At 45.4% G+C, this 1,153,433-nt stretch overlaps 3 protein-coding genes across 3 annotated transcripts; 2 read left to right on the top strand and 1 right to left on the bottom strand.

The window, feature by feature from the left end:
* The first annotated feature begins 378,382 nt into the window (after nucleotides 1–378,382).
* On the top strand, nucleotides 378,383–777,501 carry RHOQ (ras homolog family member Q). The gene is made up of 5 exons (XM_069608441.1): nucleotides 378,383–378,888; nucleotides 379,901–379,959; nucleotides 632,108–632,272; nucleotides 703,229–703,324; nucleotides 777,043–777,501. Exons 1-5 carry the CDS (start codon nucleotides 378,720–378,722, stop codon nucleotides 777,196–777,198), a joined length of 645 nt encoding a protein of 214 aa, XP_069464542.1. The 5' UTR covers nucleotides 378,383–378,719; the 3' UTR covers nucleotides 777,199–777,501.
* PIGF (phosphatidylinositol glycan anchor biosynthesis class F) lies at nucleotides 777,349–981,165 on the bottom strand. Its single transcript, XM_069608440.1, has 6 exons — nucleotides 981,027–981,165; nucleotides 938,965–939,215; nucleotides 935,317–935,408; nucleotides 928,234–928,350; nucleotides 900,448–900,556; nucleotides 777,349–777,680 (listed from the first exon to the last, which is right to left on the bottom strand). Exons 2-6 carry the CDS (start codon nucleotides 939,190–939,192, stop codon nucleotides 777,567–777,569), a joined length of 660 nt encoding a protein of 219 aa, XP_069464541.1. The 5' UTR covers nucleotides 939,193–939,215; nucleotides 981,027–981,165; the 3' UTR covers nucleotides 777,349–777,566.
* Nucleotides 981,166–981,361: 196 nt separating this feature from the next.
* On the top strand, nucleotides 981,362–1,146,415 carry CRIPT (CXXC repeat containing interactor of PDZ3 domain). Its single transcript, XM_069608442.1, has 5 exons — nucleotides 981,362–981,545; nucleotides 1,025,003–1,025,068; nucleotides 1,061,479–1,061,533; nucleotides 1,117,765–1,117,868; nucleotides 1,145,806–1,146,415. Exons 1-5 carry the CDS (start codon nucleotides 981,530–981,532, stop codon nucleotides 1,145,868–1,145,870), a joined length of 306 nt encoding a protein of 101 aa, XP_069464543.1. The 5' UTR covers nucleotides 981,362–981,529; the 3' UTR covers nucleotides 1,145,871–1,146,415.
* Nucleotides 1,146,416–1,153,433: the final 7,018 nt, after the last annotated feature.

Below are 1,153,433 nucleotides of genomic sequence, written 5' to 3'. Positions count from 1 at the left end.
GTTTGAGCGTGCGCTTTTTTGCCCTATTCTATTCCATGAATACGTGTTGTAGGTGAGCGTGTGGGCGTTCCGCGCACTTGTGCCCTGTACTTCCCCCGTGACGCCCACGTTTTGGCAAGTTGTTCCCCATTCCGAGTGTTACGCCCGTGTTCCGCCTACTTTTGTTGCGTGCGCCGCGCTATGTGCGATTTTCGCTGTGGCCTGTGCGATTTTCGCTGTGACCTGGCGCACGCAGTTACATGGCCTGTGCGCCAACGTGCGCCGCGCACTTTTTTATCGCACATCCGCTGGTTTTCTCGCGCACTGCCTTCCATGAATCGATGTGCGCTGCTTTTCGTGCGATTTTCGCACTTGCACTGCGATTTTCGCTATTCCACTGCGATTCGCACGTTTTTGCCCACTTGCGCTGCGCTAATTATTCCATGAATCGGCCTCTTAAATGGATCAGCATTATTTGTAAAATAAGAAAGTAAGCGGTGGATGAGAGAGGATGATAATTTAGTAGTGTATGTGTCTTAGGTGTTATCTCATGTAATTTGGATTCAAATATGTGTGCATCTATACATTGAGTAATTACAGTTTTAGGTGCACCAAAATTAAAGGGACAAGGTGTTAATCAGAGTTTCGAAGGATACAGGGAGGGGTGGATGTGTTCTCTTTTATGTTTGTTCATTTCTACAAAGACGTTTTAAAAAAAGAACAGAAAGCCTGGTTGGTATATTCGAAAAGTGGGTGCGAACATTATGGGGAAGTCTGGCAGTCTAACACAGTCATGTTGTGTCTGAGAAAAGGTCAAACCTGTGGGGGGTTTTCCACTGCAGCCACTGCGTGTTGTCATCTGGCAAAGAGAAACAGATGGCAATCAGCGTCAGAGACGGGAGAGCAAAGCTTGATTCTTTCAGAGAATACATTTGTTGCAATGAACAGGAAGACAGCTTCAGGCTGTGGTTGGCGAAGGAGGTGGCTGGATTTGGAAGTGGCTAGTTGGGAATTGTCTCTAGTAACTAAGGCACACAGTGCGTTGGGAGAGGCCGATTTATACTATCAGCACAAGTGGGAGGTGTCTAAGGGAGCCCAGAGATAGAGGGGCCCAGTAAGCTCCGGCTCGTCCCCATTTTTTGCTTGGTATTTTACATTGTATAGCAGCTCTGTCTGTCCCTGGAGCATGCACAGTGCTTTAAGTGAGATTGGAAATCGAGGGGGGGGCTAGTTAGGGGTGCATAGCTCTCAACTCACACGCTTTTGGCGGGTGTCACCCGCCTTGTAAAGGGCTGACTCACCCGCCAAGCCTCCTGCACACCCATTGATTCCAATGGGCGTCTCACCCGCCAAAAACAAAATCGGGTGATTTCACCCGCCTTTGCAACACAAATGGTTGAGAGCTATGGGGGTGTGGCCTAAGGACACACCCCATAACGAGAGCCCCCCTCGATTAACGGCGTGGCAGGTGGGGGGGGGGCAGCTGGTAAACGTTGGAGCTGGGGCACACTGGCATTATTACCGTTGATGCGTCCAGCCCTCCTTTTAAACAAAAGAAGGGGCTGGGTGCAGCAAAGGGTGTAACACCAGTGTGCCCCAGCTCGCATGCAGCAGGCAGCTCTTTCATTCAAGGAGCCTGCTTTAACCACAGGCTCCTTGAATGAAAGGTATGTACTTGAAACAGGAGGAGGGCTGGAGGGCCCAGTCTCTCCTTTTGTTTTCGAGTAACTAGTCACCCAGCAAAATGCTGGGTGATGACGAGTTCGTTTCTCGAAACAAAGAGAGAGCTGGGCAGTCCAGCTCTCCTCCTGTTTCGAGTACACAGACATCAGGCAGCCCGCACTGCACGGTTACGCCTGCTGCTTGCAGCTGTCAGTGCTTCGGTTTAGAAAAAATGTATTTTCTTTTTTCTAAACCGAAGTGCTGACACCTGCAGGCAGCTCGTGTAACTGTGCAGCCTCTACACAGGCTGCCTGAGGTTTTAGCTGGCTGGGGCTAGTCGGTGGTGGCCCACTTAAAGCCCTTGCCACGCATCAATATGAAGCTGCAATATAAAGGAGTGCCTGTAGTGTTGCTGCAGCAATGTCAAACAATAACAAAATGCAACAAGAGGCTGCAACTATTACAGAAAAGGGTGCACAATGTCAGTGGCTAAAATGCAAGAGTTTAATTTGACTAGTAGAATACAGAACGGAGCACCATGAGTGTAAAAATTAAAATTAATTGATTTATCTTTTATAACACGCTTAATACTGGAGGCCAGTCTCAAAGTGCAGAACCAGGATTCGAGCCATCCTTGTGTAGCTGTTGCCCCTCAACAATCGTCCATGGCCTAAAGCAGGCCGTACACCACTTGAGAGCACTGACAGAGTTGGGAGTAGGAGAGGGCATAAGAGAAAAGGTGGGATGGGGTAATAGGGATGGATTGTGCAGAGAAAATTGAAAAGTGACACCATGATGTTTTGTCATACTAGTTGCTGGCATAGCAATTTGGTTGCCACTAACCCACCTCAAAGCGATGAGGAGTGGATATGAGAGAGAAATAGAGAGCTGCGGCTGGGGAAGGAGAGCACGATGCCAAAGGAAGTAGTGAACAGGTTGTTCTGTCACATTACGCACATATATAGGGCTTGTGCCAGAGGATGAGTTTCAAATGGAGACTTCATCCTAGCCAGGGTATGATGCTGAGCCAAAGACATGTTCACAGTAGTGTCTTACGCCTTGTTGGTTCCGTGTGAATGTTTGGATGAATGTTGTGTGCGTGAGTGTTGGAATGTGGAGTGTGCAGTGCGTTAGAATGTTGGGAGGTTCGGAAGATGCTTTTGAGAGGTGGATGTCGGAGGAAGTAGATGGTAGATGGTCAAATAATAAAGAGACCTTTCATATCCACTTACTGCTGCTTTCTGTGTCATTTGAGAAGTTGATGTTAGATATGGCGACGAGGATACCAAAGGCCAGTAGAGGACCTGTGCAGCAGGTAGGCTCTATCCTTGAGTCAGAGCGTCCTCCAGGTTGGCTCAAGTGCTGGTTATGGGTGCCGGTATGAAAAAAAAGAAACAGTAAGTCACAGCGTAAGCTTGCAAGCAATGGCGTTGTTGGTAGGGTTAGAGGAAAACACCCTTAAATGTCAAATAATGTGCTGCCATTTTGGTTAGGATTAAGTGAACCAAGGCCTGGACGGCGATCTGCATCCTTCCTGAAGAGCCTCCTCTTTCCAGTTAAAAACTTAAAAAAAAAATACATATAAGTAAATATTTGAATAATTCCATTAAGAGTGTGGAACAGACAGGTTTGTCACCACAAAAGAAGAAATTGCTTTTATTACATGCCTTGGGTCTCGAGGGTCAGCGCAAATACAGAGAGTTACGGGAATTGATTGGTGATGAAGCCGGTGACATCGGTGAATATAAGCGGGTGTTAAGGCAATTGGACATATATTATGCACCAAAGATTAATGTTGCCATCAATAGGTACAATTTCTATACCAGATCTCAGAAAGATGAGACAGTGGAAGAGTATGTTTCTGCACTCAAGAAGCTAGCTCACATGCGTCGATTTAGTGCAGGCATCACGCTTGATGAGTTGATTAGAGAGCAGATCACCATTCACAACAAAGACCCCCCAGTTCAAGATCGATTGTGGATAGTGGGTAATCCCTCACTCTCTGAGGCGATGGCGATTGCAAAAAGAGTTGAGCACACCCACTTGTGTGCTAGAGAGATCAAAAATAAGAAGATGGAAGTCCTACAATCATAAACTGGGGTTCAAGGCCAAGTGGGGAAGGAGGATCGAGAACAATCTATTGTAAGTATAGTAAGGAGCAAGAGAGACAAGACTGAGGGTGATGAAACAAGTGAAAAGCAATTGTAGTCAAGAGATCAAGATCGTAAAGAAAATAAGAAAGGTGTGAGGAGAACAGGATTAAAAAATGAGGGGAGAGATAAAGACAGATGCTTTTCGGTGTGGCAAAGTGGGACATTATGCCATTTCAAAAAACTGTCTGGCTATTAGCCAAACATGTGCAATTTGCAAGATGAGGTGACATGTTGCCGTAGTCTGTAGAAACAAAAAAAAGGTGTCATTGATACTAGAGGATTCAGATTCAGAAGAAGAGTTTGTAGTTGTACTGCATGAACCAGGAAATGGGGAGTTAAAATGTCCCAGATGTGTCATACTGATTGAAAATTGGAGGTTATTGTTATGATAATGATAATGATAATGATAATGATGTGTTATTTATATAGCGCCTTAATCCAAAGCGCTTTACAGAGCACATGTGCTCTCCATACACCATAATTACTGCAGGGACTTGGGAAAGACTGAGGTTTCAAGTATTGAGGGCAAGTGTTCATCCACCCGATGTCAAAAATGCAGGAGGATTTGAAGGGCCAAAAATTCACATTACAGGTTGGATCAAGAGTATAATACAGTTCAAAGGTCGTCAGGTGGAAATCAAAGTCTACATAGCAAAGAAAGAATGGGTGTCCATGGGAATGGGGATTTACCGGCGTCACCACCCATAATATCCCAGTAATACCGGGATATCGGGTGGTGGAGATGGTACAGTTGTCCCCCAGTAACCCGCCCTAATTACCGGTGGGATACCTGGGGACTTGCAATGAGCCCCTTTGTGTAGTTGAGGCGGTAGTTACTAAGGCACTGCCACTCATGGACCGCTTCAAGATAGCTCTGGATCATATCCCGATGGGTGGTGTTACTCTTACATCTGCAGTCTATTATTGCATACTGTACACAACTAACATGATCTAGGACTGCAAGTCCCATAATGAATGGCAGAAAAATGAGTGGCCAGATTTCCGTAGTGCTTGTGTGGTGAGATTAGCAGCAGCTAGCCCCAGCTGAGCCCTTTCAAAATATTTGTGTATACAGACCCTATGGATGATGGGAGAATACCATGTTCATCTTATAGCTCACCACAATAAACACCGGGCAAGAAGGAAGTATCATGGGGAAGAAATAGGCTAAAAATAAAAGCACGGGCAATTCCAGAACTGTCAGAGCGGCTTTCTCACAACTTTGAAGAGAATCATGAAACAGTAGAATATGGCTGGTTACTGAAGGAGGAACAAACAAAAACTATGCCCTTGTAAGGAAACATGCATATAGCAAAGCCCTGGTGGAAAAGCAAAGGGAACATCGTTTAGCACTGAGACGCCTTCATAAAAGCACCCACCCTAATAAAGAGGCATCCATAAGGCAGTGTAAGCAGACCTACAAAAACTGGTTAAAATCCTCTAGAGTGCGGAGAATACAAGCAGATGCTGAAAAAATGATCGCAGCAATAAGTACTATCTAATTCAAGGTCCCTATGGGAGATAATTAACAAAGTTGACGACTTCCAGACAGCCCTAACATCCAGTCATGTGTCAAAGACGCAATGGGTAAAATTCTACACGGATCTCTTCCAGGAGAAGGAGGCAATTAAGACCAAGCAAAGACCTGGGAATGAGTGGCGTATTAGCATTGATAAGGAAGACATATTATCAAGGATACAAAAGCTGAGCTCATCAAGAGCTGCCGGCCCAGACGGTATCTCAAACTGTATGCTAAAGGAAAATAAGGAAGAATGGGCAGACTTTATTTTAGTATTATTCCATCAGATACTAAAACCCAGAACAATTCCAAAGTCCTGGAAAGAGGCTCTAATCGTGCCGATATACAAAAAAGTGGACCGCAATAACCCGAGGAATTACAGGCCTATTGCCCTCCTAGATTCCATAGGAAAATTGTTCTGCTGTTGAGAGATTTAAAGAGCTGGGCACTAAAGACTGGAATCCTAGATAAACGGAAAACAGCATTTATGAGTGGGGTCGGAACATCTTTGAATTTATTCATCCTGAATATGCTGAAACTAAGGGCATTAAAGCAGAAAAAGAACATATACCTGGGCTTCATCGATCTCGAACGGGCCTTTGACGGGATCTGTATGGACCTACTCTGGGCTAAATTAAGAAAATTGAACTGTCCGGAGGATTTGCTTGAGGCTATTCAAGAACTTTATACAAACACCTCAGTTCAAATACTGGTCTCCAAAGGCAGTGACCTGACAGAAAAGATCCTGACGTCCAAATGCATAAAGCAAGGGTGTGCCTAGGCACTGTTTCTGTTCATTCTGTATATAGCAGACATGAAGGAATCCCAGGAACAAATTCGAGCATTTCCCCCAGTATTTCAGGATGAGGAGCTCTCATGGATCTTATATGCGGATGACGTTGTATTTATAGACCAAACCCCAATAGACCTACCAAGGCGAATGATGGAATTTAAGACCTATTTAAGTAAAAATCACTTGAAAGTCAAATCTATGGTCCTAATAATGCAGTCAGCTCAAGGATCCAAAACTACTACAAAAAAAAGGGTTCACCTGGTCACTGGACAAGCAACCTCTTGAAATAGTTGACTCAACGGTTTACCTCGGAGTCCAAATTAACAAAAATATCAATGAGCAGGCTCAATTGAATTGTATCAAAGGAAAACTCACTAAACTATCTAATCAAGCACGCGTTCTCTATCGACGCTACGGAACCTTTTCAATGATGCCGCTAATTCTATTCTATAAACAAAAGGTTGTGGTGATATTGACTTACGGAGCGGAATCCTTGCTAAATCTACATTGGAAGACGTGGGGGGGTCCTCGAGGCATCTTTCTGGAGGAAGGTTCTTAGGCTTCCAAATTGTCTCTCCGTATCCATAATAAGGCATGAACTGAGACTGCAATCGATGGAGTCAGTAGTGCTGTGGAAGACACTCTCGTTGTTTCGAAAGTGTATTCTAGACAAACCCCCAATTTCGTTTGAAGAGCTGGTAAATAAAGAGGTAAGAAATGCAGATCCCAATCTCAACACTTGGAAACAGAATTGCCTTGAAATTCTAGAACATTACAATATCAAAATTGACATGCTTAAAGATAACCCGGATAAAGCAAAGAAAACTCTACGGGAAAAAGACTGGGAAATAACAGACAATCTAAAGAGGCTAAATACCAACTGTCACAACATTATCTGGGAACGAAAGGCCCTGAATGACCCTCCGCCGTACTTGCAAAGGTTTCCCTCACCAAAATATAGGGACCTTCTGATGAGATGTAGGCTAAACATCTTGCCAACCAGTGAGGTTCAATACTCAAGGAAACAAATCCCAGTGGAAGAGGCTACCTGTCGATTTTGTAAGGACCCAGAGACGATGGAATCAATTAAACATTGGATGTTTTCTTGTCCTGTATAAAACACCCAAAGGAACCTATATTTAGGAGAGTGGGTGGTAAATATAAATACGTCAACGGACGAGGAATACTGGGAAAGAATTTTGACGGCTCAAAAAATTGGACCCACCCTGGAAGCTCTAAGATTCATAGAATCGATTCTAAAAGGACTAAATGAGGACAACAATGAATCCTGAGAGCAGGGCGAGGTCACAAATGAAGGGTGGGGAATGGGAATGGGAAAGGTCATTGACTGATTTGTTAAAGGTTGAAAATTTGTATTTAACCAATAAAACAAAAAAACAAAAAAGAATAAACACCGGGCAATGCAAATGGACCTTCAGGGCTTTTACCGGGGCGTTTGAGACCACTGATCAACACTTATCCCCACGTCAAAATCAAATGAAGGCACACAGTTTGGGGGAAAGGACAGACACGTAACAGCCAGAAACACATTAAAGGGTAGCTGAGAACATTTCAGAAGCAGAGTGAACAATTAAATAAAGTCATCCTCTTCAGAAGAACTATGTAGTGAAAAAACATACTTTGCGTATGCAGACTCCCACTTGAATTGCAAATACGCGTGACACAGACTGGGGTATGCTGATCGCTTCCCCAAACATAAGCATCATATAAAAGAGCACGAGTGGACTTGCCATTGGCCTCCGGCAGCAGGGCACCCACATGCTGCTCTTTTGCCTTTCCTCAACATCAACCACCAAATGAACACTGCAATGGTTTGGCAGAGTTACTGTAGATGGATGCCGGAGCATTGTAACCAAGGATGTATTTAGGTGGACTGTTATAACGTAACAGGGCCAACAAGCGGCCTGCACATAAAACAAAACAAGTATGAGCTGGTCTACAAAATATAATTGTATACCCTAACCAAGGTGTCAGGGGTGACGACAGAAATCCAATCACGAGATGGACTAAACTACGTACAGGAACCAGTAGAAAAACTGCATTCCTTATTATTAGTAATGAGTGGTGGCGCAGCATGGCACAAACACAAAGGGGCAAACCTTTGTCGATGGTGACCGATGTTATACCAATTACGATCACTGTGCCAATTGCATTGCCGACTTTTCCAGTTCTTCAGCCGCCTTCACAGCGTGGTGCTGACACTCAGAGGGGTGGGGGAGTGGAGGTGGGGCGAAGATAGGGGTGAAGGTAAAGATAGCACAGCGAGCAGAGTGCTCGCTTTGACACCCGTGCAAAGTCTGACGACGCAGGTTCGAATCCCGGCAGGGTCAAACTCAGCCTTTCGTTCTTCCGAGATCGATAAATGAGCGCAGCACACAGCTACCTCAGGGTTGGTAGCACTATATATAAACAAAAGAGTAGGAGCATTCACAGCAATGCATCACTTACTGTATATCTGGTCAAATGTCTGCAGTACATTACAATGCATATTTCTACCAGGCAATTTATTAATATTTTCCTGTGACATGAAAAGCAATAAAATGTGAGGCGAATGTTTCGATCTGGGAAAATTGCAGGAGTGGGTTATACCATACAAAATAAATCTGTATAAAAAAACATTTTAGACAAATCCCTTTGTAAGTGCCTTTGTTAAATACAAAAAAATGAAATGCGAGTATCAGCAATGAGCCTCAAACCCAGCATTCTTGGCTGCTCACTCTCCTCTTAGCGAGAATTCTAACCTTTAAATCATCAATTCTGTCGGTATGATGAACGCCAGAGCACTTCTGTGTATGAGAATGGTGACCCTGTGTGCACTGTGAGCAGGGCGTGTCCTGCAGGCGCGTCAACCACACTTGAATGACAAGGAGACCCATAGTGGTGAAACTATAAGAGAAATCACCTCAAGCTGATATAATAGCCCTATATCAAAGATATTTTGTCAGGATTGAAGGGGTGAGATGGGTCAATTAAATGGCTGTTCCAGGCCATGAAAAAAAGAATTTTGAATGTTGCTCTAAACAGCAGTATCCCTAATGTTAGTGAAGAATGGAAGTGGACTGTGCCTGCACTAGTTTAAAATAATGTGTTGCTCTGTTGCTGGTGAGCTGAGCTGAGAGGTGTGGCTTGAGTTCTGCGTACGTTCACATTCAATGTGTACGTTTTTGGTCCCTTTCTCGAAACTGCCAAGTCCCGTGTCCCGTGCATTCTAAGTTCGTCGTCCCGCTTCGTGCACTTGGTGGGCTCTGTGGCCCGTGGCCTGGGAGCCTGCACCACGACCACGAACACGACTGCGGCTGTGACCCCCACCCCGCCCCACCCGGTAGCTGAGCTCGGAACTCTGGAGGAGAACCGCACCTGACCCTTGGAGGAGAGCCGCATCGAGAGGGCGGGCAGGAGGCTGTGGTCAAAACAAACAAGGTCTACAACTGGACCGCGGTAAGGGGGTGCAGCCCTAGTCGCTGCATTAGCGCTGATTCTAGCTGATTTTAGCACAGTACTACAAAGTTCATTACACTAATACCAATACTGCATTATTGTTAAGGGCGGCAGATCACAGACACACGTGTTGTTGTCTGAGGAGGAGTGACTGCAGACTTCATGTCCTTGAGCTCCCCTGCCACATAGTGTGCTTCCTCCACCTACTTGTTCACTCATACAGCGGCTATTCCATTATGCCCTAAAATAAAGTTGTTCTTGTTTCTGCCTTTGACTGTCTATTTTCTAAAAAAGGACAGGTTAAAGAAGCTAGGAAAGATCACAGCGCTTTCTACATAGCCTATAGCTGCCTATAGTAGCAGTTGGCAACTAACACACTATAGTCAAGCCCCAGCCTAGGCCAAGTGGCTGTGACTTTTGTTTGACTGATCAAATTACTGGTGCAATGCCAGCTGTAGGCCCACTCAGTCTGGTCAAAACCACGGGCGGAGGTATAGACATTACCCTCGACCTAGAGCCTACTACAAATTACCCGGTAGAGACTCTAGTTGAAGTGGGGTGGAAAACAGAGTCTGACAAAAATACCTTGGATCTTGAGAGGAACTTTGAACTTGACATCGAACAAGAGATAGAAAAAAACACCCTCCGCGAAGGGGCAAGTTCCGATACACTACAAAAGCAGTTAAATGATTCTTGTGTTTATGTGGAACCTGACTTAGGGGCGACTACAACAGAGTCACAGGAGACCAAGGACAATCGCCCAACGACTGATAAGGACATTTTCACAGGTTCAACTCAACCTTATAAGGGGACCGCTGACAGCATAGATGAAGATGACAATCCTCCTATGGCCGCTTTATCCTGCGACACGGCTCCATCCACTGGTCCACCGAAACCCTGGGAACCCAAACTCTATAAGACCTTTAATAGAGGGGCTCCAAGGCGACAGGCATGGAAACCTAGTGGCCTAAGCTTCGGCGCCAATTTTGGGAACCTATGCTACTCGGCAGAGTGAATCATCCTCAAGACCCCCATCTACCTTGCAGCCTATTGCCGAGACTCACTGCCTAAGTAAAAAGGTGGGGATGCCACCCCCATGGAAAAACCAAGAGGGCGGTCCCAAAAAAACTAGGCAAACCTCAATTATTCATCACATAACCACAAACGGCCCAGAGAAAAATCATGCAAGTATAGGTTTGGAGATTGCTTATGAGAAGGAAGTAGCTCCTTCGAGGGAAAACTCAAGGGCTCTTAATTCCCCTCCTCGAACAGGAAAGAGAGCAAATAACAGTGAAGAAGATGAAATTGAGCACCGGGGGAGAATGAAGAACACAACCATAGTTAAGTTCTCTAGGCCCTTATATCCTTTGCCCTTACTGGGGTCAAGTTGCCCCAGAAAAAGGCACAGGCATTCTACATCAGTGGAGGTCGACCCAAGGAACAATGACTCAATATCTGATGAAGATCAATTATTGGACATGATTGCGGCTCAGGTGGAGGAAAAGTCTTCATCAAGTGCACTCTTAGATGCCAATATGATTGCAGCATTCTCTGTCACCATGAGTCCTTTTATGAAATTGTATGAGAGCATTGCGGACCAACTAAAATATCAATCCACCCTGATCGCAATGCTCCATACCAAAATGATTTTCGTGGAAGGATTCATATCGGCTTTATCTGAAAATAAACACAAGCAAGAGGAGCACCTTACTAGCTTTTTGAAGACTATCCTGAAACCTCTAATTAAAGACAAGGAAAAAAGAAGGCAATCCTTGTCAAGCACTAATCAGAATGGTCCCATTTTTTATGTTAATTTAAACACTACACTGACAAACTCTGGGGAAAATGCTATGAATTTGGGCGTTACACCAACTTTACCGACTACTGGTATGGACAACACAGGTGGCACCATCACATCCCCTCTGGATGGAACAAAGAAGGCTTTAAAACAACCCATCAATGGATCACGCAAGGAATCATACCCAGACGACCCAATGCCTCATCCAGGGGAATGGAAGTTAGTGGGAGTTGAAGACTATCAGATCCCGGGGACCTCGAAGCAGCCTCCCCCTAAGACACACAATGAATGTAGTAACACCGAGGGGAGAAATCCCAAAAAACCAAAGGAGAAGGTCCGCTACGTCCAATCCCTTGCCACTTGGATCTATATGGCACATGGGCTTCCCGTAGCTGCGTCTTCACTTTTTCCTAAAACATATGACATCTTCACAAACTATGATATGGGACACCATTTTTTTGGTAAGATTGGTTCCAATTCCAGAAAGAAACCTACTCTGTCCAAGAAACAAACCAAACATGTGAACTTTGCAAATAAAACCCGCAAAAAGCAAACAATCACGTCCATCTGCTGTAATAAAAAACTTCAAGGACTTGGCACTTAAACAGGCCATCAACCAAGATCCAAAACAAATACACCAACAATTCATAGAAAATGAAGACTCTTTTACGAGCATGGAATCGGATGAAGATATACACGAAATCAGAAAGTCCTCTTTTGCCCCAAATTCCACAACTAAGTCTAAAAATATCCTAAACTCAGAGGACTTAGAGGATCTGATGAACCTCTCAGTGTATTCCGTAGATTGGGATGAGGTCCTCGAGATTGATACCTCCTGGGAAGATCGCCTTAAGGCATTGAAAACAAATGATGCTTGGGCATCCTCACCCAGCATCTTACTGGAGGCGATCAACTTCGACGGCATTGATGGTCAGTCTTCTAGCAATTCTGACTGCGAGGATCTCCAAAAATTGCTCCAGCCTTTGATTACAAAACCTCAACTTAGAACTAGATTTGCATCCAGAGTCCACATGAATAGATCTTTCAGCGAGGATTCACCGCTTCTGGTGGGCAGGAGATTTATGATGCATGACCAAAACAGTAGGGTCAGAGTTAAGCAATCAAAGGGGCTGATTAAGAAATATAACGTGGACAACTGGCAATGTGAGAACAGCCCCGGAAAGGAGATTACTTCAGATTCCTATTGCATAGAAATTCACAGAATCCTTTGTATTAAAGACAATGTTGTCCTAAATAGAGCTAACATCTTGAGGCTCTTCCGTATCATTGATGCACTCTATGGGCTCAACACAAAGGACTTATCACTAGTGGAGTTTGAGGATGAATCGAATTATGATAAAGCCATAATACACCTTGCCTCTATGGATGTGAAAACTCTACTACTGCAAAACTCTGAACTACTTAAGAATATGGGGTTTTCCCTAAAAGCCAGATTAACCTCGAACCTAGAAAGAAGAGATGAGGACAAACTTTATGATCAGATGCCCCCTAAATCTCATCATCCTAACAGCTACAATTCTGATTCGGGGAGTGGGAAGACAGGCAATATGATTAGCGACCGTTCCTTGAACACAAACCAAACTAGATGTGATGAAGGACCGAGTAAAAAAAATAAAGGCAAATTCAGAATCACGATCAACAACCATATTGCTTCAAAGAACACTTCCGGTGCACCACGAGGGACCTTGGGTGATAGGGCTGGGGACAACTGGGACTGTCTGGCCAGTTCACTGGCTAGAAGATCATAATGCCAGAGCCCAGGTAACAACTACCCCCACTCTACATCCACTTGGGCTGCTGGAGTAGGTGTGGCTTTAAACATCTACTGGGAGAAGGTAGTATTCGATTGGGAGACCTTGAGGTCATTTGTCTCCAGGAGACGTGGCTGTGTGTTCAACCTATCATCAAGGACTTTGTTGTCCTCATCAACCCAGCAATAAAAGGCCCGAAGGGCAGACCAATGGCAGGCCTATTGACCGCCAATAACGAAAGCTGCGACCTGCGAGTAGTCTGGTCAAAGAACATCTCACCATTTATTCAAATCAACCGACTGGCATATCAAAGCAGTGAAGAGGCCGCTATGAGGCAGATCCTTCTGTGTAACCCGTATTGGAACTGCAACAATCCTGCAGCCAAGAACTTCATGGACCAGTTACTGGAGGAGGTTAACGCTGCTATGATTGACTACTCCAACTTGAATGTGATTTTATGTGGGGACTTAAATATTCACTGTTTCAATAATTGTGGCGCTCTCATAAATCACTAAGCGAGCAACTTACAAGAAGTTGAAAAGCTGTCCTTGGACATCTTTAGTGAAAAATCTGGCCCAGGAAGATCTAAGGGCTTCCGCCATAAATATACTTTCAACCATGAGGTTGCTACAAGAAAAAGGAATCTAAAAAAGGTGCAAAGAGCGCTGAAGAAAAATCCTTCTCCGGCATTGTTTGTAGCTGTTAAGAAAACAAGGACCGCATACAACAACTGGCTGAAGCAGCATTGGCAATCTTTATTGCAATCGAATGCTGAACATATGCTGGAATTGGTTGCATCTAAAAACTCGATTGAAATGTAGCAAATCTTTAACATGCTAGATGGACCTCAACAGAGTCTCATCTCCAACCCTATTCCGGCGAAGGACTAAATGGACCATTTCTCCAAGCTCTTCTCAAAGCCCCCTTGCAAGCCACGAAGGCTGCAGAAAACTCATGCTCAAATTGGGAATTTGAAACTGAAAGGGAAGATATCCTCGCCCTAATTAAATCGTCCAGCAATTCCAGAGCTGCAGGTCCTGATGGCCTCACGAATTTGACACTAAAACAATATCCAGAGGAATGGGCAACTTTTTTACACCAACTCTTTCTACTGGTAAAAACAAAACGCAGTATCCCGGCCACCTGGACGAAATCTATTATTGTACCAATCTTCAAGAAGGGGGACAGGTCTGTGGCCGCAAATTACAGACCGGTCGCCCTCTTGGATGTTATTGGTAAACTTTTCACGGCCTTGATTCTGAATCACCTTACGTCCTGGAGCTGGGATTCCAAACATCGGGATGGCTGGCCGGCAGGGTTTGAAAAAGGAATTGGAACATCGCTAAATCTTTTTCTGATAAATTACCTGACACTGAGAACGGCAAACAAGAACAGTAAAAAACGTATATCTTGCAACAGTGGACTTGTCAAAAGCCTTTGATTCAGTAAATCGAGAGAAATTTTGGCAGAAGCTAAAAGACTGGGAGTGCCCTACTGACATACGTGAGGCTATGGAGGCCCTCGATAACAATACAAGTATACAAATCAAGCTGAACCAAAAGGGTGACGAATCAAACCCCATAAAAACATGAGTGGGCCTCAAGCAAGGATGTCGACTGGCCCCAGATATCTTTAAATTATACATCTCAGACATGGGTGACGCCTTTATGTAAATTAGATGCTTCCCCCCATGTATTGCGGGCTCCCCAATTAATAGACTGTTGTACGCAGATGATGTCATTCTCTTGGATGGAACTCCAGCGCCAATTGAAAGCCCTAGCACTTTTTTTTATATTTCAGTGACCTAAGAGTAAATGTCACCAAATCAATGGTGCTTACCTTGGGGAAGACAAGATGCAACTCCATGAAGTTCAAGGGTTGGCACATAAATGGTGACCAGATCCGAGAGATATCAGAATTGCTCTATTTGGGTATTCTGATCAACGTAAGTTACACTAAAGCCCCAAGAGAAATAGCGCTGAGGTGCAAATTGAAGATGCTGACATGCCGGGCAAGATTGATCAAACGCAGCTATTGCAAATTTACACTGACACCCTTGCTCCGTTTCTACACTATGAAGGTAGTCCCTATTGTGACCTATGGGACTGAGTGCTCTCTTGAGATGAGCAGGAAGATATGGCAAATCCTAGAGGGCCTATTTTGGATAGCCGTACTTGACCTCCCTAACTGTAAACCTGTGGCTGTGATAAGAAAAGAGTTTGGGCTGACTTCTCTCATTACTTATGTCAGCTGGAAAACTCTATCTTTCTATCGTAAATGCTTATTGCCTCCCCCAGGTAGTGGTTTTGGGCTGTTGGGTCAAGCACTGAAATCAGAAAAAGAGCCTTTACTTGCTGAATGGAGCACCAAATGCTTGGGTTTGTTGGACTCAATAGACTCTACTGTGAAACTACTTATTGAAAACCCAGATCTTGTGAAAAAACAGCTGTATGAGTATGAATGGATCGAGTCCTCAGAGCTAGCACAGTCATCCAAAATCTATGGCAAATACTGCATTGCTCTGAACAAGCGTGGCTTAACTCTGCTGTATTTGAGTAAGTTTCCCTCGGCGGAGTTGCGTCAGCAGTTTCTCAGACTTCGCTTCAATATCTTTCCCACCAAAGAAATTCTTGAAGTGAGAAAACAGAAAAGCATGAGAGACTATAAATGTCAGCTCTGTGAACACCCAATGGAAACACTTCACCATCTCATTACGAGTTGTCAGGGCATCAAGGACATTCGACGTAATCTACTGGGGAGATTTTTTGTAAATAATCGAACTTCAACAAAGAAAGACCTTTGGTTACAATTGCTACAGGGCTCAAGGTTATCTATAACTTTTGCCCTGCTAGAGATGGTATCAATCATCTTTAAAAAACTTGATGGAGAGAAGTGAGAAAGAAAATTTATTTCCGCATAATAAGACTGAAAGAGCTGTTAATCCTGGCTGAACTTGGTCCTTCCCTCCCCTTTTTACCTGTATCTCCTCCTTCCTCTTCACCTCTCTCCTCTTCTTTTTACCTTTTTATAGAAATTGATTGAAATGATTGTATCATATGTTTCTTTTTTAGAGTCATGCAATTTTCGTTTATTTATTTATTTTTTCTTTTCTTTCACGCTGAATTTGATCTTTAACTGGTCAAAAGCTTCTTTTGAAGCTAACACTAATAAAAAAAATAAAAAATAATGTGTTTTTCAAGAATGTCTCCTCATGGAAAAACCCAGGCTTCACAACCAACAAACAAATTCCCTATTTTGACTTTGAAGGTTTGATGTTTGAATGTTAATGTAGTTTAAGTTAACATAATTGTGAAGGATGGAGCTATGTCTTACATTCACACACGTGTGCAATACTGCATAATATACTATGGCTCCACATCTGGGAATCCCTAATGTTATAAAGGTTAACACAGTCCAGTGCACTCATTTCAGCAGTTGTCCATTTTGAAAACCAGCTTGGGAGTGCCTGTTCGCAAAATGTGCCACCTACGTCCATTCTAAAAACTGTGTTTTGTACTTTTTCTGTTGTGCATTGCAGTTGCTGATTTTGGACAAGTTTGCCCCATGCTGTCACCAGGGGCCAGACCCCATCGGAAGCACCCCAGACTCCCCTTCCCTCTTGATACTTCACCAAGCACCAGCCACCTCTTCTCCACTTCTCCTGCTATTTACCGTGCGCAAATGAACGCACATTTCCAACCCCAGTTCTCTGCACCTTGCTCGCTGCTCTTTCTTCTTTCCCTTTCGTTCATACCCATATTTGCCCTCTTGCCGTGTTCTGAAAGAAACTGCTGAGCCTACATTTGTCCCCGTGGGCTCAATGATCTTCTTTCACTGTTGGTCCTCCAATTTGTCATAACAGTCCTTTCCAGGAAGGGCTCCTTCCCCACGTGTTGCTCACACAGTGGCTACCCTGCGATGTGTGCTGCATCACCAATTAGACTATGCTGTGCTTGTGTTGTTGTTCTACTGCCCCTATGTTTTCACAGTAGTCTTGTAGGCGTATTTCCAGGAGGCCCGGTCCAGAGCTTTGATCCAAGAGAAACTACGATGCAAAACTCAATCTCGTTACCATTTAAAAATGAGGCAGAAACGCAAAGGAAAAAACAACTCCATGTATGTAAGGGCCAATGCTCCCTTCTTTGAGTACCCTAACAGAACCCTCTAGAATCCCTGAAGATATAAGCAAGCAGAGTTTGTTCCATGCCACATTCTGACATACATGCAAAGCATACACCCAGCAGCACACATACGCTCACATGCACACACCCAATAGTAGTCCCCACCCACACCCAAACACCCGCTCGGCATCTCCCCTACTGGCAGATAGAAAGATCTGCCAAATATCAGGGCAAAGCTGAACATAAATGGAGGGAGCCAAAAATAAGCCAGCTATACAGAGAGGGCCAAACCTCTGAACCACACTCCAACTGATGAAACCAAAGAGCATCTCTTGTGTTCCCTCCAACAACCTAATAGGATAATAGGAAAAACACATTTTTGTCTGGAAGCTCAATTATTTAAATTGGCCTGATTGATTCTCTTTCATCAATAAAACATTCCTTTGTAATGTACATCATCAAAACTCACAATTTCCATCTTCTCGTTCTTACAAATACATTGTTTTCAGATGATTGCTCATCAGTCTTTGATGGAATTCTGCCTCTAGACTATCATCTAATTTTTTTAAACTAGATTGATAGGTGACGGTGGTGCGGTTGGCACGATCTACACCAAACAGCTTCTTTATCCCAATCTTAATATTGCTTCCAGTACCTCTTTTAAGTTTAACACGTTTTATTAGAATTATAACAATAATACAATTTAATAACAGTGCAGAATTCAATAAGGATACAAAAATACAAAGGAAACACCTCATCCGTTATAATTAAGCTAACACTAAGGGAATAATGATTAAGCATAGAAACAGATGCGTAAGAGTAAAATCTGCAAAGAGAATACCAAGGATGATGATATTTCAGGACGAACAGGGGAACACAGACAAAGTACAAACAAGAGAACAGGAGGACTGAGAGGGGGGAGCAGGAATATGGAGAACAATATAGCTTTAAATATATTTTTGACAAAATAAAAATAGCATCAGATAAATCATCCAGATGTAAGATAGGAATACATGTTCATGTACTGTGTGAGGAGGCATTGAAGCAGCCCAAACAGTGAATATAAAAAGACCATTTTGCATTGTATTTGGGACTAGAGTCTTGAAAGTTGGCCATACATAATTCCAATCTTTGTATGTGGCAGATGTTGTTCCACCATTCCCTGACGGGAAGGGAGCGAAAGTTCTTCCAATTGACAGTAATGAGTTTTAAAGCAATGATAATAAGCGGCTGGGGCAAGAGGCAGGGGGAGCAGGGGCCTGTTGCTAATCCGGCGGCCTTGCTTGCGGAGGCTCCAAGGGGTAGCAGCAGTGCACCCAGCGCGCCTGTGACCAGCTCAGCGGCAGTCGCAGCAGAGGGACCTGCATCCTTGGAGCAGGTTAAAGGTATGTTTATGCAGTGCTTGCAAGCATGGGGAAATGGGGGGATTGGTGAAATGTGAAGAAATGTAAATGCATTTAATCAAGTGGGAAGGAATGCAGAGGCCGTGCATCGGCATGGGAAGGTTCAGAGGCCAGGCTGCTTGGTGGGGCTGTGAGCTCCATGGTCATGAGTCAAGCTTCTTCACTGCCCAAGCATACCCCTCTGGGGGTGGGCAGTCAGTTGCCCCAGCCGACAGCAACGCCGGCAGGCAGCCAAGGGCAGGCTATGGGGTGGGGTAATACCACACAGTACGGGAGGGCGATGCCTGGCTTTGCTCCAGTAAGGGCAGCTGGGAACTCTTTAGTATGGCACATTCCTTTGGCCAACAAGGAGAGGATTTGGCAGAAGGAGTTTTTTTTAGATCTTTTCCCTGTTAGATATGGAGCCTGTGGGGATGGGCATACGCAAATTGTCAGAGAAAGAGAGGGAGAAGAAGGACAGGGAGAGGGCCAAGGTAGAAGAGAGCATCCACAATTGGTTGGCGGCGTTCCGGATGCTAGCATCCATCATGATTGAAAAGTTCCCGCAGGATGCGAGGGCATTATTTGCATATAAGCAGTACCTCCATACCTTAAACCTGACTTATGGCGGCAATGCTTGGTTGAAATATGACAGGGGTTTTAGGCTAAAAATGCAGATTCGGCCTGTTATGTCTTGGGATGAGGTGGATGTCAGGGGTTATATTTAAGAAATGGCACTAGCAAGGGAGATGGGGACAAGGCGCAGGACAAGAAGCTGCATTATGAGAGGGAGAGAAGGTCTGATGGGGACAGGAGGAGGAGGTCTTTTCACGGGCGCTACTCCTGGAATAGTCGACCCAGTTATCAGCAGGGGGAGCAAGCGATTTTCTGGAAGTTTGGGGAGGGGCATTGCCCTTTTGGCAAAAACTGTAGATTTAAACACACAGGTGGCAATGGTGCAGGGAGCCACAGCACGTCTTCAAGGGAATGAAAGCAGAGGGGTAGCTCAAAACCCAAAGAGAAGGATAAGCGTCATTGAAAATCACTTGCCGACGCCCGTACTCACGAGTAGCTGAGAACGGGGTGGTGAGGAGCAGGGAATCTGACAATTTAAAATCAGGAGGCGATTGACAGAGGTTAACGCAGAGGTCAAGGATTAACAAATATATACAGGTATACCTCAGGGCAAGGAGGTAGCCAAAGCCTCTTTAAATGTTCGTGAGTTTTGCTCACTGATCAGTTATATTCCGGTTGTGTGGCACTTGGGAAAGCGCTATGGGGGAAAGATATTATAGCAAGTTAAGATCTATGCAGGGTTTTGTTATATAGATTGAGGCAAGAGGGAAGGAAACACATTTGGATTTTAAATTCCTAACTAAAGGGATAACACTCAGCTTCCCCCGTCAGGAACGGCGCTCCCCCAGTCTGGTAACTCCTGCAAGGGCAGGGAGAGCAACGAGAATTGTGGTGGGGGAGCTTTTTGCCTATTAAAAAGAGGAGCTGAACATATTATGGAGGAAGTATGACAAGGCTGTTAAGGCAGCTCGTTGCCTCTTAAGGAGAGAGGTTGGATCATATTGTTGCTGATGACAATAATGTCCCTGGGTGTTCAGTGTTAACTATTATGGGTGGAATCGGCCAACGATCATGTCCTTGTATCCAGGGCGAGTTTCCATTGTATCCACCTAAAGGCTGTGGTGGCAGCATGGGCCGGGGTGGGTGCAGATCGATGTTGCCTAATATGCAGAGCTCCATACGAGAACTTGGCACACTTGATTCTCTTTTGCCCTGCGTATGCACAGCTGAGAAAACGACTCATACGACCACTATTAAGGGAAATGAGCATCGTTCAATATAGGCATGCTGTAATCTACCTGTTATGGGTATCCTCACAAGTGGGCTGGATGCTACTTTCACATCTAAAAATAGCACTCTGTCATCGAAAACGAATACTTGATATACTGCCTTGATAATGAGCTTTTATACACTACCTAACAAATTGAATCTTTAATTCTCCCTCTTTGTTGTCTTTGTCGGGGTTTCCTGATGATATGTGTTTTTTGGTATGCAATTGTTATATATTTCTTGTATTTTGCAATAGTTTTATGGATTATTTTTTCTGCAAATCTGAATAAACTTGATGACGACTGCCAAAAAATACAAATATTGTACACTGTGATGTTTCATTTTGCCTTCGTTGTGAACACTTACCAACATTTTAATGTCTTCCGCATTACATTTTCCTGGTCTGCAACTGGTGCCAATTTTCCTTAGCTTTTAGACAGGACACAACATTAAATGACTGCAGACAGTTTTACTTTATACATCTGTTCAGCTTTTCTGGCTGTGGGTTTAGTATTCAGTTCTAAATGTTCATGTTGTGTAGCAAACTCTGTGCCATTTGTCATGTGCTGTCACTCATGGAAGTAAGTAATTACCAGGCTCTCAAAGATACACACTTTTCATGATAAACTCCACAGCACAGCACACTTTCTCTGTTTCTATTTGATTTTCCCCTACAATATCGAGAACTCTTGTGGTTTCAGGAGCAAGTCAAAGAGAGGTCTGTGCTGGTTCGGCAGACCTCACAACTCTGTTGTATATAAGTAAACAGGAGCCCAGGTCCCATCAACTGGCCTTGTTGACAATCCAACTTGGACGCTGGGCGAAGGAAAAGCTACTTTCATCGAGGTCAATCCACATAAAGCAGTGCACAGTGCGGCCACTGATTATCCAAGTTGGATATTACTGGTATCCAGTGAGATGGCAATCCAACCATGGCTGTTCAAAAACATTTGTGTACAGTTTGGAGTTTCATGTCTGGATCTGTTCATATCATAGGAAAATGAAGCCCTACCAAGGTTCTGCATGCGGTTGAAATTCAAGACCCCTTAGGGTCTGAATGCCATATCGCTGTGGTGGCCAGACTCCCTACCATATGCTTTCCCTGCATTCCCAATATCCATTGATCTGTTCTAAATAAGGAATTGTTGGGCGAATGTCACCTTGATAGCTACATTTTGTCAAAGGAGACTGCGGTTTCCGCTCCCAATGGCAACGGTGATAAACAGAGTTTGGGTTTTCCCATTTTATCCTCCTCCAATCTTATCCTCCTCCAATCTGAGCCCAGGGGAGTGACCTTCATGTATTACGAGCAGTAGAGGAATGGTAAATTCCCATTGCGGGAATGGGAACACTGAAGTACCGGCACCGTTAGTAATGGTCCCGGTGCTTCAATGATTTTTTGGCCGGTAGGTCACGCCTGCCGATAGTTCAATGCCCCTACCGGCAGACTCAGAGTATGCCGGTCCGGAAAAGGTGCTGGTAACTGTTGTTACCGGCACCTATTATGGACAGGCATGACCGTAATGAGGCCCATGGTTTGGGGAGTCAGAATGAACATTCAGCCTCTTTCCTGTGGGGTTCCTTCCAGCTACAACAAACTTTTGCTCTGGGTAGGGGAGGATAGAAACAAAAGGGGGGGTTTGGTAGCTAGGCTCCTTAAGCGTTTCTTTTTATCTCACCTTGGGATCCGCCTTTGGTGCTAATGGCTCTACAGTCCATCCCTTTGAACTCTTGGATTCAGTGGATTCGAAGCTTTTGCCCTCAAGACAGTGTTTTTGATTGAAATCACATCAGTTCATGGGCTGGGGGACAATGGGGCTTTGATGACACAATCCCCATTCTTGACAGTATTGCTGGAGGCACTGGTGCTGACGTGCGATCCCACCTTCCTGTCCAAAGTTCTGCTGTCATCAGGCACAACAAATAGTGTTGCCAGCTTTCTTTCAGGGGCCTTCATCTCCAGAGGAACACATCTGGCACAGCATTGATGTTCGGAGGGTGATGTTTACTTATCTGGAATGGGCTGCTTTGGTGAGACAAAAAGTCTCTTTGTGACAGCAGGGTAGGAGAATAAAGTTAAAGTAAATTTCATATGTAGGTGGATGCGATCCGACAAATAATTTGGGAGAAGTCTTCAAGATACATGGTCCCCTTCATGGTCCAATGCACTGGCAGCTCTGTTAATAAACATCTATAGGGTGGAGACATGGTTCGTCCCCAAATCTTAATTAGGCGTACCAGACTCAATGTGGACTATTAGGCACTTGAGCCTTTGGCATGAGCATTCTAAAGACAGGTACTCCTTTAAGAAAGTGGTGGGAAGATGAGTCTGGGAGAAATTAAGTTGATGGATGACGCTGCAGCACTTAAGGTGGTCTGTGTGGATTATTCATAGGCTCCTCCCATCAAATGACTGCTGTGCACCTCGCAGGTAAGTACTGGTATGAGGAAGAGGGAGGTGGAGGTAATGACTCAATTACTTTGTGGTACTCTTCATTACTCCTACTCGTCCTGTCACAATCCTGACTTCATGCCACTCCCACCCATGTGTGGATGGAAGGGTCTGTGCTAGAGTGGGAAATACTTAATGTTGCGTTGTGGATAATTTGGGTTACATATATAAGGAGTGGGCAGGTTCAATAAAGTGTTATACTCGTCCTGTGCTAGAGGTAGGTAACATACAAGTAACTACTGTGACGAGGAAGAGATGGACTAGAAGTGATGAAGGGTATGCTGCCTTCCCCACTCCGGCACGCTGTTGTGAGGGCCTCCATAAAGCGCTGGAATTCCCTTTGAGAGGGTGCGTGCATTTTAATAACACTCCACAAATGACCGTCCATATAGAGCCCATCAGACTCGCAGCCTTGTGCGGTTGCTATGGTCCATGCAGGGCTTCATTGTTTTAATTTCACTTTTTGCAAGTGGTCTTGGGCAGAGGCGTAGCCAGGATTGTCTAACAAGTGGAGACTGAAGCTAATGCAGTTGAGCCCCACCGCAGTAGCATTAACATCTGTAAATGCCCACACAGCGCCACTGAGTGGGCGTTTACAGAATTTGGGTGGGCCTTTCCCGCTCAGGTCCTACCCTGTCTACGCCTCTGGTCTCAGGAGGCAGCAAATGCTGGCCGGCTGCTCTCAAGAACTTTAAAAAGCCTAACCCGGACCAAGAGCTCTGAGTGAGCGACACACAGACAGCCGTCTTTCCAACCTGAAACTCAACCAAAAGCATCACATATCTGCGGTGCAGTGTACGCAGTAACGCAACCGTACACAGCCGCGCCGTAAAGCTCTGTTCGAATACTCTGTTTAGAAACCACCCTTCCAGTCGAAGTGATATTTCCTAATATAAAGATTCCCCTTTTGAGCTGCCCTGGCGGTGACCAGAGGACCAGGATGATGATGGTGCGGAAATGCAGCCTTGGATAGACATACCACATGTTCTCTGACTTATGTAAGAGGTTCTATTTCTGGGTGTGCCGCATTTCTCTGATATCCACACGGGGGTAAGCTGCATATCCAGCTGTTTCCTGGGAGTTTCTGCTCAGGCGGAAGTATGCGCCTTTTGAGTGGAAAGAAATACGGATTGACAAATCAGGAGAGGCGGCAATTCCCTCTGTTCTTTGCAGTGTTTGCTCAGTCGTGGAATCCTTGTATGGTTACTGAGCTCATGGGCTAATGCACTAGATCACTAGAGAAAAGTCCCTTCGGCCCCAATGGCCTTGGTCTCGTGTGACAGTTAGCGGAGGGTCTCTGGCATGTTTCTAGAGGCTGCTGTTGCTGCTGTAGTTTTACAGATTCCAAAGAAACCTACCATGTGTCACGTACACTCTCATAAAGCAGGAGGTACGCGGCCACCCCTGTTCCCAAGTCTTCTGGCTTTATGCGCAGTGAAGAAGCGTTGTTGCCTTCCACTCCGCAATGGGAATGCTTGAATGTGGGCCAAGCGCAGAGTGGAGAAGGGATTACACTGCAGGACTCCACTTCCGAGAAAAAGGTCAGGCAGCCACCACAGACAGGCGAGGCTCAAATGTGTCAGGAAATGACAGTGGACTCTCGAGACAAAGAACGGATAACTCCCAGCTGTGAGTAAAGGCAGCCTCGAGCATAAACAAGCACTGGCCAAGCCAACAGGCTTTTCTTAGTCTTAGGCTTTTGCCAGACACTGCCTGACAGTGTGCGGGAGCATCTGCAGGAGTTTCGGCAGTTCCAAACCTCTTCTTAGTCTCTGCTCTTAAAAGTTCTGTCTCCACGGCCATGGCTTCTATTATATGCCTGCTGCCCCTTCCCCTTATCCCCAGGTTTCTGCCATGGCTACTGAAACAGATGCTGTCGGTAATACTGGTAGCACCCTCTTGGCCCCTAATAGTGTGGTTTCCTCTTCTTCAATAACTGGCAGTGGAACCAGTATTCTTCCCTTGGTCCGGAGTCCGTGCCTCGCGACATTCACTCTCACAGGACTTTCAAGAGAGGTCAGAGAAATAACCTTTAGGCTTTTTACTTTCTGTAACTAGTGCAGTCCAGGCCACTCATAGGATCTATACGAGTAAAGGTTATGATAATCACTCCAATTCCTTTCAATTCTGGACTCACTAAAGACAGATTCGACAATGCGTTTGTCATGCTCTGGTCGCTTTCCAATTCCTTCAGAGCGGTTTGGGCTAGACACAATGGATTCTACACCTCGTCTTCAAGGTACTGCTATCCAGGCGTTCTTGGAAATATGACAATGTTTGGAGACTGTTAAGGGTTGTGTCAGAGAGCCCTTAAGGGGGTTCAGTGGCTAGGTGAGTTATTAAATATTTCAATCCTACAAAGGATTTTCACTTATTTCTTAAAGCCCATCAGAACGCTTCCTTTAACCCAATGGACGAGATGACTTTAAAGTTTATAATCCTAAAATTTGTTTATGTTGTTGCCATCATAATCAAAAGGAATTGGGGGGCTGTTACATACACTCCCCACTATTTGCAGGTTTTCCAGACAGAAGGTTTCCCAACTGGTCTGGATTTTATGACAAAGGCTATGTCGGTTTTCCATTATGATCAGGAAATGGCACTGCCATCTTTCTTTCCTAATCCCTCCTTGGAGGAGAAGTCCAGGATTCACCTATTGGATGTGGCTGGGATAGGCTCTGTCCATCTTAGTCATGCTTCCTCTTTCAGGGAGTGTGATTCATTTTTACATTTGGACCAGTCTGCGGTTGTCTCACTTTAGCATCTCGATGCGATTTGTAACATCTTTGCTAGCTTCCTTCCCAAAGTGCTAATTTGCGCTGGAGTATTTACGTAAATCTGAGATTGTGGATATGCTTGCAGTATCCTCTTGGTGTGTTGTCTTCTTTGATTACTGAACACGGATTGGCGAGGCAGCATTCCACTCACATTTTCATGAAAAGTAAAGACTGGGATGTGGTGGTAATGTTATGATTACTTAGTGTTTTGCCCAGATACTCTACACCCTTGCTACCCTCTAAACTACTCAACTGTGTTCGCTTCCAGCACCACATCTCCGTTCATCGCTGCCTTCCCTGATATGGAAATGGGAAGGCACCCAGGGACTTCCTTTTGCCATTTCTGCAATGGCCCTGTTTGTTGTATTTTGTTTCTTTGTCATGAGAATCTGCTTGCATTCCCTGCATTTGCTGTTTCCTTTAGCAAAAAAGCAAAGCCCTGAACTTGACAGGTGTTTTGTGAGGCTGTTAATTACTATAATCAATGCTGTTGTGGGCTATATAAAGTGGTTGTGGCCAGATGCTCTTCATTAAGGCCCTTGCCATGTGGCCCTTGGCAGCTGCCATGGTCCCTTCAGTTACCTCCATTACTTTGTTTCATCCTCCCTTGCTGCCTTGTTCCAGTCCTTATGCAACATTGACTCACATCCTCCAAGGTGCCTTTCACTTCTAGCCCTGATCTTGGAATGGGTGCACGCAGAGCAGGCAATAAAGAGATCACACCTGTGTTCTTAGGGACTAACGGCCTACTGGCCATCCCTCAATCCGTCCTGTTCAAAGCAGGGGCCTCAGTGAAGCCTCAGGGACGTTTCCACCCCTGCCCAACCCTTAAAATGAGGGCGATCCCTGTTAACACTCAAGTCTTCTGTCCAGGAGTGCCCCCCACTTTTTTTGCTTTTAAGAGATGCAGGCTTCACGCACATGTCTGTTTCACTTAAAAACAAACTACAAACAATGATGGCCAAAGTTGTCCCATCACTATATACATAGTCGTATTTACAACAGGCCCCACTAAGCCCAGGCGTAGGACAGCAGATTGCCAGAGGAGCGGCATATTATTGTAGTTTATTTTCAAATTACTGCTTGTCGTTTATTAAGTATAAAGCCAGTTTTGTTTCTCTGAGTCTGGCTGACCTGCAACACTGCAAGTTATTTTGAGCTCTTAGCAGTCATTCTACTTTGACAGCTAAAGTCTTCGAGGGCCAAACCTTTATATATGTTGGATATTTGCAAAAGCTTTATTGATAGGGTGACTTTTGTATATATATATACCCCCCCCCAAAAAAAGAAATGCATATCAATCCCAGCATGCTTTAGGTATTTACTGATTCAATCATACAACTCTCACAAACATATATGACAGATATAAAACTCTTTGTTCATTCTTATCTTCCCAAAATGCTTTTTAAAGTGCAAAAAGCCAAAACCTCATTTGCCTTATTGGTGTACTTCACATTATCTTTGGAGTTCTTCCTAATCAATACACAGGTACACTGCGTTAGGCAATCACTTTTATATTCAAATACACAACATGCATTTTTTAAATCGTTCCACCAATGAAGCATTATTTTACAATATTAAACACATGCCTATGCTTAAGTCAAGCACAGTGTTCTCACAGCTGGCACTGTTAGGGAGAATTCTCCAGAATCGCTAATTTCCCTTACCTACTGAGTCACTCAGCAGCTTTGCTGGATTTCTAGTATTTTTTTTTTCACCTGGTAAGAGTGTGAGCCTTTTTTCCCACTCATACATGTGTTTTGCTGTGTGTGTTTAACATTTTTGTGTTCATAGCCTGTGGAGCCTCAGCTACTCCACAGGCATCATCTTTTTACTGTGTGTTGCACAGCACCTTCAATGCAGTGACACAGGGTTGTCTTTTAGACTTCCCAACTCAGACTCCATTTTCTGGGACTGACTACTGTCTCCCAGAACATATAAAGTTGCCATTAACTTTATTAACCACTGTAAAACCACAGACCCAGTACACCCTATCTTACACAGAGTACTGGAAAGGGTTAATTCTTATCCCTTTTGTCTGTTTCTCTTGGAGCGTTGTTTCGCTCCCTTTTCATCAAGCCACCAGCCAAGTGAACCCTGCCATCACTTGGCTGGTGGCAGTGGTAACTACCCTATTTTTATTACCGCGGTTATCTTAAATAACCTGGGTATTGTTTTAGACTATCTTGGTAGCCTCAAACTTAAACCCGATAGACCATATATGTTTTATTTCAGTTCCGGCTGGGTTTATTCGCCATTTCTTTTTGACTTTTTGAAAATGTCTTTCTCGTATTTTACTCTATGCACCAAACCAGGTTTAGTTCCTTTGTTCACTGTCTTTTCGCGGGCTTCTATGCAGAAGCCCTCCTGAGGCGCCTGTATGTCTGGGAGGCACAAGATGTGAGGGAGGGGTTTAGGATTCCCTGCACAGGGTCTCCTTGGAGACCCATGTCGCACTCTGAACTGATTGACTGTGGTGACTGTCCTGGCGGGACAGCCACCATGCTGTGTGATTGATAGCCAGGCTGTGTAAATGGTGGAAAACTGCATAAAAAGCAGGTCTCTGGGTTTGGAAAGGCAGAGTCGTCACTGGAACAAAAGAACCGACGAGGAGCTGATAGAAGAAGACTCCTACCATGACTGGACCGCCCGGTGAATTCCTGCTGCAGGTCCGAATCCTCGAACTCCAACGACAGAGAAGATCCTCCAGGAATCTTCTTCCCCTGAGCTGGTAGGACCAACCAGTTTGCCCAAACTGCAAGCCAGGGTTGCCTCCTCTGGTCGAATTCGCTTTACAGAGCTATAGTGGGCAGGATAGCCCAGGCTGCTTGGGTTTTAAGGAGCGCACCTTTTATTCATTGCTTTGCTCTGCTGCTGGTTTCTTCCCTGGGCAGTGCAGGATCCTTCCTACTTCATGTCAGTCCAACAGTCGCTTCAGGAACCATGAGCCTGCAGGAACTGCCAGGAACGTTCGCCTCAGCTACAGCTTCTTCTCCATTTAAAGGTACTGTGCAAATCCGATTGTTCGTTTCGTTCAGCCGCTCTGAAAGTGTGTGAAATATTTCTCCAATCCGAGGGCTTGTCCTTCTCTACTCTTTAAACTAACTTTTCTGCTGACCAACTTCGTCCGGACCTCTTGGCAAAGACTTAACCGCGAGCTACCCTGAGCTGTGTGATCTTGAGCAAAAAGACTTTTGTCATATTGACGTTGGCCCTAAGCCTTTTTGATTTGATTCCATCACTGTAGTTCCTCTTTCTAGATTGCCCTGCTTATTTACCTGTTGGTGCTGTTCAATTTCTGCCTAACTTTGTCTTTCCCTCCCTTTTAAATTTCTGGAGTGCCATTTTGCTCCCACTTCATTTGTGGGCTTAACTTGTCTGGAACCTATTGGGAGTGGTGTGGTGTATTAAGAGTGTGATTTTTAAACTGCTTTACTTTAGTGAAATGTTATACAACTGATGTGTAAATACATGTATATTCATTTACTTAGAAACCTTGAGTCAGTGTTTGTTTGAATCATAGGGCCTCATTACGAGTTTGGAGGTAGCCATGAAGCTGTTAGCTCCATGGGTGCCTCCAAACCGGGCACCTTTACCGGGTTCCTGCAATGGGGACTTACCGGGTCATTCTGACATACGAGGACCCGGTAAGTCCCCCTTGCAGGAACCATTCCCCATTTCCATTTGAGCCCCTATAGGGCTCAAATGGGAATGGGGATGGAGGTAACAACGGGCACATTATATGTGTCCCGTTGTTACCTCCCTCTTGTCCTCGCGGGACCCGGAAAAGACGTCTGGTTTTACCAGACGTCTGGTTCGGGTCCCTCAAAGGGAACCTCATAATACGTGCTCCCGGAATGAAGGGGGCCGGTCCTATACCGGCCCCTTTCATTCCGGGAGCGCAAGGGTCGTAATGAGGCCCATAATAAATACTGTTGTTTGTATAACTATTGATACTGCTCACGTGTTCTTGAGATAAGTCTGGCTGCTCAGCCATCGCACAGGCTTGTACCAAAGGTGAATTTTTACTGTCACTTGTAGTCTTAATTGTGTGTGGTGTTCCCAAAGGGTACTGCATATACTTCTGCCTACCACTGGTGTACAGCGGTGAGGATCAAGTATAGTAATTGCACTTAGAGTGCTGCTATTACCTTGGATCAACTAACCAAAAGGGTAACATCACTAAAAAGCGACATTAATCATGTCTGATATGGAAAGCTACAGTCAGGAGACCCTCCTTAGCTACACTGTGGATTATTTAAAAAATCTGTGTAGAGAAAGGAATCTTTCTGCCAAAGGCAAAAAGTCTGAGTTGATTGAAAACTTGTTGAAGAACCAAAGTCTGGGGAGTGGGTCTGAAATGCCTGACTTTCCAGCAAATGTGGAAAATAATGGGGATGATAATGTCTCTATTATTGATGAGTTAGAGGAAGTAAATGTGTCTTCTTATGTAGGCCTCACTGCTCCCTGTTCTGCTGAGCAACCTCAACCTTTGTCCACTGGGACCCCATCAGGTCCTACACTCAGTCCTGAATTCATTGCTCTAGAAAAGACGTGGCTTGAATTGGAATTCAAACGGTTAAATGCTCAAACTGAACAGAAACACCAAGAACTTAAACTCAGAGAAATGGAGTTGAATCATGAACTAGAAAGGAAAAGGTTATCTCTTGAAAATGCTTCTCTCCCAGAGTCTTCTAGGTCTTCCAGTCCTAAGAGACCCTGTATGCCTAAAGAAATTGTGGGTATGTATGAGGCTAAGCTTGATATTTTGGATTGGTTGGCAATGTTTGACTATACCCATGGGATTCAAGGTCTTGCGGGGAATCAATTGCTTCCCTGCCTCTTCTCTAGGCTACCCACTGTTGCATCTGATGTTGTGATGAAGTTGGGGGAGGTGGATAGGATGGACTAAGAGTGTGTGATGCTAGCTTTAATTGCTAGATTTGGGAAGACCCCTTCCCAGTACCTTAAGAGGTTTAGGACCCTCAAAAAGCATGATGGTACCCCTTGGACTACCTGGGTATGTTAATGTTTGAAAAACCTAGATGGTTGGGTTAAAAGCTACAGAGTAAACACTTATGAAGGTATGAGAAATCTTGTTATGCTGGAGTCAATTTATGATGCTTGCTCTCCTGAGCTCAGACAGCAGTTGGCTGATTCTAAGGAGTTAGATCCCAAGAAATTAGCTAAGGCTGCGGACTTGTGGGTTGCCAACAGGGGTACTCACAAGGGTTCTGGGGCAATTCAGAAGAAGGATGAGGGAAAGCAACCAAAGAAGGATAACAAGGAGAATTTGAATACCTCCAATCCAAAAGAGGGCCACAAACAGAAACATAAGGGTAAACCACAAGGGAAACCAAATCAGGCTAGTGTACCATCTGGACCCAAACCAGATGGAGGTCAGAACAAACCCCCATTCATTAAGACATTTGGGAAACGTTATGTTTTTGGGTCAACTGACCATGTGAAAGGGGATCCCAGATGTAAGGGTAAACCTTCATGGATCCACACTGTCTCCTTAGCCTTCACCCCAGAGGAAGAAGTACCTAAGGCAAGTGGAAACTTTTACCTACTGGCTGATGAACCCATGAGAGTCTCAGCTAGTGTTTCTTTAGTGTCCCTGGGCTTGTGAGAACAACAGAATTTAGATGTCTATAATTCCATCCCAGATAATACTAAAGAGTATTATAAAGATAGTGTTCTTGTGAATGGTCAGGAGACTCCTGCCATCAGAGACACTGGAGCCAGCATGACTGGGGTGGATGAATAATTTTTCAAGGTGGATTATGTTACTAAGGCACCCAAATGCCTCACCGAGTTAGCTGGAGGCCCTGTGCAAATGCTTCCCCAGTTACCAGCTCTCATCCAGTGTAATGATATGACTGTCAAAATACCCGTTAGTGTGCAGAGAGAAGTGCTTGGGAGAGTGCTGTTGTGTAATGACATGAAAACCCATAGAGTTGTGTCAAGCACCCCCAGGCCTCCCAGTAAAAGGAGACAGGAGCTCACTAGGCCTGCAAGAGAGAGGACCTTGAGGGGCTTGCCAGAGGAGTTGATAGAATAAACTATCACTCCCACAGGAGTTGCTCACCGCTATTTCTGGAAAGAATGAGGCAAAGGGGAAACCCAAGACCTCAAGGAAAAAGTCAGACAGCACCCCTGTGCTACCAACCAGGACATCCCCAAGATTGTCTAAGGTCACACCTGTGACTCCTCCACCTGCTGAGGCAGAGTGTGAGGTGCAACCTTGTGTGGTTGAGCCAGTTTCTGAAGAATCAGATCTGGAAGAAGACACTGTCTTAGTTGGAGATCTTGACCATGTTGACCATCCTGAGCTGCAGTCTTTACTGGCAGAATGTGGACCCAGCAGGGCAGACTTCAGCAGAGGACAAAGAGAGTGTCCCACTCTGGAGGGTCTTCGACAACAGGCTGCTATCCACCTTGATGGACAAGAAGTTGGAAAGCATAGGATAAGCTGGGAAGATGGCCTCTTCTACAGTGAACCGACTGAGTCTATCCCTGGGGACTGCAAAAGAATTGTAGTGCCCCTTGCCAACAGACTCCAGTTCCTACAGTTGGCCCATGAGATACCTTTGGCTGGTCACTTGAGTTTCAAAAAGACCCAGCAAAGGCTCTCCTTATACTTCTACTGGCCTAAAATGGGTTGAGAAGTTGACAAATTCTGTAGGAGCTGTCACACTTGCCAACCCCTGGCAAGAGTGGAGCCAACAATGTGGCACCCCTGGTGCCTCTCCCAGTGGTGGGAGTTCCTATTGAGCGAGTGGGCATCGACAATGTTGGTCCCCTTGACCCTACCGCATCTTCAAGATACCCAGAAGCCATACCTTTGTGAACTGTTATGGCTCAGGCTGTGTGGCTAAGGCTCTACTTGGTATTTTTACCAGAGTAGGGTATCCTAAGGAAGTGATATCTGACAGGGGATCCCATTTTATGTCCCACTACCTGCAAGCCATTTGAAAAACTGTGGTGTCACTTACAAGTTCTCTACAGCCTACCATCCATAGACAAATGGACTGGTAGAGAGGTTTAATCTCGCTATGAAGAGCATGATAGGTGCTTTAGAGGAACCCCTTAAAAGAAAGAGGGACCTTCTACTGCCATGCCTTCTATTTGCTTATAGGGAAGTCCCTTAGGAGGGAGTTGGTTACAGTCCCTTTGAGCCTCTCTATGGCCATCCCGTCAGAGGTCCATTGGCCCTGATTAAGGAGGGGTTGGAGAGTGCTCCTTCCCCCAAGGCAGTCAGAGTGACTGACTATGTGATAGCTCTCCGGAGGAGAATGTCACACATGATGGCAGAAGCTAGTGATAATTTAAAAGCAGGTCAGGCTCTGGTCAAACATTGGCATGACCAGAAGGCCAACAGGGTTGAGTTTACTCAAGACCACCTTGTGTTAGTTATGGTGCCAACAAGACACAGGGCCTTGCAGGACAAATGGATAGGACCCTTCAACGTTGTGGGTAAACTTGGAGAGGTGAACTATTTGGTTGTCTTAGGCAGACCTAAGGAGGCTCCCAGAGTCTTTCACATCAGCCGTTTGAAGGCATATGTCTCGAGACCAGAAGTGGAAGCTTTGCTTGTAGCTTCAGCTCAAGAGGAAGAGGAGAGTGAACCTCTACCTGACCTCCTCAGAGGCCAACCTTTGGATGAGAAATTAGAAGGAGTCAATCTCTCTTCTCAACTGACTTCTGAACAACAAGAGGAGTGCAAAGTTCTGTTAAATCAGTTTGCCTCCCTGTTTTCACCATCACCAGGCGTGACCCCTTGCGGCCAGCATGATATTCTTACCAGTGACTGTTTACCTGTGAAAAGCAGAGGTTACAGAATGTCAGAACATGTGAGATCCCACATCAAAGGAGAAGTCAACAAAATGCTTGATCTTGGGGTTATTGAGCCCTCTACAAGTCCACGGTGTAGTCCAGTTGTTCTAGTACCAACGGCAGGATCCAAGGAGCTGAGATTCTGTGTGGACTATAGAGCTCTAAATGCAGTCACTAAGACTGATGCCCATCCTTTGCCAAGGACAGATGAACTGGTGGACAGACTTGGTTCAGCCTAGTACCTCAGTACATTTGATCTAACGTCAGGCTATTGGCAAATAGCCCTGACAGACCATGCCAAGGAGAAAACTGCATTCTCAACCCCAGCAGGCTCTCTACCAGTTTAAGGTTATGCCTTTTGGACTAAATAATGCACCTGCTACATTCCACAAGATGGTCAATCAAGTTCTGAATGGGATGGAGGACTTCTGCATGGCATACTTGGATGACATTGCAGTGTTCAGCCCTACATGGAAAGAACATATTGATAATTTAGGACATGTTTTGCAGGCTCTTGAGCAGGCCCATCAGACCATAAAGGCAAGTAAATGTCAAATTGGTCAGAGCAATGTGGTCTACCTTGGTCATGAGGTAGGAGGAGGTGAGATAAGGCCATTGCCTAGCAAAGTACACGCTGTACAAAACTGGGCCATCCCTACTACTCAAAGCCAAGTGAGAGCTTTCCAAGCTCTCACTGGGTACTACAGGAATTTCATAGAGAACTATGGGACCATAGCTTCTCCCTTATATGTGATCTCCTCTCCAAAACTCCCTAAAAAGGTTAGATGGAATGCGGAGTGCACTCAAGCCTTTGAAAACCTGAAGAAAGCCCTTTGTCAAGCTCCAGTCCTAAGAGCTCCTGATTATCACCAACCCTTCATTGTGCAGACAGATGCCTCCAGTACAGGTATAGGTGCAGTCCTTAGTCAACTGGATGAGAAAGGTAGGGAGCACCCCATTTGCTTCATCAGTAGGAAACTGAAGGAAGCAGAGACAATGTGGGCAACCATAGAGCGTGAATGTGTTGCCATTGTGTGGTCTCTGAAGAAGTTTAGGCCATACTTGTATGGATCTACTTTTGTGATTCAGACAGACCACCAACCCTTGAGATGGTTTATGCAAATGAAAGAGAAAAACCCAAAACCTCTGAGATGGTCAATCTGCCTGCAAGGGTTTGATTTCACCATTGAGCACAGAGCAGGATGTCACCACCAAAATGCTGATGGTCTCTCTAGGATGTTTTTAACCAACTAGAGGTAGAGATTCATCCAGGAGTCCATTAAATCCTCCTGTCCCTTAGTCTGAGGGTGTGGGGGCAAATGTTTGGGAGAATTCTCCAGAATGGCTAATTTCCCTAACCCACTGAGTCGCTGAGCAGCTTTGATATGATATGATATGATAGTTCATTTATATAGCGCCTATACACAATGAGTTTCAAAGTGCTTCAAGGCAAAGGTAGGGAAGAAGGGAAAAAGCAATGACATTTTTACAGGCTATAAAAATTAAGGATGTGAAATTAACTATCGTACTCGGCCTGACAACATTTCAGATAGTGCAAGAGCTAAGACATAGATAAGGAAGGGAGGGGGAGAGTGGGAAGGAAATGAAAACAGACAGGCAACTACCGCACTAGGCCTGACAACATTTCTGGTAGAGTCAGAGAAAAACAAAAGGTGAGGGAGAGGGGTGCAGAAAGGGAGGGAGGAACAACACAAGCAACTATCATACTAGGCCTGAAAACATTTCAGATGGTGCTGGATGGGGGCGTGGGGGTGACAGTAAGGGGAGATGGGAGGAGACAGACAAGGTTGCTATCATACTAGGTCCAGGGACAATTCTGATAAGTATGTGCATAGAAGAAAGTAAGGGGAGGAGGAGAGGAGATAGGAGAAGGGAGAGGAGGGGAGAACAGAGAGTAAGCAGTCAAAAAGAGTGGCGAAGCAAGAGGGGAGAGCAAATACAATTGCAGAAGTCAGTAGTAACACATCATGTTGCAAGCCAGGATACAAGATGAAGACAGGAACTCCAGAAGTAGGCTGGAGGGGGCAGGGGTGAAGCCGTGTAGAAGAATCAAGCAAAACGGGCAACATCTGTGTGTGAGAAGGAAGGGCACAAGGGAACATCACGGGGGAACCAGAGGGGGTGGGGATGGCCTGTGGAGACAGAGGAAGTAAACACATGTTGGTGCATGCTAACCTGCTGTCTGAGCAGGGGGTCGGTCCCTGGGTCCTCCTGGTCCAAACAGGTCCAAACAGGAATTGCCCTTTTCTTTGTTTGGCCTTTGCTTCGGACTCCCGAGTGAGAGAGGCCCTTGATCTAAGAGTTAAGAGCAGGAAGAAAGAAGCAGGGCTAAGAAGGTGGATGTTGCTTAGGCCAGGTGACCTAGATCCACTTGCACCTGCTCCCCAGCTGCAAAGGAAAAGATGCTGGAGGGCTCTGTAAGTAGGGAAAAGAGCGACAATCAGGAAGGCACCATGTTGGCGGGCTTGCTAAGTGGTGAAAAAGAGCGGCAAGCAGGAAGGCACCAAGTGGGTGGGGCTTAGTCCAGGTGACCTAGATCCACTTGCACCTGCTCCCCAGGTGCAAAGGAAAAGAGGCTGGAGGACTCCTTAAGTAGTGAAAAGAGCGACAATTAGGAAGGCACCAGGTGGGCGGGGCTTGCTAAGTTGTGAAAAAGAGTGGCAAACAGGAAGGCACCTGGTGGGCGGGGCTTGTTAAGTAGTGAAAAAGAGCGGCAACCATGTGGACGGGGCTTAGGCCAGGTGACCTAGATCCACTTGCACCTGCTCCCCAGCTGCAAAGGAAAAGAGGCTGGAGGGCTCCTTAAGTATGGAAAAGAGCAGCAAGCAGGAAGGCACAAGGTGGGTGGGGCTTGCTAAGTGGTGAAAAAGAGCAGCAACCAGGAAGGCACCAGGTGGGCGGGGCTTAGCCCAGGTGACCTAGATCCACTTGCACCTGCTCCCTTTGCTGGATTCTAGGATTTATTTCTTTCACCTGGTAAGAGTGTGAGCCTTTTTTCCCACTCTTACATGTGTTTTGCTGTGTGGGTTTAAAATGTTTGTGTTCATAGCCTGTGGAGCCTCACCTACGCCACAGGCATTATCTTTTCACTGTGTGTTACACAGCACCTTCAGTGCAGTGACACAGGGTTGTCTTTTAGACTTCCCAACTCAGACTCAGTTTTCTGGGACTGACTACTGTCTCCCAGAACATATAAAGTTGCCATTAACTTTATTAGCCTTTGTAAAACCACATACCCAGTATACCCTATCTTACATAGAGTACTGGAAAGGGTTAATACTTATCCCTTTTTGTCTGTTTGTCTTGGAGCGTTGTTTCACTCCCTTTTCATCAAGACTTGGCTGGTGGCAGTGGTAACTACCCTATTTTTCCTACCGCGGTTATCTTAAATAACCTGGGTATTGTTTTAGGCTAGCTTGGTAGCCTCGAACTTAAACCCGCTAGACCATATATGTTTTATTTCAGTTCCGGGTGGGTTTATTTGCCATTTCTTTTTGAAAATGTCTTTCTCGTGTTTTACTCAGTGCGCCAAACAAGGTTTGGTTCCTTTGTTCACCGTCTTTTTGCGGGTTTCTACACAGAAACCCTCCTTAGGCGCCTATATGTCTGTGGGGGACAGTATGTGAGGGAGGGATTTAGGACTCCCTGCACAGGGTCTCCTTGGAGACCAATGTCGCACTCTGAACTGATTGGCTGTGGTGACTGTCCCAGCGGGACATCCACCCTGCTGTGTGATTGACAGCCAGGCTTTGTGAATGGGGGAAAACTGCATAAAAAGCAGGTCTCTGGGTTTGGAAAGGTAGAGTCACCACTGGAACGAAAGAACCGACGAGGAGCTGACGGAAGAGGACTCCTACCACGACTGAACCGCCCGGTGAAGTCCTGCTGCAGGTCCGAATCCTCGAACTCCTACGACAGAGAAGATCCTCCAGGAATCTTCTTCCCCTGAGCTGGTGGGACCAACCAGTTCACCCAAACTGCAAGTCAGGACTCCCTCCTCTGGTCAAATTCGCTGTACAGAGCTACAGTGCCTGGATTGCCCAGGCTGCTTGGGTTTTAAGGAGCGCACCTTTTATTTGGTGCTTTGCTGTGCTGCTGGTTTCTTCCCTGGGCAGTGCAGGATCCTCCAGTCTTCCTACTTCATGTCAGTCCGACCATCACTTCAGGAACCGTGAGACTGCAGGAACTGCCAAGAACGTCCGCCTCAGCTACAGATTCTTATCCATTTAAAGGTACTGTGCAAATCTGGTTATTCGTTTCGTTCAGCCGTGGTGAAAGTGTGTGAAATCTTTTGCCAATCAGAGGGCGTGTCCTTCTCTACTCTTTAAACTAACTTTTCTGCTGAACAACTTCATCTGGAACTCTTGGCAAAGACTTCACCACAAACTACCCTGAGCTGTGTGATCTTGAGCAAAAGACTTTTGTCCTATTGACTTTGACCCCAAGCCTTTTTGATTTGATTCCATCACTGTAGTTTCTCTTTCTAGATTGCCCTGCTTACTTACCTGTTGGTGCTGTTCAATTTCTGCCTAACTTCGTCTTTCCCTCCCTTTTAAATTTCTGGAGTGCCATTTTACTCCCACTTCATTTGTGAGCTTGAGCTTAACTTGCCTGGAACCTGTTGGGAGTGGTGTGGTGTATTAAGAGTGTGATTTTCAAGCTGCTTTACTTTAGTGAAATTTTATACAACTGATGTGTAAATAAATGTATATTCTTGTACTAAGAAACCTTGAGTCAGTGTTTGTTTGAATCATAGTAATTGCTGTCCTTTGTGTAACTATTGATACTGCTCACTTGCTCTTGAGATAAGTCTGGCTGCTCAGCCATCGCTACCACATTTACTGTTGTAGTGATACACGAAATTGCAACCTTGCCAATCAGGGCTTTAGATGACAGCATTAGCCGCTGAAAGCCAATAGTGTATTCAAAGTATGTGCTAAAAATGCTGACAGTAGTCTGTTGTAGCACTTCCATTATGCAGTAGTGAGCTACAAGGAATATGCAGGCCTAGTATGAGTGATAGGTCACATTATGCATTGTTGATAGACAGGCAGGGAGAGGGCCCTAGCTCTGTAGTTAATGGACATTTTTGGAGTGTTTGGAACATTATGGACCCATATAGCGCTTAGATAGCCAGTCTTAAGCGCTATAAACACTAAGCTATGAGTGCATGCCTTTTAGAGCTTGCAGATGGGGTTAATACATCCCTGCTTCCCTTAGAATATTCAGCCTCACTAACGGTAGCCCTGGCCCCAAGCTAATCTTCCTTTTCTCTGGGAAGGCACTGATAAGACATTCCTGAGCTTTCGCAGATGGGAGCCAGGGCGGGGCTCAGACGGAGCAGTGGAAATTGACAGAGTTGGTTTTTTTCCATGAGCCAGCCTATATTTTGCACAGGGAAAGTTCTGGAACTGTGCGTCATGGACGGGCAGCACGAGATTATAAAATATCCATGCTCCCATGACTCGGGGGGAGATCGTCCCGTGGACTTGATTCGTGCAGAAACAAGTGCCCGGAATTGGCTCTGACGGCGTCCTGCAGCATTGTTTCTCTGAGCGGGGCTTGTTTAGAGCTAGCTTATGAGAGCCCAGGGTCTCCCAGTGCTGATTAAAGGGACGTAAGACTGTGTTTCTCTATGCTTCTCTATATTTCTCTATGTTTATCTAAGTTCCATGTTTCACTATATTTTGCATTTCTCTAAGTTTCATGCTTTGTAATATTCTCTAACTTGAATCCCAAATGTATATGAAATTCACTGCTTAGAATAAATATGCTAAAACTTTGAAAGTGTCATTTGTCACTAGCATGAGATCACTGCTCAGCACAATAGAACCTGTATTTTGGGCTGAATTGGGTATTTTTTGCTCTCAAAGGGCTGGCCCCGAGGAAGATTTTGCCCAGATCACGACATTTGGTGGCAGCTTTGTGGGATTTGTGAAGAGCAGTGCCGTGCTGTGAAATGACAAATTGTGTGAGAGAACACAGTGTAGAGTGAAGAGCAGGCTGTCGCATTTCCTTGGGGTCTCACTGCAGCTCTGAGACTTCAAAAGACAGCAATGTTGTGTCGGCTTGCCGTGGCCGATAGCTTGTGTGGTTAAGACTCCCTTCAGTAAATCAGTCGTGACTGACTTATTGCTTGGGATGGAGCCAGGGAGTACAAGGCGATAAACAAGCGGGAAATGGCTTTGTTTAAAGCACTCCGATGAATGGTCAAGAAAGATGTATGCTCAATTAGAAAAGAATTTTATAATGCGGTTTCCCCAGTTTAAAGTTGTAATTTGAAATGCATAGTGAGACGGAGTTCTCATCTCTATTCTGTCATGAGGGCAGGGAAAAATAATTGCAAGGATTTGACATGCAAATTGTGAATAGTAATCTAATCATTGACTCAGCCCCAGTGTGCTAGCGAGTGGGGGTTGTAATGTTCGGAGGCGAAGGTTCGCTTTTTTGATGTATGCTTTTGAAGTGTTGGCATTCCTGAAAAATAACGTGGGGAATGAGCCATGCTTAGAAGAAAGAGTAACATCTGTGCTGAGAGCCTAAAGGGTTTGTTTTTTCTTTTGGCAACTGTAAATTCCATGTGCTAGTGGTGGCGAATTCTGTTTTAAAGGAAACACACTAAAATGGTTATATTGCATTTTAAGCTGTGCCATGCTTATAATGGGTGAGAGACTCACTTAAAAAGAAAGTGAGTGAATGTTACTTGGATTTTCGATTTTTGTTTATTGATTTGAAATTGCAGAATCAGTTTGCAATGGTTTGGGGGGAAGTAACAATTTATATGCCTCTAAATTGCCCCTGGAGTATTTTTGACTGTTCCCACGCTATGCCATGGATTTGTGCTGTTGCCTTATAAGTGATGTATGATTTGGAAATAGTGTCCTGTTGACTGTGGTACATGGTGAAAAATGTTGTTGACACATTTAACAGCCCACAAGCAATATAGAGTGTGGGTTGCTCTTGCAGGAAAACAGTGCAGAGAGCTGCACTAAACATGGCATTTTTATTTTTAAATGCACTGAAATAAGTGGTTATATTTTGGCAATGGTACAACAGAATGAAAAATCTGTGTGTGATAAGATAGCACAAAGATTTAGTGGGTTGTGGGTCCATTTGAAAAATCGCACTGTGAATTGGAGTGAATTTGTGAAGCTAAACTACAAGGTTACGAGGAAGAAAAAGAAAAAAAAAACGTATGCTTTTAAATGGGACATTACAGTTTAAAACAGGCAAAAAAAGACGCTTTGACATTTTGCAAAATTACATGGAGTAGAATCTGATGACAAGAGAAAGTGCATCTTTTGAAAATAAGAGTCTTGCTGTGTGTGCAGAGCTTGTGCCTTGAAGCTGTTTTGGGCGAGGTGCGCGAAAGGAAGGCAGACAAAAGCAGAATACTGCACTCCTGTGAAATGGTGCTTCAGATATGAGGGCTTTTCTGAGTTGCTGGACAAAAACAGTGCAAGAGAGTTAATCTGGATGAACTGTCTGAAACGAGTGCCTTTCCATTGAAGCCGCCACAGTGTAAGAGTTATAGGCAAAGAGATAAGCTTGCTGCGTGCTCATGGCGCTGCCAGGTGCACACGAAAGATAAACAATGACATTCCTGCATTCCTGAGGAAGGAGGTGCAAAGACAGAGAGCTGTTCAGAAGTAAAGAATTTGCCCAGTAACACTGTGGTAGGGAACAAAGGCATGCAGGATGGCAGACGGGCACATCACATCTGAACATTTGGGGAACCTATGCATCTGTGAATGGGCCAAGAAAAGACAGCTGCCCATTCCAACAGACATTGCTGTGCAAGCTGCATTCCAATGCACCATGTGATGTGATGTGAAGTGAAACGCTATTGCTGTGCAAGCTGCATTCCCATGCACCATGTGATGTGAACTGAAGTAAAGCGCTGTGCACTGGAGAAGAAACCTCTAGGCGCTTTGAGAAGAGAAAATACACATCTGGCAAACTGCAAGCTACATTGCCAGGGATGGAGTAACTGACAAAGACATTATGGCATTCCAGATGGAAGCAAAAACTGACAAAAGTGCTTAGCCGTTTTGCAAGAGACAACATGCAGAGCGGGGCTTTGAAGGACAACATGAACACTGCACATTAGCCATGATCCAGAAGCCTCACGGCTTAGTGCAAGAATGAATGATTTGTTGAAGTAACAAAAGAAACTGACTTAGACTATTGCACTCAAAGGGGTAGTCCAAGAAACAGCAAACCCCCTTTGAAAAAAATGACAAGTGAAAAACCAGAGGCTTGGAAGACACTAGCTGTATGGAGAAAAATAAACAAAGCTGCTTGTGCAGCTGCAAGCGGTATTGGACTGAAAGACTTTACCTTTGAAAAAAATGGAGTGATGCCAGCAGGGCAAACTAAATCAAGATCATGAGACACTGGAAGCAAGTTGGCGCCTGGCATTCGTGATCGCTTTGGTGAAAAAGAAAAGCATTGTGCGACCTGGGTACTTATTATATGGCTTTTGTAAAAGCACAGATCAGTCTGAGGTACCATTGACCAACTATGATCGCATTGCACAAATGAGTTTGTGATTAGGCAGTTACACCCCGTATGGTTGAGTGTAAATAAGCCCCCAGAAACATACAGAAGGGTGATAAATAATTGCAGTAGCAATGATAAAGTGTGTAGTTACCTGATGAGACTTTTTGAAGATGGGGGTGGTGTTATGGGAAGGGGTGGATAACGCTGATATTGTACTTTTGATGAAATCCTAACATTTCTGTTTGTATTTTGCCTAGGCAAAAAAGCCAAGGCATTTCACAATAACAGAAATAGATGTGTGCAGTTTGTGGGTGACACTGATCTCAGAGAATATGCGAGTCAACTTTTAACGTGTCCTGCACCGCACTCAATACTGCTATTTGTTCTTCTACAACCTGCGAAGGGTGTCCAACAGAGTATTAACTTTTGCTGAACTGGCACAGTGCAGACTTGGCTAATTATCAAATACTTGATGCTACACATTCAAATGATTCAGTTGCTGGAAATAACTTAATTGACATGGCTTGCCCTTTCTTGTTTAAAGGACTATGGACAATGAGTTGTGGACTGTAAGATCATGCACCACAATGCTAACACATTGAAAAATGGATTTTAAATGCACTGTTGAGATGAATCTGAAAAAACGAAATGGTTTTGCTCTTCCAACTGAATTGCTTTAACCAGAGATGTTTTGCTTTTTGAAAAAAAAAAAAAACTTCTTCTACGTTGCACGTAGGCAGGAAAATGATTTATGAATTGTTGGGGCAGCAGAATTATGCAAGCAGGAGTGTAATTTATTTTGAGATAAGATGAGTGCGCACATCAAAGTCACCTGTGCGTAGGTTAAGATTCTTAATTGAAGTAATGCTGCCAAGTGTGTGAGCTCTAATTTGAGATGGTAACTTTTGAAACACTGGATACTTTTACAGCCAGCTTAAGGCAGGTAAATGAAACCATGACTGACTTGATGTTTGATTTTATGACACACAGTGTGTGACACGGTTTTTGTTAAACCAACCAGTTTCATGTTTTTGTGGGGACAGCTGTCTCCAGCACACTAATGCAAAGAGTCACCTTTTGATTGTAGACATTTGGAATAATTCTTTGGAAAAGCGCTACAAATGAGTATCCACATGGAATTGCTAGAGTACTGGCCTGGCACATTGTCGGGCATCTTTTGTCACTGAATGGATACGATTTGTTTAATGTGATGTTTTTCTGACCAAGAACTGCAGCGAGTTTCTCGCCAAGATTTTATGGACTATAACTTGACTAAATGCATTTTACACAATGGTGTGATGAAACAGCCACTGCCGGATAGTAGTATGGTGTTTGTGGCTAAAACTAATATTGTATATGGTAGATATCCCACTTGAAGAAGGGTATTCTCCAAGTCACAGAAGGTAGAAACTGCGAACATGTTAGATTTTCCAGTAGTAGGCAACATGTACATTGTAGACTGGTAATGCACACCTCCATTATTACAGTGATACACTTAGACATAGATTTATACCAAGCTGCTACAAATGGAGTCCATTTCTATGGCCCATCACTAGAGTGCGCGTAGCTAGGGAGCTAGATTCATTAATTGCAGGAGCTTTATATGCTTGTGACATAGAAACTGTGCACAATAAGCTAGCCACTATGGGTTCTGATGCCAGCTCTGCTATAGAACATCTGGCCTAGTGGGGCCCATTGATACGCCCAACACTGCTACAAGTATTGACAACCACTGAAGATGGCAGAATTTTAGGTATGAAGACATTTTTTCTGCCATAGGGCAGGTCAACAAGACTGCTAAATACACACGATGCATTGTATGGCAAACATTGTTTAATCAGCAGGTGTTGGCTTTTTTCTGAGTGGGGGCGACCATCCTCCACACACTGGCACGCAGAGCTACAGTTACCAGCATACATATGGATTGAATTGCTTGCTTTTGATTGCATGAATAACACATGCCATGCTTGATGTAAATTAGTAGAATTGTTTTTATTTAGATAACCTGGTGCCCATGGGTTCACCTTGTTCACGAAATTAGATGGTTTCTGGTTGGGTTCCACATACATGGGGGAAGTGTCTAGTCACACAGCCCATAGTCACGCTTGAATGCCCTGGGATCAGGGGGAGGTAGGCCCTTAGAGTGAAAGGCTGCCAGGTTTTAGAATTGGTAACCATACATAAATGCAATAGTGCATTGTAGATTAGACTACACCGGATTGCCTTGACATTTTAACTGCATGCTGCTTTTTAACTGACAATCAGTTATACAAAATTGATTTAGGTATTTTTTGTGTAGGCCAGGTTTTGGCTAGAGTAAATGTCCATGTTCACTTTGTGTAGGTATTTTTGTGTAGGCCAGGTTTTGGCAAGGGTATATGTCACTGTTCACTTTGTGTACATTTTTGTTTAGGTAGTGTTTTACCTTGCATGCCACGCTAACTAACCGCTAGAAGGTAGTTTGCTTAAACCTCTTGCAAAGCCCCAAGGTCTTTATCACTGCACTAAATACTATATTGATAGGTATTAGTCAGCATTTGTCGCACACACGTTGAATAGGGGTGGAATGTAGTGATACACGAAATTGCAACCTTGCCAATCAGGGCTTTAGATGACAGCATTAGCCGCTGAAAGCCAATAGTGTATTCAAAGTATGTGCTAAAAATGCTGACAGTAGCCTGTTGTAGCACTTCCATTATGCAGTAGTGAGCTACAAGGAATATGCAGGCCTAGTATGAGTGATAGGTCACATTATGCATTGTTGATAGACAGGCAGGGAGAGGGCCCTAGCTCTGTAGTTAATGGACATTTTTGGAGTGTTTGGAACATTATGGCACCTATATAGCGCTTAGATAGCCAGTCTTAAGCGCTATAAACACTAAGCTATGAGTGCATGCCTTTTAGAGCTTGCAGATGGGGTTAATACATCCCTGCTTCCCTTAGAATATTCAGCCTCACTAACGGTAGCCCTGGCCCCAAGCTAATCTTCCTTTTCTCTGGGAAGGCACTGATAAGACATTCCTGAGCTTTCGCAGATGGGAGCCAGGGTGGGGCTCAGACGGAGCAGTGGAAATTAACAGAGTTGGGTTTTTTCCATGAGCCAGCCTATATTTTGCACAGGGAAAGTTCTGGAACTGTGCGTCATGGACGGGCAGCACGAGATTATAAAGTATCCATGCTCCCATGACTGGTGGGGAGATCGTCCTGTGGACTTGATTCGTGCAGAAACAAGTGCCCGGAATTGGCTCTGACGGCGTCCTGCAGCATTGTTTCTCTGAGCGGGGCTTGTTTAGAGCTAGCTTATGAGAGCCCAGGGTCTCCCAGTGCTGATTAAAGGGACGTAAGACTGTGTTTCTCTATGCTTCTCTATATTTCTCTATGTTTATCTAAGTTCCATGTTTCACTATATTTTGCATTTCTCTAAGTTTCATGCTTTGTAATATTCTCTAACTTGAATCCCAAATGTATATGAAATTCACTGCTTAGAATAAATATGCTAAAACTTTGAAAGTGTCATTTGTCACTAGCATGAGATCACTGCTCAGCACAATAGAACCTGTATTTTGGGCTGAATTGGGTATTTTTTGCTCTCAAAGGGCTGGCCCCGAGGAAGATTTTGCCCAGATCACGACAACTGTGTAGTACAGACTTGTACCAACGGTGAATTTGTACTGTCACTTGTAGTCTTAATTGTGTGTGGTGTTCCCAAAGGGTACTGCATATACTTCTGCCTAACAGGCACTATAATGATGTTCAGAAACAATCACTAATTTACCTCCCAGGCCCCACATTTCAGCGGTCTGTGGCCACTCAAAAGGTGCAAACATGAAATAGATCATAGAGAAGGTAAAGTGGCAAAGAGTAAATCTGAATGCACAAGTGTATCAAGACACCTGTGAAAGCATTCCCAAAGCCATAGAAGGCTAAGAAGAAAAACTGTGTGCCAAAGAAACACACTGTTTCACAGCTGTGAAGGTGTCCCATAAAGGTATCCATTCAGCCATCTTTACAGAAGCGGCTCAGTGCTAAGCAGGCACATGGCATCCCTGCTGGGTTTTTCACGTGTCTTTGATGACATTCTGCTGCAGGCTCACTTCTACCTGGAGAACCAACTGCAATTTATGTCATACAATGCATAACTGTGGTGCGTATAAGTAATCTTCACATTATTTATTTTTTAAAGTCAAGGTAGGAGTTTTACTGTGAAACAGTACTTCAAACGGCAGCATAACATATACCCACATATCTCAAAACATTCCTATGTATTGTACACTCTGAGAAACTCTACAGAGTTAACAAACATTTTAAATGACCTTAAACGCAAGCTCACAAGATCCATAGCCTAAACCACACCCACAAAGGTAATATTATTCATTTATTTAAATTGTTATAAGTGCTGCATGCCCATGGGCCTCAGAGCGCACATAAAGACGGACGACGCACAAATGACAGATAGGGTCAGGAGCAGAGGGTGTTTAGGAGGAAAGAGGAGAGAAATCAAACTACGTTCAACCTGGATTGAGGTTGAACAAGTGGGTCCTTATTTTCGCTTTTGAAAAGCGCCAGTTTTTCAGACAGGCGTATATGCCCGAGGAGTGAGTTCCATTGAAGAGGTGCCTGAATATCAAAGGAGGTCCCTCCAAAGCACGCCAGCTTGTATCTGGGCTGACCACATGTGGGATAAGCCGAGGAGCGGAGCTGTCTCCCTCCTACATGGAGTTTAACTCGGTCACTTAAGTAAGTAGGGCAGGCATTGGCATTTAAATGACAGCGTGAGTGATCCTGTGCTGGATAGGCAACCAATGAAATGCCCTTCTAGCATCTGAGACATGCGCACATTTGGACATACAATGGATGGCCTGGACTGCACCATTCTGTGCGACCTACAGAGCTTGTATATTTGAGTGTGTAGTACCTGCCAGAAGACTATTGCAATAGTCGAGTCTGGAGTTCACTAATGCAGAAGCAAGCAGCGCACAGTTCTTTAGTTAGAAAAGGGCGAATGTAGTTTATTCGCTTAGTGATGAGACTGCAAGAGGATCTAATAAAGAAGACATGCGGTCTCATAGATAGTTCGTCATCCAGGACAACCCCAAATGTCTTTACGTTCTTGGAAACAAAGAAGGTATTACCCACAATGCAGAAGTTGGTGTAGGCCGGGCTAGTTTACCAAGGTGGGCTCTCAATGCAACGATCAGAAGCTCAGTTTTATTACAATCCTAGGCAAGAGAATTGCTTGCCTTCCACGCTTGGATGGTGTTATAGATTTTATTTATGGCAGCGGAGTCCTGTTCATACTCCCCACTGAACTCAAGCACAATCCTAGTGCTGTTGGCATAGTTCGTATACCAGACACCCAAGGTGTTTAGTAAATCCAGCAGGGGCCCGATGTTGAACAGGGCAGGTGACAAGCAGGAACCTTGAGGGATGCTGCATGTCTGCTGGATGGAGTTGGAGCTTTCTTCACCGATGGAAACCCGAGCGGGATATCGACTGGGATGCTTGCTCGGAGCACTATTCGATCTTCCCCAGCCTCGACACTAGTAAGGAATGATCCACCAGATTGAAAGCTGCAGAGAGATCTAAGAGCATCAACAGTGCGGGATGACCTCTATCTACTATACAGCCAGGATGGATTTGAGGTCCAGCATTGCGGTCTCCGTCCCATGCTGAGCTCTGAAGCCTGATTGACATTGGCCAAGAATTTGGTGGTCTTCAATATGCTTCTGTAGTTGTAAATATGCCAATGTATATATAATCTTTAAGACAAATGGCACATTTGTAATGAGTCGATATTTGCTAGTGACAAGTGGGTCAAGAACGTCTTTTTTTTAGTAATGATGTAATCCAAGCCTCCTTGAGAGATGATGGAACCACACCCTCATCAAAGGAAAGGTTAATGAGTTTTGTCATCCAAGGGGCCAGTAACATAGGTGGAAGCAGAAATAAATTGTGAAGGCAAAGCACAAGTAAGGTGAGTACAAGCATACTGGGCCGTCGCGAATAAAGAAAAGTTGCTAGTACAGGCGACTTGTCCCCACTTACTAACTGCAGGAATTGTGCTGGAACGCACGATCCATTGCTCAATTTTACTCTTGGAGTGTTGGGTATTTTGAACAATTGCACAAACAGCAGTGGTGTAAACAGTATGTACCACTTCATTTGTTATAAAAGGTACCTGCATTGCACAGCTACGAGGAATGCTCCTGCTTCAATATCCGTTACTCAACCGTGAGAATGCACAAATATTCCAAGAACCTTCTCCAACTGTGTTTACTCTACTAAGGTGTTTATGTCCAGGTAGAGTTTACACATTTCACTTGTGATTTTGCCCTATTTTAATGGCGTTCCAGCCCAAGGGATTGGCGGTTCATCACCGGAAGCAGGTAACTTGCCTTATTTCCATTTTGCCCCCTCTAAAGCCAGAGCTGTAACCATGGGAAGGGGGTTGGGATCTTTTTATTCAACATTTTTATAAGATGTGCCTGTACCACTTGCATATATTTCATATGTAAACTTTACCATTCGTCAAGACGGGATGTAGAAATGTAGTCATGTTGCATTACTATTGCAGACCAGTGTAGGTGCTTCTCATAGAGTGACAGCAGGCAATTTGTGAGAGAAGCCAGATATTAGCATTGAAACCAAAACTCCTTATTCCAAACTTCTCTCACTTGTGTTCAGTTGGCAGAAAGCTTATGTTCTTATCACTTCCTCTAAAAGATTGTTTTAAGACTTAAGCAAAAGTAGACAATTAGCTGTAACAATTACCTCTAGTGCACTCAACTGCAGAACACACTGGCCCTCATTACGACCCTTGCGGAAAGGGGTTTACGCCGGCGTAATGCATGGCGTACCTTTCCGCCTTACTACGAGTTCCCGTAGCGCCATGGTGCTTTTTTCGCCTGCTTTTTCCAGGCGGAAAAATCCATGGCGCTACGGGACTTGTTGTTAATTACGCCACCGTAATTTACGGTGGCGTAATTAACGCCTTCCCCACTCCCATTATACCCTATGGGGCAAAAATGGGAATGGGGAAGGGTAAATGGGGATTGGGGACTTACCGCCCCGCCAAGGTCGGAATGGGGCGGTAAGTCCGCCAACCCCCATGGCGGAGTTGGCAGCTTTGCGCCATGGACCATGGTGCAAATTGCACCATGGTTCTCCGCCCGGATCGTAATGAGGGCCACTGTCTTCTCCAAATCTTAGGCAGCATAGGTTAAAAAACACTATTTCGAATAACATAACATAGAAGATGACAGGCTTGAAGTAACAGAGAGGAAGCAATAACGCTAATCTCTGCAATTTAAGAAGGTCCTTATAATGTTATGCAGCCAAACTGGGGGACAAAATGGGGTGAAGCAGCATCGTTTGGGCAAAAAGGACAGAGTTTGTTGAAGTGGCGGAAACTGGTGAAGGTGCAGAGTCTGGCAGAGGTGGATTAAAGCTGGGGGGGGGTGAATGCACTTATTTGGGCCTAGGGCAGCAGAAAGCCTAAATACGCCACTGACTATATCCATGGCCAGCAGGCAAGAACAAGGCACCAATGACCCGTGACGGAGAGGAGCAGGTAGATGAGGGACATCGGGTTGGTTGCAGGACTCGCCGTCGGGCTTCTCCTTCATAAAAAATATGCTCCTGGATGAGGAAGGAGCAATCTGAACAAGCATTGGCAATGCCAACAGTTTTGGCTTTTTTGTAGAGATGGGAAAGGCATTTGCCATGCGTTGCCATATTGATACTAACTGGCCATTAATTGTATCAGCTGAAAAATGGTGCAAGTACATGGGCATTTAGTAGCAGTTCCTGGTAAATGCCTATCTAATATCTATACACAAGCTGAAACTGTTGCTTTGCCAATGATTGTTTTTAACAGGACTTCAGTCAAGGACAGACATACTGCTTTTTAAATCAAGTGGCAGAAGGCAGACCTGGTTAAGACATTTTTACTACACCAGTTCAGGGATCGCAATTAAGATAGGATAAGCAGGTGCTAAAATCTGCTTCTGGGCATCCAGATTTAACCAATGACCAGGAGCTATCACTGGGAAATGAGGAACTAATACATAGTGTTTCTCAAATCTAACTTCCACATAAGAGGCAAACTTATCATTTTGTCCATAATTTATGACCACTTATGCTTCTTTAAATGTCATATAGTTATGGCTTAATGTTTAATTACAGATTGACCTAAATGAACAGAGTTCAAGTCTCATAGGTGTGTTTGTTCTGCATGACTTGGCATGAGGGGCCAAAAGTAGCTCCTGGTAGGAGTTGGTGTCAAGCTAACCAGGCTCTTCTACGCTATAAGCAGGATGTAAATAGCTCTTAGCTCCCTCAATATCTAACCCTGCAGCAGCACATTTATAGCTACAATTAAACCAATAACTCTCAGAAGACTGCTTTGAAGAAGCACTTGTAGGCACTTTCAGCACAAAGTTTGATATGAAGAATTGCTAACACGAGCTCAAAGAGATCCCAGGAGGTTGTGTTTTGGGCAGGGAGAGGCAGGAAGTAAGTCAATGGGTGGGTAAATAACCAAGCAACACCTTCAAGCATTGTACCCATCCTCATATGCCATCGCTCCTTAGCTGTACTCCAATGGACTGGATTTAGCTTATAGATGTCGCTAAGGTGCCACTGTATAGCCAAAAACCAAAAAGGAAGACTACTGGTAAATAATCAAGAAATTACCAGCGCTGGTCAATGGGCCGGCTGTTGCCGAGTCTGAGATCCGGCACCAGATGTCTCTCCGGATCGCGGACCCGGCCAGCCTCAACCCTGACAAGACTTTACCGATCCTCCAGTTTCGGCAAGGGAAGCTGGGGGCCCAGTATCCTATCTACACTGTGCTCCTTTCCGCAGCAGTCACTCACGCATTTATGGATGTATTTGCTCAGCCTGTGTTCTTTCTTCTGGCCTAAAAGTGACACTACAGGAATTAATGGGCCATGACTATCAATGGGGTGGGGGCCATCACTGTTAAAAGCATTGTTTCTACATGCTGGACACACTATTGTTCTCCATATGTGCATTTTACACATTTATATGTAAAAAAGGTAATTTCCAAACTCAAAAATACTGCTAAAACCTGCATGCACTGTTTGCATTCAACAATTTTCTTTGCAATGTGTATCTTTTTTTGTCGGACTACCAGACAAATACCCTGTAATATCTGTGCCCCATCCTTTGGGCCTCATCACGAGTTGGGCGGTAGAACTTAAATGTGGCGGTAACGCTTTTACCACCGCATTTAAGGATCAGCCCAGCTCAGAGCTGGCGGTAAACACGCCAACTGTAATTACGTCAAAAATTCCCCATTGGGTCCAGTGGACACAATGCGGAAAGTGGGAATTACGTTTACCGCTCAATCCATGATCCGGCAGTAATACCGCTGGACGGGTGGGCCATAACGCAAATACAGCTGGGCTACCACCCAATACAGACTCTCTCTCCAATCCACGAAGAGAGCCCACATCCAAGCCCGCATCTCTGTGGCCTCTAACAACATGGCCAAACTCTTTAAAATCTGCAAGGAGCTGGCCAATCTTTCTGCAGTCTCCACCTCTCTGGTTCTTTCCTAGGCCCTCTTTATGGTTGTGGCTTCTCACTTCACCACTATATCTCAGGGCGTCCTGTCCCCTCTCTCCTCTTCCTCTCCATCTACCTTGGCCCCCCTCTTGCCACCTCTCCTCCTTTCTCCTCTTTCTCTCCGACCACATCTGACGATGTTTCTAGACAAGTCAGATCCATGAAAGTGTTGTCCAAGCAGGTGCTCCCCTGCTCCTCCAGAACCATTAAAGACCACATTGACACACTCGCTCCAGCTTTGGACTATTTCTGAAATCACTCTTTTGACACTGGAACTTTCCCCTCTCCTCTCAAGCACTCTCTTGTGCACCACTTCCTGAAAAAGCCTTCTGTCGATCCTTCCAGTCCGGAAAACTACTGCCTGATCTCTATCATTCCTTGACAAACTCCTGGAAAAGCTGGCCATCTCAGTTTATTCTGCACACTGAATCTGCTGGTTGCCTCCATGACCATCAGTCAGACTTCAGAGAAGCCAGAGGCAGGGACACTGCTCTCTTGAACACCTGTGAAGATCTTCTCACAAATCTTGATTGTAGCCTTCCTTCTGTCTTCATTCCCCTTGATCTCTCCTCTGCTTTTGACACGATCAATCATGCTATCCTGATCAACCGACTCCATGAGAACATGCGGATCAGGCCCTGGCTTGGTTGGTCTCCTTCCTCCTGGACCAACCCTCCCAGGTCCAAGTTGGGTCCTTTCTTTCCACCACCTCTCTCTCCACATGTGGTGTTCCTCAGGGCTCCCACCTCTCACCCTGGCTCTTCAATGTCTACTTGGCCTATTTGGCCCACCTTATCTCAACCATCTCCTGTAACGTTCGGTGTTATGAGGGTGACACTCAGCTCTTTTTCAGTCTTCCCTCAGCTTCCTCTCCTCTCTCGCTCATTCCTGACTGTCTATTCGCAATTCAGGTGTGGTGTGCCTCCAATGATCTCTGCCACTAAGACTGAGATCCTTCTCACTGGGACCATTGCTCCCGCTTTCCCTCTCTCACTCTGCCCGCCCTCCTTGGACCTCTTCCTTCACCTTCCTGTGAGGCATAAAACCTCTGTGTTATCTCGAGTCCACTCTCTCCATTTCTCCTCAAATCACAGACCTTGCCAAGAAGGCCCACTACCAGCTGCACCTCCTCAGAGGTATTCTTCTTTTTCACACTTTCCCCCAGAGGCTCACTGTCTCCGAAGCCCTTGTTCTCTCTAGGCTGGACTACTGCCACAGCCTCTTTCTCAATCTGCCTTCCTCTACTCTGCGCCCTCTGCAACTAATCCAGAACAGGACTGCAAGACTAGTCCTTGGCCTAAAGCCCATGGACCATATCTCTTCAGCCTGAAATCTCTCCACTGGCTTCCGGTGGCTGCATGGATCAAGTTCTAGACCCTGTGCATCGTCCACAAGGCTTTCTGGAGCCGGGCCTGCACTACATCCAACTCCCTCTTCCTAAACACCTTCACTCAGCCACCTCCAACTCTCTAAGGGTCAGACTCTTATCCAGGCAGAGAGTAGGGGCTAGATCTCTCTCCTCTGCAGCTGCCTCCCTCTGGAATAGGGTCCCTGCCCCTCTCAAACTTGAGCCGGACCACCTGAAGTTCCGTAAGCAGCTTAACACCTTCCTTTTCACTTCTGCTTTCTCTCTCTCTCTCTCTCTCTCTCTCTCTCTCTCTCCGCTGCTGACCTACCTGTCTGCTGTGCTGACTAGTTAGCTAGCTACACTCAGAATCTCATTGGGCACCAGGCTCCTCCACGACCAGTAGCCCCTGCACGGCCTGCTGGACTACAGTGCACTTAGGGGCTGTATCTGGAACCCTACAGTCCCCTGCCTCCTTGCACTTACCAAGAGCTACGCTGCCCTGGCTGCACTTACTCAGAGCAATACTGCACTGTTTGCACTTCCACCTTCCCTCCCCCTTGCACTTCCCCTTCCACCGCCCCTGCACTTTGCGTATCGCACTTGCACAATCTGATTGACACAAAGCCTAGTAAGATTGTTTGTTTTGTCCTCCCTGTCTTCCCTCCCTTGTCGTGCTTAGAAACACTTGTGTACGTGTGCATTATAAATGACTTATCATATCATATAATAAGGAATTCAAAAAGTAATACGATTAACAACCAATTTGTAATATATAACATCTCAGCAACGGTCTCTCAACCTGCTGAGCTACCCTAGTAGCCTTCTACGGTAGAGCGTGGCTAGGGATCCCTTAATGTACTAAAAAACACTGCATTACCAACAGTATTTTGGTTGCACCACTGCCATGGAAGTGATTTAAAGTGGAATTGATGTACAGTGTGGAGTTTGGAAAGAAGCAGCATGAAAGAAATTGCACCATTTTTAAACTATTATTTTGGACATTTCCTTTGAGCAGAGTTCAGCTTCCAGCTCTGCCCCCATCTGAACTCCACCTCATCGGAACTCCGACTCCTCCTCCAAACTCTGCCCCACCCCCGCCCTTTAAATTGTTTCAATTTCCATCACTGCACATTGCATGTCTTTCTGAAAACATGAACACAACATATGCACAAAAAAGTAATCGCTAAGCCTGCTGCAGTTTTGGTCGTAAAAGCAAATATGCACCAGCATTGTTTTCCACTGTTGTTTTCCACTGTAGTTTAAATGCTCTCAGTTCAGCTCCTCCAGCAGCATTCATATATTAATTAAGTGGACTACAAAAATGCGAAACAAACATTCTCAAGTACGAGCCAGCCCTCGCTAATAGAGCCAGAAAATGCCTCCATGTGTGCATTGTGTTAGTACTGTAAGGGAACACGGCCTGCAGCTATGTGTTTTGGACATGAATGCTTCTTTTTGTTTCTCTCTGTAACTCCCAAAAAAAACTTTGGCCGAGCGCGCCTCTTGAAGTGAATGTCCCTGCAGGGAAAGCGCGGGAGGAGCATGAGGTAATGTTCAACCCACGTGACCGCTTCCACATCTGTCCGCTCTGATTCAATTACTGAGACATAACTGTGCATTTGATGACATTCAAGCCTGCTTAACAAAGCCTCGCCTCCTTTGGTGTGACAGCCGGTTTATACTTAGGGAGCATCTCAAAAGTGCCTGTTCAGAGAAAGCCCTCTGCTACAGAACACGTGTTTGCTGTGGCCAGCCGCTGCCTACGTTTGAGATCAACATCTCTGTGATGTAGCGTGAACGGCGCAGCTTAGTTCAGGCATCAAAGTGCTGCAAGTTGTTGTCCTCTTATTTGCTGCTCCAGAAAGTAGTAAATAAAAGGCATCCCCGCCTCTCTCTAAGTACTCCGAAATTTAAAAACGACCACAGTCATTAAACACTCGGCGTTACAAGTGTCATATAATTATCCACAGTTTTGAAACTGACATCTAAAAAATCTTTCAATAAAGCCTAGGCACAGGTCTGATATATACTTGCCACGTAATGATGAAATGTTTCTCACTGCTGGGCACTGTTGATCGTGCTTCTGCGGCTGGATTGAGAGGGAGCAGCGCCAATCAGACGCACACCCGTTTGCCGTGTTTTACTGGCACCTTCTGAAAGGCTTACCACTTCAAACATTACCTAACCTTTTGAACACACTAAATATTACCCTAAACATTCACCAAACGCCTACAACACTATTTCCCTCTAGGAACATTACCTCCTTGGCCGAGTTCTGCAATCATTCCTTTGCAACTGGATCTTTCCCCTTCTCTTCTCAAGCACTCCCTTGTGCACCCTCTCCTGAAAAAGTCTTCTGCTGATCCTTCCTGGCCGGCTAACTATCGCCCGATCTCTATCACTCCATTGCTGGGCAAACTCTTGGAGAAACCTGGCCTTCAGAACTAAACCTTCACAATGAATATTCTGGTTATCTCCATGACCATCAGTCTGGCTTCAGATCGGCCAGAGGCACGGAAACAGCTCTCCTGAACTCCTGTGCAGATCTGCTCTCCAACCTTGACGCCAGCTCCCACTCTGTCCTCATCCTCCTTGATCTCTCCTCTGCCTTTGTCAATCACACCACCCTGATCAACTTTATCAGTGTGAACCTTGGCATCACTGGTCAGGCTCTGACGTGGCTGACCTCCTTCCTCTTGGACCAACCCTCCCATGTGCAACTTGGGTCCTTTCTCTCCACCACCTCTCTTTTGTGGTGTTCCCCAGGGCTTTATCCTCTCATCCTGGCTCTTCAACATCTATCTGGTCCCCCGGCCCACCTGATCTTTACTTTTCCCTCTAACTTTCAGTGTTATGAGGATGGCACACAGCTCTCTTTCATGCTTCCCTCAGCCTACTCTCCCTCCTCGCTCATTCCTGACTGTCAATCCGCTATTCAGGGATGGTGCGCCTCTAACAACCTCTGCTTTAATGCCAGTAAGACAGAGATCCTTCTCATTGGGACCCCTGCTCCCACCTTTGCTCTCTCCCTCTGGCCACCTTCCTTGGGCCCCCTCTCCTCACATTCCTGTGAGTCCAAAAAACTTGGCGTCATCTTCAACTCCACTCTTTCTTTCTGTCCACACATCACAGACCTTGCCAAGAAGGCCCATTTCCAGCTGCAAATTAACAAGGGGGTCCTGGGAGTCCCTCTGCCAGACATCAGTCCTGGTTACGAGAGACTTACTCAGAGTATTTAGCTCACTATCTTTCACAGAGGAGAAATATCCAAAACATATCAGTCTTTGTCCTGCCCTCGGGCAGTCCAGCACCGAAATGCTAGGCAATTCTCCTATGAACAAGAGTACCAAAAGCAACCCCAGGCAAAACAACTTGGCGTCATCTTCAACTCCACTCTTTCTTTCTCTCCATACATCACAGACCTTGCCAAGAAGGCCCTCTTCCAGCTGCACCTCTTTAGAGGAATCCGACTAGTGTCACCTTCGCCAAGAAGCTCACTGTCCCCAATGCTCTGGTTCTCTCCAGGTTGGACTACTGCAACAGCCTCTTTCTCAATTTTCCTAACTCTACTCTTCGCCCTCTGCATCATCCACAAGGCTTTCTGGGGCCATGGTCCTCTCTATATCCAACACTCTCTGCCTAAATACCTTCCTTCTAGAGCCCTCCGCTAAGCTACCTCAAACTCTCTGCGGGCCAGACGCTTCTCCAAACAGAGAGTGGCAGGTAGATCTCTCTCTTCTGCAGGTGCCTACATGTGGAATGGCCTCCATGCACCCCTCACAGACTTGAGCCAGATCAACTAAAGTTCCGGAAGCTGCTCAAGACCTTCCTATTCTTTCTTTTTCTCTCTCTCTCCCTCTCTCTCTCTCTCTCTCTCTCTCTCTCTCTCTCTCTCTCGCTCTCTCTCTCTCTCTCTCTTGCTAATCTACCTGTCTGCTGACCGGTGGCATGGTTGCCCTTAGATTCACACAGGTGCCATGCCCCCCCTTGACCAGTCAACCTGCATTGCCTTCTGGCCTACCCTGCACTTCCAGTCTGGGACTGCACCCATGTAGTCCTCTGCCTTCCTTGCACTTGCTCAGAGCCCTGCTGCCCTGACTGCACTTTCACCTTACCCCTTCTCTGCACTTCTCCCATCTCCCTCTCGCCTGCACTTTCTTGTTGCATTTGCATGATCTGAATGTCACAAGGCCTAAGTAAGATCATTTGTTTTGTCATGCCTCTGTCTCCCCTCCTTTTTCTTGTGGTGGCTAGAAACACTTGTGTAGAGGTGTGTTATAAATACCAAATAATATTGTATCTACATCCTCTCCTCCTTGTAACAGCACTTATTCTATAAAGGTAATTCGCCTTCCGACAGAACATTCCCAAAGATGTGTCTTTTTTCTTTAGCTCCTCCCGCTGATAGCCTGAGGTATAAAGCACCTGATCCATCCCATAATACTCAGTGTTGCTTTCTGTCCTTCCAGACAGTGAACCCGTGAGAGGCCTGCTGCGCTGGTCTCTTGTGTTTCTTGATGTTTTGACCACAATGCTGAGCTTTGTGAGTTTCAGAATGATGTGCTGTGATTTCCCCTCTGTCCCTGCTGGGCTTGGACCTCAGGAGGGGATGGCAACCCCAGGAAAGGTCTGGGGTACCTCGCAAGCATCTTCTGCGCTAAGTAGCAGGGATACCCAGGCTTGAGGGTGGCTGCGGGTGACTCTTGCTTGGCCTGCAAACTGCAAGGTACTGAGATTGAGAAGCGGGACTCAAAGGAGGAAGGAGTGTTGCATCAGGGTGTGTGGTTCAAAGACACCCCTCCAAGGAGCCTTGAAGTCACAGTGTGTAGGGGAGGATAGGCCTGCTATTCCTATGTTATTATCTATGCATCACAAACATTGCCTCTATTCTATGTATGTTTTTTTTATTAGTTCGACATTCACAGGTTGTTGGACATGGCCCCTGGCAGATTCTGCTGGGCTTCCCAGTTTCTCCATGTGGGTAAATAACTTTTTGCTGCCCCTGTCACATCAGTGGCAGGCACTTGTTTGAGGGTGAGTGAGATTTCAGCTGTGAATCCTCCCACAGCATAATGGATGGGCTGCCGTCAGGTTCTGCCAGGAAAACCCTATACCCTGCTCCCCCCTCAAATAATCAAGTGGTCCTTTCAGTGGGCCCACCAGGCAGACTAACCTGAAGACTCCCCTCTCTCCCACCTTCACTCCCTTGCTATTGTACCTGTATTTGTTTTTCAGCCTGTCGCAGTTTATAACCTGGTGGAGGTCCTCCTTAGAGCACCATGCATGAGGAATTAGGTTCTTAGCAATATAGAGCGGCTTTTCGTTCTCTATGCTGTCAGGACTGTCTGTCCTTGTAAATCATCTTTTGTTCACTAGTTACTATGGTAATCCTGCAAACACCAGCGGCTGAAAGTTATTGGGGAAGTGGCCATCCTACCAGGTAGCTCTGCAGTTTCAATTACATCCTGGTGTGAGGCTCCAATGCTTTTTCTGTTCCTTTTCTGTCTTGCAGAAATCTATTTGACCTCAAACAGATTGTATCGGTTGCAGCCTTGGAATATTCATGAAGGAACTGTGAATGTTATACAAGCTGTAATGTGAGGGGAAAGGTCTTGCTTTCAGTGAAAAACCTTTGTACAATAACGTTAAACCTGGAGATAAATGTGCATGCATGTCCATATTTGGCTGATGTTTTGGTAGAACTTTGAAAGCACAATGGTTAAATAATTGAATTGTGATCCCCATGGATGGGGAGTTCATTACCAATCCAGTTCTTTATCATGAAAGTAATTATTGTACTTCTTACAAAATAATAAACATACAGAAAACACTTTACATGCATCATGTTAGGATCCAGATAATGAATAGCAGTATCTCCTTGGGAAAACAGATGATCTTGAGCAATTTGACTGGGTTACCTGTACAGACTGATGTAGGTGCGGGATATCCGCTTCCATGTTTTTTTTCAGTGGTCGCCATGTTTTGGTGCTTGCTCGGTGGTGTCATGTAATTGCTGTGCCTCGCTTCTCGCTGGACTATGGTGGCCCTCGTGGGTTGGGTCTCTTGGCATTATTGTAAGATGTCGCAGGGTAGTTCAGGTAAGCATGAGTGCTTTTAAATTCTGCCTCCGAACCTTCTCCAGTTGCTCACTGTAGGCCGTAGACTTAGGTGAGGTGTATGCTCCCCACTCTCTGGTTGGGTGGTGACGTTTTTCAATGATACAAGTTGTCTTGATCAGATAGGGTGTCCCGTGGTTGTGCATGAAGTACCCTTATGGGGTGTGAATTTTTGAGGCCTTGTGTACTCAGCCCTACCAGCAGGTTGATTGATTCTGTAAGGTCGTTGTTCTCAGGACAAATCCTTGACCCTGGTCTTCAATTGCTCAGGGGAGTCATTGGGTTGGCATACGCTGCTCCCAGAGGTTCAGAAAATCATGTGCTTTAGGTCATTCTGCCTGTACCACTGCAGCATCGAACCTCTGTGGGTCATGACGGGATATGCCCTTGAGCCATATAGGGGCCTTTCCTAGGGGTGCATACCGGCTGGCTGTTTGTAGGTGGTGTATGAGGTGGGCAGCTTTTTGTGCACTCACTAAATTAAAACGTAAGGTCATCTTCTAGCACTGAAAGAGGTATGGTTGATGCTCTGAGTTTTTCAGAGTCCCCATCCATAGTGAGGGGAAGGGGTTTTGCCGACCCTCTTTGGGCTCCTGCCTTCTGCTTGCTGAAGAAAGATGGCCTGCTATTGCAGGTTGGTAGTGAAGAGAAGGACCTAAACATCGTACTCATTGCACTATCCTGTTCTCAGCCCGTCGACAGAGAAACTAGAGATGCTCATAGCTTGTGACTCCCTTCTCCCCTTCACTGATGATGTATCGCAGGTGTGAGAGATGCTATTCACTCAGATAGCCATTCAGACTATATCTTGACGACGTCACAGAAGAGACGAGCCTGCATTCTATAGAGAAAGTCGACTGACTGCAGTCACATGGAACCAATGACATCATGACTGACATCATGACATAGATGCGTTAGACATGAAGCACATATGCATTCATTCACAAAGCTACACAGACATTTTAGTTTATTAGACATCAAGCAAACGCTTATGACTCACATAGTTCGAGGAATGACACACATACTTTTCGCTAAGCAGAAAACAGCAAGACGCATAAGAATACATATGGACAGATTGCTGAAGCTCAATGCAACTAATAGGGACAGCCATGCAAATAAAGAGGGACGACAGAGAGACATTGGAGTGAATGGGAGAGGCTTTGAGAATTTGAGAGACGCAGAGAAAGCTAATAGACTTATCCAGCCGCAGCCGACAGAGCAGGCTTCCATCACAGTTACTGCGCATCGGCAGCAAAGGGACATGGGGGAAGAACATTCTGAGATAAGCAGAAAGAATAGGACACCTGCAAAAAAGCCAAAGCAGAAAATCCTCATAATTATAGACAGAAGAGAGCCGTTTTGTGGTCCTCACACATGTGATCCGAACATGGTGGACAAGGCCTACTCATTCGAGCAAGGTGGAGATTGCTGTTCCCACTGGACTAAATACAGGGAGATACACATGTAGCACAGGATCAAAGACAAATGTTCTGTCTCACGGCACAGGAGATTGTGGAAGGTAACTTATTGTGAACACGCAGTATCTTCGGAGTCGTTCCCACTACCTTGAGTGTTGCATTTGGCCTGACACCTGTCCAAGGCTCCAAGGCTGAGAAGACCCTGTCTGTCCAATCCCTATTCACCTACTCTGATGAGTTTATACAACGTTGCACTTGCCAACCACCTTTCACTAACCTGTAACTTTGTATTTGATACTTTTGGAGATGGTCTCAGGAGTAGCCACCAGATACGGTTACCCAATGGGTGCACTAACACCTATAGAAAAGTTTATGTAGCTCACCTTACTAACCTATCCTGGTCCATGTTAGGTTTCTGGGATGTAACTGCATTTTGTGACGTCATTAGTGAACTAAACCAGCTAACAACCACCTAGACACTGAGAGCATGTGGAGACAGTTACGTTGTTCATGCTGCAATCCCTGTAATTTGAATGCATAATAAAGACAATTCAACTTTGTTCTATAGCTGAAGGGAATTTCCAGGGCCCATTTCCTCTTACCTGTACATCGGGAGGCTGCCAATAGTCCACTGGCCACTTTTAAAGTAGTGTGTCATGTTGGGAATATTGGAACATGGTTGAGAGGGTTCTCTGTGCCAATTCCTCAACACCTTAGTGTTAGTTGTGAGGGGTAGGGCGTGTCTAAATCCGGACACTGTTTTGGCACCTAATTTTTCACCGTTAGGTACCTTCTTCTTAGGCCGACCTGAAATTCTCCTCTAGTGGTGGCAGTCTGGAGAACAAGATACCTTGTTGATGACTTTTGGGGCATAAGCCTTTGGGTAGGCGGTTTTAGCACAGTCTGTGTTCGTGTATTTTTCTCTCCTCACTGACAATTTTCTCCTGGGTGGTTAGGGTTTAAGGAGCCCAGTCTCCTTCCTGCCTCTTTGAGAGGTGCCTGTTCTGGTGATCAGTTGTCACCCCGGAACCTGGCAACGCTTGGAGTCCCTATGATTCCCCGTTTTTCCGACAATTGGATAGTCACACACTTGAACCTCTGCTGTCAGTGGGATATTCTTGGGTTGGAGTATTTTCTGGAAGACTCTTCCTGATCATCTAGCTTTAGGAATAGATTTGCTATAGTTACCATTCTTTGCTGCAAGGAATGCTGGGCCCCTGTCTTGCTCAGTTATTTCTTGGGGCTCATCGAGTTAGAGGTTGACCTAAGGTTTCTTTCTTCCTTGTCTTTCTCTGAGACTACTCAGAATCTCTGGAGGTCCCTGGGTAGGCCCGTTGAAGGGTCTGGTTATGGGTCTTTCCATAGTGCCTGGCTGTTTTATCCCTCCCATGTTTGTCTCAGTGAGGGATCACACTCCCACCTTTACGTCCTTGGAGGGGGTAGCTTCTGACCCTCAATGGAATGGCCACTGCACCGTATGTGCAAGTGGGCAGTCTTTCTTTTTCAGTCCATTTATGTGCCTGGACCGATCTTTGGATCTTTGGTACTTCATAGAGTAAGTACTGTGATGAGGGAGAGCGGACATTGTTAAGGATTTCAATCAGGCGATACACTCTGCTCCCGGCCTAGTGTACAGCACAATGGAAACACGTATTTAAGATATAGATTCAATTATTTGAAAGATGTACCACTCATATCACACCCCTTATTTAAGAACACCCCAGGTCACGCTGGACCAGAAAGCAGGCTGGTTTGTAAAAGGGATTATTTATTTACTTAGTTAAGATCAAAATCACAATATATATTTTAATAGGTAAACATCAATAACCAATGGGGTGACATAACACTGAATAATATGTTTAGTACACTCGGAATAGGTAATAAGCAAAACAAATGCAGCACAGAAAGTAATACTTTTGTGTTGGTTCAGATCAGATAGCGCTTTGGTCAGCAGTTCCCCCTGCAACACCTCTCAATCCCCCAATAGGCAATCAAAAGAGATAGGAGGAGAGAGCAGGTATTCAGGAATGTACAGGTCAAACAGTGTCTCACTTCCACCTTTACACAGAAAGAGAAAAACGAATTGGGCTTTTCAACTGTCAGCATGACTTTTAAAGTGGCTGAGCAAGAACTCTAAATGTGTGGAAAAATGCCTAAATTGTTGTAAATTCCTATGGGAGCCTCTTTGAATAGTTGCACACAAACACAAGCAATGATTTAATGCAAAGATAACATTTGAAAACTTAAAATCCAAGTTCGAAGCAGTTTAGAGCTATTTTACACGTGTAAATATTTCTCAAAATGAAAATTCGCGACAAACATTTCTGTGTGTGATATTCACGATAACGGGAGAACCGCACTGTTTTGAAAGGCAGTTTTGGGTTCTATGGATAGGTACAGATGTTAGCTACAAGTAGGAGTTGGAATTTGAGGAAGTTACAGAGGTTTTAGTGAAGGTCCTTTTTGTAAATAGGCGCGAGAATTGAAAACAGAAATGCACTTTTAAAAATGACAAATGGGTTTGCTTACACTATATTAAAGACTACCAAAAAGCAGAATGCCACACAGGAAGGTCATTTACGGCTGATCATAACAGTTCAGGTGTGATATTCTGCTTTCCGTTGGTTTGGGAATTATTTTCTTAATCAATCAATAGGAAGTTAGAGTTTAGGAACACATGTGAGAGAAGAGTCCGTGCAAAGATAGTTCTAACAATACTGGTTCTAAATGAAAGAGAGGATGGGTGTAAGCTAGGGACAAGACTATGCAAAGTACATACGCTATATGACACAGTTCTTCCTATTTATACTCACTGGATACGTTTTTAAATGGGACCGTCAGGTTTCTGGATTGTCAGGATTCTGGACCTACCAGGGACTGACAGCTGGGCACATCGGACTGGGCAGGGTCAGCAAGGCGCTCTGGTCACAGCACGGCACAGGACTGGACAGGGTCAGTAAGGCACTCTGGTCACAGCATGGCACCGGACTGGAGGGAATCTGCCCTTCTTGGTTCTGAGGATCTTTCAATTCCGCAGGCAAGCAGTAACAGCACAGCCCAGCTGTATTATGATGCTTCCCTTAGGCTTTTGGGTTTCTGTTCTAGAATTTGAGGCTTAGCTGAGAATGGTTCAGCTATGCAGTTGGCCTTTGCTTTGCCAAGTTTCTGGAGTCTGGAGCAAGGAAGATGTAGATTTCAGCGGCAAGGCGCTCCGCCAGCATCAGGAGAGTGAGTGGATCTGTGTCTCTCTATCTCTGGTGAGATGTCTCTATTTATGCTATGAAATGACATCATAAAGGGTGTGTGTGGGCCGGCTTATCTAAGTTTGCCCCTTTGTGCTGGGATAGGGTCAATACTTCATCTCCGCCTTGCAATTTGAGGGATTGGCTCAAGGCTGGGTGATGTCAGGTTTTATGAATTGTTTTACAATCCTTAGAGACCTGCCCTTTAGCCACTGGTCTCAAAATCGGATTTTACCTTAAACACACATTTCTACATTAGTCACTTTTATACAAATTACACACAAAGATGCCCTATTTTACATAGCAGCTATTCCTCAAAACCCCGTAGCTGTGGGATCTTGTCTCCGCTTTCCACAGAATTTTGCCCTTTTCACTGTGAACACACTTTTCAATTTTTATGCAAGTTTCCACAAATATGCATGTTTAACATGAAGACATGCGTGTAAAATTTCACAATTCTAACAGTCATGCAATTTTGCGTAAAATCAAATTTCTTGCCATTCCTTTCCAGAACATGTCACACGGTTTTGCCGCCTCTTAAAACATGCAACCAGAAATTAAATGAAGAACTCTGTCATTTTTATATTTTTCACCATTATGACTAGCAAGTTATACGTCTTTTAAAAAGTGTTCTTTGTTAATGTTCAGCCACAGATGGTTGCTTGGGTCCGCCTCTTTTTGTCTCCCTGCAGTCCAGGAGCAGGCTCCTCCTTGTTTGTTCCTTGCAAAGGCCATTTACGACCCTCTTCACACCTTGAGTTTCCTGAGCTGTAGCTTGCAATTGTTCCTTTTCCCTTTGTAGACCAGATTCTTTCCTACCCTGCAATCAACGCCTCCCCATGAGTTCCTGCTGAGGGAAGGCCTTCCTTCTGTGAGAAATCCTCCTATTCCAGTTTTGCAGTTTCAGCCAGGTTTAATTTAATTGTTAAATTCTTTTGGCTTTTCCTTAGCACAAAACAAACTTGTTGTATCAAATAACAAATAGAATTCTCATTCAAGATTTTAAACCTGTGGGATCGAAAACAACTATAATATGGTTTACTATCAGTTACAGGCCTCATATATTGCAAACATTTGACTTTCAGTTTATAACATGTTTAAGTTTAATCAGGAACCCTGACAGCTGTCATCACAGATAGCATTCTGCTGCACAGAGATTTTTTTTACATATCCACTGACCGGCCACTTTTGCTGTGCAAATCTCTTGATGCTCTTAGCCTTTCAGGACCTTTAAGTTCACAGTGATTCTTTAAACTGAGTGAATTGTAGCACCCAGCGAGAATTTTGAATATTTTAAGGTGTTCTGTACCGGCATTCTGAAGTTTCAGCAGCAAAATAAAGGTGATTTAAAGCAATATTTGGAGTTTCATTTAGCAAAGCACTGGTTTTTCCTTCTGCACTCCACTTTCAATTGTTGTGGAGTCCATTGACACATTTCAGTAGTGAGAGCTCTGTTACACCACTGACAACAAGCGTGGTAGATTGGGCAGACATCTTTTTGTGCGTGGAAAAGCGCAATTTTCAAGGGTTTCGGCAGTGATGCAGCATAGCAGAGCAAATGTCGGTTAATACATCCCACAGAGCCCTCCATCCCAACTTGAGTTTGACCGCCTGTCAAGGGGAAGTCAGGAGATTGGAATGTTCTTTTTTTTTTGTCCGTGTGGAGAAAGTCAGCTGCTTCTCCCGTCAGTCCTGGAGGCGACCCGCTCTCCTCGCCGGTTCTGGTCAGGAGTATTGCTGGTTCTGGTTGGGAGTCTGGAGCGGCACTCTGGCTCCTTGGGTCTTTCCTCCTGGTCCCCAAGTGGTCCTCCTTGGCGATTAGATAGTTCTTAGTTCCAATGCTAGAAAACAGACCATAGTATGGTTATGGAAATATCCCCACTACTACTCCCCGAGGGTGTAGTGGGGCAGATGCATGCATTGAATAGAATTTACAATATTCCCTGCCTATATTTACTAATGGTTTTAACAGGTGGATTCTTCTAGATTTCTAGATTTTCCCCCTCTGGGTTTCCGGTTGGCTCTTCTATTTGCCGCAACGTATGCCTGGGATGGCAACTCTTCAGCTGGTTTATGTGGATCCACTTGTCTTCCCCTTCTGCCAAACTGCCCATGGGTATGCGGATTCTGTAGTCGACTGGCGAGATTCTGTCCACAATTTCAAAAGGACCCCGCCAAGTTGGGAGGAATTTGCGCTGTTTGGCTTGGTTCCTTTGGAAATTGTAGAAGTAGACCCGCTCTCCTACTTGTTATTCCTTTTTAGTTGTCTCCAGATAATAGTGGGTCTTCATACTGTCTGCAGAACTCTCTAGATTCCACTGAGCATAGGCAAAAGCATATTGAAGGTGTTTTTTTCAGATTCTCAACATACTCTTGAGTTGTGGAGGCATTTATCAAGGTCTGCTCTTGGGTTCTGTAGAGCAGATGGTGGGGTAACACCATCCTTCGTCCAATCATAAGCTCAAATGGAGACATTTTTGATGCAGAAGAAGGGGTAGATCTGATGGCCATCAGGACAAGGGGTAATCGAATGTCCCAACTTGGTGCAGAATCTGCCACAAACATTTTTAATATGGTCACAATAGTTTTGTTGTATCTCTCAACTCCACCACTAGAGGACTTCCGGTAGGCAATGTGTAGTTTCCTTTTGACCCCAAGTATCTCCCATATCTTTGTCATCAATTCGCTAGTGAAGAGACAACCTCGGTCTGACTCAGTCATTTGGGGTAGTTCAAAACACGAGAATATGTGATTGATCATCAGAGCAGCTGCTGTTTCTGCCTTGCAATTTGGGGCTGGGAAAACAAAAGGGCAGAGGATTCAGTCTAGGAACCCTCCCGTACCCTGCACACTTTCAAATATATGGACTAAGTCCACTACTCAATTTAGATATTGATATCAGAAAATAATGTAAACCAGACAATTCAATTCTGTCCAACAGAATGAGGATTTATAAAATATATAGTCAATGTTCATTCACAAAAACACAAGAAAACAATATCAAGTAGAGAGAAAAACAAAATTTGCATCAACAGGTCACAGTAAATTTGAAAAGGTGGTAGAATCCAATTCAAGTGGTGATGCGTTTCGAGGATATTTTCCTCTTCTTCAAAAGGCCAAAATCGAATTCCTAAAGCAAAAAGAAAGGAAGGCTAAGAGCATGTATATAATTGTAAAAGATATCTTAACATATGATGTAGTACATGAGCTGTATATTTCAGTCTGATCAATTAAACAATCTGTGTCATTTTTTAGTGTGTCACATAGTATAAAGAGAAAGAGAAAAGAACATCCATTTAGTGTGCCCTATACCGAGTGGATATATTCAATCATTATTCATGATAAAGTGGTTCCAGTTGAATTTTGTACCATTACATTATTTATATCTACAAAGGAGATTCATTCTACACCGCGATTTGACAGTCAAATGACATGGCCACCCCGTGACTGGAGAAGATTAAGGTATTAGTGTTAGTTCTAAAGACCCGTATAGCTCACAGTAGGGAAAGTAATGGATAAGAATAAACAGGTTCTGTTTACCAATAGAAACAGTGTCTTCTGAAATTCAAAGTGCAAAATAATGGAGATAGCGATTTCAGGAATATAATGCGCTTCCCCGGGTAAAATACTTCAACTTGGAGAGCAATAGATTACTGTAACAACAGGAAACATAAAGACAAAAATGGTGTAAAAGTAGTAAAAGACTAAAGAGTAGTAGACAGGCAACTAGAGCATGTCCAAAGAAATTACCTGAAAAGTAAATGAAGGTCGAGGATAGATCCCTAGTAACGGGAGAAGTTAGAGATGGACAATCTCCAATACAGGCATACGTGAGGCAGCGGTGCTTCCAATGAATAATTTGATCTACGTAAACCGGACTGCAGGTACAAAAGGATAACAAAAGCGTACCTTAAGAACCTTATATATACAATAAGGCAATCAACTTGCTTAATAACTTCTAGCAGACGGTATATGGATTACCTTGTATTTGTGTCCTTAAGAAGAACTTTTTATTGTTGAAGCACGGGTTATAACGCTCCGTGCGCTGAGTGAAAGGATGCTCAGGCAGGCGAATCTGGCGGCTGTAGATACGCCGATCCGATTATATACACATTCGAATGTTAAGCAAGTAAGTAAGAGAACTCACGATCTGTCCGTATGTACGTGTGGATCCCGGCAAGGATAAAACAAATGGTTAACCCGACTAACGGGTTAGATCTGTAATCCATGTGTAATCCCGGGGTGGGAATAATAAAGTGCTGCTAATGCTTACCTGCATCTAGGCAGACTGTTCAGAACAGCAACTGCTGTGGAGTATAAGAATATGTGATTGATCATCAGGGCAGCTGCTGTTTCTGCCTTGCAATTCGGGGCTGGGAGACATTCCACTCATTTAGTGAACAAGCATGTTACGGTCAACATGTACTTGTTCCCCCTAGAGGAGCAAATCACGGGCCCGATAAAGTTGACTTACAAATCTGACCAAGGCAGTGTCATCCCCCTCTTTTGGAGGGGAGCACGGTGTGTGAGTGATGTTGGCTGAAATTGTGCACACACAAGACACCCCTTCAAGTATTGGTTGAGTTCCTGCCCCTTGTTTGGCCAGTATGCAACCTCTCGCCAGATTTCTAATGTCGTATGAAACCCCCGATGACCGGCTGTGGGCACATCATGGGCGTGACTTAGCATCAGGCTTCGGAATGAGGTAGGGACCACCCACTGGTCTTGGCCATATATGGATTTCCTCACCAACAAACCATCTTGGATTCTGAAAATTTTTGGACATTTCATCAACACTCTGAGGTCCTCTTTCCGAATGTAATCGGTATCTGTCAGGGGAAAGTTCTCAGGGACCTCAATGTGTTGATAAAACTTACCAATTATTGGATCCCCTTTTTGAGCCGTAATCAAATCAACATCTGGGGTCTCCTTACTCCATTGTGCAATTGAGAGTTCATTGTGAGCATTTGTCTGGGACCTAGTGATAGCAGTGACCTGGATTACTCCCAACAGGGACTCAATCTCAAGTAGATCCCCTTGGATGGCTCCGGTTTTGGCCATCTGATCAGCTAGGTAATTTCCAGTTTTGTCTGGATCCTCTACTTTAGAATGACCCTTGATCTTTTTCCAGTAGATGGTCATCCCATTCGAGGTGACCAGATCATCAATATTTTTATTAATTTTGCATATTTTAAAGGTTTATTATTAGCACATAGCATGCCTCTGGTTTTCCAGTTAACCAGGTGCTCCACGAACCCGTTCCGTACATAATCTGAATCAGTTATTATGAACAGTTTGTGGAGTTGGTGTTGGACAGCAGTGAGGATGGCTTGATGCACAGCCATCAACTCTGCCACTTCACTACTTCGGGGACCGATTTTGTACCCAGTGAGGGTTCTGGGGCATCATTCACCCATGCATTCCCCACACCGGCCACAAGTCCTTTTCCCTGTTGTTATCAACATGGTAGGAGCACCCATCCACATAGACAGTGGGCATTCCCTCACATTTTCTTCTTCATAGACTTTGTGTGGGGAATTAAGGTATGCCTCCATGTTGTCCTTGATTTTAAGACTTTTGTCCTCAAGACAGTTTTCTCTGGCACAATCATGCAAGTCAGCCAGACCTTGCGAGAAGGGACTCCTCTTGTTTTGGCCATATCTGACCTCCACAGGAAAGCCTTGCATTGACAGAATCCAGGAAGTAATTTGGCAATTAAATTTCCGGCCCGGATTCTGTCACTTTGAAGATATTGCAAAGGTTGGTGTGGAGTCTCCACTATGATGTGTTCCCCCTGGATAAACGGCGGTAATTCTTCAATGCCCACACCGTTGCCAGGAGTGCCTTCTCACAATCGTTGAATTTTTCCTCTACAGAGGATAAAGTCTTACTCGCATAGGAGATTACTTTATTGACCTTGTCATGCTTCTGATATAATACTGCAGCAAGCATGTATTTGAGAACCCTGTCTCCAAGAAGAACTCCTTGTTTTTGACAGGGTAAGCTACGCAAGGCACTTGTGAGAGGCTTCTTTTGAGTTGTATTACTGCCTCAGCTTGTTCTGGACCCCACTCCCAACTGACCCCCCCTTCAACAGATGGATCAGGGGTCTCGTGATCTCTGCGTAGTCCTCAATGAACTTTCTGCTGTAATTAGTTAGTCCAAGGAGGCTCCTTAGTTCCCGCAGAGTTGTGGGGTCTTTTATTTTCTGGAGTGCTTCTACTTTCTTTTCCTGGGGACAGAGACCTTCAGGAGTTATCTCATGCCCCAAAAAATTGATATGGGTCCTACACCACTGTGCCTTTTGGAAAGAGAGCTTTGCTCCGGCAGCCCTCAACTGTGTCAGAACATAACCAATCTCCGCTATGTGTTCCTCCACAGTTGAGCTTTTGACCAGAACATCATCTACATAGGCCAGATTACCCCTCTCGCCCAAGTCGGGCATGGCCTCATGCAGAAAGATGCTAAATTAATTGCTGGAGTTGATGTATCCGAAGGGAGTCCGGGTCCAAGTGTACTGCTGCTGCCAGAAGGTAAAGGCCAGCTTCTATTGGTCCTCCCTACTGACAGGTACAGCCCAGTACCCATTGGTCAGATCAATGGCAGTGAATACCTGTGACCCTTGGATCTGGGCCAGCCCTTGGTCAATGTAGGGAAGAGGCCATCGGGAAGTATGGACCTGTTTGCTGAGCTCCCCTAGGTCAGCACAGAATCTCCACTGGCTGTTTGGTTTCAGAATCCCCAGCACCGGATTATTGAAGGTGCTGTGGACTGGACGAATTATCCCATGGGACTCAAGGTTCTTAATTATTTCAGTAAGGGGCTCCATTGATGCGCGAGGCAAGCGATATTGCTTCACAAACACTGGAGCCATGCCAGGGTCCGTGGGAATATTTGTTGTGTGGATGTCGGTGCGACCACAGTCATATGAGTCCATCAAAAAGAGATCTTGAAAATCTAAGAAAACTTGTTTCAATTTTTGCTTTTGCTCCAGAGTCTCACAGGCTCTCTCTTCAATCATCTTCCTGAAGCCTGGAAAGACTTCTGGTTTGGCTATCTCAGAAGCCTCCTCCAGCTGGGTGGAGAAGTCCCTGGTCAAAGTTCTGACTTGGACTGATGGCTTCAGGTGGGGAAGGCAGTCCTTGTGGACTTGAAAGATCACCTCATCCCTCCTGAAGTCACAGGTCACATCATCCTTACCATAAGGGCAGGAAGAGTACAGCAGGAAACTCCCCCCATGGCAGGTGAAGATCCTGTCTGGTGTTGTGTCATCGTTGCTGTCACTGTCAAAACAGTCCTTGGGGATTGGTCCTAGTTTGTTCCCTAAATCTATGAAAAATGTCGGTCATCAACTGCCATTCCAATAATGGTGCCTGCGCCCAGAGTGATACTCTTTAGGTCGCTGTTATCCACCTCTATTGGAATGGTGTCATGTTCTATGTTGACTAGTGGTGTTGGGTTTACCCCAACCCTTGCTGTTGGAAATGAGCATTAAGATGAACATAGGAGTCAGGATTTTTCAGTTTCTGTCCTCTTTTAATGTTTACTTCCAGGGAGAATTGCCAGGTCCGTTCTGGGATGGTGACTTCCTCTCCAATCTGAATTTCAACTGTATAAGGCAGCAGTTGAGCTGACCGAAATGCTTTCTCTGGGTCATCAAAGTCCATGGGATGACCCGCTAATCGGGACCAGGTTTTGAATTTGAAGTTTATTAGGTCCAAACTAATTGCAAAGCGATTGAGAATGTCACTGTCTAAGTAAAATGCAGCAGGGACATCTCGCACAACCCAACAATTATGGACGATGCTCTTGTTACCGATGGACATTTTGAGCATACACCTGCTCGGCAGGAGATGTTTGGAATTGGGTGTTTCCAGGTCCATTTCCAATTTGTCTACCAATTTAAATGTGGGAATGGCTGGATCTTTTGGGAGTTTGGGGAACATGGCCTTGCTGATGAAGCTCATATACTTGTTCACGCACACTCGGGCGAGAACAGAGTCCTTCCCTTCATTTAACTGAGTAAGGAGGAACAACTGCTCTCCAATTTTCTGAATATCAGCCAAGCTTTGAGCTGATTTCTCATCATTTTGGACTATAGGATTAGGATTTTCTGATTGTGAATTTGTATAGAATTTCAGAGAGTTTCCTTCCAGTGTGGAATGCCACCTTAGACTGGAAGGAAGGTTGATTTTCAGAAATAGAGAGGACTCCCCATCACCAGTGTGTTGTCCTACTGCAATTACTGTCACGTCTGGGATTTGGTTATTCTGGAAGGGGAATTCAATTTGGTCAGGTTTTTGTTCAACCATGTGGCATGTGCAATTTAAACTAACATGTTTGACACAATGTTTGAATTTTATTGGTCGGTTAGTCTGGGTCCAGAGGACCTTGTTTACACAATCTATGAGGAGAGACAATCTACGCATGATGTCATTCCCTAGTAAACATGGTGTGCCCTCTGGAGTCACAACTATGACCGGGTGCTTCACCTTGTGCCACCCCAATTTTAATGTCCAAATCCGCAGTCCCCTCGACAGGAATTTCCTTCCTGTCGAAGTTCTGAAGTTGTCCAGGAAAAGGGGTAAGAGGGATTTGGTATTTCTCTCCCCTTCCTGAATTCAGCTGATCAAAGGCCCTTTTTAACAGAAGGGTGGCTTGTGATCCAGTGTCCACCAGTGCCAAAATTGTACATTGCCCCTGTATTTGGACCGGGGCATAAAATCTTCCCTCCTTTTCCTCAATGGGGCAAAGATAATGTACATTTTTGGCCATTTGGTGAGTTAATTTCTTTGCTTTGGGTTCTGACAGATGGGTGATTTGGGCAGAATTTTGTTTGGGATCTTGGAAACCTGTAAGAAAAAGGTGGCAACTGGATATGGGGGAAGTTTTGGGCTCCTCTGGTTCTGTGTCTGGGCTGGCCCCCCTTTTTGGAGGTAGTCACCAGAATTGATTTGACCAAGGGGATTTTCTTGCTGGTCCTTCTGGGGTTTAATAATGGGCGGTTCTAACTTGGTCCCCACATCTACCCAGTCTTGATCAGGATCTCTTGGGACCCATTTCTCTTTGGGAGGAGTTCCCCCATCCCTGAAGGAGAAGATCCTTTTTCCAGAATCCTCTGAGGATCCCTCTCCTTCAAATTGGAAGAGTTGCACCTCCTCCACAAAATGGGCCTGTTTATGCTCTTTATTTCTCCTACTCACCCTCTGTTCCTTAGGTTGCAGTTTATCGGGGGCAGGAGATTCTGGTTCTGGTTCCTGGGTTTTCAGGGGCTTTCCACAAGTGGGGAGGGAAGCTTCCTCTAAGGCTTTACACCCTCCTTTCCCCTGTGCCTCCTCTCTGGGAACCGGTGGGTTATCGGGGTTCTTCCCCCGTCATTGTTCTGGAGCACCAGACCCTTGATTTGAGGGGTTCTGAGTCACCATGCTCATTGGAGGGTTTTGCTGCACCATCAACACGTGACCCAGATCCTGTGCCATGTTCTGGACCTGGCACTCCAGTTGGGACTCCCGTTCTGGCTGGTACGGGATCCTCTTATCTACCCTTGTTTGATCACAGGAAGGGTAACTATCCCTTCTCGCATAATACCCCTGGTTAGGATAGTTTGGGTACCCCTCCACCCTTGGCCTCCCCTCTCCCGGATTGGGCTGTCTGGGCTCAGGAAAGTGGGGAAAGAAAGAAGGGTTGATTTGGAGGTTGACAAATGGGTTTGCTTACACTATATTAAAGACTACCAAAAAGTAGAATGCCACACAGGAAGGTCATTTATGGCTGATCATAACAGTTCAGGTGTGATACTCTGCTTTCTGGTTGGTTTGGGACTTACTTTCTTAATCAATCAATAGGAAGTTAGAGTTTAGGAACACATGTGAGAGAAGAGTCAGTGCAAAGATAGTTCTAACAATACTGGTACTAAATGAAAGAGAGGATGGGTATGAGCTAGGGACAAGACTATGCAAAGTACATACGCTACATGACACAGTTCTTCCTATTTATACTCACTGGATATATTTTTAAATGGGACCGTCAGGATTCTGGACCGTCAGGATTCTGGACCTACCAGGGACTGACAGCTGGGCACATCAGACTGGGCAGGGTCAGCAAGGTGCTCTGGTCACAGCACGGCACAGGACTGGGCAGGGTCAGCAAGGTGCTCTGCTCACAGCACGGCACAGGACTGGACAGGATCTGCCCTTCTTGATTAAAAGGATCTTTCAATTTCGCAGGCAAGCACTAACAGCACAGCCCGGCTGAATTATCATACTTCCCCTAGGCTTTTGAGGTTCTGTTCTAGAACTTGAGGCCTAGCTGAGAATGGTTCAGCTATGCAATTGGCCTTTGCTTTGCCAAGTTTCTGGAGTCTGGAGCAAGGAAGATGTAGATTTCAGCAGCAGGGTGTTCTGCCAGCATCAGAAGAGTGAGTGGATATGCGACTCTCTATCTCTGGTGAGCTGGCTCTATTTATGCTATGAAATTACATCATAAAGGGGGTCTGTGGGCCGGCTCATCTAAGCTTGCCCCTTTGTGCTGGGATAGGGTCAATAACTCATCTCCGCCTTGCAATTTGAGGGATTGGCTCAAGGCTGGGTGATGTCAGGTTTTATGATTTGTTTTACAATCCTCAGAGTCCTCCCTTTAGCCACTGGACTCAAAATTGGATTTTACCTTAAACACACATTTCTGCGTTAGTCACTTTTATACAAATTACACACAAAGATGCCCTATTTTACATAGCAGCTATTCCTCAAAACACCGTAGCTGTGGGATCGTGTCTCCGCTTTCCACAGAATTTTGCCCTTTTCACTGTGAACACACTTTTCAATTTTTATGCAAGTTTCCACAAATATGCGTGTTTAACATGGGGACATGCGTGTACATTTTCACAATTCTAACAGTCATGCATTTTGCTTAAAATCACATTTCTTGCCATTCCTTTCCAGAACATGTCACACATTTTGCCACCTCTTAAAACGTGCAGCCAGAAATTAAATGAACAACTCTGTCATTTTTATATTTTTTCACAATTTTGACTAGCAAGTTATAAGTCTTTTAAAAAGTGTTCTTTGTTAATGTTCAGCCACAGATGGTTGCTTGGGTCCGCCTCTTTTTTTCTCCCGGCAGTCCAGGAGCAAGCTTCGCCTTGTTTGTCCCTTGCAGAGGCCATTTACGACCCTCTTCACACCTTGAGTTTCCTGAGCTGCAGCTTTCCATTGTTCCTTTTCCCTCTGCAGACCAGATTATTTCCTACCCTGCAATTAACGCCTCCCCAGGATTTCCTCCTGAGGGAAGGCCTTCCTTCTGTGAGAAAAACCTGCTATTTCAGTTTTGCAGCTTCAGCCAGGTTTAATTTAATTGTTAAATTCCTTTGTCTTTTCCTTAGCACAAAACAAACATGTTGTATCAAAAATCAAATAGAATTCTCATTCAAGATTTTAAACCTGTGGGATCAAAAACAACTACAATATGGTTTACTATCAGTAACAGGCCTCATATATTGCAAACAGTTTATAACATGTTTAAGTTTAATCAGGAAGGCCTCTGACAGCTGTCATCACAGATAGCCCTCCCCTGCACAGAGATTATTTTTACAGATCCACTGACAGGCCACTTTTGCTGTGGAAATCTCTTGATGCTCTTAGCCTTTCAGTGACTTGTAAGTTCACAGTGATTCTTTAAACTAAGTGAATTGTAGCACCCAGAGAGAATTTTGAATATTTGAAGGTGTTCAGTAACGGCATTCTGAAGTTCATCAGCAAAGAAAAGGTGATTTAAAGCAATATTTGGAGTTTCATTTAGCAAAGCACTGCTTTTTCCTTCTGCACTCCACTTTCAATTGTTGTGGAGTCCAGTGACACATTGCAGTAGTGTGAGCTCTGTTCTTCCACTGACAACAGGCGTGGCAGATTGGGCACCCATCTTTGTGTGCATTGAAAAGCGTGATTTTCAGGGGTTTTGGCGCGCACCAGGGTTTTACAGCCATTTTGCTGTTTCTGGCCCCACCATAACAGAGTGATGCAGCATAGCAGAGCAAAAGTGGGTCAATACATCCCACAACATAGAGGTAATACCGATTTATTTAGCTTTAATGTTCATTACGTCTAGTCCTACTCTTCCTCATCACAGTACTGACACCTGCCTTTTTCTCCCCAGTGGACAAGAATATCCTAGTTTATTTTGTTTAGTCGGGAGGATTATGGGACAGATCAGGTGTTTTACATACAAGGCTATGTGGGGGAAGAGCCAAAGAAAAATAAGTAAGTATTTTAGGGAAAGGGTTATTTTTCAGAAAGGCAGGTGGCCTTCATAGAGTAAGTACTGCAGCGAGGAACATTAGGAGTAGGCGTAAATTAATGTATGCATAGAGCGCAAGCTATGGACCGGAAGCATCTAAGCACTAAGAAAGTAACAGATAAAAAGGAACATGGTCAACAGTAAAGAATACAGTGTTAAAAAGATAGGTTTTTTAAAGCTTTCCAATAACTCAAATGCTTCCTCATCTCTCGTAGCTGATCCGGAAGAGATTTCCACATAGCATGTGCAAGGGTTGAGAACGCTCGGCCCCCTGTTCGTTCTCTGTGAAATCTAGGGACTGTCAAATGTCTCTGCGAGGATGACCTCAAAGCCTTAGATGGCATGTAGGGGGTCAGTTTAGCTTGAAGATACTCTGCACCGGTCTGGTGAAGTGCACGATGCACAGTGCACAAAATCTTAAACTTAGTACAACTGTTCACTGGAAGCCAGTGAGGCTGTCGAAGAAGGTCTTGAGTATCAACAAAGCGGTTAGCTCCCTGGGCAAAGCTAGCTGCAGCATTTTGTAGCAGCTGCAATCTCTGTAAAAAGGCTGGTTGGCCTAAAGAGAATCCATTACAGTAATCTATTGACCCTAATATGGAAGCTGCCACAACTTTACCCAGAGATTCTATTGGGAGAAAAGGTAATGTTTTTTTCAAGATTTTTATCTTCAGACACCCTGAATTACATACCGCTGAAACAACTTTTAACCGATTTACTAGGATTGGGGCATGGTCAAGGAGATTCAGGACAGAAATCTTTGGACCAAGCTGCCTGTGCTGTGGTTGAACCTGTAACCATGAAGGATATTAACAACACACTCCCAGTGCCATGTTTGGCCCTTCCTCCAACCTGTTGTTTCTCTGAAACTATATCCCAACTTTGTCTTGTGGGCCAACTCGGCATTAATCTGGTCTCTTGGCCCCTACTTCCCCAGTTTTCAATCTTCTGGTTGCATTCCAACTTTCTGGTTTTAAATCTGCCTCTTTCAGACCAGTCCTCCCTGCCGCCTCACTCACTCATGCTATGTTATATTTTGATATGTTATGTTACATTACGTTCCTGCCCCATTTGGTGATCTTTCAGACATCCACAATATGCTCCGGAGTTGGAGCTGGGTCTGATCCTCCCTTTTCAGCAGGCGTTAAAGTACCTACCCGCAAAGGGACCTCGTAGTAAGGCGGTAAGGGTTAACAGTCACCGGTACCATTACCGGTGACCGTTAACCCTTACCACCTTCCGTGTAATGAGGCCCATTGTGTGGACAAAGTATATGGGATATGATGTATTACTGGGTAGATGGCCATAGTAGGGTTTAGCCCCGCTATGAAGTGTGTGGTGGTGCTTGGACTGCAGTCCAGCTGTCTGAGGTCAATGAGAGTTTCTGTTCACATTTGTGAGTAATTCAATCTTTCTCTAATGGAGCGAGTAAACAGAGTGAGCAGTCTACAGCAGTCCACAGTCAGCCACAGAGATGTAGGATTCCTGTGTCGGTTTAGCTTCGAATTTTGATGTGTGGCCGATTTCCTCCTCTGTCGGGAGTGCACCGAGAGTGCAGTCAGCAGTGGAAGCCAAGGAGCATGGTCGCATTGGATGGTGTCTCTTTATTTTTCGTCTGGATTGAGTGATTTTTGAAAAACCCACCATATTCCCTTTTAAAAACCACTCTGCGCGTGAAGCACACAAGCAAGTGCACATAAAGTGCAGTCGGCAGTCGGAGTTGGTGTGAGGAGTGAGTGGGAGTAACCAGCAAGCTACAATTACTACATGGTAAGACTGTGCTTGTATTGAGCTTCACTTTGCCTTTTGGATTACTGACATACACAACTCATTTGGGGGAGTGACTATGCCTAAACGTGTTCACGCTTACAATCTCTGCAGTAAAGAGCCGCCCCCCAGTACTGCTAAAATTATGGAGGCGGGCAAATATCTTACATCTGGTGGCAATAACAGAAGGGTAGGGGCCGGAGGAGGTAATAACATGCGTCCTATTGAAAGTAAAACGCCTGAGGCCGGTAGTAAGATCACGGCTTACTTCTCGATTGCTAATAACATTAGCAACCATCTGGAAGTTGCTTGTGAAGCGGGTGAAGTCGCCAAGGAAGACGATTTGCTTCATAAACGTATTGGGAAGATACTTCACCCAAATGACAATAACTCCCTTCTCAATCGTTGTTATTATCTTCAAAGGGAGGTGCATGGCAATGGTCCTGAATGTATGCAAATAACAGAAAGTGCTCTGGTTTCAAATATCATCGGAAGCAATCTGTCAGCCACACGTGATCTGCGAATACTTGTGGACAGTTCACTTGACCATGATTGCGATACCAATGATGAAGAAGATGTTGGAAATTGTGCTACTTGTTAATTAAGGCTGTTTTGGCACTTTGCACTCAAGTGTTTAAGGAAATAAAAAACAACCAGTCTCTGCTGAAAGCAATTGACTTTGCACTTAGTGAAGCAAAGGTCCATTCCTTAACATTTATGGGTTCATTTAACGAGGAAGAGGACCTAGAGGCAAGCAATGAAAGGGTTGGAGATGAATTGCAGGTCCCGCTGGCTCGGTAGTGTGTATCCCCTCCAAAGTAGGGTGCCAATGAACAAGTGCATTTATAAATTGAAGTTAATCAACATATACAACAATCAATCAAAAGTGGCAGAGGAATACTATCCCTTGTTGAAGAAACGCTACCGTAAGAAACATGCAAATAAACAGAAACATAACGTATCCCCAACATCCCAGAAGAAACAACTTGATTATTCTGTTCCCCATAGGAGCGCATGCTCACTCGCTAGCTTATCTGAAAGCAATATATTGTGCATCTCGACAGGAAGCATATAGGAGGTCGTGGACCGCATGACCACTTGGAGAGGGAAACATTGGAAAAAACAAAGAAAGCAAAAGAAAAAGGGCATGAAAGGTACTTTGGAGAAATGGATAATACTTAACATAGAAAATACTGAGAGAGACTTGACAGATCAGTCTACCAGCACCAACAAAGAGCAGTTACCTACTTCACCAGTAATATCTTCATTTCAGGTGGGAAGTATTGCAACTTGTCCTGATCTATGTGCTTCTGTAGGTGGGGATAGGCTCCCAAACAAAATGGTTAACGGGACTGGTGCAACCACAAGCACTGAAAATGTACATGAAGGGACCTTGCCATGTACCAAGATGAAGATCTAGCTTGACGTGAAGCTCTCCACTGATAGAAAGTCCATAGTTGAACTATTTGCTACTTACGATAGCTCATTTTTAAATCGACAAATGTGTCTGAAATTATTACACTCTATGGGCCTCATTACACGGTAGGCGGTAAGGGTTAGCGGTCACCGGTAAGGGTACCGGTGACGGTTAACCCTTACCGCCTTATTACGAGGTCCCTTTGCGGGTTGGTACTTTAACGCCTGCTTTTAGCAGGCGTTAAAAAACGAACCCGCAAAGGGACCTTGGTGCTAATTACGGTACCGCAATTTGCAGTACCGTAATTAGCGCCTTCCCCATTCCCATTATGCCCTATGGGGGCAAAAATGGGAATGGGGAAGGGCCTTGGTGAATGGGGAATTACCACCCCCGCTCACCTTGGAGTAGGGCGGTAATTCCGCCATCCACCAAGGCGGACACGATAAAATACTGGCGGCAACCATGGTGCTAATAGCGCCATGGTTACCCCGTACCGTGTAATGAGGCCCTATACCTCAATTACGAGTAATCACTTGGAAGGATGTTGAATTAGTAACTATGTCAGACTATGCTAAAGACACAAATTGGACTGTATTACATTTGCAGAATGTTTTATTGTGGACTTTGTTATGACATTTGCTGCACAACTTCTTAAAATTGGCTATTTAATGGAAGCTGGTAATATACACATATAGAGGAGAGCGTCTTACTAGACTTCCGGGTTACATCCACTCTAGGCTGGATGAGAATGTTAGATAATGGGGGTCTAGTTCATTTACCTCCAAATAGGGGGAACATTGATGATTGGGCGTGGTTACCTGCAGCATTGAAACCACAAAAATTATGAACAGTACCTAAGAACCTCAACGCTAGATTCAATTTACTGTTCAAATTATATATTTCTCTTTTAAGAAACTTGGCTAACATGAAAAATAGCACTTGATGGTTAGAACATTATATTTTGTGCGGCTATTAGCGGGAATGTTGGGAGACATCGCAGTGGCTTGGTAATACGGGCCAAGGTTAACATCAATTCGAATCCGTCCCGTTCTACTTGTTCGTCCCTTTGTGTCTGTGTCGCGCCCTGATGCCTGCGGGCTTCCGGCGCGTTAGAAATACATAAATAAAATATATAAATGTCAATTAGTTTATGGAGGATTCTAATATGCCTCATGTTTTGTGCACAGTTCTGGAGTTTGGGATTGATTATGAAATACCATTTGTATTGCTTATAAATATTACCCAGGTGGCAGCAAAAATAATGAAATCATGACATACATTACTATGGTTTTGACTGAATGGTACCTAATATCCTGATGGTGAGATCATTATATGCCGGGCCTTTAATTCTTACTGTTGCTTATTTGGCTTAATTTATTTATTTATTTATTTGTATCGCGCCATAGCCCGCAGGCATCATTTGGACCATTATAGTAAAACTCAAGAGCTTTTACTTGAGAGTGGGGCAAAACATACCCAGCAGATAAAATATGGTAGGGAATGGTGGAATTATATGTACTCCAATGGTTTCTTTTATATGAATGGCTGCTATGAGACAGTGGAATCAAATACAGGTGGTCTAATGGTACATCCCGCAGTAGACTTGATTATACCTTTATTCCTTGACTTTCCAAATTTAGGGATTGTGTTCTTGTTTATAATCCTACCCTGCTTAGCGACCACTTGACATTGAATTTTTCTTTTGGGTTTGAAGGTGGCCAAAAAGATAATGGCAATTATCTGGATCGCTCTTTTCATGTTAATGCTTCCGGCAATAGGATTTGCTGGACTTCAAAAAATGCTCACCGATGAAATTACCAATTACATCGGGATATTACATCCTTTGCCGTTTTAGATTGTTTTAAATACAGCAGATACCATTAGTTTACTTACCAAATATGCAGCCAAATTTGGAGTTGTGCTGTTGTTCTAATATTATGAGAATCTATGATGATTGTATAACTACTTGGAAAAAAGAACTTCATAGACAAATGCGTTATACAAGATGGAGTCCAACGATCTTCTTGATAGAACAAGGAGGATAAAAGCCATTGAATCACAGTACAAGAACTGGGTTACGAAGTACAGGCTCACTAGTAAAACAGCAAATTTACAACTCCTTTATAATGTCCTTACGACCCAGGGGGGACTTTTCAGAAGGTTCAGCCATATGCCTCATAAAAATTAAATCAATCCAATTAATGAGCAAACATGGATTAAATACATTAAGACCTTTTATGGCAGTGGTGAAGAAACTAGCAACAAAATAGCTGCTCCGAAGGAACAGCCTCCTCTTAATTGTAATTGTTTTTTTAGAGAGCTTATACAGAAGTGAAGTGCTTCAAGGTGTGAAGGGATCAAGGGAATACAGAGTCATTCTTACGCCTTGAAGTTTCTGAATGATCTAACAAAAAATTACTTGCAAACTAGGCCTGATGGCATTACTAGTAGTGCAAGTCCATGACAAGAAGGAAGGTGAGAAAGGGGGAGGAGAGGGAGAAGAACATTCAATCCATTAACTACCATACTAGGCCAACAACATTTCAGATAGCGCATGACAAAGAGTGAGGTGATAAGGGGGGTCTTCAGCTATATTACTGAGGAGGATGTTTATGCCGTTATTATGAAGCTTAAACCCTCCAGAGCACCAGGGCCAGGCGGCCTTTCAAATATTTTATATAAGAGTGATCCACTCTTATGGGCAGAGATTTCTGAGTAGGTTATTTAAAAAAGATGTTAATGATGGAATCATTCCTCGATATTGGAACTAATCTATATTAATCTGCATTCACAAGAAAGGCCCGAGAGAGATACCGTCCAACTACAGACTTCTTGCTATGACCGATGCTACTAGTAAGAGTTCCTGTAACTTTTTGCTTAAAGAAATCTGTGACTGGGTTTCCTCTCAAAATATAATCTCTAAATTTCAGACTGGCTTTCGACGGAACATGGGGACTACACATAATATATGGGCAGTTCATTACCTTATGCACAAGACAACTAATGCTGGTGACACCTCCCTTTTCATGGAGTTCATCGACTTTAGCGCCTTTGATTGTATTGGTCGTTCTTTACTTTGGCAGAAGTTAAGTAGCTGGGGTATGGCACTTTGGCTGCTTAATACTGTATCAGAACTTTATTGCAATACCTCTGTGCTAATCAGAATTAATCAGGAGGGATTGTTATATAGCTTACTTAAGTTCAGAGAGCTATCCCATGTCAAGGTATTCTTATTCAATTCTTTACTCAAAATAGGGTAAGTGCTCCGAGTGTCATATTAATGTTTTCTAAAAAGCTCATCACATTTCTTTTCCAGATCCTGGAACATTAAGTTCTGTGCATATTGGTTATTGTCTTTGGTGAAAACCTGCAAGAGAGAGGGTCCCTGTGTTTCAGCTTTATGTAGTCTAACATAAAATTCTACTCTGCGTATTAACCAACTGGCCTGGAGGGAAACAGTACCCAACTCACACCGGAGAGCCTTCACCGGCAGGGCCTGTGGGACTCCAAGGATAGTCTGTAACAGTTTTCCCTCAAGTTTATCTAGCCAATTAACCTGGAGGGTCTCCAAACCCTATAGTATACTCGGAACAATTCCAGTCCTATATAATTCCATAAAATTATCTATATTCTGACCCCCCTTTCTAAAGATGACATTTTAACCACAGCCCATTTTTTCTTCACCTTTTGGCAGACATAATTTACTATCCCATAAAAGTTAAAGGAGGATGAAATCGGTATTCCAAGGTAGATATAGGTTTTAACCACTTCCAACGGCTCTGTTTCGAGCCTCCATCCATATTTGGTATTTTGATTTTGCTTACTAAATACCATGACCTTTCTTTTTAAACTGTTGATTTTCATGTTGTTACTAGCTGGATAGGTGGCTAGGTGGCAAGTGCCACGATAGAATGTTGTAAACCTATCAGTGTTAAATCCAGCAGGATAGTATCATCAGCATATGCCATCCAAAATACTTGCATTATTGCCCCTACGGAGAGGAACATTTTTAGCTGCTCTTATAGCCCATCCCAATCTGCAGTGTAGAGATTGAAGAGCAAGGGCAAAGGTGTGCAGCCTTGCTTCAATCCCATGTTCACTTTGATAGGGCTGGAGTTTTCTGTGCATAGTGTCTTGATAAGATGGAGAAGATCAAGGTCAATTCACCAAGATGTCAGTTTTTCTCAAAGAATAGGTTGAGGGACTCTGTTGCGTGCACACGAATAGACAATGTAGCATAGATAGAGCCTCCTACCAGGAGGTCTCACGGTATCTGTCTTGATGTAATTTAGAGCCCAGATGTGGTAGGGTGCATTGCAAGCTTGTCTAAAGCTGGTCTGGTGAAGTAAATTCAATATTTTAACCCAAATGTTTAACTTTTTCAGGATAAGACCTGCGAAACCTTTACAGCAAGAGTCAGTCATCGCCAATGGCCTATATGTCACTGGGTCGTTCCTGTTGCCCTTCTTGAATACTGGACTCATGATTGACTCTTTCCAACTTTCGGGTATTTAACCTGTCTCCAAAATCCTTGCAAAGACAATTGCTAAAACCTGTGCCCAATTATCAGGATTGCTTTTAATCAATCACAGCATTAGCCAATCTGTCAGGGCCAGGTGCCCTATAGCCGTTCAGTTTAGTAATTCTCACACGGATATGATATCCCCTTCATCAAAACCTTCTGTGCTCAATCTTCTCCAATAATGAGGACCTATTACATTGTCCTGTACTGGGTCTTGGCTTTTAATACAGTTTACCCAGTCCTCCTCAGGGATCGAGTTGAGCACAAGAGGCCTTTCACCAGAAAGGGAAATCCTGTATTTATACCAACATTTCTGGCTATCATTAGTTTTTAACAGTTTAAACAATTAGAGTTTTTCAGGCTGCTTTTGTGATGATATAACCAGTCCTTATAATGTGTTCTTAGACTGATATTATGTCTGGTTTTCTCACTCAGGGTTAGCGATAAACTCTTTTGAGTCATTTTAACTTCCCTGCAAAATTCCCCTTTTCTTTTGGCGATTTGAACGTCATATAGATCAAGGCTAGTTTCCTTCCGATTACTCCTACTTTTATTTTTTTGAGCTCAGGCGATAATCTCTTCTGTCAAATTTCCAACATTACACTCATATTTTTCCATTTGTTTCTCAATGGAAATGGCGTCTCTCATTAGTTCAGTGTTACATTTATTTATATTCATAGTGTTCCAAATCAATTGGTTCCCTGTTGCATTAACCTCCATGTTACCAACCTGCTTACGTATTCATATCATTGAATCATAGGCCAAGGTCCAAGCAAGCACAGCGTGATTGCTCAGACCATTATGTGATACCCCTATCATGGAGGCAATGTTTATAAAGGGTTGGCAAATATATGTAGTGTAAATGGGAGTTAGCCTTCCCGCTGGACCATGTATTGAGCTCATCCCCTCCTTTCGTTATTGTCATCTCTATGTATCCCATATCCACCTCTGTTAAATACTGCAGCCATTCTTTTACCCTACCCCTGCTTCGTTGTTTCCTTTAAATTGTTTGATCAGAATTACAGGCAGAATAAAGAGCTCTTTCTCAGTTTTCTTTTTCTGTTATGTGTTTAATTATTTTTTTTTATCATTAAGTCACCCAGGATTATCACATTATTCCCATTTGGCGTGCCCCTCCATTTGTTTACTATATGCTTAATCTGTCATAAATCACCCAAGTATTTTATGAAAAAGGATACAGGTAACGATAAAGGATACAATTGGTAGGGCTCTTCCGATCCTTGAATAACACGGCTTGATAGTAGGTTAGTCAAAAATAGACCTTCCAAATGATACAACTCTCTGACTAATAAAACAGGCAGATAGAGGGATCACTGGAAAGGGCGTGGGAACATCATTGGAAGTCAGCCTAGGATACAATAAGGTATAATGAGAAAATGTCCCAACTAATAGCACAGCAATAGCACCTAGTTCAACACTAACCTGTAGACTTAGAACTGGAGGCTCTGCCAACAAGTTTCTGAAGAAATCCAGGAATTGAGACAACGACAAAAGAAGGGAAGGTTAGTAAGGGAAACTTATCCCGAACGGCACGAGGCTCATGCTAGATACCGGTTTGGTGCACCACACCGATAGCGTCCAAAGTACTGTGCACAATCACCTTCAAATAAACAGTTGTTGGCAATACTTCCTTTCCCATGTAGAACAAAAATAATGAAATGCAGTCCACCTGTTATCTTATCACAGGTGCCAGGGATAAATCCAAAATGAAACACAACTTGCGTGTGGAATTGCACGTTTAAAGAGTTCAAGAACCAGCGTGTGTCTTTACATGCACCAAGGTACACGCAGCCAGAACAGCCGGACTTGAAGAGTTCAGGAAACCGCGTGAGAATTACACGCAACAAACTTACACGCAGCCAAGAAAGCAGCATGTGGTGATTTCAAACAGCTGTGTGTGTTTTTACACGTGACAAAGTCCACGCAGCCAGGACAGCCGCACTTAATAAGTTCAGAAAACCACATGGGGTTTTACACGCGACAAAAGTACACGCAGCCGAAACCGCCGCACTTGAAGAGTTCAGGAAACAGCGTGGAGTTTTACACGCGACAGCCAGGACAGCCGCGCTTGAAGAATTCAGGAACCGCGTGTGGTTTTACACTCGCCAAACTTATATCCAGCCAGGAAAGCAGCACGCGAAGATATCAGTCACCCGCGTGTTTTTATACACGTGACTGAAATACACGCAGACAGGACTGCCAGAACTCGCGTGTGAAGAAAACGCTGTCCTTTGGTCTTCTAATGGACGACAGCCGAAGATAGCATGTAGTAAAATACACGCGAACAGGAAAAGCTGCCGTAACTTCTTGAATGCAGCTCCAGGAGTTTGTGTGTGAAAGAAACACGCAGGAGAAAGTCAAAGATATAACTGAAGAGATGCGAGGGTGCAGATCAAAGTTTCAGCTACCAAAACGCCATGTTGGTTCAATCATAAGCAGCAATCGACGTCTCCACGCTGCTTATGAACGTAATGCAGTAATACAAGTGATTATCCTAAATCACGTCAATTCAACAACGTGAATAATGCAAACGTCATTTTCCAGGCAAGATATCAAACCACCTCCATTTAGAATAGAAAGGTTTAGCAGTCCTATGAGCATGACCCGTTCTGCGTGAAGACGGTGTTCCAGGTCCAGAGGTAATATGTCTACCATGCATGACAGTGCCACCCCCCAAAGGAGCAGCCACTCCCCTTTTCAAGTGAAATTTTCGTAACAAAGCAGGAGCATGGATATTGGAAAGAGGTTCTCAGGATCTATCTTCAGGACCATACCCCTTCAAATCCACCAGATAATATGGTCGACCGGAACAAAGTCTCATATCCAATATTTCCTGTACCTCGAACTCATGTGAACCTTTCACTGAAACAGCAACCGGCCGTATAGGCAATCTAATAGCATCGGGCATGGTTTGATGAGGGACACGTGAAATACTGGATGCACTCGCCATCGTTGTGGCAATGCCAGACAGACAGCAGCCGGGTTAATCACGTGGAGTACCTCATATGGCCCAATGTACTTAGGCAACAGTTTCTTTTTACCAGGTATACAGGTATGCGCAAATTCTTAGTAGACATCCATACTTTCATTCCTGTTTTGTAAACAGGTGCAGGTACTCTACGAGCATCAGCAGAGATTTATCTCGTCTTTTCACCTTTTCCAATTGCTGCTTCACCATTGCCTGTAAGTTTTTGAGATTTCTGATATTACGGCCTGCTGCAGGCGTCTCCATGGACAAACCAGAATCCAAAGGAATGGATCTGGTGTGTTGCCCATACAGAGCATAGAAAGGAGAGGTACCAATGGCACTATGGTAGGAATTATTGTAAGCAAATTCCACGGCCGGGAGGACAGTTACCCAGTCTGATTGGAACTAAAGACGCAAACACCGTAGATATTGTTCCATAGTGCTATTGACCCTCTCAGTCTGTCCGTCTGTTTGTGGGTGATAAGCACTAGACATCCTGTCATCAATAAGCAATGCAGAGGTCAATGCTCTCCAAAAACGAGACGCGAATTGTGAACTCCTGTCGGTAATTACCACTGAAGGCAGACCAAAAAAACGAAACACATGCCGGATGAATAAATCAGCCAAGACAGCAGCTGTTGGTAACCCAATACAGGGAACAAAGAAAGCCAATTTCGTAAAGTAGTCCACCACAACCCATATGGTATTGTAACCATTATTTCTTGGCAGTTCTACCACAAAATCCATTGATATCATATACCATGGTTTGTGAGGAACAGGTAAAGATTGTAATAAACCCACTGGTTTGCCAGGAGTGTTCTTGCATTGGCTGCATTCTGAACATGTAGAAACATAATCTATTACATCTCGTGTAATGGAAGGCCACCAAAACCATCTCTTTAGCAGCTCTAGGGTTTTCTTTTGTCCAGGATGGGCTGCCACAATGGAGTCGTGTCCTCAACTGAGAGCCTTGTTCCGAGTGGTTGTTAGATAAAGCACCCCTTGTGTGAAAGACAAACCGTTGTGTATGTCTAAGTTAAATTCCTGAACCAATCGAGGATTTTGTTCAACCCATTCCTGTAATTCGTGTTTTAGGGAAGACTGTGCAGAACAACTACATATCACGTGGTCTGCCAACAACATATTCTGAAACGGAGGTTATTCCTTCACCTCCTCACCGATGCGGGATAAAGCATCCAATTTGACATGTTGGTTGGCAGGGCGATATGCAACTTGGAAAACGTACTGAGCAAAAAACACATGCGATCTGGCCTGTCAAGCCGTAAGACATTTCATAGTCTTAAATGCTTGAAGATTCCGTTGATCAGAGTACACAAACACCTGATGTTTTGCCCCAAGAAGATGATGTCGCCATTCTCTGAAAGCATCCTTGATTGCAAGCAATTCCCGCTCAGTAACAGTATAGTTCTGTTCGTATGGGGTTAGCTTACGAGAAAAGAAAGCGACTGGATGCTCCTCCTTGGTTTCTGCACAAACTTGCAAAAGTACAGCTCCTGTAGCGACACTGGAAGCATCTGCTTCTACGATAAACTGACAATCAGGATCAGGATGTTGTAGTACAGGTGCAGTGGTAAACGCTTCCTTTAACATCTCAAATGATACTTGAGCTTTCTGGTTCCAACAGAATGGTACATTTGAACTAGTTAAAGCTGTTAGTGGGGCCACTGTTTTGGAGAATGAACGGATAAATCTGCGATAAAAATTCGCAAAACCTAGGAATGACTATAGAGACTTGACATTATGGGAAATGGGCCAATTCAATATGGCCTTCACTTTGGAACGGCTCGTTCGGACACCATGGTTTGTAATGTCATAACCCAGGAATTCAACTTCTTGTGTATGAAAGACACATTTCTCAGCTTTAACAAAAAGTTTGTTCTCTCTGAGCCTTTGAAGGACAGCGGACACATGCTTAACATGTTCTGGGAATGACGATGAATATATCAATATGTCATCCAAATAGATCACCACTAATTGGTCCATCATGTCTCTGAAGATGTCGTTCATGAAGAACTGAAAAGTGGCAGGAGCATTACAAAGGCCAAAAGGCATCACAAGCTATTTATAAAGGCTGTACCGCATCTTAAAAGCGGTCTTCCACTCATCGCACTCATGAATGCAAACCAGATTATATGCTTCTCGTAAGTCCAATTTAGAAAAGTACATGGAAGTACCTAGCTGATCTAACAACACATTTATTAATGGTAATGGATACTGGTTCTTTATAGTGATGTCATTAAGAGCCCTGTAATCTATGCAGGGCCTTAGATCACCCTCTTTTTTCAGAACAAAAAACAAGGGTGAGGCAGCAGTAGATTCGGATGGCCGTATGAACCCCATATCAAGATCTTTATCAATGTATTCTTTCAAGACAATATCTTCTTTGGGAGTTAATGAGTAGACTCGACCAGTAGGGATTTTGGCCGCAGGAATAAGTTCAATCGGAAAGTCATACTTTCTATGTGGAGGCAACTGTTCTGCCTGGCCTTTGTCAAAAACATCTGCACATTTCGTATACTCACATGTTATATGTATACCGCTCTGATGTACAACACTGATAGATGAACCTCCCTCCCTAGAGGCCAAAATATGCAATTTGGTTGACACCCCCTGACTTGTAAAGCAATGTTCGTTACAATAAACAGAAGGATATTGGATCAAACCCGTAAGCCATTCAATGGATGGATTATGGAGAGTCAGCCAGGCCAGACCAAGCAATCGTTTGTAATGAGGAGCCACAATGACATCAAAAATCATATCCTCTGAATGACCATTTGATAAGTTACCATACCTGAAGTCAGAACTGACCCATCCACAGTGCTCACTGTTTCAGGTTTCTTCTTGGTTATCAGAGGTATAGAACATTTCTTAGCATATGTGATGTCAATGTAATTATTTGTGGCTCCGGAATCAACCATAGCCCTGGAAACTAATTCTTGGTCAGCAAAATATAACGTCACCTCCACAGCTATAGGTGCGTACGCCGGAATGGTATGGGAGTCCGATGTAACACTCTACACAGGGTTTCCTGCTAATGTTGAGTTTTGGCGTTTCCCAAACGCTTAACTGGTTTCTTGGGACATGCCGCCAGTAAATGCTCAGATGAACCACAATACATGCATAAATTGTTTTTTCTTCGGTTCTCCCTTTCTGCATTAGATAACTGACCTCTCACTGCACCAATCTGCATGGGTTCAGGGTCATTCGAGGGAGCTGCCGGTACATCTGGACGAACCGGTTCTTGCAAGAAAGGTTTATTCTCTCCTTTGCGAGCATTTCGTCGAGCATCGATTTGCAGAATTAGATCAAGCAGTTCTGTGAACCCTGTAGGGACCACAGAAACCGTAGACAAGGCGTCTTTTAGATCTTCTGAAAGACCCTTGTAAAAAAAGCTGTTTTCTTGTCTTCAGGCTATTGAGTCTCGGCTGCTAATTGATTGAATCTGGCTATGTAAGCCAATAAGGTTTGACTACCTTGTTGTAGACTTAGCAACTCCAAATCTGTAGCTTGAGTGGCATAGCGCATATCAAAGACCTTACTCATGGCGGCCAGAAGATCATCGCAATTGTAAAGCAAGGGACTGTTTGTCTCCAACAAAGGATTAGCCCAAGCAGCAGCAGTACCCCCCAAATGGGAACGCACGAATGCTGCCTTTATGGTTAAATTGGGAAACGAGTTAGGGCGGCACCGGAAATGGAGTCGGCACTGATTAACAAAGGTTCTGTAGGTTTTAGGATCACCTGTGAACCTTTCCGGGGAAGCCAGAGGAAACTGTGTTGGCAGAACCACTTTAAAGGTTTCCCTGAGGAGAGGCATGAACGGCGTCTTGCATAATATCCATGCGATGGCGCAATGTGTCCTGTGCCGTAATCATTTAGTTTCTCAAATCATTGATTAACTGAGTCAAGACCGTTAAAGGATCCGAATGGCTTCTGATTCTGTCATAAATCACCCAAGTATTTGATGAAAAAGGATACAGGTATCGATAAAAGATACAATTGGTAGGGCTCTTCTGGATCCTTGAATAACACGGCTTGATAGTAGTGAAGTCAAAAATAGACCTTCCAAATGATACAACTTTCTGACTAATAAAACAGGCAGAGAGAGGGATCACTGGAAAGGGCGTGGGAACATCATTGGAAGTCAGACTAGGATACAACAAGGTATAATGAGAAAATGTCCCAACTAAAACTCTCACTAATAGCACAGCAATAGCACCTAGTTCAACACTAACCTGTAGACTTAGAACTGGAGGCTCCGCCAACAAGTCTCTGAAGAAATCCAGGAATTGAGTCAACGACAAAAGAAGGGAAGGTTAGTAAGGGAAACTTATCCCGAATGGCACGAGGCTCACGCTAGATACCGGGTTGGTGCACCACAGGATAGCGTCCAAAGTACTGTGCACAATCACCTTCAAATAAACAGTTGTCGGCAATACTTCCTTTCCCACGTAGAACAGAAATGATGAATGCAGTCCACCTGTTATCCCATCACAGGTGCCAGGGATAAATCCAAAACGAAACACAACTTGCGTGTGAAATTGCACGTTCAAAGAGTTCAAGAACCAGCGTGTGTCTTTACACGCACCAAAGTACACGCAGCCAGAACAGCCGCACTTGAAGAGTTCAGGAAACCGCATGAGAATTACACGCGACAAACTTACACGCAGCCAATTTCAAACATCTGCGTGTGTTTTTACACACGACAAAGTCCACGCAGCCAGAACAGCCGCACTTGAATAGTTCAGAAAACCGTGTGGGGTTTTACATGCGACATAATTACACGCAGCCGAAACCGCCGCACTTGAAGAGTTCAGGAAACAGCGTGGAGTTTTACACGCGACAAAAGTACATGCAGCCAGGACAGCCGCGCTTGAAGAATTCAGGAAACCACGTGTGATTTTACACGCGCCAAACTTACATGCAGCCAGGAAAGCAGCACGCGAGAAGATATCAGGAACCCGCATGTCTTTATACACGTGACTGAAGTACACGCAGACAGGACTGCCAGAACTCACGTGTGAAGAAAACGCCATCCGTTGGTCTTCTAATGGACGACTACCGAAGATAGCGTGCAGTAAAATACATGCAAACAGAAAAGCTGCCGTAACTTCTTGAATGCAGCTCCAGGAGTTCGCATGTGGAAGAAACACGCAGGAGAAAGTCAAAGATGTAACTGAAGAGATGCGAGGGTGCAGATCAAAGTTTCAGCTACCAAAACCCCATTTTGGTTCAATCAGAAGCAATGATCGAATTCTCCACGCTGCTTATGAACGTAATGCAGTAATACAAGATATCAAACAACCTCCATTTAGAATAGAAAGGTTTAGCCGTTTTATGAGCATAACCCGTTCTGCGTGAAGACGGTGTTCCAGGTCCAGAGGTAATATATCTACCATGCATGACAGTACTCATCACAAAAGCATTTGGCGATCCCACCTCAAAACCTATAATAGTAAGGTGAGCCCTAGCACCAATACAGAGCCCCCTTGTAGGTCTGCCAATTGTATGATATGATATGATATGATATTTTATTTATATTGCGCACGTACACAAGTGTTTCAGAGCGCAACCAAGCAAAGGGAGGGGAACAAGGGAGATCAAAAACAACAATCTTACTAGGCCCAGTGACATTAAAAACGTGCAAGTGCATGGAAAAGGAAAAATGGGGAAAGTGTGTGCAAGGCGGAGAAGTGGAAAGTGCGGAACAGAGGAGAGAAAATAATAAATAATAAGTGAATTAAATAAATAAATACAGGCAATGAAAAAGTAGTAGTGCAGCCAGCAAGTGTCAAGTGCATGAATTAGTCAGATAGGGTATATCTGATAAGTGCAAAAGAAACGTGGGGACTGTCAGGGTACATATACAGATCCCAGTGCGAGGGGTGCAAGGGGTGGCACAGAGGCAGTGCATGAGGGAGGCAGGGTGTGCAGGTACCTGGGACAGAGGGTGGTCAGGTGCATAGTGCCAAGAGAGAAAACAAATCAGCAGTGGAGAAGAGGTGCAAAGGCAGAAGAGAAAAGGATGGTCTTGAGGTGCTTCCGGAACCAGAGATGATTCTCCTCAGGTTTTAAGGTGGCTGGGAGGCTGTTCCAAAGGGAGGCATCAGCCAAAGACCGAGATCTGCCCCCAGCTTGGGTGTGGTGTGTTTAAGTAGTGTTTGTGACTTACAACCAGGCTGAACGCCAAGCTTTGCATTCATTCATAACTAGCACATAGTATCTCCACCACCAATGGAGATACAAACTCCATCAGAGCCCCTTTTTTCAGGACAGCCCACTTCGGGGAGCTCCACTCGGTATATATCAGTTGAAACAATTGACTTTAATGAGGGAATCTGCTTCAGAAGATTCAATAAATAGCTTCTATTTAGAAAAGGACTGTTTTTCAGCAGCTTATTTTCGCTGATGTTTACCCATTTTCCTTTCTGTTGATGCTCTAAAATTGCTCTGCTCTTTTTACCTCTGAAGGTTTCTGGGCAATTAGAATTACTGGTCTAGATAAATGTCTGTGATCTTGAGGTAAAAGGGATGTTTCTTCTTCAGATGAGTTGATTGTTTTGCTGATAGTCATCTGCTTGGTTTATCCCCTTAAAATGTACACACCTTTCTAATGGTCCCCTTGCTTGAGGTTGGGATAAATTAGATGGAACTGCTTCAGATCTTACTTGTTGTTTTTCCTTATGTTTGTTTGTTTGTTTGTTTGTTTATTTATTTATATAGCGCTCTTGACCCGGGGGTATATATGCGCTTTGAACATCAGGTTACAGGTAAAAGACAATAGTACAGTATTGATAGGGCATAGATAATAGTATTCAAACAATATACATAAAATTGGACATTCGGAGTGCATACATATGTGGTAGGACAGTTATTTGTTGGTTAACCAGGAAATGACCTTGGTTCTGAAAGGTTGGAAAGTAGGTGTGGATTTAATATCCAGTGGGATGGAATTCCAGAGTTGTGATGCCAAGGTTGGGAAGCTGGATCCTCCGGCTCTTTTGAGGGAGTATTTGGGAACTGTTAGTTGTAATGAGTTGGACGATCTGGTGGTTCTAGTGTTCTGTCTTAGTGTAAATTTGTTCGAGAGGTAGGGTGGGGCAAGATGATTGAGGGCTTTGTAAGTAAGGCATATGGTTTTCAAATCAATTTTCTGTTGGATGGACAACCATTTGCAGGCAGTTCTGGTGGCGGAGATGTGTTCCCTTCTAGGAATATTGAGGGCGGCACGGAGTGCGTTATTTTGTAAAACTTGCAATTTATTGATTACTGTTTTGTTGGCACCTACATAGAGGCTATTACAGTAATCCAGTTTAGATTGAATGAGTGCTCTGGCTAGGATGAGACAGTTGCTAGGGGAGATCAGTGGTCTGCAGGCCCTGATAAGTTTACCGGTGTAGGCAGTGGCTGAGGCGGTCATGTTGATTTGTTTAGCTAGGTTGATGTTCGTGTCTAGGTAGAAACCGAGGGTTTTTACGCTCTTGGCAATGGGTATGGTGTTACCGTCAATAGTGAAGCTAGTGTAGCCGGGACAGAGTTTACTGATAGTGTTCGGTGAGCCGACAAGAAGCAATTCAGTCTTGTCATCATTCAGGCATAGGCCATGTGTGGCCATCCATGCCTGAATGATGGAAAAGACTTCATTGATCCATTTGGCGTCCTTGTTGTAGTTGCCTGATAAGGTGAGGAGTATCTGGGTGTCATCTGCGTAGTTAGTGTAGGTGACACCCAGATTGTCCAGCTTGTCGAATAAGGGCTTGGTGAAAATATTGTAAAGGGTAGGTGAGACGCAGGATCCTTGTGGGACACCGCAGGTGATGGGGATGGGGTCAGCCGCTGCTAGGGGGGAGAAGACCCGCATGGTTCTGTTGTCCAGGAAAGATTGGATCCATGTGACTGCAGAGTGGGAGAAGTGTGCTGCCAGAGATAAATGGTTGCACAGGATTTTATGGTCGACCAGGTCAAAGGCAGCGGAGAGGTCAAGGAGTAGAAGGATGGCAGCCTTGTTTTTGTCTTTGAGTTCGTCTATCTGGCATTTGAGATCAACAAGGGCCGTTTCTGTCCCGTGTTGTGGTCTGAAGCCAGATTGGCGAGTTCCTAGTAGGTGATTGGCCTCAAGGTAGTCCTGGATTTGTAAATAAGCCACTCTATCCAAGATTTTTAGTAGGAATGGGACGGTGGTAATGGGTCTGTAATTCGTGGGGATGTCAGGGTTGAGAGTAGTTTTTTTTAGTAGCGGTAGGACCCAGGACTGTTTCAGATTGCTGGGGACCATGTTGTTGGCGAAGGACAGGTTTATTAATTTGGTGATAAATGGGGAGAGATCCCTAGCTGCATCTTTTATGATCTGTGCGGGGCAGCTGTCCCCCTTGCAATTCGATGGTTTGAGGGATGCTATAATTTTCTGAACCTCCAATATGGATACCTTTTTGAAGGTGAAGCCTGAATTAGTGGCAGTAGGTGGAGGGGGCGTGGGGAAGGAGGTGGGATCGAGAGTGAGTTGTTGTCGTTTGTTGTTGATTTTAGTTTGGAGCCCTGAGATTTTGTTAGCTAGGGCATTCTGGATCCCTGTGCACCAGGGTTTATCCTTAGTGCAAGAGTCAGTGGGGGTAATGGGGTTTTCTAATTCCTTTAGTATGTTAAAGAGCTCCTTAGTACTGGAGCTTGCCTGGGAGATCCTAGTATTGAGAGATTCTTTCTTGGCCCGTATAATCTCATTTTTGTAGAGGGTGGAGATGTTGGTGAGATTGGTTCTGTTATTTATAGAAGGCACTGATTTCCAGAGTGCTTCAAGTTTGTTTTTTTGTTGACGCAGGGTTTTGAGCTCCGGGGTGAACCATGTGTTCAGGTGCGCTTTGGGTATTCCTTTGCGCAGTTTCAGTGGGGCAATGATGTCAATGGCTTTGGCCATGGACTCATTGTAGGCGTTGACCAGTTGGTTCAAGTCCATTGTGGCGGGTAGTGCGTTTAAAGTAGGGATCACCAGAGGTATTAGGGCTTCCGCTGTGATATTGCTCTTTTTCCTAGTAGGGCAGGCAGGTGCCATGATAGGCCTTTTATGTGCTGAGTTGCTGGTAAGAATGTCAAACGGGAGGAGGTGGTGGTCAGTCCAGATAAGTTGTGTGGGATCTTTCGTAGTAATGTTGCAGTTAAGGGTAGTTATCCAGTCAAGGATTCTGCCTTTCGAGTGGGTAGGTTTGGAGCAAAGTTGTTGGAGGCCATGCTCCTCTAATGCCATGGCCAGGGCAGTGGCTGGGGTGTCTAGGGGGTCGTTAAACCCAATGTTGAAGTCTCCGAGTATAATCAATTGTGCTGATGGTTTGGAACTTTCAGCAACTAGTGAAGTGATGTCTTCCTCAAATGAGCCAGGAGGGCCCGGGGGTCGGTAAATTAAGTGCAGCGTAATAGTACTTTTAGGGGAGGTTTGAAATTTGACTGTAATGTGTTCACAGGATTTGAGTGGGGGAGCAGAGGATAGTCTGATGTCGAGCGTGGTCTTAAAGATGATAGCTACGCCGCCACCTCGAGCGTTCGGTCTATCTGCTCTAAGGATGGTGTAGTTATCAGGTATGGCTAGGGTAAGAGATGGACCTGCAGCATCGTGCAGCCATGTTTCGGTTACCGCAAGGAAGTCCAGGTTGTTTGTTAGAATGATGTCAGCGACTTCTGAGGCATGGGCGACTAATGATCTGACATTTAGGAGAGCTCCTTTAAGACTGGGATGGATAGTGTTGATGGGTGTTACAGTGTGAGGGTTGATCTTATTGAGTGATTTGGTAGGGCCTTTGCTAGGTCTGTAGTGGGTTCTAGCGCCAAGTCTCGAATTCCGATCGGAGGGGATGAGGGTAGTGTTACGGGAGTTGGTTGGGTTAGCTAATGTAGAGGTGTTGTAGTCAATGGTAGGGCAAGATGCTCTCGTGTTGATGGGGTTCTGCTTATAGACAGCTAGGTGTGTGTTAGCTGCGACATGCGGAACGTGTGCATGTCTATGGGTGGGAAGGGCGGACTTGGTATCCGGGGGGAAGGCTGGTGTGGTGGGCAGGAATGGTGTAGGGCAGGTGATCGGGTGGTGTCTTGGGCAGGCGGGTCTGACTAAACCATTATTATAGGCTAGGTAACTGTTGCCAGTGCAGGGTATGTTACTTTGCATGACACAGAAAGGGAACATGATCGCAGTCAGGCAGAGTAGCATGCTGGGGCTAAGGTAATGTACAGGGGAGTGGCGTGAAGGGGGCATAGGCGTTATAGGTAGGGCACAACACAATGCGAATGAGGTCTAGGCGACCATAGGGCACAACACAATGCAGGTGGGGTCTAGGCGACCATAGGGCACAACACAATGCAAGTGGGGTCTAGGCGACCATAGGGCACAACACAATGCGAATGAGGTCTAGGCGACCATAGGGCACAACACAATGCAAGTATGGTCTAGGCGACCATAGGGCACAACACAATGCAAGTGGGGTCTGGGCGACCATAGGGCACAACACAATGCAAGTATGGTCTAAACGACCATAGGGCACAACACAATGCAGGTGGGGTCTGGGCGACCATAGGGCACAACACAATGCAAGTGGGGTCTGGGCGACCATAGGGCACAACACAATGCAGGTGGGGTCTGGGCGACCATAGGGCACAACACAATGCAAGTAGGGTCTGGGCGACCATAGGGCACAACACAATGCAGGTGGGGTCTGGGCGACCATAGGGCACAACACAATGCAAGTGGGGTCTAGGCGACCATAGGGCACAACACAGTTGCGGTTGTACGTTAGCGACCATAGGGCACGGCCAAATAGCAGTCATGAGGCATGGAGCACTAAGGGCTAAGGATGCCTGTACTAATAAAGAGGTGGCAGCAGTAATGCATAGAGGCGGTGGCGTTGGAAGCATGAGCATATGTAGCAAACAGTTAAAGAAACCGAGTTCAAATGTTTTTGGGTGCGGAGTAGCAGAGGGCATACCAGAAAGCACAATAGTATAGACTGAGGGTATTCCCACTACTCACAAAAGATTAATGGTCCGTGGCCCCTGGCTCCTGATGCTCCAAACAGGCTCTCAACAGGCCTTAGAGTGGCCTTGGAGCTGGCCGCCGGCGTGATCCGCCTGCCGGCGGTTACCGCTGATGTAAATGAGGCTCAGCCTCGGTTTCAGCCCGCGCTGCGCCCGGCATGGGCGAGTCAGGCGCCGTGTGGGGACAGGGTCAGGCAGGCCCTGTCCTGTTCCCCGCTTGTCGCGTGGTTCCTCTGCTGGGCTGGGGGTACTGGGGGGGCTCCTGCCCTCGCCCCACGATGAGGAAGAGTGGAGTGAGGGGGTAGGCAGGCTCTCAACAGGCCTTAGAGTGGCCTTGGAGCTGGCCGCCGGCGTGATCCGCCTGCCGGCGGTTACCGCTGATGTAAATGAGGCTCAGCCTCGGTTTCAGCCCGCGCTGCGCCCGGCATGGGCGAGTCAGGCGCCGTGTGGGGACAGGGTCAGGCAGGCCCTGTCCTGTTCCCCGCTTGTCGCGTGGTTCCTCTGCTGGGCTGGGGGTACTGGGGGGGCTCCTGCCCTCGCCCCACGATGAGGAAGAGTGGAGTGAGGGGGTAGGCAGGCTCTCAACAGGCCTTAGAGTGGCCTTGGAGCTGGCCGCCGGCGTGATCCGCCTGCCGGCGGTTACCGCTGATGTAAATGAGGCTCAGCCTCGGTTTCAGCCCGCGCTGCACCCGGCATGGGCGAGTCAGGCGCCGTGTGGGGACAGGGTCAGGCAGGCATGTGGGATGCATTGACCCACTAGGCTCTGCCCTACGACATCACTGTGTGCTGGTGGCACCAGAACCAGCGAAATGGCCGCAAAAAGCCCTATGCACGCTAAAATTGTGCAGTGAAACCAGAAAGTTGGCTGCCAATCTACTTTACCTGTGTCAGTGGCAGAACAGGAGACCACACTGCTGAAATCTGTCAATGGGCTGCCCACAGAATACAAATGGAAACTTCATGAAAGACAGTGCTTTATGGCCAAGGAAACTCAGAAGTTCTCTGAAATCCGTTTTTCTTGGGTTGCTGAAATTACAAAATAATGGTTCCCAAACATCAGAAAAGCTACAGCATCCTTGCTGGGTGTTACCCGTCACTGTATTTAAAGAATCCACATAAACACACAATGTAAGGAGAAGCAGATTTCATCACAAGAATATCCACATTAAAAAATGTGCTTGCCTGGGAAAATCTGTCAGATATGGGTGCAGTACCACTGCCCGCCTGTATGAAAGACGTCATTTAATTACACTGGAAGCTTAAACTTGTACAGTAAAATCAAATGGTTGAAATGAAGTGACTTGCTATCAAAAGCAATACAGGTTGCCACTATTTAATTTCTATGTTTAAAAAGACTGGAATTAGAGATTTGTTTGCCTGTTTTAAAAATTGAAACTTTAATTTCAACAAAGAACAATGTAACAATTTACTTTAAAGTAACCGGATTTAGCAAAACTTCAAAGAAGCTTCCCCCACTGGGAAACCCACCACCCTTCTGCTTCCCACCAAAAGGACAGGAGCTCACATTCATGTGTTGATTGAAAGGGGAGGGGCACTGGCTGCTGCTCCTGGGAGTAAGACAAAGGGCTTCCTGGATTTAAAGGGTATGCAAATTCAAGTGTCAACAGAAACTCCTGCCACAGGAAAGAGTTAGAGATTGCTCTTGACCCACCAAAACTTTGGAGGCAGGACAGACAGTTATGTGTGTTCTTAAAGCACAAGATGTATATTTTTGAAAAGGACTGACAGACGACTGTGCAAAATTGTAAAAATGTGTAAAATGACAGTATTGTTAATATAAAAATTCTGGTCACGTTTTAAAACTACTCAGAACTCTGTACGATGTTCAGGGACATGACTACAGAATTTGTGGGTTTGTAGCAATTGTGGTGATGCCGGAAACATGAAACTTCACATGATTATGCCCAGATGTCATGCGCACATATGTAAAAATGTGGACAAATCTGACATTGGGTACCGGACCAAAAGTGCAAAAAATTGCCAAATCTGAACCCAAGCTCGCACCGAGACGGGATTGGGATGAATACTTGCTCCACCAAATCTGTGATATCAATATGCAGTTGCTAGCAAGTTTGTAAAATTGTAAATATGTCTTGTATGAAAAATAGATTTCATGTGCAGAAACAAAGGGGAGGTTTTTCCCTGGACCATAAAGACAGCGTCATCATGACACTCTGTTTTCTTTTCAAATCAGGGGAGAGGAAATACCATAACCAATAGAATCCCTAGGGGTGTGCCTAGTATAAATCAGCATACCCACCCTTTTAGAAAATACATAAATAGAGATAGCTTAGGACCTAAGAGACACACATTCACCTACCATTTGATTGCAGGTGAAGCACTTTGCAAGAGAAATCCATATTCCAGACTCCAGAACTTTGAAAGCAGAAAGGCCCATTTCCAAAGCTGAACCATTCTCCGCTTGGCCTTTTAAAATCCTGAAACCCGATTTGACCCCAAAATTTTTGGGGAACAAAACTAAATAAGAACAGCCTGGCTGAGCTGTGCTGCTTTCTTGCTAAGAATTCTTGCCAGAATCCAGAGATCCGACCCAGTAGAGCAGAGCTGTGACCAGATAGCAGCGAACCAGAACGAACCCGTCAGATCCAGTCCAATTTCACTGTGCAGTGTCCAGAGTGCCATGCTGAGTGCAGAACCAGAGCACCTTGAGTCCAGTCCGGTGTGCTAGCAGAATTACAGTCCAGAAAGTATCCCTGACCCGATCTCTGATGGGTCCATTCCAAACAGTGGTAGTGAGTATCCATAGCATAGGATTGTCTTTAGCATATGTATTATCCATAAGTCATCCCTATCCAAACTCACTCTCTTATATCCAGAACTGCATTGTAGAAAATCTTTGATCTTACCTGAATCTTTCTCTCATCCCTATAGTCCTTTGGTAATAGTAGTGTTAAAACCATCTTTGCGCTAATATATTTGCTGAAGAAAGACAAGCGTCTCTGCGGGCAAACACCAGCCAGAGGCATCGCTGGACTGGTGGCTGTGCTGTTGCGTAGTTTGTGGCTTCATAGTCTCCTTAGTATAAGAAACCTTGTTTGTAATTTAAAAAAGCGCAACCTTGTTTTACAAATTTTGACTCTTTCTGAAAAAAACCGACCTCTACAAAAACCTTGTTAACTTCTTCACCGTGTATGCTAGAAACAAGATTTGAGTGTCTACTTGTAGTTTTTCTGAAATCGCGCTTACCGCACACAGAAAAGTTTGACACAAATCTTTTGTTTGGCTCAAATCCATCACGTGTGAAATAGCTGTACATTGCATCCGACCTCGGCATTACGTTTTCAATCTGCTAGTTACTCAATAATTATTGCTAGTGTTTATCTGAAACTATACAAAGCGGCTCCCACTAGTATTAAATTTATTTTAGTGAATTAAATCAAATTTCAGTGTTTTCACCATCCATCAAAAAACAACATTCAAAACCATTTTGACAAGTTGCAATCATTCCTGTTTTTCTCTGTGATTGCTGGGGGGAAATTAAGATTGATACTGTATTTCTTTAGTGGGTATTCCTAAAACCTGTTTTCTCTCCTTCCATCTCTTTATACTGCAAATTGGGGGGATTGAGTAGTGTGCAGGGGGAAATAGTGTCAAATTGCATTTTTGATTGAACCCACACAAAAGTATTATTCTATGCTGCATTATTTTTCGTATCATTACTCCGTGTGATTAAAGAGATTTAGTGTGACATCACCCCATTGGTGATCATTGTATAACCATTAAAATAGAGTGATATATATGTATATATATTGTGCAAATCCATAAATAAATATTTTTAACTTTGCAAAACAGCCTGCGTCCTGGTTCAGGGTGACCGGGAGGGATTCGAAGAGAGGGGCATGATATAAGGGTACATCATTCAGAAATAAAAGAACTTATAGAAAGAAATAAATAATTAAGGGTTCCAGCTGTGCATCACAGCTAGGCATTGACTTAGGTGGAGTGCCGGGTTGAAATCACTTACAGGATTGGGGGCCCGTCCGGGATTTGTGAATTAGACATACCACTTGTGACAGTCTAATACTGTGTGCTAACTAATGGGGTACATAATCCCTGTTGGGCTACCACGCTGTGTTACACTGTGAAACGCACCCCTCAATAGGAACGCTCTAAGGAATTGGTCTGTTTTGCAAAAATAAAATAAACTACTGTAAATCAGAAAGGAAATCAATATTTCCTGGAGACCTTGGTAGAGATAAATATGGCTAAAGAACATCTAATGCATACATTATTTGTAAGGGGTGAATGGACAGAGCAGGATCAGGATGTGTGTTTGGAGGCAATCACAGAACAGACCACTGCAACATGATTAGACATATAGGAAGATCAGGGTCCATTACATATGGCACTGAGTGAACTATATTTGGCCTCTAAGGTAAAGGAAAAGCAAAGCAAGATTACCAAAATAGCAGCATATCTGTACCACCATATTGGAGCAATACAGGACAAATATGCCGAGGGCCAAGATCTGGCAAACAAGCAACTGCAAGCATTAGAAAAAGCCCAAACTGATCTTGACTCTGTAAAGCAGAGGCTACAGAGGAGCCAGGAATCAGAAAATGAAATAAAGAAGACATGGGTATGCTGCAGCAGGAGACGGTAGAACAGGATACCAAAATTCTGGCCTTGCAGAAGGAGCACCAAGAAAGTTTGGACTCTCTACTGCAGAGCCACACAAAGCTGGAACAGCAAATACATTTCAACAGGGCATGCATGGAGCAGGTAGTCACCCTGACAAACCGCCTAGGCCAAGAAAAAGAAGAGAATAATAAACAAATTCTCAAAGACCTGGACACCCAGGCAGAATTTGATGAAGAGCGCCAGAAAGCTGGTGCGCTCCAAAGACAGAGGGATGACCTGGCTGCACAGAGGCAGTCTCTTGATCAGGAAAGGTACACCTTAGGCCAGGAGGTCAGTTACTTAAAAGAGAAGACTGGGTGACCTCCAAAAAGACCATGGAAAATTGTTAGAGCACACCAGGAGGGTGGAAGATGCTCTAGCAAGGAAGGACCAGCCCATTATGGACAGGACTCAGGAGGTAACCCTCCTGCAGAAAAAACTGGCCTAGTACTCTAAAACGACACAGGAAGCCCAGAGATAAAATGAGGCTCTCTGTGAGAAAAATGACAGGCTCCACAGACATGTAGCTATGCAAGAGCAATTGATAGAAACTAGCAAGGCCTTGATAGAGGAACAGAAAGCTCAGGTTCTTGCATGGCAACAGGGAGCAGGGGCTGAGAGAGATGAGGTTCGCTGGGAAAGGGAAACACCTGAGCATAACCTCAGTAACCCTAGTACCAGAGGCCTTCATCTCTTCCAATCCCTGGACTCTGCCCACCCCATGTCCACTGGCGCACATGAGCCAAGGGCCACGGGGATGGCAGACTTCAATCCAATGAGGTACATGGGGCTCATGGATCAGCGCCTCCCAGGAATGGATGGGCAGGCATCTGGATATGGGTTCCCAAGTACTGTAAAATTTAGTGGGGAACTCCATGAGAGTAGGCCCACTAAGGGCATCCTGAAAACCTCTGCCCAGCTAGGACAGTGGGGGGGGTACTCATCAAATCCTGGGAGTAAGGAGGAATCAGAAGACTCCTCTGAGTGACCCCAGGACACAGGAAACTAGGCCCCCACATTCTGCCAGCCATTCCCAGGCTCGCAGAATCCGGGAGAGCCTAGAAGACCAGACAGGCACCTCTGGTAGCAGTGCCTCTGAGTCAGAGGAGGAGTGAATCAGGGTTACCCGAACCAAAAAGGCCAACAAGGTAAGAAGGGCCTTGCTCAAGGATCCCCTAAAGCAAATCAAAGCGATAAGGAGCATCATCACGCCCTATCATAAGAACGCAAAGTATTAAGTTTGGGAGCACCTAGAGCTCTCTGAACAGATGATGGAAACTTTCCATTTGAAGGACAGCCAAAGCTGTATTCAATATGTGAAATGGACCTTCTCTCCAGAATACTCTAGCTTCTTTGCGGGGCTGGAGGACCAAAATCATTCTAGATGGTCCACCTATAGGGCACACAACTTGCAATGTGGGGAAGATCAGGCCCCACAAGAATTTGTTCAGGAATTAAAGCATGCCTTTGCGCAGACCACCAGAAGGGCGCACACTGACAGGAAAGAGTTTGTGAATACTTTCTTCCATGCTCTCCCCAAGTACATCATGACCCAGCTAGTGAGACCACCACACAGGCCAATCTGATTAAGAATGTATAGCCTACAGCCCAAAAACCCACCAAATAAAATGCAAGTGCCAAAACCTCAGGTTCAGACAACAAATGCACATTAGAATCACAATCAGGTGATAGGCCAATATGATGAACAGAACACATAGAACAACGAATAGCAGGCTGCAAGGGACACATCATGAAACTAAATTGTATTACAGCACAAGGGCAACCAGAAATGTTAGCAGGAATGTAGGTGTAGGTAAAGTTACCACAGGAAAAAAAAAACATTGGAAGCTTAACACATCGAAGATGGCTGGCAGCTATGACAGTAAAATTACAGATCATAGCATTAGACACATCAGTGCAAACATCCATAGACTGTATACATAATGGTTTCTCATAATCAGTTACAGCCTGATCATTAGTCAAGTCCAATTGCTGACATTTGCATTCACTGAGGATCACAAATCATGAAAAAGCAAACATCAGCAGGAGCAATGTCATGGGTGACAATACATGTCATATTCCTCCATTTGTGATCCCTGTTCACACACAATTTGCAGTACTCGAAGACAGAGAAAGAACTTCTCACATCGGACTCTTCCACTAGAGAATCATTATGCAGCAGTCCGAAAAATCTGTCGCAACACAGGGCCCGGCGTTGGCACAGCCACCAGACACGTCCAAATCAAGATTGCAGCATCATGAACACAAAAGATACAGATGTCGCAGAGGGGGGCAAAACATCATGCCCATGCCCACAATGTTTTCTAAAAAAAACATGATATAATGCAGTGATTCAGCATCAGGCAATGCAGTAAAACCAAAACCACTAGTCGTCATCCAGACCATCGAATTTAATAGCAGGATGGAGATAGTTGCCACATCTGTCTGCAAGTCTCCGCATCCCTCCAAATGGACTCCACACAAATCCACGAGCACAAAAATCACACACAGGGTCTGAAAAAAATGAAAAAAAACAAACAAGATATCGGTGAAGTACATCACTCATCTAAATAACATTTGTCAGTGGGAACATGACTCAATTTTTTGTTCCTTGGTTCCATTACTAGAACAACTTGATCTTCCCCTGAAGCAATCACATCTCATGGAACTGGTGGACCACTAGGTTTCTGACCCAACACTTTCGCTCCGGGAACCATTCTATCTGAATAGCCAACACCTTTATCCCCATGTGTAGTCACCACAGTGGGTGGCTCTCCTTTCTTCACCACAGATAATTTCACATGGACGATAATTAGCTGCGCCACTCTATCACCTTTATGGATGGGCAGCATTTTCTCTCCACTGTTTATTAGGATCAACTTTATTTCACCTTGATAATCTGCATCAACAATTCCTCCTAGTACCTGGACTCCTTTCAAGGCCAATCCAGACCTAGGGGCAATCAATCCGATATGTTCTGATGGAATTTGTACTCCAATCCCTGTATCAATAACACTGATTCCTCTGGTTCAAGTCTATTCTCCTCCCTAGCAATTAAATCCACCCCTGCAGACTCAGGTGTTGCTCAATAAGGAGCTAGAGCTCCAGGTAATATTTCCCAATACATCAATGTTTCAAATGCCCTATTTGGTTTCATTTGTAAAGCTAGAGGTAACATGCGCATCAATGGGGTTTCATTCAACACTTGCAATGCATCCAAGATGCGTTCACACCACCCTTTCAGTTTACCATCACCACTCTTTCGCAACTGTTCTTTCAATAAACTATTAACTTTCTCAATCAATCCCAAAGCCTCATGGTGATGGGGTACGTGAAAACCCGTTCGACGCCCTTCTCCTGACAATAGTCTTGAATCAGTTTTCCTTTAAAATGAGACCCATTGTCACTTTGAATTTGTAGAGGTACCCCATAATATATGGCCACTTGATCCAATAATTTAATTGTTTTCAATTGCGTGGCTCTACTGCATGGTAACAACATCAAATATCCTGAATACGTGGCCACAATACTACACACATATTGACATCCTCTGCTGACTGGCATTGGACCGATGTAATCGATTTGTCAAATTTGTCCAGGTAATTTACCTAGTTTTGAGGTGCCTTGAATTACATGTGGAATAGATCTCTGTTTTTGATGTTGGCACACTGGACATTGTAAAATCACAGTTTTCACGATCTCTAAAGGAATGCTATTTCCTCAATCTTGTGGCCACCTGATAGTAGCCTTTTCTCCAAGATGTCCATTTTTCTGGTGTGCCCACTTAGCAATCCCTTCCAAATCATCTTCCTCAGACCTCGTGTCCATGGCTGAAACTTTGGCATGTTCATCTGCAACAGAATTGAACCAACCTTCTAATGAGTCTGTAGCACAATGTGCATCCACATGATACACTGTCACCTCACTATGCATCAACATTACGGCAATATCTTGCCACAATTCTTTTCACCATAACTCTTTTGCATGAATTTTCCATCCATTTTTCTGTCATGTCGACATCCAAACAGCAAATCCATTCACCACAGACCAAGAGTCGGCGTATATATAACAACCAGGCGCTTCATGCTTCAATGCCTGATAAACTGCATATAACCAGCAAACTGACTACTCTTCCCTTCTCCCGACGTGGTCAGTATTGTCTTCATTTTTGAGTTTTATGACACGGCCTTCCAGTGTCGCTCATTACCCACACATTTAGCTGAATCATCGGTGAACCAGGCATGTTCAATTTGTTCACTAGTTAGCTCCCCATAAGGAACTCCCCATTTTACAGTAGACTCACACATTTCAGTTCCCTCCGACGGTTCTAAATCAACCAGCGGAACTCCAGCCACTTGCTCATGTAATTTCGCAACTCCACCCTTTCCTGTTTTGGCACGATCTTGTGTGTACCATTTCCATTTAATGATGCTAGCCTCCTGAGCATGTCCTATTCGATGGGTTTTAGGAGATCCTAGTACCCATTGCATGATCGGAATTTCTGGTCAGATCAATACATTATGACTCACTGTCATTTGCTCTATAGCCACAAGAGCCCAATAGCATGCCAACAACTGCTTCTCAAAGGGAGTGTATCTATCACCAGCTTCAGGTAATTTACGACTCCAAAATCCCAAAGGAACACGTGTTCTGTCCTGTTTCTGTCACAAACTCCAATTGGCATAATTTTCATGTACAGACACATTTCATTTCCCTTCACCCTCTCTGAACGGCCATAAATCAAGAGCTCTATGAATGGTATCTTTCGCTAGCTGACATGCTTTATCTTGCTCCTCGCCCCATTTCTTTCATGTCACTCTGTAAAGGGGTGCTAAAATCTGCCTCACATGTAGTATATGCTGTCTCCAGAGCCCAAACACCCCTATGAACTGTTGAGCTTGTTTCTTATTCATGGGTGTAGTGAATTCAAAAATCTTTTGTTTGGCCTTTGGCACCATTTCACGATGCCCATTATGCCACTGAATTCCCAGAAAAAGCCTAGTCTCATTTGGAGCCTGGATTTTTGTTTTGTTTAATTAATTTCCCATCCTTCTTTAATCAAATCCTCAATAATGGTGTCTAGGTGCATTTGCACACTCTGCTCATCCTTTCCCTGTATTAGAATATCATCAATGTAGTGAGAAATCTGTACATCAGGTGCACATATCCCATGGGCAAACGTTGAAACGTATACCGCCTTCTATTCCAGGAAAAAGCAAACTGCTCCTGACACTCTTCTGCAATCGGCACAGTAAAGAATGCATTTGCCAAATCTATCACTGCATACCAAGTTCCCTCGAACATTTGCACATTCTCAATCAGGGTAACGGCAACTTGGACTGCGGGTATTAATGGAGGAGTGTACTTGTTTAACTCGCGATAATCCACAGTCATCCTATACCTTCCATCTGGTTTCTTAACCAGACAGACCGGATTGTTCCAAGCCGTGGCTATAGGACATAGCACACCTGCTTCAACATATTTATTGATGGTATCTGAGATCTTCTTCTGCCCCCCAAGAATACGATATTGTTTCATAAATGCTCATTTTGTGGCCAAAGGAAGCTGCACTGGGGGAGTCTTCAATTTTCCCACAATAACAGGGGTACAAGTCAATGCACTGACCCGGAACTGATAATTTGGACCTCTTAGTCCTAAAGTCAACTCTTCCAGAATATCAAAGCCAAATATATATTCAGGGATGGGAATAATCAACACTTGGTATTTATTCTGTTTTAATGACCAATTTTCATGTCAACTCTGGTTTGGACTGCGGTCCCTCCTCGTCCCGTAAATGTAAAATGTCTGCCATTAAATCTCAAAGGATTCCCATGAATTAATGAGGCCACCGCCCGGTATCAATCTACCTTAAACTGGGCAGACGCTACCAGAGTTTGACCACAATCCTATTCATATTTCAAATGTGTTTATTTGGACTGTGTCTCTAACATTGGACTCACAACTTTTTGTAAATCAGCATAGGTTGGCTGATATGGTGAAGGCGTCCCCATGAAGCCGTCATCCATCTCCTCTTTGGGCGACGCCAAAGGGTAACTTAACCCCGCTTTGCTTGTTCACATCTTTACTTTTCACTTGTTTGTACCGCTCTTTCCCTTCAAGCCCTCGCTTTTTATACAGGTGATACATTTTGCAAGTTTCAATTCCATCAATGTCTTCACGCGGCACTCCATCTTTTAGCAGGGCCAGAAACCTGTCTTTTCTGGATACACGTGAATCTCTACTGTTAAACCTCTTTCCAGGGGTCCGTTTATCACTTCTCCACTCTCTCTCTCTCATGGGGTCTCTCCTCAGCTTTGTACCATTCCCCATAGTCTGCAAACTGTCGAAATAGCATCCACTACCTCATCCGTTAATTTATCTATCATCCCCACCAGGAAAGTCATAATAAAATTTGGATAGGCGGTGGAGCAGTTTGAATGATTGTATTTCATGCTGAGGCTGACAATGCCACCACCCCATGTCATCTGGATCATCAATATAGATGGCTTATTTCATAGCTTGGTCCCTTAACCTTTGGATTGTCTCTCTCACTGTGTACCACCTTTTCTCCTCGCTAGGCCAGTCCAATGTAATTGGATACTTGCGATTACATCCTTGAGCAGCTAACTGTAACGGATCTCTCCCTTGACCACACTTCTTGAATATGGTTTTCATGGGACAATGGCAGGAACCTCAGAGAATTGGTTGAATCTACCAGAAGAACCCGCCACACCTCCTTCAAATAATCTAACCATCCATGTTAACAGAGACTCACCAGCCCTATTTTTTAATCGATTATTTGCCCTACCTCTTCTTGAGAATAATCCTCCAACGTTGTTAAATCCACTAAACCACCCTCGGGATTATTCTGATGTGGCCCAGCTTGTCTATGCGTAACTGGTTTAGTGGTCACCTCTTTCCTGTTAGGTCCTGGTTTGGACAGTATTTCCCTGTCTGAACCATTCTCTGAACTAGTGCTATCAAATTCATCCCCGTCCCATTGGTCGGGGGCCCAATTAACCCGTGCAGAGGCAATCACTGTTGCCACCATGCAGGTATTTACTCTCCCTTTTCTCTTTCGATATTTGTATCGGGCAACTCTCACAGCAGCTTGCTCGGCTACTACTTGATATTTATCAGCCTTATCATGATACAATTTCATCTTAAGCTTCTGCATTAACACAATTTGTTTTTGAGCAGCTAGCTCCTTTTCCAATCTCAGGACACTTGCCTGCAATTCTACATTCTGCTGATGCACCTTTCTGAATACATGCAACAAAATCCAACCTTGTCTGCCCAAAGCTGAGCACTCCCCCTTTTCTACAAGCACCTGTTGCAAGCAAGGAGCCACCTCTGCTGGACACGCCTCTCCTATTCTCATGTCTCAGGTCTCACTCAAACTTGCACCACATGCCCAAGTCTGTGCAAGTTTGTCATACAGACTCTTTGTCCACCCTGGGATTGTCACTTCATGTCAAAATTTCAGATTCGTTTGGGTCTCTGGCATCAATTTCAGCACAAAGACCCTGCTCACAGAGCCACTATGTTTTGCTTTTCAGACACGTGTAATGACCTCAGCACTTACCCTATTACATGGACTAAACGTTCTTGGACTCAAGAAGGCAATAATGCACACTTAAACCATCAGTTGGAAATATAATTGGCGCGTTACAGGCCCTTTATTTCACAATTTATATGCACACAGATAACTATAGGATAAATGAGATTGGTTATACATAAACACACAAACAAGGACAATTACAAAGGATATACATCACCATTAGTGCAGTTACAGGACACAACTTAATCTAAGCAACAACAACACTACCCAGTCCCGAGGTAGGTAGCCAAAGAGATCACACATGCTAACGGGGTCTGGAGCAGAGCGTCGTCCCTCTCATCGAGACTTCATCACCCGGGGTTCCAATCCTATGTCTCTTCATTGGGATACCTCTCTTCTTACGGGGGACGAATCCCTGCCCCTCATAAATTGCAAACTGCCCCCGGCCGAAGGACAGACAGCAAGCATGGGAAGCTAACAGCGGAACAATTCAGACAGTAGCGGAAAAACCGTTGCTCGCGTGCTCATTCCCAGCACCCCTTATCAATGCACCTACACATCCCCGACACCCCTCTCGGCTCATCTGTAGAGGAGGTCCCAAGCACGAGCCGCACTCAAATCATTCATTTTGAAGTACCAGGAACTTTCACGCCAAAATATGTGACTTATGATGAGCAAATAAACCAGGAGAGAGCCGCAGTGGGGCTCTGTCCACTACCCATCAGACTGACAGCACCTATTGAAGTACCTGCACATAAGAAACCTTGGACAGTAAGGTATTTGTATGTATTTATTTATTTATATAGCGCTTTACACCAAAGCGCTGCACAATTGAACAACTTAATACATGAAACATAACAATATAACAGTAGAAGCAAATTACAATATGAATCAGTCAACAAAACAGTAAGAAGAGCAATTAACTGAATGGAATAGGGAGAGTAGTGGAGTAGGACTGTGTGGGAAGGAGAGGGGTGAGGAGGTGAAGGAGGAGGGGAGGGGAAAAGGTGAGAGTGGGGAGGTAGGGGAGGGGAGGAAGATATTCAAGGGGAAAGATAAAGAAGGGATGGGAAGCAGGAGGGGGAAGGGGTTTCATGGAGGAGAATGGAGAAGGAAAGATTTAAGGGAGGCGTGGAATGAGGAGAAGGTAGGGGTAGAGCAGATTACGAGAGGTAGGGAATTCCAGTGCAGGGGGGCTGGGAGTTGGAAGGAGCGGAAACGGGATGGGGCACAAGGGGACGGAGGTACAGTGAGAAGGAAATGGTCAGCTGAACGAAGGGAACGGGAGGGAGAGTAAAAAGAGAGGAGGGAGGAGAGATAAGGGGGAGCAAGACCATGGAGAGATTTGAAGACAAGGCAGAGAAAGTGAAATTTAAGTTGGGAGTGAAATGGAAGCCAGCCAAGGGAAGAGAAGGAAGTAGAGATGGAGTCACAGGGGTTAAGGAGACAGAGGGTATGGACTGCAGAATGGTAGATAGATTTGAGGGGGGGCGAGATGAGAAGTAGGTAGTCCAAAGAATAAGGAAGAGTAGAAGAAGAGGCGGGAGAAGATAAGGGAGGAGATTAAAAGTTTGGTAGCGTGGAAGGTGACAGAGGGGCGGACTTTGTGAATATTAAAGAGGTGGTAGCGACAGAGATATGGTGGGAGAAAGAGAGAGAGGAGTCAAAATGAATGCCTAAGTTACGAGCATGGGGAGAGATAGGGAGATTATTGGGAGGGAAGAGAATGAAAGGAGGAGGAGAGGGAGGGGGAAGAGAGTTGGAGGGAATGAATGAGACTTCTGTCTTTTCAGTGTTAAGCGAGAGAAAGCGGGAAGACATTCAGTTCTTTATGGCTGTAAGGCAGGAAGAAAGTTTTAGGTGGAGGTCAGTTGAGAAGGAAGAGAAAGAGAGGAAGAGTTGAGTGTCGTCAGCATAGAAATGGTGGGAGATGCCAAACGAGGAGATAACAGGGACAAGGAGGGAGGTGTAAGGAGAGAAGAGGAAAGGTCCAAGCATTGAAACTTGGGGAACGCCATATTCTAGAGGTTGGGTTGGAGAGGACTGGCCACCACATGAAACAGTAAAAGAGCGGGGAGAGAGGTAAGAGGATAGCCAGTTAAGAACAGAGCCTTTGAACCCAAAGGAAGAAAGAGTGTGGAGAAGAAGGGGATGATCGACGGTGTTGAAGACAGCAGAGAGATCAAGGAGAATAAGGATAGAGGATTGCTTAGGGTGTCGAGCAGAGAGGAGGGAATTAAGGATGTAGGTGAGAGCAGTTTCAGGAGAGTGTTTAGGACGGAAGCCAGATTGGGAGGGGGTAGGAGAGAGAGATTGGAGACAAAGGATGAAAGCTGAGAGTAGGCGAGGCGCTCAAGAAGCTTAGAGAGAAATGTAAGAAGAGAGATAGGGCGGAAGTTAGAGGTGAGAAGGGGATCAGCAGAAGGTTTCTTCAAAATGGGGATGATCGTGGCGTGCTTAAAAGCAGAGGGAAAGGTGGCTGAGGAAAGACAATCTTGAAGAAGGAAGTAAGGTAGGGAGTAAGAAGAGGGTAGATTTTAGGGATAAGAAGGGATGGGAGAGGGTCGGTTGGGGTGGACGTGGGGTGGCCTTTGGAGAGTAGGGTGGAGACTTCAGAGGAGGAGATAGGTGAGAAGTAGGACATGCAGGTCGAGGGAGCGGGGTGAGGAGAAAAGGGGAAACCGAGCAGCAAGTGATTTTTTCCCGAAGGGTCAGGATCTTGGAGGAGAAGAAGCTAGCAAAGTCAGATGGAGAAAGTGTAGAAGAGGAGGAGGGATTAGGGGTGGTGGGGGAGAAGTCGAGAGAGAGTTCGGAATATACGGCGAGGGTGGGAGGCTTGGGAGTGGAGAAGGTTAGAGTAGTAGGAGCGTTTAGCCGAGGCAAGACAAGAGTCAAAGAGAGCGTGATAAGAGAAATATGAGGTTTGTTTGGAAAGCGAAGGAGATTTGAGCCAGAGTCTCTCCAGACGTCCGATTGAGGAAACCATATCAAGGTACCCATTGAGGAAACCATATCAACAAGTGAGACAAACTGACGATTGCCAAAGCACAATGCCTGAAGAAGCTAAAAAGATACTGAAGGAAGACGAATGGTGACATCACAAGAACCCAGACTGACTCACATATAGAAGATATGACAACCTGCGAATGACGAAAAGAGACAAAACACCATGGATAAGGGACATCATGAACCTAAAGTGAAATAACAATGTCAAAGGTATGAAGCTTATGCCATGAGCACAATGAAGATATTCAGCCAGTTTACACGTGTACATATGCTTGGAACCGCAAGAAAGTTGAGCAAATCGTGCAGCTTGCTTATGCTTAGTAGTAAGACAGATTGCGGCAAGCGCCACCTATACATATCTACCTCAAAAAGGAGCATTTTATATAAGTATACTTCCACTATGCACAAGAGCAGAATCAACCAAAGGTTACTAAAGGTCTCAGGAGAGGTGCCCCTCAGCACGTAAATCAAAAACTAAAGACAGAGAGAAACTCAGACGCATGCAGATCGTGGCAAGAAGCTAAGATCGTATTGGCTGAAAAAGACCAACAGTAGATACAATGAATGAAGCAAAGAATAGAATATCCTGTTCAAAGAGGTCAAGATAAGCCGCAGAAGGCAGGTGGTAGGCAAAACTAAATGAAACACATGAATTGCATGGAGAATGAGACAATCTCACGGTGTCTGAATCACGTGAACAGCCAAGCGAGAAGAGATGAAACTTTCACACTTACGCGTGGCCTTGCGCCATGCACTGATATCTGAACCTTTCCAGACAGAGATGCAGTCTGGAGGCCAACTACAAAGAAATAATTGACACATGACCACTGAGGTGATGATTGAATGTAACAATAATAAGGAGGAAGGCTGGGAGAGCAGACGAGCACCCTGCACCTGGCTGGCTATTCTGCACGCTGCTAAACTAGTGGAAAAGTATGAGTGGGGTTGGTGCCAACCCAATCATAGTGGACCAAGTAATCTAGAGTCCTATAGTTAGTAGAACCAATGAGACGTTGTACTTTTAGTGACGTCCACAGTAGCCATTTTGAAGGAAGGGCTTAGATGCTCCACCTGACACTGTTTATCCAATCCCCTCACTCTGTTACCATATACAGATATAGCACCTATAATAAAGCTACCTTCCTATAACCAATAGAATTGCATGCAACATTTTAAGCATTACACGTCAGTGATGACGGGTTTTTAGTATAAATGATGTGTTTTTTTATGAGGCTCGTTGGAATTGCTGAAGCAAGAAGGAAGATCAAGCAATAGCTGATGTTCATGAACTCCCTGTTTTTTGTACTTGTCATTAAACGGACTCCCTTTGCCAATCCATTGAGTTGTCATTATTGATTTGATGCTAGAGTATTAATCTGCATCCCCATCAATCTCATGGGTGCTGCAACTCATCTTAAAGTGCTATTGGGCAACCCCCAGCTTTATGGGCCGGTTGGGGTCCTAGTGCACACATCCTTGAGCAAACAATACAACAACTATCCTCCATAGTGAGCTCAGCTGCAACATAATGCAATATTGCAACCATTGTAGAACTCAGGTCTGCCTTCTAACTGAGCTCACAGAAACGTAGACTTTCATTGCAGTTTGGAAGTGAATGTCCAAAATAGCTGTGCACCGAAGCCATGTTGTGTAGCTCATTTTCACTCATACACTACAGTAAGCTAACTTGCTCCAGTACCACAAAACGCCATTGGGCTACTGTCTGACCCCATTGCATGAAATGAGAAGCTACAGGAGATTTCACATTTTTCATTCTGATTTGTGATTTATGCTCTGTCCAGGGATGTTTAACATTGCGACTGGTGAGGTCAACATTGTAATAACATTATGAAGGGTTCCAGAATTAAACATCCATATACTCAGAGAGAAAAACCTTTACAGGACTATGCAACCTGTGATTCCATGAATGTGATTTATGGTTCAAAGTGCCCTTGCAGCCTTTTGTATGTTGGTCTCAACAGTCACAAAGTTAAACTTTGTTGGGCAGAGCATAGATCACAGATCAGAATGCAAAATGTGAAGTCTCCTGCAGCTTCTCATGTCATGGAACGGACATGCCTGCTCAATCAAAATCACCTGGATGCACTAGCAGAAGGGGAAACTCCAATTGCTTTCCCACTCGTCGATCTCTTTTTAAAATGTTTTACTGAACTTTTACTTGTAGCAAAGGTAGGATCATACAACATTGCCTGGGCATAACCAGTGGCGGCTAGTATGTTAGGAGGGCAGCAGGGTGCTGCCTCCTTTTTAGTGCACAAGGTGAAATACATACGTTTGAGTTAAAAAGTGTTACATTTTTCAACTAGTGGATAATGCAGTGTGTGCCCCTGCTGTGCATCATAAACATCATGTGTGTTTTTCAATTGGCTTGAGAGAGACAGATACACTGAGTCAGTGCAGTGCCGGGGTGCGTCCGGAACCACTTGGTTATCCTTTTATTTTTTGTTTATGGAGCCCTGGGCTGTGCACAAATTGCATACCTCTGCTTAGGGGAGTCTACTTATGAATTTCCTGGCGGGGGTGGCCAAATATAGGGAAGTGACATCACTGGCAGTTATATGACGCATTTGCACATAGTCGCCTACTTGGTGCAAGGGGGGCGCAGAACAGTGTAAACATCGACTAGCATGTACTAAAGTCAAGTAAGAAGGAGATGCAAGAATTACAGTTGCATTCCAGTAAGCCATCATTGCCACTACTCCTCCCCTCTATAATCATCCAGGTTATAGCAACCCTTAAAAGGCAGAACAAAATGACTAGGATGGGAGTACGACATGCTCGCTAAACAGAATGTACAGTTGCAAGGTGGAGTACCAACACCAAAGAAAAGTTCCTGATTCACGGGAAAATAAGCAAAGAAGTTTCTTGTTTAAAAGGGCAACAGTGCTTTGTCATGATCTACATCATACCCCACATACCGGTGCATAACCATCACCCCAAAGGTGGTCTAATTGCCCCCTTAAAGCTATGGCAAGAACACATCATAACAACGAGCTGTACGTTTGTGACAAAGAATCTGCATATCTATCTTTGTTTATTAGACAACTTCTTCTATTACATTTATTAAATCACTGAAAGTACAGTGGAGTTAACTTGATTTTTTAGGTTGCCATTATCTTGCATTCTGGGATTAGGAGTTATTTTGCACCGTGCAAAATATTCCATGAATCAGGCCCTAAGTTTTCAACCATCATGTCAATTCATTCAAAATAAATTATTTAAAGGACTTGTACTTTTCATGTGTCAACCAGTTACTGATAAAGTTGGATAAAAGCAGGGCAGCTCCAACACAGCCCAATTATGAGTTTTACTAACTGCCAAGAAACTCTCAAAAATGTATGTACCAGGTCAGCGTCTAAGTGCTGCTACTTCCAATGTAGCCCAATTATTTTTATTGGGGCACACAGAACCCCAGATTTGGATGGACTGTAAATCTATGAAAACACGCCCCTAACTCCACCAGGAAACTGACTGTGTCTGCATTCCTACATCCATCTGAATCAAAAGTCTGTGTTCAGCTATTGAACAGACCGTATGGGCCATGTCTGGACATTAGGCTGAGCTATTTTCACAATTCCTAAGGTCAAGGCAAACTAAACACACAAGACGCCTGTCCAGCACTCCATGCAGAAACACTCTCTACTCTGCGGATGTCAAAGCAATAGTCTCTGTAATTGACTGAATTCAAAAGGAACCCACCCCTCAGACTTTGCCCAAGTTCTTGTCAGCAGCCTAAGCCAGTCTACCCAGTTGTGAACTTGCACTCTTTACACGCGCCATACATTAATCACATAAAGCTCTCAAGTTCTGAATTCCATGCATGAAATAGCCATCCGATATTATATGTTCGTGTGCAATTCTGGGATGTGTAGTCCTACATTTAATTTAGGAGAGGCAAAAGCACAAGTCACAACATTTTAAGAAAAAATGTAAGTATATGGAGTTCTAGTGCATGGAATCGTGAAACGTAGCAAGATTTCTATCCCGTGCTCGAAAAAAGACACCCAGTCCTCATATAGCTGTGTCTTTACCGTTTTAAATTTAGTACTACAAAAGTAACCCCCAGCCCATTTCCCTCCATTTTGGATGCAGCCACGTGAGTTCCTTCTTTCACCACTGATTATGGCCAATGGGGGAGTGGTGGTGTTTTAGCATCAGCCACGGGGTTGGTGGGGAGCAGGGAATGGTGTGAGTGTGGGGGGTGATGTTCCGGGGCAGATGGGTGCTGGGAGGGCAATTCAAATAAATGACCAGGAAAAAACAGGGCGCGGGGTGGGGGGCAGGGGGTGAGGGTGTTGGTCAAATAAAAGAAAGTGGGCCATGAGGGGAAGACAAAAAGCAGCGGGCGAAGGAAGAAAATGCCCAAAATAACAAAGAGAAAAAAATTGAAAAACGTACCTGCTTCTCAAATTCTCTGGACGTGCTGCTGTCTGCTTCGGCTGGCATTATGTCCCGTGGGCCTGCTCCTCCTGCCTTAAATTGCGGGCAAACCGGTGGCTAGTCCCTAAGCCCTCCCCTCTAGCCACAACCACCCACAAGGGGCCTAGAGGGGAGGGCTTCGTTTTAAATTTTAACGGCATTCAGAGTCACGAACCCGGATCAGAGACCCACAGGATGGAGCCCAAAACAAGGGGCCATCCATACTGTACCTTCTCTCTGGCCCAGGGGGAGAGGGCTCAGCCCCAAATTGATTCTACTGGCGGTTACCTGGGCCATGGAGTACCCGTGTACTCGGTGCCCCTGCCTCTGCTAGTTATTCCAGTGGTGTATGTTTTCATCACAAGTAGCCCTGTGTATGCCTTGGGCCACTCAGGTTCCAGCGTCTGCTGTCAGTCTCAAACACATTCACCATCCATTGGCTTGTTTTTGAGCCAATGGAGGTGTAATGTATAGTGAGCAGGGTTGGGGCTTGGCACACAATGCTTTTGGCACAGTCTAGCTTGATAGCACACGCAGCAGGTTTGTCGTCCACAGAAGCCACTGGAAGGATTATAAATTCCCTGTGTTTGACATCTTTGCTTCAATTCAAATAGACTGTTCCAGCAAACTGACCCTCATTGCCAGAGTCAGCATGCTGCTTCCCGGTCTCTCAGAACCTCCTGGGAACTTAAGGAGACGAGTGCGTGGTGAAGGTGGGTAGTTTGCCAGTGGGGGAGGACCATTGCATTCCACCTTTTACACAGTAACACACTCATGTTATGTGCATTGCTTTGTGGCAAAACCTGCTTTATTCACTGGGGGAAATAAAGAGGACATCTACATTCCCCATTCACGCACATAAAAGCATAGGTTCACATCTGCGTGCAAAGACAATGGGCCTCATTTCATAGTGGCCGGTCCGTAAACAAGGGTGCCAGTGAGTTTACCAGCACCCTTGTTTCCGGACCGGCAAACTACATGTTTGCCTGCCAGAGCTACTGTGCCTGACAGTTCTGACCCTGCTGGGCGCAACAGTCAAGGTAAGCAAAGCCGTCTGTTGTGATTAACTTTGCATGCATCTGGAGCAAGTGACTAGAATCTTGAGACGGAATGCAGGGCTTAGAATGTTTATCTATGAGTGTGTTCCAGGTTTCTCAGTTGCAAGGATGTAAGCCCTGAGAGAGGATGCCGGTGGGTGTCCTATGTCCCCTTTTACTTACCTGACTCCAAGAACTGTATTTGACGTACCTAAACTTAAGTAAATAAGTTAACAGTTCACTGGAGTGTCAGAGTCATTTGTGGCCAGACCCTGAATTCAACACTGGCGACGAGGATGAAGCTGGCTGTGCTGGGGGGGACAGCACCAAAGAGAGACACCCACCGCCCCCCTAAGAGAAGTGATTCTCTCTCAGGTAAGAGCGCTGGATGGCTGTGAGGCGCTGCAGGCACAGTGAGGGCAAGCGTGGCCCAGACAGAGGTGCTATAGAGGCAGTGGCGCAAGAAAGGCCCAGGCAGAGGCGCTGCAAAGGCACTGGAATCAGAGAGCAGCCATGGCTGTCAACAGGTGCTGCAAAGGCAGTGAGGTGCTGCAGAGGCAGTGGAGCGCTGTTATGCGCAAAGAGGTGCTGCAGAGGCAGTGAGGTGCTGCATGAGGCAGTGAAGGATCGCTGCTTGAGGCAGTGAAGAGGTGCTGCGAGAGCAGTGAGGCACTGCAACAGGATGTTAAGAGGCGCTGCAGAGGCAGCGAGGTGCTGCATGAGGCAGTGAACAGGGGCAGTGAAGTGATGCTGCAAGGACAGTGAGGCGCTGCAAGATGCAGTGAAGAGTCGCTGCATAAGGGGTGCTGCAGAGGCAGAAAGGCTCTATATGGCACAGTGAGGTGCTGCAAATGTGAAGAGGCGCTGCAGATGTGAAGAGGCGCTTTGCTGAAGTATAGCGCTTTGCTGAAGTGAAGATGCGCTTTAGTAAGGGCAAGTGAGCCTCTATGTGATATGCTGCAGTGTGCACTGAGGTGCTGCAAGAGGCTGTCAAGCGGCATTGCAGAGTAAAAGTAATTGGACAGGAGGTCAAGGGAGCTGCTTAAAAGTTCCAGTGGAAAGTCAAGAGGTCCATTGGTTAGGAATGGCAGAGGCTGGAGTCTCAAGGAAGCGCTACAGGGAGCTGTGAGGAGCTGCAGTGGATTGGAGCTCAGTGTAGCGCTACAGGCGCTATGAGGAGCTGAAAATTGAAGTGACTTTGGTTAAAGTTTAAATGAGAAAATGCTGTGTCAGGGAGTCACGTAGATGAACATTGCAGCGGTTGATGGGAGAAAGGTGCAATGGAAGCACCTTTGTTATGTGGCTGCATTACAGAAGGGGCTGGCTCCTAGTTTTGAAGTTTGGTCTTATTGGCCTGCCACGTGGAGGTTGCTGGGTTCAGTGTATTCAGTACAATGATTGCTGGTAGGAATATTGTGTCTAACAAGTTTTCTCCACAGGTGGACTTTAAAGCTTAAAATTTGATGCACTATTTAGTTTTTGCTTTGACACAAGTGTGGTGTTGGATGAGTGTCAAAACACATGTTTTTGGGAACTGGCTCTTTAACCCTACATTTTCCCACAGGCACATTATCAGTAAAGGTCCTGCAGGCTTGAATTTTGGACATTGATGGGGCGTTTCCTTTACTTGCTTACCATGTTCAATGCTCAATTGGCCTATATGGTATGTGTGTGGGGAATGGTGGTTGTTGACTCAGGTGCAATGTCAATGTTATAGTGTTTAGCTCTTGCAAGAAGAGTGTGGTTTTAAATTCAGCTAAAACAATGTGATATGTATGGCAATGCAAATGTAAACTACTCACTGGTGATGTAGCAGGAGTAGGGAGTGGTGTTGTGCATGGATTTTTAGATCTAAGTGTATGATGTGTAGCTTCAGTGGATGTGGTGTGAAGGGAGTCAGATGAGATATTAGTGTTATGAGTGTTGATTATTTCTTCATTAGAGTTATTAAGTTGATAACAGTGCTCATCATTAGCTGTTCCATGTAGGTAGATTAATATGTTCTCTCCACAGGTGGACTATTCATTTTATTCCACAGATGGACATTAATGTTAATAGATTTTGAAGTGGTGACAAGGTCTACACTTTTGGAGTTGTTTTTGGTTATTGTGAAATGCTTTCTTTAATCTTTTGTTTTTCAGTTGGGACTTTACTGGACACATTTTTTTGATGAAATATTGATCTTGTCACTCATATTTTACTGCTGTTCTTGTTGTCCCTATGGAGGGAAGATGTGTTGTGATTAACTTTGCATGCATCTGGAGCAAGTGACTAGAATCTTGAGACGGAATGCAGGGCTTAGAATGTTTATCTATGAGTGTGTTCCAGGTTTCTCAGTTGCAAGGATGTAAGCCCTGAGAGAGGATGCCGGTGGGTGTCCTATGTCCCCTTTTACTTACCTGACTCCAAGAACTGTATTTGACGTACCTAAACTTAAGTAAATAAGTTAACAGTTCACTGGAGTGTCAGAGTCATTTGTGGCCAGACCCTGAATTCAACACCGTCACGGAAGCACCGGCACCTTTAACAACAGTGTCAGTGTTTCCGTGTGTGTCTCCATTCCGATAGAGTCCTATGGGACTCTGTGGGAATGGGGATTTACAAATCTACTGGCGCCTGGCTTCCCGGCCACCAGACTCGTAATGGGCCGCTAGCACCAGGAGGACAGGTGGCAGTAAATTTTTACGGGTCCGGCGGCAACTTACTTAATGAGGCCCAATGTGAGACTCGGAGAAGCTCAAACTTAGAGGACCATTCCTAAGTGTAGATACGTTTCTCTACACGGGATGTGAACCAGAGAACGATCTCATGGCTGCAAAATTATAGTTAAAGTGGAAATAAAAGGCAAGGTACATCCAGTGGCTGGTGGGGAGCAATAGACCGAGAAACAACGATATGAAATAGGTCCCAAAGCCGGTGAAGTGCAAAGGCTGCTGTATACCTCCGTTATCGGCAGCATTCTATTGCAGTTCAAGATGTTCCCTTCTTTCAGGGACATGATGGGGCAGTTATTATCGGACGAGCTCCTAGAAGTGTCCAGCATATTGTAAAATACACTTGTACCTTGACAGTTCTCCGCTATACTAGATTTCGTTTTCCACTATATTTCCAATCTGAAACACTGCAAAAAAGAACAGATTGAGCTTCACGTTTGAGGGCCAAATGAAGTTATCAGGTCCTTTGCTTGTCTTGGGTACGTCTTGTGTCTTTCAAAAACCAAGACTCACAGAGCCCTGGTGAGTGATCCTGCTGACAGGTTTTACCACAGTGCACCGTTCATTGCTCCAGAATGGGCTCACAAAAGTGTGGGCACCCACGGATCTCATAGGTGGACTCCTCTACAAGCTGCCTGTAAGTGAACCTTCACTTCATGACAGCGTGCGGCGTTGGGTGCCTTGGAAATAGTGAGTTGTTGTGTCATCCTGTGCTTTCCCTCTTCTAATGCCATGCAGCGCATGCACGTGTTGCTCAGAGCAGTGAGATGCACGCAGTACGGCCTGCTCACTCGGGCCCCTTGTACTGCACGTGCCAGTGTCTCACGTTTTCTGTATACATATGTCATTTGAACCATCTGTAACTTAACATATAACGTGATGTTATCTATAAATTATGACAATAATTTGATGAAAAACGACATTTTTCCATTTCATGGGAGGTCACGTGATAATTTCCTAATTCTCTGTAGGGGCAGCTTGCAAAATGTCATCAACAAAGTTTGCCATTTAATTTCATTTAGAAAGTAGTAGCGTATCTGTGTTTTCCCATTTTGTCCGATTTTTGAGATCTGGGTTATTTCAGTATTTTAAAAAGCATAATCTGAAATGCCCTGCTTGTGTGTTTCACTGGCAGTCCTTTCTTTGTGAACACTGGGTGGGTAAGCACGTGTATGTTTACATCGGACTAAGAGAGTGGACCCCTGCCTGACCCCTGAAGTAACATTAAATAACTACTGAATTTGTCTTAAGGTGGACACGATCCTCCAGGTGAAACAACACTAAATCCTTGCAAGGGGGACAGGACGAGGGCGCATGCACAGTCAGTACAAACTACTCACCCCAAGGACAGTTTTGACATATGAATTTCCTTTGCCTGCTTATATTTCTTGGTTAAAATAGGATCAGAGTTCTTCTATATTCTCACTACTACATGCCATCTGCTTATTTTCGTTCGATTTATTGACTCTCTGATTATATTTCCGCTGGCCACGCCAATTAAAGTACTTGATCGTTATTTGCTTGCTGTGGTGAAAATGAAGTAGAGACTGTCCAGTGTTACGTTATACTAGTGGGGGTTCCAGAACACATGTGGTTCTGGAACCCAGAGGAGGGGTGTTAGGAGAGAGCTTAGTACAACTGGAAGTGGTGCCCGCTGCTCTCTGTGTTCTCGTTACAGTAAACTTACTTTATATCTCACTTGTCTCAGGCGTCAACCCTCATCCCAACACTGGCAATGAGGAGGGATCCGTACAGGGGCGGAGAAAGGAGGGAGCGCAGAGGCCCCACCGTACAGCAGCAGGACAGGAACCAGGTGAGAGGGTGAGGGTGGTGGTGTGTTCCCCCAACCTCTGTGCCTGCCCCACCTACGTGCCGGCGCTCGCTCTGGAATGGGGAAAGAGGAAGGAAAACCAGCCTGGGAGAAGCCAGGGCGGTGACCGAAAAGACTAGAGAAAAGGACTCTCAACACAAGACAGACGATCACAAGCACCCTTTCATCTCTAAGGGCATTGTTTGAAGTGCTGTCAAAGCAACACCAACACGCTGCTGCAGCAGAAAGAAAAAAAAGGAAAAAGCAGTTTGCAGCACGACTATGAGAGCAAAGAACATTTTAAAGTGACAGTGCCATTACAAAAAGGAAGAACAAGTGCAGCCCACTATTCTGAGGCCCAAGACATTTTTTTAAAGGGACAGTGTTTTTATGGAAAGCAAGAAATAATTAAGTGTGATCCCTTTACCAAAGCACACAGAACAAGAATTAAGATTAGATGTAACTTCTTTACTAAGTTCCAGTGATGAGGTATATACATCAGATAGGTCCAAGTGTGAGTAAGTAGGAGGGTACAAAGGAGACATCCACTGGCCTCAACTCTCACTGCTTCACTCCAACTGACATACATGGAACTTGCAGGGACACTCACATCACAGAATTCCACAGGCATAACATTCCACCAGACATTCTCTAAAGCATGTATTCATGCAGGGCCAAGGCAGGGAACACAAGACACAACACATCTCCCTCCTCAACAGAAACCAAGATACGGGTACGGAATGAAGCACAGGGGAGATACACGGGTAATGCAACCAAAGTATAAACCAACAATACTCTGGTTAGCTCCACTCCAAACTCCAATCCAAATCCCACTCACTCCATTCCAAAGTACAAGTAGACACACTCCCACCTACCTCGTCCCTTCAACGACCTGCAATGAAGCCAAACAACCATACGAAATTCTCAAAGTCTGTCACAGGCATAACAACAGACACTCAAACAAACGAACCAGCACTAACTCTCAACACACCACCATGCTACACAGTCCCAAAACAGCACCCTCATTCATCCTGCTGTGAACAGCTTAGGTGCACCGAGACACCAACCACCTTCATCTTCTGGTATTGTAAACCAAAACAAATAATCAATGTTCAAAATGCACAGAGCACAGGCACGCACTGCCGTGCACAGCAGGTGGAGTGGACCACCCCCTAAGCTACCGGTGTCCAACTCCCCAAAGCACGGGCAGGAAACCCCCTCAAATGCGGTGTCCAACACCTCATGATTAGTCGCACGGGTGGCAGACCACCCCTAATACTTGTGCTTGGTTCCAAACCCCAATACCCCAATATGTGTGGCACAGGTGGCAGAACACCCCTATGAAATTAGTGCTGGATTCCAAATTCCAATACAGACGCATGGGTGGCAGAACACCCCTATAAAACTAGTATTGGGTTCTAAACCCCAAAAAATTGTAACAAGGCAAAACTTCAAACATTTTCCCACTGTACATCACGTGTACGTTACATTCATCACCCTCAATCACACACAAGGTGATAAATTTCAATCCAATTATTGAAACTGTGAACATTTTGTGAAAATATCGGCCAACTTTAAAGTCCATAGCATACACATTGGTTCCAAACCCCAAAAAATTGTAACAAGGCAAAACTTCAAACATTTTCCCACTGTACATCACGTGTACGTTACATTCATCACCATCAATCACACACAAGGTGATAAATTTCAATCCAAATATTGAAACTGTGAACATTTTGTGAAAATATCGGCCAACTTTAAAGTCCATAGCATACACATTGGTTCTGTGGAAGAAAGCATTAGTGCAAGATACATCACTTTAATTAATGCACTATTGCCAAACCCATCAATCAGAAAACATTAAACCGAGGCTATGTTAACCTCACCAAGAAACAATTCAACCACAACCAAGCAAAAGAGAACTGAGCCAAACATAACCAGGCAGCATTCAAGACATATCACAGGCCTCACATCACAACAATAACCAAATCTGTATTCTCTGTTGTATACTGAAAGTTCTTACAAAAACACCAATAAATCTGGATCAAGCTCTTCCAAAACCATGAGATAAGTGCTCTCAGGATCCTTAAGGGTAGAACCACAAAATCTGCAATATCCCCAAGTTTCTGTTCAATGAGCAGATGCCTCCTCTGTCACCAAACTTCAAGCAGGGCACAGAACAATATGCCCACAACAGTATCTCTGTACACAATGACTGCACATGCTCACTGTCTCACCAATGTCCGTCCCCATCTCCTGAACTGCAATCTTGATCGGGCTATGCTGCTCCATAACTTTGAAACTCTCTCCTTGCAGGACCCACTTCTCAGTGACCTCACAACCACCACAGTCAACCTCCACTTCTTGGGCATGGAGGAACATGGCAAATCCTGCTGAAGTGTCCCTGGATTGACCACAGGTCCCCAGAGCACCGACCCCTCATCCGGATCGAAAAACGCTCTTCTCTTTCCATTCTGTTCACTTTGCTGCTCATTAGAGGAAAGGGCCTCTGTACAGCACTGAGCACGTGGGGACATCGCAGTCATTGTAATCGAGGCCAACATCATCAATCGAGGCCAACATCATAATTCCTGACAGCACTTCACAAGGAGTGGAGCTCCTGCTCTGTAACAATTACGAACCAGTGGCCCAACCGGCAAAGGCACCCCCAAGGGCTGTGGCACACCCTGGAGTCCCCTATCGAAAGTGCCACCACCGCAGACCAATACAACAGTCTCTCGGGCCAGCACTGCAGGTGAGCTCCTTGCAGTGTGCACACGTACCGCTTCTTGACCCTCACGTGCTTGCTAAAATCCTCTCATACTCCCTCCTGGTCCTGCAAGCTCAGACATTATCCTCCTCATTCTAAGTCTGCTGAAAATTGTTCCTCTCCCAGGCTACAGAAAACAAAACAGCATCCTGAACAGGACTACTGTCCATCCCCTCCAGTGGCCAATATACTCAAAGGTCGCCCCGCTGGGAAGTGCTGCACCAGTGGCCCAATTTTTCAAAGTGGCCCCGTTGTGAACTGCTACAACTCTTTGTAAGTTCTTGTAGCCAAAATACTTAAAGTTGGCCCCACTGATGCTGACTACTGCTCTGGTAGTCGACTCCCGCCCCCAGCTGCCCCCTTACTGCCATTGCAACTGCTGTTGGGCTAAGGGACAGGGGTCAGTGTATTTGATGGCCTACCTGAAGCGCAGGGTGAAGTAGCAAGCGACCTGGATGAGTTTACCTTGGCAGAGAGGAAAATTGTTGAACACTTTGAACCAAAGAAAAATGTGACTTTTGAGAGGCACACATTTTTTCAGACAATGCAAGATCCAATGGAGCCAGTGGAAGGGTATGTGGCTGTGCTAAGGACACTGAGTCATACTTGTGAGTTTGATGTGTTGACAAATTCTCTCATTAGAGATCATTTGGTAAGGTGCACCAATAATGCCATGGTGCAGGAAAAGTTATTGGCAAAAGACTTGACCCTAGAGCAGACTAGAGCAGGCTGTGGAACTCACCAGGAGTATTGAGCAGACAACTCACACGAAGGTGATTAAAATAGAAAAGCACAGCCAGGAAGTGTGTGCAGTGAGTCAGAGAAGAAACAATGTTGTGGGAAGGGAACCCAAATGCTTCAGGTCTGGGAATCCAAGACATGGAGCGGCCAGTGTGTTTTGTCCAGCACGGAATGCAGAGTGCATCAGATGCAAATGCACGGGTCACTTTGCACACATGTGCAAGCAGAACACCATCCATTATGTGGAGTGCAGACAGCTGCAGTGTGAGCAAGAAAGTATGCTGACTCCTCAGAGCGCTGAGAGTAGAGCTCACCATATATTTAAAATATAAGTGTCAGTAGGCATGGGAGACTCTATGGACACTTTCTGCATTGATGGCTCAGAGCTCCAATAAAGATAGACAATGCTTCCACTTAGGCTATTATTCTAAGGATACGTTCACAAGAATGCTGTCCACGGCAGTGCAAGAGTTGGTACCTCCCCATATCCAGCCGTGTGGCTACGGAGAGACAGAGATTGAGCTGGTGGGGACATTTCCCGGAGTCGTTGCCTACAAGGGCAGGAAATGCACTGCGGATATACAGGTGGCAAGGAAAGCATGATCCTTACTGGGATGGGAGGAACAGAGGAAGCTAGGGGTTTGCATTCAAGCAAGTGCACCTATCCCAGTGACAATTGCAGTGTGTACGATAGATGGGCCTTGGTATTCCTAATGGTGTTCATGGACAGTCTGGGGAAGCTGAAGGACTTTGAACATTGTATCAGAAGCACACAGCCAATGGTGCATAAGGTGCAGTGTGTTCCTCACTACGTGAAGGAGCAGCTGCATGAGGAACCTGATGGACTCTTGAAAAGAGGAGTGATAGAATGGGTGCATGTGACAGATTGGTTGTCTTTGGTGGTCCTAGTGGTAAAGAGCAATGGGAAGATCCATTTCTGTGTTGATTTCAGAGACCTGAACAAGAACATTTTGGTGGAGAGACATCCCTTGCCGATCATATCAGAAGTTCTGGCTGTGTTGGGCGAATCGAGTTGGTTCGCGGTTTTGGTTTGTCGGCTGCTTACCACCAGGTGCCTTCACGAGAGGGTAAAGATGTTACAGCGTTCATCACCATGGAAGGGACATTTAAGTGCCTTAGGATGCCTTTTGGATTGGCTTCAGTTGCGGCTATCTTTCAATGCCTTATGGAGAAGGTGTTGCAGGGTGTCAATAACGTGATGGTTTTTCATGATAACATTCTCATTTTTGCTGATTGTATCGAGCAACATGACAAGGTGTTGAGGAATGTGCTGAAGCGGTTGTGTGAGGCTGGTTTAACTGTGCAGTGCAGTAAATGTAAGCATGGGATATGTGAAGTAGAGTATTTTGGGCACAGAATTTCGTGTCAAGGAATATCTCCCAAGCACAGCTTGCTAGAAGCAATAAGTAACGACCCGGCGCTGCCGAAAAAAGATCAGTTGAGGTCATTCATAGGCAGGGCAGAGTTTTATCACAAGTTTGTTAATAACTTTGCCCTCATATCGACTCTGTTGAGAGCGTTGCTGAAAAAGTGGGTTATCTTTGTGTGGTCAGACGAATGTATCGAAGCATTCCAGGAGATTAAGAAAGGGATATCTGATGCACCTTCTTTAGGTGGATTTGTGAGTAGACGGAAGTGATTGATGACTGTGGAAGACAGCTTATTGGGTCTGAGAGCATCTTTGTTGCAAAGGGACAGTTGAAAAGAGGAGCATTTGATTATAGGCCATTGAAAGGGTGCCGAAAGAAATGATTCAGTTGTAGAGAGAAAAGCTTTGGTACCGTTTTGGGCCATTGTGCATTTCAAGTTTTTCCTGTGGGGCTAACGGTTTATAGTAAAAACGGATCACAGACCTCTGGTACAAGTGTTGGCTTGTAGGAGCTGGTCCAGTGGTTCACCGAGAATTTCTAAATAGGTATTAGCATTGCAGAATTATGATTTCCAGACGTGCCATGTTCCCAGTAAGGAGAAAAATATGTTGGCAGATTGTCTCTCGTCTTCCAGTGGATTGTGGCAACAAGGATGAAAAGATGGTAGGTAAGGAGGATAAAATTATTGTTGCCAGCATTGAGCAGGGTGCTTTGATCAAAGAGGAATGTGGTGGAAAGAGATGATGTGGTGCTTAGCAAGGTGGCAGAGTGGACGGTGGAAGGGTGGCCGTGCAGGAATAAATGTGGACAAGAAATGTGATCGTTTTTATGAAGTGAAGGATGAATTGGCTTTGGTTAGAGTGAAACTCAGGAGGGATCATAATGTGATTCACTGTGAAGGTATTAGGGATAAACTGATAGAGATTGCCCTCCATGGGCATTGTGGTGTCAATAGCACCAAGAGGGTGTTGAGACAAGGTTACTGGTGGCTAGCAATGGATGGTGCGATATATGAAGAGATAAGTAATTGGAGCTTTTTGGCAAGTGACAAGAGTAGAGTGGTGCGCGAGACACCACTCCAGCCTGTGCAGGTGCCCAAGAATCCTTGGCAAAAAGGTTGCAGTGTACATAATGGGACCAATTCAAGGGCTGGTTGAAGGTTTTTTTTTCTTCATTTTAGTGTATTATCACTCGAAGTGGATAGAGTGGAAGGGGGAAAGGGTAGCAACCACGATGGAACTAGTGGCATTTTTTGAGAGGATTTTCTTAAGTGAGGGGTTTCCCATGGAAATAGTAACGGATAATGGCATGCAGTTCTGTTCAGAAATAATGAGGACATTCTTGTTGCAGTTTGGGATTAAACACATGCGCACGGCCTTGTACCACCCTAGGGCAAATGGGCTGGTGGAACATGACAATAGGTTTCTAAAGGGTGGCATTCAACTGGTTATGCGGTCGGGGTTGTTGTGGAGTGCAGTTTTGAAACATATGGGCCTCATTACAAGTTTGCCGGTCAGGTAGTAACGGCGCCGGTAAGCTACCAGTGCCGTTACTACCGGACCGGCAAACTACGAGTTCTGCTCACAGTGCCTTTCTGCCCACCAGGTCTGACCTGGCGGGTGTACTGGCACCCACAAGCAGAGCATGTCAGATGCACCGGCACCATTCACGAATGGTGCCGGTGCATCCAACCTCCCCATTCCCATTGAGCCCTATCGGCCTCAATGGGAATGGGAAGTAATTATTACCAGCACCCAGCAATGGATGTACCGGCTGCGCCGGGGCTGTTATGCCCCAGTACATCCCCATTGCCGGGTGCCGGTAAAAATATGGCACTGGCGGCAGCCGTGCTGGTAATTACCAGAACGGCTACAGCCAACATCGTAATGAGGCCCATGGTGTGGAGTTATTGCATCACACCCCTCATTTACAAAAGTCATGGTATGGAGTTATTGCATCACACCCCTCATTTACAAAAGTCATGGTATGGAGTTATTGCATCACACCCCTCATTTACACAAAGTATCCCCTTTTGTTTCTTAAGGGACGCCAGCCGAGGACAAAATTGTGTCCGGATGGACGGGGTTGGCGTGCAGTGTGAGTGTAGACCATCAAGAGGTGGTGAGAATGGTGGAAGAGGCACAGTGTCAGCATAAGTGTGTGTTCAATGAGAATTTCAAGGTTAAGGAGCGTGACTGGCTGGATGGGGATTTTGGGTGTTGATAAAAAATCTGAGGTATGGTCTCAAATGCTTAAAGAGCAAATTCTTGAGGCCAAAAAGGATTGCGGCGGTGAGGGACAGTGTGGTTGTGGTTGATGAAGAAGAAGTGTGATCGAAGGGTAGGTTGGCTTTAAGTGAGGAGGGGTCTGTTTCCCCTAAATCTGTTTCTCCTAAGGCCTGTGGTGATGGAGTGGTAGTCAGTGAGAGTGAAGGTGAAGTGAGAAGTGCGGATGAGGGGAGGTTGGTGCTGGATGGGGGTTGTGTAAGTGGGAGAAAGATTCCCACCAAGCGTAAAGATTTTGTTTGCGTTTAATCATTGTATAATTTATTTTTCCTGTTAACTATAGTTTCTTTGTTCGCAGGGTGTTTAATACCATGTGCATTGTGTTTTGTTTTCTAATGTTGTTGTTCCCTCAATTCGTTGTTGTTCCTTTGTAAGGGGGGAGGATGTGTTACGTTCTACCAGTGTTGGTTCCAGAACACACGTGGTCCTGGAACCCGGAGGGGGGGGCGCTAGGAGAGAGCTTTATGCAGCTGGCAGAGGTGCCCGCTGCTCTCTGCGGTCTCGTTACAATAAACCTACTTTGTTTCTCACTTGCCTCAGGCGTCATCCCTCATCTCAACATGGCGCACTTAGGCCTTTTTTTCTGGTTCCAGCAGTTTTGGGGCCTCAAGTAGTCAGCATTTCTGTGTGCTAAGGCACTATATGTAAATATATTCACATAAGCAACTGTTTACACTTTTGCTGATGAAGTAACTTTAAACAGTAAGGATTGTAAAATGGTGGAAACGTTCACAGCCATTAATTAGTTAATGCATATAACTTGCATTGGTGGCACGGAAATTAACCTGTTGGCATTGCATGAACAAGGGCAGTGAAAGTATATAGCTACCCAGTTGCAATCTACCTTTGGCTCCACTTAACCTCATTGGAACTCAGAGCAAGGTGCTTTTTATTTGAACTGTGACAAAGTATTATCCTTGTAAGTAACAGAGTGTGCAGTTTGTTTAGGAATGTCATCTCTCACTGTAGTTATCTCCTGCCAAAAACAGAACGGCCATGAAGTGAAAACATGTAATTTGAGTGCATTTTCAGGTTGTAACTCTGTCGGTGCTCCTGTGGTTTGCAGGAGGCTGCTATTTGAAATCGTTTAACCATGTTGTTCTGCGCACCTCGTTATGTTGTGGTCGTCAGATGGCTATGTGGTGTGTTTGTGTGTGTGCCCATGTGGTTTTAGAGATTCCAGCACTATCTGTAAGCATCTGTTCTGTGGGTGGCTACACTGCTTCTGTGTGTCACATATGCAGATGTATTTGTTGTGTGTTGGCTTGTCAGTGTGTTTTAAATTCGATCATAAAGTTACGGCAGGTCGACTCATGGAACCTTGGGATTTTCGCAAAAAAACACTATTTGTAACAGGATTCTTATTTATGTGTACATTAAAGCCTTCAATCTCCTGGAAGTTCCCTTGAAGGCAGGCAGGTGTTTCTTCTCCTAATTCAATGTTTGTTATTTATAGCTTAAATGTCCTTCCTGGGTTCAGTAAGTCTGTGCTTGGTGCAGGCACGAATGCTGTTGCCTCTGACAACCAACATCAAAGAGTCTGGCTAGCTTGACAACATCAACTACCAATAGCTACCTATACAACATATAGGTATGTTTGTGACACAAACATAACTTTATGACATATGACGATGACCACATCAGAATAATTTACCATCATTACTACCTGAAACGTAATGCTTTTTAGGCACTGTTTGTGTGAAACTGAATTGTAAATGGCATATTTAGGAATTTCCCCTAATTTTTCCCAAATGTTCTTAGGGCAACCAATAACTCCCCTTTAGAAGTTTGGGCTTGCTTGCAAACTTGGGATTTACCATTAAAGCACCACCACTTCCCAAAATCACCAGCCGCCACTGGGCATAACATCATAACCATCAACATGTCACAACCAATTTCACAAAGGTCCGCCTAGTCCAGGGGCTTCGCGATCCAAAATGGGGTATCTCTAGCTCACGAGATCACACTGTAGTCATGAAAAAAGGTACAATTCATCCATTCAGTAAATTAAGCCCCCCCCAGGCCACAACACAATATTCGCACCTGAGGAAGGGCCTGTGATGCTGGAAATGCATCGGAGGGACAGGGCCTCCGTAACCTTGTCCTTTACTGCTTTTTATCGTGTGTTCTGTTGTGTGTTCCGCACAGGAGTTCATGTGGGACTCCTGGCGGTGCAGCTCTCTCTTTTGGTTTGGTGTGCAGTCCCATGGGATACCCTTATGGCACCCTTGAGTAGGGGTACAACCCTGTGCCCCTAGTGTATGTTTTTGGGCACCTGTGTGCAGCCCACAGAGCAGGGTATGGGCTGGTGGCAGCTCTGTGCTGAATTGACTGGTGCCCTGAGCATCCTTCATTTTGGTATGCCCAGGCCCTGTCAATGGAATCAGTAGATTCCTGATGGGGACAAGATGGACCCTGTGGCCTCTTGCCTTCCATCGCCTGTTACCTTGATCTTCCCGAAATCCCGGGAATCCCTGACTCTGTCCCTTCCCCCTGACTGGCTGTTGGGTGGAAGTTCCATATATGGTAGTGCGGTTAAGTGCCGACCAGACTGGCTGGAGCCTACCCAATGACTGTATGTTGTGGGTACACCTGTGGGTGGGACCTGGGTGTATGGAGTATGTGACGAATCTACACTTCTTGTTGTGGATGTCTGGTATCTGGTGTTTGGCACAATGACTGAGACAGCCCTGCTCAGGAATGAATGCAGTGTGTAGTGTTGAATGGCGTGGTACTTGTCCGAATCCATGGAGACAAGACAACAAAGCTTCCGGTCCTGGTTCAGGACAACGTGCCTGCAAACATTTTATTTATTTATTTATTTGTTTTAATTTTTGTAACGCACCAACATGCCGTGGGCCTCAGGGCGCACAAAGAACAAGAACAAGACAAAGACAAACAAGCATAAGAGGCAGATGGAGAAGCGAGTCAGGAGATTATTCCAGGTTAAATAAGTGAGTCTTTACGGCGCGTTTGAACGCTGTATAGCTCTGGATCTGCCGTATACCAGCTGGAAATGTGTTCCATAAAAGGGGACCCTGAGCATCCAATGTAGTACCTCCAAAGTTGGCTGTCCTAAATGTAGGATAATTGAGAGTGACCGCAGAAGAAGAGCGAAGGTTCCTCACGTTAGGTTTGATGCCTATACGGGATGACAGATAGGTTGGGCCGCTGAGACTGAGGCATTTATGGGTCGTAGTAAGCATCTTAAGCGTTATGCAGTGTTTGACGGGTAGCCAGTGGAGTTTTTTCCTAAAAGTAGAGATGTGTGTGCGGCGTGACTGATTGAAAATATTACGCACGGCACTGTGCCACTTGAAAGGATTGGATGTTAGAGGCTGTGGTGCTCGCCAGGAGGCTGTACCAATAGTTCAATCTTGAATTTATCAATGCAGTGGACAATAGAGCACAGTTCTCTTCTGATATGAATGGTCGAATATATCTAATTCTCTTGTTTATAGCACCAAAACTAGATTTAATGCTAGAAATATGGGATTTCATGGAGAGTTCTTCATCAAGTACTACTCCTAAGGTTTTGACTTTCTTTTGAACTATGATGGTGTTATTGGCAATATGGAAAGGGGCGTTGTTAGGATCAAGTTTTGCCTGGATGTTTTTAGATGCCACAATAAGGAGTTCAGTCTTTTTATCATTAAGAGCAAGAGAATTACAAGCCATTTGGATGCATACAAGATTGGTGGCCTTATATGTTCGGTTAATGGTTTCCGAATCGCTGCTGTATGAGCCACTCAACTGAATAACAACCTGAGTGTCATTAGAGTAATTCGTATATTGCACTCCTAGTTTGTTCAAAAGATCGAGAAGGGGCCGGATGTAAAGGTTGAAGAGCAGCGGCGACAGACAGGAGCCCTGGAGGACTCCACATGTCTGAGAGATAGGAGAAGATTGTTTATCACCCACGCAAACCCTTACAATTCTGGGACCCAGAAAGGAAGCGATCCATTTGGATGCAATGACAGAGCAATTGGCGACCTCTCCGAGCCTTGACACTAGGAAGCTATGATCAACTAGGTCAAAGGCTGTGGAGAGGTCCAATAGCATGAGCAGAGCAGCTTGGTTTTTGTCAGCTATGCTAGCAAGTGTAGATTTGAGATCCAGCATAGCTGTTAGGCAACGATTTATTCGAGTTGGGGATGATCACGGATGGTCTACCCATGGCTGCTGTGGCAGTCACCCGATCGCAGGTGACACAGGGCCCGGCTGCGAGCCTGGTACCCTCGCCAATGGGGAAACCCAAGGCACGAAGGAAATGGAAGAGTAAGAAGGCCACCTCTGTGGAGGGGACTCCTGCTCTTAATGCTGTTCCGACAGCACCCATTGGGATCCATGCTCCGGATGGGCTGGGTCCAGTGGTGAACCCCATCTCAACTCCTGTGGGAGAAGAGCCAGAAGACTTTCCTGTGGGAGAGGTACTCAACCTGGAGGACCACCCCGACCTTCAATGCTTGTTAGCTGAAGGGGGACCCTCCCGGGAAGACTTCTGTAAGGGTCAGAGAGAGTACCACTCTCTCAAGGGTCTGAGAACCTGGTGCCCTCCAGAGGTTGGTGGTACCGCAGGTTTACAGGCCCTTCCTGCTGCAGTTGGTGCATGAGGTGCCTTGAGCTGGTCATCTTGGTACCAAGAAGACTAAGCAGAGGCTCTATGCCCATTTCTACTGGCCACGGATGGGAGTAGAAGTGAAGTCCCACTGCAGGACCTGTCCAACTTGTCAGTTGTCTGGCAAGACTGGAGGCATTGTCAATGCCCCCACTGCAACCATTGCCAGTGGTTGGCACACCATTCAAGAGGGTGGGCATTGACATTGTCGGTCCCCTTGACCCTCCCACTTCAGGTGGACATCCATTCATCCTGGTCTTGGTCGATCATGCCACCAGGTACCCTGAGGCTATACCCCTTCGGACTGTAACTGCCAAGGTGGTTGCCAGGGCTCTCCTGGCCATTTTCACCTGCGTTGGATTCCCTAAGGAGGTTGTCTCTGACAGAGGATCCAACTTAATGTCTAGTTACATAAAAGCCATGTGGAAAGAGTGTGGGGTAACCTACAAGTTCTCCACCTCTTACCATCCCCAGACCAATGGTCTGGTTGAGCGATTTAATAAAACTCTCAAGGGCATGCTAGGCGCTTTAGAAGAGCCCCTAAGGAGGAAATGGGATCCCCTCCTACCATGCCTGCTGTTTGCTTACAGAGAGGTACCTCAAAAGGGTGTTGGTTTCAGCCACTTTGAGTTACTCTTTGGACATCCTGTGAAGGGGCCCTTTGCCTTGATCAGAGAAGGTTTGGAGGCCACCCCTCCACGTCCCGCCAAGCAAGTGGGGGACTATGTGTTAGGCCTCAGATGGAGGATGACACAGATGATGGGTCAGGCGGCAGCAAATCTCTAGGCCAGCCAGGAATTGAATAAGTACTGGCACAATCTTAAAGCATCGCAAGTGGATTGGACTCCGGGACAGGAGGTCCTCGAGATGGAGCCTACCAAGCCTAGAGCTTTGGCAGATAAATGGACTGGACCCTTCAGGATAATCTCCAAGATGGGCGAAGTCAATTATCTGGTTGACATGGGCGTCTCTGGGGTAGCCCCTCAGGTATTCCATGTTAACAGGCTCAATCCTTTCAACCGGCGAGCCGAAGTCTCATGTCTCTTGCTAGCTTCAGAGCAAGAAGAGGATGAGAATGAGCCCCTTCCTGATTTGCTGCACCGCAACCCTCAGGATGGCTCAGTGGAGGGAGTGCATCTCTCTCCAGATCTGACGACAGAGCAGCAGAGGGCCTGCATGGCTTTGCTCCGGCAGTATGCCTCTCTGTTTTCACTGACACCTGGCCTTACACCGTGGTGTAGGCACGAAATAGACACTGGTGACAGTGTGCCTGTCAAAAGCAGGTTCTACCGTATGTCAGATACCGTTGACAACCACATCCAGGCTGAGGTCGCCAAGATGTTGGATCTGGGTGTTATTAAACTCTCAACCAGTCTCTGGTCCAGTCCTGTGGTATTTGTCCCCAAGGCAAGTTCCCGGGCTGGCCCCAAGGATTGGAGGTTCTGTGTGGACTACCGAGGAGTCAATGCCGTCACCAAAACTGACGCGCACCCATTGCCCAGGGCTGAGGAGCTCGTGGACACCATAGGTGCTGCCAAAATTGTGAGCACCTTTGACTTTACCTCAGGCTATTGGCAAATAGCTCTGACGGACCATGCCATGGAAAAGACAGCATTCTCCAAACCAGAGGGACTCTACCAGTTTAGGGTCATGCCTTTTGGGTTGATGAATGCCCCTGCCACCTTCCAGAGATTGGTCAATCATGCGCTCATTGGGCTGGAAGCCTTTTGTGTGGCCTAATTAGACAACATTGCCATCTACAGTTCCACTTGGGAAGAGCATTTGAGACATCTGGATAAGGTGTTGCAGGCCCTGAAAAGGGCTAACCTCACTATGAAGACCACCAAGTGCCAGATAGCTCAGGGGAAACTGGTCATGAGGTAGGAGGGGGTCAAATCCAACCTCTCTCCGGTAAAGTACAGGATGTACATGACTGGGGGACTCCCACTGCTCAATCCCAGGTGAGAGCCCTTTTAGGCCTCACTGGGTATTATCATAACTTCATGGCAGACTATGGAACCATAGCTGCACCGCTGACAGCTCTGACTTCACCCAAACAGCCTAGGAAGGTTAATTGGACTCAAGACTGTCAGAGGGCCTTTAATGGCTTGAAAGAAAGTCTGTATAGGGCACCTGTGTTGTGTGCACCTGATTACAGCAAGCCCTTTATTGTTCTAATTGATGCCTGCGACAGCGGAATTGGAGCTGTCTTGTCCCAGTTAGATGACAAAGGAAGAGAACATCCAATCATATTCATCAGTAGACAACTCAAGGGTAGAGAACTTAGGTGGGCTATGGTTGAAAAGGAATGTTTTAGTATAGTTTGGAGCCTTAGGCGTTTTAGGCCCTACCTTACCGGGTCTACCTTCAAGGTCCAAACCGATCATAAGCCCCTGAAGTGGCTTATGCAGATGAAGGGTGAAAACCCGAAGCTGCTCAGGTGGCCCATTAGCCTGCAAGGGCTAGACTTCACCTTAGAGCATAGACCAGGGAAGAGTCACGATACTGCAGATGGCCTTTCCAGAAGGTATGTTGACCGTCTGGATGAGGGTGTCTATCCTGTGGGAGATTAGGCACCCTAACCTCAGTCTGGGGGGGGGCAACTATGATGCTGGAAATGCCTCGGAGGGACAGGGCCTCTGTATCCTTGTACTTTACTTCTTTTTATCGTGTGTTCTGTTGTGTTTTCCGTGCAGGAGTTAATGTGGGACTCCTGGCGATGCAGCTCTCTCTTTTGGTTTGGTGTACAGACCCATGGGATACCATTATGGCACCCATGGGTGGGGATACAACCCTGTGCCCTAGTGCATGTTTTTGGGCACCTGTGTGTGGCCCACAGAGCAGGGTATGGGCTGAAGGTAGCTCTGTGCTGAATTGACTGGTGCCCTGAGCATTCTCCATTTTGGCATGCCCAGGCCCTGTCATTGGAATTGGTAAATTCCTGATGGAGACAAGATGGCCCCCATGGCCTCTTGCCTTCCATCGCCTGTTACCTTGATCTTCCCGAAGTCCCGGCAATCCCTGACTCTGTCCCTTCCCCTGACTGGCTGTTGGGTGCAAGATCCATATATGGTAGTGTGGGGAAGTGCCGACCAGACTGGCTGGAGCCTTCCCAACGACCGTATGTTGTGGGTGCACCTGTGGGTGGGACCTGGGTGAATGGAGTGTGTGACGAATCTACACTTCTTGTTGTGGATGTCTGGTATCTGGTGTTTGACACAATGACTGAGACAGCCCTGCCCGAAACTGGAATGAATGCAGTGTGTAGTGTTGAATGGTGTAGTACTCCGAATCCACATTCTGTGTTGTGAGTGTCTGGATGGAGAAGAATGGCCTGAATGCACTGTGTGCCTGATTGGCCAACTAACTGCTGAATGCCCTTTGAAGTGATTGGATGCCTGAGTGTGACCCAGCAGAATGAATGGGAGATCAACAGTATATCCTGGGACCTCTCACTGATAGGAATTGTGTTCAGAAGCTGAAGTCCAAACTACGAAGAGTAACCAGATTGAAACTGAAGGTTGACCTTGAAGCCCTGCTGGAAGAGAAGAATTGCTGTTGCTCTCCTTCATCAATTTGAAAGCTGCTGTGTCTCCAAGGACTGACCCAGAGAGGACCTGGTATGGCGCTCTCTTCCCGAGCTATGAGGGACCATCGTACACCAGCTGATCTTTGCCAAAGCTCCCTGGTAGAGAGACCTACGAAAGGCTGCCGACCGGAGACAGGGACTGCCGTGGAATCCCAAAGAGAAGCGCTTGGACTGTTGTCCGCCACCGTCGACGACCGCCGTCGCCGTCTGGAGCCGCCGTGCTCCCGTTGCCTAAGAACTTTCGATTAACGGACGCACTCATCCGCACCGCTGCCCGCCTTATCCCACAGGAGAAGGCCTGGCTATCGATGCGTCAAGGAGCATCCGCCAGTGGGTTTCCCGCCACCCCAAGACCACAGAGACGCCGACGACTCGACGCCCTTGCTGGGCCACAGTTCTTCAAACTCTTTGCGGTCCAGAACTATAGACATCGAGGTGCCCCGCACGCCTCTTCCTGGCAGGACGTTTACGCTTCCCCATCTACGAGCACCGCTAGGAAAGAAGCTGCCACTTCACTGCCGTAGTTCACCCTGTTCTTTGCTGGACATTCGACGAACCGTGACTCCTGCCTTAAAGGGATGGCACTCAAGAGGAGCCGTCGATTCCCCGATGAGGAACGTTACAACGCCAGGTACTTTGGAGTTGCTGAACTATTGGGAAGACTCTTGTGAACAATATATGGACTGGGCTTGTGATATATCTTTATTCTACAGGTTGCCCAGGTGGGTGGATCTCCACACAGAACTGTGCCTAGCGGTAGGGGCCAGTATTCTGCCAATTGTTCTAACCAACTGCTTTCCTCTTATATCTATTGTTGGTTTCCTTTATGAACTGATTTGTGGGACATTTAACCATACAGTTGATGCACTTTAAAGAGATTGAATACCCATCTTATTGAAAATTCTGGATTGTGCGGCATATCTCCAAATACAAGCTTATTTGGAATCCAACAATCTCCTAGGCCTCCGCCAATCCGGCTTCAGTCCTAGACATGGAACAGAGACGACCTTAACAGACTTAAAAACACAAATCGAGGACTTAAAAGATAAAGGCAAACTGGCGCTCTTACTCCTGATCGATCTATCTGCAGCTTTTGATTTGGTGGACCATCAAATCCTTTGCCATCACCTTAAAACTGCTGCCAACTTCAGCGATGAAGCTACTTCCTGGATTAAATCCTTCTTGGCTAACAGAACCATGAGGGTTTTCTCTCCTACTGCCTCAGCAGAACCACTTCCAGTACTGTGCGGGGTACCACAAGGGTTGTATGTCTCCCCTACACTGTATAATATATTTACTAAGCCACTCTTTGATATCCTTGACTATCTGGGTGTCACATACACCAATTATGCGGATGACACCCAGATACTCATCCCTATCTCAGGTGACTACGTAACTGATTCTCTGGCTCTCAACAAAGTCTACACGATCATCCAGGCTTAGATGGCTTACCATGGGCTTTGTTTAAATGACGACAAAACAGAGCTACTCATCCTTGGTTCACATGTCAAACTGAACAAACAAGACCCAGCCTTTAAAGCATTCTGTATTGATGGGAACATGATCAATGTTCCGAATGATACAAAAACCCTTGGTATCTATCTCGATTCCACATTATCTCTCACTAGACAAACCAACGCTGTAGCTTCAGCCGCAGCATACACATGCAAACTGATTACAGCATGTAGACCCTTTCTCACTGCCACCAACTGCATTACCCTCTTGAGAACCCTCATACTGTCTAAAATAGACTATTGTAATGCTCTATACCTTAGCACCAGCCGTAGGAACATCAATAAACTCCAGGTAATCCAAAACAATGCCATAAGGGCTGCCCTCAACATCCCTAGGAAATCACACATATCCGACACTAGACGGAACCTTCATTGGCTCCCGGTTGACCAAAGAATAGCTCTGAAAAAACTCACCTTGACTCACAAATGCCAAGCGAACAGTGCCCCCGAATATTTATCTAACCGCTTCTTGGTGCACACTTCAACACGTCCGCTGAGATCATCCCAAGTTCACTCCTTGCGCATTCCCAGATACAAGCTACAAAAGGCAAGTGGGTCAAACTTCCCAGTCCTTGCAGCCAAGCTATGGAACACCCTCCCTACTGTTCTGAGAACAGAGCCTTCTGTCCAATCCTTCAAACTAAAGGTCAAGAATTGGCTCCTTGAGCAGGCTTAGCTGTTTTAGTTATAATTACTCATATTTGCACACTTCATTTGTATACATTGTAACTGCACTACTGGGTAAATAACTGCTTCCCACTTCTATGGGTACCATATGTAACTATTTTAAATGCTTCCTAATTTATTTTCATGAAACGCTATGTAATTTTACCCTGACGATACCTGCCCGTCTTACTTTGTAACACTTGTATTTGCCATATGTTGTAATACTTGCATTTGATTCACCTCATGTAACCTTGATGCACCCTGATGCCCACGGGCCAGGCCGCGCTATACAAATAAAACAAATACAAATACAAATAATTGTGGTACCACGTAGAACTGTATAGATTTGCCATTATAGATAACCAAGTACAAAGTGAGTTATCGTGATATTGAACATAACCTTGAATATTAATTATATAAAGACTGTGTTTTAACTAATACAGTGTGCGGACATTCCTTTGTGGCTGCGTGGGGACTACACTGTACTTAGGAACCAGCCCGCATCGCCTCCTGAGAAGCTATGTCTTGATTGCTCATCCATTGCTACCACAAAAGAGAAACTTGGCTGGGGTCCTCTGTTCCGCTCCTCTACCATATAGAGAGCAGGAGTACAGACACCCCCCTCCGGTCTTTACAGGGCCATTGGCCAATCAGGGGCTGGAAGAGTGCGTGAGAATATACATTCTCTGTCCGCTGTTCGAGCCACCCGAGGCCATTACCCAGCTGGTGCCATTTTTTGTTGTTAATGTGGGGAGGCAACAGGTAGCCTTTCCTGTTGCTTAGACACCCCCAAACCAAACAAATCTTCTCCACCTCCACTCTTACCTGCGTGACCAGAGCTTTAAACTCTGGTCCGCATATCGTCCGCTCCGGCCTCCATAGAAATGGAAAAGGGACTTAGGCGGACATCTTTTTTTTATGGCTCGTTACCGCCCATGTCCACCCCCCCTGCCGTGGTGTGAAAACCATATTCCTGGTGAACAGTGCATGTGTGCTCTTGCGTGTGTAGAGGGGTATGAAGTCAGAGGAAGAAGGAATGCAAAGGGGGTAAGGAGTATGAGGAGGGCCACTGTTAACCGAACACAAAGAAATCATACGTCCAAAACACAAGTCAAACTGAAGGTCATTCAGGTAAGTGTGGTTGATTAAACAAATAGAACCAGTATAATGGTGAAAGCAGTGGATGATGCTTGTTGAACCAGCTTAAACTCCATAACTGAGAACAATATTTGGCCTAGGTGTGACCATAAACACCCTATCCAGGCTGTATGGGATATTACTGGAGAGTAAGCGGTGAATGTGGTATAAACAAAGAAGCACATATATGGTTTAAATATAGCACACAATGTTAAGGTGCCATAAAGTTGTAATTACTGCCATAGAGTATAGTTGAGACCCTCAGTATTGTCCCAAAGTTCTGCCCCAGGTGAACTAGTGATAAAGCAGATTCCAATATTGGGCCCGGGTATGGCCAGTCAGGTTGTATCCAGGTTTATGGGATACTAGTGAAGAGAAAGAGATGGACACTGGATAAACAAAGGGCCAAGTGAGCTAGGCATACTGATGAAATGTGGCACACAAGGCACAGGTGCGGTAAAAAGGTAACTGGGGATGCTAGAGCCAAGCTAACCGATTCAATTACTGACAGAGAGTATACCTGAGACCCCCAGTACTAGACCAAAATAAACTCACTGTCCCCAAGTGCTGCCCCATGTGAACAAGCGATAGAGCAGGTTCCATACACACACCATGGAAGCGTGTGATGATAGTACAAGGATTGTGGTAGCAGCTGACAGGGAAAAGTCGTCATTTGGTTCGGACAGAGATATCAAATTCAGTACAGGTGTGGATACTAGGATGTGTGCCAGGATGAAAGGAAAAAAAAGCCAACTTTGTAGTCTTAGGATTAGTTCATGCCAAAAAAGACAATATGCCTGGAATCAGTGGTAGATGTGTACCATAAAAAGTAGTGGAACTGTGACCCGGGTGGGGAGCAATGTGCAACAGATTTTTCAAGGGTTGCAGCCATGCTGCTTGAAAGCCAATTGAGTTGAAAGGGATTTCAGTTTAGCTGTAACTGCTATTCGGTGGTAAAGTGGAGAAATGTGCTTTAACTTCACAAAGAACAGATCCAAAATGGTGAAAATGTTTGCTAAAATGAGTAGGACTGTTGACAGTAAAAATAAAAGTAGTGGAACTCCACTCCCGACCGTTGCCGCTCACTTCGACCACTGCCTGGCCTGGAAATTGCAGACAGGTCCGAGCCTGAGTGGGTATCATGCAGACTTAAGGAAAAAGGTAATGGCAGGAAGTCAAGCAGTAGAGTGAATGAAGCACTGCGTGGGCACTGTTGAGGGCTCAGCCAACAACTGGGTATTCTAATAGAAGGGCTCCTAGACCACACAGATGAACCCCCTGCACAGGCGTCCTGCTCCCTCTAAATGCTTGATATTACCAGGGTAGAGTTGAGGGACTTGTCTGGTGAAGGCATTCTAGATCTTGGCTAGGCTACTGGCAGAAACTGATCTTTAGGCTAGGAGATGCCAGCTGTCAACATTGGATGTCCGGTTCCTCTACAATGATCGCGGTACCGACCTGGCTTTAGCTGCCATCTTTGCCTAGGGATCTCCAAGCGACATGACCTACTGTTGATTGCTTTGAATAAGATCACTTTGTCCAGTGGAATAACACTACTTGTTTCCAGACGGTAGAGCGAGATTTCAAATGCAACCATTCTGGAAAGTTTGTGAATGAAAATTAGTTCAGAGATGCAGCAACTTGGCAGGTGTCTAAATCATTGGTGCCGGAGCAGGCCATGAAACACGCTGCGGACGGAAACCAGCCACAAAGGGAGAAAGACTTCCCAGATGCAAATCAGTAGACACAACAAACAGCTATTTTTAAACCAGAAAACAATCAGACAAATGACACACCTACGTAGGCTACAAATGTACATGGGAGACCTGCAACGCAATACCACCAGATCAATGGAAGGTCAGGCAGCTAAGAGATTTAGGATTGCTAGTTACACAAAAAATAGAAGTCATTATTCAGGATAAAGCAAACATGGGTCTCATCAAATAGGCTCCACATATATATTCAGAAGAATGATATTAATGCATTTTCTATGATGACCTTTGTGCAGTTCTGTGAGGCAGAAATAAAAGCGTTTGACTCCGTCAGAGAATGGGCTGTGTGGGGAACCTACCTATGCATACAAGAATGTCTTATCCAACACATACAGCCCGTTTACTAACAAGCACTGGAAAGCCAATAGTGTTCACTATTTTAAACACGTGGTATGTGCATTATTCAGACATTTGTCAAAGAGACCTCAGAAGCACAGCCACATTACACAAGGAGTTACTATATGCAAGCAAACACATGAAGGTGCCAGCCTAGGGCATGATATGATAGGTTATTTATAACTCACTTAATACCCACTGGTTTCTAAGCGTGTCCCCAGGCATCAACCTGTGGTGCTCTGTGTCGTCTTGCTTCCAAGGCGCGCACGTTGCCCCTGAGCTATCCTCCCCTCGCAGCTCCAAGCAACAGACCATGCGTATAATTGGCATCCACACATAACAACTACAACAAGCTGGAGTTACACCTGAACACACACACTATAGGTGCCAGCAGAGGACATGTCCCTCATCATCTCTAATTTCTCAATGACAGACCACACCCCCAAACAAATAGGGCCGCATTTCACCATGTTACTCCTGAACACAATTCACCGGGCTCACACTTGCCTCAAGTGAGAATCCCAGGACCCTAAAACACAAAAATGACCCTGACACATGCATAGTCACACAAACGCACCTTAACACACATGCAAACCCCATAGCTGAAGCTCAAAAACACAATATTTTACACTCTAGAAAAATGAGGCTCAAGACCCTCAAATCGTATCTATTAAGTCACATGCTAAAAATCACCTTACTATTACTCAATCTTTTATAAGGCCTTTAATGCTGGAGACCAGTCTCTAAGCACGAGACCAAGTTTCCAACCTGTGTTGCTCTGCGTTGTCTTGCTTCCAAGACAAACCCGTTGGCCCTAAGCTACCCTCCCGGATATGTATAACTACATGCGATACAACATTTATTTTTATGTATACACGAAATCGAAAATATTTAGCCTGGCTGAAGTAGCTATCCATTATATTTTCAACTGGAGAAACAGTCCATTCCCCACTTTCCGCCACCTCTAAAAAGAAACAAATCAACATTGTATGCATTAAATAGAGTTGCAAATCGCCTTTGAGGACCACTGCATGCAATATGCCCACAGAACACCCCAAAGAGAAACATAACAGGAGAATATTGTGCACAAACTTTAGAACAACCCTGTGTGCTTCCCCAAACGAGGCAATCTACACTTAACTACCACCACTCCTTTTGCTAAAGCTACACCTAGGCAGAGCATGCCCTGATCCATACCTCTCAGGCATGCAGGCCCGGCCACTGGTCTCACCGATCAATTCAACGTAGAATGTAATCACCATGGAGCACTACAAAGTACGCAGTCCAACATATATGTCCACACACACGCCTCTCCACATTGGACACTCTGGAGCTCGCATTATATGCAGTTGCCCCGTTACTGCAATCCCTGGGAGCAACAAGTGCAATGCAAGCGTCACTTCAAAAACCCACAATTGTATGGTGTGCATTGAGAACATACAACGCACACACTTGCGTTACTACCCTAATTTAGAGGACTGGGTTATTGCTTTAGTGTGGCTCCTGCAGCAATGAAGTCCACAGCATAGTTTTGAAGTCAATTCAAGGAGTGCCAGGATGGAGCTCTAGCCCCTGGTGTCCCACGCTCCTGGGTAAGTCAGGAATCCTGTGGAATGCAGGATTTAAACCATTGTTGGGTCCCTCACTAAGGGGACTATTAGTGCAGCGGTAAAAGTCGCACAGCCAAACTGCTATCTCCGGGCTCTGTGGAGAACACCAATGAGAGGAACATTATCTTTGCAACAGCGACGTTCTATGGCAGTAGCTGCCATTTCGCTTTGGCCCATTGTGGTATCCAGATCTCGCGGGAGGTGCCAAATCCCATGGGATTTTGAGCGAGAACAGGAAGTAAAAGAAGGCGCGTGAAGTAGGCATGCACATTCATGAGTAGGAGTATGAAGCGAGCAAACTGCCTCTCGCCTGAGCCCTGCTCTGCTGCCCACTTGTACCTAGCGAGAGAGACATTGGGCTTCATCACGAATCCGGCGCTAACCCTGCCGATGCTACCGGCGGGTTGTCACGAGACTCTGAATATTTCACTGGCGCCTGACTTCCTGGTGCCAGCGGGCTATCGCAAGGGACTCTATGGGAGTGGGGACTCGGAAGCACCGGCACTGTTATTAACAGTGCCGGTGCTTCTGTGAGCAATCTGCCTACCGTGAACACAGCGCCCGGCAGTGTCCCACCTGTTGGGCACACCAGCCACGACAGGCAGACACAAAGATTGCCGGTCAGGAAATAAGGGTGCCGGTGAGCTTACCGTACCCTTGTTTCCGGACCGGAAAACTTCTAATGAGGCCCATTGTTATATTTATAATTCTAAGCTTTCATTCAACATCTAGAACTACTGAAAATACATATATGCAAGTGAGAATCAAATGGTGCAGCATTCTTTAATATATACACACACCACAACTGGCGACGTGGTACAGGAGAGCCCATCCTCCACTGTGCAGAACAAAATGCAGGGAGCCACCCCACCACCAGCACCACTGTTTCTGCCAACACCAGGCAAGCCCTTGAATCTATGGATGCAGGGGGGCCTGATCTTTAAAACCTATGTAGAGGCCATATCAGACCCTGTGTATGCAGCAACAAGGAAAAGGGCAATGATGTTTAATGCACTTTATTGCACTAGGAGTAGAAGGGGAAAGAGAGTTTGCCTTAATGAAGCCTTCCCCTTCCCCAGACCAGTCAAACAACGACAGCGTTTACATGGAAGCTATGTGGAGACTAGCAATGAGATTTGAGAACAAAGACAACACTGTTTTACATTGTATTAATTTCTACACCCATGTGCGAGGCCATGCTGAGCCAGCAGAAGACTGAGAGAACAGCAGCCCTGTTACGCTTCATGGACTAGGCTGACAACATGGTGAGAGACATGCTAACGGACCACAAGTACGATAAGAGGATGTAAGATAAGTACATACAAAAAAGGAAATATCCCCAGATCAGGCGATACAAATAGCCAAAGTAGCAGAAGAGACTGCGCAAGACAGGAAGGAACTAAGGAATGTGCCACGCGTCAGTGAGGTAAATGCAGCGCACAGAAGAGGGAGATCTGACAGGCCATGTAGTAGAAAAGAAGTAGAAAAAGAAGCACAAAGGACTCCCGAGGTAACAACATCTCTCAGGAATAGCAAGCACTTCCACATCGCCAATGCTATCTCCAGTCCGTCCATGCTTCAAGGATGTCCATGGTGTGGCAAGTGAGATCTCTATTTTATTTATTACATTTATTACATTTATTATACACCCAGGCCCGGAGGTATCACGGTGTAGTTACAGACAGTGGATAGATGCAGTCTTTATAAAAATAACAGTAGATAAAATAAAAAGCAAATGATTTACATATGATTTAACCTGCAATGTATATACAAGTGAAGGGTGAAGGGCTGGTTAGGCCGGGTTCATGTTCTGGACTAAGTTAATATTGGTTGAATAACCAAGTTTTCAGAGATTTTTTGAATTGTTGGTGTGAAGTTTCATTCATGATGTTAGTGGGTAATGAATTCCAGTATTTGGGAGCCAGGGCTTTGAAGCTGCTACCCCCCGCTTTCTCTCTTTTGTATCTTGGGATTTCGAGGCATGAGTTAATGTTGGATCTGAGAGGTCTGATCTGGGATTTCTTCATGACTGTGTTGATGAGGTATTTGGGAGCTTTATTGGCCATACATTTATGCGTGATGCTGAGGGTTTTGAAAAGTATCATAGCTTGGATAGGGAGCCAGTGGCTGTCTCTCCTGATGTTGGAGATGTGTTTAGATTTTTTAATGCCTAAAGGCAGCTCTAAGGGCTTTGTTCTGCATAAGTTGAAGTTTAGCTATATTGGTTTTAGAAGTGCCAAGGAAGAGGATGTTACAATAGTCGAGCTTGGAAATTATAAGGGCTCTGGCTAGTGTAATGCAGTTTTGAGGAGAGAGGAAATTGCGACTAAGGGCGATGAGTTTGGAGGTGCAGGCGGTGGAGGAGGCTAGGGCGTTTACTTGTTTTGACATGGTTAAAGTGGCATCTAGATAGACACCAAGTGTCTTTACTTGTGTGAGTACAGGGATCGTGGTGCCATCAATGATAAATGATTAGTAAATGGGCAGAAGAGTGTCTATTTTGGTGGATGAGCCTAGAATGAGTAGCTCTGTTTTGTCATCATTGAGGCAAAGGCTATTGTTATCCATCCAATTTTGTATGAGTGAGTAAATTTGGTTGAGAAGCAGTGAGTCTTGCTCGTAGTTACCTGTTAGTGGGATGAGGATCTGAGTGTAATCTGTGAAGTTAGTGTAGATGACACCCATAGCATCCAGGGCTGCAAAAAGGAGCTTGGTGTAGGCATTATACAGTGTGGGTGATAGGCAGGAACCTTGTGGGACACCTGCGGGAACTGGTAGACGGTCGGCTGATTCTCTGTCGATGGATACTCTAGATGTCCTGTTTGCTAGAAAGGATTTGATCCAGTCGGTAGCATTCTTCGATAGGTTGAAATTATTGGCTAGTGTGACGCAAAGTTTGTCATGGTCGACCAAGTCGAATGCCGCTGAGAGATCCAGTAGCATTAGTAAAAATAGTTTGCCTGCTTCTCTGAAGGCATCCATTTGGATCTTCAGATCGAGAAGGGCTGTCTCGGTGCTGTGGTTGGGACGGAAACTTGACTGTCGGTCCCCTAGTAGTTGGTGATGTTCTAATTGATCTTGTATTTGGGAGTAGGCTATTTTATCAATTATTTTCAGGAGGAATGGGATCGTTGTAATCAGTAGGTAGTTGGTGGGGATAGCTGGATCCAGAGTAATTTTTTTTAGGAGGGGGGTCACCCAGGCTTTTTTGATGCTGGTGGGGACTGTGTTGGTGAGGAAAGAGACATTTACAAATTCGGTAATGATAGGCGTAAGGGTGGGGGCGCAGAGTTTGACAAGGTGTGAGGGGAATTGGTCTTCTTTGCAATAAGAGGCTTTGAGTTTGGCTATGGTGTCTAGCACTTCTTTGTGGGCGTCTGGTGTGACTTGAAATGGAGTGTCAGTAATGGTGTTAGTTGGGTTCACTGCTATGATAGGCAGGGTTTTCTCTGCTAAAAGTGTTTTTTTGCTATTAATTTTATTTTGCAGAAGTAGGATCTTGGATGCTAGGGCATCTTGTAGGGTGGTACACCAGTCTTTGCTGGCATTAGTGGGTGCTATAACTTGACATAGATTTTCAAGCTCTCTAAGGATGGAGAATAGTTCTTTGCTATCCGAGGAGGCATTAGAGATGCGAAGGTTAAAGGCATTAGCTTTATGTGTGATTATAGCTGATTTGTATTTTTTGTTGGCTTCATCAAAGGCTTTAGCTGTTTCATGGGTGTCGATTTTACTATGGAGGTGCTCGAGCGATCTTTTAGTGCGTCTCAGGCACACTAGTTCCTCATTAAACCAGAAGGAGGATCTTTTTTTCTGGCCTTTGAGTTTGGTGGTGATGGGAGCAAGTAGGTGAATGGTATGGGTAAGGCTTTGCTGGTAACGTTCTGCTAGGTAAGCAGAACGTTACTCTGCACCAGAAATGTGCCGTCAGAGGAACAGAAAAAAGTAGAGTGTGGAAGTACCAAGATCCTGAAATGGAGAATCCTTGTCGGAAGACGATGGACTAATGGTCCTGATGGTGGAGTGCACCGATCAAAGCAGAGTCAAGCCACAACGCGAAATAAAAATAGATTGCAAGACAAGCAAACTCATGGCTGACTCTGGCTCAGACTTAACCATAATTCCCAGCAGTATGCATAAGCGCCTGATGAATCAGAATAGGGTTACAGTTCAGAAGACAAAGCTGACACAGCGTACAGTGGAGCAGAAATTGGGCTCCTATGGTTCTGAGGGTGCAAGATAAATGTTAACGTAAGAAAAACCAGTACCAGGGTATACTCTGCTGAGAGAGGCCCTCCACTCTTGCATTTGCAGGACCAGGTAAAACCAGACATCAAGCTGCACACATCAGAAGAAGTGCAAGTGCTTGGCAATGAGAACAAAAAAGGTCCACAAGACACATTATTCCAAGACTATGATCGTATGGATTCAGATGACATAGGATGCGTAATGGGGTATGAATACATACTCCATAAAACTCTACACGAAAGTCCATCCTTGTAAAGCACTGAGTCTGTCCAGTTCTTGTGGTGGTCAGACAAGCCCTGCAAAACCAGCTCAATGAACTGCAGAGCAAGGGGGTAATGGAGCCAATCGAGGCACTAGAATGGTTGCGTCTGGCAGTGTAAATAAAGAAACAGCCATCAAACAAGCGGAGGGTGTGCATCAACCTCCGCAGCTAGACAACTATCCACTCCCAAGCATCACCAACTTAATACTTATGCTGAAGAACGGGAATACTTTTCCCAGTCTAAACGTTTGTGATGTAAATCACCAAGTAAATCTACACCAAGCATCAAACCATCTAACAGCCTTCATAACACCCTATGGGAAGAGCCTATTAAACGCTTCTAACCCCATGGTTTCCAGATATACAATAAGACACATCCATAGATGTGAGATAATTTTATGGAGAATCCTTAAGGCGCAGGGCAAACAGAAGGCCTGATATGATCATCCCAGATCATTGTGAGAGGGGCAGGTCGTGAGATCTTATCAAAGTAAAATTCTATAACAAGAACACAGACACAGGATCTAGGTTCAGTGAGCCATTACAAGCAGTGAAGACAGGGACTAGCTATGTAGCCACTCATGATGGTAGGATGTGGAACGCCAAGTGGGTAGCCTAGTAAATCCCCTGTGATTTACAAAGAGATTCCCAGGAGAATGGACAGAAAGACATTTTTGAATCAAATGAACACCTTCTAAGGACAGGAGAACGAATTGGAGTGGGCCTTGAAGGAGCCCTTGGCAGTGGCAAAGCAGAAAACATGACCAAAAAGTGACAACATCAAAGAAACAAGTAGGAGAGATAAGATTGTTGGAATATCTACCAGAACACCTGAGCGGGGCTGCAGGCATGAGAGTGGCCAACCCTGCCGAGAGATGAGACTTCCTTCCAGGTAAAACAGGTACAAGGACTATGGAACGAACTATAGAGAGAGAGTCTTTAACAACTGTTTAAAGTGGGGAGGAATGTGGTTTCCGGATCTCGCGTGAACTGCCGGATCTCACAAGAGCTTGAGCAAGATCAGAAAGTAAAGAAATGTGCAGAAAGCAGGAGTGCAGATTCATGAGCAGGGGAACGGAGCAGACAGACTCTCATTCGCGCTCTGCTCCCTGCTACACCCCGTGCCTGGAGGGACTGACGCCCGCACTTGCATTCAGCATCTGCAGATCTACTAAAAAAGATGGGGTGGCCACACCCAGGCCCTGTGAACTCCAGCAGCACGCAATGTTGTCTTGCATTGGTGCGATCCAGCATAATGTATGCCTGTGATCTGACCAAAATGCAAATAGGTCACTGCAGATTACGGGCCTACACCCACTTCTCAGTTAAGTCCCAGGAATTGATTTCCTAGCACACTCTGGACAACCTATTCGCAAAAGTCTGTGAGGAGCCACACAAGACCGCAGTTCCCCCAAATGTAATCAGGGGATGCTAGTCAGCACTTTGAAATTATCATGTAATCCAACTCTTTTCGCACTGGCAAACAGTACAATGCTTGGCTACCAGCAATATAGAAGGTCAGCACCCCACTGACGGACTCACAATCTCTCGGGCTCAAGTCGAGGGTACACGCAGGTGGACGGAGAACCCCACTTTTTTCAGAAGTACCCATTCTTTTTTCAGAGGGCACCTTGATATGCTAATTTCTGGTGACACCCCATTAAATTGGTATGTTAATGAGTCCCCCTAGTTTAGTTTAGGGCCCCTGGTACACCCACTTTCTCTCACTGCTAGCTTCACTTACTCCCTGAAAAAAAGGCAAACAAAGGGCACACACACCTTGCATTTCTTCAGAAATTTTGAAACAGGCTGCTGTGCATTTCAAAGTTTTCCTTGAAATATCACTCACTTGTTACCAGAAATCTGGAAAACTCCATGAAAGCCTCACAGAAGGCACAAGTGGCACTCCACAGGCATCGCTTTGCAGTTACCTTCAGGGTTGTCCTCTGTGGGGGCGGTGACTGTCTCCTCTTCTTCACCTCTCTCCCACCACATCACGCTTCTTCCACTGGTTGCCCCTGTTATAACGTAGATTGGGTACCAGGATGTTACAGACAGGGACGTCATTTCACCAAAATATCAGGGGTAGTGGAAGTGACATCACACGACCCTTGACCTCTGATGACATCAAAGGAAGTGATGTCATTTGAACCCACCCCGAAGTGATATCGTGGGAAGTGATGGAAGACGACCTTTCAACCCTTGACAAAACTGGAAGTGACATCACATAGCATTGTTCCTAAGTACACTGTGAAAAATATGGTTACAATATCACTATAATGTGATATACATTTCATACAAGAATGGATCGCAATATGCTTCGTTAAGATCAGTGTATAGGCCCATATTACCAAATTACTGTGACTGCAAACAGACGTCCATGGCCAAATGATAATGTGTTATTATATAGCACTTACGCTTAAACGCTTTATATAGAAAAAATATACATACAATATCACCCAACCTGTGTTGGTACTCATCTATCGACCTCAGGATGAAAGGCTGAGTTGAGGTGTTTAAGAACAGACTAAATCAGTGACTCACCTCCTGAAGTGTGCCTGAAATAAACCTTTAGTGAGACTAGTAATTATTGTATAGAATTCCAGAAAAACACATTATTTGGTATTCCTATACTTTCTAGGGTCACTGCTGAAAGTGTTATACTTGTGGAACCCCTGTCTTTTTTAAAGAAATGTTCTTTTTTTACGAGGCCTGAACAAGAAAGGCAGCCAGTCCAGAAGCGAAGAGCCACATGGCGCTGGCCACAGCCCAGGAGCTTGCATTAAAAAAAGAAAAAGACTGTTTATTTTTTTATTGTTTTTAGGGGTAGCAAGGGAAACCTCAGGAGTCGCATTTGCGACCCTTGGCAAACCCTACATGACGTCCTTGGTTACAGCCCACATAGAAGCCAATGGTAGGTTGCAATTACTCTAATAAGAGCTTCAGATGGAGATACACTTCAAGTCTTTCAAATCCAGCCCCTTGGTATGCTGCATTGTCAGAAGCAGTGTGCTCTGCATTGTCTGTGTGTCCGTCAAAACACTTGTGTAAAGGCGCGTTATAAATGACTCATCATATCATATATTCCATCTGCCAGCTTGGGCACCCTGGGATCGACCACTGTATGTGAGGTGGTGGCACTGCCTGTACATTGCCTTAGCCATTCATCGGGATCAGCCCTGTAAGGCATCCCTAATGGCCTACAGGTTTTGCAGCTGCTGCACCGTTCTATTTTCAGTGCACCCCTGATGCTGCTTGATGTTGTTCATCTGGCTCCAGATTCCTCCCAGCGTGTTCTGGGATACACTTTCAGGACTGTCGACAGGGCTGGGAGTGTTGCACAGGCACATGCCACCCCACCCACCAGCATCCACAGATGCAATTACATCATTGCCATCAGTCCCTGCGTCATTGTCGTGATGCTGATACCACTGCATAGGTGAAGCAGGTGAGGAGGGGCAGAAGGGGCCGCAGACTGGTCATATCTTCAGGTGGTATAAGCAAAGGAGATTTGTTTCAGTCGGAATTACAATTCAATACATGAATTAAGCTTATTCACATTCACAAATATATGTGTCAACCAAGGCAATCAATATATCATATCATTGCATGTCTCATTTACCAATAATTGTATTTTTATTCAAGAGCAAGTAATGTAGTTAAAATGAAAAAGCTAAAATTGAAACTGACAGACAAGCATGAATGCTAGAACAAACACATAGATGTATATAAAGGTTGGAAAACATCTCATCATAAAGGTAATAACATGATGTAAACAGCCTCATTGGGAGTTGGGCGGTGCAGGTAAAATACAGCGGTAATACTATTACCATTGCATTAACGCACTGGCCGACTATACGTTTGGCGGAAAGTTGAAGGATTCACCACCAGTTCAGAGCTGGAGGTAAATCGGCCACTTTCTATCAAATTTCCCTGGAATTACCACTGGTGGAATTACCACTGCAGTAATTCTGCCAAAATCCCCCATGGAGTCCTATGGACCCCAATTAAATTGGTACTAACACCACCTCCATCACTTGTAATCCAGCTGTAATTCCGCCGGACCAAGTGCCAGTAACAGTATTTCAGTTTGGTAGTATCTCGGAGGATTTACTGCTGAGATACCACCGGACTCATAATAAGCCACAATTGGCCCTAATTTCAGCAACTAAGATGGGAACGAAATGGCTGCTCCTGTAAAACATGCATCCAAGCCTCAATCTGGCCGACGTTTCCTGATGCATGAATGACAAAATAACAGTGTGGTTTGGCACGTACTTCAAGAGCATGTTCTGTCTTCCTGGACTTCTATTTTATGAAGAAACCATTCCAGAGTGCTTCTTTTTAAAATGAAAGAATAGAAACGGGGCAGTTTAAAAATGGAAAGTACAGCAGCGGGGCCCCAACTGCTCCCCATCACTTCGACAACTGGTATATAAACATTTTCATGTGAGCAAGTGGTTTGCCCAGCAATGGACTGGTCTCCAAAGTGGCCTGCAGGGTGGTAGTGTTGGTGGTGGCAGGTTCGGCTGCTTCATCAGGAGCAGTGTCAGTAGGGTTGGTGGTGTCAGTAGCCGCAACTGCTTGGGTGGTGGGAGCCTGGCTGCTGGGCGCAGCTGCCTTGCAGGTACTGGCTCCAGGCGTTTTCTAGTCAGGGGTCACCAGGTGGGTACCATGATTGCGGGGAGCAGGGGTGGTAGCTAAAGTGCTGGTGCTTGATGTTGCCATCTCAGTGGTGGCAGCAGTAGGTTGTGTTGACTCACTCATGCTAGGCTCTGCTTCCTCACCGTGGATAGCCTATGAACCCACTCGGGGATGAGCGGTCTGTGAATCAGTCATCACAGGGACTGTTGTGTTGCGGAGCATGATTGTCATGCATCCAGAAAGGGTGAATTGATGTGCAGCGGCTGCACTATACACACATTGGTGTGTGTGCCCTCTGACGGTCACACTTATTGTTAGGTGTCACACAGGAGTTTGGTTTCTCTGGGTTTGTGTTCATGTGTGCACCTAGTGGGTAGCTCAGGTGAGCCTGCACGCTAATGTACCCTTCTGTATGGGGAATAGTTTCATGGGCCACACACAGCAGTGGCATATTTGGAATAGAACATAGAGGCATGATTACAGGCCTGCCATTTGCGCTGCAACCCAATGTCTAACTCATGGGCCATGTGTCGTTTACATGATCGGGTTATTATTGGATAGAATGCTTTCACTGTGGGGTTTGTGGGGCTGGACGCTTATGGGTTGCCTGTGGCCGCAGGCAATGTTGATTGTCCAGGTGTCCCTGGGCTGCCCTAATAAATGCCTCTCCAGATTGGATGAGGCAAATACTTTATTGATGCTAGGGTACATTTCTATCATTGCAGACCTCTTGAAGTGAGATGACCCCCGGTGTGTCCATGCACTCATTTGCCCTTGGATTACTAACATGGTCATTTGGTGTAGGCTCTCCTTGGGAATTGTGGCCATCTGACTCCTCAGCCAGGCAAATGAATTTGGGCAGGGAGGCAGGTTATCGAATCACATCACAGAGATACCATTACCCCCATGCTGTACACAGGTGGCTGTGACCTTTGCTCCTCTGATACCCTCCATGCCAGGTATGTGGAGGATATTGTTCGCCTTGTCCTCCCAGGGCATGAGGGTGAGTGTCTTATCTGCATAGTTACCAACATGATCCATTCCAATCTGTAGGTGCCTTTACAAGGCTGTTTTCTTTTTGCCTTCTGGGTCCTGTAGTTCTGCTTTTCCCATCATAAATCTCAGGCTGCAAGTCCCAGAAGGCAAAGAAAAAACAGGACTGGATATGCACCTACAGATTGGAATGCAGCATATTGGCAACTTTGAACTGTGCCACTTTCTGTGGCTGCTGTCTCCTACAGGTGGATGGATATTAAACTCTTCACCCTCGCATTCAGGGCATTCCACCTCTTGCGGAAGTCGTCAATGGTTCAAGGCATAATGCCCACACCTGACACCTTGTCTTTTTTCTGTTTCAATGTTGTTCTTCATCTGGTCAAACAGTTCCCCTTCATGGCTGAACATCTCAACATCAAGGACTCAGAGCTCTACCTCGCTGAATTTTGGATTGTGCAACCACATTTCAGGCACCTTCCAATTGCCTTTTTTCCTGTGCATATTTGACACAACTTGTGGGCTTGGAAGGCAACAGGAAATGGGAGCTTTTGAATGGATTGTGTTTTCAGAGATGGCTGCAGTTCAGCTTCCTTCTTGTGGAATGATGCTATTTCAGTTCGTCCCTGATTGCCACAGAATTAGCACCCAAACCCATTACCTACTGGTAATTCCTCCAATTTTCCAGCAGCATCTTTATTTCCAAAGTGGGGGATGTATCGATCCTGTTAGGTATTGGTTTTGGGTGCTATTTCTTTGAGACGGATTTGCTATTACCGCCAAAGGTTGGGACACACACCCATTGCCTCGTTATTTGTCGCTGATTCTGCTGAACACTAAGGCGGTGGAAGTAGTTCCATCCTGTGGATAAAGCGCTCTGTTCACCGCCATATACATAAGCAGGTTCATAGTCTTGAGAATAACTACATCCCTGTACCATGTAAATGAGAATGGTTGGGGAATTGGTGACTGTGTCGGGAATTACCTGAACTAAAAAGCGAGTGTGTTGCCTTAGTCTACATTTGGATGGCTACGTTCTCATTAGGGGAGTGCACAATTTCAGTTCAGTAAATGGGTGAAATTCGAAATGCCCACTTTTAAAAATTGCTTAATTATACATCCTTTACAAATATGTGAAGCAGCAGGGAAAAAGAGAGGCCAAAAGAATTCCTGGATTTCTTTTATCAGCAAATTGAAATTTAAATAAAAACGTTTTACTCTTAGTTTGCTAAAAAGGTAATTCCTCTAAAAATTATCTCCCCAACTTTTTATTAGTAAAAGAGGTGGAGAAATCTTCAATTACTTTGCTTAAAATATCTTAAGAAAACAGTAAAAAGTAGAAAATAAGTAAATAGTTCAATATGCGTTTTAATCTTAATTTACTGGAAAAAAACTAGAGCTAAACATTTGCTACAGTTTTCTTGCTGAGAAAGTCCCCAGTAGCAATCCCTTTGCTGACGGTTTGGAGCAATTGTGCAGGTGTTGAAAACCAACCAACCTTGTTATGAGTATAATGTTTACTACAAATTTACTGATTCTATTTAATTTTTAAATGCACAAGATTTTGGCAGTCTGGTGAAATTGGACAAATTCGGTGTACAATGTCATGAAATTGTCAAAAGCTAATTTGTCCAATTTCCTAGAACACTAGCTCATGCCGTAGAGTGCAGCCATCGTACTGAAATTAGAATGACACGGGGAAAGTGGAGGAAGAAGGCTCTATGGTGACTTGGGAGCAGCACGACCACTCAGTGGATGACTTATCGAAAGAACGAGCTTCTCTGTTTTGGATGGTTTGTAGTTACTAAATGGGAGACTTGTTGATGTCAATCTATGGGCTACTTTAATATTTAAAGTTAGAAAAGACGAGGACTTTGATCAAATCTATTTGTTGTGTCTTCTCTAGGAATGGTGTGAGTTGTCTCAACAGGAGAAGTTTGACACAGGATTTCTGGGTGACCTAATTGATTTGGGGGATAAAAGAGGAGACCGGGATCAAAGAAGATCACTGATTTTCGGCTGACTGGGCACTAGTAGGTGGGAGGCCAATTGATTTCAGCCATTGGCAAGGAAAGTCAAAGGGAGTAGGCATTCCAAAAAAATAGGATTTCTGTTCTTCATGTCTAACGTCCCTTCCTCTCTGCCCCATTTAGACAGGTGCTGGGGGCTGCAGAGAGGCAGGTCTTTATTTTGTAAAGAGAAAGGGCTTGGTATAGCCTATCATCCCCCCAGGCTGTACCTGGAAGGAAGGGTCCCTCAGCATGTGTGCTGCATGAGGGACGCTTTAAAAAAGAAAGCACCTTTAGAAACATTTACCCCGATCCTCACTAAGGAGGGTTGAGCAGGGACCCCGTTTCATGGCACCACACATAAAAATACCTGGTTGCTCCTGCTTTTGATCCTCAATGTGACACCTCGTTGTTAGGAGTACAGCACAATCATGCCACTGCCCGCGACTAATTTTATCATTTCTGTGCCCTGTGGCTGCACTACAAGAATTGACACCCTTCAGATACTCATGAAAGGTGTGGCACTTCCCACCAAGAAGTGGAAGTACCAGAGGGACATCCGTCTGTTGAGGCAGTCTCTCTCTCTTCAGCCGCCCTGCCCCCAAATCTCCCAGGATACCCCCAGCAACGTGGATCAGGTCAGGGGACTCCAACAGCTCCCTGCTTGCTGTAGAAGCTTGGCCCGTCCCTGACACAGGTTCGGACTTCACCTTGGCCCCCCTGATGCTGCCTAAAGAGCTGGGATGTTACGGACCTAGGTGGCATGGTCCCAAAAGTTTCCGTGAGGCCCCGCTACTACTACTTCTGCTCTGTGCCATCTAGCCCGAGCTCAAGAGACTGCCAGGAGCCAAGTTTCAACATGGCGTTCCGTTGAGGCAGCCCTGCAATAATTAAGACCTTTATTTCTACAAGAGACTTTTTGGGAAATATATCAAGAGCACTTTCTAAACTATAACTATTTGTTTGAGGACTGTTTTAATGTTTTAGGGACAGAGTTATAAGTGTAGTGATCGAAACAATTCCTGGCGTACTGGAGCGGCTATGTCCCCATTTACAAAGTCAGAGACTGGAAAAGCATACTCAGAATACTAAAGACATCGTACCCCAGCATTACAGTAGACCATGTTGGCTCTTGTATTTAAAGTTGAATTGTGCCATAGCCTAGTGTTCAGCTTTATTTAGGGATTGGGCCTTCCCTTATTACCTGATTTACCTCCACATGACCTGCGTACACCCAATCACGGCCCAGCCTTGGACGATTTCAGAACCACAGAGAGCACAGGGGAGCTCAAGACATGTAAGAGGCAGGACTAGGCTGTGTTGAAGAAAATTGATTCATGTAGATGAGTGCTTCAGTTTGCCACCTTAGCCTGCCTCTCTCCTCAACCCACCATTTTCTTTTACACCTGCATTGAGGGAGAGACTATTTTCATCCACCCACTCTGGATGCTTTTAATGCACTTAGTAATGAAAGCATTGTGCGAAATGTTACTCTTGAGATTGAAGGAGCTTTTCGCATGGCCAGGGTGCAGTTGGAATCTGGGTGGAAATGCTCCAATGATGATGGCTAGAGGTTTTCTTTAGGCAAGGATGACTGGGGTGAGCTTTTGAGGACTTCCTTTTTTAGTTGGAAAGGAGGGGATTCGATGTCCCTGTAATTTGGACTGACCTGTCAAAAAAAGGAGTATAGCTAGCTCAGTGATACTCAGGAGATGCCTGTGTTGGTTTGTAGTTTTGTGAGTATGGCAAGGTAACTGTGTCAGAACTGCGTCGCCTGAGGCAGACATATCTAAAAGAATGAATGCGGTAGGGGAGTTATTGTCCATTGATTTCAGAATCTGCTGTCTCGCGAAGAGGAGATTGCTGGCAATACGTTTGTGAATCTAAAGCCAGTTTGGTGCTCGTCGAGTAATGCATTATTCTCATTGAGATCAGATCGGTGGAGGGTTATGAACTTTCAATAATATTGACCATAAAATGAAGGTAGATATTGGTTGGTAGTTTCTAGGGTCATCAGGATCGACATTACATTTTAAACAGAGCTGTGATGATGGAGTATTTCAGACATTCTGGGATGCTACTAGAAGTGGGGGAGCGTTTGCAGACTTTGGAGATGAAGGAGGCTAACGCAAGAGCACTTTCCTTTCAGAAGAGCTGCTGAGGTAGGTAGCTCTCTTCTGCTCCCTTCTCTTCTGCAGATGTCATTGTTTTCACCAGCCAAAACAAAAGAGGTGATAGCTGGAAGGTTTACAATTGATCCAACCCTCCAGACCATCGGTCTTCTCCTGCCAAGCCATTACAAAAGGGTAAAGACCATATGCAAATCAGGGTTGGACCCACACCAAAAGGGGCAGTCCATCCCGGACTATTAGGTCACATTCTTTCTGCACAAGACCACAGGCATCCCCAAGCATGTTTCAGCCTCATTCAACCTCATCAGTGAGGAGTAACCTCGGTCCCTAGGCCAGCAGTTTCATTGTTTTCACCAGTTCCATGATTTCATTGGGTGTGGTTTTATTGAAGGTTGTGAATTGTGGGTTGGTGTCCCTCATAGTGGTTATTTATTTTCTTTTTGACTGCATCAATGTTTTTCTGTTCAGATGTGATTTTATCTTGAAAGGTCGTGGCTAGCGTATTTGCTGATACTTGAGAAGGGTGGACTCTGAGCTGACTTGTGAAGGTGAGCTAAGCTCTTTAAATCTTTTAAACAGCTCTTTTGACTTCTGGTGAGCTGACATCATGCAAGTTTGTAAGAAAGCTCTTATTTTACAATCACGGGTATAATGGTGTCCCCTGGCCATGATTTTGAAAACTGTTGGTTCAGTGAAGGGCTGACACTTTCTTCATTTGTGCTCGAAAATTCTCACTTAGCATTTTATGCTACTAACCATTTGTTGGCTAATTTTAGTGGACTTTTGATTTTTTCTTAACCGAGGGAGCCAAGGTATAATGGTCTCTGGTGATTTCAAACTTTTAAAAATTGGCAGACATTTATTTGGTCAAGATGACAGTGTCCAGGGAATTTTTGTTGAAAGTAGGCTTTAAATGTATCCTTGTTGATCCTCCTTCTGACTCTGAAATAGGTAGGGAGGTTGTGAAAGCTGTAGCCATTGGTGTTGTGTGCTTTTTTTGGCAAAGACCAAGTACTAAGAACAAACTTATGGTCAGACAAAGGTACTGTGATGTGACTGGGGGTGGAAATCGGAATGTTGGAAGAGCAGATGATGTCTAGTGCATGTTCATCTTTATAAGTGGGGGTTGGTAATCCAGAACTCTAACCCTCTTCTGGTCATTCGGTCAGGAAGATACGTGCTGTTTAATTCTACTTGAAATCGAGCCATAGGTTGATGTCACCTAGGTCCAAAACCTTGTTGGAGATGGTTATTTAGGAGTATTACGCAATATGTGCACTACAGCACAAACATTAGACGTTTTAGGGTCAAGAAGGCATATGCACAGTAATTTTTCTAGCAATATAGTTTCCCTCACCGGAAGGGAGGATATTTGGTGCATGCTTGAATAATTGAGGGTGACTCCAGTCGCTGTGTTATCTTTCCTTTGGATGGGTATGATGTTGATCCTGCAGGTGGAGGGAATCCACAATGGCAGTATTGCTGTCATTGAACCAAGTTTCAGTAGCACTGAGTAGCTGGATACTGTGATCTTCTAGGTGTACTCTATGTCTGACCTAGCATGCCATGTGCCTAAAGTGATTTCTGAAGTCTGTGGGCCGTCTGCATCTGTTGTCTCTTTTAGGACTGTTTAATGGGTTGGTGAGGATGCTTGGCTACTAGTTGACACCCCATTGTCTACATTAAAGTTGCTGTTCTGTGATGCTCGAGGATTGAGGTGGACCTATGTCTGAGTGTGGTTATGGTCAATTAGGCCAGTCGGAATTAGAGGACCAGGGTTAACCTGTGTAGGGCTCATGGAATTGGGGTCTGTCTTGGTTGAGTAGGGCAATTAGAAGAGGGCTGTTGATTTTGTATCCAAGTTGGCTTGGAATAATATTCCTCCCAGGGAGATTTGGTGATGGAGCTATGAATGACATTTGATAGTGGTCAGATTTGGAAGACTGATTCCTAAGTACCGACACCTGCAAGCAGCAGGTGTGACCGTGCCTTGCAGGCTGCCTGATGTTTATTTACTAAAAAAAGGCGGAGGGTTGGACTGCGCAGCTTTCCTTTTGTTTCTGAGTAAACAGTTATTTACTCAGAAACAAAAGGAGAGATTGGGCCCTCCAGCCTTCCTCTTGTTTGAGCACGTAGACATCATCATCAGGGAGACCTTTCACTCAAGGAGCCTGTGGTTAAAGCGGGCTTCTTGAATGAAAGGGCTGCCTGCTGAGTCCTAGTTGGGTCACACTGGTGTTTCACCTTAGGGCTGCCCCGCCCCTTCTTTTGTTTAAAAAAGGGAGCTGGGCGCATCAAAGGTAATAATGCCCATGCAGCCCAACTTCACTTCTTTTACCAGGCCCCCCCTTTAATAGAGGGAGGGGGTCTTGTTGGGGGCATGGCCTAAGGAGAGGTGTACTTAGGCCACGCCCCCAATGAGAGCCCCACCCCCCCTCGATTTCTAATCCCACTTAAAGCACTGGGCAAAGCGAAGGGTGCAAGGCCTGTGCGGGAGCACTCAAGGTGGTACCCCTGAGAGTGTAGTCCTAACGGGAGGTATTGGGTCCATGGAAAGAGAAGGACCTGACCGGGAGAGGGGAGTCGGGCCAGGAACACTGACAAAGTTGTCTTTGGCAGAGATCACGGGAGGAATGCCAGAAGCTCTGCCACAGCCCAGGACAAGGCTGTGGGGGGATTGTCGCCTCTGTTCCCTAAGGTGGCCTGAAAGAGTGACCAGACACCATGAGGCTAGTTGTCAAGAATATTATGCCAGAGTCTTCCAGTGCGCTATCGGCATGGGTAGACCTCATCGTGGCCCCATTTGTCAGAAGCACAATAGCCAACACCAAGACAACATGAAAAGGAGAGTCCTGGGCTGGCAATGCCCCACCATCAACAGTGGAAGAGACCAGGCACGCATGCACCCCCAAAGATGCCTCAGTGATTACTTGTGTATCATGTAATGAACAAAATGTATATTTCTTGAACATTCAACATTCAATAGTAGAAAACCTGTATTCTTTATTGTAACTATCTTTCTACAGCAAGAGGATTTTGTTCCACTTCTGCTGAGTGTTGTTGAAAAGGGTTCTGTTGGTCTTTGGAAGTGTCATTAGCAGCATGCACTGGATTGTTTGCCACAAAATGCCATTTCATGTAGTGCACACTGACTGAAAGAGTGCACCTTGATATGCGGTTTGATATTTATCTTGGCGGTGTATGTGCATTTCAAGGTACATAAGGTGTGTGTGTATTTTTGCGAGGGTGTACACATGCCTTGAACACAACATTGACATGTCGATAAGTGCCACATACCCATTTAGCTCTGTAAGTATTCTTCAATGATCCACCCCTCATGTTAGGTAAGTGGGCACAATAGCTGGATGGACCCTACTGGACCTCCTTCAGTCTTGGATTAAAGGATAGTGGGTGAGTAAATCATCCACTTACTTAGTGCTCAGTACTTTTTCATTTTTTTCCACTTCCCTAATTTTAACTCTCATGTCTTTAATAGTTCAGTCTGAGTCTATTTACAATTGTGCATGACACAGTACCTTTGTCCTCCGGTGTTGACCCCAACTGTGAATGGCTACAAACCCAGCTCTAGCGCGGGTGGCTACTACAATTGGTTCCACAATCTGTCACTCTTGTGAAAGGACTTGCCGGTCTATGAAACCAATTCTTCCTTTATGGCGGTGCCTTTAAATGTCACTCATTGCTGAGCTGCACCCGCCCATTTTTTCACAGTGACAATGAGTCATCACGTTACCCAATTCCTCCATGATGGTGCAACCATTCTTTTTCCCTATGGCCCATTGCAAGTTCTTCATCACGTGAGGTTCGCCCCTCGCATGAAAGCCAGTCGCTGCCCAGGCCTGCCTACCAGGGTGTGGACTCGGAAGAAGTGCTGCACTCCGCCAGAGCTCCCGAGCGAAGAAGCTGGGGCTCCAGGTAAGTTCGGTAGCGCTCCCCAGGGGCGAGATGTTGAGGACACAGATCTCATAGGCCCCTCGTCTGTGTGGATGGCCCTGCACAGGCCAGCGAGGTACTTGCATATTCAGATGCAAACAGGTTTCCCATTCAGGCACCTCTATCTTCCCCTGGGCTGCCCCATGCACGTGGCTTGCGGCTTTGTTCTACTCCAGGTCATCCGGCCTGGCCTCTGGGTGGGTGTGCTGCTCACAAGCCATGCCGCTTTGCGGGTGCCACCACATTCACACATCTGAGGGTCGGGGAGCGTCTTCACCCAGGCACCACCATGCATGCGGCTTGGTGTTCTCTGGCTACCAGGCCGTGCCCCTGGTCAGTGGCCGCCACATTCACACGGCCCTGGATCAGTGCTAATTTTTCACCTGGGCCGCCATCCTGCACGACCTAGGGCCCTTTAGGATCCCAGGATGCTCCTGTCACGCACCCATGTTCTGAACACTGCTGGGCCGCATCTGGTCATGTGTTTCAGCAATCAGGGTCTCTGAAACCTTGGGGGCCGCTCAAGGCCAGGGCTGCTCAGGAAGCAGACAAGCTGCCTCTCCTTCCATTTCCTTTCCCCAACAATCCCTTTTAACCATGGATTTTCAAGTGTCTCAGCTTATTTCACAGACTCTCCACCGTAGATAGGTTTATGTTCTTTGGCAGGGGAATCCTGCCCATTTTTCTTAATCTCTGGATGTTCAGTGTCCCCCCACAGTGGAGACGCCTTGGTAGAGTCAGGTAACACCAGGGAACAACTGTAATTAACATACACATTAATCAACATTTTTTATAAAAACCCTTTGCTGTGTCTATATGTTCTTTTATCTATACTACCCTCCCCACACCGCTTAACAATATAATACATAGGTCTCTAAGTAACCCCAAACCTGTATTGCACCTTCAGGTTGCCTATAACTCCTACCTGCTGTCCTGTCACCTTGAATCATCGTCCTCTGTTCTCCCCATGCTTAATTCATCCGAAGGTTCCCCATTCTGTCTGCTGCAGGTCGTCCACGGGTTTCTGATGCTCCTTGAACCAAATGCAATTTCTCATAATGCAGGACCACCCATCTGCGCCCATTATCATTGACCCTTGCTTCTTGGTTATGACTCACAGGGTTACTTCATAATGTCTGAGCCCCTCATTGCCTTCAGAAACTTTCACTAGTGCTACTCAAAGAGGGGCAGTAATGTAAGGAATTGAATGACTTCCACTAGAGCTGCTCATAGAAGGGCAGTAATATAAGGAATTGAAGGACTTCCATTAGCGCTACTCGAAGTAGGGCAGTCATTTAAGGAATTGAAGGACTTCCACTAGCGCTACTCATAGAAGGGTTGTCATAAAAGGAATTGAAGGGCTTCTACTAGAACTACTCATAGACGGGCAGTAATATAAGGAATTGAAGGACTTCCACTAGAGCTACTCATCAAAGGGCAGTAATATAAGAAATTGAAGGACTTCCATTAGCGCTACTCGAAGTAGGGCAGTCATTTAAGGAATTGAAGGACTTCCACTAGCGCTACTCATAGAACCAAAGTCATATAAGGAATTGAAGGACTGCTACTAGTGCTATCATAGAAGGGCAGTAATATAAGGAATTGAAGGACTTCCACTAGTGCTACTCATAGAAGGGCAGTAATATAAGGAATTGAAGGACTTCCATTAGCGCTACTCGAATTAGGGCAGTCATTTAAGGAATTGAAGGACTTCCACTAGCACTACTCATAGAAGCGTAGTCATATAAGGAATTGAAGGACTTCTACTAGTGCTATCATAGAAAGGCAGTAATATAAGGAATTGAAGGACTTCCACTAGAGCTACTCATAGAAGGGCAGTAATATAAGGAATTGAAGGACTTCTACTAGAGCTACTCATAGAAGGGCTATAATATAAGGAATTGAAGGACTTCCATTAGCGCTACTCGAAGTAGGGCAGTAATATAAGGAATTGAAGGACTTCCACTAGCGCTACTCATAGAAGCGGAGTCATATAAGGAATTGAAGGACTTCTACTAGTGCTATCATAGAAGGGCAGTAATATAAGGAATTGAAGGACTTCCACTAGTGCTACTCATAGAAGGGCAGTAATATAAGGAATTGAAGGACTTCCATTAGCGCTACTCGAATTAGGGCAGTCATTTAAGGAATTGAAGGACTTCCACTAGCGCTACTCATAGAAGCGTAGTCATATAAGGAATTGAAGGACTTCTACTAGTGCTATCATAGAAAGGCAGTAATATAAGGAATTGAAGGACTTCCACTAGTGCTACTCATAGAAGGGCGGTAATGTACGGAATTGAAGGACTTCCACTAGTGCTACTCATAGAAGGTCAGTAATATAAGGAACTAGCGGTACCACCCAGCGTTGCACGGATCTGTAGCTGACATGAACGTGGGCGACTGCTATAGCCTGGTCTGTTTTATTTTATTGCGCCATAACTTCCTATTTTTGGAACAGTCACAATCTCCTGAAAATCGCCTATATTGATAGCACAGGGCCGGACCCCGTCCTGTGCAAGGCAAATGGGTGGGGGTTGGTCAAATTCCACTATCACCAGTACACCCTAGACTGGTATGCCGACCTTGGTCCAAACTTTCAGCCCACCAACTTTTATGAGGCAGGAGCCAACTCCAAACATACAAACAGGCTTTCACAAATATATCTACAGATTGAAGGACTTGCACTAGTGCTAATCATAGTAGGTCAGTGATATAAGGAACTGAAAGAAAAGTGACTAAAGTGGAATCGTGTTGCTGTTTTATCTCTGTGTTATTTATCAAACATAAATTTGTTGTTGTTATAGTTATGTAATGTGATATGTCGTAAAATAATACTTGCAATATTTATTGGTGCACACCAACATATTTAAGGTTATTTACCTGGCAATAGTAAGTGGTGAAGTTTTCATTAATATTTACATGCTCTAGGGTTTACTAAAATATACATATGTGGTACTATATTCCTGTTTTTTAAAGGTTGTTTTTTTCTAGCTGTCCAATTGGGATAACGTTCCCTTTTCCATTACCTTTAGTTCAAAAGATAGGTGTTTGCATTTTTTGTGAGGCCTTGTTTGGTAACCAATAACCAGAAATACATACAATATCCTCTATGGATGTTTCTAAATAACCTATGATTACTTCCTACCGGAAGTTAATTTGTGTTTATGGTTTTATTACATTTTACTTGTTGCCTGTGATCGTGTATAACTCAAAGGCGAGGGAATCCTGGAGTTGGCTTCACCTTGCACCCCAGGCGTAAGCACAGTTATTTTACCCACAATAAAAGCTTGTCCCTCCAGGTCCAGCACACGCAGGGCACCCCTGAATATCCCAAGAACTCAAGACTATCTTTGAGAGGTGTGGCCCATCTCCTGCCCCTTTTTTCATGCAGGTTTCTTTTACACAATTCGGCATTGGCAGGTGGGGAGGTGTTGACGTCTCCTCTCGCAGGTTCTTCATCACACCTCTTACATACTAGAAACCCTTGTGCAGAGCAAACTAAGAGACAGCATTTGTGTATCGTGCAAATTCTGCACATGTGCAAATTGACATAGGTGCACAGAAATTGTCCCTTGACACACCGAATATTCACGTGCGAATCAGCCTGTACCATCCTATCATGGGTTATTGTGTGGCTGGCCATGTCCATTGGAGATTGCTATAGACTCCAGTCTCAGATCCATCCAGTCACAATGACCTAAAATCCTTTTTAGACAACTATTCAAGAGTCAGCCTTATGACAGGGGTTTCAATAAGTCATGTGACAATATTACTAGAATACCACTTTTTAAGGTGCCCCAATCACCTTCCAGGTATATAGTGCCTGCCTCACTGTAATTGGCCAAGTGACACAGTGCCCAGCACACTAAACTACACCACATGATATAGTGCCTGCTCAAGGTATATATTGCTCTGCATACTAAACCACACCTCAGGATATAGTGCCCGCCCAAGGTATATATTGCCCTGCACACTAAACCACACCTATGGATACAGTGCCCTGCTCACTAAACTCTTTCTCCCCCTCTTACTCCTTACCACCTCTTCTCCCCTAACACTCCCATTCTTACCTCTCTCACACACACACTCATCCCCATACATACACACAGCCAAACTTGGTGTAACTGTCTCAATCGCAACACCTTGACTTCACTCTCTCCAAAATAAACCAAGACAGTATTTTCCAAGTCCTCCTCCACCTGCTGCTCATTCCTCTCTGGGCTTTCGGTCCTCATTCACCTCCTATACAACTTCATCCAAATACCTCTTATTGCTGACTGATTCGGTTGGCTTTTTACAGACCGCCCCTTCCTGGGATTGTACAAGGAAGTCATCATAAAGGCCTTTAGCTCCATCCCCTTTCTAGTGTCCATTTTCCCCAAGCACCATGCAGTCTCTGTGGTAGTTTATTCTCTGGTTCAGTACTGTACCAAGTAAGTCAATGTCCACCAATACTTTGGGGAGGGTTCTCTGGACTCCCCTAGGGCAGTGTTGCTCACTGATTTCTCCAGCTCCCACACTGATTCTAACTGGCTCCCCTGTAGCCTGCCTGGGCCGTCTGTAATACAAGGTTGCTCTCCCATTTGGCTCCTGAATAGGGAAGCCTATAACATACCCATTAGGGCAACCAGTTTGTTATTCCTGTTCCAAGCTGGGTCTTATCCATGTGGCCCAGGTGCATTGTAGTACTAGTACTTTTAGAATGGTGTTGCCTCCTAAAAACCATTATTCATCACAGGGATCTGAGGAGTCTGGAGCATTCTGGTTTTTGTATTTCCTCTCACCAACTCTGAAGTAGGTCTGGCTCTAGAGTTTCCCTGGTGGGCCCTCTGTTTGAGAGGGTTCTTTGACCTGACTTGACAGGGTCAAACCCATGACCCAGTTACAGCAGGCTGTGATTGGACTCCATATCCCTGTACTAAAACGATCTCCCCTTTTGCCTAACGCATTACCTTCATATCGCCAGATGCTAGTAAGCTATACCACCATAAGGTGCGCCTTAAATGGAATGAGAAACACAACTGCATAACTATTGTGAGTTGGTTGGGCTGGAAACAATGTTTGCAGTGCTACAAGTGTGAAGGGAGGGCCTGCCAGCAACTTTCTGCTCTGGCTGAAGTTTGCTCACTGAGTGTTTAGATCCATTTGTGATGTTGCTCCTGGAGCCCCCTATGCAAATAGAGTTAGATAGTGATTATAATGTAAATTAAGAGCCCTGAATGCAACATTTAATGTTACCAATTCATTGTTTTCCTGGGAATTACTTTGTATGGCTATGAGGAACTCTGAGAATATGAAAAGAAATCCAGGCTTCAGGGAGTTGCAGAAGAAAATCCCATATTCGGGATTTTGCCAGAACAGATGATGCTTTTGAATTGTCTATATGAGCCTTGTCAATCAATGGAGGATAATGACCTTATCCTGAGTTATTGCCCGGGTTGAAGCAAAGGCTAAAAGCTGAGGAAGGGTCAATATATCATATAATGACTACCCCTACATAAGGTCTATAATGATCTCAATAATGATCTTAGCACATGCAGTTTGCCACTCAAAGGGAAAAGAGTTCATATAATTTAATGAGCATGGAACTAGTAACAATAAAATGTGCACATTTTGTGTTTGATTGTTGTTTGTTAGTTTGAGGAATTGAACTTTGCATGCTTCTCTTTGCCTACAAATCTGAATACCATTGTTTCCGTGCTGCCTTTCAGGCTGCTACTCAAGTAGGAATGTTTGGAATGAGGCCTACACCTGAGATTACCAGCTGCATTCTGATTGACTGAGAGATGGTCCCTAATGGAATCCATGTCGTAATTACAGGATGACATCTCTACCAGTACTATTGTTGTGGGTGTCCATGCCGCACCAGTGCAATACTGGCACTTTAGAAGCCACCCTGTTTTTGCTGCTACTTGTTGACTGTCTGGGATGGATTGCAGCAGGAATTTCTCTTCACTCAAGAAAAAGTCCAGACCTCTGAAACAGAAATGACTTTGAGGACACCAGCTATATTTGTTTTATATTCCCTGAAAACAGAGGGAGAAGTTTGTAATGGGGGAGTCCAGGTTGTGAGCTTTGACGAAAATCACAGGCGTTATATTTATTTAGTCCTTTAATTTAATACACATTTTGCCTCATTGAAGTAATCAGAGGTCGTCCCTTTCTTTGCTTAGAATGGTCGTTAATATAGCAATAGAATCCAATCCAGCATGGAAGGGCCTTAACGATGGGCCCCGGTGCCATTACCACCTCATTTGGCAGGCCAGCACAGGTTTTATTGCTATTAGCACCCCAGGTTTTCAATCCAAAAACCTGGGGCGCTGACAGCAATGTATTTTGTTTGAATGAACAGGATGCAGCATGGCCGTGTCCCGGACATTCAAACAAAATACTTACCTAACATGGCCGCCATGGAGATGGAATGTGGGGCTCTTCCATTTCCATGGCAGCTCCAGAGAAATGAGGAAAGTGTGGTGGGGAGGAGCGGGGGTCATGGGGTTGAAACAAGTATGTGATGGTGGATGGGGTAGGCTGGGGTGAGGACAGATGGGAGTGGAAGGGGATAGGCAGGGGCAAGGAAGGTTGGTCAGGTAGTGGCAGGTAGTTGGTGCCAGGGGGCTTGGGTGAGAAAGTCTTTGGGTGCAAGTAGAGAGGGTGGAAGAAGGGGGTGGATAGGGCTGGGTCTAGAAAGGGGTGTGGTATGTAGGGGATAGAGAGGGGTGAGGTGGGTCTGGTCTAGAGAAGTGAACATTGAAGTAGAGGGGAGCAAAGAGGGGTGAGGCCATTTCGGTCATTGAGGGTATAGGGGGGGTGAGACAGGGTGTATCAGTGTGGGCAGAGATGGATAGCAGGGGTGAGGAAAGGCAGGCAGGCAGGTGCATGAAAGTGGGCGGGTGAGGGTCAAGGATGAGGTAGGGGATGGGTGTATGTGGAGAGGGGTAAGAAAGGGGTGAGTGATGGTTATGGAAAAGGTAGTGAGGGGTAATATGGGGACAACAAGCGTTGTGTGGGGGGATTAAGGATAGAAGAAGGGTGAAGTAGGGTGAGGCAAAGAGGGGTGAGGCAGATTGAATTGGTGAAGGTAGAGAGGAATGAGGCAAGGAAGGGGGGGCTGGGGTGAGCTTGGGCAGATGAGTGTTGGCGATAGTGAGCTCAAGCAGGTATTTGCAGGTGGTGGGCTAGGATGAATGGATGGATGGCTGCAGGTGTTGGACCAGGTTGGGTGGCTGGGTGAAGATGTAAGACATTCAGGGGTGAGGTATGGAGGATCGGTGCAATGGTGAGCTTCGGTGGGTGGTATTTGGGTGCATGTGTGAGCGAGGTTGGGCCAGATTTGGTTGCAGGTGTTAGCTAGGTCAGATAACCTTTGGATTCAGGAGTGAGCTAGGGTTGATGTGAGAAGGGGTGAACCACACAGGAATGGGTTATGCAGAGGTGAACTCTGTAGGGTGGGTTTTCCAGGGGTTGGGTCGATGGGTAGTGGTAAGCTTGGGTTGATATGTGGGTGCATAGGTTAGTTAGATGTGAGTGCAGGGGTGTGCTAGTTTGGGTGGATAGATGAATGAGTGCAGAGATGGGTTAGGGTGGGTGGATGCCGAAGTGATAGAGGGTGAATGAGTGGGCTTAGGGTGGAGCTTGGGTGGGTGCAGTGATGAGCTAGGGTGGGTGGGTGGATGCAGGCGAGCACTATGGCGGGTTGAGCTTGGGAGGTTGGATGATTGGGTTGGTTTTGCAGGTGTGAGCTTTCAAGGGTGGGTTGAAACGGGTGGATGGGGCTAGGGGCATGCTAGTCTGGATTGGTGGGTGCGTGCGGGGGTGATCTAGGTTGAGTGGCCGGTTGCAAGGGTTATCTAGGGTGGGTGGATGTATGCCAAAGTGGGATAGGAAGAGTGAGTGAAGGCAGGGTTGAGCTAGAGCGGGTGGGTGGCTGCAGGGGTGAGCTTTTAGATGGTACAGGAGTGAGCTCTGTAGAGGGTGAGCCATGCATGGGTAAGCCAGGGTGGGCAGGTACAGCAGTGAGCTTTTACAGGGTTCTGCTTGCAGGGATGAGCCAAGAGCTTTTGGGAGGCTGCATGGGTGAGCTGTGAAGGGTGGGTGCAGCAGTGTAGATAGGGGAGCTTGTGGGAGGTGGAAGTGTGACCTCTGGGTTCTGCAGTGAACTAGGGAGGGTGGGTGGAAGATCAGGGCAGGAGAGTTTCCAGGTAGGGGTGAGCTAGGAAGGATGGGTGGAGGAGATCGGGTAGGGGTGATCTGGGAGTGGCGGGATAGGGGAACATATGTCTGGAGTTCAGTGTAAAGATCTGGTATTGAAGAGTAGAGAACAACGTTACAAAAGAAATGAAACTATAATGCAAGGTAATGGACAGAGGGAAGAACAGTGCGTTCCCTCTTGAATACATTTTACTTTTTTTGATTGCTTTTGTCACCAACGTGATATGGGGATGTTTGTCGGAATACAGTATTTGTGTAAAACCAGTGTGCATGTAACAGGATTTTTTTCTTATAAGCTTGGACTGTGCTTAACTTTTCCACAATTCTGTAAAAGAGGATTTTATTAGGTGCTTGTCAGAAGAAGAAATAGCCAAGCAGCCAGACGTTGGGTCGAATTGTTAAATGAACCGTATGAACATTTTTTGAAACAGCTCTAATGCACGATTAGGACCCTCTATTATCAGTACGCCGAGCTATACGTTTTAGCTACTGCTTTACTTTGAGTATTCGAACATTATGAGGCATTATACAGGAAGTTAAAGCCCTTAAACAACCAACCTTTTTTATTTCCTTTTTCCTTTCTGCTGCCCCATATTTCTCATTCTGCTTTGCCCATATATTGTGGTCCTGTGCGGAGAGATGGGTCAGTCACTCTAAGGCATTGCAGGCTTCTGAGTGTACTGTCCAAGAGTACCAGGGCACCTAGGTTGTAGGGAGCAGCTGTGTTTGGGGGGTGGGCGGCCCGATAAGGATGAGGCTCCCACCTACCTCCACAGCTAACAGTGCATGGGAACAGTACTTCAATGAAGGCATCGCGCCGTCGTCCAGAATCATTGTGGAATGTGACAAATTGACTTGCCTTGAACGAGTATAAGGATGGCTAGAGGCTAAAACACCCACTCAGCCCTCACACTTCTACCAACCAAGAGCCAACACAATCATAAAGGTAAAAGAGGCCCAGTTATGATATGATAGGTTATTTATAACGCGCTTAATACCCAGAGGTTTCTAAGCGCAGACCCAGGGATCAAACCTGTGTTGCTCCGTGTCGTCTTGTTTCCAAGTTAAGCACGCTGCCGCTGAGCTATCCTCCTGGGGCCTTAAGGGCTATGCCTCCTTCCTCTTTTGTAGTAACATGGGCCATGGATGAGGCTATACTCTCAGAAGGGGTGTGAATGTGGTTCAGTAACAAGCCAAAAAGCAAAGTATAACATTCCAAAGCAATGTCCAAATAAGGTTCTATGAAAATATATACTTCAATCACACACACCATGTACAGTAATAACTAACTAGAATACACTGTAAAAACCCACCGCTGTAGAGCGAACACAGCATATGTAAAGATAGAATAGATGCAGCACTCTGGGTAATTAGGCGGGCGGAGGACAGGCAATAAAAAACACATTATTCAAAGGATATTTTCTTGAGATTGCAAAAGGGATTACAATGACTTAGCCAGTCTCTATGGCCCATAAATGGACCAAGGGGAGGACCAAAGTCTTGGTGGTTCGGCGGAGTAGAACCAGGATTCTCAACATTGATCATGGGCTCTCTTCAGTTCGAGGATGCAGCAGTCACGGTGGTCCAGCAGCAAGCTGGTGCTGTGTCGGGATCGGGCGGAAGGTGGTTGCGGTCTCCAATCGTCTACTTGAGGTGTACGGATCATGCTTTTATCAGGTTCGGTCGGCAGTCGAGGTTAGACGGAGGTGAGCTGCTACCAGAAGGCACAGGTCTGACGATTTGATGCGGGGTCTCAGAGGTCGCTATTCGGGAGACACCAGGGTTGGGTTTATCGACTTACAGGAGCAGTGAGGAGGATACAATAGAAATTAAAGGCAGCAGTACTTCGATGGTTCAAGGCAAAACAATGACACAATTCAGCATACGCTGGGTGGCAGCAAACAGAGTTGAACAGGCAAGCAGCAATTTGATGAATAATGAACACCAAAGGCAGCATCAAAGGGTCCTGGTAGTTCAGTCAGTGTCGAACACACTCGAATCATGGCTCGCAGCTGGTTGACGTCAAAGACAGTGATCTCAGCTGTTCAGGCTTCCAGGTGCTGTGAATCCCATTCTTCCAGGGTCCCAAGGGCCAAGGTTAGTCATTTCCCGGGTTCACAAACATGGGGAGAGGCTGTCACCCACCTTCAGGGGTCCTGCAACACAGTGTGGTCCCAGGCAATAGGGTGGCTGGCAGAGATGCGGTTTTGGTCCAGCATCAGATCACCCCCAATTTTCCCTGGGGATGGTTAGGAGATAGCGATCACCTCTGCCTTGAAACACCTGCCTTCAACTCGTAACTGGAGGACTCTGGAAGGGACTGCTCTCAAAGCAGGATCCAACAAAATCTTCTTTCAGCATTATTGTCCAAAGGATGATTCCAAGAAGTGGTGTGAGACCCCTTCTTTCAAAGACAAAATCCCACAGGCGATTGGACTAAGGCTAGCCTGCTTTAGGGAATCAATCCCTGCTCTTTAAAGGAGGGGCCTTTGTCCTTCTGACATCACACCCACATTGCTTTGTTCCAGGGGAAGTGGAGGGAACAGGAAGGAAAGAGAGAGGCAGAGAGAAACCACATGGCAGAATCTTGCCTAACTGTACAGATGTCTCCCTGGCTATACTAACTCTGCCCCTTCCGTGCTCAATAGAATCAAAGGCCTTTAGAAATGCAGCACCCTGGTGTGAGGCCTGGCAATTTGTGAATGGGTGTGCCCTTTGATTCCTGTTCCCAGGCCTGCTTCCTGTGGTGTGTCTGTTACTGGGGAAAGGGTGTTATGTGCCCTAACAAAGGAACAAAGAGCATAGATCCACCCAAGGCTACAGTCCTGCCAGTGGGCAGGGGGATCCTTATTTGGAATGTATACACATAAAATGTCCACAGCTGAACCGGGCCCACAGGGCTGATACATGTGTGATATCTGTGGCTGGGATAACTCTGAGCGATGCTGGCCACCATACCGTAACTCAAGAGTGGCTTTTATTAACAGTTTACCTTGCCAACAGGCGTGGATCCTCAGAGTTATGCAGTATTATTTAACAGGGGTGCATATTTTAAATGCAACCTTTGCACTGAAGAGTCTTGGCTATCACTGCAGCTGTCAAGAGGGCTCCTATGTCATCTGAACCTGCTCTGTGACACTGGTAGAACAGGCACTGTGAATCAGGATACTGATGCAGCAAGGCACAAGCACACACTATGCTTTTGGCATGGAGCTTACGAAAAGGTAATCTGATCAGCAGATTTTCCTTTCAGAAATGGAATTACCTGCATAATTTTATGAATGAATACAAATCAAAAAAGTCAGGGCTCCTACATCCTTACCAGATGGCAATTCCTCACAGGGATGCCAGAGTCCCCCACAAGGAGCTCACCCAGGTTTTAGCCATCTTTCCACTCCCACACCAACCCAGCGAGAAGCTATTAACCAATCCTAGTAGATCTCTGCTCAGCTGTAATTTAAAGCTCAGTTGTCACAACCAGGTAGAGTAGTGGTGGTACGTGATGGGTCATCTGCTTATACCAGCTCGTCCGGCTGAAGGATGCAGTCTGTTCATCACATTGAAGAGGGAGACATGAATGTGGCCCTTGTTGCACGGTCCCGCCCTCGCCCCGAGGTCATAGAAATTAAGTGTACATCATTCCTGGCCCCCTCCTCCTCTTCCCTGATGTACCGCAGATGTGATGAATGCTATACACTCAGCCATTTAGACCCTATCCTTATGACGTTGTTGAAGTGATACGTATTCAGCTGATGGATGAAGTAAACTGACTGTGACCATGCAAGAGCTGATGACTTCATGCCTGAGACTATGACATAGATGAGTTACACATGAAGCACATATGTATCCCTGCATGAAGCTACGCAGACATTTAGATTGAATTACTCCTAGACACGAAGAACATGCTTATGACCCACTTAGATTGAGGACGGATACACCTTTGCTATGAAGTAACTGCAAGTCGCACAACAATGCATATGAACTGCTTGCTGACGCTAAATGCAACTAACATGATGTAAGCTGCAGCCACATTGAAATAAATAGAAGGTACTGGTAAGGCTCCAGGACACAGAGAGAGGCCTGACACACTGATATTGAAGAGAAGTGCAGACTAGACTGTCAGAGCAGCCACTGTGCATATTCTTGCCAAGGACACTAGGGAGAGAAAGTTTCACATTAGCAGAAGAGATAGGACACCTGCAAAAGCTGAAAGTCCTCATATTCGTGAGCAGGAAAATTAACATTGTGGTACCTGAACACGTGATCCGAACCTGGAAGACAAACCCTATTCATTCGAGCCAGACAGAGACTGTTGTTCCCACCCAACTGAAGACAGATGATACAAAAATAATAACAAGTTGAAAGCTTAATGTTCTGTCTCAAGGCGTAGAATATCAGAGAGAGTAGCCCTATTGGGTGCAGACAGAAACTTTGAGGCTATTCCCTCCACCTTGAAATGTTTCTCATGTGCTGTTAAGTTTCCAAAGTGCCAAGGCTGAGAAGACCCTCTCTGACCAATCCCTACCCACCTTCTACGCTAGCTCACACTCTGTTGCAAGACCCATGGAAGTGTGCCAACATGACATGCCTGTACTTGCAACAATTAGGAGGTGGTCGCAGGAGGAGCCACCAGACACTGTTTAGCCAATGAAAGTGCTAACCTGTTTAGCCAATGAAAATGCTAACCCTATATCTTTCTATATGTAGCCTACAGTACTAACCAACCACATCTCACCTTAGGATTTTGCAATGTATCATTTATTTTGTGACGTCACATCACATAAAACTCCATGACAAGCCTGTAACCAAAGAGAGAGAGCATTGGAAATCATGTGATATCAATTTCTTGATCCCTGTTTTGAAAGCTTTTAATAAACAGTCAGTTTTGTCACATTTTTGTACTCTTCTGTTTTTTACTGTGGGGAATTTCCCCTGAACCAGTTCCTCTTGTATGTATTTGGGGAAATTAACAGACTCCGTGCCATACGTCAACATGGTGGAGTCAGGGGCGTAACACAAAATGTGGGGGCCCCACTGCGAGACCTCCCAATGGGGGCCCCCCTAAGCTCCACCCAAAATTGGTATGCCCCACGCATCGATTTAGACCACGCCCATCACCATATGCCCCACCCATACAAATTTGCTCCACTTGTATATATATGCTCCACTCATAGCCATTCGTCCCACTTATACCTTGACGAGCATCTGCACTCAAGTACAACATTCTTACTTTTATTTCGTAAATATTGCTCCCATTAATGTACAATGTATTGTATCTAATACATAGCACAGTCAGAATATAATGCAATACTTATGTTATCCTAAAACATATACAAACTAAGCAAATATACATAAAGAAGTGATAAAGAAAACAAGCCCCAAATCAGAGTATAGTGATCGAAGTCAAATATTATAAAATATATGTTTCCGCTTGTCAGTAACACAATATAGTCATTATCCCAAATACTGGACACTTTGAATTGCAATCGGGCCGTCATGGAAGCATTGGGAATTCACTTCAGTTCCCCATATATATAGCAAGCATTGGTAAAGTCAATAAGCCTTGTTTTGCAAATGTAAATGATAACCTTTTTTGTTCTGTGGGACTTTTTAAAAAAAATTCCCTTTTCCTTTACACAACCTGACCAATTCGCTTTGCAAATATCGAATGTGTATGGCAGTAATAAGATATGTAAATGTGAGTACCCATTTTTATTTTTCACTATTCGGTTGTGCCAAAGGGACACCTACAAGCCAAAACTATTGAATTTGAATACATAGGTGGGAGGTGAGATATGAGGGACACAAAGCTGGTAGGTGTTTTTTTACCCACCCATTCACTGCACTTGGCCATGATAATGACTATGGCCATTCCCACCCACTTCCTGCCTCCCCCTTCCAAACACATCCTCCTAGTGTCTTTGTGAGCTAGCTTTATCAAGTAGTAACATCAAACTGTGTGCTCAAAGTAGCTGACAGGGTTATTTCAAACAAGGCATCTGAGAGTTAAAGGTTTAATTGGAACTTTGCCTGTGCTGCTGGTGTAATAAAAACATCTTTAACACTTCCTTCTCTCTGCTTCCACTTTCCTTTCATATCACCCCTCCCTAGCCGGATCCCTCGTTGTGCTTTGAGACATAAGGGATTTGCATGCAAATGATAACTTTTCAGTCTGCGCCATCCCTTAGTGGCTATCATGCTACAGTCAGGCTGTTGCTTTGTAGACAAAGCAGCAAAGCTGAAAGGCTGTTCCCTGTTTTCTCCCAAGCAAACCATGCTCCCCCGTTTGGCTCTGTGAGTCTAGCCCGAAGCTCCACCGAGGCTGCCAGCCGTAACCTGCCTATTCCCTGCAGCAGGTTATAAGAAGAGAATGCTGAATACCACTGAAAAGGTGAAGGGCTCCTATACGAGGGATGTGTGCGCATAAACCTCTCCACCTTATCCAGGGCAGTTTCTAGCCAACTTGGTGCCCATGGCAAAACATCAGAATGCGCCCCCGACTGGCTCCCATCACTCCCAAACTACACACACCTGTCGTGCGACAAAACCCCTCCTCAATATGAATTAATAATTGCAATATAAATGAAGCTGGTTTCATTACACTGAAATTCCAGTACTTTACAGAAGAATTGGAATGTGAAGACACAGATGTTGCTGCCCAAGTAAATGTTTTTTGTCACCTGTTTTTAGGGAAGGCCTTGCCTGAATGCAGTTTCAAACTGTCAGTACTGGCACACTGTGGGGTGAGCAGTCTACGGGGTCTGAGGTCCCACTGACCACTGGCCCTGTGTTGCGGGTGTCCTATTCGTACCACCTCACTTGTATTTTGCAAGGGGCAATATTAGACTAACCATATGAATTATTTTCTGATAGCAGGTTATTCCAGGATGGACAGTCTGGCACACTATTATTGTACTCTTTCAAAATACCTCTCGGAGAGTGGGAAATGGAACAAATAGCACCCATGAGGCTTCATGTATGGTTTGCATTAAATCACAGAACATTTCAGAACTATAACAGTGATCAGAGATCTCTATATTGGATAAACAATGGTGTGAGCAGTCTACGGTGTCTGAGGTCCCACTGACCACTGGCCCTGTGTTGCGGGTGTCCTATTCATACCACCTCACTTGTATTTTGCAAGGGGCAATATTAGACTAACCATATGAATTATTTTCTGATAGTAGGTTATTCCAGGATGGACAGTCTGGCACACTATTATTGTACTCTTTCAAAATACCTCTCGTAGAATGGGAAATGGAATAAATAGCACCCATGAGGATTCATGTATGCTTTGCATTAAATCACAGAACATTTCAGGACTATAGCAGTGATCAGAGATCTCTATATTAGATAAACAAGTCTGTGATGAAAGGATTGTATGTGTGAATCTCTAAATTCATAGCTTGGTGCTCACATCATGGTTCACAATACTCAGCCTGACATTAAAATGTTTGTAACCATGAACCATACATGCTCATTTGAACAGCTTAAGTTTTTGGATGCAAGTATTAAATGGCTGCAACATCAGCCTCTCAAATGGGGTACAAGGGCTCTTTTGCTTCTTCTTTCTGAAGAATTATAGAGGAGGAAGCGCTGGGTCTCAGTGTGAGCATGTCCAACCCCAACAAGGAAAAATCTTTAGGGAATTATATCTAGAGACAGGACAGGATAGCACACAAGAGACCCAATAAACAACGCACAGAAAGGTTACACAGAAAGGAATGTACCTCTTACAAACTTTAGCCTTACCAGTAATAAGCTGATGAAGCGTTTTAAACAAAACCGGCTTCTAATGCATGGTAAAGGGTCCACAGTCCCTCAGCCACTAACTACTCACTTTTACGCAGGCCTCATGCTCTAACAGAGCTGGCATTAGCATCTCTTATTAAGTGCTGGCCTGCAGCTAGTGAAAATCATGGTGTGGCAGAGTAGAAAGGACGTTTGGCCTAGTGGATGTTCAATTTGAGGCAACTTCTTGAATTGCTTTATGTGTGGGTACAGTATGGCATGCTCGTCAGAGCCAACTACACAAAATATTCCAGTGTGCTATTGTATGGACATTGGGCACATCAGAAAACAACAGGTATATGTACTGTTACATAAGGGAGCAGCACCACATAGACGCCATTAAGCAACATGGTGGTGGCTTGGGCAGCGCACAAATCATTGCTGCCTCATATGCTATGCCTGCATTGATTTGCCATGGACTACTGTCTGCATGGTGAACTCTGCTTTCCTAATCAAGGTGCCAAGCAGTATTGAGGTGACATCTAATGTGCGTGCTAGGCAGTCGTTGGCTTGTTTAGAAAATTAAAAGACCTTTGTTGCTAAGATGATGCATTTAGGCCATGTCTCAAAGCAGCTACTAGAATACAAAAGCAAGAAAATGACAGCCTTCACATGGATGGTGATAGACAAAAAAGGTTTTGGTGTGTAAAACAAAGAGACATGAAAATAAAGAAAATAGTTTTCAACTTTTCTGTGTGGCACGTTAATTCTCTTTTACATAGGTTTGATCAGCTAACTGACACTAGTGCAGGCCTGGTGAATATAAATTCCCCATGGAACGTTCATTTCTTAACAATGAAATGTTAGGCATATACTGTATAAAACAATGGCTTGTTAAATGAGCCATTGCTTATGAATCGCCCCACTTGAAAGGCTGTCAACACAAAGCATGAGGGGCAATAGGTGGGTGTGTGACTCCAGAGCGTCTTGTTGCATGCAGAACGAATATGCATTCCTTTCTTTGCATATTCCGAATGCATACCAGTCGGCAGAGATCACACAGGATTCAGGAGGCTGCCACTACATACGATGCACAGTGCTCATCACACCAAGTAAGGCCTGTGCATGCGCCCACACATGCTGCTGGTATGATGCCTCCAGAAACCTCGATCTATGGCATTCCATTGCGATGGAACTTTCATCAGTTTTACTACATTTTCATGTGGGGTCAGCCCATTAAGCACCACGTTCTACCGACCCCACAATCCCATACCCCAAGTTTTACAGCTCCATGGCCCACCAGAAAGTACTGGCTAAAAGGCACTTAAAAGTCCTGTGGGGAAAGTGCTATGGTGGTTTGGAGGGATACCGGATGGCTAGCAGCATCAGGCAACCTGGCCACTTGGGGACACACATCTCTCTGGAGGCGTGCCTGGTCTGCGGCCGTGGATGGCCTCAGGCGTGTTTATGGCCTATGATGTGCCATGCCCCCAGGGCCCAAGCTGCACAGAAGGCGTGTGCGCACACAAGTTACTTACACAACACCAGCACAATTTAAAATAAAAATAACTTACCTTGCAAAGTACCGAGTCACTCACACCCTTCCGAACTAAATCCTTAGATGAGCCGCGGCAAATTCGAATGTCTGACAAGAAACCCCCTGTCTGTGGTCAGCCGGCACGTGGTGTCAGGGTGCAGCTCGCTCTCTTCTCTAAGAGCTCGTGCCGAGGCATGGCTTCTCATAGCTGTGCGTGTGGAGTGGAAGAGAAGGCATTAGGCAACTGTGTAGGTACACTGTGCCGGCCTGCCTAACTTCACCTGTGACTACTGCCAGCCCAGGCGGCGCCGCGGTCCACTGCTGTACAGCAGTGCCACTAGTGCAGAGGACTAGTGCAGCACGCTGACGGCACTGTGAGACCCAGCTGAGACAGAGGGCCAGCCACTGTCTCTCTGGGTTATACAGTGTCGTCGGCTCCCTCCCTCTGACTGAAGTCTGAATGCACACTGTGCAGTGATGTTGCTGCTGGGGCGCTCACTATGCAATACATGGTTTGTTCATTCACTGTGGAACAAGTGGTACAGCATTCTCAACTTTCCATGGGAATTATGTTGATCATGTAAAACAGGTCAAGTTGAAATGCATATTAATACATTTGCGTGAAGCAATGGTTCAGAAGATTGCTTACTGTGTTAAGCACTCATTGCGAGGTCTGTGTTAATATGCAAGATTACACATTCCAGCTGCATGTAAATGTACTTTGTTTTGTACTTGTTTTGTAGCACAACAGGTGCTATTATCAGCAATATTCCTGCACCAGATAGCGTTTGCTATATAAAGTAACATAACATCAGCACCTAGAAGGTCTAGATATTGGTCTGTTCAAATGTGGAGTTGTAAAACCTAGGAAGCCACCTCCAATGATCAGGCATAAAGTTTTAGTCCGAGAGGTGATTAGGTATCCAAATTCAAGACTGTGGAACCAAAGCGTTCATGCTTGTATCATGGCTTGGCCAGAAGACAATTCAGTGATCCTGGACTAAATATTCATCTTATAGCACTAACATTATTGTGCTGTCTTCTGTGAAAAGGGTTGCCATTTCACATGCCGATGGCGTTGTTTACCCATTACCTGGTATTTCTGTTTAGGTAGGCCATCTGAGTGGAAGAGGTTCTAGACAGAAGAGAGCAGTCCAGGTATTGCTGGCCTCTGGCAAGCATAATTAAGGTCTGCTCATTTGAAGAAGAAAAAAGGGTTTGCCTTGTTGTACAATTGAAAGATTTGTATGCACATTTATGAATGACAATTTCACAAGCCTGTATGTTATGTTTTTTAAAAGCTTTAAAATACAAAAGAGAAACCAAGATGGAATATTTTAAGTTGGGATCAATTAGTATGGTGCTTTGATGATGGAGACAATGAACTAGAACCATTCCCAGTCTGCATAATAAGGTTTTATGACATTTTATTTTTAAAAATGGACAGGTTGGGTTATGTGATTTGTGTACTTTCCAAGTCAGTTCTATACAATGGGATTATTTTAGTTCATGCTTAGAACAGGGAAAAAAGTGGCGAAGTGCACAAATTGCAGAGTGGGCATATCCCAACTTCACCTATCAATGTGTGATCTTGGGCATGAGAGTGATTTCGTTCTTAAAGTATGATCATCGAAAAAGCCTCACTCATGGCTTCAATGGCTATAGTCTTGCTTCCTCTATAATAATAGTGAGCATTGATATATTGTGCACCACAACCACTTGTTCCTTTGTTCTCTAATGGCAACACTACTTGAAAACCATGTCCCTCTTCTAATCTCAGTCCTTCTGGATACGGACTCCTTCCTGGTAGCTTCTAATTTTCATCCACTATCTATGCTATGGTATGTTTAGCTTTCTCCTTCATTCCTATTGCGTCTCCAGTTTACATGCACTTTTGTATTCCGTGAGGCTGGTAATCTGAATACTCTGTCTATTCTGGATTATGTGAACCTTTTTAAATGATCTAAATCCTGCATTTATAATTTGGGCAGTATACCTTCCGCGTTGCTGCTATTGTTGAACATTGTCCTGCAGCTCTACTAGAACATAAGAACCCTTGTCGTGGACTGCAAATGTTGACCTTGAAATGTAACATGTTTATCATTGTTATTACAATGAGAATGGTAAGGGGACTGAAAAGGATTACACATGCTTATTTTGATCACTGTGAGGCAGCATATCAAGCTATGGGCTGTGATTGCGATGAGGGGGGCTAACATAAATATTCTGGATCGCATCATTCGTTTGGTTCGGTGGAGGGGGCCCCAAAGGTGTCTGTGCCCCAGGCCCCAAATTTGCTTAAAATGGCTCTGCCCGCACCACGGGGGCTGTGGGGGCCCCTGTTACGTGGAGTCAGGCAAGGCAGGTTTGACTGCATGGGTACTAATAGGTAGTTCTTGTCAGCTCCCATTAGCGGGACTGACAGCCGGGAGGACTCAGGGCTGGTATAGCCAGGGCAAGAGGAAGTCAGAGGAAGTCAGCTTCTCTCCCAGACCACAGTCTCCTAGCCATCCCTAGAAGTGGTCACCAGTTCGGTGATAGGTTCAAACAGGTAAGGGATTAAAGGGGCTTTTTACCAATCAGTTGGCCCTCTGAGAAATAAAGTAGGATGCCTGCTTGTTTAACCTAAACCTACGTGTATTGTCTGTGTATTGCCTCTGCGTATTATATCTACTGCCTAGAGTTTCTGAGTGTGCATTTCCTATATACACATGCATGGGCAATTCAAGAAGAAGGTATGGCTGACCACCATGGGAGTTGCCTTTCCCTGGGGTGGACTGGGAACCCAAAATAGGCCCTGGAAATAATGTTCACAGTGGCCCCATATTACACAATTTCAGCAAGCCTGACCCTTCTCCTATGAGAAAATTTGGAAATAAAATAAATGAACACACAAACAAGGCCCAAAGTGCAGAGGCCCACCTGGAAATCTCCACAGTTGTCAATATTGGCCAGTCCACCCTTGGCCTTTCCTCACTCCCAGCTCAATGTGCCTTTGTAGTGCAAAGGCTACCAATGAACAATTTAATCGGCAGAGCAATTCCACAGAGCAAAGCCTGATTTAGCTGGGCAGGAGTTTCACTGCCTGATTCCCAGAAGCGTTTTATAATTGCGCAATCCCGTAGGAAAAGGCTTTGTGAATCAGGACTTAATTGGTAAACCCCTGCACAGGTACACATGGACTGCAAAGTAAAATGAACAGTGCATTACTGTACAAAAGACAAGTTAAATGTCATTGTTGAAAATTGCCCTAAGGAGTTTAGGCTTGTTACTTTATAATTAGAATAAGAGTGTCATTGGACGTTTAAAGTCTTTAGTTTAACTACTGGCGTTGCTATTGTTAATGCAAAGAAATGGCCTGGTTAACTGCACATTATTTCACTGCCTCTGACATGCTAACTTCACATATGGATGTGCTTTATGTGTTAGGTCAGGACATAATTAGTGCCTCAAATCGGTTTACTGCGCAGCAAGTGCCACCGAGCCTCTCAGATAAGTAACGAGTTTAGAGATACCCAGCACTGACAACGCGCATGCGCTTTTCTCATTTAGTTGGTCGATGCATCACTGACCTGATTCCTAAGAGGAGTGGGCCGTTGTAGATATAGGATCTTTTGTGGTATGGAAAACTTGGCCGTGCATGGATATGGGTCTTGCATGGTGTCCAGATGAGAGCAGTCAACGCAAATGGCTACATTTGATGAGGAGGAGAAATGAATGTGGTTGTGGATGTAGGCATTTGAACAGCAGGAAGAAAGAACGTGTGGAGCAGGCAGAGAGAATGGAGGTGCCCATAACTACGCAATCATGGTTAGGTTTTAGATCAGCGATTTAGATACTGCACCAAATGTCCTCCTCCATAAATATAATTATTCATTCCACTTAAGTTTTTACTACAAAATGCATAAGAGGGAGATTGTACCATGGCACTTATTCGCACATGCGCACTCAGACAAATACAACCCCTTGAATTCATGCTTGCACACACATACACACTGCACTCAATCACATATGCATTCAAAGACACACACACACTCTTGCGCACACACATACACAGATGCACATACATACACGTGTTTCTAAACTTTCCGGGACTCCCGCTGCCAAGCGTTTCTCCAGCGCCTCATCCGGGTGGGGGAGAACAGTACGATGACGTTATCAGGGAGCCAGGAAGTTGCCCATAAAAGGTTGCGGCGATGATAGGTAATGTGCCATGCCCTCACCATAGAATTCACTGGTTGAATGTGTTTGCTTCTTCTGAGATAAGTTACTCCGTTTATTTTTGTTGTTGTAATTTTATATAGTGCCAGATTGTAGGAAATTGCTTCGGAGCACTGCAGCAGGTACAGAGGAAATAGTCATAGGTGAAGAGAGGGTCCCTGGAATGGCCCTCATGTCCCCTATGTGCATGTCAGGCCAAAGGAGGAGAAACAAGAGATGCACCTCGATGTTTGGTCAACCACTGGGCGCACCAGTGTATTCCACGTATGTCTAGAGATATTCCCTCACACGACCTTTCAAACCTGACGGCTTCAAAGGGACAGGTGTATCGTCATTGAATCAGGTTGACCAATAATAATCTCCAGCTGTGCTGACGTCATGAGTGACAAGACATAGCAGCGTTGGTCATGAAGTACATTTGCACTCCTGCACGAAGTTACACAGACATGCACACATGAAGAACATGCTTACACTGTTCTGTAGCTAGAGGACAGATACATACTATCACAAGCTTTTCCTTTTCAGTAGCCAAATGCAGAAATACAAGAAAGCTAAGCATACATGGACCGTTGTTGCAATCGATTTGCGCAACTAACCATAAGGAGCTACGGGTACGTATAAGAAACATATAAGGGCCCGATCACTACTAATCTCTAAAGAAAATATTAGAGTGTATAGGGAAACCGTAGAATGAGAAGCCATAGGCCTCAAAATATGGAAGAAGAGATGCAGACTCTGCAGCGTAAAGCACAGAAACAGTGTTCATGGCCAAGGACAATGGCGGGTGGAAAATTCCGGATCCCCGAGGCGGTGAGCCACCTGCAAAATACAGAATAACATCCTCAATAATTGCAGACCGAAAGGCTCAGTTTTGTGGTCTTCCCACACGAGACCCAGATGAGCCGAACAATGGCCATTTACTTGTGGTGGGAAGAGGAGGTGTTCCCAGCGAAGCAGACAAGATTGATACATGCATCGTCCAGCAAACATTGCAACCTGCAGGCACTCTCTCAGGCTAAGTGGCCATATCAGTGGCAACAATGGGGACACACAGTCTTTCTCATTATCTTGAAAAGGTACATGAGCTCTGTGAACAGGACAGGGTCCCAGACCTGGGAAGACCCGCTCCAGCCAATCCAGATGCTCAAGCCCTGGGGTGGTGTATAATGTTGCAAGGGCCAATGGTCATCGTGCAACCTTGCAACAAAGTAAAAAATAGTTTTTGGGTAAGTCTCAGGCAGACCCAACCTACATGGGAAGACCAATGGCATAACTCACATTGGGAATCTCTATAGATAATATCACCCGAGCTACCCAATAGGGATGGCCCTTAAGTTTTTGGGATGGGTTGGTAGCTGTGATGTCACTAAAGGATAAAAGCAAGTGACACAGGTTCAGGCAATGGTTTTTCCAGGAGGAAGGGTTTGATTGAGCCCCAGAAACTATGCTGACCTCTGATAACATTGATGCGGGCACCCCCCATCCTATGGTATACCATTACATTGGGAATAGTTTACATAAAGGGAACCCAGTTTATTGAACCAAACATGGTGTGTTTGACCTGTTCATTTCTGTCTTGAAAAAACCTTCCAAATGTTATAGGGAGGCAAATGTTAGAACAAGACACGTTTATTCTGCACATCCCTCTTGTACCAAAATGATGAAAATGTATATAATTGAGCCAGAAATCCAACCCTGTACTTCAACATTCACTAACTTGTATATGTGCTTTGCATTACATTTCTGTAACATAATATCCCTTACTCGCAGAAATTGTTTAACTGCACTTTCTCCTTTTGAAATCTGAACACTTCGTACTGCGAAGGACACCTAGAAATTTACTGTATCCATAGAGAATGAATGTACATATTAGATCAACATACATTACATAATTCCAAACACAAAGAAAAAACACCCTTGCATGGACCTGTATCATGCATGTCACAAATAGAGTTCAGAATACAAGGCTGTCAGGCTTGGTTGCCTAGGCAATAAATTCCTGAGCCAGCCACCTCCGAATACCAGACCTCTCCTAAATCTTTAGATAAATCCATTAGGCTAGGTTATACCCACAGTGTTGCAGGCTCATCTTGGGAAAATGGATAAATACAGATAGAATACATTCTGCAGAGATTAATTTCACAGTCTTCTTTAGTTTATGGGAAATCTGTGTTTTCCATAAAACAATGGGTCAAACACCAGGTTTCCTGCCAGGCCCTCAATCTTTTCACATGGCAGCCCCAATTGTTTTCTTGGATTGGAAACTAACCTAGCTTCAAAGTTAAGATGGGCCCCCAATGTACAGAAAATGACCAGTTTAAGCTGCTCCAAAATGATGTTTATAAAAATCACCATAACTGCAACTATTATTATAATGTACTTTGTGATGCCTATTACTCTGTGAATGAGAAGTTGTAATTGAATGTGATGTATATCATGTAGGTTTTTTCTGATGCCAATGCTTGCCAATTGGCGTGAGAGAAAACCCAGATAAATGCCTATTCGAAATCATTCTCTAACGACAAAACTTGACGCTGATGGAGATAATAAAATGCATTAACTTGTTGGCAATATGTTAAAGGTTTACTGTATATTATTATCTAGAATATATACATACATTTTATTTACAAAAATGTGCTGTAGTGTGCATTGAGAAGTAGCAAGAATAATCAGCAAGGTACATGGTCTCTTGTGTAGACAAGATGCCTGTGTTTGTATAATATTATGGATGACTTCTCCAGCATAAATCTTCTTGCACCAGAATTTTGGTTTGGGATTTTCGTGATGTGGGGTGTTAGATCTGGGGTGCAGCTTGGTGAGATCAATTGCAAAGCTAAGTTAACATTTGCAAATCAATTGAAACACCTTGGCGGTTCTTGTCAGGACAGAGAGATAATGGCATCACTGATGTCAACACATATATGCATTGTGTAAAATAGACTGTGCCTAAGAACACAGATATGAGTAAAGTTGCATTATTGTGTTGTGTTGAATAAGATGGTCCCTGCTGTATAATCTCACGTGAGCATAAAGTTTTTGTAATACGATAGAGTTGATTGAAGGGAGACTAGAGCTATATTTTCGTGGGTCCATGGTTTGATAGACTATTGGATTTTCAAATGAGAAATATAATTCAGGATGATAGTCAATAATTGGTATATGTGGATGGCACAGGATCCAGAGTCACGGAAAGATATAATGAGGGAAACAGTGGAGAAAGTAGGAGTAAACATTTGTGAAGAAGAGAATCCGCTGGATCAGTCTTTGCAAAATATAGATATGACCGACACTAGCTAGGAGGATGGAAATATGATCATGAATCTTTCAGACCATCCCTTCTTCCACCTCAAATTGGTGGAGGACAGATTCACTGACAGGGAAATCTACATACACCAAATCACAGAAACAAAGACTTGAGCATAATTAACACTCATTCAAAGAACAAGAAATGAAACATTCAAATGAGTCTCTGGATGACAATATTACAGAAGCAACATAGTCTCCTAGACGCAGGCAAAGACAAATTGAAAGTGTCTAGTGAAGCCAAACAATTCTTAAATAGAACATTTGAATGTAAATGAAATTCATAGTCTGTGTTTACAGACACATGAAAATTTAAAGAGTAAATTAAATGATAAAAACTGCTTATACCAATGGTTTGTTAGATAACATTATGAACATAAAAATGAAACTAGCACATGCACAAAGTAGTAAGGTGTCTCTGCAAGAGTTAGTGAAAAGAATAGAAGAGAATGCAATATTGAAAGAAGTCCGAATAATTGATGAAGTACCTTGATAGTACAGTGTTGCAGATTGAACACTCAAAGACAGAATTTGCTGTCTATCAGTGAATAAACCAAGAGTCAGTGGAAGAATTACATTATTGTCAGAAAGGAAAAGATTCCTTGAAGTAACAATTACAAAATAGGCCAGGAATACTGTCCTCCAACAGTAGCAGTACTAGCAGTAGTAATTTGTATACCATCTTTATCTCATTAACATGACCTCAACGCGCTTGTGGTGGGAACACCCTCAGGGGAACAAAGTACAAGTGTGGGAAGATGTGTGAAAGCCAGAATGTGTGTGTGCATGTGGCCAAGATTAGGAGTTTCGAGGGCTGGCTGGGCTCCATAAAAGCTAACCACGAAGTCAAGCACCTGGATGGGTTCTGAGTGGAGAGAAATATGTGTGATATTGAGAAAGAATCGTTAATTGTCGAGCTAGACCAAATTCTTTCATAGGTCATCGCTGTATTCTGATGTACAAGGTGTTGTGTGTTGTGTTTAAGCCTGGAGGAGCATTATGTGTCCAGCTAGACCTGAATTAATGTCATAGGTCATCACTGCATTCTAATGCATGCGGGTGGGTGTCTGTGCCTGCGGCCAAAGTTCACTGAAGAGGTGCGTGCATACGTACCTTCAGGCTCCGACAGAGTCTTGTCTTTGAAGTAGTTGATTGCTAAAGTCATCTGTAAAATGCCATGCTCTAAGCGCAATAACAGGATGTCACCCTAAAACTTAAGATTCCAATTTCAAGTATCTTCTGAGTCCATTTATCAGTGATCCCTCATAAATGTTCCGACAGCAGACAGGCTAACAGCATAGTTCTTCTAGTTGCGCATTCAAGACAGAGTGCAATAGACAAGAAAAACCTAGTAAATTTTTTCATGACATGGGCAGACTATCCTAATATATTTCATGTGTAGTGTACCAGCTACCCTCAAACTATCAGGAGCAATATACAGGATGCGGATGCGTACAAGGCTGAGAGAGGGAGCCAGAAGCTCACCCACCAAATCAAGCAATCCTGTGTGGTCGGGTATACACAGTTAGGGGCCAAAGAGTTTCATCACGTGGCCCCCATACCTCACTGGTGACATGCTTCAAGCTGTATTAGGTGCTGGGGGGTTTGTTGTGTGTCTCGCTGGTCTGAAATTAATTATTTCTCATATCTACAGTCCGGTGACATTTGTGTGTTGTGTATTAGTGTATCCTGAGTAGTGTGCAGTTTGAGTGTGCATTGAAGATTAGCGTGGCCAGTCTAATTGAATCTAGGGAACAACTAGTACAAAGTAAGAAACCAATGATAATTGAAATAGATAGCTATGGTTCAGAATCACCAGCGATGTTAAAAGACACATGCATTTCATAGAAGTAGAGCAAATCTCTATTTCTGTGAATACGTCTCCAGTGTCCATATCTTCTTTATCTAGTACATATCTTCCCTGAGACATACAAGTGGATCTGGTACACCTAGCCATATTAAAGACATAGGAGGTGCCAGATTCACTGATTCCCCTTCCCAAACACACCCAGACTGACAAGAATTGTTCTGATACAGAGGAATATCTAGACCTTCAGATGGGAGAAGGGAGGAGTGGTTCACTTAATATGCCCAGAGTGGTCAGGAGAGGAAATGTGAGTACTATCAAAAAGAATACGTGCAAATATGTACCAACATGAGAAGAGCGAACAAGACTTACAATGTATAATCCAAAAGAGAGACCATTTAGAAAATCAGGCTAATGTGAGAGACAGAGAATGCAACCCAGAAAGGGCCTTCTAAAAGGCCCTTTCCTTTACCAGGGATTATGGTTAAATCATAGAACCTCTAAGTAAATGGGGAACACTAAGTCTGTACAACATTGTGAAGAAACACCATATTATGCAGACCATCAGAAAAGATTTGAGGCCCATACTGAAGAAGACAAATGAGGAAGAGAGAAAGGAGAGGTCTTAATGTAACATGCTTATAAAAGACCCCCTTCAGTCATTATGACAGGGAGAACAAATATGTAAATAGGGAGGACGAAGGAAGTTGGACCCCAGTAAAGAAATATAGAAAATGAAAAACAAAATCATATTTTGTGAAAGAACCAATCAAACATATTAAGGCCATGAAACACTTTATGACCCCTTAGCATAACAATGCCAAATATTCTGTTTGAGAACATATAGAATTGCAGGAACAGATGATGGCATCATTTGGACCGAGAAATGACCGAAACAACAATGAATACATAACACTGAATTTTCTACCAAATTGTCTAGTTTCTTTGCTGGATGGAAAAACCAAAATTATTGCATATGATCCTCTCGGAAGGTGGCCATTTTGAAATAACTTATAGAAAACCACAAGAAGCCCACGAGTCTACCTATACCTTAATGCATGCTAAGGAGCTATCTCCTACGGAATTTGCTCAAAAACTCAAGTGTGCATTTGCCCAAATTTCTTGAATTGTTGAATTTGAGAGTCTGGATTTTAAAACGACTTTCTTCCAAGCCCATTCCAAAATATGCAGTGAGTCAGTTAGTGTGATTTCTTTGGTGGACTATCACCCAGTTATAGGAATTAATGGCAAATAGTACCCAACAACTTCCAAAAAAAAGAAAAGAACCTTAAACTAACTCCTGCCAGTAAGGTAGCACAGGTGAACAGTTTTCCTCCGTTGGACTTAGAAATGGGGGTGAAGACTTAGTCCTCTATTGGTAAAGATATTAACAGGCAGAGAAAACTATCCATTCAAGCCAGCCGACTAGTCCCTCATCAGGCATGCAAAATACTGAAAGAACAAAAAATCAGATTTAGAAGTGTGACAAAGAATGTAAGAGAAAAGAAAGAGATTAACCAAGAAAACCCTAAGCACAAGACCCAGAAAGAATGAAATAACATAAATCCTATAGAGATAACAAAACAAACAGGCATTCCTTCATCTCCAGACCATTCTAGGGATTGCAGTCCTTACAGAGGCAGTGACCTCGAACCAGAGTCCTTGGCCAACCCACATGAACTTTAGCTTGAGGATGATACGATACAGTGACGGCCCAAGGTGAAGCTCATGAAACCCCAAGCATTGCAAAAATACAGTCAGAATTATCCACTAATTTATGCTTTCTCTGTAAATCGGAAATGAAAGGTGAAAGGTTTTTCATGCCTATCAAAATTCAGGGACAGTATGATCTATAGGCTTTCATAGATACTGGTTCCCAGATGCCTTGATATCTCCAGAAGTACTTGATACTCTGAACCAAGGAAGAGGGAAGATTACTGTATTACCCTGAAAACCCTCTGTTCCAGGGACGCACATACAAGCTAAAGAAGTAAAACAGTAAGGCCAAAAATTAACTTGGAGGGTGAGGTCACAGCGCAAGCACAATACACCTAGTGTGCCACATGTCAGGGAGCAGGGCCCTGTGCAGGGAAATACACGGATGAAAACACAAATATAGATGTGTTCCCAATTTGTAGATAAGTAGGGACAAATGAGCATGGCTGCCCCAATGACAAAACACACATCTAGCAACAGTAACATCTGTAATCTTTTTTGATCATTTTTATTTTCATAGCACACTCGTGCACTTTTGATATGGGAGCACATAGGTCTTCGCTGTCTGTCTTCATTTTATTAGCATGGGTGGAGCAGAACTGTTGCTCCTAGGTTGTTTTCACAACATATTCCTATTATTATTTTGACATTTGGAGGTAACCACATTTGTGTTATATTAATAAACCACAGTTCAGCCACATTTTGGCACGCCCCGGGCAGACTTGATAGAAGCCATTATTATTAAGTGTTTGACAGGCCACATCACACAGTAAAATGTAATGTCTGCTGACATGAAGAAATAGTGGATCAACTCACCAAGGTTGAGAAACGAAGAAGCCCACAGTAGTTAATTATTTGTTGCCAAGGGACGGGTTTCTCATGGGAAGAGAGCGCCAGCCAGACCTAAGGCACAGTCTCACACAATAGGTTTCAAGGGCCTTGGCAACAAATAGAATAGTAAAAGAAGATTATTTCATCTGCCCGTGGGTTACATACATCAGCCCATGAGCCTGTGAGGGTCTCCATTGACAACATTATGGCTGGGCCTTTCCATCATGGCTGCTGTGCGACAAAGAACACTGAGGACTACCGCATCTGAGTCCAGGAGCCCACCTCTGCTCACTGCAGATTGGCCCCCTCGAGAAGCCACCTATAAGGCCCTCGTTGTACCCTGTCTGGGCCTGTAAGGGCACAGACTGCGCTGCAGAGCCTACACCACATCTCTGTTGCTTGCTCCCGTGCTGTTGCTCTATGCTTATGGCTCCTGTCTTCAACCGAGGTACTGCACTGGTTCCTCCTCTCATTGTAAGGTCAAGAGGCTTTCCCCCTGCTATAACCTGTGCACACTTCCTATCCTACCCTCTCCTTCATTCTCTTCCCACCACTTCACTCAACACTGCTCTTGGCTAGCTGCCTTCCTGTCAGCTGTAACTCGCTCTCTTTGGTTCATTTTCTCCACTGCATTTGCCTCGCTACTTCTATTCCCTGCCTCTTTGCTTCTAATCTCCACTTCCGAGTGCAGCCATGGCTTCCACTGGTTATTGGGGATGCTGCATCCCCTTATTTGATACTCACTGGCCCGCTCGACTGTCCTAGCCTCTCCCTTCTATTTTTGCTTAACCAGTGGCTCTGTCTGGTCAGGCATTCCCATCTTGGCACTCCTTGTGCTACTCGTTCTCCCTGCTGTGAGGCACTGCCCCTCCGTGCTTCTGCCAACCAGTATTTTCTGGAGCCCTCTGATGTCACCCCATATCATGTGGTGAGCTGTAACCAGTGGCTCGACTTAGCTCATCTTGCATTGTCCCTCTTGCAACGTCTTGGCTGTCATTTTCAGCCTTGTCCTGTTGTCTTCATTCTTCCCTTCCTGTAGCCTTTGGTAGTCACTCCTCAGCCCTGTGCAGTGTTTCTTTCCTACCTGCAACCTCTGAGTGACTTTCACCTCCTTGCTGTGTTTTGCATTTCATCTACCACGATCACTGATTGACTCTGCAACCGTGCTGTGTTTTGCATTTCACCTACCTGCAGCCACTGTTTGACTTTGAAACCTTGCATTTGACCAACCTGCAACCACCGATTGACTTTGCCACCATGCTGCATTTTGCATTTGACCTACCTGCAACCACTGATTGACTATGAAACCTTGCTGTGTTTTGCATTTGACCTACCTGCAACCACTGATTGACTCTGCAACCTTGCTGTGTTTTACATTTCACCTTCCTGCAACCACTGATTGACCTTTCGCAGCCTGTGCTGTGTTTTACATTTTTTATTTTGAGGTGATGCTTGATATAGCCCCTGCACCATGTGGTGAGGTGTTCCCAAGATGTGCACCCACTTTTCATTCCAGCCTTGTGCTGTGTTCGACTCTGCACACTGCACTTAATGTACCTTTCTCCTCATTATGTTTTCTCTGTCTCCCTGTCTGGCACTTCCCCTCCCTTTCTCTCCCCTTCATTTATGTTATTGCACTTGCACAATCTGAATTTTCTCCGGGCCTAGTAGGAATGGTTTGTTTGTTTTCTTCACCCTTGTTTCCCCCCTTACAGCAAACCCCCTCCTCCCCTTTCCCTCTTTCATTCATGTTATAGCACTTGCATGATCCGAATGTCTCACAGACTTGTAGGGACGTTTTTGTTTTTGTTTTTCTGCATCCCTGTCCCCCGCTTACTTTGTCTTGAATCATCTTGAAACACCATGTGATGTATAGGTGCATTATAAATGACCAATAAATACATAAATAAATAGGAGAAATAGAAATTAATTGACGGCATCCTGCGAAGCTTTTCCTAACTAAAGCTGGCACGATACAAGGGAAGAGACGGGGAGGGCTGGCAGTTGCACAAGGCGATGAAGGAGGAGAACCCATCCGAAGGCTGGAATATGGTGTTCCATGGGCTGTAACAGTCTGACCTTGTTGCTGTTCCCTCATGATTTAATTGGTCAGACTTGGTGGGATGCTGTAGCTTATGCTATTTCCAAACACAGGGTCCAATTAGCTTGCAGCTTTTATCTATTTGTGTGTAGAACTGTGCCAGCCTATTACAGCTAAGAGTTTATCTGCTGGTCAGCTTAAGTGATGTCATTAATGGGTGGGATATTTTGGTATCATGACATCATGAAGGGGTGCTAGAGGGTTTTGTTACAGGAACTGTTTTCACCAATTAGCATTAACTAATGTATACGGTCCCTTAGGAGCTCAGTGATGCCGACCATTCATTTATTTTGACTTGCCCCAAAATGTCATTAATGTTTTGCTGTATAAATAGTGTATCAGTAGTGGGCATGACAGAGACGGTACAGTTTCATGGGACTGTCTGAATTTCTTCTCCCAGTTGTTTCTGCAATAAAGTAGTGTTCCTTCTTACACAGTGAAAACTCATATTTTAATTACTTTTTTGTACTTTATTTGGATTACATATCAAAGATGCCCCACCCTACACCTCCTTGGGAAGTTGCATAAATTTGATGCAAATGAAATTCCTGTAGCTGGGTTTACTGAAGTAGAAATCAAAATAGGGCGATAGTCACCTGTTTACTGTGGAACGACTTACTTCAAAGGCTTTTGCCTTTGATAGAATGCATGAACCAAGTCCCCTGGATGCAATCTCACCTCCCGATCAAATTAAAAAGAAGTGCTGATTATGTCAGCTTGAACCCTGCTTGTCACTTGATCGTAAAGTGCTCACACTGAATGGAAATTAATTTTCAAAATACTGAAACCCCTGACGCTATTATATCTTTGAAGAAACAGGATGATAGTGTAGGGACTGCAACTGAATATTTAAAAATAAATGTACTGCCAGATAATGAGTAGTTCTACACTCTGAAGAGAAATACACTGAGATTCTATCCCTGGCAGACCTCCAAAGCAAAGGAGAACTCATTTTCATCCCTATTCAACTTCATGGCGGTACACATCCAGTTCTCCCAAAATTCTGTTTCACACAAGAAAGAAGCTTCATCAGTGGGAGATTGCTTAGGTAAAAGGACCATAAAATCACTCATTTCTTCTAATAGATAAATTAGGACCTGTCCTTGATGTGCTGCATTCAAAACATCTAGTTACTAGATGGTGTATGATGAAGATCACAATTGGAATCAAATCAATAAATCATAATTGCTGGGTCATAAGAAAGGTTATAACATACTCCATCAATTAACAATTAATGTAGATCTTATTAAAAGCAATGTCTGGCCCAAAATTGGGGGAGACTGGATGGATTTCAATGAACTCAAAAAAGCATTTAGGTCAACTCAATTGCTACCTTATGCTGCTGAACATCAAATCAAAGAAAATGCTACCATTCCTGTAACTAGTCGACACTATTTTTCATCAACAAAGATCAGAAAACAACAAACCTTGTTTAATGTTTAATAAATAAGCTTTTGTTAATGTATATAATATTCTTAATCTACAAGGACTTTCATTACCTCCCACTCCATGAGTGGATTTTAAAGATGATGCAGTTTAAATACTGGCTGACGATAATGACCCTCAAAGCATCATTTTGCATCAAGACACCTCCATTGGAATGACTATCATTTGTCCTGAATAACTGAAGACTGGTACAACAGTACTGATGGTAGCAAGCCAGAAATACTCTACCCTTGACAAGAGTGGAATTTTATGGTGTACTCCCTGTGCTCTTTGTGGGATGTAGGATTTCTCCTGTGATATGTTAGAAAATTAATTAGTATTCTGAGTTACTAGTAACTACCTCGATGTTAAGGAATCTTCCATTCTGGTTTATGCCATAAATAGAGATCTCTCCACTTAAGTAAAAGATACTTCAGAAATTGTCACCTCAGATATATTTCCCGACTTTTATCAGATGGTTGAAGAACAGATCAGTATGGCTGATGCCTGTGAGACAGTAAACAAAGAAAACAATTGGGCCAAGTGTTTCTGGATTTTCCGAGAAACGTCTCTGCCGATTCCTTTGGTTGTCGATATATGTTTCTTCATTACCCCATAATACCAAGGATCCCCAATATGGTGCCAGTATTTGTAATACAGTACAGGTGGCCTCTCATGTCCATGGAACCATTAACTGTGGTTATCAAAAATGTGGCCTGCTGTGGGATCATTTATCCCATCCACAGTACATTTAATAACCAAGCTGTATGACTATAAAAAAACAATGGACAATAGAGGCTCTGTGTAGACCTAGGGGAACTCAACAAGGGGGTGCACATGACAAGGTGGGCTCTCCCTTATATAGGTCAAGGACCTGCACAGATCCAGGGTTGAAAAGCATACTCTGCTCTCGTTTTGTCTAATGGATATTGGACTTTCTCGGTACTCTGTGAACACAAATCTAAATTTCCCTTTACATTTGGGTGGCAGCAATTTTCATGGACTTGTTCACTGTTTTTCATGGACTTGTTCACTGTTTGGTTATGTTAACAGTGAAAATTAGTTGAACATATTTCTACCTAAAGCCATGCCTGTCCTTGTAGAAAGGCAACTTGACTTATTAATCAAGAGTAAAACTGTGGAAGAACACTTGGTGGCGATGCGCCACATGTTGATTCAACTTAGAAATGCAGGTGCACAACTATCTCTTCAGTAGGCACAGTGGTGCAGAACCAAAGTAAACTTGATAGGCCATGCAATCCCAGCTGAGGGCTTTAAACCCCGGAAAAAGAGCATGAATTACAAAGACTCTTAGAACTACATCCGTAAATTCATAGAGAATTATGCAGCAATCACTCTAACCTTGGCACATCTAGTGAAGGCATGGGTAAAGTGGGAGTTGGGGGGACTCACAAACAGAGGATGTGAAACAACTGAAACAAAGTATTTCCCAAGCAAGTTTTTCCTGGAAACAGAATTGTCCAGCACCTGATTAACAGCAGTCTAGTATCAGAAGCATGCCCAGGTTAATAGGGTTATTTCATAGGCAAAAAAAAACATTATCACCTGTGGAGATTAAGCTCAATGAATGTGAGAAATCTCTCCTGGCAATGGTATGGGCATTGAAAAAATAGCATCCTTTGATCCATGGGGAGCATATTATGGTTGAGATATCCTACTAGCCTCTACAATATTTGCAGAGAGACTGAATATGGACTCAGAATGTCTCGCATTCAAAGATTACTTCCTGGATTCTTTTGCTAAAGGTTTATCCTCTTGATATCAGATGTGGTCAAAATAAAAAGAGTAATTCATGATTTTTTTATATTAGCATTCATAGTACACATTACAGAGTAGCGATTTTATTGGGCTCATTTAATTATGATGGTTTTTAGATTTATGGAAGAGTATCATGATTAAGATAATTCATAAATACTGTGTTTTTAAAGGTATATCATATGGAAATCATGTATCACTGCTCGAATGATTGTGTATTTTATTAATGTGAAATTATTGTGAAAATATCTATGTATTTATCATTTGTGCACAGTACAGTGCAAAAGGTTGATTTCCTCAACCATATGCAGTTATATATTTTTTTTAAAGAGTCATTTTGCACAATTATTAGCAGATCCACATGACTGTATACAGGATATCTGTTTAGAAGATGAAGAAATAAAAAATAACGGTCATATAGAGGCATACATAGTGCCTCCACATAAATAGTAAGAAGAAAATACCTATTAGGGTATGCCCGTAGTTTACCTGGGTGGATGTTTTTACCATATCAAGGAAATTATGAGAAGGAATTAGTAGGTGGTGCTGGAAAGCCTTGGATGAATGACACCCCTGAATGCTAAACTGGCTACAAAACTGGTCACTTGAGTAGTCAAGTGGCAGAATTGATGGTTATATATAAAGCTGTCTTTGCTGTCTGTAAAGCATCAATTTCAGGAACTAGAAAAAATGTATTAATCAGATTACGTCCAAAATGGATTTGGTCAATTGGAAAGCCAGAGGTGTGCTGTGTGCAAACAACAAACTGTGAAACATGGGAAGGTAATCCAAGAAATAGATGATTTATGGATGTCAAACAACATCACCAACTATTGAAAGTAAATAAGAAGGAATTTAAAGGTTGAGGGTCCTGACAAAACCATAATTTACTTATCAGAACAACTAAACAGAATTGGAGCACTCTGGGGGAATAAATTGATATGGAACAACTCTTCAAACAAATACCAATAACAGCAGTAACTTCCCATCAAACTCCAGCTGAAAGTAAGCTTTCCACCATTCTATGGAGCAGAGATGTTTACTTTTACTTTATTTTATATTATTTATAAGGCACATGCAAAGTGGCCCCGATGCATACAGGCGCCAAAGACTATAAAGGACGGATGATCAGATTATCTAGAGATGGACAGCTACTTTATTTAAATATGTGTGTTTTAAGTTTGTTCTTGAATACATCCAGTGTCAGTCAGTTTCTTAAGGCCATAGGTAGGGCATTCCATTTAGCCGGGGGCGCAGCCCAAAAAGCACCCTTTTTAATTAGCTACAAAGAAGTTTTTGGTATTTGCAGAGTTTTGGCACTATTTGACCGAAATGTATGTACAACATGTTTAGTTTTTAGTCTCTTGGCAATATATGCTGGAAAGCATCCTATGAGCGATTTATAAGTAATGCTAAGCAGCCTGACATCAATTCTCTCTGCAATTGGTAACCGACGTAGGTTTCTTCTTATGTCTGACACATGTGCAAACTTTTGTAAGCCCATAATAACTCTGATAGCACTGTTCTGCACTACTTGGAGTTTCACTAGCTCAGTTTTTCCAACTCTGATAAGGAGAGAGACACAATAGTCATTTGTTGCAGAGCTAATAGCTCTAGCAATAGTTTTGCATCCCTTTTGGGATAAGAATGGGCGAATGTGCGCGGGCAACCTGGTATCATAGGATGATGCTGACACCAGGCCGTTGACATGAGCAGACATACTCAGTGTCTGATCAAATGTTACTCCTGGAATTTCATTTTATCCTTTGTCGGAATATCATAATCCGCAATGAGAAAGGATTCATACTCTCTCACAAGTTTAGCAAGTTTACGTCTGGATCCAATTATCATGAGCTCTGTCTTGTCATGGTTCAGTGCCATACCATTCCTAACCATCCAATCGTGAATAAGATCATATATCTCAGCCACTACTATGGCTTCCTTTCCGTAATTGCCCTTAAGGGGAATGAGGCACTGTGAATCGTCTGCATAATTTGAGTAGCAGATCTTTTTTTCTTCGAGTATATGAAAGAAAGGGGTTGTAAAAAGATCTAACAGGACTGGGGAGAGTGCAGCCCCTTGAGGAACACCATAGCTGACTAAAACGGGATCCGCTTCTGCTTGCTTGCTAAAGACCTGCATAGTCCTCATCCCTAAGAAGGACTGCATCCAGTCATTTGCAAGTACACTAAAATTAGCAAAATTCTGTAATCTGTCCATGAGGAGGGGGCGGTCCACTAAATCGAACGCAGATGATAGGTCCAAGGACATCAACAACATTGTTGTGCCCTGATTGATGTTAGTCATCATGTTTGATTTTAGTTCGGGCAGCGCTGATTCAGTGCTGAAGCCTGGCGAAAGCCTGATTGTGCCTCATTGAAAATCGGCTGATCTTTTATTTAGCGTAAATGTTGATCATACGCAACTCTATCCATGATCTCAAGAATGAAGAGTGAATTGGAAATGAGTCAATAATTAGTTGCATTTTTGGGATCAAGATCAGGTTTCTTCAACAAGGGGGTGACCCAGGAACCCTTGAATCTCATCGGAACCCTACCCACCTTAAATGAGGCATTAACAATCCTAGTTATAGAACTAATTAGGAGCTCCGAACAGGCCTTAATGGCCGTAGCTGGAAACTGGTCTCCTTTGCAAATGGAATGCTTAAGTGTGGCCAAAGTAATACGAAGTTCATCTTCTGATATACTCCTGAAGTCAAATTTAGCTATGAAGGGCAGAGTGGTAGATGATTGTTCTTGAACCACCTTATGAAGGTCTGCAGACCGTGAATTCATGGCTTGATAAATACCATTTTTTATTTTGTTGTTTTAGCAATCATGGTTTCTTGTATCTGAGTACACCACTCCTGATCTTTAACAATGTATTCCTGATAATTGGTATCAGACTTTTCAAGTTCACTAAGAATTCAGAATATTTCCTTAGAGTCATGGTGGGCAGTTTGGATCCGTGCTTCATACGAATCCTTTTTAGCCTTTATAACTGGCATTTTGAATCTATTAGCCGCTGCCAGATAGATGATTCTGTCCTCTTCCTTCTTCGGTTTTTCCACAGGTAGAATGTTTTCCTCTTTTCTATTCTTATTTCTATAAAAATCCTCAGAGAACCAGATAGTTTTAACATGATTCCTGACTTTCCTATTTTTTTATAGGGGCTATTACATCAATGGCTTTGGCTAGGCTGTTCAAGAGGGAATCAGTCAATACCCCCACATTCCCAGAAGGCAATGGGACTCATTACGACCCAGGCGCTAAGTGGTTAACGGTGCCGTAAAAGGCTGCAGCGCCGTTAACCACTTAGCGCCTTACTACGAGGTCCCTTTGCGGGACCCGACCTGAACGGCTGGTCTGGACCAGCCGTTAAAGTAGGGACCCGCAAAGGGACCTCGCAGGCAATTACGGTACCACAATTTGCGGTACCGTAATTGCTGCCTTCCCCATTCCCATTGAGCCCTATGGGGCAAAAATGGGAATGGAGAAGGGCCATGGGGAAATGGGGAAATACCGCCCCGCCAACCTTGGAATGGGGCGGTATTTCCCCATTTCACCATGGCGGACTTGTTACAACACCGGCACCAACCATGGTGCTAATAGCGCCATGCTTTAGCGCCGGTGTTCTAATGAGGGCCAATATATCTTCTTAATCTGAAGGTACAATCCAGTCCCCCAAATTTCTTGACTTAACCCACTTTTGTTCGGAAGAAGTCAGTTTCTTCAGGGATGTGATAGCTGAAAATACCCAGTCCAATATGTGACCCTTGGCATGTGTGGGCATGTGTATGTGTTGTAAGAAGCCCATGGCCTTCATGAATCTATATAACTCCTTGGCTGCTGGGTCTTTAGGGTCATTGATCCAAAGATTAAAATCACCCATTATCCCCCACCAAAAAGCAGCAAGTGGAGCGCAATCGAGCATTAATAGCAAAATACATGAATTCTGACATGAACAACTCATTGTTCCCTGGGGGATGATATATCACATAAATATGGAGTACATGCAGAAACAACTGAATCCTAATGCACTCAAATGTTGCCAAGGAATCAATGGACACTTTAGAACAATTAAAGTAACTCTGGAAAATTACAGCAACCCCTCCCTCAGTTTTCTCAAATCTGTCTTGAAGGAGGATAGTATATCCTTGTGGTACTAAAATGTCTATAATATGTCTAGAATGATCATGCAACTACATTTCTGTAATAAACATAAAATCAGCCTGATCCGTTACAATAGCGTCAGCAATGTCCTCTGCATGCACAATTGTAGAACGTGCATTAATTAACAGGCATTTAAACTGATTACTATGCAAAACAAATCTGCACCCTCTCATGGGTTCAAAGCCACTTTACTCAAATTTTGAAGGTTCACTGACCATTTCTCATTCGTCTTCTTGGGGTGAGATAACAATTACAGAAATGCACCGGAATAGTAGATGAAGTTAATGAATGGTCCTGTAATCTACACATTATCATGGATAGTTAGGGGAAAGTGGAAGCTGACCAATTACAATGTGTGTATAATGCACTAAAATCCTGGTTAATCTACCCCACCCAGAGTTCCCTAACTGGACTATCATAAGATATAACTCTTCACACGCTAACTATATATTACTTTAGATGAATTGGAAAATTCTGCTCCGTATATACCCTTACTCCCTAATCCACTGGAAATTACCAAACCAGGTGTAAAGATCTCCTTCAATCCAGAAAAGAGATTGTAGATCAACTGAACAGAAGATACATTAGTGTAAATCTCTGTGATCAAGGAATTATCTCCTGCCTGCAAAACCTGCTTTAAATACCCACAAATACATTTTGCATGGCGCTTCATGCCTGTGTAAGTGTTTTTAAGCTTGTACATGAAGATGAGGGCAGTATGCTAGTTGCCTAAACCGACGTCTCAAGAGCCCTTTGAATTGTAGTGCAGCTGAACAGAATGTGTGTTCAAATTTCACTTTAGTAATACAGTGCTTAGTGCTGCCCAACTAACCTACAACAGCCTAAAATCAACCTAACAGTGTACAGCTAAAATATAACATTGCCAGTTTACAGCAAGCTTTGAAACAAAAATGTTCAAAGGTTCACCATGTATTTACAACAGAAATCAATGAATTAACTATTCCTTTGCACCTGGGCAAGTGTTTTTAAGCTCATACATGAGGATGACAGCTGGATGATACTCACCTGAACCAATGTCTCAAGGCCCCTGGGAAATGTAGTGCAGCTAAAAATAATGTATGTTCACTAGTCACTGTAATAATAAATTGCTTATTGCTGCCCAACTAATCTAACACAACATAACAACAACTGAAATGTGTACAATTAAAATATAAATATAAAATAAGAACATATCAAATATGTTCTTCCCCTCTGGAGCACCAAAGAAGGCGGCAACCGTTAGGGGATTTCTAATGAAAATGTAATCCAGATTATTGAACTAAACACTATGTGCTTGGATTATTCATTTCTGTCATGCAAAAACCTCCCAAAAGTTACAGGGAGGCAGATGTTAGAATGGGACAGGTTTCTCCAGCATAGCCCAGTTACGCAGAAACAATGAAACATGTATATAATTGCATCAGCAATTCAACCATGTCTTTCAATATTTGAAAACTTGACATGTGCACTGCTATTCATTTCTGCAATGTATTATCCCATTGAAACAGTTTCTAATGCAGAAGGTTGCCATATTCACTGCGTTTTCTCCATAATGTTAACTTATAGAAATTGTATTAATGTACTTTATTTGATGTATAAATGTACTTTAATGTCCTTTTGAAATCTGCGTGCTTCCTACTCCCTAGGAAGAATTTAGCTCTACTGTTTTCACAGCGAATTAATGTACATTTTAGATTAACTTACATTGCAGAATGCCAAAAACCATGAAAATACATTCTGACCTGTACTATGCATGTCACTTTAAGAAGACAAATACAGTTCAGAATACGTGGATTTGAATCTGGGTTGCCTAGGTAAAGAGTTCATGGGTCAACCTTTTGACAAAGCCATACCTCTCATTACTCTTTAAAGAAATCCATCAGGCTCATTCTGAAAAAATAGAGATGATTAGCACTAAAATACTTTCTGCCAAAATGCATTAGACAGTCTTCATCAATTTTATGGGTGATCTGTGCTTTACACAGGGCAATGGATCAAACACCAAGTTTTCTGCAAGGTCTGTAACCTTTTGGCATGTCAACCCCCGCAAATAAATGCAACAAAATAAATGTTTATGTTGATGGCTTGGCACAAACCTAGCTTCAAATGTATTAATTAAATTTAAATGGATGTCCAATGTACAGAAAATGACCAGGTTAACCTACACCAATATAGAATTTATAAAAATGACCATAACTTTGCAACAATTTGGTCATTTGAGAAAGAGAAGACAGTTTTGGCTTTGGTAGAACATGCCCCATAGTTTCAGTCTAAACATTATATATTAACATACCAATTATTGATAAAGTTCCATAATCAAAGAACGTTGACATAATTTCATGGTATGGGGCGTGTGACATATCTCTGGGTGCGGGTTTGTTGTGCAATTCTCTAAATATATGCCTCACCATGGGGATATTTTTCTAACAACAGTTATGAATGAAAACATGATTTGGATCCAAATCTGAGAAGAGCCTCCCTTTGTCATATCACATCTACTCTAATAAAGGGTTTTCTCACTGGGTGTGTCACCATCTGAAGGGAACAAATTAGCAAACATGTCCAGTGAAAAATTGTATGTCAAATGACACTGCATGGTACAATGCATCGACTATTTAGCCCCGACACAAATAAAGGGCGTTCTGAGATTCTGGCAAGCCTATAGATGGGGGAACTCTGCCCGACAGGAGAAGTGCTGAAGTGGTTCAATACCTTGAAGATAATGGGAGGATCCCATAAGCAGGCCGTATTCAGGAAAAAAAATGGATGCAGAACGTTGCCTTAATAGGACCGACTGCTTGGAGCTGAAAGATACCGGTCAGAGGCAAACCAGGAAGTGAGCATAAAAATCCCTGTACAATTTTATATATATTTATATATTTCCAATCCTTTCACTCCGACTACGCGGAGTGATGTTGAGCCGCACTCACGGAGTAAACTTCCGACTGCAGGCTCCCAGCTCAAATCCACAAACTGCACCAGAATCCAAATAGAATAAAAAGTTTTGCTTTATTTATCAAAAATTTGGGTTTTAAAAACAATTTCATAAGAGAAACCTCCAACCCTCGCCCAGCCGAGCAAAGGCGCTCCACAGATGACGCGTTTCGCTACACCTTGTAGCTTGGTCACATGATCTTGTGCACTTTCTAGACACTCTTTTATTCCGTTCCCCTTCCCTCCACATAGTGGGCATGGAAACAAACAAGGGACCAATTCGAAAATCTTGTGTTTGTGTTCCAGGCTTTTTCTTCAGGCGTGTTCCACTGCCGTATGATTACGTGAGCAACCCTTTGTTCCTCCTGATATATGTTTAATCTATATATTTTTGCAATATCAAATATCCAATACAATCACATCCATAATTGCATAAAATTCCCAAAAATGCAGATTATCAATTTAAATATAAACCTCACGTTTGCATTCAAAAATAGCACCATGTAACATAATTTACATCATGGTGTTTGTAGAGGAAGGTAATGTTGCCCGTTGTCTGTGGAAAATATAGTTCTATCTATTTGTCAAATAGAATGTCCTAATGAGTCCCACAATATTTTGGGTGTCCAAGATCAGGAGAGAATGCAATATGCCATGAGTATGGCTGGCTGAACTCTTTGGTCCCCCATTACCTGTGTAACTACAACCGTGTATAGTGAATCCCTGAACACTAATGTGCAGTAACCATTTAATAACGTGGTATATCCCATGTGCATGTCCAGCTATACTGCCATCCATCCTGTGCGTTCACAATTGTAGGCTCCGGACATCACATCTAAATGCATGTTCAATAACATACTTGCCAACCCTACCGATTTAGGCGGTAGGATACCGCTTTTTAAGCAGTCCTACCGCCTACCGATTTTTTTACACCAAATACCGATTTTTTGTGGTAAAAAAAAAATGTTTTTTTTTTTTTTTTTTTTTTACATTTTTTTTTTTTTTTGCCCACGCCAGCTCGGGGGAGTCTTTCAAGGGCTCCCCCGAGCTGGCGTACCGGGAGAATGCCCGGCATGCAGGCTTTTAATGTCAAAGGCACCCACGGCGGTGGGCTAAAGGGCCCCTCCGCCGCGGGTGCCTTTGGCAAAAGGCGCCATTAGTCCCCCACCACGCCAGCTTGGGGGAGTCTTTCAAGGACTTCCCCAAGCTGGCGTAGCGGGAGAAGGCGTGGCATGCAGGCTGTTAATGTCAAAGGCACCCACGGCGGTGGGCTAAAAGCGCCCCTCCGCCGCAGGTGCCTTTGGCAAAAGGCGCCATTAGCCCCCCACCACGCCAATTCGGGGGAGTCTTTCAAGGACTTCCCCGAGCTGGCGTAGTGGGAGAAGGCGCGGCATGCAGGCTGTTAATGTCAAAGGCACTCACAGCGGTGGGCTAAAAGCGCCCCTCCGCCGCGGGTGCCTTTGGCAAAAGGCGCCATTAGCCCCCCACCACGCCAACTCGGGGGAGTTTTTCAAGGACTTCCCCGAGCTGGCGTAGCGGGAGAAGGCGCGGCATGCAGGCTGTTAATGTCAAAGGCACCCACGGCGGTGGGCTAAAAGCGCCCCTCCGCCGCGGGTGCCTTTGGCAAAAGACGCCATTAGCCCCCCACCACGCCAACTCGGGGGAGTCTTTCAAGGACTTCCCTGAGCTTGCGTAGCGGGAGAAGGCGCAGCATGCAGGCTTTTAATGTCAAAGGCACCCACGGCGGTGGGCTAAAAGCGCCCCTCCACCGCGGGTGCCTTTTGGCCAAAGGCGCCATTAGCCCCCCACCACGCCAGCTCGGGGGAGTCTTTCAAGGACTTCCCCGAGCTGGCGTAGCGGGAGAAGGCGCAGCATGCAGGCCTTTGATGTAAAAGGCGCCCACGGTTGTGAGCTAAGGGCGCCCCTCCGCCGCGAGTGCCTTTCACAAAAGGCGCCATTAGCCCCCCACCACGTCAACTCCGGTGAGTCTTTCAAGGGCTCCCCCGAGCTGGCGTGATGGCAGAAGGCGTGGCAGGCGCCTCATTGTCATTGAATGCACCCGCGGCGGCGGGCTCATTCAATGACAATGGGCTGCTGACGCGCCCTATTCCTATCATTACCTCCTCGCCTGACTATTTTTGAAACTTTAAGATTCCTACAGATTTTTGGTCACAGAATGTTGGCATGTATGCAATATACACGAAAATTACACAGGAAAAATGTGCATTAAGAATATACGCAATAGCCATATCACTTCACTCATTGATCTCTAAATTAAATATAAAGTGCATAGTGCATTACATCTCTCCGATTCTTACTCTGGACTAGAATCACCAGGATTATCAACAACTTAGATTCAAACTAATACCCATTTTTTGGCTCAATGCCCATCTATAGAACCCTAAATGGTAAGTACTAAATTTCACTCTAAAGAGAAAAGAGGGGGAATATCCGGAATCCTACAGAGTGTCCAAAGTTACTCCTAAAAAGCTCTCTGCCTCCTCACAATTGATTTCATAAAGGCAGGAGTATTAAAAATGTTACAAGAACAATCAATATTAACAACAATGTGAGGGAATAGGCTATCCAACATTACCCAACTTCAATAATGGATTTAATCATAGTTGGTAATAGCACATAATTGTGCCCTGTTTCTCATGGCTTGTGCAAAAAAGTAAACATCACCAGTATTGTACAAGATTCCCTTGATTATTCACCAAGAAAAGTATACAGCTCCTCATCTATATTATGTCCTAGAGGGGTCTTGCTCTCAAAGTCAATAATATAGCGTGTTTCTCGCTGTCTTAGTAGTTTTTCTCTGTCTCCTCCCCTCAATCCAATGTTAATTTGCTGTAGCCCCATAAATGAAAAATCACAAAGCTTCCCATCATGTTTCTCCCAAAAATGTTTGGCTATAGGATATGCAAAGTCACGATTTCCGATCGCTCTGATATGCTGTTGGATACGAATTTTCAATTTGCACTTAGTGCTGCCAATGTACCATTTCTTACAAGTGCATTTAAGTGCATACACTATGTACTCTGATTCACAAGTAATTCTTTCAGTGATAGGAATGATTTTCTTAAGTACAGGGTGTAGATAACTCGAGCACTCATCTGCAAATGTGCATATCTTGCATTTCGTACATTTGTAGAAACCCTTGTTCCTACAGTTAAGCCAGGTCAGTTGACTGGGAGTTGTCATATATATATATAGATATAGACTGGTTTGGCCAAAAAGTGGCGCTCTCCCTCATGTAGTGACTGGTGCTGGGGAAACGAATTTAGCCAAATTCGTTAAACACTGAAAAGACACATGCCCCTGCGCGGTTGTAACACTACAAAGAAAACACCTAGTGGGCAAGTACAAAAGCACGCCAGCACACAAGACCTAGCTACTTAAAATAGCATCTTTATTATTGCAAAGTATAGCACATCATAAAAACAGAGGTAAAGTCATTCCCCTGTGACAGACATAAGGTGTACAAAAAGCACTCACCCCATGGGTGGAAAAAGTCACGCGTTCCGCCTGAATGCTCAGGCTTCCTCAGACTATTATTATCCAAATGCGCGATTTACATCTTAGCATTTAAAAGGGAAGTGCAATTCCAGAGCGTCCCCACTCGTACCACATCACGTGAAAAAGCGATCATGTGACCGCATCTATCATAATGATGGAAAACCTCTCGTACGTAATGACCTCCATATTGGAATGGTCATATGCCTATAGAAACAGTATATTCTAAAGGTAAATAGTCCCGTATAACGTATACAGTTCCACTATACAATACAGGTGGTTACCGCGATGCTCGAACGATGTTGGAGACGCTCGAAAATAACACTTTTAAAATTGTTCCTTAAAATCAATCATTGTATATCACAGATGCACCAATGTGCCTGTATGTCATAAACTGACTAAGAGCAGCTGAAATGGCCACTGTTAGCCATACGCCCCCTATAAGGGCAAGCACCTCTAAGCTTAGTGCGACGAGCAGAAAACAGCAGCCATGTTCTAAATGGGCAAATGCCCAATCACTACCAAACCTCTAAAATGTACGTAATATATCATATGGCCAGTGCCATGTTAGTTCAACAATGTTAATGTAATTCATATTAATAGACAAATCCTGTTGGCATGCAAATGGCAATTCCTATGTCAAAAATGCAATATCAGAAAGTGCAATATCAAAAAGTAGCAGCATAATTCATCAAGAAATACTTCACTTAATACGACACAGTATATAAAAAATGTATAAATTGATCCAAAAAGAGGTGCAGTGCACAAAGTGCAAATAGCAATTCCTGTGTCAAACATACAATAGAAAAAAGTAGCAGCATAATACAACCATTAACTCATTTTTGTAAAAATACATACATTTCAGCATCAATGTTTAAACCATTAGGTTTCAGGGTATCAAATTTGCATATGAGTGTGGCTTCCAGTTGCCTCACCTCAATTCTCGGTTACCTAATCTTTTGATAGATGGTATATGGGCCAACCCTGTAAAAGATAGAAATCTAACATCGCCATTATATACCTCTTGGAAATGGCTAGTCAGAGGATAGGTTAAATCTCCATTTTTAATGGCTCTATAATGCTGGAGAATCCGCATTTTAAGGGGTCCTATAATCGAGCCTATATAATGAAGGCCACAAGCACATGTAATAGCATATACTACATGTTTTGTGATGCAGGAAATTCTATGTTTGTATTTCCAACACTGGCCATTCACACTCCGAAAGGGGACCTTAGACACATGATTACAGAGTTTGCAGTGGGCACATTTATAGAAGCCAACTCTATTCATATTAGTCATCCTCATATTCTCAGCTGGTTTAGTGACCACCATACTGGGGGACAGCATAGTTTTGAGGGTCGGGGCCTTACAATAGGTGATATTAGCAACATCATCCAAAACTACCTTAAGATGAGGATCAGTGAGCAGAACCTTCCAAAGTGTATTCATAATCCTTTTGATTTGTTTGGCTTGATGGTTAAGCCTTGTGATTAACCTGATTTTCTTGTCATTCACTTTCAATTTTCTGGACAAAAGGGATTCTCTAGTAGGCATTTCTGCTTTCATGTAGCTTTTAGAGATAACATGTTTCCCATACCCACGTCTGATAAATTTCTGGCTAATATTTTTAGCCTCTCTCTCGTAATCACTGTTGTTGCTGCATGCTCTTTTAGCTCTCAAAAATTCTCCATATGGAATGGAGTCTATTAGAGCTCTGGGATGATGACTCTTGGCGTGGAGAGTTGAATTGGAACTTGTTGGTTTCCTATATAGTTTAGATGTAAGGGTTTCATTAACTACCTCAAATTGGACATCTAAAAATACCAAATATTGCTTACTAATGACTGCTGTTAGTTCTAAATTGTGCACATTATCATTGAGTATATCAACATATTCCATAAACTCTGATTCAGTTCCATCCCATATAATAAACAGATCATCTATGAACCGATACCAGATTTTCACATGTTGGGTCAATTTTTCCAATTCTTCTGTCCACGCCTGATGTATCTCCCACCATCCCATATACAGGTTGGCATATGTAGGGGCCATACACGACCCCATAGCTGTCCCTTGTATCTGCCTGTATAGTTGGTCCTCATGGAGAAAATAGTTATGCTCCAAGCAAAATTGTAACATACTCAACAGCATCACATTATGCTGTCATTAGCTGATAGATCTACTTTCCAAAAAGGAATGACATGCTTTAATACCTGCTGTGTGTTGAATGGAAGTATACAAAGATACTACATATACTGAGACAAGAAAATATCCAGGTTCCCAATTAATATTCTCTACCTTGGCAAGTAGATCTGCAGTGTCTCGTATATACGAGCTCAAGCTCAAGACAAGCAGTGGGGGAAAATAGTCCAGATATTTGGATGTATTTTCAAGTAAGCTACCCATAGAAGACACAATAGGACGACCTGGTGTGTCTGTTAAACTTTTATGGACCTTGGGGTTAAAATAGATTAAGGGAGTCACTGGATGAGCATTTTTAAGAAAGAAATATTCATTTCCGCTTTTTCACGTGATGTGGTACGAGTGGGGACGCTCTGGAATTGCACTTCCCTTTTAAATGCTAAGTTGTAAATCACGCATTTGGATAATAATAGTCTGAGGAAGCCTGAGCATTCAGACGGAACGCGTGACTTTTTCCACCCATGGGGTGAGTGCTTTTTGTACACCTTATGTCTGTCACAGGGGAATGACTTTACCTCTGTTTCTATGATGTGCTGTACTTTGCAATAATAAAGATGATATTTTAAATAGTTAGGTCTTGTGTGCTGGGGTGCTTTTGTACTACTTGCCCACTGGGTGGTTTTCTGTAGTGTTACAACCGCGGAGGGGCATGCGTTTTTATATATATATATATATATATATATATATATATATATAGAGTTGCTTTGTACCACGCTATAAAGCTATTGGAGTGCACTCCAGAAAACAGACCTGCGTAGAAGTTCCACACTGGACCCAGAGTTCAAAGAGTAACCCACGAAGCTCCAAGCATCCAAAAATATTCTTTAATCAATAAATGTCATGGACAAGAGAAAAAGTGGACGAAAACTATGTGTTTCGCGGCAAAACTGGCCGCTTGTTCATGTTTTATATATATATGTCCTTGGGAATCCTTTAGCAGCTAGGCTATTCAACATGGTTGGGTTGTAAGTGCAAAATGCACATTGAACATTTTTACAGTTAAACAGTGGATTATTAAACAATTGCCTTGTAGAAGCCTTAGTTATATAAAAAGAGAACTTCTGAGTACAGCAATACCATTGTAGTGGAATGAGAGGGAGATTAGTTTGTCCATTTCCATTCCCAGAAAATGATGGCAATTTAAATTACCTTTGCAATCTTTGCAATCACATTGCACAGCGAGGACAGGACCCTGCATTAAGCAAACTCTGTATCCTAAGTAGGTTTTGTGGGATTAGTTTATATCCCTTCGGAGACTTAGATGTTCATGTTTATGTGATTTTTGTTTGAACCAATATTTTCTGCTGTCCAACAATTAAAACACAGGTCCCTAATCCCAAGGATATCTATTCCTAGTACAGCTCACCACTTTGAATTTTACATACATGCTTAGATAAGAACACAACAGAATCAAAAAGATATGGTCAAATATCCTTTGAACGAGAATTTTCTATTGAATGTGATATATATGATGTAGATTTTCACAATGACATTAGAGAAAATGCAGATAAATGCCTACTTGAAATATTACTCTGATACCAACATTTGTGGTTGATGTTGGCAAAAATAAAAATGCATCACATTGTCAGAAATAAGTTAAAGGTATATTGTATATTGTTGTCTAGAATATACACAAATATGTATTTATACAAATGGATGTTTATGTGCGTTGACATACAGCAAGATGTAGGCTGGTGAATTTTCTCTTCTGTAGACAAGCTACCTGTGATTGTATAATATTGTGGGTGACTTATAAGATATGGGGCCACCTCTGGTTTTGATTTACTATTTTAATAAATCTGAATGTTCCGATCATATGCAGCCTGTTTCTTGTTTCTGCATTTTGGGGATAGGATTGCGATCAGAGATGGTGTTAGATATGGGCTGCTGGCACTGTGAGATCAATTTCAAATCTAAGATGTGTTTTCAAAATCAATTAAAACACCTTGCAAAGGTGTAGAAACATTAGAGCATAGTTAAGCAGTGTTTACAACATGTGGGGCCCACTACTGAGAACAAGAATGGCAAAATAACCTGTTCTTTCGGATGGTCCCCTCTCAGAAGGGTCTACAATCACATTTTAGTAATGGTAATCCAGATGAGAAACTCTTGCTCTCTTGACCTGAAGAGATACAGCACCAGAGCCACACCTCCCTGATGATGCCCAACAAGGCAGATACATGTCCTGGAGTTGCTGGTGGTACTCTTTTTCAGAGGAGAATATCCTAGCATTTTGGTGCTGGACTGTCATTGTGGGCACAACATGACGTATGCAAATGTATATTTCTCTTTTATGAAAGCACAGTGAGCTAAAACATGATTCTAGACACTACGAAACTGGGCATCATCCCAAAGAACAGTTCATGTGGCTGTGTTTGTTCTCTGTACTGAGGCTCTTCCCATTTTTGCCAATTTGGAATGCTTGGAGTTTCACCTTAGATTACTGTAGTTAATCCAGATGCAGACCCCTTGCTCTCTTTGCCTAGAACAGAGGTCTCCAACCCTTTACATTAGCAAGAGCTACTTGTAGCTAATGGCCAATAGCTGGGAGCTACTGGCGGGAGCTTGTAGGGTGGTAATGTTCATGATTATGAGAATTTGCACTAAGATCTTTTGTGGAAGTTTATTTGCTCTTTGTTAGGGTTGGCTCTTCTACTTGCATGTGTGCTGAGCCAGGATTGATGTCATCATCAGAATGTAGGCTGTGAGTGTGGAGTGTGAGGTCAGAATGTTTAGAGTTGAATGGGTTCTAACCCAGGCAGTTAGAGCCTGGGTGGTGGGAGCCAGTGGGCTCCTGTCCCTTGCCTTTTTATCTCCTAATAACTATGATGACATCTGATCCTTGTAACAGAAGAACCCTAATAAAGTAACCACTATGCGTACCTGGCCTGTGTATCCTGATTGTCCCTTGGAGTGAACCCTATGACCAAGAGCCGGTCATAATAATTGGCAACGAGGATGGTCCAAGGTATGGTGAAGGAGGACCTTCATGTGGACAGCAAGTGAAGCAAAAGGAAGCAGGTACCTGTGTGATGTCATGTGAGAGGAGGAAAGACTCTGCTGCGGGGGGTTGTTATGTATGGTAATTAACACACTTGAGCGTAGTATATTATAACTACGTTAGTTTATTAGGAGGAGCCCCCTTGAAGGCCAACCATCAAACCTGGAGCGTCTTCGTGTATGGCCTCACAACATTCTGGAACCATACACGAACACGCTCCAGTTATTACAGAATGTTATAAAACACATGCAGCATGACGTAGTAGGTCATGCTGTAAACAATAGGGAAACTATCATAACATCTTCCCCTCTATAATAATTTAACCAACATTAATAGCCGAAGGCTGTTTAACAGTTATCTACATATTATGCATAAGTGCAATGTATGACTACAAATATATCGGAAACAAAAAGAAAGGATACATTTTGTCATGAGATTTCTTTGTTGCTTGTTGAGATGTAGTCTAAAATCTTTTAAGAGATCTCTAATAATACACATAGTCTTGATTTCGATTCCATATACTTTTCTTGATTCTCGCAGATGATAGATTATCTCCTACCCTTTCTTCCTCTTTATTCTCTTGAACATGCGACTTGTTCATGTATCTTAGTTCATCAGTCTTATCTTTGAATATTTCTCCTTTTGTCATCAATTCTCTCCTGTTCCTTTCAACTTCCTCCTCTTTAGCCAGGATAATGTCATCACATGACCACTTTTTCCCATCTTCTAAAATTACTGATTTTCCAGAACATTCCTTTATTTCTTGTGGAAAACGAAATTTTGATTCTCCCTTCATCACTCTCCTGGGTTCTCTCACTTTCACCCAATCTCCTTTCTTATAACTGCATTCTTTGACATGTCTCTGTGTGTCATAATAGTTTTTGTATACTTCTTGTTTCCTTCTTACTCTGTTGACTATCTCTTCCAAGTTAATTTCTTTATTTCTTCTTCTTGTTATCCACGCAGGTCTAAGTCTGTTTGTGGCTATTCTCCCTCTCATCAATGTGAAAGGTTCTTCTTCTGTTACTGAATGGGGTGTAACTTTGTACGTATTTAGTGCTTCCTTCAATGTCTCTTTCCAAGGTATGTTGTTGACAATGGCTAACTGAATAATACCTTTTATAAAACGATTCATCCTTTCTACCAATCCGTTTGCCATTGGATGATATAAGGCTGTGGTGGAATGTTTGATTGCTCTTTCCTTGAAAAACTTTTGAATTTCACTTGACATGAATTGGGCACCATTGTCTGATATTATTTCTTGAGGCTCTCCTTCTCTGTTAAAGATCTCCTCTAAAAACTTCATCACTTTCATTGCTGATATGGACTCTTCTACTATGCCACACTCCACCCATTTGGACGTATAGTCAACCAACACAATTAAATAGATTTTCTGTGGCCCTAAAGTTTCATATGGTCCTGCTATATCAATGGCCAGTTTTGTCCATACAGTATTCGGAATTTCCACTGGTTGTAATGGTGTGGCGTGTGTTGTCTTGCTTTTATCGCTCACTGCACAAGCTGTGCAATCTCTAACAAGGGCTTCCAGTTCACCCCACATGTTGGGCCACCAGTAAGCTTCTCTCACCCTTCTTTTGGTCAAATTTCTTCCTATATGTCCTTCATGCGCTATTCTCATAATTCTCTCTCTCATCTTCACAGGGGGAATTATACGATCTCCTCTATATACGCATGTAGTATCGCACGTCAATTCATCTCTCAATTTTTCCCAGGATTTGATGTTTTCTTCAACAACTGTCCACCCATCTTCAATGGCTTTCCTTACTTGTTTCTGTTCATAATCTTGTTCTCTCGCCTCAATCCATTCTTCTTTTGAAAAACTTGGATGTATATGTGCAATAATGCACTCCATGTTCTGATCATCTGTTAATTCGCTATTTCCTTCATCTTCCATCACATCTGAACTGCAAGGCAATCGAGAAAAGCAATCTGCCACAACATTCGACTTTCCAGGGGTATATTTTATACTGACGTTATACTGCATAATAATCAAGATCCACCTTCTTATGCGCGGTGAGGTCATGTGTGGATTTTTTGAATTTAAAACATGTATCAATGGTTTGTGGTCAGTTCTGACTTCAATCGGTATGCCCCACACTAGACTTTTAAAATGTTCAAGGACCCATTTAACTCCCAAAGCCTCCTTCTCAATAGTGGAGTAATTTCTTTCAGCTCCTCTCAATGTCCTGGATGCAAAAGCAATGGGAACCACTTCACCATCATGAACTTGCTCCAATACACCACCTAGTCCCATGTTGCTGGCATCCACTGATATTCTGGTTTTTGCTTTTGAATCAAACATTTTAAGTGCCAGTGCCTTATTGATCAGTGATTTTACTATTTCAAATTCATTTTTGCATTCTTCAGACCAAACAAATCTTGTACCTTTGCACATTAGTTTTCTCATTTGTTCTGTTCTGTCAGCATAATGGTCTACAAATTTCGAATAATACTCTGTTAATCCCAAAAAACTGCGTAGTTGATCTTTGTTGAGTGGGTCTGGAATCTTAAGAATGGTGAACTATCATAACAGGGGTGCAGGCAAGGGGATGAAAAGTGACTGTTGGAAGTGAGGGAGAGCCCACTGCCCCCGATGGACTGTTCAGTGCCCACCACCCAGGGCTGGAAGGGACAGCCTGTCAGAGGAGACCCCTGGGAAGAAAGGAGAGTGCCCTGTTTGAGGCCAGGAGTCATTCGAGGCTGTCCAAGAGTCTGGAAAAATGGAAAGCACCCAGGGCTGGAAGGGATATCCTGTCAGAGGAGACCCCTGGGAAGAAGGGAGAGTGCCCTGTTTGAGGTCAGGAGTCATTAGAGGCTGTCCAAAAGTCTGGGGAAATGGAAAGCACCCAGGGCTGTTTGAGTCAGCCACCCAGTACTGCTTTAGTCAGCCCCCAGGGCTGTTGGAGGAGCCCACCCAGGGGTGACAGCAGCACCTTGCCCCATGGAGCCTGGGGCAAGAATGGCCTCTTGGAGTCTGCCAGGAGCAGGCCCCCTGGTACATGAGGAGACATTGGCAGGGTTGCATGAGGCTGCCCAAGTGTGCTACCATTTCCTGAGTGACTACGCCAGCATTATTTAAAAAGGGGAAGTGTAATTTCCATGCCAAGTAAGCGTAATTGTGCCTTTTTATGCACCTGGAAGGCTAAAGGTTTTAATGAGTATAGACGCTATGCTGATTTGGTCTGAAGTAGGGACCACGCAATGAGAAAACGGTTACTGTTTGGGTTTGGGTATGATAGTAGTTTTTGTGGATGATTAGTTTACACTTGCAGAAGAAATTTTGGAGTTTCATTTAAAAAGTAAAATGTCATAATGGATTGAGCAACGATGTGACAAGTTGTGACTGAAGAGTACTGTTGTGCATTAGTAGTGAATTAACAGAAGTATTAGTGAGAATGATGTTGCACTGAGAATAGGAGATGCATTTTGGAGTTTCATTTAAAAGTAAAAAGTGATAATGGATTGAACAACGATGTGACAAGTTGTGACTGAAGAGTGCTGTTGTGCATTAGTAGTGAATTAACATGAGAAGTATTAGTGAGAATGATGTTGCACTGAGAATAGGAGATGCATTTTATTTTAGATGTAACCATTTTAAGGCATTGCAGGATGGTTTTAGAGTTGGCCTCAGTTGGCAACATGGACGTTTAGGTCTCATTTAAAGTCGGTTTCCACATTTGTGTTTTGACAGGGGTTGTGTGTGAGTGGCACATATGAGGTTGACTGAGGTGGACAATCAAAGGATGTTGATCCTATTATGCTTAGTATAACATCTTTGAGCAATTTCAGCATTTAGAGTTGCCTGATTTAAGGCAATGTGGACTGTTAGATAATTTGACCGGCAATGTACATTGTATTAATGTATCACCTATTGAGATGCTTAGAGTAACCATTTTTGAGGCATTGTAGGTGTGATGTTTTGTTTGTGCGTGTATGAAGGTGCAACCCATGATGACTGCTAGAGTGTCTGCAGCGCTCCTTAGCAGTTAACATTCTATGTGGGGTTGTCTGCATTTTTGAGCATCATGTGTCTGATGTGTGTTCTGGAGTAGTATGTGAATGTTTTAGTGTTGGTGCTTGACCAGTTCTTGGTTTTGGAATCTTTTGGGGTTTTTGGAATGTGCTTTAATTGATGTACATGACCAGGGTTGGTCAAGGGACTCTGCAGAGTTGGAGGTGTTTGGTGTTTTGAGGGCCTGCGGGGTCAGTGATGTTACTAGTGGTAGGCTAGTATAGAAGCTTTTTGGAGCTTTGATGAAATTGGATAGTGACTCTGAGGGGTCCAGAGGTATCTAGTAGGAGACTAGTACCTCAAGCTTTGTGAAGCTGTGTATGTTGTGATGATTTGTGACTCTGAGGGTTTCGCGTGATGCTTTGTGAAGCTTTAATGTTGTTTTGGGTTGTGGCTCTGTGGAGCTGAGAGGCATCTAGCAGGGGACTAGTGCCTAAAGCTGTGTGAAGATATGATGTTGTTTTGGTGATCCTACAGAGTTGTTAAGGTCCAGGGATTTCGTTGGATTTGTTTCTTTTTTTAGATGCATATGATCTTGCATCTTGTTTCTTCTTTTCTTGAACTTTAAGGTGGCTTCTGGGATTGTTCTTGAGTTCTTCTTGATCAATTTCAGAAGCCTGGCAACGTGTCATCTGCAGCTGTGTTCACTTTGGGGTGTTTTGAAATGTTTTGAAGGGCTCATTTGTCTGGCCAACATTTGTAGCGATAGGCTGGTGGTGGTTGTTTATTGACAGCTGGTAGCCTTTCTTTATTGGTGTGATGAGGTGAGTGATTGGTGATTTAGTGTGTCTGTGTTGTTTGAATTTTGGATTGGGTTTGACACAGGTATGAGTTGTGACTGTGGTTTCTTGGTGACCCGGGTAGATTGTTGGGTTGTTAGTAAGTATCTCCCACAGTTACAACAGTACCTGGTTTTTCCCGGTTTTGGGAGTTAGTGCTCGGAAGTGGCAGTTCGAGGTTCCTTTGTGGCAGAGAGGAACGGAAGGAGATTTGTGTTTGGTTGGTTTTGGTAGTGTTTTGGTTTGTTTGCCGAGGTGGGCGGTTAGTGCTCGAAAGTGGCAGTTTGAGGTTCCTTTGTGGCAGGGAGGAACGGAAGGAGCTTTTTGTTTGGTTGGTCTTGGTAGTGTTTTGGTTTGTTTGCCGAGGTGGGCGTTTAGTGCTCGAAAGTGGCAGTTCGAGGTTCCTTTGTGCCAGGGGGGAACGGAAGGTGATTTGGGATGTTTTGATTGGATAGGACTGTTAGTTGTGGTGGCTGGGACTGTCGTAGGATGTTAGTTAAGCCTGTCTGTTCAGTCTCTGGGGTTAGCAGAACTCTGCTGAGAGTGAGGTGTGTCTTGCTGTTTTGAAAGAGTGTGTTGTTCTTTATGCAAGAGGAGGAGGTGTTAGGGTTGCTTCCTCCAGGTGTGTTTGAGGTGTTTTGTTTGTTGTAGGGAAGGAGGTGTTAGGGTTGGCTCATAACACTCTTTATATAAGAAATGTATTTATTTATTACATTTGTAAAGCACCTAAGCCTACGAGCATAATGACGCTGTTGCAATCCAATTACATGACATCAAAACTTAAATGCAAACTGGTGGTGTGATCGCATACAAGCATAACAGAGAAATATGCATGTTGCTTAGCAGCCACATTTATAGCACCTTTTTAGCGCCTTTCGGAAGGGCCAGTAAGATGCTTCTGCCCTTAGGCTGTGCGGGAGGACATTCCAATGGCTCACTGCCACTGTGGAGAAACTGGACCGCCCTCTTCTTTTCACCGTAGGTAGAATCAGGCGATGTGCCTGCATGAATCTTACTGGTCTGGTAGACTTGACTCTCATGATCTTCTGGGACAAATATTGAGGGGCCATATTGGAGAGGCATTTGGGGGTAATAGACAGAGTTTTGAAGATAATCGTTTCCCGAATTGGTAACCAGTGAGCTTTCCTCCTCGCAGCTGAGATGTGGTCTCTATTTGAAATGTTCAGGGATGCTCGGAGAGCATTGTTTTGGATTATCTATAATTTGTTATGGTTTGGTTTAAGTTCCTGAAAAGAGGACATTACAGTTATCCAGTCTCGCTCCTATGATTGCCCGGGCGATGGTCAGGCAGCTGTCCGGTGAGAAGAAATGTCTGGCTGCATTGATAAGCTTAGCTGTGTAGGCTGAAGTGGAGACAATCACATTCACTTGTTTGGTAAGTGAGAGGGTGGCCTCCAAATGGACACCGAGTGTTTTTACTGCAGACGATATGGGTATCTGAATTCCATCTATGTTGAAGAAGGTGAATTGAGCATTGAGTTTCTTGAGCATGTTGGGGGACCCAACTAGTAGGATCTCTATCTTGTCATCATTTAAGCACAGGTAGTTGGCGTCCATCCAGGTTTGGATTGTGGAGTAGATTTACTGTGGGTGAAGGAGTCTTCGTAGTGGGAGCCTGATAAGGGGAGGAGAATTTATGTGTCACCGGCATAGTTGGTGTAGCATATGGCGATGGTGTCCAGGAATTTGAATAAGGGTTTGGTGAATATGTTATAGAGTGATGGGGAGATGCAGGATCCTTGGGGACCCCACAGGGAAAGGGGATCAGTGCAGCACTTGCAATGTATAAGAAGGCTCTCATCAAGCTGTCTTCTAGGAAGGATGCAACCCAAGATGCAGCTTTGGGTGAGAAGTTGTTTGATGATGAGAGATGGTGGTACAATATGTTGTGATCTACCAGGTCAGAAACAGCTGATAGATCCAGAAGGAGGAGGAGAGCTGGTTTTCCCTCATCTCTGAAAGCGTTCAGTTGGCATTTCAAGTCTAGTAGTGCCAAATCCGTACCATGGCCCGGCCGGAGATCTGATTGATGCATCCCTAGGATGTGATGTGTTTCAAGGTATGACTGCATTTGCATGTAAGCTGTCCTGTCTAGGATCTTTAGTATGAAGGGTACTGTTGTGATGGGCCAGTAATTGTTAGGTGATAGTGGGTCCAGGAAGGGTTTCTTTAGTAAAGGGAGTACCCAAGACTTGTTTAAACTGACCGGGACCCGGCTGGATGAGAACGAGGCATTGATGAATCTTGCAATAAATGGGACTTAGGCTTCAGAGCAATATTTAATGATGCAGCTGGGAAAATGTCACCTTTACATCAGGAGGGTTTGAGATTTCTCAGAATGTTGGTTATTTCTACTTCTGACACTTCTGTAAAGTGGAAAGGTGGGGTGTGGTGTAATTTCGTACCACAGCTTATTTATTTTTAATTTTCTGCTGTAGTGAGCTTATTTTAAGTTGCATAGCATTCTGAATGTTAGTACAGCAGCTCTCCTTCTTGGTGAAGGTGGTAGGTGGCAGGGCAGGAGTCTGTAACTCTCTTAGAATTTTAAAAAATAACTCTTGAGAGTTGGAGTCGGCCCTGGTTATCCTAGTGTTGTAGGCTTCTGCTTTTGCTGCCGTGATAGCCTGCTTTTATTCTTTAGATATAGTGGAGATGGCGATTTTAGGGAGGATCATCAGGTCTTTCTTCCAGATGGCTTCAGCCTGCCTTTTTTGCGTGCGTAAGGCTAAGAGGTCGGGGGTGAACCACGAGTTAATATGGCTTTTTGGATTGGCTTTTCTTGGGAGAAGGAGTGCTACCAGGTTTACTGCTTTGGTTAGGGTAGTTGAGTATAGGTCTGCTAAGATCTCTCGATCTGTAGTTTCCAGGTGTTCCAGGTATAGAGGTGATAGTAGCAGGGAGATTGATTCTTTAGAGATGTTCCGGGAGCTGCTGGCCAAGGTAGGGGGCAGGCTTGGGTTGGTTGGAAGTAGTTGTTTCTGCAGAGGGAAAGTGAAGAGTAGGATATGGTGATCTGACCAAGGGCAGGGGGAGTTGGTGATCTGCCTATTCAAGTCAGCTACCTAGTCCAAGGTTCTCCCTTTGATGTGGGTTGGGTCGGTGATATGGTGAATAAAGCCTAATTCAGTCATGGCATTCTCCATTGCAGTTGCTGTTGTGTCCAGAGGGTCGAGGAGGCCCAGATTGAGGTCGCCCAAGAGTCTGACTCTTGAAGAAGGCTTGATGTGATCCCCAATCACATGCATGATCTCTTCCTCAAAAACAGCAGATGGACCAGGCTGCCTGTAAACGATGTGCACAGTGATGGGGTGGTGGGAAGTTTAACGGACAGGAGACCAGAGTTTTCCTCCATTGAATTAGTAATGTGTCTAATTTGTAGGGAATCTCTATAGATGAGTGTGACACCTCCTCCTCTGGCACCGGCTTTGTCACATCTAAGTACGGTGAATCCCTCAGGGAGAGCTAGGAATAGGGCTGGACCTGAGGTTTGGTGGAGCCATGTTTCTGAGATTGCCAGTAGGTCTAGTTTTTTGGAAGTGATTAGGTTATTAATGTCTAATGCATGTGCCGGAAGGGACCTCGCATTAATGAGGACTCCGTGGAGGAGAAGAGGGTTAAGGTCATAAGTGGGACAAACTGGGGTGGTGGGGGAAGTAGGGTGCTTCCTCCTCCTCATCTTAGTGCTAGTAGGCATGCCTGAACTGGCACTGTCAGAAGAGGGGTCGATCCTGGCTGTAGTTACATTGGTCGTGGGTCGCGTTTTCATGGAATGTGTGCTGCATCACAGACCTTTCATGCTAGCATGTGGGTAGTGGTACTTGGTGCTGGTTCTGGCTCTGTGGTGGATGATCCTCATTGCAAAAGACGCTGGGTGGTGAGAATGGTTAACTCTGAGAGACCTGATACCAAGTCTGTGTTCCTTACTGCAGTAATAACTGGGTGGTGGGCAGGGCTTTTGAATGTTTGTGGGTGGCTGGCCATGGGAGCAAGGTGGGGTGGATGGGAGCTAGGCGGATATATATGTAGTCACCTGGTTGTTGGAGTGCTCAGATATTCTTGGGCCGGATGTAAGTCAACCTTGGGAGGTATGGGGCTGACCGTTTTCCTGTAGGGTTTGTAGATGCTGGCTAGTATTGACTCTTTTCGGTTTTGAGGACCACTTTAGTGTGGGTTTCATAGGGCGGGAAGGTTCCATGACATTTTATGTGGTATGGGGTGGAGCTGGTTTCGTGACCTGCTAGGTGTGGGACTCCGATGGCTGGGTCTCTAAATGGGAAGGAAGGTGTTTTTTTTTTCTTGGTATTGGCGTATCATAGGGAGGTAAGCCTGTGGTTTGGATCCACAGATAGTTCCACGCATCGCAATGTTAGGCGAGGGACGGCACACAATGGGCCAGTAAACCTTACAACACTACATGATTGTGTAAGTGAATTGACCGTAGGGAAGGACATGTCCACTGTCTTGATGTATGTACAGGGGCAGCGTTAGCTATATCCAGGAGAATGGGACATAAGGGGGGGGGTCGAAAGAAACTCTGGGTGGGGGAGGAGTGGGGCAGGTGGAGGGAAGTGGCGCGCCACAGACAGGTAGCATGGGTTCAACGATTATTCACTACATTGAAATGAACAACCACATCAGAATGTAGGAAATCAATTGGGACATTCAATGTGAAGGCTGACACTGTCCACCAGTGCTCAGTAATCTGGTGTGAAGCAAGAGCACACAGATGCTGTCAGGCGGGATAAAAGTGTTGATTTCAGGAAGTTCAGGTCTGAAAAAGGCAGCTTCACAGAGATTGGCAATGACATTGGCTGATAGTACAGAATCCCTCCTTGCCATAGTGTTTGCACCTAAATGCACACTAGACATCACAGATATAAATGTATGGCAGTTTTTAAAGTCTATTACAGCAGACTCACCCATGGGAGTCACTGCACCCTTCACAATTGAACTATCTTTAAAAGTACATTTATTTTTCATCAAATAATTAGCACCTTTTAAGGATGCCTCTTTAACAGCATTTGCATTTCAGCGTTTAGTTTATCTCCTTTTTGGGAAAAGAATTGTCATTGGTGTGTGTGCATTATTGAAAAAATGCCTCTCAAAGGTACTCTTTTTTTGTCTCACTGTAACTTGGGCACCGTAGATTAAAAGTGCTGGAAGGAAGAAAATCGGTTTCACACTATAGATGGACATGGTACATCTTTTACCTTTAGTTGGATGGTGCGCCTGCATCTGTATCCAGAATTTCAACAAGGGTAGTTTGTTCCCTTTTGGGATGCATGTACAAAATAAATGTGAGGATTATTTAAATCAATGTGTTATAAGGTCTTTAAAAAATGCAGCATATACCGCCTTCTGCTTTGTCAAACAATAATCCACTGCCAGTTTAGCGCATCCCTAATTCATGCAAATTGCCCACATGCCAAGTCAAAGAATTCAGCCAGGGAAAGGTAAGCCAAAGCCTACTTTGTTCACAACCTTAAAAGTATTTATGTCAGAATAATTGGCAAGATTGAAAAAATGAACATGTGGAAACCATATTATCAAGTTATATGGAAAGAAAAGTGGCTATACTCACAAGGCTAAACTAGCATTCTGTTTTATAGCGAAACCCAGCCAGACTATATATGATCATTATATTAACGTTTTGAGCTAAGAGAGTATGGTTGTATTGAGGGGTGACTTATACATAATAGGTTGCAGCCTGCCCCTACCACCCCCATACTCTGCCCTTTATGAAGGAGGCAGTATCACAGGATCGATGCCTCTCCCTGCAGGAATCCTGCAGCTGATTCTGGTGCATGACCAATGGGCCATGCCTGGCTTCAACGTACAGCTCTCTCACACATATTAAGGGCTTCAGCATCACAAACATGGTTTAAAATGACAATTATGAGATTGTTTTCAATAACATCAACATGTGTTTTACAGTAGCATTGCTGGCATGCCCAGCATACTGTTGGTGACCAGGTACTTTTGGAATCTTTCATGTGTTAGAGAATGACTTGTAAATGTTATGGTGTTTTGCCTAGTTTTAGCAGAAACAGTGCTCACAAAATGCACCATTTCAACTCAGTATTGAAAGGCAGATAATTCCCTGCCAGAATTTGAACATATGCATCCAGGTGCGCCGCAGAGCTCTGTAGATCTCCCGGTTTGTGTGCATAGCCACAGGGGATCAATTATATTAATTCTTCTCCCATCCCATGGGTCTCCTCCATGTTCTCTGCCTGTATTCAGCACCCTGTTTTGTACACTGCTCTGCTACTTAGTAATTAGGGTTAAGCTATATTAATCCTATACATAGCTAAAAATATACATACAAACCATTGCTTACTTTTCTCACCCGATTACTTCATTTGTACTCTTGTTTCATAGAACATAGGCTGAAACAGAACACTCAGATCATGTTTTTCAAGTCCTGGCATTAATTGTATTTGTCATTTTGCAATCCTGTAAATGTTTTATAAATTAAAGTGGACAAGCACGAGAATGCAGGGCAGCTAGACGTTTTCCATATTGACTTAAATGGGAAATTGCCATTAGCACTTGAAATCCTGTATAGGTGGCTCTTGCATATCACAGAAAATTCAATCTTAACCTTTAATACAATTGGGGTACTACTGCTGTAAAAAAAGAACTCAGTATCTTCAAATCAAAACACATTATTCACAGTTTTACCATAAACAGCAACACATACCATTGGATGTACCTTTTTGCTTGAAAGCTGGGACTCACAGGGGTTGTCTTTTTTTCTAGAGAAACACACACACATTTTCCCCATTCTGTTTGAAAGGCTGTAATCATTAACATGAAAAGTAATACTAATGGGGATTAATATAAAGAAACACAGTGAGACTGAAACAATCACAGCACCAACCTTGGCCAGCAAATTCATGCACCCTTCCCCTTTCTAATCAGCCATCATTTGCACCTCCTGGTAACAATGGCCGCCAAAAACATTTCCAATCTGCATTATTGATAGTTACCATATTCTTGCCCCGAGCCCTTAAGCCCAGATACACCACCTCTTCTTCTCACCATGCACACAATGTTTTACTATTTGCTTTGCAGGAAGAGGATAGGGTGGGGGCAAGGGTAGACGCTAGGGGACTTTAGACACCAAAATAAACACAACGTGCTCATTTTGGTGTCTGATGCTAGGAGCTATTGAGAAGCTTCAGGCGAGCTACCAGTCACTCGCGATCTACTTGTTGGAGAACCTAGGCCTAGAGAGTCACAGTTCCACAACAATGCCTCACTGATGATGCTCGTAAACAACAAACTGTAAGTGAATGGCAAATTATCATAAAAACATATATAACAACTGTATATTTTTTCTAACAAAAAATAGGATGCTACAAAAGCTATTCATGAGAACATACATCACATGTTCCATATTAAATCAATCAACATCGTAAAATGACTATCATCACTTGGTGCAATAAAGTTCATGGTACATAATCACTGGGCACAAATTAGGACAATCTAAAAAAAAAGGTGCAATGACATACTGAAAAGTGCTTAAAATGTTGCTTATTTCCAAAAGCTAAATACAATACAATTAATAATACAGTCCATTGTCTGTTTAAATAGACAATGGGCCTCATTATAAGGTTGCCGGTCCGGGAACTACGGTACCGGTAAGCATGCCGGTACCGTAGTTCCTGGTCCGGCAAAGTATGAGTTCGGCTTGCGGGTGCCTTTGCGGCTGCCAGGTCTGACCTGGCGGCCGTTCCGGCACCCTCGAGCAGAGCATGTTGGATGCACCGGCACCGTTGATAGCGGTGCCGTGCATCCGGCTTCCCAATTCCCATTGAGCTCTAGGGGCTCAAATGGGAATGGGCAAGAATATTTTCCGGCGCCCAGGAATGGGTAATTACCTGGTCTATCAAGGCCATAATGACCCAGTAATTGCACATTCCTGGCCATCGGAAAAAATAAAATACTGGCGGCAGCCGTGCCTGTATTACAGGCACAACTACTGCCAGCCTTGTAATGAGGCCCAATATATACTTAAACGCTCAATCATTTAGAAATAGTAATTTCAAAATAATCAATTAATCATTTGAAAATGTTCAGTCTACCAGTTGAGACAACTTTCATACACTTATGTTGTCACCAAGTTCGAGCTCCAGAAGTGACGCCAACGTGTCACTCCACGACTAGTTTCAACATATGCACTCTTTCTGCATCGCAGAGCAGCTCCTTGACACTAGGGCCCCTCTACATAATGCTGCAAGAGCTCTGGCAGAGAGCTGAAGCTCTCGCGAGCTAGGCCCAAAAACCTCTAAACACTTCTTCGTGGCCTGGTAGTAGGTGATTTGCACTGGAAATGACAGTGCTTCTCCTGTGTTTCCACCCAAGACCTGGACTGCAGTTGAACAGGAACTAAACACATATGTGTACATTTGTATCAAGGTCTATATTTCAATCTCATCGCACCTCTGGCACGACTCAGCCTTCCACGCTTGATATAGCGCAATTGAATAAGTTACATAATGGTACTAGGTCTTGTGTAGTGCTATGTCTGCCATTTTGTCTGCCTCTAAAAAATGGCAAAACATCTTTCAGCACCAATTGGTTGATTATCCCCTGCCACGTTTCTCGGCTTATCCACCTGCACGTGTGCTGACAGGACTGCCACAAGAAGCTGTGGGACGCCAGGTTGGCAGAGACATTTGCCTGGCTTCCTTAGTCAGTAGTATTTCTTAGTATTGAACGTAATATTCTCTTGCATTCTGTAAAAAAGGCCTTTGCGCTGGTGATCTTGCGAGGGATTCACTAATTCCGAAGTTCACATGATCCTTATTATTCCAAGAGTCTGTCGTGTGACCCCTTTGATGATTGAGCTGCGCTGACTCCCTGTGGTAAGGAGACAATTTTCGATCTGTGATGTATTGTACACACAGCTGTCTACCACAGGAAGCAGGCTTATTCTGCAGCCAAGCTAACATTCCTGCCTGAGAGTCAAACGGCGAGCGCTCGGAGTGCTAGGCTCCTGCCTCTCGCAAAATGAAATAAACTCGCCTTTCACAATCAAGGGCTTGTCACCGATGTCTGCAAATAGAATAAGCTCCTTCTCAACTTCGGATCCGAGTGAGTGCTTTAGCTAAATGTGCACCGCCTGTTGTTTTTGCCTTTGCTTGCTATATCAGCTTTCAGCACATGTTATTTTTTATCATATATATATATATATATATATATATATATATATATATATATATATATATATATATATATATATATATATATATGATAAAAATAACATATAGCTTTTCGACTGCTCAGCATGCATCCTAACTGTTTGAACACCACCCCATCCGTGCCCCCTTGTGACTGTCTTTTTTTAATATAATGGTTTTGTAGCTAACTGTTTGAACACCACCCCATCCGTGCCCCCTTGTGACTGTCTTTTTTTAATATAATGGTTTTGTAGCTAACTGTTTGAACACCACCCCATCCGTGCCCCCTTGTGAATGTCTTTTTTTAATATAATGGTTTTGTAGCTAACTGTTTGAACACCACCCCATCCGTGCCCCCTTGTGACTGTCTTTTTTTAATATAATGGTTTTGTAGCTAACTGTTTGAACACCACCCCATCCGTGCCCCCTTGTGAATGTCTTTTTTTAATATAATGGTTTTGTAGCTAACTGTTTGAACACCACCCCATCCGTGCCCCCTTGTGACTGTCTTTTTTTAATATAATGGTTTTGTAGCTAACTGTTTGAACACCACCCCATCCGTGCCCCCTTGTGACTGTCTTTTTTTAATATAATGGTTTTGTAGCTAACTGTTTGAACACCACCCCATCCGTGCCCCCTTGTGACTGTCTTTTTTTAATATAATGGTTTTGTAGCTAACTGTTTGAACACCACCCCATCCGTGCCCCCTTGTGACTGTCTTTTTTTAATATAATGATTTTGTAGCTAACTGTTTGAACACCACCCCATCCGTGCCCCCTTGTGACTGTCTTTTTTTAATATAATGGTTTTGTAGCTAACTGTTTGAACACCACCCCATCCGTGCCCCCTTGTGACTGTCTTTTTTTAATATAATGGTTTTGTAGCTAACTGTTTGAACACCACCCCATCCGTGCCCCCTTGTGACTGTCTTTTTTTAATATAATGGTTTTGTAGCTAACTGTTTGAACACCACCCCATCCGTGCCCCCTTGTGACTGTCTTTTTTTAATATAATGGTTTTGTAGCACATATGTTTGTGATACGCACTGGCCCATTTGGCAACAGGAAATAATTAAAAGTGGCATTGTAATATCTGTTGACATTCATTTAGTCACAGATACTGTTTAGTATAAACAACCCAATACTTTTTTTTTTTTACTTTCATGCAATTTCACTTTCTCAAAATTATGTTTTATACCGTTGGATGTATACTCTCAATAGAGAATACTTTTATTTACATACAATTTCACTTAGTTCAAATGTTATTTCTTATAATTATATCAATGGCAATGGGGCATCTGGGGTGCGTAATTCATCACGAGGGCTGCACAACTCTTTTCTTCCTTCTCCCCAGTCTTCCAGGAAGCACCAGGTCACTCGGTGAATACCGATACATGTCCTTCCATTATCATTGGTTGCGACATTTTACATCTGCTGCCATTATTCCTCTAGTACTTAAATCCTCAGCCTCAAAATAGTTCAAATCAAAATAGTTACCCTAAAAATAACCCATGTTTAATAGTGCAAGGCCAAGCGGCTAACACAAAAAAAGAGAATCCGCAATAATTGCCCGCGTTACTCAATGGCGGCTGCTTACTTTTCTAATTGGAGAGGCGTAACTATTTCCCACAAATATGGCAGAGCCACCGAGCATGTTGAGGGTGCCCAAATCAACCAACAATTGTTCGGGTGTGTTTCTCCCCACAAGAAATTGTTTAGAGTAATTTGTTAAAACGGTGCATTATACAACACACTCTTCTGTGAAAAACTGGGGCAGTAAGCCATACAGTTTGCAATTGGTTTTGTAGGGTAATTCCAATCCAAAAACCCAATAGATGCAAGTCACCAACAGAGCCCAGGAGCATTTCCCAACACATTTTCATGATGCCTTTGCCCTCAATACAAGCCAGTATAAAACAATTTTCACGCTCGCTCTGCCCATACATTTGCATGCTGGCTGCACCAATATGTGCCAGTATTCTCAAATATGAACATACTCATTTTCATTGCACATATTAAGACACTGACTCTGCTAATATATGGCATTATTCCCTTGCAAGACATATTCCTATTGGATTTGCCATTATAAATGCCATGCCACAATAAGAAAACATGTCCAAACTGGCTGCACAATGTCTAGGCACATAATAACACTTAACATGTTTGCTTTGCCCTTGATGATGAATAAAAAAATGCAATGTCACAGTAAGAAATAACTAGACTGAATGCACCAAAATGTGTCCAGCAACATACTAACAGTTACCTGCTTGCTTTAGCATAGATGCCTAGAAAAGTAAAAACAGTAAGAAATAACTAGACTTGCTGCATCGAAATGTCAGTCTGAGCACGTAAAAACACTTATAATGCTTAGTTTATCATAATTGCCCAGACTAAAATGCCATGTTACTGTAATAAATAGCTAGGCTGGCTGCATTAAAATACCACTCTAGTCAGGTAATAACACTTATCATGCTCGATCTATCATTGATGCCCAGTGGCTGCACCAAAATGGCAGTTTAACCATGTAATAAAACATATGCTTGTTTTATCCCCCCACTCTATATATATAGACGATGGGCGCTGGATTTACACCGGCTGAGGATCAGATGCGAGCAAAGTCTTGAGTCACATAAAGGACTTTCTATGCTTACACTCCAGACGTGGATGATTAGAGTGTAAACGCATGGTGCCCAGGTGCTGTTTGGAGACACGCATCCGTCTGCAGAGGAGCCCTCTATCATCGGAGGATGGACAGGGAGTCCAACACACTGGTGAGTGTCTTCGAACTTTAATCTGGTTAAACTGTGCGGCTCTATCCCCGCTCGTATCAGCAGTCTATACATGACAATCTCATGTCAATCAGACCACACATTTTTAACGCCAGAATTCTCTGTTCTCCTTGTCAGATGATATTTCAACTTGGAAACAAACCTCCTGACTATCCTTTCCAGTAAATTGAAGAGTTATACTCTTAAATATGACATCCCAAATTGACAGAGAAAATACACGGTGAGAGCAAGCACAGTCTCTGTTTTGTGAGACACAACATGAAAATGCAGCTGCTAAGAGTATTCCACAATCAGGAAATACGCCAAAAGAGAAAAATGAAATGAATTTGCTGAAGGAGCTAGAAAAGTACCAAAAAAAGGAAATCAGCAAGTGGTGGGAGGAACATTCACTGCAAAATTATGCAGACGTAGGCCGAATCTCACGAGGCCTACGTATTCTAATCTCGCCATCCTTTGAAGATCGGGACCCGGGGATGCTTAAAGAATGGGGAGACTTGACTAATGGGTGCTCTGAAAGAGTTCTAAACATTGTGATCAAATATGCCAGAATTGATAGGCAAAAGGTATTGGCTAAAATGGAAGAAATAAGCAAACAACTCTCAAAAATAACTCCCAGCGAAGAAAGTAATAAATTAAGAGCAAGTATTGATGAAAGTCTCAAAACCTACAAAGAGGAAATAAAACTACGCAAACGTGGGACTGTTCCTCTGTGATAAAGAAGACTACGAAAGGGGGAGAGTATATACATTTGCTCGCCGTTTCGACCTTTTAAGAAAAAACATCATGAGCCAGAACATCTAGTGTAAGCCACCAACCCCGGTCTCAAGCGAGATAGCATCAACTTCAGAAGCAGATTCTGCTAGCAGTGAAATTGACAACCAGCCTAGAAAGGTGCATTTTTTAGACGAAATGAGGATGTTGGGCATAGATGGATGCAGCAATCCAAAAAAGAACCATGGAAGAGGTTGGGCAAAATCACAAGTATATGGCGGAACAAGAAAACAAGGAGGGGCAAAGGAACCAGCATTTCAGACTCGAACAGAAGCACAAGAACGCGGTCTGGAAAGAAAACAACAGAATGAATTTTAGTGGTCCGGACAACACGATTATTAATTTGTCCAAACACACTTTAACTGAGGAATAAACCAGAGTGCTCCAATATGGTTTTAATTTCTGTCCGACGGCAACGTATAATTATGCTGAAACTAGAATTGATTTCCACAAATACATGCGGAAAATAAGACAAAAAGAATTCTTCATTCTTAATCCACCGTAAATAAAGCCTAAAGTGTTGCCACAAGGTAAAACAGCATTGGCCATTGAAGACCTAGATGGGCTATTAGACCTTGCACAGTTAGAATCAGGGGAATCCTCCAATGATACCTCAGAAACTCCATTGGACATGCTCAATATAGACACTGATTGGCCTATTGTGTGTGATCTGAAAACAAAGTCTAGGTTCAATCCCATATTTCAACCAGGTGGACTCATTGAAGCTTTCCAAGATTGAGTGATTCAAGACCTAAAGAAAGCAAGGTCAAAGAAAAAACCAATCAAGTCCAATCTCTCCTTTAGGGAGAAAGAAATCCTGTGGGAATTACAAAATCTAAATGACGTAGTCATTAAAGCCTCAGATAAGGGGACTAATATTGTCATTCAGAAGAGAACTGAATATATTAGAGAAGCCCAAAGGCAGCTTCTGGACATCACCTGTTATAAAGAATTATCCATCAATCCTATGCAGCAAATTACTACCAAAATCGAGTGCCTTTTGAAAGAATTGACAGATTTGAACATTCTAGATGACGACGACTGCACATTCCTTCTGAACAAATTCCCCACCACAACAACCATATATTTCTTGCCTAAAGTGCATAAGAACCTCACTTGTCTGCCTGACAGACCCATTGTCACACTTAATGAAGCAGCATTAGAAAACATGTCCAAATACAAAGATCAGACTCTTTTGCCCGTGGTATTTACTTTGTCATCTTATTTGCGTGATACAAAAGATTTTCTAAGCAAAATTGATGGCATAGCATGGGAAAATAACTATATGTTTGCCACGAGGGGGCGTGGCTAAGCAGCCAATGTAGTAGGACACGCTGCTGAGGAGCTCTGGAGTGATCCTGACAAGATCCGACAAAACTAGCATAAATTGGTTCCAGAAGAACACCAAAGTTTCCCTATAGACACCAGAACACCTGCTGCCCACTCGGTGAAGCCCCCGGGGAGAATCGGGCAGTGAAACAGAAGACAGACCACCGGAGGGGAATCGCCCTGCAGAATCAAAATGGTGGGCGCGAGAGCTGTGGGAGGACCCTGGCCGCACAACACAAAGTAAGCAGGGCGCACCAGAGAGAGCCGGCAAATCTACACGACCGGCGAGAAGGACACCTGCGGCGTACAACGCAGAGACCAGTGCAACTGGGGAAGAAGGACAGTGAGGCAGGGAAGAGCCAAGGACGCAGACGGGGACTGCAGCGAACAGATTTCAGAGAGCCTGTACCAACCCTGCCCACGAAGCCCAACGCAGAGTCAGAGCGCACACAGGGCCGTACCACGGCGGGTGCGGACCTCGGGAAAACCGGAGTTGAGGCCAGATGAGGGAGACACCATAAAATACAAACATTGATGTTGAACCCATCGCACACGCAGCTGGCAATAAAGGCTCTGGTGCGAGGCGAACACCGGTATATGGCCGAATCTACTCGCTGATACGCTTCGGCTGAAAGATCCTTGTTGACAGCTACCTCCCCGGAGGAACAAATGCAGCAGGCACAGAAAAGGCTCTAATCCGGGCCCGAGGTGCGACACCTGGAAACAAAAGGCGCCAGGGCATGGTGCACGCCGGGGGGAAGAGAAGAGAGGAATAAGGAGGGGGAAACGAGGTAAACAAAGGGCAGATCCCCACCGGCCTAAGGAGGCGATGCAGAGGGGACCGGGACAAAATATTATGCAGGTTCACACCGACAAAGCATGGAAAGAGCGAGGGAAGCCCGAGTGGGCAGTAGGACTGAGGCGAAAGGGGTACGCACACTGGGATAAGAACCCCCTGGAAGCCCTGGGTAACGGTGGCACTAAGGATAGGAGGGTCCAGTACAGGGATACTTCATAGATACCGTACCCTACCAGAACTGTGTAACATCCATACCACAAGGAGAGAGGTTACCCAAGAGGCATACACCCAAAAGACCTGCAAACACGGGGGAGAGGGGAAAACAACGTAAAGGAAGAAACAGAGGCCACAGCAAGTGGCACACAGCCAAGATCGATACCAGCAGTCCACGCCAAGGACAACACCCCCACGATAACTAAGACAACAAATCAACTAGAAAAGAGCCGAAAGAGGGGGACACCTCAGGCAGGTACAAGCACAATGCCAAATAAGAAAACGGAAGGGAAAACCAAGCAAGTAAGCATGGAAACCTTTACTAAGGCAGCTGGGCATAAACAGTCAACGCCAACGGAAATGGCAGCAGCCGCAAATAACTCTCCAGATAAAGCGGAAAGCGCCAACAAAGGTCCAATACTAGAAGCAATTGCCTCCTTGAAAGCATCCCGTGAAAATAAGATGGACCCAGCAATAGGGGCCCTGAAAGCATCTCTAGAAAAGAAATTGGACACAGTTATGGTGGATGTCGGTCTCCTTTGCCAGGACGCAAGGAACTGAACAGAGAGGGCAACAGCGACGGAACAGCAGGTACAACAAAACACGGCAGATGTCAGAGGTACTACAGAGAGTCAAGGTTCTGGAGAGGAGAGCGGAGGACGCAGAGGGAAGAGCACAGAGGAACAACATTAGCATAATTGGAATTCCGGGAGGCGAGGAAGGCAACGACCCCACAGAGTATGTCGAAAACTTGCTGCTCCAGGAGATCCGAGTTGGCACACTATCCCAGGGCTTTGTGGTAGAAAGGGCAAACAGAGCCTTGACCAGGAGACCCCAGCCGGGTGCCCCCCCGAGGGCGATGATTGCTAGGATCATGAATTATAGGGGCAGGGAGAAAATACTAACATTCTCAAGGAAGGGGGGGTAATCACCAGAAACTCCTCCAAGATCTCAGTGTATTCAGACTATACGGTTATGGTCCAGAGGCAGAGAGCACAGTTCAGCCCAACAAAGAATGCCTCAGGGTTGCAGGGGTGAGGTACACCCTCCTGTTCCCTGCAAAACTCAAGGTGATACACCAAGGCAAAACATGCTTTTTTGACTCCACCGACGAGGCCCACAGTTGGATGGACTCACAAGGCATCCCCCAATTGAGGCAGCGAAATGCCAGCAACGACGAAAACAGACCCCAATGAGGAGTAATAAAGGCAATTTGGAACAACGAAAATAAGCACTACATAAGTAAACAAGCTAGAAGCAAGTACAGAGTAGGGATCAGCCCCCACCTTAACTGTGTTGTCTGAGAGAAGCAGCACCCCCGGAAAGAATGAACTATTAGTTTGAATGTCAGTTTTAAGACATCACGCTGTAGCGAGTCTGCCCCTCCCAAAGGAGCACGACGAGAGAAGCAGCGGAGCCCGAGCAGGGGGAGGGTGGCTGGGCATTAGTTCTTCAGTTTTTGTTAAGGTTAAGGACGTTGAATGGAGTGAATGGGTGGCACATGGCACAAATAGCGGAATGAACACCGCAAAATACAATGAAGTAATACAGGCACAAAGCGACCGGAGCAACTTAGGGCAGAAACTCTGCGGCGGCAACCACGGTTGCATTAAGAAGAAAGGATCCATGACTAGAGCTCTGAGAGATATTGATACGGGGAGATCAAAGGGCAGAGTGCAAGGACACGGCAGTGGGACAATGAAGCTAGGCCAAAAGAGGAGACCATGGGACCAGACGAACTAACAATAGCAACCTGGAATGTGAGAGGACTCAATGCGTATGTTAAGAGACTCAGGGTCTACGTCTGGCTAAACTGGATGAAAATCAAGATAGCGATGCTACAAGAGACACACGGAACGACAGACAGACAAGCCAAGGTGGAAAAAAAATGGGGAGGACAGACATGCAGTGCCACATACTCGAACTTTGCATGAGGAGTACTAATATGGATTGCCCCAGGGGTCGCATTCCAGCTACTCAAGCAGGAGACTGACACAGAAGGGAGGCTTGTACTAGTGCATGGCATGCTCGAAAACAAAGAAGTGCGCCTGGTCAACACCTACGCCCCAAACCATGATGCAACAGACTTCTTCAAGAAGCTAGCACCCAAGCTAGCACAGTACAGGGAGGCAACGTTCATTTGGGCCCCGACTTCAACTGCACTTTGAACCCCCTCCTCGGCAGGTCTGATGATAAACATAAGAAGCCAGCACCCCCAGCTAAAGAACTACATAGGACCCTGGAGTAGCTACAGCTGGTGGACGTATGGAGGCAGGTACATGGAGAGAGGAGGGGTTATACACACCACAGCGCACCACATGGAACATTCACACGTATAGATTATATATTCACAGGCAGGGAATCATTGCAAGACATCACAGGAATCACCATTAAAGCGTGCACACTTTCTGATCATGCCCCAATAGTGGCGACATGGGCATACACCCACAGGAAAGCCCCGATACCAACATGGCGACTCCGAGCAGAGGCCCTGAGAGAGGGCGAGTTTGAAGAACACCTCCAAGAGGTGATAGAAGACTATTTCGTGCCGAATGAAGGCAGTGTGGGAAGTATTAAAGGTAGTAATAAGGGGAGCGGCAATAGGTAAAACTGGAGGACTGATGAGAGCGGCCATGAGGGAGCTGAGCAAACTCGAGGGGGAGATTGAACTAAGGGAACAACGAGCAGGGATAGAGGGGGAGGAACCGGGGGAACTGGTAGAGCTGCGGACAGAATGTATGTCACTGTGGGAAAAATTAGGGAGACTGAACTATGGGAGGTACCTGCAGCGCCTACATGCGGAAGGGTACAAACCCAGCAGGTTCCTGGCATGGCTTACCAGACAGGAAAGTAAAAAAAAACCTATAACAATGCTAGAAGACCACACTGGGAGGGAGATTAGAGACCAAGAACACATTAACATTCTAATTGCCCGCTTCTATGAGCAACTGTATGCCCCGAATCCGGAGATAGACCCAGAGGACATAACGGATGCACTGGTAGAAATAGGGCTACCAAGGCTAGCAGAAGAACAGGCCCAGTTACTAGACGCACCCCTTACAGTGGAAGAAATAGAGAGTGTGATCACAGAAATTCCCACCAGCAAATCCCCAGGCCCGGATGGGCTCCTGGGAGAGTTCTATAAGATGTACAAGAGCGTCATTGCCCCAAAACTACTTGAGACATTTCAAGACGCATACGAGAGCATACGGTTGCCAACTAGCCTGTCGGAATCAATAATCGTTCTGATCCTTAAACCAGAGCAATCCCCCAGGAAATGCGCCTCCTACAGGCCAATATCCCTCATCAATCAAGATGCCAAAATATTAATGGCAGTCCTAGCCAACCGTTTAAAATACGTAATACCCACGCTGATTCACCCAAACCAAACAGGCTATGTCCCGGGACGGAATACGTTGTGGAACCTCCGCAGATTACACCACGTGATAGATAAGACAAATCAAAAACAAGACTAGAGCGCAATAGTTTCCCTTGACGCTGTCAAAGCCTTCGATTCTGTGTGCTGGGAGTGGCTGGTGAGTGTACTTGCTCACTTTGGTATCGGGGAGGGGTTCCTCGATGAATCAGACTATTATATAAGGAACCCAGAAAAAGGGTGAAAACTGGGTGATTCATCTCCAAAGAGTGGAGGATACATAGGGGAACAAAGCAGGGGTGCCCACTGTCACCAATGTTGTATATCCTGGCCTTAGAGTCACTGGAGGTATTTCTTAGAGCAGAATATGGAGACATTGGGATAGACACAGATGGGGTACTCCACCAAATCTCGTTATACGCAGACGACATGCTGCTATTCGTAAACAACCCAGCCACAAACCTACCCTGCCTCTTAGAGGCGTACACCAGACTTTCGGTCATAGCAATTAACAGTTCCTTATCTTCCCCCTGGCAGGCTTAAAATGTGTCCCCCCCAGATTGCCTACCGGACCTGGGCCTGATGTGGGCGCCCGCTCCTTCAAATATCTGGGCATAGATATACATCATGACACCGCCGATACCCATACATCCAACACACTCGTTGCCCTGGAAAAAACACAGAAGTCAATGGCCTTTTGGGGAACACTTCCACTAGGGATGATTGGAAGAGCAGCTCTCCTGAAAATGGTGGTACTACCCCACCTATTATATTACTTTACGAACATCCCATACAGCATTCCCAGGGCCTTTTTCATCAAACTAAACCCGATAACACGTTCGTTCCTATGGGGGGAAGAAACAGGATTGTGATAAGGACCTTGCAGAAGGACTATGAAGAAGGGGGCATCAGACTACCAGATTTCAAAAAAGTACTATTTAGCAGGGCCTCCTGCAATTCACAGTAAAATGGCTGGGGGAGGACAAAACAATAGACGCACACATCTTTTAGCCGGCACTGAAACAATATTATTTAAGAGAAATACCATGGCTTGACAGACCCCTGCTTAGGACCCTACCGAACATGTTCAACATTGCCGTGGAGCTATGGAACAGAGTGTGGAAACTCCTAGGGACAAAAGATCCACACTCGGCACAAATCCCTCTAGCAGGCCTCTTAGGAGGGGACACAAACACACTAGCAGCATATCGATTGCACTGGGAAGCTAAGGGTGTAGCACAAATCAGGGACCTGAAGAGAGAGGGAAGGTGGGCAGACTTCCACGAAATGGTGGACGAACATGAAATATATGCGGGCCAATTCATCCTAAACAATAGCATGATAAGAAACATTAATAAAAGTTGGCGAAAATGGGTAGACCAGGAGAAAGAGACAACATTAGATGTATGGTACTACATTGCAAAGGGAACGCACACAACCTCCAGGCTATACGAACATATGTTAAGAGCAAATAACCCACAGGAGCAACACACGAGGCAGCGTTGGGAGGAGGAGCTAGGGAGGCCTCTTAGTGACCAAGAATGGACCAGGGCACTACGATACCCAAAAGAAGCATCAAGAAATGCAAGATTCAGACAGGGGCAGCTATAAATAACGCATAGAGCATATCCACACCTAAGAAGATGAATAAGGTCCAGATGGGGAATCAGAATAGGTGCCCCCGCTGCTCAGCGGAGGAAGCGGATATGGTACACATGTTTTGGTCTTGCCCAGTGATACAGGATTTTTGGGATAAGATCAGAACCAAGATACCACAAAGTGGACTCCAAATCCAGGCGGAGCACCCGGAAAAGTACCTACTGGGTCCCTTTTCGAGAGGGAGCAAACAGGAATCGCACCTAGTGAAGATGAAAGACCTAATATGTATATTGGCCAAGAGAAGAATAGCAATGACATGGAAGTCAAGGGAGGGCCCGAAGATAGAAGCATCATGGTCGGATCTCCAGAAGTGGATGCAGGCAGAGACTGTGGTGTGGATAAGAGCAGTGACAAGAGGAGAAGGAGAAACAGCGTATAAATTAACTGCATGGGACTCCCTAATGCAGGATTTGTTTGGCTACGGAGAGGAGGGAGACTGCGAAGATCCCACGAGAACAGAGGATCAATAAACAAACTAGGAGGACTGAGCATGAAGCCCAAGGATATGCACACCAGACCCTGTGACTGACCCAATGGGAGGTTCGGATTGAAATAACAAGGTCGCCGGTGAGAGTTATGGAACGATAGCAGAAGGACAAAATCAGTGCAAGGTGCCAATAATCCAGTTGTGTTAGGGTTGTTTGCATGTTATGTGTTTTGTTGTTGTTTAAAAAAAAAGAAGGAAAACAATGAAGACATTTTTTAAAAAACTATATGTTTGCCACAATAGATGTAGTTTCTCTTTATATTTCAATTGAACACATTGATGGGGAAAAAGCGTGCAAACACTATTTGGACATTAGATCATTGAACTTTCTTGCCCATGGCCAGATGATTATAGAAATGGTGGATTTATGTCTAAAAAACAATGGGCCTCATTACGAGTCCGGCAGTAACCGTGCCGGAAATTCTGGCAGGTTACTGCTGGACTCACATTACCATTCCCCATTCGTGATTGCCAGACTCACCGGGGCATTACAACCCCAGTGACCCGGTAATTCCAGAGGCGGAATTCTGTTAATCCCCATTCCCATGAAGTCCCATAGGACTCCATGGGAATGGGGAAGTGGAAACACCGGCACCATGCTGTAATGGTGCCAATGTTTCCACTGCCTGCAGGCGGGTGGTGTTAAACCCGCCAGGTCAGACCTGGTGGGAGTGACGCCTCCCGCCTGCAGAACTCGAGATCAGCCGGTCCGGAAACAACAGTGGTGGCGGGTTTACCTCCATCATTATTTCCGGACCGGCTGACTCGTAATGAGGCCCCATGTCTTTTTGTTCAATAACAAATACTATAATCAGTTACATGGTACTTCCATGGGGACTTGCCTTGCTCCACCATACGCAAATTTGACAATGGAGTGGTGGGAAAAGTCCGTAGTTCGGACAGAGATCAACAGCCGATATATAAAAACCAGGTGGTTCTATGGCTAAGATTCATAGATGACTTGTTTATCCTATGGAACAGAGATGAAAAAGATTGGCTCAATTTTGTAAACATTTTGAACATCAACGATCTAAAACTAAAATTTACAGAAACACACAGTAGGGAGTCAATAATTTTCCTGGATGTTTTGGAAATGGAAACCTGGTTTATATTAGATCTTGAAACTAAAAAACCAAAGGGACACAACCTTGATGAGGAACTGTACACTTTTTTAGGCACTTAACAATACAAAATGTATATTCAGTGTGTCGATAAATAAGAAAGCGTTTGTCTGTCCCATGCCCTCTATGAAATCAGGCATTCTCTATTCTTACTAAATATGAATTTGAACATTTTTCTACAGCTGTCCGACATAATCAATAGTGGTGAGGCCCTCCATGATTACAAGCAATAGATGACATATAGGTCTGTTTATAGACAAGATAAGCACTATGAACTTTATCAAAATATTCAGGCCTTTAAATATGTATGAGAGATTCTTAGTGCCAAAACAAGTTTGTTAGGCCCAACTATGTGTGCATCTCCTTCTCAATATGAAAATTGTACTATTGGCTTGTGGATATTGTTGGGGTTCGAAATATGGAATAAGACCTATTGTGGGAAATTAAATGTTGGTGAATCTCATTACGCCAGGCAAGGTTTATATTGAAATATGCATCTAAGATATAATTGAGCATGATGTCCAGTAATCCATTTTATTCTAGAATATTACTATACTTTTAATTCATATTGTGTGACAATCACTGTGATTTGTAGAGTTATTATACAAAACATTCAAAAATGTGAGATAACATAATGGCAGATATGACATCTATCCACTAAGCACATTAAAGTTGGCATCATTGCTATATTTGGCCCAAATTATATGCAATATCATGGCAGCTATAAAAAAAAATATATGCACTAAGCACTTTGGAATTGATTTTATCATTAGATTTGGTCCAAAGTATCTGCAATGGCAGCCATTAAATATATGCACTTAGCACTTTGTGAACTCACAGTTTAGTGAGATTTGGTTTTAACCATACGGCTGTCATCTGCATTTTCTTATTTATTCCTTTATAAATTTGGAACTTCATAATATTTTGTAGAATGTTCTCTTGAATGCACGGTTTAAGCACTTTGGTCTTTATACCGTATATTTTGCATGTTTGGTATGCTTCAAGATGTATGTACAAGTATAGCGGAATTGTATATTTTATCTTTGTAAAATGGCCGCAGTAACTTACAAATGTCCTGCCTAACAATGTTAACCACAAAGCATGGAAAGAGAAAGTGCACAGCAGTGAGGGACAAAACTAGAGACTAATTATGTGGATTTGTAGTGCCACTGGGTGTTTTTTGAACTCCCATGTGAACAAGTGGTGAGGACGCTGTGAAACGTGTCATACCGTTTCTTTTCTCTTTTTTTACTTTTGTCATTTAATAAAACTGAATAATATCAGGACTTGATACTCGGGTTGGTTACCTGAATCTTTTAATCTTGTGAAGTTACGTGCTGGCGTTTTTTTCTTTTGGAGTGCAATCCCCCTTCAGGATTTCATTAATGGTTTCCTGTTTTTTTTTCAAATGTAAATATATATATATATATATATATATATATATATATATATATATATATATATATATTTTTTTTTTTTTATTTTTTTTCCCCAGCCTGCAAAGCCACCAGTGATTGAGGAGCACTCTCCTTCCACTGTTCTATTCACTCAATGTCAGGACGCAAATTTGTTTACCATTCCTTTATTTAATTTCCCATAATTCATGCAGCATATCACGATGCACCAATGTGCAGCCGCCATTCATCACGGCTCTCCCAAGTTAGTTTACGCGGTTTGCGGCACTCCTGCCGCCTGCTCACACTATATATATTATATTGGTGCAGCAAGCATGGAAATGTATGGGCACTCACAAAATGAAAATGTTGTATACTGGCATCTATCGTGGGCAAAGGCATCATGAAAATGTATTGGGAAATGTTCCTGTGCTCTGCTAGTAACTTGCCTCTATTGGACTTTTGTATTGGAGTAACGCTACAAAACCAGTTGTAAACTGTCTGGCTTTTTACACAATTCTTCCCAGAAAGTGCTGTATGATGCACCATTTTAACCCATTATACCAAACCATTTCTCAATTGAGAACCTCCGCAAACCCCCCTTGATGGGTTGGGACAGACTCGCTACGCTCGGTCACTCTGGCATATTTGTGGGAAATCTTCATGCCCCTGCACTTAAAATAATTACCAGCCAACACTGCATTCACACAACATTCACTTGTTCATTAACGCACAACATTCACTCGCTCATTGACACACGCACACATACACCATACACTTGCTCATTCATACGCGCATCCATTCATCACACACTCACTCAGTCACCCATACACAGTACATACTAAAATACCTCTTACCTCCAGCCCCGGTCCGAACACCAGCTCCCAAACAGCACGAACAGGAACCAGGAAGCGAAGTGCACTTCCTGGTTCCTGCACATGTGCTCAGGAGTTGACTTACTCCATTGTCAGTTCTCCCATCAATCTGAATGTGTGGGGAGGCACAGGAGCATTCTCTATGCACATTGAGACGTTCAAGGCTGAGGAAGCAAAATGCCCCGGGCCTTACATGGTCCATTGGTCATTTGTGCTGCGGAACAAAACTGCCAAAGGGAAATGATGTTTCTCTGACAATTTAGGCCAGCCCAGGAGTTCTCCCTTAGCTGCAGAAAGCAGCTAATGGAGTGCTCAATGTATACAGTGGTCTGGCGCCGCTCCTCCATAATGGGCAAGGGTATTGGTGGGTTGATGCCCCCACGCCCATTATGGCCACGCCGCACCTTGTGACCATGCAAGCTGCTGCAGAAGATATTTCAAAGGCAGCAATTGCTTTGTGAGCAATCAGCAATATGCCAGCAAATGGTCTAATCATACACTCAAGGCTTGCAAGCCCACTGTCCTAGGCTGCCAAGCAGAACATCTCATTAGTTTAGGCTATTTAGTGGCACTTGCACCACCTATCAGCTGAAACTACTGGATTAGAGTACAGATAGGGATAGATGGCATATGAGGAGGGACACCCAGCTTGTAGGTTTCGTTTGTTTATATGCCCACTCATTGACTGGCCATGGCCATGCTAATCCCTATCTCCCTCCCCACCCAAAACACCTCCCTGTGGGGTATGATATGATATGATATTTTATTTATATCATGCACATACACAGGTGTTTCAGAGCGCGACCAGTCGAAGGGAGGAAGACATGGGGAGAAACAAACACAATGATCTTACTAGGCCCAGTGACATTGAGAACGTGCAAGTGCATGGGGAAGGAAAAAGGGGGAAAGTACATGGAAGGGGGGAGGAATTTGAAAGTGCAGAGCATAGAAGAGAACAACATAAATAAAAGTCAAATTAATAAATAAAGGTGATAAACAGTGGTAGTGCAGCCGGTAGGTGGCAAAGTGCTAGGTTAGTCAGATAGGGTGTATCTGATAAGTGCATAAGAAGAGTGGGTGGGGGACTGTATGGGTACAGATACAGGCCCCAGTGCAAGGGGTGGCCCGGAGGCAATGCAGGACGGTGGCAGTGTGAGCAGGTACCTGGACTGGAAAGGGCAGAGGGTGGCCAGGTACACAGTGCAGGGAGATTAAAACAAATCAGCAGGGGAGAAGCGGGGCAAAGGTAGAAGTGAAGAGGGAGGTCTTGAAGGGCTTCCGGATCCGTAGATGGCTCTCCTCAAGTTTCAAGGTGGCAGTGAGGCAGTTCCAAAGGGAGGTCCCAGCTGAAGTCAGAGATCTACCCCCAGCTCACTTCTTTGAAAAACGACTGACCCTGAGGGAGTTAGAGGTAGAGGAGCAAAGGGCTCGAGAGGGGATGTATTTACTGAGGGATAGTTGAAGGTATTTTGGACCCAGGCCCCAGAAATCCTTGTGGACAATGCAGATGGTTTTAAATGTAATCCTTGCATTCACTGGGAGCCAATGAAGGGATTTCAGAGCTGGAGAGATACGATCCCAGGGCTTGAGGCCAAGGACAAGTCTTGCAATCCTTTTTATGGATTTGTTGTAAAGGGCAGAGAGTGGAGGAAGGGTGCATTTAAAGCCCTAGACAGACGCCCCTCTCATCTGAACAGCAGCATTTAAACACTGCCACCAAAAACGGACTTGTTTTGCTCTTATTTCACATGAGTGGCAAGAATTTCTACACTGAAACCAAAAACGGCCTTGCACTTGTGTGAAAGGAAAAACTGCTTTAAAAAGCCACAGTGGAAACAAATAGCACTGCTCACACAGAGAAGTGTCAGAAAAATATAATGTGGGGTGGGGGGTTGACCAAAGCAAATGCATATTATGTTCCAACCCACAAAACTCCAGTCACCTTTGAATAGGCCCTTACTACAGGTAAAACCAGTTCTGGCATGAAGGCAGGAAATTCATGATGACAAAGCCCCACTTCCCATTGGATATCACACATATCCTATAACCATCCTGCAATAAAATGTGAGGCTGCTGAGGGCATCATAATTCCCTGTTCTGCAGACATGAAGGCAGCAGCCCAGAGATTTCTAAGAAGGCAAAGTGTGGCTGAAGCATGGCCAGGAGGTGTGAGCCCTTCCTGCATCCACTTCAATGAGCAAACTGCCAATTTCAAAGGGACTCTGTTTACCGGCAGAGCCCAGAGGAAGGCAGATGGCTCTGGGGGATGAGGCAGGCCTCCAACATGTGGAACAAGACACTCCCAATTGACATTAAAAGACTGATTTTATTTTTAGGCATTTTGCGCCGCAATCAGAATGAGGATCAATTTAATTTCATGCCATTTTTCATGTAATTTCCAGGCAGTTTTAAAGAGATACATTGCATTTACCTAGGACGTTGGGGACTGAAATGGCCAGTTAGACTAGTTTTCTGGCTGATCTCAACATGTGACAAATGTGACAGTTGGTGAAAAGATGGAAGATGAAATTAAGAACATGCTTGATCATTTGCAGATTCATAATTTTGTACATTTTATGAAAAGGACAAAAATGTGCCATCGGGTAATGCTACATCGTATGGAGTTGGCGATCAGCTTACCTAATTCCATATGACCAGAGAAAACCGAATATCTGTTTCATATGGCAGTGGTTAGTATAATTATGAAATTATGAGACATAACTCGTTTTTGCCAAAAAGTGGTAATGAGGACAAAGGAAGGTAATAAAAGCAAACAGACAAATGGTGCTCTCCTCCCCTGAACTAGTCCTGACAGTGGGCAAAGAGAGGAATGATAACTGTCCAATATGAGCAGCAGTGATAACTACAGGGTACTCCGCCTAGATTGTAAAGTTAGTGATGTAATTTCTTCTATATAAGGGGGACTGTACTAGGACTCGGGAGAGACACACACCAAAACCGGGGAGACAGGAAAAAGAGGATGGAAAGAAGGCTGCTGAACCTTACCATCTTTGAGAGTGCAGTGACCAGATCCTTTGCCCAATTTGGTCATAGTGTCCTGAGATCCAGCTGGCTTTCCTGAATCCTAAACCAAGGCTTGTTTTGTAAGTAGCATATAACCCCAGCCCTAAATTGAATAAACCCTTCATTTTTGAAGTAGTGCATTTAATCCAATACCCCATTGAAAACCCCAAATTGCCAGTGTAATACAGTCATCTCCCCATAGAAGAATCTCATTTGCCTGTGTCTGTTAGCATAACTACTTTGAAAAACCTCTCATTTGTCTGTGTAAATCCATAGTATTTTTTTCAGTAAATCAATGAATTCCTCCATTGAAATTCATGGTTCAAAATTATTGAAATTCGAAATCCACCATATCGTCCCTGGTGTTTTTATTTAATTGCTATAGTCGTTAAGTGCTTCCGAAAAATAATTATTCTCCTTGTAACTTAAAACCGAATGTGTCTGTGTATTATGTGCATTACCAAACAAATATCAATTTTCACCTGTCCTATTAAACCCAAACCGTGGTTCCCATTGGGAGCAATCCCTTTGCCTAGAAGTCTACCTGTTATGTGCCTCTGTCCTTGTCACTGAAAACCGATTTTCTTATTGTAAGGTAAACCCCTTTCCAGAGCTGTCTGTCATTGGAAGTCCCATTGTAAATGAATTTCCATTTGCCACTGTATTTTCCCTTTGCTTTTGCTTTCTCCCAATTCATTTCTATATTTGCCCTGGTGTGCTGATTAGTATTCTCTAAACTTTCCCTACCTCCTATGTGTAAGCAATATGAATTTCCTTCTATTCTGTCCCCTAGCAGTTGTGAGAAATTACCAAAACCCCATTCTTCCCTTTTGCTCCAAAAACAGGTTTTCCTTCTTTGCTGTCTTCCCATCTTGTGGTGGTGGGTTTTACCCCAAATCCGATTCTCTCTCTCCATTCCTACTCCTTGCCACTGCCTTCCATTCAAAGGAATCAAGTCGAATTGATGTTTGGGGGTGAGTGTTCCAGGGGGAGTGCTAAACCGTTGGTCCTATCACTTTGTGGGAAATTGTTCTTTTTCTGTTCTGCCATTAAAAAAAAGCAAGTAACTGTGATATTATATGTTAACATGGTTGTTTTGTAGATATTATTTCATTTTGTGTTGCCACAACATTAGTGGCTGTGCTGTATTTTGATTATAATTCTTTATAATGAATAATAAATTAATAAATATCTTATTGATACACACCGGCCTGGTTCCTGGTCCATTGTGACACGGGGTGTTTGTGGAGGTTGAGTGCGAGACGGTTTGGAGACCTACTCAAAAGAATCTGTAGCATATTAAAACTAAAAAGCGCTTTGTTGTGCTCCACATCCATTGTAGGGGACGGAGTTCCCTACTTGGCGTGTCCTGTGTAATAAACAGTGACATCCCACATGGGAACTCTTTGCCTTCCCATCAAACTTTGATTTCGAAGTGCCTGCTAGTTTTTTTCTCAAAGCAGTCTTCGGAGAGCTAATTACTTCATTGAAGTTCTAAACCCGCTATTAGTGTAATAAAAATGTTTTAACCAGATCTGCATTCAACCTCTTGGTTGATAAGCACTATGCATGTCTTCACTGAAGTCCCGTTAAGAACAAGCATTGGCAAAGCCAATAGTTTTGGGTTGTGTATGAGCATTAGGTATGTGCCAGGCACTGCTATTTTGTGCCCATGTACTTGCATGATTTTGCACCTGCTACCATCAATGCCCAGATAATACCACTATGGCAGTGGCCTGGTAAGTGCCTTTTCCCATGCCTACACTAAAGCTCAAACTGTTGGCATTGCCAATATTTGTTTTTAAGGTTGTTTCTCATTCAACATCTACTTATTTTCACACTTGAAAGCTTGGTTTCTTGTTCCTCACCTTCTGAAGACCCCCGATAAAACAATACTACTTCTGATATGACATGTAAATGAGGATCGACTGCACACTGCCTGTGTGTGTGCTTCCCCCATCACAGATTGTCAGTTTTAGCTCTTCCTGGGGAACACCTCCTTAATCAGGTTGTTAAAGATTCTGAATCCGAATAATGGGGAGGACTAGGTCTAATCATATCAACAGTAAAAATAAAGCCAGTGAAAGGCTGTCTTGCATTTCAAGATGCTAGCCAAAAATGCCTAAGGGTAGTTATCACATATGTCAATTTCCGGGGCAAGTACAGGGCTCCTGTGGCCCAGACCACTTCTCCAACACGGCGACACAAAGCACACGATATTGATTGCGGCATCTGGTTGAAGGTTCTTCTACCCTTTTTAAAACCAACTCTATGCTAACTTTATTTTGGGAAGGAACGTTCTGCATTGTTCGATAGACTTTTGTTTGAGGATTGCTTGTAAAAACGTAATTACGGCAAGCAGTTACCCACTAAATGGATTTAACGATTAGGTGATATTTTCTGAAATGGGAGTTCACTTATCTGTGGTGGTGTTTACCAATTTTTGAAACTGCCCTTTTGTAATGAGGCCGCTGATGTTCATCTACAAATCGAAAAGTGATCCAGATGGATTATGCTTAATTGTTGCAGGGAAAGTAGAGAATTGTGATGCAATGTTGGCAAATATGTGATTCTATGATATCCAGTGGTCGACGCGAGTAGAAACTATTGGGAACTGAGTCTGTACCATTGCTAGTTCTACCTTTTACAACCATTTCACCTTTGGAGCTATACCTGTTGCAGTTAAAGCATATCTCTTAATTCACTTGATAGGCTCTTTGAAGATGTTCACTTCACTTTAGCTCCTGCAGGACTGGCATCTCTCAGACGTTCTTAAGTGCTGCTTTCTAGCTCCTGTGTGGGTGTTGAATGGCTCACAGGTAACGTTCTTTACAAATGGAGAGGTCCATATTCAACACACTGTGCATCTATTTTATTCTTCTAAAAATGCCCAGCCAGAATGCTCATAGCCAAAACAAACAGTGCATTTCTTGGAACTATGAATCCTTTTGTTATTAATGTTTACATTGCTTCAATTTTTGCTTCTGTTTTGTTGCTGGCCCCATGCTTGTGTATTTTGATGTTCACATAAAACACAGCTGAACTACCTTGGGAAATTGTTAGCATGTCCAACAGATTCTCTGAGAGCCTGTCCAGAGGAAAATATATCGGGCCACTTTAAAAAGGCAAACATTGCCTTCTTTCTTGAATTTAGACTTGGGGGTGGGGGATACGTCACTCACTAAACCACTAGTTTTCATTACACTTCAACTAAATGCATTCTAATAGCAGGGCTATCTTGTCTGGACTATCAAGTGAGCAGGACTTTTTTAAGTTTTCAGAGCACTTATCCTACTTTTTAAAGGCACAGAACCTAGATTTGGGGGCAACACGTGCTTTTGATAGAAAAGAACAGATTTTGTAGGTCAAACCAACCATTTATAGAAACTGTGTGAAAAAAGTCAGAACCATCTTTAGAAGTCTAGGGTACTGCATCTGGCAAATTCGAGTCAGATCACTGATTAAGCAATGGATGGTAGGGTACTGCATCCCGCAGAAGAGCTCTAGGCAGAACACTGCATAAGCAGTGGATGATAGGGCACTGCACCCGGCAGAAGAGTCCTAAACTGATCACTGGCTAAGCACTGGATGATAGGGTACTTCTTCCTGCAGAAGGGTTTTAGGCAGATCGCTGGATAAGCAGTGGATTATAAGGTGATGTATCCTGCACAGGAGCTCTAGACCGATCACTGGATAAGCATTGGATGATAGGTTACTTCATCCTGTAGAAGAATTTTAGGCAGATCACTGTATAATTAATAGATGATAGGGCACTTTATCCCACAGAAGAGTTCTAGGCAGATCAGTGCATAAGCAATCGATGATAGGGTACTGCATCCTGCAGAAGAGCTCTAGGCAGAAAACTGCATAAGCAGTGGATGATAGGGTACTGCATCCTGCAGAAGAGCTCTAGAATGATCACTGGATAAGCAATGGTTAATAGAGTAATGCATCCCACAGACAATGACAAGCAGATCACTCGATAAGCAGTGGATCACAGGGTACGGGATCCCGCAGAAGACTTCTAGGCAGATCAATGGACGAGTAATGGATGATAGGGTCCTGCTTCCCGCAGAAGTGTTTTAGGCAGACCCCTGGATAAGCAATGGATGATAGGGTCCTGCATCACATAGAAGAGTTCTAGGCAGATCACTGCATAAGCAAAGGATGATGGGGTACTGAATCACGCAGAATAGTTCTAGGCAGATCACTGGATAAGCAAAGGATGATGGGGTACTGCATCTTGCAAAAGAATTTTAGGGAGATCACATGATAACCAATGGATGATAGGGTAATGCATCTTGCAGACGAATTCTAGGAAGATCACATGATAATCAATGGATGATAGGGTAATGCATCTTGCAGAAGATTTCTAGGGAGATCACTTGATAAGCAATGGATGATAGGGTAATATATCTTGCAGAAGAATTCTAGGAAGATCACTTGTTAAGCAATGGATGACAGGGTACTGCATCCTGCAGATGAGCTCTAGAAAATCACTGGATAAGCAATGGATGATCAGAGACTGCATCCCACAGAGGAGTTCTAGGCAGATCACTGCATAATCAATGGATGGTGGCGTGCTGCATCCTGCAGAGGAATTCTAGGGAGATCACTGGATAAGCAGTAGATGATAGGGTACTGCATCCCACAGACGGGTTCTAGGCCGATCTCTGGATAAGCAATGGATCACATGTACTGCATCCTGCAGAATAATTCTAGGGAGATCGTTTGATAAGCAGTGGATGATAGGGTACTACATCCTACAGAAGAGGTCTAGGCAAACCCCTGTAAAAAACGTAATGTTGCAAACTAGACATTTTATTATTTAGTATTATTTTTTCATATGTGTGTTTAGTTTCTTTTTATCATAGCATTCAAATGAAACACTCGTTTCTGTGCCTATAATTAGGATAACAGTGTATGATTATCACCTGAACAACAGTTTAAAAAACTATTATGAGGCAATGCTGACAAATATGCTGTTAAATTAACGGCAACTTAATGAATGCTCTTTAGAAGAGAAATATAAAAATAGTGTTTATTTGAGTTTCCCAGCAGCAACTAAAAAGGCTGCCGCACGTACCAGAATTGAGCCAAAGCTGAACAAGTATGCTGTCAAATCAATGGCAACCTATGATCATTGCCCTTCAGAAAAGAAATTCATAAAAAAGCATTTATTAGAGTCTCCTGGTGGCAACTAAAATGGCAGCCAAAAGAACCAACATGCATGCAATGATGTCACACGCGAAAATAAATACAGGTGGCCATGATAGAATGCCAAATCCACACAGATTTGGGATTCTAGGATCCTTCTCAGGCTGCATTATTATATTCAGTCCACCACTCTCACTATATCTGGTTCAGACCCATTTTCTTATTAACCGGCTTCAACTTCTTCAGAATGCCACAGCCAGATCCATCCTTCATACTCCGTTTGGAGACCATATGTCTCCTTTGTTGATACAGCTTCATTGGCTACCGGTTGAGAAATTAATTCTTTTTGAGTCCAAGTGCATCGTCCATCGCGCATTTTATATAATAGGGGCAGAATACTTACAGGCTAAGTTTCTGCGCTATGTTCCTGCCCGCTGTCTTCATTCTCAGTCTTCTCTGCTAGTGCTGCCTCCTCATGTGCGACTGTACTGCATGGGCAGCCAGGCTTTCCCGGTGGCTGCGGCTAAGGCTTGCAATGCTTTGCCTCTCTTTCTCCATGCAACGGCTGATCATCTTACCTTTCGCCAGTGATTGAAAACTTTTTTATTCTAATCTTCTTTTAGGAAAATACTGTACCTCGGCTTCCAGCATTTTTGATCAAAAAGGGCACCTAGTTGATGCCTTACTCTGCCCAGGCGGGTAACATGGTGAAAAGAACAAAAGTGAGTAAGGACATAAGAGTCTTACTGCTGAGTACTTAGATAAAAACACGCCCTTGGAAAAGCCACCTGTGAGTAGTGGGGTTTCTTACTATAATGAATATTTGTAACAAATATTTTGATGAGACGATTCAGTGAGCTGCAATAGGGTTTTAATTAGATTGCAGCGGGTGTTTACAATACACGTAATCATGAGCACAAGATACATCAGCCAGTGTACATTTTTGAGGTAAGTTAACCAGTTAGTCGGGTACAAATGCTGGATATTTGTAGTCTCAATCAGTTGCTTCTTCGTCCACTAAGATGTCCTTGGGAAGCAGACAAGCAGACTTAGTGATGTGATAGCACATAAATAATCAGAACATTGTAGGGTTGAACAACAACAACACACAAAAATACAGAAAGTGAACACAACAGTGTTTTTGCCAGGGAATGAGCTAGTTGACCTCTGGTAGGACGGCCTTCATCAGGACAAGACGATTCCAAGGGCGGAGGTATCTTGAGAGGTCTGTTTAGGTAAAGAGACAGGGATGTTTTAGGAGTGAGTCAAATAAGGAGGATCTAGCAGTGAGATAGTGACAGTAATCACAAGAGAAAAGAGCCGGTGCTTACCGGATCTTGAGAGCACAGTGGCTCGGAGGGAAAACAGTGTCTAAATACACTGTGAGTGTTACGAGGTCTAATTGATCCTGTGGAAAAGACAAGCAGCATTTAGTTGCCAGTCTCTGTTGAATTGAGGAGATATAGCCAGGTGGGTAGGGACTTACCTATAGGTAACCTGAGGCTGGGTGTTCCATCAGGCGGGCGTAGGGTGACGCTGTCAATCCACCAAGGTGGATGACTGTGGATAAAATAAACACATGGTTCAGATAAGAACGTGGGCCAGGGTCTCATGGATGTCTAGGTGCCCGTGTGACACAGTGTGGTGAGACAGGCGTGGTAAGCGCTAGTGTGGAGAAGCCTGCGTACATCCATGGTGTCTAATATTTGATGACACAGATATGCAAAGCTGGTACATGCAACTGTGCACTTAGGAGTGCTGCTATGTAGGATGTGCAGACTAGTACTCAGATGCTACGTGCACTAGGCCATGTGGTATAGTGAAACTTAAAGGTAAAGTCCAAAATAACGTTTGTGCGGTAAACATGCTTAGTCATAGCAACTGTGCTGTTAGGTCAGGTGTACAGACTAGCACTAAAATGCTGGGTGCATTGGGCCGTGGAGCATGGTGAAGATCGTGCCCAAAATGAACGTTTTTGCAGACTTTACCTTTAAGTTTCACTATACCACACGGCCTAGTGCACATAGCATCTGCGTACTAGTCTGCACATCCTACATAGCAGCACTCCTAAGTGCACAGTTGCATGTACCAGCTTTGCATATCTGTGTCATCACTAATAGGACACCATGGATATACGCAGGCTTCTCCACACTAGCGCTTACCACGCCTGTCTCACCACACTGTTTCACACAGGCACCCAGACATCCATGAGACCATGGCTCACGTCCTTATCTGAACCATGTGTTCATTTTATCCACAGTCATCCACCTTGGCGGATTGACACAGCGTCACCCTACGCCCGCCTGATGGAACACCCAGCCTCAGGTTACCTATAGGTAAGTCCCTACCCACCTGGCTATATCTCCTCAATTCAACAGAGACTGGCAACTAAATGCCGCTTGTCTTTTCCACTGGATCAATTAGACCTCGTAACCCTCGCAGTGTATTTGGACACTGTTTTCCTTCCGAGCCACTGCGCTCTCAAGATCCGGTAAACACCGGCTCTTTTCCCTTGTGATTACTGTCACTATCTCACTGCTATTTCCTCCTTATTTGACTCACTCCTAAAACATCCCTGTGTGTTTACCTCAACAGACCTCTCAAGATACCTCCGCCCTTGGAATCGTCTTGTCCTGATTAAGGCCGTCCTACCAGAGCTCAACTAGCTCATTCCCTGGCAAAAACAATGTTGTGTTGACTTTCTGTATTTTTGTGTGTTGTTGTTGTTCAACCCTACAATGTTCTGATTATTTATGTGCTATCACATCACTAAGTCTGCTGGTCTGCTTCCCAAGGACACCTTAGTGGACGAAGAAGCAACTGATTGAGACTACAAATATCCAGCATTTGTACCCGACTAACTGGTTAACTTACCTCAAAAATGTACACTGGCTTATGTATCTTGTGCTCATGATTACGTGTATTGTAAACACCCGCTGCAATCTAATTAAAACCCTATTGCAGCTCACTGAATCGTCTCATCAAAATATTTGTTACAAATATTGATTATAGTAAGAAACCCCACTACTCACAGGTGGCTTTCCCTTAGCAGTGTTTTTATCTAAGTACTCAGCAGTAAGACTCTTATGTCCTTACTCAATTTTGTTTTTTTCACCTCTGCTTCCAGCGCCAAGGTGCCTTTGGGCGTACGTGCGCTCAAGGTAAATAGGCTATTAACTTGGTTCTGCATCCCCAGCCCATTTTTCTTAATTCTTTAATCTTTAGAAATGTATACCAAATTATTTGACACACAGAATTTATCCATACAGGCTTATCAAACCTCACAAGAAGAATATCTCATTAAAGCATGTAACAACAAAGGAATATTTAGGGTAAGTAGCCACAAGTAAGTAGAATTTGAATTGGAGGATGTATTCCAGCAGGAATTACTTTAAACAGCAGATTTTATATTTTTCCTGACAACTTTTCTTTATATTGTAGCTAAAAAAGTAATTGTCAATGGCATCAATTCAATGAGATGCTTTATATGAAATAAAGATATAAGACTACCTCTTTCCCCTCCTAATGATCCACACAAATAATGTGGTGAAAAACGTGTAGAGGAACTGACTACTGTGCTTGATCATTGAGCAACTGAATATTATGAATATCAAATAGCAAATGTGCAATGAGTAACTGAATATTATTCTTGAACATTAAGGAACTGAATATTATGCTTGCACATTAAGCATCAATTCTGAAAACCTGAATATAATCTTTGACCTTTAATTGTAATTTTGAGTAATATGCCACACACCTGATTTTCAAACCAACCCAGTGTTGTACGCAGAAACATTGCTCCACTTCTGGTTTATTCTATATTGTTTTTGGGCAGTCACAATACCAGGGGCTGCATCTAATCAATGCCAACAACAAAATTTAGGACGATTTCTTTTCACCATATGGTTTGATATATGGCTGCAAATCTTGTATTTTTTAGACCCCTGTATAAGCAATGGCTGTTAGGGTGCTGGATCCTTCAGAAAAGTCCCAGGCAGATCACTGGATGAGCAATGGGTGATGCAATGAGTAACTGAATATTGTTCTTGAACATTAAGGAACTGAATATTATGCTTGAGCATTAAACAGCAATTCTGAAATCTGAATAGAATCTTTGACCTTTAATTGTGATTTTGAGTAATATGCCACACACCTGATTTTCAAACCAACCCTGTGTTGTATGCAGAAACATTGCTCCACTTCTGGTTTATTCTGTATTTTTTTGGGCAGTCACAATACCAGGGGCTGCATCTAATCAATGCCAACAACAAAATTTAGGACGATTTCTTTTCACCATAGGGTTTGATATATGGCTGCAAATCTTGTATTTTTTAGACCCCTGTATAAGCAATGGCTGTTAGGGTGCTGCATCCTTCAGAAAAGTCCCAGGAAGATCACTGTATGAGCAATGGATGATAGCAGTCTGCATCTTGCAGAAGAGTTCTAAGTAGATCACTGGATTAGCAACGAATGATAGCATTCTGCAACTTGCAGAAGAGTCCTAGGCTAATCAATGGATGATAGCATTCTGCATCTTGCAGAAGAGGCCTATGCAAGATCACTGTATGAGCAATGGATGATAGCAGTCTGCATCTTGCAGAAGAGTTCTAAGTAGATCACTGTATGAGCAATGGATGATAGCAGTCTGCATCTTGCAGAAGAGTCCTAGGCTAATCAATGGATGATAGCATTCTGCATCTTGCAGAAGAGGCCTATGCAAGATCACTGTATGAGCAATGGATGATAGCAGTCTGCATCTTGCAGAAGAGTTCTAAGTAGATCACTGTATGAGCAATGGATGATAGCAGTCTGCATCTTGCAGAAGAGTCCTAGGCTAATCAATGGATGATAGCATTCTGCATCTTGCAGAAGAGGCCTATGCAAGATCACTGTATGAGCAATGGATGATAGCAGTCTGCATCTTGCAGAAGAGTTCTAAGTAGATCACTGTATGAGCAATGGATGATAGCAGTCTGCATCTTGCAGAAGAGTTCTAAGTAGATCACTGTATGAGCAATGGATGATAGCAGTCTGCATCTTGCAGAAGAGTCCTAGGCTAATCAATGGATGATAGCATTCTGCATCTTGCAGAAGAGGCCTATGCAAGATCACTGTATGAGCAATGGATGATAGCAGTCTGCATCTTGCAGAAGAGTTCTAAGTAGATCACTGTATGAGCAATGGATGATAGCATTCTGCAACTTGCAGAAGAGTCCTAGGCTAATCAATGGATGATAGCATTCTGCATCTTGCAGAAGAGGCCTATGCAAGATCACTGTATGAGCAATGGATGATAGCAGTCTGCATCTTGCAGAAGAGTTCTAAGTAGATCACTGTATGAGCAATGGATGATAGCAGTCTGCATCTTGCAGAAGAGTTCTAGGAAGATCACTGGATAAGCAAGGAATGATAGCAGTGCTTTATCTGACAATTTCTGGGCCTAATTATTCTCAATCAGCTTTTCAAATCAGATCCAACTACTTTCAAGCTGATTTGGTTCCTGACTGTGGATTTCACGATCTTCTTTGGCAATTCCAAATGGATTGATGAATTTACCCACTAAAAGCAGACCTTTCCAATGCGTCTTCACTGAATGTCACCGTAAACTGACCTTTTCTTGAAAAGTTTGATTTGCATGGATTACATAGATCATTCACTAAGCCAAACATAAGTATATTCCATACCCACATGCCCAACCTCTGCCACTGAAAATGTGATACAATGGAATGCCCGACTTCATCAAACCTCAATAGGAAGCTTGTTATAAGGACTATGCATTCAGTGCACCAGTTCTTCTATTTACTCAACATTAAATCCTTTGTAAAAGACTGTAGTCTGCTATGGTTTGGTTGATCATACTTCTACCACTAACCAACCAAAATAGGTGCTTTAGTTCTGAAACTTTGCAGTTAGATTGACATAACTGTCAATAGCTTGGCCAGATAACAAAATACAACACAAATGAGGTAAAAGTAGGCCCTGAACGAATCTGTACTATAAGAGGGAGTTGTGTTTGCACAAAAAGGAACTCACCAATAAAACCTAATGTCCCTATAAATAAGAAAGGCTGGATACCACCTAGGACTAGGCTTTGAGACAGAATTTGGTCTCTGTCGTAAAACAAGCTGATATTCCATGAGAAATGTCTGATACTTTTGAGAATTCCCATGAAAATGTTCAGGTTCTGCTAATCGTCCTTTATGCTTTGTGAATTGGAACAGTAACCAATGAGCAAGGCGATTGTATTGGCAAGAAATGGGCTACAGAATCAATGATCATTGTACTAGTTTGTGAGATTGTGACAAATTGACTTCGACCTTGACGGCGTAGAAGGATGACTAGAGGCTAAAGCGCCCACTCACCCCTCACACATCTACAAACCAAGAGCCAGCACAATCATAAAGGTAAAATAGACACAGTCAAGAGATATCCCTCCTGTGCCTTTTATGGTAATGTGGGAAGAGGGAAGGCTATACTCTTAAGTGGGGTGTGATTGTGGATCAGTAGTAACTGAAACAGAGAAGTATAACAGTCCAAAATAAAGGAGTGTCCAATCAAGGTTCGATAAAAATATATACACTTTAATTAAACACATCATGCACAATAATAACTAACAAGAAAAGCACTACACAAAACCCATTCCTGAGGAAAGAACACAGAATAAGCAAACATAGAGCCAGCAAAGCACAGTTGTGAGTAGCGGTTACCCTAGTGTGTCTCTCTACAAACTTGCTTGTTTGGATTTTTATTTCTGGTGGAGATTGGACTTGATTTCCCAAAGCACTATGGAGGAGCAGTTACATGCTTCTGCAGGAAGTCCCGCCCCAATACCTCCTATATGCCATGCTTGACACCATACCACAGCGTATATCTGAAAGAAGATACCCTCTGAGAAAACCCTATCAAATGTATTCCCCAAGAGATGACAATCTGAGGGAGGCACTCCCCAACAGAATATGAAAAAGAGCAAAAGAGGAGCTAGTGACGTCACGAAAGATGAGCGTTACGTCCTAAGAAGACTTGTTGAAGAAGAATTCTGAACTGATAATCGTGGAAGAATGTGGAGATTCTGGAGAAGAGAGAGAAGTAGTAGAAAGCCAGGAAACCGAGGAGAAATTTTGCTTCCAAGAAGGAGAAGGAAGATATAGAAGCTTTAATACTCAAGTTAAAACCCACTAAGGACTTGGCTTTTCCCATACCAGCATGTACCGCTATTCGCTTAGCAGCCAACCTCACCCCTTTCCTAACAACTTTTGTAAATAAATCCTTATCAGAAGACTATGTCCCTAGCTCACTTAAGCGAGCAGTGGTAAAACCTTTATTAAAAAAGCCCAAGTTGGACCCCATGATACTAAATAACTATCGTCCTGTGGCTAATCTATGCTGGCCAATCAATTCCAGCAGTTTGTCGATAATAGAGACATCTTGGACGAACACCGATCAGGATTTCGTCCCAATCATGGGACAGAGACCGCCCTACTGGCAGTCCAGGACGACCTCCTAGAAGCTGCGGACAGAGGAAGCAACACGATACTGCTGATGCTCGATCTGTCGGCAGCATTCGACACAATCAACCACAAAATTATACTCCAACGGATTGGAAGTATAGGCAGAGCAGCTAAAGTTGTGGTGGATTGGTTCGATTCCTTCCTACAAGACAGAACTCAACAGGTGGCCCTGGGAGCCTTCCTCTCAGAGTTAATACATCTGAGATGTGGAGTCCCCCAGGGTTCAGCACTTTCACCTCTGATCTTCAACCTTTACATCCGACCACTGTTTGACATCCTGAGGAAACACGGTCTACGCTTCCATTCTTATGCCGACGATACGCAGATTTTATGTGTAGACAGATAATCTGCCGGAGGCATTTGAAAGGATAGACCAGTGTATGCAGGATGTCAAAAAATGGATGGCGTGCAACCAGTTACAGCTCAACGCAGCCAAAACGGAGGTAATACTATTCAGATCTGAGAACAAAAACAGAGAGGAAGGAACCCACTTAACTCCACAGATATTAGGTGAAAACATCCCTTTTTCTAGGAAAGTAAAAAATCTTGGTTGCATCTGGCAAGAAAACTTGACTAGTGATGCACAAGTTGGGGCAAAAATAAAAGCAGTATATCACTCCCTGTGCTTGCTTAGGAACGTACTACCTGTTTTAACACCCCAAGAGCAGCCAGTTGTGGTGGGAGCCTTGGTAAATGCCCATCTTGACTATTGTAATAGTCTCATGACAGGGATTCCTATGAAACAAATGTCAAGACTACAAAAAGCCCAGAATGTGGCAGTGAGGTTAACTGCCCACCTGGGCAAAAGAGATCACATTTCTTCATCTCGAAAAGCCTTCCACTGGCTGATGGTGGAGGACCGTATTACATTCAAGGTGGCGTGTCTTGTTTATAAATGTTACCACAAACTCGCACCCAGATACCTTAACACGAGAATCCACCAGTATCACCCTACCAGAGACCTCCATTCAGGAGACAAACTCCTGCTATGTGTCCCTCGGACAAAATACACCTCTAAAGGCGACAGGAGGTTCTCCGTGTTCGGCCCCAAGCTGTGGAACCAGCTGCCTTTTGCCATCCGTTCATGCACTACACTGGCAACGTTCAGAAAAGAATTAAAAACATTCCTATTCAAATGAACCTAAGTAACCATGGTGACCCTAAGCCTCCACAGCTAAATATATAACATATAGTTAACATCTGCGCCCGAATGCAATTGCTTGCTTGGTGCACATAAGAAATGGCTCAAAATCAAAATCAAAATCAAAATGCATGGATCTTATAGAACCTGATGACGAAGTTAAGAATCAAGTAAACTTTCATGTACAAAAAGAAGATTGCATGTGTGCGACGCACTGCAGAAAATGCAAGCCATTAAATAACTGCACAGATGCTGTAACACAAGTAGACTAACTGATCTTAGAAGCTGGCTATACGTAGTCAATAGACTGCAGGCGAAGCTGCCATTGTGTACAAACTGGGCATCAGTGTCATGAATTTAGTAAGCCCGGACCCACGGAGAGTAAAGACCGAGAACTGTGTCATAGCAAAGAATTAGCTGAGATCGTGGATACAAATGGCGAGGCTGTCTGGCTTGGTACCAAAGCTGAAGCAGCCAAGGCCTGTTATCTATTCTTGAAGGTGGCAAACGTGAGAAGCTGAATCATCCCTTGTTAAGGTGCAAAGAAAGCACACCCAGTGTGCTAAGTTTTATTCATTTAAGACATTTAAATCCTGCAGAATGGACCAAATCGTGGTCTCCTGTCACGTGGGACAAGGATGGAAATAGAGTTGAGCATGGAGTACCCAGAACTACGATAGTGCATGCCCGCACACCCTTATATTCTCAGAGACAAGAATACTCTGCAAAACCAAGTTCAAAGACAATCTTCATGGCAGAAGGCATGGGTGATGAGAGAAGTTGGGCTAATTAGGTGGGGAGGTAAAGTCAAGTCCACCTGGGTCTGAGCTCACATGCTGCTAAGTGAACCGAATGTTCCAGATATGCCAACCAATTATAGAGAGCCGTATAGCAAAGGGCCTTATAGTTTGAGAGCCAATGATATACTGTGTACTTAATAGTGTTGAAGATGACATGTTTTAGAGGTAGCCATTAGTTGTCCACCTGACAGTGGCTATCCAATCCCAATCCCACCCCTTATAGAAAGTATACTTAGATGTTCCCATTGAGCCTATCACACACCCTTGTAGGTTTTTCTCATTTGCCACGTAGTATGACTTCACATATGATGAATAGTTAGTATATGAATATGTTTTTATGATAAATTCACAGAGAGCTCGAGTGAACGTCCATTGTTGTCTGTTGTAACTCCCTGTTTTAGATTGTTGTTAATAAAACAGTAAAATTTTGCCATCTTCCTGAGTTGGTTAGATTATTTGGAGTCAGAGTTATTCTGCATCCTCAGCCATTGCATGCATGTTATCCAACAGGGCCTTATGCTCACGTGGCAGCAGAGGATGGTTTAAAGATACAAACTAGTTTGTCTCCAGAGTCTCTGACGATCGAGTATCCTCCGCCATTAGCCAGAAGATCACTGGGTTTCCTGTGGAGAGTGGCTGAATAGAAGTAAACTTGCAAGAAGAACCAAGACAGTGGACAGGTCCCCCTTTGACAAAATCCCTGCCTGGTTTCCACAGGTGCTCTGCGTACAGAAGGCAAAGTGGTTGGATTGGAGAGGGGAGTCAATACCGAAGGCCTTGAGTCGATTAACGAATGAATGGTGAGTAGAGTAAGGGGAATGGCAAAGGGATGGGGCTGTATGATTTTTGAGTAACAGGAAATATTGTGTGAAGAAGATATAGATCCTTGAGTCCTAGCTCAAGGGAACTCAGAAGGAGACGTCTAAAACTCCAATTGGAGTAGAGTGATATGTATAATGCATGAACAGGTTCATGTAAGGAGACGTCTCAAACCCTGTACAGTTTATAAGTAAAGGCAAAATAGAAAAGGGTGATCACAGTGTTTATTAATGTGTAAAGTTGACTAGTCTGTATGTTGTTCATTGAGCAAACATTTTGAAGAGTGATAAAAGTTGTGAAGTAATTGAAGAGAAGTTAAGGAGCCACAGTGCCTACCATAGCAAAGTGATTGGTACCAATCCAAAGGTAGAGATAGCTAATTAAGAAATTAGAGGGTTGAGCGGCAATGGCTTGTGCGCGCTCATATTTGTTGTTTTAAAGGCAATGAAAAGTGTCGTTTTAAGCAAAAGTGTAAAGGTTATTTTATAAGTCTGGTAGGTATTGACAGTCAATTGAGACTTGTCATCATGGGAGACTCTGCTCTTATGCACTTATGCAAGACACTGCCAAAGCACATGCCCAAGCTCAAACAGTATAGTGGGCAATGGGTGAAAAGCACGGCAAATAAAATGATCATGCCATGGCCACAAGGGGGATCACTGTCAAAAGTGGTATTGCAACACATGACCACATACTTGCATGCTGCGTACACAGGGAAGAAATTAGACAAATGATTAGCAGTTCTAGAGCTCTGATAAATGTATCAGGAAGAGAGGGAAGATCTGATACCTGAGGAGTGTATGTTTAGTCAGCGAAAGGTGGAAGGTGTTGAGCCCTGAGCTCCCCTTACCTCGGCCAAAGTAAAAGACGCTAGTACAGAAGAAATAGGGTTTTACCCTTTGGAGGAGGTTAAAGCGGCGACGGGGTATAGTAATCCAATATACAAACCTCCCGCTTATTGCAGCGATGATAGTCCAGATGAGAATAAGAGAAAAGAAGAGATCTATAACGTCATACAAGACAAAGAAGACAAGAGTGAGCTGTCATATGTGTCGACAGAAATAGAAAGGGAGATTAAGAGATGGAAAGGCGAGAAGGATAAAGCTGATGAGATAGCGCTAGTGCAGAATGAATGGAAGGGAGGACAGATATTACTTAAAATAGATGGGAAAACATTGGGGAAGTTAGGCAAAGGGACGATAAGGATGAACAAGAAAGAAGAGATAAGGAACAAGAGTAGAGATTGAAAGAAGACGAGCAGAAAAGGAAGAAGAGGGAGCGACGAGAACAGATGTATCAGGAGGAGCAAGAGAAAAAAGAAGAACGGTCAGAAGAACAAAGAAAGTAGGACAATAGACAGAGAGCAATAGATGACAGGGATAGACGAGAAAGGCAGCAAGAAGAGGAGGAAGTGCAGGAATTAAGGGACAAAAGAATACAGAGATGAAGGGAAGAAGAGGAAAGAAGGGAAGGATTAAGGAGGGAAGAAAGAAGGCGAGTGGAAGAAATAAATTAGAAGAGATGCGAGAAAGCAATGAGAATTAGATGGAAGACTTAGAACAAAGAAGAACATAGTGCAGTCTTGATACTAGTTTCATTCATAAGGAACCAGTAGGAACAAGCCCAGAAATACGATGGGGCAGAACAGAAGAGTTCCTTCCAATAAATGAAGTAATGCCACAGGCATCTAGAGTAGTATTTCAAGAGGAAAGATTTGATGCAGAAAGCATCGGAGAAAGGATCGATAAGGCCTATGAACAGTTGAAACGAAATAGCGAGCATGGAATTCGAGGGAACTATGATCGATCCCTAAAGCTTCGATCACAAAGATAGGAGGAAAGCCTGTTAAGTGATGAAGGGCCAGCATTGTCTTTAAGTAGATTTAATCTGGATAAGGGTGAAGGGGATGATAATCATACTAGTTGGGGTGTGCGCCCCTGAGGGACGCTTGCAAATGGACAAAGAAGTAAGATGGTCGGATCTGGAACAACCTAAGGATAGGACGCCATATCCATCACCATATCTAGAGCATCCCCGAGGACGATCGTTTAGTGAGAACTGAGAATTGCCACCATATATGAGGAGATTAAGGTCGCTACCATCAAAAAAACGGTCATCGTCCCTGCCATGGATAGACTAAAGATGGGAGCCGACTGCGGGTTGGGATTCACACATGGCCACAGATGGACAAGAATAATTTAACGTGTAAGCTCCCGAGTTTTACTTCGGGCACTGGGAAATTGATACACGAATTAGAAAAAATGACAGGAGGAAATACATTGGCTATAGGGGTCATAAAAGGTCTCCTGACAGCTATTCTTGGGGAAAGAGCTGATGACATATGAAGGAGAGAAGGATATTCAAGTTGACACCTCAAAACACAGCACATGACGGAGTGCTGTTTGCAGGAGGTCAGACATTTGGAGGGCTCTCAGGGTACAGTACCCTGATACATCAGATATAGGTGCAATTATGACACGTAGGAAGGAAGACCCTATTGCTTACATACAGGACAATTAAGAGAAATGGCAACTTGAAACTCGCGAGCTGTGGGAAAAAATGGTGTCATTATTTTACCACATTTTATGCCAGGAGTTACATGAGCCAGTGCAGAGGCAGATGGAGAAACAAGGGGGAATGGAAGCAGAACCATGGGCTGAGATGCAGCTGAGAATAGTGCATCACTGTTGGCTATTGTAAGAGAAAAATAAGAAGAAAGATGAGACTAGGAAAATCAGGGAAGCCAAGCTAGTGTTACGCTCACCTGGTATCCACAGGAACGCCACCCAGCTGGGTTACTCGCTGGTATGCTTCTCAGCTTTGCCCTGATGTGGTCTGCGGGAAAGGTTCTGCCTGAAAATACAGGAGGACTGTGTTCAAGACTGACCGACGGGGGTAAGTATCCTCCCTCCACCCCCGTATGATTTCAGTCCCTCTGGCGTCCTCTCCTCACCTTGTGGTAAAATTAGGCGTGCTCTCCGTCCTGCCTTCTTTGCAGGGGCGCCTTGTCTTTCATGGGCGAGTGCGGTCCAGTTACTTCACTGACGCCGGCCCGTTTGATATTGTTCAGGTAGGTCTTATTGCTGTTCTTTAGTTTTGTTGCTATCCTGCATGCCTTTCTTTGTTTAAAATGTCTCTTTTTTTCTCCCTTAGGTATATGGAGCTTCAGCGCGGCGAACTGGCTCGGTTGAGCCCCGCTGGTAAATGATGGCGCATTAAGAGTGCTATGATACGGTAAGTAAGTGCTATGCACAGCGCTGCAAAGTCTTGCCTTTGCTAACCTGTGTTTTCCTTCCTTGTAGGTCACGGTGTTCTTCAGCGCGAGTGGAATGTCCGGAGTGGTGCCAGCTGAGAGGCGACCAGCCAGGTAAGCCTTTTGAGCAGTTCGTAATTTGTAAATGTCTCTAGTGCTTTCTTTAATGTTGCCTCTATCTTCCTCTTTCAGGTCTTTCTGTCCGGAAGGCGTGCAGATTCGAGGAAGCTGTTCTCAGTAGCTGCGAGTGTTTAAAGATGAAGACTGCAGGTAAAATGCTGCTGCTAATGATGTTCCTTTTGTCTCCTTGCAGGTTCTGCTTCTCTGAGGTTCGAGGGAATAGCTGGACACGGTGAGCATCACGTTGCAAGCTGCAAAGTAACACGAAGCGTGTTGTCTTGCTTGGGTGTGGTTTAAATAGCCCCAACAAAATAGTCCAGGTAATGTAGTTCCTAGGCTACCACACCCAAAACACTAGACTGCATAGCTTGGCTCTAAGGAACCAAGCTATGTGGATGCCTCCATGTTGGCTGACAATACAATAAAGTAGTTCCCAAGCACATTGTTTTTCATGGTGTATGAGCCTGGCGCCATAGCCGCCAGGACTGGCCCCATGAGGGCTTTTGAAGAGGATGCCAGGCTCTAGAGGCCCGAGTCCTGACTCCACCTGGCCAATGGGTTTGCCAGAGGGGGTTTCGGGTGAGGGTCGTGACAGCTAGTTCAGAGAAAACTGCCAACATTTGCTATAGAAGGGGCGGTATTGACAAGTGGAGAAGGATTGGGAATAGAGGAATCAATGGGCACATCGCAGGCGAGTAATCAGCACCCGAAGGACTAAGGTGGATATGGGTTTGTGCCATGAGGCAGAGCTATGGGTTATAGAGGAAGAAGAGGAGGATTCCAAAATGATCAAGGTGGGTTTCAGAATAGACAGAATGAGAATCAGAGTACCCAGGAAGGATTTAACCAAGGGGTTCTTGTTAGACGAGCACCCCCATTATGTTGGACTTGTGGGATGACAGGGCACATTGCACGCGTATGTGGGAGCCAAGGGAATGTACAGAATGACCAATTTTCAAGAGGGGGGACAGATAATCCTCCACCATATAGCACACAAACGAGGGAAGGGTTTGCTCCAGATCACACAGTGTATCAGACACAAGCACCGTGAGTACAGCAGATGCAGCAGCAAGAGCGAGTACAAATGAATCCACCACAAGGGCAGTTGTAACAAGCCCCTATGCAGATGCATCAGTATGCAAACACAGGACAAGTACTGACACCCAGAATATGAGGAGTTACTGTGGTAAGAGGAAATCCTTTCACAGGGACGGGGATGATCCTGTACCCACAATAGGACAGCTCACAGGGTGACTTGATGTGTTCAGTACTATCGGTGAATCCCGACCCCCAAGAGAAAACAAGGGTCGATGTCACGGTAGGAGGCCAATCCTTTTCTTTTCTATTAGAAGGGCTACTCGTTCATGTATAAGAGAGGGAAAATATCCAATGTCGGGAATTGCCATGTATGCTCAAGGGTTCTCTCGAGCTATGAGTCGAGTTCCTTTTACTAATGAATTACCAGCATCTATCGGAGAGTGTGACATGCTTGTTCCTTTGTTGTATTCACGACAGACGCTGGTTTACATTTTGGGAAGAGATTTAATGACAAAACTTAACATGCCAATTTCACTGGTTCATTACGTCTATTAAAATCATATACATTGGGTTACGTTAATGTATCAGCTTTCACTGCACTCTTCACTTTTGTCATTATCAACTTTTTTATTGCAAATGTCTATTAAGTTTGATACTTGGAATATCCAAGGGTTAAATCACCCCATTAAATGCAACAAGATAATTACCCAACTTACAAACATTAAAGCAGATATTGCTTGTCTCCAAGAGACTCATCTGAGCTCTGATAGTGAAACCCTCAAAATCAGAGCCTCTTGGGTCAGCCATACACTCTTTTCCAATGCTCTAGACAAAACCGGAAGGCCGTGTCTCTATTTTGATCAATAAACACTTAAACTTCACATTTAGAAATTAATAAAAAGATCCCGAAGGCCGATGGATCATTGTTAACAACTTGCCAGTAACCATAATTAATGTCTATGGTCCCAACTCCCCAACCCCCCTTTTCTGGTCCAATTTTAATTTAAAACTTGCTCAGATAAATCCAGATAGATGTATCATATGTTGAGATGAAAACCAGGTTTTTGACTTTACCCTTGATTGCAAATCTACCTCCAATTTTGTCAATTCCAAATCTCAGAGTAGTTTCCTCAATTTACTACAAAATCTCAATATGATTGACTCCTGGCGCTTTGTCACCCACATACAAAAGATTAAACTTTCTACTCTCCCCTGCGCAAATCCTTTTCTAGGTTGGATTATATTTTTGTTAACCCCTCACTAACCTCCACTATTATAAATTCTGAGATCGGCCCCATAATAATTTCTGTTCATGCACCTGTCTCTACTACTCTAGAATGGATACCAATACATAACTCTCTCCAAGATGGATATTGAACTAATTTCTCTTTAAAGACGGATCCTTCATTGACAAAACCAACTCTTTCATTGAAGAGTTCTTTCTCTACAATCGTCCAGAACATACCTCCATGCATAATAACTGTGACGCTTTCTAAGCATCCCTCTGTGGGTTTATAATTCAATTCTCTGCTATGAAAAAACGACAATCTGAATCTACTCATAACACATTATTGTCCTCAATTAAAGATCTTGAAAAGCCGTACTATGCTAACCCTGATCCTAATGTTGCAAAAGCTCTCATGAATGAACGCATCAAATTTAACAAACTATGCACTGATATAGCTGCTAACGCTATACTTTGATCTAGATCCAAATTGTACAGTGGATCCAACAAAGCAGGGAAAATGTTAGCATCCTATCTAAAAAAGAAAAAAGAAAAATTACTCATAACCCATATTATCTCTTCCAATGGTAATAGGTTAACCAATCAAAAGGATATAAACAGAGCCTTTCTGGACTCTTAATACAAACTATATTCCTCTGATACCTCTATTAAGACTTCTGAAATCCATTCTTTCTTTGAAAGAAATAAGAACAACTCTTTAGATCCCATCCACCTTTGCCCACTTAACACAAATATAACCTTAACAGAAATTAAGCAAGGCATATTAGATCTCAAACCCAATAAAGCCCAAGGTCCGATGATTTTACCGTGGACTTCTATAAAACATGTATTGATTCCATTGCACGCAACCTTTTACAATTATATTCTTACTTTGCTTAAATTGGTCAAAGCCCTGGTTCCTTTGGTGAAGCCCTTCTTGTTCTATTTCCCAAACCAAATAGGGATCCCTCTTTAGTTAAAAACTACAGGCCTATCTCTCTTACCAACTCAACTATAAAATATTTGCCAAAATTCTGGCAAAACGTTTAGAAAAATATCTTCCTAATCTTATTCACACTGACCAATCTGGTTTTATCAAAGATCGCTATGCGTCATCTAAATCTAGGCTTTTGTTTAATATGCTTTCTCACTCCCAGAATTCTGACAACCCCTTACCCCTATTGGCACTTGACGCAGAAAAAGCCCTCAACCATGTATCATGAATCTTTATGTTCTATTGCTTAAAATGGCATGGCTTCTCTCCTTATTTTATTAATCTGATTAGAGTCTTATACTCTGATCCTACCACTCGAATTTTCATAAACAACTCTCTCTCCTCTTCTTTCCAAATAAAAAGATGTACTCGTCAAGGCTGCTCCCTCTCACCCTTATTATTTAACCTTGCACTAGAACCTCTTTCACAAAATATCAGAGCGAACACCAACATCAAAGGTATATCTATTAAAAAAATAGAAATAAAATGATCTGCTTATGCAGATGACATCCTGCTCTATCTTTCAAATCCTGCCTCTTCCATCCAACATTTAATATCTACCATATATAATGTTTTTATTGTTTCAGGCTACAAATTCAAATTTGACAATTCTGAGGTTATGCCTCTCACTAACGCTTGCAATCCAACCAATACCCCATTATTTGGCATGCATTGGCAACCCTTGCATATTATGTATGTAGGGCTTCATATTGCTAAAGTTATTCACACCACTATTACCCTCAACACCAATCTCTTAACTGAGAAAGTAACACAAATGATCTCGGGATGGACAGCTCTCTTCTAAAATGATGATCATCCCCATTATCTTCTACTCTTTATCTATGATACCAGTAGCAATTCATACCAAAAAAGGTGAATCCCTACTAATTAATTTCTTATAGAACCATAAAACACAGAGAATTGCAACCAACAAACTAAAACTCCCTAAGCTTTTAGGTGGAGTTACATTTCCCATCTTTCAATTGCATCATAAAGCTTTCGTCCTAGAACAATTAACTATTTTTAAACACTATGAAACCTATTTGTCACACCGCGGAGACCGTGGAAGCTATGGGCAAGATGGAGGCGCTATTAGGTCCCAATGATCTGTCGGTGAACGGTCTAGTCTTTTTTCGCCGCTGCATTTAAAGAAGCCACGCCCCCCCTGCGAGTTGCGTTGCAACTCGCTCTGCTGACTTTCGAACCTGTGCCTACGATAGCTCCTGACCTTTCGAGCTCATCTTTGCCTTCTCGGATACACTCCGCGGCCCATCGCCTTCTCGCCAGGCGACGGCCGTTCTCTTGTGCCTTCTTGGATACACTCTGCGGCCCATCGCCTTCTCGCCAGGCGACGGCCGTTCCTTTTTTGCCTTCCCTTATTCCTTCGGTCTTACCTTCCCTCGCCTTTCCCCTCTTTCCTCCGTATACTCTTGCATCCACTCTACTTCGCATTCGCGCACTCTCACAATCACTCGCTCTCTCATTCATGCTCTCTTATATTCACTTCTCCTTCATTCGCGCACCCCTAGCATTCCCTCGCTCTATCTCATTCAGGCTCACTAGCATTCACTCGATCTCTCTCATTCAGACTCCCTAGCCTTTCACTCGCTCTCTTTTCTGTCTCTCTCGCATTCATTCTCTCTCACTCTCACTGACTCTGTATTGCTCTCCTTCACTCACGCGTTTCTCTCTCTCTCTCCAAACCAACTTACCTCCGTCAGCAGTCTTCGGAGCCTTTGCTTGATCCCTCGGAAGTCTACAAGTCATCCTTCGTGGCCCCACACTCCATTGCCTCCTCCGAGACGCTCTCATCCCTGCCAAGAAATCACTGTCCTCCATCTGTTATACTTTGGAGCTCTCAACTGGACATTAGTCTCAAGACTCTTAAAGCATCTGGATCCGCTATTCTTCCTATCCATCCTCGCCAGCAGCCTCACAGGGTTTTTTCTGCCTTACGGGCTTTTTCCCTGATTTGGGAGGGGCGGACTCCCCAGGGTTCACCTGACGGTTTATTCTGTTAACGGTCAAGGTGGCCTCCGGAGGAGACCGTCCCTATCTCTTCGAACGCAAGAAGGGTAAAGGACTCCTTAAGAAGGATATTGAAGAGGAGAAAACCCCGAAAGACCGGAGGAGAAGACAGAAGGCCACCTGTCAGAGTGAAGACCAAGGTGAGGAGACTCCAGGGGAAGGAACTTTGGGAAGTGGCTTTGACAGTTTGCAACGCCCAACAAGTACGATGGCCTCCTTGGAACAATACCAGGAGATGGTAACAGCGATTCAGGGTCTCCAGGCGGAGGTTCAGAGCCTTCGAACAGAGAACATCAACTTACGTCAGCAGGTGGCAGCTCGAGACGATTTCCGAGGCGACCTGCCTCCCCTGACGTTTTCCTTCGGGAAGTATGATGGCAGTCCACAACTCCTGAAAGAATTTTTGGATGCCTGTATGATTTACTATACCTTTCGACCTAAGGCCTACCAACTCGATAGGGCCAAGGTTGGGTTTTTGGTCTCCAACCTAGTGGGTAATGCTTTGGCGTGGGCTACTCCATTGATAGCGCAAACAAATCCTGCGGTTAATGACTACGCATAGTTCATTCAATTGATGCGGAACAGATTTGAACGACCAGAGGTCCAATATTCTTCGTATGAAGCCCTTCTGGATCTCCGTCAGGGGAATCAGGGGGTACAGACATACGCCTCCGCATTTATGAAGTTGGCGACGGAGGCAGGATGGCCAGATTCAGCCCAGCAGACCCTCTTCCGACGAGGATTACATGATGAACTTAAGGACGAACTTGCCCGGATGACACGTCCTGCTTCCTTCCCAGAGTTGGTTACGCTGTCCCTGCAATTGGAGTATAGATTGCAAGAGCGAAAATTAGAAAGGAGGAGGTTCAGACCTCACCAGACCATCGGAGTACCCGCCTCAACTCCCTCTACTCGATCGCCATCTGAGGAACCTATGCAAATAGGATCAACTAGGTGCCCGTTGACTCCCGAGGAACGAAAGAGACGCAGAGAACAAGGTCTTTGCATGTACTGTGGATCCTCTAAGCATCTGCTTAGGAGTTGTCCCGAAGTTCCCCCGAGACGGTTGGGAAACGCGTCTCCCCGGTCTTAAGCAGGGAAAGGAACCGGACGGAATCGATTAATCCCTGCAATTCCAGGCAGCAGGATAAGCCGAAGGAGGACCATAGACTCATGGTATTTACAGTCCATCTAACTTTCGGATCTCTTGCTTCACTAGAAACCTTGGCTATGCTGGATTGCGGGGCGGCTGGAAATTTTATTGATATTCAGTGGGTTCAAGAACAAGCCATTCCCCTAATTCAGAAAGACTGTCCTTTACCGGTAGAGGGTGTAGACGGGGCTCCTCTCTCTTCTGGACCTATCATTCAAGAGACTTCTCCAGCTACTATGGCTTTGTTCCAACACCAGGAACAAATTACCTTTGATGTCATCAGAGCTGCCCATTTTCCCGTCATCCTGGGCATACCCTGGTTGCGCAAGCATAACCCCAGGATAGACTGGGCTACGAATACTGTAAGTTTTCAGTCCTCATATTGTTCCACTTCGTGTCTTCCCCAGGTATCTCCTTTCAGGGGGAAGGGAGCCGCTATTTCAACCTCCTCGGCAGTGGTTCAAACGATCCCTCCTTGTTACCAGCAGTATGCCGAGTTATTTGAGGACAAACTACCCCGTACTTTACCTCCTCATCGAGCTGAGGATTGTGCTATCAATTTGAAACCTGAAGCATCGGTACCGTTTGGACGCATGTATCCGATGTCCCTACCAGAAAGAAGGGCATTGAAGGAGTATCTGGATGCAAATCTACAGAATGGCCTGATCCAGGAATCTCACTCCCCAGCAGGGGCTTCAATGTTCTTCATCCCAAAGAAGGGCTCTACTGAACTCAGGCCGTGCATAGATTACCGGGGATTGAACAGCTTGACTATTCGGGACAGATACCCTATGCCTCTCATAAAAGAGGTACTCGAAGCAGTAGAAGGAACTTCTATATTCACCAAATTAGACCTTCGGGGAGCCTACCATCTGCTAAGAATAAGGAAAGGGGATGAGTGGAAGACGGCCTTTAGAACCCCTCTGGGACACTTCGAATACAGAGTCATGCCCTTTGGTCTGGTGAACGCCCCGGCAGTGTTCCAGCGCTTTGTTGACAAGATTTTTTCTGACTTGCTGTATGCCTCAGTGGTGGTCTATTTAGACGATATTTTGGTCTTTTCCTCCTCCCTCTCGGAACACCGAAGACATGTCTCCCTGGTCCTCCAAAGATTAAGGGAAAATCAGCTTCTGGTCAAGCCAGAAAAGTGCATATTTGAGGCTGTCTCAGTGTCATACTTAGGTTTTATCGTCTCAAAGGAAGGGGTACAGATGGATCCGGAGAAGGTAAGGGCAGTCCTTAGGTGGTCTGTTCCGAAGAGTCCTAAGGACATACAGAGATTTTTGGGTCTTTCCAACTTCTACAGAAGATTCATCCCAAACTTCTCTGACATAGTCTTACCCATCACTCGTCTTCTAAAAAAGGGCCAGAGGTTTGAATGGGATAAGGATGCCGACCAAGCCTTCTTGGTACTCAAGAAAGCCTTTACTACTGCCCCCATTCTGGTGCAACCCAACCAATCTCTCCCCTTTGTGGTAGAAACAGATGCCTCTGGAGGGGCTATTGGAGCTGCTCTTCTACAAGCCGGCAAAGATGGAGTGGAACATCCGGTGGCTTATTACTCTAGAACACTTACACCTAGTGAAAGGAATTACTCGGTTTTGGAACGAGAGTTACTGGCGATCCGACAGGCCTGTATCGAATGGAGACATTTGTTACAGGGAGCGGCCCATCCCTTTCTGGTTCGCACTGACCACCGGAATCTGAAGATATTGCAGCAAATGGAGTGTCGCAATTCCAGACACGCTCGATGGGCCTATTTCTTCTCCCAATATGACTTTGAAATCACACATCTTCCTGGAAAGGAGAACGCCTTAGCGGACGCTCTCTCTCGGAGCCTGGAGTACCAAGAGGAAGAGAAACAGGGCCAGGATGGGATACTTGCTGGCAAGAGAATCCTGGGGTTGGTCAGCTCTTTCCTACAAGAAGTAGAGCTTGCCACTAACCATATCGAGGTGTCTTCAGAGTACCAACCGCTTCTGGTGAAGAAGGGTGGATTGTACTTTCATCAAGGCGCCCTATTTCTACCGTCTAAGGAGTCGCAAACGCAAGCCCTATATTGGTGTCACGACCTTCCGTCTGCGGGTCACAAGGGGCAGAGGGCAACCCTATGCCTGGCGTCTAGATATTTCTGGTGGCCGACAATGATAAAGGACACTAAGACATACGTGATGAGTTGTCCAGTATGTGCTGCCAACAAGAATACCACTCACAGACCTTTGGGTCTGCTCCAACAAGAGCCTCTACCATCCCAGCCGTGGATACATGTATCTACCGATTTTATTGTAGATCTTCCCCCTTTGGGGGGTTATACAGCAATTATGGTGACGATTGACTCCCTGAGCAAGATGGCACACTTCTCTCCCTTACATGGCTTGCCTTCCGCTCCTGTGACTGCCGAGGTGTTCCTGAGAGACGTAGTGAGACTACATGGCTTGCCTCGGACCATAGTGTCGGATAGGGGTACCCAATTTACCTCCCGTTTTTGGTCAGCGTTATGCAACTCTCTGGGGATTCAGAGGGCACTGTCGTCTGGTTACCATCCCCAGAGTAACGGCCAGACCGAACGCCTCAATGCCACCATCGAACAATATCTACGTTGTTTCTGCAATCAGGAGCAGGATAAGTGGCAGTCCTATCTAGCACTGGCAGAGTTTACATATAACAATACCCAACATTCTGCTACAGGCATCAGTCCCTTCTTTTTTACCTATGGGTATCATCCGAGACATATACCTCTTTTCGGGATTCCTACTACTACTGTGCCCTCAGTGGATCAACATCTTTATGATCTCCGTATCATCCAAAAGGAAGCGGTACATAAGTTGGAGGCAAGCCGGATACGTTACAAGAAGTATGCGGATAAGAAGCGATCCCCTAACCCTAACTGGGTTGTAGGAACCAAGGTGTGGTTATCAACCAAATATCTCCCACGTTGGGTTCACCCAGGTAAATTCTCGGCCCGCTTCATAGGTCCATTCACCATTCTGTCCCAAGTAAATCCTGTGGCCTTTCGGTTACAATTACCACCCAAGATGAAGAAGATTCATCCTGTTTTCCATACGTCTCTCCTAAAAGCTTATATTCCCGATCCTGCGAGTCATCGGAGACCCTCTTCTTTAAGGATCGAGGACCCGGACCCTGACGAGTATGAGGTGGAGAGGCTGGTGGATTCCCGTTACAGACATGGCACCGTACAATACCTGGTCCATTGGAAAGGATACTCCGCTGCAGAACGATCTTGGGAGCCCAGACACAACATCCATGCCCCACGCCTTCTCAGATCGTTCCATCGCCTTCACCCAGGGAAGCCTGGGGGAGAAGGGATAAGGAGAGGGCATACTGTCACACCGCGGAGACCGTGGAAGCTATGGGCAAGATGGAGGCGCTATTAGGTCCCAATGATCTGTCGGTGAACGGTCTAGTCTTTTTTCGCCGCTGCATTTAAAGAAGCCACGCCCCCCCCTGCGAGTTGCGTTGCAACTCGCTCTGCTGACTTTCGAACCTGTGCCTACGATAGCTCCTGACCTTTCGAGCTCATCTTTGCCTTCTCGGATACACTCCGCGGCCCATCGCCTTCTCGCCAGGCGACGGCCGTTCTCTTTTGCCTTCTTGGATACACTCCGCGGCCCATCGCCTTCTCGCCAGGCGACGGCCGTTCCTTTTTTGCCTTCCCTTATTCCTTCGGTCTTACCTTCCCTCGCCTTTCCCCTCTTTCATCCGTATACTCTTGCATCCACTCTATTTCGCATTCGCGCACTCTCACAATCACTCGCTCTCTCATTCATGCTCTCTTATATTCACTTCTCCTTCATTCGCGCACCCCTAGCATTCACTCGCTCTATCTCATTCAGGCTCACTAGCATTCACTCGATCTCTCTCATTCAGACTCCCTAGCCTTTCACTCGCTCTCTTTTCTGTCTCTCTCGCATTCATTCTCTCTCACTCTCACTGACTCTGTATTGCTCTCCTTCACTCACGCGTTTCTCTCTCTCTCTCCAAACCAACTTACCTCCGTCAGCAGTCTTCGGAGCCTTTGCTTGATCCCTCGGAAGTCTACAAGTCATCCTTCGTGGCCCCACACTCCATTGCCTCCTCCGAGACGCTCTCATCCCTGCCAAGAAATCACTGTCCTCCATCTGTTATACTTTGGAGCTCTCAACTGGACATTAGTCTCAAGACTCTTAAAGCATCTGGATCCGCTATTCTTCCTATCCATCCTCGCCAGCAGCCTCACAGGGTTTTTTCTGCCTTATGGGCGTTTTTTCCCTGATTTGGGAGGGGCGGACTCCCCAGGGTTCACCTGACGGTTTATTCTGTTAACGGTCAAGGTGGCCTCCGGAGGAGACCGTCCCTATCTCTTCGAACGCAAGAAGGGTAAAGGACTCCTTAAGAAGGATATTGAAGAGGAGAAAACCCCGAAAGACCGGAGGAGAAGACAGAAGGCCACCTGTCAGAGTGAAGACCAAGGTGAGGAGACTCCAGGGGAAGGAACTTTGGGAAGTGGCTTTGACACTATTCTGAAAATGCTCCTTTATCGACCAATATAGAAGCCAGTATTATTTCCCCATTTTCCCTTTCCCACTTCTTATCTACATCCTCATGGCCTAATATTACTCCATTTCCTTCACAGCATTTTTGAAATCCATCTGGAATAAACTCCCTACCAACTCTTTCTATGAAACCAATCTGGGTGACATCATCCTCTGGTTCAATAAAGACAGCTATACCAAATCTAACCCCACCATTATTTATAGATGGAATTCATCAGGCATCAAATATATCAAACACTTACTCCACAATTCCACAGAAATCCCCTTTGCACAGATTTGTGCACAATACATTATCCTGAATCTGATCTCCCCTTTCGCGCATCCCTTCTCAAATCATTAACTAAATCCTTGCCCTCATTGACTCAAAAATCCCCAACCCCACTTTTTTAACCAGCAGCCCATCCATTAGAGCAGCCAAATTATATGTGTTCCTAAATGATCCCCCTTCTCCCAATTTATTAAATGCCAGTATTATCAGGCAATGGGAGATCCACTGGAACTTTCAACCTACTTCAGGCTTGTGGACACAAATTTGGAAACTGTGTCATTCTACGTCTATTGCTGCCAATCTTACCCAAACCCACTTCTTTTTTCTACACTATGCTTTCCTATCACCCCTGAGAATTGCCAAAGTAGTGGATAACTCCCCCAGCAATTGCTGGTCTTGACATGAACCCAATGGAGATTTTCTTCATTTAATTTTTTATTGTAAATATGTTTATCTTTTTGGACAAAGATCTGATCATTTTTACAAATGATCTTTCATTTTACAGAACCTTCATCTTATGATTGGCTACATCTCCTGCATTATATAACTTATTCATCAATATTGCTTTTCATAAGATCACTTATAACTGGAAGGATACATCTAACTTATCTTATAATATCTGGTGGAATTCTATATGTTCAACTCATCGGACTGAAAAATGTCATGCATTCTCTGTTGACTGGTTATACAAATTTAACAGAAAAGGGAATGTGTTTATTAATTACCTTAACAATCCTGAATAAGTATAATCAATTCTTGGTCACTGATGCCCTCCCCCTCCTTTCCTATTGTCTTCTGTCTTGTTTTTGTCTCCCCCTGTTTGTCTTAATATCTATTAAGTAAAATAATCGTATCATATTTGTTTAATTAACTCATGTTATCAAACTTAATGGTTATAATGCTTCAAGAGAGCATAAATGTTAAAATGTTTCCACCATAAATTCATATGACCGGTTTATGAATTTACCTAATAAAAATGATTAAACAAAAAAAGAGGCATTATAGATAGGGCAGCTGATTCCACATGAAGGAAACAAGGTGACACCTGAAAGAGCTGAGGCGATTATGAAAACCTCAAAGCCAAAAACATTGAAACAGATGAAACAGTTTTTGGGATTATGCAATTATGTTAGAACCTGTGTGTTTGAACAAGACCCCTTTTGCAAGTTTTAAAGAAAGCACTAGTGGATAAAGTAAAAATATAATGGACTGAGGAAATAGAGGAAGGGTTTGAGGAGCTGAAAAAAGCAATTTGTTCAGCCCCTGTTTTGGGAATCCCAAATTATGCTGAGGAATTTTATTTATTTTCACACACAAATGTGATGGTCATGACAGCAGTGCTAACACAGAGAACTACATTGGGGTACAAGCCTTTGGCATATTACAGTGAGGTCTTAGACCCAGTTACGAGACAACACTTTCCTTGAACAGTCATTGGCAGCTGCTATATTCGCAATTGAGAAGTCTACGAGTATTGTCATGGGCTGCTCTATGACCCTTTTCGTGGAGCATGCTCTGTTTGCTATTTTAGAGAACCCCAAAGGCACATTGATATCCCTAAGAGCTTTAGCTTATGAGGTAATGATTTCAAATCCAACAATTAAGATTCTAAGATGTAAAATAGTGAATCCTGCCACGTTTATAGCTGAACCAGTAGAAAAAGGTGATCATGTGCATGACTGTGCTAATTATGTTGAATTTTTTGATGATATACCCTTTGTGAAGGAAAATGCTTTAGCAGCAGGGGAAGTTCTCTTTATTGATGGTTCTTTGGAAATTGATCAGACTAGTGGGGAGAGGCATTCAATTACCGCAGTAATAAGAAACAGATTAAATGGAGAATTTGAAGTTGTAGCAAGGTTAAGGCTACCATCTCACTTTTCAGTGCAAGCAGTAGAATTGGTGGCGCTATTTGTCGTGCTTAAGAAACACGAAGGGCAGGAAGTGATGGTGTACTGTGACTCCACCTATGTGACGTCAACCGTACATGCTTAGCACATTGGAAAAGGAGGGGCTACCACCATGCGGACGGCACATCAGTGCAGAACGAATCCTTATTGAACAGGCTTATTAAGGCACTATAACTCCCAGTAGCCATAGCAGTCGTTAAGTGCTCAGCGCAGACTAAGCAATCATCTCTTTTGGAAACAAACCCACAGACGGAAAAGCCAAAAGGATTGCATATTCCACTGATATTTCGAGTTTTGATACGGAGAATATTAAAGAGAAAGTAGTTACAACTATCTTAATGTAAGAAGGGTTTAATACATTGGGCCTCATTAGTACCCCTACGGCCGCGGAATGAACGGTGCCAGTAAGGGACTGGCACTGTTCATTCCGGGCCTCCTCATTACGAGGTCTGCTGCAGGTCCCGCTCAGGACGCCTGGCCAGACCAGGGATCCTTAGCGGGACCCGCTAGCAGACCAGGATGCTAACAACGGGCCCGTCATTAACGGGCCCGTTGTTAGCATACTCCCCATTCCCATTGAGCCCTATGGGGTCCTATGGGGCTCAATGGGAATGGGGATACATTTTTACCAGAGCCCAGAAAAAGGCAATTACCGGGTCAGCCAAGGTCGGCATGACCCGGTTATTGCCCTTTTCTGGGCTCTGGTAAAAAATCATTACCGGCGTCAGCCGTGCTTTTAATAAGGGCACGGCTACCGCCAGGCTCGTAATGAAGCCTATTGTCAATAACTAGACTAATGGTTAATGCACCGCAGGATGATCAGGAATTATGGAAATGAAGGGGGTGCTCTTTATCCCGCACAGAAGCATTATGGTGACAAGATAGCACTGGAAAACTGGTGATGCCAGTAGCATTATTAAAGGTTGTGCTTGAACAGCTGCATTACACCGTGTATGTATCTAGGTAGAGTCTTGCTGCAACAATTGCAGAAGACTGCTTCATTATGAATTTATTGGAGCACGTTGCACTATGTATGCTAAACGGCATCGGGTGTCTAAAGTTTACTGCTGTTTATACACTGAGAACAATTAGAGGGGTAATACCTCGACCGAATGGTCCATTTCAGCATTCACATATTGACTATGTCGATATGCTGCAGGTATGTAATGGATCTAGGTATCTATTAGTGGTGGTGTGTCCCTTCTGCAGGTCGATCGAGGCAGGTCAGTGTTCGCACCCATATGCCACTTGCACAGCAAAGTCTTTAGTGCACAAAGTCTTTCTGAGATGGGGTGTGTGTTAAGTTATGAGACCCAACAATGGGCCACATTTTGTTAATTAGCTATTTTAACAAATAGGGCTTCTCCTGAATATAAAACACACATTTTCTTCTACTTATCACCCGCAAGAGAACGGGATATGTGGGAGACTCAACGGCCTCCTTAAAGAAAGGATTGTCAAGATTAAATTGACTTTAAAGAAGGGGTGACTATATTGCTGCCCTTAGCTTAATATGCCTTTCAGAATCAGCCACGTTCACACCATTACCTCACCCCTCGTGAGCTAGTGATAGGGTGGCTAATAAGAATGCCTTTTACGCCTCCATCTAGGAGTAGAAGTGATGCCCAGAGTGTAGCTAAAATGTTAGGTGATGAATTGTATGACTATTTGACATGTCTGACCTCTAGCATCTCTCTCATTTCAGATCAACTCAAGAGCCAGTGGAGTCGGTCTCAGAACACAGATGAAGACAATTCAACAACCAAACCTACTGAACTTTTATCTGCACCTAAGTTATATGTTGGCAACCTAATCCTCATCAAGAACTTTACCTGGAAGTGGCATGAGCCACGTTTTAATGGCCCTTTTTGCATTGAAAATATAACCCCTTCAGCTGTGAAAGTCCAAGGAAGATGAGCTTGGCTTCACTTAGGTGATGTAAAAGTCTACAAAGGTGAGACCTTCCCTCTCACCGTTGCTGATCCAGAAGCAAGGCAAGAAGAAGAATTTCAGCATGTGCAGAGTCGATCGATGACAAAGAAGGGCGATAAAGCGACCAACGGCTAATGAGATGTTGCATTTCAACTGTGATTCAAACGTACACTCCTTATAGATATTTTAGCAGGAGTGCAAAGACTTGCCAAGAATCTCAGGAATTTTGGAAAAATGAACTTTAGAAACACATTGAAGCATCAGAGTTATGCCTAAACGTCGGTTCTTGACTAGAAAATGGAAGCAAGATCAGGATCCAGTTAATTTCGTGGTACATACCTGTTCTATGCAGTTAAAAATATGGTACTTACTGACAGTGATGTGCATCGGCTTGTGCTTGCTGTTTTTATACTTATACTTCAAGATTATCCTGCTCTTGTCAGAAGAGACATTGTTAGTTGAATTTTTCTCAGGATCCTAAGAATGGCCCTGTGATAGGAAGGCTCCTTATAGCAATAATCAAGCAAATTTTACAGTTGCAGGTGTAAAAAATTTGATGATTGAATTAAAGCTGAGAAATATAGAATCTGGCACAGTTCTAGACAAGAAGAGAGAGCCATAAGCTACCCCTATTACACCGTTTAGGCTGCGGTAGGTTTTCAAAAGGCAGGAAGCTAGTTTGTAAATGCTAGCTATCAAAAGTCACAAAAATGGGAGAGGATAGACATTTTTGTTTATTCTGACATACATATAGAATATAGAATTCATAGTAAAGAATACATAGTTTGAAATGAAAGATCACATGCAAGTCTTGTTTGGCTTGTAACAAAAGAACACAAAAAATGAAAATGAGTACAAAACTGTTGTTACATCACAGTTTGGTAGGTGAGGGTTAGTAACATGTATTGTGGATTTCAAATACTACAATCAGATTGGTAGTATGTCATAGTGGCCGACACATTGTTATGGGTAAATTGGTCTGGTATCAATGGAGGTAATCTACAATAGGAAAAGATGGCAAAGAATGGGCCTGGATGGTATGAAGGATCATACTTGATGGAACAAATAACGAGAGTATAGCATACCTTAGGTGATGGTATGCGGTCCAAAAAGGAATTGTTGTTTCAAAATGTTTTATCACACGGGTACAAATGCTGTGTACTTGGAGGCTTATTCAGGTTAGAAACGTTACCTATGCCTCTTTTTGGACCGCATACCATCACCTAAGGTATGCCATGGATACCAGACCAATTTATTTGTCTTCCTGAATTCAATTCAACCGTTGATAGAACATAGGTAGGTTTCCTATAGTGCAGTACTTTTTTCATACTGATTCCCCCGTGTGGTCACACTTCCTCTTGACATACTCTCCTCTCCCTCCCAATAGGCGTTCCCAAACACATCCTGATGAAAGTTCGGACCCTTCATCTGTGAACATTTCTACTCAGTGAAGGTTGACTACCCGCCGAACCAGAAACACCCATAACAATGTGTCGACCACTATGACATACTACCAATCTGATTGTAGTATTTGAAATCCACAATACATGTTACTTACCCTCACCTACCAAACTGTGATGTAACAACAGTTTTGTACTCATTTTCATTTTTTGTATTCTTTTGTTACAAGCCAAACGAGGCTTGCATGCGATCTTTCGTTTCAAACTATGTATCCTTTACTATGAATTCTATATTCTATATGTAAGTCTGAATAAACAAAAATGTCTCTCCTCTCCCATTTTCTGTGACTTTAGATAGCTAGCATTTACAAACTAGCTTCCTGCCTTTTGAAAACCTACCGCAGCCTAAACGGTGTAACAGGGGTAGCTTATGACTCTCTATTCTCCCTGTAATTCACGCCTTTTTGAGTCAAGCCCCTCTTTAACAAAAAAGAAGGCAACTAGCCCCTTTTTTCCTACAGTTCTAGACAATGAAAAAGTGTGACAAGTGCCAGGATGGTGCAAAAGGTGAATGCCAATGTTTTGGTGCATATTATATGCCTACACGATTACACTCCGTTTTTCTATTCCTTCTTTCTCACAGTCTCTATTATACTAGTACTTCCATTGAGGCAGAGGCCTCTAGGTTTCTCCTCACTACGGGAACTGCTTTTGATTTGCTTACTGCGGCAGAGGCTTCTATGGTTCCCCACACTGTGAGAACTGTTTTTGATTTGCTTCATGAGTATTACACAAACTCTAACTTTGTGAGACATAAGAGAAATGCAGATAAAGATCATTAGGGGATAAACACTTATTTTGATAATGAAGCACACTTGGCTAATAACATTTGGTATCAGCACATGAGAAAGTTGGGAGAGAGAACATCTAAGGAGAGTTGCTACACCTGCACTCTCATACCCTATGTCATGAATAAAGTGCAAACTTTAATTTCCAGAGATGTTCCGAAACACAATGCCAGATGGCTGGTTCATCTTGCAGCATGTATGACCAGAATACAATTCCAGGGAAGTTGGGCCACTTTGCGATGGAGATCGAAATGGTCGATTCCATACCAGGATGATTATATCAAGACCACACAGATGGAAAAGGAACCTGAATGGAAGAGCAAGATGCTTGTGTATCCAGCAGCATGACAGTAAGAGGTGATCATTGAAGAGATGAAGAGAATGAACTGCCCTGAAAGAACAAAAGTAGCTGGATGGCCTGGATGTTGTGAACAAACTCAAGTCTTAGTCTATGGCTGAGTGAAATCCAAGAAAGGATTGGAAGAAGGCTGATGTCCTTTGTGTCTCATCTACTGAAGCCAGAGTATGTACAAGCGGTGCAGAGAGTGAACGATGGGTGTTTGAAGTCATGGGCTAGGCGTGCCAAACTGCTGCCATGGGTAGAAGAAGAATCAGGTCCAATGGTTGCGATCTCATTGGTGAATGCAACATTGTGTTTTTGAAGAGAAGGAAGGAAGCATGTGGGAGATAACATAGGGTGCAAAACTACAGTTGACGTTTTCAGGGTGGGAGCAGGGACAACTGTTCTGATTGATCGATATTGGGCTTATCAGACTAGGGCCTACATGGAGCTGCCCAAGAATTGGGGAGGAACGTGTTCCTTGGTGCTCATTCATGTTCCAGCATTAGTGATTCCTCTGAGTGACCTGAACATTGGAGAATTTCCAAAAGTGGATGCCCATTATAGAAAAAGAAATCACTTTAATTTCTCAATTGAACCAGAAGAGGGAATTTCTTCTCAGCCAAGTCAAAATAAGCAGTAGAATCAATTCCTTATGAACATAGATTGTTCAGTAAGACTGCTTCAACATTTACGACTATATTCATGCTTGTGATCCAGACAATGGATAATGCCAAATGGTTACAAATTACCAGATGGGAGCTCCTGCAGACAATCAACACCACCATAAAGGTATTCAATGCTATCAAGGAAGAGCTGAGAGCCACACGACTTATTACCCTCCAGAACAGATATGTCCTTGACATGATCACAGCGATGGAAGGAGGAGTTTGCGCCAAAATCGGGTGATCATATTTCTTATTCAGACCTTCTCACAATGACGAGAATGGGTCCTTGACAGAGGCCATGACGCTGTTGACAAACCTGCATAATCAGCTGGAAGACGAGACAGAGGACATTGTAGATGACAGTTGGTTTGCATTCATATTCTCATGGATTCCGCAGTGGATGGCAAACATCTTCAAGTTTCTTGGCGCAATACTGCTGATGGTGATGTTTGGATTTTGTGTGATCAAAAAAATAATTGTCCAATGCAAGAAGATAGCAAAGAAGGCAGTAGAAATTAAGATCATGATCGATGTCGAATCAGGGTTTGGACCCAAAGAGTTGACAGATGAAGATGTCAGAAAATGCATAGAGACCAGCATCTTAGCACCTGAAAGAATGAAATTCCTGTATCAAAAGAATCATAACAAGAACGTGGGACGATGGGTCTATTGTAATCTGAATGGACAGTGCAACTACATGACCTGGAGTGTCGATGAACATGTTAAATAAGCTGGCACCCTGAAGGGGGTGACGAAGAACTGGACTCTGAAGAAGCACTTCTTCAAGAGAAAATATCAAGATGTGGAGACCATAGAAGAGGTGGTCGATGAATTTAGCAGAGGGGGGAATGTAGAGGAGCAGTTACATGCCTCTGCTGGAAATCCCACCCCCATACCTCCTATATGTTGTAAGCCTGAGATTGTGCCATGCTTGACACCAGCAGTTGTGACCATACTGCAGCGTATATTCAAAAGAAGATGCCCTCTGAGAAAACCCTATCAAATGTATTCCCTAAGAGATGACAATATGAGGGAGGAACTCCCCGAAGGAATATGAAAAAGAGCAAAAGAGGAGCTGGTGACATCACAAAAGACGAGCGTGATGCCCCAAGAAGACTGGTTGAAGAAGAATGCATGGATCTTATAGAACCTTATGACAAAGTTAAGAATCGAGTAAACTTTCATGTGCGAAAAGAAGATTGCATGTGTGTGACGCACTGCTGAAAATGCAAACCGTTCAATAACTGTACAGATGCTGTAACCCAAGTAGACTAAGTGATCTTAAAAGCTGGCTATACTTAGTGAATAGACTGCAGGCAAAGGCACCATTGTATATTAACTGGACATCGGTGTCATCAATTTAGTAAGCCCAGACCCATAAAGAGGAAAGACCGAGAAATGTGTCACAGAAAAGAATTAGCTTAGCTGAGATCGTGGATACAAATGGTGAGGCTGTCTGGCCTGGTACCAAAGCTGAAGCAGCCAAGGCCGGTTATCTGATCTTGAAGGTGGCAAACATGAAAAGCTGAATCAACCCTTGTTAAGGTGCAAGGATACAACACCAATCGTGCCATGTTTTATTAATTTAAGACATTTAAATGCTGCAGAATGGACCAAACGTGGTCTCCTGTCACATGGGACAAGGATGGAAATAGAGTTGAGCATGGAGTCCCAGGACTACGAAGGGTGCATGCCCACACTCCTTTATATTCCCAGAGACAAGAATACTCTGCAAGGCCCAGTTCAAAGACAATTTTTACGGCAGAAGGCATGAGTGATGAGAGACGTTGGGCTAATTAGGTCGGGAGGTAAAGTTAAGTCCACCTCCTGGCACCTTGGTCTGAGCGCACGTGCTGCTAAGCGAACCGAATGTTCCAGGCATGGCATGAGCATGCCAACCAATTGTAGAGGGCTGTATAACGAAGGGCGTTATAGTTTGAGAGCCAATTATATACTATGTACTTAATAGTTTTGAAGATTACATATTTTAGAGGTAGGCATAAATTGTCCAACTGACAGTAGATATCCAATCACAATCCCACCCCTTATAGAAAGTATAATTAGATGTTCCCCTTGAGCCTATCACATCCCCTCATAGGTTTTTCTCACTTGCCATGACATCACGCATGATGAATTTTGAGTACATAAATGTGCTTTTATGATAAATTCACAGAGCTCGAGCAAACGTCCGCTGATGTCTGTTGTAACTCCCTTTTTTAGATAATTGTTAATAAAACAGTACAATTTTGCCATATTCCTGAGTTGGTTCGATTATTTGGAGTTGGAATTGTTCTGCACCCCATCCATTGCATGCATGTTATCCGAAGGGCCTTATGAGGAGAAGCTAATTGTTCAAAACTCCCGTGAAATCTTGTGCCATCAAAGCGCAGTTAAGCGTAGCAGTTGCACGGAGCTGAAGCTCCATTGATACCCTGGAAGTCTCCTCTCTTTTCCAAAACAGCAGTGCAGCATGAAATCCTGGTGAGTGTCTGGCATTTTATTCTCCACCATAGAAATGAACTTACGTAGTGATCAAAAAGGGGATATAATTGACATGGTGAATTCCCTACCGCCAACAGAAAAGGAAAATACTTGTAATGAGTTTGACTCAGTGCTTATTGGTGAGGTTCAGCCAGGTCAAATATGTGAGCTGGAATCATCTCTGGGGGTAGTTGGGTCCTTCCTCAGTCTGAAATGATTTCTTTGGATTACACCCTAAACGCCACTGCCATCAAAAAGAAAATCACACAATGTTTCCATGTAATAAAGCACTACTATCAGATTTCAAAAGGCCTGTCGGAAGTGAAAACACGTGAAAAACAACAAACACGACTTCATCTTTAAAAAATGACACACTGCAAATCTTGAGGGCTTGTAACGGGGCTGCTAACCAAATTGAGATTCTCCCACAAGAGACACGCTGTCAAATATGCCTGATTTGTTTAATAGTTCCCAATCAAAACGACTCATCCATTCTATACAGCACCAGAGACTACTCACTCCCTGCTGAAGCGGATTCGGGCCCACAAACTCTAACAGCATTACATTTTGTTTTATCATCATTAGTAGAAGTATTTGGTATTTTAAAAGAGGAGGTTCAGCTAAATTCTGAAAAGATCATTGAAATTCAGGAGACTGTGATACAGATACCAAAAAAAAGAAGTAACATTTTTTTCAAGAATGCGGTATCAGGCATCGTGGAAAAATTAACTGAGATCCACAAAGAGTTCTGCAGAATGCCCTTGCATGAGAAAGTTATGATATTGCAGTTCATACGGTGGAAATTGAAAACTCTGAATCTCTTGCCCTTGAAAAATTCAAGGAAAATTATCCCTTTCAAGCAGTGAACACCCCAAGACAACAGAAAAATGAATAGCCGTCTAAGATCAGGTAAAGCCTGTAGCCTCTGCTGACACATTTGTTATTAGAATTGAATATCAAGAGGACATAGTGTATTTGAACCAGTATACAGATGACTTGGGCTATCCTGACACCCCGCCTTCAGTAGAAGTAATAGAGAAATTCTTACACCTTCAGGCAATAGCAAACTCAGGAGAGCAGTCTGTGCTAATTATGGACCCCTTAGTAATACTGGAAATTGAAAACACAGTCCCTCAAAAGAAGAACAGGAAACGGAAACAATGTAACGAAGGAGGTGGTTCAACATTGTAAAAATACAAGGAAGCAAAAAGCAAAGAAGGTGAACAAGATGAGCAGAACATACGCAGAGATAGTAGATGCAGCACTCTGGGTAATGAATCATGGGTGAAAGGCAAGCAAAAGCAACAATGTTCTTTAAAGAGGTTATGTGCTTGTGAGCAAAAAAGGGTTCAAAGTGACTTACCCAGTCCCTATGGCCCAAATATAGACCAAGGGAGGAGGTAGCAGTGAGTAGTACCTTCTTAGCAGTTCTTGGTGGTTCCGCAGCACCAAACCAGACTTCTGGTACTATGTGAGGGTCGGGAGTGAGCGAAAGGCAGCAACAGAGGGTCTTGCTGGTTCAAATGTGCTGAAAAGTTCTGGAAACATTCTCCAAGCAGTTCGACAGTGAACAGCACTATGATCCCGGCTGTATTGGCTCTCAGGGTGCTGAGTCCCAATCCAGGGACTCGGGGACAACATGAGTCATGTTCTCTTGCTCCCAAACACGGGGGAGGCTGGCACACAACTGCAGGGGTCCTCCAAAATGGTGAGGTCCTGGGTACCGCTGTGGCTGGCAGATAGGCGGTGTTGCTCCAGCAGCAGGTCACTTGTTCCGCTGCTGTGAGTCCATCTCCAGGTACTCAGGGACAACATGAGCACTTGTTCTCAGGCTCCCAAACAGAGGGGAGGCTGGCACACAACTGCAGGGGACTCCAACATGGATAGGTCCTGGGTATTGCTCTGGGTGGCAGAGAGGCAAGTCCTGTTCCTGCAGAAGATTTTACCCTCAATGGTCCCTGGGGATAGTTGGGGGACAGAGATGGTCTCTGCCTTGCAACACCTGCTTTTACCTCACAACTGGAGGACTTTAGGAAGGACTTCCAGATGGGTCTAGATTCAGAATAGCATAACAATTATACTCAATAATGGAGTACTCAAAATGCATGACAAACCCCAGCATTATTCAAAACACAGATTCTCATCCGGGACAGCACACAAGCATCTCTCAACATTATAATGAATTTGAGCGAGTTTTGTACTAAAAATACATAAGCAATGACATCATAATACGATATCAATTACAAAATGTATAAGTGGTTAGGATTGGTTGATATCTTAAAGTACATAGAGAATCCATAAGTGTTAGTTTCGTCATTGGTTTATACATCTCTGATGGCTCTTCTTGAGCCCAACCCACCTAAGATAATAGTTTCACTACATCGTTATATTGGCCACTAATTGGCTGTTGTTGTTCATCATGAGTGGTGTGGCAAGAGGGATTTCTATTGGTTAGAACTTTACCCACCAACCTTGGACTCTTTGATGATATGCCAAAATATAAGAGACATAGTGTAGTGGGAGAGAGAAGTCCATAGGCTGCACCAATTCCAATTAACAGTATTCCCTGTCATTCCCAGGCCATGAGTCCTATCTGTTCCTGTTCCTTTCTAGTTGGCCTTGTATTATCTCATTTCTGTGTGTGTGCTAGGGAGTTTCTGCAGGTGTCTTATCTGTACTTGGCTCATAATGAATAACAAGTGTTCTTCATGTCTTGATCATGTGTTAGGGGACTGCATTGGATAATTAATTTCTTCCTATTTATTGGACTTTTAGCTAATAATAACATGCCTGTTGAACTCTTTGTGACCAATGGAGACACCCTTCATCAATCCGCTATAGGGCCTTTTGGCATACTGATCACATGCATCTGGACATCAATTGCTATTCGTGCCTTATGGTAACTTTAATTAACTTGGGAGTCTACGCTTCTTGTTCTGGGAACTGCTATCTTGTCCCTGCATTCTGCTCATCTATTACTCCCTTCCATGCATCTGGCCTTGGTGCTTTCTACAAACTACTGTCTAGGCAGCTTCAAGGCTTCTAAAATAAATATGCTTTATGAATTCAACATCTTGTCTGAGGCCTTGCTAACTTCTAAGTCTGCTGCAGCTGCTGTACTAGGCAAATGGCTGCACTTCTGCACTTCTCGCCTCCAAGTTTGCAACCTATATTCGTGTCTGTTCATGTGCCTGTAATTCCTCTTTCCCTATCAGTGTAGTGAGTGCCTGTCTTGGTATTCCAAAATCCTCCTCCATTCTATGCTATATACAGCACACTACTTGTGCTTTCTGTTATCTAACTGTAATCCCTACTAGTGTCGCACAATCTAACTAATTCTTCAAAGCAGAAGTATGTACATCGACTGTTTAAAGTATTGTTTCTTGGAATCTGCCTTGGTTTGTCTCGTCTCTCACCCCTAGATTCATGGGGTGGTAGGGCTGCTTCAGCTGGTATTGTTTCTCACCTGTATGGTAATCATGAGGAATAGGAGCAGGAATTGGTCCTTGCATATTCATCTGCCTCATTACCCTCCCCGTCTGGTAGACTCATCAACCACCACCTTACGTCTGCCTATCCCATTATAGCCATCCTTTGGTAGCCATATTTTCATGACCACCCCTGCGTTAACCTCCTTTGCTATGTATTCTTCTGGACCACATGTCATAAAACAGCAGTCTCCATCCCCTGCACAATCAACCCAATGTTCAGTGTAATTGTGGGGGTCAATAGACCATTCAAACATTTTCCCAGGAAGTGCGATAGGACGTTCCAGTGGGTACATATAGGGTAGTTCATCTGTTTGGGTATAGCGGTGCATTTGGTCACCCACAGTTAGTATTATTGTCATTTCCAGTGCTTTCTTTCTAGCCTTTTTACATTGGTTTAAGGCTATTTTCAGGACAAAAAAGCTGTCAGGACCAGTACCAGTATGGCCAATAATATTTTGAATGTGTTTACCAACCAGGTGAGTATGCATGAAAACAGGTAATTAAACCAATCATCCTTTTCAATGTCCTCTGCCTCTAACACCTTCTTAGAGTGTAGCTCCCGTAAGGTGGTTATGGCCTCTGTAAGGGGCCCATTCTGCTCATCATTTGCTACTATGTACTTGCAGCAAGATGAGCCTATCTTGGTGCAAACACCCCCCTATATGGCCGTGATGAGATCAAGAACATACCTATTTTGGAGAGTCATTAATCTGACTGCTCTCAACTCCTCTTTAATTGCATTAAACCCCTTCACTGTGGCACTTATTGTTTGCAACAGCTCCCATCTAGTTACTTGTAACCATTTGACATTTGTTGCTGCTTGCAAGCCAGGGGCAAGGTAGGAGGTACAGAAAATTGCAGTTCTGAAGAATAGCCTATATTTGTTTGGTCTGCCATTATAGGCCTTGATTGATTGTGCTGAAAAATAATTCTCCCTTCAGGTACGTTTTAGGGCAAGAGACCATCTGCATCTCGCTTTGTTGCACCACCAGAGCCGATGCACTGTTCATCACTATGGAGCATATGCCTCCCCAATTTGGAGGGAGCTGCATTTAGGCCTTTGAGCCACATACCCAATAATGGTCCATTAATACAGCTGTGCCCGCCCTCTTTCCTGATCAGTCCGCTTTTTTTCGGTCCTTCTCTTCTTTCTATTCTGATATTCACCTCAGACTGTCCTCCTGTTTATTAGCTATCAAATCTTGGATGTCTACTCACTATCTTACTCTTAATGCTGCTAAAACTGAGGTTCTTTTCTTTCCTGCAAACACTCTTCCTCCCAAAATATCTCCCTTCTTTCTTTTCATTCCCCCATCCTATCTCTCGATATCTTTCACTGCTGGCAATTTTGGGTCTCCACCTTGATTCGGCTTTGTCCTTCACTCACCATATTTTGCTGTCCTTGCGCGCATGTCACTTCCATCTACATAACCTATGCAAAGGCCACCCCTTTCTTACTTTACAAGCCACAAAACTGCTGATATCCACTTTGATCTTTTCCTGACTGTTCTACTGTTCCAACGCTCTATTTGGTCTTCCTGCTACTCATCTTGCCACTCTAAAATCTGTTTTAATGCATCTCTCCGTCTACTTTGTCTTCTTTGTTTCCATGATGCCATTTCCTCTTCTCTTTCTGCTCTTGGTTGGCTATCTTTCCAAGCTCAACTCAAATTTAATTTCTTTTGTCTCTCCATGGTCTTGCACCTGACTATCTCTCCTCTCTGGTTTAATTCTATACTCCTCTACGATCGCTTCGTTCTACATCCCAATTTCTTCTAGCAGTTCCCCGTCCTCCCTGTGCTCAGTCTCGCTTTCGGTCTTTTTCTCTTCTGGCACCCCTACACTGGAATGCCCTGCCTTATTCTCTTCATTCCATCTTCTCGTACTTCCTTTTTTGTGAGTCGTTGTCATGATGCCTACCCCCAGGGAACCAGACCAGGTCCAGCAACCCCGGAAGCAGACATCAAGTTATTTTGAGCAAGCCCAGAAACCCCTGCTAGGGGCTGTTTGGGTGCGGTCCTGGTGCCTATGGCGCCAGGCTCATATGGAGAGTCAGTCCTGGCGCCTATGGCGCCAGGCTCATAGAGTAGAACTTACCTGATGCAGACCATGCTGCAAGCTTACCTTATGCAGACCATGCTGCAGAGCTCCAAGCCAAATGAGGCTTGGAAGGGACTATTTTACCTAGGGACTATTTTTTACTTGGGTGGGTCTGGGGAGGAATACTTATCTGGGACTACTTTGGAGGCTATTTAAACCACGCCCGAAGAGCAGCACACACTTTGCGTTATTCTGCATCCAGCAGCATAACGCTCACCGTGTCTGCAAGCCTGCATCCAGCCTTCTGCCACGCCCGCCTCGAGTCTGCAGCTCCTAGAAAAAGGGAGGAACAGAAGGAAAAAAGGTTAGAATAAGAGCAAAACCTTCAATCCTTACCTGAATTCCAGATCCACTGCGCCTTCGTGCTGGAAGAAAGAAGCATTTACGCGCGCCGCCTCGCCTGCTGCAGGGCCGCACTGAATTCACCGGCCTTCGCAGCATCCTCACGATCCACCGCATACTTCTGCACGTTCCCGCCTCACTCTGGCACGTAAGGGGAACACAAGAACAGCAAAGGCGAGCCAAGGGAATAAACAGAGGCAATAGTAACTACCCCCATAGACTTACCTGATTACCGCCGGGGGTACTATTCCTCTTCACGGATCGGCGCAGTCTCCATTGCATCCTCGCCGTACCCCGGCCCCTAAGGGGAACAAAAGGACAACAAGGTGAGACAAAGGGACAAACAAGGGGAACTCTTCTCACCGCAATAGACTTACCTAATTTTACCGCCAGAGGGATGATTCCCCGAACTTCATATTTTCTCTCCACAACTGAATAAGGGAGCAAGCAACAGGTTACATTCTGGCCTTATTTTATTGAACTGTGTAGGTTAAGCCAAATCCTCACCTGAACTTCGCCAGCTACCACGAGGAACTCTTCGCTGGGGTCAAGCTGCAAACTGCAAGGAATCGGACAAGAGTGAAAATCAGACACGTGAACTCTTACGAACTACATACTTTTTTGGAGTCAATATTGTTCTGGAACTCACCAATTCCTTCGAGCCAGTGAAGCATATTGTTCTGGAACTCACCAATTCCTTCGAGCCAGTGAAGCAACTGGTTATCAACGCGCCCCTGCGCTCAATGCAGGATGGAGAGCTCATCTTTTCAAACCATCAGGTGAGTCTATAAGAGGGGACATCAAAGGTGATCTGTGGGGAGAACAGCAGGGGTGGGGGGATTTACGCTCAACTCCACGGGTGGTTAATTCCCTTTCTCCATTTGCAGAAGAATATTCCTACGGGCAAAGCAAACGAAGCTAGGTGGGCCAGTCCAGTCGTCATCTCGGCCCTACGCGTCACATTGGTGGAGACCGCAGATATCCAGTTCAGATCGACGCCTCTGTGGGAGCCAGGTGAGCGTAACAGTCGTTGAAGTCTCACCTTCTTCATCCTGGTTAATTAGACAGATTGTTTTTATTTTATTGTTGTTACCATTCATTTTTTGTACTGTCCTGATTCTATGTACAGCGTCTTGGGTTAAGGCACTATATAAAATATAAATAAATATAAATACAAATGATACCTTGGCAACACAAATTCATTCCTACTTTCACTGTATCATTGTTTCTGAACAACAGGGTTGAATTTTGAGAATTTTGAATTTGTATTATCGATACTGGTCCTCTGTCATCTTTTACCCATGTAAGCAATTTGGAATCTCCAGTACACTCTTTGGGCACACCCTGTTTGCATTCTTCACAACCTCCTTTGGTACCATTCTGAGTGTTTGTGCTTTACAGCCTATAAGTCCATCAACCCATTTGTCTGAGCTCAATATGATCCCTCCTATGTGTAACTGAGTTCTGTTCCAGCAGCCAGGTATTTCTTTCCCTTGTGTGTCTGTACACTGAAACATGACAATATCTACTTCATTACCTTGTGTTGCATTTTTGCGTTAATCATCAGGGTATTTCTTTAATTAAACTATCTTCACAAAGGGAGTCTGCTTTTGTATCCCATTCTATGGTACCCTGTTTTCCCTAAAATTGCCTTCTTGTGATGCATAGTGCAAGATGTGTTAAGCAGTGTACTTTGTGTGTGTTTACTTATGTTGCTATGAACATTCAGTAGCTCTCATGGCATATGGAATGAGAGAAAAAACTAAAAGCTTTAATCAGACTTCTCTCTTCCCACCCTCCTCATGTGCTGATACCACACATGATTTGTAACATTGAGGGAATTATCAAAATGAATCATGTGGTTCAGGGAATTTTGCACACTTCTTTTTACTCTTTTAATTTGTTTACTTCCTTCAGGAGGAATTTCAGTTTTCATGTCAACTGCTGTTATTTCAGGAATCATCCTTGTGTTACCTTCAATAACTATTGGCCTTTCCATAGCATCAGTGTTGAACTGCTGCACTGCAATACAATAAGCAAAACACAGACAACAAAATGAGAAAAAGCAAACAAAATCATGATAACCAAGGAATCCACCATCTGCAGGTATCTTACCTTTGTAAGCTCCTTTGGTCAAAGAAAATAAATATGTGATATTGTTTAAAAAATTCAAATTGCTTTAGAACAAATGTCTGTTTTGCGTCACATAAAAATAAGTGTTTATAATAAAAAAAGTCTATTATAAAATCAAAGACATTTTTTTCTAAAACCAATATATGATGTATGTATATTTTTTAAGCAACTGTCATAAAAGAAATTCAGAAAATTCCTGAATGGGGGGCACTTCACAAACGTCTTTGATGAATGTTAAATACTCTTCTGGAGACAGGAAAACAACACACTGTTTACTTCTATGGTTGTTCTTGCTGCTGGTTCACTCTGGTCATCAGCCTTGTCTGGGGTTTTCATACTTCTTCCTGCTCTGTATCTTCTGAAAGGGGGTCCTCACCACAATACCTTTCAACCTCTTAAATGCTGAGCTCCATGAAATTCTATACAAATAGGATGAGCATGCTCGTCCTTACCACTTAAGGGGTTAATATTGCTAAAATCTACCCAAACTTGCCTACATCTATTTTTTCTGCTGAAAGTGTTGCTATCTCGACTGTGTATGGCCCTTCAAACCTCAGCTTGCACCACTTTCTAGAACAATTATGACAAAGGACCTGGTCCCCCAGATATAAGGGGAGAGGTTTTAATAAACTAGCAGGGTCAAAATATTAATTTAAATCTTCTGTGATTCTCGGTGAGTCCCCCTGCCTTGCATGAATCTGTTTGGAGCTACATTTCAGAGATTTAGTCATAGCCATCAAATAATCATGCATCTCTTTACCAAGCATTGCTTCTGAATTCTCAGCATCTGTTTCAGCTCGTGTGGGAAGAGCAATTGGGACATTCATTCACTGTCCTGCTACAAGCTCATATGGTGTCAGGTGGTAGTCAGAGCCTGGTTGACTGCGTAAAGCAAAAAGAGTCAAAGGAAGGCAGTGCAACCAATTTTTGTGCAAAGTGTCTTTTTTCCCAATGCATTCCTTCAAAAGACTGTTTAGGTGCTCGTAAATTCCATTCACTTGAGGGTGACATGCAGATGAGAATGTGTGTCTTGTTACCAATAGAGATGCAATGTGTTCATACACCTTATTTTAAAAAATGGGGTCCGTTGTCAGAACGGAGCACTTCCGCAATCCCCATCTATGTAATTCCTCTTGTACAAGGAATTTTGCATCTGATATGGCATCTGGATGTTTGCAGGGGCCTGCTTCTATCAAGCGAGAAAAGAGAAAAACAACCACAATCATGTATTGGTAGCCATTACAGGTTTGAAGCATAGCCACATAATCGATATGCTAATGCCGAAATGGTCCAGTAGGACAAGGTTTTGTTCCTCTCCCCGGTCTCAACCTGTGACCAGCAGCGCACTTTTAGCACATTATGTAGTTAAAAATGAAATTGGCCACATGCTCATTAAAAATTTGGGATGAACCAGTTGTCCAAAATAGATGCTGCAAGACACTCCCTTGTGGTGTGCCCTCGGTAGTGTAGTTGTTCAAGCGTTACTGTGAGTAACTAAATAGGCATGCCAGGTTTCCCAGTGCTATCCTGTTGCCAAATTAGTTCTGGAGGGGAACCTTCCCCTCGTCTCTTCCTTCACCACTGCCATCCCACTATGCCTTTCTCTGCTGCTTTGATCTATCATCGATGAACCATCAATGAAGAGAGTTACCCCCCCTCATAGTGTATTTTCCTTGCTATGGGGCACGTTGTCATAACAATCAGTGTTGGTAGTACAGTCAAGTACATTATTTCCTTCCTTCACTGGTTCGGCTATGAACCTTGCAGGATTTACAATGCTGCACCTCAGAATTTTGATTGAAGATGGATTTGATACTATGGATGAATACTTGCTCACATGGGTAATGTCCTCTCATTACTGGTTCAACGGGCCCACTATAAAATGCCAGTGGTTTATTTCCCATTGTAGATTATTTGTGTGTGCGAGAATAGCCATCATCACAACTCCATTTGAATGGGAAAATAAGGAAATAATTGTCATTATAATCTGGAATCCCTAACACATGAGCTGTGCTTATTGCTTCTTTTAATTCATTAAAGGCTACTATCATCTCACCTGTCCATGCAATGTCACTCTGGTCTGTCTGCGTTTCTTTCAGTCCTTCTAAAAGGGGCCGAACATATGTGCTGAAGTCAAAGACCCATACATAACAACTTTTCAACCAAAACTGTCACTATTTTCACTAAGTATTTCCTGCACTCTTCCTCTGTTGTGCTGTACACTAACAAATCATCCACATAGGGTTTGACTGTGCTGTCCATCTGTACATATCCCATGTCCATCTGTAGAACCCTATTGAAAACACTGGAGGATTCACAGTACCCCTGTAGGGGGAAACTGTGCTGAAATCTGATTCTGTGATAAGTAAATGTGGTCAAATATTGTGAATCCTCATGCAGGGGATAGAGAAAAAACATTGTTCATGTCAATCACTGTAAAATACTGTGCTTTAGGTGGCATTTACATAATATCATTGCTGGATTCGGCACCAATGGGAATTCAGCCTCAACAATATTATTGAGGGGCGTAAATCTTTTATAAATGTCCAAGACCTTCCTTTTGCCTTTTTTATAGGGTACACTGCAGTATTACATGGCGATTCTGAAGGCACCAATATGCCTTGTCGCACCAGGCTAGTGATTGTTTCATAAATGCCCTTGTCCACTTCTTTTGAACTGGCATACTGTTTTACTCATGGTAAATTGCCACCTTTCTTCACTTTTATTTTGATTGCTCCTAGCCCTTTTAGTAAACTGATGTCATATGGACTGCTGATCCACAATGACCTCAGCACTTTCACCAAATCTTCTGTAAAGAAAATGCTACTTTACGCACCAGTGATTTTAGTTGTCTAGTCAGTAAGCCTGTGTGTTGAGTCATACCCTACTACCGTGCTTCACGTTACTTCTTCATCAGCTGCATGCAATATCACTCGGCCCTCTCTCACTATTGCTGCTTCTAGTTCAATTTTAATGTGGATACCTAGGGTCTGAAAAGAAACTCTGTGGGTAATCTCAACAATGAGTCTTGTATTCATGGAAGCCATGACAATAGCACTTGTACTGCATAAAGAAATACCTCTAGGCTTAGCGGCACCCTTCTTTGTGCATGCTGACCATAGAAGGCTCTGACAAACTCACATGTGTTCACATAGTGAATACCTGGTGTTGAACATATTATTCCCTTCTTCAGTCATGTTTAGCTTACTCATCAAATCTCTCTCCAATATGTTAATCAGTGTTTTCAGAGAAAATAGTAATGGCATAGTCATCTCACGTTCTCCTATTGTTATGGGCAATGTATCTTTAAAAGGAACCATTGTCATAGCCCTAGAGAATATTGGTGCGTCCAACGATATTTCTGACATTGGGTGGATTTGGTTTCCCAGACTTGGCAACATACTATAAAGTGACACTACTGAGTGTTCTGGTGGAATATTTAGATCCACATACCATAAAAGAATGGGTCCCATTGGAGAACCTAGTTCTCCACTTGGTTTTATCTTGAGATTGGCTCTAGGTGCTTCAAAATACAATACTGTTAAGGGTTCTTAGGCACCTGGTTCTACAGATACGGTGGGAGCTTTGGAGTGAAAAAGTAGATAATAGGTGGCTATCAATGCAGCCCTCCCGCTGAGTTGCATTTGCCCTCCCTCATCAGGAATGGTTTCAGGGACCCTAACTACTTTCAATTATGGTATGAAGGGGGGTTGGAAAAAGCTGGACAAATGTGGATAGACAGGAGGTTTGCAGGGCTGCCGGAATTTCAGGATTTAGAAAGATTAGAAAGCAGAGCTGGGGTCTTTATTAATGTGGTTAGCTCCTTCCTTTCTGATACTGACCGGCCCATCTGCCTTTCCTCGTATATGTATAGATTTAGTACTCTCTATTTACATTTCTGTTCTCATTGGCACTCATTTTGCAGTATGCAGAAAAACTATGTTAGTAGATTTCCACAAGATATCCCCATATGACTTCAGAATGGAATAGGGGGGCATTAGAGTTGATTTGTTCACACCACCAGGTTAGAAATAGGTGTGTGTAAGCTTCCAAATGCCCACCTGCAGCAGCTCCTGCCTCCCGCCCATACACATAGGGCCTCATTACACGGTAGGCAGTAGCCATGGCGCTATTAGCGCCATGGCTACCCCCTTATCGCATTCCGGGTCCGTGCTCCCGGAATAGGGACTTACCAGGTCATTCCGACCTTGGAGACCCGGGAAGTCCCCATTCCGGGAACCATTCCCCAATCTCATTCGAGCCCCCATAGGGCTCAATTGGAAAGGGGATGGAGCTAATAATGGTGTTTCCGAAAGTTTCTTTCCTTAATAACTTTCAAATTTAGTACTCTCTATTTACATTTCTGTTCTCATTGGCACTCATTTCAAATGCTTGTATTAAAAAAATCTGAAAATATTGCAATAATATATCGAGGCAGTCGCTTGTGCATGCAAGATTTCAGATTTCTACATTAACGGTTTCATAGATTAAAAAATGTTTAGTATGATTGTGTTTTGGATAGCTTTAAACAGGGGTTTTCCATTAGGGGAAAAAAAAAGATTCTGACCAAATATCTCAGAATTCGGCACTTCAATTTTATAAATTTTTTGTAGGCCACTGGATTCAATCTAGAACGTGTGCACTGAAGAAATAGTTTGAAAATTGTGTTAGAGAATTTTGTGATATTAACGTTTGAAATGTATCTATATATTCTGCATGTGCAGAATGAATGCACCTTTTTCCTACGAACTGTACGCATAGCGTATATGTTTTAGAGTATGTATATTACACAGTTAACATCTAAGAACTCACATCAAAGGCAAGTCACAGCTGACTGTGTTGCCAGTCTTAGGGTGATGGAATAAAAGCATGTTTTCAATATGAACTGCCCACAGAGCACATGAGTTTTTCAATACATACATTACACAATTAACATTGCCTAAAAACTCACATTAAAGGCAAGTCTCAAATGACTTTAATGTGAGTTTTAAGGTCATGCAATAAGTGTACACTTTCAATACGAACTGTCCACAGAGCATATGAGTTTAACACTACGTAAAATACACATTAACATCTAGAAACTCACATTAAAGGCAAGTCTCAGCTGACTTTAATGTGGGTTTTAAGATGATGTAATAAATGTACACTTTCAATACTAACTCTCCATTGTGCGTATAAATTGACTTTGATATCAGTTTTAAGGTGATGGAATTTATACATACACTTTTCATTCTAACCTTAAACAGAGCATGCATCTACAACACATGCTCCTATGACACATGCTCCTACCACAAACACCCTTACAACACACACTTTCTGCACATTCTTACAACACACACTCTAATGACACACACTCCTATAACACGTGCTCCTATGATGTGCTCTTATGACACATGCTACTATAAGCAGCTCTCCTACTAGACACACTCCTATCATGCATGCCCTTAAGACACGTGCACCAACTACATATGCACCTACTGCACAGAACATATTAACGTATAACACATGCTCTCCCATGCAACGACACAGGCTCCTATGACACATGCTCCTACCACACATGCTCTTCCGATGCACACTGCTAAAATAATTGTTCTTGATGCAATCCTACGACATATGCTCCAACAAGACATTGTCCTACGACACACACTCTACAAACATGCACTCCTACCACAGAGGCACCTACAACATGTGCTGCAATCATGTACGCAGAGCGTATGAGTTTTACAGTTGGTACATTACAAAATTGACATCTCCTAAAAACTCACAGCAAAGCAAAGTCACAGCTGACAGTGATATCAGTTCTAGGGTGATTGAATAAATGCACAGGTTCAATACGAACTGTCCACAGAGCATATGTGTTTTACAATATGTACATTACCCAATTAGCATGTCCTTAAAACTCACATTAAAGTCAAGTCTCAGCTGATTTTATTGTGGGATTTAAGGTAATGGAATGTACACTTTCAATATGAACTATCCACAGAGTGTATGTGTTTTACAGTGCCTACATTGCACAATTAACATTTTCTAAAAATTCCACATTAAAAGCTAGTCACAGATCACTGACATGAGTTTTAAAGTGATGGAAAAATACAAACTATACACAGAGTGTGAACCTACAACACATGCACCTACGACACATGCTCCTATGACACTATTTTGTACAACACATGCTTCTATGACACGTGCTTCTGCAGCATACCCTGTCAACACACACTTACAGCACATTCTTACAACACACACTCCTATGACACATGCTCCTACGATACGTGCTCTTATGTCATGTGCTGCTATAACAAGCATTCCTACATCACATTCTCCTAGCATACATGTTCCTATGAGATGCTCATCTAGTACAAATGCACCTACAGCATCTAACGTGTGGACATACAGCACATGCTCTCACATTCACCTATGACACATGCGCCTAAGACACATGCACGCAAGACACATGCACCACACACGCTCCTACCACAAATACTTCTACCACACTTGCTCCTGCCACACACACTTTTAAAACAGACACCCTTATACACATTCTTACGACACACACTCTAATGACACACAGTCCTAAGACATGTGCTCCTACAACATACACTGCAATAACACATGCTCCTACAACACATACTCATACAATACATGTTCCAATAATGTGCTACTACGCACACATTTACTGGAAATAACATGTGGATGAATTACATGTGCTCTTATGACACATACGCCAACCACACACACTTTTACGACACACACTCTTACGATGAACATTCTTACAACCCACACTTACCACTCACTCTTATGATGCATTCTTATGACTCAGACTCTACAACACATGCTCCTACAACACCTGCTCCTTTCACACATGGTTCTCCTATTACACACAAACTCCTACGACACATGTGCCTACTACACATCACATGTGTACATATGACATGTTCTCCCAAATGCACATAAGGCACATATATGTATGACACGTTCTCCTATGACACATACTCCTATGCACATGCTTCTACTGCACATCTTCCTACCACACACACTCATATAGCACACACTGTAATGACACACATTCCTATGACACATGCTCATACGACACACAGTGCTATAACAAGCCCTCCTACAACACAAATTCCTGTGATATATGTTCCTATTCTTGCACACCTATTATATATGCACCCACTACACATAGCATGTGGGCATACAACACATGCCCTCAAATTCCCCTAGAACACGTGAACCTAGAAAACATGCTCCTACTACACATGGCCCAACCACACACACTCTTATGGCACACACTGTAATGACACACTCCTACAACACATGCTCCTACGACACCCAATGCTATAGCACACGCTCCTAAAACACATGCTCCTACAACACATGATGCTACAAAACACATGACACACAATCTTATGACACAAGGGGTTACAACACCAACAATTACAACTTACATTGTTATGCAACATGCTCTTATGTCGCACACACAATTATACTACATGCTCATACAGCACAGGCTAGTATCACAAAAAATGCTCAGACTCAATAATCATATAACCGTAAAAGAAAGTTTAAATTATTTGAAAGAAAATGTACAACAGAGTTAAGGTTAAACCAACAAAAACGTAAAGGCTGCAAACAACAGAAATAATACAGTTATGGTAACAATATAATAACTGTATTTATAAATTAAAAAAAAACAATTAAAAAAAATATCAAGGTAACGTAATAACTCACCCACACACTTAACAGCATACAATATTTACATATAAATATAACAATTTCACACATAAAACAAGCAATTGTATAAAATGTCACATCATTTAAAAGAACAGTAAATGTACAGCTATAATAAATGTTAAAAGAAAGTATAAAAATAACTACATAAACTTAAATTATAATATGCAGAAGCATAATTCCTCCATAAATTGCAATTAAAAAAATACACAGAATATTTTCCAAAAGAAATCTACAATAACAAAATATACATAAGTATTCAAGTTTATACTTTACATATACGAACATTTTAATTAACACATAACTTTATAAAATAATAAAACTACAAATGTTAATGAACAAGGTACATGTCATCATTGTAAATACATATAATTTAGTAAACAATAAACATAACATTATAAAAATAAAACATACACAAAAATAATAAACAATTATTAACATATCACATACAGTAAAAGCTTACTAACATTGACTTCAACAAATAGCGTTGACATATATAGAACATGTATAGTCATTAGACAGTGCAAAAAAAATGCAAACATTTAATATGCATGTTTAATTAAATTTAGTATATAATGCAAACTCTAAATATGAACAAAAGCAACACAAATATAATTTGCATTAAAAACATAAAAAATAAAAACAGTTTAACATTATTATTAAAATCAAACTAATTTTCACACAACACATTACATTACTGTGACTATAAAGTATTTTACAGCAAAAACAAAATATTGCAAAACAAAAACAGGATGAATTAAGGTTACCATGATATTTGATTTAAATATAATATTTGTTTGATGTATTGATAAAGTTTATTATAATATTTGTAATATTTATTTAATGTGATATAATCTATAAAATATATTTTGCACATAGCAAATAAAATATATTATAAAACATTATAGAACAATGATATAAAAATCAACATATTATATTGACAATAATAACAGAAATATTATAGATCCAATATTAATCATCAGACATTAAATATAAATATAAATCATTACTTCCATATGTAAAAAATGAAAATCTGCAATGCTTCACTACACTTTAGACGAGCTACACAGTTCAAATAGATATTTCCAGTAAACTCTTGATAACAAGCCATACATTACATATATCCAAAAAAAAAGCTAATTTTTTTTGTATTAATACTACTACACTAGAAGGCAAGTGTTGCTATATGCTCATTGTTATGTACATATTTACCATAAAAGGCAATTTATGTTTTTAACAATTTGGGACAATTCATTAAGACATGTTTGCTAGTTTCTTTTCTGGAATGATTCTTACATAGCCGGCAATAGCATTCTAAACAAGGAATCTGGTTAGCAGGGCCAATATTATCCAGCACATGAAGATAATTCACCCTGAGTAAGAGAATAAAGCACCTGACTCTCACTGATGGACTTAAGTTGAAATGGAATTGCGGTCTTTTATGCGTATATAACATATTAGTGATAAATTGATATTTCTTCAATTTTTCCAAATGAGTATAATTCTCAAGCCAGTCACCCAATTCTGCTTTTTTTTGGAGCACCCTTCTTGACTTATGAGTGAACTCTCCATATCGAGTAGACCAACCAATATCTTTCAGGTATAACTCAACTTTATTTCTCAGAGAAAAATGGGCAGGCTGTCCAATGATCTCTTTCCTCATAATGTTCAATTATTGATTGCTAGTATTATTCATCATTATGAGATATAATTCTGCTTTTTTCTTTAGAACCAACAATTTTAAAGAGATTAAACCCAGTTCAAGCCTAATAATGGGCATCAGAATACAGGTTGGTAAACATAGTATCTTTTTCCAATATTTCCCTTCAGCAACTTGCAACCAATTGAGGTTCATTGTTCGTAGAGCTTCGACTCCATATGTGTCATGACCCGGCGAAATTGCCCCTTCTGGACCTCATGGTCATTGTCACGAAGGGCTTGTACTCCATGTTCCTCCCAACATGGCCATACCAAGCTCCGTGCAATGCACTAGCTTTCACGTCGTAGAACGTACTATAAATTGGTCACGCCCCTGCGGGTCCGCGCGTCTCAACGCTATCTTCGATAGTGACCCGACGTGTGTTTGCTCTCTACATTTGCTTCCTTGATCCTCATACTTACTTCCTTGCCTTTTTTCCTGTTCCTGGACTTCCCCCTTACATTGCTTGTTATCGCTAATCCTGGACACCCTGGAACCACGAACTTCCCGGAACTCTGAACGTGCTCTATAACCTGACGAGGCTCGGGCGAGCCTATTCAAGACCTGAACCACCCACAGGAAGAGTCCTGCGGCCGAACAAGGGAGATCCCGATCACAGGTGAGACAGGGGGAGATTTATGACAGTTTGAGACGCCGAACGATGAATACGGATTCTACCATGGAGAATGCTATTCAGGACCTGATGCGCGGAATGCAAGAACTTTCCACAGAGATGCAGAATATAAAAGCTGAGAATGCGGCGCTAAGACAGCTCGTCTTGTCATGCGACTCCGCGAACAAGGACAGCGTATTATTGGGAGGAGTGGTTGATAAATACGACGGTTCAACAAAGACCTTATGTGGATTCCTGGATTCTTGTTTGGTACATTTTACCTTTAAGCCCTACTATTTCACAACTCCTAGGGCTAAGGTGGGCTTCATAATATTGCATCTTTCCGGTAATGCCCTTACATGGGCCACTCCATTACTCAATTTAGGGGATGCTCTCCTGGATGATTATGAAGGGTTCATTGCGGAACTCAAGACCATGTTCGAACGACCAGAGCTGGTTCACAGTGCTCAAGAAAAGCTACTTGACTTCCAACAAGGATCCCAAGACATGTTGACCTATGTTACCAGATTCAAACAGCTAGCCAAAGAGGCGGACTGGCCCCTGGAAGCCAGTATTACTTTGTTTCGCAGAGGTCTAAATGAAGAGATTAAGGACGAGCTAGCCAGGGTGGCACGTCCCAGTTCATTCCAGGCCCTCCTGAACTTGTCTATGCAAATAGACTTTAGAATCCAAGAAAGAAAGGCCGAAAAGAAAAAGAATAAAGTATCAATTCAAAGATACTCCCTAGAGAATACTACAAGGACAGAATCTGCCAAGAGTCCGAGCACTGATTCTGAACCCATGCAACTTGGAGCCTTTCGTGGACCAATTTCCCCGCAGGAAAGGTTAAGAAGAATACACACAGGCTTATGCATGTATTGTGCCTCGGATAAACATCTAGTTAAAGAATGTCCTCTGGCTCCTCCCCGACGCTCGGGAAATGCCAGCTCCCGATCCTAAATGGAGCAAGGTTTCGGGAGAGCGATGTTTGCTCCTCATCAATTCCATCCTTGAACTCTCCTGGACAAAACAAATTGGTGATATTACAGGCCTTTTATCGCCATCCAAGGACAAGGTCTACCCCATACTGGCCTTGGTGGATTGCAGAGCAATGGGAATCTTCATTGATCAAGATTGGGTCAGAAGTCATAACATTCCGTATGAAGCAAGAAGTTTTTCACAGCCAGTGGAAGCGATCGACGGAAGACCTCTTTCCTCAGGAGCCATAAGTCTGCAAGCAAGGGAAATCCATCTTTCCATAAATCATCATCAAGAAAGAATTGTGTTTGACATTATAAAATCAGCCCATTAACCCTTGGTTTGGGCATGCCCTGGTTACAAAGGCACAATCCATATATCAACTGGACGGCCGGATCCTTATTCCTGGGTTCGGAGTTCTGTATGAACCATTGTTTTAACCTGGATACCTCAGTCACAGCCCCTAAAGGTCCACCAAGGTGTCCGGAGACACCACTCATGGTTTCCAATATTGTACAAGTTCCAGAGATCTATCAAGGGTATGCTGATGTATTCTCTACTGCCATCGTCCAAGCCTTACCTCCACATAGACCCAAAGACTGTGCCATAGATACTGAACCCTCAGCAGTGATTCCCTTTGGCAGGATGTTTATCCTTTCAGAACCAGAAAAGAGAGCCCTCTGGGAATACCTAGACACTAATCTTGAGAATGGCACCATAAGACCTGCAAAATCACCAGCTGGTGCTTAATTGTTCTTCGTTCCTAAAAAGGATACCAAAGAGCTCAGACCTTGCCTGGACTATCGGGGCCTAAATCAACACACCCTGAAAGACAGATACCCACTACCCCTGATCTCGGATATCCTTGAAGCTGTGAGAGGTGCAGTGATATTCACAAAACTGGATCTCCGAGGTGCTTAGCATTTGATCCCTATCCGGGAAGGAGACGAATGGAAAACAGCCTTTAGAACACCCTTTGGTCACTTTGAATACCTAGTCATGCCCTTTGGTCTGACTAATGCTCCCGCAGTCTTCCAGCATTTTATGGATAGGGTGTTCTCTGACATGTTATTTCTCAATGTTATCGTCTACCTGGGTGACATATTGATCTTCTCAACGGATATCTTGAAACATGAAGAACATGTAAAGGCAGTACTTCAACGTCTCCGTGAAAATCAACTCTTAGCCAAACCAGAAAAATGTTTGTTTCATGCTACATCAGTTCACTATCTGGGGTTTGTCCTTAGTTCAGAAGGAATTAGTATGGATCCTTCAAAGGTGAAGGCCATACTGGCTTGGCCCGCCCCAACATCTGTAAAGCAAATACAGTCCTTCCTGGGGCTTGCCAACTTCTACCGGAAATTCATTCCCACCTTTTCCGAGATTGTTCAACCCATTGTTAATCTCCTGAAGAAAGATGTTCCATTCAACTGGTCTATACCACAAGACAAGGCATTCCAACGCTTGAAAAAAGAATTCACTCAGGCCCCCATCCTGGCCCAACCTGACATAAATCGTCCTTTTCTAGTGGAAACAGATGCCTCCAATTATGCCATAGGAGCAGTTTTAAAACAAGAATCCGATGATAAGTTGGAACACCCCATTGCTTACCTTTCACGGACCCTGACTACCAGTGAGACTCACTACTCAGTTCTGGAGAAGGAGTTATTGGCCATTCGTCATGCCTTCACTGAATGGAGACATCTACTCCTGGGTGCTAAATATCCAGTTCAAGTCCGTACTGATCATCGAAATCTTCAGGTCCTACAATCCATGGAGTGCAGGAACAGTAGACAAGCTCGATGGGCCTACTTCTTTGCTCAATATCAATTTCAAATCTCACATGTTCCTGGACCGCAAAACATGATTGCTGATGCTCTTTCTCGGTGTCCCGACTACGTTCCCTTGGAGGATAAGATCTACCCTAAAATGTTTCCACCTACAATCTTTGTAGCTCAAGCGATCAATCTCCTGGAAGAAATCAGAGTACAGACTCAATCATCTGAACTCTGGAAGGACATATCCAAGAAAAATCCCTGGCGTTTGACAATCAAGGAAGGATATTTATTCAAGAACAATTCAGTGGTCATTCCGACAAAAGAACTTCAACAGAAGGTAATGAATCTATGTCATGAAACTCTTCACTCCGGCCATCGAGGGGTAACCAACACCTTCCGTCTTATACAAAGACAGTTCTGGTGGCCAGGGATGAAGTCCAGTGTAGTTCAATACATCAAGACCTGTGCAATTTGTAGTCAGAACAAATACGATAATCAGAGGCCGGCGGGTCTGCTTCTACAACCTACGTTGCCAACCAGACCCTGGGAAGTTATTGCCACTGACTACCTGGTTGAATTACCACCTTCCCGAGGATATACAACCATCATGGTAACCATTGACTTGTTCACTCATCTAGCTCATTTTACACCATTGTATAAACTACCATCTTCCTCAGAACTTGCTGGAATTTTCCTGGAACATATTTTTCGTCCCTTCCAAGATTATTTCGGATCGGGGACCTCAATATATTTCACAATTCTGGAAACATCTCTGTCGTGTTCTATGTATCCAACGTGCCCTTTCTTCAGGCTATCATCCACAAACCAATGGGGCAATGGAACGAGTAAATCAAACCGTGGAACAATATCTTCGTTGTTTTTCCACCAAGGTTCAAGACGATTGGTCTCTCCTTATACCTTTAGCCGAATTCTCCTACAATAACTCAGATCATTCAGCTCTCAAGATCAGCCCCTTCTATTGCAGTCAAGGTTATCATCCGTCTGTTTTACCATCAGTTCTTCCAGAATCTACTCCGGTACCTACCCTTGACTCTTGGATTCAGACGCTGATCGACTTACAAAGAGAGGCCAAGGATCAGTTAGAACAGGCCCAGACTCGAGCCAAAAGATATGCAGACTCTAAGAGAAGACCATCACCTTCCTATTCAGTTGGCGATCAAGTCTGGCTAGCCTCGAAACTGTTACCTTGGCATCTACGTCCAAACAAATTGGCTCCTCGCTATTATGTTCCATTTTCTATAAAGGAGATCATCAATCCTGTCTCCTTCCGACTTAAGCTCCCGGATTCCTGGAAGAAAATACATCCAGTCTTCCATACTTCCCTGTTGAAACCCTACGTTAGATCTACTCGAAAACCCTTCAAACCCACACCTGTTGTTGTGGACGACCAGTTGGAATATGAGGTGTTCAAGATATGTGATTCCAGGTATAGAAGGGGTCGATTACAATATCTGGTTGAGTGGAAAGGCTACCCCCTAGCGAGAGAACATGGGAACCAGTTTCTAATTTAAAGACCCCTCGTTTGCTCAAAAATTCCATCTTATTCACCCAGGCAAGCCTGGAGGAACCAGTCTTCGGAGGGGGCATGATGTCATGACCCGGCAAAATTGCCCCTTCTGGACCTCATGGTCATTGTCACGAAGGGCTTGTACTCCTTGTTCCTCCCAACATGGCCGTAGCAAGCTCCGTGCTATGCACTAGCTTTCACGTCGTAGCACGTACTATAAATTGGCCACGCCCCTGCGGGTCCGCGCGTCTCAACGCTATCTTCGATAGTGACCCGACGTGTGTTTGCTCTCTACATTTGCTTCCTTGATCCTCATACTTCCTTCCTTGCCTTTTTTCCTGTTCTTGGACTTCCCCCCTACATTGCTTGTTATCGCTAATCCTGGACACCCTGGAACCACGAACTTCCCGGAACTCTGAACGCGCTCTGCAACCTGACGAGGCTCGGGCGAGCCTATTCAAGACCCGAACCACCCACAAGAAGAGTCCTGCGGCTGAACAAGGGAGATCCCGATCACAGGTGAGACAGGGGGAGATTTATGACACTATGTCATCATTGGTCCGAAAACCTGTTGGTATAGCAGACGCGCGGCCCAAACAGTAAAACTGCAGTGGGAAATGGTGAAACGGTATACCATTGCAGAGATTTGGGCAGCCCTACTCATCCTCATTTGTTTACACTGAAGATAATCCCCTTTAGTTTCGAATTCCAGACCCAGATATCTGTAAAATGGGGTACACAAAATCTCCAATTCCTGGATATTAAGGCAGGTACATGCAACTTTTTTTGCCAAAAACAGCATCACTTGGGTTTTCTGCAGATTTATGATTAAACCGTGGTTTTGGCATGTAGCCATAAAGCTTCTGCTGATCTCCGCAGGCCGCTCAGAGTATGATCAAGTATCACAAGATCGTCTGCATAAGCAAGAACTGCACAGTGTTTATTGCATGTATAGTCATTAGACTGTGCAAAAACAATGCAAACATTTAATATGCGTGTTTAATTAAATTTAGTACATAATGCAAACTGTAAATATGAACAAAAGTAGCACAAATATAATTTGCATTGAAAACATAAAAAATAAAAACAGTTTTACATTTTTATTAAAAACAAACTAATCTCCACACAACACATTACATTACTGTGACTATAAAGGATTTTACAGCAAAAACAAAATATTGCAAAACGAAAACAGGGTGAGTTAATGTCACCATGATATTTGAATTAAATATAATATGTTTTTGATGTATTGATAAAGTTTATTATGTTGTTACCTTAACTTTATAATTTCTGATGTTTGTAGACTTTACGCTTTTGTTGGTTTAATGTTAAATCTTTTGTAAAAAAGAAATGTTGAAATAATTATATATTAACACACATTCTCACTGAAGAAAACACAAATAATGCTTTGAGTGTTCTAGAAGCAAACTCTGCTTTGGATGGCGCTGACTTACTCAGGGTGGTTTGACTATTTTATCAGCTCAGACACAGGCAATTGTCTGGAGGTGCTGCTGAGATTTGCAAGTTGACAGTGCAACTGTCCTAAAGAGTGTCAAAAGCTTACTATTAAGCAGGGTCTGTATCCTACGAAGGATATCGTCATTAACTGTTACCATTCTATTTACTATTATCATAGCTCAGGAGCAATGTGCTTATCTTGAAACAAGACAATGCAGAGCAACACAGGTTTGGTTCCTGGTTGTACACTAAGAGAACAATTGCCGGTATTAAGCACATTATAAAAGATGACTTAATAAATAAAAAAGGATCATTTTCCTGACTAATTGTTATTACCATGGATTAACACTGAGAGCTTCTCTGGCCTCTGGCAGAAGGCCTTAACCCTGAGAAGTGCTTCTTAATTGGGGAGATCTTGCTTAATGCACTCATGGATGAGATAACCCCATTAGAGACAATAGCAGGGAAGGTAAGGAGTGTAGGCCAGATTCAGCTGAAAAAACATGAAGCAAATTGGACACATTGGGCCTCATTACGAGCATGCCGGTCCGGTAACAATATTGCCGGTAAGCCTACCTGCATCGTTGTTACTAGACCGGCACACTCTGAGTCTGCGGGCATCTGCGGTCCCACCTACAGACTTTCCGGGAAGCACCAGTACCGTTATTAATAGCACTGTTGCTTCCGTCATCCCATTCCATTGAGTCCTATGAGACTCAAATGGGAATGGGGATTTACATTTTTCTGGCACCTGACTTCCAGGAACACCAGGGTCGTAATCCCCTGGTGTTTCCATGGAGCAAGACGCTGGAAAAAATCACAACTCCAGCGGCAGCTTGCCGGTTTTACTGGCACGGCTACCTCCAGAGTTGTAATGAGGCCCATTGTCTTTGCTGAAGGAATAGCTCCTGAACTTGACATAGCCTATAAATTTAAATGAAATGATGAATTTCTTAGGATTTTGCTGTTACTTGTGATACTTTGCACCCAGCTACTCAAAGATGGCCAAGCTAATGAAAGTTTTGACTTTTGACTAGGGAGTATCATTCAAAAGGAAATAATCTGGAACGATCTTCAATATCCAGAGCCATGCCTCATATCTGCACAGCAAATTATTCAAGGATAGATGAACCTCTGACTGTACCAAAGCTTTCCAGATATTAATACTGTGAAAAGGTTACTGCCTTAATCAACAAAGATCAGAAGCTGCCATATCTCCTTCACCTGTTGCTGACATGGATGGTATATGGGAGGTACTGTATTATAAGGAACAGCATTCAATCATTAAACAAGTTGCCTAGTTGCCTAGTCCAACAGGTCTCAAAAAATGCAATTGTTAAACAAGTAACGGATGGGGAATTATAAAACCATAGACCCACCTACTGAGGTGTCACAAGAAAGAAGAAATAATTCCACTTATTAAATTACCATTTTTGTATTCTCTGACTTGACCACTTTATTGTTTTTACTTTATTTATATGTATATAAATGTTTGGGAATGTCTGAATGGTTGGAATGAATAAGATTTGAATGTTGAGTTAATGATATGTTTGTTTCTCAGCCAGCAGGGGAATGCTTAATTCGAATTTTCTAGCCAGTTTTGAATAAATACTGCAGTTAGTAAGGTATGCTTTATAATGTTTATTATATGATTTATATTGTGTCATCTCTGACAAAACTGCTCTTCCTCTAAACGTGCATCAACTTCATGACTGTGGAAATAGACAGTGAAGGAATATAAAATATCCTTGTGATCAAAGATCATTTCACACTTTATGTCCAAACCTACCCCATGAAAGATCAGAAGAGCCCAACTACTGCTACTGTCCCCAAAGTGTTGGGGAATAGCTCTTTCTACATTAGGTTTGGCTTGCATGTTTGCATTTGGATAAAGGCTTTGACTTGAATGTTGCCTTTGTACATTAAATAATGACACTTCTTTCATTGATGACACCCCACACCTCCCCTGTCTACAATCTTAATATATCCATTGCAGGTGAAAATCTTTCAATTCCTTCCCCTCTCCCTGCATCTTGCTTTCTTGCTCTGTTTAAAAAAGACACCCTTGATTCAGACTCTGCTTCTCTTGATCTCAATGGTTGTGGTCCTTCTCAGCCCATTGTGTGTTCCTCTTCATGTGCACTCTACCCTTCTTCCTCTGTTAGTATATTTAAATATCACATCAAATCAAACATTTTAAGGATTAATCAGATTCTTTTGTTCAATACATTGCTCCTCAAATAAAGTATAGACTTCCTGGCCGTACTTGTAATCATTGCTATCCTTTGGAACTTCCAGTATTTGGTTATTTAGATCTTCAAAACATTTCTCTCCTTTTGGTGTTTCATTCTCCAAATATGTTATAGTTATCCTTGATGCAATTTTCAAAGTTCCTACTTTTTTTGCAATTCCTATGTAGTCGATATGACCAAGTCAAATTAACGTATGTCAAATAGCCTCCATTTTAGTACAAATTACACGTTAAATTAATGCTAGAAGGTCTCTCTGTATTTCTTTAACTTTTTAATATTCTTTTTTTTAATTAAAATGATATTGTTTCTTACAAACTTTTCATGTATCGATCATTGTTAAGTTCATACTTAAGTTTTTTGATTAGAGCTACTTAAATTATAAATTCAGTTCATTGAGTTAGTTCTAAAACGTTTCGTAAAAATTGCACTATTGTAAAGATTAGTTTCTTTTTATGTCCATTCATGATTTTGGCCCATCTCCTTTCTGTATCCATTTCAGTTGACGAGATCTTAAAGAAGGCTCCAAACATCTGTCTCTTTTCGTTTAGTTTTGGACATATCATTGTCAAGTGATAGATTGTTTCACATTATTTTGTTTTACAGAAACAACAATTTGCCCCCGCAGGTTCCAGTTGTTTTGTCGCAGCCAGATAGTCTCTGGTCGAGAGAATATTGAATCTGATACTCATGTATGTTGTTCTTATTGATGTGTCTGGAAAAGTTGTAAGGTACATCAGTGTTTTGTTAGTTGCTCAGATATCCAAAAGGCTAGTGATGTTTTTTGAATATCTTGTGATTCTACTGCAAGTACTTATCCAGTCATTTGTCAGTATTTGTTTCTTTGCGTGTTGTGGTCTTTTGATGAGCATTTCTGTTGTGATATCTTCAACTTCCATCATCTGGAATAGACCTTTTTTCCACGTCTTTAAAACTGAGTTGTTCATGACCAGTTTATGTTCTCTTAGAATGTCAATTGCAGGTATTCTGTCATTTGATAGCAGTTTACTCAGAATATCTAATTGTTTCCATTTTACTGCTGAGGCCATGGATTGGGTAGCAATTTCGTGGTGTATTCTGACCATCGGGTACAAGGTTGGTAAGTTCAAGATCTTTCACCAGAAAGCGCCTTCTAGTCTTAGCCACGTGATGTCCTGTATTTGCAACATTGACTCGCTTCCATATGTGATCGTTGGTAGAACCTTTTGTATGTAGTATGCAAGGATTGGTTTCATTGAAAATGTTCCATATTTTCGATGTATTACACACCTTGTCTTGCTAGCGATTGTGTCTTTGCCTCTAATTGTACAATCCATTGTTTCTCGGTTGACGACAGGTTTATGGTTATACCAAAGTATTTGTATGTTGCAACTTCTTCCAGTCTGCTTCCGTTGATTATCAATTTTAGAGGTTTGATGCTTTGGAATGGCTGTTTTGCCAAGGACATCACTTTAGTTTTATCGCTATTTATCTTCAGTTTGTTCTTTTCCATGTACACACTCAATAGTTGTAAGCGTTCCTTTAGTCCAGCTGGTGTCTTGTCCATCAATATAATATTGTGCGCGTACATCATTATTGGAACTGGATTTGAATTTATTTTTGGTGGATTCAATGTTTCCTTCTTGATGTCTGCTTCTATGTCTGCAGTGTATAAATTGTAAAGTGTAGCTGCCAGTGGGCAACCTAGTTTTAATCCGTTGGTCGTTTCGATATTAGGAGTAGTGATGCCATCTTTTGTCATTCTTACTGTTATCGAAGTATTTGTGTACAATTGTTTGATTGGTTCTAGTAACTCAACTGGGCAGTTCCATGTTCTTAATTTTCTCCATAATGTTTGTCTGGGTATTGAATCGAACGCCATATGCATGTCAATAAAGGCTGCATGTACATTGGTCTTGTTTTTTTATTGTTTCCTGTTTAATTAAATTCAGCAGTAATAGGTTCACATTTGTGCCTACATTCGCAGTGAAACCTGTTTGTCGGACCGCAAAGTGGTTATTCACTGTCGCCCATTGTTTTAGTTTTTTTTGCAGTAATGATGCAAGTAATTTGCCCAGGGGATCCAATAGCGCTATGGGTCTAAAGTTCCAAGGGTCTTCCCTTGGTCCCTGTTTGTATAGTGGTATTATCTTTTTTCTAGGACTGCGGGATCCGATTTGTTGTGTTAATTGCTGTAAGGATAGAATCCATTACCCTTGCCCATAGCTCATGCAATGATTGTTTCATTTGATAAACCATCAGGTCCCGGGGCACGTGAGGAGTTCAATTTTGTTATCATCTCTATTAGATCTTGTTTTTCGTATTCAATAAACCATCGGTTTGTGACTTGCTGTGGTTTGTCCTCCATGTCAGTATTTCGATTAGCATATATTGTGGAAAAATGCTTGATCCATTGTTGTTCGTTGATGTTGGCTGTCATGTCTTGTTGTTTCTTGGCATTATTATTTAGTAAATTACAAAGATCTCTTAAATTGTGCATTTTGTAGGTTTCCTAGAGGATTTCACAAGACTCAGAAAGATAGGACTAGGTCCGATATCAACAGTTATACATTCATCTGGATTCCATCAAATGATTCAAAAATACACATTTTAATATAGTTTCATTACAATTGAGATTTACAAATTGTCTTAAATACATGATTAAACCCTCTAAAAAGATACATGTGTATCGTTATAACAATGACAAAAATCACAAACATTCAATTCTAAAAATAACATAGAGATATTTCCGTTTTTAATCTCTATTTCAATCTCTGTTGTGTAGTTATTTTCAAATCAGAATTACGATTATCATGAATCGTTATATTTTTCTATTCTGCTATTCTAATTCTATTCAAATATTAGAATTAGAACATACCTTCAGTGGAGTTTTCAATAGAATTCCAGGGGATCTATAAATATTGACTTGGTCTCAGAGCAAGTTTCCTGGGCACAGAAAATAAAATGATCTGATCAGAGACTTCTTGCCAATTGTGTTCCAAACATGCACGTTCTATTATCGCATGCCTGAAGTTACTAAATTTTTGCTTGCAGCAAAAACATGTATTTTCTACTGTATTACCCCATCTGAAGATTTTCTTTGTGGTATAATACAGCAGACCTTGTCTGCAATATTGTTTGATCTGTGTACTGGCTAACCTTACAAAATGACACATATATTTTAAAATACTTTCCCAATTATATATGGTATAATGTACCCCTACTGTACATTATAAGGATATTGTAAGTCACTGAGGAGGTTCAGGACCAATTAGAGGAATGAGGCCGAAGATCAAGTTCCTTTATAAGGTCACAGACCTCCAAGGTGACTTGCAATATCCTTTTTAAGTATGTTAGGGGGTGTTTTATTCCTTATAATACATGGCCCCACACTGTCATTCCATTTAGTGCCTTGCATCTTGCTTAATATAATACCAGTGATCGTGCATTTGCCGATCCTTATAATCAATATAGAATGTGTTTGGATTTAAAAAAGAAAAAATGCAGCTCCTAATGTGTTGCAGAAAAACAGATCAATCAGTTTAATAAAATGTATTGAAACAACCCTCAACGTGTGCGGAGACATTGTGATGTCACAACTGAAGTGTAACAACTGATTACATGTAATTTTCTTATTACAGGTCTGTTGTGAGATCACAGCTAGTCTTTAATAAGAACATTATTTGCAGGCTTTTATATGGATATTGCAGGCTACCATTTATTATAATAAGTCAGTTTATAGTCTTGCCCAATTGCCCCTAAATTGAACTGTTGATTCTGGATTTTGCCCTTACAACTGCTAGGCCACATTGTCCATATGATACTTATTTGCCTACTATCAGTACTTCTGAAACAACCTCCACAAAGTATTTCTTAATACAACATGTAAAAACAATACGTGCAATGCTTTTGTGATTTTCAAGTTCATAACAGAGGTTTTTGCAATGTATTTGTATGCACACTTTAAAAACATAGATCATGTTTGTCCTTGTTTTGAGGGTTATTGTGTACCTGTCAAGGAAATGTTTTATTGCATTAATGTTTAACCACAAGCCACAGTGAAGTTCAACGCATGAATGTCAACTGAGCCAATAGGACTCTGCAGGCCTAAGGTGGCAGGCAGGACCTGCAAAATAATGGCAAACTTTAATTCAGCTGCGATTGGATTCATGCGCTGTGACTGCCATTTTAGTCCTCAAGCCGCTAGACCTGGTGAAAGGCTTGCCAGAAAATACCTTTCACGACTTAGATGACAGGGGGAAACAGTTTATTTGCATATAGGTTACTGCAGAAGCAGGTTAAGGCGCTGCTTGGATCTGGCTGTCCCCCTGGGGGGTGTGAGAGATGGCTAAATGGGGAATCGGTCACGGATACTGCATAACTCATAAAAGACACCAAAGGACCATCTCAGGAACGCATTGTCGCTGCAGCATTTACCCTGGAGTGTGGGACCTGTGAATATTTTTTCATTTATTTTTTTTACATTTTTAAAGCGCTCACGGAGCCCTCGGGCATCGAGGTGCTGTTACATGGATTGTTTGTTATTTAGTTGCATAATTGTTTTTGTCTTAGTTGCGTATTTATAATGCCCTTAAACACCCAGAGGTTTGTAAGCGCGGACCCGGAATCAGCAGCTCTCCCAAAAAAGATGTAGGTCCGACGTCAAGATTACAGAATTGGTGGGGGCGCTGTTGCACACATCAAGTATGGCTGCCTGAAAGGTGAGCTCCGGTTCGAATGAAATCCTGATTCGAATTAATCCTTCCAGCGCCGTTCCAGAAGCATAAAAAGGCAAGATTTCGGTGACGGAGGGCTGCCTGGACAGACTTTGAAAAAATTGTGCATGCACGTTGAGGGAGCGCCGAGATATCTCGCCCGGAACTTGTGACAGCCGCGAGGCTTTGGTGCGGCCGCCCGGCAGCTCCACAGGACTTGCTGTGGGCTGTAGGAGCAGACGCGAACAGCAGGCCGCATTGGGGGAGGGGCGCTACTGTGACAGAGGCACCCGGGCCGGATGAGAACACCGAGTGGCCGCCCCACCCTTGTGCACCACACTAACACCGGCCAGCACTTCACGTGACCAGAGGGGCCGCGGCAGCCGGAGCTGTGGAAAAAAAGGAAGAAGAAGGAACGAAGAGCCGGCGGCGACATCAGAGGGGCCGTGCGCTGCTCCCGCTGTGTACGTGGCTGGTGGCGCTGCGGCCGCCACAGGGGCCTGGCTTCTGCGTCCGCTGCCCGGTGCAACGTGGGCTGGAGGCAGAGGCACACGAGGGGGGCAGACATTATCCCCCGCATCAGGTAAGTGGAGCAGGCGGGAAGGGAGCCCCTACTAACATTTAAACATTAGTGTGCAAATAACACCCGACAAGCGATCCGCGGTGGGGGTTGCTGTTGGGGCGCCCATGTTGACACTACAAACCTAGACCGGATTTTTTTGGGGAGGGATGGCGAACTGAACCCCCACAAGCGCAGGCGAAAGCAGTAGTTGGGTCAACAGAAAATCCTCAAGTGAGGGACAGCTGCCTGCAACCTCAGTATATCCGAAATACAGCCCCCCACCCGGGCAATATCCCAATTGCACCAGAAGTGCACAGAGGTACACCCTACAAAGAAACTCAGCAAGGTAATATCCCGAACGAACTTGGGGGGTGCACTTGGGGGAGATTTAGGCACCAAAACAGAAGCAAAGGCGCTCGCAATAAACGTGCAAAACATCCTGAGCAAGGAGGGGGTACGGAGAAATCACTCCCCTATTTTCTTTCCTCTTTTTTGCTAGACAATATCATGTTGGACATCAATGCGTGGGAGAACACAGTCCACTCTCAAACCATAGGCCACAACACATGGGCCGCAATGAGAGGAAGGGCACAGGAGGGAAAAAGACCAGCCCAATGGACTCCTTTGCTAGTTCCCAGCCAAATGGAGCGGCCGGGGTGGCGCCACAAGCACCCGACAGACAGGAGGAAGATCCTTTAGACCGCCTAGGAACACTGGTACAAAACGGGTTTTTGGCAGTCAATGTCAAGTTAGACGACATAGTGGCGACAATTGGATCCCTGAAAGCTAGAGTGGAGAAGAAGAGCACGCGCATCATGGAAGAGGAGAATAGAATAAGCACGAACGAGGACACAATTTCACAACACGGCCGTGACATAGCCCAGCTCAAAACAGAACTACATAAAACTCAGAGCAAGTGCGACGACCTCGAATCGAGATCAAGGAGGAATAACATCCAGATTGTCGGGGTTTCGGAAACCTTTGGCAAGGGCCCTATGGAGAGACAAGTGGAAAACCTCTTCAAAGATATCCTGGGAGCGCAATCCTTTTCAGAGCACTTCCTCGTCGAGAGGGCCCACCGAACTCTAGCACCACCTCCGAAGCCAGGGGCTCCACCCCGCACAATAACAGCACGTCTCCTAAACTACAGGGACAGAGATACAATACTCCGACTGTCCAGAGAGAAAGGAACTTTACATTTTGAACAAAATAGAATTCACATATAGCCGGACTTCTCTGCTACCATACAAATACAGAGAAGGTCCTATGAATTGGTCAAGAAACAGCTACGGATGCGCAACGTGCCATATGCCCTCATCTTCCTGGCAAAAATGAGAATCCAACATGGTGGAAGAGCCCACTTCTTTGAGAATCCTGCTGAAGCCATGGCATATGTGGTGGCCTCCATTCCACTACCTCCCAGAGATCGGGTGATCGATCAAAATGCTAGACCATGGCCGGGAGAGGAGAGGCGAGACTCAGCAGACTGACAGGGACATGCTGCTTGCCCTCCGTCACAAGGATAAAGGAACACTAACAAGAGCGGCCTGGACAAAGGTTCATTGTTAATTGCGCCGTGAGCCCCTGTCAGGGTAAGCCAGATGGCCACAACAGACGACCCTCAGGAAAGTTCCACCAGTTCAAGGGAATGCCCAAAGGGAAGGTTTCAAGAGTTAACAGGCAGCATCATCAAGTTGGGGGAGATGATGCGGGTGGTGGGATAAAATGGCATACGAGGATTAGCTATGTTGAGCTATGTGGGAATCCGGGAGGGGAGGCGAGGTTCCGGGACCCAGTTGGAAGGGTACTACAAGTTAAAATGTGTGGTTGCGCCGCTGCACATGACATACTACTAAGAAATATTAAGATAAGGGACATTATAAAGGCATACAGACATGGCACACACTAGTGCAATGGCTGAGGGGCTGAAGCTAAAACTCCTTACATGGAATGTTCGTCTTCTGAACAACCGCACTAAGTCAAGCAAGGTGGGAGCCTATGTCACCAGACACCACCCTCAGGTGATCATGTTACAAAACACGCATGCACTCCGGAAGGTGAACACTGAGTTCTTGAAGAGCTGGGGGAAACATAGGTATTACACCGAGTATACCTCACAGGCAAGAGGTGTCCTCACCTTAATACACCCCACCGCAGGCCTTCGATTTGGAAAAAGAAAAATAGACACTCACGGTCGTTATGTCATAATATGGGGCAGTATTGCAGGGAAAGAGATGGTGTTAGTGAATACTTATGGACCGAATGTGGATGACCCCGATTTCTACACAGATGTGGTACATGAAATAGGCTCCACTGGGAATGAGCAGAGAGTGTGGGGGGGCGACTTCAATACCATTTTGGATATCACGTTACAACGCTCTACCACCAAACACCGAAATCCCACAAAAACATCCGATATGTTACAGCATATCCTATCGCAACTGTCAAAGGTGGACGCCTGGAGAACGCTACACCCACAAAAAAGACAATACTCGTTTTACTCCTCAGTGCATGACACTGAGTCATGTATAGATTATTGGTTGGGATCTGCATCCCTCATGAACCAGATTAATAACTGTGAAATACTCCCCACGCACCCTGTCAGATCACTCCCCTGTCACGGTGGACATGACACTAGAGAATGTAAAACCCCCGGTTAGGAGATGGAGAATGCCACCCGACATCCTTAAAGACCCAGCAGTAGCAGACGCACTACATATAGAGGTGGAACACTTCCTTGAAACCAACAGGGGATCAGTTGACAGGAACGCAACCCTTTGGGAAACCTTTAAGGTGTGGGTGAGAGGGACCCTAATTTCTAAATCCACGGGTCTGTTGAGGTCAGTCAGGGTAGAATTGGCGGAGGTGGAGAAACATTTGGGAGAGCTAGAAGCACGATATACAGTAACACATGAAGATAAAACCCTGGCGGACATCAAAAGCAGCCTACAAGAGTTCAATAAACTAGCGACTAGGGAACTACTATATATGGCAACTCCACTTAGAGCACACCGCTACGGCGAAGGAAATAGAGCAGGTTGCACCTTAGCAAACCTGAAGGTCGAGAGACATCATGCGCTGATTTCCAGCATATTAGCAGGAGACGGCACAGTGACCACTAGTGAAGAGGGAATAAATAGAGAATTCACCCGTTTCTATTTAGAACTGTATGATAATCATGATCTGAAGTCGGCCAGTGCTATAAGAGACTACCTAGACAATATTACACTCCCAAAATTGCCCATAGAGTATAAACTAGCGCTCAACCAACCCCTAACGATCGATGAGATTACTGAAGCAATATAATTGTTAGCTAATGGAAAAGCACCAGGCTCAAACGGACTGGGAGCCTAGTTGTATAAGGGGTATTACCCAAATTGTTCGTTTACAATTGTTCGAATGAACAATTGACGAATTTAAAGGGTCACAATTGACCTTTTCACAATTGACCGAACATATATATATATATATATATATATATATATATATATATATATATATATATATATATATATAGGTGTTGGGGGGTTTGGCGTTGGGTGGGGGGTTGTGGGGGTTTCCCACCACATATATGGTACAATTGATCTTCACAATTCGGTCAATTGTGAAAAGGTCAATTGTCATTCGAACAGTTGTAAAACGAACAATTCATATACAACCGTATAAGGAACTCAGTGAGGAGCTGGCCCCTGTGTTACTGTTGGTGTAGGAGGAAGCCATAGAATTAGGAACGCTGCCAACATCCATGAGAGAGGCCATAATAACAGTAATTTTGAAACCTAGATGACCGCCCAATGAGATGTCCTCTTATAGGCCCCGGTCTCTAACAAATTGCGATGCAAAAATATTCGCTAAAATCTTGGCCACAAGACTTCTACCCAATATGTCCATGCTGGTGCAACCGGATCAGTTTGGCTTAATTCCCACCAGGTCAATGGCACTGAATCTCTGTAGATTGTTTGGAGTCATGGCCCAGATAAAACCTGAAGCCCAGGCAGTGGCCGTATCCCTTGACGCTGAAAAGGCGTTTGATTCAGTATCATGGATGTATCTATTTACAGTACTCGAGAAATTTGGAATAGGCCCATACTTTCTAAAATGTGTCAAGCTACTATACTCTAATCTGGGAGCTAGAGTACTAACCAACCGTACCTTGTCTGGCTGGTTTGGGTTGGGCAGGGGCACGAGACAGGGATGCCCATTCTCCCACATACTGTTCGCCCTCACAATGGAACCAGTTGCAGCCGCCATTAGGGAAAATCAAGGACAGAGGGGTATAAAGATGGCTGGCCTAACCCAGTCAATATCACTATACGCGGGCGATACATTGTTGTATATCAGAGAACCTGACATACATCTGGGGCCAGCAATGGAAACCATACAGGAGTTTGCAGACTACTCAGGCTATAGAACCAACACATCTAAATCCGAAATCTTTCCCCTAACCTCTGCCACTAGGTGCCCGAACAACACACAAGGATTGCAATGGTCTCCCACCAAAATAAGATACCTGGGAATTATCGTGTCTGGGGACAGAACCTCCCTATACTCAGACAATTATGAACTATTATTGGGCACAATTTCTACCAAACTCTGTCTATGGGCTAAACTCCCTATCTCGCTTATTGGCTGGGTGGCCATATTAAAAATGGTCATGTTCCCGAAGCTATTATATATTTTTACTAACATCCTGATATGGCCTGGCAGACAGTTTTTCGATGCCCTTAGATCTATGGTTGCGGAGTTTGTTTGGTGCAGGGGGGCAGTCAGAATGAAATGGGAAGCAGCTCCGGACTTCGAACTATATTAACTGGTAGTGCAGGCTCAGTTTGTCAGATTCTGGTACGATGATCTGGACACCTCACCACACATCGGCATAGAGAAACACACAGCACATCCAACCGACTTAAGGTCCATCATCTTTAAAGTTAAACATAAAGATAAATGTCCATTCGATCCAGTCAGTACAACAGTACATGCATGGTCAAGATCTACCATAGGCTCAAACTGGAGACTCCATATAACTCGGAAGCCCCTTTCTGGAATTTTCCCGGAATTGCACCCTCATATGATCCTGATGTTCAGAAAATGTGGGACCCAGAGAGGGAATTCAAAATTAGGGACATTTTTCCCAAAGGTACATTTATAAGAATTCAAGATTGGGATGGGGAGGGACCAGTTGAAAATACTACAGTATCATAGAATGTCAATGGCCTTCAAAGCTAGATGGCCACTGTTCCCAGACGAGCACCCACCACACCCATGCCTCGTGGCTCTGTCCACACGGTCTGGATCCAGTGTTTCTGGGCTCTACATGGCTGTACAGACAAACACACCGACAGTAAACACGATTAAAGCCTCCTGGGAGACTGACCTGGGAACAACCATAACAGATAAGTCCTGGGCGAGATACTGTGAACTGACCAAAAGGGTATACATCAACGGGGGCCTCCAGCTGATCCAATTTAAGATACTGAATAAGCTATACTACACAACAGAAAAAAATGCTAAATTTACACAAAACTGGCCAGGTAGATGCCAGAAATGCGGGAGTGAACACGCTGAATCATTTCACACGTACTGGAGCTGCCCACTCAAATATGGGTTCTGGGGAGAAGTGGCAAAAATTCTGCAAGAAATCACACAAGTGCCAACAGACCTCACACCCCAAAAATACCTGTTCGGGGATATAGAAAAGATATCTGAAGTGTCTCGAAGGCTATTTAACTTGCGTGCGCAGTGGCCAAGAAGTGTATACTGCAGAACTGAAAGAAGGTACACGCACCACGCATAAATCACTTCCTCAAAGAACTGACATATGTCAATGAGTGTGAGTAACAGTATGTAATGACACTCCCGAAGACAAGTAAACCAAAGGACATCTGGGCCCCGTTCAGAGTGTATCTATGAGAATTGGGATCGGCTAGCAGCAGCCCGACGGGCCCTGAAATGCGCCAGCTTTGTAAATATCATATGTCATATGTCATGCTATAAATCAGAACTAGACATCTCAGTTATAGACATGTATGGAATGTTGTGTTGTTGTGGCGAAGTGTACCACAATCAATAAATAAAGTTTTTTTAAAAAAAAAGATTACAGAATTGTTTTTTGTGGAAATCTTTCACTGATTTGTATGGTAGTGTAACACAGGATGGGGAAAGTGAGGTATGAGGGTTTTTGTCCTTTTGTTTATATGTTATGGGACTTAGTCAATTTTACTGTGAAGATATTTTTGTTTTGTATTTATATATTTATTTGTTAGTTCTTACTACATATTTGACTCTCATTTGATCATTGTTACTTGTTTTTTTAATTGCTCATTTCCATGTATCTCATTATGAGAAATATTTACTGATATCGGTTTATTGGAAGGTTTAAAGCTGATTTTGTTGTTCTTCTTATGTTGTTATCCTTCCTTCTTTGAATTTGTTTGAAAATTATAAATAAAGTTGATTAAAAAAAAAGATTACAGAACAACATTAAACTCAAAGTGAAGAAAGCGCAAGAAAGATGATGGATTTGCAAACAAGTGGCAGCCTTTTTGACAACCAAAACTCTGATAGTACCTTTATTCTATACGGTTCCAAAAATACATAAAAATCTCAAATCCCCACTCGGTCGTCAAATAGTCTTGGGTCTAAACTCAGTATTAGAACCACTGTCTAAATATGCAGATAACTATTTGAGACCTTTATTGAAATAAATGAAGTCACACATACAAGATTCCACCGCAGTGATAAAAGAGATACAAGGGACGAAATTTGATTCTAATGAAGAAACACTGATCAGGCTGGACATTGTGTCATTGTATATGATGATAGCTCAAGATAAGGCCTTACAAATGCTAGATGAGGTTTTATATGCCAAGCGCACACTTAATAAAACACCTAATTCATGTATACTGTGGTGTGTCGAAATGACATTGACAGAGAACTATTTCAGGTTCCTAGATACTTTCTACAAGCACATCCATGGTACGGCAATGGGGGCGATGGTAGCTCCGAGTGTAGCCAAACTGTACGTAGAGATCGTGGAAGAAATGAAAATCTATGTAGCATCCAATCCATATAAAAATAATCTAACATAGTGGAAAATAAACTTCGACAATGTTTTCATCATATGGAAAGGGAAAAACAAGGAGGAAATACAGAATTTTGTAAAGTGGCTCAACAATCAGGACAAGAGTCCACAATTCACCATAGAATACAATGACTGCACAATCAATTTCCTAGATTTGACAATTTATGAAGACAAAAAAAAGTTCTGGCGGTAAAACCGTGTCATAAAAAGACGGACAAAAATGTGTTTATGAACTATACAAGCTTCCATCCCAAACATCTAAGGGACAAAGGCAGTTCCTTATATTATGGAGGAATAGCACCAATAAATCAGACTATATTAACGAGGCAAAGACAATAAAAAATAAACTACGTACAAGAGGTTAACCAGAAACATTGTTAAAAAAAATCATCCAAAAGAGCTACTAACAACAACAGAGGCACTCTTAGACTATAAGAAAAATAAAACTACAAACAACAACATGCTTGTGTTTGTGAGCTTGTTTACTGACTAGTCGAACATAATCACTAAAATGATAAAGAAGAATTGGAGTATTATGACAAAGGGTAAAAAACCTTAGGCAGCACCGCTTATGGCATTTAAAAGATATTCAAACTTAAGAGACCAAGTAATGAGAAATGATAGTTTGAAAATAAGGAAACAACCGAGTTTACCACTGCTGTGGGGAATGCCAAATGCCAAAGGATGTATGGCATGTGGAAAATGTAAGTGCTGTGACTCAACAACTAGATCAAGAGAAGTAGACATTGGACTGAAGATGAAATGGCAGCAACAGGTTTTATCCAATTGCAACTCAAAGATGGTCATGTACGCTATTTGGTGTACATGTGCGCTGATGTACATTTGTAAAACCATAAGAAAAAGAAAAACAAGAATCAGCGAACATAAGAGCTGTATTCGGAATAAGAAACAAGAAGCTCCTGTGGTTAAACACTATATGTCCAAGGGCCATACCTGTGAAGAGATCAAATGGACGGTACTCTATGAATTACAAAAAAGCAAAGACAGCAACGCTGATAACAATCGGTTGTTCAAAAAAGAGCAAGAACTTATATTTCAAACCAAATGTGACCAAAAGGGTCTAAATGATAATATTGAATGGCATAAAATACGGTGAAAGTACCAATAATGAACAGTATACTATCAATATACACATAATGCTACAAACAATTCGTGCATAGGAGATGTACGGGTGAACATACTATGGACAAGTTGATAATGAGTATACATGGGTGCATGTGAACGGCAATATGAAAAGATGGTGGCCATTTTCGTACATGTAAGTGAAAAAGCAAAGAAGGCAGCGTCTGAGTTGCTAGGCAACCCGTATCATGGCATCAGAGAACGGCTCCCTCGAGGTCGATCGGAAGGTGCCAGCAGCTTAAGAAAAGGTACACATAAATATACACAAACGGGTAGAGAATGTTAGTACGAGTGTTCCGAAGTCTTGAGAAAGAAGAGTAAATAGAGTTACACGTGCGCACGAACAAACCACATCCTGGCTTCATACAAAGTAAGTAAGGAGTCAAATGCATGTAAACAGCAGATGCAACAGAGGTAATGATTGAAATAGGAATATTGAACGCAGTGCATGTTTTCCCACAGACACATATACCAGGAAAAGCATCCAATTAAAAATGAGTACGGAGTGACGATTGCATAACGGAAAAATACAGCACCCTTTACTCTACGCCTGAAGGTGAGACTAATATACTCATGCACAAAAAAATGTAGTGCTAATTATGAATGAATTAGACAACAAATTCAAATAGCTAATAGTATGTTATATGTACATTGCCTCCACAGTAAGAAACAGAACACGTGGCTGAATACGAGCAACAATTTCAAAGGTTGTAGGGCTAAGCAATTAAGCCCCCAAGAAGGAAGATACGTGTGCCCAATTATAGGACAGCAATCTCCTGGTATAATCTGGCCATTCACTGGACCAAGTACAGACAAGGCATAAGGTCAAACACATAGGCGACCTATAGAAGATTTTAAGGCTCCTGGCAGCATAAGTACAAAAAAGGTAGCAGGCGCCCCTCTCTCGAAAGAACATGGCATGATAACATGTTCCGTGGTTTTTAACCACTTTGAAAGTTAGCAGCCATCTGCTTTTTGCTCACTGTACCTTTCACATATGGGAAATAGCCATTTGCATATCAGTCTTTGTCCCGCCCACACAGGCAGTCCAGCACCGAAATGCTATGGCAATTCCTTTCTGAACAAGAGTACCAACAGCAACCCCATACACGTGTTTCAGCCTTGTTGGGCCTCATCAGTGAGGTGGAGCTGTGCCTCTCTGAGCACAGTGAGCAGGGAGTCCAAATCTGGTCGCCCCCAGGTAACTTAGGGTGATCAACCCCAAGTACCTTGCAAAATTACAAAAAAGTTAGCAGGCGCCCCTCTCTCCTAGCAGCATAGCCTAGGTCTTAGTATTTGTATAAAAAAAAAACACAACACTGGGTGTTTGTTAGGATACATAAGCGACACAAGCCATTGAAGGAGTTCTGAGGATATAAGCCTAAAATATATGAACGAAACATGTTGGGTTAAAAGTTGAGTTTCTATAAATCATATACTCAATATAATATTTGTTTAAATATAACAAAATTAAGATTGTTTTTAATAACAAATGTTGTATATAACTGGTTGCACACAGTGGGCATTGCAGTTGAAGTATGTAAAGAGACATTCATTGACTATGAATGTAGAATTGTATTGATTGAGACAGTATTGAGTTTAATGAATTGTTGCATTGTTTATTCCTTTTGTGTTATCCTGATATAGACCTTTGTGTTTAATGATGAGTAAATGCACTTAAATAAATAATGAACTCTTAGAAAAGAGTAAAGAGAACGCTAATAGCCTGTGATTGCTCAGCTTTATTTTAACAACACAGTGGCGTGTTAGGTCAAATTACCTTTTTCTTTTTTCCAAAAGGAAAAAAGACCGGTTTAGAAAGACCGCTCCGTGAGCATACAGAACGGTCTTTCTAAATCGAACTGTCAGCCCCTGCATCGCACACGAGTGCATGCAGGAGCTGACATGCAAGCCGAGATGGAGAGGACGAGCTGTGGAGTCAGAGGTATATCTGTGTGTGTGTGCCTCTTCGTGTGCGCGAGAGTTTCCATGAACCAGTGTGCACAAACCAGTTTCCAGTAGACAGAGGTGTGCAGCAAGGCTGTGTCCTTGCCCCGCTTCTGTTCTGTCTTTATATTAAAGAGATTATTTTGGATCTGGTGGCAGAATGCTCTGGGGGGGTGCTTGAGCCACCGAAACTTGATGCTGGTGTGTATGTGGCACTATTTTTCACAAATGACTGAGTTTTGTTGGCTCCGTCTCCTAAGGGGATCAGGCATTGTTTGGGGTGCTTCATTTTTAAGTCTTCTCAGCCAGACCTGTCCTTCAATAGGAGCCAGACTAAGGTGCAGGTGTTCAGACCAAGGATAGCAAAGCCAGTGGCACTCTGTATGGAGGTTGCTGGAACTGCCCTGGAACAAGTTAGTCATTATGACTGCCTGGGAGTAGGATTCAGTGACACAGGATCATGGCCAGCTCAGTCCAGCAGATCGCAGGCCATTTTGGAAAGAAACAGTGGTGGAAATTATTTGTCTCTCATGGAGAGCAGGCCATCTCCCCTGCTATCAATATCTATTCTATCCAGAGTATATGTCCAGTAATTCATGGAGCCGAGTTGTGGGGTCACTCTAACTGCCCGAACGTAGGAGTAGCTGAGAATAAATTCCTGAAAAAGCTACTTTCCGTGCAGTTTCCCAAGCGCCCCACTGCTAATGGAATGTAGCCTAGAACCTACTACTTACCAGTTGGTTTGGAAACCAGTCTTTTATTGGATTAGACTTTGGGGGTCACCAGAGCTTGTAAAGTTTCAGAAAGCATATTCAGACCTGTTAAACCATCTGGGAGGCCACTTTCTGTATAGGTCGATTCACATAAAGCACCATCTTAAACTGCCTCGTAGTCTAAGAAGAGATGTTAAGTTGATTGCCAAAAGTGACATCCAGGAACTCCTTAAAAGTTCATGCTTAAACCTGAAAGTGGCTCTGTCCTATCTATTCTTGAAACCCGTTCAAGGTTGAGGGAGATACTTGGATTTAATAACCCCAGCGTATGTGCATTCTGTTCCTAGAATTCAGGATTGGTACCCTTCAGGTTGTATCATTCACTCGTGGCTGGAGGGGTGCCAATTGTGAAAAATGCCCGATGTGTGGTTTGGATCCTGAGTCTGTTACCAATTTTTCTGCTTTTCTGTGAGTGTTACAATGATTATGCCGATCCACTGTAGTGGTGAATGATGTATAGTTTGTTCCTCTATCATGCCTGGTTTCATAGGCAGCTTCCATTAGTCACTTGACTAAAATCCCATGGTCTTTTATACTTTTTAGTAGATTTCATCGGCATCAATGTATGAATTGTATATTTTATTATTTATATGAATTATCCATTTTTGTACGAAATATACGTATTTCATAATGATGTATTTGAATGTGTGTGCTAAAGGTACATTTGCTGAATAAAGCAATTACTACTACTACTACTTGGCGCAGGAGGTGAGCTCGGGTGTGAAGCCCTCAAGGTTCATGGTTGATAGCCAGGTCTGTATTTCTGAGTGTTCAGTGTTTTTGGTGAGGAGTAAGAATTCGGTCTTGGAGGGGTTGAGCTTTAAGCATGCACTGGACATCCAAGACTGGATCACAGAGAGGCTGGTTTTGAGCCTGTGGATGGCCTTGATAGAGTCTGTCTGGAGGTATAGCAGCATATTGTCGGCATATTAATGGATGTGGATGTCATGTGTGGCTAGGGGGGCTCCTAGCGGCTCCATGAATAGATTTAAGATCACTGGTGAGAGGATGGAACCCGGCAATACTCTGTGACTGGTAGCATTGGCAATCTAGTGGAGTCCAGCTGAACAAACTGCTGCTGGTTGGTGAGGTAGGATTTGAACCAGCATAGGGTAAGGTCACTAATCCCCATGCGCCAATGTAGGGTGTCAATGAGCGTCTGGTGGTCTATTGTGTCAAAAGCGGCCAAGAGGTTGAGTAAAACCAGGAGGCAGGCGTGGCACCAGCAAGGATGTTGAGGGTGTCGTCGACACCCTGTATGGTTGCTGTCTCTGTGCTGCATCTGTGTCTGAACCCGGATAGGTAGGTTTGGAGGAGATGGTTGCTGAAGTTGTGCAGCTACCGCTTTCTCCATGATCTGACCTAGGAAGGGAAGATGGGTGATGGGGCAATAGTTACCTAGATTTTCAGAATCCAGAGTGGGTTTCTTTAGTAGAGGGGGGATTGGTCCTGTCTTTAAAGTCAATCGGAAGGTGCCTTGAGTTAGGGATCTGTTGATAATCTCCAGGTAGGGAAGGAGAGCTTCTGTGGGGAGGATCTTGAGAACGGGTGCTGGGAGGATGTCGTCTGTATACGATGTGGCATTGAGAGCGACCAGGGTTTCTACCAGGTCCTCTGTAGAGAGTGTCTTGAATGTTGTCCAGGGTGTGGAGATTTTGCGAGGAGGGACGTGAAGTGAGTATGTGGATGCAGAGCTGGTGTCTATGTGTTGGCAAATCTTGCTTATTTTGTCAATGAAGAAGGTGTTGATGGCGGTGGATTTTTTGATGCAGTGTGGTATGGCAGCAGGTTGACACAGTACTTGACTGCTTTGAATCTGCTTCCTTATCAACAATCTGGCTTCCATCTGGGATTCTCAACTGGAACTGCTATCCTATCTGTCTCAAATTCATTACTTTATGCCTGCCATCTTAAGTTTATTCTAGGTTGTTTCTACTTGATCTCAGTGCTCGCTTGACACAGTTGATCATCCTAACTTGCCTTCTACTCTTCATTGCATGGGTTTCTCTAATACTCCTCTTCAGTGGTTTTCTTTTTATCTTTCTAATCATTAATTTGCTATTTCATGGAAGGGTTCTTCTTCATGGGTGTTTTCTCTTCCTTACAGTGTCCCTCCTGGAGAAACTGGTAGTAAGAAAAAAATTATGAGAATTGGAAATGATGGTTAGTCTGAAGTGATAATACCTGGATGTGTGGGTATTGAGAAGGAGCAGAAAGAAAGGTTATGCAAGTGAAGAAGGCTTCAAGGCGAGGGGGGGCCTGGCTAAGAAGCCATGTAGTAAGAAGGTTTCAAGGCAAGGACAAAAGTGTAGATCCAACAGCAAAAGACCAAGAAGAGGAAATAGCCAGAGAAAACAGGGAGGTTCCAGCTGCATAGGTCTGGCCCAGTCAGGCACATATGGTGGATCTTGGTACAAGAGCAGGATTGGGAGGATGCAGCAAGAGTAAAGAGGGATGGGAGAGAGAAGCAGAGACCATCACAGAGAGGGCAGAAAGCTAGGCATCAATCTCTCACTCTCTCTCACTCTCACTATTGGATTGGGATAATCTTGGTATTTGGTATCCTTGGAAACATACAACTAGTCCATGATGGAGAAAAAGGTTTGCGATCCCTTAAATCTGCAATGGCAAAGTACACCAATTATAGGAGATGGACAGATCAAAGTCTTAAAAGCCAGTATGCCAGCGAGGAACCCTATTAACTGAACGAGCTATGGAGGCTTTACCAAGGTTGGGGACTTGGGTAGATTCTTTTTTTTGTTTTGTTTTGTTTTATTTTGTTTGTATTTTGAAATTGAAGTGTCACTTAGGGAGAGGCCTCATTGTTCCAAATACCCATCCTAACATTGAAAGCACAAATAGTATATAAAGTGAAGTAAATGTGTATAGTTTGAACTTAATGAATCTGTTAAATGCTAAGATTGGTCTTGATCTCAGGTGCCTAGCATCTTGTGGACCAGCAGCCCATATGATGTGGGTCTATTGAGTGGAGAAGGAGCAGTCAACATCACGTATAAACCAGGAGCAATTCTGCCAGTAGCAAATTAGTGACTCATGTTCAGAGAAGTTGATTAAGGCATATTTGAGATAATGTCTGCTTTAACAAAGCAGGGTACATTAGTGCTATTAGAGTCCCCATGTGACACGGCTGTGTACCCGGTGAAGAAATCAACTGGAGGGTCATGGAGATTTATTCAGGATCTCTGCCCCATAAACAATATTGTTGAGGTAGAGTTTCCTTTGCTTCCGAACACTGCTACACTATCATGTAACATCCCAGCTAAAGCCAAATATTTTACCATAATAGATCTAAAGAATGCCTTCTTTTCAATTCCCCTTCATGAAGACTCACAGGATTGTACTTCATTTGCATATAAAATTCAGCTACTAAAACATACAAAAATGACTCAGGGGTACTGTGAGTCTGCATCAATCTTTAATAGAGTCCTTGAGATGCACCTCGTTAATGTACAGCCCTACAGCACACTAATTCTGTACGTAGATGATATATAAGTGTGCAGTGAAACAGAGGAAAGATGCAGGGAAGACTCAGTTCAACTAATGACAATACTAGCAGAAAAAGGATACAATGTAGACAAAGAAAAGCTCCAATAATGTCTGGAAGAGGTCCTGTACATAGGACAGCTCATCTCTCAAAAGGGGATAAAAGTAACACCTGAAAGAGCAGAAGCAACCTAGAAAATTCCCAAACCCAAGAGAGTAAGGGAAAGGCAACAATTCTTAAGTCTATGTAATTATTGTAGGGTCTGGGTTTTTCATTACAGTACATATATTCAACCACTTTTAAAACGACTCAAGGGAGTACAGATAGGCAAAAGTAGGATAACATGGACAGATGACATGACTGATGGATTTGAAGAATTAAAAATGGTGATTTTCACAGCTCTGTGTTAGGAATGCCAGACTATAATGAAGAGTTTTACTTTTTCTCTCATTCAAATAGAGAAGTGATGACAGCTTTACTTACACAGAAGACGAAATTAGGAAATGGACACAAACCATTAGCCTTTTATAGTGGGATTCTAGACCCAGTAATAAAGGGACATTAGCCTTTCAAATAAGCATTAGCAGCTGCTGTTTTGGCAATTGAGAAAGCCACCAGTATTACAATGGGGTGCTTAATAACATTATTTGTCGGGCATTCTCTATTTGCCATTTTGGAGAAACCTAAAAGTACATTGACTACACAAAGAGCACCTGGATATGAAGTGATTAGTTAAATTCCTGCAGTCAAAATTGTTAGGTGTAAAATAGTGAATCAAGCAACATTCATAGCAGAACCAATAGGGAAACACGAATATGTACATGACTGCACAAAATATGCTGAATTCTATGATGATATTCCCCACGTTAGAGAAAATGCTCTAGGAGGGGGGAGTTCTCTTTATTGATGGTTCTTTGAAAATGTATCAAATGACTTGCGAAAAGCATACTTAGAACAGCAGTAGTGAAATTAAAAAAGAATGGTGATTCAAAGTAGTGACAAGTGTGAGATTTCCTTCACATTGTTCAGCATAGACTGCAGAATTAGTGGTGCTCATTGCCACGCTTCAGATATTTGAAGATGAGAAAGTGACGGTGTATTTTGACTCCGCCTATGTGACAACAACCGTACATGCAATGTTGTCACGTTGGAAAGGGAGGGGTTTCCTCCATGCAGACAGCACTCCTGTGCAGCATGGATCTCTATTGGGCAGGCTCATTAAAGTACTAAAGCTCCCATTGACTATCGCCATGGTGAAGTGCGCAGCCTATACTTAAGGGGCAAACCTGATTTCTCGTGGTAACAAAGCCGCAGATGTTTTCCAAATATTCTGAATTTGAATTAGAAGATGTTAAGCAAGGGTCAGAACGATTCATGATAATGAAGGAAGGATGAAATATGTTATCCATTGTGCAATTAATTGAGTTGCAAGGTCGAGCTCCACAGGAAGAGCAGGATTTATGGAAGAGACAGGGGTATTCTCTATCCCCCACTGAGGCTATATGGAGACAAGACAGCACTGGAAAGCCAGGTATGCCTCTAGCATTATTGAAGGATGCACTGGAGTAGCTTCACTAGAAGCTACAGATCAGACTTGTTTCAGTCTTTGTATCAGTAGTCATGAAAAACACTCAAAGAAGGAGATGATTTATGGGGTGCCTTCTGGACATCGGAATGATGTACCCAATACCACAGTTTTATCACCTTGACTGCAAGTGGAGTGGCATAAAATACTGTATAGGGTCTGTTATAGCATGGTTCACTCCACCTACGGACAATGTTTCAAATATATATTTTGTCCCTGTCCCCCGGAAGGTGCTTGACTGGCAGTGCGCTTGCAGAATCTGGTGCAGTGCTGTTGTCCTCTTCTGCTCGTCATCGTGCAATCTGTTGAGAAAGACATTTTATAGATTTTTTGTTCACTCTGTCAGATAAGATTAGAACTCATTCCCTAAAATTGACGCAGCCCTGTGAGCATCAGATGTGCTATGCACAGGGGATAGTGGCATGTGCATACATCTCACCGTCACTATCTCGTGAGGGAGAGGTGATGGTCCTTAGTAACACAGCTTAGACAGCTTAGCCTTCAAGATGCCATTCATCGTTTCAACTACGCTGTTGGCCTGGAGATGGTCAATGGAGCACATCTTATGTTTAATCCTTAAAAGAGCTGACATTTCTTTAAACAGCTCATTAAAGAAGTGGATGCCATTATTGCTTTTAAGATTTTCCCACACTCGCCATTGGGGAAACACTTCTCTGACTAAATATGTGGCTGCTGACTTGGCATCAGGATGTGCACAAGGACCAGCCTCAATCCAACAGGAGAAAGGACATACCAGAACTTAAAGATAGTGAAAGCTATTGCACTGCTCTCCCATATCTGCAATGTCAATGTGGAGATCCTGAAAGGGGACAATTGAACAGGGCTGTATGCCCCTCTATGTCTGTAGGGTGCACCCAGAGTTGTATGTCTGACAGACCACACAGTTAGAAGTAAACATATTTCAAAGCACCTGAATATTTTGCACATACCAGTCCTCTAGTATATTGGCAGCAATATGCTGCTTAGACACATGTAAGGGGTAGTGCAACAGATGAAATGCCACTAAAACCAATTCTCGGGGCATAACCACTTTCCCTGTACTAACCTGTCTTCATACTAGGTCTGTAGGAGACTGTGCATCCCCCTCCTCTGCCACAGTAACTGTTCACTCTGGGGGGTGCTTGAGCCTGTAATTCAATAACTTCAGTAATGGCTAATGCAGTATATTTAACCTGTATTTGCAAATTGCATATCAACAAGTGCTGGGTGTTCAGGAATATCTGGCACTTGTAAATATGGAGCCAATTATGCAACTGTGTCCACTGCTTCATTGCCAATAGAAACAAAGTCCCCACCATAAGTATGGGTGGCACACTTGATGATTGCAGCATTTGTTCCCTGCAAGAGAGCGTGAATCAATCTGTCTAAGAGGGCTCCATGCAGTACTCTGACTCCTTCAGCTCTCCGAAACCCTCTTCTCATCCATCTCGGCAATCCTGAATATACGGCTGTCGTTACATATGCGGAATCCAAATAAATCATTACTCTACACCCCTGCACTACCTCTAGCACTTCAATGAGAGCAATCAGTTCTGCCGCCTGGGCAGAGTAATGCCCTGGTAGCTTTCATTAGACAAAGACCTTGTACTCTCCATCAACCAATCGGGTTACTGCTGCCCCAATTTGTCACTGGCCAGTCTCCTGATCGATAAATGATGACCCGTCAACAAAGAACACTTCTCCATCATCTAGGGCATAGTCTCATGCTTTAGGAATATCATCATCCAGTCCTTCATACGTGACACAGTCATGTACATCATCATCTTCAGTAATGGGTTCTGTCAAAAAGGTGGTAGGGTTCACTGTCTTACAGCAAACAATGTGAATAGATGGGCTGGACATGATAACGTCATGTACCAAGGCCCTCTGTGTGGTTAATATAGATTTGAACCTCTGAAGAATGGCAAATACTGCATGTTCTAGGTATGGAGTCACTGAGCACCCCATGACAATTGTGACTGACTTCTCAATAGCAAAAGCAGCTGCAACTAATGCTTGTCCACAAGGGAACTGTCTTTGCATGACAGAATCTAACATACCACTATAGTATGCCAAAGGTATTTGTCCCATAGAGCTATGTTGTGTCAGTACTGCCATTATCATTTGGCCATTAGAGTGTGAGAAAAGGTACAATTCTTTAGTATAATCGGGGGTTGCTAACGCATGGGCAGTAGAAATAACATTTTTCAATTCCCAAAAGCTGGTGAGCATCTCATCAGTCCAAATAATGGTATTTTATGTTCGTTTTGGCTTCTTTAAGGGCCTGCAGCAGTGGTCAAGTGTATGATGAATAGTCAAAAATCCATGCCCTGAAATAGGTACACAACCCCAGGAATTTTTGCATATCCTTACACCTCCTGCTGGCAATACTGGAACTTTTCTCTAGCCACCTTGTATTCCTTGTCGGACAACAACTGCAATAATATGATGGAATATTCCCTGCACTGTTGCTCACTGTCACTACACACCAACAAGTCATCCACATATTGAATGATGGTACTGGGCATTTGAATGTTATCAAAATCTTTGTGCAGATCCCTGTTAAAAATTCTGGGAGACTCACAGTACCCATGTGGGAGCCTAGTAGTTGGAACTGCCTCCTGGCAAACGTAAACTGATTGAGAATCAGGATATAATTGAACCGAGAAGAAATCATTCTTCAGGTCCACAACAGTGAACTGTGTGGCCGCCATAGGTATGTTACACAGTATCGTGGCAGGATTAGGAACCACGGGAAATTCTGCCTGTACTACATCATTGAGGGGTGTAAATCCTGAATCATTCTCCAACTTGCCGCCTTCGATTTCTTCACAGAATAAATAGCCATGTTGCATGGAGAATTGGACGGAAATATGATGACTTGGTGTAAAAGGGCCATAATAGTGCCAGAAATTCCCTCTTCAGCTGCCTTGGATACGGGGTACTGTTTCACTCTGGGTAACACTGCGCCTGGCTTCAATGTAATACTAAGTGATGCAACACTCTGCAGGAGTCCTACATCATGAGGGTTACACATTATGTCAGGTACCTGGGATAAATCTTCTTGGGCAAATGAAGGGGTGCTACCTACCAATATCATTGGACATGGAACATGTCGATACTGTATCATTATTTCACACGGGACACACACTTCAAATATTATCTCCTCATCATTATCTTTGTTCTCAGAAAGGTCCTCATCAGCTATATCTCTCTGGGGATGGGTTGGATCAATACACAAAATCGTACGCCACTCTCCCCTGTCACGGTCTGTGGCAATCAACATAATCCTTTCCTTCAACACCAACACTCCATCTATGTCAAACTTGAAGATAGTCCATGTGACAAGTTCTTGGTTTTGAGCAGGTCTAAACAAAAATTCAGAGGGAACCCACCAATACTGATTGGCCACCTGCATTACTGCAATAGGTGGTACTGTAATCCCATAAATAAACAAATCTGGGGCCACTGGTATTCATTCCTCTCTCCATTGCTTCATTTCCGAAAGCATGTATGATCACCATGAACCTCACATAGCAGATGCGGGGGGGTCGAACACACCAGACCCCTCTCAGTGAATGAAATGCTTATGTTGAGCTTACTTAAGTTGATTCTGCCTAACAGATTGATAGGGGTCTTAGTGAAGTCTCTGCCTAACAGATTGATAGGGGTCTTAGTGAAGAACAACAATGGGGCCTGTGCCTCTCTGTCACCTATTTTAATGGGTAATTCTTTTGTAAAAGGAACTGATTGTACTGCCCCAGAGAAGTCCTGCATGTCTATTACCTCACCGACAAAGTGAATCCTCCCTCACTAATGCATGATTTAGTTGGACCTGTATCCACCAGGAATGTGAATGGTTTATTCCACGGCCACCCAAGGGTTCCTCTTCTGGGTTGGCAGCAACCGATAGAAGTGGGCACGCTAAGCCTCTCTGTGGGCTGTCCTAATCTGGGAATGTGTTTGTTCTTGGAAATACAAATGGTTTCCCTCCAACAACAGTGGCCCCTTGGTAATGTGTCAAAATGACATTGGGCACTGCATTGGTATTCTGGACCTGGGAGCCCCGCTGCTGCCCCGTATGTACCACATATGTTGGTGCAACACCAGAGCCTGGGGCTGCCAACTGCGGAAATGACAGTGGGGGAGCAGGCCAGGCTGTAAACGGTGGCGCACCATATGTCACTACTGGGGGTGCTTGCATATAAGGCTGCCAATAAAGTATACATGTGACTCAAAATATCCTTATTATTTGTTCCCTGTTCTGGCCATGATCTGTACATCCCCCCTTTCGTCTCTGCTAGCCATTCTTTATGATACTTAAGGATTTTCTCCCAGTACAAAGGAAGCGCTTTACACATGTACTCCAACAGGGTTACCGGCACCATTATAGCAGCCCCTCTATCACTGTTATACGATACTTCTGTTGGCCTTGTCTTGAACCAGCGGGGCTGTTCTCACCCATTGTCCCCCTCCCCCTTCTTACAATTCCCTGATACTGATGCCCCACCCTTCCAATCATTCACCCCCTCCTGCACTACTCTCACACACATCCTCACACTACCCACAAATCTTTTCTCATACAACAAAACCAGGCCCTCCCTCAGCCTCACCTCATCACAATAAAACTAACAACAATACACTCACAATAACAACAATGAAGAGCTACTTTTTCGTTCCAACACCCCCTATATATTGGGTGAGGAGATCCCATGTCCATAAGGGGCCTCTACCACAACTACTTCTCATCCTCACACCCCCCACCCCCGTTACACTGGGCAGAGGGATCCCAGGCACACCAAATATTTAGAGCCTCTATCCGGCTCCTTTTTTACATTTTTTTTAATTATATAGCGCTATCTTCTTCCCTGGTAAAATAATAAAGGGTCATGTCACGCCACAATTCTCTTTATTATAATCAAGCCAACCTATATACAATTCCATATAGTCTACCACACCTTCCACTGACTCCTCACTCACTGCACTCACACCCTTCCGCACACCCTAAAACACTTGCACCCCCTCCCTTACCCCACTTGTCTTTCTCCACAAAAGGTGCACTTACATCTAAGTGCTCTCCCGAAATCTTCCGTCACGGGATCCCATCACCGGCCTGCACAATCTGGGTACAGTGCCCCAGTCCAAAGAACAGACATGAATTCTGATAACATGGTTCCTGTAAAACCTCTCCAAGGTGCACGCAAGGGGACTGGTTGCTACAGGAGGGCGCGGCCCCTCCAAATGTGCGGCCAACAATCCTCTGTCCTCTCAGGGGAGTCTGGTATCATGTCGGGGGTCACCAATTTGTAGAGTATCCTCTCAACAACCAGACCAAAAAGAACCACCCTCTAAGACAAAAGGTCTGGTGCACACTTTTGTGAGAAGAACAGCTTCTATTTTGTATACAAAAAGGATAAGGGGCGACATGGTATTATAAGTCCACTGCTGTAGAGCTCTCTGTCTTCTTCAAAGCAAACAACACGTTATAACTACAATAATCGTCATCCATGATGTATTCAATATACAATGTTCATCCCCCACCCTCATTGGCTACTGCCTATTTACGGTATCACTACATAATATCCCCAACAAAAATATTGCCGTAGATATGGCCGTTTGGTTCACCATAGGCAATATGTTTGTTGGGGATATTATGTGGGAGCTGGGGTTGCGGGGGTGTCCCCGCACATTAAAAAATGATGCAGGGTTTGCGGAGGGTGTCCTCTGCAGGGTCCATGTGTGAATTTCGCCACAAAAATATGGCAATATTTTGAATCGCAATATTTTTGCGGCGGAATTAACACATGGAACCCTATTTACATGCTAATAATCACATATAGAACCCTGTTTTCATTGGTTGCCTCTTCTCTGAATCCAATATCTGGAACATGTGGGTGATGATCTCTTCACCTTGGGTCAGTCTAAAATATTGGTTAAGTTTCAGAAGATACTGCCTTGCCCTGTGGCCTAATCACGTGATGTTCATATGGTGACTACATGAGCTGAGTGGATAACTTCGAAGTCAGTCTGGTCTTTGCAAATAAATCATTCCTTTTCCCATCCCAGACACACAGGTGCCCCTGGCATGCCTCCCTGTTGCACTCTGTTTGTTTTTGCTAGAAGAAGTATTTGTCTATTTTGAAGAATTCTGGCTAATTCTGACCTATTTTTGTGACCACTCGAACTTGGCCACAATCCCTCACAATACTCCCTAAGCACTGACAAGTACATTTTTAGCAACAAAAAAATGGATTCACGTATTTGCAGTGTCTGTATTCGTGCCCCAGCCCATCTTTCATAATAGTATTTGTCAGTGCTCAGGGGATACATTAAGGAATTGTGGCCAATTGTTAGCCTTTTTTGACACCACATATTTGTGTATTTGGTGCCAAAAGTAATGGCTCAAATGTTGCCACAATTACTCAAAAGAGACCCTGAGTCCTGAAAAATACAAAATAAAAAATGATGCAGAAAGGTTTTTGGACGGTCTGTATTTGTGTCCCGGGATATTTTTCTTATAGTTCCGTGCATGTAGTGTTTCAAATTGTGTTTGACGGGAACAGTGTAAGCATCCCCGACCCAAAAAACTGGCACAGCCCTGGGAGCAGCAGCATAATCTTCCTCTCAGAAAAAGAGTGAAACAGTGCCTCACATACAGGGACAAAACGACGCTGCCTGCACGCCCTCCGTGTAACCTCCTCGGTGCGGCAATGCTTCATTGCTTCACAGTTGGGTTTATGCTTTATATTGCACATACATACAGACATGCACACATACCCCTCTTCCCCAGTCCCCATACCCGTCAGACTGCTTTATCTCATGCCACTTTAAGCCTGCGTATCTGCTTTCCCTAGCTAAACCCTTCCCAAACATGGCCTCCCTTCTGATCACTTTCTCAGAGCACTGCCACGTGCAGGGGAGTAACCCCTGGACTTTTGTCTGAAGCTGCAGCGCATTATTACCATACAGCTTCCGCTTTCTGTTAGTGAGATCTGTCGGCATCATAAATAGTTGATATACCCTCCTTGACGTTTTGTTATCATAATATGTGCAAGCTTTTGCCCAAAATGTCTAATATGGAACTAAAGGTTCGTAGTTTCGCTTTCTTTCCACAGAATCCATTGCCGGTCGTTCCATGGCCACTTCCACAAATAATCCAATGATTGCATGTGAGCATTTCACTAATGAAGCAAATATTAATGTACATGTACCAATAAGCAACTGTTTTCGTATACAATGAAAATAAATGTTGCCATCAATTATTTGCCTCAAAAAAATGTACAAACACTGATATACACCCTTTTTTAACTCTTGAAAAACACTGCAAATTACAAAACATAAACACTAAAAACCAGAAACCCTACACATACCCCAGCATAAATGCAGAATAAACATCACAGGGATGTCACAAATACAAGAGCATATGTTTTTGATTTGCAAGGTATGAATTTCGAAGCCACAATGAAGGTACATGTCCTCAGCTGTAGACTCCATTAGAAAGTATAGATGCCTTTGCACAAGTACAGGGCAGAAATTAGAGGCAATGATAGCGGTACACATAGACAAATCATTGTTGCAGAAAACAGATTAGCAATATCACAGATGCTACAAGTGAGTGTTCAAGTGTGGATACTGGACACTTATTTTAAGCCACAAGAATTGTACATATACCATAGCAAAGTTAGAGGATGTATAACAGAAGTGACCAGAAAGGTACACATATCTGGAGTGAAGTTAGACGAGGGACATGGTTTTCAAGTGGAATGGACAATGCTGAGCCAAGGAATAAATTACATTTTGTAGTGCGCAGGATAGTATATAAGAAGCAAGACTCAAGCCAATAAAACTATGCGTTAGCCTTTTTTTTAAGCTCATACAGTGAGATCATAGGCACAGATATTTTTGAAATAAATGGCGACTTTGATTTGTGACATTTTAGGCACTGTGAGAGTAAATGAGTTGCCCAAAACCACACACTTTTGTTTAGCAATTGGGAATTGAGGCCAGTTTGCAGTTCTACCACCTGATCACTTCATTTCCCAGCTCCTATCGTAGAGCAAGGTTAACAGATGTGTGAATGTCTGACTTTTAAGAACTAAACTAATATCCTGTTTTTGAAGGCCAGCCTTGAAAAGTACAGAAATCATATGATAAACCAATATTTACTTTACTTTATTTATTTGCATATGATTAACAAGTAATCTTTGCAAAAAGAGCAAAAACAATACATACACAATTACAACATTTCATAAAATTCAAATTCAAACGTTACAATCAAGCAAACAACAATAAACATCATCAGTTACTATAACATGCTTAGCCTAAAAGCAATCACATCAATTCATCGATGCAGCATATATTTAAGAACTTTACAACTGCAATATTTTAGAACAATTCACCACTATTTGCAATCCTTACCCAAAACCATTCGGTTTTGAGGAGGTACGCCTGTGGGACACATTTTCCAAAAGGATGGGTGCGTAGATAATCTCATTGTGTGCACTCATTCAGAAGATAATCGATTGTTTCTATTTGCCCAAGACAATGTCTACAATTTCGCAAATTGCATTGGATTCCTTGTCGTACTCCTATAACCTCCCTAGTGGGAAACAAATTCAGTTTGAATCGGAGCATTTCACATCAATGTTTCATTGACGAGTGTTGCATAAAGTAACAAGGTAATATATTAAATGCCCTTATTTCGTGTGCTACGTGGTAAAACAGATGGTAATTCATGGCTAATTATCTGTTTCTAATCCAATCAAGCTCAAACAGGGACCTTTCCTTATCAATCCAAGGAGCAAAACATTTTCAAGATTCAAATCATACTCATTCAAAAGGTTTAAACTTGATTGGAACCACTCAATGACAGCCCTAGATGTATTATGAAACAGTACAAAACATAATTCGGACAGCAACAGTTATCTGGGGGAAGTAACAGATTTCTCAAAAGTTGCAATCCACCCTTGCCTAGAGTGAGACCAAGCTTAATTCATGTCTGATCACCGGCATAGGCGCCCCCCTAGGAATTGGAAGGAGCCTTTTCCACAACACAGATTCCACTCTTTCCCACATAGATGGTAATAAACCAGTTTCTGCTCCATGTTGCAACCATGGAACCACTTTTTGGTGATAATACCTAATCATAGGAATCGATGAAAACCTGCCAAACCTTCTGTCAAATGCCAATAACTCAGACGTGTTCAATTTAGTTTTTTTTTTAGAAATCGTTTGTTTTCTATGCATTTGTTTTTTTAAACTAATCTCCAATCCCAGATACCTAAAGTTCAACTTCCAAGTGTTTTTTCTATACACACCAATTGAAATTTAGTTTAGTCTCTTTCGTGTAATTTAACATTAACATTTGTGATTTCCCAGCATTGATTTGCAGGTCCAATGCTGCAAAGTACGCACTGGTCACTGTTAGAGCCCTTTGGAGACCAATTGGTGTCAAATCAAATATCACTATGTCATCAGCGTAGGCCAGATAGCTCATATGCAGGTTTCCTAGTTTAGGGGGAAAGATTTGCAGATGTTTAAAAAAAATCCATAATCGCTTTTGTACATACTAAATAAAAATGGCAACAGCACACAGCCTTGATGTAACCCACAGCAACTGTCAATCCACCTGGTATAGTTTCCCTTCTGATCTAGAAGGACCCTTACCTTAGTGTCCACATGCATTGCAATTAGAACATCTACCAGTCCGGGTGGGCATTCCATCGTGGTACGTTTTTCCCATAGATGTTTGCGGTTTACCCGATCAAACGCCTGGGAAATGTCCAAGAATGCACAGTAAAGAACCTCATTTTCTTGGATAACTCAGATGTGTAGGAGGTTAATCACAAAACAGTTGTGCGTAGTATTTAAACCTCCTCAGAAACCTGATTCAAATTTGTCAATAGTCCCTGACGTGGCTGCCCACTCCTGCAAATTCTCCAAGATTATACCCCCAAAGATCTTACTTGTGGCATCTAAGAGGGAAATAGGATGATAGTTTTTTACCTGTCACCCTTTTTATGAAATACCACAATGTTAGCTCATTTCGATGAGACAGGAAGTTTTCTTTCTCTAACAATTTCTTGGACTAGCACATAAAGAATTGCCACCCAGTGGTTAAAATTCGACTTCAATGTGACGTTTGCCAATCCATCCAGGCCTGGGGCGTTTGAGGGTTTAGACTTCTTAATCAATCCCTTTATTGTCCCTAACTCAATCTTTACCTTGGTGGCCCAACTGTTGTTACCTAAGCAACAATCATTGATCCCTTCCTTTTCCCGATAAAGTGAGGAGAAGTGCTCCTCCAACAGCCCCATATCGATAGGTAGGATTTGCAGATGGCATTGCTCCAGCGGCTCCTTAATGAGTCTCCAGAAGGAAGCAGTGTTATTCCGAACAATCGAACTAAGCATTGCTGTTACGCTCTCCTGGTCTCTGCGGGGACATTGGGGCATGGTTGCAGCCCTCCCAGGAATAGAACCCCCCCTGACTGCTTTCTCCCGCTGCAAATAGGATGTGGGCTGCTGCGATGAATTGGAACACTGCTCTTGCGTAGATATGAGAGGATGTAAGTTTTCTGGCCTGTGAGTGAATTTCCTCTCAAACCCTTCTTCCCATAGCGTGGTTTCCGTTAGCATGCATCAAATGGTATCCAGTTATAATATCGAAAAAAAAAGTCAAATGCAAAAATGTAGAAAAAAATAATGTCGGAAATTGCATTTTTGCAGTTGACATTTTCACTATAAACCGCATCAACCCAATAATGCTCACCTGTAGATTATTAATGGTGAGCTCTCCATCCTGGTACTTCTGGCAGGGGCACATTTAGGATGAGGACCAAGTTCCTTCATTGGTCCTTCGTACTTGGTGTCCAGTCCAGCTGCGACTATTTCACGCCTTTCTGGTAAGTGTCTTTCTTCTCTATTGTGTTGAAATATTTGTATTGTCTTTCTCACAACCTGTTTTCAGCTCTGTAATAATGACTATCTTTCTCCCAAATATGTGTGATTGTGGCCCAGCAGAGCTACAGAGCACGAGGTGACTCCAGATGAGGAGCGGAGGATCCCACAGCGGTCTGGCAGCAGGTAAGTGAGCTTTTAAGGATACCGCAAAGGATTTTGCAAGCGCGACCTCAAACTGAAAATTCGTAATGTCTAACCTTGCCTTGTGTCTTTTTACAGGGTCCGCCTTCGTGGATGAAGAAGATGTGCTGCATGCCCAGAGCTGAAGAAGTCCTGCGTGCCGGAGGATGAAGAATATGTCGTGCTGCGGTGCCCAGAGCCGAAGTCCTGCGTGCCAGAGGATAAAGAAGATGCTGTGTTGCGGTGCCCAGAGCTGAAGTCCTGCGTTCCAGAGGATGAAGAATGGACACCAGGCTCAGGGTTGAAGAATGCAGCTGAATGCAGACTCCAGGAGGTAAGCGTATGGGCAGGAGACTAGATTCCAAAGGTAAGTGCTGCTTTATCCCAGGCGGCGGTCAGCGTTACGCTGCATGCAAATGCAGAATAACGCGAAGCATGAGCCTTGGGGTTGGGTTGGCTTTTATAGCTGAGCTCTTAAGGCCACGCCCGCTAGTACTGTTCTACTTGCCACACCCTGCCACTCCTTGAAGTTGCAGGTGCATCTTATAAATGGAAAGTTGTATATGCAGGTTAAGATGGAAAGCCACACCGGACTGACTGCACACACGTGGAAAGTTCCTGAAAAGCACTCCTGCCCATAAAGAGTCTTGCTTATGTTTCTCCATGAGTCCGGCGCCAAAGGCGCCAGGACTGAGTCCAACAGGGCCCCCTGTGTATAAACGTCCCAAAGGGACGTGCGTGAACCATGCTACCCCCCCTTGCTCCCACAACCTCATGGTGCAGCTCCTGTGATCCTAGGCAAGTGACCATGACAATTGCTTTTGCATCATTTATGTACAATAAAAAGCAATGACATCTAGCCCATTTTTATAGGCCACTTTCAATACTTTTATTTTTGCACTGTGATCAGATGGAACCTTTCTCAGTTGTCTTACACTTTTTGTTTAGTTCCCTCTTTTTGTCTGAGATTCCAGTATCAAACTTGTGCCTATATCAGCTGTTCATCTTTCTCATACCAGTGCTTCCTGAGGTCGAGTAATATAAGGTGCACCAAGCCCTTATTGCCTTGTTGTAAATACTGGGGTTCGAGATCTGATTTTCCTCACTGCAGTACATCAAGAAGATACAATTATTGAATGTTGGTGAAATAGCCAGTTTCCAACCAATGCCTGGCTCCTAGGATTAAGGTCCACTAACAGCGTATATATTTGATTTATCATATGATAAACCAATATGACGATATAAAAACATAAAAATGTTATGCAAAAAGAGCATGAATGCACCTTTATTTTCACTATACACGTGCAAGTCTACCAGTACCAGAATTCTAATTAAAGAAGTAAAAAAATATTGGATCTAGGTATTTCAAACACATTTAAAGACCCAAATACACCTAATGAAAGAAACTGTGTGATATAGCCTCCTGCTTATAAACATTGTTTGACAAATACTTGCAGATTGCTATTCGTGATGTGAAGAACAATTTTTTTATTTTTTTTTTTTTTTTTTTTTTATTTTGGATGGCTGATTAAATCAACCTTTCAAAACGAGGTTTAAAACAAGATACATACATTGTTAAAGGAAAGAAAAAAAAACATCACATGTTAAAATTACATGTTAAAATCAGATACAACTATGCCACAATCAAGATATAATAAAGAGCCAAATACTATCGCATTTCTTCCATTTCTTCCAATGGGCAGATTAGTTACTTACTTGAGTATGGGACATAATATTTTGTTTAGGAAATGGATAGTGGCTATTCTTATTGTTATCTTTGAGGTTGCGAACAGCTCATACCATAGCTCATCATTAGATCGTCTTATGTAATGATGCCTTGTTAGTTTGTCAACCAAATCCTTTCTCTGTGAATGTAATGCAGCACATTCTATCAATAGATGTTTCAATGTTTCTTCGACTTTTGCATCATTGCAGAATCGACAAAAAAGACAGTTTCTCTTGATGATACCCCTTCTTAGCAAGACTTGATTCGTTGGCCATAGATTCAAACGAAATCGCAATATTTGATTTCTCAATTTATGGGAAGGACATTTTAATAGGTAATCGGCAGTTCCCTGGAGTTTTTTATGCCCAAACATAGCTCTATCAAAATCTTTTAGCTTCATACAGTTCTGTTGCGTTATGTGCCAATCTAAATGATACAATTTGGTTTTAGCTTTGGTAGGATTGGATAGTAGTAGATCCAATGTGATATTAGCTTCTGTTAGATCCGACAAAACAGCAGCTCTCCAATTTACTGGGAATAAATGTTCTGACCGCAATAAATAGTCTGCCAGGATTCTTAGCACACTATCGCTGGATAAGCCCATCACACATTTCCGGAATAGGCAACATCTCTTCCAGGACACTTGTATGTTCACGGAGAGAATTCCCAACTCAAAACGAAGGAGTGCGTTTGGGCAAGAGTTTGGAAGATTCAGAACTTTCTTCCAAAACCTAGCCTCAATTGTGTTCCAATAACCAGCCTGTGGAGGTGACCAGGCTTCTGAACCATAGGTAACAATGGGGATTACTTTTTGTTGATAAAAGGTAAGAATATGTTTGCAAGAGAACTTACCATACTTATATTGTAAGACTCTCGCTTGCGAGATTAGAGTGGACAATTTACTCTCTAAGCCAACTCTTTGGGGTATATTAGTGGAGGAGTTGCTAAATATGACTCCCAAGTATTTGTATTCATTGACTATTTTTAACCTCTGTTTGTTCAAAAGCCAACAATACTGTTTCTTTGGTCTAAGTCCAAGTCTCCCCAGTTCCATCACCTGTGTTTTCTCCAAATTTAAGATCAAGTTGTTTTTGGCAACGTACTGGTCAAGTTTATCAAGCATATTTTGCAGGCCTCTCGGTGTTTTAGAGATAAGAACTAGATCATCTGCATACAGGAGCCAAGCAATTACCTGGTTGCCAAGTTTCGGGGCGTCATTCACAACATTGTTGAATTCATTGCCAAGATCAAATATAAACAAATTAAACAATGTAGAGGCTAAGATACAGCCTTGTTTTAGGCCGCGTTTAGTTGGTATTTCATCTGATAGCAGCCCTTCTAAATTCAATTTAACTTTCATTGAAGTGTTCGAGTGAAGCAAATGTATCAAATGCACAAGTGAGGGAGGACAGCCAAATTTCAGCAACTTCTCCAACAATAGGTTCCGATCTACCGAGTCAAAGGCCACTCGAAAGTCAACATACGCGAGATATATTGGTTGATTCCTTGTGGCGTATAACTCTTTAATTGCATTGAGGGTCGTTATATTGATGCTTGTGCCAAGACCTCGCACAAAACCAGTTTGAAATGGATCTCGTCGATTCTCTTTTGAAGCCCAATTGTCAAGATCTCTTAAAACAATTCTGCTGAAGATCTTGCCAGGAGCGTCAAGAAGAGAAATCGGACGGTAACTGGCCGGGTTTGTTCGGTCGCCTTTCTTATAAATTGGCACTGTGATGGCCTTGCACCACGACAGAGGGACTGCCTGTTTTATTTGCAGGACCTGGAAGATAGTATAGAGAATAGATGCCCATAGCTCCGGATTCTGTTTTAGGACATTATTTGATAAACCGTCAGGACCAGGAGCTCGAGAAGAGCTAGCTTTGTTGATATAAAACAGAACATCTTCACGGTCAAAATTAATCTGAAAGGCTGAATTTAATATTTCTAGATTCAACTTTGAGGTACTATTCGCCGGAAGAGCGTAAATGCTAGTGAAGTAGGCGACCCAACTTTTTTCCGACACGCCATTAAGTTGTGCCGTTAGCTGCGGAGCTCCTGCTCCGTTATTTATCATTTTCCAAATTTGTGATGTATTTTTGGTTCGGACCATCTGTAACCATTTTTCCCCATCATGTTGGAACATATTAGCTTTGTGACCTCGAATCCAATTTCTATATTTGGTCTTTAATTTGCGTAAAGACAATTCACGATACTGTACCGGTAAGTTAGAGATCTGTCTTTTCTGTTTACGATATTGCCTCTTTCGATCTCTAATGGCCAAATCGAACATATGGATATGCTGCTGCCTGCTCTTATTAGTTTCTGTGGTTGAAATAGGGGCAAAGAGATGCATTTTATCATGATAATCAGCAACATCCATACCTCTTACCAATTGCTGTTGGTCACTCGTTAGACTGCGTGCAAATGTTTGTAGTGCATCGCTTGACCAGTAAAGTCTGTTTCGTTGGGCGTTAATAATGAGACCACTCAATTGATTTGGACTGGAGCGAAGTTCATCCTTGGTTTGGATCACAAACTCGGCTCTCAAGATCCAATGGTCACTCGCTATGGTGGGAACTACCTTAAACTCGGAGATTTTCTCAAATAGCCTTCTATCAACATACATATAGTCAATTGTAGCATTTTGTGCGCCACACGACCACGTGTATGATGGAGGATTATCAGTTTCCACTGCCCCATTCAACATAATTAGATCCCACGTGTTAATAAAGGTTCTCCACGGCGAAACCCGATCCAAACTCCTTTTCTTAGATGATGTCAACAAATGCATATTCAAATCCCCGGCTAATATTACATGCGCGATGTCCGGGATAGTTATATGGTCTTCCATTAATGTATTCAAATCATTAAGGAGAGTAGAGGATGAAATTGCAATTGGGTTCCAATATATATTTATAACTAAAAATTTCAGCTTTTGGAACATAATTACTGAACATTGCAAATAGGTGTTTGGGTTGGGCCCCTCAGAGATATTGGTTATCGTGGACATATTGGAGATAGTCACCAACCCAGACATTGGTCTACCTTTCTGTCCCTTAATTGCTGGAACTAAATGGACATAATGATTGTTCCACGATAGGGGGGCAGTCAACCAGGTTTCTTGCAAAAGGGCTAGATCACAATCTTTGAGATCACACTTAGCATTATTTAACAGATGTTTATATCCCCTCGTATTCCAGCTCGTGACTACCAATTTCTGACCCCGAACATCAGGGTCATCAATTCCTAGTTATGCTTTCCCACAGCTGCATCCCCTACCTGAGGTATGCTCACCACTAATTGCCTGACTAGTTGGTTTAGTGATAGCTTCCACCGGCTGGGATTCCTTAGTAGTAGGAATTAGATCAAAACCCAAATCAAAGAATTCAGATCTAGCGGACCAAATGATATTGTAAATGATGCGAGAACTTAACCACATACAGGACACCGTTGGATCATTATCATCGGGGAACTCCACTTGTACTAGATCACCAGAGGAAATATCTTCCAAATTTGGGATATCTGCAAATATTTGCATGATGCTTCCTCTGTTCATTATGTATGTTGGAAAGGAACCCCCCCGACAACTAAGGAACAGGGAAAATAATTGGGTAGGCTTTTTACTCTTGTGTGGTACCTTAACATCAAAATAATTCTGTTTACTAAGTGAGTCTCTAGTCTTGTAGCATTGGGTCTCCTCCAGTGGGGATTTAAACGTTACATTCTTAGAGATGCATTCTTCATGAGATGGATTTCCCACACCAGAGTGGCCACTCCCCATTGCCTTCAAGGAAGATTTAAGGCTTTTTTGTTCCGTGGTCAAGGCAACTAGACAGTCTTTGATTGTACATAGAATATTATTTTGTAGGGTGTCTTGTGCATCTAAAATTGTTTTATTTATTGGTAGATCATTCTTAGAGGACTTTACTTCCTGAGTTGGGAGGGTCCTTTCGCCATTAGTGTTTTCATCATTCCCTAATTCAGGTTTCTCCAGTGATGGATTAAAAGTCTGAGACAGAGGGTGAGTCACATGTGGCTTAGGATGGAATTGATTCATATACTCATCCACAGCTTTCCTAAGGTCCTGCGTATTGACTGTGACATTGGGCATTGAATTAGCTTTCACTCGATTATTTTTCGGTACAGGTGGCGCTTGGGTTGGGGCCGTTACATTAGTAGATCCGCTCCCCAACTCTTGCGCAACATGCACCAACTCATCTAAGGGAGCATAAGGGAGAGTCCTGAGGTTGGGATCCTTACCCTTGTTCCACACTCTTTGTCTTTCCTGGGATAGATTTTGGTATTTTTTTGTGATAGCACTAGAAGCTAACATTGAGCTTTTATCTGGTTTAGACAGGGATTTAAAAAATTGTTTCGTGGACCCACTCCCAGCCGTTGTTTTGGACTTTTGATTTTTTGACTTCTTTGGGTTTAACATTGATTGATTGGAGGGGCCTTTAGATTTTTTTGCAAATATCGTGTACGCCCCTTTTAACTGCTGTGTTTCTCTGACTTTTGACTCATCAACCATGGGAACCCCTGCCTCCTTTTCCCTCAGTATCAACTGATCGGGTATGGGATTCACCAATGTCATCTCTACGGACTTCACAGACTTTCCTTCCTTCCCACCGTGAACAGATTTAATTATTTCAATTCTTGGGTCAGATGGTGGCCTCGTTGGTATATTCATTGTCTCCCTATCTGTCACCTCTCTTATAATGCCCTCAACAAAGGGCACAACAGTGTTAACACTTTGTATATTTCCCCCAACTGTGACTGGATTCAGTTTGCCATTCAGCTGGTCATCAATGTTTTGGCAGGATAATAACATCATATCCAACTGTTTAGAAAAAAGGGCTGCCTGATCAGCATCAGCCTCTTGCTTTCGGGCCAAGGACAAACTGAATGCCTTTTGAGAACTCTGGAAATTGTCAACATTATCTTGTATTACATTGATTTTGGAGTCTAAAGTTTCAAACAGTCTAGCTAGAGCCATCAAAGCCATGTTCATTTTTTCAAGTGTTAAAGGGTCAGCTTTTTTTAACACGAGAGCCGGACTTATAATCGAACTATTTCTATTCGGTCTCCTGGGAGTTGGCGGGATAAATGAGATCGAACTTTCGGAATCTGTAATGTCTCCAGTATTAAACAATGCTGGCGATTTGGAAAGATCGAAGGTGTCGTCCTTAGCCACAAAGCAAGAGTCCGCTGATTCCAACTCAATAATTACAACATCTTTAGCAGCACCAACATCCTGGCTTCCTATCGGAAGGGGAGCTGAGCTAACAACCCCTGAACGAGCATTTTGGAGTATCATTGAATCAGACAATGAAATATTACATGGCTGTTTTTCCACTTCCTTGTCATCATCTGTGACCTGTGTCAGTTGTGAATTCACCACAGATTGCTGAGCAGAGCACGCCCCTACGTCATTACAAAGGGGCTGTGCTTCTATATTCGATACACTTAAATTGTTAAGTTCAGGCATTCTGGCTACAGAGCGTAATGTCCGACAACTGTTGAACCCAAAGTTCCTTAAGTCGCCCATGGCGAAATCCAATCGTGAGCTTCTCTTCTTTATTCGCTTGTCCCACGGTGCACTTTTGGCAGAAGGTCGTACCGTGTTTGTAGACAATGCTGGGCTGTCTCTTGAAGTAGACTCCATCAAGGCATGAACTCGTTCAGTGCAAGGCATGCCAGTACGGAGTGTAAACATCTTGACACTAGGATGCCTTTTTCCGGACTCCACAGAGTTTTTATAGCACCTAACTACAGTGTGCTTCCCTAGCGTCCAACTGTAAACAAAACACCCGCTAAAATAACCAGCACTAGCCGCGTTGCCGCGGCGAAGCGGCAAAGCGGGACTTAACGGGGCTTTACACGGGTGCGCGCGCGCGGTGCGCGCGATCCTGAGCTTATATAGCTCCACCCAGCCCTTGATGCAGCAAAGCCTAAATGAGAGAAAGTATGTTATATAGTCTGTTTTAAGGCTATATTATCTCCAAGTAGTGCACAGTTCACTCTTCCATTCACCTGCTGGATCTTGTAGTGAGTATAACAGCAAATCCTTTGTCAGTCGCAGTAGTACTGGAGAAGCGTCCGCGGCAAAGCGGGACTTAACGGGGCTTTACACGGGTGCGCGCGCGCGGTGCGCGCGATCCTGAGCTTATATAGCTCCACCCAGCCCTTGATGCAGCAAAGCCTGCTGGATCTTGTAGTGAGTATAACAGCAAATCCTTTGTCAGTCGCAGTAGTACTGGAGAAGCGTCCGCGGCAAAGCGGGACTTAACGGGGCTTTACACGAAGAACAATTTTAGTTCTAGAAAAAGCAACCTGTTCTGTGTCAAATAAGCAGGCCTGGCAAGCTTGTCAGGTACTTGTGACAGTTGGCTGTACTCCCCTGTCTAAAACTAAAGCCCATTCACTGTTGTGGTCCACATTAAAGTAAAGAGCTCATCTTAATGGCAATCATACACAATGTAGCAAAATTAATTAGGCACGCATGACATCAAGGGTGAGCTGTCACTGTTGGAGGAAGGCATTGTACACAAGGAACTCTGGCATCATCTTACCCCATTACCTAACCTCCAGAGCAGGAAGCTGGGATACCAGGTGTGATGGGTTGCCGTCTGGGCAGAGTATAGAAGCCTTGGCTTTTTTATTTTGATTAACTATCAATTTTATGGTCAGGTATGGAGGAGTTGTACTGAAAGGATGTGGCCAGTAATCACCAATGCATAACATAGAGAAGGGCGCAAGCTGGTGCAGGAGCGGAAAGCATCATGAGAACAATCAAGAAAACATTACAAACTGTGGTGGACTAAGCTAAAAACATACAATTGAAGGTGAAGAAAATCCTAAGGGAACACTGCTCCATCCCTCAGTGATCTGGGGCCCATCAACAACACATGGAGGACTCATGAATGTATTCCAGTAACTTGCACTGGGAAAGAATCCTGACAGTGGGCCGGGTATTGCACTCATATGGGCTTGGAGGGTGGGGAATGCATTGCACTTAAAATGCATCTTGGGAAAATCAGTCTAATCATCCGGGAGGAGGACAAGCATGCAATCGGATCTCTTGCTCGTGGTTGGCACTACATGTAACTCTAAAGCACAGGATGGTGGGCTATATCGCCACATCTAATCATGAAATGGGGACCTTTTTTCGCACTAGAAGAAACTAGGAATGGCAATTTTTCACTCTAAGATCCTCTCAGAGGGTAAGTATTATGCATTGATCTAGCACTTAGATCGCCTGTGAAACAAAGCACTGCTGCTTGTACATAGATGGAACCCAGGATGCAGACATTGTTGTTTGTACAATTAACCCCTTTTCTCCTCTCGCACACTGCACCTTCGCAACTTCACGAAAGGCACAGGCTCACTCCACACACCCTGCACTCACATATAACACAAACACTATTGCACAACACCTCTGTCATAAGAATGAAGCTACTTTTAACGGCAAAAATTCAAACTGTAGCTTCCCACATAACTCTCTATCTATCTCCTTAAACACAATCCTCCCCCTTTAGTTCATATTATACCTCTGCTGCGCCCATACACACTCCAAACAGACATTGGTGTCTAGCAGGGTCTTGGCCACCCTCACATAACTTTAATGGCACACATGTATAATAGCACCTCCCAACTCTCCCAAATTTTGGACTCCGGTTCCTCCGAGGGCATTCAACCAACAGCGCATTGGGTCCATAATTATGGTGAAAGGTGTTATACAAATGATAAAATTAATGAATTAATCTAGAGAGTGTGGACCCATGACTTGGCTGCTCAGCCAAGCAGTAGTTGGAACCATTCTAGCCCATCCCACATGGGCTCCTACAGCCACTCAGATGCGGCAAGGGAAGGCCTAGGGAGAACGTTGCAGTATGCGGATGAGCAGGTGCTATTGCACATGCCACACTTGAATATAGGCTGGAGGCACCGTGTGGATGAAGAATCGACACCCAAGAGTAACATTTCCAACAGCAATTGAGTCAAGTCCCCTGACAGACAATAAGCTTCAGGGCCAACGAGAGAGAAAACACAACACCAGCACCATCGGAGGACTCATAGCTTGCTGGACATGATGTTGATAGAGCTTGCCTAAAACCAGAAGAATCTCCAGTCTACCATGTGTGAGAACTGGCAATTAGGCTTCCCTAAGATCAAAAGCCTTTAAAACATCGACCATGGGGTGGTGCAGTGTGGCAGGAGCCCAATGGAGTCATGGCTCACTAGAGCTCTGCAGCACTGCAGGAAAAGAAGCAGAAACTCTGCACTTTAGAGGCAAATGCCAGGGGAGCAAATGACCGGAGAGCTAATTAGAAAGTGGTGGGCACAACTTGAATCCACTTACCGGCAAGGGGACCCAGGACACCGGCGTGTCTGTCACCTTTTTTTCACACCTGAGCTTGAAGAGGGAGTCTGGATCCTGGGACCACCCCCACCTCCCTCAAGTTCATGACAAGACAGAAGGCCAGGAAAGCCCACAACCACCCATTTTATTTCAGATGAATCCCAAATGCACCAATGATCGACAAATACACTGAGAGTTACCCCCTCAGCCAACCATACAGACCAGGTACAAATCTGTCCATGCGTGGATGAAGAGCCGAAAACTATGGTCAGAGATACCTACATGGACAGCCTGGACTAAGCACCACACCAAGAAGCCATGTTTCTGACGTCATTAGAGAAACCACAACATAGTAGTGTTAGACATGAAGCACATGTGCAGTCCGCACTGTGTGACACGAACACACACTCAAATACATGAAGAACATGAGCTTACAGGTCTATAGATAGAGGACAGATACATATCCATACTGTCATTGCCTTTATTATTTTCTCATTAGCCAAATGCAGTAACTCAGAAACTGCACGGCACCAGAGATCCTGAGCAAGCTTGCTGATGCTTAAAGCCAAAAGTCACGTGGAAAAAACAGGAATATATATGGGTCCTGATCAACCAACGAATAGCGGACTCATAGGGAATATAATGTAACATGGACAACCGCATTATAAGGTTTAGGAAAATTACAGCAGGCCTCAAATCATTTAGCAGGAGATGAGGTGAGACGATTCAGGCTGCACAGGGAGCAAGACATGTGAGACGAGGCCCACAGCCAAGGACAAGAGATAGGAAGACATGCCAATCCTCAGATGACAAAGGGACCAGCTGCAGAGAAATGGGATAAATCCTCATAATTCGGAGCTGAAGAGCTCAATTTCGTGGTCCCTTGACACGTGATGAAGCTGAGGCAGACAATGGCTAGTGGTCGGTGGTGGGAAAGAAGAACCGATCCCAGGCAGCCAGACACAGGCTGCAACAGAAAAATGTGGCTTTTTTCAGTACAGCTGGTCCTGTGGGCGACTCCTTCATCCTTCCTATTAGTTTGAGTAATTGTGAGATCTCGTGCCGATTAAAGTTATTGTCATCAATTGTCGCAGTTCAACAGAGTCAACGGTATAAAGCCTAAGCCGTTGAAGATTAAATAGAAAAATAGAGAAGACTCTGTGATTCTGCGCCAGATTTGTCACACTAGGTTAAATTGTATTATGAAATACGCCCTCGATAACACGTGTTTCAGGTCAGCAGAGCCTTTTTCAACTCTGGGCTAAAGAACACACTGTCTTGTTCAATTCGAACTGTATCTCAAAAAATCTGTAATTCCCCAAAGTAGTCCCCATATTATTATTCCCCAAATATGCCACCAAATCAGGAAGCCAAATTATATACATATTCATTAATCATATTCCATTGCGTAAATTGACAGAGATTGAGGATGGGTAATGGGGAGGATTGCATGGGTGGTAAACCATGATAACAGTACAATTCAAACAGTCATTTGCAATCAAGAAGGGGAAATTGGGAAAGGGAGAGAAGACACAAAAAAGGATAAATAAAATGAAATAATATACAATAAAATAAATAACAAAAATTGGAGAGAAAAAACAAAAATTAATTTGGTTAGCGATGCTTGCAAACTGCTTCCCCTTTGTTTTCAAAATGAGGTTATATTTCATTAAATAATGGGTCACTTACCCAAATTGTGCTAGATATATTCTCACTCTTTTTCATAAAGGTAAGTTTGGTCTCAGGGTTAATCCCAGAATATCATCCTGCCAAATATATATAAAGTATAGGTTATTACTTGTTTTAGATTACCTATATTGGTATGATTGCATTAAAATCCTGCCGTAGTCTCCATGGTTAAAGGTTTAGAGTCTTATATTACTGGTATGTTTAAAGGTTTTGAGTCTTATATTACTGGTATGGTTACATCCGTAATGTTTAAAACAATGGCGCCTTTTTTTATGAAATTATGGCTGATCGTATACATGTTTTAAAGTTAAATGCACGTATTACTTGAAAAATACCCCTGTACGTTTATAGTGTACAGTAATATATTATATTTACTGCTCACCTTATGTTCATAAATCCCTTGCGTCGGCTCACTGCTAGTTGTTTAGGCTAGTTGTTTAGACTGCGGTTACCATTTTGTGAGCCTTTGTTAAATAGGTTTCCATGGCGACACGGCGTGCCTGTTGCCCGAAATAGACACACTGCGGCTGTACAGTTTATTTGTAAGTTAAATGAATCATCTATCTTGTCATTATGAATTGTTAAATTATTTGTACCCACGGTGCCAGATTGAGTGCTATCTATTCATCACAAAACGATTCTTATGAAATTCAACATTTAAGTTACTCCGATGCTAGGATGTTACCATAGCAACCCAAGGTTCCGCAACCGGATATTGTGCTATATTCTCTTGTACGCGTTAGAATTATTAATTAGGCTGGCGCATTACATTTGCCAAGTCAACCCTGATCCCTATTTTATAGATTAGATTGATTTAATCTCATCCATGTTTGCTAAAAGCATGCAATTAACTTTGTTCACTTTTAGTCACTATATTGAAGAATTGTACTTGGACACAATCACAATACCAAGATGAGCTCTTTGAATAGACAAGTGCGGTTCTACCGTTCAACTCGTTGGATGTTAAACCGGAAGGACGTTGCCCTATTGGAAGCCTATGTTTACCAGGTTTCCATGACGATGCAGCGTGCCGACTTGAAAGATCTCTCTCTGTATATCCATCTGCCTAATTTCACTTATTACACGGATTGTCCTTACTGAACCGTAATAGGAAATAAATGATTTATTAATTTGGAATGCCGTATCATGCCAAATCTACATGTCGGCTTTGGACATTGATACTTTGTGTAGCGTGTAATGTTTACTGCATGTGTCATCCTAATATGCACATAGATTAATGGATTATGCATTACAAATTACGGAGGGACAATCCCCCACCATTAATGAATTTAAATTTCTTATTTAACTGAGTCAGGTGTAACCATAGGTTTGACCCTTAATTACATTTCAAGTTCTTATCCTGTGCTCTCCCTCTTCACCTCTAATGACAACACAGTTATACAGACAGGCTTTGCAATCAATCACATACTACGTAACAAATCCTAGTGTACATAATCTGAGCTATTTCAAAAACCACAATCTGTTATTAATTTCTCTCTTATGTACTTGGATAATATTTGCAAATATATCTCATTCAAAATTACAACATTTGGGATTACAGTCGTTATTCTGTCAAAATATTGGTATGTTGCTGTCCCTTCTAATATCACACTCAGAGGAATGATGCCATCTCATTGTCTGTGTTTAGCCACAGTAGCATTTGAATGGCAAATTAATCTTGCTTCCGCTTGTTGCAAGGCTCTCACTCTATCCCCACCTCTTTTGGACATGGTTACATGTTGACGACCAATAAATTTGATCTCGGACTTATCATCCATTTGATGTATTTTCTGCCAATGTACTGCCAATGGCAAGGATGGATCTTGACTGCCAATTTTGCTGAAGTGCTCCTGAATCCGTGTCCTGAGTTCTCTTTTCGTGCTACCTATGTAGATTTTCAAACACACAGCGAATGCTGTATACTACGTACTTAGTTCTATAATTTATTCCTTGTTTAATTTTTACTGTTATCTCATTCTGATCCATGAATTCCTTCGTTCCATCAATAGCAAACTTACACATCGAGCAAAACCCACATTTCCTGAAAGCTATATCTTCTTTTGAGAGCCAGGTATTTAATCTAGGCTCTTTAATTTCTGGTAACAAGGACGGACTAATTAGTGATATTAGAGTATCCGCTCTTCTGTAGATCAAAGACGGTTTATCACCTACAAATTTACTAACATGCTCATCCAATTTAAGTAAATACCAATGCTGCCGTAGTGCCTTTTGTATTTTGTTGTGATCCTTATTGAATTGTGTGATGAATCTAACTTCTGTTACTCCTGAATCTGGTAGTCTAGTTTCCTTTTGTAAAGTATCACCCTGTTTTAGGTTTCTTGTTTTTTCAAAAGCCTTCCTGACGTTGGACATTGGGTATCCTCTATTTACAAAGCAGGTTTTTAATAGTTTGCATTCCTGTTCAAACCTATTCTGTTCTTGGCAGTTACGTCTTGCTCGTATATACTCCCCCAATGGTATATTGTCAATCGTGGTCCTCTGATGACAACTTGTGGCGTGTAGCACCGAATTTACCTCTGTTGCCTTTCTAAATGTCCAGGTTTCTAAATGATGATTTGTAACACTGATTGTGAGATCCAGAAAGTGGATTTGTCTCGTATTGCATTCTCCTATGAATTCAGTGTCAAAATGATTCTGATTAAATCTGTTGGTAAATTCGGCAAAAAGTTCTGTTGTTCCTTCCCAAATGCGTAAAATCGTTGATGTATCTCTTCCACAATTTTATTCTCGTGCCATAGTCTGGGTCTTGATAAACAACTTTCTCTTCCAACATGCCCATAAAAAGATTGGCAATGCAGGGGCAAAATTGGTCGCCATGGCGACCCCCTTTTTTTGTTAATATAGCTTTTTGTCAAAAGTGAACATGTTGGAATCGAGTGTCAATTGTAGCATTTTTTTAGCATCTGTATATGTTGAAAAAATTAGGCAGAGTCGTTCCTGAAAGTGTGATCTATAGTCACTATTGCCCATTTATGTTGGATTGAAGTGTACAATGATTTTACATCCAAAGTGGCCAGAGTGAAAGAGTCTTGCCAGTCAAATGTTTGTAATAACCGTATAACTGAAGTGGAATCCTGTAAAAAAGCTGCTAGAAGGTTCTCCCTTGGTTTAAGTATTTCATCTAAGTATTCTGATAAGTTCTCTGTCACCCATCCGATCCCGCTTCAGGAGAGGGCGACCCTCAGGTATATTATCAAAGCATTTCTGAATTTTGGGTAAAAAATACATTGTTGGTGTCACCGGATCATTTATGAATAGAAATGCTTTTTCCTCATCTGTAATCAGTCCTCTTTTGTGCCATGTCATGACAGATTCTTTAATCTGTGTGAGAATATCTTGTTTCGCAGTAGTGCTCATACTTTCATAGCAACCGGGGGTACTAAGCTGGTTAGAAGCCATACTTAAATAATCCTCCCTAGTCATTATAACTATGTTCCCACCTTTGTCAGCCCCTTTCACAACAATCGATGTATCCATTGATAATTCTTTTAGAGCTCTTTTTTCTCCCAGTGTTATATTATCTTTTCTGTAACCATAACTCCTGTTGTCTTTTTTCACATGTTTAGACATTTTGTAAAATTCTTTTGAAACTGCTTGATAAAATGTAACAATTACATTGTCCATTTGCAATTGTGGAACAAATTTGGACTTCATTTTGAGTTCTTTTGTTGTCAAATTATCTGGTTGTATTCGTAATTCATATAGAAGGTTCCTCATCTCAAAGTCTTCACCTTCTGCCAATTATCTCAAAGTATAAGTATCCTCTATATCTCAAATTGCAAGCTCACTTCTTAGCAGTGGCTGTTCCTTTGTTATTTAATGCCCCGGTGCCGTGGTTGCAAAAACCTTTTTGAGTTTAATCTTTCGTATATATTTGTAAAGGTCGATGTGTATGTCATTTGGTTTCAGTTCTCTTGTTGGTGCAAATGAGAGTCCTTTATTAAGTAATTTACGTTCATCTTCTGTGATATTTCTCCTGGAAAGATTTAATACTAGATCTTCTCCCATTTGTTCTTGTTGGCTTCTTTCGAACTGGCCCATGTTTGTCTTTTGAGGTCTGTTGCGACTTCTAGGTTCTCGTTGTTTCCTTCCCCCCCCCTCCTTCCTCTCCTCCTTGCATTGGACTGGGACTGGGCTGCAACAAGTTTGCAACAAATGTGTAACAAGTGTTGCGACAAGCGGGACATGATCTCATAAGGCAAAGGTGGTGTACACAAGTTACAATGCAGACACATAATCATTTGCATCACCTTAAAAAGGTGCACAGTGAGCTGAGAACCATCTTAGGTCCCAGGCCTGGGGAGATCAGCTCTAGCCAATCACAGTTTAGCACTCTATTGGTGGGTAGCAATGGGCGAGAACCAATGGTAGGCCCATTACTCTGCAACAATGTAGTAAGTTAGATTTTGGGGAAGAGACAGGCTGGCCACCTGACATGTGAGAGCCAGTAGAATATAACATGTATATGTTCCCATATAGGTTGTTAGACTCCTGACGGCCAATCCTACACAGCAATAGGATTTTGGAGAATGGTCTTGCTGAAAGAGTAGTGACCTGTTTTTAGGACAAAAATGGCCTGCACGCCATTTACTGTGTGACATGCTGGACTTGTTCTGAGTTCTTGTATCGATCCCTGTTGGTTTTGTCTGTAATAAACCTCAGTTTGAACTTGCCATAGACGGAATCCTCTGTGTATACTGGGGAAGGAGTTGGGCTCTCCAAGTCCGCAGACTTCCAGCATCGCTCTGGCATACCTGGGAGTTTGTACCAAAAATGGCAGATCTGAGCTATCCTAAAAAAGGCCTGTGGTAGGCCAGTGTCATCGGGCTCCCAGTCGAGCAGGGCCAGAAGAAAAAGAAAGAGGGGAACAGCGAGGGCAACAGGAGTGACCCAAACTGTCTTGCAGAGCAGAGTCCCTCCCCTCTGGTAACGAAGACAAGAGGGTGCGCTGAGGTGGCAGATGCAAACAGCATATCGGGATCCCGCTGAGCTGGTCAGTGGCCTGATCAGGCGCACAGCCCCTTGGTAAGGAGCAAGGAGAGGAAAGAGTGAGGCAGGTAAAAGCTGAGCCGAGGCAAAGGAGCACCTTCCTTGCCATTCGTCAGCGGTCCCCCCGAGGCACAATCGGGCAGAGGTGCCACCAGCCCGGGGACAATGGAGCCAGCAAGGGGAAAGTCGAAGGCACCAGGCCTAGAGGGGTACAGGTGAAAGGATCACGTTGGCAAAGAGATTGCAGAGCCTATCAGGGGCTGGTGGAGGAAACAGCAGGTGGGTGAGACTACTGGTGAGACTGTCAGGCACTAGAGCCGAAGAAGACAGTAATGTGCATTAAAGTGGAGGATGGAAGGGGCAACCAGCCGGTGTGAGAGGGTCTAGGATCCCTCAAATCAGACGGCAAGGAGGATAAGGGCTGCATTCCTAAGGCTGAGCATGGAAGCCTGAAGGCCTTCATCGGTGGCAGCGGTGGAGGTAAAAATGCCCTCTGGAGTAGGTGAAGATAGCAACAGAAGCTGCAGACCCCTAGAGGAATCAAGGGTCAGCAGGGAGTACAGGGGGAAACTCCTCTTCTGCAATGCTCAAGGAGGGGTGATGCTTCCCCTGACTGGGAGAGGGAGTGACAAGAGATGGGTATTTGTAGGAGTAGGACTACGAGAGAAGGAACATATACGGTTTTCACACTAATCACCCAGGAATGAAAGGAGCCTATTGAGCCAGAGCTACGCCCTGAGGCACAAGGAAAAGGAGGCAAAGAGCTGGAGAGCTTGCATTATATTAAACTCGCATCAGCAGGTTGCTGGCAAAGCTGCAAACCTCATAGACAGTGACAATAAATCTCTCTAAATAAAGACCAGCGGCAGAGATAGTCATCATGAGCCCTACCAAATCAAAAGAGAAGTCCACCTCCTCCATTAAGGACATGTTGCAATCGGTCAAAACAGCCCCTGTTGGTACCTCGACATTGGCAATATCAATGTCCTCTGAACAGGAGGCAGACTCCCATCCGGCAACTCCCCTCTACCAACCAAATCACCCTCATGACATGCATGTACTAACACTGCATCACTGTTTCTATTGCCTAAAATGTATGCATATGAATTCAGGTGCTTGTTATGGCCTGGCGGGAAGAGGGACGCATGACGCAGCAATGATAGGCGGACATGGAGCTTTTCATTCACATGCTTCTTTATTAACGTACAACTCCCAACTGCCTCTGTCCCTGCCCCCCCCCGCGTCACCTCCCCTTCCTCTCGCTCTCCATGTCCCTCCCGCCCCCCATTGTCATGGAAACGTGACATCTCCCCCCTTTTTGAACAGTTACCAGACTCTTCGCAACAGGCGGCGGTCTGGTCCATAGTCCATTTCCTCAATCCATCGACAAGGTCTGTTCCGGGCTTGCTGGGGCCGTGCCGGACTGAGTCTTGGCGTTGTTACACTTTCAGTGTTTCCTTGTTCTTCATCCGGTTCTGGTTCATCCGAGCCCCACTGTCCTCTAGGTAGGGGTCATCGGATTCATGGTCCAAGTGAGCCTGCACTCTCCCAATCTGACGTCTGGTTCCCGCCTGTGGATGTTCCTTGAAATGGGACGAGTTTCTAGTGACAGATCCTCCTGACCCTTGGGCAGTGATCATGGACCCTTTCTTGTGCGTGACCAGAAGGAGTTCCTCACGAAACGCAGCCGTGTGCTTGTGGGTTGGCGGTTGACGCACAGCCACCACACCTCCTACCTCGGACTGAGAGGTCTTCGCCCCCCTGCGGGTGTCAGCGTACTCTTTCATTCGGGCCTTGGCTGCTTCGTCTCGCTGTATGATTTCCGGGGTCTAGTGCGGGACGTGGGCTGATTGCTTCAGCCTGGGGGATGCGCGTTTATGTGTTTCACCCAAACATTAATTCATCAGGGGTCTTTCCCGTTGTGCTGTGAGGTGTCCCTCTATAGTCCCTCATGAGCTGGTTCAATACCTGTTCATATGGCTGTCCTGTCAGGTGTGCAACCTTTAAGGCTCACTTGAGGTTTGCCATACATCGCTCGATCATCCCGTTGGCTTGGGGCCACAAGGGAGTGATCTTCCTGTGATGGAATCCTAGATATTCTGCGAATTGGGTGAATTGATGTCCGCAAAAGGGGGGCCCGTTGTCTGTCTTGAGAACCTTTGGTACTCCATATGCCGAGAACATGTGGTCGAGAGCTGGGATGACATGATGGGCAGCCGTGGATGATAGTATCGGGAGTATTCGTCCATCATGGCCAAGACGTACTTTCCTCCTTCGATGGGTCCAAAGAACTCGGCTGCGTCTGCCTCCCATATTTTCTGCGGGAGCTCCGACATGAGCAGTTGTTCTGGGTGCCAATTGGGTGTAGTGAGGCAGCAAGTAGGACACGCCTTTAAGGCAGTCTCTACTAGGGTGTCCATCTGGGGGAACCATACCTTTTGGCGGAGCATGCGTTTGGTGGAGACCATGCCCCTGTGGGTCTCGTGGGCTAGATCAATGACCTTTGTTCTCATGGCATCAGGGATCACTAGCTTGCAGTCTTTTAAGAGCAGGTGGTCTTCCGACACTGCCAGTTCGCCTTTCACTAGTAACAGCTGTTCCACGTCCTCTCTTATTTGGCCTCCCGTGGCTTTCCCCCTTTCTTTGGCTCTTCGCCACTGTCCAGATTCTAGTCCTTCGCAGATGATACGACAAGCTGAGTCACTCTCCATCTCTCTGGCGAGTTCTTCCATGTTGACTCCCTCGAGTGTGGTCTGGTGGACGAGGTATCTCAGGTACCTGTCAGCCACTGACGGTTCTGGCGCGCTTTCTCCTCGTGGTCTTCTCGACAGGAAGTCGGCTGGATTCCCACCTTTTCCAGGCCTGTGGATGATGTCGAACGCATAGTCCTGTAAACTTAGCCCCTACCGGGCGATTCGCGGAGGCATTTTGGCTTGGGGATTGCCATACAGGTATAGCAGGGCTTGATGGTACGTGACAACTTGGAATGGCTTTCCGTATAGAAACAGATGGAAATGCTCACACGCCCATACAACGGCGAGCCCTTCTTTCTCTGCTTGAGAGTACGCTTGCTCAGTGGTGGATAGGCTGCAACTGGCATAGGCTACTATGTGTTCCTGTGAGGGGTCCAACGGATCGAGTTGTGCCAGGATGGCTCCCAAGCCCACAGGGCTGGCGTCGACTGTCAACTCAGTCTTCCTGTTGGGGGTCGTAATATGACATGTTTTCCGCTTTCGTGACTCTTTCCCTTATTAGTTCGAAGGCCTTTTGACAGTCGCTGGTCCATTCAAACTTTTCGTCTTGATGTGTTAATCTCCTTAGTGGTTCATTGACCGATGCAAAGTCCCGAATATACCGATTGCAGTAGCTGGCCAGACCCGGAAAGGATCGAAGTTTGGACATGTTGGTCGGGGCTGAGGTGTCGTTTAGGGCCGCGACTTTGTCCGGGTCTGGAGTCATTCCCGATTCCGAGAAGACATGACCGAAGAATTTTTGTGTGTCTTTGCGGTACTTACACTTATCCTTGTTTAAAGTGAGATTGGCATCATGTAGGGCCTTGCATACCTTCATAAGTGTCTCATCATGCTTGTTCACGTCAGTTCCGAACACTAAGATGTCGTCCGAGTAGTTATGACAGTTCGGAATATGCTTAATAATGTTGTGTACCTCTGCCTGGAATATTTCCGCCGCTGAGGACACCCCGAAGCTTAGTCTTTTGTACCTGAAGAGGCCGGCGTGAGTAACAAAAGTTGTTATATTGCGACTCTCGGGGTGTAGTACCAGCTGGTGATACCCCTTTTGCAGGTCAAGTTTCGAGAAGACTTTCGCCCCGTTCAATAGGTGGATCATGTCTGTGATCCGGGGTGCAGGGTATCTTTCTCTTTTGATGGCTTGATTAGGGTGTTGCATGTCGACACAGAGTTTTATGGCCTCGTATCCCTTCTTGGGGAGCGGGACGATCGGAGATACCCATGTATGTCTTGCTCCAGCAGTTTCTGGAGTTCTTCCTCGACTTTCATTTGAATGTTCACCGGAATACCCCGATATGGTTGGGCTACGGGGCGTATGGAACTGTCCACGTGGAGTTTGATTTGCCTGTTCTTGAGTTTTCCGATTCCTTTGAATATTTTTGGGTATAGATTGTTTATCATTTCCACCGGGTCTATGTATTTGTGGACCATGATGTTGTAGAGTATGTGTATCAAACCCATATCAGAGGCCGCCTTAAAGCTCAGGACGCAGCCGCTGTCTGTCTCGGTGGCCAGAATGTGGATCAGAACTCTAATTTCCTGCCCTTTGTAGCGGCAAAGCCCACTGAATTGTCCTAGGCATCTCAAGGGTGTCTTCGCTCCGTAGGCGTAAATGTCAACTGTGGCTGGATGGAGTTTTGGTTTCTGGGGAAGTTCAGAGTAGATCTTTTCACTCACCACATTGACGGTGGCCCCGGTGTCTATTAGAAATTCAGTTGGTCTTTCTTGTAGTTTGATGATGAGTGTCGGACTGTGGGCTGTCGCCGTGGGGTTGCCTAGGGCCCAGGGCATAGACATATGCCTTCTTCCTCTGGTCACTTCCCGACGAGCTGGGGTCAGACTCAGTAGGGGATTGTTTCACCAAGTATCATACGTGTCGCCTCGACCTGCGCTCGAGCGTGCGTGCATTACGAACCTCCTTCTTTCTCTCCTTTTCTGCCAGTCATCTCCTGAGTCTCTCTGTTCGCTCGTGGGTCGATTCTGGGTGTTGGGAGTGCTTGGGGCTGGGTTGGTATTGGATGACCCCCCATACCAACTTCTCGTGCGAGAGTTATTGTCTTTGGGTCGGTCTCTCCCTCGTCTTGGAACAGCCTACATACTGCCTTGAAATGTCCTTCTTCGCCACAGGAGGTGCAGCGTTGTCCGACTGCGGGGCTCGTGTGGGTACTCAAACCCGCATTTGTAACTTAAGAGTTCTTCTGACTCCTTCTCCAGCTTCAGTCTGTTTAAATTCTCTCCTGCAGTGGTGTTCCCAAAGCTTTCTACTTGGGAGTCAGTGGCCCTTTCGACCCTTGCTAGTGCTAGGATTTCCTCCAACGTGCGGGATTTCTGGAGTAACTTCCTGCGAAAGGCTTGTGATTCACACCCTGATATGATTTTTGACCTCAGGGCTTCGGTATTCGAGTAGTTTGCAAAGTCGCAGTGTTTTAACTTGGTGCGCAATCTCATCACATATGCGTCCAGGGTCTCCCCTTTTGCCTGTTTGGTGCTGTGAAACAAGTGTCTTTCATAGTCAACATTGGTGTGTGGCGCGAAATAGGCTGCCAGTGCATCTTTGAGGTCTTGAATTGAGTCTATAGAGTCTTGGGTCATTTCATCAATGATGTTGCGCGTCGCAGAGTTTACAGATAGCTTTAGGAGGCACACTTGCCTTGCATCTGCGACTGGTCCAGTGGCTCCCATGTATAGATCAAAATCCCTGATCCATTTGGTCCATCTGAGACCCATGTTGCTTGCGTCTGTGACGTCAAATGCTCCTGGCATCTGAGTTGCTAGTGTGTCCGGTAGCTTATATGGCACGTGATCTGGGGGTTGATGCTGCTGGCGCTGGGGGCCCATTCCCCTGAGCCTGTGCCCCTTGTCTGTCATCTTGACCCGACATCCTGTTTGAAAGAGTGTTCACTTACTAGATCTAGGTCGTCAGAAGTTTTTTCTTCTTGATGGCCGCCGCTGGGGCACGAGCGCCATCTGTTGTTGGTGTGGGGTCTGGGTGAGGCTCTCCTGCGCAGGATTTGACTCCCCCTCTCACTGACGTTGGATGGCTGCCTAGTGAGGCACAATCACCATCTTATTGTCCTCCCCCTTTGGGATATACACTGCACAAGTGCTGTAGCCCTTGAACCTGGGCACCTGCGTGTGTTCCTTCCTTGGGTGTGCACACGTGCTGTGCAGTTTCTCCTAACTTGTACAGACTTGGAGTATTACGAGGGTGTTTCCTCTCCATGAGCCCCACGTGTTCCGTGTGCGCGCCTCTCCCCCTCCCTGCGGGCCTGGAGCTGCGAGTGAGCTTCGTTCCTTGATCATACCTGCGCCGGGTGTGAGGCTTGCCTCGTGTCGTGGGGTGTTCCTTTGCTGGGCGCATATCACTGCACTTGCCTTCACACGTGCGCCGGGTGTAATGCCTGCCTCGTGTCGTGAAGCGTTCTTTTGCTGGGCGCGTACCACTGCGCTTGCCTTCTCAGGTATGGGCGGGATCCCGGCTCCTCTGCCTGCGTTCACCGCCGCGGCCTGGGCTGCATGTTGGGGCCAGCTGGGTCGGCCCGTGCCTCCGAGCGCTCTGCCACTTGTCGCATGGTTGGTGTGAGCGGACCGCGGCACACTCACCGTGAGAGCCGCTCTGCTTATGCAACCACACTCGTCGCCATTCTTATGGCCTGGCGCGAAGAGGGGCACATGATGCAGCAATGATAGGTGGACGCGGAGCTTTTCATTCACATGCTTCTTTATTAATGTACAACTCCCAACTGCCTTTGTCCCTGCCCCCTCCTGCCTCACTTCCCCATCCTCTCGCTCTCCATGTCCCTGTTATGCTCACCTGACTCCCACGGAGGCTCTGACCTGGTTCGCGCTGCTGTGACCTCTTCTAAGGTGATGCGCAGGGTTCGGAAGACGGACTGGACCGGGCCCCCAAATCTGGCTTGTCTGGCTCGCAGAAGTATCCTTCTGTAGGCGAAAATAGGGGATTAACTGTCTGCGGGGTAATGCAATCGGCCTCCCACTTTCCCCTCTCACCCTCCTTGAAACCCTTCTGTGATTTATCGTAGCATCTCACCTTAAGGTCTGGAAGGACGAGCTCTCCATCCTGCCTCTGATGCAGGGGCGCTTTGGTATCCAGTTACTTCACTGGATTTTCGGATTGGTGAGAACCAAACTTGCTTGGCTTCCAGGTAAGTTTTTTGATAAGAGGTTCCCCTTGTGTCCATGCATTAATGTACTAATTCTAGTGTCTTTTTCCCCATAGGGGCCGGGGTATGGAATGCCGGGGAACAGGCACCGACCCGAGATGAGGGGTGAAATCCTTGTAGAAATCAGGTAAGTCTTTAATGAGCGTTTTTTGGTAATGTCTTTTCATTCGCTCATTAACGCTGATGCCTTTTTTCCCCTTCGGGGTCGGGGTCCGGAAATGCCAGGATGTGGCGCGGACCCGAAATGAAGAGGGAATGAATCAACAGGTAAGTCTTAACATGGAGATTTAGCTTTCCTTATTCCCTTCTCTCTCTCACCTTTTGTTCTGGTGTTTTTCTCCCTAGGCGCTGGGGCGTGACTGCGAATCCGGATGATCGCTGCTGAACATGGAGGCGCCCTTTAAAGGTGAGTGGAATGCGGCGCTGCAGCGATCGACGCGATGAGCTTTTAAATTAAAGTCTTCCTTTTCAGCATTGTCGGCGAGATGTCTCCGGGATGCGGTTTTAGCAGGTAAGGGCTTTTCCTTCTTCTGTTCTCTTCTTCTCTTCCTTTGCAGGTGATCCAGGATGCTGGCAGGCGTGGCAGAAGTCAGGATGCAGGAGCAGACACTGTGAGCGTCCAGCTGCTAGATGCAGAACAACGCGAAGCACGTGTGGCTGTTCGGGTGGGGTTTAAATAGCCTTGGAAAAAGTTCCAGGTATGTATCCTTCCTCCAATCAGGTATGTATCCTTCCCCGACCACGCCCGGATGGTAAATTAGTCCCACAGGTAAAGTAGTTCCTTTCAGTCCTCAAGGAGGCCGGGATCCTGCAGCATGGTCTGCATCAGGTAAGTGCACCCAAGCATTCCCATAATGAGCCTGGCGCCTATGGCGCCAGGACACTGTCCAAAGGGCCCCTATATGGGGTTGCTGGGTCCTTCCTTGGGGACTGGATGTCCGCTTTCGGGGACGCTGGGCTTGAACCGGCTCCCCAGGAGCGGGCATCATGACAGCACTCCCCCCCAAGGCCCCTCCCAAGGTTGTTCCCTCCGGGGGTTTTGGTTTGTCTGGGAAGAGTCGGTGGAATTTCCTGACTAATCGAGGTGCATGCACATGGTCGCTGGGTTCCCACGACCTCTCCTGAGGTCCGTACCCCTTCCAATCAATTAGGTAGAACAGTTTTGACCTAAACATTTTTGAGTCTAAAATGTTCTTCACTTCGAATTCGGGCTCCCATCTATTAAAATAGGTTCTGGAGGTTTGAGTAGTCGGGTTCCGGGTACCACTGGTTTCAGAAGTGACACATGAAAAACAGGGTGAATTCGCATACTAGCTGGTAAATCAAGTTTAACAGCCACTGGGTTAATTATTGCCGTAATAGAATAAGGTCCCAGATATTTTGGGTTAAAGGTTCGAGGCCCTTTGAGTGGTAAATGTCTGGTAGCTAACCACACTTGATCCCCAATCTTATACGGAGGTGCTTCACTCCGATGTAGATCAGCATTCTCCTTGTATTTTCGCTTGGCTTGTTGTAAATGCGTAGTTGCTTCTTTGAAGGCTTGGGTAATTGTAGAATGCAGATGTTCTACTGCAGGCATTCCGAGGTTCTGAGGTGAGTCAAGGTTTGAGGTTCGAGGGTGATGCCCAAACAAAGTATAAAAAGGACTGTGGCCAGTTCCAGAGTGTACCGAATTATTATATGCGTATTCGGCTATCCAAAGAATGTCTTTCCAGTTGCTTTCAGATTGCTGTAACATACACCGTAAGTACTGTTCAAGGGTCTGATTTGTCCTCTCGGTCTGACCATCGTTCTGAGGGTGGTGACTGGTCGATAATCTTACGTCGATCTGCGCCATTTGACAACATTTGCGCCAGAAGTGGGAAATGAATTGGCTTCCCCGGTCAGAGATTAGTATAGATGGGAATCCATGTAGCCGAACAATATTTTCGAGGAATTCTTTGGCTAGGACAGAAGCTGAAGGTAAACTTTTCAAAGGAATAAAGTGGGCCATTTTGGAAAACAAATCCACAATTACCAGAATGGTATTGTACCCCGAACAAGGAGGCAGGTCCGTAATAAAATCCATTGATAGGGTGTGCCAGGGTGTTGGTGGTATGTCTAGAGGTTGAAGGAGACCGGCTGGTCTTTTCTTTTGACTTTTATTTTGGGTGCAAACACCACAGGACATCACAAAAGATTTAACATCTTTTCGCCAAGAGGGCCACCAGAATTGTTGTTTCACCTTTTCCTCTGTCTTGGCAATACCGGGGTGTCCCTCTATTAATGTATCATGATAATCGGAAATAACTAGTTTGTGTAATTCCTTATGTGGCAGGAATAAGCGTCCTTGGAAATAAGGTAAACCATTATCTATGGTAAAGTCTGATCCCTTTTGTATCCATTCCTGTAAGGTTGTAGGGTCCAGGAGTTGTTTCACTCTGGCTTGAATGTCTTCAAGCGTCTGTAACGAAGTCATGCCTAGAATCCTCTGTTCGGGAATTATTGGTACTGGTTCTGAGTTTGTATCAGATTCTCCCATTCCAATTCGGGATAAGGCATCTGCTTTGCCATTCTTGCAGCCAGGTCGATAGGTAATCACGAAATCAAATTCAGCGAAAAACAAAGCCCATCGGAGCTGCCGTGATGACTGAGCCTTGGCGGTTTTCAAATACTGTAAATTCCGGTGATCAGTGATCACTGTGATGGTATGTCGAGCGCCAAGCAGATAATGCCGCCAGGCCTTAAAAGCGGACTTAATGGCTAACAGTTCTTTGTCCGTGATTGCATAATTAACCTCGGGTGCCGAGAATTTTCTGGACCAAATGCTACGGGATGCAGTTGGTTGGTTTCGGGATCTCTTTGGGACAGGACAGCTCCCATGGCTAGGCTGGATGCGCCAGTCTCGACCACATAAGGGAGATCTGGACGCGGGTGTTTCAATATAGGTGCAGAGGTAAATTTTTAAATCCTGAAAGGCCTGCTCGGCTTCTTCAGACCATTCAAAATGTTTATTTTTCCTCAACAGTGCAGTAATGGGTTGTACCACGCGTGAAAATTCCAGGATAAACCTACGATAGAAATTGGCAAAGCCGAGCATGCTTTGAACCCCTTTTACAGAGCTAGGTGATGGCCATTTGAGGATGGCATCCACTTTTCTTGAGTCCATTCGGACTCCTTTGGGTGTCAGGATGAAACCTAGAAACTCGACTTCTGTGGTATGGAAAACACATTTCTCCAATTTAGCAAATAGTTTGTGTTGGCGCAGTTTTTCAAGTACTGCCCTGACGTGTTTTCTGTGATCAGATTCCGAAGAGGAGTACACCAGAATGTCATCGATATATACGACAACACAAACATCGATGAGTTCCCGAAGGACATCATTCATGAAGTATTGGAAGGCAGCCGGATCGTTACACAATCCGAAAGGCATCACCTGATACTCAAATAATCCGTATTTAGTACGGAAGGCAGTTTTCCATTCGTCGCCTTCTTTAACTCGTACCAGATGATAAGCCCCCCGGAGATCTAACTTGGTGTATATGCAAGCGTCCTTCACCTGGTCAAGGAGTTCAGGGATCAGAGGCAGAGGATAACGGTTTTTAACCGTTATCTGGTTCAATGCGCGGTAATCGATACAAGTTCTAAGGTCGCCTTCTTTTTTGGGCACGAAGAACAAAGCCGAGCATGCCGGGGACTTTGACGGGCGAATAAAACCATTAGCTAGGTATTGATCCAAATATTGTCTCAAATGCAGATTCTCAGGTTCGGTAAGGGCATAAATCCTGCTACAAGGGGGTTGTGCACCGGGCACCAGATCGATTTGGCAATCGTACGATCTGTGAGGAGGTAACGTGTTGGCCTGTTCCTTTTGGAAGACGTCCTGAAAGTCTTGGTATTCCGGAGGTAGTTGCATGGAGGCAGAGGTTACAGATGCTAGATTAATCTTCAGGTTTTCTGGGTAGCAGGTTTGTGTACAATCCGGGAAGGTTATTCTCTTAGCTCGCCAATCAATTTGAGGATTATGTGTCTCTAACCAAGGGATTCCAAGAATAACCTGAAACTGTGGAGCCTTGATTACATCAAACACAACACCCTCCCGATGGCCGTCGGGACCAATAAGAGTCACCTCAATAGTGGAATGTGTTACCGGACCAGAGGCAATTTCAGTTCCATCGACTGTGGTGATGACATCTTTGCTGGTTTTAGGACGGAGAGGGAGGTTAATCCTAGAGACCAATTCACGATCCACATAGTTTCCAATAGCCCCACTATCGATGTATGCCTTTATTGCATGCAACCGCTTAGGCTGTTCTGTATCTACGAGAACCATTCGCACAATGAAATGCGAGGTCTGAGAATTAGTTTTCAAGCTCGGCAAGCGGACCCCTACACTTGTCGGGCGGAGTCGTTTCCCGAAACAGAGTCTTCATGGTTTTTATCAGCAGCTCCTACCGCCTTTCGGGGCGGTTTTTCCGGGCAATCTCGTAGAAAGTGTCCAGAATTCCCACAATAAAGACATAATTTTAACTGCTGCCTCCTTTCACGTTCCTTTTGAGTTAAAGGTCCTTTAACCCTTCCAATTTGCATAGGCTCAGAGACATCAACTCCCTTGGGATTAGCATGGGTCTTGACCAACACCCGGGTCTCAAACCTGGACCGATCTGCTTTTCTGTTTTGAAGTCTGTGATCCAATTGGACCACTAAGTCTATATACTCTGTGCATTCTTGGGGCAGATTTACAACTTGGGCCAAGGCATCTTTAAGTTCTCCGCGAAGGCCTCGATAAAACAACGTGACTCTTTTATCCTCTGGCCATCCCGTTTGCACAATTAGTCTATTAAAGGTTGCAATATAGGATAGGAGGTCCTGATTGCCCTGTCGCAGGGATAGAAGTTCGTCATCCAGAGCCTGCCCCTGAGAGTGTCGAGCAAATAACCTTTCCATGCTTGCTTGAAACCTTTGAAAATCATGGAGAATCGGGTCATCTTGAGTAACCAGTGGAACTGACCAATCGGCAGCGCAGCCGCTGAGATATGACAATACAAAGGCTACCTTGGTCTGATCATTAGGGAAGGCCCCAGGTCTGCATAGGAAGTGCAAACGACACTGATTCATGAATACGGCGAATCGTTTGGGGTCCCCAGCAAAGCGTTCGGGTGGGGCCAGCGGCATGTTTCCAGGTAGATTAATCTGCACAGGGTTACTGGAAACCACAGGAGCGGGGTTCCCTCCGGAACCGGGTAGAGGAGTTTGCCCAGCTTGACCTTGCAAAAGCTGTCTGGCCAGGTCATCAGTTCTTTCCTTTGATATTATTAATTCCCTCCTGAGGGCATTAGTCTCTTGACGAGCGGCATGTACTTCGGCCCGTAATTCCCCCAGTAATTGGGCCAACTGATCAGTCTCAGAACTTTCCATAGCGCCTGGGTGGGAATTTGTAGGAAGGCTTTGCGTTCTGTTATGCTCACCTGACTCCCACGGAGGCGCTGACCTGGTTCGCGCTGCTGTGACCTCTTCTAAGGTGATGCGCAGGGTTCGGAAGACGGACTGGACCGGGCCCCCAAATCTGGCTTGTCTGGCTCGCAGAAGTATCTTTCTGTAGGCGAAAATAGGGGATTAACTGTCTGCGGGGTAATGCAATCGGCCTCCCACTTTCCCCTCTCACCCTCCTTGAAACCCTTCTGCGATTTCTCGTAGCGTCTCACCTTAGGGTCTGGAAGAACGAGCTCTCCATCCTGCTTCTGATGCAGGGACGCGTTGGTATCCAGTTACTTCACTGGATTTTCGGATTGGTGAGAACCAAACTTGCTTGGCTTCCAGGTAAGTTTTTTGATAAGAGGTTCCCCTTGTGTCCATGCATTAATGTACTAATGCTAGTGTCTTTTTCCCTAGTGTCTTTTTCCCCATAGGGGCCGGGGTACGGAATGCCGGGGAACAGGCACCGACCCGAGATGAGAGGTGAAATCCTTGTAGAAATCAGGTAAGTCTTTAATGTGCGTTTTTTGGTAATGTCTTTTCATTCGCTCATTAACGCTGATGCCTTTTTTTCCCCTTAGGGACCTTGGTCCGCAAATGCCAGGATGCGGCGTGGACCCGAAATGAAGAGGGAATGAATCAACAGGTAAGTCTTAACATGGAGATTTAGCTTTTCTTATTCCCTTCTCTCTCTCACCTTTTGTTCTGGTGTTTTTCTCCCTAGGCGCTGGGGCGTGACTGCGAATTCGGATGATCGCTGCTGAACATGGAGGCGCCCTGTAAAGGTGAGTGGAATGCGGCGCTGCAGCGATCGACGCGATGAGCTTTTAAATTAAAGTCTTCCTTTTCAGGATTGTCGGCGAGATGTCTCCGGGATGCGGTTTTAGCACGTAAGGGCTTTTCCTTCTTCTGTTCTCTTCTTCTCTTCCTTTGCAGGTGATCCAGGCAGCTGGCAGGCGTGGCAGAAGTCAGGATGCAGGAGCAGACACGGTGAGCGTCCAGCTGCTAGATGCAGAACAACGCGAAGCACGTGTGGCTGTTCGGGTGGGGTTTAAATAGCCTTGGAAGAAGTTCCAGGTATGTATCCTTCCTCCAATCAGGTATGTATACTTCCCCGACCACGCCCGGATGGTAAATTAGTCCCACAGGTAAAGTAGTTCCTTTCAGGCCTCAAGGAGGCCGGGATCCTGCAGCATGGTCTGCATCAGGTAAGTGCACCCAAGCATTCCCATAATGAGCCTGGCGCCTATGGCGCCAGGACACTGTCCAAAGGACTCCTATATGGGGTTGCTGGGTCCTTCCTTGGGGACTGGATGTCAGCTTTCGGGGACGCCGGGCTTGAACCGGTTCCCCGGGAGCAGGCATCATGACAGCCCCTCCCACCCCCCATTTTCATGGAAACATCAACGTGACAGTGCTTCCAATGAAATGCTTTACATTAGGAATTGTCAGGCCTTCGTTAACTGTGCAGCCTCGGGCACTGTTTAGTCTTCAGTCCTACCCTACCATGGCTCTGTAGGTCAGCAAGATCAAGTCAACTAAACCCAACATTTCAGGGAGGCTGAAGCCCTAATGGCCGTTGCCCCACGGACGCCATCATTACTTCCGGGGCATGTTGAAGTTAGGCACAAAGAAAAATGAACACAGTATGCACACCAAGTTATAGAGGAAAATTCTTATGATGTTAATAGAGATTTAGTGAGGTGCAGAGGAGAAAGACACTGCCTTGACACTAGGTAGTGGTACATAACAAGAAAATGAAAGTGTCCACGGGCTGTGGAACACTCGCGTCCCCGTGCACACTCAAGTGTTATTGCCAATGGCAATGAGTAATTCACGAAATCTAGATCATGTTCTTAGGGATCTGCTTCAATGTTCTATTTATAACATAAATTGCTTACAGAGCAATGAAAAAATAAAGAGGAAACTCTGCATATAAAATGTGTTTGAAATAGCTGGCTGGTTCGTCACCAAAAGGGGTTTACTCTAAAGGTCATAATAACTTATACTCTTTCTTAGTCAACTGAGGTAGTAATCATGAAGTCACTTAGTTGTTGATTTCAAAAAACAAAAGATTTATTGATGCATGCCAGTCTATATTCAGCAATATTACCAATTGTTGATCATCATATAGTGCCATGTCCTCAATCAAGCGGTATATGCATTTTAGATACAGTAGAGGCCTAACTACTGTACAGCTAGCTCAACGCGTTTCGGGAAATAATTTCCCTTCTTCAGGGGCAGAATATTCTATGTTATCAAATGTCAAATTTCAGTTTTTCATAATTTCATAGTTTCTTAGTTTCAGTTCTTCTGGACAGACTGTTTCCCTTAAAACAGAAAAGAAAGGGATGTTTTTTAGTGCACTATGCATCCATTTCCATAAACATAGTAACATATTTAAACCAAGAAGTGTCTCTACCTCTCATCGGTGCCCCTTTTGTGTATTTCAGAAAGGAGTGATCAATTTGCAGGGTGGGAGACCCCTGGAATACAGTAATTTGGTTTCCAATGTAAACTTGAGCTGGGGAGTACTAAAGAAAATAATGATATGTAAAAAATAGCATGATGCCATTTAATACACTTTAAACTAAAGAGTAAGCATTAGAGAGTGATGTCTAGAAACACAAGAGGCAAGAAATTCTCAATTTTATATAAGAATTGGGCTCACAAATTCTAGAGTTTGAACAAAATGTGAAAATGCTGTTTCACTAACCCCTTCTAAACTGGGTAGGCTGTGTGTCCAGTAGTTAGTAAGTAGCGCCTGTGTTGGGAGAAGTCAGTACTTGACAGATTTGCGCAGACCAGCCAAGGATTAGGTCATCACCTACAAGAACAATGGGTGGTTGTATCAACCCTTTTCAAGTCCATATAGATGGATTAGATTAAGTCCAACTGGAAGATAAAGCACCATGGACCCGAGCGGTCTTTAGAGCTTATTACCTCTCGGTGGCACGAAAATGTTGATGGCTGGTATCCGCGGATGATGCGGAACGCGAGTGGCCCATTTTTAATATTCAAAAGTGGCGCCGACGTGCGTCAGCGTGATGACGTCAGATGCAAACATCTGACGTCATCACGCGGTGCGCTTCCCACACCGCGTCACCATTCTCACTTCATACCAGCAGGTAGGAATTCAGACGTACGTTGTCTGCATTATTCGAACTGGATTCATAGCCCCCAAGATGTGCTCAAACTTTCTTCATAATGTGAGTCATATCTCCATAGAGGATAGGGAGTATTAATTATTTTAACTGTAAATGGATGCAGTTTAGACGTTACCAACGGGAATGGAAAGTAGTAATTATCTAAACTGTAAATAATGCAGAATGAATGTTTACCAAAGGGGCACCTCTGCTCACAATCTTAACCCATTCATATGTTGTTATAAAGGGGTAGTATCCTGTGCGCATCATATAACAATGCGTTATATTTACAATTGTTTCATAAGTAAAGACAAAAGCAATTGCTGAAATGTAAGCATAATGTTGCTAATTAAATTTGCTTTCCACACATATTATCAAAGCACTTATACAGATGATGAGTCCACAGGCCAAATTTCACAATAAGAGTAAGTGTATAGTCTAATGTGGTAATTGGAAAATCTAGCATAATCAGATCATTCAGAAGAGTGTATGCATCCACTATGATTAAAGTTAGTTCTGGTGGAGTACTCAGACACAGATGGCCCATCGAACAAGTCCTCACAATATTGGCGAAAAGCCGTCGTACGTTTGGGATCACATTCACAGGTAATCACTTACAGTGTACAAATAAAAGAGTAAATATGTATTCTGATGGTGTGATGGTGCAGATATTCCATAATCAGATCGTTCAAAAGAGAATAAGAACCCAATCAAACTCTAGTTTGTTCATGTGGAGTTGCCAATCACAGAGAGCCCATAAAAGTGGATGTTCCCAATATAGGAAAAGGCATTCAGCACATTCATAGATAGTGTAACTCAGTTGTGCCAGTGAGGATATGTGTGCATCCTAGACAGTATTTTTACTCATAGGAACACTCCTAAGTGAAAATCTTCGTTCATTCCATATGGGCACATGCTGTCCAATTTGTCTATCCAGTATAGCTCGCGTTGGTCCATATTTTTTGCGTGATTACCTCCTCTTGGGGCTCTTTGTACCACTTCTAAGATTTGGTATCTCAGTTGTGCCCCTGTGTGTTTTTTCTCATTGAAATGTCTCGCTACTGGAGACCGTTCGTTCTTTGTACAGATGTTACTGTTATGTTCATTACACCGTTCCTTCATCTTACACTTGGTTTGTCCAACGTATTGAAGTTAGGTACATAACATGTGGGAGGCGGGGGTCTACCTTATCCTGCCATATTTTGGGCAATTGCAAACTTTGGCAACAAACTTTGCAATCGTTACACACATGTTTTTGAACTATGTTTGCCTTCATCCAAAAAGTGTGCCCCCTAATCTGGAGAGTGTGGTTTCTGGAAATCAGCCCACATAGGAAAGTAAATCCCCGTAAGTGTGCCCCCTAATCTGGAGAATGTGGTTTCTGGAAATCAGCCCACATAGGAAAGTAAATCCCCGTAAAGCAATCCAGCGGCCCGAGCATTCGGAAATAACTGCAGCGTCCTCCAAAATCACACGAGCCGGTGCCACCTAGAAAGATACTCCGTGTTCCAGCAGAAGCGGCTGATGACTGCTCTCCCTCGGGCCAGTGCCAGGCTGACGTCAGGGTAGCTTCTGTCCCATCAATCTGCCAGGCTAGCAGTACTTTCCTGGCTCTCTGCGGTGCAGGCGGAGGGCCTGTGGAAAGAGCAGCGGTGCCGGCACCGTAGATGGCCGCTAAAGCAGCACCGCCGGTGGTGAAGTGAGCATGCTATGTGTGTGCGAAGGAAGCGTGCCCACCCAACGTGTGACAGAGATGCAGCGCCCGGCTGCTACCACGCAAAGGCCGCCTCCCCTGGCACGACTCCCAGCCCGTCTGCCAGGCTCTGCGCGCACAGACAGCTGCACAGAGCAGCTCTGTGTTCAGAGGGGCACTTTGCAGACGGCCCCTGCCGGCTCGCTCCACCCTCCGCAGCCCAGCTAGATTGTCAGAGCCTGGGCCGTGCTGGGGGCCGCCCGCGCTGCTGGGAGGAGGGGAAAAGTAAACTCTAATAACATTTTCCTGCACAGAAACCGGCACAGGAGGGATTGTGTTCCTTCGCCAGGCAGCCCCAGCTGTGGTCGGGCAGCAGTCCGGAGACAAAGGCATTGCTGCTGGAAGTTGCGGTGTGCCGCGGTCCCGAGGATACATGCGCTCATCTGCCCACCCCGGACTACAGACACTGGCAAGCGGCCCCAGGCATGGACTGTGGCTGGCGACCTGAGTGGATTGGGGGTGGGTCGGCTGCCGGGGTCCCCGCACAATGAAGAACCGCTGCGCGGCCATGGCCAGCGGGAGCGGCGGCGCCGCTAGCATGCTCAAATGCGTGGTGGTGGGCGACGGGGCGGTGGGCAAGACCTGCCTGCTTATGAGCTACGCCAACGATGCTTTCCCGGAGGAGTACGTGCCCACTGTCTTCGACCACTATGCAGGTAAGTATCGAGCGGCTGCGCACGAGTTGTGTGGCCCCTTTTGGGGGGTGTCTTGGTCACAGGTGACGCCACATGCATAGCATGCAGTGCACACGCTGCAATTATGCCAGCTGGACCCCCTGAAGTTATGTACCAAAAACCCGAGTACTGTTTGTCGTTTGTAATTGGTACGTTGCCAAATAACTTTCTGTTCTGGAAGCAAGTATGAGGTATTTGGAGCCAGTACTACAAGTACATCACTTTCAAGTTCTGGGGGGGAGGGGGTCTCAGTCATTGCGATTATTGTTATCCTGTGTTTAAATTGCAATAGTTTCATTGAAGTTGGTCAAGACTGCATCTCCCAGAATGCACTAGTTTGACACCTGAAATCCAGTGCAGTAAAAGTGGAACCTGGATGACAGGGAATAATGTACATAACCCTCCTGTAGCCACTATCACCTTCACAGGAATTACAGCCTGCACTTAATTCGGTGAACGCGCTGCTTTAGTTTGTGAGGGTGGTTGAGGCAGTCCAGTGATTGGCGGATCAGCACATGCGCACCTCCGGTGCCTGGGTTCTTTTTGCGAAAAGGTATGTCCTTAGGCATTGAAAATAGCCTGGTCTTAGCGTTGTTTCTTGCTTAGGCTCGGCTTTTTAACACCCAGGCGGCCCCTAATCGGGGGAGTGCGCAGGAGGCAACAGCCCCCCCCCCGTCGCCCCTGACACTGTGGCCGGGTGGTTCCCCATTTCAGTGCACTGATCTGTGCAGGTTTCCCAGCCCCCGTTTAAAAGTGGAATTAACATTTGCAAGTGGGATCAGAGGGCCCCACGGCTTACTCGGTTGGGCCGCGTGCTTTCCCGCGGGCAGCTGAAGGCCTTGCAGTGAACACATGCTCACGAAGGCCGGAGTGGTATCGGGGAGATGCGGTAGACTTGACCCCTGCCCCCCCGCAGAGGATAGACACATACACAGAGGAATTTCCTTTGAGACGACGGACATGTCCCTGACACGTGTGTTCTTCTCTCTTGCAGTCAGCGTCACAGTCGGCGGCAGGCAGTACCTCCTGGGGCTCTACGACACTGCAGGGCAGGTGAGTGCAGCGCTGGCAATGATTTTGGCAGCGGTCTCGGCGTTTATTTGCAAGCTGTTTCTATCACATGCACGGCGGGCCTCTGATACTCAGAAATGCCTGTCACATGATGTAGCACGTGGCTCTGGCACAGCTTCCAGGATTTGAAATCAAAACTCCCTTCAGCTACTCCATTGCCCTCCAGTGTCTATGTGCTCCCACCATTGCCAGGTTCAGTACTGCCCAATTAGCATAGCAATGTCGGCTTCCATTATGCCACTTTAGCATGGCATGGTACCTTCCATTATGCCCAGCCATCACAGCAAGGCCAGAATATGCCAGTTGGAACAGCAGTGCCAAATTCCGTTATTCACAGTTCACATGTTCATTTATTATAGAGCCCGATACCTATCTGGAACTCAGCAGAGCGTTGTACGTAAGGGGACAGACCCAGGGGTTACAAGTAAGGGACCAAGGGAGGAGCTCCTATGGGGAGAAGTAAAGTAGAGTGCAGCGATTGGCAAGATTTTCTTTAAAGAGTAATGTCTTCAGGTCCTTCCTGAAGTGTAGGATGGAGTGGGCCAGTCTTATTTGCATTGGCGATTGTTTCCCGAGATGGGGTTCTTGGTGAATAAAGGTCGGTTTCCTAGTTGCTTCTCCTTTGGTGGTCAAGCCGGATTCCTAGTTGTTTCTCCTTTGGCGATCAAGCCGGTTTCCTAGTTTTCTATTTGACGTTCATTGTTTCCAACCTAACGAAGCCGTGGCTTCTGGTGGTGCATTGACCTCCGGAGAGGAGTTACACGGCCAGGTCCAGTGGTGTTTAATTTAGGTGATGCTGGCTGTCTTGAACACCAGGCACTCTTGAAGGAGCAGCCAGTGCAGCTCCTGGAGGTTAGGGGTGATGTGGTTGAATGTTCCTAGTCCTGTGATGAACTGTGCTGCAGCATGCAGGTTGGCTTTCAATGGGGACAAGCTGGCATCCGGGCAGGGGTGTTGCTAGTTCTGGAAAAGATCCGGGGGTACAATAATTTTGGGACTGTCGGGACTGGGGGCTCTCTGAGCTTTTATCCGGGGCTACAACCAAAAGAGTTGGGGATATAGCCCCCTCCCCAGCAACGCCTCTGCATCCAGGACTCATGCGAGGAGGATGTTGCCAACATATAGGTGGGAAATCAACCAGGCTTGGACAACCGTTCTGAAACTTGGAGCAGGGATGTAATGCTTGGTTTGTGGGGGAGCGTGAGCTGGCACTATGCTGGTTGGGGTATTACCAAAATTGACCTTTATCCTAATTGATCTAATAATAGTGGTCCTAATTGACTTTCTGCACAATTGACCTTTACCTTTATTTAACTTGTGTATATATATATGTGGGGTGGGTTTGGGGTAATAAATAATATAATGGGATTGTTTAGGGGGTTGTGTGGGGTTTTGGATTGAGTAATGGGTTTTGGGCGGTTTCCCCCAACATATATGTCCTAATTGAGCTTCATTTCACGATCAATTGTGAAAAGGTCAATTCTCCCACGATCAATTGTGAAAAGGTCAATTTGTATACATCCCTGGTTGGGTTTCCTTGGCAATGTTTGTTTTGAATGGGATGTCGCAGCCACTGGTAAATCCTGCACAGTGTGGCTAGTACAGCAAGGGCAGATTCCCACAAAGGCCAGCGGACAAATGCATCTAGTGAAATGCACCTCCAACGGAAGCTAAAGGCTGGATCAGCATTTCCAACAAAATCAAACCATTATGTTTTCACCAGTGGGTAAGATACCAGTGACCGTGCACTGTTTTCCAAGCTTTTCCAAGCTAGAGTAAAGTTTCTATCACCAGCAGTGAAAATCGCAGTGACTGGGAACCACCCACTAGGGTTCCGAAAAATGCAAATATTATTTGCAATTTCAATTCACATGAATGTTTTTTTCGATATTTGTTTTCGTTATGGGCTCATTTGTCCGAATTATATTTAATATTTCTTTTCTTTGTACTGATTAATTGGGAATATTTCTGTTTGCACAGCCTTGATAACGACCAAGCAGGTCGAAACACGTGTCGGCTGTTCCTGAATAAACAAGATTTTGATTTCTACAATACATGTCATTGTTTCTATCTAAATCAAATTTTGATTCTTTTTCGACCACTTATGGACTTAACCTTGATTTCCTGAATTATATATATATATATATATATATTTATTTTGAACTAAGCGCGAATATAGTCTTGTGACATTTACTGTGATATTTGCATTATGTTGTCACGCCTTGACAGTTGAGTTTATGCCAATAGGCCACTAATAGGTGGAGTGTCGAGCACTGGAAGGAGGACTCTCATTGGTAGCCTAAACTGCAGCGTGGATCATATTGTATTGAGGTTTATGTATGCAAACTTGTGTTTCTTTTGGTGGTTGACTTTTTGAAATGTGGAAACAGGCCTAATGTAACCATAGCAGTAAGTTATCTGCTCGTTGATGTTATTTTAATTTTAGGTTTATTTTTTTCCTCGCAAGACCAGGTTCCAATAGACACAATACAAATATAGTTGGTGCCTTGTTTACATCATCGTGATCCATGTTGCAGAATTCTGAGGTTACTTGCCGTCCCGTTTCCATAACAACCATTAAGTACATATTTATTTATTTGTATTTCTTGTATCGCGCCACATGCCCATGGTCCTCAGGCTGCATATGTTCTTCTTATATCATTGTGCTTCTGCATAGAGCCTTGTTTCATAAGGGGGGCATAGAGAGCCTCCTACCAGATATGCCATTTAGCTGCATTGTATCGTAGAGCACATTATTGTAGTACAGTTGACTTGCTATTTTATTATTACAGGGCTATTGCGGCAACTTTGTTTTATTGCAACATCCTTAGAATGCCGCGTTCACGTTGCTTACCATTGCCCAGAAGACATCCTTTTATTTTGAAAGGTGTAGCGTTGCATAGTTTCTGTGTTTCTTTTTAATCTATATCTGTTAGACCTGCCACAAGCACCCAGAGTTGGCCATGGACACTTAGGACGGTGGGCCTATGCGGACGATGTCCTTCTAATAGACGACACAAAAGTTGTTCTTCAACCATCTCTCCAAGTTATTGAGGTTTATTCCCCACAGATGCATCTAGAGGTCAGTCATCGGAGAGGAAAGCGAAAGGGCTTTTCTAGGGATTTGCGTGAAATGACCGAATGCAAAAGACCGACTACCAAAGTCCGACCTTTTAATTTTAATTTTTTATTTTTATTTAATTTTTTCATTTTCAGCAAATATATATGTGGGGGAGACCCCCCCCCCCACCTTACCACTATACATTTTTATTAACTTTACCCCGCCACATATATATTTGGAGAAAATTGGGGGTCAGACTTTTTGCCCTCGGTCATTTTGTCCTATTCCCTTTTCTAGTAGCAGAGCGAGGGGTAACTGTACTTGGAAGCTAGGCACAAACTCTATTGAACGTGTATTGAACTTTGGCAGCTTGACAAAGAGCTAACTAGTAAATTAAGTGTGAAAGAAGTGGACATGAAACGTATCTGACCGATCATGGACTTCTTGAGGGGCTTTCATTGAAATCACAGAGGATTCTCTTAAATACTGCCGATTACAGCTTATAAGCAAAAGCTATACCCAATGGTATTGAAGGCGAGACTAAAGATCACCAAAATGCAAAGAAAGTTCGGATAGAATGGGAGCCCCTTCCACCGGCGTTATGTATACAAAACTTTAAACAAAAATGTACTTTACACACACACATATATAAAATTAAAAAAGTCAGCCTCATTTTATTTTGTTTTTTTCTGATCAAAATAAAAGCAGAATGTGTGTGATGCTAGGAATACATCGTCTGGAAACACTGGGAGTGGTGTGTTCTGGAATGAACACGGGCAATGGGCATAGCTAGCGCTGATTGCATCATCTGCGAGAGGAATTGAACACTTTGGAAACTCTTCTAGTTCACTGCGATAAAATAGACCCACGTTATATTTCGACGCAAGTGTCGGAAATGTGGACACATTAAAGATGCAAAGTTTCCGGTACAGGCGCGTAAATGGATACCAAACAGATTTCACTTTAACCATTATTGGTTTTGGGAGCAAATGCAGAGTTTACTGGTACGTAATCCATTATATAATTGAAATAATTCACTTTTATCACGTTTTCTATTGATTTGGGCTGTATATTTTAGCTTTTTTCTCATTATTTATTTTTTATGGGACTACTTCACATTTATTTTGTAATATGGATGTGTTTATGTAGTACAGGGTTGCACTTGAAATACATTAACAAGTTCTGTGTTCAAAAGTTGACAGTTGCATCTTTTGTTTGATACACACATTACACTATACTCTGAAATTGTTAATGTATTACGTTTATAATCCTCTTTTTCTTGCAATGCAATTGGTTTCTTTTACAAGACGAACAACACAGATAGAGTAGTCAATTGGCACCTTTTAAATATGCCATTAGCAACATAGTATCCTTTCATCTACCTCAAAAGGGTGTAAGGTAGGGTCTCTGCACAGGTGATTTGACCAGGTCATCTGGAAGCTACACAGATCTCTTCAGAAGGAACCCAACCCACTGAGCTGTATTACAGCATCACCTGTAATGCTATGTTTTATGTTTTGGCTAATCGGGGTTGCCAAGCGACGCCTACTGTAGTCAGAAACGCATGCTATGAGCGAAAGGGAGAGTACCATTCTCAGAAAGGATAACCAAAAAATGTCATGGGTGCAAGTTGTATGAAATCATTTTAACCACTGCCATTGCTTTAGGCAACCTTCCACACCTTTTTTTGCCCATGAATGCCATTGCAGAAGGCGAAAAACGATATGCAAATCAGTCTTGGTCCTGCCACCAATAGGAGCAGTCCACCCCGAACTGCTAGGCCAGGTTCCCTCTGCATGGAAACACAAGCAACCTCAGACATGTCCCGGCCTTGTTGGGCCTCCTCGGTGAGGGGCAGCTTGGTTGACGGTGGTGCAGTGAGCAAAAGTCCTAGCCCAAGTCTAGGCATACCCTCTTTCACTTAGACAAACTTTAACCAGAAAAAGTGATTAGTGGGAGGCCATGAATGAAAGCTGTCTCTATGCCAGTACTCGGGGCACGTCCTCAATCTAACCAGTCTTCTGCCATGCAGGGATGGGTGGCCGATGAAATAACAGGACAATTCCTGCACAACTCGCTCATGGTACACACCTACCCCCAAAACTGCCTCGTAATTGCACTTTCCTCTTGTTTTCCATTTTTATTAAAAAAGACTGCAATGTGAAACTTGGATGATTGGCACATGAGGTATGTTTTGAAAAAAGAATCATACAAACCATTAGCCATCTCTCACTGAAAACATAGACATTACACGTGTTTGTTTCTTACACCCACTACGCTGTTTCAGGCTGCATTTATGATAGGAGCGTGCACACCGTTGAGGTGACCATACCATTGGAGCATTTAAAGTCTGCACATGTGAGCGTATAGCTAACGCATGATGAGGTACCAGGCATGATTGCATCCATTATACTATAGTCATGCCTTTTTTTGAAATGCAGTGTAAAAACACTGCAAGGCCAATGTTACATTGACGCAGAAAGATGATAATGCAGGGGAGCACCTTTGACCTCCTCAACACACCCAGTGCCCTAGTGGTGTCCATTCTACACACCCGTGGCCATTTTTCCGGAACCACCTACAGCGACCGCACAGTGGCACAGAGTGCTGCATTTCAGGGTTCGAAATTGCTGGGAGCTATTTAGCTCCTGCGTGCTGCCTAGAAAAGCCTTGTTGGCAGTGGCGGCTGGTGACTTGTGGTGGGGCGTAACTTTGTGGGTTTGAATTGGGGAGCGAGCGACTGTGCCCAACCCACAGCAAGGGGATGCAGGGGGGCTCTCCCTCTGTGAGAAATTATTTGGAAAATGGTTTCCAAAATGTGCAATTTACTGCGCAAACCCAAAGAAATATGATATAAGAAGCATTAGGTTTTACATACTAATGTTGGTACTTTATTCATATTTGTGCAAGTGTGATGGTGTATTTTACATCAGCTTGTATCTGAGAATAGCTGGTACTATGTTGTATGATACAACATAGTACCATCTATTTTCAAATGCAAGCTTGTATGAATAAAGAAATTCATTATATAGATATCCAGTAATGATGGAAAAATATAATTTTGTCATCCTGTTACTGACACTCCTATGTTTTCATCCTCTTACTAAGGTGGGCTTTTTGGCATTATATGAAAGGGAAGAAACTAAGCTAAAAAATAACTTTTTACCACTTAATTTGCAATATTTGTCCTACCCCTACTGGCTGTCTGACTCTCCGAGTAGCCATTGCTCCAGTTGCTCAAAGTTGAAACACGTGTAATGCAAAGGTCACAGAATAGCACATACATACTGCATGGACAAAAATGCAACATAGTTTCCTAAGTTTATTATTTCCTGTGTGGTATTATCATAACCAACAACCATAACATCATAATCTGATCAACAATTAAACAGACTTCACATATCTCATTGACGCAGGCTTCTGAGAGTTAATGGCTTAATTGGGGCTGGAAACCTGCAACTGGTGTAATAAAAATGTCTTAACCAGGTCTGCTGTCAGCCGCCCGATTTGTAAGCGATGTGCGTGTCCTTTACGGAAGTCCTGTTAATAGCAGGCATTGGCAAAGCCAAAAGTTTTGACTTGTGTATAAGCGTTAGGCATTTGCCAAGCACTGCTCTTAGATGCCGAGGTACTTGCATCCTTTTGCACCGGCTACCATCAATGGCCAGTTAATACCACTATGGCTGCGCCTGGCAAGTGGTTGGCAAGTGTCTTTCCCATACCTACACAAACGTTGTATACTTGTTTTACTAAGCCATTAGACACGTGCAAAATGACAACACAGGGCCGTTGCAATAAGCATTGTGTGATTCTGTGGCTTCGTCCTTTCCTAAAGGTATTTTGGAATGAGGGTGGAGGGTACAGAGGCTCCATCACTGCTGACATTTTTCTAACATCAGCAGATAATTTGAATATCTTTTGGTATTTAACAAATGTGACGTACAATATGTTCTGCTAAATAGCGAAAATGGTACCGATAGTGATACTCTCGTTATATACAAACGTGTTCAAATGACACCTGCAAACATTTACAAACTATTTGTTGCACAAATTCATGCTTTGGCGATGTTGATGAAGTAAGTATAACCTTTACACAACGACTTAATTTCTGTGCACCATGCACAGAAATTAAGTCCTCTACACTACGCGTGTTCTTCTTTCATGGGGATTCATGTGGTAGTTGCCAGGCACGCATGACCCTGTCATACTGCGAAATCCAGAAGGAACCAGTACTTTAACTTAATAGGTATTATCCTGATGCCCGCACTTTGCATGTTCTCGACCAGAACATGCGAAGTGCGGGATTCCCTCACTTCGCGTGGTCTGGGAGTGGTCAGCCGAGGTCACAGGACCAGCTCTGCTGGCAGTTTGACTGGGTTGAGGTCTCTCTGGGTCCTTTGTCATGCCCAGCAGGAGGGTGGTTAATGCAGCACCTGCCCCTGGGTGGCTATGAGGGGCCTGCAATGGGGTCCCGGGAGCGCAGGGTCTTGGGAAGGTGGGCTGACCAGCTTGGGCTCGCAAGTGGGACAGACCCACATTAACAGGGACAGCCGACTGAGGCACAGCCCACATTACGAGGGAGAAGTGTGAGATCAGGAGGTCCCTCCAATGGTGCCTTTTTGTATGCACAGCATTTCAACATTCTGCTGACTGCTGTGGACATGAGGACCCCGCTTGTGGCAACGCTGGATCCTGCTTTCTTACAAGCAGCCGCGAAAAGAGAGCACAACAGATACCATCTTGCCGCCTGCTGGGATACTGCAGAGCATTGCGTAGTCTCCAGCCCTGTCCTGGCTCTCATAAGATCTGATCCCCTCATTTAGTAGGCTGGTGGTTTACACAAACCACAAAACGCCTCAAAACATCGCAAACTCACAAGGATCAGAGCGCCCTAACGCAAAGATTTTCAATTTATTTCTAATACCAACCACAAAAGATGGAATTGTCCAGCAATACACACGTGTCTATAGAATTCACAATACCTATAAAAACCCACATTTATAGAACACAATCGGGCACCCTAAAAAGCCAGAGAAAGTTAGCACAGCTCCTATATCAGCACTTGGGTGGTGGGGTCAGAAAATGGCTTTCGCGGCGCCCCCTCCTCGGTGGATACCTAAGCTACTACTGCACCAGTGCATTGGCCAGAGGGGCAGGTGTCGCTGTGGTGCAGCAGAGAGCACCGCCACGACCCCTTCACCCTCATTAGGTGCATGTAGCACACCTCTGCTCGGTGGCATTACCAACTTGTGCCAGTGACGATAAAAGGCTGAACAGCATGAAGTGCGGGAGTCAGGATAACTATATAAGTTAAAGTACCGCTTCCTTAAAGTAACCGATACTTTTAATTTAATAGGTATCCCGATTACTGCGCTTCACGGGCCAGAACAGACTCTCGGGTCCTCTGGGCAATCTTCTCTCCCAACCCCCAGGCCATAAATATATGACCACACGTCCAGCCTCATGCATGCCGCATGCGAGGCTGGACGTTCATCATGCAAAATCTGCCACCTTACATTCCTCCAGGGCGGGCCTCCCTGTAGCATGGTCCATCCATGCTACGAGGAGGCACGGCCCGTCCTGGCTGCATGTCCTCCTCTCATGGCAACGCCGTCTAGGCCCTGCTGCATCATGAATCGCCTCCTCTTCCGCTTAGAGGACATGATGCAGGCGTGCAGCCAGGGTCTACACGGATTCGACATCGACAGACATACTAGGCCCTTACTGGCCCAAGCTGTGCTGCATTCCCCAGGTCAGGGCTCCAGTGGAGAGCACTGACTGTCCTGACCTGGGCAATGATTGAAGGCCGGCTCGGACACAACCAACGTCTTCCCACCTCAACTCCTCAACCCTACTTACCACGAAATAGGCCGGCACGTGAAGTGGTCCCTCTGCTGTCCTGTCCGCTGGCCTGGGCAGCTCAACAAAGCTGAAGTCATTAGCACGAAGTCGAAGTTCTGTCGAGGAGAAAAAGTTCTAAAAGGTGGCACCGACGACTCCCACACATGCGTGCTCCCTGCATCACCCAACCCCACCCACACTCATGAATGTCATTGGGTGGCAAAGCTGGTGCGCTGTTTGCACACAGATTAACACTGGCGGTCCACCCCTCTAGCGCCCCACCAGTTTCCTACATTGTGACGCTAACGTAGAGTGTGTTGAACTACCACCTCCACGCATTTACAATACAAAAAAGTTGCGTAAAAAAGGATGCTCTGCGTGTGTGTGTGTGTGTGTGTGTCTGTGTCAGTCAGGCCTAGTCAGCAACATTTGTAGACAGTCTCACTCTGAGCAGTTGTCAAATGATTTATATTTATATAATTGTACACATTGATTTCATTTTCCGCCACGCCAAGAAAAAAATCAAAGTCACCAAAAAGAAAATCACAGAACTTCTTCAGTCTGCAGCACACTGTGGGGGCCTTGGGTGATGGGGCGACGCCCCCACCCCCATCCCATGTAAGCGGCCGCCACTGCTTGTTGGCTTGATATCGGCCAGGAGCTACTTTTAGCTCCTCAAGACAACTGATGCCAAAAAAAAAAAACACCTATATCAGTTCAACTCTGTGCGTTTTGGACAATCTATAAACATTAGGATACATCTATATAACATTTAAAGCATAAGGGATCATAAATAAATGGACACAATTATATTTATTTATTTCCTTATTTATATGGGGCTAAGGACAGGCCTGCAGGCATGGAAGCGCTTCAACAGAAACGGGAACATACACATCCAGTCAGGGAGCCAGAAAGAGCAAAAGATGCGAGTGAGACGCAGCAAAACCCAAGCTGTTTTTAGGCCATGCTTCAAGCAATCAAAAGAGCGCCATGCTCTCAGAGCAGGTGGAAGGACAATCCAGCATTCTGGTGCAGCATAAGGAAAGGACCTCTGAGAAACCAGAGTCAATCTGGCTCTCGGCACAGACAAAAGAAAAGAGTTATTAGATCCCAGTACCCTCAAAGCGGGTTGCCAGCAAAGTCTATTGGATAAATACACTGGACTTGTGCCATGTAAGCACCTGTGCTTAATAGAAAGTAACCGCAAGTTAATTCTAGAGGCAACCAGAAGCCATTGCGGGACTTTCCTGGCCTCAGGCATGTGACCCCTCCTATGAGATTCTTTAACTGTCTGCACCACATTATTCTGGTTACTTTGTCTTCTGTAGAATAAATAACCAAGGAACATACATCGGTGCCAGGGAAAGGCGCCTTTCACAGCACGGTGTGGAGATTTAGTCATTTTTCTTTATTTCCTCTTTGAACTTGACTTTAAGGTGGTGTGTGAGGAGTTGCTGGCAATGTACTTATTCGTCATGTAGGCAGAAAGACCTGGAACAATCCTTGTGTTCTGACAAACCACTTGAAACAGTCTGCATGCATTTCCTGAAGCATTTGCCGGTAACTAAAGAGAGCTTTCAACGGCAGAGATCTGGGGCCAGATTACAGAAACATTTCACCGGTGCAAGTGCAAAGTTTGCCCTATTTAAAAAAAATTCTGGGACACATTAAAAAAACCATTGTGCCTCGACAAGTGCAGTTTGACATATTAAAAGCACCAGGGCTAAAATTGCCCTAGTGCTAAAAAAATACATTTGGGATGCATTTTTGCATCAGGGTAAAGTTTTCCCTAGTGCTAATACCAGTGCTAATACCATTCCGTATTAGCACTAGGGCAAACTTTGCCCTCATGCAAAAATGTAGTGAACGTGTGCCAGTGTTTTTAAAAATAGGGCAAACTTTGCACTTGCACCGGTGAAATGTTTCTGTAATCTGGCCCCTGATGAATTTAGCAGTGTTCCTTTAATGCAATGTTTGCTTTGCTGTTGGTAGATCGCAGCCCTTTGGTGCCTTTGCAAGACGAATTAGCAGTGGAAACAGGCAGTGATGATTTCAATGAGAGAAGGGAATGGTGTGTGTGGCCCCAGGCCCTCTCAGCCCCCCCCCCCGTTCCCCCACAGCGCCCCACTGTGCTTTGATCCATTCACTATTGGTTGGTGTAGACCTTGAAAGAATGCAGGTGGGTCATAACTACAGCATCCAGTTCTGACTGAATTAATAACTTGCAGGAGGAAAACAAAATATCGAATCATTGTATCCTGCAGAGAATGTGCAGACTCCCCCCCAGCCCCCTCCCCTTCAGTCATACGTTGTTACGCATGTGGCTTTCATACGCCCTTTCAGTCAAAACTAAAAAGAGCAGCTTCTCCAGGACTCAAAGTATGTGAGTCACTTTGGAAATGGGCCTCCTTGTTGCATGCAAACTATTTCATGTAGGTATTTTGACAGCGCTGCATGCCCCATGGAACCATTCAGGAGCTATAGCTACATACGTGGAGCGCAGCAAAGCTATTCAGGCGTGTTCTCTTGCCCCAATGAAGCAATAAGCCGACAAGTATTGGTACTGTCCCAGTGTTTAGAAGGTCCAGTACTGTTATGTATGACGGCACTACCCCTGTAAAAGCATAACTGTTCTACTGAGACGTGCCAATATTACGTGTAGTGGCACGGATTGTCGCGTTATAAGGATAGCAGACCAGCTGAGACGTGCCCGTACTATCGGGTGTAAGGTATATCAATTTTGGAGCTAATTGTTAATACCGTCCCGTTTAAGGGTCGGGTCTAACATTTCAAGTATCAGCGCTGTGCAAAGTACAGTAGGGCTGCGTGTAAGCGGATCCCTGGTAATTTAACACATATAAGTTCCTGGCCGGGAACAATGCTGCTGTCCACCTATCAAACGCACAGTGAACCTAATATAATTTGAAGCGGTCTGGTACAGTGCATCACTGCCATTGGCTGCCACGTTGCTGGTGAATGAGAAGTGATCCATTACCGCAGGGGTATGTACCCTTTAGCTCCCCAGATGTTTTGGACTGCAATTCTCATTATATCTGGCTATTGACTATGCTGGTTAGGCATCATGGGAATTGTAGTCCAAAACAGCTGGACAGAGCCCCGATTTAATGTATAACGAGAGTACAGTCGAGAAGAGCTGTCACCACCTCATATGTATATCAAAGTTCCGAGAAGTACCTCTATTATCCTAGCAAGCCACGCCCACCTGGTGCCTTCCTGCTTGCCTCTCTGTTTCCCTACTTAAGGAGCCCTCCAGCTTCTTTTCATTTGCAGATGGGGAGCAGGTGCAATTGGATCTAGGTCACATGGCCTAAGCCCCGCCCACCTGGTACCTTCCTACATGCTTCTCTTTTTCACCACTTAGCAAGCCCCGTCCACCTGGTGCCTTCCTTCACCATCACTGTCTTGTGGCCAATGCTGGATTTGACTTTTATGGACTTCATTCATTCACGGTGCGTCACTCTTTCTCAACTCTCTTGCTGGACTTCCTTTGCATCTAGTACTCATGGTGGCCCTGAATCATGCTGTTCCCATCTTCATCTTGTATCCTGGCTTGCAACATTATGTGCTACTACTGACTTCTGCAATTGTATTCGCTCTCCACTCTTGCTTCTCCACCTTTTTGACTGCTTACTCTCTTTTCTCTCCTTTCCCTTCTCCCTTTTCCCATCTCCTCCCCTTACTTTCTTCTATGCACTTACTCTATCAGAATTGTCCCTGGACCTAATATGATAGCAACCTCGTCTGATTCCTCCACCCTCCCATTACTGTTTTTTGCCTCTCCTCCACCCCTCCAGCACTATCTGAAATGTTGTCAGGCCTAGTATGATAGTCGCTTGTTTTGTTCCTCCCCGCCCTTTCTGCACCCCTCTTCCTCACCTTTTTGTTTTTCTCCGGCTCTACCAGAAATGTCGTCAGGCCTAGTACGGTAGTCACCTGTCTGTTTCCATTTCCTTCCCACTCTCCCCCTCCCATCCTTATCTATGTCTTAGTTCTTGCACTAACTGAAATGTCGTCAGGCCGAGTACGATAGTTCATTTCACAACCTTACTGTTCATGGCCTGTAAGAATGTGGTTGTATTTTCCCTTGTTCCCTCCCTTGCCTTGAAGCGCTTTGAAACACATTGTGTATAGGCGCTATATAAATAAACAATCATATAATTAAATGTATATCCGCCCTGCAGAAAATCTTACACACGTATTGTGCCGATGCTTAGAAATAATAGTACCGTCTCTGTGCTGACATCCCATCGGGACACCTGAAAAGTGCTGGCACTCGGTGGCCATTCTCCAGCTGCAGCACCTTCTTTATTCTTGGTGCTGGAACTACATTTTGGGGTGCGGTGATGTGTTCTGGCCGAGCATCAAGAACACTTTTGTTTTGTTCGTTTCCCTCGGCTAGTCTTCCTTCTTAGTGTTTGGGACATGATGTGTGGGTAGCACTTTAACGAAGGCATGGCAATTACTTTTTTTTTTTAACACATCTCCCTGTTAACAGTAGCACATTTTCTTATGCATGACTTATGAGCCGGTTACTGTGTTGGGACACTTCCTACTGAAAGCCCACACGAGTGCTCTAGTTGGCTGCCAAATCGTGCCATCTTCCAAGACAGAGTGAGTCACACTATAATCCTAACTGCAAGTTTAACCGTGTGGAAAAAGGGTATGTTTTCTTGTAGATGTTCAGTTTTTCTTACCATTATGCATAACGATAGGGACGTTTGTGCCAAACCATTGTTCCTGGCCTCTGCCCCCATCACACAGTTCTTGTGTGTTTTTAAGTGCTTCAAGTAGAGTAGTATAAAACAGAAACCGTTTTTCAGGCTTGCGTTACTTAGTATTCTAGGATGTTCAGATTTACATTCAGGATATGAAAAATAAAGCTATAATCACACTCCTTTTGGTTCTACCTGTTTTCTAGAAGGGTGTATTTGTTGTCAGGTTGCTTTACTCTGTGATTTGTATAATTTGCAAGTGATGTCTAACAATATAATGTAGTTCTAGAAAACCACATTGTGAATGTGTATCATTTAGAGCTTGGAAGGTAGTTGGTCAAGTGCCTAAGTAGAAGGTTCTATGTGATATTTTCTAATATTGAAGGCTGCATGCCAAAAATAGCTTTTTTCAAAAATAGATTTTTTCGGCCATTTTAGTGCAGTCTTTGATATTCACAATATATCAGTATTTTTGGGGGGGGAGGAGGGGTGAAATTCCCCATCCTCGCACCTTTTAAAACAAGGGTTACACCCCTGAAACATCCTTTTCTCCCCCTCCCATCACAGACACACTAACAGAAACACACACATACTCACTAACCCACTCCCTCCCTACCATGACACACACTCTTTGTCCCCCCACTCAGACACCCTTACACATAACTTAATCCCGCCCCTCCCCAACACGCTGGAAACATTCTCCCTTAACATACACACAAACACCACACTTACAGACTTACCTGACTCACCCGTGTCTTCCGGCCTGACCGCTCCTGTCAGCCGCTGAGGTACTAGTGTGCAGTGCGGGGCATGACAGTTCGAAATTAGAAAGACAGTGCTGGGCAGTCTCGGAGCGGTCTGTCTAACTGGACTTTTTTTTTCGATATGGTGAAAAAGATATTCCCACCTATGACCAACTTGCAGAGTGTATTAAAATCCAGTTTTAATTGCTTAACTTTAGTGTGTGAACCTAGACAAATTATTATATCTCAATGTGTGTTATCTGCAGAAATTGGAAGTCCCTAGATATGATACAGTTCACACTATTCCAAAAAAGCCTCCCTTACAAAGGGGCAGATTTAGGGGTCAAAATGGTGATCTCTCATGGTGCTGTGCTGGTGGCGCACAAAGTTGTTGCCTGCAACTCCGCCATTGTCGCTCCCCTCCTTTTGCCAGTCAATGGAGAGGCTTGGGCCGGCAGGGCTCTGCTCCAGCGGAGACTTTGTACAACTCTTTGCTATGCCCTGATGAGATATGTCATTGGGTCTTGTATAGCCAAACCTTGTCCCTTTGCAGGTTGGTGCCTCTGGATCTGCAGAAGGTTGGGCAGTGGTCTAAAGCAGGAGTAGAGGGAGCAGGGCGAGCCTCCTTTGTTGCAGTGTTGGTGTGGGCAGATCTCAGAAGGCAGGGCTCTGCGTGGTGTGTATGTTGTAGGTTTTTTTATGAGTTCTCTGGAGCAGTGGATAATGCGTGCACCAGGTTGGTAAAGTAGATTGATTGATTGGCTGTGGTGTCTGGCAGAATGGTGTTTAAGAAGTCTGTGGAGAGTTGTGCTGGTGTATCTGTAGAGAGTTAGTGAGGTGTTAGGGAAACGTAGTGTAAGCACATGTCTTCTTGGGGTGGTGTACATACCATTGTATTTACTTGTTGTTTCGGTAGTGAAGTTGTGTGTTGAAGTGTTGTCTGTTTAAGTGGGAGGCAGAATGGTTTAGAGGGGGTCAAATTCGCCATACCTTGCCCCACAGACCACCCAATAACCGCAGACAGCTACATTGACTGTTGAGACGTCAAAGGGTTCTCATTTACTTGTTTATATGCAGTTTTCGAAGTGTACAACAAAAGAAAATAGTGCAACTACGTTCGCTGCTTGGCTGCTCCCACTCCCCACAAACCCATCGCTGCCCCCCACCCACGCACAATGCAAATCCCCAAACACATGCACCTGCTGTTCAAGAAACGTTTAGTGCAGTGCACTAAGGTGCAAGGTTCAACCTTCTTCTTACACTGTAATTTTAAAACTAAACCATTCCGGATTAGGTTATTTTAAAAATAAAAGTACAGGAACGGTAAAACATATCTTTAAGATAGAGGAGCACTGCTCCCGCCTACTTCGACCTCTGTTTATATGCATACAGAGCATAATTGTTATGCCTCAATAATGCTAAGGTATGCTAAAAGGTTCACAATTAGTCAAGTGCCCGGGGCCTGCCTTCTGGCTTTTCACTGGCATGCAAAGACCTTCCAATCGATGCGCCACTCAGGCTTACATGGGAATATAGTTCAATGCTTCTGGACCTGCTTCATGAACTAGAAACTGACAGTCAACCATAAACCACAGCATCATGGCGCTGGCAGGCAACCATACAAACAATATCGCTGGTCCAAAGCACGGTCTGCTATGTTGACACTATTTCTTTCATTAATTGGGGGAGAACTGGAAGGGGCCCAATGCGAGTATGTGTTTGCCAGCACCACAAACCCCTGAAGGTGGCCCCTGTCCCACCACCATTTGAAGTCTTAACCCCTTGACCCCCAAAGTTTGGGTCTAGTTGCATTGGCTGGGGAGCGAGACAGGAAGCCTTAAAGAGACTGGTGGCAATGCCCCTTTCCCATCAGTCTAAGGCTGAGGTAATAACCCATATCTGGCTGAGCAGCGGCAGTGATGCGATCCACTGGACCAGCCTCCCTCCCGTGCACCAGCCACTGGCCCTAGGTGCTGGCCATCACTATTGACTCTGGCCTGCTCTCTCCAACCCGTCCTGTCCTAGGGCTCCTCCTTCAGCCCGCCTTAAAGCTCTGGCAGGCCCCTGCCCTAAATCAACGTGCCCAGCCCTCTTTGGGCACACCTCAAGTTGAACATGAATAAGAATTCTGTGTCAACACACACTAAGTTTCTTTTCCTGCCATCTTTGTTGGCAGGGCAGCATATTTTAATTGATTTCCATTTGGGTAAATAAATATTCCTGTTTTTTAAATTATTAACAACAACTGCACTTATTTGTTTTGGTTAATTAGTAGAACATCCTCGCTTCAGTACAAGCACCTGACTTAAGTAGTTGGCACTCGAAATTCCGCAGATAATGCAGAGTGCGAAAAACCTTACTTCCCAGGATCACGCGCATTAGTTAAGTGGTGATGCTGGGGTTTGAGCCCAGTCTGCAGCACGCCATGACCACATAGATTCTCAGCTGTAGCCGGTAGAAATGTTACTCTTCGGCTTCCAAGAATGCTGGTTCCTAGAGATGACTCGAAGTACACAAATCAAATAAAACAACTTGACAAATCCTTAAAGATGCACGCTATGGTTGCGCTTTATTTTCCCCATCTTGAACGGAAGACTACAAGTACCAGAATGCAAATCAATGTGAACCTGAAAGGAGTCCTTCATTGTTTGCAAATATACTTTCAAGAGGTGTCCCACAGCTTATTTTGTTGTGTCCATGATCACCTGCATGTAGTCCTTGTTTGACACGCACACCCACGCGCTACTTGTCATTCTATTATGCGCCAAAAAAATTCCACAAAAAGCAAACCACCAGTTGTGTGTTCTTGTCAAGTAAGCACACATCATGAAAATAAGACTTATTTTGTGTGTGTGTGTTTCCGTTTGTTATCCAAGAAGGGACAGATTTGAGTAGCTAACTGGAGCTTGATGTGGGTTTTCAGAAGCAAAGAAACCTATCGGTACTTAGCATCCAAGCATTAATGCTTCTAAGCACATGTAAGCACATTCCAAATCGGGTATGTGACACACTTTAGCTCTGCCACCAAAAGACTTTAGGACATGCCCCCAATGTCATGTCTCTGCGTTGGTGCTGCACCTGTTCACGTTTTTGTCAATCACCAGTGGTGGAACTGCTCCTTTAAAGGAATAGTGGCCCTGTGGAAAGGGCCCTTACTGTCCCCTCATAATGGACAGTGGTGTACCGACTGGCAGGTCGGAGGTAGCAGCGTGCCCCTGCACAGGCTGTACAGATTTGAACCAGCCTATTGTGGCTGACTATTGTCCGTATTGAGCACATCTACTTACTGCCCTGGCTACCCTTCTACTATGCAATTTGTATAGATATACTAGCCTAATGCTATCCCTAATACTGGAGTGATCCCTATGACACACCTTAAACTCACACATGGTATAGATAGGGGACATATCATGATTAGTTTACTTTGCACCTTGCCATTCATACTCACCTCCATATGCCCTGTTACTAGACCGTCCTACCTATCTAAGATGGAACATTGGAGCTCCTTGACCACTACTCACATTCATAGTTATTTTCCACCCACGCCATTCCTACTAGTACTTAATCCTACCATCCGGGACTCCAGAATTAAGCATACCTTGTTTCTACCTACCTTATACCCACTCACCACATCCTATGATAAACAGGGCACACCTCTCCTCTACAGAATACTTTCCCCTCCCAAGGTCGTCAAGACGCCCCCCCAGCGAATAGCATCACCTACCACCAACCATGACACAACTAAGCGCAACGATAGACTAGGTAGTAGACTACACATAAACCGGCACTCGCTAGTTAAACAGAACTCTAAGATTACTCGTACATCCCATACTGAATTAACTAACGACAAGCCCAGGTGCAAAAACAACACCAACTCATCCACAACCAATAACCCAGCGGACACTACTCTTGGCCTTTACCAGATAGACAGATGCAGTCTATTAAAGGGGCAGTACTAAACGCTAGGTCCCTTATCGCTTACGCAACAGAGATGGCAGATGTCATACTGAACAACAATCTTGACTTCCTTGCGGTGACAGAAACCTGGTTGCACGACACAGCAGGCCCATCTAGCACCCTAGCTGTCCCCGACAACTACTCCATCCTTAGAGCCGATAGACTCAATGTCCGAGGCGGAGGAACAGTCATCATCTTCAAATCTACCCTCAACATAAGGTTAGCTGCCTCAGCCCCTCTGGCATCATGTGAACATCTCTGTTAAGTTCCAAACTTCGCCTAACACCATTACCATCCACATTATCTATAGGCCCCCAGGTCCTCCCAGATCCATCGAAGAAGATATTACATCACTAGCAGTGGATACTACTAAGCCCTCGGCGCAAAACGTCATTTTAGGTGACTTCAACCTTGGCTATAATGACGCCAGTGATCTACACACCACCTCCCTAGCCATTGCTCTAGCTGAACAAGGCGACTCCCAAATAAGTACTAAACCTACACATGAGAAAGGCAGGATACTTGACTGGGTAGCAGATCTCAATTGCAACATTACCCTAATGAACACCACACCACTCGTATGGTCCGACCACTACCTCATCTCCCTAGATATCAATGTCAATAACCAGATGAGGATAAAGCCTCCTATAGTGCCACCCTGTCTTACCAGGAACAAACAAAGTATTACAGCGGAAACGTTATTACCTTTGGTAGTCCCCATACTCAATACTCTACCGGACACCAATGATCCCAACCTGTTGGTTGATATTTACAACAACGCTATGACTAACGCTATAGACATTATTGCACCGCTAAAATTACGCTAAAGTAAACCAAAAGCCCACTTGAACTCTTGGTTTACCCCTGACTTATAGTACTATGTACAGAAAAGCGGAAACTGGAATCAATCTGGCAATCTACCCCTACACCTGAAAAAAAATTAGCTTAAGCACCATCACTGCCGCCTACAAATACGAGATAATCCGTACCAAAAATGATACCTTCAATGACAGAATAAGCCAAGCAGGCTCTAACACGAAAGAATTATTTAACATCCTAAGAGAGCTAGAAAACCCTAACCCACCAGCAGATACTTGCATTAAGGATAAAAACTGGTGCACCAGTACACAAAATGCCCTCTAATAAAATTAAAGGACTCCAGACCAAAATAGCAGACAAAAGGTTACAACTCACCACCAGCAACCCTACTACCCCTACACTACCCTCTACCACATACCTCAATTCAGGATTCAAATTCAATAAGGTGTCTATACCTGAAGTTCAAAAAGTTATTGCATCTCCAAAACCTTCAAATTGTAAAGGTGACAGCTGCCCCGCTCAGATTATAAAAGATGCAGTTACAGAATTAGCCCCCTTCATTACAAAACGTATAAACTCTTCCTTTGTCAGTAATTTCATCCCAAGTAACCTGAAACAGTCCTGGGTTCTCCCATTACTCAAGAAACGGACACTAGACCTGGCTATACCCACCAATTATAGACCGATTACGAGAGTCCCTTTTCTTATTGAAAATTTTGGATAGAATTGCATATCTGGAAATTCAAGACTACCTTGAATCCAACGAACTACTCAGAACCCGCCATTCTGGTTTTAGACCCCAGCATGGAACGGAAACTGCCCTTGTTGACCTCCAAAAGCCAGATTGACGATCTGAAAGTCAAAGGTAAAGTTGCTATCCTACTCCTCCTAGACCTATCTGCTGCTTTTGATTTGGTAGACCATTATTCTATGTGACCAACTCTCATCAGCAGCACACTTCTCTAGCTCGGCAGTCACATGGATACAATCTTTCCTCCAGAATAGAACAATGCGTGTCTCCTCACCTACGGCTGCGGCTGATCCCATCCCCATCACTTGCGGAGTCCCACAAGGCTCCTGCGTTTCGCCCACTTTGTACAATATTTTTACAAAGCCACTAATCGACAAGCTGGACCGTCTGAGTGTCACCTACACCAATTACGCAGACGACACCCAGATACTCCTACCACTATCAGGAACTTACGACATCGATGTCGCCTGGATTAACGAAGTCTGCACTATCATTCAAGCATGGATGGCCACACATGGCCTCTGCCTGAATGATGATAAGCTGAGTTACTCCTAGTCGGTTCAACCAATAACCTTCATAAACTGAGCCCCAATTACACAAGTATCCTTATTGACGGGAACAATATACCCATAGCCACAAATGTAAAAACCTTAGGTTTTTACCTTGAGGCCCACTCAAATCTATCCAAACAGGTAAACATGACTGCCTTTGCCACAGCCTACACTGGAAAGCTGATCAGGGCTTGTAGACCGTTATTATCATCTAACAGTTGTCTCACCTTGGCCAGAGCACTTATACAATCTAAACTGGACTATAGGCTTTACATAGGCGCTAATAAATCAATCGCAAACAAACTACAGATTCTGCAAAACAATACGCTTAGAGCAGCATTGAATATCCCTAGAAGAGAGCATATTTCAGCAACCAGAAGGCAATACAAATGGCTTTCCATAAAAGAAAAAATGGACCTGAAAACGATCTGCCTTACTTATATGGCACTTAACCACCAAGCCCCTCCCTATCTCACAGACAAATTCACATGGAAACCAACCCTTAGAATCACAAGATCATCCGATTCATCTTGCCTGGTGGTCCCCAGGTCAACTTAAAAAGAGCTAGCGGTGCCAGTTTTCCGGTTCTAGCTGCTCAGTTATGGAACACACTCCCACAGGATATTAAAAATATTCAATCTTTTGACATATTCCGACGACACGCTATTACTTGGATTCTCAATAAATCCTAACCTAGCCATGCTAACGCTACATTCTACTGTCCTTCGGTTTGACCTTCCTATTATCCTTGTACATTGACTTCTCTAATGTATTGTTGACTGCTCTTTTTCTGTATAACTGTATTCTCATGTATATTATGTATACTATTTACCATGTAACCGTTGCCTTCACAAGCACCCAAATACCTCTGGGTTAGGTGCGCTATATAAATAAACAAACAAACAAACAGTGAAGAGAATGTGAACGTTTTGGAGAGGTTTGGGATTTCTTTTGACAGCTTCTGCCAATTCAAGAGCGCCAGGGAGGTCCTGGGGGCAGTGGAAAGAGCCCTGGCTGCTCCTCCTGCAGGCCTTCTGTGCGACACATGCTGTTTCTTTCTTTTCACGCATGTTTCCAGCAGTGCACCACGGGCATCAGTTTAATGAATGGATGAAGTAGACCTGGAACCCAACGCAAGGGTGTCCTTTTCCTCTCGAGTCTCAACCACATTTAAGTATTAAAGCGGACTGATGTGCAAATGTTGGGTACATTATGCATACAAAAAGGGCATACATTTGTGAAGCTTTAAGTCCAAGCAGATAAGTTATCATAAATGCTTTTCACAAGGTCTTAATGGGTTGAACTTCCTTAGACCTATAGGACAGCTTAAAAAGAAATCCAGTTTTCCATTGTCCGGTATGAAATAATGAACCATTCCGTGCTTTTATACCCTTAAAAAAAGAAAAAAGGTATGTTTAAACAATATAGTTTGCAAACATGTTTGTGCCAATGTGTATGAATGTGTGTTTATATTTGTCTGGGCAGTGTGTAACAGTTTATTGAGAGGCTACCTTCAGCTCAGGGAGTTCCTACCGTCCTCAATCAAGGTGCCACACCACAAACTGTTTAATGCCAGTTCTTTGTTGTGCCCTAATTATGATTCATCTCATGCCCATGGATCCGTCACTCTGAGCTACCAATGAGCCGAGAACCACGCCGGTGCACAGGAAATATATTTGTATTGATTTGAATGATAGATAATAGAGATTGCATTAAAATACACACACCACCATCTTTGTGGCTCACAATGAAACTTCTTGTTACATCAATCAATCACACAAGCTGGTTGGGAAAAATACAAATAACAATACCTTACTTTCTACAGTTTGTACATCAAGAAATAATCAACACTGGTCAATGAACAAAATCAATTTACATATGCAATGCTGTGCAATTTCGATTTTCCTGCACGCTTAAACGGCTAGCAGTTGGGTTTACAGATTTGTACAAATGCATATGGCAATTATTATTTCACCAATACTTGTTGCTTTAAAAGACACACAGGGTAATTTAGCAGTTTGATTTTCAGATCTCCCCGGCCCCCTTACTTTGGTCTGTAATGGGGAAGCCGGCCAGAAAAATTTGAATGATTTGGGAATTTTGGATTTCCAAACCCCCTCAACTGAAAGGCCTGTGTTGGGGAAGTTGTCAGTTTAGGGATTTATTTTCAGTTTTAGTTTAGGGCCAAAGACAACCCTCTTCCTAAAAAAAAAAAAAAAAAAAAAATAAAAAAAAAAAAAAAAGGGTGCACAAGAAAAAATAGGATTACCCAATTACATTAAAGTCTATAGTATTCAGCACACCCTGGGAATGAGCTTTTGTCAATTTTGAATTTTAACAAAAAACACCCTGTTGTGTTCTGCCTAGGAAAACTAAATTCATATTTTTAGTTAAATAGGCTAATGATCTACACAGTTCCCCCTCTTCCCCCAACCATAACGGGAAAGGATTTAAGGGAACCAGATTCCCCCACCTTTTTGTTTTCAAATGGCTCAGTTCTACTTACATTGAAAACCTCTTTTTAAAGTTCAGGAAAGCCAGCTGCGTTTCAGGATCCTCTTTGAAAACGGGGCAGGGTTCCGGTCACACCACTCCCAAAGATGGTCCCCAGCTCTTCACCATAGGGCCCTGACAGCCTTTAGGCCTCCCCAGCAATAGACACCTCCACCAAGATGCAATTGCAGCAATCTCCTTTGGTGTTTCCTTGCGGCTGTCAGGTGGTAATTCTTTGCAGCTCTCCCCCTCTCTCATAGTGTATCCACTTTATATACTAGTGATGACACCATCAAGATTTTATTATTGTGCTGTGCCCTGCATGAAGTCTTGCAACCATGATTGGGCAGTTACCCTTATCTTTTCCCCCCTAAGTTTGTCCACTCTCTAACGAAAGGTTTAGGAGCCTAGAGCAGATATAGGGCAACTTCCACTTGAAATCCCCCTTTTCTTGGTCAACTTTTTGGCAAAAAGTAGTTATGTGGCAAAGCCTTTAATTTACTAGTAACTGCCATTACATGGCCCACTCTGAATTTCTTTTGCAAAGTTTGGTGAGGATTCGTCCAGGGGGGGAAAAGTTATAGGGGGGATCCCAACACTTTTTTTTCCCATAGACTGAATGGGAAAAAACTTTGCGCACGGCTACAGCCCGAACCGCTGGACGGATTTACACCAAATTAGCAGCAGGAGCGGCGGCCTGGTCCTGAAAGCGTGCTTTTGCAAATTTGGTGTAAATCCGTCCAGTAGTTTCTTTTAAAAATGACCAAAATGTAAGGCAAAATAATTAGTGATATCTGTGTTCGCTTCGCGGACAGACTTCCCTGTTCGCTCCGCGGACAGCACCCCGATTGGCCCATGGCCTTGCGTCATGTCCGCGGACATGCGACATGTTCGCTGATTGGACGGCGAGGGGCCTGGTGCGCGTCAGATTTTCTATGGCGCCCGCCATCTTGTATTCGCCGTCGACCGCGTGCAGCGCGGTGAAACGTGGATAAAAAATTGTATTTAGTGCCGTGTGTTGGTGTGTAAGAGTGTTTGGGGAGGGTGGGGGAGTATGAGATAGGTTCAGTGTTTTGTTTTTTTATGTGCTAGATGTTTTTGTTGCGTTCGATTTGTCCGCTGTTCTGACATTTTGTAAATAAACTAAATGGTGTTTAGAGGACTGAGTATGTGTCATTTTTGTTCGCAAGGAAGGTAAAAATGAGCTATGAACACTCGCAGTGTACTTAATTGTTACACAAACTGGGGGTGTCCTCAGGACGCTGTCCGTATTGTAATCTGTCTAGTTGAATGTGTTCTAAGAACACTCGCGGTGTCCCAAAATGGTTGTAATTACACAAAATGGGGGTGTTCTGAGAACGTTGTTTGTATTGTTCGTTGTCAGGGTGAAAGTGTTTTAAGACCACTCCTTTTGTCCGCTAATAGTACAATTTCCTATGGGCGTCAACCGACTTTTTGTCCACTAAAGAAACGATAAATCCGGCTGGTGTGCGCCGACATTATGTGATAATCCTATGACTGGCGCTATTGACCTGGCTGACTTGCTTTTGCGACACTAAATCATATTTCCCGCCCCTAAGCCTGATATTATCAAAGCATTCATATTCCCCGCCTCCCTCCGTGACGTTACAGGGTGCATCATCAAACGCGCCCAGTTCTCTGCAGTCCTAAGTGACTTACACAGAACCCGGAAGACAACACATGTGATGTCACAACACAGCGCACCACAATTCGGAATATGAAACAGTGATTTAAAAGCAAACAGCAAGATTGTAAATTTTGTAAAGTACATTTATTTGACATCAAATGTTTAGAAAATATTCAGCAATTTGCATTTGTCTTTGTTGTCGATCCGTAAAAGTTCATGTTGAGGCAGGCAATGTTCCTTTGCGGTACAGAGGGTGTTAGATCAGCTTACAACTCAGTGCGCCACAATTCGGAATATGAAACTGTGGTTTAAAAGTAAACAGCAGGATTGCACATTTGGTAAAGTACATTTATTTCACATGAAATGTTTAGTGAATATTCAGCGATTTGCTATTGTCTCTGCTGTCGATCAGCAAAAGTTTATTTGGAGCCACGCGTTGTTCCTTTGCGGTAGATAGGCTGTTGTTTTATGATAAAAGCAGTAAATGGTCGCTCTGATAATCGGAAGGTTGCTCCAACAACGAGCCATTAGACCACCCTATTGGTTGGTATTTTTGTAGCCGCTAGTACTGCGTAAGGTCCTTGGCGATTGTCCCATAAAATGGTGAGGGTCATGAAGTTGCATATTTGGACCTGCACCTGGCAGTTGAAGACCCCATCCGCTGGAGTCTGTAAATCGTGACATAGGCAAAATGGGGCCACATACCTGTTTTAAAAAACATAAATTAGTCTCACCAGCCGATCTTCATTAAAAATCGTCATTTTATTTATTAGGGCGTGAAACTATTTGCTATCGAAGATAGTGCAACGGAGTATGTTAATAATAAAATAATATTTTCCCATTCATATAGCGCTAAGAACCGTGAGGTATCTAAGCGGTGCTTATTATTAACCACGGTGTGTGGTGCTCATTTATCGACCACGGAAGGATGAAAGGCTGAGTTTGGCCTTGCCGGGATTCAAACTTGCGTTAGCAAGCTGTGCACGGATGTCAAAGCGAGCGTTGTACTCGCTGTGCCACTTGACAGGCTACAGTGAAGTGGCACAGCGAGTAGAGCGCTTGACCGCCTATAGACCGGTTAAATGATTTCTATTAACCCACCCTGTGTCGCCTGCCTTTTTCAGAGCCCTCTAAACGACAGGGGATCAATTCGGCGGTGATAGTGCGCGGTAGAAAACATTATGCCACTTTCAACGAACAAGTTCAACTTGAGCGGTCTTTAATGCTACGCTATTGCAATTATAGTTGGTATAAAATAATCTAAAGGGTTACTCACAGTACAATTGCAATTTCCATTGTCTACGAGTGGTGCAGTCCCACAATACGACTTTGCGTGTACCAACGATCTTTCGCATAGTGATATAATATATAAAAGTGGTTTCGTTTCAGAAATTTCATCTTTATCTTCTCTTACGTTTTAGCAACACTCCTTCAAGAGAAGTCTTTCATCACAATCTGTCTGTCAAGGTCAAAACACAATCCAACCTTGTAGTCCGCTTCGTGAGCCTCTCCGGGGCCCGAGAAAAAAAATGGAAGCAGCTGACCTTCACTGTGAACGAGCATAAATTCTTACTTTGCAACATTCTGTGTAAAGCCATCTGTAGAAGTTGATTTTTGCACGCCATGTTTGTATATTGTTTGCGTGATATTAAAAAAAGTTTGTTTAAAGGACGTTATGGTTCTAAGTACAGCCGAAAGATCCCTGAAAATCGCAAGTTATGGTAAGCTATGAAAAATAACTCGCGCCACCACCGTGCACTGCTAAGACAACACCCAGAACATCAAAGATGACATCGCAAATGTCATTGATGAAATCACTGATGACATCACATGTGTATGTACTTTTCATGGAATTTGTGTACTAGGGATTTTTATTATAATGTTGCGAAAAAAGTGTCAAGGATATTGCAATAAATATCATACCGTTATTAGTGCTTTGAACGATGCATTGATATAAATAGCATTGTATTATGGGATTCTATCTAGTATACTGAGCTACTAATGGAGAAACATAGCATTGTGTGCAGAGTACAAGATGAAAGTATAATATTTGTAATGTTAATATGTTGAATAATGAAATGATAATTGTCCTAAAATGTTCGAAAATTCACAAGATGGGGGTGTTCTGAGGACGTTATTCGTATTGTGTGATTGCTTAGCTGTATGCAATGAGGGAATGGCACAGAGAGTAAAGTGGACGCCGTCCGCGAACACTGTGGCTGTTCGTGGACAGGGCGTGCTACATTCAGGTTTTTTCAGGAAATCCAACATGGAAAGAAGACTGTACGGATCAGCCAATCAGATGTTGTGGATTTGTGTTGAAAGAGTCTGTGTGTGGTGAAGATGGCAGAAGTGGAGAAAGTCAGGGTGTTGGTGCTCGGAGATATGTTTGTGCATGGTTTACAGCAGTACGCTGAATGCAGGCATGTTGCAAAGAACCTTGATGTGAAAGGAGTGGAGGTGGTGTGGAGCACTGTGCCTGATTGCAATGTACAGGGAATTGTACAAGTTTGTGAGGATATGGCCACGATGAACAGTGCGCATGTGGTAGTTTTGCACTATGGTGCTTTCCATTTGGGCAACGTCAGTGCCCCTACTTTGTTGGCTGATTTGGAACGCTTGGTTCAAGCCGTAATGAAGATCCTTCCAAATGCGAACGTAATTTTTTCTGGATTACTACCTAGGGCAATATGAGACAATAGTTCAGTTTTTTGTCCTCAGCAAAACATTGCTAGGTGTGTCATCAACCGAGGCATGTGTGCCTTCATGCTTAGAGCTGGTATGTTCTTCTGTAACAATGAGAATATTGATGCCAGTAATGCTGTTAATTTTAAAGAAGATGGCATTTCTTTATCTTTTACGGGAAATGCCTTTCTATTTTGGAATGTAAGGGTTGCTTTGGAGAAGGTTATGTGAAGATTTTAGGAGTAAAGTAAGAAGAAAAAACAAGAACAATAATACAAAATAACAGGTGTCTGTCAAGCATCTGTAAAAAAAAAAACGGCTCTTTTCAGAGCCAACTTCAAAGGGGAAATGGGGCACACTATTTAAATTTACATTCACCACGCTCAGATTTTCGATGTGTCCGCGGACATGGCGGTAGTCCGCGGACATGAAAATCACTACGAGGGGGTTAGTATGTTCTATGTTACATGTATATGAAGTCAGGGATATTATGGTTAAGTTGTGCTACTAAAGACCTATGAAATTCATTGAAAAAACTTTGTTAAAGGGACGTTATGGTTAAGTTGCGCTACTAAAAACCTATGAAATTCAGTAAAAAAAAACTTTGTTAAAGGGACGTTATGGTTAAGTTGCGCTACTAAAAACCTATGAAATTCAGTGAAATAACTTTGTTAAAGGGACGTTATGGTTCAAAGTAAAACCGAAAAACCCCTGAAATTCTGCAGTTATGGTAACATAAGCAACCATAACTCGCGCCACCGTGCACTGCTAACACTAACACCCAGGACATCAAAGATGACATCACAAATGTCATTGATGACATCACTGATGACATCACATGTGCATTTAATTTTCATGAAAACTCTGTAGGAGGGATTCTTATAATGTTGACCAAAAACTGTCAAGGATCATTGGGATAAATATCATGAGCTAATTAGTGCATTAAGCAATGCATTGATATAAATAGCATTCTATTATGCAGTTCTATCCAGTATACTAAGCTACACATGCAGAAACATAGGCAGTGTGTGCAGCATACATGATGAAGGTGCCATATTCATAATCTTGCCATGTTGAATACTGAAATGATAACTGCTTTCTTATTAGAGTTTTGCGTACTGTGAAACATGTAATAAGTAGATAATAAAACCCACTTAATACATAATTATTACAGACAAAACACAGAGACAACAACACATACAAATATGAGTATATACAGTGACAGTGAAGTAAACAAAAAAGCAGAAATAGTAGCAGAAAGAGTTCATAACCTAACTGATTGTCTTTATGCAGAGAAACTATTGCTCTGTTTCAAAGCTGCTACTTACCATATGTATGTGTATCACATGATGTGACTGCACCCATAGGAAAGGAGAGAGTATAATGTATACAAATATGAGCATATACAGGGAAGGTAGAGTAATAAAAATAAAACTATGAGAAAGTGCTGATAACCCTAATGATTATCTTCATGCACAGAAAGGATTGCTCTCTTTCAAGCCTGTGTCTTCCGCTATGTATATGTTTCATATGATGTGACTTGACCCTAAGTCTACAAATATAGTACCTTTTCAATTTTTACTTCCTGACTGTTACTGAAGAAAACTATGTGGCTTTGATATGTCAGTAAAGGATAAAAAGGGAGAGCCAGCCATGTGATGTCATCAGTGATGTCATCAATGACATTTGTGATGTCATCTTTTTTGTCCTGGGTGTCCTGGGTGTTAGTGTTAGCAGTGCACGGTGGCGCGAGTTATGGTTGCTTATGTTACCATAACTCCCGAATTTCAGGGGTTTTTCGGTTTTACTTTGAACCATAACGTCCCTTTTTTCACTGAATTTCATAGGTTTTTAGTAGCACAACTTAACCATAACGTCCCTTTAACAAAGTTTTTTTTACTGAAGATATATATATATTCCTCTTCAGCTAATGATGGGGAAATTAATAACAATGACAGCCAGGTCTGCACAATGTTGCATGGCCATGTGGCAAATTTCCACTGTTTATACAAAAAGCACAATAGTTAGCAACATGCAATTTACTCTCTGCATACCTCATTTTAGCATCCACCAGTTTGCCAACTCTTAAATTCGGGGACTTGTTCAGAGCAGCCACGTTTTAGCTTGCCATTACAATTCCCAAAGGTGCAGGTGGATGAATTGCATTTCACCAAAATCGCCTGGAATTCATCTTAACAATGTTGCATACATTAATACAGTTCAACTTGTGGTTGCTGAGGAAAAAGGCATTGATTGTCTTTTTAAACTAACGGGAAATGTTCATGTTATGCAGATATGAGTCCCCCCCTTCCTCCAGGCCATTTGCCATTTCTGGCCAGCATGTGACCAGAGCTTCCCGGACTGTGTTTTTATCAGCCTCTTTTTTTGTTTGAAGTTAGTAGGCTGCTGGTCATAAACCTTGGAGGCATCAACTACACAGAGATCGCCCACTGCAGATAATGAGCTAGGCCGGCCCTGTGATGTCACAAGGCCCTGCTGTCATCTGGCATCCTGTCCTGTTATCTGGAGGGGACGACCATTTCGATCAGAAAAACCTCCTGTTTTTTTAAAATATTTTTTTAAGAGTTCAACTTCTCTTGATTGCAGCTCCTCCACATTCCAGTCATGCACAGGCTAGGCCCTTTTCAATTTAAAGAAATTATCCTTCAGGCACAACCAGTACGGGGAAAGTTTGTTTTCAACACCTTTTAGCAGGCCATACTTTATTGCTGTTGTAAATGGCTGGGGGGAGCAAGACCAGGCTTGCAGTAAGGAGTCTTCAGAATGTGCCCAACAACAAGCAAAGGGGTCTGTCTCGGGCCTAAATGACATTTTCGTGTGATCGATAGAAACAAAGGAGTCTTTTCTTTTTAATTGCCAGTATTTTGCATGTGAAGCATAATATACATTAAATCTTGTCAACACACACTAAGTTTTTTTCCTGACATCTTTGTTTGTAAGGGAACATTTTCATGTCTTGCTTTCAAATGGCAAACACACAAGCAAAGCTAATTTGGTGTCAATGTTTGAAAATTCTACTTTTTATGTGAAAGGGGCCTTTGAATTATTTCCGCCACCTCGAATGAAAAGGCTGCTTTTCTTTTTGTAATGACAGATGGGCCTTTTCACATAACGCTTTCATGTGTTACTTGCAGAAATACAGTCTGCCTTAATACGCCCATTTTTAGTGTGAAGGTTTTTTTAATATAAAAGCTGGCAGGTCATTTTTCCGTAATCGTGCAAAATATGTCTCTGTGGAACCTGAAAAACCATTTACAACCTTAAAGAGTTTTAATGTTTTGCATTTGCTGTTGTTGCCAAAGTCGCTATTGGATCACACAAGTTGAGAGATTTAACCTATACAGTGCTTAAATGTCTGGTCATGATATATGTGAATATGCTTGTTAGAATTGAATTTTGCAGAAAATATTTACGCGCTTATTGTAGGTTTAAAAGGTGTGCACCTTTTAATACTTTGCTTGAAACATCGTAGGGTGCACGCCTCCTCTCTTGGGTTATTTTCCAGATCTTCATAATGATTCTACTGAAATGGAAATGTTTATTTATGGGGGAGGGCTTAGAAAGACCATAGAAATTGCAAAATGGATCGGGCTGATTGCACTCAGATAAATTATTCAAGAATAATGAGCAATATAAGAAGTGACAAAGTTCAATTGTGTAGTACAGTGGTTTTATCCACATATCACTTAAATGGCAGAGCCTGGTACAGCCGGTATAGCCGACACGTGTTTCGACCTTTACATGGTCGTTTTCAAGGCTGTGTATAGTATAAATATAACAACGAATGCTATAGAATACATACATGTTTTTGTAATGATAGAAATTGTCAGTAGTTTCATATAATGACATTGGAGCCAATGAATAATAAACATAAACAACAAACAAATGAAAGTGAGTATTGAAAGAAATATCACACATACCACATTTCGGGATGGGAGAGGATTGGTGATTCAATGATATGGTCCAAAAGAAACAGAATACAAATGGTCAATGTAAACTATACATTATAAACATCTCACTATTGTGTCAGAACGAATAAAGACACACTTGGTGAATAGCAAGTCATGCCATTGAGATGTGGAACCCATAAAACCATCAGTGGCTGATGAATCCTGTGGTGCAGATGAAAGATAATGTTGCAGATGAAATGAGAGAAAAGAGAACAGAGAATGACAATTTGTGTTAGGTGTGATGTTCACTGGTGTGATTAAGCGCAAAAATATATAAGGAATGTGCCAAAATAATAGGGATATAGTATTAAAAGTTTGAGTATACACTTGTTGTATGGGCTCGCCCTCCGAGAATTCCAGTCATAGAATCTGCAAAATAAATAAGTCACTGCATGGAATTACAGTCCTAAATTCAAGTATGGTGTATCATAACTGCACAGTGATAGGGATACCAGTATATGCTAAAAGTCATACCTTGATAACTGTTGTAGAAAGGATGTATACTGGAAAAATATGTTGTTCACACTGGTAATTCTTGCTAGGGTAATCCTTTGCCTGCAGGATTTGCAAATATGCCATAAAACATGGAAAGAAAGAATATATACTTGGTCTATCACTCCAGATTAATGTATTCTAGGGAAAATTGGTCCTACCTTATTATCGAAAACTGCAGTATATTTGTCACCAGCAGAGTCCAATTCGGGTAAACTGCTGTTGTTGTACCCTCTTCAAATTTCAAATGCAAGTATGCATTGATCAATTGAATTGTGTCTGTAATCCAAGCATATATATAAAACAAACCTTAGTAATATGGTGCATGAATGCGACATCGCACCAAGCATAATGATCCTCCACAAATGATCACGCCCAAAATGATTGCAAAAGAGCCAGTTATAGAGCAAGGTCACCGATGCACTGGATCTTATTATTTATAGTGCCTATATAATCAAGATCTATTCGTAACACCACTCATAATCATATGAGGTCAGCTTGATTCTAAAAATATCCGTACTAACAAAATTAAAAGCAAAAGTCATTTTGAAGTGCCCAATAAGCGATGAAAAATACAGCACATCACATTCGTGATGGGCTAAATAAAAAGGAAACTAGCTCCAAGCCCTATGTTTACATATAGCATAAGACAAAATGAGCCTTTTTACAATGGATTCTGAATTGCAACTCATTGCTTCCCTTTTAACTGAAAATAGAAAGACCATGGTCCGTAAAATATGTTGTAAAGAATGCTTGAATATAATGGTGATCAGGTCTCTTACCTATGTGGTCATTCAGACATGCAAAGTCCTGGTTTAAATCCCCTCCGTGCTCTAGTGGAATACGACCGCTGCTAGTACGCCAAAGAAATAGAAGAGCAGGAAACCGCTCCATCACGTTCAATGACGTGCAACGTGATGACGTCACGCGTACCTCAACACATGACATCGTATGTAAACAATGGTATGCGGACGAACGTCACTAGTCAAAACCTCAAACAGTATATCATGCATAAGATATGCAAAGTGTGGATACAAATGAATGTGCTCACCATGACTAAAAGTATTCTAAAAGTCAAAAACGCCCTAATATAAAAAAAAATCTCATTTGGATAAACAAGTGGCTTGATAACTGCGTAACGGAAACAAGATAAAGATAAAATATGATAGTATAGATGAAAGTAGGTACATTCACATTAAGTGAAACATTCCATACATTAAATGTCGATTGTAGATAGAAAAAAGAAAAGAGGAAATTCCTCAATTCATGTTGATGCCTTTACGAAATTATTGATCATATCTAGCTACGATCTTAAAGGAAGCAAACAATAAACCATGTAGATTGTGAGATGCTACCTCAACAAATAATAATATTGATATAGATAGCCACAATTGCATTCTATGTAGAGCAATCTGCATTACACACATATCTATGGCATGACAAACTTAATTCAATAGCATCATGATAGCAGCATATATCAGCATACACAGTATTAACAAGCATTTAGTTCACAAACACATGCATTTCATGGTCACTGTTGGGACCCTTAATAGTACTTCTCAGAAAACAAATAAGTTTGCATTCTGACAGTCCCAATTTGAGGCCGATGCCCCCCCAGCCCCTCTTGCCTCCCTTTATTCTCATAAGTCCAATGAATCTTAAATCATCATCTTTTTTGGCCAACTGGTTTTGTTTTTGCCAATGTATGGCAAGAGGTGGTTTGGGATCGGGATGCTTGAGGCTCGCAAAATGCACCCAAATTCTTACTCTCAATTCTCTATTTGTGCTGCCCACATACAGCATACCACATACACAAATTATGGCATAGACAACCATACGGGTCCTGCAATTAATGAAATCCAATATTTTAACAGTTACACCATGTATGTCTGTAAATGCTTGACAATTGTAATGTGCGAACCTGCAAAAGTTACATATTGCCACATTTGAAAAAAACCTCTGGGACTATTGAGCCAACAGGTGGTTCCATTAGATTCAGGACATTTAAGAAATGATGGACTAATCTGCTGTTTAATGGTTAATGCTTTAGTATATGTGCATTTCGGCTTGTCTGCAACGTTCGGTGACAAGTCTTTGTCAAGTTTAAGGAGATGCCAGTGTCTCAGGGCTAATTGATACAGAAACAATGTGTCCTGTGAATACTGAGTCACAATAGCAATGTGTTGTGGGTGATATGGCACATTGTAATTGTCTTGAAGCAAATCATGTTGCTCAATGTTGGCATATTTATTCAATGCTTTGTCGCATGTGGATACTGGATAACCTCTGTTTCTGAATCTGGATTTCAATATGTTACATTCCTTTACAAAATCCTCATCTGAACTACAGTTTCTTCTGGCTCTATAGAACTCTCCATTCGGAATGTTATTAATTGTACTCCTGCGATGACTACTTTGTGGATACAGAACAGAGTTCACCTCAGTGGGTTTGCGAAATGTTTTGGTTTGGAGTAAACCATCTGAGATAAAAATACTCGAGTCCAAAAAATCTACATGTGTTGGGCTTGAGTTTCCAGATAGTTGAATGCCAAAAGTATTGTTATTTGCATGTGCCACAAAATGATTGAAAGAATCCTGTGTCCCCTTCCATACTATCAGGATGTCGTCGATGAATCTCTTCCATATGATAAGACTATTTCTATACATCTACTGATTGTAGGTATATATGTCTTCATATTGTACCATGAATAAGTTTGCCAAAGCATGTGCGAATTTAGCACCCATGGCAACTCCTTTAACTTGCCCATAGTACTGATTGTTGAAAAGACAAACATTGTTCATTAAAGTGAATTCCAAAAAGGTTTTAAGCATCTCTACATGTTTCAAATAAGATGCTGATAAATTGCGAAAGGTGTAGTCAATAGTGCTGATTGCCAAATCATGGTCTATACTATGAGGGTGGTCAACAGCGCATAGGACATCAGATCATTCCCACCACTTTGGATTCATGGTTTAGAAAGATCGCCCACATTCACCAACCCTGCCAGGCTCCTCTTCTCCCCGCTATCACTGGTGGTATCCTAGAGCTAATGATTTCCATGTCCAGCACTGTGTTAGGCCAAAGGCACTGACGGCGATATGATACAGAACTAGGGGCCATGGGGGCTTATCTGGAGGCAGAATGCAGGATTTGATGTGGGCACTGGCAGCATGAAAGGTGGGCAGCACGGCATATATTGGTTAGATGGGTGGCATGTTTTCTTTGGGCCCTTGCACAATATAAAATGTGGTGGAGGGTCTTGTATGAGGGGAGTCCAGGGTTGGGGAGGGAGGCTGAGTTTCACTTTTGTGGAAATCAAGGGTAAGGTGACCATTGTCTTTTATGCTTTGGATCTAATGGTAGACACAGTGCCTTCTTACTTTCTTGGTACACAACCAGCATGAAAATGGCACAGACCTTATCTGATTTGGGCAGAATCTGCTTGAAAATGGGGCAATACTGTCATGTATTGTTGAGACGGGCATCAAGGTTTTTCTTGGGGGCGTGGGGAACGGGGGGCAGCCATCATCAACACATGTTGCTAAATATTCTGGTGTGCTGATGATAGCATGGCATCTACTGGAGGGTTGTATGTTTTGCCGCGCAGAACCGAGTGTACTTTCGATTGTTACCCAGTGTTTCTGAAATGTGAACTGCAAAATCCTTTTTTTCCACACATCATTTAAAAACATCTGAAGGGAAGAACTTTCCAAATCTTACTGCATTAGTTCAGGTGCGTTCGCGTGGCCGAGTTCAGCGGAAACCTTTACGCCCCTACACTTTGCAAAGTCACCGCCAGCCGCGGCTGCAAGAATGCACACACAAGATGGAAGATGGCTGGTTAGATTTCGCACCCTCCTCTGACCACACATGGGGAGAACCTGATTCCATATTTAAACAACCCACACCTTTCTCCATAGTTCAGTGTCCCGCAGTCGCCTCTTGGCACCCTGGATACCCCCCTTATAGATATTACAGCTACAGTATATCTCTGCTTTATTTGCCCATTTTTCTAGTACTGGGCCCAGTACTGCACGGCAGCCGGGCACATACGGGGTATTTCAGATTGGCACTACCTCAAGGGCCTTCTCGCCATACTTTGTTGCACAATACATTAGGTTAATGTCAATTCCCTCCCTTCACGTGCACCAATGCTATGGACGTTTTACGATGGCTGTATTTCCCTAGACAACCTATCCATGAGTTAAGCACATTTTTTATTATTTTATAGCACTAAACTTTGATTTTTATAACTAAACTGTCCGGTCCCCTGGGCCTCTGCCTCGTGCTTCTGTTGGGCGAATAGACCGCACAGTGCAGGCTTTGTGATTGGTGCGAAGTGCCAACACTATCTAATATTCTGGCTGAGAACGTGCCATGGCTTATGTTTATAAACCGCTTCATCTGCAAACTGTAATTCCGTTTTACCAGACCCAGTTTGAAATTAAGCGATGGGCAGTTAAGTTATATTGCTTTTCTTTGATGAAAAAACATATAACTTGACAGGCGATGCAACTTGGGTGCATCCTAACGACGGCTTGGCTGTAATGTTGGTTTGAAAAATGACGCAACAGTTAATTTTATGTTGCTTGGAGGAAAATGCATCTAATTTGTGAAAGCAGTTAATGTCTTCAGTTTTAGCATCCCATCCGAATGGATTTTACTCGAACCAGTTGAAGATGCAGGGGAAAAAACTCCCTTTTATTGCTAATTTCGAAGCGGTGTGTCTAGTCAGCAGGCCACTCACTGCACTTGTTCTTTAATATCAAAGTGTATTTATTTGTGTACCGTTCACCAAGCAAACGCAGTCGCTTTTTGGCTCTGCACAGCAGCATTGCAACAGAGTTACATTGTGCTGAGGGGAGTATTGTTGTACAGGTCCATGTTCAAACGGCTGTGTGGTGTGATTCAAGTTTTTTGGTTATATGATGGTGGCAGCATGGTGTTCCTGACATGTTACTGGTATAATGGTGGCACTGGCACATTGCCACCTCAAGAGATCAGATCAGATTAGTTAATGTATTGGATGGAAATGGTGTGCTCTTTGGCTTGATTTGTATCAGGCAGGCAGAGGTGGTGTCTTTTTGACTTCGGCTGACCAGCCAGTGTGCTTCCTGAGTGCTTTGACTGTCTGGGGAGGAAGCAGTGTGATACTTGTGGGGCAATGCCCTCAATGTGGTTACCTTCCAATTGCAAGAATGTCAAGGGAACTATTGTGCGCACTGGCGGCCCATGCATCCCAAGTGATGGAATGATGCAGATTGTCGTGCAAGGCCAAAAATCAGCCATCCTGTCACATTTTGTACTTTGAGTTACTGTGTTTGATGCTCTGTAGTCCCTCTGCCCACCACCTCCGCAACCATTCATAGATGGCATTGGAGTAACGTGGACACCAGTTGGCACAGGCACGAATGTCCAAGAGGTCAGTTTTTGATGGGCCGGGCAGAGGATTTTTATTTTAGTATAAAAATCTTGAAAAAAGGCAGATTTAGTACTGTGTCACTTTGTGAGGCACCAGCGTCCATGATCCTGTACCACTGACTATGTAGTTGGGGCTGAGATTTGTAGGTCAAAACATATGGAGGCCTGCAGGTTGCCCAGCACTTACTGTTTATATTACAAAAACATTTCTCAATCATAAGTTCATGCACAGGATTGTTTTGATTAAATAAAACTCTGTCAAGAATTTCGACGGTTCTCCCACCTCACGACAGAAATAATCTGTTAAAATGGTGCACTTTACAGCACATGTTTGGAAAAGAAATGGGGTAAAAATTCACACAAATTACAATTGGTTCTTTAAGGTTAACACGTGGAAAAAACTAAAATAAATGACATGTCTCCAAGAGTACACAGGAGCATTTTACAGCATTTTAATTGTGCTTCAGCAGCACTCTGTATATGCCAGTACTGGTAATTGTAAATCACTTGCATGAAGCTGTGCCCACAACCTGTCCATGCTGATCATGAAAGTGATTTACAGTGACCATTACTGGCATAGATTGTGGCTGCAGATTCATGAGCGATTTACACTCTTTGGCCGCACCTACATGAAAATTATTTACAATCTACCAGTTCCAGTAATGAGTACTGAAAATATCTTCCATGAGGATGCGACCAATCTATGCCAGTCAAAAATAACATAACACCATTGTTCACATTATGCTCGGATTCAATAGGCTGTAAGTAGAACATGTTGACCATCTATCCACAGAAAACAAACTAAACATGCTTTGCTACTATGATAAATTAATTGAAAAATGCAGGAGAAACAAGTCCTGAACTGATGAACTTGCCTATCAAACACTGCAGCAAAATCGTTGTTTAGAGTTTGGTGCTCATGGCAGACACGCCACTTAGGCTGTGGACTTTTCCCTGACTTTGCTCCTGTGTTGGTGCTGTTGGCTGGTGACTATCCTCTTATTGTCAACCCACACTGCAGTAGCAGGGATGCACCATTATAATGTGATATGACTGGAGCACTCAACATTGTCACCTTAACTCAGTGTTATCCATGAAAACTAGCACTGTCCTGCCCATCTGGATCATTACGTTCAGGAATAATAATGAACCCGCCCAGAATTAAGAGACTGAGCCCAGTGCACACTGTTGTTCCTTGTTGAATGACAACTACTGAATGAGAGTTAAAATAATAAAGTTTTCGAAAAACGTCATCATAATCAGACTGAGTCTGAGAAAATAAGTGCCAAGACTCTGAAATGATTGCTGGGCCTGAGCCCTGGCCAACAACCCCACAAATTAAGCACTGATGGAAGTAATGGTTACTGTAAATGAGTTGCATGAGGCTACAGCCAATTAGGCAAGTAGTGATTATTGTTAATCCCTTTCATGAAGCTGAATCCATAATAAATATAGGTATTGCCAATGCAACCCCATTCACTCCCACACTCATTCCCAGGCTGGCAGATACATGCGTGAACACATACGTACGTCCACCACATACTCAAAGCTCTTGTGAAATCTTTCTCTCTTTCCCTTTCTCTTTCCCTTTCGCTTTCTCTTTCTCTCTCCTCATCTTCCTATGTGGAGTCCCCAGCGAGCGGTTGTCAGGTGGAAATACATTCTATCAGTGCTGGCATACCATGGAAGGCTATAATCAAGCAGTGCCCACCTGGCAGTTGGTTCCTCAGGAAGCTGGTGACAAAAGTGCGCTGAACACCCTAGTGGTTGTGTGGCACATGGTTTATTTGTTTAAAAAGTGTTTATTCTGGTAGTGCTAGCCCTATGGGCACACTGGGCACTGGGGAAGTGCCTGGGATCAGGGGGGTTGCGACCACCCATCCTCCTGCAGGTTCCAGCACTGAACCTAGCTAAATAGTAGGTGAACATTGTACATGAAGGAGTGTGAGGTGTGCAGATTCCCAGGTGAGAAGAGGAGTAAAGATCTGGGAAGGGGCTGGCCATGAGTCATCAATCCGCATCCAAGGTTTTCTTTGAAGAGCTTGCTTGGTTGGCCTGCCACCAGGCTCATTGTTCCTTTTCGATTTTCTTGAAAACTGGGACCCCTTCCTCCTATAGGGGCCCTGCACTAGCCTCTACAAGTTATCTCTCTGTAAACTTCTCACCCCATTTGGCTTCTCCTATTATCTTTTACCTGATGATACTAAGCTGTTCTGCTCCTCCTTCCCTCCCGCCCTCCTCTTACACCAGTATCGGCCTGTGGTGCCTGATGTGCAACTCCTCTAAAATGAAAAAAAAATTCTCCAGGCCTCCTGTGATCCAATGCCAGATTTCCTAATCCTTACCCTTTGGTCTCCTTAACCCATCCATCAGAGCTCCTAATCTAGGGGTTTTCTTGGACAGTGGCCTGAAACTTCAGTACTTCATCACTGCCACGGCTGCCAGGCTTCACTTCCTGGAGATCTGTCCTAAACTCACCTTTCTCCCTCCTCCAAAATGTTCATCACCACCCTGATCCCCCCAGCAGCTGGGTTACTGTTCCAGCGTCCTTTTACACCACCCACTTTACATCTTTGCTTTCTTTTCTCAACAAGGTATTGCACTCTCCTACTTGTACCCTCTACAATCTCCACAAACCTTTCTCACCTCTGTGCATTACCTTGATGTGGGGAGTGCCTATCCGTGTAAAAGTGCACTCTATTCAACTTACTGTTTCTTGTGTTTAAGGGTGTCCATGGGCCAGCCTCCCCCTCCACCTCCAAGCCCCGGCTGAATCTTTTCCCCTGATACTCACGGCCTTTTATGCTATGCTTCAAAGCTCTCCTTAACTTAACTGCCCCAATCCACTTTGTGTTGCCTCATTCTTTGGCTCCTTCGTCCTCCTGCCCCCACCCCTCCCCCCCAGCAGGGAACTCTCTTCACCCACAGAAATGAAGGACATTGCAAACATTGGATCCGTGACTGGCTTCACGATTTCCCTTAACTCCTTGTTCTCTGAGGGGAGAGCCCCAAAGTCTTAAAGTGCTAGCAGCCCCGCCCCTTCCGAAATGACCTCCCCATAACTATCATAATGACTGGCTTGCATGTGCATGTGTGTGTGTAACTGTATATGTGTAAATATTGACAGTATTTTTAACGTCTGGCTTGTGTTGTTCCCATTTAATTTGTCCAGCTCCTTCCCCACCACCCACCGTTTTAATGCATTAACCTCTATATAATGACTTTATAAAGCATCCAGAAGCGACTGCCACAGCAAACATGCCTTTTGTACATATGCATCTTGGTGAAACGCTTTCATGTTCAATAAAATACTAATGTAATACCCCAGGGTCTTCAGTTCCTCCCCGAAATACAGGAGAGAGCGGACCTGCCCAATCCCTTTTTTCCCTTTTTCTTCTGTATAGCAAGTTTTGGTATGCAGTGGAAGGCCTGTTTTCTTTCCTTGCGTTTCTGGTTCTCCACTTGGCTATGTTGCTGCTTCTGGTGGTATGTAGGACTCAAAGAATGAGTTTCCTTGGCAGAGTGTGTGGTGCCTTTGTGGTCGTAGCCCGTCGTATGATGCGGACGTGAAGGGGTAGCTGATGCGCTTCCTTGATGGTGGTGATGATGTGCTGGAAATTGTAACCTCTGATGAGGTGGACTGCGTCGCGTTGGACTGCTTTCCTGCTTTCCGAAGTGCTAAGGGGTAGACTAGGACACCCGCCAGGAGCTGCTGCCACCATCCAGGCCCAATGCTTGATTTGGAAATTCGCAATTGGGATAAATTACTCTGATTTGAGGAGCTCTAGCTGGTGCCAGGCTGTACGCAATTTCCTGGAGACATGAGCCTTGCAGGAGAGGTCCCAGTCGCAGGTGAAGCCCAGAGATTTCCAGAGGGGAGCCGGGTTAAGTGCTGAGAATTTCAGTCCTACAGTTCTGAAATCTGGTTGGGGGTGTCCTTTCCCATCAGGGTGAGTTCAGCATGAAGTGGATGCTATTCTACCAGAGCTGGATGAGGGGGGCGAGGGGGTCGCCTGCCCCAGGCACTTTGCAGTTGTCTGAGGGCAGTATGTGTGTAGCGTGGACGACATGATCTTCAAGTCTCTTAAAAACCCAATTTGATGAGATCGGTCTCCTTTGTAGCTGCTTATCGAAAATTGTGCATATTCCTATTTTGCATTATACTTAAGACATCAACCTGTTTATTTGGTGAAGGAAACATAACGTTCTTTAGGTTCCCGTATAATTCCCTTTAACCCGCATCAATCGTCTTCGTTGTGCCCACTGGGATATCCTGTGATGGGAGAGTGGCAAACTTTGAAAAACCTGTCACTTGTGTATATTGCGTTGGTCGCTTTTTTCAGCCATCTGTCTGAATGCCATGTGTCTGGGCAAAATGGCTTTGTCTGATATATGATATGGCATTTATAACGCGCCTATACACAAGTGTTTCAAGGCGCGACGAGGCAAGGGAGGGGGAACAGCGGGAGAACAGACAACGATCTTACTAGGCCCGGTGAAATTGAGATCACGCAAGTGCAGGGTAAGGAGAAAAGTGCGATGGGAGGGGCAGTGCAGTACATGGGATCGACAGTAAAGAATAAATAAAAAGCAATAATTAAGTGTGGCTAGCTAGTGGCAAGTGCAAGGGTAAGTGCAGATATCCTGCGTCAAGTGCTGGAATGGCACTGTAGGGATACAGAAAACATGGTTATTTAGTATGATTGCAGTACTCGGCATCATGGACTATATAGGCACAGCATGCATGAACTGAGGTATAGTTGCTTGTGTGCTGTACTAGTGCATTCAGAAAAGGATCCATATTCTACTATGCCAGGATGAGTGGCATTTTTCAAGATTGTGCCCATGTATATCAGAGTGAAAGCCAGGTGCAATCTGACAAAATACAGTGGGGAGGTAACAGAACTTTCTATTGCAACAATGGTGCTGCTATTGCAGCTGCCTGCCATGCGCATGTGCACACCGCGGTGAACTTGCTGGATTCCCCACCTCTGTATGGCCTGGAAAAATGGGTTTCTCCACATGCGTGCAGTCATTCCCAGAATCATCTACTCCGAGTGGGAGGTGGAGCAGAATGCATGCAGGAGGTTCTATGATCCAACGGTACATATTCTTTGCCGACTTACACTTGTTTGCACTTTTTTGTGGGGAGGGACCCCTCACACCACCCTATACCATCCCTAGGCCCCCACCCCATATATACCTTAACCCTGCTTGCAGTGGTAGAAGTGTACCAAACATGTAGTGAAACTGGGTCCCGATGGGAGGCAACGTATGCAGGAATGGAGCATGCGCAAACCAATTTTCAAGGGTTGTAGCTATGCTAGTTGACAGCCAATTAAGTTGAAACAGATTTCAGTTTAGCTGTAACTGCTATCTGATGGTAAAGTTGAGAAGTGTGCTTTAACTGCACAAAGAACAGTACCGGAATGGTGAATATGGTTGCAAAAAGTAGTAGAATGCTACCCCTGACCGTCCCCGCTCACTTGGACCACTGCCTACTTATCATATGCATTTTTGCATCAATAAAAGTTTTTAGAAATCGGCACAAATGCATTGCAGTGTAGCGGTTTATTGAGAAGCCACCCTCAACACAGGGTGTTCCTTACCTCCCCACTTAAGTGGTTATGCAACTAAGTGTTTAACAGATTCTTTTTTAGCCCTATCTCAGACAAATATCATGCTCATTGGATCCCTCCCTGCTGAGCTGACAATGAGCCAAGAACCAGGCCTCTGTACGGGAAATATATTGGTATTTATTTAAATTAAAGAGTAATAGAAATTAGCACAAACATATCAAAAACCACTTTATCCGTGGCATAACACAATCAACTTCTCTCAGCATAAATACATCACAAAAGTGAGTCCAAAAAGAACACAATCACTATTCTTAACTTTCTGCAAATTTCGCTTCATGAAATAATTACACTGATCAATAGCAAGGGCTCTTATGTAATGTTGGATTTTGATTTTCCTGCAGGCTTAAAAGGCTAGCAGTAGGATTTCAAGATTGGTAAAAATGCATATGGCAATTATAATTTCTCCCACACTTTTGGTTTAAAATAAACACAGGGTGATTAATCACTTTGTTTTTCAGACCGCACCTTGCTTTGGTCTATGTTGGGAAGACAGACCTAAAAATTGGAATACTTTGGGCAATTCTGGATTTTAGACCCCCCCCACCTTACTGAAAGGCCTGTGTTGGGGAAGCTAGATAAAAAGGCTGGACTGATTTAAAAACAAAGACACCCCTCGTCCTTAAATAAGTCGGGGTCAGCTGGACAACAAGGATTACCCAGTTCATGTATAGGCTATAGTTTTTAGCGCACACTGGGGAGTGAGCTTTATTAATTTCGAATTTTAACAAAATTCACCCCGTAGTGTTCTGCCAAATGGGGAATTAATTACATTAATATTTTTGGTTACATAGGCTAAGGATCTACACAGTTTTGCCCCCACCCCACCCACTGTAAAGAGAAGGGATTCAAGGCAAGCAGACTCCCCCACATTTTGGTTTCCCAGGGCTCAGTTTCTTACATAACAAGCCTCTGTTTAAGGTTCAGGAAAGCCAGCTGCATCTCGGGACACTATAGAAATATAGTGCAGGGGTCTGGTCACTCCACTCTCCAAGATGACCTCGCAATCTCCACCATAGGACCCAGTCAGCATTGAGGCCTTCCTAGAAATAGACCGCGCCACCCAGATGCACTCTCAGCAATCTCCTCTGGTGTCTCCTTACAGCTGTCTGATAAGTTTCAGCAGCCTTCCCGATGGTCTGTCTCTTGCCTGTCTGTTCCTGTCTTTCTTCTTTGTCTGTCTCTCTCTGTGCTAGTGCCATCCCCCTTATATAGCAGCAATGACACCACCAATTTTACAATCTTGGGGAAGTACCCTGCAATAATTGCTGCCACTAGGATTGGACAGTTACCTTTCTCACGCCTCCCAAACCCAGCCTCCAGTTCAGGATTGGTTTAGGGGTCTGGAGCAACATATCGCAATTCCCATTTGTCATCATCCTTTGTTCTCCTTTCCACTTTTTGGCAAAAGCTAGTTATGTATCACAACTTCTTACTTTTACTAGCAGCTGCCAGACTAAACATATTTTCTGTTTCCGCTAATCATGGTGAATTAGATGAGCCAGAGAGATGTGGTACCTCGAACATCATGGTGTACAAACAAGGGCACACGTAAACAACAAAACAGTTGTGAAATCATTAACTGAATATTCAAAAAAAGACTCATTTGAACTCTTGGGAGAGGTTTACGAGAACAAAATTATATTTGTCTTTTTTCAATTACATCAAAATGCAAATTAAATACAACATACAGTAATTGTTCTTTCTAATCGATTCAATAAACAACAAAAAAAAATCAATTTCCTAATTTCCAAGAAAAAGAAGGAAATGCACAATCCATTACTGGTTTACACAATCTTCAAAGATAACAGAGTTCTCAAAATGTAAATTTCCAGATATCTCGATAGGAGATGTCTGTTTACATAGGGACTAAAAGTGTCCACCCATCTTCTACTACGCATTTCGGGCTTAAAGCCCTTCTTCAGGGATAAGTATCTAGAACAATAATTCTGAAATTATAATAAAAGTGAATGCTATTAAGTTTAAATAATTGATTCTAATGTTAATTTACATAATTTAAACCAGAAAATGTAGAGTTTGGTGTCGCTGCACTAACCTGTGGAAGGACTCGTACTACAGTAATATCCTTCATACATTCTGCTTCAAAAAGAATACGACTTCTGTGGATAAAAAGACAGATGCCTTAGAACACTAAATGTGTCAAAATGAGATATTAAAATGTTCGTCTCCAGCGGGACAAGTCACTGAAAAAGCGTGGTGTCCCACTGAGAGACCAATCTACAGTGGTAGAGAGTCTTAGCTACCTCATTAAATTGAAATAACCTCACCCGCTATACGGATGGTGTATCATGTCCTGGAAGAAGATTGGATATTTTTCTAGCGTCTTCAAACCTTTCACGTCTGGTAAAGTGCATATAGTAGTGCTGTAATGGCATATTAGCTAGATTTAATGTCAATTAAACAACTAGTTAATTTCATGTTCATGAAAAACCGGTAAATTAAGTGGCGTACCTCTATTGTAAATATGGTTTAGGCGTTGTTCCTTGAAGTATGAATTTCAAATGTAGAATTCACTTCAAATATATCATAGGTTCCTGTTACGTTTCGGTGCCGTAGCGTCTTTTGGGGGTACGATGTCCTTTCATCGCCTGCTTTTACATCGCCAGGCTTTTAAATGTGCACATTCCATCAAATGTGCTCATTGTTTTTTTTAGGGGGGTGGGAAAGGGCAACTAAGGGTTTGGGCGGGTGGGCAATAGTAAAAAATAAGTGTGGATGGGGGTTTGGGGGGTACCCCCCCAACAAAAAAAACGATGAGCACATTTGATGGAATGTGCACGTTTAAAAGCCTGGCGATGTAAAAGCAGGCGATGAAATGACATGGAACCCTTTTGGGTTGTTCAATTGCCACGATCACACACTGGAAAATCTACAATGGAAGTTAGAAATGTGTTAAAGCAAAGCAAACTAATTTTGTTGTATGTAAATAACTCAAATGAAGTCCGCCTCAAGGCTAAATTAAAAGTATCTTACCCGGAGCTTACTGCATTTGTCAAAAGTTGCTCCATTAACAGATATTAGCAGATTGGTTGCCCTTTAGTGCCACACGTTCCTATTTCAGACGTTTTCATGATTGCCGTAATTGTTCGGAAAAAATTTAGCTTGCTAAAAATGCCAAAAAGCATGGATCTCAATATTAAAGATTCTACCTCAGTTTGAGGTTTCATTCCAGTTGTAGTGTAATCACACTAAGTGTAGGTGACAAAAAACGTACATGAAGGTCTCCTCAGACACTTCTCCTGACCGAGGGGCTGGTCTGTACAGACGCAAGTTTCCTTTGTTACTGCTCGTCGCTAAGCGACGGTTCTTGACTGCTTCTGAATAAAAGCTAGCGATTTACATGGCGTTTGCAGCCTGCCATCTTGGAGGTGAATTGTAAGTAATGCTATTGATGCAATATCAAGTATTGGATGGGCTTGGATATTTTGATTCCCTTAGGCAAATAAGTGGGGTGTGGGCTTGATGACATTGCACAATGAAATTTCAAACATTTATAGGGATTTTCTTGTAATATACGATTTTAAGTCTAATTAGGTGTGTAGATATATCGTATTTTTGCTTAAAAACACATTGGCATCCATCAATGGCAATGCTGTTATTATTAACATTTCATGTCGGATTATGGCATGCCTAAATATTAACAGAAGCAGAAAGATTGTTATACAGAAGAAGTTCAAATTCCATATTTCTCAACTACATAACGTAACAGCAATAACTCAGTTATACCTATTGCATATATGTAAAGAACTAATCCAGTCTTATACACTTAATGCAGGTGTTATATGAAACCAACCCAAACTGAAAGAACATCATATATTGTAAATAAAGATAGTAGATTCATTTGATGCACAATTAACCAGTCAGACAGATCAAAGAGCTGATTTGTGTGTATAGCTAGGGTGAAATATTAAATTCCTTCATAAATAGCAGTATAGATCTCAATCAAGATTCATCCCTCTGGGATGCATGGAGTCTAGTTTATCTATCCAATACATTTCTCTTTGTTGTAACAGTTTCTGTAGGTTACCACCACGCCATGGCAGCTGAACCTGCTCTACAATTATAAACTGTAACTGAGATACTGAATGTTTAAGCTCTTTGAAATGCTGGGCAACAGGTGACTTTATAGATGCTTGGCGAACATTAGATTTATGTTCTCCCCATCTTAATTTAGCTTTTCTTCCAGTGAGGCCAACACAGTAAAGACCACAAGGGCACCTTATACCATAAATAACATTCTTGGTATCGCATGTAGAGGTATTTCTTAAAGGAATCTTGTTACACTTGTATGGATGATTTACGTAGTTCCCCTTGATTATGTTGTGGCCACAGTTGCAATTGTTGCACGGAAGAGTACCCTTAAATGCCTTAATTTGAGTTGTCTTATGACTGAAGTCCGATTTGATCAGATAGTCACGAACAGACCTGCTTTTGTTATAGGCAAACAGGGGCGATGTTGGAAATAAATTTGCCAGTTCAGGGTCCAAGGACACAGTTTCCCAATTCTTCTTCACAAATTTCTTTATTTGACCACTCTGCTGTCAGTAAGTGGTGACATAAACCAAATCATTATCTTTCTTTTTCACGCTTGGTTGAAAAGCTTCCAGCCTCGTGGTACTTTTGACCTTGTTGGTATCTGATTGTATCATAGCTGGGTCGCAGCCTCTTGACAGAAATTTCTTTGCAAGCTCATTCGCTTTTTTAGCAAATCCACTCTCCTCTGAAACAATTCTCCTGTACCTCATTAATTGGCTCAAAGGAATACTTTCGATAGTTTTTTTCGGATGGCAGCTAGATGAGAGCAGTAGACTATTCCTGTCCGTACTGTTTGTGAAAACAGTTTCTTATGTTTTGAATAGACTAACACGTCTATAAATTCCAGGGATGTCCTACTCCACTAGTAAGTGAGTTTAATTCTTGAAGCAAGGGTATTCATGAATTCAAAAAAGTCCTGTAAGTCATCCTCTGTTCTTACCCAAAATCCAAACAAGTCGTCAATGTATCTGACCAGACATTTGAGTTTATTCCTCCATCGGGGATCATTCATCACTTTTGTCTCCTCAAGGTAAGCCATGTATATATTACGTAACTGGGGGCCATTGCGGCCCTCATTGAAGTTCCAGAGATTTGTATGATGTACCAGTATTCAAACATGAAGAAATTGTTGTTCAACACGATAGTAAGTCACTTCATAACAAATAATCGCTCACTCTTCACGTTATCTTCTGTGTTCAGTAATGCCCATTCAATTGCTTCTAGGCCAGCCTGTTGTGTTATGTTCGTATAAAGGCTAGTCACATCCATTGTGAACGAAATGTCTGTTTTTTTCATCAAAGTGTATTGTATCCAGTTTTTTTTTTTTTCAAACTTTGTTTATTGGCAGAAAGTTAAGACAGGTACAGTACAGGTTACACGGCAGCAATCAATCAATTTTGCATCACCAACATCATCACCAAACGACTAGGCACAGCTTCATCGGAAAAGAACAGTTTGTGACTTGGAATGGGTCAGATAGGGCGGATAGGGGGGATTATTACAGTTTCATGGCGTAGAGGGCCGTGTCTGGGGAGGGGTAGACAACCATTCCACAGCATCTCTATTGTTCAAGAAACTGCAGAATTCTGTCCATATATTTTTGGGTCGTGATGTGGTTGGCAGGGATCCAATGTATTCATCATCAATCAAGTTTATTCGGATTTATAAAAACAACCATTAAACAACAGATAAAACGCATTAATGCACAGATCCAATTTACAAATTCATAAAATTGCCTTACCATAAAAATACAACCAATAAACAATTCCTAAGAACAGTGTACAAAAACCTTTGTTTGTTAAAAAATTACCTCAACAGGGGCTGTATTCGGAAAACATGGGAGAAGGATCATACCAAAAGCTATACACATACCTAATATCCCAAAGAAAAAGATATTATACTTTATTTACAGGCCTTCGTCACCTTGAAGTTTCATAATACGATTTCTGAAGTACATCGCTCTTTTCAGAAACATCAAGAGAGCCCAAGCAGTGAAAACTGTTTCAGCACTCAAAAGGAACACTAAAGCAGCCCTATGAGTACGAATCGCCGTCTTCTTAAGGGCAGGAATCAGTCAATTTACGTATTCCAACATATCCTGTGCAAAAGAACAGCAAATGGGCGAGATCCTCTCTATGATGACCACAAACCGGGCAGCTTGCTGTGTCGGGGAATCCCCTCCACTTATAAGTGTTACCGTTCAACCGAAGACAATTGAACCGTGCTCTGGAGATCAACCACCTGTCCTTTTTCAACACACTCCATAGCAAATACGGTTGGATTCCAGTTAAACAACTGATGCTGGAGTGCAGTTCGCCATTACTATGGCCAGACTCCAGCAGAATTCTTTTTCTTACTATAACTTCACCCAACATGGCTTTATAAACAGCCCCCTCACTCTTAGATATAAGTGAAACAGGCAGAAAAAGCGCACCCAAATTAGCTTCCCCCAAACATGAAAAAACATATGCTAACCAAGGAATTTTTTTCCAGCCACTTTTGTCCATCACAGTACGTAGGATGGTTTGACACAGGGTGGCGTGCTCATTAGCCCAAAGCCTGACCCAGAATAACAAAGGGGCCAGTGCCCACTGATCTTCCCAATGCTCCACCCCCAATTCCCTATGGACCGCTATACCAGAAACACTGGGCGGAAGCCCGAGCACATTTTTAAAAAATGTGCTCTCCTTTCTCTGTATTTCCACCACATTCTGGTAACCCCAGATAGCTGCACCATACAGAGTCGAGGCCATGGTTTGGGTGCCATAAATCTTGAGAATCACGTCCAATGGCTGACCCCTACACTTTGACATAAACCGTGAGATACCACCTAGCTGTTGGCTCATCTTAACAGATTGTTTTGCCACATGGTCTTTGCCATTTAGTGCCTCAGAGAACCGTATCCCAAGGTAGTCAAAGGACTTAACTCTGGGGATAATTTCTCCAACACAGAGCATGGGTTTCATCGGCGCAAGACATTTTCTACCCACACACGCCATTACCGCAGATTTCTTGGAGTTAATTTTTAGACCCAAGTTGCCCATAAACGTGGAATAGGCATTAATCGGGGCCTGTAGCGCTCGAGGAGTTCTTGCCAAAAGGACGGTATCGTCAGCATAGGCCAATACTGGGAACCCCCTACCACCCAATGTTAAATAATCAGCCAGTACACCAACCAGTTCCTGTGAGAGGCCATTGATGTAAAGGCAGAAGCAAATGGGAGCCAATACGCAGCCCTGCCTCACACCACATCCCACCTGGAAGCAGGCCGTACAGTGCCCCCCAGAGCCGCTACGAACACAGGCCTCATTATCCGTATGGAGGTCTACCAGGGCCTGTAAAATTGCACCTGGGCACCCTAAGGACCCAAGCACTGCCCAGAGCTTAGCCCTGTCTACTTTGTCAAAAGCAGTGCTTAGGTCCATAAATTCCAAATAGACTACCTCGTCCCTACAGAACACAGAATTAGCCACCAGCAAGTATAGGTTGAGGCAGGGATCCAATGTATTCCTCTTCGCACACTTGTATCCATGTAAGGGCTTTGAGCCACATCGCAAAGGTGGGGGGGTTGCGGCGCTTCCAGCATTGCAATATGCACTTTTTAGCACCAATGGCGCTCACATTAAAAAATGTAGACATTTTCTTTGCACTCTTCCCCCCCCCCCCCCCCCCCCAGATACCAAACAATAGGGCAAGTGGGTCCATATCGACCGGGGACTCTATTATTTCAGAGAGGGCCTCAGCCACGGCTACCCAGAATGCGTTGATCATAGGGCAGGCCCAGAACATGTGGATATGGTCTGCTTCGGACATTTGCATTTCGGGGATGTATGAAATGGGGAACCTGTGAATTTCGCCACTCTATAAGGTGTATAGTAGAGTCTGTTGAGGAACTTGAATTGTATGCAGCGGAATCTGGCGCTGAGGGAGACCATGCGCGTATGTACACACATTTTACCCCATAGACCATCGGTTATTTCCATTTCGAGTTCCCTAGCCCATGCCTCTCGTGGTTTGAGGGACCCAGTCACTGTTCCTCCCAGCTGCATCTTATACAAATTGGATAGCACCCCCTTGGAGCCCGCAGCGTTTGCTATGTACCGGAGTGCGGGTGATTCTGGGGGCTCGTCTGGATATGAGGGCCACATAGCCCGAACTGCAGCTCGTAGCCTGTAGTACTGTAGCATCTCAAGCCGGGAGTTAGTGTGCTCTGGGCGCCATGTCTGAGGGGTGATGAACTTACCACCTGGGAAGAGATCAGTCAGGCCCCGATTGCCGAGATGTTCCCAGTGTCGCGCGAGATGCTGGTCGTGTGTGGGGGAGAGTCCAGGAAACTGCCACAGGGGAAGCCACTTATAGTACGGGTTGCATTCTTGTTCGGAGTACAGAATAGCATTCCATGCCCTTATCGTGGTGGTCACTGGGTCTACATGGGCGTCCGTTTGGAGCGTGCGGTGCAACAATAGGGTCATGATGTTGGTCCCTCCCCCAGCCATTTTCTTGAGTTTTACATGCGGAGGTGGATTCTGGAATGCGTACCAGTGAGAGGCTTGTTGGGCCTGCGCCGCGTTCCAGTACAGTCGTAGGTCTGGAGCAACGAACCCCTCGTTGTCATATGGTGCAGTCATGTGTTGCCACTTCTTGCGGACCGCCCCCGAATGCCAGAGAAAGTGGGTGCATTCTGAGTGGAGCCTCTTAAAGTATTGCTTCCCGGGCCAGATTGGAACATTAGTGAAGACATAAAGGAGCTTGGGAACCACGATCATCTTTATTAGGGAAAGTCTGGCTGCCAAGAATAGCGACAAGTGTCACCACTTGGAGAACTTGGATATAATGAGCTGAGACGCAGCCTCATAATTGTCCTTTAGTAGGGACGGTTTGGTTAGTGACACCTGAACCCCGAGATATCTGATTCCATCCGGGGACCAACGCAGGGGGTACTCACATGTTGGTTGTCGCGTTGCTGCGGTCAGAGGGAACATTTCTGATTTAGAGTAGTTTATTGTAAACCCGGAGTACGTGCCTATTTTAGTGATGTCGCGGATGATCGGGTCCAGAAATGTGGAGGGGTTTCTGATATAGAGGAGGACATCATCCGCATAGAGTGAGATGACTTCGGGGATGTCAATCAACCGGATGCCTTTATTGATGTGGCGCCCTCTAACATGGTCCGCCATGGGCTTGATGGCGAGCGCAAAGAGGAGAGGGGACAATGGGCAGCCCTGGCAGGTCCCGCGGTGTAGTCTGAAGAGGGAGGAGGGAACAGAGTTTACTAGGACCCTAGCTAATGGATCTGTATATAAGAGCTTTATGTAAGAGAGCATGTTTGGGCCTACACCCATCTTCTCTAGCACTGCCCACAGAGACCATATCAAAGGCCTTTTGGGCATCTATGGTTACCGCTACAGCATCGGCGTTCGGGTCAATCCTGGCCATCACATTAAATAGGCGACGGATGTTGAGTGCCGTGGACCTACCAGGGATGAACCCACTCTGGTCCAGATGAACCATGTGGGTCATGAAGGGGAGAAACATATTTGCAATTATCTTGGCATAGATTTTCATGTCAGTATTAATGAGGGATAGGGGTCTATAGGACCCGCACTCCTCCGGGGGTTTTCCAGGTTTGGGGAGAACTGTTATCAAGGCTTCCCTTAAGGAGGGGGGGAGGATGTGCGCTCGAAGCGCCTCAGTCCAGACCCCGTGCAGCACTGGCGCCAGAGCAGCCACATGCTCCTGGTAAAACTCAGAAGTGAGTCAGTCCGGGCCAGGAGCCTTGTTTTTGGGGAGATCTGATATCACCTGGACTATCTCCTCTAGAGTGAACGGGGCTTCCAGACGCTCTCTGGTGTCCTGGGAAATAATAGTCATAGGGATATTCTCAAGGAGGTCATCCAAGTCCTGATCCGAGTGTCCAGGCTGGGGACCATATAGATTAGCATAAAAGTTAGCAAATATGTCAAGGATGGACCGGTCAGACCAGTGCCTCAGTCCTTGCTCATCCATGATGCAATCAATCGGAGTCCTGCCACCTTCCGCTCGGACCAGCCTAGGCAGGGTTCTACCCAGTCTGTCCCCCTCATCATACCTGCAGGCGGCTACAGGACGAGCAAGGTATTGCACCTCCCTCATAGCATGTGACTCGAACTGTTCCAGCTCGGCTCTAATCCCTGCTAGGGTCGCCGGGGACGGAGTGGCAAGATATTCCTGTTCAAGGGCTTTGAGCTTAGTGTCTGAGACATTTAGGGCCTGCCTAATAGCTTTCAGGACACCTGCTTCTTTGGAGATGCACATCTTCCTGATGTAAACCTTGAATGCCTCCCACCTGACCCCTTCCGTTGTGTCAGCCGTACTGTTTTCTTCGAAGAATGTGGTAATTTCCGCTAATATTTTGGCTTTGAATACTATGTCCGCCAGGGCGGCAGACTTAAAGCGCCAGGCGGGTCGTGTTGGCCCTGTGTTACCAACCTGGATCTGCAGCAGTACAGGGGAATGATCAGACAGCGTGCGAGCAAGGATCCTGACGTCAGAGACTCTACCCACCAAACCACCAGAGAGCAACAACAGATCAATTCGTGAGAAGCTATCATGTACTGTGGAATAGAAAGTATAGTCCCTATTGTGGGGGTGGAGAGTCCTCCATATGTCGTGTAAATTTAGAGAGTCCATGTGTATGCGGAGCCGTCCAGCAGCGCGCGTAGTGGCTCTGCGAGAGGTTGTCGTTCTGTCTAGTACATTGTCGATTATCAGATTCATGCCCCCCCCCCATATGATGGGGATATCTATGCATCTCATTTGAATGGAGGCCACATTGTCGAAAAAATCGGGGAAGTCAGTATTGGGCGCATATATGTTGACCAATAGGTAGTCTTCATGAGCTAAGGTACAGTGTAGAATGACATATCTGCCTTCTGTGTCAATGTGGGACGTGTGGAGCGTGAAGTTTAAGGACTTATGGATAAGAGTCAGGACTCCCCTAGCTTGAGTGGAGTATTGAGTATAGTATCTATTGAGACCCCAGGAATGTGCTATATTGGACGATAAGTGTTTCAGAGCATGCGTCTCCTGTAATAGGAGGACCTTGACCCCATGCCTTTGCGCATAGTCCGCAATCCTGCGAGACTTTGTAAAATTTGTCAGCCCCCTAACATTCCATGACATTATTTTGACCGCCATATTACTAACTTACGGAACATCCCAAGTAAAGCATCTGTCGTTGATTCCCGCCGTGTTTGCTGCACCGGCATAAGGGTGCCACCCTTTAGACCCAGTCTCAACTACTCCGCCATTTTGTATATAACCTACCCCAACTTCCAAACCCCCCACCCTCACCGCCCTGTCCCAACCAGCAGTGTTTGAAAACACACCGATACATTGATCAACCGCGCACCTTCCCCAACTCGGTCGCGCAGGGTAACTCGCCCAAGCGGGGCCAAAACACAAACATTTAGGCTCAGAAGAGATTGCAGCTGCAGTGGGGGCTGCCGCTGCCGTTCTGCCCACATATGCTAGTATCAATTTCAATAATTTCGTATAAACTGGAAATCAGCTGATGAACAAACGGTTGCAAAGAGAGGATAGTAGAACACATAGATCGCAAGGGGAAGACCTTCATGGTTTAGAGCAGCAAAGTCATAGGGTGCACCTCCAAGGCTAGTGTTCGACAGTGCTGTTCAGTTTTGCGGAGTTTAGGCCCAGTGGGTGGTGCTATAGTTAAGTAAGCCAGCATGCGTCTCCGTCAGTAAATTATGCCCTCACTGCAGTTTTTGCTGGGCCCCAAAGTGCCCGTCACGGGACAGAGGGGGGGGAGCCCAGAGCCTGACAGGGAGGCCAACAGTCGTTACACCACCAACTCTGGGGTCTGCCGCAGAAGTCCGAGGGTTCAGATATTAGTCGTCCTCCATACGTTCCTCAGGAGGATCAGCCAGTGGTATCTGCGCCTCGATAAACATGACGGCCTCATCCGGAACCGTGAAAAAGTAGTGTTTGTTGCGGTGGGTGAATTTGAGGCAAGCAGGGAAGAGCATCGCATACTCGATTTTACGCTCTTTCAACAGTTTCTTCACCCCATTGAATTGTCGTCTCTCCGCCTGCACTGCCACTGAAAAATCTGGGAAAAACCTGATGATTTGTGAATCCATTCTAAGTTCTCCTTTCGCCCTGGCCAATCGGAGGATGTGGTCCCTGTCCTTATAGCTCAGTAGGCGATTATTGGTCTAGGGAAATCTCCAGGTTTAGGCCGGGGAGCCAGGGAGCGGTGAGCCCTTTCCACGGCGAAGAATGGTGAGAGTGCCGGGTTGTCCAGGAGGTCTCTGAGTTGTTCGACCGCAACTTCCATTCGACCCTTCAGGGCCGATTCGGGCACCCCCACAATGCGGAGATTATTTCTACAAGACCTCGATTCAAGGTCATCGCACTTAGCTTTGACCTGCTTCATGTCACGGACGAGGTCCGAGACTGTGTTTTGCAGGGTATGAACGTTATCTTCATTGGTCCCTATCCTTTGCTCCGCCTCAGTGATTCTGGCCCCATGTTGATCAATCTTCGTTCTCAGGGGGGCCACATTTGCGTTGATGTCGTCCAGCTTTTCGTGGAAGGCCGCAAAGTTTTTGGCCATGGATTCCATCATCGTGGTGAGGTGTGGTTGAGGGGGGTCTGTACTGCATTCTTCCTCCTCCTGTGGCGCGGAGGATGATGCCTGGTCTTCCCTGGGCGCTATCTTGGCGAACCTCTCCATGGCGCCCACTTTACCGTTGGGCCGCGTCTTGCTGGGCATTGCAGAAGAGGGAGTTAATGCCTGCGTGGCTAGGATCGGTGGTGGCCACGGGACAGTTCCTCGGTGGTGGGGCGGCAGTAAAGCCCTGACCAAAGCCTGTGCGTTGCCCAAGCGCAGCAGGTGCGAGGCCAGTTGGTAACGAGGCAATGGTGCGGAGCTGCAGTTGGGGATGAGGCATAAGGGGCCCGCTAGGTTTGCGTTCTGCTTAGCTCTCTGAGTGTGGTTGGGTGCACTGAGCAAAGCGCCGCTAGTAAGGCAAGAAGGGGCTTCTTTCTAGTTCTCTCAATGCAGGTTGATTGAGTTGCCCAGGAGTTGCAGCCGACCCTTGGGACCAGTGAGGCGGCAGGCAAACGAAGGTGACCCCTCTCCAGGGGGATGACGAAGAGAGTCTATGACCAGGGGATGGCCCGTGGATGGCTAAGGAACCCCAGCCTGCGGTGCAGGGAATTGCAGGGGGCCCCTGCTCGCATAGAGGGGAGGTGGCACAGATCAGGCGCAGACACCCACCTCACAGCCTTCAGGATGGCCGGACCCGTGTCCTCCACGATACATGGCTCTTCTGCCGGGGGTCGGGGCTCGCCCTCCCGAGGTCAGGCCCAGATCCGGGGCCGATGCGGCGCAGGCACGCGGGCAGCCAGCTCGGAGCACCACCGCCGCCTCAGAGTCGGCTCCCGTATACCGCCTTCGGGCCAATCGCTTCTACGGGGAAGCGCTGGGAGGCCCCCGGATGGATCCGGCTGTCCAGAGCCACATCGGGCCACCGAGGGGGCAGCGCCCACACCTCGGGGATGGTAGTGGATGCCTGCGCCGTTCGGTGGGAGATCAAGGCCGGGACAGGAGCAGGATGGGGGCTGCGACAGGCGAGGGCCCGCTCCTCAGGGCTCCCGCTTGGAATGTCTTCCGCAGGCGATGAGGCGGCGAAGGGCAGGGCCAGCGAGAGCAGCGCGTCTGGCGGGAGTAAGCAGTCTCCACCAGGGCTCGCAGGAAGGCCGCGCGGTGCCGCAGGGCCCAAGTTCCGCCAAACCGTCCCCAAGCTCCGTTTTCAGTCCGGATTGTGACCACGCAATCAGGAGGATGTAGGGAAAATAATCGTGGCAGTTTCGTTGGGCTGGTGAGCAGATTAACGCTGATGTCCAACGGATTCCAGCGGGCAGAGACGGAGTTCTCTGGCTAGGCAGCCATTTTCTTCGGCTGCTCAACAGCGCCCCCTTGTATCCAGTTTTGTCAGGAAGTGGTTGGTATCTTTTATGTAGGTTGTAGCTCTCTGTGCCAACGGTTGGATGATTTTATGAATATACTGGGCTAGATGCTCCAATAAGCTGTTTGTTGCAGCTATGATAGGATGACCTGGAGGATCCTGTAGATTTGTATGGATCTTAGGTAAACCATAAATCACTGGCATGATGGGGTGTAAATTAGTGAGGAAAGCTTTGGTCTTATATGCAATTATCTCATCTGATTCTGCCTCATCCAGTGTCTTCATGATGATCACCTTAACCTGTTCAGTTGGATCAATAAATACCTCCTGGTAGGTTACTCCGTCTGTTAGTTGTCTCTCTACTTCCATTTTATACTTAACTGTGTCTAAGATCACTAAAGCACCACCCTTATCTGCTGGCTTGATAAGTTCTGGGTTCTGCCACAATTTGTCAAGCACTTCTTTTTCTCTTTTAGATAAGCTGACCACCAAATCTGTATCATGAAGCACAGCCATGTGGCACCTTTCTGCTGTTTCCTTAAAAAGCACAACAGTTATGAATATGTAAGTTATTAAGCATATCCCTAATTTCACTTTCCACCGCTCACCAACTCTCACATTCGTAACATGTTCAGATCAGTCAGAAACCTAGTTTACCCGGCCATTACAGTTCCCGGCCCAAAAAAGTGCCTGGAAATTACATAAAAAATGGTACATAGATGAAATCCATATGCCTCATGATGGCTGAGAAAAAGGCCTAAATGATAATGGTCCTTTTTAAATTAATTGTCAATCTTCCTGTGGGACAAGTGGTCCTTCTCCTGCTTCCAGCCATTTGTTTTCTGTGGGTCAGCCTGTACCTTTATCAGTCTCCTTTGTGTTGGAAGCTTGCTCTTTGAAGTGGGTGCCCCCACTCCAGGCAAGGGTGACTTTTCTTGAAGTCCATTATTATGATATGGCATTTATAATGCGCCTATACACAAGTGTTTCAGGGTGCGACAAGGCAAGGGAGGGGGAACAGAGGGAAGATGGAGACAACAATCTTACTGGGCCAGGTGACATTGAGATCACACAAGTGCAGGGGAGGGGGTAAAGGAAAAGTGTGGGGGAAAGGTGAAGGGCGCAGTGCAATACATAGGATCAACAGTAATAAATAGAATAAATAAAACGAGGTAAAAGTGCAACCAGCTTGTGGCAAGTGCAGGAGTAAGTGCAGACATCAAGTGTCAAGAGCTGGTGGGGGCTGTAGGGATACAGAAACAGCCCACAAGTGCAGGGGATGCCCAGGAGGCAGTGCAGGTGTGCAGCTGGCAACGAGGGGACCTGGGTCCGATAACAGAGGGTAGCCAGGTGACCAGTGCAGTTTCAGTAAGGAGTTCAGCAGGGGAGAGGAGGAGAGAAAGAAGAAGCAAAGAGGAAAGTCTTGAGGTACTTCCGGAACCGGAGATGGTTCTCCTTGAGTTTCAGGGAGGCTATTCCAGAGGAAGGCCCCAGCCGAAAAGAGCGATCTACCACCAACTCGTTGCTTGGAGAAGCGAATGACCCTGAGGGAGTTGGAGGCGGAAGAGTGAAGAGCTTGAGAGGGAAGATATTTAGGAAGAGAGAGTTGAAGGTATTCAGGCCCCAGGAGGCCTTGTGGACAATGCAGAGGGTTTTGAAATTTAATCCTCGCAGCCACTGGGAGCCAGTGCAGAGATTTCAGTCCTGGAGAGATTCAATCCCTGGGCTTGAGGCCAAGGACACGTCTCACAGTCCTGTTCTGGATGAGTTGCAGAGGCCAGAGAGTAGAAGTAGGCAGATTCAGAAAGACGCTGTTTGAGTGTTCCAGCATAGAGAGAACCAGCGCTCTGGAGACAGTGAGCTTCTGTCTGGGCGAAGGAGAGATACCTCTGAGGAGGTGCAGCTGGTAGTGCGACTTCTTAGAGATATCAGAAATGTGAAGAGAGGAGGAGAGTGTGGAGTCGAAGATGACGCCGAGGTTTTTAGCCTCACAGGTGGGAGAAGGAAGAGGTCCAAGGGGGGCGGGCCAGAGAGCGATAGGAAAGGAAAGCGTAGATTTGCCAATGAGAATCTCAGTTTTACTGGCATTAAGGCAGAGATCATTGGTGGCACACCACTTCTGGATAGCGGACAGTCAGAGATGAGAGAAGGAGAAGATGGGGTGGAAGGGAGCCTGAAAATGAGCGGAGTATCGTCCGCATAGCACTGAAAGTTGGGGCACAGAGCAGCAATGTGGTGGGCAGTTAGACCCCTGGGGAACACCACAGGTAGAGATAAAGATGGAGGAGAGGAAGGACCCAAGTTGGACCTGGGAGGGTTGATCAGAGAGGAAAGCGGTCAGCCAAGCCAGAGCCTGATCGGTGATACCCAGGTTATCACAGAGATGGTTGAGCAGGATGGCATGGTTGACCATGTCAAAGGCAGAAGAGAGTTCAAGTAAGATGAGGACACAGGGGGTATTGGAGCCGAGGTTTGAGAGCAGGTTTTCACGGATGTTCAGGAGAGCAGTTTCCGTGCTTCTGGTACCTTTGAAGCCAGACTGATGGTCATGGAGACAACTAACCAATTCAGTGTGAAGATTAAGCTGGAAGATGGCCAGATTTTCCAGGTGTTATCCCAGGAAAGGAGTGATTGCGATTGGGCGGTAGTTAGCAGGGCAGGAGGGATCGGCTGAGGGTTTCTCAAGAAGAGGGTGCACAAGGGAGTGCTTCAGGGGGGGAAGGAAAGACTCCAGTGGAGAAGAAGTGGTTGTAGAAGTCGGCCAAAGCAGGAGCAGGGTGTCGATGTGGTCCTTGATGGTTTTAGAGGAACAGGGGAGAACCTGTTTTGACAAGACTTTGTCATGGTCATGAAGTCAGAGGCACAGGCATGCAGGAGTCGCATGCACAGGAGACCTGGGTGGACACTGTCATGGCGCCTTTGGCACCAGGCTCATGAACAAAAGTAAACAAGATCCATTTAACACCAAAAGCTTTTATAATCGACATAGCACTTCAGATGCATTAACCTTGAACATTCCATCCATTAAGCAGCCCCAAGTGTATTCTTGGGTGTGGCTGCTAATGGATTGCCTTTGCACGTGCTCACTCTCTAGAAGTGGCAGGGTGTGGCTGGTAAACCAGCCCTAATGGGCATGCCCACGATCTCATCTATATAAGATGCCCCGATCCTCAAGACAGACGCTTTGCGTTATTCTGCACTTGCAAGCAGCATAACGCTCACCGCCACCTGAGGTCAGACTTACCTTTGAAGATCCTGCTTCCTGGACATCCTGCTTCCTGCCAGCAGACTTACCAACTGGGGGAAGCTGTTATTATCTGTACATCTCTTTGGCGAACCAAGTATTCATCTTTACACTTTCCAGAACGCCGAATTCTTCCTCTTGGCACTGCAGCACAACACGCTCTATCGTCAACGACAGCGCCTGCAAGGAAAAACAGAAGACTAGGTTATACATTGAAAAAACAGTCAGTTTAAGGTTGCGCTTCGCCATATTTCGCGCTTTCCTTAAACCATTACTTACCTGCTGTCGAACATTATGGTAGCATCCATCTTCCATCCGGCCGTGTCTCGCATCTCACAGCTGCATTGAGGCCGCATTTCCATCTAAGGGAAGAACACAGAAGAGAGACATTATTGCGGGCATAAATAGGAGCAACATATAAAGACGTCAAACAGAATGAACAGCATCACAAGAGCTCAAGAAAGACTTACCAATCATAAGGAGAAGCATAGTCGCAGCTGGACTGGACTAATCATCATCAGGGATCAGTGAAGGAACTAGATCCCATTTGACGCGCCCTTGCCAGAAGTAGCGGGAGGGAGAGCTGATCTTCCATAATTTACAGGAACAATATCACCACGTACCTCTGCTCACAACTTTTCTACTTAGGGAGAGGCCTGAAGGGGGTGATTCAAGTTCACAGAGGGTTACAACCGTGCCCAAAAACCTCTACAGAGACCAGGTGAGCGTAACAGAACGTGAATCCTCTAATACTCTCTGCCCGGGCGTTATGGAAACTTCAGAAACAGATCAGTTAGCCCTCTTACTAGGGGAATTACGGGCTGAAGTACATACTTCAAGACAGGAAACCAATGCATTATGGGGGGATCTTATTGTAACTCAAGAAAGAACTGACAAATTGGCAAGACAAATGCTACAAGCACAAGCAGGACAGGTTCCACTGCCTGGAGTGACCCATTCTTCTCATTCTTCAACACTGGTTCAGGTGGTTCTTCCAGGAGCAGTGCCTCTAGCCCCTCCTGAACGCTTCATCAGCGACCCAAACAAGTTTGCTGTATTTATGAAACAATGTCGCCTTCATTTCTTGTGCAGACCAGGAGCCTTTCCTAATGACCAAGCCAAAGTGGCATTTGTACTCTCGTATTTAGGAGGTAGTGCGGCGGACTGGTCTATACCTTTGGTAAATAAAGATGACCCTTTACTCCGGAACTTTGGGAATTTCCAACATGAGATGGAGAAATTGTTTGCCCGTCATACTCAAGGACAAGCTCTGGACAACGAGTTGTTGTCACTCAGACAAGGGAGTCAAGATCAATTAACCTATATTGCAACCTTCATTCATCTCATAGCCCAGACCAACTGGCCAGAAGAGAAGAGGACTACACTCTTTTACCGAGGGTTACGTGGAGAATTTAAGGATGTGTTGGCACAAGTGGTGAATCCCCCTAAGAGGTGTGCGGACTACATAGACCTGACGGTGCAACTCGATCATAGGTTGCAGAATCGGAAAATGGATCGAGCTAGATCAGAGGCACGGTCAGTTTACGTACAACCTTGTGAGAATCGGACTAAACCACACTAACAGTCTGAGCCAATGCAAATTGGTGGATCACGAAGTCCCCTTACCAAAGCAGAAAGGGGAAAAAAGAAGACAACAGCTTTGCTTATATTGTGCACAAGCAGGCCACTTCCCCTGTGACTGCCCGGTAAAACCACCCAAGAAAACAGTTGGGGCAACAAACAAAACTGATGAAGAAGAACAGAAATCGGGAAACGCCAATTCCCGGCAAGTGTAGGGGTCAGCTTGTCGAGCATGAAAAAGGAATCGGTACAGATATCACATCTAGTTCTTCCAGTGCTTTTGGTGAATCGCAAGCAACCATCAAAAATACATGCCTTGGAGGCATATATTGATTTTGGAGCTGTGGGTAACTACATTGACCAAGATTTGGCTCTCTGAATAGGCCTTCCCTTCATCTCTGACAGAAGCAGAAATCGGAAAATGTCACTGCTGTGGATGGTTCTCAGATATCATCCGGCCCGGTGACTCAATACACTGAGAAAGTCAAGCTTCTGTGTCAGGACGGGCATCAAGAGGACATTACTTTCAATCTCATCGGTGCTCCTCAGTTCCGGATGATCTTGGGAATGCCCAGGCTGAAGACCCACAATCCTAGGATCGACTGGTGAAAACGAGTTCTGACATTTCCTCATGATTGTGCCGACACATGTTACAAAAAAGATGTCACTAATCTGAAACCGAAGAAAGGAATCGTGTTGGGCCTCATCAGCTCCTTACCGTTTGAATACCAAGATTACCAGGATGTCTTCAAAAAAGAGCAAGCCAATGTTCTGCCCCTGCACAGACCCTACGATTGTCAAATACATCTTGTACCCGGAGCCCAGATCCCTTGCAGCCGAATTTACGCTCTGACAGAACAGGAAAATCAGCATCTTAGAACTTACCTGGATCAGTACCCTGCAAACGGTTTTATTCGCCCATCAAAGTCACCTGCCTCCTCGCCCTTATTCTTCATGCCTAAAAAGGAGGGGGACTTAAGAACTTGCATCCACTATAGAGCCATCAATCAGATCACAGTAAAAAATCAATATCCTTTACCACTTATACCAGAGCTCCTGGACCAAGTGAAACATGCTCAAATCTACACAAAACTGGATTTAAGAGGAGCATACCATCTTGTAAGAGTAAAAGAGGGGGATGAGTGGAAAACGGCCTTCCGCACAAAGTACGGCCTCTTTGAATACCAGGTCATGCCCTTCGGGCTATGCAATGCCCCTGCGACATTCCAATTCTTTATGAATGATGTACTCTGTGAAATACTGGACGTTTGCGCTCTTGTTTACATTGACAACATTCTTATCTACTCAAATTCTATGGAAGAACATATAGGCCATGTCTGGGCAGTCTTAGAGAAGCTTCGACAACACCAATTGTATGCCAAGTTGGAAAAATGTTTTTTCCATGTAATCGAGGTTGAGTTTCGCGGTTTCATGCTCACACCACAAGGCGTACATATGGGTACACGAAAGGTGGATGCAATCCTCCAATGGCCCTCCACCAACATCCACGAAAGGAGTGCAAAGCATGCTTGGATTCGCCAACTTTTACTGTTGGTTTATACCTGGGTTTTCACAAATTGTACATCCAATTACCTCCTTGTTGAAGAAAAATCAAAAGTTCCATTGGTCGACAGAAGCTGAAGAAGCCTTCCAAAAGTTGAAACTAGCATTCACTACAGCACCAGACCTACCTTACATAGTTGAGATAGATGCTTCAAAAATAGCCATGGGGGCAGTATTGTCACAACGAGACCCTGAAACAGGACAACTACACCCCGTTGCATTCTGGTCCCGCAAATTTTCAGCCCCCGAGTTGAACTACGCAATCACAGATAAGGAATTACTGGCGATTAAAGCAGCATTCAAGGCCTGGAGACATTACCTTCTTGGGGCGAGAAATACGTTCACTGTCATCACGGACCACCGTAACTTGCAATACTTGAAAACTGCCAAAGCACAATCCTCGCGTCAACTTAGTTGGGCTGTCTTTTTCACGGAATACGATTTTATTATCACTTATAGACCTGGAGTATGCATTGGGAAAGCAGACGCTCTATCACGCATGAGTGAAGAAAAAGAGGCTTTTACAGCATCCGACCCCGTGGCCATAATTCCAGAGGAAAGGATTCAAGCCAGAATAGCTGCCACCACTTGTGTGGATAACCAAAGAACCAGTTTGCAAGCCAGATGGATCAATCAACACAACAGAAATGGCTGTTAAAAGGTGACAGTACACCATCGAAGACAATCTACCATATTTCCAAGGACAATTATATGTCCAAGAACTGCAAAAGCAAATCATCACAAATGACCACGATTCATTAGTGGAAGGACACGCAGGAACAGCCAAAACTCAGGCTAAGGTAAAACAAAACTACTGGTGGCCAACCTGGCGAAAAGACATCGCCCAATTTATTGACACCTACGGTGTCTGTGCACAACACAAGTCTCAAATAGAACCCCGCTGGCTTACTACATCCCCTAACAGTACCGCCAGCACCTTGGCATACCCTGTCGATGGACTATATCACGAATCTTCCACCCTGCAATGGATACAACACCATATTAGTCATGGTGGATTTATTCTCCAAAATGGGCCATTTCATCCCTCTGAAGGGACTCCCAACTGCTTCAAATCTCGCTTCTGTGTTCCTAGAGCAAATTGTTCGATTGCATGGATTTCCATCAATATTAGTATCTGATCGCGGAACGCAATTTGTTTCTGCCTTTTGGAGAAAGTATTGTATGATTGCCGAAATTGATCTCCGGTTGTCCACAAGCCATCACCCTCAAACTGATGGGCAAACTGAACAAACCAACCAAACTTTAGAGCAATATCTCAGGTGTATGTTGCAACAGTCAGAGGATTATTGGAAAAATATACTCTGGATAGCTGAGTATGCATACAACAACTCGGTTCACACAAGCACAGGGCAAACTCCATTCTACACTGTGCACGGAAGACATCCGAGGACATCAGTATTTGATCCACCCGATACTCTGGAAATGTCAGCCATAAAAAATACTTGCATAAAACCATCACCCAGGTGCTTAAGGAGGCGACAGAGCATCTGACCAATGCTAAGGAAAGACAAAAACTGTTTGCTGATCGACATCGGAAGGAAGCTTCTGCCTACCAGATTGAAGAAAAGGTGTGGTTTGCATCCAAATATATTCCCCTGAAGGGGCCAAGAGCTTTCTGCCCAAGATACCTGGGCCCCTATACTATAAAGTCCATAGTCAATCCTGTCGCCATGAAATTGGATTTACCATCTCACATGAAAATTCACCCTGTATTTCATGTTTCTCTCCTCAAACCAATTAAGTCCAATACACAGGTTAGTTCTCCGCCAGAGCCCGAAGTAATAGATGGAGAACCAGAAAATGAAGTCAAATCCATCCTGGACTCCAAGGTGGTTCGATCAAAATTGTATTACCTAATTGACTGGAAAGGTTACGGACCTCAAGACCGAACTTGGGAACCCATTGAACACGTCCATGCTCTGTGTCAAGTTTACTAAGGAGATAAGGTTTCAACCCCCTCTCCCGAACCACAGAAGCCGAATAGATCGACCCTCCCTCCGTGGTTGGCACGGGCCTCTGAATGTAAATACACAGATAACCACGTGGCAGCCAATGGGGGGAAGACGGAGTTAGGGAAAGGGGGTGGAATGACAAGGAAAGGTAGGGAACAGACAACATGCATTTGCAATACAATACTTAATCCTGAACCACAAAATATAGTCTAGTACTTCCTACTTGATACTACTTGTCTTACTAACCTCCTAAACGCTTAGGGTTCTTAGTTACCCTATACCATGACCATACTTATGACCGTGTAATTATAACATGTAGTTAACACATAGTGGACAAGAGCGATACGAACTGCATGGCACATACAAGGGAAACTCCCTTACATGAAGTCAACATACACAGAAGCAGTAACATAACCCAAATCGAAATGAACAGTTTTGCCCTTAATCTCTCAGGATAAATATTCCTGCGGTAAGTATTGCCTCATACTTATCCAGGAGAGAATGTTCCAAACAACCTGTGGACTTGTCAAACTTAATTGAGTCTTTTAACGTATCAAGTAAACAAAATTCTTGCCAATATAAACAAACACTTATCAGGATAATTATCTTCGAGTCCGGGTGACTCACAAGTGCACCCGGACGATCTGATATGACGCCGTGAAAAACGCCGCCGCCCTGTGGAGCGGCTGCCGCGTATAGAAGTGAAGGCAGCAGTCTGACAGGAAGGAATTGTTCACCGCTGCGTCCCGAGGGGTATGGGGAGCGATGTGCGAAAGCTCACGTTGCCTCCCTAGTGAACCAGCAAAGTTAACCATGCTCGGACCAGACACTCTCCTTACTGCCGAAAGCCTTCGTCCGCCTTCCTGGACTTAAATCATTCGCTCTTCCTCCTGCGTTCCTCACACACGCCGTTGTGGCCGCCCGTGCTGCAAAACATTAATTATCAGCACCTGTGCCAGGGCGGTTAACGGCTAAATACACCAGTAATGAACTCCAGCTGTCCCTTAGCGCGAATCCAGGACTACATTGCGCCTCTAAGCATGCTGGGAATCAGTCTTTTTCCTATTTCCTACAATATTGTCGTCTAGGCTTGCCCCAGACCCTATTCCTGACAGTACCTCCTCTCCCAGGGCTCTTCCCTGGGCCTGCCTTTTCCGGGTGACGTAAATGGAACTGTCTTACCAATCTGGGTGCATGCACAGAACTGGCTGGTTCCCAAGAACAATCCTCCACTCCGTAACCAGCCCATTTAATTAAATACCTCAGATTCCCCTGTCTGTGCCTTGAATCCAATATCTTCTTGACCTCATACTCCGTTTGTCCTTCCTTGGTGATGGCTGGCGGTCTCTGTACTCGTGTTCCCGGAACTGCGGGTTTAAGGAGAGACACATGAAATACAGGGTGTATTTTTAAAGTTTCAGGCAATTTTAATTTAACAGCCATTGGCGATATACATGTTATCACTTCATACGGACCAATGAATTTGGGAGCAAATTTACGATATCCTGCCAATGGTAAATTACGTGTGGATAACCATACTTTGTCGCCTACTTGATATTTAGGGGCTTCCTGTCTCCTTTTGTCTGTCTGTGTCTTATAATCCTTCTTGGCTTTCTCCAAATTCACTCTAGCCTTTTGTTTTATGGCCAAAAGATATTCTTTCCTCTCCTGTAATGCTGGCAAGATTGCCACTGATGGTAACTGTTCTGGTAACATGTTCAGTTCTTGTCCATACAAACATTCATTAGGTGACATCCCTAGTGAAACATGTTCAGTGTTATTGTACGTAAATTCTGCTTGCCATAATGCCTGAACCCAGGATTCCATACCATCATGCAAATAACATTGTAAATACTGCCCCAAAGACTGATTGACATGCTCTGTTTGTCCATCAGTCTGTGGATGATAACTGGTGGATAATGTGCATTCAATACCCAGCATTGTACAGAAAGCATTCCAAAACTTCGAAGTAAACTGTGGGCCCCTATCCGACACAATACTTTGTGGCAAACCATGCAACCGAACAATGTTTTGTAGGAATAATTCTGCCAGTTTCCCTGCACTAGGAATACCTTGACAAGGCACGAAATGAGCTTGTTTGGACAGATAATCCACTACCACCCAAATAGTGTCATAATGCTTATCCTGAGGCAAGTCAGTTATGAAATCCATTGAAATATGAGTCCACACCTTCTCCGGGGTGGGCAAGGGCTGCAACAGTCCCGCTTTCCTTACATGATCTGCCTTACACCGTGTGCATGTTTCACATTTTTTAACATAATCAATTGTATCCTGTCTTAAAGTTGGCCACCAAAAGTACCTAGTCAACATTGCTTGTGTCTTTTTCCTTCCTGCGTGCCCTGCCAAAGGAGAGTTATGACACCAATGCAGTGCTTTATTTTGTAAACCCGGAGTAGGTAAATATAACTTCCCTGCATAGTACGGCAGACCTTCTTTAACCGTCTCCAAAGGGTCCTTCGTGCCCCATGCCACATTCATGTTTTTCTTTATTTCTTTTTTCACCTGTCTTAATAGACTATTCGTTATCGCTCCCACCACCTTTTCCACTGGAAGTATAGTCTTCACCTTTGGCACCACATTTTCCAAGTTTTGTTGCCTAGATAGTGCATCAGCCTTACCATTTTTCTTTCCTGGTCTGAAAGTTACCAAGAAGTCAAATTCATTGAAATATTGTGACCACCGCAACTGTCTGGGGCTTAAAGTGTGTGCGGTCTTGAAGTATTGAAGATTCTTATGGTCAGTTACTACCACCACTTGATGTCTCGCTCCCATAAGATAATGTATCCACTCCAGAAATGCTGCCCGTATAGCCAATAATTCTTTGTCCGTAATGGAGTAATTCTGCTCACAACTCGTAAGTTTCCGGGAATAGAAAGCCACCGGATGCCACTTCCCTTCTCCATCTTTTTGGGACAACACTGCCCCCACCGCTGTATTTGAGGCATCAGTTTCTACTTTAAAAGGTTTTTCAAGATTTGGGTGTCTCAGCACAGGAGCAGAGGTAAAGGCCAATTTTAGTGTGACAAATGCATTCTCTGCTTCTTGGTCCCAACTAAACCCAGAAGACTTTCTTAACAACTTAGTTATGGGCGTAACAATTTGTGAAAAATTCTAAATGAATCTTCTGTAAAAGTTAGCAAATCCCAAAAAGGACTGAATGTCTTTGATACATTGAGGCACTGGCCAGTCAATGACTGCCTGTACCTTCTTCTGATCCATTACAATACCTGTGGGAGTGAGTATGAACCCGAGAAATTCCACCTTCGTAGTGTGGAATTCACATTTTTCCAGCTTCACACATAAGTCATGCTCCTGTAACCTCTTAACACCAGACGTACATGCTCAATGTGTTGTTCTTCTGAGGCAGAATAAATCAAGATATCATCAATATATACAATGACGAATATGTCCAGAAACTCTCTCAATACCTCTTGCATAAAATATTGAAATATGGCAGGTGCATTACACAAGCCAAATGGCATAACTAAATATTCAAACAGTCCAAATTTAGTTCTGAAGGCCGTTTTCCACTCATCTCCACTCTTTACTCGAATCAAATGGTATGCCCCTCTCAAGTCCAACTTAGTATAAATCACTGCTGATTTTACCTGATCCAACAGAACTGAAATTAAAGGCAAAGGGTACCTGTTTTTTATCGTTACCTTGTTCAATGCTCTATAGTCAATACAGGTTCTAAGTGTTCCTTCTTTTTTAGGCACAAAAAACAAAGGAGATGACACTGGTGAGGTAGAATGTCTAATGAACCCTTTTTCTAACATCTCATCTAGATACTCCTTCAAATGTTGATTTTCTTTTTCTGTTAGTGCATAAATACGACTGCATGGTAACTTCGCCCCAGCCTCCAATTCAATCACACAGTCATAAGAACGATGTGGAGGTAACCTCTCAGCTCCCTTTTTGTCAAACACTTGTGCGAACTCCACATACTGCCTAGGAATGCCAATCCCCACAGCCCCCACCACTTGTGAGTCACCTGTTTGATCCGCCATAAATAGAGCCGGCCCTACCCCTTCCTTCAAATGTTCTTCACACTCTGACCCAGTGAAAGATACCTCTCTGGTGACCCAATCAATACGAGGATTGTGTAAGATCAGCCATGGCATACCCAAAATAAGACCAAAATGCGGAGCTGCAATCAAATCAAACACAATCTCCTCCACATGTCCAGATTCACATCTCATCTGAATTGGTTGTGTTTGTTGGCAAATAGGACCAGAGATCAAGGGAGAACCATCCACCGACTGTACCCCTTCCACCTGTACTTTATCCCTCAATGGTAATCTCAACTTCCTTGCCAAACCGATATCAATAAAGTTGCCTGTCGCACCTGAATCCACCATAGCTGACACCATTTGTTTTGTGCATGCAAAAAATAATGTTACCAACAGATACACATGAGAGTTCTTGTGATCCATCGTATTAGCTGCCCAACTTGGGAACCTCTTCAAATTGGGGCCTGACCCTTGAGCTCCCACTAAGGTCGGCCCAATCCTTTTCCCGCCTCTACCTTACTCCCATCGATCCTCCCGACTTTCTTTGGCGTATTAGGGCATGTTCTTATGTAATGGCCGGATTGTCCACAATACAAACATAAGTTATTAACCTTGCGTTGTTCTTTCTCGGTAGCTGACAAGGGTCCCCTTATGCCCCCAATTTGCATGGGCTCTCCATCGCTACTCTTTCTTCCCCTACCCTTATCCAATCTTACAAAAGGTACCATTTCCGGTTTCTTCTTGTCACCCTTCCTTTCATTCATACAATGGTCTAACCTCAAAGCTAGATCAATCATCGCTGTACAGGAACTCGGTTGTGGTTCCACCTGGGTCATCGCATCTTTCAATTCCTCCCTGAGTCCCTGATAAAACAGAACTGTCTGTTTATTTTCCGGCCAATCTGTCTCTATTACCAACCTATTGAATTGCGTAACATAGGATACTAAATCACGTGACCCTTGTTTTAAGGCTAACAATTCCTTATCCTGAGCTAATGAAACTTCTCTTCGATCAAATAAACTTCCAAATTCTGTCAAAAACTGATCCCAATTGTATAGCAAGGGATCATCCTTTTGCACCAATGGCATAGCCCATGCTCCTGCGTCCCCTGTTAGATAAGATATCACAAACGCTGTCCTAGCTTGTATCGTTTCGAACGCAGCGGGTTTACACAAAAAGTGTAATCTACATTGCGTCAAAAAGGTCATATACTTCCTCGGATCCCCAGTAAATCTTTCTGGTGATGCTAATGGCACACTGCTGGGTGCTTGTACAACAACAGTAGAGGTCCTTCCTGTGACACTCCCTGTGGACGTTCCCCCTCCCTCCAAGGGGGTACCCTGGGCCACTAAGCCTTGAACTTGAGCCTTAAGAGCATTTGATTCCTGTCTGGCATGTGCTAATTCTGCTTGGATTGCTTGTAATGTCGTTAACACGTCTGCTAACGAAGGAGGATTCGAATCCATTTGGCTTGGGTGGGTTAAATACCCCTAAAATCGGGGGCTGATAATTCTGTCAAGTTTACTAAGGAGATAGGGTTTCAACCCCCTCTCCCGAACCACAGAAGCCAAATAGATCGACCCTCCCGCCGTGGTTGGCACGGGCCTCTTAATGTAAATACACAGATAACCACGTGGCAGCCAATGGGGGGAAGACGGAGTTAGGGAAAGGGGGTGGAATGACAAGGAAAGGTAGGGAACAGACAACATGCATTTGCAATACAATACTTAATCCTGAACCACAAAATATAGTCTAGTACTTCCTACTTGATACTACTTGTCTTACTAACCTAAACGCTTAGGGTTCTTAGTTGCCCTATACCATGACCATACTTATGACCGTGTAATTATAACATGTAGTTAACACATAGCGGACAAGAGCGATACGAACTGCATGGCACATACAAGGGAAACTCCCTTACATGAAGTCAACATACACATGGCCCCAGGGACTGACATTGAACATGAGCAAACAGAAGCAGTAACATAACCCAAGTTTTCCCTTCGAATCGAAATGAACAGTTTTGCCCTTAATCTCTCAGGACAAATATTCCTGCGGTAAGTATTGCCTCATACTTATCCAGGAGAGAATGTTCCAAACAACCTGTGGACTTGTCAAACTTAATTGAGTCTTTTAACATATCAAGTAAACAAAATTCTTGCCAATATAAACAAACACTTATCAGGATACTTATCTTCGAGTCCGGGTGACTCACAAGTGCACCCGGACGTTCTGATATGATGCCGTGAAAAACGCTGCCGCCCCGTGGAGCGGCTGCCGCGTATAGAAGTGAAGGCAGCAGTCTGACAGGAAGGAATTGTTCACCGCTGCGTCCCGAGAGGTATGGGGAGCGATGTGCGAAAGCTCACGTTGCCTCCCTAGTTAGCCAGCAAAGTTAACCATGCTCAGACCAGAAGCTCTCCTTACTGCCGAAAGCCTTCGTCCGCCTTCCTGGACTTAAATTATTCGCTCTTCCTATTGCGTTCCTCACACACGCCGTCGTGGCCGCCCGTGCTGCACAACATTAATTATCAGCACCTGTGCCAGGGCGGTTAACGGCTAAATACACCAGTAATGAACTCCAGCTGTCCCTTAGCGCGAATCCAGGACTACATTGCGCCTCTAAGCATGCTGGGAATCGTAGTCTTTTTCCTATTTCCTACAATATTGTCATCTAGGCTTGCCCCAGACCCTATTCCTGACACTCCGCGTTTAATCAGACAGTTATATTGCAATAATCCCACCAAACCAGGACCGGGAGGAGAACCACCCTTGAAAGGGGACTTGAGGGGGGTGCTGTCATGGTCAAGAAGTCCGGGGCACAGGCATGCAGGAGTCGCATGCACAGGAGACCTGGGTGGACACTGTCATGGCGCCTTTGGCACCAGGCTCATGAACAAAAGTAAACAAGAACATCCATTTAACACCAAAAGCTTTTATTATGGACATAGCACTTCAGATGCATTAACCTTGAACATTCCATCCATTAAGCAGCCCCAAGTGTATTCTTGGGTGTGGCTGCTAGTGGATTGCCTTTGCACATGCTCACTCTCTAGCAGTGGCAAGGTGTGGCTACTAAGCCGGCCCTAATGGGTGCGCCCACGATCTCAGCTATAGTAGCTGCCCCGATCCCCAAGACAGACGCTTCACGTTATTCTGCACTTGCAAGCAGCGTAACGTTCATCGTCGCCTGAGGTTAGACTTACCGTTGAAGATCCTGCTTCCTGGACATCCTGCTTCCTGCCAGCATGCTTACCAACTGGGGGAAGCTGTTCTTATATGTACATCTCTTCGGCGAACCAAGTATTCATCTTTACACATTCCGGAACGGTAAAATCTTCATCTTGGCACCGCAGCACGACACGCTCCATCGTCGACAGCAGCGCCTGCAAGGAGAAACGGAAGACCAGGTTAGACATCAAAAAAAGTCAGTTTAAGGTTGCGCTTTGCCGTACTTCGCGCTTTCCTTAAACCATCACTTACCTGCTGTCGAACATTGCGGTAGCATCCATCTTCCATCCGGCCGCGTCTCGCGTCTCACAGCTGCATTGAGGCCACATTTCCATATAAGGGAAGAAAACAGAAGAGAGACATTATTGCGGGCATAAATAGGAGCAACATATAAAGACATTAAACAGAACGAACAGCATCACAAGAGCTTAAGAAAGACTTAACAATCATTACGAGAAGCATAGTCGCAGCTGGACTGGACTAATCCTTATCAGGGATCAGTGAAGGACTATATCTCATTCGACGTGCACCTGCCAGAAGTAGCAGGACGGAGAGCTTATCTTCCATAATTCACGGGTGAGATTTATGGGCTGGCGTATGCTCACAGAAACCGTACTTTGAGGTGAAGGGTTCGAGAGGTACAACAATCACGTATTGGCACACTCACACACTCTTATCTCCAAGCAGGAGCAGTATCCTCATATACCACCGCTCACAGCTTTTCTACTGAGGGAGAAGCCTGAAGGGGGTGATTCAAGTTCAGGGAGGGCTGCAACCGTGCCCCAACGCCTCCCCAGAGACCAGGTGAGCGTAACACTTTCATAGATCGGACTTGTCTAGAAACCTCATCTGGGGAGAACAGGGGAAAGGCAGAGAAGGAGGGAGGAGGGTTGGCCACAGAATTGCCAGTGGAAGAGCAGGGAGCAGAGGGAGGAGGAGGAGAGGAAGAGAAAGGACAGGATGTCCTGAGTTTTAGAGATGAAATGAGAAGGCCTCGGAGGGGACAGGAGAGGTTGAGACTACAACAAGATTGGCCAGCTTATTGCAGATTTTAAAGAGTTTGGCTGAGTTGTGGGATGACGCAGAGACACCGGCTTGGATGAGGGCTCTCTTTTTGGTGTGAACACAGAGCCGGTATTGCCTTTGGAGCAGGCAGTAGGCCGGTTTGTCAGAGGATGTACAGAAAGCACGCCATTTAATCTCAGCCACCCTGCACTTTCATTTAAGGCTGGCGAGGTCTGAGTCGTACCAGGAGTTGCACTTGGCATTGGGCTTCAAGCAGATCCTCATGACAGGGGCAAGAACATTAAGAGTATCAGATATAGCAGAGTGGGGCATAAAAAGGGCTGTGTCAGGGTGGGAGTCAGCCGAAGGGGGAGGGTGGTTGAGAAAGTGGCAGCGAAAGCCTCGAATGACAAACGCTTCATGGGTCAGATTATTGAGAAGGTAGGTGGCAGTGCTGGAGATGGCTTGGCCTGAGGGGTCGAGAGAGTGAGCTGGGAGGAAAGGAGAAAGTGATCACTCCAGGAGCGAGGAGTGGTGAGAGGGATAGAAAGGGGAAGATCTGTAGAGATCAGAACATCCAGAGTGTGCCCTGCAGAGTGAGTCGGGCCAGACGGGAGGAGAGCGAGTGAGACAGAGATGCAGAGGTTGTGAAAGAGTCCAGAGGAAGGACTGGAAGCATCCAGGTGGATGTTAAAGTCTCCATGAAGGAGGAGTTGAGTGGTTAAGACCAGGAGGAAAGAGTAGAGGTCCGCCCACTCAGAGAGGATGGAGGATATCTGACCAGGTGGCAGAAAGTTAGTAGCCACAGTAAGGGAATGGCTAGGAGAGAGAGAGAGCCTGCAGATGAGGCATTCGAAAGAGGAGTAGGCCTGCGTAGAAATGACAGAGGCAGAATCCACTCGGGGAAGAAAGAGCTACACTCCCTCCGGAACGATCGGACCTGGGCACGGAGAGGATCTTGTAGCTGTCAGGGAGGAGAGTGTTAAAGCTTGTGACAGAGCTGGCCGTGAACCATGTCTCGGTGAGACCGAGGGCATCGAGGTCAAGTTTTTCAAGGAGGCGGCAGATGTCAGAGGAGTGTTTGACAAAGTTTAAAGTGGCAATATGGAGAAGGTTGCCATCCTTGAAAGACTTTGGGGAGGGCTACAAATCAGAGGTACATCCTGCAGAGGTGTAGAAGAAGCCCGAGGGGGGAGAGGGGTCATGAGGAAGGAGGAGAGGGCAAGGTAGCCAAGGAGGAGACAGCAGGGAGAGGCCAGGAGGCCATTGAGGGAAGAGAGTGAGAGCAGGATAAGAAAGGAAATTGATGAGGCGCGGGAAGCATCCATCAAAGAGGAGGAGGTTGGCCTGAGGGCCTTGGACCAAGACGGTACCATTAAGGTAAATATTAATGATGACCTTAGAGAAGTGGAAGGTTGCCTCTCACTGAGTGCCACCATTAATGGGAGAAGAAGAGAAAGGAGAAAGCACAGAGACCATATGAAGAGTCCATAGGTCTGGCGAGGGAACAATAAGGGTTTGCCTGGAGGAAGCACTGGTATAGGTGTCGGTGATAGGCAGGCCTGGGTTGTAGTCTAGGATGTCCTTTTTTAAACTTCTTCCTACCAGATTTAGTGAGGAGAGCAGGATAGTTGATAGAGAAGCAGTTACAAAAGATAGGAGAAACAGAGAGCACCACAGAGTAGGTAGGTAGGTAGGTAGGGAGAGGAGAGAAGAGGAAGGTGGGAGGGAGGAGGGGTTGGGGCAGGGAGAACACTAGGGAAGGACACAGGGAGGGGCACAAGCAGATGAGACCAGGAGAGCCGAGACAATGGTGGAAATTGAACAAAACGACAAGAGCTCAGATAATAGTAGAACAGTTTGCTAGAGCAACGCTTTGCTAAGAGGCAAAACCAAAAGCAGCACTACTTTCACAATATAGTTTAACAACAGAGACAACACACCTAGGTCTGAGAGTCCTGTATGGTGGGAGGAAGGCCTTAGTTTCACAATGCAATTTAAATACTTGGTTTCACAATGCAATTTAAATACTTTCACGATGCAATTTAAATATCTGAGAAAAACACACATAGGTCTGAGAGCCCTGTATGGTGAGAAAAACACCTAGGCTTCACAATGTAATTTAAATACTTTTACAATTAAAATTAAATACCTGAGAAAACACACCTAGGACTGAGAGTCCTGTATAGTCGGAGAAAGGGCTAGGTTTCACAATGCAATTTAAATACCTGAGAAAACATACCTAGTTCTGAGAGTCCTGTATAGTGGGAAAAAGGCCCAGGTTTGACAATGCAATTTAAATAATTTTACAATGCAAATTAAATACCTGAGAAAACACACCTAGGTCTGAGAGTACTGTATAGTGGGAAAAAGGCCTAGTTTTCACAATGCAATTTAAATGCCTGAGAAAAACACACATAGGTCTGAGAGCCCTGTATGGTGAGAAAAACACCTAGGCTTCACAATGTAATTTAAATACTTTTACAATTAAAATTAAATACCTGAGAAAACACACCTAGGACTGAGAGTCCTGTATAGTCGGAGAAAGGGCTAGGTTTCACAAAGCAATTTAAATACCTGAGAAAACATACCTAGTTCTGAGAGTCCTGTATAGTGGGAAAAAGGCCTATGTTTGATAATGCAATTTAAATACTTTTACAATGCAAATTAAATACCTGAGAAAACACACCTAGGTCTGAGAGTACTGTATAGTGGGAGAAAGGCCTAGGTTTCACAATGCAGTTTAAGTAGTGCCAATAACCGTAGTTTTATCTCAGAGTGGCACAGGCTAATAATCACAATATTATTCTAGTGTAGGAAGGTTGCTATGTGGCAGGGTATTCAGGGTAGAGTGATGGCTCTATTCTTAACCCGGGCCACTCCTACCTTACTAGTCGCTGCTGGTTGACAGCTGGCCACTGACTTCCCCTGCTGACACCTGCAGAGTAGCCGCCTCTATAGGAGCTGCCCTTTGCCTACGGGCCACCCTTTTCCTAGGGGCCCTTAGCCGCAGGGGCTGCACAGACAGATGGCTGATCGGGAAAGGTCAGTGATGACCAACAGACACACCAATCCGGGGAGGTGTGCGGGCTGGGAGGCCGGAGGGATCAGGAAATGGATGGATGCAGAGGATGGTTGGGAGGGAGGGAGTACAACAGATCTGAAAGTGCTAAGATTAACAGCCACAAAAATTACAAAATAAGCCCAGGTGGGTCTCTTGCCACGCTCCCATGCTTTCACAGCCAGCAGGTCTGGAGAACACTGAATTACGACACCTTTAGCAAGACATTTTTATTGAGGTTGGTCATTAGATGGGAGATGTGACATCCAGGCTGGAAGTGGGAGATGTCCTTGTGAAGTTTTGCCCACAGCCAACAAAAGGGTTTGCCTTGGGCTGATATTTTCCATGAAGACAAAGTGACTCTTCAAATGTCACTGGCGTTTTGTGGGTGAAACATAATATACATTGCTCTTTGTCACACGTTTTGTTTTCCTGACATTTTTCTGTGAGCAGTGATTTTTTTTTTTCACTTTTTACTTTTTCAAACCATTTTTATTTGCACACTCATGTGCAGGCCGTTTTTGTTTTCAATGTTTAAAAATCATGTTTTTTATGTGAAGGGGATCTTGGATTCCTCCTTCTTTTGTAAATTAAAATGCTGCTTATGACATGTAGGTACCTTTCCACATGGCTCCTTAATTTTGCTTGAAAAGCAAAAACAAAGGACATGCCGTTTTTGTTTGTGTTTAAAATCTTGCCGTTCTTGTGAAAGGGACTTCTATTTGGGGCCTTTAAATGCCCCAACAGCAGCAACGGTGAGTGGTTAAATGGGATGCTCTGGATACAAATGAGATTATCCTGATTGTATATGAAGGTATACCATTACTGGAAACTTTCTCATGCGAAAAAGCCCCTGACGGCTTGAAAATCGTTAAACTCCATGAAGAAATGACATCGCTAATGGCACCTTTTTTCCCACAAATCAAGAAGAACTATTAATAGAAGAACTATAAAAAAGACCCCATGGTACAATAAAGATTCTCGGGCGTTAAAACAGCAATTATTGGTTTTGCTTATAAAGAATGAGGAAAGGGACATTGGTGATATTAGTGGGGTAAGGAAACTGTACAGAGACATTGGGGAAAAAGGAGGAGTATATTGAGACACAGTGGGAAGACTATTGGTAGCAACAAAAGAGAAAGATAGCGTGCAGTTTTGAAAAATAGTACACGAGAGGATGATCCAACAGTTATTCACTGTAGCATACCAGGGCCGGTGTGGTACCTGTACTTTAAGTGTTTATATGCAGAAACACGATCAATGGAAAAGGAGGCGTGTTAAGGGGAGTTAATAGAAGATTCATCCCCTGCGCACCTGGAGTTTACATCAAGGGAGGTTGAGTTGGCCATAGGGGCTCAAAAGAACATCAAGGCCTCAGGCCCTGACAGTGTTCTGGGCGATCTTCATAAAGCAGAACCTTCAATCTGGGCACCATATCTGAGCAGACTATTTAATGCTATAAATGCATGTGGAATGCCTGCTGAGACATGGTGAAATGGAGAAATTGTGGGAAGGAAGGATTCCTCAAATTCTCACCCAGTGTCCTCACTTGATGTAGGAGGAAAGATATATGCAAGAGCGCTATTGAGCAACCTAGAAGAGTGGGTTCAGGAAACAGACCAAATTACTCATTTTCATGCAGGTTTTCAAATGGTGATTAGCACAGTGGATCCGTGCTTTCATCTCCAGCTGGTTGTCGACAAATATTTGTCTCAGGAAATTACACCTGTACATATTTTTTGTTGACTTGTAGACTGCTTTCGATAGCCTTGCTACTTTATGGAATACATATTCTTAAAAATCTGGGGATACCTGCAGCACAACTTTCAGCCCTGCTCATATTGTATCCTATTAATGAAGCTACCGTAAGGTGGAATACAAATGGGGAGTTATCTATACCATTTCCAATACAAAATGGAGTCCAGCAGGTTTGTATCTTGGCCCCAAAACTATTCTGTATAATTATCAATGGAGTAATAAATACAATCTTGGCTACCCATATGGAGGTCCCAACAATGGGGCAAGAGGGAATATTCAATCTTTATGTTTACAGTTGACGCAGCATTGATTTTCTAACACTGATGGGCTTAAAAAAGCATTTTCTTTGATTAATTTTTAGGGGAAAATGGGCTAAAGATAAATACCAAAAAGACAAAAGCCATAGTATTTGGAGGCAATAGAAGGAAGATCCCATGGTTGCATATCGGTCATACTAATGAACCAACTGAGCAAGTTAAATCGTACGATTATTTGGGATTGCGATTGACTTAAAAAGGCAATTGGGGGACCCAGATTGAGAAGGCAGCCACTGTGCTGATAAGATATAGTAACGCCATATTGGAATTTGAGCAGAAAACCCCTGAGGAGGCAATGACGGTGTAAGGGTGTGGAAGGAGGAGACTGACACGCGTGTGGCATTGTTTGGGTTATAGATTTCTATTATTATTGGATCAAAATAAAAGAGGAAAACCATAACTGTCCCTAACACTAAGAGGAGTTTCCCTGCCTCAACTAAATATGAAGGACTCGGTCAGGATGTCTGTCTAAAGCAAAATTGGCCACAGTCCTGTGTCAAAACCTATTTCCGTCCCTTACACTCTTTACTAAGGAAAACCCAGGATCTTTTTAGTCAAAAGAGTGACTCCCTTCTTCTGGACTCAGGCTTTGTGTTCACTTCCTGGTGATGAGAAATGCACTCCAGATTGCATAAACAAAAAGTTCTAACAGTTCACTTGGAGGATTTCTCCATCAATGGCAGGCACAGAAAAGGACGTCTATTTAAATGACTTCTTCTATTCACAATACCAGGGAGTTGGTCCCTCCCCGCTGGCTCTTCTTGAACTAACTGTGACAACTCAACAAGCAATGGGGTAATATCTTCCTTCCCTGGGTCTTTTTTTTAAACTTTGTACATAGTTCAACAAGAGGGGGAATATCTCTCTTCCACTTGTCTTTCTCAGACCTTTCACGCAGTTTTACAAATGGTGGGGGAATATCTCCCTTCCCCTGACATTTTGACATTTGTCAGACCTTTTTAGGATACCAGAGGAAATTACTCCTTTTCCTCTGACTACTTTGCAGCTCTGTATCCCCAGGGGGAATGACTTCCTTTCCCTGGTTGGTTTCCAGCTTCTCTGCTAATTGTAAGGTAGACTTGGTTCACTACCCTGCCAGGCACTGCTATTGTTTATATAGTGGTTGTAATAACGTCTCTGTATTTGGGGGTCCCAGACCCTTGTTCCATCTGTAGTTATTTCTTCATACTCTTTAGGGTCCCAGAACCTTATTTCATATGTAGTTGTTTCTTTAAGGTCTCTCTCGCAGGCTCTCCTCCCAGCCTTGAACTCCAGGGTACGTTTACCCTCTTAAGGGGTATCCAGACATGTCCTCTGTTCGCACCAGCTAGCCCCGGCAAGCCCTACCTTCACGGAGCTTCCGTTCATGCTCCGGTCGGTACCAGGAGCCGATCCCTTTGCCCCTTGCTCTCGGCGACATCCGCCCCAACCACAGAATCTCCGTAGGTGCTGATGGCTGCTACTATGCTTTGCCAACGTGCATGGTGCACTCTCTTCTCTCAGACGGACCTCTGTGGACTGCTTCTAGCAGGGCGAAGGGTCCTTCTTCCTTCAACCCTTTTTGGAGGCTTCAGCTTCTCGTGGCTTGGTTCCTCTCATCTCCCTTCTCCACTCCGCCAACCTGCTTGCGACTCCCCGAGGGAGGACTGAACAAATTCCTCAGTCCTTTTTCCCTTTTTATGTGTTGGCAGCTTACTGATTATCCTTATTGACTAGACTGCTGGAGTTGGTTCTGTAGAGCGCTCTCCGTAATTCATCTCAAATGGGTTCCTGGGAATCTTCGTCTCCGTACCTTTGCAGGATTCACACACGGAGCCCCTACTCTTCCTTGTCTCAGTAAATTGGAAGATGTGTGGATGCTCTTCACTACATAGGTGCATGCAAGAGTGTGGAATCATGTCGTCCTGTATAGAGTAGGGAGATGAGGGGCGGTATGCTATTCGGGGTATACCGCATTCTTCCCTGATAATTGTCCCCAATTCCACAGGGGGGGATTACTTCCCATGAGATCCACCCGTTGAGTACCATGCCCAGGGGGACTATCAAGTGGCAGCCTCATCTCCTTAGGCTTATGGGAAGGGGCTCTGCCTAGAGAAGCAGGGACGATATCCTGGGATTCGTCACAGACGGTTACGACAGAAGTCTGCAGGACACAAGTGTGACTGGATGCCTTACATGGGCCAGAACTTTGGTGAAGTATGAACTCCATTAGTCAACTATTCAATGAAAATAGATTTTTAAAGAATGTTTCGGAATTCCAGCATCCACACCCACAGCCCCATTACATATAGAAATGGGTCTGCAGACCATAGCATATTTAATACTATTAAATCTGCTCTTATATTGGGGGAAGACCTGGAGTTCCCCAGCTTTATTAGTATACAGGTAGACACTGAAGTATCTTCTATCTCAGGAAAGTGGACAAACAGGTCAATAGTGTAATTACATAAAAACAGCACTTACTGATATCAGATATGAAGAACTATGATAGAGACCGGAAATTATGAAACATCCACCATGGGGCTAACAAAAAGGAAGTATAAACTGATGTAGGAGGAGAGAACAGTGGTCATGCTAATTGGCTTTCAAACATCTAGTTTATACTGAATCAGGAAATTAAATTGGGGTGTTGACAGGTATTTGGATGTTTTACCACCAAAAGATGCATGTGCACTTTGCATAAAATTCAGGTTGGGAACACTACATCTGGGCATAGTGAAAAACCACTGGGATCGTAACATGACTAACCAATGTTACTGTGATATAACTGCAATCGAGAATATTTTACATTTTCTTTTATTCTGTGGATCGTATTCAAAAATTAGGAAATCATACTTGAAACTGATATTTCTTAAATATGAAATCACAAGGTGAAGAGAGGCAATGGATTGTTGCTATCAAACGGATGATGAATTTAAATTAAATCATTTAAAATTTCTTTTTGGTGCATCTGTTAGCCATTTGTCATGTTTGGCAATTCATGCACAAATTGTTTCCGGAATCAAATTGTATTTAAGCCTCATTTTGTATATTTTGTTTGTATTGATGTATTACTATGTCTCTTGGATGGTGCAAGCCGAATCAAGCTATTGATTGATTCGGCAAAAGTGTAGGTCGGCAATAGTGGGCTGGACGATGCAGGAACCCAACCAGGCATATGCATTAGGTCTGGCTCGCCCCCACTCCACGTCCCCAGAGCTGTGAATGTGCCGCTATAGATGCTTGTAAAGCTCAGACCAGGTAATCTGCTTTCAACATTCACTGTTTTGTGACCACTAACATGGATTTGAAACAGAAGAGATATAAGCTATCCTTTCATCTCTTCTTTGAACAGACCTGTTGATTCGGCTTGCCATTAATAGGCATTGCCACATCCTGGTGTATGCATTGGACCCAGGACCCCCAGGCTGATCCTCATCAGTGTATTAAACACACCACAGTCTCCATCATGAAATAAGGAGGGACATCCGATAACAACTAAACCTCTGCACTTATGCTTGACGGTAAGCCTTAATCCAATATACGCATCAGTGTATTTATTCAGCACCAATTAGCTACTAATAAGTAACTAAAAAGTAAAAATAAGATATCTCCGAGATCATAACAGCTATCCACCTCTCCATTATACTCCAAAAGATAAAACGCATGGACAGAGTCACTCTTCACTTCTATCCTGAAGAAGGCCACTACAAAAGCGTGCTCTCAACAACTGCCACCGTTGGCTGAAACACTACAGTGTCGATGATCTGTGACACAACTCCTTGACCCACCTTTTATGTTTATGTATATTGTTGTGTGTACTGTTTTTTTCAATGCCCATGGACCACCAGTAGCCTTAGGTAGCACTTACTCTTGTTTAGATTGAAATGTTCATTTGTTTGTTAGAGAATGTTCATCAATATAGGAACATTATCTGAATAACCAAGAGGTTGGTACCCAAAAGTACCCTCCATTGCTAAAATACAATACCTGTCCGTTTTACTGTCTTGTGTGTACTAAATGCAAATACCTAGCAATGTGCTAAAGAAATTGTTTTGAGATGCAATAAATTAATCCAAAACATTACTGCTCTTTTGATCTCCCATCCTGATTTTTTTTCATATAATTACTAAAGTGTAAAGAGCCAAACATTTCCTCAGACAAACTGGATTGTCTTTAAACTGCCAGCTCCTGTCAAAATCGTTGCGCAAGTACACTGGGCTACCTGTGAATGACAGCTGTCAGATGAGCTCCTGGTGAAACTTCAAAGTATCTAAACTAAATGTCTGCCGGATTAGCTAACATAAAAGGATTGTTGCTAAAAGGAATGCAGATCTCATTTGTGTTTTTGATCCTACAGATTTAAAGCTAAGAAAGTGTTTCTGCTGGACCTTAAGAAATTAAGAATAAATTAGCCTGGCTGAGCTGCAAGGAGTGGAAAGACAGGTTTCTCCCAAGGGGAGGAAATCCTCTCAGCAGAAATTCACTGATAGATGATAATTGTGGCCTAGGCCAGACTCTTGTCTACAGAAAGAGAATGAACAATGGCAGATCCTTCAGCCCAGGAAACAGAGGTGTGAAAGGTTCATAAACTGCTCCTCGAAGGAATTCCCCAAAGGAGGGGGCCACTCCTGGACTCCAGGGAGAGACAAAAGGGCGGACCATTTGCTGTTAAGAATGAACAATTAACAATTGTTAGAGACTCATAACTTGTGATTCAAAGTGGCGAAAAATATACAAAGGACAGATCTGTTAGTTTAATTTTTGGCTATATATTTCAAGAGGCGGTAGAACTGTGTAACATATTCTGGGCAGGAATGGCAATATAGGTGGTTTTATGTGAACTGTGTTCATGCTAGAATTGTACAACTTTACACACACATCCCTATGGTAAACAAAGACATTTGTGGAAAGTTGCAGAAAGTTTGGAAAATGTGTTCATGGTGAAAAGGGCAAAATTCTGTAGAAAGGTGAAACAAGATCCCACAGCTGCGGGATTTTGATGAACAGATGCTACATATAATATGGAATCTTTGTGTGTGATTTGTGTATAGGTGACCAATGTAGAAATATGTATTTAGGATAAAATCCGATTTTGACAGTAGTGGCTGAGGTGAGGTTTCTAAGGACTGTAAAGCTGAACCATAAATGTGACATCATCTGGCCTTGATCTAATCACTCAGATGCAAGGCGGAGATGAGGTCCTGATCCAATCCCAGTTCACAGGGGCAAGCTTGGGTAAGCCGGCCCATACACACATTTTGTGATGTCATTTGAAAGGATAAATAGAGACAGATGACAACACATAGGGACTCCCTGATTCACTCACTTTCCTGATTCCGGTGAAGCACTCTGATCCAGCATTCAACATCCAGCTTTAACATCCTTCCAGATCCAGATGCCAAGACTCTTGCCAAGCAGTAGAGAACTATTGACTTTCAACAAGGCCTAAATCCTCAAACTTATTCTCACAACCCAGTGGAGCGCTGTGGTGTGGGAAGGTCTTTTGAACTAGTATCTTGAAACTCTCTGGCTTATTACCACAAGGCTTGCCTGAGGAACTCGCTATCGAGCTGATTTGAAATACCCACAAACAAGGAGGGCAGATCCTGTGCAAATCCGGTGACTGGCATAGCTGATCCAGTCCCGCGCCTGATGTGCTGTCCTTTTTTGACATATCCATGACCAGCACTGACAGTCCAATTTAATTACAAAGGACTGTAAGTATTAATAGGAAGAACAGTGACCCATACTATATATGCATTGTATGATCCCAATCTCAAACCCGTCCCATCTTTAATTCAGAACCATAGTTTTGCTAGGACTATCTTTGTGCTGACTTTTCTCTCATCTGGGTTGCTAAACCATACTCCTTATTGATTTGATTAAGAAAAGTAATTCCCAAACCAAACGGAAACTAGAGTATCACAAATGAATTGTTATGAGCGGCCGTGAATGACTGATTCCTGTGTGGCATTCTCTTTTTTGGAGTCTTTAAAATAGTAAAAGAAAACCTATCTGTCAGTTTAAACCCGAATTTCTGTTTTCCATTCTCGCGCCTATTTTGCAAAAACGACTCTTACTAAAACCTCTATAACTCCCTCAGTTTTTATGATCGAAGCGAAATTTCAACTCCTACTTGTACCTAAAATCCTCAGCTATCCATAGAACCCTAAACCGCAGTTTGGCCCGTTTATAGCGAAAATCGCATAAGGAAAGGTTTGCCGCGATTTGACATTCTGAACATTTTACACGTGTGAATTAGCTTTGAATTATTTACTACTTGGACTTTGAGATTTCAAATGTTTTCTTCTGACTAAATCATTGCTTGTGATTGTTTACATCCATTCAAAGCGCCTCCCATAGGAATTTATAATAATTTCAGTATTTTTGACCACATTTGGTGTTTTTGCTCAGCCAATTCCAAAGACAATTCCACAGCCATGCTGACAGCTGAAAAGTCAATTCCGTTTTTCTCTTGTGTTTGAAGGGGGAAGGTAGGAGTGGTATTCTATTTGATTTGTGTTATTCCCGAATACCTGCTCTCTCCTCACATCAATTTAAATGCCCATTGGGGGGTTGAGGGGTGTTGCAGGGGGAACCCATAACCATAGTGCCATCTGTTCTAAACCAATCCAAAAGTATCCTTTTCTGTGCTGCATTTGTTTTTGTGCTCATCACTTGATTCATAGTGCATTAAAGATATTATTCAGTGTTCTGTCACCCCATTGGTGATTGTTGTTTACCTATTAAAATATACTGTGATTAAATTATAAATACATAAATATTTACCTTTTGCAAACTAGCCTGATTTCTGGTTCAGTGTGACCGAGGGGGTCTCAGGAGAAGGGTGTGATATGAGTGGTATATCGTTCAGAATATTGAACTTATAGATAAAATAAATAAGGGTTTCATTTGCGTACTACATGCTGGGCGTGACTTGGGTGTGTGCCAGATTGAAATCACTTACAGCAGCAAAAACGTGGAACTGCCTCCCAAAAGACAAACGCAATACAAAGGATCACCTTTAATTCAGAAAACTACTTAAAACCTGGCTCTTCACCTCAGAGTCAGAAGGAAACGACTGGGAAACTAAGGCTCTGTTGGAAACAGAGCACACCTCAACAAGCTTACATGGAAGAACAAGCCAGAGAGAGAGCCCAAGAAAGATCCACTCCCTACATTACCCCACCCATATCATTACCCTAGAGAAAGGAACCAAGCTACAGATGGGGGGGGAGCATAATAAATAACCAGCAACCCAGGAGACCTTAGGGCGCCTGGTCCTCGGTGGGGACCCATTCAAGAAACCCAGGGAGCCATCCAGAAACCCAAACTTAGCCATCCAGCTCAGGTGGGCGGGGAGGGGTGCCACAACCTCATGTCCACAAACCGCTAGACAATTACAGAGGAAAGCCACCTCCATGAGCAGCGCCCAAAGATGAAACCACTACAGAACGTTTGGCACACAGGACAGACAGAGACGATGAGCAAAGGTAAAAAAACAAAGCGGTAAGAAAAAGATAAACACCACTAACAAACTCAAAACTTCAATTTCTGCATACACTTCTCAAACGCAAACATACACAACCACCTTTCTGCACAGCAACCCGCATGCACTTCACCACACTGCAATAACAAAGAACACATAGCCATGCATAACAGTACATGGGAATTGTACCGACCCGTAAACTGCACCCAAGCTCAGCGAATGGTGCAAAACGAACTGCAACTGTCAACAGGACATCACAACACTCGCTCTACCTATTTCCGCTATACCCTACCAACCCCCCACACCTTCCTTCCAGATCGGCCAGAGCGCCAGGGGACCACTCCAGTGGTGATAGTGCGCGGTACAAATGCCCTTTAACATTAACAAGGTTTAAGAAAGAGCTGCATGTATGTAATTGTCAAAATAAAAATAGCAGGTACCGTGAGGTGAAATTTATAGGATGGCTGTAAAGAGATAAACGGTACAGGGTGAGGCAAAGAAAAGGAGCCTGGGAAGTTAATACCATCTTGTGTTTAATGATATTATTGTGAGAACCATCAATAACAATAATAATGTATTTCTTATAAAGCGTTACATACCCATAGGTCTCAGAGCACTGAAATAACAGAAGACATTATACCACCTAATGGTACTCAATTTGTCGATCTCAATAGGATGACAGGCTGAGTTGACCCTGCCAGGATTCGAACTTGCCACAGCCGGCTGTGTACAGATATGTGTAGAAGTTGACCTACTGAGAAGTGCTGGTCCTGTGTATAAAGACAATTCAGCATCTTTTGAAAATGCTGTCACTTTGGCACATCAAATGTACAGCACCCCTGCTGAAAAGAATCTGCACAATTCTGGGGTAGTCATGAGGGTTACCTCTCAGTTGAGCACTGAAATCACATTTCACTAACACACAGAATAACAATAAAGACAATTCAACTTGTCTTGGGCTAAAAGGTTGCAGTCTGGTGCCCTCAGTTTGTAAGTAGTGTAAGGGTGCAGAAGTATGGCTTGGACACAATGGTAACACACTTTTGGGTATAGACCACAAGCATCCCCAGACTTGTTTCGGCCTCATTGGGCATCATCAGTGTGGAGTAGCTTGGGTCTCTGGACACAGCAGGCACGGGACCCACATCTGGGCATACTCGTCCCACTTGGGGTGAGAAAGCAAAAACAAAGGGGTGATGGCTGGAAGGTTTGCCTAGTGGTGAGCAGGGCCGTTCCTTCATGCTACACAGAGAGAGGGGTAAGGGCCTGTCAGAATGGGGTCCCATGTTCCCACACTGTGCCCCTCGTAGAGGCCCTGGTGCCAGGGGGCAATCGCGTGTTTATTTCCTGAAAGATGTTTGAACCAGGCAATCCATTGACTTCCTGTCAGCATGAACTCTTGGCCATGCACAGATTTGCAGTTTAAGTTTCTTCCATTTACAGTGCTAGTCAACAGTTCTACGAGGCTTTGATGTGTGACTTTTCCACTGATCTTATTCTGAAATCTATTGGGGATCCTATAATGAGGGGTGATGCACCCTGCTCTGTGGGACACTTTGAAATGCTGTAAGTCCATAGCTTCCAATATAATCTGAAACCAGATGTAGGCAGCCCTCACATTCCTTGCCTCTGGGGTGACCAATCATGTTCTGATTTGTGATGGAACCATCCATCATCAATCTTTTTGCCATGATTCATTTTGTGTTTGCAGTTCCATCATCAATCATTTTGCCATGATCCATTTTGTGTTTGCAGAACCTTCCAATGAGTCTTCCAGACATCTATACTTCGTAAGCAACCAGCGATACTGCAAATACCATATTGCAGTGTTGTGGAAATGCCATCCTACCCTCTCCCCTTTCCCCAGAAACCCCTTTCTTTCACTGCCAGCATGATCCTCTTCACCTTCCTGGTGTCACTGTACTCTCTTTAGCTAAGGCATGGTGCACCTACTTTTGTGGGGCACTTTGAGGAACCCAACTTTTGATCTTGCCAATGCCTCATCTCATCGAGCTCCCTGGAAGTAACTCCCTGCAGGGTTTCAGTATCATCCTGAACTGAAGTTGAGTCTCCTCAAAACCAGATGGAGGGGTTGGGTACAGGGATTAATGTTTGGAATGGGGCTGTGTGCACTATGAGAGAGGGCTTTGAGACCTTTTGGTGACAAATAGACTTCTGGGAGAAACAACCAGGCATTCTTGCCCCTGCCACAATCATGTGAGGGATGCCATTCGTTCCCCAAGAAGCAAATGTCCAAGTAGGGTGCACTAAATGCAGCACCTGAGAAAGTTAGGGTGAGTTTTGAGAACCAACATTCAATGGATAGTTAAGTGAGTGCCTGGGTTTCCCACCTCAGGTAGCACTTTTTCTAAACCTAAACCTCTTGCCTCCCATTGCATTTATGAGAGAGCGAGAGAGAGAGGGGAGGGCTGGGGAGAGCGAGGGAGGGCTTAGGAGAGAAAGGGTGGGCTGAGGGGAGAGAGAGAGAGAGGGCGGGGAGAGAGGGGAAGGGCTGAGCAGAGAGAGAGGAAGGGCTGAAGAGGGAGAGGAGGGCTTAGGAGGGAGAGAGAGCGCGCTGAGGAGGGAGAGAGGGAGGGCTTGGGGGAGAGGGAAGGCAGAGGAGGGACAGAGGGAGGGCTGAGGAGGGAGAGAGGGAGGGCTGAGGAGGGAGTGAGAGAGGGAGAGGGAGGAGGGAGAGTGGGAGGGCTGAGATGAGAGAGAGAGAGAGAGAGAGAGAGAGAGAGAGAGAGAGAGGGTGGGCTGGGGAGAGAGTGATGGAGGGCCAAGGAAAGAGAGATGAGGCGAGAGAGAGGGAAAGGGGGAGGGAGAGAGTGAGAAAAGAGATGGAGATGGAGAGAGACCTGGAGATATGAATGGAGGGTTAGCGATGGATCAAGATGGAATCTGTCTGTATTAACTATTGGTGGGAGTGCAGGGAGGAGACCAGACTTTTTCCCTCAATCCATTTTCATGCTTTGGTATGATGTCTATTACTTTATCATGCCTTGTTAGGGCATGTTATGCCTTTGTATTTGCTTCACTCACTAGCCTGCTCACCATTCTACTTCTTCCTTTATAATATACTGCTTCTAGTTGCCCCGCTGGGATTTGCTGCTTTGTGTGCCATTGCAGGTTTACCCCTCTGAAGTTTTGCTCTCTGGTGTTCCACTGCCATTTTACCTGTTGGCGCCCAATGCAATCAGTACCCTATTTGTTTTGCTCTATAATGCGCAGTTTAGTAAATGTGACTGGCTCCTAGATATGATATCTTGGCATCAAAGCTCTGTCCTCTCTGGAACCCAAACTCTGCTCTGCAACAGTTCTCACCCACTGCCTTCTTAGTACCCACTGATGCTTGCTACCAGGTCTTCCACTCCTCTCCATGTTCCTCTTTTCTCATAAAGCGCCAGTTGTTACAAACTGTCCTCTGCCAGAGATATCAGCCCACTCCAGGGCACCTCGGAACCTCTCAAAGGTACCTTACTCGCAGGGCACCCTGTTGGATCATGCACGTTGCCCACCAGGTCTTCCAGCAACCTCCCATCACTAACCTTCTGACCCTCTACACTAAAACACACTATAAGCATAACAGCTACTCCACTCTCACACGGCTATTGAAGAACACTCCAAACAAACAGAAAACAGCCGAAACATGCACCCCTTCAATATCGCAGTCCTGGATAATAAATCGTAGCCCCACACAAGGCTCCCCTCTGGACACAATGGCTCTAGCCAGTGGTCTTCAAACTGTGGGGCACAGCCTGATTCCCGGCAGGGGCACGGAACCCCAGCATGAAATGACCAAAAGAAAGGGAGGAAAGAAAAGCTGGTGTGGGATGGGACATGGACGTTTGTGCATATGCCATGCTACCATGGCCACCGCCGCACATGATCCATGTTACGGGACTAGGCTTAGTATCAGTGGGAGTGGCTAGACCAGGAAGTAGGCACTGCGGTTGTTTGTGGAGCAGGTTGGGGCGTGGGGATCCTGGGATGCTGGCATTATTTTTGAAGCAGGTGGGAGAGCCCTGGGGTTGTTTACAGAAAGGGTGGGGTTTTTTTGGGTTGCTTTTGGGGTGGGTGGGACTTTCTTTTGGGTTGTTATTGGGGTAGGTTGGGGGAGACCTGGGGTTTATTTATGTATGTATTTATTTATTTTGGCATTTATATAGCGCCCCAAACCCATGGGCATCAAAGGACTGGTACAGTTACAAAGATTATAAAGGAACATCAAACGAAAATAAGAATGTCAGCAGATTGCAGGAGACAAGCACAGGAGTTCTGGTAAACTGCGCTTGGATGCTCTCTCTAGTTTACAGATCTTGTGAGAATAGCCAAGTTTTGAGGTGCTTATGGAAGGCCCAGTAAGAGTGCTCCGAGTGGTAACAGGAGGGCATTCCAATTCCTGGCGGCAATAACCAGGAAGCTGAGACCTCCTGATCTTTGAAGTCTGAATCTTGGGGTAGTGAGGAGGTGCATGTAAGTGGAACGGGTAAGTCTGACAGATTATGCTTTATTAAGCTTCAGAGGCAAGTATTTTGAGGCCGTGTTCGAGAGACATTAGTGTGTGATGGTTGGCGTTTTTAACAGAATGCGCTCTCAAAACAGAAAACAATGCGCCTTTCTTCTAGCTCAGAAGATGTGATCTTTTTTTTTTAAGATGTTCAGGGTGGCTATGAGCGCATTATTCTGTATGATCTGCAGCTTATTGATGTTGCGGGCACTAGTGCCGGTGAATAAGGTGTTGCAATAATCCAACCTGGATCCTTGCAATTGTGATGCAGCTGTCGAAGGAAAGGAACGGTCCGCAGGTGTTATTAAGTTGTTATTGTAGGCCACAGGTGAGGTTATTGCATTTACTTGCCTCAATAGCGACAGTGTGAGTACATATAGACCCTGTGAGTTTTGACTTCATTTGAGACTGGGATGGATATACCCTCAAAGATGAAGGAATTGTAGGCTCTGTCAAGTTTATTTAGTAGGGATTGGGAGCTGACCAGTAGCAGCTCGGTCTTGTCATCCAGGCATAAAGAATGTAGCACCATCCTTGTCTGGATGGTTTGGTAAACTACGCCCAGTGTGTTAGCGTCAGTGTTGGTGTCACCTGTGATGGGTAGAAGGATCTGGCTATCATCCGCACAGTTAGTGTAAGAAATACCTTGGGTGTCGAGGAGGTCGAAGAGAGGTTTTGTGACGATATTGTGCAAGGTGGCCGGGACACATGAGCCCTGAGGGAAACTACATGTGACAGGGGCAATGGCGCCGAGGCAGATTAGGAGATCACTCTCATAGTTCTGTTAGAAAGAAAGGAGGAGATCCAGGTGGTTGCTTCGTTAGAGAAGTGGGCTGCTGATGAAAGCTATTGGCAGAGTGTTTGGAGATCCACCAAATCAAAGGCAGCTGAGAGGTCAAGCAGGAGGAGAGCCAGCTTGTCCGAGTCTTTCAACTTGTCGATTTGGTTCTTAAGGTCTAGTAACGGTGACTCTGTGCCGTGTCTGGCCGGAATCCAGATTGGCATAAGCCCAAGAGGTTATTAAGCTCTAGGTGTGTCTGGATCTGTAAGTAAGCTGCTTTGTCCAAAATATTGAGGAGGAATGGGACAGTCGTGATAGGTTGGTACTTTGTAGGGATATTAGGGTCTAGGGTGTTTTTCTTTAAAAGACTTAAGACCCATGCGTCTTTTTGGTTGGCTGGAACTATGCCAGAGGAGAATGAGGTGTTGATAAGCAAAGCAATGAAAAGTGCCAGTGCTTCTGCACAGTCCTTAATGACTGAAGCAGGGTGGATATCCCCTTGGCATCTAGAGGGCTTGAGACCTTTGATGATTTTGATTACTTCTACTTTGTTGACAGGTTTGAAGTCGAAGGGATGGATATTGTGCTGAATGGGTAAGGATAACTGGTCAGATAGTGTTTGTGATGTCAGCAGTTTGCTTTTCTTTAATAGGATCTTTTTGTGACGGGAAGAGAGATTGTCAAGCAAAGCATTTTTAATGTTTGTACACCAAAAGTCATCTTTCATTGATTGATGGATGGATTAATTGATTTAATTTTTGTAGACCATTACATCGCCCATAGGCCTGATACATTTAGTAGGATGGGGGACTGGGGATTCTGGTTCCCGTGGTATGGCAAAGACTTCTGGGGTACAGGAATTTTCCTCTGGCGATTCTTGCATTGTATGTGGAGCTCTTGACTTGGAGTATAGCATGTTTATAGGTTTTTGATAAATTGAAGTGAGCTTTGTTCGAAACAGTTGGGTCATTCCTCCATGAGGTTTCTGCGCCACATTTAGTAATGCAGAGCACTTTGAGGTCAAGGGTTAACCAGGTGTTGAGATGGGCAACTGGTTTGTCTTTACATATGCCAATAGGTGCAAGAGAGTCGATTACATGTAATAGAGATTGGTTGTAAGTATCCACCATCGAAGTAGGGTCGCTGGTCCTTCAGCAAGGGCAAGCTACTGGATGGGGTGATGTTCCTAGAGTTTCTAGTGAGGGTGGCAGGCAGCCTAAAAGGACATGATGTTGTGATCTGAGCATGGGCAGGGCATCTTAGACACGATCAAGATGTTACAGTTGTAGTCAGCCACCCAGTCTAAGATGCTGCCCTTATCATGTGTAGGGCTTGTGATATGTGTGAAGCTTAGAGCCTTGATGGCGTTTGCTAAAGCCAGGGTGTCGGTGTCTGTTTTGTCATTGAAGCCTAGGTTTATGTCACCCAAGAGGACATTTTTTGGGGGTGCATTAGCCTCCGTAGAGAGGAGATGTGTGATGTCATCTTTGAAGGATTTTAGGGGGACTGCTGGCCGATAGACTGCATGATTATGGTAGCAGTGTAAGAAAGGGTCAGTTTGATAGTCAGTAGTTCCCCAGATTGGAATGCTAAGTTATTGATTTTCCTAATGGCTAAGGAGTCTTTGGCGATAATGCCTCTCCCCCCCCCCGGGTATCCGATCTGTCTTTGGTAAAGATTGAGTAATTCGTAGGGATAGCAAGGGATAGGGTGGGGCCAGAGGCAGCATGCAGACATGTTTCTGTAATAGCTAATAGGTTGAGGTCGATGATGTCTAGTGCATGAGCAAAAAGAGATCTGGTATTGATCAAGGCTCCTTTGAGAGGTGTGTCTGCATCCAGGCTTTGCCTGGTCAATTGGTTGCATTGTGAAGCCGAGGGTTGGTCTGCAGTTTGTGTGGATGGGGTGATCATAGTGGTGGAGGTGGGGGTGATTAGCCTGTGGTTGGTTTGAAGGTTAGATACAGCCCTAGTAAGGTGGTGTAGGGTGGTTTCTGTGTGCTCTGGTGCTCGGGCGATGTGGCTGGCTTAGTGTAGATAAGTAGAGGTCTGAAAAGCGGTGATGAAGCAGGGTTGCCAAGAACACTTCTTGTAGTCCACATGGACAGAGAATTGGTGGTAGGCCTGCACCTGTTATGCTGAAGGTAGGGCTGAGAGATGAAGGCTTTTTAGATTGGAGTGCACCAATTAAGGTGCCATGTTGTTGGGAAGGTATTGCCTGTAATGCCTGGTATGAGCAAGGGACAGTTGTGCATGAACAGAGGTGTTTATTGCATGCTTTTGTGCAAATTGTAATGCAAGGGTGGCATGGATGGCATGTGGTGCGGGTTGAGAGATGCAGGAGCTTGGAATAGCCGCTACGCGGCCTGGTAGCACTGCAATAGGTGGTTGCCAGTTGGCTATTAATGTGAAGTCAAGCACATTGTAAGGTGACGTTGCAGTAGGGAAGTTGGCGGGGAAGCGGGCAGCAGGGGGTAGGAATGTGGAATTGGGGATGCATTTCTGATCCAGCAGTGCAGATCACATAGATAAGGTGATTGACCACATTTCAATACAGATGGGAACGTACCAATGAATGGGGTGTGCGAGAGGCCTTCAGTGGCCTGACAGGGCCAGACAGGGGTTCTCGATGTAGGCCTCGTCAGTGGGCCTTTGAAGGGGACTGGCATCGCCTGCCAGCTCCCAGGCGGTATCGAGTAATAAAATGGCGGCAAAAATGTTGCTGGTAAAAGAAATCGCAGCAAAAATGCTGTGGTTTGACCCGGTAAAGGTGTGCCCCATTATACCATTTAAGGGGAGCGGGGTTGCAGGGGTATCCCCCGCATCCTTTACATGATTGTGGCGGCAAAACCACAGCATTTTTTCTGCAATATTTTGAATCCACAGCCATTTTTGCAGCGATTTTATGACATGGAACCTCCCAGGCTCAGTGTTCCTTTCATCTGCCTCTATCCAATCAGATGGTGCTGGGACGAGAAGGTAGAAGGAGGCATTTCATATGTTGGTGGCACCAGAAATGTGGCAGCCATTTTTAAAAGGCTGCAGAGCGAATCGGCAAGCATTTTCTTTAAATGCATTTTGTCTTTGGGCAGCATAATGTCGCTGAAGCTGGTCATTAAGGTTGAAAGACCACCTTGGCTTACCTTGCCAAGTTGATTGTTTTTAGAGTGGGTGGTGGGGTCCTGGGTCTATGGAGGGAGTGGAGCAGGGAGCAGTGGGGCTGGGGTGAGCCCTGGGCTGAGGCGGCTTATAATCGGTGAGGGGGCGTCGACCAGCGGCCCCTTTGCCCATTATGGAGAGGACGAGGACGCACTGAGCGCTTTCCAGCTGAGGCAGTGCTCCTGGGCTGGCTGAAATGTCAAAGGGAAACATTCCCTTTGTCAGTTCCGGTCCCCCATCCACACATGCTAAATGAGCCAGGCAAGGCTGGGGGCGTTTTGCTTCCCGAGTGTTTCATAGTTAAACAAAAAGAGGCTGCCCTGGAGCGGGAAGGACTGGAGGGCTGGAGAAGCTATAACATGGGGGTTGTCCTCCCCTCTATGAGTTTGAAAGGTGTACGGGAATAATTCAGTGTACACTGGTTATTTAGACCTTAAATGGGAACACATATCATTCTGGGCAACCATTGAGAAGCGCAACATGCTTGCTGGTGCTAAACATATGACTCAAACGATATATGCAAAATGAATTTTTAATTTTTCATTTGGTTTGCTAGTATTAGCTTTTTTTAAAAAAAAGGTTTTTTGGTGCATGAAAAATAAGTTGTTTCTTTTCATAACAGTCCATGATATCCATTCATGTAATAACATACATAGTTGCAAGTTTCACTGTATCAAAAGGAAACTGTACTTAGTGACAATAGATGCGAGTTAAACATTTTTACATATGACCAACATCTTGAAAATCAAAGTATCCCATGTCATTGGGGATAAAGAACACACTGTGAGAATGTGAAGTAAGGAGACAGATGAATCCGTGTCTCCTGTGTGTTTCATAGCTCATTGGAAATGCCGGCTGGGGAACTGCATGTCTGTATGTGTCAGGGGGTGCCCCTGGGCTGGTGGGTGTTCCTGTGAATGATGGAGTGTGTGTTACTCGCATCTTTCATCACATGCGTTAATTCTTTGGTCTTGCGTTCCTCATACAATGTTGCTGCTTGCGACCTTGACTTCAACACAGACTGTCTTGTATTGGACTCCCCAACTCACCAGCTGCTTTGATCTTGGAGCCAAGGATGGTACCACAGTGGCTGCAGCTCCTCCCCGACTTGCTCAGTCATGCAGGAGGGCCCGAGGTATCTTTGACACACAAAGCAGGACTCTTTACTCTTTTCTGGCCTTACGGTTTCCAATCTGAAGGTTTCTGGAAAGTGACAGTTTCTCTGTGGAAAGGTCAAGGGTATCTCCCTCCCTGCTTTCCCCTTTCTGCCTTCATTCAGCTGCCATCTGGAAAATGCTATTCCTTTGTGTGTTGTGCTTTGCTCAGAGTGTGCTCTCGTGCTCCACCTTTTATCCGTGTGGGGAAGCTTAATGGGAGTCAGGTGTGAGTCATTAACCATGATTGCCTGACTCTGCCTGACCACAGTATTGGGACATGTCAGGTGTAATGCTCAGGTGTGTCTGTTTTCTTCCAGAGCAGGCTAACCATGAGAAAGTGTGTTGGAAAAGGGAGGTGGTGGGGCTTAAGTCCCAAAATATCCTACCTGATAGGATGGTGAAAGAGTGTTACAGGGGGAGTTATACCGCATCTCGCCATCCACCATCCCTCTCCCCAAAGACCTCTCACCCAGGTGATCCTCCCCCACTGGTCTACTCCCAGAGTGTGGATCTAAAGGCGATGGCTGTGCCCTGGCCACCTGAGAGAGAGGACTAGTTGGGGAGGCACCTTCAGGTTTATCACAGAGTTGACAATAAGAGGACAGTCACCGGCCAGCAGAACCAACAGAGGGGCAATGCCAGGGAAAAGGTCACTGCTATACACAATTATTCTGCAGCTGTGTTTTAAAGACAAGTTCATCAGTTCAGGAATGATTTTTGTTTTCTGTGGAAAGATGGTCAAATGTTCCGTTTACCACCTATTGGATCTGAGCAAAATGTTAACAATGATGATGTGTTTAAAGAATAACTCAAACATTTGCCATTAAATAGTATGTTCTGTTATTTTATGTCGATTTCATATCTACAAATTGCACATCTGGCATGGGTAGTGCAACCATCACCCACAATCACCGGTAGAAGCCGTGGATGGTGGCACCAGTGGGCCCGAAGTTGCCCCCCCCCCCCCAGATGTGCCCAGATGTGCTACACAATATTTGGGCCCTGGCACACATTTTTTTTCTCCAAATTAAGCACTGGCCCAGGGACTTTGGTGGGGTGGGGAGAGTCCAGGGAATGGGCTAGGAGTGGGTAAAGGGAGTCCAGAGACTTGATGGGAGCAGGTGGAGGAGCTCAGGGACTATACTGGGAGCAAGGTGTGGCGCGCGATAGTTCATAGCCGTTTGGACTTACTGTCCATTTGGCATTTTTGGGGGGGGGGCACCTGCCAGCCCACATTTTGCTCAAAGGTGGCCCAGGCCAAAGTTTGAAGACCACTGTGCTATGCTGACAACACCACACTTAAGTACAGACTGGCAGAAACTGGAACTTTTTATCAACACAACAGCAAATCTATCTTGCATTTTCCCCATCTCACCTCAACCTCTTCGCCAGCGCCAAGAAACAATCTGAATGGCAGCAGTGCGCTGTATAAATCACCTAAAACATTTGCCCATCATCAAAAAATTAGATAAATCGTATGTACTGAGGCGCTTATTGCCCCATGCATATTGCGCACACGTAAGCATTAAAACATGAGGACAGTCCGGGGCCCAGAGAAGGGTTGCGGAGAGCTGTCAATGTATCCACGCCTAAAGAACTGTAACATTGTTTGTGTATTGCTCACTACCAGATGGCCCTTTACAACCCACTGGGCGAGTGGGAAGCAGCAGACAGAGAGTGACCGTTGTGCTATGATGCGCGCCACTCAGGGCCACTCCTCGCCTCCTACAGAGCGCTCTGCCAGAGGAATGCTAACGCCCCAGCTAGCACGAGCGGGGAGCCTTCCCGAAATACAAAGCTGACGCTGTGACGCAACTGGGTCCATCCGTGTAGCACACATCACCAGGGTGAATTTCTGCACAAACGTTTTCACACACAACTGGACTTTGAGATGAGATGCTAATCTCTTCACTAATCAAGTCGTCGAATTAGCACATGATTCAGAGTAATGCCCACACTTCATTTGTTTGCGAAACAAATTACGTCTTTGTTCGAAATTGGGTCACTCTTCACAAACTCGGTTGTGGTGCTGTCAGAATTCCACCCGCAGTCTCTCCCCAGCGAAACAGCGTTTTTTTAACCCCTTGAGCATCGGCATTGCGTAGTATGATGTCATGATTAAGGGCGCCTAGGGGGAATTAATGAAGATATATGAAGTCCTGAATTTCCAAAGGTTTCAATTCGTTTCTTGTCAAACTTTGCTACAGGGACTGCACATGAGCGCTGACGCAGAAGGGGTTCAATTAACATGCACAGTCATGTACAGTGAAGTCGATCTGTTAAAAATAAATCGCTCTTAGTTGAATTAACTTTGGATATTTACTGGGAACATGTTGAGCATTAAGTTGAAAATACTGGTGTGTTCTCCCTCTCTCTCTCTCTCTCCCTCCGTCTCTCTCCCTCCGTCTCTCTCCCTCTCTCTCCCTCTCTCTCTCTCTTCTCTCTCTCCCCTCTCTCTTCTCGCTCTTCTCTCTCTCTCTCTCTCTCCCCCTCCCCCTCTCCCCTCTCTCCCCTCTCTCCCCTCTCTCTCTCCCCCCTCCCAAATAAGTTTACATCCTGCTGCCCATGGCTGTGTCCCGTCTCCGTGGGCCTGTGCCCAGTACCCCAACACAAAGACACACAGAGATGGATGGCTCGAGAACCTTCTTTATTGCCCTCTACATCCTTCTGGCTCTGGTAGCCCCTCCTCTTCCTCCCCTGTCCCTTGTGTCAAGTCCTTCCTTCTCGCCTTAAGGTGTGCCCTCACTAAGGTGGCCCACTATCCTTGGCCATGCAACACATCCTATTCACTCTACTTATATTAAGTTATTAACTCGGGTAGAGATTAAAACCATCACCCCCCTCTCACTCCTCTCTGCACACTCGATTAATTACAACCCGCTACACCTTCACACACAGACATAACTGACTACCCAAGGGATCCTGTGCAGTCATGCCAAATCTTTTATTTGTCAAAATGACCGAATTCCTATGCATTATATAGGCAATTCACTTGGAATTCCTAAACTAAAGAGCAAATACTGGGACAAGGCAAACACACTCAGGGCTCTGAGCTGGTAATAGTTCACTTTTTTAATGCTGAGTTTGTAGGCACGCGGTAGCAGTAAAATCTGTATTCTCGAGAAGGCCAAAGGGAATTTAGGAAAGCTTCCAGGGTTCGAAATTAAGATTTGAACAGCAGGAGCTACGGTGCGCTCCTGGGTGTAAGGAGTCACCCAGCAGGGAGGAGCTGTTACTGGGTAACCAGGAGCGAGTACACAGCGCACTGCAAATCATTATGTAGTAACCATCATATTTATGTGTCCTATACGTCTCCTATTGTTTCTTTATTTACATTCTAAAATTCTCAGTTAGTCACATAAGCATGTTTGTAAGGCATCAGTTGGCCTGCGGAGCCAAAAGTAGCTTCTTGTAACTGTTTCTAAGCTAACCAGGCTCTCCCAGGCTATAAGCAGGAGCTAAATAGCCCCTGGATCCCAGCAATTTCGATCCCTGCTTTGTTACAAAGGGCACATTCGATATCTTGTGAACTGAACACATGACCAGGCGTATGTGCACTGACTGTGGTGTGTGTATGCTTTGTGGAGCCCAAAGGGACCCGCTTTCCACTATTTAGTTCATAGCCCTTCTTGTCGGTCAGAGGAATGGTTACACCACTCTGCTCCTTGATGAGTCTTAATTATAGGACATAGAAGTGGGATAGTGTTCTTTGGCAGGAACGTGCCCCTGTTAATTTGAACAAAGAAAATCATGCAGTGATTTTAGTGGTTGATGGTTTCAAGTGAAGTGTGGTTGGTTCCGCTGCACTTCCAGGAGATTGGATTTCGAGGTTGGATTTCGAGGTTGAAGGGGGAAGAACCTTAACATAGAGTAAGAGTTGATGTTAGGGAGAATTCTCTGTTTAGGCTGAATTTCCTAACCTAGTGAGTCCCCCAGCAGCTTTGCTGGATTTCTGGAGTTTGTTTTTTTCCATCCTGCCAAGAGTGAGACTCTTTTCTCCCACTCTTGGACATAAATGTGGTTAATTCCTTTGAATGTCAATGTGTTCTATGGGATATGGGGTCTTTTACTCCATAGGGTCTCATATGTTTTTCTATGTGTGTTACACCACACCCTCCATGCTGTAACACTGGGGCGTCCTAGAGGATCCCCCCCATAGACTCCATACCCTGGGACTGACTACTGTCTCCCAGGGCATGTAAAGTCACCATTGGCTTTACTAGACCTAAATTTACTAACAGAACTAGTACAAACCATCCTATTGTGGACGTACTAGTAGGGGTAATTCGATTACCCCTGGGTCTGTTATTCGAGGGGGCACAGTCCCGTCCCCCCTCGTCGAGTTTTGGCTGGTGGCAGTGGAAACTACTTGTTATATTCGACCCCGAATATAACTCTATGGGATTCTTCCCATTGTTGGAGGTTAATACTTTTTCTCGTTAATCTTTAACATACCACCGGTTTATTTATCTTAAATAAATCTATCGGTTGGTATTTTCTGCCAGAACTCGGTTTTTAAAATGGGGTCTGTGTTCGTCTCTGTGACTCCTAAACCAAAGGTTGAGCCCTTTGTTCCACTTTTGGCGGGCTTCTGCATAGAGGCCCTCCAAAGTTGTGCCATTCTGTCTGGGTACCACAGGGGGTGTGGGAGGGGGCTTAGGCACCCTGGACTGAGTTGCCTTGCCAACTCAAGTCGCACTCTGGTGTGATTGGCCCAAGTGGTGAGCCACCCCGCTCACCACTTAGCGTGTTTTGATTGACAGCTAGGCTGAATGAATGGGGGCTTTCGGCATAAAAGCAGGGCTTTTGGGACTGGATCTTCAGAAGTCGCCACAGGACCTAAGAATCCGACGAGGGTAAAGCTGAGCCGACCTGCAACGACGACACCTCTGGTGGAGCCCTGCTGAACCGACTCACCACTCCCCGACGACAGAGGAGATCTCCCCGCCGGAGAGTCTTCTTCCCCTGACTGGTGGGCACAACCAGTCCCCTTTGCTTTTTCTTCGCTTCCAGGGCGTAGTGGTCGAATTGCCCATGCTGAGCACCCCGGCAACCGGATAGCCACTAACCCGTACCGCGACCAAAAGGTGGTGCCTTGTGACGGAGCACTCCGCGGCTGGTCTCTTCCCTGGTGGTGCAACGATCTTCAACTTTCCTTCGACGACGAGAGCATCTCTCCTCTTGGCAAAGCCCTGACTTGCATCCACCACCAGGAACAACTGCCCCCGCCGGAGATGTCTCTCCACATACAAGGTACCGTGTCCGCCTGGCTTCCCTTGTGACGGTTAGCGTGAGGTGTCTTAATACTCGCCTCTCCATTGGGTCGCCTCCAAGCCTTCTTTAACTTTCTGTTCTGAACTGGTCCAATCTTTCGATAACAATTTTCGACAAAGACTCGTAGTGCATTTCCACTGTGATACTTTTTGGGACATTTCGCCTTGCCTCTCTCTGAGTGGGCCTGGCCTCTGAACTTTGCGATCTACAGTAGACCCTGCCTTACTTGCCTTGCATTTGTTCGTAAAAGTGTTGGTACCGAGTTGATTTCATACCCTGCCTTTTCTCTCCCGTCTTAACGAATACTAGAGTGCCATCTAGGTTACACCATTCACCTCTTTCTGCAAATAAGTGGTGCCGTTGAACCTAGACTTGTCGAACTATTGTTAGGGGGATTGATTTACTTATAGTAATTGTGATTGAAGTTGTTTGCCGTATTAGTGCCAGAGTGTTTTTCATAGATGTGTTGTTATAAATAAATACTTGTATATCTTTACACCGAAGCTCTGTTCCGTGTTTGCTTGTTCTACTGTGTAAATTGCCCTATTTTGTATACTCCACATACTGCCTAACTCTTCTTGAGGGAAGTCTGACTGCTCAGCCACAGCTACCAAGTGAATCTGTGTGGTACAGACTGCTACCAAGTGGGTTTACTGCCAAACACCTGTAATCCTAAATCTTTTGCAGTGGTCCCAGAGGGAACTGCACAGGTTTCCGCCTAACAGTTGATGAAGGATCTTCATCATCCATATCACCGTAATCTTACATATCCCTCAAGATCAGTTTAAGTACAGAACCATTTTGGACAATTTCGTTTTGTGCAAATTGCTCATGTTGTTGTGACTTTTCTTTCCTGCGTGTGCAAGTGTGGCCGAAAGCCACTGCATTGTTGATTTCTTCTTCTCCCACAGAAGCATCGGAGGATTAAGCGTCCGAATAAAGCAAGCTCACTTGAAAGCCAAAAATGTCAGAAAAAGAGTGTCTATCCTGCAAGAAGTGTCTGCTAGAGGCAGTTGCCAGGGTTGCTAAAGTCTAAGCCATGAGCACTGCCATTTTGAAGGATTGTCCTGTAAGGGATATCTGTGGCTACATGTTGTTGCCTTTTTGTGAGTCAGAGATTCACCTTTATTCTCCATAGGAAATGTTCCCTTGTTAAGGCAAATACAGAACTACAAATGGCAACTATGCCAGGGGTCGGCACTGTAATTAAAACAGCTTTTGATAATGGGTTATTCATGCTGATTCTAAGTGAAGGGTTCTTGTTAGTGTGGATTGGGGAAATGGATCTTCATGGGTTTTCAACCAAGTCCCATCTTGCCCAACCCTGCCAATATATTCCACTTGACTCCTCGTCGGCTGCAAGCTAAAGAATCCATAGTAGAAACCTTCTAAAATGTGTTGGCTTTATTGATTAGGCCTACTACCATTTTGAAAGTTACTGAAAGTTTGCCTCCGAAGGATGAACCTAGTATGATTAGAGCTATCAATATAGGGAAGGAGATCATTTTGGGGATTTGGTTGAACCTTTGACAAAACGTTTGCACCCAAGTGTAAAAGTGCACATGCCTTTGAGCTTTGAGGCCACTAAAGTAGCGAAGTGGCCAAACTCCCTGCCTTTTCCCTGCGGTGGAATAACCATGATAGTGGCCGCCAAAACCGAAACCGGAGTTTGCCCTAAAACAAGGCATCGTTTTAAGTTTGTGCTGTGGTGTAAATAAAATGCAATCCACGAAATGACCAAGAACCTAATGTTGCATGTGCAAAAGGGGCCAGTGTTGGTTGAATGAATAGGGTTGCGGTAGTCTTTCTGCCTCCGCTCATCTGCCTGACTCAAATAATGAAGTTTGCTTGAACCTTTGAAACTTATGAAAGTTCAGCTTGTCATTACAGAACTGGTTATGTCTTTATTTTTGACCACATGAATGGGGTTTTCTTTGCCTTCTGGCAATGAGCCTAGAATGTACTTGTTTGGTTGCTCTTCCTTTGAAAGCTTGAACTTTGGCCACAACAGTTTCGCTGTTAGTTCAATTTGTGTTAAATTTGCTTCTTACACTGAAGATGTTCCTGTAGCTCTTGTGTGATTTAGTGTGTTTTGTTTTGCTTTCCCCTTAAGATGTTCATTCTAAAGTTGGGCTTGTCCATCCACCATAGTCCCATGCCTTTGGTTGTAAGAGCAAGGAGGCGTCACTATTCTCACTGCTTTGAGGGTGTCCTAATTTGTGTTCTCAGAGGTGTCCTCTGCCAACTTTGTAATGAGAGCGGCTTCGATTGCTGTGATTCTGATTCTCTGCTTCTTTTCTATGGGCTTGTGCATTTTTAAGATGCAGCAACAGCTAAAAGGACTATGCCCAGAATCCATAGTGCCATCTGTTTCCGTGGCATCCATGAACTGACCTCTGAGAGCAACTCTCGCATAAATGTCAGGAAAACCGTGCAGTTCTGAAACGTATACAGAAAGAGGAAATCTCTGACTCCCTGGTTCAGATAGTTCCACAAATCCGTGCACGTAACTTGGCATTTAAAGTTTTCTGAGGCCGGCGGGAGCTGCCAAGAGAATGATCTAAGCATGTGTGAATCACAAGATTGAGGAGGCCTGCCAATATGATTCCGTCACGAGCAAGTAAACCAATTTTGGGGACGAGCATATCAAGAAAGTGCTCCTTTGCGATATTAAGACGACTGATCGAGCACACTGGGATCATGGTGTACCCAGACTAACCTTGACCAGCACGAACGTGCCAGTTTTGATGATCATTGAGTATGGCAGAGAGCTGGGTTTTTGTCTTTTTTTGTTCTTTTTTTTTGCTAAACAAAATGTCTAATCTGGCTTTCTTCACAATTATAGAAGGAAGAACATGTTTGTGAAATAGTGTTTTTTTCAACGTTGTGCTCATGGGCAGAATGTGTGTCTCTTGAATGTAGGGAATGGTTGAGTTCTCTGCAAGCAAATAGAGGGCTTCATTTGGTGGTGAATACAGTGATTATTCCTTTGCACATAATTCCTGTTACTGCCAAAGTGTCCGGCAGAATTATCGCCATGCTATGAGCCCATGGCCGTGTACCAATTGGTTTGGCAGTAACGGTAATTGCCTGGGGGAATTGCTACCAAAACCCTACTTATGCTAAGTTTGCCAAATTTTGGAGGACTATCCGTTAGAACTTACAGTAGTGGGAGGAATTAACTGACTGGAAACCCCTCCAAAAATTGACAGAATTGGGGCAATGCGCAAATAACGTCACAACGAAAATGGGAGTCTGCTTGGCAGCCATCTTCAATAATCAAATCTATTTCAAATCGCCCATTTCCTGGTGTTATGCAAGGGAGAAGCATAGCACAATAATGTCAGGAGACTCCCCGCCACAACCTAGTCAGTGTCACTCAAACTCATCTATTGCACTTTCTTTTTGTGATCAAAATAGCATTGATCCTTCCCGCATACAAATAATAATGAATGCTACCATCATACTCGTTTCTACTCCTAGAAAATGTTTCCTTTTCACAAACATCATAGTCTGAAAAAAATGGACAAAAGCAAATCCAAAGTGCCAAAAAGGAGGCAGGGTAAACCATAGCTCATTGAGGCAGAGCTTACTGCACTCTGTGTTGGTGGCTCGTGCCGAAAAGCTATTCAGGGGCATAAGTTGCAAAAACGCACACCAAAGGGAGAAGGATGGCTGCCATATAGGTAGAGGTGTGTCACAAGTTAGTGGCATTTGGGACCATGCCTCACAACAGGCAGGGCATTAAGAAAAGCTTAAATGACCGTAAGACCAGGTTCAAGTTTCATGGCATTTCACTGCAATGAGGGAGCTGCCGCAGGCTGAGGCACCGTAGTGTGGTCAAAACAGAACCCTTGGGAGGAGAAAGTTGGCAATGTCCTCCATAATGCTGGCCGGGTAGAAGGAGCCACCAATTGCAGTGCTTGCAGCCAAGCTGAGCCTGGTAACTACATGATGGACAATCTGGTCACAAGGCAGATCACACACAGGCAAACTGGACATTCCATGTGAGAACACCCTCCAAAGCATCACACCAGGCATATAAATGTAGTGTCTTAAATCCCTCCATGAACAGCATTGTACAGCCTAATAATTGCTTGACTGTAAGAAACCAGCATAGCAGGCACATTTGCAGATGCTCCGTCGACCCCAGAACCACCCTCTGGCAACGCCTCATTGGGTAAAGGACAAAGTGCTGGTAGTCGCTGGAAAATACCCTGCAAGACCGCTTCATTTCCCTCGTTTCCAGAGCCAATCATCTCTGTAACTACATCCGCACACCAAGCACCTTCATTCCCACCTCCTCCAGAAGTGACGCTGTGACCACCACCATCGCCACGGGCACCACTAACACTACCGTGTGTGTGAGACTCAGCCTCAACAGCCACTGTTGGCTCCAACCACCACTGCGGCTACTACTACCATGTTTGCCTTTGTGAGTCCAAGGTTCCATCCCACACACTCTTGTTTGGTCAAGAGGGGACATTCAGGTGCTGGGCTCCCCTTCTCTTCCCGCCCTCTCCCCACCATGCAGTCGTCCTTATCCCCTGGCAATGCACTGCAGTGGTAGCATCATCAGGATACTGATTCCACTACTGGTAATGCCACTGTAGAAGCCGGGCCAAGACCATTGTGGGTCACAGAGGGTTTCCCCATGACCCAGGCTCCCCAGTCACACTGTTCACATCATAAAGCAGAGATTCGGCAGAAGGAGCTCCAACAGGAGCGTATGGAGGCCAAGGCAAGAGAAGACAAAGTCAAATATCTCCATGTAGAGTTTATAAGGGGCTGTACTCTGAAAGCATATTATTTGATGTAATTTGCAAGAACTGCGATTGACTATACTGAAACAACCAGCCCCTGTTCCAGCATGTAGATCTGCTTGTTGTGATGAGGCAGCCCTTCTGAGACTGGGTACAAGTCACAAGGTGGGATTACAAGTCTGTACTAGGGAGCCCAGGGACCAGAAGACAAGCTGCACAGTAAAGCCCGTGGATGCTGAAAGCATAAAAGCTCACTGTTTTAGACCCAGTATCTGAGCATTGCAAAACAGATGCACTGTAAACCAATTTAGGGAAACCTCAGAACCCCAGACTTTGGAATTCTTACTTTTTGTAGACCACCAGCTCTGCTGATGAAATTCAAGCAGAAAGCTTGGACAAATACTTTATACTGGTTTTCCCCTCTGCAGAGGGAAAAAGAACAAACACTGGCACTGTTTATATGTGCCAAGCATTGTGCCATCTCTCCAAAAAGCATTTCAGGACAGAAAATGTTACCATTTACCCATCCCAAAACCTTGGTAAAAGAAGCAAATATAACAAACACATCCGCAGGCTTTCTGGAGGGCTTCTTTGGTAGGAAAACACGAGTTTGACACAGAGGCACAAAGAGAGCATTAGGCAACTTCACTGGCAATTCCAGGATAGGGGGAAGAGAGCACACATACAGAAGAAGCCAGTATAAAATCACAAATTATGGCAAGACACTATATCACTGCTTTAGGCCAGCTCCCTGATACTCCCACCCGACCAACATCGCATAGCCCAATCCAGTAACTGCCCCAGACCCATCAGAAGGGCTTTCGCCCTTCTAGCATTACAGAATCGGCGATGATTTCTGTTCTGGATGATCTTGCTTTACTCGAGGACCACGGAGAGGTTGGTGTTTTTACTCTCATATACCTCTATGCGGCGTTTGACACTATCCATCATAACATCTTGCTGCAATGCTTGGAAAAGGCACTAATCTCTGAGCCCCCCCTCTAGCCTGGTTTACATCTTTTCTTTCGGAGCACACCCAAACCGTTTATTTATCTCCTTTTCAATCACCCGTCATGGCTCTCTGCTGTGGTGAACCACAGCATTCCTCACTATGCCCGCTTCTCTTTAATCTTTATATGTGCCCTCTTTCAGACCTTTTTCACGAGCGCAAGTTACGGTTTTATACATATGCTGATGATACTCCGCTTCTCTTCCATCTGGACTTTCCCGGAGCTGACCCCCCTTCTAAGCTTAAAAGCTGTCTTGCGACAGTAGGGTACTAGATGACCAAAAATGATCTCCAGCTAAATGGAGAGAAAACAGAGGTTATGGTAACTGGCTCTGTTTCGACGCAGGCTGCTTGGACCAAGGATTTTTGGCCAGTCTCTCTGGGACCTTGTCCCAAACCTAGTGAATCATTTAAAAGTCTGGGTGTTAAAATCACACCTTCTGGCTCTTGGAAACTACATTTTATGTCAGTATGTAACTCAGGCTTTCTGAAGTTGAAAATTCTTTGAGAAACACTGCCTTTTCTCCCATATGCGTCCCGAGCTAAAGTGGTGGAGGGATCTATCTTGCCATCCAGAGATTACTGTAACCATATCTATTTGGGTCAACCAGCCTTTTTAATTCAGCGGTTGCAGCTACTTCAGAATCCTGCAGCCCGGCTGGCACTTGGAGCTGTTTGTCTCTCTCATTCTCAGGGTCTTTACAAGGAGCTTCACTGGCTTCGAGGTAGCAGTCACATTACATGTAAGTACAATTCATCTGTCTGCTACTGAGTATTTGCAAGCCAAATTGACCTCTTATGTACCATCCAGGTCCCTCTGGTCTGCCTCTCAGAAACCTCAACAGTACCAAGATTTTGCAGAGCATGGGCGGGAGGTCGAGCATTCTGCACTCTTGCACCATCTATGTGGAACTCTCTCCTGGTTCAGCTCTGGGAAGTGAGTGACCACCCGGGCTTTCGGAAACCTCTGAAAACGTATCTTTTTTTAAATCTCGGTTTCCGTCTCTTCTGCTTCATATAGAGGTTTTTATCTCACTGGCTGTTTTAGCACCTAGATGCCTTTTGGGCCTTCGTTAGCACTTTATTAATACTATTACATTACATTACTTAAGGGTGTATAATTTTCTCTTGAAGCCCAGCTCATAGGAGGAGCAGACACCAGATATAGAGCATTCAGCCCAAACAGACCCTCGAAGAACTGCTAGCCGGAATGTTGGAGTGCAAGAGAGACCACTAATCGGGAGACTTGCACACAAACCATCAGGCTAGAGGAGAGCTGGCATTTGGAAAGCAGCAGACCCTAGAAAGCCTGAACCAGAGAAGGTCCTCTACACAATGTGATGGTGAAGCCCCGGTGGGAGGAAGCCCCGGTGGGAGGAAGATTGGAAAAAGCAGGGGTAGAGTTCAGAGGGATCAACTTCAGTGGAGAGCGAGTTCCTAGAGCGGAATGGTATCTGCTTGTTGAGGGAAATGAGGGGTACCAGTTAGGAAGTAAAGGAGAATGTGAAACAGCCTAGAGTTGTGGAAGAGCCAGAGAGAGGGAGAGCGATTGCCTGAGAGCAGAATTTGAAGGGTATCACCTTGGGGAAAGAGGCAGAGGGAACCCTTTCAGAAGTAGGAGAAGGAAATAGGGAAGAGAGAAAGTGGAGAGCCAATAAAGGAATGCCAAGGTGAATCTAAGGAAGCCCCATATAGAAAAGAGATGACCAGAGAGGGAGAGGTTCAGCGGTACAAGAAGACAGAGAGAGAACACCCAGAGAGAAAGAAAACTCTGGACCAGGAAAGTGAGACTTTCCATTGGAAGAGAGATGGATACGAGGACAGGTAGGTTCCTGAAGGCAATGTCCGACTAGGTGGTGACCAAAGTTGTAGGTGGAAGTTTGAGATGACAATACTAGCCCGGGGAAAGAAAGAAGAGAGTAGGTAGAAGAAAGGCAGCCATTGGAAGCAACATAAGTGGAAGTAGGGGGCAGCTAGGAGGACCCTGCTTCCTTAATTAACCCATGCCCGGGCAGGTGAGACTTCCCAGCAAGTGAGATGCGGAGCCCTAGAAAGCACAGATCTGGAAAATGTCCCAAACACCTCTGTGCCAGAGATTAATGGAATCAAAGCAGAGAACTATTTGCAGGATGAGGTAAAGGCATGAGGTGAAAGCCACTCTCCTACGGGTGCAGCAGGAAGAAAGAAGACATCCACTTTGCGAAACTTCATATGAAATACTTCTCTTTTGGACACTAAAGAATCTTTTATTGAGCTTTGAGATTTTTGTTGCCACAGTTTGGAGATGTTTTGGACTATAGGAACACTTAGCATTGCTGAGAAGAAACATACCTTTTTGGAGTAAGAGGAGAAGGACTATTCTTGATCTTTTGGTTATTTTGAATGAGAAACCCAGAGGCCCAAATCCCCACTTTAGGGATGAACGTCTGAAGGATTCTTAATCCCTTTACGTTTAGCGAACCATCTTCATATTTAGTTTTCCCACTGTTATCCTGACACTGGACCTCATTACAAGTCTGGTGGTCAGGAAATAAGGGTGCCAGTAGCAATGGACCGGCACCCTTTCCGGACCGCCAGACTACGAGAATGCCTGCAGGAATGGGAGGGCATTGGGGAATGAGGTGATGGGACTGTGGGAGTGAAACCCCCTGATGAAAAGAAAATACTACCAGCTCAGGAGCAGGTGTGGGTAGAAGGGTCGTGGGAGAGTTTCCTAAGGGCGGGGCGGGGTGAGAAGCAGCGCAAAACAGAATTCGGGGGGTTGAAACCCCTCAATGTTGGAAGCATTCCCACCATTGAAGGCTGCTCTAAATCAGTCTTTTTTGGATGTAGCCTTCAATGGGCAGTTTTAGAACAGTAGTGTTGAGACACACTGGCCTTATCACAGTGAACTATTTATACATTTGGCAACTGTACGCCTTGGTTGGTTGGGGGGGTTCTAGGCAAGGATGGACCTTAAATTATGATATCAAGTTTGAAACTTGGAGGCTAGCAACCAGTACGGCAGCTGTTTCATTTGTCCACAATGTAAATGGTCGGTGTCACGAATCCCAGGATATTGTCACTGCTTCCATGGGGGAAACCCTTCCCATGAGACCAGGGAGGTGAGGCCGCTACCCGAGCGCCCACATGGGGGTGGTACTCAGTGGGTGGATTTCAGGCAGGGGAAGCCATCTATCGGACCAGTGATGATAGACTTGGGAGAATTCGGTATTCATCCCCTCCATTGTTGTCCCCATTGTCCTCAAACCCCACTCAGTCCCCTCCGGGCCACTGTACCTCCTATATCTTTCAGTAGAGTAGAGAGTTTAATTAAACGTACTGGGACAAGGAAGGGTGAGGTTTACCCAGGCAAACTACAAATCACCACTGACATGAGGAAGATGGAACAAGGAGGCAAAAGCCCACAGCGGGACCAACATGCGCGTTACAGTTTACAAGAGATAGCCTCAATCATAAAAAGGGAAGAAGGACTCAACAGAGCATCACGCCAGCCCTGGTGTGGCAAGGAACCAGATGCTGATTCTGTGGCGAGGGACCCCAAGGCTGGAAACCAAGACACTGTCAAGGAGAGAAGCGACTATCCAAGAGGTCCAAGCAACAGGGACCTGACCGGTGGTGGAGAGAAAGGATGCACGACCAGCGAAAGCGAACAGAGAACACGCACAGCCAAGGACATGAGGGTGAGTCTAATGTTGTGGAGCCACCCAAAATAGAACACTGAGTTTGGCAGGGACATAGAAGCCCCGCTCTACCTCCAAGAGAGACCGGAGACCGCACCAAGACTTCCCAAAGGTAGGAAATGGGTCGGACCAGCTATTGGGGCACAAGGAGATCTAAAAGGGGATAACAGAGGAAACTCACAATTTGATATTAATGTTGTGAATCACATAAATACACCCAAAGAAGCAAAAGGGGATAACAGATTAAATTCTAATTTTATGTGAACTTTGTGAAAAAGCCTATGTCGAACAGTACCTGGCCGGAGAGCACTACAGGGATCCCACAGAAGATCAAGGTCTGGGACCCATATGAAAGTGGGGAAGCCCTGCCAGTGCACATAAGAGCTTGAGACCCTCATAGGAACAGGCGATCCCTCAAGGAAAGTATACAAGGGTCAATAACCCACACCAGCACAAAGACCTATATAATCAGTGGGCTGAAGCCAAGAGTGAATCGAGGATACCCAGTGAAAGTATTAAAATGATCTGGAACTCGGAGAAAAGAGAAACAAGCGGCAGAACAAACCAGCAAGTCCCAGAAACAATCAAGAGAGATCTGGGGTTAAGGTTGAGAAGGAGAAGAGGCACTACAGAACAGAACAAGGGTTCAGGGACTCTTTGCAAAAGAGAAAAATATGTTTTAGAATTCTAAAGTAAATAATCAAGTCTGGTAGGAGAGTGAACAAGACTTGATAACTCATTAGTGATCTGGAGAGACTTGGAAATTGTGTTTTGGAAAAAGGAAGGCCCCAGTCATGTCTGGCAAGATAGTTAACTAGACTTGATACCACATTTGTGACCCAGAGGTGCTTGGAGATTGCCTTTGGTGAATAGAAAGGCCACAGTCAAGCCTGGCAAGATATTGAACCAAACTTGATACCACATTGGTGACTTGGAGATATTTTCAACATTGAGTTGTTTGTTGTTGTAAAGAGTAAAGTCTACGGTCAGGTCTGGCAGGCTATTGAACCGGCCTGATAGAACATTCATGAGCTGAAGCACGGACAGAGGACGAGGTTCTCACCAGAGGCCTAGGAACTGTGTTGTGTTTATGTTGGAATGAACATTTCAAGAAGTGAACTTTGAAGTTAAAGAAGCTTTTACAAGATTGAGCTTTGGAGTCTATATCAAGATTGAGAGGGGCCTCCTTCTGGATTAAGAAGACAACCAGTTTTTTTTAGTTAGGTTAGAGTGCTAGGAACGGAAAAGCATTTGGACAGAGTCCTTAGTATTTTTTTGTCAAGGTAGGGCAACCCCTCATAGTAATATGGCAAGATAGGCTTTTCTTTTCTTTCACTTATGTATAAAAGCCTTTGCCAACAAGCATGCCACCACTGTGCCAGGTCAGACTCGTACTTCTGCACCCTTACATAGAGCATCATTTCTGCTTAAATGTTTCTCAGCCTTCACATTTCTGCTATTCCTTATCATAAGTAGCATGTTTACATGAATGTTGATGTCTTCTTTGCATGCTCATGGCTGGTGAACTGGTGCTGGGACTTAGTGCTGGAGCACCATATTCTCATCTTGCTGCAAGTGATGATTATCAGGCAGTGCATGCTCTGCTACACTTGGTCTCATACATCATTTAGGTCTGTATTCTGTTTCGGAGTGCTCTGATCCACGGTTTGTCCCTGTAGTAATGTGATTGCTAGGAGCTACACCGTTCTTTCGGAACATCATTTCAGTCATGGGTACATGGGGGTGAAATGTGTATTCAAACATTATTAATTATGCCATGCTGAATGGAATGGAGAGCAAAAGCTTGTGACGGGCCCCAGTAGTAGGCTGTGTAAGATGCTTGCTTTGTTCCTCTGCTGCTGATGTCAAATGTTAGAAGAATGTAATCAGCCAGGAGAGGTTACCTGATGACATGATCATTATCATGTGATAACCAGGCCTTCATATTGTATGTTCTTTGAGCTGGGCCCATTCATTATGGCACCAACATGACTTGATGCCTGTAAATGTAAAATACGATAGACAACTGAAACAACCAGAACCATTCGCTTTGCCAATTCAGTTTTCTGTTTTGCTTCAGATGCCCATACCATGTGGGCCCAAAAAAAACAATCCGCAAGCAAGCCTCCTTTCTTAATAACTCTGTGGACTCACAAGTATTTGCTTTAATCGTGTTTTTGGCTCTAAGGCTGTTTTGGACTCAGCCTGTCCTGGGCACCAAAGCAGGACCATTAGTCTGCAATTCCCCATAATGGAGCACAGTGCCAGTGTTCTGCAGTGGTTGCTATGGGCTTTCTTCCAGCCTAGTATCATCCGTGAAACAGTGCAGATACTTCAGGGATGCAGAGCTGAACACGCCCATGCAGGGCCTCGCTTAGAAATCGATTAACGAAATCCTGGGACTCTCTGGCTTTAATTTGCACCAGAAAATATTCCACCCGCCGTGAAGGCGTTAAGAATGCCATACTGAAAAGCTGGCATCGTTCTGAAAACCAAAAAGAATATAACAAACTCTTTTCCACGCCTCGCATATTTGTGTATGAAAGGAGCAACAAGAAGGAGACATCTTAATTATAGTGTATTTGTAGTATGATGAGTGCGACAAGTGTGGTACCTACATGGGGAAAAAGCGTCCCTTTTTTCCTAAACGTTCACTGGAATAAATGTGGGATAAAGCTACGTTTATGAGGATATTGCAAATCACAGAGGATTTCTGTGACCAAAGAAAGGAAGGAGGCCAAAGACCAAGTTCTTTTTAAGGTCATGAACTTGTAAGGTGGTTTACAATATTCTGGCCTCTTGCTTATTGTAATGTAAGAGGCCTTCCAGTTGCTGATGAGTATAATCAGTTTATAATCTGTTTGGATTAAAACCAAAATAAATGTGCAGGTTTTAAATTATCTTCAGCAGTTTAATAAAATGTATCTAAAACGTTTGCATTTTCTGTTTAAACGTAGGTAATAGCATGCCGATTCTTGTTCTCATGTATTACATGTCGCAGTGCACCGAATAAACAAAATACCGTTAACAGTTTCTTATTAGTTGGTTAAGTGTCTCAGAAAGCTATTTAAAAAAAAAAAGGAATTTGTAAAGCTTGTAATGTATTAAGTGGTGCAGTGGCAGCCGGAATTCGGCTCTCTGCAGGCTAAACCGGAGCTTAATAACTGATTGCATAGCAGTAGTGATGTAACTTTCTTATTACAAGTCAGAAGTGATGTCACAAGTAGCCTGTAATAACAACATTATTTACAGGCTTTTATATGGGTATTGCAGGTTGCCATGTATTATAATGTGATTAAAGGGGGACGCATCCACATATCAAATCAGGCAGGATTAGGCCATTAGAGAAGAAACCATCACTGGTTCTTTTTAACCTGCAAACCTCTGTCAAATGTCACTCCAACACTTTCTGGCTAAGGTCACTGTGTGGAAAGTTACTGGCCAGCTCTGATTTTTTTGTGTCTCATCAAATTACCCTGACCCTCCACCACACACTTCTTTTCTTCCTACTATTGCTATTAATTCTGCCTGATCTGCAGTGGGTGGTTGATGGCAGTGGCCACTTCTGATGCTTGATTTATCAAACTGTTAAATTCCCACAAAATCCCAAGCATACCCAGAGTAACAAGTCAATCCAAACCAGATTCAAATTAAGAAGTAGACAGTGTGCTGCAAAACACAGCTTTATTATCATCCAAATACAGCAGGAACCGTATACATGCAAACAACGGTTAAAGTAGTACAAATTTGTCATAAATAATACAACACACATTATCAATTTACAAAACATACGGGGAATGGGGATACGTTATTGGGATTGACTACATATAGACTATATAGGTGTTAAACATTCTATTGGGTTACATCTATCTGATGGCTCCACCTAGGACCACCTTTTGAATTAATACATTTAAAAATACATCATCCAAACAACAAGTGATTGGTTGGCACACTACTTCATGGGCGGCAAAACACTAGGGATTTTGATAGGTTGGCTTCTTGCTAATCAACATTGGACCCTTGACAGGTCATCAAGATATGAGCCAGATGAATAGTAGGGGGAGAGAGTCCCATGGACTGTCCTTCATTCAATTAAAGAAGTTACCATCCTTCATTCCTATGCCATGCGACTGGGCCATCTCTTTGTACTTGGCCTTGTGTGGTGCCTTTTCTCGATGTGTGCGTCTTTGATGCACTGCAGGTGTATTATCTATGTTGGCTTCGAATTAATAGTCAGTGTTCTCCAATTATAGGTCATGTGCTACAAGACCATGTATGAAATGGAATGACCTCCTATTTATTGACATTTTAGCTAATATTACTGTGTCGTGTTTTCTGTTGCCTCCAGGGACACTCTTGAGCTATTCTTCATGGAGTCTTTTGGCTTACTGTGTTACTGCACCTGGCTAACAAAGACTGGTTGTGCTTTTATAATACTTTAATCTGGGAGTATCCTGCTTGCGTCCTGGGAACTGCTATCTCGTGCCTTTGTTCCACCATTCCTATACTCCCTTATTTCGCTGTTGTTGGCTACTGTCTGAGCTCTGCACGGATCTGTATTTCTGTGTTGTCAGCATTTTTATTTCTCTTGACATCTTGAGGCCTTTGCTTATTTGAAAGCATGTGGCAGCTTCCACTTTTAAGAAAAATGGCTGCCCAATTAAACTTGTGTTTCTATGTTAGTGCGCTATATTCACGTGACGTACATGTTGTATTTAACGTATTCATTGGTTATGTTAGTGTTCTTCATGTCTTGTGGCTGCTATGTAAATATTCCTCATGTATAAATGCATATATTAGCTATTGTATGTGTTCTTCATGTGGAGTGCACATGTGCTTCGTGTCTAATGCATGCTCTTGTTACTATTACAACGTTGGTTTGACTGCTTTTGCCACCTACATCGTACATTGTCTGTGTCTTGATGCACCTGCTTGGGATAAGGGCGGTACAGTTGCCTCAGTGAGTAATGTTTCTCACCTGGGCGGTATTGGGGAGGGGCAGAAGCCATGGATGACGTATTCATCTGCCTCCCAACAGAACGCCTTTTACACCATCGACCTTATAAAGCTAAGGCTGCGTGGGGCTGGAATCTGTTGACCTTTCTGATTACTCACTCTCAGTATTTGACAGTTAACCCTCTCTTTGGAATCCTATCGTACTCTGTGACTTATCCAATAAGGTTTGTCATCCCCAATCCCATTTAACATTTATATCCAGCCTTGTACTAAATGTATTTTCTCTTTTGGCGTTCAGTTCTAAACGTAACCCCACAACATACAGATTCTATGCAATATCGACCAGTACAAGCAATTGTTGACCCACCGTCTTAAACATTGCTTCAACTTCATAAATGAATGGATGGGTAGAACTGGAATGAATTGGTTGTAGTTGAACCCTTACAAAACTGCGATCAGGAGGACCTAAAGGACTCTGTTTTTGGCCCATCCAAAAAATTGAATATATCCCACTCCACTGTTCAAATCCTGGGATCCAGACTGTATAGTGCATTTTCTGCTCACTCAATTATGCTAGGTCACTAACCAGGTTATGCATTCTGCACAAAGTACCCCAGTTTTTGCCCTCAACTCATCAAGCCATTTTCATTTTGGCCACATCCTAATCCAGACTGGACAAGCAATGATGAACTTTTGTTTTGGGCTTTCCAGAATACTTGATCAAACTGATGCAGCTATTCCTAAACGCGACCATCCATGTTCTTACCAAGATGGGACGTAGAGTGCCTATCCTCCTCGTTCTTAAACACGTGCAATAGTTCCAGTAAGGGAATTTGTTTAAAGCTCTTCGTATCACCAGTAGAGGCATTAATTTAATCTTTTATTGGCGATCATCAGCCTTGGAAGAAGGCCTGTATTATTTGAATATTAATGACCTCAGTAGTGTAGTTTTTGAAGGGATGGGTTATATATTTGTTTGACTAATGCAACATATCCATTGAAATATATAAACTCAAGCTAAATGATGGGCATTCATAAATATTAATGATAGAATTGAAGGATTTTAACACATCATTGTGTTCTCAGTGTCGACTTTGAGCAGGTGATCCTCTCATGTTATGTTTCGTAATCCAAGTGAGTGCTGCCCCTCTCCTGCATGGAAGGTAAGGCTGCAGTGTATATAACGTGGCCTTTCTGTATGGGAGAATGGGGCCCTATGGGCAGTATTAATGGGGCCACACTGGCCCTCACTGTCGAGGAGAGGAGGCGGCATGGTATCTGTTCACTCCCTTCCCTCAACCTCATCCTGCTGTGCCAAGACAATGTTATGTTAATAAAATGTATGGAGCGCAACGTTCACCCAGAGGTATCTTGGCGCTAGATGGGGAGGATAGTAAAAAGGAACCAGAGCGAGAAAATTAAAACAAACATGTTTTCAACACTTTCCTGAAGCTCAGATGGTCAGACAGGTTTTTTACTGTCAGAGGTAGGTCGTTCCACATTTTGTGCAGCTACGATCGAAAAAGCATGGCCACCAATGCTTGATGTACAAAACGTTGGGACCGACAGCCGACCGGCAGAGGCTGAGCGGAGAGAGCAGGTGGGGACATAGGGAGTGAATTTCACCTGGAGGTACTTAGCCCCCCGTCCGTGCAGTGCCCGATGTTCAATACAGAAAGCCTTAAACTTGATCCGCTGCATGACAGGGAGCCAATGAAGAGCACGAAGCACCAGGGAAATTTGGGCCCCATACAGAGATCCTGTAGCTACCCTAGTGGCAAGATTTTGTAAGCGCTGAAGCCATTGGATTGTGCCCTTGGGCTGAGCCAGATCTAGGGAATTACAGTAGTCAAGACTGCTCAGCACAAGGGCAGCTACCAGCGGGGGTCGGAGAGCAGCCGGTAACATGGGAAGGACCTTCCTTAAAGTTTTAAGATGAAAGTGACCCCTCTTAGAAACGGAAGACACTTGATCGTTTATGGACAGAGGAGGAGAGGATGACTCCCAGATTCCTCACCTTGGTCACAGGAACTGAGGGAAGTAGGCCAAAAGGAGGACTCCCAGAGAGTGGGGCCGGGGGGGAGGGAGGCGGGCTCTGACCACCAGCACCTCAGTGTTGTCCCCATTCAATTTCAACCAATTCTGGCTCATGCACTCACCAACAGCAGTCAGGCACTGATGAAGGCATGACGACACCTCAGTCTGATTAAGATCCAACCGTATCAAGAACTGGGTGTCATCAGCATAAGAATAGCACCTGACGCCAAGGGAGCGGATGAGACAGATCAGTGGCCAGATATAAATAAATGTTAAAGTGAATGGTTGACAAGGCGGATCCCTGCGGAACACCTCAGGACAGGTGGAAGGAGCCAGAAAGGAAAGAGACAAGTGACAACACCTGGGTGCGATCAGCCAATAAGGAAGAAAACCATGCTAGGGCCTAGCCCGAAATACCAATTTGCGAATGGGTGAGCAAGGTGGGGTGGTCGACAGTGTCAAATGCTGCTGATAAACCTAATAAAATCAGGGCACCAACCCCACCTGCATCAACCAATCGTACAATGCCATTGAGCACCAAAACGCTTTCAGTACCTCGGCAAGGCCTAAAACCCGATTGAGCAGGGTCGTGCAGTAGAGAGGCTTCCAGAAAGGAAGACAGAAGGGGAGAGTCCAGAGATTCTAACAATTTCATAGAAAAATGAAGCAAGGAAATAGGCTGAAAATTAGAATTGGCAGAGGGATCCAATCCCACTTAATAAACAGGCTAAAGGCCCCTTTTGAGGACTGGGGGCAGTGGTGGGGATATTATGTACAAATAAATCATTGTAATTGGTTATTTATAACACGCTTAATACCCAGAGGTTTCTAAGTGCGGATCCTGCAATCAAACATGTGTTGCTAGACATCATCTTGTTTCCAAGGCGAGCATGTTGCCCCATAGCTATCCTCCCGAGACAATTGGTACCAGTCAGGAATGTACCACATTGGTGATCAATGACCTTTCAGAGACGGCTGAGATTTCGGTCTGTGCCAAACAGTAGAATTGAAAGTTCACAAATGTGTTGTTTACCTGAACAGCATTTTGCTGGTGAGCAAAAGGTCAGTGCTGTGAAATTCTACAATTGGCTTCAAGGACATGGCAAGTGAGGCTCACATTTTTCTGTGCAATGCATCGTCTAAGCCTAACAGCAACTGTTATAGGATTTAAACACGTGTTGGTGTCTGTTGTGTTGGGTCCATCATACAAGACTGATGGGATTTATTTTTAAAATAAGGTGTTTGGGTTTTAGTGCTTTTGTGAGAGAAGTGGACAGTAACCTATATTTGACTAGGCTTGCTGCACCCTTTTGCTGTGGGTGGGAGTACTGGGCTGCGAGGGACTCTGCAATGAGGGCAAGGGTGGTTTCACATAGTTAAAACCCATTTTCAGAAGTACTCTGACTCGGTTGGCCTGGTTTGCAGACCTGACCTCAACTAGGAGACTGTTCATCACTGACCGGACATGTATGAGCGCCCATTTCTAGACACTCCCCAACAGGCAGGAATGGGGTGTCCTTGTGGCGTCTGTAAAATTCTTTGTGAGATAACCTAGCAATTAGATGGGCTCTTCCCAACTGGCAACCACATGGAGCAATTTGAGTTTGCATAGAGTGAAACACATCTTAAATCGACTGGCGGGCCGGTGTTTTCCTTTGTAAGGTCTCACCAGCTCAATACTGAACCCTTTTATTTGCTGTAACCCTAATTGGCTACAACACAGGAAGGACAGAGCTCTCCAAAACCGGTGTAGCTGCTTGTTCCCTTAAAATGCTCCTTTGTGTTGATTACAACCTTGATTGGAGTTTACAAAGGTTACACCTGAATCCTAATGTGAAATGTGCGGGTCTCTTATACAATTTACTGCAATATTAAATGTACCTAAACTTTTGCCTAAAATCAATGGGAATACTCGTTTTAGTCTAGACATAACTAATGTAAATGGCAGAACCCCCCCTTCCTGGTAGCATATAAAAGTGAAATATTTTAAGTGTACTAATATTTATGGGGAATAGGCTGGGTTAGGTCTTAAGTACAGTACAGATACATGTGGGAGTTTTGTTGCTTATTTGGATGCCTATTCTGCTTTGTGGATTTGGTCTGTACACAAGTCTTCTCTGCCAGTTGAAGTTGCCAAATGAATGAATTTCTGATTAGAAAAAAAATGACCTTTTGATCTGCTGTGCTTAGGCCAAAGCTGAGCGATGCAGAAGGAAAATGTTGACTTAATAGACAGGGCAATTGTTGAGAGTGAACCGCTCTCACTAGAACTTGTTTGTTGGCTCTTCCATTTCCCCCCTAGCCTTCTCGACTTCCTCTTCCCGCAGAAAAAGCTGAACAAAGGCAGTCTGTCTCACTGAACTATAGGGGGAGGAGAGGCCTATGCCCCAGCCCTCCTCTCAGCTCTTTTCAGCCCCAATTTTAGAGGAACCTTTGTCCAACTCCTGGACACTATATTGGCCTGGTCAAGCTTTTGAACCCCTGCTCTGACCTTTACCATTTCCCTGCCAGAAGGACGCTGCTGCACCAAAAGACATGGGGATGAGGGACTACCAGCACTGTACAGATTCAGCCACCCCTGGAAGGGGCGATTTAAGCGGAGCTTTGAAGGTTGCTTAACTGAGAAAGGCAAGATAGCAACTTCAGCTATTCTCCTTTGGAGTCGCACAACTGCGCCTGCAGGCCCGTCCTATCCTGAATGTACTGGCACAGTTCCCTTGGAACAGTTTACAGAACGTCACCCAACTGACCTGAATGTCACTCTGGAGGATGTGAGAGGGGACCAGACCTTGGCCGTTACAGTTAACTTTTGGCACCCATCTGACCACCTTAAACCAAGGTATCTGTACTGTTATGCCTGTGGAAAGATACTGCCCTGCTTCCTGCAATCTAATGCTACTTCAAGGGAGTTTGCCTCACCGGTAACGGTGTGCTCCCTCTTCTGCAACCATCCACATTTTGGTTGTTCTCGGAACTCTCTCTGGTGTACTTACAGTGCTTATAAGCCTTCCAGCCAGATAATACTGGGTCCATCATAAGGAGCAGCGGTTTCTTTATTCTAGTGGATAGCATCCTCCTGTCGCGTTATATTGAGACCACCTTTAACCTGGGGAATTCCTTCCCACTCACAATCAAGGAGTCCTGCAATACTTGCTTATGTTTTTTAGCGCTGGCCTTACTGAAGACACACATATAGAATCACACACATCTCTCCCACCCCCCCAGTGCCCACAATGAGCCAAGAACCAGGCCGGGGTACAGGAAATATATTTGTATTTATTTGGAAGATAGTAGAGATCACACTAAAACGAAACATGCCACCTTCTTTGTGGCTCACAATTAATTAAATGTCTTGTTACTCAAATAAATCGCATAAGTTGGTTGGAAAAAACCATAAATCACAATACTTTACTTTATTCCAATTTCACTTCCACAAATATTCAACACTGGTCCATGACCAAAAGCAATTTGCATAGGTAGTGCTGTGCAATTTCTATGTTCCTGCATGCTTAAAAGACTAGCAGTTTGCCTTATAAATTGGTACAAATGCATATGACAATTATGATTCCACCCAACCTTTTGGTTTAAAATAAACACAGGGTGATTTAGCGATTTATTTTCAGACCCCCCTCACTTAAAGGTCTGTGTCGGGGAAGTTTGTCAGGCAAAATTAGGATGATTTGAGAATTTTGGATTTCAGAACCCCCGCCATTAAGCTGGGCCCATAGGATTACCAAATTAAATTACAGTCTATAGTTTTCAGCACACAATGGGAATGAGCTTTGTTACTTAAGAATTTTACCAAAATTCACCCTCTGGTGTTCTGCCAAGGGGAATTAATTAAATTCATAAATGCATGTTTTGTTAAAAAGGCTAAGGATCGACACATTTCCCCCCAACCCTTAACCGCCCACTATGAAGGAAAAGGATTTAAGGCAAGCAGATTCCCCACCTTTGGTTTCAATTGGCCCAATTGTACTCACATTGAAAGCCTCTATTTTAAGTTCAGGAATGCCAGCTGCATTTCAGGACCCTCTTGGAGAACCGGGCAGGGGTCTGGTCCCTCCACTCTCAAGGATGGTCCCTAGCTCTTCACCATAGGACTCAGTCAGCTTTTATGCCTCGCTAGCAATAGACCGCTCCATCCAGATACAATCTCAGCAATTTCTTCTGGTATTTCCTTGTGGCTGTGAGGTGGTAATTTTCAGCAGCTGTTCCCTTTCCTCGTAGTGCATCCACTTTATATACCAGTGATGACACCATCAAGATTCCAATACTGGGCGATGCCCTGCAAGAATTCTCATAACCAGGATTGGACAGTTACCCTTCTCTCTACCCCCAAGTCCAGCCTCTCTCTAAGGATTGGTTTAGGAGCCTGGAGCAGACCTATTTCAATTCCCATTTGCAATCCCCTTTTTGCTTTCATGTCAGTTTATGACAGAAATCTAGTTAGGTGTCAGAAACTTTGTGATGTACTAGTAACTGCCTTAATATATATATTTAATAAAACAGCTGTGTCCGCACTATGTTGCACAGCCGTTTGGCAATTTTCTGCTGTTTCTTCCAAAAAGCATAACAGGAACATGTAATTTACTCCACACATTCCTAATTTTACCCCCCACCAGCACGCCAATTCTCAAATTCGGGACATGTTCAGCACAGCCAGGAGCACCTTTCAGCTGCCCATTACGATTCCCTAAAACGTATGCGGGTGAATTTTTTTCCAACAAAATCACCTAGAAGTCATCTAAAAAGAGATACAAAAATGAAGGCAGAATGACGTATGGCTGCTGAGAAAAATGCCTAAATGAGAATAGAACTTTTAAATGAATAGCAAATCTTCATGTTATGCAAATTGTAGCTCTCTGGTCTCCGGGCCATTTACCACTCTGGGCCAGCCTGTGTTAGTAGTCTCTTTGTTGTTTGAAGTGTAGGCTGCAGATCGTAAATACTTGGGATGCACCGGCCAACACCGTGGACTCTCACATGACCATGCCTAACATAGCGTTCCCACCAATCACTGGCCCTCACGCATGGACCAATCAAGTGACTTCTCTCTCTCAATCTTCTTTTAATGGCTCCCCACTAGTCATACGGGATCGCTTCATCGAGCAGATCACCGCGGGACCACGTACGGCGCGCACACCCAACCGGGACTAGGTAAGTAGGCCAACCACCCCTATGGTAAGGTATTTTACAACTCTGACCATATATAATTGAATCTGGGAGCACTGCAATCCTTAGGAGCTACGTATGGCACTCAGAGACCTGCACTAAGCAGTGAATATTTACACACAGACACCGCTCGGGCAGTCTGTTCCCACACACCTTGTCTGTGGCAGGGGTGCCTCGCCCTCATGTAAATATTCAAGTGAAGTCGAATTCATCGGAATTCAACACACACAATCACAAAACTGAACATCAAATTAAACTCTAGGTTCGTAACATTACGGCAGCATACACCAGTAGCGATATTTTAAAACACTATTGTTTGCGGTGGTACTATTGTGCGTTATTGATGTTTAAGAAAAGATGACACTCCCACAAGGGAGAACGTAATGATAATCGGTGTCTGTAACGCTATGAAATAGAAACCTAATACTGGCTTTGCATTGGATACAAACTAAATTTAACAACATGCACGGAGGCTATGTGGTAAACAGTACTTCTACTCAGCTTCTACACATACAGTGAAATTCGAGGTTCAACCCAATCTGATTTGCACTAACTGTTATCACAACGTACAGTTCAGCCCAATACAGAGAGCTTAATTGCAATTGACGATGTATTCACCTAGAAGAGACACCAAACACAATGTGAGGAAATACACAACCTGGATCCAGCCAGCATACAATTATACAGTCACATCCAATGACTGGATCATGATATTAATTAAGTCACGCAGGTGACGCATGCGGCACAACCAATTGGGTATTTGCTTAAGGGTGAGAAACCACCACGACCAACTCACCACTGAAGGGCACCAACTTTTGAACGCTTGCTTTAACCTTAGCTAGCTGCAGCTAACTCATCAAATTAATCATCATACTCTCTCAACTCAACAGAGACTACCCAGTCTAAACATTGAAATTGACTCAAGCCCTCACAAACCAGGACCAAGATATTGACTTTACTGGTAAGCTTGCCCTTCTTAGCTATTACCAAGCCAGGAAACTGGCGTAGTAATGACGGATGCTAACTAGATTGTACTTCTATTTGTGTCTCCTCTTTATTTTTCTCACACCAATCAACATATTCACATCATTACCCTGCTCTTAAAATGTGTCGATTACCGAACAAATTTAAAACTGTAACGCATCTGATGCATATGGGCAATATGACACTGTACAAATACTATCATACCAATGGGAACTGAATGGGAACTATGCACACACAGGGCACTTGTCACAGATTTGTCATGCGATTATATATGCAAAATGTACATTTTGGTCTCGTTCTCTGTGTGAACAAATATACAAAAATGAAATTGACTAACTTTTTCTTAACATTTTTCCACAAACGCTAATAACACTATTCACTGGGCACGCTGTCACGATAAATCACCACTTGCACTATGAACAGCCTTGAGAAAAACCTGACGGTTGAAACACGTGTTGGCACCAGTTAAACCTAGGCAATTGCCTATTCGGTACACTATGGGGGTCTGAAATTACCAGAGTGTATGTCACAAAAATGGCAATCAGTGTATGAAACACTTCATAAACAATAAAGCAATACATATTGCAAACACTTACCAAGTGTGGAAATTAAAACCTATTAAAATCAAGTACCTCTTGGTCAGCGCCGGAGTAGGACGTTTGGATCTCGGGTACCACAGCACTCATCTAAAAAGGGATACAAAAATGAAGGCAGTATGACTTATGGTTGCTGAGAAAAATGCCTAAATGAGAATAGAACTTTTAAATGAATAGCAACTCTTCATGTTATGCAAATTGTAGCTCTCTGGTCTCCAGGCCATTTACCACTCTGGGCCAGCCTGTGTTATTAGTCTCTTTGTTGTTTGAAGTGTAGACTGCAGATCGTAAATACTTGGGATGCACCGCCCAACACAGCGATTCCCCCTCCCTACATTCCAGTCATGCACTGGGTAAAACCTTTGGGCAGTACAGAACTGCCCTCAGAGACAGCAGGTCTAGGGAAACTTGGTTTTTGACACCCTTCAACAGACCATATTTTATTGCAGTTGTAAATAGTGGGGATGCAAGCCAGGCTTTCAATGGGGCAGTCCTTTGTGAATTTTGCCCAGAAACCCACCATTTGTCCTTGGCTGAAAGGAACTCGCATATGGAATTTTCTAACATCAGCCTTGATTCTGTGACATGCGGTGTGTTTTACTGATCAGGGTTTGCTTTGCTTTTGCACTGAAACTACAGAGCTGTTTCTTTCAGTCATTAAAGCAATGTGAGGTGATTTTCCAATCTGCATTCCATTTTTGTTTTAGCTTTCTCTAGATGTCCACTGTAGAAACACACCCACATAGTCTGCCTAAATAGGCCCCTTTTCAGCGTGAAGGTTCTTTTATGAAGGCTGGCAGGTAAGTTTTTCAGATGGGCTCTTCAGTTTTGTTGGTTTGGGGCCTTCGATTACACCACACACTTACATGGATTAATCATCCTTGAAAGGTCTCTAGGTGTAGAGTGAATCTGGACAATCGTAAAAATAGTCACCAGCAGGCATATATGCAACTCCAAAATTGGCTCTGTTACTGCCTCATGAGTGTCATAAGTTACACATCTGATATGTAGAAATGAACATGCATCTATACCTCTGTTCCTTTTTACTGCACGCCTGAGATGCTGTTCTGGAAGTCTTTGCCCTCAGATTTACAGAATCTGTGCTAGTGTCTCCCCTGAAGGTTTTGGAATGACACCTTATAAGTAAGGCAAGAGGCATAGGACCGCTTCTGATTGTTGGTGGTGTGGGGTGGGTCATGGCACAAAACATACACCTGCCGTGCTTGGCAGGCAATGCACCTGAAGGCCATTTAGTAGTAGATTACAAAGGTGCTCACCACGCCCCTTGAAAGTAGGGTCAGAGGAGCCCCTGGGTAATTTTGAGCCTCAGGACACCACAAGTTTACATCCCTGCACAACCATGACCCAGAACTGGCCCTGGTTGCAGAGCCACAGGATTGGGTCCCTTAAGCACAAAACATTATGTTCTTAGAACGAACGAAGCAAAGGCACTTTTACTTACAAACCTTTTTCCCAGCTGCCATACAGGCTTTCAGGCTGTCAGTGCTAAATATCTCATGGGAGAATGCTTTGGCGTCTGCTGAGCCCCTCCACCCCACTGTTCATTCATTGATGGTATTGGGTGGCCTGTTACCCAACGTTATACATTTTCAGCATTATTTTTTAAGCAACCACCTTAGCTGGAGCAATCCTCAGAATTGGAGCAGACTGGTGCTAAAGTGGAAGCTCCAGTTAATTACTACTTGTATGTAAGGCTGAAGCAGTTAACGGTGTACAGGCAGATGTCCATACGGATGTCGCTGTTTTTTCAGAGTATGGGCACATAGGATAACTCGCCTCCTGGAGATGTTTCCACACAACCCGCTTTGGTCCGATTTCCACAGAAGTCTCAGATTGTCTATACCTTAGAGCATAGCACTTGTTGTTAAGGGCATTGATGTTCTGATAGCCATTTATGACCCTTACTATTGTTTTAAGGGTTTTGCCTCAACCCTTTCAGAAGCCAACTGATTATATGCTTCTAATGAGCTTGATCTTCCTTAGGTGTACTGGGGATCCTCTAAGTTATCCATCGTGTGTGGTGATGCACAATGCTTCTAATGGCCTTTGGTTGTTTGCTCCTATGGCCTCTGAAACTATTTTTAAACTCGCTGTTATTCTTGGGTTTGACTTGGAACAAGAGGTTTTTGTCGCTTTCAGTGGGACCTTTCAGAAGCTAGTGCTTTTGCTCTGAGAGAAGTCTTTTTGTAGCATCTCTATTATGTAACGCGTTTGCAAAGAACATGCTACTGGGGACCATGTGTGCTTCACTACATAACCCACCACTGACAACTTGGTGGTTATAGCCTCTAGCGCACGGCCAAAGGCATTACACAGTCTGATCCGTCTAAGTGATAGAGAATAAAAACCTGGACTGCATAGGTAGGGTAGTTTTACCCTCAGCAGGCCTACGCCTTTGGACTACTAATACCTTTTAGCATCCTTATTTGATCCTTTTTTCTACCATATATTATGGGATGTTGCCAAAAGGCTACCCTTTTAGAAACACTGTCTGATAGCAAACACGCAGACAAACCTATTTGAAATTCAAAGCTGGATACACTTGATTTTCTAGGTATGTCCATGGACATGGGTGTGGTGATCAATTGCCACACACACATCTGTATTTTCTGCAGTTGTCCAAAATAAAGTGGCTGGCCTGTCTTTTGATGGGAAACACTTTTTGGACCAAAGCTGATGATTGTCTAGAGATTTAAAGTAACCAGAGCTACTACCAAATTGCTTGGGCTGTCTCCTCTGCATGGATCGAAATTGCTGGCAGCTAGTTAGGTTCTGCTTGTAGCCACGAAGAGACACAAACAACTGCCACGAGCTACCTTAACTGCCAAAGCCAAGAGGTGGCCTACAAACATACCAATGTAACATTTACTCTGTGTTTGTGGAGCTGGAAAGAGAAACTTTAGGACACACCACTAGAAAACATTTTAAACCATAAAGGGTACGCCAAAGAAAGAAAAAGTAGAAGTGGATGCGCAGTAAACTGTGTGCTACTTTATCATCCGCCAGTAGTTGCTCCAGCATACTATGTGATGCCTGATGCACAGGGCGGTTATCTGAGGCATTCCTTTATCCTCAAGTTAGCCAGCAGCATCTGCTTTAGGGGATTTCAGTCACACATGCCTTGGCAGGTGCGTCTGTTCCCTCTTTTCCTTCCTCATCAAACCTTTTTTTTGGAGGAGTTAAGTCATCAGTCACCTGTTTGTGTGTGGGGGCAGCTACATTTCACGGTTCATGGATCAGTGGGAACAGATGACCATAGGACAGGGAGTCCTGTAGATTGTTTGTTTTCGGTACTGCTTTGCATTCCAGGAACTAATCCACTTCAATCCAATACCCTCTCCCTCCCCTCCAGATCATGTACTGGCTCCACTGTAACAGCTCCACAGAGTCAATTCCATCGCAGGATCTTGTGAAGGTTTTAAAGGTGGTTTAATGTTCTAATTGGGTGGTGTTTGGAGGTTTGTAGCCTCACCTAGAGCTTTACGTAGTGACTATATTCTGGATGAATGAGAAATTCAATATGATGAGTTTAGCCCAGATTCCACATTCACTATCAAAGCAAGATTGCCCAGTGACCTTAGCCCTCCAGGATGGATATTTCCATGTATTAAACCCACAGGGGGCCCTTGCAGTATATCTTAAGTAGGGTCACACAGCCAATTTATGTCTACACTTCGTGGCTTAACATCAGCTCCGAGGGTGTTAATGAGGGCCCTTTTGTTGGTGACATCCCACCTAAGGTGGAGAGATCATTCATGACTTTACGTATCTGGATGGTTGATCAAGGCCAAGTCATTCGATCTAGCCATTCTACATCTCAGGAAGACATGCAATTTCTTCACTCTGGGATTCTCCATGGATTTCAAGAAATCCCATCTGTGTCCTTCATGCAAGGTACAATTCATAGAAGTGGTTCTGGTAACTCAGGCTGTGAAGACCTTGTGACCTCCTGGCTGAATATGAAACCTCTATCAACTAGTGTCTATTTTCCAACCAGCTTCTCGGTTACTGGCTTCAGAATTCCTCTCCCTCCCGGGTCTCATGGCCAGGTGCATTATTCTAAACCCTGAAGCCAGGCTGCAGCTATGGCCCCTGCAATGGGCCCTGTGGCTACAGTGGTCCCAGTTCTAGGTAGATCTGTCTGATGAGAGTTTGGTTCAAGCTTGAGTGCACTTTTGGGTTGGCATTTACACCCAGGCTTCTCAGGGGTGAACTTTTACATAATATTTGGCCCCAACTGACTGTGATGAAGAATGCCTCTTTTTCGTTGTGGGGGACATTTATTTGACCATTTTGTCAGTGGTCATTGGGATGAACTTTAAGAGATCTTCACATCAGTATTTTGGAAATCAGAGACATCAAGCTCACCCTGACGGTTCTTTCTTGAACATCAAAGGGAGGTTCTGCATGCTCTTACACACAATACATCCACTTCGAATGGATTGTGTCCTCCCACGTATTCCTCATCTTGTGATATTTGTTATCGCCAGCTTTGCTGCTTCGGAATGTATTTTTCGGCAGAGGGCGCTGTGCTCGAGGTCGTGGCGTTGGTTGTCCCTCGACAGGCTCTGTACCGTGTCGACGTCACTGTTGGTATAAATAGCTTGAGGCGCCCGTTGGCTTCAGTTCTGTTTTTCCGATTGCTTCGCTCTCGAGAACAGCGCGCTTCGAGATTTTCTGTCAGAAAATGTCATCATCATCTACTGCTTCTACACCCAAGACTGGGTTTAAGAAGTGTATCAACTGCGGTTTGAAGATGTCAATCACCGATCCTCACCGCATCTGTCTTTGGTGCCTGGGTTCAGATCATCGAACCGGCGACTGTGGTTCCTGTCAATCGATGACAGAGAAGGCCCTCCATCAGAGGAAAGGTAAACTGGCGGTGTGGAGGGAGGCTTTGAAGGCCACTTCGAAGGCCTCGTCGAAAAGACATTAAAAAAACATCTGATTCAAAAGAATCGGAACGTCACAAAAAACACTCTAAGAGATCCTGATCTCGTAGTATATTGAGGCAATCTTCATCTTCTAAAATAGTTAAAAAGAAATATAGATCTCCTTCATCATCATCCGATAAATCGACCAAATTGGTTCGATGCCCTACTAAATCGGATTCCACAAGAAAATGGGAGGACTTTAGAAGAAAGATGATGGAGGTCTTTGAGAATGCGGCCTAGACCCCCTCATAGAAACCCCAAAAGAGCCAGAACCCGGTTGCTCCATTGGACAACACAGGGAAGTCGGGAACCACTGCGGTAAGACCCAGTAGTATGGTTGAAATCCGTAAAACTCGAGTCGACGAATCCTCGAAAGCCAAGTGTTTCACCGACACCTCATAAAAAAACAGAAGTTGTCAAACATCCGCAACTTCGTTGATGCCATCGGCGCCGACAGCTTCGATATCGAAGCCTAAAACGTCTTTGACACCTTTGTCGAAGACTTCAGCGGGGTCGTCGAAGATTCCTTCGACACCTTCGAAGAATTCTTCCATTCCTTCGACGAAAACTCAGGAGGAAGAGAGGAGATTTACACCATTATCAAAATCAGACTTTTTTAAGTCTATGTCTTCGATTTTTTGAAGAAACTGGCTCTGAGGATGAGGAAATCTCTCCTTTTGGAGTGCAATATGGCACTAGACAAGTTCCAGAAGAATTTATAGACCCAGAATCTAAAATGAGAGACCTGTGTAAGACTCTGCATTCTGCTAGTGGCATTGACATGTCACCTGAATTAGAGTTTGCAGGACCTGACCCTGCAGAACATGCAGATTCAGGGTACAGGAGTTTAATGAACAGAGTGGTAGAATATATGGGCTGGGGTAGAGCCTCACCCGCTTTTGAACAGGACGATATGACAGACATAATTGTTCGGGGCCCCCAGAAGGATCCAGTTCTCCCCTTCCATAGGGCGCTTCAGAGAATAGTGGAAAAGAACTGGGAAACCCCTGACAACATTGCTGCGGTAAACAGCAATTTTCATAAGAAGTATAGAATTTCTACTTCTGATCCCGAGTATCTGAATAGACATCCCACTCCAGAAAGTCTGGTTATTCAGGCTGAACTACTTCGAGACAAACTGTATATCCAACCATACCTCCGGATAGAGAGGATAAGAAGGTTGATGCTTGGGCCCGTAAAGTTTTTACTTCGGGTAGCATGGCCTTAAAGGCAACCAATGTCACCTGTACCATAGCCAGGTTCACACATTCCCTGTGGGAATGCATTTCGGCGGTGGCTGAACATATTCCGGAAGGCGAGGAAAGGGAAGGCTTCCTGAATATTGTCAAAGACGGGAAGTAGGCAATGGGGGAATGTCTCCAGTCTGGACTGGATACTGCTGAAAGTATTAGCAGATCCATGGCATCAAGCACAGTGCTATGCAGATTTGCGTGGTTGAGAAAGTCGGGTTTTGCACCAGATGTGCAGGCCAGGCTTCTCAACATGCCTATTGATGGCTCGAGGCTGTTTGGTAGTAAGGCTGATGAGAGCCTAGAAAAACTACAGACCTCAAAAGCGGCAGCTAAATCCCTAAGTGCCTCCATGCGACAACCTCAGAAACCCTATTCGGGATCATCTTCCTGGAGGGGTCGTCCTTTTCGGTACTAATCTTCTTTTGGTAGAGGAAGAGGACAGGCTTTTCAAAGGGGCAAAAGAAATGTCACTCATGGTGGACGAGGAAAGACTACAAAGCCATCTTCAGGAACGGCATGTTTCCCCTCAGCCGCTCCTGCAGCCGCCTCCAAATCACTCTGAGGCCTTTTCATACAAAACACCAGTGGAGGCAGAATCTCTCAGCATCTGAAAGAATGGTGGGGCATTACTTCAGATGCTTGGGCACTGGAAACAGTAGCTCAAGGTTACTGCCTTCCCTTCCTAAAAAGGCCTCACGATCATCAACCGGGAGCCAACTCGAGCAAAATTCCAGACCCGCTCCTTTTGCAGGAAATTTTAACCCTTCTAGAGAAAGGTGCAATAGAACATGTACCTGTGGCGGAGAGGAACAAGGGTTGGTACTCCCCTTATTTTCTCATCCCAAAGAAGGACAGAGGATTGAGACCCATCTTGGACTTAAGAAACTTGAACAAGTTCCTCACGAAGGACAAGTTCAAGATGGTAGCCCTCTCTCAGATCCTTCAGGCTCTCCAACTCCAAGACTGGTTGGAATCATTGGACCTTCAGGATGCTTACTTTCATGTACCAATCCATCCCAAGCACAGAAAATACCGGAGGTTCGCAGTTGGCGGTTCTCGCTATCAGTTTCGAGTTCTGCCATTCGGGCTGACCTCCACCCGAGGGTTTTCACCAAGCTGATGGCGGTAGTGGCAGCGAGTCTTAGGAGAGGGGGGGGATTCAAGTCTACCCCTACCTAGACGACTGGTTGATCAGAGCACGTTCTCCCAAACAAGTTCAAGAACATCTGTCGATCACCTGTCACTTCCTTCACAATCTGGGCTTCTCCCTCAATTTCAAGAAGTCCCACATGATACCATCCCAAAAACTCCAGTTTATCAGAGCAGTCTTGGACACTTCCTCGGGCAAAGCCTCGCCTCCAGATATAAGAGCTCTCCACATTCTGCAGATGGTAACAAAATTCTAGAAAGCCCAGTATCTGCCGACCTTCGATTTTCTGAGGTTGCTCGGTCTCATGGCATCCTGCATTTTTCTGGTGCCAGAGGCCAGATTGAGAATGAGATCCCTTCAATGGGCCCTCAGGACTCAGTGGTCCCAGTTCTCGGGGAGTATATCAGATCTTCTGCAAGTCCCGAGCGCAGTTGCTCAGGATCTACTATGGTGGGCTTGCAAAGACAACATCCTCAAAGCAGAACCTTTTTTGGCAACCATGGCCGAGATAACAGTAGTAACGGACGCCTCACTCACGGGGTGGGGAGCTCATACTAACGATCTGACAATCAGCGGTCGTTGGTCTCCATCGGAGTCCAAACTACACATAAACCTGTTGGAGCTGAGGGCAATCAGACTAGCGCTGAAGGCCTTCCTGCCCTCTGTACAAGGAAAGAATGTCCTGATTATGACGGCCAACACAGTGGCCATGTACTACCTGAACAATAGAGGAGGCATAGGATCACTACCACTGTGCAGAGAAGCAATGGAGCTCTGGTTCTGGTCAATACGGGAAGGAATCTCTCTATCGGCAGTTCACCTAGTCGGAGAGCAGAACACAGTGGCAGACGCTCTGAGCAGGCAGAGCACAGTCCCCCACAAGTGGGAGTTAGCTCAGGAAGTCCTTCTGGAGATCTTCACCCTTTGGGGAACCCCTCAGTGGATCTGTTCGCGAACGAGGTAAACCGGAGTGAGAACAGTATTGCTCAAGGGAATTTCCCCTGAGAGGAGCTCTACGAGATACGTTCGTGATGGACTGGGATTTCCCCCTACTGTACGCGTTTCCTCCAGTCCCCATGATTCCTCAAGTAATCAGGAGGTTGAGAAAGTTTAGGAAAACCATGATCCTAATTGCCCCGGATTGGGCCAGGAGGACGTGGTACCCGGACCTTCTGGACATGTCCATCTGCCCTCCAATACGTCTTCCGCAAAGAGAGGATCTTCTCTCGCAAGAGGAAGGTCGGGACACCAGGGGTCAAGACACTCCACCTTCACGCATGGTTTCTGAGAGGTTGCGATACAGGGATTGGGGCCTTCCAGACGACGTAATGGAAATGGAAATGTTGCTTTCGGCCAGAAGGCCAGCAACAAAATCCTTGTATCGGTGCCGTTGGAACAAATTCAGTAACTGGTGCAAAGATGAGGATGTGGACCCTTTTCAATGTGGCACCCCAATGGTGCTTTCTTTCCTATTGCATCTAGCCAATCTGGGGCTCCAGATCGGAACAATTAAAGAATATCTTGCTGCGCTGTCCATTTTCAAGCGCTCCTCGGAAGAGGTTTCTTACTTCAAAATTCCATTAATCATTCAGTTCCTGAAAGGATTTACCAATGTATATCCACCAGTACCGTTTCATGTCCCAAGTTGGGATTTAAACCTAGTTCTTAAATTTCTAACTTGTATACGTTTTTGAGCCTCTACACTCCTGTCCATTGAGGCTTCTAACACTAACAAGTGTCCTTCTTGTAGCTTTAACATCAGTCTGCAGGGTTAGTGAACTACAGGCTCTCTCATGTAAACCTCCATATACCACATTTTACAGGGACAAGGTAGTTCTTAAGGTTAAACCATCTTTCTTACCGAAAGTAGTTTCTGACTTCCATTTGTCAAAAAAAAATAATTTTACCAACATTCTATCCTCCTCCTCATTTGGGTAAAGAAGAGGAGAGACTGCATAGACTGGACCCCAAAAGGGCCCTCAGTTTTTAGATTTCAAGAATGTCAAAATTATTTCAAGATAACCAACTCTTTGTGGGTTATACAGGTCGTAAATTGGGGTTGCCGGTGACAAAACAAACTATATCCCGCTGGATCATTCTAGGTATTTTGGAATGCTACAGATTAGCAGGAAAAGATCCACCGGGTGGGCTATGGGCTCATTCCACTAGGGGAATGGCTACTTCTGCGGCTTTGAAGAGGGGAGTCCCTGCAAAAGATATTTGCTCGGCTGCAACATGGGCATCAATGCTTACCTTCATCAAGCATTACTGCTTAGATGCCTCCTCCTCCAGTGAGGGTTTATTTGCCAGGGTAGTACTTCAATCCGTCCATGAAAACAATAACTAGTACTCCCACCACCAAATTGACCACTGCTTTGGGAGTCTATCACAAGATGAGGAATACGTAGGAGGACACAATCCATTCGAAGAACAAGTTACTTACCAACTGTAACGTTCTTTCGACTGGATGTTCCTCCCATGTATTCCTCATCGACCCTCCCAACCTACCCCGCAGTACAGTTTACGTTTCTTACACTTTCCTCTCACAATGGGCCTATAAGTCACAGGACACGCCGGGGTGTTCCACGAATATTTCCTCGAAAAGACAGAACTGAAGCCAACGGGCATGGCTCGAGCTATTTATACCAACAGTGACGTCGACAAGGTACAGAGCCCGTCGAGGGAAAACAGACGCCACAACCTCGAGCACAGCGACCCTCTGCCGAATTTCTTTTCCAAAGCAGCGAAGCTGGCAATCACGAATATCACAAGATGAGAAATAGGTGGGAGGAACATCCAGTCGAAAGAACGTTACAGTTGGTAAGTAACTTGTTCTTCTTCAAGAGAGAAGGGGACAGCTCTCTGCATTTGTGCACAGAGCGGGGTGAGGAGGAGGAGGAATAAGAGGTTGGCTTCTCCGGGAATTAAGATGTTAACTGCCCCACAGACACAGCAGAGGTTGCCTGAGGTGACTGTCAATGCTGGGTGGCTCATGAAGAAGAGGGGAGCTGGTCGGCTCATGAAGAAGAGGGGAGTTGGTCTGCTCATGAAGAAGAGGTGAGGTAGGGCTGACAATGGAGCATTTGCAGAGAAGGAGGAGGAGGAAGTGGAGGAGGAGGAGGAGGAGGAGTTGATTGTGGTCGGGCTGACATTGGGGGGAAGGAGTTGCCACTGTCAAAGGGGGAGCAGGTGTAGGATGTAGGGCTGACAATAACGGGTTTTCCACCGGCACTGGGAGGAGACCGAGGAGAAGGCACTACCGGAAGATGAGGTGGCAGAGGGTGAGGTAGAGGGTGAGGTAGATGAGCCAGGGACTTTTGGCCGGAGATTGTGGAATGAACTTATAAGATGGCCAGGATGGACTGGGCGGCCCTAGCTGACATATTGTAATAAAACATAGTATCAGCCGATACACTCGAATTTTATGCTGGGCCATGTTGTAAACGTTGCCCGGAGATGGGCGAGGAGACAGTGCATTTGTTGGTGCTGAAGGAATGGGGAGTGCAACAAAGGAAGCAGAAAGAGGCAGTGGTCTAAATTGGAATTCATAGAATATGAGCTGAAAGTAGCTCCTAAGTCTCAGGAATTTGCTCTTAAGCAGGAATTAATAATCATGACCCAGGAGCTGTTCAAGTCTCATAAATGGGTTCTCAGGACTGGGTACATTTGATGGATGACTTAAAACATTAACGTGCAAGAAGATTAAAAGGAATGCAGAGATAGTACAATTAGGTTGTATGCTGTGATCTAACATTGAGAGATGCACCTGTCAGACTTGTCACTTTGGAGTGCTTGGAAGATGGTGAAATGTGCTTTTTCTCCTCACACTGTTGCATGCTTTCATAAATGCTCATGCCATAACGCTCTTGCTATTGCTGGATTGCTCTGTCTTTCGCTCTACTGTGGACTGTTTCTGTTGATTCCACTCAGTCGCTTGCCGTGCTGCTATACATTTCTCACTTTTACTTCCTCATTAGTTTATCTCTTTTATTTCCTTTTTACATTTCCTGTCAGTTGGGCTATTTTGCTGGTAACTCTTAATCATTACCACCATCCATAACTCTGACACTACATCTGTTTCTGTTACTGCATCGAACCCTGTCTTGGTACTGTGCATTATCTTTATGTCTGCCGTCAACTCTAATTCTGCAGTGCCATCTAACTCACGTTCTCTCTGCTGCAGAACGTGGAACTAATGCGCAGTGTGCCACAAATCTAAATAACACCAGATGCAACCATACCTGGGTGTCCGGTACATATGCATTCACTGCTTTCAGAGGTTTCCTAATACATCTTTCATATAAAGTGCCATGCACACGGGTATAATCGTGTATTGTAGCCTGGACTCTGCTGGGTTGCCTTCGTCATCCCCATCATCATCATCATCTTCAGACTTTGCAGTGGGTGTGGGTGGAGATGAAGACCATGAACATATCGCATCCTGTCCATCTGCACTATTTCTCTTGGCTCATCAGTAGATACAATCAGCAACTTCTCTCCCGCTTCTGCCAGACAGTGGGCTGAACAACCTCCCCACGCCCCCCTCTCCCCTGGCCCATTTAGCTGCTCTTGATATCATGGCACTCAATATGGTCACATATACGTAGGCAAAAGAATATGGTAAGTATGGTATGGACTCGTAGTCATACCTGTATTGAATTAGAAATCTCTTTCTACACAAAAATCAAGTATTTTCTTTTTCACCACAAAATGATTGCCCAGTCGGTTACAGCTGCTGAATGCTACCTCCTGCTTGCTTCTAGACAATTCTGGTAATGTTCTCCTCGCTGCCACGAAAAGCCTTGTGCATTTGGCATGCAAGGTGGTCACTGGGAGTCTCCCGTCCCTAGTACGAGCAGTCACTAAATCATGGCGCTTGCGTTGCACAGTGATTTACAGCCATTAGCAGGCGTTAAAATGCAAGGCGCTAACCCGCCTTGGTGCTAATTACGGCACCGTAATTTACGGTGCCGTAATTAGCGCCTTCCCCACTCCCATTATGCCCTATGGGGCAAAAATGGGAATGGGGAAGGGTAAATGGGGAATGGGGATTTACCGCCCCACTCACCTTGGAATGGGGCGGTAAATCCGCCATCCACCATGGTGTAAACAGAGTTTACACCATGGTGGTAAAGTAGGTAACTTACCGCCTGGGTTGTAATGAGGCCCACTGACTATAATCTCCTCCTAACGCATACGAATGATAAGACCTTGTACTCGAGCAACATGTATTTTCACCCATCATAAAATAATTGACTCAATACACTCTTGCTTCCAAATAATCTTAAAATATTTTGCTTGTAACTTCACAAGCAACAATCGTTTTCTCTTTCCATGAAAATGTGATGAATTGATTAACAAACACTGCATGTAATCTCCCACCGCCAAATAATTCTTAGACCTATTCTACGGAAGGAGCAAGTGTTTTTTCTGGCCAGAAAAACGTGAGAGACACTTTGTTAGATTACCTGAAAGTAATCTCCTACCTGCCTCCAAACAATTCTGATGTTGTTCACTTCATAAATTAGCAATGTCACCCGTGTTTGTCATGCAAGATGGTCACTAAGATGCTGTAGAAGTATTTGCCCTATCCTAGGATGTAGTAGAAGTATTAACTAAATGATGCCCTACCCTTAGGACGTAGAAGTATAAACAACATTTGGTCTTATCCTATTTTCTACCTTGCCCTCAAATCAATCCTAATTATTGCGCACCTCTCCCTCAACTAAATCCTAACCCCTCCACTGCTCCAGGCGCCTCCAGATTCTGCCTAACTGACCCAGAAATGGAACAGTATCAAGTCATATTATCATTAATAAATCATTTTGAGAGCGATTTCTTTTTTTTCCTCACAATACCCAGCCATTCTCCACATATTCTAGGATCGGAGTCTGTTTATGTAAATGTACCAGTCCTATAGTATGCTAGGAAGGGTGTTTAGTGGGTGAAAAGAAATATTGTTTCTCCTTTTTTTCCAGTGATATCAGATGCAACCATATGGAACATGCATGCCCTATGTACACTATTTCGGAAGGAACCACCCCAAGCATTTTTAATGAACCACGATGATGTCGGTAAAAATTAGTTTCCTCTAAAATGTTCAATATTCAGGTCTTTTGGATAATTGGTGAATAAGGTTGCTCAGGCATACTCAATAATGGGGAAAAAGCAGCAAATATGAAGTCCAACCTTAGCTTATGGATATTTCCTGACCAAATATGAGACGATTATTTTCAGTCACATTTGTGTAGGCATGTGGGGTTGAACAAACGCTTTGGAGTTTGAATGTACTATATAGTGTCTTTACTGAACAAGGCACTATACTGCACAAGGGGTTATGGTCATTAATATCATTAATATCCCACAGCAAGAAGGATTCAGAACTTGAATGCTGTGGCACTGATGATGGGCCAATGAAACTGCAAACGTTTTCTAGAATGTCTTTCAGTTTGGGAGCTGTGACGGATCAGAGATTCGTCCCTTCTCCCCAAGGGGGGGGGCCTGCTGTGAGGCTAGGGATGTGAGCCCACTCTGCAACACCCTCCTTAGGGGTCGAGGCAAGTAGTACTTCAACGGGAGAGACTCCCGCTTTAGGGACAAGGACTCGTGTTCCTGTGAGGAAATACCTCAAGAATATACTAATTATAAATCTTTCTATGCAGATTCCTCTAAAGAAAATACCAGTATGTGCTTTTGTAAACCAGAAACTGTAAATATTTCTTCAACTAAGGAAAAACTGTTAACTGAGACGAGGAGGATGACTTGTAGAGGAGAAGAGAAGCCATGAGAGAAAGAGAGAAAGTAATACAAAGCTATGCCGGGGAAGCCCCATGGCCGCGTAGCATATGAAAGGGGAGAGGCCTGGAAATGGTAAAAGAAAAACCACAAGTTACGAAGCGTCGGAGAAGTCAACACTGACCAGAGGCTGGACCCTCCATGACCTGAGCTGGAGAGAGAAGCGGAGGGAGATGCACGCCGTCTCACAACAATAATAACGAGAGAAGTGGGATTGGACACACTGTATCCTAACAGCTGGGAAGCAAAGGAAGCAAAGGATATGGAGAGTGGTGGCATGGCCACAAGAAGTGTGTGGTGGACCAGTGGTCCTACAAACACTGCCAATACCACTTTACTATTACAGGGCAAGCCGGTAACTGAACAACCGGGGTACCTGTAGCTAGGGCGATACAGAGAAGAGACATAAAGGAACCAACAGAAGTCAACCTGGCAAACCGAAGAGACGACCAGGGGAGAATAGAGAACCCGGTGACGTTATCTCTACAAGTCAAAGGTAATGGCAAGGGCGTCATTTAGGGGTTGCCAGCGGTCGCAAATGCAACCCTCGAGGTCTCCCCTTCTACCTCTGAGGTCTCCCTTGCTACCCCTAAAAAATAAATTTTAAAAAAAGTAAAATGAAAAACAAATGTCTTTTTTTTTTCTTTTTTTTAATGCAAGCTCCTGGGCTGTGGCCAGCACCATGTGGCTCTTTGCTTCTGGAGTTGCTGGTTTTATTGTACAGGCCTCTTAAAAAAATGAACAGATGTTCCACAAGTCTAACACTTTCAGCAGTGACCCTAAATAAGAAAGAATAAGAATACCAAATAATGTGTCTTTCTGAAATTCTATACAATAATTGCTAGACTCATTAAAGGTTTATTTCAGAAAAACTTAAGGGGGCGAGTGACTGATTTAGTCTCTTCTTAAACACCTCAACTCAGCCTTTCATCCTTTTGAGGTCGATACATGAGTATCAACACAGGTTGGGTGATATTATGTATATTTTTTCTATATAAAGCGCTTAAGCATAAGTACTATATAATAACACATCATTATCATTTGGCTATGGACGTCTGCTTGCATTCACAATAATTTGGTAATATGGGTCTATACAGACTGACCTCAATGATGCACATGGCAATCCATTCTTTTATGAAATGTATATCACATTATAGTGATATTGAAACCACATTTTTCGTAGTGTATTTAGGAACAATGCTATGTAATGCCACTTCCTGTTTTGTCAAGGGGTGAAAGGTTGTGTTCCATCGCTTCCCGCAATATCACATCGGGCCGGGGTCAAATGACATCCCTTCCTGTGGTGTCATCAAAGGTCAAGGGTTGTGTGATGTCACTTCGACTACTCTTGGCATTTTGGTGAAATGACGTCCCTGGGTAACGGGGAAGACAGGAGATCCGGGAGGTGGACAAAGAATCGCTGTTGGAATATTGAACACCAGGAAAGTGAACCTGAATCATTATGGGAAGGTTCATACTCGACCCAGTGAAGGAGAAGAACATATATTAAATAATGTGTAGAAAAGTAAATGAGAATCATACTTTGAATGCTTGTACTCGTCTTGGTACAGATAAAGCGACTCTAAGGTTAAACGCTAATGAAGCAAGTAAGAATAATTGCTGGAAGACTCCTACTTGTCCCAGTAAAGGAGAAGAATATATTATATTGATCTCTAGACAAGTGAATGAGAATCGTTACTGGAACGCGCATACTTGTCCCAGTGAGAGGAAAATGTCTAGTTACTACCCAGGGGAGGGAATAGGAATCATAACTGGAATATACATACTAAAGTCAATCAGGAAAGAATAAAGAAAGAAGAGAGGTCTAGACCCAGAGAAAGTGTCAAAGGCGAGATTTGCCCACATTTGATAGCCCTTTCAAGGGGAAAAGAGAAACGGTATCACTCATAATGAAAGTAGAAAAGAAAACAGGAAAAAGAAATTAAATCCTTAACCAAAGGAAATAAAGAGGAAAGGCCAAGAGAGTACTGAATGAACTGTGTGAATTGATAAAAGCAGTTTCCAGAGACTATCTGAGGATAACCTATTGCACTGAAATGTGCAAGAAGCGAACACACCAGGATAAGGGAGTCATTCTCCTGTCCTTAGTTATTAGTTTAGTGATGCGGTCAGAGAGGGTTAGTTTTGGACAACGGACAGATTGCTTTTTGAGACTTTCACTGACTGACAAGCACCTTAGTTTTGTTAGGTAGGGATGCCTTATAGTATAGGGATAGATGGGCCTTTAACCCTTTTAATTTAATAAAGGAACTTATGAAATAAATCCACTGAGTCTGCGTCCTTCTGACCCATTACAGAGCACAACATTAAAATGTACATTTCTGATTTCTGTAACCAGATGTAAGAAGAGTAACCACCATGCAACCAAGGCAGTTGCATTAAACAATGAAGCACTGCCTGTTTTCACCATTTTAAGAATGCTAGGCAGTCTTTGCAACATATGTTGACTCCACTGGAATTAGCATTTTCTAATACTGTTTCCATGAAAGTGCTTATTAAACACAAGCTACTTTAAATTCTTCTTGTCGTTACTGCTGGATGTCCTTTTTTCTAACGTCATGGCGACCCTACCAGCTAATTATAGTCTTACTAACGCGTGTGGTGGAGAGCCAACAATGGATAATTACAACCTTGTGGAGAGTCCACTAACATACATATTGATCTTTCCATGTACATGAATGCCAATCTAGACGCAACGAAGCATGCAGTTTAGAACGGAGGATAACTGGTCCTTTGTGCATTTGTCTACAATAATGTAATGAATTCACCGTTGGCAACACACTCCCCCAGGTGCAGCCAATCAGGTTAGTCAGGCGCAGGCTGAATTAATCGATAATGGGACGTGTGCTAAGGAAGCTGATGGTTGCTCCACAGCACTTCACATCTGCGCTGGATGACCTCACCTTAAACATACCTGCCATCACCCCTCTGCTGCCCTGCCCGCTGCCCCATCATCCTTTCCCAAGCAACTGGTGGCTGGCTATCTTGATTGCAAGCTTTCTCTCCGCAGAAATGAAATGCAGAGTCCACGCACAGCCTTTTTACCACAAACAAATAACCATTGGCACGACAGGGATTCTAATGGAAGTTATGTCAGTACTTGTCGTACGTAAGGGCCATTAACCCTTTCTGTCAAACTGGGCAAGCAGACCTTAGCTCTACGGCATGGCCTGCACATCCCACCATTATGGCTTGAGTGGAGCTGATGAACATTTCCTGCAGCTCTCAGGCCACCAGTCACCTTTGCTGCTTCAGCAGTTGCCACACTTCATAGCCATAACCTGACAGCGACACTGCACCACAATCCTTTGTGTCGACCGGAGGGAAGGTAGCTCAGTTGTGGCCGACCACGCTTTCTAAAAATATATATGATTTAATGATATGATATTTTATTTATATATAGAGGGCCCATACACAAGTGTTTCGAAGCGCGAATGCACACTTGATAACTGGAAACACATAAAATATTCAGAGGTAATCAAGATAGTATACATGTGTTTGGGTTAAAAAATGATGCAGCCCTATTTATCCCTTTGATGGATCGCCTGATGACATCTGGGACCAAATTGGTGGCCTGGAGACATTGTTCTGTGGGATTTCACTCCACCCTCAACTAATCTTTCCCATCCTTGAGCCTTCCTAGCTGGCAGCGCTGGAAATGAGAGGTGGCCAGAAATACTAGTCAGCCCTTGAAAAAACTCCACATGGGAGCTGAAGGAGTTGGTGTAAATGGGTAGGTCAGGGGTATGCAACATATGGCTCCCTAGATGTTTGACCACAACTCCCATCAGTCCTAGCAATGCAACTGAGTCCTAGTCATCCACCTTTCTTTCCCACTTATCTTCCCAATTAAAAAACATACATGCAAGGATTTATCATTCCCTTGATATCAAAATAACATATGGAGGCAATCCAGATACTACATATCGGTTTAAGTCAAATATGAACACAGTGTTAATTTTTGGCAGAGGGCTAACAAAACAGTGCCAACAGATAGGGGAAACTCCCTTTTGATAGATCATCTGATTGCACCTACCACCAAGCTGATAGCCAAGGAGCTGATCTAGAGGGATTCCATCCTTTTACTCCTCACCACCTACACCTGCTGTAAGCCAGGCTGTCCCAGCCTTGAAACCATCCTGCCTCCAGCCACGGAAATAGGAGCGGACTAGCCACCTGTCACCCCGGAGTGCTCAACCCATGCAAGAGCATCCTACCTGGCACCTCCATGCGGAAGAGTAGACTCCACAATGGGCCAGGTTGGTGTAAACAGGTGAACTATTTGATACCGCTGCAGCAATGGCTGTCATCTATTGCCCCCCCACCTCCTGCAGTGGTCGAAGCCAGACCTCTCACAGCAACCCTGATTGATTCATTCATTCCAAGGCATACATTCGTTTTCAAAAATAGATTAGCAGAATTTGCGAATTAAAATATTCTTGATTAGCAAACAAACTTATTTGATTAGCATAAATCCAGTCCCATCTGACTGAGTCGAATGGTTTTATGGTGTCCAGTGAGGCCACTGCGCAGCTGTCTATAAATGCGTGGAGCCTCTGCAAGTTCCAAGTGGTGGCCCTGCCCGGTACATAACACGTCTGATCTTGATGTATCCGCGTCACTATCACCATCTTTAGACGCTGTGCCAAGAGTGCCATAAGAATTTTACAGTCTTGATTGACCATAGATAATGGTCTGTATGACTCAAAGTTTTGTGGCGCCTTACCGCGTGTTAATATCGGAACAATTATGCACTCATTCATGCTAGGTGGCAGCCTCCCCCTCTCATATGCTGCCTCTGTTTTCTGTAACCACGGTGCTAGTTCCTCCAGGAATACTCTGTAGAATTCTGCTGGTAGGCCATCCCCTCCTGGTGTCTTCCCTGTCGGCAAGGCAAGGTTTGCCCTCTCTGTTCCTCCTCCATGAGCGGTGCTCCCAGTGCTTCCGCCCGCTCTCGGTCCAACGGGCTAGTCTAATCTGGACAGTGTCTCCCTGATTTCACCCGCATTGTCAGCCCTGGCCATGCTGTATGAACATCTATAGAATTACATGGCTTCCTCCCTGGTGGGGAATGGGGGAGGTGGGATACAGGGAGGGAGTCACAGGCTCTCATCTGGGAGAAAAGGCACCTTCCTAACAGACTCGTGGACAGCCTTACTTCGAGTCTGGAGACTGGGATGAGGAAGAATGGCCAGGAGGCATGCTGAGGGAATTAAACCACAACTCTCAACATGCCCCGCTAGCCATTGAACGCCATCTGGGTTTCTCAGGGCTATTTAAAGCCCACCCTGCCATTCGCATTGGCTTGGTGTCACTCAGAAGGTACCATCATTCCAGCACCTGTGAGCTCCGGAAGACTTACCTTTTAGCAGCCAGTGTTACCTCGCAGGCCGCCACCCATGACCTCTTCTGTGCCCGCTCTCCAGCTTGCATGCCGGAACCCTGTAAAGAAAGAAAGGAAGACAAAGGTTGGATCACCTACCAGCATTTTCGCTTGCCACAGCCCGAAGCCCAAATCAAAGGACCATTCAGCAGTTCCAACTCCTAGAACACTTGCTTACTGCAGTTTTGCACTCTTCAGCTCTCATTTATTAAATCACATTATTTACTAGACTTTCCCTGCGCCTCAAAGCGCACACATCAACGGGACATTACATTCAGAATTAGGATTGCAATCAATGAACAGATCAAGATAGCATGTACTTGCCACACCATTATCAGGGGGCCTCGTAGATTCTCTGCCTTGTCGCAGTACCTACAAGAGAAAGAGACTATTAGCAAGAATCAGCAGACATTTCAAGGAAAAACTAATGAAGGCAATTGAAATGCATTAAACCACATCTCCAGACACTCCCAAGAAGCCCAAAGTAGCAGGACTACATTCGGTTCAAAAAGTGAAATAACTGATTGGAAGTGTTCCTCTCTTCATTGTCTTCAGCTACTCATCATAGAAATATCGTTCAAATATATTCAGTGTTTTCCAATTGACGTATGAGCTAGGGTGACGGAGAAGCAAATGGACCATGTAAATCCAACATTCCCCATTCCCTTTATTCGGCCACCGAGAATTGTCTATCAATCCAGGTTTGGATGACCAGGTGGAGGAAGTGGTGGATTCACAGCATTCCCGTAGAAGAGCATGACCTAAAACCTTTGAAATATGTCATATATCTATTTTTATTTTGCAATTTGTATAACACATCTAGGCACTGTTCGTACAAAGGATGACAGTAATTAATACAATAGTTGCATTGTTGCATGTATACATGACAGATAGTATGATGACACAATCTATGTAATAACCTAATCTAGAAATTAGTGTTGCTTCTGTAGCTAGCTTACTGACTGAAGAAAGTGACTTAATTACATATTTTGTGTTTAAAGAGTCGGGTTTTCCGAAGGTCCAGAAAGTGTTCCCACCTTAGTTTGGCTTGCAGGGTGTTCCGATGTCTAGCAGCTATTGTTGGGAAGCTGTTGCCTCCCGCTTTCTGTAATTTGAATCTCGGTGTGGCTATCATATGCATGTGTGCGGAGTGTGTGGGCCTGTTCGATTGGGATCTAGAGACTTTGGCTGCCAGGTAAGTAGGGGCTGACTGATGTAGGCATTTATGATTCAGGCTGAGAGTATTGAAGACAATGCCACAAGTCATTGATCTCCACAACTGCCCTCATTCATCCTTTATCTCGCTAAACATGTGTCATGCCTCCTCCATCTGGCAGAGCCAAGCCAGCATTCTACCAGGTTTGTCTACTTGTTTGTGTAGTCCCTCAGTGTACAGGGTGTAGTTATATTTGCCTGGCCTTCCCCAGAGGTCTATACACTCCTGTCTGAGATAAAGTAGTTTGGCCTCAGCCTCATTCTTCCCTCTGTGCTTGTGTTCCAAGTATCTAATTTTAGCCTTTATTGTTGATAAGTTCCCCAGAACCTCCTTCTTGAAGCCTCAGGTGTTAGCTATTGCCTTTCCTCTCATCACAACCTTAAATTCCTCCCACAGGTCTTCTCCCTTCCCAACGCTACCCGCGTTAATCCTAAAATATTGCTCTATCCTTTCAAGGGTCCAGAGCCTCCGCCCTGAGCATCCCCATCAGTTTCATGGGTAGACACACATTCACAGCTGGCTAGCAGGGGTGAATGGTCTCAGAGCGTCCTGCCCTCATATGTTGCTCCTGCGAATTCTCCAGTCTGGTGCAATCTCGTGAACAAGTAATCGGTTTGTGTATGGATTTTGTGTGGGTCTGAATAGTGTGAATATTCCTTGCTGGTTCCATGTTGCCACTCCACATGTGTCCTTGACTTGACATCTGATCTGCCAAGTCGAGGGTCCAACAGGGATCGAAAATTAAGATTTGATAAGCAGGAGCTAAAAGCAGCTCCCAGATATCCAGCATTAATCGGTGACCAGGAGCTACCACTGCGGAATGAGGAGCTAGTATATATGTGATACAAATCTAACTCCCACATAAGATGCAAACATATCATTTTGTCCATTATTTCTGACCCCTTATGCCCTACAAATGTGTCCTAATGTGAATTTGTGGATTATCCTAAACCCACAGTTACATTCGCACAGGTGTGTTTGTTCAGCTTCAGTTGGACTGGGGAGTCAGAGGTGTGAAGGGGGCTCCTGGTAGTTGTTTGTGCCAAGCTAACCTGTCTCCCCTAGGCTACAAGTGGGAGCTAAATTGCTCCCAGCTCCCCTCAATTTTGAAACCTGGTCCAATGTACAGTTGAAGTCCCTGCCCCAGATCCACATGATCCTTCTAAAGGGTGCCAGTCTGTTATACAATGATCAGAAAATGGACGATGCGTCATGATTGGGAGCGTGAGTATTAATGATGCACATGTCTTGCTTATCCACATAGCCGTGTACCAGGACCATCCTCCTTTCATCGTCTGTCAGAACTTCCCTCATTCTGAAAGATATCTGAGGTGCAACCCAAATCGGCACCCCTCAAGCATATCTGGAGTAAGTCACGCCGTACCCAATCCCCCCCCCATTGCTTCAGGATGGCGTTTTGCTTATCCTTGGTGAGATGTGTTTCCTGCAGCATAGGACCCTATTCCGCATCACATAGGACCCTATTCCTCATCACATAGCTATTCAGTCTCCTTACGTTCCAGGACATTACCCTCACAAACTCAGCCATCTGACCCCTGCATCCATCGTCCTCCATATGCCTGGTCCCCCACTCGCTGCATCATGTGTGACCACTAAACATGACAGGCTCATTCCCCCTGCCCCCCTAATAACCAGTGCATTGTCTCAGTCATTGCACTTGTGTTTCCAACATGAGGATCACCAGAATCCCTCCTCCCCCACCCCTGTATGCTAGGAAGCTGCCTGCAACCTGAATGTCAACCAACCTATAGGTAAACCACAAAAAGAGAAGTGTGGGGGGAGATAAAGAGGGGGAAAAAAGAAAACCTACAAACCACAAACTTCAACCATTTTACCCAATAGTACTCGGCTATTCAGTTCAATCTGTCATTCTTCCCCCCACCCCTGGGAGGCACTTGACAGGGGCATTCCCTACGCCTTCTCCTAAAAACTATTAACAGTAACTTTGGGGAACCCTGCCAGTCTGGGTCTGATGTGTCTTGTGCCTTGCAAATGCTGATCTTGTGTGGTCTCAATGCTTCTTGAAAATCCAGGGAGCGGTCCCAGATCATCAATCAGGAGCAGACTGTCCTATCAGTCCTTTAGCCACTGGCCAAAGAAAACTGGATTTGGGTTGGCGCTGGTGCCAGTTCTATAAGCCACATAGATGGGCCTGATTTATTTGCCATTGCCACCTGCCAGCTGGCTGCATGGTGGCTCACAGATGGATGCACATTCATCATTTATTCATGCACACTCTTGAGTCGGGCGAGAACAAACATCATCAAAGAAAGTTCACACTTAGTTACTAGTTGTTCACTATGCTTGATGAATACACCAATAACACGATGCCCTTATGCTGCCATTGCCCAACCATCCACCAGCATTGCGCCAGGCTGCTCTGTTCGCTCAGTTTCGAACAACAACAATTAATGTTGTGGGGGTGGGTCGTGAGCTTGTGTTAAAAACATGTATGCATTTGCTTTTGCCAGCCTCGGGTGGGTGGCGGAGCTGGCCCAGAACTGCCTGCATGTCTCCTGAGCCTCACCCTCTCAGGGCAGGGCCAGGGGGCCTGTTGCTATGGAGCAGGCAGCTATTGTTGCATATCTTCGCCACCATAGGCGGCATCTTATTAGAGTCCATCCACTGGTTGGCTTCCTCAGGGTTCTCAAAGAAATGTCTTCCCCTTGTGACTTTCAACTTGGCAGGGTATAATGGCATATATTTCAAGCCGTGTTGCCGTAGCCTTTCTTTTGTCGGGATGAAAAGGCTCCTTCTTTTCTGCACCTGTGTAATCTGGGTATATTGCCAGTGCTGACGATGCCCTCCGTATCTCACCCCATTCCATGGAGAAGGCCAGGATCCTTTCTCTGTCCTTGAAGTTAAGGATCTTCACAATAATCGGCCTTGGCAGTGCTCCCAGCAGTAGCCTCTTGGCTAGAGCGCTATGAGCCCTTTCCTTCGTGAATCCCTGTGATAGCGTGCCTGGTCCTACTTCCTGGAGCAGGATTTTCTCCATGTGGGTGGTCATATTTCTTCTTTCCTCGCCCTCTGGGAGCCCCAAAATCCTTATGTTGCTCCTCCTCACCCTCCTTTCTGCGTCTTCGATCCTGTCTTTCTGCGTGCTGGCTCTTGATGTTGAATCCTGGACCTTCAGCCACAGTTCTTTTGTGGTCATCATCACTTCTTCCACCTTGGTATGGTATCACTACATATTATCCCCACCAAAAATATCACCGTAAATATGGTCATCTGGAACGGCCAAAGGCGATATTTTTGGGGGGGATAATTTTTGGGGTTTTTGAGAGCAGGGGTTGCTGGGGTGTCCCCCACTCCTTTAAAAATAATGCAGGGGTTGCGGGGGTGTCCCCCGCAGGTTCCATGCCTTAATATTGCCACCAAAATATGGCGATATTTTTGTATGGCGATATTTTTGCGGGGATATTAACACATGGAACCCTTGGTATCTGTGTTGCCGACCCTTTCCGCCAGGTCACGCATGTCTTGTCTCAATAGACCAGCATCACATTTGACCTCATTGATTTTTCATTTCCATGGAGGCCCACAAGGCTGCAGACGCTTCTAGGATCTGCCCCCACCTTTCCTGTACTTCCCGCTCTTCAGGTTTCGCTCCTGACTCAGGGTCAGTCTTGGGCTCCTTTTTTCTTGGCAACGGCATCCATTTTCGTTTGATTTTGCATTTCTAATAAGGTATGCGTTTGGATAGGCTGGCTGACTCGCTTCCCTGCTGCCTAGTGTCCAATGCTTCTATGCAGTCGTGCAGCCTTCACAGAGCACCTAGTTCGACTGGCCCTGCAGCTCTGTCACTCTGGTGTCTGCTCGCCTTAACCACGATCTCTGCAGCCACCACACATTGTACCTATCGCCCAGCAGGGAATGTCTGTCACAAGCCGTGCGCCTGTTACACTAGTGACACGCCAAATGTCCTTCAGCCCTCTCCTGGATTAGTCAACTGGACAGTAGCCTCAGTGTAGTGCTCTGCCCCGTGGGAGTGCCGCCTCAATGGCCTCTTTCAGCGTGCCTCCTGCCAAGCCTTCACATGCCCTCACAATGTCCAAGCTTAACTGCTGGACACGCCAGGATTCCACTCTACTATTGCTGCCGCAGCCCCTGGGAACCCACAGCTGGACTGACTGACCGACTGGCATGGCAACGCAACCAGAGACTACCCATGTAGTAAATAACCTAGGAATGCTAATGGACAACAGACTATCCAAAGAAACGCAAGTCAACAAAATCACCAAAAATGCTTCTTCCTCCTAGGACGACTCAGAGCATTACTCCCCTACCTCTCCTTCCCTCACAATCGTATCCCTCTGCATCCTGTTCATGGATCTTTACAATTTTGTTGACTTTATTCATACCTGGACTATTCAGTTCTTCTGCTCCTGACCTCCTGCCTGTTTCTCTGCTGTAACTCTCCCTGCAAATTGCCTGTTGGTTCAAAGGTACAACTTTGTATTCCTATCTTTTTCTTTGACCCCTCCTCATTGTATATATGACTGTTGTTTGCTGATACAATACCCATGTTTGCTGCTTCCTGCATGTTTCAGTTATCATAGTGTTTGCTCCTGCCCGTTTGCTCCCATTTGACTTTACCCTGTTCATGTGGTGAGCCTTTCCCTATATGCTCGCATCATAACTTGCCTGGGAGCTCATGCTCCCTTACCCCCTGAAAATCTCTTGTCTCTTCTATTTCTCAGCCTATGCCTTATTTCTTGACCCTCCTCTTAGCCCTCTATATTCTTGTAACCCTCATCATCCTGTTTCCATTGTCATTGCATTACTGTTGCATCCTATCTTTCCCAGGCTATAGTCATTTAACTGCTTAACTTAAATGTTGTCTGCATGCCTGATGTGTCCCCTCATCCCTCATCCCACAACGCATTCACTCACACCACACCTGACTTTCATAATTGCATTCTAGGTACCTTAATGCCATCTACCTACTTTTTCCTGCACTTTTAACTGTTTAATGCATGTATTGTACCTCTCGCCCTTCCCCTCTTCACTCCCTTCCTACCCCTCGCTAAATTCCTCTAAGACAACATTAGCCAGTGCGACCTAAGAAGGGACCTAAGATCGAGCAACGACCTTCAAATATTGATATTTTATTTCAGAGCGGGACAAGGGAAAGGGGGTCAGGGGAGAACAAAAAACAACGATCTCACTAGGCCCAGTGACATTGAGAACATGCAAGTGTAGGGGAGAGGGCCAGGGGAAAAGTGCATGGTAGGGGGAGAAGTGGAAAGTGCAGAGCAAAGGAGAAACAGAATAAATAATAATAAATAAATAATGGAGGCAACAACAGTGGTAGTGCAGCCAGCAAGTGGCAAGTGCTGGGTTTAAGGCAGCAGACAGGGTAGGTCTGATAAGTGCAGGAAGAAAAGAGGGGGCTGTATGGGTACAGATGCAGACCCCAGTGCAAGGGGTGGCCCGGAGGCAGTGCGGCAGGGTGGCAGGGTGAGCAGGTACCTGGGCCCGGAGGACAGAGGGTGGCCAGGTGCACAGTGTCAAGGGAGAACGGGTCAGCAGGGGAGAGGGTGAGTGAAGGCAGAAGCAAAGAGGAAGGTCTTGAGGTGCTTCCGGAACTGCGGATGGTGCACCTCAAGTTTAAGAGTAGCAGGGAGGTTGTTCCAGAGATCTACCCCCAGCTCATTTGTTTGAATAACGGCTGACCCTGAGGGAGTTGGAGGCAGAGGAGTGAAGAGCTCGAGAGGGGAGGTATTTGCAGAGGGACAGCTGAAGGTATTTCGGACCCAGGCCCCAGAAAGCCTTGTGGACGATGCAGAGGGTTTTCCATGTAATCCTTGCATCCACTGGGAGCCAATGGAGAGATTTCAGAGCTGGAGAGATCCGATCCCAGGGCTTGAGGCCAAGGACAAGTCTTGCAGTCCTGTTCTGGATTAGTTGCAGGGGGCGGAGAGTAGAGGAAGGTAGATTTAGAAAGAGGCTGTTACAATAGTCCAACCTGGAGAGAACCAGAGCTTGGGAGACAGTGAGCTTCTGGGGGAAGGAGAGTAAAGGCAGAGTACCTCTGAGGAGGTGTAGTAGGAAGTTTTACTTTTTAGAGGCATCAGAGATGTGGACAGAGAAGGAAAGTGTGGAGTCAAAGATGACCCTGAGGTTCTTAGCCTTGCAGGTGGGGTAGGAGGAGGGCCAATGGAGGTCGGCCAGAGAGTGAGGGGAAAGGATGGCGAAGGGTGTGCCGATGAGGAGGATCTCGGTCTTGCCGGCATTCAGACAAAGATCTTTGGCGGCACACCAATCCTGAATGGCGGTTAGGCAATCGGAGATGAGAGAGGGAGAGGAGGTGGCCAAGGGAAGCCTGAAAATGAGTTGTGTTGTCAGCGTAGCACTGGAAATTTGAGCCGAAAATGGCAATGCAGTGGCCGAGAGTTGCCAGGTATTGGTTGAAAAGCCAGGGCGAGAGGTTAGACCCCTGGGGAACACCACAGATCGAGAGGAAGATGGATGATAGGAAGGACCCAAGTTGGGCCTGGGATGGTCGATCCAAGAGAAAAGAGGTCAGCAAGGCCAGGGCCTGATCAGTGATACCCAGGTTATCACGGAGACGGTTGAGCAGGATGGTATGGTTGACCGTGTCGAAGGCAGAAGAGAGATCAAGTAGGGTGAGGACACACTGAATGTTCGAGTCAAGGTTGGAGAGCAGGTCTACACTTATGTTCAGGAGAGAAGTTTCTGTGCTTTTGGCAGCTCTGAAGCCAGACTGATGATCATGGAGACACCCAACAGAATGGTAGTGAAGGTTAAGCTGGGAGATGGCCAGCTTTTCCAGGAGTTTTCCCAGAAAGGGAGTAATGGAAATTGGGCGATAGTTAGCTGGACAGGAAGGATGAGCTGTGGGTTTTTTGAGAAGAGGATGCATTGGGGAGTGCTTCAGAGGGGAAATATCCTGAGGCAAAGGAGGGGTTGCAAAAGTCAGCAAGGGCTGGAGCGAGGGTGTCAATGCAGTTCTTAATGGTTTTAGAGGAACAGTGATGAACCTGTTTTGATGAAGGCTTTCATAGATCTGACTTGTCTAGCGACCTCATCGGAGGAGAAAAGAGGAAAGGATGAGAAGGCGGGGGGGATGGGTGGCTAAGGGAGGGTCAGCGAGCGCAGATGGAGAGGGCAGAGCCGGGGTAGGCGAGGAGAAGGTGGACAGGATGTCCTGGGTTTTTGAGATACAGTGAGAGGCAAGGGTATTGCAAGGAGCCTGACAGGCAACAGGAGGGGTAGAGACTGCAGCAGGGTTGGCCAGCTCCTTGCAGATTTTAAAGAGTTCGGCCGAGTTGTTAGATGCCGCTGAACACGGGTTTGAATGTGGCTCTCTTCTTGGTGTGGACAGAGTCGGTATTGCCTTTGGAGCAGGCGACAGGCCAGTTTGTCAGAAGATGAACAAGAAGCCCTCCATTTCCTCTTAGCCATCCTACACTTATGTTTGTGTATCTAGGTCAGAGTCATACCAGGAATTACACTTGGCTTTGGACTTCAGACGGATCCTCATGACAGGGGCAAGAACATCAAGAGTATCAGAAATAGAAGAGTAGAGAAGGGATAGGGCTTTGTCAGGGTGTGAGTCAGCTGGAGGAGAAGGGGTGAGGGAGAAGTTGGCAGCGAAAGCCTCAACTGATATACGCTTCATGGGCTGGATGTCCAAGACGGTAGGTGGCAGTGTTGGGGTAGGCTTGGGGTGAAGAAAGTGAGAGATTAGAGGAGAGGAGGCAGTGGTCACTTCAGGAGAGAGGAGTGGTCAGAGGGATCGAGAGGGGAAGGCCAAAGGAGATCAAGACATCAAGTGTGAGACCTGCAGAATGCGTCGGGCCAGAGGGGAGGATAGGGAGAGAGAGAGGGAATTGCAGAGGTCCGAAAGAGCAAAGATGAGGGACAAGGAGAATCGAGATGGATGTTGAGGTCACCAAGGAGGAGGAGTTGAGTGGTTGAGGCAAGGAGAGAGGAGGAGAGGTCAGCCCACTCTGAGAGAAAGGAAGTGATTTGACCAGGGGGTCGATAGAGAGTAGCAACAGTAAGAGAGTGGCTAGGAGAGATTGAGAGCCTACAGACAAGGCATTTGAAAGAGGGGTAGATCTGAGTGGGAATGAGAGTGGCAGGAAACCACTCGGGAAAGATCAGGGCTACACCACCACCGGGCCGGGTGGATCTGGGTGCGGAGAGGATCTTGTAGCCACCTGGGACGAGTGTGTCAAAGCTCGTGACAGAGCTGGCTGTGAACCATCACTTGGTAAGACCGAGGACATCAGGGTCCAGTTCTTCAAGGAAGTGGCAAATGTCAGAGGAGTGTTTGACAGCAGAACGAGAGTTGAGGGTGGCAAGATGAAGAAGGTTGCCAGCCTTAAAGACCTTCTGGTGAGGGGTACAAATCGGAGGAGACAGGGCAGAGCACAGAGATCATATGCAGGGTCCATAGATCCGGCAAAGGAATGACGACGAGGATGTCTGTGAGGGTCTGTCGGGAAGAGGCATTGGAAAAGGTTTCAGGATAGGGAAACAAGGGTTAGAAGTGAAGATATGCTTTGTAAACGTCTTCTTACCAGACTTAGTGAGAAGGGAAGGATAGTAGATAGGAGAAACAGAAAGCGCCATGGGTGGGAAGAGACAAGAGGTAGAGGGAGGAGTAAACAAGTACAGCTGCATGGAAACAGTCACTGGGCTAGCAGGTTACATCAATGGGCAAAGTAAAATGCAACATTACACCAAGTGTGACTATCAAGTTAAATGCAAAATTACACCAAGTTTGACTTTTACGTAAATGCAAAATTACACCAAGTTTGGCTTTCAAGTTACATGTAAGGCCCTATTATTATTATGGAAATTAAGTAGGAGTGAGATGGTAAAGGTGAGTACATAAACGCCTTAATTTAGTCTATGACCAGGAGAGCTGAGAGTACATTGCAGTCAGGAGGAGGTAACTAAACAATGCAGAGTAAGGTAGCAGAGTCATGTTAGACTTGTAGTCCAGGGATAGCAACCTCAAGGAGGGTTGGTATGTGATAGAGGTTGGTTATGTACCATATGTAGCGGCCTGTTAGCGGACAGGGAAGCTGACAGAGGCCTTCTAAGTGGGCCAGCTAAGCCTGCCGGTCCCCGGATGGCCAGATGCAGTCAGGCACCAGCCAATGGCAGAGCGGGGCAGGTCGAAGCAGCAACTCACACTGCCTCAGACAAAGCAAACCCCCAAGCGGCCATCTTGAAAGCACTGCATAGTGGGACATTAAATGCAGGCAAGAAACAAAGCTCTCAATTTTACACCACATCAGTATTTGTTATTGTTGACACATCAGGACCTCTGAGGCAAGAGACTTTGTATGAAAGAGACTTGGCCTAACCTTGTGTTGGAGAAGCCCAGTTGTGTGTTGTGCTCAGAAGTCCTGCCTTGTCCCATGCTAAAAACGATGGAAAGGGAGACCCCAGCTAAACCATCCTGACATTTTGGGAACACTTCTTTCTTTTCTGATGAACATTCTCCCTCACTATTTTTGTAATTTAGCAGTATGGATTGGCAATATTTCTTTTTTTTTTAGTATAGGCTCTTTTTATTTGACAAGACGCCACTAGGACTGCCTTATTATTATTTGATGGTTGTAGCTTGCTCCCATCTTAGATTTAGGTTTAGGTTGGGTATTTTTCTCAACAATTTATACAGCTTAATAAAACACCCTTGAACTGTGATCACTTGTGTCTGTCTTTACTGTTGCCACCATGAGTACCTTACTCCAGTTTCACTACGATGTTCCCATCTTCCCATTCTAAATTGTCAAGTAGTTGTAGTACATGCATTGTGCCACGTAGATATGTAGGCATGAGAACAGCCTCTTTCAATAGGACTTGGTTAATATAGTGGGAAAGTGGTTCAGTCACCCACCCCATCCCACTTAAGATTGTCCTGCCTTCTGGTATTCTTTCAAAATCTTTATGCATTTTAGGCAGAAAATAAACAGTAGGCATGGTGGGGTGTTCAACAATCAGATACCGCCTCTCTTCATCGGACAAGAAACCTTTTCTATGCCATTTATTAATGAGTTTTAATGCACCTGATACAATTTCCTTGTTAGGATTGCTCCGGAGTTCCATGTAACACCCTCGTAATATAAGGAGTTTCTGGGGCGATTTCTATGTAAAAAGCTGTTATTCCTGACTTACATTCTCTTGAAGATACTGTATACTTTAAGCATTATACTTCCAAATATAACTTAACATCACAAGAATTACTGGCCCTGAGAACACTCGGGTAAAAAGACTCCTTGATTATCAAGGAAGCAGACAAGGTGGGAAATATTGTGTTGCTCAACAAGAAAGATTGCATAGAAATCTTCCTAAACAATTCCAAGAGGAACGGGAGTCCTTGTCCCCAAAGAGGTAGTCTCCCCAGTGAAGTTGCACTTGCTCAGACCCCTAGGGAGGGTCTTGTGGAGTGGGCTTACCTCTCTAGCCTCAAAGGGGGAGGCTCCCCTTTGGGGGAGAAGGGACGAATTCCTAGGATTCGTTAAACCAAGCATCCGACTCATCAACTCGGGCTCATTCAAAAACGGTGCTGCCACAGATTCTGGCCTTAACGTGTGGGATTCCATCTCACCTGCACTCAAGGAACATTGCTGGCTTCCATTTGATTCCATAATCACCCTGAAAGTACCCTGCCTGACACAAAAGGGCAGAAGTACATCACCGTTCTGCTGTCCCTCTACTCACCAGACAGGGACTTCGGGTCCTCTGGTGAAAACCTGTTGAACCACTATAAATATAAAATGGCAGGACATGGAGGTAAAGACTGTGCTGCCTTTGCCCTCGCCCTCAAACTATGTACAATTCAGAAAAGAACCCTACTTCAAAAGATTCATGTAAGTTGTTAAATCAACCTTGTTCAAGGCAAAGTCCAGACCAAACCCTCTTTTGTGTCGCCAACACCCACTCTTGATTCAGCTACAGACCTCCTCTTTAGGGACTCCCTCGACACAAGCTTTGCTACGATGTTGCACTTATGGTGATCTGTTAATTAATGTTCACAGTTGTCAAAGATGCTTCTGCTGTCAAACAGAAATGTACTCTACTCCAATTGGTACCGGGATTGATGCACTCATGTTTTCTTACCTCCCCTGTGGCACTAAACTGAAAAAAACAATAAAATATATACATTCTCTTAGAACCTCCCATGTCTTGCATTTTCCAGATTTTCCAGCCCATAATACATGCTTGCACTAGTTTGTCTGCTAACCATTGAGACCCTTCCTCAAAAGGGGCCTTGACCTTTGCCTGTAGGTACAAATGGTTGTCGGGTACTTCACCTTGGTCTCTTTGAACAGTTAAAGCCTTACTAGTTAATTCCGTACTAGGCACCAGTACTACCAGACTTGACCAGCTATCATATCAGAAGAAAATCTGCCTGTTGACCAATTCTTTCCCCCAGATTTTAACTGCCACCAGGAAAGGGTATAGCTTCACGTAGTTGATGTTCTTGCCTAAATATACACTGGGACATATAAACATTGTGCATCGCTATGGTGCCTATCATGCCACCTTTTGATTGATGTATTCCTGCAGGTCCTACATAAGGTAAGGAGCTTCCTGCCAGATAATGTTTGCCATGACCGCCCTGCACCAGCCTCCAGTTCCATAATCTCCATAACCCTGATCAGCTGCTTCTTGTGCAGGTCTACCCACATTTAGCTAATTTGGTACTTCAACATCATCTGTGAAAACAAGGAAATAATATGAGGCAGGGTAACCAAAAAGGAAACACACCAAACACAGGTTACAAAGGAACATACAAAGCACTTTATTTTATACTGAATCCAGTTACAAAAGAACAGAACAAAAATCAGATAGCTATCGACCCTCAGTACAACACAGCGAACTCCGGCGTGGTTCGGTGTGCTCAGTGAGTGCAAAAATTCATTGAAACAGTCAGGCTTTTATACATTTCTCCAGCCTGTTGTCCAGCCTTTCTGCAGGTTAACCATTACATAAATAAGTTACTGCTCTAGGGTCCCTTGCCAGGTCAAATCTAGTTCATCTTAGGTTTATACATTAACAAGAAGAAATGGTAATAATGTATGCTCTAGGCCTAACATTAAAATGTGGGACTTAATTTATACAATATAGTTAAGCAGGTGTTCCCATTCAATTATAGATCAGTTTCGGTGATACAGGTAATCCATTGCACACAAGTCAGCAGAAGGACAAGGTCTCAGCTCATGACCCTAACAAGTGGCCTGCAGGCAAGTTATACATTGGCTGTACAGAGGTCATGACAATCAAGTTCTGTTCTGAATAACATAGGCTACCATTTTAGCTCACATGGTGACTTTATAGAGCAAGAAAACCTAAAATGGCGGCTTGACCCAAAATGACAGTTTACATGGTTTCTAAGGTCAGGACCTTGCAATGCGAGTTTATTCACATGTATTTTATAAGCAGCTTGTTAGCAGCTTGGCGTAGGCCAATATACATATATTCATAGCAATAGGAGGCACGATATAATTTCTAGTTTGACAAACCCTCCTTTTGGCCTATGCCAAGTGCTAAACTACTTCTGATCTCCCTGCAAATAACTCCATGTGCCATCGTCCATACACCCTGAATAGCTGTCAGAAATATCTATCGCCATTAGATCTTTTACTAAGATCTCTTTCAGTACATACTCCTTAGAGGTTTTATCCGGGGCATACACTTTATGTCCTATTGTACCTATCGCCTGAGCGCAACATCCCCCTAGCATTGAACATATACTTGGTAGACATTGGATACAACAACAAAGAAATAGCAGAATTCCCAAAATAATCAGCAAGACTGAAAGCACTTTCCAACCCCAAGACCGCAAGAAGTCCCAGAACCAAGAGCTAAGATCCCAATTTCCCTCGGGAACATGCACTTCTGAACTAAGAACGTGCAGATTCTGTATTGCCTTAAAAATAGTTGGGGAGGAATCCGGTACGAAAACACAGCAAGTCATATTATAGAGTATATCTGTGGTCCGGTTGATGGTTCTCTCCAGTACTCTCGCTAGTTTCCTGATATCCTCGGAATTCGCTATCTGCCAAAAGAATGGAAGGAATGATTTTGCTACATCTCCTAAAACCTGTGCTGGAGTGTCGCCATTCTCGTCCCGCCGTGGACGAGCCTTCGAAACCTCTACAGTACTTGCTATAAACACCCCAGGTAACAGGATTCCTAGATAACATGTTCCCTGCCAATCCCTGGGCAACCATGGAAATGCTACATTACCGCAAACAAAATAGATAGGTTCGCCTACATACAAAGGTCTGTCTTCCCCAGTCAAATTTGCAACGTTGGCACAACCTTTAAAATCTCCCATAGACCGGGTGCCATTCCTCTGTATGCAGAAACAAACTGAATCGGGGCTATGGTTAACAGTATAAGAAGGAGGCACAGCATCCTTATTGCCTATCGGAGCCATTTTAAAGGAAATCAAAGATTGGAAAGGACGAGACAGTCTATCAGAAGGCCTAATAGAAGCAATATTGAGCTTACTCCTATTTGCGAAAAGCGAGCATCCCAGGGGAGTCAGAACACATTTCTCAAAACTATTCAAATTAATGCCATCAAAGTTCCCCGAGATGCTATCGTTCCATCGGCCAAAGAACAGTGCTCTAAGTGAAGCATAACAAGCAGTTGTCAAAGGTAAAGGGTGAATATACCAACCTAGCCTCTTTATCCCCATGTTGCAGTAAATGCGAGAAGATCCAACAATTGGTTCTGTTAAAGATTGCATGGGTAGCATTCATAATTAGAAGTAGAGTGTTATTTTGATAATTCTGTCTATGCAAAAGATCTCTAGGTGCCAAGGTATGTAGTTGCACAGAAGGGGTGGGAACAACAGTTATATTTTCAACAGGTAGGAAATCCTTCAAAGGGTACATTCTCTCCAAATACCAAAACCCACAACCAACAGTTACTAAAAGTCCCCTGATTATCACCAGTAGACAACAAAACGTTTTCGGGGCCCCCATACATATCTGCTCATTGTCTCTCCTAGTCACATTTTTGTCCAAAAGTTCAGTACGAACGGTAGCGGATGCGGGCATTGTCTTCAATCGAGAAACACCAATTGTTCGTTTGCTGGCGACTCCGGTCGCGAGTCTTCTTAATGTCTTTTCCCACAACCCTTAGCCAGCAGAACCCTTTATGCAATTGGGCCAAAAAAAGGCAAGCCCTCAATTTCTTTCAATTGTACAGCAAGAGCCGTATTGCAAACCTATCTCCTTGGGTGGAGATTATACTTCACAGTTTCCGGTGCAAAAGAATCAGCAGACAGGATGTTGTCACTTCCCACAGGAGGTGGCGAGTGAACGGAAGTTGGATCAGAAGATGGATGATCCACAAACGATGCAGTGGGAGAGCAATGAGGCAAGATGGCCGTTTTGTCGGGCCTTACAACTTCCGGAACGGCCTCCGATACTCTCTTTCCACCGTCTGCCGTTTCGGGTACGTTGGTTTCAATATCGGAAAGGGGTTCTGCGTCTTCTGTATCGTACGGCACTGGGTGTGGGATCCGTTTGGTGTGGCTGCCGTGGATCCAGTGGCGACGTCCTCCTACCCGCACCGCAGTCTGAGTGACCAGGAGCACCGGGTAGGGGCCCCTCCAATGTGGTGCGAGGCAAGACGCTCTATCGAAGGATTTAACGAGGATCCAATCCCCTGGTCGTAGACTGTGACCGGGGCCCTCGTACCTCACCGGCAATGCCTCTCGCACCTGGTGATAAATTGAAAACAGGTTTTTAGTCAATTGGTTACAATAGTCTGAGAGAAGTACATTTTCTACATCGCGCAATGCGCAGCTTTTAGGCAAACCCCAAATATTAGCAGGTCTCCCCATTACCACCTCAAAGGGACAGAGCCCAGTCTTAGTTTGAGGGGTTGTCCGCATTGAAAGTAACACGATCGGTAAGGCGTCCGCCCATTTTAGTTTGGTGCCGGCACACGTCTTAGCAAGCTTGTTTTTTATGATACCATTGTGTCTTTCCACTAATCCGGCGCTCTGGGCATGTCTGGCCGAATGGAATCGTTTGTCAATTTGCAATGCCGTACATATCTGTAGAATTACAGCAGCGATAAAATGCGGACCATTATCCGACCAGATAACTCTCGGCAAACCGAACCGTGGGAAGAATTCCATTAACTTGGTTTTTGCAGTGGTCATGGCTGTAGCGTCTTTAACAGGGAAAGCCTCGACCCACTTACTAAAGGCGCAAATGACCACAAGGACATATTTTAGATTGTTACATCGCTCCATTTCAATAAAGTCAAAGTGAATCACTTCAAACGGGACAGAAGGAGGCCCAAAGCTACCTCTTGGAGTTACTATCCCCTTTCCCACATTGTGTTGTAGGCAAATCATGCAATTTTGGACATAATGCTGGGCAATTTTTGAAATCTTATCATTTACCCAGACTTTCTCTAACATTCTCGTGATCTGTTGAGCGCACACATGTGTGGGACCGTGTGCCATGGTAACCATCATTACTATATAGGCATTAGGAAGCAACCATGTCCACCCAACACCCATCATCATCGAGTTTCCCCAAGCCCTCAGCCCACCTCTTGGATTCTTCTAATGTGGCATCGGCTTGGATATCCCGTACAGACCCAACACCCTCATCCGTTGCATAGGCATCTACAGTCTCCCTTGAAACCTACATCTCTGTGAAGAGATCAGAGGCAGTTTGTCTAGCTATTTGATCAGCGAAAGCATTCCCTTTCCCTACATCATCTATAATCTTGCGATGTGCTGCGCACTTAATGATTGCTAACTGACTAGGGAGCGCAAGCGCTGAAAGCAATTGTACTATCAGGGAGCCATGTTGGATCTTGGAGCCATGCAAAGTTAAAAACCCTCTCTCTGACCAAAGTCTCCCAAAGTTGTGAGCCACCCCAAAGGCATACTGGCTATCAGTATATATGTTTACTGTTAGCCCTTCGGAAAGCTCACAAGCTCGAGTCAATGCTATAATCTCTGCGGCCTGCGCAGAGTTATGCGTAATTCTCTTGGTCTCCACAACCGTACTCAATGTAGTGACTGCATAAGCAGCTGTGGATGTACCATCCAGTAGTTTGAAGCAGGAGCCATCACAAAACAGCTCCCCTTGTGGGTTATCCAAAGGAGTGTCCCTCAAATCAACTCTGCCTTTTGTATCTTGTTCAGTAGTATACAGGCAGTCATGTGACTCTTCGTCACCGCAAACAGTATTTTGCGGGAAAGGTAGGAGTTCAGCCGGATTAAGAATGCAGCACCTCCTAATTTGAATGTGGGTGTTAAGACGGATTTCTGAACTCTGTCCTGGTGGCGCAGAAGTTCAGAAAGCCAACCTAATTACTTGGAACAGGGTAACCTCTGGACGAGCCAGACCAATCAAGGTAGCGATCGCGGCGGTCAAGACTAGGTCTCAAGAGGGGTGAGGGTGACTGAAAGCCTGCAATGAGCACACAAAGCAAGATCACTTACAAACTACTCCAAACAGTTGTTATATAAAAAATATATACACATTTATTTTAAGGCCTTTAAAACAATGACCGTAGCGAGAAAATCACAATATCACAGTACTAAACCAACACATACCATATCAACACAATATATATACAAATACGACAGTCGCAAGCGTTATATGCACGAAATGTGTAGTCCACCTGAAAGGGAAGGAAAACAGGCAGTGCGATACAATGCTTAGACTCAGTTCACCTTCAGAGGCACCTAACTAGATGGACGTCCGAGCCCTGCGAAGAGTGGAGCCTTGTGCTCAAAGTACCTGCACGCGCTGGTGCCAACGGGCAAAAGGAGAAGCTCTTCGAAGGAAGTCAGGCAGTTCAGTTCAGTGCACAAAAGAAGAACAGGTTCCGCGACTCAAGTGCAGCCTTCGCAGTGGGCAGAAGCAGAGCGCGAGTACGGACAAGGGTGCTGTTTTACACAGCGGGGAAAAGCAATGGGCTCCTGCAGGAGGGCGACCAGATCCTAGCTATGCTACTCACCGGTCCCCGATGCAAGCAGACCCAGGCTTCTCCGCGTCAGTTTCAGCAGCTGGCAGGTTCAGAAGAGCAGGGAACGCCTCGTCGTCGTGTTGAGTAAAAAGACGTCCCAATCGAAGAAACCTGCACAGTTTGTTACCACAGCAGGGCAACGGAGCGGACGTGTGTATCTGAGCCAAATGTACACTACTCACTTCCGACCTGGGAACGCCAAGTGTACGAAGCGTGTGAGAGTGACAAGGACCCGAAATACTACACAACCTGGCGGCGGTTACAGAGCAAGACTCCCGTGTAAGCTGGTCAGTCAACTGGATGGCCCAGAGATGCTTCCGAAGGCTTACTGGCAGGAGATGGTGAAGATGCCGAGAATAGCTGTTCCCGCTGTCCCAAGGGACGAAGTACCAGTACAGGGCTTCTGGTTCGATCAAAGGTGAAAAGGGTTTCACAAGGCGACAGCAGTGCAGAGGAGAAGTCCTTCAGCGGGTCACCAGCGATTCCTAGGTCCAGCCTCGTGGTTGCAGGATACTTGGCTCCTGTATTCCTTCGTTCGTGAGAACTCAGGAGATCGACATGGTAGTGGTGTTTCCAGCCCCCTCTTATCCACGGTTCCCTTCGCGCCAAAACGGAGGGGACCCAATGGGAGATCCGCTCATCAACACTCACACCATTCGTGGACCAATCACGGACCATGGTGGTCCCAGGCATTCACACCACCCTAGACTCTCTGGCACCCAGGATGTGTATTGGGACCAGACATCCCAGCCCACATCCTGGAGGCACACACAAGACATGTAGAAGCCCGCGAAAGCATCCGTGTTTCGCGGGAAAGTACATGCCCAAATAAGGAAGGCCCTGGGTCGGCTCGACCTGGGGAAGGTGAAGGGAGCAAGACGGTCAGCGGACAGGACAAAGGAGCCTCGTGGTCTGGCCATTTTGGGAGCCAGGCCACCATTTTGGGTTAAGCGCGGAAAACGCGCTTAGAACACCAAAAGGAGCTCAAAATACAAAGAAACGATCGGTGCCACCATTCCCGTCCCTGAATTACTTGCACCGATCAGATACAATCCTAAACGAGTATCTAGGGCCTGTAGAAGGCTAGAGACCCAAGAGAGCTGTAACTTAGCTTACAGTGCCCTCTTGTGTCCTGTTGCACGAAAGCCGCAACATGATAAAAGAAACTACGGGAAACAGCGTTCCCCGGTACTGACTGTCTTAAGGGCATGTCAGTTTCCCCGTAAGAAAGGAGCGAAAGCCCAGAGGAGTGCGGCAGAAGGCTGCACTTCTCTGGCAAAGTCAAGAACAAGGTGAAAAACAACAGCAAAAAGTTTAGGGGTTGCCACATGGAAGGAAAATTACCTACAATTACGAAATCTTTCCTAACAGTGGGGAGCAAACAAGATTAATTCATATCTTGTCAGTCGTGCGGAAGTGAGGTGTTGCGTTTGGGTTTTGTTCAATAGAATATCTACAGAGTGAGGCACCATCAGGGTTAAATCATGGCCTAGAACCATTCCCTCACTCTGTTTTACAGACGCAGCAGCAGCAGCGACAGCGCGCAAACATCTTGGCAAAGCACATGCAACAGGATCAAGGGCGGAAGAGAAGTAACCGCATGGCCTATTCTTCCCTCCATGTTCCTGCGTTAATACAGCCAAAGCACATCCATCACATTCATGCACAAACAACACAAAGGCCTTCTCATAGTTCGGTGTGCCCAAAACTGGCGCCGAACATAATGCAGTCTTGAGCAACTCGAATGAATGTTGATGCTCCGTATTCCATGGCAATGGCGAAGAAATACCCTTCTTCGTCAAGGCCAACATCGGTTTTATCACTAGTGAGAAGTTTGGGATCCATAACCTACAGTAAGAAGCCATACCTATCAAGGCTCTAACTTCCTTTTGTGTATTTGGGACAGACATGCCAGAAATGTGTTTTATTCTTTCAGGTGTCAATCTTCTTGCCTCCTTTGACAGGAGATAGCCTAAATAGGCGACCTCCTGGCAACAATATTGAAACTTTGTGAGCGAAGCTTTGTGACCATGCTTAGCTAGATGGATGAGCAACAACACAGTGCCCTCTTTACAAGAGCTCTCAGAGTCAGCGGCTAAAAGCAAATCATCAACATATTGAAGCAACGTACAAGTAGGGGGCAATCCAAGGGTATCAAGCTGCTCTTTCAAAGCCCTACTATAAATACTAGGACTCTCAGTATAACCTTGAGGTGCACAAGTAAATGTGAATGAGCGTCCTCCTAAGGTGAACGCGAACAAGTATCTACTATCCTTATGTATAGGAATACTGAAGAAAGCATTCTTTAGGTCCACAACACTGAAGTGAGTAGCCGTAGCTGGAATCATGGTTAATATTGTCGTCACATCAGGCACAATTGGAAATTGCGGAGCGACGACTTTATTAATGGCACGTAAATCAATTATAAAACTAAATGTAATTGCATTATCACCTTTTTTGTACACGGGTAAAATCGGACTATTGCACAAACTTCCTGCAATCTCCTCAATCACCCCACGATGCACAAAATCGGAAACAATGCTCTTCAAAGCTCGCTCGCCTTCAACGGAGATCTTATACTGTGGAATACGGGGCAGCTTAATTCCATGTTTCAAAACTATTTTAACAGGCTCAATCTGCAAAACACCGACATCATTGTCATCAACTGCCCACAAACACTCTGGTACATTACTGAATTCTGGCGGCAAAGGTCTAGTCAAGAATTGCGAAACAGAACATTGCTGTGGTGAAATCGTCAAACGCACTCCATCAGAAGAACAATGAATTACCGCATTTCATTCCTTCAACAGATTCAACCTCAGCAAATTCTCTCCACAATTCGAAGTCAAGAGAAATGGACAGTGGTCCGTAAAGGGACCCAAAGAAATAGGTACCGGTGAAGAAACCGGACAAACAACTGGTGTGCCAGAAAACCCTACAGAAACATTGGTTTGCCCTAACAGTGGAATGTTTGGAACCCGAGAATGATCAATGGAGCACTTCTGTGCTCCAGTGTCTATCAAAAATTGATGTTTCCTATTTCCCAATACCATTTCAACGTAGGGACCTTTCTGATTAACGGGAATAGGTGTAGGTTCCAAACCCTGCTTCGGGCAATCCTAACGAAACAAAATATCATCAAAAGGAAGCTCTTCAGATAGATATGCAGCAGAAGGATGATCAAATATGTTTCTAATATCCACACTCGAAGTCTGATTATCCTGTGAAAAAGGTTGTTGGGGATCCTGCGAAAACTGGCCTCTACCAGGGCCCCCTACACCCAGGCGACCTCTGGATCGTCTACCCATATTTCCAAATGTGTTATTCGACCTCTGTCGAAGGACGGGTCATTGTGCACGCCAATGACCCTCCTGGCGACAATAGCCACACTGGTTAATATTCACAGGACCCAAGGGCACATTCCCTTGTGGAAAATACTGACCTCTAATCTGCGAACTACCCCCTCTGGGGCCTCTAACAATTTGCTGTAACAATACTTTAGTCTTCAAATCACCTTTTCTCTTCGCGACTCTATCTTTTTCATTATTGACATGGTTCTCGTAGTACTGAGCCATGTGCAGTACTTCTGATTGGGATTTCGCCTGCCAAGCGCTCTCAGAAGACATAATTTGTGACTGGATGTCAGGCAGCAATCCACGTACAAATTTGTCCACAAATAATCTTTTCCCAGACTCTGTGCCTAAGTCTTGTCCACTGAAATCCGAGAATACCTGTTCGAACCGATTAAAGAACTCGGTAGCACCCTCAGATTTTCCTTGGACACAGGCCGTAAGCTTGTCCCAAATAATTCTCTTTTCAGGGATTATAGTTTTCAGTTTTGCAATGATTCTGTCAGGCAAAGTTAGTATCACCTGAGGTGGTCTCTCACCAGCTGGCCTTTCCCCATCAAGCCTAACTATGTTAGCCCATGTATCTCCCAACCCTGGTACATCGTCTATAGTTCTAACTTGTTTCCACAAATCTACAGGCAGGAGTACAGGGAATAGCAAATCAATGTCGCCTAGGGTAAACACTGAGGACTGCAAAACGGACTCCATCTCTTTATAGAACCCTGTCGGATTTTTCCTAATGTCAGGAATAGTTTGTCTAATAGTATTCATTTCCTGTCGTGAAAACGGGATGTGAACAAACTGCGATACATAATGTGCAGGAATGTCCACAGCAGGTGTACCTGCTGCAGCATTAGCAGGAATCTCAACCTTTGGGACAAATGTCGGAGGAACCTCTCTCATAGCAACTGAGATGTAGGCAACTCCGAACGCTTACTAAGCAACAGAGCGAAGTCGAGCGCTAAAGCAGTTGAAGAAGTGTCAAGTGAAAAAGCTCTCTTATAAATGCTCAATAACTCTGTGGGACAACTAACCTTTCTCTTTACACATTCATCCTGCAGGTACTCTACCATTACCTGTATCACTTTCCTCTGCATTTCTAGCGTATATTGACTGTATGTGTCATATACCTCAACTGGAGTTATCGATATGTCTGAAATCCATCTAATCGCATCTTTTGTACAAATTCGCGCCTCCTCAGATGTCGATTTACGACACGGAAGAAATCGTTTCTGTACATACATACTTTCTTCTTCGTCATCCTCATTCCGTAACCTTTCCAACTCCTTTCTATACTCAAATATCCTCTCAACATGCTCATGTACCTTCTCCACAGTGTCTCTTGAAAACGCTAAAGTATTCAGGTCCCTCAACCCTTGTGGGAGGTCTGCATTATTTAATTTACCCCACATTACACATAAATGAATCCCTAAACCTTCAATGAAAACATTTTTCTCAGGAAAATTATCCATATTAGAAAGTGCGGCAAGAACATTAGCTCGATCATCTCTCTTCATACAATGCTTAGCCCATGCAAACAAATCCTGTTTCTTTTCTGTAGGAACAGTATTACGAGTAACAATTCTCGACCCCGCACCCTGATCAACTACAAGCGATACAGAACTACTTGGGAGTGAGGGTGCAGGCAAATTCAATGGAGGTTCTATTACTGGTGCAATGGGAAGAGGCAGAGGAGCAGGTGGAGGAACAACAACCGGAGGAATAGGAACAACAGGTTGAGCAGGAAGAGCAGGAATAACAGCAGGAAGAGGTACATCAGGAGGAAGAGGAACATACGGAGGTGGTGCAGAGGCACCAGGCCTTCGTTCATTTAACAATTTGTCGATAAACTCATCAGAAACATGAAGATCTTTAGAAGGATAGATTTTCTGAATACCGAGTGAGAAAGCCCTGTCCATATTCCTAACCGACTCAGACTGTTTGTCCTGATCATATAACAACGCCTTTTCAGCATTTGTTTTATGACGGCGCACATGTTTTTCCCTACTTTAAGCTGCTGCAACGCTTCTCTTTTCCAATTTTGCAAAGCATCAAATGCTGCAGGTCTGGCCTTCTTTTTTTAACAAGACTGACTCTAAATATTCAATACGAGGGATCTCAAAACTACCATTGACTGGCCACTGAAGTTCAGAGGCATGTCTGGTTTGTCTGTGCCACATTTTATTAAATACTACACTTCCAATGCCATGCTTACAGTACATAGTACATGCCGGTGACCCCTCCTGTGGTGCCGGACGGATAAATTCCAAAGATTGTCTATCGCTGCGGAATAATGCCCTAAAGCAGCTAGACAATTTCCCAGGCATTTCTCAAATACTCAGTGTTACCTGGTCAATAATTGTGTCTGCAGATACAATGCGCCAAATTCAAATTGTCAGGGTTGAATTAAGAGTCGGGTAATGACTCACCTGACCAAACCTAAGGAGGACCGATCGGTTTACAAAGGACTTACCTAACGAATTTTACCTTGTGTATGGTGATTTCGGCAAATCTGCCCGCCTCAAAAAATTGACCCTCGTCAAGATGCCGTCTCAGACCACGCGGCTATCGTCCAGGTAACGGATCGTGCAGCGCTGTTGAGGTGTCGCGTCTCGTTCAGTCGGGCCCGTTATGTCACACCGTCCGATCCCGGTCCGATAGCGTGCGTCAACCTTCAATAATCCGGCATCAATCTTGAGGGTCCCTATTCCGGGCGCCAACTGTGAAAACAAGGAAATAATATGAGGCAGGGTAACCAAAAAGGAAACGCACCAAACACAGGTTACAAAGGAACATACAAAGCACTTTATTTTATACTGAATCCAGTTACAAAAGAACAGAACAAAATTCAGATAGCCATCGACCCTCAGTACAACACAGCGAACTCCGGCGTGGTTCGGTGTGCTCAGTGAGTGCAAAAATTCATTGAAACAGTCAGGCTTTTATACATTTCTCCAGCCTGTTGTCCAGCCTTTCTGCAGGTTAACCATTACATAAATAACTTACTGGTCTAGGGTCCCTTGCCAGGTCAAATCTAGTTCATCTTAGGTTTATACATTAACAAGAAGAAATGGTAATAATGTATGCTCTAGGCCTAACATTAAAATGCGGGACTTAATTTATACAATATAGTTAAGCAGGTGTTCTCATTCAATTATAGATCAGTTTCGGTGATACAGGTAATCCATTGCACAAAGGTCAGCAGAAGGACAAGGTCTCAGCTCATGACCCTAACAAGTGTCCTGCAGGCAAGTTATACATTGGCTGTACAGAGGTCATGACAATCGAGTTCTGTTCTGAATAACATAGGCTACCATTTTAGCTCACATGGTGACTTTATAGAGCAAGAAACCTACATGGTTTCTAAGGTCAGGAGCTTGCAATGCGAGTTTATTCACATGTATTTTATATGCAGCTTGTTAGCAGCTTGGCGTAGGCCAATATACATATATTCATAGCAATAGGAGGCACGATATAATTTCTAGTTTGACACATCTTCCCCCGAGCAGATGTGGGAACAGTTCTACATGTCTACAGTCCACTACTTTGTCCCCAAGTTCCTTTGTCAAAGGACTCACATTATTTACATCTTTTGGTGATTGGCAGGCCCAAGTAGGCGTCCACCTTGAAACAAATGTCCCAGGTTGTATTTGCGAAACTCCTTTTTGTCCCTGTGATGGCAGCGAATATATGGGGAGTCAACACTACTGCCAGCCGAGGGGAGCGAGCACTGCTGGTAATACAGTGGGTGGGCAGACACTAGTGACTGGGGTGGCAACAGTAAAGGAGAAGAGGGAGAGCAGGCATCACCGGCAATACAGGACTCTGGAGAGGGGGCAGCACCTCTACATAGGGGGAGTGGGTAACAGCCTTGCAAAGGAGCCTGCATGATGATGTCACATTACCCCTTTTTTCGAAATAACAAAGTGGGGGAGTGCACCGCATAGTAGCTCGCTTGTCAATGATACACAAACTTAATTAGTTCAAAACTATAAATCAGAAAAGTAAAAACTCCTAGACCAATAGGATAGACAAGACTATAAATACAAACGGGCCCATTACATTAATGGGTACCTCGGATGCAGTACTAAGGGACGTATCCAACTCTAAGGGGAGGATTTTAATAACATCTTGGAGAAGATGTGTACTACTTAGGAGAAATACTTCGGTTACTTCTCTAGGATGGCTGCCACGTGGTCGTGCCTCAGATGAGTGCTGTTTACGTTCCATCACGTAGCAACGCCCTACTGGCTTAATATTACAAGCGCAGGGCACTCAACTGGTGGTAATTGAATGGGTCTGTTTGTATTTACCATTCTATTTTCCCCCACCTGTAACCCTTTCCCTCTCTAGCAATTCCGCAGTAACTTTATTCAAACCTTTCGCTTGTTTCGCATTATTACCCACACTCGCCCTTTCACATCAGTTCATCTGCTTTTCTTGGCCAGATCTAGCTTTCAACTGGAACTTGTCAAAAGGATGGTGCCCCTTGTAGCCCTGCCTGTTCCCCAAATTAACCTTGCTAGTAGCCAGTCTCTCGATTTACCTAGCTCTCTTCCAGCTCCCCTCGCGCTCTTCCTTCACTGTCACTTTGCTGTCTGCCTACTGGCTTCCCTTTGCGGTGCCGTGTAGAACTGATTTGCAATTTCTGTATCTTCAAACTACACTGGGTCTTTGCTGTGCTTTTCCAACTTCCCTTTAACGTTCCTCTGCTTTGTGATCTTTTTGCTTTTCCAGTGCTTTGCTTCCTCTTTACTGCCCGTTCCCTCACCTCCACTGGATAGAGACCCAATCCTGGACTCCATCTGCCTTTGGCCCGGCGATCCTCCTGGGGTACCGGCCTCCCCATTCCCAGTAATGGTATTCCTACGCTTGCCCTGCACTACTGTCCCATGGTCCACTGTAGCTTTCACAAATTCTGCTGCATTCCCCTCTGTGCAGTCTAAGCCCCACCTTGTGCTGAGTGGTGCCTAATCTCTCCATTGCCTTTAAAACTAAGGCTTTCACAGGTTCTAATGTAATACTGTAGCCTGAGTGGGCTGGTGGAGTGGATGGTTGCACAAGGATCTTTTTGATGGAGGCCTCCTGAAGCAGGAGGACAGTGTGGACCAATAAATGCAGACATAGATTGTTATCATCTGGGGAGGTGTGAGGTTCCCTGCAGATGTTGTAGCCCACTCGTATGTACTACAGTATCCTGATATCTACACTTGACACAAAGTACATGCAGCAGTGAACATTAAATCCACCTTGCCGACCCGACAAAATCTGAATAAATTATTTATTTGGATAAACTCTAAGCAGAAGTTACCTGAAGTAAATACCCTGGAAACCACCTTCCTAACCTCTATACTGTCCTAGCTCACAGCCTGAGGGTGGCACATCCCACTTATATAGTCGGTGTAATCTGGTTGCCTTGGTCACGCCAGTGTTTCCCTTCCAAGCCCTGTTTGATAAATTAGTTGTGGGCTTCTGCACTTTCTATGTGGACTTCTGGTAGTTGGGGGCATTGAGAGGCTCTGCTACTGAGTGGCTGTGCAGTCTGTCTCAGTGCAGCTCTTTGGGATCTAGAGTCACCATGTGGCATGGTGTTCTGGGAGATCAGGCCGACTGAAGGGCCGCAGATCCAAACCCAAATTAATTCCTACTATTTCTAATCAGGCACTGTTGTATGCCCAAGTGGCTCACTCTATGGTCCAGTGATGTTATGTTGCTATCACCACCCCTCTGCTGCTGTGTAGCTGCTGCTCCTCCACCACTCAGGCCTCGCTGTTTCACCCTCATTCTCAACAGTAGGCAGATGCCAGTAGGGGTCGGATTGGGAGAAAAGACAATTATGGTCCTGTCAGAGCCTTAAAATGGTGTGTCTGGTGATAGGGAATGCCATAGCACCATCCTTGCCATAGCCCCCCTTGCAGCATGCTCTTAACTGATTGAGGGCTGGCTGATTGTCACAAATCTGGCCACCCAAAGCCCACTGTATAAATTGCTCCATTCCATGGGATTATTGCCCCAGCTCACAAGGCACAGTTTCGACAGGACAACTTATTTTTCAGACCACACATCTAATGATTGTGGGAAGATGTTTAACAGTAGTGATCGTATTCTCTGCACCCCCTTTGGCTGATTTTCCTAAATAGTCTCTGCTCTCTGCTTTCTCTGTTTTAGACACTGATCCAATTTTAGTGGCAACAAAATACACTAGGTAGGGACACTGCAACACATAAAGGAATTCCATCATTTAGGAATACTATCTTTCTATCCTACTTTCTTTATCTCTCTGACCTTGCAACATTCATCTGGAAAAATACCTATTTCAGTTGTGCCTACTCAACGGCCAGCGGTATGATAAAAGTTTGCTGAGGAAGCAATACAGAGAAACTGATAGATGGAGGAGAGGACCTTTTATAGCGCATGCTACAGCATTTCTGTCCCTAGCTGCTGGTAAGAGCACCTACTGACCTTGGGCACTAGTGGCATTTGCTGATATATTAGTGATGCATACAAAAAAACCTGTTCAGTTTTGTTAGGTCATAGGTTCTTTTGGCCTGACTTTGGGAGGGGCATAATTTCAAAGCCCTTTGGGACGGCTCTACGTTAAAATAGCAAATATAAAACAGAGGCTGATTTTCAAGAAAAAATATTTTTTTCATTTGTTTTTCTTTTATAATAAGGGGCGAGAGCCCCGAACCCCCTCACACTCCCCACCCTTTTTTTATGTCCTTACTCAACCCTGTCTTTTAAAAATAAAAAACGAAAGGTGCAAAAATTTCTCACAAATTCGGCCTTCAAAATTCATACTGTTCCGCCTTTGTGTTTTTATGTTCGGTTTTTGAGGGAATACCTTTGAGACATCAGTGGCGTCTGTATCTAAATACTCACATAGGCCCATGGTCGGCCATCTTCTTGCTTAGGTACTTCGCTGTTGATTGGTCTGAAATGCCTTGTGTTGGAGGCATCCCACCTTGATTTTTAGATTTTGGATCTTAATTGTCTCTTCAGCAGAAAGCTATGTAGCAAAATCTAATGCTAGAAGTAATCCGAGGGATTGATGGATAGATGGATAAATGTCCCCAAACTCTCCACACTCATACCTTGCATGCATAGATTGCCATGCCAAAACAAGACGTGCTGTTTGGGATTTTTCATGCTTGCATTGTAGTTTTGCAAGTGTGACATATTGAAGACTGCTCTATTTTAGAGCTTATGCTGTCTTATTTAATTAATTTGGCTTAATTAACTTGAATGGTTTGTGTTCTGTGTGCTTCGTGTAAAGAATATATGCTTACATAGATGGGCAGAATCTTGGCCTCATGAGAGATGGTGTTTGAAAAATGAGCCATGCACTCTCAAATAGACTGATCTTATGCTTTCAAAATATTACTATCAAGATTTGGGCAGTAACACTGTCGGAAAAAAAGACACTTCGAATGTTAGCCCTGTACCAAACAGGTGTGAACTATGTTTGGTACATTCTTGTGAAATTCATATTAATTTCAGTTACCTTTTTGAATGATGCCATTAATGCGCACCTGGGAATTCATAATCAGGAGGGTGTAGTTGCTAATAAATGTTGCTTTGGTAAATATTATGTGGCGAGCTTGCAATTTGCTTACCAACAAAGAAGCGCATTAATTCACTCACAAACGGTTCGCCATCCAAAACACATTTCAGTAGTGGTTTTTCCAATTGTACAGATACAATTATACTGCATCCAGTTGCTGACATCTGGGGCTTCAAGAACATTTCCTGAAATACTTCGAAGGAGTTCCACTGGTGATTTGATTGGATGTATTGAACTTGGATTATCAGCAGGATTTATGTATATCTCAGTGTCACAAACTTTAAAGTGCTACAGTTGTTTTAGTAGCAGTTGCCATGGTGCCAATTGAAATTGCCCACCTCTTCTTTAATTAGCCTCTAGTGTCTTTTTTTACCTGAAAGCGGGATGCCCTGGTATGAATTCCTGTTGACTATTTCCAAATAGTTGCTATTAGATCCGGATACCCACTTGTGGGTTTTTGTACAAATGTTGTGGTGATTGTTCTCCCTCCCTGTCTGTCGGTGCTCCTCACACTGAGCTACCCTCTTTACTTCCCTCATTGAGCTTGTGCAGAAATACCTTTTAATCACCTTAACCCAAACAGGCCCACCACTCAAGCGAGTGCACGTTTGTACGTAAAGCAAGTTTATTGTACAATAGTCCAGGGGAGGGGATAGATGATGCTGTAGAGTCAAACTAACCCAAGTCTGCCTGAACCACACAAGTTGACACATTATATACATTTTTGCAACAGTTAACACACTCTTATATATTTTATTACAATCCACCCCCACACATGATGGGTCAAGACCATTACAAAACAAATCCAATCTTTCTCCAATTTTCCCATTCTCACTCATTGGTTGCACTTTTCTTGATTACCATTTCAGCTCATCTGTACAAAACACCCCTTTTTAGGATTTGTCTGTGGCAGGTCATAACATCATCATACAGTTGCACGTTCACATACAAACATAATTCATTACAAGTCTCATCTGACCTGAGACCGCATAACCCTAAATTTAATTGCACACAGCTTGCACGAGGACTTCAAACGACATGAGGAGGGGCAGAATAAACAGGTTCCATTTGAACTGTCGATAACCATGCTACCCACGCCGACTGACTGGCATCTCTGAAACATTCTAATCTAAACGACCACCAATTCAGCACGCATGACACATCCTGAGAAAACAATGAAACCCATGAGTATCAGTCCTCTGGCCTCAAGCATCCCTTCACACCCCACATTTTTTGTTGGTCAAAAGCAAATGGGCAGATCCCTCTCCAAGCTCCCATGCACTTAAAATGATTACATCTTCCTTTCGCAGTACTGCCAGGCCATAGAATCTCTGGCCTATTTGTTGGCTGACCATCTGCTCAGTTAATCATTACTTCTCCTTCAGCCTCCAACCCAGTAAAACCAGTTGTTCCCAGTAGCTCAGAATTCACCTTGCGAACCCCTGACTGCAGAGGTTTGACAATTTTATAAAGAGAGCACACTACATGTTGCTTTATAAATTCCCAGTGTATGTATATCAGTGTGCATGCATGTTTAATAACTACTGTGTCTTCTTCACAGTGGGTACTCCATGACAAGTACCCTCCCTCGCATGCACAGTTTCAAACTCCTTTTTGCCAAGCTTCTTGGCACTTCATAGCACACCATATCTAGATTGTGTTTATATTTCATTAGCGATTTTGACATTCATCGTTCTGCACGCATGCAAACTTAAATCTATCAATTTAAACCCAAAGTAACACAGTATCAGATATAACATTCTCATTAACTATGCTAGATACATCTAAAATTGCAACATCGCCCCAGCTTCACCTCTCCTCCAATCACAAATATGCTGCAAGCAACATGAACCCCTCTATCTCGGTGGGACCTTTTCTGACCACCCCAACAAGCTTAATTTCTTGCCTACTCCTACCACCTTCCCATATCTCCCTCCCTCGCTCATCCTACATAATGGCAACCTGCTACAAAGCATTGTGCAACAACTAAGGGGGGGAGGTTTGTAGTGGAGTAGATCTGCTCTCTCACCGCGTCGTTTTTCTTGGGACGGCGCTGTTTCCCAGGTGTTGTGTTGAGCCAGGTGTGTGGGATTTCAACCACGGCCATGGTCTGCGTGGGGCAGGGGAGCAGTTATGTGGCAGATGGTCGGGTGTGGTGGCTCTGTAGAGAGCGCCTACTTACCAATAAACTGTTTACTTCACGACTGCCATCTGCTGTGTTCTTCTTCCTCGTCTCCCACAACATGCTGCCTCAGCAGTCCCACAGCGCATGTCCTTTTAGGGAGCCCTCGTTGACTAGCATTACCTCAAGCCAGTTAATGGTGACTTCCCTACCCAATGTCTGCTAGGATAAAAAGAAAAATAATAAACACTCAGGCATATATTAAGTGAGGGATAATTCAGGTATTCAGATATCCTCCCAGACTTCTACTCCCTTATCGTCATTTACCCACATATTAACACTACTCATTACAGCATGACTGTATGGCGTCATCACAGTATGAATCCCCCCTCCCCTGGGGGCCATGGACGTTCACAGGGCTAATTATCTTCTTATCGCCCTGAGCATATGTTACAGCATAAGTCAGTTATGAGACTCCTGAATAATAAGTAAAACATAGCTAAGAGCAATTCAGCTGGCTATATGCCTTAAGGCTTGTTAGTCTGAATTAAAGTTCTTTACATAAATTAAGAAACCTTCCCATCTCCAGAAACATGAATTAACATAATTATGTAGGATATATGTCACTTTTCCATATATTAGCAAATTCCAAACTGTCATCATCCATTCCTTCAGTTGAGGGAATACGTGCTGATTTCCAGAAAGATGTTATTGCAGCTTTGCATTTCAATAGTATCCGCAGTATAGCTTACTTCCTGGAAATATCCCCAGGTATATGCCTAACCTCAATCAATCCCAAGAAACCAATTTCTAATGTATATGGTAGGTCACTAAGGTCACTATCAATCATAGGTTTCACAAGTCCCATCAGATTTCCCCAATGCTTCTCCAGCTTGTGACATTGCCACCACACATGTAAATACGTACCCGCACCTCCACATCCCCGCCAACACAAACAGGTCTCCTCTCCTCCCCCCTCATGCGCTGCATTTGCTTTTTCTTACCCAGTGTTAAGTAGCACCTGGATATAAATGTATGGCCTACTTCTGCATCCTGAACAAAGCTTTTTCACAAGGCCCTATCCCTAATTGAATCCAAGAGAGTGTAGTGTACTTCAATTCCTTGTGCCAGGCCGCTACATAGGAAGGAGGGGACTCCTCAGTTGCTGTGTTTAAATATTTATAGAGCTTACACATGAAATCTATAGATTCCAAAAGTATTGTTTCAAAAGCAGTAGATGTTTTGGTTGCTGCATCCTTAATATTTCCACGTAGGGCCAATTTTGGGGCGTTCTGTTTCAGGAAGCCCAAAGTTATCTATACATGTATTGAAAGGTCTGATTTGCCCTTCATGAAATGGATGGGAAAGTATTTGCAGCCACCGTTCCTCCGAACTCTGAAAGAGGTCCCTTTTATATGCCGGTATAAATTTAGGGTTGTGCTGAATGGGCATGGCTGGTCCAGGGGATGTAGTTAGCCTATATCCATTTGCTATTCCATCCCATGTCTGCATACATGTCCCAAGGGAGGGGTAGTTTATACATAACTCTTGACCAATCCTTCCTCAGCAGCTAGATCGCATAACAAAGGGGTCTCCCCACTACGTACTCCTCTATCATTTTTCTGCTCCTAAGAGAGCAGGGGTCGACCGAGTCTCGGAAGACTCTTAGCTGAGCAGCTTGGTAATGCTTCAGCACATTAGGGCCCTGGAGCCCAACCCTCTTCCTGGATTAAAAAAGTGTAGTAGCAGAAATTTAATGCAAAGGGTTATTCCAGACAAAAGCAAGCATATCTTGCTGCAGTCCATTGAGAACTGTTTTGGATATCCAGAAAGGCAACATTTGAAAGAATTATAAAAGTTGTGGCAGTTTATACATTTTTACACAAGCTATCCTCCTGAATCATGATCCAGCCTGATTCTTCCATGCTGTAAGAACGAAGGTCTTGCAACAGTTTGAGAAAATCGGCATGATAACAGGAACATTTGTTAGAGGGGAGGGTTATCGACAAATATTTAACACTCCCCTGTGCCCAACCAAATAGGGGCAGTCTCTTAGTAACACTACATGTTCTTTGTCTACATTTAAATGTAGCACCTCGCTGTTATTCAGATTAAGTAGACTAGGATCAAGGTTTCTGGAGAACTCCAAGAGTATAACATTTTCTGCAAACATAGTGGTTTTGTTACGTAATAGACTAATGTTATTTGGCAGGTTTATTTTACATGGATCCAGGTTCTCTGCTTCATAGGTTAGTACAGACCCACATGACTATGCAAGAGAGAGTACGAAACTCCGGTTGGAACTTGCTGTTTTTGACGGCTGAACGCTGGGCCCCACTAATCGGTGTGCCACGTCACGGTTATCTATATGTGCATATAAATGTGCGGTAAAAAGGATGCTGCATGATTTTGACTCAAACTATTCCTTGGTGAATTTTAGCACCAAGGTCAACCTTAGCAATTTCATGGAATATATCCAAGGAAGATGCATTGTTCCAGGGGTAGTATATAAGTGCCTATCCATCTAGCTATAATGTTAGATGTTATCTAATATTGAATTTAATTTAGTTGGTTCCTTGAAAATAATTGGAGCTAGGATGGGCATCCAGAGCAGTTAGAGATACTGTAGACTTTGTGGACAGCATGTCCTGGAAACTACCCCTCATTTGATTACCGAGTGTGACAGTTTACTTTTGATCCTTTTGCGATTTCTCAGGTTTTATAATCCTTTAGCTGACCCTGGCCCGGTCAAGGAATTGTGGGAGCGTTTTATGGAGGGCCATGACGTTAGCCTATTATATTGTACAGTGACATTTTGTGATCAATTATTAATGATATTCAATGATTTAACTTTCAATGTTTAACTGTGTTTTGTGCTGTGATCATGACCTCTGGATGCTTTTTTGGTAGAGGAACTGAAGTTGGGGACGCGAAGTGCATGAGAAGAGGGAAATGAGGTACAGAAAGGGGGCAGTGAGATTGGTAAAGAAATCAGTGGGTTCTCACAAACTCCTTGGCCGCAGCCTCTGGACTGTTTCCATCACATATGAACCAGTGCCTAGAGTACCGTATTACAGTGTATCTGATATGCACACACCCCCTTTGTCACACCTAAAGTTACACATAACCACCTTCACCGCTACCAGAATGCAAACTATCACAAACTCCATCCCTGCTTTCGCTCCCCTCTTACCTTAACACACCTTTCTTGTTGGGTTAACTCTGCCCACTCTTTCAGCATTCATCCCGCTGCCTTTTCCCCTCCTCTGTAGTCTAACCACTAGATACCCCTGGCGGAAGAGAACTACGCCACGTTCTTCACAAGCCTTTGTGCTTTCCGACCACTACGGTAATGATTATTCTCTCGAAAGATGGCCAGCATTTTGAACATCTGAGTCAATCTGAAGGCAAGTAGGCTTTTGTACTACACCATATAACAACGCGAGTGGTCTGACAGTAGAGTGGTTAGTGGTGCACATCGTGCACAATTGCAGGTCGTGTGCAGTGTACACCACTCAGTCTCACTTCACAAGGCCAGTAGACTTCAGCACATCACATGCGAAGGTTGTGTTACATGCATTCAGTAATCATTGGTTGCAGCAGCTGTAGGCTTTGTGCATTTTGTTTGTCAAATTAAACTCTTCATGGTTGTATCAGGCTCGGTTGCAAGCGACAAACGCAGCATGAAATTATGTAACTGCCCACCCTTATTTGCCTGCTAGGTCTGCAGCTGAATAGCCAAGATCAATCTAGAATTAAGCATTTGCAAGGCAAAATGTTTTTGAGCGTTTGTGTAAGCATGGGTTAGGCAGTTCCCAATGGGCCTGCCATAATGGCAGTGCCTGGCTCTAAGAAGGCAACAGCTGAAAAATGGTACGATTACCTGCACATATGATAGTACTGCCTGGCAATTGCCTATTCAGCACCTATTTACACGCCAGAACTGTTGGCTTTGTCAGTGCTGTTTTTTTACCGGACCTCAGTGTAAGGAACTGATCCAAGTGGCTGAAGTCACACTCAGTTAAGACCTTTTTACTGCAAAAGTAGCCCGCATTTAGAGAAGTAATTAAACCATGAACTCCCACAGGAGCACTTAAAAAGAACACTTGCAGGTCAAAGTATGGTGTTACTCGTTGGCAGGGCTAGCTCAAAGAGATCCTAAGAGGGTGTGTTTTGGGCTGAGGGGGTCAGGTAGTGGGTGGGAATAGGCGCGGCCATGGGCAGTGGGTGGATAAATAACCAAATACCCACAAGCTGTGTGTCGCTCCTCCCAGGTAATATTCCTCCTAGCTGTACTCCAATGCAATAGTTCCGGCTTATATGTGGAAGAGTCACCTAATCGCCAAAACGAAAAAGAAAAGATTAGAATACTATCGCCCATTGTCTGTGAAATGGGCGGAGAGAAATGCAAGGATATGGTGATCAAGAAACCGATCCATGTCCACTGCCCGTTCCCCACATGGGTGCATGCTTTCTAGAAGTCAACATGGACCAGAGCAGAAAGTAGTGTCACCCCCCCCTCTCCATAACCTGGCTATACGCCCTTTAGATTGCTTGCTATTGAGCTTGCATTACAGAGCCATCTCTTAACTCTATGGGAAATTCGGGAGCAAGTGAAATGGTTTCATGTTTTTGAAAAACATGGCCCCAGACCTCGCACATGGGTGTTTGAGAATGCGGCACAAAATCGTCCTATGAAGCTTGCCTTCATTTTTCCATTGCATGTCCAATTCTCTTACCTTGGATTTCCCTTGAAAGTGGAAACTAGGAAGTGCTGGTGCCCATTGCTAGACCATGGTAGTCTGGAATGTGCAGTGAGATCATATGGGGTGGCATGGTGGTGGTGGTGGTGGATGAAATTGATAAACTCGCTGTGCTACACAGCCCTATAGGTAGAGCCATACACGCGATTCATCTTCCCCCTGCTCCACTTGACTCAGCGTTACTCCGCTTGCTGTTATTTATGCAAACCCCAAGACACCAGACTGGTCATCAACACCTTCCCCTGACTCATAAATGATATGTCCAGGAAGAGATGAGAGCACTAGGAACTAGTGTTTGCTGCACCTTACTCTTTGTGTTCTATCTGGTCTAGTTGTGCATGCAGCCGGTTAGTAGGCCCAAGGTATAGGTCTATGCAAATTTGTTTTGGGTTTCTACAAGTATGGCGCTTGTACACATCTCATATGCACTTGCTTTATTCACTGAAATAATGCTCTGTTACTGGCATTTATACCACGCCTTGCTGTCATTTGCATGGTCTTCAGGCGCTCTGACAGATTTGAAAAAATCGGGGGATAGTTGTAAACCCATTCTTTTAGCAGTGCCACCTAATGGGGCAATCTTGGTCAAATCTCTTACCGACCTGAATCCCACAGAGGCTGAACGCAAGGCCCCCAATGGAGATGTAGAACAGTAACCCCTCTAAATAATGTCTTCAAAAGGGGGGGCAACATGGGTGGGCGGATGCTGCATCTTGCTTGCTACTGGAAACGGTCAGCAGCCGCAGCATTTCACAGCAGCGAGGAGCAGCAGCATGCGTTGCACCAACCAGGAACTTACCTCAACCGTTCAGTGTCCAGTAGGCGTGGGTCAAATGTTTGAATGGCTAATATTCTGCTCAAATTGGCCTGACTTGGCCTTCCTTCTCACGAGGGCTCCTCTTCCACTGTGTCTTATGAACTGTCATGTGTGCCCTGGTGGCATCTGATGGGGGTCACGGAGCGAGCAGCGGAGGACACTGTACCGTGATAACATCTGCTCTAGCTGTTCGTTGAACTCCTTTTCGCTGGCACATACATCCTTTCCAACAGCACTTCTGCACAGCGGCTGCCAATGCATTGTGACTGGCACTGGAACGAACACTCTCGGAAACAAACAGGTCACATGATCTCCTTGTGACCGTTCCTCCTCCTCGTGCCAACTGCGTTCATAATCCATCGACCTCTTTGACTGACGAGCATCTATTTTGCCTTCAATAGAAGCGAACTGAAGACTAGGGTCCTCGTCCGCAAACTTTAGAGCTTCATTTCTGTTCAAAATTCGATTTTTTTATATTTCCAGATTACCACAAAATGCACGCTAAAGCTGTAGTCTTTCACTGTCGACGTAAACAAGAGCATGCAAATACTAACTTAATATTGCTTCAATTTAGACAAACAATATACTCAGGTGTGCACACACACATCCCAGCACTAGGGAAGTACATGGAGCATTATATCCTAAACCTACAGCATCACATTTAGCAGTTGAACACTGAGCTGTGTGTGCGCGCACTGGAAGGTCATAGAGATGTCGTGCAGAGTTATACATCACCTAAAACGGGATGGTGAGGCTGAGGAAGAAGCAGATGTGGAGTGGTCCTTGTTTTCTGCCGTGGACTTCTTGTTTCCAGGCTTGGCCAGTTTTAAACAGTGCTGTTCATAAAAGTGGTCATTCGCAAACCTGACCTGCATCATGTCTCAAGGAATTCGACCATCCGCACGGTGGGTGTGCGCTCACTTGGGCTTTTTTTGAAATTTTATATGAAATTGTGATGATGGTAGATCATCCTCTGGAAAATATGTGGGGCTAATCCGCAAACCTTTTCCTATGCTCACTGCACAACATGCACATAGACCTGTGTACTCTGGGTGGACACAGCCTACAGGCGCAGTCCTCCCTGCCACATTTAGTTGGGATCTGACAGGTGGAGTACATGATGCATCTCTGAAAGGGGGAGGGCCAAAACATTCCTCCTGGCATGGGCAGTCTAAATAACTATAAAAGGCTCCATGGAGCGGTCCTATCAGTTTGTTTACCCTCTGCAGGGGGTGGCAGCAAATAACATAATTAACATTGTAATAGAGTATACTTCAAACAGCCTCACAAGGGGACTGGCAGTGTCTAAAACAAAGGAGACATGAAACCCCAACACCCATTTTATATGCACTGTGTCAACCTGAAGCCAACTCCCATCCTAAATTATCAATGGCAGTGAGCTGTCGTGTCTGGTACATGGGTTTACAGTAGGAACCCTCCTCCCCCCAGGGGGACCCCATTCAGAGGGTAAGAGTATGTGATTTGATCGAGACAGAGTCTGTTCTCGCCAAAGCTTCAAGGGAGACCTGCCACTTTAATCAGGAACCACATAGAGCTCAATTAACCAGAGAGACCCTTTTATCCACAACAGACAGGAAGATGGGTGGGACTTAGTATTAAATGTTTTCACCCCTTTACCTTTTCTTTTGCAAATCACTCTGGTTATGACCTCATGCATACAGGAGATTGTTGGTGGGGACCCAGGATTGGTTAATTAAGGTAGGCTTAGCCTAAACTAATCACGGTGGCACATTTGGCTTTAAAAGAGGGCTGAGCCCCGCTTTTTGACAGATCTGAAGACTTTGCAAAGAGTAACGAGAAGAATTAATTTGGACCCTGGCTGAAGGTACAGTCTGCCTTACTTCTTTCACCAGTGAAGGAAGGCCAGGATTTCCAAAGCGGGAGCAAGATCCCCCCCCTAAACATCTCCCAGGGAACAGAGGAACATGCTGAATCCAGAGGACCCCGCAGCAGCTCCAGAACCGGTACCCAGCCAGCACACAGTGTGCCCTGCTAGGCTCTGCAAACAAGCTTCCTAGGTGAGAAGTGCCAGATAGTCTCTGAACCAAACCAAGGACAAGGTAGTTGCCTGCAACCCTCTCCTCATCCTTGTGCTGCCTGCCTGAAAGGACGGCCCAAGCCCAGTGAAGAAGCTAGAATGAGTCCATCAACAAGCATCTACCAGCATTCTCCTAAAAGGACATTTTCAAGCCCTTCAAGCGGCAACCGACTGCACCGCTGACTGTTGTCATGCCGCAGTTGCTAACATCGTCCGAGATGCCTCGACCAGTGCGTCAGACCCGCAAACCAGCACTGAGAACGATTCCTGACCCCGAGTCGCCATGTAGACCAGCCTGCAGCAGTCCGCACAGGCTCACTCGGCGAACTGCCTGCCGCCTGATACCCGCAGCTGTCTTCCGTCTTGAAGTCTGCCACAGGAGCAGCGACACAACCATGTCGAGCAAACAAGAACATCTACAAGCAGAAGGTACAGTGTGGTTCTGTCCCACTGGTCCTTCTCCAAAGGCCACTAGTGACATTTTACAACCAATTGCACCCTTTGTACTGAAACCAAGTATCCTTGAACTATTGCGATTAATTACTTTACCGAATACCCTCCTGTCAGTATCCAGAGTGCATCCCTTTTCCTTCTTGAAACCGTCTGTCATCTGCATTCCTGTACAGGGTAGGTTGTATTTTGTAGTGTGCTCGAACTGTCTGTTGTGATAATAATAAAGTAGATCTTTTTATATAACCTTGACTGGACAATCCCTTTTAACATTGGGTAATAATTGTATTTTCACTGTGTTGCAACTAAACAACGATCCATGAACTTGCGGAGATAAGCTTGCCGTTCCGACCACATTATCAAAATTGGACAAGGAGGTTTATAATTTGCTTGTGTTTCCAATCTGTTCGGATCCCTTCTGATGTACTGATGTACTAAAGGTGTGAGGCTGATTGATGATTTAGAAACCGATATTCATCCCCGAAAGTTGATTTGACACAGTCTCCCTTCAGTAGTTTTTGCAGCCCGAGTACCCCAGGCCAGACTGTTTACTCACTTTTCTCCTTTAGGTCTCTGAACAGTAGGCATCTCTAGTGATTACTTATTTTTGGTTTAATGTTTGCTGAAATGTTCTTTATTTTGTATCTTGGAAGTAGAAGGAAAGCAACAGCTGAGGTGAATAGACATAAGAGTGTGGGGGCCTGCTAGCCAAGTGGATTTTTCTTTATAGGCAGTTTTCCCCAGCAGTTGGTGAAGTGTTTGCTGAGTCCAGTTCTGGAATGTACCGGCATCTCTACTGGTTACAAGGATGACTGAGTGCACAACTCACCTAACAGCAGGGCCATCAATGCGGTGCAGCCAATGTGTAAGTCTGCTAAGGTGCAGCCGTAGGTTGTCCAAGCCTTATTCTACTAAAGGGCACCTTAAGGTACCCTCGGGGGATACATTTGTCGGAGCTTTCTTGATGGTTCTGAAGAATCCTAAAATCCGTGTCGGAACCACACTCACTCGTCATCTGCATGTCTAACACTTGAGGGAATTTTGAGAGCTCTGGCGTCATAAGGAGCTGAACAAGAGCTTCACATGAACTTGTTGCCACCAATAAAAATCCCAGAAGTCCCAGGAAGCAAAAGACATTATAGTGCTGTATCACAGATCACTGTTGACAGTTTGTCAGGGTGGTGAAGCCCAACATGAGTGTCTAGCTCCAAAAAACAGAAGTAAGAGAATTAGGGGAACAACTGCCTTACACTCCTCTTCCTCCCCACTCTCTTTGGTTCCACATCAAATATATTCCTTTTCTGGACTTGGGTTAGACGCCAAATCTTTCTTTTAAAAAAGAAAAAGTTCCATTCCTTGGGTTGTAGCTCAAATTGCTCCATACTTCCCTTGACGTCATGACACTCAATCTTGTTTGCAGGAAGGCTGTCCCTAACATTGATCCCATTCCAACTTGTAATGTTACCAGTGGCCCGGAGTACCCTTAAGTGGCTCTGTTACCATCCCAGCCCTATTTGCACCATCTACTTTGATAGCTATTACAGTGGAGCACCTCTTCGACAGGCAGGGACTCACTTATGATACCCAATAGGCCCTCTGCCCCCTTAGGCTAGGCAGGAGGATACAGAAACAGCCCTCCTGCGGATGTAGGTTCTTGTCTACATGGCCCCACTTTACATAAGCTCCATTTTGCTCTTTCAGTACAGTGGTATTTACAAGCAAAGACTTGACAAAAACTGTGATTGGATATGGGTGTACATCAATATTATTTAACAAAGTTTAGAAATGTGACTTCAATTTGCCCTTATGTTATGCAGGGTGTGTATTGGTGCACAGAGAGTCCATAGTCTCCAGCATTTGGCTCTATTAAAATATATCTCTTTGCCTTCCACTTCTGTGGAACGAGCCCCACGGCACTCACAAAGAGTAAAGCTCTAAATCATTGATAATGTTCCATTAATTTTCAGTTCTTCAATTTAAATACATGTTTATATTCATTTTTGATATTTTCACAGTAATAAAATAAAATGTTCAAGATTTATTTTAGATAAGGGTGTGTATCCAAAAATATATGAATTAAATTCCAAAAAGAATTCTTCTTTAAAAAAAAAAAATATTGCAGGCCATCAATAAATACTTCAGGCGTAGGTCTCATCAGGAAGTGCTATTCCTAAAGTTCCAGAAATTAATCAAAATCATATAAAACTAACATTCTTTAATGTCAGACTTCAATAGCCCATTCCACTACACTAACTTGTATATAGGAAAACATCCAATGATGTGTTGGCCTGTGACAACACGCCATCTGTGAGGGCGGACTAGCCAAAACTTGTTTTGATTTTTAATATAAAATGATGTGGGTAGTTCGTTTTCTGAATGTGAGATCTGCTAATTAGATCCCACTTTCATAATGCTCCATGCTGAAAAGGATAGCGCCCAGATTGAGCTCTACTGAGCCTGTCTACTGGCACCTGTTAGCAGCTGCTGTGCAGTTTGGCACCAGGGCAGCGGGGAGTGATCTGTGCATTCCTGTAAACTGCCTGATGGAACCAAAATGTCCAACAGCAATGAACTGCCCCTTTAACAGTGGGTTAGCCCTTTTTTCCAAATTCTATAATTGTGCACTCCCACGGCCTGGTGGCAGATAAATATCTAAATATAAGCCATGTTTAGTTCTGATATGGTGGCCTCTGGGAATCTACAATTATACTGGCCAAAATATTTCGGTTTCATTTTATTATCAGCTTGGTTGCTAGTGACTTTCATGTCTTATGTATATGAGCTATCTGGGACTGACATTTACCCAAAACAACTATTTGAACGCAGCCCAGGATCCCCCTCCCCTTTTGATCTTTCTTGGCTTGTGAACTTCCTTAGTAATAGGAAATTCAAACAAGGGGTTTGCTGTAACCCACTGCTTCCATGGTGAGCCCAGCCAGGACGATGGAGAGTTCACACCAGGGGTGTAATTACTAGAGACTCTTTGATGCAGGGCAGACAGGAGAGAGGGAGGAGTTAGGGTAGCCAGCAGAGGAGTACCAGTACACAGAAGTTTGCCACTATCGATGGTTCCCACCTTGGAATCTCCCAGGGCTCACACAGTGGCAAGCCTCCTCCCCATCTCCTTCAGACAAAGCAATCTGGGATTGACCTTACAAGGCAATAGACTGAACACAGCTGCCAGGTTTGTACCCTTACCAGAAGGCTGGAAGGGGAACAATTCACTGTGGCAGATTTCCTATTTAAGGAGCCGAGACCATTGTTGGACTACAGAAGGAGGATTGCACCGGAACCTATATTGGGGGGTACAGTTTGCCTCAATGTTCCTTGCCATAGAGGTGAATTAAAGACTTCCAAGAAAGGAGCAAGCACTGATACCTCCCTCACCCCACCCAGCCATCATAAGGGAACATATTGGGTGATCTGTCAGGACAAGGCGTACCTGCATTTGAGACCACTGGTACCTAGGATGTTGTTCAGTAAATATTAGCTTGCGTCACATCTGGACAGGATTGTGAAGATTAGCATGCCTCACTTCTAAATAGCGATGCTACTAACCAACCCCACTAAACAATCTCACCCCTCTGCATACACATCTCAAACTCTAACTAAAGATAACCACACGTCCAATGTACAACAAACCGCACACACTTCACCACGCTGCAACAACAAAATATACTACACATAGCCTCACGCAACAGCACACGACGGCTCCGAACCAGAAAGCACACCTAAGCTCAGCAAATGGTGCAAACTGAACTGAGGCTTCCAACAGCACATCACTGCTCTTTTGCCTTTCTCCTGCTCAATCCTACTAACCTCCCTACCTTCTTCCCTTTTCAGATCCGCCAGAGCGCCGGTCGATCACTGCGGTGGTGACGGTGCGCGGAACAAATACCTTTTAACATTAACATTTGATCTGAGTGACGGTGAACCAAGGCTTCAGGAAGGTGTATTACGTTCCCAGGTGTCACACAAGCTTTTTAGTTAATATCCTTATTCTTTTTTTAGCTATTGCTATATCGTTGAACTTTTATGTGAAATGCTCTTATATACACACGTTTGGAGAATAAATCTTGATTTAGGACTTCAACCCTAGCAGGCATGAAGGGGACGCAAATCCAACAGTTGTAACTAAAATAAATTCATCTATGTTTGGCTTTGTTAAAAAGTCCACGCTGTGCAACTTGAAATCGCCCATTTTCGATATGCTTGGCTTCAATTTTTACCAAGTTATGTGTGAGAGGGCAGTGGTGGGTTAAAAGTACTTCAAAGGGACCGCAATAGTAATAACAGGGAACCATGTGTGTATTTTGAGTCGTGCACAGCGTTGCCAAAATGTATAAGTGCTTACAGCCTTTCCCTAATTCAGAAAGTATAAACGTGTATCCTTCTTCCCTAGTCCATCATATATAAAACAGATGAATGCATGCCGAGAGAGAGAAAAACAGACGCAGTATAGGCATGCATTTGGATTTACGGATTGAATTTTTGAACAGGCATGTGTTTTGTTCTGTTGCGGGGCATGCTCTGAAAAGCAGTTCATTTTACAGTACACCCGCAAGACTTGAGGGGTGGAGTCCAGAAAGAGTTGTCCAGGGGGTACAAGTTGCACCCTGTTCTGAAAAGTAGCGCTTGTGATAGTACCCCTCCAAGGTTGAGGTTGTGTTCCTGCACGAGCGCTTACCTTGCTCTGAGGAAGCAAAATATGTTGCAGTACCCCTCCTTCAGAGTCCTGGAGTTGGATTCCTAGTCTGCGAACTTGCCAAGCCATCCAGGCGTCTAGGCCAGATTCTTGGCAGAGCTCTTTCCCAGACGCCTGGGCAAGTACGATGCGGAGAGGCAGTACGTTACCTTTTTATGTCTAGAGCCCAGATTCCTGAATGAGCTCTTGCCCTATGCAGAGAGCCCGTACAGTACCTTTTCATTACGAAGGCTCAGATTCCCGATGGAGCTCTAACCCTGTGCAGAGAAGAAGTACGTTACCTTTCCGTGTCTGGAGCCCAGATTCCTGACTGAGCTCTTGCCCTATACAGTGAGGCAGTGCAGTACCTACACTGGCTAGAGCCAGATTCTTGACAGAGCTCTTGCCCTATGCAGGGAGCCAGTAGAGTACCTCTCCGTTACTAAGGCTCAGATTCCCGATGGAGCTCTAGCCCTGTGCAGAGAGACAGTAGGTTACCTTTCCATGTCTGGAGCCCAGATTCCTGTTTTCTTACACCGAGATATTCTTCATGTTTTCCTTGGCTTCTACCATGAGGCATAAACTCTTTCAGAATGTTCCACCATCATCCTCTTTGGTGGGCACATCTGGCTGCATCAGTGCAGTCATCATCTTGAATGGCCTGAAAGATCCTGCATTGCAAGCTTTTTGCTTTCGGCGTTTTCTCACATCCATTTGGCTTCTTTGTGTTCTGCCCGAAATTGGTAATCGGTCCGAATGTTAGTCCCCACCCGGTAATCAATCTTAGAACAATACTACTGTACCTGCAGGATGGATTTCTCACTCCTAAATGGTGGCCCTTCCGCTATCTCTATGGAAGATATCTAGGTGTAAATTAAAGGTTAAGATTAAGCTGTTGTCCGACTCTAAAACTCTAATGGGCCTCGCAGCAGAGCATGCGAGACTAATGACCAGCAACACTGCATATAGGGACCTGGAATTTAGCGTGAACAAACATCTTGAGGATATGGGACTGGTCTTTCCCACTGTGGATGAAACTGAATCATTTTTAAGTTCTCTAAAAGTGAAGACCATTGAGTGGGGTCGTGTACAGTCCATATCCAATCTCACAGTGAAGGAGAGATATACATGATAAGTAACCCAGGGCTTATTTTTAGATTCATCAAGGGGATACTTGATTAAAATGAGAAATCCCTACTTGACACGATTTATAACATACCTCACATGTAATATTCTGCCCGTAATGGAGTATGTTGGAGCCTGGAAGGGCATACCGCAGGAGGAAAGATTCTGCCCTATGCGCGGGCGGGTGTACTATTGAAACTGTTAGACACATGTTGATGGAATGCTCTGCACTAGCAGAAGAATATAGGAGAGCATATGTGGGGTTCTCAGACTCTGGCTCGGATCTGTTCTGGCCAGCAGTACATGGCGCAGACTTGCTAGTCATTACAGCTGCAGCATTATGGCATATCATATATGGGAAATGTTTCTGGAACAAATTAATGTATAGACTTTGTACCGATATGACTGTACATCAGTGATCTTATCTTTGTAATGTCTTGCAGATTCATATTGTATATGTTTTTAATGCATATTTGTGTGTTTAATAATGTAAAATGTTTGTAAATCAAACCATAAAAAGTACATACAAAATACATTTTAAAAAAGTGTCGTCTGGGCCCAAGCTTCCAAACAGAGCTAACAGTAGCTTGTGGTCCACAACCACCATGAAAGACTTTATAAATATGGCGATGGAAATGTCCCACAGTGAATGTTTTAGTGGGTGTAAGGACTTGAATTATACATGCCACTGGTCTCAAATGGCTTTTACTTGGTTTGTAATGTAGAAGGCAATCTCCTTCACCCCTGGGATAGCATTCAGCACCAGTTCCTTCCTTCAGGTGGTGGTCGAAATAGACCATGGTCGTGTTAACTAAGAGCATGTCGTTAGTAGTTTCAAACTCCTCTTGTTGGCATGGGAACAAGCTCCACCTCCTTTGCTGTACTGGAGATCACAGGGAGCCACGGCCAGTATGGCAAGATTTGTGATCAACCTTCCACAGTACACCATCCTGCCCTTGAAGCTTAATATAATTGGGCCACACTGAGTTGCTGATGCAGATTTACTGTCCCGGATCATCTTCAGAACTGACCACACACCTTCTGTTAAGAGCATGCATCACAAAGCCTCCAGCCTGGGTTTGTAGAACTTGTATTAGTTTGGATTGTATGGTCATCTTCACTGTATTTTGGTCTCTGAACTACTGCCTTCATTCATATGTGTTGTTTATTTTGCACTGCGACATATTTAAAAATGTCACCAGCTAAGCCCCGTTGAATAGGCTTTTGTTTGTCAGATGGCATTCGAATATGTCTGCCACTGAAGACACATGACACTTAAGTTTGTGGGCATTCAGAGATGAGAAAGCCTCTATGCAGGTTTCTGAAATTGATGAGAAAGGTCAGAAATGTATACAGTAAGTCCGAAAAAGTCCTTACTGATAGACTGGCACAATATCTTGAAAGGATCAAATTGGCCTGGGGAGTCGAGGGACATCGGGAGATGTTGAATGTCCCTATCTCGGCTGATGAGGTTAAGAGGACTATCAGCGATCCTTCAAACAGTAAGATGTATATCAAAAAGCTCTGGATAAGAAGATATTACCGCCCACAGTTAGAGAAGTAGTTATGCTGATATACAAACTGGCGAAAGAGGGTCGTATGTGTGCATCATACAGATCTCTCTCATTGCTTAATATCGACAAGATTCTGGCCAAACTGCTGCCAAATAGACTATCTCCCCTAATGAGTAGGATTGTTTTGCCAGATCAATGTGGGTTTATTCCAGGGAAATCTACTCAATTTAACCTGGAACTGTCTATTTGCCATACTTTCTCAGGTAGCCCTGGAATCTCAAGCAGTGGATATGCTATTAGACGCTGAGAAAGCATTTGACTCACTGAGATGGCCCTTTCTGTTTACCATCCTGCAACACATGTGAATAGGAGCTTACTTGATTTTGTTGATTAAACTGCTATATACTAAACCTGTGGCTAGACTTTTAATAAATGGAGGTACCTCAACCCCTTTTGAACTACACAGAGGCACATGACAGGGCTTCACCTTTGCTTTTTGTGATAGCCATCAAGCCCCTTGCTAGTATGCTACATACGGAACATATTCAGATAGGCCTTACGTTTTATACACCGAAAATCCATGTCTCGCTGTACGCAGATGACCGGATATACTTTACGGACACCACCCACAATGGTGATCCCATTGTTGAAGTTATCACGGAATTTGGATTATTTTCCAGACTCAGGATTAATTGGGCAAAATCCGAACTGTTTCCACTTACACCCACTACAACTCAGGTTGTAACCACTTAGGGTTTCAAATGGTGTCCAGAGGGTGTTAGATATTTGGCCGTGTTCGTCATTGCTGATGTGTGGAGACTGATTACTGATAACTACCTTGTAGCGGTTGATACCACAGAAGCCAAATTTGAGCGCTGGAGTACACTACCACTCTCACTCATTGCCGGTATATCGATTATCAAGATGGTAACCCTTCCCAGGTTTTTTATATATTTTTTTTAATGTGCCAATCAGACTGCCCAGGTTATATTTTGATAGAATATATTCAATGTTAACTAGATTTATCTGGGAAGGTAGACAGGCAAGAGTGGCCTGGACGGACCTTACATTTCTCTTTCAGGAGGATGGATTGGCGGTTCATGACTTTGAAGCCTATTACTAGGTTGCTCAGACAAACCATATTAAGCATTGGTTTGACGTGGCCCTATACGCACAGCATGTAGATTTGGACTGAGTCATAGTGACACCACAGAGGTTTACAGCAGAGCTATGGGTCGGACAGCATATAACACATACAAAATTCAATACTGTCCATACTTCTCTTGCCGCGGCACATTCACGTCACATGCGGTACGATCAACCAGAGCCCAAGCCAAAAGATGTGGAGTTTTTTTTAGAATTGGTGAACTGAATTGTATGTTTGACCCTGGTATGTGCAGGGAACTTTCTTGCGATTGGTATTGTGAGACTGTGATTGGTTCAGGAAAGGTGAATTTATTTCAGCTGAAACTTTCAGAGATATGGGTGGTACCACACTTAAACTGCTGATGATCTACTGAAGGGTTAGAGATCAAATCAGGACTTCATTTGGTACATTCCCCCAACTACTGAAATCCTCTAACATGCTGCAATTCCTTTTTACTAAAGATCAGCCGCAACACACAATGTCTAGGCTACATTGCATGGTGCAGGTTTGGCATAGGGCTAAAGCTATGAAAGCCAGATGGCGATTGGGAAAAGGCATTAGGTAATTGCTTTGATGACGTTGACTAGAAAAATATATATGACCTAAGAGGAAAGTCTCTTTGAATTATAAATTACTCCACTTCAAATGTATACAACAAGGGTACAGCACCCCTAAAAAAAATAACAAAATTGACTGAACCTCCCTGGGAGCATGCCTGGGGTAGTAGTCATAAGATGCTGATTTTCTGCAATAATGGCCTGGAACAGCCTGGGGGTCGCCGCGTATTGGATGGAAATGCAGAACATTCTTGGAGATCTTACTAAATGTGATATACCTCCTCAGATGTGTCTGCTGGGCCTTACTCTTAGTTTACCGAGGTGGGACCGTTGATTTTTAGGTATGGCTCTAATTGCCAAATGCTGAGTGACCATGCCATGGTGGGCTCAGCATATTCCTGCAGTGCATGAATGGCTGAAGGATCTTGTCTGGTGTAATGATAAGGAGGATACATACAGGAAACTGGTGATATCATGGCCCGTCCAAGGGATTTTGTCCTGTTTCCGTGAATATCTACAAAGGGCAGCGGACACACAAAAGGAATATGTTCATATGCAGAGGTGGCAAAGATTCATTGGCAGATACACATATGGGTTGAAATATTTAACTACCTATACTCCCCTGAATAAGGAGATGCCCCCCTTTTCATTTACTGCTTCCAGTTGACTATTAGTGCTAGTCCTGGACCACCTAGTCCTTGGATATGTAATACTGCTTAAACCTGCAATGATGCAAGTCTGTATCCAGACACCTCCGGCTATGCAACAGCACTCATTGATCATCCTTATATTGTAATTGTTTATTTGTAAAGCGCTTATACACTGGTGAAGTGCTTCAAAGCGAGAAGGGAACGGGGGGATATCGGTGTCATTCTTAGGCCTTGAAGATTCCGAATGAACCAACTGCAAAAGTAGCACACTAGGCCAAGGCATTTCTGCTAGAATAAGTGCGAGACAAAGAGTGGGGGGAGAAGTGAGGGGAGGAGGAGCATGCAAGAAAAAAAGGTTATTCATCAATGCGCCTCTGTGTGCAGGCACAGCAAAGCTGAGGTGGGGAGATGGAGGAAGACAGAACAGATAAATATGCTAAGCCTAGTACATTCGTGGGCGTGCAAGTGAGCAAAACAGATTTGCGAGGGAGGGGGAGGGGGACAAGTGCATCCGGTCCAGCAGGGGCCAGGGTTAAGTGCAGAGTGGCAGGAATTCTCATGAAACATATTCCGAGTGCAGTAATGCAGGCAGAGTGCAGAGGCCTGGAAGGTAGGTGCAGGACTTGTGGGGAACCTGGGACATGTGAAGCTCTGGAGGTGACCAGCCGACCAGTCAGCTGACTGAACATGTTGGGGATGAGAACGAAGGTGGGAAGCAGGAGAGAAGCGAAAGGAGGTTAGCAGGGGAGAGGGAGAGAGAATGTGGAAGAGAAGGGGAATGTCTTGAGGAGTTTCCCGAACTTAAGGAGGTCTGGCTCAAGACGCAGAGAGTATATTGGATTGATTATATATTAATTAAGTTTGAAATTTAAATCACCTATTGCAGATTAACATGATGTTTAGGGCAATTTCTGTTGCGGATAATAATGGTATATGGACCTGTATGACACCCTGTATAAATGAAATGAGTATGTGTTACTGTAAGTAGTACGACAATTTATGCTTACTGATTCACCTACTAGACTGAACAAAATATACATTGTGTATGTAACACTATAAAATTGAACAAAATAAACTTAAGTTTGTATCATCAGTGCCCAACACGGGTTGTGAATGTGGTAATATACCTGCAGTCCAGGTACAGGTTGAGCTGGTGATAGTCTTCACTGAGATCTAAATTAGATCTCAGTGAAGATCTAATCACTTGATCACTTGATGTCCTTTATGTTCCACATAATGTTGTCAATTGTGGATGCGGGGGTGACGTATCATTCCCTCTTCACTACATTGTTGTGGCAGGGCTCCAGACTAACCAGCAAAATGATTTCCTATATCATTTCATCCAAAAGGAGCTACAGAAATGTGTTATAAAGTCACTGGCCTGGGAGCCGAAAAGCTCACGACCGGCTTTGACACCGAATACCCTACGAGGGGATGGACACTATCCAGTATAGAGATGGCCCGGAGGGGCAGACAGCCCTTGTGATGCTAAAAGAAAACCAGGAGAACATTTGCTCAACCAAATACAAGATGAACTTTGGATTTGATATGAAAACTTGCCCAGGCGGGTCCCGAGCTACATGCTCCAAGAAAAGGGACAGGCTTAAAGGACCCAGATTTTGAAATCTTTCAGTAGGCAAGGGCTTGAGAGAGAATAACAGACACAAGTGGCTTGGTGTCAGAGGCCAGCTATTCCAAGGCCAGTATACTGGGAACAAACTTACTGAGGCAGACATTTGCATTATCTATCTTAGTGGTAGGGATAGAAAGTACAGTGGCCTGGTCGCATAGGTTGGGACAGAGGATAGAGCTTTTGTAAGACATCCTGATGAGAACCCTTTAATTATTTTCTTTTGAAGTAACGGCAACCCATCACCGTAGGTATAGGGTTAGTTGAGGTTTTCTTTTCTTTAACAAAAATCATTGAGGCATGTATTCTTGTCCATATGTCTGACTTACCGCAATATTCGCCCACTTGTCCTCTTAAAATACATTATTCGGGGGAACATTTTATTGTACAATTTAGCTTTGAGTTAACTATGTTGCAAGGGTCCTGGTATCAACAGAACCATCTTTCTGCCTTGAAACAAGACCCTTTTAATAGGCTCCTTTAATGGAACAGACCACCTTCATTCGGCCCTGTTTCTCTGCCGGGTCAGAGTTGAGCATTTGTGTAGACAACTGCTTCTTTGAACTTGCCATTACTGAGTGACAATGCATTCATCAATCCCTTACCAGGGTGAACTACCAGATAAACTTACAAAAATATGACCATGAAAACCTGGACTTTTGAATACATTTTATCTTATTTTTATTGTATTTTAAAAAGGTCTTGCCCTCAAGTAAAAATGTCTGTTTGATGCTTTGGTCACAGTGAACGTAATAGGGCCTGTCCATTCCCAGTGTCAAGAAAAGTTAGCTATGCAAAAACATGCAGTTTAGGTGAACCAAAGTTCACAGCTTAGTTTCATTGTACATACAAGTGAAATTAGATATTCTTTTGCATGTTACAGTAATAAGCTATTTTCCTCATCTTTATTTAATAATACCTCTTAATAAATGGTTGTTTATACATTTACTGTACCTGTGGTGTGATTTACAGTTACCATTCTGCCCATCATTTCCTTATAAAATGCAAGTGGCACTGTTTATTATATCTCCCTTTTACATGGATCCAAAAATAAAGAAGTTCCTTTGCATCAACTAATTTAATTTTTCAGTAAATTATTTGGTCTTAATATGTTTGATATGAATTACAAGGCCGTTCAGTTTAAAGCCATTTGGAATATGAGTTGTTTATTTGATTTCATTGTTTGATTACATTCAATCAGACAATTGCCAGGATAATTGGTAAAGGATTTGACAGTGTCCCTCAGGATCAGTCAGTCTTTGTTTGATCCTTCTCATCTGGCTTCATTTTGGTGGATGTGTGTACTATTGTATCTTTGGTAACCATCCTCGATCACAAAAAAAGTCACAAAGACTTGCATTTCCCTTTTCTTGCAGAACAGTTTGAAAATGCACTACCCTCCACCCTTCATCCGAAACCCACTCTACTGGGGTTCATGAAAATCTCATACACTAAAGCCACCCATTGCATTCAGTATGTTACATGAAGGAAACAAAAAATGAGGTGAAACAGCCAGATTCAAATTACGGGCGTTACATGTAGCAGTCTGGGAGGGCACACCATCTGCCTGCTGCCTAATGACCCAAAAATCCACGTGTGTCATTCATTGTGAACACACCTCATGGCCACTTATCTTTGTAGATGGCAAGAGGCTCTTGGATCACCAGCTTAGGAGCAATTTCCAATAATCATTGTAGAGCTGGGAAAACGGGCAAGCATATCAGTCGGATGATTTCGGCTTTCTGGCCCCTACAATGGATGACACCCAAGGAGAAGGCCCACTTGCCTTTTCAATCATTCCAGCAGCCTTCATTTTCTTGAGTTCCTCCACCACGTGAGCACTGAGATCGAAGGGCACCCTCCTGTGATTCAATGCAAGAGGCTTGTTGGTGTCATCAATATGGAGGCGAACCTCGTGGGAACAAAGGCAGCCAATCCTGTCAAACAGGTCACTGAACTCTTCCAGGAGAGGTCGATCTCTTCTTCATGTATGCCAAACGCATAGTGCACGAGTTTGAAATACTGGCCGTGCTGCAGTGTTGCAGTATCTGCAGGTGTAAGGTACACTTTGCTCTTCACCACATCTTCATGCCGAAGTGTTATTGGGGAAACTCTTTCCAGAGGGATGGATGACTCATCAAGTTTATGGATGCACCCATGTCTATTAGGGCAGGCATGGGGGTGCCAGACTAGAGGATCCTTCATCTGGGCTGGTGACTTTTGGTGGCTCGGCAGCCCAGAGACGAGATGAAGAAAATGGTATGGTTGTCATCAGAGTCACATTCTTGCATGGTCTCCACCAGGTGCACACCTTGTCTAAATGGTCTTCGGATTCTGGTTCATGGGACACATGTGGGGACATTCACGCACTCTGTCCATCTTGCTCAGCAATGGCCTGCATGTTGTAGCTTCCCACCACAGTACTCAGTGTTGCGTGGCATGAGTGTGTGTGGGTGTGCTTGCCCTGTTGAGAGTGAGCCTGTTGCTTCGTTCGTTGGGTTTCCTGGTCGGCCCTTTTGAAACTGCCTGTACTTGCATGACAGCTTCCATCTTTTCTGTTCTGCTTTCTGTCAGCTTGTGGGATCACCCAAGATCCAGAATGCATTGTAGTGGCAGGCCAGATTCTCGAAGGATTGATGCCATAACTTGTTTGAGAAAATCCCTTGTATGAACTGAGCTCTGACTTCATCTGTTTTATCAATGAGGGTGCAGTTGGATGCCGGTTGTCTCGGATGTGCATGGAATGCATCAATTGGTTTGTATGCTGTTTGGTGGGCTTGACGTAGCTGAAATCGCTCAAAGTCAGTGTTGGCTTGTGTGTTAAAGTAATTGCCCATTGTTGCCTTTGCAACAGCGTAGGAATTGTCCACAGTTGCAATTGTTTTGAAAATGGTGTGCATGCCAAGGCCAGCATAGAAAAGCATAGCAGACTTCTTGGCCTAGTTGTCAGTCTCTTTCATAGTGGTGAAATATAGTTCTAGGCACACAATCCAGGTTGGCCACTTGGATCCTTAGGCCAACAGTGCACCCAAGGCCTCAACGTCTTTCATAGGTGCAGCATGGGCAAGTCCAGTGCAGCTGGGGGCCCAGGGGATGAGGGGTAAGCCCCCATCACTGAATTCGACCCCCATCCTTGTCACCCCGTAGGGGTAGGGGGCCCTGGATGTCTGAGGACTGCCCTATGCAGGAGGGTCAGGTGGCTGAGAGGAATGACACCTGACTGGCCCTGCTGGTAACCTGTGGACCTGATGGCTGTACCCATTGTATCTGGGCCCAGAGAAGGCACTCTGTGCCTGCTGGCAAGCACAGCAATGAGGGAGCAATTATTGAGCCATTTCCTTGTAAAATACTAAAATACAAGTGGCATTATTTACTAGATCTCCCTTTCACATGGATCCAAAAATAAACAAGTTCCTTTGCATTAACTAATTTAATTTTTCAGTAAATGATTTGGTCGTAATATGTTTGATATGAATTACAAGGCCGTTAAGATTAAAGCCATTTGGAATATGGGTTGTTTATTTGATTGCATTGTTTGATTACATTCAATCAGACAATAGCCAGGATAATTAGTAAAGGTTTTGCCAGTGGCCCTCAGGATCAGCCAGTCTTTGTTTGATCCTTTTCATCTGGCTTCATTTTGGTGGATGTATGGACTATTGTAGTTATGGTGGTTGCCCATTAAAGCATCAATCAAATTTCAGCCCTCAAAGATGGTTGAGGGCTCTGAGCCTGTGCACTCAGGATGCCGTATATATTAAGATGACGCTCCCCGCAGTCACTGTGTGATTGTGTTGGTGGGAGTGAGTAGGAGGGTGTGCAACACTCCTCCCGTGTGTTCCATTGTGTGTCACCACAAAGTCCACTCCGGAGTATGAACCCATACTTGCAACCCCACCGATTTGTGGGTAGTAAACTACTGCTTTTTACGCAGTCCTATGGCCTACAGATTTTTGGATCCTCGAGGGCTGGCTGCCTGAGGCCCAGCCAGTCCAGCGAGAGCAGCATCCGGCATTCATGTGTATTGGAAGGTGAGCGTGTTAAATGGCCCGTTAATTTGATGGATAAATGCTGCCTGGCCACAGATATGCTATGTGAAACAGACCCACTCTCTGCACTGGACACCGTGAGGTCTAGGCAACTGTCAGAGCGTCAGCTTGACACCACACACATCCCCTGCCTCTCCGAGCTGCTGCCTGAGCTCATTGTGGGATAGTTTAGATCCAAGCCGGTGCTGTCACTGCAGAATCGTGAAGTTCCCAGTGTCTGTACTGAATACACATAGTTGCAAACATATTCTCTGAGGCAGGTAAATTAGTTACTTTTTTAAATGGTTGATGTGTCGGTGGGGGGGCAGGGATAGCCTCAGGGCCTATCAACCTTTTCAGTTGAAAGAGGCCATGGGCCTCAGGGAGGTGCCTCGCAACTGCCCCATGTTGCCAGTCAACCGTCTTATAACACAGCAATGAATTTGATCCTAGCAGCAACCGGGAGCCAATGAAGAGAAATTCGGGCTGGAGAGATGTGGTCCCTGGGCTTGAGGCCAAGAATAAATCTGTCGTAGTCTGGATTAGTTGAAGGGAACGAAGGGAGGAAGAAGGAAGATTGGGGAAGAGGCTGTTACAGTAGTCAAGCCTAGAGATGATCAGAGCTCTGGAGACATTGAGTTTCTGGTGGAAGGTGATGAAAGGGAGAATGCCGCTGAGGAAGTACAGCTGATAGTGGGCCTTCTGGGCAAGGTCTGCAATGTGAGGAGAGAAGGAAAGAGAGGAATCTAAGATGACACCAAGGTTTTTTTCCTCACAAGAGGGTGAGGGGAAGTTACCCATATAGAGCAGCCTGAGGGTGGGAGTGAAGGTGGGAGCTAGGGTTCCATTGAAAAGGATCTGTTTTACTGGCTTTAAGGCAGAGATAATTGGCAGCGCACCATGACCAAACAGCATAGAGACAGTCGGGGATGAGAGAGGAAGTAGAGGGAAGCTTGATGGAGAGCTGCCTGTCGTCTGCATAACACAAAGTGAGGGGAGAAGAAAGAGATCAAGTGGGCCAAAGGGGCAAGGTAGATGTTGAAAAGCCACGACGATAGGATAGAGCTTGAGGGATGCTGCAGGTGGAGAGTGTGATAGGGGAGAGAAAAGGGCCAGGTTGAACCTGGGAAGGTCGGTTGGAGAGGAAGGAGGTCAACCATTCCAGTGCCAGGCTAGTGATGCCCAGAGTGTCACGGATCAGATTTGTCAGGATGGCATGATTGACCATGTCAAAGGCATAGGAAAGATCCTGGACGATAAGAACATATGGAGAGTTAGCATCAAGATTAGAGAACAAGTCATCAGAGGTGTTCAGTAGAGCAGATTCCATGCCTCTGGCAGCTCTGAAGCCAGACTGGTGGTCGTGGAGACAGCCGACAGATTCGGTGTGTTGGGTCCGTTGGGAGATGTCCAGCTTCTCTAGGAGTTTGCCCTGGAAGGGGGTGATGGAGATAGGGCGATAGCAGGGTAGTAGTCCTCATCCAGTGCTATGGGATAGAAGAAGTAGGGAAGGGGAGTCAAGGGAGGAATGACAGCTTGGGAGGGAAGAGGAGAGTGAGGACTGAATGTCCTGAGTTTTGAAAAGGAAGTGGGATGCCAGAGAGGTACAGAAGATCAGGGATGACAGGGGGAGATGTGGAGACTGCAGAAGGACTGGTGAGTTCCTTGCAGATTTTAAACAGTTTGCCACAGTTGTTATTGGCCCCTAGATGCAGGCTTGGGTGTGAGCCCTCTTCTTTGAGCGAATGGAGGGACTGTATTGCCTTTGGAGCAGGCGGCAGGCAAGTTTGTTAGAGGATGTGTCTGATGCCCACAACTTGCTCTCAGCCACTCTGCACTTAGTTTCAGAGAAGCTAGGTCCGAGTGATATCAGTGTGTTGCACTTGGAGGCAGGCTCCATTCAGATCCTCATGACAGGGGCAAGGATGTCCAGGGTATTGGTGATAGAAAGGTGAAGATTAGCAAGGACAGTGTCAGTGAGGGAGTCCGTGGCAGGAGTGGGAGGGGGAATGAAAGTGGCAGCAAAGGCAGCAACTGACACTCGCTTCATCGGTCGAATAACAGAGAAGAAGACCGGCAGTGCCAGCAGAGACTTAAAAGAGGGACCAAAGAGATCCACATGAGAAGACAGCAGGGAATGGTCAGACCGGAAGAGAGGTGTAGTGAGAGGGTTGGAGATGGGAAATGTCTGAGGAGATGAGAGCATCCAAGGTGTGTCTGGCGGAGTGCATCAGACCAGAGGATTGAATGGCGAGGGAGAGAACATTGCAGAGGCTACGTAAGAGTCCAGTGGCCGCCTCGGGAGAGTCAAGGTGAATATTGAAGTCACTGAAGAAAGGTTTGGAGGTAGAGGCAAGAAGAAATCATTTTCAAATTTGAACAGTTAAATTGTTGACATCAAGTCTGCCGTTGGTTGCAATTGAAGGCTTCAGTAGCACTGGAGCTGAGTGAAAAGTGATACAGAGTTTGTCAGAATACCTAAGGTTGGGGGATTAAGTCAACATATTTTAGAACATGATATCAGAGAAATCTGGATAGGCCTTGAAGAGGCTGTAAGCAGGGATGTTTTTTCACCAAAATGCCAGGGGTAGCGGAGGTGACATCACACAATGCTTGACCTCTGATGACATCACAGGAAGTGATGTCATTTGACCACACCCCGAAGTAGCATCACTGGAAGAGATGGAACATGACCTGTCAACCCTTGACAAAACAGGAAGTGGTATCACATAGCATTGTTCCTAAGTACACTACGAAAAATATGGGGACAATGTCACTGTAATTTGATATACATTTCATACAAGAATGGATAACCATATGAATCATTAATATCAGTGTGTATAGGCCCATATCACCAAATTACTGTGAATGCAAGCAGACGTCCAAGGCAAAATGATAATGATGTGTTCTTATATAGCACTTACGCTTTATATAGTCCAAATATACATACAATATCACCCAACCTGTGTTGGTACTCAATTATCAACCTCAGAAGGATGAAAGGCTGAGTTGGCCTTGCTGGGATTCAAACCTGCAGATCACACACACACTCGCACATCACAACAGCAAGTGCTCAACCCACTGAGCTATCTTACCGGCTATAGCTATCTTACCGGCTATAGTAAAATGAGCAATTACATGTCTGAATGTTCTCAAAGTCCGAAAACAAATAACTGTGGTGGATACCATTGTGGTTACCAAACTGGTAACTGAGATTTACCAGCAAGCCAGTTCATCTGCAGGTCTGGTGCAAAGTTGGCTACGTGTCAAGCCTGCATGGATCTACTTTTCAGGCTTCAGAGGTTTAGTTTAGTTTAGTTTATTATTTGTATAGCGCCGCCTGGCCCTGGGGCATCCAGGCGCTTGCGATGAATACAACAAGATTAATACAACAGTAATGTACAGACCGATTACATATTTACAAATTTACAGTCTTGGTGCATGCTAGTAAGGTAGGGCTAGGCAGTTTACGTTTCTTTGGATAGAAGCCATGTTTTGGTGTTGTGTCTAAATCTGTGAAAGGACGGTTCTGATGTCAGCTCGAGTGGAAGTGAATTGGCAACATGCATACCATTGGGAGGGTTAATAACTGTGCATTAAAGAATTTAGAATAGCACAGGTAGAGCAGTGCACTCACACAGCATCCCGTACTCTGGGCACTCGTTACCTCATAAATGCAAACAAACATCCTGAACAGCATGCCATGAAAATAGGAAAGACAGGCACGTTACAACAAAGCATTCATTGGTGCACAATGAAATCAAGGGCCACTTTATGTGCTATGGTAAAAAATGTCTACACTGTACATAATCTTTTAGGAACAAGGATTTTGTCCAGTGACCAAGGACACCAAGATGGAATGTCTTGAGATGATCTTAATAGAGACAATGGCAGAAAAAAACATGCTATAACTGCAATTTGAGAAAAGCAAAATACATAGTCCGAAATGGAATGCTTATTCTACTCTAAATGCTTTTAGGAAGTTTTTGTCTGCATTATGAATTTGAGGTGTTTAAGAACAGACTAAATCAGTGACTAACTCCCTGAAGTGTTCCTGAAATAAACCTTTAATGAGTCTAGAAATGATTGTATATAATTCCAGAAAGAAGAATGATTTGTTATTCCTATTCTTGCTTATTTAGAGCCACTGCTCAAAGTGTTAAACTTTTTCAACCCCCTGTTTTTGTAAAATGCCTGAACAAGAAAGCCAGCCACTCTGGAAACAAAGAGCCACATGGCACTGGCCAAAGCACAGGAGCTTCAATAAAAAAAATGTTTTAAAAAAATATACAATTTTTTTTTTTAGGGGTAGCAAGGGAGACCTCAGGGGTTGCTGGCGCGATACCTGGCGACTCCCAAATGACGTCCCTGGCTGTAAGCTCCATTGGCCCTCAAGGGGTACACAGACATGTGTCCCTACAAAGCCCTGCACTCATTTTAGTTCTGCTTCTTTTTTGAGAGTACTTAGTACATGTAATGATAAAATATCATTATTTCCATGTCCCTCTTCCTCGTTACAGTATTCATTGAAGGCGTCCACCAGACTTCCAACTGAACCCTGTCCCAATCTTCTTTTTTCATAATCCTCTCCCCCTACAGCCCAGGGTGTATAGCACCCGACATGTCCCATAATCTGTGTTAATGAGTGTTGCATGTCACCCTCCATGGAGACATGGTATCTCCCAGTGTGCATGGGTGTGAGTCTCTTGGTCACATGGTGATCCATGTGACCAAGTTAATAAAAAGTACGAGCTGCTTCCGGCTCGTCAGTCACTCCCATCAAGGACTCTGGTGTCGTTCTTATAGCACCATTCTGGTGCCACACTGTATGCACTGGGCCCAAGGACGGGGCCCAGCTTGAGGACGGTGCCCCTGCTGGGCAAAGCCGTTCCTGGGTGATCCCAACGCCATGTGACCATGGCCAATGACTTGGCCCCGCCCTGGGTGCCCCCAGAGCTGGGGCCGCAGTGAGCCGGGTGGCGCCAGCTGCGTGGGTTGCTTCGGTGACCCGGAGCGGGTGGGGTGACCCCCAGCCAGGAATCCGCAGCGTGATCGCCGCACTGCAGGAGCCCGTTGGGTGATCCCGACATGAGTCTGGGGCCTACCAGTAACCCGGAGCAGGCCCCCAACAATGAGGAAGATTTTTGTTCAGTGTTAGCATTTATGGCGAACCTCCAAGTATTGTGTTAATGGTGCCCCCTCTCCAGCTCAGTACAGTAGTATCCATGTTTTAGCGTGTGTGGTGCATTCTCCTGGCTCTTAAGAAAAGGACTTGTTTTCTGCCATAGCCTCCATGGCGGAGGCCTGCATTCCCCATAAGCAGTGTACATCACACCAGATCCATGAAAAGGGGCTGCCCCTTATTTGAGAAGCTGGACGTTACAGTACCCATTTCCGACCGAGGGCTGGTTCCGGAAAAGGCGATGTGGCTGCTCTGGGAAGCAGTGCATGTTAGAGTGTCTCTCTTTCTGGCAGAGTGAGGGTTAATGAGAGAGCTCCTGCTGAGGACTATTTTCGGTTCCGCTCTAAAAACAGACGGTTGTGATTTCGAGTCTTGCCTCACTCGCCGCCCTTGCTTCTGCTGGTCTAAGCCACGAAGGCAACAGATGGTTACTAATTCAGAGAGCATAACCCGCCATCGCAAGTTAGCAATTTCCTCCGCTGTGGTGTCATTCTTGCCATAAAGTTCCCGCGTTCTGGAGCACTTCCTGTCAACTGAACTGATGCGCGCAATGAAACCAGGCGACGCCCCCCACCCCCCTCCGCCCCCCGGAGCGCCTACGTGATCGTAATGCCGCGCGAGCACTGACATCTATAATCGGATGTTGTGTTTGTGTCAATAGCCATCCAATGTAATGCACGCATGTGCACGTGTCAGGTTACTCTAAAGGCTATTAAAAGTAAAAAGGTGCCATGAGGATTCGTCAGGATAAGCGCCGCCTTCCTGCTGAACCCACGGAATGCTTTCTCCGAATTGAAGACCTACATAGATGCATTTAGGCCACAACAGCTAATACATTCTACATTCTTTAGGGGCTATGCAGGTTTTATTTTCCTTAAACATCTGTTTTGGGTATACATAAAATAAACGTGTACATACGTGTTTTTATTTTAAATTTGAAAAAGTGAGGGGGTGTCAAGCTTTAGCATAATGAGAAACAACTCTTTGTGGGCCATGAGCTATATTCGAGTAGCCAATAAAATGTTCAGCACCTCGGCGCAACTTACCAGCATTTATGGATTGGCAAAATTATTGCTATTCAAATAATTGTAAAACACTTAATATTGCAAATCGGACTTGTTCATTTGCAATATTTAACAGTAATTTCAGACCAAAAGCATGTGCATCTGCAGTCTCTTTTAATAGGATGTGATAGTTGCTGTTTGCCATCTTTGGGTTCTTACTCAAACAATTTATGGTAAAGGTTAGCTCCAAATGGTGTAATTTTAGGCACACATGGTCAATAACATTGTCCCAATCTTGAGTGGACTTGAAAACCCATTTTACAATTTAAGGATTTAAGGTTCTCTCTTCCCCAATAAAGATTTGCCGAGAAGTATTTGCAAATTGTACATTTTAAGGATATTGGTTAAAATGTGGCAGGGTAACTGCCAGGCTCTTAATCATGTATATGCTAAAAGGACGAGCATACTCGTCCTTGGCATTTAGGGGTTAAAGCCAGAAGCCAAATACACATGGTTGCACTCTGATGTTAAAAAAAAATGGAACAATAGAAAGTTCATGTTGTCATAGTTAAAAACCAACACTGTGCTGTAGTTTCATGAGATGCTAGCATGACCGCTGACATGTTTTTCCCCACTTTGGGATGCAACATATGTAAACCTAAGAAGGTCATATACTTGTAATTTGAACAGCGGCTATCTTCAAACATAATGTTTTCTGAATAATTATCTTTACATCACCATCCCAACAGATCAATATTATAAACCTACTTACTGTAAGCCTCACTGTGACTAGTATATTTCGTTTCTAAAAATATCAGCCCATATATATTCACCATACAGTAGCTACTTTGCGGTGGCCAGCCTATCATGGCAATTTCATAACGTGCAGAAAGATGGAAAATGTTTTTAAAGCAGGGATTGTTTTTACCATCTAATTTTCTTGTCTTAATTTATGGTGCTATTTTCGACTAATCACGGAGGATCTCGACTCCGTAAATAGTACAGTTTGTGTTCTAATGTATTCATGTTGTTTTTTTTTTGTTTTTTTTTAGCACGTTCCACATCACCCTGCAAAAAAGACATAGCCGAGGGCGCTTCAAGGTCCACTCAGTGATGTTAGCCAAGGGCTAATGCACTCCAATACATAGACCACCACCCCATGCACACACCCAGGCCATGTGGTAGAGATTAGTTAGTGATAGAGGGCATCTTGGACAAGACGCACTAGCCATATGCATTAACTCTACTTGGGAATCCCGGCGTGATGGAAGTGTGGAAGCCTAGTGAGGAGCAGGTGGCAGTTGAGGCGCTGTGCCATGGCTTGTGCTTTTCTCTCTTGGGTGGATCAGACTGCAGTGTGTTTGGCATCCCCCACCCAACCCCCTCGTTCTGGGATAAAATTACTTCCGGGGCGCGAAGTGGATGCAAAGTGTGGAGCCAAGTGGGGACCTCTCAGCAGTTGGAGGCACTGTGCCGTGGCTTGTGCTTTGCGCTCATGGTTGGATCGCACATGTTGGCCCCACCCCAACTGATCGGGAATAAACCCCTTCCTGGTGCACGAAGCACACGAAATGTGAAACCAAGTGAGGAGCAGTAGGCCGGCAGCAGCAAGGGCAAGTGGCTTGCTTCAAAAACGGAACCAAGAAGAGCTGGTAAGAGTGCTATTCTCCTCATAGAATGCTGATACAAGAACTAAATCTCACACAACATTTTTTATAATCTGCACAGTAAGCTGAGGTTTCAGGGGCGGATAAAACTGTCTGCACAATGGAGGATGGTTGTTTAACTGCCCGACCATAAAAGGACCAAAATAACTGCCTTTGTCCAGCCGATTGAGATCATCATGGGCTCAGAGCAAGAAGTGGTTTCCGTAGACAACATCTTGGAGCACATAAACCATATGGCCGACTCATTAATTGCCAACATTTCCTTACTGATATGTTTCTGTCTACAAAGAGACACCAATAAAGTTGGCCATTTGGTTTCTGGAAGCCCCACTGCTAGCCAACACATACATTGTTTAAACATGGTGCCAAGCTCCTCTTATTCAATCTCTAGTGACTTAAGTCGTTTCCTGGTGTTGGCTCCTCTGTTCTCGGATATGTACGAATCTGCCAGTACATATACTTCTACACCATCAATCCCAGGGTTAAATGAGCATAGAAGGTCCAATACCCTTTTTTGTAATCCTTTGGCTAAATGATCTATAAAGGTCTGCCAGGGTATCAGGAGCATATGCAGAGCTCCCCAGTAGGGCTCAATCCTGCCAGAGAAATGCTAGTCAATGAACAAGACCATGAAACCGAAGAAAGGCAGGCAGATTTGAGTCCTGGAGTGGATGAGTTTCATGAAGTCATAGAAGTAACACGCAATAATGATAACCTCTCCACCCTCAAACTCGATATACCCATGGTGAATCTAAATTCCAACAACTCCCAAAGAGGTATCAGCAACAGATCGGCACAAGAAGAAAAATATGGCGTGTCAAATTAAGTACATGAAGGAAAAATGTCAAATGCAACAAAAACATCAATAGGATATTGAGCCTTTGGACCAGCTAGTAGTGGAGATTGATGGTATGGCTGCTGGGCAATCGCCCGCTCAGCACCAGTGTGGTAGAAAGAATAAAAAAAGAATGAAAAGAAAGGAAGAAGGGCAGGCAAAAATCTAGATTGCTGGCTAATACAGAGGAAATTGGACAAGGTAGGAAAGACGAATGGGCCGCTTCTGAGAGGGTTGAGGAAAGTCTACTTTCAACGGGGACATGGCTGTCATCAGTGCGGGAGGTGGAAAACAAATCCATACTTTCCTCACTGCAGGCAGACGACATGGTAAATGAATCTGTCCTTGCCACACTAGAGGTGGCGGCTTTGCCTGGACCTTACACCCAGATGCAATGAGAATCTGCACAAAGATATTCAGCTCCATCCTCAACCCTGTCCGAGCATGAGTGTTAAGATCCAGGACATCTTTGTCTCACACGAAGATGGTGCCATAAATAGGTTGTGCCTATTGTCTATATTTGCTTTCATGCCAGAGCTCCAGGTATTGAATTCCCAAGACATTGACTATGTAGAGATTTGTAAACCCAGCTATTGGAGAGTATTGCCTATACATTGTAAATCAACGCATATTGTTGCTTTCATATTATCCTAAATATATGTTTTTATAAAGGTGGGATATGATCTGTTTGTTGGAAAGGCTGATTTACAGTTGGATACTGAGAAGTGTCCCCAGAGAACAGTGACATGTAATACTGAAGGTTGGATATCTAAGCAGGAGAGAATGCGGGTCGGGAGAATCGAGCAGCAGCCCACCATGGACTGATCTTGGCTTCCTTCCGCACATGTTCAGAAGAGAAACAATAAGCCCTAGCCGCAAAGCCCTTCATATCCTGTCATGGAATACAAGAGGCTCTGTGACCTCTTGTCAAAAAATTCAATGGTGCAGACATTTTCTTCTTTCAGGAAACATGGCTAAGGACCAAGTTCCACATGGAAGGATTTAGCTTAACAAGGACTCCAAAGGGCTTAAAGGTCACCCAAAGGGTGGTTTGATTGTGGGGGTTATAAATACTCTAAGATATGTGGAATTAAACACACATAAACCCTCTGCCTATATAATTGCCGCTATGATTAATGTAAGCAAGGGAAGGCAAGCTTGTTGATTAATGAGTTTAATCCGCCAGGTGGATCTTTCCACCAGGGTATATTAGACAGCATTGCAGAGATTCTGGTATTAAATAATCATGGCAGTCCAAACCTGCTCACCATTTTTGGAAACGATTTTAAGGTACATTGTGGCAAACCATTTGACAAAGACTTTTACAAGCTTAGACCCGGAAGAAATTCCTCCGACCAATCTGAAATCTGGTAAGGGAGATAGCTTGGGTATCATAGAAGATGTATGGCCAGACATGAAATGGTCCGCTGAACGACGGGGCAAAGGGCGAGACCTCGAGCAAAGCCACCTGCAATTTGGGGAACCTCGAGGACACGCTGATTTGCATGTTTCTTGATTCGGCTAATATGAAATTAGTGGGTGATAAGAGTATACAAGTCATGGAGCACAGTCACCATGCCTTAATAGACACCCGTAATTTAGAAAGGAAACTGCTGAGCTGCTTATGGAAGGCTTGGTCAAAGCCAATGCTTAGGGGAATCGCCTCCACTGGTCTAAGCACAATGTTAGGGCTTTGAACCGGAACCTGACCAGAGTCTGTAATGATGCCACTCTGGTGGAGCATAATTCCGCTGATGAGATTGGCATCTGGATTTCCATGATCATGATTGACTGGACCAAGCAGAGACCTGAGCGGGAACTCAAAAGCCACTGCAATACTTAAGACATTTTAATACCGAACAGAAAATGCATGCTTTGAAGAGACACTCGAGAGCGAATTTAGGGTCAAGGTATGCCCACTGAGGAGAGATATAAACAGGTAAAGCAACTCAAGAATAATTATAAGAAATGGCTGAAAGCCCACACTATATCAGATAGGAGTACAAAATGACAAGTCATGTTACACATGGGGGCTTCCAATGATGGGTACTCAGTATACACGATATGCTGTCTGCATAGAACATAATCGCTCAGGCTACCTGTTTACAATCGCCATCATATGGTCTATAGCCGTGGAAGTAGTAATGGGGATAGTGGAGAACACTGCCCGGGGATCCAAAATGGTGCTGATATATTTTCTTTAGTTTTCACCCTGGCAACTGGGTGGATGTATAACGATTTTACCTACTTTAGAAAAGATTCCCTGTTCCCAAACTAGTAAATGTATGATTGATACCATTTGGATGATTTTATTCAATTAAACATAATATGAAAAGTGCATTTCTAGTTCTCGTTTAATTTAGACATCTAGAAATAGAGTGGTGCTTAGGAGGGGCAAGGGGGGGTATTCAGAATTTAATGTATTATGATGCTTATGGTTGAGTCATTTTCAATAATTTTTATTCATTATTATTAGTTAGTATGACGATACATTGAATACATTATTTTGAAAATAAAACGAGTTTGGTCTATGCCACGGATACGCACATTGTATCAACACAAATGCCTATTCAGCATCTAGCCTAGTTGTGGCAGAGCTATAGGGAACCCATTTAGCCATATCTAAGATTAGGACCTTCAGATCAGAGTTGTGCCCATGAACCAAAGCCTGGTCATCTCAAACAACTGAAGCTGTCCCACATGCCAGCCTTCCCATGGTAACCTAAGTATTCCAGCATCAACATATAATAGTAGGAGCAGTCTGTATGACCCTAAGTTTATTCTACTGAATACAGGAAATTCATATTTAATCAATGCTTGCAGCATATTATATGGAAGAGGCCCACTAGCCAGAGCTTTCGTATTCACCTGTATTAGTTGAGGAGCCAAAATATCTATCTGCTCTGCATAGAATTCCAAGACTATTCCACATCCTCCCAACATTCTCCCTAGTTAATTGCAGGATATCACCTTTCACCTCTGGTAATTCATGAGGTGTGGAAAGCACTTCTCGCTGCTCTACTGAAATTTGACCCAATTGTGCTTTCTGTGGCCAATTCACAGTCTGTTCATTGGTGCGCTCCTGCTGAGTGAGTAGCCCCTTCTAATAGTGATAAAGTGCGCATGAATTGTAGTATGATCTTGAATTACACCAGCTGCTTTGAATCCATCACTAAAGTAGGTTTTCAGTCGTTTTCTCCATTCATCCAGATGATCAATATATCTGCCTTATCGCCCTTTTGTGCTTTATCGGTCTTATGTGCCCTGTATGCAATTAAACATACTCCGCCTATCTAGTGACTCATCCAACTCGCCTCCTATTTTCAGTTCCTCTCTTATCCCGGGATGAATAGAATATTGCCATAATTTTCCAATGTCATACAATCACGATTTAAAGTGTTCCTAACTCCCCAAGGGGTGGACATACCGAAGCCTCTAACAAATAGTTTGAATGTTTCCCACATACTTACCACCAACTCAACAGATCTCTCATTTGTCTAAATAAATAGCCCAATCTCATTCCTGTGTTGCTTGTGAAATGTCACACTCTGTAGCGAGAGGCCTTGCACCCTCCAATTTGGTGGAAGTGTTATAGTTCCTGCCATGCTCAGCAATTTTCTTACTGGTGAGTGATTAGAAGGCATTTTTCTAAATGTTTGGAGTCTTACCACCTGGTTTATGCTCATGTAATTTAAAAGAACATTTCTATACTAGAGAAGGTTCCATGTACAATGGAGTGAGATGATTAACTTTGCTCATGGTGTGTTCCCCATAGCTCAACTGGTCCTAACACCTCCATAATACCCAACTCCTCCATAATACCCAACAGTGCTTTTGATGTTCTGTGTGTTAGTCCTCTGTCTGTGCATATGGGCTTTGGATAGGGTGGTCATGGGGCTGTGTGCCACGACCCATGCTGTGATGCCGGATTCATATCAGTGACATATGCTAATTTCATTTAATTGACTTTCCATAACAGGACAAAGTACACTGGATGAATACGCATTTCTTTCACAAAATCCACACACAAAATATATGCCAAAAGAGGATTTTTTTCTTCTAATAGTTTTGGAATATTATAAAAGGTGTGCACATGAAATCCTAGAATCAATGCATGTGTTTTCCATGGCGAGCACAGTTCTCCTATGTGACATTTCACCTTCAGTCGTTTTTGTTCTATCATCCTATAGAGTAGAGGTGAAATGCCCCACTTGCGAATCTGGAGACTGCGGTTCTAAGTGGTTTGAACGAGGCAACTTCTTCCTACACTTTTATTTGAAACTGAAACCATTCCAGAAAGTTTCCTTTTCGAAATAAAAGTATAGGAATGATAAAAGTAATCAACCTCTCCCGCCCTCGTCGACCACTGATAGTGACACAATCTAACTCTCTCCACTGCAACAAAGTCTTCTACTTCAATGATGCTTGCTAAAAAAAAAACTTTGTAGTGGCATAAACCCAAATGCTAAGTTATATGGACAGTACCTTTTTGCTGCCCCTAATCTTACCATATAATGCTTTCTAGAGTATGTCAAAACCAAGTGCACTTCACACGTGCACAAAAATGCTAAATCAAACGATAGAAATACGGACACTAAAATAGGCAGCTGCCCATGCTGAGAGAATGTACACAGCCTGAACCTCCTTCCACGTTTGGGACGTTGCACGTGCATGCCCACGCTACATGTAACGTTACTTGAGCATTGTACATAGTGCAGTGCAGCCTCAGGCCCTTGACTTTGTGTTGATAACGTGGCATTTGCATCTGGTCCTGGAGGCTGCCCGGCAGTGTACGATGCCCTTCATAAACCACAACACCAGACAGTGCTCCCATTGACACTCCTTGGTGTGTCAGTAATGCTAGCCACTTAGCGCAACAATGTTCTTGTTCAGCAGCAGGCCTGCCATTTGTAATAACATTTCATTTTGCGGACAGAACGTCACTGTTTTATTAGCATAGAAGTATTCAATTGAAGAATTCAAGTCCTGTTCTACTAAAGTCTTGTCGCTTCATGGGACACTAAAGTCCAGGCTTCTTTCAGTGTTTTCGTCACTGCTCTTGCTTCATGGCAGCCGTGAACAAGCTCACTGTGTGGTATTTGCAGAAGACGAGCTGAGGCTAATCCCCTACCCACCTTAATGAGGCTGGGTCTTATCTTTTTTATCCAGAGTTTATAAACAAATCTTCTTAAAGCAGTTGCTTAGTTGCTGCATATAGAAATTCTCACCTGGAATTCCCATTCCCCAGATTTCGATTCATGACTGCATCGCTTTGAAACACAATGTATTTGCGGTATAGGTGCCTAATAAATGCACAATAGAATAAATAAATAAATAAATGGCTCTCCGCAAACCTGCCGAAGAAGTGTCCGAGTGCTGTGGAAAGGTAAATGCGAGGTTTACGAGAGCGATGATACGGACTGCCGGTCTTCTAGGTTGAATTTGACAGTGAGTAGAAAGGTGTGGAGGTTATCTTTTCTTTGCTGCTTTCATATAAATATTTCACACATTCCTGGCTTCAAAGATTGTGTACAATGTCCATGCTACCTTCCCCACAGCATTGACATGTTGCTTATGCACCTATCCCATAAAATGACATGACATACTCACTAAACGCCAGTGCACATGTGGTTCCATGTGTTAATATCCCTGCAAAAATATTGCAATACAAAAATATCGCCATATTTTTGCAGAGATATTGAGCCATGAACCCTGTGGGGGACACCCCCGCAACCCCTACATTATTTTTAAATGTGCGGGGGACACCCCTGCAACCCCCGCTCCCACAAATTACCCCCCCCCAAAATATCAGCTATGGTGAGACAAATGACCATAGGTACGGCAATATTATTGGTGGGGATAATATGCAGGCATACCGCACATTTAGAGTGTACAGTACATGTGCACACTTCAGATCCCACCAGCCATCACACAAACAAATGCAAGAAAGCAAATCTACTTGGCTCTAATTCGTCCGAAGAATGCAGTTTCATGTTTTCAAAAAACACATCTCAAATTGGAAGAATTTAATGACCACTCCCCAGGGAATTTTAGGAAAAGTTAGTGGATCTTGATGCACCTTTAGGCACAAGAGACCAATAATTCGGAGTGGAAGTGTGCAAATCCATTCACTCCAGAACTAGAGCCCCATTCCATGAAGCATCCTTTACTCCTACCAACAGCCCCATGACCCCCTGTCTATGCACGTCTGCAGCAGTGTCACCCATGAGGTTACAGATTGAGCAATGGAAGGTTGGCCTGGAACAGTGGAGTCCTGTGGAGTGGAAGGCGTGCAGGCAGTGAAGGTGTTCCACGGTATGGCTACTGCTGCAGTAGCCACGTTGCGGCAGGCCTCGACTGAAACCCAGGGCTGTCCTCGTCCGCCGTCTCACAAGGTCCCCATCCATGCATGGACTTGTGCACAGGTGGCTCCGGCAGCGGATCACAGCAACAGTCGTGTTTTTTCATGGTGATCTGGCTTGCAATGTCTGCGGTCTTCAGCCTCTTTCCAGCCACCACCTCTCCTGGCTCCTGTGCACAGCTGTGCAAGACAGGCAGTGTAGGTGCATTCATGAATGGTTGTTGCTGCTCAATTCAGCAAATGTAGTGTGGTCTTCATGGGGTCAGCCCACAGTAATTGCTGGGTCTATGATCGCCTCAGCCCCTGCCTCACACAATCCCTATGCAGTGCAAACATGTACGGCTGCCCACTGTGATAAAGCATGGACCGCGGGCTAGTGCTCTTCTCCCCACCCCTCCACAGGCCACTGTAACCAATGATTTGTCATGTCAAGCTTCCAGAGCAACCCTATTGGCTAACTGTCAAGTGCTGCCCTGACTCAGCCTGCCTTTACATTACTGTCTTATCACTGCAGAGCCTCCTTCCCCACTGGCCGTTTAGTGATGCCAAGATGCCAAGTTGCACTTGCTCATCAACCTTCTAGGGAGCTGTGAGCAACATGCTGCTTCAGAGCTACCAGTTATGGCCCACTGCTTTAGGATCTATAAAGTGAGAAAAAGTTGCAAAACCAAACCATCAAGGCCAATGCATCTGTGTTGATAGCCCCCTCACCCTACCCCTAAAGGCCCCCTCTCCTCACTTCCGCCAAGCCTGTGCGGCAGCTCATTTACAAGGCGTAGTGCAAAGCCAGATGCGGCCTTGGTGGTTTTGCAGAGTGAGTAGGGAGTGGCATCTGGCAGTCTGGAGAATGACAGTATAGCGCTGGCTGGTCTGGTGAAGCACAGCCCTGCTGCTCTCCTTACTTGTTTTGCTCTTGCAGGCTTCTAGCAGCCCCAAGCTTTGTCCTGCCCTCGCTTGTTCAGTTGCATGCGCAGGTGGGCCTCCTAGGTCGCCTGTCGTGGCTTCTCTCGCCATGGTGGGAACAGCATTGGGCATCCAATCTGGCCATGGCTGAGACCGGGAAAGCGTTTGCATGGCATCACATCAGTTCTTCCTTGTTCTTTCCCTGAATGCCTCAACTCATGAAATGGCGCCTCAAAACAACAGACCCCAAATACTACAATTCTTACTATTGCATCACATAGGACCATGCAATCCCCAGCACTGGCAGCAGCATCATGGCCTCTGTCATCAAGTCTTTTCCCAGGAGATTGCAAGCACCACACCCTAAAGGCTGGTGTGGTGCAAAGTGGGTCCAGAGAGCATACAACTGTGTCAATTCAATTTGGTTAATGGGGAGGGAAGAGGATGGGAGAAAGAAAAAACAAAAGGGGGGTGTTGAAATCGGAAGGCAGTGGCGCGCTAGTTGGCATGGCCATTTCACCAGGCTGGTCCTTTGTTGTATCCTAGTCTACACTTAAATATATACTTTTCCTTCTTAGTCCTTTTCGAAAGCACATTCCTGTCCCTTTGGCATGCTTTGCTACATGCCAGGCTGATTTCGACTCCGGTGAAGGTGGTTCGGAGGCATTTTCAATTGTAAATTGTGATCGGAGGCATTTTCAAGGTTGTATACGCTGAGGTTTTTCAGATGCATTCATTACCAGTTCTCCTGGAGATAGGAAGAGCTTTGTTCCACCACATGCCTTTTATTGGTTGTTTGCACGTATCGTCCTTGTTTGGTCTATTTTGGTGGTCTTTGCAATGAGCAACTCTTTGACCAGGGTATCTTATGTTGGGATCGATGTTGGGTCAACCTTCGTCTGGCTTGGCTTTGTACTAGCAGGTATGCTGAGTCTTGTTGACTGGTGCAGATATGGCACCAGTACAGCATTCTGATTCTGTGTCCGGCAGGTTGGACCTTGGCAAGTGAAATCGTGATCATTTTGGTTTCACTGTGCAGTTTGTGTTCTTCATTGAGGCATCTGCCTGATGATTTTGAAAAGCCATCATTAGTTGTGGATGTTGTTCTGAAGGTTTTGGCAATTAAGTCCCCTTACAGCATCCACACTTTACTTTGGTGTTTTATAGTGTTGTTGTCTAAACTTTCCGAGGTTATTGCATTCATACTCTTCCATAAAGGTTTGTGAGTAATTGCTTTGTGTTTTTGCATTACGATTTCGGTTTCTGTGGTAGGCGTCTTCCTAATATTTTGTGTTCTCCACAGCTACCCATGTGTTTGTCTTGTAACGGTTGGGGAAGTGGTCACAAGTGGGAAAATGATCAGATCATTTCTTTTCTTGTTCGGAACTGAGACATGGCATGGGCTGCATTGGTCTTCCTCGGTGCTACCTACCATGCACAGTGAAATATGATAAGATCCCAGGCTATTCAGGTCTAACCTCCCACTCTCCACGCAAGCAGGTTACTTCACTTAACTTGCCTCACCTTATTTTGCATTCAGAAGATTGTAACATACTTGCTCTGCATTGACCACACTGGCAAGGTCTGCAGCTTGTGACGAATCCTTAGATGTCGTTACTTCTCCTCAAGGGGGAGCCCTTTCCCATGAGGCCAGGGAGGTGACGCTGATACCCGATAGTCCCCCTGGGGATGGTACTCCGCAGGAGGATCTCATGGGGAGAGACTCCCCCTCTAGGGACAAGGACAAACACGGTATGACAACCCTCACCCAACACGTTACACACCTCCCTACTATTTAGACCCCAGCACCTTACCCAATGCTTCTGTGTACCTCTGCAAACCTGAAGATTCACCATCTACTAATAGTAGATCCAGGAATTGCTGCAGTGCCTGGAAAGCTGGCAAAATGAGAAATACTGAGACGAGGTGGCTCAAGAGAGGCATATTGACTGCCACGGTGCCACTAGCAACAATGACTGGTGTTACACAAGGTTGGGACAAGCCCTACAATAAGAAAACTGAAAAAGGACTCGGTGTCTTCTGTCGCGGAAGAGAGGAGTCTGTCTCAGCTACCCGGGACGTTCAAACCGGGCAAAGTGAGCAAGAAGATGAGATGTCACTGATGCTGAAGCAGCAGAGGAGCCAGCAGGAGACTCACTCCGACCACCAGGTACAAACAGGTACCATTCCTAATTGGGGAGCCAGAGGGTGTGAGATATCGCTAATGCCGAAACAGTAGGGCTTGAGAAGCCGCTGAAGAAATCAGCTGGTCGGATCAGACTGGCAAGAGAGGTTGGCAAGAAGAACCACAAACCCTGGAAGAGCATGTGATGAGTCCCGCTTTGGGGACCAGTTAATGGGAAATGCAGGAGACCCAGCTGGTTGGAGTGGAGAGCCAAGCATAGCCTCAGGGATTGAATCCATCATCCCAGTGGGAACGGAAATTCCACTGGATACCAGAGAAGGGTCTATGACCCATGCACAAACCTAGAGAGAGTTGGAGGGAGTCTCCCTCTTGCTGGGTTCAAGCAGAGCCACTGACCACCAGGGAAGGGTTGAGCACCCGAGAACCAAAACCTAACGTCAGTCATCTTCTTTGTGGCAGTACCTGGAAGGGAAGCAACCCAGGTCTGCCAAATCCATGTAAAAAGGAGATACGGGTCTGGGATCCGTACCCACAAGGACAGACCAGTATACGCCATCTTCGCCGGGGCAATACCTGAAGGGTAGTGAATCCGGTCTGCCAGAACAAACCAGTAGAGAGCGGAACTGTGAAACAAAGTATACAAAGGGGCCAGATAAAGGGGAACATTCCCTCTGGTGTTGTGAACTGTGATATAAACACTGAGGAAGGCCAGGGGAAGGGAGAACCTCCCCCTGGTGTTGCGAACTGAGAGCAAAGCCAAAGAAAGCCAGGAGAAGGGAGCCATTCTCCTGGTAGATGAGCTCACAAGGAGGATAAAACCAGTGATACAGGGGAAGGGAGCCATTCCCCCTGGGATAACAAAATCGTGAACTTTCTGATGCAGTGTGTTAGAGGATCTGCAAATCTTTTGTTTGAATGTGAAGTACTAAAACCAGGGGAAGGGGGTCATTCCCCCTGGTAAGGAACTTTCAAACAGACCTGTGCCACCCAGTCCAGGAGCAGGGAGTCATTCTCCCGGACCAAGAACTTTGGTGCTACTTATTAGTTTAGTTTAATTGTAAGGGACAGAGATGGGGACATTTTGACACATGACGGTGGACTATATAACTTACTAAACATCCTGACAGACCCATTAGCACTTTAGTTGAGGCAGGGAAACCCCTCATAGATATAACGAAAGACAGGTTTACTCTTTATTTTTACACCCAAAACAATTCTATAGCAGTCACTATGCCACCTGTGTGTCAGTCTCCTCCTCGTGCACCCCTACAAGCTGCAACTCAAAGAATTGTTTTCAAGAGGTTGTGTCAGATTCTCTTGATTTCTCAAACCTTCAACCTTCCAGGCGTACATTGCTTTCACTGTCTGTTTTTCTTTTGTATCCTCTGTGTTGCCAATTGAACCTGCCTCATAGAAAGGCCAGACTTGAAAGATCTCTTCCACAGCTCTTTACTTTGAGATGTTTTCCAGGGGCAGAAGGAGCAACTTAAACTAGACTCAGGGGAAGCAGGAATGTATACAGAAATACACTGAAACAAGATGCCGCCTCCCAATGGTGTGCCCAATTGTCCTTGCTACACCAAGCCCTTCCACCATGGTCCACTTCTGGGACCTAGTGCACCAGTGTGGGGTACAAAAAGGTAAAAAGAAAAAAATGTTTGTTCTCGTCAAGCCTGGGTGCTTGTTCTCTCCCGGCAGCCTGATCTTTCAAAAAACACATGGGTGGTGTATGATATATGATATGATATGGCATTTATAACGCTTCTATACACAAGTGTTTCAAGGCGCGACTAGGCAAGGGGGGGATCAAAGGGAGGACAGACAACGATCCTACTAGGCCAGGTGTCGTTCAGATTGTGCAAATGCATGGGAAGGGGGAAAGGAAAAGTGCACAGGGGGAAGGGAGAGGGGAAAGTGCAGTACATGGGAAGTGGAATAAATAAGGCACATAAAACAGCCAGCTAGTGGCAAGTGAAAGGAAGTGCAGACGTAAGTGCTGGTAGGGGGACTGAAGGGATACAGAAAAACGGTCCCCATGTGCAGGGGTTGCCAGGGAGGCAGTGCAGGTGGGTAATTGGCGGGGCCTGGGCCAGAGATCAGAAAGGGTGGCCAGGTAACCAGTGCAATTTCAGTCAGGAATTCAGCAAGGGAGGGGAGGAGCGAAAGCAGAAGCAAAGAGGAAGGTTTTTCCGGAACCGGAGATGGTTCTCCTCGAGTTTCAGGGAGGCAGGAAGGCTGTTCCAGAGAGAGGCCCCTGCCGAAGAGAGTGATCTGCCACCAACTCGTTGCTTGGAGAAGCGACTGACCCTAAGCGAGTTGGAGGCAGATGAGCGAAGAGCTCGAGAAGGAAGATATTTAGGAAGAGAGAGTTGAAGGTATTGCGGCCCCAGACCCCGGAAGGCCTTGTGTACAATGCAGAGGGTTTTGAACTTAATCCTCACAGCCACTGGGAGCCAGTGCAGAGATTTCAGTCCTGGAGAGATACGATCACTGGGCTTGAGGCCAAGGACAAGTCTTGCAGTCCTGTTCTGGATAAGTTGCAGGGGGCGGAGAGTGGAGGCAGGCAGATTTAGATAGAGGCTGTTACAGTAGTCCAGCTTGGAGAGGACCAGGGCTCTGGAGACAGTGAGCTTCTGGGGGGAAGGAGAGGAAAGGAAGAATACCTCTAAGGAGGTGAAGCTGGTAGTGTGACTTCTTAGAGACATCAGAGATGTGATGGGAGAAGGAGAGTGCAGAGTCGAAGATGATCCCGAGGTTTTTAGCCTTGCTGGCGGGAGTGGGAGGAGGGCCAAGAGAGGCCGGCCAGAGAGCTGCAGGGAAGGAGGGAGTGGGTGTGCCGATGAGTAGAATCTCAGTCTTACTGGCATTAAGGCAGAGGTCGTTGGCAGCACACCATTCCTGGATGGCAGACAGACAGTCAGAGATCAGGGAAGGAGAGGAAGCCGAGGATAGCCTGAAAATGAGCTGGGTATCATCCGCAAAGCACTGAAAGTTGGGACAGAGAGCAGCGATGCGGTGGGCAAGGAGTGCCAGGTATTGGTTGAACAGCCAGGGAGAGAGGTTAGATCCCTGGGGGACACCAAAGGTAGAGAAAAAGATGTCGGAGAGGAAGGACCCAAGTTGGACCTGGGAGGGTCAGTCGGAGAGGAAAGAAGTCAGCCACGCCAGAGCCTGACCAGTGATACCCAGGTTATCACGGAGACGGTTGAGCAGGATGGCATGGTTGACAGTGACAAAGGCAGAAGAGAGATCAAGCAAGATGAGAACGCAAGGGGTGTTGGAGTCGAGGTTAGTGAGCAGGTCTTCACGGATGTTCAGGAGAGCTGTATGAACAGGCCAGCTGATAACACATGTAAAGAATTGAAAGTTAATTGTCTCACATAATTCTTCTTGTGGATTTAGTGTTGGTCACCTTCCCTTGTCCTCTCTTTGGAGTAATGCGTGTCATTCTTGACCTTGATGCTTTCTAGCCTGTGTTCTTAGGAGGCCTGAGTACAGTGGGAATAACTACTGCCAAATCCCATATCCAGAGTGGGCATTGTTCGATGGATCTGTGCAAAAATGTTAGGCTGAGCCAATCCCTCACATAAGCCCAGAGTTAAAGGCAAACAGGATTCCACCCCATAACGTTTTTTCAGGGTCCTGCTTCTCTGACCCACTAGTTCTATCTCGTTCTCTCACTCTCATACCTGTATGGTCTTCGCTTGTCCTTCTATTCCTCTGTCTAGCTGCTTCACTTTCCTTGTGCTCATTTCTTGACCAATCCCTGGTTCCTCCTGGTCAGTCTTGGTGTTCAGTCCTCTCCGTACTAACCCCTTAACTTGGCGCTCTTTCTTCACTCTCTTCTTTTTCTGCTGCCTGATGTTCCTCCTCTCCTGTTCTTTCCCCTATCTTACTGCTGGCCTCTTGATCACCATTCACACCTTCCTTTAATCTCAGCCGTTTCACTCACACTTCCTTTTTCCTGTCCCTGGTGTGCATATCCCTTCCTTTGTGAGTGTTGACCAGTTGTCACTGTCCAATCTCCTTCCTCTCTAGCCCTCCCTGGACATGCATATGTACAAAACCACTTAAAGGGGGGTTTTAGCCACACCATCTTTCTCTGTGCGGGCCTTCTTCCCAGGAAATTCAGAAGCGCTGAACAAACTGTATTGAAGTTGTTTTCTGGCGCCTCTTTTAGGGGACCCACATGGTAAGTTCAGGGAACCTTCCCCTTTCAAGTCCCTGATGCTCTAGTGCAGGCTTGTCCAACCTTTTTGAATGTGGGGCCGAAGCATTCACTTTTTGTCACCCGGAGGGCCGGCGAGCCAAAAGTGAACACCCTCACCCAAAGTAGTATATTCAAAAGCGATGGTGTGTGACCTTTCACACAATAGCATCAAAGGCATAGCCATGCAGTCCCAAAGATAGCTTTTGGTGCCGGGGGCAGTAATGAAAGGTTAGTTTCTTGTGATTTCTTCCAGTGTGTATGTGTTGATATTTCTCGGAAATAGTGGGGGCGACCGAGCGTAGCCCCCCACCCCAAGATTTTTTTTCCAAATATGGGGCTGAAATTGTGCATTTTACAGCAGGAAAAGTGACCAAAAAGCCATACGTTTACAATCAGTTCTAAAGGGGAACATGTACATTCCATGTCACTAACAGCAGACAAGAACATTGTAGAACACAACACATTTTAATGATCAATGTGTCCACAGTGTAAGACAGCACTGTCACTGATGTAACACATTGGCATGCTGGTTGTGCCCAAAATATGCCTCTGTAGCAACATGTCTGTGCTGGCTGTTACCAATTTAGGCCAGCATTGTCCTCTACAAGGCATGATTGATGCTGCCTGAGCATGTGCAGTGTGCCCAATACATATGCCAGCTTATCTCTGTAATACACATTCATTACTTCTGTGGTAATGAAAGAAGCATAATCCAATTCCAGGGGGCACCTGAGGCAGTAAAAGTCCTCCGCCACGGCCCGGTTTATTGGTCGGACCCAACATTGCAGAAATCAATTAATTAATCGTGTCCACGGGCCCGACAAACATTGAATAAATAAATCGGGCAGGGGAGCCGACTTATGAATTTCCCGGGTGGTGCCCAAATATAGGAAGTGACATAACCAGCACTTATATGACCGCATTTGCACGTAGTCGCCAACTTGGTGCTAGGGGGGCACGGGGTGCAGAACAGTGGAAACATTGGCTAGCATGTATTGCATGTACTAAAGGCAAGTAAGAAGGAGGTTTAAGCCTTCCAGTTGCATCCCAGTAGGCCAATACTGCCCCTACTCCACTCCTCTATAATCATCCAGGTTGTAGTAGCCCTCAAAAGGCAGAGCAACACAACTAGGATAGGAGAACGAAATGCCATCCCATCCTGTGAGTGTGTCAAACCTCAGAGCAAAGACTGTGTGTGTGCCTTGGAGCACAATCTCACTAATTTGGTGCAATTCGCGCAAGTGGGTGCATGGGAATGCCATGCGTGTGTGCGGGCTGCATACCCCGGATCACTTGCTCACTTCTTCACTTTGAAACTCTGTCCAAGGCAGTACTGTCCCAATGGTGAGAAGTGTCATATTTTCACATTAACTATGCTTAAGCACTTTGGGTTATTGAATAGTGCTGCTACATTCGGAGTAATTCCATCCCTTTAAATATATTAGCTCTTGTATAACCACAACAGTGTTGATTTATTCTGATGATGATGAAGATGATGTTAGACTTGCTCAATAGTTCTGGTTCTGTATCATTAAATGTACTTCAGATCTTCGGAGTCTCGGGAGGATAGCTCAGGAGCAACACAGGTTCGATCCCGCTGGGTACATTATACCTCTACATCTGTGCACCCATCTTACCAAGAGGGGTGCACAGATGTACAAATACACCCAACCCAAAACGATTTTTAGAAATTGAGGGACAGACTTGCTTTGCATCTGTGCCCCCATTTCTAAAAATCGTTTTGGGTTGGGTTACTTCTACATCTGTGCAACCCTCTTGCCAATCGGGGTGCACAGATGTACAAATACATCCAACCCAAAACGATTTTTAGAAATTGAGGGACAGACTTTCTTTGCATCTGTGCCTCCATTTCTAAAAATCGTTTTGGGTTGGGTGTACCTCTACATCTGTGCACCCCACTTGCCAAGAGAGGTGCACAGATGTACAAATACACCCAACCCAAAACGATTTTTAGAAATTGAGGGACAGACTTGCTTTGCATCTGTGCCTCCATTTCTAAAAAATCGTTTTGGGTTGGGTGTACTTCTACATCCGTGCACCCCTCTTGCCAAGAGAGGTGCACAGATGTACAAATACACGCAACCCAAAACGATTTTTAGAAATTGAGGGACAGACTTGCTTTGCATCTGTGCCTCCATTTCTAAAAAATCGTTTTGGGTTGGGTGTACTTCTACATCCGTGCACCCCTCTTGCCAAGCGGGGTGCACAGATGTACAAATACATCCAACCCAAAACGATTTTTAGAAATTGAGGGACACACTTGCTTTGCATCTGTGACTCCATTTCTAAAAATCGTTTTGGGTTGGGTGTACCTCTACATCCGTGCACCCCTCTTTCCAAGAGGGGTGCACAGAGGTACAAATACACCCAACCCAAAACGATTTATTAGAAATTGGGGGACAGACTTGCTTTGCATCTGTGTCTCCATTTCTAAAAATCGTTTTGGGTTGGGTGTACCTCTACATCCGAGCACCCCTCTTCCAAAGAGGGGTGCACAGATGTACAAATACATCCAACCCAAAACGATTTTTAGAAATTGAGGGACACACTTGCTTTGCATCTGTGACTCCATTTCTAAAAATCGTTTTGGGTTGGGTGTACCTCTACATCCGTGCACCCCTCTTTCCAAGAGGGGTGCACAGATGTACAAATACACCCAACCCAAAACGATTTATTAGAAATTGGGGGACAGACTTGCTTTGCATCTGTGTCTCCATTTCTAAAAATCGTTTTGGGTTGGGTGTACCTCTACATCCGAGCACCCCTCTTCCAAAGAGGGGTGCACAGATGTACAAATACACCCAACCCAAAACGATTTTTTAGAAATTGGGGGACAGACTTGCTTTGCATCTGTGCCTCCATTTCTAAAAATCGTTTTGGGTTGGGTGTACTTCTACATCCGTGCACACAGATGTAGAAGTATACCCGAACCAAAACGATTTTTAGAAATTGAGGGACAGATGCAAAACAAGAGCATCTTGCTTTGCATCCGTCCCACCATTGTTAAACATTGTTTTTTACCCGGCTTTTACCCGGCCGCCAGAGAGAGACACAATATGGATGGAACAAAGGACCATCCATACTGTGTCTCTTCTCTCCGGCCTGGGGGGCCGGAGCACCCGCATACTCTGCGCCCCTGAAACTGGGCCGTGGCCTGTAACTGCCTCTGGTGCTGGGGGGCACCAGAGGCAGTTACAGACCACGGGCCGGTTTATTTATTTGTTCAATGTTTGTCGGGTCCGTGGACCCGATTAATTTATTTATGCAGAAATAAATAAATTAATCGGGTCTACGGACCCAACAAACATTGAACAAATAAATAAATAAGCCTGGCCGTGGAAGAGGCAGTAACAGTCCTCCGCCACGGCCTGGGGGTCCACGGACCCGACAAACATTGAACAAATAAATAAATAAACCGGGCCGTGGCAGAGGCAGTAACAGTCCTCCGCCACGGCCTGGTTTATTTATTTATTTGTTCAATGTTTGCCGGGTCCGAGGACCCGATTAATTTATTTATTTCTGCAATGTTGGGTCCGCCCAACATTGCAGAAATAAATAAATTAATCGGGTCCACGGACCCGACAAACATTGAACAAATAAATAAATAAACCGGCCGTGGCCTGTTACTGCCTCTGGTGCCCCCCCCCCCCCGCCCCTTTTAGGGGGCACCAGAGGCAGTAACAGTCCTCCACCATGGCCCAGTGTATTTCTTTATTTGTTCAATGTTGTCTGTACAGCCTCGCGGGCCACATGAAATGGCTTGGAGGGCCGCATTGTGGCCCGCGGGCCGTATGTTGGACAACCTTGCTCTAGTGGATTGTCCTTAGTAGCGGGATTGCCAGCATGCTTTGGTGGTCCTGTTCACTGTGCGGCTGCTCTGTACTTTTGTGTGGCTATCCGAGGCGTCTTTCTCTCACCAACTGCTCTGCAGCGGTGATTGGGTCTCTGTGCAATTGGACCTCTGTTCAGGTGGTGGAGGCTTCTTGGCTTTCCCAGATTCCTTAGGGGTGGGACTAGCTCTGGCAGTCCCCTCTAGTAGGCCTCCCACTCTCTACTGCGAGGGGTTCCCCGCCCCTTTGAAAAGGGCCAGTCATTTGTCTTGTCTACTGTATTGAAGCAATGTTGACTGGCTTAGCTTTGTTTGCATATGCTTGTCAATCCGCTAGTTTATTTGTTAGTCTTCTAGTTTATGTTGCTGTAGATCATTTCTTAACTATTGCTTTTAGAATGCGTTCTAAAAATCTTGATTGAATCATTTTTATTTATTCTGATGCATTTTTAAAATGTGTTAATGTTTTTAAGCTTGAGTGATCTGTTATCCAAAGTAAAGGTGAATAGAGTCGCATTGCAAATTCTGCTTTTTGAAAATACCTCGGTCTTTATACGTAGTTTCTTCTGTCACTATGAACCCGTCTGGTGCCCTGACCTGATAGCTGCTCCATTCTTTGACCCACAGTCAACAAGCTCATCATATTGCTCCTGCCTGACTCGACTGCTTTGCTCATCAGTTCGATGCGCTTATTGTATTATTGTCTCTCTGCATTGTTGTATTGTCCTCTGCTCCGGTCAATCTATTCCCCATGGTCTTATTGTATTTACATATCTGTGCACTGCTGGATTCTGCTATGGTTCTCCCCCTATTCCTTACCTAGAACTTAACTGATCTGAACCTTCAAAGCCTGCGAAAGATGACATGTCCTCCCCCTTTCGCTTTGGTGGTGCTACTAAATGGCTGTGCCCATTCCTGGTGCCTAAAACTCCAGTCAATAAATCTTCCTTCAGTCTTTTGCTCCCATCTCAGTCTCTTCCGTTAGTCTCACCGTACCCTTCTCGCCCGCTCATCTCGCAGCCTGCCCAATCAGACCACGCTCCGAGTGCAGTGCTCAGTTCATGCTGCAGCTCAGCCTATCCCTTGAGAACCTACCTGGAAATCTCTGCTTTAAATAAAGAGCGGAGAGCTGGCACTGTGCAAAGTCAATGCACAGTCAGGGCCATGATGGAAGGTGCACAAACCCAAAATAACTGAAGTTGAGCATGGACATAAGTGACCCCAAAAACAAAACAAAAAGAAAACACACTGACGCCCTTTATTTTGCACGTGTGGCTACTTCAAACATGGTTGCTATCATTGCGTTTCCTGTTGGTCCATTGTTACAAACAGAAAGGGCAGAGCCAAAGAGTGAAGGAAAAAGAAGAGAACACGGGTAGGGGAGGGCGTGGAGGGGTGAGCCTAGCCCTTTCTTCTAATCCACCTGGCACGAATATCTCTGAATCGGATGTCTCACCATGGAAAAAGAGGCTGAGCTGCTCTCTCTTGGCACCAGATGGAATACCATGCCCCTCTGAATGACTTGGAAGATGCTAAAGGGGTCACTATATTGTCTAACCTTGCGGACCTCTGCCCCCCTTGCCATCCACCACCCTTTGTTATCGTCATCCCTTGTATAGACTTGGGTGGGTGCGTGGTTTTGGAGATGTGAGCCAACAATGCTGGAGAATGGACTGGGGGATCCCCATGCAGGGTCTACATCACAGAGCAGGTAGTGACTCTCGGCCCCAGGGTTACCCCTGTCCCATTTCCCAGCTTCAGGGATGCGGCTTAATCGCAGCTATGTTAGTTAGGAAGAGTGAACTGAGAAACTATTAAGATTTGAACTACTGCGCGTTTGAAGACTGAATACAAATTGCCAAAGTGAACTTTCCAAACTGTAGGAGTCGTATACTCCTTGGGATTGTGATTGAAGAAATATTGATGTTCTGTATTAGAGAAGGCGAAAGCCAATGCTGACAATCCAGGCGAACCGAACATGAATACGCTTTGTTAACACTTTACTTTTGTGGTGTGACTTTAATATTGTCCAATATTTAGAGGGGGATCTCTCGAGAGAAATAAAAACCCAAAGGGGCCTGAAACAGGTTGCCCACTGTCCCCGGCCCTTTTTAATTTATTTATTTCAGATGTGGGTGATACTCTTGCGAGGATGAGAGCTTTTCCCCCTACGTTGGAGGGGAGGCCCTGTAGATGGATGCTAAATGCCGATGACCTGGTCCTTCTAGACCAGGCACCCATCACCTGCAGAGACTGCTGGACGCATTGCCCCGATATGTGGAGATGAACGGACTGACCGTGAATGTAAAGAAATCAAAGGTGTTAGTATTACAGCCAGCAGAACAAAAATGCAAAGTTCTTATATGTGGCATTCAGGACATGAAAATCTGCAAAAAGTGGAGCATTTTGTTTATTTAGGAGTATGCATTAGTGTAAGTCTGTTGAAACCCCAAGAGCAACTGGTCTAAAAGCCAAAGCTGAGAATTTGCACCATTATAAGCAAAAGGTTGTGGCAATTTTAATGTAAGGGGCAGAGAGCTCATTTAGTCTATCCTATAAGATCTGGCCGTACCTGGAAGGAATCTTCTGGAAGAGAGTTTTATCCCTGCCAAAGGGAGTGCCTATCCAAGTTATTAGACCTGAATTGGGCCTTGCTTCATTGTATAAAATGGTGTTTGGAAAATCCAGTCTTTCTTTTGCAAATGGGTGGTGGAGAGTCCACTGTCAATGTTTCAAAGTCTAAAAATCTCTGTACAGAATTGCAAAGAAAAAATACTAGCAGAATGGAAGCAGGCCTGAAAGAGTATCTGGAAGAGCTTGGACTTGACTAGGGGGGAGCCAAATAAATAATCCAAGGGCTGTTAAGTCTAAACTACGCAGGATGGGCTGGATTCAGATACAGGAGGAATCAAAATCATATAAGCTATATTATCTTTGTAAGCATGAGATAAGATCTTATAATACACTTCCTCCTTATTTAATGCACTTTACAGGATACAATTCCCAAGGCTGCGCCTCAATCTATTTTTGACAAAGGAAGTGATGATTGCGCGTAGAATGAAGGGCATTAAGGATGTTTCATGTAGGTTTTGTGCAAAGCGGGAAGCAAATGAAATGCTTACACATGTATTTCTGTTTTGCACAGGTCTAACAGACAAACACACGTTGCACCTAGGAAGATTGTGAATGGGGTTAAAACCATGTCTGCAGAAGACTGGTGGATAGTTCTACTAGCTGGGCAAAAAGTGACATTGGTGCTAGCTGCAATTAAGCCTTTGGAGGACATTTGTAATGAGCTCCCCTTGGGGGGAAGATTCATGAGAGATATGACTAATGGAAATGTCGGAGACGCTAACTTGCCGTTTAAGTGTTTTCTATCATCTGCGATAGATGTATTTATGTATTTGATTAGGTGACTTTATTGCTTGTAATTATATTCAAAATTCAATGTAATTCTTTCTTCTGTTTGATGATGGCGAAAGGGCTTCATGGCTTCAGAACTAGTCACATTAAACCAACACACAAAAGTGCTAAAAACCCACTAGACTCTGTTACAATTGGATCAGGTAAGTATTGACACAAAGAAACCAGGACACTCGATCTGCGCTATGTTTAAAATATTTCACATTTTATTCAATTAACAGTCTAAAAATGCCATAGTTCGACATGGACTTACTGGGAACTAACAGACCTTGGAGGAAGCACTCCTGGAGTCATCACGCGTTCCACCCCTCACTCAGGGCTTCCACAGGTGCAGTTTTACTATCTCTGTTTGCAGTCTCCATTTTATAGTGGTCCTAAAGGTCACACTAGCATCATGATCACAAATTAACTTTGTGATCATGTGACCACACATTTCAAGATGGCGATATCCTTCATGCTGAAAAGGAAGCCATCTTGGAGTTTCTGACACTCCCAGTCAATCAATGATAATCTCTCATGGTCAAATAATGGATATAATGTCTTAATTGTATGATGCAAGTGATAAAAGGAACAAAACAATGCTAATTTTGTAAAGGCCTGAATGCATGTTAAATCATTTAGACAACTATAATCAATTTCAGTAAAAAGTGAGAAGATAATGCAGGTAAATCTCTCCCAGGAGGCTAAATAAGCCAAACAACCACCACCCAACATGCTATTCTAGTGCCAGAAGTAGTATTGCCCCAGTGGGCTACCACCTGGCTCACCCAGTGTTTAGCTATTGCCCCAGTGGGCAAAGACCTTCATACAAGCACCCAACTCATAGAAAAGTCGAGCGAAAGTTGCTATCAATGTGGAGATCTCTCACTAGATTATGTTCTATAGGGAACTCAAGACTAATATATATATATATATATTTATATATATATATATATATATATTTATATATATATTCAATGAAAAAACTTTGTTAAAGGGACGTTATGGTTAAGTTGCGCTACTAAAAACCTATGAAATTCAGTGAAAAAACTTTGTTAAAGGGACGTTATCGTTCCAAGTAAAACCGAAAAACCCTTGAAAGTCGCCAGTTATGGTAAGCTAAGCAACCATAACTCGCCCCACCACCGTGCACTGCTAAGACTAACACCCGGGACATCAAAGATGACATCACAAATACACATACGGGAAGACACAAGCTTGAAAGACAGCAATCCTTTTTGTGCATAAAGATAATCAATAGACTTATGAGCACTTTCTGATAGTTCTATTTTTTTTTATGGCTGTACTTTCCCTGTATATGGTCATATTTGAATACATTGTACTCGCACTACTTTCCTTAGGGTCCAATCACATCAAGTGATACATATACCTAGGGTAAATAGCAGCTTTGAAACAGAGCAATCATTTATTTGGATGAAAATAATCAGTTAAATTATGAATTGTTTCTGCTACTACTTGTGCTTTTTTGCTAACTTCACTTTCCCTGTATATACCCATATTGGTATGTGTTCTTGTGTCTGTGTTTTGTCTATAGTAATGCAATTATGTAATACATGGGTTTTATTAGCTACTTATTACATATTTCACAGTACACAAAAATCTATTAAGAAAACAATTATCATTTCATTATTCAACATATTAACATTACGAATATTATACCTTCATCTTGTACACTGCACACAATGTTATGTTTCTGTATGAGTAGCTTAGTATACTAGATAGAACCCCATAATAGAATGCTATTTATATCAATGCATCGTTCAATGCATTCAAGGGTTTTTCTGTTTTACTTGGAACCATAACGTCCCTTTCACAAAGTTTTTTCACTGAATTTCATAGGTTTTTAGTAGCGCAACTTAACCATAACGTCCCTTTAACAAATGCTTTCATTGAATTTCATAGGTTTTTATCAGTGCAACTTAACCATAACGTCCCTGTAACATTTTTTTTTAACTAAATTTTAAAGGTTTTTATTAGTGCAACGTCACCATAACATCCTTTTCAATAGATGAAGACCACTAACATCTTATGTCTAAAAAAAACAAAAACATTTTCCTTCCTACACCGGGACACCTGCGGCGTCCCGGTGTAGGAAGGAAAATCTTTTACCAAGATGGCCACCATGGAAAGGGAAGGCAGGGTGTATAAAGAACACAACAGGGCATGAACGGGGGGTGGGGGGGAACAGGGGAGACACATGGGCATGAGCGGGGGGTGAGAGGGAACAGGGTACAAACGAGGCATGAGCAGGGGGTGGGGGGAACACGAGAGAGACACGGGGCATGAGCAGCGGGTGGGGAGGAACATGAGGGAGACACTGGGTATGAGCGGGGGGTGGGGGGGAACACGAGGGAGACACGGGGCATGAGCGGGGGGGTACAGGGCACACACGGGACATGAGCAGGGGTGGGGGGAAAGGAGAGAGACAAGGGGCATGAGCGGGGGGTGGGGGGAACACGAAGGAGACACGGGGCATGGGCGGGGGGGGTGAGGGTAACACGAGGGAAACACGGGGCATGAGCGGGGGTGGGGGGCAACAGGAGACAGACACAGGGCATGAGCGGGGGGTGGGGAGAACAGGAGAGAGACACGGGGCATGAGCAGGGGATGGGGGGAACAGGAGGCAGACACGGGGCATGAGCGGGGGTGGGGAGAACAGGAGACAGACACAGGGCATGAGCGGGGATGTGGGCACAACAGGAGACAGACAGGGGGCATGAGCGGGGGGTGGGGGTGACAGGAGACAGACACGGGGCATGAGCGGGGGGTGGGGAGAACAGGAGACAGACACAGGCATGAGCGGGTCGTGGGGGGCAACAGGAGAGACACGGGGCATGAGCAGGGGGTTGGGGGGAACAGGAGACAGACACGGGGCATGAGCGAGGGGTGGGGGAACAGGAGACAGACACGGGGCATGACGGGGGTGGGGGGGAACAGACACGGGGCATGACCAGGGGGTGGGGAGAACAGACACAGGGCATGAGGGTGGGGGGGCAACAGGAGACACACACGGGGCATGAGCGGGTGGGGGAACAGGAGACAGACATGGGGGGTGGGGGGCAACAGGAGATAGACACGGGGCATAAGCAGGGGGTGGGGAGAACAGGAGACAGACACGGGGCATGAGCGGGGGGAACAGAAGACAGACACTGGGCATGAGCGGGGGGTGGGGGGAAGGGGAGAGGGACACACGGGGCATGAGTGGGGGTGGGGGGAGGGAGAGAGACACACGGGGCATGAGCGGGGGGTGGGGGGAACAGAAGACAGACACTGGGCATGAGCAGGGGGTGGGGAGAACAGGAGACAGACACGGGGCATGAGCGGGGGGAACAGAAGACAGACACTGGGCATGAGCGGGGGGTGGGGGGAAGGGGAGAGGGACACACGGGGCATGAGCGGGTGTGGGGGGGGAGAGAGACACACGGGGCATGAGCGGGGGGTGGGCGGGAGGTGGAGAAACACACGGGGCAGGAGCGGGGGTTGGGCGGGAGGGAAAGAGACACACGGGGCATGAGCGGGGGTGGGGGGGAGGGAGAGAGACACGGGGCATGAGCGGGGGTGGGTGGGGGGGTGGGTGGGGGGGAGGGAGAGAGACACACGGGGCATGAGCAGGGGGAGGGAGAGAGACACACGGGGCATGAGCGGGGATGGGCGGGAGGGGGAGAGACACACGGGGCATGAGCGGGGGTGGGGGGGAGGGAGAGAGACACACTGGGCATGAGCGAGGGGGAGAGACACGGGGCATGAGCGGGGGGGTGGGCGGGAGGGGGAGCGACACATGGGGCATGAGCGGGGGGTGGGCGGGAGGGGGAGAGACACACGGGGCATGAGCGGGGGGTGGGTATAAGGGGAGAGAGACACACGGGGCATGAGCGGGGGGGTGGGCGGGAGGGGGAGAGACACATGGGGCATGAGCGGGGGGTGGGTGGGAGGGAGAGAGACACATGGGGCATGAGCAGGGGGGTGGGGAGGAGGGAGAGAGACACACGGGGCATGAGCGGGGGGTGGGCAGGAGGGGGAGAGACACACGGGGCATGAGCGGGGGTGGGCGGGAGGGGCAGAGACACACGGGGCATGAGCGGGGGTGGGCGGGAGGGACAGAGACACACGGGGCATGAGCGGGGGTGGGAGGAGGGAGAGACACATGGCGTTCGTGTGCAGGCGGCAGATCCCGCTCCTCGGCCCTCCGCTGGCCACCGTGTGCCGATGGTGTGAGCGGGGGGCTGGAGGAACAGGGGAGAAACGGAGCATGAGTGGGGGCGGGGGGGACAACAAGGACACACGGGGCATGAGCAGGGGTGGGAGGAACAGGAGACAGACACAAATGGCGGGCGTCTCTGAAGCCAGACGCACTGCACGCTTTCACCGCATCCAATGAGAGAGCACGTCAGATGTCCGTGGACATCACGCAAGCTGCTTGCCCAATCACCGTCCTGTCCGCGGAGCGAACAGGGAAGTGTGTCCGCAAAGCAAACCAGATATCACTAATTTTTTTCACTTACATTTTTGTCATTTTTTTAAAAACTACTGGACGGATTTACACCAAATAAAGCAAAGCACGCTTTTGGGACCAAGCCGCCGCTCCTGCCGCAAATTTGGTGTAAATCCGTACAGCGGTTTTATTATGTCTATGGGGAAAAAAACGTTTTGGGACGCCCCCTATAACTTTGCCCCCCCTGGACGAATCCTCACCAAACAATTCAGAGTGACCCAAATACTTTTTTTACAAAGTTTGGTGAGGATTCGTCCAGGGAGAGCGAAGTTATAAGCTGCCCCAAAAAGTGCTCTTCCTACGGAAACACCAACTTAACCATAACTACATTGCCACTACCATGGCCATGTCATATATATTTAGTTCAATATGCCACAATTGTTTCAGTAAACCACTGTGGGTTGTACCTTCCTAGATGAAACGGAAGAGTTAACAGTTGCATGTCCTTCTTTAGACAATGACATCCATCAGCCTAGGTGCACTGTTAATGATTTTATACATTGTATGTTGTATTTAGCAGCATGCTGTGGTTGCGTAGACTACTTGCAGAAAATAGTCTGTGTAACAATGTAGAACCATATTTACTTATTGAGATCATGTTCTGTAGGATTTACTTGTGGCCATGAGGGTCTAAGGAATCACTGACCTTGTGCAGTGTCCAGCAACAGGGTGTCACCACCATCCTGAATGAATGTGGAGGGAGGAGGGGAAGAGAAATAAGGAGATGCCTCATATAATTTGCTGTTTTGCCATGATCTCGGGACTCCCCAGCGTATCCGCCTGTCAGTGAATGCTGACCTACTAGGGGTTCCTGTTGGGGCAGATCCTGGTCACCACAACAATGCCAGAGAAATTATGGGTGCAGAGAATCACACCCTCGGTGAATGGCTGTTTGGACACCTAGAGATTTCACGGTTTTTTAATTGGGATGTTAGATTTTTTTATTTTCATGAGTTTTGAGACTGAATGTGTGAGTGACTGCTGCTGGGTGTGTGTTATGTTATGTTGGGTTCTGGTTCTGACCTGCCTGTCTGCGTGAGGCTTTGAATGTTGATGAGTGATGTTACTAGGCGATCCAGAGAATCCTGAGTGCTTTGAGTGCGTGATAGTGGGAGGCTGGGCAAAAAGCCTCCTGTTTTTAATGTACGTATAAGGCTTAAAGAAGAACATAAGAAAATAAGGTGTTATCCACCTGACCTCCTGCAATGTACTCATCTTGTCTATGTAACAGCCATAAGGCGTGTCTGGTGCTTATTGTGTGCTATAGTTCTATGAGCAAGACGGTTGACTGCGCTAATCCTTTAATTTCAGCTAAATAATTGATGCTCGTTTGGGAGGATCACAGTAAACTAACTACTCCTAAGGGTAGGGAACAGGACACATATGGGTCAGCAGCGTTTTCTTGAGCTGTTGTTTGGATTGCAATTTGCTTGAAAAGTTCCTCTTGCTGGAGATTCTAACGTGCGGTGCAGCGACTAGTCTTGTATTAACATGTCCCCATGTGAAGCATGAATTTTAAAGCTAATTTCAAAATTCATGCTTCATCATTTAGCTAGTGGTTAGATAACATTGCACTCCCGTGCTGGCTGCGTTCACCTCAACATCCCTTCCTTTTGTTGCCACCACCCTCCTTTTACGCTGTTGGGAGATCCAACTGTTCGATAAGGTCAATGCCGATGATTTTGTTTCTATCTTTGTGCATATTTCATGCAATGCTCTCCCTACTTAACTGTCCTCATCCTGAATGACATCTCTATTTTAGTCTGACTCCTCTCTGGCTCGCTTTGACCTGTTCTGATTTCATCATTGCTCAATGTCTGGCCAGCATGAAATCTGTATCACTGCTTGATCCCTGCTCTGGTTCTCTAATTCCGCTGCTTCACACTAATATTGTTCCTGCTCTACCAACCATACTTCATCTGTCGCTTGTATCCAGAGCGGCATTCTTCACATTGAAGCATGATATGTCAATCAATCTTCTGCACAGCTTCATAATGCTGTAGTCATGGTGACAAGATGTCTTTGACTTGACTTGTTGAATTCCCTTTACTTGAGTCTCCCTTTCTACCTGCCAGCTGGTTTAACACACGAGCTTAACTTTTCACCAAAGTGGGTTCCTCATCTCACCTGTAGTTTGCTCCATCCATTGGCACGCTATCGAAAAGTGGGTATCATTTAAGGCAGTCGGCATGACACCTACAATGTTCCAGACCATTTTCTGAGAGATAAGCCTATCCCTTACTCTACCTTTGCGCTGCGTTTTCAATCCTATCATCTCAGCTTGATTTCAAGGCCTTCCTATCATTGAAAGTAGAAAGGTGGTCATTACTTTTGGCAATACAGCCCGCCCGGGATTCACATGATCTCTGATAATCTCTTTCCATCAAGGTTTTAGGCCCTAGCTCTTTAATCCATTAAGTGATGCCCCTCTCTGTACCATCTACAGTGGGATTCTCTGGCACTGTCCTGAATTGGTTTACCTACTACCTGTCAGGCAGACATCAGGCTGTCCAGATGAACTCCTGTGGAGTCCCGCAAGGCTCCATCCTCTCACCAATCATTTTTAACCTTTACGTGGAGCCGCTGGGCACTCTCCGCAAAGATCCCAATGTAGCCATTGTGAGAAACCTGAGGGTATTCTCCTAGTAAGACCTCGAGAATCCCTTATTCCGGTGGCCAGGACATGGCCATCGCTGTTGGATCCAGTTACTGGGGGTGGACCAGTAGGGGAGAATCACCTAGGTAAGGGAACCCGGGTTATACTAAAAGGAATACCCCAGTTGAGACGCGGTACCTTCATGGGGAGGATTGTGAGGGGGATGCAGTCTCTGAAGCTTTTATAAGCTATTCCCGATCATCATCTCTTCCACCCATTGAATGTTCCGTACCCAAAGGTAAAGCCAACAATCCATTCAAATCTGGTAAACTTGTTACAAACCACAAATCCCAGACTCCCGCTTTCCTTGGTTCTTATCCCGATACTCCCGGACATTCTTTTCCACATTCCTCTAGTTATTATGTCCCGAACACCCACTCTACTTGGCTCAGGCACTACTGTTCCCATAACCCCCTTGGTTTATTTCACGATCCCAGTTATTCCCGTCTGCTTCAAGAACCCTACCAATACATCCCTCTGATTGTCCCTTGCGCCCAGACTGCTTTGACAACTCACTACCATTCCCACAATCCTCCATATTCAGGTCACAATAAGAACTCCAGTCATTCTCGTTTGTCTCAAAATCCCTCCGAAACCTACCCTTCCGAGAACACTGAAAGCCGAAATACGAAAGCCATAATCCCATGTGACACCTCTTTTACTTCCAACCCTGTAGGATACTTTGACACTCCAACCCCTCCCTATTGCGACACGAACACCTTTACACACCCAAGACAACAGACTAATGTAAACCCTGTCTACTTGACATGTCCCAATCCCAGCATCGGGCAATTAACCTGAATCACACACACACCCAACAGCCCTTTCCTTTCCCCACAGGGGTAAAAGGTAGAATAAGAGAGCACAGTACAAGCAAGCTGAGCACATCAGACAGCACAACGAGATGGCTAAGCAGGCGCAGCAGTTCAAGAGCAGGAAAAAGGCGGCAGGAATCGAGAGGGTGGCAAGGAGAGAAGTGACCTTGCCCTTCTCGTCCTCAACCCGCGGAACCTTCTTGGAAGAGAGCTTAAGACCGCAATCAATAGCACAAGTGTCTTGAAGATGTCAACGGTACACAGGGCAAGCCTACGCCGATCAGCAGGAATGAGGGAAGCTCCTGTGACCGTGGTACCGGCCTGGACCCCAATGAAGAAGAAAAGCCAAGCGGTTCATCAGAGCCGGTGAGTCAAAATGGAAAACGATAACAAACGGGCTGTGTTGAGTGAGACTTGCAAAGTGGTAAGTTTGAACCAGTACTATGAACTATGAAAGAACTGTAATGAGTGTTGAAGGGGAGACCAGCTGCAGAGGGAAACTGGGTGCTAACTCGAGAGATGAAGGCCACAGGAGAGCCAGCGGAATAGGTCAAGGTGGAACTACTGAGGGTGAAGCAAAATCACTGTACAATCGAAAGACTTTGATCTTTAAACTATGTGAAAATAAGGGAAGTGAATCCCGCATTTTGAGAAAGCAAGGGACGTGAATTCTGCAAATGCAAGTGAATGTGAAGTTGGCCAGAGATAGCCCGGCCGAGGGATGCTGATGAGAGTGACAGTCTAAAGTCACGAGAAACCGTGTGTTGACAGCCGTGAACCTAGCTGAGGGATATCCTCTAAGAACTGTTTGTAAAGACATTGGGAAACTGAGGGAAAAGAGATAGTGCTAGCTGGATTTGAGAGGGGTCCGAGCACTAACAGTGAAGACACCAGGGTCCGAGCCCAGAAGAGGGAGATCCAGAGGTGAAGCTCTCACCCAGTGTTCATTGAGAAAATAACTGATACGTGAAACTGTGGTAAACGATTGAGAAGGGTCAGCGCCCAGAAGAGGGAAATCCAGTGGTGAAGCCATCACCTAGCGAACATTGGAAACAAACTTTAATTTGCTTGGGGAACTTTTGTTTTTGTTAGCTGAACATTCCAGTCACTGAAAGGCAAAAGACTTTCAAGTGAAACGAGACTTGGCCATCGACAGTCCTGAAAGCTGTCATTCGAACTGTCATCTCATGCTGAGATCCCCGTGATTGTCCTGTGCTCCAAGCTCACATCTTACTCTGTGTTCAAAACGTGGGCAAGGAAGACCCAGGCTAGCGCATCTTGACATATTATTTGAGAACACTTCTTTCTTTTCTTGAGAACTATCCCACACCCATTTTTGCATTAGCTTTAAGGTTTGGAAATTGGATTCTTAGTATAGGCTCTTTTTATTTGACACAACACCACCCGGACTGACTTATTTTCATTTTGATGGTTGAAGCTTGCTCCCATCCTAGATTTAGGTTTACTTTAGGCGTTCTTCCAACCCGCATACAGAATTCATTGTTTAATAAACACCCTTGCACTGTGTCTGTCTTACTTATTTCCACCATGAGTTCCTCACACAATCCACCAATACGCAGATGATGCTCAGTTGTACATGAGAGTAAATATAGCACGCAGGACATAATTCGTCTCCCCGATTACCTCGCCATCATCCAGTCCTGGTTGTCGACTGCCTACCTCAAACTAAATCCATCCAAGGCTAAATTTGTCCTCAGTGGTCTGCCCGCTAATAAAAAAACGTGTCCAACAATGGCTCAATGATATGCATCTAGAACAGCGGTATTCAAACTGTGGGGCGCGGTCCCATCCCTGGGGCGGTGTGAGAGCCCAGCATGCAATGTAAAAAAAGAAAGAAAGATTTATGTAAACAAAGAAGACACCTGTGCACCAGTTTATGTTGGCAAGGAGAGTTTTTATTTTTTTCTCTTCCCGGAGTAACACAGAATTGACTGAATAAACCAATGGCGATGCCGGGAGTAGCAGGTCTGCCCATGTTCATGGCCACACCCAGGCCAGTTGAGATAAAATGGTCATAGTGGAGAAAAGGATTCATGCACTACATCAAATCTGTGTGTGGAAACCTCTACTCCAATGACAGGAAGCTTTCATCACTGATGCATTTCTTGCGATACGAAGGGCAGCAGATTTTTGAGACATTACCACAGCACCCAGGCGGTGGTGGAGGCAATTTGCCAAATTAGAGTGTGCCCTACTCAGACTGGATTTACATTTTAATCCTAAAACTAGTACTATACTAGAAAGATTCAATTTGTGCACTAGAGTGCAGGAACCGGGCATGTCTGTGGAAGAATATGTTACAGCCCTACGCCATCTGGCTCTATCTTATAAATTCCAAGAATCATTTTACGAGCATATACGCATCCAGTTTATGACTCATTGCAGCTCAAACAAAATCCGAGAAGAGATCTGGTTAAGAGATTAACCCACCCTTGATGGAATTTGGGACATTGCGAGGGGGGTGGAACACTCTTTAGCATGTGTGGCGAAGCTCATGAAGAAAGAAGGAACTGAAGTGAAGGCGGAAGTGTTGAGTGTGGGTGAGTCCAAACAGAAGAAGAAACCTAAGGACAAACAGAGTATTTAAGGAAGATTTGAGTCTAAAAACTATAAACAGAAAGGGGAAAGAAAGGAAGAACAGTGATGTTGTCATTGTGTGAGCAATGCCCACTTTGCAGCATCGCCAATGTGCCCGGGGAGGAAAGCCACATGTGCCAAGTGCAAAAGGAAGAGACCTTTTGCGAACGCTGCAAGTACTATCATTTCAATTAGAAGAAGGTTTTCTATGTAAATGAAGAGGATAGGCAATATCGTCAAATGAGGAGGATACATATCCAGTGGAGTACATAATTGTCAACACTGTCGATGTTGTGGGGAGTGATGATGACAAGTGTGAGCATCCGTATGCCTGTATTAGAGTGAATGCTAGAGAGGTTTTAATTATTTGAGGAAGAGGGGAATGGGGATGTACGCAATCTGTTAAGACCCTTAACTAATCCAGCGTTTATCAAAACAACCCAAATGACTCGCCATTCGGGGCTGTTGCTAGGAATGGCAAAAATCAGGGGCTAAGATAATGTTTGGACTGGTGGGATTCGGGGCTAACTATAGCCTTTTGATTGTAGTCCCTGAGTTTCTATCTGGAGCTACAACCAAAAGACCCGGGGCTATAGCCCCCTCAGGCCCCCTAAAAACGCCTCTGGCGCCAATTCCAAAGGATAAAAGATGAGATTGATTTGGCACGTCCTTTGGGTTGTTTTGATACACGCCAGATTAGCTTAGTCACTGTTGATGTGAGTGAGGGTGAAATTGGTGCTGTGCTGTCGCAACTATGTGAGGGAGAGACAGATCAAATTATTGCACATGTCTCATGGGGCTGAGAGGAGCGGAGGTAAACTACTCTGTGCTTGAGAAAGAGGGGCTTGCATGCTATTGGGGTATCAGGTAATATTATCCCCACCAAAAATATCGCCGTACATATGGTCGTCGGGAACGGCCATAGCCGATATTTTTGGTGGGGATAATTTATGGGGTAAATGGGTGGTGGGGTTGCAGGGGTGTCCCCCGCTCCCTTTAAAAATATATGGGGCGGGGGTTTCTCCCGCAGGTTCCATGGGGTAATATCGCCGCAGAAATATGGTGAAATTTTTGTATGGCGATATTTTTGCGGGGATATTATCACATGGAACCGCTGTTGGGCCGTGGAAAGATTCAAGACATTTTTATGGAGTACGGATTTCATTATCAGGACTGACCACAAGCCCCTAAAATTATTTTTGAGAATAAAGGGCTTCATAAAGTCTCTAGGGGGGTGGTGGCTGGTTCACGAGGATGCAATGTCATCGATTTGTGATGGAGGTTATTCGGGGGAATAAAAACCTGTTGGCAGATAGTTTATCGAGGTTGAGGGTTGAAATTGATGATGGTAGGCAAGATAAAGACACGAGATGGTGTTTGTGAGCACTGAATGAATTGTGTCCTGGGAAGAGTGGAGGGAAGAGGCAAGTAAAGATATGGCACTGAGGCGAGTGATGTTGTATGTTGAATCGGCACTGTGGCCAAAAAAAGGAGACTTGCAACAAAATGAAAAGGTTTTTTGGGAAGTAAAGGACGAATTGAGTGTGGTCAATGGGATTATGTTCAGGTGGGAGAGCGCCGTAGGGCCTGGGGGCATCAGGAGCAGAGTGATTGATTTAGCTCATGGTGGGCATATTGGTATTTCCAAGGCGAATAGTGTGTCGAGAAATTATTACTGGTGACCTGGATTCGACAAATATATACAAAAAAGGTTAAGGGAGTGCCAATTTTGTGTCAGATCAGGGAAGGGGTTGGAAGCGAAGAAACAGCCCCTTGTAGAGTTTGATGTCCCGGTGAGGGTTTAGATATTATGGGTCCTGTTGATATCGGTTATGGTAGAGGAAGGTATGTTGTGTTACTTGTGGATTTATTTTCTAGGTGGTGTGAGTTTAAAATTGTCAGGGACATTTCTGGAGAGAGTATGGTACATTTTATTCAAAATATTTAGCGAGCGAGGCTGTGCTGGAAAGTTTACTCACAGATAACGGCACGCAGTTTACGGGAGGATGATTTGTGAAGTTTCTTAAGGATTGTGGTGTGAAGCACAAAAGAACTGCTCTATATCATCCTAAAACCAACGGTGTGGTGGAGAGTATAAACAGATGTGTGATGGAGAGTATACGAATGGCTGACGTTTGTGGTTATAAGAAGGTTGCCATTCAGGAGAGGATGTATGCCATGCAAATGTCGCCTCATTCCACAACCAGAATCTGTCCCTTTGAGTTGATGAGAGGGCGCAAAGCGAATACTGTTGTGTGTCCTTCATGGTTGGGGAGGAGTAGAGAATCCGATTTGGTTGTGGATGGGGTGAGGAAGACTTTGAAGAGAAGGAAGGAGGAATGGGTGATGAGAGAGAGAGAGAACAGAAGGACGCATAAAAGAAAATTGAGGATTGAGTGTGGTGATATTGTGAGAATAAAGAAGGGTCTAATCAGGAAGAAATGGGAACTATTATATTCTGATCCCGTCAAGGTGGTGGCTGTGCTTAAAGGGGCAGTCCGGGTCGATGGGGGTCAGGTATGGAATAAAGACAGGGTTGTGTTTGTTAAAAGGGGTGTTGTGTGATGGAGATTGTAAACAGACGGAGATGTGTTATAGTGTTGCTTTCTGGATGGAATGCAATGATGTAGTATGGAGTTTATGAGGCGTAAGAATCGTTCATGTGTGTTTTTGTGTTCCAGGAATGTTATTCTATGTTTTGCTTTGTTTGGGGTTCCATGGACAAAAGTTGGAGAGCATCAGCCTGCGCTATGGTTGTGCTTGGCTGTGCTGTGGGGGGTCCTTTTTGTTTATTGAGCTTGAAATAAATCATCTTCAGTTGTCACTGTGTGCAGTTTGTGTGACTTAACACATCTGAAGAAGGATGTTTATGCAAAACATGCTGGGACATCTATTGTACATCCCTCGATAGCAGAGAGGAAAATTATATTATTATAATTATAAAGACTGCTATTATGAAAAGGAAAGTGTTTATTTGTAAATCCCTACTGGATGTCTATTTTCAATATTACTGTATATCACTGAATTATAGTGGATACAAAAATGAATGCTCACTCGTCTGTAATTAATGTATTTTTGGAATTGAATAGCTTACTTTACGGCTCATTTTTAATGTGCCGTCATGTAAATAAAATGTGTAAAAGCTCTGTGTAAAGCTTTTACGCGTTTCATTCATGTCGCAGCTCATTTTTCTCAATTTGCATGGTAGTGAGGAGGAGTGGATCCGTCTAGCCCTTCCTCTCCGCCATGCAAATACACCAGCATTTACATGAGCATGACATTTTCATGCTGGTGCAAAGGTTGTGGATATCCAGGGAATCCACCTTCTTTTTACACCAGCAAAAAGCAGGCGGATGCCATAGTACTCCATTGTAAGCGCTGCTTGCCATGCATAGATAGAAGGCAGTGTTTACTCATTTTGCATGGAGGAGTGCAAAAGGGCGACTTACAAGCGTGCATATAGGTGTACGTGTGTCTGCATACAATTTTATATTGCCTGCCATTTACATAGCCTTTATGTACCAATACTGTTCCGATTTGAATTTTATGGTATTCATGAAAAAACATGTCTGTGAGATTCCCCTTGCCCCCATTCCACGTGTTGGCCTTGTGCTCCAGATGTAGATACGCAGATTTAGTCTATGAACGTCTCCCCAGAATGTGGGCTTTGTCTCTAACAGTGGGCAGAATCTTCACCCCTTCTTCCTCCATCTCCAAGTGCAATGGCCTGCTTCCTAGGGCACTTCCTGCCTGTATCCTCTTTGATGGTCATGTGATGTCAGTTGCAAGTGAGCTTGCCACCGATCCCAATACAGGGGGAAGTAGCTTTGCTTCATTCGTTGTGCTTTGACATCAACATGGTCATCTGTTGTCCATGTCTTGACCTTTAGCTAGCAGCCACTGAACGCAAGGAATATAGCTGGCCACTTGTACGAACCACATTGTCACTGTAGGGGTGCACAAGAGTGCATAGGTCACTTGGTTAATGACGGGAATTGCTTCATGGACGTTCTCTATGAATCCACTACTTTGAGGAAGAATCCTGAGTGACACCTGAATCTGCTCCCACCCACGTGATGTCATTGTGTTTTAAACCGATATCTATGGCTGATCTGAGTGCATTCTCATGGCAGACCACTTTTCTGGTATCCATCCCCAAGGGCAAATAAATGAGCTTGGGTTCTTTCTTCATCAGAGCACTCCACGCCTTTCTCCCTAGGATTACTCTGAATGTATCCACTGTACGATGGGACGTCATATAAATCAACAGACTTGTCGCCTCACTTCCTCCCACAGAATACATACCTCCTCCACTGAGGGGGGCCCTTCATAAGTCTGACATCAACAGGGCACCCCGGCATCCTGTTGGTGCCCTAGATATTTGCACCTCCCCATCTGAGGGCACCATTACCTCATGGTCCACACATACATTTTGAGGTTAACGGTTCCTCAGTTCAAAAATGTCCAGTACTCTGCACAGTCCTTCTCTGTGGCCCCACATTGTGCCTGGGATCCCCCCTACCCCCCTTTCCAACTTTTTGCCCCTTTCTTGGCTTTTCGCAAAACCGTGAAGGCATATACATTTTCCAATGCTTACCCCTTAATTCGTGGTTTATTTCCATTGTTATTATCTTATTGTTTTATGGAATTCTATGATTTTTACTGTTTGCGTAAACTGAATTGTAGAGCAGTTCAGGCTGTCCTTTTATGAATTTTGTAGATAAATGGTTTTCTCGTCCATCAGATTATTTTCTGAGCTTCTTGATCAGCCTCTATTCAGAACTACTAAAGCTTACTCTATTCGGGACATCAGTGCCTTTTTCAGGCATATGTTCATCACTGATATCTGTAGCTCAGCTGCACGGGCTATAGCCTTGCTGTTTTGGCTGAATGCCTCATCTATTATTAGTTTGTGCTATTAGAGGTCGCTTGCGACACCTATAAGCCGAAGCTATTGCATTAGAGTACAGATGGGGAGAAGTGGCGTATGAAGAGGGACACACATCTTTTAGGTGTTATTTGGTTATTTACTCGCCCATTGACTGTCCATGGCCAGGCTAATCCACATGGCCATCCCCACGGAGTTCCTGCCCCTCCCAGCCCAAAACTCCTCCTCATGGGAACTCTTTGAGCTAGCTTTATTAAGCCTTACCATCAAACGTTGCACTCAAAGTGCCTGCCAGTGTTTTTCCAAAGCATTCTACTGAGTTAATGAATTAATTGGAATTGAAAACCTGCTAGTGGTGTAATTAAAATGTCTTAAGCAGATCTGCCTTCACCCACTCGATTTATGGCCACTATGCACTCCCTATCTGTAGTCGTGTTAAAAACAAACATGGCCAAAGCTAAAAGTTTTGGCTTGTGCCTATGTATTAGGCATTTGCCAGGCACTGCTGTTAGGGGCGCAGGTACTCGGGTACTCGCGCACTCGCGCCATTTTGCACCCGCTACCATCAATGGCCAGTTAATACCACTACAGCAGGACCTGGCAAGTAACTTTCTCATGCCTACACAACAGCCAAAATCTTTGGCATTGTCAATGCTTGTTGAAGTGCTTGGCAACACCTGCCCAGCCTGGACCTGGCAGCAGAGGCGTCATTTAGGGGTCACCAGAGATCGCAACTGCGACCTCTGAGGTCTCCCTTGCGACTTCTAAAGAAAAAAACAAGCTCCTGGGCTGTGGCCAGCACCATGTGGCTCTTTACGTCTGGAGTGGCTGGCTTTCTTGTTCAGGCCCCTTAAAAAAAGAACAAAAATAAGAACAGGAGTGCCACAAGTCTAACACTTTCAGCACTGACCCTAAATAAGAAAGAATAGGAATACCAAATAATGTGTCTTTCTGGAATTCTATACAATACTTGCTAAACTCAATAAAGGTTTATTTCAGGCACACTTCAGGGGGCGAGTCACTGATTTAGTCTGTTCTTAAACGCCTTTCATCCTTCTGAGGTCGATAAAGGAGTACCACCACAGGTTGGGTTATATTGGGTGTATATTTTTTCTATATAAAGCGCTTAAGTAAGTGCTACATAATAACACATCATTATCATTTGGTCATGGACGTCTGCTTGCATTCACAGTAATTTGGTACTATCAGCCTATACACACTGATCTTAACGCTACATATGGCGATCCATTCTTGTATGAAATGTACATCGCATTATAGTTATATCATAACCATATTTTTCGTAGTGTACAATGCTATGTGATGCCGCTTCCTGTTTTGTCAACAGGTGAAAGGTCGTGTTCCATCTCTTCCCGCGATATCAGTTCGGGGTGGGGTCAAATGACATCACTTCCTGTGATATCAGGGGGTCAAGGGCTGTGTGAGGTCACTTCTCCTACCCCTGGCATTTTGGTGAAATGACGTCCCTGCCTGGCAGTCAATGCTCTCTCTTCTTCCCTTTCTATGTTCTTGCTTGGGAATCAGCTGCAGGCTGGAAATGGAAGAGTCCCAGTATGGTTTTGTAGGATTAAGTTCACCTTTATGGTGAACCCTGTAGTTAAAGCTCTCGACATCTTTCAAAATGATCACACACGCAGGTACCACACAGATAATCGTTCGGCGGTGTGTGTTGTATAGTTAGTGGCAAGGTAATGAGGTAGTTGCCCACTGCAAAGGATAGGGAGTGCGGCTATGTACATAATTATCTGTGGGCACACACGCACAGTGCTTTCTGTGCTCAGATGTAGGTAAACTCTGGTTTCCCTCTCTCTCTTATTAAGTGGTAGGCCACCAGCTCTACGAGTGCCAATTTACTACAATACATGTAACATTCCTTTTGGTTCTAAGCAAGGACGACCCTTAAGCTGAACATTGCAGTAAATCTGATATCTCATTTTGTGTAGATCTTTTAGCGTGTTTTAAATGTGTACATTCGTTCATTTTATGTACAGTAAAAATGCATATGTCAATACTAAGGACTTCAAACTAAAGTCAATTGTCACGTATGAGAAAAATCTAATTTTGCACACTGTCCATGCAGCACTTCACAATAAGTGAATGACTGTGAGCTTGCCAGTGACGACGAACAAAAATGAAGAAAAATGGAGGAGGCACCCCGATAACCCGGGCGGTGTCCTCCTCCTGTCCTCCCCCTTCCCCCTCGGGTCGAAGGGGAGGCGCTGGCTGAAAGCGCAGCAAAAAGCAGGAAAGCCCGCGAAGGGCTACAATAGAAGGGGGCGGAGTTATGCCCTTTATAGCGGGCGGGTTCCTTACTGCAGGCAGCTTCCATCCAGCCTTGGCAGGACGCCCGCCCGTAAGGACCATGAAGGAGAGGGTATAGAGAAAGAAGTTCATAGAAATCCTGGAGTTTGTGGGGATGGAACCTCTGGGAGAAGGTATAAAATAACTATCAGAAAAAGAGAAAGAAAAGAGGGACAGGGAGAAACCCAAGGTAGAGGCATCCATACATAACTGGCTGAAGGCTTTCAAAGTATATATGTCTATAATGTTAGAAAAATATCCGCAGGATGCACTGTCACTGGTTGCTTATGAACAGTATATCCACAACCTATATTTGAGGCATGGGGGGGAAGGATGGTTGAGCTACGATCGGGATTTCAGGTTGAAAATGCAGGTGTGGCCAGCACTGTCTTGGGATAAGATGGATGTTGGGGGGTTTCTTAGACAAAATGGTTCCCCCAGGGAAAGGAGGAGAGAGAGCCCCAGGTGGGAAGCCTCTAGTTTGGAGGGTCAGGGGGGCTACACCCAATGGGGGAGGGTGTCCTTTCGCGGGTACTCCTCCTGGAACATCAGAGCCAGCTACCAGGGGGAGCAAGCAGATTGCTGGAGTGTTGGTGCTGATGGGGGTTGCCCATTTGGGAAAGCCTGCCGCTTCAGGCATCCTCGGGGCACAGTTACCTGGGATCACAGCTCCTCAGCAAGTGAAGGGAGGCAGAGGAGCAGTCCCAACGCTAAGGATAATGCCAAGAGGGAATGAGTTGAAATGCAACATATTACAGGAGGTACACCCTCAGATATGTGAAAATTTGATTAAAAATCGTCTACCAACACCAGTCAAACTCCATGCCATGACTCGCATGTTAAATATTTATCACAACACCGGTAATGCTAAATTGCTGTGGGAAGGTTTCAGATGGGGTTTCAAAATCCCATGCACAGGGTCTAAGAAAGGCAAGGAGGCTCTCAATTTACGGTCTGCACTCCGGATGCCAGAAGTGGTGGCACTCAAAGTAGAAAAAGAGGTTAAATTGGGTAGAGTGGCTGGTCCATTTATGTATCCACCAATGGCGAATTTGGTAGTGTCTCCACTGGGACTGGTCCCAAAAAAGGAGGAGGCACAATACCGCCTAATCCACCACCTCTCTTTTCCGGAAGGGGAGTCTGTTAATGACGGCATAGCCGAAGAACTGAGCAGAGTACATTATTCTTCTTTTGATGATGCAGTGGAGGTAGTGAGGGCAGCAGGAAAGGGAGCCCTGATGGGGAAGGCCGAAATAGAGTCAGCATTCCGGTTGTTGCCCATCCATAAAGAAAGCCAGCACTTGTTCGGGTTCAAGGTACAGGAACAGTACTACTATGATAAATGTTTGCCGATGGGGTGCACCATTTCCTGTGCCTATGTTGAAGCATTTAGCACTTTCTTGGAATTTGCGGTCAAACAGGAATGCCAAGAGGGGGCGTTGGTTCATTACTTAGATGATTTTCTGTCAATTGGCAAGCAAGGGTCCAGGGAGTGTGGGGCCCTCGAGCACATTTCAGGGGCTAATGAACAGGATGGGGGTCCCTCTGGCCAAGGGAAAACCAGTAGGTCCAGTGACCTGCTTGACATTCCTGGAAATTGAGATTGACACAGTGACAGGGGAGTGCAGGCTACCACAAGACAAAGTTCAGAAATTGAAGGGGACGATGAGGGATAAGAACAAGGCAACCCTAAGGGAACTCCAAGCGCTGGCAGGTAACCTCAATTTTGCTGGAAAAGTCATCCCGGTGGGCAAGGTATTTGCGAGGAGCATCGAGCTCATAACTGTGGGGCTGCAACATGCAGGCCATCATGTCAGGCTGGGAAGCGAGGTGTGGGATGACCTGGCAATGTGGGGCGAGTTCTTGGACAAATTCAACGGGGTGCTACTGTGGAGAGGGGAATGGAGTAACAGTGACAGGCTCAAACTCTTTACGGATGCTTCCGGGGCTCTGGGTTTTGGGGCAATCCTGGGCACAAGGTGGTGTGGCACGGCATGGCCGGGGAGTGGCACCAGCAAGGCATCACCAGGGACATCACGTTGCTGGAGCTCTTTCCCATAGTGGTGGCATTTAAACTGTGGGGAGGGCAGCTGAAGGACAAGGCAGTGTTGCTCTGGTCTGACAACCTGGCAGTGGTCCAGATCATAAATCAAGGCTCAGCCAGCAACCCACGGGTGTTGAGGTTACTAAGGGAGCTCAACAAGAGCATGTTGAAGCACAACATCGAGGTGCGAACAAGGCACATACCTGGGGTCAAAAACACGGCCGCTGATGCTCTCTCTCGTTTGCAGTGGGGAAGATTCCGAGGGAGTTGTCCCGGAGCAGACAAGGAGATGACCCTGTTCAGGACACAGTGGTGGGACATGATTGGGGCGATCTGAGTTCCCTGGTGCAATCGGCCCTAGCACCGGGCACGGCAAGTAGATACAAAGCATGCTGGGAACGGTTCCTGGTGTTCCAAAAAGAGGTGTTGGGGGACGGGCAGAAGGAACTGCCGGTAAGAGCCTTTGTGGGCTGGGGTTGGCACGAGGGAAAAACCAGGTCTTGGATGGCCTATCACCTGGCCGCTATTGCCCATTATTTCAAACTGGAAGGTAAAGGTGACCCCACCAACTAACACTACATTATGATGGCCATGAAGGGCTGGGCCAAGCAGGGCGGGCCTAGGACAGATGAGAGAAGGCCCATAGACATAGTCAAGCTGCACAAACTAGTAGGATGCCTGGATGAAGATTGCCGTGATGGATTTGAAGTAGCATTGTTTACGGCAGCTTTTACATTAGCTTTCTTTGGGGCATTCAGGGTGAGCGAATTGGTACCTGAGAACAAAGGGGCTAAAGGGGCGGGCTTTTTACAGGTGGGTGATGTACACTGCTCGGATGGGCAGTTGACCATGTGGTTAAGAAGATCAAAGACAGATCAGGAGGGGAAAGGGTGCACAGTGACACTCCAACCCGTCGCGGGGAGCGCGGTCTGTCCAGTCAGGGCCATGTCAGGCTTCCTCGGGCGGAGACCGCCCTCCGGGGGTAGGGGGGGCTCCACTGCTCATTCACCGGGATGGGTCCGCACTTAGCCGCTTCAAGTTTAGAAGGGTTATGGAATTGGCATTAGAGCGAATTGGGGAGACAAGGGGAGTGTTTGGGACGCATTCATAGCGGATAGGGGTGGCCACGTCAGCCGCAGTCATGGGCCTAGGGGCAGGAGAAATCAAGCAGATTGGGAGATGGAAGTCAGGGTGTTTTAAGAGATACATTACACCGGAAAAACTGTAAGGGTGAACTAATGCCTTCTCATCCCATTAGCATCAGCACGGAGGAGAAAGCGGACTTTCTGGATGATAGGACATTCATTTTTGGCGAGGGCAGGGGCAAGCTGGACGGCGGAACAAGAGGAGTTGACGGCCGGCGAATTCAGGGTTGAGTGGCACGGGGTGCCGGGAATGAAATGGGTGCAGCTGTGCAAACCGCTGGGGAAGCAGCTGAAGACTGATATATTGGTTATACACCTCGGGGGGAATGATTTGACAAACCTGGGGGGGGGGCTCTAATGCGGGAAATGATGTTCTCATTACAGGGGCTGGCAGGACAACTGGGAGAGACGGAAATCATCTGGTCGGAGATGATGCCAAGACAAGAGTGGAGGGGCGCGGACAATCACGCGGCCGTGGAGAGATCCAGGCGGAAACTGAATTGCGCAATGGCCAAATTCTGCAGGGGCAGAGGATTTGGGCAGATCAGACACGGCCTGATCAATTTAAAGTCACCAGAATATTATCTCAAAGATGGGGTGCACTTGTCACCGAAGGGAATGGATCTTTTTTACTGGAACCTATGCAACAAAATCCTGGAAATGTGAGAGAAGAAAGGGGGGAGCCACGGTGGGCGGAAACCCACCTGTGGCGTGGCGGTGTTTGGGCGACCAAACACAAGAGACAGACTCCGGATGAGCCAGGAGAAAGCCGGAAGGGTCTTCGCTCTTCTCAGACCAGCGCCCCTTGGGAGCCTAAGCGGCAGGAGCCTCTGGGGAAACAACAAGGGCTCAGCTTCCCCCAAGGAAACTGCACCCTCCCCGCCCAGGAATACCTGAATGGGCAGGTGAGGCTCAGGCGTAAGGGGTTGGGAGAGTTGGGCCTTTACTGGACTTTGCGAAAGAAAGGGGGAAGCAGATGGTTGGACACGTAGCAATCGCCGCATCTTCAGAATTATTTCCACTAATGTATGCAGTGTGGTTTTTATGATGTTGTGGAAACTAAATCTGAGGCCTTTTTATGCCAAAAAACAAAACAAGACTCATTCTACAGGGAGGGAGGGAAAGTTGAATGAGCAGTGTCTATGTAATGGGTCCAAATGGACGGATACCTGGGTTATCTGTGGCTGCGGATTGCACTGTCAATATGGCGCCGATATTATGTGCCTTTTGGTCTTAAAGCAACAGAGTGCCACCTCCTCTCTGTGTAAGAAGCACTGTACCCCAGTACACAGGCATTATTGAAACGCGTGCTGTTAGGCAGGGGTGCAGGGTTAGGTTACGTTGGTATTTACCTTTATGAGATGGAATGACAGTGTGTGCTGCTGTGTATTGATGACATTATAAAAGGAGAGGACATGACGAGGAAGTCTGTGAGGTGAACACAGGGTAGCCCTCCCTTCTCTCCCGTGCCTTTTTGGTTTGGCTCACACCAAGTAGTGCTCGCATCCAGTCATGCTTTGGATGACTGCTATACACTCGTTTTTCTAGTTGCTTTAAATGAGATGTGGTTTTTACAAACTACGATGTACTGGAACTGCCCACACTTGCTGACTTCCCCTACATGATCTACTACTAGCTCTCCAGTCCTTCAGTTATGCCTATTTTCTCCATATCCAAACCCACTTGCTACAAGCTTACTCAGCCATTCACCTGCTCATAACAGTACATTAGGTACCCCATATCCTCTTTTCGTACAAGAATGAACTCCCATCTGTCATAAATTCCACCTTCTCTCTCTTCTAGCCTCCCACAATAATCCTCCACCTTACAGACGACATCAGAGTGCACCCTTGCTATGTGGTGTGCACATAATCCTGGAAGCGTTTCTTACTATGACCCTTAACGCAATAGGACTTCTGGATACAATCATAATGTCTCTAGCAGCACACTCTGGCTCCACCTCCAAACTTACCTCTTCCATCAATAATATTAACAAACGTATATTTGGACTTCCGCCTGGCCTCTCTTGTCTTTGTCATGCCTTCGCCCACTAAATCTCTCCATTTGTTCCACTAATATTTGACAGACCAGGGAACTGATTGCTTCCGGAGTTCCTTAGCGTGCCACCATCTATCCCACCAGCCATACCACTTCGCCTAGTCCTAGGGTTGAGGATTTGCTTAGCATGCCCCAAACCACAAAAGCTCTCTTTTCTCTGCTTACCGAATCTGTGGTTCTGACACAAGAAGCCCCAGAAATGAAAAGCAGCAGGCCCTCAACTCTCAAATTCCACTCTTGCTGGCCGCAGTTTCCCCTCCATACCTTAGCCACTGCCCCCAGCACTAATGGGTGAACCCATCAACATCTCTAAATCCATGACACAACACATGCAAGCATATCTCCTCCGCGGCAGATGATCCATGAATTGTAACCCCAATCCACAGATGGAGGTGTAATGTCGGACTCCTCCCACTGGCAACTCAAGTACCCTCTGGGAGAAATGCTCACACACGAGGTACTCCTTTTCATTTCCCTAATTCTCATCTTATAGACCGTCCCAGCATCTCCAAGTGATCGACTAGTCCACTATTGAGTGTGAGATCACACAAATATGATTTGCATGACTTAATTCTGGAATAAAAACCTGCTTGCGGGTGACATTCACCAAATGTGGGTCAGTTGAAGGGTATGTCTATTGGCTTTGCCAGTGCTTGCTTTTTTTGTGAAAGTGGACAATTTACATTTCCAATGGCGGACCTCCTTTTTTTTTCTAGATTGGAGTAAACCTGTTCACTCTACAAATGTTCGGAGCGTATTCAAGTTTTACAAATCGAAAACAAAGTCGGTGTCCTTTCGCTCCGGGGTGCTCATAGTGATAAAAGCCCTCGTGGCTTTTATCACTATGCCCAAGTAAATTGCTGAGGAAGCAAGGGCCTTTAACAAGCGTAGTGGGTATGAATCTGTATTTCCTTTTGTGAACTGTGAAAATGAATTTCTAATGTGAATTCCAGACTCAGGGCTAAGGTAATTCTACACGGTTTTCTAAAAAATCGGTCCTGACATGTTGTAGTATACGTTTTGTAGTATAACCTTGGCGACAGTTTGGCTATACATATTTGTTCCGCAGTCACGGAGCTGGGCATAACAATTTCTCTATTTTTATTTTCTTTAGGAAGACTATGATCGTCTGAGACCGTTGTCGTATCCTATGACCGATGTCTTCCTCATCTGCTTCTCCGTCGTAAATCCCGCCTCGTTTCAAAACGTAAAGGAGGAGTGGGTCCCAGAACTGAAGGAATACGCCCCCAATATACCTTTCCTGCTCATAGGAACACAGGTATCTTACAGCTTCAATTGTATCCTCAAGTAAACAGTATTGTTGAATTGGTCATATGCACTTACCATGGTTGCCTACTTTGCTTCTTGTAAGTGGGTCAGCGTGTGCGACTGAGGTAGTATTTGCGTATAGCTTTAGGGTGATGAGGTTGAATGGTTTGACAATGAGTGGCCGATCCAAATGAGCTTTATTTACATGCACATTCGATCTGATTCATGTTGTGCAGGGGACATTTAGAAGAATGCAAATCTCACCTACCAAAGAAGTCGCCATTTGATAGCAGTTTCTTTCTTGTCTGTGAGCTAATTGGCAAGAGAAAACTTCTGCGTGCTGGATTGTTTTACCATCTGTTTGTATTATGCAAGGGTCTCCTTTGCAGATTTTTTGGTCTTTTTTCAACTTTCAGTTTGGAGAAAAGCATAGTGTCCCATTTTTAAGTTATTCAGAAATAATTGCTCAATTATTCATCACATTATGTATCAACAAACTAGTCTTTTAATAGGTTTACTAATATTGAACCATTTGACTAATACACAGTGGATGTTGTATTGTCTCTTGCACTCTATAACAGGGGTTACACATTCTGAAGGATAAAAGGCCAACCACTCAGATGCCTGGGGCTAGAAACTGGTGACCGTAAAGCTTCATACACGCTTGTGCAGTTGGGACTTAAACCTATTGAATTAACTACACAGATCAGTGGTTAACAATCTCATAGTTGCCCGTTTATATATAATACGAATACACATTTTCATGTTTATTTAATGTGCATTGCGCACAGCACGAGCTGGGTGGTTCCTTGGCGATACAAAAGCAGTAGTAGTACATGCATATGGTAACAGTGTAGTTCAGTAATTGCAGTATTATTTATTTCTAATATTATTTTTCAGCAGGCTACATGTCCATGTTACAGGGAATAACAAGTACATTTCAAACACAATTGTGTTTACAGCAAACTGTGGTATCTGTGCAATACATAACAGATTGTGTGGTGGCAAATAAGATGTCTAGGCCTGATGTTTCAGAGATAGTGGTGTAAGGCTGGCCAGGTTTATTTGAAAGCAAAGACTTGGATTAGTTAGTGCCAGAACAGGTGTGTTTCAGGGTCACACTTAGTTGAGAAAACCTTCAAAATTCATTTTTTTCCAGAGCTAGATTCTTGAACAAGGGCATGGGACACCTGTGCTTACTGCTGCTCGAAGAGTTATTACATTGCAGACATTAAGAATGAGCTACCTACCGCCTGTGACTCCTTTTCTCTGGATCAACGCGTGGGAAACTATGCACAACACTTGGTGGTTTTCAAGAGGACCTCTGTAAGCCACATCGCTCCATTTAAACCGGGCTAGATGGTAATGAGTTTATAGGGACATTGCCATTCACTATAGGCTTAGAAGCCGATTCATGGAATAATTAGCGCGGCGCAAGTGGGCAAAAACGTGCGATTTGCAGTGGAATAGCGAAAATCGCAGTGCAAGTGCGAAAATCGCACGAAAAGCAGCGCACATCGATTCATGGAAGGCCGTGCGCGAGAAAACCATCGGATGTGCGATAAAAAAGTGTGCGGCGCACGTTGGCGCACAGGCCATCTAACTGCGTGCGCCAGGTCACAGCGAAAATCGCACAGGCCACAGCGAAAATCGCACATAGCGCGGCGCACGCAACAAAAGTAGGCGGAACACGGGGCGTAACACTTGGAATGGGGAACAACTTGCCAAAACGTGGGCGTCACGGGGGAAGTACAGGGTACAAGTGCGCGGAACGCCCACACGCTCACCTACAACACGTATTCATGGAATAGAATAGGGCAAAAAAGCGCACGCTCAAACCAACGCACAGGCACAAACACGACCGCCACAAGAAAGCAGGCGGTAGCGTCTCTGCGCCTGGAAGAAATGTGCGCCAAAAGGTGCGCCAACAAATAGCACCTATATACAGCCATGATGAATGTCCTATACTGTGGCCCTCCAGGACAAATGACGTGCAAAGGGATACCCACAAACACGGACACCCGCTGACAAAAAATACGTGTGCGTGTATACCGGGGTGCGCGGGAAGTCTCACACGCGATTTCGGCAGGGTACGTGTATTTCAGGGGTGCGCGGGAAGTTCCACACGCGATTGGCCCAGTGCGAGCAGGGTACGTGTATTCCATGGGTGCGCGGGAAGTTCCACACGCGATTTCGGCAGGGTACGTGTATTTCAGGGGTGCGCGGGAAGTTCCACACGCGATTGGCCCAGTGCGAGCAGGGTACGTGTATTTCAGGGGTGCGCGGGAAGTTCCACACGCGATTTCAGCAGGGTACGTGTATTTCAGGGGTGCGCGGGAAGTTCCACACGCGATTTCAGCAGGGTACGTGTATTTCAGGGGTGCGCGGGAAGTTCCACACGCGATTTCAGCAGGGTATGTGTATTTCAGGGGTTCTGGGGAGTACTACACGTGAATTGGCCGTGTGGGTCCTCCCAGGTGTACGTTCCACAACCTCCACGGCCCCTGCAGGCAGCCCACACCACGGGGGTCTACCCTGCACCCCTGCTCATGTCCCGCAGGCAGCCCATCCACCATGGGCATGCCCCCCAGCCAACCCACATGTCACCTTGCACTACTGATCAACAATGCATGTCTCCCACCACCCCCACCCCCAGCCACCATGGCCAGCCCCCACCAGGCCCCCACTCATGTCTCCCACCACCCCCACCCCCCAGCAGTGCAGGGGCACCCTCCACCAGGCCCCCACTCATGTCTCCCACCACCCCCACCCCCCAGCAGTGCAGGGGCACCCTCCACCAGGCCCCCACTCATGTCTCCCACCACCCCCACCCCCCAGCCACCAGGGGCACACTCCACCAGGCCCCCACTCATGTCTCCCACCACCCCCACCCCCCAGCAGTGCAGGGGCACCCTCCACCAGGCCCCCACTCATGTCCCCCTGCACCCCCACTCCCCAGCATCCAGGGGCACCCTCCACCAGGCCCCCACCCATGTCTCCCACCACCCCCATCCCCCAGCATCCAGGGGCACCCACCACCAGGCCCCCACCCATGTCACCCACCACCCCCACCCCCCAGCCACCATGGGCAGCCCCCACCCATGTCTCCCACCACCCCCACCCCCCAGCCACCAGGGGCACCCTCCACCAGGCCCCCACTCATGTCCCCCCTGCACCCCCGCCCCCCAGCCACCAGGGGCATCCTCCACCAAGCCCCCACTCATGTCTCCCACCACCCCCACCCCCCAGCAGTGCAGGGGCACCCTCCACCAGGCCCCCCCTCATGTCTCCCACCACCCCCACCCCCCAGCAGTGCAGGGGCAGCCTCCACCAGGCCCCCACTCATGTCTCCCACCCACCCCCACCCCCCAGCCACCATGGGCACCCTCCACCAGGCCCCCACTCATGTCTCCTACCACCCCCACCCCCCCAGCAGTGCAGGGGCACCCTCCACTAGGCCCCCACCCATGTCTCCCACCACCCCCACCCCCCAGCCACCAGGGGCACCCTCCACCAGGCCCCCACTCATGTCTCCCACCAACCCCACCCCCCAGCAGTGCAGGGGCACCCTCCACCAGGCCCCCACTCATGTCCCCCTGAACCCCCACCCCCCAGCATCCAGGGGCACCCTCCACCAGGCCCCCACCCATGTCTCCCACCACCCCCACCCCCCAGCAGTGCAGGGGCACCCTCCACCAGGCCCCCACTCATGTCTCCCACCACCCCCACCCCCCAGCAGTGCAGGGGCACCCTCCACCAGGCCCCCACTCATGTCCCCCTGCACCCCCACCCCCCAGCATCCAGGGGCACCCACCACCAGGCCCCCACCCATGTCACCCACCACCCCCACCCCCCAGCCACCAGGGGCACCCTCCACCAGGCCCCCACTCATGTCCCCCTGCACCCCCACCCCCCAGCCACCAGGGGCACCCTCCACCAGGCCCCCACTCATGTCTCCCACCACCCCCCAGCAGTGCAGGGGCACCCTCCACCAGGCCCCCACTCATGTCTCCCACCCCCCCCACCCCCCAGCAGTGCAGGGGCACCCTCCACCAGGCCCCCACCCATGACTCCCACCGCCCCCACCCCCCAGCAGTGCAGGGGCACCCTCCACCAGGCCCCCACCCATGTCTCCCACAACCCCCACCCCCCAGCAGTGCAGGGGCACCCTCCACCAGGCCCCCACCCATGTCTCCCACCACCCCCACCCCCCAGCCACCAGGGGCACCCTCCACCAGGCCCCCACTCATGTCTCCCACCACCCCCCAGCAGTGCAGGGGCACCCTCCACCAGGCCCCCACTCATGTCTCCCACCACCCCCACCCCCCAGCAGTGCAGGGGCACCCTCCACCAGGCCCCCACCCATGTCTCCCACCACCCCCACCCCCCAGCAGTGCAGGGGCACCCTCCACCAGGCCCCCACCCATGTCTCCCACCACCCCCACCCCCCAGCCACCAGGGGCACCCTCCACCAGGCCCCCACTCATGTCCCCCTGCACCCCCACCCCCCAGCCACCAGGGGCACCCTCCACCAGGCCCCCACTCATGTCTCCCACCCCCCCCCCAGCAGTGCAGGGGCACCCTCCACCAGGCCCCCACTCATGTCTCCCACCACCCCCACCTCCCAGCAGTGCAGGGGCACCCTCCACCAGGCCCCCACCCATGTCTCCCACCACCCCCACCCCCCAGCAGTGCAGGGGCACCCTCCACCAGGCCCCCACCCATGTCTCCCACCACCCCCACCCCCCAGCCACCAGGGGCACCCTCCACCAGGCCCCCACTCATGTCTCCCACCACCCCCCAGCAGTGCAGGGGCACCCTCCACCAGGCACCCACTCATGTCTCCCACCACCCCCACCCCCCAGCAGTGCAGGGGCACCCTCCACCATGCCCCCACCCATGTCTCCCACCACCCCCACCCCCCAGCAGTGCAGGGGCACCCTCCACCAGGCCCCCACCCATGTCTCCCACCACCCCCACCCCCCAGCCACCAGGTGCACCCTCCACCAGGCCCCCACTCATGTCCCCCTGCACCCCCACCCCCCAGCCACCAGGGGCAGCCTCCACCAGGCCCCCACTCATGTCTCCCACCACCCCCACCCCCCAGCAGTGCAGGGGCACCCTCCACCAGGCCCCCACCCATGTCCCCCTGCACCCCCACCCCCCAGCCACCAGGGGCACCCTCCACCAGGCCCCCACTCATGTCTCCCACCACCCCCACCCCCCAGCAGTGCAGGGGCACCCTCCACCAGGCACCCACCCATGTCTCCCACCACCCCCACCCCCCAGCAGTGCAGGGGCACCCTCCACCAGGCCCCCACTCATGTCCCCCTGCACCCCCACCCCCAGCATCCAGGGGCACCCTCCACCAGGTCCTCACAATCCCCAATCATGTGCTTTATGGTCAGCCTCCACAGCCAAAAAGCCCTACCAAGTAACCCATTCACCCACATGGAAATGGAAATTACATGTTACACCCCCAATGTTCATGAAGCTAATGAACCCATGTCCGTCACACACAATGGTTGCAATTGAATGGGAAAACACCCAACATGACATGCATGAAACCAATGAGATGATACCACACAGTGAAGTATGAAAACAAAATTGTATTGAAAAAAAGAAAGAATGCTAAAGAAATGAAACAAACTACAATGGGAATGAGAAAAAATAAGCTGCATGTCCGTATAAAAAAAAACAGCAAATCCGATTCCAAAAAAATGTTGTCCAAAGTCAAATATAAAAAAATATCTATCCAATTAAGAAACATGTAAAAAACTTCCAAGGGTCCATGAGCCCAACTGAACAAAGGAAACCTACAAAAAAACCTAACTAAAATGCAACTATATACAAAAAGTGGAGCAGTGTCCGTCGACTCCAAATCATAATAAGAAAGAAAGGAAACCTAAAACTAAAGAACTATATACAAAGGCGGCGGGCAAGTCCAGCGGCTCACTCCGTGGTGTTCCGGGCCAGGGCATCATCGAACTCCTGTTCGATGTCCCGGAGGCGGTCCAGTTCCATGGCCCCGAGGGTCCGCAGGGACGATGCCGTGTCCTCCTCCAACCCCCTGCGGATTGCCTCGAGGCACTCGGCCCGCCTCAGGGCCCTCCGCATGGAGTTCTCCGCCCTGACCATTGTGAGCCGCGCCTCTTCCGCCCGCCACCGCTTCGCACCTATGGCGTGGCCCAACCGCTGCCACAAGGAAGACACTCTATGTCCTGGGTCCTCCTGCCCTCCGGCCGATGCCTGCCCCTCCGATGTCGAAGGCCCTGAGCCTTCATGGCTCCCACTATGTTGCTGCTCTGCCTCTGCCCGTGCACTGCCTCCTGCTGCCTGCACATCCTCCGCCGGCTGGGGTGCAGTTGTTGATGTGGCCACCCCTGCTGGATCTCCGACTCCCGACTGTGGCAGGGATGCCTCCTCCACCAGCCTGGCCGCACCGTCAGAGGCAGCTCCACAGGGCACCCAGGTGACTGATGGGTGGGAAGATGGCACAGAGGACGACTGGCGCGTAGGGGGTCCAGTTGAGGAGGGGGTCGGAGCAAGCCCCATCAGACGGAGGAATCCGGCCTGGGTGACCTGTCCCAGCAGGCTGATGTGGCCAATGAGCCATTCGAGATGACGTGCAGTCTCTCCATGAAAAGACTGCAGGTCACCTCGCATGGCCCGTTGACGCAACGCCACACCAGCCAGGACAGGCTCAACCCGGACCTGGATAGCCACGTCCGCAGGCAGAGGAAGGCCAGTTGACGTCAGCTCATCCCCTGCCTGAAAACGGGTCTGGACGTAGGCATCCCTGCTGGTGCAAGTTGATGCAGGGACAGGATCGGGGACAGGATTGCACACAGGCACCTCCGCGGCGGCCTGTGCTGCCTCCTGTCCCTGGTCCTGCACTGCACCACTAGCACCAGTGGGATCCCCACCTCCAGACCCCGTCTCTGGTGCTTGCACGGCCTCCTCCTCCACCAAACCCCCCACCAACCTGGATGACTCTGTGCCATCTTCCCCTGTTGGGCCCTGTGGGGTCCCAGCTGCCCCTTCTGCTGCCGAGGAGTCCAACTCCAACCTCCGCCTCTTGGACCTCCCCCCGGCAGCTGCGGCCTGGGACGCGGCACCGGACTCCTCACTCCCCGACGAGATGACAACACGGGAAGGGAGCCGGGCCTTGCGTCTCCGGCTGGCGGTGGGATCCCCGCCGCTGTGCTCCACAGCACCTTCTCCGCCCTCTTCATCAGTTGACGCTGCAGACAGGGAGAAACAAAACACAGGCATCAGGGCACTGTACAATGGACACATACACACATGACAGTTGCACATGAGTGGCATTGGCAAACCTCAGACATGTCATCACAATCCCCAACACACATGTCATTGCAACTCGCACACATGAGCCATACCACAGCCATATCGCAACTGCCACCACCATCCCTACACATACAACTGCATGAGCAGCCAAAGGGGAGCCAGACATCACATGCAACACAGGAAGTGCACCACACATGTACACAAACCACCACACTTGCATGCATGTGTACACCTCTGCCAAGTGTCGCACTGTTCAGACGGGCATCCATGTCACATCTGCCAATCAGGCTTCCACATACCGCTGTCACATGCATCCATGTTGCATCACTGTTGCACCCTTGTCAAATACACACACATGCACATGTACACAGTGCTCATACATGCAGCCGAAAACAACATACATGCGTGACATCACGGACATGTCTACTTACATACACATTCATCCAAACATGTGTGCACGCACAACTGCATTTGGCATGCAACCCTACACACACAAGCACCATCCATGTCTCACACATTACAGCCCTCGCATGTGTCAGCCCCACGGCCCTGTACACCCCACCCATACTCGACCCCATACAAACAGATGTGCAACCTGCACACTACCGAATAATCACCACACGCACTGCTCACAATCAGGATGCATGTACACTCACCGCTCGACTCCAGACGGGTCTGCTTCTCCAGGACCTTGACGTGGAGCGCTGGGGATATGCGTTCCAGGACCCTCATCTGTTCTTCCGACAAGTGGCCCCGGCGCCCCTTGGCATCCGCTGCCTTCAAGAGGCACCGGGCCTTGTTCAGGGTCCTGGACCTGAAGTCCTCCCAGCGCTTCCTGACATGTTGTAAGTCGCGGACTGCCACCCCCTCCGCGTTGATGGCAGTCACGATGTCAGTCCAGATCCGAGTCTGTCCTTCCTTGTCGGCGCGGGAACTTCCGAAGAGGGCATCATACTGCCCCAGGACTTGCTCCACCAGGACACCAACTTCGGTGGCACTGAAGCTGGTGCCCCTCTGCCTCTCTGGCCGGGGGTTGTCAGTGGTCACAGATGGTGTTTGCCCCGACATGACAACCCCAGAGGCAGGAGTGGGTGGGCAACTGGGTCCTGGGGCTGGGCTGTGGAGCGATGGAATCCCAGTCGGGAGTCTTCAGTTCCAGCAGGGGTGGTCACAGCAACAGCACCCCTGGCTGATGTGCAGGCAGCAAATGGCAGTGCACGTGGGCAGCAGGCAGTCAGGCAGCAGCAGATGGCAGGTGGGAGCGTGCTCGGGGCTCTGGGGGGCAGTAGTTCGGCCTTCTGGGCAGGAGCGTGGTCTTCCGTGTGCTTACGCGTGGCCAGCTTGGTACGGAGTGATTTGGCACGTGAAAATCCTGCACGTCAGCGTGAAAATCGAGGAAAGGCCCTTAGCGCGTCAGCACGCATACGCGATTCTATTGGACCAAAGGCCCCCAGCGCGTAAACGTGTCAGCACGCATACGCGATTCTATTGGACCAAAGGCCCTCAGCGCATAAGCGCGTCTGTGACGTGACCCGCACCGGTGTTTCCCACACAGCACGTGATGACAGAGCACACGTGGAAAGACTGCACGTCAGAGTGTCATCGCGTGTAATTGGACAGCACGTCAGAGTGTCATCGCGTGTAATTGTTGGGAATGGGCCTAGCGCGTACACGCTGCGTAAGTGACGCTGGACGTGTGGGCCTGTATAAAAGGTACGTGTAGAACACCATTTCCTTGTACGTGCTTTTCGTGGAGAGCGAGTGGGTGAATTCTGTACTTCTTGTCGTTTCACACGCGATTTACTTCACGGCGTTTCAAGTTCGTATTCCCTGTTACCTCTGACAGCTTTTTCTCTTTTACTGGTTTACCTGGGCCTGTTCCCTCAAACAGTGTTCCCTTCTACTGTTGTCCTGTCTCCTCAGACAGCGTACAAATCTTCTTTTGGCGGGAGTGTTGCCAACCAAACGCGCTCCTTTTTCACGCTCTTTTACCTGGCAGACGGTGAGTCACGCACGTATCTAACATTTGTGCTTGCCCCGTGTGTAGCCTACCCCTTCAGAGGTCATTCTAGGCTGCGTGTGACACGCATACGTTCATTCTTGTGTTACTGGGTGCCACAGCGTAGTGCAGGTTTTTCTTTCTGCACACGTGGTCTAGGAGGGGTTGCGTGCACCTCATCTCCCTTTTTTGGGGCTCCTGTGCGTAGCGTGACCCGTCATCTTTCCCCAGGGCTTACATTCAGCCTTGCAAGAGCACTAGGGTACAATTACCATCTGGTACCCAACACCTTTGACCCCCAATTGCCCAGGACAATAGTTTACAGCCACTCCCATACGCACATTTACATCAGTGCCATGGCTGGGAGGCGAGGATTCCGTAAGGGTGGCAAAGGTGGAAGAGCCACAAGTGGTGGCCGTGGTGGATCCGGTAGGGGACGTGGTCGTTACTTGCAGGGTGAGCCTGTCCCCCCATGTGTGGAGGACCAGTCAAGGGCACCCATAATCCCCCCCCCCTCCCGTTGAGGCTGATGTGGCTGACACCATCCATGCTCAGCCCTTGTTGGACCAGCCCATTGTGGCACCAGACCTGGCTGACTCCATGGCTGACTTCCAGGTCAGCAGGCCTACGACACGTGCGCTGGTGCACGTTGATGTCACCATGCCACGTGCATCTGGGGCAGCAAGGTCATCTGCTGCCCCAAGTAGGCAGGGCGGAGAGGCTGCAGGGGCAGCTGCGGCTCCATCCACCCCAGCCCTCACACACCCAGCCAGGACAGTGTCGGTCCTAGTCCATCCTGCTGACATTCCCCCTGACACCATCACACTTGAGCCAATGCCTGCACCAACTCCCATGCTGAGTGTGCAATCCCACACTCCTGATACAGAGTCCACCAGGGCTCCTGCCCCTAGTGTCCAGAGCGGCGCAGGACACTCAGGATCACCACCACCTTCCAAGCGGAAGAGGAAGAGTGCTCGTCCGGCACAGGCTGATGCCCCAGACATGGCTACATAGTCCGGCCTGTCGAGGAAGCCCAGCTTCACGGATGACGAACTGAATGCACTTGTCGAGTATGTGTCTGCACATGACAACGAGATGGTCATTGTTGCAGGATCCAAGACCACACCTGCACAACGCCAGGCACACACCGTTGCGGACATCGTAAGTGCCCTTGGAATCGTGAGGCGCACAGCCAATGATTGCTATAAGCGCTGGAATGACCTAAAGCGCAGGGCAAAGAGTAAGCTGGCCTCAAGTCATGCCGCAACTCTAGTGACTGGAGGTGGGTCTCCAGTAGTAGACATGGAACTCACTCCACATGAGTCAGTCGCTGGGACCTACGTCACGGAGGTACAGATCCAAGGCGTGGGAGATCTGCCTGATTATGAGGCATTGTCCGGTGAGTGCACATGCATGTGTGTGTCATCCATGTGCATGGTGTGTGTGAGGGCTTCTGTTTGTGTGCCAGGTGAGAGTGTGTGCGCCTGAGTCGTATGGGTCAGCCATGTGCTTCATGCAATACATCCTGCGCAGCTGCATTTGGCCATAGCAGTATCCCTTCTGCCAACAGTAGACAACTAGCCCAACTGCACGCCAGTTGCCCTTGAAGTGTCACCTTGCCACAACATTGTTGCTTATTTTTCACTGTTCATTCAGTCAGATTGTTTGCATTCCACCACTTTTACTAGGCATGTCGCAGTCCTGTAGTCACATGTCTGACATGGCTATGGTAAAGTGGAGTGACTTTGTTACCTGGATATCATTTGTTCACACATGTCCCTGTGCAATTGGACCATTTCGGACTGGCAGCTCCAGGTGAAAAATCTGACCTGTTTGAATCAGAAGAGCTATTACATGCGGGAACTGGACTGAATTAATAGGTGCTGCCCTCCTCTCCATCTTCACTCAATAGCAATGGTACATGCCACCTGTGTGATGGCATGTGTGTTTCACCTGGCAATCACAGGCCAATGTGTGATGCCACTGCCAGGCAGCATGCAGAAAATGTGTTCATCTTCCATCTTGGTGTCATCAGTGTGTGCCATTTGCCTGCCCTTCATATGCAGTGAGGGTGCATGCATGGGAGGGTTTTAGTCATGTGGGACATGTGTCAATCAAGTACTGGTTCTCTTGCTTCTCAGCCCTCATTGTGTGCCATGGTGCTAATGCCTGTTTCCATTTCTTTGTTTTTATGTCTTTGCAGGGGAAGACGCACCTGATACTGCTGGGGTTGTGGAGATGGTGAAGACCCAGGAGGGGTCCGAGGGCCGACCAACCACCAGTGAGGGACGTGGTGTGATGGTGGGTGAGAACCCACAACTGCTGCAGGTCGTGCTCTCAAGGGGTGTCTCTGGCTGCACCTCCCCCGAGCTGTACTCAGGTGTTGATTCGGATGAGACCTACGTGCCGTCGCAGGTGAGTGTTCCAGGGAGGGATTCTGTTCTGTCCCACCCACCTGCACCAGGGTCAGAACCCTCAATGGGGATGTCAGTGTTGGCAGCTACGCCTTTGGTGGTTACGGATGCAGGGTCACACTCCGCGACATCTGATCCTGTTCCTGGGCCAGCAGATCAGAGGGGGAATGCAGTCCTGCAGCCTCAGGCAGTGCCGGCACAGCAAGGCGCAGTTCGCCTTGCTCCAGACAGGTGTGGTGCCCGCCGACGTGGTGGCCGTACGCCACCTGGCAATACCGCATGGGAGCAATCCATTTACGGTATGGCAACCCAACAGGCAGCATCATCCGAGAGGATGGCTCAGGCCATGGATAGGGTGGCCACTTCCATTGTCCCCCCTGAAAGGCTGATGGAGCGACTACAGCAGGCAACCGACTCCATCTGCCAGTCACACAGGGAGGACATGTTGGGGTCCAACAGGGACAGGCGGGCGGCACTGGCGACTCTGCAGGAGGCCATCTCCATTGAGTCCCAGGGTCACAGGGAAGCCCTGAGGCAGGAGCTCCTTCACCTCAGGACGACTCTTGTTGAGCTTGAGGCTTCAACACACCAAAGGACAGAACAGCAGCTGGAGCGTCTCACCCATACGCTCTCAGCTGAGATGCAGGCAACGAGGGCGGAGGTCCGGGCATCCCGCGAGTTGTTGCATGGGGACCTCCGCACACTCATCCTCCAGAACCAGACCTACCACACCCGCATGCTTGCAGCCATGGAGGAGCAGACTAGGGCCTTGCGTGGGCTGCCTCCCATAGTGCAACCACCTCCGGATGCAGCTGCACAGGGTGATAATAGCGACAGCAGTGATACTCCCACAATAGGGTAGCCGTGTGGGCCATGAGCCCATGGAGGTGTTTTTTTCCCCAGGATCCACACAGGTGGGTTTTGGTGTGCACCCTGTCCTCGGACCTCCTGGGTGGCCCCCCCAACCCCCCCGGGCCCATCAATGGCCATTTTTTATTTTTTTTTATTTTTATTTTTATTTTTATTTTTAATTATTTTTTTCCCAATTTTTTTGGGACAGTTTGTTGGCTTCCGTGGTTCCTGTGGGCATACGCTGCATTGTGGCTGGGCACATGCAGGCTTGTCATGTATTTGGTTCAGATGCTTGGGTTTGAGTCACACACACCCCTCCTGCTTCCCGTTTCCATGGGCTTGCAAAGGGTGTGCCCAAGTGACATTGACGTACATGGTGACATTGGACTCCCACTACATGTGTGGGTAGTCTAGTCAATACTGTGTATACATTCCTAGTGCATATTGCTGTTGTGTTGTACACTGCATGTTGCATTGATGTGTAACTCATCATCTGTGTCTACCTCCCAATTTGCAGGTCCCTTCCTCATGTCTACACAAGGCCCTCTAGTCTGGAGATGGGGTCCATGTTGGCAGCAGTGCACCTACAACTCTACATGGCGCCAACACTGCACAGTTGGTAGTGGTGGGAGTGCAGGCATTTCCACGTGGTGAGACTACTAATATATAACATTTGTGATGTCATGTTAATGGTAGTACCTGCTCAAGTTTGTTGTTGGTCCTGCATTACTGTGAGCATTTCAGGTGTTGCAAGTTTCAATTAGGGACACTCTACATTGTGACACTAGTGTCATGTTGTGGGGATTACTTGGTTTACCTGCAAATAGCATGACATGGCACGGTGTGTCGTGTGGCGGTGCTGGGGATGGGTTGGCTGACATGGCACTGTCCTCTTGTTGCATTTTGCAAGTGGGTATTCATTTTAGCTGCTTGAATGTGTTACTTCACAAAACTGCATTGTGGTGTCTGTGTGGGTAGGGATGCACACATTGTGACACTTCCAGGTGAACAATCTCAGGCTGATATGGTTTTCACGGTTGATTTTCCAGACATTCAGGATCAGTGTCAGGTTGAGTCATCATTGATTGTCAGATGGAATGTGCCAGGGCAGTGTGCACTCCACAGGGGTGTGATTTCTATGTGAAGTAATTAGCCACTAGCTGTGTACGGGCTGCCTCCCCCCGTGCCCTTTCCCCTCCCATGCACAGCGGCTGTGCATGTGGTTGGGGATGTGGGGCCACCACCATGTCCACGGCCAGGCCCCGGCGTGTTGCAACGTTGTGCAGGACACATGCTGCCACTATGATCCTGCACACTACTGGGGGAGCGTACAACAGCTGCCCGCCAGAACGGTCAAGGGAGCGAAAGCGTGACTTTAGCACTCCAAATGTGCGCTCCACTATGCCCCGGGTTGTAATGTGGGCTGTGTTATATCTTACCTCGGGTGGCGTGGTGGGGTTCCGAATTGGCGTCATGTGGGGGCTGAGAGGGTAGGCACTGTCCCCTGTGGAGGTGGAGATTGGTATCATTGGTGGGGTTGTGACCTTGCTCAGTATCTGACATGCATGCATGTGCAGTGGCATTCATACTCACCAAGCAGCCATGTATCGCCATGCTGCCCAGCTTCTAGGTCCCGGTTTAGGGTGGACATTCGGTAAATGAAGCTGTCGTGGGTTGACCCGGGATAGTTGGCATATACTGAGGTGATGATTCCCTTGGCATTACATACTACCTGCACGTTGATGGAATGCCAGTGCTTGCGGTTCCTATAGATGTGCGCTGATGCCCTGGGGGGACGTAGAGCCACATGGGTGCAGTCGATGGCACCTAGCACTTTGGGGAATCGTGCCACACTGTAAAAATCCAGGGCGGCAGCATGCCTTTCTGCAGGTGTTCTGGGCAGGTATATGTGCCTGCGGACTGATGGGCGTGCAGTGATGATGTTCAAGACCTGGTGTAGGCAGCGTGACTGGGTGGCCTGTGATACACCACCCACAATGGCACTTGTCCGCTGAAATGATCCAGTGGCTAAGAAGTGCAGTACATTGAGGACCTTCTCCAGGGGGCTGAGTGCTTGGGAGCACAGGGTGGGTGATGTGAGGTCATCCTCCCACTCACTCACCAGGTCCAGTATGATGTGTGGTGGAAACCTGTACCTCCCATGCACCTGGTCATCAGGCATCCCGAAAAGGCTGGTTCTGGGTGTGAATATTCTGGCCCTGACTATCCTCCTCCTCCTCCTTTGGTAGGCCACGCCCGCCCACTGCTGCTAGGAACGGTATGTTCATCCTGGGTCTGAGCTTGTTATTTTGTTAGCGTGCAAATTTATGCATTGCGCGTGTTGTAGGCGAGCGTGTGACCCGCGCACCCCTGAAATCCAGTACCCAGTCCAATAGCGTGTGGAAATTCCCGCGCACCCCGGGATACAGGTGCGCTGACGTACTTGCGTGTGTAAGTGCCCGCGCACCCCTGATATACACGTACATAGGCCAATCGCGTGTACGCGCACTTTTGTCCAATTACACGCGATGACACTCTGACGTGCTGTCCAATTACACGCGATGACACTCTGACGTGCAGTCTTTCCACGTGTGCTCTGTCATCACATGCTGTGTGGGAAACACCCGTGCGGGTCACGTCACAGACGTGCTTACGCGCTGAGGGCCTTTGGTCCAATAGAATCGCGTATGCGTGCTGACGCGTTTACGCGCTGGGGGCCTTTGGTCCAATAGAATCGCGTATGCGTGCTGACGCGCTAAGGGCCTTTCCTCGATTTTCACGCTGACGTGCAGGATTTTCACGTGCCAAATCACTCCGTACCAAGCTGGCCACGCGTAAGCACACGGAAGACCACCCTCCTGCCCAGAAGGCCGAACTACTGTCCCCCAAAGCCCCGAGCACGCTCCCACCTGACATCTGCTGCTGCCTGCTGCCCACGTGCACTGCCATTTGCTGCCTGCACATCAGCCAGGGGTGCTGTTGCTGTGACCACCCCTGCTGGAACTGAAGACTCCCGACTGGGATTCCATCGCTCCACAGCCCAGCCCCAGGACCCAGTTGCCCACCCACTCCTGCCTCTGGGGTTGTCATGTCGGGGCAAACACCATCTGTGACCACTGACAACCCCCGGCCAGAGAGGCAGAGGGGCACCAGCTTCAGTGCCACCGAAGTTGGTGTCCTGGTGGAGCAAGTCCTGGGGCAGTATGATGCCCTCTTCGGAAGTTCCTGTGCCGACAAGGAAGGACAGACTCGGATCTGGACTGACATCGTGACTGCCATCAACGCGGAGGGGGTGGCAGTCCGCGACTTACAACATGTCAGGAAGCGCTGGGAGGACTTCAGGTCCAGGACCCTGAACAAGGCCCGGCGCCTCTTGAAGGCAGCGGATGCCAAGGGGCGCCGGGGCCACTTGTCGGAAGAACAGATGAGGGTCCTGGAACGGATATCCCCAGCGCTCCACGTCCAGGTCCTGGAGAAGCAGACCCGTCTGGAGTCGAGCGGTGAGTGTACATGCATCCTGATTGTGAGCAGTGCGTGTGGTGATTATTCGGTAGTGTGCAGGTTGCACATCTGTTTGTATGGGGTCGAGTATGGGTGGGGGTGTACAGGGCCGTGCGGCTGACACATGCGAGGGCTGTAATGTGTGAGACATGGATGGTGCTTGTGTGTGTAGGGTTGCATGCCAAATGCAGTTGTGCGTGCACACATGTTTGGATGAATGTTTATGTAAGTAAACATGTCCGTGATGTCACGCATGTATGTTGTTTTCGGCTGCATGTATGAGCACTGTGTACATGTGCATGTGTGTGTATTTGACAAGGGTGCAACAGTGATGCAACATGGATGCATGTGACAGTGGTATGTGGAAGCCTGATTGGCAGATGTGACATGGATGCCCGTCTGAACAGTGCGACACTTGGCAGAGGTGTACACATGCATGCAAGTGTGGTGGTGTGTGTACATGTGTGGTGCACTTCCTGTGTTGCATGTGATGTCTGGCTCCCCTTTGGCTGCTCATGCAGTTGTATGTGTAGGGATGGTGGTGGCAGTTGCGATATGGCTGTGGTATGGCTCATGTGTGCGAGTTGCAATGACATGTGTGTTGGGGATTGTGATGACATGTCTGAGGTTTGCCAATGCCACTCATGTGCAACTGTCATGTGTGTATGTGTCCATTGTACAGTGCCCTGATGCCTGTGTTTTGTTTCTCCCTGTCTGCAGCGTCAACTGATGAAGAGGGCGGAGAAGGTGCTGTGGAGCACAGCGGCGGGGATCCCACTGCCAGCCGGAGACGCAAGGCCCGGCTCCCCTCCCGTGTTGTCAACTCGTCGGGGAGTGAGGAGTCCGGTGCCGCGTCCCAGGCCGCAGCTGCCGGGGGGAGGTCCAAGAGGCGGAGGTTGGAGTTGGACTCCTCGGCAGCAGAAGGGGCAGCTGGGACCCCACAGGGCCCAACAGGGGAAGATGGCACGGAGTCATCCAGGTTGGTGGGGGGTTTGGTGGAGGAGGAGGCCGTGCAAGCACCAGAGACGGGGTCTGGAGGTGGGGATCCCACTGGTGCTAGTGGTGCAGTGCAGGACCAGGGACAGGAGGCAGCACAGGCCGCCGCAGAGGTGCCTGTGTGCAATCCTGTCCCCGATCCTGTCCCTGCATCATCTTGCACCAGCAGGGATGCCTACGTCCAGACCCGTTTTCAGGCAGGGGATGAGCTGACGTCAACTGGCCTTCCTCTGCCTGCGGACGTGGCTATCCAGGTCCGGGTTGAGCCTGTCCTGGCTGGTGTGGCGTTGCGTCAACGGGCCATGCGAGGTGACCTGCAGTCTTTTCATGGAGAGACTGCACGTCATCTCGAATGGCTCGTTGACCACATCAGCCTGCTGGGACAGGTCACCCAGGCCGGATTCCTCCGTCTGATGGGGCTTGCTCCGACCCCCTCCTCAACTGGACCCCCTACGCGCCAGTCGTCCTCTGTGCCATCTTCCCACCCATCAGTCACCTGGGTGCCCTGTGGAGCTGCCTCTGACGGTGCGGCCAGGCTGGTGGAGGAGGCATCCCTGCCACAGTCGGGAGTCGGAGGTCCAGCAGGGGTGGCCACATCAACAACTGCACCCCAGCCGGCGGAGGATGTGCAGGCAGCAGGAGGCAGTGCACGGGCAGAGGCAGAGCAGCAACATGGTGGGAGCCATGAAGGCTCGGGGCCTTTGACATCGGAGGGGCAGGCATCGGCCGGAGGGCAGGAGGACCCAGGACAGAGAGTGTCTTCCGTGTGGCAGCGGTTGGGCCACGCCATAGGTGCGGAGCGGCGGCGGGCGGAAGAGGCGCGGCTCACAATGGTCAGGGCGGAGAACTCCATACGGAGGGCCCTGAGGCGGGCCGAGTGCCTCGAGGCAATCCGCAGGGGGTTGGAGGAGGACACGGCGTCGTCCCTGCGGACCCTCGGGGCCATGGAACTGGACCGCCTCCGGGACATCGAACAGGAGTTCGATCATGCCCTGGCCCGGAACACCACGGAGTGAGCCGCTGGACTTGCCCGCCGCCTTTGTATATAGTTCTTTAGTTTTAGGTTTCCTTTCTTTCTTATTATGATTTGGAGTCGACGGACACTGCTCCACTTTTTGTATATAGTTGCATTTTAGTTAGGTTTTTTTGTAGGTTTCCTTTGTTCAGTTGGGCTCATGGACCCTTGGATGTTTTGTACATAGTTCTCCATTGGATTGATTTCATTTTTGATGTGACTTTGGACGACATTTTTTTGGATTTGTATTAGTAGTTTTTATTTTTTTAGACGGACATGCAGCTTCTATTTTTTTTCTTTGCCATTGTCGTTTGTTTGATTTCATTTCCATTCTTTTTTTTTAATACAATTTTGTTTTCATACTTCACCGTGTGGTATCATCTCATTGGTTTCATGCATTTCATGTTGGGTGTTTTCCCATTCAATTGCAACCATTGTGTGTGACAGACATGGGTTCATTTGCTTTATGAACATTGGGGGTGTAACATGCAATTTCTATTTCCATGTGGGTGAATGGGTTACTTTGTAGGGCTTTTTGGCTGTGGAGGCTGACCATAAAGCACATGATTGGGGATTGTGAGGACCTGGTGGAGGCTGCCCATTGTGGCTGGGGGGTGGGGGTGGTGGGAGACATGAGTGGGGGCCTGGTGGAGGGTGCCCCTGCACTGCTGGGGGGTGGGGGTGGTGGGAGACATGGGTGGGGGCCTGGTGGGGGCTGCCCATGGTGGCTGGGGGTGGTGGGAGACATGAGTGGGGGCCTGGTGGAGGGTGCCCCTGGTGGCTGGGGGGTGGGGGTGCAGGGGGACATGAGTGGGGGCCTGGTGGAGGGTGCCCCTGGATGCTGGGGGGTGGGGGTGCAGGGGGACATGAGTGGGGGCCTGGTGGAGGGTGCCCCTGGTGGCTGGGGGGTGGTGGGAGACATGGGTGGGGGCCTGGTGGGGGCTGCCCATGGTGGCTGGGGGGTGGGGGTGGTGGGTGACATGGGTGGGGGCCTGGTGGTGGGTGCCCCTGGATGCTGGGGGGTGGGGGTGCACGGGGACATGAGTGGGGGCCTGGTGGAGGGTGCCCCTGCACTGCTGGGGGTGGGGGTGGTGGGAGACATGAGTGGGGGCCTGGTGGGGGCTGCCCATGGTGGCTGGGGGGTGGGGGTGGTGGGAGACATGAGTGGGGGCCTGGTGAGGGTGCCCATGGTGCCTGGGGGGTGGGAGTGGTGGGAGACATGAGTGGGGGCCTGGTGGAGGCTGCCCGTGCACTGCTGGGGGGTGGGGGTGGTGGGAGACATGAGTGGGGGCCTGGTGGGGGCTGCCCCTGGTGGCTGGGGGGTGGGGGTGGTGGGAGACATGACTGGGGGCCTGGTGGTGGCTGCCCCTGCACTGCTGGGGGGTGGGTGTGGTGGGAGACATGAGTGGGGGCCTGGTGGAGGCTGCCCCTGGTGGCTGGGGGGTGGTGGTGATAGGGGACATGAGTGGGGGCCTGGTGGAGGGTGCCCCTACACTGCTGGGGGGGTGGGGGTGGTGGGAGACATGAGTGGGGGCCTGGTGGAGGCTGCCCCTGGTGGCTGGGGGGTGGGGGTGGTGGGAGATATGAGTGGGGGCCTGGTGGAGGCTGCCCCTGCACTGCTGGGGGGTGGGGGTGGTGGGAGACATGAGTGGGGGCCTGGTGGGGGCTGCCCATGGTGGCTGGGGTGGTGGGAGACATGAGTGGGGGCCTGGTGGAGGGTGCCCATGGTGGCTGGGGGGTGGGGGTGCAGGGGGACATGAGTGGGGGCCTGGTGGAGGGTGCCCCTGGATGCTGGGGGGTGGGGGTGCAGGGGGACATGAGTGGGGGCCTGGTGGAGGGTGCCCCTGGTGGCTGGGGGGTGGGGGTGGTGGGAGACATGGGTGGGTGCCTGGTGGAGGGTGCCCCTGGTGGCTGGGGGGTGGGGGTGGTGGGAGACATGGGTGGGGGCCTGGTGGAGGGTGCCCCTGGTGGCTGGGGGTGGTGGGAGACATGGGTGGGGGCCTGGTGGGGGCTGCCCATGGTGGCTGGGGTGTGGGGGTGGTGGGTGAAATGGGTGGGGGCCTGGTGGTGGGTGCCCCTGGATGCTGGGTGGTGCAGGGGGACATGAGTGAGGGCCTGGTGGAGAGTGCCCCTGCACGGGTGGGGGTGGTGGGAGACATGAGTGGGGGCCTGGTGGGGGCTGCCCATGGTGGCTGGGGGGGTGGGGGTGGTGGGAGACATGAGTGGGGGCCTGGTGGAGGGTGCCCATGGTGGCTGGGGGGTGGGGGTGGTGGGAGACATGAGTGGGGGCCTGGTGGAGGCTGCCCCTGCACTGCTGGGGGGTGGGGGTGGTGGGAGACATGAGTGGGGGCCTGGTGGGGGCTGCCCCTGGTGGCTGGGGGGTGGGGGTGGTGGGAGACATGACTGGGGGCCTGGTGGAGGCTGCCCCTGCACTGCTGGGGGGTGGGTGTGGTGGGAGACATGAGTGGAGGCCTGGTGGAGGCTGCCCCTGGTGGCTGGGGGGTGGTGGTGATAGGGGACATGAGTGGGGGCCTGGTGGAGGGTGCCCCTGCACTGCTGGGGGGTGGGGGTGGTGGGAGACATGAGTGGGGGCCTGGTGGAGGCTGCCCCTGGTGGCTGGGGGGTGGGGGTGGTGGGAGACATGAGTGGGGGGCCTGGTGGAGGCTGCCCCTGCACTGCTGGGGGGTGGGGGTGGTGGGAGACATGAGTGGGGGCCTGGTGGAGGCTGCCCCTGGTGGCTGGGGGGTGGTGGTGATAGGGGACATGAGTGGGGCCTGGTGGAGGGTGCCCCTGCACTGCTGGGGGGTGGGGGTGGTGGGAGATATGAGTGGGGGCCTGGTGGGGGCTGCCCATGGTGGCTGGGGGGTGGGGGTGGTGGGAGACATGAGTGGGGGCTGCCCATGGTGGCTGGGGGGTGGGGGTGGTGGGAGACATGAGTGCGGGCCTGGTGGGGGCTGCCCATGGTGGCTGGGGGGGTGGGGGTGGTGGGAGACATGAGTGCGGGCCTGGTGGAGGGTGCCCATGGTGGCTGGGGGGTGGGGGTGGGTGGGAGGCATGAGTGGGGGCCTGGTGGAGGGTGCCCCTGGTGGCTTGGGGGTGGTGGGAGACATGAGTGGGGGCCTGGTGGGGGCTGGCCATGGTGGCTTGGGGGTGGGGGTGGGTGGGAGACATGAGTGGGGTGGTGGAGGGTGCCCCTGCACTGCTGGGGGGTGGGGGTGGTGGGAGACATGAGTGGGGGCCTGGTGGAGGGTGCCCCTGCACTGCTGGTGGGTGGGGGTGGTGGGAGACATGAGTGGGGGCCTGGTGGAGGGTGCCCCTGCACTGCTGGGGGGTGGGGGTGGTGGTAGACATGAGTGGGGGCCTGGTGGAGGGTGCCCCTGCACTGCTGGGGGTGGGGGTGGTGGGAGACATGAGTGGGGGCCTGGTGGAGGGTGCCCCTGCACTGCTGGTGGGTGGGGGTGGTGGGAGACATGAGTGGGGGCCTGGTGGAGGGTGCCCCTGCACTGCTGGGGGGTGGGGGTGGTGGGAGACATGAGTGGGGGCCTGGTGGAGGGTGCCCCTGCACTGCTGGGGGTGGGGGTGGTGGGGGCCTGGTGGGGGCTGCCCATGGTGGCTGGGGGTGGGGGTGGTGGGAGACATGAGTGGGGGCCTGGTGGAGGGTGCTTCTGGTGGCTGGGGGGTGGGGGTGGGTGGGAGACATGAGTGGGGGCCTGGTGGAGGGTGCCCATGGTGGCTGGGTGGTGGGGGTGGGTGGGAGACATGAGTGGGGGCCTGGTGGGGGCTGCCCATGGTGGCTGGGGGGTGGGTGTGGTGGGAGACATGAGTGGGGGCCTGGTGGAGGGTGGCCATGGTGGCTGGGGGGTGGGGGTGGGTGGGAGACATGAGTGGGGGCCTGGTGGAGGGTGCCCCTGCACTGCTGGTGGGTGGGGGTGGTGGGAGACATGAGTGGGGGCCTGGTGGAGGGTGCCCCTGCACTGCTGGGGGGTGGGGGTGGTGGTAGACATGAGTGGGGGCCTGGTGGGGGCTGGCCATGGTTGCTGGGGGGTGGGGGTGGTGGGAGACATGAGTGGGGGCCTGGTGGAGGGTGCCCCTGCACTGCTGGGGGGTGGGGGTGGTGGGAGACATGAGTGGGGGCCTGGTGGAGGCTGCCCCTGCACTGCTGGGGGGTGGCGGTGGTGGGAGACATGAGTGGGGGCGTGGTGGAGGCTGCCCCTGCACTGCTGGGGGGTGGGGGTGGTGGGAGACATGAGTGGGGGCCTGGTGGAGGGTGCCCATGGTGGCTGGGGGGTGGGGGTGGGTGGGAGACATGAGTGGGGGCCTGGTGGAGGGTGCCCCTGGTGGCTGTGGGGTGGGGGTGGGTGGGAGACATGAGTGGGGGCCTGGTGGAGGGTGCCCATGGTGGCTGGGGGTTGGGGGTGGGTGGGAGACATGAGTGGGGGCCTGGTGGAGGGTGCCCATGGTGGCTGGGGGGTGGGGGTCGGTGGGAGACATGAGTGGGGGCCTGGTGGGGGCTGCCCATGGTGGCTGGGGGGTGGGGGTGTGGTGGGAGACATGAGTGGGGGCCTGGTGGAGGCTGCCCATGCACTGCTGGGGGGTGGGGGTGGTGGGAGACATGCATTGTTGATCAGTAGTGCAAGGTGACGTGGGTTGGCTGGGGGGCATGCCCATGGTGGATGGGCTGCCTGCGGGACATGAGCAGGGGTGCAGGGTAGTCCCCCGTGGTGTGGGCTGCCTGCAGGGGACGTGGAGGTTGTGGAGCGTACACCTGGGAGGACCCACACGGCCAATTCACGTGTAGTACTCCCCAGAACCCCTGAAATACACATACCCTGCTGAAATCGCGTGTGCAACTTCCCGCGCACCCCGGAAATCCACACGCAAATTCAGCAGGGTACGTGTAACTTCCCGCGCACCCCTGGAATACACGTACCCTGCTGAAATCGCGTGTGCGACTTCCCGCGCACCCCTGAAATACACGTACCCTGCTGAATTCGCGTGTGGAACTTCCCGCGCACCCCTGGAATACACGTACCCTGCAGAATTCGCGTGTGGAACTTCCCGCGCACCCCTGGAATACACGTACCCTACTGGATTCGCGTGTGGAACTTCCCGCGCACCCCTGGAATACACATACCCTGCTGAAATCGTGTGTGGAACTTCCCGCGCACCTCTGAAATACACGTACCCTGCCGAAATCGCGTGTGGAACTTCCCGCGCACCCATGGAATACACGTACCCTGCTCGCACTGGGCCAATCGCGTGTGGAACTTCCCGCGTACCCCTGAAATACACGTACCCTGCTTGCACGGGGCCAATCGCGTGTGCAACTTCCCGCGCACCCCTGAAATACACGTACCCTGCTGAATTCGCGTGTGGAACTTCCCGCGCACCCCTGGAATACACGTACCCTGCTGAATTCGCGTGTGGAACTTCCCGCGCACCCCTGAAATACACGTACCCTGCTTGCACGGGACCAATCGCGTGTGGAACTTCCCGCGCACCCCTGAAATACACGTACCCTGATGAAATCGCGTGTGGAACTTCCCGCGCACCCCATATATACACGTACCCTGCTTTCACGGGGCCAATCGCGTGTGGAACTTCCCACGCACCCCTGAAATACACGTTCCCTGCTTGGCGTTTGCTGTTTGCCAGCCCGGTGAACTGGTCCAGGGTTAGCGCAGCCCTTTGCGATGCTTTAGCGATTTTGATGGCTTTTCCTTGCTTGAGGGCGTTCTTGGGGGCCTTACTGGCGCTGCTGCAGGGTCGCTGCGATTCTCTGCGCCACGGCTGGTTTGGGAGCCTAAAATCCATGAATACGCTGTGCGCGGAAATTGGTTTTAGCGCACATGCCTGGCGCAGTCAATCGCACGCGGACACTCTGCGCCAGCCGCTTGCGACACTTTTCTGCGAAATTCTATGAATTACCCTGTTAATCGTGTAACGACTGGAGCAGCCATCTTGAAATGAACTGACCTATACAAACTGCTCTTCCTCATCGCCTTCCAGTCACTGGTACCTACTCATCACTGTCCAGATTTTTGAACTATCCCTGAATATATTTATCGTTGTCCCTGCAGCTGTATCCTGCCAGTCCTGCCTCCTCGAAGGACATCTGAAGACAAATGGGAAACATTGCAGGCCTTGAGACTGTTAGCAGGCTTCCTAAATAAGTCAAATAATAAGCCAAATAAAGGACCTCCTCCTCACCTTGAGCATATCACTATATGCCCCGGCTCACTCCAATGTAATTCCCTCTCCTCCATTCCATGTACCAAGCTCGCTGGAGAGCACACCAGCTCCCATACCACATAACCTTCAAGAAACTCGGACAACAATCCGATCCCTACTACTCAACATTAGATAAGCAGTAAAAAAAATGACCCATCACATTTGCCTTCTCACCAGTGCCGACCTAGACGCACCTTGTATTACAAAGACTTCATCCTCTATCCCTCATGAGTATAAATAGTTAAACTTCACCCCTCCGCCCAGCTTCATTGTCCTAATTAAAGATAGTCTCAACAGGACTTGCGGTGAAGATGCTGTTATCTAAAATGACCTCTTCAACATAATCCTTTCCAAATCACTTGCCAACATTTCCCCTGTGACATACCCTTTAAAAATCCACCCAAAACATTGTCCAAGCCTCCAAGCTTTGTCGGTGGGAGAAGTAGAGAATTGTGGGGGCTAAACAAATCTAATATTCCTGGGTGACATTAACTATTAGTTACATTGCATCAAACTAATTGCGACCAAAACCTTTCTAACGTGCCTTCTCGACGTGGGGCAAACCAGGGTAGTGGTGATTCTTCTAGTTACATACTGGATGTAATATACAATGTAGATTTCTCCATCATCATCCATCTCCTCACCCCACAACCTATGCAATGGAGCCACCATTCGGGAATTCCATTCCACAATTTTCCATTTGAGAAACTGAGCTTCTACCAACATTGCACACACGAAAGAAATCGCCTCACGATGACTCAATAAGCCATCACTATTCCAAACATCTAAATTACTCCACCCTGGCCAGTTTAGCGACGGCCACACTTTTTGCATCATAGCTCTGGATGCTCTTGCCCCATTCAAGAAATTTAAAGTCAACCAATCCAAATGCCCAATCTCAAAAATTGGACACACCCATGCTGCTCAAGGCAACAAAAAAAAAACTTTTCCAACTTAACAGAACTTTTTAGAGGGCGATGTTCGGACTGCTGCTTGTGGTCGAATGGTGCTTTTATTTCTTTAAAGGGGTGTTAGCAGTGGGTGATTGAAGGCCTTCAGAATGATTCTATTCTGGAGGGAGTATTTCATGAATGCCATCAACAGCGGGTCTAGGTTGTCCATTGAACTACAGTGAAGTCCGCTCAGCCGAGGGTTGCTGATTCTTTTCATGGTCGGTTGCCTCTGAGCAATGGGTGCTCAATTTCTTTGGCGTGAGAGAAGTTAGCAGTAATCCATGTTTAGATTGGGTGCTATGAGTCCTGGTGCTTATTATAATTTCATATTTTAGCAGAGAGACATGATGGCTTTGCATTTAGCCATTTGGCAGATTCAAAATAAATAACATACGCAAACAAGGCCTTCCCTGACAATTTTTAACATCATATATATATTATAGTGTGGCGGTCGCTGAACTACATTTGAGTATCACGTTCCATAAGAAACCCAACAATTGAATTGCTAATAACCTTTGACTTGCATGACGGATTTGGCTGATAGTTTGCTAACAAAATGTATGTCACCGGCCCCTCACCCTCCAGACTTGAAATTTTGTGAAGGATTTGTAAAAAAATGAAAAGCTTATTAAGAAAGCAAACAAATGCTGTTTTCAGCCTACTCTCATTCATTTCCCCATAGAGAAACTGCTGGATGGAATTGGGCCATGTACGAAACATGGGCACAAAGCTCTCACTGGATTTCCAGCAGGGGTTATTCCGTTCAGTAGTTGTTGAAATATTTGACGAAGAAGGGGTTACCAGCTTCTTCCAAAATTATAGCTATATCCTATGGTGCTTTGCAGCAGACAGTTTTCAGAAATGAAAAAGACGCCATTTTTTTATATTTTGGTCGATTCGAGAGATAACCGAGGGTTATTACGGGAATGACCCCAGTTATCCAAAATGAAAAATGCCACATCGAGGAGGAAAAAGGATGAAATGGCATCAGGCTAGAGGTGGGGAAAGGGGAAGGAGGACACTATGTGAAATTAGGGGGCGGGGTGAGTGGGGCAGTTGGGGACCACTTTCAGAGCTTAATGTTTTTTGCATAACTGGGGTTATCTTCGCATAATCGTGGGTATAGTAGAAGACTGTATAGGGAATGAGAAAATGCATCACATTAATAACCAGGGTTACTTTATGAATAACCAGGGTTATTTTACAAATAACTCTGGTTATTTGCAGTATATTACTATTATCTGGGTTATACTAACCACGGTTATGGGAATTTTTCTTTTTTTTAAAGAGAGTTACAAAAATAAGATTATTTAAAAAAGTGGAATATTACAACTACATTGAGATGGGGGCTAATGGATGTGGCTGAAGAATATGGCTACTGGGTTAATTTAAGGAACTGAATGGTGCAGTATGGAAAGTGAACACGGACGAAGGCCATGGCTAGTGGTCCCTAACAAAACCTACTGGTGCGGAGCAACATGTCAAGGGACCACAGCAAAAGGCTGTGGCCAGAGGCCATGGCTAGTGGGCCCGTTTAGGAAACCTATTGGACCAATTAGTAGAGTGGCCAAAGGCCATGGCTAGTGGGACTGGAAGAAAGCTATGGGGGCAAAATGTAAAGGATCCAGGGCGAATGGTCATGGGTGAAGGCCATGGCTAGGGAGCGGGAAACAAAGGTTGTGTTTCAAAAGATACAGTGGGCGTGGCCGAAGGCCCTGGTGTGTAGACCTGAAAGACATGTAGAGTAGCTACGGCCAAAGGCTGTGGACACCTAGGTGGGTCCAAAAGAAATCTATTGGGTGTACATGTACAGCAGCCAAAGGCCATGGCTAGTGGCAAGTAAAAAACTATGGTATAACAAAACCCTTGAAATTCACTGAAAAAACTTTAGTTTAGGTGCAGTTAGGTAGTGCAGCTTTAATGCAACACAACCCTTGAAATTCAGTGGATGTGGGAAGTCATGAACAGTTTAACTCGCATAGGTTCCCGTCGCAAAGCCCATGAGGACATACATATTATAAGAGAAGGGAATCACAATGACATACAAAATGGCATTATAGGGGCCTTGGCATTATCGGAGACATCAACGGGAATGTGCCGAGTTAAGCTGGTCATGACTTCCCACATCTGCTGAATTTCAAGGGTTTTGTTGCGTTAAATCTCCCGAATTTAACTTCACCTTAAAGAAGGTCTTTTCAGTGAATATATATATTTCTGAGGCTTGTGCATCTGCTTATAATCAGATATAGGCTGACCTCTAGTGGAAGTTGTGGAGTATTGCACATGAAGTTATCAAAGTTCGAAAAAGGATGTCGACAGGGCGTGACTGTAATGGTATCCCTAGTGTGAGACGTACCCTGTACCCATGATCCCCTCACACATCGAGGTCCCTCAGATTATTTTTTTCCGCCATCGTGGCAAGTTGTTGTTTTGCGGAGTCTATAGCTGTGAACTACTTTAAGAGTTAAAATCAAACAAACCACTCTTGTCATTTGCATTCAATGCACTAATTCCGCAGCTGATCCCTGGAGCATCTCAACGGCTGATTCCGGCTTTGGAAACAGACGTCTGTTCCGACGACGACTTTGGGCCTAGATCAGGCTTTGGCCTTACCAGTAGGAAGAGTAGGGGGACTGATCCTTTCTTTATTTGGAGAATGCATACCCCCATCTCCTGCCTCTACTACCTCTGTCTTGGTCCCTCTATGTCCACCTTCCGCTATGGAGCACAATCCCTTTATGTTTTGCCTCAAGTGCAACTGAAAATTCCTATGGATAGACAAACACAGAGTTTGTAACCACTCCTTCCACGTGACCACCTCGAATCCTGTTGCACTGCATGTAAGCACTTCAGGCCCAAGACCCTAAAGGAGCGCAGAACCAAGTGGTGGGCAGCATATGCCACGTCTGTGGATTTGGAGACCGCCACCTGGATCTTCGAGTTGGACCACGAAGGCTGAGGCAGCCGAGACTCTGATTCGTAGCTCGAAGACACCACTGTGGAAAAGTCTAGTTCCTGCATGCCTGTACCCAGCTTTGAAAGGCAGTCGCAGCGCACTGCCATGAGGATGGCCTCTGGTGACGCCAGCATACATGCACACACTTCCTCTCATAAACACACTCCCCCTAGAGGTCCATCAATGAAGGGCCGCTCGCCGTCTGTTGGTGCCACTCGGCCCACTGAGCTAGAACCAACCGCACCCGCTGTGGATCCGCCTATGCGCTTACCACAAGGTGATAATGCAGACACTCCGGCGAAAGGCGTACATAAACATTGCTAGACGACTGAGGCGGAGATGCCGAAACAGCCATCGAAGAAGCAGAAAACACATTTTCACTTGGAAAAACACCAAAAGGAGCCCTCTGCTCATGGTAGACGGGCCTCTCAGGCAGAGCTTTGGACACTATGAAGATGAATCCTCACCTCTGGCTTCTGCCCTCAACAAAAAGCACCCTAGCAAGAGCCCCAAGGACACACCCAGAGCCGATTGCCTGGCAGAAGCACCTCCTGTGGCCCCAAAGGTCACCCCGGAGCCACCAAGATCCATCCTGTCTGCTTCCCGTTTGATCCAATGACAGTACGAAGTCAGCATTGGGGAAAATGTCATTCTTTGTGTACTTTATGAGCAAGCTGCCCACTCCTTCAAAGCCTGCTGAACACCCTCCTATACCTCCTCCTCTCTTCCTTCCCCAGCCCTGCTGCCCGGGGAGCCCTCGCAAGGTTTTCTTTATGGGGACATGCAATTCACACAAGCTGACCAGGACATGTGAGTAGATGATCAAGGGGATCCCGGTCAAGATGGTGATGACACCTACTTACAGGATCAGGATGACCCAGACCTCCTCTTTGTCGATCTTGTTGACCCCTCCATAGTTGAGGGCGGTCAGTCTTCTCCTATTGCAGACCAACCTCTTTATAATAAGCTGCTGAAGAAGGCTGCTCATCATTTTGGCATAGATACTGAGGAATCCAGTCCTGCAGGGGCTGACTTCGTTGAGCATATCCTCAATGAGAGAAAAACCTGTTAGCCAGGCTAAGAAAAGGGTCTCTCCATCCCCGTCTACCCCCTCCCTTACTAGGGCGGTCAACCCACAGGTGGAAAAATCTTTCAGACCCTCTTGTTCAGAACCCCTCTACCTTATGGGTCACGTCAAGCCAGACTCTCTGGTGGTGACAACTTCCAGAAAAAGAGCTGCAGTTCTGCCCTCAACCTCTGAGGCACTTCAAGACAAGGAGTGCAAGAGACTATACACACTAGGTAAGCGTATTATGACCTCTTCTGCGTACCTCACCAGAATGGCAAACAATACCACTGTGCTTGCCAACTAAAGCAGCACCCAGTAGGATGAGGTTTCACAGCATCTAGACTCATTACTGGAATCAACTTGCTCCCACCTTCTTAAAATCGCCACAGGGGGTAAACAGGTCTCCGAAAACATCCTAAAACAATTCTTGGATTCTGCAGACACTTCAGGAAGGGTCATTGCAAAGGAATCCCTCCTAAAAAGACATTCCTGGCCTAAAGATTCAGGGTTTAAGCCAGAGACACGGGCGGCACTGATTAACATGCTTATCAAGGAAGGTCTCCTCTTTGGCAAAGCTGTCCACGACCAGCTGGAGACAGCAAACCAGGAGCATGAAACCATCAGAACCCTTGGTGAAATTTCCAACAAGCCCTTTGTCCTGAGGGGAGCATTCAACACACGCTAAAACTTTCGGGCGTAAGGCTCAGGGAAACCAGGCCAAGCCGGAGCAAGCACGTCAAGTGCCTCCTTTTACAGTCCACATGTTCGAACATCCTATCAGTACCAGCAACATGGGTTTTGCTGTGGGAAAGGATGAGTCAGAGCTGCAGCCTGTTGGGGCGCAGCAGCCCCTGCCTCCAAATGACATGCCAATCCACATTCTCTCCCATGCCTCCCCAGTCGGGGGTCGCATAGCACTCTTCGCCCAGCAATGGGAGGGAATAACATCAGACCGCTGGGCTCTATATACAGTGGCCAAAGGATGCTCAGTGGAGTTCCTCAAAACACCTTGCCACCATCCACCTCTGGTAGGACCGATACCCTCCGAACCACGCAAATCTGCACACAAAATATGGTCCCTATACTAAATAATGCCTCAGAGTGACGTCATACTATGTGGCAATAGTGAAAAACCTATCAAGGGTCGGGATTGGTTAAGGGACACATCTAAGTATACATTTCTATAATACCTAGGATTGTTATTGGCTGTCCATTATCAGGTGGACAACTTATGCCTACCTCTAAAAACATGTTATTTCAGAAACATTTAGATACAGTTTCTCATTGTTCTTCAAACTATAAGGTCCTTCGTTATATGGACTGATATAATTGGCTGGCACACTTGTGCCATTTCTGGAACATTCGCTAAATTTAGCAGCACATAAGCCCAGACCTAGGTGCATGGAGATAGGACACAAAACTACCTCACTACCCAATTAGCCCAGCATCTCTCATCGCCCATGCCTTCTGCCATGAAATTGTCTTTGTACTTGACCTTGCAGAGTATCCTTGTCTTGAGAATGCACTGGAATGAGGGCACTCGCTATCGTGTCTGGAACTCCAAGTTCAAGCTCTATTTCCATCCTTGCCTCATGTGACAGGAGACCACTATTTGTTCCATTTTGCAGCTTTTAAGTGCTCTAAATGAATTAAGGCTTGGCATCCTTATGTTCTTTCTTGCTCCTTAACGTGAGAAGGTTCATCCTCTGCATACTCGTTCTTCTTTATTTGTTTTTTACTTCATTTATTTGAACTTCTTCACGCGCCACACGCCCGTATGCCTCAGAGCGCAAAGCATAGATAGCTGGCCTTGCTTCTTGAATCTTGACTACAGTCCAGGCAGCCTTGCCATGCAACTCCATGAGCCTATTATTCCTGCGGTGACACAGTTTTCAATCATGGGTTCTGACTTAATCAATTCATGATGCCAACGTCCAGTTTCTGTACAATGCCGGCTTTGTCTGCATTATATTCTTCTACTTATAGCTGGCTTCTGTGATGACTTAATCTACCGTGCATTTCAGTGTCTGTACATTCATTGAACGGTTGTTCTCTGCACCACTACGTATAATATTTTTTATATGTAGTGGGGCAATTATTGACTAGAGAGCATGTTCAGGCTCTGCCCCCCTGCTTTCCTTGGAGAAAAAAAATGATAAGGTAAAGGACACATTTGAAACTGCACTTTATATTCGCCTGCAAATGCAGCAGACACAAAGAATAGTTAGTTTTACACCACGCCAGTAGGGACAGCTAAGCAGGCTATTTGAACAAATACATTTAATTCAGGAGATGGCTCTTGTGAGTGGATGGAAGCTGCCTGAAAGGAATGTCAGAGCCCAGGGCTCCATAGGGGAGGGTTAAACAACGGAACAAGATACCATTGTGAGCGTTCAACTGTCAAGATAAATCAAGTTACGATAACAAGGCAGACTATTTGAAGTCCATGGGGCGAACGGAACATCCCAGGAAATTTCCTAAATGGCAGACAGATTAATGTCTCTGTGATATGCTAGGCGTGACGGAGAGACGTGGCTAAAAAGAAAACTAATTACCTCGCACATGGTGAAAGCAGTATGATTCATAATAACAGTATTCATAAATGTGTCAAGAACAGAATGGCGGTTACTGTTGCAAGGATAAGGAGGACCGGAATTACTGGAAATTGGTCCTTGAAACTCAGAGACATCATGGTGGAGATAACATGGGCTCTTTTATTTAATTAAGAACAAAGGTGATACGCTTGTCCTCTCCTCCCATCTACATAAAACATGTCATCATGCCGCATGTTAACCGATAAGCACCATGTACTTTTCACCATAGAAGTAATTTAGAACCTACTAATAATATTCAAGCATGATGATGTAGCACATTTTATGGGATGTTTTATGGGTGGGATCTTAGATAAAGAGTTATCCAGTCATTATTGTTGGACATGTAGAATTATATATGTAGCTTAGTAGAGGGAACCAATGACCAGGAGCGACAGGTTTTCATAACTATGACATGAAAATGACTATATAAACTGCTGTTTCCTGTTGAAATATGGGAGAATATCTTGAGTGAGAGCTTGGCTGTTAATCTTGTTTTTCCTCCAGCCTTACTTGCAAATAAAGCTGGCTTACCTTGCATTTGGCATGCCACAATCCACTCTGTGTTCTCTATTTATTGGCAAATACCAGTTAGAGGGCTATATGGTTTTTGACCTCTGTTTTCATATACTTGAGGGTTCACATACTCCTTACTTCATCATTAGCCTTCTAGGATCCATACAGTATCTTCAGCCAGGATCTCGAGACATTGTGCACATGTTTTTATGATGTCACTAGCTCTTCTTCGTTGCTCCTTTTCATATTTCTTTAGGGAGTTCCTTCCTCAGGTTATCATCACTTCGGGGGTACATTCGATAAGGTTCTCTTAATGGGTATCTTTTTTCCAAACCGTTGCTGCGGTATTGGCACAATGGCTGGTGTCAAACACGGCACATTCTTGTGTCTCTGATATAGCGGATGCAGGGGTGTGGGATCTCCTGCAGAGGTATACACCTGCTCCTCTACAGTACCACAGCCATGTTTTACGTGAACAAACAGGGGGGGGGACACATTCTCCGGGGCTGTTCAAACTAGCCAAGACCATCTGGCTGTGGGCACTGCATCACAACATGTTCCTAGTGGCTCAACCTGTTCCAGGGGAACTCAATTTTCTGGCAGACGTACTAAGTAGGAGTACAATGCTACCCTCAGAGCGCAAATGGCAACTAAACACAGACGTGATAAACAATGTCTTCTCAAATTGGGGGTTTTCTGAGATGTACCTTTTCGCAACCCTGCAAAACGAGCGATGCCAAGATTACGCATACAGGTTTCCCCATAAAAGATCCAAGGGGAATACACCTATGATTAACTGGTCAGGTACATTTGCATATGCTCCCACCCACCCCACCCTGATACCTCTTCTCAACAAAATAGTCCACAAGCTACAACGGGAACAAGTGACAATGATCCTAATAGCTCCAATGTAGGCACGCCAGACCTGGTTTTCGCACCTGCAAATGATGTCCATGTGTCATCCAATGAAACTACCCTGCACGGACAACCTGTTGACCTAGGATCAGAGGGACAACGCGGCACCTATGTCCTCAGAAGCTGAACGTAGCAGCTTGGCTCTTGAGGTCATACAATTTGGTCACTTAAACCTGGACCAGAGGTACATGGAAATACATAAGGAGGCACGCAAGTCGAACACAAGGCACCTCAGAACATGGTCTCTTAATCCAACAGACTGTTCACAGTCCAACATAGTCCACTACCTACTTGACTCAGGATTGGTCTTTAACTCACTCAAAGTACACCTGGTAGCCCTGTCTGGTTACACCACATCCCAGAGTAAGATTTTGTGGTGGAAGGTGCCCATAGTTAAAGCTTTCATGGAGGGTTAGGAAATAAGGGCTCCAGGCAGCAGTGATGAAGAAACAGTAATCTATTTCATTACAGCGACAGCGGCCTATGAGCTGAGTGCCAACATGGCTCTCTCCCTGCAGTCTCTACTGTAACTCCTCTACATTCTTAGAACTTAATGAGCTCATAGTGCAGCTCAATGTTTAACTAGGATCTGGTAATACATTTTTATGAACTTGTTTTAACTTACACTTACATCATAACACATCTCATCCCTTATGTGCATACAGCTGTTTACTCCACATAATAATCCTTAAACCAGCTGGGTTTGTTCTTGACTCTATTTATTTGAATGTGTCTCTGCTGCAGACCTTGAATTGTTGTCATCCTTGGAACACTTATCTATGACACTAGAGTCTCTGATACTGTTATTAGCAAATTCACCATTGTCATGTTTTTCATGTGCATTGTCCTTCATGCATTCTGGACATTTCACAATTCTGGACATTGATCAACACTCCCCCCTTCTACAATTACTACATTGTTTCTTACCGCAGATACTTTCTTGGGACCAATGTATTTGCTTTCTACACATTTGGGAGCGAATCTAGGGTTCTTTATGAGAATACAATCTCCCACTTTCCAGGTATTACTTTTGACACTCTTGTCCTCATCAAATCTTTCTTTGTACACCTCCTGTGCTTCTTTGATGAGTCATAATTCTCTTGCGATCAATGTTGGAACTCTTGGCTAAGTCCATCCACCCTGGACATAGTTTTGTTCCAGGTTGTCTCCCTTTCAATGACATGAACGGAGATACATTTGTAACTGAGTGTGGTGTGGTACAGTAGTTCCATATAATTTCTCTTACTACACCAAACCATCTTAGATTAGAAGCCATGGCCAATTGCAAACCACCCTTTATGAACCTATTGGCTCTCTCAACGAAGCCGTTGGCCCTTGGATGATATAAAGCAGTTCTAGTGTGTTTGATGCAAAATTTCTTCAAGAAAGTTAACATCCTTTCAGAACAGAATTGTACTCCGTTATCAGTGATTAATTCTGTCGGGAAACCCTCCCTGTAAAACACTTCCTCGAAGAATTACACCATCTCTGCAGTGGTTGCCTCACGCAAAGCCTTCCATTCAATCCATTTGGAATGGTAGTCCACTAACACAACAATGTATTTATACCCATTGTCAAGGTTTTGTAATGGTCCTATCAAATCAACTGCAACTTTTTGCCATGGTTCACTCGGTACTTTGACAGGATTTATTGGTACTTCTCTAACCATCTTGGTCTTGTCACTCTTACCACACTCTCTCCAACCCCTAACACACTTCTCTGCATCGCTGTCAATCCCGGGCCACCAGAAATATTGCCGCAAATATCTCTTTGTTCCTCCCATGCCCAGGTGACCTTGATGTGCTATATTTACTAAATGAGATCTGACTCCACTGGGGGGTATTATCCTATTTCCTTTTCTAAGTTTACATCCGTCCTCCGACATACTTAACTCGTCCTTCACACCAAAATATCTGTCAAACTCTTTTCCCACAATATTCTTGAGGCCATCCTTCTCTGGTCCAAATCATAACTTGATTCAATATTAAATCCTCCTCGCCAGCCCTTATCCACATCTCTTTATCAATGGCATCATGCTCAATTTCTGCAATGCTCACATCTTGAAATTCAGGTGCTCCCTCCAATTCACCATCACACACAGGTAATCGGGATAAACAATCTGGTACCACATTCTCCCTCCCGGAATGTAACACACCTTGAAATTATAACCCAAGAGTTCTACCATCCACCTCAAAACTCTTGGAGACCCTTTGGCCCACTCAGAAGCGTTCATCAATTGAACCAAAGGCTTGTGATCTGATCTGACAATAAAAGGTCGACCCCATAGAAAGAACTTGAAGTGCGTGACTGCCCAAAATACTGCTAGTGCCTCTCTTTCAATGACCGAGTAATTTTTTTCTGCTCCTCTAAGTGGCCTGGATGCAAATGCAATTGTGTATTCAGTTTTACCTGAGTCAAACTGAGTCAAAACTGCTCCTAAGCCAAGGGTACTAGCATCAACTGAAAGCAACGTTTTCCTGCCAAACATGAATCTACTTAAGGATGGGGCCTTGACTATACAATCTTTGATTTGTAAGAATGCTTCCTGACACTCTTTGGACCATGTGTACTTCACGTTCTTTTTTAGTAACTCCCTCAATGGAGATGAGATGGATGCAAAGCCATTCACAAATTTATGGTAATATTCCGCTAGTCCCATGAAAGAACGTAGTTGGTCCTTGTCTTGGAGCTGAGGAGTATTACTAATGCTTTCTATGAGTGACTTTTTGGGAGAAATACCTTCTTTCGAAACTTTGTGTCCCAGATATTCCACTTCCTCAACACTTATTTTACATTTGCTTCTTTGGACCGTTAACCCAGCCTCTTTTAGTCTGCATAGTACTGCCCTAAGTACTCTGTCATGCTCAAAAATCAGAATGTCATCTTGAAACACCTTAACATTTTCCAACCCTTTTAACACTTCCTCCATCACCTTTTGGAACACAGATGCGGCCAAGGCCAACCCAAATGGCATGCGATTGTATTTATAAGTGCCTTCAGGTGTGATAAAGGCAGTGAGATGTTGCGATTCTCGGGAAAGGGGAACTTGGTGATAGGCAGCAGAGAGATCAATGACAGAGAACAATTTGGATTCGCCAAGAGTGGAGAGTGTCTCGGAAATGTTGGGTAGGGGATGTCTCTCCACCAGAATATTGTGATTAAGACTGCGCAAATCTACACAGTCTTAATTTACCATTATTTTTGGCCACTAAAACAATGGGGGACAACCACTCTGTGGCCTCAACAGGTTCAATGACACCCTTATCTACTAAGTTATCGAGTTCACTGCGTAGTTGCACTCTCATGTTTAACGGCACATGTCTCACTTTATGAACAATAGGCTGACATTCTTTCTTTAGTCTAATATGGTGTTCGAAGTTCTTGAGTCTGCCCAGACCTTCGGTGAAGACCTCTGGGAACTCTCTTAACCACATATCATCAATCTCGGCAATGGTGACAGGCTCAGTGGCACTAGCTTGCACCCTGACTCTCAACTTCCTTTGTTCCTCCCAACCTAAAAGGGAGGCTCCCTTTCTTGCAACCAAAATGTCAGCTATGCATTCTCCACCTCTGTATTGCACACTTGCAGTAAACTGTCCCAGCATCTCAATAGGGGATTCCGCATAGCCGCAGGGCCGAATTCTTTGTGGATCCAGCATTGATTCATCCTTTTTTAGAACATCTTTAAATGTCTCTTTAGAAATGATGGTCCATGGGGAACATGTGTCAACTTTCATGAGTATTTCTCGACCATCAATTACAAAAACATCTGTTGGACCTTTGCTGTCTCCTCCTCCAATGGTCGAAATCTCAAAGACATGTCTGGGGTTGTCTTGCGAGGAGTATACCTCCTGTATGTTGTAAGCTGAGTGAGCACCTTCTTCTTGGTTGTCTCTGGTTTCTAAGAGATTTATTGATGACCTCTTGCATACATTAGCGAAATGTCCTCTGGTCCTACACTTGAAACATTCAGCATTCCTTGCTGGGCACAAAGGGTAATTCGGACCATGCTTGACACTGCCACATCTGGTACACTTCGCACCCCATGTTCCTTTCCTGCTTGTATTGACATTAAGTCTCTTCCTGTGATCAACTGCGCACACAGCTTGGGTACTCTGTTTGTCAGGCTTCAGTTCTTTGACATATTGTGAGGTTTGTTCTATGCTTCTGGCTAGGTCCACTGCTTCATCCAACTTCATGTCTTTTGCCAACAATTTCTCCTGTATCCTAATATTATTTGTGCACCTCACTAACTGATCTCTAATTAACGAGTCGGATAGATGTTCGAATTCACAGGAGTGGCTTAATGTTCTTAATGAGGATATGTACGATTCCACGGATTCTGAGGACTCCTGCGTACGCTGAAAGAACTTGTGCCTCTCGAATTTAACATTTTTTTTAGGCTCAAAATGATCCTTGAGTTGTTTAATCGCAAGGGCATATTCATTTGTGTCCTCCGCTTCACCAGCTTGTGCACTGCCTAACCCATCAAACACTGCATGGCCTTCCACACCAAGATTGTGAAGTAATAATGCCTTTTTGCGAGTTGAGCTGAATCTCTCTCCTCCCATTGCCACCAGGTAGTTTCCAAACATGTCTTTCCACCTGTCCCACCTAACTTGGGGGCGCCAGGTTCATTCAAAAATGACATTGGCGGAGGTATTGAAGCTGCCATGTCTTAAGCGGTAAAAAGGTGGTAAAGAGTGGGCTTGCTAGATGCAACCAATAGACTCTGGATCAGTTCAAGTATGCCCAGTGGATGCACAGACTGAGCAGTGACACTGCTGTGCTATGCAGACAAAGGGATCAGTCTTGTATGAGTACAATCCCTTGTGTATGATGTCACAATCCTCCTTATATCAGTCTGAATTGGAACGTGATGGCTGCTCGTCCACAGAATGGATACATGTCATAATGGCTGGCTCCTGAAACTTGCCAGAACTGCATGGGCAGGTTGCTCAGCAACGATAATGTCAATGCTAGGGATCCTGAAAGTAAACACTGTTGCTTTGAGACAGAGTCAATACAGTAATGGGGAAGGCAAGATTACACCCCCAGGGGACGTGCCTGCTGACCTGTTGTTCCGCTCCTCCTGACCTTCCTGCAGCGTCCGCTGTCGCACGGGAGTGTGGAATAATGCAGGCCGCGCTATGACGAGACTTCAAAGGAGTACAGAGACACTGCTGAGAGCCATGCTCGTCGCCAATGAGGAAATAAGGGCTCCAGGCAGCAGTGATGAAGAAACAGTCATTTATTTCATTACAGCGACAGCGGCCTATGAGAGCCGAGTGCCAACATGGCTCTCTCCCTGCAGTCTCTACTGTAACTACTCTACATTCTTAGAATAACATTCTTAGAACTTAATGAGCTCATCGTGCAGCTCAATGTTTAACTAGGATCTGGTAATACATTTTTATGAACTTGTTTTAACTTACACTTACATCATAACAGAGGGCGTCAAAATATTGTACTCTCCAATCTATAATCATACTCCAGGCTGGGACCTTAATGTCATACTCAAAAGGCACATGGGGACCCTCCTTTGAGCCTATGCTTAAAGCCAGCCTTAAACATCTTACATACAAGACGGCCTTCCTAATAGCCATTATATCCTTCAGAAGGGTTACTGAACTACAAGATCTGTTAGTACAAAACCCCTTTGCAGTAATACACAAAGACAAAGTGGTGTTACGCACACATTCACCCAAACTCATATCCAAATTCCATGTCAATCAAACTATAGAGCTTCCTGCATTTTTCCAGAAGTCTTCATACACTGAATGTACACAGAGCCTTTATGTTCTACCTTCAAAGGACAAAGTTGATCAGAAAAACAGATTGTTTCTTTGTATCTGTAGCCACTGGAAGAGAAGAGTACCTTATCGTTAAGGCAGCAATTTCTAAATGGATTATCAACTGCATCCAACTCTGTTACTCTCTTGCCAATAGAACATTGCCTTTTAAGCCCAGAGCACACTCAACTCAAGGCACCTCTAGATGCCATTTGAAAGGCTACCACTTGGAGGTCATTGCACTCCTTCACCCAACATTACTGTCTGGACACACATTCTAGGGGTGATAGACAGGTGGGACAAGCTGTGCTGAAACATCTCTTTGCAGCGCTATTTTCTAACAACCCACCTCCTTCTACTAGTACTGCTCGCTAATCTACGTTAAGCATGTCATTTTAAGCAGATCCACAAGCCTCATAAGGGATACATTACTCACCATAATTGTATTTATGATGTTTGTATCTGCTTAGATTCACATGCGCCGCCTTTCCTCCCCGAAAAAGCATAGATCTTTCACAACTCATGGTCTCTACCTACACTCCACGCTTACACTCCCTCTTGTCAGAAACAAATAATCTGAGGGACCTCGACGCATGGGGGATCATGAGTACAGGGTACGTCACACTAGGGATAGTATTACAGTCGAGCCCTGTCGAGGCCCCTTTTCGAAAACGTCATGTGCAATAATCTGCAATTTCCACTCGATGTTGGCCTATTCAAAGCATGTGAATCAGATGCACGCGTCAGAAATACCATTACAGTGAGTAATGTATCTATATTTCTGAGGCTTGTGGAATCTGCTTAGATCACATGCTGTGCATAGGCCGACATCTAGTGGAAGCTGCGGAGTATTACAGTTTGTTTTTCGAAACTCGAAAATGGGCGTCGACACAGGGCGTGCCAGTAATACTATCCCTAGTGTGACGTCCACTGTACCCAAGATTCCTCACGCATCTAGGATCCTCAGATTGTTTTTTTCCACCATACTGGTCGGAAGCATTTTGCAGAGTCCCCTGGCCTTAGCCATACTTTTGCTAGAATTTAAAATAATAATCTATTGACATCCTTTCCCACCCCAACGTCAAACTTCGACACTCGACGCCGGCTGGAGAAGAAATCGTCCGTCGGCTGCTGCACGACGGATTTGGGCCTCGGAAGGCCGCTGGCCTCAGCCCTGCAAGTAGGGAGAGTGGGGGGTGGTACATACTCTACACTCTTGGTATATAGGTACACCTTATACATTTCCTACACTTAACAGCCCGCTGCCTCAAGGTGCGTATGGAGGGTACCCCTTTTCAATTCTGCCCCAAGTGCAATCGCAAATACCCTTGGGTCGACAGGCACGCCACGTGCAATCTCTGCTTGCCGAGGGACCACCCCGAAGCGAACTGCAGAGCGTGTAGTAGGTTTAAACCTAAAACACGTAAGGACCTTTCGACGAAGCGTTGGGCCCACCACGCCAGACAGGCGTGGCAGCGACGCCGTACTTTCAGAAGACGAGGGCATTACGGCGTCGAAAGACAGCCGAGCGCAGGTCCCCGACCTCGGAAGGTCGTCCGGCAGGGCGGCTATGGGGAAGACCCCCGGCGACACAAGCGCTTCACATACTACACACACTAAACACACTAAGTCCAACCGAGACTCAACGTCGAGTTCTCGGAAAGAGGCACAGACAGAACGGTCCGATTCGGTGTCCTCTGGGCGCTCTCGAACAAGATCGCCGCATGACTCCAGGCAATCATCCACTCTTGCCAAGAGTGACTCGCTCCCTAGGCTAACAGAAGTTCGATCGTCGGAAGACGAAGACGACTTCCACCCCCAGGCCGCGCTCCAGGAGTCGGAGCCCGCAATTAAAGCCAGCGAGGCCCCACGCTCGAAGGACAAGGACACCTCTCCCGATCCTCGACGCCAGGCGTCGAAAAACTCCGGAGCCACTAAGGGACAGGGAAAACATTTTTCTACGCACGGGGAGGGGGGAAAACAGCAGAAGAAACTACCTGTACATTCTTCCACACCTGTGAAACACTCCACCCCCCCTAAACAGACAGACAAGCCCAGGTCTGCTGATAGGTCGACAACCAGCAAAGCTACTCAAGATAAATCCCATAGACTTGCTGAGAGAGTCATTCCCAGTTCCAAAAAATGGTCCAGTGAAGACATAGATAGGGTCATGTCAAGAATGTCTGCTTTGGCTGATTTTTATGATAAAAATCCAGAACATTTCCTCTCGTATGATCCACAAGGGGCCACACCCTCAGGCTTTACTGATCCTATCCCCCCGAGTAAGAAGGCCCGGTTTAAAACTCCAATGAGGTCCGAACCCTTCGAGGTACAACCTTACGTAAGACCATACTCACGGTATCAAGGAGAGGCTTCCTTTTGTGAAGACCAAGATTTTGGGTTGATAGAAGAGCAAACCGGGACGGCCTACTATGGGGATGATGAGGACCAGGAGGAAGAAGAGGATGACCCGGAAACATACAGAGTAGATTCCCCGGTAGAGAACGAAGCCCCGGTTACCGACTCCCCGGTCGATAACCAACCCCTCCGAAAAGAGGTTCTCGCTCGCGCAGCAGAACATTTCCACATTGACACCCACGGTGTACAGGAGGAAAGGGACTTCGCAGAAGAGTTAGTGGGAGAAAGGAGGCCTGTTGCCCAGACCATCCCTTTCCTTAAATCCATTCAGCGGAGAATAGATCCGTCCCTGGTGAACCCAAACCTCACCAGAGCAGTCAATCCCAGGGTTGAAAAACTTTTCAGGGCAGCCCAGTCTGACCCTCTCTATGTAAGAGGACATCTGAAGCCAGACTCCCTAGTTGTCACCAACACTCGTAAGAGGGCTGGGACACCCTTGTCTTCGTCAGAAGCTCCTCCTGACAAGGAGAGCAAAAAACTATACGGTTTCGGCAGGGGGTAGCCTCAACATCCACCTATCAAGCAAGGATTGCTAACTCCACCACCCTGTTGGCCAGCTACAACTGCCATCAGTGGGAAGAAGTCGCGGCTCTCATAGCCTCTGCTCCTGAACCGTTAAAGGGCCAATTAGCTCGGATTTCCGCAGAGGATAGAGCCGTGTCTGGTTGCATTTTGAAAGCAACCTTCGACGCCACGGACAATGCAGGCAGATTGATAGCAGAAGGTACTGTTATCAAGAGGCATGCGTGGTTACGGCAGTCTGGTTTTAAGGCAGAAACACAGGCATCATTGTTAGACAAACCGGTGGAAGCCGATCTGTTTGGTAAGGCGGTCGAAGACGCACTAGAAAATGCCAAGGACGAATACGAGACACTCAAATCCCTTGGTCAGTTAACCAATAAACCCCCTAACCAGAGAGGGAATAGTAATTTTCGTCGCCCACGCGGCCAAAATTCCCAGAGAGGATCTAACTATTCCCATGGGCAGGGTACACAGTGGAACAACAACCAACAGTCTACCCAGGGTTACGGCAGAGGTAATAGGAGAGGTCGTGGTAAAGGCAGAGGCAGCCCCAGCAAGGGAGGAGGCACGCCTCCACCAAAGCAGTGACGCTCAGTTCAGGGTCCCTTCTCACGCAACCCCAGTAGGGGGATGCATTTCAAACTTCACCCAGGCTTGGGAAGGGATCACATCAGACAGATGGGTGCTGTCAACAGTATCCACGGGATATTGTACAGAGCTACTGCACCGTCCCCGGAACCATCCTCCACGACAAAGAGTACACTCCTTAGAACATCAGAAGATTCTCCTCGAGGAGATCGCCATTCTTCTACAAAAGGACGCGATAAAACTCGTCCCGGGACACCAGGTAAACAAGGGTATTTATTCAACTTACTTCCTTGTGCCAAAGGAAGACTTGACAATGCCCCCAGTATTGGACTTACGGCCTGCCAACAAGTATGTCAAGCCCCAAAAATTTCTTATGACCACGCTACAAGAGGTAATCCCCCTCCTAAAAAAGGGGATTACATGGCAACCTTGGATATGAAAGATGCTTTTTTTCATATTTCCATGTTCCCAGCGCACAGAAAGTACTTGCGCTTCAAGGTGGACAGTCGGCACTACCAATTCAAGGTACTGCCTTTCGGGATAGCTTCAGCACCAAGGGTATTCACCAAGGTACTGGCGGTGGCGGCTGCACACCTACGCAGGGAGGCAATCCCAGTGTACCCTTATCTGGACGACTGGCTCATAACGGGGGAAACCCCAGGAATTTGCAGGACAAACATTCAAAGGACTATCGACCTCCTCCACGAGTTAGGCTTCTCAATCAACGAGAAGAAGTCAAGCCTGGTGCCAAACACCTCAAAACAATTACTAGGAGCAATCCTGGATACCCAGGAGGGGTTGACCTTTCCTTCAGAAGAAAGAATTCGGAATATACTACTGCAAATTCCGCATTATCAGTCCGGTGAACAAATAACGGTACGCAAAGCAATGCGTTTACTGGGCATGATGGCGTCATGCATTTACCTGGTCCCCCACGCGCGCCTGCGCATGCGTCCCATGCAGGAATGGTTGGCGAAACAGTGGTCTCAGGCAAGTGGTCAGTGGGACGATCTAGTGGTCGTTTCGCCAACACTGGTACAAAGCCTTCACTGGTGGACAAGAGAAAATCTCGCACAGGGAAACCCTTTTGCGATCCCGAAGTACAGGCAGTAGTCACTACAGATGCATGTCTGACGGGGTGGGGAGCTCACCATCTCCACCACACAGCTCAGGGTCTCTGGTCTCACTCAGTGGCCAAGAACCACATCAACCTGCTAGAGCTTCTGGCAGTATTCAGAGCGCTTCAGGCGTTCGAACCCCACCTACTAAACCTGTCAGTGCAAATCCGGACGGACAGCACTACAGCCATGTTCTACCTGAACAAGCAAGGAGGGACTCGCTCGCCAAATCTGTCCAAGCTTGCCCAAAAAATCTGGATATGGGCACTCAGACGGAACATCTTCCTGTCATCACAACATGTTCCAGGGGAGCTCAATTCCCTAGCGGATGCTCTGAGCAGAGACTCCCTCCCAGAGGAACACGAATGGGTTCTTCACAGAGAGGTCATAGAAGATCTCTTCTCTTAGTGGGGTTTCCCCACTATAGACTTATTCGCCACAAGCGAAAACAGACAATGCCCAGGATTTGCATCCAGGTTCCCCCAACCAGACTCCCAGGGGAACGCCCTGTGGATGAACTGGTCAGGGATGTTTGCGTACGCTTTTCCACCAACTCCTCTCATCAGGAAAATGGTGAACAAGATGAACAGGGAATCGATGACGCTCGTCCTAGTTGCTCCCATGTGGGCAAGACAACCCTGGTTCCCACACCTATGCAGGATGGCAGTGTGCGAGCCCATCAAACTTCCAGCCTGGTACAACCTACTGTCCCAGCACTAAGGTCAAACAGTGCACCAGCAAACAGTGCACCAGCAACCCAACTCAATGAACCTGGCAGCATGGCTCCTGCGGTCATAGAGTTTGGACACCTCAATTTGCCACAGAGGTGTATGGACATCCTAAAGGAATCTAGGAAACCAAACACAAGGCACTGTTATTTTGACAAGTGGAAGAGGTTTGTTATCTGGTGCCAGAGTAGACAAATCAACCCAGTTGATTGCACTCATTCCACTATTGTTACATACATGCTCCACCTGCTAGATGCAGGATTGGTTTTTAACTCACTGAAAGTACACCTGGCAGCCCTCTCGGCTTACACCACTTCCCAAAGCAAGGTGTCGTGGTGGAAAGTACCAATAGTTAAAGCCTTCATGGAAGGAGTTAAGAGACTTCACCCTCCTATTTCAAACCCACCACCAGGGTGGGACCTTAATGTGGTGCTAGCCAAGCTCATGGGGCCCCCCTTTCGAACCCATGCATAAAAGCAGTCTCAAACACCTGACTTATAAAACGGCCTTCTTAGTAGCTATTACTTCTATAAGAAGGGTCAGTGAAATATTCAGGCTCTGTCAGTGCAGGATCCCTTCTTTACTGTCCATAAAGACAAACTGGTTTTACGCACACACCCTAGGTTCTCACCTAAATGTATATCAAAATTCCATGTAAACCAGTCCATCGAGCTTCCGGCTTTCTTCCAGAACCCGCAAAGCTCTGCTGATGTGAAACTACACACCCTAGATGTGCGTGGGGCGGTCCTCTTCTATGTAAATAAAACAAGACCGCTAAGGAAAACAGATCAACTGTTTGTCTCCGTAGCTACAGGCAGAGAGGGGGATTGCGTCTCTAAAGGTGCCATCTCGAAGTGGATTATTAACTGTATCCAGCTGTGTTACTCACTCTCTGAAAATACTCTGCCTTTTACGCCAAGGGCCCACTCTACTAGAGGCATTGGGGCCACTCTGGCTTTCATTGCAAATGTATCCCTTGACACCATTTGCAAAGCAGCTACTTGGAGCTCTATTCACACTTTTACTCAGCATTACTGCATTGACACCCATTCCAAGGCAGATACACAAGTGGGACAAGCGGTTCTAAGACACTTATTTGCTCATGACTCTTCTCACATCCCACCTCCTACTTCTGGTACTGCTCGCTAATCTATGCACAGCATGTGATCTAAGCAGATTCCAAAAGCCTCAGAAGGGATACATTACTCACCGTAATCGTATTTCTGATGCTTGTATCTGCTTAGATTCACATGCGACCCACCCTTCCTCCCCTCCGAGAGAAGGCGCATGATTGCTTGTAGTCTTACCTTTCTGTCTATCTGCTTGGATTATCTGTACTCACGCAACTCCTCATGCTACCTCATGTCAGAAAAAATACAATCTGAGGATCCTAGACGCGTGAGGGTACAGTGGACGTCACACTAGGGATAGTATTACTGGCACGCCCTGTGTCGACGCCCATTTTCGAGTTTCGAAAAACAAACTGTAATACTCCGCAGCTTCCACTAGATGTCGGCCTATGCACAGCATGTGAATCTAAGCAGATACAAGCATCAGAAATACTATTACCGTGAGTAATGTATCCCATATATATATATATATATATTCACTAAAAAAAACTTTGTTAAGGGGAAGTTATGGTTAAGTTGCACTACTAAAAACCTATCAAATTCACACAAAAAAACCTTTGCGAACGGCACATTATGGTTCAAAGTAAAACCGAAAAAACCCCAGAAATTCGCCAGTTATGGTAAGCTAAGCACCCATAACTCGCGCCACCACCGTGCATTGCTAAGACTAACACCCAGGACATCAAAGATGAAATCGCAAATGCCATTGATCACATCACTGATGACATTACATGTGTATTTACTTTTCATGAAAAGTCTGTACAAGGGATTCTTATTATGATGTTGACAAAGTGTCAAGGATCATTGGAATAAATATCATGAGCTAATTAGTGCATTGATATAAATTGCATTCTGTTATGAAGTTTTTTACAGTATAGTAAGCTACTCATGTATAAACATAAGCATTGTGTGCAGCATACATGATGGAAGTGCAATAATCATAATCTTCCCAGTGCTCTTCCTATGGATATGTATATTCTATCTTTGGGGCACTGATTTCCATCAGGCAAAGTGAATGGCACTCTTCACAGTCGTTTTGGTCAATAAAACATCCGGATGCCAAAATGTCAATTGGTAGAAAAAAGTTTTCTTTATTTGGATCCTTACAACTCAGAAAAAAAAGATATATATATATATATATGTACATATATATTTTTTTTAAAGGTTCAAATTACGGCCATCGATGTATGGCACTCCCATAGTGCAAAAAAGTGTGCTTTTTCGTGCGTTAACGCATTTCGCGGCAAATCTCGCCACTTATTTACAAATATATATATATATATATATATAATTTTGGAGCACTGTGGTTGAATAGTGTTCCACGTAAATGAACTGAAGTTGTGCATGCCGCTGTTGAACCCATAACCAACTGAGTGGCAGATGCACATGGTCCTGAGTAACCTTAATTTATTGAGCTCACAATTATGTGTCCAATGTACATAGTTGTATGCCTTCTATGAGTTACACAGCCTACCTAATTAATTATAATTGTTTTACAAGCATTTTCAATGTTTGAGTAGTGGTTTGGTTTATGTCCATTACAGATGTTGTTAAATGTAATGCATATTTTTAAAGGTGATGTGGAGAGTGACTGACTCAGTGTGGTCGCTTTTGCTGGGGCTTCCTTTCTACCCCTTCTCCTCCCTCTTTAGAAAGGCAGAGGCACCTTAATGTCGGCCGGGAGGGTCGGTATCGGGATATAGGCTGATGTAAAAGCATGTGAGGTGGCTTGAAGCCATACCACTCCCCTCTTAACATGTAGTGCCATTATAAAGGAGGACACACATAAAAAGGGGGGATTTACACACACATTTTATTTATCATAAAACCAAATCTTTCATGGTCTAATTTCCTAATTCATATTTATTTCATGTGAAAGATGACCACATCATCTTCATATCAATCCATAAGGGGTGTCACATTAATCTTTTCTGCTATATAGGAAACTGCATCTCTGGATACATGCATGGACACGCTTAGCTTACGGTAGCTACTGTGATCAGTCACTAATGCAGGCCTCCGCTGAACCCGACCCAACTTTTGAAGCAAAAAAATTCAAAAACAGGCAGTGCTGCAAAATAAAACATTAAACACAATGGAAAAAAATATATAATGAGCGCATTACAAATTAGACCAAGAAAAACACTGACTGAATTAATTGTATTCAATTCTCTAATGCGCCAATGCCCAAATAGAGTGTTACAGGCAATCAAATATCCAGAATTCAAACATGAATGAAACCAATTTTATTACTGAATCAAGGCAAACTACATGAGCCTTGACACCAAGTAAAATAAATGAGCCAAAGCGTGTTTCGAGAATTGGTTCTCTTCCTCAGGCCTCTTAATGTAATTCATCAAAACATATATATACATATAATAATGGTTCTTACATAATCATAACATAAATCGTAACAGTTAACTTATGTGATGTTAGTTTTGTGATCAAATTTCATACAAATCTTGTTCTTACATTAATCTTGGCAGTCACGTATCAAGGGTTACTATTTCAAACTAGATCTGATGGGTAATTACAGAGGTGCATGTAGTGGACCCTTAGCGTAAATGCAGGTCTCGAGATTGCTCCTTGCAAGATCAGTATCCGCTAATGTGTTCCTGCTAATGGTATTGTAACCAAATCATGGATTTGAATAATGCGGTGTGCATCCTCTTTCCGTATAAAAAGTTCATGAGTCTCTGCTCGCCCGCCTGATAACGTGGAGTGGTGAAGGGACAGGGATGCAAGGGTCTGCAAGTGGTTAGGTTAGGGCAATACACATCAGATTCACTATCCACCAACTGTAGGGTACCCCCCTGGCTACCCTCTCTCGCTTCTGCAATTTAACATTTATGTACAGCCTCTGATGGCTATTTTGTGGTCTATGGAGATTAATTTATATTTGTGTGCAGATGATACACATTTGTATATGAAAGTAGATGTCCTCTGCCACTTTTGAGGCCTTAGATGATTGTCTAAGAGGGATGTGACAATGGATGACGGCAAATGGTTTGGAATTGATACCCTCCAAAATGGAGGTAATGCGGTTAGGTCCCCTCTACCTGCTTAAGGATCCATTGATACGCCCACTTCCCCCTGCCCTCCGTGACATAACAATTTATTATACCAATAAAGTCAGGAACCTTGACTTTATATGGGATGCCAAGCTTTCTCTTGCAGGTGAAGTTAACGCAGTGCTTAGAATATCCTTTTATCGGCTGCGGCTATTGAAAAAGACTCTTCAATTCATCGATATAAATCTTCGTGCCCAGGTGGTGGGAGCACTGATAACCCCATATCGTGGCTATGCCAATAGTCTTTACTTTGGTATTGCCAACTATTTACTAGATAAGCTGCAGAAGGTTCAACATTAAGCTTTGTGTTTAATGTTTAAGCTTCTCAAATCTGCAAGAGTTTCTACTTCTCGTAAACAACTGTCTGCCTGTTCAACAGAGGATCAAGTTTAAAGTGCTTTGTTCATATCCACTATTCTGCATGGCCTTGCTCCCCTCTATCTATACAAGAACATTTCACAATACCACCCTGAAAGAGCTCTTTGGTCTGAGGATACTAATTTATTGGTGGTACCTTGCTCCCGATGCCATTCACAGATCGACAGACGTTTTGCAGTGGCTGGTCCAAAACTCTGTAATTGGGTACAACAGGTCCATCACAATACAGAGTCTCTTCTGCTGTTTAGAAAACAGTTAAGACAGTTCTTTTTCAGAAAGTCCTTTCCCGAGTACACCTCTGTTCCCAGGTACAGGTATCCTTTGAGGTCTTCAGTCAGAGGTATTCGCTATATAAACAGCTAATCCAAATCCAAATTATAGACGCTGAGTATGAAATGCAATTCCTGCTGATTTGTCCAGCATATGCCATCCTAAGGACGAGATGGCTCCATCTCATCTTTTTTAAATATCAGGCACACTCTAGAGCTGACGCATATGTTTATGTAAAGTGACTGCTCCTAAAGATGTCGTATCCTCAGTTTTCAGCTTTTTGGAAAAGGCCTGGTGAATCCAGTCTAAAGCTACGATTTTAGTCTAGGCTCAGCCGCTGTTTTCTATGATCATTCCTGTTGGTTACAAATAACATGTAAGACATAACGATATGTAACCTATAGTCTTGTTATTTGATGTTTGATTTCTCATCTTTGTATTGTACTTTTATGGAATCATGCCCGAAATAAACTTTAGGTTGATTGATAGTGGTAAACCATGGTGAAGAACTCCATGGAAACCCCTTTTTATCTGGACATCTGACCTAATTTTTCTTTTTGTGATTTATTTTAAATGTTTGACATTTGTGTTTCATCATTGATCATTATTAATAACTTAAAATCAAAGGCAAACAAAAGAAACCTGGTTAGTACTCTGGGTATCATAATAGTTGATAAGCTGATGTTGTGGTTATTTTTCGAAGTTGAATGTTATTATTCCTGTTAATTCTTCTAAATGTATTAATTAAAATGTTCTTGTTAGGATGTTCAGTTATGGATTTGTATTTTTTTTCTGAGCTTATTATCAATACTAATTCAGGTTTTGCTACTGTTTGTCATATTTCATAGTGAATGCAACTCCTGCCTCTTCACAATAGAACAGAGCATGCTTAAACTTCCACTAGGAAACCAAAGCATCAAAAGTTGTTAGTGCAACAATTTGTACTGGTGTTTTGGTCTTGCAGTAACCTATTGCAGTAACCTCTATGTATGCTGTACTGAAACTATGTAAATGCAAGAGTATATAAAGAAACGGAAACTGTCTGGTTTGAGACATGCTGTCTGTTTAGTACAGGTCACGTGCCGGTTCCTTGTGGTGCTCTGTTCTGAATTGGGCTTTACATTATACACAAGTGATTATAAATATGGATTGTTTTACTGACTGAGAAAGCACATCAACATGCATAGATATTCATCCTTGATCTGGCTGCAGCATAGCATTTGCACTGGACATTTCAAATTAGGATTTTGTAGGAAATTGTGTGCATGTCGAGAAATAACCTGCCAATGTGGCCAGAGGATAAAGGCAGGGCACTCTGCAGCATGGCCTACGGAGTAAGGATGCATGGCCAAGTGGTGCTGCTTAGTTGCACATCAAAATCATCAGCAATTAAGAGTGTGCACAGCATGCATCGGTATGATGGGATCCTTCTGTCGATTGGTCAGGGGTGTTCTCCTCACAGGATCAATTGGAAGTGTTCTGCATTGGATGAGCCATACACTTGTGTTTTGAACAGCAGATCTATGAAATGCCCCTGATGGCAAATATAAGATCAGTCAGTTGTTGATCTTGAAGCTGCTGGGTGTTCTTGCGATTCCCCCACCATCTTATTGCTACAGGGAGAAATTCAGATTGTCACACCCCCTAAGTCAGCCATCAGCCCTCCAAATACCTACCTTCACTGACTAAGAAATACATTTAAAACATTTTTATATTGTATATAGTTTTAAAAAAACCTTTACAAAAAAGAACTTTCAAAACAGAAATGTCAAGAAGATATTAAAATAGTATATGCACTATTAATTGAAATTGAATTCTTCACAAAAAAAATCGAAAACCAACACTTCACATTATTAAAAGTACATTGAAATATCAAAAGTTCATCATCAAACATTCCACAGAGAATTGTTAAAACCAACAAATATTTACACTTACTATTAAAAAAGTATGAAAAAACCACTAGACGAGCACTAATTAGAAATATTCAAATGAACTGATTTTAGAAACGTGGCGACTGGCAACCTCTCAGGCATGTTGTTGTCACTGTACAAACAGCGGTGCCAGAGATTTCCTTCATTGCACCAATGATTAACGGAAAACATTTTACCCAGATAGCTCATCCGCTGAATTTTCAAGGTGGGGCAGTGCACAACAAAATGCTTAATAGCTTCGATTGTGTCCACATTCTTACAAAATCTGCATATTGCTTCCAAAGGGGCGATCTTACCCCTCCTGAGAAGGACTTCGTTAGTTGGCAGCAGGTTCCATGGAAACCTCAGTAAGCTTGATCTATAAAAGGTATTGGGGAATTGCAATAAGAAGTGTGATATTATCCCTCTCTTCTTATATTCATGAGCTAGATGATTCATTGAGGGGTAACCATGAAAGCATTAATTTGTCTCAACACAATTTCTATCATTAAGCTAGTCTTTGACTTTAACCGGGTTGCTAAGCAAGGTCTCAAGAGTCAAACTCGGTTTACAAAGAATATTTTCACCAATTATGCCCAATTTGGCCACACAATTATCTGTACCACCCTTAGAACATTTCAGACTCATGCAAGTTTTCATTTTGTCATATAAGGAACAAGGAATAGGCAAACGTATATTACGATGTCAGAAAGTTCCAATACACACGTGCTCTCAAAGAGAGCATACCCAACTCATATCTTATTGCAGCTAGGGAAACTGCATTCGGGATGCCCAAAACATGTTTACAAATTATAGCTTCTAGAGAATCAAGCCATTTAAGAGCTACATCTGTGTACAGTTCCAACCCGTATATGATTTTGGGGACTACTTTCCCCTCATAAAAATATATCGCTGGTCTAATCAGAAATCGTCCACATTTTTTATTAGGCATTACCATTTGGCTGATTAGAACCGCCGCCTTCTGCATCAACACCTGGTGAACATTCTGAAAAACCTACTGGGCCGAAAAGTGAAATCCCAGATAGACCATAATAGCGGTGCATTTGAGCATAATGTGTTTAAATGACCATATGGCAGTCCCCAGTTTCCTGCTCCTCGACAGAGCCAAGATTTTAGTTTTGGAAGTATTTATTCAGAGGCTATTCTTCACTGCATAAGCTGAAAAGGCTTGCAATAGTCTCCTCAATCCGATCCAAAAATGATCAAAGAGCAGGATATCATCTGCATATGCTATCCATGAAATCTTCTGGTCGGCCAGTTTTGGAGTAATGAAAGCTGCATTTGTCAAATATTCATTAATATTGGATATGTACAAATTAAAGAGGCAGTGGGCCAGAACGCACCCTTGCCTCAGGTTTGTTTTGGACCAAAGTCTTCTAGACAGGGCACCGTCTCTGTCCAATCGAACTCGAACCGGATTTCTCGTGCAGACCAATAAGTAGCTTCAGTAGACCATACAGGAATCCCCAAGAGTCTAATTTCCGCCAAAACCTTCTGTGGCCCCCACTATCAAAGGCCGCAAAGAGATCCACTGAAGCCACGTAAGTGCATCTGGAAAGATCTTACCAAGCAATTTCTTGGATAGCTCTTAAAACCAGCCCATTAAGTTTGGTTGAGTGTCCTTTACGAAAACCTGTTTGGAGTTTGTTTAATGAGTGAGTAGAAAAGGGTGATGTTCCCAGATGTTGAAGCAAGAGGGATGCAAAGTTCTTGCTGTCTGCATCAATCAAGGAGATTGGGCAGTCGTTTTTAGGATCGTATCTTGCACCCCTCTTGAAAATAGGGACAACATAGGCCGTATCCTAGGATATCGGGAATATAGCATGAGTTACGATACTCCTAATCAGAATTGTTAAGGCATTTGCCCAGTTAATTGGATTGGCCTTTAATGTGTTATTTGTAAATTCATTGGGACCAGAGGCCCTGGAAATTTTGCTAGCTTTTATCAACTCCCAAACCGTGTCGACTTCAAAACGGATAGAGCAGTCAATAGCCATTTCTTTCTGAGGATACGTTTTTTTTTATAAGATTTGAATTCAAATCCACCACACTTGAAGCATACAGAGCCTCAAAGAACTTCACCCATTCTGTTTCTGGAACAGCATGCAACTGATAAATTACTAGAAAAGCAGGTTGCCTGTTCACTAGGGAACACAATTCACTAACATCTTTTTTTATCTGGACCTGGAGCATTTGTTCAGCATCTCACTGCATTATTAGTGACAGTCTTGATCTGCAAACACTTTTATATCTTTGCTTCACCTTTTTACATGCAATCAACTGTACGTCCCTTGGTTTATTTATTTATTTAAATTCTAATAAAGCGCTGCTCGCCCATAAGCCTCATGGCTCATATAAAACAAAGACAGGGTAGACAACAAAGCGGAGCAAGGGGGTGCCAAGAGGTAGGCAGCGAGTTGGCTGGTTGCTTAACTTGAACCAACCTGGTTCATAGGAGCTATTAATTTCCTAATGATCCATCCTCATAGATTGTTTTTCTGCAGCTAAATAATCATCAAAAACATGTAAATGCTTTTTTCCTTTTCCTCACAGATCTAACGGTAGGGTTCTTTAGCACTGTGTCCATAAGGTTCTCAATTGACGTGTCAAAATGCTCTACATTAAAAACGTCAATTTTCCAATCTAGCGTATAATGTTTCATAGCCCACCTAACTGAGAGCAAAATGTGTGTGTTTATTGTCCCCTTTGCATTGTTACTGTTGAAAAACACTCCATAGATTTGTGAATGCATCGAAGCATCATTGAGTGCAGTCAGCTATTTATGAACCACCCCACTGCTAAGACTCCAAGAACCTTGTATGTTATCCTGAAATGATCTGTCCTCCACTGACCAGTCAGTGCAGCAGAGGAAGCAAACTCATTATGGGCAGTGACTATTGGTGTATTGTGACGCTTGCATGTGCTTAGTATCATAAAAAGAATGCTGACCTTTCTGTTGTTTAGCTGAATCTTGTCTGTGCTGTAAAGCTGTAGTACGGGCATCCGTGCCACTCTTTTCCAGTGGTGTGTCCATGCAACATCGTAAACCTCCACTGCCTATATGTTGCACAATTCAGGGCCCTACAAAACCTACTTTGCCCAAAGTGTTCCTACTGTTCAGAATCTGTTGATGGATGTGTTCTCTGCAAGATCAGATGCATTTCTACATCCTGTGTGGCATCAGCTGTGTGTGTGCAGACTATACAAAAAAAGGCAGCAGGCGCCCCTCTCTAGAAAGAACATGGCATGATAACCTGTTCTGTGTTTTTATCCCACTTTAAGAGTTTGCAGCCTTCACTTTTTGCTCACTGTACTTTTCAGAAAGGAGGAATATCCATTTTCAGATCAGTCTTTGTTCTGCCGACAAGGGCAGTACAGCCCGGAAATGCCAGCCAAACCTCCTTTGAACAAGAGTACCAACAGCAACCCCAGGCACGTGTTTCAGCCTTGTTGGGCCTCATCAGTGAGGTGGGGCTGTGCCTCTCTGAGCACAGTGAGCAAGGGGTCCACGTCTGGGTTCCCCCAGGTAACTTATCGTGACCAACCCCAGTTCCTTGAAAAAATACAAAAAAGTTAGCAGGAGCCTCTACGCAGGATTGATGCTACATTGAACATGAGCATTCTGCATGAGTTCACGCGTGTGTTTGTTTGTTTTATTATTTATATTGTGCACCAGACATGTGGGTATCAGAGCAGAGCAAAAGAAAGTTCACAGCTTAGTTACACAAAGGAATAATACAATACAATGCATGATATAAAGTTGAACAGCAATATACAGTTATGCGTACATAAGAATCGCATGAGAATCAAAGTAACAAAGTTGGCAGTTATATTAGGAAAAGGCGTTTACAATGGCTAGATAGTAATAAACTTATAAGCATACAGGTAGGTAGAAACGTATCTACATTAATATATTTACATGGTGGCAGAGAAAATCAAATATAGGTGTCTGGGAAGGCTTCATTTGTCTAAGTCTTTGAACCATCTGATTATGTTTTGTCGGAAGTTCTGGTAAGATTGATCTACTCTCAATGAGGGAGGTAGGGCGTTCCACAGTTGGGCTGCCATGACTGGGAAGCTGCTGACCCCAACTCTAGATAGCTTAAAACGTGGGACTAAAAGGCAGTTTGTGTTGGATAATCTAGTAGTTCTCGCTGAGGAATTTCTGGTAGGTCTTTCAGTCAAGCAACAGGGAGCTGCGTTATTCAAGACAGAGTAGAGTCTAGATAGAACACCTCCTTAGCGACGGTGATAGTGTTGTTGTCAATATTGAAGGAAGTGTAGTTGGGACTCCGTTTTTTGAGGGTTGAAGTCGTGCCTAGGATAATGATCTCAGTCTTATCATTCAGGCATAGTCCATGGGAGGCCATCCATGCCTGGATGATGAGATTTGACCAAGGCCAAATCCTTGTCATAATCCCCAGTAAGTGGTAGGAGGATCTGAGTATCATTTGCATAATTCGTGTAGGTGATACCAAGATGATCCAGATCATCGAAAAGGGACTTTGTGAAGATGTTGTATAGGCTAGGTGAGACACATGAACCCTGAGGCACTCCACGTGTGATGGGGATAGGGTCTGCGGCTGCAGTAGGGGAAAAGACTCACAGTCAGATTACTTAAAAAGGATTGTATCCATGTTATGGCTTCTACTGAAAAATAAGCAGCAGAGTCTAGATGGCATAAAACTTCATGATCCACAAGGTCGAATGCAGCCGAGAAGTCCAGGAGGAGGAGGGCTGATTTTCCATTCTCTCTGATTTCATCTATCTGGGCTTTCAGATCTATTAAGGCTGTTTCTGTCCCATGTTTGGGCCGAAAGCCTGACTGGCGTGCTCCTAGTAAGAGGTTGGATTCCAAATGTTTTTGTATTTGTGAGTAGGCCATCTTGTCTATAATTTTCAGAAAAAATGGAGCTGTAGTAATCGGTCGGTAATTGGTGGGTATAGCTGGGTCTAGGGTCTGTTTTTTAAGTAGTGATAGCACCCACGATTCTTTTGAGATTGGAAGGGATGATGCCTGAAGAGAAAGTGGCATTAATGAGTTTTGTGATGAAAGGGGCGAGGTCTCTGGCTGCGTCCTTTTATAAGTTGGGCCAGGCATTGATCGCCCTGGCAGTTGGAGGGTTTGAGCAAAAGGATGATTTATTCTGTATCGAGTATGGTACATTTTGAGAACTTAAAGCGCAGGGGGTCAGCAATGTTATAGGAAGGTAGAGGGGCGGGTGTCGGTGGAGTGGAGCAGGTTAGGGAAGCTTTTTTCATGGCAATTTCTGATTGTAGGGTCGTGACTTTATTGGTAAGTGCTTGCTGTATGTTAGAGCACCAAGGTTTGTCTTTAACACGGTTGTCTGTCACTGGGATGGGAGCTTCTAGCTCTTTCAAAATAACAGAGTTCTTTCATACTAGATTTGGCTTGTGATATTCTGGAATTATAGGTTTGGCGTTTAGCTAAGAGGATTTCCTTTTTATAGAGAGTGGTTATGGTGCTAAGGTTAGTCTTATTTTCCTCAGATGGTGATAATCTCCAAGATACCTCACATTGTCTTTTTTTCGTTCGTAATGGTTTCAAGTGGGGTGTATACCAAGATTCGAGGTGAGCTTTGGGCTTGCTTCTTCTCATTTTGAGTGGCGCTATTAAGTTGAGAGATGAGGACATGACCCTATTATACTCTTTGATCAAAGCATCAGGTCCCAAGTTTTCAGGGAGCGCATTGAGAGTGTGGAGGATAAGTGGGATTAAGTTGTCACAGGTGATGTTCTTTTTGTTCCTTGTGGGTATGGGTGGAGCTAGCAAGTTAGGTGTGGAGATGGGTTTTTCGGTTGCTAAAGAGAAGGTGGTGGTCGGTCCAGATCTGATGTACTATGGATGAGATTGAGGCGTTGCAGTTATAATCTGCCGCCCAGTCAAGTATTCTCCCTTTGTTGTGAGTAGTGTGTAGTACTCTCTGGGTTAGGCCTAGTTCAGATAGGATATTAGACACTCTGGATGCATGAGTATCTTTAGTGCCATTAAAACCTAGGTTCATATCCTCTAGTAAGAGGACTTGGGTTAGATTGTCGGATAAGATATTGGAGATGTTTTCCTTGAAAGTTCCAATGTGACCCGGGGGTCTATATATTAGATGGATAGCAAGTGTCTGGCAATTATTGATGGTGAGCTTAGCTGTAAGGTTTTCACAGGATTTGACATCACGGTGTGGAACTAGTCTAATGAGTAGATTTAGCAATGAGGGCTATACCTCCTCCTCGATCTTCATTTCTATTAGATATGAGGATAGTGTAACAGTTAGGGTTGGCTAGTGAAAGGGCTGGACCTGCAGCGGCGTGTAGCCAGGATTCAGTGATCGCTAGGAAATCTAGGTTTCCTGACTATATGATGCCTGAGATCTCTGTTGCATGTGCGACCAAAGATCTGGCATTTATTAATGCACCCTTGAGAGTTAGATTGGTAGATAAAGTAGTAGATAGGGCTTCTGTACTTTGGGTTTAGAGAGTAGCATGATTGAGTGACACATGGGTTAGCAACGGGTAATGTAGACATTTTCCTTTGATGTTAAGGTTATCAATTTGTTTTGTAATCGTTATCATGTTAGGACTGACAAGTGTTCTAGCTAGGGGCTCAAATAACTTGGCTAGTCTTGAACGGATCCTATTTCTAGTAATGGTCTTACAAGGTTGGGAGTTATACATAGGCTGCTGAGGTAGCATGTGGTTGAGGTTGGCTGGTTGTTGCATGTGAGTCAGGCTAGTCCACTGGGGAGCGGACTGGTCATGGTGGTGTTGGGGGCAATGAGGAGGTGGGGAGCTGAGGGTATGTTGTAAATGCAGTCTAAGGCTAATAATAAGGTGACAGGGCTCAAAGAACTCCTTAGTATGTGCTTTTTCAAGTGGATCTGTTCAAACGTTATCAGGAGCAGGATTTTTAGGTGTGCTATAGGGGGCAAAGCTCACATGCAACAGCACACGGCAGCGACACACAGCACAATAATGCAGTGTAGATAAATGCAGGAATAAGTAGGCTAGTTTAAAATACATGTGCAGCAATACAGACAGCAAAGCCTACAAGTAACAGCACACAACACAGTAGAGCCGTGTAGATAGAAATGCAGGAATAAAGTCGCCTCCACACTTCAGGCTGACTCGAACCAAACGATTTTAATATTTATCACAATTTTCTTGTTCCAATCTCTCCGATTCTGTTTCTCTGGACCGGGAGCACTCACGCCTTGAACTTCATCCCAAACCAATCACTGCTTCTGCCTTTTCTCCTCTGCACGGCCTCCTACACTCCTGCAGCCGTTGGCCTCTTCCCACTCTTCTCCGCGAGCGAGAGCTCTGGAGCCGGCGCCTCCACGGCGGACTTCTGCACTGCCAGAACTCGCACACTACCTCCGGACCTTCTGCAACATTGGGACCTGAGGCCTCCTTAACTCTGGAGCATGCGTCTCCACAGCGGACCTCTGCGCTGCCAGGACCTGCACACTACTCCGACCCCCGAAATATCGGCACCCGCAGCCGCCGCAAATTCCACAGCAGCTGGCCTCTTCCTGCTCTCCTCTGCAGGTAAGGGCTCTGAGCGGACACTGGACCCCGCACTACTGGGACTTCTGCAACATCGGGACCCGCAGCCTCCTCAACAACGGCTGGCCTCTTCCTGCTCTCATCTGCGGGCGAGGGCCCTGGAGCTGGCATTGGGCCCCGCACCACTGTGTCTTGCGCGATATACCTACGGTCCCTTGCACAACCTCCCCCCTCCCAGAGCGAGTGAGGCATCCTCCACCTCCAGATCGAACGAGGACTTTGTACCATCACTGGACCACCGCACTACTGGGAATCAAGCACTGCGCGCACTGCAAATCCGGCTGACCTGTGCTCTTGCGATCTAGCGCAGTGTCTCTGCCCCTGTCACTGCTGCTGAGCTGTCAGCAGTGTGCGTTGCCTGGCGAGGCATCACCACTCTTGTGGCCGCTCCCGGGCTGCCTGAGGGGCTGCCTGTGTTTCACTGGCCCAGGATCGACGCGACATCCCAGCTGAGGAGGTTTGACCGGGGATTGGAGCCTCATCCCCTCTGCTGAGCCTCCCCAGTAGTGTCGCTCTACTGACCCTCACTCCGTCCTTCTCAGATCCCCTGGACCCTGCCCGGACTCTGTCCCATCCTGTGGCGCATTCATCTGCTGCACCCATGCTACCACCTAAGCTGCCTGCACCTCTCTGCCTGACCTCTCCGCTCCCTCCGCTTCCCTCTCCGCTGCCTGCACCTCCTTGCTTGACCCGTCCCTGCCTGTGCTGTGAGGACTCGCTCACGCGGAGTGCACAACTACAAGCTCAGCACCAACGCGGGTCTATTCCACCCTCAATTCGGCTGGGTCTAGTGTCATTAAGCTGAGACACCACTCCTAGACCAGTGGCTGATGGCGCAGTGCCTGTGACATCTTTCCTCCTCTTGATCATCTAACAACCTATGGACGCTTTGCTGCCAAGGCTAATCACTCTCCTTTATCCACCCTCGCCCTCTGATCTTCTGCTGACGCCCCGAAGCCGAAGCTTCCCACACCTCCTCTCCAGTGACCCAGCGGATCTCCCCTCCAGTGTTAACCAGCAGGGCTAACCACTCTGCTTCCAAGTCTAATCTCCCTGCCTTAACCATCTGTGTTCAATGAACTATCTGCCGTCGCCCCGCCACTGAGGTTACTCGCACCTCCTCTCCAGTGACTCTGTGGACCTCCCCTCCAGTGACTATTTGTGGTCACTCTACTGCTAAGGCTACTCACTCATCTACTGACTCCTCTACTGATTGACGCTCGGCGGCTGAAACCACCTGCCCCTCCCCTCCTGCCAAATCCATCCCTGCTGCTGAGGCTAGGGCCTCTTCCACTACTGGCCTGTCAGTCCTCCATCCCTCTTAAGATCCTGCTGTGTACAATACAGTGCTTGTGTGCTCTGCGGCTGATATCACCTGCCCCTCCCCTATTGCCTCACCCATCCTTGCTGCTGAGGCTACCTACCCCTCCTCTCTAGGGCCTCTTCCACCTCTGGCCTGTCAGCCCCTCCATCCCTCTTCGGATCCTGCTGTTTACAACACATTGCTTGTGTGCACTCCTCTGCTAACGCCACCTGCCTGTAATCATTTCCCCTCCTGACATGCGCTTTGTCCGACCCTCCCCTCCTCGCTCACACTCCTCTCCCCTCCCCCCCCTTCCTCCTTATCCCCCTTTTCCTTAATCTCCTTCTCATGTCTGCCCCCACGACCCACCCCCTTCCCTCCCCTACACTCTCCCTATTCGTCCTAACCTGATCTATCCTCCTACTGTGAAACCATCCAGTATCATTAACATTGCACTCTGGAACGCCAGATCCATCTGCAACAAGACCGCAGAGGCACTTGACATGTTCTTCCGTCTCAATCTTCATTTCCTCTGCATCACGGAAACTAGGATCCCCCTTAGCAATTGCACTGTCTCTGCTTCTCTCACCATCCCCTCTTCCTCCTTCTCTCATGTCTCTCGCCCCTCCGGTCGCGGTGGCGGCATTGGTCTCCTCTTCCACCCTAAATGTCTTTCCTCCACCCCTACCCCATCTCTCCCAACCTTCCCTTCCTTTGAATATCTTTTCAAACCCTTCACCTACCCTCATGCTATCTCCTTAATTATTTACAGACCCCCAGGCCTCCTCTCTTCCCTTTATGAGGACCTGGATCACCTCCTCTCTTTCATCTTCCCTCTCTCAGTCCTTGGTGACATCAACCTCTCCCTCCCCAACCACTCTCACTCTTCCCCCTCTCCTCTCCATTCTAGATTCCTATCTCCTCTCTCCACTCACTACTACTCCAACCCACTCCTCTGGCTCCACTCTTGACCTCATCTTTATCTCAACCTACTCCTCCTCACCGGTCACTTCTCTACCCAACTATCTCTCTGACCATGCCTTACTCTTCTTCTCCCTTACTCCACCCCTTCCCTCTCTGACCACCCCTCTCCCTCCCCTCCCTCCTTCTCTCGTCGTGACCTCCGCAATGTCAGCCCTTCACTCTTCTTCAACTCCTGCTCTCCGTCCCTTACCCCTCTCACTGACTTCTCCTCTTTCGCGGCCAAAGACACCGTCTCCTCACTGTCCTCCGCTATCTCCACCAGTCTAGATCATCTCTACCCACTTACTCCCTTCGACCCTTCTCGAAAACCTTCCCAACCCTGGATATCCTCTCACCTACTGTCCATGCATTGTCTTCTCCGTCGCCTTGAACGACGTTGGATCAAATCCCCTTATCTGACTAACCAATCAACCTATTTCTCATATCACTCCCTCTTTGACTTTTGCCTCAACTCAGCCAAACGTTCCTACTACTCTAACCTTCTCCACTCACAAGCCTCCCACCCCGTCGAATCTTTCAAACCCTCTCTCGCCTCCTCTTCCCCTCCCCTCCAACTCCTGATCCCTCTGCCAACTCCACACTCTCTCCCTCTGATTTTGCAAACTTTTTCTCATCCAAAATTCAATCCTTGCGCCAAAACATTCTCCTCTCCCCCTCCTTCACCCCTCCTTCCTCCTCCTCCTCCCCTACCTCTGCTTGTATGTCCAACTTCTCTCCCGTCACTCCATCTTGCGTCTCCCTTCTTCTTTCCAAAACTCTCCCAGCTGCTGCCCTCTGACCCCTTCCCACCTCCCTTATTCTTAAAATCTCCCCCTCTTCATTCCTTACCTTACTACTTTCTTCAACACCTGCTTCTCCTTCTCCACTGTTCCTTCAGCATTCAAACATGCCACTATCATTCCCATCCTGAAGAAACCTTCTGCTAACCTTCTTCTTATTTCCAACTTTCGTCCAATCTCGCTTCTCCCCTTCCTTTCTAAACTCCTCGAGCATCTAGCCTACTCTCAACTCTCAGCTTTTGTAACCTCTCATTCTCTTCTTCCTCCCTCTCAATCTGGTGTTCGCCCTAAACACTCCACAGAGACTGCTCTTACTTCCATACTCAATTCCCTCCTTACTGTTCACCACGATAAGTAATCCTCTATCCTCATCCTCCTTGATCTGTCTGCTGCTTTTGATACCGTTGATCACCCTTTACTTCTCACTAATCTATCCTCCTTTGGCTTCAAAAACTATGTCCTCACCTGGCTCTCCTCTTACCTCTCCAAGCGTGCCTATGCGGTCTCTTGGGGTGGCCACACCTCTTCCAACATCCGCTTGGACTATGGTGTCCCCCAAGGCTCTGTACTCTGACCTTTTCTTTTCTCTCTTTACACCTCCCTTCTCGCTCCCGTCATCTCTTCCTTTGGCATTTCCCACCACTTCTATGCTGATGACACCCAACTCTTTCACTCCATATATTCACCACTCCTTATCCTCCTGCCTTACTGCTATTAAAAACTGGATTTCATCCCATTTTCTCTCCCTCAACACTGACAAGACGGAAGTCCTTTTCTTTCCTTCTAACACACTCTCCCCCTCCCCTCCTCGATCCATCCACTTTCCCCCTTCCAATCTCCCAATCTCTACCCAAGCCCGCAATCTTGGTCTCCACTTCGACTTCTCCCTCTCCTTCTCCCACCACATTTCTCTCCCTCCCGCTCCTGCCGGGATAATCTCTACAACATTTGTAAGATCCGATCCTCCCTCATCTTCCCCGCTTCTAAACACTATCTCCTCCCTCATCTTTTCCCGTCTCTTCTACTGCTCTTCTCTCCTCTTTGGAATTCCTGCCTATCTGACCCCCCTCAAATCCATCTACCACTCCTCTATCCGTACTCTCTGTCTACTCAGCCCTCACGACTCTATTTCCTCCTCGCTCTCTCAACTTGGCTGGCTTCCCTTCCCCTCCCAACTTAAATTCCAATTCCTCTGTCTGGTCTTCAAATCATTCCATGACCTTGCTCCCCCCCATCTCTCTTCTCTTCTCTCATTTTACACTCCCTCTCGTCCTCTCCACTCTGCTGACCTCTTCTTGCTCACTGTACCCCTGTCACCATGTGCAGCCTCTTGCTTCCGTTCCTTTCAGCTCTTGGCCCCCACTGCACTGGAACTCCATACCTCTCTACCCGCTGTATCCCCACCTACACCTCCTTCCGGACCTCCTTGAAAGCCCTTCTTCTTCACTCCCCCCTTCACCTTCTACCATCTCCCCTCTCCATCTCCCTGTCCCTCATACCATCCCTTCTCCTCCCTTCTCACATACACCTGAACTTATATCTCATGTCTGACTTTCTTTACTGCTCCTCTTCCTTTCTACCTCCTCTCCCTTCCTTCTTTCCGTTCCATCATCTTCACTTCCAAGGAAACTGTTCTACATATTAAATCATTGTTTGTATCATGATTGTTAACTTGCTTCTACCATTATTGTATCTTGTTGTTATATTGTGAAGCACGTTGGCTTAAAGCGCTATATAAAATAAACATAAAGTAAGCTAGTTCAAAACACACGTGCAGTAATACCGGCAGCAGAGCCCACGGGCAACAGCACGCAGCAGTGGAGCAATCGAGATAGAAATTCAGGAATAGTGTAGGGTAGTTTAAAACATGCGTGCCACAATACCAGCGGCGGATCCCACATGCAGCGGCCCACAGCACATAGCGTTAAAATACAGGGGGAAGTAGTTCAAGGTAACATAAGTTTGCGTGCTCAATATAGGCAAGTTTTAGCTCCATAAAATGGGCAGAATTAGGTTTTTGCGTGCCGGGGTTTTTTGCATCAGTGATCGCGAGTGAGGTAGTTAGTTTAGCAAAGGTCAGCAAAGGCACACAGCAGTATTAACGTAGTGCAATACTTCCGGGAGTAATATGCACGGCTGAATTGTAAATCGCAAAGGGCAGCTAGGATGACTTAGCAAAGGTACAAAAGTCCCTAATATATGAGTACGGGCCTCTGTTTGTATTAGTTGCCAACGTGCATACTGTGACTGAAAATGCGGCATTATAATACGCTTATATCATCATGGAGCAGATAGGTATGCAAAAAGCATGGCACATCGACGTGACAATGTGTGAATAGTAACGTAATACGTGTGTACGGACAATGTCTAGATTCCGGTGCATGTCCTCAGCGCGTGTAGGTGAAACTGGAAGTCATTATTTCAGCAGACAGCCTCCAGAAATTCCTCTGGTTCACAAGCGAGTGGCGCATGCAACACATTGAGCTAGCAAATGTACCTCAAAATTGCCGGATAGTCGCAGTGGCGTACCGGATCTGGTTCTGGGATGGGCGAGGTTGTGGGTCGGCAATCATCTTCATGGATCTTGTGTACACAGATGTAAAAGCAGATAGCGTCTGCTGCCTACTGATTTTAAGGGACTAGAACTAGGCAGACGGCAGCCACCAGAGAGCGAATAGGAGCTAGCAGGGCCTTATGCTGGCCTTAGCTGGAGACAGCGGATGTTTCCTCAAGATATTTCCTGCGTTGCCTAGCAGTGGTGGGGAAGCCTAGCCTCCATCTGAGTCCCCATCGCGCTCGACATTTTGGAAGTGGGCAAGTCGGCACAATGCAAAGGAACGGCTTCAGGGAATTCAAAAATGTTTTTTCTTGTAAATGGAAGTGGCGCAGGGCCCAAAGGCAGGCAGGATGGTAGCTTGCAGGTGTGCTCACCATGAATGCCGGATGTAGGCATGTCTTAAGGTGCTGGCCCCAATCATATAATCTGTGTTGCAGCAGGGCTCGGGCAGGTATGCAGGACAGTTGGTGGGGGCTCCAGCCCACTCCACCCGAGGATGACCTCAAACTGAATGTGTGCGCTCGAAGCAGGATCAGGAATGACTGGGATCAGTTACAGGAGTCAACTTATCTACTGTCTTTCCCCATAGGCACCACATTCTATCCCGAAGATGTTTCCAGTAAGTTCTGAAATATGAGCCTCTGTTTTTTATCGATATATACGTGTACACACATTTTAACAAAAGCATTGGTAGTGTAGATCATTTGACATTGAAAACGCACCACTTACACGTTGGATTCACTCCTCTATGCCAATGCTCTACGTTTTAACCATACAACATATTACTGACACTTTCTGTACTATGTTTTTCTTTCTTTAAACGTACTGGTGGCGGTGTACAACATTGGCCATCAGAGGGGAACACACTTAAGCAGGCCTTTCTGCTTGTCCGACCACTATGTCTGTTAGGTTCCAAGTTGGTTCTGATTGTCCCTTCACTAGTGCCCCTACGTCCCAATTATGGAATCTCTGTATTTCAATGGTACGAGGTGCATGTTATGCTGCGACACTGTCTATCATACTAATTCTTCTCTTTGTGTAGGGACCACACACTGTGTATGCCGAGTTGCCACAGTACTGTATGTGAGCTTATGTATGACTAAAGTTAAAATCCTTCACATTAGTGTATTGTGGTAAAAACCCAAACTCGATGCATCACCTTGGTCTGAAAAGCCCAGGCTGGTCACTATAGAGTGGTAACCCCTATTATATTAAAAACTGCCTACATCAAGGTGTTGACCTAAAGACAAACCCATTATCTGTCTAAACTCCCTCAGGGAACATTCTAGGGGGTCCCTACTCGAAGAATCCCCAAGGTAATTTAACTCTGCGTCCTCCCTTTTCCCCTCCCATTGGATATCCCCCCCCCTTGCGGGTTGTCAGGCCAACAGCTCACTGTGCCCTCCCACGACACACCGCCACCAGAGGTGGTACAATTGAAAAAAGACATAAATTAGAGGTCTAAGCACCACCCCATTCTCGTGTGTGGGTCTGTTAAGTAGGGCCACTGCAGTGAGCTTGACAGTTCATGTCCCAGTTTGTGTATGGGGTTCGTTGGTCTGGTCAGGGAGCCGATCTATGGCTCCTTAGCTGGTGAGCATAATGTCTCTGTGGAACAGTTTTGAGCTTTCTGTGTATGTGCTGGCACTTGCGTCGGTCTTCTGGGTTGTGTCACAACGAGTCGGGGTAGAGCTCTCTCCGCAGCAGGGGCCTCCCTCTGGAACAGCCTTCCTGCCTCCCTGAAACTTGAGGAGAACCATCTCCGGTTCCGGAAGCACCTCAAAACCGTCCTCTTTGCTTCCGCTTTCTCTCGCCCTCTCCCCTGCTAAAATAACGGAAACTGCACTGAATCTGCAACTGGGCCACTCACCGATCTCGGTCCTTGGCCCAGCCACTCTCCCCTGCACTGCCTCCCTGGCAACCCCTGCACTGCGGGACTGTCTCTGTATCGCTACAGCCCCCCTTCCCAGCACTTGTCTGCACCTACCTTGCACTTGCCACCAGCTGGCCCTTATTATTTATCTTGTATTCTACTAACCCTGAACTGCACTTTCGCTTCTCCCTTTCCCCCTTGCACTTTTCCCATCCCCTCTACCCTTGCACTTGCGCGATCTGAATGACACCTGGCCTAGTAGGATCGTTGTCTGTCTCCCCTTTTTTCCCCCCGCCTCGTTGCGCCTTGAAACACTTGTGTATAGGCGCGTTACAAATGCCATATCATAGTGTGTTTGCTGTGCTGCTGGTTGGGTGCGTGGTCATACAGTAATTCTTCTGGGTTTCTCAGGCTGCTCTCTCATCCTACTTCAAGGCATGCTGGAACAAGTAGTTTGCTACATAATACAGAAATAAACTGACCAGCATCCTGAGAGACATGAATGGGGTGATTGACAGTGGTGCTCTTTACAAGCAGGTGGGCACAATAGGAAGGGTAGACTCCCACCACAGGGGCCTATGGCATTAATCCTGGTAGGTCTCACACCCCATGCTGCATGAGATCCCTATGCCCAACTGAAAGGGACAGATCGCTGCCCCATTACCTGATGGGCTAGGAGTTTGATTCATTTCACCTGTGACTACAGCAGTGTCCTCTATTCTTGAGTAAACATCTGAATTGTGACTTGAGGATTCCAAATGCCTGTTCCATCACACAGCTTGCTATGCAGTGTATTGTACTTACTGTTTTCCAGTGGTGGTTTTTATGTGCGGAAGGAGAATGCAGGCATGAATGGCATATGCGCGGTCACCTGTCATAAGCCTAAGGCGGGGTGGTATCCAATAGGGGTGAGGTACATGGCCCTCCCAAGCAATATAATGGGCACTCTTTCCTAGTGCCCATCCATTTCCAATGTCACCGAATGAAATCGTCCACAAATGCCACTGTCAGTGCTGGGCCAACATATTACAACTGGGAAAGTAGAAGTGTAAATCAAAGCTATCAGGCTGCTCAGGTGAACTCTAACTGAAATATAAGGAGAGCTGAAGTTCATAATGTGCCTTTATAATGTTGGTGGTACTGGGCTACCCTTCCCAACTGTGAAAACAGTACATCAAAAGAAAGTTTCAACCAAAACAAGATGCTGGTGGTTGCAGGTTTTCCTGGGGTTCCTATATTCTGGGTGAACACATTGCATGAAAAAAGGTTACAAACAAACCATGTTTCATGTTTTCCTGACTTGACTCTTTTTCATTGTCTGCCTGCTTTGCTGTGCCACCTTGAGGAGGGAGAAGAAGAGCGGGGATTTCTCTCTTAGGAGGGTGCTCTGAAATTACAGCCTCTAAGGGCACCTGGTCTTCTGTCGGTTGGACAAGCAATGGAAAATGGTCCTCTGGCCTTCAAGTTTCCTGAAGCTCTCTGGGCCTCACTCTTGGCCCTCTCTCCACTTTTGAGTCTGGGATGTCCTCCCTGTAGGGTGCTCGTTCCTTGGCCTGCCTCTATTACCTGCCTGATCTGACTATCTTAATCCTCCTGCTGTTCTCTGCTTTCAATTCTCCTACCATCTTAGTCTTTCTCTTGTTCCAATCCTCCCGTCCAACACTTATTTGCCATGGACTGGAAACGTACACCTTCAGTGTTCACCTTCCTCCTCCTCCTTTTATTTCCCGATATTCTGGTCCATTATACAAACCTCCTGGTATCTTACCCATTCCTCTTTTCCAATGTAACTACTCTCTCATTTCCCCACACCACCTACCTGTAGGATTCTTCCATTCTAGGAATCACCTGATCTTCACCTTTAGTGTCACCACCCTCCTCAAAACTACCCCAAGTCTCCTGCTAGTTCCCAACAGTCTCCTCGTCACCAGCCGCTAGATCTCCTTTCTTGCTTCCTTCGTCTATACACCCAACCACTAGGCCTCTATCAACTCCCTCGCTCAGCTCCATTGTTTCTGGCTATCTATGTGAGCAAACGCCACCCAGTATGGTCACACCCAGCCACATGTGCCTTTATTCACTCCTAGTTTCCCCTTGCCTATCCATTCTAATGGAATTATGTTCCAAAGTCCTGAGGGCCCTTTCCAGCTCCAACGCCTCTCCATAACTTCAGTGTCCGCTGTCCAAACTCAGACCTCATTCCATTTCCATGTAACTTCTCTGACTGACTGAGTTCCCTGAATTGTATAGTGCTGTCTCTACTTTCCCCTGTGCTGGGCTTCGGGTGAGTGTCTGCACTGGTGTCCTGTAACTGGGCACAATTTGGATTGGTTGCTGCTTCTGGTTGCATCTGGTCTCATCTTTGGCCTAAGCAACCGGACCAAGCTTTCTTCTGGCCTGTCTGTCACCTTTGTTTCCAATGTGCCTTTCCTGACACACTCTGGTGCTGCATGTGGAGGACCCAGGTCTCCTGTTCCCCTAGCTCATTATTGATATGCTTGATAACAAAAGTCTTGGTAAACTTCAAATTTACCCAGAATGTGTTGCAAATTGGTCCTCCGGTGACATTTCAATATTGTACCCTTATCAAGGGAAGAATCTGCTGGGAGACAATGCATATGTAACTTTGTATCAGCTGCAGTAATACAGCAGCTGGAAAGCCACTAAATGTCCAACATTCTACCAAACTCTGCTAGTCCGGGCTCTGCAAGTAACTGGGGTTTGAAATAACTTCTTCTCTACTACAGGATAGTTTACAATAGTATAAGCATTAGCTTTGTATGTGTGTAATTGACTTGCTTTAAATGGAAGTGTGTGTGTTTCTCTTACTTGGGATTTTGGGTCTGCCTAGAGAAACCTTCAGGTTCTCTCTAAAGGGGAAGGAGTTGTATTGCAAATCATCTGATAGTGTTAAATCTATTCATAGGTATACTCTTTATTAGATTGCCATCACCAGTAAGAATTACACATAGGGGAGCATTTTCCTTGCCAGGGTGAGAGGTCAGGGTCCGAGTAGAACCTGCTCATTTGAGGTCATAATTACTGGCAATGCATAAGAGCCAGGGACGAGGTATCTCGTCCTTGGGATTACCTTCCCAGTGCCAAGGACGAAATAGCTCGTCCTTGGTACTTAAGGGGTTAATGAAGGAGAAAATGTTAGAAGGCTTTGCTTGGTGAAATACTGAAATCACCAAAAAAGGCCTTGGCACGGGGGGCGGGGGAACCCATGGCAGTTAAAAAACAAGCTAGATAATCTTACAAGAATAGAACCATGAAAACCATTATTTTTTTATTCATTTTGACTTGCTTTTTCGTATTTTAAAAAAAGGCCCTCGCTTCAAGTAAACAAAGCTGTGCCATATGATTGTTTTAATGCCAGGATCAAAGCGATGTAGAATGCAGCCTCTGCATTCCTGTTTTCAAGAAAGCTGACATGTTCACAAACAACCCTTTCAAAGTCCAATCTAAGTTGCTAATTTCGATATTTCATGTAAAAGGAAAATGTTCTCTTTGCATCATTATTAGATTGCCATTGCCAGTAAAAAAGTGTAGGTCTAGGAATAGATGTAAGTCGATCTGATGATACATATTACACATTATGTCCATCATTGCCTTATAGAATACTAAAATACAGTTTGCACAGTTTTTCAGGTTCTCCATGTAACATTGCAGCACACATGCAAAAGCACATTTTAAATGACATTTTCTTTTTCATTAAAGCAGCATTGCATGTTTTCCTGTCACTTTGTATTATCTGTTTATCATTAGTACCCGGCGGAGGTGGTGTGGCCTCCTCTCAGCCAATGAGAGGGCTCGGAACTGGGGCATTACCACATGGTAATCCCGCAGCTCCAGCCTCCTCAGGCCGCCATCTTCCCCCGCTGGGCAATGAGGTAAGTGTGCCCTTTTCCCCCTCCCCAGATCTCCCCGAGGCCCCTTCCCTCCACTTACCTGCTTTTTTTTATACTCTTTGGGAGTGGATGCGCTGGAAACACTTCGATCTCCGGGACGTCTGCCCCGATCTGCGACACGCCGCCATGGAAAGGCAGAAAGGAGTACAAGTAGTCCCTTCTTCCTTTCCAAGGTGGCAATTTTTTTGTTTACTTTTTTTTCCCTATTTTTTGAATGGCCGCCATGGATTAGGAGAAGGGACTATGTGTAGTCCCTTCTCCCTTTCAATGGTGGCCATTTGTTTGTTTACTTTTTTATTATTTTCAATGGCCGCTATGGAAAGGGAGAACAGACTCAGTTCTCCCTTCCAGGGCGGCCATTTTATTTATTTTGTCTTCCTTTGCGAAACACCAGTGTGTTTAGCAAAGGAAGAAAGTAGCTTTTAATACCCCGGTCCAATGGGCCCGGGTAATAATAGTAATAATCCCCTCGCAGGGCAGGCATTACTGAGGCAGGTAATACCCCACTGCCCCCAGGGATTATTGCTTAATTAATAACTGGATATTTCAGTGTAAAGCCATTCTGAGTTAGCTTTATTTAATGAAGTGCGAGGCATTCAATAAAATAATGTCTAGACCACAAGCTATTGAACAAGAGTATAAGTATTGCCTGTCAATCATCTGATCAGTTTTCCAAAACATATCATAACTCCACTTTTTATTGTTGTTTACTTTAGGTTGATCTCCGAGATGACCCAAAAACGTTATCTAGACTGAATGATGTGAAGGAGAAACCTTTAACTGCAGAGCTTGGACACAAGTTGGCAAAAGAGGTACATCAAAAATGTGTAAATAGTAATATTCCTTAATGTCAATATTGCTATTAATGTCCTGATAAGAACTCCAGAATACTATGGGAATTCAGAAATAGAATTATTATTATAGTTTACGTTGGCTATCAAAATTGGTAAATCTAGCTATGGATACAAAACTATGTGAAGTTTGAAAATCAAGCAATGGCAATTTCGGTGTTCTGAAACCAAATTGTCAGAGGACTCTGACCACCAGGAATGCCTTGTAGAAAAACAAAAGCTCCTCTCTCCTGGCAAGGCAAAGGAACCTACACTAATTTCATGCACACAGTGAAACATCTTTTCCATTCTTATTGCCTATCAGAGGATCTGGTGACCACTAGGGATGTCACGTTATGACCTGCTGCTGGTAAAGTGACGGTATACTGTGTTTATAATGGTATTGAGCAGTTATTTCAAATTCTCCTTGCAGAAGCAGTATTTTAGTAAAAACAGCTCTGCAATGTCACAGATTCTGTAAGAAATGTAGCTCACCAAGTTAATGTTAAGAGTTTTTATTAACTCTACTTTTTTTGCAACTAGTCCACAAAGGCCGGACCCACGCACAATTCTTCTCTTGTCACGCACCCACCCTCTGGAATTCTAGTCCCAGTATCGACCTAGAACTCCCCCACAATTCTCCAATTTTGCAAATCTCTCAAAATGTGGCTTTTTCAACAGCCCCTGACCATGAACTAATCCCAATGGATGCAAAGAACAGAACTCGCAGTAATGCGCTATTGTTAAGATGCCAGCACAAACGTTGGCTACCCAAACCTTGTACAGCACTCTGCTGCTCTCAGGCTAGGTCCACTCTTTAAACAATCATGGGCTCACATCTGCTGGGCATGGCAGTAGTGAGGCTGGGAAAACACTGCACATCGTATATGGATCACATTAGATTAACTTTAATAAGATTAATTCATACTTGGTACGCTGTGATGCAAGCAAGCATAGTTTCCGTTTAAAGCAATAATGCTGTATCTGCATGGGGTAATGTTGCAACACTATTTTCTGAACTCTAGGTAGCCTATGCGGCTGCAAGCAGGCCAGGAGGTAAACCTGCTGATACAGAATCAAATGCTCTAATATGATATGCATTTGGTCAGTGCTTATCACTGTGTTTTCGGTTAAACTCTATGAAAATCCTTCTTTCTCATGGCAGTAGAGGATGAATTGGTTTTGGTAATCAGACAACCCAATAGCCATTGTGCTCACAAGGGCTCACTTTAATTCCACAAACGCTTTCTCTGCAACTGTTAACCACTCTAGCGGATTGGATGCATGTAAACAAATAATTCCCTGTAACTGACCAACTACCTACTATTAGCCTTCTAACAGTAGTGCCCTGTTGCTCCCCAAAAGGGCCTCATTTAACTATCTTTTGTTGGCTCGAGCAATTTTAGAATAGTGTCTATACAGGAGTCTGTAATACTTACTGATATGTCATGACCTAAATAGTGGACTTTTTCCTGGTCCAATTGCACTTTCTGCTTACATTCTTTGTCACCCTTCATTGCTAAACACGATAATAGAACCATCGTGTCTTGCTTGCATGCCTCGTAAGAAGGCAACACGATCAGTAGGTCATCCACATATTGCACTAAGACTAAACACTCTGAGAATTGAATATAGTCTAAATCCTTTTTTAAATATTTGTGAGTACAGGGATGGGCTTTCTGTATACACCCATAAGGGAGGTGAGTCAAACGCCTGTGCTGGAGCATGGAATGACTAAAGGCAAAAGGAAAATAAATACTGACTTTCTAGATGTATTGATGTTTGGAAGAATGGAGAACATACATCAGCAATTGCAAAGCATGTGGCTGTAAGTGGAAAACATGATAGTATAGTCGTTGGGTTTGGGACAATGTTAAATTGGGTAAAACTACTACCCTCAAATCTTTATACATTCCTGCCAGGTTTCTTTACTGGCAAAATTATGTCATGGCTTGTGGTTGGGACGATAATTCCCTCATCTATCAATGATGTAATTACTATGGAAACCCGCTCCTCAGGTTCTGACTACGGGATACTGAGGATGTTATGGCAATGTGTTAGTGTTGTCTACATGGATATGCACTTCTTCTGCATTTCCCATCAGCCTCACCTCATTCGCATATATTGCAACCGCAATTCCTTAGGCACCTTGGATATGTGATCAATCACAGACGATTCCCCCAGAAGACCCTTCTCACGTGGCCAGGGAAAGGCAAACACTTTCTGATCCAGAACCTGGAGTTGGTGTTCTGCAGGAGGATCACATGGGAGTGAGGGGAGCAGGTCAGGAGGAATGGGAAACCCCCTTGTTGAACTTCTCCCGAGACCCAACCTTCTAATGCCCTATTGCAAAGTAGAAGTTGGAAAAACAGATTTTTGCATTATTGACTCCAAGTCCCATAATCCCAAAGTACTGGGACGAAAAGAGTGCTGAAAAGGAACAAAATTGCAGCTTGTTAATAGAAATTACCCACACCTAAGGGAGACTGAGAGGTGTAAAAGGCCCCCTCAGGTGCAGGCCATTAGTAAGAAGGTGCAGAGCTGTCGCACGGTGTGGTGTGGCCTGAGGCAAAACATTTAGTGAGGCCCCCCTTATGATTCTTTTGCACTGGGCCAGCAGCGGCACTGCCACAAACAGGAGACGCAAGAAATCTCCCCTTGAGTTTACGTGCAAAGGAACCCAAACATGGTTTATTGCTACAACTGCAAATCAACTACATTAAAGTTAGATTTCTCTACTGATGAAAGGTTTATGCCAGACAGACTTTTGTTATTGTATACATACATATATATAGGATGGCATGACAGCATGTGGTGTATGACACCAGTGTTAAGAAACGCTCTGTCCCTGTGCGTGCATTAAAAAACACATCATACACAGGGACAGACATATGTATAGTGGAGACTGGTGAATTTTTTAACTTTAGAGGCTTACATGTGTGTGCCAATTAGGCGGGTTCGACACAGCATAATGGGGGAACTCAATCTAAACAAAGGGTGCTTGAGAGGATTTCTAACTCCCAAGAAAACTTCGAAACATTGGTTTAAAATGGTGCATTTTACAGCACTTTCTTGGAAAAATTGGGTAGAAAGCCATGCCGTTTGCAATTGGTTTTGTATGGTAGCACATTAAAAAAACCAATAGTTGCAAGTCACCAACGGTGCAAAGGTGCATTTTCCAATGCATTTCATGCTGCCTTTGCCCACAACATATGCCAGAATAAAAATATGGGACTCGAGTTCCAGAGGGTGGGTGCGTGACAAGAGAAGGATTGTTTGTGGGTCCTCTATTTGCAGACTAGTTGCAAAAAAAAGTATAGAGTTAATAAAGCTCTAACATTAACTTGGTGAACTACATTTCTTACAGAATCTGTGACATTGCAGAGCTGTTTTGACTAAATAACTGCTCAATACCAAGATAAACACAGTATACCATCACTTTACTAGCAGCAGGTCAGAACGTGACATCCCTAGTGGTCACCAGATCCCATGCAGGCTGCACCGACATATGCCATTATTGCCATATAAGGACTCCCAGCCAGTAAAAATGCAATGCCTCAAAGGATACCTAGGCTGGCAGTGCACGCTAAGTGTTGTTACTGGCTACACTGGCCTACATTGAATGTGGTCCAGTTTAGACACTTAGTAACATTTATGTTTGCTTTACCCTTGATGCATAGTCCTGTGCATCAACGGTAAAGCAAAACAAGCATTACTAATGCTAACAGTTTGTGCTTTCGTGTACGCATGGGCAAGGCAGTGCTGTATTGGTATTAACTTTCTGTTGATGGTAGCAGGTGCAGAATGGTTTGAGTACCTGTGCCTCTAATAGTGCCTAGCAAATGCCTAATCCTTATGCACAAGCCAAAACTGCTGGCTTTGCCAATGCATGTTTTTAACAGGACTTAAGTGAAGGACACAAATAGTGCTTTTGAATCGAGTGGCGGAAGGCTGGCCTGGTTAACACATTTTTATTACACCAGTTGCGTGTTTACAACTCCAAATAAGTCATTACCTCTCAGACGCCTCCTTTGAGAAAAAACTTGCAGGCACTTTGAGTGCAACATTTGATGGTAAAGCTTGAATAAAGCTAGTTGAAAGAGTTCCCATGAGGAGGTATTTTTTTCAGGAACTTGATGGGAATTGCCATAGGGATTTGCATGGCCATGCGCAGTCAATGGGTGGGCAAAAAACCAAACTGCACCTACAAGGTTTGTGTCTGGCCTTGTATGCTTTTTCTCCCTGTCTGCACACAGTGCTTTCATTTAGCGTGATCTTCCCGGATCTAGTATCTGGCAGAATATATCTCCCCAGATCACAGAGCTGGCTCTACAACCCTGGTAAAGCTGTGTGCACTAAATATATATTTTAGAATGATGTGGTGCAATCCTATTTTAAACTATGTTGGGCAGGGATATGAACCGTTGTCTCTAGGGTCAGAAGTGAGACATTGTGCCACAAGACCAATTGAAGGTCTGAGCAGGATCCCTCTGAAATCCCTCGTCAATGTTGCACTGCACTGGAAATATTGATGTGCATTTTAAGGGGTGCTGATTTTGTACTTTGCAGATAACATTATAAGAAATGGGGCTTTTTTCCAGGTGTTCATGATAAATATGAGGAGGGGCTAAAAGGCAAATGTTTAGGAGGGTGACTAATAATACTTGCCTTACACACTCCCAATCAGGGACAGCATCAGGGACTTTGAACCATTTCAACTACCCCATATTGCCAGTCAGGAGTCTTTGTAACAAAGCAATATATTCAGTTTTCTGTTTTCGTTCTGGGGCTCAAAATGTGCTGCATTTCCTGAAGCCCTTCCAGCTGTCATTTAGTGTTTAAGCTCCTTGCTGGATGCCTTCTCGTGATAATCAGCGACTATTAACCTTATCTTTGTAGCAATTGTAATGTATACAACCCAGGGGTGCCTCAGATTATTTTTGCTCTAAGCAGGGGGCCCCCCCAAACATCATTTTGAAATGGTCTCCAATGCATCTTCAGCCCGGTCTGCTCCGAATCCTCCCCTCACTGGACTCGCCCCCTTCACCTGTGTTGCCACAGTAAAAGTCAGTTTTTACCACTGCCTGTACTCCAGTGCAAGAGTTTTGGCTTAAGTGCCACCTAATATCCCAAACTAAAAAGAATGTGATGCCCCATGTCTAAATTTAGTGGCCCGCAGGGTTGCTAAATTTAGGGGTGGGGGCTGGCACACACACTCACATACACCACTTTTACCCATGCATTCATCCACCAGTCACACAACTCCTTGTATGTACGCATATAAAATCAAACACAGCACTGACACAAACTGCATCATACATGTGCACATTCATACACCTATGCATACACATTAAATGTAAATACACATATATACACATTTAAAAAAACACTTACCTTACCTCCATGCACCCTTTAAAAGTGCCTGAGTAGCCACGGGAGGACTGGATGGCCCTCCCTTCACTCCGAGACATCGAAACGCTGCTTGACAGGAGAGGCGGACCTAGTCTGTCAGTCAGTGTGTCCACGTTGTGTGTTTCTGCAAAGTGAACACGCGGACAGGAGAGTTGTCATTCAGCGTGTCTATGCTGTCAGCTCAATAACGGGAGGAAGCGGAGCTCACTTATGAGCCCCGCTGTCTACTATTATTTGGCTGTTTTTTGCAGAACCAAACAGCTCTGCAACAAACATCAAAATCATTGCAGGGTCTGACAGCAGGCAGCACAGTCCGATGTGTGAATTAAGAATATGGGAGGACTGTGCTGCCTTCTACTCAGGGGAGGGTGCCGAGAGGCTCCCCACCAAGCACGAGGCCTGGGGCAGTTTGCCCCTCCTGACCCCCCTCGTGATGGAAATTCGTAGGTAGAGGAATTGTGAACTCTCCACATAGAAGCAGAGACTTGAGCAGAAAAAAAGATGCTGAGTGCACTCCTGAGTGGGTCATCACCTCCATAAGCCTTAATTGCATTGGTCACTCAGCGGGAAGCATCAGAGAGGGCTGCTTGCCCTCAGGAGACATGAATTGCAGAGGCTGTACAACAGGAAGCGAAAGTTTGAAACGCTTTACCCACAGCAAGGCTGTCTCCGGTGTCAGGCGAGCACTGAAGAGCCTTTGGAGCAGAGGAAGCACTGTGTGCGCGTGGCGTGGGCCACTGCAGACTGGAAGTAGCAGATTGCCAGACCACAAGGAGTAGCTGAGGTAGAGGACCTAGAAGCAGTGAGGGAAATTAACGTGCACGGCAGACCTGGTGAGTACACTAAGCTACTATGACACTGGAGCTCTCTGTAACCGCTTGCTTGCTCAGAACAGGTACTTTAACACCAGAAACCAAATGCGTAGAGGGAAAAACACAAAAGGCAATTTTGAATACCGAACTGGCCGAAACCAGAGAAAGCATTATTTTGCAAAACAAACTGACTGACTATAAGCATGCGTGTCTTTTTAAAAGCCAACAACAAGATGGGGCAATAATTCCAGACCCCAATACAAACTACCATTGCCAAAGCCAAAAGAAAATTAAAACAAGAAAATTAAAACTAACAAACATTGCAAAAGTCAAGAAGGGGCAAATAAGATTTCAAATGTTTGTAAAGCTTATTGCCCGTTTTTGAAGAAGTGCATAAAAGAAGGTAGTATAAACCTACATTGCCAAAGAAGAGTCACAGTGAGACCATATTATTGTCAGTATTTGGTTAATGTAGAAGTGGGGAAACGAGAGTGGCATGAAGGATGCCCTTCTGGTAAAGGATATTTAGGAGTGGAGCATAACTTGCAGAAAATGTAATGTTTTTAATAAAGAGTACCAATGTGAATCTTGTCGGAAGAATTTCTTAAAACTTGGTGTTGTGAAGCAAGAGGCAGTGCTAAATTGTTTTAAGCTAATGTTAACTACAGAAAGACTTGTTTTTTGTATTTTCTGGCCTGGCACAGTAGTATACCAGGTCAGAGGTTGTGGTGACATTTTATTCTGTTCTGCCAGGAGAGTATACCAGAACAGGGAACTCCGAAGTAGTAGGCATTGCATTGGAGTAAACCAGTTGTAATTGAGGTAGTAGGTCTGGCATGGAAGTAAACCAGGTGGAAGTTGATGAAGTGCTATAAAGCAAAGCAGTGTTAACAAATCATAAGAAGCAGTGGTAGAACCATTGATATGTTTTGGTGAAATATTGCCAAATCAACCTGACAAACTTTCATTGCTGACGCAAGTGTTGTATGAACTGCTGCAGAAGTGTAAAATTGGTTCTAAGTAAATGTGTGGTTGCAGAATAATCCTGACTAAGACAATTTATATTAATTGTACTGAACTCCAGAAATGTTCTTGTTTTATGCAAAGAAGGTTGTTAGAGACATCACAAGTTGAAGAGAAAGAAACCTTGTTGAATAATCATGAAGTGTTGGAACTTTTTGTTGCTAAGTGGAAATCAAAAGAACCGCATTGGAACTTTGTTACAATACAGGATTTCCTTATTCTTTTGGAACTATTGAACAGAATCCTGCTTGAATGTGGGGAAGGGAAGTTCCCCCAGATTATGAGAAGAGACAGTTATCATTTTGTGAACTTAACTGTTATATTCGTTGCTTCTGAATTGCCATAAACTCAGTTTACTTGGTGTATGTACAATTGTGAGGGCCGGAAACCTTTTGTTAGAATGTTTTCTTTAGATTATTTTAGTCAGGTAAATCCTGATCAGAGTAGGGATAGTGAGGAGTCCATCTAACCTTTTGAGTTCATAAAATGGCATCTTTTGAAAAACCTTCTCAAAGTTATCTGCCTCACATTTCTGCCCCCTCACATATGGTGTTGGGGTTGGAATCAATTGACACAGATTGGGGAACACTTACATTTGAGAAATTTAGTAAACGAGCCTCCACTACCACTATAGCTACTGAGCAATCAATAGGTTTTGATATATATAGTGGTAGAGGAGAGGTAATTCAAACGGGCGATAGAGCCTTGATACCCACAGATTTAATTCTGATTCCTCCGGGGGGTACTTAAATCCACCTTGCCTCCAAGTCCGGTCTAGCCTGGTGCTAAGGCCTAGACATATTGGCAGGAGTGATTGATCCACATTATAGACGAGATGTTAAAATATTGATGCAATAGAGGTTAAGAATAGTGTGCAAACTGGAAGAGGAACTCAAGGTTTTGGGGAAGTATATCTTCACCCAGTGGTAAAACTTAACATAGAAAGCAAAGAAGAGATTATTCCTCACTTATCCTTTGCAGAATGTAATGACCCTAGCAGAAACCATTAAATCAAGGTTTACCAGCTGCCTTCGACTTGCTGGACCACAACAGTCTTCTGGCTGCACTGGAAAAAGTGGGTAAATGCTCGCCTAATACTACAAGCTGGATCCACTCTTTCTTGTCGGATAGTTTCAGCAATCCATTGGGGTGAGGCGATGTCTGATTATGCCCCTATAGCCTATGGAGTCCCGCAGGGAGCATGTTTATAACCCGCTTTGTTCAATCTGTATATCAAACCCCTATGTGAATTGTTGGAGGATACAAATATCCATTTCACTAATTATGCTGATGATACTCAGCTCTTGCTGAGATTGGAGGGAAACTATATGACCAAGACAACATCAGACTGAATGACACATTAAAAATAGTTAAAAATGGATGACAAAGCACTGAATGTGCTTAATGATACGAAATCAGAACTGTTACTGTATGGCCCGACATATAAGATCTGAACTATACCCTAGATACTATACGTTTTTGCTAGATGGATGTGTTATCAAAACAAAAACAAAGGTTAAAACCGTAGGTACCTTCCTGGATTGTACTGTTAACCCTGAAGTTCAAGTAAATGGTATTATACATAACACACACTATTATCTGAAGCTCTTAAGGAAAATCAGACCGCTGATCTTGGGTAAAAGCTGCAAAACATTGGCCAGGGCCACTATCCTATCAAGAGTAGATTATTGCAATGCCTTACTGGGCGGCTAATCTAAGAAAAACCTGTATGCACTTCAAGTGGTCCAAAATGATGCCATTCCATTATAAAAGAAGTTCCACAGGGAGATCATATCACAGTTAATTGAAAATACCTTCATTGGCTCCCAATCAGAGCTAGAATACAATTTTAAAATGGCTGTTTTCATCCAGAAGGCAGTCTATGGTGCAGCTCCGGAATACCTGAAAAGAAGAATAAACATATACCAGCCTACTAAAATGCTGCACTCAAGCAACACTATGCTATTAAACTGCCCCCACCCAATGAGGTCGAAAGCAAATAGCAAAACCTTTCCCTATACTGCATCTATGCTCTTCCCCCATACCTGCGCCTGGAAAGAAATGGATTATCCTTTCAGAAGAGTCTGAAAATGTACTTTTTCGAATACATTTTTTTTTTCTTTTTTTTTTTTGGATGTACGATAACGAACACGGCCTAATGACCTGTTCTATGGGAAGGTGAGAGTCCGCAGCCACATTTTAGCTCACTGTACCTTTCACAAAGGAGGAATATTAATTTGCATATCAGTCTTTGTCCCACCCACTTGATCAGTCCAACACCGAAATACTAGGCAATCCTCCTTTGAACAAGAGTACCAACAGCAACCCCAGACTGGTATTTCGGCCTAATCGGGCCTCATGAGGTGGAGCTGTGCCTCTCTGAGCACAGTGAGCAAGGGGCCTTCGTCTGGATAATCCTAGGTAACTTAGGGTGACCAACCCAAAGATCCTTAAACATAGAAAAAGAGTTGTGTACCCCTCTTCAAGAACGACATGGCCTAATGACCTGTCCTATGGTAAGGTAGCCACTCGAGAGTCCGCAGCCACATTTGTGCTCACTGTACTTTTCACAAAGGAGGAATAAACATTTGCATATCAGTCTTTGTCCCGCCCACTTGAGCAGTCCAGTACCAAAATGCTAAGCAATCCTCCTTTGGGTTATCCAGACGTGGTACTCTTGTTCAAAGGAGGATTGCCTAGCATTTCGGTGCTGGGCTGCTCAAGTGGGCGGGACAAAACTGGTATGCAAATAGATATTCCTCCTTTGTGAAAGGTACAGTGAGCTAAAACATGTGGCTGAGAACTTGAGTGGGTACATTCTGTGAAAAACATCAGGGCTTTCTCACTTATGGACCCCAGGGATTCTTTGTTCAGGTGGCCAGGGCACGGCCATCACCTTTGGAACCAGACCCACTGGGGGTGGACCAGTGTGGGAGGATCACCTGAGCAGGGGCTCCTTGGGAACAGTTGGAGGAATGCCCTTGTGAGAGACGTGGTATTCCCCCCCCCCTTTCTGACAAACTCCTACCCGACACTTCCTTCACCTTCGTAGGTTGTTATGAATCCTGTCCTGTTGGCCCCTCCACAATTCCAACAGGTACTAACATTATAGGGAGGTGTAGAAATATATCTCTATCCAACATACCCACAGTCCCCCTGACAAACACTTACAGAAGTTTCCCTCCATCATTACGGAAAACTACAACTCCCATACTTCCTCACCATTGCCTTCTTTCAAAACCACTGGGACAAAGAAGAGGAACAGAGCTATGAAGCTTGTCCATAGGAACCAATGTACCATGGATTCCTATGGGCAGTCTCCATCTTGTCCCATTAATGAGGACAGGCAGGGTCAAGCCTCCCTTTTCAACTACCCACACCTGACTCCAATTAGCACTCCCTGTCAGTATAAAAGGTGGAGCACTGAGATCCATTTTGAGCAAGCTGGGGATGCAGTATGGACCAGAGGAGCTGAAGAGCAGAGAAGAGTGCTGAAAGCACCCTGGAGAATCTGAAAGGGAGCTGAGGGCCAAGGCACTGATCCTGTGTCGTTGAAAAGCTGCAGCAGGGCTAAGGAACTGTGCCTTCCAAGAGCCAGAGAGGGCAGATCATCTACTGCAGACTCTGTCCATAGAAGTACTAATTTCCCCAGGGAATATGAAGGGAAGCCCAGATACTTGAGGGGCAGGTGGGAAGACCATGACCTCGAAACAGAGAGCTCCAGAGCCGCTCTAACCGGGTGAGTCTCATGGCAAGAGAGGAAATCCCAGTGAGCGTGTGTGTGGCTGTAGCGGGAACCAGAGCATGGAATTTGAGAAAAAAGCAGGCGTTTTGACAGAGCTTTGCAATCTCTGCAGTCATCCCTGAGTGGCAGTCTGTCTAAGGTGTCATTCGGAGAAGGAAACCTACAAAGAGTGTTCCACAACACGCAGCGTTTGCTAAGTTTTGGCACAGGTTTGCAGTCCCTGCAGTCTGTGTCAGGTGGAGTCCGGCAGTGAAGAGAGCAAGCAAGGAGCGGTACCATGGATGGGGACATTGAGATCGAGCCCGAGGAACTATCAGAGACTGTTGTGGAGCCCACTGGAAGTGGGAGTAACCAGGTACCTATCTGCCCTGAGGCGAGTTCTAATACTAATATCGGGCACAACAATGACTGTCAGCTGTTTGCTAACAAGCGAGCAATCATTGGTGAGACTGTCTGCTCGTTTGACATTAGAGTTAATATTGGAGCTAGTACAGCACTGTTTATCAATAATTTGAATGCATCCTGCCATGCTAAGGAGCCCGCCCTACCGAACATTCATAACAGCAGCGTTTGAAGCAGTGAGGGCCACACTGATGAGGCTAACGTTAAGCCATCCACTTTTAATGTTTTGGAACGCAGCGCAAACTTACTTGTGAGGGCTGACTTTTTCCTACTAACATGTGCTACCTCCGATATGGTGGGTAACTCATACTCTCACACTCAACCAACATCTACGGTCAGCATGGAGCTTTCTTCCAATTCTTAAACACTCATCAAAATCGGAGTGCATGCCATTATGGAATACAGCTCAAGACCTTGGGGGAGAGGGTGTGATACTCCCTGCCGATGGAGGGTGTGAGCCTACTAGACTCAACGAAAGTGGGACTTTACTGACACATCCTCCCAGGGTTTATCTATTTAACTCAGCAAACAGAGGTACTAATACCTCAGAATTTGGCTCCACATGGAGTAATCGCCTGAATGCTATGGAGTACTCCGAAAGGCCACTATTGCAGAAAACCCTGAAGCGCCAATGCACGCCTCCTCAACTGCTGATCAATCCAAAGCAGAGGGGGGCCGGTGCAGGGCGCAGCAACAAAAAAAACAAGCATGCAATCATCCAAGAACATTTAGCAACCGACCAGGCGGACGACCACTACCTTGCTAACAAACCAGGGTTTCTTCTACAGCAAACCATCCTGCTCAACCCACTTGCGCAAGTGAAGAAACGGGAATCCCGGGCGAGGTCTCGGTCCAAGCCCTACTGGAGAGCACTATCTCCATTGACCTCGGAATTGTCTCCCCCAAGGACTCAAGCTTCACAGAGTGCAACATAATTGTCCAGGCACACTCTGAGGCAATAGGAGCAACACTGCCTGCTAATACCATCGGGGAGGCCGAGACCCAAAGTGCCATTAGTGCATCTGAGTAAGCACTGAAAGGTATATTCAATAGGACAAAAGAATCCCTGGAGGCACGGGCAGCTAATATAACTTCATCTGACTACAGGATCCCTGTGCCAGACAGATACAATGAGCTGCTATTTGGAACCTAACATGGCAGGAAAACAACAAGATGACTTCAACTCTGCATAGCTGTATCAAGCCAAATAGATCTTCTAAAAGATTGAGGACCTCCTCAGTTCTCGATGGACCTAACAATCTCTCACCAGGGACAGTGGACTGTGCCACCTTTACCGAGCCCATGATGCCACTGGACCCTGTTACAATTCAAACATCTGATGGCATTGATTTCCTGTCGGAGAGGGGGGCAAACACAATTGCTGCCTTATCTACCACAATGGCGCCTTTTATGAAGTTATACGAGAACAAACGCGATCAATTGAAAGATCAAACCGCAATCATTGCCATGATGCATGCAAAAATGCGTTTGTGGCATCCAGAAAAACGTGGAAAACAGTTCGACCTGGGTCTCCAATCTACTCCACTGTATACTAGTCCCCATTATTAAGAATGAAAACAAAAAAAAGAGTCTTAAGTTGCATCGGGCCGGTCGAACTCTTCAATGGACCAGCCGGCTGACCCGGCTATAAGTAGCAAAACCTGAAAAGCTCAATATGGTGCCGCCGGCCAATATAAACAAGGAAGACCAGTCTAGCCCAAGATTATGGGAGTCAAGCCAGTCTGTGCTGACTGAGTCCAGTGATGACCTCAAACTCGAAGGAACCAAGAAGCTCGCAAGAGCAACAGACAGCAGTCGGCGGACTTATAAATTAATTATCGCAAGAAGATGACACTGACGGACTACAGGAGGAAGTAGTCGGATCACAAAGATGGGTGAGCAGAAAGAGGGAACTCCCAGCCAGAGTAATAAGATCAAAGCAAAAGACTGACATTTTTGAGAGAAACCAAGAAGGGACAAGAAATACAGCAGTGGCCTCTGCAAAACCAGCACAGAATTTGAAGAAACACCCAAGGATAGTACAAATTAAAGAGGTTCTTCAGAAAAAAACATATGCATAGCCCCCAAGACAAGATCCAATGGGAGCCACTATTTTATCAGAAACCTAACTCTTCCAAAGCACAACAAACTGCTGCTGACTGGAAATCAAATCGGCCTTCACCCAGCAAGTCTAAGGAACCTAGCTGCCACCCCACTCTGCATCCGATAATTTGTGTAAGATTAAGATCAGAGGAAGCCACTGATGAGGACTTGTTGGAGCTCTCCACGTATACGGTGACTGAAGGAGAGGAGACCGATGACTCACTCAATTGGGAGGATGATCTAACTAAGATTGATTTGGATTCTACCGTGGATGAGGATGGAGAGGCAAAGGAAGGTAACATCTGTCATGAGGAAAACCTAGAAGCCTTCAACCATACCCCACATCTATCCCAAGATCAGAGTATGGAGAACGTCATACAGGAGACGAGATCTGCTAGACTTTTCCCAGCTTTCATTTTGGAGGGAACTAGCAAAGTAGCACCTTGGATGAACTTGAGGGCCGCACCTTATAACTTAACTTTGGCCCCAGTAACTTCAGGCCAATCCGGACAAATATAATAGAGACAAAGTTTACGCCACAGAGAAGAGAGAACCATCAAAGTTTGAGGTTAGAAATCAAGCCAGGCTAGCGTGTGAAGAAGGATGTGGCCTGGAAGATCAGAACGTGACCACCTCCTCTGGGAAGCAAAGTTTTAGTGAACCTGGGGATTGCCACAGAAACGGAATCAAGAGAAATGTGATCCCAATGCAACAAAGAAGGAAGTGCTCAAGTACAACTGTGATACCTGTGGAAAGCCTTGAGATGAACAACTGGAGCTTGACTAAAGACCAATGACTGGATCCCCGTGGAGCTAGCCCCCCTCCCCCTCAATTAAGAAACAACCTGTTATTGGAGAGAATCGTACATTTAAATGATGGCTTGATCTTGAATCGAGCGATGCCTGTTTCACCATGTGCCAAGTCTAAGGCTGTTGACAACTAACAACTTGGTTATTATCGAGTTTTCCGAAGAAGAGAGGTTAGACAAGGTGATGGTCTACTTTGCTTCGTCAATAGTTAACAACTCTTGTTGGAAGAGGCCCCTCCTTTGCTGCCAACGGGGTTTGACCTGAGGAAATTCGAACGTTTATCAGCATTGATCTAGGAAGCTCCGAACCAAAGCCATGCACCATTGGGGACAAGAATCAAAACCCGGAATGCTATTGGCCGAAACAGGACCTTAACTGAGCCAACCATCCAACAATGACAATTATGGTGGGAGGCCACAGGACGGAGCCCGAAGGAAACGCCACATACCAACAGGGATTCAGAAGGGAGAAGAAGAAAATTGGAAATGGTTGGTGGGGATTCTGGTGGACAAAAACCAAAAAGGTCATAACGCAAGGAATCCATCACTCCTCACCGCTTTACATTTGGCAGCCGGACACCAGAGGCTTCGCTCATCTGTTTAGCCGAGGTGAACTACATTTTGAAACCTTTGACATGATTGGTTTACAAGGAGCGTGGCTCCAGAACACCCCCATATTAGAAGGATATACCATCTACCTAAATGCTGCAGTGAAAGGACCTAAAGGTAGGCCCACATCAGATCTGCTAATTGCCCATAAAAACATGATCAATCTTACACCCCTGTCGACAGAGAACCCCTATATCCCGATAACACTTGGGGTGGGACAAGGTGACCTGGCAAGTAGAAGAGTTAGGATTGTATTACATTTATACTGGAATCCAGAAGCACTTGAAACACGCTACCTACCGGAAACAATAATTGGCTTACTTGACCAGCATACAGAGCGATGGCAAGACCCCTGAATCATTATCAGTGGTGACTTGAACATCTACTGCTTGCTAGTTGGAGGAAAAAAAAGAGGTCTTGACTGGCGACATAATCTTGCCCTAAGAAACATTGACATCATGAATGGGCACACCGAGGGCGACATTCCAGCTGAAATCACCAGGAAAGGAAGAAAGAATGGGCAAATCTTGGATTATGTTTTTATGTCCCAAAATATGACCTCTCTTGTGAATCTGCTGGAAGTGGAAGTCATGCCCACGAGCGATCATAACATGCTAAGACTAACCTTTGTAGCATTGAGCAAATACCAAAGGGATCTTCATCCGGGTGTGCTGGGAGTTGTGCCAGAAAGAAACAGGTTGATCATCTACCCGGAAAGAATTGGCCACCTGACCACTAAACTAAGATCGCACATAGCGTGTGCAAGCAGGGGGGTCTGATGAACAACCTAGTTATTACTCCATCATGCTGAAGGACTTTGTGGAACACAAGAACTTCAGGAATGAAAACAGCATCTGTTATCGACACTCATATGACCTGGAGCTGGCCACAAAGAAGAAGACCCTTAACTCCAAAATATGCAATCTTAAAAAGGAACCATGGCTGTTATTGAAGAAACTTAAGCAACATTACCGTAATTGGGTGTACTAACATAGGAAGTGGCTGCTTCAACATTTATTTTATTATTAATTATAAACGTGGTAGCTGCTAGCAAATGGATAGCCCATGTCGCCCTGCTCTTTGAGTTTAAAGAAGAGGACCAGAGTTGAGCTGCACCATTGAATAACACCCCGTGGAGCTTCACCACGAAAATGGGAGACATCTTGGAACTAACAACGAAGGCCAGTAACTAGAGGGCGCCAGGCCCAGATGGGATGACAAACGGCATAATAAAAAAAGACCCAGAGCTATGGGCTACATTTTTATGTGATCTCTTTGCCCACGTTAAAAAAATCAAGATGAGTTCCGCTGTCATGGAAATCTGCTTTGGTGGTCCCAAATTTCAAGAAAGGGGATAGGTTAGACCCCAAGCACAATTGGCCTATTGCCCTTCTCGACGTGGCAGGCAAATTATTTGCGTCGCTAATCTTGAAGGCTTTGTCATCCTGGAGTGTCTCCACTGGCCATCGAGACAAATGGCAATCATGCTTCGTCAAAGGTGTCGACACCTCCGTCAATGTCTTCCTGATTAACATCTTAAAGGTTCGAACAGAGAGGGAGAAAGAGACAAAGATCTATGTAGCATTCATCCACTTGGCCCAAGCATTCGATACTATAAGTCAGCCCAAGCTATAGAGAAAACTTTATGGATGGGGATGCCCCTGCGAAATCAGTGAGGCACTGAAAGATCTTTATGCCAGGACAACTCTAAGGATCAGGCTGGACAAGAGTGGCCTTCTTTCGGATCCAATTGCAAACTGCAAAGGTCTAAAGCAAGGCTGCCCTCTAGCACCGGAGCCATTTAATTTGTACGTAATGGTACTTGAAGTTCTTTAGGAAATCAAGTGAAATTGAACTGTAAAATAAAGTAACAGAGTGGTCCGGTGGAAAACAAAAGTATGCCATTTGAAAGATTGCATCGTGAAAGGGGTCTGAGCCTGAACGAGGGAGACCAAGAAATTGTGTTTAAAGAGACATTATTTTGTTAATCCTAAGACTGAGGAGAGTTTTAGAAGATTGTGTGAACTGTTGAATCTTGTCAAATATTTGAACTGTGTAAAAGCCTAAGAGTACCATAAGGCATAGCAAACACTAAAGTATAAAGCTAGGGGAAGGGAACCCTGAGAAAGCAAAGTGAAACGGTTTGAGCCTGAAAGAGGGGATCCAAGGAAAGAAATTGAAAGTGAGAGGCTGGGCCCGGTTGAGGGTCCTATAGCGACTTAAAATACCTTTTGCTTTGGAACTGTTGTGTTTGTGCTGACGAGCTTGGAACTTTTATGTTGGTACTGCAAAATGCAGGGGATTGACCTGGACTTGGGGAAAAGTGAGACCTGAGAGGTCAAAACCTCGAACTTTGAGATGGAGCACATGAATGCCAAGCAGGCTGTGGAGGGCCGAGCAAGCTCCCAGGTGTACTCGCATAGCAGAGTGTGCCCATACGTCAATTGCTCCACCCCACCCACGTGTTATACAATGTGGGCAAGAATTGTTTGATGCCATTCTGTCATCCTTTTGTTTCCCACAAAATGTCTGTGTTACCTTTCCCTATTTCAATTGTATGGTATTAGAGTGAGGGCAGGCAATAGGTTTACTAGCTTAATTGTTATTCGTCTGACAGACTTCTTTTTATTTAGATGGTAGAGTGTGCTCCCATCTTTAGTGTTAGGGCAAGGCAGTTCTTCCAACCCCCTTTTGAAGTAAATAAAACTAGAGATTTGGATCTTGTGTCCTTGCCCTTCCAGGCCTGCCTCACAATGCCTGTAGAACAGGTTATCATGCTGTGTTCGTTCTTGCAAAGGGGTGCCCTGAGCTCTTTTTAAATGGAAAAGGAACTTGGGGTTGGTCACTCTAAGTTACCTATGGTTATACAGACGTAGACCCCCTTCTCACTGTACACAGAGAGGCACAGCTCCATCTCACTGATGAGGCCAGACTAGTTTGAAACACGTGTCTGGGGTTGCTGTTGGTACTCTTGTTGAAAATATGATTGCCAAGCATCTCGGTACTGGACTGCTCAAGTGGGCGGGAAAAAGGCTGATAAGAAAATAGTTATTCCTTCTTTGTGAAAGGTACAGTGAGCTCAAACATGTGTCTGCAGACTCTGAGTGGGTACATTCCCACAGAGTAGGTTATCATATTGTGTTCTTTCTTGCAGAGGGACGCCCAGACTTCGTTTTGATTGCAGATCTATTTTAATCCGCTCAAATGCCATCCCAGTATCAGCTTATGTGCTTCATCACAAGTCTGGCGGTAACCCGAAAAAGAGGCAGCAACAGCGATATCGCGCGCTAATACCGCTCCCCCGGATCATGAGTCAACGCAAATATTGCTGACTGTAAAAGCAGGTGGCAGTATTACAGCCAGCGCTATTACAGGTGGTACCAATACAGCCAGTGCCATTACAGCTGCCCACATGAGGCGCAAACAAAACTGCATCACAAGTCCATCCTCCGTGGTATTAGTGCCGAAAACCACAGCAAATACCACCGAAAAACAGGGCGCAGTTACCTCCAGCCTCACGCTTGAGGTAAGTGGACACAGGAGGCAGAAATCAAGGCACAGGTGCAAACAATGCACTCCAAATGGCTACATAAGGCACACCCCTACCCCAATGTTTTCCACACGATGCTGCCATTAGCCACTGTTAGCTGGGACAGGCAGTTGCTCGTGCTGCATCTGGAAGCAGGAGGAGCAGGCCAGGGCATATGGAGCACGGGGGGGGTGGGGGGGAGGAGTAGGAGAATAGCACAAGCAAGGCGTGCACCCATCCCCAGGGATAGGACATTACCCTGGACCCTCACCGACACCCAGTTGGTGGCCCTGTTCTGCCTCAACAGGGAGACCATTACTGAGCTGCTCAGTACAATACATCAGGGCATAGGGAGCAGGATAAACATCTGTACAGCTGTGCCCTCCACTGCTCAAGCTAGTGCCAGTATTACAATTCCTAGGTACAGGCACCTTCCAGCACTCTGGCCATGATGCATGGCATGCACAGCCCACATTTTGTGCAGCTCTTGCCCAGTTGCTGTATACCCTCCTATGGCATGTGCAACACTACATTGCACTGCCCAGCACCCCAGCCAAGATCAATGCCATGATGGCAAAGTTTGATGCCGTAGCCCATTTGCCTAATGTGATTGCAGTCCTGGACTGCACTCATGTTGTGTTGGTGGCCCCCAGGACCACAAAGCAGTGTACCGTAATCGCAAGCACTATCACACTCTCAATGTGATGGTGACCTGTGACCCCCAACCTCATCATCACAGACTGCTGTGCCAGCTACCCAGGTTCCACCCACGACTCTATGGTCTTACGGAACAGAACACTGCCAGGATACTAGGAGAGGCACAGAGGACAAGGGACCTGGATAGTGGGCGAGTAAAACTGCCAGCAACTATGCATTGTGAAGCACCTGAACAAATGGGGAGAGGGATAAATACACAAAGCATAGCATGACAAGTAAATGCAAAAACCAGCACCCGGCCAGCTCCCGCACCAATGACAGGGTACAGCCCAGGGAGCATGCACATGTTTAAACACACCTGGACGGACATGCAGATGAACACATACAGCTGCAATTCATTTCACACACGACTACATGTACCACAGTGCATCATACATGATCAACGGCAATAACAAGCAAAGCTCCACATTGCAGCACACAACAGTAGCACTGACAGTGCTACACCCATGTACACCCACCCCGCAATGCTGACCCACTGCCCCCACAAGCATAGGGCATGCCGATAGGCAATCCACATACACGAGAGACCCAAGCTAGCCACCCAGCCACCAGGTACACATGTCACCGCATACACATCACGTTACATCTGCTGCAACGTAGTCGGGTGCATGTGATGCCAATACAATGCATGATACCAGTGACACAGCATGCACAGACAGTGTACGAGCACGTGCCATGTGATGAAGCCCCATATGCTTGCACATGATGACCATTGCCATGATGCTGTGTAAGGCCACCCTCACACATGTCGCAGTAATTAATGTCTGTGCCTCTCCACATGCAGGTTTCTCCAGATACCCGTAGTTGCTGTGGCTATTGACTGCTGTGCGTGATCCACTAACACTGCATGACAGACTACAACCACGCACATAGCAGGACCCCTGTGTGCATTGAGCACACCTTTGGACTCCTGAAGGCACGTTTTCACTGCCAAGATCATACAGGCGGAGCCCTTATGTTGTATGCACCAGAGAAAGTAGGAAAAATAGTGCTTCTGTGTGCCATGCTACACAACATCTGCATGAGAAGGAATTGTGCCCCTACCCCCTGACATGGACATACCACCTCCAGAAGATGATAAAGTGCTTGAGGCAGGGACCAAAGCAGGCAAGGTCAGATGACGGGGAGGGATGGGAGACAATATCTTTTAAGTCATTTCCCTGGCACAAGCAATGCACCACTGTGTGACTGTCACTTCTGCAAAAAAACTCCAAATCACACAATCGGGAATGTCCTTGCATTGATGTAGTTCAACTGTTTTATTCTAACTATGTGGCCTGACTAGCAACCTTCCCCACACACTAACTCCCCAGCACATTACCCCCCCACCACCAACTCCCCAACACACTAGCTCCCCCCGCCCCCACACCAACTTCCCGGCATGGCCACTCATGGTGGCCGGTGTCCAAGTGCCATTCACTCTCGGGGCCTCTTCTCCCCCCTGCCGGACCCAGGTGATCTCGGGTGCAGTAGTCGCTGCGACTGTCGTTGTGCCATGCCCTGATGTGAACCCTCCGTGCTCATGGTGGAGGGATGGGATGGATTTCACCACAATGTTCTGGTACTGCTGCATTTCATTGCCCTGCTGTATGGCTTCCACTAGGGCAGAGACTCCCTCTGTCATTTCAGACACGTTGCGCATATAGTTTCTGGACGGACGTGTTTGCACTGATCTCAGCCCTGTTACACGCCATCTGATGCACTACCCTGCACGCCCCCTGAATACAGTCTCTGATGGCATGCAGGTGTGCAGAGTGAGTGCGCCGGATCGCTTCCATCTCACGCTGCCTACGCTCCATCACATCGACATCTCATGCTGCCTGCGCTCAATCACATTCAGCCTCTGCAGCAGCATGCTGCGAGTTGGACTACAGTCTCTGGGAGGGGGGCTCTTCACTGAGATAGGGCTGTGGGCAGGTGAGCTGAGCCATAGCTTGAATCTGACTCGAGTGTCATCATAGGCTGGCGGTGTGGAGGGCTCCCTGGGGAATGATGCCGCTGGTGGCAAGGAAGGCTCCCTGGGGGATTGATGCCGCTGGTGGAGCAGAGGGCTCCCTGGCGATTGATGGCCTTCAGCAAGTGGTGACTTTAGGCTGCTGTCCCTGTGGCTCCTATGTGTCTGTGGCAGCAGGTGTTACCTCTGTTTCCATGGCTACAGTCGCTGGTGTTGGGGCGGGGCTACCTGAGGCTTGGCCTTGCTGGGTGCGGATTGCGTGCACCTATGTGGGGTGGTGGTGGCAGACCTTTAGGGTCTTCAAATGCCACTGCCGGATGGGACAGCAGCCTCCTCCTCCGAAGCCTCTAGCAATGCGTGAGTGTCTGCAGGGGACATATAGAAGGTCAACAGGTATGGTTCCCCCACGTGTTTTGGCATGCCAGACACAATTGCTATGGTACAGTGTGAACCTGCACATATGGGCAAATGGGCATGGTTGGCCATGGGATGATGCATGTGGTACCACCATCATGGTGTAGCATGAGGCAATGGGTGTGTGGCCCATGGCCTGTTGGTCATTGACCTGTGTTTGGGTAGGGCAGGGTGTCCATGCTGGGGTGGATGTGGGCAGACATGCATGCTTGGGGTTCATGGCCCAGCATCCCCTCCCTGGGTGCCAGTGACATTGTTAGGTCTGTGGTAGGTGGCTTGTTCCATGGCACAGTCATGGCTCTATAGGGCACTGATGCGCCGCCAGCAGGGTTGTTCTGTAGTGGACAGTGATTGGTAGGCTGGGAACATGTCTGTGTAGTTCCCGGTGGCTTGTCTGCCATGCCCTCATGGAGCAGGCCTACTGGGTACACTATGTACTGTGTGACTGCTGCACGGTGCCATGGTTGCTCATGCACCTCAATCCTGCTGGCGCAGGGTGTGCCAGAAGGGGTGAGGTGTGCATGACATTTGTTTGGTTTACTTGCGGCCCTTCCTGCTGCTATGATGCTCTGGGGTGCCCTTGGTGCCCTGCCCCATGGCTGCTCTGGGGGTCGCTGATGTGCTTCGTGTTCTGCTGACTTGTGTCTCTGTCCACTGGGGCTTCTTATACTGGGTTGTCAGTTGTGTATGCATGGGGCAGTTCATCAACCTCCTGGCTGCTGGCTCCAGCCTCTGCACTGCCGACCCCCATTATCCCCTTGAGGTCAAGCACTTTACTGAATTTCTCCTCCCATGCAGTGAGGACCAGTGGCTCAGAAGTGCCTCCTCCTGTCGCCAGGGACACCCGACGGTGTTGGGACAGCAGTCCCTGCACCGTTACCCTCGAGTCGTTCCACCTCTTACTGCAGTACTCGCCATCACAGTGAAAGGGGCCCCTAGGGGACCTGACGTCTATGGAGACAAGGCGGGTCAGCACACACGATAGAAACGCCAGACACGAGGTTGTATTGTTATTGTTATTTTGCATTTATATGGCGCCTTATATACCATTGGTATGGTCTGAAGGCGCTGGTAGGTTGAACGCCCTTGGGAACCGAAGTTCAGGTCAGTAGAGGGAGTCCAAAAGTGCGTGTGCGCACTAGGTATGTGTGCAGCTGATGCGGAAATCGAGTGGTAGCTGCTTTTTAGTTGTACGTGTGGTGGTTGAGAGGTCAGGAGTAAGTGTTTGCTCTGGTCGGTTTTACCCAGAACGAGTGTGGCTGCGTTAGGCCTGAGGAGAACGCCTGGCTGGGGGGTGTGAATCCAGCAATGATTACTTAGAGTGATGTGGAGTAAGAGGGAGATGTGGATATGAGAACAGTTATACCGAATGGTGTCATAGTATCTCCGTGTTCTAGATGAGTGGTGGTGTAAGAGGGAGAGTAAGCGTGGGGTGTGGTATGATGTATGTTTTCAAGTGTTTCCTTCATTCCAAAGCATATTAAGCATCGTCTGTTGTACAAATTCGTCCGTTCCTCATATTCGTCCGCTCCACACATTCGTTCAGTCATTATCATCGTCTAGTTCACACCCTCGTACACTTCTAAACGCTGCTGGGAACAGTTCTGAATTCAACTTTCACAGAGAGGCTATTGGGTGCAACTTTCAAGTGTAACTGGGTACACTTCTAAAATGCTATTGGGTACACTTCTAAATTAAGGTGGGAACCGTTTTACAATCAGCTATCAGATAGGCTATTGGGTGCAGCTTCTAAATGCAATTGGGTATATTTCTAAAATGCTGTTGGATACACTTCTAATTGCAAGAGGGTACAATTCTAATTCAACTTTCTCTGAGGAGGTGCGGGGTACAGTTCTAGTTGCGAGTGGGAACAGTTCTTTATTCAACTTTCACAGAGAGGCTATTGGGTGCAAACTTTCAGGTGCAACTGGGTACACTTCTAAATGCAAATGGGAACAGTTCTAAATTTCAGCTTTCACAGAGAGGCTATTGGGTGCAGCTTCTGAATGCAATTGGGTACACTTCTAAATGCCGTTGGGTACATTTCTACATGTAAGAGAGAACAGTTCTAAATCAACTTTCTCACAGAGGCTAACCGGCGCAACTTCCAACTCTAATTGGATACACTTCCAGGAGCAGGTGGGAGCAGTTCTAATGCGGGTGGTAACGGATTTAAATTCAACTTTCGCAGAAAGGCTATTGGGCGCAGCTTCTAAATGCAATTGGGTACAATTCTAATGCAGGTGAGGACAATTCTAAATTCGACTTTCTCAGAGAGGCTATTGGGTGCAGCTTCTAAATGCAATTGGGTACACTTCTAAATGCCGTTGGGTACACTTCTACATGCAAGAGGGAACAATTCTAATTCAACTTTCTCAGAGAGGCTATCCGGCGCAACTTCAACTGCAATTGGGTACACTTCTAGATGGAGGTGGGAGCAGTTCTACTGCGGGTGGTGACAGATCTAAATTCAACTTTCACAGAGAGGCTATCGGCGCAGCCTCTGAATGCAACTGAGTACACTTCTAAATGCAGGTGGGAACAATTTTAAATTCAACTTTCACAGAGCGGCTAATTGGGGACAGATTCTAAATGCAAATTCTAGTGTATCTTTCTCAGAGGGCTATCCGGCGTACTTCTAAATGCTAACATTCACAATTCCATCTAAGAGTGGACATGCTAACATTCACAATTCCATCCAAGAACATGCTAACATTCACAATTCCATCAAGGAGTGGACATGCTAACATTCACAATTCCATCTAAGAGTGGACATGCTAACATTCACAATTCCATCTAAGAGTGGACATGCTAACATTCACAATTCCATCCAAGAACATGCTAACATTCACAATTCTATCAAGGAGTGGACATGCTAACATTCACAATTCCATCAAGGAGTGGACATGCTAACATTCACAATTCCATCTAAGAGTGGACATGCTAACATTCACAATTCCATCTAAGAGTGGACATGCTAACATTCACAATTCCATCTAAGAGTGGACATGCTAACACTCACAATTCCATCAAGGAGTGGACATGCTAACATTCACAATTCCATCTAAGAGTGGACATGCTAACACTCACAATTCCATCTAAGAGTGGACATGCTAACATTCACAATTCCATCTAAGAGTGGAACATGCTAACATTCACAATTCCATCTAAGAGTGGACATGCTAACATTCACAATTCCATCTAAGAGTGGACATGCTAACATTCACAATTCCATCTAAGAGTGGACATGCTAACATTCACAATTCCATCTAAGAGTGGACATGCTAACATTCACAATTCCATCAAGGAGTGGACATGCTAACATTCACAATTCCATCTAAGAGTGGACATGCTAACATTCACAATTCCATCTAAGAGTGGACATGCTAACATTCACAATTCCATCTAAGAACATGCTAACATTCACAATTCTATCAAGGAGTGGACATGCTAACATTCACAATTCCATCAAGGAGTGGACATGCTAACATTCACAATTCCATCTAAGAGTGGACATGCTAACATTCATAATTCCATCTAAGAGTGGACATGCTAACACTCACAATTCCATCAAGGAGTGGACATGCTAACATTCACAATTCCATCTAAGAGTGGACATGCTAACATTCACAATTCCAGCTAAGAGTGGAACATGCTAACATTCACAATTCCATCTAAGAGTGGACATGCTAACATTCACAATTCCATCTAAGAGTGGACATGCTAACATTCACAATTCCATCTAAGAGTGGACATGCTAACATTCACAATTCCATCTAAGAGTGGACATGCTAACATTCACAATTCCATCTAAGAGTGGACATGCTAACATTCACAATTCCATCTAAGAGTGGACATGCTAACATTCACAATTCCATCTAAGAGTGGACATGCTAACATTCACAATTCCATCTAAGAACATGCTAACATTCACAATTCTATCAAGGAGTGGACATGCTAACATTCACAATTCCATCAAGGAGTGGACATGCTAACATTCACAATTCCATCTAAGAGTGGACATGCTAACATTCACAATTCCATCTAAGAGTGGACATGCTAACATTCATAATTCCATCTAAGAGTGGACATGCTAACACTCACAATTCCATCAAGGAGTGGACATGCTAACACTCACAATTCCATCTAAGAGTGGACATGCTAACACTCACAATTCCATCAAGGAGTGGACATGCTAACACTCACAATTCCATCTAAGAGTGGACATGCTAACATTCACAATTCCATCTAAGAACATGCTAACATTCACAATTCTTTCAAGGAGTGGACATGCTAACATTCACAATTCCATCAAGGAGTGGACATGCTAACATTCACAATTCCATCTAAGAGTGGACATGCTAACATTCACAATTCCATCTAAGAGTGGACATGCTAACATTCACAATTCCATCTAAGAGTGGACATGCTAACATTCACAATTCTATCAAGGAGTGGACATGCTAACATTCACAATTCCATCAAGGAGTGGACATGCTAACATTCACAATTCCATCTAAGAGTGGACATGCTAACATTCACAATTCCCTCTAAGAGTGGACATGCTAACATTCATAATTCCATCTAAGAGTGGACATGCTATTATGGCACTCTATGTTATTGGTAGGTAAGATAGAGTGGCAGGGGTTTTCTGGAGTAGAGTGATTGCTCTACTCCCCACCCATGCCACACTCACGGTTTTTGTTGGTGTTTGTTGGCTTCCTTGGCGTCCCCTGTGGACACCTGCTGACACATCCTGGAGCCGCCTCTGTAGGAGCCGCCCTTTGCCTTGGGGCCCTTCGCCAGAGGGGCTGCCCTGGGAAAGTCGGGGATAAAGGGGAGGTGGACGAATCAGGGCAAGGGGAGGACAAAGGGGGCGGGACTGAGGGAGGAAAGCTGCCGTGCAGAAGGGAGGCAGCAAGGGCCTCCTGGCCCCAAAATGGTGGCATGGGGGGGCAGGGGCACAGAAATTCCTTTGTGGGGGGCATCTGGGGTCGGCTTGCCCTGCGCAGCACTCACCTGCTTCCCGATGGTAAAGGAAGCAGGGAGGCTGCCGCGGGTCGCTAGACCCGAGCCCAGTTAGCCAATGGGGAACGGGGGGTGGGATGGGAGGCGGGAGCAGGGATCCAGGAAGGAGCAAGGGAGGGGGGATGCAAAAAGGGTACAGGGGCCTGGGGGCACAGAAATTCCTTTGTGGGGGCATCTGGGGTCGGCTTGCCCTGCGCAGCACTCACCTGCTTCCCGATGGTAAAGGAAGCAGGGAGGCTGCCGCGGGTCGCTAGACCCGAACCCACGGGCCCAGTTAGCCAATGGGGAACGGGGGGCGGGATGGGAGGCGGGAGCAGGGATCCAGGAAGGAGCGGGGACGCAAAGAGGGTACAGGGGCCTGGGGGCACAGAAATTCCTTTGTGGGGGGCATCTGGGGTCGGCTTGCCCTGCGCAGCACTCACCTGCTTCCCGATGGTAAAGGAAGCAGGGAGGCTGCCGCGGGTCGCTAGACCCGAGCCCACGGGCCCAGTTAGCCAATGGGGAACGGGGGCGGGATGGGAGGCGGGAGCAGGGATCCAGGAAGGAGCGGGGAGAGGGGACGCAAAGAGGGTACAGGGGCCTGGGGGCACAGAAATTCCTTTGTGGGGGGCATCTGGGGTCGGCTTGCCCTGCGCAGCACTCACCTGCTTCCCGATGGTAAAGGAAGCAGGGAGGCTGCCGCGGGTCGCTAGACCCGAACCCACGGGCCCAGTTAGCCAATGGGGAACGGGGGGCGGGATGGGAGGCGGGAGCAGGGATCCAGGAAGGAGCGGGGACGCAAAGAGGGTACAGGGGCCTGGAGGCACAGAAATTCCTTTGTGGGGGGCATCTGGGGTCGGCTTGCCCTGCGCAGCACTCACCTGCTTCCCGATGGTAAAGGAAGCAGGGAGGCTGCCGCGGGTCGCTAGACCCGAGCCCACGGGCCCAGTTAGCCAGTGGGGAACGGGGGGCGGGATGGGAGGCGGGAGCAGGGATCCAGGAAGGAGCGGGGACGCAAAGAGGGTACAGGGGCCTGGGGGCACAGAAATTCCTTTGTGGGGGGCATCTGGGGTCGGCTTGCCCTGCGCAGCACTCACCTGCTTCCCGATGGTAAAGGAAGCAGGGAGGCTGCCGCGGGTCGCTAGACCCGAGCCCACGGGCCCAGTTAGCCAATGGGGAACGGGGGGCGGGATGGGAGGCGGGAGCAGGGATCCAGGAAGGAGCGGGGAGAGGGGACGCAAAGAGGGTACAGGGGCCTGGGGGCACAGAAATTCCTTTGTGGGGGGCATCTGGGGTCGGCTTGCCCTGCGCAGCACTCACCTGCTTCCCGATGGTAAAGGAAGCAGGGAGGCTGCCGCGGGTCGCTAGACCCGAACCCACGGGCCCAGTTAGCCAATGGGGAACGGGGGGCGGGATGGGAGGCGGGAGCAGGGATCCAGGAAGGAGCGGGGACGCAAAGAGGGTACAGGGGCCTGGAGGCACAGAAATTCCTTTGTGGGGGGCATCTGGGGTCGGCTTGCCCTGCGCAGCACTCACCTGCTTCCCGATGGTAAAGGAAGCAGGGAGGCTGCCGCGGGTCGCTAGACCCGAGCCCACGGGCCCAGTTAGCCAGTGGGGAACGGGGGGCGGGATGGGAGGCGGGAGCAGGGATCCAGGAAGGAGCGGGGACGCAAAGAGGGTACAGGGGCCTGGGGGCACAGAAATTCCTTTGTGGGGGGCATCTGGGGTCGGCTTGCCCTGCGCAGCACTCACCTGCTTCCCGATGGTAAAGGAAGCAGGGAGGCTGCCGCGGGTCGCTAGACCCGAGCCCACGGGCCCAGTTAGCCAATGGGGAACGGGGGGCGGGATGGGAGGCGGGAGCAGGGATCCAGGAAGGAGCGGGGAGAGGGGACGCAAAGAGGGTACAGGGGCCTGGGGGCACAGAAATTCCTTTGTGGGGGGCATCTGGGGTCGGCTTGCCCTGCGCAGCACTCACCTGCTTCCCGATGGTAAAGGAAGCAGGGAGGCTGCCGCGGGTCGCTAGACCCGAACCCACGGGCCCAGTTAGCCAATGGGGAACGGGGGGCGGGATGGGAGGCGGGAGCAGGGATCCAGGAAGGAGCGGGGACGCAAAGAGGGTACAGGGGCCTGGGGGCACAGAAATTCCTTTGTGGGGGGCATCTGGGGTCGGCTTGCCCTGCGCAGCACTCACCTGCTTCCCGATGGTAAAGGAAGCAGGGAGGCTGCCGCGGGTCGCTAGACCCGAGCCCACGGGCCCAGTTAGCCAATGGGAAACGGGGGGCGGGATGGGAGGCGGGAGCAGGGATCCAGGAAGGAGCGGGGACGCAAAGAGGGTACAGGGGCCTGGGGGCACAGAAATTCCTTTGTGGGGGGCATCTGGGGTCGGCTTGCCCTGCGCAGCACTCACCTGCTTCCCGATGGTAAAGGAAGCAGGGAGGCTGCCGCGGGTCGCTAGACCCGAGCCCACGGGCCCAGTTAGCCAATGGGGAAGGGGGGGCGGGATGGGAGGCGGGAGCAGGGATCCAGGAAGGAGCAGGGAGAGGGGACGCAAAGAGGGTACAGGGGCCTGGGGGCACAGAAATTCCTTTGTGGAGGGCATCTGGGGTCGGCTTGCCCTGCGCAGCACTCACCTGCTTCCCGATGGTAAAGGAAGCAGGGAGGCTTCCGCGGGTCGCTAGACCCGAGCCCACGGGCCCAGTTAGCCAATGGGGAACGGGGGGCGGGATGGGAGGCGGGAGCAGGGATCCAGGAAGGAGCGGGGACGCAAAGAGGGTACAGGGGCCTGGGGGCACAGAAATTCCTTTGTGGGGGGCATCTGGGGTCGGCTTGCCCTGCGCAGCACTCACCTGCTTCCCGATGGTAAAGGAAGCAGGGAGGCTGCCGCGGGTCGCTAGACCCGAGCCCAGTTAGCCAATGGGGAACGGGGGCGGGATGGGAGGCGGGAGCAGGGATCCAGGAAGGAGCGGGGAGAGGGGACGCAAAGAGGGTACAGGGGCCTGGGGGCACAGAAATTCCTTTGTGGGGGGCATCTGGGGTCGGCTTGCCCTGCGCAGCACTCACCTGCTTCCCGATGGTAAAGGAAGCAGGGAGGCTGCCGCGGGTCGCTAGACCCGAACCCACGGGCCCAGTTAGCCAATGGGGAACGGGGGGCGGGATGGGAGGCGGGAGCAGGGATCCAGGAAGGAGCGGGGACGCAAAGAGGGTACAGGGGCCTGGGGGCACAGAAATTCCTTTGTGGGGGGCATCTGGGGTCGGCTTGCCCTGCGCAGCACTCACCTGCTTCCCGATGGTAAAGGAAGCAGGGAGGCTGCCGCGGGTCGCTAGACCCGAGCCCACGGGCCCAGTTAGCCAGTGGGGAACGGGGGGCGGGATGGGAGGCGGGAGCAGGGATCCAGGAAGGAGCGGGGACGCAAAGAGGGTACAGGGGCCTGGGGGCACAGAAATTCCTTTGTGGGGGGCATCTGGGGTCGGCTTGCCCTGCGCAGCACTCACCTGCTTCCCGATGGTAAAGGAAGCAGGGAGGCTGCCGCGGGTCGCTAGACCCGAGCCCACGGGCCCAGTTAGCCAATGGGGAACGGGGGGCGGGATGGGAGGCGGGAGCAGGGATCCAGGAAGGAGCAGGGAGAGGGGACGCAAAGAGGGTACAGGGGCCTGGGGGCACAGAAATTCCTTTGTGGAGGGCATCTGGGGTCGGCTTGCCCTGCGCAGCACTCACCTGCTTCCCGATGGTAAAGGAAGCAGGGAGGCTGCCGCGGGTCGCTAGACCCGAACCCACGGGCCCAGTTAGCCAATGGGGAACGGGGGGCGGGATGGGAGGCGGGAGCAGGGATAAAGGAAGGAGCGGGGAGAGGGGACGCAAAGAGGGTACAGGGGCCTGGGGGCACAGAAATTCCTTTGTGGGGGCATCTGGGGTCGGCTTGCCCTGCGCAGCACTCACCTGCTTCCCGATGGTAAAGGAAGCAGGGAGGCTGCCGCGGGTCGCTAGACCCGAGCCCACGGGCCCAGTTAGCCAATGGGGAACGGGGGGCGGGATGGGAGGCGGGAGCAGGGATCCAGGAAGGAGCGGGGACGCAAAGAGGGTACAGGGGCCTGGGGGCACAGAAATTCCTTTGTGGGGGGCATCTGGGGTCGGCTTGCCCTGCGCAGCACTCACCTGCTTCCCGATGGTAAAGGAAGCAGGGAGGCTGCCGCGGGTCGCTAGACCCGAGCCCACGGGCCCAGTTAGCCAATGGGGAAAGGGGGGCGGGATGGGAGGCGGGAGCAGGGATCCAGGAAGGAGCGGGGAGAGGGGACGCAAAGAGGGTACAGGGGCCTGGGGGCACAGAAATTCCTTTGTGGGGGGGCATCTGGGGTCGGCTTGCCCTGCGCAGCACTCACCTGCTTCCCGATGGTAAAGCTAGGGTTTTATTGCAAAGCAAAAGTCTCAGTTGGCCAACTCGATCTCATGCCCTGCGACGTGTATCTCTAGACCTCGAGGGACGCAAGAGAGCGAATTACGTACATCAGTTACATATATACAAAATGCACATTGTAAGAGGATTCAATTCAACACTACAGCTAAGTTAACGCCTAGTCTAAAATACTGAATGAAAACCCTTATTGATATATCTTTAGGTCCAGTTCATGCGTTCTGGATGACTACCCCTATATAACACCCCTCTCTTGGAATCCCCCTGACCCCACTGAGCCAAGAAGTAGTTCTGTTTTGCAAGTTTAAAAGGTTTATTTGATAATTTAAACAATATATATTATATCACGCTTTATAATAAATTAATAATTGAATAGCACACTTAATCTGATATGATGAAGATTGACAACAGAGAATCTGGCACTAGCACACTTCTTTATAATTACTAAGGAGTTGACATGAATGGATAAGGTAGCACACGGGTGAATAGGAACAAAAGTATAATGTGGTAGAGGATGCTTTATGTAAGCTCAGGTGGATGCAATATTCAATGAATGAAATGCAGTATAGAAATACTCAATATGATTTCAACAAAACAATGTAATCACTTTTCTCTGGCAATCCACTCCCCCCCTCCTTATGCAATGCAAGGAAATGGGAGGAAAACACACAGTTCTCAGAAATGCAATCAATGTGATTCAGTTCAATCCCAGCAAGCTTACAGAAAACAGATAGGAGTTTTGAAAACACAGGCCCAAATTGCTTTGATATGTGCTGGCAATGAATTAAAAAATATGCTAAAATGCTTTTAATTCCCTTTTCAGAGGTTCAGGGTGAGTGGTATCTAGTTAATATTAGTCCAGGCTCACACTAGCAATGATGCAGGGATAGTTAGCAGGTTAAACGAATTTCTGGCAAATGGAAAGCAAGCAGCAGCAGTTTTTACATGTGAAGAAATTGCAAATCGCGGTAAAATTCGCGAATGCGTGTTCCGCGATTGCGGTAAAACTATAAGGGGTAGGAATGCGGTTCTAGGTTCATAGGAAAGCCACGATTCTAAGCTTTCAGATAAAAGTTATTGCAAGTCTCTAGCACAAACGGTTGCGGAGATATGAGCGATTTTGTGAAGGTCGTTTTTCAGATTTGAAATTTTAAAGTTCAAAAAGACAAGTGCAGCTTGCGACTAGAAAATGACAAGTGACAGTTAGGAGGCAGTTCTACTTAGGTTAAATAGATTGAATTATATTATTTTAACTAAGAGATTGGTTCTGCACAGTTTTCTAGGTACTCACACTATATTCTTGAGTGAAATGGGCCTCGCCATGGATCTGGTCAGGGTTTTAAACTGGACTCTGGTCTGGTCTGGTCTGGCCTCTGCACTTCACAGTGATCTGGGTCAGCTCTCTCTGCTGGTCTGGGTCTCTCTGTCTACAGCACTGCTTTCTCTCTGGTCTGGTCTCTTGTTCTGGATAGATTGAAGTCTCTAGTTTGGCTTTCTGTAGGTTGATGAATTTGAAGTCTGGATCTCAGGATGTTGTATGGTCCAGCAGAGTGCGTTGCAGCAAATGGAATTGAAAAGTCCCTATCTGTCCTGTCTGTCTGCTTTTATGTGTTTAGAATGTGAGTGTGTTCTAGCATCACTGACCCTACCTCTCTCTCAGCTTCTAATTGGTCAAACTCCCATTTATCATTTGATTGGGGGAGCTAGGTTGGGTCAGAGTGATGTCATTTTACAGCCTGCAGAAAGTCCACTCCTCCTGTCAACTTACACACAAATCTAGATTTGAAACAAATACATATTTGCAGAGGTACATATTGTTTTAAAATCATATGCACCCATCATGCATTACAGGAGGTATCCCCTGTTCAAACTCTGCTCTTCCTGGGAGCTTGCATTCAGAACTGGCACATATTTCACTTTTTAACTGATTTTGCAATTTCTGACATTGACCCAACTTTACATACATGTGTGCAGGGAGTAGGGACATTAACTGATGAAGTTTCAGATTTTTAACATGCATACATTTAGAGTTATATCCACTTTTCCGCTGACACCCCCCTGAACACGCCACCGGGTCGAAAAACCTCTTAAAATGTGGGCAGAAAAATCACAAGAATTATGGTATCATTTCTAAAATTTTCACATGTCCGCTCTATGAGTTATTCATCTTTTTAAAGTTATGTTCTGGCTCCAAAGGGGTGTGGTTTCCCAGGTCACATGGTATAGAAACCAGTCTTTCCAGTTTCTGCCAAGCCAGCTTGCTCTCACAGGCAGTGCTCCTCCCAGCTCCTGCCAAGAGGAAGCTACAATTTACGACTGCGGTAATAAAAACCTTTGCCTGGGTGAAGAGGGCTTTGTTCACTCTCCTGCAGAGCACAGATAATTCAATTATCAGATAGATGGCATATCCTTAGTGTGGGCAGCAAAAGGAAGGTTGGCCTGGGAACACAGTGGTGACTCAAGTTTCACTGCTGATGGGGGTAGTTGCCAGGCAGAATCAAGTTCCTTAAGCCAGACTTTCAGCTACTGTCATGTTATTTGTTGCTTTTTAAATTAACTTGCAATTTTACACATGCAGCTAGAATGCTGATTCTAAGTGCAAAACTATGACATTTAAACAATTGCAACCTATGTGACACTCAAAAGTAGGTCACTCAGTCAATTTAAACATTTAGATTTTATTTTTTAGTGTCTTTCAATCCAGTGCAACTTAAACTGCTGAAATCCACAGCGCAGCCAGTCTTGTTATAAACCTTGTCTTATGATCTTCATTTCCCAGATTTTGTAGGCACACAAAACTCCATTCTGCCAAATGTCTGCTGGTGTTCAGTAAATATTTTGCACATAGTGCAATGTTTGAAAATGGGCATTTTGACTTGCCTTCAGGGAAACAGAGTGGTTTTAAAACGCCGGCTTTTGGATAGTGGTGAGTACTGGTACTGCACCCATTTTTGGGATTTAAGAAATGAATTCCCCACAATTCTAGGTTGCATTTGGCAATCAGCATTGCCATTCCCAATGGTTTCAGACTACTGTGCGGGTAGTCCAATGGTGGTTTTAGGCAGCGTCCTTCTGTGCCCATAACATCGGCAAAAATGGGTGGCAGCCTATTCTTCCTGCATTTCCCTGTGCATTTTCTGGGAAGCTCTGGCCATCATGATGTTTTCCATGTCAGTACTGCACAGTTTTGAGGTAGGGCTAGGATGCATGGGTAAATACATCCCACAAGCCCCCCTCTTGCGATGGCCATTCTATTTCACGAATGGGACTCGCAAGATCTGGGATGTTTCCTCATCTTCTTCCAATAGATGGCACAGTTCAGCATCTTTTCCTCCATCCGGTACTGATCGATCAGTTCTCCTCGCCGGTCCTGATGGGAATATTGGGCGGTCCACTGGGCCCATTGGATCTTCGTTCCCGGTCTCCGTATCATCCTCCTTGGCCCGTCTCAAGGTTTTCTTTCTCCTAGGACGACAAAGGAAGAGCGGCAATACCTACTCATAGACGTTTTTCCACCACTGTTGAGATAGTGGGGCAGCATATGCATTTCATCATAACAAAACATTACATTCTTATTTTGAAAAAATAAAAACAGTATAACTAGAGACAGTTTCATGTAAATCACAATATTTTAGAGACTAGATGCGGTATGTTTTATGATTGGAACTGAATTAGTCCGATACAGTACCCGCTAGGATTCCAGAGGATTCCTCCAGTTGTTGCAGAGTGTGCCTGGGATGGCAACATTTCAACTGGTTTATGTGGACCCACTTGTCTTCCCCCTCTGCCAAAGGACCTTTGGGGATGTGGATTTTGTAGGCCACAGGGGAGATCTTATCGACGATCTCAAAGGGTCCCTTCCATGTAGGCAAAAATTTTCGCTGCTTGGCCTGGTTCCTTTGGAAGTTGTATAGATAGACCCGGTCTCCCACCTGATATTCCTTCCTGGAAGTTTTCAGGTCATAATGGGTCTTCATGCTATCAGCCGATCTTTCTAGATTCCGCTGAGCATAAGCAAAAGCATGTTGGAGGTGTTTCCTTAAATTCTCTACATACTCATGAGTAGTGGAGGCATTTATCAGTGTCTGCTCTTGGGTCCTATAGAGCAAATGCTGAGGAAGCACCATCTTGCGCCCAGTCATCAACTCAAATGGTGACATTTTGGTTGCAGATGAAGGGGTAGATCTGATGGCCATTAGGACCAGAGGTAATCGGATATCCCAACTTGGCCCAGAATCTGCCACAAACTTCTTTAATATGCTCACAATTGTCCGGTTATATCTCTCTACTGCCCCAGAAGAAGCTGGTCTATAAGCAATATGCAGCTTTCTCTTGACCCCCAGTATCTCCCACATCTTTGTCATTACTTCACTGGTGAAGTGGCTACCTCTGTCTGACTCAATCCTTTGAGGTAGACCAAAACGGGAAAAGATGTGGTTAATCATCAAGGCAGCTGCAGTTTCTGCCTTGCAATTTGGGGCTGGGAGACATTCCACCCACTTGGTAAACAAGCATGTCACAGTCAACATGTACTTATTCCCCCTAGCCGAGCGAATCACAGGGCCTACAAAGTCGATTTGTAAATCTGACCATGGCAGTGTCATTCCCCTCTTTTGTAAAGGCGCCCGGTGTGTGAGGGATGTCGGCTGAAATTGTGCACACACAAGACAACCCTTCAAATATTGGTTGAGGTCCTGGCCCATGTGTGGCCAGTATGCAACCTCTCTTAAGATTTCCAATGTTGTGTGAAACCCCCTATGACCGGCGGTGGCCGCATCATGGGCGTGACTTAACATCAGGCTTCGGAATGAGGTAGGAACCACCCACTGATCGTGGCCAGCTTTGGATTTCCTTACCAGCAAACCGTCTTGGATTCTGAACATTTTTGGACATTTCATCAACACTCTTAGGTCCTCTTTCCCAGTGTAATCGGTATCCGTCAGGGGAAAGTTCTCAGGGTCCTCAAGGTGCTGGTAAAATTTACCAATTATTGGATCCCCCTTCTGAGTGGTAATCAAATCAGCATCAGGGGTCTCCTTACTCCATTGTGCAATTGAAAGGTCGTTTTGAGCATTGGTCTGGGACCTAGTGATAGCAGTGACCTGGATTTCCCCCAATAGGGACTCAATCTCAATTAGATCCCCTTGGATGGCCCCGGTTTTGGCCAGCTGATCAGCTAAGTCATTTCCAGTTTTGTCTGGTCCCTCTACTTTGGAATGACCCTTGATCTTTTTCCAATAGATGGTCATCCCATTCGATGTGACCAGATCATCAATGTTTTGGATCAACTTCCCATGTTTCAAGGGTTTGTTGTTAGCACATAACATGCCTCTGGTTTTCCAATTAACCAGGTGCTCCACGAACCCGTTCCGTACATAATCCGAATCTGTGATTATGACCAGTTCGTGGAGTTGATGCTGGACAGCAGTGAGGATGGCCTGATGCACAGCCATCAATTCTGCCACCTGACTACTTCGGGGACCAATTTTGTATCCAGCGGAGGGTTCTGGGGACTCATTCACCCATGCATTCCCTACGCCGGCCACCAGTTCTTTCTCCCCGTTGTTGTCAACATGGTAAGAGCATCCATCCACATAGACAGTGGGCATTCCCTCACACTTGTCTTCTTCAAAGACCTTGTGTGGGGAATTAAGGTATGCCTCCATGTTGTCCTTGATTTTTAGACTTTCGTCCTCGAGACAGTTTTCTCTGGCACAATCATGCAAGTCAGCCAGACCTTGCGCGAGGGGACTCTTCTTGTTTTGGCCATATCGGACCTCCACAGGAAAGCCTTGCATTGACAGAATCCAGGAAGTAATTCGGGAATTACTCACATTTCCGGCCCGGATTCTGTCACTTTGGAGATATTGCAGAGGCTGGTGTGGAGTCTCCACTATGATGTGTTCCCCCTGGATAAACGGGCGGTAATTCTTCAATGCCCACACCGTTGCCAGGAGTGCCTTCTCACAATCGTTGAATTTTTCCTCCACAGAGGATAAAGTTTTGCTCGCATAGGAGATTACTTTATTGACCTTGTCATGCTTTTGGTATAATACTGCCGTCAAGCACGTATTAGAGAACCCTGTCTCCAGGAAGAACTCCTTGTTTCTGACAGGGTAAGCTAGGCAAGGCGCTTGTGAGAGGCTTCTCTTGAGTTGTTTTACTGCCTCGGCTTGTTCTGGACCCCATTCCCACTTGACCCCCCCCTTCAGGAGATGAATCAGTGGTCTGGTGATCTCTGCGTAGCCCTCAATGAACTTTCTGCTGTAATTAGTCAGTCCAAGGAGGCTCCTTAGTTCCCGCAGGGTTGTGGGGTCTTTCAGTTTCTGAAGTGCTTCCACTTTCTTTTCCTGGGGACAAAGACCCTGAGGAGTAATCTCATGCCCCAAGAAATTAACACGGGTTCTACACCACTGTGCTTTCTGAAAGGAAAGTTTTGCTCCGGCGGCCCTCAACTGTGTCAGAACATAACGGATCTCCGCTATATGTTCCTCCACAGATGAACTTTTGATGAGGACATCATCTACATAAGCCAGGTTACCCCTTGCACCCAGGTCGGGCATGGCCTTATGTAGGAAAATATTGAACTCATTACCGGAGTTAAGGTATCCGAAGGGAGTCCGGGTCCATGTGTACTGCTGGCCCCCAAAGGTAAAAGCCAGTTTGTATTGGTCCTCCCTACTGACAGGCACGGTCCAGTACCCATTGGTCAGGTCTATTGCAGTGAATACCTGTGACCCCTGGATCTGGGCCAGCCCTTGGTCAATGTAGGGCAGAGGCCATCGGGAAGTATGGACCCGTTTGTTGAGCTCCCTGAGGTCGGCGCAGAGTCTCCACTGGCCGTTTGGCTTCAATATTCCCAGCACCGGATTATTGAAGGTGCTGTGGACTGGACGGATTATTCCCCGGGACTCAAGGTTCTTAATTATTTCAGTAAGGGACTCCATTGATGCGAGAGGCAAGCGATATTGCTTCACAAACACAGGAGTCATGCCAGGGTCCGTGGGGATTGTTGTTGTGTGGATGTCAGTGCGACCACAGTCATATGAGTCTACCGCAAAGAGATCTTGGAAATCCAAGAAAACTTGTTTCAACTTTTGCTTTTGTTCCAGAGTCACACAGGCATCAGCTAGATTGACTCTCTCTTCCACCATCTGCCTGAAGCCTGGAAAGACTTCTGGTTTGGCTATCTCCGCGGCCTCCTCCAGCTGGGTGGAGAAGTCCCTGGTCAGAGTGCTGATTTGGACCGGAGGCCTCAGGTGGGAAAGGCAGCCCTCATGGACCTGGAAAATCACCTCATCCCTCCTGAAATCACAAGTCACATCTTCCTTACCATAGGGGCAGGAAGTGTACACCAGGAAGTTCCCCCCATGCCGGGTAAAAATCCTGTCTGGTGTTGTATTGTCATCACTGTCACTGTTAAAACAGTCCTTGGGGATTGGTCCTAACAGTTCATTTACTAAGTCGATGGAAAAATGTCGGTCATCAACCGCCATTCCAATAATGGTGCCTGCGGCTAGAGTAATACTCTTTAAGTCGCTGTTATCCACCTCTATTGGAATGGTGTCATGTTCTATGTTCACTAATGGAGTTGGGTTTACCCCCAACCCTTGCTGTTGGAGAGACGCATTTAGATGTATGTAAGCATCAGGGTTTTTCAACTCTTGTCCCCTTTTAACTTTCACTTCCAGGGAGAATTGTCGGGTCCTTTCTGGGATGGTGACTTCCTCTTTAACCTGAATTTCAACTGCATAAGGTAGCAATTGAGCTGACCTAAATGCTTTTTCTGGATCATCAAAGCCCATGGGATTATCCGCTAATCGGGACCAAGCTTTGAAGTTTATTAGGTCCAAACTAATGGCAAAGCGATTGAGAATGTCACTGCCTAAGTAAAAGGCGGCAGGGACGTCTCGCACGACCCAACAATTGTGGACTATGCTCTTGTTGCCAATGGAGATTTTGAGCATACACCTGCTTGGCAGGAGATGTTTGGAATTAGGTGCTTCCAGGTCCATTTCCCATTTGTCTATCAGTTTGAAGGTGGGAATGGCTGGATCTTTTGGGAGTTGGCGAAACATGGCTTCGCTGATGAAGCTCTTACCGTTGTTCACACACACTCGAGCGAGAACAGAGTCCTTCCCATCATTTAACTGAACAGGGATGAACAACTGCTCTCCAATTTGCTGAATATCAGCCAGGCTTTGAGCTGATTTCACATCTTTCTGGACTATAGGAGTGGGAGTTTCAGATTGTGGATTGGTATAGAATTTCAGAGTGTTTCCTTCCAGCGTGGAATACCACTTTAGACTGGAAGGAAGGTTGATTTTCAGAAATAGAGAGGACCCCCCATCACCAGTCTGTTGTCCTACTGCTATTACTGTCACGTCTGGAATCTGGTTGTTCTGGAAGTGAAATTCTACTTGGTCAGATTTTTGTTCAACCATGTGGCATGTGCCGTTTAAACTAACATGGTTGACACTCTGTTTCAATTTTATTGGTCGGCTAGTCTGGGTCCAGAGGACCTTGTTTACACAATCTATTAGGGGTGACAACCTTCTCAGGAGGTCATTCCCTAGTAAACAAGGGGTGCCCTCCGGGGTCACAACTATGACCGGGTGTTTCAACTTGTGTCGCCCGATCTTAATGTCCAAGTCTGCAGTCCCCTCAACGGGAATTTCCTTCCCGTCAAAGTTCTGCAGTTGTCCAGGAAGAGAGGTGAGAGGAATTTGGTAATTCTCTCCCCTTCCTGCATTCAGTTCGTCAAAGGCCCTTCTGGACAGAAGGGTAGCTTGAGATCCAGTGTCCACCAGTGCCGAGATTGTACCCGGCCCCTGTACTTGTACCTGTGCATAATATCTTCCCTCCTTCTCCTCAAGGGGGCACAGATAATGTACATTTTTGGACAACTGGTGGGCTAACTTTCTGGTTTTGGACATCGCTAGCGAAGAGATTTGGGCAGAATTCTGTGGAGAGTCTTGGGAATCTGAAAGAAAAAGTTGGCAACTGGAGATCAGAGCCATTGTGGGTTCCCCTGGTTCCGGTTCTGGGCTGCCCCCCCCTTTTTGGAGGCAGTCCCCAGGATGGGTTTGAACCAGGGGATTTTCTTGCGGTTGGTTCTGGGATGAGATGGTGGGCGGCGGTAGCTCAGTCTCCACATCTCCCCAGTCTGGATTTGCATCCCTAGGGACCCATTTTTCTTTGGGAGGAGTTCCCCCCTCTCTGAAGGAGAAGATCCTTTTCCCAGGATCCTCTGAGGATCCCTCTCCCTCAAATTGGAAGATCTGTACCTCCTCCTCAAACTGAGTCTGTTTGGGTCTTTTGTTTCTCCTACCCCCCCTCTGCTCCTTAGGAGGCAGACTTTCAGGGGCAAGAGATTTCGTTTCCGGTTCCTGGGTTTCCAGGGGCTGTTTACAAGTGAGGAAGGAAGCTTCCTCCAAGGCTTTACACCCCCCTTCCCTTTGTGCCTCCTCCCTGGGAACCGGTGAGTTATCGGGGTGCTGCCCCCGTCATTGTTCTGGAGCACCAGGTCCAGAGTTGGGTGCGTTCTGCGCCGGCACGCCCATCTGAGGGTTCTGCTGAGCCCTCAGTATGTGACCCAGATCCCGCGCCATGTTTTGAACCTGGCGCTCTAACTGGGAAACCCGCTCAGGCTGATACGGGGCCCTGTTTTCTCCCCTGGGCTGATCCCGGGAAGGGTAGCTGTCCCTTCTTTGGTAGTACCCCTGGTTGGGAAGAGTTGGGTACCCCTCCACCCTTGGCCTCCCCTCTCCCGGATTCAGTGGTCTGGGCTCAGGGAATTGGGGAAAGACGGATGGATGGTTTTGGGGCTGAAAGTCGGGAGGATATCTGGGGAAAAAGTTCTGCCCAGGGTTTGGTAAATTTCTGCCCTCCTGTGGGAAGTTTGGAGGGAAGTTCCCTGGGTTAGGTGCTTGGCTGGATCCCCCCCCTTGGGCTGGAGGAGTCCACACATAACCCAGGATGGGTCGATTTCCCTTGTAACGTGGACTTACATAATCAGGAGAGCGAGGGACCCCATTTGTGGGGCTGCCTCCCTGGCTCCCTGTCTGTGACTGGCCCGAGGACCTTCTGGGCCTAGCATTATTAGGTGCAGGTAGGTTTTTAGGCCCCCCCATCTCCAAATCCAAAACGGGGGTGACCTTTACCTCTGCCACCTTGGCAGCAGCAGGGGTGCTGTTGGCTTTGGGGTTTTTCTGGGCATTGCTTTTATTTTCTATGGGCTTCTGCACCTCATAGATCCGGGTAGCCTGTTCAATGACCCAGTCTAAAGATCTTTTCTCATGAAAATCCCTCACAAGCTGGGTCATGATATATTTGGGCAAGGCATGGAAAAATGTATTGACAAACTCTCTACTATCTGTGCGCACCCTTCTGGTGGTTTGCGCAAAAGCACGCTTTAACTCCTGCACAAATTCTCGTGGGGCCTGATCCTCCCCACATTGCAAATTGTAGGCCGCCTTGCGAGCCTCTTGAGGATTTCTGTGAACAGAAAAATGTTTCAGGATGGCCGCCTTATATGTGGACCATCTTAAATGATTTTGCTCCTCCAGCCCCGCAAAGAAACTGGAGTATTCCGGGGAGAATGTCCACTTTACATATTGAATACAGCTTTGGCTGTCCTTCAAATGGAAAGTCTCCATCATTTGTTCAAACAACTCTAAGTGCTCCCAAACAGAATACTTAGCGTTCTTATGGTAAGGCGTGATGACGCTCCTGATCGCCTTAATCTGCTTTAAGGGGTCCTTAAGCAAGGCCCTTTTTGCCTTATTGGCCTTTTTGGTTCGGGTAACCCTTGTCCATTCTTCCTCGGACTCGGAGGCACTGCTCCCAGAGGTTCCCGTCTGTTCTTCCAGGTTTTCCCGGATTCTGCGAGCCTGGGAATGGCTGGCAGAATGTGGGGACCTGGTCTCCTGTGTCCTGCGCAGTTCAGAGGAGTCTTCAGATTCCTCCTTGCTGCCAGGATTTGATGGGTACCCCCTCCACTGACCTAACTGGGCAGAGGTTTTCAGGATGCCCTTAATGGGCCTACTCTCCTGGGGTTCCCCATTGAACTGTACTGTACTTGGGTGCCCATACCCGGATGCCCACCCCTCCATTCCTGAGTGGTACTGGCCTATGAGCCCCATACTCTTAGCTGGATAGTGATCTGCCATCCCTGCGGCCCTGTGCTCATGTGCGCCAGGGGACATGGGGGTGGTAGAGTCCAGGGACTGGGGGAGATGAAGGCCCCTGGTGTTAGGGCTCCTGCGGTTATGGTCAGGAATCTCTCTTTCCCAGCGGACCTCATCTCTATCCGCCCCTGCTCCCTGTTGCAATGCAAGAGCCTGCATTTGTGCTTTCAGTTCCTCTGTTAAGGCCTTACTCGACTCTATCAGTTTCTCCTGCATCGCTACCTGTTGCTGGAGCCTATCATTGTGTTGACAGAGGGCCTCATTCTCCCTCTGTGCTTCCTGGTTGGTCCTGGAGAACTGGGCCAGTCTTTGCTGCAGGAGGTTTACCTCCTGGGCAATGTCCCTATTGGCCTGCTCCTTTCTTGCTAGAGCATCTTCCACCCTTCTGGTGTGCTCTACCAAGTTCTGGTTTTCTTTTTGGAGATCACCCAGCCCCTGGTGGGCCAGGTGATTTTCTTCCATTTTTCTTTTTAAATGGCAGACTTCCTGGCCTAAGGCGTCTCTTTCCTGACTAAGAGCCTGCATTTGTGCCGCCAGGTCGTCCCTTTGCCTTTGGAAGGCACCAGCTTTCTGGCGCTCCTGATCAAACTCTGCCTGGGTATCCAGGTCTTTCAGAATCAGTTTATTGCTCTCCTCCTTCACTCTATCTAGGTGGCCTTGCAGGGTGACTACCTGCTCAGCACATGCCCTATTGAAGTCTAGCTGTTGCTCCAGCTTTTTCTGGCTTTGCAGTAGGGAGTCCAAACCTTCTTGGTGTTCCTTCTGCAAGGCCAGAAATCTGGTATCCTGTTCTGACTTTTCCTTTTGCAGCACATCCATATCCTCCTTTATTTTAGTGATGTACTGTCTGGTCTCATTTTCTGACTCCTGGCTTCTGTGCAGCCTTTGCTCAGAAGAGTCCAGATCAGATTGGGCCTTCTCTAACGCCATCTGTTGCCTTTTTGCCAGATCATGGCCTTCAGCACATTTATTCTGTATGGCTCCCATGTATAAATATAAATATGCCGCTATCCTAACAATCTTGTCGTGCTCATCTTTGGCCTTAGGAGCCATATATAGTTCACTCAGGGCCACGTGTAATGGACCCTGATCTCTATATATGTCTGACCCTGTTTCAGTGACCTGTTGCGTGATGGCCTGCAACCAGACTGTTTGGTCCTGGTGAGTCCATTCACCTCTCACAAATAGTTTGTGTAAGAAGTGCTCTCTGGCTATTTTCATATCTACCAAGGTCGTCATTCTAGAGATTGGTCTCTGTCCTGACTTACGGAAGTTAGTATTTTAGTTTTGCAGAACAGAACTTTTCTTGGAGTGTCCCTTTTGAGGAATGCTTCACAGCGTAATGCAGCGTGGTGATCCGACTGGATGTATGTATCCCGTCAGTTAGCACACTGTATTAAGCTGCACAAATGGTAAATCTAACCCAACATCCCGGACGAGCCCCCACTTTGTAAGAGGATTCAATTCAACACTACAGCTAAGTTAACGCCTAGTCTAAAATACTGAATGAAAACCCTTATTGATATATCTTTAGGTCCAGTTCATGCGTTCTGGATGACTACCCCTATATAACACCCCTCTCTTGGAATCCCCCTGACCCCACTGAGCCAAGAAGTAGTTCTGTTTTGCAAGTTTAAAAGGTTTATTTGATAATTTAAACAATATATATTATATCACGCTTTATAATAAATTAATAATTGAATAGCACACTTAATCTGATATGATGAAGATTGACAACAGAGAATCTGGCACTAGCACACTTCTTTATAATTACTAAGGAGTTGACATGAATGGATAAGGTAGCACACGGGTGAATAGGAACAAAAGTATAATGTGGTAGAGGATGCTTTATGTAAGCTCAGGTGGATGCAATATTCAATGAATGAAATGCAGTATAGAAATACTCAATATGATTTCAACAAAACAATGTAATCACTTTTCTCTGGCAATCCACTCCCCCCCTCCTTATGCAATGCAAGGAAATGGGAGGAAAACACACAGTTCTCAGAAATGCAATCAATGTGATTCAGTTCAATCCCAGCAAGCTTACAGAAAACAGATAGGAGTTTTGAAAACACAGGCCCAAATTGCTTTGATATGTGCTGGCAATGAATTAAAAAAAGCGCAGCCAGTCTTGTTATAAACCTTGTCTTATGATCTTCATTTCCCAGATTTTGTAGGCACACAAAACTCCATTCTGCCAAATGTCTGCTGGTGTTCAGTAAATATTTTGCACATATTGCAATGTTTGAAAATAGGCATTTTGACTTGCCTTCAGGGAAACAGAGTGGTTTTAAAACGCCGGCTTTTGGATAGTGGTGAGTACTGGTACTGCACCCATTTTTGGGATTTAAGAAATGAATTCCCCACAATTCTAGGTTGCATTTGGCAATCAGCATTGCCATTCCCAATGGTTTCAGACTACTGTGCGGGTAGTCCAATGGTGGTTTTAGGCAGCGTCCTTCTGTGCCCATAACATCGGCAAAAATGGGTGGCAGCCTATTCTTCCTGCATTTCCCTGTGCATTTTCTGGGAAGCTCTGGCCATCATGATGTTTTCCATGTCAGTACTGCACAGTTTTGAGGTAGGGCTAGGATGCATGGGTAAATACATCCCACAACATCAAACAATCAGCTATGACATGTTTAACACCCCCCTTTATTGGGTTTCTTTGAACTTGGTGTGATGATGGACATCTCCGACCACTATGACACCTTCAAACATCTATTATAGTAACAATTTGCAATTTGTGAGTGCGTAGGCATCTTTCGGTTCTTGAATAGAACACAGCGCTTCTGTTCTTGGAAGCGAACTACATACGGGGGGGGGGGGGAGTTGCATTCCGGACCTTGCTATCCATCAGGTGCTATTCGTGTCCTGGGAGCCGACATGCTCTTAGCAGGCTCAGCATAGGGGGGCGTTAGAAGAGCATAATTCAAGCCTTTAGCGGTATTATTCTAACATATTCTACCATATAACGAGACTGGCTGGCAGCTGTGAAATGATTAAATGCCCTGCAGCTCTGCTTCAAGGCTACATTAAGGAGGGAGCCGGGCATTCTTCCTGGCGCTGCCTACGTTTGTGTTTCAGCGAACTCTTGTTATCCTCTCGGCCCTGTGGCCTTGTCCTTTTCGCACACAGACAACAATGTTCCACAGTCGAGCAGTGTAAGAAGAAAATATACTGCGAAGCAATAGGAACAGAAAGAAATGAGCAATGGTTAGAAAACAAAATGGCGATTCTTGTTACATCAAAATGGTAGTTCATTGGCAAACTCGAAAACCTATATTCTGTCATATCGTACATGAGACGGTTGGTCCACGGCCACCAAAATGCGTTTGCGGTCTCAAAGTAGAGGTATCCGCATTTCTAGACTGACAACAGGGTATACCTGCAACTGCTGTGACCTTCTGGGCGATGTTGTGCCATATTGCTGTCTGCCGCTGCCCACTGGTCTTTCTTTGCCTGGCTCCATACAGCTCCTCACAGTGGCCCACTACCTCATCTGTGAGGACCACAAGCTCAACCTCGCTCAATTTGGGCTTTCTAAGGTGATGTTCAGCCCCTTTGCATCTCCCGAGACATTTTGGTTTGCAGTGCTGGATGGCTGCAGGAAGTGAAGAGATTTATTGGATTGTGTTTTTCAAATTGGCCGCCACAATGTTTCTCGTTCCGGCAGTGACACAATTTCTGTTGGCGCCAATAGCGCTGGGTAGGCCGGCGGTAGCGCTATTAGCGCTGCTTACTTGGCAGTAACTTTTATTCCGGCGCTATTAGCGCCAGCCACTAATAGCAGTACTGCCAGAGTCGGGGCATGTTCATTCCAGGTTGTGATGCAGTTCTAATTCTGCCGCACAACCCAATGGTAACGCTATTAGCACCCAGCGGTAATTGCGCTGCATTACTGCCGGACTTGTGATGAGGCCCTATGTCTTGTGTTTTATGTTTTGTCTTGTGTGTTTTTGTTTCCATGCCTTGATGCCTGTCTGGTTTTCGGCATTTAATAAGATAAACAAGTGAGGGAGGAGAAAGAATGGACCATTTTCTCTTCGTGAAAACCGGATTATTATATATGGGTGATGAAGATTCCTCCGGTACTTCCAGAACTCTTATTGTATTTCCCAAAAGTCATACAAATATTGTATTGGAAATGGCTCATGCTCATTTAACAGGGGTACATTTAGGAACAGCAAAAATGCAAGCTCAAATTGTAAATTGATTCTATTGGCCAGGAATGTATGTGGATATTAAGAATTTTGTAAACACCTGTGCTTTGTGTCAGAAAACTAGCACTAGAGTACCTCCTCCCATTCCCTTAAAACTGTTACCTGATATTGATGTTCACTTTTCTAGTATTGGGATGGACATAGTTGGACCTTTACAAACCTCAAAGTTAGGTAACAAATAAAAAGAAGTCATTTTAGACTATGCCACCTGTTTCCCTGAAGCCTTTCCCCTACGGAACAATAGTTACTTCACAACAGATTTTGAATCATTTACAAAAGGAATTCTGACTGATCAGGGGTCTACTTTTATAAGTAAATTCATGGCCAAGTTAAAAGATATTCTTCATATTATAACTCTACGAACCTCCATTTACCATCATGGATTAGTAGAAAGATTTAATCAAACTCTGAAGCATATTTTAAAGAAATTAGCAGAGGCAGATGGGAATAATTGGGATATTATGATACAATTAGCCCTATATGCTATCTAATAAACTTCTCAGTAATCAATGGGAATTTCTCCCTTTGAGTTATTGTATGGAAGAGAACCCAGAGACTGTTTAGACATGCTATGTGAGACCTGGGTAAAAAGGGAGAGGGCTACTATTCCATTAACCGAGACTTCCCAAAGACTAAAAGAACATATAACAATTTGGAATATAGTACAAACTAATATGGCCCGAGCTCAGGAAGATCAGAAAGAATGTTATAATAAGAAGGCTGTAATGAGATCTTTTTTACGCCAAAAAGTATTGGTTCTACTTCCATCATCTAAAAATATGATGCTTTCTACATGGCATGGACCATACACAATCAATTTTTAGACCAAATGGTTTCTTACATAAAGTCTCTCAGCCCAACCGAAAAATCAAAACCCATACATACCATATCAATTTATTTAAGGAATGGAAGGAAGACCCATTGAAAGATATTACAGTCATAATAACAAGGTTATTATCTCAATAAAGTGGTGCTTATCAGTTAATCTCCACTGATTTTTCCCAGAATCATAAAGAAGATCCCTTAGACGTTTTGCTGTAATTCCTTGACATGATCAGAACTCAACCAGGAAGAGTAAAAGGAGAATAAAATTACATACATACTCCCCCTGGAAAAGTATTTCACCAGAAACCCTATAGAATACCTGAGAGCTCAAAGCAATTTATCCAGGAAGAAATAGAGGCTATGATAAAAGCAGACATTATTGAACTATCACAAAGCCCATGGTCTTCCCCTATTGTATTAGTTGCATTAGTTGTTATTGGCAAGTACCAGTCAATCCAAGGGATAAGCCCGATGCTGCCTTTTCTACGCCCCTTGGGTTGTTTCACTTCTAGGTGCTGCCTTTTGTATTACCTGGGGTCCTGCTACTTTTCAGAGATTGCTGGACCAGGTTTTGAGACCTCTTTCATCATTCTATGGGGCCTATTATTGATGACATTATCATCCATAATAAAACATGGCCTAAACATGTGTCACATTTATACCACGTCACCCGGGCATTAAGGAAAGCTGGGCTCACAACAAACCCAAAGAAATGTAATCTGGCTACACGTATAGCCCCCCCGGAGCACACCCCACACAGTTTAACCCTTTACCCCCACCCCTATATATTGATTGATCTGTTTTTTTCAGTAACATTTGTTTTTTTATTATTATTTTTAGTAAGTTCACTGGATACCTTTGGCTCACCATTATTAATGTATACTTTCACACTCCTGGCACATTACCTTTAACAAAAACAAAAAACTCCTACACCTTCACAAACAGGTCTATACAAATTCTCCTTCCTAGGAAAACATATCAAATGAAAATGCAAAGACCTCCAAGACTTAAGCAACGTACAACATAATGGGTCACACACAAGAGCATCTGCGTGTGGTAAACCATCATAACCACTAAACTCAAATAGTGGAAAGACCTGTAGTCTTACTGGGTGACGGAGCCCGGTTGTCTTCTGCTGACACTGGGTCTATTGGGAGCATTTACCAAGAAGGCCTGCTGAACATTTATTATATCTGTACGTGTGCTGGGTTGATTTTCCTCCAGGCTGATGCATCTGATGGTGTTAATCTACATGAAACTACTCCAGCCTTGTGCCCTTTGCTGTGCCACATTAAATACTCCACTCCTTTATACTCTCAAGTTTAAAGGGAAGCTCTCGGAGGGCACAGCTATACAGGCTTTAACATCACCATTAAGATATCAGCAGAAACATTGTCCATACTAGGCATCCACATACTTGTCCCGTAGGGGTTGGATGACGCATTCTTGCACTCAATCTAGGCATTCTTGCACTCTGAAAATGTTTCGAATCTAGGCAGTCTTGCACTGTGCAGATGTTTTCATTCTTGGCATTTCTTCACATTACTATTGTTTTGAATCTAGGCATTCTCTCACTCAATCTGGAAATGGTCACACTGTTAATGTTTCCAATCTAGGCATTTCGTCGCACTGCGAGATTTCTTTTTTTTTTTTTTTTTTTTAAATCTCGGCACTCCCTCACCCTGCTGATGGTTTGAATCCAGACACATTTGATGTATTGAATCAAGACATCTCAGGCACTGTTCACATCGAGACTAGTTTGCATTCCTCGGAGGACACACCCTTGTCACCATGCCCCACTCTGCACACAAGGTGCTCCATAAAGCTAGTCATTGACGGCTCCCACCACAGACTCCACCTTCCACAATCAAATCCACTCCCCTCTTTCACTCACTCCCCCTCTCCCTTACCAATTAATCTCCTCTCTACACTCAATCCTCCTCACCTCACATTCTCCAACACCCACTCCCGATGTGTCCCTCACACCTCCAGGAATAGGGCTGCATGCTAACGCTCTGCTGTCCAGAACATAAGCACTATCTACCGCTCCCAGTTCATGTTCTCACTAACCCCCTGCACCTTACACACCCAGACACTCAGCCCGGCTCCCTTCTCAACCCACCGCCTCCAGCCCACCACACCAACTCCCCTCCCTAAGCGATGCAGGGCTGCCCTGGCCAGCACACCACGCTCAACATCTCCTCCCACCCCTTTGCCCCCCAAACAACTCCCTAAACGCACATACCTCATGCACCCCAGGACTTCCCACCCACAGTCTTCTCCTCAGCTCAGCCCAGGATCCCACCCTACACCCTCTTTCTTTCTCCCACTCCCAACCCTGTTCTATCTCTCTTCACCTCCTGGGTAAAATCCCCACCCCCTACCAGCATTCCACATACACCCCCCCCCCCCCGGAAGCCCCACTGTGCCTCCCGCTGGTTCCCCCCTTGTCATCTTCTCCCCACCAACTACAACTGCTGACCACTCCGACCCCCCCAGAAGACAATCCTCCCGCTGCATCATCCCCCCCACCACGCCAACCACTCCTCCCATCCCCAATCCTACCTTACACCTGAAACCACACCAGCTATCCTGCGTACTCATTAACACCAGATCTGACTCCGAAAACAAATACATTTTCAATATTATTTCCAATGAAAACCCCGATATCCTATTCATTACAGAAACCTGGTTCAGCGATGACCACAAACCAATCGCACACAAGGCTTTCCCCCTGATTACACCCTGAACGTACAAAAGATGTCCAGCAGAGCAGGAGGACTAGGCATCCTCCACAAACACCACCTCTGTCGTATCCACAAAAAATCTACCCTGTAACACTGAGTGAGATTCATTACTAGTAAAGATCTGCCTCCACCCCTCATTCACTCTGAGCGTCCTACTCCTATACAGGCCTCCCGGCTATAAAAGAAACTTTGCAGACTCCCTCAGTGCCTCCCCATCAGCCTCCCTAATCGAACATCCATCCCTCACTACATTAGGAGACTTCAACATCCAACATCTAGTTTGACGTCCTCACCAACCTGATGATCTGTTCTCACTGACAATTTGGAAGCTCTCAACTTGACACAGCTGATATCCATTCCAACTCACACTGCAGGGCACAAGTTTGATGCCTTATTCAGCACATCGAACCTAATCTCCACCATCCCTCCTCGTCCTCTAATCTGGATGGAGCACTGCACTACTCTTCTCCCTCGTGCATCCTCCCCCCGCACCACCAACTCCTCCTAAACCCGACCCCCCACCACCATGTTCAGTTTGTTGCTGTTTATTACGCTGTCACACTCAACTCATGGAGTTCCTTTCCCGCCAATCAAGGTGGCACACTGTAAAGACCCGAAGGGGGGTGTCTGTACTTCCGCTCTCTATATGGTAGAGGAGAGGCACAGAGGAACCCATCCAAGATTCTCTATTATTGGTACGTGGTCGAGCAATCAAGGCCTAGCTTCTCAGGAGGTGATGCAGTGTGGTTCTTAAGTACAGTGTAGTCCCCAAGCCCCCACAAAGGAATGTCCACACACTGTATTGGTTAAAACAGTCTTTACATTAATATTCAAGGTTATGTACACTATCACAATAACTCACTTTGTGCTCAGAAAATCAACAATGGTAAATATGTACAGTTCTAAAGTGGTACCACAACTATTAGCATATCTCAAAAGTGCATCAACTGTACTCATGTCACACAGATCAAATTAATAAGGAAACCAACAATAGAAAATAGGAGGAAAGCAGTTGGTTGGAACAATCGGCAGAATAATGGCCACTACCGTTAAACACAGCTCTGTGTGGAGATCCCCACCCACCTGGGCAACCTATAGGATAAAGATACAAGCCCAGTCCATATGTTGTTCACACTAGACTTCCCAATAGTTCTGCAACCCCAGAGTACCTGGCAGTGTAGCGTTCCTCGTTGATGAATCAAAGGGCCTTCTTGAGTGCCCTCCCTTTAAGGCAGGAGTCACAGGTCGAACGTCCGACGGAGAACAGGTCGAGCTACGACGGTGAAGTGGCCGCGTCGTTCCTAGCGGTGCTCGTGGACGGGGAAGCGTAAACGTCCTGCAAGGAAGAGGTGTGCGGGGCACCTCAGTGTCGATAGTTCTGGACTGCAAAGAGTTTGAAGAACTGTGGCCCAGCAAGGGCGTCAAGTTGTCGGCGTCGCTGTGGTCTTTGGATGGCGGGAAACCCACCGGTGGATACTCCTCGGCGCGTCGACGGTCAGGCCTTCTCCAGCAGGATACAGCGGCGACGATGCAGACGAGAGCGTCCTTGGATCAAATGAAGTTCTTAGGCAAAATGGGAGCACAACGGCTCCAGTCGGCAACGGCGGTTGTCGACCGTGGCGGACAACAGTCCGGGCACTTCTTTGGGATTCCGCGGCGGTCCCCGTCTCAGGTCGGCAGCCTGTCGAAGGTCTGTCTACCAGGGAGCTTTGGCAAAGATCTGCTGGTGCACGATGATCCCTCAGCTCGGGAAGATGGCGCCTTACCAGGTCCTCTCTGGGTCAGTCCTTGGAGACACAGCAGCTTTCAGATTGTGAAGGAGAGCAACAGAAATTCTTCTCGTCCAGCAGGGCTTCAAGGCCAAACTTCAATTACTCCAGTTACTCGTCGTAGTGGACTTCAGCTTCTGAACACGATTCCTAGCAGTGAGAGGTCCCCAGATATACTGTTGATCTCCCATTCATTCCGCTGGGGTCATACTCAAGCATCCAATCACGGCGAAGGGCATTCATGCAGGCCGGCAGCCAATCGGGCACACAGTGCATTCAGGCCATTCACTTCAGTACCGAGCCATTCAACACTCCACACTGCATTCATACCGGTTTCGGGCAGGGCTGTCTCAGTCATTGTGTCAAACACCAGATACTAGACACCCACAACATAGAACGCGTATTCGTGTCACACTCCATTCACCCAGGTCCCACCCACAGGCGTACCCACAACATACGGTCGTTGAGAAGGCTCCAGCCAGTCTGGTCGGCACTTCCCCACACTATCATATGTGGAACTTCCACCCAACAGCCAGTCAGGAGGAAGGGACATAGGCAGGGCTTCCCAGGACTTGGGGAAGATCAAGGTAACAGGCAATGGAAGGCAAGAGGTCAAGGGGGCCATCTCGTCTCCATCAGGAATCCACCGATTCCAATGACAGGGCCTGGGCATCCCAAAATGGAGGACGCTCAGGGCACCAGCCCGTACCCTTCTCTGTGGGTCACACATCACACACAGGTGCCCAAAAACATACACTAGGGGCACAGGGTTGCACCTCTACCCATGGGTGCCATAAGGGTATCCCATGGGTCTGCTCACCAAACCAAAAGCGAGAGCTGCACTGCCAGGAGTCCCACACAAACTCCTGCACGGAAAACACGACAGAACACACAATAAAAAGCAATGCCCCTCCGATGCATTTCCAGCATCACACGCACAACAAAGCACTATTATTTTGTTAAGGTTCAGCGTGGTAATGCCTCCAACCTGTCTCGCACGCAATCCCAACAAATACCCGGTGCCATAATGGACCTAGGAAACAGGCCGGCATGTATTAAGAATATATATTTATTAATATATTTAAATCAAATTTGACAAACAGACTAACATCAGCCACCAATGCTGTGGCAACACAAGAACAAAAATTACTTCTGTGATGGCATTAACGCAGAGATAATATTAAGATATGCAGTCACAGTTTCCCACAGCTTTTTTTCAAATTACCCATCAATACAGAAAAAGAACAATCGAGGCACACAGTGACTGCCGATTTGATTAGAATACATTTTCTCCCAGCAACCCCCACCCTCCAAACATCAATTAGACTTGACCCCTCTGAATTGAAAGCAAATGGCAGAGACTGGGAACATAATGGGGAAATCGTTTCGGGGTTCTGATAAAAATGCACTCTTTGGCAAAAGAATACATGGGGAAAAATCGTTTTGCACCTATTAATACAGATACAATATGAGGGAAAGAAAAACAATGGGAACATGTGGTGTTTGGCCACACCTAAAAAGAACAAGCAGGGCTTTGTGGTTTGGGCCAGAGCACAATGGAACAAAGGGGCAATTTTGTTTTTCCCATCACACATGCAAAGGAAATACAAGGCTTCACGCCTCAGATTTAAAAGGAAGGTGATCAATGAGGAATTTCGTGTTGCACCCTGCACACTCACTTGGAAACAGGGATTTGGTGATTCATTCTTTTGTATTCAGGACCCCCCCCCCTTTCTCTACCGAGGTCAGGGGGTTTCTTACAAATAGTCAATCAAATATTTATTTCTATACCGGTTCGCAACACACTCGGAGGATCTTGTTAATTTCGAATGCTAACAAAACACATCCCATGATTTCTATAGGGGAATTCATTTATTTTATTTTATTAAATATGCTAAGGATCTATACAGGATCTACACAGACAAACAGGGTTTTTGCTATGGGGAAATAACTAAACCAATACCTGAGAAATGCAGAGCCTACACAATCTATGGATTTGGGATAGTTTTACTTACAGGAGAGGCCTTGTAGTGGGCATCAGTGAACAGCAGGTCACCTCTGGGACAGCAAGGGTGTCAGTCAAGGATAGTCCACTCTGGCTCCTCCAAGGGGTCCCAGTCAGCTTCTATGTCTAGTTGGGTGTTTCTCGCAAGACTTCAGCAGCAGGTTACCTCCCGGGATAAAGGGAAACTGCCCAGTTCTGATGCAAGCTGGTCTGCTAATAGGGCAAATGACCTCACAAACTTGTCATGATTCGGGGGGGGGGGATAAGGGATTGGTCGGTTCGCTCCACCTACCTGTGTGCTAATAAGACAAGGAGATGAGGGGTGTGAGTTATGAAAGCTGGGGGGAGGAGAAAGTTGTCATCCCAAACTGACATGTGGGTTTGGCATGTTTAAATTCTGAAAATATATCAACATGGGAGTACCCTAATTTTCTGAATATTTACATTTATCGATACATTTTTAAGAACTACATTTTAGGGCAAATCAGATGATGCTAATCTGAAGTCGGCACACCCTTCCTATGCAGAGATACAGTTTTTCTTTGTTTACTCAGGAGCTGCATCAGTGTAAAATAAGCAACTTCATAGTTCCCATGTTCATTTTGTTCTTCACCGTCACACCAACTTTCAAATCTCTCTGAATCATGGGACGGCCTAAATCAAATGTTCCTTAATAACTTCCGTTATGTTTATCACACAAAAATCATTTTGTCATGGTTCAAAGGGGATTACTGTCACCTTTAATAGAAGTCTGGAATGAGCGTTGTAGTAAATACGCTGCCCAGTTTATGCAATAAAATGTATTTTTCTATTAACTGAACTCCAGCCCCACATGCCTCACTCACTCTGGCCCCCACTTTTTCTTTCCAAGTTTCATTTCCCCTGAAACAGATGCTGGCTCATCTTTATCTGAGCCTATCTCTCCCTGGCCTACCAATGGTCCTGGCTATAGCTTTAATGCATATTTTATGGGGGATGTGACCTCAAGGTAACTTCGGCTGAAAAATATGCAGGGCTTTAGCTATTTCCACTGTGGTTTCCATCAATGGCAGTGTATTTCTTTGTATTTTTAAGCAATGGATCTGATTGATTGTTGACAACAAGACCTCCCTCTCCGGGACAAGCAGAGGAAAGGTCTTTAAGGTTAAAGTTTAATTTCAGGAGACATGCCCAGCTGCATGTGTAATTCTGCAAGTAATGGCTTTTAACTCACACATAATGTATTTTACATGAAGCATTTTAGAAGGCATCTGGGCCTTATATCCATGTGTAATATATTTCTTTAATTTCACAGTTGCAAAAGATACAAGTATCACTTCTGGATTGTCTATATATGGGGCAGTTATATGAGAAAACCATGTTAACCTTGAAACCAAGCAGGATCCTCTCTCTGCATACTGTCATTTAGCATGAGGAAAAAGGAAGATCTTTTATTTCTTACAAATGCAATAAGCTTGGTTTCACTTAAGATTTCAGGATCACAATCTGGTATTCCATTGAAGATAATGTGCACGCTGCCATCTGTCTCCAAGTAAAACGTGCAGCTTTCCATAGATTTAGTAAAACAGCATGGTCAGCCACATGTCTTTATTTTCATTGCTGAAATACGTTGTGCATATCTCTGCGCTTTTGAGATTTAAGCCCACTTTGCTTCCTATGAGATGTAGGCCCGTTTTTGATTCAATAGGCCTCATTGCTGACATCACCATTTCTGAGCTGGCTTTACACTTCAAATGGGACTCCACACATCACTCTGGCATTCAGGGGCTATATATCCCTCCTCCTGGATCTTTGAATCCAGTGGCTGGTGAGGAGTCTTGGCAATGATGTACTCCCCCTGGATAAGCGGGCGGTAATTCTTCAACGCCCACTGTTGCCAGGAGTGCCTTTTTCGTAATTGTTGAATTTTTCCTCCACAGAGGGCAAAGTCTTGCTCACGTACGAGACTACTTTGGTGACCTTGTTTTGATTTTGGTATAATACTGCCGTTAAGCAAGTATCCGAGACCAAACAAGGCACTTGGGAAAGGCTTCTCTTTAGTTGTTTTACTGCCTCGTATTGTTCTGGACCCCACTCCCACTTGACTCCGGCCTTTGATAAATGGACCAAGGGTCGTGTGACCTCAGCATAGTCTTCAATGAACTTCTTACTATAATTAGTGAGTCCAAGATGGCTTCATATTTCTTGCAGAGTAGTAGGGTCTTTCGATTTCAATAATGCTTCCACTTTTTTCACCTGGGGGCTGAGACACGGATTTCATGGCCTAAGGCGTTCACGCAGATCTTACACCACTATGGCTTCTGAAAGGACAGTTTCGCTCTGGCTTTCTGCAACTGGGTCAGAACATAACTTATTTCAGTTTTATGTTCCTCCACAGTTGAGCTCTTAATTAAGACATCTGCCCTCATTACGACCCTGGTGGTAAGTGAAAACCGATGCCGGTAAAGGATTACCGGCATCGCTTACCGCTAGGTCCGATTATGACCCGAGAAAGTGCAATTAGCGGCACCGTAGTTAACGGTGCCACTAACAGCACCAAGCGCGCGGGCACGCAACCTCCCATGCCGTAAATACCGGCATGGCGCAAAGTGGGGAATATCACGAGTCAAGCGGACATGCTCTTAACGCCCTTGCGAAGGCCGTAAAGTACCTTACCGCCATGGTGCTAATACCGCCATCACAGACCAACCGTAAATGGCCATGTGCAGTGTTCCCAGCTGCCACAGGTGCACACAATCAGCACAGGTGGAGGCAATACAGACTGGCCAAGTACAAAAGGAGCACACCCCACCCCGCACCCAGTCACACTCCACAATGATTCCAATACGACTAGCAATGTTGGGGCTGGAGGACCTGATTGCAATGGAAGTGCTACAGCAACAACAGGCAGCACAGAGGAGACGCAGGAGGAGAACGAGGGCAAGGCAGGGCCAGCAAGCCCCACCAGCACAGCCAGTGCCACCACGCAGGCAGCCCCCAATCCCACACATCAGAGCCAGTCCATTTAACCTCACCGCTGAGCAGATCCACACCCTGTACCGTTTGGACCGGGACACAATCACCACCATCGTGGACATGATACACGACGACATAGTCAGCATGATTGAAACACCCACCGCCACCCCCCCCTACTGAAGGTAGTGTCCGTGCTCCAATTCCTGGCCACAGGCACCTACCAGCACACAGTGGGGCACTTGCATGGCATGTCACAACCATTATTCTCACGTACGCTGAACCAAGTGCTCAATGCCCACAGACGACCACATTTCCTTACCACGGTCTGCCCAGGAGATCGCAAACACCAAAGTGGGTTTCCATGCACTGGCCGGCATACCTGGTTGCATTGGTGCCATCGACTGCACCCATTTGTATTTGTTTTATTTATATATAAAACATTCCCATGTGGAATTGGTGGTCCCACATGCCATGGAGGTAGCGTACCGCAATCGTAAGCTATACCAATCAATCAACGTACAAATGGTATGTGACTCAAACAGGATCATCACACATTGTTGTGCCCGATTCCCCGGATCAACTCATGATTCAATGGTCCTGCGTAACTCCACAATACCATGCTACATGGAGCGACATGCAGGGCCAAGATCCTGGCTACTCGGTGAGTCTCATGTCATGGCCATGGAAATGTGAAGTGGGTAGGTGATTGACGTACCAATGCATACTTTACCTGGCTGACAGGGGAGGTGGAAGAGATGCATACTTTACCTGGCTGACATTGGGGGGGGGGAGGAGAGATGCATACTTTACCTGGCTGACATGGGGGGGGGGGAGGAGAGATGCATACTTTACCTGGCTGACATGGGGGGGGGGGGATGCATACTTTACCTGGCTGACATTGGGGGGGGAGAGATGAATACTTTGCCTGGCCGACGGGGGGGGGGGGAGAGATGCATACTTTACCTGGCTGACGGGGGGGGGGAGAGATGCATACTTTACCTGGCTGACGGGGGGGGGGGGGGGAGAGATGCATACTTTACATTGGGGGGAGAGATGCATACTTTACCTGGCTGACAGGGGGGGGGAGATGCATACTTTACCTGGCTGACAGGGGGGGGGGAGAAATGCATACTTTACCTGGCTGACGGGGGGGGGAGAGGCTTACTTTACCTGGCTGACAGGGGGGGGGGGGGAGATGCATACTTTACCTGGCTGACAGGGGGGGGGGGGGAGAGATGCATACTTTACCTGGCTGACAGGGGGGGGGAGATGCTTACTTTACCTGGCTGACAGGGGGGAGAGATGCATACTTTACCTGGCTGACAGGGGGTGGGGGTGCATACTTTACCTGGCTGACAGGGAGGGGGGGGGAAGAGATGCATACTTTACCTGGCTGACATGGTGTGGAGAGATGCATACTTTACCTGGCTGCGAGTACCAGAGGTAATGTAGCCAGCTCATACCCTAAAGCAGCCCAGACTTTAGCTGACATCTGACCACATAATGCCAGATGTAAGCAGCCCTACCATGTGAATGATGATGTGTCCCAACCATGACACAACCATCTGCATGTGCACTGTACCTAATCAGACCGCATCCACCTCAACGAAATGCACCTACATGCAATGACTTCAGCCAATACACGGCACCAAACACCATCAACTGAAATGCCAGTCCCCCATAACTGCGCACAAAGGAGTCACATGACGGACATAAACATCAATACACCACTACACTGACACAGAGGCCCAAATAAATTGCATAACAACATTTGTAGTGCTCAGTGAGGTCATCATGAGGCTGACAGCTATGGTGCCATGATGAGAGCATTGATATCACTGGACATCTGCCAGATCACCAAAACAACTGCTATGGACTAACACAGTGGATGGGCACTCACAAGGTACTGGACCCCCCCCTGCATACACTGGTTGATGGCATGCAAAACAGTCCATAAGAAGAATACACATATAGCAGTCACATCGTGTGACTCCATTCGTGCATGGAAATGGGGTTCAAAGTAAGAGATGAATGCATGCCATGGTGTCACGTCACGATTTGAAATCTGATGTCATGACTGACACATACATTGTTGCCCACATACAGGTGATGCAGGCTATCCCTTGAAGAGGTGGCTCCTTACCCCAGTCCGGAACCCACAGAACCGGTACGAGGAGGACTTTAACCGTGCACATACATGACCCGTGTGGTGATTGAGCAGACATTTGGCCTCTTGAAGGCACGGTTTCGCTGCCTCAGCAGGTCTGGTGGGGCACTCCTGTACCACAATGAGAAGGTGGCAAAGATCGTCATAGCATGTGTAATGCTACACAATATGTGCATCAGACGGAATGTGCCCCTGCCGCTGAACTGCAACCACCCGACGATGAGGATGGTGGGGATGGGGCAGCACCTCAGGGAGGAAGCGATGCACAGGAGGGACATGCAATGCGTCACTCTCATTAACCAATGCTTCTAGCACACATGGACGGTGGGTGTCACATGGAGATGGCACTTGGGGCACTGTGTGTGTCTGGGACATGCACACTGTGGACTGTTCACCAATAAAGCACATGTACACAATGAGCAATGTCCACACATGTGATTTGTGCATAACCAAAAAGTGTATTGAAATTGTGATTTGAATGAACACACCCAATCCCCCCTCAACTCCCCACAAGGACGCATGTCCCTCATAGTTTGAACAAGCTCTGAGAGCATGTGCCGCACCGCGGCTAATTCTGCACAGATATCCTTGGAGGTGGATTCTATGGCTGCCTTCACAGTTTCTGCACATTGTTGCATTTCCGCCCTTGCACTTCCACATTCGGCCACATGCTGATTCAAGAGTGAGGACATTTGTTGTTGGCGCGTGACAATTTGTTCTATCGACTCCTGTTTTTTTTTTTGGAATAAGGATAATGCCAGTGGCGTGTCCATTGTGCTGCTCCCCTCCTACACATCTTTCACTGGGCATGGAGTGGCTGGCCAAGAGTCATCAGGGCATTGCCCCTGTATGCCATCACCATGCTGGCTGCATGGGGACAGGTAGGGGGAATGAAGGTGGCCAGTGGGTGGCCCCACAACATCAGCATCCCCTACATCATTGTCCGAGCTAGCTGCGGTGGCAGCAGTCTCGCCAATCGTGCTGCTTCCTGCAGACCCAGTGCCTTCAGTGGGCACCACTTGGTGGATGTTTGTTGCTGGTGGTACTTGACTTGGTGCACATCTGTGCCCTGGCCTGTGTTGTGCTCATAGATTTCAGCTGCTGTGGGGGTTTGGTTTTTGCAGCAGAGGTGGAGGGTTGGTGTGTTGGGACATCGGGCCTGGCCTTCTTGGCAGGTGTGGTGGCAGTGTCTTCGTCAGCACTGTCCGAATGAGAGCCTTTGGTGGACCAAAGGAGGGAAAGGGTTAGTGATCGGTCTGCGGACATTGAGCAGGCATTGTAATGACTGCATTCATTTTGATTACTAGATGGTGCACATTGGAGGCCGTGACATACAGGTTGTCTCCCTTTTAGGTGGTAGAAGCATGGAGGCATGTGGGTGCCTACAGAAAGGGTGTTCATACTGCATGTTTACAAGGTAGAGGTCAGAACTGCCTGTAGGCAGTCTTCTGCTAATGTGTTGCGTTAAACCCGTCAGGCATTGCACTTCCCAAAAATCTGGACTTCAGGGAGTTTGGCATGGCTGGATTTAAGGCACCTACCTGCGTCACCTGATGTCGGGGCTCCTCACTCCATTTTTCCGACCCCCTCTATGCTCTCTGTGGCAATGGTTGCGGCACATATCTCCTCCCACGGCTGCATTTTGATGGTGACTCTGCTCCTCCACCAGTTGCCATGCCCAGGTCTCTGTTTGCAGATAGTATACTCCTTACGCGGAGCCGTAGATCGTCCCACCTTTTCCTGCACTTTCTTGCACTGACCCTCTGTGCTACTATGGCCCATATGGCCTTCTTTCATGCTATCGCCGGTCTGGTCATCTCTGTCGAGAATACTACGTCGGCATGTTCTTGTAGTGTTTCAGCCAAGTTAAGCTCCTCCCGAGAGAAGCGCTCCTGCCGCAGCCGATCACTTTTTTTCACAACTTTAGGAATTGTGAGGATTGATGGATGTAGGTGAAGGTTTGTAGAGGTTGTGGGGGTCACTGGTTGAGGAGGATGGCAATGGATTGTGTTTTTCAAGATGGCCGCCGTGCTCTTGCCCATTCCTGTGCGGTGACGCAACTTCCGGATCCGCTTATTTGCGGTCACCGCTATTAGCGGTGGTCACTGATATCAATGGCTAGGGTGGCCGACGTGCTATTTGCACGGCATACGATGCCGGTAAGTGGCGTTTTTTGGACGTTACCGCCATGGCGGTGATTACATTACCGGCATGGCGCAATGCTCGTGCCCGAGAAGTCGTAATGTGCCGCTTTTAGCGGTATGTGACCAGCACGGACACGTTATTTGCTCCATGCCGGTAATGTCCATTACTTACCGCCAGGGTCGTAATGAGGGCCATCATCTGTATAGGCTAGGTTTCCACTTTTGCCCAATTCGGGCATGGCCTTATGTAGGAAGATATTACATTAATTGCCAGAGTTTACGTATCCAAAGGGGTTTCGGGTCCATGTGTATTGCTGCCCCTCCTGAAGGGAAAGGCAAGCTTGTACTGGTCTTCCCTACTCACAGGTACTGTCCAGTAACCGTTGGTCAGGTCAGTGGCGGTATACACCTTTGACCCTTGGATCTGGGCCAGTCCCCAAATCGATGTAGGGAAGGGGCCATCTTGAAATATGGACCAGTTTATTTAACTCCCGAAGGTCTGCGCAAAGTCGCCATTGGGTTAGATTATCCCCAGTACCGGGTTGTTGAAGGTACTGTGGACAGGATGAATTATCCCAAGTGATTCTACATTTTTTATAATCTTCATGAGTGACAACCTGTATGCCTTCAGAAATACAGGAGCCATCTCGGGGTCCGTAGGTATGGAGGTTGAATAGATCTCTGTGCGTCCACAGACATACAAATCCACTGCAAAGATATCCTGAAAATCCAATAACACCTGTTTCAGTTTCTGCCTTTGCTCCTCGGTCTCGCAGGCATCAGCGAGATTGATCTCCTTAAAGCCTGGAAAGACCTCAGGTTTGGCAATTTCGGTGGTATCCTCCGGTTGGGTGGCAAGATCTCTTGTTATGGAGTTGGCCTGGACATGAGGTTTTAAGTATGGTAGGTAGTTACTGTTGACTCGAAATACCACCTCATGCTTCCTGATGTCACAGGTCACCTCTACCACACCGTAAGGGCAGGAACAGTACACCAAGAAGATCCACCCTTGCCGGGTGAAAATCTTTTCTGGAGGGAGGTCATCGTCTAAATTGTAACAGTCATTTGGAATTGGTCCAATGACCTCATTACCTAAATCAATAGAATAATGTTGGGCATCAACCACCATTCCAATAAAGGTGCCTGCGCCCAAAGTGATACTTCAAGGGTGGCCGTTATCCACCAATACTCGAATGGTGTCATGTTCTAGGTCAACTAAGGGTGTCGGATGTAAATACAAACCTTGCTGTTGGAGGTAATAATTATAATTTATATAAGCGTCCTTGTTTTTGAGGATCTGTCCTCGCTTAATTTTTAGGGGGAATGTAAATTGTCCCATCTGTCCCAGGATGGTAATCTCTTCTCTCACTTGAACTTCAACCGCATACGGCAGCAATTGAGCAGACCTAAATGCTTTCTCAGTGATGTCAAAGCCGTCGGAACCCGGCTTTATTATTAATTAGGTACAAATTAATTGTGAATAGATTGAGAATGTAATTGCCTAAGTAAAAGGTGGAGGGAGCATCTCTCAACCCAACAATTATGTTCTATGCTTTTGTCGCCAAGGGAAATTTTTAGCATGCGCCTGCTAGGCAGGAGATGTTTGGAGTTTCCAGGCCCATTTCCCACTTAACAATCAACTTAAACGTGGGGATGGTCTGACCTTATGGGAGTTTCCTGAATAATGCTTCGCTGATGAAGCTTCTACCATTATTCTGGCATACCCTGGCAAGAACCGGCTCCCCCCCTATCCCTCAATCATTTACCTGAATGGGGAAAACAGCTGTTCACCATTTAACTGGATGTCAGTCAAACTTTGAGCTGGTTTTTCATCATCTTTTATCATGGAATTTCTTCAGATTGTGGATTGGTATAACATTACCTTCCAGTGTGGAATGCCAATTAAAACTGGGAGAAAGGTTAAATTTCAAAAATGGAGGAGGGTTCCCATCACCAGTTTGCTCTCCTACAGAGAGGAGTGATATCTGGGACTTGAATGTTCCTAAAGTGGAATTCTATTTTGTTGGACCTTTGTTAAATCATGTGGCATGTGCCATTTTAACTCACAGAATTTGTACTTTGGCCGGTTAGTCGGAGTTCAGAGGACCTTGTTCACGGAGTCTATCAGGGGTGATAACCTCCGAAGGTGATATATAGAGGCCTGAGTTTTCACCTCTGCTACCAGTGCTTTAGTGGCTTCTAGCACTTTATTTTGTGCCAATACTCAGTCTCTGAGTGCCTTGTTCTCCTCACAAAGGGACTAAGTTTCCTTCTGTGAGGCGTGTTTGGTCTGGGCATAATCAGACCTCTTCTTGTTCAGGAGCCTATTCTCCTCCCCTTGTGCAATTTTGGCCTGTGTTGGCAGCTCTGTCAAAACCTGCTTGCCTCACATGTTCCCTTAACTTTTCATTTTTAGCCTCATGTCAGTCAGTTTCTGAGAACATAACTCACCTTTCTCCATGTCCATCCTTAACTGACGCACTTCCTGAAACAGGGTACTTTTCTCCTGATACAATTTGCTATTCTCTTCCGGAGCTGCTCGCTCTATTGTTTCAGAGTGTTCAGATCTTGGCGCATCTGATCGAATTTGCCCTGAGAATTGACATCCCTCATGACTAGATGGCCATTTTCAGCTTTCAGTTGTTTAATCCGAGTTTGAAATGCAAAAATGTCCTCAAACAGGCTCTATTGTGCAGAACCTGATCACTTAATTTTTGTTGGCTCATGGTCATGTTTTCAGCACCTTCTTGATACTTGTCTTTCACCGCAGGAAACAAAACCTCCCGCTCTAAATTCGCTTGCTGTTGTGTCACTAGCTCATGATTTTGCTGCTGAATAATGTTTTTTAATTTATTTTGTCTCTGTTGTGCTTTTTCCCTCTAATTGTTTCAACTCTCTGTGCCCTTTTTATGCAATACAATGTATTTTTCTATTAACTAAACTCCAGCCTCACATGCCTCGCTCACTCTGGCCCCCACTTTTTCTTCCCTAGTTTCATTTCCCCTTAAACATGTGACCAGCCAGATGCTGGCTTATGTTTATTTTAGCCCATCTCCCGTTGGCCTCCCAATGGTCCTGGCTATAGCTTTAATGCACATTTTATGGGAGTTGTGACCTCAAGGTCTGTGGGATGTATTTACCCATGCATCCGAGCCCTACCTCAAAACTGTGCAGTACTGACATGAAAACATCATGATGGCCAGAGCTTCCCAGAAAATGCACAGGGAAATGCAGGAAGAATAGGCTGCCACCCATTTTTGCCGATGTTATGGGCACAGAAGGACACTGCCTAAAACCACCATTGGACTACCCGCACAGTAGTCTGAAACCATTGGGAATGGCAATGCTGATTGCCAAATGCAACCTAGAATTGTGGGGAATTCATTCTTAAATCCCAAAAATGGGTGCAGTACCAGTACTCACCACTATCCAAAAGCCGGCGTTTTAAAACCACCCTGTGTTTCTCTGAAGGCAAGCCAAAGTGTCTATTTTAAACATTGCAACATGTGCAAAATATTCACTGAACACCAGCAGACATTTGGCAGAATGAGGTTTTGTGTGCTTACAAAATCTGGGAAATGAAGAGCCCAAAACAATGCTTATAACAAAACTGCTATGGAGTCAGCAGTTTAAGTTGCACTGGATTTAAAGACACTAAAATCGAAAATGTTTAGATTAAATGAGTGACCTATGTTTGATGTCACATGCCTTTGCAATTGTTTAAATGTCATAGTTTAAACTTAGAATCAGCATTCTAGCTGCATGTGTAAAATTGCAAGTTAATTTAAAAAGCAACAAAAAAACATGACAGTTAGCTGAAAGTCTGGTTTAAGGAACTGAATTCTGCCTGGCAACTACCCCCATCAGGAGTGAAACTTGAGTCACAGCTGTGTTCCCAGGCCTAGCTGCCCTTTTGCTGCTCACACTAAGGATATGCCATCTATCTGATAATTGAATTACCTGTGCTCTACAGGAGCTCTGAACAAAGCCCTGTCCTGGCTCAGGCAAAGGTTTTATTGGCAGGAGTCGTAAATGGTCGTAAAAAGTGGCTTCCTCCTGAGGAAAGGGGAGGGGCACTGCCTGTGAGCGCAAGCTGGCTTGGCAGAACTGGATAAACCAGTATTTCTACCTTGTGCTGAGAGGAAACCACACCCCTTTGGAGCCAGAACATAACTCTAAAAAGATGAATAACTCATAGTACGGACATGTGAAAATTTTATAAATGACACCATAATTCTTGTGATTTTTCTGCCCACATTTTAAGAGGTTTTTCCACCCGGTGGCGTGTTCAGGGGGGTTTTAGCGGAAAAGTGGATATTACTCTAAATGTATGCATGTTAAAAGTCTGAAACTTCATCAGTTAATGTCCATACTCCCTGCGCACATGTATGTAAAGTTGGGTCAATGTGAGAAGTTGAAAAATCAGTTAAAAAGTCAATTATGTGCCATTTCTGAATGCAAGCTCTTAGAAACAGCAGATTTGGACAGAGACATGGCTAAATTCAGCCACACCATGTATATGTAATTTCAAGCAACTGTGTAACTGTGAAATATGTCTTTTATTATCAAATATAGAATGTGTGCAATCTGACAGAGGAGTGTCCTATCTGCAAGCCATAAAATGACATCCCTCTGACTCACAGTTCATTCCCCAATCAAATGATAAATGGAAGTTTGACCAATTAGAAGCTGAGAGAGAGGTAGGGTCAGTGATGCTAGAACACACCCACATTCTAAACACATAAAAGCAGACAGACAGGACAGATAGGGACCTTCAATTCCATCTGCAGCGGGACGCTCTGCCGGAAAAATCCATACTTTACCTCCATCAAACCTCCAGAGAGCCAAACTAGAGACTTCAATCTATCCAGAACTAGAGACCCAGACCAGAGAACCAGAGAGAGCTGACCCAGATCACTGTGAAGTGCAGAGACCAGAGGCGAGTTTAAAACCTGACCAGATCCATGGCGAGGCCCATTTCACTCAAGAATATAGTGTGAGTACCTAGAAAACTGTGCAGAACCAATCTCCTAGTTAAAATAATATAATTCAATCTATTTAATCTAAGTAGAACTGCCTCCTAACTGTCACCTGTCATTTGTAAAGCTGTCACTTGTCATTTCCTAGTTGCAAGCTGCACTTGTCTTTTTGAACTTTAAAATTTCAAATCTGAAAAACGACCTTCACAAAATCGCTCATATCTCCGCAACCGTTTGTGCTAGAGACTTGCAATAACTTTCATCTGAAAGGTTAGAATCGTGGCTTTCCTACGAACCTAGAACCGCATTCCTACCCCTTATAGTTTTACCGCAATCGCGGAACACGCATTCGCAAATTTTACCGCGATTTGCAAATTTCTTCACATGTAAAAACTGCTGCTGCTTGCCTTCCATTTGCCAGAAATTCGTTTAACCTGCTAACTATCCCTGCCTCATTGCTAGTGTGAGCCTGGACTAATATTAACTAGATACCACTCACCCTGAACCTCTGAAAGGGAATTAAAAGCATTTCCAGCATATTTCTCATCCATTGCTAGCACATATCAAAGCATTTTGCCCGTGTTTTCAAAACTCCTATCTGTTTTCTGTAGTGTAAGCTTGCTGGGGTGAACTGATTTACATTGATTGCATTTCTGAGAACTGTGTGTTTTCCTTCCATTTCCTTGCCTTGCATCAAGGGGGGGAGGGGATTGCCAGAGAAAAGTGATTACATTGTTTGGTTGAAATCATATTGAGTATTTTCTGTACTGCATTCATTGAATCTTGCATCCACCTGAGCTTACATAAAGCATCCTCTACCACATTATACTTTTGTTCCTATTTACCAGTGTGCTACCTTATCCATTTCATGTCAACTCATTAGTGATTATAAGAAGTGTGCTAGTGCCAGATTCTCCGTTGTTGATCTTTATCATATCAGATTAAGTGTGCTATTCAATTATTAATTTATTATAAAGTGTGATATATATTTTAAATTATCAAATAAACCTTTTAAACTTGCAAAACAGAACTACTTCTTGCCTCAGTGGGGTCAGGGGGATTCCAAGAGAGGGGTGTTATATAGGGGTAGTCATCCAGAACGCATGAACTGGACATAAAGATATATCAATAAGGGTTTTCATTCAGTATTCTAGACTAGGCGTTAACTTAGCTGTAGTGCCGAATTGAATCCTCTTACAGGTCACTTCTGCTGAAAAAACAGGCAGGGCTTAAATTTCCACTGTGGTTTCCATCAATGGCAGTGTATTTCTTTGGTTGTCAATCAATCCGGTCAATTGCTTAAAAATACAGACCTCAGTCTCAGGGACAAGCCGAGGAAAGGTCTTGGAGGTTAACGGTTCATTTCAGGAGAAATGCCCAGCTGCACGTGTAATTCTGCAAGAAATGACTTTTAACTCACTCAATGCATTTTACATGAAACATTTTATAATGCATCCAGGCCTTATATCCATATGTAATATATTTATTTAATATCACTGTTGCAAACGATAGGAGTGTCACTTCTCGATGGTCCATATATAGGGCAGTTATATGAGAAAACCATGTTGACCTTGAAACCAAGTAGGCACTTCTCTCTGCATGCTGTCATTTAGGATGAAGAAAAATAAAGTTTGTATTTCTTATAAATGCAAGAAGCTTGGTTTCACTTGAGATTTCAGGATCACAGTTTGGTATTACATTGAGGATAATGTACATGCTGCCATCCGTCTCTAAGTAAAACAGCATGGTCAGCCACATATCCCTTTTCTTTGATAAAATGCATTGTGTATATCTCTGCACTTTTTAGATTCAAGCCCACTTTCCTTCCTTTGAGATTTAGGCCTGTTTTTAGTGCAATGGGCCTCATGGCTGACACCACCATTTCTGTGCTGGCTTTAGACCTCAATGGGATTCCACAAATTCCTCAGGCCTCTGTTTCTGGCATTCAGGGGCTATATTTTACCCCACAATATCTGGAATAAAGTCATCATAAACCCTTATCTGGCCAACTCCCTTCTAAACACTTCCAGATCTCCCACTCCAGGAAGGACACCCCTCCATCAACCTGTTCGATCTTTGGCTCTCTGGCGCCCTGATCTCCCTCACGCAACCATATGGGACTCCGATAATCTGGCTTTAGGCTAAGGCATGGAACCGAAACTGCACTTCTGGACTTAAAAATCAAGATGGACGAGGCAAAGGACAAGGGCAATCCATCTATTCTCCTGCTGCTTGACCTCTCAACAGCTTTCGACCTCATTGACCACCAGATCCTCACGAAACATCTGACGGCTTCAGCTGCATTCTCCAGCCAGGCGACCACCTTGGTCCAATCCTTCCTCACCAACCAAACCACCCGGGTCTTTCGCCAGGGGCTTCAGACCAACCCATCCCCATCCTTTGTGGCATCCCTTAAGGCTTGTGCGTCTCGCCGACCTTATACAATATCTTCACAAAGCTATTATTCAACCGATTAGATAACTTAGGTGTCACACAAATTATGCTGACGATACCCAGGTTCTCATCACCCTATCAGGCTGCTACGAAGAGGACTCCACACGGATTAACAGCCTCTACCTGGAGATCCAAGCCTGGATGGCAGAACATGGCTTATGCCTCAACGACGAGAAAACTGAGCCCCTTCTCGTCGGCTAAACAAACGGGACCCTTATTACGCTTCTATCAACATAGTTGGTAACCTAATCTCAGTAGCCAAAGAAATCAGAACCCTAGGGGTTTATTTGGATTCTACTCCTACGCTCCAGAAATAAGTAAACGCCACATCCTCCTCCACGGCCTACACAAATAAGCTTATCAATGCCTGAAAAGCCTTCCTCTCGCCGTCTAGTTGCATTTCCCTAGCCAGAGTGCTATTGCTATCAAAAATAGATTACTGCAATACACTCTTCCTTGGCACCTCAGAACGCAATTTGAACAAATTTGCAGATGCTGCAGAATAATGCCCTCAGAGCTGCTCTGAGTATCACGCGGCACTCACATCTCCAGCTTCAGACAAGATGCCCACTGGCTTCCGGTTCGAGACAGAATCACCTTCAGATCTCTTGTCATCATCCACAAATGCCTCTCTAACGATGCCCCCAAGTACCTGGCAGAAATGTTTAACAAACACATCAGCCAGACCAACTAGAACGTTGTATTCTCACTGTCTAGCCATCCCCAAATGCTTCCCCCCCACAAAATAATAAAAAAAAAAAAAAAATGTAAAAAAAAGCAGGCGGCTCCAGCTTCCCGGCCCCAGCTGCCAAACAATGGAATGCTATGCTTGTAAACCTTGGAGCAGAACCATCTTTCTGAACCTTCAGATCAAAAACTAAGTCTTGGCTTGCCAACAAGAACTCTTCCGCTGTCCGACACACCAATTTTTGTTCTCACTATTGTATTTCTGCCGATGCCTGTCCTGACCACTATGTAACCTGGTCATTTGCACTTATTCCTATTATCTTGTATGCCTATATTATGTTGTAACCTACTCTAAGTCTCTGGCGCCCAGTTAGAAACAATCTAACTCTGAATAGATGCACCTCTCAGAAATCAGGCCCAAACCCAAAGTGCTAAACACCCTGTCTCAAAATCCCTTAACACCCTCAAGCATCGCCAAGAGTGAACTTGGAGGACCAATCCCACATCTCAAAACAAAATCACCTTAGCAAGATTGAATACGGCCTATCTGACCAAAATCAGAAAAGCCAAAAAAAAAAAAGTTATGGAAACTGAATCTCTAACTCCAATAACCCTAGCAGGGAACTGCAATAAATCATTACTGAATTCAAGTCTCTGAGCTGCTTAACTCCTCCTTCACCATATTCTCAATCTTTTAACACACTATCACAACATCACTATTGGTAGAAACTGCTCCATCCTCTCCAAACTAGCTTTGGTCACCTCTCCCTCCATACCCCCTTCCCTGTCCTAACCCTCCCCTACCCACCCGGCCAGTCCTCTCCCCGTTCACACCCATTTCCCACGCTGAATTCTTCAAACTCCTAGCACTAAGCAAGCCCTCGGGCTCCCCCGGAGATCGCCTTTCTGCTTAACTTCTTAAAAGGATCTTAACTACAACATATGCTGGCAACGTTGCTCAACCCATTATTAAGAATCCTCTCTCGTCTGGCATCTTCCCGGAGGCCTTCAAAACCTCTTATGTCAAGTGCTTTCTCAACCTCACTCCATCCTTCAAACTACCACCCTATCTTGAACACCTACTTCCTTGCCAAACTCCTAGACTGCACTGCTTACAAGCAACTCTGCCTATTCACAGAAGCCAACACGCTGCTCGGCCCAGCCCAGCCCAATCGGGCGTCAGACCTCTTTGAGGAACCAAATCCACTATTATGTTCATCTGGAACGATCTAAAAAGAACAGCAGACTCGGAAGGATGCCCTGCACTCATCCTCCCCGATCCATCTGCTGCTTTTGACACCATTGACCATACAATACTCATGGACACGCCCTACACACTAGGCATAAGACTCAACTCTAAAATGGATCTCGCGATTCCTTTCTAATCCATCGTAAATCATGCTCCTTCCACCTTTCACCTCTGCCCCACACCCTGATCCTCCCAGTAACCCCTGCTCGTCAGTTTCTACCTCAGTCCACTGCTGGCAATCCTCCGCTCTCATAACATTCCATGCTATAACTATGCGCATGACACCCAGAATATTTTCAAGATCCCCAAATATTAGCCTCCCCTCTACCACTGGATGACAGCCAACCACCTCAACCCTGGCAAAACTGAAATCCAACTATGTGGCAAAATCCCCCACACTCCCTAGGAGCCCCACCTGCAGTTTCCACTTCGGTAAAAAACCTCGGATGCACAATGGACAGAGTTATCACTCTCTCAACATACTAACTCTGTTTCCAGAACGTGCCACTTAGACTTAGACATACTAAGGCGAATCTTCCCATTTCTCTTCTACCCTCACAGACTCTCAGTAAAACTTTCCACCATTCTCTCCCACTAGGACTATGCAACTCCCTCTATCTAGGCATCTCAGCACATCATCTCAGAAAACGCAAACAAATCCAAAACTGTGCGGCCAGGCATCTCCTCGCCCTCTCACCCAGAGAACACATCACACCCACCCTCAGTACTACACTGGCTTCCTATCAGCCGACAGACCATCTTTAAAGCCATGTGCATCACACACTGTGCCCTCCAAGATGGCATGCTACCAACCCACCAGAACCCTGCAATTAGGCTTGGCACTCCTCCTCATAATCACCCCACGCAACTCCACAAGAATGGGAGGATCCGCCTTCTCTATCCAAGCCCCCTCCATCTGCAACTTCCTTCCACTACACATATGCCGAAACAAAGACTACCTCTCTTTCAGAAAGGACCTCAAAATTTAGCTATTTCCCGTGGCATTCTGAAAAGTGTAGTGGAAGGGAGTGCACCTCCTCATTGCCATCATTCATCCAGCCACAACCACATTAGTATCCGAACCCGTCCTTCCGCAAGGGGTAGCAGAACACAGATCAGTCCAGTCATCTCAATCACCCTAGCAACACTATTCCAAAACTCCACCCAGGTACGTGATCCGATACCACCTGGCCCTCACCAACTGGAAAACAGACCACTAATCACACAACTCACATCAATCATCCACAGAGTAAGGACATGTATACGAGGCTGGTAAGATCGCTTGCAATGCTAGAATCAAGAACATGGTCATACCTGACAAGGAAGGAAGCCGGGCGCAATCATGGTGACCCCGCCTAGGGACACCGGCATCATACTAAATGCACATCGTCCATCCACAGTTAATAAACTGCCAATATTTCCATGAGTAAAATAGACATACCGAATCCACTGCTACAACACACACTTCCTGCCTGAACACCCTTGCACATGCGTGACCTCTTAGGAGGCTTATTGTAGCACTGCCAGCCCACCTAACCACTTATTTAGGCCTAAGCTCACATGCATTTGAAGTCCTAAAACATCCTTTCCTTAGCTTGAACCTGGTATTAGGATAGCCTGTCCTCCACACTTACCTCTGTCATTACACCTAGAAGAACAGTGACTTTAGCCAGTCTACTGCGCTTATATGTATGATGATTACCAGTGAACTGCAATTAAAGATAAGTAGCCTCGATATCGCACTTGAAGACAGTAGGATAACCAGACTATTTCGCTCAGAATATGCATTATGATATCTTGTTCAGCATGCTGAAAAGATCTATTATGGCAACCCGGTTACTGCGCCTAGAGTACTCTCTCACACGCATAACCGGATTAAAAGGTGGCGTCCATAACAAAGCTCCATCCAAGCCTTAAGGTATGTATAAATGCACAACTTCAGTGGACATCGACCATATTCATGGCTACCCACATGCATGCACCAGAATGCAGCAACGACCTACGACAAATTTGGTCTAGCTGGGCACATAACACTTTCCCCTCCTTACACCAGACTAAGTCTCAAAACCTCTGCCATCACAATACAGCAATGGCTTATGACAAATTTCAGTCCAGCTGGACACAGGAGTCTCTTGCACTCACACACTGTCCTAACCTCCCTCAGCAGCCGTCCACATGCCTGATCTCTTGGGTTGCTTACTGGAGCCCAGCCAGCCAATCTAATTCCTTATCTTGGCCAAATGCACACCTGCATTCTAAGCCTTTTCTGAGAAGTTCCCATACTGTGCACTGCGGTCCCCAAGCGCGTTCCCACCACAAGCGTGTTGAGACCATAGTAATGGTAAAAGGCGCTATATAAATGACTACTACAATACGAGGATCCTAGTGTTCTTCCGTATATTGAAGTCTCAAATACGTGGAAATAGTACATTGCAGAAGCTGTATGACCACGCGGAGCGGGCAGTAGAATCTGCTACATTTCAGCATACTAGGATTCCCCCTCATTGGATGCAAACTATGAGCAAGGCTCTTGCCCTAAATAGTAGAATTGCTTTAAGGCTTACGGCTAGATATGGTGAAGGGTATAGAGAAGGATTGAATCCTCGAAAAAGGAACAATATAATTTCGTCTTGTAAGATCAGAACTTCAATGAAACTTATGCTTATGACAATTTAAATGATAGCATGTGTTTAGTGTTATCCACTTTTGGCCAACAAGGCGATGGTGGATAATGCATTTCATATCGACTTCTGATGGGTGGAACATCGTTGGTATTAATTTTCAATTGAAAATGTTTAAATATCTGAGGTTTGTGGTCCATTGAACCCATTTAATGAAGTTCTGGAAATCCATTATGGCTGCAACATATTTAATTGTCGCTGGGTTTTTAACAAATTGAGGTATTTTCCTGCTTTTTGTTAGCAAAAACGTTCTGTACCTTGACACAATGTGTTTAAATCTGCCAGAAAAAGAAAAAAAAAACTAACATCTCTACACAGTAAAAGACAAAAGTTACCAACATCCTTTTGGAAATAAGTGCAGCTATAACGTATTCAAGCTTTGTTAAATCATGCAAGTCTCTGTTGGCTTTTGTTATCTTACAGTTTGGCAAACCATTCCTCTCAGCCCAGGTATGGATGTACTTTGTCACTGGTAGCATACACTTCAAATGATGTGCATTACCTAAAAAGAACTTAATAGAAACTAACACTACATTTTAAATCTATTCATATAATTAAAAAGGTTATAAATGCTTCGGTGAGATTTTCTTGCCGACAACCACGATGAACGGCAGCTTATTCATGATAATTCATTTCTTCAGCATGGTTTGTGCTAACGCTTCTCTTCTTCCCATTGCAGATAGGAGCTTGCTGTTACGTGGAGTGTTCTGCTTTAACGCAGAAAGGTCTGAAGACTGTTTTTGATGAGGCTATCATAGCTATTCTAACCCCAAAGAAAAACACGGGGAAGAAACGATTAGGCTCGCGATGCATCAGCTGCTGCTTGATCACGTGAAGTAGAAGAAGACCCACTGTGAAAGTCATGAACAGAACACTCGGACTGGTTGAAGATTCTGGCACGGTTTGAAAACTAAGCCCCCTGCCCACAACATGCCCATTTTAAGCAGTGCGACGTGATGTATACAAAGAACAAGCAAACACCATCTCTCGAGACTACTTTAATTTGGAAGTAGGTTTCTTCTCTCAGGGCTCCACTTAAAAAAGCCGCCCCATGTGCCAGTATTACAGTTGCATATTAACAATGTCACGTGAGAAAGAAGGCCTGGTAACAACACTCCACAAGGATTTGGGTAGTCTTTTGTCAAGACTGTATATGAACTTCTCTTTGGCGGCCATAGCCCCGCAAGCAGAGGTACCATCTCTTCACCGGCTCTTGTAATTGAGTTGCTTTCTGTTCCAGTGGATCCACACTGGCGCAGCAATGAGGCCAGCCACGTAGCCGAAGGTAGCTCCCAGTGAACAGGAAATTGGCCACACCTGAAAGGAGAATGGTACACTTTAGAGAAGGCGGGAAACATTCTGTGTGCCTAGCCACCTGATCAGCACAAGTTCTAGTGTAAAGCCAATGCCATAGGCACGGTTGTCCAAGTCTTTTTTTCAGGCCTAGGAAGTATTTTTATACAATATAAAAGTTTGCAAAACAGTTTAACATAAAGATTGCATTTGACAAATAATCGTCTGGGATTAATGGTTGGTGCCACTGAATCCAGAAAACGGCTAGATGCTCCACTCAAAGAATATAAAAATTGTACAAATGTTCTAACACAGTGATTTATGCATAATCTGTTTATTAAATGTCCCTTTACTGTCAAAATAGTCATCCCGATTCACAGGTTAAATGAATGCACTTGGAACTCAATGAAACATTCAAATCTCCCCAGTCTTTGAATGGCAATAAGTCTGACCACAGATCAAAGTATTATCTTACCCATGGTCAAATTAAGAGTATTACTATGTGATGAGTAATTCGAATGTGTACATCTCCAAATGAGTATCAAGACCTATTTACATTATTAATTCTATAAGCAAACATTCAACAAGACATGTTAAACAGTGATCCAAAAGGAAGGGCCACAACAGCAGACCCCAAAAAGAAAATTCACCTTAAACCGTAATTATAGTCAGGCTTCAAAAGTACATTTTTAAAGAGGTCTACGTTGTTTTTCCAAAACAGATTGCTATTTGGACAATTTTGGTACTACCAGGATGAAAAGGACAGGTGTTGTTAATACCAGGATGAAATGGACAAATGACCCACCCTTTGACTAGGTATATGTTTCTACAATATTCATGACATATCCAGGGTTGTAATCCAGCCCCACTACCTTCCAGGGTCACAATAGACTGAGTAGACCAGTATCAAGCAACACTGAACTGAATACCGTATATATCTGCTTTAAGCCTTAGGAATGCGTATTGTTTACTTAAAGCTTATTAGTAGTGTTCAACTTTTTTTTTATAAGTGGTCCCAATATTTTCAGGTTTGAGGAACTAGGGAACAGGCAGGCAGAATAAAAAGTTGCAGCTCATCAAATATTTGTTTCGGTGAAGGGATCTTGTGCTCTAAAAAAAAAAAAAAAAAAAAAAAACCTTCATCTGCCCTTTGTTTTGCTAGCATCTACCAATTAATTGCCTCTTCCTTGCTGCATAAGATAATTGTATGAAGGCTGTCTTAGTTTAGAGTCGGATATTCAGCAGATGCATATTGTCGGAGAGCGTCCGGACAGTACACCTCAGGCAGCTTAATTTTTCAGAATGGAGGTAAATGACAGTTCAGTATGCCATCATGCACCCATTATCTGTGATGCGTGCCTGGTTCAACTACAAAGATTTAAGGGCAAACCTTATGTAACCTCCTTATTCGGTTGATGGTATATTCTCATGGAGAGCGATTTGAGGTTACATTCAAATGTATTTACATAAAAAAAAAAAAAGTACTGCACATCAGCCTCAGCTATTGAATGTTGTCATCCAATCCACACGTGAGCTTTGAGGAATACAATAAACCAGAGTTACTATAGCTGACACCGTATAGCACAGGCTGGTAAAGTGCACATGTCTACAGGATGGAGAAATTGGCCTACAAAGGGTGCTAATGGGGCAACTCAATCTAGCGTGCGAGCAAGACTGCAATTTACAGAAAAAAAGTGCTGGAGGAGCAAAAGTTACGCACAAGGATTGCTGAAATGTCACTTCACGCCGGTTCCCTCCCAATCATGGGTGGTCTTATTACCCGTTCGTGGGAGCGCCTGTGGGGTTTTAAACCCGTGGCTTCGGGAAGAGGGAGAATGCGAGGAGCGGAATCTTAGTGTGCATTCTGACATCAGACCAAGGCATTTACACATCGCAAAGGCGGGAGCTCTCGTTTCATGCAGCTGCGAGACCATTTTATTTAATGACTAAGGAATGTTTCGTAATTGGGTGTGCTAAGTAGTTCTGCAATGCTTTCGTCGTGGAAACTATGCCAGGTTGCCTCGACCAAGTTACACACTTGTAACCGCTTACAAAAGGGGTCAGTCGATATGTGGAGTAAACAGAAACACGTGCATGTCGCCAGAGTTGGGCGAGATTGTCGCAGAGAGTCGGACATGCACCATCTCGTCGTGTTTTCATGCTGCTAGCTGGGGTAGTCGCCACATAGCCAATGAAGGTACACGAATTGGGGAATGGTCTTAATTTATCCACGTTTTAAAAATAATATTCGAGACAGAGCATCTGTGGCTGGAATTGTAATGTATGAAAATGAACATGTGGAGGGCCTCGCCACCCTTAACCCCACTGCTAATCCGTGGAAACACTGCCGCCTAGTGGAGACCAAAAGAAGACATTCTATAGCAAAGGTCTGTCACCTGTTTTTTCTGGAACCCAATTTTACATCAACATATTTTCAAACTGGCACAAGGAACAGGGTCCACCTTTTTTTCCAGTACTAAACTGTTACCCAACGTTTTTGGTCGTTATTTTGCTTTTAAATATAAGCCTGCAACACGTCATTGGGGGAATAACACTTCAGAAGTCTTATACCCCAACTTCAAGTCAGGGGCCGCAGGCAGCCATTTGGCATCTATGCGATGACGGACTTCCTTTAGATTCCGTGTCATCTTGCCCTTTTTTTGCATTTGTTGATACTGGTGTTTTTTTCTTTTCTGTGAAACATTTGTTTCTATGGTTCCGTAATGGAACTCTGCCGCCATTTGCACCCCAGAAGCCTAATATGAAAGATAACCGGTGGTGCAAGAATCCCCCACGTATTGAAGATGGTCCTTGGTGATAAGTTCCACTTTCAGTTTATGTGCAAATCCTTCAGTTGGATGTACTTGGCAATACGCTACAGCTGCCACCCAGCAACATGTAAGTGAGACGCTTTTGCGTTAATGGAAGATCAACAGAATCTGTGCAAATGGCATGCCAAGTGCGAACTCCTACTCCATACCATTCGCCCTTGCCATCCACCACTTCCATAGTGGCAGCTGTTGCGGTCGCCCCTCCCCTCCACTCCGCCCCCCTCATCCATCCATCAGTGCTGAAAGCACTTGGACGCCAAGAAGAGCACAACTGCTGCAACGGTCTTGTAAACGGGCAGTCTGCTTCACGATGATTCAGTGCCAGATGACTGGGCTCCCCTTTACTTTCCTACGAGATTACACACCAATGTCTAGTGTCCCTGTAGTAGTGACCTATAAGGTTCCAGAAGGGGCTGCACAGAAGCGATTATGTTTGCCCCCTCTAAGCCCCAATAGAATGCGTCAGTTTCTCCACCAAATTCTGCACGACGCTTTGGTTTTACAGACTCTAGCCAGAGGTAACTCCACGCTTCTGCAGCACTCGAACAGAAGAGAACAGTCAGGGTCGATTCTACAGCATTGACGTTCCAGGAAGCCTCCAAGAGCATCACCAGAAGGTACTATTAGGGTATGCGTGGCTGGTTCTAAACAAAGCAAACGTAACCCCACCTCATAAAGAGGTGCATCAAAACTGCACCATGCATCTTTACACGAGCCCCGATAACACCTGATGTGGTAGTCTTGATTTAAACATACCCCTCAACAATGTCTTGTGTGACACCAATGCCAGTGGTATCAGTTATGTCGAGCCGAAAAAAGGGGGTACATATGGTGGATCGAAAACCGAATTCAAAATTCAAATCCGTCTTTTAAGCAAGAACTGCCTCTGTACCTTTTGGCAGGTGAGCTAGCCTAAAAAAGAAATGAACATAGACTGCCCTTTATTACTATTGAAGACAGACATGTTGCATGTAAGTTGCTATATGGAGCATGCAGTCTAAAAGGTGCACTTGCCAGTAGTGATAATTAGTGTTTGTGTCACGATGTGGTGTGGCTCCCGAGAGTTCTGCCGCCAGTGCAGCGACCCAGGGGGAATGACATGCCTTCCCCTAATTGGACAATTTCCATGCCATAGAAAATCTACAAGCCATACCGGCTCATATGGCCCACAAATTGACCAATGGGAAAGTGCCACATTACTCCCCCAGGACATATTATCTATTTACAGATCAAAACAAAGCGGATACTCCTCATAGCGATCTGACAAACCACCAGTATGCCTAATAAATGATCAGTGAACTTGTCTCTGACGATCATTTAATTATTCACAAAGAGGGAGTTGCTACTATTATGTATAGCACACCTAAAGTTAACAACTATTCTTTTACCCCAAACGTTTTATTATTGTTTTTCTAGAACCTTTATTCGACATAGTCATTAGGTACAAAACACAACAGATCAACAATTTTGCAAAAGGAAAATCCATTATAATTTATAAAATCTCATTAAAATCCAAGACATGTATATGAATAAAAACATTCATAACATAGGACAGTTGCTCCACGTAAGTATTAAACATGCTTTGTTACAGTAAAATTGCCATGAATGTGTTCCTCCTGAGCCAATACTCTAGGCACATACTTGGAGACGTAATGTACCACATACACATTTGTTGCCGACTTCCTCGTACTCTAACATATTTTGACAGCTCAGGTATTCAGAACCATTGGCTAGTGCAGAGCACATAGATACCAGCTTGTTCCATTTGTATAATGTAATGTATGAGCATACCCGGTCAAAGCCCCAGAGTTGAACAGAAACAGCAAGACAGCACAGGTTCGCATCCTGATCCCGCACTTAGAAAGCAATCTCTGGTACAAAACGTGTCATAAAAGAACAATTATAATTAGAATAATCAACAGACATTTGGCAGCATTGCCCGCAGTTTGCAGACAAGGCGTCCATATCGTTTTTCTGAACAAAAATGTATCTGGCAACCTTTAATACAATATAGCAGACCAGTGGAAGTTGCCTTTGGCCATGCCTCCACCATTTTAACTTTCTTTTTCGCTTCAACCAAAACAGAACAATGACATTTGGGTTATTGCTGTTGAAGACCCTTACAATTCAGGGTATCCGAGTGTTCAGCTAACTTTAACATTTCCATTAGCCCCGATTAAAAAAAAGATAGCAATCGTTCACACACATACAACGTCCACTATATTTTCAAGCGTGTAGATAGTCCATACATGATATCCAAAAATGGATCAGTTGAAGTTATTTTGTAAGTCAGAATTCCAAATACTAGGCTGAGATGAATTAGTCCACCCCTGTCTCAAACCTCCACTATCCTACTAAATTGCTTTAAACCCAGTAAATCAGCTAGCAACAGGAGCAATCACCTATCGGACCCTCTCCTTGGAAAAACAAAGACTTGATATTAAACTAACCACAGCAAAATTACCAAATATTCTGGCTGAAGACCAAAAGTAGATATTGATAATCTCTTCCATAACAAACTATACTACTATAACATTCCCTTCATAGACTAGGGGGAACTCTAAACCCCTGGGATCAAATCAATGAACCAAGAACATCATTTTATCACCTTCCAGAGAAATCCAACAATTCCCTGATGCCTGAAGGGTCAGGACTAATGTATGTATAGGAGGAACCAAAGTAAGAAGGATCCCAAACCAAGACCGATGCTCCTCGCCCTTAGCACTTATATTTCCAAACTCTGTTTCGTCAGGAGTAGGCCCAGCACTGTGGTACACTACACTACCCAACATCAGAACAAAGGTCCCTTTAGTACATTTTTTTTAAAGGCAAAGCTCTGATGTAGTGTGGGTTTATCTGCAATATATCGAAAACCTCGGGCAACATTACGTAACGTTATCACCTGTGCTAAAAATGAGTAACTTTTTTCTACAATATGAATTACTTTGTTTCTCAATATGTCGCAATGGACTGAGATGGTTTGTCAAGTTTTTTTTTCTGATCCCCTGTTAGGAAATTAAGTTACTCCCCTTTTTCAACCCCGAGAATAGGCACGTTATAAATGCCATACCATATCAAACTGAGGAGGCAAAATGATTTTTTCTTTTTATTTCTGTTACTCCAAAAAGTACCAACTAACCCTAAAAAAATAAAACAAAAAAAAAATGCTCCTAGTTTTCGAATATGAGAAATGGGACATTCGACAGTAAACAGACGTCAAAATGCTTCATTTCCATTTCTGCCCCCTGAAAACATCTATACGCAACATGGTTGGCACAAAAACACTCCACTCCATTTCCTATTACACAAGCAGCAAAAACGGAGCAAAATGAATGGTCTCAATTTTTGTAAATCTGCAAAGTGTCAGGGTCATTTTGGTAAATGATGAAAATATTCTTGATAAAAAAACCCAGCCAGTTAAGATATGTCCCAAATAATATGTCATGCACTATGTCAAAGCCCATAGAGGCAGTTTAGTCTGCACTATTTTGATAATATAATACTATAAAGTAAAAACAAATGTACCCGCCATTGTTTTGAAACACTGCAGACATATGACACTTTGCAACCAGGATGCAAGAAATGCTATGAAGTTCTGCATTGGCCAAGAAGCAGATTCTTCTGCAACTATAAAGGAAACGCCCACAGGAGGGAGTCTTTCCAGTGTAGCTTATGGCATTGCCCATGACATCTAGCCATTCTTACAAGCAGCTTTGGTCACTAATGTTAAGTATGTGCCCCACACGGAAATCTGGATCTACCACATACATAGTTCATTCCACATCGTTTCTTTAAGCACTCCATTCTAAAAACCTATTTGAAGGCACACTCATAGCGGCTGGGTCAGATGGTCACCCAGTAGGATAACCAGAAACATTTCAGCCATTGCTGTGGCCACCACTTTAAAATCTTCTGACATCCGAGGATGGATATGGTCAAGTGTAGATGCAACTCTAGTGATCTGCATACTCGTTTCACAAAGAGCCATGATTCCATCTTTACCGTTCTGGCTCTAATGAATCTGCTGCTTAGATGCTAAAGGCATGGGGGCGGACTCATGCAGGGGCAAGCTGTGCATGTGGATTTAGTTGGGTTTGCCAAACGCTCTGTGGTTGTGTTCCGTCAAACTGAAAATGTGGCAGTAGCTCGGGTAAATGGAGTATGGAAGAGACATCCACAAGGTGTGGGATGGTCTATTCACCACCCTCCACTGGTTTTCGAATTTCAACAAAGGCACGTGCATCACATCATGTACATGCTATTTTTAATATTTAAATGTATATAGATAACCAGTGAGAGGGTGTTAGAATGGACAAGCCAATAATCCACCAGTCACCATCAAACACTTTGTGCACCTTTCGTGAAAGTGCAAAAGCGGCATGCACTAAAATAGGCAATAGCCACCATGAAATGCTTCGACCCCTGCAAAATGATATTGTATAATAACAAAAAAAGTTAATGGACAGAGACCAAAGATGTATTTGACGGAACAGAAGATATTTCAATTTTGCACTTCATCCAGACAGAGCATGGTTCATTACAAGTGCTTGGTATTCCACTAACCAGTCCTCGGCGCTGCTTTTGCATGCTTAGCTATGCATACTTAAATATTCAGAGTGCCACCAAAAGTACGACTCCTCCATTATTGCTGTGCAGAAAACCTGGGGATCCAATGTATTTGTGCATTGATCAAGTTCGAGTATACAGGTCTATAACGTCTGATCCGATATCACTATTGGTCAGTACTAGTAAGCAAGGATGTAACAATCCATTTAAACGGATGTTTAATTTAAGTGCAGGGAGGTAGGACTGACATCACTAGGACCTGAAGTCCACTTAGGCACAATCTGCTGTAGTTTTGAAACAACTTAGAAGGGACATTTTGGAGACAGCGAAATGAAACTCAACTTTGAGCCTTCGCTGAACCTATAACTGCTTTATAAACAAATTACATAACATGGTTACCAGGTATGCATTTAATCTACCTCGAAAGGATAACACCCTCCACTGGACTCACTCCTCCACTTGGAACTCGGCAGTCCTCGATTTGAATGGTTTTACAGTGGGAAGCAAACCAAATCCGAGGGCCTTCGATGCCAATGCCCGTTCAGTATGTGCCATTTAATTCGTACTCGAACCACAGTACTTGCCTGAAATACAATCGTGTGGTTCAGTGGTACTTCTATGGAATAAAACATTTTGACTAGGTCATTCTAGTAGTGGGTAAACCGGACGCCCGAGTTGGTGACAATTGGTTCTTGCATGTGCAAGGACAACAGACGTGCAATAAAACAATAGCACACCAGATATATACAAGTACTCCAATATGTATACAGCTTGACTAATGAATCCCTTAAAAATATCACATATGCACAAGACAAAGCGTCAGAATTTAGTCAGGAGAGTACACATCGTTACTCTTCCGTTTGAAGATAATCAAAATATACGTTTTAAATATGCATTTTTGCTTTTATTGCTGAATAAATATTATGCCTTAAAAATACCTGTGTTTTTATAAGCTACCTGTTCTTTAATTGCAGATTACTTTTCTATTGCATGCATGTCAGCTATTAAAACAAAACGTATGGAGTGTATTTGCTTATATGACGCACAACATGGGATCATTTTTGATTATTTGATCATCTCTGCTTATGGTAACCAGCTTTGGTATCTACATACTATAACCTTTGCAAAGCAAAATCTTTTTTCCATTTTCTGCTTCTTCACATCATGGTCGGCATTCCAGAAGCCTTTGCTCTGCTTGTGTTGTGCCGACAACAAAGGCTGCAATGATGCAGGAACCACAAGTGTTCATAGTGCGAGCATGTGCAGAAAGCTGAATAGGGTCCTGTGTACATGTGCGCTATACCTTTGGGTGCAATTTCTTTTGCACATAATAGCATACCGTGCATTCTCTGTTTGCACGGGTGCCAGGATGCCACTCGCTGTTATGCACATTGGAGACAGCGTAACTAAAGAGCCTGGGAACCAATACCATTGTGCCAGTTACAAAGACGTCGGAAGTAACACCCAAAACATCCAAGTAAACTGTGAGAAATCCACGCACTCTCAGGAGTACCACTTGCTTAAGAAAATTGTAATGTTTTTCTGCCTTTGCTTGCACAATGTTCACACAAAAATTTACTGTGACACCGTTTCTGAAATTGTACAACCATCTTGGGGCCCTGTTCAGTAAAGGTATTCACCAACTGTGTGCCTATGACAAGAACCAATAAAGATGATGTTATAATGGTGGATTCTTTCATTGTTATGGTCTGTGTGAACATGAATTTCCGCTCCCCTACTTCACTTCCTTCCAGGTCACATGTTGCCATTGCTTTCTTACATTTGATCAATGTAAAGTTGCAAGGGGATGCCACAGTTGCTAATGATCTATGCGAATACAGTAGGTCAGCTAGAATATGATTACTATCTTTCTGCAAAACCACCCTAAAACCATGAGATGCTGCCTCGAACAAGGATGAAGTGCGAGTCCAGCAACCAAAGCCTGCAATCTAAAATGCCTAAGATGCTTTGGCTCTCATTTGAAAATGGAGTGGCATGCCTTACAATGCCAACTAGTGTGGCCATGTGAAGAGATTACTAGCATGTTTTAGAAAAAAAGTTTACAATTTCAGCCCTGGACCCTCCCCATAATATGTCGGATGTGTACTGTCAGATTGCCAGATCCCATCCCTCGCTTCCCAGAACCTCACATTTTCCATTGATCACAGCTCCAGTATGTAGGGCAATTCTTACTTTTCAAATCTGGGTCTTTGACCGGTTATGCTCATACCTTACATTATAAAATTGGATAGTTTTTCAAATTAGACAAGTTTATTAAGGTGGATCATCCACAACCTTTTTGTTTTGACCATCTTGGGTTCCCCTACACCTATGTACAAAAACAATCCCAGTTCAGAAAAAGAACCTTCAGAACCACAGGTGTGGAAAACCTACCTCTAGTGATATTGAGCCCTATGCTAGATCAGTAACCCATTGGGCCAAAACTGGACCAGTCTCAACGTGTATTGGAAGCACCCAGGCAAATGTTTAAACAACTTAACCGGCAGAGGTTTTGATAGAAAATCTTGTTGTACAAAGACAAGTGGCATATCCAAAAGCTTCCACAATTTACAAAAAGAACATTAATAAGAAAGAGAATTAGTTACTTCCAGCATGGATATCTTTCATAGATTCACACACTTAAATTATTCCCCATCAACAAATTAGGAATCCCCAGGTTCATAAGAAATGCATAACAATTCACAGCATTCATACTCCATTTTAGGTTTGTCTCAGCCAATGGAATGGCTATGCTTTAGCAGCCATCTTTAGATTTGAACCCTCACTCGTGCAACACAGGAATTCAGTGCTGCAGCCTTGATGGGGAGGTGGGTGGGATGTGAATCTATGAATGACAATGTAGGAGAACTACAGCTACAGGTAATTAGCTATTTTTCTCTAGTAATGAATCTTTCATCGATTTGCATGCCTAATTAGAAAAGAAAGCAGGGACAGCATGCATATGGGCATATAGTACGATCGTACTATTGAGGTATGAGGGAGGGATAGACTGCTCCTACCTTACGAGAAAGCATGTTGCATCACTGCTTGGCCAACTGCCTATTCTGTCCTGGCGTCTTCATCAAGGCAGTAATGCCTGACAAAGGTGTGGGGGCGACCTCCAAGTTGCCGCTCTGCAGAGATCTCAAAAGGACACACCAGCATGGAACGCTGTTGTGGCTGTGCCATTGGTAGGGTGCAATGTCACTGGAACTCTTATTAAGCAGTCCAGGGCAGCATGATCTCATCTACACCTCCTTCATCAAAGACTTCACAGATTTGGTCAGCATGTCTCTCACGCATGCCAACAACATCTTCGCAATTTCTACATTCCTGGGAACCAAATCAAGAAGAAAGAAATCCACTGCCTACTCAGCACACTGACCCTCACAAAGCACACAAAAGAACTAACTCACAGCAAAGGTAAGATCCTCAACCTCATCACACCACACTGCCCATCCTTCATCACAGCTCTCCTATTCCGTTCGACTGGTTGGACCATCTGGCAATCCCCTTTGAGATAAGTCACACCACACCTCTCAAGGAAACCCACCTGAAATCAAGCCTTCAGATCCTTCAAGAACCTCTCAGTGGAGGCTGACAGAAGACCTCAGCAAACCTCACATTGGCTGATGTACCTCTAGAAAGTAGGAGTGGAACTCGCTTTGTCAAGAACCTGACACCACCCTCACAAACATCAACCACCGTGCCCCAATGAAACTGTGTACCCCCAAGTCTAAACCTTCAGAACCGTGAAACACTCTAGAACTCAACAATCAGAAACAAGAAAAGAATTTGCAAAAATCCATTAGCGCACCTGACCTCGCCCAGCTCAAGGAACACTGTGGTACACACAGGCAACAGATCAACACTGCCCAGGCCAACTACTGCCAAAACACCATAGCCAAGGCCAACAATGAAAGCAGAGCGGTCTTCAAAGCCATCAAGCACTGCATCAACCCTCGGCCCGACCCACCTGTAGCACTCTCCATCAAAATTAAACACAGCCATCAACTCTTTCTTCATCAACAAGATCAACATGCCCGGGCAATTAATAGACACCATCATCACAACTGACAGCACAATATGCATCCCATCTCAAAAAACCATAACTACCTAGACAACTCAAGACAACTATGGAATACCTCATTGCCACCTTAGCAACCCTCAAGGCCACATTGTATGCAGACGACAGCCTCCTTATTCAAGACCTTTCCGACTGAAGCACTCCTCCCATACCTGACAATCCTCAATAGCTCCCTAACTCTAGGCACCTTCCCCTCGAAACCCTCAAGATCGGACAAATCCTCCTGCTTCTTAAGAAACCAACACTGGACCATGACCATCTCAGCAACTACTGCTCATTGCCCATCTTCCCATTAGGTAAGATCCTTGAGAAAGCAGTAGCCACACAACTCCAACTTAAAGCCAATCACCTCCTTCAGTCCGACCAATCTGTCTTCAGACCCAGATGCAGCACAGAAACAGCTACCATCAAGTTGATAGACAATGCCCTTAAAGTCCTTGACGATGAGCATATTTGTCTCCTAGTTCCTCCTTAATCTCTCAGCAGCATTTGACACAGTCGGCCACCAGACACTCACTGACAATCTACATCGCCGGATAGAGATCAGAGAGATCGTCCTCGGCTAGTTCCAATCCTACCTTGCAAACTGCCAACAGTACAAACAAATGGATTCTTCCAGATCACCATTCTACCCATCACATGTCGAGTCCTGCAAGGATCCATCCTATCCCCAGTGATCTTCAATCTTTAAATGGAACCGCTTAGAACCCTCCTCCAGACAACATCCACCAATATATAGATTACACACAGATCTACCGCAAGATATCCTCCATCAAAGACATTCACAGGCTCAAGAACTGACTCACATTGATCAAGTCCTGGATAGCCAGTGCTTACCTGAAGCTCAACCTCTCCAAGACTGAATTTCTGCTGCTGACCAACAACACTGAACACCATGATACCCAGACCTGGCTCTCTGCCATGAACATTCAAGGATTCACACCCCATCTAGTGCGAAGTCTCTTGGGTTAAACATAGACAGACACCTCACGTTCAAACAGCACATAGCAAGGAAGACACAAACAGGTTGGAACCAACTTTTGCTCCCGCTGAAAATCAAGCCCTTCATCCCAGAAAACTTCTGATCGGCTGTCCATACCCTGGTCCTCTCCCACCGGAATGGTGGTAATGCCCTTTTTGGAAGGCCTTCCGGCGACTACCTTGGCACCCCTGAGATGTGACCTGCATGCTGAAGCAAGACTCATTAAATGCCTCTGCAAATTCGACCACATCACCCGACCCTCATCGAGCTGCACTGGCTCCCACTGCAAGCCCGTATCATCTTCAAATCCTGTTGCGAGGCGGTCATCCTGAAGTCGCCAAGCTACCTCGCTGAGAAACTCAGCATCTATGGAGCCCTGAGGTACACCAGAAGTAAGGAAATGTGCAGACGAATTACGAAAGAATGCCTCAGCCCTTGTTAAAAGGTATGGCTGCACCCAAAGCATTCTGAAACCTACCCAAGCACAGGACCGTGCCCTAGATTGGCGACTGGACCACAATTGCAATATTTATATTCTCTCTAATGTAATTTGCCCATGGACCGACCAACGCAGTATAACCTTCACCATCCCTATCCCAAACAGAAGTACCAAAACCCCCATCTCTTTACCCCCACCCTAGCACAGAGCTCCCGTAACCTAACTAGTGACCATCTTCTCTCCCTGCTTAACTCTCAGATACCTGATCACCTTGACATCAACTCTATGGTGGGCACTATAACTCCATGCTAGTCAAAGCTGCCGAGTACCTCGCCCCACTCAAGCCACAGAAAACAGAAAATACTAGGTATATAAATACCTGGTTCAATGTGGAACTCCAAGCTTTACATACAAAAAAAACGGGCAGCAGAAGCTGCTTGGCAGAAGACGCCCAATAAGGCACCCTTCTGATACAAGCCAGTGGAATATAAACAAGCCATCCATATGACCAAAGCAACCTCATACAACAAAAGGATTGCTGAGGCCTCGTTAAGCTCCCGAGAATTGTTCACCATCATTTGGAAACTGGAATCTCCCATCAACCCCTCCACCCCCATGATCTTCACGAAACACAACACCTGATGGAGTAAAATCCAAGATGCCAATATCAGTAAAGTCACACAATTGCAAGGCAAAATCAATACCAAATCAGCCATCTCAGTCTACCTCACCACACCCAGGCTGTCTCACCTGCCCATACCCAACCTTTCAAATTCAAACCCATCTCTGAGTCAGACTTTCAAACCATCTCACTGTAAAGGCGACATTTGTCCAGCCGCCCTGGTAAAAGAATGTGTAGAACCCCCATCTCCCACTGATCACCGCCATTGTGAAGTCCTCCTTTGCTTCAGACAGCCCCCCCCTCTGTCTTAAAGAGTACTGGATCACCCCCCTGCTCTCAAAACCCTCAGTAGACCCAACCATCCACAGACCTATCACTACCGTGCCTTTCCTCCTGAAAATCAAGTTTCCTACACGCAAATTCAAGAATTCCTGGCAATGCACAACATCCTCAGCCCCTGCCAGTCCAGTTTCCGCCTTCGACATGGGACGGTTAGCAGACATTTCACCGAAAAAAAAAATTGGTCGAACCAATTTCGTCGAAAACCAAATGGTCGAATGTTTTTTTTTTTTTACCCTTTTTTTAATGGGGGGTCCCCCCCAAACCCCCTTTTTTCCCCCTAAACTACAACCTTAAAAATATATAAATTAAAAAAAAAAAAAAAACTCGACCATTTGCTTTTTGACGAAATTACATCGACCAAATGTCCTGTCGACCAATTGTTGTCGATGAAATGTCCGGACACCGGGACGGAAACAGCTCTCCTCGATTTAAAGAACCAATTTAACGATGCCAATGATGCAGGAAAGCCATCTCTCCTTCTGCTCCTCAACCTATTGGCAGCATTCGATCTAGTCAACCCCAAGATCTTATGTAACCATCTCCCCTTGGTCACATGCTTCTCTCTTAGAGCTGCCAGTTGGAGCACCTCCTTCCTCGATAACAGAACCTCCAGAGTCTAGGCATGTGATGCTTCCGCCCTTCCTACCCCGAATTTATGCTGGTTACCACAAGTTTCCTGTGTCACCCCCACCCTGTACAATATCTACACAAAACTGCCATTGGACCCCCTTAATTCATTGGGAATCTTCTTCCAAAACTATGCTGATGACATCCAAATCCTCATACCCTTCCCTAGTGTCCATGGGCACGACTCTACTAATGTAAACAGCATCTATGAAATGATGCAAACCTGAATGGCCCCACCCAGTCTCTGCCTGAATGATGAGAAAACAGAACTACCTCTAGTTGGTATACACCAGCCCGCCTTGCAAAACTTGAGCCAGCTTTCGGTTTCATCAGCATCAATGGTGAAAGGAAGGCATGGCATCAAACAGTGAAGACAGACAAGTGATCACAGTTCAAGGGTGTTTATTGAACTTCAATGGGCTGGTTAAACGCCTATTTTACCCTAAATCCAAAAATGGGAGCAAGCTACGACCATCAAATAATAACAGTCCTAATGGAGTCTCTGTAAAAATAAAAGGGCCTATACTAATAAACCTATTGCCAACTTCGAAATACAAATGGTGTGGGATAACAATGTATGCAAAAATAAAAGTGTTTGAGAAATGATATGTTAGGATAGTTGAGCCGTTGGCTTCCCTTCTCCACGTTTTTAGCACGGGACAAGTCAGCACACTCTGGCTTTGCACACACTCTTGCGTCTCTGCCATGAGGATGCAGTTCAAAATACAAATATCAGGGCCTGCTGCGTTAAAGTCTCTTTCCAATAAAAGCCTCTCTTTACAGAGGGCCTAACGTACCAAACAAATATCAAAGTTCCTTTCTTCTTAGGATTTTCACATTAACAAGTTCTTCGGTAGTTTACGGTTCCCCATGGGTGCCCCTACGCTAGACTCAGACCCCCTTTTACACCATGTTCCCAATTGGTCTCCCTCGATCAGGCTTGGACCATTAAACAAAATGCTCACTTTCTAAGATTTCCTCTTTTTTATCAAAAATCAAAGACTTTCAACTGTGCAATGGATTTTGCTTAAACCGTTGCAGGCCCACTTAGATTTACTTCACTCATTTAATCTTCAAACCTTTGCGTCTGCCCCTTCTTAGCTCGGTACCTCACAGAGATCTTAGATTGAGCACCCTTGCAGTGCTGGACCACTCTTGGTATCATCTCTTTGTGAAAGTTCAATCGTGCATCAGCAATTGATCTTTACTCGTGTCTTTCATCACGCGCGTTAATAATGTTTGTTCTTGAGCTCATTATACAATGTTGCCGCTTGCAATGGTCTCCCCAACTCACCGGGTATGTTGAGCTCTTTGACGCCGTTTTGATCTTGGAGCCAAGGATGTTACTACGGCAGCTTCTACTCCTCCACGACTGTCAGAACGTGGGAGGGCCCCGGGTATATCCAGCACACAGTGCAGGATTCTTCAGCCTGGTTTCCTGGTCTTACGCTTTCTAATCTGAAGGTTTCTGGAAAGCAACAGTTTCTCGTCGGAAAGGTCAAGGGTGTCTCCATCCTGGTGTCCCCTTCTTGGTTTGCAGTCTTTCTCCCCTTATTCAGCTGTCATCCAGAAATTGCGGTTCCTTCGTGCGTTTGCCTTGCTGAGAGTGTGCTCTCGTGCTCCGCCTTTTATCCGTGTGGGGAAGCTTAATGGAAGTCAGGTGTGAGTTCTTACCAGTAATTGCCCGACCATAGTAGTTGGACATGTCAGGTACAATACTCGGCTGCGAGTCGGTTTTCTCCCAGAGCGGGCTGCCCCTGTGCTAGTGTTTGTGAAGGGGAAGGGGGGGGGGGGGGTCAAAGTATCCTGGGGTAATGGTGCTACAGGGGGGCGATATTGCATCTCGCCATCCGGTGACCCACTCCCACTCCCTGTAGAACCCTCACCCAGGTGATCCTTCCACACTGGTCTATCCCAGGGTCTGGAGCCAAAGGCAATGGCTGTTCCCTGGCCACCCGAGGAAGAGACCCCCCCCCCCCCCTGGGGAATTGTGGGCGAGACACCTTCTGGTTTCTCACAATGGCCACAGGATCCCCATCTCCTCTGCGGTGAAAACCCTGGGCATACACCTTGACGCTTTGCTCAATATGTCTCGCGAAACCAACCAAATTGCTTCCACAGCGGCCTATGCCACGAAGCTCATACAAGCCAGTAAGCCATTCATATCCTCAGACAATCGCCTCACTGTTGCCCGCGCCCTCGTGTGATCTAAATTGGACTATTGCATTGCCCTGCTTTGTGGCACCTCTGGAAAAAACGTCAAAAAAAGAAAATGTTCTCAGTGCTGTGTTGTACCTGAATAAGTGTGACCATATCTTTGATGCTAGAAGATCTGTCCATTGGCTCCTGGTCAGAGAAAGAATTAAATTCAAAGTCCTCTCAATCACCCATCAATACTTGTCTAAGAATACCCCTACATACCTAGCTCAGAGACCAATCTGCACATCTTCAAGACCACTGAGATCCACCCACAGCCATTACCTTGTCATACCAAGTATCAGATGTAAAACAGCAGGTGTAACTAGCTACCCAGTGGTGGCAGCCAACCTTTGGAACAATCTACCTCTCTCCCCTCGATCTAAACCTTCCTATCCTCTGTTCAGAAAAAAGCTCAAGACACTTGTTCAACTAGAATACTGTATGTACCCACTGATCCCACCATTTCAGTAACTAGCGCCTAGACATCCAAGGGCTGTGCGCGTTTCCACAAATGTGAAAATAAATAATTCTGCAATAGTAAAAGAACACTTGCAAGCACAGGAGGCTGGAGACCTGGTTCTGCACATATATGACATGGGAGGGACAAACATTTGGGACCCTCTACTGCTACCACCCAGTTCAGTGGTAGGACTGGCTGTGGCATTAACCTTGGTAGGCCTCTCACCCCCGGCTCAGAGGACTGGCTCTGGCATTAACCCGGGTAGGCCCCTCACCCCCAGCACCCCTTTTGAAAAGGTGTATTTACTGGCGTCATACAGCTTACACCCCTCCTCAAGAATATAGCCTGCCCTTGGTGCATGCCACCAAAAAAGATGGCACTAAACATGTCGGACTGTGTCTGTTTTACATTTATGATTGGGATCAATGCTAGTTTAGTAGTAGTGGGGGGGTGGGGTTGAGTAGGCATATTAGATACCACTCCTCCCAGTACTTCTGCAGAGTGGTAGTCCTTTCATGATATACAAGGTGACATCATGCCCTTGAGGGATTTGTATTCTCAGAGCTTGCATATTGTCCTGGGTGGTAACTGCTGTGCCAGGCCAGTGAGAAACGCAATCCTTTCTGTTGATGGTCTAACCAGCAGAATCATAGCATCGAAATCCACCTCCAAGAATCTGGCCGTCTGGGCTGGTATGAGTGCTGACTTTTTGGTACGATTTTAGAATCCTAAAATGCTGCGGCACATGACTGCCTGTTTTACACCATACTAGATTGGTTAGTGAAAGGCCCCTGTAAAACCTCAATTGTCCAGTTCTCTTGGTTAGAGATTGGTAGACCTCTGTCTATTATCTACAGATATGCCGCCACCGGAGCCAGGCACAATATAAAAACTGTGTCGATCCAAGTCCAAAGGGTATGAGACGAAACTACTAGTGTCCTTCGCCCACCAAGTTGGAGTCCTGTAGGTCTGTCGTAGACACCCCCCCCTCGGTTTATGGAATAAGCTACGGCAGTGCGCTCATCTTAAACGTGAGGCGTTTGATGAATTTGTTGAGGCAGTGTGAATCTAGGATGGGACACCATTCCCTTTTCTATTTACTTACCAAAAAATAAAAGGAGTAGAATCTCTTTCCTCTGTGCTGACTTTGTGCTTTTTCCAAAGTCCCCTTCCGTAAAAGCTTGCACACCTCCTGTTGGTGCTTTTGTAACTGGTGATTGTACACCTTCAATGAGAGGGCAGCCTGAGAAACTCGTGTGTGCTTCCTTTGCTCAACTTTCCAAAGTAATGTCTTTTGTGCCTTTTGATCCGACCTCCCACCATGATGCTGTGTGGGAAGTCGCATCAACCCAAAGCTTCTCTCGACGCTTGGGGTTAGCCCGACCCACTGCGGCCTCTATTGGTGGTGGATTACTTAGTGCCAGACTGTTGGTACATAGATGAGGCAGAGTTTTACCTGAGGAATGATGGGGGCGTATAGCTTCGGCCAGTCTATGGTCAGAACCCGATTCCCCTAAAGGTTCTAGGAAGCTTTGTTGCATTTCTTTTGCCGAATGGAAACTTCAGCACATTTTATTTTGCCCATTTTGTTCACCACCAACAGCGGAAAGAGACCACCCCCCCCGCACACCACCTCACCCCAATATATACATAACACAACTTACCATTTACCAGTTTGCTGCAAACAAATAGTGCCAAGAACAGATTCAGCAAAATAGTTGCATACCCCCCAGAAAGTATCATCCGTCCCCCTTTTGCAGAGAGCTTGTGGCTTTTGCTGTCCCAGTGTCAGACTTTATTCCTTTCAAATGGTCATGAACCATCTTGCCATAAATGTCCTGCCCAATAAAAGGTACATCCAGAATTTGAGCACGACACACTGGCCGGAAATGAGTGGCTTTCATCCACGCCTGCCTCCTTAGGACAGCTCCATTGGTCATCTGCCTAAATTGGAGTCTGCAGCATCGACTGCAGAGTCAATGGCTCTAGCTTTCTCCTGTAGGTCAGGCTGCAGGTGCACTAAGAATGTGCCCATTTTATGCCAAAGATCACTATCAAAGCAAGCTGTTGTTGCCAATGCATTTGATGTTCTGATTGTGTGATACAGATGTTGACACCTTGTGCGTTATGCCCTCTAATTTTATGCTCTTGTTGTCTGGCAGGGCCGTTAATGGGGAGGCCAAGTGGGTGAATTTACGTCGTACTGTGACTAAAGTCTGAGTCTGGCTTTGGGTAGACTCTTCGTCATTATATAGGAGCAGTATATGATAACTTGTACCGCTTAGGTCTCACTTTTATAGTTGGCACATATAATGGTGACTTGACGATTGCGTCCCTGATCCCCAGATCGCATCCTGAATTGCAATAGTAGTAGTGAGTCACTGTCTATCTCGGTGTTCATATTGGACGGATTTCTTCTCAGTAGAAACACACAGGTCAAAGCAATCTGCCGGTTTTAAAATGATTGTGTCGAAGGAGACAGTCATCTTGGGGGGTGGGGTGGGGGAGAGAGTTGGGCCTCATCTGGTTAGGGATAACAAAGTGCTCCCAATTTTCTTGCTGACTGCGGATAATCCTGTGGTATTACCCCCTCTGTAAACTCATGGTGTGGAACCTCCCACTAGTTGGGGTCTTCATGATATTCCTTAAGAGACGTGGCTTGCGAAGAGTAGGACGGTACGGACCTGGATGGGGACGTGGTAAGGGGTCAGAGGATCACATGCCCTGGCTCCGTTTCGGAGTATTCGGCTGGGGAGTTGGCTCCTTTGTATAACGTAGTCACTGTAATATTTGAAACTCAAATTATGTTTTGGACGGCCTGCATAAGGGCTGTTTGGAACAAATAATCGATGTCCTCTTCAGCCCAGGGTTGTTTTGGTACCTCAGATCCCCAGTCCCATAGAGTAGTGACAGATGTGCAAAAGCTTGTTTGTGGCCTGAAGGCTGTGTCCTCCTGTAGGATTAGGTCTGGAAGGTCTGTCATCTCTTCAATTGGAAATAGCGTAATATGTAATCCCATTGAAGAAAGGTCTGTGGACAGAACAGTTGATAGGACACTGCCTGAGGGTGATGACAGAGCTATAGGCAAGTGTTTATCAGCGCTCGTGGACGAGCTGTGCTTCATTGAGGACTGTTTACCCATTAGCAATAAGTGTTTGTCCGTCGAGGGGAATTTTTCTGTTTAGTGCTTTTCTGTGGATGTTTATGCTTCTTTATTGACAGGTCAATGAGAGTCCTGTCCATGCTGCACTAACGATGAGGTCTTGGATGAAACAAGCACCCATGAGGAAGACCCGTCCGCTTGTTTCATCCATTAGCTTTGGTGGTCGACGAGTGCCTCTTTGATGGCTGCTCCGCCAACAATGGTTTAGTGAACGGCTTGGCATCAGCGTTCATAGACTATGTGGTCCTGCTGTGTGTTTTTCAGGCTGTTATAGGCAAGTTGTTTTTCCTAGAACACAGAATGGTAGCCTTAATTGAGGTTTATTGCCCTAGAGGCAAAAAGGTACATCCCTTTCAACAGAAGCTGTCATCTTGTGATGTGCATGCTTTTTTTTTTTTTTTTTGGGGTGTTTTGGCGTGCAGGGAGGGACTGTCCTGTCAAGATTCCTGTACTGGGGAGATGCCTTTTTTCACTGCTAAAACATCAAGTCTCCTGCGTTTGTCCAGGAGCATTTTTTTGGGTGAAGCCCGGGCAGATCTATTTCTCCATTTTGTTATGAGGATGGAGACTGTACATGCAATCCTGGTGTGGGCCCCTAAGAAAAGTGTTTTTATCCCCAAAAGCAGGTCAAATCAAATCAGGAGAAACCCGATTTGAAAACATGCAGTCAAAGGGGCTGAAAAATAGTCAAAAAGATCAGATACCTATGGAGGATTCCTTCTCATAACGCCTGCGATTAAGAATCTGAAGATGGCTGCTCTGGGTTGAGCTGAAGCCTACCCACCTCGTTGGCCGAGACAGAAAGAACCGAAAAGGAGTTGGTGGGGCAAGAACTTTGAAGCCATTTCGCCATGTTTGTATGTATGCAATGTATTGCTATGCATTTCCTATTTATCAGGGGATTCAGTCTAAAGACATGGAATCACTCAAGCATGTGAATCTGTGAAGGATCCAACGGTGGAGAAGCATTATACTCAAATAAAAACCTCTCCGCCTTTGTCACAAGAACTATTCAAAGCACTAACAGAAATTAAAAAAACGAAATTCCTAATGATGCAGATTAAACATTCTAGGGAATTATGCCTACAAATCAGGGTAACGCCCCCTTGAACGAATCAAAGCACGCACACCCAGCGCACGCACATCATGGAAGTACATGTGAAGTACTGTTTACTGTGGCTGCACGTTATCGGAGCTCCTCTGGAAGCTGGCTCTTCGCGCACCAAGGCATCTAACTTAGAGGCATGAGGAAGTCTTTCTTGGATGCACAAGTGCCTGGCCTCCCCGACAGGAAGTAAAGGTGACTGTTTGCTTGTCCAAAGCACACACGAGGATTTAAGAAATTGATGTCACGTCGTCACGTTCTGTCGGTGGTGTTTAGTGTACATTTGTGTTAGCCTTTTGTTGTCCTTGATACGCTTGCGTGCAATAGCGAGCGTGAAAACAGCACAACAAACAACTTACTAATTATGATAATTTACCTCCCCTTCTAAAGGTGTGTCTTGGAATGATGACCTGCCCCTTGGGCTGGTAACGCCCCCTTGAACGAACCAAAGCACGCGCACCCCGCGCACCCGTGCGCGCACATCGTGGAAGTACATGTGAAGTACTGTTTACTGTTCACGGGGCCCTGGGTGCACGAAAAGGACCAAAATCGCGGGCCAACATCTGCGGTCTCTGCACAATACCTTGGGGGAGTTTGAAATACTCTAGCATTTTATCGTAAGTCCAAAGAAATTGTATTTGTTCTTCTATTTAGATTTCTGAATATAGGTTGTTCTCATTTCTATAACGCAATATGTTAATTCTCAATCGAGAGGAACTCATGAATAATGAATGCACGGCCTGACTATATAATTCTAGCTAGCGAATTGCATCGCTGCTACAATACTGACACAATCTAAATAGGTGAAATTTGAAGTGGATCATAAGTGGCCGCTGAGTTGCTGGGTGCTAAGGCGAGAAGCACGGGCCCCTGGGCTAATTCCCAATTAGGGAACTTCTTGTTTTGAGTAGTACTTTGGTGGGACCTTACGCTTGCTCGCAACAGAGAGAAGCCAGGCCTAAATGGTTTCTTGTTTACGTAGTGGTCATCCCCTTAAATCGTCTCCTTCAAAAAAAATGCTTCCTTCAAAGGAAATCGTGAGGAACGATGTTCCTATGTCATGTGAAGGCGCTGTCTTGGCAGCGCAATGGGGTCCGGTAAGTGACCAGGACATAATAAAGCACGAGGTGGCATTTTCTTACACGCGTGCTCAGTCACACACAGCTGCAGCAAAGGGGTCTCCCTCCCATAGTGTTGACCCGATATCTAGTAAGAGCTCTCCTAAACCACCCCGCAAAAGCTTCCTTAGCATGCGTATGGATACCATACCTCCTGGCCATGGACACCACATCGAGGATACACCTTCGTCACCCTCTGATAACTCCATATTAGCCCCAGTAGTACTTGCTGCACTCGAAAAACGTGTACGGCTCTCGGTTGGACCTTCCACCCCAGTTACTTCAACTAACTGTAAGAGAGCGGATGTGCACATTCATTGCAAAGATGTCGCACATATGGAGGATATAAACATCTCTCCAACACTTCCTTTCCATGAATCTCAACCCTCCAACTTCCCCACTTCTAGCTCATGGCCTTCCTCTCCAACTCGAGCACCAAGCGGCACTACAAAGTTTGACACAGACCCATTGCACTCCCCTGCCAAAAAGCCACCAAACCACCCACTGGGTTTTGATATTTTAGATCCCACCGAGGACATGCAATCTCTTGAAGCATCCTACCCCGTATTAACAAGAATTCTCAATCTATTGGATCGTGGTCATGAGTACACACACACTATGAATTGAGGGACTGCAAATCAGCACTGACAGAAATCCTATTAAAAATGTATAAATTGGAGGGTTTCATATTTGCGGACAACCTGAGACGGGCTCCAATAGAGCAAAGACCATTGGAAATGGTCGCACCTCTTAATAGCTCTGTGTCTACGCAAACAGATGGTCTGGTTACTCCTTTGAATGAATTAAGTACCACGAATGCTCCCTGTGTTAAGTATGCATTCCCGTAATCATTTTCTCGAACTGTGATTGCTCCAAGATCTACCACCTCCTGCAATATTCTCACGCATGCCCAACTATGTTTGGGAGTTGCTTCACATGCTGAAAAGCTTGAACAGGTGCTATTTTTCTTACAATCTGGCCCTGGGGATGAGAAATCGGGAGATTCTTTGGACTCTATAGAGGGAGATCAGATATTCCACCCAGACAGTCCCTCAGTACTAACTAAATTATTTGAAAATAATGACCAAATTGAATTTGCTCCTGACAGCATTCCACCTGAAGTAGTTGAAAATTCTCCACCCCCCACCCCAAGTGGAGCGCTCCTTTATTTCAAGGAAAGAAAAAAAGACTTTTCTGTGCCTTGAAGAGGAAAGCTGATCATAAAAAGGTGACAAATCTCTACAAAGGAACTAGCTGTCCAAGGAAAATCAGACAAAAAATCCCAAAAGAAAAGTTGACAACTACCAACATACCACCATCAGTAACGGATTCAGAAATAGAAAAAAAAAAAAAAAATCACTGAAGATGGTATAGACACAAGGGAAACTTCCGCCATTAAAAACTGTAAAAAAGTCCCACTTCAAAAAGGGCAGGCCCCCACTGATGAGAAAGTACATTCATCGTCACAGACCCAACTACCTAATTTTTTCAAACCTGCTGATAATAAAATCACTCAAATAGGAAAGACCGTAGAGAATGCATCCACCAAAAATGAGAAGGAGTCCGACATGAAGACAGCCTCTAGGGATATCCTAGTAAATGATGTCCGTCAGCATCCTGGCGTCTTGGGACACCAGACCGGGTCTGCCAATAAGCTTTCACCTACACATGTATCAAAGGGAGTGGGCGAAAAGCACGGAGACTCACATCCGTTATATGCCGGGGAGGACTTTGAAACGATGGGTGAAATCCCCAAACAGTCTACCACGATTATAGGATGGGAAATCATCTCAGTTAAGAATGGCATAAAGCGACTCAATCGGTCTGACCTTTTGCAGGCCTTTGGTTGTATTCCTGGTCTTCGCACTCTCCATAAGACTGATATTGAGTGGATTACCCTACCACTGATCCAGAACAATCGAATGGTATGCAAGGTGCAATCAGCCATTATTACCAATCTCTTAATGCAATACATGGAAGAGCTCCGTTATATTGGCCTGATGCTGTACCCTTTCGACTCCATTGACGATGCCATCTCCTTTAATGAAACTCCTATAGTGCATACTCCTGAACATCTGCCAAATTTAACCTCTGGTTCTGCACAGAGTGGGTTGAATACAGAAGTCACTGCCCAATTGGTAGGCCTATCTAACACCAGTAAAGATTGGTCATGGTTAGCTGCCCTACACAACACTTTGAACCCTGCTGTGAATAACACTCCCCACTAACCGGACTGCTTTCGTATCCTTGTTGTCTTGGAATTCGTGTGGTTTTAACAACTTAACGCAGTGGTTTAACAATCCACATGAAGGTATGAAATGTGATATTATGTTATGCCAGGAAACCATGTGTGACCACGAATTATTGCTACCTGGATACAATGTCATACAAACAAAAGCGAAACGAGGCACATGTGGTAGACCGTATGGTGGTTTAGCAATATGCTTAAACACCAAACTAAATGCACTGGTGTTAAATGTCTATAATGCAATTACAATATTGGCCGTATTGATCATGCTCAAGGGGAAACAATCAACTCCATTTCTCATTATATGTCTATATCACAATCCTGCAATATGTAATATGACAATTGCCTTTCAAGAGCTAGATAACCTATTTGATGAAGTTCTATCAGTGCATCCTACCTCAGACATAATAGGAGGGGACTTCAATGCGTATTGCATGGAAACAAACACTACTCATGAATTGTGGGGCTGCGAGGCAAGGGGCACACAGAGGTCGTTTATGGAAAGAGTATTTGGAATCCTGGGAATTGGATATCCTCCCCTTTGAAACTACCAATGGGTGTTCTACTTGGAGGAGAGGTGGCCATTCCACTTGTATGGATTACTTTGCCATATCTCGGGGCTTGCAGTTGTGCTCAAATAACATCAAAATCTCTGATCCTGGCTATAGTGACCACTACATGATTCATCTAACTCTACAGATAGATGTGGCACTATTAGTCAAGGATACATACCAAGCTCTGCTAGAAGGGAATCGACCCGGATTATCAATTCGATGGGCAACCGGACTTTGTGATAAGGCAAATGATATGATCTTTGCACGCTTAATACTTTACTATAACTCGCACCATCATAGGGTTTCCCCAGAGCTAGAACTTGATGGTTTATCCATAATAATAACTGGAGTAATAAACTCGTTGCAGTTGAATAGTTTACATCCGCCTGTAGGTTGTACCTCCTTAAATTCTAAATTTATTCTTGAAGCCAAAAGATCGAAGAATATGGCTCTTTGTGAAATTCGTAAAACTTCTCCTACATGGGAGGTCCTACTGACGGAAAAAAAAGGGTCCTGAATACTTATCGGAACAAATGCAGAGATCATAAGCATTTTATTCATAACCTTGCAAATCAGAAAATGTTTGGTACTCTATGTCATAGGGATAGACGATCAACATGGGCATTGTTGAGGGCGGGAACTATTACACTCCCCACTGATCAGTCTTCCATGATTTCTGCACAAGTCTTTTTTTGAAAATAAATGTTCGCTCCCCACAGTATTTGCTAAAATAGAGTACAAATGGACCACATTAGCTGCTCCATATTTCCCCCCCATGGGAAATAGAATGCATAGAAACCACGATTATCAGATTAAAATACTCGAAAGCAGCGGGTCCCGATGGAATTCCACCGTGTGTACTCAAACGGAATCCAACCATCTGGGCTCAGATATTTAAGAAACTTTTCGACAATATTCTAGTAAGTGCCGATACCCCCTCCTCAAGGCTAAACTCCATCATTGTGCCGATATATAAAAAGGGAGTGAGGTCTGAGCCAAGCAATTTTCGACCGATTGCTTTAATTGATACGGCTGGGAAAGTGTTTGCTAGCCTCCTTTTGCGAGAATTACAAGTGGTCATTGAAAAACTTAAGATCTTATCCAGATATCAAATTGGTTTTCAGGCAAGGATGGGTACCCCTCTTAATGCAACCATCATGCCGCATTTACTAGCGAAAACTAAATCAAGTAACTCTGGCCCACTCTACATGGCTTCAATAGATCTCACCTCTGCATTTGATTGTGTCATACACGCACTACTTTGGAAAAAAATGTCCGCTTTGAATATACCCGAGTATATCATACAGTTGATATCCAAGCTTCACACAAACACCACCTACTTGGTAAGAGTCAACAAAGAAGGTGCAACAACGCATCCGATAAGGATTGATGTTGGTGTGAAGCAAGGATGCAATTTAGCGGCCACGCTATTTAATCTCCATTTATGTGCTATTAATGACATTTGGAATGAAGAGATTTCCTATCCGGCAAGGCTTGGCCACTTAAAAATACAATGGCTGGCCTTTGCCGACGATATAGTAATCTTTGATCGAACGCCCAAAAGGCTCCAAATAAAATTAGATTTATTTGCCTCCTATTGCCAGACCCATAACTTAAAATGTAATGTGGAAAAATCGCACATTGTTGTATTTAGGAATTAAGAGAAAAAACATTACCTTCAATTGGAAAATTACAAATTATTCTATCACTATTGTGCCTGCCATCCTCTATCTAGGATATACAATTTCTGATTCCAATTCCTTGACAATGTGGAAGGAGATACTACAAAAGAAAGCGGCCCCCTTGCCACTCAAATGAGGATGGTCTATGTAAAATTCTGTAAATTCTCACTGCTCCCCCTATTGCAATTCTACATCCTGAAAGTGGAATCTGTGCTCCTCTTCGCACTGGACATGTGTCTTGCGAATATAAACACCTATTTAGACCAACTACAAGGACGATTATGGAAGGGTGCATTACGGTTGGCCCAATCCATTCCTAATGTGATAATAAGACAAGAACTTGGTCTAACAGCATTTTCCGCACGTAGGAACTGGCGCTTAATCTCTAACTTTGCCAGAATGCTATATCCTCCAGATAATTCTCTGTACGAAGATCTAGGTCAACTAATGGTCGCCCCTGAACGATCCTCCATCACGATCTACTACCTCCAAATGATTAATCTTTTGAACGAAATCGCTCTTGAACCAGCAGACTTAGAACACAGACCAAATCATGTAAAATTGCGTATTATTGAGCATGACTGGTGCAAAACATTAAATCGAATAGCTGAACTTAAAGGTTACAAGGAAGCAGCCCTCTTCTGCTCCCCAAGACGTCCTCACAAACCATATGTAATTCAGTTTCCCTTTGGTAAGGCCAGAGAAATAGATTATCGCTTCAAAATGAACCAATCTCTGACTTTAGAAAGAATTGGTAGCTGGCGCCCTCTCCTGAAAGCAGATGGGGATTTGAGTTGTAGATTTTGTAAAGATGCCACTATCAAGGAAACGCTGAAACATCTAGTTATATTTTGTCCACACTTTGAGACTACACGTAGATTAACAATCGCAACAGAAGGAATACTTTCTGAGGCAACCAGGGGATGGCTCTGGCTAACCCGTATGTGGGGAACTAGAACGAGTTTCATATTATCCTTGTGTAGACTCTTAATCATTAATTAAGAGCTTGAAAATATGTTTAATAAGATGCAAGTTGTTAAGTAGTTGGTGGAACTAAAACTCAATGTATACTACTTTTTGGTTGGCAAATGCTGTTGGCCTGATGATATAATTATAGATGATTGGGATTAGCAAGTGATGTTTCCTGTTACGTGTGCAACAAGAGGCGCGCCTATAACTATGCTAGCCGATAGAAGGGCTAAACTTAAACTGCATCAACAGTATACTACACTACTTTTATTCTGGAAAAAAAAAAGAAATGCACGTAAAAAAGATGTCAAACAGCGGCCCTATGGTGAACAGGGCATGACTGATTGAACTATGAATTGTTTTATATAAATGTATGTTAAATTGTACTTAGCATCTAATGATATAGCTACGCAGAAAGAAAAACTGCATTCAGATACATTTTTAAATTGTATTACATGAAGAAATGATTAATGTATAAAAGTTGTAAAAGTTTGTTGATCGAACTAATAAACAACGGTTTGATATAAAAGAAAAAGAAAAATCAGGGTCTTGTTAAACAGAAAAGTACAAAACATACACCTTTAACTTGTATTGTTAACCCCCCTGCTTGGCACAGAAGCGTTAAAACTTTGTTGGGATGAGGTTAGTTATTAACACCCATTTGGATAGTTTTCATTTATTATTTGCAACTGAGACAGAAACTATACTAAAAGTCGTCAAAACCATCTGGCTTTCCTAGAAATTGGTACCCAGCCAAAATGGTATTTATCACCTGATAAATAGTTCCCTAATTTGATGAGAAGTCCTTGAAGAGCTCAAACAAGCTAGAAGGTAACTACATATGAAGAACTGTTCACTGCATTCCACTAACCCGAAAAGCTTCTGCCCAATAGCAGGTGTTCCCCATTGTGGAAGAATTCTGGAAACCAAAGACCACGTCAAATGCAAGCCCACGTCAAAACCAACAATATATTAACCCCACCAAACTGTTTTTTTTCGAATAAGCAAGAGCACTGCGCTGATGATAACACCATTGGTGGACAACATCAGAAGTCAAGTGGCTGATGCTAGTGCCTGTGTCTTGATATTGGTCTCCTTCCACCGCATTTGACACTCAATCATGCCAATATCTATGTTCTGTTTTGGCATCATTACTCTGGCCCTTAAGTAGATTTAATTAGCAGCCCACTAAAACAGTGGCGTTAAGTGATTTTGAATTCCAACCCTCAGAAGTCAGCGTTTCCAGACTTTAGTCTAATTTATGCTCCAACTCCAAGCCAAGCTGTTGCACTTAAAACAGGATGTGTTCTTCAAAATACAGTGACAAGGCACAGACTTTGCTGAGAGTAGATTCCAAATCAGAGAACACCTTTCTTCCTGACTTGTCAGCATTGAGGTACAGTTAAATTCAAAGCTTATGAAACAAAAGTTCCAGCCATTGGACCTGCCACCAATAAATGGAATCAGGCAGTCTGGCCAACACCACTTGACCAACCACCGACAATCCAAAATGTTGATAGCTAACGCTTATGTCACAAATAAAGTAACATAAACGTACATTTACCAACTAATTTTAAAAAGACTGCTATCCATTTTCTTTTTCGCAGAACGTTACGCTCGTTAATGCCTACATTGCAGCCACACTATTGCAGTTATTCAGTATTTTTCGTGACAACCAATGCAGTCTACTATTAAACGCCAAAGATTCTAAACTGGAGCGGCAATATTGCTCCTTGGATGATCTAAAAAAAGCACACATCACCTCACCCCATCTCTGTAGACAACTACATTCGCTGCCCGTAACACATGTAGTGCAAGTTTCTGTGCTTGACACAAAAGTCCTTTCACCAAACTGGCAGGTCTTTTATAGCAGAGAAATGCAGAAATTAAGTTCCCTGCCATATACGCTTTGCACACAAGATAAAGAAGGGTTGCAAACATCCCACTATAGATGGCTATGTGAAATGGGGGCTTGGAGCACTATCCTTCGACAGATCCTAAAACTAGGGCACACAGTTCCACATCTGCGTGGTAAATTTGATAATCTGTATTTCTGAAAACATCGAAAGCCACTTCTATTGCCTTGATAAATGGGCTGCATGGATTGGGTAACTACCTGCATAGTTTCAGGGTCCAAGTGCCCCTTGTGGGTGTCAGTGTGCCCCCTCCCCAATCCGTAAATCCTTCACCACAGCAGCATGAAGCCCTTGAATGTCAGCACTATAGATGGGTCATTTCACAAACTTATTCAAGGAAGTTGGAGCTTCTCATTCAACTGTAGGTGCCACCTATTCAACCCATGGGCCTAGGTGATATCATCTCTGCCTGAGCATTTGGACACAAGCTGCCTCACTGATAAATTTTAAGCATTCAAAGTACCTGTTGCATCAATCCGAACCATGTGTCTGTCTAGTTCTTTAACATGCTCCCCACGTCTCCTGAGCATAATTATCAGGGTTCTAAATACTCTGGGATTCCCCCTTCAGCGGCATTATGGGAGTGGCCTGAACGATGGGTAGGGGTGGAGTGTTAGAAGCAGGGTGATGGCAGGCAAGTGACAGACTGAGCATGGCCGTAGGAACATTAAGATCCCTGGATAAGCCATATTCTGCCATGCTGCAGTGCCCTGGTGGGCGATAGCTCATGCATATGCCGAAGAAAAAGAAAAACAAGCAGAAGATGTGCGTCGTCACTCCGCACCCATCACCACCCGCACGCCTGTAGCAGCTGCACCGCGAGGACATGAAACCAGAGGGAATTCAGGGATCTGGAGAATCAGTCTGTTTCCTTATTTCTGCACTTTAACTTTGTTCTCGCTATGAACACACCTATGATAATTGCATAGTGCATTGAAAATTATATATTAGTAAAAAAAATATTAGCAGAGTTTGCTAAATAAAATGTTATTGATTAGTAAATAAACTTGCTTGATTAGCAATTTTGCATTAATGTAACCAGGTGTTATTTGCACCCAACACATCAAATGGGCAACGATACAGCATTTCTGTGTGCCTCTGAAGTAAGGCATTAGGGAGACGAGTGTCTGTAAAATGCAAAGGTTAGCTGGTTGCATGGACACAAACAGGTATGATAAAAAGTGTCTGAAGACAGTTTTATGTGCAAGACTCTCTGCAGCTCGGTGCAGTCGGTATTGCACAGTGTAGTGTTCAGTATGCAGTATGCTTGCCGCATCATTTGCTGGCTAAGAAGTTTCATAAATCAAAATGTTCACAACGTTAAAGGAAAATCATAGCTGGCTTAAGTATGTAGTTTGGTTTTGTGGCAGGCAAGGTAATTCTCAACTGTAAGTGGTCTAAGTTTACCCAAGGGCGCTGTTACAAGAATATTGACGAACAAGAACAAGTCTGGACACTTTCAGTATAACATGTGTGTTCGAATGTATACTGGTGACCACATGCCTGCTGTGTTTTGTCCCGAGGAAGACTAATATCAGTTATTTTTAATAACTAGATGTACTAATCTTCGAAACTTCGATTAACAGGATATTTGGTGTAATGATTGATATCCATTTGTCCAAGATACCTGTAGTTGACACTCAGAACTTTCATTCTTAGCACTTTAGATACCTTTGAGGATCACATTCATGCCCATATGAAAAATAGGATGAACACAGCATTATAGTATCTATTATAAAGTTTGTTTGCACAAGAAAAATACAAAACAATTTACCTTTTTGAGATGATACTTTTTACCGGTGTAATGTCAAATTGGAATGTTTTTTGAGAATTACCAGATGTTTGTATAAACAACAGAATTAATATTTGGTTAATTTTTATGGATTTGTGTAAATTATATTAATAACATTTGAATACGTAATGATGATATTTCCTGACCGAACGTACTCTCTTCTTTACTAGTGGGAGTCTACTGTTAATAAATTGTGGTTCCATGAGACATCTCCCTTGTTTATTGGTCTTTTTGCTTCCCCTATGTCCACGATGAAGGGGGAACCCATCCGTTTGGTATAAGATGGCATTGCAGTCATTGATATGAACTGTTTTCAATACAGCATCAAGTACCACTTTTGCCTGAGAGCAGGACCGGTAGCAACCCTTAATCCTAGGCTAGGTAAAACCAAGCACAGCACAGCATTCCATCTGGGGTGCTGGTACTATTTTTGATTGTCATTAATGTTTCCAGGCTTTGCACAATTCATCCTTTCCTTTAAAAGGAATTACACATGTCATGATTAGAAAAAACTATTTTTAAGACCTGGGGGTGGGGGGGAGGAGAGAGAGACAGAGACAGAAAGATGGCCATGCCCGACAAGACTCAGTCTAAGTGCAGTGTGGTCTGCTCCCCGAAGCCCTGCTGGGGTGAGGGACAAGTGACGTTAAGGGAAGCCTTCCCCCCCAACGTCGGGAGGGAGGGAAAAAAGACCAGCTGGGACAGAGCGTTCCCTCTGGCTGCCCTGAGGGACAGCCAGCTGCAGTCCCTGGGGACTGATAGGTCGGAGGAGGCGCCCACAACTGTGAAGGCAAGTCCAGGAGAATGGAGGCCATTGGAACATTGGGCTGGGTGTTGGAGGAGCAGCACTCCCCCTATGCTGTGGCAGTGGGTTGGTACACCCCCATCCAGGAGCTATGGAAGGCCCAGGAGTGCACAAACAGGGACACATTGAAGAAACAGTCCCAGGTCCCAAGAGTAACAGTACGTGTCGTGGTAAGATCCCCACAAGTTTTGGTGTTGCGGTCTCCAGGAACGAGGACCCCCTGTTGCTGGGCTAATGAACGGGAGAGAAGTGTTTCTGTGCTGGCAATCGCTTTTGGGTGGGGGCTGGTTGAGAAGTCCCTAAGGTGGGGGTGCGTGTCTCAGTGCCAGGCAGAGGGGCACATTTTGTTAACCCTGGACAGTGAAGAGGTACCAGGGGTCATTTGTGGTCACAAAATCAACAGACGAGGGGACTGTGGTACAGTGGCAGGTGTCTGGCCACCCCTGGCAAACAGCACCCACCGGCTGTGCCTGAAGCAGGTAAAAACACAGGGAGCCCCAGAGGGTCCAGGACCCAGCCTAGTGGAGGCGTTTCCAGATCTGGCCCCAAGGTGATCAGTGGGACCTAGCTGGAATCTACGTGCACATGACTAGGGAGAAACGGACGCTGAAGCACGGCCATCATAAGAGCCTACTCCCTGTGCCTAGATCACCCATATTCACAAACACACCATGGCAACCACCTCTGCCCTCAACAGCCTTCCTCCATCATTCACCACCAGGAACCATCATCTCCAAACCCACACCCCTACTGACTCCACCCATCCACAGCTCCGCCCCCCCCATCCATACTAGAAACAAGCTCCTCCGTATGCGCACATGGCCAACCATCCACCCACATCGTCCATCGAACCCCCCCCCTTTACCGCCCCACAACCCCTACCACTCCTCTCAAATGTGCCTTAATCAATGCTGGGTCAGTCCCAGCTCATGCCCCTGAGATCTAGGACCTCCTGACCTCCAATGACCTTGACTTGATTGCAATATCCAAAACATGGCTCCATCCCTCCGCTGGCTCTGCATTATCCATTGCCATCCCGCCCAGTTAAGCCATCCCACGGAACGAAAGAATCATCAACAGAGGTGGCAGAGCTGCACTCCTCTTCAAAAACACCCTTTCCATCAGAACCATCAATTCAAGCCCTATCCCTAACTGTGAATCACTCGCCACCAAGCTCTCCATCTCCCCTACATGCACCATCAATCTCCACCTCATCTACTGACCCTCTGCCCCCATCGAGGAAGATCACTTACAAGTCATCAATCCCTCATTAAAGCAGAGCTCCAACCTCCTCACTTTAGGTGAGCTCAAACTGGGTCTCAATGACCCCACTGACACCCGGCAAAAGCGTAGCCATGTCTCTCAATCACGCTGGCTTCCTTCAGCGAATCACTGACCCTACCCCCATTCATGGCCGCACCCTTGAATGGTTTGCTAATTCTTCCTCCTCCTCCTCCTCCTCCTCCTCCTCCTCCCAGCACTCAAGAATCCAACCAACAGAACAACCAACCCTGTGGCCTTAGTCGACTTCTACAACGCCACAATTGCTCAAGAAACTTGAGAACGTGGCTTTTCGCCTAAACTCATCTGAGCCAAGACACTGTACCACTGCTGAACGTCTTGAACGTAAGCCTCCTGCTTCCCCATTTACCTTTACCTGTACAATCCCCTCCCCCTTTCCCTAATGTAACTAGTGCCTAGATACCTGAGGGCTCAGTGCACTGCCACAAATGTAAACATTAATAAATGTGATGAATCTAGTGGAGTCATCACCGATTCCCCAGCAGTGACCTCCTCCCATGTGGCCAGGGGATAGCAGTCGCTACCTGATTCTGACCCTGGGGGTGGCTATATGAGGAAGGATCACATGGGAGGGGAAACTACTGGGGGATGTGGTGACTCCGTCAGATGAGACAAGGTATTTCCCCCCCTTTCCCCTGAGACAGACCCTATAATACCCAAGTTCTTAATGGCTTGTCACAGTTCCCCTTATAGTAAAAGTCAAAACCTTTCCTCTATATCCCTCTAGTCAAGTCCCCCCCCCCAATCTATGACTCAAGCACTCACAACATCTTCTGTTTTTGATGTCTTTATGTGAGACTTTTGAACAACTCCATCCAAGAAATCCAACAGCATCTATGGACTTCAATTCCCATAAATCCTCAGGTACTGAAACACTGAGGAGGAAGAGGCTTATGCAAACCAAGAGAATTCCGAAGCCTAATATGCAGGCTAGTTGTTATACTGGACCTAAAGTACGCAGGATAAAGTGGCTTCTGTACTAATGGAAAAGACGACGTGGGAGAGAACAGTGCAGGATGAAGCAGTATGAGAATAGACGTGCAAATCCAGGGGGCGGATCGTGAACTCGAGATACACATACTGGGGTGGCGAGAAGGGATGAGAGGTGCAGCAGGCATACCCAAAGGACCATGGAAGCACTGGGAGCCGCAGAGGAGCGTGCAAAGAGGCAGCGGTCTCCAGTCCAGACTACACAGGATTGCCAGCGGGTGATAGTGGATCTGTGGGAAATGCTTGAACAACATCCGCACTGTGCGAGAAGCCAAACCAGTGAGGAAGCTTCATCGCAGAGGCACGCCAAGAGTCGGAGATGCTGTGAATGACAGTTGAATCTGGGGACCCCGGGGCATACTGACACGCATGCAACCGACTAACTGAATGGTATGAGATTGCTACTACGGACAATACTCAAAAGTGGTTTGAATGCAGACAAAACCCACTACCAATTCAATAAGCAATAAGAATAATATTTTAACGCAGACCAGACAAAGTGCAGCAACAAACCCCTAGCAAGTACAGACACATGAGATGCCAGCGTGGGGGAATGCTGAAACAAGTGTTACCATTGGCAAATATAGCGAGCACCTCAGGGAATATGCTACTGTGATATAGCGAAAAGAACAGTGAAACAAGAAGTCATGGCAGGTGAGTACACCATGCAGCTGACACTGAAGATACCTGGCAGGGCAGTATACCAGGGGATCTGAAAAACCCACAGAAGGATTCCTGGCAAGGGGGGGGGGGGGGGGTATCAAAGCAATCCGCAAGATTTATAAGAGGAAGAAAGACGTATGGAATGTATTGTTTGAACAAGAACTTTTGAGAGTCCGGTGAAGCCACAAAGGAACTGTTGTATAAAGAGACATTCATGCCACTCTACCTACAAATGCAGAGGAAGGGAACCACTCACTGGATCCAAGGGTCTTTCCTTGGAGAATATTTTTGTTGGAGTCAAACTTATATTTTTGGTTGCAAAAACGTTTTGCTAACATCAAGTTAAAGACATTTCCTTGCAGCCCTTTTTGTTCCGTTTCAGTGTGAGGGTTAGCTTAGGGCGTTTTGTACACAAGGACGACTTTACCGACCACTTAACACACACAGATCTTTAGTTTTAGTTTTCTTGGTAGGAAAGTTTCTCTTTAGAATAGGGCCAGAGAGGCGTTTTCCCAACCCACTTTTGTTTAATAAAATGTCTGACTTTGATAATACCATAACTTTGTGTCCGGCTCTCATTTCTGACCCCTCACACACGCCAGTGGAGATTCGGTCTGGGGCACAGTCTCCCAGGACATGGTGAAAGCTGGGCAGAGGTTCAGTGGGCTGGCATGACATAAGGATGTCCAAGTATGATTTGCACTTGCGTTCCTAGCCTCCGGATTTGCCAGCTCTCTCCCCCAGTTGCTAATATATAAATTAATAGTTACTAACCGTAGTGACTAACAGTCCCCTTTCCTCCATACTGCATGGGCGTCCCTCGCTAGGGAGGGGAGACGGTACCTTTTTCACCAGAACAAAAAAAATCTTCCCCTTTAAATTTAGTGGTGCGCGGGGGGCACGGCCCTGGGAGCATGCGCTCCCTACTCCACCCACTGGCACCACTCCTCAGTCCCCATTGACGTGTCAACAATATTGCCAAATAACACCAGTATTATTAGGAGGGGGGGGAAATGGTGGGACGTATGGAGGAAAGGGGACTATGGACTAAGTATGTTAGTCACTACGGTGAGCAGCTATTAATTACTCTTACGTCCCATCCCCTTTCCTCCATACTGCATGGGCGATTACAACTGAATGTAGCCCCAGGGTGGAAAGAAGACCCTCCTTAAGCGAACACGTTCCTTAGAACCGCCTGTCCAAAAGCCACGTCTGATTTAGAGCCGGCCTCCAAATAGTAGTGCTTACAGAAAGCCGAAGGGGTGGCCCAGGTGGCCGCCCTGCTGATGACCTGCCATGGAACCTGCGGCTGGAATGCCGATAGGCAAGATTGTGACCCGTTGGGAGATTACAGCAACATTGTTCTCCTGGCAATAGGTAACCCAACCTTTGGTATAAGTCTGCACTACACAGGTTGGTAGCGTGGTTGAGCAGCCAGGCTTATCTCAAGAGGGGTCAATGTGAGCAGTAGGATTTTTACACAGAGATTCACAGTGACAAGCATTCAAATAACCTCTTACACTCAGGGTTTTGTGATTAAACAATTATTAATTTAACAGTCAGTTGAATAAGCCTTGTTCAGAAGGGAACAATATATAAGTAGCACAAAAATACACTTCAAAATACACTTAGTTTCTCCAACTCATCAAAATACCCATTTGGGATGGCACACAGAAGGTTTCTACACCCTAAGGTGCTTAAATAACTAGGACACTGGACATTTATATATCACTGGTACATTTAGAGCAATACTGAGTTTGGTGTCAAAGAAAAGGGTTTGGGAATAAAACAAAGGTTACACAAATATTCTGAAGCAGGCAAGTACTTTTGAACCCCCAATGCAAAGTAAATTAACCCTTTTCTGGAGAAAAGGTAAAGTACAACGTCAGAGTTAAGGAGTCTTTTAGGGAGCCGTGACAGCCAATGTTAATTGAACAAAAGTCTAGGTGAGCTGAAGCAGTTCTTGCAGTTAAGTAAAAGTCTTGCACAATGTTTTTGAAGTCTTTGTAGAAAAATAGATCACTGTAGGGCCACAAGCTGGGAGGATTGTAAGGGGGGAGCGGGGGAAGCTGCAAGCAACACTGCAAAAGCAACCAAGACAAGTCTCAACTGAGAACTCGCAAGGCTACACGACAAGAGGAAGGTCCCCTTAGTTTCACAGTACTTTTGGTTAGAGGAAATTCGTTCCAGCTGGCTACTGTTCCTGTGTAGGTCTGCAGATACTGTTGTACCTGGGCCTCAGTCGTGGGGACGTCGTCTGGGGACTCCTGCACTACGAATTGAAGGTCAGCAATGGGAAAACTTCAGATCAGCTGCACTTTGCGGTTTCAGCTCCTCGCGGTTCTTGCAAATAGCAGCACTGGCTCTCGGATACCACTATGGACCTTCTGTTATGATGTAAGTTCCAGGCACATTAAGTTCACTTCAGGTAAGTTTATTTCCAGGTTCTTAGTTACAAATCCACATGAAGACATAAAGGACATTAGCTGTGACAACACCGGCTCCCATCATCCAGGGCCAGCCTGCTGTACTTGCCACTACACAGAACACTCACTCAGAACATTCCATCATGCACACAAACATTCCACATGACATCACAAGCTACCTCACCTCAGAAAGGCACAATACAACACTTTCCTCGCAACTGGGGTCCAGCACTCTGAGGTGGCTCAAGCTTGGTCAGTCCTGCTTCCTGGGAGTCTGGAGGATCTTCCTGGATCTTGGTTCCGACTTAAAGACACTCACTAGATTCTGGTGACACACACACTTCGGTTCCTGCCGAAGCAATAGACGTACAGCCAGCTCCGAGAGGATTTCCAGATGAGCTTGTCTTGGGGGGTCGATTGGTCCCACCAGCCCAAGGGTAGAAGTCATCCTTTGCAGGTCTTCTGTAGCCAAGGTGACTTTGGAGCTTCGGCACTGCAGCAGGGCTTCACCAGGCAAGTCCAGGAGTTGCAGCAGGCGTCTCTTAAGTTCTTCTTCAGATTCATTCATCCAGTGGTCGACTCTGCCTCCCAAGCAAAAAGCCTCGCCTTTTATGCAGGTTTCTCCTGTTCATTTGCAGCCTAGCTGTCACTCACACAGCAGGGTGGCTGTCCTCCGATGGCAGTCCTCCAGCCAAACACCCTTGGGGTGCATTCCTGTAACCAAGGAGACTAAGCAGAGGGAGAGTTTTGGGTACCTCCCTCTCTTCCTGCCCTGCTAAACACGCTGGAGCCAGAGGCGGGCTTCACTCCTGAATCCCACCAAAGACAAAACGAACAAAGGGACCAAACCTGATTTTGCACGCAGAGTAAATCTCACGAAGGACCTTTCCAACAAGAAATGGTGAAAAAAGAAGACCGGGAACATTCTGATAAAATGGGCACCCATGGGTGCCTTACTTCAGCTGCAATTGCAGCCTGCGGTAAAAACACACAATGGTAGGAAAAAGTAAACCACTGCCCCCAGCCATTAATTGTAGAAAGGGCAACATCAAAATGTTACATGAGAAACAAGACAAAGGGGATACTAAGTAACATCTCCAGAACCCTATTGGAAGATAAGGTGTGCTGGGTCTAGAAAGTTATAAAATGTAAGTAAAGTCAATTTCGCTTCACTGCTCTTGGAAAAAGTAGTTTTACCACCAGAAGGTATTTAAACCTTTTGGAAATTTAAATACTTCTCTGTGCCACTGCACTGAAGGTGCTGTATGTAACAATGTAAAGATGATGCCTATGCAGTTTAGACTCCAGTAAAAAGAAACAAATCAGAAAAATACAGGAGTGGAAAAAAAAAAAAGGGCTCACTCTCTCCAGGTTAGAAATTAAAAGTCCTAAAGTCCAGCAAAAAGCTGGGGTCTGTAAGATAGAAGGGAATTGGCACTTTTCTGAGTATTCTCCAGTGGCCTTGGCTCTGACAGCGTGGACGTGCATGTTAGCTGGAATTAGTTTGTGCTGACCCTCATAGGCCTCCTTTATGGCTGAAACCATCCACCTTGCTATAGAGGACTTGGATGCCTGATAACCACACCCTGACCCCCCTCCCGCCCCCCCCTCCCCCGATGGTGACAAACAGAGCATCCGACTTGCAGAAGGCCTGTCCAGATGGAATTTCAGAGTGCGTCTGACATCCAGACAGTGCAAAACCCTCCGAGCATCGTCCTTAGCGATAGCAAAAAACATAGGTAAGACTATCTCCTTGTTCAGATGGAAAGAGGAGGCTACTTTAGGTAGGAACCTGCGCGTGTTCTCAGGACCCCCTCATCCTTGTGAAAAGGGTTCCATGTGTGAAAATTGCGGGTTACACACAAATTGTGGCAAAAAGGCATGTTTTTGCTGCCGCAATCCATGTAATGGATGCAGGGGTGGGGGGGGGGGGCACCCCTGGACCCATTATACCATTTAAGGGGAGTAGGGACACCCCCGCAACCCCAGCTCTCCTTAAATGGTATAATGGGGTACACCTTTACCGGGTCAAACCACAGCATTTTTTTGCAGCGATTTTTATTACTGCATACCGTGAAAAGTAGTATAGGGTTCTTAATTCTGAAGCCACCAACATCCTGGATCTCACCGACTCTGCGAGCAGAGGTGACCCCCAACAACAGAGCTGTTTTAATGGTGACCAGTCTGATGTCCGCAGATGCCATTGGCTCAAATGGATTGTGCGCCATGGCACCCAACACTACATTGAGGTCCCACACGGGTTGTGGTTTCCTGCTCGGAGGGAAGAGCCCGGCGAGGCCCGTCAAATGTCGTTTGACCACCGGGTTGGAAGAGGAGAAAACACCCTCCTCCGAATTCCTGTAGGCCCCTATGGCCACCAGATGGGTGCAACCTGTATCCACCTGCACGCCCAAGTGGACAAGGTGTGCAGAAAAGGAGAGTACGTCATCCAACGTGCACGTAAGAGGGTCAGTCTCCTTAGAGTCACCCCAGTGACAGAACCTAGACCATTTACTCTTGTACTGACTCCTAGTAGCCTTGCTCCTAGCGCCCTGAATGATTTCTAGGTTAGCCTGTGAGAGGCCCAGGTGTCTCAGCGTGACCTGCTAAGGAACCACACTGCAAGGGCTAACTTCAGTGGGGCGGGGTGGATGACCCTGCCCCCTGTTGCGCCATGAGATGAGCTGGGTCCAGCGGCAGGTGAATCTGAGACATGTCCAAGCGGCTGAGAAGCTCAGACCCAGTCGCGCGGGCCACCAAGGAGCTATCAGAATGATGTTGAGGTGACCAGATTCCTTTATCTTGCAGAGCACCCTGTGGATCAGGGGTGTAGGTGGGAAGGCATACGCTGTCCTGCCGCTCCACGGAATCCAGGACCCTGCTCCTGCTAGGACGCAAACTGCTGGCACCTCTTGGTGTCCCAGCAGGCAAAGAGATCCATCTAAGGATGCCCCCATCTGCTGATGATCTCCAGCAGCACCCGATCGTTCAATTGCCACTCGTAATTTTCCGTTCCCAGTCTGCTCAGTCTGTCCGCTGCCAGGTTGGACTCCCCTGGAAGGTGGATGGCCCTCAGGCAAATGCAGTTCTCCAGCACCCAGTCCCACATGCTGACCTCTAGGTTGCACAGTGGGGACCTGGTACCACCCTGCTTGTTGACATAGTACATGCTGGTGAAGTTGGGCCTCTGGATGAGGAAGACGTTGCCCCAATGAGAGGAAAGCTTTGAGAGCTAGCCAGGTGGCTTTCAGCTCCAGCCAGTTGAAATGAGACTCCTGCAGGGTCCAGACTCTGGACACTGGCTGTCCAAAGGGGACTCCCAGCCTTCCAGGGAGGAATCCGCTCCTGATTCCATGAGGCTGTGAAGTGCAGCTGCAGACTTCATCTCGAGTCTTGTGTAGGTTACGGCCAGTAGGACTGCTGTCATGCTGCCTAATAAGTGTTGGTACCATCAGGCCAAGGTCACTTCTCGGGCCGTGATCTTCTCCTCAGAGGGAAAAGCTCTCTCGGAGTTCATGTCCCATATGAGGCCCAGAAAGCTCAGGCTCTGCGTTGGCTGCAGCTGAGACGGAGGTTGACCGAAAACCCCAGCTTGTGGAGTGTGATCATAAGAGTGGATGAAGTGCGATTAACCGTCTCCGGAGATCTCACCCTGACGAGCCAGTTATTCAGGTACGGTAGGCGTGGTGGCCCTGTGCCCGGAGGAGGGCTGCCACTGGATTCATGAGCCTGGTGAATACCCTGGGGGCTGAGTTGAGGCCGAAGGGTAGCACCTTGTACTGGAAGTGGCAGCCCATGATCCTGAATCATAGGAATAAACTATGCGGCTACCAAATCGGGACGTTTGGAGAACCATCTTCAGATCCAGGGAGCATATCCCGTCTCCCCTGCACAATGTCTCCGCAATCAGTGCTGGCATAACCATCTTGAATTTTTGAAGAGGGAGGGAGAGGTTGAGGGTGGAAAGGTCCAATACAACTCTTAGGCCAGCGTGGTGGTTCTTTTGTATGGTGAAAATCCTGGCATAGAAGCCCAATACTCGCTGGGAGGCTGGGACTTATTCCACGGCCTGGCTCTCGACTAGCGACCAAACTTCCACCAACAGAGTTGCTGTCCCAATCTGTGGGAGTTGATGGGTGGAAGGGAGGAGGGAAGAGGAAGGGATCAGTAGGCGGTACACCGTGGAGATTAGCGAGAAGGTACAGAGGTCCGCGAACATCTGACGGCAACAATGTGAGTGAAGGGCAAGCCTGCATCCCCACTGGAGACAAGTGGACCCAAAGGGATGCGCCGTGCCTTCTTTCCCTCTGAGGCGGTTGCTGAGGGGCACCGAATTGCTCCCCCTTTTGCTGTTTGCGCCGGTGTTGACTAGCCGAACGGTCAGGCTGTCTGGACCTCCATTCTTGGAAGCCACGGAAGCCTCCGAACGTCCGCCCCTTGTCGGAGGTTTGATGTGACTGGGTGTACGCCTTGGGCATGGCCTTCGTAAGGATAAAGACTTTGCAGTTTGCAAACGTTTTTTCTTTTTATCCAACTCCTCCTCAGTGGTGGAGTGAAAGATGTCTCCCCCCCCCTCAAATGGAAGGTCCAATATGCATTCCTGGACGTCTGGGTTAAATTTAGTAGCCCAAAGCCAGGCAGTCCTCATGTCTGGCGATGCATATAGCCCGGCCAGAGGTGGACTCCATTATGTCTTGTGCCACCATTTTAGCATCTGCCAGTCCCGCCTTGAAACGGGACTGGCTCTGCACCGCAAGTTCTGGAAGGAAGTCGGCTATTTCCTGCCAAAGCCTCTGGTTAACGACTGCCAGCATGGCATCCGCATCGGATTGACGAAGATGCAGCGAAGCCTTGGAATAAAGATTCTTCCCATACGCCTCCAAGATAGCATCAAGGACGAGGACGACTGCGGCTTTGAATAGAGCGATGCCGCAGCAATTCCTGAGGACTGATTGAGTGTGGGCCGACAGCAAGAGTGGATCCCCCTCCATTTGCCTATACTTAGCATCCAGGCGCCGATTGAGAGGTTGGTCCAAATGGGGCTTGAGCCACCCATTTTTGGCCAAGGAGACACTCATCCTGCATCGGGATCCCCGTTCTAGCCGCGGAGCGCAGAGGGAGGACCTCTGCAAGTACCCCTGCCTCCGGTTGTTTGACTTCGGGTTGAGCAAGGCCCAAGTACTCTGCCAGACCCGAGCGTCGTTTGTGGAAGGCCTTGGCTGACAATGGTCTGCCTGGGTCTTCTTCCTCGTCTGTGTCCACCAGGGCGTCTGGCTGGTCCAGAGTGGGTGGAGGGGTGCTCGGCACAGAGGGCTGAGGTGTGGATACCAGGAGCCGAAGGCTGCAGCTGAGGCTGGTACGAAACCGCCTGCACTGTGGGAGGCAGGGGAGCCGGAATCGAAGGAGGCAGCATTGGCAGCAGGGGCTGCACCGGGACCTGCTGCACTGGAGCCATAGGAGGAATGACTATAGGCGCAAGCAGAGGGAGCATGTCCCTGATTACATCCTTAACGATGGACCCCATCTGAGGAGATCTCATGAGCGTAACTTTTCAAAGAACCTTTTCCCGCAGGCCAGTGGGGTGGCAGGTGATATTGACGGGATAGCAGGCGGCTGCTGAGGCCAGTGCATATTCCGTCTAGCTGTTTGCGGGGAAAACCTGCCCTGCACTGTTGATGGATGAGCTGTAGGCCACGTACCTGGTTGACACCAGTCTCACCTTGTAACTTGTTCTCCCACCTGCTCCGTTCCTCGGGCGGTATCGGACGAGCAGCCATCTTGTCTGGCGCAGCGGCCATCTTGTTGAGTTGCGTCTCACATTCTGAAGTCATAGTGCTTGGCTCAATGGGCCCGGCCTCCTCCAGGACTCCTGGCGATGGAGCATGAGACCTAACTTGCATCTCAGGCCGAGGCCTGGTAGGCTTGTCGCCCTAGGCATAGTTGCAGGTACAAGGGTGTGGCCCCTCTAGTGTACACCCGGTAAAATAACCTTGCGGTCCCTCAGCACTGTCTACAGAAGGATCTACAGATCCCTCGTTCTGGTGGCAGGTAGCTGAATTAGCCTTGGTACCCGTGCTGGTGCGAGAACCTGAGAGGTTCTTCCCGTCTGGGCGTTTCCTTGGAAAGGAGTCACCCTTGCGGGATGCACTGGAAAAAGAGGCCCTCCATTGGGCCTGGACTTATGTCTCTGGAGGAGACATCGAGAAGCTCCCTCCACGTAGCTAGTCTGTTCCTCAAAGCATGCGAAGAAAGTGCATTGCACGTGGTGCAACCCTCCCATCAGTGGTCAGGGCCAAGGCAGCGGAGGCAAAGGGCCTGGGGGTCTGATGTAGGCAAGAGCCCCTCGCAGGCTGGACACCTGCTGAAGTAGACATGCGCCAGGTAGGAGCGTGGCACCAGAGGACAGAGTACCTGAATGATAAAAGAAGACAAAAAAAGACAGAAGAAAGTATCCGGGGTAGAGCGTGTGGTATTACATGGCCGAAGCCAAACCTATGAGCGATGTTGAAAAATCGCCCTGTTCTCGTCAATGCGGAAAAGGGGAGTGGGGCCGGTGAGCGGAGTCAGGCGAGCACATGCTCCCAATGTTTCTGGTGAAAAAGGTTCCGTCTCCCATCCCTATTGAGGGATGCTTTAACGCTCACCTGGTATCCACGGGGACATCACTCAGCCTGTTCTGACCTCTTACGACCTCAAACCTTTCCCTGGAGGCTATTCGACTGGAAACTGGGCCTGAAAAACAGGATTGGTAGAGTTTAACTCCCTATTATCTCTGTGTGCTTGAATCCCTTCTTCCCCGGGGTCCGACCCTTCCCTTTGATCCACAGCTCACCTTGTTTTCTTGGACAGTGTGCTCTCTGTCCCGCTTTCAGCGCAGGGGCACGTTGATTGATGCGGGCTCGTTGCTGCCTAGTTACTTCACTGGCAAGAGTCTGACAGGTAAGTATAATGAGTCTTTTGAACAGTTCTCCAACTTCGTTCCTTTCCTTCCTTAGATGATGGCTGGCGTCCGGGGATGGCGACGTGCTGCTGAGATGAGTAGCGCTGAAGGTGAGTGAGAGCGCAATGCACCCCTTTCATATTTGCATTGAACTGAGTTATATTTCTGTGTCTTTTAGGTGCCGCAATGTTTTCAGCGTGGATGCTGGTTATGAGGAACAAATGCGGTGGGTAAGCGTGGTATGCGGCGCCTCTAGAGGTTTCCACACTAACCTGGAGTGTGTTTTCCCTCTTGCAGATGGATGAGAAGTTCTGGAGACAGTTCCCCCAGAGCGGCTGGGATTCAGGTAAGCATTTGAAGCTCGTACAGTATTTAAAAATAAGCAAAGATTTGCAGAATGCTTACTAATGCCTTTTTTCTGTTCTTTTCCCTTAGGAAGTGGCGTGCCGGAATGGGAATGACACCGCCGAAGATGCCCGCAGAACAGAAGGAGCGATGAATGATGGGCAGAAGCGCTGCAAGGTAAGGCTGTTCCTAACGGTGTTCTTGCAGGAGCTGAGCGCAGAAGAAAGATGCAGGCCTACTGGAGACCGATCCGAACACGGCGAGTGTCACGCTGCAGGTGCAGAAAAAGCAAAGCAGGTTTCTCAGCCTGGGTGTGGCTTAAATAGTCTCTGGGTATCCCAGGTGTCTCTGGGCTAACCACACCCAAAAGACTAGACTGCACATGCAGTTCAAATATGTGGGGGCATCCATCTTGTCCCCATCAATGCACTACAAGTCCAATCCCCAATGTTATCCTATGGGAGTGAGTGAGTGAGTCTGGTGCCACAAGCGCCAAGTCTGACTCCAAGTGGGTCTTTGGAGGGATGGAGAGGCCCTTGAGGGCCATGTAGGTGATCGTGGCCTGGCTCCAGCCTGACGTCTTGGAGGGCTGGGGACATGAGGGGCAGGAATCATGACAGATACCCATGCTTATGGAGGAAAGGGGACGGGATGTAAGCATATGCAATCTAATTTGTAGAGCAAAGTGAGCTCTAGAGACTATGTATGGTACTGCAGTAAGTCTGTAGCTCTACAGACTAGAGGGAGCTAGTGATCACAACTTCGCATTAACATAGAGTTAGATTTGCAGATTCATTATGCAAGAGGAAAGTAAGAGACTTAGAGTGGATGGCTTGACAGGCAGAGAATATTGTAGCTTATGGATATCACCCTTTCAGGGTAGCTGGTACAAAAAAAAAAAAAAGCATTGGGCTGTGTGATCATGTACATTTTCAAAAGGGGTTCACTCATCAATAAGATGTACATTCTCCTACGGATGAAATATAGTTGAAACAATGGGATTTAGATGCACTAACCTAACATTTACTAAAAAACATGGAGACAGTGCAGTATTTTACAGTAGCAATACTGTAATTATGCATTATGTGAATTTACATTTTTAGGAATGGAATTGGAGCACTGACTTTTAAAAAACGAAATCTAACACATACTGGTCTTTACCAAACAGAATATAATAAGCGTAATACAAGTATTACTCTGATTACTTCTGGTGTGCAATGACTTGAAACAAATAAGTTATTGGTTAGGACTCCCACACAGGCCGTTTACACTTTTAAGAGTGGATGACATGATTACTGCTGCACTCTCAGCCATTAGCTCTTTTGACTTTGCAGCGAACAGAGAAATGAGGGTGGAGAGAGCTTTGATAAAAAGTTATTCATCCCTTCTGCTCAAGGAGGAGCCTTCCCCTTTGAGGCTAGGGAGGAGAGTCCACCCTAGGGGTCTGGGCAAGTGTGACCTCACTGGGAGAGACTACCCCTTCGGGGACAAGGACTCCTGTTCCTGTGAGGTACTCCCTAAGCCACACAGTATAGCAGCATATCAAATTGCTACAAAGACTAATGAACCATTTATCTGTCTGGCTGAAGCTAATGCTGGAACCTAACAGTTTGAAGAAGGAAATGCATACTTAACTGGGACGAGTGGAGGAAATTGGAGAAACAGTATTCTATGCCGGGGAAACTTCCTCACGTGAGCACGCCTGGAAGAGACGGACCAGAGAACTGTTGCGCAGCCTGCATCTTTTCGAAAAGTGTCTGAATGGCCCAAGTGAAATGCTGGAGACCTGGCGTATCAAACTGTTGTACTGCAGGAAACAGAGTCCTGCTGCAGGTGGTGGTAATACCACATTCCTCCAAGACCATCTATGAAGGTAACTGGAAGCTAGAGCAGCTTCCAAGCGGTAAAAACTGTGTACTGTATAAGGGAACCCAAGAACGGGAATTCAACTTGCATGCAGAATGAAAGTTACTAGGAATGCGAGCAGCTTTCCAATCACCCAATCTGCAAACAGCAGAAGGACTGTCGGTAACGAGGGCTCGACGAAGAGAAGGAAGCAGAAACCCAGTACTGGAGAAGAACACCCGAGCGAACGAATGCAAGAGCCTGCAACGCTCACCAGCCTGCAGAGAGGTAACAGGGAGAATGGGAGAAGCAGCAGGTCATGGGGAAAACAGAAGAGAGGAACTCATCCTAATATAAGCCTATGTAATTGGAACTGTATAAAGATGAGGAGGGAATTGAATAATCCTGGATGGGTAGTCTACGAAGGTGCCAAACCAGAACGTAATAACAAAAGGGAAAATACTATGTGAGCAACAAGCTGCAAAGATAAGAAACTGTGACAAAGTCTGGTAACAGAGGGAGGAAGACAGACAAGTTTGTCAAATACAGACAGTGGTGGCAAGAGTTGTCATGCTGGGCTGTGGGAGGGAATCCACAAGTGGGGAAATATCAAGTGGGCAAAAACCACAACCAAGTTGAGAGAACCAGGATAGATAGACTGTGGAAGGTCTAAAATCTCCAACCAGCAAGTCGGAGAGTATCACGAGAAAGGTTAGCCTCCTTGTTAAAGAGAATATCAAATCCTAGATTGTTGTAGAGTAATTACAAGAGTTAATTCAAGAAATTGAGTCAATTAATGAAGATTCTGCTAGATAAATAACAACCAGAATGAAGACATTGATATAAAAGGAGCCGTTGGAAAGGACTAGTATAACAGAAGAATCAAGCCAATCTCCTGGAACTATTTCTTAGTTGTAGGGTTAGGGTAGAACTAGATTTGGACGGGGGACTTTTCTTTCTTTGCAACTTCCTGACAACAGACTAGCATCTTTAGTTCCTTTAGCGAGGTAGGGAAAGCCCTTTAGAATAGGGAACGCTAGGCTGTTCTCCTATCGTTTAAATAAAAGCAGTTTGACAATGCCCTCCAAGAGTTAGACTCCTTCTTCCGACCCATCACATAGCCCTGAGGTCAAGGAAGTAATGCGGGGTGAGATGTGTTTTTATTCAACAGGGTAATTCAAATCACCAGCTGTGCTACACAAGTGCCAATTTAGTTAGCAAACCTACATAATTCCATAGCAAATTGCTAGGCAACAATGCTTATGTTATGCCTTGCATTGCAACATTTGAAGGGGAGACTGCTTCTTGAACTAGTCCATGAATGTCTGATTAGTATGCAAGTAAATTGACATTTATACTGGGCTATCACCATGGTGGTCTCTTGGCGCTGAGGGGTGTCCTAGTCAGTGTGTAAAATGACTGTAAAATTGGCAGTAGACAGATAAGACAGGAAAAAGGGAGAGGGAATTCTAGTATAATCATGGGTGCATGTAGACTCCAATAGGTGAGAAGATTTGCAGAGAGATTAATGCATTCTTGGTGTTTGTAAAGTAGTAGACTGTAGTCGGAATGCAGAGTTCACAAGGTATGATTTATTGCAGAGTTAAATTTTCACACAGCCTCTCGTTATAAACAAAATGTGCTTAAACGTGATTCAGCAGGCTTGCTCGGAAAACAAAAAAAAAAAAATGGATCAATTCAGAGTTTGCATGAATGTCCTCTTCAGCTTGCCTCCTCTGAGAGAAAATTAATCAGGTCACAAATTCCTTTCCCCGGACACTAGCTTTCCATTCCTTCGCCAGCTGTCCAACTTGGGTTTAGAAAAAAGGAAAACAAACGGAGGGTAAACCCACGGAAACACTGTCCTTTGAAAATTGTTTACAGCCAGACTTTCCTTGTCAGTGAATCCGCTTCAGTAGTGCCCCGGCGCTGCCGCTCTTCGAGCCTCCCTGGCGGAGGCTCTGCCTCTTGATAAGGATCTCCGCGGTGCCGAGCCTTCAGCCTCCTAGTACGCCCAATGTACATCATCTCGGGATTCCTCCCACTCCTCTGTTCTCCGGCCAGGGCTGCTGCTGTAATGAGAGACAGCTGATGAGTTTCTCGGGGCTTCTTTTAACTCATACTTTGCTCCTCCCCTCCTCCATCTTCCACCCGCCTTTCCTGCCCACTTCCAACACCTGCAGCCAGTTTGCCTTCACTCCTCCACCCGGCTCCATGCACCGTTTGACCCTCCCAACCTGTACTGCTATGTGGGTATCTGTCACGGTACCGCATGACTGGGCTGTATCTATACCGCTTCCCTTAGTTCATTTTATTTTATCTTTTCCCCCACCTTGTCTCCGTTTCCCGTGGTGGTTTATGGGACATGTAGTTTAGTTCTGTCCTGCTGATGTAACATTTTGGGTGCTGGGTCTGAAAGTTAGAATGGGTCTTTCTTTTATCTCTATTGCCTCTTTGACCGCCTCACATACACACCCCCCCCCCCCCAGGGAACCAGGCCGTTCGGGCCGGTTCGGTGCCCTGGATAAATAATCAGCGACTAACTGATACTTCCCGGGTTTATGTACTGTAACAAATGATAGGGCTGAAGAGTCAAGAACCATCTCAGAACTCTATGGTTTGAATCCTTCTGGGTGGCCAGCCACCTCAGAGGTGCATGATCTGTGAAAATGGTAAACTTCCGCCCTAGTAGATAATACCGGAGGGACTCTACTGCCCATTTTAATGCCAGACATTCTTTTTCTAGTGTGGAGTACGGTATCTCATGTGGCAGGAGTTTTCTACTGATGAATGCGATGGGGCAAAGGTTTTGTTCCGTCCCCTGGGATAGCAATGCACCTAGACCGCACCCTGATGCATCTGCCTGCAAAAAAAGGTCTTTAGAAAAGTCCGGGCAGTGTAGGACCGGTCGGGTGGATATTAGCTGTATTAATTGTTCGAAGGCTTGCACCGCTTCAGGAGTAATTTTAAGTGGTCTATTGGTTTTCAAGGCGTCCGTCAGTGGTGCCGCAATTGTAGAAAAGTGTGGTATGAATCTTCTGTAATACCCCACAAATCCTAGAAATGCTCGGATCTCCTTTCGTGTCTCTGGAATGCGTAGTTTTTTCAAGGCCTGCATTTTGTCCACCAGGGGTGTGATTACCCCCCCTCCCACCGAATATCCCAGATACTTAATGGTTTTGGCTGCCAGTTTTTTTTTTTTTTGGGATTAATATGTAGCCCAGCCTTTTGTAAGGATTTAATTACTTTGGTGAGATGTTCTAAGTGTTCTTCCGAGGTTCTACTGAAAATAACTCATCCAAATAAGCCGCTGCATATGGTTCATGAGGTTTTAAGATCTTGTCCACTAAGGCCCGAAACATGGCAGGAGCGCCGTGTAACCCAAATGGTAACACTAAACTGAAACAGCCCTTGGGGAGTTGAGAAGGCTGTTTTCTCCTGATCCGCCGGGTTGAGCGGTATCTGCCAATATCCTTTGGTTAAGTCCAAGGTGCTTAAGAAGGATGCTGTTCCCAGCTTCTCTACCAGTTCATCAATTCTGGGCATCGGGTAGGCTTCGTTTCGGGAAATGGCGTTTAATTGCCTAAAATCCATACAAAACCGTGTGGTACCATCTGGTTTGGGCACTAACACCACAGGTGAACACCATGCGCTCTTGGAGGGAACAATGGTACCTAGTTTCAGCATACTGTCTATTTCTTGTGCTCTCTCCCCTCTTTTTGCTTGAGGGATTCTGTAGGGTCGGAGACGTACAATCTTGCCTGCCTCTGTGGGGATGCAGTGGGTAGCCAGATGGGTTCTTCCTGGTAGACTCGAGAATACTTTTGCCACAGGTTCTAAAATGGAAAATAGCTCAGTTCTTTGGGTGTTGCTCAATTGTTTCCCCCAATCCCACATCTTGAATGGCGCTAGCCGAAATTGTGACCATTTGTTCTGGGACCGACAGCTCTGCCAGGGTTGTACACAACACAGCTGAGTCCCTTTCTTCCCATAACTTGAGGAGATTAATGTGATAGTTATGATGTTTGTTTTGCCTATCAGCTTGTTCTACCTCATAGTTAACTGGGCCCAATATTTTTGTGATGCTGTACGGTCCTTTCCATTGGGCGAGCATTTTGTTGGTGCGAGTGGGTAATAGAACCAACACCTTGTCTCCTACTTTAAGCGTTCTTGGTCTGCTTCCTTTGTCATAATATTCCGGTTGTTTTTCTTGAACCCAACCCAGGTTTTCCTGTGCATAATCTGAGTTTTCCCAGGTGCTCTAAATCATTAACATATTCAGTGAGGTTTGTTTCCTCCTGGTTTTCCCAGGTATCTTTCAGTAATCCCAAAATAGATTTTGGTTGTCTTCCAAATAATAATTCAAATGGGGACTACCCCGTTGAAGATTGTGGAGTGTCACGTAACACCATCAACACCCATGGCAGCATTCGCTCCCACCCATGACCAGTGGGACTGGTGGCTCTTTATCATTTGTTTGATGGTTTTATTATATCTTTCCACCAGCCCATCCATTTGTGGATGGTACACCGAGGTTCTCAAATGGTTGATTCCAAGGGTCTTGCATACCTCCTTCATGACAACTGACATAAAATTACGTCCTTGGTCGGTCACAATCTCCAAATGAATCCCTGCTCTCGCAAAGTAGGGCAAGAGGGCATCACATACTTGTCTTGCAGACATTCCTCTTAGTGGAAAGGCTTCGGGGTACCTAGTGACATAGTCCACTACCACTAGTATGAACCGGTATCCTCTGCTGGTAGGATCCATAGGCCCCACAATGTCTAGCCCTATTCTCTGAAAGGGTTCTTTGATCAAGGGCATTCTTTGTAGCGGGGCTTGGGCCGGTATATGTGGGCTGGTTTTCTGACATATCCCACATTCTTGGCAAAACTTGACACCTCCGCGTATACTCCGGGCCAGTAGAAATTTTACATAGCGTCATGTTTTCCGCTAAATGTCCCCCTGTGGTATGGTCATGTGCCAGCTGGATCAGCCCTTTCCTGTAGGACTGGGGAACCAACAATTGCTCCTTCTCTAGGTTATCAGGGCCTTGAGTTACTCGATATATTAATCCGTGTTTTTCTTTAAAGTAAGGCGTAGTAGGGTTGGTCCCGCTAGCGTCTAGGGCTTGTTCTCTGGCTCTTTTCAGCGTTTCATCTAACCCTGTTTCTGTTCGAAATGACGGCATATGATCCCCTACTTTCCAGTCTATAATGGAAATGTTCCCTCGGTTCATCCTTTTCTGGGTTTTGGATAATTTTTCTCAACTGCAGGGACCCACTAGCTCAGTTTGGGCAAAGGTGGCCTCTCTTAACCATTTATCAAATTCCGGTAGATCTGTTCCCATCAGTACCGGGGCGGGTAAGGTAGGACTAATAGCTGCTTTGATTGGTATCTCCTGCCCCTCCACTCCCAACACAATGTTTTTGGTAGGATACCCTTTCACATCCCCATGCACACATTTGAGGCCAATGGTTCTCACCGGTTCGTTTTCTTGCTTGCTCACATGGGGCTGTATGGCCATCTGTCGACTTCCGCTATCCATCATTGCTTGACGGGGATGTCCGTCCACTGTGACTTCTATCACATAAGGTAACCGTTTCCTTCTGTATTCCTGAGTTTGTAAGGTCCCGATTTCCATTGGTTCAGGTTTAGGTTTTCGGGAGCAGAATCAAGCAATATGACCCCATTCCCCACATTCGAAACATTGTGGTGCCGTTCCTTTGTTTGTAACACCCCCATTAGGTCGGGGTTCTGGCCGGTTTCTGGGTTCGGTGCTTGGCCCCTTATAAGGCACACTGCGTAAGGCGGGAGTCTCCATACTTGGTCTCAAGTGGGTCGCTGGGATGGGCCGAATGTTACCTGCCTTCTGATATGCTGTTGCCACATCTATGGCCTCGTTTAAGGACAGATGGGGATGTTGCCTAACCCACCTCTGTATGGGTCCGGGTAAGGCATCAATTAACTGTTCCATCATTACTTTATCCTTAATCTGTCCTATTGTGGCAGTGCCTGTTTGAAGCCATTTTTCTGCCAAATCTTGCACTCTGTAGAACAATTGTCTTGGGCTTTCGCCGGGTTTCAGTCTGGTTTCTCTAAACTTGAGTCTGTAGGATTCTTCATCCATACCAAGTCTTTCCAACACTGTTTTTTTAATCTCGGTATAAGGAGTGTCCCCTGTGGGGTTGGCAGCTTAGTATGCCACCTGCATTGGCCCTGTGAGCAGGGGTGCGAGGTAGAAGGCCCATCTGTCCTGTGGCCATTGAGCTGCTCGGGCTATTCTCTCAAAATTCAAAGAAAAAACTGGGGTCTTCGCCTACTTGGCATTTCTGTAATACCGTGGACGGTCTCGCGGGATGCGTCTGGGTGGTGGCCACTGCTTCTCCCAATATTCTTAAAGCTTCCCGTCCTTGCTCTTGTGCCGCACTTTGCACTTGTATGGCTTGTTGGAGGGCTTGTCTGTCTGCCTGCGCCTGATGGCCTTGCACTTGCATAAGTTGTTGCAGTTGTTGCTGTCCCTCTGTGAGTGCCTTTATCACAGCTTCCATTCTGTCTGCCTTGGCGTTCTCTTGAATCCCACCGCTGCCACCACTGTAAAGTAGTAGACTAGTCAGAATGCAGAGTTCACAAGGTACGATTTATTGCCGAGTTAAATTTTCACACAGCCTCTTGTTATAAACAACAAAACATGCTTAAACGTGATTCAGCAGGCTTGCTCGGAAAAAAAAAATGGATCAATTTAGAGCTTGCATGAATGTCCTCTTCAGCTTTCTTCCTCTTTGAGAGAAAATTAATCAGGTCACAAATTCCTTTCCCCGGACACTAGCTTTCCATTCCTTCGCCAGCTGTCCAACTTGGGTTTATAAAAAAGGAAAACAAACAAACAGAGGGTAAACACACGGAAAACACTGTCCTTTGAAAATGGTTTACAGTCAGACTTTCCTGGTCAGTGAATCTGCTTCAGTAGTGCCCTGGCGGAGGCTCTGCCTTTTGATAAGGATCTCCGCGGTGCCGAGCCTTCAGCCTCCTTGTACGCCCAATGTACATCACCTGGGGATTCCTCCCAGTCCTCTGTTCTCCGGCCAGGGCTGCTGCTGTAATGAGAGACAGCTGATGAGTTTCTCGGGGCTTCTTTTAACTCATACTTTGCTCCTCCCCTCCTCCATCTTCCACCCGCCTTTCCTGCCCACTTCCCACACCTGCAGCCAGTTTGCCTTCACTCCTCCACCCGGCTCCATGCACCGTTTGTCCCGCCCAACCTGTAATGCTATGTGGGTATCTGTCACGGTACCGCATGACCGGGCTGTATCTATACCGCTTCCCTTTGTTCATTTTATCTTTTCCCCCACCTGGTCTCCATTTCCCGTGGTGGTTTATGGGACATGTAGTTTTGTTCTGTCCTGCTGATGTAACATTTTGGGTGCTGGGTCTGAAAGTTAGAATGGGTCTGTCTCATCTCTATTGCCTCTTTGACCTCCTCACAGTGTTACTTTGTACAATAGTGCTTGCAGGAAGGTGTATGGTTGCATGGTGGGCTTCAGATGTGCTAGAGCATTTATGTGGAGATTCAAATTAATTTAATAGGATTGTATGTGATATCACCTGTGGAGAAAAATACAAAACTCTTTGGGTAACACGACTAAACACCCTTCCCAACATATTTTAGGACTGGTACAGTTATGTAAACAAACTCCAGCCCCACAATATGTGGGCAAAGTTCTGGATAGTGGGTAAAAAGATATTGTTTCCACAACCATGTTTCTTTCTAAGCATAATATCTCTCAATAACGTTTGATAAGTGCATTTTCATGTGTTTGATCTAAATAATAGGAGTGCGTTTCCAAACAGAATCCAGACTATGTCAAATGTGTAATAAAGATTACATTTTGATGTGGTCATGTCAACATTGACTGTATTGTTTGCAAGAAGGGAACATTGTATGTTACTACCAACTCCCGGTGGGTATGCGTCTTACCCATGGCAGTGGTATGCCAGGTTCCCTCACTAGTCTGCCAGTCATGAGAGCCTATCGAGTTGTACAATCTTACTTCTGCTTTTCCTCTCATTGTCCTTAGTATCACTTGTTCTTTCTCCATCGACAGATTCTTGAATCCATTAGCACTGTTCAGATCATATGCCACTATTTTAGTTGAGCCACAAATCGAAGTAGTTGAATGCTTGGTCGATTACATTTCAAGATTGTTTCCTTTAAATTTGGAAAGGCCTAGTTCCTTGGTTAATCCATGTTAGCCTGAAAATAATCAATTCTGGGTCAGGTCTACCCATGAGGTCATTTCAATGCTACTTCTAACACTGTGTGGTGAACCACTGCAAAGACACTACAACACTAGTTAAACATTTGTTAGTTTTATTCAAAAGAAGTTTGCCAGGATGGAAGAAAGATATTTGCATTTTCTTGTAGTTAGAATCTAGTTCAGCTTTTAGAGAAGAGAAACTTCCTTTCAATTCTTTTCTTGGCTGTATGTCTTAGGTTTTGGTCTCTTCAACACTATAGTTCTCCAGGGGCATGTCCAAAAGTTATTCTAGCTCAAGTCGAACGTTTCCCCCGAGACTCTTCAGCAATAGCCTTTGTGATGAATCCTGACAATTCGCCCCTTCTCCCCAAAGGGGAGCCACCCCCCTTTGAAGCTAGAGTGTTGAGGCTGCTACACAAGACCCTCCCTAGGCATTTGAGCAAGTGTGACCTCACTGGGAGCGACTCACCTCTTTGGGAAAAAACTCCCATTCCAGCATGGAACTCCATGTCCAAATCACCATTTCTGCATATATGGGTGTCGGAAAAATTGTTGCATGCCCTGTTACAACTATAATGCATGGAGCTTCTTCCTTGACTCAATTGGCTTAAACGGGGAACCTCGTCTGAGTGCCATGATAAAGGAAGACCGACATCATTTCAGTGATTCTAATTACTTAAAAGTAGACTGAACTGTGAATGGAGGAGGAACTAAGTGCTATTCAGTGGCAAGCCCCTGGAGCACTGATGTCCTGGAGGTGCAGAGCCAGCAGTGACGTGCTGAGCGAGACACTTGTGAATTGGAGGCAGTTACCTCGACCAAGCAAGCGGCTCCACTCAAGAGGAAGGAGTGGACAGAAAGCCAGCCATCTTAGTGTGTGGTGTGACCACTGAAGAGCAGTGGGTGGCCTGTCGCCCAGCAACCAACGCTGAAACATAAAAGAGATGATCCCAAGGTCCCGAGCATCTGCCGAGTGCCTTTACTGCCGCGAGAGGTACGGACAGGGAAAGAGATGCTGTGGAGCGAGCGAGACATAAGACTGCGGGTTTCCAGGAGGAAAGAAAACGGCGCTGATACGAAAGACAAAGTGAATGTAACAGGAACCCGGCCCCATTAACCCACAGAGAAAGGGATACAAACAATCTGATGCAATGCTGGAATAGTATGAAAGGTCATGAAAATGTAACTGGCACCCAGCCCCACTAATTCCTGAGAAAAGGGATAGGAACACTGTAATGCTAGGCTAGAATAGCCGACCAAAAATATAAGAAGTGAAGAAACCAAGACGGGCACACAGCCCCCAATGAATGAGAGTGGAAAAGTTACAGACACAATGCATCCAAGTTGCACCAACTGCTAAGAGTATCAAGAAAGCACAGGCACAGCCTATGTTGAAACAAAGTGAAGGGAAGGTGAATACTCATTAACCATGACTGCAAAGTGCATGAAATAATGGGAATCTGGGGCAGGAGCCCTGCGCTAAGTTTGTACCGAGAAATAAGACACTTAACCACAGAGCTACCAGACTTTGAGAAGTCCCAAATCTACGAAGATGGCAAAGGAATAAATGTAATTTTAAGGCATCCTGGAGGGATTGGAACAGCTTAAATATCAGAAACTCTTTCCTTATCAAAGAGAGAGGGAAACCCAGACCACCTAGATATGGTCATTTTCCCAAAGAATTTGATACTAAAGCCGTTAAGACAATCTGCAAGAACTGAGAGACTGAGAACACGTCAAATACAATTGGGCCAGGCAGAATCCCATATCGGGGCTATTATACAAGCCTCCCTTTTCTTTTTAGTTAGGTATTTTTCTAAAGTGGTTGGACCAGTTAAGTACTTTGGATTCAGGCAGAAGACTTTTTGCATGGACTTGATGTGCATCCTTAGTATTACTTTAGTTAGATAGGGATAGGGCAAGTTAGGAGTTTTCCTTTAATTTAAGTAACTCTTTTTGGAACATATCACCAAGTTGCCCAACTCCTCCTGGCTCACCCAACTCCTCCTGGTTCATCACACCCCACTATAGGATTCAGAAGCACATTTGATTAGCATCTTGTAATTGGAACCACAGTTCTTCAGAGGCTCTCTACAGCTTCTTGGCTTTGGCAACATTGGGTTCTTTAGAAACCACTAGCCTGGCAGGATTCAAAATGTGTAGGTCTCAGCTCCTGACGATGTCAGTTTCCACTGGACATCCTTCTACTACATCATGTTGCACCTCCTTTCTAGTAACACATGATTGGCCAAGCATGTTCATGTCTTTTCTTTCAGGAATCGGTCGGTGTTCTAGGATGGCTGCTTCCTGCTCACTTAATAAAATAAACTTTGATTATCACTTGATTATCACAAATAAAGGGGTAACCCAATGATATGAGGGATTAGGCTGCTATCTTGAGTTGGGAAATCAAGGTTATACAAATCTGGGCTTCACAGTATGAAATTCGCGGAGATACCAAACGCAATTACCGTTGCTGCCACTTGGTACTGTGGATTTACCACAGGATTACAAGTGGTGCTACGTGGTCTAAAGCCCCATTATCTGTAGTTAGACTCCATTGGGTATTTATGGCAGAAACACCAATTCCCCCGATTTATGGAGGAAAAGTGAAGAATTAACCTCCAGAATCGAGCTGGAGGTAGGTCCTCCACTTTTCCACCAAAAATAGGCACAATTACTGCTAGGTAATTCCACCTGTGGTAATTCCGCCAAACGTGGGAAAAATGGAAGTAACGGAATAACTGCCACCTTTTTCCCCCTACACCGCCAAACTCGTAATGAGGCCGATATGAAGTCACATGTATGCAAATAGGGGGGCGCTGTTAAGCGACTTTCAAGATGGCCACCATCTGAGACGCGCCGACTTCGGCATCCACATCCTCGTGGAAAAATCCTTGCACCAGCTTCCTGTTCAGTCCCCGGAGCCCACATATGAGCAGAACTGAAACTGGGGCATCTTTGACACCATCGCAATCCTGATAGAGCCACCGGTGGGCCGCGCTGGACCCCGCCGCAGCGCACTCTCGTGGAGCGTGGTGGGGGAGGAGCAGGCCCTTTGTGTCGAGAAAGATTGCGTTCTGGACCCGTGGACGTGCATCACCACAAATAAACCACGGACATCAGGAGACTGCGCCCAGTAGGTCGCGGCAGCCCGTCGGTGGCCACTCCGGCACAGAGGAACTAGGTGAGATCTAAACTGGGAGCCCCCCCGGTGCAGACTGCGACCCATCTCCTGGGTGACTAGCGGACACCCTAAGGCTCCGGCAACACTACCAAAATAGGTGAGCCGCAGCCCGTTGCGCCCATGGGGGAGTTGGGTGGCAGCCCAATGTCGGCTCCAACACGATTGAGGTCCCTGGAAGATCAGGCCAGATGCGCAGGCGGACTGGCACATACTACATCCGGGAGGGACCCGAACACCTCCATCGGCCCTCCGGCCTGCCCTCCATACCCCTCTCAACAACACATCAACACGCAGGGTAGACCCGACTACTCCCTCAATTCTTCCACACGCCCACAGCGGAGCATGGTGCCTCCACTGAACGCCTCACTATGCTGCACGACTGCTGGAACCTGCAGACCGATCCAAGCCTTTGGGAAGGGCCGATATGCTGCAACACACCTCCCTCCTGCCATAGGTGACATCAGCACTGGCACAGTTTGTCCGCAGAAGCCTCAGCACACTAATAGGCCCCTGCCAGACGAGGCGAGACCTCCACTATTCTGCCTCAGTGTCAAGAGGAGGGGACAGGGGAGAGCTCATATAAACAGCCTGCACACAGAGGTGGCAGAGGTCCCCTCAGGCACAGCCAATCATAGTCCTCACTGCTTGATCTGGACACCTCTAACCTCGGCCACAGACATCACAATACAGGGCTGCACTGGCACCCCAGTAAATCCCCCCAACCCCACCCTGCTGCCTGGACCCGGGGTGAAGCTGACCTCAGACGGAGGTTAGGTCTGGCTCCTGGGAGTATAGGACAATACCCCCTCCCCAACCTGAGGGCGCATCAATAAGCGCACTTACCCCCCCTACACGCTGGGGAGGCAGCAACTGGCTCAGACTGGGGGCAACCAATCAGGCGCTGGACACAATCACAGTGCACATAACCCACCCGACAGGCGGCTGCGGTTGGGGTGAGCAGGAGGCCTCAGGTGGGGAGTGACCACACACCGCCAGTAGTGGTGGGAAACATCTCCCCTGTAGTGCGGGTCACGTACCACAGGAGTAGACCACACTCGCAGTACAACACTCAATAGACAACAGACATGGGCAATCCCAAGAAACAAGCTAGAATGAACCAATGCGCGCGGGTGGACCCGCTTCAACAATCCCCATCCCCAAGCCAAAACCAAGTGCAGGCCCAGATAGATGACGCTGCCCTAAATCAAATACGGATGGCATCAAAAAACAGCACAGACAGCCTAGGGGCGAAAATTGATGCACTAACCTGCAAGGTGGCCATATCGGCCATACAAAGACAAATTATGCGGTCGAATGACAGGTTGAGCAACAGATAGGGGACGGGGAGGATAAGGTTGCTACCCTGCAACGTGAAATGGCTGCAATACCCAAAAAAAAAAAATATGCTCGCCAAGAACGAGGCCCTGGAAGGACGATTCAGGCGGAACAACATCTGTATACTGAGTCCACCCCGGTTGACATGGAAGAGACTCTACTGGGTGGACATTCTTGACAACCCCTCCCTGCCCCCCACTATCCACAATGTTTACACTGGAGCGAGCACACCGGTCGCTAGCTTCCAGACCACGTCCAGGCACCCCTGAAAGCCAGATCATTGCCCAAATATTTTGCTACAGAGACCGAGATGCCATCTTCCGGGCCGCCAGGGAAAAGGAAGAGCTGCTGTGGAGGTCCGCCATCACACAACTTCAGCCCAAATGCCCAGGACCAACGTGAAACATTCAAAAATTTCAAGAAACGTCCTGCAAAGAAAGGGTATTAAGTACGCCATGCTCTACCCAGCCAAACTCTGTTCAACATAATGGGGCCACCATCTTTTTACCTCGCCGAAAGCAGCAGAATGCTTTGCGGGGAGCCTGCCGGACCCAGAGGGGTCGCCGGCCTGCTCCCCACACACCCATGATCGGACACAGCAAGGTGACAACACACCACAAGGCCCAGACTAAGGTACAATGTCTGCTCCGGGGGGGAACAGGTGCCCTGGCCGTAGCCACCTAGAGTGAATAAGCCGCCCCCAGCGCCCCACTACCCGCAGCCACTGTGGACTGTTGAGTCGTTTCTAATGTTCGAAGTTAGGTGTTTGGGGAGGGTACAGGTGCCGGTAGGTTTATGTTTCTGGCGTGGGAGGGTGTTGGTGGGAATGTTACTGGTTGATAGGGCAACTATTTGGCCCTCAATGTCCCCCATGACTCACGATAGTGCTTCAGACTTCACCAACAAAAATGTCATATTATGAAAGCAAGGTATTCACCATTAAGCCCTTATCAGCTGTATGGCTTCACCCGTAATGAGCGGTAAACCCAGGGCAACTATCTATTTTGACCTGGAATGTAAGGGGGTTGACCAATCAGAAGAAACCACGTTTGATAGCCAACTACATCAGAAACCACAGGGCGAATATATTGTGCCTGCAGGAGACGCACCTGCCCCGAGGTGCCCCGCATCCTAGACTATCCGGATGGGTTATCCATAGTCCTCCCATTCCTCACACACCCGGGGGGCTGGGGGGTCGCCACCTATATCCACAGAACCTTACAATACAGATTGCACAAACAAATCCGAGACAAAGAGGGAGATACCCAATACTTGCAGGGGAAATACATGGCATCAAGCTCCTACTCAAACGTTTACGCTCCTAACATTGACTCTCCTGAGTTCTTCCACCAATGCGCTAAACATATTCATAAATTAACAGGGTATGAGACGATATGGGCTGGCAACTTTAATCTAGCCCTCACACTGGGGCTGGATGGATCCACACCACCACAAATGACCCTCCCGCAAGCAGCTAAGGCATGGTCCTCCATCTCCCAATCCCAGGACTTGCACAACGTTTGGATTAATTTTCACCCTAATGATAGGGAATACATATTCTTCTCCGGGGTGCACAGTAGTTCGTCCAAGATTGATTATGTGATGGCCACAACGCCCATCCTTAGGGCCGTCACTGCAGCGACTATTCTCCCCGGACCCTCTCTGACAATTCTCCGGTACTGGTGGTGGCCCCTGTGTGCGCCCACAACCAGCTCCGTTGGCGATTCAGAGCCACCGACCTTGGAGACCTGACGTTCAGATCCGAAATAAAACAGGATATATCCACATACTTTCAAGCCAACGTAGTGTCAGTCCCCAAACAACACTCAATCTGGGATGCCTTTGTAAGATTGCCTTAATAAGAGGGAGTTGTATATCAAAGGAGGGTGTGGTACTAAAAGCAAAAGCATAAGAGTGCTGGATGATACCATAGGTGAAGGGGAGAAAAGGCAGAGCATTCTGGATATTCCTGAGCTTCGCCGGGAACTACGGGAGCACAGGAAACAACTCCTAGGCTTGAATAACAGCAAAGAGGTTCATTGGGTACGCAATTCTAGCAGCAAGATATGGGGAAGTCGATAGACCTAGTAAGACTCTAGCCTGGGCAATTAGGAAGGAACGTCCAACTGTCAGCATAGTAGAGGTGGAGGACCAGAATGGTGCCCTCATAAGGGATCTACAGGGGGATCAATGATGCATTCAGGGAGTTCTACGACCGGCTGTACACGTCGCTTCCCACCCTGGGACATGACACCTTCATTCGATACTTAGATGAAATTGTTCTGGGTTGGCTAGATCAAGCAAAGGGAGTGCTCTCAATTATCCTATCACCAAGGAAGAGATACGCAAGGCAATAAAATCCTTATCCAAGGAAAAGGCCCCTGGCCTGGACGGTATAACCACTAAATTCTATAAGGCCTATGCAAACTTAGTGACCCCCCCCCTGTTGGCCATGTACGACAGCGCTGTGTCTAGTGGCACTCTACCGGAGTCGACCAGGTTTGCTCTAGTGACCGTCTTAAAAACCGGGAAAGATTCCTCACCAACTAGCATCGTACAGACTGTCACTCATCAACACTGAAAATAAAATCCTTGCAAAGATTCTTACAGACCGCTTACTCCCACGTATGCCAGCCCTGGTTTTACCAGACCAAGATGGATTCATCCCGGGACGGTCCACCCAGAACAACCCAAGACACCTGTTCACCCTTATGCATAATGTTAACCCCGAGGAACCTATGGTAGTAGCGGCCGTGGACTCTGAAAAGGCGTTTGATTCGGTCGAATGGCCTTTCCTGAGGTACTTCGGCGATCAGGGTTTGGTCTCACTTATATTAAGTGGGTTAAACTATTGTACACGGCCCCCAGTGTGTCTATATATACACAAATGGCATGACCTCAGTGTGTCTATATATCGCACGCGCGGCCCTAGGCACCACAAGGGACGATGTATATAGATATATATAGAGACAACTATATTACCCTGCTAGAGACCCTAGAACACAAAACAGAGGCCTGGATACTGCTCCCCATATCCCAGGCGGCCCGCATTGCCCTTGCCAAAATGGTAATACACTCCAAAATCCTTTACATATACAATAACGTACCAATATGGCCCCTGGCTGCTACCGGACCCGCATAAAGAGCATGATGACACGACTAGTGTGGGCTGGTAAGCAACCTAGGATAGCCTACGACACCCGTGCCCTACCTCATGAACTAGGAGGCCTAGAGTACCCGGATTTGAACCTGTACTACCTGGCAGAACCAGGTACAATACATTTCCGGATGGAATCCTCCTAGTCCCGCCTCCCCACACTCCCTGCTGGCAAGAGCCATCACCGGCTCTGATGGGCATGATCTGAGGTAACAGAGGCACAGTCCCAAAGGGCGAGATTCAGCCCATGGTGACTACGTGCAATACCTGGGAACGGATAAACCAACTACTGCATACCACCCCCCCCACTTCGTACCAGATTTACCAGTTTACAACATAAAAGAAATCCTGCTCTTTTAAAGAAAGGTCCCAAATCATTTGTGAGGTGGCTGGAGTGCATGAACGCATGTGAACGACGGGAAACCATGTACGCTTTGTCACTCCCAATAACCAGACATCCGTTTCACTATTGCCCCCCATTTAGACAATACCAACTGGACATGGCCCAAGCGATGCAACCCGAGTCCACCCCAGGGTGATGATGCAGGAAAGAACCATACGAAAGCCCAACTACGCGCGGATGGACCGAGTCTTCAGCCATACCAGATACCACAAGCATCGTTACATCTATGTGACCTGAACAAATAATCTATATATTTTTGATGTAATGTTGAGTGTCTACGAGGGGAGGGCAGGGACATTGTGGGAATGTTATATACTCTGCGGGGTTCCTGTTAATTTAAAAACAAAGAAAGTTTTAAAAAATATATCTATGCAAATAAAGTATCCCACATAGGGAGCTCCCTTTGGGAATAGGAGTCCCTATTTCCTATGGGGAAGTCACTCCCATTGAGCTCAAACTTTCCCAGACATTTTGGCAGGGTCTTGCAGAGTGGGTTCACCTCCCTAGCCTCACAGGGGGTGGCTCTCCCTTGGGAAGAAAGGACGAATACTCCTGGTTCGTCACATAACCTTCCCCCTTAATTTTGTGGCTCATCCATTGGTCTTGAGTGGGAGTTTCCTCAGAAAGTTCACATTTCCTTGTTCCTTTCCTTTTCTATGTTCCACTGAAAAGCAAAAGGGTTGGAGGTCTAAGAACCCCCTCATGACTATTGGGTTGGTGTCGTTCCCGAGGTTCATCCAAGTCAAAGGCGAATGGTCCGTTATTAGTCTGAACTTTCTCCCAGTCAGATAATATCTTAAATGCACTGTGGCACATTTGATTTCTAGTGCTTCAAGTTCCACCATGGTATAGAACTGCTCTCTGGGAAAGAAAAAAAAAAAGCTTCCTGCTGTTATAGAATATGGGGTGTTCGATACCGTCATGTTCTTGCGATAGTACTGCCCTTAGATTGACTTTAGATGTCAGTGTCAGTCTGCAGGATGAACTCTATTGAAGTCCAGCATCACTTTTGGGGTTTGGGTGTTCTCAACTCAGTGAGGTAAGCCACCATGGTGGAATAATTGGGGATAAACTGCCGATAGTACCCAGTTAACCCCAAACATACTCGTAGCTCCCTTTTTGATTTGGGGGTCCATGCTTGCTGTACGGCCTTTACTTCATCGGTTTGGGTTTGTATCATGCTGTTACCCACAAAGTACCCAAGATATTTAACAGCCGGTTGTGCTAGGTGACATTTTCTGGGGTTAGCCGTTAATTCGGCTTTTCTGAGAGCACGAGGAACCGAATAAAGAGGTTATAGATGTTCCGACCAGCAGTTGCTGTGGACGGCAATATTAAATACAGCTTTAAAATATTGTACATGACCCTTTGAAAGCTGGCAGGGGCTCCATGTAAGCCAAAGGGGAGAACTTTAAATTGAAATAGGCATTGAGTGGTAGAGAAGGTGGTTTTCTTTCCAGCTGTGGGATTTAATAGAACCTGCCAATATCCCTTTGTTAGGTCAAGCGTGGAGCTATACTTAGCTGTTTCTAGTTTCTCAATCAACTCACCTATCTTTGGCATGGGATTGCTATTCAATAGGGAAATTAGTTTAGCTTCCTAAAGTCATACAGGACCAGGAATGGTGAGGGGTTTGGCAAACAGAATGATTGGTGAGGACCAGAGACTCCCAGAGGGCTCAATATTAGCCGTGAGCATCTCCCCCATTTCTGTTTCAATTATTTTTCTCCTGGCTTCAGATAATGTGATACAGCTTTAGACTGATAGTTTTCCCTGCAGGTGTTCGAATATAGTGGACAAAATTAAGACACTACCTAGTTTTTCTGAAAATACTTTGGGAAACTGTGATACTAGCAAGACACCAAGATCTTCTTGTTGACACATGGGCAACGATGGAGAAATCAACTGATGTTCCATTTCATAGTCATTGAGGAGGGCACCCACATTGACTGTGGTTGTTTCGGTAGGGTCTACATTCCGTTCCTTTAGTAGATTGATATGATATACTTGGGATTTCTGACGTCTGGCTGGTTGTGAAACCAAGTCATTTAAGGGACCCTTTCTATCCAAGATCTTATATAGCATGTACCACTTTGAAACCAACCATCTTATTTTCAGAGGTTGGGAGGAGTACTAAGGCAGATTGCCCTACCAAGAAGGACCTGGCCAAACAATATTTATTATAGATTGCCTTTTCATGTTCTTGGGCTTGGCTTAAATGGTCACAATGTATCTTACCGCTCCCATTTGGGCTCTCAATTTTTGGCCAGTCTTGGAACTTGGCAAGATGGCTTCCTCACTCTCCTGCCATGTTTCATTCAGCATATCTAAAACATCTTGAGGTTCCCTTCCATAGATTAACTCAAAAGGGGGATATCCCAGAAAAGCTTGAGGGGTCTTCCGGACTGCAAAGAAAGCCCATGGGATCATTACATCCAAATTCTTTCCATCAATTTATGTAGGATTCTTTTCAGTGTCTGGTTAAACCTATCAACCGACCCGTCTGTTTGTGGATGATAGACGAATGCCCGCAAGGTTTTAATATGGAGTAACTCCTGCATCAGACCGGACATGAATGTTGTGCCTTGGTCAGTAACAATCTCTTTCGGGAATCCTACTCTAGAAAGAAAGAGTAAGAGGTTTCAAGATCTGCTGGCTGGTGTTATTTTGATGGGGGAAGGCCTCAGGATATCAGGTGGCAAAGTCCACGATCAACAGAATGAATTTATTCCCCAGCTTAGATGTTTTGAGTGGGTCAACTATGCCCATGGCTATTACAGAGAAAGGGCCCTCAATAATCGGTAAGGGTTGCAAGAGGCTTGGGGGAACTGCAGTGGCTGCATTCATCTGGCAGATGTGACAAGCCAAGACATAATTCTGAACCTTAGCAAAGACTCCAGGCCAGTAGAACCTATGGGTGACGTACCTTTGGGTGTTGCCAATGCCTTGATGAGCAGCTATCAACTGGGAATGTGCCAACTCTAGTACAATCCTTTAATGGCTTCGGAAAACAACTGTTTGTGCTAGACCATCTCTCCCGATGTCTCCCCTATACAACAACCCTTTCTTCAGAAAGAGAAAACGACTAGCCTGGCTACATCCATGCTCTTCTGTGATCACCCTCCCAAAGGCCTCGCTAAGGTCCGGATCATTTCCTTGGGCAGGGGCTGGATCAGAAAGGGCTGCAATTTCTTCTGCCTCCTCTTTGTGAACTTCTTTAGGGACTTCTGCCTCTCCAAAACCCCTCAAGCCTCTTTTAGTCCCTCCTAGTCGTGCTACCTCTTTGGGAAGAGGAAACAATGCTTTTTCTAGAATTTATTGGGCTGTCTTCTCCCCCTCTTCAACAGTATATGGACTACTACCATGGTTGTGTAATAAGACCGTGGATCGATCAGCCTCGCCATGATGTTCAGGTCATGTTTCCATGCAGGTCCCGATTTCGAAGCAAGTCTAATGCAAGTCCCTGGGGGTGGTACAAGACTGAGCCCCATGGGTATTAATGGTCTCTCGTTCGGTGGGAGCAGTGGGTCTTCTACACTTTGTAAATCAGAACCTACTGACTGTTCGGTGGCCAGCATAGGATTTAATTCATTGAATAGCACAGGTCCCCCAACTTCTATCAGTTGGTTGACATCCCACTTCTCACCATACGTGGAGGGTCAGACAGACATTTTCTAGTGCTTTATTAAAGTAGTAGAAAAGGTCTGGCTTGCCCTATCGCTGAAGGAAAATTCCCTGCCTAACTAAATTAAACTAAGGTGCTAGTCTGTTGTCAGGAAGTCGAAAATCAAAAATGTCCTCAGTCCAAACCTAAACCTATCTGAGCCTACTGCTAATACATGGCCCAAAAGAGTCTCTTCTGGTGTCCTCTCCTTTGCCTTTTTGTCTTACGGCTTCTCCTAGGGTCTTATGCTTTCATACAATTCTGTAATAGCTAAATGACTCTTGTATCACCAGAAATACCCTCTAAAATGAGGTCCCCTGGTACTAAAATGTCTCTTCATGAGCTCCAGCAGCTCTTTCCAATGGTTGGTGGGCTGCTTTTTCTTGAGAAGACTACCATTAATATTGTTTTCTTGAATATAATCTCAAACACTTTCCTTTCGCGCTGGGTTGTTCCTCAGACTTACCCATTTTTAAAGTTCACCACCTCTGAGGTGGCTTTACCAAGTTATGATATTATATGGCATTTATAACAGCTGTACACAAGTGTTCCCTGCTTTTCCTTGTTTCTTGGTGTACTTCACTTCATACTCCTAACTCACAATACGTTTCATCACTTTTCTTATAGGGGTCTCCCCACTCTTAAACAATGGTTTCTCTTGAAATAATTTCTTGGGGTTTTCTATCACTTCCACACAATAGTTGTCTTCACTTTAACACTTAACCACCTTTTGCCTGCTTTAGCTTTTTGAATATCTCCTCAGATATCTGGTTCTGCTCACTCATTTCGTTAATACATCAATCACAATCATAGTCTCATTGCTTAATTATTCGTACTCCCGGTGGCAGCCCACTTCTCCAGCATACCTCTGTATCTGCATCAGGCTCAAGTGACTTCGCAGAAGTTGGCTCATGCTCGGGTAGGTCCATTTCCCCCCCTCTTTGCTTCTCAGGATTCTACTTCTCTGTAGCTTGCCACGTTCCCCCAACAGCAGTGTGTGGAAGCTTTCCTCTGGGCCCACCATGCCACCTCTTCAGACCGTCCCTCAGATTCTGTCCAGACAATGGTTCTCCGGCTGTTTTCTACGCCGGTTTTCCAGCATGTTCGAATTGCCTTCCCTGCTTTTCAGAGTACCGCATGCTCTGCGGCTGCACTCACCTCTGCCTCTCCTTGGCATTCTAGTCTCAGGGGGCTTCTCCTGCGTACCGCTCTCTATCCTCTGTTTGGCCCTCCTCCTGTTTTCATAGCCATTCCTATCAGTGTTTTAGATACAAGGCAGTCCCATGTATGCAGATAAAGGGCACGATTCACAGAAGCGTTTTAGAATGGTGCAATCCCATCGGAAAACATTCTATGAATCAGGCCCAGTGTCCCGCACAGGGAATTCCCCTTGGGAATGGGAGTCCTTTTTCCTTAACGGGGGGGGGGGGGGGCGGTCCTCCCAGCGAGGTTCCACTTGCCAAGACACCTCGGGAGGGTCTTGTGGAGCAGACTCACCTCCTTAGCCTCACAGGAGGTAGTCCCACACCACCACCCCCTTGGTGAAAGGGATGAACTCCTAATTCGTCACAGTGGAAATCTAAAATATACTTAATTGTCCCAGACAGAATAGGCATCAATGTATATTTGAAACAGTTTTGTATTGGAGCAGCAGATTTTTTTTAGGACTACTGTGCCATTTTCATTTATTAAAGAAGCAACATATTTCTGATATGTGCTAATTGGACAATTAGCTGCCAGGTGTATTAAACATGCACAATGATGGCCTTTTCAGCTTCAACCTAGTGGTCAGACCGTTTTGCTAAGAATCTAAGGTGCATAAGGGTTATACTCAAGTTACCTGAAAAATGATGGGATGTTAAGCAATTGTTTTTGCAAGGGAGTCACTTCTTTCATGGAATTGCATGTGTTTCTGATCTTTCAAAGCATCCCAGTTAATCCAGACAAGACTATTTTTTTGTCCTTGAAGCAGTACGCTGTGGGTCACAGCGATTGTGTGTTTTGTTGGATGTGGTTTGTGTTCTCATGCGAGTGTCCATTTTAAAAGTGCGTGTATTGTCCGCCTGGGAAGGAGGAACAGGTTCTATGACACCTGGGCCCCCTTCCTTGACTACGTGGAGCAGTTCCCCCGGCATGGCAAGAAAGCCCCCGTCCCTCTGCTGGCTGTTCAAATATGACTAGGAGCCCCCGAAGGCCGTCAGGGAGGGCTCTGGCAAGGCATAGTTGAAGCATAGACGCCCAGCAGGCACACCTCGAGGCTCTCCTACCTTAGATGTTCTCCAGCCAGATCTCCCTGTGGAAATCAGCAACTATCCCCTAGGACTTGCTGCACCCCTGCCCGGTCCCCCCCCCCCCCTATTCTTCCCCTAATCCACATTTGGTCATGTTCCTGTTTCGTAGTGCTTCATCTCTGAAGTCACTTTGTGCTAATCCAATTTACGCTGATGAGATGCTCGTTTATTGTCAAAATCAAATAAAAAGATTTGTTGAAAAAAAAAAAAAAGTGTGTATTGAGAGTTAGGTGCACCTCCACACTGTTCTATGGACAAGAATTTGGGGGAAATAAGATTGTTTCTGGGTCAACCCGAGAGTAACCTGGTTACATTTTAGGGCAATGGCAAGTGACACTGGGAAAAGCAGAATTGTGACATATACAATTTGACGCCATATGAAAGCTCACTTGAGCAATTTTGTGGAAACCGTGAATGTAGCAAAGGCCAATACTGGAGGCAATGTGAAGTACTATGATGTAAAATCATCTTCAGGGTAATGCGAAATAAACAGTCCTTTTGAGATGCTAGAGAAGATATTAGGGCGTCATTGTGCTTTTATAAAACCAGCAGAATATTGTTGAAATTGACATGGTCATTTTCTGTGATCAGTGTAAAAAGGACAGCAATTCTTTGAGAACAATATAATAACGAGAATACCAATGTACTTTACTGGGTCAAACATTTTTCACTGTTGAATCTAGAAAGACAATATGCTAAAAGAAATGTCAAAACTATACTGTGCTACACTTTGGAAAAACTAGGATTATACAACAGACATGGAAATGTCAAATGCCTTAGCAAGTGGAAATGCCGTTATCTCAAACTGAACTCTGAAAAATTTCAGAGTACAATGCTGAATTTCCACTGAAATCTTAACTGGTTGGCATATAAAGCATCAAACTATTAGCAGCATGTCGAAAATGTTGCGCAACACCAATGTCTGTGTATAAACTCAATTAGTTGAGAGATATAATGGATCCACTTTCGGAAGTAAACTGCTTCAAATGACATTTGATGTGAAGTAATTGTGACCCTTGGCAGATAACCACGCCACAATAACTGAAACAGCAAGTATAAACTCTACCTGGAACCGGTAATAGGCATTATCTCAAATATAGAACAACCTGGGTACCATTACCATTTTAGCTTTTGCATTCTTACCAATAAAATACGAGATAAAATGTGAGCCAAATATTTCAAAATGTCTCCAAGTCATTATATACCTCAAAAATGTTTTTCCTGGATGGAGGCCACGTTCATGGCAGTTACATGAACTAAATGCTGTCTCCACTGGGCTTATAACTGAAAGCCCCCATTCCTGCTCCCCACCCCCCATGGAGGGCCTGACCGAGAGCAGTGGAAGCACACCTGGGCGAAATCTCAGAGCCCGGGTTCACTGGGAACCTAAAATACAGCTCTAAAGAATCTTCTCCGTTGTGATGCCTCGCTTGCCATGTTATTGATTTCGGGTGGCCCAGCTGCACCTTCTCCACGTAGCCTGGACCGCTATGCGCGCTCACGGAGCTGAGAGAGGAGCAGGAGTTCCATTGTGGGAGTGCGGGTCGGTGCCCAGCTGGTACTTGTGGAGGGCAGTGGGAGCCATCCCACTGACTGCAGTGGCACCGACGAGGAGGACACTGGCCGCTCTTGGTGGTGGTGCACTGAGGCCCACATGGCGTCCCCCTGATGGGGATCAAGGGGACACTGGGAGCAAAGGTGAGGGGCACAAGAGGAGGCCTGGTGTGCCACAGGACTCCCAGTGAGCACAGGGTACAGGAGTCGAGCCTTTTTGGAGCTCCAGCCACATGATCCTGGAAGTGAGCAGGAGGCCTGCCCCGGTGTATGCTCCCCTCAACTGGTGTCAGCATAAGGCAGCCTGAATTATTTACTTGCAGCTGTGGGGACCCATCCAGGATTCAGTGCAGTTGGGGCCTGCAGCAGACTAGTTGCCCTTGTACTCTTGGCATAGGGGGCCTGGTGTAAGGTGCAGGATGGGGACATACTTCCAGCTCTATACATAAAGCTGTGGGCTGCATGTGGAAGGGAGTGCGAAGGTTGGATTAAATGCTGCACCAAGTCTGGGGCTGCAAGAAAGGAGATGACCACGGCAGTGCCAGGGCTTGTGAGCTCGAGACAGCAATACTGCGTCATTTCATCGCATAGCTGGGAAGCGCTGGGGCTGGCCTGGCTATGGTGAGATGGACGGACAGTCTTGGGTACTTTTGGGGAGAGGTGTTCGAGCCGCCCACCTGGCCTGGGGAAAGACTTCCCATGGGTGTCCGGTCCGGACTCCTGGGGACAGGCCCTGGTGGACATCCTTCTCCGCTCCATGTGGGATTTCTGGAGTGGACTATGCCTTGGGGGCTGAGGCAGTGCTGGTCCCTTCATGGGCTCCTGGACTTGTTGGATTGTGGTGCTTCCATGAGCGGTTGTACGCCTCTGTGCTGAGGAACGGCTTGAGTCTGTGGTGGAGCTGCTGTGGATCCCATTTCGCCCCCCCGCTTCTTGATGGACTGAAGTCCTCCCTGCAGAGATTTAACTTTGTTGGCCCGCCTCAATCTACCTGCTTTGGGGCCATAGTTGGGTTCTGTGACAATGGCGGAGGTGGTGTCCAGTCATAGTTTCGAAAAAAAAGGATTGAATGACCTTTTTTTCGAAACCAAAAGGCCCAGAATTTTTTTTTTGAATGCTTTATTTAAAACACATTCTAAACTTTTTATGTCATTTTTGGTGTCGAAAAAAGAAAGGCATTCCATACTTTGTATTTCGAACAAGTCGCCTACAACCGGCGGAGGTGGCTCTCGGTCCAGTTTACAGCAAGAAGGATATAGCGGCCCTGCTCGAGAAGATACGTGGTATCTGTGCCGACATTGGAATGCGCATGGACACTTTGGGCAAACAAGCCGACAAAATAGATCAGATTGCAGAATTTAGAAAACAACCAGACCTCACTGGACACGATGGCAGTACACATCGACATGCGGCTCTCAGAACTGGAAAGGAGGGAATTGGAGATGACGCATAGAATGGATAATTTTGAGAAACATGAAAGGCGGAACAACCTGGGAGGGGGAAACAGAGGGATATTAAAAAGGGTCATCAATGATCTTGTTAAGTTTTTGTTTGGTGGAGACTCCACGGCCGAACCTACTATTGACAGAGCACACCGTGCGGGTGCGGGAGGTCGGCCCGATACCAGTGCTGGCTCGTTTCCACTATTATGAGGAGAAAACTAGAATCCTAGAAAAGGGCAGGAAAGAGGGGACAGTGACTTTGGGAGACACTAAGGTTACTGTTTTCCAGGACCAATTGGTCTTCACTTTGGTGAGACGGCAAATGTGTGCCCGTCTCACCCGATGACTCAATGAGAAGGGGGTCCGCTATCGCTGCGGGTTCCCATTTTCCATCTCTTTTGATTATGCCAGTCACCAATACAGATTGGTTATGGAGGGTAACATCCAGGGGGGGTCATGGGTGAGCTGATGGGTCCTTTGGTTTAACAGCCCCAGAAGGACCACAGTGCCCAGGCTGATGGGTTCCAAAACCTAGAGAGGAAAAGGAGGCATAAGGTACATGGCTCCAGAAAAATTCAAAAATGGAATACCCCACCATGGGGCAACTCTTGAAAGGTCCTCGCTTCTATGGCAATTTGTGCTCTTGATTGCAAGGGGTAGTGTTTCACTAGAAACAGTTATGCAGAGCAGGGGAGGAAATTCTGCGGGGGCCTGTGCACAATGTGTTTTCAATGTGGGTTACTGGGTTGGCGCTCCCATTTCTGGTCTCCCGCTGTCAGATGTTAAGTTGTTTAGAAGGGTTACGTGCTTATAGGTAAATGATATGGTCCTCTACAATGTCATGTGATTCACAGATATGGAGCTGGGGGGGGTGTGGGGGATGCCCAATATTCCTTTGCTCTTGGTCATTGGTGTGGAGAATTGTGGCTCATCGGGGCTGCAGGGATGAGTTGGTGGGGGGGGTGTAAGGAACTCATGGTGGCAAAAGTAAAGACGGACAAGTGATCACAGTTCAAGGGTGTTTATTAAACTGTATAATGGGTGAGATAAATGCCTAATCTAAACCTATATCTAAGATGGGAACAAGCTACGACCATCAAATAATACAGTCCTAGTGGTGTCTTAGTCAAATCAAAAGGGTCTATACCAACATAAAAAACGATTGCCAATCCTTACCGCTATGTTACAAACCTAGTGTGGGATAATGTTACCAAGTAAAGAAAGAAGTATTCATGAAATGAAAGTCAGGATGGCCTTGCTGGGGTCTCCCTTCCCCCACGTTTTTATCACGGGACAAGGCGGGACTACTGAGCACAGCACACTCTTGGGCCTCGCCAGCACAAGGTTTTCAGTTCCTTTCAACGATACCAGGACCTTCTGGGGCCACGTCTCTTTTCTGCAAGTCTCTTGCCTTAGAAGACCTGCTGGACCATGAACAAAAGTTCCTTTGGTAATCTTTCACGTTGGGCGATTGCTCTTCACCTTTTGTATCCCCCTCAGCCGGGGTCCGATACTTCTTGCAACATGGCCCTCCCTCAGTCGGTTTTACCATCACCTCAAAACTTACTCTCACAAGTCTTAATGTCTTTTTAAACAACCATTCACTGTTGAACCTCAGCAGGGTTCACTCGGCAACACAATGTTCATGGGTGCATTATGCTTCACCCCGAATCACAGGTATCCCTCAGCCAGTTTCACATTTGCCAGATACACAGTTTAATTTGCTTTATCACTTATGCGGGAATCACTTCCCTTATCTTTCCTCTTGAGAGCGGGAGTGTTAATATGCAGATCCAGTGTTCCAAGTGCGTGGGTAGATACAAGTTGAGAAAGCCCCCACAAGCAAGATCCAAGGCCTTTAAATATGGCATCGCTTTCGCATAGACACCTGTGAGTTGTCTCATTATAATAAAGCTTTAGGATGATAGTTAAATATACATGCAGCAAAGTTTCAAAAAACGCATGTAGCAAAAGGCTTTAAACATAATAGGGCAGGGCGTTCTTCCAGTTTTTGAAGTAAGTGCTTTTATTTTATCATGCATTTTATATATACATATAGTTTCCCCATTATAAGCATAGTGTTCTATTCAGTCGTAGAGCTCTGACATGCCGTATTATCGTGTTTGGATAGTGTGAGCTGCCATTGATCATTGTGAGCAAGAGAACGTCCATTTAAGTATAATATCAGGGTTAAAGGCCGCATATTTCAACATGTTATTCTACCAAGTTGTTTTTCAGAACGAAGGCCTTTAAATGAATTTTATTTTGTGGCGAGTGCAGGCGCCTAAAGGTCAGGATGTTTTGGTAGGAAAAGCAGACATTAATTGTTGCAAAGGAAGCAACCTCCATCATTTAAACCCAATACCAGATAAGCAGGTGCCGTCCAAGGCGAAAGGCTAATAAATAAAGGGCACGACATGGCATCAGTGCCAATTTACAAAGTTAGATTGTGAACACAGCACCCCCAGTGCTACGAAAGGTCCTGTTTTGTGAGGTAGCTGCCTTGATAATTTGAAGAAAATAGATTAAATGAATTTCAAACAGTCGTGCCATGGTCATGGTGTACTGGTTTGCGGCTTGTGTCGAGAGGAGCTACATGACATACAGGGTTTGTAGAACAGAGAAACCCAATTATAAATAAAGCTCTCAGGTTTTATGGTATTTATTTTTGCACCATTTCCGTCTGTATTGATCCTCATTTATTTTTTGCCATGTAGAAAAATAAGCTGCAACTAGTATTTTTCCACATTTATTTTCATGAAAAAAAAAAACATTCATACTTGGATGCCTGTAATGTGAAGCTCCTACAACTGTGTTCTCTGCACAGCAAAAAGGGCTGGATATACGCAGCCATTTAAACAACTTAAAACATAATTATATTCCTTTTTTATTTAATTTTTTTTTTTTTACAGCCACTGACCTACATTAAGTCCCAACCAAGAGATATGAATTTCCGTTTTTATCCATTCTCTGCAAATAAATACTGCAATAAAACAAAGCCTTAATTATAATGTGCAGGGGCTTCGCAACATATCGGTCCTCCCTACTGTTTCACACATTCCCATTGGTCAGATCTTGGTGAGACCCGAAGGCTCAAAGTTAACTAAAATGTTTTATAATCCAGTACAGAGCCTTTGTCAGGAATGCCTCAGAGGCCAGTCAATAAGAACACAGTCCGAACATAAATTTAGCCATGGTTTGAGGGTGGGGATTTCTTGGGGAGGCAAGCGTGGATCTGCCAATGAGTGAGCAGGATGTTTAGTTTGCTATAGGGGTTTTTGTGACGCCTTGACAATGATTTAAGTTTTTAATTATCATAACACTTATCAAATATGCAAAGAACAAGATAATTACCAACTGTAACATTCTTTCGATTGGATGTTCCTCCCACCTATTCCTCATCTTAGATATATCCTTACCTTCAGCTTTGATGCTTAGGACATTTTTTTCTCTCTCCACCAGAGGGCGCTCCACTCGAGGCTGCGGCGTCGATGTCCCTCGTCGGCATCCGTCGAGCGCCGACGTCATCTGCTTTATAAATGCCTCTAGCGCGCCCATTGGCCTCAGTTGTTTTCTCGTATATTGTAGCCAATGGATTTTAGTTAATGGCGTGCCTCTTTTGACCTAAGCCTTAAAAGAATGGAGTGTAAACCACGTAAACTGTACTGTGAGGTAGGCTGGGAGGGTCGATAAGGAATACGTGGGAGGAACATTGTATGGGAGGATTGGGCCAAGAGACCCCCCCCTCCCCTGCAGCCTCTACCCCCTGTGAAGTCCGTGGCTCGTCAGGGGTTCCCCCTGCCACCAGGGCCCAGGTGACGGGTGGACCACTGCCTGAAGACATTGACCAAACATGCTGTATTTAGCTAGGCCCTGGAAACCATTTTGTGAAATCAAAATGGTTTGAGCCCTGTGCACCACAGCGCGGCCCCCATCCCTGGAGAGTCTCACTTGTCCCTGCGGCCGCAGCTCCCTGGCAGATCCGCAGAGAGCCCGTTCCCAACATTTCACCTTCCGCAGTGTATCACTGTTCCCACTATGACCCGGCCAGCAGGGCCGGGGTGGAAAAGAACTGTAAAATGGTCCCCTGACAAAAGCAGAGCCCCCAAATACTAATGAGCAAACTACCTGTGAGGAAACTCTGCTCTCCATGACCTTTCTGACTAAAAACATGTAACCTCCATGAAGATGGCAGAATGTGTGCTTATATGGCATTCGGGTTGAAGTGCCCACATCCCCGTAGCTATGCGCAAATGGTAAAAGTGTCCCGGGGTTTTTATGTTATATGTTTCACCGAGAAGACTGCACCCCAAGGTCCCATGCCATAACTGAACTAATGCTGCTAGAGTGCAATGGAAGACAAATATAGCCCTATTGGGAGCTCATGTAAATGGTGCATGAAAAAGTACAGTATGTCCAACTTCACCATGTGTCACTGGCATCAGTCTTATTAGCCGGTTGTTCCTGCGTGCTCCACCAACCTTACTACTACCTCTCTTACAGCACATGTATAGAAATGTAACAAAATGTTGTGGTTGTTAAATACTTAACATAGTTAACGCATTTGAAATGGCCATGTAAAAGGCACTAACAATGTTGAAAACATAAGCTTTGAAAAGACTCAATGAATATTGTATATTATATGAATGTTTATGCCTCTTCCACTTAAATCTGCAACACACGAGGAAAATACCTTTATGGGCATATCCAAGGCCATTCCCCCTATTGAAGCCTGCCAGACGGAAAAGCAGAGGCATGTGCTGCTCTGCTCCACCTCCCCCAATTCGGCTGGAGCCGTTTCAAACATTCACATTCCCCCGCAGCACCCAAGGCCACGGCCTGCCACCTGAATTATTTACAACCCAGCAGTAAACCCTGGCCATAAACACAGGCCCGAAGGCGCCCTTTCTTAGGCTCCACGACCCACCGGCTCACCTTAGGTTAAATGGCCCCTGTAAAATTAGGACACCCAATATTATAGCAACACTACAGGAACACATTCATAATGACTTCTAACGAGACATGATAACTCGGACAGCTCGTCCCTTGCCCTGAGACCCAACCTCGCGACCTAAGATACCCGGTCAACAGGACGATGGTAACCATGTATTGATGTATCACCACAAGACCCCACTCTAGGTGCATTCCTCTTGTGTTGCATTAACCTGTAGAATAACCTATTGGAAGATTTACCGGGGAAGATAATATTGCAATGTTGAATGACTGCGGTGTGCGTGGCCTTAGGGCAGAAAGCCAGGAAAGACGTTCATCTCTGACACTGGTCACGGCTGGCACAACAACACTGTCCGGATGAACCCAGCTGACCTGCCCGGCCCACGAGGGTAACCAGTGACGTCCACCAACCACGGCAAACCACATCACAGCGGCACCTATAGTTAGTCGTGGCAACCCAATCCCCACGAACTTGTGCCCCCTATAGTATGTAGGTTCTCATGATGTTTTTTTGTAATTATATACGCCCGTCTTTGCTATCGTCAGACAGAGCGCTCTCAGAGTTTGCAGAGTCCTTTGCAGGCCCTATTCTGATTGATAAACTCCCATTTAAGCTCACCCGCACTTTGTCTTAGCCTTATTCCCATCTTGGGAGAGTCCATTATTGTCTCTCATCGTGGGGAGGATCGTGCTATCTGGGGGACGCTCGCCTTCAGTGGTGACCCCGACGTGATGATTATTTTCTCTATATATATATATATATCCCTACCATCCCCTTTGGCACGAAAATCTCCGGTTGAAAAGGGATACGCACGGTGCGCCGGCTCCGGAAGGCTGCCCGCCAACGGCGACCGGTGCACTCAGAAGAGAGGGTACGGGATCCCGGTTGAAAAATCCCCTTTGAGTACCGCTCGCCGGAGCTAACCATTGAGCGTACGCCAACACTGCCTGGCCGGACCCAGTTCGGAGACTCTAGGTTCAAGACGGGCACGTGAGTATTAAGTGCGAGCGACCATAAAGGGAGCAGAGGAGGAGAACAGGACAGGGAATGAGGTTGTTTGAAAGGGGACACTTTGGGACTACTAAGAACCACTTTAGACTTTCTTTACTTTTTCTTCGCATATGGCTATTAGGATTAAGAGGTGAAAAGAGATGGGAACCTAGCTCCGCGAGGGGGTAGAAGGCGGCGCCGCATAATGCTATCTTGACTAGTTCTGGGAATATATTAGGAAGTGAAAATAAGATAAAGGTGTCTGGTAAAAGGGAGACACGGCGAATATATTAGGGACTGCTATTCTTTCTATTTTTCTCTCTGGGTTCATGGGGAAAAAAACAGGGTTAGTACAAAAAAATAATAATAAAGAAGAAAGACGAGTGTATATCAAAACTACAAGACAAATTAATATCAGATTAAGAAAGAAAGGGACAGCTAGTAAGGGAGGAAAGGGATTACAAATTGAGCGGTGAATAGAGTGTTGTCTATGAGTGTGTAAGCATCACATGTGCCAGAACATATTTGTCACGTTGAATGTATAAGAATGGTCATAAGTGTATAATTATGGTGTGGTCATGGTAAGTGCGACCAGAAGAAATTTTGCAAGAAGAGCAATACAGTAAGGTGACTTTTTGTTTTCCATTGGATAAATGTGCTGAAGATATTGGCGGGGTACGAAGGGTGCTTTGCTCTTGTATGTGCCCCCTAAAAGCATATGGGGAAAAAAGCTGTGTGCAGCAATTCTTAGATTGTTCAGGTGACGGAAGCACACGCAGGTCCCCACACACAGTGATACGCAAATACTCAGATATATCAGGTGACACATCTATATAAGGAGAATAATTATATATATATATATATATATATATATATATATATATATATATATATATATATTACACACACATACATATATACATATACACACACACACACACACACACACACCTGTATCGAGCAGCCACGAACTATTGGGACAGAAACACCATTAGCGCATATTTGTAAGAATCTACCGGGGTATGCTGAACGCATTAAGAAATATCACGATCAGTGGATTACAGAGCTGAAGGGGGAAGGGTTACCCCAAATATGGCCCGAAGGGGGATCGTTTGACAAGAGTGTCCTAGATATGGTAGCTACATGCATTTATTTGAAATACAAGGGGAAGCAGCTACATAATAGGAGAAAAATATTAGACCTATGGAGATTGTTTGAAGAAGTACCCCACCTAAGAAAAGGGAATTAGGTATTGATCTGCCATCTACCACTGACAATCCATTACTGATACCAAAAGACGACAAGGTGTTGCCAGAAGGGGAGCCACCGGTAGAGGTAACTAGGTTGTACCCAATACTAAATAAGCAAGTGCCCAAAGAAGGATACAGTGACCCAACATATGTACCCCCAACAACAGTCACTACGACTCAAGAACCAACAGCACCCCCACCGTATGAGAGTCATAGAGCGCGACCAGGTAAGCACACCAATAGTGAACATAGAGAAACTAACAGAAGACCTAGAGTCCAGGCTCTCTGTAGCAAAAGATGAACTCTCGAGGATAAAAAGCATATGTGAACAGACTGCGACTAATGCTGCTAGGTCAGAGCTCCCATCAAGAGCGCAGAGTCAGGATAAAACCATTGAGGAGGGGTGGAAGAAGGGGGAGATATTGTTTAGGATACAAGAAGAACCGTCCCGAATAATTGAACTAGAGGAGAGGGAGGAGCGCACTGACGATGAGATAAGGACCACAGGAGGTAGAGAGGAGTTATTGTGCGGTATAGGAGAAGACTTAGAGGAAAGTGAAAGATTAAGCATGGCAATGGGAGGAGGAAGTGAGGGGTTGGATGGCGCATGTTCAGGGAGAACCATGGAAGAAGAGTGGGCGGGACGACTAAGGAATAGGTTGGGGAAAATGGCACCACTAGGGAAGAGCAGAGTGAAGGTGAGTGCAGACAAGACAACGACGGGGAGGTTACAACTCCCACTAATACACAGGGGAGGAGGGAGGCCGAATTACATACCCTGGGCTCAGATGGATAAGGCCAATTTGTTAAAGTTATTGCCCCCGCTATCAGGAGGGGCAGGCAAGTGGATATATGCATTTGAGAAACACACAGCCGGGGTACCTCTAGCAATAGGTGATGTGAAGAGTCTGCTAGTATCAGCAGTCAGGGATCAAGCTGACAGAGTATGGGTAAAGGCAGGCTTCCCGGGAGTAACGTTTGACTGCGATCGCCATGATGGTGCCTCTTTGAACACAGTACGTGCCAGGGTGTGGGACGCATTAAGAGAGACATTCCCAGACACCCCAGATTTGCAGTCAGTCATGCAATGTACAATGAACGATGGGGATGATGCTATGGATTACATTTTTCGGGTCCAGGAGATGTGGAGAGCAGAAACGGGCACGCCCTGGTATCAATCAACATCATTGTTCTACTTCATAATAAAGAGGGGGCTCTCTAAAGAGGTACAAAAGGCACTTGACAAAATCACAGGTATTGAAGCAAAAGGATGGCCCGAAATACAGAGCATAATAGTTCACCACTGTAAACGAATAAAAGAGAGGGAAAAGGAGATAGCGCAGAAAAGATTGGCAGACGAGGCAAAGTTAGTACAGACGAAGCTGGTGAAGGTCGCTGCAGCAGTAGCCGCGCTCCCCACACAGCAGGGAGGGAGAAGAGGAGGAGGAGGGGCTGGTAGCAATACAGGGGAGGATGGCAACGAATTGGGCAGGAGCAGGGCAACGACAGTGGAACGAGCAGGAGCAGACTGGAGGTCCGCAGTGGCAAGAGTGGGCCCCTCGAGGGGGACGAGGTGGGTACAGGGGTCGTAGAGGGGGTGGGCAAGGGTACGGGGGAATGGGAGGAAGTGGATGGCAAGGTCCCAGAGGTGCTCAGGGAAGCTGTTGAACTGTGGGAGGTGGGGGGCACTTTTCCAGAGAGTGCAGGAGTAGAACAAACAACGGATTTCCAGAGATAGAACACTATGGCAACCCTCACCCGGGAAGCCCATATGGTCTTCCAATGGGGCGACAACAGAGGGAACAAGAGCAGGGGTACCCAGAGCAAAGGCAAGTGCATCACTACAGAACACAGAATCACCCACAAAACAACATTATGCACTACACCCCAGGCAACCCCTTCGCAACGAATGCCAATGGAGCACCAGCACCAGCCCCCTATAGTGGTGTGTCAGTAGTTTCAGGAAGTGTTTTCAGCCAAGGGGGGGCGGGGGGGATAAACGAGACAACCAGCATAGGACAACCCACAGAGAACACTTGCGTGTCCTGTTCTATCTACAACCTACGATGCAGCGGAGGAACCATTGGTAGGGGCGCAGATAGGAGACAAGCAGTTCATATTCATGGTAGATTCGGGAGCAGAGAAATCATGTATTCGTGAGGGCCGGTTTCCGTTATCTAACCGGAAGTTAGAGACGCAGGGGTTCTTTGGGGCTGTAATTGAAGTTCCTTACACAGAAGATTTGGATGTGACAGTGGGGGGGTAAGAAGGTAAAGACACCCTTACTGTATTATGAACAATCGCCAATAAACCTGCTCGGAAGGGACCTTCTTAGCAAGCTTAACATGACAATATCCTTTACAGAAAGAGGGATAGTGTGCTCGACATAAGGAATATGCCCATTACGCGTAATGCTGGTAGTGCAGGCTCAGACAACGGCACCGGAAATACGCGGCATGCCAGTGGACAAGAGAATGTTCATCGAAGGCTTAAAAACGCTGGCCCAAGTAGTCCCCGAGCTAAAAAAGTTGGAGTGGAAAATACCCGCAGAATTCATCTTCCGCCCAATAGTGCGCCCAGACATAGCACCAGGGTCAGTGGTATCCTTAGACCTGCATGCTGTACAGGTATCAGCAAAAAGGATTGCAGTGATTGGGATGGACATAGATGGGTGTGAATGGCGCACTGTACTGTGCATCAACGCTAATATTGCCCTAGGGGGACTTGTCTGATGAGGATCTCTTTTCTGATGCGGAAAATGACGGTGAGATAATAATGGAAATAGCAATGCCCTGTGACATTTTGATTCAGACTAGACAAGTTCCCGTCCAGTTGATGGCAGTGGTGGAAACGCTACCGTCCTTTTTTGATGATGACATGCGACTGGTGCCAAACAATTTGTGGACAACAGGCCCCCATGATGTAGGTTTGTTGCATGGAGTGACACCAGTGGTAATAAAGCTCAGACAAGGGGCAATTTTGGCCCGAGTGAAATAATATCCATTGTCCCGCGAAGCTGAGAAAGGGATAAAAGAAACAATAAATGCATTGTTAGCACAGGGGATAATAGTGCCTTCAAACTCCCCATGTAACACCTGTATCTACCGATCAAAAAAGCAAAGGGAGGGGCTTGGAGGATGATCCAGGATTTACGCCCCCTAAATGACGTCATACAGAAAGAGTTCCCTTTAGTCCCGAACCCTGCTTCAATATTATGCAGCATCCCAAAAATGGCATCACATTTCACAGTGGTTGATTTGAAAAATGCATTCTTCTCCATCTCCTTGGCAGAAGAAAGCAGATACCTGACAGCATTCACATTAGGGGGAAAGAGATACGAGCATTGCAGGTTACCTCAGGGGTACTGTGAAAGTCCAAGCATATTCAACCGCATACTACACGAAGACTTGGGTAATTTATCAGTTGAAAGCACAATCATTCAGTACGTAGACGATTTACTCGTCTGCGCACAGAGTGAAGAGACGTGCAGAAAAGACTCAGTAACACTTTTGACGCTGCTGCCGAATAAAGGGTACAAGGTGGACAAGGGAAAGCTACAATACTGTCAGTCAGAGGTGCTGTACCTGGGACAACTGATATCAAAAGACGGGAAAAGAATAATCCCTGACAGAGTGGAAGCAATAAGGTCAGTGAGAGAACCAACAACAGTGAAGGAGATGCAGAAATTCTTCGGAATGTGTAACTATTGTAGAGCATGGATATTAGATTATGCAGCCTACACAAGGCCATTACTGCAAGAACTCAAGGAGGCCCAACAAGAACAGGAAAATAGAGTGGTCAGAAGAAATGAGTGACTCATTTAAGTCACTAAAAGAGCTGATTTCGAGTGCTTCAGTACTCCCCAATCCTGATTATGAGCGCAAATTTTACCTGTCCTCACATTGTAAGGGAACTCTTATGACAACTGTACTGACACAAAAGACTTCCCTAGGACACAAACCATTGGCTTACTAAAGTGGCACATTGGATGCGGTGATGCAAGGCCACTTCGCGTGCGAGCAATCTCTCGCCGCCGCTGCGTTCGCCATTGAGAAAAGTGCCACAACAGTAATGGGGGGCCCGGTCACGTTGTTCGTGGAACATTTGCAATACTTGAAAGATCAAAAAGTACACTGACCACACAGCGAGCTACTGCCTATGAAATAATATTGTCGAGCGCCAATATTCACGTTGTAAGGTGCAGGACAGTAAACCCGGCAACATTCATCACAGAACCATGCACACTAGAGGACATGCAAGAACACAATTGTGCAGCTTACGCCGGAGAAACGGGGGAGGGCACGGTGGTGTGCGAAAATGCCCTGAGCGAGGGAGAGGTGTACTTTGTGGATGGGTCAGCGTCGATTGACATGGACACAGGAGAGAAACATGTGGGACTGGCAGTAGTGAGGCTAGATGACGGTGAGTATGAAGTACTAGTACAGTACCGCCTCACGTCCCATTTCTCAGCCCAAGCAGTGGAACTTATCGCCCTCATAGAAGCATTACATGCAGCTAAAGGATGTGCCGTAACAATATATACAGATTCAGCCTACATGACGACAGTACACGGGGGTCTAGCCCGGTGGGGGCGGAGGGGGTTTTCGAAGGGATGATGGGACCCCAGTGCAACATGCTGAACTACTGAAAGAATTGATTGAGGCCCTAAAAGATCCAACAGTGGTAGCAATAGTGAAGTGCCAAGCACATACGTCCAACACAGACGTATCTTTGGGGAACGCAGCAGCAGACGCTGCTGCCAAGGACGCTTCATATTTTGAAAGACATGGAGCAGGTGAGTACCTATTACAGCTCCCAAAAAGATACAATGCCATGCCCATATCACAAATACTAGAGCTGCAGGAAGGGGCCAGATGTGATGAAAAGATGGTGTGGGAAAAAAGAGGGTGCAGCCAATCGGCAACAGACTTACTCTGGCGCCAAAATAACTCAGGAAAAGTAGTAATGCCCGTCAAACTGTTAGAAATAGCATTTCAGCAATTACACTTTCCCGCGCATAACACCAAACAACACATTGCAGCAGAGATACAAGACTGGTTCGTGCCATGTCTCCAAGAACACATATCTAGATTGACGATGGAGTGCACAACGTGCCAAATATATAACTCTGGAAGGACTCTACGAACACTCAGGGGGACAATTCCAAAACCCATAGGGCCCTCAAGAGAACTGCACATTGACTATGCAGACATGGGGGAGAGGTGTAATGGGGCACGCTACATCATAGTGTTGTATGTCCATTTTCGAGGTGGGTGGAAGCAGGCCCATGTGCCCGACCTGATGCTAAAAGCGCTGCAAAGTTCATAGTAAGGGAAGTGTTCCCGCGTTGGGGAATTTGCGACGTAATTCGCTCAGACAACGGCACTCATTTTGTGAACGAGCTCTTCAAAGAAGTGACCACGTTATTGGGAATAAAACAAATTGTGCTCCATTTATCATCCTCAAAGTAATTGTCATGATGCCTACCTCCAAGGAGCCAGGCCCAGCCCAGCAACCCCAGAGGCAGACATTTTCCCCAAGGACGTCTCAGCGGGCCCAAGTTGGGGCCTTTTGGACGCAGTCCTGGCGCCTCCGGCGCCAGGCTCATTCTGGACCCCAGTCCTGGCGCCTTAGGCGCCAGGCTCATAATGCAAGACATGTGTGTAAGTGTTTTAATGTGCACTTACCTGAAGCAGACCGTGCTGCTACATCCAGGCCCTCTTGAGGACTGAATGGGACTACTTTATCTTTTGGACTACTTTATCACTCGGTTGTGGTCTGAGGAAGAATACATACCTGAGTGGAAGGATACATACCTGGAACTACTTTACAGGCTATTTAAACCACACCCGAAGAGCAGCACATGCTTCGCGTTGTTCTGCATCTAGCAGCTGGACGCTCACCGTGTTTGCTCCTGCATTCGGACTTCTGCCACGCCTGCCAGCATCCTGATCACCTACAAAAGGAAGAGAAAGAGAGAATAGGAGAAGGAAAAGACTTTACCTGCAAGATCCGCATTCAGCTCGCCGACGATCCTGCAAAGGAAGACACTTAATTTAAAAGCACATCGCATCGACTGCCGCAGCGCCGCATTCCACTCACCTTCACAGGGCGCCTCCATGTTCAGCAGCGATCACCCGGATTCGCAGCCACGCTTCCACGCCTAGGGAGAAAAAGACAAGAGCAAAGGTGAGAGAGAAGGGAATGAGGAAACCTAAACCTCCATGTTAAGACTTACCTGTTGGGTCATTCCCTCTTCATTTCGGGTCCGCGCCGCATCCAGGCGTTTCCGGACCCCGGCCCCTATGGGGAAAAAAGACATTAGCGTCAATGAGCGAATGAAAAGACAATTACCCAAAAACGCTCATCAAGACTTACCTGATTTCTACAGGGATTGCACCTCGCATCTCAGGTCGGTGCCTTTTCCCCGGCATTCCGTACCCCGGCCCCTATGGGGAAAAAGACATTGACATTAGCATATTGATGCAAGGACAAAAGGGGAACCTTTCAAGGAACTTACCTGGAAGCCAAGCAAGTTTGGTTCTCATAAAACCAAGAATCCAGTGAAGTAACTGGATACCAACGCGCCGCTGCATCAGAAGCAGGAAGGAGAGCTCGCCCTTCAAGACCCTAAGAAGGATACTTTTGCAAGCCGGACAAGCAGGAGTTGGGAGTCCGGTCCAGTCCATCTTCTGAGCCCCGCGCAACACCTTAGAAGAGGTCACAGCAGCACGATCCTGGCCAGCGCCTCCGGTGGAGTCAGGTGAGCGTAACAGAACGCGAAGCCTACCCACAATTTCCCACCCGGGCGCTATGGAGACTTCTGAGACAGACCAGCTGGCCCAGCTGTTGGGGGAATTAAGGGCAGAGATACACTCAGCTCGCCAAGAGACTAATGCCCTCAAAAGAGAACTCATTATTCGGCCACCAGGGGGCGCGCGGATGAGTCGCCTCTCCGTGTGAGCGCTCTACACAGGGTCCGGAAAGTGGCAGTGAGCCCCCACTTCGAGACCCCCCCAGAGCTGATTTTTGACCAAGAGACGTGGGAAGGTGTCCCCCCCACCTGAGAGAAAACCCGGAGAAAATCGGAAGCGGCATCGTGGTGAAATTAACGCCGGCGCTTTGAGGCCTTCGGCGCGGCGTGAGTTCCGCGGAACTCCCAACCCGGGCCTGCGTATACGCGGGAAGTGCCGCCCTCTGAGTTTGATCCGGCGCACTTCTCGGTCCTCCGCGTGGAACCGGCTGCGCACCTCTGCCAAGGGCGGTTGATACCCCCACCGCGACACGGTAGGCGGACCCCTCACCCCCCCTGCAAAGCTCAGGAGGCCCTGGTGGCTTGGTCCTTCACGTCCCCCGCGTTGGCGGGTGCTAACGTCGCTTCACGACCCGAATGCTGTTGGAGGCCTCCCTTTATGGACCCTAAAACCAGGCTAGCGAAATATACGTTTTCACCAATTGCCAGATCCCCAGGGCCCTCCTTGATTTCTATAATGTCGACTGCAGGATCCGAGGCCGCCGCGACCAAGGCGGATGTTGCTGATTTGCTTGCCGAAATGAGGGGCATGCGAGCAGATATTGGCAATAGGATAGACAAGATCACGCAGAGGATCGACAAAATGGACGATAGGCTCGAACAGGTTGAGCACAACCAAACATCTCTGAATGTGCTGGAAGCACAGATGGATCACCGAATCGCAGATATATCGGACAGAGAGAATGAACTGCGCCTTAAGGTCGATGACCTCGAGAACAGGGAGCGCCGGAACAATATCCGAATATTTGGTCTTCCTGAGAAAGAGGGCGAAACCGAACTGGACCTGAAGCAATCGTTACATGCCATCCTGAAGCTCCTATACAACGATGACTCAATTGACGCGCCTAAAATTGACCGCATCCATAGGGCCGGAGGTAGACCGGGGGCCCCGAGATCGGTCCTGGCCCGATTCCATAACTATGCGGACAGAGCGCGAATCTTGGACAAGGCCAGAAGCGCCCCACAGCTGTCCTTGGAGAACTCCGTCATTTCACTTTTTCAGGATTTGTCATCCCTCACGTTGGCAATGAGGAAAAAGTGCTCTCCGATCACGAAAATGTTGAAAGACAAGGGCGTCAGGTATCGCTGGGGGTATCCATTTTCCCTCACTTTCGAATGGGAAGGCTCGACAATGAGACTTGTCTCGGAGAAAGACATTGCTGACTGTACGTCGGATCTGCTGGGTGCGCCGGAGGGTGCTCCCTCTCATGAGGATCAAGGATCATCTGGTGGTGAATGGAAAGTCAAGGCTTCGCGGCGAAGAAGGATTCCAGGCTCTAGAAAATACAGAAAAATGAACACCTCCCAAGATATGGAACATTGACAGGGTGCCTGAGGTACTTTGACATACTATTTGGTTAGAGGTAAACTGGGAAAATTACTCCACCACGGAGGTTACGAACTCTCATGTGCGAGTCGACCTCCCTATATGTGACTGACTGTGAAAGGTCGCCTCCTCCAAGTGTGAGGTATTGTTAGCTCGATGTCTCGCAGATGTTAGAAATGTGATAAGGCATGATATCTCTGCTCCGCTAGCTCCTGGGGGAGGGTAAATGTCTCTGTTACTGAATTATTGTTATCGTTAAGTGCACACAAAAGTTGGGGGCTCACTGATATATATTATCCTATTATGATAGGACCGCCTGTTTTGCGGCCTTCACGGGTGGTCCGAGTTCGGCTGGGTGATGTCAACCTGGGCGAATCGGGCGCCGAATGTGTTGGGGACGGGGGTGGTTGGGGAACACACTTCTCACACTGATTTTGACACGACGTACACGCAGACACACCTTGCGCACACCGAGGCCCACGATATGCTCCGGACGAGTTGGTCGTCGGTCTCCATGGGATTCTCTGGGAACCAATCCCTTCACGACGACCCATGCATAGCGATGGCCGACAGGAAATGTGCCGTGGCACAGAGGGAATGGCCGCCCACGATCAACAATTACACTCAAGATGGCACTCACACCCCGTAGGGACACATTACGCATTTGCACACTCAACGTCAAAGGCTTGAACTCTCCCACAAAACGGTCGATGGTGGCCAGGGAATTTAGAAGGTCGAATGTAGACATCTTGTTCCTTCAAGAAACGAGATATCGGAAGGGAGAGGAGAAAGCCATCCCATCACGTGATATTGGGCTCACCTACTGGAGCTCGGGTATACTCAAAAAGGCAGGGGTGGGAATTCTGGTTCGTAAATGCCTCCGAATGACAACCCTTGACATATGGACGGACAATGAGGGGAGGGCGATCACGGTTGTGGGCAATATAGGGGGCACGACGATTACTCTGGCCACACTCTATGCACCCAACCAAGGGCAAAATCGCTTTCTCCATAGAATCTCTGAAAAAGTCTTCAATATGGCTAAGGGATACACGGTCCTGGGCGGAGACTTTAACATATGGATGGATAGCTCTATTGACAGACAGACCAGGGCTGATGCTTTAGACCCTCCCAACACTCGAACTGAGGCTGAAATTAAGTCTACCCTTGATCTTTATGGCCTTGTAGACAGCTGGCGACATCTACACCCGTCGGAAAAAGGCTTTACCTTTCACTCCCTCCCCCACGACACACTCACACGCATCGATTATATCTTTCTCTCTAACGATCTTCTACGTGTACTGCAAGCTGCCACTATATACCCCTCCGCTTGGTCAGACCACGACATGGTCACAGTTGACATATCCTGGGGTGAGCTGTCGCCGCGCAACACCAAATGGAGGTGTAATGACTCCCTCTGGGCCGACCCGGTCTTTAGAGAGACCTTTGAGATAGAGATTGAGCAATTCTTTCCGACTAATGATACTGGGGAAGTAGGGAAGGTAGCTGTATGGGAAGCAGCCAAGGCTACTTGGAGGGGTATCCTTATAGGGGAGGGGGCCCGAAAGAAAAGGGAACGTACAATATTAGAAAGGGGCATCAGGGAGAAGCTTGCTGTGGCACAGAATCTGGCGCAGACCACCCCGGCTGATAGACCAAAGTACTTAGCTGAAACTAAGCAACTTAGAGAAGAATTGAGGATTCTTATTGCTGGCAAAACGGCCCAGACCTTGCAATACCTTAAACAGAAATACTATGAGAAGGGGGACAAGGCAGATGCTCTCTTGGCGGCCCGCCTCCGTGCGCAGAGAGCGGAGAGATGGGTCGACCAAATTGAGAGGAATGATGGCACCCTGATAGATACAACGGTCACATCCCCGAAGGACATACAGGAGGCATTTGCCTACTTCTATGAGGACCTATATATGTGTGACCCCCCTCCCCCTGTAGGGAGCGTGGATGCATATCTTGTGGGGGCGCGTCTCCCCGCCCTCACGGGCGCGGAGGCCGAATCTCTAGACGCTCCGGTCACTGGGGAAGAGGTGGAAAGTGCCATCAAGAGGCTGAAAATAGGGAAGGCCCCGGGGGAAGATGGATTTACACCGGGTTTCTATAAAGCATTCTCCACCCTCCTTGCACCCTTCCTAGCATCCTTGTTTAATCACATTCTTGACACTGGGCAGGCCCCTCCGTCCTTTTCTCGGGCCCTATTGGCTGTAATTCCCAAGGAAGGCCGAGACCCTAAACACTGTAGCTCTTATCGGCCCATCTCACTTCTTAACATCGACGCCAAGGTGTATGCTAGGGTCATCGCGGCTCGGCTCGAAACATATCTCCCTAGACTGGTGCACTCTGACCAGGTTGGCTTTGTTCTAGGCAGGCAGGGCGCAGATACCATGCGAAAAACACTCCACTTATTATACGAGGCACAGGGAATGGAGGGGGACCCATCGCTCTTATCACTTGATGCTGAGAAAGCTTTTGATAGGGTGTCCTGGGACTTTCTAGAAAGAGTATTGGTCTCATATGGGTTGGGATCCAGACTCTGCCGTGCCATTAGAGCATTGTACGCCTCCCCTACGACATCGGTGGCGGTGAATGGGGGATACTCACGTTGGTTCCCCCTTGAAAGAGGTACGAGACAAGGCTGTCCATTGTCGGCGATATTGTTCGTCATGTCCCTTGAACCGCTGGCGCAGAAACTAAGAAATGACGGTAGAGTCAAGGGCATCACGGTGGGAGAAAGAGAGTACAAACTGGGGCTATATGCGGATGACATCTTGCTTCATTTGACCGACCCCTTGGCCTCAATCCCAGCTGCGCTTGAAATAATTGAGGAATACGGCGCGCTGGCCGGCCTAAAAATCAATACGGAGAAATCAGTCCTCCTCCCGATTGATAAGAGTAGAGATTCTGAGATCGCACGCTTTGCCCCGTTGGGAGTCCAAGTCAGCCTCACCACCCTCCGTTACTTGGGCGTTAATGTTACCCGTGACTTCGATTCCCTATATGGTGCTAACTTCCCCCCACTGCTACTTGCCTTACAGAAAGATAGCCAACGGTGGTCTAAACTCACAATCTCCTGGATGGGTCGTTTAAATGCCATAAAGATGGTCTTTCTCCCCAAGATATTATATTTGTTCCAGATGCTCCCCGTTAGGCTGCCCCCGGAATATTTCGTAGATGTGCGAAAAATGTTTTTGTCCTTCTTGTGGCAGGGCCAAAGACCCAGAATCCCAAGACCCTTACTCCAGCTCCGCAAAGACAACGCGGGAGTAGGCCTCCCGGACATGGAAACATACTACAGGGCGGCGCAACTTAGAGTCCTTGTCCCACACTTTAGGCAACGCTCGGAACCCCAGTGGATAGCCTTAGATAATTACCACCTTCGTCCCTTTATTGTGCCTGAATGGTTATGGGTCCCCAGATCCCAGTTACGTGAAAGTGTTAGAGCTCACCCTATCCTAGGTACATTATGGGCTATTTGGAGACCAGGCAAGAAAATGGTTGGAGTCACGACGTGGCCATCCCCCCTGGGTCACCTTTGGTCTCCAGGGATCCGTGACGCCATACCGGAACCGGGAAGCTACGAAACATGGTACCAGGCGGGGCTGGAAAGAGCAGGCCAATTATGGCGTGGGGGAACCTTCGTAACTATACAAGAGCTCCAGGAAGCGCTTGGCATAGGAGCACTCTCGGTCTTCCTCTATCTGAGACTCAAAGGGGTGATGACAAGGCCTGTATGGAAAGACCAGCTGCAGAGGGACCTTACCCCTTTTGAGGCGATCCTTGATCGATGTACAGGCTCCAGTGGTCTGATCAGTGCTATGTATTCGGCCATGATCGAGACTGATGTCTCCCCTTCTTTGGTGCTCAAGGGCAGATGGGAGGCGGATATGGGCAGACAGATCTCCGAAAAGCTGTGGCTACACATCTGCAGACGCACTGCGAAGTCCTCAATATCCTGCCAATACAAATTGCATGCTATAAAACTTTTGTATAGATGGCAGTATGACCCGATCAGGCTCGCCAAAATGTACCAAGGTGTTAGTCCATACTGTTGGAGGGGTTGTGGGGAGCGGGCTGGCTACTGGCATATGTGGTGGGGGTGTACCATGGTCCAGACTTACTGGTCGGAGGTTCTTAGCTGGATCAGGGACCTGGATGATGAAGAGAGGGTGAAGCAACCAATGTTTGTCCTCTTCGGTCTGATCGAAACAGGAGACGACGTTGTAAAAGCGCCTAGGATGGTACAGGGCCTCCTGATGGCTGCGCGAGCTTGCCTCACCATGGTTTGGAAGCGGCCCAAGCTCCCTAGTAAAACCGAATGGCTTGGGGTGGCACAGAATCTCTACAGAATGGACTGCCTGACCGCCACGTTACGCGGAGATCGTACTAATGTTGAAAGTGCCTGGTCTGAGTTTAGAGCCAAGCATGCCCCGTAAAGACAAAGTGTGCAATACATTGTTGTGATTTGTGCCAATAATAGTAACAAATGAAGATTCTTGTTGTGGCGGCTCTCTGAGTTGCGTTATGTGTAATGGTCGGTCATCATACTCATATTCGAAGTTTTCTGGTGTTGTCTCGCTGTGCAAGGAGGTTTCCCAACCATTTATTTGGAGATATTAGAGAAGGGGGGGGGAGGGGGGAGGGGGAGGGGTGCGACTGGGCGTTGTTGTTCTTGTTCACTATACTGTTCACTTTTCAGGAAATACTGTACAGGATTTATGTTGATGATACTTCTCTCTTGTGCTCTTTCTACTTATACACTGAAATTTCTTCATCTCAATGTAAGTGAATGTTCAACTTGTATAAACTCAATAAACTTTGAATTTAAAAAAAAAAAAAAAAAAAAAAGAACTCATTCTCTCCAAGGAACAAACTGATGACCTGGCCAAACGATTGCTACAGAGTCAGGCTGGACAAATTCCTTCACCTAGTCCCGGGGGAATTTTCACTTCGTTGGGTTCGAGTAACCCTGTTCAGATCAATCTGCCGGGATCCATGCCTTTAGCACCGCCTGAACGTTTTGCGGGGGACCCAAAGAAATATGCCATTTTTATGAACCAATGTCGCTTACATTTTATATGCAGACCAGGAGCCTTCCCTGATGATAGGACCAAAGTGGCCTTCGTGTTATTGTACCTAAGTGGCTGTGCTGCCGATTGGTCTGTTCCCTTGGTGAACCAGAACGATCCAATTCTCCAGGATTTTCAGGGATTTCAGGCCCGCATGGAAAGGTTGTTCGCTCGACACTCGCAGGGACAGGCCCTTGACGACGAACTGCACAAACTGCTATCTCCTCGACAAAGTAGTCAAGATATTTTGTCTTATATAGCCTCCTTTAACAGACTGGTGGTGGAAACCGGATGGCCTGAAAATAAAAGGATCACTTTATTTCACCGGGGTCTGCGCGGAGAGCTAAATGACATTCTGGCCCAAGTAGTGAATCCACCCCAGGGCTGCGCAGAATATATTGACTTTGTGGTACAACTGGATCACAGACTTCAGAATAGGAAAGCAGATCGGTCCAAGTTTGAAACCCGAGTACCGATCAGAACCCTCGTAAACACCAGGAATACCGAAGCTTCGGAACCTATGCAAATAGGGGGAGTTAAGGGGCCGTTAACTCAGAAGGAACGCGAGAGAAGGCGACAAAAGCAACTATGCCTCTATTGCGGGGCTTCCGGTCACTTTCTTCGTGATTGTCAGGTAAAACCACCTAGGAAGGTGGTTGGTGCCTCTGACAACAACTTAATGGAACCTGTTTCGGGAAACGACCTGGCTCGACAAGCGTAGAGGTCCGCTTGCCGAGCTTGAAAACGAACTCTCTGACCTCGCATTTTGTCTTGCCAATGGTGCTCGTGGATCCAAAAAAGCCCCAACGGTTGCATGCCATCAAAGCATACGTCGACAGCGGAGCTATCGGAAACTATGTGGACCGCGAATTGGCCTCCAGGATGAACCTTCCTCTGCATCCAAAAATAAACCAGGATGTCATTACTACGGTTGATGGTATCGAAATAGCCTCTGGGCCGGTAACGCATTCCACCACAGAAGTGACACTTGTGAGTCAGGATGGACATCGGGAAGCAATAGTGTTTGATATAATCAAGGCTCCACAATTTCAAGTAATCCTCGGAATTCCTTGGTTAGAAACACACAATCCTCGAATAGGCTCGCGCAAAGGAGAATAACTTTTCCAGATTGTGGTCCCACTTGTTATCCTAGAAATCCAGCTATTGGTTTAGCCACAGTAACCCCCGCCACTGTTCAACTACCGGCAGAATACCTTGAATACCAGGACGTTTTTCAGAAAGAACAGGCTAACACGCTACCCCCTCATCGTTCTTACGATTGCCAGATCGATCTAGTTCCCAATGCTCAACCGCCGTGTAGTAGGATGTACGCTCTTACTGAACCTGAAAACCAGCATTTGCGTCAGTATTTGGATCAGTATCTTGCCAATGGCTTTATTCGCCCATCAAAGTCCCCGGTCTCTTCCGCTTTGTTCTTCTTCTTTTTTAGGCACGGAGACCTTAGAACTTGTATTGACTACCGCGCTTTAAAATGAGATAACGATAAAGAATCGTTATCCCCTGCCTCTGATCCCTGAACTTCTTGATCAAGTAAAAGATGCTCGTATATACACCAAGTTAAATCTCCGGGGAGCTTATCACCTAGTGTGAATAAAAGAAGGTGACGAGTGGAAGACAGCTTTCCGCACCAAATACGGGCTCTTCGAATATCAGGTTATGCCCTTCGGTTTGTGCAACGCGCCTGCAGCTTTTCAATTCTTCATGAACGATGTTCTGCGAGAACTTATCGATGTTTGTGTCATTGTATACATCGACGACATCCTGGTGTACTCATCTTCTGAGTCAGATCATCAAAAACATGTTCGAGCAGTTCTAGAGAAATTGCGCCAGCACAAACTATTTGCCAAGCTGGAAAAGTGTCTTTTTCATACCACTGAGGTTGAATTCCTCGGATTTGTTCTGACTCCTAAAGGAATTCGAATGGATTCACGAAAGGTGGACGCCATCCTCAAATGGCCATCTCCCGGTTCAATGAAAGGGGTTCAGAGTATGCTTGGCTTTGCCAACTTCTATCGAAGATTCATCCCAGAGTTTTCAAGAATAGTCCAACCCATTACTGCTCTTTTACGTAAGAATAAACATTTTGATTGGACTCCAGAGGCCGAACAAGCCTTTCAAGACCTAAAGACCAAATTCACTTCCGCACCTGTGTTGAAGCACCCGCGTCCTGATCTCCCGTATATTGTTGAAACTGGCGCATCCAGATTAGCCATGGGAGCTGTCCTGTCGCAAAGGGATCCGAAAACTAACCAGCTACACCCTGTAGCCTTTTGGTCCAGGAAATTCTCAGCTCATGAAATTAATTACGCAATTACCGACAAAGAGTTACTGGCCATTAAATCTGCTTTTAAGGCTTGGCGTCATTACCTCCTCGGTGCAAGACACACCATCACTGTAATTACGGATCACAGAAATTTGCAGTATTTAAAGACGGCCAAAGCCCAATCTTCACGACAACTCCGATGGGCTTTATTCTTTGCAGAATTTGATTTTATAATTACCTATCGCCCTGGCTGCAAGAATGGCAAAGCGGACGCCTTATCCCGGATTGGCATGGAAGAACCCAATTCGTGTTTAGAACCTGTGCCGATAATACCTGAACAAAGAATCTTAGGTTTGACTTCATTGCAAACCATCGAGGACGTTGAAACTCGAGTCAAACTACTTTTTGACCCTTCAGCCTTACTGGAATGGACTCAAAAGGGTCCCCACTTCACCGTTAAGGATTACTTACCGTACTTCCAAGAGCGGTTATTTCTGCCAAGTAAGGAATTGCAAGAACTAGTTATTGCTCATTATGAATCGTTAATGGAAGGACACCCTGGTATCGCTAAAACGGAAGAAAGGATCAAACGCCAATTCTGGTGGCCTTCTTGGAGAAAAGACAAAGTCTTTTGTGATGTCTTGCGGAGTTTGCGCCCAAAATAAAGGTCAAAGGAACAGGCCAGCCGGCCTACTTCAACCCTTGGAGATTCCACCGGCACCTTGGCACACCTTGTCTATGGACTTCATTACGGACCTGCCTCCGTGTGGTGGTTACAACACTATCCTAGTAATCGTGGATCTGTTCTCCAAAATGGCCCACTTTATCCCTCTAAAAGGATTGCCTTCAGCTTCCATCCTGGCCAAGGAATTCCTGGAGAATATAGTTCGAATACATGGTTTCCCTTCCGTACTAGTCTCAGATCGTGGAAGTCAATTCATTTCCCATTTTTGGAGGAAGTGTTGCCAACTAGCACAAATAGATGTGCGATTATCCACCAGCCACCACCCCCAGACCGACGGACAAACCGAGAGGACAAATCAGACTCTCGAGCAATATCTTCGGTGCATGTTGCACCAATCCGAGTACAATTGGAAAGACATTCTTTGGATCGCAGAATATGCATACAACAATTCTATGCATTCCGGAACCGGTCAAACTCCTTTTTATACTTTGTATGGTCACCATCCTCGAACCTCTGACCTAGATCCACCTCTGACCCTGGAAATGCCCGCAGTAAATCATCTGCATTCCACAATAACCCGAGCCTTCAAAAAAGCTACAACTCATTTACAGCAAGCCAAGAAAAAGTACAAAGAAAACGCTGATTTGCACCGAAGAAAAACACCTCCTTACCAAGTGAGACCAGGTTTGGCTAGCAACTAGACATTTATCGCTCAAGGGCCCACGGACTTTCAATCCCAGATTCATTGAGCCTTACCCCATCAAAGCCATAATCAATCCAGTGGCCTTTAAACTGGATTTGCCTTCCAACATGCGTGTTCATCCCGTTTTTCACGCATCACTTTTGAAACCGGTACAACCAGGAACCCTACTGTCCAAGCCTCCAGATCCTATTCAAATTGATGGGGAATTAGAATTCGAAGTGAAAGACATTTTAGACTCCAAAATGTTAAAGTCAAAACTCTTCTATCTTGTTGACTGGAAGGGTTATGGACCTCATGAGAGATCGTGGGAGCCTAGTAACCATATTCACGCACCTCGATTAATACGAAGGTTCCACCGTAGATTCCCGAACAAGCCAAAACCCCCGGAGGAAACAACCTTGGGAGGGGCCTTGTGGGGGGGTACTGTCATGATTCCTACCTCCAAGGAGCCAGGCCCAGCCCAGCAACCCCAGAGGCAGACATCATTTTCCCCAAGGACGTCTCAGCGGGCCCAAGTTGGGGCCTTTTGGACGCAGTCCTGGCGCCTTTGGCGCCAGGCTCATTCTGGACCCCAGTCCTGGCGCCTTGGGCGCCAGGCTCATAAAGCAAGACATGTGTGTAAATGTTTTAATGTGCACTTACCTGAAGCAGACCGTGCTGCTACATCCAGGCCCTCTTGAGGACTGAATGGGACTACTTTATCACTCGGGTGTGGTCCGAGGAAGAATACATACCTGAGTGGAAGGATACATACCTGGAACTACTTTACAGGCTATTTAAACCACACCCGAAGAGCAGCACATGCTTCGCGTTGTTCTGCATCTAGCAGCTGGACGCTCACCGTGTTTGCTCCTGCATTCGGACTTCTGCCACGCCTGCCAGCATCCTGATCACCTACAAAGGAAGAGAAAGAGAGAATAGGAGAAGGAAAAGACTTTACCTGCAAGTTCCGCATTCCGGAGTCAGCTCGCCGACGATCCTGCAAAGGAAGACACTTAATTTAAAAGCACATCGCATCGACTGCCGCAGCGCCGCATTCCACTCACCTTCACAGGGCGCCTCCATGTTCAACAGCGATCACCCGGATTCGCAGCCACGCTTCCACGCCTAGGGAGAAAAAGACAAGAGCAAAGGTCAGAGAGAGAAGGGAATGAGGAAACCTAAACCTCCATGTTAAGACTTACCTGTTGGGTCATTCCCTCTTCATTTCGGGTCCGCGCCGCATCCAGGCGTTTCCGGACCCCGGCCCCTATGGGGAAAAAGACATTAGCGTCAATGAGCGAATGAAAAGACATTACCCAAAAACGCTCATCAAGACTTACCCGATTTCTACAGGGATTGCACCTCGCATCTCGGGTCGGTGCCTTTTCCCCCGGCATTCCGTACCCCGGCCCCTATGGGGAAAAAGACATTGACATTAGCATATTGATGCAAGGACAAAAGGGGAACCTTTCAAGGAACTTACCTGGAAGCCAAGCAAGTTTGGTTCTCATAAAACCAAGAATCCAGTGAAGTAACTGGATACCAACGCGCCCCTGCATCAGAAGCAGGAAGGAGAGCTCGCCCTTCAAGACCCTAAGAAGGATACTTTTGCAAGCCGGACAAGCAGGAGTTGGGAGTCCGGTCCAGTCCATCTTCTGAGCCCCGCGCAACACCTTAGAAGAGGTCACAGCAGCACGATCCTGGCCAGCGCCTCCGTGGGAGTCAGGTGAGCGTAACAGTAATGGGGTTGTCGAAAAGATGAACGGACTGTTAAAAGGGAGACTGTCTAAATTGTGTTTTTCATTAAAGAAAAACTGGATCTACTGTTTACCCCTTGCGCTGTTTGAGCTGAGGAATCAGCCGAGCAAGGACCACCATCTGTCCCCACACGAAATTGTGACAGGGAGACGGATGCACACTGCACATTTCCCCACTACGCAAACACTCAGATGCACACAGAAGCGGCACGATATTGGGAGATGAATTCACAGAATACCTGAAGAAGTTAACTAGGGAAGCGTATGCAATCTCAAAGCAGCTCTCACCGCTGTTCACAAGGGAAGAAGGAAACACAACAGTGTCCCTTGCAGAACATGAAGCACAGGCACAATTAATGCCAGGAGAGTTCATTTATGTCAGGAGCTTAGTGCGCCGGTGGAATGCCCCAAGGTTCCATGGGCCGTACGAAGTGGTATTTTGCACCCCTACAGCTGTAAAAGTAAAGGGGCTCAAATACTGGATACATTTGACAGATGTGCGAAAGGCATATAATAGTGTACAGGAAGAGGTGGATGGGGAGGCACAGACAACAGCAAACAAAAGTAATGAAAATGATGAGTGAATGTGAACAAGTGAATGGAGGAGTGTAACCGACAGACAAAAAAGTTAACGGAAGAAATTATATTACAGGTTATCAATCGAGATAAATGAAAAAAAAAAAAAACGTTCAAGTGTAACTAACGATGTGAAAAATGTGTATGTTGTCTGCTCCCTTCGCTGTACTTTTCCCACCTTCCCACCCTCCCCTACCCAACCCATCCCCTTTCCATGACCACCTGGCACAAACAGTGCCAAAAAAGAATGTTTACATGCACGCACTTAATGCACTTTTATATCTCAAACAGGAACTACCATGGCAACTAACGGGCAGCCTAAAACCGATATATTTGTTAGATATAGAGAAGTTTTAGCTGAAAGATGTAGATATTCATATGAGTGTGGATGGTCTGTATGCATTACATTATTTTTTACAATATTGTTAGGTTTGGTTACATATTGGTTTATAGCGTTCATCTCCATCGAGATGAACGAGGGGGGGAGGGAACAACAGGATTAATGCGACAAATGAAACAACTGCAAATACTAAAGAAGGTGATTTTTTGGTGTGGGACAGGTCTAAACTTGTATGGGGATATTACACGACACCGCCGAATGTGGCTATCTCGCCAAATGAAAGACTGCAGGAAAAAACGTGAAACAGCACAACTTCCCCGCCAAAAGCATCTAATTACAATGCCCACAGTTTAAATGATCGTAACCCCTCTGTTATATCATGGTTATACAACACCCCCACCAGAGTGTCCACTCCGGCAATCGAAAACACACAGCTAGATAGTATAAAGAAAGAATGAAAAGTTGGCTGTGAGATACGAAGCATTATACAATGAATGGGGAAAGGTGGGCAAAGGGGACAAAGGGGGGCCTACACTGTTCCTCGCCCACAGAGCTGGGAGATATCTTAGAAATAACAGGAGGAAAAGGGAGGCGGGAAGGAGAAAATACGACGAATATTACAGGTTGGGACTGGACAAAATGGAAGACCCACGACACCCCCACCAGACAAATAAATGGTATGCGGACATGAGTGCAACGGCTAAGCAAACAACAAACGAGAGCGGTTGTGTCTGCTCCCTCATTCCCCATGCTTCAGGTACACCCAAATATTGCTACCCAAAGAGTTGCCTATTGTCGATGCCCAAGGTCTCCTTCATCTCACGTTGTGCAGAATTAAGAACACCTTCCAGGCACATGAGGTAACTTTTAATGCTGCAGAATGAGAAGACATGTTATCCGAAGGCGGTAGGAGTGATATGTTTGGAGGAACCATTTTTTATAATACAAGGGACACTATTTTCAGAAAACAAGTGGAAAGATGAAGAGATAATGTGCAAAGCTGAAGCGCTGAGAGGTGTGGCACCAGAGAAACTGCAATGGATAGAAAAAACTTGCACACCAATCTGGAAGGAGCACATCTCAAAATTGACTTGGGTGACGGCCATTGAAAAGCCCTTCAAGCTACAGAAAGAAATAAACTATGAACTGTGTTTCAAGGGAGACGGGAACGTCATCATGGGGGGTAAACAAAAATTGCAACAAGACCCTCACCATCCCAGATATGAAAAGGGGACAGCGGCCCTCATGGACACTTATTGGGTATGTGGCAACCAGGCATACCTGCACGTCCCACAATCTTGGAGTGGCAGCTGCTCATTGGCTACCCTACATTCCGCACTAATGGTGACCCCGGAAAGCCACATTGATGGGAGCAAGAGAATGCGAAAGACCCCTCAGCAGAATGAGGCCCAGCCAACTGCAGAGTCACAAGTATATGTCCGGTCTTCCGGTAACAAGGAGGAGATGCTGTCACGAAACAAACGATCATCGAACTTCATATCAAAAGCATCATCAGAGCTGCTAGCACAGATCCCGGATAGATATTGATTATTCAGTTCTGCAGAAACTTTTTGCCTCACTCATCCCTAGCATCCAGGCACGAGCAAATGCAAAATGGCTCCAAATTACACGCTGGGAGCTGATCCAGCTGGCGAATGACACTGAAGAAGGATTTAACGTAATAAATGTGGAACTGCGAGCACTGCGGCTAATAACCATGCAAAATAGATATGTCTTGGACCTGTTGACAACAATGGACATAGGCGTTTGCCGAAAAATTGGAAGTGCCTGCTGCAGAAAGAATGAAAATGGAAGGTGGAGCAGAAGCCAGCACATGGTTCGACAACATCTTCTCTTGGGTCCAATCATGGTTGGGAATGACTGTTAAATGTTTGATGCCGACAGTAGTGTTCCTCCTTTTTATCTTTTGTATGTGCCAGGTGGGCCTTCGATATTGTGCAAACGCAGTACCAAACGGTGCAATGATGATGGTGACAATGGGCAACGCTCGCGGTACGGTACAACAAATGCAGGAAGTAGAGGTACAAACAGGAACAGAAAACACACCCAAGATACCAGATGGTGCTTAGGTACCACAGCGGAGATGTGGTAGACAGGCTGTGGCACACTACAATTAAAGAGCCCCGTATACTTGAATGGTACGAGGAGGCGTGGGCAGATTTGAACGAGGATGAAGGGTGTATATATCTGACGTGCACCCCGGCGAGTATGCTAGAAGGGGAGAAAGCCTGCCGGAGAGTGTGTAGGGCATGGATGCCCATAAAAAGGTACCCCTGCATGGGATGAGGCTGTAGCTGAAGAAGAACGCAAGAGGTTGAGGGAGTTACACTATTCGTTACTTAAGTAACGAAAGGGAGGAAATGTATGGGAGGATTGGTCCAAGAGACCCCCTCCCCTGCAGCCTCTCCCCCCTGTGAAGTCCATGGCACATCAGGGGTTCACCCTGCCACCAGGGACCAGGTGGCGGGTGGACCACTGGCTGAAGACATTGACCAAACATGCTGTATTTAGCTAGGCCCTGGAAACCATTTTGTGAAATCAAAATGGTTTGAGCCCTGTGCACCATAGCGCGGCCCCCATCCCTGGAGAGTCTCACTTGTCCCTGCGGCCGCAGCTCCCTGGCAGATCCGCTGAGAGCCCGTTCCCACGAACAGACGGACATGAGCTAGTGTTAGATGCAAACACTGTAACATTTCACCTTCCGCAGTGTATCACTGTTCCCAGTATGACCCGGCCAGCAGGGCCGGGGTGGAAAAGAACTGTAAAATGGTCCCCTGACAAAAGCAGAGCCCCCAAATACTAATGAGCAAACTACCTGTGAAGAAACTCTTCCCTCCATGACCTTTCTGACTAAAAACATGTAACCTCCATGAAGATGGCAGAATGTGTGCTTATATGGCATTCGGGTTGAAGTACCCACATCCCCGTAGCTATGCGCAAATGGTAAAAGTGTCCCGGGTTTTTATGTTATATGTTTCACCGAGAAGACTGCACCCCAAGGTCCCATGCCATAACTGAACTAATGCGGCTAGAGTGCAATGGAAGACAAATACAGCCCTATTGGGAGCTCATGTACATGGTACATGAAAAAGTACAGTATGTATGTCCATGTTCACCATGTGTCACTGCCATCAGTCTTATTAGCCGGTTGTTTCTGCGTGCTCCACCAACCTTACTACTACCTCGCTTACCGCGCACGTATAGAAATGTAACAAAATGTTGTGGTTGTTAAATACTTAACATATAGGTAACGCATTTGAAATGGCCATGTAAAAAGGCACTAACAATGTTGAAAACATAAGCTTTGAAAAGACTCAATGAGTATTGTATATTATATGAATGTTTATGCCTCTTCCACTTCAATCTGCAACACACGAGGAAAATACCTTTATGGGCCTATCCAAGGCCATTCCCCCTTCCTCCCATTGAAGCCTGCCAGATGGAACAGCAGAGGCCTGCGCTGCTCTGCTCCACCTCCCCCAATTCGGCTGGAGCCGCTTCAAACATTCACATTCCCCTGCAGCACCCAAGGCCACGGCCTGCCACCTGAATTATTTACAACCCAGCAGTAAACCCCGGCCATAAACACAGGCCCGAAGGCGCCCTTTCTTAGGCTCCACGACCCACCGGCTCACCTTAGGTTAATGGCCCCTGTAAAATTAGGACACCCAATATTATAGCAACACATTCACAATGACTTCTAACGAGACATGATAACTCGGACAGCTCGTCCCTTGCCCCGAGACCCAACCTCGCGACCTATGATACCCGGTCAACAGGACGATGGTAACCATGTATTGATGTATCACCACAAGACCCCACTCTAGGTGCATTCCTCCTGTGTTGCATTAACCTGTAGAATAACCTATTGGAAGATAATATTGCAATGTTGAATGACTGCGGTGTGCGTGGCCTTAGGGCAGAAAGCCAGGAAAGACGTTCATCTCTGACACTGGTCACGGCTGGCACAACACCACCGTCCGGATGAACCCAGCTGACCTGCCCGGCCCACGAGGGTAACCAGTGACGTCCACCAACCATATCACAGCGGCACCTATAGTTAGTCATGGCCACCCAATCCCCACAAACTTGTGCCCCCTATAGTATGTAGGTTCTCATGACGTTTTTTGTAAATATATACGCCCGTCTTTGCTATTGTCAGACAGAGCACTCTCGGAGTTTGCAGAGTCCTTTGCATGCCCTATTCTGATTGATAAACTCCCATTTAAGCTCACCCGCACTTTGTCTTAGCCTTATTCCCATCTTGGGAGAGTCCCATTATTGTCTCTCATCGTGGGGAGGACCGTGCTATCTGGGGGACGCTTGCCTTCAACATCCAATCGAAAGAACGTTACAGTTGATAAGTAACTTGTTCTTCGAATGGATTGGGTCCTTCCACAAATTCCTCATTTTAGATAGATTCCCAAAGCAGTTTTCTATTGGAGGTGGGAGTACAGAAATTTTAGTCATGTACAGAATGAAGCACTGATTTAGCGAACAGACATCATTGTGAAGAAGTTAAATCTAGAGCATAATGTTTTATAAAAAAAAGTGTGCATTGATGACCATGTGGCTGCTACGCATATATCTTGCACAGGGACACCCCTTTGAAGTGCTGTTGAAGTTGCCATGCGTCTGGTTGAATGAGCCCTCAGCCCATCTGGAGGGTCTTTCCCAGCCAATCTACAACATTCAGTTATAGCCAAAATTAGCCATCTAGATAATGTTTGCTTAGTCACGGCTAGTTCCAATTTGCAGCCAGTGTATCCCACAAAAGTTGGTCACACCGACGTAGTTGTGCCAATCTTGAAATATAGAAGCTAAGAGCTTTTCTAGGATCTAATCTATGTAGCCGTTTCTCTTCCTTACTTGCGTGAGGAGGAGAGTAGAAAGTAGGCAGTGTTATTTTTTTGTGACAGGTGATATCTGAGACAATTTTTGGTAAGAAAGTGGGTTTTACTCCAAGGACCACTTGATCTTTATAAAAGATGGTGTGAGGAGGCCCGCTAGAAAGTACCTGCAACTCACTTACCCTGCAGCCTGATGTAATTGCCACAAGAGGTATGGTTTTTAAAGTAAGGAGCCTTAACGGACAAGAATGTAAAGACTCAAATGGAATGCATGTGAGGAACTTTAGTACCAAGTTTAGATCCCACACAGGAACTTGGAAAAAAAAAAATAAAAATAAAAAAGTATTGGAGGAAACATTTAGACCTTTTAAGAATTGAGTTATTAAAAAGGTATCTTAAAGTAAGATTCTTCCTCTGATGAGCGCTTACAAAAAAAGATAGCGCTGCTAAATAACCTTTCATCGTGCCAACCTGGAGCCCCAGATTAGCCAAGTGTAACAGAAAAGATAATATTGTGTGAATATTACAACGGGTCCACATTCTTATCTCTGCACCAATTACTGAACTTGTTTCAACGACACAGAAAGATTTAGTGACTGGCCTTCTGGCTGAAAACAAGATCTCCATGACATCATCTGGACGGTTCCAATCCTTGTATCTCAATCTCTTAGAAGCCATGCATGAAGGTTGAGTGTGTTGACCTCTGGATGGAGAATGTGACCTTCCTCTTGTGGGAGAAGATCTTCTATTTTTGGAAGACATATTGGAGGGCAGATGGATATGTCCAGAATGTCCGGGTACCACGTTCTCCTGGCCCAATCCGGGGCAATTAGGATCATGGTTTTCCGGAACTTTCTCAAACTCCTAATTACCTGAGGGCTCACAGGGACTGGAGGAAACACATACAGAAGTGGAAACTCCCAGTCCACTATGAACGCGTCCCCTAGAGCTCCTCTCGTGGGAAATTCCTTGGAGCAGTACAGTTCGCATTTCCAGTTGACACTGGTCGCGAACGGATCCACTTGAGGGGCTCCCCAAAGGGCGAAGATCTCTTGAAGGACTTCCTGAGCTATTTGCCACTCGTGGGAAACTGCTCTGCTTGCTCAGAGCGTCCGCCGCTGTATTTTGCGCTCAGGCTAGATGAACTGCCGACAGAGATCCCTTCTTGGGGAGATTGTTTCTCTGCACAGTGGTAGTGACCCTACTGCTCCTCTCTTGTAGAGGTAGTACATGGCCACCGTGTTGTCTGTCATTATCAGGACATTCTTTCCTTGTACAGAGGGCAGGAAGGCCTTCAGCGTTAGTCTGATTGCCCTCAGCTCCAATAGGGTGATGTGTAGTTTGGACTCTGATGGACAACAACGACCACTGATTGGTCAACTTGTTGGTGTGAGCTCCCCACCCCGTGAGTGAGGCGTCCGTCACTACCGTTATCTCCAGCCATGGTTGCCAAAAAGATTCTCCCTTGAGGATATGTTCCCTGCAAGCCCACCATTTTAAATCCTGTGCTACTCTGGCTGGAACTTGCAACAGATCTGACATTTCTACTGAAAATTGGGACCATCGAGTCCTGAGGGCCTATTGACGGGATCTCATCCTCAATCTGGCTTCTGGCACCAGAGAAATGCAGGATGCCATAAGACCGAGCAACCTGAGAAAATCAAAGGCCGTTAAGATACTGGGCATTCTGGAATTTTATTACCATCTGCAGAACGTGGTGAGCTCTCTCTTCGGGAGGCAAGGCTTTGCACGAACAAGTATCCAGGACTGCATCAAACTGGAGTTTCTGAGATGGTATCATGTTTGACTTTTTTAAAATTCAGAGAAATCCCTAGTTTTTGAAGGAAGTGGACAGATGTTCCTGGGCTTGTTCTGGAGAACGTGCCCTGATCATCCGATCGTCCAGGTAGGGGTAGACTTGAATCCCCTCCTCTCCCGAGACTCGCTGCCACCATTGCATCAACTTGGTGAAAACTCTCGGGGCGGAGGTCAACCCGAATGGCAGAACTCAAAACTGATTGGCAATTCTCACTATCGCAAACCTCAGGTACTTTGTGCTTGAGATGGATTGGCACATGAAAGTAAGCATCCTGAAGGTCCAATGATACCAACCAGTCTTGGAGTTGGAGAGCCTGAAGGAGCTGAGAAAGTGTGACCATCTTGAACTTGTCCTTCCTGAGGAACTTGTTCAAGCTCCGCAAGTCCAAGATGGGTCTCAGTCCTCCGTCCTTCTTTGGTATGAGGAAATATGGGGAATACCAGCCCTTGTTCCTCTCAGTTACAGGTACATGTTCTATTGCACCTTTCTGGGTTAAGACTTCCTGCAACAGGAGAGGATCTGGATGTTTGACAGAGTTGTATCCCGGCGGGTGATTCTAAGGTGTCTTTTGAAAAGGAAGGCAGTAACCTTGGGATACTGTTTCCAGTGCCCAAGCATCTTCAGTAACGCCCTGCCATTCTTTCAGATACTGTGAGATCCGGCCTCCCACTGGGGTCTTGTGGGTCAAAACCTCAGTGGTTTTGCGGCAGCTGCAGCAGCGGCTGAAGGGACAGATGCCACTACTGGAGCAGATCTAGCACCTTTTCCTGGCCCCTGAGGACATTTCCTTTGCCCTCTCCGACTGGCCTGTCCCCTTCCTTTCCCGATGAGGAAAAAAAAATGGAAAGGGACGACCCTACCAGGAAGATGAGCCTGTGTAGGGGCATTGTTGAGGTTGTCATATAGCAGCACAGTGATTTTTCCACCGCTTTGGAGGTCTGCAGCTTCTCCAAACATTCATCCGCCTTGCTGCCAAACAACCTCAAGCCGTCAAATGGCATATTAAGAAGCCTGGATTGTACATCCGGTGCAAAACCTGACTTTCTTAGCCACCAAAATCTGCGTAGCACTGTACTAGACGCCATGGACCTACCGATACAGTCAGCTGTGTCCAAACCGGATTGAAGGCATTCCCCCGAAGCCTCCTTTCCATCCCTTACTATGGATGGGAACCCTTCACGTTCCTCACCTTCCGGGATGTGTTCAGCTGCCGCTGACATGCAGTCCCACAGGGTATATGTAAACCTTGCAAGGGTGCAAGTTACATTTGTGGATTTTAAAGCCATGCTCCCCGACGTAAAAAATCTTTCTGAACCATACATCAAGCTTTTTATCATCCCCATCAGGGGGGAATTGTTGGGTCTGCAGCATTTCTAGTAGAGGTAGCTGCTTGAACTACCAGACTTTCAGGAGATGGGTGTGTATTCGGGATCTGAGTGACAGGGTCTATATTTTGACACATACTTATTAACTGCCGGAATAGGTTCAGGGATTTCCCATTCAGTGTTAATCTTCCTTTGTAAGGCTACATGAAAAGGAAGTATGGGGTCTTGCTGAGGTCCTCCTGAAAGGATGTCAGTCAGGTCATCCTGATACAGCTGAATTTCTACTCCATCCCATGAATTCAGTTACCCTGTTCATAAATTTTCTATAACCCGCATCAGCATGTTCAGCTGGGTCAGGCTTTTCAAATTCATATTCTGGAGATGTATCTAGACCACTTGCTGACTGCAAGCACTCATAAGTCTTGCATCTTAGATTGAGGGTCAATGAACTCCTCAGGGACTTGTTTTGTACCAAACTTAACACCAGCAGGTGAAACCTCTTCTGCTGATGAATCTCCTTCATATATGGAGGACATGTATCTAAAAAAATAAATCCTGTTTGCTTTCTGGATGAAACACCTTTTCAGGTGGCATAGACCAAGATTGGTGTCGATTGTCATTGAAATGGACGAAGATGTCGACAAAAACGTTGATAGCGTGTAGCCATTACTTTTTGACACCTTTGAAGGAATTGTCGAGACCATCAACACCGTCGAAGGAGCCCTCGACAGCGTCGACTGTGCACTCGACGTAACCTTTTTAGGTTGGGTCATCCACACCTTGTGCTTGACAGTCTTTGATGGAGGCTTCCAGGACATTTTAGACGAGGACTTTGATGACGCATGAGAGTCTGACGCCATTTTCTTGAGTTCGACCTCCGATTTATGCACTATAAGGCTTTTTCTATGAGGTGTCTGAGAAGATTCCCTGGACGACACCCTCGATTTTTTGTTTGATTTTCTCGTTTTAGATCAATTCCCCCCCCCCCATCAGTGAGCAGGGGCATGGTCTTAGTTAGACTTTGAGGGGGTCTGGGCCGCAGTCTCAAAGATGCCCTAAAAGCTTCCGACTTTCTTGGGGAGTCATGTCACGACAGTTATGACTTCCTCAGACAACATCGAGGAAGGGGAAGAGGGAGACCGGTGTCGTTTATTTAGAGGAAGACGAGGAGGACTTCCTGGATCAACTCCTCAACCTAGATTTTTTAGGACGTTTTGCTGAAGACTGAGTTTTTTGTACCTCTTGAAGAAAACTTGGAGGATTCCTCCCCCACCACCAATTTACTTCTTCGTTCTTTTAAGGCCTTATGGATCATCGAATGACAGGAACCGCACTCATCTATACTGTGATCGGAACCGAGGCACCAGAGGCCATTTCGATGGGGATCAGTTAGCAACATCTTTCTCCCACATTTCTGACATTTCTTGAATCCAGTCTTCGGTGTGGAAGGATTAGATGATTAAGACATTATCGTACTAACTGAAGCGTTGTTTTACCGAAGCAAAGCTAATGGAAAAACTGAACTGAGGCCAACGGGCACGCTCGAGGCATTTATACAGCGGATGACGTCAGCGCTCGGCGGATGCCGACAAGGGACAGCGATGCTGCAGCCTCGAGTGGAGCGCCCTCTGGTGGAGAGAAAAAACATTCCCAAAGCAGCAAAGCTGAAGGCAGGATATATCTAAGAGGAGGACTACGTGGGAGGACACAATCCATCCGAAACGTGTGGTTTGCAGCTTTAAAAGGGAGTGTGAGACAGTGTCCAGTTTTTATACTGCATGCTCTCTCCCGGCTGTCCAGAAATAAAGCTGTGTTCTTTCTGCAGTTTGAGCATTTTCTGTCTCCTAATTTTGGGACATCTCCACCTTTACATGAAAGCACCTAAAAATGAAATTAATACTGTATGCCTGCTTTTGCCCTGGTTCAGATATTTAGCTGTTGCACAATGCTTTGTAAGGAACTTGGCCAGAGATCTTTACCTAGCACAGGGCCGTAGAGGTTGCAAACTCGATATAACATGCCATTGGACTGTCCCATCATATTCCCGACCAAACGCCCATTTTCACTGTCTGCATGCTTCTCTTCACCATCCTGCAGCCACTGGGCCCCCTTGAGTACAAGGGTTGCTGTACACAGCTTTGTGGGGCACATTTAGAAATCCACACTGCACATCTTTTCTGCTCCTCATTTCAGTGTGAAGAAACCCTTCCATGGTTGCAGCATCACTCTGAAATCCAAGTTCTGTTGCTGCCTTAACATATATTGAGTGGTGGTCAATTGGCGAAGGGGAAATGTCATTCTAGACTGGCTGTGTGCACTGCATGAGAGGAGTTTGAGGCATGTGAGAGACAACAGGGTAGATCACTAGAAGAAACTAGCAGGGATTCCGGTCCCTTCCATGACAAACACCTTCCGCTGCCCCAGACTGGCTTGCCATGGGAGTCAAATCACAGTAAGCCACTGGGAATGTTAAGGTGAGGTTTGAGGCAAGGTGAGATGGGTACCTATGGTCCTCAAGTTTTAAACAGCTCCATTTTGGAATGCCTACCATAACGCTTAGCATGTAGCTTATGGTAAGGAGTGGTGTTCCAATCTGCTCTTTTGCCCAATTTACAGATCCTTTGTTGCACATGGGGTACAATGCATCTACGAAAGAAAAAAAAAAAGAGAAAAAGAAAGCAGGAATATAAGAAAGAGCATAAGGCCAGTTGTAGGAGTATAGGGCTGCAGGTCAGGATATGCCTTGTAAGGCTTATTCAACAGACTCACCTGTAAAATCGCTTACCACCTTACACTACACACAAATCCCATCCAACAGAAGGCTCCATAAAAATCCAGCTGTTAGCTCATCAACACTAATCGAGCGAGGACCAAGGTCCCCTCTTTAGCTCACACTGTCCGACATCAGCGGCTTTGCAGACCCAAAGCAGTGCAGTCCATCAGATCGTGGGCTAGGCAATATGGACAACATATGATCAAGTCTCACTGCAAACCCCATGTAAAATCAGATTGCCGGAAACTAACTGAGTCCCGCACACATCAACACCACAGTTTTTGCATCTACCTATCCTGCTAAACACTTTAATAACCCCGCTATTCTTAGCGTGCTTGCAACAAGGCCAACAAGAGGCAGAAGTGCGTAAGACTACTAGCATTACAGCGGCAGCAATGGTGCCTCTGTAATTATGATTAAGTTATTTTATATTAAACAATTACATTGCGAGGCTTGTAGTGTTCAAGTCTGTTGATCAAAGTGCACAAGCATTCCTGAAACAAAAAAGTTCAGCTCACTCTGATTTGCCTTTTCCCTCATTAAGTTCCGTCGAATGTGAGCAAGGTTCTATGGGAATGGTGTTAAGGATATTTCATCGGTCACCTGGAGATTTACACCAAACTTGTTGACAATCATAACAGCCGAATTTCAGGTTTTGTCTGTTTTACATTGTATTCACCATTCAACAAAGGGGGTTTCAAGGAATTTCAGTGTCTTAATGAAAACATAACCATAACATGAAAATAATATAGATTTGTTTTTTTTGTCATAACATGCACTGATTTAGCAAAGAAAGCTGCTGTGAAATGCCCTTTAATGGTTCAGCTGTGGTTAGGAGTCTGGTGGCTTAAGGTAGATTGGCGTTGGGCTGGGATAGTAGAAGCTGTGCATACTGAGCTTCATGAATGGTCTGGTGTTAAGCAATATAGCTGGTTGTTGGCCAAGTGAGTTTGGCGAGATGAGGTTCCTTCTCCCGTGTGAGAGCTACCACCACTTCGTGTTTTGAGGGCACAGTAATTTACTATATTGCTAGGTTTCCACAGCATTTTTTGGGTGTCCCAGGGTATGCCTCCATTTGGCAGTGTCGTCAACCATGCTCCTCAGTTCACATGCTTTATGTCGTACGAGCACAGTGTCTTCCCAGCACACAGGTCAACTGTTGCCTTCCCCCTGTAGATGTCCCCCTCTTTTTCATTCAGTACATGAAACTGCAGTGTTGGACAATGAACTCAGACAGTTGGAGCACTGCATTGGGTGGTGAACATGCTTTCATACACAGATTATAATATATATTATGACTTCTCCCCCTGTGATAATTTCATGAAGACTCAGTTTTCAGGTTGGTACCATAGGGAGACTCTGGCATTGGGCACAAAGTGAAAATGTGTGATAAGACTATTTACACATGGAAACTGAATTGTGAGCATCCCAATTCTATCTATCCCTATCCACTCACAGGAGCGCTTGGTGACATCAGCACATGGCTCAATGTGATTTGTTGAACAGAATAGTTTGATGGGGTTCAATCCCTTTCTAAATAGTCATGAGCCAAGTTTGGGCTGGACTAATGAATAATGAAAAATAATTTATTTTTTATCCCTATTTCATATGTAGAACAATTGCCTGGAGTAGTACTTTCTCTTCAATCTAACCATTTTTAGATCAATTCCATCTAACTGGTACACTTATATTCTCCTCTATGTATGCTTCTTGAAGAAATTCCTCCAGCGCCGTTCAAGGAACAAAACGTGTTAAGCAACAATTGGGAGGATCAACAAATATTAAACCAAACATTACTGTCCGGTACTGAAGGTTTAGTTACTAAATATTGTTGTTAATTGTTTGTTATATATAATGAATTTATGCACGAACATTGCAGTTTGTTTTTTATACACACAGTTTATGGTTGAAGGATTTAAAATGTGTGATGTATAAGAAAAAACTGCTTAAGTACACACAACATGCAATACTCTGTATAAGCAGGAGAATATAAAAAAATCCACACTCCATCACGTGCCATTACAAATAATTTGGAATTGTTCCCACTACCAGAAATCCTGCAACAACTCAATTTGTATGGGAGCATCATAATTCAAACAGTTGACCCATTTCAAGCAATGATACGCCTTCATCCAAAAACAGCAAAATTACCTCCCTCTGAATTGGCGAAAGGGATTTGTGGCAAAGTATTTTATTTGCCATTACCATTAGATCTAACCGAAAATGTACACTCTAGGAGTGCAACGTTCAATAGAGCATGGTTTAATAGTATTGGTAAATGGTATACCAACAAAAGACAAAACAATTTGGCAACTGGTGGACTTACATGAAGTTAGACAAGCATTGCAATATCTAAGAGACAATAAGGAGTACTACAAGGGAATACATATTGAAGAAAGCTTAAGGGAAACAACTGAAATAATTCAAGAGCCATCAGAAACTGGACAATTCGAAACTTCTGGATCCTGCTACAGTATCCACTCTTTTGGACCAGTACACAATTCATCCATTGCATTCCAATGAAAGCATAGATGATGCACTACAAACTTACCAAATGTGACAAACCAAAGGTTCACCAATGAGTATATGGAAAAAAGAAAAAAAAAAAAAAGTATAGACGCGTGTGCTTTTCAACTGCTATTTCCTACTGGCAAAGGTGGAAGATACGATGATAGACCCACTCAGATTGGGGCATCAGAATACCGCTCATTGCGAATGTATTCACAAGATCCACATTTTGTCTAAATCTGGGAATACATATTCCATCTACTCTATGAAAGTGAATTAGCAACGCTATGTTACAGAGTTGCACACATTTGGAAATCTAGAACCCACTTTCAAAATGTCAGCTATGCAGTTAATACAAAAAGTACAGGAAAAAGATGAGGTTTTATAATCAAGTATAACAAATTTGTTTGCAAACATAAGTGGTACAAAGGAATACTGGTTCCGACGGCACAGAGACGTGCGTTGTATGATCAGAAACATTGGACCACCGACTTGGTTTGTTACACTAAGTTGTGCAGTTCCTACGCATAGCAAACAGCAACAAAAACAGCATAGCTATATTAACACCTGGAGAACTTTGCTCTCTAGATCCAGTTAATGTGTCAAGATATTTCCATCATCGTTTCATTGCCATGCTACACTTTATTTGCAATAAAACTGTCCCTCCCCTTGGAGAAGTGCAACACTTCTTTTGGAGAAAAGAATATCAAGCGAGAGGAGCACCACATATTCACATGCTGTTATGGATCAAAGGTGCACCTAAAATTTGGTCACGACAGTGATAGCACTGTTTTGCAGTTTATCCAAAAATATGTCACTTGTGAAATCCCTTCACAACAGACACATAGTGAGCTGCATGGGCAGATTTTACAATTTCAAAGACACAAATGTGGCAAATATTGTCGCCGCAAATACAAAAACAAAGGTAAATACTACACCAAATGCTGCTTTGGTTTCCCTAGACCAGTTACAGAAACAGGTGAAGTAAACAACTTAATGTCTTCAGTTCGACATAGTGTTAAAGGTAAATCACCTAACACCACGTATTACATAAAAAGAACAGAAGAATCAAAATACATCAATGATTACAATGCAATCATTGCCCTCTTATGGAATGCAAACATAGATGTGCAGTACATTGCAGACAATTCTACTGCTGTTGCACGATATGTTACAGCCTACTTAACAAAAGCAGAAAAAAAAAACAGAGCTTCAAGACCTCTGGGATGACCTATCATCAGACAAAACACTATCCCAGAAATTGTACAGCCTAGGCATAAAAATGCTCCCTCAGAGAATGTGGCGCCTATGAAGCAGCAGATTGTTTAACCAGTACTGCTTTGTATGGAAAATCAGACAACATAGTATGGCTAAGTCTTGGTCCTGCTAAATCTAGAAAGAGAGTGCTGAAAGCATATGAGGTCACAGAATCAATTGCCAGAAATGATCCCAACAGCTAAGACATTCTAAAAAACAATTTACTGGACACATACTATCCGAACAGGAGTAGCACTTTGGAAAGTATGTGTCTATACCACACAGCTCAAAAGTTTGCATACAAAAATAATATAAAACCCGATGAAAGCAAAAGTAGATATAGAGTGACCGATTGTGAAGGGAGCTTAGTGAAACTTGCCAAACGAAGCTTAATTAATCATGTAAAATTACCATTAAAAACTCCTCAACAGAAAGAACTATATTACATGTCTCTGTTACAACCTTTTAAACTATGGAGAAAAGAGAAAGATATACTAGATAACTATGACTGCTATGAAGATGCGTTTAAAGCAAATGAAAGCACCATCACTGATGTGAACTTTACGCAGTACAAAACAATGTTACACAATGAGCAGCAACAGGAAGAACTTCTGGCCCAACTTGATAAGGACTCTTCCGACAGTAGTCAACCTTCTGTAACCGGAAGTCAAGAACCACTAGGACAACCACTAATAGCAACTGAGGCAGAAGTAGCTATGGCAGAAGTAGAAAACACCATGTATCAGTATCAAGAAGATACAGAAGACTTAACTGTACAACAAGCAAAACTAACAAAGATCAGCGCACCATTTTTGAAGACGTCACAAAACAAATTGTACATGGTGTACAACACGAAAATAAAGAATGTACCTGCCAAACTTACAAACCTATACTGCTGTACGTCAGTGGTGAAGCTGGATCAGGAAAAACATCCTTAATCAAAATCATCAGCAAGTTCCTTCAACAATTGACTAACAACAAACTGTCGGCTGTTGTAACGGCCCCCACATGTTTAGCTGCCTACAACATAGGCGGTATCACTTTACACCGATTACTACTCCTGTCAGTAGAGCATCAAAATAAATTAGACTATTACAAACTTTCTGCAGAAGCTGCAATGGAAGTACGTAGAGTATTAAAACAAATGAAAATGCTACTAATAGATGAAGTGAGCATGGTCTCCAACCTAATGTTGGCTTTGATTCACCTTAGATTGCAAGAAGTACTTAAAAGTAACAACGGAGAACTCTTTGCAGGGAAACACATTATCGTTTTCGAAGATCTTCTACAATTGACACCAGTGAAAGGTGAACCTATTTTTAAAACCTTAGGCCACAAACTCTGCCGTAAAACTGTTGGCACCATAGGAAATGTCAACCTTTGGCAACATTTCCAATACAGAGAACATGCGGCAATCTGCAGATCTCACTTAGGTCAACATCTTAAGTATTAGAGTTGGTGTACTATTGCAAGAAGCACAAGCAGTTTTGAAAAACCGGCACATTCATGCACTTCATGACGATGATGCATGTGCAACTGATGCCATGGAACAAATTGCGCACACAAATGTCAATTGTATGGCCTTAATGCCAACTCTTGCAAGCTGTTTCAAATTCAATGAAACAATGTTAAATAAAAAAATGCAACCAATAATTGAAATTAGCGCCACAAACAAACTAGACGTACATGAGCAAGCCACAACAAGACTAAATAGTTTAGAAAATTCAATCTCCAACACAGCTGGGTTGGAAAAAATATTAAAATTATCCTTAAATTGTAGAGTAAAGCTTAAACGTAACCTTGACGTCGAGCAAGGACTAGTTAATGGAGCACTGGGTACAGTTGTTGGTTTCAATCATACCCACGTGACAGCAACATTCAGTTTGTCAATATTAGCTTTGATAAACTTTCAGAAGTGAAAAGGATAGGACGCTCAATTGCTCGATTCCTTCTCTTCAAAGACATGTATGTATGTAGAGAGCAATTTTCTCTAACTCTTGCATATGCAGTTCCCATTCATAAATCCCAAGGTCTTACCCTAGAGAAAGCATTGATAGATATAGGAAACAGTCTTTAAAGGAGGCATGAGCTATGCAGCATTATCACGCTTACGTACACTTGACGGTCTATTGCTAATGAACTTTGATGCAAGTAAAGTCAAAGCTGATATTCCTTGCATTCTAGAATACAATAGACTGTTCACTGTACACCCCCCCCTGAAATAATATCCTGTTCCAGATAAAGTGAAACGTGGTAAAAGAAAAATAAATCAAACAAAATGCAACAGAATCCAACAGCAAATCCCTCAAAGAAAACAAAAGAAGCTAAAGCTTCATCAATTACCACAAAGAAGAACCTATTAGGGAATGTAAACCAGGTACGTCTTCAAAGGAGGAACAGAAACTCTGAAAAATGCACTCAGATACAGAACTAGCTGGTCCATTCAAATTTGCAAATGAAACTGGGTTAAGTTGCTATGCAAATGTAGCAATGAATATTCTATTTCAATTGCCACCAATTCTTAACAATATTTACTTACACAGTACAGACCAATTGTGATTGCAAATGTAAGTGCTTTATAGAAATGCAACAAACAATCCTGACAACACATACAGTGTTCATGGAATAAGGCAAGAATTGGACTACTGTGCTGGAATGGTGAGATTCACTATGAACTTCCGAAGATCCACAAGAATTTCTAATGTACTTACTACTATTGGAAAATAAAAGCATACCTGTAAATGAAATCTTCCAGATATCGTACATTTGGAAACATACATGCACTCTGTAACAATGTGATACAAGAACAAATCCCAAATGAGCGATTTGTGTATGTTTCCATACCCAATTGTGAATCCATTCCAGCAACTTGTACAGAATGCAAACCATGGCAGATTATGAACTATTTGAAATTCAGACAATCGCTCCACCTTACTGATACAATCACATAGTGCCTACATAATACTTATGCTTCTACGTTATAATGAAGATGGTACCAAAAACAACTCCAAACTGACTGGATTCACACAGGGTCAAGTGTCACTTGGAAAGAAAACCTTTACAACAATAGGTATAATCTACCATGCAGGAGCTACACCCAATGCAGGTGCATACATTAAAAAGCATACATTAAAAAGAAATGTGGATGGTTCGAATGTAATGATAGCACCATTACTCAAAAGCAGAGATTGCCAGCTAATCTTACAAATGTGTATTTAATCTTCTTGACGTACACATTATTTATTACATTTTGGCTTTAAGACTACCAAGAAATTACATGTTTCAGCCATACACGTACAGGTACAGGTACAGCACTTCAAGCTTAGACGCTTCAGTCCTACACATATAGCACTTATTTTAAGGTCACTGCTGCGTCGGCTGTAGATCGGGACACCAATAATGCTGCTGCACAATCTCTGTGCTCCAACCCAAAGTAGCTCAAATCGATTTACCGGATTCATGCTTTTCTCACGGTCAGCTTTATGTGGCTTGCTCCAGAGTTAGAAACATGTGTTCACACTACCTCCTACAGGAAAGACTCGCAATATTGTCTACAAAGCAGCATTGGTTTAGTTAATCAAATAAAATTCAAACTAAGACGTAGGAATTACCATGCGAAGCACAGCTACACCCGCTAGTATTATATATGGAAAATATGGTCGAGGATCATTGCCTTACTATCCTTGATCCATTGACTTCCCCAAAATTCTATGGCTAATAACGTTTGACCCGGTGGACGAATCAGCATATACATTTCATTTCCCCAAAAAATGCTTAACCCAGAAGCAAAATATATTGCAAATCCATCCAATGGTTCAAAAGTTATAAAAGCACCAAAATAAAATGTGTTGCACTTTTGCACTTGTTTTCCCATTGTGAAAAATGTGCAGTTTTTGTTCAAATCTAATCTAGAGCCAAAACTATTGGATTTAGTTTTGCCACATTGAGGGTTGGGCGAAAAGCTCGGGAACAGGTTTTTGGTTGAAATCCATCCAGTAATGATTCGTATAGTGTGGGGCCACTGACACCAAACACATTTATATTTGTCCCATGATGCTTTGCAGCAGCTAAAGATTTCCAAAGCAAAACTCTAATTTGTGAAGTTTTGCTTTTGAAAACAGGCAGTGAGCCTAAAGTGATGTGTATAACCATTTATTATTTTTGATTAAAAGAAAAGGGTGGTGCTTAGGAAGTGACAGCAGGCACCCGCTTCTTTCGTCATAGCAGCCCCGCTGCTCGTCCCCAAGACACTGTACGCAGAAGCCAGGCGAAAATGCAGATGTGGGTTGCCCGCCAACATTTTGTTCGCGGGTGGACTGCCTGCAGTGGAACTGCTTGGGCCCCCGTTTTGACTGGTCATTAAAAACCGGGGCCCGAGCAATGTTATGGATGCGGGAGACACCCCCGCAACCCCTGAGGCCGAAGATACCGAACATGGGAAGCAGGGGGACACGCCCGCTCATGTTCGGTATTTTAAGACTAAAAATGATCACAAAAATCAGAACGAATGGTAGTGACCGAATTCGGGCAAATCTACCATTTGTTCAAATTCCTTCGATCAATTTGGGTAATAACGAAAATACAGCAGCTGCCAGCTAAGATCATCATGGGTGCGGGCCATCGAGAGACATCTGCGGGGCTTTGAGTGTGGCAGCTCCCCTAATGTGCACGGGTAGACTGAGTGCCCCATTGACAACACTGGCCTAGCTGTCCATGGGATGCTGAAGCCAGATTCAGGCAAAGTTGATCACGCTCAGGGTCGAGGGAGCTATTTCTGTGGGGCTTTGGCCCCTCTGTTCAGCTAGGGAGGAGGCGCTGAGGAGTCTCTTACCACCAAACTGATGTGAAGGAAAGTATTGAGAAAAAAAAGTGTTTGGTATACGTGTGAATGTGCATGAGGGATGCAGGTGACTGAGCCTGTATGTGGATGCATGCGAGTTTGTGCATTTGTGTATGTACATGCTCAGAGTGTGTCTGTGTGCTAATGCGAGTATACCTGATCAGGAGTGCATTCAGGTAATGGGGCAAGGCTGATTTGGAACACCAGTGCCACTGCTCAGATATATTGGCAGGAAATGTGAGGTAAATGTTTGAAAGATACAAAGGTGATTGATATTTAGGGCAACAGGTGCAATGCTGGCAAGTATTTTTGACAGATGCTTCATGTACGTGTACTTTACTGTGGCAAGCTGGTGTACATAAGCATAACCAGTATGGGGGTGAGAGGGGGGGGGGTGTGCTTTACAGTGCTGTACTAGCATATATTTCGCCACAGCAAGAATGAGCAAATGCTTTATGCCATTTTAGCATACAGTGTGTATCGTAATCATAAAGTTTAAGGCATACTGGCATACATTTCGGAAGAGCCAGCTTGAGCAAATTATTTACCAGGTCAAAGAATGTATATATTTGGGCATAGCCAGTAAAAGCAAATGTTATACAGGAGCATGCTTGCATATATTGTGGACATGCTCATGATGTTTGCAGCGGATTGTTGGCGTTTCTTTGGGCCTGATCACCATGGCCAAGTGTTTTGCAGGGAAATGCTGGCATCATTTGGTGCATTACCAGTATGAACAAATGTTGTACAGGGTGATGCTGGCCTATATTGTGAAAATAAAGGGTAATGTTATTTAGAACAAGTTAAATGATCTCAAGTAATATTTAGCATACTAATGGGCAGCGCAACTCCAATCCAAGGAGAAATAAATGTTTTTCTGAATAAACAAAGGGGATTAGATCTCTTAGTCCAGCCAGCAAGGTAGCATATGCTTTATCCAGACAATCTATTGATTTGAAAGAATGGAAGGGTGGTAAATGATGTTAAACATTTTATATTATAGGTTATATGTAAGCTGATGGACATCGTTCAGTCATTTAGTTCGAATATTTAAACAGGAGAAAGGTAAACTATCACCCCACCTTGGGATGATTTAAAGACACGTCAGGGCATTGGTGCACAATGAATTGTTAGCACTCACGGGTGAGAGCAAGGCAGGAGGCATTTGGGGTCATTTGTAGAGCACATGGCAGTGTGAGATAGCTTTGCACTAGAATTTGCCGGTCTCAATAAAATGGCATGGGGAACAAGGTAACATTAAGAAGGTTATACCCAGTTATAACATGAATCACATTGGACATGGTGATGTAATGTGAATGCACAGGTTTTTTATTAGAAAATGGGAAATGGGTAGTTAATACTCATGAGGTATTTTATTAGCTGATGTAAAGAGAATACAGTAGTATTATTGTTTTTCTTTCTTTTTATATCAATGGTTGATAATGACACCTCATCCCCTGGATGCGAAACGTTTCCCGATTTCGCTTGTTATGCAGTATTTATAATGTAAACAAACACTGATTACTTTTTGAATAATATTTACATGTGTTCTGTACTTTGATTGTGCTTGGTAAATTATGTTGATTTTCTATTTCGTATATTTAATGTTGACTATTATTAATCATTGTAATGTTAAAAGGTGGTACATTGGCCCTGAAGACCTGTGTTCTGTAAGGTCGAAACACGTGTTGGCAGTAGCATATTAATCACCAACTGAAATTAAATATGAACGTGAAGAATGTTGAAAAATCTAATTTTTGTGAAAAATTGGAAAGAATACTGATACCTATTGATAGCATTGTATATTAAAGAGGATTGATCAATGGTCTATGCGCAGTGGTTAAAGCAATACCTTGTCTGTTGCTATATTGTGAACAGCATCATGAAGAAAGCCAACATGACTGAGGGAGGGAGTAGTGTTGGGTGTGGATTTGGGGAGAATTCCTGCAACTAAAATAACCGTTTTTTATCTTTTCCTTTGAATGTAGAGAAAGTAGAAGGTAAGGTAGCTGCAGATGTCGATGCAAACTTCCAGATCATGCAGGCAAGGTGCGTGGGGGGGGGGGGGTAGGAAGAGGATGTGGTTGTGGGAAAGGTGGAATCAAAACATAGCATTTGGGTCTCAATAAACACAAGTCATGACAATGCATTCTCGGAAACCCAGTTCACTATGATCCCCGATGGATGTGTCCGAGAACCCCAACGCCTTCCTGACTCTTGAGTGGTTCAGTTCCTATGCAGATGGGGAGCAGGTGCAAGTGAATCTAGGTCATCTGGCCTAAGCCCCGCCTACCTGGTGCCTTCCTGCCCGCCGCTCTTTTTCCCTGCTTGGGGAGCCCTCCAGCCTCTTTTCCTTTGCAGATGGGGAGCAGGTGCAAGTGGATCTAGGTCACCTGACATAAGCCCCGCCCACCTCCTTAGCCCTGCCTCTTCCTTCCTGCTCTTAACTATTAGATCAAGGGCGTCTCTCGCGCGGGCGTCCTAAGCAAAGGGCTGATGAAGAAAAGGGAAATTCCCGTTTGAACCTGTTCAGACCAGGAGGACCCAGGGCCCAACCCCCGGCTCAGACAGCAGGTAAGCATGCACCAACATGTGTTAACTCTGTCCCCACAGGCCATCCCCACCCCCTCTGGTCCCCCCGTGTTCTTGTGCCCCCACCATTCTCATACACAGGTTTTGCCTGTTTTGCTTGATTCTTCTACCCTGCTCCCCCTAACCCTCTCCTCCAGCCTACTTCTGCAGAGGTCTGTCCTGATACATTCTGGTTTCACCATCACCGTCTTGCGGCCAATTCTGGATTTGACTTTTATGGACTTCATTGATTCACTGTGCATCACCCTTTCTCAACTTTCATTCTGGATTGCATCTTGTACTCATGGTGGCCCTGAATCATGCTGTTCCAATCTTCATCTTGTATCCTGGCTTGCAACATTATGTGTTACTACTGACTTCTGCAACTGTATTCACTCTCCCCTCTTGCTTCTCCACTTTTTGACTGCTAACTGTTCTATCCTCCTTCCCTTCCCCACATGCCCCCCACCCCCCCCCCATCTCCTCCCCTTACTTTCTTCTATGCACTTTATCAGAAATGTCCCTGGACCTAGAATGATAGCAACCTCATCTGTCTCCTACCACCTCCCCTTACTGTCCCCCCCAGCACTATCTGAAATGTCGTCAGGCCTAGTATGATAGTCTCTTGTTTTGTTCCCCCCCTACCTTTCTGCACCCCTCTCCATCACCTCTTGTTTTTCTCCGGCTCTACCAGAAATGTTGTCAGGCCTAATACGGTAGTCGCCTGTCTGTTTCAATTTCCTCCCCACTCTCCCCCTCCCTTCCTCATCTATCTATCTATGTCTTAGCTCTTGCACTATCTGAAATGTTGTCAGGCCGAGTAAGAGTTAATTTCACATCCTTACTGTTCATGGCCTGTAAGAATGTCATTTTATTTTTCCCCCTTGTTCCCTCCCTTGCCTTGAATCGCTTTGAAACACATTATTTATATAGCGCCTATACACAATCATAGAATATCATATATAATAAGTGTCAGATGTAGATTGTTCCATAGTTACGGCCTTTGACTGCCAACATGTTTAGTTGATATGTGAGCAAAATACATGGTTTGCTGTGGCTCATTTAAACGTTCAAGGGAATGTACGGGAATGTACTGCATCAAACCCCTTAGAAGTCTAGCACTTTTGTGCCAGGCAGCCCTGTGGCTGAAACTGGTTTTAATTTGATGCCCTGCTGGATTTGAGCCAGAGGATGGTCTTTAGAGCCTTTGCAGTGGGGCCATAATTACTGAAAACCAGGATTAGTTGTGCAGCATCAATGCCCAGAGTTTCTGGATAACAAAAAGCATCCATGTGATCAACAATACTGTATTGTACTGCAGACTGTCAATGGGTGTTAAGTTTCGTTGCTTCTGAGCAATGTGAAACATTTAATTGACAGATGTTGATTCAGCATAAACAGTAAGAAAAAGAGAAGAGGATAAGATTTTCGGAATGACAATGTGAGAACACAGTCCACTACAAACCATAAGCGCTTGATTGTCTTCTGTGAACTTGTATGCTTGGACTTCAGACATATGTACCATTCCACATTTCTTTAGACAGAAAAGGAAAACTGACCTGCCAGGGCCTATCCCAATCCAAGGGAATAGGGAATGCTCCAAGCCATGCCCCTATCACACTGCAAACTGTAGTGATCTGTAAACTGCTATCCCAGATTGACATTGCGCTATAACAATAAGAAATACAATACAAAATGTGTTAGCACAAAACACAAGGCTTTTGCTTTCTTACAATTCTAAAAATGTAATTATAAAATGTGTAACAATCATAGCTGCAGATTTTAAAGTTATAAACGGTGGTGAATATTGTACTTGAACTCTGCTACACCCATGCCCCCTCAGGAGGGGGAAGTGGCCAATTTACACAGCACAGAAAACAAGCATTGGCAAGCCAACAGTTTGGGTTTTTGTTTAAGTATGGAATATGCATTTGCTAGACACTAATATAATGGCACTACCTGTACGCATGATCACAACAGCTGAAAAATTGAGTGATAACTTAGGCATATGATGTCAGTACCTGGAAAATGCCTAATACCACAAGCAAAAACTGTTGGCTTTGTGGTTGCTTGTTTTAAACAAGACACCAGTATATGGAAGAAAACTAGCTGCTGAAGGCGCACTTGGTTAATGGCATTTTTATTACACCAGTAGCCATTTACAGCTGCAATTGAACCATTAACTCTCAGCAGACTGCTTAGAAATAATGCAGGCAGGATAACATTTGATGTTACTGCGTGAAAGAGCAAGCTCAAAGAGACCCCAGGAGGATGTGTTCTGGGATAGGAGGGTAGGGGGTATGTAGTGTGTGGAAATGGTTATGTGCAACCAAAGGGTGGCTATATATGTAAGTAGTTTCTTACCTGTAACTCCATTTCTCCAGCATTGGTATCTTTCATGGATTCACATGCTGTGAATATTTCCCGCCAGGCTGGGAAACATCGGTAACTTTAACCTAGCGTTTTCCTATGGAAAACGTCAACACCTTAGTGTCCCATCGATGTCCTTTTTGGGTGCTTTAGGCTACACAATAGGACGTCCTGTATAAATAGCCCCGCCCCCACGGCTTCCCTTCAGATTTTAACCTCCAAAGTAGAGGAAACCCGAATCACGTTTGCCTGCAAGGGGGGGTGCGGGGGATGCCAGCGGGCGCATGTGAATCCATGAAAGATACCAACGCTGGAGAAATTGAGTTACAAGTAAGGAACTACTCCCTTCTCCAGCATTGGATCCTTCATGGATTTGCATGCTGTGAATAGAGTACATAGCAGTACGACCAACTCTTGGAGGTGCATAACAGTCAAACCAATACCATGCTCCCAGGCTATAACCATGACATAACAAACAACAACAACATGTATGATAACAGAACCAGCAAGTGACAGAGTAAAGACAAACCCCGGACGCTGCAGGGCTTACCTTATTAAAACAGGCGTGGAAGGACCACCCATCACACCCGCACATGTTTCTGACCCAGACAATAGTGTCTGGTGAAGGTATGCAGCACCGCCCAAGAAGCCGCCTGGCAAATGTCAATGAGCGGGTTTCCAGCCCCGAGCGCCGCAGATGCCGTGGACCTTGTAGAATGGTCCTTAGGATTGCCCCTAAAGGGCTTGCCAGCCTTTTTGTGACAAAATGAAATTGTGGACAAGACCCAACGGGAAAGTCCTTGCTTGGAAATGGATTGTCCATTGCAGGAGGGACCAAACGCCACAAACAGCTTGACTGCCTGAAGCCGGAGTGCGGGCCAGATAAAACTTCAGCGCCCTCTTAACGCCCAGAGAATGCAGGGCTCCTTCCGCCGGCGTGGTCGCCGAAGTGCAGATTAGTAGACAGGAGAACCTTTTCCCTCATGAATCGCAGGTACTATGGGTCAATGACCAGCACCTGAACCTCCGAAATCCTCCTGGCAGATGCGATTGCCACTAGAAACCAGACAGAGGAGCCTCAAGGACACTGTCGACATGGGCTCAGAGGTTTCATGAGAGCAGCGAGAACCACATTGAGGCTCCATACCGGAGCAAACCTTTTCTCTGGGGGAAATGTCCGAAAAAGTCCCTTCAGAAAATGCTTAACCAATCTGTCACTAAACAGAGGAGTAGCATGGCACCGTCTGGTGAATCTGGAAATAGCCGCTTTGTGCACCTTGACTGAAGAGAACGCCAGATGCAGCAGATATGGAAGAACCGCAGCCGTCGTAACCTCCAAAGGCCGCACTCCCGCCTGCTGTTCACACCAGGCACAGAATCTCGCCCATTTTCTACTGTAAGACATTAGCAGAAGGTGTCCTTGCCACCTCCAGGATCCGACGGCACTCCTGTGAAATACCTAGATTACCAAACTCAAGAGTGGTCAGGAGCCATGCAGCCAGGCTGAGAGATGCCAGATCATGATGCCAAACGCTCCATTCGTCCTGCGATAGCCGATCCTGTTCCGCCCCCAGACGAAGCGGCTCTTCCACCGCTAGATGAAGGAGATCCGAGAGACACACCTGTCTGTGCAAGAATGGGGCGATTAAGATTATTCTGCACTGGTATTTGCGCACCCACTGGATTGTCAGTCGAAGCAGTGGAAATGCATACCCCAAGCGGCCCGTCCATGGGAACGAGAAGGCTGTCTCCTTTTGACCCTGGAAGCACTCTGCTGGCAAACAATGGGCACTGCTTGTTCTTTGGCGTGGCAAACAAGTAGAGGGGGGGAACCCCACTTCCTGAAGCTATTAGTCACCTGCTCCTTCAGCGTCCACTCGTGCAACTGCCCCCAGTCTCTGCTGAGAGCATCTGTCTGCACATTCTGCACCCCTGGCAGACGGTAAGCCGTAATGCGAATTCCCCGAGCAATGGCCCAATGCCACGTCTCCCTGGACAGGAGCTGAGAATTTGTGCCCCCCTGCTTCCTTAGATAAAATATTGTGGTGGTATTGTCCATCAACACCCGAACCACCGCACCGTGGATGCGAGGCAGAAAGGATTTTAGGGCCCAGTGCACCGTTCGCAACTCCAGTACGTTGATGTGCAATACTGCCTCCTCCCGAGACCACAGGCCCTGGACCAGCAACTGGTCGAGGTGCTCCCTCCAACCTGCCTGGGAGGCGTCTGCCACGATCGTGAACTGAAAAACCGGCTCCAGCAGGGGCATGCCCCATACCAGATTGTCTGTTCATGCCCACCATCTCATGGCTTCCACCAGTCCCTTGGAGATGACCACCTTGTCCCACCATAACCGACTGTGCGACCACCCGTCTGCGAGAAATTCCTGCACCGGTCACAAGAACAAGCGACAGTTCGGGATAAGCGGGATGCAGGACGCCACGGACCTCATCAGCGACATGTAACTGCGGACCGAGACCACTGTTCCTTGGCCCCAGTCGGCAGCTCTGGGCTGCACATAGAAAAACCAACTACCTGGATGGCGTCAAAGGATTTTGCGAAGTTTACTGCGAACCCCAGCCGTTTTAACAGGTTCATGGACGCCTGGAGCGAATCCAAAGACCTTGCCTGCGACAGCCCCGTACCAACTAGTCGTCTAGATACAGGTACACATGATGCCCCCTCCATGCGGAGGAAGGAAGCGACTGGAGCTAGGCATTTTGTGAATGTTCTGGGAGCAGACTTCAGCCCAAACAGGAGGACATGGAACTGGTAATGATCGTCCCAGACCAGAAAGCGCAGGAACTTGCGATGGTTTGACCTCATCGGGATGTGGAAGAAGGCGTCCTCCAAATCCAACAACGCCAGTAACTCCCCCGGATCACATCCTGCAGCGCAAGCATCTTGAACTTTAGGCGTTGCAGATTCTTGTTCAACGACCGAAGATCTAGAATAGGTCTCCACTTTCCATTGGGCTTTTTGATGACAAAGTACCGGGAGTAAACCCCCTCACCCCGTTCCAACAACGGGACTGGTTCTATTGCCCCCTTCGCCAACATGAGTTAGACCTCCTGCCTCAAGACAGGCAGGTGCAGCTGCACCACGTGCACTGGTGCCATTGGGAGAGGAGGACGCTGAAACTCCGAGTGGCAGAGACGTACCGTATCCAGTACCCAGTGGTCCGTAGTATCAAGATTCCACTCGTCGACATGTTGCGACTTCTGGCCCCAAGTTGACTGCCTGCATGGCAGTCATTGGTGAGATTTAGCCCAGGTGATTGAAAAGAAAACAGTCTTTTCGCTCCTCCACAGGAGCAAGGCCAAATTCTTGGCATGCCTTCACCATCATAGCCTAAAACGCCCCAATATCATCCGGCGGACACAGCTGAGCTACAAGGCGGGTCCACCGCTTGGTCTGTATACCACATCTCTCATGGGCGAAGAGGACACCATCGACGTCGTGTCACGAGGCCTGCCCTCTGGATCAACCAGCTCCCCCCTTCCTCTGGAAGGATTTGTGGAAAGCCCAACCCTCCCCCCCACCGGTGATGGCAATGTCACCCGCACCAGAGGCGAATTCCTGGGGAGACTCGGGCGAGGGGCCTCAACAGGCACACTACGCACCACTGGAGCCACCGGGCTTGCAGCCGCTGGAAGACGTGCATCCAATTGTCCCAACAGTGACTGGAGCGTACTTAACACCTTTATAGACAGCAGAGAGTGAGGGTTCACCAACGGGTACAGGGCCACCCCCGCCCCACTCAATGTAGACGGACCAGCCTCTCGCAGACCCAGAACTGACCGATGGAAACCTGGTTCATGCTCCTCCTCCAGACCAGGACACTGAATACGAAGTCGGCTCTTGTTGAGGAATGTCCACCGGGAGCAACGTCCCGAAGCCGGCCCCAGACTGCCATGGATCACCCATCGGCAACAAACCACCATCTGCCTCCAGCTGCATCGTCGACAGCAATTGCGGGCCACTGACCGTCACGGCCGTGGACCGAGCCGATGACACTCCAGTCGACAAAGGGAGTGAGAATTGTACCACAATCATCGACGAAGGAACCTCCGTTGACTACCTTGTCGACAACATTAAGGCCTCCTCAGGCCTGGTCTTCTCTGGCAATGCCTACCGCGTGGTCGAAGTGCCAGAACAGTGTTTTGATGAGTCTCGGCTGGAAGAGGACCTATGGCGGTCCTAAGACGACGAGTGCTTTGAAGAGGACTCTCACCCTCACCTTCTCCACCGATGCGGACTTCTGCACAGGCTTCTCGGGCCTATCACTCAACCCCTTCGACTTGTCCGGTCTTGCCAACTTCGACAGCGATGAGCTACTTGCACCTTTCGATCGATGCGATCAGGAATCGGAGGAACCACCTTTCCCCCCCACCTCCAAAGCTGGCACCTCCGTGCGTCGCTTCTTGGCAGGGGGTTACACGGACACCACGCTCCGCTGCGTAGACTCCTTCAACGCCGGAGCTGAAGACTTGCTTCCCCAGGACGAAACCTCTGAACCCAGGTAAGTACCCTTGTTGAGCCAACAAATCTGCTGGCGGTTGAAGTCTTTCAGTGTTTTCTGAGAAAACCCACGACAGAGCTCACAGGCGTCCGCCGAATGACTGGGGTAAAGACAATCTGCATGGCCGTCCCCCTCAAAGACCTTTAGGCCGCAGGTTGCACAAGGCCTAAACAGCGATTTCTTCTGGCCCACAAATGACATTATGGCCGAAGTACGAAAAGCACGTGTAGAACACGAAGAGTAGACACAAGGTGATCCCAACTGTTTGGAGACGGTTGAACGCTGAAGGGAAGCCGTGGGGGCGGGGCTATTTATACCGGACATCCTATTGGGTAGCCTAAATCACCCAAAAAGGACGTCAATAGGACACCAAGGCGCTAGGTTAAAGTTACCAAGGTTTTCCCAGCCGGACAACAGGAAATATGTCACAGCATGTGAATCCATGAAAGATCCAATGCTGGAGAAGCAAACAAAACTAACAAGCTGTGTGTCCCTCCTCACATACCATCTTGCTCCTACTGTCACACCAATGCATTAGTTTCAACTTAAAGACCAAACAGAAAAGGGCACTGGCAAATGAAACAATTTTGGCTTTGGAAATTCAATGTAAAGCCACTTGCCAGGCGCTGCACTCGTATGCCATGGTACTAACCCGCAACCTTATGGTCATGTGGTAATTTTCCATGACATTTCCAGGTACTCACATCTTATGGCAGAACTAGTCATCTGATAACATGCATTTCCAGCATATGCTCAGGTAGTAAAACCATTGGCAGATATTGCTATTGGAAGTAAAGTACTCACATACTATTAAGCAGAAAGGCAAATGGAGTGTCATGCTGGATGTGGTCGTTTGTCTCAAATGCTACGTTATGAAATGTGAAATACAGAACAAACTTTGAAGGAATATTTGAGTCATTATTGCTATAGATGAAAATACACAATTGTTGCGTCATCGTACTCTGCAAAAAGTAAGAACCACAGGAAACAAAGGTGACTCGTTTAGCATGGCATGCCAGTCTACCGATGTTTTGGAGAGAGCCGAGACACCAGAATCATGGAGAAATGCACATCTATTGGGTAACTATATTGCAGAGATTGCAATAGTACTGGCCCAGATGAAGATTATTTCCACAACTTCCATTTGTGTACTCTTAGGAGTTTTTTCAAGGATAGGAGACTGCTCATCGATATGGAGCCCTGCAATATTTTTTAAGATGAACATAAGGATTTTTAGGTTTTATACCATTCCTGGTCGTGTAGTCATTCTTCTTGAAGTCATCTAATGAAGATCATGTCCTGCATGATTAATTTGCAGAAGTGAAGGTCACCACATGTCTTGGTCCTGATGAAGACTATGGGATAGCACGATCAGTCATCTGAAAGTTAAAACTAGCAATGCAGGGCATTTGTACAATTATGACATTTTGACTGGGTGTTGTGCTCTTATTTTTTAAGAATTTAAGGCCTCCACTAGTCAACCATATTCTCGGATCTTGACATGAGGCTCTAATTCATGGACCATATGTTTGTTGCATCTACATATGTGGATATAATTTGCTATCTACATATTTCTGCACTTTATGTTGGATGTATTTGCAAATTGGCATAGTACGTTGCTGATATTAGCATTTGCACTTTCTTGATGGGAGTGATGAGTGTGTCTGACCATGTGTGTGGTTTGTTAAGTGAAGGGAATAGTTCCTTACCTGTAACTCCATTTCTCCAGCATTGGCATCTTTCATGGATTCAAATGCTTAGAATATTCCCTGTCAGGCTGGGAACCCTCGGTAGATTTATAAAGACGTTTTCCATAGGAAAAATTTCAACACTTCTGTGTCCCATCTACATCGGTTTGGGCCGCTTACGCCTGCGCCAATAGGACGTAGTGGTATAAATAGCCCTGCCCCCGCAGCTCCCTTCAGATTTTAACCCCTAAAGTAGTATGGGGTATGTATGGTTTGCATGCAGGGGAGGCCGGCGGACGCATGTGAATCCATGAAAGATACCAATGCTAGAGAAATGGAGTTACAGGTAAGAAACTATTCCCTTCTCCAGCATTGGATCTTTCATGGATTCACATGCTTAGAATAGATTGTATAGCAGTACCCTCAATTTTGTAGGTGTGTATGCGAACCAATATCATAGCCACACACGCATTTCGCCATGGCACCACTTTTAGTCATAGCATATTAACAGTAAAAACTCATTAAGATACATTGACGGAAGGACATTCCCCTCTACGGGGCTAACCTTACTGAAACAGGTGTCGTAGGACTGCTCGTCCCAGCTGTATATCCTCTGCATGTTGTTCATGCCGGGTAAATGTATGTGGCACCAACCAGTATGCCGCTTGACGGATCTCACCCAGCTGAATTCCAGACCACAATGCCGCCGACGACAAAGTGGATCTCGTCGAATGGGCTCTTGGATGCTTTTCCAGTGGTTTTCCTGCTTTCGAATGGCAAAAGGCAATCATAGACGATACCCATCGGGCCCGTCCTGGTTTTGAAATCGCTTTTCCTTTAGCCGAAGGGCCATAAGCCACAAATAGTGGTCTTGTACCTCTGAAATTTTACCTCCATCGTACTCAAAAACTCAGAGCTCTTTTCACATCTAACGTATGGAGAGTTTTCTCCGCGACAGATGAAGGTGTTGGAAAGAATGTTGGTAGTACCATAGAAGAATGCTTGTGAACATGGATGGAACTTTAGGTATGAAATGAGGGTTGGTTGCCAATACCACCTGATCTTTGAAAAATCTCAAGTATGGTGGGTCAATAACTAACGCCTGTAGTTCCGAAAGCCGCCGTGCTGAAGTAACAGCCACCAGAAAGGCTAGTTTCCACAATAAGATTTTTGATGACGATGACATAGGTTCGAAAGGGGCCTTCATTAGCGCTGCCAACACCAGGTTAAGACTCCAGTTCGGAGGAAATGTTTTAGTTGAAGGAAGAGTTCGAAATAAACCTTTCAGAAAATGTTTAATTAACCGGTCACTAAACAATGGTACTGAATGTCTTTTCCGAGTGAATCTTGAAATAGCACCCAGATGCACTTTGATCGAAGAAAAAAGATAAACCTTTTTATGCTAAGAGCAGCAAGTATGGGAGAAGCTGTTCTGGCGTGTTCAGAGGCTGCAAACCTGGCTAATCCCTGCACCACATGCAGAATCTCTTCCACTTACACGCATATGAAGCGAGGACGGAGCCCTTGCAGCTTGTAAAATTCGACGACAGTCTGATGAAATTGTCAGTGACCCAAATTCGGAGAAGTCAAGAGCCAAGCCGTCAGGCTGAGGCCGTCCGGGCCATGATGCCAACCCACTCCCTTGTCCTGAGAAAGAAGGTTCGGGGAGCTTCTGGAACCTCACTGGTTTTGTTATCGATAGCTGAAGTTGATCGGAGAACCATGCTCGTCTCGCCCAGTACGGGGCCACCAGGATCAAACGTCATGGATATCTGTGAATACATTGTAGAGTCCGACGTATGAGTGGAAACGGCAGGAACGCGTACAGAAACTTGTCCATCCACAGGAAGGAGAATGCTTCCTCCTGTGAGTCAGGTTGTGACCACCTGCTCGCGTATTTCAACCACTTCTTGTTCACTCTCATTGCAAAGAGATCCAGGGCAGGGTGGCCCCACTCTCTGAAGACCTTCTCTAGTTGTTGGTCGTTTAACTCCCACTCGTGCAGTCGATTAATTTCTCTGCTGAGAGAGTCCGCTTGTACATTTTTTACTCCTGGCAGGTGGAAAGCCAATCTATGCATCTTCTGTTCGAGAGCCCAATGCCATATTTCTTGGGCTTCGGTCGAGAGGGTTCAGGAGCGAGTACATCCTTGTTTTCTCAGGTAAAACATTGTTGTTGTATTATCAGTCAGTTATACGACCGATCCCTTTATGCGTGGTAGAAAGGATTTCAGGGCCCAACACACCGCCCTCAACTCCAGCACATTGATGTGAAGGGTGGACTCCTCCGATGACCACCGACCTTGAACTTGCAGGGACTCCAGATGAGCACCCCATCCAGTCAGAGAAGCATCCGTCACCACCGTCATCTGGAACTCTGGTTCCTGTAGGGACATTCCTTTTGTTAGATTTATGGAGATTCTCTACCACTGCAGTGCTTGCACAAGCTTGTTGCTGATGGTCAATTTGTCTGACTATAGTCCTCGACTCTGGGACCATCTGTCCACCAAGAATTCTTGTATCGGCCTCATGAAGAGACGACAGTTGTTTATTAAGGGGATACATTACGCCATGGCCCCCAGTATTGACATGCCTTTTCTTACTGACACTCTGGTGTTGACTTTCCACTCCATTGCCTTGTGTCTTAGCTTGAGAATTCTTTCCACGGATGGTTTCACCAATCCTGACTGCGTCTGGAACTCCGCACCCAGAAATACCAAGGTCCTTGAGGGAGCTAAGGGGGACTTTTCGAAGTTTATCGCGAAGTCCAATCGCTGCAGCAGGTACATGGTGGCTTTCAAACTTTCTTGTCCCATCAATGGAGACAATCCCCTTACCAACCAATCGTCCAGATAAGGGTAAACATGATGACCACCTTTTCTTAACCAAGCTGCTACAGGAGCCGAACATTTTGTGAACGTCCTGGGAGATGACTTCAGACCGAATGGGATTATCCTTGAATTTATAGCGAGTTCTATAGCCCCTTTCTGTAGCATAAGCGCCACCTCTTGCTGTATTATTTGAAGATGGGGTTGCGCCGAAAACACAGGTGGAATGTGCGGTGGCATGTCCTTGAATTGTAAAGAGTGGCCCGATGTATTGGGTCCAAAACCCATCGGTCGGATGTTATTCGCTCCCACTCGTCGACAAGACGAGACACTCTGCCTCCCAGGACATCCTGAAGCTTGTCGTTGCTGGGTCTCAGACTGCTTGTCCTTCGTGGACGATGAGTAACCTCTCCTTCTTGAAGCCTGATCGTCCCGGCCTCTAGAAGTCGCTTGGGCCACTCGTCTGTAACTTTGAGATGAGTAGGATGGTCTACTGAAACCTCGGTCCCTAGATGACCCAAATCGGGAGTTACCTGATGCCCCTCTGAAGGGACGAAAAGAACAAAGATTTCTGCCGCTTTGGAGGGCTCCAAGCGAGCGAGCAGTATCAGAGTCTTCCTTCATGCCTTTCAAGGCCTCGTCTACTTTCTCTCCAAACAATTGCTCCCCTTCGCACAGCATATCAAGCACCTTGTATTGTACTTCTGCTCTCAAAGTCGTACACTTAAGCCAGGCTTGCCTCCTCAAAACCACTCCGTTATTGATTTGTTTAAAACCTGATTCTGCCAGGTCTACTGCGATGTTAAGCGAATGATTGAAAGCCTCTTCCCCCTCACGTACCAGCAGCATAGCCGACTTCCTGTGTTCTTCTGGTAGATTGTCCAGGATAGGGGCTAGATGATGCCACATTTCTCTGTCATATCTAGCCAGAATAGCTAGAGAGTTGGCCGCCTTTACTGACGTCGCTCCTATCGACAACATTCTTTTTGCCAAAAGCACCTTGCCTCCTGGCCTCTTTGGCCGGGAGGGCAGGGGGGGGGGGGTGGTTGTGGGGGGGGTCGTGCATTTATGCTGCGACCTTGCCTTCCTGGCCGCCACTACGGATACGACAGATTCCGGTGTAGGTTGAGACGACAAACACTTTGGAGTTGACTCCAGAGCTTTGAACTTCTTTTCTAGTCGTCCTTTAATCTCCGGCTCTGAGAACGGATGACGCATGGTACTCAACCCCTCCTGCCAGACATGGTCTAAAATGGGAATCGAAAACAGACTTTCTTCTCTTGCCCATATGATCAAATAAGAAACAGTCTTTCTTCCTCTGGGGCCAGGCCAAACTCTGTACATGCTTTTCTCATCATTCCATGGAAGGAACCGATGTCATCCGGTGGTGATGGTTGCGCTGGGCTTCTTGGAGCTTCTATCTCAGCTTCCGAATCCCATGTCGGGTCTCTTGAGGGGGATGATGATGATACGTCTGAAAAAGACCCTTCTCGTTCCGACTCAGACTCTGGCAGCTCTTCTTCCGGGTGTGAGCGAGGACGATCTTCACTAACCAAAAAAGTTGTCGGTACTCTAGCCGTTGATCGAGGAGCTGATCGTCAGCTGGCGTAGCATGTACTATTGCTGGGACACTAACTTGAGGCAATTGTGCGTCCAAGCGTCCCAACAGCTTCTCCAATGTGGATAACACCTCCAGGGACAATACCGACTGGGGATTCAGCTAAGGAGCGGTGACTGGGATACTACGTTCACTCGAGAGCGCAAACAAATTGACCCCTGCAATCCCAGATCTGATGGTTGCACTATCTGGCCACGGTCATCCTCTACCGATTAGGTGGAGAAGGCTGCTTCTTGTTGTAACAAGGCCCCAAGCAAGACCGGGTCAAAAACCTCTGGTTGCCAACCCACCGAAGGGGCCACCGTCGACGCCATTTTCTCCACAGCCGTCGTTTGAATCGACAAAGTGATCGTAGGAAGAGCTTGCGCCGATGGTAAAGAAGGCGTAGACGACCGGACTGCCATCAAGGACGACATTTGTTGTAGTGCAGAGCTTTAAGGCATTCCCGCCTTTTTGGAGCTTGACTTGTGTGTCGACGACTCTCGACTCGAGGAAGACCTGTGGCGGTCTCCTGAGGAGGTTTTCAACAGATCAACTTTTTTGATGAGGAGGAAGATGAAGCCTTCTTTGATGAAGAGTCCCTCGCAGAATGTTTTTTCGAGGAACGTTTTTCCGACAAACGTGGCTTCTTCGCCGGCAGCTCTGCCGATACGGAGCGACGGGGGGGGGGGTGTACTGAAGATTTTGAGCGAGGCCAAGCTAGGAGTAGAGCCTACCTTCGATGGTGGGCATGCACCCACTCCATCATTTAGCCATGTTACCAGGCGTCTATTCCGATCCTTCAGGGTCTTCTGTGAGAAGCCTTTACAGATTTCACACGTGTCAGCCGAATGATGAGGAGGAAGCCAGTATATGCAGTCCATATGCCCATCTCCTTCATACACCTTCTTTAAACCGCATGTAGCACACGGGCGAAATAATGCCTTCCCAGACATTTTCGAAAGAAAAAAAAAAACTCAACATTGTAAAAAATAGCAGATACTCGAGGGGATCCCACTACTCTGGTAGACGGTTGAAATCTGAAGGGAGCCGCGGGTGCTGGGCTATTTATACCACTACGTCCTATTGGTGCAGGCGTAAGCGGCCCAAAACGACGTAGATAGGACAAAGAAGTGTCGACATTTTTCCTATGGAAAACGTCTTTATAAATATACCGAGGGTTCCCAGCCTGACGACGGGGGAATATTCTAAGCATGTGAATCCATGAAAGATCCAATGCTGGAGAAAGATCCAATGCTGGAGAAAGATTTTTATGAATGGGACTATGAAGTCCTTTGGCACCTATGCACTTTATCCTGTTTTATTAAAAATAAAATTGCCTTTAAAGTGAATTATTTATTAGTGAAAATAAAACAAAATCTATATTTTTTGAATTTTTAGTCTTCAGTGTTTTGGTGGTCCACCCATAATTAATGTGTTCAAACTAGGTGGTGCCCACCTTCCTTCACGCAATACTAGTCCCTTGTTTATAAGAATTATTAGAATGTTATTTGATAGATGATGGTCCTCAACTCTTCAAAAATAGATTCACTCGATACACCATCACCACCATAAATAAAAATATAGGGTTAAAACTAAGTTTTTAAGGTACAAAGGCAGGCAGCAACAATCTTTTATAGACATCTTAAGACATTGAGGTTGCTACAGTAAACAACTGCCATTTTAGCTCAATGAAAAGTCTAGTGGCTCAAAATGCTCTTAAAAGTTGCTTTTTAGAGTGGGTAGCGTTTCTCAAAACCCCAGCAGTGTTGCCCTAGCGGATAGCACCATGATGCTACTTTTAAGGTATAGAAAGAACTACACTTAGCAGAGAAACACCCTCTAATTACGGATGTATTAATACATCAACCTTTTTAAGAGGGAAAAAAGTTTTTTGTATGATAAATGGATGGTAAATATATACATTAGCTTTCAGCACCACTCCTTCAGATATACATACTTACATATAGCCGGTTATGAAACTTGTCAAGGCCTGTGATGTTTGGAATGCCCTACTTTCCAGGCAGGTGGTGCATTGATCCATTGAGAGGATTAGTTTCACAGACTGCCAATATGGAGAGCGACTTTAAAGTGCTTTAAGGCAATACAGTATGGAACAAGAACTCCGACAGAAAAATAATGCAGCTTTAAAACAACCTGTGGATTTTTGTAGGCAAAAAGCATTACACCGACATGTAGGGTGCTCCAAAACCTATAAACTTATATTCCAGGGTTGCCTGTCAAGGGATGCAAGGACATCATATTCAGCCAAGAGATCAAGAAAGAGACTTGTTCCATCAGACTCCTGAACAAATATACATGGTTTCCAGCTTTACACTTGCTTTGTCAGTTGGCATGAGGTTAAATGCGGGTGGCTAGTGGATGAGGATTTAAGGACCCCAGTGCCAGTGACGGCCGCTCATCCTGCAACACTGGCCCCAGCGGCAGTATGCAGAGGTAGTCCTAGGCTCCATCACCCATCCATATCCTGAGAGGTAAGAGTAGTCCTGCTCAGAACCCCAGCATGGTTGTGGCAGAAAGAATGGCTGCAAACCCAATCTAGTTCAGATGTGAGAGTTGGAGGTCACGTATGGGAGAATTAGACTTACTACCTGAGCCATCATCAGGCAACAGGCATCACTCAACCCAGCAGCAGACAAGACCAGAAGATAGAAGCCACCCATGTGCAGAACCACAGGCAGGGCAGGCCTCCGCGCTACCAAGCCCATCTGGGATGTTTGTAGCCTGCACCATTCATTTAGCTTTCTCACATTCAGAACACAGCTGCCATCTTACATTTGAGGCAATATTCCCCAGGCATTACCCAAATTGTTCAAACACAATTGTTGGAATGACCTAATTGACCAAAAGTCAAGGGTCCGAATTGACCTTTGCACAAATATATGGGGTTGCGGGGGGTGGGATGGGTTTCCCCCACATATATGTAACAATTGACCTTCACAATTCGGTCAATTGTAATGCGAACAATTCGTATACAACCAATCCCCAAGCCTATTAGGGTATAGAAATGAAGCAGGCAGAACCTGGGGACGTTTGGAGTCGGATTGGAGGTGCAGGAGAGGAAAGCATGTCTCACCAGTGAGGAGCTGGTGAGAAGGGGAAAGAGTGGGTAAGAGAAGGAGAGTAGGAGAAATCTGTGAGGAGAGGGCCTGGGAAGACACAAATAGGGAAGATTGTCATAAAAGAGAAAAGAGGGGGAGAAACATCTAGAGAAAGTAGGAGGAACATCAGAATAAAGGAAAGGATGAGAGTGACATACAAGAAAAAGGAAACAGCAAGGAACGAGTGTTGAGAAAGAGCGATGACAAGGAGACACCAGCAGGAGAGGAGAGGATGGCCAGGAAGAGGTAGGAAGATATATGAGACCTCACCATGACCCTCAATCTGGACTTCCTAGCAATCCCTGAAACTTGGTTACACGCTGCTTCAGGCCCAGCCCTTACCTTATCCATGCCACCTGGATACACTATACATAGAAATGACAGATCAGAAGGAGGGGTAGCACTCATCTATAAAGAGTCCTTGGTATTTAGACTACTTGATACTGCCATAGATGGTAACAGCATCCTACTCTGTCGAACTGCTCTACTCGGCTATTAAATCCTTGTCCCTTCACATTGTATATCGACCACCTGGCCCCTTGGGAAGCTTTGAAGAAAGCCTCACACTCCCTTGGCCATAATGTAAACCCACCTCAAGATCCTTTATTCTAGGGGACTTCAACCGGAGCTTGAACGATCCTTCAGACTAGAATGCAGCTTGTATGACTAACTCACTCAGTGCATTAAGCTTTACCCACTGCGTCATATGAAAGGTCATACGCTGGACTGGATAGCCGACCTTAACCGTCAAGTGGACGTCAGTGTCATCTTCCCCTCCCCCCCCTTACCCCTTGTCCAACCACCACATTGTGATCTTCGTCATTCCTCTCCTCCCAGCCACCATGCACTCCCATCCACCCCTACCAGCTACTTGGGCCTGCAGCTCCTGTAAACCTACAAAAGAGAACATTGCCCCACTGCTCAATCCTCTCCTGACTGAACATCTCCTCCACCTCTCCAGAGATCCTAGTGCACTGGCCGACCTCTGACTGAAGACTAACAATTGCAGTTGACACTCGGGCCCCGCTCATACCACGCAACCCCAAACCTGCCGGCCACACTAACCGATGGTTCGCAAACGGCCTGCAAGAACTTAGATTTTAAAACCACCAGGCTGAATCAAATTGGAAATAATTCAACAGACCTCAACAAACTAGGTTTTAAAACCATCGCTAAGCAATACAAACATTCCATCATTCTTGCTAAAAAGACTTCCTACAACCTTAGAATTAGAAATGTGAAGTCAAACACGAAAGATCTCTTCACTAAGTCCCAGCAACTCTCAAAGACAAAGAATAGTGTTCAAACATCCAAAAAGCCATGCAGGTCAAAATGGTCTTCCAAAAAAAAATCTGACAAAGGCTTTACTCAAAAACCCAACCCTACCCTTACCTACCTACTTCCCCACCTCCTAGAACCTCTTGGAATTTCGTTTCCAAAATGTATCAGAAATAGGGGTTGGTGACATACTCAAGAGCTTAAAACCATCCAGGTGGAAAGAGGAAGTCTGCCTGGCCATCAAGGAATGCGCAGAACTCCTAGTCCCCTTCCTCACCTGCTTCATCAATGCCACCTCCTCCTCTAGCACAGTACCAAGCAGCCTGGATCTACCATCATCAAAAAATCCACACAAGACCCCTTAGTGGCAACAACAACTGCCCAATCACAACTGCCCCCTCCCTCCTAAAAATCTGGCAGCCTAGATCCTGGCTATGTGCCAATCAGGATGCCGACCAAGCCATGGAACGGAATCAGCCCTACTAGACCTTAAAAACCAACTTGATAATGAGCTGAGGGAAAGTCGCCCTCCTACTGGACCTCTCGGCTGCATTTGATCTGGTCAACCATAAAATACTCTGCCATCACATAATGTCTGCCGCCAACTTCTCACAAGAAGCCACAATGTGGGTAGCTTCCTTCCTCGCGGACAGAACTTGGTGTTCACTGAGACAGCTAGTGCCCCCTTACCACCATCTCATGTGGAGTGTCCCATGGTATACAGGGGGGTTGGGGGTTGCAGGGGGTTTCCATAAATGTTACAAATGACCTTCACAATTCGGTCAATTGTGAAAAGGTTGATTGTAATTCAAACAGTTGTAAAACGAACAATTCGTATACAACCTGTCCCAAGGCTCTTGTATTTGCCCCACCCTCTACAATATATTCACCAAACCCCTTTGACATCATGGACACATCGGCATTTCATCCACCAACTATGCTGAGGACACCCAGCTCCTCTTACCCCTCTCTGGCAACCACTCCGATGACTCAATTACATCAGATACTATATACTCAACCATCCAAGCCTGGATGGCCACCAATAGCCTCTGTATAAATGATAGGACGACAGATTCTGATGGTGGGGCCACCAGCAGTAATCAAGAAACTGAACTCCTCATACACCATCATTATCGGCCTACAGACCCCAGTCTCTACCTCAGCTGTCTACCTCAAGACCTAGCGAGTCATAAACCGGGTGGCAAATGCCATAGCCTCCTGCATAGCCTACACAAAAAGCTAATCAATGCTTCCAGACCCTTCTTATCCCCGAAAAACACCCTTACCATGGCCAGAGCTCTCATCGAGTTGAAGCTTGATTAATACAACACACTGTTTGCAGGAACATCTGGAAGTTGCAGATGATCCAAAACAATGCCATTCGTGCTGCACTCAACATTCCAAAAAAAGAACATCTCAGGAGCCAGACGAGATGCCCACTGGGTGCCAATCCAAGAAAGAATCATTTTCAAGACGTTATCCATTACACAGAGGTGCCTCTCCAACTGCACACCTCCATACCTCTCACAGAAATTCACGAAACCCCAGTTTTTCGGGTCAGTAAGACAGGCTTACACTCATCGACTCATCCAACCGATGTTCCACCGAGTGCAAGGGGGGGGGGGGGGGAGTACAAGCTTCTGTACTGTGGCAGCCTGACAATGGAACACTTTACCACTCTGCCTGAGAGCTGAACAATCATACTAGGCCTTCAGAAAAGCATTGAAACCCTGCCTATTTAACTAAGGCACACCAATTTGGCCCACCAATACAACCCTACTGTGCTACCTGACTTAATGCACTTTATAAATGGAAAAATAAAGATTGAGAGCCCCAAGTCCTGCTCAGCTTTGGTTAAAAATGTAGGCGATGGAAGGGTCACTCTGGGTGCCCAGGTTAAAGGAGGGATTTGAACCAAAGACTTGTATCGTTGCGGTTACGTCCCTAGCCCCAGCATCTGGCAGCAATCAAATCTAATTGCTTTATTTGTGACCACAATAAAACCATTAGTGAATCTTTAAATAATCGACTTGTCGGTGGATCCCTCAGCAATGACTGTGCACATGCTGTTCTGGGCATAACAGTTTGCTTTTTTTCTGGCACCCTCGTAATGGTTCGTTTTTTGCAAGGCCAATACAGGAGTTCAATGCTAGAAAAGGTATTAGGAGGGTGGCACGCAAGTGAAAGGTTGGGAGTAAAACCATTGTAGGCACCTGGCAGGGCATTCTTCCCAAAGCACAGAACATCAGAGCTTTCTGTCACCGAGAGCAATCTGGCGCCAGAACAACATGGTGCAACTTGCTGTTTGTTTTCTTTATTTGTATGGCGCACCAAACCCTTAGGGAACTGGGCGCAAAGGTTACAAGTTTACTTTAAGCTTAAGTTACAGAAAAAAAATAAAAGGGGAAAACACGACAAGGACTACGGTAGGACAGTGATACATACATAAATGGTGAATACAAAGAGGCTTCGCGAAGTCGTTATCAGCAAAGTAATAGCCAAATTACATGATACAGTATTCAGTAGTGGAATGCATCAGAGGTCACTTGTCATTGGTTCTCAGCCAGTTTAGGGTATTGCATCTAAAGCTAAGGAAGGATTGTTACACTCTTAGGGACAGTGGGAGTACATTCCAGGTCTGTGCAGCCTTGAAAAGGGAAGAGACTTCCTCCAGATTTTTTTTAACTTGAATATGGGTATGATGAGGCAGTAGTTAGCAGTTCTGGTAGGGCGAGAAGTGGGTTTCATGACTATTCTCTCAGCTAGATAGGGTGTTGAAGCATTGTTAAGGCATTTGAATGTGAGGGACTGTTTTAAGTAGGATTCTGTCATTGATGTACAGCAAGTGATTTTGTCTCCTTAGCTCTGAGATATGCACTCTATTTGGAATACTTAATGCCATTCGGAGTGCATTATTCTGTAAAATCTGAATTTTATTCAGAATGTACTTGCTTGCACCTATGTATAGGGCATTGCTGTAATCCAATGTCGACTGTATGAAGGCGTTAGCTAAAATTATGCAACTTACTTTAGATAGGAATGGCCTGCAGGCCCGGATTAACTTGCAGGTATACGCTGTTGCCGATGCCATAGTATTGACCTTTTTACTCAAGGTTAAATGCAGAATCTTCCTTTACAACCTTAATTATGTTCCCGTCAATGTTGAAGGCGGTGTAGTTAGTGCTAAGTTTTTTCAGGTTGGCCACAGTTACAAGAATCGGGAGCTCGGTTTTATCATCGTTCAGGCATAGGCCATGGGCTGCCATCCATGCCTAAATGAGTCAGTACATTTTATTCACAAGTATTGTAATCGCCCGAAAGGGGAATGAGGATCTGGGTGTCATCTGCATAATTAGTGTAGGTGACACCCAGACTGTCGAATTTTTCAAACAAGGACTTTGTGAATATATTGTACATTGTTGGAGATAGAAGAGCCTTGCGGTACACCACAAGTTATCAGGATAGGGTCTGCGGCTGCTGACGGAGAGAAGACTCATGGTCCTGTTATTTAAGAAGGACTGGACCCAAGCTATCCCGTCCTTAGCAAAGTGGGCCATAGAGACAAGGTGTTGCATAAAACTTCATGATCCACCAAGTCAAAGGCAGCGGACAAGTCAAGGAGGAGTAGCAAGGGAGTTTTCCCTTTATCCTTAAGCTCATCAATTTGGGTTTTTAGGTCAATTAGTGCCGTTTGGGCCATGTTGTGGCCTAAAGTCTGATTGGCAGACACCTAAAAGATGGTTAGTTTCAAGATACTCCTGTATTTGAATTTTAATTAGGAAAGGCAACGTAAATGGCCTGTAATTAGTCGGGATGGTAGGGTCCAGAGTTTGCTTTTTTTTAGCAGGGTTAAAACCAATGTTTATTTATAGGGCGCCAGAAAACCCTTGGGTAGCTGGGCGCACAGAACAACAAGAATGCTTAGAACTTGGTTACAGGTTGCATATTACAGGTTGTTGGTAACATATTGTATAAAGTAATTACATTATTTACATGTAAGGGTGGATAGGTAAAAAGTTATATACAGTAAATACATTATGTACATTTTACATGCAAGAGTGGAGTGGTACGCGTGTCATCAGATCACAATGCTCAGGGTCACCGGTTTCAGAGGTTGTTGCGTCGAAGCCAGGTGCGGGTATGGTGCCTGAAGCTGTTGTAGGGCTGGTCCCTTAGTTCAACTGGTAGGGTGTTCCAGTACTGGGCTGCTTGCACAGGGAAGCTATTACCTCCAGTTTTTTTTAGTCGGAATCTAGGGGTTTGGAGGCAGAAAGAGTTGGCTGTTCTGGTTGCTCGTGCAGTGGTTTTTCTTATTATTCCATCCCTAAGGTATGGGGGGCTGCATTGTTCAGACATTTGAATGTTAGTGTGACAATTTCGAAGGTGATCTAATCGCTAATTTTTAGCCAGTTGTATTTTCTCCGAACATTCGAGATGTGCTCTCTAGCTGGGAGATTCAGGGCCGTTCTGAGCGTGTTGTTTTGTAGGGTTTGAAGTTTATGGATGATGTATTTATTTGTGCCTGCATAAAGTGCATTGCAGTAATTGAGTTTTGCAAGGATTAGTGCATTGGCTAGGATAATGCAGCTAGCTGGTGAGAGAAGTGTCTGCATGCTTTAATAAGTTTACCGGTATAGGCTGTGGATGAGGCCAGGGAGTTCACTTGTTTCCTTAGGGACAAAGTGGAGTCCAAATAGAAACCAAGGGTTTTCACCTCTTTGGCGACAGGGATTATTTTGCCATCGATATTGAAGGAGCTGTGGTTGGAAGAGTTTTTCTAGGTTGTTGGGTGAGCCTAGAATGAGGATCTGTTATTTCGTCATTCAGGCAGAGGCTATGGGTTGCCATCCATGCCTGAATGAGGGTGTACATTTTGTTTACTAAAGCTGTATCCGTAGTGAAATTGCCCGAAAGGGGGATGAGGATCTGGACGTCGTCTGCATAATTTGTGTAGGTGACACCCAATCTGTCCAATTTGTCGAATAGAGGTTTAGTAAAGCTATTATACATCGTTGGCGAGACACAAAAGCCCTGTGGGACTCCACATGCTGTCTGGCTAGTGTCTGCAGAGTCTAAGGTGGAGAAGACTTGCATGCTTCTGTTGTCGAGAAAGGATTGAATCCAGGTTATGGCTTCACTTGAGAAGTGGGCGGCTGACACTAGGTGTTTGCAGGGTACTGTGTGGCCACTAGGTCAAAAGCCGCCAACAGATCAAGGAGGAGTAGCATAGCTGTGTTTCCTTTATCCTTGAGCTCATCAATTTGGGCTTTGAGATCTATAAGGGCGGTCTCAGTGCCGTGTTCAAAGTCGGCTAAGAACTCTGCAGCTCCAAGAGTGAGCACCAATCACGATTTCTGGTAGGAAAACAAGCAATTTAAGGACAACTTGGGTGCATAAAAGTGGACAGCAGGAAAGGTGGCGTGTAGGAGTCAGTCATTGGAGACAGGTAAAGGTGTGGCACAGCAGCAAGAGTAAAGTGGTAGAGAGGAAGCTGTGAAAGAGAAGCAATCGGCAGATAGGGAGAACCATGAAAGGGGAGTAGAGGAGGAGCAGAAGATGAGCAGTCTGAAAGAGGGTATCCAGGCATACTTTCGAAAACAAATAGCATTTTTTTGTAGGTTAAGTTTTTTTTTTGTAAGTTTTTTTTTTTTTTAACTAAAATGGGTATTATGGGTCAAAAAAAAAAAAAAAAAAAAAAAGAAGGGGGGGGTTGGGGACCCCCATCACTAGGAACCCTGAAAGAATGAACAAACAACAAAGGTGGAGGAAACATAGTGAAGGAGAGGGAGAAAAGCCAGTACAGATACGTGATCAGAGGGGAGGTGCAGCAAACATCTGTAGAGAGAAGCAGAGGTGGCAAAATGGGAAGAGCAGCCAGGAGAGAGGCGGTTGAAATGAGAGAGGAGAGGGGAAACAGCGTTAATCAAGACCCAAGGTACTAGGAAGGCCTCTAGCTTCTTGGAGGAGAAGTGCCCAAGGAGTTCTCTTGACAGCCAACAAGAGGATTATGCTCAATGATATAGCCCACCACAATACTGCAAAGGATCTCAAAGGGTCTAGCACCCAGCCCAATGTCCACACAAGAAAGGGCATTAGGGGTGGTGATGTTGGAAGAAGGGTGAAGAGCAACCTTCGGAGAAATACTAGGCAAAACAAGCACGCTTCTACCGTGGTCAAGAAAGAAGTGTTTGGCACTTAAAAGTGAGAAACAATGTTTTCTGCAAGAAAGAAGAGAATAAGAAAGAAAAGGAAGGACTGAGTACCAATGTCCTACACAGTGCACAGTTTCATATTGCTTTGTGGAACTCCTTCCCAGAAACCAGAGATATCCCTCTACCCTTCGTTTTCTGTTGTTTAATAGACACTCTTAAATTGGCATGAGTCCGCGTTTATAAATTGGCGTGTGACAGGAGCTACTCCAGTGACACTTGTTGGGCAAGAGAGCAGACTGTAGTGCTGCTAGATGAAGCAATAGGAGCAGTTATTTCTTGAGTGCAGATTTGAGAAGCCTCAATCAGTGTGAACTCGACTGAACAGATCTGAAGGAGGCCAACAATAACTCCTGTGCCTTGGCAGTAGGTTTTAGAAAACAAAAAGTTACATGAGTTTATCCTTGCTATCGAAGTTTTGCATTTAGTAAGGACCTCAATGGACAGAGAAAAATGTTCTGCTGTCAAAATACATGTTTACAACAATTTGTTTCACAAAAGCTCGATCCAAGACTGTCAGGATAACCTGCTAGATAAGGAGTGCCCTTTGTAGAACGTGTCCACGTCTTTACAATGGGTACATTCAAAGGCCCCAAACAGCAGTCCCTTTTACATGAACAGTAGGATTTACAACAATGAAACAAATCAGTTTGTTTTTTTTCGAAGTAAAATTAAATTAAAAGCCATGTGGAAAAGGGGGATTACCTGTCATTACCAAAGGAAAAGCAGCATTTTAATTGACAGAGAGGAATCAAAAGGATCCCATTCGCATGGAAAACAGGATTAACAGCGACACAAAAACGGCTTGCACAGGTGTGCGCAAATAAGGGCAGTTTAAACATGAAAATGTATCACTGCTAACAGAAAAATGTCAGGGAAAAGACAGGCTGTGCGGGTTGACAAAAAGCAAGGTATGTATATATGCCGCATATAAAAACACCAGTGACATTTGAAAAGCTTGTTTTCATGGAAAAATGTCAGTCCAAGACAAAACCTTTTTCTGGCTGTGGGCAAACTTCACAAGGAAATATCCCACTCCCTGTCTGGTTGTCACATCTCCCATCTAATTACCAACTGCAATAAAGTGTCCCGCTAAAGGTGTCGAAATTCAGTGTTCTCCATACCTGCTGGCTCTGAAGGCATTGACTGCAGGAGAAGCTCCCCTTGGCTGGATAAATGTGTCAAAACGAGGGCAGCAATTTGAAAGAGCAAGCATCCAACACAAACAGACTGATGAAGAAAACAAAACAAATACTGGGTACAGGGCTGACCCAGTGAAAACAAATGGCCAGAAGTCAGGAGAATGACCCTTTGCCCCACATGAAGATTCACAATTAATTTTAAAAGGACTTATCATTTAGGCCTTTTTCTCAGCAACCATAAGGCACATGCAATGTACTACTTTTTAGGTTATTTCCAGGTGATTTTGGAGATCTAAAATTCATCCACCTTGCTACTCAGGGAACTGTAAAAGCCTACTAAGATGTGTTTCTGGCTAATCTGAATATGTTCCAAATGTTCCAAATGTGAGAGTTGGTGAACGGGTGGAAACTAAAATTAGGGATATGAGTAATTTACATATTCATAACGGTTACGCCTTTATTGGAAACAGAAATTTACCACATGGCTGCGCTGGTACGGACCTGGTGGTCGGCTTATCCAATTCCCCATGATTAGCTGAATCAGAATATATTATGGCAGTTGCTAGTAAAATTATTAAGTGGTGATACATAACTAGTTTTTTTCCAAGAGAGTGAAAGGAGAACAAATGGTGATTATAAATGGGAATTTCCATAGGTTACTCCAGGCCTCTAAACCAATCCTGACTTGGAGGCTGTGTTTGGGAGGAGAGAGAAGGGTAACTGTCCAATCCAAGTTGGGGGAATTATTGCAGGATACTTCCCCAAGATAGCCGCTATATAAAAGAGGGATGGCACTAGGAGGAGGAAACACACCGAGACAAGACAGGAACAGGAGACAGGCAGAGAGAGCTGCTGAAACATACCATCTGGCAGCTGAAAGGAAATTCCAGAGGAGATTGCTAAGAGTGCATCTGGGTGGAGCCGTCTATTTCTAGGAAGGCATGAAAGCCGACTGGGTTCTATGGTGGAAAGCGGGAGGCCCTTATTGAGAGTCAAGTGACCAGACACCTGCACTATCTTTCCATAGAGATGCAGCTGCCTTTCCTGAACTTTAAACGGAGGCTTTCTATGTAAGTAGAACTGAACCCTGGGAAACCAAAAAGGTCGGAGGAGTCTGCTTGCCTTGAATCCTTTCCCTTTATAGTAGACGGGGGGGGGGGGGCAAAACTGTAGATCCTTAGCCTATTTAACTAAAATTAATCTAATTAATTTCCCATTTGGCAGAACACTAGAGGCTACATTTTGTCAAAATTAACAAAGCTCACTTCCCAGTGTGCACTGAAAACTATAGCCTATAATTGAATTGGGCCTTCCTTGTTTTCCTGCTGACCCGGACTTCAAGGAAGATGGGTGTCTTGCTCTTAAATCAGTCCAACCTTTTTAATCTATCTTCCCCAACACATGCCTTTCAGTGGAGGGTGGTCAGAAATCCAAAATTCCTCCAAATCATTCCAATTTTTTCTGTCCGACTTCTCCAACACAGGTGGCAGGTTGGGAGGGGATGGTCTGAAAAACAAACCGCTAATTACTGTGTTTATTTTAAACCAAAAAGTGTGGGCAAAATCATAATTGCCACATGCATTTGTCTGCAGGAAAATCAAAATTGCACAACACTACCCGATAATTGTTTTCGTTATTGATCAGTGGGATTATCTCTTGAAGTGAAATTTGCAGAAAGTGAAGAAGAATCGTGATGGTGTTCTTTTCAACTCATTTTTGTGATTTATTTATGCTTAGATAAGTTGATTGTGTTGTGCCACGGATAAAGTGGCGTTTGACATTTTCGTGCTATTTTCTATCACTTTAAAAAAACAATATATTTCCTGTATCCCGGCTTGGTTCTTGGCTTATTGTTAGCTCAGGGGGAGGGATACTAGGGGCATGATGTGTCTGAAGTAGGGCTAAAGAAAAGCATCCACTAAACAGTTTGTTACAGCTCACCTTAAGTGGGGAAGGAAGAAAATCCCTGTGTGGAGAGTGGCGTCTCAAACTGTTCCACCCTTTAGACCCACTGATTGGTTGGCAAACTATCCCAACCTTGGACTTTTGGCTCTTTAGCAGCACGTACGTGAAACAAAATGTAGGCGCTTTGAATTGCACGAGATTCCTCCCCATTTTCCCAATTAATCCATCATCCCTTATCAGTGGCCATAAGCCAAAGTCTTCTATCTGTAATTGACCTTGTAGCCTGCTCACTGTCCTGGAACATTTGAGGGACTGTGAGCACACCACAACCTTCGTCACATATGAATTTCAGCCTCTTATTTACAGCTATTTGATTTAATTATGCGGGGTGCTGTTGCTTGTCTTGGCCTCAAGAGACTTCCTCACTCAATCTTGCATAGCCTTCAAACACTTAATTATTCAATACTAGGCTGTTGCAGATGTTTTCTTCTTCCTTAATCTAAGAGGAATGTCTCACGTATCCGTATGACTTCCCTTGTACCTTGCAATTATTCCTTAAAATAGTATCCTTGATCGTAGGCCAACTTCGACTCATCGCCGTTTTGCACACTAGCTGCATTTCCAGCGTCTCCCGATTCTGCAGCCTTGGTCCATCTCGGAGGTTGCTTGTTTGAATTCGACATGAGCCAGCCGTCCTTGCCACATTATAGATTTCTCTATAGCATTGAGTTACTGAGTATTTACAGTTATTAACCAGTTAAGTTACTTCATTCTTCTTTATATCCATTATTACTTTAGGTACCCATTTCTCTTGGTGCTTCAGTTACATTGTCACTATATCGTTTCAGCATAGGTTTATACATCTTCTTTATGACACTCTGCCCTCGTCAGATATCACTTAACCCTCCATGATGTCCATAGGCGCATGCTGACATCCTTCCATGCAGCAGCCTTCCACACTTTCAGTGTGGGGTACATATGGCTGTCCGAGTGCATAACGTCTCACATACGCTCGATGCAGTAGTGGGATTACACAAGCAGTCCCAGACATAGCCCTTCGTCTGCTCTTCCAATAGGTCGGTGGTGAGGGGGCAGGAACAAGTGAGAAAGCCTGATCCTATACAAAACAGTGCCCCGTGTAACAGGCACCCACAGAGCTTCATCAATAACACAAGAAAGTCTCAGGTCAGCACTGGGGCGCCATGACAAAACTAACACGACTCACGGGTAAACTGGACTAATTGAGTGAAAAGGTGGCCCAGCTAGAAACGAGAGCAGGAACCCTGGAGCAGAAGACCTACTAAATAGAGAACCAAAATACCCAGACAATCCTAGTGGCAAAGCAGATGGGGCAAAGTATTCGAGGCAATGATAACTGGGAATATAGCCATATATCGGATAGTGGACTATCTTGAAAATGTAGTGCACACTAACCAAATCAGATTACTTGTCCACGCCTCAGGTGCGGAAAGGGGACATACCAGTAGCCTTTGCCTCCACCTGGCTCCTAGCAGTGATAAGCCTAAACCAGACCACAATATACTACATAATTTAACAGCATGGGAATAAAATTAGAAACTCTGAAGTTTGAAGTGGAGCCAATGCTTATTATCAAGATATCCGATACCAGGAATAAAGAAAGGATTCTAAAAGCAGTTAAAGAGAAAAAGAACCTAGAGCATCGGCAGACGAGGACTCTTCTTTCTCCAGACTAGACATTGGAAAGAGAAGGAGACTATTGAAGAGTTTTCTTGCCCGAGTTAAAGCAGGCCCAATGGGCGCTGGCAAACCCGGGGTCACATGGAAGGGGAAGGAATTCATTATTTGGGACACAGAAATTTTGAGCTCCTGAATACAATACCAGAAATGTCAGCATAGGAAAGACTGAAATAGGAACTCTCCCAGAAAAGAAGTGCAGTGGTTTACATTTTGTAGTGGCTTTGCTGTTCCCATCCTCTTGTTAACGTTTGTACAGCGCTGATAAAGGGTAACAATGGTTTCATTAACCAAGGGAATTATCCTACGATGAGGCATTTAAACCATCTATTCTCATTTGTGCTGTGTATATGCAGAGCTGGAAAATTGAAGGTTTAATTCCCCCAAATACTGGACACCACCACCCATGATTCCAGAGAGGACATGCAGGAGGACCTCTGATAAATTGTTTCCAATAAATTGATTGATGCGATGTGATGGCCCTTCACATTGTGGGAGCACAAGGTTTTATAAAAATACATTTAAAAAATGAAATCACTCATTGCTACACATACAGAGCACACCATTTCTTACTCACAAAGAGTCAATTACTAGCCAAGGGCTAGCGGCGAGTGCAAATATTGTGCCCTGCATTAAATAGATATTTGGAAACCAGGTTTAAACCAACAGTTGCAGTGTTTCATTACCAAAACAAATTATGTTGCACTGATGCCCTAACAAGGCAAGACCTCACAATCACATGATGCCCTGGGTTATTAAGTATTCAAATATTGCTCTCAGTCATATTGGATAGGTTTTGATATGCCATTATTTATTACTCCCGGTCAGCATGGTGTCAGAGGAAGCGTGTTTATAACAAAAAGGAAAATGCGTTTATCAAGCACAATTATTATACAAAAAAAAAAAACTTAAAAGACAGTGACCAAAACCATTACTTGAATAACTTTAACAGAATATAAAAGAACATACCCATTTCTACTGAAAACTCTGATCCATGCTGGGAAGTTTGGACCCAGCATACACAAGCAGCGCAAAGTAGTGAAAGTAGACAGGAGAACTGCGAAGGAAAAAGTTTCCAGTATTAACCTGAAAAAGAATAATACATGTAAATAGGGGTGCTAGGTAACAACTAAGAACTTCAGTCAGTTGATCCAGTGATTGTGGGGCCAATTAAAAACAGATCAACTTTTTTGGGTGTATGGTACTATAGAGCTAAGTTATTGCCAAATTTAGCATTGTATGCAGCAACGGCTATGCAAGCTGCACCCGATACACAACAAAAGCCCACCTGGAAACAAAACGTGTTTGACATGGAGTAGCTTGCTCCAGAGTAGCATACTATATGTCTGGCAGGAAATGATATACACACACTTTTATAACTTATACCGAAGACTTAAACTTGGGACACCTAGGTGGTGCTTGTGTGTGCAAACAAACGTTTCACAATTTCTATTGTTTTTTAATCCACAAGTTATGCTTTTTCTGGGACTGTACTTGTCCCACCGCCTTGACAACGCACAGCTCCTTACCAATCAGTATACGTACAAATATCCTTTCAAAAAATGATTACTACTAAAAGTTAAGAGGTAAACATAACTTTTACTGAAAACAACTAAGGTAAAAAAGAAGACATTACTTACAGCACTCATTTTCATTGTTTTGGATTATATGCTATGGTTACAATTTTATATTTTTTTTTTATGGTGCTGTCCTAAACCCCTGTTGTAAAGGGGGCATGGTATTAACAGCAGACAGGCCTCCAGATAAGGTGGGAACTAGGCTCTTGCAAATACGACAGCTTTATTATTTTCCTGGGTACATTTGCACACAGGTTTGGAGCAGAGGGCAGTGCAAAGGTCAGGTTACTTGACAGAAAACAGAAGGCTGCTTTTGATGTTTATCTACATGGATGTAATTGCAAGCCACCTGTGAAACAGAATGTATTTCTCTGAAGCCTTTAAAAAAAAAAAAGAAAAAGAAAATGCACACTTCGATAAAAGGAATTGTTTCTTTCCATTAAGCTTTAGAAGCACTGTGCATAATTTCCTAGAATTTTAGGATTGTATAATTAATAAGATGGAAAACTATGTTGCAATTGAGAATTAAAATTGTGTAACAAATTATGCTTTTTTCCCAGTGAAAGCAAACCAGTATTGCACAATTGTATTTTTCAGAGTTCTGGAGCAGTGTGCACAATCATGTAGAGGCAGATCATTTTTACACTGATCATTTAATTTACACTCTAATTATAAGTGTGTAAAATGATGACTATGCACAGTCTAGATGACATCCATTCAACCTTGAAGTCAATGGGGTACATTACTATAAATGGTCAGTAGCAGAAGAGTCTTTGCTCAAGGGTGAGTGTCATTACACCAATCACAGGTGTTCTAACCTCTCAAATCTTCAAGACTACAATTAAAACATCCAAAACCTGACTCTCCAGGAAGTGCACGCTGTTCAAAAACAAAGAAAAGTTACATTGGTAATTGAAATAGAAACTCTGCAAAACCTGCCCCTGTGATAATCCAGATAGGTATTTAACTTCATGTAGTGCTTCATAAATGGTTCATCCAACATCTAGGTACTGTGATTATTAAACCTCAGTCGATATTCAGTTAACCGACTTCTGAAGGATGTTAGCCAATAATATAACTGAGATGGTTGAGCACTCATTGCTGCAATCGTGAGTTATCTGTAGGTTGCAGACTCGAATCCCGGAAAGTCAACTAGCCTTTCATCCTTTCAAGGCTGATAAAAGGAGTTTGGTTTGTGATAAATATGTTCTATGTACAGCGCTTGGCCAAAAGCACTATATAAATAACCATTAGATGAGATGTAGAATTTAGCATTGCCTCTCTGCACTGTTTTATCTAACAGACCTTAGAGAAATAATGAAAGGTGTATTCCGTCACAATGCCGAAAGCGGTCGTACGGTAATGATTTCCATACAGTTTGTGCATGAGTCTGCTGGATGTGACAGACATTGTACTCTTGCAAAGGAGAAAAGTAATTTTTACTCTTAAAATCACATTTACTCTCAAAGTTTAAAAACAGGGAGTAAAAATACTCCCACCTCAAAATCTTATCTGGAGCACCGACAGCAGATATACACGACAACAGTTGCAAGTTTCAAAAACCTTTATTTAGAAGATCTGCAGGGTTGGAGCAATTCCTAGCTAATCCTAACTCTTAACATGGGCGTAGCCTCGACCATGAAACAAAGGAAAAAACAGTGCTGGTCAGTCTAAATCAAATTATAATGGCCTATACTAAATAAACCTAATCTAGCCCTCTAACAAATGTTTACAGGAGAAAGAACAAGTTACTTCTTACCTGGTAACGTTCTTTCGAAGGATGTTCCTCCGACGTATTCCTTATCTTTGATAATTTGTCTCCAGCTTGCTGGCCTCGGAAAATTCTCAGCAGAGGGCGCTGCGCATCGACGTCCGCCGAGTTGATGTTCCTTTGACAGCCACCGTATCGGCGCCGATGTCACCATGCCCATAAATAGCCACGCGCAGCATCCGGTGCTCAGTTCCGTTTTGTAGCATAAGATAAGTCATGCCTGAATTGGTTATTGACCTTGAAGGAGCGTAAGCTGCAACCACAAGGGAAGTATTACTGCGGGGATGGATGGGAGGGGCGATAAGGAATACGTCGGAAGAACATCCCATCGAAAGAATGTTACCATGTAAGAAGTAACTTGTTCTTCGGAGGGATTGTGTCCTCCGACGTATTCCTCATCTTTGATAGACTACCATAGCAGTGTTGTGTAATCGGAGGTGTGAGTAAAAACGCCATGTTTCCTTTTAGGCATGAACAGAATGTAATACTGCTTTGCCAAACCTAGTCTCTTGACTAGAGGAGGAATCCAGGTTGTAAAATCTTGTGAAGGTATGTGCGGACGGCCATGTGGCAGCCGCACATATATCTCGAACCGGAAGCCCTCTTTGGAGGGCCGAAGAGGCTGTGATACCCCTGGTTGAATGAGCCCTAAGATTTTGAGGAGGCTCTTTCCCTGCTAGTTTGTAACATTCCAGAATGGACAAAATAATCCATCTGGAAATGGTCTGTTTTGTTATCTGTAGTCCCAATTTGTGTCCTGAGTAACCTACGAATAGTTGGTCTGCTTGCCTAATCCTAGCAAGTCTGCTGATGTAAAAGCTTAAAGCCCGCCGTGGGTCCAGCCTGTGTAGCCTCTCTTCCTCTTTCCCCGGATGGGGAGGAGGATAGAATCAAAGTAATGTAATTTTCTGAGTGATGTAGAATTCAGAAACCACCTTTGGGAGGAAATTAGGCTTCACCTGTAGGACAACTTTGTCTTTATGAAAAATTGTATGAGGGGGTTGAAAAGATAGAGCTTGTAATTCGCTCACCCTTCTAGCAGATGTTAGTGCCACTAATAAGAGTTTTAAGGGTAGGAAATCTTAGCGAACAAGAGTGGAGTGGTTCGAATGGAGTAACCATCAGGAAATTTAAGACTAAATTTAAGTCCCATAAGGGAACTTGGAATGGTCTTGGGGGATAGACATTAGTTAATCCCTTTAGAAATTGTATTACTAAGGTAATTTGAAATATGATGGCTCCTCTGCAGTGCGCTTGAATATCGATAGCGCTGCGAGATAGCCCTTGATAGTGCCAACTTGAAGGCCTGAATTTGCCAAATAGAGTAGAAAGGATAACACCGTTGGTGTACCACATGAAAATCGGTCGATATTCTCTTCTCTACACCAGCTGCAAAAATGTGTTCCAACGGCAGCGGTATAAAGACTTTGTTGCTGGCCTTCTGGCTGAAAGCAACACCTCCATAACGTCATCAGGGAGGTCCCAATCCTTGCATCTCAACCTTTCAGAAGCCAAGCGTGAAGGTTGAGGGTTCTGATGTCTGGATGGAGAACCTGACCTCCCTTCTGTGAGAGAAGATTGTCCTTGAGTGGAAGGCGAATTGGAGGGCAGATGGACATGTCCAGAAGGTCCGGGTACCACGTTCTCCTGGCCCAGTCTGGGACAATTAGGATCATGGTCCTCTGGAATCTTCTCAACCTCCTGATCATTTGGGGAATGACAGGGACTGGTTGAAACGCGTACAGGAGTGGAAACTCCCAGTCCACTACGAACGCGTCCCCTAGAGCTCCTCTCGGGGGAAATTCCCTTGAACAAAACAGATCCCACTTCCTGTTGGTACTGGTGGCGAACAGATCCACTTGAGGGGTTCCCCAAAGGGCGAAGATCTCCTGAAGGACTTCCTCAGCTAGTTCCCACTCGTGGGAGACTGCCCTGCCTGCTCAGAGCGTCCGCCGTCAAGTTCTTCTCTCCGGCTAGGTGAACTGCCGATAGAGAGATTCCTTCTTGAATGCCCAAAACCAGAGCTGCATTGCCTCTCTGCACAGTGGCAGCGATCCCATGCCTCCTCTTTTGTTGAGGTAGTGCATGGCCACTGTGTTGTCTGTCATTATCAGGACATTTTTTCCCTGTACTGATGGTAAGAAATCTTTCAGCGCTAGTCTGATCGCTCTCAGCTCCAATAGGTTGATGTGTAGTCTGGACTCCGATGTAGACCAATGACCGGTGATGGTCAAGTCGTTGGCATGGGCTCCCCACCCCGTGAGTGAGGTGTCCGTGACTACTGTAATCTCCAGCCATGGTTGCCAAAACAGTTCTCCTTTCAAAATGTTCTCTCGATAAGCCCACATTGAAGGTCTCGGGCTACCTTGTCCAGAATCCGAAGGAGATCTGTCATTTTTCCTGAGAACTGCGACCACTGGGTTCTTAGTGCCCACTTTAGAGATCTCATTCTCAGGCGAGCATCTGGCACAAGGAAGATGCAGGATGCCATGAGGCCTAGCAACCTCAAAAAGTCGAAGGCTGGGAGATGTTGGGCGTTTTGAAACTTGGTGACCATCTGCAGAATATCTTGAGCCCTCACCTCTGGTGGCGAGGCTTTTCCCAGAGAAGTGTCCAGGACCGCTCCGATGAACTGGAGCCTCTGTGATGATATCATCTGTGACTTCTTTAAATTGAGGGAGAAGCCCAGTTTGTGAAGGAAGTGGCAGACATAATCCCAAATGGCAGAATTTGAAATTGATAATGAGAGCCGCCAATTGCGAACCTAAGGTATTTCCTGTGTTTGAGATGGATTGGCAATTGGAAATAAGCATACTGGAGGTCCAGAGATACCAGCCAGTCCTGGAGCTGGAGGGCCTGAAGGATCAGAGAGAGTTACCATCTTGAACTCGTCCTTCCTAAGGAACTTGTTCAATTCTCGTAAGTCCAAGATAGGTCTCAGGCCTCCGTCTTTCTTCAGGATGAGAAAGTAGGGGACGGGGGGGCAGGAGTACCAGCCCTTGTTCCTCTCCGCTACAGGTACCGGTTCTAGGGCACCTTTCTCTAGCAGGTCTACAATTTCCTGCAAGAGGAGCGGATCTGGAACTTTCAGAGAGCTGTTCCCCGGTGGATGACTGAGGGATGCATAGAAAAGGCAGGCAGTAACCTTGGGCAACTGTCTCCAATGCCCAAGCATCTGACAGAATAGCCTGCCATTAAGTCAGATGCTGAGTTAACCTGCCCCCTACTGGGGTCTTGTGAGGAGAGTCCTCAGAGCGGTTTGGAGGCGGCTGATGCAGATGCCGAGGGTAAAGAGGCACCTGATGCTGCTGCGGCTTTTGTATTTTTAACCCGTCCACCTTGGGTGAATTTTTTTCTGACCCCTTTGAACCAGCTGTCCTCTGCCTCTTCCGAATGCGGAATAGAAGAGAAAGGACTTACCTCTCCAAAAGGTTCCTGAGGGGCGATATGGTGTCTGACGGATTGCAGCTCCCAGGGATTTTGCAGCTTCCTTTGATGTTTGAAGCTTTTCTAAACTGTCATCCGCCTTCTTACCAAACAAAGAAGAGCCGTCAAAGGGCATATTCAAGAGTCTGCTTTGCACATCTGGAGCAAAACCAGACTTTCGCAACCAAGCAAATCTCCTGTTTGTTGTACTTGCCGCCATGGCCCTGCTGATGCCGTCAGCAGAATCGATGCCAGTCTGAAGTGATTCGCACATTGCGTCCTTACCATCCTTAATGATGTTGAGAAACGCTTCCCTTTCTTCTCCCTCTGGGAGGCAGTCAGCCGCTGATGAAGCACACTCCCAAAGTGTGTGGCTGAACCTTGCGAGCGTACAAGTAGCATTGATGGATTTCAACGCCATGCTACATGCAGAAACTTTTTTGGCCATAGAATCATATCTCTTGTCATCCCTGTCCTGTGGAAGAGTAGGGTAAGCTGATTTACTACCTGATGAAGTTGCTGCCTGAACAACCAGACTCTCCGGAGTCAGGGTCAGCAGTAGACACTCTATACTTGGCTGATCATTTTTTGTTAACCGCCGGGATAACCTCAGGGGTTTCCCAGTTTGCCAATATTTTCCTTTGTAGTGCCGCATGAAATGGAACCACAGGATCCTCGTGTGGACCTTTGACCAAAATATCGGTGAGGTCGTCTTGCTGAAAAGCTGGTGAAGGTGCGTCATACTGGTCATACCATTCCAGTACTTGTGTCAGGCCTTTGATTGGTTTGGGAATCAATTCCCAAAAGGCATGGGTGCCCATGCTGTAGTTTGGAAATCACAGCTTCTGGTAGGTCTAACGGAAGAACTGCAATAAGTGTACACAAGAAGAGACTAGACTGTTGACCATGGTGACTTCAGCTGAAATCTTTTTATTCTCCCATGTAAAGTCTCACATAATCTTAACTACAGTATAGAATTGGGATCATGACTTGATAAAAGTAAATCTTTCATTGGTAACTGTGTACCTCATTATGATTGTACATATAATCACACTGTCCACATCAGTCAATTTAATGTTTAGGCTTAAACAGGCATACAGTGGGAAAGACAGGAAAAAAAGCAATACAAAAATATGTAGTCAAAAAGAAATCAAAGGTGCAACACAGAAAACTCCAAAATTCGATCACATTTGATTCTGACATTTTAAACACACTCAGCAGAGCTAACCTCGCTTGAAATAAACGAATTACAATGTGTAACACAACATGCTTACTTACTCTAGAAGTGGTGCGCCATATAAAACAATAATACCATGAAAGAGTAAGCTGGATAATAAAAAGTACACGCAGGATTTCAGTAACCTGGATACCTAAGTAATGAACAAGATAAAAGAAAACCATTAAAACAGAGTATACTGTAATTCACATCATCAAACATGTAGCAAACGTTTAATACTTATTTAGAGTGTTGGATAATGTTTCTAATATGGTTTGCAATATCTTTGTGCAACAATGCCAGCACGATATGGACTCGTATGGATCAAAATTAGCCAATCTACTGTGCATGGAATATTTCATGGTGAATAAGGGCTGCTTCGCATCAAGAGGAATTCCTAATAGTGTAGAGAAGGTGGCAACTACTGAGAAATATGCCACTGCATTTTCTTAGGAGTGTAACACACATCTGGAATCATAAGTAAATGTAAAGCACCTCAAACAAAACTTTTGTGAAATGGACAATCATGTGTTGTGGTTAAATAATAGAGGCATATTGTACAAGAAAGAGTATGCCAATATATTACAGTTTTAAATTCGATGTAGAGTTAGGGAAACTTATGTGGGTGAATGTGTAAGCCCACAGGATAATGTGAAATGTAGAGCAAAGAGTGAAATTAAGTTCTTTAACTTATTTGTTAAGAAGGATGACTCTAGTCCTAAACTAGCAAACTATTAAAAAAAACAAAGCATCAAAACAGTACATTTTTACTTAAACACCGGTGCTCCACTTCGTTTTTGTTACAAGGTACATTTGCATTAATTTCTGTGGCAGACTAGTGAAAACTAACTACAATAAACTAGTGGTGTGTCCTACTTGTCCTGTGGAGTAGTACAGGTTTGTATATGGAAGAGACAAGTTGTTTTGTAGGATGAACTGGCTTATAAAGGCATGCACAGTGGGTGACAACATGAATGCACCAATAACATTGAACAGGCAAGCTATAATGTGGTAACTAGTGGCATCAAATTAGGGAAATTTGCTATGTTTTTCCATTGAAAATCCCTTATTTAACAGTGACCATAAGGAAACACACTGTTCCTTTCCACATGTCATCATGAGAGGTTTTGATAAATGAAAAGCAGAAGGTCAAATAGAAACTTTTACGAAGCAGGTGCATGGAGGCCATAAGAATAAAAAAAAATAAAAAAAAGGGAGCTCCCCCTCACACCCCCCCCCCCACACACACACACACACGTGAACAATGTACAGAGGACGCTGGTTGGAAGGGGGAAAGACACGGTTGCAATGGCGTTATTGGAGTGAGCATTGGAAGAATGGCAAGGAACGGACAGCCAATGAACAGTTTGCAGAACACGATTGCAATTATCGTTATCTACTTGTTCTGTAAAATGACTGATCTTTGTCATTACTCTGTGAATGGATTTCAAATATTGTGTCATGTATGGTGCTAAAATGGTTTTGTTAACATCATCCACGTTCTGTAGTGCATTGTGTAGATTTTGTATATACATAAGTACTTTATCACATCTTTCCCTAGCGTAGTGAAATTGCGTACAACCTGTTCTGACATTACTAGGCAGTTCTAGCTTCACGCACAGAATGTACGGAGGTGTTGTGGATCACTCAACATGTGTTGGTTCAACTCAACTAAAAAAGCTACTGCTGACCCTAAATGGAAACGCACCATGTCCCTATGTGGTGGGGGTGCTGTCCCTAGGTAAACGGCTACTGAGCCGCTTATCTAAAAGAAAAGAGAAGCTGTCCCACCACTACACTAAAAATGGGGTATATTTGTAAAACAAACGATTAATTGGCCCAAGTATAGGGCCAAACTGGTTTCAACAATATCAGAACATTCCAGAAGGGGATTTACTTTTAACTTTCATACCCTTATTCACCTGCAGTGTAGTGTGTCCAGACAAGTTTAGCTACAACGAGAACTATGTTCGTATATCGCCTAAAGCACAAAACCCGGAAGCTTAGTGCAGACTTAAAAAGTTGTATTCTGTGTACATTAAAGGATATCTGAGAACAGGGGGTCAACCGGTCTCACTGACAATTCTGCTACTGTCTCATCTTCTTCAGGACCGAGGCTTCATTAATTTTGCGTTTATAAAGATACCTATTGCTCGATTGAGTAAGGATATAGTGGCCATCCCGTAACCTTTTGTACTTTATTCTTTTGGAACATGAAGGCAGGTGGGGCAATGGCAGGCTTTTCTTCGTTCCCAAGGTCTGCCATTTTACTCTTCTGGCTTCCCACAAAGGGAATCCTTTGCTTTGTGGGAATTCTGAAGGGAGTAAAATGGCAGACCTTCCATATCTTTTTGTCCATTATATATGACCTCTGTGTTTTAATGTCATATAGATCTGTCACAATGTTTATTAAGCAATTGTTCAAATGAACACAGTTAAATTGACGTGTGTGTATGTTGGACATCCATTGGATTAGGGAGCCAAAAGTAGCTCCTGGTAGCCGTTGTCAAGCTAACCACGCTCTTATAATCTACAAGCAGGAGTTAAATGGCTCCCATTTCCCTTTAATGTCGAACCCTGCAGTTGTAGTTACAGAACAGTACCACTGGAAGGAGCTGTATTATTGTCTGATCACATTACAAATTCATTTTTTCATTTGAATGAATTTAAGTGCAAAAATAAAAAAAGTATGGCTTAAAAACGTTGGAGTTAAAATACATTTTCATTAGCTAAAGAAATAAGTAAAAAAAAAGACCACCCTCTCCGTTTCGAATTACATTTCAACGCTTTCTACAAAGAATTTGACTCTCAAAAAAAAAAAAAAAAAAAAAAAAAAAAAAAGTGTAAACTTACATATTTGGTTTATTGTTTATGGCATTTTGAGCAGTACTCAAGCCCAAAGAAATGTTAACGTCTTTCCAGCAGTCACCTTTATATGTTGGCTGTTCAGGTTATATTTTAAATGTTACAATGAACATTGGCAGAGTAAGTCAAAAATATCCACAGCGCTTTTACAGTGATTTAAAGTAAGCACCAGGCAGCGGGTGTCCTGTGGGGTGTGGGTACACTGCCAATGTACTACCACGGAACAGACACAGAAAACAGAGGGTTCACAGACACTGCGCCAAGGAAGTGCAAGCATTAACTGCAGTCTGATGTTTATCCAGGAAGGTCGGAACAGCCTGACACGCGTTTCGAGCTCAAACATAGCTCTTCATCCGAGGCTTGTAGTTGAATTAGGCAATTCAAACATAGCTCTTCAGCGGCTCGGACCGCTGAGTTCAGCATTCTATTTTGTCCTCCAGATACTTACCGCATCAGCGAAGCATAAGAGTTGGCACCTATTCAGGCATCTTAGGTCTTAAACAGGCTTCTGAATTACCTATTCAACAACTACAAGCCTCCGATGAAGATCTAGGTTTGAGCTCGAAACACGTGTCAGGCTGTTCCGACCTTCCTGAAAAAACATCAGACCGCAGTTAATGCTTGCACTTCCTTGGCGCAGTGTGTCTGTGAACCCTCGGTTTTCTAAATTTTAAATTATTATCTGGAGCAGAGTTTGTAGGTGTGTGTGGTGGGGATAATGTTACAATTAAATTATTCGAGACACGCAGACATACATGGATGCACAATAGCCCACGCACTGGCATCTAAACTTTAGCACAAATGTGAGAGAAAATTAAGCCAATGGTAAAATATGAAAGCATTACCTTGTTAGAAAAAGAGTTCCGTTTAGGCGAAGGAGTGGTTTTCAGCAGCACATACAAAACAATATTAACGGCAGCCACAGAAAGAGAGCAAATCCACAACCAGGAGAGGTGAGCTCCTAGGACTGAGAAGTTGTCCAAGATGAAAGTTGGAATAAATGTTGATAGCATGATCGCCAATATGAAGAATGCATGGGCCGACCCCATCCTCCTCAATTCAACGTCCTTCATGATGGCGGTGATTGAAAGCTTATCTGTTGGCAAGTATAGTGATTGGTTATTAAATGACAAATGTTCCATTCAGCAGAAAGCAGTTACCAAGTGTACTGTAAAGGTAATCACAACAGCAGTAATGCTGCAAGCCATTTGTATGAAGGATATATAGAAAAGAAAGTACGTGTTCTCACGTGATTAAAGTAATGGTGTACTGGCTCATTACAATAGACATGCCAAAGTGCATGTGACACACATGAAGCGATAATTTGTGTGATCAAGACAGGCATAATGCATGTGTCAATACATTGTTCAAGGCTCAAAGAAAAACAAATCCAGATTTCAACAACATGCCTAACAATGCGGCCCACAAAATAAAATATCTAAATCCCCAGATCCACTCTGTCCTTGTTATGTCCCAACACTATGCCTGAAGACCCTGCAGCATCTTTCACCAACAGCCGTCAGGGCCCCAGATATTTTCACATGTACTGTCTCTAGAGGTTAGGTTTGCTTGTCAAAAAGTAGGACATGGTCAGGTTTATTGTTTGGCCCAAATTCAATGGTGAAGGTAATTACTTCACCTCCATATCCTGCCCAGGTTTAATTTTGCTGCCAGAAGGGTGACTGCCAGAAAGAGGCCGTAGTGCATTCTTCCATTCAATGCCCTTTATAAGGCTTACCCAGTTTTGCTGTTGTCCACAGAGAAACCCAGACACATCTTTTTTATAACATGTTGAAAACCTTAATATCTCAAAATGCATTTAATAGGCCACCAATGCAACTCGGAACGGGGCATTCACAGTCTTACACACAATCCATGTTCGACACTATATGATACTGTGAATCATCAAGGGCATCATACAAAACGAAATGTTAGAAATTGGATCTTTTGGCTGAAAACAACTTTTCATTTGAGAGTACACTACAAGCAGCACTGGCAAAGATAATAGTTTTGCCTTTTGCAGTTCATTGCATTTTTCCGTTCATAGGCATGCATTTGTGTCACCCCCAAAAAGAATGGGCTCCGCTCAAAGAGCATGCAGGCTGAAGGGCCAGACAGTACGTGACAATTACATGGACAGGTACATTATGTTGCCTAAATACTTGTAACATGTAAATCAGCAGCAGAGGCACAAAGCCTGGAGCTTACTCGACTGGCTATGCAGACCCATAAAATGCTTTTGATCTCTACAATCTAGCCTGACATCTTCCATAATATTAAATACACACCTTCAAATCCCATGTCATGAATGAGATTTGTGATGGCATCTTTGATGTCATGGGTGTTAGTCCTTGCAGTGCACACTGATGGCACAAGTTATGGTTGCTAAGCTTACCATAGCTGTCAAATTTCTTTTTTTGTTTGATTTACCTGTAACCAGAAGGTCCCTTTAACACCATTTATCCATTGAATTTGATAGGTTTTTGCTAGTGCAACTTAACCATAAAGTCCCTTTAACAATATGTTTGTTATTGAATTTCATAGGTTTTTAGTAGGGCACTGTAAGCAGAACGTTACTTTAGCATAGTGTTTTCGGTAAAGAAGATGGGTATTTGGTATGGTAACATAACCATAACGTCCCGTTAACAACGGTGTATTACCGATTCCTTGGCTGACCTCATGATAAACATGTGAAAAGGGAAAATTGTCGTGGTGTATGTATCCATTTGCGCTACCCCTTACTTTTCCGAATAGTGTTGGTGTATTTTAGAAATAACAGATGTACATACTAAATGTTTAGTGCGTCAGTAGGCTCTCTTTATGTTAAGAGTGCATGGTAAATCTGTGCCGCACACTACTGGCCGAGATGACTACAGATGAGCAATATGAACGTTTCCTAGGGAGACTGCACCTGGTTGGCGTATGTGCAATCACGCTGCAAATATCCGTAGGACTCCATTAGTGACTGAATGTCCGCATCTTCAAATGCACTTAAGTAGTTGTGGAAGCGCACCCGTTTACGTTCCACACCTAGACCCATGCATAGGTCATCACTGTATGCTGGTAACAACGCCCCCGTCGCCAGCCCTACAGATTCATGCAGTAGGCTACCGCATTTAAAGTACTGCTGCCGACTTCGTGGGTGGCACTGCAAACCTACCAATGTGTGGCTAAAGCACTCCTAACTGTAACGGCCACTGGTAAACAAGGAACAGCAACCTGCAGTGCCACGTGGGTGTGTTAAATGTCGCATTACTTTGATTTATCTGCTGCTTGCCTTTTCATGACCCGTGAAAGATACATTGTGTCTGTACTCCGCAGTGTGACGCAAAGTATCAAGAGGTCGCCTGCCGGTCATACAGTTGAAAACATGTAACTTGCAGATGGGACATTTTGTAGTAAGTCTGCAAAATAGCAAAGCTGGTGCACCTTGGTCACGCACATACTAGTGCATGTAAAGGCAAGTAAGGAAACGCGTTAGAAAAGTGATGTAGCTGCATGGGTCGCACAAAATAAATGGCTTCCTGCTGCACGTAATTCTGTGTTTCGCGTTGTTGTAAACATTCTTCTATTCCACAATGTATTTATGTCCATGAATGCTACCCCTAACACTAATGGCGTAGCATAAAGTGTTTATACAGCATGTGACGACAACTGAAATGACAGCACAAGGGACCAGTGGGCAGGCTACCGCCCTTCCAACAATTACTTAGGGTACTTTCATGTACACAATTTGCCACATCTGCTGCGGGCAACAAGAGGGGCACTCCTGTAGGGCAGCAGAGCTGTAAAACAACCTTTGCAAACCATATGCTGCGCTACAGACCCTTACCCGGCAAAGGCCATTGTATTAGGCATGTATTGCAAGGTGCTACTGTACAGAGGGAAGTTACTTTAAGTGCGTGGGAACGGTCCTTACATGAGCATTACAATGACTGGCGCCTATGTATGTAAGGGCCACCCAATAATTCCATCTCCCGGCACGTCCCCTATAGTATCCATGCAGGTGCTGCCCTTTCTGTACCGGACCTTTCCTGCCATTCCTTTTGTGGCATGTGTGAGAACTATAATATCAAAGGAGGAAACCCGGTGGACTACGGTATAAATCCTTTGACAGTGTCTACTCTGTCTGTATCTGGGCGGGTCAACAACAAATTTAAGTAGAAGGCAGAGCTAGAAGTACAGGTGCTAATCTCAAAACATAAAAGGAGGGGAGGACCAAACACATCTAAAAACTATAACATTAATTTTAATAGTGGGTCAGATAGTTAAAATACATGATTAAATTTGGTGGTCCATAATACAACATAGGAATAACGTAATTGGCAGGCAATGCTAATTTGAACCAAGATCAGCAAAAAGCTGGGTACATCTAAGACAACCTATTGTGTACCATATTCCATTTGGATTGTTACACATTCTCACCTCCGTTTTAAAACCAGAGAGTTATCTCAACATGTTTCTGTTCACAAACATAAATAACGAACATTCATCAGTAGAAAATAATAATTAACACGAAAAAACCTAGTTCCTATAAAGTCACAGACTTGATCTAGGTCAGTCTCATAGCACCTGTAGGGTAAAAACATAAAAACAAAGAGTCAGCTAATTAATAGCTAAAGTACTTTGAAGCGTTCTCAATAGGTTCAGCACACTCGGCCTCGTGAAACACAGCCATAACCGCACCCTCTGCATTTCTGTCAACAAATACACTGTAGTACAGTCTGCCCGTACACCCCACACCCACAAACTGTATTGCCCAATCCCATAGCCTCTGCAGGCCCATTTCTATGGCCATCATCTGCAAAAGGGGTGTAAGTAACACGTGCCCCCCTGCAACTATCGCAGACTTTTCATGCTGTGCACGTGCGGGAGTGAGGGAATAACTTTCAACCGGAAGGGGGGGGGGGGGGGAAGACGTCGTTGGTTGTGGTGGCTCTTAAGGGGCCTTTGCATTTTGAAAGGCTTCCCAAGAAACACTTTTTTGCGGTTTTCATACGTAAATGTGTGTTTTCAACGTCAGCTCACATTCTTACAAGAAGGTCTTTATGTATGTAATGTTCTCATTCTCACAGGACAACATCCCAGCAGCACTCAAGAAGTCACATGCTTGGGTTAATGAAACCCTGTCTGACTTCTGGCTGGCGAGGGGAATCATTGGAATACTTCCACAATATTCTCAGAGGTATACATGAGAAAAGCACCTTGGCAATAGGAAAAATGTGCTGCACTACTTTCATCATAATCTTCAGTTGACTGTACACACGGGAACAAGGCATGTAACCCAAAAAGGCGGCTCCAAAGTGCACGATGACAACATGTACAGTTGCCGAAAAGGCCATGCGTCAACATTCTACAAGCAGTCCGCCGAAACAGCACGCTTCAACACTACAACACAAAGCGTCCACTCCCTCCAAACCGAAATTGCTAGATAAGTCTTCTTGGAGGGTATACACGCAAAGATCTTCCACAAAGACATCACCCTCGACGAAAACTGCGTCTTGCCATGTTTGCCAGCCGCAGTACACAAAGCAATAGAAAAAGTGAATGCCGCCCTTTCCTGCGACGCACACCCAGAACACCTGATTGGCCAAAGGCCATGGTCCCATTCCCATTGGCCAGCATGTTAAGCACAGAATGTGGCACATGCCTTACCCCCGCCCCCATTTGTTTGGCTCTCCTCACGTTTTTTACCACATTCTAGTCAATGCTTCTTGCACAGTGTAAAAGAAAAAACGGCATTGCCAATGGCGCTCAAATAAATGCCATTTCTACGGAACCAGTGCATATGTTGCAACCTCATGATCTCATAGTGGGTGGAGAACATGCCAGCAGGGATTCAGTTTATAACATCACCGTCATGGGCCCATACCCCTCTTGGTGTTATGCATAAGAAAACTACCTTGGCAGTAGAAGAAAGCTGCATCACTGCAACCTCTTCAGGTGACTTATTAAACATCCACACGACATGTAACCCACATGTACACTTCCATAGTGCACAACAAAGTCAACGTTCGTGATGGAGGCCACAGATCTGCAAAGGAGAACCATCCTGCCGAAACCATCCTGCCGAAACTGCAGTCACCCTGACAGCACCAGAAAGCGTCCACTCCTTCCAAGCCGACAATACCAGCAACTCCTCTTAGCACACAACACCTGTGCAGTTGGCGCACAAAAGGTATCACCGACAATAAGCACTGTTCGTCTCTCAATCTCACGACAAAGTATTGGGACAAATTCTTACCGGCCCTTCTTGTCAACCACACCCTAAACACCCAATTGCCTATTCGCCACAATTCAATTCCCATGTGCACCATGGTCACGTGCGCTTTCCCATCTGGAAAGAGGGCCACGGCTCAGTAACACACAGACAATACTTCTTCCCTTTGCACAGGCATTTTTTGCAGTACTCCCCTTGGGTGTTGTCACATTTTGAAACATGCATGAAGCAAGCACATACAAAACCTCTGCATTGCACACTATCATTTCTGTACACCACTCCATATTTACCGTTACACATTTATTACAGTTTCCGTTTGATTCCAATGCCCCTCCACAAGAAACGTCTGCTAAAAAAATGCACGATTACAGCATCCACAAAGATCCTGAGGTGCACCCAGCACACAACAGTGCAGCCCTTTCCACACCCACCACAACACTATGGATCCATGCATGCAACCATGTGGGCACCTAACATTATGCACAAACGTTACATATGTAGCGCCACTACTACCCAACCCCCCCCCACACCATAAAACACCCATTCACCAAAAGTGTCACAATTAGCAGAATCCACAAACATACCACAGCCTGCACCAACCCTAACCACTGCCATTCACAAATTATTGTGTCACTGGCAACCTATGAAAAACAGCTTCACAACATTGGGCCTACTTCAATAAATCTGCACACAGCACTGTAACCAAGCACAAGCTGCACTTCACCCATACCCTCTTCCATACTCCCATTACATAAACACTGCAACATGTGTCCACACTACACATCTTCTCACTGCAACATCTCCTGCCATAAACCAAATACTGTAGCATGTTTCAACTATCACCACAACCATGGAACCCACAATACACGCTTTGCAACTCACTTGTGCTGCTCTAACAGTCTACAATGTGCTCCACACCCACTGACCAAACATCAGCACCCTGTGCCTAATGCCCTGTCAAACCTACATTGCTGCAGTGAGTGTGCTCCTTGCACACATTTCCAGCAATGTAATGCAACCACTGGCACCAGCACTCCTACCCAACCTCCACACTGCAATGCATATGCACAGTGTTAAATGCAACAGTTACCATAATGTACACACATTACACTGTCTCCGGCACCCCTACGCCCTTTCATTCACATACTATTGTCTTACCCACTTCCACTCAGAAAGTTGTGTCACTGCCAACCTAACCACAACATCCTCACATTGCCCATACTACAAACAATCTGCACAAAGCACACTATCCAAGCACATAATCTGCCATTCAACCATACCATCTACCATACTAACAATATGCAAACACTGCACTCAGTGGCCACACTGCGTGACTTCACTGCAGCATCTCCAACCACACATCAAAAACTACTTTACCATGTTCAAAAAGTCACCTCACCTGCAAACCAAACATACATGCATGGCAGCTCTCTTCGGCTGCTCATTTCTGTCTGAAATATGCGCCACACCCATTATGTACAAGTCACCACCCTCTAACGGATGCAGAGCCAACAGTGCATTACTGCCGTGGTTGTGCTCAAGACCTAGGCTCTTGAGTGCATGGCCTACGAATGCAGAGTCAGACATGCATTGCTGCAGTGAGTAAGCTGAAGGCCTAGGCTCTCGAGTGCATGGCCTACAGCCTTCGGCCATGAACCCTATAGTCTAGGCCTTGCACACCCACCGCATTGTACTACCACCATAAACGTCACCAACTACAACAATCCACACACACAGCACTGCCACCAGCACTCCTACCCAACCTGCGCACTGCCATGGAGCTATGCAGGAAATAAGTGCAACATTTACCATAATGTATAAATAAAGCACCGTCTCCTGCACCCCTGTGCACTTTAATTCGCATACTACGGCCGTACTCACTTCCAATCACAAAGTATTGTCTCACTGGCAACCTACCCACATACTGTTCGCAACATTGGCCCTACTCCAATTTGCACACAACACACTATGCAAGCACCTCCGTCTACTGGATGCAAAGTCAGACATGCATTGCTGCAGTGGGTGAGCTGAAGCCTGGGTTCGAGTGCATGGGCTCCAGCCTACGGCCTTCAGCCATGCACCCAATAGTCTAATCCTTCAACACATCACCACAAATAAATCTGCACACAGCACATTAACCAAGCACATAAGCCGCACTTCAACCATAACCTTTTACATAAACACTGCACCCTGTGGCCACACCACACAACTTCTCACTGCACCATCTCCTGCCATAAAACCAAATACTGTAGCATGTTGCAACTATCACCACAACCATGTAACACACAATACACCCTTTGGAACTCACTTGTGCTGCTGTAGCAAGTCTACAATGTGCTCCATACCCATTCTCCAACCATCAGCACTCTGTGCCTAATGCACTGTCAAAGCTGTATTTGTGCAGTGGCTGTGCTCCTTGCACACATTCCCCGCACCGTAATGCAACCATTCATGCCAGCATCTCACCAAGTACCACTATGCACATACGCACCACACTGCATGACTTTTCACTGCAGCATCTCCAACCACACAAACATTACACATTCTAACGGTCACCTGACCTGCAAACCAAACATACACGCATGGCAGCTCTCTTCTGCTGCTCCATTGCATTTCAAATATGCTCCACACCCATTCGGTACAAGTCACCACCCTCTAATGGATGCAGAGTTAACAATGGATTACGGCTGTGGTCGTGTTCAAGACTTAGGCTCTGGAGTGCATGGCCTACAAATGCAGAGTCAGACATCCATTGCTGCAGGGGTTACGATGAAGGCCTAGGCTCTTGAGTGCATGCCTACGGCCTTCGGCTATGCACCCAATAGTCTAGGCCTTGCACACACCAACCGCAACGTAATACCACCATACATGTCACCATCTCACCAACAGCACTCCTACCCAGCCTGTGCACCACCATGGAGCTATGCAGAAAATTGCAACAATTACCATAATGTACAAATAAAGCACCGTCTCCTGCACCCCTGTGCACTACTATGGCCATAGTCACTTCCATTCACAAAGTATTGTGTCACTGCCAACCAACCCACATACTGTTCACAACATTGGCTCTACAGCAACCAATCTGCACACACCAGACGATGCAAGCACCCCCCCGCTATCAGATACAGAGTCACACATGCATAGCTGCGGTGGGCGAGCTGAAGCCCTAGGCTCTTCAGGGAATGGGCCCCGGCCTATGGCCTTCGACCATGCACCCAATAGTCTAATCCTTCAACAGACCGACCGCAACTTCATGCACCCATGCATGCCACCATGTCCCCAACTACTGTGATCCAGCCACATAGTACAGGCACATGCGCTCCCACCCACCCTATGCCATGTGCAATTCACTCCCCTTCTGAAATTCACCTGCCACCACTCACCACTGCCTGTACACTCTGGCTGATTCTACTGATTACGTAGAGCAGACGTCTCAGGTTGAGAGAAGTGGATCGGCCTGGAACAAATCCCGCCTGATCCGGGTGGATGATGTATGGCATAAAGGAGGCTAGGCGTAGAGCTAATAGTTTGGCATAGATTTTGACATCACAGTTAATCAGTGAGAGGGGTCAGTACGAGCCGCATTGGGTAGGGGGTTTGCCGGGCTTGAGTAGGACAGTTATCATGGCTTCATAGAGAGGGAGGGAGTTTGCCATCTTCACCCACCTCCTCCCACAGGACCAGAAGGGATTTAAACTGTTTGTAGAATTTGATTGGGAGGCAGTCTGAACCCGGGGCTTTACCAGATGACAGTGACTCGATGGCTTCTGAGAGTTCAGGGGTAAGTGGCCTCTCAAGGGAGATGCTGGTTTCAGTGGATAGGACCGAGAGAGGGAGGCTCTCCAAGTAGGAGTCGATCTCTGATGTCGGTACACTCAGCTTTTGAATAGAGGACTCCTAAAACGAGTTGATGTCCTGTGGTGATGTGACTAGGGTGCCGTCGGGTCTCTCTATCGCCGGTATGTTGGGGGCTCTAAACTCTCGGCGTATTAGTCTAGCTAACATTCGACCTGGCCGTTCTCCTTCCCCATATTTTCTTACCAGGCAGGGGTTATCTAGAAATTTCACCTCCCGTTCAGCCAGGCAGCGAAACGTATCCAGGTCCGACCCCAATGATGCCAAGGTCTCAGGGGATGGATATAAAGCGTATTGGGCCTCAAGGGTAACTAGCATCGATTCGCTTTTTGCGATATCTGCACGAATCCCTTTCAGGATACAGTTTCTCTTGGAGATGGCGATACCTCTGATGTAGGCTTTGAATGATTCCCAGAGGATAGTCTGTGATGAGACAGAATTAGTGTTAAATTCAAAAAAGTCCTCAATGGAGGACTCGAGTTCGGAGCGAAAGACCGGATCAAGTAGGGAGTAAGGCTTCATTTTCCAGTGTCTAAGTCTGTCGTGGTCCTGACCCCAGCTTAGGGAGATGACCACTGGTGAGTGGTCAGAGAGATTTCTAGGGAGAATCGATAAGTGAGATAGGTTCCTTATTAATATGTCTGATAAGAGCCACCTGTCAATGTGCTGAGGAATAAAAGGAATATGTTCGGGAATCAGGGTACACGAGTCTCCATGCATCTACAATCGCAAGAAGGGGAGCGTCATCAGGATGGAGTATGCTGCCCTGGAGAGTTGACAGGGTCTAGAACCTGATCCATCTAGCTTGATGTCCAGTATTGTATTGAAATCACCGCCCTATAGGATCGGGATCAGGGGTAAGCTTCCCAAGAGAGGCTAGGTGTAGGTATAAGTCGGGTTGTCGATATTAGGACCAGAAATGTTTAATAAAACCACCTCTTTATTTTGAAGGGTGCCTTGACCAGAACATATTTTCCCCGTGGGTCTACCCGTGATGTGCTACAGGTAAATTGAAGGCTTCTGTGGATCAGAGTCCGCACTCCCGGAGTCTGGGTGGAGTAGTTTGTATAGTATCTCTGGGGACCCCACAGTCTGGCAAGTTTTTCACATTGTTCAGAGCGAGTGTGATTTTAACACCATGACGTTCGGCATGAAGTTGTAACGGTCTCATCTTCTTATAATTTCCCAGACCCTGCACATTCCAGCTGAACATTGGGCTATTATCACCCATCTTTTTTGAGATACTGTTTAAGCTTTAACTCCTGACAGGGTGGTGGCCAACGACAAAACTGAAATGGCCATTGCTTCCCATCAGAATGCCTCTGACCTGGTACTGCTTCATGCTCCGCTTCTTTCGTGGATGTCAAGCCTTTTTTAACATAACTCTCGACCCATCCCCACCCACATCCCTCCCCCAAACAGAGGAATGGAGACCCAGTACAACCAAACCAACGGCATCAACACCTGGGGGCCCGAGAGCTGGCCTGGCGGTAATGCTCCAGACTGGGGGACGTATAAGGATATTTGCAGTTCTAAGCGAAGGGAACGAGTGACATAGTGAGTAACTTATGGATTGAACATCAGCACAATAAAAACAGGTTGAACTATTTATATATCACTGACAAATACAGATCTCCTTATGCGTTCAGATGAGGAAAGACCTCTAGCCAGTTAAGGATTCAATTGAAAAAGCCATAACATTAATCAGAGAGGCGTCACAGGGGGGAGAATCAACCGGGGAAATGATCTATGAATTTGGAGGCCTCTTCTGAATTGTGAAGAACACCTGATTGGAGTGCTCAATTCTCAGCTTGGTGGGGTATAGCATGGAGTATTTGACCGCCAGGTCGCGAAGTCTTTTAAATGGCCAGGAAGGTTTTGCGCTCCTGCTGTACAGCCACAGAAAAGTCAGGGTACAGATGGATCCTGGCGGACCCCAGAAGTAGCTCCCCCTTGACTCTCGCCACCCTAAGGAGGGTATCACAATCCCAGAAATGTAAGATTCTGGCTATGATGGGACGTGGAGGTGCGCCAGGCCTGGATTTAGCTGTCAAGGATCCATGGGCTCTTTCTACTGCAAACTGCAGTGAGAGCTTCTGTGAATCCAGAAGTGTTAGAAGTATGCGCCCCACATAGTCCTCCATGGGTTCCTTGATGCCATCTTTGGTTACCCAGATTATGCTCCCACCTCACCCTCCCTACCCCGCAGGTCAAGCCACCTCTGTCACTGCCACCCACCTTCTCGGTCACCCGACCCATGAAGCGTGAGTCAGTTGAGGCTTTCGCCGCCACCTTCTCACCCCCTTCTCCCCCCCCCCCCTGCTGACCCTCACCCTGACACAGCCCTCTCCACGCTCCACTCTTCTATATCCAATAATCTGGATATCCTTGCCCCCGCCATGAGAATCCGCCTGAAGCCCAAAGCCAAGTGTAACTCCTGGTATGACTCCCACCTCGTTAGCCTAAAACACAAGTGTAGGGTTGCCAAGAGGAAATGGCGTGCTTCTTGCTCATCCTCTGACAAACTGGCCTGCCGCAAAGGCAATACCAGCTCTCCGTCCTCACCAAGAAGAGCTCATATCCAAGCCCACGTTTCTCCGGCATCTAACAACTTGGCTGAACTCTTTAAAATCTGCAAGGAACTGGCCAATCCTGCCGCAGTCTCTACCTCTCCTGTCCCTTCCCAAGCCCTCTGCACAGCACTGGCCTGTCACTTCATTTAAAAAAACTCAGGACATCCTGTCCTCACTCTCATCCCCCCTCCTGCTATTCCCTGCTCTTCCTCTGGCCCTTCTGCAGCCACCCCTACTCCCTCCTCCCTCCTTGATTAGAAGAAAGGATGAAGGAAGTATGCAATAGAATGCAAGAAACAATGCAAGATGCAGAAGTAGCAAGAGACAATGAAGGACTGGACTGCAGGAGGAATTTGGTAGAGTGTGGTGAGAGTTGGGAGTATGGTTTGTAGTGGAGTGCGAGTTGTGACTTGGCAATGTGATAGAGCATACTCGTATGCAGAGGAGTGAAAAGTTTGGGAGTGTACGTTGTGATGAGGAAATGGTGAGTGTGAGGGGTGTTGGTAGGAGAAACGTGTGGGTGTAGGAGAAACGTGTGGGTGTTTGGAGATTAGAGAAGATAGAATATGTTCACCATTACCACTGATAATGATCAATAAAGTTATTAACTAGGAACGCGCATTAAACCAAAAATGTAGAGCAAAACAAATACTGTTCTGTCAAGCCAGGGACATCTAGGACTCTTCCTATTAAATTATTCGAAAAGGTACAAATGACAACCTGACTCTTGTAGCCTCACACGCCCTCTTTCATGTAAAACCCTGAAGTCATTAAAAAAAAAAAAAAAAAAAAAAAATGTGTGCAGAAATGCTGCAATAAGTACAATTATGTGCCTCAAAATGTTCCATTTCATATCCTGGAGGGTCTGTTTATAGGACTGACACTGGCCAGAGAGATCACATGCCCACCCTGGGCATGCTCCACAGCAGGGATCTTTGTAGTCCCGAGTTTTAGGGGTGGGGGGAGAACTCGAATTCACCATCTTGGATGCCACTTTAGTATGTGTTTGTAGCTGGCTTGGAAGAAGCCGTTTGTTCCACTGCCTCAGGAGGTAGTAAGTTTCTCTTTTCCCCACATTCCATTTTGGTTACTTCCTGTGCCAAACAGCTCAGGGTATGGTGACAATTCACCAGGTCTCATCACTTCTCCCCAGGTGGGAGCCCCTTCCAATGAGGCTAGGGAGGTGAGGCTGCTACCCAACAGTCCTCCTAATGGTGGTAATATTCAGGTCTAAATCGGGAGGGACTCCCCTCCTAGGGAGAAGGAGGTCCACCTGGTGAAAAGGCTCCATACCACCACAGCACATAAATCCCTACCCTCATGTTCTCCCTTTTCAGCCACCCTCGATTGTAGAAACATGTGCTACTGTAAACCCATGACACTGATAAGTACAAGACCTACTGAGAAGAATGTGAGCGGCATATGGAGTAACCAGATGAAGTCAGCCAAGAACTCTAATGAGGTGGCTCACTGGAGTCATGAAGAGTGCCAAAGAGACTTATAGATGGTGTTAACGTTACATGAAGGCGGCGTCAGTTTGAACAGGAAAGTGAGAACAGACAAAGGAGAGCTCATCGCGGAAGCCAGGAGTAGGTTGAGCAAAGTCTGGAATGCTGCAGCCGGAGCAATCGCGCCTCTCAGGGAGCAGGAGAGGAAAGGCAGGACATTGCCTGAGCGTCACGAGAGCTGGCAGAGCCGAATCACTTGGTGGTCACACAACCGCTGGAAGGTGGACCATTGGGTCCAGAAACGGCACCGAAACCACAAGCCTGTCACGGAGCTGCGCAGGAAACAAGAAGCAGAAGGAAAGGCCTCTGCAGACCCAGTAAGAAACAGACTTGTCCCCAAGGCACCATGGATAACGGGTAGGCAAGAAGTCCAAGTTGGGTCCCGGGGGGGGGGAGGGGGAAGAGGCCATGCTCCCTCCGAGTGCAGCAGGAGCATCTCCCACAGCGCCGTGGCCAAACCCATACCTCTACTTATCCAAAGTGCAATGGGATTCACCTTCCCCGTCACAGAGGCCAACCCCATACCACTGCTCAAGCAGAGTGCAACAGGAGTCAACTCCCTCGTTGCAGTGGCCAAGCCAATACCACTGCTCTAGAAGACTTGCAATAGGGTTACAAGAAAGATACAGAGGAGCCTGGAATATATATTTATCATCCAGATGTTAAAGGGAAGCCAGATAAAGCTGTAACTTCCGGGAAAGAGTGGAAGGGACAGATACAAGCTATTTGTAAAAGTGCTGAAGGATCGTTGTGGAGAACTTTGATAAAGGACAGAGGAATGGGGTCATTTCCCCCGGCTTCATTTTGAAGGTACACTGAAAGAAAGAATGACTACTACGAGAAGACTGAAGCAAGACACCAGGAGAAGGGAGCCACTCCTGGTGAAGGAACTTTACTTTAGTTAGAGACATTTGTGTTAAGGTTAGATGGCTAGGTATCAGAGAAAATATTTTTGGAAGACATCGATAGGTCAATAAAGTTTCCTAGGTTGAGGCAGGGCAAGACCCTTAGTAGGGAGAGATGGGCTATTTTCTTTCATAATAAATGTTTGTAGCCTGAAACATGACCTGTCCTTGGCAGTCTCTTCCTACACTCTCACATAGGGTGTCAGAAGTGGGGACTAGCCCAACTGATATAAATTGGGTGACCCTTAAATATCCCAAAGTAAGCAATAACGCTTCTAGTCCCACTGTCGTCACTAGAGTCCATAGGGTTTGACTTAAAAAGTAGTGATGTTACCATAGAAGTAGGAGAGCGCCATTTAGTCCCTACTGGTTTAATTTCATCTCCCCCAAAAAGCACATACATCCACCTGGTGTCCAAATCAGGACTTGCATGGAGATACAGCCTGGATGTAGGGGTAAAAGACCAAAATTATTGGGGTGATGTGAACTTCACAACGATGGAAAATATACCTACCATTTGAAGGCTGGTGGGGGGTTGGGAGTAAATATAAAAATAAAGGGCATTCTAGAGTGAGCTTCCCCCCCCCCCCAAGCCCTTAGAGGTTCAGGAACAATAACTAATGTAAAGAGGCACTAGGGGTTTTGGTGAGGCCGATGAATGTGCTCTCCCAGTAATGAATAAACCAATTGAGCAAGAGACGGAGGTCATCCCAGATTTGGCTTTCGCCCAGCGGAATGATCCAATCCTCTCAGGCATTTTTAAAAGGTGGTCTCCGAAGAAGGAAGGCAACAATGGGGGTCTTTTTTTTTTTTCTTACTGAAGGCATATTGCACCACAGTGACGCTACACCAGAAGGAGGATCCCGAGAGCCGACAGGGAGCAGACTCACTTGGTGGTGGCGTATCTGTTGGAAGGGGGACCGTTGGATCCAGAAACGATGCCAAGACCACAAGCCTGTCGTAGGGCCAAGCAAGAAGGAGGAGGAGAAGGCGGCCTGAGACCCTGGGAACAACCAGATCTGTGTCCCCAAGCCACCACAGGTAACAGGAATGGCAGTAAGGCTGGGTGGTGTCTGGGAAGAGGGCCAGCTCACTCTGAGCACATCAGGAGTATCTCCCACATTGCAGTGGCCAAATCCATTCTGCTGCTCATCCAGAGTGCAACGGGAGTCATCTCCCTCGTTGCAGTGGCCCAATCTTTCCCACTGCACAATTAGATTTGCAAAAGGGTTACAAGATAGATACAGGGGAGCCAGGAAAATATATTTCTCATCCAGACGTTAAAGGGAAGCAAATAAAGCCATGAGATTTTCAACTTCCTGGAAAGAGTTGAAGGGGCTCGTACACAAGTGCTCAAGTATCACTGTGGAGACCTTTAATAAAGGAACCAGGGGAAGCAAGTCATTCCCCTGGCCCTGTTGTAAAAGGGCACTGTACAAATTATTACGAGAAGACTGAAGCAAGACACTAGTAAGTGATGGTTGAAGGCATGGGTGCACAACATACGGCCCGCGGGCCAGTTGCGGCCCGCCATGCTCTTTTGTCCGGCCCGCGAGGCACAAAGACTTTCCTAATGGAGGGCGGCCCGCAAGCAGCATCGGCCGCCCTCTATTAGGAAAGTCTTTGTTGTCTTCCGGGCTGGACAAAACACTGGCCCTCATTGGCTCAGCACACGCACCACGTCGCTCCTACGAGCCACGTAGTTCGTTGTGTGCTGCACCAATGGAGTGCCAGCACTACAGCTGGTGTGGTCCGTAAGGCTTGATGCCGGAAGGCATTTCAGCCTTGGACCACGCCAGCCGTAGTACGATTCCAGTTACCTCGCCAGCGTTCCAGAAAGTCTCGGTAAGTGGTCTGTTTGCGTTTGAGTGTCGGGTCGGTTTTGCTGTATGTTTGTGTTGTGTATGTTGCGGTGGGGGGGGCGGGGGTGTCGGTGTGTATGAATGTTTGTTTTGGAGTCTAAGTGCGGTGTATGTTGAGATGCAGGGTCTGTATGTGTGCATGCTTGCTAGTTTGTATGCTGATTTTGGAGGGGTGGGGGTTCTGGTCTGTATGGGTGCATGCTTGAGAGTGTGCTGAGTTTGGGGGTTGGGGGGGGGGGGGGGGTTTGTGCCCGATTGGGAATGGGCTCCAAAAGTCAAATGGAAGCCAAACATTTCTACCCTGCCACTTCACATTGCCCAGGTTCCATTGGAATGTTAGCTGGGAGAAATGATTGGTGGGTGTCTGTCTACAGGTCTAACTCAAACACCCTGTATATGTCCGATAGCGACAGCTCATTTAGTGATGCTCTTTGGCATTAGTTGCAGTCCCGTCCCCTAAAGATCATACTCCTAGGTCCACAATTGTCCCTGGACCTAGTATGAGCGTAACAAATGTTTGCTCCCCCCACCCCCCCCCCCCCATTTAGCATCCCCTCTCCAGCACTATCTGAAATGTCGTCAGGCCTAGTACGATAATAGCTCGTTTTGTTCCTCACCCTCCTTTCTCCTTCGCTCTCTCACCTTGTGTAATTCTCCAGCTCTACCAGAAATGTTGTCAGGCCTAGGACGGTAGTCGCCTGTCTGTTCCCATTTCCTTCCTATCTGTGTCATAGCACTTGCACTATCGGAAATGTCGCTAGGCCGAGTACGATAGTTAATTTTGCATTCTTGTTGTTCATGGGCTGTAAGAATGTTTTGTTTTTTCCCCTTGTTCCCTCCCTGGTCGAGAAATGCTTTGAAACACATTGTGTATAGGCGCTATATAAATAAACTATCATAGCATATCATTAGAGATGCTGGGCCAGAGTGTCAAGGGTCAGCAGTGGGTGCGGTTTATTTGTACATTCCTAAAGCTTTCAAAGCCAGCTGCAGCCTTTTCTAGTATGGTCCTGGATGATGTCTGCTCCTGTAATTTTGTAACTAAACCTCGATCAAGCGTTTGAGACTCATTGAGTGTGGGTAATTGTTACCTTTCTACAACCCCATCAAGCATTGTTCAGGGGGATAGATGCACAATGAAATTGATTAGAGAAGGTAACTGCTCTTTGAGGGCAAGCTTAACTGCAAAAGGACACTTGCTGCACACTACGAATCATACATTCAAGTGGACAGTTTGAGTTATTTGATCCAGATTTTATGGAAGGAAATGGCTTGCAATATTCAAACTGGTAGTACTCCCAGAACAACCTATTTCTCTGGCGCAATATGGTAGAGCTGTCAGTTTTGCCCTGGCCAGGAAGAAACTGAGATCAGTTTCTTTGTATGTTCACTAAAGTAATTGGTCATCCTGTGAGAATTCCTTTCAAAAGCTCATAATTTGGCAACAGCTTGTGCTATTTTTTTTAAAGAAGGTCCTCAATTTCCACCTTAATCTCAAACATAGCAGTTTGATACGCTATGCAGCCCGCCATTCCTGAAAGTATCCATCAATAAGTGCATGAAAAGGTATGCTGGCAAAGCTATGTTCTTTATCTGATCTTGTTCTTTTGTTGCTTCTAGGGTTCTCAAAAAAGTATCATTTGTATATACTCTAGACTTGGACCGTCGTAGTGGGAGCATAACAGTGGATGTCCCTGCCAATGTTCAGTGCAATAAAAAAATTTTTTAAAAAAAGAAAGATTGACCAGGAGCACCATCAATTTAAGGATGAGTGGACTAAGAAGTTTTTCTTCATCGAGTCCAAATCTAATGTGTACTTGTGTCTCGAACACATAGCAGTCCCCCAAGGAATAGAATATCTGCCGCCATTGTGAAACAAAACATCCACAATATAAGGATTTGCGTGGGGGGGGGGCAGAATTAAGAAAGCTGGGGAGCTAAAAAACACAGCCGACTAAGCAACATGGTGTTTTTGCCCAGAAAAAAAAAGATGAATGTGCCACCTTTGCGAGTTATAAGGTTGCACAGCTTATTGCAAGGTCAGCACGTCCGTTCACAGATGGGGATTTCGTTAAAGACTGCCTGATGGAGATTTGCGAGGCAGTGTGTAAAGAAAAAAAAGACAGATGCTTTTACAAATGTTCCCCTTTCACGTTTGAGTATCCAGCGGCGTATTGTAGACATGGCTGACAATTGTTACAGCCAACTGAAAATGCGGTGCAAGGATGTCAAGTTCTTTTCAGCTGCCCTTGATGAGAGCACAGATGCAAGTGACACAGCCCAACTCTTAATTTCCATTCGGGGGGTCGATAATCAATGCAAAGTATTTCAGGAACTGGCTTCCCTGGTATCTTTGCATGGCAGGACTACTGGTGCTGACATTTTTAATGCCTTTCAAAAAGTCAGATGATTTAAATTTGCCATGGGGTGCCTTGGTAGGCGTGACGACTGATGGGGCGCCAGCCATGGTTGGGGAGTAAAATGGGTTTATTGGCTGCTTGAAAAGGCACTTGGGCGAGAAGGCTGTCCATTTAAAAAATTATCACTGCATCATCCACCAGGAGGCATTATGTGCAAAACATTTGAAATTCATTGAAGTGAAAACGGTTCATTTTGCCCGTGCACACTCTTTAAATCACCGATTGTTTCAGGCATTTTTAGAAGAGGTAAAGGCGGATTATGGTGATGTCCAATATCACACCGATGTTCGATGGCTTAGTCGTGGCAATGTGCTGAAGAGATTCTTTACGGCACGAAATAAAAGCATTCCTTGATGAAAAAGGAATGGACGCTTCTGTCATGCAAGATATTGACTGGGTAACTGACTGCTTTTCTGACTGACCCGACAGGCCATTTCAATGATTTAAATTTAAAGTTTCAAGGAAGCCAAAATCTCACATCGGATCCGTTTGAGGCAGTTTGCGCCTTTGAAATAAAGTTAAGGCTTCTGACAGCCGAACTGGAGAAAGGGATGCTGGTACACTACCCCGCATGTGCAGAGGTTTTCCCCCCATGAAAAGTATGTAGGATGGTTGGCATGTGAAGGTCCTGAAGAACTGCAAAATGTTTGAGAATCGTTTCTCACAATTCAAATCCCAGCGAGCCTCTTTTAAACTTTTTGCAGACCCTTTCTCAGCTGATGTTGACAGTGTGCAACCAGAACTGCAACTGATTGAACTTCAGTGCTGTAGTGCCCTCAAAAATAAGCACAGAGAGATGCCTTTATTAGTCTTCTATCAATCTCTGGACACTGCTCAATTCCCCAATCTGTCACAGGAAGCATTAAAGATGGTATCTATATTTGGCAGTACTTACATTTGTGAGCAGGTTTTTTCAGAAATGAAACTACATAAATCCAGCCTAAGGACAAGACTAACTGACCAACATCTCCATGCTATCCTGAGATTAGGAACAACCTCACTGGAGCCCGAGATCCAGAAACTGACAGCTGAGAAACGCTGCAATGTTTTTAACTGATCAACTATGTCTGGTTCACTGTTTCATCCTGTATGATTTGGGGAAATGTATAGTACAAAATGTAAGTTTTAAATACAAATAAAACGTTACACCTCCAAAAAGGTGTTCTTTTTCCAACTGTCATAGTGTTTGGTTGGGGTTGAGGGAGCCATGGGGCATAGTGTTACACTCCAAGAGTGAACCCAATAATAAAGCAAAAACAGGCACAGTTAGAAGATGTACATCCTTTGCTTTTTGATGAAACCTGACTCAACAAAGGCCATACTCCTCTTGGGAAACCCAAACAGCAAACTATAGCAGTCCAAAATAACGGAATGTCCAATCAAGGGTCAATAAAATATATAATTTAATTACAGACGATATACAATAACTAAATAGAAATACATTATAACAATGGAAAATGTGTAGTACAAAATGTAAGTTTGAAATGCAAATAAAAATCGTTACCCCTCAAAAACATTTTTCCAATACAAATTGGGGGTTGAAAAAGCCTGCCACGCCCCGCCCACATTTACTTTTCGGCCCACTATAGCCCTCATGTAAGGTACTTTCGGCCCTCTGTCAAAATCAGTTGTGCACCCCTGGTTTAAGGAAAAGCGCAAAGTATGGTGAAGCGCAACCATAAACACTGTTTTTTCGATGTCTAACCTTGTCTTCCGTTTTTCCTTGCAGGCGCTGCTGTCGACGATGGAGTGTCGTGCTGTGGTGCCAAGATGAAGATTTCGGCGTTCCGGAAAGTGTAAAGATGAATATTTGGCTCGCCAAAGAGATGTACAGGTAAGAACAGCTTCTACCAGTTGATAAGTATGTAGGCAGGAAGCAGGATGTCCAGGAAGCAGGATCTTCAAAAGTAAGTCTGACCTCAGGCGACGGTGAGCGTTACGCTGCTTGCAAGTGCAGAATAACGCGAAGCGTCTTGAGGAGCGGGGCAGTTTATATAGCTGAGATCGTGGGCACGCCCCATTAGGGCCGGCTTACCAGCCTCACCCTGCCACTCCTAGAGACTGAGCATGTGCGAAGGCAATCCATTAGCAGCCACACCAAGAATACACTTGGGGCTGCTTAATGGATGGAATGTTCAAGGTTAATGCATCTGAAGTGCTATGTCCATAATAAAAGCTTTTTGGTGTTAAATGGATGTTCTTGTTTACTTTTGTTCCTGAGACTGGCGCCAAAGGCGCCAGGACAGTGTCCACCCAGGTCTCCTGTGCATGCAACCCCTGCATGTCTGTGCCCCTGACTTCATGACCATGACAAGGCATCACCCTTTAGGCAGGAGCTGTGTCTGGGGAACTAGGAGCCAATACATAGTGCATGAGATGCAAAGTCTAACGTTTTGTCCATTATATATTATCCAACATGCTTTTAAACATTTCTTAGGTGTGCCCTTAATTCCATTTATAACTCCTTCCCAAACATACACAGTTAATATAACATTGCTATGTTTGTATGGCACCATTTGTCTGGGGAGTCACACGTAGCTCCTGGTAGCTCTTGGTTTCAAGCCAACTAGGCTCCCCCTTGGCTATAACCAGGAGCTAAATAGCTCCCAGCTCCTGGCAATTCCAGACCATGTGTGGGGTAGCTTGTCTTCCACATTGATCTTCCCAATTCCAAATCTGCAAGCACATTTTTGCTAGTGGTCTTGCCTTTCCTCTGTTGGGAAAAGGTGATCATGGGAGCACTAGTCCCTGTTCTTGTTGGTTTGCTCGCATGGTTTGGGTGATCTGGCCCAGAGACGCGTTTTCCTGGCTTCTTCAGGCTTTTCCTTGCCCAAGTGACCCAACAGGGCCTTTTGTATGAAATGACCCCAATCACAGGTCCATAATTCCACTTCCTGGGCCCAGTCTGGGTTTTGTTTTTGTTCAGGATGGGAATTATGGGATATGTAGTTTCTTCTGGTGTGTTTTTCTTAAAGGAACTGGTTTATGCCCAGGGATGATTTCACTGCATGCAGCTACTGCTGTGGACCTGTGGGTTCCATACCAAAGTCAACGTGGCCACTTCACCACAATAGTCAACAAGTTCAAAATGTACTATACAGCTGGCGATAATAGGCAAGGTAGTGCTTCATAGGCCAACTGTCACTATTAAACATCAAGTTGATATGAGGCATGCCCGTATGATCATGATCTCATCCATAATGAGGTCATCAACATGCGTTTAAGATGGCTGTAACAGATTTAATACTGCATAGGCATGTCATATGGTGTATACAAATTGCCACAACATACACCCAAGGAAAGACTTGGGGCCATGAACAGGTGTGGATATCACGCCCAGACCAACATAAGGTTATGATTTACAATAGAGATTCTGCCACCTTTGCACTGTGAAGGTGGACAACCCTAGATAAAGTAGTTAGGCAGGTATGAAATGAATAGCATTCCTGAACAAACTAAATAGCAATAACAATAAGCTACTGGATTTAGGGAACAGCATCAAATATTACATACATTTTATCAGCAATTTCATTATAAAATCAATAAAAAACATTTAGTAATTCAGTAAGGTGACGTGTACATAACAAAGTGCTTACTACTATAATCCTAGAAATTAACATCCGAGAACTTTTTAGGCAAGTAAAGAAATAATGCCTAGACAACGACCGCCTAATTGAATGTGGAAGCACCCAAAATTAGAAATGGTGCTCAACCATGATCGTTTACTAATACTAGGGCTACCAATATGTACCTCTTATATACATCGTTGAATTGATCTGACTGCGTATAAATGCAGTCCATAACCCAACATGTTTCGTCCTACTCAAAATAAAAGATTTGTAAAAATGATAGAACTTTCAGGGATCATAAAAAAACAATGCCAAGGCAGAGTTCTCATAGAAACATGTTCTTGTTTGAATCAGATGCTTATTACAATAGACAGTAGAGATACATTCTTAGGGCTTGATTCACAGAAGCATTTTATAATGGCGCAATCCCATAGGAATTGCACCATTATAAAATGCAGGAGAACCAGGAGCTGTGAATCAGGCCGTTAATATCTTGTATTGATGAAACACCACTGGGATAACTTTAATTCTTGCTCTGTGTGCCAAGCGCCTTATCAATAGACGTGTACTATTCGCGAGACACTGCATCTTGTGTTCATCCTTAAAGACTTAACGACTCAGCAACTTCAAGTCGAAACTCAGTAATCTGTTTAACGTCAATTAGCACTGTAGATTCAACTGATGGGATAAATCCAATCTTTAGTAATTTAATTCTTTAAGCCGTGGCAAGTAGGCTGGTGAATTTTGCAGAAGAAATTCTGTTCGACAAGTCGCCCTGTCAAAAACTCTACCGCTCTTCTACAACCAGTTACAGTCTATGCCCAGGGACGATTACACTGCATACAGCTACTGCTGTGGACCTGGTGGTTCCATACCCAAGTCAATGTGGACACTGCACCACAATAGTCAAAATTGCTCTCTGCTCTGTCCAAACCTTTCAGAATTCTAGGTTTGCCTGCTGCACAAAAAGGGGGGACGTGAGTGTGTGGGAGGAAGAGTGTTTACTGAGCAGAACAGAAGGCTACAATCGGCATGTTCTGCTTTAAAGACCCTTCTCAGACAGACATTTGATTTCACAAACCACCAACTTCCACTTTTTTACAGACTTCATAAGGGTAAGGTACAGAAACGCAATGTAGAGGAAGTCTCTGGAAACAAGAGCAGAAAGATCATAAGTTGGAAAATACAACAATCCTAACTCTGATACTGAGGGGGAAAAAAGAGACCTGTTCATTTATACGAGAAGAACATGGAAATAATCCAATTTGCTATACATCATTTTTGTTAGCATAAATAGATAGACCAGGCCAAGAGCCATGGTTGGACACACTAGCTAAAAAGGGAGGTTAGAGAAGGAGTACAGAAGATGGCTCTCATCAGGAAATTCGAATTGCCATCCACTGCAGACTTTGATTGGCTTAGATTATCGAATTATGATGCTCCAAATATAAACTTCAATTCCACTATTGAGGATTACCAGTGGAAACATTCACTTATTTACAAATGTCAGCCAATAGCACCAATAATATGTATGTGACTCTCCTAATAAAATGAGACTTTAACACTATCCAATACCGCCCATACCAGTTTCCTGAATTAGCTTTAACTCATAAATCATGTAAACTGGTTTGGAGAGAATGGAGTCTACCCAGAAACAAATGAAAAGCACAGGCCGTTAGCTACACCAAACCTTATACCTCAAACAGTTCCATCCAAATTAGGGAGGGCTCTTTTGGCATGCAGATTATGAACCCCTGATCGCACATTTTGACACTACAGAATCTTGCATTACATAATAGTGCATAGCATAATGTCTGCTCAGCAACCACAAGGACAAAGACAGGAGGGGTGCAGTTACAGATATTAAGAATCCTACTGGGGCCTTGCCCTTCCAGAAACAAGCACATGCCCAAACAGCAGTCATAGAAACTGGGACAGCTGCAAGCTCTCTCTCCACAAGTTACACCCCAACAAAGAAAGGGCTTCTTCACTTTGGCTGCACAACCCCTTTAGCAAGCTGCAACAGCTGGATTTCAATTTATAGCTGGCTGTACTTGCATCTTTTAGGCACTCCATCCATCACAACCTCATCGTCAATATTCGGTGACATTATGGAAACATAGGATACTGCCGCCATCAAGAATCTAGGCTTGTTCATAGCATCTAATAAATATCAAACAGTTGAGAACATAATTCAACACTTATTAAGAGGAGCGTCTGCAGGATCAGAAGTTCAGAGAAAGTTGCCCCTACTAAATCAGCAAGAAAAAGGGGAGAAAGTTGGGGACATAGTGACATCCACTTATCTTATCAATCACTAGGCAGAGATCACCTAGACAGGAGGGGCTAACCAGGATAGTAAACCAGACAGATATGGAGAAACGGTGCTAGAACACAACGGCATCACCTTCCTCCTACAGAGGAAGGAAAGTACCAAGAGCATGAATGAAAGAATGAGAAAGCTACAGGAGACATGGATGTCCCTCACTGGCAAGACACTCAAGGGTAGGATACCTCGAGTTAAGCCTAGAGGGCAGTCCCATTTTAGACCATCAGAGACAGAGGAAAATGAAAGTTACCAGAAATACTGTACTGATGAGGGCTCATTTCATTCCTCACAGGCAAAGACAGACTGTTTTAAGGCTGAGGGGAAAGATGTGAAAGTTGAAAGGCAGCAAACTGCAGTCCTTCAAGATCAACAAAATGCAGTCATCGTATCATTCCCAAGACAAAGTATCACACTGACTGGATAGAAGTCCCCTTAAGATTGAGGGTCTGACCTTTCTATATTTGACTGCTGTCACAAGGCATTGTTAGAGCACACCAAGGCACATAAAAATGCAGAGATAGCTACCCTTACTGGGCAAACGATAGCTAATAAATAAGTGCATTTTGAAACCATTCAACTGGAAGGTGAAAATCCCTAAGAAATTGAAGCACTGTTTTGGCCACAGTTACATATCCAATATAGAGGGCTTTTAACACTGTAGGATTAGCCACCTATTGTATGTGATGGCACACATAAAAAGCATAGTAAACCAATGAATGAACCAAAGGGCATTATAAGGCAAGCAAGCCTACATAATACTATAATTTTGCCAATTCCCAAACCGGATGGTACTTACCGTTTGTCTTACGTGTCTTAAGAAATTCTAGAACAGAGGCAGCCCAACACCAGCATAGTTCAGGGCTTTTAGCCAGCCTGTACAGATGCAAATACAAAACCAACCTTGACCGAGGTAATCATTTTACACAACCTTTAAGTGAGAAAATCCAGAAATGCACCAAATTCACTTTTAAGGGGAATCATTTCGTATTCACAAGAATTATGCAGGGGTGCTCCCGATTTCTCAAGCACAATACAGTTTGTTAGCTGAAATTCTTAACTGGTGGCAATATGAAGAGGATATAGTTGTCACTCAAGAGGACTTACATGAACACTTGCAGCAAGTGAATTTAATAATTTGCACGTTGGCTTCCAAAGGGTATTTGTACAACTTCAAGAAAGCTAAACCGTAAGGTCACCTCCCTGGTTTTCACTCTCAAGGATGAGGGCAGAGGTCTGCACTTTATTTTCTTTAGGAGTGTGCTAGAATACATTATTCTAACACACTTCGACAATTGCAGGTCATTCTAAATCTTCTAAATGTTGGCAGATCATACTTGTCCAATTTCACTGAGCTAGTGAAACCATTGTACGCTTTGATGAAATCAAATTTAAAGCAGCTCACTGGTTGACAGAGCAGTCACATTTTGTAGCCATTTGTACTCATTGATGACACAAGCTGGTCCATTGCAAGACAAACACAGACAAGGATCTAAATATAAGTGATGGCAGGTTATAATGACTTCACATACACCAATTTAGGGGAGACTAAACCAATTGCTTACAATCACATGTATATTCCACTTCTGAATTGAGATTTACAACAGAGGAGAAAGTCCTCATGACAGTCCAGATAATTATCAGAAAGAGTGCCCCCTAGCTGCAACTAGAACAATGCATATAAACACAACTTAAATTCAACTTGAGGCTGCCACTCACTCTAGTGTGGCTAATGCAAGAGCATTACACACTAGCCGAGTACAGTGGTCAGAGACGCAGCATACCCCAATATGCCAAATATAATTATAAAGCAGAATTAAAAAGAATTGAGCGATGTCACATGGACTACAGCTACAGAGGTAAATGCCTCGCTACCTGAAATCCCATTGTTATGTTGTGAGCTGGTCCGGTTTGTTTCACTGGCCATGAATGTATGGTTACAGAATGTTGGTGTATGGATGACAGCTCAGGGGAATGTTGAGCGAGTGTGATGCAGGAGTGTTTAATGAATGCGAGTTGGGGGCCTGAGCTGGATGTATGAGGATGGCCGGTGGGTGTCTCCTGTATCACTGGATGTCTACCTTAATATACTTCCCATGTACTATGTAAAATAATATATATATGAAAAAGAAAGCAAACACGGACCGCATGGTCCTGTCTCTTAGGAAGCTGCACTTCCATCACCAACGAAATCCAAAAAATATCCTGCAGCAGTAGCTTGTCCAAAGATCCAACCAGGGAAAGCCAACAACGAACAACTGCACTGCTACAGTTTGCTTTTTTTTTTTTTTTTAAATATTCAAATTTTAATTCAATACATTTTACAATATATATATTCTGTAGCTGGTCTGTGAGTGGACTGTCACATCAATGGAGGGTATTTACAACAATTGGCGATCAAGTCATTTGTGATGGATCAGCAATTCTAGCTGCTGGGAACTCATTCAAAGTATGCAGCTGCATGTGCAGCCATCATCACAGGGCATTTCACTCATGATGAAAACGTTATACATTCTGACACTGCAACAAACACCTAGGTGGCAGGTCAGCTCTGACTGCTGAATTACATGGGTTGACTCACAGAAGCAAACATTAGTCTCAGATTTAGATTGTCATGGCTAATAACACTGGTGGATTCAGCACGATTTCAGAAACAGGCTTAAAGCTCTGCCAAACAGTTATAGAAACAAGTTTGGGGCCTTAAACAGACTCGCCCTTCATTAGGGGTGATGTACACGAGAGGACATACGCAAGGGCACATTCATAGCATTGGCAGACAAATATGTCAAGTAGCACACAGTGCGAAAAACAGTAGCAGCCATAACTTTCTCAGCTACTGTAATTGAGGAGGCAATGCATGTTTGGGCATCAAAACGTCAAGTACAGCCGTCTTCAGCTAGGCAAAGTCTCCTAAACCCGAAATCATCATTGTTTGCAAGGGAAAGCCTCACAGGTCAATTTGTCAAATGTATTCTCCAATGAAATGTCCAAGTAGTACCATTTCCCATCTCATGTGCCAGGAGCAATCATGCAAGGTAGGTTCTTATGGATCAAAATGAAACTATCGGGTAACAAATGCAGATCAAGCAGAAAATACCGCAGGTAAACCCTCATTTGCTAGGTTCAGCAGGTGAGGTTTGTAGGAGTCGATGGGGGGCGCTGAATAACTGGGGGGCTGTGAGTTAGAGGTGTTTATTAGCTTAGCATGCACTTGAGTTTTAGTGTTTAGAAATGCAGAGCATGTTTTGAAATTGTATTATTTCAGGATAATATTGCACTTGACTGAATTTGCACCAAACTTAATATACATTAACATACCAACTCATTCCAATCCCAATTAACAAAATGAATTCCATGTATTAAACAGAGTGCAAATTAGTTATATGGAAATAAAAGGTCCTGAATCCAAGATTGTGATGCATGGTGTTCTTAAAAGTGTAGCATGAGCTTGTATGATAAGCTGAAATATGCGAGAACTAAAGACAAGTTATTGTGTGGGAAGGAAATGCAGGAAGAGATGTATCTTGTTCTTCAACAGTAAAGCCATGTGCGTTTCAGTGGTATGATTTAGATGGGAGGTATTTTCTTTTTGAGTGGCAGCAAGAGGTAATATATAAGGACTTGAGAGGGTGTAGCTAGGGCAGACATCCAGAGACATCCACAGAGACATTCTGGGGATAGATCTTCGAATGCTGGGCTGAAGACGGGCTGGCAGGCAGAGTCCAGTGCTGGCAGATTTCCTGGGGTTGTACCTGAGTGAACAGACAGAGGGGTCAAACATGATGGGGGGAGGGAGCGGGGGTTTGGAGTGTGCCTGTTAAGCAGTTTGACAAACGCTGCACATAAAATGATTTGTTTCCTTGTCTATGTTAAAAGTGCATGCAATTTAGAATTTACATGAATTCTTCTTCAATTTTGTTCTTTTGTTTCCCAAAGCCTAACTCTTGCCAAGTTCTTTGCTTCCAAGGTCGGATCGGTAAGACTACTCACAGCTCATTCTATTTCGTAATGTGCTCTTGCACTGGGAGGTTCTGTTCCATGCAGATTTGTTACCATGCACCTGTGGTAAATGCATCTATTGCGATAAAACATAGCAACTTACAACCTTTATATGTTCTGGTTATTTTTGCAGCAGTTGGTCATTTTATTTGTTCTGCACGCACAGACAAGTGCGCACAAATCTAGGTTTCCAAGTGAGCTAACTGCTATGAATTATCTAGTTAGAAAGTGAATGAATGCATGGTGTTTCAATTTATTGTTTATGATTTTGCATCTCCGCCAACAGAGCATACAGCAGCATTGTACATAAAATGTTAAGTGAAAATAGTAGTTACCCCACTGCGTGTACCAAGCCCAGTAAGTACTTTGGTAAAGAGAACAGTTGTTAGGGTATATTCTGAAGTTAGTATCACTAATGTAAAAAGAAAAACCAAAACAAATGACCATAAGAGAAACTACTACCACGGAATTAGGTGTAACCCCAGAATATATCCCACATATTTGGTGTGTTGGCCATTGGGAACTTTGAAACAGTTACTGGGTGTGGCATTGCATTATAGGCATAGCCATGCTGTGCACTTAAGTGAATTAGTGCAGCACTGTGTGCTCAATTGACTCACAATAGGGTCCCCATGTCCCAAATTGAGGCTATCTTGAGGCAAAGGTTTTTGCCCATGCAGTTTGGTCTTCATAAAATGTGACAATATGGAAGAACAAGATTTGCACAGAAGTAGAGAAAGATCCACTTGAAAACATCTTTGAGGAAGGGAGCATTGTGCAGGTGTGCCTCATGAGACTGAGCCCCAGATCGCAAGGAAGAGAAAAATAGCATTATCAGACAGATTATGAGCAAAGTTTTGGTTTTTGTTACATAAAATACAGGAAAATTACACAGAGGATTAGCAAGTTGCAGTGTACTTAGGATGATGCGTGTGATCAAGTGCAGCAACTAAAAGCAGAAGTAGGACAGGGCACAGAATTGAAATCTAAATCCAGCATTATTGCTTCTCAATTGACTCAGAAGGAGAAACAATTTAATGAGTGTGCGCAAGAATTAATGCACTCAAGGGATTTTAGATGCAATAAGACAGGACAAATATGCTGTCATTTCGGGTCTACAACACCTTAGAGAACATAACATGGAAAAAGACAAGGAATAGCACAGTAGAACAGGAAATAGTTAAATTGATGGAACAGAATGACAAAAAGGACAGGGCCTTTGGTCAGTGTCAGGTACAAATAGGTGAGTTGCAAGCAGTGATTAATAAGATTAGGGGTGATACTTCTGATCTCTGTCATGAGGCGGAACGACTTCATGGACACTGCAATAATTTAGAACAGAAAATATTAGTCTAAAATATCAAATGTGACAAGGCACTACATTCAATGGATCACAGTTCTGTCCAAGGGAACAATGCATCAACAGCTGTTCCTGTGGCCAGACATGGTTATGGTCCAGTTTTGGGGTATGATTAACCAGCCAATGCCCTAATCATTCCTGCCGACAAGAGAACAGAAACGAGCGACAAAGTGACACCTAAAACTGCACCATGTTGCCCTATCAAAATCATGAAATCTATCAAAAGTTGATTAAACCATTCAAAAAGGGAGGGGATTGTTGCCAGGAAGCCCCCTTAGAAACAGTTCATGAGATATTTGAAGCCCTCCAGATACCTAGGGAACAATATACACTGTATTTTCACCCAACGCTTGATTCAGCAGCTGCTAGAGTCATTCGGGGTCTCAATGAGAAGGACATTTTTCATGGGCGGAATTTGAGAAAGAGGCTAGACATCAATTTTCACCTTATCAATCGATACAAGATGTAAAAAAAGCAGAGTATACAATGACTGCAAAGCCAGATATGTCCCCTCGCCAGTTCCTCAAGATTTAAAAAGCATTTTCATGCTTTCATGTGGCCTTTAATCCTTAGTCTGTATAAATTAAGATGGCATACAAAAAGAAATTGTATCCCAGTTGATTTGCGAATTAGACAGGGAAAAATCCCTAGAATGGATAATACAATAGGGGACCAAGCTATATGAAGTGATATATGGTCGGAAGGGCCCAATAATGAAGATACAAAATATAAATCTAAAGAACCAGCGTCGGCAATAATGGAGGTAAAATCTGTAGAAATGCTGCTTGAATAGGCCCAAAACGAGGCAAGAAACAACATGACACCGAATCAAAGGGTTATGCCTCCATCAAGGACAGCACCTCAAAACATTCTGTTCCAATCTGTTGATCCCAGCAATAGGAGTCTTACATTAGCCCGAGATATTTGGGTAATGCCCCCGGGGTGGGATTTCGCCCCTATATGACCGGTCTAACAATAAAAATCAAAATGTACAACAGCCCATACCAGACGTGGGGGCTCAGGGCAGATTTGACCCCAATACGATGGTGTATGGGCACCAAGAAAGACCAAGATATGTGGATAGATTAATTGAAAATGGTAACCAGCATAGGGGACAATTCCCACCAAATGAAAGACAAAAATATGACCAATGTCTCTCAACATTATAACCAATCGCTACCACCAGTCGACCATGGACAAAGGATGGTCACTCCGCGTTCTCCTCCACCTCCTATGTCACATGAATTCAGAGGAATTGCAAATAGAAATCAATCTCCTGAGAGGTACCTGAATAGGCCTAATCTGAGTGAATTTAACCAGTAACAGCCCAGGCCACAAAGAAAAATTCCAGAGACGAGGACAGGTTTCAGTGCTTAGAGGCCCAAGTCAAAATGTTGTCTGAACAAATAGGAAAGCTAAGTGCAGTTCAAAAGCAGCCAAGTGAAGGTGCAGAATGTCATGAGTGAGCGTGTGCGTTCCGACAACAAGTGACTATTTAATAGCCCATGCACTGATCAAAACACAGAAGCTCATGAATCACCTTTGTATAATGGTCCTGAATTGCATACCGACTTAAAAATAAGAACACAAATGAATGAAAGTGAGACAGGGAATTTCAACACACAAAAAGGGGGTGTGGTTCAACTTAAGAGTTGAATCAGACTATTGAAGTGTGTGAAAATGAACAAAAAGTGCAGAATGAACACGAAAAGCCTAAAGAACAGAAACAGATTTAAAAAGGGCATCCAATGTGAAAATAAAACCCAAGGCAAAGAGGTAGGATCAGTAGTTAGAATATCCTCCCTTGATAATCAGAATATTGTTCCGCTCCATAGAGGGGAAAATGGTAGCTCAAAAGGAGGGCGAGCTAAGGAAAGTGAGTCCCGATATTAGCAAAAACTCACTTTTTGTGTGTGCTAGAGGAGGTAGAAGCCAGATACTATGCTATCACTATTAAGAAAAATGTAATGCATTTTCAATGATTGATGAGGGTGACCAAGCCACGATCATGTCAATAGAATTAGTAAAAAGTATCAATGAAGGGAGATCCCTGCAAAACCACATAAAGGTGAGGTAAAACGAAGGCCCTGTGCACAACTTCAATGGTGAGGAAATACCAATCAAAGGTGTCCCTAACGTTGACATAAAGATAGGGAAACATAGAATGAGACAGAAGTATTGATCACATCCATCAATGAAATACCCCTTCTCATGGGGACAAATTGCCTGAAGAGGTTGCCGCCACTCACTGATGAGCTAAATGGGATATTGTGGTCCCTAGCCAGAAAGCCATTGAGGCACAAGAAAATAATGACACAAAACAGTAAAATAATGCCATACACTGCTAAATCAGAAAGTGCAGTGGAAGTGTATCTACAGAATGGTGTGTGCCTAGCATCACCGTCATTCTCATGTGTCGGGGTGAAATGCAGGGAGAAAAAGTCTGGAGATTTATTTGGATCCTAAGGAAAAAATGGCAAACAGAAATAGACGAAAACACATTGCACTTTTATCTAAATAAAGAGATATGCGAGCCAAATGTCACTCCAGAGATAAATACAGGAAAGCACATTTCAACCCTTTCAGAAATACACATAGGAAATGGGCAGCCATGGATTCCTATCCATGTGAATGGGCATTCTGATACTATAGAAGCCACGTTGGCATTTGAACACAAAAGAAGCTACATTAATGAAAAGGTACTCCAGCAAATTGACATGGAGGAGATCCCAAAAATTAGAATAAGGAAACACATTCTTGGCCTGGATGATCCAGAGTCGGGGCAAAAGAATTGTAGGAAGATGCATGTTAAAAATCACAATTGGTCCAAAGAGCATTTATCACTAAGTGTGGATCGTGAGCAGGACACAAAACACATTTTATTTTGGAAATGACATACACAGATGTACGGTATTTAACTTTAAATCAAAAGGTTTGGTCCAGATTAGGGCTGGCCGCACCTGAATTTGAGGACAAAAGACAGAAGTTTTACTACACTGCAGATTTCAGTAATGCAGCGATTGGGAACCTCCCAGAAAGCTATGCAACTGCGCTGGGTGAGTTGCCAGAATACCTGGCTTCTAAGCCTAAAGAAATCTTTAAAGTTTGGTCTGTGTATCCTAGTGAGTCAAGTGAAATAGTGTGCGCCATTAAGAGGATTGTATCCTATTCAAATTAAATGAGGCTAGGAAATATTTAAGTGTGTCGACTCTCCAAAGAGATACAGCCACACGATAAAGTACAGAGATTCCTCCTTTGGAGGACTTCCCAAAGTTTACTAAAATGGTAGAAGAGCTAATTCAGGCTGCAGATGCTTGCACAAAAGAAGAGGAAAAAGACCAATTGAGAAACATTTATTGAATTCAAACAGATTTTTGCCAAGGATGCATGAGATAGTGTGTTAATAGATTTGCATGGTGCCACACTATCAGAAGAACATGGTAGGGAGCTAGTATTTGTGTGACAATATAGGACACCTCTGGCATGTTTTGAGTCACTAGCTGAAATAATCAAAAACTTTGAATCTAGAATAATTTTTAGGCCCATTCATAGCACATCAAATACCCCTAGATTAGGTGTGTTAAATCCTAATGGCCAATGGCATTTGTGTGCAGATCTACGAGAATTAAACAAGGTACCTGTTTCAAGGTGGCCCCTTCCATTTATTGATCAGGGATTCGCACAGGTTCATGGGTCAAAAGGTATTGACCACATTAAATCTTACAGCTGGATACTGGTGTGTACAACTAGCTGAAGATATTGAAAACATGTTTGCATTGTCTTTTGACAAATCACAGTATGCGTGGTCCCTGACAACTTTTGGGTATGTCAATAGTGGGAGTGAGTTTGGGATATTCCTGAGCAAGGCGCTCCCGGATGCAGCAGAAAGAGGGACAATAGTTTATGTGGATGATGTGCTAATACAAAATGAGAATCTGAAAAGCCATTTCAATGAGATTAGATACGTGCTTAGCCAGCTACAAAAGACTGGGCCAAAAGTATCTTTACAGAAAGCACAATGGTGTAAAAAGAAAGAGAACATCAGAGGTCATGAAGTGACTGAGAATGGGTTAAACCTGCAAAAGAAAAAGGTGGAAGCGGTTTATAAACTGAAAGATTCCACTAATTTGAAAGGGTTCAAGAGTTTATTAGGGGTGAACAGGTTACAACAGGAAATGTATTGAAAATTATGCAGATATTACACAACCTTTAACAAGATAACTAAAGCAGGGTGTACCCTGCAAATGGGAAAAGGAACAAAGTGAGGCAGTGGACAGGTTAAAAGAATGTCCCATGAAGGCGCCATGTTTGGCATATCCAACAAAGAACCAGGATTTCTTTGTAGAGATAGGATTCACTGATCAATGCATGTCGGCAGTGTTACATCAAAGCATGATGTCGATAACAAAACTATTGCATATGCCAGTAAAACGTTGTCACAGGTAGAGGCTAAGTTCAGTGGATGTGAAAAAGCATTCCTAACCACTGTCTGGGCATCACAACATTTCTGTCCCATAATACAAGGAGAAAGGGCGATTGTTGAGACAAATCACCAGCCCCTGCAGTTTCTGCAAAGTAAAAGAATCAGATCCGAGAATTTGGCCCAGTCCAGAATTACTTCCTCAACGTTAGTACTTCTGAGAATTCCTGTGAAATACGGACAAAATAAAAAGCCTGGTTGCCCAGGGGCTAGCAGACTTGCATGATTGTGCAGCTGTGTGTGAACCAGACGAAACAAAGCTAGAATCAAGTTTGAATGAATTTGATCAATCCCCACACAAAGCATTCAATGAAGAAATATGTAGGGATTTACCAATTGCATATGTAGATGGATGTGCATACCATGTGTAAAATACAGAAAAAGAGCTCGTAGCAGGAATAGGAAATATCTGGTTTAAATATGACAACATTCCAAGGGGTACGCCTGAGGATAGGTCCTAGAAGTAGTCAAGTGGCAGCTATTTACAATGCAGTCTCTACAGCAATAGAATATAAACTCAAGGGGATAGTTCTAGTAACTGATTCTGATTATGCACGGAATAGATTTGTAGAATATTTACCTGGCTGGAAGGTAAAAGGCATGCTCATAGATAACAGAAAACCACTTAACCATGGCAAGATGATGCAAGCCATAGACAAACTTGTGTCAGAAAATGATTTGATAATACATTGAAGAAAGTACGGTTCCATGTGTTAATATCCCTGGAAAAATATTGCCATACAAAATTATTGCCATATTTTTGCGACGATATTAAGCCATGGAACCTGTGGGGGACACCCCCATCATTTTAATGGAGCGTGGGAATGTGGGACACCCCACTAAGTTATCCCCACTAATAATATCGCCTATGGCCTTCCCCCACGACCATATACATGGCAATATTATTGGTGGGGATATTACCCGATACCGAAAGTACGTGGTCATTTGAAAATGCTGGGTGAGGACAAAGAGGGGAATGACAAGGCAGATCAATTAGCCAAGCAGTCTGTGGTGCAATGGAGTTTTGATACTCCAGATCAGGACCTGATCAAAACGCAAAAGGAAGATCTGATGTTGGCCTATTCTATAACCATTTGTTAGATGCGGAACAAAATCATCTGACTGAAGAGGATTGCAAAGGGAAAGAGTAATTGCGGATGTTACTAAAAAACAGAATTAGGTTACAATACGGGCTGATGATTAGAGAATCTGTAACAGGTCAAATACAATGGGTAGTGCCCCTGTCATTTCGGGGGATGGAGGTTACATCATGCCCATGATGCTATAACTGCAGGACACAGAGGTTTACGAAAAAACTTGAAGTTTTGAAAGATTATGCTCATTGGCCACACATGTCCCAATATGTTGAACTCTACACCAGAGGGCGTTTAGTACGTGCACAGTTCCAACCTGCGTCACCTACTACTAAAGCACCATTAATGAACATGGGTTTGACCCTCCCATGGTCTGATTGCAAATCGACTATGTTGGGCCTGTAAAAAGATCAGCATGAGGAAACAAGTACATGCTAACAGTAACTTGTTCAATGTTCAAATGGGTAGAGTGAATTCCAGCCCCGGGTTGCAGTGCGCAAACGGCGGCCACATTGCTTGTAAATCATATTTTCTCAAGATCTGGTTTACCTCAAAGAATAGAGCCAGACCGGGGAAGTCATTTCACTAGTGCAGTAATGACAAAGAGATGGCAGATTTTGGGTGTGGAGAGAAAACTGCACATTTCTTACCGGCCTTCCTCTTCAGGGGGTGTGGAACGGTGTAACAGGTCAATAGTGGATATATTAAAGACATGTGCGACTGATGCATAGTTGGGATCCACGGCTTCCACTGGTATTAATGGCCACCAGGTCGACTTCTGCCAAGTCAAAAAATCCCAGCCCTCATGAAATATTGACAGGAAGAAAGATGGTGCTGCCACCACACTTACTCTACAAGACAAATGAGCAGGTCCTTGTAAATGCATCAATTCAAAAATATGTGGAAGAGTTGAGGAAGCATGCAAACACTTGCGCTCTGAAATACTTATGTACGAGCACAATACATTTCATGCATTTGCATTCGTGCAGAAGAATTTGGAAAAGGCTGCTGATGGTGTAAAGACATTATGATAGGAAGGCATCTGTAAAAGAGCATGAAGTAGGAGACCAGGTATACAAATTTAATTTTAGGAAGGGCAAACAAAAACTCAATTCCTTGCAGCATGGCAAGGGCAATAGAAAATTACGGATAAGGTTTCACCTGTGGTCTACAGAATTGCTAAAAAGGAGGGTTGATAAAGAGTGGAACAGTTTGTCCATGTTAATCAAATCAAACCTGTCCACACGAAATATGAGGTGAAGAGGCTTGAGCAAGTTGGAGGCAATTTAAAAATAAAATGTGGGGCTGCTCTAGCATGAGTAAGTGTAAACAGTGCTGGTGCATAAGGGGCTCTTATCAGAAGGCACCATGTGAGTGTTGTGTATTTATGGTTGCATGGCATGTATTTCTATAATGTGTATTTTTGTATTTAATCAAATTTGATTTCAGATGTTCCAGTGGGAAAAGGAAATTAAAGGTTTACTGTGCTTTTTACTGTAGAAAAATAATTTGTTTTCCTCATCAGTGCCAGTCCCTTGGGAGCGCTGGACCCCTGGGGGAAACCCCTGGAGTGGAGTCCCCTGGAAAGCACCCTGGACCGAAGAAGGGGGTAAAGATGAAGATACCAAAAAGCTGTGGAGGAGGTCCCATGCAGTCTTTGACTGTAGGAATTCTGCCAACAACAGTGCTTTGTGTGATTGTAACAAACTCTTATGGGCAGGATATTCTTCAAGTACAGACTGTTCACTGATGTATTTACACAAACTCTTACTGTTTAATTGCCTTTATTTTCACTTGTACTGGTTTGATGAAATGATAGATGTATTCAAATGTTTTCTTAAAATGTTAGAGATTCATTTGTTGCAACAAAAAAATATATATTCTATTTGTGTTATTCCTTTTCAAAGATATTGCTGTTCTAGTGATTGTGAGTCACGACTACTTTACTCAAGACTGGAGATATGTATATAATGTTCTAATACTTGGAGTTCAATGTACATATTTATTTTCAGGTATGGGAGGGAGAAAATTCAATTGGGAGCAACACATGCATTTTAGAGCATTTAATTTTGTTTTTCGTTCAGAAAAAAAAAAAAAAAGGAAATGTAGGAGTCGATGGGGGGGGGGCTCCTCTGAATAGCTGGGGACTGTGCCCCGAGTTACAGGGGTTTATTAGCTTAGCATGCACATGTAGTTTTAGAGTGGGCTTTATACAGAAACACAGAAATACAAACGTATGCAATCGGTGCGCTGTCCCCTGTGGAGGTGACATGGTTCGTCAGTGGTGTGGTTTTGTCTGTGAGAGACATGCAGTGTGCCTGTTAAGCAGTTAGACAGGGAAACAGATTGTATGTGTAGTGTTTGTCAATGTTAAAAGTGCATGCAATTTAGAATTTACATGAAAGCTTTTGCAATATTGCTCTTTTTCACAAAGCCTAACTCTTGCCAAGTTCTTTGCTTCCAAGGTCGGATCGGTAAGACTGCTCACAGCTCATTCTATTTTGTAATGTGCAACGCCTTGTAAAACATTTACACTGAAGTTCTGTCCCATGCAGATTTGTTACCATGAGCCTGTGGAAAATTCATCTATTACAATAAAACATAGCAACTTAAAAATCTTTGGGTGTACTGGTTATTTTTGCGGCAGTTGGTCATTTTATTTGATCTTCACGCACAGACAAATGATTGAAAATATATGTTTCCAAGTGAGATAACTGCTGTGAATTATCTAGTTAGAGAGTGAATGAATGTGTGGTGTTCAATTTATTATTTATGATTTTGCAACTCAGCCAACAGGGCATATAGCGGCTAGGGGTGTCACGGTATTAGTTTTATGACGGTACGATAACCTTCTTGTAAAATGACGGTATATCATGGTTATCGCGGTATAGCAGGTGGAGTTAACCAATCTTAACTAATATTTTCTAAAAGGTCATAAATTGTCAGATTTATCATCACAAACAAAACCAGGCACCCAGAGTCAGAATTGGGCTTTTCAACATACTTTTCACTGAAATGCCACCCCTTGCTTCCACCAAACACAAACATGTGTTGAGAGGAGGAGGGGGAGAGCCCTGCTGCGACTGGCAAAGCAAACTGAATAGCTTTTCTTAAGTGGTCATTTAGGCTTTTAGCTCCCCCACTGGCTACTGGTGAAGATGAACATGTTGCCATATTTATAACATGCATGCCCCAGATCAATGGAGGCTGATGGTAGTATAAGCTTGTGTGCATACTCACACACGCAAACGCACGCTCTCTTTACATTACAGCCTTTAGTTTACATGTGGGACAAAAGGTGTTCAGTAATCAAGGACATGTTACCCTTTGGTATGGCAGCAGGGAATACCCACGGAGATGAGTGAATTTCGCAGTGTGACTTATTATATGTTAATTCAATGATAGAACTAGGGACATCCCCCATATGTTTAGCAAACATTATACATTATAAATATATAAACCCCAAAGCCCCCAACCCAAAGTAAACCCTTTTCCTTCTTGGCACTTTAATTATTGTTCCTATTGCTAACATATTGATTTTGTGTCAGGCACGTGTAGTTTATGGAATGGCATTAAAAACTGCTCCAACTGAAACTACTTGGCAGATGGCACATCCAACAGTGCAAGACCAAGACTGCGCAGCACTTGCTTACTGCAGCTTTCCAAATCAGATTGAAAAGCACACTTAACGGTATACAAGGTATACCGGTATGAACAATGTGACGGTTATTATTGTTCAATTGAGTGGTTCACTGTATCATTAACGGTATACCGTTATACCGTTACATCCCTAATAGCGGCATTGTAAATAAAGTACTGGGAGTGAAAATAGTCGTTACCCCACTGAGTGTTCCAAGCCCAGTAACTTATGGAAAGAAGTAACTTGATAAAGAGAACAGTTAGGGTATATTCTGAAGTTAGTATGACAAATGTAAAAAGAAACACCCCAAAGAATGACCATAGGAGACACCACTACCACAAAATACCACGAAATTAGGTGTAACCCAAGAATATATCCCAAAGGTTGCATAAGGCTTTGCTAGTCCTTGTAACCAACCTCTGGCCATCTGAGACCCGGTATCCCACCCTTTTACAACTATACACTGTTTTGCCTGACCTGATAATATTTCTGGAGAGATTACAGAATCCGAATGGGAAACCTTATGACTTTGTGCACCAGGGGTCTCTACAGTTAGTAGTGTGTACTATTTCAGGGGTTCATGGGATGCCCAGGGACTTAGATCTGCAGCTTCTTCCATCGTCTGGGAGTCTTGGGGGCCCGGTTTGGGGACCTTTGGTTGGCTGTATGTGGGGAGAAATCTGGATTCCATTACAGCGCCTCCTGTAGACAGTAAATATTCTCTGGACTGTTTGAGCAAGACAAAGCTTTCCAGCCAGCAATGGGCTGCTTGGAGGGTTGCCAGTAGGTAATCATTCCTTTATAGAGATTGTTTCAAGGGAGAAAAATATTAAAACCTCCAGGTCCTAAATACACAGCTCTGTGGGATGTAAACTTTAGGTTTAACTTTTTCTTATCCTGGCAAGATTATTAATGTTTGTCTTTAAAACAATGCTCTGCTTAATTGACTGTTACTGTGTCACTTTCCTTTATAAAGGTTTTTGATGTTAAAGCTTCAGATGTTAATAGTACACATTTTGGAGTATGTTTTTTACCGGGCGCAGTAAATGGAGTTCTATCACCATTACGTACCGTTCTCCTGTCCAGGAGAAACTGTGTTGTGACATTTTTAAAGCAATAAGAGCAACATTCGATCTCAGGGTAGCAAACAAATCACAGTTACTAGTTGGTTTATGTCCCTAGCCAGCATTCTTCCAGGGGGCAGTGGCTTCTGAAACCTAGCTGCGGGAGGATCCCTTCAGGAGATTTTAAGATCGGCTGAATGGTGTAGTGATTCCACTTTCAAGGCGTTCTACTTTAAACCGATTGTGCATGAGATCGCAAACGTTGGTGAATGGGCTTTGAACATGCAAAATTGCAGCGTCTGTGTCTTGACCTAAAATGCCGAATTTCATAGGAAGCGCATAGGAAAATCATAATTTTAATCAAGACAACAGAGGCTTAGATGTTCCAAGCATTGTTCTTTATCACCTTAAGAAACAAGCAACAAAATGAAGGATCGATTTAATTACTGCACAACACTAGTTTAGGTGGAAGGGGTTGCATTATGGCAAAGAGGAGGATGTCCCTTACACGCTCTAATATGTACAGACTTAATTATGGGCATGATCGCATGGGCCACATTATTGAGTTATCCTGGCAGTTCAGTAAAGAGGTTTATGCACAATCTACACCTCCATTGTCTTTATTAAAAGTAGCATATTATTAGTATAATTCCGAGAAATAAAGTTGGTACCCTTTAGTGCGCTCCTTGGGAAGAATTACTCAATCACTTGGTTATGTTAATTCCAATTTGTTTATTCAGTATAGGTTCTGGATACTCCATACACTTAAAGTTTCAATAAACAAACTTTGTCTCCCAAATTGTCTCCCAACACGTGTTTCCCCATGACTTTAGCCACGGTTCCTCAGGGGAGATTCCTTGTCATGTTTCTCATAATTCTGATTCAGTATTGATTGGTATTCAATTTTCTCTCTCATCGGGTCTCTATTTGTCTTCCTTTTGTTCTTTTTCCCTTTTTTCTTTTTTTCTTGTGTGTAGATTCTTGTGGATTCAAAGATGTTCCTTTCTCTCGGTACGATTGCCTCTATGCGAACCACGGATGCATAGAGGCAATCGTACCGAGAGAAAGGAACATCTTTGAATCCACAAGAATCTACACACAAGAAAAAAAGAAAAAAAGGAAAAAGGGAAAAAGAACAAAAGGAAGACAAATAGAGAGCCGATGAGAGAGAAAATTGAATACCAATCAATACTGAATCAGAATTATGAGAAACATGACAAGGAATCTCCCCTGAGGAACCGTGGCTAAAGTCATGGGGAAACACGTGTTGGGAGACAATTTGGGAGACAAAGTTTGTTTATTGAAACTTTAAGTGTATGGAGTATCCAGAACCTATACTGAATAAACAAATTGGAATTAACATAACCAAGTGATTGAGTAATTCTTCCCAAGGAGCGCACTAAAGGGTACCAACTTTATTTCTCGGAATTGTACATATATTGCTGCAGCCACAATACAAGCACCCCTGGTGCAGACCCTTGGCCATCTGAGAAAGGAACCAGAGAGGCACAAAGGCTTCGCTCTAGATAGGAACTCAAGCCGACATTGGCTGTAACATCTGTTTTTTTCAAAAATATTATTAGTATGCTTTATACATAAAAACTCAAAAGCAGTTTATATGGCCGTACAAATAGAAACGTAACGAAAGTAATTCATCCACAGCAAATAATAGCCTTTGAAAACGTTAAATGTAATCTATTTGTACATTTCGTTTCTTTGTTGTTGATACACTTCTTTACATTTACTACCATTGCTTAAACTACGAACAGCTTACATTCCAAGATTGTTGTCAACAAGGTAAACTACTTTATAGTCTTAGCTATACCCTTCCCCCATTACTCATACATTCGCTTCGCTATCAATAGTTGCTATTGTTAACCACGAATATTTAGGTTGGCTCAAAAATCAGCAAGAGCCTCCTAAACCGTGTGTGCACAATGCACATTGCCATTATCCGGTCCGTCATGTTCTTCGTCATAAAGAAGTCCCTAACGCAAATAAAATCTTCCAAACAAAAGAGAAAAACACACACCTGTCCGTGTACGATATAAACATGCGTCTAACTACTAACACAAAGCCAGCCCTGTTGACTTTGGCAAGTACTGTTTTCCATCTGTCTCCGTCTGTATTGCATCCCCTTCTTCCGCCTTCGCGTTCTGTGACCGGTCACCGCCTTCCCTCACCGCCTACCAATCGCCTGCTCGCCCTTCCTCCAGCGCCGCCCCATCAAGCTGCTCCCCCCGCGTATTTCGTCCAGTAATGCCGCCAGAACATACAGCATCTGACAGTAGGAGTCGGAACTGCCCACCCAGACTATAACTTCTGGTGGGCGGAACTGCCCGATTAGCGTAAAGTGGTGATTGGTAAAACAAAAAAAATACCGGAAGACACTAACTGAACGCTGGTGATTGGCTGGAGAAAAGAGAGCGGAAGTTGTCTGTGGGAGACACAACTGCTTCCTGTTTACCTGCCGAGAAAACCCATCAAGGAACAAGCCAGGGAGACGTGAATTAATTTCTAACCCATATCTCCAACATGGTTTGTGACAAGTGTGAGTGTCGGGGACTGGCTGGGTGGAAGGGGACGCTTTGACCGTACTAGTCCTCAGCTGTTGCCATCCTCTTATCACGCAGTGCATCTTTTTTTATTCCTCTAGCCCTTCCTTTTTGAGAAGCTTTATGTTGTTCATTATTGTCTCTTAAGACTTCTTTTAGCAAAGGGAACATTAAGTAAAATATGAAAACCAGTTAAGTTTTTAACAAATCGACAGATCCGCCTCTTAAATGGAGCGTTGGTGATATGCTGTTCCCAATAACACCCACAGTGCACCCCCGGTTTCGCTTGTATGGTTTTCGTAACCTAGTAGTAGTTTTCTGATTTTTCTGTCTGTGTAATGCCCCAACGTTAAGTTATTGTAAACGTGCTTTACTTCACACCAGCTTAAATTTACTTAACAGTGGACAGTTGCTTCACTGGACTTATAGTGCATGAGAGAATGGGACCACATGTCCTCTCATCAGGAGGCGCGCTGGGGTGGGGTGCGCCTTCTGCACCCTCAGCGCCCAAAATGCCCAAGCTGCTCTTACTCCTGCAGTCTCTATATATGAATGCCGGCGCCGCTCTCGCAAGACTACGTCCCCACATTGTGATATTTTTCCCCCCTTGGGAGCTGCTGCTGGTGAGCAGGGGGTTACTTTTTTCCATTCCTAGTTGGTTTCACAGTGACATCATGACATTCCTCTCTGCCAGCAGCTAAAACTGCAATGAGACATTATTCAGTATTGTCAGGGCTTTACATGGGTTAAGACATTTAGGGGTGGGGCCCTCTTTTGGGGGTGTAGCTTATAGGATGGGCGTGGCCTAAACGTACCCAAACCATAATAAGGTATGCATACAAATATATAAATGCTTACTTTGTGTACTACGCAAGCCATCTTTTATAAATATCTGTTTATAAAAGATGGTGTTGTATTCTGCAATGAGGCGTGTGTGGAATGTTGTTCAGGGATCAACATTCCACACGGGGCAGTTGATTGTCTTGGTTGATTTCTGGTGGTGGCTCATCTGCTCCTGCGGTCCAGAATAAAGCAGTAAACTACCTTGTGCGCCTCAGCTTACTTCACTGGCGACGAGTCTGGACCCCATTCTTCCCATGCGTGCGGCTGTTGGTGGCCTTCGAGGAACAGAGACAAAGGAGCAGGAGCCGCGGGGTGGATCGGCTCTGGGCAGTGCGGCATCCCGGGTCGACTAGGGCCATCGACTCGTGCAGTCCAGGCGGACCGTGGGTGGCCGCGTATTGGGCTGCAGCAGCAGGCGCAGGCACGTGAAGACGGCGCTGTTCTGGAGCCCCTGGGCCTGCGTAGCTGGGCGTGTTGCGGTGACTCCCAGGAGGGTGGCGGCCGTGTGCGGGCCGGCCACGCAAGCTTTCTGAAGCGCCGCTTGCCTTAGGCGGAGCTGGGGGTGCTGCGAGTGGCTGGCCTGCTATACGCCTACAGTGTGATTGGATCTGGGGGCGTGGCTTGCTGGGAGAAGAGAGCCGGCGTGTGTACGCTCCCCAAGCAACAAGAAGGGTGGGGCTGGAGCGGCTGACCTGCTATACGCTTCCCATAGGAGTGATTCCGGGGGTGTGGCTCGCTGTGAGAAAAGCGCAGGCGTGTGTATGCTCCCCAGGATCAAGGAGGGTGGGGCTGAAGCAACTGATCCTGCGACAGGCACGCAAGCTCTGGTCTTCACTCAGGTCCCCACCTGCGGCGCAGGGGGGGTGGAGGGGCGTGTCTGGCCCTTTGAACATCGTTGCATTCGTTGGTTGAGTTCTGGTGCTTAAGGGGTGGTGGACAGAAACCCTCTGCACCCACATTGCTTGCTGGTGACCGCCATATTTAGTACACCAGATGAGGAGATTTTATTATGCGCAAGAGAAACTGGGTGGAGTTGCCTTAGAAGCGTTGCTTGAGGAATATTTTGCTGTTCAACCAGTGTCATTGCTGTCCATAGAACATGTTGCACACTGCTGCCAGACCCCCTCCTGCATTCTTGCCAACTCCTGGGGAACCAGCAGCCCCATGGGACCAGTGGATTGACTCATTTAAATTGTATTTGAGGGCTGCTGGGGGTGCCAAGTTCGATGACGATGAGAAGGAGGCAGCGCTGTTGAACTGTATTGGTACTGAGGGATTACAGGTTTTTTGCCATTTGCTGGGGGAGGAAGTGACTGTTCCTGGCAGTGGTGAAGGTGAAAGAGTAGTAAGTGATGAAACTGATCTGAAGAAGCTGGAGGTTCGCTTTGGCAGGAGGATAAACGTTGTGCTGGAGAGTTTCAAGTTCTTTTCCAGGGCACAAGGGTCAGGGGGGTCCATTGACGCTTATGTGACAGCATTGCGGGCTTTGATGGCTACCTGTAGATTTTCAGGGACTTTGGATGAGTACATTAGAGACCAGATAATGATGAAGACGAGTAACCAGAAGATTAGAGAGAGACTTTGGATCGAAAGTGACCCACCATTGGAGAAGGTGGTAGAGATCGCTAGAGCCATTGAAGCTTCCCGGTCAAGCATCCAAATCGTCACTGAAAAGGAGAATTCTAGAGATGTGGTTCAGGCTGTTTTACCTCGCAATAGAGGTGGTGTTATGGACAGCAGAAATAAGTTTGAGAAGACTGACAATCAAGGCGGGAGAGTGCCTAGAGTCTTGTAGGAAATGTGGCTGGATTAGTCATCTTAATGGCTCAAAAGAATGTCCTGCTGTCAATGTAGAATGTAGAAAATGCAGATGTAGGGCCATTACGCCCGCATGTGCAAGTTCAATGTGGTGGCTAGTGTGACATCGTAGGGGTGTACTTCAGATCAGGAGGCTGGGTCTATTGTGAAGCCTGAGCAAGGTTTAATACTTCATGTAGAAGGGGTGTCTCGTAATGGTCCATGGGTTTCAGTGTTGGTGGATGGTCATCCTTTAGACATGTTAGTCGATTCGGGCTCACCATATACCATAGTGGCTCCAGAAGTTTACGTGGGGAAGTTGGGGAAGGAGATCTCAGCTTTGCATGTGTCCGATATTAGCCCCAGTGCCTATGGGCAGAATCCCATTAAGGTGTTGGGTTATGATTGGTCTTGTATTGAGTTAAAGGGTCGGCAAACCATGGGCAAACTGTATGTGGCGCTCAAAGGTACCAGTGTGTTGGGCTGGGATGAACAAGCTGCCTTGGGTATTTAAATCCTCCCAGGGAAGGAGGTCCCCGTACTTAGCATTCATGAGGATGGGGATGTGTGTAGACAAGTGACATCGGAATCACTCAAAGAGTTTCTGGAGGTGTTTTCTGATAAATTGGGGAGACTCAAAGGATCTTCCCATCGTATCATTTTGAAAAAGGATGTTGTGCCCAAGGTACATAAAGTGAGATGTGTCCCAGTTTTAGCAAGGAATGGCTTAAAAGTAGAATTGGACAAACTTAGGGTGGCAGGGATCATTGAGCCCATTAAGTCCTCGGAATGGTTATTTCCGGTGGTATTGGTCAAGAAAGGGGATGGAAATATCAGGATGTGTGTGAACATTAGGGAGTTAAATTCAAGCATTTGGGTCGATCGCCATCCTTTGCCAAACATTAATGAATTACTGCTGACCCTTGGTAGGGCAAAATGTTTTTCTTCATTTGACTGGTCCGCTACATACCATCAGATTGATTTACATGTTGATTCTAGACCCCTCACCTCCTTTGTGCCTCCTTTCGGAGCCTATCACTTTTGTCGCATGCCGTTCGGCATTGCATCAGCATCGGCTGTGTTCCAATGCTTGATGTAGGAATTGTTTGGTGGCTTATCAGGGGTATGTTACTTTCAGGATGACATCTTGGTGTGGGGTGGTTGTAGGGAGAAGCAGGACATCAGGGTTTGTGAAGTTATGAAAGTGTTGAGAGAAAAAGGTTTGACTGTGAAGTTGTCGAAATGCCAGGTGGGTGTGGATAAAGTGACGTATTTGGGTCACATCCTTAGTGCTAAGGGAGTCAGTCCCAAGGCAGAACTGGTCCAGGTGATGAAGGATCCGTTGAAGGCATTTCTGGGTTTAGGCGAACACTATGTGAAGTTTATACCCAGCTATTCTGTGATAGAGCAGGAGGCTTTGGCGGTGATCTGGGCGTCTAGACACTTTAGAACGTTCCTATGGGGCATTCCGTATGTGGTGAGGATAGATCATAAATCATTGGTGCATGTGTTCTCCACTAGGGGTGTTGTGGCTGTATCTCCTAGGATAGCCAGGTGGTCAGTGGAGTTGCAAGAGTACAACTTCATCATGCAGTATTTGCCTGGGAGACCAAATGTAGTAGCTGATTGTTTATCACGCTTGCCTACCTCAGAGTTTGTGAAGTTTCAAGGTGGTGACGTGGTAGAGGAGGAGGAATTTACAGAATTTCAGATTGCCTGTGTTATTCCTGCCGTTGACAAGTCTGTTTGGGACGCAGAGAGCGATAATGATGTGGAATTGTGTTGGATTAGAGAGGGTCTGAGCAATGGTTGGGAGGTGGGTAAGGATAGACCAGAAGGCAGAGGGTATTCTCAAGTGTTGGATGAGTTAGTCCATGGGGTGTGTCCAGAGGTGCGAAGTTGGTTCCGCCTGTCAGTTTCAGGTATAGGATTGTGGCACTTGCCCATGAGGGACATTTAGGACAATCTTTGACCAAGAGGAGGTTGCGGGAGGAGTATTGGTGGCCTTCCATGGATCGTGATGTTGAGTTGGTGGTGAAGGATTGTCATGAATGTGCCATGAGCGATAAGAGCAAGTTGGTGTGCCCCCAGCCCATCCATCCGGTTAACATTCCTAGGGAGGTGTGGTCTAAGGAAGCCCTTGATATCATGGGTCCTTTCGAATGTTTGCAGCAAGAATGCAGGTTTCTGTTGGTGCTTGTGGAATCATATCCAGATGGATTGAGGTAGCAACATTTGGCAGGATAACTACAGGGTGTGTCATTGCTTTCTTGAAGAAAGTATTTGATAGAGCAGGGATACCCGCCAGTCTGGTCACGAATAATGGTGTTCAATTTACATTTAGACTCATGAAGGAATTATTGGGACAGTGTGGTGTAGAACACCAGTGCACGGCTTTGTATAATCCAAGTGCTAATGGCTTGGTGGAAAGAGCCAATGGTACTATTAAGAGTGCCATCATTTTGGCTCTGGCCAATGGACTTGATTGGCAAGAGGTAGTTTCGGAATATTTATTGGCCTATCGCAGAACCCCTTCTGCGAGCACGGGTAGGACACCCTCCCAATTAATGAGGGGAAGAAAACCGGGAACGACCTTGAGATCCCTGGCATTGGGAGGTGGTGGTCCGTGTGAGTTGGATTTTGAGGGAGTCCATCGCAATATTTTGGCACGTCAGGAGGCTGTAAGGTTCTCTCAAAGGAACAGGAAGGAATTGGAAGTATTGGTGGGTGATGCAGTTTGTGTAAAAAATCCCAGATTTGTTCTGAAGGGCGGCAGTGCATTTTTACCTGCCAAGAGAGTGATCAAGTGTGGCAAACGATATGTACATTTGGAGGATGGGTCAAAATGGAGCAAAAGACGTGTGACGTTACCAGGCTGACCCAGGTAATTACAAACGGAAGATGTTTTATTGTTCTTGGTTACATAGATGCAGATATGAAAGGTAGGAGAGAAGGTCACAAGCATCTGTCCTGGTTCCCTGCCATACTCCAAGTCCCAACCGTTTTGTTTCCTTTAAGATGTTTTCCTTTTTTTTGTCGTTGTATAAGGCAAGAAGATATGTTGTATTCTGCAATGAGGCGCGTGTGGAATGTTATTCCGCGTTCAGGGATCAACATTCCACACGGGCCCGTTGATTTTCCCAGTTGCTTCCTGGTGGCGGCTCATCTGCTCCTGGGGTCCAGAATAAAGCAGTAAACTACCTTATGCGCCTCAGCTTACCTCAGATGGCTTGCAAATTAAACAAACCATAGTAAGGTACAAAAACCATAGTAAGGTATGCACATAAATATATAAATGCCTACATTTATATATTTGTTTGCGTACCTTACTATGGTTTGTGTACTTAAAGATGGCTTGAAAAATACACGAACCATAGTGAGGTATGCACACAAATATAGAACCTTTATATATTTCTGCACGTACCTTATGGTTTGCATATGGAATTATTTTTGAACATTTCTATGTTTATGAAAGATAGCTTAAAAGTGCACAATTCAGCCAACTTTTATAAAGCTTTGACGACGTCTTTGTCTGTTGGCAAAGCTTTATAAAAGATGGCTTGAATTGTGTACTTTTCAAGTCATCTTTTATGAAACTTGAAATATTTAATGTAATCTCTAGGTTTGCAGAGGGTTAAAGACGCCTCAGCGACCTGTTACTCACCAGTGGAAGTTAGAGTGACTGACAGAAGTGCCATCCAGTTACAGCGATGCTTGCACTTCAGTCAGCTCACTTAATGGTGGGTGCATCTACCGTCGCGGCTGCGGCCGTGGCGGCATAATGCATTCCGCCGAAATTGTAGTTGGACCTGGAGCCCCGTCAAGGGCCCGGCTCAGCCTCACTTTTTGGAGACTGTCGGGGCCTGGCCCCGGCCTACTTGAACCACAGAGTATTGTAATTTTATCTTTGGAGGACCGTCCTCGGATTGACATGCTAGAGAACCAATTACTTTTTTGATTGTTTTATAGTGGATGTCTGGTTTACAATTAACCTCATAATTTAATTAATCTTTTATAATGTGCTTAATACCAGAGACCAGTCTCAAAGTGTGGGACCGGGATTGAAACCTGTATTGCTCTACGTTGTCTTGCTTCCAAGACAAACACGTTGCCCAAGATAAGATATATGATATGATATGGCATTTGTAACGCTCCTATACACAAGTGTTTCAAGGTGCGACGAGACAAGGGAGGGGTCGGGAGGGGTGGGGGTAGAGGTGGAGGGGGGAACAACGGAGGTAGGACAGACAATGATCCTATTTGGCCAGGTGTCATTCAGATCGTGCGAGTGCAGTGGAAGGGGGAAGGAGGAAGGGGAAGGATGAGTGCGAGGAAGAAAGGGGAGAGGACAGTGCAGTACATGGGGTAAAGAAGTATGGCCAGCAGGTGGCAAGTGCAAGGATCTATTCTCCCAGCTGTAGACTGTTAAATCTTGTATAGAAACATTAAAATAAACTAAGATAAAAAGAGAGATAATATGTAAAAACATGTTAAAAATATCTTCAATTTATTTTATAGTTGCTAAACATATATCCTATTAATTTACACATTACATGCATCGTTTTAAGAAATTTAGAATATTTTAATGAAGTGTATTACTTTGCATCTATAATGTATAATGCCAATCCTCCCATCAATTAAAGGTCTATTTTTTAATATTCCCAATATTGAGTTAGAGCTATTATCAGATATTTGTTTTCCATTCGTACATCAAGACCAGAAGGCCTCAGACTGTAATTCTTTTTGTTTGAAACATACTTCCTAAAAATAATTTCTTTGGAAGTTCTAAATGTTCACAATCAATTACTTTGACATTTCTCATTCTAGAGTACCCTTGAGCTTTCTTTATCTTTAATCATGACCCAATAACTTCCATAGTAGCTTCATTCTGAACATAGAGGCTTCTAGTATCTCCATCTGTGAAACGGTTAATATACTGCTGTTGTTTAGCATCAGTTGCATACCTTACGTGTTCATGTGAGAAAGACCTGACCACTAAAAATGTCCATATTATTTTCCAATCCCAAAGTTTTGCTTCTTGCTTCAATTCTTTTGTTGCTGAGTTCAGAATGGACATCCTATTAACCTCCAAATATATTTCCTGGATAACATTTAATTTACTTCTCTATATCTGTGAATTTCAGAGTTATTTCCCTTCTCTACTAACGTCGCTCAGAAAACCTTTCAGTGTGTGCTCATTTGTTAACGTTATTTTAAGGAAAACATATCTTTATCTTTATCTAGGTAACTAATAAAAACAATCCTTACTTGCACCTTATAAATTGGGTTGTTGTGTTATGTGAAATGCAAAAACAAGGTTGCCAAAATGGCTCCTCCATTTCCAATTACCATATGTCCATGTTTGTTGCTTCAAAACCATATGCAACAGAATAGCCTTCATATTTTCTGTCTAGGCCTCTCTAAAACAAGGGTGACTGCAATCTTAGTTTCCCTTATCACAGTTGCAAGAGAATATAGACCTGCAGTCCCAATTTCCAGAAGTTTCTTTTGAAAATCTGCCGTATATATGCTAAAAAGGAATTGAGCCAGCTCTTTTTGAGACTTTTGAGACTTTACCTCTGCCATCTAGGCCACTTTTACTGTTGTATCCTCATCAACTATTTTGACTAGATTCAATAAGGTATGATCTACCCCTACCTACTTATTTGCCTCCTTATACCCATTGTAGAGATCGTATTGAAGGCAGAGAAATCTATGAAGTCCAAATATAGAGGCATATTACATTGTTTAATGCTGTCCTCAAGCATATTTAACACAAATATGTTGTGATCTGTGGAATCATATTCACAAAATCCTGTTTGTACTTGTGCTGTATTTTTTTTGTTTGATTTGTTGTTGATCCGTGTTTTTGTTTCTGCAAGAATAATTCTGAAAATATTTTATTGAGAAGTAACCATAAGAGCTATTAATCTATAATCTCTATATTCGAGGTGATTTCCTTTTTTGAAAATAAAAATCACTTAAGCCAATTGCCACATGTTCGAGATTTTTCCTGTTTTTGTAATCTTATGAAACATTGACGTGGAGTTGTCCCCATTTCTTTGATTGGTAACTTAAGGCGACATTGGTGAAGCTATCTGGCTTCAGAGTTTGGGATTTTTGTAATTGTTCTAATCTTTATTATTTACTCCTCCACATCTAAGTTAGTTTCCTGCTTGGAGTCTAATAATGGATTTACATTTACCCTGTCCCATTCTGTTAATAAAAAAAGTGGTGTAATATTCTTGCTGACTTTTTCCAGTGATTGGATCTAATTGCGAGGTACTCTTTGACACTTCGTGACTGTTCTTGAATTGCAAAAATGTCCTATCATCTGCGTGCAGGATTGTTTCAATCCATCATTGTGTTTCCTTTGTTTTGTTGTGGCTAATTAACCAGGTTGTATACCTTTTTGATATTTATTTTTTTCTTCTCTATTAATCCTAATTGTGTACACTTTAAAATCCTAATCTCCCTCAGCAATTCTTTTTTTCTCATCAGTCTTGTCTGTATTATACGTTACTTTCCTATGAATAGACACTGGCCTCTGGTCTCAATGACAAATCCTTTAGCCCAAGACAATATATGGCCGTGTAAACTTATCAATACCTCATTTATGAGCATAGCTCCTTCTAAATCCAAGGTCTGCAAATATTTATTAAAAGATTTACTATTCTTGCCAAGTCCTTTTTATTCTGTTTCTTTTTCAATTACTTCCATTGTTAAAGACATAATTTATGATCGCTAGAAATTGTTGGAATCATTTGTAAAGATTTGATGGGTGATTAGCATGAACAAAATCATAATCTGTCAAAGATTGAGAGCCACCTTCATAATTTGTGGAATTACGCAGGATGTCACTGGGTATCCTAACATTTACCATTCCCCAATCATTAAATAGTTCTGAACAAAAGCTTCCTGCTTTGTTCATCTTTTTTGTTTCAAAATTGATTCTGGAGTTTGATCTGCCCTATTATCATCTTCATATTGTGCTATATGATTTCCGGGACCCCAAAGTACCCCCTCTCCACCACAAGGAGGGTAGAGTACAATTCCACATGTTCTGATGAAATGTGAAGTAAAGCACATCCTTTCCTGGGAACTAGGGGTACGGCATAAACCTTGATTAATGAGCCATTCACAGATTTGCACTGAATATTTTCTTTAATTAAATATCACTGATTGAAAATTAGCAGAGGTCTTGTTGCTTATACATTTACACAAATAGATGGTTATTCTTAAATCCCAGCAGTAAGCCACCGTTAGGACTGCCTCTCAGCCTTTTCTGGGCAGCTTTATATAATAAAGTGAAACTGTCTATTGTGGGGAGAGTTGCAAGACAGGTTTCCTGTATCATAAATTTGTCATGTGAGCCTACTGTATCTAATATGACCAAATGATGCTATAGTTGTTTATACCTCAGTCCCGAGAATTCCAGGAAAGGAATCAGAATTCTCTGGCGAATTGTCAGGGTTGTATCTTGATGTTGTGGAACAGAAGCTGATTCCAATCAACTTCACCAACCTGTCTTTAAAGTTGCTCTCATGGGTTTATTTAACTTTTATTTCTACTACCCCTTACACAACTAATCTTTAATCGTTCTTGGTTCATAGAATTATACTTATCCTCTTTACTGATCTGTTCAGATTAGATCTTGCTATTCTTCTCAATGACATTTTTTATATCATTAATTTTGTACACTTCAGTTCCCATAATTTGCACATTTTCTGTTTTGTCCATGACCAGTTTAGTGACCATAAGTGAAAAAAAATGCTAATTTGACCTAGTCTAAATATTGTCGTTTAAACTACATTTTAATGTCCTTTTTAATTAATTGTTACATTGGTATAGTATGGGGAATCTGGAGTATTCAAGCTCTGTTTAAAGGTTCATTATCTTATGTATTTGAATATTGTATGTTATTAACATTTATAGTGCTTTTGCGAAAGCGCTGCACAATGGTAGCAATAATACGGTACAAATCACATGATAAAGAACCAATACATCTAGGCAAAAGAGATTTTATGGATTAGTGTGTGATTAAAGAAGAGTGAGTTTTCAGTCAAGTGCGGTAGATGTGATCAGAATGAGAGGAGCCGACGGGCAAATGGAGAGAATAGCAATACAGAAAACAAGCACATAGAGGTTTTGGGGCTGAGAAGGAAGAGGAACTGGGAGCGAAGGGTGCGAGCAGGGGAGTATAATGAGAGATAGACAGGAGCAAGACCATATAGACATTTGTAGACTATGTAGAGGTAGTGAAAGCAGAGAAGAGAGTCAAAAGCTGAGAAATAGATGGGAGGGTGACCGGAGCGAGGGGGAAGTTGGAAAAGGAGCCACATGGCTGAGTTATATGGTTGAGTTATAGATGGAATGAAAGTGGGTATGGTGGGAATATGGAAGACCTATTAGAAGAGATGAACAATAATCAAGATGGGAGTAGATGAGGGAGGATATGAGAATATTTTCTATGTGAAAAGAGGAAATTGCAAGCCCAGCGAAGATTAAAGATAAGTGTGGGCAGTGTTGAAAATGAAAGGAGAAAAGAGAGAGCTGAGTCAAAGATTGCACTAAGGTTAGGGGCTGAGGAGAATGGGGGATGTGGAAAGGAAGAAGACGACCTCTGTTTTGGAGGGATTAAGGTATTGAGGTGAAGAATATGAGAGGTCATCCAGGATTGTTTAGCTGCAAGGCAGGAAGGGATAGAAGTGTGGAGAGAATAGGGAAAAACCATCAGTTTAGAAATGGTGCGAGGGGTAAAAGGAGTCAAGAAAAAGAGAGAGGGTGTGATGAATCTGATGTCATCACTCCTTTCCCGGGGATAGCCTTTTCCTCATCTGGTCAGGGGACAGCAGCTGCTACCTGATCGTGTAGGTGGCTATTTGAGGGTGGACTGCATGGGGGTGTGGGGATGCGACACTCATGAGGATGACACGCCATTATCAGGTGAAACATGGTATTCCCCCTTCCCTTTTGGAGATATTCCCACCATTCCTCATCCCTTGATAGCATACCAACATAATCTGCTTCGACAACTTGCCAAGTCTACTGACCGCACTCTTTTTATTATCGGATAACAAACAAAGTGACAAAAACTGAGATGAGGAAGAGGCAAGGAGAAACGATGATTACTCCACATGAGTACGAACACCAGCAGTCTAGTCGCTGGAAGAATCCAATTGGCCTGACATGGTTTAAAACCATGGCAAGAAGAGAAGAATGGAGTTCTTCGTCTACATCCTGGTGCAGATTGAGGATGTAGCGAGAACGATAGATCTGACCGACTAGTCGTTGCCGGAGAACCCAAGCTGTCACTTTAACAGGGGAGCAGAGAAACTGGTAGTGCAGCGACCAGCAGCAGTGCTGAAGAGGAAGTGGCGAGATGGAGCGAGAAGGCAGCCCGGTGAGCGACACCCTGTCAAAACAGGAGGAAGCAAGCCATGCCTCCTGACACCCGAGGGAGCTGGAACGCCGACTGAGGACCAAACACCTGCCGGAGGTGCCTGCAGAATCGTAGAGAGCCGTGAAAGCAGGAGACGGACCCGATTCTGAGTCGGGAACGCAGAGACACTGCAGACAAAGAGCTGGTGAACCCAGTAACGGGGTTACGACACCAAAGCACTGTCAGGAAAAGTATTAGATGACATAGACAGTGAGACTGGGATCTAGGCCCCACAGTACGAACTTGCGGAAGACCAAGAAGGGACATTTTGTATTAAGACCTGGAAGGAGAGTATACCAGGTGAGGCCAAATGTGTGAAGTGAATTGCATAAGAAGTCCTGGCAGGAAAGTATAACAGGCAAACCAAAGTATGGGGAATGAACTGCATAAGAAAATCCCAAGGAAGACACATGCCCACAAGATTTTGAAATACATTGAATGTGTAAGAGAACCTGGAAGGGGAGTACAACAGGTGTTCTGCGAGTCTGGGACCTGAACCCAAGTTGTGATATTGTGAAAAGCGAATCCCACGGAAGACACATTGCCTTAGGATTGTGAATTACATTGAAGGAGGAATAAAACCCGCGGAAGGTAGTCATTTCCCCCGGAGTGGATTGCGATACCAAGAACTTGACTTTCTTTTAAAACTTGATGTTTTGGCGGAGAGAAACCTGCAGCAGGGAGTCGTTCCCTGAAACTTTGAATATTAACCATTTGAGAATGTTGTTGGTTTTATACTTGACTTTAACATTTTGTGCACTTTCAAGGCCAAAGACCATATTCTTTACACCTTAGAGTGTGAGGGCTAGGGTAGGATTTCGGACACAGGAAACCTTTGCTTTGGACATCTTGACACAGCACAGACCCTTGGTTTTGGTTGAGGTAGGGAAATATCTCCTAGATTAGGGATAGTGAGGCATTTTCCAAACCCTTTTTTAAAAAAAAAAATTTAATAAACATCTGTAACCAACACATGAGTCCTCTGTATCAGCGTCTCATTCCTGGCCCTTCACAGAGGGTACAGAGAGAGAAAAGTAAGGGGCCAAAAACCAACTCTTGGTGGACACAATAAAGGGTGAGAGGGAGAAGTGTCTAGCCCAAGAGAAAGAATGGGAGTGTTCCAACAGATAAGAACAGAACCAGTGAAGCTCAGGGCCTGAGAGGCCAAGCTAGGCCAAAAAGGATGATGGAGTGTTACGCCATGTCGAATCCCGCTAAAAGATCCAAGAATATAAGTATGGGGGACTGTTTAGTGAGGATAGAGTTTGAGATGTGTAATAGAGCTGGTTCTGTTGAGCGAGAAGAGTGAAATTCGCATTGATAGAGGGAAAGAATAGAATGCTGAGAAAGAAATGCAGAGAATTGATTATAGACAACTCTTACATGGAGTTTAGACAGAAAATGGAAAAGACATTGGTCTAGAGTTGGACTGAAGTGAAGGGTCGAGAGAGGGTTTCTTAAGAATAGGGATGGTATTTGCATGTTTGAAGGACGTGGGAAAGACAGAAGAGTGGGAGCGATTGAACAGGCAGTTTAGATAAGGTAAGAGGGAAGAGTAGATGTAAGATATCAAAGACTGGGGAAGAGGGTCAAAGGGTGAAGTAGTTGGGTGAGCACGAGTAAGAAGAGAGGCAGTGTTTGTGTCAGGGGCAATGAAGGAGACATTGGGGAGTGGAACGAGGAAGATGGATGGTTGATCACAATGGACAGATGGTGATGAAAAAGAACAAAACATTGTGGCATCACTACAAAGACCAGAATTCCTTGAGACTGTAATTAAACAAGCAATTGGCAACAGCTGAATATAAACACAGCCTCCCTGAAGAGAGTTGGAGACTCAAATGTACTTGGAGGAGCAGAACTATTGTGCATTCGAACTGGCAGTTGGGATTTAACCCTGGTATATTTCTTTTTGAACATTTTGTAGCAGTTGTTATTTTTTAACATTGCTGGGATCAAACCCTGTTATTACTAGTTTGAGGATTAAAAAGACTGGGAACGAGAGTGCGCGCCTGACCTTTTCTTTTTTACATGATGAAAAAGAAGCCTTTAGTGAAGTGACTTTAGTGGTGGTCAACAAATTCTGATACGGTCGAAGCAGGGGAAGAAAGAGAGGGGTCGGAGGGAAGGGAAGTGAGGTTGTTTCCATCGGCGCTGAGCTTTCCAAAGAGAGAATCCGAGTGAGGTGGTGGTAGGTGGATGGCCAGGGCTGGGAGGTTTGTTGGATGGGAAAAAAGGCTGTGATGGTTAATGGGGAAACAATTGTCATCGGGATGATAGACTGGAGATTATATGCTGCTTGATCAGAAGAGGAGGAGGAAAAGTTGTTAGTGGCGGGCAACGAAGAAGTGTATGAGGAAATAAACAAGCATTAAAGGATCAAAGATTGCTTCAGAGGAAGCAAGCCATGGCATCATGAGGTTGTTAGACAGAAACCTGTGCAGTTCCCTTAGGGACCACTGCAAAAGGCTTAAGACTACAGGTGTTGGCAGTAAACCCAATTGGTAGCAGTCTGTACCACCCGGATTTACCTGGTAGCTGTGGCTGAGCAGCCAGACCCCTCTCAAGAAGAGTTAGACAGTATATAGAGTATACAAGATGGGCAAGATGGGTACCAAGATACAGTAGAACAAGCAAACACTGACCAGAGCTTGAGTATAAAAGTAATATAATTATTTATTTAAAAACACACTTTGTGAAATACACTAACACTAATATGGCAAGCAAGTTCAAACACAGTCACTATTAATATATATATATATATATATATATATATATATATATATATATATATATATATATATATATATCCCTGATTACTTATTGAACAAGTCTTAGTTAAAACACCACTTATTTACAGACAGAGGTGAGCGCTTATCCTAAGATGGCACTTCAATAAGTTAGTTAAAAAGGGAAGGAAAAAGGCAGAATTAGGAAGATACACAATACCAACACTTTGAGGAGAACCAGAGCAAGTCAGAAAAGGCAGCGTCTACTGAGGAGCAAGATAGTCATAGGCCAGGCCCACTCTTGGAGAGAGCAAGACGGAATGTGTCCAAGATCACACAGTTGAATAGTACTTCAAAAGGTCGTTGCAGATAGTTCGAAAAGGGTTGGATCAGTTCAGAAAAAGTTAGTTAGGAGGTCCCAAGTCACCCCAGGATAGAAAGTCAAGGATTTACGGGACACCTTGAACAGTCTGTTGCAAGGGAGACTAGGTGGGACACAGTACCTGAAATGGTGAGAAAGCTCCAGTGGGGGCAGTTGTTCCTGGCAGCGGGTGCAAGTTGGTGCCTCGTTCAGGGGAAGAGAAGATCTCGATGTGGAGGAAAGCTGGAGGTCGTTGCACTGCCAGGGAAGAAACCAGCCGCAGAGTTTCCTGGTTAAAAGGTACTACCCTTTTATTCGCGGTAGTGGTGAAGCGTGACTATCCGGCCGCCGGGGTGCTTGGTACGGGTGATTCGACCATGAGACGATCCAGGAAGGCGAAAAGGAGGGCGAACTGGTTATCCACACCAGTTCAGAGGAAGAAGACTCTCTGGGATGAAGATCCTCTCTGTCGTTGGGAAGTGGAGAGACGGTTCAGCAGGGCTCCACCGGTGGTGTCGTCGTTGCAGGTTGGCTCAGCTTTTCCCTCTTCGGATTCGTTGGTCCAGTGGCGACTTCTGAAGTTCCAGTCCCCAAACCCCTGCTTTTATGCATAAAACCCCCATTCATCAGTCCTAGCTGTCACTCAAACATGCTCCACAAGAGTGCGACTTGAGTTGCTGAGGCAACTCAGTCCAGGGTGCCTAAACCCCCCTCCCACACATCCTGTAGACCCAGACAGAATGGCACCACTTTTGGAGGCTTCTGTGGAGAAGCCTGCCAAAAAGTGGAACAAAGGGCTCGACTTGGGTTGGAGTTACAGAGGCGAACACAAACGCCATTTTAAAACCGAGTCTTGGCAAAAAGATCCAACCGGGGAATAAATATTAAATAAATAACCCGGCGGTATCTTTAACATTGCACCAAAAAAAGTGGTGCGTTTAAAATGAATGGGAAAATCCCATAGGAAATATTATGGTGGAATATTTTGCATGGTAACCACTGCCACCAGCCAGAAACTCGACAAGGGGGGACTGCACAGTGCCCCCTCGAAAAAAACAGACCCAGGGGCAATCTAATTACCCCTACCAGTACTTCCACAATACGATGGTTTGTACTGGTTCTGTTCACAATTTAAGACTAGTAAAGTCAATGGTTACTTTACATGCCCTGGGAGACAGTAGTCAGTCCCAGGGTATGGAGTCTGTGTTACTGCACTGAGGGTGCTGTGTAACACACTTACCAAAACCACATGAAACCCTATGGCGTAAACGACCCCATAGCCCATAAAACACATTACAAAGTCAAAGGATATCTCAAATCATGTCTAAGAGTGGGAGAAAAAGAGTCTCACTCTTAGCAGGAGAAACAAATAAACCCCAAAAATCCAGCAAAGCTGCTGGGGGACTCACTAGGTTTGGGAAATTAGCCTTAACAGAGAATTCTCCCTTACAGAGGTCTAGAGGGGAATGGTAAAGATGGGAGCGGGAGTAAGTAGGAAATGATCAGAGGAATAGATTTGGTGAAACGTAACGAGGAAATTAACTGGATGGATTGGATGAGAAAATTAGGTCGAGAGGAAGTGATCAGACACACTGAGGAGCAGAAAGGGATGTGTGTGTAATGGGAGGCATGTGTAATGCTAAGATAAACTTGTTAAAGCATGGGCGAGGACCACTAGGTCTATAAAGAGTTAAAAAAGAGTTAGAGTGGATTAGAAAATGTGGATAAAATATACTCAAAAGATAAGAAAGGGGAAAGAAGAGAAAGACACGACAAGAGTCCATGAGGAGTGGAAGAGGATACCTCCTCCACCACCCTTGCCATTGGTGCGAGGTATGTGGGTAAAGGTATTGCTAGAGGAGGAGAGACAGGCTGGGGTAACAGTATTTGAGGGGGACAGCCACGTTTGAGAGAAAGTGAAAGTTGAAGGAAAAGAAAAGGTCTAGAATAGAGTGGGGTTTATTACAAACTGATCAGGCGTTCCTGAGCCTAAGCGAGAAAGACAAAGGAGGGGTTGAGGTGAGAAAGGCATAGAGCAGGTTATATTAATTACAAGATTGAGTGGAAGGGGCGATGGAGATCTGGGCGAGCAGTAAATAAGGATAGTGCATGTCATAGCATGAAGAGTGAGAATGACAGCAGGGATAGTAAGAAAGACGGGTAAGATAAGATGAACGATAGGAGAGAAGAGCGGGCTCATGGGTTTGCAAGTTGCTAGGTCTACGGCAAAAGAAAAAGGAACACATTGGAATCTTTTATGGGATGGAACAGGGGCAAACGGAGTGGAGATGTCCTTTAAGATGTCTTCCCTTCGGAAGAGGACACTCGGGGCAACAACGCCCTAATGGACTGAAATTCTGGATAATGACTGCACATGACTGGTCACATGAGCACCTTGATTAGCAGGTTCAGCGGCTCTAGGCGGCGCATGGGATGCCTGCTGCAGCCGCAATGTTATGGCACCTATGGCGACAGCCCTCGGGAGGTTGGCCACCTCTGGTAAGAGCCAGAGCACGGCAGAAGTCGCAGGGATCCAAGAAGTGATGTTAAATCATGTGATGTGTCACTGTACGTAAACTTTGCAAACCTGATTGTTGAAACCATAAGCTCCCACATAAAATGTATCCTGTATACCCGAGACCACCTAGAACCTCACACTAGTGAGTCGGGCTGGTGGAGAGAGACTCTCACTTACTTCTGGTAATCGCTACCTATCACCTAAATCTCACTAGATGCATTTTATAGCACTTAGACAGAAACCACCTTTCCCACAGTGAAGAATTCACTCCCTCTTTCAACAATCATTTTAGTTTGGATAATTCAAGCTAATTGCATCATATTATCATCTATCCAATCACACATTAATTTTTATCCAGAAACATCAAAAAGCTTAGAACTCGTTTTATGCTTTTACAATGTGCTTCCATGTTCGCAATAATCCCTTCCATCTTCTGTCACTAATTAAGAAAAAGGCCTCTATTTTACATCTAGTGGTTTTCGGAATCATTAGGAGAATTTAACTCCTCAGCTAGATCCTATGAAAGGTTTTACAGACTGTCTCAAATACAGTTTCTCCTGAGCCTGTTATAATCATCTTCCCTTTCTTCATCCGTGTTCGTCTATACTGGATCACTGCATATGAAGGGGCTATCAATCTGGTTATTAATACATCCCTGGACGGAAAACTCGCCCCCCCCCCCCCAATCCACATAATCATTTCTCTTGTTATTTAAGACCTGACTGATCTTCCCTCTTCCCTTTCTTCTGCATTAACCTCGCCTCTAATTACTGCTCTAGGGCTGGACTTTTTGGCCCACTCTCACAACCCTCACCCAGTGTAGACTTGTTTGACTGAATCTAAGCACCACATCCATTAACACTCTTTCTGCCAACTTCTGTCTTCCCTGTATCTGCTCCGGCCCGTAGGTATTATTCCTAATATTCATCACACATTTTTAGTAACTAGCACAATTACAACCCATATCTGCAGCCACCTGCCAAGGCCTCATCGCACACTCCTACCTTTGTGCTTTGCCTAGACAGTGGTTATGGGATTCTTACACTTTTCCATCTGCCTTCCCCTGCGATGTGCCCCCTGACAAGTGCATACAGAGTATAACCGAGCTCTCCACTGTAGTCAGTTGCACTTGGGCTCCGTTGACATGCTAGTCCTGCTACCTTTCCTTTCTTGGCAATGCGCTCCTTAGAATAGAGCTGACTCCCACAAAGCATTGTGTCCAGCTGTCCACATTGTTTTTTCCAGCTCATGACCATTTTATCCTTTTATCTATTCACCCTTTTCCCTCCAACTAGCTTTCCTCTCTATTAGTACTTCAAGTATCATTATGCTCCTTCCACTAGTCTCCTGGACTGTGATCCCCAGAAGGGCCTCCCCAACATCGCTTCAGCGCCATTACATATGGCAGAAGCGCTATACAAATGCAAGATGAGATGACATGCACCGTTTTTTTAGGAATATGCTCCCATATTCCTGTTCGGTCTCTTAACATTATTACTCCTGAGGGTTTCCAATTTGTACGCAATCTAGATGTTTTCTTCTTTACACCGTTTCTCAAGAATGTATACGTTCCACCTCACTCTTAAAATTTCTTTGCTCCATCCCAGTTTGACCACTTATCTCACTTAAAATGTCCTCATTACACGTTTCCCGGCAACTATGTTGAAAAGTGTCTGCCCCCATTATGGTTTGGCTCCTGGGACAGCTTTTCATTGATACTTTTAGTTTTCTTAGATTGCAGTACTCGCATTTCACATTTTTAATTCTTCACTCTATTCTTATTGCACCACTTCAGATAATTTGTTCTTTTATTCAGTTCTCTCGACAATCTCAAAGATCCAGTATTCCTTTACTGTTAGGGTAAACCAGGGTTCTGCAACTGCGGCTCTCAAGATATTTTGCACTACTACTCCCATAATTCCTAACCATTGACTATGATTGCTTGGACCGATGAGAGCTGTAGTCTAAAACATCAGGAGAGCCAAAGGTTGCAGACCCCTCGGGTAAACTACGCGTTTTCGTCTACTCGTATGGAGGGTGTTACCTTACGAACATTTCTGCACTTTAATTTCTTTCTTAGTCAACTTTAATTTGTTGTTCTGCTATTTGTTCTTTTAAAAAAAATGTGTAAGTAATTTTCGTTCTATCGTTATCAGGGAGCCAAGACTTAAAATGTGCTGATTTATTTGAAGAACCCTCCAGGGTATCTGATAATATTATCCCCCTAAATAATGTTGCCATACATATAGTCGCCGGGAAACGGCATAGGCAACTTTGTTTAGGGGGATAATATATGGGGTAGATGGGAGCGGGGGTTCACCCCCGCTCCATTTGAAAAAATGTGGGTGTTTCAGGGGTGTTCCCCGCAGGTTGCATGTCTTGATATCGCTGCAAAAAGCAACAGCGGCATTCTTGTATGGCGAAATTTTTCCGGGGATATTATCACATGGAGCCCCATTTAGCTTGTCCCATGTGGGCTAGAAGCAGAAGAAAGTGAAGGGCCAATTCATGGAACAAACGTGCGCCGAAAATCCCAGCGCAAGCAGGCGCAAGGAGGCGCAAGCGGGAGAAAGCAAGCGCACGCGTGCGGTTCAAGGAAGGCGCTGCGCTACTTTCCCACTGGTTGTGCGACAAATCCGTGCATGGCGCAAGCTGGCGCACACGTCTCCAAACAGCGTGCGCTAAGCGCATAGCGCAGCGCACACAACAAAAGTGGGCGGAACAGTGGGCGTAACCCGTGGAATGGGGAATAACGCGTGAAAAAGAAGGCGTAACTGGGGAAGTACTGCAGGGAACTACACGGAACGCCCACACGCACGTGAACAACCCGTATTCATGGATTCAAATACGGGAAACCCACGCACGGCAAAAGACACGCACAGGCGTCAACACGTCCGCCACACCAAGGCAGGCGGAAGCGTCCACGCGCACAGCATAAAAGTGCGCGCAAACAACAAACACGTATATACAGCTACGATGAATGCCCCATTTGTCACAGCACTGATCGTGGGACACCGCAGGAGGAGGAGAATAGCCAGGGCACGCATTTTTTCACCACGGACAAGCCTTTTTGGGATGCCTGACGACCAGGTCTGGCAGGTATAGGTTTCCACCCCATATCATCCTAGACCTGGTCAGGGAGTGGGAAGATGACCTAACAACCCCCACCCTCTGCTCCCAAGCATTGAGCCCCTTGGAGAAGGTGCTCAATGTCCTGCATTTTTTGGCCACTGGGTCTTTTCAGCGGACTACTGCCATAGTGGGGGGGTCTCACAGGCCACGCAGTCACGCTGCCTACACCAGGTATTGGCAATCATGACAGCGCGCCCCTCAGTCCGCAGGCACATATACATGCCCAGAACACCCGCAGAAAGGCAGGCCATTGTCCAGGACTTTTACAGGTTGGCACACTTCCCCAAAGTGCTCAGTGCCATAGATTGCACCCATGTGGCCCTACGTCCACCTAGGGCCACTGAGCACATCTACCGAAACCGCAAGCACTGGCATTCCATCAATGTACAGGTGGTATGCAATGCAAAGGGAATCATCACCTCTGTCTATGCAAACTACCCTGGCTCCACCCATGACAGTTTCATATACAGAATGTCCGCCCTGAGCCGAGCCCTGGAAGCTGGGCCGCATGGTGTCACATGGCTCCTAGGTGAGTACAAATGCCCGTGCACATGCATGCATGTCACACACACACACAAATACACAACCCCAATAATCACAACCATTATCACCTCTCCAGGGGACAGTGCCTACCCTCTGAGCAACCAGATGATGACGCCAATCCGGAACCCCACCACACCACCCCAGGTAAGATACAATGCGGCCCATGTTGCAACCAGGACCAGAGTGGAGCGCACATTCGGAGTGCTCAAGTCACGCTTCCGCTCCCTTGACCGCTCTGGCGGGCAGCTACTCTATGCACCCCCAGTAGTGTGCAGGAAAATTGTGGCAGCATGTGTCCTGCACAATTTTGCAACACGGCAGGGCATACCGGTGGACATGGTGGTGCCCCCACATCCCGCAACCACAGGCACAGGCGCTGCCCATGTGAGGGGATAGGGCACATGGCGAGGAAGCCCAGACCCAGCTTGTGGCCAGATTCTTCACCTAAACTCCCAACCCTGTGGAGTGCACACAGGCCTGGCACATACCAGGTGACAATCGATGATGACAAAGAGACAGTCAACTGTCACACCGTTACCACCCTGAGATTGTTGCCATGGAATTGCCACATTGTGTGGATCCGTAGCTACTTAAACACAAGCAATCCTGTGTGACCAAAAGGCACACATGCAAGTTGTGAATCACACAGACCTGCAAAACAGGACATGACTATCACTGGTATGTCACTCAAACCCTCCCAAACCACAACATGACATGGCAAGCAATAGCCATACACCAACACAGTACCAAAAAGGTACACATTGCCATGTGAAAAATGTAAATGGGCATCAGACAATGACATGGAATCAGAAGAAATGACTGACCAACAACCTACCACCCAAAATAAGTCATACCCAAATGCATTCCAAAAGTTGTATTTTAAACCTAACAATGAATGCCTGTCCACATGCACAATGTGCATTGCAAAATCAACACTGCAGCTACTGTGTGCCGTGTCCACCACTTGCAACACACTGCTCAACGCACAGCACAGTGAACAGCCATTGTGTGTGATGCACGCCCTGAGCATCACATCTAAGAGACAAACTACATAAAAAAACCAAAATAGGCATGTACAGGATCCACAAATGGTCATAGAACATGTGCTGCAGGGACACAGTGGGCACCAGAAGGCAAACCGAGTGTACACGTGGACATGGAAGGGTGGTTCTACATTAAGTGGATCATAGTGCGAGCGTGTGGGTCAGTAGGGACATGCACTCAAAATATGCATGTGAAATCAAGTGACCATCAGTGTCCTCTACACATCACATGTGAACATTCACCATGTGTATACCCCAGCATGTAAAATCACAACTATCCCCTCACACCTGAAAGGTAAACACAACACATGAACAGGCATTGATCAGCAGAATACATCATGTAAATAGGAAGGCACAATTACAATTTCAGGGTGCCCATCACACTGCAGGGCAAGGCAACTATCAACAACAAAACACCCCCCCTCCCTCACAAATCACCACGACCCACTGAACTGCATCTGGGTTATTCATCCTTGAATTCCACCTGGCCACAGGATCACCCTTCCCCTTTGTCACCATCTCCCCCCTTTTGTGTAAAAAGTTGCCAGCACCCTCAGAGTCCACCTAGATTTGCAAAAGCACAAAATCCAACAGAACTCAAAGCAGGACAACACAGAAGCCAAGCAAATAGCCTGCAGGCAGTAAAACAAACCAGAACAGCCTCCAGTAGATTACTTGAAGTAGCAGTACACCACAAAGGCCAAGTACTACCACAATGATGTTAACAACCAAGGTAGCACAGTAAAACAATGTCACAACAGGATCTGAACCATGTGTGGCACATAACATAGAATGATGCAACACGAGCGGATGTCTACTGTCACAGCTCCCGTGTGCAGGCGCAGGAGTGGCACGAAACAACCACCCCCACCGTGCTCTGGGTGCCTGCAAGGTCTAATTTACACAGGCCTCTGAGACCCTGGTGGGGAAGGAGGGTCAGGGATATGCAGTCGGGACTGGCATTGGCATACTGGATAACCAGAATGAGCGGCAGGCGAGGGGAGTAGGATTGACACGGGAAAGTAGGGAAGGCACCAAAATATAGTACACACATTAACACACAATTAGATCAAACTTGTTCACATGCACATAGCACCAAATTACTCAAATGTAATCAAAGAGAAACTTATCTCTGGGGTGAGTGCTGGCCTGCTGCCTGCGCACTCGCAGGTCCGGTAACAGGAGCATTTCAATGCTGCAAAGAGAGCCACAGTTAATAACCTGTGCATGCCCAAAACACACAAACACATCACCAAATATGCCCCAAAGTAACAAAATACACTACAAACAGACAAACCTGTGTGGATGCTTCATACCCATACGTAGCATTACCCCTCTGATGGTTCATGCACAGTCAATGCAGTAAGTCAGGCACCGGTGGGTGCGTGGGAAATGGAACACCAATGTGTCACGATTCACACAACATGCAATGTTCTCTGTGTAAGCAGACAGACGCATATAGCAAGGTCTGACTTCAGAACAAGTCCTGTACCAGCATGACCAAAATAAAGTAGCCAGTACATGTATCAATTTCTACTTGGAAATTAAATGCACTGCACCCGAGTCTGTCCCTTGCTGTCTGTCCCTGTGAGCTGCTTCATTCCATGTCTCAGAACGCTACATGGCTAATACAAGTGCCTCAATGGACCACGCTGGACCGGAGGGTATGTGCCACTGCCCCTGCAGGTGCCCCAGACAACTTTCACATCAACTAGCCATCAGTCCACTAACACATCTGAGCTGTATTGTGTGCTTCTACACCAATATTTGTCCAAGTTCACTGTCAGTGCTGCTACTAAGCATGCATGTTCAACTGGCCAGGTGGAAGGTTTGCTGTGTTGCGGCCCCCCTGTGCTGCTCACCTTGCCTGGAGTCCCTTGAAACACGTCATCGATTTTCGGATGTATGATCGCAATCCCTGTGCCTCTGCTTGCGCACACATGCGCATGTCGGCAGCACCAAACGTGTCCTGATTCCAGACGTCCAAAGGCCCATGTCTGCTGGCAAAGGTGGTCTTGAGGCTCATCCCCCTGCAGAAAGTGCATGAAACACATGATTAATGCTTAATATTCATCTGTGTGTGTCTCTTCAGGCATTACATGACTGGACCATGTCAGAGAAGTACATCAGAAATGACGCCATCAGTCCGTCTTTCACAGCAACAGTGTGGAACACACTATCTACGGCATGATTTGCAACAAGCACATGTTCATTAAAGATAAGAAACATACTACACAATGCATAGCAATGAATGTACACATGAATCATTAAACACCCCATCTAGCAAAAGAAGAAAAGTGGACAATTACTCCCCAATCATCCCCACTAGGGGTGTTAACACAAGTTCCACAGCAGCAGACATGCCACAGATATGACAGTCCATTGCCCTTGTGTAATAGGCTGTTACACCGAACCATCCTTGCGAGCCCATGGATAAGGGAAGCAGGAGTGGCATATGTGAGTCAAGGATCCCAAGCAGCAAACACATACACAAGACAAGCTTGAAGGGCCCAGCTGGAACAGACAGTGGATGCTTTCAAAAGCCACAAAGCACCACACTGTCACATGAAAACACAATAGACTACCAATTTTAAACTATATTAACTAATTACACTAACTATGAAAAACCTACTTTACCTATTTAAACTAACTATCAAACAGAAACTTAACTAACTAAACTAAAAGAAAAATCAAAAATGGCCACATACGACCCGGGGGGGGTGGGGGGGTGGCACCCAGGAGGGGGGAGGTACAGGGTGCTGCTCAACACCCACATGCGATGATGCTGAGGACAATGGGCTCAACGCCTGCACAGCCCGACCTATGTGGGTGATAGATTGTCGTCCGAGTTTGGCTCTTCCTGGAAAGGAGGACGTAGCACAGGAGCAAAACAACGCCTAGCCGCACCTTGCCCCTCGTCGGCAGCAGGTCTGCCGTACGGGTGAGCCTGGTTCTGTGTGGTGATGACATGTAGGCCTTCATGCAGAACCTCCCGTGATACACGTGCTTCCTCTTGCAAGGTAGCACGTGTAACACAGAGTTCCTCCTGCAAGGCCTGGCTTGACAACCGCTGCACCTCCCGGCAAGCATGTAGCTCAGCCGAGATGGTACGCTCAAGCTGTGCAAACCTCTCCTCTGCCCGCTCCCTCTGGGACATCATAAGGACACCCAGAGTGGATCTGAGGGAAGCATGCTTCTCCCTCAGGGCCTTCATGTGTGCCTCTGCGTGAGCAGCAATTGCTTGACGCAGAGAAGACATTTCAGCCTGGCGTGCTCTGTCTGAGGCCGCCATGCCCAGCCTGAGCGAGCGGGCCGTGAACCGTGCCGCCTGCTGCTGGAGAAGCACCTGCCTAGCAGGGGGAGCACAGATTGGGCCACACGCTCCATGCTCTCAGCGATGTTCTCCATTGCTGCCCCCTGCCGTTCAGAATTGGCAGTCATGTCTTGCTCCCACTCAGTATACTGCGGTTGTGCGCGGCGACCGCGTTGCTGGGCTTGACCCCTGCGGGACCCAAGGACCGGGTGTCCTCTTTGTGTTGGCACCGCCCGCGGCTGCACGACTACATGTCGACGTGATATCCCAGGCACATCCGTGACTGGTGTGGAGGGTGACCCTGCGTCCCGATCCACCACAGGCCGAGGTTACAAGACTCTGACCCCACAGTGCAGGTGTCGCGGACAGAGGAGTGTCCACATCAGAATCACTCACCCCTGACATATGGACCTGATGCTCATCCAACTCGACATGGTCGTCAGAGTGCTCCTCAGTGCTGGACTCATAGGCAGCCAGAGACAAGATGGACTGTAGCACTTGGGGGTTTTCGTGGCCTACCACCCACTACCCCCACTTGTGCTGGGTTGATGTAGTGATAACAACCCCCTGCCTAGCATGACCACACCATCCTCCGACTCCATTGCGTCATCATCCTGAAAAATAGAGAGAAAAAAGGTCACTACACATGTTAGAAGCACACAACACACACACACACACACACACACACACACAACACACACACCGACACCAAACACATCAGGCAGACATGTGACACACAAAATAGAACCTGGCATGCATGCTGGGTCAACTTGAAATTGCTTCTGTGATCAGAGCTGTTGAAAGGTGGCAGTTTGCATTGAAGTGGGTCTATGCAGTGCAGCAAATATGTATGTCACTCACTACCTACATGTACAAGAACTTCATGGTGTGTGTCAGAAAATGTGAAGGCAGTGCAAGTTCAACTTCAGGCATCACGTGCAATGTGCATTCAATGGGTAGCATATCTACAAGCAAAGCACCCCTCCACCCAAGTGCAAAATCAGGGATGCCTAGCATGGTATCAAAAGGCTGACCATATACCTGTGTATTGACAGACAGTGTTGACTAGCATCAACAGCTCCATGTGAGTCAAGTGACAACACTGCAAATGATGATGGGACAGTAAGCAGGACACATGATGAAACATCTGGAGTCCACCCACGTGTGACGACACTACACCAGTTGGACAGAGTCATTGTCCATTAAACAGGCTGAGGCCTGTGACCCACACAGATTGTCAGACCCTAAACATGTGTGCAACACAGTACTGAGCCACAGTTGACATGGGAAGGCAGATGAAATGCCATGCAGTTTGGGTCATCATGGACTTGTGTAACAGTGATCATCCTGTCATGGACACATATGGGCATGCGTGAAATGCACATGGAGCATGAATGGGCACTCATGTCCCTGCAGGGCATCTGACCTCTGCACAGTCCAAGTGAGACACCCTGCATCAAGTACTAAGGATGTACCTCAATGGATATGTCTGGCAGATTGGCCGCTGGATGTTAGAATGTACACAGGAGGCATGACCAGGGAAGTAACCAAGGGCAATATTGTAGCAGACCAGTGCTAAGATGGAATTGGGGTGCAGAGCAGGGGGTTAAGGGGCAAGGGAGCATGCCTACATTGGCTACCCCTTGCAGGCAGAGGACACATGCACGTCAGTCATGCTATGCATAGTTCCTGGGCTGAGAGGAAGGTCACCCCACGCTACATGCAGAAGTACCAGTGAGCTGGAACATGGACCGGAGGGGCATACTGGTAACCAGCATGTGACTAGGGTGCAAAAGTGGTGATGTGGACAGTCCCCGTCTGCTCCACATGTCCACCATCCAGCAGAGTAGACATGCATCAGGCAAGAATTGCATTACTTGCACATCATAACCATGTACACGTGACATGTAGTGGCAGTCATGCACAACACATCACACAAGTAAAACACACACGTCCTCGACAAACACGCATCAACACTCACTGGACTGGGCATCAAAGTCCGGCATCTCTCCCACTCCTTCGACCGATTCAGATGGTATGAACTCCGCAACGAGTGACTCATGCGGAGTGAGGTCTTCCTCCTCCGGTGCAGGCCCACCACCAGTCACCAGAGTCAACTTGTAATTTGAGGCACGCTTAGCCTTAGTTCTGCCTTTGAGGTCATTCCAACGCTTTTTGCACTCTTGCGCCGTGCGCACCTCATGGCCGAATGCACTCGCATGTTCCGCAACTTGCTTCCAGTGGGTATCACGGTGGGCAGCCGTAGTCTGACAATTAGCACCCACTAGCATGTCACGGCTGTGGTCCCGCATGTAGCCCACAAGGAAGTTCAGTTCCTGGTTGCAGAAAGGCTTCTTCCTCGTCGTGCAGGAGGTCGTGCCTGTGTGTGGGGTCCCAGCCTGTGCTGCAGGTGCAACCTTCCTCCTCTTGGATTGTGGCGCAGACCCTGGCTGGCTGATGCCTCCCTGATCAGTATGGCCAATGGGACCGGTGGATTGAGCCAAGGGAGTGGCAGGTGGAGGGACGACCAAAGGGCTGACTTGTGTCAGTGGCAGCTGGGTGCCCTCTAATGGACCCTGTGCATCAACATCCGCTGTGGCAGGGTCATTGACCGCAACCGTCCTGGTTGGCAGACTCACAACTGGGGTGTTGTTGGCTGCATCTGCCCCTGCACTTGCCAACACCTGGCTGTTCGGGGCAGCAGATGACATTACTGTCCCAGGGACACGTGTCTTGGTCAGGGCAGCCCTGCGTGCCCCTGCGGTTTCCCTCCGGGCCTGTTGGAAATCTTCCAAGGGCTCTTCAAATACCAATGCAGCCTGCGCTGGCAGACCCTGAGCCTGGGTGGTGGTGTCCACAGCTGCACCTACAGCTACCACTATCCTTGGGCCCGTGGCAGTCGATGAAACGGACTGCCGGGTCACATGGGCGCCAGTGCCAGATGCAGAAGCTGCATCTCCCAGAACCACAGGGATTGGTGGCATGACTGCACCTACACATAGCACAACATTGTGTTCAAGTGGCGCACCCCTGCCTCTCCCCCCCCCCTCTGCAGCCACCCTGGACACCCTGGAGTCCCCCAACTCCCTGGTCACCCCGGCCACGTCCCTGACCACGCCCGCCACGAGGAGTATGCGCAGCTGAGGCGCCCCTCACCTTTGGTGGCCTCCCAACCATGGCACAGATGGAGTAGTGCCGGCACAGATGGAGTAGTGCCAATGGGAGGTGTACACCACAATTGACCTGGGCAATTGGGGTGAAGGGGGTGGGATGCAAGATGTTAACAGCCCCCCAGCACCTGCAAGGCTGTATGTGACCCCCGGTGATGTAGTGACGGGTCACACTACGCTCAGGCACCCCAAAACTGCAGTAAAACCGTGCACGCAACCCTGCAGCCTACGTTCGTGGAATCACCTCCCGCAGTACGCGGTGTCACCCAGTAACACGAAAAATGCGTACGCGTGGGCCACGCAGGCTACTATGACCTCGAAAATGGGTACGATACACAGGGGCACCGGCAGTGGGAAAAATAGCGTGCGCGACTCACCGTCTGACTAGCGTGATAATGAAAAACGCGCGTAGCCAATACCCCCGCCAAAAGAAGAGATACGTCCTCAATCGCTGTGAAGATGTGATGGCGCGCAAAAACACCACAAAGCAGCTACATACGTCGGTCTCCACGAAAGGCACGTACAGCGAACTGCTGGCCCCGCTCACCTTTAACCCGTGCTGTGGGAAACGGCCGCGTCTGTCACATCACTTACGCACGTAGGCCCTTTCCTCGGATTACACGCATTCACACTCAGACATGCAGTTTTTTCACGCGCGCTGAACCACTGTGCCCATGTCACGAGGGAAACGCCCGCGCGCTTAACATCAGAGAAGCGCTTACGCACTAAGGGCCTTTCCTCCAATTACACGCTGACATGCAATTTTTTCACGTGCCAAATCACTCCGTATCAAGCTGGCCACGCAAAAACACACGGAAGACCACGCTCCTGCCCAGAAGGCTGAATTACTGCCCCCAAGAGCCCGAGCACGCTCCCACCTGCCATCTGCTGCTGCCTGACTGCCTGCTGCACACATGCCCTGCCATTTGCTGCTTGCACGTCAGCCAGGGGTGCAGTTGCTGTGACCACCCCTGCTGGAAGCGAAGACTCCCGACTGGGATTCCATCGCTCCACAGCCCAGCCTCAGGACCCAGTTGCCCAACCACTCCTGCCTCTGGGGTTGCCATGTCGGGCACAACACCATCTGAGACCACTGGCAACCCCCAGCAAGAGAGGCAGAGGGCCACCAGCTTCAGTGCCAGGGAAGTTGGTGTCCTGGCGGAGCAAGTCCTGGGGCAGTATGATGCCCTCTTTGGAAGTTTGCGTGCCGACTATGAAGGACGGACCAGGATCTGGATGGACATCGTGACTGCCATCAACGCGGAGGGGGTGGCAGTCCGTGACTTACATCATGTCAAGAAGCACTGGGAGGACTTCAGGTCCAGGACCCTCAACAAGGCCCGGCGCCTCTTGAAGGCAGTGGATGCCAAGGGGCGCCGGGGCCAGCTGTCGGACCACCAACTGAGGGTCCTGGAATGCATATGCCCAGCGCTCTACGTCCAGATCCTTGAGAGGCAGACCCGTCTGGAATCGAGCGGTAAGTGTACATGCACGGTGATTGGACGCTGTGCGTGTCGTGGTGTGCCAGTAGTGTGCAGGTTGCACATGTGTTTTTGTAGGGCCATGTAGGGATGTGTATGAACATGGGCGTGAGGCTGCCACATGTGAGTCCTCTCAGGTGTGAGACACATTGATGGTGTATGTGTTGGCAAGCATGCTGGGCAAATGCAGGTGTGGGAGCACACATTGAATTTCTGTGTATGCACATTGGCATGGTTGTGGCATGGATGGTGGTTCATAATGCATGTATATGCACTGTGTACATGTGCGTGTATGTGTATTTGACAAGTGTGCAACTGTGATGCAACATGGATGCACGTGACACTGATATGTAGAAGGCTGAATGTCGGATGTGACATGTAAGGCGATCTCATCACTGCGACAGTTGGAGGAGATGTACACATGCATGTAAGTGTGGTGGCGTGTGTGCATGTCTAGTGCTGCCTGGTGCAATATTGCTGTGGAAATACTCATGTGTGAGAGTTAAAATGACATGTGTGTCGTGGAGTGTGATGCTGTGTCTGAAGTTTGACAATGCCACTCATCTACAACTGTCATGTGTGTATCAGTCCAATGTACTGTGCCCTGATGCCTGTGTTTTATCTCTCCCTGTCTGCAGCGTCGACTGATGAAGAGGGCGGAGAGGGTGCTGTGGAGCACAGCGGCAGGGATTGCACCACCAGCCGGAGACGCAAGGCCCGGCTCCCCTCCCAGATTGTCATCTCGTCGGGGAGTGAGGAGTCTGGTGCCGCATCCCAGGCCGCAGCTGCCGAGGGTAGGTCCAAGAGGCGGAGGTTGGAGGTGGACTCCTCTGCAGCAGAAGGGGCAGCTGAGACCCCACAGGGTCCAATGGAGGAAGATGGCATGGAGTCATCCAGGTTGGTGGGGGGGTTTAGTGGAGGAGGAGGCTGTGGAAGGGACACACACGGGGTCTGGAGGTGGGGATTCCACTGGTGCTAGTGGTGCAGTGCAGGACCAGGGACAGGAGGCAGCACAGGCCGCTGCGGAGGTGCATGTGTGCAATCCTGTCCCACTGCATCATCTGGCACCAGCAGGGATGCCTACGTCCAGACCCATTTTCAGGGAGGAGATGAGCGCACAACAACTGGCCTTCCTCTCCCTGCAGACGTGGCTATCATGGACCGTGTTGAGCCTGTCCTGGTCGGGATAGCGTTGCATCAACGGGGCATGCGAGTTGACGTGCAATCTTTTCGTGAAGAAACTGCACGTCATCTCGGGTGCCTCTTTGACCGCGTTGACCTGCTGGGACGGGGCACCAGTGCTGGATTCCTCCGTGTGCTGGACCTTCTTGCGACCCCCCTCCTCACCTGAACCCCCTACGTGCCAGTCGTCTTCCATGCCATCTTCCCACCCATGTATCACCTGGGTACCCTGTAGAGCTGCCTCTGACCCTGCGGCCAGGCTGGTGGAGGACACATCCCTGCCACAGTCGGGAGTCGGACGTCCAGCAGGGGTGGCCACCTCAACAACTGCACCCCAGCCAGAGGAGGATGTGCAGGCAGCAAGAGCCAGGGCACAGGCAGAGGCACAGCAGCAGCAGCAACAAGGTGGGAGCCATGATGGCTCGGGGCCTTCAACATCGGAGGGGCAGGCATCGGCCAGAGGGCAGAAGGACCGAGGACTGGAAGTCTCTTCCGTGTGGCAGCGCTTAGTCCATGCTATAGATGTGGAGCGGCAGCGGGCAGAAGAGGCACGGCTCACGATGGTCAGGGCGGAGAACTCCATGCGTAGGGCTCTGAGGCGGGCCGAGTGCCTCGAGGCAGTTCGCAGGGACCTGGAGGTCCACATGTCATCGTCCCTGCGAACCCTCGGGGCCATGGAAGAGGACCGCCTCCGGGACATCCAGCAGGAGTTCGATGATGCCCTGGCCCGGGAAATCGGGAAGTGAGCCGTCGGACTAGCCCGCTGCCATTGTAAATAGTTTTTAGAGTTCGGTTTCCTTTTCCTTTTCCTTTTATTTGTGGTCAATGTACAATGCCACACATGTGTATATAGTTCTATTTTTAGGTAGTTTCTTAGGTAGGTTTCATTTGTTTGGTTGGGCTCATGGACCCTTTACATAGTTGGACAATGGATTGATTTGATATGTTTTTTTTGATTTTGCACATGGAATCATGGAATTTTCTTTTGGACAATGGATTGTGAATAGTTTGATCATGGATTAATTTGATTTTTTATTTTTTTTCCTTATGGACTTGAAGCAATGGATTTTCTTTTTTTACATTTCCTTTGGATTTGCGTTGGTGGAGGGAGAGTTTGGACTGTTTTTCTTTTTCTTTCGTTTTTTTTTGGATTGGTTATAATTTTCACTCATCTTTTGCACATGCTTTTCATTTCATGTTTGGTATTTTTGTGCGATTTCATTTATTTATTTTTGTACATAATACATTTTCATATTTTATTTCCATGTGTGGGATTTGCTCATTGGGTTGATGCATGTGAAAATGTGGGTTTACACAATCAATGCCAAGCAGTGTGTCTGTGTGACGGACATGTGTCGATGTACATAGTTGACTTTTGGTTTGTGTCTTGAGATAGGCATGTCAGTGTGGGGTGGATTGGGAAATCATTGCGTCTCAAGAATTGGGTGGCGTGATGTGGTTTTTTGGTGCAGAAGTAGGCCATGATTGTGCTTCTTTACTTTGTGTAGGGGGGGACATGAGTGGGGGCCTGCTGGGGGTTGGGGGCGCAGGGGGACATGAGTGGGGGCCTGCTGGCAGGTGCCCTTGACTGCTGGGGGGTGGGGGTGCAGGGGTACATGAGTGGGGGTCTGCTGGCAGGTGCCTCTGACAGTTGGGGGGGTGGAGGTGCAGGGGGACATGAGTGGGGGGCCTGCTGGCAGGTGCCCCTGACTGCTGGAGGTGCAGGGGGACATGAGTTGGTGATCACTAGTGGAAGATGACATGTGTGCTGGCTGGGGGGCATGGCCAGGGGTGCAGGGTAGTCCCCTGTGTTGTGGGTTGCCTGCAGGGACCGTGGATGAGGTGGAGGGCACACCTGGGAGGACCCACACTGCCAATTCACGTGTGGGACTCCCGTGCACCCCACTAGATACACGTACCCGCTCTGACAGCGGAATCGCATGTGAAAGTTCACGCGATCCCCAGTAATAGACGTACTCCACTCGCACAGGGCCCTTCGCGTGTGAAACTTCCCGGGAATCCCAGTAATGCACGTACCCCACTCGCACAGGGCCAATCGCATGTAAAACTTCCTGCGAACCCCAGTAATACACGTACCCCACTCGCACAGGGCCAATCGCGTGTAAAACTTCCCGCAAACCCCAGTAATACACGTACCCCACTCGCACAGGGCCAATCGCGTGTAAAACTTCCAGCGAACCCCAGTAATAGACGTACTCCACTCGCACAGGGCCCTTTCACGTGTGAAAATTCCTGCGAACCCCAGTAATACACGTACCCGACTCGAACAGGGCCAATCGCATGTAAAACTTCCCGCGAACCCCAGTAATAGATGTACTCCACTCGCACAGGGCCCTTCGTGTGTAAAACTTCCCGCGAACCCCTGAAATACACATACCCTGCTCCGATCGTGATTGAAACTTCACACACACCCCTGAAATACACGTACCCTGCTCCGATCGCGTGTGAAACTTCCCGCGAACCCCAGTAATACAAGTACCCCACTCGCACAGGGCCTATTGGGTGTGAAAATTCCCGTGAACCCCAGTAATACACGTTCCCCACTTGCTGTGTGCTGTGTGGCGGCCCTGTATACTGGTCCAGGGTTAGTGCAGCCCTTTGCGGTGGATTGGGGATTTTGATGGCTTTTCCTTGCGCGAGGGGCGTTCTTGGGGCCGTAACTGGCGCTGCTGCAGTGTCGCTGCGCCACGGCTGGTTTTGGTAGCTGAAATCCATAAATATGCTGTGCTCGGAAATGGATTTTAGCGCACGCGGCTTGCGCAGACAATCGCACACTGTGCGCAAGCCGCGTGTGCCACTTGTGCGCTAAATTCTATGAATTACCCCCTGAATGTTCTTCTTGTCTTTTTGTAGCGGAAAAACCACCGACAGGAGTAGAGCGATCGTCCCATTCTTTCCATGTTACTTGACTCCCATCCGCTGCCGGCGTTGTTTTTCTCCAATAAAAGTTGATTACAAATAGCGTTCTGAGATTCTAATAGTGCTCCTTGTTGCTGCATTTCTTTTGACATTTGGTCGTATAACTTTGAATTTGAGAACTAAACGCAATTCTCGCAGGTTAGAGGGCACTGGTGTAGTGAGACTTGTGTCCCCGGCCATGTCCCCGGCCCTCTCCTCATATCTGGTAAGAGCGAGGTCCGGACTCTTGGACAAACATAGACGTTTTCTTATAGCCGCCTCCCATGTTTCGAATCGAGGTCTAAAGAACTAAACGGGTTCTCAACCTATTTGAAATTATCATCCACTTCTTCTTCCTCTAAAGTAATTAATGTCTCAAGAAGGTCATTATTATGCATGCTGATTTCTTGCCTTGTATTGCAGACTCTTTCATTCGAACATATCATGTTTCCCCCATAGAAAGCACTCATTTTAGTTTAGATGTTAGTGGGGTTTGCCCCATTGATTTTTGCTCCAATCCCATGTCTATCATTCTTCTTTATACAGCGTATCAGAGGTCATTTCAAAACTAGTCTTTGTTAGCACCTGTCACATCGTGGGGTAGATGGCGAGTCTGGGATCGGTATCGACACTGTCCGCCATAGATCCTGCCGTCACGTTCCTTTTCCCCTGCGTGTTTGCAGGTCTAGTCTTTCTCCGCTCGCGTACGCGACCGGGAGCTTTTAGCCTTCCACTTCCGGGTCGCGTATGCGTTGCAACGCTCCCGGGTTGTCCGCTTGCTTTGCCTCTGTAGGAAGCCTTCTGTGTTACCTCCGCCCGTTCCTGCAGTTTTCTTCCTCCCCTTACTTTCGTTTCCTTTTCCCCTTTTCTTCCCGTCTCTCTCTCTCTCTCCCTCTCTCTTTCCTTCGTTCCGTCTTCCCTCCTCCTTTTTCTGTCTACTTCGCTACTCTACTCCCATTCTGCTCTACCTTCCTTCTCTCGCTTGCTATTTGGTTCTGCCTCAGCCTTCTGCTGTTGTGGAACATATTATCATCCCGTGTACCGACCTTGCCTGCTATTTTGGACTGCCTCAGCCTCCCGTTTAGTGAACTGTTCCTCTTCCTGTGTACCGACCCTGCCTGCTATTTGGACTGCCTCAGCCTCCCGTTTTGTGAACTGTTCCTCTTCCTGTGTACCGACCTTGCCTGCTATTTTGGACTGTCTTCGCCTTCCGTTTCTGTGGACATTGGTCCTTCATGTGAAGCTTACCCAACCTGCTTACAGATCACAACCTGAAATCTTCCACTAGGGGTTTTTTGTGCCTTTGGCTTTTTCCCCTTATCCGACGGTCACGGAGGATCTTTCACCGCCTTACCTATACGGTGTTGCGGTGGCGTCCTTTCGTGGCCGTCCATATCTTCATAAAAAAAAGGAGAAACCAGGAAACAAGGAAGGAAAGAAAATCAGGAAAAAAGACAGAGGTGAGGAGGATTGGGAGGAATTTGAGACTGAAACTTCAGTTGAAGAAGAGGACATTGCTGACCTTTGTGATAGCACCTTTATTAATATCTCTGGCTTTTCAGTTGTATCCTCATACAATTCCAAAGTATAAAGGGGTAGTTTCCCCAGCGAAGGTGCAGAGTAGAGTAGCGGGCAGCGAAAAATAACTGCTTTTATAGAGAATCTACTCTGCAATCATCAGTGAGGAGTGGGATGAGATTCGATGTTTCCTAATGAGGTGCAATATAAACGTCGTTGGCTGTTGTTCACTTGCTCCCTCTCTGCTTGAACTGCACTTTGCTAAAGCTACAGGCCACTGCAGTCTTAAAAGATGTCCTAATCAGTTTCTTGCTGGTGAGTTTAAGTGGTGCCTCTCTGATGAAACTGTGCTTTGCTGGTGCCAATGACTCATATAGTTGGGTCAGAATTTAACGCTTGAGATTGACGGGAGCATTCGATCAGTTTTAGAGGGCAAATACAGATTTTCCATACTAATGTTTAGGAAAGCTGTGATTCTATTAAAGACACTGAGTATTATGCATCTCAAAATGTAATCATCAGCATTTGAAATGTCCTAATGAAGCGTCTCTAAACATGATTCTATTGGCTGTGAGATATTACAATTTAATTAACATTTTTTCTGCTTTGTATTTTGTCATCGACATATGTTGTGTACTACATTAAATGAAAATTCCTTCTCTTTTGCATCATTAATATAGTTTACGTGGGTGGGATAATACTTTGCCTCCCTATCTATAATCAAATCATTGCTCATACTACGCTTGTTTAAAGTATTTTTAGTACCAATGTAGCAAACTGATCGTTGGTGTAAATTTGAAGTTCCTAAAAACTGACTGTATCGCCTGACTCTCTACTGATTTGATTTTTTTGATTTGATTGTTTATTTTTCCTATTACATCTTCAATACTCACACCAAAAATACAAAAAAAAAAGAATACAACGGCTTTCAGCATCCTAACAGTCCTGGTTGAATGAGCCCCGAAGTTCTGAGTATCTATTCCAGCCTATACCGTGACCCATCTAATCCACCTGGCTAGCGTGGAGCATGAGACTGCTTTATATGGTTTGGTCATTCCTACAAGCAAATGCGTCTTCGTGATAGGCCTGTCTCTGCCTCAAAAACGTCGAAACATCCCACCATGCAAAGCATCAGCAGATTGGGGAAAGTTTGGTGAACTGTTGTTGTGGTCCCCATTTTACTACACCTAGCAATGTGAAAAGTCACTCCTTATGACGAAACACTTCGATTAGCAACATCTAAAGCTTGGACGTTTGAAAGCCTCTTGCAAGAAATCAGAAAAAAGCAGTGTAATCGGCTTCACTGACAAGGCCTTTCGAATTATGGCTTTTTTTCAGCCCAACTCAGGAAGAGTTGCATAACTTTGCCTACATCCCAGATCGTAGAATATCTAGGAGCCGGATGCCTTTTCATTCTGATCCCTTTCATTAACCTTTTTATAATGGTGTACTCTCTACTCTTATTGGTGCACTTTCTATCATTGAGTGTCCTGCTAAGATTGCAGACCCAAACACATTTATAGTTCCATACGACTTTCCCTCCAAGGCCAGGTCTGAGAGGAAATGTGCAACTTCTACCACATCCTTCTTAACAAGAGCTTGCTTCCCTCCACTCACCAGCTATGCCAGATGTTCCCAGCTGTGCTATGACCTAGCGTTCCTGGAGCCCAAAAACTGCAGTGAATCCCCCAGCCATCTGTAAAGTCCCAGCTTTCCCCAGGAACTTCAGAAATCATCCATGCCACCAGAGACAAGCTCCCGTTCACCACCATTGCATGGTGTTCCCTTGTCTGGTCTTGTAGGATGTGTGGAATTTGGAGTAGAAGAATCAGATGTGCCATTGAAAGTTCCAGGAGAATCTCAAACCAAGCCTGAAACGACCAAAACAGTGGCTATAGCTAGTTTGACCATTGTCAGGAGACAATATATATTGTCTCCTGACTATATCTACCGTACATGTGGTAATGATAAATTGGGTGAAGGCAAATCCGGTCTTGCACGTTTTTCTTTTTTTTTTTTATCCCACAGGTCCTGCAGGTTGGGTAAGTTGGTTTACCTACTCGTCCTAAGAGAAATGCACTCAACCCATGGCAACGGGTGACAACACATTTCCCACTGCTTTCCGTGTAATGGTTCATGTTACCATTGGCCCACTTCATATTTGATGCACTGCTGCCACCCAAAGGCAAGCCAAGCATAGTGAAACTTTTATTTGACTTTTCTTGCAAACAAATCTTGCTGGAGAAATGCATCCGCTGGGCTCGAAATAAGAATTGAATAAGCAGGACCTACAAGCAGCACCTGTGTATCCAGCAGTCACCAGGAAATACCACGGGGGAACGAAGAGCTAGTACATAGCGTTACACAATTCAGACTTCCACATAAAATGCAAACATTTACTTATATCCATTATTTATGACCTCTTATGCCTTAAATGCCATATACAAGTGTCCTAATGTTTATTAATAGAAATGCTTTCATAGTTATACTTTCATAGTTGGTTTGTTCGGCATCAGTGGCCTGGGGAGCCAAAAGTAGCTCCTGCTGTTTGTTTTAAGCTAACCAGGCTCTTGTTGGCTATAAGCAGAAGCTAAATAGCTTCTCGCTCCCCTCAATTTCAACCCCTAATCCATTAATAATGCTGCTGGATCCGTTCTCCAGCAGAAGAATCTCTCCAGTGGCAATTGCTTCTTGAAGCAAACCGCTTTGTCAGGTAAGGCCCCATGTGGCCATCAGCCTCTAGCACACTCCTTTGTGTAGCGTCCAGTCACTGTGGCCCTTCGGGTGTCTTGAATTAAAATTGGCTACCATGTTTGCCAATACTAGTAGGTACTCCACTTGAGCGGAAATGATTTGACAGCAATGCCAAAAGTCTTGGGCCATTTCCACTACAAGTTGAGAAATCGTGCACCCTAGGGTGTTCATGTTCCTCATTGCTGAGTTATTGTCTATACTGGGGAGTTGGAGTTCTGATAGCAACAAAGCAATGCACTAACATATCCAGGAAATGTATATGGTAATTCCGCTCTTCCTGAGCCCTTCTGCTTCCTTTTGGCCAGTGTGCCATATCTGGCTCTCCAGCCTGATCAGCCGACATCCGTTCATAGTGCTACGTATGGACAGCATCTGAAGATACCGTTCCCATTCCAGGCTCCCATATGATCCAGCCACCATTGCATCTTCGTTTTGACTATGCTGGATATTGGTACTGCCTGATCTTAATTCGGCTCTTTCTGTAGGTTCTAACTCTTAGTAGTGCTCGATAGTGTAAAAGACTCGGAAATATGTCTTGAATGGTGAATGGAAGACACTAACAAGCCCGCTGTCATGGCTATATTCCTGAGCAACTTATTTCTTTAATAATCGAAGGGGTCTCTTTGCAAATTGTTCTCATCTTCTGTCAGGGAAAACATGTCTCTGACACTGTATCCTTTATCTGGAAACCTCGATTGTGCAACAGAGACACCGATTTCTCTATTGTGCTGCTCACAATTTGCAGTGAAAATGGCATTGTGTCGAGTAACAAATAATGGGTCTGCAGTGTAGCTGCTCAATTTCACCACTGGATGGCGGCAGAGCACTATGCCAAAGAGGCACTGGCGAGAATGCAAGCTGATATTTTTGGTAAAAAGTGGAAGAGACCAGGGCTGCAGTGTTGTATGCTTTCCTGATTTACATATATAGTGGAAGAGCCATCCATCGCACCATGGTAAATATGGGTCGTTACCCCTGCTGACAATAGGCGCACATTATCTTGGATGGTTGAAAAGCCGACGACCGTACTTTTAAGTTCTTTATAGAGAAACTCCATTAATTTAAAATTAACTTGCCACGCACATCTCTGAGATATTCCAACATGGCAAATGTTGAACGGTGAGCTTTAATATTTGCTAGGCCGTTTCCATGACGGATGCGATTCCTGTGACTACCTTACCTCTTCCACTGTATCCTACATAATGTTTCCAATCGCCATCTGTTTACCCCTTCTCTCAACCAATTGCCAGTCTAAATTCGGCCCACAATCTTAGTTTCCATCTTTCTTACAGCCTTATTCTTATGGTTACCTCATCCCCTCTATGTACCTAGTGTGTTGGTTCTTGTCATATCGTGATCTTCAGCCTCTACCAGATTCTAACTTTGCTGCTCAGCTCCTCTGCCCTTTTTATCCATCACAATTCATGGCGAAACCTTAATAATCCTTGTACTACACTCCATTTACCAGACCTCCAAAATGGTGCCTGGCTCAGAAGTGAGCACCAATAAGAGTAAAAATATTGACAGTAAATTGTGGTCAGTTTTCTGGCCCGTTTGCCATGAATCTGACTTATGTTCAAGATTGTAAGCATAGGCCCTTCACTTGCCCTCAGCCATTCCACTTCGTCTGCACATGCTAAGACATTCTTTAAGGTTAATATAGGTTTACTTCCATCCTATATAAGCCAAAACTGTTGGCTTTGCCAATGCTTGTTGTAAACAGGACTTCAGTGAAGGACACACATAGTGCTTATAAATTGTGTGGCTGGCCGATCTGGTTAGACGTTATTACACCAGGAGTGCATTTACAGCTCCAATTAAGTCATTAACGTTCGGAAGACTGCTTTGAGAAAATACTGGCAGGTACTGTAAGTGCAAAGTTTGATGGTAAGGCTTGATTCATATTTTCTTTGTTTAAACCTAGGACAGAGCGCACCATATCTTTACTTGTTCTGTTTATTAGTAGAGAGTGTTTCAAAATATCTATGTGCTTGACAGGACACATAAATACATTGTTAAAATGCATAGTGTGCTTGTTGCGTAATTGCACTGGCCTTCACAAAAAGGATGAGTGACTTTTGTGTGTGGTTAGTAGCTTTCAACTTGAAATTCTGCACCCTGCTATTAGTATGTACTTGTTCTGTATCATGATTATTATGTTGTCAAGACTTACTATCATTTTCATTCCTTGTTCCCTGAGTTTGGTTTCTACTGGTCTGGGGAGCTTTCTGAAGCACCAAGGGACAGATGACAGTCCAAAAGGGAGACTTGAAAACTCTCATGCTTGACCTGCTCCCATAAACCTTAGGAACCTTCTGTGCTGATGAAATTTGAGTATTGACACAACATCTTTGAGGTCCAACCTAGCCAGCAAATGCCTTAGGAGATTGATTCCTTAAATGTTGGTATGGCTGTACACTAGAAACTCGTTTGGACTCCTTAGGTTTATAACCGGTCTGACTTTATCTTTCCTTTTTACTAGGAAGATCTTGCTGAAAAAAAACGGTCATACCAGACTATTGCTATTACATTTTTTCCGTTCCCAGTGAAAAGATCTTTACAAAAAGATCTTTTCACTAAAAGGTCGCTTTAGAAAGACTGATCCATGACTGCACGTAACGGTCTCTCTTTCTAAAGCGTAACTGTCATGCCCCTGCCACATTCGAGTGCACGCAGGTGCTGGCAGGCTCTGTGGGACCAGGAAGCGGAGGGCGAGGAGAATGGGTACTCGCGTGTGTGTATGTGTTTTGGTTTAGGGGCTGTGGAGGCTGGTACTGAAATCCTGCGGGTGGGGAGAGGGAGTTGGGGCTGAAATCGCACGGGAGAGGGTGGGGATGGATGATGAGTGGGGGGGGGGCTTAACAACAATGGGAAAACCGCATTTTAAAGGTCTCAAGAGAAAAAGACCTTTACAATAACGGTTTTCCAATCAAAAGAAAATCGGTCAAAGTAAATCGGTCTTTTTCTCTTGAGACCTTTAAAAAAAAGGTCATTTCATATAGAACCACCTTTTCTTATTAGTTGTTGGATCTCCCCATTCAGACGTTATCACGACCTTAGAAAACCTTATCGGAGGAGGTTGCTCTTGTGGGATCTTCTCGAACCCCTGCACTGTCTGCAGCACCCATGTGTCCCTTGTAATCCTGCAGCAATAATGTATGCACAGTGCTATCTTCTCTGCTGTGAAATAGCACGTAGGCTCCTCATCGTTTCCAGCCTTGCTTGCCTACTGCAAACCATCCCATCTGCGTATTTCATTCTCTTTACACACAAGGTGCTGCTTAGTATCCAGCTTTACCGTTGCCTTTTCAGTACCATTTCCCACTTTTGTCTCTACATCCCAGCTGCCTAGTGACACTTAGGCTCTTCAACATTTCCAACTTTACCCTTGCATGAGTTTTACTGTGCGTTTTTGGGTTCTCGCTATCTCGAGTGCTTTATTCTTGAGTGCTTATTGCATGTAGTACACAAATAATACTAGTTTAGGGTTAAGACTTGGGGCTTAGTAGTTGAGAGTCCAGGGATAGGAGTTGTGAGGTGTTAAGAGCAAAGGCATTTAAAAAAAAAATGGCAACATGGGGGGAAATCGACTCAAGTATAATACTTGTCGAATTGAAATATATGTACTTGAAGAAAGGCTCTGTTATGTTAAAGCTCATTTATACTGCACACTATATCACTACTGGAGTGGTCCCCTGGCGGATCTGAAAAGCAAGAGTGTAGGGAACATTATTAGGACTGAGTAGGAAGAAAGTGCAAAAGAGCTGTGATGTGCTGTTGGCAGCTTCAGTTCGGTTTACACCGTTCGCTAAGTGCAAGTGTGATTTTTCAGTCAGTAGTTGTGTGCTGTTGTGAGAGGCTATGTGTGGTTTGTGTCGTTGTTGCGGTGTACTAAAGGGTGTGCAGTTTGGTGTGCTGTAGCAGTATGTTTGTGTTTTGTTAAGAATTTGAGAATTGTAAGCAGAGGGAGAGTTTTTTTTTTTTTTGTTCATTAGTTAGTGGTGGTGCTCCATCGTACTCCGTTCGCTTCAGCCACCACGGTATGCAACAGCCCTGCCTGTGTCGCCCATTGTGGTGTGCTGGAGGGGGCCTCCCTCCTGTATTCTGTGCAGAGTTGTGGGTCATCTGCAGGTTGTCTCTCTGGTGTTTGTGAGGGATGATTGGTTTAATCGCCGACTGTTGCATTGCCTTGCAAGCCATGCAGAGGTTACCGATGTTTGGTGTTGCTTATTTTACACTGAGAACTATCTTGAGACCCCCAGATTGCACCAAACGCATACCAACTAATTGGTTTGGATAACTGCCAAACTAAGTGGTTTAATCATTCAAGCATATATATAGGGCCGAAAATGTGCACTCACCACTAGTTGGAGATGAGACGCTTGCCGAGTGAGAAATGTTGTGCTGTCTGTAATGTTTATAATTTAGGTGGCAAGCTACTGTTTATGGCCGGCTAGTACCTTGCAATCTTTTGACTAGGAGCTTAAGTACCATCAAATCTGGAAGAACTTTTAACCCATTATCTGTAAGGCCCACTTAGCCTTTCATCCTTCCGAGGAACTTCATTTGGGATGACAAATGTATCTATATATATATTCTATGTACATCGCTTGGGCGTAAGCTCTATATAAATAACAAATCATTGTCATTATCTGTATGACCTTCACTTGTACATTCTAATTGTATACATGCATTTTGTTCACTTAAGGTGAGAAGAAGCTTGGCACAGTTATTACTCCCGATACCTGGAAAGATGGTGCAAGAAATACCACAGGTATATGCATATTTTATTGTCAATCTATATTCATTTCCATTAAGACATTGCACTGTTTGAAGATTAGGTTTAATTTGAACTGTTTCTCATTTTGGTGATGTTTTGAATGGATTGTGTCCTCCCACGTATTCCTCATCTTTGATATCTCCAATATTCAGCTGCTTCTGATTCAGTTTTTTCGGCAGTGGGCGGAGTGCGCCGATGCTGTCGCCTCAATGTCCTTTGAGGGCCTCTTGTCTCGAGGATGATGTCAGCAAAGGCATATACAGCACACGCAGGACCTGTTGCCTTCAGTTGCGTTTTTATGAGTAAGGTTACGCTATGAGAACTACAGCGCGCTTCAGAATTTCCTTGAGAAATATCCCAAAAATGTCTGTCTTTGACACCGACTACCCTGAAAACCAGGTTTAAAAACTGCGATGCCAAGATGTCGCTGACGGATCCGCATCAAGTATGCTTGTGGTGGCTCAGTGTGGAGAACAATACATCGGCCTGTTCAAAGCAGCAACCGATAACCGGAACAGCTCTGAAGGAGCGTAAAGGGACATTGGCGGTCGGTAGATTCCCTAAGAAATCCCTGCCGACTACCCCGTCGAAAAAGCTGCCTTCTGACGAAGCAAGATGCAACTCTCCTCAATGAAAGATCAAAAAGGTCCAGATCAAGGAATGGCTCCCACCACTCCTCCTCCTCGTCAAGAAATTCGAAGAAGAGGCATCATAAATCGCCTATTTCGACATCCTCGACCGACTATCCCACTAAGGCCTGCAGTCCAGCCGAATGGTAAGCATTCAGACAAAAAATGCTTAAGATATTCGAGAGCCAGAAACCCTCAAAGCAGGCAGGCCATGCTCTTACCGCGCCTTCTGAAGCCGGTAAGTAAAGGGCTCAAGTCAAATCCTGTGTTCCCTCGAGCCTGGGACAAAGGCCAGATTCCCATCGAGGCCTCGACACGATGAGAATTAATTGTGGGACCCTTCGAACCATGACAAGTCGAGGTAGTCAGCGCCATCAACGTCAGCAGCGTCGATGCCAGCAGCAACATCGACACCAGGCACCATCAACGTCAAAAACGTCTCCATTGACGACTCCACAGGCATCTGACTCGAAACTTTCGAAGCCTCGATGCCTTTACCTGAGATACAAGGTCAGGAAGGAAGGATTTCTTTAAATCTCTGACCTCTATTTATGAGGGCAATGAGCTGTCTGATAATGAAGCGCCCTTTGTTTTGCAGTATGGCCCATCAAATGTCCCTGATAGTTTCATATCGGAGGAATCGAGACTGAAAGACCTGCATGAAAATGTACAGACAGCCAGTGGAGTGGACACTTCACCCCCATTGGAATTTGGAAAGCCTGATTCAGATTAGCATGCAGATGCCTCTTACAAGCAGTCGATGACCAAAGTGTAGTGGATTACCTGTGATGGAGCAGACTTGCCCTCCCTTTCGAACAGGATGACCTTACAGATATCATGGATAAAGGTCCTCAAAGGGATCCTTTCTTACTCTCTTCTGAAGAGCAATATGAAAGGGTAAGTGCCAATTGGGAAGCACCGAAGTCAAGTCCGGCAGTAAATAAGAACCTGACAAAGAAATATCGTCCATCAAGTAGTGACCCCAGCTATTTGTCGAACACCCTACCCCAGAAAGTCTGGTGCAGGCAACAACTGCTACTTCTAAACGGGAAACTTACCCGACCATCCCACCAGATCGGGATGATAAAAGGGTAGATTTCTGGTCAAGAAATGATCTGCTGCGTGCAGGGCTCTTAAATCCGCCAACTCCACATGTGCCTTTGCAAAGTTCACATACACTCTATGGGACTTAATTTCTATGGCGGCGGAGCATATTCCCGAAGGGGAGGAAAGAGAGAGTTTCTTGACCATTGTAAAGGATGACAAGGAGGCCATGTGCGAGTCTCTTCAGTCGGGTTTGGAATCTGCTGACCGCGTCAGCAGAGCCATGGCAGCAAGCACTGTAATTCACATATTTGCGTAGTTAGGGAAGTCTGGATTTGCACCGACGTGCTGTCTAGACTCCTTAACCTGCTTTTTGATGAGTCTCATCTTTTTGGCAGCAAAGCTGACGAAAGCCTTGAGAAGCTGCAGACCTCGAAGGTGGCGGCCAAGTCTTTGGGTGCCGCTATTAGGAAGCGTCATCCTTTCCACCCCAGTGGAACATCTTGGAGGGGTAGATCCTTTCGCTACTACTCCTCAGTTGGAAGAGCGAGAGGAATGGCTGCTCAAAGAGGCCAAAGAAGATTCCCCGTGGTGGACGGGGGAGAGGTGCAAAGCCCACTCAAGCAGCAGCATCTTTACCAACTGCCACTGCATCAGTCGCCTCAAAACCTCTCTGAGGTCTTGAGTAGCGACAGCCTAGTGCGAGACAGACTGTCTAAGCATCTGAAAGAATGGCAAGACATTACTTCGGATACTTGGGCAAACAAACCATAGGCCAAGGTTACTGCCTCCCTTCATTCAGAGACCTCAGAAACATCCACCAGGGAGCCATTCTTTGAGGGTTCCAGATCCATTCCTTGTTCAGGAAATGTTAACCTGCTAGTGAAAGGTGCTATTGAGCCAGTACCTGTAGCGGAGTGAACCAAAGCATGGTATTCTCCTTATTTCATTATCCCTAAGAAGGACAGAGGACTGACACCCATCTTGAACTTGAGATACTTGAACAAGTCCCTCGGGAAGGACAAGTTCAAGATGGTCACAATTTGTCAGTTCCTTCAGGCCCTCCAACTCCAGGATTGGATGGTGTCGTTGGGCCTTCAGGATGCTTATTTTCATTTGCCAATCCATCTCAAACACAGAGTACCTGAGGTGTACCGTTGGCGGTTCTCATGATCAGTTTGAGTTCTGCTGTTGGGGCTAACCTCCGCCCCAAGGGTATTCACCAGACTGATGGCGGTGGTGGCAGCAAGTCTCAGGAGAGGGGGGGATTCATGTCTACCCCTACCTAGATGATTGGCTGATAAGGACACATTCTCCCGAACGAGTCCTAGATCATCTCAACATCACCTGCTACTCTCTCCATAGACTGGGCTTCTCCTTCCATTACAAGAAGTTCCACATGACACCATATCAAAAGCTCCAGTTCATTGGGGCTGTACTGGATACCTTCTTGGGAAAGAGCTCGCCACCCGAGGTGAGGGCTCAAGACATTCTGCTGATGGTCACCAAGTTTCAGAGTGCCCAGCGTCTCCCGGCATTCAACCTTTTGAGGTTGCTCGGCCTCATGGCATCCTGCATTTATCTGGTGCCAGAGGCTCGCCTGAGAATGAGATCCCTTCAAAGGGCTCTCAGGCCACAATGGTCTCAGTTCTCGGGCAACATGTCAGACCTACTTTGGGTTCCAAGCATGGTGGCACAGGATCTCCTGTGGTGTGCCTGCGAGGGCAACCTTCTGAAGGGAGAACCTTTATGGCAACCATGGCCTGAGATAACAGTAGTGACGGAATACTCACTCACAGGGTGGGGTTCCCACACCAATGATCTGACAATCTTTTGGAGCTGAGAGTAGTCAGACTGGCGCTGAAGGCTTTTCCGCCCTCTGTTCGGGGGAAAGCATCTCCTGATAATGGCAGACAACACAGTGGCCATGTACTACCTCAACAAGAGAGGCGGTGCAGGGTCACTACCACTGTGCAGAGAGGCAACACAGCTCTGGTTCTGGGCATTTCAAGAAGGAATCTTTCTATCTGCATTTTACATAGCCGGAGAGAAGAACACAGCAGCGGATGCTCTGAGCAGCCAGAGCACAGTCTCCCACGAGTGGGAACTAGCTCAGGAAGTCCTTTAAGATATCTTGACCCTTTTGGAAACCTGCCAAGTGGATCTGTTCGCAACCAGTGTCAACGGGAAGTGCGACTGTACTGCTCCAGGGAATTTCCCCCAAGAGGAGCTCTAGGAGATGTGTTTGTGGTGGACTGGGAGTTTCCGCTCCTATACACGTTTCCTCCAGTCCCCGTCATTCCTCACGTGATCAGGAGGTTGAAAATGTTTGGGAAATCCATGATCCTAATTGCCCTGGATTGGGCCAGGAGGACGTGGTACCCGGACCTTCTGGGCATGTCCATCTGCCCTCCAATATGTCTTCCACAAAGACAAGACCATCTCTCGCGAGAGGAGGGTCGGGTTCTCCAGCCAGAGGTCAAGACAATCAGCCTTCATGCATGGTTTCTGAGAGCCTGAGGTACAAGGATTGGGACCTCCCGGCTGATGTAATGGAGATTTTGCTTTCAGCCAGAAGGCCTGCCTCAAAGTCTTTGTACCGCTGCCGTTGGAACACATTCTGCAGCTGGTATAGGGATAAGAACGTGGTCCCTTTGCTTTGCAAAACACACACCAGTGGTCTTATCCTTTCTGCTGCACTTGGCCAGTCTAGGGCTCTAGGTTGTGACCATTAAAGGTTATTTGGCAGCGCTTTCCATCTTCAGGCGCTCATCTGAGGAAACTTGATATTTTAAATACCTTTGGTGATACAATTTCTGAAGGGACTCACTAATGCTTTCCCTCCATTTCCCTTTCAGGTACCCATGTGGCACCTTAATTTGGTGTTAAAATGTCTTGTGTGCACCATTTGAACCACTCAATGCATGTCCCTTAGGTTACTAACGTTCAAGCATTCATCAAAGTATAAGGGGGCAGAACATTAAGTTAACAGGGGATGCCCTTGTTTAGTTAACTGTGTAACACGAAAGTGTGGGCAAGTACCAACTGTATTGACATTTTAGTGAAAAAGAACCCAAGACGGGTCTGTTTTCCAGAACCAGGTTAACAACCTGTTGGAGTAAAACCACTGTGGTTGAGGGCACAGTTATTTTTCAAAAAGAGTAAGATGCTGCTGCAGGTTTTAACACCTACAGAAACAAGGCTGTGTAGGAGGACAGAAAAGGATAGAATTGAATTCTAAATATCCCTTCCTTTAGACCCCTCCTGTCCCTATGTAGCGCTGGTGTATCACCTACAAAAAAAAGGGACAGAATAAGAAGAAACACTATCTACTTCTAAATGTTGTAAAACATTCAGCCTTGTGTAAATGATGCCCTTCAACCACTTTCTTCCCCTATGTGTTTGCATAGGAAGAGACAAATACCAGAAATAAAAATGGTGCTTTTGAACTGAGGTGTACAGACATCCACTGTGTTGTATATAAGTTTAATGACCCAGGGATTGTTTGTAAAACCCCATGCACTGTGATTTTTAAAAGGAATAGCACAAAGTCAGGTTGGAAGCACTCTGAAATTGTGTTTAGACCAACATCAAAGACAAAAGACGTTCTTCTGGATCTTACTGTTACTACAACAGGTGGAGGGTGATAAAATTGCTCATGTATAGAGAATGAATTGGTATCTATAGATTGTAGCAATTACTGTCTACCGATTTCAGCGGCTCATGTTTGTTATGGCCGCTTTCTTCAGGGCAGTCTTTTTGTATTGTCAACAAGAGGGTAAGTGTATTGATTTCTATACCAACATGTTGATATTCTGGCAAGGAAAGTGGGTGATTAATACTTTACCACCTCCTTGGTATGGCGGGACTGAGACAGACGGGCGACCTGTGCAAAACACAAAAGATATATATACACATCACCGTTGGTTATTCACTGCCAGTAGATGGCTTATGAATTGGCAGTATTCTTAGTGCTATTCATGTTCTAAAAAACACTTTGCTTAGCATGGTGTGGTTTACCTCTTCTTATAGTTGTTACTGAGATGTTCTACATTTTTCAAAGATTCAAATGGAAACAGACTCAACCGGAACTTGCATATGTATTTTGTGGCATGTAGTTTATTGCTAATCAATGTCTCATGGTTATCATAACATGGACTAGTCAAAGCAGTATCATTCATATTGTATGTTGGGTCCCAATAAGGCCACTGACGTGAGTGTAGGTAATTCCTTGGCCTTATTGTCTCCTCAAGGTTCAGACAACTGATGTCCCTATGATTCAGGTGAAATGTCCTGATCCTAGTCCAAAGGTAAAGGAAAGGGCAAACGCTGTATTACACTTTCTATTAGTCGCATCATATTTTGACACAGGCACTTGACAAGGTAAATAAGTGCCTGTGCTCTGGGTAGGATCTAGTCCATTCCCAGATGCGTTCTGAGCATTTCGCGCTATGAAGCGTCTGAATTCTTGTGCTTACCGAACTGCAATCGATGCCCCGATCCTGTCTCTGCTCTCCCGACCCGCGTACTGAGGGCAGTATGAGTGGGGACCATTGATGGGCACATCAGAGGTCATGTGCTAGGTGCCCGACACGTCACGTGTGCAGTGTTGTATCGCGTGCGTGCGGTCTGGTCAACCCGGAAGTCAGGCACCTCTCTCATTGTTAGGTGGAAGAATCCACAGGCCATTCAGCGATTCTGGAGGTGTGTCCATCAGTGCCGAAGGTGTCACATGTGTATAGCTGACCTGTGCGCGTACAATCGAGAAGACAAACAAATCCCCCACCAAATTACCACCAAATTACTGCCAAACATGTAATGAGGCCCAATGTGCCCGCATCAGTGGGAACATAGTATGCAAGTACTTTGATGAGTAAGAGCAGAATTAACAGTAATAAAAATTACCATTTGTTATCTGAAAAGTACCCCCAAACCTCTACTAATTACTTTTGCAGCATGCCAAAGATATCAGATTGGACCAGAACGGAAAGGAATGATGCCTAGAATATGCTGCAAGGACCCCTCCAAGTAGAAAGTGAGCACATCTTAGGACTGTACACGTCCAACACTACTGTAGGGTTGTAACGATATACCGGTATACCCATATAAACACTATGAACTGTTTCATTATCTTTAAATAACCGTTTCCTTGTTTGTAACGGTATACCAAATCTGATTTAAATTATGTTTTTGTATTGCACGTGTGGAATGCACTTTACAATTAATGCAAGCAGGGCTATGAGTCACTGGGCTGGGCTGACTGGCTTCTTAGCACCGACACCCTCAGTGGGGTGGCACGGTGTCAGCCCTTGTTGCTCCCAAAGCCCCCCCCAGCTTTCATTCCACATTCCGTCTCTCACTCCTGCCCAGCTACCCTCCTCCCAAAGCAGCCCAACCCCCATCCACCCAAAGGATAGGCAGAGACCAGTAGGATGAGTGGGAGAAAAAATAGCCACAGCAAACTTTATTACACATAAAGTCAGGAGTTAGCTTACAGGTGTTCCGTTCACGCTCAGGATTTTCTGCGCTGAGAGCAAGCAACTTTCCCCCTCCCCCTCCCCCGCCCCTCCGGGTCCTTGGGGGACCCGATGCGGGCGCCCAGTCCCTTCCTCAGCAGTCCCTCTCTACCCTTTGGCCATTTCTTTATTTTGCAATTTTTCTTTTCATTTTCTTTCCCCAACGCTATTTAAGTGCAATTTTATTCCGTGCTTTACTTTCTTTCCATTCTCCATTTCCGCTTAGGCTCCTTCTAAAGGATGCGTTCCGGTCTCCTTTTCCCCTTTTTGCTCCCTTTCCCCTGGATTCCCTCTTCCCGCTTCCCCAGGTTGGCTTATTGGTCATAGTTAACTTTCCCTCCCCAAACAGGTCTGTAAAGAACGACCGGTGGGGGGTGTCTGTACTTCTGCTCCCTATATGGTAGAGGAGAGGCACAGAGGACCCCAGCCAAGATTCTCTAATACGGTAGCAATGGACGAGCAATCAAGGCCTAGCTTCTCAGGAGGTGATGCAGGCTGGTTCTTAAGTACAGTGTACCCCAAGCCCCCACAAAGGAATGTCCACACACTGTATTGGTTAGAACACAGTCTTTATATAATCAATATTCAAGGTTATGTACACTTATCATAATAACTCACTTTGTACTCAGGAAAATCATCAATGGCAAATATATACAATTCTAAAGTGGTACCACCCTTTGTATTAGATCTCATTAAAGTGCATTAACAATACTGTAACAATGTCACACAGATCAATAGAGTGAAACCAGCAATAGAGAGAGGAGAGAAAATAAGATGGTCGAGCAATAGACAGAATACTGGCCCCTACCACTAGACACAGTTCTGTGTGGAGACCCCCCACCTGGGCAACCTGTAAAATAAAGATATAGCACAAGCCTAGTCCATATATTGTTCTGCAAGTCTTATTCCTTCCTATAATGTTTTTACCCCCCCAATGTACCTGGTGGAGTCGAGTTCTTCGAAGAGGCGTCGACAGATCCTTCTTGAGCGACCCCCTTTCAAGCGGGAGTCACGGATCGTTGAGAGGCGTCGAAAGGCGTCGAGGAACTCGGTGTTCAGCGACGGGGAATCGACGGCCCTTCTTGAATGCCTTCCCTTTCAAGCGGGAGGCACGGGGCGTCGAACGTCCGTCGACAAACAAGGTAGAACGGCGTCGATGAGGCGGCAGCTTCGTCCGAGCGGTGCTCGTCGCCGTCGGAGCGTCTGCGTCCTGCAAGGCAGAGGCGTGCGGGGCACCTCGGTGACAATAGTTCTGGACCGCAAAGATTGTGGAGACGGAGGCCCAGCAAGGGCGTCGAGTCGTTCGAGTCTTTGTGGTCTTCGGGTGGTGGGAAACCCACCGGCAGGTTTCTCCTCGGCGCGTTGGTCGTCCTCGACTTTCTCCGGCAGGATAAAGCGGTCGACGGTGCGGACGAGGTAGTCCTTCAATTCGAATGTTCTTAGGCAAAGGAGCGGACGGCTCCGGTCGTCGGCGGCACGGCGTCAAGTGGTTCCCACGGCTGGACAACACAACTTCGACGGGCCTCCAGCGGTTACACAAACCTGCGAACCCTGGTCGACGGCAATGGACTTCGACGGCGTCGATGTCCGGGTGCTTCACTTCGATCTCCTCGGCGGTCCCGTCTCGGGTCGGCAGCCTTTCGAGGGTCTGTCTTCCAGGGCGCTTCGGCGAAGATGGAGCAGTGCTCGATGGTCGCTCGGAGCACGGGAAGAGGGCGCCTTACCAGGTCCTCTCTCGGGTCAGTCTTCGACGATTTCGGCAGCCTTCGGATCGGTCGAAGCAAATGCCACAGCAAGTCTTCTTCTTCCAGCTGGACGTCGAGGATCAGCAGTTCCAGTTACTCTTAGAGTGGAGACTCAGCTCCAGATTGCTTCTGAATGCTTCTGAACGTTCCTGAACCCCTCTACCAGTGGTGAGAGGTCCCGAGATATACTATTCTGTCTCTCATCCACACTGCTGGCACACACTCAGCAGCCAATCATACAGAAGGGCATTCATGCAGTCAGTCAGCCAATCAGGCACCCATTGCATTCAGGCCACACTCCTCCCTTTCAGACACTCACAACAAGGAATGTGGATTGGGACAAGTACCCAGCCATTCAACACTACACACTGCATTCAGGCCAGTTTCGGGCAGGGCTGTCTCAGTCTTTGTCTCTCATGCCAGAAACCAGACAACCACAACAAGGAGTGTATATTGGTCACAGACTCCATTCACCCAGGTCCCACCCACAGGAGGTACCCACAACATACAGTCACTGGGAAGGCTCCAGTCAGTCTAGCTGGGCCTTCACAACAACACCATATATGGAACTTCCACCCAACAGCCAGTCAGGGGGAAGGGACAGAGTCAGGGCTTCCCAGGACTTTGGGAAAACAAGGTAACAGGCAATAGAAAGCAAGAGGCCACAGGGGCCATCTTGTTTCCTATCAGGAATCAACTGATCCCAATGGCAGGGCCTGGGCATCCCAAAATGGAGGACACCCAGAGCACCTTTCAAAGTCAGCATGGAGCTGCCACCAGCCCATACCCTGCTCTGTGGGCCACCCACAGGTGCCCAAAAACATACACTAGGGGCACAGGGTTGTACCCCTACCCATGGGTGCCATAAGGGTATCCCATGGGTCTGTTCACCAAACCTAAAGAGAGAGCTGCACTGCCAGGAGTCCCACATGGACTCCTGGGCAGAAAACATGACAGAATACACGATAAAAAGCAGTAAAGGACAAGGATTCAGAGGCCCTGTCCCTCAGATGCATTTCCAGCATCACAAGGTCTTCCTCCAGCCCATCATTCCAGGGAGCCCCTCTTCCCCCCCTTCGGCCAAGACCCCGATCTGCCTAGCTCTCCCTGCCGCCTTAGTTGTCCCATCCCCTCCGGCCCCCATCACGCCCTCCTGTTCTAGAGAACCCCATCCATCAAGCGCTACCTATCCCCCCGAGCCCAGCATCCTTCTTATCCCCATCCTCTTCCCCTGCCTTTCGCTAAGGAGGGGCCCACCCCAACTAACCCCCCTGCTCCTGCTGGCCCTTACCCCCCGCACTCCAAGGCCCCCCTCCCCCAGTTTCTTTAGATCTCTTTAAGCTGCCAATCACAAAGGGCCCCCTTCTCTTGAGCCACCCCCTATCATCCCCCAATCTCCCAGGGGCCCCCCTTCCCCTCAGTTACCAACGTACTTGCCGGAGCCCTGTTTACAGTGCAAACTTTTCAATTCACCCCCCCCCCCCTTGCTGACTTCATTGTTACTTTCCAATTTTCAGTTTCCAACGATGCACTTCCCATTTCCCCCACCCACTTTTGGAGTTGGAAAGGTCTTCCAAGCCCCCTAACCCTCCCCATTAACGTGGGCCTCCCCTGAGTCTAATACTCCTGGGCGCCGTTCTTGATAAACTGATGGCTGTGCAGTTCCCCTTGTGGTCTCCGCCAGTACTTTCTAACGAGAACACCAGGTAACATCCGCTGGGCTTGTCCGCCAAAGACCAGTCGCTGCGACCGGCGTCACCGCGATGACTCACATCGGGCCACCGGCCGTAGTGAGTTCCCCCTCATGCACTTGGTCGCCTTAGCTCAGGAATCCCCAGTTAAACTATCAATGCGCCTTTCACCCCTTTCACTCCGTCCGCAACAGGCACGCAGGCCCTCCGGCTGACAACCGGTGGCGTGATGACTTGTGTCGCAGCCTTCCCCGCTGGTGCTCCTCCTGACTGTTTGCAGCTTACATGGGCTCCCCTGCAGGAGGGCCAACTGACCTGGCAGCGGCGTGCCGAAAGAGGTCTTCCCTTGACCATTCCGTTCCATAACTGGAGACCCCCCCCTCCCAGATTTAGGTGGGGGGGCGTTTCGGGCCCCTAACGGCTTCCTTCATTTGCAAAAACCCAAATCGACACTCACCCCTGCCCCCCCCCCCCCCCACCGCTGTTCAATTGCAGCCCATCCCCTGCAGAGCATCATTTAGGTTGTACACCATCACCCTTACCCCCACTTCGGATAAGTGAACTTTGTCCTCCCCGAAGCAACCCGCAGTTTTCAAACTAATCAAGGCATGCTTGACCCATCCAAAGCCCCTGCTGATTAGGAATTTCCCCAGTTTGACGAACCACGCCAACTACGATAAGTAATGCACTTTAGTAAAATCCTTTTTTTTTTTTTTTTTTTGACCATTATTGTCTACATTCCCATCTAGTAATGATTGCTGATAGAAATGAGTTCCGGCTGAGCCCTTAATGAGTTCCGGCTGAGCCCTTGTGCCCCTTAAAAGAGAATTGTCCTGTAGGCCCCATACTCGATTGTTCGTGCCTTGACCTCCCTTGCGGCTGCCCCTTCTATTGTCAGTCCGGGTTGACCCCCCTTCTCCTAGCCCCTAATCCCCCACCTGCTTGTGCTCCCATCTCAAGCCGTGGTCACTCTCCATGCTTTTCCTAAACCTTAGGTCATTCCTCAGCCAAAACGTGCCCCCCCACTTTCTGTGTTCCTCCACCACGCATTCTCTGTAGTGTTGAAGGGCTGGCCCCTGGTCGTGGTCCTTCTCCATTATTATCTGCTCCATGAACCTGAATGCCGCCAACCAGTTCTGCAGGTTTTCATCAGGCCTCACCCTTTTTCCGGCCTGCCCTCTGCTCCCACATGACTGCAGGGTGTCCTGCCCTCGGAACACATCCTCCGGTAGCCCGCCGCCCCCTGGCGTCGGTGCCCCAAACCGTTCGCTCGACCTTGCGTGTCCGCGCTCCTCGTATTTGTTGGCTGTAGGACTCACCTAGTTAATCCTGTTCCCTGTAGGAGATGACGAGCCCGAGTAGGAGGAGGCGGCTGCAGCCCGGGAGCTGGTTGCTTCGCTGTCTGGCTGTGGGCCCCCCATCCTGGCCACCGCAGTTTCCCATCCTTCGGTCTTGGCCAACACTGCAAATCTTGCCCAGGCCTCTGCGTTCATTATCTCAAGCGGATGCGGCAAACGATCGATCTCGACCCTTGCTTCTACTGCTGCCTGCTCGTCTCCCATCTTCTCCCGGTCCATCCTTAGAAGATGAAGCGTGGCGACCCTGTCTTCCTAACCCAAACTAGGGGGCTCGCCGCTGCTGCCACCTGGTGCGCAAAATACGCCGGCTCCTCTCCCTGCGTGGTACGTGAGCTGTCTGGTGGACCCTGAAGGATGAAAGAAACCCGGTGAGCGAGTCGACGAACTGTTGTTGCCCCCCCCAAAACACCATACTCCAAGGCTATGTATTGTCCTTTAAGTGTGCTGAAAGACCTGCCAATTCTTCCATCCCCCCCTCCCGTGTACCCTCTACCATCGCCCACTCCCCCTTCCTAGCAACACCCCTGTAAATGTGCGCGTACTCTGCCCCTCCTAGCGACCCCCTCCCTTTGCCCCCCTTCCACGCCCGCCCGAGCACCCCTCTCCTACCAGAGAGAGAGGGGGGGGATCAGGCTTGCGCGCCCTACCTTCACCATAGCTTAACCCGCGCCATTGTCCAACCCACATCTTAGCCTGTGGCGGAGATTGCACCCGTGCTGTTTCCTTCGCTTCCCCTTCCAGAGCGGGCGTGTTTGCCCATGCACCCTGCCCAAAATGCTCTGTCTAATCATAGCTAATCATGCACGACCTTAGCTTGAATTCCCAAAATGGATGCAGCGTCGCCAGTGTAACCATGCTGCCCGGCAACCAACTGTGTCCACCAGAGGGCCCTGCCTTATACCCAGAGCATCACCCTAAACGGTAACGACAACAAGCATTTCGCACCTAGCACGATCTGGTCACTAGCACTGCCCCATCCCGTGGTTGCAACGCGTCCCCCGCTGCCCTGCCTTATAAGCAAGAAATGAACCCCCTTCAGACATCCACCCATGCCCCCTTCGTTGTGCGCGAACGATCCTCCCTTTTAATCTGAAAACCCAACATGCAGTAGTTAAGCCCGACCACAAACGCCCATTCAGAGCCAAACCGGCAGTCAAGCGACTGCCTCCTAGTAACCACCAACCTGGCCACAATTCTATACTAATAACGTTGTACACCCGCCCCACCCGGCAAGAGCCAATTGTACATCCACACCTGATGCCCAAAGAAACCTACTGAACACCATCTGCATGCAATCTGGATGTTACCCATCACCCTTCCTTCTTTGGCCCCTCTGCTGGGATTTACCAGTTTTGCCTTCCGCGCCGCCCACCCTCACAACCCTGCCTTCAAATGTAACTCAGCATGCAGTACCTGATCTGGCACCCTGCATGACCCCATTGAACATGCATTAACTCGAGACGCACTACCCCAAACCTCTGCCTTGCCACGTGGCTAAATAACTATTATTGCACCGCACACCACCCGGTAATCGGAACACCCAACAATCCTATTTTGTTACCGACCCCATCTAGGGTATATTATTGTAATGAAACCCATCCCTATTGCACACCGCGGTTTAAACCCCTCATGGTTCAGAATGCTAACCACTTCCTGTGATGGCCAGATGGCATAAATGATTAAACCCCTGTGTGGTACTCCAACCCTTCCAGACCCCTTTTGCGCCTTGAAACACTTGTGTATATGCGTGTTCTAAATTCCCCACCGTATCAGAAAGTGCAGTGTTCGCTAGCACCCATTGCTTCCTCCTGCCACAGCTGGCACCTGTGAACCCCATAGCAGCCTCACCTGTATTTAATCCCATGCCTGTTTCCCAACCCAACCACCTCTACAATTTTCTGGCTGCCAGCTCCACCTCTCCATGCTAAGTGCAACTGTCATGCTGCGTTAAGACTAAGTTCCTGTTAAGTGCCTGGTACCATATATTTTATTTATTTATTTATTTATTTTGGCCCCCCACCACTGCAAACCGTGCGCCCCCCCATCCCGTCTTACCGGGCCTGCCGTGAAATTGTCTAACCAAGCTGACTGCCCCAATCTAGCAGCAGCAGGTAGCCACCCTAGAACTTAAACCCGCTTAGGCTGTTCCTTAGCAGCCGAGCATTGAACCAGTTGCATTCTGGGACATGTGGTCCCAGTGGTACGCAGGTTAACCCATCGGAAAACATTCCTGAAATTGCTCTAACGGTTAAAACAAAGCATACCGAAAGCCTCACTGGTGCCGTCGGCCACCTCTCACCTACTCCTGGAGGCATTGGTTCAAATCCTTCCTTGAGGGGCAGGCTGCCTTAACATTGATGCCCAGCCAACCCATCTGGAAAAACTTTAAATAGCTTGTGAGCGGTAAGTTGCCCCTTTTCTAATTCCGGCTCTACCGACCCGAGGCAGCCATCCCATAGCCATGCTTTCTCGCACCCCACCTCGGACTTCCCCAACCCGGCACAACAAAGCATTACCTTGTACCCCCACTTCAACCGTCACCATGCTTGCATAATCTTATTTGGACATAAACAACTGCCCTATTATCTCTGCACGTTTGTTTACCACCTGTAACAGCAAAACCAATGCCTTTTATGGCACCCACCAGGAAAGAAAAGCTCCCAGTCACCAGTGCCGCCATTAAACACGAGGCATCGCGACCTCTTTGTCGCACCCTTACTCCACTGCCACCTCTTCCTCTCGTGTTCCAACAACAACTATGCAAATTATCAACCCCCCTTTCCTTCGTACCTTCTGAGTCGCGTTTGAATGGGTGTTACAAACGTTGCTTTTTCGCCGCCCCGCACCTAGTATCCCTTACGTTATCCCACCAACCCCTTTCTGGAGATCCTCCAGCGTATTCCCCCCCCCCCAAATCGTGTTCAAAGGGGGGCACATATGACGCCTTCTAAGCAAGCTCAGTGCATTTCCTATGAGAACATTTCGAAATAACACCCAAGAGGCCCAGGGTGCCGAGGCCCACCGGTAAATCTCCATAGTTCCCTATAGGCCAGTCCATCCCTGCGCACACCAGAACACATAGCCGCTCCCTCCCACGACTATACACGTGCTGTCTTTGCTTCCATATTGCATGCAACGCGATAAAGGCAATCAGATCAAAAGTACAGCCCTGCCCACCCAGCAGCTAGAAAGTGCATTACAACAAATCCACCACCTTATCGAGGTGACTCATAACGAAGATGAACAAATGTGTAGGAAAAGTAGAAACCATAAAATGAAAATTCCAGACAACATCAGCGGACCCAAACTTGCCCCTAATCTAACCTCCCAAACCACTTCACCACAGAAGCATGTTTCCACATTAGCATCCCCCTCCCACCACTGGAGCCACCGGCCTCAGCCGCCGACATCCACCTGAGCCCTACCGTGGCGACGCTCCCGCGCCTGAAGTAATCCCACCCGGGGTAAGTAAAATGAATAAATGGGGCCTGAGAGTGGCACATGCAGGGACCGTAAGCATCAACCTTATTTCCCCACAACCTTAAACCAAAAGTGGTATTTCAGCACTATACCGACTCCCAGTCCCCTGCCACTGGAATGTAATTACAACCAAAACACAGAAACCCTCTCGTATCGCAAATGATGCCCTGGCCGCATTGTAACCTTTGTGCCCTCCGGCGTACGGTCGGCATGTGGAGCCTTTTGCTAGCCCTCGTGTCCCGCATATACCCGTTCAACCTCATGAGTCCTCCATCCCTTCTACCCTCGCCCCCATCCCACTTTGTGCACCTACCGTCTTCCTAATCAGTAAGGACATGTAAATAACTATGTAAACCCCGCAGTTTAACACGTAGAGAGCAGCCATAAAACCTACCAAGCTATGCACGCACAAAATAGTAGTTACAATTGCTACAAGCGACTATGCTAATGATGGCCAACGTGACAGGCGATCGAGAAAAGTTTCATGGACCATGGGACATCTGTGATACTGCAAACCGGCATCCTCCTCTTTTCCTGCCCAAACCAACTATTGTGTCTCCTGCCACCAGCATTTAATTCATTGCCTAACTACCACCAAACCCATCCTCCTCCCTTCCCCTACCCTACATTTTAAACGTACCGATAACTTCACCATTGCCCAAATCTCTAACAAAAACCCCGGCTGGATCATCCCCTGACAACGTCAGACCCCCAAACCCTTAACCTGACCATGCGCCCTATACTGACCCTCCCCACCCCTTATGTGCCTTACTGAACTGTACTCCCCTCCCCCACCCCCAACGCACCTTCACTTTCTCCCTAGCACCCGACCTCCTTAGCTGGAACTGCCCCCACCGACACCGGACACCACGTTGCGATTCCTGTCCTCGTCCACTGGAACCTCCTCTCCTCGCAGCAGCAGTTGAACAGCAACAGCGCAACAAACCGGAAACAGCAACGTAGGCGAGAGCCGGCAAAGAGAGACCCTGCAGCTCTTTAAGGTGTATTTAAGCGCCAATGGGCGCGCGGGATGATGTCACCCGCCCCCCCCCCCCCCTTGCCGGTGGAGTGGTGCCTGGCTCACCCCCTCTCCCCCCACGACTCCTCGTGCCCCGTGCCTCGTGAGGCAGTCGGCACTAAGGGGGGCCCCTGCCGAGGGGCCCTCCTTCGTAGGGCGCGGGAGCCCGTCGGTTCAGCGAGCCTGGGACTGGAGGCGGAGTTTGCCCGGGCCCAGACTTTACAATGAATGGAAGCAGGGCTGTGAGTCGCTGGGCTGGCTGGCTTCTGTTCAGCGAGCCTGGGGCTGAAGGCGGAGTTTGCCCGGGCCCAGACTTTACAATGAATGGAAGCAGGGCTGAGAGTCACTGGGCTGGGCTGGGCTGGCTGGCTGGCTTCTGTTCAGCGAGCCTGGGGTGGAATTTGCCCAGGCCCAGGCTGCTTGCAACGTTCCCTACGCATGTGTAAGACAGACACGGACGGCCCATGCTATCTGCAGCAGAGAGGATGTTAAAAAAGAAGTTTCTATCAACACAGGATGACGTCAGTCACCATGAGGTGCCAAGAAGAACTCTGAAAAACCAAGCCAGCTAGAAGACGGAGCGGGCAGCAGGGTTACTTCAGACAGTGCCCTCCTGGACTCTGGAGCAGAGGCCCACTGGACCTGTGCTGGGTTGTTGAGGCCCAGAGTTGTGGCCTGCTCCTTAAAGATCGTGGGTGCAATGGCAGCACCTCCAGGGGCCTATATACCTATGTACATGCAGCAGCAAGTAAGTTACCCCTACTGACCCTTCCTTTGCTCCTTCCCAGCCCTGTTTGCATGCCAACTCCAGTTACAAACCAGCCACAGGTTGTAACTGTAATTCCTATCCTCGGCTCAAACAGGGCAAGGCGCGAGAGAGGATAGGCAGGGAAAGGGGGGTTTGAGACGGGCATAGGCAGCCACGAGTGAGAGAAAGTCAGGATGCAGCTTTATAATAATGGGGAGCAATTTCTGCACTCCGCCTGAAAAGCCCTGTGTGTGTGTAGTCTCTTCTGTTTTAGGGGGAATGGTGGGGGGTAAAATCAGGGGCACTGCACTTCTCTCTGATGCCAGTTAGCATGAGAGGAAGGGACATGGTGGCGGCACATTATGCAAATGTGCAGGGTTCTCACTCAGGTACTGACTCAGTTTTAAAAACTAGCATTCACGTAATTCTCCAAGAAAATGCATTTTGTAATGATCGTGCACTGTTTTTATAATCCCCCTGACTTTAAAAACTATTTGAAACCCTCGCAAAACTAAAAGACAAATATTTGGAGCGGCACAGCGCACTTCACCCGAGCAAATCGAACGTGGCCATTTACTCTGCAGCCTTAGAACTGTCTTTAATTGTACAATTGCTCTGTTATTATGAATGCAATATATGCCATAGTGCATTCTACCGGAAAACCAGTTAAGTCTTGGAATGTACTAGGGAATGGTGCTACAAAGCATGTTGTGGCCGTACCCTTCGCAGTTTACTCTCTATGTTATGCTCTGCAGTGGCGCAACACCATTGTTCTGATCGGACTCTAGCCCAGCCGCTCCCCTTCACCCATTGAAATGTCGGGCTGTTGACTCGACCTGGCTGACCTACAGAGCCGTGGCCGGACCAACAGACAAAGGGGCTGCAATTACTAATTTAACTAATTTCACTGTTAGCACCTGCATTCGTATACATGCATACATTTTTAGGCAATTGAAATCGTGATGTGGGATTAGCACTTGCGTGCCAGGGAAGTGATTGGAAGTGTAGAGGGAGCAGCAGTCCTTAAGTCCTCTAATGGCTTGCCTTGTTCTTGCCGCTAATCCCTCAGAGATCCACCTCTTCTGGCTTGGCCTGTATTTATGCCATGCCCAGATCTCCACCTCTGATGGCTTGGCCTGCAGAGCTTTCCCCAGGCTAACACTCCTATGATAACATGTTTTGGTTGAGAAATTGTTATGAAACAAATAAAACAATGTGACTCATTGTGTCCCCTGCCAGCTGCGAACACGGCCATGTTACCCTGACAGAGGCAAGAGACAATTTCAACTCCTAGAATGTCACAACTGAGTGTTTAGCTCCGAATAGAAGAGTGGGCCCGCCCAAGGGGGACGAGAGTAAATGCATAGAATATACAAGAGAGTTTCTGGCAAGCCTCTCTCCATGCCTCCTGACTGTCTCGGAAAGGGTATGCCAGCCCATGTCCCTAGAGCAGGCCCCCGCCGAGACTGCATAGGTATTGCTGTTGTGTGGCCATATGCAGTGCATGACTGACCCTTGGAGACCCAATATATGTTGCATGCTGGGACGTGTAGTTTAATTGTTCGTACCATAATTACTGATGTTTAAGAAAAACAGGACTGGCCGAGGCTGTATGCATCTAACACAGGGCTAGGTAACTGGCAGTTCTAGAAATGGCATGCTGGGAAGAAAACTCTGTGGGGTGATGCACCTGCTGCTGTCAGGGTCTGATAGTAAGTGGGGTATCGCAGCCTTTTGTTATGTTGTGTTGTAAAGCTTTCATATTGTGCCAAGTGTCCACCGTAGTAGTCTTGGAGCGTCCAGGCAGGTCTGGAGGTTGGCATATTGTGCGCCCCCGCCCAGGGTATCGAGGCCATACTCTGTGAAAGGAGAAGGAGCAGGACACAGATAAGAGGATGCAGGAGAGTGGATAGGGGCCACAGGAATGGGGGTTGGGAGGAGTGGTAAAGGTCGGAGGAATGTTTTGCGGCAGCAAGGCTGCATGTCCGTCCTGTGGATCACAGAACTTGTTCTTCAGAAGGGGGATAAGAGACGCACAATTCAAATTAGGTTTCAGGGTATACGTGGCCTGCGGGGTGTTGTAACCACTCCTGGGCACCAAACGCTCCACTCCTGTTGCCCCAAGGCCAGAAGGCGCTCACTGCTTTGACAGTCACTCTTTCGCCCACCCCCTATCAGTGGGGGACACTCAATTGTTGACAAAGCCCCATGGGCCCTTGGAGGGGAGCGCCTCCTCCCCCGAGAGCAGGATGCTGGACTGGGCCTCTTCTGTCATCAGCACTGCTGGCGTGAAAGGGCTCTGTATTCCGTGCCCGGCGCTGCTGCTGGCAGGGGCGAGTGGCAGCTCTCCAACTGGATCGAAAACCAGGATCATCCAGTACCAGGCCGCCGATCAGACCCAAAGCCATGATGCAGCGAGGGGGTGGCATAGGAAGCCGGGGAACCCCAATACTTGGGCAGGACTAATATCACTGGAAAATAATGCTAGGTGGTGTGTCAGAGGCGTGTGGTTGCTCTCCTGCAGTGGTGTGCTCCTTAGGGCGCTTTTACCCAGGGGGAGGGTGGTCGCCTCTTTAAACAGGATGGCCTACACTGGCCATGCACAGGATTTAGGGGTCTCTGTCCTTTCCTGGGGCCAGAGATCCCTCAGACCAGGTTCCAGTATTCAACCTCTTCGTCCCAAGGTTCAAAAGCACTAGAGCAGGGGCTGCAGCTTTCCTGTTGCTGCACCAAAAATCTGGAACTGTCTCCCCATGCATATCAGAAACGAGCCATCCCACCAACGCTGCAAGAGCCTCATCAAAACTTGGCTCTTCAACAAGTTTTAACAATCCATGACAATGAGATACTCGTTCTTTCACTTCACCCTTGAAGGATATTTCACTCTGCCTGCATTGTACTATAGTTATGTTATGCTGCGAACTGCACTGCCAGTATTGCACTAGAACCATGCCATGACACTGAGAGTCTCATTCTCACACTTCACCCGGCTATCTTCCTCTGTCTATATTGTACTATATCTATGTTATGCCCCGAACTGCACTGCCTGTATTGTATTATAAGCATGCTATGCCTTGACCTGTGCCACCGTTGGCTTAGTCAACCACCCTAACCCTCACTGCACCGTACTTTCCCTTGTAACCAGTTAAGCCTGTTCATGTAATCTAAGCCGTGATACCTACGGGTTTGGGTGTATAACAAATGTAATAAATAAGTGGATGCTTTCAGAGGTATGTGGCAAAGTTAACGGCTTTTAAACTTCAAGCTTCACCAGAATAGTCTCATTGTAATGTGTAAAGAAGTTAGAAGCCCCCACACAAGTATGTTTGCCACTCCCCCCACATTCTCTGAAGTTAACGCCTCCACCAACATTTAGCTACCCTCTCCCTAACCCCTCCCCCCCGAAATGTTACGCTATGTGCCTTCCTGGAAGGGGCAGATATGTGAACTTGCTATTGACAGAGAGGTGAGGAGGGAAGCATTTACTGTGTTTGTTCACATGCAGAAAAATGTACTTGCACTAACACAGTAAAACTAGAAAGCTGCTATTTTCAAGACTTCCATGCCCGTCTGCCTGGGCAAAATCAAATGCTCATATCAGCCCCCTCCCCACGGAAGCGAGCCAACATATAATGACATTATGTGTACTTTTTCACACCCGAGGTTAGGGTCTGTGCACTTGCTTTTTCTTCGGCATATGTATTATGCGAATGTCACTAGAATAGCATTTTTGTACAGTCAGTCTAGTCATTTATTTCTGTGGCATGACCTTATAGGTACAAGTGTTATCGTGTACAATCTACTTTGTATGGCATGACAGTATTTTACATCATTTCAGATTTGTTTTCTTCATATTGATTCGTCAAATTACCATTAGTGCGACTGAGACATGAGTGACTTCTACTACAACACTTGCATGACTCCACATTTCTTGACCACCTACTTCTCTAAACTTCTATAAAGGTTGTATATTATATGACTAAGTTAAGTTGGACCACCAGGATCCCCCTCTGCTGAGTTAAAGTAAAATAAATGCATGTAAGAAGAACTAAGGCAACTTCTTGGTGGAGTCTCAGTTTTGTGTTTTGTGTCTTAGTGAAAATGTGTGACTTTCCCTGGCAAAATATTTAAGATAATGGTTAAACACGTCTGTGTGCTATATCGCGATAACCACGGTATACCGTCATTTTGCATGCAGATTAACATACTGTCAAACAATCAATACCGTGACATCCCTAAAGCCTAGGTACCTATTGAGAAGAAACTGAGATCTGAGCACAATGGACCAAAATAAACCAGAACACCATACAGCACCACTCCAGCATAGCCCTGGCCTTTTTCCCTTCCCACAAGGATGGCCATCACAAGCACTAAGGCCAGGCTATCCTCAGGGAATGGGAACACAAGCAAGTGCAAGGTCTCCTAGCCTACAGCCCAATGCAGGGGATAGGCAACAACTATAAGGCGTGGTGGTTTCCTACTCCCCAGACCATCAAGAACTGCAGGGGTCCAGGCGAAACCATACATTTTCATTAGGCCATTGCCTCCGAAATGCTAATCCCCTGAAGAACTGACAAGCCGAGTGGAAAATACCATCTCTCCACCATGGGCATGTGGTAAAGCCCACAGGTGACAAAAGGGCAGAGCTTGGAGGGCAAGCTCCAAACGGTTCCCCAAATGATCAGAGACAGAGCCAAACCTCATCTTGTATCAGAACTCTAGAGACTTGTATGTCAACATGTAAGCCGGAAATATCTTAACATGTGTTTAGCTGCAAAATAGTGATCTGGTTATGGAGTATTAGAACAAAAGTGCAGAGTATAAAAATACAATATCCTAATGAAGCTAGAAACACAGTCAAACCACCACCACCTAATCCTCACCATCAATGGACAGAAGTACGGACTAATAGCATATCTCCTAAAACGTGTATTGCCAAATTCTGCTGTCCCAGTGTCTTGTAGCACATCACTGTTTGCATTCTTGCACAGTGATCAAAGGTTATTACTTTGTATCAAAGTAGGACTGTCAATACTAGTCTGCAATGTGAGGGAGCCCAAAAGCAGGGGCGACTGGGAAATCACCTCACAATCACAATCAACTTTGGATGCAGATATTGTGACCCAGTTTATGTTGTTGGAGTAGAAGTAAAACCCAGCCCATGACTTAGAAAGGCCCAAGTCGCAAATACAGTACTAGAACCCAATCAATAACGAGTAATGGAGACGGCAGGTGGATATAGAATGTCTCCCCCCCACACTCCTTTCACAATGATTGATGTGTCTGCTACATCATGTGTTACAGAAGCACGGCTTACATCAAAGAGTAATGCCCATTAAGCACAGTGATGGTGACCAGCAAGTGGAAGGTGCAGGATCAGGCATGGGACCTTTTTATAATGGCTCTGCCATGCATCATTTTAGCTTTTTTACTTCAATAGTGTGGGAGTGGATCAGTCCTCCCAAGCCAGTGGCTGTCATCGGCCCCATTGCATGCTAAAGGAGATGGCCCACATGGGATCCAGCCCAAGTGAAATGTAGTGACGGAATCATGACCAGATGTGACACCTTGGGTGGGATAGAGTAAGGACCGCTGAAACCAGAGCACCTGCAGGATAGAGTAGGTCCGTAAGATGATTCTGGGAGTCAGTCAGCCCTACCTGGGGAACCTTGGTGGGACATCCAACTAGAACCAGAGTGGCCTGATGGTCCAGCCATCACTGGGCTTGTGCTCCCGGCCTTCTCCCCTCCTCCCTGTCATCCGCAGGGAATTATTTTGCCAGAATGCTGGGACTGGAGTTGTTAGAAATGTTGAGTGGATCGCTCTCTACCGTCATGATCGCTTGGAGGGTTCCCGTGAAAGCCAGTTCCCACAAGACACATGAATGGCCCTATGATCAAAAGTGCCAGTCTTGGAACCTTCCACTTTGTCTAATTTACTGACAAGGAATGAAGAGACTGACTAAGCGGTGCCCTAGTGAATGCTGTAGACTTTTATTAAATGAAAAATCAAACCTATCTATCGGTAACACTAAGGGGATTTCCCTAAATAAACTAAAGAAACTCAAGTGCTCGTCAGGAAGCCTGTCCCAGTCACAAAAGCTCCTACTCTATTCTTGTTGCTACAACAAAATATTATAAAGTCCAGCTACTGTTAGTAATCCAGAAGAATGACTTTCTTCTCCTGGATGCAGCGCGTCCAAATGCCTCTCGAGTTGTTCAAAACAAAGGTTCCATAAAGGTTCTGGTGTCTCCGTAACCAAACAGAAAATCAGTAATCACATAAAGTTCTTGTGGGGCTATGAGAGTGACTCCCTTCTCATAGCTGGTTCCCCAATGTCTTGGTTCCCCAATGTCTTTCACAGCTCTTAATAAGGTTTGTAGTTCCGTTATGGTGGTTTTCAAAAACTCTGCATTTCCCCAGTGGGATGATGTAGATGTTGCTGGAGTCTCTCTTGACTTTCCAAAATCACCCTTTTAGTGGATTTGGCCTGGGAACTGCATTACAAAATGCTTTATGGTTTTCTCTATTTCTGTATGGTTTACAGTCGCAAAGGATTCGCGGTCTTCTGTTTTTTTTTTTTTTTAATCAAACAAAATGAAAAGGACAATGTCGTTTTTCGGTTTACTGTGATTTTACCAAAGACTTTTTATTCAAGGTATTTTTTTTAACTGTTCAGGAGAATTCTCATTTCTGTGCTTATTCCCTTCAACCTTAGAAACTCCCAGCTCTTTTGCTGGATTTAGGACTTGTTAATTTGAACCTTCGAGTGAGTGAGACCTTTTTTTCACTCTGATGTGTTTTGACCTGATTTCGATTGTGTATTTTCCCTGTTTTTGGAGTCTGACAAACTCTATAGGCATTTAGTTTTTGTATGGTGACACACAGCACCTTCAGTGCAGTGTCGCAGACAAAGCCTTTTAGATTTCTTTCAAGGTTTAAGTACCTGTTCTTGTGTGAACTACAGTTCCCAAGAATAGTAAAATTAAATTGACTTTACTTACCTTTTCTCTTTGTAGGTCCAGCACACCCCATCTTATGTGGAGTGTTGGGGGGGGGGGGATATGTTATCCTCACGACTTTAAATGGCTGGTGGGAAGTGGTTTAATTTGTCCTACCATTGTGCTTTTCTACCGCAGGCTGAAAACTCAGCTGCAGTACAGCACCCATGGGTGACCATTTTGTCAAAATGGCCCCTGTCTTCTTATTTGCCCTTTTCTGTTTGTGAGGTCTTTCTTGGGTTTTACTCTGTGCATTGAGACAGGTTTGAGTCCTTTGTCGTGTGTCTGGAAGGACAGGATGTGAAGGAGGGTCCCAAAACTCCCCTGTCCTTTGTCACTAGGAATGCCTGATTGCAACTAGTCCTGATTGGCTGCCTGGCTGTCATTTCAGAACAGCCACCCAGCTGTATGATTGACAGCCTAGGCTGTGCGTGAATTGGAGAAACCTGCTTAAAAGGCGAAGGTTTTGGGACAAGAGGCAGAGTCGACGACTGGGAGAAAACCCGACGAAGAAACTGTGAACAAAGCTTGCTGCATCCTCCTGCACCTTTGAATTGCCCGGTGAAGCCCTGCTGCTGTGCTGAACTCCCTTTTCACCCCAACAGAGAAGCTCTGGACGAAACAACTTCTCCCCTTGGGTTAGTGGGCCCAACTAACCCCAAGGTATGAACTCTACTGGACCATCACCCCCGACTTGCTGTGCCTCTCCATTGCTTCAGAAGCCCAATGCCAGGGGTGGAGTATCTGTAGTCGAGTGAAATGTCTGAAGCAGTAACAAATCCAGGTAGCAGCTCCAGGAGTCTCCTCAAGAAGCAGGATGACCAGATCCCGAATCCCCTCACCAGAGTGCAGAACCCAAGGATTGAAGAAAGCCCAACTGGTATCCGAGATCCGCGACTGTGCTGGTTGCTAAGCGCTGAAACCACAAAGTGCAGCTGAACAGAAAAGAGCCAGTAGCTGCCAGCAACCTCACAAGTACCACCGCAGGATCCCTCCAGACGTCCTCCCTCTTGTCCCCAAGACTGAGGCTCAGGAACAAGGGTCTGCACCGCTGTAGCAAGACATAATCCAGCTGGACCACTCTTCTTCAAACCAGAGGCACTATTTAGGCTTGGGGTACTTACCTTATTGCCTTTTAGCTGTGCTTTTCTCAGTTGGGAATTGCAGTGGCTTACCTTTTTAGAGTTAATTCCAACTCTCTTTCCACAGGCTTAACGGCTTGTCACCCTACACATGATTTTTCTACAAACTCTCTAACTTCGTGCAAGACTTTGATTTAAGAAGTGCATCAGATCCATAGATTGTGTCCCAATTGACATTGTCTGTCCTGGCTCCCGGAAGACTCTTCTAGTCCATTGATTTTGATACTGTTTGTCCCTCCTAGGTGGTAGCTTAGTGTATACTGTTACTGCTGGGAAAGTTTTATCTACATTTCATCTGGAAGATTTAAGTGTCCTCACATATACTGAGAAACTGTTTAACTTTTCCTTCCCTAACCTTTCCTTTCTGCAACCTCAGAATCTGCAAAGAATAACCATTGTGATATTTAAATGCCATTACTGTCCTTGTGATTGAAGTCACCTCAGGGTGTAGGAATTGTGTAAGAAGCATATCCAAAGATTATCCAATAACTTGTTTTGATTTTGAAAAGTACTTTTAAAGTATATTTACATTGTTACATGAATTGCCTTTTTGAACTGTATGAAAGAACTAATTGTGGCAAAGTCAAAAGACTGGCAAAGAGGAACACACTTTGTGGCAAAGCCAAGTGAGTGTGAACCAGAACATCGGTGCAGTTACAGAAGAACCTGTGTGGGCAAGCAAGCCTAGGACTACCAGTTGCGTGACCTGTAATGGGTGGACCGTCTGGTCCGACAACTGCGCCTAGACCGGGGATACCCTATCTGTGAAAGCCAAAGAAACATACAAAGAGCAAACCCCAGTGTATGAAGGAGATTGCTAAAATGAAGCAGAAGAAAGCAATCTGTATGAACTGTCAAGAAATCCAAAGGAGTGTAAAGTTAACCTGGAACTGTTTCTTTAATATTGAGAGACCAAGACTAATTACAAGTCGGCAAGCTGATGTCTTGGGGAAGGGAAACTTGAGACCTCACCAACTTTGTTGCTGCCTTGAAGAAGGGAACCTCGAGGCCCGCTTTTTGGAACTGTCTTCTCGTCTTGGGGAAAGGAACCCTGAGAACCCATTATGAACAGTTTTCTTTGGGAAAGGAACCATGAGATACCTTCTTGGAATTGTGTTGTCTTCTTGGAGAGAAGGGAACTCTGATTCCTGTTGAATAGTGTTGTCTTTGTGGGAAAGGTAATCCTGATACTTTCTGGAACTGTCGTGAACTTGGGGAAGGGAAGCTGGAAAGTAAGCCGGGAAGAAGCTCAGAACTTTATTTTGATTTTTGTACTGCTAGAATCTACACATTGTTTAGTTTTAGGTGTGAGTGCAAGCATAGGTTTTGGACACAAAAGGACTTTTAAGTTGAACTTACTGACTTGGACCATCCTTAGTTTCCCTAGGTAGGGAAATCCCACCGTAGCATAGGGCAGTTAGGCCTTCAACCATCCTGACATTTTAAGATAATAAATGACTTTTGTTTAAACTTTGAATCTGTTGTCTGTCTCTTGCTTCATGATGCCTTCACAGGTGGTACTTGTGCATTGTAACAAATACATAATTCTATTTCAATATCTTGGGTTACGAAACCCAAAAGTAGCTTTTAAAAGAATCCCAAATTCAAAGCAGACAAAGGAGCAGATGTAACACAGAGCACAGTGTGAATATATTTTGCTTACTGATGTATGTATGGGTTTAAATAGACTTCTGAATTTCCACCATTCTTTGGAAGGACAGTGCAAAAAAGTGAAGAAGTTGTTGTTGCTATACAATTTCCCCTTTCCAGAATATGGAGAGTACCCGTGCACACTCCTTCATTTTCCATTTTTGATTCCCAGGCACATGTGCCATGATGACCTTACACCTGCACAAATATCAAAATGGCAGGACTAAGTGCAATCTGGCAACCACCTTAGAGGATTACATTTCCCTGATAAAGTAGATACCCATGGTCATCAAGAGACTCCCAGTACCATCACAGAGGGAGATAGCCACCAATCTTCCCTGAAGAGTGATTTAAGGCAGTCATAGTAGCCTCAATGGCAACGTGTCCAGAGAGCAAACTATTGGCACATGTGGTGGTTCTGTTCGAGGGTACAGGCCTTCTGAAGTAAAGGCATGGATAAGGGAATTGGATGGGATTGAGAGGACAGGGGACCCATTGTCAGTGCTGTTTGGTGTGGATGAAAGGGAGGATGAATGGAATCTTCTTCCTTGCATGCCACAATATCTGTTATTGGCGGCAAGGGTGTGCATAGTAATAGGTTGAAAATGCTGTAGCAACAATCTAATGTGGACCCTCAAGTCCAAGGAGATCTAGGAAATGGAGAATATCATGGGTGCTCTCCATGATGTGCATCCATCCTGAGAGGTGGAGTGTGCTCCCTTTCTAAGCTCACCCCTGAAACAATAACTGCCGAAGCTGACAGCCGAGACGCACAAAGGAGCTAAGAACACTTGGGCCCCACTACCCCGCAAGACATTCTTGAACCGTGGTTGAAGAGGTTGGAAGTGAGGGCCCCCCACCTAAACGGTTTCCACATAGCTCTCCGGTGTCTAGGAGCGCCTACTGTTCTACTGTTGTACCATCTGCCTTGGGAGGAAGTGGGGAGGAATCGTGCGGGAGGGAGGGATTTGTTTGAAATAAATTAAAATGTGTGCATATGGCACTGAGTTAGGTTATATGTGATTTCATTGCTGACAAAACCTCTAAATACATGTTGCCCATATTATCTACATGCAGATGTATACATCTACTGTTTCCTACCGTTTCTATTGTCTGTGACTTCCATCTTGTGGACCTTTTTAAGAATTGCAATCCTAGTTTCTTGCTTTTCAAATGTGTCTTCGCTTTTACTATATTTTCTGCCTACTTTTGTCTTGCTAATACCCTTTACGGTTTGACACGCCCCAACCCCAGTTCCACTTATACCTGTCTTTCCTCTTTTTCGTCCACCCCTTTATACTTTTTTTAACTGAAGTCTATTTGTTTTTTTCCCTCACCTAACACTGCAATGCTATATTATTTTCGATAATTATTGTATTTTGTTATTTTTACCCCTTTATTTGTCTCTATTTCTTCCAGTAATGTAATCACTGGTTACCACTGAAGAAGTTTACAATATTCAGAAAGATGGTATTTAATGTGTTGTAGGTACATTCTAGAAAGAAAGAATACTTTTTTTGTGTATTGGCTTAAAATTAACCTTTTACAAATATTGCATATTACAGAACATGTAGATCTATCTTTTTACAGCTAAAACAGTACGAGATTAACTTCATCATACATAGTTAAAATTGATCACACTCATCTTAAAATAGACAATACTAGGGATAGAATTAATCAAAGGTTATGCAAAACAGACCTTCAACTCCTTACCACTCCAAGAACTTAAAGTATCTCAGAACCCTAGCACCCTAATAGTAGTGAAACTGATTTCTCTGAGAAGCAACAATATCAAAAATGATACAAATTAATTGATAAGTAGTGGTATAGTACTAGCCCCAAAAAGTGGGTACGAATAGAAACTAAAATGTCGGGTTAATCGTTACCAGATGTTTCAGGGTTTCCCTAGTTGTCTCCTCTTTACAAAATAGACAAAAAGGGCTCACGTAGACTGAACTATTCTGAATATTCAAGATTTCACGCATTAAGATTGAATCAGACTCGCATGAACAGAGCTCTTTCAATTGTGTTTCGGAACCTTACATAGAAATTTGTCATGCAAAACGCCTTGCTTTTTGTGTTCACTGACCAGATCATGATGTAATTTGTACCTTGTTACTTTGGAACGTGTTCGGATCCATTCCAGGTCCCACAACCTTTGCTTTTTTAAATTTGGTGATTCAATGAGGGGAGCCCAAGTACAACTTAGTGTATCCAGTAACTCATTACACATAGAAATCCAACCTGACTGGTAGTCACACTTTTTATCCAATAGGTGTTCCTTTATATTGGAGAAAAGGGATTCGGGAGGTGGTGATGCAATTTTACTCAATAATAATTATCATTCTAATTGTTCTTTTTTTAATGCGCTTAATAACAAGTGGTTTCTGAGCACGAGATCAGGATTCAAACCTGCATTGCACTGCTTTGTCTTGCTTCCAGGACAAACGTGTTGCCCCTGAGCTATCCTTCCTCAATAATGCATAACAATAATGCCTTACGCTCCAGTCTACACTGCATTGACAAGAGGCCTAGCTCTAACCTAATCACCACCAAATGGATCACAGTTTGGTAAACGTAGCACCTTGCGCTACAATTTTGCCTTGAAATAATTAATGAAGTCCGAATTTAATTATAGCATTGTTTCTAAACCATAAATTACTTTCAGGATCAATTTATAATATTTGATCCCAGGTATCATAGTTATTTTCCTTTTCTCCAAATAAAACACTCGACCTTCAACTGCCACCTTGTTCTCCTTGCTTCAGTTTTGTATGTCTAGATACATAACGCATAGTTGCCAATATGACACATTCCAATCTGTAAGTGCTTATCCAGTCCTATTTGTTTTCTTTGCATTCTGAGACTTGTAGTTCCACTTTTGCCATTATATAACTCGGACTACAAGTCCCAGATTACAAAGAAAAAAACAGATTTGGATAAGCACCTAGAGATAGGAATGGGTCATGTTGGCAACGGCATAAAGCGAACCATGGTTTTGATGACCGGATTCTCCAAAGTCCCGGTAAAACCAATTTTCCCCAATTTTGGAATATCGCATGATCTTCGTTTTTTCCTGGTTTATTATAAGATCATTTTCATTTGCATAACCCCTCAGTTCCCTTAACATACTCTGGAGGCCGATCTGTGTGTAATCCATTAGAAGAATATCATGGGCTAGCCATTTGGGTTTGACCTCTCCTAGACGAGGAGACCCCAAGAAATACTCTTCAATGACTTCTCCCACATCCGAAATATAAATATTAAACAGACTGGGTGAATACGCACCCCGACTGAGACCTCTAGTCATGGAGGTCTTATTTGATAGGTTCCCTTCTAGGTCTTGTTTTACACAAATGCATGTATTGGTATGTAGGTAAACCAAAATACTGAGCAACCCCTGGGGAAGTCCCCAGTTAGAGAGTTTACACCACAGTTTACAAAATCAAAGACATTGTAGAAGTCAATGAAGCCTAGAAAAAGGTTTGGTGATTTTGGGTTTATTACACATAGCCGGTAGTATGCTCATAATTGTTACATTTAATGTGATGCCAATCCATCTCCGAAAGCCAGATTGAAATCTGCTTAAACAGCCCGACTGATGGCCTAAGTTTCTAATTCTTTTAGGATCAATGCCGAGAACATCTTGCTATCAACATCTAACAAGGAGATCATCCAATAGTTCATCGGATCTAGCCAATACCCCTTTTAATAGATGGGAACAATATATGAGAGCTTCCAAGACTGGGGGAGATCCTCAAAACACATTTATTTACAGGAGAAAGAAGGCTCTTTTGATCACAAATGAATGTGCAATAGATAAGAAATCAGATTTGACAGGTAGCAGTGCGCTTCTTACAATGTGGTGAGTTAGAGGGACATTCTGAGCAAGTTGTGGAGGGGAGTAAATGGAATAATCACCAGGGACAATACGTAAGTGGACATATATAGATTCAGGACAATCAGCGTTGGACATTTCGAAGTGCAGGTAGGCGGTACGGCCAGCTGTGCTCTGGATGTGACCATGATGGGTGAAGTGCTAGAATTAAGGCAGAGAAGGTGGGGGGGATAGGCAGGTTAGAAGCGAAGGAAAAATGTTAGCTAGATGGCAGATGAGAGGTAGGTTGAGGGTAACTCAGAGGCGAGGAGGTAGGCTTTTAGTTTGGTTTTGAATAAATCCCTGTGAACTGTTTCTCGGATGTCTGGGATAAGAGAATTCCACGCAAGTGGAGCAAGAAGAGAGAGGGGGCAAACAAGCGAGAGGAAGCACATGGAGGGTGAGGAGAAATAAGGATAGTCTTGGGGGCAAGCAGAGATTACGAGAAGGCTTGTAGAGTTGGATAGAGTGGTGCTTTACCGTGGCTAGATTTGGAAACCGGGACATTTAAATCTGGCCGTTTTTTGCATCGTCAGTCATCCAGCCCGGTAATGGTACCAGGAAGTAGGTGTGAAGTGAGTGAGTGCAAAGAGAGTCCTGAAGCTAATGATCATGTCGAGAGTTAGAAAGCATAGTTGGGGAGACCAAAGAGGATGCTGGCACAGTAGTGCAGTTTAGAGAAGACAAGAGTTGTTAAGAGATGCTTCGCGGTGTTGAAAGGAAGGAGGAGCCTGTTTTTCCTAATATTTAGGTGGTTGAGGCGAGCTGCTGTTCCATTTTTGGAGATGAAAGTAGAGAAGATGTGAAAAGGGTCATAGATGACGCTGAGGTTTCTAGTTGAAGATAGGGGAGTGTTGCGTTGGAACTGCATAAGCAGAGGAAGAGATGAGAGCTTTTGGCATGGAAGATCATCCCCTGTTTTGGTAGAGTTTAACATCAGAGAGTGTAAAACCATCCAATATCTAATGGCAGAGAGGCAATTGGACATTTTGATACAGAGATCAGAGGAGAGTTCCGGAAAATAGAATAAGATTGGAGTGTCATCCGTGAAGAGTTGGTACGAGAACCAACAGGAGGAGATTAGTGCCCTAAGAGCAGAGGTGTAGAGTGTAAAGACTCTTGTGGAACACCAACAGTTTGAGGAGTGAGTTGGTGTTATTGCTCTAGGAGACAGAAAATTGGTGAGGTGCAAGGTAGGATTCAATCCAGACAAGGGCTTGATCGCGAATCCAAAGTACAAAGAGAGTATTAAGGAGATCAGAGTGATTGACGGTGACAAAGGGAGCATATGGGTCAAGGAGAATTAGGATCGAGGATGGGTTGGAGTGCTTAACAGAGGGAATTAAGTTGGAGACATTCATGAGAGCAGTTTCCGTGGAGCGACAGAAGCGGAAACTTGCTTGTAGGGGGTCTGAAAGGTTGTGAATGTCGAAGAAATTGGTAAGACGATTGAACACAACCCTTTTGAGCACTTTAGTGTGGAAGGAGAGGCACCAGGCGAAAATTAGCTGGTAGGTTTGGGTCAGCTGCTTTCTTTTTTTAAGAGAGGGATGACTGTGGCTGTTTAGAAAAATCAAGCGAAAGCAAGTAGAGTCAAAGGACCGAGTTCAGGCAGGTGAGAGGCCACTAAAGGGGCAATTTGGCTTGACGAGTAAGAGGGGTCTGATGTGTTACAAGAGGGGTTAGCCTTCATCAGTAGAGAGAGCTCTTTGTCAGTATTAATGTGACGAAAGTGGGAGATAGAAGCAGAGGATGATAGCGTAGGCGGAGTGTAGAATGTAGAAAGAGGGAGTGTGAGGAAGGTCAGGAGACGGTCTCTAATTGTTGAAATGTTTACAGCAAAGTATTAAGCTCGGTCATTAGCTGTGAGAGTCGAGTCGATGGCCACAGATTTAGAAGGAGTACGTTTAGGGTGCCCTTTAACCAGCGAGGATGGTTGGCATGAGAGTCAATGAGGGCTAGCTAGAATTCCTTTTTAGCTCTTTCGCTCTATAAGGAGTGGACTTGTGAGAGTTCAGGACACTGAGGAACAGTTGCAGGTCCTCATGCGAGTAGGTACGCCACCATTTGCGCAGAATACGATGCATGTCTGTGCAGAGAATGTATGAATGGGGTGATCCATGGTTAAGGATGCTGAAACCTAGGGTTTAAAGTAAGCAGAGGGAAGTGAGAGGAGAGTAAGAACCGTAGGTCGGAGAGAACAGGGCGAATGGAGAAGGTTTACATTTCCTTTTGGTAATAGGCAAGCAAGTGGTGAGGAAAGGTCAGAGGGTGGAAAGGAAATGGTGGTGGAAACAATGAGTGATCAGATATGGACGTTGTGACAGTACTATTAGTGGCTGAGAGAGGTGGAGATGAATAAGAGATCCAAAGAGTTACCCCCTGTGTGCTAGTTAGGTTATAAATAGAGTGGAGAGTGTGGTCACTAAGAATAGACTGAAGTTCAGATTTCTGAGAAGTGGTTGGAGAGGGAACGTTAAAGTCACCTAACAGAATGAGGTGATGTTTAGGGGAAAGAGAATCAAGGAGTTGCAAATAATGGTCCAGTGGGACCAGGACGGTGATGGATGCAGATGATGTGAACCGAGTGAGGTGGAGCAATAGTAGAGCTGGTGAATTCAAAAGCGGTAGGAGAGAATGTAGCATTGGAGAGTTGTGAGACATTGAGACGAGAAGATAGTAGGTGTCCGACTCCTCCATCTCTGCCAGTCATTTGAGGTGAGTGAATGAAGGATAGTTTGGAGTTGTGTAGGGCTGCTTGAGTGGCAGTGTCAGATGGAGAAATCCAGGTTTCAGTGATGGCATCAAGGTCTAGGGGACGAGAGCTGGATCGAAAGTAGTCAGTGGTGAAGGTAGTTGTGTTGCATACAGACTGAGCATTTCAGAGAGCAATGTTCAGTTGATGAGGTAAGGAAAAGTAGATTGGTTCAGTCTCCGAGGAAGAGAGGCGAGGTGGATAGGTGTTTGAGGAGTTCTGGTTAGCTCTTCAGCTTTGTTTGTTGGAAGGAGGTGGAGGAGAGATGGAGTAGTGGCAGTTTTAGTTGTGAGTTTTATATTCTGGATAGGAAAGGAGGAAGTTGTAGCGTGATTGTAGAAAGCGTAGGGAGAGCTTAGTTGGAGGAGCAGGAGTGAATGCATTATAGATGAGTAGCACAGTGTGCAGAGACAATTCGGTAATTGGGAATCTTGGAGTACTCACAGGTGCAATGGGGGGGGGGAGAGCAAAGGCTCATCTGCCAAGAGGGAAAAGAGGCTGGTCAATGGCTGCTCCTCACACTTCACTGTTCTGCCCTTAACTCGGACACCTCTGGCTGGACGCCCTTCGGGAGTTCAGAAGGGAGAACGCACGCTTATATAATAAATCCTTCATGCAAATAATACATCCTGCATGGTCCAGCTGGATGATCTATTGGGGCCCATGGCCAGTGAGTTACTGGCCTTCTTAATTAGTAAATCAGTACTCTACTGCCACTTACTGGGCCCCTGGGGAAATGGCAGCCAAACAAAGTAAGTGTTTGAATGTCTACTTGTGAAGATGTCTTCTTGTACCTGGCAACACAAAGCATTTCAGGCATCCAATGGTAGGATTGTCATACCCATGTATTGTTGTTTGTTACAGTAAGGTTGGGGTTGTCTGCTTGGGCACGGGTTCTGACTTTGATGTAGCGGGCCGGTATTTGTATAATCCATCTGAACTGAATGCAATTTCTGTTTCAAAGGACCTTTGGGATACTTGTATAGATTGAAATGGAATAATCAAGTGGGGCGTAAGTAAAGCATTGAATAAGTATTTTCCGAAAAATAATCCTTCTCCTAACCCACAATTGAAGAAAAGCAGGTTGAAATACAGTTTTGAGGTAGGGAATTCAAGATGAATATGTGTCTATTTGAACTCTCACATTTTTTACTACTGACCAATTGGTACGGCCTGTAAGGCTGCCAGTGAGAAAGTGGATTTGGTGTATTGTTTTTGGGTGAGAGTATTTTAATCTTGCTCCCATATATTTGTAACCTGTTTTTCTGCATCCGAGATACCGCTTTCAGTAAACCAGGCTGACTGTTTTTTTCTTCCGATATTGTGAATAATTCAACCACCAAAAACAAAAGCCACTGACAAAGAAGTGAGGGCCCGCCTTGGGGCACTGCAGAACACTATAGCCTTTTTTTGGTGGATCCAAAAGTGTAATTCGTACCAATAATTTGATCCCCATTAATAACAAAACCAGTCATCGGTAAGAGCCGACCTTTAATATCCACTTATTTTACTTTTTTCTGAACTGAGAAGGGTGCATTTCTGTGCCTGAATTCAAAGCTGTGCCTCATCATCTGCACCAGTGTGGTTGTGTCCTTTTTTTTTTTTAAAGAAGAATACCAAGGTCTGGTATTGAACGTATGAATGTATTGTACACAAACATAGCTTACCTTTGCACAAAGTCCCTTTGCACAACAAAACAAATGTTTTATATATCATTTCATTTTATTGACGTTTACATTTGCAATTATTATTCTCGCTTTCACTTCGAGCTGGTGAAGTGAGACAATGCTACTCATGTATCTTTGCAGTTCCGCAGCCTACACATAGGTCAGTGCAAGGATAATCCATGTAAACGTTCCCATGACCTTTAGTTTCTTACTTCCCCTTAATGACGTGGTCAATAGACGGTACTAAATACTGCTGACAGCGGAGTGCTAAACAAATATCAATGGTAAACCTTTGAAGAATACCGGTCGTTTAAGTGGTAGTAGTGTCATTAAAAAGTCCTTGCTGCATTCAGCACACCAGACTAGTGTTGATGGGTCGTATATCTGTAGTATTTGGATATGAGTTTTTCAAATGGTAAAGGACGGTGCACTAATTACCATTCATGTACACCTCTTAATGATTTTGCACCTGGACAAGCTACATTTAGTCTAAAAAAATCTTAAACCTTTAACTGCACCAGTTCAAAAAGATAGTTTTAGCAAATAAGGAATCCAGGAATGCCTAACGTTTAATTCTTGACACTAGTTATGCACACACTACACTACGGATGGCAATCCATTAATGAGGTGGGTGGCACTTTGCATTGGATGGCACAGGCAATTTTCGGTGAAGAGGTACAGTTCTAGATCTACCAACATTTTAATCTGTTTATTCTGTCATCTCCAGCCCTTGCTATTTCACTGAGGTGCAAGGAACAAAGACAATACAATTCAGCCTGGCACCATTCACCTATGTTACCTAGTACAAATGTTACTTTAGAAATGCAATAATCACATAACCGCTACAAAAGGCACAGCATCAGGTGATTATTTTATTTGAGAGAGAATACCTTTTTTAATATGGGAAATTAATCTTGGGTTTGGGTTAGGATACCCGTATTTCTCTGGTATTGCTGTTCTAGGAAAGCAGACTTCTAGAAAAGATGCAATTCTACACGAGTTACTATGTTAAGAGGATTCGCTAAGCATATGCAATTTTGTTCGTTTCTTTTCATGTAACGAAAAATTTCATATTCATTTTAGAAAGTGGAGGACGGAAACTGAATGAAAACAAAGCACTAACGTCCAAGAAGGCCAGGTCTGTATTAGAAGTTACTGCATGAACTGTACACGTTATTTATTGCTAGACACCTGTGACTGTTTCATACTGTATGACTTGAGCTTCTGTTTTGTTAACTTCCTAACGTGTGAGGGTAGCAAACTGCTTTGCTGGTGAAAAGGATCTGACATAAACGTGGCAACAAGACATTTTATTAACTAACTGAACCCACATGTGTGGAGGACTGGTAACCACTTTCAATACCCACTGGGAGTCAGTGAGCTCCTTTGCAGTGACGCACATTAAAGGGGTTGGCAGTGTAAATGCAGATTTGCATCTCCATTTTTGAGGTGTAAATAAAAAATGGACTAGAAACCCTCATGGTAGATAGTTTTTGGGCAGGATAATGGTGCTGTGGTTCTGAAAAGACCATTGGCAGTATTGTATATTCCTTTGTGCCTGCTTTTCCACATGGGGTGGCCGGCACAAGGAAATTAGCCCAACGACTAATGCTGTAAGCAGTAGATCGCTCTGTGAATCCAGAACAGGGTCTGCAACTTTTCACTCCTGATTATTTGGATTGCGACTCCCATCATCCCTAGCCAGCATAGTCCATAACGAGGAGAGCATGTGAGTCAGTCCAAAACATCTGGCGAGCCACACACAGGTTATAGAGCCCTGATCTAGGATATCATTTTTACTACGACAGTCCCTGCTCCCCATAATGCTACTATCATTTACATCACTAAGCCTGGGTAAACCTATTTGAGGGTACTCCTAATCATCCAAATACTATCTATTTCACCTGAAACTATTTTTCCCGAACTTTGTCTAAGATTTAGGCATGGTGTTTTGGGTGATTCAGACTGAATAGTATAAATTGGGCATACATGTTTTTGTTTTCAGAATCTGTCTTCTGCAAGTAGAGGCAGGAGGTTGCAGAATAGTTGAGGGAATATGCTTTAATAGTGGCTGAGAGGATAGGCCATCATTTAGTGACTACTTAGCTTGCATGACATAAACACCAGGAAAACAAAAGATACAAATGAAGAGGTCCAAGGATGCTAGGCTCAGAACAACACCTCCACATGTATTATCAAACTCTGCATTGCTAAGGAAGGAATCACTCTTCAATAGTATGTTGTAGAGATAAATCTCATTTTTTTATATTAGAGTTGTGTGCAAAAAGACATAAATCCAACATTTAGAGAAATTAAGACATCAAAATGGTTTGCTAAAACAGAACAATCAGACAAAAAAACAGAAAGATATTTACAACACACAGTGCCAAAAAAACATTTTTTGGGACAATCTCCAAATTGTGTGTGTGCAACAAACCCGACTCCTATTAGGATTTGCCAAGAAATTCACATATTACAGTGTACATATTCAAGTCAACATTTGTGGAAAACACATAGCACAATGGTGGGTACACAAAATTATTTTTCTTGCGTAAACAGCATTAATGTGCTCTAGTTTTGGGGGGAGTAGTGCGTCTACACCAGGTGTTTCAGCCGTTTCTAGGTGGGCTAGTTGTGCCTCATCTTTAACACGGCCTTCATCAGGACGGAGTTCTGTGTATATTGACGTCTGTGCTGCAGGGGAAGGAGACTACCGTCAGGGGGGTGTCTGAGCCAAAATTATTTAGTTTGAGTGAATCACGTGTGGTTGATGTAAAATCAAAAAGCACATAGCTTACCTATGGGTTAATAGATTTCACAGGCGCTAAATTTGAGATCGGCTAGCCGCATGGTCTGGTGTCTGTATGATCCTGTTGCAAATAACAGAGAACGAGAGAAGCAAAGGGAGGTTGAAGCTAAACATGTCCCTGTTTAAAAAGGCATGAAAAAAAGTTCAGGGAAAAAAGTCTTACCTCTCGCTGGAGGTCGAAAAATGCTGATCCAGGGTGGTATCAGTGGGAAACAGACACGGCTTGCACAGCTAAAAAATATATATGGCTCAAGGTGAGTGTGGTTACCTAGTAACCAACTGTCTCATATATATATATAGCAGTAAGTGCAGGGTTTATTTTAAAGTACCTGTGAGGGTTGCAGCATGGGCAGCCTGTCTGCAAAAAAGTACGAGCTGGAACTCCTCGGGCTGCTGAGTCACAGATGAGACTGCAGGGGCCTGACTGCAATGCGTTGGTAATGCTGTTGCTAGGTCCCTGTAGGTATTTATGTGTCGGCCATCTTGGAATGGCCCTAGGATCGAGTGGGAAACAAAATGATGGATTCTGCTCCATCCGGGGGGCACAAAAAAAGCTCAATCAATTTTGGGTGTGATTAGTGTCAACGCATGTCTAAAAACTTAATTTAATTTAGACAATATTGTTGACAAACGGTTGTCATGGAAACCGTAAGCATTGCCGAGTGGCATTGGTTTTTTATACTCTGAAACAACATAGCTAATGGCCCCATGAGGTTGTGATTACCGGAAATACTTCATTTCAATATGTTGTGGCATGGATCACAAAATGTGTATGTGTCTCAGGAATCTCAGCAGAGAAGAACCATAATTAAGTAAGTGGACAGTTTGTATTGTATTACTGACAGCCCGAGAGGGTGAGAATTAGGGCGTGTCGCCTGGAAACTTAATACATAGTTTCATAATGACAGAAAACATTTGGAATTAACAAAGAAAGTATAGTTTTTCATGTAGGTGATTTCATACATTGACCAAAAAAACACACAGTGCCATAATGTGTACTGACTTCTGCATTTCATGAAATGAAAAATGATCATAGTGTTAAGAAGTTCATAGCTCGTACTCAGTCATTGGGCACATGTCATTACAGGAAAGACTTCCATTCAACTGACACATTTAGACCAGCCTGAACGGAGTTAAGTCTGTGGACCCACCGTTGTTCTAATTGGGTCAGCGTTTTGTTCAGATCCCCCCCACGCTTTGCTGGTTTCACTTTTTGGAGGACAAACCATCTTATATCAGTATCACTATGGTTCTTACTGATAAAATGCTCTACTAGGGGCTTGTCTGCTACCTTGTTCCTGATACAGGAACGATGTTCAGAGATGCGCATTTTGATGGCACGTGTGGTTTTTCCTATGTAGAGGAGTTTGCAAGGGCATTGTATTACATATATGACACCCTTCGTGTTACAGTTTGTAAAATCTTTCATTATCCATTTAACTTGTGCATGTTCGAAAGATTTGTTTTGTAGGGTCAAAGGGTATGCCACACATTGACTACATTTGTGATGTCCAACTATCGGAGGTAAATCCCATAGTGTGCTCTGTGTTTGTGGGGGTGGCTCTATGAAGGTGTGTACTAGAGCGTCTCTTAGATTTCTGTTTTTCTTGAAAGCAAAACATGGCACATTGTGCAGAGTGCCGGGGTGTTTCACCAAATGCCAGTTCTTCTTGATGGTTTTCTGGATCAATAGGCTCAAGGGTCCAAAAGTGGTGACACATACCAGTCTTCCCAAATCTTTTTTCGGTTTGTTTTCCAAACAGATTTCTCTAGGTGTATGTTTCGCTCTCTTTTTGGCTTGATTGATGGCCTTTTTTGGATAGCCTCTCTCTGCAAGTCGTTGGGTTAGACACGCGTTAACACTAATCACACCCAAAATTGATTGAGCTTTTGTTGTGCCCCCCGGATGGAGCAGAATCCATCATTTTGTTTCCCACTCGATCCTAGGGCCATTCCAAGATGGCCGACATATAAATACTTACAGGGACCTAGCAACAGCGTTACCAACGCTTTGCAGTCAGGCCCCTGCAGTCTCATCTGTGACTCAGCAGCCTGAGGAGCTCCAGCTCGTACTTTTTTGCAGACAGGCTGCCCATGCTGCAACCCTCACAGGTACTTTAAAATAAACCCTGCACTTACTGCTATAGATATGAGACAGTTGTTACTAGGTAACCACACTCATCTTGAGCCATATATATTTTTTAGCTGTGCAAGCCGTGTCTGTTTCCCACTGATACCACCCTGAATCAGCATTTTTCGACCTCCAGCGAGAGGTAAGACTTTTTTCCCTGAACTTTTTTTCATGCCTTTTTAAACGGGGACATGTTTAGCTTCAACCTCCCTTTGCTTCTCTCGTTCTCTGTAATTTGCAACAGGATCATACAGAGACCAGCCCATGCGGCTAGCAGATCTCAAATTTAGCGCCTGTGAAATCTATTAACCCATAGGTAAGCTATGTGCTTTTTGATTTTACATCCACCACACGTGATTCACTCAAACTAAATAATTTTGGCTCAGACACCCCCCTGACGGTAGTCTCCTTCCCCTGCAGCACAGACGTCAATCTACACAGAACTCCGTCCTGATGAAGGCCGTGTTAAAGATGAGGCACACCTAGCCCACCTAGAAACTGCTGAAACACCTGGTGTAGACGCACTACTCCCCCCAAAACTACAGCACATTAATGCTGTTTACGCAAGAAAAATAATTTTGTGTACCCACCATTGTTCTATGTGTTTTCCACAAATGTTGACTTGAATATGTACACTGTAATATGTGAATTTCTTGGCAAATCCTAATAGAAGTCGGGTTTGTTGCACACACACAATTTGGAGATTGTCCCAAAAAATGTTTTTTTGGCACTGTGTGTTGTAAATATCTTTCTGTTTTTTTGTCTGATTGTTCTGTTTTAGCAAACCATTTTGATGTCTTAATTTCTCTAAATGTTGGATTTATGTCTTTTTGCACACAACTCTAATATAAAAAAATGAGATTTATCTCTACAACATACTATTGAAGAGTGATTCCTTCCTTAGCAATGCAGAGTTTGATAATACATGTGGAGGTGTTGTTCTGAGCCTAGCATCCTTGGACCTATTCATTTGTATCTTTTGTTTTCCTAGTTAACCCTCCTGGGTAGAATAGGTTCCACACCAGGAGCCCTATTTTTTGATTCATGACATAAACACCTGCATAATGCTTCCTTCATCAAAAATGCTTTCAAATGTCTCCCATTCTACCTCTGTGGTAATTCTGTCTTTCCGTATTGTCGCATTTTCGGAGGACCAAACTGCATGGGCTTAAAGCTTTGCCTCAAGATAGTTTGCAAATTCAGAAAACTCAGCCTGGATTTGGGATATGGTGACACTATTGTGCGAGTCAATTGAGCACACAGTACTGCACTACCTCACAGCACTAATTCAATTTGTAAGTGCACAATATGTTTCTGCTTTAGAATGCAAGGCCATGCCCAGTAACTGTTTTAAATTGTCCCAATGCCCAACGTACCAAATATGTTGGATATATTTTGGGGTTATATCTTTTACTTTGTGGTATTTTTTTATGGTGGTATTTTATAATTCTTGTTAATATATTGTGGCAACCTGTTGGGGTATTTTTATAGTGGTGAGACAAATTTCTGAATATTGCCTAATAATTGTTTTTACCAGGGTCACTAACAACCAGCAAAATACTGGACTTGATACATTCTGGATGAATGGTTCATTTCCTTTTGTGGTACCTTATGTACAATGCCACACTACCCCCTTTTGGCTGAGTTTCAACAATTATACAGCATGCAATACTGCACATTCATTCAATCTCTCTAGCTAAACAATCAAGGCAGCTATTTTATTTTGAGATATCTCTTACCACACTTCTGTCTTTTTATGCTTGCCAAATAAAAGGGACTACATGCAGAATAAATGTAATTAGACTAAAAGTTACTTTGAATTCTGTTTTTTTATCGTAAAATAGAAATATGCAAGTTACACAGAATAACAGTTATGCCCACATTGTATTTCACAGTGCGAATACATTTCAATAACTTTCAGTGTTTTATCTGTGCCAAGCCTTGCCAACTGTCCTTGGCAATATGGAACTTGGCAAGAGAAATGCACTTTAAAAAGAAACACAGCAAGACTTTTCAAAACATAAACGCATGCACGTTAAAAATAGACAGCACTTAATATGAAGTGAACTACTTAATCTCGACTTCCTGACCTCATTCAAAACAGCAGCCCCTCACTTACCCTAATATTTACTTAGCGATATTTCTGATTCAGTTTGGCATGAAGATCTTCCCCAACCTTTCTGCTTGCCTTGCCCAGGGTCACCCAAATAAGGACGGCTTCAACATCAGACAGCCTGCCAGCACTGAATTCTGTCTTTAGCCAACCCTCTCTTACTTCGTCTCCCAGTGCCCAAAGATGAATGTAACTACTCCCTCTCCAAACCCTTTTATCGAATCCCCTTGTCACTCAAGGGAAATGCCTCCCCTTGAGCAGATCATTCCACTGAAAATGGCACGTGACTTCATTGCTGGAGAGCAAAAAATACATCTCTCCTTGAGCTTCCTGCTCTAATACAATCCCCTGTTTTCAGTAGAATGGATTTTCACATTTTATTAGTTTATCACCCAGCACAAATGGACAGCATGTTTAATTTCCCCATTTCCAGAGTATCATTCATTTTCCCATTCTGCATTCAGCTTATTTCATCATTGACTCATTTGCACTAAATGTTATTAAGGGATTCAGTTACATGTTAACTGGGGTTTGTTAGTATGTTAATTTGCATTAGTATTTTGTTCAGTGCAGCTCAGTCCATTGAAATATCCTGAAGCAATGTGCAATTTCAATCATGCACTCTGTGCATTGGCATCTATTTAATTAATTATGTCTGAGACTCACACTCTTGAGTCCAGAAATGGGTTTCACCCCCCCTGCTCCCCTATTGAGATCAAACCCAAGTTAACATGTGCATGCTAAAATGATGAACCTAACCATTGAAATTCAGAGCCCCTACTCCTACAGTGGTGAGTAGGTGGTGTATCTAGTTTTACTTGTGTATGTGAGAGGAGTCTTAGTTGTTCGGCAGCTGTTTTCAGTCTGGTGTATGCGGTTGAGAACATATGGCTTCCACTTGTTCTTAGTTGTTGCAGTGGCATTGGTGTTGCCTCATCTCTGTTTCATGGTGCTGTCAATGTGAGGCTTGGATGTGTGTGTGTGTGTAGGTGTGTGTGTAGGTGTGTGTGTGTGTGTGTGTGTGTGTTATATGCATGTGTTATGCATGTGTAATGCATGAGGTCTGAGAGAATGTTGGAACGTGAGAATGTTGACATTTGAGGTGAGAGAATGCTTGAGTGCTAGCGTTCCAGCCTGGTGAGTTGGAGATATGTAGTCTGGGTGATGGGAGCCAGTTGGCTCCTCTTATGGACTTGAGTAACCGGAATAAAGGATCTTGCGTGTAACTGAACTTACTAGAAGTGTATGCAGATCCTCCTTTCAGCAGAATATTGTTGCACCTATCAACATTTTCCTTAGTTTGACAACTTGATATTAGCTGCATCTAATGGAGCAGCCAGGGCAGATTCCCTTTTTTTCCTACAGCAGCAATCTTTCCTCTGCCTCTTTGAGACCCTCTGTTCCAATATTATGTGCCCTCTTCTGGGATCCCCCTTCAGCTCAACTACAGTCTCCTTAATCACCTCTATGGTTTGGCTAACATGATCTCTAGTGGCCAGAAGCCTATCCTTTTGTTCAGTGTGTGGTTTGGTCTTGCCTTTATATCTCTTAGCTGTCTGAGACCTGCTGTCCTCTGAGGCTGCTAAAACCTCATGAATGCTTCATAGATTACAAGTTCCGCGTTTATGTGGGCTAGGGTTTTCAGGGAGAAGGCAGTAGTTTTATTGTTATGGTTCCTTTTTAATTGAATGTGTATCCATCCATCCATGGCAGCTGGGCACTCTAAGTTTACACGAGGCTGACAGTCTGTCACCAGCCATCCTGACTTGTGTGTGGTATGCATTGGCGACCATACGCATTTGTCTAAGCCGCTCTACCCATGCCCCAAAAAGGGAGTGGGGATAGGGTTGAGCCATCTGTTAGGCAGAGTTTGTATGCAGTACCATCTGGGACCACTACACACAACTAAGACTACAGGTGTAAGCAAAACCAACCTTTGGTATAAGTCTGTACCACACAGATTTTGGTAGCGAGCTGAGCAGCATGCTTATATCAAGAGGGAATGTGAGCTTGAGGACTACAATGACAAGTATTCAGATAGACACTTATACTCAAGGTTTCTTGGTAAAAACACGTATTAAGTTATTACACAATCATTTTATAGAGCATTCACTAAATGAGGCAACCAATATCACATAAAAGGTATACTACAATACTGATTACTAGGCAGTTGTGCTCCCTTGAAGTAGGAGCAAAAAGGCATAAGTTAACAAAACAAATATTACAGTTACTCTAAAACAGTGCAAATAGTAGTTCACCAGAGTAGTTGATTCAATGCAATAGTTAGGCCAAAGTCAATGGGCTAGTGTCTTGTATAAGTAAAAATGGTTCTGGTATTTAAAATGGAAAAGTCTTTGCCACAGTTCTTAGAAGTAGTTAACGGGAGAAATGTTCATATGTCTGGTCACAAGCTGACTAGGAATGCAAGTTGCCAAAGTTCCACAAACTTTCGCAGTGAGAGGTAAGTTCTCTCGGTCGGGTTTTCACAGTACCTTCTATTGAAGAAAAAGATGCAGCTGAAGACTTCTGTTTCTGGCAGTTCCTGCAGATCTCGCTGTTCCTGAGCCTCAATCGTGGGGACAAGAGTGAGGATGTCGGGGGACTTGTGCACTGCACGGGGATGGGTCACAAAGCTGGCAAATCTTCGGTTGCTGTGACTTCAAGCCCACAAGCTGGTGTCCTTCCCCCTGGTTAATCCTAACCAGCTTCGAGAATAGTATCGAGGTGGCTTATGAGTTGATTGGTCCTACCAACTCAAAGGAAGAAGTCGTCATTGAAGGGGCTTCTCTGTCGAGGTGAACTTGGCGATTCGGACCTGCAGCAGGGCTTGACCAGGTAAACCAACAGTCCAGTAGTTGCAACAGCTGTCCTCTTCCAGCTGGTCTTCGGTTCTTTCGTTTTAGTGGTCGACTCTGCCTTCCAAGCTAAGAGACTCGCCTTTTAAACAGTTCTGTCCCATTCATTCCAGCCTAGCTGCCACTCACCCAGCAGGGTCAGCCAGCCAATCACACAAGAGTGCATTTGGGTCTCCTAGGAGACTAAGCACACAGAGTTTTGGGCACCTCCCTCACTTCCTGCCCACCCCAGACACTCGGGCACCAGAGGCGGTCTTCAGTCCTGATACCCGCCAAAGGCATAGAAACAAAGGGACCAAACCTAGTTTGGTGCGCAGAGACCTTTCCAAAATGAAATGGCAAAAAAGACCGGGACCTGTTTAAACAAAGGGGGCTTAGGCGCCATCTTGAAAAACATGGCTCCCACGAATGAACGCTACCGGTGTTCACGGTCGGGAAAAATCATGGTAGTTCGTTGTAAAACCACTGCCACCAGCCATTTTGGTAGGAAAGGGTAGCATTTGACTGCTACATGAGTTTCTAGACACAGGGGATACTGGGTAACCCCTTCAGCACTCTATTGTGAGATACTGTGTGCTGGGTCTAGTAATTTAAAAAGACTAATAAAGTCAATTTAACTTTACATTCTCCGGGAAACAGTAGTTTATCCCAGAAAAGCTATTCAAACCTTGGGGTAGCCTAAAAAGGCTTTCCTGTGTTACTGCACTGAGGGTGCTGCGTAACACACATGAAAATATGATTCCTATAGAGTTATCTAAAACTCCATAATCAAAGAACACAAGAGTAAAACACATCAAACTACATGAGAGAGTGGGGAAAAAAAGGCTCACACTCTCTCCAGGTAAAAACATCAAGTCCTCAAAATCCAGCAAAATTGCTGGGCGCCTCTAAGGTGAAGGGAATTAGCACCTTTATGAGAATTCTCCCTAACACTCGTCCCCCCCTCACCCCCGACTAGGGGCGAGGAGGATTTAATCCACCCCTGGATGAATCTCCTTACTCCAGTCGGTCATACATTCTGGAGAGACCATCAGCATTTTGGTGATTACACCCTGAGCTGTGTTCAATGGTAAAATCAAACCCCTGTAGGCTGATTGACCATCTTAACAATTTAGAATGTTCCCCTTTCATCTGCATTAACCATCTCAAGGGTTGGTGATCTGTCTGAATCACATAAGTAGATCCATACAAGTATGGTATAAACTTCTTCAGAGACCACACAATGGCAAAACACTCTCGTTCTATGGTTGCCCACCTTGTCTCAGGTTCCTTCAGCTTCCTGCTGATGAAGCAGAGTGGGTGTTCCCTACCTTTCTCATCCAGCTGATTCAGAACTGCACCTCTACCTGTATTGGAAGCGTCTGTCTGCACAATGAAGGGTTGGCTGTAGTCGGGAGCTCTTAAGACTGGATCTTGACAAAGGGCTTTCTTAAGTCCTTCAAATGCCTTAGTGCACTCCTCATTCCGCCCGACCTTCTTGGGGAATTTGGGTGAGGAGATCACATTAAAGGGAGAAGCTATGGACCCATAGTTCTCTAGAAAGTTCCTATAATAACCAGTGAGACTTAACACATGGGTTTGAGTAGTAGGGGTGGCCGATTCTTGTACAGCTTGTACTTTGCTAGGCAATGGCCTTATTTCACCTCCTACCTCATGTTCAAGGTATACCACTTTTCTCTGACCCATTTGACATTTACTTGCCTTTATGGTCACATGGGCCTGCCCAAGAGCCTGCAAAACATATCCTAAATGGTCAACATGTTCTTTCCAAATAGGGCTGAACACTGCAGTGTCATCTAAAAGTATGCCATGCAGAAGTTCTCCATCCCATTCAGAACTTGATTAACCATCCTTTGGAATGTTGCAGGTGCATTCTTTAACCCAAAAGACATTACCTTAAACAGGTAGAGGCCTGGTGGCGTTGCAAATGCAGTTTTCTCCTTGGCATGCTCTGTCAGAGCTATTTGCCAATAGCCTGACGTTCGATCAAATGTACTGAGCTACTTGGCTGAACCAAGTTTGTCCACCAGCTCATCTGTCCTAGGTAAAGGATGGGCATCAGTCTTTGTGACTGCATTTAGAGCTCTATAGTCAATACATAATCTCAACTCCTTGGATCCTGCCTTTGGCACTAGTACAAGTGGTCTAGACCATGGACTTGTAGATGGCTCTATTACCCTGAGATCAAGCATCTTGTTGACCTCTTCCTTTGTGTGAGTTTTTACATGGTCTGACATCCTGTAACCTCTGCTTCTAACAGGTAAACTGTCACCAGTGATGATAATATGCTGGCCCCAAGGGGTCAAGCTTGGTGATAGTGAAAACAGGGGGCAAACTGATTTAACAGAAACTTGCACTCCTCCTGTTGTTCGTGTCAGATTAGAAGAGAGATTCACTCCTTCTATCTTCTCATCTAACGGTTGTCCTCTGAGGAGATCAGGTAGAGGCTCACCCTCCTCCTCCTACTGAGCAGAAGCTAGAAGCAAAGCTCCCACTTCTGGTCTTGAGACATAGGCTTTTAGAGGGTTGGTGTGAAAGACCCTAGGGACCTCCTTAGGATTGCCTAAGTCCACCAGATAATTGACCTCTCCAAGTTTTCCCACAACCTTGAAGGGTCCAATCCATTTGTCCTGTAAGGCCCTCTGCCTTGTAGGTACCATAACTAAAACTTGCTGGGCTTGAGTAAACTCAACCATGTTGGCCTTCTGGTCATTCCAATGCTTCACCAGAGCCTGACCTGCTTTTAAGTTATCTGATGCTTCTGTCATCATGTGTGTCATTCTCCTCCGCTGACCAAGCACATAGTCAGTGACTCTCACTGGCTTGGGAGAAGGAGCACTCTCCAGCCCCTCCTTAATTTGGGCCAAGAGGCCTCTAACTGGATGACCTTAGAGAAGCTCAAAGGGACTAAATCCAACTCCCTCCTGAGGGACGTCTCTAAAAGCAAATAGAAGGCATGGCAGTAGAAGGTCCCACTTTCTTCTAAGGGGTTCCTCTAAAGCACCTATCATGCTCTTCATAGTTCTATTAAACCTCTCTACCAACCCATTCGTCTGGGGATGGTAGACAGTTGAGAACTTGTAAGTCACTCCACAGTTTTTCGACATGGCCTGCTTGTAATGGGAAATAAGATTTGATCCCCTTTCAGAGATGACTTCCTTAGGAAAACCAACCCTGGTAAAAATACCAAGTAGGGCCTTAGCAACAGCCTGGGCTGTAACGGTCCTCATAGTTATGGCTTCAGGATGCCTAGTCACATGGTCTACTACAACCAATATAAATCGGTTGCCTGAAGAGGTTGGAGGGTCTAAGGGACCAACAATATCGATTCCTACCCTCTCAAAAGGCACTCCCACCATTGTGAGAAGCACTAAAGGTGCCACATTCTTGGCTCTACTCTTGCTAGATGTCTGACAAGTGTGACAGTTCCTACAGAATTTATCTACATCAGACCCCATCTTAGGCCAGTAGAAATAAAGAGAAATCCTTTCCTTGGTCTTCTTGAAACTCAAGTGACCAGCCAAAGGAATCTCATGGGCTAACTGTAGGAACTGTTGTCTTATCCCTAGAGGCACTGTAAGTCTTCTGTAGTCCCCTGGGATATACTCAGTTGGTTCACTGTAGAAGAGGCCATCTTCCCAGTACAACCTGTGCTTCCCTGGCCCTTGCCTGTCCCGCTGGGAAGCTGTCTGTTGGCAAAGTCCTTCAAGAGTAGGACACTTCTCTTTGACCTCTGCTGAAGTCTGCCCTACAGGGGCCACCTTCTGCTAGTAAAGACTACAGTTCAGGATGGTATTTAGGATCCAGATCTCCAACAGTGGGAAGGTCTTTTTCCAGCTCCGAATCCTCAGCAGCTGATTCAACCTTTTCTGGTTGTTCCTTGCACTCAGCCTCAGCTGGTGGTGGAGCAGTCACAGTTGTGACTTTGGACATCCTCTCTGGGATGTCCTTGTTGGAAACACAGGAGTGCTTATTTGCTTTTTCTTTGAGACCTCCAGATTCCCCTTTGTCTCCTTCTTCTTAGAAATAGCAGTTAGTAGTTTCTGTGGGCTGGGTGTTATAGATTCTTCTGTTACATCCTCTGGAGAGTCAGTTAAGGTACTCTCTCTGGCCTTCCTTGTCTGTTCAAGTTTCCTTTTGCTGGGAGGCCTGGGGGTGCTTGATACAACTCCAAGAGTCTTTAAGTCATTCCTCAACAGGACTCTCCCAGGCACCTCACTGTGATGCTGGAAATGCATCAGAGGGACAGGGCCTCTGTATCCTTGTCCTTTACTGCTTTTTATCGTGTGTTCTGACGTGTTTACGCGCAGGAGTTCATGTGGGACTCCTGGCGGTGCAGCTCTCTCTCCTTTGGTTTGGTAAACGGACCCGTGGGATACCCTTATGGCACCCGTGGGTAGGGGTATAACCCAGTGCCCATAGTGTATGTTTTTGGGCACCTGTGTGTGACCCACAGAGCAGGGTATGGGCTGGTGGCAGCTCCGTGCTGAAATGACTGGTGCCCTGAGCGTCCTCCATTTTGGGATGCACATGCCCTGTCAATGGAATCGGTAGATTCCGGATGGAGACAAAATGGCCCTCATGGCCTCTTGCCTTCCATCACCTGTTACCTTGATCTTCCCGAAGTCCCGGGAAGCCCTGCCTCTCTCCCTTCCCCCTGACTGGCTGTTGGGTGGAAGTTCTGTATATGGTAGTGTGGGGAAGTGCCGACCAGACTGGCTGGAGCCTTCTCAACAACCGTTTGTTGTGGGTGGGACCTGAGTGAATGGAGTGTGTGACGAATATACATTCTATGTTGTGGCTGTCTAGTATCTGGTGGTTGACACAATGGTTGAGACAGCCCTGCCCGAAACCGGTATGAATGCAGCTTGGAGTGTTGAATGGCTCAGTACTTGTCCCAATACACATAACTTGTTGTGAGTGTCTGGAGAGAAGTGAATGGCCTGAATACCTCGTGTGCTTGATTGGTTGCCCGCCTGCCTGAATGCCCGTAGTCGTGATTGGATGCTTGAATGCGACCCAGCGGAATGAATGGGAGATGAACAGTATATCTGGGGACCTCTCACTGCTAGGAATCGTGTTCGGAAGCTGAAGTCCACTACGACGAGTAACTGGAGGGAAACATAACCTTGAGCCGTGCTGGACGAGGAGAATTGCTGTTTCTCTTCTTCGCAATCGGAAAGCTGTTGTGTTTCAAGGACTGACCCACAGAGGACCTGGTAAGGCGCCCTCTTCCCGAGCTACGAGGGACCATCGTGCACAGCTGATCTTTGCCTAAGCTCCCTGGTAGACAGACCTTCGACAGGCTGCCGACCCGATACATGGACTGATGCGGCACTCCAAGGAGAAGCGCCCGAACTGTTGTCCACCACTGTCGCCGACAGCCGTCGCCGACTGGAGCTCCCGTTGCCTAAGAACTTCATTGATCCAAGGACGCTCTCGTCCGCATCGTCGCCGCTGTATCCCGCTGGAGAAGGCCTGACCGTCGACGCGCCGAGGAGCATCCACCGGTGGGTTTCCCGCCACCGAAAGACCACAGAGATGCCGACGACTCGACGCCCTTGCTGGGCCACAGTTCTTCAACTCTTTGCGCTCCAGAACTATCGACACCGAGGTGCCCCGCACGCCTCTTCCTGGCAGGACGTTTACACTCCCCGTCAACGAGCACCGTTAGGAACGACGCAGCCACTTCACCGTCGTAGCTCGACGTGTTCTCCGTCGGACGTTCGACCCGTGACTCCTGCTTTAAAGGGAGGACACTCAAGAAGGGTTGTCGATTTCCCTGACGCGGAACGCTCCAACACCAAAGTACTTTGGGGTTGCCGAACTATTGGGAAGTCTAAGGGTGAACAATATATATGGACTGGGCTTGTATCTTTCTCCTACAGGTTGCCCAGGTGGTGGGATCTCCACACAGAAATGTGTTTAACAGTAGGTAACAGTATTCTGCCTATTGCTCAACCATCCTGCTTTTCTTCCTCTCTCTACTGCTGGTTTTCCTCTTTATTTTGATCTGTGTGTCATCCTGACCGTATGCACTTTAATAAGATCGAGTAACGTTAGTGGTACCACTTTAGAATTGTACATATTTACCATTGTTGATTTTCGGAGTACAAAGTGAGTTATCGTGAACGTGTATATGCCTTTGAATATTAATTATATAAAGACTGTGTTGTAACCGATACAGTGTGTGGACATTCCTTTGTGGGTGCTCGGGGACTACACTGTACTTAAGAACCAGCTTGCATCGCCTCCCGAGAAGCTAGGCCTGGATTGCTCGACTATGTTACCATAATTGAGAATCTTGGCAGGGGTCTCTGTGCCTCCCATCTACCAAGTAGCGTAAGTGCAGAACCCCCCCCTACGTTCTTGACACTCACTCTGCACACTAACAGGTATCTTGACAGTCATGTTGTTGCATTGGATGAGAGCTGGTAGCTTGGAAGCATTTGAACAGGGCCTCCAGGAAGCTTAGTGAAGCATTTGGGTGCCTTAGCAACATCCTTCGGTTTGAGAAAGGATTCATCCACCACTGTAATGATGGCCCCAGTGTCTCTAATGGCAGGGATCTCCTGACCATTTACAAGTACACTGTCTTTATAATATTCCTTTGTGTTATCTGAAATTGAATTATAGACATCTAAATTCTGCTGTTCCCACAGACCCAGGGAAACTAAAGAAACATTGGCAGAGACTCCAGTGGGGTCTTCAGCCAGCAGTTGAAAGTGTCCACTTGCCATTTGTACTTCTCCCTCTGTGGAAAAGGCTAAGGAGGCAGTGTGGATCCCTGAAGGTTTACTCTTGCATCTCGGATCCCCTTTCACATGGTCAGTAGACCCACAAGCATAACATTTTCAAATGTTTTGACAAATGGGGGTTTCTGCTGACCTCCCTTCCCTCTGGTTTAGCTCCAGAGGTTTCACTGGCCTGATTCGTTTTCCCTTGTGGCTTACCCTTTTTCTGTTTGGGGCCCTCTTTTGGATTGAGTTATTATAATTCTCTTCGCCATCTTTCTTTTGCTGCTTCCCATTATCCTTTTTCTGAGTTGCCCCAGAATCCTTGTGAGTAGCCCTGTTGGCAACTCACAAGTCAGCAGCCTTTGCTAACTTCTTTGGATCAATTTCCTTAAAGTCAGCCAAGTGCTGTGTCAGGTCAGGAGAGCAGGCATCAAAAATAGATTCTAAGAAAAATAGATTTCTCATTCCTTCAAAAGTGTTAACTCTGTAACCCTTTACCCAACCATCAAAGTTCTTCAAACATTCACACACCCAGGTAGCCCAAGGGGTACCATCATGCTTTTAAGGGTTCTAAACCTCTTAAGGTACTGGGAATGAGTTTTCCCAAATCTAGCTATCAAAGCTAGCTTCACATGTTCATACTCCAATCTTTCAAGTTCCCCCACCTCCATTACAGCATCAGTTGCAACCTGGGGGAGCCTAGACAAAAGCCAAGGAATCAACTGATTCCCTGAAAAACCGTGAATCCCATAGTTATATTCAAAAGCAGCCAACTAATCCAAAATATCAGGTTTCACTCGTACATACTCACAGCTTCCTTAGGCATGCAAGGTCTCTTAGGACTGGAATACCTAGAAGACTCTGGGAGTGAACCATTTTCAAGAGACAATTTCTTCATTTCAAGAGCATGATGCATTTCCATTTCTCTGAGTTTGATTTCTTGATGTTTAGTTTCAGTTTGCATTTTGAGCCTTTTGAACTCTAACTCAAGTTACATTTTTTCAAGAGAGACAAATTCTGGACTCAGTACTGGACCTGGCAGGGTCCCTGTGGCTAAAGGTTGAGGTAGAGGGGCAGTGGGGCTCACATTCTGAGACTCTGACTCATCTCGGCTCTTAATAACATTAGAGTTGGACTCTACATCATCATTTTCCTCATCAATATTATCCACATTTTCTGAGAGGTTAGGGGTTACTGCCCAATTTCTCAGTCTTTGATGTTCCAACAATCTTTCAACCAATTCATTTTTCTTTCCTTTTAACAGGGAGGTTTCTGACCTTACACATTTCCTTCAGTTGATCTACTGATAAAATGATCAGGGCCTCCTGTTTGTAGTTGTCCATATTAGGCATGATAAAATTGCTTTTCTAGTGGTTCTAGAGAATTTGTATGCAGTACCCTCTGGGACCACTACACACAACTAAGACTACAGGTGTAAGCAAAAGCAACCTTTGGTATAAGTCTGTACCACACAGTTTTTGGTCGCGAGGTGAGCAGCCAGGCTTATCTCAAGAGGGAATGTGAGCTTGTAAGGGTGTTAAACAAAGGTCTACAATGACAAGTATTCAGATAGACACTTATACTCAAGGTTTCTTGGTAAAAACACTTATTAATTTATTACACATCCATTTATAAAGCATTCACTAAATGAGGCAACCAATATCACACAACAGTTATGCTACAATACTGATTGCTAGGCAGTTGAGCTCCCTTGAAGTAGGAGCAAAATAGTATTGAAGAAGGAGCAAAAAGGCACAAGTTAACAAAACAAATATTAGTTACTTTAAAACAGTGCAAATAGTTTGAGGTCACCAGAGGAGTTGATTCAATACAATAGGTAGGCCATGGGCTAGTGTTTTGTATAAGTAAAAACGGTTCTGGTATTTAAAACGGAAAAGTCTTTGCCACCGTTCTTAGAAGTAGTTCACAGAAGAAAGGTTCATATGTTGGGTCACAAGCTGACTAGGCCTGCAAGTTGCCAAAGTTCTACGAACTTTCGCAGTGAGAGGTAAATTCTCTCGGTCGGGTTTTCACTGCACCTTATATTGAGGAAAAAGATGCAGCTGAAGACTTCTGTTCCTGGTAGTTCCTGCAGTTCTCACTGTTCTGTGCCTGTCGTGGGGACAAGAGGGAGGACATTGGGGGACACCTGCACTGCACGGGACGAGTCACAAAGCTGGAAAATTGGCAAATCTTTGATTCCGGTTGCTGTTCTTCAAGCACACAAGCTAGTGGCCTTCCCCCTGGTTAATCCTAACCAGCTCCGGGAATGGTATCCTGGTGGCTTACGAGTTGATTGGTCCTACCAACTGTAAGGAAGAAGTCGTCCTTGAAGGGGCTTCTCTGTCGAGGTGAACTCGATTCGGACCTGCAGCAGGGCTCCACCGGGCAAAACAACGGTCCAGTAGTTGCAGCAGCCGTCCTCTTCCATCTCGTCTTCAGTTCTTTCGTTCCAGTGGTGGACTCTGCCTTCCAAGCCAAGAGACTCGCCTTTTAAACAGTTTTCTCCCAGTCATTCCAGCCTAGCTGCCACTCACCCAGCAGTGTGGCTGTCCTTGCCGGACAGTCAGCCAGCCAATCAAGCCAGAGTGCATTTGGGTCTCCTAGGAGACTAAGCACAGGGAGTTTCAGGCACCTCCCTCACTTCCTGCCCACCCCAGACACTCAGGCGCCAGAGGCGGTCTTAAGTACTGAAGCCCTCCAAAGGCATCGAAACAAAGGAACAAACTCTAGAAGGACCTTTCCAAAAAGAAATGGCAAATAAAGAAGACCGGGACCTGTGTAAACAAAGGGGTTTTAGACACCATCTTGAAAAACATGTCTCCCGCGATTTAACGCTACCGGTGTTCGCGGTCGGGAAAAATCATGGTAGTTCGTTGTAAAACCACTGCCACCAGCCATTTCGATAGGAAAGGGTAGCATTTGACTGCTACATGAGTTTCTAGACACGGAATACTAGGTAACCCAACAATCACTCTATTGTAAGATAGTGTGTGCTGGGTCTAGGAATTTAAAAAGACTAGTAAAGTCAATTTAACTTTACATTCTCTGGGAAACAGTAGTTTATCCCAGAGAAGGTATTCAAACCTAAAAAAGGCTTTCCTGTGTTACTGCACTGAGGGTTCTGTGTAACACACATGAAAAGATGATGCCTATGGAGTTATCTAAAACTCTATAATCCAAGAACACAAGAGTAAAACACACATCAAAATAAAAGAGAGTGGGGGAAAAAAGGCTCACACTCTCTCCAGGTAAAAAAAAATCAAGCCGCCGGCCACCAGGGGGCGCGCAGGACATGGCAGCCTGAGCGCAGTTCTCCCGCCGAAGCTGGGCCTTCAAAGGGGATTGAGCCCCCCCACCCCCCAGACCCCTCCAGCGACTACAAAGTGCCAGTTCGGCTGGCGGGACCCCCCGTACCGCTTTGGCTCGAAGGAGCGGTCTTCAGGGGCAACGGAACAACGGAGAACGGGCCTCGCGGCCCGCGGAGACGGAGTGAGGAGCGGGCCTGGAGGGAGGATCCCTCGGTCGCGGTCCGAGGGAAGAGGCGCTGCCCGGTGAGGCGGGGGACTCCCGTTGGAGTGCCGTGCCCCTGGTGTCGGCCCATCCCCGCAGGGGGGCACAAGTGCAGGGCACAACGGCCCCGGAGCGGGTTGCGGGCTCCGGCCACCCCGCCCCCATCGGAGACACGAAGGAGGACGCTACCCCGAGGCCCAGAGAGGTGACTTGTTGGCAGCGGGGCGGGGCGGGTCAGGGATTTGCACCCCCCCCCCACGCTTCACTTTTGCAGCAAAACCGGGGCGGCCGCGGCCCCGCGACCACGACCCCCGCCTAAAGCGGGCCCAGCAAATGCCGCAAAGAGCCCGCCCAGGGCTAAATCGACACAGCCAGACCCAGGACGCAGCGGCCCTCGTGCGTGGTGCACGGCCCCCCTCTGCATAGCGGCATCGGGGCTATCGTGGCCCGCAGCCAGGGGGAGGACAAACACCGGCAGCCCGCGGCTGGGATCCCGCGGGCTTTCAGGCCACGACCCGCGTCCACGGAGCCCCCCTCCTCCCAAGAGGCCGAGGATCCACACCACCACTCCAGCACAGAGGAATCGGAGGGAGAGAAGGCCTCACTTGGCACTCGATCCCAGTGGGTGGAGGCCCCTGTGCTAGTTCGCAGGGCGTGTGCCCGCCCGCAACCACCCAGGACTCGGCTGATCAAGGAGACAGACCCGGGTGTGTGGCCCCCACCAGGACCCGGTGGGGCGTGTGCCCGCCCAGAGGCCTCTTCCTGCATATCGGGCCCGATTGGGGGGCGGCCCCACCTTTAATAAGGACCAGAGCTCACGCACCGGAGAACCACAACAACTCGACTCCGGGTCAGCGCAGCACAACCCCAAGGGCCCACTGGGCCACGACGCACCAAGCAACTCGGGGGCAATAGACACCCTAGCCCTGAAAGGAGTCCCCACAATCACGCCCCTCAAGAGAACTGACACACACACACACCTCCGGCGTCCTTTGCATCACCGCTCCCCCGGCCCGCCCTGTTCTCGCAGGCTGCCCGCAACCCAGGTGAGAGGCCCCCGTCCTCCGTTGGCGGGGCGAGTGCCCGCCTGGAGGGCTGCCCCACCCCCCCAACCCCCGCAGGGGACAATCCATCGACCACGAACCCCACCGGAGTGACGCACTACGGACTGGACCTGGGACGCCACAGCATTCCCCCCCTGGCCCGCAGCGGACCCCATGGCAGAGGATCAACGACACCCCATGAGCTGGAAGAAAGCCCTACAAACGTTTCGCTTGCAAGAAACAGAGAAAACGATCGAGGTCCCTACGGTCTCCGGAGCCATGGCCCACACGGAACCCGCAGGCCAACCCAAAATGACGATGGAAAAGGGCTTCGCCTCCATCCTTCAGGAGATCAGAGAAATGAGATCCGACATTGCCCAGAAGTTCGAGAAACTGGACCAAAGGGTAGACAAAATTGAGGATAGAGTCCTACAAATGGAAAATTATCAATCATCATCTACATCTCAGGAAATCCAATTCGACACACGGCTGGCGGCTCTGGAGAAGAGGGATGAAGAGAGAGCCAGGATTATGGACGACTATGAAAACAGGGAAAGGCGGAACAATCTAAGGTTCTTTGGGATCCCAGAGACGGAGGGTGAGACGGAGAGAGAGCTGACTCGAGTGGTGAGAGACATCATCACCCTCTTGTTTGCTGAGGAAATGATGACGGAACTCGCGTTCGGCCGGGTGCACAGGGCCGGGGGAAGATCAGGGGGCCCAGAACAGTCCTGGCCCGCTTCCATTATTATACAGAGAAAGCCAAAGTTCAAGAGGCTGCGAGGAAGGCGGGAGCGAAAACCTACAACGGCGCACAGATCGCCATTTTTCAAAACCTCTCCGTTTACACCCTAGCCAAACGGAGGATGTGCCGCTCTTTGACACAACAATTGAGAGAGAAGGGCGTCCGTTACAGATGGGGATATCCCTTCTCCCTGACCTTTGAATATTCAGGCCAACGCACAACGCTGGTAACGGAGGAAGACATTAAGGGTGCCATTCAAGATTATGTGGGCGAATCCGCCCCCCGGAGGGGACCAGTGGGTCTGGAGGCGCTCAGCGGGTGCACCCCGGGCAGCCCAACCCCAGAAGGAGAAAAACCGGCGCAAGGAAGTTCAAGAAATTGAACAAACCACCAACACCAATGGAGGAAGACCGGGCCGACTCAGAGGGGTGACTCCAGCGACCCCATGCAGATCATCGGGACTAGAAACCAGAAGGACTCTGGAGACACTTGGATTGCTGCACCCCCTCGAACTGCAAGTATAAGAGGGCATGAGGGGGATCACAACTGTGGGAATTGAGAGAAGCATCAACCAGGGCCCGGGAGAGGGACCAAATTGAGAGGTTCGGGGGAGTGACGAGAGGGGTAAGGGGGGGGCTCACGTTAGCAAGCTTTGGATCTGACGCCTGGCCGGAGGGGAACCGGCTGGTGGTCCAGCCAACAATCCAGGAATGGAAAAACTAATTGGCTGGACGCCGGGGAGGGGGGTGGGGGTTTGTTTACAAGTTGGGGGTTCTAGGGCAGGGAAAGAGTTGGGGGGGATGTTGGGGAAACGTTTCAAAGAGATCCAAACAAGGAAACATAGTAAGCAGGGAGGGAGCGACCATGCGACACCGGTGACCAAGGGGAAAGGCGGCAGCGATTATGGCTGACGACCGACCGGCCCTGGGGGTGGGAACCCTGAATGTACGGGGCTTGAACACCCCCACGAAAAGATCCCTAATCAGCAGAGAGTTTAGGAGGGCTAAGCTGGACCTACTGTTCGTGCAGGAAACACACTGGGCGAGGGGGAGGGAGCCCAGGTTGCGGGGGGGGGGCGGAATCGAGGAGACATTCTACGCTTCCCACAAAGGAAAGAAAAGAGGGGTCGCAATTCTGACCGCTACGGGGTTGGGTTTCGTGAAAGACTCCATCCTAAGGTACCCCGAAGGCCGCTACCTCTTCGTACGGGGCTCCCTACAGGGATCGCCCATAACCTTGGCCGTAGTATACGCCCCAAATGAGGGTCAAGCTCAATTCTGGGAGGGAGTGGGGTTAAGGCTGAAAACCTTTGTCCAGGGCCCATTGGTGGTGGGAGGCGATTTCAATATGGTCCTAGACCCATCCAGAGATAGAAGACGGGTGGGTGCATCAAACCCCAGACCCGCTGGGGACGTCACGCTGCTTCCAAAGGGTGAATGATGACCTGAACTTGGTGGACACACTACCCATCCCCCGAGCAGGGACCCCCTCTTTCTCGTACTATTCCTCCACCCACAAAGCCTTCTCCAGAATAGACTATATCTTCGCGGACGAGGTAATACTACCACACATAGCGGGTTACAGGATAGACCCTGTCCCCTGGTCGGACCACGACTTGGTTAGGGTCACCTTGGCAGGGAACTGGTGCAGAGAACGAAGGGGACGCTGGAGATGTAACGACGCTATTCTGAGAGACGAGGTCCATGCCCAGACTGTACTGGAGGCCATTACAGAATTCTTCGAGCTAAACAACAGCGGGGCGGTGGGCACGCACACTCTCTGGGACGCCTTCAAGGCGACACTAAGAGGAGTGCTTATAAAAATAGGCTCCAGACAGAAGAGGTAAAGGGAGACCCAGGAGAGGAACCTGAGGGATAAAATAGCGCGCCTCCAACCGGGAGGCTCCCCGGTACAGACCCTAGAGCGAGATTGCGTGGCCACCCTGGAGGACTACAGCTCCAATTGGAAGACCTACTCCTCCACAATACGGAGAAGAGCCTCCAAATGGTTAAACAGAAATACTACGAGAAGGGGAACAGAGCGGATAGGATCCTGGCCTGGAAATTAAGGGAGGTCCAGAGAAGCAGGATGGTGAAGGAGGTGAGGGACAGCGGGGGAACATTAGGTTATGACACCCCCCCATATCAGCGAAGCCTTCCGTCAATACTATGAGACATTATATGCCTCCGAATATGACGGTGGTGATGCCCAAATCGAAGAGTTTCTCGACTCCATACAGATACCGTCCCTCTCACGGGAGCAGGCAGAGGGTATGGAGGGTCGGGTGACCGAGGATGAGGTGGAGAAGGCGATCAGCGGGATGAAGGTGGGGACTTCCCCGGGGTAGGATGGCTTTTCGGTGTATTTCTATAAGAGATTTCGATCTACCCTGTTCCCATACCTGGCGAAAGTTTTCAATTCGGTATTGGAGGGGGGCACTCTCCCCGACACCATGATGGGAGCCATTATAGTGGTCCAAGACCTGAGGGAGTGTTCGTCCTACCGACCCATATCATTGCTCAACAGCGATGTCAAAATCTTGGCCAAGGTGGTGGGCAGGCGGATGGAGGGAATAATGCAGAAGCCAGTCCACAGGGACCATGTGGGCTTCATAGGGGGCAGGCAGGGATCAGATAATATTCGCAAAACGATAGACTTGGTTCATTTCGCCCAAAATACAAACCTCGAGGCATGCATCCTGTCCCTGGACTCGGAAAAAGCCTTCGACAGAGTAGAATGGAGATACATGACCCTCCTCCTCCAACGAATGGGCTTTGGGATGCACATCCTGAGTTGGGTTGCCGCCCTCTACAGAGCAGAGCCCTACTGCGAGGGTCCAGGCGAACGGAGTGCTGTCAGAATCCTTCCCTCTTACCCGAGGGACCAGACAGGGCTGCCCTCTTTCCCCCCTTCTGTATGTCCTCACGATAGAGGCTTTGGCTATAGCGGTTAGGTCCCACCCAGATATCAGGGGTATTGGAAGGGGGAGAGGTGGAATTCAAGCTGTCCCTGTTTGCAGACGATATCCTGGCATACCTAGTGGACCCGAGCTCTTCGATCCCTTCCCTCCTGTCCCTGGTCAGCTCTTTCGGGAGGTTCTCAGGCCTGAAAATAAATACTGCCAAGTCAGTCCTCCTTCCGATGCGCCTGGTGGACCCGGTACTAGACCCCCTGACTAGGTTTCACGGGATAGCGGTGGGCAAGAACTCTATAAAATACCTGGGGGTTCTCCTCACTAGGGATTTAACAAAACTAGGGGCTTCCAACTACGAACCCATGCTAGCTGAGATCGCCTCTGACTTAAGGAGATGGGGGAAGAATGATCCTCTCATGGTATGGTCGGATGACAGCAGTCAAAATGAACATACTGCCACGGCTCTTATACCTCTTTACAGCCCTCCCTACCCGGGTACCCGCTCAAACCTTCATAGATTTACACAAGGGTGTCCGAGACTTCATTTGGCAGGGGAAAACCCTGCGGATTGGTAGGGCCACCCTGACGCTCCCGAGGGAGGAGGGAGGTTTTGGTCTCCCATATTTCCAATTGTACTATCACGTAGCACAACTGCGGGTCCTCCTAGAACACATGAAGGAAGGTTTACGGACATATTGGTCATATCTGGAGGACATGGATGTCCACCCCTTAAAAGTCTGTGACCTCCTGTGGGCCCCTCGCAGGTCTATCCCGAAACAAATATTGTCACACCCGACCCTGGGGGGTTCTCTGGGACATCTGGAGGGAATGCCCCCGGACGGCGCATCTTTCTTCGTGGCCGTCCCCCATGACCTCCCTGTGGGGGCCCCCCCTGAAACTGGGCAGCAGGGGGTTTAGACAATCCCAGAGTTGGTCTGATGCGAGACTGGAATGGGCGGGCCAGCTGTTCAAGGAGGGAGAATTCTTGAGCTATGAGGACCTCCGGGAGGGACTGGGTGGTGGGACCCCCTCCATATTCAAAGACCTCCGTCTCAAGGGCATCCTCAACGACCCTGCATGGGGCCCAAACCTGCTACAACTAACGCCCTTCGAGAAACTCCTCGACTCAGCGACCTCCAGAAAGGGTGCAGTCTCCTGTATGTACACTGTCCTAAACACCCATGACCTCCAGGCTAGGTGAGGTTTCCGGGGCTTTTGGAATGATCTGGCAGGGGAGGAGATATCAGAGGATGCCTGGGCTCGCATTTTCAGGATATCGTTTCATGGCAATCTCTTCACCTCAGATATGGAACACAACTTTAAAATCCCGCAGGGGTGGCACAGGGACCCGGCAAAACTCTCAAATGTTCACAGGGGTATCACCTGAATGCCCGAGGGGCTGTGGCCAGATAGGGACTAGAGGTCACTTGTGGTGGCTATGCCCGAAGGTGCAGACCTATTGGGAATCGGTGAGAGACTGGATAGCGGAGGTAACGGAGGACCCTCAACCCGCTGACCATGCTGGTGGGCCTCCCCCCGGAGGAAGCGGAAATACACCGGTACCCAAGGATGTGGGAAACTATGTTGAGAGCAGGCAGGGTGGCCCTAGCCCAGAGGTGGAAGAGCCCGGAAACACCTTCCAAAGAAGATTGGACAAAAAAACTTAAGAACATGTTCTTGATGGACAAATTGACTGCCTTGGTGAATAAAGACTCATGCTCATTCCTTGCTGAATGGTATGGGGTCCAGCAGATATGGGGATGGGATGTTCACTAGCCTCGAGATCGTGCCCCCGGATGGTCGGGGCGTGACCACCGCTGTGAAGGTCAACACCCAAATGGGGGGTTCCCACGGCCCGGGGCGATGTCGGCTTCAAGCCAGTAACTGAATTGGTCACAAGTTGCGGCGCTTCAAAGACCTAGGAAAAGAAGTGGAAGTTTGGTCTCTTTACTGCTGTTATGTTTTGATTGGGCACGGAGGGGGGAGGGTGGGGGCGGGTCACGAAAAAGGGGAAATGGGGGCTTTGGTTATGCCCCTTTTTCTGTCTTTTATTTTCTCACAAAATGCTAATAAAAACCAAAGTTAAAAAAATAAAAAAAATAAATCAAGTCCTCGAAATCCAGCAACGTTGCTGGGGGTATCTACGCTGAAGGGATGAAACCAGGAACCTACATTAATAGAGTGTGATAATAGAGGCAACCAATTTATCAACTGTTCTGTCAAGACTGAGGGGCATTAGACATGTTTGCAATATCTAATTGTACATCTTATCCAACACTGCAGAATAGTCGGGAAGGACCAATAACCCAGCATCTCCTCTATCCGCTTCCTCTCAGGTCTGATCAGCAGTGATTGCTGCACCCTGGTTTCAAGCCTATTTGGACTGGTTGCCGCAGAGTGGACTCTCCCTCAGATTTCATGAGTTGATTTGCCATGGACATGTTCTTAAGTAAGGAAGGGAAGTTGTGAGATAGGGCAAATGTTCCCCGTTTCTGCAGGGTCAAGTGATAGTGTTTTTGGTAATGGGTGAATTGATGCTTTCTCAATTATTCCAGTGCAGAACCCAAGGCCAATGACTAATTAAACAGTTATTTAATCAAACTGCTTAATAACGGATAAATATCTTTAGGTATTTTTGGCAGCAGAGGATCTAATGGTGACACTGACCAACGGGAGGAGATTAGAGAATTGTCTACCATATCGAGTGACAGCAGGTGAAAGTCGGTCCTGGTAATTTTAGGCAGTATAAGGGGTGAAGTTGGTGTATTAGTGTCAGTTGGTATTGTCAGGCCAGTCCTAATTGATTAGATATTGTCAACAAAATAGTCAGTCCACCGTGGGCTTTGAGGAAACTGTATCAGGTGGAAGCGATTATGGCCTTGACAACATGGGAGAGGCTGGGTGCCCTTGCATCTGCCCTGCCATCCTCCCTTCGTCTCTCTCCAAAGGTACATAATCCAACAATCAACTAATCCTCCTGATCCTTCTTTAATTTTTTGCTTCTTAAGAGGAACTTTGCAGTCCTCTGCTGCGATGCAAGGCAAAATAAAATTGAAAACATACTCACTCTGGTCATTTAAAATAAATGTGTTCCCTTTCATTGATCCTCCCGCATCCCCCTCTCCTCTCTCTATACATATGGCACATTGTCTCCCATTTGCTGAAAATACTTGGTCTTCTCTTCACACTTTACCCATCCTTTCTGGATTCCTGCCGACAATATGTAAATCTTATTCTCCTTCACTCCATCACCCTGCAACAAGTGTCACTATAGTTCTCAGTAGGCTGATTATTGCTCCACCTGCCCTTCTCTACCTGCTCCCTCTTTACCCTCAAACGTTTCTCACCGACCTTTGCGCTCTCCCTCTATGTCGGTGTCTTTCGTTGCCCAGTCGCCCCTCTTCAAAATCAACCTCCTTCTCTTACCTCCACACCTCACTTGGCAGACTCTTCTCACCTGCTATTTACCCCACACTTTCTTTGTTCCCATACCCTTCTCAAACCTACCATCCCTCACCCATCCTGCGCTGCCCCTCGCTTTGCTCCCTTAAGGGGGCACTTCAGTGTATATATTTAAAACTCATTGAAGTAATGACCAGTTGAACCTTTGAGAACGTCAATATACTTTAATATAGATCTTAGTTTACTCCAAAAAATGTGTTTTTCCAATGTGCGTCTGAGAAGATATTTCAGAAACGAATCTCTCCAAATTGTTTTTATTTTCAAATTTACATATTAGGATTGCCTGCAGGCAGTGCTGTATGAAATCAAGGGGGCCCAAAGCGATACAAAACAATATTTGTGAGGGGCATAAGTCTCTGGTGCGCCCTCCGAATCCAAAGTAGTTGAGAAACCTTTCAAAGACAAGTGGCCAGTGTCATTTATGAACTGGCCTAACCAATGCTTTACGTCCTGGAATGAAAGGGATTAAAGTCCATTTCCAAAAGGCATGTTAAATATAAATGTGTAATCAAACAATCAACTAAAATGTAGATCTTTCCATCTAAAATCAAAATGTGTCTATACAGTTCCAAGATTCTTAAATATTCACAAGCCTCTTATCTTGTAAAAATCAAAGAATGTATTCAATATGTTACACTTTCCCTTTCATGTTCAAAATAATAAATGTCTCTAACAGATGATGGGTCATGCCATTTCAGCCAAAATCCCACACATCCACAGCACCCTCTAACAGCCATCACTGGAAGCTCACTTCCAGATAGGGGGTGCATACAAACCAATTCACTAGTGGTTTGCAAAATACCTGAACAGCTTGCTTTTGGTTCCATATGAGAACATTGTGACTATATATATATATATATATAGCCACACAGAGTTAAGTGTGATGCTTTCTGTAGGCGCACAAGTTAAAAGGTAAACCTAGCCAATCAACATGAAGCAAGGTTCACTTGGAAACATTCGCATTTGAGCGAAGATCCTAAATGCCCACCATTTTTTAGAATAACTATGTGCTAATGACAAAGTTCGTCTGATAAACATGTCTGAATGAGATTTATTGCACTCGCTTCAAATACAGCAAAAAGACACAATGTTAAACCGTTTAAATGCCTGATTTACAAGCATGTTTTGTTTTGCCACTGTAACGAATTTAGCAGCAAATACTAATCATGGCGGATTTCGTCTGTAGACTGTGTGGAGAAATGCATGACTCTCTGTATTACAACCATAGAGATTATGCCAGCATAAATAGTCCTTCCTTTGTGTTCCTCACCCTCAACGTGAACAAGCGATTTGTTACTGCGAAACGCGTCGTTGTTTTCATGTGATTTTCTGTCCTGGACATTTTCATTTATTAAAGCATATTTTTTGCCTGACAAGCTACGGTTTACTGCCTCTGTGTTCTGCGAATATTACGGACCGCAAACTGCTTCTCGGAGTGCCCTCCACCTTTCCTGCACCTTGGTGTGTATATATATATATATATATCTATCAAAATGAAGCTTTTCAAGGGAAAGGCAACTTATGGAATGCACTCCAGGGAGCAGCTGCAACGGGAGAAATATCCCTGCGGCGATTAAGAGGAAACAAAACACCTCTGTATTTCCCGGCAACAGTTTATTTTATTAGTATAAATGCATCGGGAAAAGGAACCATAAAAAACGACGCTCTTCGTGGAATGCAAACCGCTTGATCACGTAGGTTATATATATCATTTGTGAGGCTTGTGGAATCTGCTTAGATCACATGCTGTGCATAGGCCGACATCTAGTGGAAGCTGCGGAGTATTACTGTTTGTTTTTCGAAACTCGAAAATGGGCGTCGACATAGCCCATGATCCCTTGCGCGTGTAGGACCCTCAGATTGTTTTTTTCTGCCATACTTGTCGGAAGCATTGTTGCGGAGTTCCCTGGCTTTCAGCCATTTTGTCATAAATCATCTACAAAACCCTGTTCTTCCAATCCCACGTCGAAAGTGCGAAGATTGATGCCGGGCTGAAGATCGAACAACAGTCAAGACTGCACGACGGACTTTGGGCCTCGGAAGGCCTCTGGCCTCGGCCCTGCAAGTAGGCAGAGTAGGGGGTATACATAATCACACTCCCTTTATATCCTACATACACTGGCCCGCTGCCATAAGGTGACATATGGAGAGTACTCCATTTAAATTCTGCCCCAAGTGCAACTGCAAGTTTCCTTGGGTTGACAAGCATAACACCTGTAATCTCTGTTTGCCTAGGGATCACCCCGAAGCTAACTGCAGAGCGTGTAAGCTCTTTTAAGGCTAAAACACTAAAGGACCGCTCCACTAACCGTTGGGCCCTTTACGCCAGGCAGCTCGAGGCCATGGAGGCGGTGGGTTCCTTCAGTGATGGCAGCAACGCCGCCGTTTCGGACAGCGACGGCACAGGGGCGTCGATAGACACCCAAGCGCAAGTCCCCGGCCTCGGAGGATTCTCCGGTGGGGCAGTTATGGGGACCACACCCGGCGACACAAGGGCTACCCGCACTACTGCACCTAAGCACACTAACCCCAGCCGAGACTCGACACGTGTGGCAGGAGGAGGCACATAGAGAGCGGTCTACAGAATCGGTGTCCTCTGGGCGTTCCAGGTCGAGATCGCCTCACGACACACGGCAACCATCCACGATTGCAAAGGGTGCCTCGCTCCCCAAAGTCAGAGGTATGCTCGTCAGAAGACAAATCCGACCTCCACCCCCAAGCAGCACGCTTAGTCGGCTCCGGTAGCACTTTCCACGTCTGCCTCCGAGAGTCGACACACTCACTCTAAAGACACGGCACCTAGCCAACACACCGCCGAATCGCGGCGCCAGGCGTTGAAAGATTCTGAAAGAGTCAAACCATCAGGGAAACACTCCTCTACCAATGGTAAAGGGGACAAACAGCAGAAAAAGTCTTCAGAGACGACATTTGCACCCCAGGTCCAGGACAAACATAAGTCTTCAGATAAGGATAAATCCAAGACCCCTGACCCCGTCACTAAGCCTAAAGTTATCCCTCCCACTCTACAGGATATGGGAATAGGAGAGGAACCTCAGCAGGAGGTTGTCATCCCCAGTTCCAGGGAATGGAGCTCTGATGACATCGACAGGGTGAGGAGAAGAATGTCTTATTTAGCTAATTTCTATGAAAAAAATCCTGATTATTTTCTGAGCTATCATAGTAATCCTGACAACTCTACTCCTTCAGCATCCAGACACCCTCAGCCTCCTAGTAAGAGACCTCGTAATGAAACTCCAGCTCAGGGCCTCATTTCAGACCCATTCTCTATTCAACCCTACCACCAGTATGCTGAAGACCCAGACATACAAATGCTGGACGACCAAGCGGGTGTCGATTATTACAGAGACGACGAGGACCAGGATGAGGAGGAGGAAAACGAGGCAGAGGTCTATAATCTATACTCACCTGTTAACAAAGAACCACCGGTCACTGACTCACCCATGGATAATCAGCCTCTACTGAATGAGGTCTTAGCTAGAGCTGCAGAGCACTTTCACATAGACACTCAAGGGGCTCAAGAAGAGAGGGACTTTGCAGAAGAGATCATGGGGGATAAGAAACCCATTGCCCAAGCCATACCAATTCTGAAGTACATCCAACGCAGAATTGACCATTCCCTCCTCACCCCTAATCTCACTAGGGCTGTGAACCCCAGAATTGAAAAATTGTTCAGGGCCGCCCAGTCAGACCCACTTTATATAAGGGGCCAACTTAAGCCCGACTCGTTGGTGGTCACTACCACCAGGAAAAGAGCAGGGACACCTCTATCATCATTTGAAGCTCCCCCAGACGAGGAGAGCAAGAGGAAATATGGGCTAGGAAGAAAATTGGCCTACACTTCCACTTACCAGGCAAGAATCGCCAATACCCCCACTCTGCTGGCAAGCTATAATTGCCACCAGTGGGAGCAGGTAGCTGCCCTCATCGCCTCCGCACCTGAACCACTAAAGGGCCAGTTAGCCCAGATTGCGTCGGAGGGTAGATCGGTGTCCGGCTGCATTCTAAAGGCGACCTTTGACGCCGCAGATAATGCAGGCCGGCTCACCGCAGAGAGCACTGTCATCAAGAGACATGCTTGGCTCAGACAGTCAAGGTTTAAACCCGAGACCCAGGCTACTCTGATCGGCAAGCCGGTGGAACCGAATGTCTTGTTTGGCAAATCAGTAGAGGAGGCTCAGTAGAGGAGGCACTTCAAACTGCCAAGGAAGAATACAATACCCTAAAGTTCCTGCGACAATTGACTAACAAACCCACGAACCAAAGAGGGAATAATAATAATTTTTGTCGCTTACGCGGACAGAATTCCCAATGGGGTTCCAATTAATCACAGGGGCAGGGTATATCGTGGGGTGGCAACCAACAATGTACGCAAAGTTACGGTAGAGGTAACAAGAGGGGCCGCAGTAGAGGGAGAGGCAGCCCAGGCAGAGGTGGTACGCCTCCCAGCAAACAGTGACGCTCTGCTCAGGGTCCCTTCCCACGCATCCCTAGTAGGGGGGCGCATTTCCAACTTCACACAAGCATGTGAAGGGATCACCTCGGACAGATGGGTGCTGTCCACAGTGTCCGCGGGATACTGCATCGAATTGCTGGAGCGCCCCTGCAACCACCATCCAAGACAAAAAATACACTCCCTGGACCATCAAAAGACTGTCATGATCACTGCTTCCAAGGATCCAGGACCAGCCCAACGTCCTTGGAAGCAGGCCCCTAACCCTAATCCTAGGCACCAGCCGGTCCCCACGGGGACCTTTTGGACCTTGTCCTGGCGCCGGTGGCACCAGGCTCATCAGAATCATCGGTCCAGGCACTGGAAGCGCCGGGCTCATAATATGTGTGCAGATGTTTGGGTGGACTTACCTGCAGCAGACCATGCTGCTTACTTACCAGCCACTTAGAAGTCCTCTGTAAACAGGAACTACTTTCTTACCTGGGTGGGGCAGCTCCATTCCCTGGATTCAGCATGGGGAAAGCTTCTGGAACTGGAACTCTTTTCTTACCTAGGCGGGGCCGTGGAGGAAGACGCCTCATCACTCCAAGGCTATTTAAACCACACCCGATGGATGAAACGTGCTTCGCGTTATTCTGCATCTGCAGCAGAACGCTCACCGAGTCTGTTCCAGCCTTTCTTCCTCAATCTGCAAGAATCATACTCGCCATTCCTGTATCCAGTCGACAGCAGCATCTGCAGAGACAAGAAACAGCAGGTTAGCAAGGCAGTCTTAACTCGCAGTGCTTACTCACCTGATCCATCGGCTGCGGTCATTTCGGCACGCTGTGAAGACAAAAGCATTGTCATTACTTACCGGCACTCCGTGAACTCTGGAATTCTTCACGCTGCATCGCCACCTGCGGAGATAAAAGCATCGTATTTACTTACGGGCCTTCCGCGGACTCCGGCGCTGCAAACAAGCTTCTGAAAGACAAAAGAAGAGACATTAGACCGGTATTTACTTACGCCCATCGCTCTCTTCACAATAGAACGCCTGCAAATACTCTGGTGCCTCTTCAGCACGAACTACGCTGCAAGGGAAAAAACAGCTAGAGCGCTTGCATTTACTCACGCATTTCCAGGCGCTTTATTTCATCTTCTTCAAGAGTCCTGCAAGCAAAAGGGGAGAAAAGCATCATACGAAGTCCTGTTCAATGTTAACGTGCCTTGCACCTAAAGACTCTAAAGACTATAAAGACTAAAAAGGTGTCTGGAAACTCACCGCTCGTGCGATTAACGACGGTAAAGGTCCTCTGAGTCCAAGAGGCCTATGTTTCACCAGTGAAGGAACTGGCAACAGCGCCCTGCATCAGACGCAGATGGAGAGTCCAGCATTCACCTATCTAAGGTGAGCACGTTGACCTGGGGGCTCTACGGAGAAGCTTGGGAGAGAGAGGAAGAGAGACATTAAACAACCCAGGCCATTAACCCCTATATTCTTTCACCTGCAGAAACCTCACCCTACGAGTAAGTAACACAGTGCGAAGAGGTTCGACCCCAGAAGCCCATCGAGTCCTGCACATCACCTTTCGAGTCACAGACACCTTCCTGCCACGACCTGCGCCTCCGTGGGAATCAGGTGAGCGTTACAAAGATCCTCCTTGAGGAAAACGTCAGTCTTCTCGGAAAGGACGCGATATAACTCGTCCCGGGCAACTAGGTAAACAAGGGTATTTATTCAACTTACTTCCTTGTGCCAAAAAAAGATTGTACAATGTGCCCAGTATTAGATTTACACTCTGTAAACAAGTATGTCAAGCCCCAGAAATTTGGCATGACTACGCTCCAAGAGGTAATCCCCCTCCTAAAAAAGGGAGATTGCATGGTAACATTGGACATGAAAGATGCCTATTTTCATTTCCATGTTCCCAGCGCACTCAAGATTGTTGCGCTTCAAGATGGCCAGTCAGCACTACCAGTTCAAGGTGCTGCCCTTCGGTATAACCTCGGCTCCAAGGGTATTCACCAAGGTACTGGCGGTGGTGGCGGCACACCTACGCAGGGAGGCAATCCCAGTGTACCCTTACCTGGACGACTGGCTCATCATGGGGGAAACCCCAGTAATTTGCAGTTCCAACATCCAAAGAACGATCAACCCCCTCTTTGAATTGGGATTCTCAATCAACGAGAAAAAAATCAAGCCTGGTGCCGAGCACCTCCAAACACTTCCTAGGAGCTGTCCTAAACACGCAAGAGCGTTTGGCCTTTCCATCAGAGGAAAGAATTCGGAATCTACTACTGCAAATTCTTCAATATCAGCCCGGTCGCCAGATAAGTGTGTGCAAAGCAATGTGTTTGCTAGGCATGATGGCGTCATGTATTTACCTGGTTCCCCATGCGCGCCTGCGCATACGACCCATGCAGGAATGGTTGGCGAAACAGTGGTCTCAGGCAAGTGGTCAGTGGGACGATCTAGTGGTTGTTTCGCCAACACTAGTACAGAGTCTTCACTGGTGGACAAGAGAGAACCTGTCAAAGGGGAAACCCTTTTACGACCGGGAGATACAGGCCGTAGTCACTACAGACGCGTCCCTGTCGAGGTGGGGAGCACACCTCCTTCACCACACAGCTCAGGGTCTCTGGTCCCACACGGTGGCCAAGAATCACATAAATCTGCTAGAGCTTCTGGCAGTCTTCAGAGCGCTTTCAACGTTCGAACCCCACATGTTGAACCTGTCAGTGCAGATCTTAACAGACAGCACAACAGCTATGTTTTACATAAACAAACAGGGAGGGCCTCGTTCGCCAAATCTGTCCAAGCTTGCCCAGAAAATCTGGAGATGGGCACTCAGACGGAACATTTACCTGTCATCTCAACATGTTCCAGGGGATCTCAATTCACTAGCGGACGCATTGAGCAGAGATCCGCTCCCAGAAGAACACGAATGGTGTCTACACGAAGAATTCGTAGGAGACCTCTTCTCACAGTGGGGTTTCCCCACTATAGACCCATTTGCCACAAGCGAAAACAGACAATGCCCAGGATTCGCATCCAGGTTTCCCCGCCAGGCTCCAAAGGGAACGCTCTGTGGATGAACTGGTCAGGGATGTTTGCCTACGCTTTTCCACCCACTCCTCTGATGATGAAGTTGGTCAACAAGATGCACAGGGAATCGATGACGCTCATCCTAGTTGCTCCCATGTGGGCGAGGCAACCGTGGTTCCCACACCTGCGCAGACTGGCAGTGTGCGACCCCATCAAACTCCCGTGCTAGCACAACCTCCTATCCCAGCACCAAGGACAAACAGTGCATCCTCATCCCAGCTCGATGAACTTGGCAGCATGGCTCCTGAAATCATAGAGTTTTGCCATCTCAATCTACCACAGAGATGCATGGATATCCTAAAGGAATCTAGGAAACCAAACGCAAGACACTGTTACTTTGATAAATGGAAGAGATTCATTATTTGGTGCCAGAATAAACAGATCAACCCAGTTGATTGTACTCCTTCCAATATTGTCACCTACATGCTCCACCTGCTGGACGCAGGGTTGGTATTTAATTCACTCAAGGTGCACCTGGCAGCTTTATCAGCCTACACCACCTCCCATAACAAGGTGTTGTGGTGGAAAATACCAGTGGTTAAAGCATTCATGGAAGGGGTTAAGAGACTACACCCTCCAATTTCTAACCCACCACCAGGATGGGACCTTAATGTGGTGCTTTCTAAACTCATGGGCCCCCCCATTTGAACCCATGCATAAAGCTACTCTCAAACACCTGACCTATAAGACTGCCTTCTTAGTAGCCATTACATCCATAAGAAGGGTCAGTGAAATTCAGGCTCTGTCAGTGCAGGATCCTTTCTTTACTGTTCATAAGGATGAACTGGTTCTACGAACACACCCTAGGTTCTCACCTAAGTTCATTTCAATATTCCACATTAACCAGTCCATTGAGCTACCGGCCTTCTTCCAAGAACCCAAAAGCTCTGCTGAGGTGAAACTACACACTGTAGATGTGCGAAGAGCGGTCCTCTACTATGTAGACAAGACCAGACTGCTAAGAAAGACAGACCAACTGTTCGTCTCCGTAGCTACAGGCAGAGAGGGAGATCGCGTCTCTAAAGGTGCCATCTCGAAATGGATAGTCAAATGTATCCAGCTGTGTTACTCCCTTTCTGAAAAAACTCTGCCTTGTACGCCAAGAGCCCACTCTACTAGAGGCACTGGGGCCACTCTGGCTTTCATTGCAAATGTACCCCTTGACACCATTTGCAAAGCTGCTACATGGAGCTCTATCACACTTTTACTAAGCACTACTGCATTGACACTCATTCCAAGACAGATACTTAAGTGGGACAAGCGGTTCTAAGACATCTGTTCGCTCATGACCCTTCTCACATCCCACCTCCTTCTTCTAACACTGCTCGCTAATCTATGCACAGCATGTGATCTAAGCAGATTCCACAAGCCTCAGAAGGGATACATTACTGACCGTAATCGTATTTCTGATGCTTGTATCTGCTTAGATTCACATGCGCCTGCCCTTCCTCCCCTCTGAGAGAAGGCGCATGGATGCTTGTAGTCCTATCTATCCTATCTATCTATCCTATCTATCCTATCTATCCTATCTATCTATCTATCTATCTATCTATCTATCTATCCATCCATCTATTTGCTTGGATAATGTGTATTTTTTCTGACATGAGTTAGCATGAGGAGTAGCATGAGTACAATCTGAGGGTCCTGCACACGTGAGGGATTATGGGTACAGTGGACGCCACACTGGGGATAGTATTACTGGCACGCCCTATGTCAACGCCCATTTTCGAGTTTCGAAAAACAAACTGTAATACTCTGCAGCTTCCACTAGATGTCGGCCTATGCACAGCATGTGAATCTAAGCAGATACACGCATCAGAAATATGATTACGGTGAGTAATGTATCGTATATATCCCACTGTGGATTGGGTGTGAGCTTGTTCCTTGTAAACCTGATGACTACAGTTACCAGAAGTCCTTGCAGCAGAATCATCATTGATTGTTAACACCTGCACTTGCTGTGGGCTGCAAGCTAAGACTGCCTCCCTGACGATGTGAAGAACGCAGAAACTGGTAGGAGAACACCAGTGGCTGAGGAGGTTAACTTTGCAGGGTACTGGAGTGCGCCCCTCTCCTCTTTTTTTTCATCACATTTCCTGGATTTTTGAAGGGTGGAATCTTCAAAATCTAAAAGAGGCTGCACCGGGGTGACACATGCCTCGCTTTGGAGTGCCTCACTGTGGGCTACTCCCCCTCCCCCCCCTTTCCCCACTGTGGGATTGGGTCTGAGCTTGTTCCTTGCAAACCTGATGACTGCAGCTACCAGAAGTCCTTACTTTGAACCATAACGTCCCTTTAACAAAGTTTTTTCACTGAATTTCATAGGTTTTTAGTAGCACAACTTAACCATAATATCCCTGACTTCATATACATGTAGCATAGAACATACTAACCCCCTTGTAGTGATTTTCATGTCCACGGACTATCGCCATGTCCGCGGAAATATCTAAAATCTGAGCGTGGTGAATGTAAATTTAAATAGTGTGCCCCATTTCCCCTTTGAAGTTGGCTCTGAAAAGAGCCGTTTTTTTGGGGTTTTTTTACAGATGCTTGACAGACACCTGTTATTTTGTATTTTTTTTCTTGTTTTTTTTTCTTACTTTACTCCTAAAATCTTCACATAACCTTCACCAAAGCAACCCTTACATTCCAAAATAGAAAGGCATTTCCCGTAAAAGATAAAGAAATGCCATCTTCTTTAAAATTAACAGCATTACTGGCATCAATATTCTCATTAATACAGACTAACATACCAGCTCTAAGCATGAAGGCACACATGCCTCGGTTGATGACACACCTAGCAATGTTTTGCTGAGGACAAAAAACTGAACTATTGTCCCATATTGCCCTAGGTAGTAATCCAGAATAAATTACTTTCGCATTTGGAAGGATCTTCATTACGGCTTGAACCAAGCGTTCCAAATCAGCCAACAAAGTAGGGGCACTGACGTTGCCCAAATGGAAAGCACCATAGTGCAAAACTACCACATGCGGACTGTTCATCGTGGCCATATCCTCACAAACTTGTACAATTCCCTGTACATTGCAATCAGGCACTGTGCTCCACACCCCCTCCACTGCTTTCACATCAAGGTTCTTTGCAACATGCCTGCATTCAGCGTACTGCTGTAAACCATGCACAAACATATCTCCGAGCACCAACACCCTGACTTTCTCCACTTCTGCCATCTTCACCACACATAGTCTATTTCAACACAAATCCACAACCTCGACATCTGATTGGCTGATCCGTACAGTCTTCTTTCCATGTTGGATTTCCTGGAAACACCCGGATGTAGCATGCCCTGTCCACAAACAGCCGCGGTGTCCGCATACGGCGTCCACTTTACTCTCTGTGCCATTCCCTCATTGCATACAGCAAAGCAATCACACAATAGGAATAAGGTCCTCAGAACACCCCCATTTTGTGAATTTTCGAACATTTCAGGACAATTATCATTTCATTATTCAACATATTAACATTACAAATATTATACTTTCATCTTGTACTCTGCACACAATGCTATGTTTCTCCATTAGTAGCTCAGTATACTAGATAGAATCCCATAGAACAATGCTATTTATATCAATGCATCGTTCAAAGCACTAATAACAGTATGATATTTATTGCAATATCCTTGACACTTTTTTCGCAACATTATAATAAAAATCCCTAGTACACAAATTCCATGAAAAGTACATGCACATGTGATGTCATCAGTGATTTCATCGATGACATTTGCGATGTCATCTTTGATGTCCTGGGTGTTAGTCTTAGCAGTGCACGGTGGTGGCGCGAGTTATTTTTCATAGCTTACCATAACTTGCGATTTTCAGGGGTCTTTCGGCTGTACTTAGAACCATAACGTCCCTTAAACAAACTTTTTTTAATATCACGCAAACAATATACAAACATGGCGTGTAAAAACCAACTTCTCACAGTTGGCTTTACACAGAATGTTGCAAAGTAAGAATTTATGCTTGTTCACAGTGAAGGTCAGCTGCTTCTATTTTTTTCTCGGGCCCCGGAGAGGCTCACGAAGCAGACTATAAGGTTGTATTGTGTTTTGACCTTGACAGACAGAGATTGTGATGAAAGACTTCTCTTGAAGGAGTGTTGCTAAAATGTAAGAGAAGATAAGGATGAAATTTCTGAAACAAAACCACTTTTATATATTATATCACTATGCGAAAGATCGTTCGCACACGCGGAGTCGTATTTTGGGACTGCACTACTCGTAGACAATGGAAATTGCAATTGTACAGTAAGTAACCCTTTAGATTATTTTATACCAAATATAATTACAATAGCGTAGCATTAAAGACCGCTCAAGTTAAACTTGTTCGTTGAAAGTGGCATAATGTTTTCTACCACGCACCATCACCGCCGAATTGATCCCCTGTCGTTTAGAGGCCTCTGAAAAAGGCAGACGACACAGGGTGGGTTAATAGAAATAATTTAACCGGTCTATAGGCGGTCAAGCGCTCTACTCGCTGTGCCACTTCACTGTAGCCTGTCAAGTGGCACAGCGAGTACAACGCTCGCTTTGACATCCGTGTACAGCTTGCTAACGCAAGTTCGAATCCTGGCAAGGCCAAACTCAGCCTTTCATCCTTCCGTGGTCGATAAATGAGCACCACACACCGTGGTTAATAATAAGCACCGCTTAGATACCTCACAGTTCTTAGCGCTATATGAATGGGAAAATATTATCATTTTATTATTAACATACTCCGTTGCACTATCTTCGATAGCAAATAGTTTCACGCCCTAATAAATAAAATGATGATTTTTAGTGAAGATCGGCTGGTGAGACTAATTTATGTTTTTAAAACGGGTATGTGGCCCCATTTTGCCTATGTCACAATTTACAGACTCCAGCGGATGGGGTCTTCAACTGCCAGGTGCAGGTCCAAATATGCAACTTCATGACCCTCACCATTTTATGGGACACTCGCCAAGGACCAATATGCCCTTACGCAGTACTAGCTGCTACAAACAACATACCAACCAATAGGGTGGTCTAATGGCTCGTTGTTGGAGCAACCTTCCGATTATCAGAGCGACCATTTACTGCTTTTATCATAAACCAACAGCCTATCTACCGCAAAGGAACAACGCCTGGCTCAAAATAAACTTTTGCTGATCGACAGCAGAGACAATAGCAAATCGCTGAATATTCACTAAACATTTCATGTGAAATAAATGTACTTTACCAAATGTACAATCCTGCTGTTTACTTTTAAACCACAGTTTCATATTCCGAATTGTGGCGCACTGAGTTGTAAGCTGATCTAACACTCTCTGTACCGCAAAGGAACATTGCGTGCCTCAACATGAACTTTTGCGGATCGACAACAAAGACCAATGCAAATTGCTGAATATTCTCTAAACATTTGATGTCAAATAAATGTACTTTACAAAATTTACAATCTTGCTGTTTGCTTTTAAATCACGGTTTCATATTCCGAATTGTGGCGCGCTGTGTTGTGACATAATATGTGTTGTCTTCTGGGTTCTGTGTAAAGTCACTTAGGACTGCAGAGGACTGGGCGCGTTTGATGATGCACCCTGTAACGTCACGGAGAGAGACGGGGAATATGAATGCTTTGATAATATCAGGCTTAGGGGCGGGAGATATGATTTAGTGTTGCAAAAGCAAGTCAGCCAGGTCAATAGCGCCAGTCATAGGATTATCACATAATGTCGGCGCACACCAGCCGGATTTATCGTTTCTTTAGTGGACAGAAAGTCGGTTGACGCCCATAGCAAATTGTACTATTAGCAGACAAAAGGAGTGGTCTTAAAACACTTTCACCCTGACAACGAACAATACAAACAACGTTCTCAGAACACCCCCATTTGTGTAATTGCAACAATTTCGGGACACCGCGAGTGTTCTTAGAACACATTCAACTAGACAGATTACAATACGGACAGCGTCCTGAGGACACCCCCAGTTTGTGTATTTACGAACAATTAAGTACACCGCGAATGTTCATAGCTCATTTTTACCTTCCTTGCGAACAAAAATGACACATACTCCTTCTTCTAAAAACCCCACCATTTAGTTTATTTACAAATCGAATGCAACAAAAACGTCTAGAACATAAAAAACAAAACATTGAACCTATCTCATACTCCCCCACTCTCCCCAAACACTCTTACACACCAACACACGGCACTAAATACAATTTTTTATCCACGTTTCACCGCACTGTACGCGGTCGACGGCGAATACAAGATGGCGGGCGCCACAGAAAATCTGACGCGCTCCACGCCCCTCACCGTCCAATCAGCGAACACGTCGCATGTCCGCGGACATGACGCAAGGCCATGGGCCAATCGGGGTGCTGTCCGCGGAGCAAACAGGGAAGTTCGTCCGTGAAGCGAACACAGATATCACTAATTTTTTTGCCTTACGTTTTGGTCATTTTATAAAAAAATACTGGACGGATTTACACCAAATTTGCAAAAGCACGCTTTCGGGACCAAGCCCCCGCTCCTGCCGCAAATTTGGTGTAAATCCGTCCAGCGGTTTGGTCTGTGGTCGTGCGCAAAGTTTTTCCCATTATGTCTATAGGAAAAAACACAAGTTTTGGGACCCCCCTATAACTTTTCCCCCCCTGGACGAATCCTCACCAAACTTTGCAAATAAAATTCAGAGTGGGCCATATACTTTTTTGCAAAGTTTGGTGAGGATTCGTCCAGAGGGAGCAAAGTTATAAGCCACCCAAAAAATGCTCTTCCTATGGAAACACCAACTTAACCATAACTATAACTACATGGACGCTGACGCGTCCATGTAATATCTGTATCAACACAAGACATGATGTAAATGGTGATGTGATTATAAACTTGGCTGATAACATTTATTAGGGATTAATCCCTGCTCAGACTACTGAAGACCTGTTCTTCAACTCTGAGCTGTATAAATGCAATTCGTAGTTGAAGACGGTTTCCTGTCGTGAAGCCTGACATTGCTATGTTGCAAAGAATACGGTGTAGCCTGAATGCGAAAAGAAAAGCGCGTTGGAGAGATTCACTGTTAAATGAAAACTTTGTAAAGCATCCAGCAACTGTGACTCGCTAATCACCAACATGGCCTTGGGTACAGTGCTTTCCTTTCAACAAATAAATGTAGAAGTAGAATACGTCATTTGAGCCAAGTCACACATGCCACAGCACCACCCAGTACCCATTAATGGAAGTTTTATCTCTAGTTCAGAGCTACATGAGCAAAGCATTGTTGGTATGCAAATTAGCCCAAAAGCTTGCCAATTGTACTTTCACATTTCAGGTAGAAGTTTTTTCACACTTGTTTAAACCCACCATAAATGTGTTGGTGTTTGCAACAAATAAATTCGAAATTTGCTAATCTAGTTACAGTCGAACTTTAGCACATTAGATCTCGAAATATGGGTTGTAAATAGATTTATTTTATTTATTTTTTACATTTGTAAAGCGCACAAAAACCCGTGGGCATCAGGGCGCTTTTTACCAGTTACATGGGACCAGGTTGGGCAAAGGTGCAGATACAGAATTACATGCATTTCAGTCATGTGGATCAGTTATGTGGCCACAGGATTAGGGCATGGGTACAGAGATATAATTACAGGCATGGTAACACAGCTACAGATCGCCAGAGTCAGATTCACAGGTTTAAGCCAGAACAGCATATACCTAAGTGCCGGCAGGCTGCGGTAGAGGGCTATTATGTGGAATTATGTGTTGAGGGTTTTGCGGAAGACCCAGTATGATTCTTCGCTGCGAGTGCAGGTGGGAGTGAGTTCCAGTATTTGGCAGCCAGAACTGGGAAACTGGACCCTCCCGCTTTGATTCATTTCAACTTAGGTTGGAACCGCCTGTGGGAATGTGGGTCTCTGGTAGGTCTATTGGAGTGTACTTTATTAATGTTCTGAGCTAGGTAAGGAGGGGCTGCGTTGGAGATGCACTTGAAGGTGATTGAGAGAGTCTTAGATAAAATTCCATCCTTGATGGCTAACCAGTGGGCAGCTCTTCGGGCAGCCGAAATGTGTTCAGAACATGGGATATTGAGGGCAGGACGTAAGGCATTGTTCTGGATGGTTTGAAGTCTTTTTAAGTTGTGGGTGGATGTGCCAGCGAAGAGGACATTGCAGTAATCGATCCTGGCGCCGATCACTGCCCGGGCGATAGTTAGACAATTGTCTGAGTAAGAAGGGCCTTGCTGCATTGAGCAGTCTCGATGGTATAACCCTGTGAGCTGGAGAAGAATCTGTGTGTCATTGACATAGTTGGTGCAGGCTATGCCGAGCGAACCCAGGTGGTCAAAGAGCGGTTTTGTGAAAATGTTGTAGAATGGAAGCAAGACACTGGATCCTTGTGGGACCCCGCAACTGATTGTGGATGGAGTGGCACAGGCATTGCCGGCAAATACTTTCATTGCTCTCCCTTGGAAGAAGGCAGCAGATGAGGTCAGGTGGTGGCATAAGATGTTGTGATCCACTAGATTGAAGGCCACAGACAAATTGAGGAGGAGAAGCATGGGCAACTTTGGGTTGTCTATGTGGGAGTCTAATTGAATTTTCAGGTCCAGGAGTGCAGACTCCTTTGCCGTGGCCCGGTCGGAAACCAGATTGACAGGTGCCTAGGATTTGATTGGTTTATAGGTGACATTGAATTTGTAGATAGGCTGCTCTATCTAGGATTTTTAGTAGCAGTGGGACAGTGGTGATCGGTCAGTAATTGTTGCGATAGGGGGGTCAAGTGTGTGTTTTTTCTTTTTTCTTTAGTAGGGGGAGGACCCAAGCTTCTTTAAGGCAGGAGGCTACTATGCCTGTGTTGAAAGAAGCATTGATGAAGGGTGTGATGAAGGGGGATAGTTCAAGGGCACAGTCTTTGATTAATGGAGCTGGGCAGATATCCCCTTTGCATCTTGAGGGCTTTAGACTTTGAAGGATACGAGTGGTTTGCTGTATGGGGACCCTGTTGAAGTGGAAAGGTGGGGCAGCAGGCGTGTAAGCTTACGGTGTGTGCATGTGCAGAGATTGTTGCATAATGTTTGCTTTTTTTGCCTTGATTTTTGAAGGGCGCTCTGAATGGTATTGTACCAAGTGTAGATTTGGGTGGGGGGGTGTTGGGGAGGGGATTTGAGGAGGGGGATGTGGGGAGATTGGTGTTTCCAGTTCTTTGAGGATGGTGAACAGTTCCTTGGAGTCTGAGCTAGCATTGGCAATCCTAGTGTTGGGGGAGGAGGCCTTGGCAAGTAGAATTGCCTTTTTGTACTGGTTCGTGAGGATGGAAAAGGCCCGTTTCGAGGACTCAGATGGGGAGTTTTTCCAATTCGACTCAGCCAGTCTTTTTTCAGTTCTGAGAGAGGCGTGCTCTTGAGTGTACCAGGCGTTAATGTGGACAGCTGATTTCGCTTTTTTGGTAGCTAGGGGAGCAATGGTATTGATGGCATTAGTGAGAGTGGTGGAGTAGTGTTCTAGGAGCACTGGGTCAGTAGTTTCTAGGTTGTCGGGATTGAGGATGTAGAGGAACGGGATGAGGTTTTCCTTCGTGAGTTTGCATGCACTACGGGCAGAGTTGAATGGAGTGGGGCTGATAAAGGGTTTGGGCCTGCTGGGAGTGAGTAGGTGATGACATGGTGGTCTGACCTTGACCATGGTGAGTTCGCTTTAATGGTAGTGTGACAGTTCATGTCTGCTAGCCAGTCCAAGGTGCGTTCCTTGTTGTGGGTAGGGTTGTTAATACGTTGGTTGAACCCAAGGGCGGCGAGGGCTGTGTCCAGTGATGTGGCTGGTAGGTCCAGGGGGTGGTCATTGAGGCCTTAATTTAGGTCCCCTAGAAGGATCCTTTGAGATGTAGGCTTGTGGATGTCGCTTTGCATGAGGAGTACGTTTTCTTCAAAGGAGAGGACAGGGCCTGGTGGGCAGTATGATATGATTAGGTTATTTATAATGCGCTTAATACCCAGAGGTTTCTAAGCGCAGACCCAGGGATCGGACCTTTGTTGCTCCGGGACGTCTTGCTTCTAAGTACGTTGCCCCTGAGCTCTCCTCCCGAAACGAGAATCGAGAGTGTTAGTGGGGGAGGTGGTCCATTTGAGTGAGAGAATATCACAGTTGTTGTTGAGCTAATCGGGTATTTGTCTGATGGTGTGGTGATGCTTTGCGATAAAGGCCATGCCACCTCCTCTAGAGTTTGATCTGTCACTTCTATGAATGGTGTAGCCCATGGGGTGGGCGAGCGCTAACATAGGGCCAGAAGCTGGATTTAGCCAGGTTTCAAAGATGGTCAGGGCATCTAAATTGTTTTTAATGATGAGGTCGTGGAAGTCTAAGGTGTGTGCGGGCAGGGAGTGGGCGTTGATAAGGGCTAGATTGAGGTCATGAGCAGAGGTAAATCAGAGGTAAAAGGCACGTTCTGCCCTGGTAAGGAGCTGTTATTAGGATAGGCGAGGCAAGCTTTGTTAGTTTTAGGTGGAGGAGGTTTGCTGGCGTTGGTCATGGTTGCAATGTTGGTGTCAGGCCTAGGGGCGACATTTCGATTGGGCAATAGGATGGAGCTAGCATTAGGCATGGCAATTGTACTATAAGTGGGCTCAGAGGCAATATTGAGTACTGGAGCAGGAGCAATGCAGTCATTAGGCACAGGAACATTACAATCATTAGATACAGCATTTGGCATGGCAATTGTACTAGCAGTGGGCTCAGAGGCAGTATTGGGTATTGGTACTGGTGCAGGAGCATTGAAATCAATGGTTGCATGTGTATGTCTTCGTATAGGAATGTGGCCATTGTTGGAGTTTAGGGTGCCAATGTGGGTTGCGCAATGTGAGTAATCTTCTGTGTGGGTGAACTTGCTTGTCAGGCTTCTTGCTTGAGAGTGCTGGAGCACTGTAGGACCTGCTAGTGGGTAATGGGTGTGAGGTGAAATCTTTGTCCTGGTGAGTTAAAGGTACAGGTAAAAGCTGACTGGTTTTAGGTATCTGCTGCAAGAGGGGTAACTGAGCCCGTACCCAGAGCGACTGAGCATGGGTCGCTTACCTTTGAAGGCAGTTCTGGAGCCAATGCGGGAGTTGCGGGCTGTAGCTGAAAGAGGATTTGCACAGAGAGCAAGGGTGCGGCGGATACGACTTGAGTCGGGCGTTGCGATGCTGCATGTTGTGTTGTACTGAGGCTGTTTCCATGGAGGGGTTGGAGCAGGCATAGGTACGGGTAGGCTTAGTACTTGTTGGTTGGGCGTTCGATAGTAAATCGGGAGAGGGGGTGGTAGTGTCCCTGGGACGAAGAGATGGAATTGGAACACAGTGATTTTGGCCCAACATGCCATTCTCATTACCGGCATTATACGGCTAGGCTCCGGAGAGGGCCAGACAGGGTATTTCAAAGGCTTTGTGTGTGGTCCTTGGCCTCCATGGTTTCCTGGTATGAGTTGGGCAGGTGGCCAATCAGGGTAGGATGGAGGCAGGCTGAGAGCCAGAGCCTGGAGCTCTACGGATCGTAGTTGCCGCGGCAGCCGACATCTTAGTAGAACAAAGTGATTCCTTATTGTAAAGCCCAGCAAGGCTTACCTGCATTGTGTTGCCTTCCTTGTGTGGCAGCAGGCAGGGGAGAAGTGTGCACTCTTGTGCATCTGCTTTAATACAGGGCCAGACAGGGTATTTCAATGGCCTTGCGTGTGGGCCTTTGGTGGGTATCGGGTAATATCCCCATAAATAATGCTGCCATACATATAGTCGCCAGGAAACGGCATAGGCGACATTATTTATGGGAACAATATATGGAGTAAATGTGAGTGGGAATGTGGGGTTGCCCCCCCCTTTCCCTTTAAAAAAAACATGGGTGTCACAGGGTTGTCCCCCGCAGGTTCCATATGGTAATTGCACTGCAAAAAAACAGCGCCATTCTTGTATAGCGACATTTTGGGGGCGCCTCTATTCGGCAAATTGGACAGACAGGGTGTCACCTATACAAATTACGCGGATGACACCCAGATCCTCATTCCCCTTTTGGCCAACTTCACCTCAGATACAGCCTTAGTAAACGAAATATGCATCCTCATTCAGGCTTGGATGGCAACCCATGGCCTCTGCCTGAATGACGATAAAACGGAGATCCTGATCCTTGGCTCGGCTTACAACCTAAAAAAACTTGACACTAACTATAGTGCCTTCAACATTGATGGTATTATAATTACAGTCGCCAAAGAGGTGAAGACACTTGGCTTCTATCTGGATTCCACGCTAACTCTAAAAAAACAGATAAACTCCTTGGCCTCATCCACTGTTTACACCGGCAAAATCATTAGAGCATGTAGACCTTTCCTCTCACTAGCAAGCTGCATTATCCTAGCTAATGCTCTCATTTTATCAAAATTGGACTAATGTAATGCTCTGTACCTAGGATCCAACAAATGCATCATCAACAAACTACAGACACTGCAAAATAATGCACCCCGAACGGCCCTGAACCTCCCCACTAGAGAGCATATATCCAATGCTAGGAGAAACCATCACTGGTTGAAAATTAGCAACAGGATCCTCTTTAAAACTGTGTCATTAACCTTCAAATGTCTCAATAACGCAGCCCCTCCATACCTGAAGGAAAGAATAACTAGGAAAACCTCTGTACGACCTTCTAGGATATCCAATTCCTACTGCCTTCAAATACCTAGATTCAGACAAAAAAAACAGGAGGCAACAGCTTCCCAGTAAAAGCGGCCCAGCACTGGAATGCCCTACCAGTTGAGCTCAGAAGGGATCAGTCCTATTACAGCTTCAGACACAACACCCTCACCTGGTTACGCCTCAACAACCATTAAGACTAATGATCGCAGTTGTATGTTTACGTGTATGTTTCCTACTTGTACCTCTCAACATTTGTCACTAAGCCTCTCTGTACCCTTCTATGCCTTTAACTAAGCTTTAAGTATTCTTGTTGTGCTGTGTGCCCAGTTACCTGATGGTTTGGTGTGCCCTACAAATTAATAAACAAACAAAAATTATCACATGGAACCCTTCGTTGGGAGTTGGCAAAGCCTGGCGGCCTCCATGGTTTCCTGGTATGAGGCAGGCAAGTGGCCAATCAGGGTAGGGTGGAGGCGGGCTGAGAGCAAAACCTGGAGCTCTACGGGTCGTAGTTGCTGCGGCGGCAGCGGCCATCTGAGTAGAACAAAGTGATTCCTTTATTGTAAAGCCCAGCGAGGCTTACCTGCATGGTGTTGCCGTCCTTGTGTGGCATCGGGCAGGGGAGAAGTGTGAAAACCTGTGAATCTGCTTGACTACAGATCCAGACGGGATATTTCAATGGCCTTGCTTGTGGGCCTTTGGTGGGGGCCGAAAATATAAAATGTGAAAGTGATTGAAGCTCCTGAGAAGAGGACATAACACGAGTTCGGAGTTACGCAGAAACCTGTGCATTTCCCTCTGGGACCACTGCAAAAGATTTAGGACTACAGGTGTTTGGCAGTAAACCCACTTGGTAGCAGTCTGTACCACACAGATTCACTTGGTAGCTGTGGCTGAGAAGTCAGACTTCCCTCAAGAAGAGTTAGGCTGTATACAGGGTATTCACAATAGGTCAAGAGAACACAATAGAACAAGTAAACACCGACCAGGGCTTGGTATAAAAGAGATATAATTATTTATTTAAAACCACATCTAGGAAAACACACAGGCACTAATAGTAAGCAATTCAAAAACACGGTCACTAAAAGATATACACTCCCTTAAAAGAATATTAGACAAGTCTTAAGTAAAGCCCCACTTATTTTCAGACAACGGTGAGCGCTTAACGTAGATGGCACTCTAATAATTCTTTTTAAAAAGGGAGAGAAAAGCAGAGAATAAATTGAAACAGATCCCAACAGTTTTTCACGAACACAACAAGAGAGGGAGGCAAAGTAACACCGTGAATTCAGAGTCAGTAGGCCGGATCCGCTTTAAGAGGATCAAAACGAAATGTGTCCAAGGTCACACGGTTGCAGTGCACAAAAGTCTTGTAACGGTTCAAAAAGGAGTTGGACCAAAGAAAGGGACCAGTTAGAGGGTCAAGGCGGCCAGCCCAGTCCAGAAGGTTAAGGGATTTTTATTACCTTGTAGCAATCTTTAGAAAGGGAGGCCTGGCGAACAACATTGATGTGATCTTAAAGTGGTGAGAACACTCCAAAGGGGGCAGTTGTTCCTGGCAACGGATGCAAGTTGGTGCTTCGTCCAGGGGAAGAGAGGATCTCGTCGGGGAGGAAGTCAGGAGTCCGTTGCACTGCCAGGGAAGAAACCAGCCGCAGAGTTTCTCAGGTACAAGGAGCGGTCTGTTGATTCGCGGTCCAGTGGTAAGTGGCTATCCGGTTGCCGGGGTGCTTGGCACGGGCAATTCGACCACAAGCCGGTCTGGGGTGCGAAGAGAAGAAGGCAAACTGGTTGTGCCCACCAGTCAGGGGAAGAAACCTCTCCAGTCGGGAGATCTTCTCTGTCTTTGGGAAGTGGTGAGTCGGGTCCGCAGGGCTCCACCGGTGGTGTCGTCGTGGTAGGTCGGCTCAGCTTCTCCCTCGTCGGATTCTCAGGTCCTGTGGCGACTTCCGACGTTCCAGTCCCAAAAGCCCTGCTTTTATGCAGCATACCCCCATTCATTCAGCCTAGCTGTCAATCAAACATGCTCACCACTTGGGCCAGTCACACAAGAGTGCGACTTGAGTTACCAAGGTAACTCAGTCCAGGGTGCCTAAACCCCCTCCAACACCCCCTGTGGTACCCAACTTGGGTTGGAGTCACAGAAGAGAACACAGACGCCATTTTAGAATCGAGTCCTGGCAAAAAATACCAACCGGTGAATTAATATTAATTAAATAAACCGGCGGTATGTTCGAGGCTATGAAAATTAAATAATTAAAGTTGGTAGCCTCGAACAAGGGGAAAATCCCAACGGGAAATATTTGCGGTCGAATATAAAAAGTAGTATCCACTGCCAACAGCCAAAACTCGGTCAGGGGGGACGGAGACGTGCCCCCTCGACTAACAGACCCCGGGGCAATCGAATTGCCCCGATCAGTACGTCCACAATATGATGGTTTGTACTGGTTACTGTTAATAATTTGGGACTAGTAAAGCCAATGGTGACTTTACATGCCCTGGGAGACAGTAGTCAGTCCCAGGGTATGGAGTCTATGGTGGGGTGTCACTATGACACCCCTGTGTTACTGCACGGAGGGTTCTGTGTAACACACATAGTAAAAACACATAAGACCCTATGGAGTAAAGGACCCCATAGCCCATAAAACACCTTAACAGTCAAAGGAACACCATAAATCATGTCCACGAGTGGAAGAAAGAGTCTCACTCTTGGCAGGAGAAAAAAACAAACTCCAGAAATCCAGCAAAGCTGCTGGGGGACTCACTAGGTTAGGAAATTCAGCCTAAAGAGAGAATTCTCCCTAACATTTGGCGATGATGTAAATAGTCCTCATTTTGCTGCAAGTGTTAAGCAATTGATCACTTCATATCAATTATACATTAATCTATCTGTTATACATTTTTAGTACTGCCTCAAAGTGGTACTTATAAAAAGTAATCATGTAGCCTTTCTGCACATACTGAATAGTTTGGTTCTTTTTTGTCCGTTTCTGTTGTAATAAGGAGTTTTAATAGACGTTGTGCAAACCCTCCAATCAGTGAGCACCTTCCTCGGATTAATCTACATTTTGCTATAAAAATACTCAATTTCGCCTTCGCTCATGTGCAAAGAGAAATTACTTGCTGCTCTTTGTGCTAATTAATGATGCATACTTTTATCAAATTCGTATCTGTCTTGCTGGTCTTAATTCTAAGGTTGTTTGACTGCAAACTGCTATTGTAGTTGTTTTCCATCTATGCATTCTACTCTTACAGACACTCTTAACTATCTGCCTATAAAGAGATTTGTACTTCTAAATCCAGTGAATCAGGGAAACAAGTTGTCTACTAGAATAGCATCTTCTAAGACTACCTTTAATTTCTACACTGGTACGACGTTGGAGGTCTTCCAGTTAGTAAATAGAGGAGATTCCACCAACAGATTTTTTCAAAACAGTACACAGAAAAGAATTCTGTTCGGCAAACACGCGGGCTACTTTCCTCAAATGCTGCTCTTATTGTTGCTCTGGAGTTGATGCTGAAAATAGGCAAGCGCCTTCTAAGGAGAAGGAGATATCTTTTTAAAGGTATCGCAGCCTCTGATGCTACTTCCCAACTCCTCTTATTCTTGGCATGTCAATTCCATTAAGTCAGAATGTGAATGAATAGTAGTGACTGCATGCTCTTATATGTATTGCTCATATTCAAAGCACTTTGCATTGTTTTATCTATAACCTCTTTCTCCCTTGCCTATTTTATTCTCCTTGCTCTGACTGACAATAGCAGAATGAGGGACACCATATTGGTGACAATGATTGTTTCCCCGTCTCCATCACTTTTTTTCATCTGCCACCGTAGTGCACAAAAAAGCCATGGTGCAAGCCTGGCATACTTGGAGTGAGTACGTACGAACACACCTCTCCTGTTGTGTTCACAAAACAGACAACCTCTTCAACATCTAATTCGTTATAAAGCAACCTTGAGGGTTGAGCCGTATACAAATGTGATTATTGGCAATACATTTTCGAACATTTTTGAGAGAGAACTAGAACCCGACACCGCTCAATTAAAATAAAAGGCAAAAGTAAAAGGCATGTGGTGTATCTTAAAAAATGCCAATGTTACAGTTAATTCAGTGTCTGCAAATTTGTTATAGTCCACCGTGTCAAGTTGATGTTTCTTTGCATAACCCCATAGATAACCCTGATATGTTGCAGTTCTGCATGCTAGTACTGAACTTTGGAGGTATTTGCATCAGATGAATGTCATTTTCATAGGGTGCATGGAAATAATGCATCATTTTGTCTGATGTCAATTTGATATGACATTGTGAGTAACTCTGGCCCATGTTCACTATGTTCCTTTCCCACTAAATAATGTGGGCGGGGCAGTGGGGTAGGGCAGCAAAGATCCATCCAAGAAGATCTTCAAATGTCAATATGCTACGGCCTTCTCAGTCGTATGCTGACTGTACTGTGCCAATTTCTGCATTGGAACGGTTGTATTCCTTTTTGTGTGGGCTATGCCTGCCGCATGGGTCAACTCTCCATATAGGGGCATGAATTAGGTCACATGTTACCAAATATGACTTGATGTGTTGGTTGGCCTAGTTGACAACCTTCACCTTTTTGTTCACACAAACATTTCTCCTAACAGTTTCTCTGATTTTGTTACTTTTTAAACAACTATTTGTTTTCATTTTTATGTATTTTTATTTATTATAAAACAAATGTTGATGACTGCTGTAAAGTTTCGTTTAAGATTAGTCTACATAATGTCTATTTAATTCACAATTTACCCAGCTGAGCCTTCACAGAGCACACTGCCATCTGTACAATGCTGGATCATCCAAACTCCAGTAATCTGAGGATGACCTATGAGAGGACTCTCCATTGAGTGGGTTATTTTCTTGATTCAGCAGCTGGTCATTTAAATTGAATTAATATATTGTTCACCCCCAAAAACCTTTGTCAGCAGTAATGTTCTTTGAGCTTTAATATCTGGTTCTCATTTATTTTTATTTATTAATTTCTATTGTGCCGGTAACTCGCAAGTCTCGGGGCGCAGATACATGGACACGTAAGACAAACATGAAAAGACGAGACAACTCTGGGTGCTTAGTGCATGTGACTGGGTGAACCTATTTGCAGGTTTTAGTTAAAGAGATGAATCTTCACCAGTTTGCGGAAGTGTAGGTAATTAGCTTCTTTTTTTTATGTTACTGGGCAGGTTATTCCATAGGCCTGCAGTGATAATCGGAAAGGATTTTTTACCCAGTCCAAGCTTGCATTTGTGCATTGCTACCGCAATCCTGTTTTGTTCAGCTGATCCTAAACTGCTGGTGGGTGCGTAAATGTGAATTTTGTATTTCAGGTACCCTGGTGCTTTCCCGTGGATGCATCTGTGGGCAAAGGTGAGGGCCTTGAATTGAGTTCTGTTTTCAACTCTAAGCCAGTGCAGCTCTTTCCTGAAGTTACTGATGTGGTCGGATTTGGATGTGTTCTTCATAATCCTGACCGCACTGTTCTGTATAATCTGATAGACTAGGGGGCATTTTGTTATTTGCGCCTACCATCAGAGCGTTCCCGTAGTCCAGGCAAGATAGGATGGTTGCCCTGGCCACTGTGGCACAGTTTCCCTCGGACAGATATGGTCTGATGGCTTTGAGAAGTCTGAGGTAGTAGTTGCATGTTTTTTTTTATAAATTGCGGCTGTGCTTCGGGCCCTAGTGATGCTTTCATCATCATGCCTAGTGTTTCGACTTTATCCAGGACCTTTCATCTGTGTATTTTCAATCTGGAATGAGCAACAATCTGGAGAAAGAGATTTTCTGGCCTTGTGGGATCCGAAGACCATCAACTCTGACTTCTTGCCATTTAGACTCATCCAGTTTGTCTATCCACTGTTCTATGATGGCATAGATCCTAAGTAAGTTGTCTTTTTGTGTGGTCCCCACTAAGCTCCATCACTAGCTGCGTATCATCAGCGTAGTTTGTGAAAAAGATGTTAGTATGATCTAGTACGTGGCATAGAAATCGGATGTACAAGTTGAACAGTAGAGGTGACATGCTGGCTCCCTGTGAGACCCCGCAAAGAATTTCTCTTTCTGTGGAGAATTCATCTCCCCAGTAGACCCGAGATGTCCTGTATTTACAAAATGACATTATCCATTTTTTTGCTGCTGATGAACAGTTAGCCGTTTTACCCAGTGCAATTTCGAGCAGATTGTGGTCTAGCAGATCGAAGGCCGCGCTGAGATCTAGTAGGATCAGAAGACGTGCTTTCCCTTTATCCATGATGCTGAGCATCTTTGTCTGAAGGTGTATCATGGCAGTCTCCGTATTGTTATTAACAGACTCAAACAGGTGCCATGGTCTAGGTCTGCATATTCCTTTGAACTGGCCAAAGATTAGAAGTTAAAACCTTTACCATTTTAGCAGTTGTGTGGTACTACACATGTGGGTGAGGTTCTTTGTGTATGGCAGGGTCTACTCACCAAGAACTATAATTCTGTGTTGCAGCAAGGGATATGCACATCAGTACTCTGGAGATAGCACAAGTTACCCTCATTGATAAAACGTCTTTGAATTTGCAGGGGTCTGCTTGAAATTCTTGCTAATCATAACCCTTTTCCATAGATGTCTTTCCTGTGATCATTTCAACTAGAGAGTATGGCTTTTAAATCCTCTGAATGCCAAAGTCTTTTACATGCAAAACAGTATTCCTGGGAGGGTTCAACAAGCTTCATATTGCCACTTAATATATGCATTTGTTGCTCTAAAACAGCCTGAGAGTTCTCCATTGGCATCTTCTTCATAAACTCCTCTTCAAAATGCCATTTGGAACTTTGTGGTAAATGTATGTGTTAACCATCAACAAGTTTGTATCTGTTTCAAGATACAGACCCTATAGCATCGCTCATCTTTGCCCCTGGAGCTATTCTGCCAAAGCTTTTAAGTCTTATTCTTCATGTTGTATTGTAAATTTAGCATTTTCGTCTTTTGTCTCAACCAGCTGTATATTATCACTGCTCCATATTTTGGTTTCCAGCAGTATGGTCATTTGTCATAGGTGCAGGTTTGCATTATTATTTGGAGTGGACCGTAGAGAGACGCATTCATGGATGGTAAGTGTCTACTCTTAATGGGTGATTTGGGTATTAAGAATAAGTGATTAATCCAGAACAGGACTGCAAGACTTGTCCTTGACCTCAAGCCCTGGGATCGATTCCAGCCCTGAAATCTCTTCATTGGCTCCGAGTGGCTGCAAGGATTACATTCATGACCCTTTGCATTGTCCAAAAAGCTTTCTGGGGACTGTGACCAAAGTACCTTCTACTCTCCCTCCGTAAATATCTTCCCACTCCAGCTATTCGTTCCTCCACCTCCAACTCCCTGAGGGTCAGTCGTTTATCCAAGCAATGAGTTGGTGGCAGATCTATGTCTTCGGCTGGGACCTTCCTCTGGAACAGCCTCCCCGCCACTTTGAAGCTTGAGGAGAACCAGTTCCGGTTCTGGAAGCACCTCAAGACCTTCCTCTTTGATTCTGCCTTCTCTCATCCTCTCCCCGGCTGATCTGTCTGCTTCAGCACCGTGCATCTGGTTACCCTCTGATTTCGGGCCCAGGTAGATGGCACACCCTGCCACGCACCCGCACTGCCTCTTGGCAACCCTTGCACTTGGGTCTGTATCTTTAACCCTACAGTCCCCTTATCTGTACTTATCAGACACCCCCTGTCTGTGCCTTAAACCTAGCACTTGCCATCTTGCTGGCTGGACTACAATTTGATGTTTTACCCCTTACTTCAGCATGTTCCACTTCTCCCCTCCCCTTGCACTTCCCCGTTCCCTCTCGCCTGCACTTGCACATTCTCAATGTCACTGGGCCTAGTGAGATGGTCGTTTTATTCTCCCTTCTTTCCCTCCCTTGCCTCTTCGCGCTCTGAAACACTTGTGTATGAGAGTGATACACATTAAATATTTCCTCAGAAATAACATTATGTTGCCTCTGCTCCTAATAATGTATCTGGTCAAACGAGCATTGAACCTGTAGTGGTACTCCAGGACTCCTTCACCATTACCAAAACAAGCCATTTTATGCCACTGAGAAAGCTCAGGGAGTTGAGATTTATGTGCAGCCTGCCTCTAGCAATCGAATGGTCAAATTCTGGCAGGACCAACTTGCCCTTCCAGCTTGCTACCTTGTTCAGTTGAGTACTATTAAGTTGGGCAATTGTATCAAAAATGATTAAAGTACAATTTCAAAATGTGAGTAATAAATAATATTCTATTATTAACCAGATGCATCCTCTGATAGAACAAGGTAGCAATCCACTTCCTTATGCACTGCGTTAACCTAGACTAAATATTCACATCCTGAGCCTACAGAATAGAATGAACGTATATATTAATGTGTTAGTACTATTTTATTATGAAATTGATTCTTTATTCCTTTATAACCATTTCTGGCATTACAAGAAAACTTATAGGGTTTATAAATGAACAGTATTTTACTTGTTTTGTGTAAAAAGGAGGACATTGGATAAGTGAAGCTTTTTGCAGTTTGATGTGCAGACTTCAACAATTTGCATAGAGTGCTACAAGTATGTTCTCTTGTACCATCAGTATGTCCTTCAACTTAAGATAATTTACCATAAAGCAAATCCAAGATTAGGTAATGCATTTCTAATTCCAAAGCTTTGTGCCAGTAAGCACTGTAACTCCACTAACCAAATTCATGTGATCTGAAATGTATAAGATGCCAAATCTGACTTTGCAGCATGTTTTTTTTAATAAACTAAACGTCTGATAGGTGACATATTTTTAAAAAATCATTGCAGTTGTGTTTTTAAAATAAATTGTATTTTTGTATTTGTTTTTTAATTATTCCTAGATTTGATCCGTATGGAAGAAATAAATTTGCCATATGCAGAATATGTAAAAGCTCAGTTCACCAACCAGGTTCTCACTATTGCCAAGGATGTGCTTATAAAAAAGGTGAGACTTGTTTGTTCTATTGCATGTTATACAAGCCTGGTAAAGTGTGTTTTTTCCTTATGATGTCTTTTACTTGGAATTTTGGGGCAATCTTTTTTTTTGTAAAATACATTTATTGGATTTTAACTTGAACAAGAGGTACGTGCAAAAATAAATCTGACTGAATGAATCAACTATTTACATAATGTTATGAATCTCAAAACCCTAGAAATACTAAACAAATAGCCCCTATCCCACCTTTTACCGTGCAGGATTTAAAATAAGGCTTAAGTGAGAAGCCTAGGGGTATTCTCCCATGTAGACTCCGAGAATCCTCTGTTCAGTTGGTCAGGGGAGGCCGGGGTTGTCCTCGGCAGAGTTACCTAGGAGAGACGCAGTATTCTAAGCAAAGAGATCCCAGAAGCCTTTATGAGTTATGCAGGTCCCATTCCTCTTAACGTCAGAGAGAGACAAACCAATTATCCTAGAACAACCCTGGAGAAAGGGGAAAACAAGACAAATACATAATCTCAGTTCCAACACTTCATTGCTTTTCCCCAGTTCAGCTCAAGGGAAGAGTTCTACCGGCCCAGGATCACAGAGGTCGGAAAGAGAGCACGTTAATACAAAGGGAATTACCTTTTGTCCACCAAACTAGGGCCAAAGAGTCTTCCCCCTATCCTTTACCAATCCCATTATAATGAGACATGGTATTCCCCCAGTTCCAAAAATACCCCACCCTACTATCCCTCAGCCTTTATGGGGTATCTCCAATCTCACCCCATCCCCATTTCCAACAAATATGAGGAAGAGGCCACTAAGATAAGTAAAGATTACCCATAGGAGTAACATGGGGACAGTAAGGGCAATGAACCCTAGAACGAACTCGAGTTGTCCCACTAATAGTCAGGCAGCGTTAGGCAGTTAAGTGACCATTTATACCTGACTGGGTTTTTCACTACAAAAGGTGTGGTTTGACAAAGATGGATGAGCGAGCTGGAGAAGCATTTAGGACCCGAGAAGCAAGGAAGCTGGGAGCTGGAGGAAGGATGAGAGCGGCGTGCTGAAACGCTGGCCCGGTGTGTGAGGAGGGCTGCATCATGGCTGGGGAGCCGTGTCTCCTGAGAGCCAGAGCAAGCCAGCTGGGACCCTGCTTGCAGAGTCCGTGCAAGTGCTTGTTCCCATGGGCTGTGTGCCGGGCCCAAGACTGCCTGAGGGGCAGGTGGTGAGACCCTGACCTTGACCCAAAGCATCCCGGAGAGACCGTTCACTAGCGCTACGCTACTCAGTGAGTTTTGCAGGAAAGGGAGGAAAAGCAAGATTGATAAGACTGCACAAAGCAGAAAGGAAGAAGCAGAAAGTATATTCTGTAAATCGCTGTATATTGAAAACTGTATATCACAATTATGTAACAGTCTTCTTTAAGCGCCCTTCTACCTCTGGGTTTGGAGCGCCATACAAATAAAATAAACAAACAAACAAACAAAGTAGAAAGAAAGCAAGTAAACGATGCGTGAGAGCGGCGCAGAAACAGAAGGACAGGAAGTAAACAGATTTAAAAGTGGGCAAGTAGCCTGGATGTAAAGTTAAAAGCGATCAGAAGCAAAGTAAAAAGAAAGTGCGAAGGCGCACAAGAAAGTCGAGAAGGCAAGCGGCCTGCAAGAAAAGTAAGGAAAAGATGCGAGTGAGTACGGAGAAGGAAAGTGACAGTATCAAAGGTGCAAGGATGCACAGCAAAGGAAAAGAAGTGCAAGTGGGCGCAGCCAAAGACAAGTGAGTGAAACAGAAGGGTAAAGGAAGCACGCTAAAGCAGGAGGTGCAAGAGGCACAGGAGTAGAATAGACTGGCGAAGAACAATGCAAGTATGCACAATAAACACCTGAAGATAAAAGGTACCAAGGAAAGTGCAAGTGAGAAATAAAGAGAGGGGGAAAGGATCAGAGTGGTCACGCTGAGGGAAAGCAAAGAGCCTGGCGTTTTCGAAAGCCTCTAATTCTACCTCATGAGAATAGTGTGTGTAAGAAAAGCTGTAAATAAGAAAAAGGCATATCCTGACCAACTGACTTTGTGTTTGGAATTAGAGGGGCCTAAACTTGGGGAAGAACACCCTGAGAAACCTAAAGAGGAACTGTGATATATTTTGTTTTGTGTTGAAAGTTGGAAGAGGCCTGTGCTTGGGCAAGGGAACCCGGAGAGGCCGACTTAAGAAACCAAAGTACACCTTGATACATACATATCTTTTGTTTTGTGTTGAAAGCTGGAAGAGGTCTGTGCTTGGGGAAGGGAACGCTGAGAGGCCCTGCTAAGTTGAAGACTTACTGGTTTGCTTTATGGTGTTAAAAAGACTGAAGTGTAGGGAAGGGAACCCAGAGAAACTTAAAAAGAGAATTGTGACATGTTCTTTTATGATGCCTGAACCTTGAATAAGTTGAAGCTTCGAGACTGGAACCTCGAGTAACTCAAAGACACTGAAGGTATTGTATTTCACTGCAAGGTCCCTGTGTCGAAGGTTTTGCAAGAAGCCCTGTTTAATTGAACTCCATTTTGATAAGCTTAAAACCACGCCTGGTAAGAAAGCCACCGGATACCAACCTTGGTTTCCCTATTTTTCTGTTGAATCGCTACTTTTCATTTTTAACAAAGGTTTAGACACATACAGACTTTTTATTTGGACTTTCAGGCACTGACGACCCTTGCAAGCATAATTTCACGGAAAGTTCCCTTTCGAGGTAGAGCTAGTTCGGTATAACACCAACCCTGAAACTTTAAATAAAGATTTTAACATCTTCCTTTCCCTTTCTGAGTCTGTGTCTCTCTTGTCACCATACCTGTCTCATACTTAGTATACCAGAAATAAACTAAAACTCAAGTAGATAACCATAATATAGCAACCTATATGTCGGGAAAGTCATTTGCAACCTATATGTCAGGAAAGTCATATATATTTTCACCTAAAGCCCACAAGAAGCTCCTCTTGGAACACCATTTGGGAAGAAATCGCCTTGTCCCACCAACACCAGGGATAATATCCAAGAGACCAACCACTGATGGACTAGGCGATCAGGTGACAAGAGCATGTGTCATCCCTTCTAGTTTTTGGCTTCACTTTCTGTCTGGAACCTCACTTCCAGCGGCCCTCTTGGATTGGTGCCATCACTTCCTATGGCCATCTTGTATCAGCCCTCTTTCCAACTGAAATCCACAGGAGACTCCTTTGAGAACACGGAAGAAGTTGCCTCATCCCAGCAACACCAAGGACCATATCAGAGAGACCAACCCCTGATGAACTAGGTGATACAGTGACAAGAGCGTGCGTCATCCTTCTGAACTCCCTAGGGGCTTCCAGCCAGGTGGATTCAGGTTTAAGGCGGAAAAGTGGAGGGTGAAGACCAGCCTCTTTGCCTATGCGCCTTTGCGTTACTGTGTCCTGCTACTTTTCTGTGAGTACCCTTAATTGCTTCATCTCAGCTGCACCCTCCCCATGCACTTCTCATGCCATCTCTTCCTTTCCCTTCTACTTCTCTCTTCACTCTCCTGCATTCAGAACCGTCTCAACTCCGTCCTCAAACTTTAAGGTTGTTTCTGTCACTCCTTTGATCAAAAGAACAGGCCTGGACCCAAAGGATGCCTCCAACCTACGACCCATTACCAACTCCAACATTCTCTGAAAATTCTGGCCAAAGTGGCCACTTCACAGCTGCAAGCAGCTACGGAGACAAACTGGCTCCTTCATAACAGATAGTCAGGGTTCAGACCAGTGCACAGTACCAAGACTGCTCTCATTGATCTACAGACGCACATGCTGAGCATCCTTGACAAAGGAAAGGCCGGCCTACTGGTCTTGCTCGATCTGTCGGCAGCGTTCGACCTCTTAAACCACAAACGACTGCTTGAAACCTTGGCATGTCTATATAAGTGCACAAGGAAGGTAACTGTTTAGGTCAAATCCTTTCTGTCGCACCCCAGGACCAGCATCTGCTGGGCTGATACTTCATCTCCACCAGTGGCCATAGGTTGTGGCGTCCCCCAAGAAACATGCATGTCACAGCTCCTCTTTAACATCTAAATTAGACCTCTCTGAACACTTCTTGAGGAAAGGGGGATACTTTTCACAAACTACGGCGACGACACACAGCTTGTAGACATTAGCGGAAACTATGAGTCGGATAAGGCTAATGTCAAACAAACGTACCATCTTGTGGAGTCCTGGATGACTAATAACTGGCTCTACCTCAACGGGAACAAAACTGAACTGTTAATCTTCAGGTCTAGCCAAGTAAGATTTAAACTTCCTTTGGAGTACCAGAATTTCAAAATTCTGAATAGCGATATTCCAATCCTAACTAAAGTCAAAACGCGTGGCTTTTATCTTGAGCCCTCGTTGAGTGCAGGAACTCATGTCCCAATCTAATTGCCAGGAACTCTACCTACCATCTTAGACTTCTTTGAAACATATCCCCTCTTCTCTCTGAGACAAATTGAGCAACAACAGTCGGGGCTACCATTCTATCTAGGCTGGATTATTGTAACGCCCTTTTGATTGGTGAGAATAATTGCAATCTCCGAAAATGTGAAGTGATCCAAAATGATGCAGTTTGCATTATTAAAGGAGTTTCACAAAGAAATCACATCTCCAACCATAGGAGAGACTTACGTTGGCTCCCAGTGCCGGCACAACTGAATTTTAAGGCAGTCCATCGGTGCCCATATGGCACAACCCCCATGTTTTTAAAATAATTGGTGTCTAGTTATACTCCGGCCAGACTCCCGTGCTCATCGGACCAGTCTCTGATCAAGTGTATAGGATTCAAGCGCAAAAATGAACTAAGCTGCTTTTTTCCAGTCCATGAAAATCTGATCTTAAGACGGGAGCAAACTCCAACAATCTTCCGTCGGTCTTTAAAAACCTTCCTCTTTGAGTAGTGTGTTAAGGATTCTAATCAGGTGTCACACACCAGACCAGCACTCTAGCCACCAGCCTAAAATGCAGCGCACAATTAGAATACTTTTGCTTGATTTCCTAAGAATTCAGATTGAGCTGGCATCCAACAATAATGGACCAATAATGGTAACAATGGACCATGAACCAGGCCGGTGGGTGGTAATACAATATTTATTTATTTAAAAAAATTTAAAAATCACACAAGTTTAATATTGGGCAGCAATCACCAATGGGGTGATAATTAAAAGATAAAATGATGAAATACACGTAGTTTGACCTCCTATAACCTATCTAAAGCACAATTGAATGGGAGCAATTGTACTGTTTGGGTAGATGGCACACGAGTTAAGATTTCCCTCTGCAATGCTCCCTCAAACCCCTATTAATCGAATCGAGTGGATAGAAAGGAGCAGCAAGGAGTCAGTTATATAAAATCCGACCTTCCCCCCACAAAACCTTTGCAGTTGCCTAAATAACACTCAGAATTGGTACTAACAACGGCATAGAGTTCAAAAATCAACTTTGAAGTGACAACACAGTGCAGCCAAAATCACACACACAGAAATTGCACTTTCTTACTTTCACAGGTTTAAATGTCAAAACGGTTTGAAAAATGGGTGAATTGGACAGAACCAGAATGCAGTTTTTATACTAAATGACAGATGCACATCACAGGGATAATATGCAAGTGAAAGAGTGACTCTAACTTAATGACAGGATGAGATTCTCAAGGGGAAAGTAAATTCAGTTTTAAAAATAAAAGCAGTTAACACAGAAAATCGGTTTGGAAAGGACAAGTTTCAGTTGAACTAGATTTAGTGGCTAGAAACGCCACCTGTCAATAGAATGGTTACGCTGCAGTTGCAACGCTTCACGTAGTGTGCCTCTTTTTAGGGAGAATTCATTCATTTAATCAAAATATTACTAAGGACATATACGAAAATGAGTGAAAGAATAGCACCAACACTAGGAAATCAAGGACCGGATGCACAGAGAATTCTGACAGTTTTAAACAAGTTATCAGGGTATTTATGGGATTACTTAGAGAGTGGAACCAAGACAAGGTATCAAGATGGGGTATGCTATGTGTTGCTATGGGGTGGGGTGATACATCAGCACTTGAGTTTGGGATTTGGGATAGCCAACCGGGTTTCAGGACACCAAGGCAATATATGGTCACTGGTCACCACGGCGGGGCTCTCCTAGAAGGAAACAGCTGGGCCTGTCTGGTCACTGGATAGCGAAGGTACAGCTGGCATGCAAGTAATGGGGCAAGAAGCCGGTCTGGTCCTAGGATACTCTCAAAAAGGGTACCACAGCTTTTCCCCCTTTCTCTCTGAGTTATTGGGATTTTCATTGGGGTTTCTTTTTGGATCAGTGGTCCTGCCTGTATAGGGTCAACTATCCTCTGGCCTGGCAGTGGGATCTGGAATCTGGCAGGATGAATATGGAATATCCAGATACGCCGTAGCTGGAAAATTCAGAAGGGTGTCCTGTCTCTGTGAGCCTCTGCCTTTTATAAGGCGGGTGACATGACAGTATTTATTGTTGGGCAGAACTAAGCTGGACCTATCCCAAAGAATTGGATAGATCAGCCTATGTTATGCCACCTCCCCCTTAGAAGCAGACGGGACTGAAGGAGGGGACTCAGTTTTATGGGGTTGCGTTTTTACGAGGTACAGAGGCATCCAACAGTCAGCAGTCACCAAAAATCAGTCAGGATATAATTGGCACATTTTTATAGTTGTGGCACTTTTGGAAATCACATAGGCAAATTACATATTCTACACAGAGAATAGCATTCCAACTCCCAGGTCTGTACGACATTGTTTCGTCCTCCTTTCGCCATTTTTGGTGGGAAATATTTCACCTACAATTCTATAACTTTATACATGTGTACATATTATCATAGAACATGTTTGCATTTATTTATAACGTTCCACCATGGATACTTTTCCCATGTTTTACCTTTTTCTGCTGTTTGTGTCCCCTACACCTAGGGAAAGCTATAATGTATTGTTTTAATGCCACCAAAATCATATTTAAACTGTTAAACTTTTGCATTACTGTGTTGTCCAGTTGCAGAAATAAAAGTCCAAAGTTTATTAATTCAGAACAGTATTTTGCCCCAGATGTGCTAGCTTTTGTCTCCCATATAAGGACATACTTCAAAATGTTGCTCTGGAGTGGCCTTTGAGGGTCTCCAGTTTAAATTGAGGGGAAGTGTTGCCAACAAAGTCACACCTATATGTCTCAGAATCTATTGCATCTGGCAGGAGCACTGCCACAGCGTCTGATGAGCGTGTTACATTCTCCCCCTTGGCCCATTCATAGTTTCCAGATGCTGGTCCCCTTGGGAGGAGGCAATATGCTGCTCCCAGGAAGCAAATATCCTTTGAAGCCAGGCCAGGAAAAACCTGTTCTGTGGCTACAGCACAATAAATGCATTTATTTATTATTTTTTTCTTTCTGAACCAGAAAGCAAATCTGTTGGAATTAAATATCTCCTATATGTTTACCAACAAAACTCCCCTCACATTCTGTGCAAAGGCGGTGCCTTAACTCAACATGTCACTTTTAAACAGCATTTTCTTTGTTTGTCAAAAGCACCTTTTACATGTGGATTAATTCTGCTGGGATGTCACTTTCAAATGCGGCCTTATCACATTCATTTTCTGAATCTTTCCAGAGCCCCATCATGTTTCTAATGCACAGGCATCTGTCCAAATAAAGATCCCTTGAAAGTGACACGGGCTAGGAGAGAGAGAGGGCTTGCTTTTTATAAAGAATTTAGTTGTGATATTTTGTTGCAAAATAAAGCGTTTTGCATAAAGCTTGACGTGAAGTTCCTTTGTTATTTCACAGATCTTGCCTGACACAGCCTGTCATTCAGTGAGAAATGCTTTCCTTTGCTGGAGCACAACCTGAAATGGCTGGGCATAGCTGGGTCTCGCCTGAACCAACTGTGTACTGTTGAAAACGGTGGAAAAGTGCATCAGGGCACAGTCATTTTAAATGTAAAATATTTCCTTTGTCAATGGGAAATTTTGAGCTAGCAGCAAAACAGCAGCAAAACAGTGCTGCTTTTCAATTCTTTCTTTGGTGGCCATAAGGAAAACGCTGACAGCCATTCTCTGGGTGTTCCATCTCGCCCAATAGATGCTTGGCAAAGACAGCGCAGCCATCGTTTTTGCAGCTGCAAAACGCAGTTTTGATGCAAGGTAATGGAGCCAGCCGAGCCATTCTGTTGGTACTGCTGAATTGCAGCTTGGTGATGGAGGGAAATTCAATGTACCCCACAAGTGGACTGACTTCTCTTTGATTGCTGCTTTGATTATGGTATTTGTCCTATCTTTATGTTCATCTTCTTCCGTGAATGTGCGCCCCGATGATTGCGGGCTACCAGCGCGTTACAAATACAAAAAATAAACTCTCTCCCCATCCCTATTATCTCTGCTTGCTCCCTTGCTCTTTCTTTTCACAAAATCTACGCCAACTGTAACTGTCAATACATATTCTGTTCTCCAGTCTACCCCCAGCGCCCCTCTATTTCCCAGACTCAACGTGGCTATGATTCTACATCTCACTCGCTTTCTGTTGCCCATTGGAATGCAGTCTGTCAACAATAAAACCTCCTTTACCTCCGACGACGACTTCCTTTCACATTCTCCTTCTCTTGACCTCATTACCCTTACTGAAACCTGGATCTCTGACTCTGTAACCGTTGCTGCCCTTCATGGCTCTGCCTACACTTTGACTCACTCTCCCCTCCCCACTGGCAGGAGTGGGGGTGGTGGTGTAGGACTGTTTTCATCCTCTAAACATATCTCCTGCTAATTGTCGCTCATTCAAATACAATACCTCCATAATCTCTGCCCCTATGTCATACATATTATCTCTCTCTACCACCCACCTGGTCCAGTAGGTCAATTCTTCAACCACATCTCCCAACTGATTGACTCTCTCCCTCCCACTCCCCACCTCATTATAATTGGTGACTTCAACCTCCCCTCTCTCTCTGCTGATCTATCCACTGACTTCTACTCTCCTCTACTTAACCGCTCACTCCCTGCCCACCTTCCTTGACCTTATTCTCATGTCCTCTCAACTCCTCTAATATTTCCACCGCAAATTCTCCCTCCGATCACTCTATCATCTTTGCCTCAATCGCCACTCCTGCTTCTTCCTCTCTCCATCTACTACAACTATTACTAAGCACAGGTTTCCCTCCTCCATACTCCCTGTCTACCTCTCTAACCTACCCACTCTCTCTCTCCTCCTATGCCAAACTCCCCTTTCCATCCACTGAAGAAGTCTTCACTAATTTTAGCACTGCTCTTTATGCTCCTTTTTCCTTTCACTACCCTCTTACTACACTCACTCCTACATCCTCCCCTCCAGGGCCATTGATTACACCTCTCATTCGCACCCTGAAAACAGCAATGCTGAAAAAGGTTTGCACTTGGCAAAGGTCAAGACACTCTTCTGATCTCCAACTCTGTCTCCCTGCTCATAAAAATGATTCCTCTATTCTTGACTCTGCCAAACGTGAATTCTATATCTCTCTCATTTCGTCTCAATCCTACCTAGGCGCCTCCAGAAATCTTAACTCAATTCTCAACTCCTAAACCCACCTCAATCTTCTCTACTCTTTCTGCAAATGATCTTGCTCTCTACTTTGCACCTAAAATGTATACCATTCACAATGCCCTCTCTAATGACTTTCTATCCCCTCCTCCTGCTCACTTTTCTCCACCACTCCTACCCTTCTATCCCGCTTCTGTCTTCCTTTGCCCCCGTCCACCCTGATGAGATTATTGCTGTTCTCTGCAAGGCTAACTCTTCCTGTGCCCCAGTGTCCCCACACATTGTAAAGCACTTAGCTCACAGTGCTGCTCCACATCTCACTTCCCTCTTCAACTCATCTCTTGACAATGCCACATTTCCCTCATCCTAAAAGGCAGCTACTGTCATCCATCTGCTTAAGAAACCTGATTTAGATCCCAACTGTCCTGCCCACTTTTGTCTGTCTTCTACCACACTTCTACCACACTATTCCAAAGTCTTAGAGCGAGTACTTTTCAATCGACTGACTGAGTTCCTTAATACTCACAACCTCTTGGATCCTCTTTAATCTGACTTCGACATCTGCATTTACAGAGACAGCTTTCCTCAATGTCAGCAACTTCATCACTTCCTCTTGGCATGCAAATATTTCATCTAGTCTTATTCTTCTCGACCTCGCTGCTGCCTTCGATACTGTTGATGATTTTGACCTCTCTATGTTATCTATCCTTGGCATCAGCGATCGTGCCCTCACTTGGTTTGCTTCATACCTTGCTCCCAGACACTTTCTAGTGTCCTGCAACAGTCTTACCTCACCCACTCACCCCTCTTACTGTTGGAGTTCCCCAAGTGTCCGTCCTTGGTCCACTTCTCTTCACTCTCTATACTTTAGCGCTGTGATCTCCTCTTACGGCTCTTCCTATCAACGCTTCGCTGATGACACTCTGATCTTCTCCTTTCACCCCTTATATGACGAGCTATTGTCAAAAATGTTTCTCTGCCATCAAATATTGGATGGCATCCCACTCGCTAGAATGAAGTTCTCTACTTCCCAGCCAAACAGGGTATTTCTTCCTCTTGTCCTTGTTCTCTTCTCTCCTGATTGCTTTACTTACTCTGCTTCTGCTCGTAACCTTGGTGACATCTTTGGCCCATCACACAACTTCTCACTCTTCATTTCTAAATCTGTCACTACAGCCAGACTCGCCATCCTCAATATAAGAAAAATCTGTCATCTTCCTTTCAATATGGCTAAACAGCTCATCCCCTTCTTAGTCCTTTCTAAATCTGACTAATGTGCCATTTTCCTCTATGGTCATCCCAACTATGCTTTTTCACCTCTGGACAAAGTCCTCAACTTTACAGTCTGCACACTTTTCAACCTTTACCTCTACCTCCTCTGACTGTCGCCAAATTGGCTGGCTAACTATGAAACAAAGGGCCAAGTATAAACCTCTTCTCATATCTTCAAAACTGTCAATGGACTCGCCCCACGCTATCTTCTCATCTCACGCCCTACTCTCCTCCTCGCTCATTAAGATCATCCTACGCTCACCTCCTTGCCACCACTCGAGCCCCCTGTGCTCCTTCTCATTTCTGCTCTCTCTCCTCGCTCCCCTAAGCTGGAATGCCCTTCCTCTCCCTCTCTGTACTACTCCAACTTTACCACTTTTTAAGTCCAACCTCAGTGCTCTCCTTCTTTCTAAAGAACCTGTTTCCTAGCACTCTATGCTACTGTATCACCCTGTTTTCCTCTCTCCTTACCCTTCATGAACAACACTACAGCACTTTTCCGTCACCCCTCCATCCTTATTTCACCACTATCCAGTTCCTATGTCATTCTGTCCTGCCCTCGTCCCTGGTTTATGTTCCACCTTCCCCAGCAACAGTATCAGTGTTGTAGCAGTTTATAAGTCACATCTTTATGCTGTACACATCACATTTCCTCGTACAGTTACTGACAAATCGGGGGGCCCACCTCTTCTTCCAATCCCCCTTGATAATCCCATCTGAAGCACCCAGGACGTTATGCAATTGTGTGATCAAACCTTTGGTTCCCTATCAATTTTTCAGTGTTCATTCAATGTTAGTGGGCAGACGTGTTGCCACTATCCCACATAGGTCATCTTGCTAGACCCAAAGTTGTAAGTGTTCCATCCTGTCCCCATGTGAAGCTCGAAGAGCTGGGAAATTTGCTTTATACAATTCAAATATTTTGGGATTAATATTCACGACTAGATATTTGACCAATCCTGTTGCCAGTCTAAAATCAGTCTCTCTGCTTATAATCTCTTTATCCTCCATAGTAACTCCCAATAGTTCTGACTTGGACATTTTCACTTTAAACCAGAAGACCTTTTAAAAAGCTTAGATATCGGTCTAGGGTTCCAAGATAGTTGCTAAAATGTAATCCGCATAAAGAGCCAATTTGTATTCCTGGGCACCAAATCTTGTTCCCTTAATTTCCAAATTGGCACGAACAAGGAGAGACAGCGTTTCTCTTAAACAAATGGAGAGGCTTGACAATTGTTAAATGGGTTTCTGTGTAACTGTTTTGAAAAGTGAATTCATCATTTTAAAATGACATTATTTGGAGGCTTGCACTGTTGAATTCTGCAGATCTTCACTGCCGGGATGCATCTTGCATTTCCATTCAAATGGAAGAATCCTTGAACCTGCAACTCCTGGGCACCTCTCACTGGAACCGACAGTAGAAAATGGAGACCCCAGTGCCACCCAACCCCCCCACCCCCGACAATTCACAAAGACATCTGTGAAAATCAACCACTGTGGGGGTATGGAAGCAACGGTGTGCCGTCCCTACCCCCCTCCCCTCCACCCCCAACTCTCTATCCTCAATAGGATAACATTTGGAACAAGTCCCTTTTTCGCCTATCTCCATTCCACTCGCCTTTGGTCGTCGAACCTAGGTCTAGTATCCTCCCCAGGGCTAGCCTTGGATCTGGAAGAAAGGAGAACTTAACTTTCCTTTGGTACGTTGTTGAATAACTTTGAAATAGTTTCAAACTAATCACAGCCACAAGCTCATTGCATCATTTCTAAAGAGTACTCGTACTGGTGAGAAACATTTTGTCGTTTGGGCACAAGGCCCCATTCATCTTGGGGCTTGGACTTCATTTACTGCATCTAACTTACTTGCTTTGCTTATTCAAGTTATCTGAGGTATATTTGAACCTATGGTGATTGTATATATTTGTGTTATAGAGTATTGTGTGATAATACTACTTGTGAGATTCATTTTCCAGTGTGTTCATAATCCCTAAAATAAGTGACTGTATTTTTATAACTGACTGTCTAAATTTAATTATTGTGTGCAATTCAGTGTGAACTCATTGGGGGGGTCCCTGACCCTACTCGCACTTTCCTGAGACTGAGCCCTGACTGCTCATTCACGTACCTTGATTGGGTTTTGGATTACCTCTCATTTCTTCCTGTTCATCATAAGTAGGATGGCCTTTTAAAATCTCTCCACCAGGCCAAATTCTAGAAATGTATCTTAACAAATGGAGCTCAGCAGTGAGGTCTTGAGTACCCAGCGTTGTTCACTGGTTTAATGCTATAATTCCGTTTACACAGAACACTGACGTGGATCACCAGGAATCCAGGATTATTCCTTTGCCCGTGGCTGGTGATACAGTAGATGCTGCGACACCGTCTAGCAGTAGCAATGGTCTTGTGATAACTGCTATCATTGAAAACACAGATGAGGCAAGGTCTTCACATATTTCAATTTCTACTTCAGAAGCTGAACTTGAGTTTAACAAGGCTAGGCTGGAGTTTGATGGAGTTGAAAATCTGAAAGACAGAGAATTCCAGCTGGAGTTGGCCAGAGTACAAGGGTCTCAAGGCACCTCCAGATTGTCTAGAAGTGGCTGTGGGTCCTCTTCTCATCCAAGATTCCACAAGGATCTGTTGAGTATATATGATGAGAAAAAGGATATCATAGATTGGTTAGCTGCTTTTGATTATGCCTGTACACAAAGGGTTGTAACTGTATAATGGTATACCGTTCTAGACACCGTGAACAGCTTAATTGAACTCTAATAACTGTCATGTTGTTTATACCGGTATAGCGTTTTAGGGCCTGCAGCTATTAAGTGAGCTTTTCAATCTGATTTGGAAAGGCTGCAGTAAGCAAGTGCTGCACGTTCTGGATATTTCACTGTGGGATGTGGCGTTTGGCAGAAAAGAGCATAGGGAAAGTGAGGCCACATTAGTAAATGTAGTGTTGATGCTATGACTGCTCTTTCTCTGTGATCAGTAGAGTCGGGTTAAAGATCAGCCAATTTGTAGTTTTCCCACCAATTTGAAAGACGGGGAACTACACATCCCAGAATTCAATGGGGGGAATAAACTGGCTGCCCTTCTGATGCATGTCCATAAAAACGTTAGCTCTGTAGACTGTATGAACACTGGGCCTATCAGTGCTTTGTGCTAGTATATAAACTGCCCCCTCCACCACTTTCCTCCATGTAGATTTACACATTGTCACTAAAGTTGTTGCTTTGCTTGATCGTTCTCCTGGCTTCTGCATATGGCACTGGACTCAAGCAGGCAGGACAGATTCTACATTCAATTTGAAGTATCCATAGCAATGGGGGTGAGAGATTTCTCAGGTCTATACTCGATTTGTGACACCACCCATGAAAGCATTCCTCCGTCTCAACTCACATGACAAGGGTCCTAATGCGCTCAAACCTGGGGAAAATGGTAATGATGGGGCTCTGGTGAAGTGGTGGTCTAGACACAAATGACCCGTTATTTCTAACCGGCAACCCCTATGCACTCTTGTTGGGTTATTACAACCTCCAATATGTTTTTATCTCATGATTCATACCACAAAGGCGAAAGTTAAATTTCATAAATTAAGAATGTTCAGTAAATTAAATAAAGTACCTACATGCTTGAAGCAATCTCAATACATGAAAGCGCCATGGATTGAAAACACAATGCACATATGTTCGTAAAAAATAATAATAATGTTTACTTCTACTTGAGAAGCATCATCCAATGCATTTGCAATACAATTCATTTAAAATGATAGTTAATTCACTTTGATAAGCATAAATAAAAAAGCTGTCATGGTCATGAAGTCAGTCTCATAAACAAAAGTAAACAAGCACTTTAGATGCATTAACCTTGAACATTCCATCCATTAAGCAGGATGCATTAACCTTGAACATTCCATTCATTAAGCAGCCCCAAGTGTATTCTTGGGTGTGGCTGCTAATCGATTGCCTTTGCACATGCTCACACTCTAGGAGTGGCAGGGTGTGGCTGGTAAGCCGGGCCTAATGGGCATGCCGACGATCTCAGCTATATAAGATGCCCCAAAACAGATGCTTTGCATTATTCTGCACTTGCAAGCAGCGTAACGCTCACCGTGGCCTGAGGTCAGACTTACCTTTGAAGATCCTGCTTCCCGGACATCCTGCTTCCTGCCAGCATACTTACCAACTGGGAGAAGCTGTTCTTACCTGTACATCTCTTCGGTGAACCATGTATTCATCTTTACACTTTCTGGAACGCCTAAATCTTCATCTTGGCACTGCAGCACGACACGCTCCATCGTCGACCGCAGCACCTGCAAGGAAAAACAGAGGACAAGGTTAGACATCGAAAAAACAGTCAATTTAAGGTTGCGCTTCGCCATACTTTGCGCTTTTCCTTAAACCATCACTTACCTGCTGTCGAACATTGCGGTAGCATCCATCTTCCATCCGGCCGCGTCTCGCATCTCACAGCTGCATTGAGGCTGCATTTCCATCTAAGGAAAGAAAACAGAAGTGAGACATTATTGCGGACATAAATAGGAGCAACATATCAAGACATTAAACAGAGGACAAATGGCATCACAAGAGCTCAAGAAAGACTTACCAATCATAAGGAGAAGCATAGTCGCAGCTGGACTGGACTAATCCTTATCAGGGATCAGTAAAAGAACTAGATCCCATTCAACGCGCCCCTGCTAGAAGTAGCAGGACGGAGAGCTTATCTTACATAATTCACAGGTGAGCTTTATGGGCCGGAGTATGCTCACAGAAACCGTACTTTGGGGTGAAGGGTTCGAGAGGTACAACAATCGCAGATTGGTGCACTCACGCACTCTTATCTCCACTCAGGAGCAGTATCACCACGTACCACCGCTCACAGCATTTCTACTGAGGGAGAGGCCTGAAGGGGGTGATTCAAGTTCAGGGAGGGCTGCAACCGTGCCCCAATGCCTCCACAGAGACCAGGTGAGCATAACACAGGCCTATGTTCACTCGAGGTCCCCCCAGGAACATGGAGATGGATGCAAAACACTCTACAGGTCGCAAGGAACTTGCAGAGAGTGGGGTGGTGGGTCACCATCCTTGTGGAAATTGCTGCGTATTTGCCCAGACTACCGAATTCACAGCGTTCGTCCATTGGTGCCTTCTGATGGACCATAAGAAATGTTACTAAGTGTAATTCTTCCAATTTGATTTACATTATTATTTATCAATGTAATCTATTGTACGTAAGAATGGCTATCTGAAAAGTATTTGCGCTGTGAAAAATCTGAAGGTGTCTTACCCGCTAATCCCCGGGGATCTGTCATCCAGGTGGTCAGGACGCTGCCATCGCTTTTGGATCAAGTTCCTGGGGATGGACCAGTGCAAGAGGATCTTGGTCTTCAGGGAGCGGAAGTGGGACACTGGATGGCGTGAGGCCGTATTTCCTTCCCTGTAACATCTTTTCCCCATCGTACCAGGTTGGATACCTAGGAACTCAACCCCCCTTTTCCGACACAAACTCTTTTCTCACAGACAGTTCACACCTGACATGTTCCAACACCACGGTCCGGCAATTACGGATCATTGCACACACCTGACTTCATCACGTTTCCCCACACGGATACAAGGTGGTTCACAAAAGCACACTCTGAGCGAGGCAAGCACACAAGGAAACAGCAGTTCCAAGATGGCAGTTTAATACAAGAAGACAGCAAGACTGGAGAGGGTTGTAAGAAGGGAAGGACCCTTGACCTATAAACTCTGTTACTTTCAAGAGCCTTGGAAAGTAAGAAACCGAAGACCAGGAACTAAGGCTGATCAAACCTGCATAGTGTGTCGGAGGTACCCGGGGCTCTCCCACGTCGATAACCAAGGCGGGGAGGAGCGATTGCCACTGTGGTACTGTCCTTAGCTCCTACAACAAAGCGGCGTCCGAAAAGGCAACACATCCGGGGAGTCGGAAAGACTGATACCAAACCAGGTTGTGCTTTGAACCAAGGTTGCAAGGGGCAACATTGTATAGAGAGAACAGTGTGTGAAGCATTCGGAATGTGTGAGGCATCTGCAATTGAAAGCCCAAAAAAATCACTTGAACTTCATAATTGAGCTCTGGGGAAACAAGAAAAGATACCATTCACAGAGTGGTCCGGCACCACATGGGTTCTCATTCGAAAGTCTCTAGGTATCCAACTGATGGTGACTGTGAAAGGAATATTGAGATCGAAGTGGTCATGCAACGGGTCCAGCTAAACCCTGTGCACATTTGAAAATCTTTTTTAGTTTAAAGTAAATCCAATTTGTGCAAGCCCGGCTGAGGGAGACTAATTGAACCTTGTTGGATCTGAGCCCAGCTGAGGGGAATCCAGGGCGAACACCTAAATTGAATACTGTGAATACTAAAAGGAACTTTTGCGTGATGTTTTTTGGTACAACAGGCCCTCTGTGTCAAGAGTCTTATTTATGAGATGTAAAGAGACTTGGACAGAAGTTCTTTAGTTTTGTGAACTGTGAAAATGAACCTGTATCCTCGTGCCGCAGAAGCCAGAGTGTGCGCTTTGCTCGAGTGAACTGCCTTGCCCTGTGCTGAAAACGTGGGTAAGGGAGGTCAACGGCCCAATTATCCAGACTTATCATTTTGTGAACACTTCTTTTTTTTCATGAACTTCACCCCCACACTATTTGTAATTTAGTAGTAAGGATTGAGAATAGGCTTTTTTTTAGTATAGGCCTTTTTTTGTTGCCTGACTCCACTAGGACTGCCTTCTTTATTACTTGATAGTTGTAGCTTGCGTGCATCTTTAGATTTAGGTTTCTATAGGCGTTCATCACATCCCTGAAAAAGTTCAATAAACACCCTTGAACTCTGGTCACTTCCCTGTCTTACTATTGCCACCATGCATTCCTTACAGTGCGTATTAATGAAAATCGCAGCAGAATATGTATGGCACAGTAACAGCACCCCTTGTTCAGCACTGCCTTAAAAACAGCATGGCTGAGCGGATTTTCAATCATTTGCAATAGATGAACTTAAACCGGATCGTAACAACTATTTTACGTTCTCATCTGTGCAATTTAGCCTAGATCCATCACCTAAGAACACACCTGGGCGCTCTGAATGATTACCTACATTGGGCAACCCTATTAAACTAAGAAGGTTTGTTGATTTTATTCCTTCTTGAGGTGAGCCGATGTGTGTTTTAGTACCCCAACAACAATTTGGTTTGTACCGCCATATGTGTAAACAGTTGACCATCATCCAACGTGATACTGGTTAAGTAACTAGCCCTTTTGTGGTAGCATGGGATTGGGACACCTTTTACATTAAGTGTTGGAGTAAGAATGTGTAGTTTTAATTTCTTTGATCAACACCCTGGTCAGCTGTCCAGCTTCCAAGGGCCCTCTCAAGGCACAGCAGCTAAAAAGCAGCCCAACGGCAAAACACCCTGCCTAGACACTGCCCAGCCTAGTACCTTAGTAAACACCCATGAGGACCTTACTACATCGACACTTCAGGCTTGCAAGATCCTGGTTCAATGGCAGACGTAGGGGAACAAGGCGAGCTAAATTACACGGACCAATTTTATGATGATGATGATGACGATGACGATGATGTATACATTATACAATCCCCGGACCATCATGACCAACCCGTAGCTGAGTCCTCTGTAGACAAGCAGCTGCGGTATAACGTGCTCCTCATTAAAGCTGCAAAACATTTTAAAATCGATACCTAAGAGGCTCAAGTCGACAAGGATTTTGTAGAGGACATCCTTGGGGATAAAAGGTCTGCAGTACAGTTCATACCACTCCTGCAGTCAATCCAAAGGCGCTTTCAGCCTTCATTACTTAAACCAACCTTACAAGGTCAGTTAACCCTCGTATCGAGAAGATGTTTAGACCAGCCCCATTAGACTTATACATCGGGGTTCAATTAAAGTCTGATTCTCTTGTCATGACTACCACAAGAAAAAGACCAGCAACACCCTTAGCCTCTGCCGAAGCCCCCCCTGACAAGGAGAGCGAGAAAATATATACACTGGGCAGGGAAGTTGCTTCCTCGGCTGCTTACCAAGTAAGAATGGTATCCGGTAATAATATCGCCACATATATGGTCGCCGTAAATAATATCGCCGGGAAAATGTTGTGGCAATATTATTTGGGTGACCATATATATGGCGACGGGGGCAAAAAAAATAAAAATAAATAAAATTTGGGGGTTGCGGGTCCCCCTCATGTTCCATGCAATAATGTCGCCACAAAAAACGACCATTTTTCGGCGATATTTTTGTATGGCGATATTTTTGTGGCGACATTATTACATGGAACCGTAAGAATAGCCAATAACACCACACTCTTGGCAAGTTATAATTGCCACAAATGGGACGAGATCTCGCAACCAATCGACTCTGTCCCAGAACCTCTTAAATCACAGCTTTTAAAAACAATCGCAAGTTGCATCCTGAAATATAATCTGGGTGCAGCAGGTAATGCAGGCCGTATTGTAGCTGAGGGCACCCTAATTAAGCGGCATTCATGGCTGCACCAATCCAGTTTTAAACTGGAAACACAAGCCACCCTGCTTAAATATACCGATTGAAGCGAACGCCTTATTTGGGAAGGTAGTTGAGGATGCACTAAAAAGTGCTAAAGAGGAATACCACACCCTCAAGTCCCTGGTACAGCTAACAAATAAACCCTTTGTGTACAGAGAGGCGCATTTAATAAACGCTGTTTTCGAGGACGAAACTTCCATTGGTCCTCCAAATACAACCAGGGCGGACAAGCTTAATCTTGGGGTTCCTCGCAAGGTCAATCCTCCCAGCACATTTTTCAAAGAGGCCAAAAAAGGTTGAGACGTAGAGGGAGATCCTCCTCCACCAGATGCTTCACCCCTCCAAAGCAATGACCGCCCGCTCCAGGTCCCCTCCCGTGCTTCTCCAGTAGGCCGCATTTGTTATTTTACCCACGCATGGGAGGGGATCAAGTCACACAAGTGGGTAATTTTCATTGTGGTGGGAGGCTATTGCATAGAACTCATACAGTCACCACCCAGCCATTCTGCTGCAAAAGGTCAAAGCACTGCTAGAGAAGGACGCCATAGAGATCATCTAAGCAAACCAGGTAAACTAGGGTATGTATTCAATGTACTTCATTGTGCCAAAGAAAGACCTTACAATGCGCCCTGTCCTATACCTGCGCCCTGCAAACACATGTCAAGCACAAACATTTGCATGACAATGCTACAAGAAGTAATCCCACTGCTAAAACAGGGGGACTACATGGCAACATTAGACATGAAATGTTCATACTTTCATATTTCAGTGTTCCCAGTGCACAGAAAATTCCTGTGCTTCAAATAGAAAATCAACACTATCAATTCAAGGGGCTACCCTTCGGCATAGCCTCCGCTCCAAGGGTATTTACCAAGGTATTGGCGGTAGTGGTGGTGCACTTACGCAGAGAATCAATCCCAGTGTACCCTTATATGGACAACTGACTGATAACCGGAGATTGCCCCAAATTTGCAAGCACAATACCCAAAGAACAATCAAGCTGCTGTTCCAACTGGGGTTATCAATCAACGAGACAAAATGAAGCCTCGTTCCAAGTCAAACCAAACCGTTCCTAGGAGCTATAATAAAGACAAGAGAGGGGCTAGTCTTCCCCTCAAACGAAAGAGTTTAAAACATACTGCTCCAAATACCTCATTATCTGGCCGGTCGCCAAATAACTGTACGCAAAGCAATGCGGCTGCTAGGGATGATGGCTTCATGCATTTATCTGGTTCCACACGCGCAACTGCGACCAATGCAGGAGTGGTTAGCGAAACAGTGGTCTCAGGCAAGCGGACAGTGGGACGATCAAGTGGTTGTTTCGCTAACACTAGTACAAGCACTCAGCTGGTGGTCAGGAGAGAATCTGTTAAAAGGAAAACCCTTTCACAATCCTCCCGTACAAGCGATAGTGACAAGAGATGCCTCACTCTCCAGATGGAGAGCTCACTATCTACACCACACAGCGCATTGCCTATGGACACATACCACAGACCAAAGCCACATCAAGCTCCTGTAAAGGGATGAGACTGGAGACAGGTTGCCTGAACGAAAAACTCCTTTATTCAGATAAGTAAAAAGCCCCTTGTGGACTCAATGGGGCTTAGGAATATTCACTAAAGTTGAAAGCAAAGATGCATTCAAGTCCTGAAATGGAGATGTGTCCGTGATAATCTCCTGAGCAGGGCTTCAGGATACCCAGCAGAAGCTGTCGTCCTCACTCCAGCATTCCGGGTACTTCTCTGGCTGTGTTCCGTCAGAAGAGAAAGAAAAGAACAAAAACAAACATTAGGGCTCTTCCTTTTAGTCTGCTGGTTCCGGTTACCAGCCCATCTGTGTGCTTCACTGACGCTGTGTTGTGTGTTCAGCCAGCTGACTCTTTCCCTCCCACGGGTTGCGTGACTCTGTTGCTCCTGAGCTCCAGCCCACTGTGGTAGCCAACCTCCTCGGGGTCCGGGACCACCTTGTCTGTCAGGTAGGGCCCACAACCCAGAAATGGACTGCCCCCCCTCCACCCAACCGTGAGTATGGAGTGAGGTTGGTTCTGGGGAGTCTTGCCTGTTTTCCGTGGGAAATACCCTTATGGTAGGAGAATTGCGGGTCGCTATGCCTTCTTGGAGGCGCAGTGCAAGGTTCGGCTAGGCAGGGGGGAGGTTCAATGTTAGTAGGTGTTTTACCGTGTTTTACTAGGGGAGTGGAAGAAATAGCACCTGGCTGGCCCCGAGGAGTGGAAGACTCCCCCTCACACCTCCTAGAACTACTGACGGTGCTCATAGCCTTGCATGATTTCCAACTGCACCTACTGGGAACTGGGAAACTGAACTGCTTGCTGTACTGGACTAATCCACGCATTTAGGCTGACTTTGTTTTTATGTGTTTTTGAAGTACGACATTCATGTTTTTCTATGCTGCATGGAAGCGCTAGAAACTTGCTTTTGAAACAGCAACTAGATTCGAAATTAGAAAAATCTTGCTAAAAACGCTGGGCTGGAAAAACTACAGTTCCTAGCAATCCCAGTACCTATTAATGGGGTGACCTGGCACACCTGAGACCATCCCGGTCTTCGCCGGTCATCGATGGACTTGACGCTCAGGCCCTCTCTCTCTCCACTTCCTTGCAGGTAACAGCGCAGTGTTTCTTCGCTTCGTTTTTATTTTTTTATTTCTTTTCCATTCACTTTTTCCAGCCTTTTCGCCAACAATGGGTTCCCCCCCAAAACAATATTTGTCACTTGTCGTGCAATGTGCCAATCAATTTCCCTTATTAACAAACTCAAAAAGGCTTAAGTTGATGACCTGAATGACCCTTCGCCATTGAAACGAAATCTGAAGGGGCTTTTCTCAAACATTGCCACTCATATCCTGCTGAACCCATCTAAGGTTGCAGCAGTAGAGCCTGCAATTCCCACATCAATCGGCACCAACGATGCTCTAATACCTACAGAACCCTTATTTAGAACAAAGGTTTCTGACTCCGAACCGCTGATCATTTTTCAGGTCAAACGGGGACTGATTATTGCTGACGGATAAAAAGGGAAACTAGGACTGTTAACATACGCCAAACCTAGGACAACTACCGAAAACACCAGATTCCTCTATATAGGAAACAAGACGAGCATGAAAACGGCCCTCCTTAACACAAGATTTCTCAACAACCATTCCTGAGATATTCATGCTCTTATTATTGATAATGACCTAGACATACTGTGTCTCACTGAGACCTGAATTTTTGACACCAATAGCCCAATGATTGACATTGCAGTCCCAACAGGGTTTACAATTCTTTATAAAAATAGAGATCAAGGCCAGGGAGGCGGAGTGTCTATTATTGCTAAAAACCGAATTGGCCTTTTCTCCACATCCTGCTCCTGCCAAGGTTGCGAGATCCTTTTGGTTAAAATGAATCCAAAACATCACAGTTGCATCATTTTTGTTTTAACGTATCGCCCACCATCACTTATCACAAATCGGGCGACACTCTTTATGGGCTATATAAATCGCTGGCGTGGAAATAAGTTGGTCAAAGAAGCCATTGAGCTTGAATCTGCGCTATCCAACATCATTACTCTATTCAAAATAAGAAACCCACTATATGTAAAAAACAATATTCTGGATTGAGTGGCTACCAACAACCTCAACGTTAAGATTGATCAAACTAGACCATGTATATGGTTGGATCATCACACCATCGAGTTTCATGTCCAACTTGTAGATCCACCTCCTAAACCACATAACCCTTCTAAGACTCATCAGTCGTAATATTAAAATGGTGCTCCCTCAAGATCTCCAAGACTGTCTCGCGTCTATAATGCCTGACACCCAAAGTTCTGACTCTCCTGATCACCTTGTCTTTTTTCTCCAGCATTTTTATAAAGATGTTGGATAAATCTGCCCCTCTTAGATCCAAACTTGTAAGAGACAATATTGGACACCAAAAGTGGTTTTACTCCTGAGCTCAGTGACTTAAAAAGACAGAAGTGTAAACTTGAATCAAAATGGCTGAAACATCAATCGGACGGTAATAAAACTGCTTGGAAAAAGGCTGATAAATCATACAAGTTAAAAATTGTGACTGCCAAAAAGAATTTCTTTAACGCCCTGATTAATAAATCCTCCAATTGTACGGGCAAGCTCTTTGAGATTGTAAAATCATTAGTAAAACCAATGGCGCTCCATAACATTTTCCAGCCTACTCCCCAAGATTGTAGCAACATCCAGATGGCCTTTGAGACAAAAATGCGAGGTATCGAAACTAAAAAATAATTGAGCTCCTCTACGCCGCCCAGTAACCCTCAGATTCATGAGTCCCTATCCCACAAACAACCCAACTACCTCTTGCCCGGAAAACATTCTCCGAGCAAAGCTTATACTTAAACATAGTGATTTATTTGTCCCATTCTTGACCAGATTTGTGAACGCCTCTTTTAGAGACGGATCGAGCCCAGTCTCTTATACTGGCAGTTATTGTCACTCCCCTGCTTAAGAAGCCTAATCTTGATCCAAAAGAACCGAGCAACTTTAGACCGATTACGAATTGTAATTTCTTCCTCAAAATCTTAGACAAACTTGCTTCCTCTAAGTTTCAAAACTGAATGTTAAACTAAATGGCATCCTTCATAACAGGCAATCAGGATTTCGACCATTTTATAGCACAGAGGCAGCCATTGCAGATTTACAGTCCCACATGTTGAAAATCATGGTTGACGGGAAAGTTGGGTTGCTGATGTTATTGTACTTGTCGGCGGCTTTCGATTTAGTGGACCACAAAAGCCTCTTATTCCTTACTCCACCTTGGACATTACTCTGAAGAGGCTGTCGGTTGGTTCCACTCTTTTCTAACAAATCGAGAGCCATGAATTCAGTGGGGTCTGCCTCCTGGCCACCGGCTCCCACTAGGTGTGTGGTTTCCCAGGGAACGTTCTTGTCGCCTGTTTTGTTCAATCTTTACATCAGGTCACTATGTTCGCTTCTTGATGATCTAGGAGGGCTATTCACAAATTACGCTGACGACACCCAGTTAGTTCTGAAAATCAGTGGTAATTACACCTCTGATTCTGCTGTTTTAGCCAATGCATATGAACAGATTGAATCATGGATGTCCAAAAACTGGCTATGTTTGAATGGCAGTAAAACTGAGCTCCTTACTTTTGTATCCCTCCAGGCCTTGGTTAAACTGAGCGCAGAGTACAAAAGCTTCAAAGTTGGAAATAGTACCATGCCAGCACAACATAAGGTTACAACCTTAGGTGTTCAGTTTGAGGCTTCACTAATGCAGATTCTTACATCAACCAGACAACCAAAAATTGTAAATGCCATCTTCGCCTGCTTAAAAACATTTGTCCATGCATAACCGATAATAATTCTGCCATCATTGCCCGAGCAACTGTTCTGTCGAGGCTTGGCCATTTTAACTTGTTACTGATCGGACCCTCCCTCTCGAACCTGAAAAAATGCCAAGTTCGCCAGAACAGCGCTGTACACATTGTTAAAAAGGTTACAAGAAGGGTCAATATCTCAGAGCTCATAGGAGGACGCTTCATTGGCTTCCGATAAAGGAACGCATAAACTTTAAAGCATGCACTCTGATACACTGATGCATCTTCGGGAACAGCTCCATCATACCTTAAAGCACAGACTCCTGGTTACAGTCCTGTCAGAACATTGCGCTCCTCCAACCAGATTCAGGTGCTCTATACGGATTTTAAATGAGCTAGGGGCCTAGGAAGATCTTTCCCAGTAATAGCAGCTAATCTGTGGAACTCGCTACCCCTTCGCGCTTAAATTCGACGTGCGCTTGAAGTCCTTTCGGAAAGCTCTCAAAACTCACCTCTTTAAGTAACGAAACAAAGGTGTCCTTTAGTTCTCTTTGCCTGATCTGATCGTCCTGTCTCTTTTTGTTTGTACCCTTAGTGTAATTGTTGCCTCCCGATGCCTGTGGGCTTTCAGCGTAGTATACAAATAAATTTAAAAAATAAGATTTTTTTTGTTGTTTTGTTTTCATCTAACAGACCAAACAGTGCAAGACCTCTGACGGTACCACTTTATGATCAGGGCAGCACACACACACTTCAAGTCTGTCCAGGCTATCAAAGAAAATTTGAAAGTGGTCACTCAAATGGAACATGTTCCTAGTGTCTCAACACATTCAAAGGGAACTCCATTCCCTAGCAGACTATCTAAGCAGAGATCCTCTACCCGAAAAACACGAGAGGCAGCTCAACAGAGGAATTCTAGACGGTCTTCTCCTTCTGGGGTTACCCTCCTTCAGACTTGTTTGCCACAAGTCTATACGCACAATGCCCAGACTCTGCATCCAGGATTCCACAATCCAGATCCAAGGGGGAACGCCCTGTGGATGAGCTGGTCGGGAAAATTTCCTTCCGCTTTTCCACCAACACTGCTACTGAGCAGGATAGTGCACAAAATGCACCAGGAACAAGGGACTCTAATCCTGGTTGCTCATATGTGGGCGAGGCAACCTTGGTTTCCACATCTGCTCAAACTGGCGATGTGCGAACCAATCAAACTCCTGTGCCCCTACAACATGCTATCCTAGCATGGGGGGGAGAACATTCCATCCACATCCTCAGTCTATGAACTTGGCAGCCTGGCTCCTGAAGTCATAGATTTTGGACGTTTAAAATTGCCTCAAAGGTTTATGGATATCCTTAAGGAGGCCCGCAAACCTAACACCAGGCACTGCTATTTCAACAAATGGAAAAGATTTGTGATATCGTGCCAGCCAAAAATATAAACCCTATTGAATGTACTCCCATTCACATTCTTCACTACAAGCTCAACTTACTAGATGCTGGCCTAGTATTTAACTCCATCAAGGATCACGTATCGGCTCTGTCCGTGTACACAGCTTCACAAAAGTAAAGTCTGTGTTAAGGCTTTCATGGAGGGGGTAAAGAGACTTTATTACCCCCACCCCCCATTTCCAACCCGCCTCCAGGTTGAGATCTCAATGTGGTGCTCTCAAAGCTCGTGGGCGCTCCCTTTTGAGCCTGTGCACAAGTCTAGCCTCAAACACCTAACTTACCAGACTGCTTTCCTCGTAGCCGTCCGCTTCATAAGAAGGGTTGGTGAGGTACAAGCTTTGTCATTGCAAAACCCTGTCTTTGTTATCCACAAAGACAAGTTGGTTCTAAGAACACACCTTAGGTTTTCACCTAAATTAATTTCAAAGTTCCATGTTAACCGATCCATTGAACTGCCCGCTTTCTTTCAAAATCCTTCAAGCTCAGCTGATAATAGCCTCATACACTGGATGTTTAAGGAAGGCGGATTTATATTATGTAGATAAAACAAAGCCTCTAAGGAAAACAGATCAAATGTTTGTCTCCATAGCACTTGGCAGGGATGGTGATCACATTTCTAAAAATGTGTAGTGAAATGCATAAAACTCTGCTTTTCCATATCAAACAAAACTCTGCCTTTCACAGCAAGAGCTCACCCTACTAGAGGTACAGGAGCTACTTTGGTTTTTATTGCAAACGTCTCTCTAGACGCCATTGGCAAAGCAGCTACATGGTGTTCCATTGATACCTTTACTGCATTCACACATTCCGAAGCATATTCATAGGTGGGACAAGCAGTGCTAAAACATCTATTTGCTACTGTAGCTTCGCTCAAACCACCTCCTTCTCCTGATACTGATCGCTAGTCTATCCATAGCATGTGATCTGAGCAGATCCACAAGCCTCAGAAGGGATACATTACTCACCGTAGTCGTATTTCTGATGCTTGTATCTGCTTAGATTCACATGCGCCCACTCTTCCTCCCCAGGAGTCTGTATTATTGTTTCAGCTGAGTACTTGAGTCAGAAAAGAGTTTTAATCAAGACAAATTGAGCAGATGTCCCATTCTAATGAAGAATCCGAAATTGTCCTTTTATATGCACCTTAAAGTACATTTCATTTGCCAAAGGTTTGTTTGTTTGCAGGTTTTCAAAATGTTGTTTGTGGCTAGAAAGGCACACCAAGCATACTCGGTATGCAATACGATTTGCCCACATATCTTTTGCCCAGGAAATATATTTACAATATTCATGTTTCTCGTCAGTTAATTAATTGCCTACCTCCTTTTTGGATCTTCGGCTAGACTGGTAATGCGCTAGTCTGACGAAAGAGGTCAAAAGAGTTCCTGTTACCTGCGCAAACACAAGTCCTATATCAGTGAAGACTTACCAAATTGTATATAAACGAATATCGTTGGTTAAAACTCGCATTGTACCACTTTATTCATGCCCTGTTTCAAGCCATAATGGTATGCTCGTCTTTTTCAACAACCTGCAAAGTGATTACCCTATTCTGCCTCCTGTGAACAATATTCAATTAATGTTTACACCTTAATTGCTTTCTTGGCAGCCAATCACACAACATCTTTATGGGTGATCATATGAAATCCCCGGTCTTTTCCCTGCTACATCTTGACATATACCCATCTTTAGCAATGTTACCACAGCTGCTTGTCTATGAAGGAAGCTCACCGTAAACTCGAATCCAAGCCAGTTCTCTGAAAATCTTGCTTTATTGTAATTTGATTTGGAGACTAAATGTAGTACTTATCATGCTGCTTTATTTTTTAATTATTCATTTTTGTTTTCTTTTAGGTATCTGCTCGATGTGCGGAAAGAAAGTTTTGGAAACAAAAAATTACAAACAAACATCTGTCTAGGAATATACGCTTAACTAACTTTTGCTTTATTGAACTTGCACTGTGCGGAATGCAATTTTGCTATTAAAAAAAATGCCCCATGTATTTAAAACCGTATTGCCATATAGATGGTGTTAGGGGTGCACATTATAATGGACTAGCAATGTTCTAACTTTTTTAATGTGCTGTTTGGACAAAAATGCAGATTGTGATGCACCTTCCAATTTTGACCTTTTTCTTTTGTTAAATGCTACGATTACATAAGACTGTGCTTGGCGAGCGTGGGATGTATCTGAAACAAAATAATGTCCAAAATGTGCTGAAATCCTACTTCTCGTTATCTGTAACAACAACCTGTCGAAAATCCAGATATTATTTTTTTCCCTTTGTTGTGTTTTAAAGCTGAATGTGCTCACCTGTATGTAGAATACAGATTGATTCAAGATCTCACATTGTATATAGAACTATTTTTCATTGTGTTGGTAAGCATTTGAGGACTCTTGCACATAGATTTCCGGATGGGTTTGCGCTGCTTTTTTGTATTGTCAATAAATATCTAACATCAAGATTGTTTTTATTGTAAGAGCATACTTTTGTACATTTTTGAAAATGATACATCATTAGTCAAAAAGGCAGCAGCTACCAACCACTCAGCTTGGGAGCCACCCCCGCCCCATATTTTACAGGACCCTCTGAATCCAAAATAAAACATATGTGATGTTTTTAATACATAGGCCCTCATTACGACCCTGGCGTTGGACCATGGTCGTAATAGCAGCCTGGTCCATGTCGGTAACTTACCGACTCCGCCATGGCGGAATGGGGAATTACCGCCCCATTCCGAGGTTGGCGGGGCGGTAATTCCCCATGCCGCCATGGCCCTTCCCCATTCCCATTTTTGCCCCATAGGGCTCAATGGGAATGGGGAAGACGCTAAGTACGGTGCCGCAAAAATTGCGGCACCGTACTTAGCACCAAGGTCCCTTTGCGGGTTGGTTTTTAACGCCTGCAAGAAGCAGGCGTTAAAATCTCCAACCCGCAAAGGGACCTCGTAACCAGGCGTTAAGGGGTTAACTGCGCCGCCACCTTTTACGGCGCCGTTAACTCCTTAACGCCAGGGTTGTAATGAGGGCCATAGACTATTCTCCTTAATGCCAGTGAAAGGAATAAGGGAAACTGCTGCGACATCACCGCCTTCTTTTTCTCCAGTGAGCGCTCTCAAGATGCGGCCTATTGAAGGCCCCTTCTCCGCTCCCTCTGCCTGGCTGTCTAAAGCCAGGGATTCAGTCAGAAAGCTGTCCTCACCCCATGCATGATTGCTGAGAAGCAAAATTGAGAGGTAAACTGAATCTCCTGTCTTGCTGGAACACCTGGTTGCTACACCAGCGCCTGGAGGGAGCCCTGGAAGATAAGTGATTCTGCCACAACCCATGGGAAGTTGGATGTTATGCAAAAACAATTGTATGTACATGTGTGCTTGCTCTTTTGTGTGAATGTGCATGTTTGAGGATGAGCCGGTATGCGAGTGAAAAGGTTGTGTATTGTATATGTATGCTTGTGTGTGGGGTTTGCTTCTCCTCATCTTCCCATATAAAGTAGCCCTCATGTTTCAGGTGTTCACTTGCGGTTTCACCATGCCAGCGCGGCAGGTCCAGTTGCTTTTGTTGGTGATTATGTCCTTCTCAGGAATGGACGTCTGAGTCCTATGGAGCCAGAACAAGGTAACTGCAGGAGGTTATCCAACTGTGGTTTTATTTTGTCATCTTTGGGAAGGTTGTGCCAAGGGGCCTAGTGATCTATGTGCTGCACAATATGTATGGGATTTATTAATCACAAACCTAGTTTCGAATGATAGAGTGCCATACAAAGGGGTTTACAAGTAGGGTTGAGGGGTAGCAGAGAAGCTGGGATAGATAGGTGGAGGGGGAAACTGAGGGAAACATAAGGCTGAGTAGTGATTGACGAGATGATGCTCTTTGAAGATTAGGGTCTTCAGGTCTTTCATGAAGTGTAGGATGGAGGTGGCAGTCTTATCTGTGTTGATAACTTGTTCCAGACACAGGGACAGTAGTGTTTCAGAAGGGCAGTGTTTATGGTGGTCTCTTTCCATGGGGTGTGTGCACCGGTTCACAGCAGTTATTACAGCAGCAGAATTCAGGTCGAATAAAGAAAATGGCTTTCTGAATGATTCATGACAGATTTGCAGTAGCTCCCACCTCCTAGGATTTTTCACAGTACCGATCTATAGTAGTGGCTGCTAATCCTTAAATGGTTCAACTGTTATTCTAGTGCAATTAAATAACTCATTGGGGCAAACGCAACATCTTCTTAGTGGTGGATGGTTGAAGACAAATCTGTATTGTATAATGTTTTTATTTTAAAACGGTACTTTAAGTAGCATAAGAAATCTCAAGGGGCTCTAACAAAGGGCATCTAAATGGTGGGTTTGGCCTTAGCTTTAGAAAATAGTTTCACTTTGTAACACCATTGTAGTTTAGCCTGCTTCTCTAGGAGTTTGAATACTCTGGTATCAATCTGAACATCGCATTACATTTTAAAGCATAAACTAAGAAATGATTTTCAGATACCTTTTTATAAATAACTGCATATAAGGTGTTAATTCTACATAATACGTTATTTTTTGTAAGGAGGAAAATCTACATTGTTCGTCTTGATAACACGGTATTCCAGCCTCTTTAAAAACAAAATAGACAACGGCAAGTAAAGCAATTTTCTTAAACTGAAAAACAGGTTAGTTGTGCCCTAGAGCACACCAAGCAGGATTCTCTGATTTGATAGGGCATGTGAAAGCAGGTGCAGATTTCACTATTACTTGTTAATGGCACCCCATCATGCCACTTAGGACGCTGCTTTGTATGCAGCTGTCTGCAATTACTCAATGCAGGCTTAGGACAGAGCAAACCGAGATGAAGCCTGTTCCCTGTAATCCATTGCTCCAAGTTGCACTTCATGGTTTAGACACAGGAGGCGACTGAAAACTACGTATAAAATCTTTTGAAGCAATCTGCAGTGCCGGTCGGAGGAGAGCCGGGAGAGCCCAGGATCAAAAGTCGCTTTGTGAGACCTGCGTGGCTGTGCCCCGGTTAGCGCCAGCCCACTTTAATCTCTGTTTTACAGATTTAGATGCAATGATATATATCATTGCAACAACTTTAACACAGAGAAAAGAAAATATTATTTTTCCTGCACTCTAGACTTGGAACAGTAGTATATTTTTATGAAATTCCGTTTGGTTGGCACTCATTTCACCCACCCTCCCCCCATTTTTTTCAAAATGTAGTGTTATACAGTTTTAAATAAAACTTTGCACACATTATAATACAATAAAGCACATTTTAAACTAATATATTTAGATCACTGTAACCATGAATATATACTTCATCCACAAGAAATTCCCTATTAACCTTCTCATTTTAATTCTGTGTGTACCTATCGTGGTGCCTTTGGTTCATCGTTATTTAATATTAAAATTCATATTAAATACAGCAGATTCTGTTCAATCACAAGTATTGCAGGATCTAATGATGGCATAGTTGAGTCAGTTCTTCGTCCTACTCTGGTAAATTGAATTATATTGCAAATGTATATTTAAGAATTAATAGGTTCATATAGTATGTTCTGCAAACGCAATCTTGTAAAGGTGCTTCTTAATCTTACCTGAAAGTGTGCAAGAAGTTTAGAAAATGTCATTTCTTTTAGTCTTTTCTCTGTATGCAGGGTGTTTGTCCTTTGCACAGATGTTTTCCAGTTTAACTTGTAGCACTTTTTGTAATATAACCTTGGCTTTAATTTATTGAGTGCAGGGACTTTCCATGTTTGTCGTATTTTGCTTTGTCGCTGAATTATTTAGGCTTTTTGGATATTTAGTTGGGCAATACATACAATTCCTAAAATACTGCCTTGCACACCACTATAACAAACCACATAAAGTTCCCAGTAGGCCTCAAGAACTTTCAGAAAGAGCCCCAGTTCTAAACACACCCTCGTTTAAAAATGCCCATATTTCCTCAGTTTTCCTGCAGATAGAAACTGGTCTTTAATGCCCGTTCGGGGGGCTTAGAAGAGTATAAAGTTGAAGGGCTTTGCTCTTCTGTTTTTGTGTGCATGGTTTCAGCATGACCAGGCTCACGGTAACGGCCTGACACCATGGAATGCTTAAAAGCTTGATGACTGCTAAGCCAAAGATATACCTATTCCCTAAACATTTTGGGGGATCCAACGGATAAGCCTAGATGCTCCGAGACTACTACAGAGATGATTTGGTGCAGTAAAAAAGATGTTGTAGCATAACATAAAGTCTCATTGCAATTTTCTGACACAGCATTCCCAACGGTTGCTAATATGAGGCTTTCCAGGTGTACATCCTGCCCAGATCACCATTTTCATTGCCTGTGATATCATTTTGGAGCACATTGTGTAACCTTTTTTACCTCAATTTGCCAGGCTTTTTCCATTTTCAGGAAACTAGTTTGACCAATCCTTTACCTTCTGTTATAAACAGCGTTCACAGTTATTCATATGCAGCCTATTCTTGACTATGCACTCTTGGTTCAGGGTTGGCAATCACAAAAGTAACATTCTAGAGGTTAACCTAGGGCACAAAGTAGAGAGATGCCTGGGCAAGTAAGCTACCAAAGTTCCAGGATTTCCCGAGCACACGCTGGAACCCCTGGTGTATCCAACATTACATTGTGTGCTGCTTACAGTTTGCCAAATCTGCCTTGGAAACACTGCCGAATTATCACAACTTTTTTTTATGGTAAAATACTGGCATATACGGTAGTCGCAGATGTCATGAAATTATTTACAGTGGCAGTGCTCACATATACTATGGGCACGTATTATGGGCCAAATGCATCATGATAATGCTCCTGTGTACTGTTGTAAACCTGTCGTCTGATAGTTACACTACAGAATCAATTGCAAATTGCATGCATTTTCATCCAATTTATCACGAAAGTTATGCTGTAAAATGCACCATTTTGACTCATTAATTTAAAACCAAAATCTTGAAATGGTAGAAACCACTTTGGTTGGTTGTCACTCTGTTGCCACGCTGGGTTGTTAAAGCAATTTTGTGTGAAATATTTACACAATCCAGTTGAAAAGAAACGGCCACTCCCAAACTGCAGGGAATTCATTTGTACCCTTGGGCATTTGGCTTAACAGGGGTTCTTGCAAGACTCTGTAGTCTCAGGTTTTTGGTAAATCGTAAGAAGTCACACTTGGCTCCTGTGCATAGAGTTCATTTCCTCTGGAAAATTCTCGACACTGTGTTGGAGATGGCTTTTCTTACCTTGGGGAGAATTGTTGCTATCAAGGAGGCAATCTGAAAAGAAGACATTTCCTGAAAAGAACCAAGATTCAGGTCATCTGTTTTCAAAAGATGCTGGGCATCATGGCGTTTTGCATTCATGTGGTGATCTGCAAGATGAGGTTTCGTTTCTGCTGTCCACACAAGGGGAGCAGAATATGGATTCTCAACACAAGCTTTTGTAGATGTACTTTCTCCGCTATTGCCAAGTTGGAGCTCTCTGCAAGTGTACAGCTTCTGGTCTGTGCTAGATAAATAAAAAGCATATAAATGTTTTGGAACTAAAGACTATTCTGTTGGTCATGAAAAGGTTTCTTTGTATTTTGTTGGGCAATGTGGTTCAGGTTCACACACACAACACCACTGCACTGTTTTCTGTTAACAAACAGACTCCTGTTCTTATAGTCGATGGGCATCTGCTGCGATTTGAATGAAGGGCCAGGGATGCATGCATTGATAATGAAGCATGCAATCATGTACTGCCAGGTGTTTGGTCTGAATTTGTGGCAGAGGACCTGATTGATGTCTTTAATTCAAGATGGCCATCATTACAGATACAAACTTAGTTTTAGAGCTGTAACTGCTTTCAGAGTGCTTCTATGAAAAATGTTCCAAGTAGCTTTTTTGTTAATCGTGATCAAAGGAATAGATACGTTCATATAAGATTTTTTTTAAATATCTTTTACCGTTTCCGAGAGAGAGCCTTGTAAATTATTGCTACTTCATTGCAAACCTTTGACTGTATGCTCACTAGAGAGTTTGAAATAATTAGCAACTTTTGCATTGTAATATACTATTTATTAAAACTACAATAGATACTTACATTTGAAGAGAGAAATGAAGGTTTTACAGGTAATCTTCTGAGTTCCAGAATTCAGTTTCATCACCTACAAAATCGTTGTATGGGGTATATTTGTAAGGCAACAATTAATGCAATCAGGCCCCTCCCAGTCAAAAGCGCCACACCAAAATACCTGTTGATATAGTTCAATCTAGCCTAGTCTATGAACCATAACTTACCACGTATATCATTCCCTCTTTAGCAATAGTTAAGCCAAGAACTAGGCCGGTGTGTAGAAAATATATATATTTATTAATTAATATGTACATTTAATATTTGCACAAGACATACCACCTCACTCTGTGTCACAAATGTTATTCTTTCCTGACAATTCACTTCTCAAGCAATTTGAAAACACTGATTGGTTTAGGATAACTCAGTCCACACACTCTTTTACCCAGAAACGTTAAGTTTTCCTTTTTTGGTTATTTCCACCCTCGTTACATAGTAACACAGGTCTATAGAATACTTCCCATACCTTGGTCACTCACAAAATACTCTTAATGTACAGAATTGGTCAGCATCCTGGACATGACAGAACAATTTAACTTCACAATATACTTAGCCATGGGTTTCACTTTAAATAACATGTAGCACCTTGAAACATGACAAGATCAAACGCTTGGCAATATGCTTTACGTGAAGTTTAATTTGAATAACATGCAACACTTTTCTATTGATAAAAGCAGTTTCACACACGCAGCGGTCTTTATTTTTCATCTCCCTGTACGCTTGGCAATGCTAGCAGTGTGACGCACAACCGACTTTAAAGAACAAAACCCTTTTTATGCATATGGAATATTTTCTCCTCCACCACTACGCAATGCAAAAATCGATCTTCTACCAGGAGGCACTTTCCCTCTGTAGAGAGGGTATGCTTTTAATCAGGGACTTCGCTCTATTTGAGTTGGCAAGACCCATTTCTACCCAAGCACAAACCCAGATATTATGTTTACTATCGAAACCCCTCTGCTTTAAAGCAGGGTTTTGCGGAAGGGGGAACAGTCAGTAATTTATTTTTTATAAGTGCACCACTTCCCTTTAGGGGATTCTGGAGTTGGCCTCAATAGGTTAAGGATTACCCACTTATTTTAAATGATTATACCTATAATCAGTGCTAGGAGACAGATCAGAGGTCTCGGACACCCCCAAGCCCACCCTGCATTCTTTTACTGTATGGGAGTTAATTACATCATTATTTAGTAACAATGCTAAGGATCTGTACTCTTTCTGCCCTCCCAATTAATAATAGTAAGATATTAAATCCCCACAGGACTTGGTTTGGTCAGTCAGACAAGTTACTTACATAGAATATCTCCTAGGTTTTGTGCTCAGTAAAAGTCATCAAGTCTTCTAGATACTCAGGGAAACATAGGGACTTGGTTAGAGAGCCTCTCCAGGTTCAGTC

This window comes from Ambystoma mexicanum, chromosome 4q (genome assembly GCF_040938575.1).
Source record: "Ambystoma mexicanum isolate Mex_15411 chromosome 4q, UKY_AmexF1_1, whole genome shotgun sequence".
Taxonomy (NCBI): domain Eukaryota; kingdom Metazoa; phylum Chordata; class Amphibia; order Caudata; family Ambystomatidae; genus Ambystoma; species Ambystoma mexicanum.
Note: the sequence above shows the minus strand (reverse complement) of the source record. Positions and strands in the feature narration are given on the sequence as shown.

Coding starts and splice junctions, on each gene's coding strand:
- CRIPT (XM_069608442.1), top strand. Junction 1,061,534..1,117,764: donor CTAACGTCCAAGAAGGCCAG/GTCTGTATTAGA, acceptor AATTATTCCTAG/ATTTGATCCGTATGGAAGAA. Junction 1,117,869..1,145,805: donor AGGATGTGCTTATAAAAAAG/GTGAGACTTGTT, acceptor GTTTTCTTTTAG/GTATCTGCTCGATGTGCGGA.
- RHOQ (XM_069608441.1), top strand. CDS start 378,720: ATGAAGAACCGCTGCGCGGCCATGGCCAGCGGGAGCGGCGGCGCCGCT. Junction 379,960..632,107: donor TCTACGACACTGCAGGGCAG/GTGAGTGCAGCG, acceptor TATTTTCTTTAG/GAAGACTATGATCGTCTGAG. Junction 703,325..777,042: donor GACACAAGTTGGCAAAAGAG/GTACATCAAAAA, acceptor TTCCCATTGCAG/ATAGGAGCTTGCTGTTACGT.
- PIGF (XM_069608440.1), bottom strand. CDS start 939,192: ATGAAGGACGTTGAATTGAGGAGGATGGGGTCGGCCCATGCATTCTTC. Junction 935,409..938,964: donor GGAACTCTTTTTCTAACAAG/GTAATGCTTTCA, acceptor TTCATTACTTAG/GTATCCAGGTTACTGAAATC. Junction 777,681..900,447: donor ATTGGGATAGGCCCTGGCAG/GTCAGTTTTCCT, acceptor TTCTCCTTTCAG/GTGTGGCCAATTTCCTGTTC.